Source organism: Schistocerca americana, chromosome 8 (genome assembly GCF_021461395.2).
Source record: "Schistocerca americana isolate TAMUIC-IGC-003095 chromosome 8, iqSchAmer2.1, whole genome shotgun sequence".
NCBI lineage: Eukaryota > Metazoa > Arthropoda > Insecta > Orthoptera > Acrididae > Schistocerca > Schistocerca americana.
The window spans coordinates 77541651-78666140 of NC_060126.1; the positions used below are offsets into that span (position 1 = coordinate 77541651).

Sequence of the window (1124490 nt, forward strand, 5' to 3'; positions counted from 1 at the left end):
AGCGCCCCCTGGCGGGTGGCCGGAGGCGGCGCGGCGTGTTGGACGTGTGGCTGGTGGCAGTGCACAATTTGCGAGTGGCTGGCGGTGTGGTGTGGCGGTTGGCGCGTCGGGCGGCGGAGAGAGAGAGAGGAGAGGTATGTGTTGCGGGCGCCCTTTGCTGCGCTGCGTCGTTGCGTGTGCCGTACAGGGCGGGCGCTTGTCGACTGTGTGGGCGGTGTGGTGAATTGGCGGCGTTGTGCCGCGTGTGCCCGGCCGAAGGCGTCGGGAAAAACAGAAGGAAAGGAGAGAGTGTGAGTGGGTCCGGTGTGCGTAGGCCCGTGATGTCGCGTCACGCCGTGTCATGTTTGTGAAACGGCTGCCGGGAGGTGTGGTAGCGAGCCGGTCGGTGTCAGTGCGAAGGGGAATGTGCGTGCGTTTGGCGGTTTCGGTGTGCTTTTTGCGGCGTGAGAGTGGGAATTAGTGGGGCCGGCTGTTGTGTTGGTTCCTTGTGTCTTGTGTCGTGTAGCTTGATGGCAACGTGGAAGGACGCCGGTTTCGTTTCGAGCCTTGCGTGTGGTTGTCGACGTTGACTGGTTGGCGTGTGCCGATGCACGTGCATGTGTGGGTCGCGAGTGCGTTTTTGGCTGGCTGTGTGTGTGTTGGGGGGGAAGGGGGAGGCGGTGGTGAAAGTGCAGTCGTTGCCACGGGCGTCGTCGGGTGGGGCTGGGGCTGTGCGTCGTGGTGGCGGAAAGGTGGTAGGTTGCGGGAAGCGAGCCCGTCGTTGACGGTGTCGCGTGAGTTGTGAATCGAGTGGGGCGCGGGGCGCGGGACAGGAGCAGCGTGCCGCTGCGTCGTGGTCGCCAGCAGAGGCTGTGCCTGTGCGTGTGCTTGTTCGTTTTGTGGGCGGCGGTTCGTGCGAGGCGTTTTTTGTTTTGATTTGTGTTGCCCTAGTTGTTAGTTTATTTTGTTTGTTTTTTGGTTTTTGTTTGTTATTTTGAGACGACGACTGGTTGGTGGCGTGCGCCTCCCGTGTCGTTTGTGTGTGTGTGTGTTTTTTTTTTTTTGTGTGTTTTTTTTGCACTGGGCCCTGGGGGTGGGTGGGTGCGTGTCGATTGCCGGCTGGCGAAAGGTGCGCCATCGGCGGGGTGGGTCGCCGGCACAAGTAGAGGCGGCGGCGGCGGCGGCGGCGGCGTTGTTGTTGTTGTTGTTGTTGTGTGGTGTTTGTTTTGTTCGGCTGTGTCGGCGAGCTGTGTTGCGGTGCGTGTGAATGGTGGTGCAAAAGTGCTGGCGTTGGGGGTGCGACTGCGACGGCGGCGAGCCGCGGGCGCGCATGATAGTGATGTTGTGAACAGCGGCTGTGTACGGTAGTGGTGTAGTTGTAGCACGACGTGCATCCGGGCCGGCGCGGAAAGCGCAGTTGCGGGCGGTTGCCCTTCGGTGCCAGCCATGTCGCGTGAGCGGCGGGTTGCTCTGGTGTCGACACGTGGTGCTCTGGGTTGTTGTGTGGTGCCCTTTGGCCGGTGGGGGTGGTTCGCGTGTGTCTCGTTCGCGCTCGGTATCTGGTCGTGGTCGTGCTGCTCCCCGTCTGTCGGCGGTTTTTCGACGTCGTCTGTACGTTTTGTTTGTTTGTTTGTTTGCGGCGTGCCTGCCGACGTCGTCCCGTCGCGACCTTTCAACCGAAAGTGTGGCGCCCGAAGGTGAACGAACGTAGCCTGACCTCGGCGCTTTACGCTGAGCTGAGGTGAGCTGAGCGAACCGAACCGAACCTAACCTGTGGTGAGGTGAGCTCAGCCTGAGCCCCTAACGTCTATGTAAGGTAAGCTGTCCGGCTCACGCCTCACGTTTTTGAACGCTTTTTAACCTACGTTTGACGCTTCTTAACCTAGCACTGACCCCTTAACCTAACCTAACGTGTAACCTAACCTAACCTAACCTAACCTAACCTAACCTAACCTAAGCTCTGACGCCTGACGTGTTTGAATGCTTAACCTAAGTTTGACGCTTAACCTAACCCAAGTCCCCTTAACGTAACCCACGTCCACCTAGCCTAACCTAACCTAACCTAGACGTGTAAACGTAATGTGTAACGCGTAACGTGTAAGGTCGGCTGTCGTGTGTGCTGACGGCAGATTGGGTTGGTCTGTAGATTCGGATTGCGGTTTGCCTCGGTCGAGGGGTTGGGTCGGAAGCGGCGAGGGGCGGCGGCGCCTGTTGCGCAGGCGGCGTCCGTTTGCGGCGGGCAATTGTTGAGAAACGGCTGTGAATGTTGGCGGGCGAGAGGAGGAGGACGGCGCGCGATGTGGCCCGACGGCTGCGGGCCGATCGGGAAACGGCGGGAGGGCGACGGAAGGCGATGGGGCGGCGGAGGCGCGTTTGCACGGCCGTCATCGCCGCACGCCTCGGCTTGTGTGGCTGTGGCGCCGGCCGCGCTGGCCGGGCTGCCGCGGCGACGGTGTGGGAGTTTTGCCGAAGGTTTGGCCATTGTGGCGGGTCGTCGGCTGGGGCTGTGGGGGCGGCATTTGGGCGGGGGCGGCGATTCTCGGCGGGCCGACCCAGGCTGTAGCGCGCGGTAGCTGCAGTTTGGCCGTGGTTTGCGGCGCTGCCGTGGCGACTGGTTGGCGACTGTGGTGTGGCTGTGTGTAGCCCCATCCTCGGTTTGAAAGGCGCGGGCGGTTGTGGCGCAGGTTTGGGGCTGCTCCGCACAGGCTGTCGGACGTTGGGCGGTAGCAAGCGCTCCGTCCACTTTTCTTATGGCTAAGTTTTACAGCTATTTTATTGCAGGATTTACTTGTTAGCATTGCCTGCTTCTTCTGGGGAACATGTGTGAAAATTTGGTCATCTTTATTGAGCAGTGTCTTGTGTGTTTGTGGGACGGGAGTGTGACTTTCTTGTTTTTGCGGAGTTTTTTATTTTTACTTTTTGGAGCTTTTTTACTGCGGAGCCCGTTTTTTCAGGCTGAGAGAGGTCATGTTTTAGGCTTCTTGCTTCATCAGCGGTCAAGTAATGCTATCGGTCTTCTGTATTTGTCCCTCGCCGGTTGTGGTTCCGTCAATTGTCTAATGAGTGGGTTATCTGCGTCGTGTGCACGGTCGTAGAATCTTCGTGCTTGGTCCTTATGTCTCTGTAGTACTTCTTTTTCGTCCGCGGCGTCTTGTAGTAATCGATGTGGAAACTGCGAATGAACATGAAAAACTCGTCGTAGGATTTTGTTTTGTAGTGACTGTAGTCTCTGAATGTGGGTCTTTGCCGCACATCCCCATACTTCACTGGCATAATCCATTACCGGTCTGATGTACATCCTGAAAATCAGGAGGCCGTTTTCAATGGATAAGTCGGAAGTCTCATTGATGAGTGGATACAATGCGCCGAGTCGTTGGTTGATTTTTGCTCTGACGTCGTCAATTTGTAGTTTCCATGTTAGTCGTTTGTCGAGAATGACGCCGAGATACCGCGCTGATGTGTCCCACGGCAGCTGCGTGTTGTAAAGTCGGAGGTGACGAGCTGGCATTGTCTTCTTCCTAGTGAAAATCACCGCCTGTGTCTTCGTCGGGTTGAATGTTATCCGCCATTTTGCTGCCCATTGTTCAAGTGAATTCAGTGCGCTCTGCAACCGCGGCACCAAAACTTCTCTCCAGCGGCTGCGTGTGTAGATTACAGTGTCATCGGCGTAGATTGCTTTTTCTACTCGTGGTTGCGTCGGTATGTCGGTCGTGAATAGTGAGTAGAGGATCGGCCCAAGGACCGATCCTTGGGGTACCCCGGCGTTGATTTGTCGTGGCGTCGATAGTGCGTCATCCATCCTGACAGCGAAAGTACGTCCTTGCAGGTATGAGGCGAGTAGGCGAATGAATGGTTTCGGAAAGTGCAGGTGATGAAGTTTCCAGATGAGTCCTTTATGCCATACTGTGTCGAACGCTTTGGTCACATCAAGGAGGACTGCACCACAAAATTCTTTTCGATTGAATGCTTCAATGATGTAATGTACTACTCGGAGAATTTGTTGTGTTGTGCTGTGGCCACTGCGAAATCCAAATTGTTCTTGCGGTAAAGCTTCTGTTCTGGTGATGACGTTCTGTAGTCGTGCAAGAAATATGCGTTCGAACAGTTTACTGATGTGTGGTAACAGGCTGATTGGTCGATAGTTCTGCGGATGACGTCTGTCTTTTCCAGGTTTAGGTACGGCGACTACTATTGAATGTTTCCACTGTGATGGATATGTAGATGAGGTGAAAATCCAGTTGAAGATGGCTGCAAGTCGTACGATCGCTGTCCACGGGAGTTGTTTGAGTACACGACCTTATATGTCGTCAACGCCGGGGGCCTTGTTCGGCGGTAGCATCCGTATGGCAGCCTGAACTTCTCTTGCGGTGGTAGGTGTTATTTCGTTTTCCTCTTCGTCTTCGTCGTCATCATACGTGCGGAGTAGTTCGTCAGCCTCTCTTTCAATTCGTTCGACTCTCTGTTGGTCAACTCTGTCATTTTGCGGTTGAAAGTTCTGTTCAAAAGTGTCAGCGAGCATGTTGGCCTTGTCTTCCGGTCTGTATGCGGTCCTGTCTTGTGTCTGGAGCGGCGGTATTGTGGTCCTGCGATTTGTGAAGAATTTTATCATGTGCCAATGCATAGGATCGGGTGTGAAGGCGCGTAGTTTAGCTGCTCACTGCTGGTTTCTGTAGTCGATGAGTGCTGCCTTAATTTCGCGTCGTAACTGGTTAATTTGTCTCTTGAGCTGCGGATTTCGTGTTAGTCGCCATTCTCTGCATAGTCTGTTGCGCCGTCGTATTGAATCGAGAATGTGTTGCGGCAGTCCTGGTGTCGGTAAATGCGGCGGCTTAGGTGGCGGTGTCGAAAGATTCAATGCTTCTGTGATGGTGTCGGTGAATGCAGTGATCGATTGTTCAGTGATGTCGTCTTCGTCTTGAATTACATCTATTGAAAATGTGACATGTTCACGGAATGAGTCCCAGTTCGTGCGTCGTAGATTTAGGCGGCCTGGGTGCTGTACAGGTGTGACGTGAAGGGTGAAAATGACGGGTAGATGATTTGAGTTTAGTGCATGCACTACTTCTGCGGACATGAAATGTGGAATGCCTTTAGTGATGGAGATGTCAATTATGTCAGGTCGGCCGCGTGATGGAAAACACGTCGGCTCGTCGGGGCCACAAACGTACGCATTGGCTTCTTCCGTTGCCTGCAATAGGAGGCGGCCACTCATATTTGTTACGAGAGAATTCCAGGCGGCATGTTTTGAATTCAGATCGCCGGCGATAAAAAGTCGGCCTGGCGTCCGTAACAATTCTCTTGCGTCATCAATGTCAAGAATGTGACGTGGACTGCGATAGACGGAGATGAATGTGATTGGCCCGTTTTGAGTCTCTACAATGATAGCTGTCGTTTCGATGTGGCGCGTGATTGGTGGAGGCGCTTCATGATGACTAATTGAACGGCGAATGAAAATAGCGGTGCCGCCGCCGTGCGTCAATCTGTCCGTCCTATAACACTTATAATTTGGAATGTTAGATCGAATCCCTGGCTTCAGAAAAGTCTCGTTCACTAGACAAATGTCTATGTTGTAGTCCGTAATAAACTGTCGCAGCTCAAGCACGTCATTAGTCAGATTGTCCGCATTGTACGTCATTATACGTAGATTATCGAGTCGTGGCAGCCTAGGCATGCTGCATGGTCACGTCTTTAGTTACTATTTGCGTTCTGCTGAGCGTCGCCTCAATGGTGACGGCGATGGTTTGTGGCAGCTGCACAAGCGCTCTACTCACCTCTGCAAGGGTAGATGCGATTTGCGCAAGTAGTACCTGCAGATCAGGCTGTTCCGTCCTCGGTGGTGGTGACGGCTGTCTGCGTGCGTTTGCCGGCTGTGGTCCATAACTTGGCGGCACAGTTTGGCGCTGTGACGCCGGGATTGAAGTTGACGCGCGCGGCTGGAGGCCCTGTTTTAGAACTTCCGCTGCCGTGAGCTCTGTGCGCAGCCTGTTGGCGCGGTGCTGCATCGGCGTGGGCCAGCTGCTCTGGTCCACGGTCGGCGGTGGCGGCGGCGGTCGCTGCCGGCGCGTAGATGGCTTCAGCGGTGGTAGTCCTCTAAATCGTCGACTTGCCTCCTTGTGCTTGGGGCACGTTCGATAATTAGCGGGATGAGCCCCGCCACAGAGCCCACACGTCGGCGCCTCTTCTCGTGACCGCGTACATTCACGGCTGTCATGTCCCGCGCCGCATTTTACGCACACTGGTGGCATGGTGCAATAGCGGGCAACATGATTGAATCCTTGGCATCTGTAACATTGTATATGTCCGCGTGGTCTTCTCAGTCGTTCAACTTTCACTGAAAGATCGTAGATACGAGTGAGTTGAAAGATGCCGCGATGTTCGGTCGTATCCGGTAGTATCACAACACGGTGCCCAGTGAGTTGATTAGTTCCCGGCATCTTGTGATTCTCGATCACTGTAGCAACATATCCCAACTCTTCTAACTCTTCTTTAAGTTCTGCGTGTGTCACAGTCATCGGTATTCCCTTTATCAGCGTCTTTATCGTTGGTGGCCGGACCGCTGGCGTCGTGTACATGGGAATCCCTTCTTCCCCAAGTTTTCCCACGACGTTAACATAGTCTTCAGTTGTGTTTAATAGCAGTTTCAACGTCTCTCCGCCCGTCTGTCGCACTGTAAATGTCGCCTTACAGTTCGTCTTGAGCCACGTGTGCAGCTTCTTGTAAGATTCCTTGTACCGCAGAGTTATCGGCGGAATCCTCTTGGGTCCTACAGGTGGTACTGGTGGAGCATCTGCTTCCATGTCATGGTCATTTTCGGGATCTGCAGGCGTGTTTTGCCGCCGCTGTTGTTCATCTCTCTGTCGCTGTTTCTCCACTAAATCATCATTTGCGGCGTCTAGTGACACTCCCGTCCCTCTTAGGGGCTCATACCGGTTAGTTACATCAAGTTCTCTGGCCACTATGAGCTGTTGATGCCGCGCCTGCTTCTTCCGTGGCGGAATCTGGAAGTCCGCTGCGGCTGTGCTGCCGTGGTCTTCGCGGCCGTCTGTAGAATGGCTACGGTCCCCTCGTCGGTGGTTTTTCGCTTCTCTCGAGGCTGTAGGAGTCTCGGCAGGTTCGTCGTCCTCAGGTAGGTCCGGAGTAAAATCCATATCATGGTCCATATTCATCTCCGACGCGAGGGTACTAATACTTCCCCTCGCGCCGGGTCGGGTCATCGTAGACGTGCCGGCTGATGGCGGGGCGGTCGACGGAGCAAGCCCCGTCAAACCGCGGCCGGCCGGCACAGGTGTTCCTGGTGCATGAGCACCAGACTCACGAGCACGCAATCGCACATCCTCCCCTTCCGACATCACGATTTCGAGTGGTGGTAGCAAGCGCGGGAGGCGCGGCGCGGCGGCGCGCAGAGTGGCGGCCGCTCTCTCGGCCGTCCGCGCCCGCCCGCGACACTGGCTGGGCCCTTGTGATTCTCTGCTCTGCTGTGCTGTGCTTGCGTGCCTGCCGTCCCGCTCGCTCTCGCTCTCGCTCTCGCTGTGTGTTACGCGCGTCGTCGAAATGGCAGATCAGGCGGCTACGAACGAGACTGCTGCGGCACCCGCCGCCACCGGCACTACGAAGAAGGCCAAGTCTGCGTCGTCTGCGAAGAAGCCGCGCGCCAAGCCTGCGCACCCGCGCACCTCTGAGATGGTGACGGCGGCCATCAAGAGTCTGAAGGAGCGCGGCGGGTCGTCGCTGCAGGCGATCAAGAAGTACATTGCCGCGCACTACAAGCTGGACGCGGAGAAGCTGGCGCCGTTTATCAAGAAGTACCTCAAGTCGGCCGTCGTGGCGGGCGAGCTGGTGCAGACGAAGGGGAAGGGCGCGTCCGGCTCGTTCAAGCTTGCCGGCGCCGGCGGCGGGGGGGCGGCCGAGGGCGGCAAGGCTCGTGCTGGCGGTGCCAAGAAGAAGCGCGCCGCTCCGGCCAGCAAGGAGAAGAAGGGCGCCCGTGCGGCCGGCGCAAAGAAGGCTGGTGGCGTGAAGGCGGCGACCGGTCGGAAGGCGGGCGCCGCCAAGAAGGCGTCTGCGGCGTCGGCCGCTCCCGCGGGTGCGAAGAAGGCGGCTGCGGCCAAGCCGGCCAAGGCCAAGTCGCCGTCGAAGGCGAAGAAGGCCGCCAAGGTTCCGACGAAGAAGCCGAAGGCGCCGCGCCCGAAGAAGGCGACGACGCCGTCTAAGGCGAAGGCTTCGCCCAAGAAGAAGAAGTAGAGTAGAGGAGAAAGAGATGGGAAAGGAAGGGTTTGGCGCTTGGCTCCGTCGTCCCCACCCCCCGTCGTCGTCTAGTGGCGCGCAAGAGACGCGCGGCCCAAAACGGCCCTTCTCAGGGCCATCAAAGCACGTCGGGGAAGGTTTTGATTGTCGTGTTGCGTTTGGTGTGGGTGTCTGTCTGTATGCCCGTGGGGATGCTGTTTGCGTGCCGTGGTGGTTGGATTGCGGGGGTCGGTGGCGGGTGTGGGCGGCGGTAGCGGTAGCGGTAGCGGTGGTGTTGTTGTCGTGGTTGAGTGTCGCCGTGCTTTTTGGCGGCGGCCGACGGTTGGTTTTCTGTCACGTTGTTTTTGAATACGTTGGTTGGCTTGCCTGCGTTCAGTTCTTCTCGGATGTCTTGTCTCGTCGTGTCCGGTCTTTGTTTGTTTCTTTGTGTGTGTTATGTTTTGCAACGGGGGGCACGTTGAGATGTGGAAGGAGTCGGCGGGGATTTCGGTGGCGTGTAGAGCGCGCGTGCCTGGCCGTTGGCCGTCGGTGCGGGTTTTGTTTTCGAAACGAAAGCGGCGGCCGGCCAGCCACCCGTGCGGTGTGACGTCGGCCGTTGGGTATTGTGCGCCTTGAGCGGCCGGGGAGGGATGATGTGCGATTGTTGCGCGCTGCTAGCAGGCAGGCAGAGTGAGCGGGTGTGGCGGACGGACGGGAAGTGGTGGTTTGTTTTTTGTTTGTTTGTGTGGTTGTGGGGCGAGAGGCAGGCGACCGACAAAGTTTGCTCGCGACGGAGAGATGTTAGTGGCCCTGAAAAGGGCCGTTTTTGTTTGTGCGGTGCGGTGCCGCGGCGCGGTTTAGGCGCGCTCGCCGCGGATGCGGCGCGCGAGCTGGATGTCCTTGGGCATGATGGTGACGCGCTTGGCGTGGATTGCGCACAGGTTGGTGTCTTCGAAGAGGCCGACGAGGTAGGCCTCGCTGGCCTCCTGCAGGGCCATGACTGCGGAGCTCTGGAAGCGCAGGTCGGTCTTGAAGTCCTGGGCGATCTCGCGCACTAGGCGCTGGAATGGCAGCTTGCGGATGAGCAGCTCTGTGCTCTTCTGGTAGCGCCTGATTTCTCGCAGGGCGACGGTGCCCGGCCTGTAGCGGTGGGGCTTCTTGACGCCTCCGGTGGCGGGCGCGCTCTTCCTCGCCGCCTTGGTGGCGAGCTGTTTGCGCGGCGCCTTTCCGCCGGTGGACTTGCGGGCCGTTTGCTTTGTGCGGGCCATGGCGGTAGCGGTAGCGGAGCGGCGTGCGTGGAGGTTAGGTGCGGCGCGGCGTCCGGTGCTGCCGAACCGAACCTGCACAATGGACTGAGGAAGATATCCTCGACTGAGGGCGAAGTACTAGCGCAACAAGGCGCTTCACCTTCTGGCATGACGGTTTGGCTATCGAAATTTCATGGCGTTGTTGTTCTGCTTGATTCTTTGTGCAATATCTTTTTTTTTTTTTTTTTTTTTTTTTTTTTTTTTTTTTTTTTTTTAATTAAAAGAAAGAGGAAAGGATAGTAAGAGAGACAGTGAGAGAAAAGGAAAACGAACGGCCCAATTGACTGGCCGGGAATTACGATTAGTTACAGAAGAAAGGACAGAAGGAGGAATAGTGAGAGTGAGTGAAAGCGAACGGCCATTATCCTGGCCTCTTCTGCTTCGTAGCGGCGACGTGATGGCGGCGGCAGGCATTCTTGGCATGGCGAATTGGGGGGAGGGGGAAAGAGAAAGAAGTCAGAGGGTGACAGTTGAAGAAGTGGAAAAAAGAAGGGCCTATCATGATTAGGCCAACATTGGGGGATTGGGGGTAGTGTGGGGGGAAGGGGGAGGCGTGTTGGGGGAGCGAATGACATGGCATGTGGGGGGGAATAATCTATGACGTGAGGGAGGTAGTCGGCATGAGATGAGGGGCCTGGTGCAGGCGAGGTCACGGGGGGCGAAATAAAAGGTCGGGCCATCGAGTGGTGGCTAGTCGGTGAACACGGGTGCCCAGGGAAAGGATTAAGGGATTAGGAGAGTGACGAGTTTTGTGGTAAAAGGAGTGGGCGGCGGAGAGGATGCGGGTACGAAGGAGCGGCACTTCAGCCAGGAGGTGGAGCTCGTGGGTTGGGAAGTCGAAGGGGAGGCGGAGGGCACGCCGGAGAGCCCGGTTCTGGACGGTTTGGAGTCGGCGGAGGTGGGTGGGGGCAGCATTGCCCCACACCACCACCGCGTATTCAAGGATGGGGCGAACAAGGGAGGTGTACAGTCTAACAGCAAGGTGCGTGGGGAGGGAAGAGGTTGGGTTGATGAGAGGGTAGAGCAGGCATAGCCGCCCCATTGCCTTACGACGCACCTCGTCGATGTGGGGGCGCCAGGTTAGGCGTTGGTCCAGGGTAACACCCAAGTACTTTGCAGTACGAGTCCAGGGGACTGGGGTACCAAGGACCGCCACCTGAGGGAGCCGAACGGGAATACGGCGTCGGCAGATGATAAGGGCTTGGGTCTTGGAGGGATTAAATGCCAGACGCCAGGTCCTAGCCCAGTCGGTTAGGGAATCTGTAGCCCCCTGGAGCCGCTGTTGAAGAACTGCCGCACTCCGAGAACGAGAGAAGAGTGCAGTGTCATCTGCGTAGAGAGCTAAATGTACCCTCGGCGCAGAGGGCAGATCAGCTGTGAAGAGGGAGTAGAGTAGCGGCCCAAGTACGCTGCCCTGTGGTACTCCTGCCCTGATGCGTCGTCGCGTGGATTTCCCGTCAGGGATCCTAACATGGAAGGTGCGACCTTCCAGGTATGTGGCTATTAGCCATACATGGGACACTGGGAAGCCAAGGGAGAATAATTTGTAGAGCAGCCCTTCGTGCCAGACCGAGTCAAACGCCCTGGACACGTCGAGGAGTATGGCCCCGAAGTACTCCCTACGTTCAATGGCGTCCAGTGCCTCTTCTACTAGGCGCAGGAGTTGGTGAGTGGTGGCGTGGCCCTGCCTGAAGCCAAACTGCTCATCAGGGAGGACTCGTTCTCGGGCAATGTGGATGAGCAGTCGTTTAAGGTACAGCCTCTCGAACACCTTGGAGATGGCGGGCAAGAGGCTGATGGGGCGGTAGCTGGCAGGGGAACGAAGATCCTTCCCAGCCTTGGGTATGGCGACCACTTCAGCGTGTTTCCAGGCAGAGGGATATTGCCTGGTTGTGAGGATGTTGTTGAATGTGGCCGTCAGGATGGGAATAGAAGCAGGGGGTAATTGCTTGAGGAGGGCATTCGTCAGCTTATCGGGGCCGCCAGCTTTCTTGGATTTGAGGTACCGCAATTGCAGTGCAACCTCCTCTTCGTTAATGGGGGTGATTTCATCCTCAGGGTCCTGGACGGCAAGGAATTGAGGGAGGCGTGCCGTGACCAGGCGAATATGGTCGGGGTCAATGGGGTCATTGACCGGGGTGAAGTTGCGCGCGAAGACATCAGCCAAGGCGTTAGCCTTGGCGTCTGGTTCGGACACAAAGTCATTGCCGACCTGTAGGGGGGGGATCCGTTGCCCTCGTCTCAAAAGGCTTTTTGTGAGCCGCCAAGCAGACGGGTCACGCAGGTCAATGGCAGAGATTTTGTTCTCCCAAGCCTGATTGCGGTGGTCTTGCACCGCAGCCTTGATTTGGCGCTGTAATCTATTGATGAGGCGCTTGGTTGCCGGATTCCGAGTGAGCTGCCATTCACGGGTGGTCCGGTTTTTCTCTGTGATGAGAGCAAGGATGTGGGGGGGGAGCGGACGCAGATGATCCGGGGGCCGGTGCGGACGGGGAGGGGTCGCTGCTGTTGCAGCATCTAGCACAACGGTGGTGAGGTGGATGAGGGTACGATCTGCGTCCGTGTGATCGGCAGCAGGTAGTGTGGGTAGGGCTGCTTCGACCCGTCTCTGGTAGGACTGCCAGTCAATACCGCGGATGTCTAGGCCTTCCCTCGGCACGGTCGATGTTCCAGCGAGATCGATGGAACAGATGACCGGTCGGTGATCGGAGGCTAGAGCGATGCGGGTGGCTGCAGTGATGGGGTGGGGTAGACCTTTCACCACTGCGATGTCGAGGACATCTGGGGCACGTCCACCAGAAGGGTAAATGGTGGGGTCGTGCGGGCCGATGGTGCGGGCATGATGCCGCTCTGCGACCCGGAGGAGTCGACGGCCGGATGTGTTCGTTAACCTACTGTTCCAGGCAGCATGTTTGGCATTGAAGTCACCGCCAACGAAGACGTCGTTGCCGAGCGACAGCAATGCTTCATAGTCCGGTGTTTCGAGAAGGCCTCGTGGTGGCCTGTAGAGAGCCACGAACGTAATGGGACCCCTCACCGTGTGGACGACAATGCCAGTGGCTTCCACAGTGTGAAGTGGGGGGAGGGGAATAGGGTGGTGGCGGAGGGAGTTACGCACGTACACCGCCGTGCCACCATAGGCGGTGGGCCTGTCTGTCCGGTAGCAGGAGTAGTTTGCTACACGGACAAAACACCGGGTTGCTGCCTCCGTGCTGCGCTTATATGCCCTCGGTTGCGCGTGGTGGGGGGAGGGCGGGCCAGAGTCTATATAGGGGGGCGGCGGGCGCGCTGGGCGCAGACCGTAGCCGACTCGCCAGCCGCTGCAGCTGCTGTTTGTGCACGTTTTGCTTTGCCCGAGGAAGGAAGGATGACAGGCCGCGGCAAGGGAGGAAAGGGGCTCGGCAAGGGTGGCGCCAAGCGGCACCGCAAGGTGTTGCGCGACAACATCCAGGGCATCACGAAGCCCGCCATCCGCCGCCTGGCTCGCAGGGGCGGCGTGAAGCGCATCTCTGGTCTGATCTACGAGGAGACCCGCGGGGTGCTGAAGGTGTTCCTGGAGAACGTGATCCGCGACGCGGTGACGTACACTGAGCACGCCAAGCGCAAGACTGTGACGGCCATGGACGTGGTGTACGCCCTGAAGAGGCAGGGGCGCACCCTGTACGGTTTCGGCGGTTAGGCTGCGTCGCAGCGGGCGCTGGCCTTCCCGCGGCCGTGCTTGTGGGTGGGAGAGACTAGAAAACGGCCCTTTTCAGGGCCACCACACTGTTCGGAAGTTGAAAAGTGCGAAAGAGTCTGTGTTGTTGCTGCGTGTGTGCGCGCTGTGTTGTTTGTTTGTTTCTTTCTTTCCGTTTGAGCGACGTGATGTGACTGGGAGGGGAGAAGGAAAGGAAACGTGTCATGTGGCTGGCTGTGTGTGGAGCTGCTTCGTTTGTGTTTGTTATTGTGTGTCTTTGTATCGATCGCGATGGAGATGGCGGGCTGTGTGTTGTTGTGCGAGAGGCGGTGATTATTTGCTTGCGTGGTTTGGCTCTGTGTGTTTGCGGCGGCGTTGGGGTTTCCGAGGCAAGGCGTGTGGGCATAGGCGGCCGGATCAGCTGTTTGTTTCGTTCGTGTCGACGGCCGTTGCGCGCGGGAGTGGAGGGCGGTGTGTCGACACGCCTCCCTTTAACAATGGTCATTATTGCTGCCGTTGTCGTTTGGAAGGCGACTGCGACCGTGCAAAATGTGTGTGTGTGTGTGTGTGTGTGTGTGTGTGTGTGTGTGTGTGTGTGTGTTGGGCCACACGGGCTGTGTGGACGACAAGATGGCGGACGTGCGCCGGCGGCGGCTGTGCTGTGAAAGTGCAAAGTTAAAAAACAAAGCAAGGTGCGGCGAGGACGACTGAAATTTTGCTTTGGACGTAGGTTTGTGTGGTGGCCCTGAAAAGGGCCGATTGTTGTGGGCCGAGCCGGCAAAGCGCGTTGCGTGCAGGGGAGCACGCGGCGCTGCGACTGCCTGGCCTCCTTTAGGCCTTCTTCTCGGTCTTCTTTGGCAGCAGGACGGCCTGGATGTTGGGCAGGACACCACCCTGTGCGATGGTGACGCCCGACAGGAGCTTGTTGAGCTCCTCGTCGTTGCGGATGGCAAGCTGCAGGTGGCGCGGGATGATGCGCGTCTTCTTGTTGTCGCGGGCCGCGTTTCCGGCCAGCTCGAGCACCTCAGCCGCGAGGTACTCCATGACGGCGGCGAGGTAGACGGGCGCCCCGGCGCCGACGCGCTCTGCGTAGTTTCCCTTGCGCAGGAGGCGGTGGATTCTGCCGACCGGGAACTGGAGCCCAGCCCTGCTTGAGCGGGACTTTGACCTGCCCTTGACTTTGCCTCCCTTTCCGCGTCCGGACATGGCGATGGGCTAGCGACGGTGCACACGAAACGGAAACGAAAACGACCGGTGCGAGCGGCAGCGAGTCGAGCAGCGGAGTGCGTGCCGGCGCAGCCGGGGTGGGGGTGCTTTATGGGCTCGGGTGCGGCGGCCGGTTGCGCGCGCGCCCCATTGGTCGGCGGCCGCAACAGGGCGAGCTGGTAAAGGTGCGGCGGCGGCTGGCGGCGGGTGCCACTGTGTGGGGAGACGCTGACTAGAGCGGAGCGCTTGCTACTGGTGTTGCTGCTGCCGTACGTTGGTTCGAGATGCCGCCCAAGACTAGCGGGAAGGCCGCCAAGAAGGCTGGCAAGGCGCAGAAGAACATTTCGAAGGGCGACAAGAAGAAGAAGCGCAAGAGGAAGGAGAGCTATGCCATCTACATCTACAAGGTGCTGAAGCAGGTGCACCCTGACACGGGCATCTCGTCGAAGGCGATGAGCATCATGAACAGCTTCGTGAACGACATTTTCGAGCGCATTGCGGCCGAGGCTTCTCGCCTGGCGCACTACAACAAGCGCTCGACCATCACGTCCCGCGAGATCCAGACCGCTGTGCGGCTGTTGCTGCCTGGCGAGCTGGCCAAGCACGCCGTGAGCGAGGGCACGAAGGCGGTGACCAAGTACACGAGCTCCAAGTAAGGAGGTGGCTCTGGAATGGAAGGAAGGATGGAGAAGGCTCCTCCGTTGCGAGAGCGGCAAAACGGCCCTTTTCAGGGCCACCAACTTGCCTTTTGCGGGAAGGGCGGAATTGTTGTTGTTGTTTTGTGGACGGCTGTGATGTGTGCGTTTTGATTGTGGGTGAGTGGGGGTCCGCGTCAAAGCGTTGTTGCGGGGTACGGCCACGAGGTTGGTCGCCGTGGCGTGGAATGGTGGCACGCCTCGTTGGCGTTGTGTGTCACCGTAACGACGGCCGTCTGCGGGTTTGGTTTGCACATCACACATGGCGAGGGTGAAATGTGCAATGTTTTGCCGCCCACTATTCCCTTTGCAGTACGCCGAGTTGACAATGGTGCGACGTAACTGCAGCGTGGAGGTGTGTGGAGTGACGTTGAAATGAACGTGCCATTAAGAGACGCATTGTTGTTTTGTATTGTACTGTACGTGTACGGCGACACGCACGATGATGTACCATTCGACTCTGATTTTTGATAGCCGTGTCTGACTGATTGCGTAGGACGCACGCACACCGATGTCGTCATTCGAGATGCACGCGTGTCCAGTGCAGTACAGTAAGCGCGACGCTAGACGACGACGACGGCGGCGGCGGCGGCGGCGGCGGTCGTTTTTGGCGAATGTCTGTACACGTGTTTGTCTGTGTCCATCCGGTATGTATTTGTTTGTTTGACATAGTTTTGTGTAACTGTCGATCGGCGCGATAGACCGGCGTCACGCAACTGAACCGAAGTCTTTGGGCACACCCGTCATACTGTTGTACACCGTCGCGCTGAGAACGGTAACGAAAGGTTGACTTTGATCGGTCGAATGTCTGGGCAGAACGTGAGGAATGAGGCAAGAGTGCAGGAGGAAAGGACAGAGGGGGGGGGGGGGGGGCAAAAGAGAGAGGAAGGGAGAAACGCATTCGTAGAGCAACGGAACGTTCCCGTGTCGGAGGCGTATTGGAGCCGCACTGAAATGCGTTTAACGGCGGCGCGGCTGCAAGTGTCTGCCGTGGTGAACGTTACCTTACCTTTGACGGCTGCATTGGGCTTTGCCTTTGCTTGTGCTTTTTGCTTTCGCTTTCCCGGATGTACGTAACGTTTGTTGATATGGTTCTGAGGAAGAGTGTATGACAGTGCCGTGCCGTCCATGTTCGTGTGCCCTCCCATTGTTGTGTATGCTATTGTCTGTGTACTTGAATGATGTATGTAGGTGTTTAGTGGACATGTTTTACCAGTGGGGGGAAATGGATCGTCGATAGTTGGCGTCACTCTGTCACGGTCGAGATGACGCACCCTCCCTACAGAAAGGTGTCGAGAAAGTGTGTGTGTGTGTTTAGCGAATTGCGTCCGTGAATTGGCAGTGTTTGGAGGTGGGCGTGCCCTGCATGTGGCCCGGAAGGCTGTTCGTTTGGCGGTAGTGTTGTGTGGACAGGGGAGGGGCATGCGTAACGCTGCTGGCATGGCATTCGGGAGATGGGAGGGGGCAAACGAGGAGCGGCGGCCAGAGACGGGACGGGGAGGGGCGCGGTGTGGGTGGCTTGCGCCTGTGCTCGGCGTTGTGGTTTGTGCAAAAGAGGAGGAGAAAAACAATGAGGTGCCAGGGAGGGGAGCGTTGTTGTGTTGTGGTTGTCGTGGTGTAGCCGCAGACGCGGCTGTCAGTGAACGTGGCGAGACGGACGGATGCGCGGAGGGGCGGGGGCGGCGCATTTCGCCGGTGCCGTGCCATGCCTGAAAGCCGCGTGGTCGCTGTGTTGTTGGTGGCGTGGGGGCGAGGAGAGTACCGTACGGGTGTGCTTGTGCGCCGGAAATGGCACACTGCGCCTGCCCGTCTTGGAGGCTGATGGCTGTGGTGTGGAAATGGGGCGCGGTGATGGTGAAGCAGTTGAAGAACAGAAAAAGAAACCAAAAACGTAAGGGGGAGGCCATGGCGTGATGCGGCGGTGGTGGTGAGAGCGGGAAAAACAAAACAAAAAAAAAACAACAAAAAAAAGAAGGGAAAACAACAAGAAACAAAAAAGAAAACAAAAAGTCTATCAAGATTAAAATGTAAATGGAAATGGACCCAGGTATAACCTCCCCGCACAAATAGCAGAGAGTCCGATGATAATAAAAATGTGCCAGAATGTTAACGTCCCTACAAAACAAACCCAACGATAAGTAACAGTGCAACAGACATAATGAAACCTGATACATTGTATGAGGGCAGCAGCGTTGACCTTTGGCCCTGTATTCAGAATAAAAAGAGCCAAAGATCGTTACCCCAATGAAAAAGAGACACACACACACACACACACACAAAAAAAACAAAAAAAAAAGTGCATTTATATCTGCTCCTCAATTGTAGATACCCCTTACACAGCTGTGTGCAATGAATGAGTGCTGGCTGGTAATTAATTTGCACTCCTTGGAGGGAAATGCCATAGGAAGTAGTCTTTAAAAAGTGAATGTTTTTCTTTAAAAAAAAAAAAGTTACTTTAGAAAAAAAGTAATATTGGGGCATTTGTTGTTGAACAAAATAAGTACAATTAACATACGTTATCAGATTTGCGCAATGCAGCTTCACACTACCTTGTTATTGTAACACAATATACTGTACATCGTCCCGAACCGTGACCAGAGTCGCGAGACGAGCAGAGCACGCCGCCGACGCCCGCTCAGTACAACCGTCCACCCGCTACGACTGTCGACTGTCGACTGACGACTACTACCTCTCCCGACTCGCGCTACAATATATATAACAACTGTTCCTGGCGACTCGCTGCGTGCCACTACTGTCGTCTGGCGCGGTCCAAGCGCCGACTAGCAACGATAAATAACTCTCTGGTCAGACAGAGATGCTGTCATGCCTCGCCATCGCTCTGGTAATGAGTACATACGTGTTGCAGCGTGCGTACCACCGGAACACGCAGTGGCGGAGCCAAAGACTGTGTTGTCGAGGTCGAGTGCGTGCGGGAAGAGAGGCAGCGTCGGCACGGAGATGCAAGCGAGCGAGACGCACGGGGGCTGCGGCGTGGCGCGTTTGCGGTTGGCGCCTTTGGTGGCAACGGCCGGGACAAGCAGCGGTGTATGGTGTGGTGCGGGGCGGACAGGGGCGGCGGTGGACGGGGAGGAGGAGGCGGCGCGACGACGGCATGGGGGCGAAAACGGGACGGGGGACGGCGGATGTTGAGAGGCGTCACGCGCGGACAGGACACAGACACAGAGACACACAGATTGGAAAGGGAGGGTGCGCGGTAGTAGTTGGGAATGTGCGTGCGTACCGTGTGGGATGGGAGTGGGCGAGGAACACGGTCGTGGCCCCTGTTTTGGGTGCGTGTGATGACGTCGGTGTGTTGTGGGAAGGGAAGGTGCTGTGGCGGCGGCGCGTAATGGGCGTAGGCCGAAAAGAGAAAGGAACGTGGGCAGTGTGTTGTTGGCAAGCGTCGGTTCGACCGCGACGTTGATGGGCAGGGCAGGGCAGGGCAAGGTTAATGGTGGTAGGAGTAGGCGTGTGGGCGCAAAAAATCTGCCGCTGCAGGCGGTGCCGTAACCGCCATGGCGGGAAGGAGAGAGGGCCAAAGAAAGAAAGAAAGAAAGAAAGAAAGAAAGAAAGAAAGAAAGAAAGAAAGAAAGAAAGAAGAAAAAAAAAAAGAAGGAGGAGGGGGGGGGGGGGCGGGCGAAAGTGGAGAGGCGGTGGTGTGAGAAGGGCGGGGGCGGAAGGAAGGCAGGAAGGACAAGAGGCGAGGCGACGGCTGGCTTTGTGTATCGGTCGGTCTCTGGCTATGCTTCGTTTTCTGCAGCAGGGTCGGTGCGCGGCGTGGCTCGCGGCAGTGGGAACGCCTGGCGGCTGGACGGCCAGCAATGCGGTTGGATGGGCGGCCACAGCACCGCACCTGTGCCCGAGGAGGAGACGCTGGCGGCGGGCCCTGAGGTGAGGCCGGCTCGGCTGGGGCTGGGGCTGTGGATGTGTAGGTGTGCGCCGCTGCTGCAACAACGAGTAAAACGCGAGAAGAAGGGATGGCGGTAGAGGGAGAAAAAAAAAAAAAGGGTCGTGTTGTGTTGATGCGCAGGCAGACGCGTACAGAGAGACGAGCCCGGTCTGCAGCAGGGTGTGGCCGTGCCGAGTGCAGAGCAGCGGCGGCGGCGGCGGCTCGGTTCGGTTCGGCCCGGCCCGGCGGGCCGCGCTGTTGTCGCGGACGTGAGCGCCCCCTGGCGGGTGGCCGGAGGCGGCGCGGCGTGTTGGACGTGTGGCTGGTGGCAGTGCACAATTTGCGAGTGGCTGGCGGTGTGGTGTGGCGGTTGGCGCGTCGGGCGGCGGAGAGAGAGAGAGGAGAGGTATGTGTTGCGGGCGCCCTTTGCTGCGCTGCGTCGTTGCGTGTGCCGTACAGGGCGGGCGCTTGTCGACTGTGTGGGCGGTGTGGTGAATTGGCGGCGTTGTGCCGCGTGTGCCCGGCCGAAGGCGTCGGGAAAAACAGAAGGAAAGGAGAGAGTGTGAGTGGGTCCGGTGTGCGTAGGCCCGTGATGTCGCGTCACGCCGTGTCATGTTTGTGAAACGGCTGCCGGGAGGTGTGGTAGCGAGCCGGTCGGTGTCAGTGCGAAGGGGAATGTGCGTGCGTTTGGCGGTTTCGGTGTGCTTTTTGCGGCGTGAGAGTGGGAATTAGTGGGGCCGGCTGTTGTGTTGGTTCCTTGTGTCTTGTGTCGTGTAGCTTGATGGCAACGTGGAAGGACGCCGGTTTCGTTTCGAGCCTTGCGTGTGGTTGTCGACGTTGACTGGTTGGCGTGTGCCGATGCACGTGCATGTGTGGGTCGCGAGTGCGTTTTTGGCTGGCTGTGTGTGTGTTGGGGGGGAAGGGGGAGGCGGTGGTGAAAGTGCAGTCGTTGCCACGGGCGTCGTCGGGTGGGGCTGGGGCTGTGCGTCGTGGTGGCGGAAAGGTGGTAGGTTGCGGGAAGCGAGCCCGTCGTTGACGGTGTCGCGTGAGTTGTGAATCGAGTGGGGCGCGGGGCGCGGGACAGGAGCAGCGTGCCGCTGCGTCGTGGTCGCCAGCAGAGGCTGTGCCTGTGCGTGTGCTTGTTCGTTTTGTGGGCGGCGGTTCGTGCGAGGCGTTTTTTGTTTTGATTTGTGTTGCCCTAGTTGTTAGTTTATTTTGTTTGTTTTTTGGTTTTTGTTTGTTATTTTGAGACGACGACTGGTTGGTGGCGTGCGCCTCCCGTGTCGTTTGTGTGTGTGTGTTTTTTTTTTTTTTTTGTGTGTTTTTTTTGCACTGGGCCCTGGGGGTGGGTGGGTGCGTGTCGATTGCCGGCTGGCGAAAGGTGCGCCATCGGCGGGGTGGGTCGCCGGCACAAGTAGAGGCGGCGGCGGCGGCGGCGGCGGCGTTGTTGTTGTTGTTGTTGTTGTTGTGTGGTGTTTGTTTTGTTCGGCTGTGTCGGCGAGCTGTGTTGCGGTGCGTGTGAATGGTGGTGCAAAAGTGCTGGCGTTGGGGGTGCGACTGCGACGGCGGCGAGCCGCGGGCGCGCATGATAGTGATGTTGTGAACAGCGGCTGTGTACGGTAGTGGTGTTGTTGTAGCACGACGTGCATCCGGGCCGGCGCGGAAAGCGCAGTTGCGGGCGGTTGCCCTTCGGTGCCAGCCATGTCGCGTGAGCGGCGGGTTGCTCTGGTGTCGACACGTGGTGCTCTGGGTTGTTGTGTGGTGCCCTTTGGCCGGTGGGGGTGGTTCGCGTGTGTCTCGTTCGCGCTCGGTATCTGGTCGTGGTCGTGCTGCTCCCCGTCTGTCGGCGGTTTTTCGACGTCGTCTGTACGTTTTGTTTGTTTGTTTGTTTGTTTGCGGCGTGCCTGCCGACGTCGTCCCGTCGCGACCTTTCAACCGAAAGTGTGGCGCCCGAAGGTGAACGAACGTAGCCTGACCTCGGCGCTTTACGCTGAGCTGAGGTGAGCTGAGCGAACCGAACCGAACCTAACCTGTGGTGAGGTGAGCTCAGCCTGAGCCCCTAACGTCTACGTAAGGTAAGCTGTCCGGCTCACGCCTCACGTTTTTGAACGCTTTTTAACCTACGTTTGACGCTTCTTAACCTAGCACTGACCCCTTAACCTAACCTAACGTGTAACCTAACCTAACCTAACCTAACCTAACCTAAGCTCTGACGCCTGACGTGTTTGAATGCTTAACCTAAGTTTGACGCTTAACCTAACCCAAGTCCCCTTAACGTAACCCACGTCCACCTAACCTAACCTAACCTAACCTAGACGTGTAAACGTAATGTGTAACGCGTAACGTGTAAGGTCGGCTGTCGTGTGTGCTGACGGCAGATTGGGTTGGTCTGTAGATTCGGATTGCGGTTTGCCTCGGTCGAGGGGTTGGGTCGGAAGCGGCGAGGGGCGGCGGCGCCTGTTGCGCAGGCGGCGTCCGTTTGCGGCGGGCAATTGTTGAGAAACGGCTGTGAATGTTGGCGGGCGAGAGGAGGAGGACGGCGCGCGATGTGGCCCGACGGCTGCGGGCCGATCGGGAAACGGCGGGAGGGCGACGGAAGGCGATGGGGCGGCGGAGGCGCGTTTGCACGGCCGTCATCGCCGCACGCCTCGGCTTGTGTGGCTGTGGCGCCGGCCGCGCTGGCCGGGCTGCCGCGGCGACGGTGTGGGAGTTTTGCCGAAGGTTTGGCCATTGTGGCGGGTCGTCGGCTGGGGCTGTGGGGGCGGCATTTGGGCGGGGGCGGCGATTCTCGGCGGGCCGACCCAGGCTGTAGCGCGCGGTAGCTGCAGTTTGGCCGTGGTTTGCGGCGCTGCCGTGGCGACTGGTTGGCGACTGTGGTGTGGCTGTGTGTAGCCCCATCCTCGGTGGTTTGAAAGGCGCGGGCGGTTGTGGCGCAGGTTTGGGGCTGCTCCGCACAGGCTGTCGGACGTTGGGCGGTAGCAAGCGCGGGAGGCGCGGCGCGGCGGCGCGCAGAGTGGCGGCCGCTCTCTCGGCCGTCCGCGCCCGCCCGCGACACTGGCTGGGCCCTTGTGATTCTCTGCTCTGCTGTGCTGTGCTTGCGTGCCTGCCGTCCCGCTCGCTCTCGCTCTCGCTCTCGCTGTGTGTTACGCGCGTCGTCGAAATGGCAGATCAGGCGGCTACGAACGAGACTGCTGCGGCACCCGCCGCCACCGGCACTACGAAGAAGGCCAAGTCTGCGTCGTCTGCGAAGAAGCCGCGCGCCAAGCCTGCGCACCCGCGCACCTCTGAGATGGTGACGGCGGCCATCAAGAGTCTGAAGGAGCGCGGCGGGTCGTCGCTGCAGGCGATCAAGAAGTACATTGCCGCGCACTACAAGCTGGACGCGGAGAAGCTGGCGCCGTTTATCAAGAAGTACCTCAAGTCGGCCGTCGTGGCGGGCGAGCTGGTGCAGACGAAGGGGAAGGGCGCGTCCGGCTCGTTCAAGCTTGCCGGCGCCGGCGGCGGGGGGGCGGCCGAGGGCGGCAAGGCTCGTGCTGGCGGTGCCAAGAAGAAGCGCGCCGCTCCGGCCAGCAAGGAGAAGAAGGGCGCCCGTGCGGCCGGCGCAAAGAAGGCTGGTGGCGTGAAGGCGGCGACCGGTCGGAAGGCGGGCGCCGCCAAGAAGGCGTCTGCGGCGTCGGCCGCTCCCGCGGGTGCGAAGAAGGCGGCTGCGGCCAAGCCGGCCAAGGCCAAGTCGCCGTCGAAGGCGAAGAAGGCCGCCAAGGTTCCGACGAAGAAGCCGAAGGCGCCGCGCCCGAAGAAGGCGACGACGCCGTCTAAGGCGAAGGCTTCGCCCAAGAAGAAGAAGTAGAGTAGAGGAGAAAGAGATGGGAAAGGAAGGGTTTGGCGCTTGGCTCCGTCGTCCCCACCCCCCGTCGTCGTCTAGTGGCGCGCAAGAGACGCGCGGCCCAAAACGGCCCTTCTCAGGGCCATCAAAGCACGTCGGGGAAGGTTTTGATTGTCGTGTTGCGTTTGGTGTGGGTGTCTGTCTGTATGCCCGTGGGGATGCTGTTTGCGTGCCGTGGTGGTTGGATTGCGGGGGTCGGTGGCGGGTGTGGGCGGCGGTAGCGGTAGCGGTAGCGGTGGTGTTGTTGTCGTGGTTGAGTGTCGCCGTGCTTTTTGGCGGCGGCCGACGGTTGGTTTTCTGTCACGTTGTTTTTGAATACGTTGGTTGGCTTGCCTGCGTTCAGTTCTTCTCGGATGTCTTGTCTCGTCGTGTCCGGTCTTTGTTTGTTTCTTTGTGTGTGTTATGTTTTGCAACGGGGGGCACGTTGAGATGTGGAAGGAGTCGGCGGGGATTTCGGTGGCGTGTAGAGCGCGCGTGCCTGGCCGTTGACCGTCGGTGCGGGCTTTGTTTTCGAAACGAAAGCGGCGGCCGGCCAGCCACCCGTGCGGTGTGACGTCGGCCGTTGGGTATTGTGCGCCTTGAGCGGCCGGGGAGGGATGATGTGCGATTGTTGCGCGCTGCTAGCAGGCAGGCAGAGTGAGTGGGTGTGGCGGACGGACGGGAAGTGGTGGTTTGTTTTTTGTTTGTTTGTGTGGTTGTGGGGCGAGAGGCAGGCGACCGACAAAGTTTGCTCGCGACGGAGAGATGTTAGTGGCCCTGAAAAGGGCCGTTTTTGTTTGTGCGGTGCGGTGCCGCGGCGCGGTTTAGGCGCGCTCGCCGCGGATGCGGCGCGCGAGCTGGATGTCCTTGGGCATGATGGTGACGCGCTTGGCGTGGATTGCGCACAGGTTGGTGTCTTCGAAGAGGCCGACGAGGTAGGCCTCGCTGGCCTCCTGCAGGGCCATGACTGCGGAGCTCTGGAAGCGCAGGTCGGTCTTGAAGTCCTGGGCGATCTCGCGCACTAGGCGCTGGAATGGCAGCTTGCGGATGAGCAGCTCTGTGCTCTTCTGGTAGCGCCTGATTTCTCGCAGGGCGACGGTGCCCGGCCTGTAGCGGTGGGGCTTCTTGACGCCTCCGGTGGCGGGCGCGCTCTTCCTCGCCGCCTTGGTGGCGAGCTGTTTGCGCGGCGCCTTTCCGCCGGTGGACTTGCGGGCCGTTTGCTTTGTGCGGGCCATGGCGGTAGCGGTAGCGGAGCGGCGTGCGTGGAGGTTAGGTGCGGCGCGGCGTCCGGTGCTGCCTCCGTGCTGCGCTTATATGCCCTCGGTTGCGCGTGGTGGGGGGAGGGCGGGCCAGAGTCTATATAGGGGGGCGGCGGGCGCGCTGGGCGCAGACCGTAGCCGACTCGCCAGCCGCTGCAGCTGCTGTTTGTGCACGTTTTGCTTTGCCCGAGGAAGGAAGGATGACAGGCCGCGGCAAGGGAGGAAAGGGGCTCGGCAAGGGTGGCGCCAAGCGGCACCGCAAGGTGTTGCGCGACAACATCCAGGGCATCACGAAGCCCGCCATCCGCCGCCTGGCTCGCAGGGGCGGCGTGAAGCGCATCTCTGGTCTGATCTACGAGGAGACCCGCGGGGTGCTGAAGGTGTTCCTGGAGAACGTGATCCGCGACGCGGTGACGTACACTGAGCACGCCAAGCGCAAGACTGTGACGGCCATGGACGTGGTGTACGCCCTGAAGAGGCAGGGGCGCACCCTGTACGGTTTCGGCGGTTAGGCTGCGTCGCAGCGGGCGCTGGCCTTCCCGCGGCCGTGCTTGTGGGTGGGAGAGACTAGAAAACGGCCCTTTTCAGGGCCACCACACTGTTCGGAAGTTGAAAAGTGCGAAAGAGTCTGTGTTGTTGCTGCGTGTGTGCGCGCTGTGTTGTTTGTTTGTTTCTTTCTTTCCGTTTGAGCGACGTGATGTGACTGGGAGGGGAGAAGGAAAGGAAACGTGTCATGTGGCTGGCTGTGTGTGGAGCTGCTTCGTTTGTGTTTGTTATTGTGTGTCTTTGTATCGATCGCGATGGAGATGGCGGGCTGTGTGTTGTTGTGCGAGAGGCGGTGATTATTTGCTTGCGTGGTTTGGCTCTGTGTGTTTGCGGCGGCGTTGGGGTTTCCGAGGCAAGGCGTGTGGGCATAGGCGGCCGGATCAGCTGTTTGTTTCGTTCGTGTCGACGGCCGTTGCGCGCGGGAGTGGAGGGCGGTGTGTCGACACGCCTCCCTTTAACAATGGTCATTATTGCTGCCGTTGTCGTTTGGAAGGCGACTGCGACCGTGCAAAATGTGTGTGTGTGTGTGTGTGTGTGTGTGTGTGTGTGTTGGGCCACACGGGCTGTGTGGACGACAAGATGGCGGACGTGCGCCGGCGGCGGCTGTGCTGTGAAAGTGCAAAGTTAAAAAACAAAGCAAGGTGCGGCGAGGACGACTGAAATTTTGCTTTGGACGTAGGTTTGTGTGGTGGCCCTGAAAAGGGCCGATTGTTGTGGGCCGAGCCGGCAAAGCGCGTTGCGTGCAGGGGAGCACGCGGCGCTGCGACTGCCTGGCCTCCTTTAGGCCTTCTTCTCGGTCTTCTTTGGCAGCAGGACGGCCTGGATGTTGGGCAGGACACCACCCTGTGCGATGGTGACGCCCGACAGGAGCTTGTTGAGCTCCTCGTCGTTGCGGATGGCAAGCTGCAGGTGGCGCGGGATGATGCGCGTCTTCTTGTTGTCGCGGGCCGCGTTTCCGGCCAGCTCGAGCACCTCAGCCGCGAGGTACTCCATGACGGCGGCGAGGTAGACGGGCGCCCCGGCGCCGACGCGCTCTGCGTAGTTTCCCTTGCGCAGGAGGCGGTGGATTCTGCCGACCGGGAACTGGAGCCCAGCCCTGCTTGAGCGGGACTTTGACTTGCCCTTGACTTTGCCTCCCTTTCCGCGTCCGGACATGGCGATGGGCTAGCGACGGTGCACACGAAACGGAAACGAAAACGACCGGTGCGAGCGGCAGCGAGTCGAGCAGCGGAGTGCGTGCCGGCGCAGCTCTCTCTCGCATATATGACGTACTCGGACGTTGAGTAGTCTTGTGGTGGAGGTTCTTTGTCCTTTGACATTTCCTCCAAGCCTGTGCGTTAAATTTTGCATGTAGAATGCACCTTACTTTTAGTTTTGTCCTTGCTTTTTATGCTAGTTTTTCTGAACCACTATTTTGTGTTTATGGTAATTATTTTGTGTTTAATTTAGGATGCATTTTGGCCTCCTGTATTTGAGGTTGTAGGTGTTGTAATTGCCTAAGTGTTTAATTAGCTGGTTTTCAGATTGGCTCGCGGTTTGGTAGAATGCTACCGCGAGTTCTCTGATCCTGTCTTTCAGCATCTTTACTTCCGTTGCCTCGTGGGTGTCGGCAGTGGGGAAGCGTGTCCTGACATGAATTGCCCGTCTGAGTGCCCGATTTTGGACTCTCTGCAGCCTTTGCAGGTGCGTTTTGGCTGCATAGCCCCAGACTGGACAGGCATATTCGATGATGGGGCGGACAAGCGTACAGTACAGCCTCACTCCTGTAGTTGCCGCCAGGCTGCTTTCAGTATTTAGTATGGGGTAAATGTCGTTAAGTCTGGCGCTGGCCTTCCTTCTGATATCGTCGATATGTGCGCGCCATGTCAGTCTTTTGTCAAGGGTGACACCCAGGTATTTGGCCGTGGCCCTCCATGGGATGTCTCGTCTGTGTAGTCTTAGTTGTCTGTTTTGTCGTCGGCGGTGGGCAGGGTTGCGTTTGCCTCTCCTTTGGGTGAGCATTATTGCTTGTGTTTTCTCCCCATTTATTGTAATCCGCCATTTCCTGGCCCAGGCTTCCGTCTGGTGTAGTAGGTCTTGGAGTCTTGTCGTCACTATCCCCCTATTTGTACTAACGGCGAAGAATGCCGTGTCGTCGGCGTATTGGGCTGTCTGGGTCTGTGGGGCAGACGGTGTGTCGGCCGTGTACAGGTTGTACAGTATTGGGCCTAACACCGATCCCTGTGGTACTCCAGCTTTGATGGTGCGCTTTGAGGACCTCGCAGTGTCCACTTTGACGCAAAATGTGCGGTTGGCTAGGTAGCTCTTCAGGAGCTTAACGACATGGCCAGGGAATCCTAACGTGTACAATTTGTACAGTAGTCCAGTGTGCCACACACTGTCGAAGGCCTTGGCTACGTCTAGCAGCACTAGTCCACAGTAGCCTTTCCGGTTAAAGGCTTCTGTTGCGGCTTCGACCACTCGCATGAGTTGTTGGGGTGCTGAGTGTTGGTTGCGAAATCCGAACTGGAATTTGGGGAGCATGTTCTCTCTTCTTATGTGCCTGTCTATGTGCACTAAGATGAGGCGCTCGTACAGCTTACTCAGTGTTGGGAGTAGGCTTATGGGGCGATGGTGCTGGGGAAAGATGGGGTCTTTTCCAGGCTTAGCGATCGCGACCACTTCCGCGTGTTTCCACTGTTTCGGGAATTTTTGTGATCGCGTGATTTCGTTGAACGTTTCTGTCAATTTTTCTATCGCTAGCTGGGGCAGGTGCTTAAGCAGTTCATTGGTGAGGAGATCGTGTCCTGGGGCTTTCTTGTTGGGCAGCGTTTTGATGGCTTTCGCTACCTCCTCCGTGGAGAAGGCAGGTGCATCGTCATCGACGTCGTCATCCGCTGCCAGAAATGCGGTTAGTTGTCTGCGGACCATTCTTTCATGTTCGTGATCCTGCGCCTCTGCTGGTGTGAACTGTTTCTCAAAGACGTCGGCGAGTGCGTTGGCTTTATCTTGGGCGCTGAACACTAGTCCTCTCTCGCCGTGCAGAGGCGGCATTCTTGCGCGTCTTTTAGTGAACTGCTTGGTGGCTTGCCAGAGGCTGTTATCCTGCACATTGAGAGCTGTAAGGCGGTTTGACCATTGCTGGTTTCTGTGCTCAGTGAGCGCCACCTTAAGTTCTCTCTGTAGCCTATTAAGCAGCTTCCTGGTGTCCGGATTTCGCGTAAGTTTCCATTCCTTCGCGGTCCTGTTTTTGTGCCTAATCTGGGCAAGCAGCTGGGGTGGCAGTCGCTGTGTGTGGGGAGGGGACGGAGGTAGTTCAGGTGTTGCGCCCTGTGCTGCTTGCAGGACCGCGTCTGTGAAGGTACTCAGCGTTTGTTCTGTGTCCTCTGTCGGGAGCGGGGTGTTGGTGAGTTCTTCCATGACTTGTGTTTGGAATCTTTCCCAGTCGATGCGTTTGTACGAGGTTGAATGCTGGTTGCGCGGTAACCAGCCGCCCATGTCAATCTCGAATGTGACAGGGTTGTGATCGGACGACATTCTATTCAGCGAATGCGCCGTCACAAACCCTGTGAGACCTTTGGTGATTGCTACATCGATTACGTCCGGGTTGTTTCCGTTTCTGGGAAAGTGTGTGGGCTCCTCGGGGGCCCACACGTGCATGTGGTGGATGCGCGCAATGCTTTTTAATTGTCGGCCGGCTTGGTTTGTCCTCCTGGAATTCCAGTCGGAGTGCTTGGAGTTAAGGTCTCCTCCAAGTATCAGCTTGCCTCCAATTTGTCCTAATTTGACGATGTCGTCTTCAACTAACCTGTGGTTTTTGGGTTGTCGATATGCTGACACCACAGTTACCGGTCCTGTGGATGTCTGTACCTCTAATGCTACTGTTTCCAACTGCGTCATTTCTGGTGTGTGAATCTGGTGGTGTGGAATCCCCCTTTTTATGTAGATTGCTACCCCGCCCCCTGCAGTTGGTCGGTCTCGTCTGTAGCAGAGGTAGTTTGGTGCGGAAACTCTGATTCCCGGTTTCAGGTTGGTCTCCTGCACCATGCATATGTCTATTTCTTCTTCCGCCAGGAATTGTCTAAATTCTAGACCCTGGGGGAAGAGGCTCATGGCGTTAAACGTGCATAGTTTGAAACCCTGAATTGCTGGCCTAGCCATGTTGCGGTGTTGCAGCGCTTGTTGTCGCAGTGGACTGCGAGGGCCTAACTGCCGATGAGATGTCGGCGGAGAGCTGGTCAAATTTCTTTGTCATGGTCTGCATCAGCTTGTCCATGAGCTTGATGACTTCCGTCAGGGCTTGGGAGAAGTGGTGTATGGGTGTGTTGCATGTTTGTGTTGTTGTTGCTGCTGCTGGGTTCGTGTTTTCTGTTGTGGGGGTCTGTGCTGGTGATACTGCTCTTGCGTAAGAGCGTGTGTCGTCCTGTATTCGTGTACTTGGGCTGGAAGTTTGTGTGTTTGTGTTGTCTTCTTTTTCTTTGTTTCGTGGTTTTGTTTTAGTGTCTTCTGTATGCGTTTTTTGAGTGGTGCTGGTTGGTTTGTTTGTACTGTTTCGTGTTAGTGCTTGGTTAGTGTTTTTGTTGTTTGTGATCTGCCCTGTTTGTCGGGCCTTGGCCCTCTTGTGAGCTGGACAGCCTTGGTAACTGGCTGTGTGTGCGCCGCTGCAGTTTGCGCATTTAGGCTTGTCTTGGGGCGTCATTCGGCACTCCCTTGACGCGTGGTTGCCAGCGCACTTCACGCAGCGTGGTGGCATATCGCAGTGATAGTTAACATGCCCGATGATTTGGCAATTGAAGCACTGAGGTGCCCTTGCTCTCTGCTTCAGTGGCTCCGTAGTTATTCCAAGGCCCATTAGTCGGGTCTCCTGGAACAGCTTCCGGTGCTGTGGAGTGTCGGTTAGTGTGGCACAGTAGAGCGGGTCTCGGTTGTTTGAGCCCTGTTTGCGTACCGATCTTACGTCGTATCCTTTCGCCGTTATGGCTTCCTTGATATCGACGGGATCGGTGCGTGTGGGAAAGCCTCTCAGAACGACTTTCAGGGTCTTCTGTGCGCCTGTTGGATAGGTGTAGTGTGCTATTTTGTGAGTTTTTAGTGTGTTCTTGACGGTGGTGTAGTCTTCTAGTGTTTTTAGTGTAATTTTTATCTTATCTCCGCCGGCGGATTTTGCGTGGAAGCGCTCGTCGCCTATGGCGGCGGTGATAAGATCGTACATCTTTTTGTATGTGTCAGGGAATGTGGCTACTATGGGTGGCAGTTTCTCGTGTTTTGGGGTGTGTGCGTTTTGTTTTGTCTGTGGTGGTGGTGCTTGTGCTTGCGCGTCTTCATCGAGCGCGGCGAATTTATTTTGTGTGGCGCATGCAGTGCCGGCCGCGGTTGGTGGTGGCGTGGCCTTGGCCGTGCGCCGCGCCAGTTCAAAGGTCCCGTTATCTTCCGGTTCCTCGGCTGTGGCGGGCGAATTCTCTGCTGCTGCGCTGGTGCCTGTGTGTGCCGGCTCTGGGCTCTGGGGTGAGTCCGTGGCCGGTGTGTCGTGTATGGTGTTGTGTGTGTTGTGTATTTGGGCCGGTGTGTCATGTGTGTTGTGTGTTAGGGAGGACGTGTCTGCTTTTGGTTCGTCATTTGCAGTCTCGTCTGTCACTAGTGCGTCAGCGGGAGGCGCGTCTGTCGCAGTCGTGCCTGCTTTTGGTTCGTCATTTGCAGTCCCGTCTGTCGCTAGTGCGTCTGCGGAGGGCTCGTCAGTCGCAGTCGGTTCCCTCACGTGTGTGTTGCTTGGGCCTGGATTGGCCTGCCCTGCAACTGTGTCCGCCCTATCTATGTCTGTCTGTGTTTGGAAAGCTAGGGAAGGAAGCACAGGCGCATCTGCTTTGCGCTTTGGTGACTTAGCGCGTTTCCTTTTCTCCCTGACGAGCAGTTTTGCTGTCGCCTTTGGGAGAATTTTCCTTTCTGCTTTCCTCTCTATTTCCCTACTGATTTTTGTGTCTTGTCTTGTCTGTTCCCTCCGTTGTTCCTCTCTCCTCCGTTCCCTACGTTTTTCCGTCCTAATAACTCTCTCCATCAGCCTCTTCTCCTCTTCGGGGTCGAGGTGTGGAAGAACGTTCTGAATTAGCGGGCAATTGAGTATCGAGCCTAGTCCCCTGCGGTCCCTCCTTTCTATCGTGAAACTCGTCCCTTCTCTCGCCACATGGATCTCCACCGAGTCTTCCATCTCCATGCGCAGGGTGGGGGCGGCAAAGTCAAGGGCTGCCAAGGGATTGCTGAGTGAGGCCTTTGTTGACACCGTTATACGTTTCCGGCCAACACTCAGCCCTAACGTCTGACGTGCGCGGGTATACTGGCCGGCGAGCAGTTCCTGGCGGTTCTGGTCGTCTTCCAGGCCCTGACACGTAAATGCCCTACTTCTCGGGGGAGCAGGGAGATACCCCGCGGCAGCTGGGGCGCCCGAGCCGGGCGGCAAAACAGCCCACGGCAACAAGAAGACGCGCCTTGCGTCGCGGCAGTAATAACTGCAGCGACTCCCAAGGCGCCGCTCCAACTCACCAAACACAACGACAATTTGCCCAACGGCTCCCGCTGACGCTAAAAAGCTCAGGGTGCCGCCTTGCACGATTCTAAACGAAACCGCTGGCCCTACAAGGCCCGTTTGTGCCCTAACAAGAACACAACCGGGACACTTCTCACTCGGGGCTGCACTGGAATTCACCAAATGCCCCCGCAGTGTTCCTCGCAAGCGAGGTTCCTAAGGCTTCACAGTCAGCGCGGTCGGTGGAACTAGCGTAGCCTAACACGCGTGCGTTCGCACCGGCTGCTGCTCAGCGTATGCCGGCGCAGCCGGGGTGGGGGTGCTTTATGGGCTCGGGTGCGGCGGCCGGTTGCGCGCGCGCCCCATTGGTCGGCGGCCGCAACAGGGCGAGCTGGTAAAGGTGCGGCGGCGGCTGGCGGCGGGTGCCACTGTGTGGGGAGACGCTGACTAGAGCGGAGCGCTTGCTACTGGTGTTGCTGCTGCCGTACGTTGGTTCGAGATGCCGCCCAAGACTAGCGGGAAGGCCGCCAAGAAGGCTGGCAAGGCGCAGAAGAACATTTCGAAGGGCGACAAGAAGAAGAAGCGCAAGAGGAAGGAGAGCTATGCCATCTACATCTACAAGGTGCTGAAGCAGGTGCACCCTGACACGGGCATCTCGTCGAAGGCGATGAGCATCATGAACAGCTTCGTGAACGACATTTTCGAGCGCATTGCGGCCGAGGCTTCTCGCCTGGCGCACTACAACAAGCGCTCGACCATCACGTCCCGCGAGATCCAGACCGCTGTGCGGCTGTTGCTGCCTGGCGAGCTGGCCAAGCACGCCGTGAGCGAGGGCACGAAGGCGGTGACCAAGTACACGAGCTCCAAGTAAGGAGGTGGCTCTGGAATGGAAGGAAGGATGGAGAAGGCTCCTCCGTTGCGAGAGCGGCAAAACGGCCCTTTTCAGGGCCACCAACTTGCCTTTTGCGGGAAGGGCGGAATTGTTGTTGTTGTTTTGTGGACGGCTGTGATGTGTGCGTTTTGATTGTGGGTGGGTGGGGGTCCGCGTCAAAGCGTTGTTGCGGGGTACGGCCACGAGGTTGGTCGCCGTGGCGTGGAATGGTGGCACGCCTCGTTGGCGTTGTGTGTCACCGTAACGACGGCCGTCTGCGGGTTTGGTTTGCACATCACACATGGCGAGGGTGAAATGTGCAATGTTTTGCCGCCCACTATTCCCTTTGCAGTACGCCGAGTTGACAATGGTGCGACGTAACTGCAGCGTGGAGGTGTGTGGAGTGACGTTGAAATGAACGTGCCATTAAGAGACGCATTGTTGTTTTGTATTGTACTGTACGTGTACGGCGACACGCACGATGATGTACCATTCGACTCTGATTTTTGATAGCCGTGTCTGACTGATTGCGTAGGACGCACGCACACCGATGTCGTCATTCGAGATGCACGCGTGTCCAGTGCAGTACAGTAAGCGCGACGCTAGACGACGACGACGGCGGCGGCGGCGGCGGCGGCGGCGGCGGCGGTCGTTTTTGGCGAATGTCTGTACACGTGTTTGTCTGTGTCCATCCGGTATGTATTTGTTTGTTTGACATAGTTTTGTGTAACTGTCGATCGGCGCGATAGACCGGCGTCACGCAACTGAACCGAAGTCTTTGGGCACACCCGTCATACTGTTGTACACCGTCGCGCTGAGAACGGTAACGAAAGGTTGACTTTGATCGGTCGAATGTCTGGGCAGAACGTGAGGAATGAGGCAAGAGTGCAGGAGGAAAGGACAGAGGGGGGGGGGGGGGGGCAAAAGAGAGAGGAAGGGAGAAACGCATTCGTAGAGCAACGGAACGTTCCCGTGTCGGAGGCGTATTGGAGCCGCACTGAAATGCGTTTAACGGCGGCGCGGCTGCAAGTGTCTGCCGTGGTGAACGTTACCTTACCTTTGACGGCTGCATTGGGCTTTGCCTTTGCTTGTGCTTTTTGCTTTCGCTTTCCCGGATGTACGTAACGTTTGTTGATATGGTTCTGAGGAAGAGTGTATGACAGTGCCGTGCCGTCCATGTTCGTGTGCCCTCCCATTGTTGTGTATGCTATTGTCTGTGTACTTGAATGATGTATGTAGGTGTTTAGTGGACATGTTTTACCAGTGGGGGGAAATGGATCGTCGATAGTTGGCGTCACTCTGTCACGGTCGAGATGACGCACCCTCCCTACAGAAAGGTGTCGAGAAAGTGTGTGTGTGTGTTTAGCGAATTGCGTCCGTGAATTGGCAGTGTTTGGAGGTGGGCGTGCCCTGCATGTGGCCCGGAAGGCTGTTCGTTTGGCGGTAGTGTTGTGTGGACAGGGGAGGGGCATGCGTAACGCTGCTGGCATGGCATTCGGGAGATGGGAGGGGGCAAACGAGGAGCGGCGGCCAGAGACGGGACGGGGAGGGGCGCGGTGTGGGTGGCTTGCGCCTGTGCTCGGCGTTGTGGTTTGTGCAAAAGAGGAGGAGAAAAACAATGAGGTGCCAGGGAGGGGAGCGTTGTTGTGTTGTGGTTGTCGTGGTGTAGCCGCAGACGCGGCTGTCAGTGAACGTGGCGAGACGGACGGATGCGCGGAGGGGCGGGGGCGGCGCATTTCGCCGGTGCCGTGCCATGCCTGAAAGCCGCGTGGTCGCTGTGTTGTTGGTGGCGTGGGGGCGAGGAGAGTACCGTACGGGTGTGCTTGTGCGCCGGAAATGGCACACTGCGCCTGCCCGTCTTGGAGGCTGATGGCTGTGGTGTGGAAATGGGGCGCGGTGATGGTGAAGCAGTTGAAGAACAGAAAAAGAAACCAAAAACGTAAGGGGGAGGCCATGGCGTGATGCGGCGGTGGTGGTGAGAGCGGGAAAAACAAAACAAAAAAAAACAACAAAAAAAAGAAGGGAAAACAACAAGAAACAAAAAAGAAAACAAAAAGTCTATCAAGATTAAAATGTAAATGGAAATGGACCCAGGTATAACCTCCCCGCACAAATAGCAGAGAGTCCGATGATAATAAAAATGTGCCAGAATGTTAACGTCCCTACAAAACAAACCCAACGATAAGTAACAGTGCAACAGACATAATGAAACCTGATACATTGTATGAGGGCAGCAGCGTTGACCTTTGGCCCTGTATTCAGAATAAAAAGAGCCAAAGATCGTTACCCCAATGAAAAAGAGACACACACACACACACACACAAAAAAAACAAAAAAAAAAAAGTGCATTTATATCTGCTCCTCAATTGTAGATACCCCTTACACAGCTGTGTGCAATGAATGAGTGCTGGCTGGTAATTAATTTGCACTCCTTGGAGGGAAATGCCATAGGAAGTAGTCTTTAAAAAGTGAATGTTTTTCTTTAAAAAAAAAAAAAGTTACTTTAGAAAAAAAGTAATATTGGGGCATTTGTTGTTGAACAAAATAAGTACAATTAACATACGTTATCAGATTTGCGCAATGCAGCTTCACACTACCTTGTTATTGTAACACAATATACTGTACATCGTCCCGAACCGTGACCAGAGTCGCGAGACGAGCAGAGCACGCCGCCGACGCCCGCTCAGTACAACCGTCCACCCGCTACGACTGTCGACTGTCGACTGACGACTACTACCTCTCCCGACTCGCGCTACAATATATATAACAACTGTTCCTGGCGACTCGCTGCGTGCCACTACTGTCGTCTGGCGCGGTCCAAGCGCCGACTAGCAACGATAAATAACTCTCTGGTCAGACAGAGATGCTGTCATGCCTCGCCATCGCTCTGGTAATGAGTACATACGTGTTGCAGCGTGCGTACCACCGGAACACGCAGTGGCGGAGCCAAAGACTGTGTTGTCGAGGTCGAGTGCGTGCGGGAAGAGAGGCAGCGTCGGCACGGAGATGCAAGCGAGCGAGACGCACGGGGGCTGCGGCGTGGCGCGTTTGCGGTTGGCGCCTTTGGTGGCAACGGCCGGGACAAGCAGCGGTGTATGGTGTGGTGCGGGGCGGACAGGGGCGGCGGTGGACGGGGAGGAGGAGGCGGCGCGACGACGGCATGGGGGCGAAAACGGGACGGGGGACGGCGGATGTTGAGAGGCGTCACGCGCGGACAGGACACAGACACAGAGACACACAGATTGGAAAGGGAGGGTGCGCGGTAGTAGTTGGGAATGTGCGTGCGTACCGTGCGGGATGGGAGTGGGCGAGGAACACGGTCGTGGCCCCTGTTTTGGGTGCGTGTGATGACGTCGGTGTGTTGTGGGAAGGGAAGGTGCTGTGGCGGCGGCGCGTAATGGGCGTAGGCCGAAAAGAGAAAGGAACGTGGGCAGTGTGTTGTTGGCAAGCGTCGGTTCGACCGCGACGTTGATGGGCAGGGCAGGGCAGGGCAAGGTTAATGGTGGTAGGAGTAGGCGTGTGGGCGCAAAAAATCTGCCGCTGCAGGCGGTGCCGTAACCGCCATGGCGGGAAGGAGAGAGGGCCAAAGAAAGAAAGAAAGAAAGGAAGAAAGAAAGAAAGAAAGAAGAAAAAAAAAAAGGAGGAGGGGGGGGGGCGGGCGAAAGTGGAGAGGCGGTGGTGTGAGAAGGGCGGGGGCGGAAGGAAGGCAGGAAGGACAAGAGGCGAGGCGACGGCTGGCTTTGTGTATCGGTCGGTCTCTGGCTATGCTTCGTTTTCTGCAGCAGGGTCGGTGCGCGGCGTGGCTCGCGGCAGTGGGAACGCCTGGCGGCTGGACGGCCAGCAATGCGGTTGGATGGGCGGCCACAGCACCGCACCTGTGCCCGAGGAGGAGACGCTGGCGGCGGGCCCTGAGGTGAGGCCGGCTCGGCTGGGGCTGGGGCTGTGGATGTGTAGGTGTGCGCCGCTGCTGCAACAACGAGTAAAACGCGAGAAGAAGGGATGGCGGTAGAGAGAGAAAAAAAAAAAAAAGGGTCGTGTTGTGTTGATGCGCAGGCAGACGCGTACAGAGAGACGAGCCCGGTCTGCAGCAGGGTGTGGCCGTGCCGAGTGCAGAGCAGCGGCGGCGGCGGCGGCTCGGTTCGGTTCGGCCCGGCCCGGCGGGCCGCGCTGTTGTCGCGGACGTGAGCGCCCCCTGGCGGGTGGCCGGAGGCGGCGCGGCGTGTTGGACGTGTGGCTGGTGGCAGTGCACAATTTGCGAGTGGCTGGCGGTGTGGTGTGGCGGTTGGCGCGTCGGGCGGCGGAGAGAGAGAGAGGAGAGGTATGTGTTGCGGGCGCCCTTTGCTGCGCTGCGTCGTTGCGTGTGCCGTACAGGGCGGGCGCTTGTCGACTGTGTGGGCGGTGTGGTGAATTGGCGGCGTTGTGCCGCGTGTGCCCGGCCGAAGGCGTCGGGAAAAACAGAAGGAAAGGAGAGAGTGTGAGTGGGTCCGGTGTGCGTAGGCCCGTGATGTCGCGTCACGCCGTGTCATGTTTGTGAAACGGCTGCCGGGAGGTGTGGTAGCGAGCCGGTCGGTGTCAGTGCGAAGGGGAATGTGCGTGCGTTTGGCGGTTTCGGTGTGCTTTTTGCGGCGTGAGAGTGGGAATTAGTGGGGCCGGCTGTTGTGTTGGTTCCTTGTGTCTTGTGTCGTGTAGCTTGATGGCAACGTGGAAGGACGCCGGTTTCGTTTCGAGCCTTGCGTGTGGTTGTCGACGTTGACTGGTTGGCGTGTGCCGATGCACGTGCATGTGTGGGTCGCGAGTGCGTTTTTGGCTGGCTGTGTGTGTGTTGGGGGGGAAGGGGGAGGCGGTGGTGAAAGTGCAGTCGTTGCCACGGGCGTCGTCGGGTGGGGCTGGGGCTGTGCGTCGTGGTGGCGGAAAGGTGGTAGGTTGCGGGAAGCGAGCCCGTCGTTGACGGTGTCGCGTGAGTTGTGAATCGAGTGGGGCGCGGGGCGCGGGACAGGAGCAGCGTGCCGCTGCGTCGTGGTCGCCAGCAGAGGCTGTGCCTGTGCGTGTGCTTGTTCGTTTTGTGGGCGGCGGTTCGTGCGAGGCGTTTTTTGTTTTGATTTGTGTTGCCCTAGTTGTTAGTTTATTTTGTTTGTTTTTTGGTTTTTGTTTGTTATTTTGAGACGACGACTGGTTGGTGGCGTGCGCCTCCCGTGTCGTTTGTGTGTGTGTGTGTTTTTTTTTTTTGTGTGTTTTTTTTGCACTGGGCCCTGGGGGTGGGTGGGTGCGTGTCGATTGCCGGCTGGCGAAAGGTGCGCCATCGGCGGGGTGGGTCGCCGGCACAAGTAGAGGCGGCGGCGGCGGCGGCGGCGGCGTTGTTGTTGTTGTTGTTGTTGTGTGGTGTTTGTTTTGTTCGGCTGTGTCGGCGAGCTGTGTTGCGGTGCGTGTGAATGGTGGTGCAAAAGTGCTGGCGTTGGGGGTGCGACTGCGACGGCGGCGAGCCGCGGGCGCGCATGATAGTGATGTTGTGAACAGCGGCTGTGTACGGTAGTGGTGTAGTTGTAGCACGACGTGCATCCGGGCCGGCGCGGAAAGCGCAGTTGCGGGCGGTTGCCCTTCGGTGCCAGCCATGTCGCGTGAGCGGCGGGTTGCTCTGGTGTCGACACGTGGTGCTCTGGGTTGTTGTGTGGTGCCCTTTGGCCGGTGGGGGTGGTTCGCGTGTGTCTCGTTCGCGCTCGGTATCTGGTCGTGGTCGTGCTGCTCCCCGTCTGTCGGCGGTTTTTCGACGTCGTCTGTACGTTTTGTTTGTTTGTTTGTTTGCGGCGTGCCTGCCGACGTCGTCCCGTCGCGACCTTTCAACCGAAAGTGTGGCGCCCGAAGGTGAACGAACGTAGCCTGACCTCGGCGCTTTACGCTGAGCTGAGGTGAGCTGAGCGAACCGAACCGAACCTAACCTGTGGTGAGGTGAGCTCAGCCTGAGCCCCTAACGTCTACGTAAGGTAAGCTGTCCGGCTCACGCCTCACGTTTTTGAACGCTTTTTAACCTACGTTTGACGCTTCTTAACCTAGCACTGACCCCTTAACCTAACCTAACGTGTAACCTAACCTAACCTAACCTAACCTAACCTAACCTAACCTAAGCTCTGACGCCTGACGTGTTTGAATGCTTAACCTAAGTTTGACGCTTAACCTAACCCAAGTCCCCTTAACGTAACCCACGTCCACCTAGCCTAACCTAACCTAACCTAGACGTGTAAACGTAATGTGTAACGCGTAACGTGTAAGGTCGGCTGTCGTGTGTGCTGACGGCAGATTGGGTTGGTCTGTAGATTCGGATTGCGGTTTGCCTCGGTCGAGGGGTTGGGTCGGAAGCGGCGAGGGGCGGCGGCGCCTGTTGCGCAGGCGGCGTCCGTTTGCGGCGGGCAATTGTTGAGAAACGGCTGTGAATGTTGGCGGGCGAGAGGAGGAGGACGGCGCGCGATGTGGCCCGACGGCTGCGGGCCGATCGGGAAACGGCGGGAGGGCGACGGAAGGCGATGGGGCGGCGGAGGCGCGTTTGCACGGCCGTCATCGCCGCACGCCTCGGCTTGTGTGGCTGTGGCGCCGGCCGCGCTGGCCGGGCTGCCGCGGCGACGGTGTGGGAGTTTTGCCGAAGGTTTGGCCATTGTGGCGGGTCGTCGGCTGGGGCTGTGGGGGCGGCATTTGGGCGGGGGCGGCGATTCTCGGCGGGCCGACCCAGGCTGTAGCGCGCGGTAGCTGCAGTTTGGCCGTGGTTTGCGGCGCTGCCGTGGCGACTGGTTGGCGACTGTGGTGTGGCTGTGTGTAGCCCCATCCTCGGTGGTTTGAAAGGCGCGGGCGGTTGTGGCGCAGGTTTGGGGCTGCTCCGCACAGGCTGTCGGACGTTGGGCGGTAGCAAGCGCACCGGTCCGCATCGTCTAAACTACCGGCAGTGGTTGAGGGAAGGTAGTATTTACCCGAAGGCATTGACTACTAATTCTGGGGAGGAGATATGGAACTTCAGGTGGAGGAAATTGTCATCTTTATTTGCGGATTATAGAATCAAATTCATTCGGACTTCAGTGGGTTGGACACTGCCAGGTGCATTACCTGTTGAGCAGTGCGACAGGTCTTTGGTATGTGTCCCGGACATCTGACGGGACTCCTATGTTCCTGATGAGTGGGTTTTCCGAGACCACGGCTTTGTGATACAGGCGTCTGGCTTTGTGTTGAAATCGGAGAAGGACCTCGGGTTCTTGCAGAGCTTCATGTACATAACGAGACGGGAACTGCGGGTGTACGTGGAGTACTCTTCGTAAGGCCTTATTCTCCAGCGCTTGAAGACGTTGAATGTGGCGGGTGGCAGCATTGCCCCAGGCGACGCAGGCGTAGTCCATGATCGGCCGGACGAATAGCCTGTAGATGAGGAGGCCATTTGCAACTGACAGTGAGGAGCCTTCATTAAGCAGCGGGTATAGTGCTCCCAGGCGCTGGTCCACTTTCCTGCGGGTGGCCGTGACATGCTGTTGCCAAATGAGCTGACGATCCAGCACAACCCCGAGATAAGTCGCTGAGGGCAGCCACGCGATGTCTTCGCCGAAGAACCGAATCGCCGGAACTGGCGGCGGCAGTCTTCTGGTAAAGATGACGGCTTGGCTCTTCTGAGCGTTGAAGCGAATCCTCCATTTGCGGGACCATCGTTCAAGGTCGGAACAGGCGTCCTGAAGTCGGCGGTGCATGGCCTGTGGCCAGCGGCTGCGCGTGTAGATGGCGGTGTCGTCAGCATACATAGCTTTTTCCACCCTGGGGGAGGTGGGGATGTCCGATGTAAAGATGCAGTAAAGGATCGGCCCAAGGACGGAGCCCTGAGGTACGCCAGCGGCGATGCGCCGGAGAGTCGAACAGGAGTTGGCAACGCGAACAGAGAAGGTTCGCCCTCGGAGGTATGAGGCGAGCAGCTGTACGAGGGAGCGAGGAAATGCGTGCTGCATCAATTTCCACAGGAGCCCCTGATGCCAGACGCTGTCGAACGCCTTGGAAATGTCGAGGAATACCGCCCCACAGTATTCCCGGTTGTTAAAGGCGAGGGTGATGTCTTCGACGACGCGGATCACCTGTTGTTCGGTGGAGTGGCCTCGTCTGAACCCAAATTGCTCCGGCGGTAGTATCCTCCGTCGGTCCAGTATGGTGCGGATTCGTCGTAGCAGCAGCCGTTCGAACACCTTACTGATATGAGGGAGGAGGCTGATAGGCCGATAGTTGGCCGGTTCCTTCCTGTTCTTCCCCGGTTTTGGAACGGGGATAACTGTAGCCCGTTTCCATGCCTCTGGATATGTCAGCGTCCGAAAGATGTTGTTAAAAACTGCAGCCAGCCAGAGATAGGCTGCTGGAGGAAGTTCCTTCAGGGCTCTGTTGGGTATGTCATCTGCCCCCGGTGCCTTGGCGGTGTTCAGACCAGCGATGCATGTCCGAACTTCGTCCAACGTGACGGGCGGAATTTGGTCCTCATCAGCAGCAGCAGGTTGGTCCAGGTAGTGCTGGACTTCCGCTTCCACGCGCTGAACGTGATTGACGTCAATCGGGTCGTTCACAGGGACGAAATTAGCTTCAAATACATCGGCGATGGCGTTTGCCTTGTCCTCAGGGGTGTAGACGAGTCCAGCCGGGGCTTCCAACGGAGGAATAGTCGTCCGACGTTTAGTGAAAAAGCGAACCGTGTCCCAGTGATTGGCATCCGGTGTAAAGGCCTCGAGTTTCGTGGCCCACTGCTGGTTCCTGTGGGCGACGAGGGCGGCCTTAACGTCGCGCCGAAGTTGGTTGACACGTCGCTTAAGGCCGGGATCCCTGGTGAGACGCCAGTCTTTGCAGAGGCGATTGCGGAGACGTATAAGGTCCAGGATGTCGTGGGGTAACCCTGGACGAAGTGGCTGTCGCCGGCCGGCCTGCGGCGTGGACTGCCGGAGAGCTGTAGTAACAGCAGCGGTGAACCCCGCCGTGGCATCATCGACGGGTGCATCCGGTGGAGTGAATGCCAGCAGATGGGGGAGCCGATCCCGGTAGCCGTCCCAGTGGGTACGTCGCAGATTCCACCGCGGCGTCTGCGGAGGAAGATGGACGTTCAGCTGGAAAATGACAGGCAGATGGTTAGAATTGAGAGCATGTCTCACTTCTGCCGACATGAACTGGGTCAGTCCCTTGGTTATTGCGATGTCCAGGACATCCGGATTGCCTCTGGAGGGGTAGCATGTCGGTTCCTCGGGTCCACAAGCGTGCGCATCAGCTTGCTCGAGGACGTGGAGGAGCCGCCGTCCGTCATAAGTGGTGGTGAGTGAGTTCCACGCCGCATGCTTTGCGTTAAAGTCACCGGCGAGGAACAGCTTCCCAGGAAGGCGCAGCAATGCCTTCGCATCGTCGACGTCAATATGCGGCTTAGGTGGGCGGTAGACGGCCACAAATGTGACTGTGCCGACCGAAGTCTCGACGGCCACAGCTGTCGCTTCCATCTTCCGCAGAGGAGGCGTCGGTACAACATAGTGTGAGATTGTCCGCTTGATGTAGATGGCTGTACCGCCACCTCGAGTGGGGCGATCATTCCGATAGCAGAGATAATTGGCGATATTGGCCCTCAGGTCCGGCTTCAGATGCGTCTCACTGACCAGGCAGATGTCGACATGCTCATCTTCCAGGAATTGGCGAACCTCCAGTAGGTCGTGGTAAATGCCATCCGCATTATAGGTGGCTATACAAAGGTCTTCATAGCGTCGGGGCCTAGGCATGTTGAGGAGGCGGAACGTCGCTGGTGGCTTGAAGCGAACCACGAATGGCCGCTTCAACTGTCGTGGCAAGAACTGCTGGGAGTGCTTGAATGGCTCGGCTCATCTCGGTGACGGCTTGCATCATGGTCTGCATGAGCACCAGAAGTTGGTTGACGTCAGCTGCCGCAGCGGGCGGTTGGGGACGGCCAAAGTCGTCAGCGCGCCGGCCTCGAAGAGGTGGAAAGGACGCCGAGGCAATCTCAAATGCTGCTGTTGGGGGTGCCGCTGGAGAGGCGGTGCCCTTCAAGACATCCGCCGCTGTCGGAGACTGGAGGACGGAAGCCGCGCGCCGTTGCATCAGTGGAGCTCGCTCCTGTAGCGGTGCATCGATGTATCTGCTGCTGGCAGGTGTGCTTCTGAAGACACGGGTCCCAGCACGTCGAGTCTTGGCGTTGAGGGGCGGTAAACCCCTCTGTCGGCGACTAGCATCTTTGTGTTTCTGGCAGGAACGATAGCTGGCTGGGTGCCTGCCGCCACACAGTCCGCATTTGGCAGGTTCGTCCTTGGGGACGGGACACTGGCGGCTGTCATGAGGGCCACCACACTTCACACATATAAATGGCATTGTGCAGAGCCGCGCCACGTGGTTAAAGCCCTGACAGCGGAAGCACTGAGTCACTCCTCTTGATTTACGTAGCTTCTCGACAGAAACGGAGAGGGCACAAATTCTGTTGATTTTAAACACGTCGCGATTTTCTGGCGTGTCCGGGAGAACCACCACACGGAGACCTGATTTCTGCTGCGTGCCGGGCATCCGATGGTAGTCCACGACCGTCGCCTCAAATCCCAATGCAGACAATTCTTCCTTGAGTCTGTCGTTCGGAAGAGAATCGACGATGCCTCGAAAGATCAGCTTCAGAGTGGGCGGGCGAACAGTGGGAAACGTGTAGCACGGTATTCCCTCAGTTCCCACCATGTCCATAACTTTGACGTAGTCTTCAGTGGCCGTGACAGTGAGTTTCAACTTATCGCCTCCAGCCTGCTTCGCTGAGAAAGGCTGCTTCAGATTTTGCGTCAGCCAATCGTACAATTTCAAATAGGTGTCCGGATATTGGAGCACGATCGGTGGAATTTTATGCTGCTGCTGTTGTGGTTGCTGCTGCTGCTGCGGTTGTAGGTGCTGTTGAGGCTGCTGTGGTGCCTCATGGTCCTGTGGCGCCTGCATCCCATCGTCCATGACGTCAAACCTGTTGCTGACAGGCACGACAGGCGCGTCTGCCGGTGCCTGGTTCTTGGCCTGCTTCTTTTTCGGCGGACGAATGAAGCCGTCGTCGGTGGGCGCCACACGGGGCAGTCCAGGTCCGGGATCGCTGCGTTTCCGTCGAAACTGGGACGTCGACGGGCGAGGAGCGTCGTCGGTGAACGACGCGTCAGAAGAATAATCCATTGCCATGTCCAGGGCCCTCGCTGTGGTCGTCAACAGATAATTGCCTGTACGCCTTTGCCGGGTCGTCATGGTGGGGGGGCCGGATGGGGCCGCCGACGAAGCGAGCTCCGCCGGACGGCGATCCGCCACACCCTTCGCTGAGCTAGATACCGAACTCATGGCAGCGCACGCGTAGCACGTCTGCTCACTACGGAAGACTAACTCGAACTGGTGGTAGCAAGCGCTCCATCCGCTTACTTAAGGCTAACTGAAGTTAGCTACTCGGTGCAGAGTTTACCGGGTTGGTAGCAAGCGCGGGAGGCGCGGCGCGGCGGCGCGCAGAGTGGCGGCCGCTCTCTCGGCCGTCCGCGCCCGCCCGCGACACTGGCTGGGCCCTTGTGATTCTCTGCTCTGCTGTGCTGTGCTTGCGTGCCTGCCGTCCCGCTCGCTCTCGCTCTCGCTCTCGCTGTGTGTTACGCGCGTCGTCGAAATGGCAGATCGGGCGGCTACGAACGAGACTGCTGCGGCACCCGCCGCCACCGGCACTACGAAGAAGGCCAAGTCTGCGTCGTCTGCGAAGAAGTCGCGCGCCAAGCCTGCGCACCCGCGCACCTCTGAGATGGTGACGGCGGCCATCAAGAGTCTGAAGGAGCGCGGCGGGTCGTCGCTGCAGGCGATCAAGAAGTACATTGCCGCGCACTACAAGCTGGACGCGGAGAAGCTGGCGCCGTTTATCAAGAAGTACCTCAAGTCGGCCGTCGTGGCGGGCGAGCTGGTGCAGACGAAGGGGAAGGGCGCGTCCGGCTCGTTCAAGCTTGCCGGCGCCGGCGGCGGGGGGGCGGCCGAGGGCGGCAAGGCTCGTGCTGGCGGTGCCAAGAAGAAGCGCGCCGCTCCGGCCAGCAAGGAGAAGAAGGGCGCCCGTGCGGCCGGCGCAAAGAAGGCTGGTGGCGTGAAGGCGGCGACCGGTCGGAAGGCGGGCGCCGCCAAGAAGGCGTCTGCGGCGTCGGCCGCTCCCGCGGGTGCGAAGAAGGCGGCTGCGGCCAAGCCGGCCAAGGCCAAGTCGCCGTCGAAGGCGAAGAAGGCCGCCAAGGTTCCGACGAAGAAGCCGAAGGCGCCGCGCCCGAAGAAGGCGACGACGCCGTCTAAGGCGAAGGCTTCGCCCAAGAAGAAGAAGTAGAGTAGAGGAGAAAGAGATGGGAAAGGAAGGGTTTGGCGCTTGGCTCCGTCGTCCCCACCCCCCGTCGTCGTCTAGTGGCGCGCAAGAGACGCGCGGCCCAAAACGGCCCTTCTCAGGGCCATCAAAGCACGTCGGGGAAGGTTTTGATTGTCGTGTTGCGTTTGGTGTGGGTGTCTGTCTGTATGCCCGTGGGGATGCTGTTTGCGTGCCGTGGTGGTTGGATTGCGGGGGTCGGTGGCGGGTGTGGGCGGCGGTAGCGGTAGCGGTAGCGGTGGTGTTGTTGTCGTGGTTGAGTGTCGCCGTGCTTTTTGGCGGCGGCCGACGGTTGGTTTTCTGTCACGTTGTTTTTGAATACGTTGGTTGGCTTGCCTGCGTTCAGTTCTTCTCGGATGTCTTGTCTCGTCGTGTCCGGTCTTTGTTTGTTTCTTTGTGTGTGTTATGTTTTGCAACGGGGGGCACGTTGAGATGTGGAAGGAGTCGGCGGGGATTTCGGTGGCGTGTAGAGCGCGCGTGCCTGGCCGTTGGCCGTCGGTGCGGGTTTTGTTTTCGAAACGAAAGCGGCGGCCGGCCAGCCACCCGTGCGGTGTGACGTCGGCCGTTGGGTATTGTGCGCCTTGAGCGGCCGGGGAGGGATGATGTGCGATTGTTGCGCGCTGCTAGCAGGCAGGCAGAGTGAGCGGGTGTGGCGGACGGACGGGAAGTGGTGGTTTGTTTTTTGTTTGTTTGTGTGGTTGTGGGGCGAGAGGCAGGCGACCGACAAAGTTTGCTCGCGACGGAGAGATGTTAGTGGCCCTGAAAAGGGCCGTTTTTGTTTGTGCGGTGCGGTGCCGCGGCGCGGTTTAGGCGCGCTCGCCGCGGATGCGGCGCGCGAGCTGGATGTCCTTGGGCATGATGGTGACGCGCTTGGCGTGGATTGCGCACAGGTTGGTGTCTTCGAAGAGGCCGACGAGGTAGGCCTCGCTGGCCTCCTGCAGGGCCATGACTGCGGAGCTCTGGAAGCGCAGGTCGGTCTTGAAGTCCTGGGCGATCTCGCGCACTAGGCGCTGGAATGGCAGCTTGCGGATGAGCAGCTCTGTGCTCTTCTGGTAGCGCCTGATTTCTCGCAGGGCGACGGTGCCCGGCCTGTAGCGGTGGGGCTTCTTGACGCCTCCGGTGGCGGGCGCGCTCTTCCTCGCCGCCTTGGTGGCGAGCTGTTTGCGCGGCGCCTTTCCGCCGGTGGACTTGCGGGCCGTTTGCTTTGTGCGGGCCATGGCGGTAGCGGTAGCGGAGCGGCGTGCGTGGAGGTTAGGTGCGGCGCGGCGTCCGGTGCTGCCTCCGTGCTGCGCTTATATGCCCTCGGTTGCGCGTGGTGGGGGGAGGGCGGGCCAGAGTCTATATAGGGGGGCGGCGGGCGCGCTGGGCGCAGACCGTAGCCGACTCGCCAGCCGCTGCAGCTGCTGTTTGTGCACGTTTTGCTTTGCCCGAGGAAGGAAGGATGACAGGCCGCGGCAAGGGAGGAAAGGGGCTCGGCAAGGGTGGCGCCAAGCGGCACCGCAAGGTGTTGCGCGACAACATCCAGGGCATCACGAAGCCCGCCATCCGCCGCCTGGCTCGCAGGGGCGGCGTGAAGCGCATCTCTGGTCTGATCTACGAGGAGACCCGCGGGGTGCTGAAGGTGTTCCTGGAGAACGTGATCCGCGACGCGGTGACGTACACTGAGCACGCCAAGCGCAAGACTGTGACGGCCATGGACGTGGTGTACGCCCTGAAGAGGCAGGGGCGCACCCTGTACGGTTTCGGCGGTTAGGCTGCGTCGCAGCGGGCGCTGGCCTTCCCGCGGCCGTGCTTGTGGGTGGGAGAGACTAGAAAACGGCCCATTTCAGGGCCACCACACTGTTCGGAAGTTGAAAAGTGCGAAAGAGTCTGTGTTGTTGCTGCGTGTGTGCGCGCTGTGTTGTTTGTTTGTTTCTTTCTTTCCGTTTGAGCGACGTGATGTGACTGGGAGGGGAGAAGGAAAGGAAACGTGTCATGTGGCTGGCTGTGTGTGGAGCTGCTTCGTTTGTGTTTGTTATTGTGTGTCTTTGTATCGATCGCGATGGAGATGGCGGGCTGTGTGTTGTTGTGCGAGAGGCGGTGATTATTTGCTTGCGTGGTTTGGCTCTGTGTGTTTGCGGCGGCGTTGGGGTTTCCGAGGCAAGGCGTGTGGGCATAGGCGGCCGGATCAGCTGTTTGTTTCGTTCGTGTCGACGGCCGTTGCGCGCGGGAGTGGAGGGCGGTGTGTCGACACGCCTCCCTTTAACAATGGTCATTATTGCTGCCGTTGTCGTTTGGAAGGCGACTGCGACCGTGCAAAATGTGTGTGTGTGTGTGTGTGTGTGTGTGTGTGTGTGTGTGTGTGTGTTGGGCCACACGGGCTGTGTGGACGACAAGATGGCGGACGTGCGCCGGCGGCGGCTGTGCTGTGAAAGTGCAAAGTTAAAAAACAAAGCAAGGTGCGGCGAGGACGACTGAAATTTTGCTTTGGACGTAGGTTTGTGTGGTGGCCCTGAAAAGGGCCGATTGTTGTGGGCCGAGCCGGCAAAGCGCGTTGCGTGCAGGGGAGCACGCGGCGCTGCGACTGCCTGGCCTCCTTTAGGCCTTCTTCTCGGTCTTCTTTGGCAGCAGGACGGCCTGGATGTTGGGCAGGACACCACCCTGTGCGATGGTGACGCCCGACAGGAGCTTGTTGAGCTCCTCGTCGTTGCGGATGGCAAGCTGCAGGTGGCGCGGGATGATGCGCGTCTTCTTGTTGTCGCGGGCCGCGTTTCCGGCCAGCTCGAGCACCTCAGCCGCGAGGTACTCCATGACGGCGGCGAGGTAGACGGGCGCCCCGGCGCCGACGCGCTCTGCGTAGTTTCCCTTGCGCAGGAGGCGGTGGATTCTGCCGACCGGGAACTGGAGCCCAGCCCTGCTTGAGCGGGACTTTGACTTGCCCTTGACTTTGCCTCCCTTTCCGCGTCCGGACATGGCGATGGGCTAGCGACGGTGCACACGAAACGGAAACGAAAACGACCAGTGCGAGCGGCAGCGAGTCGAGCAGCGGAGTGCGTGCCGGCGCAGCCGGGGTGGGGGTGCTTTATGGGCTCGGGTGCGGCGGCCGGTTGCGCGCGCGCCCCATTGGTCGGCGGCCGCAACAGGGCGAGCTGGTAAAGGTGCGGCGGCGGCTGGCGGCGGGTGCCACTGTGTGGGGAGACGCTGACTAGAGCGGAGCGCTTGCTACTGGTGTTGCTGCTGCCGTACGTTGGTTCGAGATGCCGCCCAAGACTAGCGGGAAGGCCGCCAAGAAGGCTGGCAAGGCGCAGAAGAACATTTCGAAGGGCGACAAGAAGAAGAAGCGCAAGAGGAAGGAGAGCTATGCCATCTACATCTACAAGGTGCTGAAGCAGGTGCACCCTGACACGGGCATCTCGTCGAAGGCGATGAGCATCATGAACAGCTTCGTGAACGACATTTTCGAGCGCATTGCGGCCGAGGCTTCTCGCCTGGCGCACTACAACAAGCGCTCGACCATCACGTCCCGCGAGATCCAGACCGCTGTGCGGCTGTTGCTGCCTGGCGAGCTGGCCAAGCACGCCGTGAGCGAGGGCACGAAGGCGGTGACCAAGTACACGAGCTCCAAGTAAGGAGGTGGCTCTGGAATGGAAGGAAGGATGGAGAAGGCTCCTCCGTTGCGAGAGCGGCAAAACGGCCCTTTTCAGGGCCACCAACTTGCCTTTTGCGGGAAGGGCGGAATTGTTGTTGTTGTTTTGTGGACGGCTGTGATGTGTGCGTTTTGATTGTGGGTGGGTGGGGGTCCGCGTCAATGCGTTGTTGCGGGGTACGGCCACGAGGTTGGTCGCCGTGGCGTGGAATGGTGGCACGCCTCGTTGGCGTTGTGTGTCACCGTAACGACGGCCGTCTGCGGGTTTGGTTTGCACATCACACATGGCGAGGGTGAAATGTGCAATGTTTTGCCGCCCACTATTCCCTTTGCAGTACGCCGAGTTGACAATGGTGCGACGTAACTGCAGCGTGGAGGTGTGTGGAGTGACGTTGAAATGAACGTGCCATTAAGAGACGCATTGTTGTTTTGTATTGTACTGTACGTGTACGGCGACACGCACGATGATGTACCATTCGACTCTGATTTTTGATAGCCGTGTCTGACTGATTGCGTAGGACGCACGCACACCGATGTCGTCATTCGAGATGCACGCGTGTCCAGTGCAGTACAGTAAGCGCGACGCTAGACGACGACGACGGCGGCGGCGGCGGCGGCGGCGGCGGCGGCGGTCGTTTTTGGCGAATGTCTGTACACGTGTTTGTCTGTGTCCATCCGGTATGTATTTGTTTGTTTGACATAGTTTTGTGTAACTGTCGATCGGCGCGATAGACCGGCGTCACGCAACTGAACCGAAGTCTTTGGGCACACCCGTCATACTGTTGTACACCGTCGCGCTGAGAACGGTAACGAAAGGTTGACTTTGATCGGTCGAATGTCTGGGCAGAACGTGAGGAATGAGGCAAGAGTGCAGGAGGAAAGGACAGAGGGGGGGGGGGGGCAAAAGAGAGAGGAAGGGAGAAACGCATTCGTAGAGCAACGGAACGTTCCCGTGTCGGAGGCGTATTGGAGCCGCACTGAAATGCGTTTAACGGCGGCGCGGCTGCAAGTGTCTGCCGTGGTGAACGTTACCTTACCTTTGACGGCTGCATTGGGCTTTGCCTTTGCTTGTGCTTTTTGCTTTCGCTTTCCCGGATGTACGTAACGTTTGTTGATATGGTTCTGAGGAAGAGTGTATGACAGTGCCGTGCCGTCCATGTTCGTGTGCCCTCCCATTGTTGTGTATGCTATTGTCTGTGTACTTGAATGATGTATGTAGGTGTTTAGTGGACATGTTTTACCAGTGGGGGGAAATGGATCGTCGATAGTTGGCGTCACTCTGTCACGGTCGAGATGACGCACCCTCCCTACAGAAAGGTGTCGAGAAAGTGTGTGTGTGTGTTTAGCGAATTGCGTCCGTGAATTGGCAGTGTTTGGAGGTGGGCGTGCCCTGCATGTGGCCCGGAAGGCTGTTCGTTTGGCGGTAGTGTTGTGTGGACAGGGGAGGGGCATGCGTAACGCTGCTGGCATGGCATTCGGGAGATGGGAGGGGGCAAACGAGGAGCGGCGGCCAGAGACGGGACGGGGAGGGGCGCGGTGTGGGTGGCTTGCGCCTGTGCTCGGCGTTGTGGTTTGTGCAAAAGAGGAGGAGAAAAACAATGAGGTGCCAGGGAGGGGAGCGTTGTTGTGTTGTGGTTGTCGTGGTGTAGCCGCAGACGCGGCTGTCAGTGAACGTGGCGAGACGGACGGATGCGCGGAGGGGCGGGGGCGGCGCATTTCGCCGGTGCCGTGCCATGCCTGAAAGCCGCGTGGTCGCTGTGTTGTTGGTGGCGTGGGGGCGAGGAGAGTACCGTACGGGTGTGCTTGTGCGCCGGAAATGGCACACTGCGCCTGCCCGTCTTGGAGGCTGATGGCTGTGGTGTGGAAATGGGGCGCGGTGATGGTGAAGCAGTTGAAGAACAGAAAAAGAAACCAAAAACGTAAGGGGGAGGCCATGGCGTGATGCGGCGGTGGTGGTGAGAGCGGGAAAAACAAAACAAAAAAAAACAACAAAAAAAAGAAGGGAAAACAACAAGAAACAAAAAAGAAAACAAAAAGTCTATCAAGATTAAAATGTAAATGGAAATGGACCCAGGTATAACCTCCCCGCACAAATAGCAGAGAGTCCGATGATAATAAAAATGTGCCAGAATGTTAACGTCCCTACAAAACAAACCCAACGATAAGTAACAGTGCAACAGACATAATGAAACCTGATACATTGTATGAGGGCAGCAGCGTTGACCTTTGGCCCTGTATTCAGAATAAAAAGAGCCAAAGATCGTTACCCCAATGAAAAAGAGACACACACACACACACACACAAAAAAAACAAAAAAAAAAAGTGCATTTATATCTGCTCCTCAATTGTAGATACCCCTTACACAGCTGTGTGCAATGAATGAGTGCTGGCTGGTAATTAATTTGCACTCCTTGGAGGGAAATGCCATAGGAAGTAGTCTTTAAAAAGTGAATGTTTTTCTTTAAAAAAAAAAAAGTTACTTTAGAAAAAAAGTAATATTGGGGCATTTGTTGTTGAACAAAATAAGTACAATTAACATACGTTATCAGATTTGCGCAATGCAGCTTCACACTACCTTGTTATTGTAACACAATATACTGTACATCGTCCCGAACCGTGACCAGAGTCGCGAGACGAGCAGAGCACGCCGCCGACGCCCGCTCAGTACAACCGTCCACCCGCTACGACTGTCGACTGTCGACTGACGACTACTACCTCTCCCGACTCGCGCTACAATATATATAACAACTGTTCCTGGCGACTCGCTGCGTGCCACTACTGTCGTCTGGCGCGGTCCAAGCGCCGACTAGCAACGATAAATAACTCTCTGGTCAGACAGAGATGCTGTCATGCCTCGCCATCGCTCTGGTAATGAGTACATACGTGTTGCAGCGTGCGTACCACCGGAACACGCAGTGGCGGAGCCAAAGACTGTGTTGTCGAGGTCGAGTGCGTGCGGGAAGAGAGGCAGCGTCGGCACGGAGATGCAAGCGAGCGAGACGCACGGGGGCTGCGGCGTGGCGCGTTTGCGGTTGGCGCCTTTGGTGGCAACGGCCGGGACAAGCAGCGGTGTATGGTGTGGTGCGGGGCGGACAGGGGCGGCGGTGGACGGGGAGGAGGAGGCGGCGCGACGACGGCATGGGGGCGAAAACGGGACGGGGGACGGCGGATGTTGAGAGGCGTCACGCGCGGACAGGACACAGACACAGAGACACACAGATTGGAAAGGGAGGGTGCGCGGTAGTAGTTGGGAATGTGCGTGCGTACCGTGCGGGATGGGAGTGGGCGAGGAACACGGTCGTGGCCCCTGTTTTGGGTGCGTGTGATGACGTCGGTGTGTTGTGGGAAGGGAAGGTGCTGTGGCGGCGGCGCGTAATGGGCGTAGGCCGAAAAGAGAAAGGAACGTGGGCAGTGTGTTGTTGGCAAGCGTCGGTTCGACCGCGACGTTGATGGGCAGGGCAGGGCAGGGCAAGGTTAATGGTGGTAGGAGTAGGCGTGTGGGCGCAAAAAATCTGCCGCTGCAGGCGGTGCCGTAACCGCCATGGCGGGAAGGAGAGAGGGCCAAAGAAAGAAAGAAAGAAAGAAAGAAAGAAAGAAAGAAAGAAAGAAAGAAAGAAGAAGAAAAAAAAAAAAAGGAGGAGGGGGGGGGGCGGGCGAAAGTGGAGAGGCGGTGGTGTGAGAAGGGCGGGGGCGGAAGGAAGGCAGGAAGGACAAGAGGCGAGGCGACGGCTGGCTTTGTGTATCGGTCGGTCTCTGGCTATGCTTCGTTTTCTGCAGCAGGGTCGGTGCGCGGCGTGGCTCGCGGCAGTGGGAACGCCTGGCGGCTGGACGGCCAGCAATGCGGTTGGATGGGCGGCCACAGCACCGCACCTGTGCCCGAGGAGGAGACGCTGGCGGCGGGCCCTGAGGTGAGGCCGGCTCGGCTGGGGCTGGGGCTGTGGATGTGTAGGTGTGCGCCGCTGCTGCAACAACGAGTAAAACGCGAGAAGAAGGGATGGCGGTAGAGAGAGAAAAAAAAAAAAGGGTCGTGTTGTGTTGATGCGCAGGCAGACGCGTACAGAGAGACGAGCCCGGTCTGCAGCAGGGTGTGGCCGTGCCGAGTGCAGAGCAGCGGCGGCGGCGGCGGCTCGGTTCGGTTCGGCCCGGCCCGGCGGGCCGCGCTGTTGTCGCGGACGTGAGCGCCCCCTGGCGGGTGGCCGGAGGCGGCGCGGCGTGTTGGACGTGTGGCTGGTGGCAGTGCACAATTTGCGAGTGGCTGGCGGTGTGGTGTGGCGGTTGGCGCGTCGGGCGGCGGAGAGAGAGAGAGGAGAGGTATGTGTTGCGGGCGCCCTTTGCTGCGCTGCGTCGTTGCGTGTGCCGTACAGGGCGGGCGCTTGTCGACTGTGTGGGCGGTGTGGTGAATTGGCGGCGTTGTGCCGCGTGTGCCCGGCCGAAGGCGTCGGGAAAAACAGAAGGAAAGGAGAGAGTGTGAGTGGGTCCGGTGTGCGTAGGCCCGTGATGTCGCGTCACGCCGTGTCATGTTTGTGAAACGGCTGCCGGGAGGTGTGGTAGCGAGCCGGTCGGTGTCAGTGCGAAGGGGAATGTGCGTGCGTTTGGCGGTTTCGGTGTGCTTTTTGCGGCGTGAGAGTGGGAATTAGTGGGGCCGGCTGTTGTGTTGGTTCCTTGTGTCTTGTGTCGTGTAGCTTGATGGCAACGTGGAAGGACGCCGGTTTCGTTTCGAGCCTTGCGTGTGGTTGTCGACGTTGACTGGTTGGCGTGTGCCGATGCACGTGCATGTGTGGGTCGCGAGTGCGTTTTTGGCTGGCTGTGTGTGTGTTGGGGGGGAAGGGGGAGGCGGTGGTGAAAGTGCAGTCGTTGCCACGGGCGTCGTCGGGTGGGGCTGGGGCTGTGCGTCGTGGTGGCGGAAAGGTGGTAGGTTGCGGGAAGCGAGCCCGTCGTTGACGGTGTCGCGTGAGTTGTGAATCGAGTGGGGCGCGGGGCGCGGGACAGGAGCAGCGTGCCGCTGCGTCGTGGTCGCCAGCAGAGGCTGTGCCTGTGCGTGTGCTTGTTCGTTTTGTGGGCGGCGGTTCGTGCGAGGCGTTTTTTGTTTTGATTTGTGTTGCCCTAGTTGTTAGTTTATTTTGTTTGTTTTTTGGTTTTTGTTTGTTATTTTGAGACGACGACTGGTTGGTGGCGTGCGCCTCCCGTGTCGTTTGTGTGTGTGTGTTTTTTTTTTTTTTTGTGTGTTTTTTTTGCACTGGGCCCTGGGGGTGGGTGGGTGCGTGTCGATTGCCGGCTGGCGAAAGGTGCGCCATCGGCGGGGTGGGTCGCCGGCACAAGTAGAGGCGGCGGCGGCGGCGGCGGCGGCGTTGTCGTTGTTGTTGTTGTTGTGTGGTGTTTGTTTTGTTCGGCTGTGTCGGCGAGCTGTGTTGCGGTGCGTGTGAATGGTGGTGCAAAAGTGCTGGCGTTGGGGGTGCGACTGCGACGGCGGCGAGCCGCGGGCGCGCATGATAGTGATGTTGTGAACAGCGGCTGTGTACGGTAGTGGTGTAGTTGTAGCACGACGTGCATCCGGGCCGGCGCGGAAAGCGCAGTTGCGGGCGGTTGCCCTTCGGTGCCAGCCATGTCGCGTGAGCGGCGGGTTGCTCTGGTGTCGACACGTGGTGCTCTGGGTTGTTGTGTGGTGCCCTTTGGCCGGTGGGGGTGGTTCGCGTGTGTCTCGTTCGCGCTCGGTATCTGGTCGTGGTCGTGCTGCTCCCCGTCTGTCGGCGGTTTTTCGACGTCGTCTGTACGTTTTGTTTGTTTGTTTGTTTGTTTGCGGCGTGCCTGCCGACGTCGTCCCGTCGCGACCTTTCAACCGAAAGTGTGGCGCCCGAAGGTGAACGAACGTAGCCTGACCTCGGCGCTTTACGCTGAGCTGAGGTGAGCTGAGCGAACCGAACCGAACCTAACCTGTGGTGAGGTGAGCTCAGCCTGAGCCCCTAACGTCTACGTAAGGTAAGCTGTCCGGCTCACGCCTCACGTTTTTGAACGCTTTTTAACCTACGTTTGACGCTTCTTAACCTAGCACTGACCCCTTAACCTAACCTAACGTGTAACCTAACCTAACCTAACCTAACCTAACCTAACCTAACCTAAGCTCTGACGCCTGACGTGTTTGAATGCTTAAACTAAGTTTGACGCTTAACCTAACCCAAGTCCCCTTAACGTAACCCACGTCCACCTAACCTAACCTAACCTAACCTAGACGTGTAAACGTAATGTGTAACGCGTAACGTGTAAGGTCGGCTGTCGTGTGTGCTGACGGCAGATTGGGTTGGTCTGTAGATTCGGATTGCGGTTTGCCTCGGTTGAGGGGTTGGGTCGGAAGCGGCGAGGGGCGGCGGCGCCTGTTGCGCAGGCGGCGTCCGTTTGCGGCGGGCAATTGTTGAGAAACGGCTGTGAATGTTGGCGGGCGAGAGGAGGAGGACGGCACGCGATGTGGCCCGACGGCTGCGGGCCGATCGGGAAACGGCGGGAGGGCGACGGAAGGCGATGGGGCGGCGGAGGCGCGTTTGCACGGCCGTCATCGCCGCACGCCTCGGCTTGTGTGGCTGTGGCGCCGGCCGCGCTGGCCGGGCTGCCGCGGCGACGGTGTGGGAGTTTTGCCGAAGGTTTGGCCATTGTGGCGGGTCGTCGGCTGGGGCTGTGGGGGCGGCATTTGGGCGGGGGCGGCGATTCTCGGCGGGCCGACCCAGGCTGTAGCGCGCGGTAGCTGCAGTTTGGCCGTGGTTTGCGGCGCTGCCGTGGCGACTGGTTGGCGACTGTGGTGTGGCTGTGTGTAGCCCCATCCTCGGTGGTTTGAAAGGCGCGGGCGGTTGTGGCGCAGGTTTGGGGCTGCTCCGCACAGGCTGTCGGACGTTGGGCGGTAGCAAGCGCGGGAGGCGCGGCGCGGCGGCGCGCAGAGTGGCGGCCGCTCTCTCGGCCTTCCGCGCCCGCCCGCGACACTGGCTGGGCCCTTGTGATTCTCTGCTCTGCTGTGCTGTGCTTGCGTGCCTGCCGTCCCGCTCGCTCTCGCTCTCGCTCTCGCTGTGTGTTACGCGCGTCGTCGAAATGGCAGATCAGGCGGCTACGAACGAGACTGCTGCGGCACCCGCCGCCACCGGCACTACGAAGAAGGCCAAGTCTGCGTCGTCTGCGAAGAAGCCGCGCGCCAAGCCTGCGCACCCGCGCACCTCTGAGATGGTGACGGCGGCCATCAAGAGTCTGAAGGAGCGCGGCGGGTCGTCGCTGCAGGCGATCAAGAAGTACATTGCCGCGCACTACAAGCTGGACGCGGAGAAGCTGGCGCCGTTTATCAAGAAGTACCTCAAGTCGGCCGTCGTGGCGGGCGAGCTGGTGCAGACGAAGGGGAAGGGCGCGTCCGGCTCGTTCAAGCTTGCCGGCGCCGGCGGCGGGGGGGCGGCCGAGGGCGGCAAGGCTCGTGCTGGCGGTGCCAAGAAGAAGCGCGCCGCTCCGGCCAGCAAGGAGAAGAAGGGCGCCCGTGCGGCCGGCGCAAAGAAGGCTGGTGGCGTGAAGGCGGCGACCGGTCGGAAGGCGGGCGCCGCCAAGAAGGCGTCTGCGGCGTCGGCCGCTCCCGCGGGTGCGAAGAAGGCGGCTGCGGCCAAGCCGGCCAAGGCCAAGTCGCCGTCGAAGGCGAAGAAGGCCGCCAAGGTTCCGACGAAGAAGCCGAAGGCGCCGCGCCCGAAGAAGGCGACGACGCCGTCTAAGGCGAAGGCTTCGCCCAAGAAGAAGAAGTAGAGTAGAGGAGAAAGAGATGGGAAAGGAAGGGTTTGGCGCTTGGCTCCGTCGTCCCCACCCCCCGTCGTCGTCTAGTGGCGCGCAAGAGACGCGCGGCCCAAAACGGCCCTTCTCAGGGCCATCAAAGCACGTCGGGGAAGGTTTTGATTGTCGTGTTGCGTTTGGTGTGGGTGTCTGTCTGTATGCCCGTGGGGATGCTGTTTGCGTGCCGTGGTGGTTGGATTGCGGGGGTCGGTGGCGGGTGTGGGCGGCGGTAGCGGTAGCGGTAGCGGTGGTGTTGTTGTCGTGGTTGAGTGTCGCCGTGCTTTTTGGCGGCGGCCGACGGTTGGTTTTCTGTCACGTTGTTTTTGAATACGTTGGTTGGCTTGCCTGCGTTCAGTTCTTCTCGGATGTCTTGTCTCGTCGTGTCCGGTCTTTGTTTGTTTCTTTGTGTGTGTTATGTTTTGCAACGGGGGGCACGTTGAGATGTGGAAGGAGTCGGCGGGGATTTCGGTGGCGTGTAGAGCGCGCGTGCCTGGCCGTTGGCCGTCGGTGCGGGTTTTGTTTTCGAAACGAAAGCGGCGGCCGGCCAGCCACCCGTGCGGTGTGACGTCGGCCGTTGGGTATTGTGCGCCTTGAGCGGCCGGGGAGGGATGATGTGCGATTGTTGCGCGCTGCTAGCAGGCAGGCAGAGTGAGCGGGTGTGGCGGACGGACGGGAAGTGGTGGTTTGTTTTTTGTTTGTTTGTGTGGTTGTGGGGCGAGAGGCAGGCGACCGACAAAGTTTGCTCGCGACGGAGAGATGTTAGTGGCCCTGAAAAGGGCCGTTTTTGTTTGTGCGGTGCGGTGCCGCGGCGCGGTTTAGGCGCGCTCGCCGCGGATGCGGCGCGCGAGCTGGATGTCCTTGGGCATGATGGTGACGCGCTTGGCGTGGATTGCGCACAGGTTGGTGTCTTCGAAGAGGCCGACGAGGTAGGCCTCGCTGGCCTCCTGCAGGGCCATGACTGCGGAGCTCTGGAAGCGCAGGTCGGTCTTGAAGTCCTGGGCGATCTCGCGCACTAGGCGCTGGAATGGCAGCTTGCGGATGAGCAGCTCTGTGCTCTTCTGGTAGCGCCTGATTTCTCGCAGGGCGACGGTGCCCGGCCTGTAGCGGTGGGGCTTCTTGACGCCTCCGGTGGCGGGCGCGCTCTTCCTCGCCGCCTTGGTGGCGAGCTGTTTGCGCGGCGCCTTTCCGCCGGTGGACTTGCGGGCCGTTTGCCGGTTGCGCGTGGTGGGGGGAGGGCGGGCCAGAGTCTATATAGGGGGGCGGCGGGCGCGCTGGGCGCACCTCACACACCTAACGAATGCCATCCTGACACACCAACACTTCCCTGACTTTTGGTAGGCGGCCAAGGTCCTGATGTTCAGGAAGCCAGGGAAAGACCACTCCCTCCCACAAAATTACCGTCCCATCAGTCTGCTGTGCTCGCTCAGCAAGATTGTTGAGAAGGTAATACTAAAACGTATCACTAGGCATTGCATCGCCAACGACACCCTAAGACCGGAGCAATTCGGCTTTAGGAATCACCACTCGACAACACAACAACTCCTCCGCGTAGTCGAACATATAACACACGGCTACAACATGAACAAAGCCACAGGGGCCGTGTTCCTAGACATCGAAAAGGCTTTCGATCGTCTCTGGCACAACGGACTCATACGCAAACTAAGCGAAGCTGGTTTCCCAGACGGACTCGTACGTCTCATACACTCATATCTCACGAACAGATGTTTCAACACTAACGTGCAGGATAAACAATCAACACAACACGGTATCCAAGCTGGAGTACCCCAAGGAAGCATTCTGGGGCCCATCTTGTTTAACCTGTACATTAATGACTACCCAGCGACACGAAACACGACGTTAGCCGTCTACGCGGATGACACAGCCATCCTCGCGCAAGACTGGAAACCGTCGAACATCAACTCACGAATACAGACAGCACTCAGAACAGCTGAGCCTTGGCTGGAGCGATGGCGTATTAAAGTAAACGTCGACAAGTGCGAAGCAGTTCTGTTCACACGCAGACCGAAACTACTGCGCCAACACCAACACTGTAGACCGATAACACTACATACACGCCCAATACGTTTCCGAGAGAAAGTCAGATACCTTGGTGTCTGGCTGGACCGGAAACTTACATGGGGGGACCACATCGAATACGTTGCCAACCGAGCGCACGCGAGGCTCAAACAGCTCTACCCAATGCTCAACAGGGAAAGCACATTGAATAGGAGGGTGTCGAGGTCCTTATACACTACACTGATTAGACCTCTGATGACGTACGCAGCTCCCGTCTGGGGATATGCAGCTCCCACACGACTGCGCCGCCTGCAGATCATACAGAACAAAGTGCTACGAATCATTAGCAATGCTCCACGCTACACACGCACCGTGGATCTTCACCATGAATACCGCCTTGATACCCTCAAGGAAGTATTCAAGAAACACGCTACACGACTATACAGGAACTCGAGACACTCGAACAATCCTTTCATCCTCACTCTGGGAAACTACGATCACAACCACAGGTGGAAACACAAGCGACCAAAGACACTGCTAGCTAGGGCATAACCACCTATGGTAAACTAACATACGCAAACAGCGACAAACGTCGGTAAGCCCCTGCATAACAGCAATACTGACTGGCAACTACCAGCTGCTATTAGAGCCGACCAACAGGCCACAGCAGGGACACCGACGAGCTCGCCCACAGACGCACGAACAATCTCCCAACACTCCCCCACACTGTGCCTCCGGTATATGACCTATCGGACACAAGACCGATAACAAACATAACTGTTGCAGGTCGCAGGACGCTGAACGAGGACTCTGTACCAGCACCCAGCGCCAGCCGCCGAGCAGCACAAACGCACAACGTCAAGGTATCGACATGCATGATACCCACTACTAACAAAGCCTATCCTTGCACAACCTATCGCAGGCAGCAAGACAACCGCTACTGCTCTTGCCGCCCGACCTAACTTTCGCAGAGGTTTTTTTCCCTTGGCTCTTGCCTGGGCACTTTTTTTCCTCTGCCCTTCAAACCGCTACCCTTCGTCAGATTTCGACCAATCTATCTCCAGATGAGCGCGTATTAATGGTTAATCCTAACCAGACGTACGCAAACATCGCAGTACCCACATCCTGCGACACCTCACTTTAGTGAATACTAACCCTTATGCAGAGATGGCAGTAGACCTTTTGTGTTGGCCATCATGCCGGTGTGGGCGTGGAGGGGCTCCACCTCTTGTGAAAAAAAAAAAAAAAAAAAAACGCTGGGCGCAGACCGTAGCCGACTCGCCAGCCGCTGCAGCTGCTGTTTGTGCACGTTTTGCTTTGCCCGAGGAAGGAAGGATGACAGGCCGCGGCAAGGGAGGAAAGGGGCTCGGCAAGGGTGGCGCCAAGCGGCACCGCAAGGTGTTGCGCGACAACATCCAGGGCATCACGAAGCCCGCCATCCGCCGCCTGGCTCGCAGGGGCGGCGTGAAGCGCATCTCTGGTCTGATCTACGAGGAGACCCGCGGGGTGCTGAAGGTGTTCCTGGAGAACGTGATCCGCGACGCGGTGACGTACACTGAGCACGCCAAGCGCAAGACTGTGACGGCCATGGACGTGGTGTACGCCCTGAAGAGGCAGGGGCGCACCCTGTACGGTTTCGGCGGTTAGGCTGCGTCGCAGCGGGCGCTGGCCTTCCCGCGGCCGTGCTTGTGGGTGGGAGAGACTAGAAAACGGCCCTTTTCAGGGCCACCACACTGTTCGGAAGTTGAAAAGTGCGAAAGAGTCTGTGTTGTTGCTGCGTGTGTGCGCGCTGTGTTGTTTGTTTGTTTCTTTCTTTCCGTTTGAGCGACGTGATGTGACTGGGAGGGGAGAAGGAAAGGAAACGTGTCATGTGGCTGGCTGTGTGTGGAGCTGCTTCGTTTGTGTTTGTTATTGTGTGTCTTTGTATCGATCGCGATGGAGATGGCGGGCTGTGTGTTGTTGTGCGAGAGGCGGTGATTATTTGCTTGCGTGGTTTGGCTCTGTGTGTTTGCGGCGGCGTTGGGGTTTCCGAGGCAAGGCGTGTGGGCATAGGCGGCCGGATCAGCTGTTTGTTTCGTTCGTGTCGACGGCCGTTGCGCGCGGGAGTGGAGGGCGGTGTGTCGACACGCCTCCCTTTAACAATGGTCATTATTGCTGCCGTTGTCGTTTGGAAGGCGACTGCGACCGTGCAAAATGTGTGTGTGTGTGTGTGTGTGTGTGTGTGTGTGTGTGTGTTGGGCCACACGGGCTGTGTGGACGACAAGATGGCGGACGTGCGCCGGCGGCGGCTGTGCTGTGAAAGTGCAAAGTTAAAAAAACAAAGCAAGGTGCGGCGAGGACGACTGAAATTTTGCTTTGGACGTAGGTTTGTGTGGTGGCCCTGAAAAGGGCCGATTGTTGTGGGCCGAGCCGGCAAAGCGCGTTGCGTGCAGGGGAGCACGCGGCGCTGCGACTGCCTGGCCTCCTTTAGGCCTTCTTCTCGGTCTTCTTTGGCAGCAGGACGGCCTGGATGTTGGGCAGGACACCACCCTGTGCGATGGTGACGCCCGACAGGAGCTTGTTGAGCTCCTCGTCGTTGCGGATGGCAAGCTGCAGGTGGCGCGGGATGATGCGCGTCTTCTTGTTGTCGCGGGCCGCGTTTCCGGCCAGCTCGAGCACCTCAGCCGCGAGGTACTCCATGACGGCGGCGAGGTAGACGGGCGCCCCGGCGCCGACGCGCTCTGCGTAGTTTCCCTTGCGCAGGAGGCGGTGGATTCTGCCGACCGGGAACTGGAGCCCAGCCCTGCTTGAGCGGGACTTTGACTTGCCCTTGACTTTGCCTCCCTTTCCGCGTCCGGACATGGCGATGGGCTAGCGACGGTGCACACGAAACGGAAACGAAAACGACCGGTGCGAGCGGCAGCGAGTCGAGCAGCGGAGTGCGTGCCGGCGCAGCACTGCGTGGCTCCTTCACGAAGAAACTTCAGTCTTCGAGTAAAGCGGAGTTCACAACATATACATGTTTTGCCTCCCATTAATTCTGGTGGTGCGTCTTCTAGAGGGGATTGGCTTCTGGTTGGTTCCACTCTTTATTCTTCTTCAGTGACAGCCTATGCCGTAAGGAGCTGGGGCCAGCGTGTATTGGCATTGCGCCGTATCTTCTGCCCCAGAGAGCGTATGTACCGGTTCTCGGATTGCCGCGCCTTTTCGTAGAAGCGGCGGGCAACCGTACGGATGTGGTCCTTGACTTTGCGGACCTCAGCGAGGTCGTGCAGTGGTCCAGATGGGAAGTCCCGCGGCAGGTGCAGCGCGAGGCGGAGAGCCCTGTTCTGCAGAGATTGTAGTTTCTTCAGATGGTCGTCTGCCGCATTCCCCCAGACGACAGCCGCGTAATCGAAGACAGGGCGGATTAGCGCCCTGTACAACGTGACGCCCAGTCGCGGAGGAAGAGTCGACGTCGGGTTGAGCAGGGGGTAGAGCTGGAGAAGTCGACCCCTTGCTTTGTTTACGACGCCCTTCACGTGTGGGCCCCAGGTGAGGCGGCGATCTATGGTGACCCCAAGATACTGCGCTGTCGGTCGCCAGTTGACAGGACTGCCTCCAACGACGAGTGGGGGCAGAGCGGCTGGGATGACACGACGGGTTGCAATGAAAAATTGCGTCTTGGCGCCGTTGAACTGGAGTTTCCACTTGACGGCCCAATCGGCTAGGGTGTCGACAGCGTGCTGCAACCTCTGGCGAAGTGTGTCCGCGCGCATACTTCGTGAGTAGAGCGCAGTGTCGTCGGCGTACAGTGCTAGGTGCACACGAGGGACCGTCGGCGTATCAGCCGTGTAGAGCGTGTACAGAATCGGCCCCAAGACCGACCCCTGTGGCACGCCTGCTCTGATGGGACGGACTGTTGACAGGCCAGTTTCTGCACGGACATGAAAAGTCCGTCCATCAAGGAAGGACCGTAGCAGACGGATGTGGGATCCAGGGACCCCCATTTCGAGAAGTTTGAAGAGCAGCCCATCGTGCCAGACGCTGTCAAAAGCGCGCGAGACATCAAGGAAGACTGCTCCGAAGTATTCGCGCCTCTCCAGGGAATCGAAGGCTTCCTCCACGAGTCGGAGAAGTTGGTGCTCCGTAGAGTGGCCCGTACGGAAGCCGAACTGGGCATCTGGGAGTAGAGCTTCGGCGGTGACGTGTTGCTGTAGCCTCTTCAGGTAGATGCGCTCGAAAACTTTCGAGATGGCAGGCAGCAGACTAATTGGGCGATAGCTCTTCGGCTGGCGGAGATCTTTTCCCATCTTAGGAATAGCCACAATCTCAGCATGCTTCCACTGCAGGGGAAAGTGGCCGGTGCGAAAGATCTTGTTGAAGATTGCAGCCAGGCGAGTAGAGGCGTCCTCAGGCAGTTGTTTCAGCATGGCAGTGGAGACGTCGTCAGGGCCTGCAGCTCTCTTTGGATTGAGGGCCTTCAGAGCCGCCGAGACTTCTTCAGGAGTTGTGGCCTCTATGTCATCATCGCCCTCCGTTTCCAGATAGCGAGGGAGCCGGGCAGCGACCATCTCTTCATGTTCTGCGTCCAGTGGATCCTCTACAGGCTTGAAGTTCTCTTCGAAAACATCGGCGAGGGCATCAGCCTTCGCGTTCGGTTCGCAGACAGTTCCGGTTGCAGTTCGGAGAGGCGGCATACGCTGCGTTCGCCGTAGGAAGTGTTTCGTGGTCCTCCAGGCAGACCCGTCGTCAAGCTGAAGAGTCGCCACACGGCTAGCCCACTCCCGGTTGCGGTGATTGTCCACAGCCACCGTGATTTCGCGCCGCATACGGTTGAGTTGCCGTTTGGTGGCGGGGTTCCGTGTACGCTGCCATTCGCGGTACACTCTGTTCTTCTCGGCAATTTGTGCAAGGAGATCGGGGGGCAGCTGTCGAGAGTGGTCCTGGCGCTCGCGTCTGGGCGGAGCCGCTTCATTGACTGCGGCGAGGGCGGCGTCCGTGAAGTGGAGGAGGGAATCTTCAGCTTCTGCGTCGTCGGCAGGAGGCATCCCAGCTAGGGACTCGGTCAGGGTGTGGCGAAAGAGATCCCAGTTGACTCCAGAGAGTGACACCCCACGCCTGGGTAACTGCAGTGGGTCGAGGTCGACGTCAAAAACAACTGGCACATGGTCAGAGGAGAGAACATTCCGTGTCGAGGCGAGGATGCGGTGCGGAATGCCTTTCACGACCGCAAAGTCGACGATGTCCGGTTGTCCATTAGCGGGGAAGATGGTGGGATCATAGGGACCCACTACCACGGCGTCATTGCGATCCACGATTCGGAGGACGCGGCGTCCGTCTCTGTTGGTGAGTCGTGAACGCCAAGCGACGTGCTTGGAGTTATAGTCTCCAGCGATGAACAACTTGCCTCCGATGGAGAGAAGAGATTCTAAGTCCGCATCTACCCATGGATGCGACGGTGGTTTGTAGATAGCAATGAAGGTTATGGCTCCCGCTGACGTGTGCGCGACAACTCCAGTCGCCTCCAGAGTCACGAGCGGCGGCAGTTGAATCTGGTGGTGACGGATCCCATTCCGTATGTAGATGGCCATACCTCCGCCGGCAGTTGGCCTGTCAGCACGGTAACAGGAGTAGTTCGGCGCTTTGACTGCAATGCCTGGTTTAAGGCGGGTTTCGCTGAGCAGACAGATGTCCACGGCTTCATCGCGAAGAAATTGACGAAATTCGCCAGCTTGTGTGCGTAGACAGAGGGTGTTCCACGCGACGACCGTGAGTCCTCTAACACTTCCCATAATGAGTAATGGAGGAGCGTCTGGTGGCTGCCGGAGCGGCAATCTTCTGTGCAGCGGTCAGGTGCTGCGTGAGGACATCAAGCAGTTTTGTCGTGCTCGCCACAAGCGCGGTGAGTTGAGTAATCAGACTGGCGATGTCCGTGGCGGAGGCGGCAGGAGCCGTATCGTCTCTGGCGCCGACGGAAGTGGCCACCTCTTCGCCATTGTATGTGGCTTCTTCTGGAGCGTTGGTTGTGCGACCCCCCGTCTTGCGCCGGCCGCCGCGGCGTTGGGGGCGTGCATCAGACGTCACGGGGAGGGCAGCAGAGGAGGGGCCCGGTTCCGGGTCCGACGAATTCTGCGCAGGTGGAGTGGCGCAGTTTAGTAGTGGATGGCATGCCCCTGCGTCTTCAAAAACATCTCGGGTGTGTGAGTCGCCATTGCGGCGACGTGCCTGAGGGCCTGCATGGGCGGCGTCATCGCTGTTGGGTCGGCGGGGCGCCAGTCCTCTGGCGACAACCGTGGCGTGGGAGATTGTAGGTTCAGCCTTGGCAGACTTCTTCTGTTTCGCGGCGACTGGCTGGCCGCGCTGACGAGCACTGGCGCGTCTCCAAGCTTCACAGCCGCGGTAGCTGGCAACGTGAGCGCCCCCACAGAGAGCGCACGTTGGCTGCTGCTTCCGAGGGATGGGGCAGTCCTTCGCTGGGTGTGCACCGGCGCATTTCACACATTTTTCAGGCATGGAGCAATGCCGGGCGACATGGTTGATGCCCTGGCACCGGTAGCACTGAACAGGGCCTCTCTTGGCGCGCAAGTCTTCTGTGGTCACCGAGACGTTGGCGAGTCGGGTGAGCTGGTAGAGCTTCCTGTTCTCGATTGTATCGGTTGCGATGACGAGAAACAGGGGCATGTAGTCACGTGATTTGGGCTGCTTCATCTTGACCACAGTTCTGACACTGAAGTCGAGCTCTTCGAGTTCTTCTTTAATGTGATCCGGCTCCATGTTGAAGGGCAGATGCCGGATGACAATCTTCAGGACGCGGTCCGGTGTGGTGGGGTGAGTGAAGAAAGGGATTGCCCTTTCAGACGCCTCCTGCGTTACGCGTCGGTAGTCGTCTGCTGAGCGCAGCGTAATCTTGTACATGTCTCGTCCGGCGACCTTCACATTGTAGACTGCCGTCGTCCAGCTATTGAGAAGCTGCTGCAGCTGCCGGAAGGTCCCTTCGTATTTCAGAACGATCGGCGGAAGTGGCGCATCCCTCCTTGGCGCCGTGGAAGGGCGCGGCGGGTCCTCAGGGGCATCCTCAAGGGCCGCAAAAGTGTTGGCAGTGGATGCCGGCTCGTGGGTGGACAGCACCCGCCGTCGCGCTGTATGCCGTCGCTTCGGGCGAGTGAATCCGTCAGCATCGTCAGCAGGCGTTTGTTTCGATCGCTTCTCAACCGGGGAGCTGCGCCCGCCGGTAGGGGCTGTATCTTCTTCTCTTCTGCTTTTGCCGGATTGCCGACGAGGCGGTGGTACGCCCGACGGCTCGTCTTCTTCCGACTCCGGAAGCGGAACTGTAAGCGCATCCATAGCGATATCCATCATGTCCTCATTCGTTGCGTGGTCCGTCATAAGTGGGGGGCCAGATGGGGCCGCCGACGTAGCAAGCTCCGCCGGACGGCGATCTGCCACACCCTTCGCAGTACGTAGCTCCGTTCGCTTCGACATCTCTCGCGCGAATGGGTTGTGCGTGCGTCCTGTGCCGGCGCAGCCGGGGTGGGGGTGCTTTATGGGCTCGGGTGCGGCGGCCGGTTGCGCGCGCGCCCCATTGGTCGGCGGCCGCAACAGGGCGAGCTGGTAAAGGTGCGGCGGCGGCTGGCGGCGGGTGCCAGGCCAGATTCCGAGGTGGGACTGCGAAGCGGACGGACGTGCGTCTACCTGTGCTCCGCGCCGCTATTGTGCTCCCAGCCCTGGAAATTCCCACCGCGCGCTCTCGCCGCCTTTGTCCAGAGCACGCCTCGTTGCTTGCTTCTCGTGTGCTTGGTCGTCGCCTTGCGTGCTCGCGCCATAGCGGCGTGTTTCGCCGGCGCTGTTTTTCTGGGTTTCCGGACGTGGTCGGGCGTGTGCTATCTGAAAAAAGCAAATTGTCGTGTCGAGAAAAGCAAAAGTCGTGTTGCACACGTACGACACGGGACGGAGCTCTAGACTACTTGGGCGCTCGTTCGGACGAATGGCATAGCTCGAGGAGAAGAAGAAGAAAAGAAGAACATCCCGCCTGGAGAAGGTGGCTGTAAATCACCATCTTTCGAGAATTTCGGTGCCATAGGCGTTAGGGAAGTTGCAGTCCAGGGACCCGCCGAGCCACACAGTCAAACAGCCTGACTGTGAGGCCCGTGGTGGCATCCCGCGCCTGCCAGGTGTAGGGAAAATACATTGGCACGGAAATTGTCGAAATATAGGGAAGTACTAGTAAACCAATTCATATCGTGGCTACCCCTCCATGGAGCGCCCGCACGACTTTGAACATCAGGAGGCCAAAATGGACCCACCTGCAAACCTGTCAATATCATCTTCTGCCCCACATCCCCCACTAATCTCACCAATTCATACACCCTCACTGAGCAGCAGCTCTGACTCAGATAAGCTCATAGTAGACACCGACTCTTCTGGCTCTGACAGCAACTCTAATTCCACAATACCTGGAATTGAACCAAATTCTCCCCTCCATCTCCGAAACGGAAAGAGAGTGACACTTATGAGGCAAGAGCAACAACTGCCTACAACCAAAAACATCGCGGAGCCAGCCCAAAAAGTGGCGCAAGGCAACCACAAAACCATCCCGCAAGAAACGAGCAGGCGCGATGCAGCGAATCAGGAACCAACTACATCACAACAAGGAGAGTTGGACACTGCCCAGCCTGCACCGCAAGACAAAGACACACAAGTCACCCAAATACCAAAGGCATCACAAGCCAGGGGAAGAAAAATACCCCCCATTACAGTTTTCGAGACAAAGGGGTATACAACTTTTATCGGCCAGATACAAGGCAAGCTAAAAGGGGCCCTCAGCACAACATACAAGGGAGACAGTATTGTCTACCAGGCGACAAACTCAGAAGACTTCTATTTCCTAAAGCAGGAATTCCGTAAAAGACAAATAGAATTCTATACATATAATGATGACCCAAAACACACACTAAAAGTGGTCATAAAGAGATTAACCCCACATTGGACCCCTGACGAAGTGAAGCAGGCCCTACTAGAAAGCGGCTTTCAGGTGCAGGGCGTGTACCAGGTGGCGCAGCCACAAACAGAAATAGACGCAGAAGGTAGAGTCATCTCTGCCCCACGCAGGAAGACCAGGAACTTCCAAGTAAATTTACTAAATACAGCAGAATCCAGAAAGATTTTCAAGCTGCAAAGACTGCTGCACATGACGATCGCAGTAGAGCTTTATAAAAAACCAGCAGGTCCAACCCAATGCTACATCTGCCAACGCTTCAGGCACGGAGCTCAGCAATGCAACATGGCCCCAAGGTGTGTGAAGTGTGCTGGACCACACCTGTCGAGCACCTGCACAAAATCGAGGGACACGCCAGCCACTTGCGCAAACTGTGGAGGGGCTCACCCTGCATCCTATGGGGGATGCCCAGTACGTATCAAGCTTGTCGAGGCCTGGGAAGCGAGACACACGACCACAGCCAGAAATGCCCCACCCCCACCCCCCCCACCATCAATCTTGGAGGAAGCGCACTTCCCCACGCCACCAACACCCGCAAACGCGGGAAGAAACCCTAATAACCAAACCACTTCACCACCTCCTCCGCAAGATTGCACAACAGGACCACCTAAAGAACACAGAAACGATAACCGCACCTTAGCCCAGGTGGTAAAAACAAACCCCCAACCGGCAAAGGTGACAAAACCAGAAGCCCAACCACGACCCCAACGTCTACCAGCAGCGCAAAGACGCCCAGCCACCCCACCAAACCAACCAGTTACCACCCAGGTCTCACGGCCCTCCCCCAAAAGGACAAAAACCCCCCCTCTGCCCACAAACCCTGCCAACAATCCAGACTCACCAACTCTCCCCACACCCATGCTATCACCAGCAGCAACATCCACAGAAGTACCTCCCCTGCCACTACTGGCACCAACCACCACAACAACTCCACCACCACAAACAGCATCCCAGCAGCTCCTGCAAGCCCCCATCTCTTCCACAACACCCCACACAGAATCAGATATCAGAACTGTCGAGATCACAGCATCTCCAATACAGCACCAATCACCACATATCCAACAAAACCGAAATACCCAGGAGCATAGTCCAAACCAAAACCAGCCCTGGGACTTCGTCAAGAAGGTTATAAACCTTATCCAGAAATTATTAACCACCGACTTCTTCACGAAAGTGAAAAAAGCAATAAGCCAAATCCTAGCAGCTCCAGACACCTTCACGAAGGTATCAATGTTTCTCACCACCATTCTCCCACTGTTTTCCGATGGCGAATAGAAAACGACACATCACCATCGCCATCTGGAATGCAGACGGAGTATTCCACGACCGACACGAACTGGAAATGTTTCTAGAAGATTACGGCATCGACGTAGCACTAGTAAATGAAACCCATCTAACCCCTGATGAACAATTTCGAGTCAAAAATTACAATCTAATCCGGACTGACCGTCCTAACAGACCAGGTGGCGGAACTGGAGTCCTCATAAAACACCGGATATGCCACCGACAAGTCACCATCCCACCTCTAATCAACACAGAGGCAACTGCAATAGAACTCATGTTAAACCAGCACCCAACTGTCCTGGTGGCAACCTACCACCCTCCAAACGAACGCTTCCATCACAGTGACCTCGACAGCTTGCTAAATGTGAACAACAGGACCATAGTAGGGGGGGACCTGAATGCCAAGCACAGGGCATGGGGTTGCCGCACTGGAAATACAAGTGGGAACCAGCTACTGAGATACCTGGATACCCACCCAGCAGTTCAAGTGGTAGCCCCAGATGAACCCACCCACTTCCCGTACAACTCACGCCATCTGCCAGACAAGCTGGATATATTCTTACTAAAAAATATTGACCTGGGCACAAGCACAGAAGTCATAAACACGCTGAACTCTGACCATAACCCAGTCATCTTAAGATTCGAAAATGACCACATCATACCAACAGAAAGCATCCACACTACGTACCACACAAACTGGGTACGATATAAAGAACTAGTGGCACATCACATACCAGACCCAGCACCGGAATATGCATCGCCAGAAGACATAGACAAAGCCGCAGCAGACTTTACTAACATCATCAAAAGCTGTGCCCAAATCACAACTATCAAACTCACACAAAATAGGGGCAGGACCAACTTACCACCAGACCTAGCCCAATTGATAACAGACAAAAACCGGACCAGGAAGCGATGGCAAACATACCGTTACCCTCAAGATAGGAGGATAATGGACCAAATGGCCCGCGAAATCAAAACCAGACTGCATATGCTCCGGTGCAGCAGGTACCAACAGAGCTTGCAGGCAGCCGAATCAAACCCTGAACAATTCTGGCGAATCATAAAGGCTAGGCGGCAACCCCAGACAGCCACAAGACCACTGCATGGGCAACAGGGGCTGGTTTACACCCCTGCAGATAAGGCGGCCGCCATGTCAGACACCTACAAACTCCAGTTCCAAGAAAACATAGTAGAGAACGACGAGGGAGAAGCAGAGAGGCTAGAGAGGAGAATCGAGAGGCACCTCGCACGAAAACTCAATGAGAGGATTAACACCACCTTCGCAGACACAAATGAACGCGAAATAACTGCTTACATCAGGCGGATCGGCAATGCAAAGGCCCCTGGTCCTGACCTTATAAAACCCCCACTTCTTAAACACCTTCCACAACCTGCCATTTCCCATCTATCAAATATCCTCAACCACTGTCTCAAACTACAATATTTCCCTTCAGCCTGGAAGGTTGCCAAGATCATCTCAATCCCCAAACCCAATAAAGACCATCTATTCCCACAAAACTATCGTCCTATCTCGCTATTAAATCACTTATCAAAACTTCTCGAAATCCTCATCCTAAACGCCCTACTTAAATTCCTAAACGATAACACTATCCTTACCCCGGAACAATTCGGTTTTCGTGCTGGCCATAGCACCACCCAGCAAGCCATCCGCCTGGTGGAGCACATCTGTGCCGAGAAACAACATGGAGACAGCACAGCAGCCATATTCCTCGACATAGAGAAGGCGTTTGACCGTGTCTGGCATGACGGCCTACTCTACAAGCTGTCGAAGCTAAATTGCCCCAATCACCTGTTAAAAATGATTCACTCATTCCTGACAGACAGGAGGTTTTTCGCTTCAGTTGATGGAGCGAAAAGTCCAATAACTAATATAGAAGCAGGTGTCCCACAGGGATCTGTGCTTGGCCCCCTCCTCTATCTTGTGTTCACAAATGATATCCCAAAAGAGCCGGGTGGGAACATAGCGCTCTACGCTGATGACACAGCGCTATACCACAGCGGGCGTAACATAAATCGTATAACGTGTAGTCTCCAGCGGCACCTCAACAAGGTCGACCACTGGTGTAACTTGTGGAAAGTAAAAGTAAATCCGGACAAGTGCCAAGCCATAATTTTCACACACAAAATAACGAGACCCATCAGAAATCTCAACCATAATGGACAACAACTCCCATGGAGAAAAGTTATAAAATACCTGGGACTGAACATAGACAAAAATCTCACGTTCAAACAGCATATAACAGAGGCCAAAAACAAAGGTTCCGCCCGGCTCTACCAACTGTATCCCCTTCTTAAGGGCAGGGGCTTATCAACAGAGGCGAAGCTCCGAATATGGAAAACAATAATTTTGCCAGTTATTCTTTATGGATCGGAGGTGTGGAGCATGGCGGCAAACACACACCTGGCCTCACTAGAAGTGATACAAAATAAGACGTTTAGAATAATCACAGATGCCCCCTGGTTCTCCAGTAACGAGGAAATTAGAGGTATGCTAGGCCAACCAGCATTTAACCATCTCATAAAAATCAAGTCAACGAAATTCTATGAAACATCTCATTCTTCACCTTTCCCCCTCATTAGATCCCTGGGACCAGATATTCTCCCTACACACAGAACTCCCATCACTACCATTCACCGTCAGTTCAGATGACGAGCTACACTGACTTTCATCCACTCATATCATAACCATCATTAATCAAACACAGTTCATATACCCGGGGAAGACCCCCAATCAAATACAGACAAAAAGCCAATCTTAACCTAAAGGTACCATCTCGAAAGTCAGGGCATCAATAGGATGCCGGTACTTCAATTAACAAAGGGGGGAAAATACCCCAAACATATCAGGTCGGCGGGTGCCACTGTGTGGGGAGACGCTGACTAGAGCGGAGCGCTTGCTACTGGTGTTGCTGCTGCCGTACGTTGGTTCGAGATCCCGCCCAAGACTAGCGGGAAGGCCGCCAAGAAGGCTGGCAAGGCGCAGAAGAACATTTCGAAGGGCGACAAGAAGAAGAAGCGCAAGAGGAAGGAGAGCTATGCCATCTACATCTACAAGGTGCTGAAGCAGGTGCACCCTGACACGGGCATCTCGTCGAAGGCGATGAGCATCATGAACAGCTTCGTGAACGACATTTTCGAGCGCATTGCGGCCGAGGCTTCTCGCCTGGCGCACTACAACAAGCGCTCGACCATCACGTCCCGCGAGATCCAGACCGCTGTGCGGCTGTTGCTGCCTGGCGAGCTGGCCAAGCACGCCGTGAGCGAGGGCACGAAGGCGGTGACCAAGTACACGAGCTCCAAGTAAGGAGGTGGCTCTGGAATGGAAGGAAGGATGGAGAAGGCTCCTCCGTTGCGAGAGCGGCAAAACGGCCCTTTTCAGGGCCACCAACTTGCCTTTTGGGGGGAGGGCGGAATTGTTGTTGTTGTTTTGTGGACGGCTGTGATGTGTGCGTTTTGATTGTGGGTGGGTGGGGGTCCGCGTCAAAGCGTTGTTGCGGGGTACGGCCACGAGGTTGGTCGCCGTGGCGTGGAATGGTGGCACGCCTCGTTGGCGTTGTGTGTCACCGTAACGACGGCCGTCTGCGGGTTTGGTTTGCACATCACACATGGCGAGGGTGAAATGTGCAATGTTTTGCCGCCCACTATTCCCTTTGCAGTACGCCGAGTTGACAATGGTGCGACGTAACTGCAGCGTGGAGGTGTGTGGAGTGACGTTGAAATGAACGTGCCATTAAGAGACGCATTGTTGTTTTGTATTGTACTGTACGTGTACGGCGACACGCACGATGATGTACCATTCGACTCTGATTTTTGATAGCCGTGTCTGACTGATTGCGTAGGACGCACGCACACCGATGTCGTCATTCGAGATGCACGCGTGTCCAGTGCAGTACAGTAAGCGCGGCGCTAGACGACGACGACGGCGGCGGCGGCGGCGGCGGCGGCGGCGGCGGTCGTTTTTGGCGAATGTCTGTACACGTGTTTGTCTGTGTCCATCCGGTATGTATTTGTTTGTTTGACATAGTTTTGTGTAACTGTCGATCGGCGCGATAGACCGGCGTCACGCAACTGAACCGAAGTCTTTGGGCACACCCGTCATACTGTTGTACACCGTCGCGCTGAGAACGGTAACGAAAGGTTGACTTTGATCGGTCGAATGTCTGGGCAGAACGTGAGGAATGAGGCAAGAGTGCAGGAGGAAAGGACAGGGGGGGGGGGGGGGGGCAAAAGAGAGAGGAAGGGAGAAACGCATTCGTAGAGCAACGGAACGTTCCCGTGTCGGAGGCGTATTGGAGCCGCACTGAAATGCGTTTAACGGCGGCGCGGCTGCAAGTGTCTGCCGTGGTGAACGTTACCTTACCTTTGACGGCTGCATTGGGCTTTGCCTTTGCTTGTGCTTTTTGCTTTCGCTTTCCCGGATGTACGTAACGTTTGTTGATATGGTTCTGAGGAAGAGTGTATGACAGTGCCGTGCCGTCCATGTTCGTGTGCCCTCCCATTGTTGTGTATGCTATTGTCTGTGTACTTGAATGATGTATGTAGGTGTTTAGTGGACATGTTTTACCAGTGGGGGGAAATGGATCGTCGATAGTTGGCGTCACTCTGTCACGGTCGAGATGACACACCCTCCCTACAGAAAGGTGTCGAGAAAGTGTGTGTGTGTGTTTAGCGAATTGCGTCCGTGAATTGGCAGTGTTTGGAGGTGGGCGTGCCCTGCATGTGGCCCGGAAGGCTGTTCGTTTGGCGGTAGTGTTGTGTGGACAGGGGAGGGGCATGCGTAACGCTGCTGGCATGGCATTCGGGAGATGGGAGGGGGCAAACGAGGAGCGGCGGCCAGAGACGGGACGGGGAGGGGCGCGGTGTGGGTGGCTTGCGCCTGTGCTCGGCGTTGTGGTTTGTGCAAAAGAGGAGGAGAAAAACAATGAGGTGCCAGGGAGGGGAGCGTTGTTGTGTTGTGGTTGTCGTGGTGTAGCCGCAGACGCGGCTGTCAGTGAACGTGGCGAGACGGACGGATGCGCGGAGGGGCGGGGGCGGCGCATTTCGCCGGTGCCGTGCCATGCCTGAAAGCCGCGTGGTCGCTGTGTTGTTGGTGGCGTGGGGGCGAGGAGAGTACCGTACGGGTGTGCTTGTGCGCCGGAAATGGCACACTGCGCCTGCCCGTCTTGGAGGCTGATGGCTGTGGTGTGGAAATGGGGCGCGGTGATGGTGAAGCAGTTGAAGAACAGAAAAAGAAACCAAAAACGTAAGGGGGAGGCCATGGCGTGATGCGGCGGTGGTGGTGAGAGCGGGAAAAACAAAACAAAAAAAAACAACAAAAAAAAGAAGGGAAAACAACAAGAAACAAAAAAGAAAACAAAAAGTCTATCAAGATTAAAATGTAAATGGAAATGGACCCAGGTATAACCTCCCCGCACAAATAGCAGAGAGTCCGATGATAATAAAAATGTGCCAGAATGTTAACGTCCCTACAAAACAAACCCAACGATAAGTAACAGTGCAACAGACATAATGAAACCTGATACATTGTATGAGGGCAGCAGCGTTGACCTTTGGCCCTGTATTCAGAATAAAAAGAGCCAAAGATCGTTACCCCAATGAAAAAGAGACACACACACACACACACACACACAAAAAAAACAAAAAAAAAAAGTGCATTTATATCTGCTCTTCAATTGTAGATACCCCTTACACAGCTGTGTGCAATGAATGAGTGCTGGCTGGTAATTAATTTGCACTCCTTGGAGGGAAATGCCATAGGAAGTAGTCTTTAAAAAGTGAATGTTTTTCTTTAAAAAAAAAAAGTTACTTTAGAAAAAAAGTAATATTGGGGCATTTGTTGTTGAACAAAATAAGTACAATTAACATACGTTATCAGATTTGCGCAATGCAGCTTCACACTACCTTGTTATTGTAACACAATATACTGTACATCGTCCCGAACCGTGACCAGAGTCGCGAGACGAGCAGAGCACGCCGCCGACGCCCGCTCAGTACAACCGTCCACCCGCTACGACTGTCGACTGTCGACTGACGACTACTACCTCTCCCGACTCGCGCTACAATATATATAACAACTGTTCCTGGCGACTCGCTGCGTGCCACTACTGTCGTCTGGCGCGGTCCAAGCGCCGACTAGCAACGATAAATAACTCTCTGGTCAGACAGAGATGCTGTCATGCCTCGCCATCGCTCTGGTAATGAGTACATACGTGTTGCAGCGTGCGTACCACCGGAACACGCAGTGGCGGAGCCAAAGACTGTGTTGTCGAGGTCGAGTGCGTGCGGGAAGAGAGGCAGCGTCGGCACGGAGATGCAAGCGAGCGAGACGCACGGGGGCTGCGGCGTGGCGCGTTTGCGGTTGGCGCCTTTGGTGGCAACGGCCGGGACAAGCAGCGGTGTATGGTGTGGTGCGGGGCGGACAGGGGCGGCGGTGGACGGGGAGGAGGAGGCGGCGCGACGACGGCATGGGGGCGAAAACGGGACGGGGGACGGCGGATGTTGAGAGGCGTCACGCGCGGACAGGACACAGACACAGAGACACACAGATTGGAAAGGGAGGGTGCGCGGTAGTAGTTGGGAATGTGCGTGCGTACCGTGCGGGATGGGAGTGGGCGAGGAACACGGTCGTGGCCCCTGTTTTGGGTGCGTGTGATGACGTCGGTGTGTTGTGGGAAGGGAAGGTGCTGTGGCGGCGGCGCGTAATGGGCGTAGGCCGAAAAGAGAAAGGAACGTGGGCAGTGTGTTGTTGGCAAGCGTCGGTTCGACCGCGACGTTGATGGGCAGGGCAGGGCAGGGCAAGGTTAATGGTGGTAGGAGTAGGCGTGTGGGCGCAAAAAATCTGCCGCTGCAGGCGGTGCCGTAACCGCCATGGCGGGAAGGAGAGAGGGCCAAAGAAAGAAAGAAAGAAAGAAAGAAAGAAAGAAAGAAAGAAAGAAAGAAAGAAAGAAAGAAAGAAGAAAAAAAAAAGGAGGAGGGGGGGGGGGCGGGCGAAAGTGGAGAGGCGGTGGTGTGAGAAGGGCGGGGGCGGAAGGAAGGCAGGAAGGACAAGAGGCGAGGCGACGGCTGGCTTTGTGTATCGGTCGGTCTCTGGCTATGCTTCGTTTTCTGCAGCAGGGTCGGTGCGCGGCGTGGCTCGCGGCAGTGGGAACGCCTGGCGGCTGGACGGCCAGCAATGCGGTTGGATGGGCGGCCACAGCACCGCACCTGTGCCCGAGGAGGAGACGCTGGCGGCGGGCCCTGAGGTGAGGCCGGCTCGGCTGGGGCTGGGGCTGTGGATGTGTAGGTGTGCGCCGCTGCTGCAACAACGAGTAAAACGCGAGAAGAAGGGATGGCGGTAGAGAGAGAAAAAAAAAAAAAAGGGTCGTGTTGTGTTGATGCGCAGGCAGACGCGTACAGAGAGACGAGCCCGGTCTGCAGCAGGGTGTGGCCGTGCCGAGTGCAGAGCAGCGGCGGCGGCGGCGGCTCGGTTCGGTTCGGCCCGGCCCGGCGGGCCGCGCTGTTGTCGCGGACGTGAGCGCCCCCTGGCGGGTGGCCGGAGGCGGCGCGGCGTGTTGGACGTGTGGCTGGTGGCAGTGCACAATTTGCGAGTGGCTGGCGGTGTGGTGTGGCGGTTGGCGCGTCGGGCGGCGGAGAGAGAGAGAGGAGAGGTATGTGTTGCGGGCGCCCTTTGCTGCGCTGCGTCGTTGCGTGTGCCGTACAGGGCGGGCGCTTGTCGACTGTGTGGGCGGTGTGGTGAATTGGCGGCGTTGTGCCGCGTGTGCCCGGCCGAAGGCGTCGGGAAAAACAGAAGGAAAGGAGAGAGTGTGAGTGGGTCCGGTGTGCGTAGGCCCGTGATGTCGCGTCACGCCGTGTCATGTTTGTGAAACGGCTGCCGGGAGGTGTGGTAGCGAGCCGGTCGGTGTCAGTGCGAAGGGGAATGTGCGTGCGTTTGGCGGTTTCGGTGTGCTTTTTGCGGCGTGAGAGTGGGAATTAGTGGGGCCGGCTGTTGTGTTGGTTCCTTGTGTCTTGTGTCGTGTAGCTTGATGGCAACGTGGAAGGACGCCGGTTTCGTTTCGAGCCTTGCGTGTGGTTGTCGACGTTGACTGGTTGGCGTGTGCCGATGCACGTGCATGTGTGGGTCGCGAGTGCGTTTTTGGCTGGCTGTGTGTGTGTTGGGGGGGAAGGGGGAGGCGGTGGTGAAAGTGCAGTCGTTGCCACGGGCGTCGTCGGGTGGGGCTGGGGCTGTGCGTCGTGGTGGCGGAAAGGTGGTAGGTTGCGGGAAGCGAGCCCGTCGTTGACGGTGTCGCGTGAGTTGTGAATCGAGTGGGGCGCGGGGCGCGGGACAGGAGCAGCGTGCCGCTGCGTCGTGGTCGCCAGCAGAGGCTGTGCCTGTGCATGTGCTTGTTCGTTTTGTGGGCGGCGGTTCGTGCGAGGCGTTTTTTGTTTTGATTTGTGTTGCCCTAGTTGTTAGTTTATTTTGTTTGTTTTTTGGTTTTTGTTTGTTATTTTGAGACGACGACTGGTTGGTGGCGTGCGCCTCCCGTGTCGTTTGTGTGTGTGTGTTTTTTTTTTTTTTTTGTGTGTTTTTTTTGCACTGGGCCCTGGGGGTGGGTGGGTGCGTGTCGATTGCCGGCTGGCGAAAGGTGCGCCATCGGCGGGGTGGGTCGCCGGCACAAGTAGAGGCGGCGGCGGCGGCGGCGGCGGCGTTGTTGTTGTTGTTGTTGTTGTGTGGTGTTTGTTTTGTTCGGCTGTGTCGGCGAGCTGTGTTGCGGTGCGTGTGAATGGTGGTGCAAAAGTGCTGGCGTTGGGGGTGCGACTGCGACGGCGGCGAGCCGCGGGCGCGCATGATAGTGATGTTGTGAACAGCGGCTGTGTACGGTAGTGGTGTAGTTGTAGCACGACGTGCATCCGGGCCGGCGCGGAAAGCGCAGTTGCGGGCGGTTGCCCTTCGGTGCCAGCCATGTCGCGTGAGCGGCGGGTTGCTCTGGTGTCGACACGTGGTGCTCTGGGTTGTTGTGTGGTGCCCTTTGGCCGGTGGGGGTGGTTCGCGTGTGTCTCGTTCGCGCTCGGTATCTGGTCGTGGTCGTGCTGCTCCCCGTCTGTCGGCGGTTTTTCGACGTCGTCTGTACGTTTTGTTTGTTTGTTTGTTTGTTTGCGGCGTGCCTGCCGACGTCGTCCCGTCGCGACCTTTCAACCGAAAGTGTGGCGCCCGAAGGTGAACGAACGTAGCCTGACCTCGGCGCTTTACGCTGAGCTGAGGTGAGCTGAGCGAACCGAACCGAACCTAACCTGTGGTGAGGTGAGCTCAGCCTGAGCCCCTAACGTCTACGTAAGGTAAGCTGTCCGGCTCACGCCTCACGTTTTTGAACGCTTTTTAACCTACGTTTGACGCTTCTTAACCTAGCACTGACCCCTTAACCTAACCTAACGTGTAACCTAACCTAACCTAACCTAACCTAACCTAACCTAACCTAAGCTCTGACGCCTGACGTGTTTGAATGCTTAACCTAAGTTTGACGCTTAACCTAACCCAAGTCCCCTTAACGTAACCCACGTCCACCTAACCTAACCTAACCTAACCTAGACGTGTAAACGTAATGTGTAACGCGTAACGTGTAAGGTCGGCTGTCGTGTGTGCTGACGGCAGATTGGGTTGGTCTGTAGATTCGGATTGCGGTTTGCCTCGGTCGAGGGGTTGGGTCGGAAGCGGCGAGGGGCGGCGGCGCCTGTTGCGCAGGCGGCGTCCGTTTGCGGCGGGCAATTGTTGAGAAACGGCTGTGAATGTTGGCGGGCGAGAGGAGGAGGACGGCGCGCGATGTGGCCCGACGGCTGCGGGCCGATCGGGAAACGGCGGGAGGGCGACGGAAGGCGATGGGGCGGCGGAGGCGCGTTTGCACGGCCGTCATCGCCGCACGCCTCGGCTTGTGTGGCTGTGGCGCCGGCCGCGCTGGCCGGGCTGCCGCGGCGACGGTGTGGGAGTTTTGCCGAAGGTTTGGCCATTGTGGCGGGTCGTCGGCTGGGGCTGTGGGGGCGGCATTTGGGCGGGGGCGGCGATTCTCGGCGGGCCGACCCAGGCTGTAGCGCGCGGTAGCTGCAGTTTGGCCGTGGTTTGCGGCGCTGCCGTGGCGACTGGTTGGCGACTGTGGTGTGGCTGTGTGTAGCCCCATCCTCGGTGGTTTGAAAGGCGCGGGCGGTTGTGGCGCAGGTTTGGGGCTGCTCCGCACAGGCTGTCGGACGTTGGGCGGTAGCAAGCGCGGGAGGCGCGGCGCGGCGGCGCGCAGAGTGGCGGCCGCTCTCTCGGCCGTCCGCGCCCGCCCGCGACACTGGCTGGGCCCTTGTGATTCTCTGCTCTGCTGTGCTGTGCTTGCGTGCCTGCCGTCCCGCTCGCTCTCGCTCTCGCTCTCGCTGTGTGTTACGCGCGTCGTCGAAATGGCAGATCAGGCGGCTACGAACGAGACTGCTGCGGCACCCGCCGCCACCGGCACTACGAAGAAGGCCAAGTCTGCGTCGTCTGCGAAGAAGCCGCGCGCCAAGCCTGCGCACCCGCGCACCTCTGAGATGGTGACGGCGGCCATCAAGAGTCTGAAGGAGCGCGGCGGGTCGTCGCTGCAGGCGATCAAGAAGTACATTGCCGCGCACTACAAGCTGGACGCGGAGAAGCTGGCGCCGTTTATCAAGAAGTACCTCAAGTCGGCCGTCGTGGCGGGCGAGCTGGTGCAGACGAAGGGGAAGGGCGCGTCCGGCTCGTTCAAGCTTGCCGGCGCCGGCGGCGGGGGGGCGGCCGAGGGCGGCAAGGCTCGTGCTGGCGGTGCCAAGAAGAAGCGCGCCGCTCCGGCCAGCAAGGAGAAGAAGGGCGCCCGTGCGGCCGGCGCAAAGAAGGCTGGTGGCGTGAAGGCGGCGACCGGTCGGAAGGCGGGCGCCGCCAAGAAGGCGTCTGCGGCGTCGGCCGCTCCCGCGGGTGCGAAGAAGGCGGCTGCGGCCAAGCCGGCCAAGGCCAAGTCGCCGTCGAAGGCGAAGAAGGCCGCCAAGGTTCCGACGAAGAAGCCGAAGGCGCCGCGCCCGAAGAAGGCGACGACGCCGTCTAAGGCGAAGGCTTCGCCCAAGAAGAAGAAGTAGAGTAGAGGAGAAAGAGATGGGAAAGGAAGGGTTTGGCGCTTGGCTCCGTCGTCCCCACCCCCCGTCGTCGTCTAGTGGCGCGCAAGAGACGCGCGGCCCAAAACGGCCCTTCTCAGGGCCATCAAAGCACGTCGGGGAAGGTTTTGATTGTCGTGTTGCGTTTGGTGTGGGTGTCTGTCTGTATGCCCATGGGGATGCTGTTTGCGTGCCGTGGTGGTTGGATTGCGGGGGTCGGTGGCGGGTGTGGGCGGCGGTAGCGGTAGCGGTAGCGGTGGTGTTGTTGTCGTGGTTGAGTGTCGCCGTGCTTTTTGGCGGCGGCCGACGGTTGGTTTTCTGTCACGTTGTTTTTGAATACGTTGGTTGGCTTGCCTGCGTTCAGTTCTTCTCGGATGTCTTGTCTCGTCGTGTCCGGTCTTTGTTTGTTTCTTTGTGTGTGTTATGTTTTGCAACGGGGGGCACGTTGAGATGTGGAAGGAGTCGGCGGGGATTTCGGTGGCGTGTAGAGCGCGCGTGCCTGGCCGTTGGCCGTCGGTGCGGGTTTTGTTTTCGAAACGAAAGCGGCGGCCGGCCAGCCACCCGTGCGGTGTGACGTCGGCCGTTGGGTATTGTGCGCCTTGAGCGGCCGGGGAGGGATGATGTGCGATTGTTGCGCGCTGCTAGCAGGCAGGCAGAGTGAGCGGGTGTGGCGGACGGACGGGAAGTGGTGGTTTGTTTTTTGTTTGTTTGTGTGGTTGTGGGGCGAGAGGCAGGCGACCGACAAAGTTTGCTCGCGACGGAGAGATGTTAGTGGCCCTGAAAAGGGCCGTTTTTGTTTGTGCGGTGCGGTGCCGCGGCGCGGTTTAGGCGCGCTCGCCGCGGATGCGGCGCGCGAGCTGGATGTCCTTGGGCATGATGGTGACGCGCTTGGCGTGGATTGCGCACAGGTTGGTGTCTTCGAAGAGGCCGACGAGGTAGGCCTCGCTGGCCTCCTGCAGGGCCATGACTGCGGAGCTCTGGAAGCGCAGGTCGGTCTTGAAGTCCTGGGCGATCTCGCGCACTAGGCGCTGGAATGGCAGCTTGCGGATGAGCAGCTCTGTGCTCTTCTGGTAGCGCCTGATTTCTCGCAGGGCGACGGTGCCCGGCCTGTAGCGGTGGGGCTTCTTGACGCCTCCGGTGGCGGGCGCACTCTTCCTCGCCGCCTTGGTGGCGAGCTGTTTGCGCGGCGCCTTTCCGCCGGTGGACTTGCGGGCCGTTTGCTTTGTGCGGGCCATGGCGGTAGCGGTAGCGGAGCGGCGTGCGTGGAGGTTAGGTGCGGCGCGGCGTCCGGTGCTGCCTCCGTGCTGCGCTTATATGCCCTCGGTTGCGCGTGGTGGGGGGAGGGCGGGCCAGAGTCTATATAGGGGGGCGGCGGGCGCGCTGGGCGCAGACCGTAGCCGACTCGCCAGCCGCTGCAGCTGCTGTTTGTGCACGTTTTGCTTTGCCCGAGGAAGGAAGGATGACAGGCCGCGGCAAGGGAGGAAAGGGGCTCGGCAAGGGTGGCGCCAAGCGGCACCGCAAGGTGTTGCGCGACAACATCCAGGGCATCACGAAGCCCGCCATCCGCCGCCTGGCTCGCAGGGGCGGCGTGAAGCGCATCTCTGGTCTGATCTACGAGGAGACCCGCGGGGTGCTGAAGGTGTTCCTGGAGAACGTGATCCGCGACGCGGTGACGTACACTGAGCACGCCAAGCGCAAGACTGTGACGGCCATGGACGTGGTGTACGCCCTGAAGAGGCAGGGGCGCACCCTGTACGGTTTCGGCGGTTAGGCTGCGTCGCAGCGGGCGCTGGCCTTCCCGCGGCCGTGCTTGTGGGTGGGAGAGACTAGAAAACGGCCCTTTTCAGGGCCACCACACTGTTCGGAAGTTGAAAAGTGCGAAAGAGTCTGTGTTGTTGCTGCGTGTGTGCGCGCTGTGTTGTTTGTTTGTTTCTTTCTTTCCGTTTGAGCGACGTGATGTGACTGGGAGGGGAGAAGGAAAGGAAACGTGTCATGTGGCTGGCTGTGTGTGGAGCTGCTTCGTTTGTGTTTGTTATTGTGTGTCTTTGTATCGATCGCGATGGAGATGGCGGGCTGTGTGTTGTTGTGCGAGAGGCGGTGATTATTTGCTTGCGTGGTTTGGCTCTGTGTGTTTGCGGCGGCGTTGGGGTTTCCGAGGCAAGGCGTGTGGGCATAGGCGGCCGGATCAGCTGTTTGTTTCGTTCGTGTCGACGGCCGTTGCGCGCGGGAGTGGAGGGCGGTGTGTCGACACGCCTCCCTTTAACAATGGTCATTATTGCTGCCGTTGTCGTTTGGAAGGCGACTGCGACCGTGCAAAATGTGTGTGTGTGTGTGTGTGTGTGTGTGTGTGTGTGTGTTGGGCCACACGGGCTGTGTGGACGACAAGATGGCGGACGTGCGCCGGCGGCGGCTGTGCTGTGAAAGTGCAAAGTTAAAAAACAAAGCAAGGTGCGGCGAGGACGACTGAAATTTTGCTTTGGACGTAGGTTTGTGTGGTGGCCCTGAAAAGGGCCGATTGTTGTGGGCCGAGCCGGCAAAGCGCGTTGCGTGCAGGGGAGCACGCGGCGCTGCGACTGCCTGGCCTCCTTTAGGCCTTCTTCTCGGTCTTCTTTGGCAGCAGGACGGCCTGGATGTTGGGCAGGACACCACCCTGTGCGATGGTGACGCCCGACAGGAGCTTGTTGAGCTCCTCGTCGTTGCGGATGGCAAGCTGCAGGTGGCGCGGGATGATGCGCGTCTTCTTGTTGTCGCGGGCCGCGTTTCCGGCCAGCTCGAGCACCTCAGCCGCGAGGTACTCCATGACGGCGGCGAGGTAGACGGGCGCCCCGGCGCCGACGCGCTCTGCGTAGTTTCCCTTGCGCAGGAGGCGGTGGATTCTGCCGACCGGGAACTGGAGCCCAGCCCTGCTTGAGCGGGACTTTGACTTGCCCTTGACTTTGCCTCCCTTTCCGCGTCCGGACATGGCGATGGGCTAGCGACGGTGCACACGAAACGGAAACGAAAACGACCGGTGCGAGCGGCAGCGAGTCGAGCAGCGGAGTTTTTTTTTTTTTTTTTTTTTTTTTTTTTTTTTTTTTTTTTTTTTTTCCACGTCTCTGGGATTGAGAACGTGTGGCTGTTGTTGCGCGATATAATCCGCTTTTCAGCCATGGAGGTTGGAGGATTGTAATGCTGTTTTGTCACAGTTTATTTCATTAAATGGGGATTGTTTTTTTTCCTTTTGTTTGGGTTCACTCCATTTCAGCTTGGGTGTATTCTTTCTTTTCTGAATATTCAATACATATTTATATTTTCTTTTTTGGTGGGTATACTCGCCCTGGCATTCGCCTTACAGCTTGAGGAAAACCACCAAAACCTCAGCTAGGGCGGAACGAAAATTCAGCTATGTGATAAGTTATATTCTATTCTAGCAAGTTATTTTCTTAGCCTGGTTTACTAGCCTAGTTTACTACCGCAATTCTAACTATTTTGAGTTTTTTCTATACCTTACGGACCAAGTCTCTTATTCTATCCTATTTTACTTGACTTGTTCTACATAATTTCGTCTATAATCTGATTTTGTCTATTATCTGATTTACTAGCCTAGTGTACTATTGCAGTTCTAACTATTTTGAGTTCTCTCTTTATCTTGTGGACCAGAGTCTCTCATCCTATCCTAGTTTGTTTGTCTTATACTACGTAAATATTGTCTGTTTGGTGCTCCTTAGGAGTATTTTGTCTTTTTTCTTTTACTTGTCTCTGATATCTAGCCTTCTATATCTTGTATGAGGTGTATGACTGGTGTGATGTGCTCTGGTATGTTTTCTTGAATACATTTGGCTATTGTGTATGCTGGGAGCGGGTATTGGAAGTGGGGGTACCTGAATTTCCAGTGTTTACTTGTTAGTATTTCTCTTATCGGTCCATCTGTTATAAGTCTTTGCGATCCATAGTTTGCTGTTTGGAAGCGGCATCTTTCTGGTATTGGGATGGTGTTTGTAATGGTATGAATGTCAGTGGAGGCGGTGTTTGGATTTAAACGCCCGGCAATGCGGAGATTGCGTCTGTCATGTGCCTGTACCCTGTTGGTTTGCGCTGTTGAGCTGAGCCAAGTAATTGCCGCGTATTCGAGTACGGGCCTAACGAAGCAGCTGTATGTATGGATTAAGACCCAGGGGGGGGCGCCGTAGAATTTCCCTTTTATTAGTTTAATTAAATTCATGCGGGCGCGCGCTTTGTCAATTATGAGGGAGGTGTGCGGTTGCCAACTTAGGGTGTAGTCCAGTGTGACACCTAGATATTGGGCTGTTCTTTTCGGTGGAATTTCTTTGTGCCACAGGGTTATCTTTAGGGAGTCTGGGGTCTGGTTACGTTTTTGGCAGAGATGCCTATGACGGAAGAGGATTAGTTGGCTTTTGACGGGGTTCGGTTTTATGCGCCACTTGCACATCCAACTTTCAAGTTTGTTGATGTAGTCCTTAGCGAGGGTTTGTACGTCGGCAGTTGAGGTACCGGAGCACCAGTAGGCGGTATCGTCTGCGTAGAGGGCCAGGTCTTCGCACCAAGTCTCTGGTTTCGGAATATCGGCGGTGTATAGTTTGTATAGGGTAGGGGATAGTACTGCTCCTTGTGCCACTCCCGCTTCGGGGGTGAAGGGGTCAGATAGAGTTCCTCCTACTATTACCTGCCCCTTCCGGTTGGATAGGATATTGCTGATTAGTTTGCAGATCATGGGTGGGAATCCCTGAGTCCAGAGCTTATATATGAGCCCTCTGTGCCATACCTTGTCAAATGCCCTCTCAATGTCTAGGAACAGTGCCAGAGTGCACTCACTCCTGTTTAAGGCTTCGGTAATGTGGTCAGTTATTCTGACTATGCAGTCGGTTGTAGAATGATTCCGACGGAAGCCTGCCTGTTCCTTGGGAATTACGTTGTGTCTGTCTGTGAATTTTGTTATTCTTGCGTTGATGATGAGTTCGAAGAGTTTGCCAAGAACAGGGAGAACTGATATTGGCCGATATGAGTCCGGTCGGTTGAGTGGCTTGCCCGATTTATGTATCATTGTAATTTTTGCGTGCTTCCACTGTTGTGGCACTGTTCCTAGGTATAGCGCAGCATTGAAAAGGATGGACAGAGAGGAGAGGAGAGGAAGCACAGGTGCGTTTTTGACTTGCCTCAGCGTGATGCCGTCTATTCCTGGTGCTCCGTTTTTTCCTATTTTAATGGCTGCCGTTATCTCTGTGTCGCTGATCGGCTGGGTAAGTTCGGCCTGGTCTTTGGTGGGTGCAATGGGGGATAGGGATAGGTTATCTGTGATGTTGTTTATGTTTACAGCGTGGTGGTGGTCGAATAGAGGATCTTCGGGGTATGCGTGGATTAGCGCCAGGGAGTCGCGGAATACTTGCGCTTTCCCTGGATTGTCAGCTATAATATTGTCTTCTACCACAAGCGCAGGGCTAGAGGGAGCGTGACTTGTACCTGTTATGTCTCTGAAGGATCGCCAGAATTTTCGGGGTTCTTTTGGGTTCAGAGAGCTACACTTTTCTGCCCATATCTCAGCTCGCCAGCGCTGAAGAGCGGATCTGGGATGTCTACTTAAACGGTTCCATTCCCGCTTTAGGGCGGGGTCGAGAGTCTGTTTGAATTGTCTGTAGGTGCGTCTCTTTTCCCTGATGATGCTGAGGATATGGGGGGGGATTTTAATGGATCCTTCTCTGATGTTAATGAGGGGGACGCTGTCGCAGTAAGCTTTGTTGAATGCTTCTATAATTTTAGTGTTGTGGGCGTTCAGTTCAGGTTCGTCCGAAATCGGCGATTGAGGGAGTTCGTGTTCAAGGATTTCTGCAAATTTAGTCCAGTTCCCCTTGCTTTCAGCTCTAATAGTTTTTGTCATTGTGGGAGGTTTGGAGGTGCTGAAGGCGGTTGTGTTAAATAGTAACGGGAGGTGGTCGCTGCCCACACTGTCGCCTGTGGTGCAGTCAGAGCAGCGGTTGGCTATTCTTTCGGAGCAGAGGATGTGGTCGGGGATTGAGTATCCGTGGGAGTTTATGAAGGTTGGGGCTGAATTGTTGAGGCGGATGATAGGGAGGCTATCCAAAAGGTTTAGGAGTGAGACGCCCCTGGCGTTGGTGGCTGAGTCCCCAAAGGCTGTGTGGCGCGCATTGAAGTCCCCCATTAAAATGAATTCCCCTTTGGACGTCAGGTAGGTAATCAGTTCTGTAGGGAAGGGGTCTTGGGGGGAGATGTATACTGTCGCGATTTGCAGGTGACCCAAGTGGGGGCTGTTTGCCTTCAGTATTATCAGCTCGAGGTTGGCTAAGTGTGGCGGAGGGTCGACTCTGACAGCGGGGAAGTCGGTGCTGTGAAAGACCGCCACTCCTCCTCTGCTGGCTCGCGTTTGTAGTGTTCTATGTTGAGTCATTCTGGCGAGTTGTAGGGGGTTAGGGCCGGCGCGAACCTCGGCGAGGCCTAGGAGGCATATGCCGTTTGTGCTCACCAGTCGCTCCACTAGTGGCTGTTTTCTGTTGAAGCCATTGACATTGAGGAAAGCGAAGGTAGTTTTAATTTCATTTGGTCGCACTTCCATCTTGCGGGTGTTGTGTGGTCGGTTGTAGGGGGACTTGGGGGGTTAGGGATGGGGGGTCGTTGTCAGGGTTGATGGACGGGAAAAGGATTGTGGGCTGGATCGGGGGAGGGCTAGACTCTGCTTCAATTGCAAACCGCCTGTGTGGGCCGTGAGCGAGGATTGTTAGTTTGCGGTTAAAAAAGGATTTAGCGACCTCCGCCATAGCTTTACCTATTTGGTCGCGTCTGTCGGGAATTACATTCATCAAAACCATTGCGGTTGCCCTGATGTAGTCCTCAACGAGCACGAATTGTTGAGTGGGGGCAACAGTGTCGCAGAGCTGGGCTGGGGGGTCAGTGCAGCGTACCTCTTGAATTTTTTCAGGTGCAAGAGGGGCTTTGGGGAAATGGGGGCATATTTTGGCCAGGGAAGGGTGATCCCCTCCGCAGTTCGCGCACCTAGGTTCTTTGTTAGGACAGTCTTTTATTGGGTGGTGGCCGGCGCACTTCGAGCACTTCAGCACGTCATTACAGTCTTCGACCGTGTGCTCGTAGCTGAAGCGACTTCAGACAGGTTTTTGGGAGTGCGGTTAGGGTGCGCGAGGGTTCGACTCGGTGAAACTTGCTGAACAGGCGGAAGCCATTTTTCAGGAGCCTGTCTTGCGAGTCCTTGTCGGTGGAGAATACCCTGACCAGGTCGGTTAGCTTGCCTGTTTTTTGTGACCTCACTCTGATCACGTTGTGGAACACATGGTTTTGTTCGGACAGGCCTTCTTTCACGTCCTCAATTGTGGTATCCATCTCTACTTTGGTGATTACCACCGAGTAGGACGGGAGGCGTGGGGGACGAGATGGTATCGGGTCCCTTTTGCTCAGTATGAGCTTGCAGGATGACTAGAGCGGAGCGCTTGCTACTGGTGTTGCTGCTGCCGTACGTTCGTTCGAGATGCCGCCCAAGACTAGCGGGAAGGCCGCCAAGAAGGCTGGCAAGGCGCAGAAGAACATTTCGAAGGGCGACAAGAAGAAGAAGCGCAAGAGGAAGGAGAGCTATGCCATCTACATCTACAAGGTGCTGAAGCAGGTGCACCCTGACACGGGCATCTCGTCGAAGGCGATGAGCATCATGAACAGCTTCGTGAACGACATTTTCGAGCGCATTGCGGCCGAGGCTTCTCGCCTGGCGCACTACAACAAGCGCTCGACCATCACGTCCCGCGAGATCCAGACCGCTGTGCGGCTGTTGCTGCCTGGCGAGCTGGCCAAGCACGCCGTGAGCGAGGGCACGAAGGCGGTGACCAAGTACACGAGCTCCAAGTAAGGAGGTGGCTCTGGAATGGAAGGAAGGAAGGATGGAGAAGGCTCCTCCGTTGCGAGAGCGGCAAAACGGCCCTTTTCAGGGCCACCAACTTGCCTTTTGCGGGAAGGGCGGAATTGTTGTTGTTGTTGTTGTTGTTGTTTGTGTGGACGGCTGTGATGTATGTGTGCATTTTGATTGTGGGTGGGGGGGGCGCGTCAAAGCGTGTTGCGGGGTACGGCCACGAGGTTGGTCGCCGTGGCGTGGAATGGTGGCACGCCTCGTTGGAGTGGTTTTGACCCATTGGTGTTGGTGTTGGTGTGTGTTACCTGTCTGCGAGGGGGGACAGTGCGATCGGCGACTTTTGTGTCACCGTAACGACGGCCGTTTGCGGGTTTGTTTTTTTTTTTTTTGCACATCATACATGGCGAGGGTGAAATGTGAAATGTTTTTGTTTGGTTTGTTTTTTTTTTCTTTGCCGCCCACTATTCCCTTTGCTGTACGCCGAGTTTGACAATGGTGCGACGTAACTGCAGCGTGGAGGTGTGTGAGTGACGTTGAAATGAACGTGCCATTAAGACGCATTGTTGTTGTATTGTACTGTACGTGTACGGCGACACGCACGATGATGTACCATTCGACTCTGATTTTTGATAGCCGTGTCTGACTGATTGCGTACGACGCACGCACACCGATGTCGTCATTCAAGATGCACGCGTGTCCAGTGCAGTACAGTAAGCGCGACGCTAGACGACGACGACGACGACGACGACGACGACGACGACGACGGCGGCGGCGGTCGTCGTCGTTTGTTTGGCGAATGTCTGTACACGTGTTTGTCTGTGTCCATCCGGTATGTATTTGTTTGTTTGAAAGTGTTTTGTGCGTCGGTGACGTGGTCCGATCCGTCGCCCCCTGAGTAACTGTCGATCGGCGCGATAGACCGGCGTCACGCAACTGAACCGAAGTCTTGGGCACACCCGTCATACTGTTGTACACCGTCGCGCTGAGAACGGTAACGAAAGGTTGACTTTGATCGGTCGAATGTGTGGGCAGAACGTGAGGAATGAGGCAAGAGTGCAAGGAGGGGGGGCAAAAGAGAGAGGAAGGGAAAAAGGGGAGAAACGCATTCGTAGAGCAACGGAACGTTCCCGTGTCGGAGGCGTATTGGAGCCGCACTGAAATGCGTTTAACGGCGGCGCGGCTGCAAGTGTCTGCCGTGGTGAACGTTACCTTTGACGGCTGCATTGGGCTTTGCTTTCGCTTTCGCTTTCCCGGATGTACGTAACGTTTGTTGATATGGTTCTGAGGAAGAGTGTATGACAGTGCCGTGCCGTCCATGTTCGTGTGCCCTCCCATTGTGTGTATGCTATTGTCTGTGTACTTGAATGATGTATGTAGGTGTTAGTGGACATGTTTTACCAGTGGGGGGAAATGGATCGTCGATAGTTGCCGTCACTCTGTCACGGTCGAGATGACGCACCCTCCGTACAGAAAGGTGTCGAGAAAGTGAGTGTGTGTGTGTGTGTGTGTGTGTGTGTGTGTGTGTGTGTGTGCGCGTCCGTGAATTGGCAGTGTTTGGAGGTGGGCGTGCCCTGCATGTGGCCCGGAAGGCTGTTCGTTTGGCGGTAGTGTTGTGTGGACAGGGGAGGGGCATGCGTAACGCTGCTGGCATGGCATTTCGGGAGATGGGAGGGGGCAAACGAGGAAACGAGGAGCGGCGGCCAAAGACGGGACGGGGAGGGGCGCGGTGTGGGTGGCTTGCGCCTGTGCTCGGCGTTGTGGTTTGTGCAAAAGAGGAGGAGAAAAACAATGAGTTGCCAGGGAGGGGAGCGGTGTTGTGTTGTGGTTGTCGTGGTGTAGCCGCAGACGCGGCTGTCAGTGAACGTGGCGAGACGGACGGATGCGCGGAGGGGCGGGGGCGGCGCATTTCGCCGGTGCCGTGCCGTGCCATGCCTGAAAGCCGCGTGGTCGCTGTGTTGTTGGTGGCGTGGGGGCGAGGAGAGTACCGTACGGGTGTGCTTGTGCGCCGGAAATGGCACACTGCGCCTGCCCGTCTTGGAGGCTGATGGCTGTGGTGTGGAAATGGGGCGCGGTGATGTTGAAGCAGAAAAGAAACCAAGAAAACGGAAGGCGTGATGCGGCGGTGGTGGTGAGAGCGGGAAAAACAAAACAAAAAAAAAAAAAAAGAAGGAAAAACAACAAGAAACAAAAAAGAAAACAAAAAGTCTATCAATATTAAAATGTAAATGGAAATGGAAATGGACCCAGGTATAACCTCCCTGCACAAATAGCAGAGAGTCCGATGGTAATAAAAATGTGCCAGAATGTTAACGTCCCTACAAAAGAAACCCAACGATAATATTAATGAAAGAATGAACCGTATGTAACATTGCAACAGACACAATGAAACCTGATAAATTGTATAAGGGCAGCAGCGTTGACCTTTGGCCCTGTATTCAGAATAAAAAGAGCCAAAGATTGTTACCCCAATGAAAAAGACACTGAAACACGTATGTAACATAGCAGCGATGGCGAGACATTGTAGCATCTGTGACCAGAGAGTTTGCGCTGGACTGCGCGAGTGTTGCGAGCGGTTCTCAGTCAGTCAGTCAGTCAGTCGTTGCGAGTCTGTAGCTCTGTGTAGTTGAGGGCTGTACTCTGTCAGTAGTCGTCGCGTGCAGTACGCTAATAGTCGTCATGCAGAGCGGTCGGTCAGTAGTAGGAGCCGAGTGCGGTTGTGTGATGTAGGCGGTCGGCAACACTGGTCAAGATGGTGAATAAGGTATACTGTTAATTAATATAATCATTAGATAATGAAAAATTTTATTTATTGTAATTATTCTCCAACAAGTTCCCCAATAATAATGTTTATTTCAAAAGCATTTTTCAAACATTTAATTTTTTATTGAACTAAAGAGTTCGTTGCGCTTCACATTTCATTCCACTTCTTTGAAGAAAAATTTCACTAAAATCACAAAAAAAGAGAATATTATTATTTGCAATGCAGTTCCTCCAAGCGCTGCGCAACAACAAGAGCAGAAATGTGACATCCATTTATTCGGAGGTAAGACTTTAATTCTGATTGTTTTGCACAGGGCCAAAGACCGATATTTCGGTTTAATTGAAGTTTCTTGTCACTGAACGGACTTTAAATGTTGTGAAGAATTTATATTTGAGTCAGATTGCGAATTTCACATTTTTGTTGCCATTTTCAATACCTCTCATTGTGGGCGAGGTTACAATTAGCGCAATGTCCATTAGCATCCGTAAATAACATTGTCCATTATTTTAAAATTTGCGGGGAGGTTACAACACACACAAAAAAAAAAAAAAAAAAAAAAATTTGCATTTATATCCGCTCCTCAATTGTAGATACCCCTTACACAGCTGTGTGCAATGAATGAGTGCTGGCTGGTAATTAATTGCACTCCTTGGAGGGAAATGCCATAGGAAGTAGTCTTTAAAAAGTGAATGTTTTTCGTTAAAAGACAAAAGGTACTTTAGAAAAAAGTAATAGTGGGGCTTTTGTTGTTGAACAAAATAAGTACAATGAACATACGTTATCAGATTTGCGCAATGCAGCTTCACACTACCTTTTGATTATAACACAATATACTATACATCGTCCCGAACCGTGACCAGAGTCGCGAGACGAGCAGAGCACGCCGCCGACGCCCGCTCAGTACAACCGTCCACCCGCTACTACTGTCGACCGACTACTACCTCTCCCGACTCGCGCTACAATATATATAACAACTGTTCCTGGCGACCCGGTGCGTGCCACTACTGTCGTCTGGCGCGGTCCAAGCGCCGACTAGCAACGATAAATAACTCTCTGGTCAGACAGAGATGCTGTCATGCCTCGCCATCGCTCTGGTAATGAATACATACGTGTTGCAGCGTGCGTACCACCGGAACACGCAGTGGCGGAGCCAAAGACTGTGTTGTCGAGGTCGAGTGCGAGCGGGAAGAGAGGCAGCGTCGGCACGGAGATGCAAGCGAGCGCGAGACGCACGGGGGCTGCGGCGTGGCGCGTTTGCGGTCGGCGCCTTTGGTGGCAACGGCCGGGACAAGCAGCGGTGTATGGTGTGGTGCGGGGCGGACAGGGGCGGCGGTGGACGGGGAGGAGGCGGCGCGACGACGGCATGGGGGCGAAAACGGGACGGGGGACGGCGGATGCTGAGAGGCGTCACGCGCGGACAGGACACAGACACAGAGACACACAGATTGGAAAGGGAGGGTGCGCGGTAGTAGTTGGGAATGTGCGTACCGTGCGGGATGGGAGTGGGCGAGGAACACGGTCGTGGCCCCCTGTTTTTTGGGTGCGTGTGATGACGTCGGTGTGTTGTGGGAAGGGAAGGTGCTGTGGCGGCGGCGCGTAATGGGCGTAGGCCGAAAAGAGAAAGGAACGTGGGCAGTGTGTTGGCAAGCGTCGGTTCGACTGCGACGTTGATGGGCAGGGCAAGGTTAATGGTGGTAGGAGTAGGCGTGTGGGCGCAAAAAATCTGCCGCTGCAGGCGGTGCCGTAACCGCCATGGCGGGAAGGAGAGAGAGAGGGCCAAAGAAAGAAAGAAAGAAAGAAAGAAAGAAGAAAACAAAAAAAAAAACAAAAAAAAAAAAAGGAGGCGGGGGCGAAAGTGGAGAGGCGGTGGTGTGAGAAGGGCGGGGGCGGAAGGAAGGCAGGAAGGACAAGAGGCGAGGCGACGGCTTGCTTTGTATATCGGTCGGTCTCTGGCTATGCTTCGTTTTCTGCAGCAGGGTCGGTGCGCGGCGTGGCTCGCGGCAGTGGGAACGCCTGGTGGCTGGACGGCCAGCAATGCGGTTGGATGGGCGGCCACAGCACCGCACCTGTGCCCGAGGAGGAGACGCTGGCGGCGGGCCCTGAGGTGAGGCCGGCTCGGCTGGGGCTGTGGATGTGTAGGTGTGCGCCGCTGCTGCAACAACGAGTAAAACGCGAGAAGAAGGGATGGCGGTAGAGAGAGAGAAAAAAAAAAAGGTCGTGTTGTGTTGATGCGCAGGCAGACGCGTACAGAGAGACGAGCCCGGTCTGCAGCAGGGTGTGGCCGTGCCGAGTGCAGAGCAGCGGCGGCTCGGTTCGGTTCGGTTCGGCCCGGCCCGGCGGGCCGCGCTGTTGTCGCGGACGTGAGCGCCCCCTGGCGGGTGGCCGGAGGCGGCGCGGCGTGTTGGACGTGTGGCTGGTGGCAGTACACAATTTGCGAGTGGCTGGCGGTGTGGTGTGGCGGTTGGCGCGTCGGGCGGCGGAGAGAGAGAGAGAGAGAGAGAGAGGGAGGAGAGGTATGTGTTGCGGGCGCCCTTTGCTGCGCTGCGTCGTTGCGTGTGCCGTACAGGGCGGGCGCTTGTCGACTGTGTGGGCGGTGTGGCGAATTGGCGTGAAACGGCTGCCGAGAGGTGTGTGGTAGCGAGCCGGTCGTTGTCAGTGCGAAGGGGAATGTGCGTGCGTTTGGCGGTTTCGGTGTGCTTTTTGCGGCGTGAGAGTGGGAATTAGTGGGGCCGGCTGTTGTGTTGGTTCCTTGTGTCTTGTGTCGCGTAGCTTGATGGCAACGTGGAAGGACGCCGGTTTCGTTTCGAGCCTTGCGTGTGGTTGTCGACGTTGACTGGTTGGCGTGTGCCGATGCACGTGCATGTGTGGGTCGCGAGTGCGTTTTTGGCTGTGTGTGTGTGTGTGTGTGTGTTTTGGGGGGGAAGGGGGAGGCGGTGGTGAAAGTGCAGTCGTTGCCACGGGCGTCGTCGGGTGGGGCTGGGGCTGTGCGTCGTGGCGGAAAGGTGGTAGGTTGCGGGAAGCGAGCCCGTCGTTGACGGTGTCGCGTGAGTTGTGAATCGAGTGGGGCGCGGGGCGCGGGACAGGAGCAGCGTGCCGCTGCGTCGTGGTCGTCAGCAGAGGCTGTGCGTGTGCTTGTCCTTTTTGTGGGCGGTTCGTGCGAGGCGTTTTTGTTTTGTGTTGCCCTAGTTGTTAGTTTATTTTGTTTGTGTTTGTTATTTTGAGACGACGACTGGTTGGTGGCGTGCGCGCGAAGTGGCGGTGTGCGCTTCCCGTGTCGTTTGTGTTGTTTTGTTTTTGTTTTGTTTTTTTTTGCACTGGGCCCCGGGGGGTGGGTGGGTGGGTGGGTGGGTGGGTGGGTGCGTGCGTGCGTGTGTGTCGATTGCCGGCTGGCGAAAGGTGCGCCATCGGCGGGGTGGGTCGCCGGCACAAGTAGAGGCGGCGGCGTTGTTGCTGTTGTTGTGTGGTGTTTGTTTTGTTCGGCTGTGTCGGCGAGCTGTGTTGCGGTGCGTGTGAATGGTGGTGCAAAAGTGCTGGCGTTGGGGCTGCGACTGCGACGGCGGCGAGCCGCGGGCGCGCATGATAGTGATGTTGTGAACAGCGGCTGTGTACGGTAGTGGTGTTGTTGTAGCACGACGTGCATCCGGGCCGGCGCGGAAAGCGCAGTTGCGGGCGGTTGCCCTTCGGTGCCAGCCATGTCGCGTGAGCGGCGGGTTGCTCTGGTGTCGACACGTGGTGCTCTGGGTTGTTGTGTGGTGCCCTTTGGCCGGTGGGGGTGGTTCGCGTGTGTCTCGTTCGCGCTCGGTATCTGGTCGTGGTCGTGCTGCTCCCCCGTCTGTCGGCGGTTTTCGACGTCGTCTGTACGTTTTTGTTCGTTTGCGGCGTGCCTGCCGACGTCGCCCCGTCGCGACCTTTCAACCGAAAGTGTGGCGCCCGAAGGTGAACGAACGTAACCCTGACCTCGGCGCTTTACGCTGAGCCGAGCGAACCGAACCTAACCTGTGGTGTGGCGAGGTGAGCTCAGCCTGTGAGCCCCTAACGTCTACGTACGGTAAGCTGTCCGGCTCACGCCTCACGTTTGAACGCTTTTTTAACCTACGTTTGACGCTTCTTAACCTAGCACTGACCCCTTAACCTAACGTGTAACCTAACCTAACCTAACCTAACCTAACCTAACCTAGCCTAGCCTCTGACGCCTGACGTGTTTGAATGCTTAACCTAAGTTTGACGCTTAACCTAACCCAAGTCCCCTTAACCTAACCCATGTCCACCTAACCTAACCTAACCTAACCTAGACGTGTAAACGTAATGTGTAACGCGTAACGTGTAAGGTCGGCTGGCGTGTGTGCTGACGGCAGATTGGGTTGGTCTGTAGATTCGGATTGCGGTTTGCCTCGGTCGAGGGGTTGGGTCGGAAGCGGCGAGGGGCGGCGGCGCCTGTTGCGCAGGCGGCGTCCGTTTGCGGCGGGCAATTGTTGAGAAACGGCTGTGAATGTTGGCGGGCGAGAGGAGGAGGACGGCGCGCGATGTGGCCCGACGGCTGCGGGCCGATCGGGAAACGGCGGGAGGGCGACGGAAGGCGATGGGGCGGCGGAGGCGCGTTTGCACGGCCGTCATCGCCGCACGCCTCGGCTTGTGTGGCTGTGGCGCCGGCCGCGCTGGCCGGGCTGCCGCGGCGACGGTGTGGGAGTTTTGCCGAAGGTTTGGCCATTGTGGCGGGTCGTCGGCTGGGGCTGTGGGGGCGGCATTTGGGCGGGGGCGGCGATTCTCGGCGGGCCGACCCAGGCCGTAGCGCGCGGTAGCTGCAGTTTGGCCGTGGTTTGCGGCGCTGCCGTGGCGACTGGTTGGCGACTGTGGTGTGGCTGTGTGTAGCCCCATCCTCGGTGGTTTGAAAGGCGCGGGCGGTTGTGGCGCAGGTTTGGGGCTGCTCCGCACAGGCTGTCGGACGTTGGGCGGTAGCAAGCGCGGGAGGCGCGGCGCGGCGGCGCGCAGAGTGGCGGCCGCTCTCTCGGCCGTCCGCGCCCGCCCGCGACACTGGCTGGGCCCTTGTGATTCTCTGCTCCGCTGCTGTGCTGTGCTTGCGTGCCTGCCGTCCCGCTCGCTCTCGCTCTCGCTGTGTGTTACGCGCGTCGTCGAAATGGCAGATCAGGCGGCTACGAACGAGACTGCTGCGGCACCCGCCGCCACCGGCACTACGAAGAAGGCCAAGTCTGCGTCGTCTGCGAAGAAGCCGCGCGCCAAGCCTGCGCACCCGCGCACCTCTGAGATGGTGACGGCCGCCATCAAGAGTCTGAAGGAGCGCGGCGGGTCGTCGCTGCAGGCGATCAAGAAGTACATAGCCGCGCACTACAAGCTGGACGCGGAGAAGCTGGCGCCGTTTATCAAGAAGTACCTCAAGTCGGCCGTCGTGGCGGGCGAGCTGGTGCAGACGAAGGGGAAGGGCGCGTCCGGCTCGTTCAAGCTTGCCGGCGCCGGCGGCGGGGGGGCGGCCGAGGGCGGCAAGGCTCGTGCTGGCGGTGCCAAGAAGAAGCGCGCCGCTCCGGCCAGCAAGGAGAAGAAGGGCGCCCGTGCGGCCGGCGCAAAGAAGGCTGGTGGCGTGAAGGCGGCGACCGGTCGGAAGGCGGGCGCCGCCAAGAAGGCGTCTGCGGCGTCGGCCGCTCCCGCGGGTGCGAAGAAGGCGGCTGCGGCCAAGCCGGCCAAGGCCAAGTCGCCGTCGAAGGCGAAGAAGGCCGCCAAGGTTCCGACGAAGAAGCCGAAGGCGCCGCGCCCGAAGAAGGCGACGACGCCGTCTAAGGCGAAGGCTTCGCCCAAGAAGAAGAAGTAGAGTAGAGGAGAAAGAGATGGGAAAGGAAGGGTTTGGCGCTTGACTCCGTCGTCCCCACCCCCCGTCGTCGTCTAGTGGCGCGCAAGAGACGCGCGGCCCAAAACGGCCCTTCTCAGGGCCATCAAAGCACGTCGGGGAAGGTTTTGATTGTCGTGTTGCGTTTGGTGTGGGTGTCTGTCTGGCGTTTCTGTATGCCCGTGGGGATGCTGTTTGCGTGCCGCGGTGGTTGGATTGCGGGGGTCGGTGGCGGGTGTGGGCGGCGGTAGCGGTAAGCGGTGTTGTTGTTGTTGTTGTTGTTGTTGTCGTGGTTGATTGTCGCCGTGTTTGTGGCGGCGGCCGACGGTTGGTTTTCTGTCACGTTGTTTTGTTTGAATACGTTGGTTGGCTTGCCTGCGTTCGTTCTTCTCGGATGTCTGTCTTGTCGAGTCGTGTCTGGTCTTTGTTTTGTTCCTTTGTGTGTGTTATGTTTTGCAACGGGGGGCACGTTGAGATGTGGAAGGAGTCGGCGGGGATTTCGGTGGCGTGTAGAGCGAGCGAGCGCGCCTGCCTGGCCGTTGGCCGTCGGAGTGGAGTGCGGGGTTTTTTGTTTTCGAAACGAAAGCGGCGGCCGGCCAGCCACCCGTGCGGTGTGACGTCGGCCGTTGGGTATTGTGCGCTTGGAGCGCCGGGGAGGGATGATGTGTGATTGTTGCGCGCTGCTAGCAGGCAGGCAGGCAGGCAGGCAGGCAGGCAGAGTGAGCGGGTGTGGCGGACGGACGGGAAGTGGCGGTTTTTGTTTTTGGGTTGCGGGGCGAGAGGCAGGCGACCGACAAAGTTTGCTCGCGACGGAGAGATGTTAGTGGCCCTGAAAAGGGCCGTTTTTGTTTGTGCGGTGCGGTGCCGCGGCGCGGTTTAGGCGCGCTCGCCGCGGATGCGGCGCGCGAGCTGGATGTCCTTGGGCATGATGGTGACGCGCTTGGCGTGGATTGCGCACAGGTTGGTGTCTTCGAAGAGGCCGACGAGGTAGGCCTCGCTGGCCTCCTGCAGGGCCATGACTGCGGAGCTCTGGAAGCGCAGGTCGGTCTTGAAGTCCTGGGCGATCTCGCGCACTAGGCGCTGGAATGGCAGCTTGCGGATGAGCAGCTCTGTGCTCTTCTGGTAGCGCCTGATTTCTCGCAGGGCGACGGTGCCCGGCCTGTAGCGGTGGAGCTTCTTGACGCCTCCGGTGGCGGGCGCGCTCTTCCTCGCCGCCTTGGTGGCGAGCTGTTTGCGCGGCGCCTTTCCGCCGGTGGACTTGCGGGCCGTTTGCTTTGTGCGGGCCATAGCGGTAGCGGAGCGGCGTGCGTGGAGGTTAGGTGCGGCGCGGCGTCCGGTGCTGCCTTGACAACGGGCCCGCGCGCCTCCGTGCTGCGCTTATATGCCCTCGGTTGCGCGTGGTGGGGGGAGGGCGGGCCAGAGTCTATATAGGGGGGCGGCGGGCGCGCCGGGCGCAGACCGTAGCCGACTCGCCAGCCGCTGCAGCTGCTGTTTGTGCACGTTTTGCTTTGCCCGAGGAAGGAAGGATGACAGGCCGCGGCAAGGGAGGAAAGGGGCTCGGCAAGGGTGGCGCCAAGCGGCACCGCAAGGTGTTGCGCGACAACATCCAGGGCATCACGAAGCCCGCCATCCGCCGCCTGGCTCGCAGGGGCGGCGTGAAGCGCATCTCTGGTCTGATCTACGAGGAGACCCGCGGGGTGCTGAAGGTGTTCCTGGAGAACGTGATCCGCGACGCGGTGACGTACACTGAGCACGCCAAGCGCAAGACTGTGACGGCCATGGACGTGGTGTACGCCCTGAAGAGGCAGGGGCGCACCCTGTACGGTTTCGGCGGTTAGGCTGCGTCGCAGCGGGCGCTGGCCTTCCCGCGGCCGTGCTTGTGGGTGGGAGAGACTAGAAAACGGCCCTTTTCAGGGCCACCACACTGTTCGGAAGTTGAAAAGTGCGAAAGAGTCTGTGTTGTTGCTGCTGCGTGTGTGAGCTGTGTTGTTTGTTTGTTTCTTTCTCTCTTTCTTTCTTTGTTTCTTTCTTTCCGTTTGAGCGACGTGATGTGACTGGGAGGGGAGAAGGAAAGGAAACGTGTCATGTGGCTGGCTGTGTGTGGAGCTGCTTCGTTTGTGTGTCTTTGTATCGATCGCGACGGAGATGGCGGGCTGTGTGTTGTTGTGCGAGAGGCGGTGATTATTTGCTTGCGTGGTTTGGCTCTGTGTGTTTGCGGCGGCGTTGGGGTTTCCGAGGCAAGGCGTGTGGGCATAGGCGGCCGGATCAGCTGTTTCGTTCGTGTCGACGGCCGTTGCGCGCGGGAGTGGAGGGCGGTGTGTCGACACGCCTCCCTTTAACAATGGTCATTATTGCTGCCGTTGTCGTTTGGAAGGCGACTGCGACCGTGCAAAATGTGTGTGTGTGTGTGTGTGTGTGTGTGTGTGTGTGTGTGTGTGTGTGTGTTGGGCCACACGGGCTGTGTGGACGACAAGATGGCGGACGTGCGCCGGCGGCGGCTGTGCTGTGAAAGTGCAAAGTTAAAACAAAACAAGGTGCGGCGAGGACGACTGAAATTTTGCTTTGGACGTAGGTTTGTGTGGTGGCCCTGAAAAGGGCCGATTGTTGTGGGCCGAGCCGGCAAAGCGCGTTGCGTGCAGGGGAGCACGCGGCGCTGCGATTGCCTGGCCTCCTTTAGGCCTTCTTCTCGGTCTTCTTTGGCAGCAGGACGGCCTGGATGTTGGGCAGGACACCACCCTGTGCGATGGTGACGCCCGACAGGAGCTTGTTGAGCTCCTCGTCGTTGCGGATGGCAAGCTGCAGGTGGCGCGGGATGATGCGCGTCTTCTTGTTGTCGCGGGCCGCGTTTCCGGCCAGCTCGAGCACCTCAGCCGCGAGGTACTCCATGACGGCGGCGAGGTAGACGGGCGCCCCGGCGCCGACGCGCTCTGCGTAGTTTCCCTTGCGCAGGAGGCGGTGGATTCTGCCGACCGGGAACTGGAGCCCAGCCCTGCTTGAGCGGGACTTTGACTTGCCCTTGACTTTGCCTCCCTTTCCGCGTCCGGACATGGCGATGGGCTAGCGACGGTGCACACGAAACGGAAACGAAAACGACCGGTGCGAGCGGCAGCGAGTCGAGCAGCGGAGTGCGTGCCGGCGCAGCCTGCCTGCACTCATCTTTTGCTTTCCCCTCTTTGGGGAAGTGTGAGGGGGAGTCTGTAGCCTTTCGGCTTTTACTCCCCTGTGAACGTGTGTGTGTGATTTTTCTATAGTTTTTGGTGTCTGTGATTTGTGATGATTGTTGTGAGTGTGTCTGGTACTTGCCTGAGGTAGGCGAGAAGTTTGGTGTTATATGGGAAGGAACAGGATGATGGATTGGGTGTTGGGATTTTCTCTTCGACTTAGTCGTCGAAGATCGTCATAGGGCGCTTGTGCCTATCGCGGGACATGTCATACCGACCTAGGGAGTGGATGAGTGCGTTTTCGGATCTGGAAGAACCCTCGTAGAAGGCCCTTGCCAGATCCTGGAAACGCTCTCTCAGGAGTGGGATTTCGGCTGCGGCGTGCAGGTCGTCTATGGGGAATCCGAGTGGTAGATGCAGTGCCCTTCTGAGGGCGCGGTTCTGCAGCCTCTGGAGTTTGTCCAGGTGCTGCTTCGCCGCATATCCCCAGACAGGGCACGCATACTCCATTACTGGCCGGATCAGGGCCTGATAAACATTTACTGCTACTGGGCAGGGAAGGGAGCTGGTTGTGTTGAGGATAGGATATAGGATGGACATTCTGGCGCAGGCCTTCCTGTGGACCTCGTCTATGTGGGGTTTCCACGTAAGACGAGAGTCCAAGGTTACGCCAAGGTACTTGGCGGTTCTGCGCCAGGGGAGTTGGGTTCCATTTAGGTGGAGGTGGAGGGGGGGACGTTGAGGAGGTTCGCGCCTTCCGAGCCTGCGGGTAATCAGCATTGCCTGCGTCTTCTCCGAATTGATGGTGATGCGCCAGCGACGGGCCCAGGTTTCTGTGTCGTCTAAAACCCTTTGTAGCCTACGAATGACCAGGTCCTTGTTCGCATTTCTCGTGTAGAAGGCTGTGTCGTCTGCGTACTGCGCGGTGTGCACCAGGGGGGCCGTCGGAGTGTCCGCAGTGTACAAGCTGTACAATACGGGCCCCAGGACCGATCCCTGTGGCACCCCAGCACGAATACGCCTTCTGGTGGAGGTGGCAGTTTCTACTTTGACGGAGAAAGTCCTATTCGCGAGGTAGCTCTTGATTAGCTGAACAATGCTCCCTGGAAACCCTTGTGAGTACAACTTGTAGAGTAGCCCTCTATGCCATACTGAATCAAAGGCTTTGGCTACGTCTAGTAGCACTATCCCGCAGTAGCCTCTGTGGTTGAAGCCCTCTGTGGCTGCTTCAACCATTCTCATGACCTGTTGTGGGGCAGAGTGGTTCTGCCGGAATCCAAATTGGAAATCCGGCAGAATTTGCTCTCTGGTAATATGTTCTTGTATGGGTTTTAGCAGGAGGCGCTCATAGATCTTGCTGAGTGTTGGCAAGAGGCTAATCGGCCTGTAGTGCTGCGGGAATAGAGGGTCTTTTCCTGGTTTGTGTATCGCGACCACTTCCGCATGTTTCCAGCAAGCTGGGAACTCACGGGAACGAGTAATCTCGTTGAGGACGTTCGCGAGGTGTGTGATCGCTGTGGGTGGGAGTTTTTTGACTAACTGGTTTGTGACACTGTCGTGCCCTGGCGCCTTTTTTGTAGGGAGGGACCTGATTACTCTTGCCACGTCCTCGGGGGCAAAAAGTATGGGTTCGTCCTCTGGGTCCTCCTCAGCATTGAGGAAGACGGCCAGTTGACGACTGACTACCTCTTCATGCTCTTCATCCTCGGGTTCTGCCGTTTGAAACTGCTTCTCGAAGGAGTCGGCGAGGGCGTTGGCCTTCTCAGCATTGCTGTAGACCAGTCCCCGCTCGCCGTGCAGTGGCGGCATCCTAGCGCGTCTTTTTGTGAATTGTTTGGTTGCTTGCCAAAGTGTATGATCGTCTACTTTGAGAGCTGTGAGGCGGTTTTGCCATTGCTGGTTTCTGTGCTCATTGAGCGCTACCTTCAGTTCTCTCTGTAGACGATTGAGCAGCCTCCTGGTGGCCTGATTTCTGGTGATCTTCCACTCTTTTGCCACTCTGTTCTTGTGTCGAATTTGAGCTAACAAGTGTTCCGGGAGCTGTATTTGTGGCGGTGGGCCATCCCTTTGTGGAGGGGTGGCTTCTTCCGCTGCCTGCAAGATGGTGCCTGTTAGGTCTTGTAGCGCTTGTTCTACTGTTTCGGCAGTAGGTGGCGGAGCGCGAGCGATATCAGAGGCGACAGTTTCTTGGTATCGCTCCCAGTTTGTACGTTTGTACGACGTCTGGTACCGTGGGAGTGCTACCCATTCTCCCACATCGACTTCTAGGATCACTGGGTTGTGGTCGGAGGACATTCTGTTGATTGTCCTTGCGGTCACAAATCCTGCGATCCTCCTAGTGAGAGCTATGTCTAACACATCGGGCCTGCTTCCGTTTTTCGGAAAATGTGTGGGCTCGACTGGACCCCATGTTTCGAAATGGTGGGTGCGCGCTAGTTGTTGCAGTTTGGCGCCTGCTCTGGAGGTTACTCTAGAATTCCAGTCAGGGTGTTTGGCATTGAAGTCTCCCCCTATTACGAGTTTGCCTTCAATTTGCCCTAGAGCAGCTATGTCTCCCTCATCTATCTGGTCATGTGGGGGTCGGTAGACTGCAACAATTGTTAGGGGTCCAGTGGCAGTGGTTACTTCCACCGCCACTGCTTCGATTTTGTTGGTAGCTGGTAAGAATACCTGGTGGTGGGGGATCCCTCTTTTTACATATATGGCCACTCCTCCGCCTTGGGTTGGCCTGTCTTTACGGTAGCTAACGTAATTGGGAACTGTCGCTTTTACTCCCGGTTTTAGGTGGGTTTCCCCCATCATGCATATGTCGATGGAGAACTCCTTCATGAGTTCTCGGAACTCGACCTCTTGATTAACAATGCCGTCTGCGTTAAAGACGCACATTGTCAGGCCTTGGATGTTTGGTCGTCTATCCATGATGGGGTTTTGATATTACTGAGGAAGTCGCAGAGGGGAGCGACTGCTGGACTGTTGCCTGAAGGGCAGCGAGGACCTGTGTGTTCTGCTTTTGGGCCTCCCTGAATTCCTTCATCATTGCCGGCGCAGCCGCGCGCTCGCACCTTTTGTACCCTGGCCTTCAGGGTGACTAGTGGTGAAGTTTTTGTCCTTGGACATTTACTTCGAATTGGGAATGTGTGATTGTTGTGTTGTGTCTTTACTTTTGCGGTATGTCTTGTGTGTTTATGTGCGTATTTGCTACTTAACTTGTACTGCCTGATCTATGGCGGTTTTTGGGTGATGATGTTGGCGAGTTGATGGGGGCTGAGAGAGGGTGATGTGATGGTGGGCGAGTGTGTGTTCAGTCAAAGAAAATTGACCTGGGAGTTTTGTGACGCTTGATGGTGGGGTCATATTGACCCAGTGAATTGATGAGGGGGTTTGTTGACCTGCTGGCTGTTTCGTAGAACGCTTTAGCCAGGTCAGCAAAGCGCTGTTGTAGTCGAATTACGTCCGCAGACGCGTGTAGGTCGTCTGTGGGGAATCGGGAGGGGAGGTGTAAGGCTCGTTTGAGGGCCCTATTTTGAACCCTTTGGAGTTTGAGTACGTGCGTCTTGGCCGCATAGCCCCATACTGGGCACGCGTATTCCATTATGGGGCGTATGAGGGTGCAGTAGACGCGTACTCCTAGGTCTGCTGTTAGCGCACTACTGGTATTAAGGACTGGGTATAGTACGCTCAAGCGAGCGCTGGCTCGGCGGCGCAGGTCATCGATGTGCGCCTGCCATGTCAGCCTCTTATCTAAGGTCACCCCTAGATACTTTGCGGTGTTTCGCCAAGGGAGTTCTTGGCCGTTTAATCTTAGATTTAAGGGTGGTCGCCTGCGTGGTCCTCGCGGTCCTAATCGGCGCGTAATCACAATTGCCTGCGTTTTCCCGCTGTTTATTGTGATGCGCCACCTTTTGGACCATTCCTCTGTGGCGTTGAGAACTCTTTGGAGGCGTCTTGTGACCAGATCCCTGTTTGGGTTGCGGGTGAAAAATGCTGTATCATCTGCATATTGTGCAGTGTGCACCAGGGGTGAGGTGGGTGTGTCTGCCGTGTACAGGCTGTACAGGACAGGCCCTAGCACCGATCCCTGGGGCACCCCTGCACGTATGCGTCTTTTTGTTGACAGGGAGTTGTCAACCCTGACGGAAAATGTCCTATTCGAGAGATAGCTTTTCAGCAGCTTTACTATCGTCCCGGGGAAGCCTTGTGTGTATAGTTTGTACAATAACCCATTGTGCCATACGGAATCGAAGGCCTTGGCTACATCAAGTAGCACTATCCCACAGTAGCTTCTGCGGTTGAAGGCCTCGGTGGCTGCTTCAACAACTCTCATGATCTGTTGGGGGGCGGAGTGTTTCTGCCTGAATCCAAACTGGAAATCAGGCAGAACTTGCTCTCTGGAGATGTGTTGCTCAATAGGTGTGATTAGGAGGCGCTCGTAGATTTTACTGAGAGTGGGCAGAAGACTAATCGGTCTGTAGTGCTGTGGGAATAATGGGTCCTTACCGGGTTTAGCTATCGCGACCACCTCCGCGTGTTTCCAGCACGCTGGAAACTCGCGGGATCGAGTAATCTCGTTGAAGACGTTCGCGATGTGTGTGATTGCCAGTGGCGGGAGGTTCTTAACTAACTGGTTTGTGAGCCGGTCGTGGCCTGGGGCCTTTTTTTTGGGCAGGGACCTAATGACTTTTGCCACGTCTTCTGGGGCGAAAAGTGGAGTGTGTTCATTCTCGTCGTCTTCAGCTGCAAGGAATACTGCAAGCTGCTGACGGACTATGATTTCGTGGTCCTCGTCCTGCGCCTCTGCTGGTTGAAACTGTTGTTCGAACGAGTCGGCGAGCGCGTTGGCCTTGTCGACAGGGCTGAAGACAAGGCTTCCACGCTCGCCGTGCAGAGGTGGCATACGCGCGCGTGTACGTGTGAATTGCTTGGTAGCTTGCCATAGGCTGTTGTCGTCTACTTTGAGGGCTGATAGGCGGGCAGACCATTGCTGGTTGCGGTGCTCATTGAGTGCTACTTTCAACTCTCTCTGTAGACGGTTGAGCAGCCTCCTAGTTGCCGGATTTCTTGTTATTTTCCATTCTTTTGCGACCCTGTTTTTGTGCCTAATTTGCGCAAGCAGGTGCTCCGGGAGTTGTATTTGAGGAGGAGGGCCTTCCCGCTGCCGGGGTGTGGCCTCCTCAGCAGCCTGCAGGATCGTGTTGGTAAGGTCTTTAAGCGCCTGTTCTGCAGTATCTGCAGTTGGAGGCGGGGCGCGAGCTATTTCAGAAGCGACATTTACCTGAAAGTGCTCCCAGTTCGTGTGCTTATACGACACCTGGTGTTGTGGGAGAGCTACCCTTTCTCCCACGTCGACCTCGATTATAACTGGGTTGTGATCGGAGGACATTCTATTTATTGTTCTCGCAGTCACGAAGCCTGTTATTCTCCTTGTGAGAGCTATGTCAAGGACGTCTGGCCGGCCTCCGTTTTTAGGGAAGTGTGTCGGCTCTTCTGGGCCCCAGACGTCGAACTGGTGGTCTCGCGCGAGTCGCTGTAGTTGACGACCGGCTCTGGTCGTGAGTCTAGAATGCCAGTCTGCGTGTTTTGCATTGAGGTCTCCTCCTATTAGGAGCTTGCCTCTGATTTGTGCTAGTGCGGGAATGTCGTCCTCATCTAAGGTTGGGGTCGGTTGGCGGTAAGCTGCAACGACTGTGAGGGGGCCTGTAACTGTGGCTATTTCCACAGCTACCGTTTCTAACGAGCGGGTAGCTGGGGGGAATATCTGGTGATGGGGGATCCCTCTCTTTACGTATATGGCCACCCCGCCTCCTGCGGTTGGCCTGTCTCGTCTGTAACTGTTATAGTTTGGGACTGCCGCTTTTACTCCCGGTTTTAGGTGTGTTTCTGACATCATGCAAACGTCGATATTAAGCTCCTTCATGAGCTCTCGGAACTCCATGACTTGGTTGAAGATGCCGTCTGCGTTAAAGACGCACATTTTCAGACCTTGGATATGGGGGCGTCTATCCATGTTTGGCTGTTGTTGTTGCTTGGGAAGTCGCTGAGGGATGCGACTGCTTAACTGCTGCTTGTAGGGCGGCGAGGATCTGTGCATTTTGCTGCTGAATCTCCCGCATCATCTGCGCGAGAAGATTCAGAGTTTGGGACATGACTCCCAGCACAGGATCGTCTGTGGAGGGCGAGGGCGCAGCTTCGCTCAGACTTTGAGTGACAGGATGTCTGCCAGCGGTCTGACGGTCCGCGCCCTCTGCCCGCCGCAGACTGGTCTTTGGGGCAGGGGTTAGGACTTCCCTAGGGCATTCTCCGTCGTCAGGGATCTGGTCAAGGAGAGGAGTGTCCTGGGTTGTTTCCGGGGAGCGTCGGCCGCAAGATTCCGGTCCCATCTCGGCCGGCAGAGGGGCGCTACTGCGCGCCTCAGTGTCGGCCGCGATGTTTGCGAACGTCGCGGCGGCCGTCACCTCACGCGATTTGCCTCTGTAGGGCGGCCTATCTCGTCTTGTGATTTCAGGTCGGTTTGGGGGTTTAGCTTGGGGTTTGTTTGGGGGTGCATTCGAGCCTCGCCAGCGTTGGGCGTAGCTCTTATGAACCCTGCATCCCAGGTAGCTGGCGGTGTGCCCTTCGCCGCATAGCGCACACTTTATTCTTGGGTCTTCTATTTTAATTTGACAGGTCCTGGAGTCGTGTCCCTCCGCACACTTCCTGCATCGTACAGGCATGTCGCAGTGTGAGGCCACGTGTCCCAGTCCCTGGCACCTAAAGCATTGTTGAGACCGATTTTTCTTTTTTAGCAACTCGGTGGTTATGGGTATCTGCAGGACACTCCTCATAGGCTTTTTGTTTATCGGTATGTCTGGCATTACGGCGAGGTAGAGGGGCCACTTGTTATTTGAACCGGGTGGTTTCATTTGTGTGACTGTCTTAACATCGAAATTTTGGCGGATCAGGTCTTCCTTTATCGCTGAGGGCGATAGTTTGCGCGGTAGGTCGCGGATAACTATATTTAGGTTCCTGATCCTTTCGGTCGGGAAAGTGTAGTGCGGTATTTTCTTATCTCTCAGGAGTTGTTTTACCGCCATGTATTCATCCATGGAGTGGAGGGTGAGCTTTATTTTATCGCCCCCTGCCGGTTTGGCTTTGAATCTATCACCTACAGAGCTCTTCACTAGATCATAGAGCTCCTTGTAATCCTTGTCAAATTCAGCGACGATTGGGGGGAGGTATGCTCGTTTCTGCGAGCCCACTGGTTGTTGGGGTGGCGCTTCATTGGTCGTGGGTTCGTCGTCTATGGCGGAAAAACGGTTAGATGTTGGTGCAGCCTCCGTGGCCGGCGGGGGTGTGGGTTGGCGGATGGTTTTTCTGGCTAGTTGGAAGCCGTCACCTTCGCCGCTAGTAGCGGTTTCCCCTATCTCGTTTTCCTGCTCCTGCCTGGACTCATCGATAACCAGAGGGCTATCTGATTCGGAATCGTGTTCCTTTTGTTTGTTCTCAGCTTCCGGAGATTGGCTGGAAGCTTTGAGTCGCTTTACGAGGTTTTTACGCCTGCCTCGGTTCTTTTTCTGGGTCCTGGAAAGTTTAACTTTAGGGGACGGTGGGAGGGTGGATTTGAGGTTGGGAGTGGTTTTGCGGGTAGGTTTGGGTTGGGCTTTGGAGGAGGGTTTCGGGAGAATTTTTACTGGGAGACGATTCCCTTTTTCACGCCTGCGGGACGCAAGATAAGGGAGGAGGTTATTCTGTGCGTTTTCTAGTAGTAGTCTGTCAACGTCTGGATTTGGGGAATTAGTGGCGCTGCTCATACTGACAATGAAAGACGTAGTGCTGGTTTGTTGTTTGACGGCGTTAGGCGCCCTATTCGCAGCCGGGGTGGGGGTGCTTTATGGGCTCGGGTGCGGCGGCCGGTTGCGCGCGCGCCCCATTGGTCGGCGGCCGCAACAGGGCGAGCTGGTAAAGGTGCGGCGGCGGCTGGCGGCGGGTGCCACTGTGTGGGGAGACGCTGACTAGAGCGGAGCGCTTGCTACTGGTGTTGCTGCTGCCGTACGTTCGTTCGAGATGCCGCCCAAGACTAGCGGGAAGGCCGCCAAGAAGGCTGGCAAGGCGCAGAAGAACATTTCGAAGGGCGACAAGAAGAAGAAGCGCAAGAGGAAGGAGAGCTATGCCATCTACATCTACAAGGTGCTGAAGCAGGTGCACCCTGACACGGGCATCTCGTCGAAGGCGATGAGCATCATGAACAGCTTCGTGAACGACATTTTCGAGCGCATTGCGGCCGAGGCTTCTCGCCTGGCGCACTACAACAAGCGCTCGACCATCACGTCCCGCGAGATCCAGACCGCTGTGCGGCTGTTGCTGCCTGGCGAGCTGGCCAAGCACGCCGTGAGCGAGGGCACGAAGGCGGTGACCAAGTACACGAGCTCCAAGTAAGGAGGTGGCTCTGGAATGGAAGGAAGGAAGGATGGAGAAGGCTCCTCCGTTGCGAGAGCGGCAAAACGGCCCTTTTCAGGGCCACCAACTTGCCTTTTGCGGGAAGGGCGGAATTGTTGTTGTTGTTGTTGTTGTTGTTTGTGTGGACGGCTGTGATGTATGTGTGCATTTTGATTGTGGGTGGGGGGGGCGCGTCAAAGCGTGTTGCGGGGTACGGCCACGAGGTTGGTCGCCGTGGCGTGGAATGGTGGCACGCCTCGTTGGAGTGGTTTTGACCCATTGGTGTTGGTGTTGGTGTGTGTTACCTGTCTGCGAGGGGGGACAGTGCGATCGGCGACTTTTGTGTCACCGTAACGACGGCCGTTTGCGGGTTTGTTTTTTTTTTTTTTGCACATCATACATGGCGAGGGTGAAATGTGAAATGTTTTTGTTTGGTTTGTTTTTTTTTTCTTTGCCGCCCACTATTCCCTTTGCTGTACGCCGAGTTTGACAATGGTGCGACGTAACTGCAGCGTGGAGGTGTGTGAGTGACGTTGAAATGAACGTGCCATTAAGACGCATTGTTGTTGTATTGTACTGTACGTGTACGGCGACACGCACGATGATGTACCATTCGACTCTGATTTTTGATAGCCGTGTCTGACTGATTGCGTACGACGCACGCACACCGATGTCGTCATTCAAGATGCACGCGTGTCCAGTGCAGTACAGTAAGCGCGACGCTAGACGACGACGACGACGACGACGACGACGACGACGACGACGGCGGCGGCGGTCGTCGTCGTTTGTTTGGCGAATGTCTGTACACGTGTTTGTCTGTGTCCATCCGGTATGTATTTGTTTGTTTGAAAGTGTTTTGTGTGTCGGTGACGTGGTCCGATCCGTCGCCCCCTGAGTAACTGTCGATCGGCGCGATAGACCGGCGTCACGCAACTGAACCGAAGTCTTGGGCACACCCGTCATACTGTTGTACACCGTCGCGCTGAGAACGGTAACGAAAGGTTGACTTTGATCGGTCGAATGTGTGGGCAGAACGTGAGGAATGAGGCAAGAGTGCAAGGAGGGGGGGCAAAAGAGAGAGGAAGGGAAAAAGGGGAGAAACGCATTCGTAGAGCAACGGAACGTTCCCGTGTCGGAGGCGTATTGGAGCCGCACTGAAATGCGTTTAACGGCGGCGCGGCTGCAAGTGTCTGCCGTGGTGAACGTTACCTTTGACGGCTGCATTGGGCTTTGCTTTCGCTTTCGCTTTCCCGGATGTACGTAACGTTTGTTGATATGGTTCTGAGGAAGAGTGTATGACAGTGCCGTGCCGTCCATGTTCGTGTGCCCTCCCATTGTGTGTATGCTATTGTCTGTGTACTTGAATGATGTATGTAGGTGTTAGTGGACATGTTTTACCAGTGGGGGGAAATGGATCGTCGATAGTTGCCGTCACTCTGTCACGGTCGAGATGACGCACCCTCCGTACAGAAAGGTGTCGAGAAAGTGAGTGTGTGTGTGTGTGTGTGTGTGTGTGTGTGTGTGTGTGTGTGCGCGTCCGTGAATTGGCAGTGTTTGGAGGTGGGCGTGCCCTGCATGTGGCCCGGAAGGCTGTTCGTTTGGCGGTAGTGTTGTGTGGACAGGGGAGGGGCATGCGTAACGCTGCTGGCATGGCATTTCGGGAGATGGGAGGGGGCAAACGAGGAAACGAGGAGCGGCGGCCAAAGACGGGACGGGGAGGGGCGCGGTGTGGGTGGCTTGCGCCTGTGCTCGGCGTTGTGGTTTGTGCAAAAGAGGAGGAGAAAAACAATGAGTTGCCAGGGAGGGGAGCGGTGTTGTGTTGTGGTTGTCGTGGTGTAGCCGCAGACGCGGCTGTCAGTGAACGTGGCGAGACGGACGGATGCGCGGAGGGGCGGGGGCGGCGCATTTCGCCGGTGCCGTGCCGTGCCATGCCTGAAAGCCGCGTGGTCGCTGTGTTGTTGGTGGCGTGGGGGCGAGGAGAGTACCGTACGGGTGTGCTTGTGCGCCGGAAATGGCACACTGCGCCTGCCCGTCTTGGAGGCTGATGGCTGTGGTGTGGAAATGGGGCGCGGTGATGTTGAAGCAGAAATGAAACCAAGAAAACGGAAGGCGTGATGCGGCGGTGGTGGTGAGAGCGGGAAAAACAAAACAAAAAAAAAAAAAAGAAGGAAAAACAACAAGAAACAAAAAAGAAAACAAAAAGTCTATCAATATTAAAATGTAAATGGAAATGGAAATGGACCCAGGTATAACCTCCCTGCACAAATAGCAGAGAGTCCGATGGTAATAAAAATGTGCCAGAATGTTAACGTCCCTACAAAAGAAACCCAACGATAATATTAATGAAAGAATGAACCGTATGTAACATTGCAACAGACACAATGAAACCTGATAAATTGTATAAGGGCAGCAGCGTTGACCTTTGGCCCTGTATTCAGAATAAAAAGAGCCAAAGATTGTTACCCCAATGAAAAAGACACTGAAACACGTATGTAACATAGCAGCGATGGCGAGACATTGTAGCATCTGTGACCAGAGAGTTTGCGCTGGACTGCGCGAGTGTTGCGAGCGGTTCTCAGTCAGTCAGTCAGTCAGTCGTTGCGAGTCTGTAGCTCTGTGTAGTTGAGGGCTGTACTCTGTCAGTAGTCGTCGCGTGCAGTACGCTAATAGTCGTCATGCAGAGCGGTCGGTCAGTAGTAGGAGCCGAGTGCGGTTGTGTGATGTAGGCGGTCGGCAACACTGGTCAAGATGGTGAATAAGGTATACTGTTAATTAATATAATCATTAGATAATGAAAAATTTTATTTATTGTAATTATTCTCCAACAAGTTCCCCAATAATAATGTTTATTTCAAAAGCATTTTTCAAACATTTAATTTTTTATTGAACTAAAGAGTTCGTTGCACTTCACATTTCATTCCACTTCTTTGAAGAAAAATTTCACTAAAATCACAAAAAAAGAGAATATTATTATTTGCAATGCAGTTCCTCCAAGCGCTGCGCAACAACAAGAGCAGAAATGTGACATCCATTTATTCGGAGGTAAGACTTTAATTCTGATTGTTTTGCACAGGGCCAAAGACCGATATTTCGGTTTAATTGAAGTTTCTTGTCACTGAACGGACTTTAAATGTTGTGAAGAATTTATATTTGAGTCAGATTGCGAATTTCACATTTTTGTTGCCATTTTCAATACCTCTCATTGTGGGCGAGGTTACAATTAGCGCAATGTCCATTAGCATCCGTAAATAACATTGTCCATTATTTTAAAATTTGCGGGGAGGTTACAACACACACAAAAAAAAAAAAAAAAAAAAAATTTGCATTTATATCCGCTCCTCAATTGTAGATACCCCTTACACAGCTGTGTGCAATGAATGAGTGCTGGCTGGTAATTAATTGCACTCCTTGGAGGGAAATGCCATAGGAAGTAGTCTTTAAAAAGTGAATGTTTTTCGTTAAAAGACAAAAGGTACTTTAGAAAAAAGTAATAGTGGGGCTTTTGTTGTTGAACAAAATAAGTACAATGAACATACGTTATCAGATTTGCGCAATGCAGCTTCACACTACCTTTTGATTATAACACAATATACTATACATCGTCCCGAACCGTGACCAGAGTCGCGAGACGAGCAGAGCACGCCGCCGACGCCCGCTCAGTACAACCGTCCACCCGCTACTACTGTCGACCGACTACTACCTCTCCCGACTCGCGCTACAATATATATAACAACTGTTCCTGGCGACCCGGTGCGTGCCACTACTGTCGTCTGGCGCGGTCCAAGCGCCGACTAGCAACGATAAATAACTCTCTGGTCAGACAGAGATGCTGTCATGCCTCGCCATCGCTCTGGTAATGAATACATACGTGTTGCAGCGTGCGTACCACCGGAACACGCAGTGGCGGAGCCAAAGACTGTGTTGTCGAGGTCGAGTGCGAGCGGGAAGAGAGGCAGCGTCGGCACGGAGATGCAAGCGAGCGCGAGACGCACGGGGGCTGCGGCGTGGCGCGTTTGCGGTCGGCGCCTTTGGTGGCAACGGCCGGGACAAGCAGCGGTGTATGGTGTGGTGCGGGGCGGACAGGGGCGGCGGTGGACGGGGAGGAGGCGGCGCGACGACGGCATGGGGGCGAAAACGGGACGGGGGACGGCGGATGCTGAGAGGCGTCACGCGCGGACAGGACACAGACACAGAGACACACAGATTGGAAAGGGAGGGTGCGCGGTAGTAGTTGGGAATGTGCGTACCGTGCGGGATGGGAGTGGGCGAGGAACACGGTCGTGGCCCCCTGTTTTTTGGGTGCGTGTGATGACGTCGGTGTGTTGTGGGAAGGGAAGGTGCTGTGGCGGCGGCGCGTAATGGGCGTAGGCCGAAAAGAGAAAGGAACGTGGGCAGTGTGTTGGCAAGCGTCGGTTCGACTGCGACGTTGATGGGCAGGGCAAGGTTAATGGTGGTAGGAGTAGGCGTGTGGGCGCAAAAAATCTGCCGCTGCAGGCGGTGCCGTAACCGCCATGGCGGGAAGGAGAGAGAGAGGGCCAAAGAAAGAAAGAAAGAAAGAAAGAAAGAAGAAAACAAAAAAAAAAACAAAAAAAAAAAAAAGGAGGCGGGGGCGAAAGTGGAGAGGCGGTGGTGTGAGAAGGGCGGGGGCGGAAGGAAGGCAGGAAGGACAAGAGGCGAGGCGACGGCTTGCTTTGTGTATCGGTCGGTCTCTGGCTATGCTTCGTTTTCTGCAGCAGGGTCGGTGCGCGGCGTGGCTCGCGGCAGTGGGAACGCCTGGTGGCTGGACGGCCAGCAATGCGGTTGGATGGGCGGCCACAGCACCGCACCTGTGCCCGAGGAGGAGACGCTGGCGGCGGGCCCTGAGGTGAGGCCGGCTCGGCTGGGGCTGTGGATGTGTAGGTGTGCGCCGCTGCTGCAACAACGAGTAAAACGCGAGAAGAAGGGATGGCGGTAGAGAGAGAGAAAAAAAAAAAGGTCGTGTTGTGTTGATGCGCAGGCAGACGCGTACAGAGAGACGAGCCCGGTCTGCAGCAGGGTGTGGCCGTGCCGAGTGCAGAGCAGCGGCGGCTCGGTTCGGTTCGGTTCGGCCCGGCCCGGCGGGCCGCGCTGTTGTCGCGGACGTGAGCGCCCCCTGGCGGGTGGCCGGAGGCGGCGCGGCGTGTTGGACGTGTGGCTGGTGGCAGTGCACAATTTGCGAGTGGCTGGCGGTGTGGTGTGGCGGTTGGCGCGTCGGGCGGCGGAGAGAGAGAGAGAGAGAGAGAGAGGGAGGAGAGGTATGTGTTGCGGGCGCCCTTTGCTGCGCTGCGTCGTTGCGTGTGCCGTACAGGGCGGGCGCTTGTCGACTGTGTGGGCGGTGTGGCGAATTGGCGTGAAACGGCTGCCGAGAGGTGTGTGGTAGCGAGCCGGTCGTTGTCAGTGCGAAGGGGAATGTGCGTGCGTTTGGCGGTTTCGGTGTGCTTTTTGCGGCGTGAGAGTGGGAATTAGTGGGGCCGGCTGTTGTGTTGGTTCCTTGTGTCTTGTGTCGCGTAGCTTGATGGCAACGTGGAAGGACGCCGGTTTCGTTTCGAGCCTTGCGTGTGGTTGTCGACGTTGACTGGTTGGCGTGTGCCGATGCACGTGCATGTGTGGGTCGCGAGTGCGTTTTTGGCTGTGTGTGTGTGTGTGTGTGTGTTTTGGGGGGGAAGGGGGAGGCGGTGGTGAAAGTGCAGTCGTTGCCACGGGCGTCGTCGGGTGGGGCTGGGGCTGTGCGTCGTGGCGGAAAGGTGGTAGGTTGCGGGAAGCGAGCCCGTCGTTGACGGTGTCGCGTGAGTTGTGAATCGAGTGGGGCGCGGGGCGCGGGACAGGAGCAGCGTGCCGCTGCGTCGTGGTCGTCAGCAGAGGCTGTGCGTGTGCTTGTCCTTTTTGTGGGCGGTTCGTGCGAGGCGTTTTTGTTTTGTGTTGCCCTAGTTGTTAGTTTATTTTGTTTGTGTTTGTTATTTTGAGACGACGACTGGTTGGTGGCGTGCGCGCGAAGTGGCGGTGTGCGCTTCCCGTGTCGTTTGTGTTGTTTTGTTTTTGTTTTGTTTTTTTTTGCACTGGGCCCCGGGGGGTGGGTGGGTGGGTGGGTGGGTGCGTGCGTGCGTGTGTGTCGATTGCCGGCTGGCGAAAGGTGCGCCATCGGCGGGGTGGGTCGCCGGCACAAGTAGAGGCGGCGGCGTTGTTGCTGTTGTTGTGTGGTGTTTGTTTTGTTCGGCTGTGTCGGCGAGCTGTGTTGCGGTGCGTGTGAATGGTGGTGCAAAAGTGCTGGCGTTGGGGCTGCGACTGCGACGGCGGCGAGCCGCGGGCGCGCATGATAGTGATGTTGTGAACAGCGGCTGTGTACGGTAGTGGTGTTGTTGTAGCACGACGTGCATCCGGGCCGGCGCGGAAAGCGCAGTTGCGGGCGGTTGCCCTTCGGTGCCAGCCATGTCGCGTGAGCGGCGGGTTGCTCTGGTGTCGACACGTGGTGCTCTGGGTTGTTGTGTGGTGCCCTTTGGCCGGTGGGGGTGGTTCGCGTGTGTCTCGTTCGCGCTCGGTATCTGGTCGTGGTCGTGCTGCTCCCCCGTCTGTCGGCGGTTTTCGACGTCGTCTGTACGTTTTTGTTCGTTTGCGGCGTGCCTGCCGACGTCGCCCCGTCGCGACCTTTCAACCGAAAGTGTGGCGCCCGAAGGTGAACGAACGTAACCCTGACCTCGGCGCTTTACGCTGAGCCGAGCGAACCGAACCTAACCTGTGGTGTGGCGAGGTGAGCTCAGCCTGTGAGCCCCTAACGTCTACGTACGGTAAGCTGTCCGGCTCACGCCTCACGTTTGAACGCTTTTTTAACCTACGTTTGACGCTTCTTAACCTAGCACTGACCCCTTAACCTAACGTGTAACCTAACCTAACCTAACCTAACCTAACCTAACCTAGCCTAGCCTCTGACGCCTGACGTGTTTGAATGCTTAACCTAAGTTTGACGCTTAACCTAACCCAAGTCCCCTTAACCTAACCCATGTCCACCTAACCTAACCTAACCTAACCTAGACGTGTAAACGTAATGTGTAACGCGTAACGTGTAAGGTCGGCTGGCGTGTGTGCTGACGGCAGATTGGGTTGGTCTGTAGATTCGGATTGCGGTTTGCCTCGGTCGAGGGGTTGGGTCGGAAGCGGCGAGGGGCGGCGGCGCCTGTTGCGCAGGCGGCGTCCGTTTGCGGCGGGCAATTGTTGAGAAACGGCTGTGAATGTTGGCGGGCGAGAGGAGGAGGACGGCGCGCGATGTGGCCCGACGGCTGCGGGCCGATCGGGAAACGGCGGGAGGGCGACGGAAGGCGATGGGGCGGCGGAGGCGCGTTTGCACGGCCGTCATCGCCGCACGCCTCGGCTTGTGTGGCTGTGGCGCCGGCCGCGCTGGCCGGGCTGCCGCGGCGACGGTGTGGGAGTTTTGCCGAAGGTTTGGCCATTGTGGCGGGTCGTCGGCTGGGGCTGTGGGGGCGGCATTTGGGCGGGGGCGGCGATTCTCGGCGGGCCGACCCAGGCTGTAGCGCGCGGTAGCTGCAGTTTGGCCGTGGTTTGCGGCGCTGCCGTGGCGACTGGTTGGCGACTGTGGTGTGGCTGTGTGTAGCCCCATCCTCGGTGGTTTGAAAGGCGCGGGCGGTTGTGGCGCAGGTTTGGGGCTGCTCCGCACAGGCTGTCGGACGTTGGGCGGTAGCAAGCGCGGGAGGCGCGGCGCGGCGGCGCGCAGAGTGGCGGCCGCTCTCTCGGCCGTCCGCGCCCGCCCGCGACACTGGCTGGGCCCTTGTGATTCTCTGCTCCGCTGCTGTGCTGTGCTTGCGTGCCTGCCGTCCCGCTCGCTCTCGCTCTCGCTGTGTGTTACGCGCGTCGTCGAAATGGCAGATCAGGCGGCTACGAACGAGACTGCTGCGGCACCCGCCGCCACCGGCACTACGAAGAAGGCCAAGTCTGCGTCGTCTGCGAAGAAGCCGCGCGCCAAGCCTGCGCACCCGCGCACCTCTGAGATGGTGACGGCCGCCATCAAGAGTCTGAAGGAGCGCGGCGGGTCGTCGCTGCAGGCGATCAAGAAGTACATAGCCGCGCACTACAAGCTGGACGCGGAGAAGCTGGCGCCGTTTATCAAGAAGTACCTCAAGTCGGCCGTCGTGGCGGGCGAGCTGGTGCAGACGAAGGGGAAGGGCGCGTCCGGCTCGTTCAAGCTTGCCGGCGCCGGCGGCGGGGGGGCGGCCGAGGGCGGCAAGGCTCGTGCTGGCGGTGCCAAGAAGAAGCGCGCCGCTCCGGCCAGCAAGGAGAAGAAGGGCGCCCGTGCGGCCGGCGCAAAGAAGGCTGGTGGCGTGAAGGCGGCGACCGGTCGGAAGGCGGGCGCCGCCAAGAAGGCGTCTGCGGCGTCGGCCGCTCCCGCGGGTGCGAAGAAGGCGGCTGCGGCCAAGCCGGCCAAGGCCAAGTCGCCGTCGAAGGCGAAGAAGGCCGCCAAGGTTCCGACGAAGAAGCCGAAGGCGCCGCGCCCGAAGAAGGCGACGACGCCGTCTAAGGCGAAGGCTTCGCCCAAGAAGAAGAAGTAGAGTAGAGGAGAAAGAGATGGGAAAGGAAGGGTTTGGCGCTTGACTCCGTCGTCCCCACCCCCCGTCGTCGTCTAGTGGCGCGCAAGAGACGCGCGGCCCAAAACGGCCCTTCTCAGGGCCATCAAAGCACGTCGGGGAAGGTTTTGATTGTCGTGTTGCGTTTGGTGTGGGTGTCTGTCTGGCGTTTCTGTATGCCCGTGGGGATGCTGTTTGCGTGCCGCGGTGGTTGGATTGCGGGGGTCGGTGGCGGGTGTGGGCGGCGGTAGCGGTAAGCGGTGTTGTTGTTGTTGTTGTTGTTGTTGTTGTCGTGGTTGATTGTCGCCGTGTTTGTGGCGGCGGCCGACGGTTGGTTTTCTGTCACGTTGTTTTGTTTGAATACGTTGGTTGGCTTGCCTGCGTTCGTTCTTCTCGGATGTCTGTCTTGTCGAGTCGTGTCTGGTCTTTGTTTTGTTCCTTTGTGTGTGTTATGTTTTGCAACGGGGGGCACGTTGAGATGTGGAAGGAGTCGGCGGGGATTTCGGTGGCGTGTAGAGCGAGCGAGCGCGCCTGCCTGGCCGTTGGCCGTCGGAGTGGAGTGCGGGGTTTTTTGTTTTCGAAACGAAAGCGGCGGCCGGCCAGCCACCCGTGCGGTGTGACGTCGGCCGTTGGGTATTGTGCGCTTGGAGCGCCGGGGAGGGATGATGTGTGATTGTTGCGCGCTGCTAGCAGGCAGGCAGGCAGGCAGGCAGGCAGAGTGAGCGGGTGTGGCGGACGGACGGGAAGTGGCGGTTTTTGTTTTTGGGTTGCGGGGCGAGAGGCAGGCGACCGACAAAGTTTGCTCGCGACGGAGAGATGTTAGTGGCCCTGAAAAGGGCCGTTTTTGTTTGTGCGGTGCGGTGCCGCGGCGCGGTTTAGGCGCGCTCGCCGCGGATGCGGCGCGCGAGCTGGATGTCCTTGGGCATGATGGTGACGCGCTTGGCGTGGATTGCGCACAGGTTGGTGTCTTCGAAGAGGCCGACGAGGTAGGCCTCGCTGGCCTCCTGCAGGGCCATGACTGCGGAGCTCTGGAAGCGCAGGTCGGTCTTGAAGTCCTGGGCGATCTCGCGCACTAGGCGCTGGAATGGCAGCTTGCGGATGAGCAGCTCTGTGCTCTTCTGGTAGCGCCTGATTTCTCGCAGGGCGACGGTGCCCGGCCTGTAGCGGTGGGGCTTCTTGACGCCTCCGGTGGCGGGCGCGCTCTTCCTCGCCGCCTTGGTGGCGAGCTGTTTGCGCGGCGCCTTTCCGCCGGTGGACTTGCGGGCCGTTTGCTTTGTGCGGGCCATAGCGGTAGCGGAGCGGCGTGCGTGGAGGTTAGGTGCGGCGCGGCGTCCGGTGCTGCCTTGACAACGGGCCCGCGCGCCTCCGTGCTGCGCTTATATGCCCTCGGTTGCGCGTGGTGGGGGGAGGGCGGGCCAGAGTCTATATAGGGGGGCGGCGGGCGCGCCGGGCGCAGACCACTCGAGTTAGCGATGCCGAGCGAGACGGACGCACGCGCCGAGCGCTCCGCTCCCGAGGCAGCTAATGCGCTTCCGACAGCTCCAGCGGACAGGGCCGCGTCCCTGTACGCTAACGGGGTCGAGTTGAGTACATCAGTTTCACTACCGAGTGTTTCTGATAGTACTCCTCCCCCAACGAGCGTCGACCGTGCTCACGCCTATCGCGTCACTCGCGAAAGTGAAACCGTGATTTCGATCTCTCGCGAGTGTTGTGCGTCGCTGCAGCAGCCGCTGGAGACGCCCGTGGACGCCCCCACAGCGCAGCAAGACAGCGACGAAGCACTCCAGCTTCTGGTGAGTCTCATGCCGCACGCAGCCGCTGCACCCCTCGGAGTCGATTCCGACAACGACGAAGAGGAAATGCAGACAGAGCAGACGCCGGCAGGCTCACAAGCGTCTACGTCACGTGCCTCGAGGAAGAGGCAGAAGTCCGACGACGACTCCTCAGCCCCGGACACGCGCAAGTTCCGCAAGGAATACGCGCAAAACGGCACCAAAGCCGGGACAAAAACTCTCCGCCGCACGCCGAAGTCCAAAGTGGACAATGACGGCTTCGTAACTGCAACGAAGACCGCAAAAGCCACACGACAACCCACAGCAGCACCAGTAGGCACGAGCAACAGCTTCCTAGCACTTAGTGACTCGGAAGACGAGGAGCTGACACTGCCACCGCCGCAGCAGCGTCGCGCACTGCCGCCGCTTATAGTAAAGTTCGATGGCCACTTTCGTGAGCTGCAGAACGCTCTGAACTTACTGATTGGCAAAGACAGCTACACCATCAGCGCGACAGGCGATGACCTTCACAAAGTGAAGGTGAAAACCACCGAACACTTCGTAAAGGTCAGCGAGGAATGCACCAGACGGGGCTGGAACTTCTACACCTTCAGCTCCAACAGGAAGAAGCCCCTGAAGGTTGTATTCCGCAAAATACCGCGCACCATGAAACCAGAAGAGTTGAAGGAAGATCTGGAACAAATGGGCTACTGCGTTGAAGAAGTTATAAGAATGAAACTTCATCGCACCAAGGGACGCAACCCGCTCTTCCTGGTAATTGCAAACAACACGGCGGAAAACCGGAAGCTTTTCCAACTCAAGCGGATAGGCAACTTGGAAGTGTGCGCAGAAGTGCTTCGCAACAAAGCTGCATACGCTCAGTGCTATCGCTGCCTGGAACTCGGCCACTCGACTAAGTACTGTGGAATGCCCGAGTATTGTGTTAAGTGCGGTGAGCAACACGCCACCGAAGCGTGTGCTAAAAATGGTGTACCACACCAAGACTTTACGCCTAAGTGCAAACTCTGTGGTGAAGAGCACTGCGCAAATTACAGAGGTTGCACAAAACACAAAACGTTTGCGGCTCGCGCCCGCGGAAACGAAGCGCAGCAGCGAAGAGTTTCAGCGGGAACATCGCACCCACGTGGAGCCCCAACGCACAGCCACAGCCAGACAAAGAGGAAACGCGGCCGTCGAGGCCGCGCATCCGGCCGAGCACATTCCGAGGCGGTCGTCAACCTCGCCCAGCAGCGCGGGAACTCCGACGCCCGGAACAAAGAGCGGCAGCCACCCCGCAGGCGGCCGCAGAACACGCCACCAGCAACGGAGCGCGATGGCGGACAGGCTCCGCCCGCCGCCTCACAGCAGGTACAAGCACGCCATCACGCAGCACCGGCCGCAGCCAACCAGGCCGCAGGCCCGCCTCCCCCGCCACAGCGCGCCGCGCCAGTGGCGGCCCAGCCGCAGGCAGTTCCCCCGCCTGCGCCCCTACCTCGGCAAGCAGCTCCTACCACCGCGCCTCGCCGTAACGGAGCGGACCAATCAGCGCCGCCCGTCCCGGACCGGTCCAGCATGGCCGACTTCCCCGAACCGCGATGGCGCCGGCAGCGGCCAATCACCGGCCAGCAGCCTGCTGCAGCAGCCCACACCAACGGCGGCCAGCAGCCCAGCGGAAACCAGGCCACGCGCGACGGCCATTCTGTCGGGCCCCGACAAAATGGCGTACACACCGTCCGCCATGATGTCGGCCCCCGACAAGATGGCGACCGCATCGACCGTCTCCTTGACACGATGCAACTAATGATGGCTCGCGTGACCGAGCTGATGGCCGCAGTACAGCAAGTACTCGCCGTAACCTCGTCCACCGCCCGTCATGCCTGAAAACCCAAGAAGCCTCAAGGTATGCGTATTCAACGCCAATGGCTTGAGAACGCAGGACGGAGAATTCCGGCAGTTTCTGCGCGACGAGGACATAGACATCTGCCTCGTCGCGGAAACTCACCTAAAGCCAGGCGTACGAGTCGGCGTCGCTAATTACGTCTGCCACCGCTACGACAGGCCGACGGCAGGAGGTGGGACGGCCGTTTACGTCCGGCGTTCCATCAGACACCATCGGGTTCCCGTGCCAGAACTGACGTCGACTGAAGCAGCCGCAGTCGCAGTCGACACTGTGCACGGCAGAATAACCTTCTGCGCTGTCTACAGGCCGCCGCGCGGACAACTGGACGTCGCGGACGCCAACAAACTCCTGTCCCTCCAAGGAAACCTCATACTTGGGGGAGACTGGAACGCGAAGCACGCGGCTTGGAATAGCCGCCTTACGAACGCCAGCGGCAGACGGCTACAGCGCGTAATAGAGCGCCACGACGCGATCGCAGTAGGACCGCACGACGCCACCATCTATCCAACACGCGGACGGGAGGACGTGTTGGACTTCATCATAATGAAAGGCATACGGCAGCACGTGGCGGCCAGTACCCGAACGGCACTCGCGTCCGACCACTTGCCAGTCATCTTCGTGCTCGACGCCGACGTCACTCCGTTGCAACGCAGAGGACTCGACCTAAGAGGCATAAATTGGGAAGAGTACCGAGCAAATGTCACGGAAGCCCTGACGACACTCCCCGACGTCGACGCCGATGGCGCCGACGCCGCACTTCAGCACCTGTCGCAAGCCATCACAGATGCAGCCACAGCCGCAACTCCCGCCAGGCGTCCAGCGGAGGAAGTTCACCTCCCTCACCAGCTCCCGCAACGCATCCGTGACGCCATAGCTGCCAAAAACAGGCTGCAGCGGGAATGGCAGCTCACGCGTAACCCGCGTACCAAGCGGGAACTAAATCGTATGCGCCGCCACATCAGGGCGGACGTGGATGCGCATCGAAACGCTGAGTGGGCTGCGAAAATAGGGCAACTTGACATCGAGGACGGGTCGGCGTGGAAGTCCATGAAAAGCTTCCTACGCCGCACGCAGCCCATACCGCCTCTGCTAGTGGGTAACAGGTTTGTTAGCGAACCAGACGCCAAGGCTAATGCACTGGCTGATGCCTTCGCTGCAAACTTTACCCCCATGGAGGACCCCATCGACGAAGAACACGTCCGCCTCGTAGCAGACCGTCTTCCAGTCTTCTTACGTGAACGCGCAGAGGACGACGAGATTCAGCCTGTCTCGTCGGACGAAGTGCAACTCCAGCTTCGCCACCTTCAGCGCAAGAAAGCAGGCGGAGCAGACAACATCTCAAACCTGATGCTGAAGCAGCTTCCCGACGCCGCAGCACAACATCTTGCGGCCATTTTTAACGGGATTCTGCGCTCCAGCGAGTATCCAGCCTGTTGGAAGCATGCTGAGGTAGTCGCCTTGCCGAAGCCGGGGAAGGACGCGCGCATTGCGAAGAACTACCGGCCCATCAGTCTTCTACCAGCAACTTCCAAGGTCTTCGAAAGGTTGTACCTGGTCCGCCTGCTGGCGCATGTAAACGCCGAAGGACTTCTCCCCGACGAGCAGTTCGGGTTCCGTCGGGAACACGCGACGACGCACCAGCTGCTCCGCCTGACGGAGGAAGCGTTTGGAGCCGTTGACCGACGTAAGTATTTCGGCGCTCTCTTGCTGGACGTGTCTCGTGCCTTTGACTCCGTGTGGCATGACGGCCTCCTGTACAAGCTTCTTGTGCAGGGGGTACCTGTGTCGCACGTGAGGCTCCTGCAGAGCTATCTGCAGGAAAGGACGTTTCACGTCCGTGCTTCCAGTGGAATTTCCACGGAGCGCCGTATACTTGCGGGTGTACCTCAAGGCTCGGTCATCGGTCCGACGCTGTACTCCCTCTATACCGCCGACCTGCCACGCACGAACCGCGTCCAGACGGCGCTTTATGCTGACGACACGGCGATCTACAGCAGCAGCTGGAGCGTCGACGTCTTGCAGCGGCGTCTACAGGCAGCCACCGACGAGCTCTCGGAGTGGGCAAGAAAGTGGCGCCTCGCCTACAACGGAGACAAGAGCCAGGCGATAATCATCACAAATCGCCCCCTCCGTCAAGACGCGCCGACAGTCTCGGTGTGTGGTGTGCCAGTACCTTGGAGCCACACCGCCAAGTACTTAGGCGTTACTTTAGACCGGCGTCTCACATGGCAGCAACATATAGAAGCAACCAGAGGAAAGGCACTGGGTAGATTGAGGCTGCTCTACCCAGTGCTCAACCCCACGACAACGCTGCCAGAAGACGTCGGTCTTACGCTGTACAAGGCCGCCATTCGACCGCTGCTGGAGTACGCCGCAGTCGTGTGGGGCAACACGGCTGAAACCAACCTCAAACGCCTTCAGACAATACAAAACAGGGCGTTGCGTCTTGCACTGCATCTACCCAAGGACTTCCCAACAGAGGAGCTCCACCACGTCGCTGGAATCAAGCCGCTGCGGCAACGATTCAGAGATACAGCGACGACCTTCTATGAAAAGGCCGAGAGGTCAGCCAACCAACTGGTTAGAGGACTCGGCCACCGGCCACACTGGCGAGCGTCCCTTCGCTGGCCAGACTTGCTGCGGCAGTAATCACGCAGCATACCCTAACACAAAGTCCGCAGTGCAGGACAGCATAGAAAAACATAAGCCTACCCCATAAAGAAGACACTGCTTATTGTAGGAAAAATAGCGATAGGCTATTATAACCTACAACTAAATCACGTGGAACAAACACGCATGTTCCACACATTTGCACACACGGCCGGGCGCAGACCGTAGCCGACTCGCCAGCCGCTGCAGCTGCTGTTTGTGCACGTTTTGCTTTGCCCGAGGAAGGAAGGATGACAGGCCGCGGCAAGGGAGGAAAGGGGCTCGGCAAGGGTGGCGCCAAGCGGCACCGCAAGGTGTTGCGCGACAACATCCAGGGCATCACGAAGCCCGCCATCCGCCGCCTGGCTCGCAGGGGCGGCGTGAAGCGCATCTCTGGTCTGATCTACGAGGAGACCCGCGGGGTGCTGAAGGTGTTCCTGGAGAACGTGATCCGCGACGCGGTGACGTACACTGAGCACGCCAAGCGCAAGACTGTGACGGCCATGGACGTGGTGTACGCCCTGAAGAGGCAGGGGCGCACCCTGTACGGTTTCGGCGGTTAGGCTGCGTCGCAGCGGGCGCTGGCCTTCCCGCGGCCGTGCTTGTGGGTGGGAGAGACTAGAAAACGGCCCTTTTCAGGGCCACCACACTGTTCGGAAGTTGAAAAGTGCGAAAGAGTCTGTGTTGTTGCTGCTGCGTGTGTGAGCTGTGTTGTTTGTTTGTTTCTTTCTCTCTTTCTTTCTTTGTTTCTTTCTTTCCGTTGGAGCGACGTGATGTGACTGGGAGGGGAGAAGGAAAGGAAACGTGTCATGTGGCTGGCTGTGTGTGGAGCTGCTTCGTTTGTGTGTCTTTGTATCGATCGCGACGGAGATGGCGGGCTGTGTGTTGTTGTGCGAGAGGCGGTGATTATTTGCTTGCGTGGTTTGGCTCTGTGTGTTTGCGGCGGCGTTGGGGTTTCCGAGGCAAGGCGTGTGGGCATAGGCGGCCGGATCAGCTGTTTCGTTCGTGTCGACGGCCGTTGCGCGCGGGAGTGGAGGGCGGTGTGTCGACACGCCTCCCTTTAACAATGGTCATTATTGCTGCCGTTGTCGTTTGGAAGGCGACTGCGACCATGCAAAATGTGTGTGTGTGTGTGTGTGTGTGTGTGTGTGTGTGTGTGTGTGTGTGTGTTGGGCCACACGGGCTGTGTGGACGACAAGATGGCGGACGTGCGCCGGCGGCGGCTGTGCTGTGAAAGTGCAAAGTTAAAACAAAACAAGGTGCGGCGAGGACGACTGAAATTTTGCTTTGGACGTAGGTTTGTGTGGTGGCCCTGAAAAGGGCCGATTGTTGTGGGCCGAGCCGGCAAAGCGCGTTGCGTGCAGGGGAGCACGCGGCGCTGCGATTGCCTGGCCTCCTTTAGGCCTTCTTCTCGGTCTTCTTTGGCAGCAGGACGGCCTGGATGTTGGGCAGGACACCACCCTGTGCGATGGTGACGCCCGACAGGAGCTTGTTGAGCTCCTCGTCGTTGCGGATGGCAAGCTGCAGGTGGCGCGGGATGATGCGCGTCTTCTTGTTGTCGCGGGCCGCGTTTCCGGCCAGCTCGAGCACCTCAGCCGCGAGGTACTCCATGACGGCGGCGAGGTAGACGGGCGCCCCGGCGCCGACGCGCTCTGCGTAGTTTCCCTTGCGCAGGAGGCGGTGGATTCTGCCGACCGGGAACTGGAGCCCAGCCCTGCTTGAGCGGGACTTTGACTTGCCCTTGACTTTGCCTCCCTTTCCGCGTCCGGACATGGCGATGGGCTAGCGACGGTGCACACGAAACGGAAACGAAAACGACCGGTGCGAGCGGCAGCGAGTCGAGCAGCGGAGTGCGTGCCGGCGCAGCCGGGGTGGGGGTGCTTTATGGGCTCGGGTGCGGCGGCCGGTTGCGCGCGCGCCCCATTGGTCGGCGGCCGCAACAGGGCGAGCTGGTAAAGGTGCGGCGGCGGCTGGCGGCGGGTGCCACTGTGTGGGGAGACGCTGACTAGAGCGGAGCGCTTGCTACTGGTGTTGCTGCTGCCGTACGTTCGTTCGAGATGCCGCCCAAGACTAGCGGGAAGGCCGCCAAGAAGGCTGGCAAGGCGCAGAAGAACATTTCGAAGGGCGACAAGAAGAAGAAGCGCAAGAGGAAGGAGAGCTATGCCATCTACATCTACAAGGTGCTGAAGCAGGTGCACCCTGACACGGGCATCTCGTCGAAGGCGATGAGCATCATGAACAGCTTCGTGAACGACATTTTCGAGCGCATTGCGGCCGAGGCTTCTCGCCTGGCGCACTACAACAAGCGCTCGACCATCACGTCCCGCGAGATCCAGACCGCTGTGCGGCTGTTGCTGCCTGGCGAGCTGGCCAAGCACGCCGTGAGCGAGGGCACGAAGGCGGTGACCAAGTACACGAGCTCCAAGTAAGGAGGTGGCTCTGGAATGGAAGGAAGGAAGGATGGAGAAGGCTCCTCCGTTGCGAGAGCGGCAAAACGGCCCTTTTCAGGGCCACCAACTTGCCTTTTGCGGGAAGGGCGGAATTGTTGTTGTTGTTGTTGTTGTTGTTTGTGTGGACGGCTGTGATGTATGTGTGCATTTTGATTGTGGGTGGGGGGGGCGCGTCAAAGCGTGTTGCGGGGTACGGCCACGAGGTTGGTCGCCGTGGCGTGGAATGGTGGCACGCCTCGTTGGAGTGGTTTTGACCCATTGGTGTTGGTGTTGGTGTGTGTTACCTGTCTGCGAGGGGGGACAGTGCGATCGGCGACTTTTGTGTCACCGTAACGACGGCCGTTTGCGGGTTTGTTTTTTTTTTTTTTGCACATCATACATGGCGAGGGTGAAATGTGAAATGTTTTTGTTTGGTTTGTTTTTTTTTTCTTTGCCGCCCACTATTCCCTTTGCTGTACGCCGAGTTTGACAATGGTGCGACGTAACTGCAGCGTGGAGGTGTGTGAGTGACGTTGAAATGAACGTGCCATTAAGACGCATTGTTGTTGTATTGTACTGTACGTGTACGGCGACACGCACGATGATGTACCATTCGACTCTGATTTTTGATAGCCGTGTCTGACTGATTGCGTACGACGCACGCACACCGATGTCGTCATTCAAGATGCACGCGTGTCCAGTGCAGTACAGTAAGCGCGACGCTAGACGACGACGACGACGACGACGACGACGGCGGCGGCGGTCGTCGTCGTTTGTTTGGCGAATGTCTGTACACGTGTTTGTCTGTGTCCATCCGGTATGTATTTGTTTGTTTGAAAGTGTTTTGTGTGTCGGTGACGTGGTCCGATCCGTCGCCCCCTGAGTAACTGTCGATCGGCGCGATAGACCGGCGTCACGCAACTGAACCGAAGTCTTGGGCACACCCGTCATACTGTTGTACACCGTCGCGCTGAGAACGGTAACGAAAGGTTGACTTTGATCGGTCGAATGTGTGGGCAGAACGTGAGGAATGAGGCAAGAGTGCAAGGAGGGGGGGCAAAAGAGAGAGGAAGGGAAAAAGGGGAGAAACGCATTCGTAGAGCAACGGAACGTTCCCGTGTCGGAGGCGTATTGGAGCCGCACTGAAATGCGTTTAACGGCGGCGCGGCTGCAAGTGTCTGCCGTGGTGAACGTTACCTTTGACGGCTGCATTGGGCTTTGCTTTCGCTTTCGCTTTCCCGGATGTACGTAACGTTTGTTGATATGGTTCTGAGGAAGAGTGTATGACAGTGCCGTGCCGTCCATGTTCGTGTGCCCTCCCATTGTGTGTATGCTATTGTCTGTGTACTTGAATGATGTATGTAGGTGTTAGTGGACATGTTTTACCAGTGGGGGGAAATGGATCGTCGATAGTTGCCGTCACTCTGTCACGGTCGAGATGACGCACCCTCCGTACAGAAAGGTGTCGAGAAAGTGAGTGTGTGTGTGTGTGTGTGTGTGTGTGTGTGTGTGTGCGTGTGTGCGCGTCCGTGAATTGGCAGTGTTTGGAGGTGGGCGTGCCCTGCATGTGGCCCGGAAGGCTGTTCGTTTGGCGGTAGTGTTGTGTGGACAGGGGAGGGGCATGCGTAACGCTGCTGGCATGGCATTTCGGGAGATGGGAGGGGGCAAACGAGGAAACGAGGAGCGGCGGCCAAAGACGGGACGGGGAGGGGCGCGGTGTGGGTGGCTTGCGCCTGTGCTCGGCGTTGTGGTTTGTGCAAAAGAGGAGGAGAAAAACAATGAGTTGCCAGGGAGGGGAGCGGTGTTGTGTTGTGGTTGTCGTGGTGTAGCCGCAGACGCGGCTGTCAGTGAACGTGGCGAGACGGACGGATGCGCGGAGGGGCGGGGGCGGCGCATTTCGCCGGTGCCGTGCCGTGCCATGCCTGAAAGCCGCGTGGTCGCTGTGTTGTTGGTGGCGTGGGGGCGAGGAGAGTACCGTACGGGTGTGCTTGTGCGCCGGAAATGGCACACTGCGCCTGCCCGTCTTGGAGGCTGATGGCTGTGGTGTGGAAATGGGGCGCGGTGATGTTGAAGCAGAAAAGAAACCAAGAAAACGGAAGGCGTGATGCGGCGGTGGTGGTGAGAGCGGGAAAAACAAAACAAAAAAAAAAAAAAAGAAGGAAAAACAACAAGAAACAAAAAAGAAAACAAAAAGTCTATCAATATTAAAATGTAAATGGAAATGGAAATGGACCCAGGTATAACCTCCCTGCACAAATAGCAGAGAGTCCGATGGTAATAAAAATGTGCCAGAATGTTAACGTCCCTACAAAAGAAACCCAACGATAATATTAATGAAAGAATGAACCGTATGTAACATTGCAACAGACACAATGAAACCTGATAAATTGTATAAGGGCAGCAGCGTTGACCTTTGGCCCTGTATTCAGAATAAAAAGAGCCAAAGATTGTTACCCCAATGAAAAAGACACTGAAACACGTATGTAACATAGCAGCGATGGCGAGACATTGTAGCATCTGTGACCAGAGAGTTTGCGCTGGACTGCGCGAGTGTTGCGAGCGGTTCTCAGTCAGTCAGTCAGTCAGTCGTTGCGAGTCTGTAGCTCTGTGTAGTTGAGGGCTGTACTCTGTCAGTAGTCGTCGCGTGCAGTACGCTAATAGTCGTCATGCAGAGCGGTCGGTCAGTAGTAGGAGCCGAGTGCGGTTGTGTGATGTAGGCGGTCGGCAACACTGGTCAAGATGGTGAATAAGGTATACTGTTAATTAATATAATCATTAGATAATGAAAAATTTTATTTATTGTAATTATTCTCCAACAAGTTCCCCAATAATAATGTTTATTTCAAAAGCATTTTTCAAACATTTAATTTTTTATTGAACTAAAGAGTTCGTTGCACTTCACATTTCATTCCACTTCTTTGAAGAAAAATTTCACTAAAATCACAAAAAAAGAGAATATTATTATTTGCAATGCAGTTCCTCCAAGCGCTGCGCAACAACAAGAGCAGAAATGTGACATCCATTTATTCGGAGGTAAGACTTTAATTCTGATTGTTTTGCACAGGGCCAAAGACCGATATTTCGGTTTAATTGAAGTTTCTTGTCACTGAACGGACTTTAAATGTTGTGAAGAATTTATATTTGAGTCAGATTGCGAATTTCACATTTTTGTTGCCATTTTCAATACCTCTCATTGTGGGCGAGGTTACAATTAGCGCAATGTCCATTAGCATCCGTAAATAACATTGTCCATTATTTTAAAATTTGCGGGGAGGTTACAACACACACAAAAAAAAAAAAAAAAAAAAAAATTTGCATTTATATCCGCTCCTCAATTGTAGATACCCCTTACACAGCTGTGTGCAATGAATGAGTGCTGGCTGGTAATTAATTGCACTCCTTGGAGGGAAATGCCATAGGAAGTAGTCTTTAAAAAGTGAATGTTTTTCGTTAAAAGACAAAAGGTACTTTAGAAAAAAGTAATAGTGGGGCTTTTGTTGTTGAACAAAATAAGTACAATGAACATACGTTATCAGATTTGCGCAATGCAGCTTCACACTACCTTTTGATTATAACACAATATACTATACATCGTCCCGAACCGTGACCAGAGTCGCGAGACGAGCAGAGCACGCCGCCGACGCCCGCTCAGTACAACCGTCCACCCGCTACTACTGTCGACCGACTACTACCTCTCCCGACTCGCGCTACAATATATATAACAACTGTTCCTGGCGACCCGGTGCGTGCCACTACTGTCGTCTGGCGCGGTCCAAGCGCCGACTAGCAACGATAAATAACTCTCTGGTCAGACAGAGATGCTGTCATGCCTCGCCATCGCTCTGGTAATGAATACATACGTGTTGCAGCGTGCGTACCACCGGAACACGCAGTGGCGGAGCCAAAGACTGTGTTGTCGAGGTCGAGTGCGAGCGGGAAGAGAGGCAGCGTCGGCACGGAGATGCAAGCGAGCGCGAGACGCACGGGGGCTGCGGCGTGGCGCGTTTGCGGTCGGCGCCTTTGGTGGCAACGGCCGGGACAAGCAGCGGTGTATGGTGTGGTGCGGGGCGGACAGGGGCGGCGGTGGACGGGGAGGAGGCGGCGCGACGACGGCATGGGGGCGAAAACGGGACGGGGGACGGCGGATGCTGAGAGGCGTCACGCGCGGACAGGACACAGACACAGAGACACACAGATTGGAAAGGGAGGGTGCGCGGTAGTAGTTGGGAATGTGCGTACCGTGCGGGATGGGAGTGGGCGAGGAACACGGTCGTGGCCCCCTGTTTTTTGGGTGCGTGTGATGACGTCGGTGTGTTGTGGGAAGGGAAGGTGCTGTGGCGGCGGCGCGTAATGGGCGTAGGCCGAAAAGAGAAAGGAACGTGGGCAGTGTGTTGGCAAGCGTCGGTTCGACTGCGACGTTGATGGGCAGGGCAAGGTTAATGGTGGTAGGAGTAGGCGTGTGGGCGCAAAAAATCTGCCGCTGCAGGCGGTGCCGTAACCGCCATGGCGGGAAGGAGAGAGAGAGGGCCAAAGAAAGAAAGAAAGAAAGAAAGAAAGAAGAAAACAAAAAAAAAAAACAAAAAAAAAAAGGAGGCGGGGGCGAAAGTGGAGAGGCGGTGGTGTGAGAAGGGCGGGGGCGGAAGGAAGGCAGGAAGGACAAGAGGCGAGGCGACGGCTTGCTTTGTGTATCGGTCGGTCTCTGGCTATGCTTCGTTTTCTGCAGCAGGGTCGGTGCGCGGCGTGGCTCGCGGCAGTGGGAACGCCTGGTGGCTGGACGGCCAGCAATGCGGTTGGATGGGCGGCCACAGCACCGCACCTGTGCCCGAGGAGGAGACGCTGGCGGCGGGCCCTGAGGTGAGGCCGGCTCGGCTGGGGCTGTGGATGTGTAGGTGTGCGCCGCTGCTGCAACAACGAGTAAAACGCGAGAAGAAGGGATGGCGGTAGAGAGAGAGAAAAAAAAAAAGGTCGTGTTGTGTTGATGCGCAGGCAGACGCGTACAGAGAGACGAGCCCGGTCTGCAGCAGGGTGTGGCCGTGCCGAGTGCAGAGCAGCGGCGGCTCGGTTCGGTTCGGTTCGGCCCGGCCCGGCGGGCCGCGCTGTTGTCGCGGACGTGAGCGCCCCCTGGCGGGTGGCCGGAGGCGGCGCGGCGTGTTGGACGTGTGGCTGGTGGCAGTGCACAATTTGCGAGTGGCTGGCGGTGTGGTGTGGCGGTTGGCGCGTCGGGCGGCGGAGAGAGAGAGAGAGAGAGAGAGAGGGAGGAGAGGTATGTGTTGCGGGCGCCCTTTGCTGCGCTGCGTCGTTGCGTGTGCCGTACAGGGCGGGCGCTTGTCGACTGTGTGGGCGGTGTGGCGAATTGGCGTGAAACGGCTGCCGAGAGGTGTGTGGTAGCGAGCCGGTCGTTGTCAGTGCGAAGGGGAATGTGCGTGCGTTTGGCGGTTTCGGTGTGCTTTTTGCGGCGTGAGAGTGGGAATTAGTGGGGCCGGCTGTTGTGTTGGTTCCTTGTGTCTTGTGTCGCGTAGCTTGATGGCAACGTGGAAGGACGCCGGTTTCGTTTCGAGCCTTGCGTGTGGTTGTCGACGTTGACTGGTTGGCGTGTGCCGATGCACGTGCATGTGTGGGTCGCGAGTGCGTTTTTGGCTGTGTGTGTGTGTGTGTGTGTGTTTTGGGGGGGAAGGGGGAGGCGGTGGTGAAAGTGCAGTCGTTGCCACGGGCGTCGTCGGGTGGGGCTGGGGCTGTGCGTCGTGGCGGAAAGGTGGTAGGTTGCGGGAAGCGAGCCCGTCGTTGACGGTGTCGCGTGAGTTGTGAATCGAGTGGGGCGCGGGGCGCGGGACAGGAGCAGCGTGCCGCTGCGTCGTGGTCGTCAGCAGAGGCTGTGCGTGTGCTTGTCCTTTTTGTGGGCGGTTCGTGCGAGGCGTTTTTGTTTTGTGTTGCCCTAGTTGTTAGTTTATTTTGTTTGTGTTTGTTATTTTGAGACGACGACTGGTTGGTGGCGTGCGCGCGAAGTGGCGGTGTGCGCTTCCCGTGTCGTTTGTGTTGTTTTGTTTTTGTTTTGTTTTTTTTTTGCACTGGGCCCCGGGGGGTGGGTGGGTGGGTGGGTGGGTGGGTGGGTGCGTGCGTGCGTGTGTGTCGATTGCCGGCTGGCGAAAGGTGCGCCATCGGCGGGGTGGGTCGCCGGCACAAGTAGAGGCGGCGGCGTTGTTGCTGTTGTTGTGTGGTGTTTGTTTTGTTCGGCTGTGTCGGCGAGCTGTGTTGCGGTGCGTGTGAATGGTGGTGCAAAAGTGCTGGCGTTGGGGCTGCGACTGCGACGGCGGCGAGCCGCGGGCGCGCATGATAGTGATGTTGTGAACAGCGGCTGTGTACGGTAGTGGTGTTGTTGTAGCACGACGTGCATCCGGGCCGGCGCGGAAAGCGCAGTTGCGGGCGGTTGCCCTTCGGTGCCAGCCATGTCGCGTGAGCGGCGGGTTGCTCTGGTGTCGACACGTGGTGCTCTGGGTTGTTGTGTGGTGCCCTTTGGCCGGTGGGGGTGGTTCGCGTGTGTCTCGTTCGCGCTCGGTATCTGGTCGTGGTCGTGCTGCTCCCCCGTCTGTCGGCGGTTTTCGACGTCGTCTGTACGTTTTTGTTCGTTTGCGGCGTGCCTGCCGACGTCGCCCCGTCGCGACCTTTCAACCGAAAGTGTGGCGCCCGAAGGTGAACGAACGTAACCCTGACCTCGGCGCTTTACGCTGAGCCGAGCGAACCGAACCTAACCTGTGGTGTGGCGAGGTGAGCTCAGCCTGTGAGCCCCTAACGTCTACGTACGGTAAGCTGTCCGGCTCACGCCTCACGTTTGAACGCTTTTTTAACCTACGTTTGACGCTTCTTAACCTAGCACTGACCCCTTAACCTAACGTGTAACCTAACCTAACCTAACCTAACCTAACCTAACCTAGCCTAGCCTCTGACGCCTGACGTGTTTGAATGCTTAACCTAAGTTTGACGCTTAACCTAACCCAAGTCCCCTTAACCTAACCCATGTCCACCTAACCTAACCTAACCTAACCTAGACGTGTAAACGTAATGTGTAACGCGTAACGTGTAAGGTCGGCTGGCGTGTGTGCTGACGGCAGATTGGGTTGGTCTGTAGATTCGGATTGCGGTTTGCCTCGGTCGAGGGGTTGGGTCGGAAGCGGCGAGGGGCGGCGGCGCCTGTTGCGCAGGCGGCGTCCGTTTGCGGCGGGCAATTGTTGAGAAACGGCTGTGAATGTTGGCGGGCGAGAGGAGGAGGACGGCGCGCGATGTGGCCCGACGGCTGCGGGCCGATCGGGAAACGGCGGGAGGGCGACGGAAGGCGATGGGGCGGCGGAGGCGCGTTTGCACGGCCGTCATCGCCGCACGCCTCGGCTTGTGTGGCTGTGGCGCCGGCCGCGCTGGCCGGGCTGCCGCGGCGACGGTGTGGGAGTTTTGCCGAAGGTTTGGCCATTGTGGCGGGTCGTCGGCTGGGGCTGTGGGGGCGGCATTTGGGCGGGGGCGGCGATTCTCGGCGGGCCGACCCAGGCTGTAGCGCGCGGTAGCTGCAGTTTGGCCGTGGTTTGCGGCGCTGCCGTGGCGACTGGTTGGCGACTGTGGTGTGGCTGTGTGTAGCCCCATCCTCGGTGGTTTGAAAGGCGCGGGCGGTTGTGGCGCAGGTTTGGGGCTGCTCCGCACAGGCTGTCGGACGTTGGGCGGTAGCAAGCGCGGGAGGCGCGGCGCGGCGGCGCGCAGAGTGGCGGCCGCTCTCTCGGCCGTCCGCGCCCGCCCGCGACACTGGCTGGGCCCTTGTGATTCTCTGCTCCGCTGCTGTGCTGTGCTTGCGTGCCTGCCGTCCCGCTCGCTCTCGCTCTCGCTGTGTGTTACGCGCGTCGTCGAAATGGCAGATCAGGCGGCTACGAACGAGACTGCTGCGGCACCCGCCGCCACCGGCACTACGAAGAAGGCCAAGTCTGCGTCGTCTGCGAAGAAGCCGCGCGCCAAGCCTGCGCACCCGCGCACCTCTGAGATGGTGACGGCCGCCATCAAGAGTCTGAAGGAGCGCGGCGGGTCGTCGCTGCAGGCGATCAAGAAGTACATAGCCGCGCACTACAAGCTGGACGCGGAGAAGCTGGCGCCGTTTATCAAGAAGTACCTCAAGTCGGCCGTCGTGGCGGGCGAGCTGGTGCAGACGAAGGGGAAGGGCGCGTCCGGCTCGTTCAAGCTTGCCGGCGCCGGCGGCGGGGGGGCGGCCGAGGGCGGCAAGGCTCGTGCTGGCGGTGCCAAGAAGAAGCGCGCCGCTCCGGCCAGCAAGGAGAAGAAGGGCGCCCGTGCGGCCGGCGCAAAGAAGGCTGGTGGCGTGAAGGCGGCGACCGGTCGGAAGGCGGGCGCCGCCAAGAAGGCGTCTGCGGCGTCGGCCGCTCCCGCGGGTGCGAAGAAGGCGGCTGCGGCCAAGCCGGCCAAGGCCAAGTCGCCGTCGAAGGCGAAGAAGGCCGCCAAGGTTCCGACGAAGAAGCCGAAGGCGCCGCGCCCGAAGAAGGCGACGACGCCGTCTAAGGCGAAGGCTTCGCCCAAGAAGAAGAAGTAGAGTAGAGGAGAAAGAGATGGGAAAGGAAGGGTTTGGCGCTTGACTCCGTCGTCCCCACCCCCCGTCGTCGTCTAGTGGCGCGCAAGAGACGCGCGGCCCAAAACGGCCCTTCTCAGGGCCATCAAAGCACGTCGGGGAAGGTTTTGATTGTCGTGTTGCGTTTGGTGTGGGTGTCTGTCTGGCGTTTCTGTATGCCCGTGGGGATGCTGTTTGCGTGCCGCGGTGGTTGGATTGCGGGGGTCGGTGGCGGGTGTGGGCGGCGGTAGCGGTAAGCGGTGTTGTTGTTGTTGTTGTTGTTGTTGTCGTGGTTGATTGTCGCCGTGTTTGTGGCGGCGGCCGACGGTTGGTTTTCTGTCACGTTGTTTTGTTTGAATACGTTGGTTGGCTTGCCTGCGTTCGTTCTTCTCGGATGTCTGTCTTGTCGTGTCGTGTCTGGTCTTTGTTTTGTTCCTTTGTGTGTGTTATGTTTTGCAACGGGGGGCACGTTGAGATGTGGAAGGAGTCGGCGGGGATTTCGGTGGCGTGTAGAGCGAGCGAGCGCGCCTGCCTGGCCGTTGGCCGTCGGAGTGGAGTGCGGGGTTTTTTGTTTTCGAAACGAAAGCGGCGGCCGGCCAGCCACCCGTGCGGTGTGACGTCGGCCGTTGGGTATTGTGCGCTTGGAGCGCCGGGGAGGGATGATGTGTGATTGTTGCGCGCTGCTAGCAGGCAGGCAGGCAGGCAGGCAGGCAGAGTGAGCGGGTGTGGCGGACGGACGGGAAGTGGCGGTTTTTGTTTTTGGGTTGCGGGGCGAGAGGCAGGCGACCGACAAAGTTTGCTCGCGACGGAGAGATGTTAGTGGCCCTGAAAAGGGCCGTTTTTGTTTGTGCGGTGCGGTGCCGCGGCGCGGTTTAGGCGCGCTCGCCGCGGATGCGGCGCGCGAGCTGGATGTCCTTGGGCATGATGGTGACGCGCTTGGCGTGGATTGCGCACAGGTTGGTGTCTTCGAAGAGGCCGACGAGGTAGGCCTCGCTGGCCTCCTGCAGGGCCATGACTGCGGAGCTCTGGAAGCGCAGGTCGGTCTTGAAGTCCTGGGCGATCTCGCGCACTAGGCGCTGGAATGGCAGCTTGCGGATGAGCAGCTCTGTGCTCTTCTGGTAGCGCCTGATTTCTCGCAGGGCGACGGTGCCCGGCCTGTAGCGGTGGGGCTTCTTGACGCCTCCGGTGGCGGGCGCGCTCTTCCTCGCCGCCTTGGTGGCGAGCTGTTTGCGCTGCGCCTTTCCGCCGGTGGACTTGCGGGCCGTTTGCTTTGTGCGGGCCATAGCGGTAGCGGAGCGGCGTGCGTGGAGGTTAGGTGCGGCGCGGCGTCCGGTGCTGCCTTGACAACGGGCCCGCGCGCCTCCGTGCTGCGCTTATATGCCCTCGGTTGCGCGTGGTGGGGGGAGGGCGGGCCAGAGTCTATATAGGGGGGCGGCGGGCGCGCCGGGCGCAGACCGTAGCCGACTCGCCAGCCGCTGCAGCTGCTGTTTGTGCACGTTTTGCTTTGCCCGAGGAAGGAAGGATGACAGGCCGCGGCAAGGGAGGAAAGGGGCTCGGCAAGGGTGGCGCCAAGCGGCACCGCAAGGTGTTGCGCGACAACATCCAGGGCATCACGAAGCCCGCCATCCGCCGCCTGGCTCGCAGGGGCGGCGTGAAGCGCATCTCTGGTCTGATCTACGAGGAGACCCGCGGGGTGCTGAAGGTGTTCCTGGAGAACGTGATCCGCGACGCGGTGACGTACACTGAGCACGCCAAGCGCAAGACTGTGACGGCCATGGACGTGGTGTACGCCCTGAAGAGGCAGGGGCGCACCCTGTACGGTTTCGGCGGTTAGGCTGCGTCGCAGCGGGCGCTGGCCTTCCCGCGGCCGTGCTTGTGGGTGGGAGAGACTAGAAAACGGCCCTTTTCAGGGCCACCACACTGTTCGGAAGTTGAAAAGTGCGAAAGAGTCTGTGTTGTTGCTGCTGCGTGTGTGCGCTGTGTTGTTTGTTTGTTTCTTTCTCTCTTTCTTTCTTTGTTTCTTTCTTTCCGTTTGAGCGACGTGATGTGACTGGGAGGGGAGAAGGAAAGGAAACGTGTCATGTGGCTGGCTGTGTGTGGAGCTGCTTCGTTTGTGTGTCTTTGTATCGATCGCGACGGAGATGGCGGGCTGTGTGTTGTTGTGCGAGAGGCGGTGATTATTTGCTTGCGTGGTTTGGCTCTGTGTGTTTGCGGCGGCGTTGGGGTTTCCGAGGCAAGGCGTGTGGGCATAGGCGGCCGGATCAGCTGTTTCGTTCGTGTCGACGGCCGTTGCGCGCGGGAGTGGAGGGCGCTGTGTCGACACGCCTCCCTTTAACAATGGTCATTATTGCTGCCGTTGTCGTTTGGAAGGCGACTGCGACCGTGCAAAATGTGTGTGTGTGTGTGTGTGTGTGTGTGTGTGTGTGTTGGGCCACACGGGCTGTGTGGACGACAAGATGGCGGACGTGCGCCGGCGGCGGCTGTGCTGTGAAAGTGCAAAGTTAAAACAAAACAAGGTGCGGCGAGGACGACTGAAATTTTGCTTTGGACGTAGGTTTGTGTGGTGGCCCTGAAAAGGGCCGATTGTTGTGGGCCGAGCCGGCAAAGCGCGTTGCGTGCAGGGGAGCACGCGGCGCTGCGATTGCCTGGCCTCCTTTAGGCCTTCTTCTCGGTCTTCTTTGGCAGCAGGACGGCCTGGATGTTGGGCAGGACACCACCCTGTGCGATGGTGACGCCCGACAGGAGCTTGTTGAGCTCCTCGTCGTTGCGGATGGCAAGCTGCAGGTGGCGCGGGATGATGCGCGTCTTCTTGTTGTCGCGGGCCGCGTTTCCGGCCAGCTCGAGCACCTCAGCCGCGAGGTACTCCATGACGGCGGCGAGGTAGACGGGCGCCCCGGCGCCGACGCGCTCTGCGTAGTTTCCCTTGCGCAGGAGGCGGTGGATTCTGCCGACCGGGAACTGGAGCCCAGCCCTGCTTGAGCGGGACTTTGACTTGCCCTTGACTTTGCCTCCCTTTCCGCGTCCGGACATGGCGATGGGCTAGCGACGGTGCACACGAAACGGAAACGAAAACGACCGGTGCGAGCGGCAGCGAGTCGAGCAGCGGAGTGCGTGCCGGCGCAGCGCGCGCTCCTCTCTAATTTCTTCCTCTTATTGGAAGGTGTTGCTGGGAAGGTTATTGTCCCTTGGGGACATTTCCTTCACTGTGGCTGTGTGTTTTGGATGTACTGTTCTTTTGTTTTTATCTGTTGTGGTGAGAGGTGTGTGGTTCTGTTGTTTTACTCGTAAGAGGTGTGTGGTTCTGTTGTTTTACTCAGAAGAGTATTGATTTGGGTCGCTTGTATTTATCATTTGTTTGGTCGTATTGGCCAAGTGTGTTGATGAGTTCATTATGTGCGGTACCGGCTGTGGCATAGAACTGTTCTGCCAGGTTTCGGAACCGTGTTTGTAATGTATCGATATCCGCCGCAGCATGTAGATCTGCTGTGGGGAATCGTGGAGGTAAGTGTAAGGCTCTCCGGAGAGCTCTGTTTTGAATTTTTTGTAGGCGGCCTATTGTCGATCTGGCTGCATAGCCCCATACGGGGCATGCGTATTCCAGTATCGGCCTAATAAGGCTTCTATAGACCGCTACTCCGGTGCTGGGGTCTAGTGAACTGCGTTCATTCAATATAGGGTAGAGGACTTGCATCCTTCCAAGGGCTTTCTTGCGGAGTTCCTCGATGTGGCACTTCCAAGTTAGTCGCTTGTCCAGTGTCACACCGAGGTATCTCGCCGTGTTTCTCCAGGGGAGATTTTGCCCTTGTAGCTGCAGCAGTTGGATGGGTCTTCTTAGGGGGCGGCGTTTCCCGATGCGTCTTGTTATCATAAGTGCCTGGGTCTTTTCAGTATTCAATGAGATGCGCCATTTCTTGGCCCATGAGTCAGTCCTGTTTAGTGCCGTTTGTAGTCTTCTCGTTACCAGGTTCCTGTTCGTGGAGCAGGAGAAGAAGGCGGTGTCGTCTGCATATTGTGCTGTTTGGACGTGCTGCGTTACAGGGATGTCGGCTGTGTAAAGGTTGTACAGGGTAGGACCCAGTACGGACCCTTGGGGCACTCCAGCGCGTATTCTTCTCCTGCTCGACTGTGATCGATCGATCTTAACGGAGAATGTCCTACTGGTTAGATAGCTCTGTATAAGTTTTACTATCGTCCCTGGGAAGCCTTGGGTGTACATTTTGTGCAAGATTCCGGTGTGCCAGACTGAATCAAAAGCCTTGGCGACGTCTAATAAGACGATCCCGCAGTAGCCCTTTCGGTTGAAGCTTTCTGTAGCTGCTTCAACTACCCTCATTATTTGTTGGGGGGCGGAGTGTTGTTGCTGGAAACCGAATTGAAATTTTGGCATAATTTGCTCTCTTCTGATGTGATCTTGAATCGGAGTTAAGAGGAGGCGCTCGTACAGTTTGCTGAGGGTGGGCAGGAGACTAATTGGTCTGTAGTGCTGCGGGAACACCGGGTCTTTCCCTGGTTTTGCGATCGCGACTACTTCTGCATGTTTCCACTGGGTCGGGAATTTTTGTGATCGCGTAATTTCATTGAAGATATCAGCTAAGTGGGTTATTGCCAGTGGCGGGATATGTTTTAGGAGTTCGTTGGTGAGCTGGTCGTGGCCTGGTGCCTTTTTTTATTGGCAGTGACTTGATGGCTCCTGCCACGTCTTCAGGGCTGAAGAGTGGCGTGTATTCATCTTCGTCTTCTGCTGCTAAAAAGGTGGCCAGTTGTCTGCGAACTGTTTCGACGTGTTCCCTGTCCTGTGCCTCTGCTGGCGTGAATTGCTTCTCGAACACGTCGGCTAGCGCGTTTGCTTTGTCTACGGCGCTGAACTGCAGTCCACGTTCGCCGTGCAGAGGCGGCATTCTAGCGCGTCTTTTCGTGAACTGTTTTGTGGCTTGCCATAGACTATGGTCTTCTAAGTTGAGAGTTGATAGTCTTTCGGACCATTGCTGGTTGCGGTGCTCAGTGAGCGCAACTTTCAACTCTCTTTGTAGTCTGTTGAGCAGCCTCCTTGTGTTTCTGTTGCCTGTGAGTTTCCACTCTTTGGCGATCCTGTTTTTGTGTCTTATTTGTGCAAGCAGGTGCTGGGGAAGTTGCCTGGGGCGGGGGGGACCCGCTGGCACAGGCGTGGCTTCCTCAGCTGCTTGCAGGATCGCTTTCGTGAGGTCTTCCAGCGTTTGCTCGACAGTGTCTGCTGTTGGAGGCGGGGCTTGGGTCAGTTCTGTAGCTATATTGGCGCGGAACTGTTCCCAATTTGTGTGTTTGTGTGAGGTTCTTAGCTGTGGGATAGAGAGCCATTCTCCCATATCGACCTCGAGAATGACAGGGTTGTGGTCCGACGACATTCTATTCATTGAACTTGCGGACACAAAACCCATGATGTGTTTAGTGAGCGCAATGTCGAGGACGTCTGCCCTGTTCCCGTTTTTCGGGAAGTGGGTGGGTTCCTCTGGGCCCCACACTTGGAACTGATGCGTGCGCGCGAGTCGTTGCAGTTGTCGACCAGCTCTATTACTTACTCTTGAGTGCCAGTCTGCGTGTTTGGCATTGAGGTCTCCTCCTATTAGGAGCTTGCCTCTTATTTGGCTTAATGCAGCTATGTCGTCCTCTTCAAGCGTTGGGGAAGGGGGGCGGTAGGCTGCAACGACTGTGAGGGGTCCTGTTACGGTGGCTATTTGTATTGCGACCGTTTCTACCTGTTGGGTTGCTGGTGGGTACACCTGGTGGTGTTCTATGCCTCGTTTGACGTATACTGCGACCCCGCCTCCTGCAGTGGGCCGATCGCGTCTGTAACAATTGTAATTTGGTACAGATGCCCTTACCCCTGGTTTAAGGTGTGTTTCGGCTACTAGGCATACGTCAATGTTTTCCTCTTTTATGAATTCTCTAAATTCGAGGGCTTGATTGAATAGACCGTCTGCGTTGAAGACGCAGATTTTGAGACCTTGTATATTTGGTCGTCTATCCATGGTGGGGTGTGGGGTTTCCTGTGGTAGTCGCTGTAGGTTGCGACTGCTTAGCTGCCGTAGCGAGTTCGGCTGGAAGGCGCGTGATGCTGGCAAGAACGTTGACCAAGTGGGTCATCTGTTCTTGCAGCATTTTGATCGACGAGGCGAGTCCCTGTACAGTGGCGTCCTCGGTTGATTGATGCAGACTGGGCTTGGGGGGGCGCTGAGGGGCTTCCCTAGGCAGTTCTCCGTTTCCAGGAACCTGGTTTGGGTCGGGTGGTTTGTTGGGATCGCCTACGGTTGCTGCGTATGTACGCGATGCGTACACTCTCGTTGTTGTCTGCCTAAATTGTCGGTAAGGGGGCGGTTGTTGGGGTGCCGTTTTATTTGCCGGTCTTTGAGAGCGGTCACCGTAGGTTTGTTTTCCCCTGTGGCGATCCCTGGCGTGCCGATATGCAGGGCACCCTAGGTAGCTGGCAGGGTGTGCTCCTCTGCAGTTGCAGCACGATTCCTTGCCTTCCCCCCTAGGCACCTTGCATTCGTCATATGTGTGGGCATCTCCGCATCTGACGCATCTCATTGGCATGCCACAGTCCCTTGCTAGGTGTCCTATTTCCTGGCAGTTGAAGCATCTACCCGGCCCTGATTTCTTCTTCAGTTTTTCGGGAGTTACTTCCACTGCCAGGATTCTCTCCACCTCCCAAATCTTTCTGTTCTGTGATGAATCTGGGAGGGTGACAGTGTGTAGGGGCCATGGCCTCTTTGGGTGGGTTTTTACCACCGTGCTTACCTCGAAGCCTTGTTCCTCGAGGAATGTTTTGATGTCAGCTGTGTTAGTTTTATGCGGCATGCCGCGGAACACTACCTTAATGGGTTTCTTAGCCGCTATTGGAAACGTATAGTAGTGGACTTTGTGGTTTTGTAGCAATTGTTTGACGTTTTTGTATTCGTCAACTGTTTGTAGCGTTACTTTTATTTTATCTTCCCCTGTAGTTTTTACCGTAAATTTGCTGTCTCCTACGGTTTGTTTAATCAGGTCGTAGATGATTTTATACGACTGATCGTAATGAACTACAAGTGGGGGAATTCTATATTTTGTCACCTCTTCCTCTGTTGTTTTTGTGTTGTTGGTTGGTGTTGCGTCTGGTGCCGCTGTTTCTGCGTTATGTTCGTCTATTATCTCGTATCTATTGTGTGTTGTGACTGGTGTGTGTGCGACGGAGGTGGAGGGTCGACTGACTTTTTTTCTGGCGAGTATGAAGCCATCCTCGTCTGCGTCTGTTGTTGTGTTCACGTCGGCGTGGTCGAGTTCTTCGACGCCCGTCGTGACGGCTCGTTGCGGCCCGCCGGCCGCGGCCACTTCATCGTGCCGCGGCCCACTGGTCGCCCGCGCCGCCACGGTCGGCGCGTCGCCACGCGGCTCGCGTTCTGTGCAGCTCCGCTCCTGCACGTGGTCGGGTGACTCAGCCGGCTCGGGCTGCCGGCCGCATACCTGAGGGCTTTGTTCGCGCGGGCGGTCGCCCTCCCCGCCGCCGGGGTGGGCGGCCGCCTTTGTTTGGTGTAGTCCAGCGCTCGCTTGTGCTACCTGCTGCTCCGCGCTCGGGTCTGCTGGCAGGTGTGAGATTTTACGTTTGCGAGTCCGTGTATCTGTCTGCTTCTGTTTTCTGCTTTTTGGCGAGCCGCGCGGTTTTTTCGTGGAGGTCTTTATTTGCCGCGGTCCACTGTTCGATTTCGGAGGTCGTGTGGGTGTTGGTGTTTGTTCTTTAGCTGTTTTTGGTTTCAGCGCTCTTTCGAGGCGCCGTTCGTATTTCTTCCTATCTTTTCCCGTAAGTCCCGCGATAGCGTTAGCAAGCAAAAGCTTGGACTTCGGGCTGATCTCGACCTGGCAGTCCGTGTGGTCAGTCCTTTGGACCGCGTAGCTGCCAGGCGTCTCTGTGTTTCTTGTGACCGTTAAGACCACTGGGGACTGTGTCATTTGCTCCATGTCCGGACGTAAACGGGAGGCTGCCAAGGGAATGTCAGTCACCGCCTTGGTTGGCACCGTTAGGTTTCCAGCAGGTTGTTCTGACCCTAACAAGCCTATCACGCGCGGGTAACTGGCCATCGACCAGGCCCTGGCGTGCAGTTTGCCCTAACTTAGGAGGAGCAGAGCTATTCTCTGCGGCAGCAGGAGTACCTGTGCGGCTGAGGCGCTCGACGTGGCCGCCGGGGTGGGGGTGCTTTATGGGCTCGGGTGCGGCGGCCGGTTGCGCGCGCGCCCCATTGGTCGGCGGCCGCAACAGGGCGAGCTGGTAAAGGTGCGGCGGCGGCTGGCGGCGGGTGCCACTGTGTGGGGAGACGCTGACTAGAGCGGAGCGCTTGCTACTGGTGTTGCTGCTGCCGTACGTTCGTTCGAGATGCCGCCCAAGACTAGCGGGAAGGCCGCCAAGAAGGCTGGCAAGGCGCAGAAGAACATTTCGAAGGGCGACAAGAAGAAGAAGCGCAAGAGGAAGGAGAGCTATGCCATCTACATCTACAAGGTGCTGAAGCAGGTGCACCCTGACACGGGCATCTCGTCGAAGGCGATGAGCATCATGAACAGCTTCGTGAACGACATTTTCGAGCGCATTGCGGCCGAGGCTTCTCGCCTGGCGCACTACAACAAGCGCTCGACCATCACGTCCCGCGAGATCCAGACCGCTGTGCGGCTGTTGCTGCCTGGCGAGCTGGCCAAGCACGCCGTGAGCGAGGGCACGAAGGCGGTGACCAAGTACACGAGCTCCAAGTAAGGAGGTGGCTCTGGAATGGAAGGAAGGAAGGATGGAGAAGGCTCCTCTGTTGCGAGAGCGGCAAAACGGCCCTTTTCAGGGCCACCAACTTGCCTTTTGCGGGAAGGGCGGAATTGTTGTTGTTGTTGTTGTTGTTGTTTGTGTGGACGGCTGTGATGTATGTGTGCATTTTGATTGTGGGTGGGGGGGGCGCGTCAAAGCGTGTTGCGGGGTACGGCCACGAGGTTGGTCGCCGTGGCGTGGAATGGTGGCACGCCTCGTTGGAGTGGTTTTGACCCATTGGTGTTGGTGTTGGTGTGTGTTACCTGTCTGCGAGGGGGGACAGTGCGATCGGCGACTTTTGTGTCACCGTAACGACGGCCGTTTGCGGGTTTGTTTTTTTTTTTTTTGCACATCATACATGGCGAGGGTGAAATGTGAAATGTTTTTGTTTGGTTTGTTTTTTTTTTCTTTGCCGCCCACTATTCCCTTTGCTGTACGCCGAGTTTGACAATGGTGCGACGTAACTGCAGCGTGGAGGTGTGTGAGTGACGTTGAAATGAACGTGCCATTAAGACGCATTGTTGTTGTATTGTACTGTACGTGTACGGCGACACGCACGATGATGTACCATTCGACTCTGATTTTTGATAGCCGTGTCTGACTGATTGCGTACGACGCACGCACACCGATGTCGTCATTCAAGATGCACGCGTGTCCAGTGCAGTACAGTAAGCGCGACGCTAGACGACGACGACGACGACGACGACGACGACGACGACGGCGGCGGCGGCGGTCGTCGTCGTTTGTTTGGCGAATGTCTGTACACGTGTTTGTCTGTGTCCATCCGGTATGTATTTGTTTGTTTGAAAGTGTTTTGTGTGTCGGTGACGTGGTCCGATCCGTCGCCCCCTGAGTAACTGTCGATCGGCGCGATAGACCGGCGTCACGCAACTGAACCGAAGTCTTGGGCACACCCGTCATACTGTTGTACACCGTCGCGCTGAGAACGGTAACGAAAGGTTGACTTTGATCGGTCGAATGTGTGGGCAGAACGTGAGGAATGAGGCAAGAGTGCAAGGAGGGGGGGCAAAAGAGAGAGGAAGGGAAAAAGGGGAGAAACGCATTCGTAGAGCAACGGAACGTTCCCGTGTCGGAGGCGTATTGGAGCCGCACTGAAATGCGTTTAACGGCGGCGCGGCTGCAAGTGTCTGCCGTGGTGAACGTTACCTTTGACGGCTGCATTGGGCTTTGCTTTCGCTTTCGCTTTCCCGGATGTACGTAACGTTTGTTGATATGGTTCTGAGGAAGAGTGTATGACAGTGCCGTGCCGTCCATGTTCGTGTGCCCTCCCATTGTGTGTATGCTATTGTCTGTGTACTTGAATGATGTATGTAGGTGTTAGTGGACATGTTTTACCAGTGGGGGGAAATGGATCGTCGATAGTTGCCGTCACTCTGTCACGGTCGAGATGACGCACCCTCCGTACAGAAAGGTGTCGAGAAAGTGAGTGTGTGTGTGTGTGTGTGTGTGTGTGTGTGTGTGTGCGCGTCCGTGAATTGGCAGTGTTTGGAGGTGGGCGTGCCCTGCATGTGGCCCGGAAGGCTGTTCGTTTGGCGGTAGTGTTGTGTGGACAGGGGAGGGGCATGCGTAACGCTGCTGGCATGGCATTTCGGGAGATGGGAGGGGGCAAACGAGGAAACGAGGAGCGGCGGCCAAAGACGGGACGGGGAGGGGCGCGGTGTGGGTGGCTTGCGCCTGTGCTCGGCGTTGTGGTTTGTGCAAAAGAGGAGGAGAAAAACAATGAGTTGCCAGGGAGGGGAGCGGTGTTGTGTTGTGGTTGTCGTGGTGTAGCCGCAGACGCGGCTGTCAGTGAACGTGGCGAGACGGACGGATGCGCGGAGGGGCGGGGGCGGCGCATTTCGCCGGTGCCGTGCCGTGCCATGCCTGAAAGCCGCGTGGTCGCTGTGTTGTTGGTGGCGTGGGGGCGAGGAGAGTACCGTACGGGTGTGCTTGTGCGCCGGAAATGGCACACTGCGCCTGCCCGTCTTGGAGGCTGATGGCTGTGGTGTGGAAATGGGGCGCGGTGATGTTGAAGCAGAAAAGAAACCAAGAAAACGGAAGGCGTGATGCGGCGGTGGTGGTGAGAGCGGGAAAAACAAAACAAAAAAAAAAAAAAAGAAGGAAAAACAACAAGAAACAAAAAAGAAAACAAAAAGTCTATCAATATTAAAATGTAAATGGAAATGGAAATGGACCCAGGTATAACCTCCCTGCACAAATAGCAGAGAGTCCGATGGTAATAAAAATGTGCCAGAATGTTAACGTCCCTACAAAAGAAACCCAACGATAATATTAATGAAAGAATGAACCGTATGTAACATTGCAACAGACACAATGAAACCTGATAAATTGTATAAGGGCAGCAGCGTTGACCTTTGGCCCTGTATTCAGAATAAAAAGAGCCAAAGATTGTTACCCCAATGAAAAAGACACTGAAACACGTATGTAACATAGCAGCGATGGCGAGACATTGTAGCATCTGTGACCAGAGAGTTTGCGCTGGACTGCGCGAGTGTTGCGAGCGGTTCTCAGTCAGTCAGTCAGTCAGTCGTTGCGAGTCTGTAGCTCTGTGTAGTTGAGGGCTGTACTCTGTCAGTAGTCGTCGCGTGCAGTACGCTAATAGTCGTCATGCAGAGCGGTCGGTCAGTAGTAGGAGCCGAGTGCGGTTGTGTGATGTAGGCGGTCGGCAACACTGGTCAAGATGGTGAATAAGGTATACTGTTAATTAATATAATCATTAGATAATGAAAAATTTTATTTATTGTAATTATTCTCCAACAAGTTCCCCAATAATAATGTTTATTTCAAAAGCATTTTTCAAACATTTAATTTTTTATTGAACTAAAGAGTTCGTTGCACTTCACATTTCATTCCACTTCTTTGAAGAAAAATTTCACTAAAATCACAAAAAAAGAGAATATTATTATTTGCAATGCAGTTCCTCCAAGCGCTGCGCAACAACAAGAGCAGAAATGTGACATCCATTTATTCGGAGGTAAGACTTTAATTCTGATTGTTTTGCACAGGGCCAAAGACCGATATTTCGGTTTAATTGAAGTTTCTTGTCACTGAACGGACTTTAAATGTTGTGAAGAATTTATATTTGAGTCAGATTGCGAATTTCACATTTTTGTTGCCATTTTCAATACCTCTCATTGTGGGCGAGGTTACAATTAGCGCAATGTCCATTAGCATCCGTAAATAACATTGTCCATTATTTTAAAATTTGCGGGGAGGTTACAACACACACAAAAAAAAAAAAAAAAAAAAAAAATTTGCATTTATATCCGCTCCTCAATTGTAGATACCCCTTACACAGCTGTGTGCAATGAATGAGTGCTGGCTGGTAATTAATTGCACTCCTTCGAGGGAAATGCCATAGGAAGTAGTCTTTAAAAAGTGAATGTTTTTCGTTAAAAGACAAAAGGTACTTTAGAAAAAAGTAATAGTGGGGCTTTTGTTGTTGAACAAAATAAGTACAATGAACATACGTTATCAGATTTGCGCAATGCAGCTTCACACTACCTTTTGATTATAACACAATATACTATACATCGTCCCGAACCGTGACCAGAGTCGCGAGACGAGCAGAGCACGCCGCCGACGCCCGCTCAGTACAACCGTCCACCCGCTACTACTGTCGACCGACTACTACCTCTCCCGACTCGCGCTACAATATATATAACAACTGTTCCTGGCGACCCGGTGCGTGCCACTACTGTCGTCTGGCGCGGTCCAAGCGCCGACTAGCAACGATAAATAACTCTCTGGTCAGACAGAGATGCTGTCATGCCTCGCCATCGCTCTGGTAATGAATACATACGTGTTGCAGCGTGCGTACCACCGGAACACGCAGTGGCGGAGCCAAAGACTGTGTTGTCGAGGTCGAGTGCGAGCGGGAAGAGAGGCAGCGTCGGCACGGAGATGCAAGCGAGCGCGAGACGCACGGGGGCTGCGGCGTGGCGCGTTTGCGGTCGGCGCCTTTGGTGGCAACGGCCGGGACAAGCAGCGGTGTATGGTGTGGTGCGGGGCGGACAGGGGCGGCGGTGGACGGGGAGGAGGCGGCGCGACGACGGCATGGGGGCGAAAACGGGACGGGGGACGGCGGATGCTGAGAGGCGTCACGCGCGGACAGGACACAGACACAGAGACACACAGATTGGAAAGGGAGGGTGCGCGGTAGTAGTTGGGAATGTGCGTACCGTGCGGGATGGGAGTGGGCGAGGAACACGGTCGTGGCCCCCTGTTTTTTGGGTGCGTGTGATGACGTCGGTGTGTTGTGGGAAGGGAAGGTGCTGTGGCGGCGGCGCGTAATGGGCGTAGGCCGAAAAGAGAAAGGAACGTGGGCAGTGTGTTGGCAAGCGTCGGTTCGACTGCGACGTTGATGGGCAGGGCAAGGTTAATGGTGGTAGGAGTAGGCGTGTGGGCGCAAAAAATCTGCCGCTGCAGGCGGTGCCGTAACCGCCATGGCGGGAAGGAGAGAGAGAGGGCCAAAGAAAGAAAGAAAGAAAGAAAGAAAGAAGAAAACAAAAAAAAAACAAAAAAAAAAAAAAGGAGGCGGGGGCGAAAGTGGAGAGGCGGTGGTGTGAGAAGGGCGGGGGCGGAAGGAAGGCAGGAAGGACAAGAGGCGAGGCGACGGCTTGCTTTGTGTATCGGTCGGTCTCTGGCTATGCTTCGTTTTCTGCAGCAGGGTCGGTGCGCGGCGTGGCTCGCGGCAGTGGGAACGCCTGGTGGCTGGACGGCCAGCAATGCGGTTGGATGGGCGGCCACAGCACCGCACCTGTGCCCGAGGAGGAGACGCTGGCGGCGGGCCCTGAGGTGAGGCCGGCTCGGCTGGGGCTGTGGATGTGTAGGTGTGCGCCGCTGCTGCAACAACGAGTAAAACGCGAGAAGAAGGGATGGCGGTAGAGAGAGAGAAAAAAAAAAAGGTCGTGTTGTGTTGATGCGCAGGCAGACGCGTACAGAGAGACGAGCCCGGTCTGCAGCAGGGTGTGGCCGTGCCGAGTGCAGAGCAGCGGCGGCTCGGTTCGGTTCGGTTCGGCCCGGCCCGGCGGGCCGCGCTGTTGTCGCGGACGTGAGCGCCCCCTGGCGGGTGGCCGGAGGCGGCGCGGCGTGTTGGACGTGTGGCTGGTGGCAGTGCACAATTTGCGAGTGGCTGGCGGTGTGGTGTGGCGGTTGGCGCGTCGGGCGGCGGAGAGAGAGAGAGAGAGAGAGAGAGGGAGGAGAGGTATGTGTTGCGGGCGCCCTTTGCTGCGCTGCGTCGTTGCGTGTGCCGTACAGGGCGGGCGCTTGTCGACTGTGTGGGCGGTGTGGCGAATTGGCGTGAAACGGCTGCCGAGAGGTGTGTGGTAGCGAGCCGGTCGTTGTCAGTGCGAAGGGGAATGTGCGTGCGTTTGGCGGTTTCGGTGTGCTTTTTGCGGCGTGAGAGTGGGAATTAGTGGGGCCGGCTGTTGTGTTGGTTCCTTGTGTCTTGTGTCGCGTAGCTTGATGGCAACGTGGAAGGACGCCGGTTTCGTTTCGAGCCTTGCGTGTGGTTGTCGACGTTGACTGGTTGGCGTGTGCCGATGCACGTGCATGTGTGGGTCGCGAGTGCGTTTTTGGCTGTGTGTGTGTGTGTGTGTGTGTGTGTTTTGGGGGGGAAGGGGGAGGCGGTGGTGAAAGTGCAGTCGTTGCCACGGGCGTCGTCGGGTGGGGCTGGGGCTGTGCGTCGTGGCGGAAAGGTGGTAGGTTGCGGGAAGCGAGCCCGTCGTTGACGGTGTCGCGTGAGTTGTGAATCGAGTGGGGCGCGGGGCGCGGGACAGGAGCAGCGTGCCGCTGCGTCGTGGTCGTCAGCAGAGGCTGTGCGTGTGCTTGTCCTTTTTGTGGGCGGTTCGTGCGAGGCGTTTTTGTTTTGTGTTGCCCTAGTTGTTAGTTTATTTTGTTTGTGTTTGTTATTTTGAGACGACGACTGGTTGGTGGCGTGCGCGCGAAGTGGCGGTGTGCGCTTCCCGTGTCGTTTGTGTTGTTTTGTTTTTGTTTTGTTTTTTTTTGCACTGGGCCCCGGGGGGTGGGTGGGTGGGTGGGTGGGTGGGTGGGTGCGTGCGTGCGTGTGTGTCGATTGCCGGCTGGCGAAAGGTGCGCCATCGGCGGGGTGGGTCGCCGGCACAAGTAGAGGCGGCGGCGTTGTTGCTGTTGTTGTGTGGTGTTTGTTTTGTTCGGCTGTGTCGGCGAGCTGTGTTGCGGTGCGTGTGAATGGTGGTGCAAAAGTGCTGGCGTTGGGGCTGCGACTGCGACGGCGGCGAGCCGCGGGCGCGCATGATAGTGATGTTGTGAACAGCGGCTGTGTACGGTAGTGGTGTTGTTGTAGCACGACGTGCATCCGGGCCGGCGCGGAAAGCGCAGTTGCGGGCGGTTGCCCTTCGGTGCCAGCCATGTCGCGTGAGCGGCGGGTTGCTCTGGTGTCGACACGTGGTGCTCTGGGTTGTTGTGTGGTGCCCTTTGGCCGGTGGGGGTGGTTCGCGTGTGTCTCGTTCGCGCTCGGTATCTGGTCGTGGTCGTGCTGCTCCCCCGTCTGTCGGCGGTTTTCGACGTCGTCTGTACGTTTTTGTTCGTTTGCGGCGTGCCTGCCGACGTCGCCCCGTCGCGACCTTTCAACCGAAAGTGTGGCGCCCGAAGGTGAACGAACGTAACCCTGACCTCGGCGCTTTACGCTGAGCCGAGCGAACCGAACCTAACCTGTGGTGTGGCGAGGTGAGCTCAGCCTGTGAGCCCCTAACGTCTACGTACGGTAAGCTGTCCGGCTCACGCCTCACGTTTGAACGCTTTTTTAACCTACGTTTGACGCTTCTTAACCTAGCACTGACCCCTTAACCTAACGTGTAACCTAACCTAACCTAACCTAACCTAACCTAACCTAACCTAGCCTAGCCTCTGACGCCTGACGTGTTTGAATGCTTAACCTAAGTTTGACGCTTAACCTAACCCAAGTCCCCTTAACCTAACCCATGTCCACCTAACCTAACCTAACCTAACCTAGACGTGTAAACGTAATGTGTAACGCGTAACGTGTAAGGTCGGCTGGCGTGTGTGCTGACGGCAGATTGGGTTGGTCTGTAGATTCGGATTGCGGTTTGCCTCGGTCGAGGGGTTGGGTCGGAAGCGGCGAGGGGCGGCGGCGCCTGTTGCGCAGGCGGCGTCCGTTTGCGGCGGGCAATTGTTGAGAAACGGCTGTGAATGTTGGCGGGCGAGAGGAGGAGGACGGCGCGCGATGTGGCCCGACGGCTGCGGGCCGATCGGGAAACGGCGGGAGGGCGACGGAAGGCGATGGGGCGGCGGAGGCGCGTTTGCACGGCCGTCATCGCCGCACGCCTCGGCTTGTGTGGCTGTGGCGCCGGCCGCGCTGGCCGGGCTGCCGCGGCGACGGTGTGGGAGTTTTGCCGAAGGTTTGGCCATTGTGGCGGGTCGTCGGCTGGGGCTGTGGGGGCGGCATTTGGGCGGGGGCGGCGATTCTCGGCGGGCCGACCCAGGCTGTAGCGCGCGGTAGCTGCAGTTTGGCCGTGGTTTGCGGCGCTGCCGTGGCGACTGGTTGGCGACTGTGGTGTGGCTGTGTGTAGCCCCATCCTCGGTGGTTTGAAAGGCGCGGGCGGTTGTGGCGCAGGTTTGGGGCTGCTCCGCACAGGCTGTCGGACGTTGGGCGGTAGCAAGCGCGGGAGGCGCGGCGCGGCGGCGCGCAGAGTGGCGGCCGCTCTCTCGGCCGTCCGCGCCCGCCCGCGACACTGGCTGGGCCCTTGTGATTCTCTGCTCCGCTGCTGTGCTGTGCTTGCGTGCCTGCCGTCCCGCTCGCTCTCGCTCTCGCTGTGTGTTACGCGCGTCGTCGAAATGGCAGATCAGGCGGCTACGAACGAGACTGCTGCGGCACCCGCCGCCACCGGCACTACGAAGAAGGCCAAGTCTGCGTCGTCTGCGAAGAAGCCGCGCGCCAAGCCTGCGCACCCGCGCACCTCTGAGATGGTGACGGCCGCCATCAAGAGTCTGAAGGAGCGCGGCGGGTCGTCGCTGCAGGCGATCAAGAAGTACATAGCCGCGCACTACAAGCTGGACGCGGAGAAGCTGGCGCCGTTTATCAAGAAGTACCTCAAGTCGGCCGTCGTGGCGGGCGAGCTGGTGCAGACGAAGGGGAAGGGCGCGTCCGGCTCGTTCAAGCTTGCCGGCGCCGGCGGCGGGGGGGCGGCCGAGGGCGGCAAGGCTCGTGCTGGCGGTGCCAAGAAGAAGCGCGCCGCTCCGGCCAGCAAGGAGAAGAAGGGCGCCCGTGCGGCCGGCGCAAAGAAGGCTGGTGGCGTGAAGGCGGCGACCGGTCGGAAGGCGGGCGCCGCCAAGAAGGCGTCTGCGGCGTCGGCCGCTCCCGCGGGTGCGAAGAAGGCGGCTGCGGCCAAGCCGGCCAAGGCCAAGTCGCCGTCGAAGGCGAAGAAGGCCGCCAAGGTTCCGACGAAGAAGCCGAAGGCGCCGCGCCCGAAGAAGGCGACGACGCCGTCTAAGGCGAAGGCTTCGCCCAAGAAGAAGAAGTAGAGTAGAGGAGAAAGAGATGGGAAAGGAAGGGTTTGGCGCTTGACTCCGTCGTCCCCACCCCCCGTCGTCGTCTAGTGGCGCGCAAGAGACGCGCGGCCCAAAACGGCCCTTCTCAGGGCCATCAAAGCACGTCGGGGAAGGTTTTGATTGTCGTGTTGCGTTTGGTGTGGGTGTCTGTCTGGCGTTTCTGTATGCCCGTGGGGATGCTGTTTGCGTGCCGCGGTGGTTGGATTGCGGGGGTCGGTGGCGGGTGTGGGCGGCGGTAGCGGTAAGCGGTGTTGTTGTTGTTGTTGTTGTTGTTGTCGTGGTTGATTGTCGCCGTGTTTGTGGCGGCGGCCGACGGTTGGTTTTCTGTCACGTTGTTTTGTTTGAATACGTTGGTTGGCTTGCCTGCGTTCGTTCTTCTCGGATGTCTGTCTTGTCGAGTCGTGTCTGGTCTTTGTTTTGTTCCTTTGTGTGTGTTATGTTTTGCAACGGGGGGCACGTTGAGATGTGGAAGGAGTCGGCGGGGATTTCGGTGGCGTGTAGAGCGAGCGAGCGCGCCTGCCTGGCCGTTGGCCGTCGGAGTGGAGTGCGGGGTTTTTTGTTTTCGAAACGAAAGCGGCGGCCGGCCAGCCACCCGTGCGGTGTGACGTCGGCCGTTGGGTATTGTGCGCTTGGAGCGCCGGGGAGGGATGATGTGTGATTGTTGCGCGCTGCTAGCAGGCAGGCAGGCAGGCAGGCAGGCAGGCAGAGTGAGCGGGTGTGGCGGACGGACGGGAAGTGGCGGTTTTTGTTTTTGGGTTGCGGGGCGAGAGGCAGGCGACCGACAAAGTTTGCTCGCGACGGAGAGATGTTAGTGGCCCTGAAAAGGGCCGTTTTTGTTTGTGCGGTGCGGTGCCGCGGCGCGGTTTAGGCGCGCTCGCCGCGGATGCGGCGCGCGAGCTGGATGTCCTTGGGCATGATGGTGACGCGCTTGGCGTGGATTGCGCACAGGTTGGTGTCTTCGAAGAGGCCGACGAGGTAGGCCTCGCTGGCCTCCTGCAGGGCCATGACTGCGGAGCTCTGGAAGCGCAGGTCGGTCTTGAAGTCCTGGGCGATCTCGCGCACTAGGCGCTGGAATGGCAGCTTGCGGATGAGCAGCTCTGTGCTCTTCTGGTAGCGCCTGATTTCTCGCAGGGCGACGGTGCCCGGCCTGTAGCGGTGGGGCTTCTTGACGCCTCCGGTGGCGGGCGCGCTCTTCCTCGCCACCTTGGTGGCGAGCTGTTTGCGCGGCGCCTTTCCGCCGGTGGACTTGCGGGCCGTTTGCTTTGTGCGGGCCATAGCGGTAGCGGAGCGGCGTGCGTGGAGGTTAGGTGCGGCGCGGCGTCCGGTGCTGCCTTGACAACGGGCCCGCGCGCTCGCACCTTTCTTCATGTGAGGAAGGTTCTTCTCTCTTCCCCGGCTTCTTGCAGTGTGAGCTGTTGAGCTATTCCTGCGGACAAATCTGAGATACAGGTATATGGGGTACATACATAATTTGGGTGGCTTCTTTGATTTACACTTTTTTGGTGCTATGCTATTTTCTTCTATGCTAGGTAGCGATTTTTTTTTTTTTTTTTTTTTTTTTTTTTTTTTTTTTTTTTTTTTCGTTCACACACACATTCATACTCACCACTTAAGGTGATCTCTGGTCACATTCATCCTATCATTCATACTTTAACTACTCGCCCCCTGTTGGTGGCGATACTATTCTAGTTAGGGAGAATATTTACAATATTTGCGTTCTTTTGGGGTGGGTGATTTACAATAATCGGGATGGGGTTAACAGGATGGGTGTTGTCGTCTCTTGGTCTATCCCAGCAGCAGGTCCGGCCATCTGGTGTGGATGTTGCGATGCTCTCGGTGTCCAAGGGCAGAGATGAGGGGGTTCTCTGCTGCTGCCGTCCTCTCGTAGAAGGTGTGTGCTGCTTGTCGGAACCTCTCGCGTAGGCGGGGGACCCCGGTCAGTTCGTGGAGCTCCTCTGTTGGGAAGTCCCATGGTAGGTGCAGGGCTCTCTTCAGCGCCCTGTTCTGTACGCGTTGCAGACTTCCGATGTGTTGTTCTGCTGCGTTACCCCACACTACTGCGGCGTACTCTAGGAGTGGCCGCACTAGTGCGAGGTATAGTTTGATGCCCAGCTCCTGCGGTAGTGCGGAGGTGGGATTGAGTATCGGGTACAGCATCCTTAGTCGTCCCATTGCTTTGTCTTTGATATTCTTGACGTGGTCCTTCCATGTAAGACGTCTGTCCAGCGTGACTCCTAGATACAGAGCTGTTCTGCTCCAGGGGACGGCTGTTCCTCGGACTTCTATCGGTGGTAGATTCATTGGAAACTTCCTTCTGCAGATGGGTATTGCTTGGGTCTTCGTCCCATTGAACGCCAGGCGCCACTTCTTCGCCCAGTCGCAGAGGTTGTCTGTGGCTCGTTGAAGTCTGTGCCTGAGAACCCTGGCGCTTCTGTTGCGTGCATAGAGCGCGGTGTCGTCCGCATAGAGAGCTGTGTGGACGTTGGGTGCTTGTGGGATGTCGCTGGTGTAGAGAGTGTATAGCACTGGGCCTAGTACACTTCCTTGCGGTACTCCAGCTAGGATGTTTCTTCTGGACGATTCTCCATTCGGGACTCTTACATGGAACGTTCTTCCTTCTAGGTAGGATTTTAGTAGCGTCACGTGGGACACTGGGACTCCTCTGTCTAGCAATTTGAACAGCAGGCCTTCATGCCATACCGAGTCAAATGCTCTGGAGACATCTAGGAATACTGCACCGAAGAATTCTCTCCGCTCCATCGCTTCCATGGCCTCTTCTGTCACTCTGAGGAGCTGCTGCGTAGTCGAGTGTCCTGCTCGGAAGCCGAACTGCGTGTTGGGTAGTATCTGGTCCTCATTTACGTGCCGTAGTAGCCTGGCCAGATATAGGCGCTCGAATACTTTCGAGATCGCCGGTAGTAGGCTTATGGGCCTGTAGCTTGCTGGTTGGGTGGCGTCTTTTCCCGGTTTGGGTATTGGTACTACTATTGCATGTTTCCATGTTCTGGGGAACTTCTTTGTCCGCAGTATGGTGTTGAAGGATCTTGCTAACACTGCGGCTGCTTCTTCTGGCATCTCTTTTAGCATCTTGTTTGTGAACAGGTCTATACCTCCCGCTTTTCTTGGGTTTAGGTATCTGAGCTGTATTTTTACTTCCTCTGTGGTGATTTCCTGTATTTGGTCATCTTCGTCCTGGGCTTCCAGGAATCTGGGGAGACGGCTGGTCACCAGTTCGATGTGTTCCGGGTCACTGGGGTCTTCTATCGGGGTGAAATTTTGTGCGAATACATCTGCGAGTGCGTCCGCTTTGCTGTTGGGTTCACACACCTTGTCGTTCGCCACTGTGAGTGGTGGTATTCTCTGGTAGTGGCTCAGGAGGTTCTTTGTGGTTTTCCAGGCCGTCCCATCTTCGATTCGGAGTGCTGATATTCTGGCTGCCCATGTTTGTATCCTGTGGGCCTCCACTGCAGCTTTTATTTCCCTCTGCAACCTGTTAACTTGCCTCTTGGTTGCAGGGTTCCTTGTTCTGGTCCACTCCCGGAAGAGCCTGTTCTTGTCGGCTATTGATGCTCTTATTTGCGGTGGGAGGTGGTGTGGTGTGGAGTCTTGTTCTTCTTCTCTTCTTACTGGTGTGGCGGCTACTGCTGCGTCTATGGCTTTTTCCGTCACGTATCTTATGGTTTCTTCTGCTCCGGCTTCTTCTGGGTCGGGTGGGGTGGCTAGATCTTCAGCTAGCAGTTCTCTGTAGTTCTGCCATCGGGTGCCTTTCAGGTCGAGCCCTTCCTTTTGTGGGGCGAGTCCTTCCAGGGCGATGTCGTAGACTACTGGTATGTGGTCTGAGGCCAGTACATCTCGGGTGCTGGCGTGGATGGCCAGGGGGAGCCCTTTTACTAGGGCTACATCCAGTATGTCTGGGTTGTGTTGCCTCGGGTAGTACGTCGGACTGTTGGGTCCGATTATGGTTGCTTGTCTTCTTTCAGCGGCGTTCAGTAGTCTTCTTCCGCTGTTGTTGTTGACTCTCGAGTTCCATGCGTGGTTCTTTGCATTGTAGTCTCCTCCCGCGAAGACGTTCCCTGGGATGGAGAGTAGTGCTTCAATGTCCGCTGGGTCGAGAGCTCCGTTTCTTCGGGGCTGCCTGTAGACGGCGATGAAGTTGATTTTCCCGAATGTCGTGTCCACTGCTACTCCGTTTGCTTCCAGTGTGCTGAGGCGCGGGAGTTCTATAGGGTGGTGCCGGAGCGATCTTCTTACGTAGATGGCCGTCCCTCCCTTGTGCGTCGGTCTGTCCTTCCTATGGCAGTCATAGTTGGGTACTCCTACCCTGACTCCCGGTTTCAGGAAAGTTTCACATATGAGACATATGTCCACGGCTTCGTCGTATAAGAACTGACGAAATTCGCCTGCCTGGTGTGTTATTCCATTGGCATTCCACACGGCGACTCTCAATCCCTGCGCGGGTCTATTTGCCATTTTGGTTTCTTGGGGCTGGGATTGTGTTTGCCATGTATGTGGCTATCTTCTCTGTCACGCTCTTGAGCGTGACGATGGCTTCCATCATGACTGTCATGAGGGAGGCGATGTCTGCGGCTGTGGGTGCGTTTGGGGCCGCGTCTTCTCTGGCGTTGACTTTTTGTTGTTCTTCTGCGCCTGCTGTGGTACCCTGCTGCTCGTGGTGGTCGGGGCCTTGCTGCTCTTCTTCCGTCCTCGGCCTCTTCTGTAGGTGGCGGCGGGGTAGCGGTCGCGGTGCTTGTGTGGGCTCCGCCTGGTTTCTTGGTGCTTCTGTTTCCGGGTTCCTGCTGCGCTGGTGGGCTGCTGGGCCAGTGCTGGGAGTGTCCCTCGGCTGGCGGCGGCACGGGCCCGCGCGCCTCCGTGCTGCGCTTATATGCCCTCGGTTGCGCGTGGTGGGGGGAGGGCGGGCCAGAGTCTATATAGGGGGGCGGCGGGCGCGCCGGGCGCAGACCGTAGCCGACTCGCCAGCCGCTGCAGCTGCTGTTTGTGCACGTTTTGCTTTGCCCGAGGAAGGAAGGATGACAGGCCGCGGCAAGGGAGGAAAGGGGCTCGGCAAGGGTGGCGCCAAGCGGCACCGCAAGGTGTTGCGCGACAACATCCAGGGCATCACGAAGCCCGCCATCCGCCGCCTGGCTCGCAGGGGCGGCGTGAAGCGCATCTCTGGTCTGATCTACGAGGAGACCCGCGGGGTGCTGAAGGTGTTCCTGGAGAACGTGATCCGCGACGCGGTGACGTACACTGAGCACGCCAAGCGCAAGACTGTGACGGCCATGGACGTGGTGTACGCCCTGAAGAGGCAGGGGCGCACCCTGTACGGTTTCGGCGGTTAGGCTGCGTCGCAGCGGGCGCTGGCCTTCCCGCGGCCGTGCTTGTGGGTGGGAGAGACTAGAAAACGGCCCTTTTCAGGGCCACCACACTGTTCGGAAGTTGAAAAGTGCGAAAGAGTCTGTGTTGTTGCTGCTGCGTGTGTGAGCTGTGTTGTTTGTTTGTTTCTTTCTCTCTTTCTTTCTTTGTTTCTTTCTTTCCGTTGGAGCGACGTGATGTGACTGGGAGGGGAGAAGGAAAGGAAACGTGTCATGTGGCTGGCTGTGTGTGGAGCTGCTTCGTTTGTGTGTCTTTGTATCGATCGCGACGGAGATGGCGGGCTGTGTGTTGTTGTGCGAGAGGCGGTGATTATTTGCTTGCGTGGTTTGGCTCTGTGTGTTTGCGGCGGCGTTGGGGTTTCCGAGGCAAGGCGTGTGGGCATAGGCGGCCGGATCAGCTGTTTCGTTCGTGTCGACGGCCGTTGCGCGCGGGAGTGGAGGGCGGTGTGTCGACACGCCTCCCTTTAACAATGGTCATTATTGCTGCCGTTGTCGTTTGGAAGGCGACTGCGACCGTGCAAAATGTGTGTGTGTGTGTGTGTGTGTGTGTGTGTGTGTGTGTGTGTGTGTGTGTGTTGGGCCACACGGGCTGTGTGGACGACAAGATGGCGGACGTGCGCCGGCGGCGGCTGTGCTGTGAAAGTGCAAAGTTAAAACAAAACAAGGTGCGGCGAGGACGACTGAAATTTTGCTTTGGACGTAGGTTTGTGTGGTGGCCCTGAAAAGGGCCGATTGTTGTGGGCCGAGCCGGCAAAGCGCGTTGCGTGCAGGGGAGCACGCGGCGCTGCGATTGCCTGGCCTCCTTTAGGCCTTCTTCTCGGTCTTCTTTGGCAGCAGGACGGCCTGGATGTTGGGCAGGACACCACCCTGTGCGATGGTGACGCCCGACAGGAGCTTGTTGAGCTCCTCGTCGTTGCGGATGGCAAGCTGCAGGTGGCGCGGGATGATGCGCGTCTTCTTGTTGTCGCGGGCCGCGTTTCCGGCCAGCTCGAGCACCTCAGCCGCGAGGTACTCCATGACGGCGGCGAGGTAGACGGGCGCCCCGGCGCCGACGCGCTCTGCGTAGTTTCCCTTGCGCAGGAGGCGGTGGATTCTGCCGACCGGGAACTGGAGCCCAGCCCTGCTTGAGCGGGACTTTGACTTGCCCTTGACTTTGCCTCCCTTTCCGCGTCCGGACATGGCGATGGGCTAGCGACGGTGCACACGAAACGGAAACGAAAACGACCGGTGCGAGCGGCAGCGAGTCGAGCAGCGGAGTGCGTGCCGGCGCAGCCTCTCTCTCTGCTATATGATAGACGGCCACTAAGGTCATCTGGAGAAGGTGGAGTGTATTGTCCTTTGACATTTACTCCAAACTAACAGGAAGACTTCCTAACGGGTGATTTATGGTCCTAGCGGTATAGCAAGTGCTTTATAAACAAATTGCTGGGCGTGCCAGCAGGGGGATGGTGAAATGGCTGATGTGATGAAAGGGGGTGTCCGGACGGGTGTGGGAGTCCTCGACCTGGTGGCGCGTTACACGCCTGTGGACTCCTGGTTGCTGGTGTTCTTCTGCTCCAGTGGCGGGGAAGACCTCTGTTGGTCCCACCCCTCTCCCGGAGTATAAGTCCATCTGGCGCTCGCGTCGAAGGCGGGCTGGCTGCGCGCCAGGAGAAGAATGACCTCCTCCATGGCGGTTATCCTCTTCAGAAGGATTCCTGCAAGCCCCTCTTCGGATATTGGGCTGCAGGACATCCGTTCTTCTGTGGTTGGCGGCGGCGGTTGCGCAGCCGGCGTCGAGGTGGCGGCGGGCGCTAGCGTGGCCGCAGTGTGCGACCTGCCGCGGCCGTCGCCGGCGGCCGACTGCTCTCGCTGCTGCGTGGGCCGCTGGGTGCGGCGGTGTGGCCCGCTACCCCCTCCACTGCCGGCGGCGGAGTGGTGGGGGGTCGGGGCGGCCGCCTGCGCGTCCACGCGGTCCCTTTCTCGGCTGACTGCCGGCTCTGAGCCGGCTATCGTCGTCTTCTTTCGGCGAGCCTTCCCGCCTCGCCGGGATTTCTTCCGTCTTTGCTGTGGCGGCTTGTGCAGCTGCTCCTGGAGCCACTCTATGAAGACTTTGCAGCCCCTGAAGCTCGCTACGTGCTGGCCGCCACAGTTTCTGCATAGCGGCGGGTCTTCTTTGCCCTGCCGGCAATCGCGCGAGTCGTGCGCGCCTGCGCACTTTACACACGCGGGATCATTGCCGCAGTGTTTCGCGATGTGCCCGTATTGTTGGCACTGGAAACACTGCGGCCTCTGTTCCATGTCCCGTTGTGTCGGTGTTATCCTCACACCGAAACTCAGTATTGTCTCCAGAGAGAATATCTCGTTGTTTCTGGAGTGCCAGGCTGGCCCGACAAAGAGGAAGACCGGGGGCCTTCCTCTGTTTGAGCGCTGGCGGAGTTCGACAGCGCCTAGGAAGCCCAGCTGTTGGACTTCGTCGGCGACCTCGTGTGTGGAGACGATCCAAGGCAGGCCTCTTATGGTGGCCTGGATGGTTCGCCCCCACTTTGCTGCTTTCGGGACGGGCTTCTCTGCGTGGTGGCCTTCGAGGAAGACCTTCGCCGTGTCGTAGTCGTCCCAGGTGGCGAACGTCAGTGAGAAGGTGTTACCCTCACTGGTGCAGCTCGCCGTGAACTCGTCCTTCAGTAGGCTGGCGAGTTCCTTGCGCAGCTCAGTCCACGTTTTCCCGCCTTTGTACTGGACGTGGAGTGGTGGAGCTCGCGTAGATGTCTTGGCCCGCTGCTGTGTGGCATCGGCTTCTTCTTCCCCAGTCTGTGTTGCGGCAGTCGAGCTCTTCTTGGTGCTCTGCTGCACTGCTGTCGCGCAGACTGGGATGGGCTGCAGTCCATCTGCAGACGGCTGGACGTCCGTGTGATCTTCTAGGAGGCTGTGGTGTTTGCCACCTGCTGCCCCCTCGTCAGTGCAGCGCTCGCTGCTGGTACGAGCGCTTGCTTCTTCAGGAAGGCGTGCTGTAGCTGCTCCCGATGTGTCTGTACGCCACACCGTCATAGGCGTGGTCGCGGTGTACGAGACGTTGGCATTGCTGGGATGAATGCCGGAGTCTCGTAGCGGCGTGGCAGGAAAGAACTGCTCGAAGTAGCTTCCATCATACTTGCGGGCTGCCTGCTTCCCGAACTGCGGCCTTGTTGGCATGGCCGACGACAATTTGCTTTCTGTGAGAGTGGCGCACCTTGCGCAACACACGTCCGTCTCGTACGGATCACAGCAGCCGTCTCCGCCGGCGCAGCCGGGGTGGGGGTGCTTTATGGGCTCGGGTGCGGCGGCCGGTTGCGCGCGCGCCCCATTGGTCGGCGGCCGCAACAGGGCGAGCTGGTAAAGGTGCGGCGGCGGCTGGCGGCGGGTGCCACTGTGTGGGGAGACGCTGACTAGAGCGGAGCGCTTGCTACTGGTGTTGCTGCTGCCGTACGTTCGTTCGAGATGCCGCCCAAGACTAGCGGGAAGGCCGCCAAGAAGGCTGGCAAGGCGCAGAAGAACATTTCGAAGGGCGACAAGAAGAAGAAGCGCAAGAGGAAGGAGAGCTATGCCATCTACATCTACAAGGTGCTGAAGCAGGTGCACCCTGACACGGGCATCTCGTCGAAGGCGATGAGCATCATGAACAGCTTCGTGAACGACATTTTCGAGCGCATTGCGGCCGAGGCTTCTCGCCTGGCGCACTACAACAAGCGCTCGACCATCACGTCCCGCGAGATCCAGACCGCTGTGCGGCTGTTGCTGCCTGGCGAGCTGGCCAAGCACGCCGTGAGCGAGGGCACGAAGGCGGTGACCAAGTACACGAGCTCCAAGTAAGGAGGTGGCTCTGGAATGGAAGGAAGGAAGGATGGAGAAGGCTCCTCCGTTGCGAGAGCGGCAAAACGGCCCTTTTCAGGGCCACCAACTTGCCTTTTGCGGGAAGGGCGGAATTGTTGTTGTTGTTGTTGTTGTTGTTTGTGTGGACGGCTGTGATGTATGTGTGCATTTTGATTGTGGGTGGGGGGGGCGCGTCAAAGCGTGTTGCGGGGTACGGCCACGAGGTTGGTCGCCGTGGCGTGGAATGGTGGCACGCCTCGTTGGAGTGGTTTTGACCCATTGGTGTTGGTGTTGGTGTGTGTTACCTGTCTGCGAGGGGGGACAGTGCGATCGGCGACTTTTGTGTCACCGTAACGACGGCCGTTTGCGGGTTTGTTTTTTTTTTTTTTGCACATCATACATGGCGAGGGTGAAATGTGAAATGTTTTTGTTTGGTTTGTTTTTTTTTTCTTTGCCGCCCACTATTCCCTTTGCTGTACGCCGAGTTTGACAATGGTGCGACGTAACTGCAGCGTGGAGGTGTGTGAGTGACGTTGAAATGAACGTGCCATTAAGACGCATTGTTGTTGTATTGTACTGTACGTGTACGGCGACACGCACGATGATGTACCATTCGACTCTGATTTTTGATAGCCGTGTCTGACTGATTGCGTACGACGCACGCACACCGATGTCGTCATTCAAGATGCACGCGTGTCCAGTGCAGTACAGTAAGCGCGACGCTAGACGACGACGACGACGACGACGACGACGACGACGACGACGGCGGCGGCGGTCGTCGTCGTTTGTTTGGCGAATGTCTGTACACGTGTTTGTCTGTGTCCATCCGGTATGTATTTGTTTGTTTGAAAGTGTTTTGTGTGTCGGTGACGTGGTCCGATCCGTCGCCCCCTGAGTAACTGTCGATCGGCGCGATAGACCGGCGTCACGCAACTGAACCGAAGTCTTGGGCACACCCGTCATACTGTTGTACACCGTCGCGCTGAGAACGGTAACGAAAGGTTGACTTTGATCGGTCGAATGTGTGGGCAGAACGTGAGGAATGAGGCAAGAGTGCAAGGAGGGGGGGCAAAAGAGAGAGGAAGGGAAAAAGGGGAGAAACGCATTCGTAGAGCAACGGAACGTTCCCGTGTCGGAGGCGTATTGGAGCCGCACTGAAATGCGTTTAACGGCGGCGCGGCTGCAAGTGTCTGCCGTGGTGAACGTTACCTTTGACGGCTGCATTGGGCTTTGCTTTCGCTTTCGCTTTCCCGGATGTACGTAACGTTTGTTGATATGGTTCTGAGGAAGAGTGTATGACAGTGCCGTGCCGTCCATGTTCGTGTGCCCTCCCATTGTGTGTATGCTATTGTCTGTGTACTTGAATGATGTATGTAGGTGTTAGTGGACATGTTTTACCAGTGGGGGGAAATGGATCGTCGATAGTTGCCGTCACTCTGTCACGGTCGAGATGACGCACCCTCCGTACAGAAAGGTGTCGAGAAAGTGAGTGTGTGTGTGTGTGTGTGTGTGTGTGTGTGTGCGCGTCCGTGAATTGGCAGTGTTTGGAGGTGGGCGTGCCCTGCATGTGGCCCGGAAGGCTGTTCGTTTGGCGGTAGTGTTGTGTGGACAGGGGAGGGGCATGCGTAACGCTGCTGGCATGGCATTTCGGGAGATGGGAGGGGGCAAACGAGGAAACGAGGAGCGGCGGCCAAAGACGGGACGGGGAGGGGCGCGGTGTGGGTGGCTTGCGCCTGTGCTCGGCGTTGTGGTTTGTGCAAAAGAGGAGGAGAAAAACAATGAGTTGCCAGGGAGGGGAGCGGTGTTGTGTTGTGGTTGTCGTGGTGTAGCCGCAGACGCGGCTGTCAGTGAACGTGGCGAGACGGACGGATGCGCGGAGGGGCGGGGGCGGCGCATTTCGCCGGTGCCGTGCCGTGCCATGCCTGAAAGCCGCGTGGTCGCTGTGTTGTTGGTGGCGTGGGGGCGAGGAGAGTACCGTACGGGTGTGCTTGTGCGCCGGAAATGGCACACTGCGCCTGCCCGTCTTGGAGGCTGATGGCTGTGGTGTGGAAATGGGGCGCGGTGATGTTGAAGCAGAAAAGAAACCAAGAAAACGGAAGGCGTGATGCGGCGGTGGTGGTGAGAGCGGGAAAAACAAAACAAAAAAAAAAAAAAGAAGGAAAAACAACAAGAAACAAAAAAGAAAACAAAAAGTCTATCAATATTAAAATGTAAATGGAAATGGAAATGGACCCAGGTATAACCTCCCTGCACAAATAGCAGAGAGTCCGATGGTAATAAAAATGTGCCAGAATGTTAACGTCCCTACAAAAGAAACCCAACGATAATATTAATGAAAGAATGAACCGTATGTAACATTGCAACAGACACAATGAAACCTGATAAATTGTATAAGGGCAGCAGCGTTGACCTTTGGCCCTGTATTCAGAATAAAAAGAGCCAAAGATTGTTACCCCAATGAAAAAGACACTGAAACACGTATGTAACATAGCAGCGATGGCGAGACATTGTAGCATCTGTGACCAGAGAGTTTGCGCTGGACTGCGCGAGTGTTGCGAGCGGTTCTCAGTCAGTCAGTCAGTCAGTCGTTGCGAGTCTGTAGCTCTGTGTAGTTGAGGGCTGTACTCTGTCAGTAGTCGTCGCGTGCAGTACGCTAATAGTCGTCATGCAGAGCGGTCGGTCAGTAGTAGGAGCCGAGTGCGGTTGTGTGATGTAGGCGGTCGGCAACACTGGTCAAGATGGTGAATAAGGTATACTGTTAATTAATATAATCATTAGATAATGAAAAATTTTATTTATTGTAATTATTCTCCAACAAGTTCCCCAATAATAATGTTTATTTCAAAAGCATTTTTCAAACATTTAATTTTTTATTGAACTAAAGAGTTCGTTGCACTTCACATTTCATTCCACTTCTTTGAAGAAAAATTTCACTAAAATCACAAAAAAAGAGAATATTATTATTTGCAATGCAGTTCCTCCAAGCGCTGCGCAACAACAAGAGCAGAAATGTGACATCCATTTATTCGGAGGTAAGACTTTAATTCTGATTGTTTTGCACAGGGCCAAAGACCGATATTTCGGTTTAATTGAAGTTTCTTGTCACTGAACGGACTTTAAATGTTGTGAAGAATTTATATTTGAGTCAGATTGCGAATTTCACATTTTTGTTGCCATTTTCAATACCTCTCATTGTGGGCGAGGTTACAATTAGCGCAATGTCCATTAGCATCCGTAAATAACATTGTCCATTATTTTAAAATTTGCGGGGAGGTTACAACACACACAAAAAAAAAAAAAAAAAAAAAAATTTGCATTTATATCCGCTCCTCAATTGTAGATACCCCTTACACAGCTGTGTGCAATGAATGAGTGCTGGCTGGTAATTAATTGCACTCCTTCGAGGGAAATGCCATAGGAAGTAGTCTTTAAAAAGTGAATGTTTTTCGTTAAAAGACAAAAGGTACTTTAGAAAAAAGTAATAGTGGGGCTTTTGTTGTTGAACAAAATAAGTACAATGAACATACGTTATCAGATTTGCGCAATGCAGCTTCACACTACCTTTTGATTATAACACAATATACTATACATCGTCCCGAACCATGACCAGAGTCGCGAGACGAGCAGAGCACGCCGCCGACTCCCGCTCAGTACAACCGTCCACCCGCTACTACTGTCGACCGACAACTACCTCTCCCGACTCGCGCTACAATATATATAACAACTGTTCCTGGCGACCCGGTGCGTGCCACTACTGTCGTCTGGCGCGGTCCAAGCGCCGACTAGCAACGATAAATAACTCTCTGGTCAGACAGAGATGCTGTCATGCCTCGCCATCGCTCTGGTAATGAATACATACGTGTTGCAGCGTGCGTACCACCGGAACACGCAGTGGCGGAGCCAAAGACTGTGTTGTCGAGGTCGAGTGCGAGCGGGAAGAGAGGCAGCGTCGGCACGGAGATGCAAGCGAGCGCGAGACGCACGGGGGCTGCGGCGTGGCGCGTTTGCGGTCGGCGCCTTTGGTGGCAACGGCCGGGACAAGCAGCGGTGTATGGTGTGGTGCGGGGCGGACAGGGGCGGCGGTGGACGGGGAGGAGGCGGCGCGACGACGGCATGGGGGCGAAAACGGGACGGGGGACGGCGGATGCTGAGAGGCGTCACGCGCGGACAGGACACAGACACAGAGACACACAGATTGGAAAGGGAGGGTGCGCGGTAGTAGTTGGGAATGTGCGTACCGTGCGGGATGGGAGTGGGCGAGGAACACGGTCGTGGCCCCCTGTTTTTTGGGTGCGTGTGATGACGTCGGTGTGTTGTGGGAAGGGAAGGTGCTGTGGCGGCGGCGCGTAATGGGCGTAGGCCGAAAAGAGAAAGGAACGTGGGCAGTGTGTTGGCAAGCGTCGGTTCGACTGCGACGTTGATGGGCAGGGCAAGGTTAATGGTGGTAGGAGTAGGCGTGTGGGCGCAAAAAATCTGCCGCTGCAGGCGGTGCCGTAACCGCCATGGCGGGAAGGAGAGAGAGAGGGCCAAAGAAAGAAAGAAAGAAAGAAAGAAAGAAGAAAACAAAAAAAAAAACAAAAAAAAAAAAAGGAGGCGGGGGCGAAAGTGGAGAGGCGGTGGTGTGAGAAGGGCGGGGGCGGAAGGAAGGCAGGAAGGACAAGAGGCGAGGCGACGGCTTGCTTTGTGTATCGGTCGGTCTCTGGCTATGCTTCGTTTTCTGCAGCAGGGTCGGTGCGCGGCGTGGCTCGCGGCAGTGGGAACGCCTGGTGGCTGGACGGCCAGCAATGCGGTTGGATGGGCGGCCACAGCACCGCACCTGTGCCCGAGGAGGAGACGCTGGCGGCGGGCCCTGAGGTGAGGCCGGCTCGGCTGGGGCTGTGGATGTGTAGGTGTGCGCCGCTGCTGCAACAACGAGTAAAACGCGAGAAGAAGGGATGGCGGTAGAGAGAGAGAAAAAAAAAAGGTCGTGTTGTGTTGATGCGCAGGCAGACGCGTACAGAGAGACGAGCCCGGTCTGCAGCAGGGTGTGGCCGTGCCGAGTGCAGAGCAGCGGCGGCTCGGTTCGGTTCGGTTCGGCCCGGCCCGGCGGGCCGCGCTGTTGTCGCGGACGTGAGCGCCCCCTGGCGGGTGGCCGGAGGCGGCGCGGCGTGTTGGACGTGTGGCTGGTGGCAGTGCACAATTTGCGAGTGGCTGGCGGTGTGGTGTGGCGGTTGGCGCGTCGGGCGGCGGAGAGAGAGAGAGAGAGAGAGAGAGGGAGGAGAGGTATGTGTTGCGGGCGCCCTTTGCTGCGCTGCGTCGTTGCGTGTGCCGTACAGGGCGGGCGCTTGTCGACTGTGTGGGCGGTGTGGCGAATTGGCGTGAAACGGCTGCCGAGAGGTGTGTGGTAGCGAGCCGGTCGTTGTCAGTGCGAAGGGGAATGTGCGTGCGTTTGGCGGTTTCGGTGTGCTTTTTGCGGCGTGAGAGTGGGAATTAGTGGGGCCGGCTGTTGTGTTGGTTCCTTGTGTCTTGTGTCGCGTAGCTTGATGGCAACGTGGAAGGACGCCGGTTTCGTTTCGAGCCTTGCGTGTGGTTGTCGACGTTGACTGGTTGGCGTGTGCCGATGCACGTGCATGTGTGGGTCGCGAGTGCGTTTTTGGCTGTGTGTGTGTGTGTGTGTGTGTTTTGGGGGGGAAGGGGGAGGCGGTGGTGAAAGTGCAGTCGTTGCCACGGGCGTCGTCGGGTGGGGCTGGGGCTGTGCGTCGTGGCGGAAAGGTGGTAGGTTGCGGGAAGCGAGCCCGTCGTTGACGGTGTCGCGTGAGTTGTGAATCGAGTGGGGCGCGGGGCGCGGGACAGGAGCAGCGTGCCGCTGCGTCGTGGTCGTCAGCAGAGGCTGTGCGTGTGCTTGTCCTTTTTGTGGGCGGTTCGTGCGAGGCGTTTTTGTTTTGTGTTGCCCTAGTTGTTAGTTTATTTTGTTTGTGTTTGTTATTTTGAGACGACGACTGGTTGGTGGCGTGCGCGCGAAGTGGCGGTGTGCGCTTCCCGTGTCGTTTGTGTTGTTTTGTTTTTGTTTTGTTTTTTTTTGCACTGGGCCCCGGGGGGTGGGTGGGTGGGTGGGTGGGTGGGTGGGTGCGTGCGTGCGTGTGTGTCGATTGCCGGCTGGCGAAAGGTGCGCCATCGGCGGGGTGGGTCGCCGGCACAAGTAGAGGCGGCGGCGTTGTTGCTGTTGTTGTGTGGTGTTTGTTTTGTTCGGCTGTGTCGGCGAGCTGTGTTGCGGTGCGTGTGAATGGTGGTGCAAAAGTGCTGGCGTTGGGGCTGCGACTGCGACGGCGGCGAGCCGCGGGCGCGCATGATAGTGATGTTGTGAACAGCGGCTGTGTACGGTAGTGGTGTTGTTGTAGCACGACGTGCATCCGGGCCGGCGCGGAAAGCGCAGTTGCGGGCGGTTGCCCTTCGGTGCCAGCCATGTCGCGTGAGCGGCGGGTTGCTCTGGTGTCGACACGTGGTGCTCTGGGTTGTTGTGTGGTGCCCTTTGGCCGGTGGGGGTGGTTCGCGTGTGTCTCGTTCGCGCTCGGTATCTGGTCGTGGTCGTGCTGCTCCCCCGTCTGTCGGCGGTTTTCGACGTCGTCTGTACGTTTTTGTTCGTTTGCGGCGTGCCTGCCGACGTCGCCCCGTCGCGACCTTTCAACCGAAAGTGTGGCGCCCGAAGGTGAACGAACGTAACCCTGACCTCGGCGCTTTACGCTGAGCCGAGCGAACCGAACCTAACCTGTGGTGTGGCGAGGTGAGCTCAGCCTGTGAGCCCCTAACGTCTACGTACGGTAAGCTGTCCGGCTCACGCCTCACGTTTGAACGCTTTTTTAACCTACGTTTGACGCTTCTTAACCTAGCACTGACCCCTTAACCTAACGTGTAACCTAACCTAACCTAACCTAACCTAACCTAACCTAGCCTAGCCTCTGACGCCTGACGTGTTTGAATGCTTAACCTAAGTTTGACGCTTAACCTAACCCAAGTCCCCTTAACCTAACCCATGTCCACCTAACCTAACCTAACCTAACCTAGACGTGTAAACGTAATGTGTAACGCGTAACGTGTAAGGTCGGCTGGCGTGTGTGCTGACGGCAGATTGGGTTGGTCTGTAGATTCGGATTGCGGTTTGCCTCGGTCGAGGGGTTGGGTCGGAAGCGGCGAGGGGCGGCGGCGCCTGTTGCGCAGGCGGCGTCCGTTTGCGGCGGGCAATTGTTGAGAAACGGCTGTGAATGTTGGCGGGCGAGAGGAGGAGGACGGCGCGCGATGTGGCCCGACGGCTGCGGGCCGATCGGGAAACGGCGGGAGGGCGACGGAAGGCGATGGGGCGGCGGAGGCGCGTTTGCACGGCCGTCATCGCCGCACGCCTCGGCTTGTGTGGCTGTGGCGCCGGCCGCGCTGGCCGGGCTGCCGCGGCGACGGTGTGGGAGTTTTGCCGAAGGTTTGGCCATTGTGGCGGGTCGTCGGCTGGGGCTGTGGGGGCGGCATTTGGGCGGGGGCGGCGATTCTCGGCGGGCCGACCCAGGCTGTAGCGCGCGGTAGCTGCAGTTTGGCCGTGGTTTGCGGCGCTGCCGTGGCGACTGGTTGGCGACTGTGGTGTGGCTGTGTGTAGCCCCATCCTCGGTGGTTTGAAAGGCGCGGGCGGTTGTGGCGCAGGTTTGGGGCTGCTCCGCACAGGCTGTCGGACGTTGGGCGGTAGCAAGCGCGGGAGGCGCGGCGCGGCGGCGCGCAGAGTGGCGGCCGCTCTCTCGGCCGTCCGCGCCCGCCCGCGACACTGGCTGGGCCCTTGTGATTCTCTGCTCCGCTGCTGTGCTGTGCTTGCGTGCCTGCCGTCCCGCTCGCTCTCGCTCTCGCTGTGTGTTACGCGCGTCGTCGAAATGGCAGATCAGGCGGCTACGAACGAGACTGCTGCGGCACCCGCCGCCACCGGCACTACGAAGAAGGCCAAGTCTGCGTCGTCTGCGAAGAAGCCGCGCGCCAAGCCTGCGCACCCGCGCACCTCTGAGATGGTGACGGCCGCCATCAAGAGTCTGAAGGAGCGCGGCGGGTCGTCGCTGCAGGCGATCAAGAAGTACATAGCCGCGCACTACAAGCTGGACGCGGAGAAGCTGGCGCCGTTTATCAAGAAGTACCTCAAGTCGGCCGTCGTGGCGGGCGAGCTGGTGCAGACGAAGGGGAAGGGCGCGTCCGGCTCGTTCAAGCTTGCCGGCGCCGGCGGCGGGGGGGCGGCCGAGGGCGGCAAGGCTCGTGCTGGCGGTGCCAAGAAGAAGCGCGCCGCTCCGGCCAGCAAGGAGAAGAAGGGCGCCCGTGCGGCCGGCGCAAAGAAGGCTGGTGGCGTGAAGGCGGCGACCGGTCGGAAGGCGGGCGCCGCCAAGAAGGCGTCTGCGGCGTCGGCCGCTCCCGCGGGTGCGAAGAAGGCGGCTGCGGCCAAGCCGGCCAAGGCCAAGTCGCCGTCGAAGGCGAAGAAGGCCGCCAAGGTTCCGACGAAGAAGCCGAAGGCGCCGCGCCCGAAGAAGGCGACGACGCCGTCTAAGGCGAAGGCTTCGCCCAAGAAGAAGAAGTAGAGTAGAGGAGAAAGAGATGGGAAAGGAAGGGTTTGGCGCTTGACTCCGTCGTCCCCACCCCCCGTCGTCGTCTAGTGGCGCGCAAGAGACGCGCGGCCCAAAACGGCCCTTCTCAGGGCCATCAAAGCACGTCGGGGAAGGTTTTGATTGTCGTGTTGCGTTTGGTGTGGGTGTCTGTCTGGCGTTTCTGTATGCCCGTGGGGATGCTGTTTGCGTGCCGCGGTGGTTGGATTGCGGGGGTCGGTGGCGGGTGTGGGCGGCGGTAGCGGTAAGCGGTGTTGTTGTTGTTGTTGTTGTTGTTGTTGTCGTGGTTGATTGTCGCCGTGTTTGTGGCGGCGGCCGACGGTTGGTTTTCTGTCACGTTGTTTTGTTTGAATACGTTGGTTGGCTTGCCTGCGTTCGTTCTTCTCGGATGTCTGTCTTGTCGAGTCGTGTCTGGTCTTTGTTTTGTTCCTTTGTGTGTGTTATGTTTTGCAACGGGGGGCACGTTGAGATGTGGAAGGAGTCGGCGGGGATTTCGGTGGCGTGTAGAGCGAGCGAGCGCGCCTGCCTGGCCGTTGGCCGTCGTAGTGGAGTGCGGGGTTTTTTGTTTTCGAAACGAAAGCGGCGGCCGGCCAGCCACCCGTGCGGTGTGACGTCGGCCGTTGGGTATTGTGCGCTTGGAGCGCCGGGGAGGGATGATGTGTGATTGTTGCGCGCTGCTAGCAGGCAGGCAGGCAGGCAGGCAGGCAGAGTGAGCGGGTGTGGCGGACGGACGGGAAGTGGCGGTTTTTGTTTTTGGGTTGCGGGGCGAGAGGCAGGCGACCGACAAAGTTTGCTCGCGACGGAGAGATGTTAGTGGCCCTGAAAAGGGCCGTTTTTGTTTGTGCGGTGCGGTGCCGCGGCGCGGTTTAGGCGCGCTCGCCGCGGATGCGGCGCGCGAGCTGGATGTCCTTGGGCATGATGGTGACGCGCTTGGCGTGGATTGCGCACAGGTTGGTGTCTTCGAAGAGGCCGACGAGGTAGGCCTCGCTGGCCTCCTGCAGGGCCATGACTGCGGAGCTCTGGAAGCGCAGGTCGGTCTTGAAGTCCTGGGCGATCTCGCGCACTAGGCGCTGGAATGGCAGCTTGCGGATGAGCAGCTCTGTGCTCTTCTGGTAGCGCCTGATTTCTCGCAGGGCGACGGTGCCCGGCCTGTAGCGGTGGGGCTTCTTGACGCCTCCGGTGGCGGGCGCGCTCTTCCTCGCCGCCTTGGTGGCGAGCTGTTTGCGCTGCGCCTTTCCGCCGGTGGACTTGCGGGCCGTTTGCTTTGTGCGGGCCATAGCGGTAGCGGAGCGGCGTGCGTGGAGGTTAGGTGCGGCGCGGCGTCCGGTGCTGCCTTGACAACGGGCCCGCGCGCCTCCGTGCTGCGCTTATATGCCCTCGGTTGCGCGTGGTGGGGGGAGGGCGGGCCAGAGTCTATATAGGGGGGCGGCGGGCGCGCCGGGCGCAGACCGTAGCCGACTCGCCAGCCGCTGCAGCTGCTGTTTGTGCACGTTTTGCTTTGCCCGAGGAAGGAAGGAAGGATGACAGGCCGCGGCAAGGGAGGAAAGGGGCTCGGCAAGGGTGGCGCCAAGCGGCACCGCAAGGTGTTGCGCGACAACATCCAGGGCATCACGAAGCCCGCCATCCGCCGCCTGGCTCGCAGGGGCGGCGTGAAGCGCATCTCTGGTCTGATCTACGAGGAGACCCGCGGGGTGCTGAAGGTGTTCCTGGAGAACGTGATCCGCGACGCGGTGACGTACACTGAGCACGCCAAGCGCAAGACTGTGACGGCCATGGACGTGGTGTACGCCCTGAAGAGGCAGGGGCGCACCCTGTACGGTTTCGGCGGTTAGGCTGCGTCGCAGCGGGCGCTGGCCTTCCCGCGGCCGTGCTTGTGGGTGGGAGAGACTAGAAAACGGCCCTTTTCAGGGCCACCACACTGTTCGGAAGTTGAAAAGTGCGAAAGAGTCTGTGTTGTTGCTGCTGCGTGTGTGCGCTGTGTTGTTTGTTTGTTTCTTTCTCTCTTTCTTTCTTTGTTTCTTTCTTTCCGTTTGAGCGACGTGATGTGACTGGGAGGGGAGAAGGAAAGGAAACGTGTCATGTGGCTGGCTGTGTGTGGAGCTGCTTCGTTTGTGTGTCTTTGTATCGATCGCGACGGAGATGGCGGGCTGTGTGTTGTTGTGCGAGAGGCGGTGATTATTTGCTTGCGTGGTTTGGCTCTGTGTGTTTGCGGCGGCGTTGGGGTTTCCGAGGCAAGGCGTGTGGGCATAGGCGGCCGGATCAGCTGTTTCGTTCGTGTCGACGGCCGTTGCGCGCGGGAGTGGAGGGCGGTGTGTCGACACGCCTCCCTTTAACAATGGTCATTATTGCTGCCGTTGTCGTTTGGAAGGCGACTGCGACCGTGCAAAATGTGTGTGTGTGTGTGTGTGTGTGTGTGTGTGTGTGTGTGTGTGTGTGTGTTGGGCCACACGGGCTGTGTGGACGACAAGATGGCGGACGTGCGCCGGCGGCGGCTGTGCTGTGAAAGTGCAAAGTTAAAACAAAACAAGGTGCGGCGAGGACGACTGAAATTTTGCTTTGGACGTAGGTTTGTGTGGTGGCCCTGAAAAGGGCCGATTGTTGTGGGCCGAGCCGGCAAAGCGCGTTGCGTGCAGGGGAGCACGCGGCGCTGCGATTGCCTGGCCTCCTTTAGGCCTTCTTCTCGGTCTTCTTTGGCAGCAGGACGGCCTGGATGTTGGGCAGGACACCACCCTGTGCGATGGTGACGCCCGACAGGAGCTTGTTGAGCTCCTCGTCGTTGCGGATGGCAAGCTGCAGGTGGCGCGGGATGATGCGCGTCTTCTTGTTGTCGCGGGCCGCGTTTCCGGCCAGCTCGAGCACCTCAGCCGCGAGGTACTCCATGACGGCGGCGAGGTAGACGGGCGCCCCGGCGCCGACGCGCTCTGCGTAGTTTCCCTTGCGCAGGAGGCGGTGGATTCTGCCGACCGGGAACTGGAGCCCAGCCCTGCTTGAGCGGGACTTTGACTTGCCCTTGACTTTGCCTCCCTTTCCGCGTCCGGACATGGCGATGGGCTAGCGACGGTGCACACGAAACGGAAACGAAAACGACCGGTGCGAGCGGCAGCGAGTCGAGCAGCGGAGTGCGTGCCGGCGCAGCCCCTGCCTGCTCTCCTTTTGTGACTTCCTCACTGTGAGGATGTTCTGTTGGAAGTTTGTGGCCGTTTGGCCTTTACTCCCCTGGGAATCTGGGTGGATCTTCTGTCTGTACTGGTAGGTTTCTCTGTACTGGCAAGGAGTGCCGATGACCTACTTCCTGTACTTGTCGGTGTGACGACTTTTCTTCTTTTTCTTTGCTGTTGTTGAGGGTCCTTCCTCGGTTGGGATGTTGTGCAAAATGCATCCCGCTTTGTCGTACTCTCCGTTGACGAGAGCGATGATGATGCAGCGCATCTGCCACTCTGTGAAAATAGGGTAGGAGTCAATCAGATTGAACTCCTCCCTAGAAAGACCGGGTAGGCCTTCAGGATACCCGAGTGGGCGATGTGGGAGTTGTGGTTTAGGATGGTTAGGAGGAACGAAAGGATAAGGGTTGTCGTGGTGGGGGTAAGTACCGTCGCGAAGCGATGCAGCGATCTTCTGCGTCACAGCGCTTGCGCTGTACATGTCCGGAAGCGGGAGGGATGGGACTTCTTCCCACTCGTCTTCGTGCGCTGCTGCCTCGGTGTCCGTCTTGGGCTCCCCTTCGGCAGGCACGTCGGTCTGCGTGGCCACCGTCGCAGACTTCTTCTCTCGTGGAGGAGTCGTCTGGCTGGCGGTGTCGACCGCTGTGGCGGAAGCTGCCTTGGCTGAGCGAAGCTCCTGCGTCAGCTCAGCAATCTGACGCCGAGCCTCGCCCAGTTCCGCCAGCATGGCCGCCCTCTCTTCCGCCATGGCGGATTTGAAGGCGGACATGGCTTCCTCTACGGCGTCGTTGAGGCGCCTGGTGATGACGTCTTCTGTGCGAGTGACCACCTCTTCGCGTGTGGTGGTCACTTGCTTCTGCGTCTTCTCTGGTCCGCGCCAATTTCTCCTGTACGCGCAGGAACGGGCGTTAGCCGCGTGTGCGCCACCACAGTTGGCGCAGGTGCAGGGGGCGTCCTTCTGCTTCTTGCAGTCGCGTGTGTCGTGCGCTTGCGCACACTTCAAACACGCGACTGCTCCGCTGCAGTGCTTGGCGACGTGGCCAAGCTTTTGGCAGCGAAAGCACTGCGGTGTAGACTTCTTCTTCTTCTTCCCGGCTGGTCCTGCTAACGTGAGCAGCAACTCAGCCAAGGCAGCAGCTTTGCGTCCACTTCCGCGTCCCGACATCACGAGTAGTAACAGCGACAACGAGCTAACGTGTACTCTCCGCGGCGTGAGCGGGAATGCTCTCTCTCTCCTTGCATATGTGATTTCTCACCGATGTGAGAATGTGTGTGTTGAAGGGTGTTGTCTGGTGACATTTCCTTCTAGTTGAATGTGCTATTTTTGTGGCATGTGTTATATGCCCCTAACTTTGTGTTGTGGCCTAACTTTTTTATGCGGTGGTGCTTTGACGTAGTGTTGTGTTCAGTCCAGGATTGTTTTGGGTCTCCTGAATTTTGTAGAGGTGTTGGGGTAGTTCCCTAGTCTGTTTATAAGCTGGTTTTCGGAACTGCGCGCATTTCGATAGAATGCGGCCGCGAGTTCTCGAAATCTTTGAATCAGTGTTTTCATTCCCGCGGCTTCGTGCGTATCTGCCGTGGGGAATCGGGAGGGGACGTGTAGTGCCCGTCGCAGTGCCCTATTTTGGGTTCTCTGCAGCCTCGCTATGTGCGACTTGGCTGCATATCCCCACACTGGGCAGGCATACTCAAATATAGGTCTTACTAAACTGCAGTAGAGCCTGACTCCGGTTGTTGCTGCGAGGCTGCTACTGCAGTTCAGCAGTGGATATAATTCGTTCAGCCTGGCGCTTGCCTTATTCCTGAGATCGTTTATGTGCGATCTCCAGGTAAGGCGCTGGTCTATAGTGACCCCCAGGTATTTTGCGGTTTTTTTCCACGGGATTTCACGCCTGTGGAGCCTAAGTGTTGTGTTTTGTCTATGTCGGTGTGCGATTGATCGTTTGCCCTTCCGTTGCGTGAGCATGATTGCTTGCGTTTTGTCGCCGTTTATTGTAATTCTCCATTTCTTGGCCCATGTTTCTGTGTTGTTGAGTAGGTTTTGTAGTCTCCGCGTGACGAGTGTTCTGTTGGTGCTGGTGGCAAAGAATGCCGTGTCATCAGCGTACTGGGCTGTGTGAGTCTGTGGGGCGGTCGGTGTGTCGGCTGTGTACAGGTTGTACAGCACGGGGCCTAACACCGAGCCCTGAGGGACTCCAGCTCGTATGCCTCGTGTGCTTGATTTAGCAGTGTCTACTTTAACACAGAATTTCCGATTAGCTAGGTAGCTGCGCAGTAGCTTAACGACTTGGCCGGGGAAACCTAACGTGTAGAGTTTGTAGAGTAGTCCAGTGTGCCACACACTGTCAAATGCTTTGGCTACATCGAGTAGCACTAGGCCACAGTAGCCTTTCCGGTTGAAGGCGTCTGTGGCGGCTTCGACTACTCTCATAAGTTGTTGGGGTGCTGAGTGTTTATTGCGAAACCCGAATTGGAATTGGGGGAGCATTTCTTCTCTGCGTATGTATCTTTCTATGTGAACCAATAGGAGGCGCTCGTAGAGTTTACTGAGAGTGGGGAGTAAACTTATGGGGCGGTGGTGCTGAGGAAAAAGTGGATCTTTTCCAGGCTTAGCGATCGCGACCACTTCCGCGTGTTTCCACTGCTTCGGGAATGTTTGTGTTCGCGTGATCTCGTTGAACATTTCTGTAAGTTTTTCTATCGCTAGCTGGGGCAGGTGTTTAAGCAGTTCATTGGTGAGGTTGTCATGTCCTGGGGCTTTCTTTGTGGGTAGAGATCTGATGGCTTTTGCTACCTCCTCGATTGAGAAGGCAGGTATATCGTCAGCGACGTCATCTTCTGCTGCGAGAAATGCAGTTAACTGTTCTCTTACTGTTCTCTCACGTTCCTGGTCTTGCGCTTCTGCTGGAGTGAATTGTTTTTCGAAGGAGCGGGAATGCCGGGGTGGGGGTGCTTTATGGGCTCGGGTGCGGCGGCCGGTTGCGCGCGCGCCCCATTGGTCGGCGGCCGCAACAGGGCGAGCTGGTAAAGGTGCGGCGGCGGCTGGCGGCGGGTGCCACTGTGTGGGGAGACGCTGACTAGAGCGGAGCGCTTGCTACTGGTGTTGCTGCTGCCGTACGTTCGTTCGAGATGCCGCCCAAGACTAGCGGGAAGGCCGCCAAGAAGGCTGGCAAGGCGCAGAAGAACATTTCGAAGGGCGACAAGAAGAAGAAGCGCAAGAGGAAGGAGAGCTATGCCATCTACATCTACAAGGTGCTGAAGCAGGTGCACCCTGACACGGGCATCTCGTCGAAGGCGATGAGCATCATGAACAGCTTCGTGAACGACATTTTCGAGCGCATTGCGGCCGAGGCTTCTCGCCTGGCGCACTACAACAAGCGCTCGACCATCACGTCCCGCGAGATCCAGACCGCTGTGCGGCTGTTGCTGCCTGGCGAGCTGGCCAAGCACGCCGTGAGCGAGGGCACGAAGGCGGTGACCAAGTACACGAGCTCCAAGTAAGGAGGTGGCTCTGGAATGGAAGGAAGGAAGGATGGAGAAGGCTCCTCCGTTGCGAGAGCGGCAAAACGGCCCTTTTCAGGGCCACCAACTTGCCTTTTGCGGGAAGGGCGGAATTGTTGTTGTTGTTGTTGTTGTTGTTTGTGTGGACGGCTGTGATGTATGTGTGCATTTTGATTGTGGGTGGGGGGGGCGCGTCAAAGCGTGTTGCGGGGTACGGCCACGAGGTTGGTCGCCGTGGCGTGGAATGGTGGCACGCCTCGTTGGAGTGGTTTTGACCCATTGGTGTTGGTGTTGGTGTGTGTTACCTGTCTGCGAGGGGGGACAGTGCGATCGGCGACTTTTGTGTCACCGTAACGACGGCCGTTTGCGGGTTTGTTTTTTTTTTTTTTTGCACATCATACATGGCGAGGGTGAAATGTGAAATGTTTTTGTTTGGTTTGTTTTTTTTTTCTTTGCCGCCCACTATTCCCTTTGCTGTACGCCGAGTTTGACAATGGTGCGACGTAACTGCAGCGTGGAGGTGTGTGAGTGACGTTGAAATGAACGTGCCATTAAGACGCATTGTTGTTGTATTGTACTGTACGTGTACGGCGACACGCACGATGATGTACCATTCGACTCTGATTTTTGATAGCCGTGTCTGACTGATTGCGTACGACGCACGCACACCGATGTCGTCATTCAAGATGCACGCGTGTCCAGTGCAGTACAGTAAGCGCGACGCTAGACGACGACGACGACGACGACGACGACGACGGCGGCGGCGGTCGTCGTCGTTTGTTTGGCGAATGTCTGTACACGTGTTTGTCTGTGTCCATCCGGTATGTATTTGTTTGTTTGAAAGTGTTTTGTGTGTCGGTGACGTGGTCCGATCCGTCGCCCCCTGAGTAACTGTCGATCGGCGCGATAGACCGGCGTCACGCAACTGAACCGAAGTCTTGGGCACACCCGTCATACTGTTGTACACCGTCGCGCTGAGAACGGTAACGAAAGGTTGACTTTGATCGGTCGAATGTGTGGGCAGAACGTGAGGAATGAGGCAAGAGTGCAAGGAGGGGGGGCAAAAGAGAGAGGAAGGGAAAAAGGGGAGAAACGCATTCGTAGAGCAACGGAACGTTCCCGTGTCGGAGGCGTATTGGAGCCGCACTGAAATGCGTTTAACGGCGGCGCGGCTGCAAGTGTCTGCCGTGGTGAACGTTACCTTTGACGGCTGCATTGGGCTTTGCTTTCGCTTTCGCTTTCCCGGATGTACGTAACGTTTGTTGATATGGTTCTGAGGAAGAGTGTATGACAGTGCCGTGCCGTCCATGTTCGTGTGCCCTCCCATTGTGTGTATGCTATTGTCTGTGTACTTGAATGATGTATGTAGGTGTTAGTGGACATGTTTTACCAGTGGGGGGAAATGGATCGTCGATAGTTGCCGTCACTCTGTCACGGTCGAGATGACGCACCCTCCGTACAGAAAGGTGTCGAGAAAGTGAGTGTGTGTGTGTGTGTGTGTGTGTGTGTGTGTGTGTGTGTGTGCGCGTCCGTGAATTGGCAGTGTTTGGAGGTGGGCGTGCCCTGCATGTGGCCCGGAAGGCTGTTCGTTTGGCGGTAGTGTTGTGTGGACAGGGGAGGGGCATGCGTAACGCTGCTGGCATGGCATTTCGGGAGATGGGAGGGGGCAAACGAGGAAACGAGGAGCGGCGGCCAAAGACGGGACGGGGAGGGGCGCGGTGTGGGTGGCTTGCGCCTGTGCTCGGCGTTGTGGTTTGTGCAAAAGAGGAGGAGAAAAACAATGAGTTGCCAGGGAGGGGAGCGGTGTTGTGTTGTGGTTGTCGTGGTGTAGCCGCAGACGCGGCTGTCAGTGAACGTGGCGAGACGGACGGATGCGCGGAGGGGCGGGGGCGGCGCATTTCGCCGGTGCCGTGCCGTGCCATGCCTGAAAGCCGCGTGGTCGCTGTGTTGTTGGTGGCGTGGGGGCGAGGAGAGTACCGTACGGGTGTGCTTGTGCGCCGGAAATGGCACACTGCGCCTGCCCGTCTTGGAGGCTGATGGCTGTGGTGTGGAAATGGGGCGCGGTGATGTTGAAGCAGAAAAGAAACCAAGAAAACGGAAGGCGTGATGCGGCGGTGGTGGTGAGAGCGGGAAAAACAAAACAAAAAAAAAAAAAAAGAAGGAAAAACAACAAGAAACAAAAAAGAAAACAAAAAGTCTATCAATATTAAAATGTAAATGGAAATGGAAATGGACCCAGGTATAACCTCCCTGCACAAATAGCAGAGAGTCCGATGGTAATAAAAATGTGCCAGAATGTTAACGTCCCTACAAAAGAAACCCAACGATAATATTAATGAAAGAATGAACCGTATGTAACATTGCAACAGACACAATGAAACCTGATAAATTGTATAAGGGCAGCAGCGTTGACCTTTGGCCCTGTATTCAGAATAAAAAGAGCCAAAGATTGTTACCCCAATGAAAAAGACACTGAAACACGTATGTAACATAGCAGCGATGGCGAGACATTGTAGCATCTGTGACCAGAGAGTTTGCGCTGGACTGCGCGAGTGTTGCGAGCGGTTCTCAGTCAGTCAGTCAGTCAGTCGTTGCGAGTCTGTAGCTCTGTGTAGTTGAGGGCTGTACTCTGTCAGTAGTCGTCGCGTGCAGTACGCTAATAGTCGTCATGCAGAGCGGTCGGTCAGTAGTAGGAGCCGAGTGCGGTTGTGTGATGTAGGCGGTCGGCAACACTGGTCAAGATGGTGAATAAGGTATACTGTTAATTAATATAATCATTAGATAATGAAAAATTTTATTTATTGTAATTATTCTCCAACAAGTTCCCCAATAATAATGTTTATTTCAAAAGCATTTTTCAAACATTTAATTTTTTATTGAACTAAAGAGTTCGTTGCACTTCACATTTCATTCCACTTCTTTGAAGAAAAATTTCACTAAAATCACAAAAAAAGAGAATATTATTATTTGCAATGCAGTTCCTCCAAGCGCTGCGCAACAACAAGAGCAGAAATGTGACATCCATTTATTCGGAGGTAAGACTTTAATTCTGATTGTTTTGCACAGGGCCAAAGACCGATATTTCGGTTTAATTGAAGTTTCTTGTCACTGAACGGACTTTAAATGTTGTGAAGAATTTATATTTGAGTCAGATTGCGAATTTCACATTTTTGTTGCCATTTTCAATACCTCTCATTGTGGGCGAGGTTACAATTAGCGCAATGTCCATTAGCATCCGTAAATAACATTGTCCATTATTTTAAAATCTGCGGGGAGGTTACAACACACACAAAAAAAAAAAAAAAAAAAAATTTGCATTTATATCCGCTCCTCAATTGTAGATACCCCTTACACAGCTGTGTGCAATGAATGAGTGCTGGCTGGTAATTAATTGCACTCCTTGGAGGGAAATGCCATAGGAAGTAGTCTTTAAAAAGTGAATGTTTTTCGTTAAAAGACAAAAGGTACTTTAGAAAAAAGTAATAGTGGGGCTTTTGTTGTTGAACAAAATAAGTACAATGAACATACGTTATCAGATTTGCGCAATGCAGCTTCACACTACCTTTTGATTATAACACAATATACTATACATCGTCCCGAACCGTGACCAGAGTCGCGAGACGAGCAGAGCACGCCGCCGACGCCCGCTCAGTACAACCGTCCACCCGCTACTACTGTCGACCGACTACTACCTCTCCCGACTCGCGCTACAATATATATAACAACTGTTCCTGGCGACCCGGTGCGTGCCACTACTGTCGTCTGGCGCGGTCCAAGCGCCGACTAGCAACGATAAATAACTCTCTGGTCAGACAGAGATGCTGTCATGCCTCGCCATCGCTCTGGTAATGAATACATACGTGTTGCAGCGTGCGTACCACCGGAACACGCAGTGGCGGAGCCAAAGACTGTGTTGTCGAGGTCGAGTGCGAGCGGGAAGAGAGGCAGCGTCGGCACGGAGATGCAAGCGAGCGCGAGACGCACGGGGGCTGCGGCGTGGCGCGTTTGCGGTCGGCGCCTTTGGTGGCAACGGCCGGGACAAGCAGCGGTGTATGGTGTGGTGCGGGGCGGACAGGGGCGGCGGTGGACGGGGAGGAGGCGGCGCGACGACGGCATGGGGGCGAAAACGGGACGGGGGACGGCGGATGCTGAGAGGCGTCACGCGCGGACAGGACACAGACACAGAGACACACAGATTGGAAAGGGAGGGTGCGCGGTAGTAGTTGGGAATGTGCGTACCGTGCGGGATGGGAGTGGGCGAGGAACACGGTCGTGGCCCCCTGTTTTTTGGGTGCGTGTGATGACGTCGGTGTGTTGTGGGAAGGGAAGGTGCTGTGGCGGCGGCGCGTAATGGGCGTAGGCCGAAAAGAGAAAGGAACGTGGGCAGTGTGTTGGCAAGCGTCGGTTCGACTGCGACGTTGATGGGCAGGGCAAGGTTAATGGTGGTAGGAGTAGGCGTGTGGGCGCAAAAAATCTGCCGCTGCAGGCGGTGCCGTAACCGCCATGGCGGGAAGGAGAGAGAGAGGGCCAAAGAAAGAAAGAAAGAAAGAAAGAAAGAAGAAAACAAAAAAAAAACAAAAAAAAAAAAGGAGGCGGGGGCGAAAGTGGAGAGGCGGTGGTGTGAGAAGGGCGGGGGCGGAAGGAAGGCAGGAAGGACAAGAGGCGAGGCGACGGCTTGCTTTGTGTATCGGTCGGTCTCTGGCTATGCTTCGTTTTCTGCAGCAGGGTCGGTGCGCGGCGTGGCTCGCGGCAGTGGGAACGCCTGGTGGCTGGACGGCCAGCAATGCGGTTGGATGGGCGGCCACAGCACCGCACCTGTGCCCGAGGAGGAGACGCTGGCGGCGGGCCCTGAGGTGAGGCCGGCTCGGCTGGGGCTGTGGATGTGTAGGTGTGCGCCGCTGCTGCAACAACGAGTAAAACGCGAGAAGAAGGGATGGCGGTAGAGAGAGAGAAAAAAAAAAAGGTCGTGTTGTGTTGATGCGCAGGCAGACGCGTACAGAGAGACGAGCCCGGTCTGCAGCAGGGTGTGGCCGTGCCGAGTGCAGAGCAGCGGCGGCTCGGTTCGGTTCGGTTCGGCCCGGCCCGGCGGGCCGCGCTGTTGTCGCGGACGTGAGCGCCCCCTGGCGGGTGGCCGGAGGCGGCGCGGCGTGTTGGACGTGTGGCTGGTGGCAGTGCACAATTTGCGAGTGGCTGGCGGTGTGGTGTGGCGGTTGGCGCGTCGGGCGGCGGAGAGAGAGAGAGAGAGAGAGAGAGGGAGGAGAGGTATGTGTTGCGGGCGCCCTTTGCTGCGCTGCGTCGTTGCGTGTGCCGTACAGGGCGGGCGCTTGTCGACTGTGTGGGCGGTGTGGCGAATTGGCGTGAAACGGCTGCCGAGAGGTGTGTGGTAGCGAGCCGGTCGTTGTCAGTGCGAAGGGGAATGTGCGTGCGTTTGGCGGTTTCGGTGTGCTTTTTGCGGCGTGAGAGTGGGAATTAGTGGGGCCGGCTGTTGTGTTGGTTCCTTGTGTCTTGTGTCGCGTAGCTTGATGGCAACGTGGAAGGACGCCGGTTTCGTTTCGAGCCTTGCGTGTGGTTGTCGACGTTGACTGGTTGGCGTGTGCCGATGCACGTGCATGTGTGGGTCGCGAGTGCGTTTTTGGCTGTGTGTGTGTGTGTGTGTGTGTGTTTTAGGGGGGAAGGGGGAGGCGGTGGTGAAAGTGCAGTCGTTGCCACGGGCGTCGTCGGGTGGGGCTGGGGCTGTGCGTCGTGGCGGAAAGGTGGTAGGTTGCGGGAAGCGAGCCCGTCGTTGACGGTGTCGCGTGAGTTGTGAATCGAGTGGGGCGCGGGGCGCGGGACAGGAGCAGCGTGCCGCTGCGTCGTGGTCGTCAGCAGAGGCTGTGCGTGTGCTTGTCCTTTTTGTGGGCGGTTCGTGCGAGGCGTTTTTGTTTTGTGTTGCCCTAGTTGTTAGTTTATTTTGTTTGTGTTTGTTATTTTGAGACGACGACTGGTTGGTGGCGTGCGCGCGAAGTGGCGGTGTGCGCTTCCCGTGTCGTTTGTGTTGTTTTGTTTTTGTTTTGTTTTTTTTTGCACTGGGCCCCGGGGGGTGGGTGGGTGGGTGGGTGGGTGGGTGGGTGCGTGCGTGCGTGTGTGTCGATTGCCGGCTGGCGAAAGGTGCGCCATCGGCGGGGTGGGTCGCCGGCACAAGTAGAGGCGGCGGCGTTGTTGCTGTTGTTGTGTGGTGTTTGTTTTGTTCGGCTGTGTCGGCGAGCTGTGTTGCGGTGCGTGTGAATGGTGGTGCAAAAGTGCTGGCGTTGGGGCTGCGACTGCGACGGCGGCGAGCCGCGGGCGCGCATGATAGTGATGTTGTGAACAGCGGCTGTGTACGGTAGTGGTGTTGTTGTAGCACGACGTGCATCCGGGCCGGCGCGGAAAGCGCAGTTGCGGGCGGTTGCCCTTCGGTGCCAGCCATGTCGCGTGAGCGGCGGGTTGCTCTGGTGTCGACACGTGGTGCTCTGGGTTGTTGTGTGGTGCCCTTTGGCCGGTGGGGGTGGTTCGCGTGTGTCTCGTTCGCGCTCGGTATCTGGTCGTGGTCGTGCTGCTCCCCCGTCTGTCGGCGGTTTTCGACGTCGTCTGTACGTTTTTGTTCGTTTGCGGCGTGCCTGCCGACGTCGCCCCGTCGCGACCTTTCAACCGAAAGTGTGGCGCCCGAAGGTGAACGAACGTAACCCTGACCTCGGCGCTTTACGCTGAGCCGAGCGAACCGAACCTAACCTGTGGTGTGGCGAGGTGAGCTCAGCCTGTGAGCCCCTAACGTCTACGTACGGTAAGCTGTCCGGCTCACGCCTCACGTTTGAACGCTTTTTTAACCTACGTTTGACGCTTCTTAACCTAGCACTGACCCCTTAACCTAACGTGTAACCTAACCTAACCTAACCTAACCTAACCTAACCTAGCCTAGCCTCTGACGCCTGACGTGTTTGAATGCTTAACCTAAGTTTGACGCTTAACCTAACCCAAGTCCCCTTAACCTAACCCATGTCCACCTAACCTAACCTAACCTAACCTAGACGTGTAAACGTAATGTGTAACGCGTAACGTGTAAGGTCGGCTGGCGTGTGTGCTGACGGCAGATTGGGTTGGTCTGTAGATTCGGATTGCGGTTTGCCTCGGTCGAGGGGTTGGGTCGGAAGCGGCGAGGGGCGGCGGCGCCTGTTGCGCAGGCGGCGTCCGTTTGCGGCGGGCAATTGTTGAGAAACGGCTGTGAATGTTGGCGGGCGAGAGGAGGAGGACGGCGCGCGATGTGGCCCGACGGCTGCGGGCCGATCGGGAAACGGCGGGAGGGCGACGGAAGGCGATGGGGCGGCGGAGGCGCGTTTGCACGGCCGTCATCGCCGCACGCCTCGGCTTGTGTGGCTGTGGCGCCGGCCGCGCTGGCCGGGCTGCCGCGGCGACGGTGTGGGAGTTTTGCCGAAGGTTTGGCCATTGTGGCGGGTCGTCGGCTGGGGCTGTGGGGGCGGCATTTGGGCGGGGGCGGCGATTCTCGGCGGGCCGACCCAGGCTGTAGCGCGCGGTAGCTGCAGTTTGGCCGTGGTTTGCGGCGCTGCCGTGGCGACTGGTTGGCGACTGTGGTGTGGCTGTGTGTAGCCCCATCCTCGGTGGTTTGAAAGGCGCGGGCGGTTGTGGCGCAGGTTTGGGGCTGCTCCGCACAGGCTGTCGGACGTTGGGCGGTAGCAAGCGCGGGAGGCGCGGCGCGGCGGCGCGCAGAGTGGCGGCCGCTCTCTCGGCCGTCCGCGCCCGCCCGCGACACTGGCTGGGCCCTTGTGATTCTCTGCTCCGCTGCTGTGCTGTGCTTGCGTGCCTGCCGTCCCGCTCGCTCTCGCTCTCGCTGTGTGTTACGCGCGTCGTCGAAATGGCAGATCAGGCGGCTACGAACGAGACTGCTGCGGCACCCGCCGCCACCGGCACTACGAAGATGGCCAAGTCTGCGTCGTCTGCGAAGAAGCCGCGCGCCAAGCCTGCGCACCCGCGCACCTCTGAGATGGTGACGGCCGCCATCAAGAGTCTGAAGGAGCGCGGCGGGTCGTCGCTGCAGGCGATCAAGAAGTACATAGCCGCGCACTACAAGCTGGACGCGGAGAAGCTGGCGCCGTTTATCAAGAAGTACCTCAAGTCGGCCGTCGTGGCGGGCGAGCTGGTGCAGACGAAGGGGAAGGGCGCGTCCGGCTCGTTCAAGCTTGCCGGCGCCGGCGGCGGGGGGGCGGCCGAGGGCGGCAAGGCTCGTGCTGGCGGTGCCAAGAAGAAGCGCGCCGCTCCGGCCAGCAAGGAGAAGAAGGGCGCCCGTGCGGCCGGCGCAAAGAAGGCTGGTGGCGTGAAGGCGGCGACCGGTCGGAAGGCGGGCGCCGCCAAGAAGGCGTCTGCGGCGTCGGCCGCTCCCGCGGGTGCGAAGAAGGCGGCTGCGGCCAAGCCGGCCAAGGCCAAGTCGCCGTCGAAGGCGAAGAAGGCCGCCAAGGTTCCGACGAAGAAGCCGAAGGCGCCGCGCCCGAAGAAGGCGACGACGCCGTCTAAGGCGAAGGCTTCGCCCAAGAAGAAGAAGTAGAGTAGAGGAGAAAGAGATGGGAAAGGAAGGGTTTGGCGCTTGACTCCGTCGTCCTCACCCCCCGTCGTCGTCTAGTGGCGCGCAAGAGACGCGCGGCCCAAAACGGCCCTTCTCAGGGCCATCAAAGCACGTCGGGGAAGGTTTTGATTGTCGTGTTGCGTTTGGTGTGGGTGTCTGTCTGGCGTTTCTGTATGCCCGTGGGGATGCTGTTTGCGTGCCGCGGTGGTTGGATTGCGGGGGTCGGTGGCGGGTGTGGGCGGCGGTAGCGGTAAGCGGTGTTGTTGTTGTTGTTGTTGTTGTTGTCGTGGTTGATTGTCGCCGTGTTTGTGGCGGCGGCCGACGGTTGGTTTTCTGTCACGTTGTTTTGTTTGAATACGTTGGTTGGCTTGCCTGCGTTCGTTCTTCTCGGATGTCTGTCTTGTCGAGTCGTGTCTGGTCTTTGTTTTGTTCCTTTGTGTGTGTTATGTTTTGCAACGGGGGGCACGTTGAGATGTGGAAGGAGTCGGCGGGGATTTCGGTGGCGTGTAGAGCGAGCGAGCGCGCCTGCCTGGCCGTTGGCCGTCGGAGTGGAGTGCGGGGTTTTTTGTTTTCGAAACGAAAGCGGCGGCCGGCCAGCCACCCGTGCGGTGTGACGTCGGCCGTTGGGTATTGTGCGCTTGGAGCGCCGGGGAGGGATGATGTGTGATTGTTGCGCGCTGCTAGCAGGCAGGCAGGCAGGCAGGCAGGCAGAGTGAGCGGGTGTGGCGGACGGACGGGAAGTGGCGGTTTTTGTTTTTGGGTTGCGGGGCGAGAGGCAGGCGACCGACAAAGTTTGCTCGCGACGGAGAGATGTTAGTGGCCCTGAAAAGGGCCGTTTTTGTTTGTGCGGTGCGGTGCCGCGGCGCGGTTTAGGCGCGCTCGCCGCGGATGCGGCGCGCGAGCTGGATGTCCTTGGGCATGATGGTGACGCGCTTGGCGTGGATTGCGCACAGGTTGGTGTCTTCGAAGAGGCCGACGAGGTAGGCCTCGCTGGCCTCCTGCAGGGCCATGACTGCGGAGCTCTGGAAGCGCAGGTCGGTCTTGAAGTCCTGGGCGATCTCGCGCACTAGGCGCTGGAATGGCAGCTTGCGGATGAGCAGCTCTGTGCTCTTCTGGTAGCGCCTGATTTCTCGCAGGGCGACGGTGCCCGGCCTGTAGCGGTGGGGCTTCTTGACGCCTCCGGTGGCGGGCGCGCTCTTCCTCGCCGCCTTGGTGGCGAGCTGTTTGCGCGGCGCCTTTCCGCCGGTGGACTTGCGGGCCGTTTGCTTTGTGCGGGCCATAGCGGTAGCGGAGCGGCGTGCGTGGAGGTTAGGTGCGGCGCGGCGTCCGGTGCTGCCTTGACAACGGGCCCGCGCGCCTCCGTGCTGCGCTTATATGCCCTCGGTTGCGCGTGGTGGGGGGAGGGCGGGCCAGAGTCTATATAGGGGGGCGGCGGGCGCGCCGGGCGCAGACCGTAGCCGACTCGCCAGCCGCTGCAGCTGCTGTTTGTGCACGTTTTGCTTTGCCCGAGGAAGGAAGGATGACAGGCCGCGGCAAGGGAGGAAAGGGGCTCGGCAAGGGTGGCGCCAAGCGGCACCGCAAGGTGTTGCGCGACAACATCCAGGGCATCACGAAGCCCGCCATCCGCCGCCTGGCTCGCAGGGGCGGCGTGAAGCGCATCTCTGGTCTGATCTACGAGGAGACCCGCGGGGTGCTGAAGGTGTTCCTGGAGAACGTGATCCGCGACGCGGTGACGTACACTGAGCACGCCAAGCGCAAGACTGTGACGGCCATGGACGTGGTGTACGCCCTGAAGAGGCAGGGGCGCACCCTGTACGGTTTCGGCGGTTAGGCTGCGTCGCAGCGGGCGCTGGCCTTCCCGCGGCCGTGCTTGTGGGTGGGAGAGACTAGAAAACGGCCCTTTTCAGGGCCACCACACTGTTCGGAAGTTGAAAAGTGCGAAAGAGTCTGTGTTGTTGCTGCTGCGTGTGTGCGCTGTGTTGTTTGTTTGTTTCTTTCTCTCTTTCTTTCTTTGTTTCTTTCTTTCCGTTTGAGCGACGTGATGTGACTGGGAGGGGAGAAGGAAAGGAAACGTGTCATGTGGCTGGCTGTGTGTGGAGCTGCTTCGTTTGTGTGTCTTTGTATCGATCGCGACGGAGATGGCGGGCTGTGTGTTGTTGTGCGAGAGGCGGTGATTATTTGCTTGCGTGGTTTGGCTCTGTGTGTTTGCGGCGGCGTTGGGGTTTCCGAGGCAAGGCGTGTGGGCATAGGCGGCCGGATCAGCTGTTTCGTTCGTGTCGACGGCCGTTGCGCGCGGGAGTGGAGGGCGGTGTGTCGACACGCCTCCCTTTAACAATGGTCATTATTGCTGCCGTTGTCGTTTGGAAGGCGACTGCGACCGTGCAAAATGTGTGTGTGTGTGTGTGTGTGTGTGTGTGTGTGTGTGTGTGTGTGTGTGTGTGTGTGTGTTGGGCCACACGGGCTGTGTGGACGACAAGATGGCGGACGTGCGCCGGCGGCGGCTGTGCTGTGAAAGTGCAAAGTTAAAACAAAACAAGGTGCGGCGAGGACGACTGAAATTTTGCTTTGGACGTAGGTTTGTGTGGTGGCCCTGAAAAGGGCCGATTGTTGTGGGCCGAGCCGGCAAAGCGCGTTGCGTGCAGGGGAGCACGCGGCGCTGCGATTGCCTGGCCTCCTTTAGGCCTTCTTCTCGGTCTTCTTTGGCAGCAGGACGGCCTGGATGTTGGGCAGGACACCACCCTGTGCGATGGTGACGCCCGACAGGAGCTTGTTGAGCTCCTCGTCGTTGCGGATGGCAAGCTGCAGGTGGCGCGGGATGATGCGCGTCTTCTTGTTGTCGCGGGCCGCGTTTCCGGCCAGCTCGAGCACCTCAGCCGCGAGGTACTCCATGACGGCGGCGAGGTAGACGGGCGCCCCGGCGCCGACGCGCTCTGCGTAGTTTCCCTTGCGCAGGAGGCGGTGGATTCTGCCGACCGGGAACTGGAGCCCAGCCCTGCTTGAGCGGGACTTTGACTTGCCCTTGACTTTGCCTCCCTTTCCGCGTCCGGACATGGCGATGGGCTAGCGACGGTGCACACGAAACGGAAACGAAAACGACCGGTGCGAGCGGCAGCGAGTCGAGCAGCGGAGTTTTTTTTTTTTTAACTTTCATTCCTCCACCGGAAGGGTGGGGCGGGCTCATGGAGGGCTTACTGCCGCTTTGGAGCCTTAGCATATTCTTACGTTTTTCTGTGGTGGTACCATTTATTTTGCTTCATAGGGTATAGGATCTTTCTTTGTTTTTGGTTTGGTTTCTGAATTTTTTGTTCTTTTCTTTTTGATATTATTGTCATTTTGCACTTTTTGTGCAGGGGGATATACGCAACTCCGGTATTTACCTTACGGCTGAGGGAAACCCCCTAAAACCTCAGCTGGAGTTGGGTTGGGTTCCTTGTTCTTGTGTCTTTTTTTTTTTTTTTTTTTTTTTTTTTTTTTTGTATTTTATTGTGTTTGTAGGTGATGTGGTAATTCCTTGTCTTCTGTGATGGTCTTGATGTCTGGGTGTTTCCCTGGATGGATTTTTTCTGTCGCTATTGCTATTATGAGTGGCGGATACGGGTATTTAAATCTAGGTATGTTTAGGTGATACGGAGTTCTCTGTATGAGCTGTTTTATATTTTCATTTGTTTGTAGCCTATTGTTTCCGTATGTGGCAATTTGTTTTAGGAGTCGGTTTTCCATTGGGTCAATCCCAAGAGTGGTGTGTAGCGTGGCTGTCCGTTCATATGGGATTTTGCCGATTGTCCTCAGCATTCTTCTATCTGCGGACATTATCTTGTTGCACTGGGTTGTTGTTCCGCACCAGGCTATCGCACCATATTCTATGATTGGTCGTACGTACATTTTGTATATGTGTAGTGCCACAGGTGTAGAGGCTCCTCCATTTCGGTGTTGAAGTAGTCGGATCCTAGTAAGTTTTGCGTTTGCCATTCCTATTTTTTGCGTGGTGTTCCTCTCCCAGTTAAGCAGATTGTCAATTTCAAGTCCAAGGTATTTCGCTGTCTTTGTTGGTTCAAGTTTCTGTCCCCATAGTGCTATTTGGGCGTTCTTTGGGTCTTGTTTATTATCTTGTGTTAGATTTCTATGCCTTATTATCAGTAGTTGTGATTTAGTAGGGTTGGGGCGGATTCTCCAGACCGACATCCATTCTTCTAGCGCCTGGATGTATCTATTTGTTTTTGAGGCTATTAGTTCTGTAGTAGCCGCCTGACACCAGAAAGCTGTATCATCGGCGTAGAGGGCTATTTCCTCGTTTAGTCCTACTGGAATTGGGATGTCAGCTGTGTATAAGTTATAGAGCAGTGGCGATATTATGGCTCCTTGGGGTACGCCTGCCTTTGGTTGGAATCTCTCGGACAGTTCGCTCCCTACTTTAATTCGGATGTACCGCTCCGTTATTATGTTTTGTATGAGCTTTATTGTCTCGATTGGGATTCTGTATCTGATGAGCTTGTTAATCAGACCCATATGCCATACTTTATCAAAGGCCCTTTCAATGTCCAGTAGGAGCGTTGCTGCCGCGTTTCCGCTGTTTATTGCCTCAACGCTACTACTGATCATTCTTAAGATCGGGTCTATTGTGCTTCTGTTTTTTCGGAAGCCTGCTTGTTCGTCAGGTAGTATATTTTTGTTGTCCGCGAATTTTTGTAGTCTTTCTGTTAGAATAGTTTCGAATGTTTTGGCGATAACCGGTAGTAGGGCAATGGGTCTGTATGACCTGGCGTCGTGTTTTGGTTTGTTGGGTTTCGGTAGCATCCTAATCTCAGCATTTTTCCACTGCTGTGGTGTTTTATGTAGATTTAGTGCTGCGTTGTAGAGTTTCTGTAGTGCTGGTGTTATTATGTCTGCTGGTATTAGTCTCAGGTGCCTGCGAGTGATGCCGTCCGCGCCTGGTGCCGTGACTTTTCCGCTGGCTATTGCCTGTCTGATTTCTGTTGTCGTGATATCTGTTAGAAGTGCCATTTGGTCTTCGTCGTATATGTTGTGATACGTTTCTTCCAGGTGTTTGGTGGTTTCCATCTCTATTGTTCTTTGTTGTTTGTCGTCGAACCTGGCGTCTAGCGGGTGTGTGTAAACTTCTTTTAGTGTTTCCATGAATGCTTGGGCTTTGTCTCTTTCAGATGTCGTTATTTCACCGTTAACGATTAGTGGTGTTTCTTCGCCTTGTTTTTGTTCTGTAATTCTTTTGAATTTACGCCAAAAGTCTGCTGGATCTTTTGGATCAAGTTTTTGTATTTTTTCATTCAGAGTTTTGGCTCTGTACTCCCTGAGTAGGTGCCTGACTTGTCCATTTAACCTGTTCCACTGATTTTTTACAGTTGGGTCCCCAGTCCTCTTGTATTGGGCATAGGCCTGCCTTTTTTGTTTAATTAGTGTCAGGATGGTTGCCGGAATCTTAGGTCTCCCCTCTATTATGGTCCTTGTTGGTGCACTAATTTCTATGGCTTCATTGATTGTGCTTGTTATGTGTTCGTTAAGTGTTTCCATGTCGTTCTCCGTCGTTATGTCCGCGTCGGTTATTGTAAGGTTTTGCGTTATGTGTTGGACGTATTTTTCTGCATCTATATTTTTTCTGTCTTTAAATGTCTTTTTCTCTGGTTTCGTTGTTTCGGGGTAAAGTAGCGTTGTTTTCATGAGTAGTGGTAGATGGTCGCTGCCGATGCTTTCTCCTATTGTTATATCCCCTATGTGCCGCGCTATGTTGGTTGTGATGAGTACATGGTCTGGTATTGAGGTTCCCGTGTGGTTTATGAATGTTGGCTCTTCATTGGGTAACTTTATGATGTGTTCGTTCTCCTGTAGTAGTTCCTCCAGTATTGTTCCATTTCTGTTAGTCCTATGGTCTCCAAAGTTGACGGATCTGGCGTTGAAGTCTCCGAATATGATGCTTGGCCCCAATGTGGTTATGTGTTGTATTAAGTTTTTCGATAGTTCCTCGGTTGGCGGCACATAAAGTATGGCTACGTGTACTGTTTTTATATGTCTGGTCGCTACTTTAATTACAATGATTTGTTGGTCGTCGTAGCATTGTGGGAGCTGTATCTGTACTGCTGGTATTTTTTTGTGATGTAACAGTGCTACTCCCCCGTGGGCCCATCCCCTGTGTCTGGCTTCTGTTATGGTATCCTTGCGGTAGCATGTGTGGTTTGATATGCTGATGGGTGCTTGTCCTGCCCTGGTTTCTGTGATACCTAGTATTTGCACATTTTCGCCCCTTATGAGCCGCTCAATGAGCGGTTTCTTCGTGTTAAAGCCATTGGCATTAACGAAGCCGAGTTTCGCACTGTTCTTGATCATGTCTGCGAAGGTGATTGATTATTTGTGTGGTTGTTTCTCTCCCCCTGCGCTTTTTTGTTGTCGCTGACTGGTGAGATGCTGAAGTGGACCTTGTTCCATGCCTGTGTGACGTTTATTTCGCGTTTAAAGAAGGTTTTGGAGACCTCCCTCATAGCGCTCAGGACCAGGTTTTTTCTGTCTGGAAGTATGTTCATTAGGGCGAGTGTTGTTGCCCTGAGGAAGTCTTCGCATGCTACCGCTTGTGGTTCATCGCATTTGTTGCCAGTTGTTTTTATGTGCACAGGTTCGTCGGTGCATATAATTTTAGCCGTCGCTTCGATTGATGTCGGCGCCTTTGGGCGCTTGGGGCATTTGACGTCTGTTGATAGGTGTTCACCTGAGCAGTTTACGCAAATTGGTTTGCCAGGTTCTTGTTGGCATGCCGCGATTACGTGTGGGCCTCCGCACCTATTGCATCGGATTTTGCTTTTGCAATTTTCTGTGGTGTGTTCAAATGTGTGACATTTGGCGCACTGTGCAGGCTGTGGTGGTGGTATGTGCGATTCTTCAACTGGGTGGAACTTGCAGAATAGTTTGAAATGGTTCTTTAACAGGCTGTCGATTGTGTCTTTACTTCTGGTGATTACCCGCATTTTTTGTATGGGTTTTCCATATTCCCTGGACATGATCCTTTTCACTTTTGTGTATTGCAGTCCTAAGTTCGTTAGCTCTTCCTCAATGTCTTTTTCTGTTATTTCGTACTCGACTTTTGTGATGACTACACTGAGCAGTGGTTCGTTAAAGTGTTTTTGTTGTGTTTGACGGAAGGGTTTGCTAATTCTGCTGACTTTTGCCTCTGGTCGGTATTGGGTACAGATGGTTTTGTGGATTATGGTTTCTATGTCAGGGTGTTGGCTTGTTATGAGCGCTGTCTGATTTCTGTGTACTTCCATGGTTGTAATATGTTGGAGTACATTGTATCTCTTTAGTTGTTCGTAGAGTGTTTTTTGCGTTTCGTCTGAGTTGAGATTTTCAACTTTTAGTTTGATTTCTTCTCTGATTTGAATTACTGGTTGTTCTTGAGTGTCCGTTTTGTCTGCCGTGTTACGTCGTGTACGCTTGCTGGTTATTGTCTCCCATTCCCCGTCGTCATCATCTTGTTCCCCAGTTTTTTTGTGTGTTTCTGTCGTTTCTTGTGTGTTCTGATGGAGTGGTGGGTTGTCCTGTAGCTGGGGTTTGTCGATCGGTGCCTCCTTATTTGTTGTTTGTGGCGCTTTTGTCTGCTTCGGTTTTGAGTCCCCAGGTTTTTTGGGTCTTGACTTTGGGTTAGTGCTCGTCTTCCTAGTCCGTTTGCGGTCTCCAGTTTGTTGACTTTCGTCATCCGTTGCGTCAGACAGTATTTTGTCCGATGCGTGGGCGGGTGCTGGGTCGTGATTCGGTGGTGGCATCAACTCTTGGTCCGGTGTCAGTGGCAGGGTCGGATTTGGGTTCGCGGTCGTCATCGTCGGTGCAGTGTTGTCACCCGCAATGATTATGCGCGAGCTTTCGCACGCGCTGGTAGTCGCGTGGGACGACATGTCGTCCTTCCGCGTGTTGCTGTGTTATGGCAGTAGTTTTTCTGTGTGGTGTAATGTGTGTAATGTGAAACTCACCCTATTATTCTGGCCTTTGCGCTGCAAGCGCGGGCTGGTCTGTCCGCGGACAGGGCCCTGACTTGCGACAATCCCTGACTATCGGTTTCCCTACGTTCCAGCTTTCCAGAACATCTCGCCTAGCTGTGATGGGAGACACGACAATTTGCTTTTATATCTTGGAGTGAACTCAGGACGGGAGTGCGCTTACACATCAGTGGAAGGCATTTCCCGCTTCCTTTGTTCGCTCTTTGTGTTCTCGAGGCTCGAGGCTAGCAGCACAGAGTCCGCGTCGCAGCGAGTCAAGCACAGGAGTGCGTGCGTGGGAGTGCGTGCCGGCGCGGCGCGCGGCCTCCTTTCATCTGGACTGGGTGTGGAACATCCCAGGCTATCGTGAATGTAGGGTTTACCGAGAGGCATTTCCTACCAAGGCTGCAGGGTGTGGTTGGCGGTGGTCAGCGCGTATGATAACTTGAAATCGCTGAGAGGAAGAAGTGGTGGTGAGTCTTCTGGGCTGACCTGATTATTCGATCAGGGCAACGGGCCGCCTGTAGTGGTCGTGATGGTCATTATGTCGTCCTAACCTCCGGACGAGGGGATTGTCTGAAGTGCGGGTGGCATTATAAAACCGGCGCGCTGCGTCTTGAAATCTCTCCCGGACGAGGGGTTCCTCAGCCGCCTGATGGAGGGGGCGATGAGGGAAATCACGCGGAACATGGTAAACTCGGCGCAAGAGCTTATTTTGTAGTTGCTGGAGCCTCTGAATGTGGGAGGGGGCAGCATTGCCCCAGACTTCACAGGCATAGTCCATGACCGGACGAATGCACGTACGATAGATATGCAGTCCGTTGGCGACAGGGAGCGAGGAAGTTTCGTTGAGCATGGGGTACAATGCCCCAGCCCTCTGAGATGTCTTCCGGTGTACAGCGGTGACGTGAGCCTTCCATGTCAGGGTGCGATCGAGAATGACCCCGAGGTAGGTGGCAGTCGTGGTCCAGGTGATGGCCTGATTACAAAGCACCAGTGGTGGCACTTCAGGTGGGAGACGGCGAGTGAGGAGCATCGCCTGAGATTTGGCGGCGTTGAAGCCGATCCGCCAGTCGGCGGCCCAGCGCTCGAGGTCCTGCAGAGCAGCTTGCAGACGTCGGAGGACGGCGTCGATGTTGCGATGGCGCGAGAAGAGGGCCGTGTCATCAGCATAGATGGCACGACCAACCCTCGGGGAAATCGGCAGGTCAGAGGTGTAGACAGCATACAATATCGGGCCCAGAACGCTCCCTTGGGGCACTCCAGCAAGGACTGGGCGAACAGAGGAAGACGTGCTGCCAACTCGGACGACAAAAGTACGGCCCTCAAGGTAGTTGCCGAGTAGGCGGACGAAGCACGAAGGGATGCCGAGATGGAACAACTTGAAGAGCAGGCCGTGGTGCCAGACGGTGTCAAAGGCCTTGGACACATCGAGCAGGACAAGGCCGCAAAACTCCCGATTGTTGAACGCCAGTGTCGCCTCCTCGACGACGCGGAGCAACTGTTGAGTGGTGGAGTGGTGCTGGCGGAAGCCAAACTGTTCCCGAGGAATGATATTGTCCTGGTGGAGCAGCCGGCCGAACCTAGAGAGGAGGATTCTCTCGAAAACTTTACTCAACGTCGGGAGGAGACTGATGGGGCGATAATGCTCTGGTACTGTCCTGTTTTTGCCCGGCTTCGGGACCGCCACGACGACAGCCTTCTTCCAAGCGTCTGGGTACTGCAGCTGGTGAAAGATGGCGTTGAAGAGAGCGACCACATACAGGATGGCAATCCTGGGCAGCATGCGGAGGACTCTCCCGTCAACGTTGTCGTGCCCCGGGGCCTTCGTCTGGGGAAGTCGGCGAAGATGGTCAGTGACCTCCCTTTCCGATGTTGGGACAATGGTGGCGTCACCGTGATCGCCGTGGAGGAAGGCAGCAAGTCTGGTCTCCACTGTGCGGACGTTCTCGTTGTCGACCGGCGCCGCAAGGGGCCGGAAGTTGGCCTCAAAAGTCGACGCCAGGGCCTCGGCTTTAGCGGCGGGCGTGTAAGCAGGTCCATCGGTAGTTGTGAGCGGCGGCATGTGTGGGCGGTGCCGTGTGAGGGAACGGACCAACTCCCACGTGTCGGCCCCAGGATCAACTGAGGCAAGCTTCTCCTCCCACCGGCGGATACGGTGAGCAGCAAGGGCAGCCTTGATGACGCGGCGGAGATGATTGATGCGCCGCTTCAGCACGGGCTGGCGTGTTTCATGCCAAACTCTGTTCAGACGGTTTCGTTCTCGGATAAGGTCCCGTAAGTCTGCAGGGAGTGCTGGAGCTGCCACTGAAGAAACCCGTGGAGGCGTAGTGGAGTCAGCAACAGCCGTGGTGAGAGCCGCAGTCAGCGTGTGAAGAGCAGCATTGACATCCGTGTCCAGTGGAGGTGGCTCATCCGGGAGGCGTTGCAGAACAAGCTGCCGGAAGCGCGGCCAGTCGGTCTTCCGGGTGTCGAGCTTCGCCGCTGGTGGAAGCGGAGTGACATGTAGTCGAAAGAGCACCGGCAAGTGGTCGGAGCTCAAGGCGTGGAGAACGTCCGGGGTGACAAACCAGTCGACACCCTTGACGAGACAAATGTCCAAAACGTCGGGAGCAGAGCCGTTCGAAGGGTAGTGCGTCGGCTCAGCAGGTCCATACACAGAAGCTCGTGCCCTCTCTGCAGCATGATAGAGCCGCCTCCCACTGACGTTCAGCGTCCGAGAATTCCAGAGCTGGTGCTTGGCATTCAGGTCTCCAGCGAGGAAGAGCTTGACCCCAGCACGAAGGAGAGTGTCAGCATCATGGACGGTGAGGTGGCCTCGTGGCGGCCGGTACACGGAGAGAAAGATGACCGTTCCAAGGGACGTCTCCACTGCGACGGCCGTAGCTTCACAGGAGTCCAACCTCGGCAGAGGGACACGATAGTGCCGGAGTGTCCGCTTGACATAGATGGCTGTCCCACCGCCAGCCGTCAGCCTGTCGTCGCGATAGCAGACGTAATTCGGGGCGTTCGCTCGAAGTCCAGGTTTGAGGTGCGTCTCGGTAAGGAGACACACATCCACGCTGTAATCCTGGAGGAACTGCCGGAATTCGAGAAGCGCAGGGAAGAGGCCATTCGCGTTCCACGTTACAGCCGTGAAGGTCTGGTGGCGCCTAAGGTTGTGAGCCATGGCCAGCGGATGCGATCGCCGTGGCAGCGGGGAAACTTCGGAGGGCTGCATGGACTGCAGCAGTGATGGCGGTCGGCAGCTGGGCCAGAGCGGCAGAGACAGCCACGAGGGTGGCCTGGACTTCTTGCAAGACCGCGATGAAATCAGCAGCTGCAGCAGGTGGAGCAGGCCCATCTTCAGAGCGTCGCAGAGGCTGGACAGCAGGGGCAGAAGGAGGCGTCGTCCGGCCCTGGAGGACGTCGGCGTAACCAAGGTCCGCCCGAGCAGCAAGCAGGCGCCGCTGGGCGGGTTGTCGCGGAGGAGTAGCAGGTGGAGCAGGTGGTGGCGCAGCTCGGCGCCGCTGCTGTTGGCCATCGGAGTGGGACGTCTGCCGCAAGGGAGGTAGTCCACGCTGGCGGCGGCTGGCTGCCTTGTGGACAGCGCAACCGCGGTAGCTCGCAGGATGAGCCCGCTTGCACAGGGCACAGGTGGCTGGTTCGTCCCGGGACCGGGTACACTGCTGGCTGAGGTGACCCTCGCCACACTTGACACATCGGGGCCTCATGCGACAGAGGCGGGAAGTGTGGCCCGGCTCCTGACAATTGTAGCATTGGACGAGGCCCTTCCGTGCGCGTAACTTCTCGACTGTCACCGAGAGGTCATAAAACCTGGTGACTTGGTAGATTTGCCTGTTATCAGGCGTATCAGGCAACACGATCTCCATCAAAGGGATGGGGCGCTGGGTACCAGGCATCTTCATCCGGGTGGCTGCAGTGGGCGCGAAACCCATAGTGATGAGGCCGTCCTTAAAGGCGTCCGCCTTCATCTTCAGCGGTATGCCTCGCATGGCAACCTTGAGAACTTTGGGTCGTACAGTGGGGAAGGTGTAGTTTGGGATCCCACGTGCACCAACCATGTCCATGACAGCCACGTAATCTTCAGTAGTGGCGACTGTCAGCTTCAGACGGTCTTCGCCGCAGTGTTTGGCGGTAAAAGCGTTCTTGAGGTTGGCCTGGAGCCAGTCCCGAAGCGTCAGATAATCGTCAGGGTAGTCGATAACAATCGGCGGCAGCTTAGGGCCGGAGCGAGGTGTAGCATCGTCGGCGGCCGCCGGTGGAGGCTCGTCAGGATCTTCAGAGTCGGCGCCATCCTGTAGGGCGTCGTACTGATTGGCAGTAGGCACAGGGACAACGGCCGGGCGCCGTCGTGGAGCCGCCCTCTTCTTAGGTGGCGGTTTCTTGAATCCAGCGTCACTCGTACCAGAAGTGTGTGGGTCGTCACTGGCGGACGTGACAGCCGATCGCTTGCGCTGAAGTACCCTCTGCGGGGCGCCGGCAGCGCAGTTATCACGGGGAGGGTCGGTAGAGTAGTCCATCTCATCGTCCTGGTCGCGCGTAGTCGTCATATACTCTTGGTCCTCCTGGGGTTGCCGGGTCGTCATAAGTGGAGCGTCCGATGGGGCCGCCGACGGCGCAGGCGCCGCCGGACGGCGATCAGACAGCTCCGGCGCGGCGGCGGCAGCTGCCGCGACCGCGCGCGCGTCACAAACGTCTTGCTCGCTCGCCATCTCGAACACGAGTCCGCGTGCGTTGCGTGCGTGCGTTGCGTGCCGGCGCAGCCGGGGTGGGGGTGCTTTATGGGCTCGGGTGCGGCGGCCGGTTGCGCGCGCGCCCCATTGGTCGGCGGCCGCAACAGGGCGAGCTGGTAAAGGTGCGGCGGCGGCTGGCGGCGGGTGCCACTGTGTGGGGAGACGCTGACTAGAGCGGAGCGCTTGCTACTGGTGTTGCTGCTGCCGTACGTTCGTTCGAGATGCCGCCCAAGACTAGCGGGAAGGCCGCCAAGAAGGCTGGCAAGGCGCAGAAGAACATTTCGAAGGGCGACAAGAAGAAGAAGCGCAAGAGGAAGGAGAGCTATGCCATCTACATCTACAAGGTGCTGAAGCAGGTGCACCCTGACACGGGCATCTCGTCGAAGGCGATGAGCATCATGAACAGCTTCGTGAACGACATTTTCGAGCGCATTGCGGCCGAGGCTTCTCGCCTGGCGCACTACAACAAGCGCTCGACCATCACGTCCCGCGAGATCCAGACCGCTGTGCGGCTGTTGCTGCCTGGCGAGCTGGCCAAGCACGCCGTGAGCGAGGGCACGAAGGCGGTGACCAAGTACACGAGCTCCAAGTAAGGAGGTGGCTCTGGAATGGAAGGAAGGAAGGATGGAGAAGGCTCCTCCGTTGCGAGAGCGGCAAAACGGCCCTTTTCAGGGCCACCAACTTGCCTTTTGCGGGAAGGGCGGAATTGTTGTTGTTGTTGTTGTTGTTGTTTGTGTGGACGGCTGTGATGTATGTGTGCATTTTGATTGTGGGTGGGGGGGGCGCGTCAAAGCGTGTTGCGGGGTACGGCCACGAGGTTGGTCGCCGTGGCGTGGAATGGTGGCACGCCTCGTTGGAGTGGTTTTGACCCATTGGTGTTGGTGTTGGTGTGTGTTACCTGTCTGCGAGGGGGGACAGTGCGATCGGCGACTTTTGTGTCACCGTAACGACGGCCGTTTGCGGGTTTGTTTTTTTTTTTTTTGCACATCATACATGGCGAGGGTGAAATGTGAAATGTTTTTGTTTGGTTTGTTTTTTTTTTCTTTGCCGCCCACTATTCCCTTTGCTGTACGCCGAGTTTGACAATGGTGCGACGTAACTGCAGCGTGGAGGTGTGTGAGTGACGTTGAAATGAACGTGCCATTAAGACGCATTGTTGTTGTATTGTACTGTACGTGTACGGCGACACGCACGATGATGTACCATTCGACTCTGATTTTTGATAGCCGTGTCTGACTGATTGCGTACGACGCACGCACACCGATGTCGTCATTCAAGATGCACGCGTGTCCAGTGCAGTACAGTAAGCGCGACGCTAGACGACGACGACGACGACGACGACGACGACGACGACGACGACGGCGGCGGCGGTCGTCGTCGTTTGTTTGGCGAATGTCTGTACACATGTTTGTCTGTGTCCATCCGGTATGTATTTGTTTGTTTGAAAGTGTTTTGTGTGTCGGTGACGTGGTCCGATCCGTCGCCCCCTGAGTAACTGTCGATCGGCGCGATAGACCGGCGTCACGCAACTGAACCGAAGTCTTGGGCACACCCGTCATACTGTTGTACACCGTCGCGCTGAGAACGGTAACGAAAGGTTGACTTTGATCGGTCGAATGTGTGGGCAGAACGTGAGGAATGAGGCAAGAGTGCAAGGAGGGGGGGCAAAAGAGAGAGGAAGGGAAAAAGGGGAGAAACGCATTCGTAGAGCAACGGAACGTTCCCGTGTCGGAGGCGTATTGGAGCCGCACTGAAATGCGTTTAACGGCGGCGCGGCTGCAAGTGTCTGCCGTGGTGAACGTTACCTTTGACGGCTGCATTGGGCTTTGCTTTCGCTTTCGCTTTCCCGGATGTACGTAACGTTTGTTGATATGGTTCTGAGGAAGAGTGTATGACAGTGCCGTGCCGTCCATGTTCGTGTGCCCTCCCATTGTGTGTATGCTATTGTCTGTGTACTTGAATGATGTATGTAGGTGTTAGTGGACATGTTTTACCAGTGGGGGGAAATGGATCGTCGATAGTTGCCGTCACTCTGTCACGGTCGAGATGACGCACCCTCCGTACAGAAAGGTGTCGAGAAAGTGAGTGTGTGTGTGTGTGTGTGTGTGTGTGTGTGTGTGTGTGTGTGTGCGCGTCCGTGAATTGGCAGTGTTTGGAGGTGGGCGTGCCCTGCATGTGGCCCGGAAGGCTGTTCGTTTGGCGGTAGTGTTGTGTGGACAGGGGAGGGGCATGCGTAACGCTGCTGGCATGGCATTTCGGGAGATGGGAGGGGGCAAACGAGGAAACGAGGAGCGGCGGCCAAAGACGGGACGGGGAGGGGCGCGGTGTGGGTGGCTTGCGCCTGTGCTCGGCGTTGTGGTTTGTGCAAAAGAGGAGGAGAAAAACAATGAGTTGCCAGGGAGGGGAGCGGTGTTGTGTTGTGGTTGTCGTGGTGTAGCCGCAGACGCGGCTGTCAGTGAACGTGGCGAGACGGACGGATGCGCGGAGGGGCGGGGGCGGCGCATTTCGCCGGTGCCGTGCCGTGCCATGCCTGAAAGCCGCGTGGTCGCTGTGTTGTTGGTGGCGTGGGGGCGAGGAGAGTACCGTACGGGTGTGCTTGTGCGCCGGAAATGGCACACTGCGCCTGCCCGTCTTGGAGGCTGATGGCTGTGGTGTGGAAATGGGGCGCGGTGATGTTGAAGCAGAAAAGAAACCAAGAAAACGGAAGGCGTGATGCGGCGGTGGTGGTGAGAGCGGGAAAAACAAAACAAAAAAAAAAAAAAAAAGAAGGAAAAACAACAAGAAACAAAAAAGAAAACAAAAAGTCTATCAATATTAAAATGTAAATGGAAATGGAAATGGACCCAGGTATAACCTCCCTGCACAAATAGCAGAGAGTCCGATGGTAATAAAAATGTGCCAGAATGTTAACGTCCCTACAAAAGAAACCCAACGATAATATTAATGAAAGAATGAACCGTATGTAACATTGCAACAGACACAATGAAACCTGATAAATTGTATAAGGGCAGCAGCGTTGACCTTTGGCCCTGTATTCAGAATAAAAAGAGCCAAAGATTGTTACCCCAATGAAAAAGACACTGAAACACGTATGTAACATAGCAGCGATGGCGAGACATTGTAGCATCTGTGACCAGAGAGTTTGCGCTGGACTGCGCGAGTGTTGCGAGCGGTTCTCAGTCAGTCAGTCAGTCAGTCGTTGCGAGTCTGTAGCTCTGTGTAGTTGAGGGCTGTACTCTGTCAGTAGTCGTCGCGTGCAGTACGCTAATAGTCGTCATGCAGAGCGGTCGGTCAGTAGTAGGAGCCGAGTGCGGTTGTGTGATGTAGGCGGTCGGCAACACTGGTCAAGATGGTGAATAAGGTATACTGTTAATTAATATAATCATTAGATAATGAAAAATTTTATTTATTGTAATTATTCTCCAACAAGTTCCCCAATAATAATGTTTATTTCAAAAGCATTTTTCAAACATTTAATTTTTTATTGAACTAAAGAGTTCGTTGCACTTCACATTTCATTCCACTTCTTTGAAGAAAAATTTCACTAAAATCACAAAAAAAGAGAATATTATTATTTGCAATGCAGTTCCTCCAAGCGCTGCGCAACAACAAGAGCAGAAATGTGACATCCATTTATTCGGAGGTAAGACTTTAATTCTGATTGTTTTGCACAGGGCCAAAGACCGATATTTCGGTTTAATTGAAGTTTCTTGTCACTGAACGGACTTTAAATGTTGTGAAGAATTTATATTTGAGTCAGATTGCGAATTTCACATTTTTGTTGCCATTTTCAATACCTCTCATTGTGGGCGAGGTTACAATTAGCGCAATGTCCATTAGCATCCGTAAATAACATTGTCCATTATTTTAAAATTTGCGGGGAGGTTACAACACACACAAAAAAAAAAAAAAAAAAAAATTTGCATTTATATCCGCTCCTCAATTGTAGATACCCCTTACACAGCTGTGTGCAATGAATGAGTGCTGGCTGGTAATTAATTGCACTCCTTGGAGGGAAATGCCATAGGAAGTAGTCTTTAAAAAGTGAATGTTTTTCGTTAAAAGACAAAAGGTACTTTAGAAAAAAGTAATAGTGGGGCTTTTGTTGTTGAACAAAATAAGTACAATGAACATACGTTATCAGATTTGCGCAATGCAGCTTCACACTACCTTTTGATTATAACACAATATACTATACATCGTCCCGAACCGTGACCAGAGTCGCGAGACGAGCAGAGCACGCCGCCGACGCCCGCTCAGTACAACCGTCCACCCGCTACTACTGTCGACCGACTACTACCTCTCCCGACTCGCGCTACAATATATATAACAACTGTTCCTGGCGACCCGGTGCGTGCCACTACTGTCGTCTGGCGCGGTCCAAGCGCCGACTAGCAACGATAAATAACTCTCTGGTCAGACAGAGATGCTGTCATGCCTCGCCATCGCTCTGGTAATGAATACATACGTGTTGCAGCGTGCGTACCACCGGAACACGCAGTGGCGGAGCCAAAGACTGTGTTGTCGAGGTCGAGTGCGAGCGGGAAGAGAGGCAGCGTCGGCACGGAGATGCAAGCGAGCGCGAGACGCACGGGGGCTGCGGCGTGGCGCGTTTGCGGTCGGCGCCTTTGGTGGCAACGGCCGGGACAAGCAGCGGTGTATGGTGTGGTGCGGGGCGGACAGGGGCGGCGGTGGACGGGGAGGAGGCGGCGCGACGACGGCATGGGGGCGAAAACGGGACGGGGGACGGCGGATGCTGAGAGGCGTCACGCGCGGATAGGACACAGACACAGAGACACACAGATTGGAAAGGGAGGGTGCGCGGTAGTAGTTGGGAATGTGCGTACCGTGCGGGATGGGAGTGGGCGAGGAACACGGTCGTGGCCCCCTGTTTTTTGGGTGCGTGTGATGACGTCGGTGTGTTGTGGGAAGGGAAGGTGCTGTGGCGGCGGCGCGTAATGGGCGTAGGCCGAAAAGAGAAAGGAACGTGGGCAGTGTGTTGGCAAGCGTCGGTTCGACTGCGACGTTGATGGGCAGGGCAAGGTTAATGGTGGTAGGAGTAGGCGTGTGGGCGCAAAAAATCTGCCGCTGCAGGCGGTGCCGTAACCGCCATGGCGGGAAGGAGAGAGAGAGGGCCAAAGAAAGAAAGAAAGAAAGAAAGAAAGAAGAAAACAAAAAAAAAAACAAAAAAAAAAAAAGGAGGCGGGGGCGAAAGTGGAGAGGCGGTGGTGTGAGAAGGGCGGGGGCGGAAGGAAGGCAGGAAGGACAAGAGGCGAGGCGACGGCTTGCTTTGTGTATCGGTCGGTCTCTGGCTATGCTTCGTTTTCTGCAGCAGGGTCGGTGCGCGGCGTGGCTCGCGGCAGTGGGAACGCCTGGTGGCTGGACGGCCAGCAATGCGGTTGGATGGGCGGCCACAGCACCGCACCTGTGCCCGAGGAGGAGACGCTGGCGGCGGGCCCTGAGGTGAGGCCGGCTCGGCTGGGGCTGTGGATGTGTAGGTGTGCGCCGCTGCTGCAACAACGAGTAAAACGCGAGAAGAAGGGATGGCGGTAGAGAGAGAGAAAAAAAAAAAGGTCGTGTTGTGTTGATGCGCAGGCAGACGCGTACAGAGAGACGAGCCCGGTCTGCAGCAGGGTGTGGCCGTGCCGAGTGCAGAGCAGCGGCGGCTCGGTTCGGTTCGGTTCGGCCCGGCCCGGCGGGCCGCGCTGTTGTCGCGGACGTGAGCGCCCCCTGGCGGGTGGCCGGAGGCGGCGCGGCGTGTTGGACGTGTGGCTGGTGGCAGTGCACAATTTGCGAGTGGCTGGCGGTGTGGTGTGGCGGTTGGCGCGTCGGGCGGCGGAGAGAGAGAGAGAGAGAGAGAGAGAGGGAGGAGAGGTATGTGTTGCGGGCGCCCTTTGCTGCGCTGCGTCGTTGCGTGTGCCGTACAGGGCGGGCGCTTGTCGACTGTGTGGGCGGTGTGGCGAATTGGCGTGAAACGGCTGCCGAGAGGTGTGTGGTAGCGAGCCGGTCGTTGTCAGTGCGAAGGGGAATGTGCGTGCGTTTGGCGGTTTCGGTGTGCTTTTTGCGGCGTGAGAGTGGGAATTAGTGGGGCCGGCTGTTGTGTTGGTTCCTTGTGTCTTGTGTCGCGTAGCTTGATGGCAACGTGGAAGGACGCCGGTTTCGTTTCGAGCCTTGCGTGTGGTTGTCGACGTTGACTGGTTGGCGTGTGCCGATGCACGTGCATGTGTGGGTCGCGAGTGCGTTTTTGGCTGTGTGTGTGTGTGTGTGTGTGTGTTTTGGGGGGGAAGGGGGAGGCGGTGGTGAAAATGCAGTCGTTGCCACGGGCGTCGTCGGGTGGGGCTGGGGCTGTGCGTCGTGGCGGAAAGGTGGTAGGTTGCGGGAAGCGAGCCCGTCGTTGACGGTGTCGCGTGAGTTGTGAATCGAGTGGGGCGCGGGGCGCGGGACAGGAGCAGCGTGCCGCTGCGTCGTGGTCGTCAGCAGAGGCTGTGCGTGTGCTTGTCCTTTTTGTGGGCGGTTCGTGCGAGGCGTTTTTGTTTTGTGTTGCCCTAGTTGTTAGTTTATTTTGTTTGTGTTTGTTATTTTGAGACGACGACTGGTTGGTGGCGTGCGCGCGAAGTGGCGGTGTGCGCTTCCCGTGTCGTTTGTGTTGTTTTGTTTTTGTTTTGTTTTTTTTTGCACTGGGCCCCGGGGGGTGGGTGGGTGGGTGGGTGGGTGGGTGGGTGCGTGCGTGCGTGTGTGTCGATTGCCGGCTGGCGAAAGGTGCGCCATCGGCGGGGTGGGTCGCCGGCACAAGTAGAGGCGGCGGCGTTGTTGCTGTTGTTGTGTGGTGTTTGTTTTGTTCGGCTGTGTCGGCGAGCTGTGTTGCGGTGCGTGTGAATGGTGGTGCAAAAGTGCTGGCGTTGGGGCTGCGACTGCGACGGCGGCGAGCCGCGGGCGCGCATGATAGTGATGTTGTGAACAGCGGCTGTGTACGGTAGTGGTGTTGTTGTAGCACGACGTGCATCCGGGCCGGCGCGGAAAGCGCAGTTGCGGGCGGTTGCCCTTCGGTGCCAGCCATGTCGCGTGAGCGGCGGGTTGCTCTGGTGTCGACACGTGGTGCTCTGGGTTGTTGTGTGGTGCCCTTTGGCCGGTGGGGGTGGTTCGCGTGTGTCTCGTTCGCGCTCGGTATCTGGTCGTGGTCGTGCTGCTCCCCCGTCTGTCGGCGGTTTTCGACGTCGTCTGTACGTTTTTGTTCGTTTGCGGCGTGCCTGCCGACGTCGCCCCGTCGCGACCTTTCAACCGAAAGTGTGGCGCCCGAAGGTGAACGAACGTAACCCTGACCTCGGCGCTTTACGCTGAGCCGAGCGAACCGAACCTAACCTGTGGTGTGGCGAGGTGAGCTCAGCCTGTGAGCCCCTAACGTCTACGTACGGTAAGCTGTCCGGCTCACGCCTCACGTTTGAACGCTTTTTTAACCTACGTTTGACGCTTCTTAACCTAGCACTGACCCCTTAACCTAACGTGTAACCTAACCTAACCTAACCTAACCTAACCTAACCTAGCCTAGCCTCTGACGCCTGACGTGTTTGAATGCTTAACCTAAGTTTGACGCTTAACCTAACCCAAGTCCCCTTAACCTAACCCATGTCCACCTAACCTAACCTAACCTAACCTAGACGTGTAAACGTAATGTGTAACGCGTAACGTGTAAGGTCGGCTGGCGTGTGTGCTGACGGCAGATTGGGTTGGTCTGTAGATTCGGATTGCGGTTTGCCTCGGTCGAGGGGTTGGGTCGGAAGCGGCGAGGGGCGGCGGCGCCTGTTGCGCAGGCGGCGTCCGTTTGCGGCGGGCAATTGTTGAGAAACGGCTGTGAATGTTGGCGGGCGAGAGGAGGAGGACGGCGCGCGATGTGGCCCGACGGCTGCGGGCCGATCGGGAAACGGCGGGAGGGCGACGGAAGGCGATGGGGCGGCGGAGGCGCGTTTGCACGGCCGTCATCGCCGCACGCCTCGGCTTGTGTGGCTGTGGCGCCGGCCGCGCTGGCCGGGCTGCCGCGGCGACGGTGTGGGAGTTTTGCCGAAGGTTTGGCCATTGTGGCGGGTCGTCGGCTGGGGCTGTGGGGGCGGCATTTGGGCGGGGGCGGCGATTCTCGGCGGGCCGACCCAGGCTGTAGCGCGCGGTAGCTGCAGTTTGGCCGTGGTTTGCGGCGCTGCCGTGGCGACTGGTTGGCGACTGTGGTGTGGCTGTGTGTAGCCCCATCCTCGGTGGTTTGAAAGGCGCGGGCGGTTGTGGCGCAGGTTTGGGGCTGCTCCGCACAGGCTGTCGGACGTTGGGCGGTAGCAAGCGCACCGGTCCGCATCGTCTAAACTACCGGCAGTGGTTGAGGGAAGGTAGTATTTACCCGAAGGCATTGACTACTAATTCTGGGGAGGAGATATGGAACTTCAGGTGTAGGAAATTGTCATCTTTATTTGCGGATTATAGAATCAAATTCATTTGGACTTCAGTGGGTTGGACACTGCCAGGTGCATTACCTGTTGAGCAGTGCGACAGGTCTTTGGTATGTGTCCCGGACATCTGACGGGACTCCAATGTTCCTTATGAGTGGGTTTTCTGAGACCACGGCTTTGTGATACAGGCGTCTGGCTTTGTGTTGAAATCGGAGAAGGACCTCGGGTTCTTGCAGAGCTTCATGTACATAACGAGATGGGAACTGCGGGTGCACGTGGAGTACTCTTCGTAAGGCCTTATTCTCCAGCGCTTGAAGACGTTGAATATGGCGGGTGGCAGCATTGCCCCAGGCGACGCAGGCGTAGTCCATGATCGGCCGGACGAATAGCCTGTAGATGAGGAGGCCATTTGCAACTGACAGTGAGGAGCCTTCATTAAGCAGCGGGTATAGTGCTCCCAGGCGCTGGTCCACTTTCCTGCGGGTGGCCGTGACATGCTGTTGCCAAATGAGCTGACGATCCAGCACAACCCCGAGAAAAGTCGCTGAGGGCAGCCACGCGATGTCTTCGCCGAAGAACCGAATCGCCGGAACTGGCGGCGGTAGTCTTCTGGTAAAGATGACGGCTTGGCTCTTCTGAGCGTTGAAGCGAATCCTCCATTTGCGGGACCATCGTTCAAGGTCGGAACAGGCGTCCTGAAGTCGGCGGTGCATGGCCTGTGGCCAGCGGCTGCGCGTGTAGATGGCGGTGTCGTCAGCATACATAGCTTTTTCCACCCTGGGGGAGGTGGGGATGTCCGATGTAAAGATGCAGTAAAGGATCGGCCCAAGGACGGAGCCCTGAGGTACGCCAGCGGCGATGCGCCGGAGAGTCGAACAGGAGTTGGCAACGCGAACAGAGAAGGTTCGCCCTCGGAGGTATGAGGCGAGCAGCTGTACGAGGGAGCGAGGAAATCCGTGCTGCATCAATTTCCACAGGAGCCCCTGATGCCAGACGCTGTCGAACGCCTTGGAAATGTCGAGGAATACCGCCCCACAGTATTCCCGGTTGTTAAAGGCGAGGGTGATGTCTTCGACGACGCGGATCACCTGTTGTTCGGTGGAGTGGCCTCTTCTGAACCCAAATTGCTCCGGCGGTAGTACCCTCCGTCGGTCCAGTATGGTGCGGATTCTTCGTAGCAGCAGCCGTTCGAACACCTTACTGATATGAGGGAGGAGGCTGATAGGCCGATAGTTGGCCGGTTCCTTCCTGTTCTTCCCCGGTTTTGGAACGGGGATAACTGTAGCCCGTTTCCATGCCTCTGGATATGTCAGCGTCCGAAAGATGTTGTTAAAAACTGCAGCCAGCCAGAGATAGGCTGCTGGAGGAAGTTCCTTCAGGGCTCTGTTGGGTATGTCATCTGCCCCCGGTGCCTTGGCGGTGTTCAGACCAGCGATGCATGTCCGAACTTCGTCCAACGTGACGGGCGGAATTTGGTCCTCATCAGCAGCAGCAGGTTGGTCCAAGTAGTGCTGGACTTCCGCTTCCACGCGCTGAACGTGATTGACGTCAATCGGGTCGTTCACAGGGACGAAATTAGCTTCAAATACATCGGCGATGGCGTGTGCCTTGTCCTCAGGGGTGTAGACGAGTCCAGCCGGGGCTTCCAACGGAGGAATAGTCGTCCGACGTTTAGTGAAAAATCAAACCGTGTCCCAGTGATTGGCATCCGGTGTAAAGGCCTCGAGTTTCGTGGCCCACTGCTGGTTCCTGTGGGCGACGAGGGCGGCCTTAACGTCGCGCCGGAGTTGGTTGACACGTCGCTTAAGGCCGGGATCCCTGGTGAGACGCCAGTCTTTGCAGAGGCGATTGCGGAGACGTATAAGGTCCAGGATGTCGTGGGGTAACCCTGGACGAAGTGGCTGTCGCCGGCCGGCCTGCGGCGTGGACTGCCGGAGAGCTGTAGTAACAGCAGCGGTGAACCCCGCCGTGGCATCATCGACGGGTGCATCCGGTGGAGTGAATGCCAGCAGATGGGGGAGCCGATCCCGGTAGCCATCCCAGTGGGTACGTCGCAGATTCCACCGTGGCGTCTGCGGAGGAAGATGGACGTTCAGCTGGAAAATGACAGGCAGATGGTTAGAATTGAGAGCATGTCTCACTTCTGCCGACATGAACTGAGTCAGTCCCTTGGTTATTGCGATGTCCAGGACATCCGGATTGCCTCTGGAGGGGTAGCATGTCGGTTCCTCGGGTCCACAAGCGTGCGCATCAGCTTGCTCGAGGACGTGGAGGAGCCGCCGGCCGTCATAAGTGGTGGTGAGTGAGTTCCACGCCGCATGCTTTGCGTTAAAGTCACCGGCGAGGAACAGCTTCCCAGGAAGGCGCAGCAATGCCTTCGCATCGTCGACGTCAATGTGCGGCTTAGGTGGGCGGTAGACGGCCACAAATGTGACTGTGCCGACCGAAGTCTCGACGGCCACAGCTGTCGCTTCCATCTTCCGCAGAGGAGGCGTCGGTACAACATAGTGTGAGATTGTCCGCTTGATGTAGATGGCTGTACCGCCACCTCGAGTGGGGCGATCATTCCGATAGCAGAGATAATTGGCGATATTGGCCCTCAGGTCCGGCTTCAGATGCGTCTCACTGACCAGGCAGATGTCGACATGCTCATCTTCCAGGAATTGACGAACCTCCAGTAGGTCGTGGTAAATGCCATCCGCATTATAGGTGGCGATACAAAGGTCTTCATAGCGTCGGGGCCTAGGCATGTTGAGGAGGCGGAACGTCGCTGGTGGCTTGAAGCGAACCACGAATGGCCGCTTCAACTGTCGTGGCAAGAACTGCTGGGAGTGCTTGAATGGCTCGGCTCATCTCGGTGACGGCTTGCATCAGGGTCTGCATGAGCACCAGAAGTTGGTTGATGTCAGCTGCCGCAGCGGGCGGTTGGGGACGGCCAAAGTCGTCAGCGCGCCGGCCTCGAAGAGGTGGAAAGGACGCCGAGGCAATCTCAAATGCTGCTGTTGGGGGTGCCGCTGTAGAGGCGGTGCCCTTCAAGACATCCGCCGCTGTCGGAGACTGGAGGACGGAAGGCGCGCGCCGTTGCATCAGTGGAGCTCGCTCCTGTAGCGGTGCAACGATGTATCTGCTGCTGGCAGGTGTGCTTCTGAAGACACGGGTCCCAGCACGTCGAGTCTTGGCGTGGAGGGGCGGTAAACCCCTCTGTCGGCGACTAGCATCTTTGTGTTTCTGGCAGGAACGATAGCTGGCTGGGTGCCTGCCGCCACACAGTCCGCATTTGGCAGGTTCGTCCTTGGGGACGGGACACTGGCGGCTGTCATGAGGGCCACCACACTTCACACATATAAATGGCATTGTGCAGAGCCGCGCCACGTGGTTAAAGCCCTGACAACGGAAGCACTGAGTCACTCCTCTGGATTTACGTAGCTTCTCGACAGAAACGGAGAGGGCACAAATTCTGTTGATTTTAAACACGTCGCGATTTTCTTGCGTGTCCGGGAGAACCACCACACGGAGGCCTGATTTCTGCTGCGTGCCGGGCATCCGATGGTAGTCCACGACCGTCGCCTCAAATCCCAATGCAGACAATTCTTCCTTGAGTCTGTCGTTCGGAAGAGAATCGACGATGCCTCGAAAGATCAGCTTCAGAGTGGGCGGGCGAACAGTGGGAAACGTGTAGCACGGTATTCCCTCAGTTCCCACCATGTCCATAACTTTGACGTAGTCTTCAGTGGCCGTGACAGTGAGTTTCAACTTATCGCCTCCAGCCTGCTTCGCTGAGAAAGGCTGCTTCAGATTTTGCGTCAGCCAATCGTACAATTTCAAATAGGTGTCCGGATATTGGAGCACGATCGGTGGAATTTTTTGCTGCTGCTGTTGTGGTTGCTGCTGCTGCTGCGGTTGTAGGTGCTGTTGAGGCTGCTGTGGTGCCTCCTGGTCCTGTGGCGCCCGCATCCCATCTTCGATGACGTCAAACCTGTTGCTGACAGGCACGACAGGCGCGTCTGCCGGTGCCTGGTTCTTGGCCTGCTTCTTTTTCGGTGGACGAATGAAGCCGTCGTCGGTGGGCGCCACACGGGGCAGTCCAGGTCCGGGATCGCTGCGTTTCCGTCGAAACTGGGACGTCGACGGGCGAGTAGCGTCGTCGGCGAACGACGCGTCAGAAGAAGAATCCATTGCCATGTCCAGGGCCCTCGCTGTGGTCGTCAACAGATAATTGCCTGTACGCCTTTGCCGGGTCGTCATGGTGGGGGGGCCGGATGGGGCCGCCGACGAAGCGAGCTCCGCCGGACGGCGATCCGCCACACCCTTCGCTGAGCTAGACACCGAACTCATGGCAGCGCACGCGTAGCACGTCTGCTTACTACGGAAGACTAACTCGAGCTGGGGGTAGCAAGCGCGGGAGGCGCGGCGCGGCGGCGCGCAGAGTGGCGGCCGCTCTCTCGGCCGTCCGCGCCCGCCCGCGACACTGGCTGGGCCCTTGTGATTCTCTGCTCCGCTGCTGTGCTGTGCTTGCGTGCCTGCCGTCCCGCTCGCTCTCGCTCTCGCTGTGTGTTACGCGCGTCGTCGAAATGGCAGATCAGGCGGCTACGAACGAGACTGCTGCGGCACCCGCCGCCACCGGCACTACGAAGAAGGCCAAGTCTGCGTCGTCTGCGAAGAAGCCGCGCGCCAAGCCTGCGCACCCGCGCACCTCTGAGATGGTGACGGCCGCCATCAAGAGTCTGAAGGAGCGCGGCGGGTCGTCGCTGCAGGCGATCAAGAAGTACATAGCCGCGCACTACAAGCTGGACGCGGAGAAGCTGGCGCCGTTTATCAAGAAGTACCTCAAGTCGGCCGTCGTGGCGGGCGAGCTGGTGCAGACGAAGGGGAAGGGCGCGTCCGGCTCGTTCAAGCTTGCCGGCGCCGGCGGCGGGGGGGCGGCCGAGGGCGGCAAGGCTCGTGCTGGCGGTGCCAAGAAGAAGCGCGCCGCTCCGGCCAGCAAGGAGAAGAAGGGCGCCCGTGCGGCCGGCGCAAAGAAGGCTGGTGGCGTGAAGGCGGCGACCGGTCGGAAGGCGGGCGCCGCCAAGAAGGCGTCTGCGGCGTCGGCCGCTCCCGCGGGTGCGAAGAAGGCGGCTGCGGCCAAGCCGGCCAAGGCCAAGTCGCCGTCGAAGGCGAAGAAGGCCGCCAAGGTTCCGACGAAGAAGCCGAAGGCGCCGCGCCCGAAGAAGGCGACGACGCCGTCTAAGGCGAAGGCTTCGCCCAAGAAGAAGAAGTAGAGTAGAGGAGAAAGAGATGGGAAAGGAAGGGTTTGGCGCTTGACTCCGTCGTCCCCACCCCCCGTCGTCGTCTAGTGGCGCGCAAGAGACGCGCGGCCCAAAACGGCCCTTCTCAGGGCCATCAAAGCACGTCGGGGAAGGTTTTGATTGTCGTGTTGCGTTTGGTGTGGGTGTCTGTCTGGCGTTTCTGTATGCCCGTGGGGATGCTGTTTGCGTGCCGCGGTGGTTGGATTGCGGGGGTCGGTGGCGGGTGTGGGCGGCGGTAGCGGTAAGCGGTGTTGTTGTTGTTGTTGTTGTTGTTGTCGTGGTTGATTGTCGCCGTGTTTGTGGCGGCGGCCGACGGTTGGTTTTCTGTCACGTTGTTTTGTTTGAATACGTTGGTTGGCTTGCCTGCGTTCGTTCTTCTCGGATGTCTGTCTTGTCGTGTCGTGTCTGGTCTTTGTTTTGTTCCTTTGTGTGTGTTATGTTTTGCAACGGGGGGCACGTTGAGATGTGGAAGGAGTCGGCGGGGATTTCGGTGGCGTGTAGAGCGAGCGAGCGCGCCTGCCTGGCCGTTGGCCGTCGGAGTGGAGTGCGGGGTTTTTTGTTTTCGAAACGAAAGCGGCGGCCGGCCAGCCACCCGTGCGGTGTGACGTCGGCCGTTGGGTATTGTGCGCTTGGAGCGCCGGGGAGGGATGATGTGTGATTGTTGCGCGCTGCTAGCAGGCAGGCAGGCAGGCAGGCAGGCAGAGTGAGCGGGTGTGGCGGACGGACGGGAAGTGGCGGTTTTTGTTTTTGGGTTGCGGGGCGAGAGGCAGGCGACCGACAAAGTTTGCTCGCGACGGAGAGATGTTAGTGGCCCTGAAAAGGGCCGTTTTTGTTTGTGCGGTGCGGTGCCGCGGCGCGGTTTAGGCGCGCTCGCCGCGGATGCGGCGCGCGAGCTGGATGTCCTTGGGCATGATGGTGACGCGCTTGGCGTGGATTGCGCACAGGTTGGTGTCTTCGAAGAGGCCGACGAGGTAGGCCTCGCTGGCCTCCTGCAGGGCCATGACTGCGGAGCTCTGGAAGCGCAGGTCGGTCTTGAAGTCCTGGGCGATCTCGCGCACTAGGCGCTGGAATGGCAGCTTGCGGATGAGCAGCTCTGTGCTCTTCTGGTAGCGCCTGATTTCTCGCAGGGCGACGGTGCCCGGCCTGTAGCGGTGGGGCTTCTTGACGCCTCCGGTGGCGGGCGCGCTCTTCCTCGCCGCCTTGGTGGCGAGCTGTTTGCGCGGCGCCTTTCCGCCGGTGGACTTGCGGGCCGTTTGCTTTGTGCGGGCCATAGCGGTAGCGGAGCGGCGTGCGTGGAGGTTAGGTGCGGCGCGGCGTCCGGTGCTGCCTTGACAACGGGCCCGCGCGCCTCCGTGCTGCGCTTATATGCCCTCGGTTGCGCGTGGTGGGGGGAGGGCGGGCCAGAGTCTATATAGGGGGGCGGCGGGCGCGCCGGGCGCAGACCGTAGCCGACTCGCCAGCCGCTGCAGCTGCTGTTTGTGCACGTTTTGCTTTGCCCGAGGAAGGAAGGATGACAGGCCGCGGCAAGGGAGGAAAGGGGCTCGGCAAGGGTGGCGCCAAGCGGCACCGCAAGGTGTTGCGCGACAACATCCAGGGCATCACGAAGCCCGCCATCCGCCGCCTGGCTCGCAGGGGCGGCGTGAAGCGCATCTCTGGTCTGATCTACGAGGAGACCCGCGGGGTGCTGAAGGTGTTCCTGGAGAACGTGATCCGCGACGCGGTGACGTACACTGAGCACGCCAAGCGCAAGACTGTGACGGCCATGGACGTGGTGTACGCCCTGAAGAGGCAGGGGCGCACCCTGTACGGTTTCGGCGGTTAGGCTGCGTCGCAGCGGGCGCTGGCCTTCCCGCGGCCGTGCTTGTGGGTGGGAGAGACTAGAAAACGGCCCTTTTCAGGGCCACCACACTGTTCGGAAGTTGAAAAGTGCGAAAGAGTCTGTGTTGTTGCTGCTGCGTGTGTGCGCTGTGTTGTTTGTTTGTTTCTTTCTCTCTTTCTTTCTTTGTTTCTTTCTTTCCGTTTGAGCGACGTGATGTGACTGGGAGGGGAGAAGGAAAGGAAACGTGTCATGTGGCTGGCTGTGTGTGGAGCTGCTTCGTTTGTGTGTCTTTGTATCGATCGCGACGGAGATGGCGGGCTGTGTGTTGTTGTGCGAGAGGCGGTGATTATTTGCTTGCGTGGTTTGGCTCTGTGTGTTTGCGGCGGCGTTGGGGTTTCCGAGGCAAGGCGTGTGGGCATAGGCGGCCGGATCAGCTGTTTCGTTCGTGTCGACGGCCGTTGCGCGCGGGAGTGGAGGGCGGTGTGTCGACACGCCTCCCTTTAACAATGGTCATTATTGCTGCCGTTGTCGTTTGGAAGGCGACTGCGACCGTGCAAAATGTGTGTGTGTGTGTGTGTGTGTGTGTGTGTGTGTGTGTGTTGGGCCACACGGGCTGTGTGGACGACAAGATGGCGGACGTGCGCCGGCGGCGGCTGTGCTGTGAAAGTGCAAAGTTAAAACAAAACAAGGTGCGGCGAGGACGACTGAAATTTTGCTTTGGACGTAGGTTTGTGTGGTGGCCCTGAAAAGGGCCGATTGTTGTGGGCCGAGCCGGCAAAGCGCGTTGCGTGCAGGGGAGCACGCGGCGCTGCGATTGCCTGGCCTCCTTTAGGCCTTCTTCTCGGTCTTCTTTGGCAGCAGGACGGCCTGGATGTTGGGCAGGACACCACCCTGTGCGATGGTGACGCCCGACAGGAGCTTGTTGAGCTCCTCGTCGTTGCGGATGGCAAGCTGCAGGTGGCGCGGGATGATGCGCGTCTTCTTGTTGTCGCGGGCCGCGTTTCCGGCCAGCTCGAGCACCTCAGCCGCGAGGTACTCCATGACGGCGGCGAGGTAGACGGGCGCCCCGGCGCCGACGCGCTCTGCGTAGTTTCCCTTGCGCAGGAGGCGGTGGATTCTGCCGACCGGGAACTGGAGCCCAGCCCTGCTTGAGCGGGACTTTGACTTGCCCTTGACTTTGCCTCCCTTTCCGCGTCCGGACATGGCGATGGGCTAGCGACGGTGCACACGAAACGGAAACGAAAACGACCGGTGCGAGCGGCAGCGAGTCGAGCAGCGGAGTGCGTGCCGGCGCAGCCGGGGTGGGGGTGCTTTATGGGCTCGGGTGCGGCGGCCGGTTGCGCGCGCGCCCCATTGGTCGGCGGCCGCAACAGGGCGAGCTGGTAAAGGTGCGGCGGCGGCTGGCGGCGGGTGCCACTGTGTGGGGAGACGCTGACTAGAGCGGAGCGCTTGCTACTGGTGTTGCTGCTGCCGTACGTTCGTTCGAGATGCCGCCCAAGACTAGCGGGAAGGCCGCCAAGAAGGCTGGCAAGGCGCAGAAGAACATTTCGAAGGGCGACAAGAAGAAGAAGCGCAAGAGGAAGGAGAGCTATGCCATCTACATCTACAAGGTGCTGAAGCAGGTGCACCCTGACACGGGCATCTCGTCGAAGGCGATGAGCATCATGAACAGCTTCGTGAACGACATTTTCGAGCGCATTGCGGCCGAGGCTTCTCGCCTGGCGCACTACAACAAGCGCTCGACCATCACGTCCCGCGAGATCCAGACCGCTGTGCGGCTGTTGCTGCCTGGCGAGCTGGCCAAGCACGCCGTGAGCGAGGGCACGAAGGCGGTGACCAAGTACACGAGCTCCAAGTAAGGAGGTGGCTCTGGAATGGAAGGAAGGAAGGATGGAGAAGGCTCCTCCGTTGCGAGAGCGGCAAAACGGCCCTTTTCAGGGCCACCAACTTGCCTTTTGCGGGAAGGGCGGAATTGTTGTTGTTGTTGTTGTTGTTGTTTGTGTGGACGGCTGTGATGTATGTGTGCATTTTGATTGTGGGTGGGGGGGGCGCGTCAAAGCGTGTTGCGGGGTACGGCCACGAGGTTGGTCGCCGTGGCGTGGAATGGTGGCACGCCTCGTTGGAGTGGTTTTGACCCATTGGTGTTGGTGTTGGTGTGTGTTACCTGTCTGCGAGGGGGGACAGTGCGATCGGCGACTTTTGTGTCACCGTAACGACGGCCGTTTGCGGGTTTGTTTTTTTTTTTTTTGCACATCATACATGGCGAGGGTGAAATGTGAAATGTTTTTGTTTGGTTTGTTTTTTTTTTCTTTGCCGCCCACTATTCCCTTTGCTGTACGCCGAGTTTGACAATGGTGCGACGTAACTGCAGCGTGGAGGTGTGTGAGTGACGTTGAAATGAACGTGCCATTAAGACGCATTGTTGTTGTATTGTACTGTACGTGTACGGCGACACGCACGATGATGTACCATTCGACTCTGATTTTTGATAGCCGTGTCTGACTGATTGCGTACGACGCACGCACACCGATGTCGTCATTCAAGATGCACGCGTGTCCAGTGCAGTACAGTAAGCGCGACGCTAGACGACGACGACGACGACGACGACGACGACGACGGCGGCGGCGGTCGTCGTCGTTTGTTTGGCGAATGTCTGTACACGTGTTTGTCTGTGTCCATCCGGTATGTATTTGTTTGTTTGAAAGTGTTTTGTGTGTCGGTGACGTGGTCCGATCCGTCGCCCCCTGAGTAACTGTCGATCGGCGCGATAGACCGGCGTCACGCAACTGAACCGAAGTCTTGGGCACACCCGTCATACTGTTGTACACCGTCGCGCTGAGAACGGTAACGAAAGGTTGACTTTGATCGGTCGAATGTGTGGGCAGAACGTGAGGAATGAGGCAAGAGTGCAAGGAGGGGGGGCAAAAGAGAGAGGAAGGGAAAAAGGGGAGAAACGCATTCGTAGAGCAACGGAACGTTCCCGTGTCGGAGGCGTATTGGAGCCGCACTGAAATGCGTTTAACGGCGGCGCGGCTGCAAGTGTCTGCCGTGGTGAACGTTACCTTTGACGGCTGCATTGGGCTTTGCTTTCGCTTTCGCTTTCCCGGATGTACGTAACGTTTGTTGATATGGTTCTGAGGAAGAGTGTATGACAGTGCCGTGCCGTCCATGTTCGTGTGCCCTCCCATTGTGTGTATGCTATTGTCTGTGTACTTGAATGATGTATGTAGGTGTTAGTGGACATGTTTTACCAGTGGGGGGAAATGGATCGTCGATAGTTGCCGTCACTCTGTCACGGTCGAGATGACGCACCCTCCGTACAGAAAGGTGTCGAGAAAGTGAGTGTGTGTGTGTGTGTGTGTGTGTGTGTGTGTGTGTGTGTGTGCACGCGTCCGTGAATTGGCAGTGTTTGGAGGTGGGCGTGCCCTGCATGTGGCCCGGAAGGCTGTTCGTTTGGCGGTAGTGTTGTGTGGACAGGGGAGGGGCATGCGTAACGCTGCTGGCATGGCATTTCGGGAGATGGGAGGGGGCAAACGAGGAAACGAGGAGCGGCGGCCAAAGACGGGACGGGGAGGGGCGCGGTGTGGGTGGCTTGCGCCTGTGCTCGGCGTTGTGGTTTGTGCAAAAGAGGAGGAGAAAAACAATGAGTTGCCAGGGAGGGGAGCGGTGTTGTGTTGTGGTTGTCGTGGTGTAGCCGCAGACGCGGCTGTCAGTGAACGTGGCGAGACGGACGGATGCGCGGAGGGGCGGGGGCGGCGCATTTCGCCGGTGCCGTGCCGTGCCATGCCTGAAAGCCGCGTGGTCGCTGTGTTGTTGGTGGCGTGGGGGCGAGGAGAGTACCGTACGGGTGTGCTTGTGCGCCGGAAATGGCACACTGCGCCTGCCCGTCTTGGAGGCTGATGGCTGTGGTGTGGAAATGGGGCGCGGTGATGTTGAAGCAGAAAAGAAACCAAGAAAACGGAAGGCGTGATGCGGCGGTGGTGGTGAGAGCGGGAAAAACAAAACAAAAAAAAAAAAAAGAAGGAAAAACAACAAGAAACAAAAAAGAAAACAAAAAGTCTATCAATATTAAAATGTAAATGGAAATGGAAATGGACCCAGGTATAACCTCCCTGCACAAATAGCAGAGAGTCCGATGGTAATAAAAATGTGCCAGAATGTTAACGTCCCTACAAAAGAAACCCAACGATAATATTAATGAAAGAATGAACCGTATGTAACATTGCAACAGACACAATGAAACCTGATAAATTGTATAAGGGCAGCAGCGTTGACCTTTGGCCCTGTATTCAGAATAAAAAGAGCCAAAGATTGTTACCCCAATGAAAAAGACACTGAAACACGTATGTAACATAGCAGCGATGGCGAGACATTGTAGCATCTGTGACCAGAGAGTTTGCGCTGGACTGCGCGAGTGTTGCGAGCGGTTCTCAGTCAGTCAGTCAGTCAGTCGTTGCGAGTCTGTAGCTCTGTGTAGTTGAGGGCTGTACTCTGTCAGTAGTCGTCGCGTGCAGTACGCTAATAGTCGTCATGCAGAGCGGTCGGTCAGTAGTAGGAGCCGAGTGCGGTTGTGTGATGTAGGCGGTCGGCAACACTGGTCAAGATGGTGAATAAGGTATACTGTTAATTAATATAATCATTAGATAATGAAAAATTTTATTTATTGTAATTATTCTCCAACAAGTTCCCCAATAATAATGTTTATTTCAAAAGCATTTTTCAAACATTTAATTTTTTATTGAACTAAAGAGTTCGTTGCACTTCACATTTCATTCCACTTCTTTGAAGAAAAATTTCACTAAAATCACAAAAAAAGAGAATATTATTATTTGCAATGCAGTTCCTCCAAGCGCTGCGCAACAACAAGAGCAGAAATGTGACATCCATTTATTCGGAGGTAAGACTTTAATTCTGATTGTTTTGCACAGGGCCAAAGACCGATATTTCGGTTTAATTGAAGTTTCTTGTCACTGAACGGACTTTAAATGTTGTGAAGAATTTATATTTGAGTCAGATTGCGAATTTCACATTTTTGTTGCCATTTTCAATACCTCTCATTGTGGGCGAGGTTACAATTAGCGCAATGTCCATTAGCATCCGTAAATAACATTGTCCATTATTTTAAAATTTGCGGGGAGGTTACAACACACACAAAAAAAAAAAAAAAAAAAAAAATTTGCATTTATATCCGCTCCTCAATTGTAGATACCCCTTACACAGCTGTGTGCAATGAATGAGTGCTGGCTGGTAATTAATTGCACTCCTTGGAGGGAAATGCCATAGGAAGTAGTCTTTAAAAAGTGAATGTTTTTCGTTAAAAGACAAAAGGTACTTTAGAAAAAAGTAATAGTGGGGCTTTTGTTGTTGAACAAAATAAGTACAATGAACATACGTTATCAGATTTGCGCAATGCAGCTTCACACTACCTTTTGATTATAACACAATATACTATACATCGTCCCGAACCGTGACCAGAGTCGCGAGACGAGCAGAGCACGCCGCCGACGCCCGCTCAGTACAACCGTCCACCCGCTACTACTGTCGACCGACTACTACCTCTCCCGACTCGCGCTACAATATATATAACAACTGTTCCTGGCGACCCGGTGCGTGCCACTACTGTCGTCTGGCGCGGTCCAAGCGCCGACTAGCAACGATAAATAACTCTCTGGTCAGACAGAGATGCTGTCATGCCTCGCCATCGCTCTGGTAATGAATACATACGTGTTGCAGCGTGCGTACCACCGGAACACGCAGTGGCGGAGCCAAAGACTGTGTTGTCGAGGTCGAGTGCGAGCGGGAAGAGAGGCAGCGTCGGCACGGAGATGCAAGCGAGCGCGAGACGCACGGGGGCTGCGGCGTGGCGCGTTTGCGGTCGGCGCCTTTGGTGGCAACGGCCGGGACAAGCAGCGGTGTATGGTGTGGTGCGGGGCGGACAGGGGCGGCGGTGGACGGGGAGGAGGCGGCGCGACGACGGCATGGGGGCGAAAACGGGACGGGGGACGGCGGATGCTGAGAGGCGTCACGCGCGGACAGGACACAGACACAGAGACACACAGATTGGAAAGGGAGGGTGCGCGGTAGTAGTTGGGAATGTGCGTACCGTGCGGGATGGGAGTGGGCGAGGAACACGGTCGTGGCCCCCTGTTTTTTGGGTGCGTGTGATGACGTCGGTGTGTTGTGGGAAGGGAAGGTGCTGTGGCGGCGGCGCGTAATGGGCGTAGGCCGAAAAGAGAAAGGAACGTGGGCAGTGTGTTGGCAAGCGTCGGTTCGACTGCGACGTTGATGGGCAGGGCAAGGTTAATGGTGGTAGGAGTAGGCGTGTGGGCGCAAAAAATCTGCCGCTGCAGGCGGTGCCGTAACCGCCATGGCGGGAAGGAGAGAGAGAGGGCCAAAGAAAGAAAGAAAGAAAGAAAGAAAGAAGAAAACAAAAAAAAACAAAAAAAAAAAGGAGGCGGGGGCGAAAGTGGAGAGGCGGTGGTGTGAGAAGGGCGGGGGCGGAAGGAAGGCAGGAAGGACAAGAGGCGAGGCGACGGCTTGCTTTGTGTATCGGTCGGTCTCTGGCTATGCTTCGTTTTCTGCAGCAGGGTCGGTGCGCGGCGTGGCTCGCGGCAGTGGGAACGCCTGGTGGCTGGACGGCCAGCAATGCGGTTGGATGGGCGGCCACAGCACCGCACCTGTGCCCGAGGAGGAGACGCTGGCGGCGGGCCCTGAGGTGAGGCCGGCTCGGCTGGGGCTGTGGATGTGTAGGTGTGCGCCGCTGCTGCAACAACGAGTAAAACGCGAGAAGAAGGGATGGCGGTAGAGAGAGAGAAAAAAAAAAAGGTCGTGTTGTGTTGATGCGCAGGCAGACGCGTACAGAGAGACGAGCCCGGTCTGCAGCAGGGTGTGGCCGTGCCGAGTGCAGAGCAGCGGCGGCTCGGTTCGGTTCGGTTCGGCCCGGCCCGGCGGGCCGCGCTGTTGTCGCGGACGTGAGCGCCCCCTGGCGGGTGGCCGGAGGCGGCGCGGCGTGTTGGACGTGTGGCTGGTGGCAGTGCACAATTTGCGAGTGGCTGGCGGTGTGGTGTGGCGGTTGGCGCGTCGGGCGGCGGAGAGAGAGAGAGAGAGAGAGAGAGGGAGGAGAGGTATGTGTTGCGGGCGCCCTTTGCTGCGCTGCGTCGTTGCGTGTGCCGTACAGGGCGGGCGCTAGTCGACTGTGTGGGCGGTGTGGCGAATTGGCGTGAAACGGCTGCCGAGAGGTGTGTGGTAGCGAGCCGGTCGTTGTCAGTGCGAAGGGGAATGTGCGTGCGTTTGGCGGTTTCGGTGTGCTTTTTGCGGCGTGAGAGTGGGAATTAGTGGGGCCGGCTGTTGTGTTGGTTCCTTGTGTCTTGTGTCGCGTAGCTTGATGGCAACGTGGAAGGACGCCGGTTTCGTTTCGAGCCTTGCGTGTGGTTGTCGACGTTGACTGGTTGGCGTGTGCCGATGCACGTGCATGTGTGGGTCGCGAGTGCGTTTTTGGCTGTGTGTGTGTGTGTGTGTGTGTGTTTTGGGGGGGAAGGGGGAGGCGGTGGTGAAAGTGCAGTCGTTGCCACGGGCGTCGTCGGGTGGGGCTGGGGCTGTGCGTCGTGGCGGAAAGGTGGTAGGTTGCGGGAAGCGAGCCCGTCGTTGACGGTGTCGCGTGAGTTGTGAATCGAGTGGGGCGCGGGGCGCGGGACAGGAGCAGCGTGCCGCTGCGTCGTGGTCGTCAGCAGAGGCTGTGCGTGTGCTTGTCCTTTTTGTGGGCGGTTCGTGCGAGGCGTTTTTGTTTTGTGTTGCCCTAGTTGTTAGTTTATTTTGTTTGTGTTTGTTATTTTGAGACGACGACTGGTTGGTGGCGTGCGCGCGAAGTGGCGGTGTGCGCTTCCCGTGTCGTTTGTGTTGTTTTGTTTTTGTTTTGTTTTTTTTTGCACTGGGCCCCGGGGGGTGGGTGGGTGGGTGGGTGGGTGGGTGGGTGCGTGCGTGCGTGTGTGTCGATTGCCGGCTGGCGAAAGGTGCGCCATCGGCGGGGTGGGTCGCCGGCACAAGTAGAGGCGGCGGCGTTGTTGCTGTAGTTGTGTGGTGTTTGTTTTGTTCGGCTGTGTCGGCGAGCTGTGTTGCGGTGCGTGTGAATGGTGGTGCAAAAGTGCTGGCGTTGGGGCTGCGACTGCGACGGCGGCGAGCCGCGGGCGCGCATGATAGTGATGTTGTGAACAGCGGCTGTGTACGGTAGTGGTGTTGTTGTAGCACGACGTGCATCCGGGCCGGCGCGGAAAGCGCAGTTGCGGGCGGTTGCCCTTCGGTGCCAGCCATGTCGCGTGAGCGGCGGGTTGCTCTGGTGTCGACACGTGGTGCTCTGGGTTGTTGTGTGGTGCCCTTTGGCCGGTGGGGGTGGTTCGCGTGTGTCTCGTTCGCGCTCGGTGTCTGGTCGTGGTCGTGCTGCTCCCCCGTCTGTCGGCGGTTTCCGACGTCGTCTGTACGTTTTTGTTCGTTTGCGGCGTGCCTGCCGACGTCGCCCCGTCGCGACCTTTCAACCGAAAGTGTGGCGCCCGAAGGTGAACGAACGTAACCCTGACCTCGGCGCTTTACGCTGAGCCGAGCGAACCGAACCTAACCTGTGGTGTGGCGAGGTGAGCTCAGCCTGTGAGCCCCTAACGTCTACGTACGGTAAGCTGTCCGGCTCACGCCTCACGTTTGAACGCTTTTTTAACCTACGTTTGACGCTTCTTAACCTAGCACTGACCCCTTAACCTAACGTGTAACCTAACCTAACCTAACCTAACCTAACCTAACCTAGCCTAGCCTCTGACGCCTGACGTGTTTGAATGCTTAACCTAAGTTTGACGCTTAACCTAACCCAAGTCCCCTTAACCTAACCCATGTCCACCTAACCTAACCTAACCTAACCTAGACGTGTAAACGTAATGTGTAACGCGTAACGTGTAAGGTCGGCTGGCGTGTGTGCTGACGGCAGATTGGGTTGGTCTGTAGATTCGGATTGCGGTTTGCCTCGGTCGAGGGGTTGGGTCGGAAGCGGCGAGGGGCGGCGGCGCCTGTTGCGCAGGCGGCGTCCGTTTGCGGCGGGCAATTGTTGAGAAACGGCTGTGAATGTTGGCGGGCGAGAGGAGGAGGACGGCGCGCGATGTGGCCCGACGGCTGCGGGCCGATCGGGAAACGGCGGGAGGGCGACGGAAGGCGATGGGGCGGCGGAGGCGCGTTTGCACGGCCGTCATCGCCGCACGCCTCGGCTTGTGTGGCTGTGGCGCCGGCCGCGCTGGCCGGGCTGCCGCGGCGACGGTGTGGGAGTTTTGCCGAAGGTTTGGCCATTGTGGCGGGTCGTCGGCTGGGGCTGTGGGGGCGGCATTTGGGCGGGGGCGGCGATTCTCGGCGGGCCGACCCAGGCTGTAGCGCGCGGTAGCTGCAGTTTGGCCGTGGTTTGCGGCGCTGCCGTGGCGACTGGTTGGCGACTGTGGTGTGGCTGTGTGTAGCCCCATCCTCGGTGGTTTGAAAGGCGCGGGCGGTTGTGGCGCAGGTTTGGGGCTGCTCCGCACAGGCTGTCGGACGTTGGGCGGTAGCAAGCGCGGGAGGCGCGGCGCGGCGGCGCGCAGAGTGGCGGCCGCTCTCTCGGCCGTCCGCGCCCGCCCGCGACACTGGCTGGGCCCTTGTGATTCTCTGCTCCGCTGCTGTGCTGTGCTTGCGTGCCTGCCGTCCCGCTCGCTCTCGCTCTCGCTGTGTGTTACGCGCGTCGTCGAAATGGCAGATCAGGCGGCTACGAACGAGACTGCTGCGGCACCCGCCGCCACCGGCACTACGAAGAAGGCCAAGTCTGCGTCGTCTGCGAAGAAGCCGCGCGCCAAGCCTGCGCACCCGCGCACCTCTGAGATGGTGACGGCCGCCATCAAGAGTCTGAAGGAGCGCGGCGGGTCGTCGCTGCAGGCGATCAAGAAGTACATAGCCGCGCACTACAAGCTGGACGCGGAGAAGCTGGCGCCGTTTATCAAGAAGTACCTCAAGTCGGCCGTCGTGGCGGGCGAGCTGGTGCAGACGAAGGGGAAGGGCGCGTCCGGCTCGTTCAAGCTTGCCGGCGCCGGCGGCGGGGGGGCGGCCGAGGGCGGCAAGGCTCGTGCTGGCGGTGCCAAGAAGAAGCGCGCCGCTCCGGCCAGCAAGGAGAAGAAGGGCGCCCGTGCGGCCGGCGCAAAGAAGGCTGGTGGCGTGAAGGCGGCGACCGGTCGGAAGGCGGGCGCCGCCAAGAAGGCGTCTGCGGCGTCGGCCGCTCCCGCGGGTGCGAAGAAGGCGGCTGCGGCCAAGCCGGCCAAGGCCAAGTCGCCATCGAAGGCGAAGAAGGCCGCCAAGGTTCCGACGAAGAAGCCGAAGGCGCCGCGCCCGAAGAAGGCGACGACGCCGTCTAAGGCGAAGGCTTCGCCCAAGAAGAAGAAGTAGAGTAGAGGAGAAAGAGATGGGAAAGGAAGGGTTTGGCGCTTGACTCCGTCGTCCCCACCCCCCGTCGTCGTCTAGTGGCGCGCAAGAGACGCGCGGCCCAAAACGGCCCTTCTCAGGGCCATCAAAGCACGTCGGGGAAGGTTTTGATTGTCGTGTTGCGTTTGGTGTGGGTGTCTGTCTGGCGTTTCTGTATGCCCGTGGGGATGCTGTTTGCGTGCCGCGGTGGTTGGATTGCGGGGGTCGGTGGCGGGTGTGGGCGGCGGTAGCGGTAAGCGGTGTTGTTGTTGTTGTTGTTGTTGTTGTCGTGGTTGATTGTCGCCGTGTTTGTGGCGGCGGCCGACGGTTGGTTTTCTGTCACGTTGTTTTGTTTGAATACGTTGGTTGGCTTGCCTGCGTTCGTTCTTCTCGGATGTCTGTCTTGTCGAGTCGTGTCTGGTCTTTGTTTTGTTCCTTTGTGTGTGTTATGTTTTGCAACGGGGGGCACGTTGAGATGTGGAAGGAGTCGGCGGGGATTTCGGTGGCGTGTAGAGCGGGCGAGCGCGCCTGCCTGGCCGTTGGCCGTCGGAGTGGAGTGCGGGGTTTTTTGTTTTCGAAACGAAAGCGGCGGCCGGCCAGCCACCCGTGCGGTGTGACGTCGGCCGTTGGGTATTGTGCGCTTGGAGCGCCGGGGAGGGATGATGTGTGATTGTTGCGCGCTGCTAGCAGGCAGGCAGGCAGGCAGGCAGGCAGAGTGAGCGGGTGTTACGGACGGACGGGAAGTGGCGGTTTTTGTTTTTGGGTTGCGGGGCGAGAGGCAGGCGACCGACAAAGTTTGCTCGCGACGGAGAGATGTTAGTGGCCCTGAAAAGGGCCGTTTTTGTTTGTGCGGTGCGGTGCCGCGGCGCGGTTTAGGCGCGCTCGCCGCGGATGCGGCGCGCGAGCTGGATGTCCTTGGGCATGATGGTGACGCGCTTGGCGTGGATTGCGCACAGGTTGGTGTCTTCGAAGAGGCCGACGAGGTAGGCCTCGCTGGCCTCCTGCAGGGCCATGACTGCGGAGCTCTGGAAGCGCAGGTCGGTCTTGAAGTCCTGGGCGATCTCGCGCACTAGGCGCTGGAATGGCAGCTTGCGGATGAGCAGCTCTGTGCTCTTCTGGTAGCGCCTGATTTCTCGCAGGGCGACGGTGCCCGGCCTGTAGCGGTGGGGCTTCTTGACGCCTCCGGTGGCGGGCGCGCTCTTCCTCGCCGCCTTGGTGGCGAGCTGTTTGCGCGGCGCCTTTCCGCCGGTGGACTTGCGGGCCGTTTGCTTTGTGCGGGCCATAGCGGTAGCGGAGCGGCGTGCGTGGAGGTTAGGTGCGGCGCGGCGTCCGGTGCTGCCTTGACAACGGGCCCGCGCGCCTCCGTGCTGCGCTTATATGCCCTCGGTTGCGCGTGGTGGGGGGAGGGCGGGCCAGAGTCTATATAGGGGGGCGGCGGGCGCGCCGGGCGCAGACCGTAGCCGACTCGCCAGCCGCTGCAGCTGCTGTTTGTGCACGTTTTGCTTTGCCCGAGGAAGGAAGGATGACAGGCCGCGGCAAGGGAGGAAAGGGGCTCGGCAAGGGTGGCGCCAAGCGGCACCGCAAGGTGTTGCGCGACAACATCCAGGGCATCACGAAGCCCGCCATCCGCCGCCTGGCTCGCAGGGGCGGCGTGAAGCGCATCTCTGGTCTGATCTACGAGGAGACCCGCGGGGTGCTGAAGGTGTTCCTGGAGAACGTGATCCGCGACGCGGTGACGTACACTGAGCACGCCAAGCGCAAGACTGTGACGGCCATGGACGTGGTGTACGCCCTGAAGAGGCAGGGGCGCACCCTGTACGGTTTCGGCGGTTAGGCTGCGTCGCAGCGGGCGCTGGCCTTCCCGCGGCCGTGCTTGTGGGTGGGAGAGACTAGAAAACGGCCCTTTTCAGGGCCACCACACTGTTCGGAAGTTGAAAAGTGCGAAAGAGTCTGTGTTGTTGCTGCTGCGTGTGTGCGCTGTGTTGTTTGTTTGTTTCTTTCTCTCTTTCTTTCTTTGTTTCTTTCTTTCCGTTTGAGCGACGTGATGTGACTGGGAGGGGAGAAGGAAAGGAAACGTGTCATGTGGCTGGCTGTGTGTGGAGCTGCTTCGTTTGTGTGTCTTTGTATCGATCGCGACGGAGATGGCGGGCTGTGTGTTGTTGTGCGAGAGGCGGTGATTATTTGCTTGCGTGGTTTGGCTCTGTGTGTTTGCGGCGGCGTTGGGGTTTCCGAGGCAAGGCGTGTGGGCATAGGCGGCCGGATCAGCTGTTTCGTTCGTGTCGACGGCCGTTGCGCGCGGGAGTGGAGGGCGGTGTGTCGACACGCCTCCCTTTAACAATGGTCATTATTGCTGCCGTTGTCGTTTGGAAGGCGACTGCGACCGTGCAAAATGTGTGTGTGTGTGTGTGTGTGTGTGTGTGTGTGTGTGTGTTGGGCCACACGGGCTGTGTGGACGACAAGATGGCGGACGTGCGCCGGCGGCGGCTGTGCTGTGAAAGTGCAAAGTTAAAACAAAACAAGGTGCGGCGAGGACGACTGAAATTTTGCTTTGGACGTAGGTTTGTGTGGTGGCCCTGAAAAGGGCCGATTGTTGTGGGCCGAGCCGGCAAAGCGCGTTGCGTGCAGGGGAGCACGCGGCGCTGCGATTGCCTGGCCTCCTTTAGGCCTTCTTCTCGGTCTTCTTTGGCAGCAGGACGGCCTGGATGTTGGGCAGGACACCACCCTGTGCGATGGTGACGCCCGACAGGAGCTTGTTGAGCTCCTCGTCGTTGCGGATGGCAAGCTGCAGGTGGCGCGGGATGATGCGCGTCTTCTTGTTGTCGCGGGCCGCGTTTCCGGCCAGCTCGAGCACCTCAGCCGCGAGGTACTCCATGACGGCGGCGAGGTAGACGGGCGCCCCGGCGCCGACGCGCTCTGCGTAGTTTCCCTTGCGCAGGAGGCGGTGGATTCTGCCGACCGGGAACTGGAGCCCAGCCCTGCTTGAGCGGGACTTTGACTTGCCCTTGACTTTGCCTCCCTTTCCGCGTCCGGACATGGCGATGGGCTAGCGACGGTGCACACGAAACGGAAACGAAAACGACCGGTGCGAGCGGCAGCGAGTCGAGCAGCGGAGTGCGTGCCGGCGCAGCCGGGGTGGGGGTGCTTTATGGGCTCGGGTGCGGCGGCCGGTTGCGCGCGCGCCCCATTGGTCGGCGGCCGCAACAGGGCGAGCTGGTAAAGGTGCGGCGGCGGCTGGCGGCGGGTGCCACTGTGTGGGGAGACGCTGACTAGAGCGGAGCGCTTGCTACTGGTGTTGCTGCTGCCGTACGTTCGTTCGAGATGCCGCCCAAGACTAGCGGGAAGGCCGCCAAGAAGGCTGGCAAGGCGCAGAAGAACATTTCGAAGGGCGACAAGAAGAAGAAGCGCAAGAGGAAGGAGAGCTATGCCATCTACATCTACAAGGTGCTGAAGCAGGTGCACCCTGACACGGGCATCTCGTCGAAGGCGATGAGCATCATGAACAGCTTCGTGAACGACATTTTCGAGCGCATTGCGGCCGAGGCTTCTCGCCTGGCGCACTACAACAAGCGCTCGACCATCACGTCCCGCGAGATCCAGACCGCTGTGCGGCTGTTGCTGCCTGGCGAGCTGGCCAAGCACGCCGTGAGCGAGGGCACGAAGGCGGTGACCAAGTACACGAGCTCCAAGTAAGGAGGTGGCTCTGGAATGGAAGGAAGGAAGGATGGAGAAGGCTCCTCCGTTGCGAGAGCGGCAAAACGGCCCTTTTCAGGGCCACCAACTTGCCTTTTGCGGGAAGGGCGGAATTGTTGTTGTTGTTGTTGTTGTTGTTTGTGTGGACGGCTGTGATGTATGTGTGCATTTTGATTGTGGGTGGGGGGGGCGCGTCAAAGCGTGTTGCGGGGTACGGCCACGAGGTTGGTCGCCGTGGCGTGGAATGGTGGCACGCCTCGTTGGAGTGGTTTTGACCCATTGGTGTTGGTGTTGGTGTGTGTTACCTGTCTGCGAGGGGGGACAGTGCGATCGGCGACTTTTGTGTCACCGTAACGACGGCCGTTTGCGGGTTTGTTTTTTTTTTTTTTTGCACATCATACATGGCGAGGGTGAAATGTGAAATGTTTTTGTTTGGTTTGTTTTTTTTTTCTTTGCCGCCCACTATTCCCTTTGCTGTACGCCGAGTTTGACAATGGTGCGACGTAACTGCAGCGTGGAGGTGTGTGAGTGACGTTGAAATGAACGTGCCATTAAGACGCATTGTTGTTGTATTGTACTGTACGTGTACGGCGACACGCACGATGATGTACCATTCGACTCTGATTTTTGATAGCCGTGTCTGACTGATTGCGTACGACGCACGCACACCGATGTCGTCATTCAAGATGCACGCGTGTCCAGTGCAGTACAGTAAGCGCGACGCTAGACGACGACGACGACGACGACGACGACGACGACGACGACGGCGGCGGCGGTCGTCGTCGTTTGTTTGGCGAATGTCTGTACACGTGTTTGTCTGTGTCCATCCGGTATGTATTTGTTTGTTTGAAAGTGTTTTGTGTGTCGGTGACGTGGTCCGATCCGTCGCCCCCTGAGTAACTGTCGATCGGCGCGATAGACCGGCGTCACGCAACTGAACCGAAGTCTTGGGCACACCCGTCATACTGTTGTACACCGTCGCGCTGAGAACGGTAACGAAAGGTTGACTTTGATCGGTCGAATGTGTGGGCAGAACGTGAGGAATGAGGCAAGAGTGCAAGGAGGGGGGGCAAAAGAGAGAGGAAGGGAAAAAGGGGAGAAACGCATTCGTAGAGCAACGGAACGTTCCCGTGTCGGAGGCGTATTGGAGCCGCACTGAAATGCGTTTAACGGCGGCGCGGCTGCAAGTGTCTGCCGTGGTGAACGTTACCTTTGACGGCTGCATTGGGCTTTGCTTTCGCTTTCGCTTTCCCGGATGTACGTAACGTTTGTTGATATGGTTCTGAGGAAGAGTGTATGACAGTGCCGTGCCGTCCATGTTCGTGTGCCCTCCCATTGTGTGTATGCTATTGTCTGTGTACTTGAATGATGTATGTAGGTGTTAGTGGACATGTTTTACCAGTGGGGGGAAATGGATCGTCGATAGTTGCCGTCACTCTGTCACGGTCGAGATGACGCACCCTCCGTACAGAAAGGTGTCGAGAAAGTGAGTGTGTGTGTGTGTGTGTGTGTGTGTGTGTGTGTGTGTGTGTGCGCGTCCGTGAATTGGCAGTGTTTGGAGGTGGGCGTGCCCTGCATGTGGCCCGGAAGGCTGTTCGTTTGGCGGTAGTGTTGTGTGGACAGGGGAGGGGCATGCGTAACGCTGCTGGCATGGCATTTCGGGAGATGGGAGGGGGCAAACGAGGAAACGAGGAGCGGCGGCCAAAGACGGGACGGGGAGGGGCGCGGTGTGGGTGGCTTGCGCCTGTGCTCGGCGTTGTGGTTTGTGCAAAAGAGGAGGAGAAAAGCAATGAGTTGCCAGGGAGGGGAGCGGTGTTGTGTTGTGGTTGTCGTGGTGTAGCCGCAGACGCGGCTGTCAGTGAACGTGGCGAGACGGACGGATGCGCGGAGGGGCGGGGGCGGCGCATTTCGCCGGTGCCGTGCCGTGCCATGCCTGAAAGCCGCGTGGTCGCTGTGTTGTTGGTGGCGTGGGGGCGAGGAGAGTACCGTACGGGTGTGCTTGTGCGCCGGAAATGGCACACTGCGCCTGCCCGTCTTGGAGGCTGATGGCTGTGGTGTGGAAATGGGGCGCGGTGATGTTGAAGCAGAAAAGAAACCAAGAAAACGGAAGGCGTGATGCGGCGGTGGTGGTGAGAGCGGGAAAAACAAAACAAAAAAAAAAAAAAAAGAAGGAAAAACAACAAGAAACAAAAAAGAAAACAAAAAGTCTATCAATATTAAAATGTAAATGGAAATGGAAATGGACCCAGGTATAACCTCCCTGCACAAATAGCAGAGAGTCCGATGGTAATAAAAATGTGCCAGAATGTTAACGTCCCTACAAAAGAAACCCAACGATAATATTAATGAAAGAATGAACCGTATGTAACATTGCAACAGACACAATGAAACCTGATAAATTGTATAAGGGCAGCAGCGTTGACCTTTGGCCCTGTATTCAGAATAAAAAGAGCCAAAGATTGTTACCCCAATGAAAAAGACACTGAAACACGTATGTAACATAGCAGCGATGGCGAGACATTGTAGCATCTGTGACCAGAGAGTTTGCGCTGGACTGCGCGAGTGTTGCGAGCGGTTCTCAGTCAGTCAGTCAGTCAGTCGTTGCGAGTCTGTAGCTCTGTGTAGTTGAGGGCTGTACTCTGTCAGTAGTCGTCGCGTGCAGTACGCTAATAGTCGTCATGCAGAGCGGTCGGTCAGTAGTAGGAGCCGAGTGCGGTTGTGTGATGTAGGCGGTCGGCAACACTGGTCAAGATGGTGAATAAGGTATACTGTTAATTAATATAATCATTAGATAATGAAAAATTTTATTTATTGTAATTATTCTCCAACAAGTTCCCCAATAATAATGTTTATTTCAAAAGCATTTTTCAAACATTTAATTTTTTATTGAACTAAAGAGTTCGTTGCACTTCACATTTCATTCCACTTCTTTGAAGAAAAATTTCACTAAAATCACAAAAAAAGAGAATATTATTATTTGCAATGCAGTTCCTCCAAGCGCTGCGCAACAACAAGAGCAGAAATGTGACATCCATTTATTCGGAGGTAAGACTTTAATTCTGATTGTTTTGCACAGGGCCAAAGACCGATATTTCGGTTTAATTGAAGTTTCTTGTCACTGAACGGACTTTAAATGTTGTGAAGAATTTATATTTGAGTCAGATTGCGAATTTCACATTTTTGTTGCCATTTTCAATACCTCTCATTGTGGGCGAGGTTACAATTAGCGCAATGTCCATTAGCATCCGTAAATAACATTGTCCATTATTTTAAAATTTGCGGGGAGGTTACAACACACACAAAAAAAAAAAAAAAAAAAAAAAATTTGCATTTATATCCGCTCCTCAATTGTAGATACCCCTTACACAGCTGTGTGCAATGAATGAGTGCTGGCTGGTAATTAATTGCACTCCTTGGAGGGAAATGCCATAGGAAGTAGTCTTTAAAAAGTGAATGTTTTTCGTTAAAAGACAAAAGGTACTTTAGAAAAAAGTAATAGTGGGGCTTTTGTTGTTGAACAAAATAAGTACAATGAACATACGTTATCAGATTTGCGCAATGCAGCTTCACACTACCTTTTGATTATAACACAATATACTATACATCGTCCCGAACCGTGACCAGAGTCGCGAGACGAGCAGAGCACGCCGCCGACGCCCGCTCAGTACAACCGTCCACCCGCTACTACTGTCGACCGACTACTACCTCTCCCGACTCGCGCTACAATATATATAACAACTGTTCCTGGCGACCCGGTGCGTGCCACTACTGTCGTCTGGCGCGGTCCAAGCGCCGACTAGCAACGATAAATAACTCTCTGGTCAGACAGAGATGCTGTCATGCCTCGCCATCGCTCTGGTAATGAATACATACGTGTTGCAGCGTGCGTACCACCGGAACACGCAGTGGCGGAGCCAAAGACTGTGTTGTCGAGGTCGAGTGCGAGCGGGAAGAGAGGCAGCGTCGGCACGGAGATGCAAGCGAGCGCGAGACGCACGGGGGCTGCGGCGTGGCGCGTTTGCGGTCGGCGCCTTTGGTGGCAACGGCCGGGACAAGCAGCGGTGTATGGTGTGGTGCGGGGCGGACAGGGGCGGCGGTGGACGGGGAGGAGGCGGCGCGACGACGGCATGGGGGCGAAAACGGGACGGGGGACGGCGGATGCTGAGAGGCGTCACGCGCGGACAGGACACAGACACAGAGACACACAGATTGGAAAGGGAGGGTGCGCGGTAGTAGTTGGGAATGTGCGTACCGTGCGGGATGGGAGTGGGCGAGGAACACGGTCGTGGCCCCCTGTTTTTTGGGTGCGTGTGATGACGTCGGTGTGTTGTGGGAAGGGAAGGTGCTGTGGCGGCGGCGCGTAATGGGCGTAGGCCGAAAAGAGAAAGGAACGTGGGCAGTGTGTTGGCAAGCGTCGGTTCGACTGCGACGTTGATGGGCAGGGCAAGGTTAATGGTGGTAGGAGTAGGCGTGTGGGCGCAAAAAATCTGCCGCTGCAGGCGGTGCCGTAACCGCCATGGCGGGAAGGAGAGAGAGAGGGCCAAAGAAAGAAAGAAAGAAAGAAAGAAAGAAGAAAACAAAAAAAAAACAAAAAAAAAAAAAGGAGGCGGGGGCGAAAGTGGAGAGGCGGTGGTGTGAGAAGGGCGGGGGCGGAAGGAAGGCAGGAAGGACAAGAGGCGAGGCGACGGCTTGCTTTGTGTATCGGTCGGTCTCTGGCTATGCTTCGTTTTCTGCAGCAGGGTCGGTGCGCGGCGTGGCTCGCGGCAGTGGGAACGCCTGGTGGCTGGACGGCCAGCAATGCGGTTGGATGGGCGGCCACAGCACCGCACCTGTGCCCGAGGAGGAGACGCTGGCGGCGGGCCCTGAGGTGAGGCCGGCTCGGCTGGGGCTGTGGATGTGTAGGTGTGCGCCGCTGCTGCAACAACGAGTAAAACGCGAGAAGAAGGGATGGCGGTAGAGAGAGAGAAAAAAAAAAAGGTCGTGTTGTGTTGATGCGCAGGCAGACGCGTACAGAGAGACGAGCCCGGTCTGCAGCAGGGTGTGGCCGTGCCGAGTGCAGAGCAGCGGCGGCTCGGTTCGGTTCGGTTCGGCCCGGCCCGGCGGGCCGCGCTGTTGTCGCGGACGTGAGCGCCCCCTGGCGGGTGGCCGGAGGCGGCGCGGCGTGTTGGACGTGTGGCTGGTGGCAGTGCACAATTTGCGAGTGGCTGGCGGTGTGGTGTGGCGGTTGGCGCGTCGGGCGGCGGAGAGAGAGAGAGAGAGAGAGAGAGAGGGAGGAGAGGTATGTGTTGCGGGCGCCCTTTGCTGCGCTGCGTCGTTGCGTGTGCCGTACAGGGCGGGCGCTTGTCGACTGTGTGGGCGGTGTGGCGAATTGGCGTGAAACGGCTGCCGAGAGGTGTGTGGTAGCGAGCCGGTCGTTGTCAGTGCGAAGGGGAATGTGCGTGCGTTTGGCGGTTTCGGTGTGCTTTTTGCGGCGTGAGAGTGGGAATTAGTGGGGCCGGCTGTTGTGTTGGTTCCTTGTGTCTTGTGTCGCGTAGCTTGATGGCAACGTGGAAGGACGCCGGTTTCGTTTCGAGCCTTGCGTGTGGTTGTCGACGTTGACTGGTTGGCGTGTGCCGATGCACGTGCATGTGTGGGTCGCGAGTGCGTTTTTGGCTGTGTGTGTGTGTGTGTGTGTGTTTTGGGGGGGAAGGGGGAGGCGGTGGTGAAAGTGCAGTCGTTGCCACGGGCGTCGTCGGGTGGGGCTGGGGCTGTGCGTCGTGGCGGAAAGGTGGTAGGTTGCGGGAAGCGAGCCCGTCGTTGACGGTGTCGCGTGAGTTGTGAATCGAGTGGGGCGCGGGGCGCGGGACAGGAGCAGCGTGCCGCTGCGTCGTGGTCGTCAGCAGAGGCTGTGCGTGTGCTTGTCCTTTTTGTGGGCGGTTCGTGCGAGGCGTTTTTGTTTTGTGTTGCCCTAGTTGTTAGTTTATTTTGTTTGTGTTTGTTATTTTGAGACGACGACTGGTTGGTGGCGTGCGCGCGAAGTGGCGGTGTGCGCTTCCCGTGTCGTTTGTGTTGTTTTGTTTTTGTTTTGTTTTTTTTTGCACTGGGCCCCGGGGGGTGGGTGGGTGGGTGGGTGGGTGGGTGGGTGCGTGCGTGCGTGTGTGTCGATTGCCGGCTGGCGAAAGGTGCGCCATCGGCGGGGTGGGTCGCCGGCACAAGTAGAGGCGGCGGCGTTGTTGCTGTTGTTGTGTGGTGTTTGTTTTGTTCGGCTGTGTCGGCGAGCTGTGTTGCGGTGCGTGTGAATGGTGGTGCAAAAGTGCTGGCGTTGGGGCTGCGACTGCGACGGCGGCGAGCCGCGGGCGCGCATGATAGTGATGTTGTGAACAGCGGCTGTGTACGGTAGTGGTGTTGTTGTAGCACGACGTGCATCCGGGCCGGCGCGGAAAGCGCAGTTGCGGGCGGTTGCCCTTCGGTGCCAGCCATGTCGCGTGAGCGGCGGGTTGCTCTGGTGTCGACACGTGGTGCTCTGGGTTGTTGTGTGGTGCCCTTTGGCCGGTGGGGGTGGTTCGCGTGTGTCTCGTTCGCGCTCGGTATCTGGTCGTGGTCGTGCTGCTCCCCCGTCTGTCGGCGGTTTTCGACGTCGTCTGTACGTTTTTGTTCGTTTGCGGCGTGCCTGCCGACGTCGCCCCGTCGCGACCTTTCAACCGAAAGTGTGGCGCCCGAAGGTGAACGAACGTAACCCTGACCTCGGCGCTTTACGCTGAGCCGAGCGAACCGAACCTAACCTGTGGTGTGGCGAGGTGAGCTCAGCCTGTGAGCCCCTAACGTCTACGTACGGTAAGCTGTCCGGCTCACGCCTCACGTTTGAACGCTTTTTTAACCTACGTTTGACGCTTCTTAACCTAGCACTGACCCCTTAACCTAACGTGTAACCTAACCTAACCTAACCTAACCTAACCTAACCTAGCCTAGCCTCTGACGCCTGACGTGTTTGAATGCTTAACCTAAGTTTGACGCTTAACCTAACCCAAGTCCCCTTAACCTAACCCATGTCCACCTAACCTAACCTAACCTAACCTAGACGTGTAAACGTAATGTGTAACGCGTAACGTGTAAGGTCGGCTGGCGTGTGTGCTGACGGCAGATTGGGTTGGTCTGTAGATTCGGATTGCGGTTTGCCTCGGTCGAGGGGTTGGGTCGGAAGCGGCGAGGGGCGGCGGCGCCTGTTGCGCAGGCGGCGTCCGTTTGCGGCGGGCAATTGTTGAGAAACGGCTGTGAATGTTGGCGGGCGAGAGGAGGAGGACGGCGCGCGATGTGGCCCGACGGCTGCGGGCCGATCGGGAAACGGCGGGAGGGCGACGGAAGGCGATGGGGCGGCGGAGGCGCGTTTGCACGGCCGTCATCGCCGCACGCCTCGGCTTGTGTGGCTGTGGCGCCGGCCGCGCTGGCCGGGCTGCCGCGGCGACGGTGTGGGAGTTTTGCCGAAGGTTTGGCCATTGTGGCGGGTCGTCGGCTGGGGCTGTGGGGGCGGCATTTGGGCGGGGGCGGCGATTCTCGGCGGGCCGACCCAGGCTGTAGCGCGCGGTAGCTGCAGTTTGGCCGTGGTTTGCGGCGCTGCCGTGGCGACTGGTTGGCGACTGTGGTGTGGCTGTGTGTAGCCCCATCCTCGGTGGTTTGAAAGGCGCGGGCGGTTGTGGCGCAGGTTTGGGGCTGCTCCGCACAGGCTGTCGGACGTTGGGCGGTAGCAAGCGCGGGAGGCGCGGCGCGGCGGCGCGCAGAGTGGCGGCCGCTCTCTCGGCCGTCCGCGCCCGCCCGCGACACTGGCTGGGCCCTTGTGATTCTCTGCTCCGCTGCTGTGCTGTGCTTGCGTGCCTGCCGTCCCGCTCGCTCTCGCTCTCGCTGTGTGTTACGCGCGTCGTCGAAATGGCAGATCAGGCGGCTACGAACGAGACTGCTGCGGCACCCGCCGCCACCGGCACTACGAAGAAGGCCAAGTCTGCGTCGTCTGCGAAGAAGCCGCGCGCCAAGCCTGCGCACCCGCGCACCTCTGAGATGGTGACGGCCGCCATCAAGAGTCTGAAGGAGCGCGGCGGGTCGTCGCTGCAGGCGATCAAGAAGTACATAGCCGCGCACTACAAGCTGGACGCGGAGAAGCTGGCGCCGTTTATCAAGAAGTACCTCAAGTCGGCCGTCGTGGCGGGCGAGCTGGTGCAGACGAAGGGGAAGGGCGCGTCCGGCTCGTTCAAGCTTGCCGGCGCCGGCGGCGGGGGGGCGGCCGAGGGCGGCAAGGCTCGTGCTGGCGGTGCCAAGAAGAAGCGCGCCGCTCCGGCCAGCAAGGAGAAGAAGGGCGCCCGTGCGGCCGGCGCAAAGAAGGCTGGTGGCGTGAAGGCGGCGACCGGTCGGAAGGCGGGCGCCGCCAAGAAGGCGTCTGCGGCGTCGGCCGCTCCCGCGGGTGCGAAGAAGGCGGCTGCGGCCAAGCCGGCCAAGGCCAAGTCGCCGTCGAAGGCGAAGAAGGCCGCCAAGGTTCCGACGAAGAAGCCGAAGGCGCCGCGCCCGAAGAAGGCGACGACGCCGTCTAAGGCGAAGGCTTCGCCCAAGAAGAAGAAGTAGAGTAGAGGAGAAAGAGATGGGAAAGGAAGGGTTTGGCGCTTGACTCCGTCGTCCCCACCCCCCGTCGTCGTCTAGTGGCGCGCAAGAGACGCGCGGCCCAAAACGGCCCTTCTCAGGGCCATCAAAGCACGTCGGGGAAGGTTTTGATTGTCGTGTTGCGTTTGGTGTGGGTGTCTGTCTGGCGTTTCTGTATGCCCGTGGGGATGCTGTTTGCGTGCCGCGGTGGTTGGATTGCGGGGGTCGGTGGCGGGTGTGGGCGGCGGTAGCGGTAAGCGGTGTTGTTGTTGTTGTTGTTGTTGTTGTCGTGGTTGATTGTCGCCGTGTTTGTGGCGGCGGCCGACGGTTGGTTTTCTGTCACGTTGTTTTGTTTGAATACGTTGGTTGGCTTGCCTGCGTTCGTTCTTCTCGGATGTCTGTCTTGTCGAGTCGTGTCTGGTCTTTGTTTTGTTCCTTTGTGTGTGTTATGTTTTGCAACGGGGGGCACGTTGAGATGTGGAAGGAGTCGGCGGGGATTTCGGTGGCGTGTAGAGCGAGCGAGCGCGCCTGCCTGGCCGTTGGCCGTCGGAGTGGAGTGCGGGGTTTTCTGTTTTCGAAACGAAAGCGGCGGCCGGCCAGCCACCCGTGCGGTGTGACGTCGGCCGTTGGGTATTGTGCGCTTGGAGCGCCGGGGAGGGATGATGTGTGATTGTTGCGCGCTGCTAGCAGGCAGGCAGGCAGGCAGGCAGGCAGAGTGAGCGGGTGTGGCGGACGGACGGGAAGTGGCGGTTTTTGTTTTTGGGTTGCGGGGCGAGAGGCAGGCGACCGACAAAGTTTGCTCGCGACGGAGAGATGTTAGTGGCCCTGAAAAGGGCCGTTTTTGTTTGTGCGGTGCGGTGCCGCGGCGCGGTTTAGGCGCGCTCGCCGCGGATGCGGCGCGCGAGCTGGATGTCCTTGGGCATGATGGTGACGCGCTTGGCGTGGATTGCGCACAGGTTGGTGTCTTCGAAGAGGCCGACGAGGTAGGCCTCGCTGGCCTCCTGCAGGGCCATGACTGCGGAGCTCTGGAAGCGCAGGTCGGTCTTGAAGTCCTGGGCGATCTCGCGCACTAGGCGCTGGAATGGCAGCTTGCGGATGAGCAGCTCTGTGCTCTTCTGGTAGCGCCTGATTTCTCGCAGGGCGACGGTGCCCGGCCTGTAGCGGTGGGGCTTCTTGACGCCTCCGGTGGCGGGCGCGCTCTTCCTCGCCGCCTTGGTGGCGAGCTGTTTGCGCGGCGCCTTTCCGCCGGTGGACTTGCGGGCCGTTTGCTTTGTGCGGGCCATAGCGGTAGCGGTAGCGGAGCGGCGTGCGTGGAGGTTAGGTGCGGCGCGGCGTCCGGTGCTGCCTTGACAACGGGCCCGCGCGCCTCCGTGCTGCGCTTATATGCCCTCGGTTGCGCGTGGTGGGGGGAGGGCGGGCCAGAGTCTATATAGGGGGGCGGCGGTCGCGCTGGGCGCAGACACTCGAGTTAGCGATGCCGCGTGAGACGGACGCACGCGCCGAGCGCTCCGCGCCACCGCTCGCTAATATGTCGACAGCGGACAGGGCCGCGCCCCTGCACGCATCGGGAGTCGAGTCGAGTACGTCGGGAGAGCACTCGCGGCCTTCCGATAGTACTCCTCCTCCATCGCGTAGCGTTGCCTCCGTAGGCAACGCATCAGCAGACAAGGCCGCGTCCTTGAACGCAACCAGAGTCGGTAGCAACACATCCGCTGAACCGACTGTTGAAACAGCGTGTGCTTCCTCTCAGTCCCTCGATGCAATGGATCTCCAGCGCATTAGAAAGGAGATGAGGGAGGCATGTATGGACAATGAAGGGAGCTACTACGTCCTCGATGACGAGAACGAGACTCCCGAAACCACAGCCAACACCGCACCTGCAACGACAACGCCTGCAAACCAGGAAGCAGAAAGTGCGGAGGCAGCGCTGAACTCCTTGTTGGCACTCCTGCCGACGTCCAACACATCACTGGCGGCGCACGACAACAGCGCCCCAAACCAGGACAACGCCGGCGACGTCACTGAAATGGAGCACCACACCATTCAGAATAAGAGAAGACATTCTGATGGTGACGCTCCCGTGCCATCTAATGCACGGAAGTTCCGGAAGGCAGCAGGCCCTCCCGCACGGCCGAAGGCGACGGCCAAAGGTCGCAGGCGCAGCAATGGAGAGGTAGTGCAACAGCAGGCAGACGCAGACGGCTTCGAACAAGTGAAGAAACCGGCAAAGCGCGCCAATATCCCGTCCTCCACCCCGATTGCTGTGGATAACCAATATAGCGCTCTGAGCGACGACGACAGCGAAGACGATGTGCAGATGACGCCCGCACCGCCACGCCGCTCTAAACCGCCACCGTTAGTTCTGGATTACCCTGGCACGTTCCGCGAGCTGCAACAACTGCTGCAGAAGGTGCTAGGGAAGAACAACTTCATAATACGAGTGTCTGGGGAGCTATTCAAAGTCCAGACGAATAGCACCACAGACTACATGATGCTCAATAAAACAGTAACAGAAAAGGGCATCAAATTCTACACGTACTCCGCAACGAGAGAGAAACCACTGCGTGTAGTATACCGAGGGTTCTCGTACAAAACGGAACCCAGCCACATCAAAGAGGAGCTGGAGGACTTGGGATATGCTGTGAGCGGCGTCTCCAAAATGAAAAATCCTGGAACGAGAAAAGACTCGCCGCTCTTCTGCGTGTACGCTCCCAACACAGAGCGCAACAGGCAGCTGTTCCAGCTCCGTCTAATAGCCAACTGCAGTGTGACACCCGAAAACCTGCGCAATAAACAACCTTATGCACAGTGCTTCAGGTGTCAGCAACTCGGCCACGTCCAGAAACACTGCAACATGGACGAGAGATGCGTGAGATGCGCAGGGGAACACGCATCTCGCGATTGTACAATCAAAGGTATACCACACAAGGACTTCACACCGAAGTGCGCCCTGTGTGGTGAAAACCACATGGCCGCGTATAGAGGCTGTGAACGGCACATAGCGTTCCTCGAGCGCGCCCAAGGCCAGCAGCTGCGCGGAGGGAAGGCGGCCAGAAACGGGAAAACCGCATTCCGCGACTCGCAGAACTGGCCGGCAACCGGTCACCCACAAAGACGACGACGCCGCCGGACACGTGGAGGTCGACGCGCCGGATACAACCCAGCGCCGCCAGGGGCCAGCACCTCCCGGCCGAGTACGCAGAGGCAGCCGCCAACAGTCGGTAAGGCAGCTCGCGACGCGACCGGCAGTGCAGTCCCAGCCACCTCCCCTACGCGCGAGTCTCAAAACTCGCCGCGAGAGGGCAGCACCTCCCGGACGCAACCGGGAAAGCCAGCCGCCGAGTACAGCTCGACGCCACCAGAGGGCAGCAGCATGCAGACGTTGCAGCCAGCAGCCGGTAAGGCAGCCGCCACGGCTACCTACAACACAATCCCGGAGGCCGCTACCACGACGGAGTCCCGCAACCCGCCGCGTGGTGGCAGCACCTCACGGACACAGCCAGCGGCAAGTGGCGCCCAGAGAGGCGCGCCGCTCACAGGTGGCAGCACCGCGCGGCCGCAGCCGGCACCCCGTGCTAACGCATGGGCCCGGCAGCGATCAGCTGATCTGACGGCAGCCGCTACTGCTACCGGGCGCGCGCAACGAGCACGCACAAATAACGAAGACGCAGCCCCCGGGCGGCGCCCTCCGAGATTAGACAGCCCAGTTGACTTCCCGGAAATGCGCCAGCGTGGAAGCCGCTACCAACAGCGGCACATCGACGCGCCCCATCCTCCAAAACAACCACAGGAGGAAGACAAGGCCACCCAAATGCTGCAACTGTTGGCAGGCCTCATAGACAGGGTCCTCCATGTGATCGAGGACCTTCCAAACAAATACGCGGCGTCTGTGGAGAAGATCACACAGACGATTACCCTGGCCATCTCCACAAAACATCATGGATAGACACGCCCGTGGTGTAAAAATCGGCGTCTTTAACGCCAACGGCTTGCGTCGCCAGGACGCGGAATTCAGAAGCTTCATCTGCGACGAGAACCTGGACATCTGTCTCGTCGCAGAAACACACCTGAAGCCCGGCGTGAAAGTGGGAGTGCCCAACTACCACTGTTACCGGGACGACCGGCCAACCGCGGGTGGCGGCACGGCGGTATACGTAAGGAGGACGATGCGCCACCACCGGATTCACCTGCCACAACTCGCCACAATAGAGGCCACGGGAGTAGCCGTGCAAACGGACCAAGGACCGATAAACTTCGTGGCAATATACCGACGCCCAAGGGGTCTACTGCAGCCAGATGAGTTCGCGGCGCTGATTTCCCTCCCTGGAAACACATTCCTCGGAGGCGACGTTAACGCCAAGAACATCATCTGGAACTCCAGGACCACAAACACAAGCGGCCGCCGTCTACATCGGGTGGCCGAGCAGCTCGGAGCGGCGGTGATAGGTCCCCACCAGCCGACCATCTTCCCGACACGAAGAGGCGCGCAACCGGACGTCATAGACGTGGCCATCGTCCGCGGGGTGAGACACTTCATCTCCGCCACAACGAGGGCCACGATGGCGTCCGACCACGCCCCCGTGGTCTTTGAACTGAATGCGGACATCGTCCAAACGACCAAACGTGGCCACGACATCAGGGGCATCACATGGGACACGTACCAAACAGAAATGGCGGCCAAAATCGGAGACGCGCCGAACCCGACTGAACACGGTGCGGAAGCGGCGCTGCGGCACCTCACCCGAGGAGTCGCAGAAGCTGTGGCGGCAGCCACTCCAAACGGAAGAACAGAGAAGCCACACGCCCGTGAATTCCCGCAACATCTCAAAGCTGCCATCACGGAGAAGAACAGACTTCGCCGCGAATGGCAGCTAACACGGAATCCCGCAACAAAGCGGCAACTGAACAGGATGCAGCGGGAGATTAAAGCAGCCGCCGACGCCCACAGAATCGAAGAGTGGTCGCAGAAAGTCGCCTCCCTGAAGACAGAGGACGGAACAGCCTGGCACGCGGTGAAGGGATTCATCCGCCGCACCGCCAAAATACCGCCACTGCAAGTCGGCAACGTCTTCGTCAGCGAACCGGACGCAAAGGCCAACGCCCTCGCGGACGCGTTCGCTGAAAACTTCACTCCGGTGGAAGACCCCGTCGACCTGGCACACGTGGCACTGGTTGAGGAGCGACTTCCAGTCTTCCTAGCGGCCGAGGACAACGACACCGTCATAGAGCCGATCGAAGAAGCGGAGGTCGAGGTCCAGCTACGCTGTCTCAACGGCAGGAAGGCAGGAGGCCCCGATCTCGTCACGAACCAGCTCCTCAAACAACTACCGCCCATCGCAATCGGGCACCTCACGGGGATCTTCAACACCATCATCCAAACTGGCGTATTTCCAGAGTGCTGGAAGCACGCCGAGATCGTGGCCCTACCCAAGCCAGGGAAGGATCACAGGCGGGCTAACAACTACCGCCCGATCAGTCTGCTGCCAGCACTCTCGAAAATCTTCGAGAGGATATACCTGAAGCGGCTCGGAAATCACATCGACGCGGAAGGCCTCCTGCCCGACGACCAGTTTGGATTCCGGAAGGGACACTCCACGACCCAGCAACTACTGCGACTGACAGAGGAAGCCTTCTGTGCCCTGGACCGACGCGAGTATTTCGGCGCGTTTCTGCTCGACGTGTCTCGTGCATTTGATTCAGTGTGGCACAAAGGTCTCCTTTATAAACTATTTACATTGGGGATTCCTGGGCCACACGTGAAGCTCCTGCAGAGTTACCTCGCGGGTCGCACGTTTCACGTACGGGCAGACTGTGGAATCTCCACAGAACGCCGAATACTCGCCGGAGTCCCGCAAGGTTCGGTCCTGGGTCCAGTGCTATACTCGCTGTACACTGCCGACCTCCCGCGCACAGATCGGGTGCAACTCGCCCTGTACGCGGACGATACGGCAGTGTACTGCCGCAGCATGCAGCCGCAACTCCTTCAAAGGCGACTGCAATCAGCAGCCAACAATTTGGAAGACTGGGCGGCAAAGTGGCGGCTGGCGTACAACGCCGCCAAATCACAGGCAATCGTCATTGCCCACCGAAACGTGCCGGCTGACCTCCAGGAGATAACATTGCGAGGAAGACCGGTCCCCTGGAGCGCAACGGCAAAATATCTGGGCGTCACACTAGACAAACGTCTAACGTGGCGCCCACACATTGAAGAGACGAGGAAAAAGGCAATGGGGCGCATGAACATGCTGTACCCCATCCTAAACCCACGCTCTTCATTACCAGACCACCTAGGGGTGATCCTCTACAAATCCCTCATACGACCAGTGCTGGAATACGCCGCGGTCGTATGGGGAAACACGGCACCAACCAACTTACAACGGATCCAGGCAGTGCAGAACAGAGCACTGAAATGGGCACTCCATCTGCCGGCGGACTTCCCAACTGAGGAACTCCACCAGATAGCGGACGTCCAGAGACTCCGCAAAAGAATCGAAGAACAGGCTGTAAAATTTTACAACGCCGCCGAAACTTCGCAAAACGCGAAAATAAGAGGACTCGGCAACCGAGAAGAGTGGAGAGCGCACCTGCGCTGGCCACACCATCTTCGTCAGGCACGCTGACGAAGAAGCAACCATTCTCGAAATTCTAAAGCACCAAAACACGGACAACCGAAAACTAGGAAACTAAAGATCTCGCAAAAATGAAGAAAAATTGGAAGGAAGAGCACACTACGTGCTGAAACTTCGTGAAATCCAGAAACCCACAGAGGAGTTTCAACAAGAGGTGCACAGGCCGGGCGCAGACCGTAGCCGACTCGCCAGCCGCTGCAGCTGCTGTTTGTGCACGTTTTGCTTTGCCCGAGGAAGGAAGGATGACAGGCCGCGGCAAGGGAGGAAAGGGGCTCGGCAAGGGTGGCGCCAAGCGGCACCGCAAGGTGTTGCGCGACAACATCCAGGGCATCACGAAGCCCGCCATCCGCCGCCTGGCTCGCAGGGGCGGCGTGAAGCGCATCTCTGGTCTGATCTACGAGGAGACCCGCGGGGTGCTGAAGGTGTTCCTGGAGAACGTGATCCGCGACGCGGTGACGTACACTGAGCACGCCAAGCGCAAGACTGTGACGGCCATGGACGTGGTGTACGCCCTGAAGAGGCAGGGGCGCACCCTGTACGGTTTCGGCGGTTAGGCTGCGTCGCAGCGGGCGCTGGCCTTCCCGCGGCCGTGCTTGTGGGTGGGAGAGACTAGAAAACGGCCCTTTTCAGGGCCACCACACTGTTCGGAAGTTGAAAAGTGCGAAAGAGTCTGTGTTGTTGCTGCTGCGTGTGTGCGCTGTGTTGTTTGTTTGTTTCTTTCTCTCTTTCTTTCTTTGTTTCTTTCTTTCCGTTTGAGCGACGTGATGTGACTGGGAGGGGAGAAGGAAAGGAAACGTGTCATGTGGCTGGCTGTGTGTGGAGCTGCTTCGTTTGTGTGTCTTTGTATCGATCGCGACGGAGATGGCGGGCTGTGTGTTGTTGTGCGAGAGGCGGTGATTATTTGCTTGCGTGGTTTGGCTCTGTGTGTTTGCGGCGGCGTTGGGGTTTCCGAGGCAAGGCGTGTGGGCATAGGCGGCCGGATCAGCTGTTTCGTTCGTGTCGACGGCCGTTGCGCGCGGGAGTGGAGGGCGGTGTGTCGACACGCCTCCCTTTAACAATGGTCATTATTGCTGCCGTTGTCGTTTGGAAGGCGACTGCGACCGTGCAAAATGTGTGTGTGTGTGTGTGTGTGTGTGTGTGTGTGTGTTGGGCCACACGGGCTGTGTGGACGACAAGATGGCGGACGTGCGCCGGCGGCGGCTGTGCTGTGAAAGTGCAAAGTTAAAACAAAACAAGGTGCGGCGAGGACGACTGAAATTTTGCTTTGGACGTAGGTTTGTGTGGTGGCCCTGAAAAGGGCCGATTGTTGTGGGCCGAGCCGGCAAAGCGCGTTGCGTGCAGGGGAGCACGCGGCGCTGCGATTGCCTGGCCTCCTTTAGGCCTTCTTCTCGGTCTTCTTTGGCAGCAGGACGGCCTGGATGTTGGGCAGGACACCACCCTGTGCGATGGTGACGCCCGACAGGAGCTTGTTGAGCTCCTCGTCGTTGCGGATGGCAAGCTGCAGGTGGCGCGGGATGATGCGCGTCTTCTTGTTGTCGCGGGCCGCGTTTCCGGCCAGCTCGAGCACCTCAGCCGCGAGGTACTCCATGACGGCGGCGAGGTAGACGGGCGCCCCGGCGCCGACGCGCTCTGCGTAGTTTCCCTTGCGCAGGAGGCGGTGGATTCTGCCGACCGGGAACTGGAGCCCAGCCCTGCTTGAGCGGGACTTTGACTTGCCCTTGACTTTGCCTCCCTTTCCGCGTCCGGACATGGCGATGGGCTAGCGACGGTGCACACGAAACGGAAACGAAAACGACCGGTGCGAGCGGCAGCGAGTCGAGCAGCGGAGTGCGTGCCGGCGCAGCCGGGGTGGGGGTGCTTTATGGGCTCGGGTGCGGCGGCCGGTTGCGCGCGCGCCCCATTGGTCGGCGGCCGCAACAGGGCGAGCTGGTAAAGGTGCGGCGGCGGCTGGCGGCGGGTGCCACTGTGTGGGGAGACGCTGACTAGAGCGGAGCGCTTGCTACTGGTGTTGCTGCTGCCGTACGTTCGTTCGAGATGCCGCCCAAGACTAGCGGGAAGGCCGCCAAGAAGGCTGGCAAGGCGCAGAAGAACATTTCGAAGGGCGACAAGAAGAAGAAGCGCAAGAGGAAGGAGAGCTATGCCATCTACATCTACAAGGTGCTGAAGCAGGTGCACCCTGACACGGGCATCTCGTCGAAGGCGATGAGCATCATGAACAGCTTCGTGAACGACATTTTCGAGCGCATTGCGGCCGAGGCTTCTCGCCTGGCGCACTACAACAAGCGCTCGACCATCACGTCCCGCGAGATCCAGACCGCTGTGCGGCTGTTGCTGCCTGGCGAGCTGGCCAAGCACGCCGTGAGCGAGGGCACGAAGGCGGTGACCAAGTACACGAGCTCCAAGTAAGGAGGTGGCTCTGGAATGGAAGGAAGGAAGGATGGAGAAGGCTCCTCCGTTGCGAGAGCGGCAAAACGGCCCTTTTCAGGGCCACCAACTTGCCTTTTGCGGGAAGGGCGGAATTGTTGTTGTTGTTGTTGTTGTTGTTTGTGTGGACGGCTGTGATGTATGTGTGCATTTTGATTGTGGGTGGGGGGGGCGCGTCAAAGCGTGTTGCGGGGTACGGCCACGAGGTTGGTCGCCGTGGCGTGGAATGGTGGCACGCCTCGTTGGAGTGGTTTTGACCCATTGGTGTTGGTGTTGGTGTGTGTTACCTGTCTGCGAGGGGGGACAGTGCGATCGGCGACTTTTGTGTCACCGTAACGACGGCCGTTTGCGGGTTTGTTTTTTTTTTTTTTGCACATCATACATGGCGAGGGTGAAATGTGAAATGTTTTTGTTTGGTTTGTTTTTTTTTTCTTTGCCGCCCACTATTCCCTTTGCTGTACGCCGAGTTTGACAATGGTGCGACGTAACTGCAGCGTGGAGGTGTGTGAGTGACGTTGAAATGAACGTGCCATTAAGACGCATTGTTGTTGTATTGTACTGTACGTGTACGGCGACACGCACGATGATGTACCATTCGACTCTGATTTTTGATAGCCGTGTCTGACTGATTGCGTACGACGCACGCACACCGATGTCGTCATTCAAGATGCACGCGTGTCCAGTGCAGTACAGTAAGCGCGACGCTAGACGACGACGACGACGACGACGACGACGACGACGACGACGACGGCGGCGGCGGTCGTCGTCGTTTGTTTGGCGAATGTCTGTACACGTGTTTGTCTGTGTCCATCCGGTATGTATTTGTTTGTTTGAAAGTGTTTTGTGTGTCGGTGACGTGGTCCGATCCGTCGCCCCCTGAGTAACTGTCGATCGGCGCGATAGACCGGCGTCACGCAACTGAACCGAAGTCTTGGGCACACCCGTCATACTGTTGTACACCGTCGCGCTGAGAACGGTAACGAAAGGTTGACTTTGATCGGTCGAATGTGTGGGCAGAACGTGAGGAATGAGGCAAGAGTGCAAGGAGGGGGGGCAAAAGAGAGAGGAAGGGAAAAAGGGGAGAAACGCATTCGTAGAGCAACGGAACGTTCCCGTGTCGGAGGCGTATTGGAGCCGCACTGAAATGCGTTTAACGGCGGCGCGGCTGCAAGTGTCTGCCGTGGTGAACGTTACCTTTGACGGCTGCATTGGGCTTTGCTTTCGCTTTCGCTTTCCCGGATGTACGTAACGTTTGTTGATATGGTTCTGAGGAAGAGTGTATGACAGTGCCGTGCCGTCCATGTTCGTGTGCCCTCCCATTGTGTGTATGCTATTGTCTGTGTACTTGAATGATGTATGTAGGTGTTAGTGGACATGTTTTACCAGTGGGGGGAAATGGATCGTCGATAGTTGCCGTCACTCTGTCACGGTCGAGATGACGCACCCTCCGTACAGAAAGGTGTCGAGAAAGTGAGTGTGTGTGTGTGTGTGTGTGTGTGTGTGTGTGTGTGTGTGTGTGTGTGCGCGTCCGTGAATTGGCAGTGTTTGGAGGTGGGCGTGCCCTGCATGTGGCCCGGAAGGCTGTTCGTTTGGCGGTAGTGTTGTGTGGACAGGGGAGGGGCATGCGTAACGCTGCTGGCATGGCATTTCGGGAGATGGGAGGGGGCAAACGAGGAAACGAGGAGTGGCGGCCAAAGACGGGACGGGGAGGGGCGCGGTGTGGGTGGCTTGCGCCTGTGCTCGGCGTTGTGGTTTGTGCAAAAGAGGAGGAGAAAAACAATGAGTTGCCAGGGAGGGGAGCGGTGTTGTGTTGTGGTTGTCGTGGTGTAGCCGCAGACGCGGCTGTCAGTGAACGTGGCGAGACGGACGGATGCGCGGAGGGGCGGGGGCGGCGCATTTCGCCGGTGCCGTGCCGTGCCATGCCTGAAAGCCGCGTGGTCGCTGTGTTGTTGGTGGCGTGGGGGCGAGGAGAGTACCGTACGGGTGTGCTTGTGCGCCGGAAATGGCACACTGCGCCTGCCCGTCTTGGAGGCTGATGGCTGTGGTGTGGAAATGGGGCGCGGTGATGTTGAAGCAGAAAAGAAACCAAGAAAACGGAAGGCGTGATGCGGCGGTGGTGGTGAGAGCGGGAAAAACAAAACAAAAAAAAAAAAAAAGAAGGAAAAACAACAAGAAACAAAAAAGAAAACAAAAAGTCTATCAATATTAAAATGTAAATGGAAATGGAAATGGACCCAGGTATAACCTCCCTGCACAAATAGCAGAGAGTCCGATGGTAATAAAAATGTGCCAGAATGTTAACGTCCCTACAAAAGAAACCCAACGATAATATTAATGAAAGAATGAACCGTATGTAACATTGCAACAGACACAATGAAACCTGATAAATTGTATAAGGGCAGCAGCGTTGACCTTTGGCCCTGTATTCAGAATAAAAAGAGCCAAAGATTGTTACCCCAATGAAAAAGACACTGAAACACGTATGTAACATAGCAGCGATGGCGAGACATTGTAGCATCTGTGACCAGAGAGTTTGCGCTGGACTGCGCGAGTGTTGCGAGCGGTTCTCAGTCAGTCAGTCAGTCAGTCGTTGCGAGTCTGTAGCTCTGTGTAGTTGAGGGCTGTACTCTGTCAGTAGTCGTCGCGTGCAGTACGCTAATAGTCGTCATGCAGAGCGGTCGGTCAGTAGTAGGAGCCGAGTGCGGTTGTGTGATGTAGGCGGTCGGCAACACTGGTCAAGATGGTGAATAAGGTATACTGTTAATTAATATAATCATTAGATAATGAAAAATTTTATTTATTGTAATTATTCTCCAACAAGTTCCCCAATAATAATGTTTATTTCAAAAGCATTTTTCAAACATTTAATTTTTTATTGAACTAAAGAGTTCGTTGCACTTCACATTTCATTCCACTTCTTTGAAGAAAAATTTCACTAAAATCACAAAAAAAGAGAATATTATTATTTGCAATGCAGTTCCTCCAAGCGCTGCGCAACAACAAGAGCAGAAATGTGACATCCATTTATTCGGAGGTAAGACTTTAATTCTGATTGTTTTGCACAGGGCCAAAGACCGATATTTCGGTTTAATTGAAGTTTCTTGTCACTGAACGGACTTTAAATGTTGTGAAGAATTTATATTTGAGTCAGATTGCGAATTTCACATTTTTGTTGCCATTTTCAATACCTCTCATTGTGGGCGAGGTTACAATTAGCGCAATGTCCATTAGCATCCGTAAATAACATTGTCCATTATTTTAAAATTTGCGGGGAGGTTACAACACACACAAAAAAAAAAAAAAAAAAAAAAAATTTGCATTTATATCCGCTCCTCAATTGTAGATACCCCTTACACAGCTGTGTGCAATGAATGAGTGCTGGCTGGTAATTAATTGCACTCCTTGGAGGGAAATGCCATAGGAAGTAGTCTTTAAAAAGTGAATGTTTTTCGTTAAAAGACAAAAGGTACTTTAGAAAAAAGTAATAGTGGGGCTTTTGTTGTTGAACAAAATAAGTACAATGAACATACGTTATCAGATTTGCGCAATGCAGCTTCACACTACCTTTTGATTATAACACAATATACTATACATCGTCCCGAACCGTGACCAGAGTCGCGAGACGAGCAGAGCACGCCGCCGACGCCCGCTCAGTACAACCGTCCACCCGCTACTACTGTCGACCGACTACTACCTCTCCCGACTCGCGCTACAATATATATAACAACTGTTCCTGGCGACCCGGTGCGTGCCACTACTGTCGTCTGGCGCGGTCCAAGCGCCGACTAGCAACGATAAATAACTCTCTGGTCAGACAGAGATGCTGTCATGCCTCGCCATCGCTCTGGTAATGAATACATACGTGTTGCAGCGTGCGTACCACCGGAACACGCAGTGGCGGAGCCAAAGACTGTGTTGTCGAGGTCGAGTGCGAGCGGGAAGAGAGGCAGCGTCGGCACGGAGATGCAAGCGAGCGCGAGACGCACGGGGGCTGCGGCGTGGCGCGTTTGCGGTCGGCGCCTTTGGTGGCAACGGCCGGGACAAGCAGCGGTGTATGGTGTGGTGCGGGGCGGACAGGGGCGGCGGTGGACGGGGAGGAGGCGGCGCGACGACGGCATGGGGGCGAAAACGGGACGGGGGACGGCGGATGCTGAGAGGCGTCACGCGCGGACAGGACACAGACACAGAGACACACAGATTGGAAAGGGAGGGTGCGCGGTAGTAGTTGGGAATGTGCGTACCGTGCGGGATGGGAGTGGGCGAGGAACACGGTCGTGGCCCCCTGTTTTTTGGGTGCGTGTGATGACGTCGGTGTGTTGTGGGAAGGGAAGGTGCTGTGGCGGCGGCGCGTAATGGGCGTAGGCCGAAAAGAGAAAGGAACGTGGGCAGTGTGTTGGCAAGCGTCGGTTCGACTGCGACGTTGATGGGCAGGGCAAGGTTAATGGTGGTAGGAGTAGGCGTGTGGGCGCAAAAAATCTGCCGCTGCAGGCGGTGCCGTAACCGCCATGGCGGGAAGGAGAGAGAGAGGGCCAAAGAAAGAAAGAAAGAAAGAAAGAAAGAAGAAAACAAAAAAAAAAACAAAAAAAAAAAAGGAGGCGGGGGCGAAAGTGGAGAGGCGGTGGTGTGAGAAGGGCGGGGGCGGAAGGAAGGCAGGAAGGACAAGAGGCGAGGCGACGGCTTGCTTTGTGTATCGGTCGGTCTCTGGCTATGCTTCGTTTTCTGCAGCAGGGTCGGTGCGCGGCGTGGCTCGCGGCAGTGGGAACGCCTGGTGGCTGGACGGCCAGCAATGCGGTTGGATGGGCGGCCACAGCACCGCACCTGTGCCCGAGGAGGAGACGCTGGCGGCGGGCCCTGAGGTGAGGCCGGCTCGGCTGGGGCTGTGGATGTGTAGGTGTGCGCCGCTGCTGCAACAACGAGTAAAACGCGAGAAGAAGGGATGGCGGTAGAGAGAGAGAAAAAAAAAAAGGTCGTGTTGTGTTGATGCGCAGGCAGACGCGTACAGAGAGACGAGCCCGGTCTGCAGCAGGGTGTGGCCGTGCCGAGTGCAGAGCAGCGGCGGCTCGGTTCGGTTCGGTTCGGCCCGGCCCGGCGGGCCGCGCTGTTGTCGCGGACGTGAGCGCCCCCTGGCGGGTGGCCGGAGGCGGCGCGGCGTGTTGGACGTGTGGCTGGTGGCAGTGCACAATTTGCGAGTGGCTGGCGGTGTGGTGTGGCGGTTGGCGCGTCGGGCGGCGGAGAGAGAGAGAGAGAGAGAGAGAGAGGGAGGAGAGGTATGTGTTGCGGGCGCCCTTTGCTGCGCTGCGTCGTTGCGTGTGCCGTACAGGGCGGGCGCTTGTCGACTGTGTGGGCGGTGTGGCGAATTGGCGTGAAACGGCTGCCGAGAGGTGTGTGGTAGCGAGCCGGTCGTTGTCAGTGCGAAGGGGAATGTGCGTGCGTTTGGCGGTTTCGGTGTGCTTTTTGCGGCGTGAGAGTGGGAATTAGTGGGGCCGGCTGTTGTGTTGGTTCCTTGTGTCTTGTGTCGCGTAGCTTGATGGCAACGTGGAAGGACGCCGGTTTCGTTTCGAGCCTTGCGTGTGGTTGTCGACGTTGACTGGTTGGCGTGTGCCGATGCACGTGCATGTGTGGGTCGCGAGTGCGTTTTTGGCTGTGTGTGTGTGTGTGTGTGTGTTTTGGGGGGGAAGGGGGAGGCGGTGGTGAAAGTGCAGTCGTTGCCACGGGCGTCGTCGGGTGGGGCTGGGGCTGTGCGTCGTGGCGGAAAGGTGGTAGGTTGCGGGAAGCGAGCCCGTCGTTGACGGTGTCGCGTGAGTTGTGAATCGAGTGGGGCGCGGGGCGCGGGACAGGAGCAGCGTGCCGCTGCGTCGTGGTCGTCAGCAGAGGCTGTGCGTGTGCTTGTCCTTTTTGTGGGCGGTTCGTGCGAGGCGTTTTTGTTTTGTGTTGCCCTAGTTGTTAGTTTATTTTGTTTGTGTTTGTTATTTTGAGACGACGACTGGTTGGTGGCGTGCGCGCGAAGTGGCGGTGTGCGCTTCCCGTGTCGTTTGTGTTGTTTTGTTTTTGTTTTGTTTTTTTTTGCACTGGGCCCCGGGGGGTGGGTGGGTGGGTGGGTGGGTGGGTGGGTGCGTGCGTGCGTGTGTGTCGATTGCCGGCTGGCGAAAGGTGCGCCATCGGCGGGGTGGGTCGCCGGCACAAGTAGAGGCGGCGGCGTTGTTGCTGTTGTTGTGTGGTGTTTGTTTTGTTCGGCTGTGTCGGCGAGCTGTGTTGCGGTGCGTGTGAATGGTGGTGCAAAAGTGCTGGCGTTGGGGCTGCGACTGCGACGGCGGCGAGCCGCGGGCGCGCATGATAGTGATGTTGTGAACAGCGGCTGTGTACGGTAGTGGTGTTGTTGTAGCACGACGTGCATCCGGGCCGGCGCGGAAAGCGCAGTTGCGGGCGGTTGCCCTTCGGTGCCAGCCATGTCGCGTGAGCGGCGGGTTGCTCTGGTGTCGACACGTGGTGCTCTGGGTTGTTGTGTGGTGCCCTTTGGCCGGTGGGGGTGGTTCGCGTGTGTCTCGTTCGCGCTCGGTATCTGGTCGTGGTCGTGCTGCTCCCCCGTCTGTCGGCGGTTTTCGACGTCGTCTGTACGTTTTTGTTCGTTTGCGGCGTGCCTGCCGACGTCGCCCCGTCGCGACCTTTCAACCGAAAGTGTGGCGCCCGAAGGTGAACGAACGTAACCCTGACCTCGGCGCTTTACGCTGAGCCGAGCGAACCGAACCTAACCTGTGGTGTGGCGAGGTGAGCTCAGCCTGTGAGCCCCTAACGTCTACGTACGGTAAGCTGTCCGGCTCACGCCTCACGTTTGAACGCTTTTTTAACCTACGTTTGACGCTTCTTAACCTAGCACTGACCCCTTAACCTAACGTGTAACCTAACCTAACCTAACCTAACCTAACCTAACCTAGCCTAGCCTCTGACGCCTGACGTGTTTGAATGCTTAACCTAAGTTTGACGCTTAACCTAACCCAAGTCCCCTTAACCTAACCCATGTCCACCTAACCTAACCTAACCTAACCTAGACGTGTAAACGTAATGTGTAACGCGTAACGTGTAAGGTCGGCTGGCGTGTGTGCTGACGGCAGATTGGGTTGGTCTGTAGATTCGGATTGCGGTTTGCCTCGGTCGAGGGGTTGGGTCGGAAGCGGCGAGGGGCGGCGGCGCCTGTTGCGCAGGCGGCGTCCGTTTGCGGCGGGCAATTGTTGAGAAACGGCTGTGAATGTTGGCGGGCGAGAGGAGGAGGACGGCGCGCGATGTGGCCCGACGGCTGCGGGCCGATCGGGAAACGGCGGGAGGGCGACGGAAGGCGATGGGGCGGCGGAGGCGCGTTTGCACGGCCGTCATCGCCGCACGCCTCGGCTTGTGTGGCTGTGGCGCCGGCCGCGCTGGCCGGGCTGCCGCGGCGACGGTGTGGGAGTTTTGCCGAAGGTTTGGCCATTGTGGCGGGTCGTCGGCTGGGGCTGTGGGGGCGGCATTTGGGCGGGGGCGGCGATTCTCGGCGGGCCGACCCAGGCTGTAGCGCGCGGTAGCTGCAGTTTGGCCGTGGTTTGCGGCGCTGCCGTGGCGACTGGTTGGCGACTGTGGTGTGGCTGTGTGTAGCCCCATCCTCGGTGGTTTGAAAGGCGCGGGCGGTTGTGGCGCAGGTTTGGGGCTGCTCCGCACAGGCTGTCGGACGTTGGGCGGTAGCAAGCGCGGGAGGCGCGGCGCGGCGGCGCGCAGAGTGGCGGCCGCTCTCTCGGCCGTCCGCGCCCGCCCGCGACACTGGCTGGGCCCTTGTGATTCTCTGCTCCGCTGCTGTGCTGTGCTTGCGTGCCTGCCGTCCCGCTCGCTCTCGCTCTCGCTGTGTGTTACGCGCGTCGTCGAAATGGCAGATCAGGCGGCTACGAACGAGACTGCTGCGGCACCCGCCGCCACCGGCACTACGAAGAAGGCCAAGTCTGCGTCGTCTGCGAAGAAGCCGCGCGCCAAGCCTGCGCACCCGCGCACCTCTGAGATGGTGACGGCCGCCATCAAGAGTCTGAAGGAGCGCGGCGGGTCGTCGCTGCAGGCGATCAAGAAGTACATAGCCGCGCACTACAAGCTGGACGCGGAGAAGCTGGCGCCGTTTATCAAGAAGTACCTCAAGTCGGCCGTCGTGGCGGGCGAGCTGGTGCAGACGAAGGGGAAGGGCGCGTCCGGCTCGTTCAAGCTTGCCGGCGCCGGCGGCGGGGGGGCGGCCGAGGGCGGCAAGGCTCGTGCTGGCGGTGCCAAGAAGAAGCGCGCCGCTCCGGCCAGCAAGGAGAAGAAGGGCGCCCGTGCGGCCGGCGCAAAGAAGGCTGGTGGCGTGAAGGCGGCGACCGGTCGGAAGGCGGGCGCCGCCAAGAAGGCGTCTGCGGCGTCGGCCGCTCCCGCGGGTGCGAAGAAGGCGGCTGCGGCCAAGCCGGCCAAGGCCAAGTCGCCGTCGAAGGCGAAGAAGGCCGCCAAGGTTCCGACGAAGAAGCCGAAGGCGCCGCGCCCGAAGAAGGCGACGACGCCGTCTAAGGCGAAGGCTTCGCCCAAGAAGAAGAAGTAGAGTAGAGGAGAAAGAGATGGGAAAGGAAGGGTTTGGCGCTTGACTCCGTCGTCCCCACCCCCCGTCGTCGTCTAGTGGCGCGCAAGAGACGCGCGGCCCAAAACGGCCCTTCTCAGGGCCATCAAAGCACGTCGGGGAAGGTTTTGATTGTCGTGTTGCGTTTGGTGTGGGTGTCTGTCTGGCGTTTCTGTATGCCCGTGGGGATGCTGTTTGCGTGCCGCGGTGGTTGGATTGCGGGGGTCGGTGGCGGGTGTGTGCGGCGGTAGCGGTAAGCGGTGTTGTTGTTGTTGTTGTTGTTGTTGTCGTGGTTGATTGTCGCCGTGTTTGTGGCGGCGGCCGACGGTTGGTTTTCTGTCACGTTGTTTTGTTTGAATACGTTGGTTGGCTTGCCTGCGTTCGTTCTTCTCGGATGTCTGTCTTGTCGAGTCGTGTCTGGTCTTTGTTTTGTTCCTTTGTGTGTGTTATGTTTTGCAACGGGGGGCACGTTGAGATGTGGAAGGAGTCGGCGGGGATTTCGGTGGCGTGTAGAGCGAGCGAGCGCGCCTGCCTGGCCGTTGGCCGTCGGAGTGGAGTGCGGGGTTTTTTGTTTTCGAAACGAAAGCGGCGGCCGGCCAGCCACCCGTGCGGTGTGACGTCGGCCGTTGGGTATTGTGCGCTTGGAGCGCCGGGGAGGGATGATGTGTGATTGTTGCGCGCTGCTAGCAGGCAGGCAGGCAGGCAGAGTGAGCGGGTGTGGCGGACGGACGGGAAGTGGCGGTTTTTGTTTTTGGGTTGCGGGGCGAGAGGCAGGCGACCGACAAAGTTTGCTCGCGACGGAGAGATGTTAGTGGCCCTGAAAAGGGCCGTTTTTGTTTGTGCGGTGCGGTGCCGCGGCGCGGTTTAGGCGCGCTCGCCGCGGATGCGGCGCGCGAGCTGGATGTCCTTGGGCATGATGGTGACGCGCTTGGCGTGGATTGCGCACAGGTTGGTGTCTTCGAAGAGGCCGACGAGGTAGGCCTCGCTGGCCTCCTGCAGGGCCATGACTGCGGAGCTCTGGAAGCGCAGGTCGGTCTTGAAGTCCTGGGCGATCTCGCGCACTAGGCGCTGGAATGGCAGCTTGCGGATGAGCAGCTCTGTGCTCTTCTGGTAGCGCCTGATTTCTCGCAGGGCGACGGTGCCCGGCCTGTAGCGGTGGGGCTTCTTGACACCTCCGGTGGCGGGCGCGCTCTTCCTCGCCGCCTTGGTGGCGAGCTGTTTGCGCGGCGCCTTTCCGCCGGTGGACTTGCGGGCCGTTTGCTTTGTGCGGGCCATAGCGGTAGCGGAGCGGCGTGCGTGGAGGTTAGGTGCGGCGCGGCGTCCGGTGCTGCCTTGACAACGGGCCCGCGCGCCTCCGTGCTGCGCTTATATGCCCTCGGTTGCGCGTGGTGGGGGGAGGGCGGGCCAGAGTCTATATAGGGGGGCGGCGGGCGCGCCGGGCGCAGACCGTAGCCGACTCGCCAGCCGCTGCAGCTGCTGTTTGTGCACGTTTTGCTTTGCCCGAGGAAGGAAGGATGACAGGCCGCGGCAAGGGAGGAAAGGGGCTCGGCAAGGGTGGCGCCAAGCGGCACCGCAAGGTGTTGCGCGACAACATCCAGGGCATCACGAAGCCCGCCATCCGCCGCCTGGCTCGCAGGGGCGGCGTGAAGCGCATCTCTGGTCTGATCTACGAGGAGACCCGCGGGGTGCTGAAGGTGTTCCTGGAGAACGTGATCCGCGACGCGGTGACGTACACTGAGCACGCCAAGCGCAAGACTGTGACGGCCATGGACGTGGTGTACGCCCTGAAGAGGCAGGGGCGCACCCTGTACGGTTTCGGCGGTTAGGCTGCGTCGCAGCGGGCGCTGGCCTTCCCGCGGCCGTGCTTGTGGGTGGGAGAGACTAGAAAACGGCCCTTTTCAGGGCCACCACACTGTTCGGAAGTTGAAAAGTGCGAAAGAGTCTGTGTTGTTGCTGCTGCGTGTGTGCGCTGTGTTGTTTGTTTGTTTCTTTCTCTCTTTCTTTCTTTGTTTCTTTCTTTCCGTTTGAGCGACGTGATGTGACTGGGAGGGGAGAAGGAAAGGAAACGTGTCATGTGGCTGGCTGTGTGTGGAGCTGCTTCGTTTGTGTGTCTTTGTATCGATCGCGACGGAGATGGCGGGCTGTGTGTTGTTGTGCGAGAGGCGGTGATTATTTGCTTGCGTGGTTTGGCTCTGTGTGTTTGCGGCGGCGTTGGGGTTTCCGAGGCAAGGCGTGTGGGCATAGGCGGCCGGATCAGCTGTTTCGTTCGTGTCGACGGCCGTTGCGCGCGGGAGTGGAGGGCGGTGTGTCGACACGCCTCCCTTTAACAATGGTCATTATTGCTGCCGTTGTCGTTTGGAAGGCGACTGCGACCGTGCAAAATGTGTGCGTGTGTGTGTGTGTGTGTTGGGCCACACGGGCTGTGTGGACGACAAGATGGCGGACGTGCGCCGGCGGCGGCTGTGAAAGTGCAAAGTTAAAACAAAACAAGGTGCGGCGAGGACGACTGAAATTTTGCTTTGGACGTAGGTTTGTGTGGTGGCCCTGAAAAGGGCCGATTGTTGTGGGCCGAGCCGGCAAAGCGCGTTGCGTGCAGGGGAGCACGCGGCGCTGCGATTGCCTGGCCTCCTTTAGGCCTTCTTCTCGGTCTTCTTTGGCAGCAGGACGGCCTGGATGTTGGGCAGGACACCACCCTGTGCGATGGTGACGCCCGACAGGAGCTTGTTGAGCTCCTCGTCGTTGCGGATGGCAAGCTGCAGGTGGCGCGGGATGATGCGCGTCTTCTTGTTGTCGCGGGCCGCGTTTCCGGCCAGCTCGAGCACCTCAGCCGCGAGGTACTCCATGACGGCGGCGAGGTAGACGGGCGCCCCGGCGCCGACGCGCTCTGCGTAGTTTCCCTTGCGCAGGAGGCGGTGGATTCTGCCGACCGGGAACTGGAGCCCAGCCCTGCTTGAGCGGGACTTTGACTTGCCCTTGACTTTGCCTCCCTTTCCGCGTCCGGACATGGCGATGGGCTAGCGACGGTGCACACGAAACGGAAACGAAAACGACCGGTGCGAGCGGCAGCGAGTCGAGCAGCGGAGTGCGTGCCGGCGCAGCACAGCAGCACACTCTAATTTCTTCCTCTGTCTTTAGAGAGAGGATGTTTACTGCGAAGGTTTTTGTCCTATTCGGACATTTCCTTCAATTTTTGGTTAGTTTTTGGATGTGCCTATCTTTTGTTAATTCTGTTCTTTAGAGTATTATGTGTTTCTCTTCTGTCACTCTAGTGGTGACGGCTTTTTTTGTTTTCTATTTATTTATTTATATATTTTTTTTTTTTATTTTAAGCTACGAGTAATGCCTTTGGTCTTTTGTATCGGTCTGGTACGTTATTGTACCGACCAAGTGAGTTTATTAAATCGTTTGGCGACCTTTCCGCGTTGGCGTAGAACTGCTCCGCCAGGGTACGGAATCGCGTGTTTAATTTTACAATGTCGGCCGCTATGTGGAGGTCTTCCGTCGGGAAGCGCGGCGGTGTGTGTAGGGCTCTTCTGAGCGCTCTGTTTTGAATTTTTTGTAGCCGTTCTACCGTCGATCTAGCAGCGTAACCCCATACTGGGCACGCATACTCCAGTATCGGTCTAATTAGACTTCGATATACGGCTACTCCTGTGCTCGGGTCAAGGGAACTTGTACTGTTGAGTATTGGGTAAAGGATCTGCATCCTGCCTAGGGCCTTTTTGCGAACCTCCTCGATGTGGCACTTCCAAGTCAGACGCTTGTCTAGTGTCACACCGAGGTACCTCGCAGAGTTTCTCCAGGGGAGGTTTTGGCCCTGCAGGTGCAGCATTTGGTAGGGTCTTCTGGGGGGGCGGCGTTTACCGAGACGTCTAGTCATCAGCATGGCTTGTGTTTTCTCGGAGTTAAGTGAGATTCGCCATTGTTTGGCCCATTCGTCTGTCTTGTTCAGGGCGGTTTGAAGACGTCTCGTGACCAGGTTCCTGTTTGTTGAGCAGGAGAAGAATGCAGTGTCATCAGCATACTGTGCTGTTTGTACGTGTAGTGTGGTTGGTATGTCTGCAGTGTAGAGACTGTACAGGGTTGGTCCAAGAACCGAACCCTGTGGTACCCCTGCATGTATTCTTCTCCTGCTTGACAGTGATGTTTCTACTTTTACGGAGAATGTCCTACCGGAGAGATAGCTTTTTATAAGTTTCACAATCTTTCCGGGGAAGCCCTGGGTGTACATTTTGTGGAGTAGCCCGGTGTGCCAAACAGAATCAAAGGCTTTTGCCACGTCTAGTAAGACTATCCCGCAGTAGCCTTTGCGGTTGAAGCTTTCTGTGGCTGCTTCAACCACCCTCATTATTTGTTGGGGGGCCGAATGATGTGGGCGAAACCCAAACTGGAATTTGGGCAGGATTTGCTCTCTACTGATGTGATCCTGTATCGGTACTAAGAGGAGGCGCTCATATAGTTTACTGAGGGTAGGCAGTAGACTAATTGGTCTGTAGTGTTGCGGGAACACCGGGTCTTTTCCAGGTTTTGCGATCGAGACTACTTCAGCGTGTTTCCACTGTGTCGGGAATTTTAGCGATCGCGTAATTTCGTTAAGTATATCTGTTAAGTGTGTTATTGCCATGGGCGGGATATGTTTTAATAGTTCGTTGGTGAGCTGGTCGTGGCCTGGTGCCTTTTTTGTTGGCAGCGATTTGATGACACTCGCCACGTCTTCGGAACTGAAGATCGGCGTGTATTCCTCATCGTCGTCTGCCTCTAAAAAGGTGGCCAGTTGTCTGCGGACGATTGCGACGTGTTCTCTGTCTTGTACCTCTGCTGGCGTAAATTGTTTTTCGAACACGTCTGCTAGCGCATTTGCTTTGTCTTCAGTGCTGAATTGCAGTCCACGTTCACCATGCAGAGGGGGCATTTTTGCGCGTCTTCTCGTGAACTGCTTTGTGGCTTGCCACAAGCTGTGGTCATCTAGTTTGAGAGTTGATAGTCGTTCTGACCATTGCTGGTTGCGATACTCAGTGAGTGTAACTTTCAACTCTCTTTGTAGTCTGTTGAGCAGCCTCCTTGTGGTTTTGTTCCTAGTAAGTTTCCATTCTTTGGCGATCCTATTTTTGTGTCTTATTTGGGCAAGCAGGTGCTGTGGGAGCTGCCTGGAGCGGGGGGCTCCCGCTGGCGCAGGCGTTGCTTCCTCAGCTGCTTGCAGGATCGCTTTAGTGAAGTCGTCCAGCGCTTGTTCAGCAGTCTCTGCTGTTGGAGGCGGGGCTTGGGCAAGTTCAGCAGCTATTCCGTTGCTGAACTGTTCCCAGTTTGTTCGTTTGTAATTTGTGGTGCGCTGTGGGAGCGAGAGCCATTCTCCCATGTCGACCTCTAGGATAACTGGATTGTGGTCCGACGACATCCTGTTTATCGAACTGGCAGACACGAAACCCGTGACGTGTTTCGTGAGTGCGATGTCGAGGACGTCCGCCCTGTTTCCGTTGTTTGGGAAGTGGGTGGGCTCCTCGGGGCCCCATACCTGAAACTGGTGGGTGCGCGCGAGTCGTTGCAGTTGTCGACCAGCTCTGTTGCTTACTCGTGAGTGCCAGTCTGCGTGCTTGGCATTGAGGTCTCCTCCTATTAGGAGTTTGCCTCTTATTCTCCCTAGTGCAGCTATGTCCTCTTCTTCTAACGTTTGGGAAGGGGGGCGGTAGGCTGCAACGACTGTGAGGGGCCCTGTTACAGTGGCAATTTCTATTGCGACTGTTTCAATTTGGCGAGTTGCTGGTGGGTACACTTGATGGTGTCTAATACCTCGTTTGACATATACTGCAACCCCGCCTCCAGCGGTAGGCCGATCGCGTCTGTAGCAGTTGTAGTTAGCTACAGATGCTCTTACACCTGGCTTCAGGTGTGTTTCGGCCACTAAGCATATGTCAATGTCTTCCTCTTTTATGAATTCCCTGAATTCGAGGGCTTGCTGGAATAGACCGTTTGCGTTGAAGACGCACATTTTTAGACCTTGTATGTTAGGTCGTCTATCCATGTCGGGGGGTGGGGTTTCCTGAAGTCATCGCCGATGACGGCGCCTGCTTTGCTGCCGATAAGTGCTCGGCGGGGTGTTGGGTCATGGTGGCCAAGATGTTTGCCAGTTGGTTCACCTGAGCCTGAAGGGCCTTTATGGTCGCTGCTAGGTGTTCTACCGAGACGTTCTGTGTCGTGTCACGCAGACTGGGCTCTAGTGAGTAGGGGGGGGCTTCCCTAGGCGATTCTCCGTTGACAGGAACCTGGTTGTGTGGTGGAGGGCGAGTTGGGGCACTGACAGCTGACGAGTATGTTCTGGATTGAAATACCCTTGTCGCTGTGGATCTTGGATATCGGCTTGGTGGCGGTGGTGGAGGTGCGGTGCGATGCTTTGCCCCTGCTGTCTGTGGTTGCTTTCCCCTTAGGCGGTCCCTAGCTTTGCGGAATTCCGGGCACCCCAGGTAGCTGGCAGGATGCGCGCCTGCACAATTGCAGCACTTCTCCTTGCCCTCCCCCTGCGGTACCGGGCATTCCTCATACTTGTGCTTTTCACCGCACCTGACACACCTCATAGGCATGTCGCAGTCCCTAGCCATGTGCCCTACTTTTTGGCAATTGAAACATCGCCCTGGGCCCGATCTTTTCTTCAGTTTCTCCGGCGTGACTGTTACTCGCATGATCATTGTCACTTCCCATATCTTTCGATTCTGGGCGGAGTCTGGTAGGGTGACTGTGTGTAGCGGCCACGGTCGTCTAGGGTTTGTCTTGACGACCGAGCTCACTTCGAAACCTTCCCTTTCCAAGTAATGTTTTATTTCCTCTGTGTCCGTCTTGTGCGGCATGCCCCTGAACACTATTTTTATTGGCTTTTTGGCCGCTATGGGGAAGGTATAGAAGTGAGTTTGCTTTTCTTTTAGCATGGCCTTCACCGCTTTGTAATCGTCGACTGTCTTTAGTGTGATCTTGAGTTGGTCCTCCCCGGTTGTTTTTGCAGTGAATTTGTTTTCGCCGAGAGTTTCATTGATGTCGTTATACAACTCCGAGTACGATTTATTGTAATGGATTATAAGAGGAGGGATCCTATATCGTCTCTCCTCCGTGTCTCCGTCTGTGTCGGTTGGCTGGATGGTGTTGTCCTGTGTGTGAGGGGGGTCTTCTATGGGGGAGAACCTGTTACTTGTTGCTACCGGGGAGGTTGTGTGCAGCACAGGGGAGCGGCCGGCGGTTCTTTTGGGCCTCTGGAAACCGTCATCGTCGTGTGGTGTGGTAGCTTCGGCGTCAGCCACGTCCGCGCACTGCTGCCCGCCCGCCGTTGCATTCTCATGCCGCGGCGTGCCCGCAGCAGCGCGCTGCACGGCGGCCGCCGGTGCTGGCGAGGTACCTGCGTCGCGGCTTTGTTCCCGCGACGGGCCGGGTGACGCGGCCGGGCCATTGTGCTCGCCTCGCGCCTCGGCGCATTGTACCTGCGCGGGGCCGCCCGCTCCGTTACCTGGGCGCGTGGTGGCCTTTGTCTGCTCGGGCGCGTCCTGCGCTGACTCGGTCGGCTGTGCCTCGTTCGGGCTAGCCGGTCTTTCCGCGCGCTGAGTTTTCCTCGTCTTTGACGAAGTTTTCCTCAGCGGCGACTTTCGCTTTTTCATGGGGGTCTTTTTCTTGTTTGACTTGGGGCTCGCTTTTAGTGGGCGTGGACGAGTTGGTGTAGTTTCGCTCTCTGGGCGTGGTTTGAGTGCCCTCTCGAGACGTCGCTCGTACTTTTTTCTATCCTTCCCCGTTAATCCCACTATCGCGTTCGCTAGTAAGAGGCGAGATTTGGGGCTTATTTCACCTTGGCTGTCCGTCTGGTCAGTCCTGTGGACCTCGTAACTGCCAGGGGAATTTTCTTGCCTCGTTATTGTTAGTAAGACCGGTGGTAGTGCCATGTCCGAAACGGTGAGAGTGGCTGCCAAGGGAGTGTCGGTCGCTGCCTTGGTTGGCACCGTTAGGTCTCAAGCAGGCGAGTCCGACCCTAGTCGGCCTATCACGCGCGGGTAACTGGCCAGCGACCAGGCCCTGGCGTGCAGATTTCCCTAAGCTAGGGGGGGCAGAGCTAGCCTCTGCGGCAGCAGGAGTTCTTGTGACGACTGAGGTGCTCGACGTAGCCAGAAAAGCGGCCAGCGGCAGCAAGAGGACGCGCACCAACGCGCGCCAACCCACAGCCCGCAACCCGCAACGACAATTATGCTCACAAGCAGCTGTCAAATCAGCCGCCCGCGCCGTAATCTTCACGCTACTCCGCTCCAAATTTGAAAAAATCAGGAGCTCGGAAGCCTTAGTGCCGAACCGTCCAGCAAAAGCGCTAGGACAATCAGCGACTAAACCCGCAAGCAGGTTCCTATGGCTGAGTAGCAACGAAGAGGGAAAGTGCTAGCGCAGCCCTGCACACGCGTCCGCACTCTGGGTGGGGGTGCTTTATGGGCTCGGGTGCGGCGGCCGGTTGCGCGCGCGCCCCATTGGTCGGCGGCCGCAACAGGGCGAGCTGGTAAAGGTGCGGCGGCGGCTGGCGGCGGGTGCCACTGTGTGGGGAGACGCTGACTAGAGCGGAGCGCTTGCTACTGGTGTTGCTGCTGCCGTACGTTCGTTCGAGATGCCGCCCAAGACTAGCGGGAAGGCCGCCAAGAAGGCTGGCAAGGCGCAGAAGAACATTTCGAAGGGCGACAAGAAGAAGAAGCGCAAGAGGAAGGAGAGCTATGCCATCTACATCTACAAGGTGCTGAAGCAGGTGCACCCTGACACGGGCATCTCGTCGAAGGCGATGAGCATCATGAACAGCTTCGTGAACGACATTTTCGAGCGCATTGCGGCCGAGGCTTCTCGCCTGGCGCACTACAACAAGCGCTCGACCATCACGTCCCGCGAGATCCAGACCGCTGTGCGGCTGTTGCTGCCTGGCGAGCTGGCCAAGCACGCCGTGAGCGAGGGCACGAAGGCGGTGACCAAGTACACGAGCTCCAAGTAAGGAGGTGGCTCTGGAATGGAAGGAAGGAAGGATGGAGAAGGCTCCTCCGTTGCGAGAGCGGCAAAACGGCCCTTTTCAGGGCCACCAACTTGCCTTTTGCGGGAAGGGCGGAATTGTTGTTGTTGTTGTTGTTGTTGTTTGTGTGGACGGCTGTGATGTATGTGTGCATTTTGATTGTGGGTGGGGGGGGGCGCGTCAAAGCGTGTTGCGGGGTACGGCCACGAGGTTGGTCGCCGTGGCGTGGAATGGTGGCACGCCTCGTTGGAGTGGTTTTGACCCATTGGTGTTGGTGTTGGTGTGTGTTACCTGTCTGCGAGGGGGGACAGTGCGATCGGCGACTTTTGTGTCACCGTAACGACGGCCGTTTGCGGGTTTGTTTTTTTTTTTTTTGCACATCATACATGGCGAGGGTGAAATGTGAAATGTTTTTGTTTGGTTTGTTTTTTTTTTCTTTGCCGCCCACTATTCCCTTTGCTGTACGCCGAGTTTGACAATGGTGCGACGTAACTGCAGCGTGGAGGTGTGTGAGTGACGTTGAAATGAACGTGCCATTAAGACGCATTGTTGTTGTATTGTACTGTACGTGTACGGCGACACGCACGATGATGTACCATTCGACTCTGATTTTTGATAGCCGTGTCTGACTGATTGCGTACGACGCACGCACACCGATGTCGTCATTCAAGATGCACGCGTGTCCAGTGCAGTACAGTAAGCGCGACGCTAGACGACGACGACGACGACGGCGGCGGCGGCGGTCGTTTGTTTGGCGAATGTCTGTACACGTGTTTGTCTGTGTCCATCCGGTATGTATTTGTTTGTTTGAAAGTGTTTTGTGTGTCGGTGACGTGGTCCGATCCGTCGCCCCCTGAGTAACTGTCGATCGGCGCGATAGACCGGCGTCACGCAACTGAACCGAAGTCTTGGGCACACCCGTCATACTGTTGTACACCGTCGCGCTGAGAACGGTAACGAAAGGTTGACTTTGATCGGTCGAATGTGTGGGCAGAACGTGAGGAATGAGGCAAGAGTGCAAGGAGGGGGGGCAAAAGAGAGAGGAAGGGAAAAAGGGGAGAAACGCATTCGTAGAGCAACGGAACGTTCCCGTGTCGGAGGCGTATTGGAGCCGCACTGAAATGCGTTTAACGGCGGCGCGGCTGCAAGTGTCTGCCGTGGTGAACGTTACCTTTGACGGCTGCATTGGGCTTTGCTTTCGCTTTCGCTTTCCCGGATGTACGTAACGTTTGTTGATATGGTTCTGAGGAAGAGTGTATGACAGTGCCGTGCCGTCCATGTTCGTGTGCCCTCCCATTGTGTGTATGCTATTGTCTGTGTACTTGAATGATGTATGTAGGTGTTAGTGGACATGTTTTACCAGTGGGGGGAAATGGATCGTCGATAGTTGCCGTCACTCTGTCACGGTCGAGATGACGCACCCTCCGTACAGAAAGGTGTCGAGAAAGTGAGTGTGTGTGTGTGTGTGTGTGTGTGTGTGTGTGTGTGTGTGTGCGCGTCCGTGAATTGGCAGTGTTTGGAGGTGGGCGTGCCCTGCATGTGGCCCGGAAGGCTGTTCGTTTGGCGGTAGTGTTGTGTGGACAGGGGAGGGGCATGCGTAACGCTGCTGGCATGGCATTTCGGGAGATGGGAGGGGGCAAACGAGGAAACGAGGAGCGGCGGCCAAAGACGGGACGGGGAGGGGCGCGGTGTGGGTGGCTTGCGCCTGTGCTCGGCGTTGTGGTTTGTGCAAAAGAGGAGGAGAAAAACAATGAGTTGCCAGGGAGGGGAGCGGTGTTGTGTTGTGGTTGTCGTGGTGTAGCCGCAGACGCGGCTGTCAGTGAACGTGGCGAGACGGACGGATGCGCGGAGGGGCGGGGGCGGCGCATTTCGCCGGTGCCGTGCCGTGCCATGCCTGAAAGCCGCGTGGTCGCTGTGTTGTTGGTGGCGTGGGGGCGAGGAGAGTACCGTACGGGTGTGCTTGTGCGCCGGAAATGGCACACTGCGCCTGCCCGTCTTGGAGGCTGATGGCTGTGGTGTGGAAATGGGGCGCGGTGATGTTGAAGCAGAAAAGAAACCAAGAAAACGGAAGGCGTGATGCGGCGGTGGTGGTGAGAGCGGGAAAAACAAAACAAAAAAAAAAAAAGAAGGAAAAACAACAAGAAACAAAAAAGAAAACAAAAAGTCTATCAATATTAAAATGTAAATGGAAATGGAAATGGACCCAGGTATAACCTCCCTGCACAAATAGCAGAGAGTCCGATGGTAATAAAAATGTGCCAGAATGTTAACGTCCCTACAAAAGAAACCCAACGATAATATTAATGAAAGAATGAACCGTATGTAACATTGCAACAGACACAATGAAACCTGATAAATTGTATAAGGGCAGCAGCGTTGACCTTTGGCCCTGTATTCAGAATAAAAAGAGCCAAAGATTGTTACCCCAATGAAAAAGACACTGAAACACGTATGTAACATAGCAGCGATGGCGAGACATTGTAGCATCTGTGACCAGAGAGTTTGCGCTGGACTGCGCGAGTGTTGCGAGCGGTTCTCAGTCAGTCAGTCAGTCAGTCGTTGCGAGTCTGTAGCTCTGTGTAGTTGAGGGCTGTACTCTGTCAGTAGTCGTCGCGTGCAGTACGCTAATAGTCGTCATGCAGAGCGGTCGGTCAGTAGTAGGAGCCGAGTGCGGTTGTGTGATGTAGGCGGTCGGCAACACTGGTCAAGATGGTGAATAAGGTATACTGTTAATTAATATAATCATTAGATAATGAAAAATTTTATTTATTGTAATTATTCTCCAACAAGTTCCCCAATAATAATGTTTATTTCAAAAGCATTTTTCAAACATTTAATTTTTTATTGAACTAAAGAGTTCGTTGCACTTCACATTTCATTCCACTTCTTTGAAGAAAAATTTCACTAAAATCACAAAAAAAGAGAATATTATTATTTGCAATGCAGTTCCTCCAAGCGCTGCGCAACAACAAGAGCAGAAATGTGACATCCATTTATTCGGAGGTAAGACTTTAATTCTGATTGTTTTGCACAGGGCCAAAGACCGATATTTCGGTTTAATTGAAGTTTCTTGTCACTGAACGGACTTTAAATGTTGTGAAGAATTTATATTTGAGTCAGATTGCGAATTTCACATTTTTGTTGCCATTTTCAATACCTCTCATTGTGGGCGAGGTTACAATTAGCGCAATGTCCATTAGCATCCGTAAATAACATTGTCCATTATTTTAAAATTTGCGGGGAGGTTACAACACACACAAAAAAAAAAAAAAAAAAAAAATTGCATTTATATCCGCTCCTCAATTGTAGATACCCCTTACACAGCTGTGTGCAATGAATGAGTGCTGGCTGGTAATTAATTGCACTCCTTGGAGGGAAATGCCATAGGAAGTAGTCTTTAAAAAGTGAATGTTTTTCGTTAAAAGACAAAAGGTACTTTAGAAAAAAGTAATAGTGGGGCTTTTGTTGTTGAACAAAATAAGTACAATGAACATACGTTATCAGATTTGCGCAATGCAGCTTCACACTACCTTTTGATTATAACACAATATACTATACATCGTCCCGAACCGTGACCAGAGTCGCGAGACGAGCAGAGCACGCCGCCGACGCCCGCTCAGTACAACCGTCCACCCGCTACTACTGTCGACCGACTACTACCTCTCCCGACTCGCGCTACAATATATATAACAACTGTTCCTGGCGACCCGGTGCGTGCCACTACTGTCGTCTGGCGCGGTCCAAGCGCCGACTAGCAACGATAAATAACTCTCTGGTCAGACAGAGATGCTGTCATGCCTCGCCATCGCTCTGGTAATGAATACATACGTGTTGCAGCGTGCGTACCACCGGAACACGCAGTGGCGGAGCCAAAGACTGTGTTGTCGAGGTCGAGTGCGAGCGGGAAGAGAGGCAGCGTCGGCACGGAGATGCAAGCGAGCGCGAGACGCACGGGGGCTGCGGCGTGGCGCGTTTGCGGTCGGCGCCTTTGGTGGCAACGGCCGGGACAAGCAGCGGTGTATGGTGTGGTGCGGGGCGGACAGGGGCGGCGGTGGACGGGGAGGAGGCGGCGCGACGACGGCATGGGGGCGAAAACGGGACGGGGGACGGCGGATGCTGAGAGGCGTCACGCGCGGACAGGACACAGACACAGAGACACACAGATTGGAAAGGGAGGGTGCGCGGTAGTAGTTGGGAATGTGCGTACCGTGCGGGATGGGAGTGGGCGAGGAACACGGTCGTGGCCCCCTGTTTTTTGGGTGCGTGTGATGACGTCGGTGTGTTGTGGGAAGGGAAGGTGCTGTGGCGGCGGCGCGTAATGGGCGTAGGCCGAAAAGAGAAAGGAACGTGGGCAGTGTGTTGGCAAGCGTCGGTTCGACTGCGACGTTGATGGGCAGGGCAAGGTTAATGGTGGTAGGAGTAGGCGTGTGGGCGCAAAAAATCTGCCGCTGCAGGCGGTGCCGTAACCGCCATGGCGGGAAGGAGAGAGAGAGGGCCAAAGAAAGAAAGAAAGAAAGAAAGAAAGAAGAAAACAAAAAAAAAAACAAAAAAAAAAAAGGAGGCGGGGGCGAAAGTGGAGAGGCGGTGGTGTGAGAAGGGCGGGGGCGGAAGGAAGGCAGGAAGGACAAGAGGCGAGGCGACGGCTTGCTTTGTGTATCGGTCGGTCTCTGGCTATGCTTCGTTTTCTGCAGCAGGGTCGGTGCGCGGCGTGGCTCGCGGCAGTGGGAACGCCTGGTGGCTGGACGGCCAGCAATGCGGTTGGATGGGCGGCCACAGCACCGCACCTGTGCCCGAGGAGGAGACGCTGGCGGCGGGCCCTGAGGTGAGGCCGGCTCGGCTGGGGCTGTGGATGTGTAGGTGTGCGCCGCTGCTGCAACAACGAGTAAAACGCGAGAAGAAGGGATGGCGGTAGAGAGAGAGAAAAAAAAAAAGGTCGTGTTGTGTTGATGCGCAGGCAGACGCGTACAGAGAGACGAGCCCGGTCTGCAGCAGGGTGTGGCCGTGCCGAGTGCAGAGCAGCGGCGGCTCGGTTCGGTTCGGTTCGGCCCGGCCCGGCGGGCCGCGCTGTTGTCGCGGACGTGAGCGCCCCCTGGCGGGTGGCCGGAGGCGGCGCGGCGTGTTGGACGTGTGGCTGGTGGCAGTGCACAATTTGCGAGTGGCTGGCGGTGTGGTGTGGCGGTTGGCGCGTCGGGCGGCGGAGAGAGAGAGAGAGAGAGAGAGAGGGAGGAGAGGTATGTGTTGCGGGCGCCCTTTGCTGCGCTGCGTCGTTGCGTGTGCCGTACAGGGCGGGCGCTTGTCGACTGTGTGGGCGGTGTGGCGAATTGGCGTGAAACGGCTGCCGAGAGGTGTGTGGTAGCGAGCCGGTCGTTGTCAGTGCGAAGGGGAATGTGCGTGCGTTTGGCGGTTTCGGTGTGCTTTTTGCGGCGTGAGAGTGGGAATTAGTGGGGCCGGCTGTTGTGTTGGTTCCTTGTGTCTTGTGTCGCGTAGCTTGATGGCAACGTGGAAGGACGCCGGTTTCGTTTCGAGCCTTGCGTGTGGTTGTCGACGTTGACTGGTTGGCGTGTGCCGATGCACGTGCATGTGTGGGTCGCGAGTGCGTTTTTGGCTGTGTGTGTGTGTGTGTGTGTGTTTTGGGGGGGAAGGGGGAGGCGGTGGTGAAAGTGCAGTCGTTGCCACGGGCGTCGTCGGGTGGGGCTGGGGCTGTGCGTCGTGGCGGAAAGGTGGTAGGTTGCGGGAAGCGAGCCCGTCGTTGACGGTGTCGCGTGAGTTGTGAATCGAGTGGGGCGCGGGGCGCGGGACAGGAGCAGCGTGCCGCTGCGTCGTGGTCGTCAGCAGAGGCTGTGCGTGTGCTTGTCCTTTTTGTGGGCGGTTCGTGCGAGGCGTTTTTGTTTTGTGTTGCCCTAGTTGTTAGTTTATTTTGTTTGTGTTTGTTATTTTGAGACGACGACTGGTTGGTGGCGTGCGCGCGAAGTGGCGGTGTGCGCTTCCCGTGTCGTTTGTGTTGTTTTGTTTTTGTTTTGTTTTTTTTTGCACTGGGCCCCGGGGGGTGGGTGGGTGGGTGGGTGGGTGGGTGGGTGCGTGCGTGCGTGTGTGTCGATTGCCGGCTGGCGAAAGGTGCGCCATCGGCGGGGTGGGTCGCCGGCACAAGTAGAGGCGGCGGCGTTGTTGCTGTTGTTGTGTGGTGTTTGTTTTGTTCGGCTGTGTCGGCGAGCTGTGTTGCGGTGCGTGTGAATGGTGGTGCAAAAGTGCTGGCGTTGGGGCTGCGACTGCGACGGCGGCGAGCCGCGGGCGCGCATGATAGTGATGTTGTGAACAGCGGCTGTGTACGGTAGTGGTGTTGTTGTAGCACGACGTGCATCCGGGCCGGCGCGGAAAGCGCAGTTGCGGGCGGTTGCCCTTCGGTGCCAGCCATGTCGCGTGAGCGGCGGGTTGCTCTGGTGTCGACACGTGGTGCTCTGGGTTGTTGTGTGGTGCCCTTTGGCCGGTGGGGGTGGTTCGCGTGTGTCTCGTTCGCGCTCGGTATCTGGTCGTGGTCGTGCTGCTCCCCCGTCTGTCGGCGGTTTTCGACGTCGTCTGTACGTTTTTGTTCGTTTGCGGCGTGCCTGCCGACGTCGCCCCGTCGCGACCTTTCAACCGAAAGTGTGGCGCCCGAAGGTGAACGAACGTAACCCTGACCTCGGCGCTTTACGCTGAGCCGAGCGAACCGAACCTAACCTGTGGTGTGGCGAGGTGAGCTCAGCCTGTGAGCCCCTAACGTCTACGTACGGTAAGCTGTCCGGCTCACGCCTCACGTTTGAACGCTTTTTTAACCTACGTTTGACGCTTCTTAACCTAGCACTGACCCCTTAACCTAACGTGTAACCTAACCTAACCTAACCTAACCTAACCTAACCTAGCCTAGCCTCTGACGCCTGACGTGTTTGAATGCTTAACCTAAGTTTGACGCTTAACCTAACCCAAGTGCCCTTAACCTAACCCATGTCCACCTAACCTAACCTAACCTAACCTAGACGTGTAAACGTAATGTGTAACGCGTAACGTGTAAGGTCGGCTGGCGTGTGTGCTGACGGCAGATTGGGTTGGTCTGTAGATTCGGATTGCGGTTTGCCTCGGTCGAGGGGTTGGGTCGGAAGCGGCGAGGGGCGGCGGCGCCTGTTGCGCAGGCGGCGTCCGTTTGCGGCGGGCAATTGTTGAGAAACGGCTGTGAATGTTGGCGGGCGAGAGGAGGAGGACGGCGCGCGATGTGGCCCGACGGCTGCGGGCCGATCGGGAAACGGCGGGAGGGCGACGGAAGGCGATGGGGCGGCGGAGGCGCGTTTGCACGGCCGTCATCGCCGCACGCCTCGGCTTGTGTGGCTGTGGCGCCGGCCGCGCTGGCCGGGCTGCCGCGGCGACGGTGTGGGAGTTTTGCCGAAGGTTTGGCCATTGTGGCGGGTCGTCGGCTGGGGCTGTGGGGGCGGCATTTGGGCGGGGGCGGCGATTCTCGGCGGGCCGACCCAGGCTGTAGCGCGCGGTAGCTGCAGTTTGGCCGTGGTTTGCGGCGCTGCCGTGGCGACTGGTTGGCGACTGTGGTGTGGCTGTGTGTAGCCCCATCCTCGGTGGTTTGAAAGGCGCGGGCGGTTGTGGCGCAGGTTTGGGGCTGCTCCGCACAGGCTGTCGGACGTTGGGCGGTAGCAAGCGCGGGAGGCGCGGCGCGGCGGCGCGCAGAGTGGCGGCCGCTCTCTCGGCCGTCCGCGCCCGCCCGCGACACTGGCTGGGCCCTTGTGATTCTCTGCTCCGCTGCTGTGCTGTGCTTGCGTGCCTGCCGTCCCGCTCGCTCTCGCTCTCGCTGTGTGTTACGCGCGTCGTCGAAATGGCAGATCAGGCGGCTACGAACGAGACTGCTGCGGCACCCGCCGCCACCGGCACTACGAAGAAGGCCAAGTCTGCGTCGTCTGCGAAGAAGCCGCGCGCCAAGCCTGCGCACCCGCGCACCTCTGAGATGGTGACGGCCGCCATCAAGAGTCTGAAGGAGCGCGGCGGGTCGTCGCTGCAGGCGATCAAGAAGTACATAGCCGCGCACTACAAGCTGGACGCGGAGAAGCTGGCGCCGTTTATCAAGAAGTACCTCAAGTCGGCCGTCGTGGCGGGCGAGCTGGTGCAGACGAAGGGGAAGGGCGCGTCCGGCTCGTTCAAGCTTGCCGGCGCCGGCGGCGGGGGGGCGGCCGAGGGCGGCAAGGCTCGTGCTGGCGGTGCCAAGAAGAAGCGCGCCGCTCCGGCCAGCAAGGAGAAGAAGGGCGCCCGTGCGGCCGGCGCAAAGAAGGCTGGTGGCGTGAAGGCGGCGACCGGTCGGAAGGCGGGCGCCGCCAAGAAGGCGTCTGCGGCGTCGGCCGCTCCCGCGGGTGCGAAGAAGGCGGCTGCGGCCAAGCCGGCCAAGGCCAAGTCGCCGTCGAAGGCGAAGAAGGCCGCCAAGGTTCCGACGAAGAAGCCGAAGGCGCCGCGCCCGAAGAAGGCGACGACGCCGTCTAAGGCGAAGGCTTCGCCCAAGAAGAAGAAGTAGAGTAGAGGAGAAAGAGATGGGAAAGGAAGGGTTTGGCGCTTGACTCCGTCGTCCCCACCCCCCCTCGTCGTCTAGTGGCGCGCAAGAGACGCGCGGCCCAAAACGGCCCTTCTCAGGGCCATCAAAGCACGTCGGGGAAGGTTTTGATTGTCGTGTTGCGTTTGGTGTGGGTGTCTGTCTGTCTGGCGTTTCTGTATGCCCGTGGGGATGCTGTTTGCGTGCCGTGGTGGTTGGATTGCGGGGGTCGGTGGCGGGTGTGGGCGGCGGTAGCGGTAAGCGGTGTTGCTGTTGTTGTTGTTGTTGTTGTTGTCGTGGTTGATTGTCGCCGTGTTTGTGGCGGCGGCCGACGGTTGGTTTTCTGTCACGTTGTTTTGTTTGAATACGTTGGTTGGCTTGCCTGCGTTCGTTCTTCTCGGATGTCTGTCTTGTCGAGTCGTGTCTGGTCTTTGTTTTGTTTCTTTGTGTGTGTTATGTTTTGCAACGGGGGGCACGTTGAGATGTGGAAGGAGTCGGCGGGGATTTCGGTGGCGTGTAGAGCGAGCGCGCGCGCGCGCCTGCCTGGCCGTTGGCCGTCGGAGTGGAGTGCGGGTTTTGTTTTTTTGTTTTCGAAACGAAAGCGGCGGCCGGCCAGCCACCCGTGCGGTGTGACGTCGGCCGTTGGGTAGTGTGCGCTTTGAGCGCCGGGGAGGGATGATGTGTGATTGTTGCGCGCTGCTAGCAGGCAGGCAGGCAGGCAGGCAGGCAGCGTGAGCGGGTGTGGCGGACGGACGGGAAGTGGTGGTTTTTGTTTGTGGGTTGCGGGGCGAGAGGCAGGCGACCGACAAAGTTTGCTCGCGACGGAGAGATGTTAGTGGCCCTGAAAAGGGCCGTTTTTGTTTGTGCGGTGCGGTGCGGTGCCGCGGCGCGGTTTAGGCGCGCTCGCCGCGGATGCGGCGCGCGAGCTGGATGTCCTTGGGCATGATGGTGACGCGCTTGGCGTGGATTGCGCACAGGTTGGTGTCTTCGAAGAGGCCGACGAGGTAGGCCTCGCTGGCCTCCTGCAGGGCCATGACTGCGGAGCTCTGGAAGCGCAGGTCGGTCTTGAACTCCTGGGCGATCTCGCGCACTAGGCGCTGGAATGGCAGCTTGCGGATGAGCAGCTCTGTGCTCTTCTGGTAGCGCGTGATTTCTCGCAGGGCGACGGTGCCCGGCCTGTAGCGGTGGGGCTTCTTGACGCCTCCGGTGGCGGGCGCGCTCTTCCTCGCCGCCTTGGTGGCGAGCTGTTTGCGCGGCGCCTTTCCGCCGGTGGACTTGCGGGCCGTTTGCTTTGTGCGGGCCATAGCGGTAGCGGAGCGGCGTGCGTGGAGGTTAGGTGCGGCGCGGCGTCCGGTGCTGCCTTGACAACGGGCCCGCGCGCCTCCGTGCTGCGCTTATATGCCCTCGGTTGCGCGTGGTGGTGGGGGAGGGCGGGCCCAGAGTCTATATAGGGGGGCGGCGGGCGCGCTGGGCGCAGACCGTAGCCGACTCGCCAGCCGCTGCAGCTGCTGTTTGTGCACGTTTTGCTTTGCCCGAGGAAGGATGACAGGCCGCGGCAAGGGAGGAAAGGGGCTCGGCAAGGGTGGCGCCAAGCGGCACCGCAAGGTGTTGCGCGACAACATCCAGGGCATCACGAAGCCCGCCATCCGCCGCCTGGCTCGCAGGGGCGGCGTGAAGCGCATCTCTGGTCTGATCTACGAGGAGACGCGCGGGGTGCTGAAGGTGTTCCTGGAGAACGTGATCCGCGACGCGGTGACGTACACTGAGCACGCCAAGCGCAAGACTGTGACGGCCATGGACGTGGTGTACGCCCTGAAGAGGCAGGGGCGCACCCTGTACGGTTTCGGCGGTTAGGCTGCGTCGCAGCGGGCGCTGGCCTTCCCGCGGCCGTGCTTGTGGGTGGGAGAGACTAGAAAACGGCCCTTTTCAGGGCCACCACACTGTTCGGAAGTTGAAAAGTGCGAAAGAGTCTGTGTTGTTGTTGCTGCGTGTGTGCGCTGTGTTGTTTGTTTCTTTCCGTTTGAGCGACGTGATGTGGCTGGGAGGGGAGAAGGAAAGGAAACGTGTCATGTGGCTGGCTGTGTGTGTGTGTGTGTGTGTGTGTGTGTGTGTGAGAGTGGAGCTGCTTCGTTTGTGTTTGTTATTGTGTGTCCTTTGTATCGATCGCGATGGAGATGGCGGGCTGTGTGTTGTTGTGCGAGAGGCGGTGATTATGTGCTTGCGTGGTTTGGCTCTGTGTGTTTGCGGCGGCGTTGGGGTTTCCGAGGCAAGGCGTGTGGGCATAGGCGGCCGGATCAGCTGTTTCGTTCGTGTCGACGGCCGTTGCGGCGCGCGGGAGTGGAGGGCGGTGTGTCGACACGCCTCCCTTTAACAATGGTCATTATTGCTGCCGTTGTCGTTTGGAAGGCGACTGCGACCGTGCAAAATGTGTGCGTGTGTGTGTGTGTGTGTTGGGCCACACGGGCTGTGTGGACGACAAGATGGCGGACGTGCGCCGGCGGCGGCTGTGCTGTGTGAAAGTGCAAAGTTAAAACAAAACAAGGTGCGGCGAGGACGACTGAAATTTTGCTTTGGACGTAGGTTTGTGTGGTGGCCCTGAAAAGGGCCGATTGTTGTGGGCCGAGCCGGCAAAGCGCGTTGCGTGCAGGGGAGCACGCGGCGCTGCGATTGCCTGGCCTCCTTTAGGCCTTCTTCTCGGTCTTCTTTGGCAGCAGGACGGCCTGGATGTTGGGCAGGACACCACCCTGTGCGATGGTGACGCCCGACAGGAGCTTGTTGAGCTCCTCGTCGTTGCGGATGGCAAGCTGCAGGTGGCGCGGGATGATGCGCGTCTTCTTGTTGTCGCGGGCCGCGTTTCCGGCCAGCTCGAGCACCTCAGCCGCGAGGTACTCCATGACGGCGGCGAGGTAGACGGGCGCCCCGGCGCCGACGCGCTCTGCGTAGTTTCCCTTGCGCAGGAGGCGGTGGATTCTGCCGACCGGGAACTGGAGCCCAGCCCTGCTTGAGCGGGACTTTGACTTGCCCTTGACTTTGCCTCCCTTTCCGCGTCCGGACATGGCGATGGGCTAGCGACGGTGCACACGAAACGGAAACGAAAACGACCGGTGCGAGCGGCAGCGAGTCGAGCAGCGGAGTGCGTGCCGGCGCAGCAGGGGTGGGGGTGCTTTATGGGCTCGGGTGCGGCGGCCGGTTGCGCGCGCGCCCCATTGGTCGGCGGCCGCAACAGGGCGAGCTGGTAAAGGTGCGGCGGCGGCTGGCGGCGGGTGCCACAGGCCAGATTCCGAGGTGGGACTGCGAAGCGGACGGACGTGCGTCTACCTGTGCTCCGCGCCGCTATTGTGCTCCCAGCCCTGGAAATTCCCACCGCGCGCTCTCGCCGCCTTTGTCCAGAGCACGCCTCGTTGCTTGCTTCTCGTGTGCTTGGTCGTCGCCTTGCGTGCTCGCGCCATAGCGGCGTGTTTCGCCGGCGCTGTTTTTCTGGGTTTCCGGACGTGGTCGGGCGTGTGCTATCTGAAAAAGCAAATTGTCGTGTCGAGAAAAGCAAAAGTCGTGTTGCACACGTACGACACGGGACGGAGCTCTAGACTACTTGGGCGCTCGTTCGGACGAATGGCATAGCTCGAGGAGAAGAAGAAAAGAAGAACATCCCGCCTGAGAAGGTGGCTGTAAATCACCATCTTTCGAGAATTTCGGTGCCATAGGCGTTAGGGAAGTTGCAGTCCAGGGACCCGCCGAGCCACACAGTCAAACAGACTGACTGTGAGGCCCGTGGTGGCATCCCGCGCCTGCCAGGTGTAGGGAAAATACATTGGCACGGAAATTGTCGAAATATAGGAAAGTACTAGTAAACCATTTCATATCGTGGCTACCCCTCCATGGAGCGCCCGCACGACTTTGAACATCAGGAGGCCAAAATGGACCCACCTGCAAACCTGTCAATATCATCTTCTGCCCCACATCCCCCACTAATCTCACCAATTCATACACCCTCACTGAGCAGCAGCTCTGACTCAGATAAGCTCATAGTAGACACCGACTCTTCTGGCTCTGACAGCAACTCTAATTCCTCAATACCTGGAATTGAACCAAATTCTCCCCTCCATCTCCGAAACGGAAAGAGAGTGACACTTATGAGGCAAGAGCAACAACTGCCTACAACCAAAAACATCGCGGAGCCAGCCCAAAAAGTGGCGCAAGGCAACCACAAAACCATCCCACAAGAAACGAGCAGGCGCGATGCAGCGAATCAGGAACCAACTACATCACAACAAGGAGAGTTGGTCACTGCCCAGCCTGCACCGCAAGACAAAGACACACAAGTTACCCAAATACCAAAGGCATCACAAGCCAGGGGAAGAAAAATACCCCCCATTACAGTTTTCGAGACAAAGGGGTATACAACTTTTATCGGCCAGATACAAGGCAAGCTAAAAGGGGCCCTCAGCACAACATACAAGGGAGACAGTATTGTCTACCAGGCGACAAACTCAGAGGACTTCTATTTCCTAAAGCAGGAATTCCGTAAAAGACAAATAGAATTCTATACATATAATGATGACCCAAAACACACACTAAAAGTGGTCATAAAGAGATTAACCCCACATTGGACCCCTGACGAAGTGAAGCAGGCACTATTAGAAAGCGGCTTTCAGGTGCAGGGCGTGTACCAGGTGGCGCAGCCACAAACAGAAATAGACGCAGAAGGTAGAGTCATCTCTGCCCCACGCAGGAAGACCAGGAACTTCCAAGTAAACTTACTGAATACAGCAGAATCCAGAAAGATTTTCAAGCTGCAAAGACTGCTGCACATGACGATCGCAGTAGAGCTTTATAAAAAACCAGCAGGTCCAACCCAATGCTACATTTGCCAACGCTTCAGGCACGGAGCTCAGCAATGCAACATGGCCCCAAGGTGTGTGAAGTGTGCTGGACCACACCTGTCGAGCACCTGCACAAAATCGAGAGACACGCCAGCCACTTGCGCAAACTGTGGAGGGGCTCACCCTGCATCCTATGGGGGATGCCCAGTACGTATCAAGCTTGTCGAGGCCTGGGAAGCGAGACACACGACCACAGCCAGAAATGCCCCACCCCCACCCCCCCCCCCCCACCATCAATCTTGGAGGAAGCGCACTTCCCCACGCCACCAACACCCGCAAACGCGGGAAGAAACCCTAATAACCAAACCAATTCACCACCTCCTCCGCAAGATTGCACAACAGGACCACCTAAAGAACACAGAAACGATAACCGCACCTTAGCCCAGGTGGTAAAAACAAACCCCCAACCGGCAAAGGCGACAAAACCAGAAGCCCAACCACGACACCAACGTCTACCAGCAGCGCAAAGACGCCCAGCCACCCCACCAAACCAACCAGTTGCCACCCAGGTCTCACGGCCCTCCCCCAAAAGGACAAAAACCCCCCCTCTGCCCACAAACCCTGCCAACAATCCAGACTCACCAACTCTCCCCACACCCATGCTATCACCAGCAGCAACATCCACAGAAGTACCTCCCCTGCCACTACTGGCACCAACCACCACAACAACTCCACCACCACAAACAGCATCCCAGCAGCTCCTGCAAGCCCCCATCTCTTCCACAACACCCCACACAGAATCAGATATCAGAACTGTCGAGATCACAGCATCTCCAACACAGCACCAATCACCACATATCCAACAAAACCGAAATACCCAGGAGCATAGTTCAAACCAAAACCAGCCCTGGGACTTCGTCAAGAAGGTTATAAACCTTATCCAGAAATTATTAACCACCGACTTCTTCACGAAAGTGAAAAAAGCAATAAGCCAAATCCTAGCAGCTCCAGACACCTTCACGAAGGTATCAATGTTTTTCACCACCATTCTCCCACTGTTTTCCGATGGCGAATAGAAAACGACACATCACCATCGCCATCTGGAATGCAGACGGAGTATTCCACGACCGACACGAACTGGAAATGTTTCTAGAAGATTACGGCATCAACGTAGCACTAGTAAATGAAACCCATCTAACCCCTGATGAACAATTTCGAGTCAAAAATTACATTCTAATCCGGACTGACCGTCCTAACAGACCTGGTGGCGGAACTGGAGTCCTCATAAAACACCGGATATGCCACCGACAAGTCACCATCCCACCTCTAATCAACACAGAGGCAACTGCAATAGAAATCATGTTAAACCAACACCCAACTGTCCTGGTGGCAACCTACCACCCTCCAAACGAACGCTTCCATCACAGTGACCTCGACAGCTTGCTAAATGTGAACAACAGGACCATAGTAGGGGGGGACCTGAATGCCAAGCACAGGGCATGGGGTTGCCGCACTGGAAATACAAGTGGGAACCAGCTGCTGAGATACCTGGATACCCACCCAGCAGTTCAAGTGGTAGCCCCAGATGAACCCACCCACTTCCCGTACAACTCACGCCATCTGCCAGACAAGCTGGACATATTCTTACTAAAAAATATTGACCTGGGCACAAGCACAGAAGTCATAAACACGCTGAACTCTGACCATAACCCAGTCATCTTAAGATTCGAAAATGACCACATCATACCAACAGAAAGCATCCACACTACGTACCACACAAACTGGGTACGATATAAAGAACTAGTGGCACATCACATACCAGACCCAGCACCGGAATATGCATCGACAGAAGACATAGACAAAGCCGCAGCAGACTTTACTAACATCATCAAAAGCTGTGCCCAAGTCACAACTATCAAACTCACACAAAATAGGGGCAGGACCAACTTACCACCAGACCTAGCCCAATTGATAACAGACAAAAACCGGACCAGGAAGCGATGGCAAACATACCGTTACCCTCAAGATAGGAGGATAATGGACCAAATGGCCCGTGAAATCAAAACCAGACTGCATATGCTCCGGTGCAGCAGGTACCAACATAGCTTGCAGGCAGCCGAATCAAACCCTGAACAATTCTGGCGAATCATAAAGGCTAGGCGGCAACCCCAGACAGCCACAAGACCACTGCATGGGCAACAGGGGCTGGTTTACACCCCTGCAGATAAGGCGGCCGCCATGTCAGACACCTACGAACTCCAGTTCCAAGAAAACATAGTAGAGAACGACGAGGGAGAAGCAGAGAGGCTAGAGAGGAGAATCGAGAGGCACCTCGCACGAAAACTCAATGAGAGGATTAACACCACCTTCGCAGACACAACTGAACGCGAAATAACAGCTTACATCAGGCGGATCGGCAATGCAAAGGCCCCTGGTCCTGACCTTATAAAACCCCCACTTCTTAAACACCTTCCACCACCTGCCATTTCCCATCTATCAAATATCCTCAACCACTGTCTCAAACTACAATATTTCCCTTCAGCCTGGAAGGTTGCCAAGATCATCTCAATCCCCAAACCCAATAAAGACCATCTATTCCCACAAAACTATCGTCCTATCTCGCTATTAAATCACTTATCAAAACTTCTCGAAATCCTCATCCTAAACGCCCTACTTAAATTCCTAAACGATAACACTATCCTTACCCCGGAACAATTCGGTTTTCGTGCTGGCCATAGCACCACCCAGCAAGCCATCCGCCTGGTGGAGCACATCTGTGCCGAGAAACAACATGGAGACAGCACAGCAGCCATATTCCTCGACATAGAGAAGGCGTTTGACCGTGTCTGGCATGACGGCCTACTCTACAAGCTGTCGAAGCTAAATTGCCCCAATCACCTGTTAAAAATGATTCACTCATTTTTGACAGACAGGAGGTTTTTTGCTTCAGTTGATGGAGCGAAAAGTCCAATAACTAATATAGAAGCAGGTGTCCCACAGGGATCTGTGCTTGGCCCCCTCCTCTATCTTGTGTTCACAAATGATATCCCAAAAGAGCCGGGTGGGAACATAGCGCTCTACGCTGATGACACAGCGCTGTACCACAGCGGGCGTAACATAAATCGTATAACGTGTAGCCTCCAGCGGCACCTCAACAAAGTCGACCACTGGTGTAACTTGTGGAAAGTAAAAGTAAATCCGGACAAGTGCCAAGCCATAATTTTCACACACAAAATAACAAGACCCATCAGAAATCTCAACCACAATGGACAACAACTCCCATGGAGAAAAGTTATAAAATACCTGGGACTGAACATAGACAAAAATCTCACGTTCAAACAGCATATAACAGAGGCCAAAAACAAAGGTTCCGCCCGGCTCTACCAACTGTATCCCCTTCTTAAGGGCAGGGGCTTATCAACAGAGGCGAAGCTCCGAATATGGAAAACAATAATTTTGCCAGTTATTCTTTATGGATCGGAGGTGTGGAGCATGGCGGCAAACACACACCTGGCCTCACTAAAAGTGATACAAAATAAGACGTTTAGAATAATCACAGATGCCCCCTGGTTCTCCAGTAACGAGGAAATTAGAGGTATGCTAGGACAACCAACATTTAACCATCTCATAAAAATCAAGTCAACGAAATTCTATGAAACATCTCATTCTTCACCTTTCCCCCTCATTAGATCCCTGGGACCAGATATTCTCCCTACACACAGAACTCCCATCACTACCATTCACCGTCAGTTCAGATGACGAGCTACACTGACTTTCATCCACTCATATCATAACCATCATTAATCAAACACAGTTCATATACCCGGGGAACACCCCCAAACAAATACAGACAAAAAGCCAATCTTAACCTAAAGGTACCATCTCGAAAGTCAGGGCATCATTAGGATGCCGGTACTTCAATTAACAAAGGGGGAGAATACCCCAAACATATCAGGTCGGCGGGTGCCACTGTGTGGGGAGACGCTGACTAGAGCGGAGCGCTTGCTACTGGTGTTGCTGCTGCCGTACGTTGGTTCGAGATGCCGCCCAAGACTAGCGGGAAGGCCGCCAAGAAGGCTGGCAAGGCGCAGAAGAACATTTCGAAGGGCGACAAGAAGAAGAAGCGCAAGAGGAAGGAGAGCTATGCCATCTACATCTACAAGGTGCTGAAGCAGGTGCACCCTGACACGGGCATCTCGTCGAAGGCGATGAGCATCATGAACAGCTTCGTGAACGACATTTTCGAGCGCATTGCGGCCGAGGCTTCTCGCCTGGCGCACTACAACAAGCGCTCGACCATCACGTCCCGCGAGATCCAGACCGCTGTGCGGCTGTTGCTGCCTGGCGAGCTGGCCAAGCACGCCGTGAGCGAGGGCACGAAGGCGGTGACCAAGTACACGAGCTCCAAGTAAGGAGGTGGCTCTGGAATGGAAGGAAGGAAGGATGGAGAAGGCTCCTCCGTTGCGAGAGCGGCAAAACGGCCCTTTTCAGGGCCACCAACTTGCCTTTTGCGGGAAGGGCGGAATTGTTGTTGTTGTTTGTGTGGACGGCTGTGATGTATGTGTGCATTTTGATTGTGGGTGGGGGGCGCGTCAAAGCGTGTTGCGGGGTACGGCCACGAGGTTGGTCGCCGTGGCGTGGAATGGTGGCACGCCTCGTTGGAGTGGTTTTGACCCATTGGTGTTGGTGTGTGTGTGTGTGTGTGTGTGTGTGTGTGTGTGTGTGTGTTACCTGTCTGCGAGGGGGGACAGTGCGATCGGCGACTTTTGTGTCACCGTAACGACGGCCGTTTGCGGGTTTGTTTTTTGCACATCATACATGGCGAGGGTGAAATGTGAAATGTTTTTGTTTGGTTTTTTTTTTTTTTTTTGCCGCCCACTATTCCCTTTGCTGTACGCCGAGTTTGACAATGGTGCGACGTAACTGCAGCGTGGAGGTGTGTGAGTGACGTTGAAATGAACGTGCCATTAAGACGCATTGTTGTTGTATTGTACTGTACGTGTACGGCGACACGCACGATGATGTACCATTCGACTCTGATTTTTGATAGCCGTGTCTGACTGATTGCGTACGACGCACGCACACCGATGTCGTCATTCAAGATGCACGCGTGTCCAGTGCAGTACAGTAAGCGCGACGCTAGACGACGACGACGACGACGGCGGCGGCGGCGGTCGTTTGTTTGGCGAATGTCTGTACACGTGTTTGTCTGTGTCCATCCGGTATGTATTTGTTTGTTTGAAAGTGTTTTGTGTGTCGGTGACGTGGTCCGATCCGTCGCCCCCTGAGTAACTGTCGATCGGCGCGATAGACCGGCGTCACGCAACTGAACCGAAGTCGTGGGCACACCCGTCATACTGTTGTACACCGTCGCGCTGAGAACGGTAACGAAAGGTTGACTTTGATCGGTCGAATGTCTGGGCAGAACGTGAGGAATGAGGCAAGAGTGCAAGGAGGAAAGGACAGAGGGGGGGCAAAAGAGAGAGGAAGGGAAAAAGGGGAGAAACGCATTCGTAGAGCAACGGAACGTTCCCGTGTCGGAGGCGTATTGGAGCCGCACTGAAATGCGTTTAACGGCGGCGCGGCTGCAAGTGTCTGCCGTGGTGAACGTTACCTTTGACGGCTGCATTGGGCTTTGCCTTTGCTTTCGCTTTCCCGGATGTACATAACGTTTGTTGATATGGTTCTGAGGAAGAGTGTATGACAGTGCCGTGCCGTCCATGTTCGTGTGCCCTCCCATTGTGTGTATGCTATTGTCTGTGTACTTGAATGATGTATGTAGGTGTTGGTGGACATGTTTTACCAGTGGGGGGAAATGGATCGTCGATAGTTGCCGTCACTCTGTCACGGTCGAGATGACGCACCCTCCGTACAGAGAAAGGTGTCGAGAAAGTGTGTGTGTGTGTGTGCGTGCGTCCGTGAATTGGCAGTGTTTGGAGGTGGGCGTGCCCTGCATGTGGCCCGGAAGGCTGTTCGTTTGGCGGTAGTGTTGTGTGGACAGGGGAGGGGCATGCGTAACGCTGCTGGCATGGCATTTCGGGAGATGGGAGGGGGCAAACGAGGAAACGAGGAGCGGCGGCCAAAGACGGGACGGGGAGGGGCGCGGTGTGGGTGGCTTGCGCCTGTGCTCGGCGTTGTGGTTTGTGCAAAAGAGGAGGAGAAAAACAATGAGTTGCCAGGGAGGGGAGCGGTGTTGTGTTGTGGTTGTCGTGGTGTAGCCGCAGACGCGGCTGTCGGTGAACGTGGCGAGACGGACGGATGCGCGGAGGGGCGGGGGCGGCGCATTTCGCCGGTGCCGTGCCGTGCCGTGCCGTGCCTGAAAGCCGCGTGGTCGCTGTGTTGTTGGTGGCGTGGGGGCGAGGAGAGTACCGTACGGGTGTGCTTGTGCGCCGGAAATGGCACACTGCGCCTGCCCGTCTTGGAGGCTGATGGCTGTGGTGTGGAAATGGGGCGCGGTGATGTTGAAGCAGTTGAAGAACAGAAAAGAAACCAAGAAAACGGAAGGCGTGATGCGGCGGTGGTGGTGGTGAGAGCGGGAAAAACAACAAAAAAAAAAGAAGGAAAAACGACAAGAAACAAAAAAGAAAACGAGAAGTCTATCAATATTAAAATGTAAATGGAAATGGAAATGGACCCAGGTATAACCTCCCTGCACAAACAGCAGAGAGTCCGATGATAATAAAAATGTGCCAGAAGAATGTTAACGTCCCTACAAAACAAACCCAACGATAATATTAATGAAAGAATGAACCGTATGTAACATTGCAACAGACATAATGAAACCTGATAAATTGTATAAGGGCAGCAGCGTTGACCTTTGGCCCTGTATTCAGAATAAAAAGAGCCAAAGATCGTTACCCCAATGAAAAAGACACTGAAACACGTATGTAACATAGCAGCGATGGCGAGACATTGTAGCATCTGTGACCAGAGAGTTTGCGCTGGACCGCGCGAGTGTTGCGAGCGGTTCTCAGTCAGTCAGTCAGTCAGTCGTTGCGAGTCTGTAGCTCTGTCTAGTTGAGGGCTGTACTCTGTCAGTAGTCGTCGCGTGCAGTACGCTAATAGTCGTCATGCAGAGCCGTCGGTCAGTAGTAGCAGCCGAGTGCGGTTGTGTGATGTAGGCGGTCGGCAACACTGGTCAAGATGGTGAATAAGGTATACTGTTAATTAATATAATCATTAGATAATGAAAAATTTTATTTATTGTAATTATTCTCCAACAAGTTCCCCAATAATAATTTTTATTTCAAAAGCATTTTTCAAACATTTAATTTTTTATTGAACTAAAGAGTTCGTTGCACTTCACATTTCATTCCACTTCTTTGACGAAAAATTGCACTAAAATCACAAAAAAAGAGAATATTATTATTTGCAATGCAGTTCCTCCAAGCGCTGCGCAACAACAAGAGCAGAAATGTGACATCCATTTATTCTGAGGTAAGACTTTAATTCTGATTGTTTTGCACAGGGCCAAAGACCGATATTTCGGTTTAATTGAAGTTTCTTGTCGCTGAACGGACTTTAAATGTTGTGAAGAATTTATATTTGAGTCAGATTGCGAATTTCGCATTTTTGTTGCCATTTTCAATACCTCTCATTGTGGGCGAGGTTACAATTAGCGCAATGTCCATTAGCATCCGTAAATAACATTGTCCATTATTTTAAATTTTGCGGGGAGGTTACAACACACAAAAAAAACAAAAAATTGCATTTATATCCGCTCCTCAATTGTAGATACCCCTTACACAGCTGTGTGCAATGAATGAGTGCTGGCTGGTAATTAATTGCACTCCTTGGAGGGAAATGCCATAGGAAGTAGTCTTTAAAAAGTGAATGTTTTTCGTTAAAAGACAAGAGTTACTTTAGAAAAAAGTAATAGTGGGGCTTTTGTTGTTGAACAAAATAAGTACAATGAACATACGTTATCAGATTTGCGCAATGCAGCTTCACACTACCTTTTGATTATAACACAATATACTATACATCGTCCCGAACCGTGACCAGAGTCGCGAGACGAGCAGAGCACGCCGCCGACGCCCGCTCAGTACAACCGTCCACCCGCTACTACTGTCGACCGACTACTACCTCTCCCGACTCGCGCTACAATATATATAACAACTGTTCCTGGCGACCCGGTGCGTGCCACTACTGTCGTCTGGCGCGGTCCAAGCGCCGACTAGCAACGATATATTTATCGTTGGTCAGACAGAGATGCTGTCATGCCTCGCCATCGCTCTGGTAATGAATACATACGTGTTGCAGCGTGCGTACCACCGGAACACGCAGTGACGGAGCCAAAGACTGTGTTGTCGAGGTCGAGTGCGAGCGGGAAGAGAGGCAGCGTCGGCACGGAGATGCAAGCGAGCGCGAGACGCACGGGGGCTGCGGCGTGGCGCGTTTGCGGTCGGCGCCTTTGGTGGCAACGGCCGGGACAAGCAGCGGTGTATGGTGTGGTGCGGGGCGGACAGGGGCGGCGGTGGACGGGGAGGAGGCGGCGCGACGACGGCATGGGGGCGAAAACGGGGGACGGGGGACGGGGGACGGCGGATGTTGAGAGGCGTCACGCGCGGACAGGACAGGACACAGGCACAGAGACACACACAGATTGGAAAGGGAGGGTGCGCGGTAGTAGTTGGGAATGTGCGTACCGTGCGGGATGGGAATGGGCGAGGAACACGGTCGTGGCCCCTGTTTTGGGTGCGTGTGGTGACGTCGGTGTGTTGTGGGAAGGGAAGGTGCTGTGGCGGCGGCGCGTAATGGGCGTAGGCCGAAAAGAGAAAGGAACGTGGGCAGTGTGTTGGCAAGCGTCGGTTCGACTGCGACGTTGATGGGCAGGGCAGGGCAAGGTTAATGGTGGTAGGAGTAGGCGTGTGGGCGCAAACAATCTGCCGCTGCAGGCGGTGCCGTAACCGCCATGGCGGGAAGGAGAGAGGGCCAAAGAAAGAAAGAAAGAAGAAAACAAAAGAAAGAGAAAAAAAAAAAAGGAGGGAGGGGGGGCGAAAGTGGAGAGGCGGTGGTGTGTGAGAAGGGCGGGGGCGGAAGAAGGAAGGCAGGAAGGACAAGAGGCGAGGCGACGGCTTGCTTTGTGTATCGGTCGGTCTCTGGCTATGCTTCGTTTTCTGCAGCAGGGTCGGTGCGCGGCGTGGCTCGCGGCAGTGGGAACGCCTGGCGGCTGGACGGCCAGCAATGCGGTTGGATGGGCGGCCACAGCACCGCACCTGTGCCCGAGGAGGAGACGCTGGCGGCGGGCCCTGAGGTGAGGCCGGCTCGGCTGGGGCTGTGGATGTGTAGGTGTGCGCCGCTGCTGCAACAACGAGTAAAAACGCGAGAAGAAGGGATGGCGGTAGAGAGAGAGAAAAAAAAAAAGGTCGTGTTGTGTTGATGCGCAGGCAGACGCGTACAGAGAGACGAGCCCGGTCTGCAGCAGGGTGTGGCCGTGCCGAGTGCAGAGCAGCGGCGGCCCGGCCCGGCCCGGCCCGGTTCGGTTCGGCCCGGCCCGGCCCGGCGGGCCGCGCTGTTGTCGCGGACGTGAGCGCCCCCTGGCGGGTGGCCGGAGGCGGCGCGGCGCGGCGTGTTGGACGTGTGGCTGGTGGCAGTGCACAATTTGCGAGTGGCTGGCGGTGTGGTGTGGCGGTTGGCGCGTCGGGCGGCGGAGAGAGAGAGGGAGGAGAGGTATGTGTTGCGGGCGCCCTTTGCTGCGCTGCGTCGTTGCGTGTGCCGTACAGGGCGGGCGCTTGTCGACTGTGTGGGCGGTGTGGCGAATTGGCGTGAAACGGCTGCCGAGAGGTGTGTGGTAGCGAGCCGGTCGGTGTCAGTGCGAAGGGGAATGTGCGTGCGTTTGGCGGTTTCGGTGTGCTTTTTGCGGCGTGAGAGTGGGAATTAGTGGGGCCGGCTGTTGTGTTGGTTCCTTGTGTCTTGTGTCGCGTAGCTTGATGGCAACGTGGAAGGACGCCGGTTTCGTTTCGAGCCTTGCGTGTGGTTGTCGACGTTGACTGGTTGGCGTGTGCCGATGCACGTGCATGTGTGGGTCGCGAGTGCGTTTTTGGTTGGCTGTGTGTGTGTGTGTGTGTGTGTTTTGGGGGGGAAGGGGGAGGCGGTGGTGAAAGTGCAGTCGTTGGCACGGGCGTCGTCGGGTGGGGCTGGGGCTGTGCGTCGTGGCGGAAAGGTGGTAGGTTGCGGGAAGCGAGCCCGTCGTTGACGGTGTCGCGTGAGTTGTGAATCGAGTGGGGCGCGGGGCGCGGGACAGGAGCAGCGTGCCGCTGTGTCGCGTAGCTTGATGGCAACGTGGAAGGACGCCGGTTTCGTTTCGAGCCTTGCGTGTGGTTGTCGACGTTGACTGGTTGGCGTGTGCCGATGCACGTGCATGTGTGGGTCGCGAGTGCGTTTTTGGTTGGCTGTGTGTGTGTGTGTGTGTGTGTTTTGGGGGGGAAGGGGGAGGCGGTGGTGAAAGTGCAGTCGTTGGCACGGGCGTCGTCGGGTGGGGCTGGGGCTGTGCGTCGTGGCGGAAAGGTGGTAGGTTGCGGGAAGCGAGCCCGTCGTTGACGGTGTCGCGTGAGTTGTGAATCGAGTGGGGCGCGGGGCGCGGGACAGGAGCAGCGTGCCGCTGCGTCGTGGTCGTCAGCAGAGGCTGTGCGTGTGCTTGTCCTTTTTGTGGGCGGTTCGTGCGAGGCGTTTTTGTTTTGTGTTGCCCTAGTTGTTAGTTTATTTTGTTTGTGTTTGTTATTTTGAGACGACGACCGGTTGGTGGCGTGCGCGCGAAGTGGCGGTGTGCGCTTCCCGTGTCGTTTGTTGTTGTTTTGTTTTTGTTTTTGTGTGTTTTTTTTTTTGCACTGGGCCCCGGGGGGTGGGTGGGTGCGTGTGTGTCGATTGCCGGCTGGCGAAAGGTGCGCCATCGGCGGGGTGGGTCGCCGGCACAAGTAGAGGCGGCGGCGTTGTTGCTGTTGTTGTGTGGTGTTTGTTTTGTTCGGCTGTGTCGGCGAGCTGTGTTGCGGTGCGTGTGAATGGTGGTGCAAAAGTGCTGGCGTTGGGGCTGCGACTGCGACGGCGGCGAGCCGCGGGCGCGCATGATAGTGATGTTGTGAACAGCAGCGGCTGTGTACGGTAGTGGTGTTGTTGTAGCACGACGTGCATCCGGGCCGGCGCGGAAAGCGCAGTTGCGGGCGGTTGCCCTTCGGTGCCAGCCATGTCGCGTGAGCGGCGGGTTGCTCTGGTGTCGACACGTGGTGCTCTGGGTTGTTGTGTGGTGCCCTTTGGCCGGTGGGGGTGGTTCGCGTGTGTCTCGTTCGCGCTCGGTATCTGGTCGTGGTCGTGCTGCTCCCCCGTGTGTCGGCGGTTTTCGACGTCGTCTGTACGTTTTTGTTCGTTTGCGGCGTGCCTGCCGACGTCGTCCCGTCGCGACCTTTCAACCGAAAGTGTGGCGCCCGAAGGTGAACGAACGTAACCCTGACCTCGGCGCTTTACGCTGAGCCGAGCGAACCGAACCTAACCCGTGGTGTGGCGAGGTGAGCTCAGCCTGTGAGCCCCTAACGTCTACGTAAGGTAAGCTGTCCGGCTCACGCCTCACGTTTGAACGCTTTTTTTTTTTTTAACCCACGTTTGACGCTTCTTAACCTAGCACTGACCCCTTAACCTAACGTGTAACCTAACCTAACCTAACCTAACCTCTGACGCGTGACGTGTTTGAATGCTTAACCTAAGTTTGACGCTTAACCTAACCCAAGTCCCCTTAACCTAACCCACGTCCACCTAACCTAACCTAACCTAACCTAACCTAACCTAGACGTGTAAACGTAAACGTAATGTGTAACGCGTAACGTGTAAGGTCGGCTGTCGTGTGTGCTGACGGCAGATTGGGTTGGTCTGTAGATTCGGATTGCGGTTTGCCTCGGTCGAGGGGTTGGGTCGGAAGCGGCGAGGGGCGGCGGCGCCTGTTGCGCAGGCGGCGTCCGTTTGCGGCGGGCAATTGTTGAGAAACGGCTGTGAATGTTGGCGGGCGAGAGGAGGAGGACGGCGCGCGATGTGGCCCGACGGCTGCGGGCCGATCGGGAAACGGCGGGAGGGCGACGGAAGGCGATGGGGCGGCGGAGGCGCGTTTGCACGGCCGTCATCGCCGCACGCCTCGGCTTGTGTGGCTGTGGCGCCGGCCGCGCTGGCCGGGCTGCCGCGGCGACGGTGTGGGAGTTTTGCCGAAGGTTTGGCCATTGTGGCGGGTCGTCGGCTGGGGCTGTGGGGGCGGCATTTGGGCGGGGGCGGCGATTCTCGGCGGGCCGACCCAGGCTGTAGCGCGCGGTAGCTGCAGTTTGGCCGTGGTTTGCGGCGCTGCCGTGGCGACTGGTTGGCGACTGTGGTGTGGCTGTGTGTAGCCCCATCCTCGGTGGTTTGAAAGGCGCGGGCGGTTGTGGCGCAGGTTTGGGGCGGCTCCGCACAGGCTGTCGGACGTTGGGCGGTAGCAAGCGCCCATCCGCCAGTCGTTATGTCCCAAGAAGAGGAGAGCAACACAGGATTTACCTGACGGCATTGCCTGCAGTCGTCAGAGGAGAGAGGGTGTGTTGAACTTCTTTATTTGTTGTATGGCATCAGGGTATGCGGGATCATAAAAAGAAAATCATAGGGACGGAGCTGCAAGCAGCGTCCGCTTGGTGCACTCCCGAGTCTCAGCGGTCGAGGAGTGCAACAGGCCGCTGATAGCGGTCACGAACATCTTGAGGTGCGCCAACGTCTCGAATGAGTGGATTGGCAGAGGCGCGCGACCGTCGGTAAAAACGGCTGGCATTCTGCTGTATGCGGGGCATCACTTCCAGTTCATCAGCTGCATGGTGGAGGTACTGATGCGGAAACTGCGGGTGTACATGGAAGACCCGCCGGAGGATCTTATTCTGTTGCGCCTGAAGACGCTGAATATGCGTGGGAGCCGCATTGCCCCAGGCCTCACACGCATAATCCACAATTGGTCGTATAAATAAGCGGAAGATGAGGAGGCCATTCCGGATGGAGAGGTCAGACCCTTCATTAAGGAATGGGTACAGCGCACCCATCCGCTGGTGGACTTTGGTACGGACGGCGTCGATGTGTGGCTTCCACAGTAGGCGATCGTCCATGATAACGCCCAGGTACCGGACGGTCTTCTGCCAGGGGAGGGCGGTCCCATAGAGTCGAAGTGGCGGGGCCGGCATCGTCGTCTTCCTCGTAAAGACGATGGCCTGCGTCTTCAGGGGGTTGAACCGGATGCGCCAGCGAGCTGCCCAGATCTCGAGGTCGTCGCATGCCTGCTGCAACCGGGAATGCATGGCGGCATGCCACCGGCTCCTGGTGTAGAGCATCGTATCGTCGGCGTAGACGGCTTTCTCCACTCGGGGCGACGTCGGAGGGTCCGAGGTAAATATAGTATAAAGGACGGGGCCCAGGACGGAGCCCTGCGGCACCCCGGCGACGATAGGTCTGGCAGTGGAGAGAGCCGCGTCAACGCGGACAGCGAAAGTACGGTGCTGCAGGTACGACGCAATGAGGCGCACGTACGCTCGGGGAAACCCAAGGTGGTCCATCTTCCAGAGAAGTCCAGCATGCCAAACACTGTCAAAGGCCTTCGTGACATCTAGAAGAACCGCTCCACAGTATTCCCGGTTGTTGAAGGCGCGAGTGATGTACTCCACAACACGTACAATCTGCTGGGTCGTGGAGTGGCCGCTGCGGAATCCAAACTGTTCCGGGGGGAGGATTTCCCGAATATCCAGGATGGTCCGGAGTCGCTGAAGAAGAAGCCGCTCAAACAGCTTGCTGATGTGCGGAAGCAAACTGATAGGCCGGTAGGATTTTGGGTCCTTCCGATCCTTGCCCGGCTTAGGAACAGCAATAACGATGGAGTGCTTCCACGCTGCAGGGTAGGTGCGAGTCCGCAGAACCCAATTGAAGATGGCAGTGAGATGAACCACAGCCAGGAGCGGCAGGTTCTTCAGGACCCGGCTGGTAATGTCGTCAACACCTGGAGCCTTGGACGCCGGGAGAGCCTTGATGCTTGCACGGACTTCGGCCACTGAAATAGGTGGTATGTCGTCACGGTCCTCCTCCCCATCCCCGTGGAGGATGGTCTGCACTGCTGCGTCAACCTGGTCGACGTGTAGCTGGTCCACATCTTCTTGAAGGGGGGTAAAATTCTCCTGAAAGATGTCCGCAAGGAGATTCGCCTTATCCTCATGTAGATAGGCCGTCCCAGTCGGTGTTGCAAGAGGGGGCATCCGTGTCCTGCGCTTCGTAAAAAAGCGGACCGCATTCCAGTGCATGGGGTCAGGGGTGAACGCCTGCAGTTTCTCAGCCCAGCGTCGATTCTTATGCTGGACAATTGCGGCCTTGATGTCACGGCGCAGGCTGTTGATGTGGCGCTTCAGCTGTGGGTCCCTGGTCACACGCCATTCCTTGCAGAGGCGATTACGTGTGCGTATGTCCTGGAGGATTTCCGCTGGGAGAGCGGAAGATGCGACTGTGCTGGTGCGCGGGCGGGGCGACGCTCCCACCAGAGCTGCTGTGAGTGTATCAGCAAACTGGGCTGCAGAGGCCTCGTGAACGCCGACGCCATCCACCTGTCGCTGCAGGGCTGCAGTAACTCGACGCTGAAAGCACGGCCAGTCCGTGCGGTTGAGATTGAGCCGGCCCGTACTCTGCACCGGGGCGACGTCCAGTTGAAAGAGAACTGGCAGGTGGTCGGAGTTCAGTTCGTGAAGGACTTCAGCAGCCAGGAACTGATTAAGTCCCCGAGTAATGGCGATGTCAAGAATGTCGGGCCTCCCTCTGCTAGGATAACACGTCGGCTCCTCGGGACCGCAGACATACGCATTCACCTATTCAGTGGCCTGGAGAAGAAGCCGCCCATTAAGATTGGTGACCAAAGAATTCCAGGCGGCGTGTTTGCAATTGAGGTCACCAGCAATAAAATATTTGCCAGGAGTCCGGAGAAGGCGACGGGCATCATCTAGGAGGAGCTGGCGACGAGGGCTCCGGTAAACAGCCATAAACGTGACTGGTCCAGTGGCCGTTTCAACCTGGACAGCAGTGACTTCTATAGTCCCGATGGCAGGTGGTTGAATTTCACAATGCGGAATGGAGGAGCGGATGAAGATCGCCGTGCCACCCCCCTGCGTCGGCCGGTCGGTCCGAAAGCATCGGTAATTGGCGATGTTGGAGCGGATGCCTGGTTTGAGGAAGGTCTCATTGACCAGGCAAATGTCCACGTCATGTTCAAACAAGAACTGCCGAAGCTCCTCAAGGTCGTAGGTGAGGTTGGCGGCATTATAAGCCACTATGCGGAAATCATCCAAGGGGCGGCGTCTAGGCATGCTGGGCTACTGAAGTGTCGGCAGTGGGAGCCCGAAGGCTGCGTGAGATCGTCGCCTCCACTGTGGCGGCGATGGTTGCAGGCAGGTTGACGATGGCGGTGGTCAACTCGGTCACCATCGTGGTCAGATGCTGCAGCAGCTGGAAAACGTCTTGGAGTCCAACAGTAGGCACTGCTGTAGGCGAAGGAGAAGCTGGCTGGCGGTCCTGGCGTGCAGGAGGCGGTGGGACGCTGGGCACCTCGGCAGCCGCGGTCGCCCGTGGTTGGGAGACGCCCTTTAGTGCATCTGCCACTGTGACACCGGGCTGGATCCTCGCGGACCGGCGTTCAAGTAGGGAGGGCCACGTACGCTTGTCACTGGCCGGCTGTGTGGGCGGCGGTTGTCGCCTCCGTCGGGTATCAGCACGTCGGGAAGTCGGGACGGGCGGAAGACCCCGCTGCCGACGGCTAGCCTCCTTATGCTTCGCGCAGGAACGAAAATTGGCAGGATGACTGCCTCCACACAGGCCACAGACGGGCGGCTCATCCTTGCTTCGTGGACAAAGGCGGCTGTCGTGGCCAGCACCACACTTGACGCACATAGGCGGCATAGTGCAGTGACGGGCCACGTGGTTGAACCCTTGGCACCGGAAGCATTGGACCGGGCCACGGGACTTCCGCAGACGTTCCACGGTGACGGAGAGGTCGTAAATCCTGGTTAGCTGGAATATTTCCCGATGCCGAGGAGTGTCCTGCAGGACGACGACGCGGTGGCCAGTAAGCTGATTGGTCCCGGGCATACGATGGTAATCCACCACCGTCGCGACGAAGCCGAGGTCCTCCAGTTCTTCCTTCAGTTCGTCATGGGTGAGAGACGCCGGAATGTGCTTCAACAGCGCCTTCAGAGTCGGCGGACGGACCGCTGGATAGGTATACATGGGGATACCCTCTCGCCCAACCATATCCATTACAGTCACATAATCCTCAGTACAGGAGAGGTTGAGTTTGAGGGTATCACCCCCCGTCTGCTTGGCAGTAAACGACTGCTTACAGTGTTCCTTTAACCACGTGTGCAGTTGCTTGTAGGAATTCTTAAACTGCAACACAATGGGCGGCACCTTCCGCTGCAGCTGAGGCTGGGACGGTGGCTGCTGCGCCCCCTGCTGTTGCTGTTGCTGCTGGGGCGGTGGAACGTCGTCCGCGCCGTCTTGGATGACGTCGTAGCGGTTAGACGTTGGCACCGCGTCCGTGTCAGGCCGCCGCTGCGGCTGCTTCGAGACCTTCTTCTTTGGTGGCTTCCGGAAACCGTCATCTGCCCCGGTGGCGGCGTCGCCGGTGCGCTTACGACTATGCTGCTGGTGGCCGTCGTCATCTTCACCCGAAGAGTCATGAGTGCAATCCATACCGAGATCCAAAGTCCTTGCACAGGTCGTCAACAGATCGTTTTCACGGAGGCGTTGCCTGGTCATCATAGGTGGGGGGCCGGATGAGGCCGCCGACGAAGTATTCTCCGCCGGACGGCGATCCGCCACACCCTCAGCCGGAGGTAGCAAGCGCGGGAGGCGCGGCGCGGCGGCGCGCAGAGTGGCGGCCGCTCTCTCGGCCGTCCGCGCCCGCCCGCGACACTGGCTGGGCCTTGTGATTCTCTGCTCTGCTGCTGTGCTGTGCTTGCGTGCCTGCCTGCCGTCCCGCTCGCTCTCGCTGTGTGTTACGCGCGTCGTCGAAATGGCAGATCAGGCGGCTACGAACGAGACTGCTGCGGCACCCGCCGCCACCGGCACTACGAAGAAGGCCAAGTCTGCGTCGTCTGCGAAGAAGCCGCGCGCCAAGCCTGCGCACCCGCGCACCTCTGAGATGGTGACGGCCGCCATCAAGAGTCTGAAGGAGCGCGGCGGGTCGTCGCTGCAGGCGATCAAGAAGTACATAGCCGCGCACTACAAGCTGGACGCGGAGAAGCTGGCGCCGTTTATCAAGAAGTACCTCAAGTCGGCCGTCGTGGCGGGCGAGCTGGTGCAGACGAAGGGGAAGGGCGCGTCCGGCTCGTTCAAGCTTGCCGGCGCCGGCGGCGGGGGGGCGGCCGAGGGCGGCAAGGCTCGTGCTGGCGGTGCCAAGAAGAAGCGCGCCGCTCCGGCCAGCAAGGAGAAGAAGGGCGCCCGTGCGGCCGGCGCAAAGAAGGCTGGTGGCGTGAAGGCGGCGACCGGTCGGAAGGCGGGCGCCGCCAAGAAGGCGTCTGCGGCGTCGGCCGCTCCCGCGGGTGCGAAGAAGGCGGCTGCGGCCAAGCCGGCCAAGGCCAAGTCGCCGTCGAAGGCGAAGAAGGCCGCCAAGGTTCCGACGAAGAAGCCGAAGGCGCCGCGCCCGAAGAAGGCGACGACGCCGTCTAAGGCGAAGGCTTCGCCCAAGAAGAAGAAGTAGAGTAGAGGAGAAAGAGATGGGAAAGGAAGGGTTTGGCGCTTGACTCCGTCGTCCCCACCCCCCGTCGTCGTCTAGTGGCGCGCAAGAGACGCGCGGCCCAAAACGGCCCTTCTCAGGGCCATCAAAGCACGTCGGGGAAGGTTTTGATTGTCGTGTTGCGTTTGGTGTGGGTGTCTGTCTGTCTGGCGTTTCTGTATGCCCGTGGGGATGCTGTTTGCGTGCCGTGGTGGTTGGATTGCGGGGGTCGGTGGCGGGTGTGGGCGGCGGTAGCGGTAAGCGGTGTTGCTGTTGTTGTTGTTGTTGTTGTTGTCGTGGTTGATTGTCGCCGTGTTTGTGGCGGCGGCCGACGGTTGGTTTTCTGTCACGTTGTTTTGTTTGAATACGTTGGTTGGCTTGCCTGCGTTCGTTCTTCTCGGATGTCTGTCTTGTCGAGTCGTGTCTGGTCTTTGTTTTGTTTCTTTGTGTGTGTTATGTTTTGCAACGGGGGGCACGTTGAGATGTGGAAGGAGTCGGCGGGGATTTCGGTGGCGTGTAGAGCGAGCGCGCGCGCGCGCCTGCCTGGCCGTTGGCCGTCGGAGTGGAGTGCGGGTTTTGTTTTTTTGTTTTCGAAACGAAAGCGGCGGCCGGCCAGCCACCCGTGCGGTGTGACGTCGGCCGTTGGGTATTGTGCGCTTTGAGCGCCGGGGAGGGATGATGTGTGATTGTTGCGCGCTGCTAGCAGGCAGGCAGGCAGGCAGCGTGAGCGGGTGTGGCGGACGGACGGGAAGTGGTGGTTTTTGTTTGTGGGTTGCGGGGCGAGAGGCAGGCGACCGACAAAGTTTGCTCGCGACGGAGAGATGTTAGTGGCCCTGAAAAGGGCCGTTTTTGTTTGTGCGGTGCGGTGCGGTGCCGCGGCGCGGTTTAGGCGCGCTCGCCGCGGATGCGGCGCGCGAGCTGGATGTCCTTGGGCATGATGGTGACGCGCTTGGCGTGGATTGCGCACAGGTTGGTGTCTTCGAAGAGGCCGACGAGGTAGGCCTCGCTGGCCTCCTGCAGGGCCATGACTGCGGAGCTCTGGAAGCGCAGGTCGGTCTTGAAGTCCTGGGCGATCTCGCGCACTAGGCGCTGGAATGGCAGCTTGCGGATGAGCAGCTCTGTGCTCTTCTGGTAGCGCCTGATTTCTCGCAGGGCGACGGTGCCCGGCCTGTAGCGGTGGGGCTTCTTGACGCCTCCGGTGGCGGGCGCGCTCTTCCTCGCCGCCTTGGTGGCGAGCTGTTTGCGCGGCGCCTTTCCGCCGGTGGACTTGCGGGCCGTTTGCTTTGTGCGGGCCATAGCGGTAGCGGAGCGGCGTGCGTGGAGGTTAGGTGCGGCGCGGCGTCCGGTGCTGCCTTGACAACGGGCCCGCGCGCCTCCGTGCTGCGCTTATATGCCCTCGGTTGCGCGTGGTGGGGGGGGATTTTTACATTACATTTTACAAGAGGTGGAGCCCCTCCACGCCCACACCGGCATGATGGCCAACACAAAAGGTCTACTGCCATCTCTGCATAAGGGTTAGTATTCACTAAAGTGAGGTGTCGCAGGATGTGGGTACTGCGATGTTTGCGTACGTCTGGTTAGGATTAACCATTAATACGCGCTCATCTGGAGATAGATTGGTCGAAATCTGACGAAGGGTAGCGGTTTGAAGGGCAGAGGAAAAAAAGTGCCAAGGCAAGAGCCAAGGGAAAAAAACCTCTGCGAAAGTTAGGTCGGGCGGCAAGAGCAGTAGCGGTTGTCTTGCTGCCTGCGATAGGTTGTGCAAGGATAGGCTTTGTTAGTAGTGGGTATCATGCATGTCGATACCTTGACGTTGTGCGTTTGTGCTGCTCGGCGGCTGGCGCTGGGTGCTGGTACAGAGTCCTCGTTCAGCGTCCTGCGACCTGCAACAGTTATGTTTGTTATCGGTCTTGTGTCCGATAGGTCATACACCGGAGGCACAGTGTGGGGGAGTGTTGGGAGATTGTTCGTGCGTCTGTGGGCGAGCTCGTCGGTGTCCCTGCTGTGGCCTGTTGGTCGGCTCTAATAGCAGCTGGTAGTTGCCAGTCAGTATTGCTGTTATGCAGGGGCTTACCGACGTTTGTCGCTGTTTGCGTATGTTAGTTTACCATAGGTGGTTATGCCCTAGCTAGCAGTGTCTTTGGTCGCTTGTGTTTCCACCTGTGGTTGTGATCGTAGTTTCCCAGAGTGAGGATGAAAGGATTGTTCGAGTGTCTCGAGTTCCTGTATAGTCGTGTAGCGTGTTTCTTGAATACTTCCTTGAGGGTATCAAGGCGGTATTCGTGGTGAAGATCCACGGTGCGTGTGTAGCGTGGAGCATTGCTAATGATTCGTAGCACTTTGTTCTGTATGATCTGCAGGCGGCGCAGTCGTGTGGGAGCTGCATATCCCCAGACGGGAGCTGCGTACGTCATCAGAGGTCTAATCAGTGTAGTGTATAAGGACCTCGACACCCTCCTATTCAGTGTGCTTTCCCTGTTGAGCATTGGGTAGAGCTGTTTGAGCCTCGCGTGCGCTCGGTTGGCAACGTATTCGATGTGGTCCCCCCATGTAAGTTTCCGGTCCAGCCAGACACCAAGGTATCTGACTTTCTCTCGGAAACGTATTGGGCGTGTATGTAGTGTTATCGGTCTACAGTGTTGGTGTTTGCGCAGTAGTTTCGGTCTGCGTGTGAACAGAACTGCTTCGCACTTGTCGACGTTTACTTTAATACGCCATCGCTCCAGCCAAGGCTCAGCTGTTCTGAGTGCTGTCTGTATTCGTGAGTTGATGTTCGACGGTTTCCAGTCTTGCGCGAGGATGGCTGTGTCATCCGCGTAGACGGCTAACGTCGTGTTTCGTGTCGCTGGGTAGTCATTAATGTACAGGTTAAACAAGATGGGCCCCAGAATGCTTCCTTGGGGTACTCCAGCTTGGATACCGTGTTGTGTTGATTGTTTATCCTGCACGTTAGTGTTGAAACATCTGTTCGTGAGATATGAGTGTATGAGACGTACGAGTCCGTCTGGGAAACCAGCTTCGCTTAGTTTGCGTATGAGTCCGTTGTGCCAGAGACGATCGAAAGCCTTTTCGATGTCTAGGAACACGGCCCCTGTGGCTTTGTTCATGTTGTAGCCGTGTGTTATATGTTCGACTACGCGGAGGAGTTGTTGTGTTGTCGAGTGGTGATTCCTAAAGCCGAATTGCTCCGGTCTTAGGGTGTCGTTGGCGATGCAATGCCTAGTGATACGTTTTAGTATTACCTTCTCAACAATCTTGCTGAGCGAGCACAGCAGACTGATGGGACGGTAATTTTGTGGGAGGGAGTGGTCTTTCCCTGGCTTCCTGAACATCAGGACCTTGGCCGCCTTCCAAAAGTCAGGGAAGTGTTGGTGTGTCAGGATGGCATTCGTTAGGTGTGTGAGGTATTCTACGGCTTTATCCGTGAACTCCTGGAGGACACGGTTTTGAATGCCATCAGGCCCAGGGGCTTTTCTAGCGTTGGTGTGCTTGATAGCCCATGTGACTTCATTTGTGCTAGCACGTCTGATTACGTCGCGCGAGGGCTGGGCTACAAGTCGTGTAACCTCCTGGTCCGTTTCAAGTGTGAATGCTGGGTCTGAAGGAACCAGATTCGGCATGAAGGACGCTGCAAGTGTTGTGGCCATAAGCTCCGCCTTCTCCGTCGCGGAGTAGGCTGGGCCGTCTGGTCCTTGTAACGTGGGAATGTAATGTTTCTCCCTGGTGAAGTGTCTGGCCAGCTGCCACACGCCAGGACGTGTGGTATCCAGCCGAGCGAGTCTCTGTCCCCATTGTTCGTTTCTGAATGTTTGGATTTTATTCCGTATTATGCCCTGGAGTCTGTTGACGTGCAGTTTATAGAACGGACGCCTGGTACGCTGCCAGTATCTCCTGAGGCGGTTCCTCATTGAGATAAGGCCCAGGATTTCCTGGGGCAGGGCCGTCGAGTGTTGTCTTGGTGTTGTAAATGGAATGGCGTCAGTCATTGCGTCTTGGACGGCAGTTGTGAGAACCTCCACAGCCTCATCGATTTGCTGTGTGTTGTTAATTTCGTGAGTGTCAGGAATGCGACTATCAAGCGTTTCCTTGAACAGTGTCCAGTTCGCACGTTTGTAGTTAAGCATCCTGCGTGGTTCAATGTCCTGCAGTGTCTCTTCCATGTGCAGTATTACAGGCATGTGGTCTGAGTCCAGATCGTTTTCAACCGTTAGGTTGAGTGTGCATGTGATGCCCTTTATGAGGGCTATGTCTAACACGTCTGGCCTATGTCGGGCCTGTGTAGGCACGAACGTCGGAACGTCCGGCCCAAGTATAATGTAGTTTCGGCCTAGTGCGTGTTCGTACAGTTTCTTGCCGTTGGAGGTTCGTATTCGTGAGTTCCAATCGGGGTGTTTTGCGTTGAGGTCTCCAGCGGCTATTACCCGCGGTGCCATGTTGAGTACTGTGCTGATATCGCGTGTTACTATGTTTTTAGGAGGATTGTATAGCGATACCAGTGTGGTGTTGGCTCCGTTGAACTTGACCCTAACGGCCGTAGCCTCCAGTCTTTCAAGTGCTGGGAGCTCGATGTTCGTGTGGTCTATGTCTCTGTGTATAATGATTGCCGTGCCGCCTCCCCTCCTGCCATCCGCTCGGTCGGTACGATAGACGCAATAACCTGGGAGGTTTAGTTGTTTGCGAGGCGTAAGCAGTGTTTCGTTCACAAGAGCGATTCGGATACCCTTTCGCTCCATGAACGCGGCCATCTCGGCTTTTTTGTTTGCGATCCCGTTGGCATTCCAAAACAGGATCTGTGTGACTGTGTTTAAGTCTGCGTTTCGGGGCTGGTGTGGTGTATTATCCATGTAGTAGTGTAAAGAGCGGTGTGATAGTGGCTTGGAAGCTAGTCCAGTTGAGCGTACCCGACATGAACTGCATAAAGAGTTGTGAGACACACCCCATAATCTTCGTGACTATTTCGGTGGTCGTGCGTCCGGGGAATAATGTTTCCATTATTCTCTGGAATGTTGTTGTGATGTTGGTCATGTCGGCCTGGGAGTTGTTGGTCGTGTTAGCGGCCGCTTGTTCCAGTGTTGGCGTTTGGTGAGGGCTGGCCTGCGAGTCGGTTGTTCGTGTGGCAGTTGTGGGCGGCTGTGTATTTTCTGAGGTGAGTGGGTGTGTTATGTGGGTTGTTGAGTTGGTGTCCGGGATGTGTTCGTGGGTGTTGGTGTTCTGTTGCCTGTGTAATTGTTGTGGTGCGGTCGTGTTCCTCGTGCTGCGGCTGTTTCTCCTTCTCCTCCTCCTCTGGCGCTGTGGTTGTCCCTGTGTGTGTGCGTTTTCTGTAGCCTGTGGTGGGCTGCAGTTCGCGATCTCAGGGGGTAGGGTGGTGTTGTTGCTCGTCTCGTGCGGTGTGCCCGGTGCGGGTGTGGTGTCATTTGTTGTGCATGTCTGTTGTGTGCCTGTTGCTGGGGGTGTTTGCTGAGCGTGTTCTGAGCTCTGGGGCTCCTCTGACCGTCCCGCGCTGCTGGGGCTGCCAGCGACCGCTCCAGCGAAGGATAAACCACTTCTTACTGGGCGCGGGGGCGGTTTTGGAACTGTGATGGCGGTTGGTTTCGCATGTTTGGCGATTTTGCGCCTCAGAGCTGCTTTGTATGCAATGCACCCTCTGTAGTTTGCCGGATGGGCAGCACCACAGTTGGCGCACTTGCGAGGTGCTGTATTGGGGAGTTTGCAGCGTTGGGTTGTGTGACCGCCGGCGCAAATGCGGCAGCGGGGTGCGAGACCGCATCTGATACCCGCGTGCGCATAGCGCTGGCAGTTGTGGCATTGTTGGGGGGTGCGCGGCGTGTTGTACACCTCTACATTAACGACCATGTGAAGAAATAATTTTAACTTCAGCAGGTCGCGGGATTTGGCCGTGTCGGCCAGCTCCGCCATGTAGTTATGTGACGGTCTCGCTGTGCCGAACTCTGACATCCGGTTTACCCGAATGCACTCCCACCCGAGAGCAGAGAGTTCGTTGTGTACCGTGTCGGTCGGGGTTCGTGAGTCTATCCCCTTAATCACGTACTGTTGTGTTTTTTCCAAGACTGTCCTGTACGTGAAGTGTTCTACCTTCCTTTCTTTGAGAAAGTCCAGTAGATTCGTGTAGTCTGTCTTGTTCGCCACGTACAGTGCGGCGTGTTCCCCGGTGAGCTTGGAGTAGTATGTTGTGGGGCTGTGCTTATTGTTAAATTCTCTGTTTAGGAGACTTAGGTCTCCATAGTTGTGAATGATGACCGGTGGGAAGCCGGTCGCGGTGTTGTTAGTGTTCTGCGTAGCTGCGTGTATGTTTGTGGTTGCTGCAGTCGCAGGGTTGTTTGTGTTGGTCCCTGTGTTGTTATTGTTTGTTCGCGGCGTGGATGGTGTTGGCAGCAGCGCTTGGCCGTTGCCTCGTGAGTTTGTGGGCTCACTTGTTTGTGTAGTTGGCTGCTGTTTGCGCCTTGGGCCGACCTGCTGCCACGGCCCGTCTTCATCAGTGTTTGTTGTGTCCTCTGTCGGCTCTGGAACCGGTTCCGTCGGTGCCTGGGCCGCCAGAGGTGATATAGGGGGCATGTCCTTCTGTTGTTCAGCAGGTGTCTGTGTGTGTGGTGTGGGTGTTTCTGTTCGTGTGTTTTCGCTGCCCATCAGCTCTGCGATCAGCTCCAGCTGTTCCGCGATCTGCTGGTCCTTCAGGGCAACCTGCTCCTGGAAGGTGGACAGCGGGACGGAAATGATGGCGGGAGTAGCCGGCATTACCGCCTCTTGTGCTGCAGCTTTGCTGCGGGTGAGTGGTGGGGAAGCACAGGAAAGATCGGACATCTTCGCTGTTTCAGGAGTAATTATTTATTTGGATAGGGAAGCATGGAACACGACAATTTTGCTCTTTTTAAGGAGCGACAATAATGCTTTTTAGCGATAGCGCTGTGTATCCTGTTCCTACAGAAGAGGGGGGTCCCTACGACCTATCTGCGCGGAGTGCAATGCGCGGCGCAAGAGAGCGCGGGTTGAAGAGAGCGGCCTACAGTGCGCGGGGTTATCCGACGTGAACGGGCCCCTGACACTGAGATTACCCTACCAAAGAACGGGAGAGTCCCGCTGGGGAGGTTTGCAACCGAAGTTGCAGGAAGTGGAGCCGAAGCTCTTGCCACTTAGCGCCCGAAAGCGTTAAGCAGCTTGCGCGGGTTCGTGCCGCTCAGAAGAGCGTCACTGGCAGCTACGCCAGTTGTAGCTTATTGGGGACCACTCCAAGGAGCTATCCGCGGGCAGCTACGCCAGGTGCAGAGAGCAGCGTTCCGCTCGGGTCGGCTGCTCGACTGCGTGGTGGTGGGGGGGGAGGGCGGGCCCAGAGTCTATATAGGGGGGCGGCGGGCGCGCTGGGCGCAGACCGTAGCCGACTCGCCAGCCGCTGCAGCTGCTGTTTGTGCACGTTTTGCTTTGCCCGAGGAAGGATGACAGGCCGCGGCAAGGGAGGAAAGGGGCTCGGCAAGGGTGGCGCCAAGCGGCACCGCAAGGTGTTGCGCGACAACATCCAGGGCATCACGAAGCCCGCCATCCGCCGCCTGGCTCGCAGGGGCGGCGTGAAGCGCATCTCTGGTCTGATCTACGAGGAGACGCGCGGGGTGCTGAAGGTGTTCCTGGAGAACGTGATCCGCGACGCGGTGACGTACACTGAGCACGCCAAGCGCAAGACTGTGACGGCCATGGACGTGGTGTACGCCCTGAAGAGGCAGGGGCGCACCCTGTACGGTTTCGGCGGTTAGGCTGCGTCGCAGCGGGCGCTGGCCTTCCCGCGGCCGTGCTTGTGGGTGGGAGAGACTAGAAAACGGCCCTTTTCAGGGCCACCACACTGTTCGGAAGTTGAAAAGTGCGAAAGAGTCTGTGTTGTTGTTGCTGCGTGTGTGCGCTGTGTTGTTTGTTTCTTTCCGTTTGAGCGACGTGATGTGGCTGGGAGGGGAGAAGGAAAGGAAACGTGTCATGTGGCTGGCTGTGTGTGTGTGTGTGAGAGTGGAGCTGCTTCGTTTGTGTTTGTTATTGTGTGTCCTTTGTATCGATCGCGATGGAGATGGCGGGCTGTGTGTTGTTGTGCGAGAGGCGGTGATTATGTGCTTGCGTGGTTTGGCTCTGTGTGTTTGCGGCGGCGTTGGGGTTTCCGAGGCAAGGCGTGTGGGCATAGGCGGCCGGATCAGCTGTTTCGTTCGTGTCGACGGCCGTTGCGGCGCGCGGGAGTGGAGGGCGGTGTGTCGACACGCCTCCCTTTAACAATGGTCATTATTGCTGCCGTTGTCGTTTGGAAGGCGACTGCGACCGTGCAAAATGTGTGCGTGTGTGTGTGTGTGTGTTGGGCCACACGGGCTGTGTGGACGACAAGATGGCGGACGTGCGCCGGCGGCGGCTGTGAAAGTGCAAAGTTAAAACAAAACAAGGTGCGGCGAGGACGACTGAAATTTTGCTTTGGACGTAGGTTTGTGTGGTGGCCCTGAAAAGGGCCGATTGTTGTGGGCCGAGCCGGCAAAGCGCGTTGCGTGCAGGGGAGCACGCGGCGCTGCGATTGCCTGGCCTCCTTTAGGCCTTCTTCTCGGTCTTCTTTGGCAGCAGGACGGCCTGGATGTTGGGCAGGACACCACCCTGTGCGATGGTGACGCCCGACAGGAGCTTGTTGAGCTCCTCGTCGTTGCGGATGGCAAGCTGCAGGTGGCGCGGGATGATGCGCGTCTTCTTGTTGTCGCGGGCCGCGTTTCCGGCCAGCTCGAGCACCTCAGCCGCGAGGTACTCCATGACGGCGGCGAGGTAGACGGGCGCCCCGGCGCCGACGCGCTCTGCGTAGTTTCCCTTGCGCAGGAGGCGGTGGATTCTGCCGACCGGGAACTGGAGCCCAGCCCTGCTTGAGCGGGACTTTGACTTGCCCTTGACTTTGCCTCCCTTTCCGCGTCCGGACATGGCGATGGGCTAGCGACGGTGCACACGAAACGGAAACGAAAACGACCGGTGCGAGCGGCAGCGAGTCGAGCAGCGGAGTGCGTGCCGGCGCGCGGCCTCCTTTCGTCTGGACTGGGTGTGGAACATCCCAGGCTATCGTGAACGTAGGGTTTACCTAGAGGCATTTCCTACCAAGGCTGCAGGGTGTGGTTGGCGGTGGTCAGCGCGTATGATATCTTGAAGTCGCTGAGAGGAAGAAGTGGTGGTGAGTCTTCTGGGCTGACCTGATTATTCGATCAGGGCAACGGGCCGCCTGTAGCGGTCGTGATGGTCATTATGTCGTCCTAACCTCCGGACGAGGGGATTGTCTGAAGTGCGGGTGGCAGTATAAAACCGGCGCGCTGCGTCTTTAAATCTCTCCCGGACGAGGGGTTCCTCAGCCGCCTGATGGAGGGGGCGATGAGGGAAATCACGCGGCACATGGTAAACTCGGCGCAAGAGCTTGTTTTGTAGTTGCTGGAGCCTCTGAATATGGGAGGGGGCAGCATTGCCCCAGACTTCACAGGCATAGTCCATAACCGGACGAATGCACGTGCGATAGATATGCAGTCCGTTGGCGACAGGGAGCGAGGAAGTTTCGTTGAGCATGGGGTACAATGCCCCAGCCCTCTGAGATGTCTTCCGGTGTACAGCGGTGACGTGAGGCTTCCATGTCAGGGTGCGATCGAGAATGACCCCGAGGTAGGTAGCAGTCGTGGTCCAGGTGATGGCCTGATTACAAAGCACCAGGGGCGGCACGTCAGGTGGGAGACGGCGAGTGAGGAGCATCGCCTGAGAATTGGTGGCGTTGAAGCCGATCCGCCAGTCGGCGGCCCAGCGCTCGAGGTCCTGCAGAGCAGCTTGCAGACGTCGGAGGACGGCGTCGATGTTGCGATGGCGCGAGAAAAGGGCCGTGTCATCAGCATAGATGGCACGACCAACCCTCGGGGAAATCGGCAGGTCAGAGGTGTAGACAGCATACAATATCGGGCCCAGAACACTCCCTTGTGGCACTCCAGCAAGGACCGGGCGAACAGAGGAAGTCGTGCTGCCAACTCGGACGACAAATGTACGGCCCTCAAGGTAGGTGCCAAGTAGGCGGACGAAGCACGATGGGATGCCGAGATGGTACAACTTGAAGAGCAGGCCGTGGTGCCAGACGGTGTCAAAGGCCTTGGACACATCAAGCAAGACAAGGCCGCAAAACTCCCGATTGTTGAACGCCAGGGTCGCCTCCTCGACGACGCGGAGCAACTGTTGGGTGGTGGAGTGGTGCTGGCGGAAGCCAAACTGTTCCCGAGGAATAATGTTGTCCTGGTGAAGCAGCCGGCCGAACCTAGAGAGGAGGATCCTCTCGAAAACTTTGCTCAGCGTCGGGAGGAGACTAATGGGGCGATAATGCTCCGGTACTGTCCTGTTTGTGCCCGGCTTCGGGACCGCCACAACGACAGCCTTCTTCCAAGCTTCTGGGTACTGCAGTTGGTGAAAGACGGCGTTGAAGAGAGCGACCACGTACAGGATGGCAATCCTGGGCAGCATGCGGAGGACTCTCCCGTCAACGTTGTCGTGCCCCGGGGCCTTCGTCTGGGGAAGCCGGCGAAGATGGTCAGTGACCTCCCTTTCCGACGTTGGCACAATGGTGGCGTCACCGTGGTCGCTGTGGAGGAAGGCAGCAAGTCTGGTCTCAACTGTGCGGACGTTCTCGTTGTCGACCGGCGCCGCAAGGGGCCGGAAGTTGGCCGCAAAAGTCGTCGCCAGGGCCTCGGCTTTAGCGGCGGGCGTGTAAGCAGGTCCATCGGTAGTTGTGAGCGGCGGCATGTGTGGGCGATGCCGTGTGAGGGAACGGACCAACTCCCACGTGTCGGCCCCAGGATCAACTGAGGCAAGCTTCTCCTCCCACCGGCGGATACGGTGAGCAGCAAGGGCAGCCTTGATGACGCGGCGGAGATGATTGATGCGCCGCTTCAGCACGGGCTGGCGTGTTTCATGCCAAACTCTGTTGAGACGGTTTCGTTCTCGGATAAGGTCCCTTAAGTCGGCAGGGAGTGCTGGAGCGGCCACTGAAGAAACCCGTGGAGGCGGGGTGGAGTCAGCAACAGCCGTGGTGAGAGCCGCAGTCAGGGTGTGAAGAGCAGCATTAACATCCGTGTCCAGTGGAGGTGACTCATCTGGGAGGCGTTGCAGAACAAGCTGCCGGAAGCGCGGCCAGTCGGTCTTCCGGGTGTCGAGCTTCGCCGCTGGTGGAAGCGGAGTGACATGTAGTCGAAAGAGCACCGGCAAGTGGTCGGAGCTCAAGGCGTGGAGAACGTCGGGGGTGACAAACCAGTCGACACCCTTGACGAGACAAATGTCCAAAACGTCGGGAGCAGAGCCGTTCGAAGGGTAGTGCGTCGGCTCAGCAGGTCCATACACAGAAGCTCGTGCCCTCTCAGCGGCGTGATAGAGCCGCCTCCCACTGACGTTCAGCGTCCGAGAATTCCAGAGCTGGTGCTTGGCATTCAGGTCTCCGGCGAGGAAGAGCTTGACCCCAGCACGAAGGAGAGTGTCAGCATCATGGACGGTGAGGTGGCCTCGTGGCGGCCGGTACACGGAGAGAAAGGTGACCGTTCCAAGGGACGTCTCCACTGCAACGGCCGTGGCTTCACAGGAGTCCAACCTCGGCAGAGGGACACGATAGTGTCGGAGTGTCCGCTTGACATAGATGGCTGTCCCACCGCCAGCCGTCAGCCTGTCGTCGCGATAGCAGACGTAATTCGGTGCGTTCGCTCGAAGTCCAGGCTTGAGATGAGTCTCGGTGAGGAGACACACATCCACGCTGTAATCCTGGAGGAACTGCCGGAATTCGAGAAGCGCAGGAAAGAGGCCATTCGCGTTCCACGTTACAGCCGTGAAGGTCTGGTGGCGCCTAAGGTTGTGAGCCATGGCCAGCGGATGCGATCGCCGTGGCAGTGGGGAAACTTCGGAGGGCTGCATGGACTGCAGCAGTGATGGCGGTCGGCAGCTGGGCCAGAGCGGCAGAAACAGCCACGAGGGTGGCCTGGACTTCTTGCAAGACCGCGATGAAATCAGCAGCTGCAGCAGGTGGAGCAGGCCCGTCTTCAGAGCGTCGCAGAGGCTGGACAGCAGGGGCAGGAGGAGGCGTCGTCCGGCCCTGGAGGACGTCGGCGTAACCAAGGTCCGCCCGAGCAGCAAGCAGGCGCCGCTGGGCGGGTTGCCGCGGAGGAGTAGCAGGTGGAGCAGGCGGTGGCGCAGCTCGGCGCCGCTGCTGTTGGCCATCGGAGCGGGACGTCGGCCGCAAGGGAGGTAGTCCACGCTGGCGGCGGCTGGCTGCCTTGTGGACAGCGCAACCGCGGTAACTCGCAGGATGAGCCCGCTTGCACAGGGCACAGGTGGCTGGTTCGTCCCGGGACCGGGTACACTGCTGGCTGAGGTGACCCTCGCCACACTTGACACATCGGGGCCTCATGCGACAGAGGCGGGAAGTGTGGCCCGGCTCCTGGCAATTGTAGCATTGGACGAGGCCCTTCCGTGCGCGTAACTTCTCGACAGTCACCGAGAGGTCATAAAACCGGGTGACTTGGTAGATTTGCCTGTTATCAGGCGTATCAGGCAACACGATCTCCATCAAAGGGATGGGGCGCTGGGTACCAGGCATCTTCATCCGGGTGACTGCAGTAGGCGCGAAACCCATGGTGATGAGGCCGTCCTTAAAGGCGTCCGCCTTCATCTTCAGTGGTATGCCTCGCATGGCAACCTTGAGAACTTTGGGTCGTACGGTGGGGAAGGTGTAGTTTGGGATCCCACGTGCACCAACCATATCCATAACAGCCACGTAATCTTCAGTAGTGGCGACTGTCAGCTTCAGACGGTCTTCGCCGCAGTGTTTGGCGGTAAAAGCGTTCTTGAGGTTGGCTTGGAGCCAGTCCCGAAGCGTCAGATAATCGTCAGGGTAGTCGATAACAATCGGCGGCAGCTTAGGGCCGGAGCGATGCGTAGCATCGTCGGCGGTCGCCGGTGGAGGCTCGTCGGGATCTTCAGAGTCGGCGCCATCCTGTAGGGCGTCGTACTGATTGGCAGTAGGCACAGGACAATGGGCGTGCGCTGTCGTGGAGCCGCCCTCTTCTTAGGTGGTGGTTTCTTGAATCCAGCGTCACTCGTACCAGAAGTGTGTTGGTCGTCACTGGCGGACGTGACAGCCGACCTCTTGCGCTGAAGCACCCTCTGCGGGACGCCGGAAGCGCAGTCGTCACGGGGAGGGTAGGTAGAGTAGTCCATCTCATCGTCCTGGTCGCGCGTAGTCGCCATATACTCGTGGTCCTCCTGGAGTTGCCGGGTCGTCATAGGTGGAGCGTCCAATGGGGCCGCCGACGGCGCAGGCGCCGCCGGACGGCGATCAGACAGCTCCGGCGCGGCGGCGGCAGCTGCCGCGACCGCGCGCGCGTCACAAACGTCTTGCTCGCTCGCCATCTCGAACACGAGTCGCGTGCGTGCGTCGCGTGCGTGCGTGCCGGCGCAGCAGGGGTGGGGGTGCTTTATGGGCTCGGGTGCGGCGGCCGGTTGCGCGCGCGCCCCATTGGTCGGCGGCCGCAACAGGGCGAGCTGGTAAAGGTGCGGCGGCGGCTGGCGGCGGGTGCCACTGTGTGGGGAGACGCTGACTAGAGCGGAGCGCTTGCTACTGGTGTTGCTGCTGCCGTACGTTGGTTCGAGATGCCGCCCAAGACTAGCGGGAAGGCCGCCAAGAAGGCTGGCAAGGCGCAGAAGAACATTTCGAAGGGCGACAAGAAGAAGAAGCGCAAGAGGAAGGAGAGCTATGCCATCTACATCTACAAGGTGCTGAAGCAGGTGCACCCTGACACGGGCATCTCGTCGAAGGCGATGAGCATCATGAACAGCTTCGTGAACGACATTTTCGAGCGCATTGCGGCCGAGGCTTCTCGCCTGGCGCACTACAACAAGCGCTCGACCATCACGTCCCGCGAGATCCAGACCGCTGTGCGGCTGTTGCTGCCTGGCGAGCTGGCCAAGCACGCCGTGAGCGAGGGCACGAAGGCGGTGACCAAGTACACGAGCTCCAAGTAAGGAGGTGGCTCTGGAATGGAAGGAAGGAAGGATGGAGAAGGCTCCTCCGTTGCGAGAGCGGCAAAACGGCCCTTTTCAGGGCCACCAACTTGCCTTTTGCGGGAAGGGCGGAATTGTTGTTGTTGTTTGTGTGGACGGCTGTGATGTATGTGTGCATTTTGATTGTGGGTGGGGGGCGCGTCAAAGCGTGTTGCGGGGTACGGCCACGAGGTTGGTCGCCGTGGCGTGGAATGGTGGCACGCCTCGTTGGAGTGGTTTTGACCCATTGGTGTTGGTGTGTGTGTGTGTGTGTGTGTGTGTGTGTTACCTGTCTGCGAGGGGGGACAGTGCGATCGGCGACTTTTGTGTCACCGTAACGACGGCCGTTTGCGGGTTTGTTTTTTGCACATCATACATGGCGAGGGTGAAATGTGAAATGTTTTTGTTTGGTTTTTTTTTTTTTTTTGCCGCCCACTATTCCCTTTGCTGTACGCCGAGTTTGACAATGGTGCGACGTAACTGCAGCGTGGAGGTGTGTGAGTGACGTTGAAATGAACGTGCCATTAAGACGCATTGTCGTTGTATTGTACTGTACGTGTACGGCGACACGCACGATGATGCACCATTCGACTCTGATTTTTGATAGCCGTGTCTGACTGATTGCGTACGACGCACGCACACCGATGTCGTCATTCAAGATGCACGCGTGTCCAGTGCAGTACAGTAAGCGCGACGCTAGACGACGACGACGGCGGCGGCGGCGGTCGTTTGTTTGGCGAATGTCTGTACACGTGTTTGTCTGTGTCCATCCGGTATGTATTTGTTTGTTTGAAAGTGTTTTGTGTGTCGGTGACGTGGTCCGATCCGTCGCCCCCTGAGTAACTGTCGATCGGCGCGATAGACCGGCGTCACGCAACTGAACCGAAGTCGTGGGCACACCCGTCGTACTGTTGTACACCGTCGCGCTGAGAACGGTAACGAAAGGTTGACTTTGATCGGTCGAATGTCTGGGCAGAACGTGAGGAATGAGGCAAGAGTGCAAGGAGGAAAGGACAGAGGGGGGGCAAAAGAGAGAGGAAGGGAAAAAGGGGAGAAACGCATTCGTAGAGCAACGGAACGTTCCCGTGTCGGAGGCGTATTGGAGCCGCACTGAAATGCGTTTAACGGCGGCGCGGCTGCAAGTGTCTGCCGTGGTGAACGTTACCTTTGACGGCTGCATTGGGCTTTGCCTTTGCTTTCGCTTTCCCGGATGTACGTAACGTTTGTTGATATGGTTCTGAGGAAGAGTGTATGACAGTGCCGTGCCGTCCATGTTCGTGTGCCCTCCCATTGTGTGTATGCTATTGTCTGTGTACTTGAATGATGTATGTAGGTGTTGGTGGACATGTTTTACCAGTGGGGGGAAATGGATCGTCGATAGTTGCCGTCACTCTGTCACGGTCGAGATGACGCACCCTCCGTACAGAGAAAGGTGTCGAGAAAGTGTGTGTGTGTGTGTGCGTGCGTCCGTGAATTGGCAGTGTTTGGAGGTGGGCGTGCCCTGCATGTGGCCCGGAAGGCTGTTCGTTTGGCGGTAGTGTTGTGTGGACAGGGGAGGGGCATGCGTAACGCTGCTGGCATGGCATTTCGGGAGATGGGAGGGGGCAAACGAGGAAACGAGGAGCGGCGGCCAAAGACGGGACGGGGAGGGGCGCGGTGTGGGTGGCTTGCGCCTGTGCTCGGCGTTGTGGTTTGTGCAAAAGAGGAGGAGAAAAACAATGAGTTGCCAGGGAGGGGAGCGGTGTTGTGTTGTGGTTGTCGTGGTGTAGCCGCAGACGCGGCTGTCGGTGAACGTGGCGAGACGGACGGATGCGCGGAGGGGCGGGGGCGGCGCATTTCGCCGGTGCCGTGCCGTGCCGTGCCGTGCCTGAAAGCCGCGTGGTCGCTGTGTTGTTGGTGGCGTGGGGGCGAGGAGAGTACCGTACGGGTGTGCTTGTGCGCCGGAAATGGCACACTGCGCCTGCCCGTCTTGGAGGCTGATGGCTGTGGTGTGGAAATGGGGCGCGGTGATGTTGAAGCAGTTGAAGAACAGAAAAGAAACCAAGAAAACGGAAGGCGTGATGCGGCGGTGGTGGTGGTGAGAGCGGGAAAAACAACAAAAAAAAAAGAAGGAAAAACGACAAGAAACAAAAAAGAAAACGAAAAGTCTATCAATATTAAAATGTAAATGGAAATGGAAATGGACCCAGGTATAACCTCCCTGCACAAACAGCAGAGAGTCCTATGATAATAAAAATGTGCCAGAAGAATGTTAACGTCCCTACAAAACAAACCCAACGATAATATTAATGAAAGAATGAACCGTATGTAACATTGCAACAGACATAATGAAACCTGATAAATTGTATAAGGGCAGCAGCGTTGACCTTTGGCCCTGTATTCAGAATAAAAAGAGCCAAAGATCGTTACCCCAATGAAAAAGACACTGAAACACGTATGTAACATAGCAGCGATGGCGAGACATTGTAGCATCTGTGACCAGAGAGTTTGCGCTGGACCGCGCGAGTGTTGCGAGCGGTTCTCAGTCAGTCAGTCAGTCAGTCGTTGCGAGTCTGTAGCTCTGTCTAGTTGAGGGCTGTACTCTGTCAGTAGTCGTCGCGTGCAGTACGCTAATAGTCGTCATGCAGAGCGGTCGGTCAGTAGTAGCAGCCGAGTGCGGTTGTGTGATGTAGGCGGTCGGCAACACTGGTCAAGATGGTGAATAAGGTATACTGTTAATTAATATAATCATTAGATAATGAAAAATTTTATTTATTGTAATTATTCTCCAACATGTTCCCCAATAATAATTTTTATTTCAAAAGCATTTTTCAAACATTTAATTTTTTATTGAACTAAAGAGTTCGTTGCACTTCACATTTCATTCCACTTCTTTGACGAAAAATTGCACTAAAATCACAAAAAAAGAGAATATTATTATTTGCAATGCAGTTCCTCCAAGCGCTGCGCAACAACAAGAGCAGAAATGTGACATCCATTTATTCTGAGGTAAGACTTTAATTCTGATTGTTTTGCACAGGGCCAAAGACCGATATTTCGGTTTAATTGAAGTTTCTTGTCGCTGAACGGACTTTAAATGTTGTGAAGAATTTATATTTGAGTCAGATTGCGAATTTCACATTTTTGTTGCCATTTTCAATACCTCTCATTGTGGGCGAGGTTACAATTAGCGCAATGTCCATTAGCATCCGTAAATAACATTGTCCATTATTTTAAATTTTGCGGGGAGGTTACAACACACAAAAAAAACAAAAAATTGCATTTATATCCGCTCCTCAATTGTAGATACCCCTTACACAGCTGTGTGCAATGAATGAGTGCTGGCTGGTAATTAATTGCACTCCTTAGAGGGAAATGCCATAGGAAGTAGTCTTTAAAAAGTGAATGTTTTTCGTTAAAAGACAAGAGTTACTTTAGAAAAAAGTAATAGTGGGGCTTTTGTTGTTGAACAAAATAAGTACAATGAACATACGTTATCAGATTTGCGCAATGCAGCTTCACACTACCTTTTGATTATAACACAATATACTATACATCGTCCCGAACCGTGACCAGAGTCGCGAGACGAGCAGAGCACGCCGCCGACGCCCGCTCAGTACAACCGTCCACCCGCTACTACTGTCGACCGACTACTACCTCTCCCGACTCGCGCTACAATATATATAACAACTGTTCCTGGCGACCCGGTGCGTGCCACTACTGTCGTCTGGCGCGGTCCAAGCGCCGACTAGCAACGATATATTTATCGTTGGTCAGACAGAGATGCTGTCATGCCTCGCCATCGCTCTGGTAATGAATACATACGTGTTGCAGCGTGCGTACCACCGGAACACGCAGTGACGGAGCCAAAGACTGTGTTGTCGAGGTCGAGTGCGAGCGGGAAGAGAGGCAGCGTCGGCACGGAGATGCAAGCGAGCGCGAGACGCACGGGGGCTGCGGCGCGGCGCGTTTGCGGTCGGCGCCTTTGGTGGCAACGGCCGGGACAAGCAGCGGTGTATGGTGTGGTGCGGGGCGGACAGGGGCGGCGGTGGACGGGGAGGAGGCGGCGCGACGACGGCATGGGGGCGAAAACGGGGGACGGGGGACGGGGGACGGCGGATGTTGAGAGGCGTCACGCGCGGACAGGACAGGACACAGGCACAGAGACACACACAGATTGGAAAGGGAGGGTGCGCGGTAGTAGTTGGGAATGTGCGTACCGTGCGGGATGGGAGTGGGCGAGGAACACGGTCGTGGCCCCTGTTTTGGGTGCGTGTGGTGACGTCGGTGTGTTGTGGGAAGGGAAGGTGCTGTGGCGGCGGCGCGTAATGGGCGTAGGCCGAAAAGAGAAAGGAACGTGGGCAGTGTGTTGGCAAGCGTCGGTTCGACTGCGACGTTGATGGGCAGGGCAGGGCAAGGTTAATGGTGGTAGGAGTAGGCGTGTGGGCGCAAACAATCTGCCGCTGCAGGCGGTGCCGTAACCGCCATGGCGGGAAGGAGAGAGGGCCAAAGAAAGAAAGAAAGAAGAAAACAAAAGAAAGAGAAAAAAAAAAAGGAGGGAGGGGGGGCGAAAGTGGAGAGGCGGTGGTGTGTGAGAAGGGCGGGGGCGGAAGAAGGAAGGCAGGAAGGACAAGAGGCGAGGCGACGGCTTGCTTTGTGTATCGGTCGGTCTCTGGCTATGCTTCGTTTTCTGCAGCAGGGTCGGTGCGCGGCGTGGCTCGCGGCAGTGGGAACGCCTGGCGGCTGGACGGCCAGCAATGCGGTTGGATGGGCGGCCACAGCACCGCACCTGTGCCCGAGGAGGAGACGCTGGCGGCGGGCCCTGAGGTGAGGCCGGCTCGGCTGGGGCTGTGGATGTGTAGGTGTGCGCCGCTGCTGCAACAACGAGTAAAAACGCGAGAAGAAGGGATGGCGGTAGAGAGAGAGAAAAAAAAAAAGGTCGTGTTGTGTTGATGCGCAGGCAGACGCGTACAGAGAGACGAGCCCGGTCTGCAGCAGGGTGTGGCCGTGCCGAGTGCAGAGCAGCGGCGGCCCGGCCCGGCCCGGCCCGGTTCGGTTCGGCCCGGCCCGGCCCGGCGGGCCGCGCTGTTGTCGCGGACGTGAGCGCCCCCTGGCGGGTGGCCGGAGGCGGCGCGGCGCGGCGTGTTGGACGTGTGGCTGGTGGCAGTGCACAATTTGCGAGTGGCTGGCGGTGTGGTGTGGCGGTTGGCGCGTCGGGCGGCGGAGAGAGAGAGGGAGGAGAGGTATGTGTTGCGGGCGCCCTTTGCTGCGCTGCGTCGTTGCGTGTGCCGTACAGGGCGGGCGCTTGTCGACTGTGTGGGCGGTGTGGCGAATTGGCGTGAAACGGCTGCCGAGAGGTGTGTGGTAGCGAGCCGGTCGGTGTCAGTGCGAAGGGGAATGTGCGTGCGTTTGGCGGTTTCGGTGTGCTTTTTGCGGCGTGAGAGTGGGAATTAGTGGGGCCGGCTGTTGTGTTGGTTCCTTGTGTCTTGTGTCGCGTAGCTTGATGGCAACGTGGAAGGACGCCGGTTTCGTTTCGAGCCTTGCGTGTGGTTGTCGACGTTGACTGGTTGGCGTGTGCCGATGCACGTGCATGTGTGGGTCGCGAGTGCGTTTTTGGCTGGCTGTGTGTGTGTGTGTGTGTGTTTTGGGGGGGAAGGGGGAGGCGGTGGTGAAAGTGCAGTCGTTGGCACGGGCGTCGTCGGGTGGGGCTGGGGCTGTGCGTCGTGGCGGAAAGGTGGTAGGTTGCGGGAAGCGAGCCCGTCGTTGACGGTGTCGCGTGAGTTGTGAATCGAGTGGGGCGCGGGGCGCGGGACAGGAGCAGCGTGCCGCTGCGTCGTGGTCGTCAGCAGAGGCTGTGCGTGTGCTTGTCCTTTTTGTGGGCGGTTCGTGCGAGGCGTTTTTGTTTTGTGTTGCCCTAGTTGTTAGTTTATTTTGTTTGTGTTTGTTATTTTGAGACGACGACCGGTTGGTGGCGTGCGCGCGAAGTGGCGGTGTGCGCTTCCCGTGTCGTTTGTTGTTGTTTTGTTTTTGTTTTTGTGTGTTTTTTTTTTTTGCACTGGGCCCCGGGGGGTGGGTGGGTGCGTGTGTGTCGATTGCCGGCTGGCGAAAGGTGCGCCATCGGCGGGGTGGGTCGCCGGCACAAGTAGAGGCGGCGGCGTTGTTGCTGTTGTTGTGTGGTGTTTGTTTTGTTCGGCTGTGTCGGCGAGCTGTGTTGCGGTGCGTGTGAATGGTGGTGCAAAAGTGCTGGCGTTGGGGCTGCGACTGCGACGGCGGCGAGCCGCGGGCGCGCATGATAGTGATGTTGTGAACAGCAGCGGCTGTGTACGGTAGTGGTGTTGTTGTAGCACGACGTGCATCCGGGCCGGCGCGGAAAGCGCAGTTGCGGGCGGTTGCCCTTCGGTGCCAGCCATGTCGCGTGAGCGGCGGGTTGCTCTGGTGTCGACACGTGGTGCTCTGGGTTGTTGTGTGGTGCCCTTTGGCCGGTGGGGGTGGTTCGCGTGTGTCTCGTTCGCGCTCGGTATCTGGTCGTGGTCGTGCTGCTCCCCCGTGTGTCGGCGGTTTTCGACGTCGTCTGTACGTTTTTGTTCGTTTGCGGCGTGCCTGCCGACGTCGTCCCGTCGCGACCTTTCAACCGAAAGTGTGGCGCCCGAAGGTGAACGAACGTAACCCTGACCTCGGCGCTTTACGCTGAGCCGAGCGAACCGAACCTAACCCGTGGTGTGGCGAGGTGAGCTCAGCCTGTGAGCCCCTAACGTCTACGTAAGGTAAGCTGTCCGGCTCACGCCTCACGTTTGAACGCTTTTTTTTTTTTGACCTACGTTTGACGCTTCTTAACCTAGCACTGACCCCTTAACCTAACGTGTAACCTAACCTAACCTAACCTAACCTCTGACGCGTGACGTGTTTGAATGCTTAACCTAAGTTTGACGCTTAACCTAACCCAAGTCCCCTTAACCTAACCCACGTCCACCTAACCTAACCTAACCTAACCTAACCTAACCTAGACGTGTAAACGTAAACGTAATGTGTAACGCGTAACGTGTAAGGTCGGCTGTCGTGTGTGCTGACGGCAGATTGGGTTGGTCTGTAGATTCGGATTGCGGTTTGCCTCGGTCGAGGGGTTGGGTCGGAAGCGGCGAGGGGCGGCGGCGCCTGTTGCGCAGGCGGCGTCCGTTTGCGGCGGGCAATTGTTGAGAAACGGCTGTGAATGTTGGCGGGCGAGAGGAGGAGGACGGCGCGCGATGTGGCCCGACGGCTGCGGGCCGATCGGGAAACGGCGGGAGGGCGACGGAAGGCGATGGGGCGGCGGAGGCGCGTTTGCACGGCCGTCATCGCCGCACGCCTCGGCTTGTGTGGCTGTGGCGCCGGCCGCGCTGGCCGGGCTGCCGCGGCGACGGTGTGGGAGTTTTGCCGAAGGTTTGGCCATTGTGGCGGGTCGTCGGCTGGGGCTGTGGGGGCGGCATTTGGGCGGGGGCGGCGATTCTCGGCGGGCCGACCCAGGCTGTAGCGCGCGGTAGCTGCAGTTTGGCCGTGGTTTGCGGCGCTGCCGTGGCGACTGGTTGGCGACTGTGGTGTGGCTGTGTGTAGCCCCATCCTCGGTGGTTTGAAAGGCGCGGGCGGTTGTGGCGCAGGTTTGGGGCGGCTCCGCACAGGCTGTCGGACGTTGGGCGGTAGCAAGCGCGGGAGGCGCGGCGCGGCGGCGCGCAGAGTGGCGGCCGCTCTCTCGGCCGTCCGCGCCCGCCCGCGACACTGGCTGGGCCTTGTGATTCTCTGCTCTGCTGCTGTGCTGTGCTTGCGTGCCTGCCTGCCGTCCCGCTCGCTCTCGCTGTGTGTTACGCGCGTCGTCGAAATGGCAGATCAGGCGGCTACGAACGAGACTGCTGCGGCACCCGCCGCCACCGGCACTACGAAGAAGGCCAAGTCTGCGTCGTCTGCGAAGGAGCCGCGCGCCAAGCCTGCGCACCCGCGCACCTCTGAGATGGTGACGGCCGCCATCAAGAGTCTGAAGGAGCGCGGCGGGTCGTCGCTGCAGGCGATCAAGAAGTACATAGCCGCGCACTACAAGCTGGACGCGGAGAAGCTGGCGCCGTTTATCAAGAAGTACCTCAAGTCGGCCGTCGTGGCGGGCGAGCTGGTGCAGACGAAGGGGAAGGGCGCGTCCGGCTCGTTCAAGCTTGCCGGCGCCGGCGGCGGGGGGGCGGCCGAGGGCGGCAAGGCTCGTGCTGGCGGTGCCAAGAAGAAGCGCGCCGCTCCGGCCAGCAAGGAGAAGAAGGGCGCCCGTGCGGCCGGCGCAAAGAAGGCTGGTGGCGTGAAGGCGGCGACCGGTCGGAAGGCGGGCGCCGCCAAGAAGGCGTCTGCGGCGTCGGCCGCTCCCGCGGGTGCGAAGAAGGCGGCTGCGGCCAAGCCGGCCAAGGCCAAGTCGCCGTCGAAGGCGAAGAAGGCCGCCAAGGTTCCGACGAAGAAGCCGAAGGCGCCGCGCCCGAAGAAGGCGACGACGCCGTCTAAGGCGAAGGCTTCGCCCAAGAAGAAGAAGTAGAGTAGAGGAGAAAGAGATGGGAAAGGAAGGGTTTGGCGCTTGACTCCGTCGTCCCCACCCCCCGTCGTCGTCTAGTGGCGCGCAAGAGACGCGCGGCCCAAAACGGCCCTTCTCAGGGCCATCAAAGCACGTCGGGGAAGGTTTTGATTGTCGTGTTGCGTTTGGTGTGGGTGTCTGTCTGTCTGGCGTTTCTGTATGCCCGTGGGGATGCTGTTTGCGTGCCGTGGTGGTTGGATTGCGGGGGTCGGTGGCGGGTGTGGGCGGCGGTAGCGGTAAGCGGTGTTGCTGTTGTTGTTGTTGTTGTTGTTGTCGTGGTTGATTGTCGCCGTGTTTGTGGCGGCGGCCGACGGTTGGTTTTCTGTCACGTTGTTTTGTTTGAATACGTTGGTTGGCTTGCCTGCGTTCGTTCTTCTCGGATGTCTGTCTTGTCGAGTCGTGTCTGGTCTTTGTTTTGTTTCTTTGTGTGTGTTATGTTTTGCAACGGGGGGCACGTTGAGATGTGGAAGGAGTCGGCGGGGATTTCGGTGGCGTGTAGAGCGAGCGCGCGCGCGCGCCTGCCTGGCCGTTGGCCGTCGGAGTGGAGTGCGGGTTTTGTTTTTTTGTTTTCGAAACGAAAGCGGCGGCCGGCCAGCCACCCGTGCGGTGTGACGTCGGCCGTTGGGTATTGTGCGCTTTGAGCGCCGGGGAGGGATGATGTGTGATTGTTGCGCGCTGCTAGCAGGCAGGCAGGCAGGCAGGCAGGCAGCGTGAGCGGGTGTGGCGGACGGACGGGAAGTGGTGGTTTTTGTTTGTGGGTTGCGGGGCGAGAGGCAGGCGACCGACAAAGTTTGCTCGCGACGGAGAGATGTTAGTGGCCCTGAAAAGGGCCGTTTTTGTTTGTGCGGTGCGGTGCGGTGCCGCGGCGCGGTTTAGGCGCGCTCGCCGCGGATGCGGCGCGCGAGCTGGATGTCCTTGGGCATGATGGTGACGCGCTTGGCGTGGATTGCGCACAGGTTGGTGTCTTCGAAGAGGCCGACGAGGTAGGCCTCGCTGGCCTCCTGCAGGGCCATGACTGCGGAGCTCTGGAAGCGCAGGTCGGTCTTGAAGTCCTGGGCGATCTCGCGCACTAGGCGCTGGAATGGCAGCTTGCGGATGAGCAGCTCTGTGCTCTTCTGGTAGCGCGTGATTTCTCGCAGGGCGACGGTGCCCGGCCTGTAGCGGTGGGGCTTCTTGACGCCTCCGGTGGCGGGCGCGCTCTTCCTCGCCGCCTTGGTGGCGAGCTGTTTGCGCGGCGCCTTTCCGCCGGTGGACTTGCGGGCCGTTTGCTTTGTGCGGGCCATAGCGGTAGCGGAGCGGCGTGCGTGGAGGTTAGGTGCGGCGCGGCGTCCGGTGCTGCCTTGACAACGGGCCCGCGCGCCTCCGTGCTGCGCTTATATGCCCTCGGTTGCGCGTGGTGGGGGGGGAGGGCGGGCCCAGAGTCTATATAGGGGGGCGGCGGGCGCGCTGGGCGCAGACCGTAGCCGACTCGCCAGCCGCTGCAGCTGCTGTTTGTGCACGTTTTGCTTTGCCCGAGGAAGGATGACAGGCCGCGGCAAGGGAGGAAAGGGGCTCGGCAAGGGTGGCGCCAAGCGGCACCGCAAGGTGTTGCGCGACAACATCCAGGGCATCACGAAGCCCGCCATCCGCCGCCTGGCTCGCAGGGGCGGCGTGAAGCGCATCTCTGGTCTGATCTACGAGGAGACGCGCGGGGTGCTGAAGGTGTTCCTGGAGAACGTGATCCGCGACGCGGTGACGTACACTGAGCACGCCAAGCGCAAGACTGTGACGGCCATGGACGTGGTGTACGCCCTGAAGAGGCAGGGGCGCACCCTGTACGGTTTCGGCGGTTAGGCTGCGTCGCAGCGGGCGCTGGCCTTCCCGCAGCCGTGCTTGTGGGTGGGAGAGACTAGAAAACGGCCCTTTTCAGGGCCACCACACTGTTCGGAAGTTGAAAAGTGCGAAAGAGTCTGTGTTGTTGTTGCTGCGTGTGTGCGCTGTGTTGTTTGTTTCTTTCCGTTTGAGCGACGTGATGTGGCTGGGAGGGGAGAAGGAAAGGAAACGTGTCATGTGGCTGGCTGTGTGTGTGTGTGTGTGTGTGTGTGTGTGAGAGTGGAGCTGCTTCGTTTGTGTTTGTTATTGTGTGTCCTTTGTATCGATCGCGATGGAGATGGCGGGCTGTGTGTTGTTGTGCGAGAGGCGGTGATTATGTGCTTGCGTGGTTTGGCTCTGTGTGTTTGCGGCGGCGTTGGGGTTTCCGAGGCAAGGCGTGTGGGCATAGGCGGCCGGATCAGCTGTTTCGTTCGTGTCGACGGCCGTTGCGGCGCGCGGGAGTGGAGGGCGGTGTGTCGACACGCCTCCCTTTAACAATGGTCATTATTGCTGCCGTTGTCGTTTGGAAGGCGACTGCGACCGTGCAAAATGTGTGCGTGTGTGTGTGTGTGTGTGTTGGGCCACACGGGCTGTGTGGACGACAAGATGGCGGACGTGCGCCGGCGGCGGCTGTGAAAGTGCAAAGTTAAAACAAAACAAGGTGCGGCGAGGACGACTGAAATTTTGCTTTGGACGTAGGTTTGTGTGGTGGCCCTGAAAAGGGCCGATTGTTGTGGGCCGAGCCGGCAAAGCGCGTTGCGTGCAGGGGAGCACGCGGCGCTGCGATTGCCTGGCCTCCTTTAGGCCTTCTTCTCGGTCTTCTTTGGCAGCAGGACGGCCTGGATGTTGGGCAGGACACCACCCTGTGCGATGGTGACGCCCGACAGGAGCTTGTTGAGCTCCTCGTCGTTGCGGATGGCAAGCTGCAGGTGGCGCGGGATGATGCGCGTCTTCTTGTTGTCGCGGGCCGCGTTTCCGGCCAGCTCGAGCACCTCAGCCGCGAGGTACTCCATGACGGCGGCGAGGTAGACGGGCGCCCCGGCGCCGACGCGCTCTGCGTAGTTTCCCTTGCGCAGGAGGCGGTGGATTCTGCCGACCGGGAACTGGAGCCCAGCCCTGCTTGAGCGGGACTTTGACTTGCCCTTGACTTTGCCTCCCTTTCCGCGTCCGGACATGGCGATGGGCTAGCGACGGTGCACACGAAACGGAAACGAAAACGACCGGTGCGAGCGGCAGCGAGTCGAGCAGCGGAGTGCGTGCCGGCGCCCATCCGCCAGTCGTTATGTCCCAAGAAGAGGAGAGCAACACAGGATTTACCTGACGGCATTGCCTGCATGCGTCAGAGGAGAAAGGGTGTGTTGAACTTCTTTATTTGTTGTATGGCATCAGGGTATGCGGGATCATAAAAAGAAAATCATAGGGACAGAGCTGCAAGCAGCGTCCGCTTGGTGCACTCCCGAGTTTCAGCGGTCGAGGAGTGCAACAGGCCGCTGATAGCGGTCACGAACATCTTGAGGTGCGCCAACGTCTCGAATGAGGGGATTGGCAGAGGCGCGCGACCGTCGGTAAAAACGGCTGGCATTCTGCTGGATGCGGGGCATCACTTCCAGTTCATCAGCTGCATGGTGGAGGTATTGATGCGGAAACTGCGGGTGGACATGGAAGACCCGCCGGAGTATCTTATTCTGTTGCGCCTGAAGACGCTGAATATGCGTGGGGGCCGCATTGCCCCAGGCCTCACACGCATAGTCCACAATTGGTCGTATAAATAAGCGGAAGATGAGGAGGCCATTCCGGATGGAGAGGTCAGACCCTTCGTTAAGGAACGGGTACAGCGCACCCATCCGCTGGTGGATTTTGGCACGGACGGCGTCGATGTGGGGCTTCCACAGTAGGCGATCGTCCATGATAACGCCCAGGTACCGGACGGTCTTCTGCCAGGGGAGGGCGGTCCCATAGAGTCGAAGTGGCGGGGCCGGCATCGTCGTCTTCCTCGTAAAGACGATGGCCTGCGTCTTCAGGGGGTTGAACCGGATGCGCCAGCGAGCTGCCCAGATCTCGAGGTCGTCGCATGCCTGCTGCAACCGGGAATGCATGGCGGCATGCCACCGGCTCCTGGTGTAGAGCATCGTATCGTCGGCGTAGACGGCTTTCTCCACTCGGGGCGACGTCGGAAGGTCCGAGGTAAAGATAGTATAAAGGACGGGGCCCAGGACGGAGCCCTGCGGCACCCCGGCGACGATAGGTCTGGCAGTGGAGAGAGCCGCATCAACGCGGACAGCGAAAGTACGGTGCTGCAGGTACGACGCAATGAGGCGCACGTACGCTCGGGGAAACCCAAGGTGGTCCATCTTCCAGAGAAGTCCAGCATGCCAAACACTGTCAAAGGCCTTCGTGACATCTAGAAGAACCGCTCCACAGTATTCCCGGTTGTTGAAGGCGCGTGTGATGTACTCCACAACACGTACAATCTGCTGGGTCGTGGAGTGGCCGCTGCGGAATCCAAACTGTTCTGGGGGGAGGATTTCCCGAATATCCAGGATGGTCCGGAGTCGCTGAAGAAGAAGCCGCTCAAACAGCTTGCTGATGTGCGGAAGCAAACTGATAGGCCGGTAGGATTTTGGGTCCTTCCGATCCTTGCCCGGCTTAGGAACAGCAATAACGATGGAGTGCTTCCACGCTGCAGGGTAGGTGCGAGTCCGCAGAACCCAATTGAAGATGGCAGTGAGATGAACCACAGCCAGGAGCGGCAGGTTCTTCAGGACCCGGCCGGTAATGTCGTCAACACCTGGAGCCTTGGACGCCGGGAGAGCCTTGATGCTTGCACGGACTTCGGCCACTGAAATAGGTGGTATGTCATCACGGTCCTCCTCCCCGTCCCCGTGGAGGATGGTCTGCACTGCTGCGTCAACCTGGTCGACGTGTAGCTGGTCCACATCTTCTTGAAGGGGGGTAAAATTCTCCTGAAAGATGTCCGCAAGGAGATTCGCCTTATCCTCATGTAGATAGGCCGTCCCAGTCGGTGTTGCAAGAGGGGGCATCCGTGTCCTGCGCTTCGTAAAAAAGCGGACCGCATTCCAGTGCATGGGGTCAGGGGTGAACGCCTGCAGTTTCTCAGCCCAGCGTTGATTCTTATGCTGGACAATTGCGGCCTTGATGTCACGGCGCAGGCTGTTGATGTGGCGCTTCAGCTGTGGGTCCCTGGTCACACGCCATTCCTTGCAGAGGCGATTACGTGTGCGTATGTCCTGGAGGATTTCCGCTGGGAGAGCGGAAGATGCGACTGTGCTGGTGCGCGGGCGGGGCGTCGCTCCCACCAGAGCTGCTGTGAGTGTATCAGCAAACTGGGCTGCAGAGGCCTCGTGAACGCCGACGCCATCCACCTGTCGCTGCAGGGCTGCAGTAACTCGACGCTGAAAGCACGGCCAGTCCGTGCGGTTGAGATTGAGCCGGCCCGTACTCTGCACCGGGGCGACGTCCAGTTGAAAGAGAACTGGCAGGTGGTCGGAGTTCAGTTCGTGAAGGACTTCAGCAGTCAGGAACTGATTAAGTCCCCGAGTAATGGCGATGTCAAGAATGTCGGGCCTCCCTCTGCTAGGATAACACGTCGGCTCCACGGGACCGCAGACATACGCGTTCACCTCTTCAGTGGCCTGGAGTAGAAGGCGCCCATTACGATTGGTGACCAATGAATTCCAGGCCGCGTGTTTGCAATTAAGGTCACCTGCGATGAAATATTTGCCTGGAGTCCGTAGAAGGAGACGGGCATCATCGATGAGGAGCTGGCGGCGAGGGCTCCGGTAGACAGCCATAAACGTGACCGGTCCAGTGGCTGTTTCAACCTGGACAGCAGTGACTTCTATAGACCCGATGGCAGGCGGTTGAATTTCACAATGCGGGATGGAGGAGCGGATGAAGATCGCCGTGCCACCCCCTTGCGTCGGTCTGTCGGTCCGAAAGCATCGGTAATTTGCGATGTTGGAGCGGATGCCTGGTTTGAGAAACGTCTCATTCACCAGGCATATGTCCACGTCATGTTCAAACAAGAACTGCCGGAGCTCCTCAAGGTCGTAGGTGAGGTTGGCGGCGTTATAAGCCACGATGCGGAAATCATCCAAGTGGCGGCGTCTAGGCATGCTGGGCTACTGAAGTGTCTGCAGTAGGAGCCTGAAGGCTGCGTGAGATCGTCGCCTCCACCGTGGCGGCGATGGTTGCAGGCAGGTTGACGATGGCGTTGGACAACTCGGTCACCATCGTGGTCAGATGCTGCAGCAGCTGGAAAACGTCGTGGAGCCCAACAGTAGGCACCGTAGTGGGTGAAGGAGTAGCTGGCTGACGGTCCTGGCGCGGAAGAGGCGGCGGGACGCTTGGCACCTCGACAGCTGCAGTAGCCCGTGGGTGGGAGATGCCCTTCAGTGCATCGGCCACTGTGACACCGGGCTGGATCCTCGCGGACCGGCGTTCCATGAGGGAGGGCCACGTGCGGTTGTCATTGGCCGGCCGTGTGGGCGGCGGTTGGCGCCGCCGGCGGGTATCAGCACGTCGGGAAGGCGGGACGGGAGGAAGACCCCGCTGCCGACGGCTAGCCTCCTTATGCTTCGCGCAGGAACGAAAATTGGCAGGATGACTGCCTCCACACAGGCCACAGACGGGCGGCTCATCCTTGCTTCGTGGACAAAGGCGGCTGTCGTGGCCAGCACCACACTTGACGCACATAGGCGGCATAGTGCAGTGACGGGCCACATGGTTGAACCCTTGGCACCGGAAGCATTGGACCGGGCCACGGGACTTACGCAGACGTTCCACGGTGACGGAGAGGTCGTAAATCCTGGTTAGCTGGAATATTTCCCGATGCCGAGGAGTGTCCTGCAGGACGACGACGCGGTGGCCAGTAAGCTGATTGGTCCCGGGCATACGATGGTAATCCACCACCGTCGCGACGAAGCCGAGGTCCTCCAGTTCTTCCTTCAGTTCGTCATGGGTGAGAGACGCCGGAATGTGCTTCAACAGCGCCTTCAGAGTCGGCGGACGGACCGCTGGATAGGTATACATGGGGATACCCTCTCGCCCAACCATATCCATTACAGTTACATAATCCTCAGTACAGGAGAGGTTGAGTTTGAGGGTATCACCCCCTGTCTGCTTGGCAGTAAACGACTGCTTACAATGTTCCTTTAACCACGTGTGCAGTTGCTTGTAGGAGTTCTTAAACTGCAACACAATGGGCGGCACCTTCCGCTGCAGCTGAGGCTGGGACGGTTGCTGCTGCGCCCCCTGCTGTTGCTGTTGCTGCTGGGGCGGTGGAACGTCGTCCGCGCCGTCTTGGATGACGTCGTAGCGGTTACACGTTGGCACCGCGTCCGTGTCAGGCCGCCGCTGCGGCTGCTTCGAGACCTTCTTCTTTGGTGGCTTCCGGAAACCGTCATCTGCCCCGGTGGCGGCGTCGCCGGTACGCTTACGACTATGCTGCTGGTGGCCGTCGTCATCTTCACCCGAAGAGTCATGAGTGCAATCCATACCGAGATCCAAAGTCCTTGCACAGGTCGTCAACAGATCGTTTTCACGGAGGCGTTGCCTGGTCATCATAGGTGGGGGGCCGGATGAGGCCGCCGACGAAGTATTCTCCGCCGGACGGCGATCCGCCACACCCTCAGCCGGAGTAGCGTCCGTAGACATAACGAGCTCTCGCGCGACACGTCCGCTCTCGTCGGAAGACTAACTCCGAATGCTATTCTCTGCGGCAGCGGTGGGGGTGCTTTATGGGCTCGGGTGCGGCGGCCGGTTGCGCGCGCGCCCCATTGGTCGGCGGCCGCAACAGGGCGAGCTGGTAAAGGTGCGGCGGCGGCTGGCGGCGGGTGCCACTGTGTGGGGAGACGCTGACTAGAGCGGAGCGCTTGCTACTGGTGTTGCTGCTGCCGTACGTTGGTTCGAGATGCCGCCCAAGACTAGCGGGAAGGCCGCCAAGAAGGCTGGCAAGGCGCAGAAGAACATTTCGAAGGGCGACAAGAAGAAGAAGCGCAAGAGGAAGGAGAGCTATGCCATCTACATCTACAAGGTGCTGAAGCAGGTGCACCCTGACACGGGCATCTCGTCGAAGGCGATGAGCATCATGAACAGCTTCGTGAACGACATTTTCGAGCGCATTGCGGCCGAGGCTTCTCGCCTGGCGCACTACAACAAGCGCTCGACCATCACGTCCCGCGAGATCCAGACCGCTGTGCGGCTGTTGCTGCCTGGCGAGCTGGCCAAGCACGCCGTGAGCGAGGGCACGAAGGCGGTGACCAAGTACACGAGCTCCAAGTAAGGAGGTGGCTCTGGAATGGAAGGAAGGAAGGATGGAGAAGGCTCCTCCGTTGCGAGAGCGGCAAAACGGCCCTTTTCAGGGCCACCAACTTGCCTTTTGCGGGAAGGGCGGAATTGTTGTTGTTGTTTGTGTGGACGGCTGTGATGTATGTGTGCATTTTGATTGTGGGTGGGGGGCGCGTCAAAGCGTGTTGCGGGGTACGGCCACGAGGTTGGTCGCCGTGGCGTGGAATGGTGGCACGCCTCGTTGGAGTGGTTTTGACCCATTGGTGTTGGTGTGTGTGTGTGTGTGTGTGTGTGTTACCTGTCTGCGAGGGGGGACAGTGCGATCGGCGACTTTTGTGTCACCGTAACGACGGCCGTTTGCGGGTTTGTTTTTTGCACATCATACATGGCGAGGGTGAAATGTGAAATGTTTTTGTTTGGTTTTTTTTTTTTTTTTGCCGCCCACTATTCCCTTTGCTGTACGCCGAGTTTGACAATGGTGCGACGTAACTGCAGCGTGGAGGTGTGTGAGTGACGTTGAAATGAACGTGCCATTAAGACGCATTGTTGTTGTATTGTACTGTACGTGTACGGCGACACGCACGATGATGTACCATTCGACTCTGATTTTTGATAGCCGTGTCTGACTGATTGCGTACGACGCACGCACACCGATGTCGTCATTCAAGATGCACGCGTGTCCAGTGCAGTACAGTAAGCGCGACGCTAGACGACGACGACGACGACGGCGGCGGCGGCGGTCGTTTGTTTGGCGAATGTCTGTACACGTGTTTGTCTGTGTCCATCCGGTATGTATTTGTTTGTTTGAAAGTGTTTTGTGTGTCGGTGACGTGGTCCGATCCGTCGCCCCCTGAGTAACTGTCGATCGGCGCGATAGACCGGCGTCACGCAACTGAACCGAAGTCGTGGGCACACCCGTCATACTGTTGTACACCGTCGCGCTGAGAACGGTAACGAAAGGTTGACTTTGATCGGTCGAATGTCTGGGCAGAACGTGAGGAATGAGGCAAGAGTGCAAGGAGGAAAGGACAGAGGGGGGGCAAAAGAGAGAGGAAGGGAAAAAGGGGAGAAACGCATTCGTAGAGCAACGGAACGTTCCCGTGTCGGAGGCGTATTGGAGCCGCACTGAAATGCGTTTAACGGCGGCGCGGCTGCAAGTGTCTGCCGTGGTGAACGTTACCTTTGACGGCTGCATTGGGCTTTGCCTTTGCTTTCGCTTTCCCGGATGTACGTAACGTTTGTTGATATGGTTCTGAGGAAGAGTGTATGACAGTGCCGTGCCGTCCATGTTCGTGTGCCCTCCCATTGTGTGTATGCTATTGTCTGTGTACTTGAATGATGTATGTAGGTGTTGGTGGACATGTTTTACCAGTGGGGGGAAATGGATCGTCGATAGTTGCCGTCACTCTGTCACGGTCGAGATGACGCACCCTCCGTACAGAGAAAGGTGTCGAGAAAGTGTGTGTGTGTGTGTGCGTGCGTCCGTGAATTGGCAGTGTTTGGAGGTGGGCGTGCCCTGCATGTGGCCCGGAAGGCTGTTCGTTTGGCGGTAGTGTTGTGTGGACAGGGGAGGGGCATGCGTAACGCTGCTGGCATGGCATTTCGGGAGATGGGAGGGGGCAAACGAGGAAACGAGGAGCGGCGGCCAAAGACGGGACGGGGAGGGGCGCGGTGTGGGTGGCTTGCGCCTGTGCTCGGCGTTGTGGTTTGTGCAAAAGAGGAGGAGAAAAACAATGAGTTGCCAGGGAGGGGAGCGGTGTTGTGTTGTGGTTGTCGTGGTGTAGCCGCAGACGCGGCTGTCGGTGAACGTGGCGAGACGGACGGATGCGCGGAGGGGCGGGGGCGGCGCATTTCGCCGGTGCCGTGCCGTGCCGTGCCGTGCCTGAAAGCCGCGTGGTCGCTGTGTTGTTGGTGGCGTGGGGGCGAGGAGAGTACCGTACGGGTGTGCTTGTGCGCCGGAAATGGCACACTGCGCCTGCCCGTCTTGGAGGCTGATGGCTGTGGTGTGGAAATGGGGCGCGGTGATGTTGAAGCAGTTGAAGAACAGAAAAGAAACCAAGAAAACGGAAGGCGTGATGCGGCGGTGGTGGTGGTGAGAGCGGGAAAAACAACAAAAAAAAAAGAAGGAAAAACGACAAGAAACAAAAAAGAAAACGAAAAGTCTATCAATATTAAAATGTAAATGGAAATGGAAATGGACCCAGGTATAACCTCCCTGCACAAACAGCAGTGAGTCCGATGATAATAAAAATGTGCCAGAAGAATGTTAACGTCCCTACAAAACAAACCCAACGATAATATTAATGAAAGAATGAACCGTATGTAACATTGCAACAGACATAATGAAACCTGATAAATTGTATAAGGGCAGCAGCGTTGACCTTTGGCCCTGTATTCAGAATAAAAAGAGCCAAAGATCGTTACCCCAATGAAAAAGACACTGAAACACGTATGTAACATAGCAGCGATGGCGAGACATTGTAGCATCTGTGACCAGAGAGTTTGCGCTGGACCGCGCGAGTGTTGCGAGCGGTTCTCAGTCAGTCAGTCAGTCAGTCGTTGCGAGTCTGTAGCTCTGTCTAGTTGAGGGCTGTACTCTGTCAGTAGTCGTCGCGTGCAGTACGCTAATAGTCGTCATGCAGAGCGGTCGGTCAGTAGTAGCAGCCGAGTGCGGTTGTGTGATGTAGGCGGTCGGCAACACTGGTCAAGATGGTGAATAAGGTATACTGTTAATTAATATAATCATTAGATAATGAAAAATTTTATTTATTGTAATTATTCTCCAACAAGTTCCCCAATAATAATTTTTATTTCAAAAGCATTTTTCAAACATTTAATTTTTTATTGAACTAAAGAGTTCGTTGCACTTCACATTTCATTCCACTTCTTTGACGAAAAATTGCACTAAAATCACAAAAAAAGAGAATATTATTATTTGCAATGCAGTTCCTCCAAGCGCTGCGCAACAACAAGAGCAGAAATGTGACATCCATTTATTCGGAGGTAAGACTTTAATTCTGATTGTTTTGCACAGGGCCAAAGACCGATATTTCGGTTTAATTGAAGTTTCTTGTCGCTGAACGGACTTTAAATGTTGTGAAGAATTTATATTTGAGTCAGATTGCGAATTTCACATTTTTGTTGCCATTTTCAATACCTCTCATTGTGGGCGAGGTTACAATTAGCGCAATGTCCATTAGCATCCGTAAATAACATTGTCCATTATTTTAAATTTTGCGGGGAGGTTACAACACACAAAAAAAACAAAAAATTGCATTTATATCCGCTCCTCAATTGTAGATACCCCTTACACAGCTGTGTGCAATGAATGAGTGCTGGCTGGTAATTAATTGCACTCCTTGGAGGGAAATGCCATAGGAAGTAGTCTTTAAAAAGTGAATGTTTTTCGTTAAAAGACAAGAGTTACTTTAGAAAAAAGTAATAGTGGGGCTTTTGTTGTTGAACAAAATAAGTACAATGAACATACGTTATCAGATTTGCGCAATGCAGCTTCACACTACCTTTTGATTATAACACAATATACTATACATCGTCCCGAACCGTGACCAGAGTCGCGAGACGAGCAGAGCACGCCGCCGACGCCCGCTCAGTACAACCGTCCACCCGCTACTACTGTCGACCGACTACTACCTCTCCCGACTCGCGCTACAATATATATAACAACTGTTCCTGGCGACCCGGTGCGTGCCACTACTGTCGTCTGGCGCGGTCCAAGCGCCGACTAGCAACGATATATTTATCGTTGGTCAGACAGAGATGCTGTCATGCCTCGCCATCGCTCTGGTAATGAATACATACGTGTTGCAGCGTGCGTACCACCGGAACACGCTGTGGCGGAGCCAAAGACTGTGTTGTCGAGGTCGAGTGCGAGCGGGAAGAGAGGCAGCGTCGGCACGGAGATGCAAGCGAGCGCGAGACGCACGGGGGCTGCGGCGTGGCGCGTTTGCGGTCGGCGCCTTTGGTGGCAACGGCCGGGACAAGCAGCGGTGTATGGTGTGGTGCGGGGCGGACAGGGGCGGCGGTGGACGGGGAGGAGGCGGCGCGACGACGGCATGGGGGCGAAAACGGGGGACGGGGGACGGGGGACGGCGGATGTTGAGAGGCGTCACGCGCGGACAGGACAGGACACAGGCACAGAGACACACACAGATTGGAAAGGGAGGGTGCGCGGTAGTAGTTGGGAATGTGCGTACCGTGCGGGATGGGAGTGGGCGAGGAACACGGTCGTGGCCCCTGTTTTGGGTGCGTGTGGTGACGTCGGTGTGTTGTGGGAAGGGAAGGTGCTGTGGCGGCGGCGCGTAATGGGCGTAGGCCGAAAAGAGAAAGGAACGTGGGCAGTGTGTTGGCAAGCGTCGGTTCGACTGCGACGTTGATGGGCAGGGCAGGGCAAGGTTAATGGTGGTAGGAGTAGGCGTGTGGGCGCAAACAATCTGCCGCTGCAGGCGGTGCCGTAACCGCCATGGCGGGAAGGAGAGAGGGCCAAAGAAAGAAAGAAAGAAGAAAACAAAAGAAAGAGAAAAAAAAAAAAAGGAGGGAGGGGGGGCGAAAGTGGAGAGGCGGTGGTGTGTGAGAAGGGCGGGGGCGGAAGAAGGAAGGCAGGAAGGACAAGAGGCGAGGCGACGGCTTGCTTTGTGTATCGGTCGGTCTCTGGCTATGCTTCGTTTTCTGCAGCAGGGTCGGTGCGCGGCGTGGCTCGCGGCAGTGGGAACGCCTGGCGGCTGGACGGCCAGCAATGCGGTTGGATGGGCGGCCACAGCACCGCACCTGTGCCCGAGGAGGAGACGCTGGCGGCGGGCCCTGAGGTGAGGCCGGCTCGGCTGGGGCTGTGGATGTGTAGGTGTGCGCCGCTGCTGCAACAACGAGTAAAAACGCGAGAAGAAGGGATGGCGGTAGAGAGAGAGAAAAAAAAAGAGGTCGTGTTGTGTTGATGCGCAGGCAGACGCGTACAGAGAGACGAGCCCGGTCTGCAGCAGGGTGTGGCCGTGCCGAGTGCAGAGCAGCGGCGGCCCGGCCCGGCCCGGCCCGGTTCGGTTCGGCCCGGCCCGGCCCGGCGGGCCGCGCTGTTGTCGCGGACGTGAGCGCCCCCTGGCGGGTGGCCGGAGGCGGCGCGGCGCGGCGTGTTGGACGTGTGGCTGGTGGCAGTGCACAATTTGCGAGTGGCTGGCGGTGTGGTGTGGCGGTTGGCGCGTCGGGCGGCGGAGAGAGAGAGGGAGGAGAGGTATGTGTTGCGGGCGCCCTGTGCTGCGCTGCGTCGTTGCGTGTGCCGTACGGGGCGGGCGCTTGTCGACTGTGTGGGCGGTGTGGCGAATTGGCGTGAAACGGCTGCCGAGAGGTGTGTGGTAGCGAGCCGGTCGGTGTCAGTGCGAAGGGGAATGTGCGTGCGTTTGGCGGTTTCGGTGTGCTTTTTGCGGCGTGAGAGTGGGAATTAGTGGGGCCGGCTGTTGTGTTGGTTCCTTGTGTCTTGTGTCGCGCAGCTTGATGGCAACGTGGAAGGACGCCGGTTTCGTTTCGAGCCTTGCGTGTGGTTGTCGACGTTGACTGGTTGGCGTGTGCCGATGCACGTGCATGTGTGGGTCGCGAGTGCGTTTTTGGCTGGCTGTGTGTGTGTGTGTGTGTGTGTTTTGGGGGGGAAGGGGGAGGCGGTGGTGAAAGTGCAGTCGTTGGCACGGGCGTCGTCGGGTGGGGCTGGGGCTGTGCGTCGTGGCGGAAAGGTGGTAGGTTGTGGGAAGCGAGCCCGTCGTTGACGGTGTCGCGTGAGTTGTGAATCGAGTGGGGCGCGGGGCGCGGGACAGGAGCAGCGTGCCGCTGCGTCGTGGTCGTCAGCAGAGGCTGTGCGTGTGCTTGTCCTTTTTGTGGGCGGTTCGTGCGAGGCGTTTTTGTTTTGTGTTGCCCTAGTTGTTAGTTTATTTTGTTTGTGTTTGTTATTTTGAGACGACGACCGGTTGGTGGCGTGCGCGCGAAGTGGCGGTGTGCGCTTCCCGTGTCGTTTGTTGTTGTTTTGTTTTTGTTTTTGTGTGTTTTTTTTTTTGCACTGGGCCCCGGGGGGTGGGTGGGTGCGTGTGTGTCGATTGCCGGCTGGCGAAAGGTGCGCCATCGGCGGGGTGGGTCGCCGGCACAAGTAGAGGCGGCGGCGTTGTTGCTGTTGTTGTGTGGTGTTTGTTTTGTTCGGCTGTGTCGGCGAGCTGTGTTGCGGTGCGTGTGAATGGTGGTGCAAAAGTGCTGGCGTTGGGGCTGCGACTGCGACGGCGGCGAGCCGCGGGCGCGCATGATAGTGATGTTGTGAACAGCAGCGGCTGTGTACGGTAGTGGTGTTGTTGTAGCACGACGTGCATCCGGGCCGGCGCGGAAAGCGCAGTTGCGGGCGGTTGCCCTTCGGTGCCAGCCATGTCGCGTGAGCGGCGGGTTGCTCTGGTGTCGACACGTGGTGCTCTGGGTTGTTGTGTGGTGCCCTTTGGCCGGTGGGGGTGGTTCGCGTGTGTCTCGTTCGCGCTCGGTATCTGGTCGTGGTCGTGCTGCTCCCCCGTGTGTCGGCGGTTTTCGACGTCGTCTGTACGTTTTTGTTCGTTTGCGGCGTGCCTGCCGACGTCGTCCCGTCGCGACCTTTCAACCGAAAGTGTGGCGCCCGAAGGTGAACGAACGTAACCCTGACCTCGGCGCTTTACGCTGAGCCGAGCGAACCGAACCTAACCCGTGGTGTGGCGAGGTGAGCTCAGCCTGTGAGCCCCTAACGTCTACGTAAGGTAAGCTGTCCGGCTCACGCCTCACGTTTGAACGCTTTTTTTTTTTTAACCTACGTTTGACGCTTCTTAACCTAGCACTGACCCCTTAACCTAACGTGTAACCTAACCTAACCTAACCTAACCTCTGACGCGTGACGTGTTTGAATGCTTAACCTAAGTTTGACGCTTAACCTAACCCAAGTCCCCTTAACCTAACCCACGTCCACCTAACCTAACCTAACCTAACCTAACCTAACCTAGACGTGTAAACGTAAACGTAATGTGTAACGCGTAACGTGTAAGGTCGGCTGTCGTGTGTGCTGACGGCAGATTGGGTTGGTCTGTAGATTCGGATTGCGGTTTGCCTCGGTCGAGGGGTTGGGTCGGAAGCGGCGAGGGGCGGCGGCGCCTGTTGCGCAGGCGGCGTCCGTTTGCGGCGGGCAATTGTTGAGAAACGGCTGTGAATGTTGGCGGGCGAGAGGAGGAGGACGGCGTGCGATGTGGCCCGACGGCTGCGGGCCGATCGGGAAACGGCGGGAGGGCGACGGAAGGCGATGGGGCGGCGGAGGCGCGTTTGCACGGCCGTCATCGCCGCACGCCTCGGCTTGTGTGGCTGTGGCGCCGGCCGCGCTGGCCGGGCTGCCGCGGCGACGGTGTGGGAGTTTTGCCGAAGGTTTGGCCATTGTGGCGGGTCGTCGGCTGGGGCTGTGGGGGCGGCATTTGGGCGGGGGCGGCGATTCTCGGCGGGCCGACCCAGGCTGTAGCGCGCGGTAGCTGCAGTTTGGCCGTGGTTTGCGGCGCTGCCGTGGCGACTGGTTGGCGACTGTGGTGTGGCTGTGTGTAGCCCCATCCTCGGTGGTTTGAAAGGCGCGGGCGGTTGTGGCGCAGGTTTGGGGCGGCTCCGCATTAGGAGTTAGTCTTCCGACGAGAGCGGACGTGTCGCGCGAGAGCTCGTTATGTCTACGGACGCTACTCCGGCTGAGGGTGTGGCGGATCGCCGTCCGGCGGAGAATACTTCGTCGCCGGCCTCATCCGGCCCCCCACCTATGATGACCAGGCAACGCCTCCGTGAAAACGATTTGTTGACGACCTGTGCAAGGACTTTGGATCTCGGTATGGATTGCACTCATGACTCTTCGGGTGAAGATGACGACGGCCACCAGCAGCATAGTCGTAAGCGTACCGGCGACGCCGCCACCGGGGCAGATGACGGTTTCCGGAAGCCACCAAAGAAGAAGGTCTCGAAGCAGCCGCAGCGGCGGCCTGACACGGACGCGGTGCCAACGTCTAACCGCTACGACGTCATCCAAGACGGCGCGGACGACGTTCCACCGCCCCAGCAGCAACAGCAACAGCAGGGGGCGCAGCAGCCACCGTCCCCGCCTCAGCTGCAGCGGAAGGTGCCGCCCATTGTGTTGCAGTTTAAGAACTCCTACAAGCAACTGCACACGTGGTTAAAGGAACATTGTAAGCAGTCGTTTACTGCCAAGCAGACAGGGGGTGATACCCTCAAACTCAACCTCTCCTGTACTGAGGATTATGTGACTGTAATGGATATGGTTGGGCGAGAGGGTATCCCCATGTATACCTATCCAGCGGTCCGTCCGCCGACTCTGAAGGCGCTGTTGAAGCACATTCCGGCGTCTCTCACCCATGACGAACTGAAGGAAGAACTGGAGGACCTCGGCTTCGTCGCGACGGTGGTGGATTACCATCGTATGCCCGGGACCAATCAGCTTACTGGCCACCGCGTCGTCGTCCTGCAGGACACTCCTCGGCATCGGGAAATATTCCAGCTAACCAGGATTTACGACCTCTCCGTCACCGTGGAACGTCTGCGGAAGTCCCGTGGCCCGGTCCAATGCTTCCGGTGCCAAGGGTTCAACCACGTGGCCCGTCACTGCACTATGCCGCCTATGTGCGTCAAGTGTGGTGCTGGCCACGACAGCCGCCTTTGTCCACGAAGCAAGGATGAGCCGCCCGTCTGTGGCCTGTGTGGAGGCAGTCATCCTGCCAATTTTCGTTCCTGCGCGAAGCATAAGGAGGCTAGCCGTCGGCAGCGGGGTCTTCCTCCCGTCCCGCCTTCCCGACGTGCTGATACCCGCCGGCGGCGCCAACCGCCGCCCACACGGTCGGCCAATGACAACCGTACGTGGCCCTCCCTCATGGAACGCCGGTCCGCGAGAATCCAGCCCGGTGTCACAGTGGCCGATGCACTGAAGGGCGTCTCCCACCCACGGGCTCCTGCAGCTGCCGAGGTGCCAAGCGTCCCGCCGCCTCTTCCGCGCCAGGACCGCCAGCCAGCTTCTCCTTCACCCACTGCGGTGCCTACTGTTGGGCTCCACGACGTTTTCCAGCTGCTGCAGCATCTGACCACGATGGTGACCGAGTTGACCAATGCCATCGTCCACCTGCCTGCAACCATCGCCGCCACGGTGGAGGCGACGATCTCACGCAGCCTTCAGGCTCCTACTGCAGACACTTCAGTAGCCCAGCATGCCTAGACGCCGCCGCTTGGATGATTTCCGCATCGTGGCTTATAACGCCGCCAACCTCACCTACGACCTTGAGGAGCTCCGGCAGTTCTTGTTTGAACATGACGTGGACATATGCCTGGTGAATGAGACATTTCTCAAACCAGGCATCCGCTCCAACATCGCAAATTACCGATGCTTTCGGACTGACAGACCGACGCAGGGGGGTGGCACGGCGATCTTCATCCGCTCCTCCATCCCGCATTGTGAAATTCAACCGCCTGCCATCGGGTCTATAGAAGTCACTGCTGTCCAGGTTGAAACAGCCGCTGGACCAGTCACGTTTATGGCTGTCTACCGGAGCCCTCGCCGCCAGCTCCTCATCGATGATGCCCGTCTCCTTCTACGGACTCCAGGCAAATATTTCATCGCAGGTGACCTTAATTGCAAACATGCGGCCTGGAATTCATTGGTCACCAATCGTAATGGGCGCCTTCTACTCCAGGCCACTGAAGAGGTGAACGCGTATGTCTGTGGGCCCGTGGAGCCGACGTGTTATCCTAGCAGAGGGAGGCCCGACATTCTTGACATCGCCATTACTCGGGGACTTAATCAGTTCCTGACTGCTGAAGTCCTTCACGAACTGAACTCCGACCATCTGCCCGTTCTCTTTCAACTGGACGTCCCCCCGGCGCAGAGTCCGGGCCACCTCAATTTCAACCACACGGATTGGCCCTGCTTCCAGCGACGAGTTACTGCAGCCCTGCAGCACCAAGTGGATGGCGTCGGCGTTCACGAGGCCTCTGTCGACCAGTTCGCTGATACTCTCACCGCCGCTCTGGAGGGAGCGACACCCCGCCAGCGCCCCAGCACATTCGCATCTTCCGCTCTCCCGGCGGAAATCCTCCAGGACATCCGCACTCGTAACCGCCTCTGCAAGGATTGGCGTGTGACCCGGGACCCACAGCTGAAGCGCCAAATCAACAGCCTGCGCCGTGACATCAAGGCGGCGATTGTCCAGCATAAGAATCGCCGCTGGGCTGCGAAATTGCAGGCGTTCACCCCCGACCCCATGCACTGGAATGCGGTCCGCTTTTTTACGAGACGCCGGACACGGATACCCCCTCTTGCAACACCGACTGGGACGGCCTATCTACATGTGGATAAGGCGAATCTCCTTGCGGACATCTTTCAGGAGAATTTTACCCCCCTTCAAGATGGTGTGGACCAGTTGCACGTCGCCCAGGTTGACACCGAGGTGCAGACCATCCTCCATGGGGACGAGGAGGAGGACCACGACGACATCCCGCCTATTTCCGTGGCTGAAGTCCGTGCGGGCATCAGGGCTCTCCCGGCGTCCAAGGCTCCAGGTGTTGATAACATTACTGGCCGGGTCCTTAAGAACCTGCCGCTCCTGGCAGTTTTCCGTCTCACTGCCATCTTCAATTGGGTTCTGCGGACTCGCACCTACCCTGCAGCGTGGAAGCACTCCATCGTTATTGCTGTTCCCAAGCCGGGCAAGGATCGGAAAGACCCAAAATCCTACCGGCCTATCAGTTTGCTTCCACACATCAGCAAGTTGTTTGAGCGGCTACTTCTTCAGCGACTCCGGGCCATCCTGGCTCTTCGGGAAATCCTCCCCCCGGAACAGTTCGGCTTCCGCCGCGGCCACTCCACGACCCAGCAGATTGTACGTGTTGTGGAGTACATCACTCGCGCCTTCAATAACCGGGAATACTGTGGAGCGGTTCTTCTAGATGTCACGAAGGCCTTTGACAGTGTTTGGCATGCTGGACTTCTCTGGAAGATGGACCACCTTGGCATTCCCCGAGCGTACGTGCGCCTCATTGCGTCGTACCTGCAGCACCGTACTTTCGCTGTCCGCGTTGACGCGGCTCTCTCCACTGCCAGACCTATCGTCGCCGGGGTGCCGCAGGGCTCCGTCCTGGGCCCCGTCCTTTATACTATATTTACCTCGGACCTTCCGACGTCGCCCCGAGTGGAGAAAGCCGTCTACGCCGACGATACGATGCTCTACACCAGGATCCGGTGGCATGCAGCCATGCATTCCCGGTTGCAGCGGGCGTGCGACGATCTGGAGATCTGGGCAGCTCGCTGGCGCATCCGGTTCAACCCCCTGAAGACACAGGCCATCGTCTTTACGAGGAAGACAACGATGCCGGCCCCGCCACTTCACCTTTATGGGACCGCTCTCCCCTGGCAGAAGACTGTCCGGTACCTGGGCGTCATCATGGACGATCGCCTACTCTGGAAGCCGCATATCGACGCCGTCCGTGCAAAAGTCCACCAGCGGATGGGCGCACTGTACCCATTCCTTAATGAGGGGTCTGACCTCTCCATCCGGAATGGCCTCCTCCTCTTCCGATTATTTATTCGGCCGATTGTTGACTATGCATGTGAGGCTTGGGGCAATGCAGCCCCCACGCATATCCAGCGTCTACAGGCGCAACAGAATAAGATTCTTCGGCGGGTCTTCCATGTCCACCCGCAGTTCCCGCATGGCTACCTACACCAAGCAGCTGATGAATTGGACGTGATGCTCCGCATCCAGCAGACTGCCGACCGTTTTTACCGACGGTCGCATGCCTCTGCCAATCCCCTCATTCGAGACATTGGTGCTCCTCAAGATGTTCGCGACCGCTATCAGCGGCCTGTAGCACTCCTCGACAGATGAGAAACCGGGAGTGCACTAAGCGGACGCTGCTTGCAGCTCCGTCCCTATGATTCACTTTTTATAATCCCGCATACCCTGCTGCCATACCACAAATAAAGAAGTCCAACCCAATCTCTCTCCTCTGACGAATGCAGGCAATGCCGTCAGGTAAATCCTGTGTTATTCTCCTCTTCTTGGGACATACGACTGGCGGATGGGGGGCGGCTCCGCACAGGCTGTCGGACGTTGGGCGGTAGCAAGCGCAAGCAAGCAAGCAAGCGCCCATCCGCCAGTCGTTATGTCCCAAGAAGAGGAGAGCAACACAGGATTTACCTGACGGCATTGCCTGCATTCGTCAGAGGAGAGAGGGTGTGTTGAACTTCTCTATTTGTTGTATGGCATCGGGGTATGCGGGATCATAAAAAGAAAATCATAGGGACGGAGCTGCAAGCAGCGTCCGCTTGGTGCACTCCCGAGTCTCAGCGGTCGAGGAGTGCAACAGGCCGCTGATAGCGGTCACGAACATCTTGAGGTGCGCCAACGTCTCGAATGAGTTGATTGGCAGAGGCGCGCGACCGTCGGTAAAAACGGCTGGCATTCTGCTGTATGCGGGGCATCACTTCCAGTTCATCAGCTGCATGGTGGAGGTATTGATGCGGAAACTGCGGGTGTACATGGAAGACCCGACGGAGGATCTTATTCTGTTGCGCCTGAAGACGCTGAATATGCGTGGGAGCCGCATTGCCCCAGGCCTCACACGCATAGTCCACAATTGGTCGTATAAATAAGCGGAAGATGAGGAGGCCATTCCGGATGGAGAGGTCAGACCCTTCATTAAGGAATGGGTACAGCGCACCCATCCGCTGGTGGACTTTGGTACGGACGGCGTCTATGTGTGGCTTCCACAGTAGGCGATCGTCCATGATAACGCCCAGGTACCGGACGGTCTTCTGCCAGGGGAGGGCGGTCCCATAGAGTCGAAGTGGCGGGGCCGGCATCGTCGTCTTCCTCGTAAAGACGATGGCCTGCGTCTTCAGGGGGTTGAACTGGATGCGCCAGCGAGCTGCCCAGATCGCGAGGTCGTCGCATGCCTGCTGCAACCGGGAATGCATGGCGGCATGCCACCGGCTCCTGGTGTAGAGCATCGTATCGTCAGCGTAGACGGCTTTCTCCACTCGGGGCGACGTCGGAAGGTCCGAGGTAAATATAGTATAAAGGACGGGGCCCAGGACGGAGCCCTGCGGCACCCCGGCGACGATAGGTCTGGCAGTGGAGAGAGCCGCGTCAACGCGGACAGCGAAAGTACGGTGCTGCAGGTACGACGCAATGAGGCGCACGTACGCTCGGGGAAACCCAAGGTGGTCCATCTTCCAGAGAAGTCCAGCATGCCAAACACTGTCAAAGGCCTTCGTGACATCTAGAAGAACCGCTCCACAGTATTCCCGGTTGTTGAAGGCGCGAGTGATGTACTCCACAACACGTACAATCTGCTGGGTCGTGGAGTGGCCGCTGCGGAATCCAAACTGTTCCGGGGGGAGGATTTCCCGAATATCCAGGATGGTCCGGAGTCGCTGAAGAAGAAGCCGCTCAAACAGCTTGCTGATGTGCGGAAGCAAACTGATAGGCCGGTAGGATTTTGGGTCCTTCCGATCCTTGCCCGGCTTAGGAACAGCAATAACGATGGAGTGCTTCCACGCTGCAGGGTAGGTGCGAGTCCGCAGAACCCAATTGAAGATGGCAGTGAGATGAACCACAGCCAGGAGCGGCAGGTTCTTCAGGACCCGGCCGGTAATGTCGTCAACACCTGGAGCCTTGGACGCCGGGAGAGCCTTGATGCTTGCACGGACTTCGGCCACTGAAATAGGTGGTATGTCGTCACGGTCCTCCTCCCCGTCCCCGTGGAGGATGGTCTGCACTGCTGCGTCAACCTGGTCGACGTGTAGCTGGTCCACATCTTCTTGAAGGGGGTAAAATTCTCCTGAAAGATGTCCGCAAGGAGATTCGCCTTATCCTCATGTAGATAGGCCGTCCCAGTCGGTGTTGCAAGAGGGGGCATCCGTGTCCTGCGCTTCGTAAAAAAGCGGACCGCATTCCAGTGCATGGGGTCAGGGGTGAACGCCTGCAGTTTCTCAGCCCAGCGTCGATTCTTATGCTGGACAATTGCGGCCTTGATGTCACGGCGCAGGCTGTTGATGTGGCGCTTCAGCTGTGGGTCCCTGGTCACACGCCATTCCTTGCAGAGGCGATTACGTGTGCGTATGTCCTGGAGGATTTCCGCTGGGAGAGCGGAAGATGCGACTGTGCTGGTGCGCGGGCGGGGCGTCGCTCCCACCAGAGCTGCTGTGAGTGTATCAGCAAACTGGGCTGCAGAGGCCTCGTGAATGCCGACGCCGTCCACCTGTCGCTGCAGGGCTGCAGTAACTCGACGCTGAAAGCACGGCCAGTCCGTGCGGTTGAGATTGAGCCGGCCCGTACTCTGCACCGGGGCGACGTCCAGTTGAAAGAGAACTGGCAGGTGGTCGGAGTTCAGTTCGTGAAGGACTTCAGCAGTCAGGAACTGATTAAGTCCCCGAGTAATGGCGATGTCAAGAATGTCGGGCCTCCCTCTGCTAGGATAACACGTCGGCTCCTCGGGACCGCAGACATACGCATTCACCTCTTCAGTGGCCTGGAGAAGAAGCCGCCCATTAAGATTGGTGACCAAAGAATTCCATGCGGCGTGTTTGCAATTGAGGTCACCAGCAATAAAATATTTGCCAGGAGTCCGGAGAAGGCGACGGGCATCATCTAGGAGGAGCTGGCGACGAGGGCTCCGGTAAACAGCCATAAACGTGACTGGTCCAGTGGCCGTTTCAACCTGGACAGCAGTGACTTCTATAGTCCCGATGGCAGGTGGTTGTATTTCACAATGCGGAATGGAGGAGCGGATGAAGATCGCCGTGCCACCCCCCTGCGTCGGCCGGTCGGTCCGAAAGCATCGGTAATTGGCGATGTTGGAGCGGATGCCTGGTTTGAGGAAGGTCTCATTGACCAGGCAAATGTCCACGTCATGTTCAAACAAGAACTGCCGAAGCTCCTCAAGGTCGTAGGTGAGGTTGGCGGCATTATAAGCCACTATGCGGAAATCATCCAAGCGGCGGCGTCTAGGCATGCTGGGCTACTGAAGTGTCGGCAGTGGGAGCCCGAAGGCTGCGTGAGATCGTCGCCTCCACTATGGCGGCGATGGTTGCAGGCAGGTTGACGATGGCGGTGGTCAACTCGGTCACCATCGTGGTCAGATGCTGCAGCAGCTGGAAAACGTCTTGGAGTCCAACAGTAGGCACTGCTGTAGGCGAAGGAGAAGCTGGCTGGCGGTCCTGGCGTGCAGGAGGCGGTGGGACGCTGGGCACCTCGGCAGCCGCGGTCGCCCGTGGTTGGGAGACGCCCTTTAGTGCATCTGCCACTGTGACACCGGGCTGGATCCTCGCGGACCGGCGTTCAAGTAGGGAGGGCCACGTACGCTTGTCATTGGCCGGCTGTGTGGGCGGCGGTTGTCGCCTCCGTCGGGTATCAGCACGTCGGGAGGGCGGGACAGGCGGAAGACCCCGCTGCCGACGGCTAGCCTCCTTATGCTTCGCGCAGGAACGAAAATTGGCAGGATGACTGCCTCCACACAGGCCACAGACGGGCGGCTCATCCTTGCTTCGTGGACAAAGGCGGCTGTCGTGGCCAGCACCACACTTGACGCACATGGGCGGCATAGTGCAGTGACGGGCCACGTGGTTGAACCCTTGGCACCGGAAGCATTGGACCGGGCCACGGGACTTCCGCAGACGTTCCACGGTGATGGAGAGATCGTAAATCCTGGTTAGCTGGAATATTTCCCGATGCCGAGGAGTGTCCTGCAGGACGACGACGCGGTGGCCAGTAAGCTGATTGGTCCCGGGCATACGATGGTAATCCACCACCGTTGCGACGAAGCCGAGGTCCTCCAGTTCTTCCTTCAGGTCGTCATGGGTGAGAGACGCCGGAATGTGCTTCAACAGCGCCTTCAGAGTCGGCGGACGGACCGCTGGATAGGTATACATGGGGATACCCTCTCGCCCAACCATATCCATTACAGTTACATAATCCTCAGTACAGGAGAGGCTAAGTTTGAGGGTATCACCCCCCGTCTGCTTGGCAGTAAATGACTGCTTACAGTGTTCCTTTAACCACGTGTGTAGTTGCTTGTAGGAATTCTTAAACTGCAACACAATGGGCGGCACCTTCCGCTGCAGCTGAGGCTGGGACGGTGGCTGCTGCGCCCCCTGCTGTTGCTGTTGCTGCTGGGGCGGTGGAACGTCGTCCGCGCCGTCTTGGATGACGTCGTAGCGGTTAGACGTTGGCACCGCGTCCGTGTCAGGCCGCCGCTGCGGCTGCTTCGAGACCTTCTTCTTTGGTGGCTTCCGGAAACCGTCATCTGCTCCGGTGGCGGCGTCGCCGGTGCGCTTACGACTATGCTGCTGGTGGCCGTCGTCATCTTCACCCGAAGAATCAGGAGTGCAATCCATACCGATATCCAAAGTCCTTGCACAGGTCGTCAACAGATCGTTCTCACGGAGGCGTTGCCTGGTCATCATAGGTGGGGGGCCGGATGAGGCCGCCGACGAAGTATTCTCCGCCGGACGGCGATCCGCCACACCCTCAGCCGGAGTAGCGTCCGTAGACATAACGAGCTCTCGCGCGACACGTCCGCTCTCGTCGGAAGACTAACTCCGAATGGTAGCAAGCGCGGGAGGCGCGGCGCGGCGGCGCGCAGAGTGGCGGCCGCTCTCTCGGCCGTCCGCGCCCGCCCGCGACACTGGCTGGGCCTTGTGATTCTCTGCTCTGCTGCTGTGCTGTGCTTGCGTGCCTGCCTGCCGTCCCGCTCGCTCTCGCTGTGTGTTACGCGCGTCGTCGAAATGGCAGATCAGGCGGCTACGAACGAGACTGCTGCGGCACCCGCCGCCACCGGCACTACGAAGAAGGCCAAGTCTGCGTCGTCTGCGAAGAAGCCGCGCGCCAAGCCTGCGCACCCGCGCACCTCTGAGATGGTGACGGCCGCCATCAAGAGTCTGAAGGAGCGCGGCGGGTCGTCGCTGCAGGCGATCAAGAAGTACATAGCCGCGCACTACAAGCTGGACGCGGAGAAGCTGGCGCCGTTTATCAAGAAGTACCTCAAGTCGGCCGTCGTGGCGGGCGAGCTGGTGCAGACGAAGGGGAAGGGCGCGTCCGGCTCGTTCAAGCTTGCCGGCGCCGGCGGCGGGGGGGCGGCCGAGGGCGGCAAGGCTCGTGCTGGCGGTGCCAAGAAGAAGCGCGCCGCTCCGGCCAGCAAGGAGAAGAAGGGCGCCCGTGCGGCCGGCGCAAAGAAGGCTGGTGGCGTGAAGGCGGCGACCGGTCGGAAGGCGGGCGCCGCCAAGAAGGCGTCTGCGGCGTCGGCCGCTCCCGCGGGTGCGAAGAAGGCGGCTGCGGCCAAGCCGGCCAAGGCCAAGTCGCCGTCGAAGGCGAAGAAGGCCGCCAAGGTTCCGACGAAGAAGCCGAAGGCGCCGCGCCCGAAGAAGGCGACGACGCCGTCTAAGGCGAAGGCTTCGCCCAAGAAGAAGAAGTAGAGTAGAGGAGAAAGAGATGGGAAAGGAAGGGTTTGGCGCTTGACTCCGTCGTCCCCACCCCCCGTCGTCGTCTAGACGCGCGGCCCAAAACGGCCTTTCTCAGGGCCATCAAAGCACGTCGGGGAAGGTTTTGATTGTCGTGTTGCGTTTGGTGTGGGTGTCTGTCTGTCTGGCGTTTCTGTATGCCCGTGGGGATGCTGTTTGCGTGCCGTGGTGGTTGGATTGCGGGGGTCGGTGGCGGGTGTGGGCGGCGGTAGCGGTAAGCGGTGTTGCTGTTGTTGTTGTTGTTGTTGTTGTCGTGGTTGATTGTCGCCGTGTTTGTGGCGGCGGCCGACGGTTGGTTTTCTGTCACGTTGTTTTGTTTGAATACGTTGGTTGGCTTGCCTGCGTTCGTTCTTCTCGGATGTCTGTCTTGTCGAGTCGTGTCTGGTCTTTGTTTTGTTTCTTTGTGTGTGTTATGTTTTGCAACGGGGGGCACGTTGAGATGTGGAAGGAGTCGGCGGGGATTTCGGTGGCGTGTAGAGCGAGCGCGCGCGCGCGCCTGCCTGGCCGTTGGCCGTCGGAGTGGAGTGCGGGTTTTGTTTTTTTGTTTTCGAAACGAAAGCGGCGGCCGGCCAGCCACCCGTGCGGTGTGACGTCGGCCGTTGGGTATTGTGCGCTTTGAGCGCCGGGGAGGGATGATGTGTGATTGTTGCGCGCTGCTAGCAGGCAGGCAGGCAGGCAGGCAGGCAGCGTGAGCGGGTGTGGCGGACGGACGGGAAGTGGTGGTTTTTGTTTGTGGGTTGCGGGGCGAGAGGCAGGCGACCGACAAAGTTTGCTCGCGACGGAGAGATGTTAGTGGCCCTGAAAAGGGCCGTTTTTGTTTGTGCGGTGCGGTGCGGTGCCGCGGCGCGGTTTAGGCGCGCTCGCCGCGGATGCGGCGCGCGAGCTGGATGTCCTTGGGCATGATGGTGACGCGCTTGGCGTGGATTGCGCACAGGTTGGTGTCTTCGAAGAGGCCGACGAGGTAGGCCTCGCTGGCCTCCTGCAGGGCCATGACTGCGGAGCTCTGGAAGCGCAGGTCGGTCTTGAAGTCCTGGGCGATCTCGCGCACTAGGCGCTGGAATGGCAGCTTGCGGATGAGCAGCTCTGTGCTCTTCTGGTAGCGCCTGATTTCTCGCAGGGCGACGGTGCCCGGCCTGTAGCGGTGGGGCTTCTTGACGCCTCCGGTGGCGGGCGCGCTCTTCCTCGCCGCCTTGGTGGCGAGCTGTTTGCGCGGCGCCTTTCCGCCGGTGGACTTGCGGGCCGTTTGCTTTGTGCGGGCCATAGCGGTAGCGGAGCGGCGTGCGTGGAGGTTAGGTGCGGCGCGGCGTCCGGTGCTGCCTTGACAACGGGCCCGCGCGCCTCCGTGCTGCGCTTATATGCCCTCGGTTGCGCGTGGTGGGGGGGGAGGGCGGGCCCAGAGTCTATATAGGGGGGCGGCGGGCGCGCTGGGCGCAGACCGTAGCCGACTCGCCAGCCGCTGCAGCTGCTGTTTGTGCACGTTTTGCTTTGCCCGAGGAAGGATGACAGGCCGCGGCAAGGGAGGAAAGGGGCTCGGCAAGGGTGGCGCCAAGCGGCACCGCAAGGTGTTGCGCGACAACATCCAGGGCATCACGAAGCCCGCCATCCGCCGCCTGGCTCGCAGGGGCGGCGTGAAGCGCATCTCTGGTCTGATCTACGAGGAGACGCGCGGGGTGCTGAAGGTGTTCCTGGAGAACGTGATCCGCGACGCGGTGACGTACACTGAGCACGCCAAGCGCAAGACTGTGACGGCCATGGACGTGGTGTACGCCCTGAAGAGGCAGGGGCGCACCCTGTACGGTTTCGGCGGTTAGGCTGCGTCGCAGCGGGCGCTGGCCTTCCCGCGGCCGTGCTTGTGGGTGGGAGAGACTAGAAAACGGCCCTTTTCAGGGCCACCACACTGTTCGGAAGTTGAAAAGTGCGAAAGAGTCTGTGTTGTTGTTGCTGCGTGTGTGCGCTGTGTTGTTTGTTTCTTTCCGTTTGAGCGACGTGATGTGGCTGGGAGGGGAGAAGGAAAGGAAACGTGTCATGTGGCTGGCTGTGTGTGTGTGTGTGAGAGTGGAGCTGCTTCGTTTGTGTTTGTTATTGTGTGTCCTTTGTATCGATCGCGATGGAGATGGCGGGCTGTGTGTTGTTGTGCGAGAGGCGGTGATTATGTGCTTGCGTGGTTTGGCTCTGTGTGTTTGCGGCGGCGTTGGGGTTTCCGAGGCAAGGCGTGTGGGCATAGGCGGCCGGATCAGCTGTTTCGTTCGTGTCGACGGCCGTTGCGGCGCGCGGGAGTGGAGGGCGGTGTGTCGACACGCCTCCCTTTAACAATGGTCATTATTGCTGCCGTTGTCGTTTGGAAGGCGACTGCGACCGTGCAAAATGTGTGCGTGTGTGTGTGTGTGTGTTGGGCCACACGGGCTGTGTGGACGACAAGATGGCGGACGTGCGCCGGCGGCGGCTGTGAAAGTGCAAAGTTAAAACAAAACAAGGTGCGGCGAGGACGACTGAAATTTTGCTTTGGACGTAGGTTTGTGTGGTGGCCCTGAAAAGGGCCGATTGTTGTGGGCCGAGCCGGCAAAGCGCGTTGCGTGCAGGGGAGCACGCGGCGCTGCGATTGCCTGGCCTCCTTTAGGCCTTCTTCTCGGTCTTCTTTGGCAGCAGGACGGCCTGGATGTTGGGCAGGACACCACCCTGTGCGATGGTGACGCCCGACAGGAGCTTGTTGAGCTCCTCGTCGTTGCGGATGGCAAGCTGCAGGTGGCGCAGGATGATGCGCGTCTTCTTGTTGTCGCGGGCCGCGTTTCCGGCCAGCTCGAGCACCTCAGCCGCGAGGTACTCCATGACGGCGGCGAGGTAGACGGGCGCCCCGGCGCCGACGCGCTCTGCGTAGTTTCCCTTGCGCAGGAGGCGGTGGATTCTGCCGACCGGGAACTGGAGCCCAGCCCTGCTTGAGCGGGACTTTGACTTGCCCTTGACTTTGCCTCCCTTTCCGCGTCCGGACATGGCGATGGGCTAGCGACGGTGCACACGAAACGGAAACGAAAACGACCGGTGCGAGCGGCAGCGAGTCGAGCAGCGGAGTGCGTGCCGGCGCGCGCGCGGCCTCCTTTCATCTGGACTGGGTGTGGAACATCCCAGGCTATCGTGAATGTAGGGTTTACCGAGAGGCATTTCCTACCAAGGCTGCAGGGTGTGGTTGGCGGTGGTCAGCGCGTATGATAACTGGAAATCGCTGAGAGGAAGAAGTGGTGGTGAGTCTTCTGGGCTGACCTGATTATTCGATCAGGGCAACGGGCCGCCTGTAGTGGTCGTGATGGTCATTGTGTCGTCCTAACCTCCGGACGAGGGGATTGTCTGAAGTGCGGGTGGCAGTATAAAACCGGCGCGCTGCGTCTTGAAATCTCTCCCGGACGAGGGGTTCCTCAGCCGCCTGATGGAGGGGGCGATGAGGGAAATCACGCGGAACATGGTAAACTCGGCGCAAGAGCTTGTTTTGTAGTTGCTGAAGCCTCTGAATGTGGGAGGGGGCAGCATTGCCCCAGACTTCACAGGCATAGTCCATGACCGGACGAATGCACGTACGATAGATATGCAGTCCGTTGGCGACAGGGAGCGAAGAAGTTTCGTTGAGCATGGGGTACAATGCCCCAGCCCTCTGAGATGTCTTCCGGTGTACAGCGGTGACGTGAGCCTTCCATGTCAGGGTGCGATCGAGAATGACCCCGAGGTAGGTGGCAGTCGTGGTCCAGGTGATGGCCTGATTACAAAGCACCAGTGGTGGCACTTCAGGTGGGAGACGGCGAGGGAGGAGCATCGCCTGAGATTTGGTGGCGTTGAAGCCGATCCGCCAGTCGGCAGCCCAGCGCTCGAGGTCCTGCAGAGCAGCTTGCAGACGTCGGAGGACGGCGTCGATGTTGCGATGGCGCGAGAAGAGGGCCATGTCATCAGCATAGATGGCACGACCAACCCTCGGGGAAATCGGCAGGTCAGAGGTGTAGACAGCATACAATATCGGGCCCAGAACGCTCCCTTGGGGCACTCCAGCAAGGACTGGGCGAACAGAGGAAGACGTGCTGCCAACTCGGACGACAAAAGTACGGCCCTCAAGGTAGTTGCCGAGTAGGCGGACGAAGCACGAAGGGATGCCGAGATGGAACAACTTGAAGAGCAGGCCGTGGTGCCAGACGGTGTCAAAGGCCTTGGACACATCGAGCAGGACAAGGCCGCAAAACTCCCGATTGTTGAACGCCAGTGTCGCCTCCTCGACGACGCGGAGCAACTGTTGAGTGGTGGAGTGGTGCTGGCGGAAGCCAAACTGTTCCCGAGGAATGATATTGTCCTGGTGGAGCAGCCGGCCAAACCTAGAGAGGAGGATTCTCTCGAAAACTTTACTCAACGTCGGGAGGAGACTGATGGGGCGATAATGCTCTGGTACTGTCCTGTTTTTGCCCGGCTTCGGGACCGCCACAACGACAGCCTTCTTCCAAGCGTCTGGGTACTGCAGCTGGTGAAAGATGGCGTTGAAGAGAGCGACCACATACAGGATGGCAATCCTGGGCAGCATGCGGAGGACTCTCCCGTCAACGTTGTCGTGCCCCGGGGCCTTCGTCTGGGGAAGTCGGCGAAGATGGTCAGTGACCTCCCTTTCCGATGTTGGGACAATGGTGGCGTCACCGTGATCGCCGTGGAGGAAGGCAGCAAGTCTGGTCTCCACTGTGCGGACGTTCTCGTTGTCGACCGGAGCCGCAAGGGGCCGGAAGTTGGCCTCAAAAGTCGACGCCAGGGCCTCGGCTTTAGCGGCGGGCGTGTAAGCAGGTCCATCGGTAGTTGTGAGCGGCGGCATGTGTGGGCGGTGCCGTGTGAGGGAACGGACCAACTCCCACGTGTCGGCCCCAGGATCAACTGAGGCAAGCTTCTCCTCCCACCGGCGGATACGGTGAGCAGCAAGGGCAGCCTTGATGACGCGGCGGAGATGATTGATGCGCCGCTTCAGCACGGGCTGGCGTGTTTCATGCCAAACTCTGTTCAGACGGTTTCGTTCTCGGATAAGGTCCCTTAAGTCGGCAGGGAGTGCGGGAGCGGCCACTGAAGAAACCCTTGGAGGCGGGGTGGAGTCAGCAACAGCCGTGGTGAGAGCCGCAGTCAGGGTGTGAAGAGCAGCATTAACATCCGTGTCCAGTGGAGGTGACTCATCTGGGAGGCGTTGCAGAACAAGCTGCCGGAAGCGCGGCCAGTCGGTCTTCCGGGTGTCGAGCTTCGCCGCTGGTGGAAGCGGAGTGACATGTAGTCGAAAGAGCACCGGCAAGTGGTCGGAGCTCAAGGCGTGGAGAACGTCCGGGGTGACAAACCAGTCGACACCCTTGACGAGACAAATGTCCAAAACGTCGGGAGCAGAGCCGTTCGAAGGGTAGTGCGTCGGCTCAGCAGGTCCATACACAGAAGCTCGTGCCCTCTCAGCGGCGTGATAGAGCCGCCTCCCACTGACGTTCAGCGTCCGAGAATTCCAGAGCTGGTGCTTGGCATTCAGGTCTCCGGCGAGGAAGAGCTTGACCCCAGCACGAAGGAGAGTGTCAGCATCATGGACGGTGAGGTGGCCTCGTGGCGGCCGGTACACGGAGAGAAAGATGACCGTTCCAAGGGACGTCTCCACTGCAACGGCCGTGGCTTCACAGGAGTCCAACCTCGGCAGAGGGACACGATAGTGTCGGAGTGTCCGCTTGACATAGATGGCTGTCCCGCCGCCAGCCGTCAGCCTGTCGTCGCGATAGCAGACGTAATTCGGTGCGTTCGCTCGAAGTCCAGGCTTGAGATGGGTCTCGGTGAGGAGACACACATCCACGCTGTAATCCTGTAGGAACTGCCGGAATTCGAGAAGCGCAGGAAAGAGGCCATTCGCGTTCCATGTTACAGCCGTGAAGGTCTGGTGGTGCCTAAGGTTGTGAGCCATGGCCAGCGGATGCGATCGCCGTGGCAGTGGGGAAACTTCGGAGGGCTGCATGGACTGCAGCAGTGATGGCGGTCGGCAGCTGGGCCAGAGCGGCAGAAACAGCCACGAGGGTGGCCTGGACTTCTTGCAAGACCGCGATAAAATCAGCAGCTGCAGCAGGTGGAGCAGGCCCGTCTTCAGAGCGTCGCAGAGGCTGGACAGCAGGGGCAGGAGGAGGCGTCGTCCGGCCCTGGAGGACGTCGGCGTAACCTAGGTCCGCCCGAGCAGCAAGCAGGCGCCGCTGGGCGGGTTGCCGCGGAGGAGTAGCAGGTGGAGCAGGCGGTGGCGCAGCTCGGCGCCGCTGCTGTTGGCCATCGGAGCGGGACGTCGGCCGCAAGGGAGGTAGTCCACGCTGGCGGCGGCTGGCTGCCTTGTGGACAGCGCAACCGCGGTAACTCGCAGGATGAGCCCGCTTGCACAGGGCACAGGTGGCTGGTTCGTCCCGGGACCGGGTACACTGCTGGCTGAGGTGACCCTCGCCACACTTGACACATCGGGGCCTCATGCGACAGAGGCGGGAAGTGTGGCCCGGCTCCTGGCAATTGTAGCATTGGACGAGGCCCTTCCGTGCGCGTAACTTCTCGACAGTCACCGAGAGGTCATAAAACCGGGTGACTTGGTAGATTTGCCTGTTATCAGGCGTATCAGGCAACACGATCTCCATCAAAGGGATGGGGCGCTGGGTACCAGGCATCTTCATCCGGGTGACTGCAGTAGGCGCGAAACCCATGGTGATGAGGCCGTCCTTAAAGGCGTCCGCCTTCATCTTCAGCGGTATGCCTCGCATGGCAACCTTGAGAACTTTGGGTCGTACGGTGGGGAAGGTGTAGTTTGGGATCCCACGTGCTCCAACCATATCCATAACAGCCACGTAATCTTCAGTAGTGGCGACTGTCAGCTTCAGACGGTCTTCGCCGCAGTGTTTGGCGGTAAAAGCGTTCTTGAGGTTGGCTTGGAGCCAGTCCCGAAGCGTCAGATAATTGTCAGGGTAGTCGATAACAATCGGCGGCAGCTTAGGGCCGGAGCGAGGTGTAGCATCGTCGGCGGCCGCCGGTGGAGGCTCGTCAGGATCTTCAGAGTCGGCGCCATCCTGTAGGGCGTCGTACTGATTGGCAGTAGGCACAGGGACAACGGCCGGGCGCCGTCGTGGAGCCGCCCTCTTCTTAGGTGGCGGTTTCTTGAATCCAGCGTCACTCGTACCAGAAGTGTGTGGGTCGTCACTGGCGGACGTGACAGCCGATCGCTTGCGCTGAAGCACCCTCTGCGGGGCGCCGGCAGCGCAGTCCTCACGGGGAGGGTCGGTAGAGTAGTCCATCTCATCGTCCTGGTCGCGCGTAGTCGTCATATACTCTTGGTCCTCCTGGGGTTGCCGGGTCGTCATAAGTGGAGCGTCCGATGGGGCCGCCGACGGCGCAGGCGCCGCCGGACGGCGATCAGACAGCTCCGGCGCGGCGGCGGCAGCTGCCGCGACCGCGCGCGCGTCACAAACGTCTTGCTCGCTCGCCATCTCGAACACGAGTCGCGTGCGTGCGTGCGTGCGTGCCGGCGCAGCAGGGGTGGGGGTGCTTTATGGGCTCGGGTGCGGCGGCCGGTTGCGCGCGCGCCCCATTGGTCGGCGGCCGCAACAGGGCGAGCTGGTAAAGCTGCGGCGGCGGCTGGCGGCGGGTGCCACTGTGTGGGGAGACGCTGACTAGAGCGGAGCGCTTGCTACTGGTGTTGCTGCTGCCGTACGTTGGTTCGAGATGCCGCCCAAGACTAGCGGGAAGGCCGCCAAGAAGGCTGGCAAGGCGCAGAAGAACATTTCGAAGGGCGACAAGAAGAAGAAGCGCAAGAGGAAGGAGAGCTATGCCATCTACATCTACAAGGTGCTGAAGCAGGTGCACCCTGACACGGGCATCTCGTCGAAGGCGATGAGCATCATGAACAGCTTCGTGAACGACATTTTCGAGCGCATTGCGGCCGAGGCTTCTCGCCTGGCGCACTACAACAAGCGCTCGACCATCACGTCCCGCGAGATCCAGACCGCTGTGCGGCTGTTGCTGCCTGGCGAGCTGGCCAAGCACGCCGTGAGCGAGGGCACGAAGGCGGTGACCAAGTACACGAGCTCCAAGTAAGGAGGTGGCTCTGGAATGGAAGGAAGGAAGGATGGAGAAGGCTCCTCCGTTGCGAGAGCGGCAAAACGGCCCTTTTCAGGGCCACCAACTTGCCTTTTGCGGGAAGGGCGGAATTGTTGTTGTTGTTTGTGTGGACGGCTGTGATGTATGTGTGCATTTTGATTGTGGGTGGGGGGCGCGTCAAAGCGTGTTGCGGGGTACGGCCACGAGGTTGGTCGCCGTGGCGTGGAATGGTGGCACGCCTCGTTGGAGTGGTTTTGACCCATTGGTGTTGGTGTGTGTGTGTGTGTGTGTGTGTGTTACCTGTCTGCGAGGGGGGACAGTGCGATCGGCGACTTTTGTGTCACCGTAACGACGGCCGTTTGCGGGTTTGTTTTTTGCACATCATACATGGCGAGGGTGAAATGTGAAATGTTTTTGTTTGGTTTTTTTTTTTTTTTTTTTGCCGCCCACTATTCCCTTTGCTGTACGCCGAGTTTGACAATGGTGCGACGTAACTGCAGCGTGGAGGTGTGTGAGTGACGTTGAAATGAACGTGCCATTAAGACGCATTGTTGTTGTATTGTACTGTACGTGTACGGCGACACGCACGATGATGTACCATTCGACTCTGATTTTTGATAGCCGTGTCTGACTGATTGCGTACGACGCACGCACACCGATGTCGTCATTCAAGATGCACGCGTGTCCAGTGCAGTACAGTAAGCGCGACGCTAGACGACGACGACGACGACGGCGGCGGCGGCGGTCGTTTGTTTGGCGAATGTCTGTACACGTGTTTGTCTGTGTCCATCCGGTATGTATTTGTTTGTTTGAAAGTGTTTTGTGTGTCGGTGACGTGGTCCGATCCGTCGCCCCCTGAGTAACTGTCGATCGGCGCGATAGACCGGCGTCACGCAACTGAACCGAAGTCGTGGGCACACCCGTCATACTGTTGTACACCGTCGCGCTGAGAACGGTAACGAAAGGTTGACTTTGATCGGTCGAATGTCTGGGCAGAACGTGAGGAATGAGGCAAGAGTGCAAGGAGGAAAGGACAGAGGGGGGGCAAAAGAGAGAGGAAGGGAAAAAGGGGAGAAACGCATTCGTAGAGCAACGGAACGTTCCCGTGTCGGAGGCGTATTGGAGCCGCACTGAAATGCGTTTAACGGCGGCGCGGCTGCAAGTGTCTGCCGTGGTGAACGTTACCTTTGACGGCTGCATTGGGCTTTGCCTTTGCTTTCGCTTTCCCGGATGTACGTAACGTTTGTTGATATGGTTCTGAGGAAGAGTGTATGACAGTGCCGTGCCGTCCATGTTCGTGTGCCCTCCCATTGTGTGTATGCTATTGTCTGTGTACTTGAATGATGTATGTAGGTGTTGGTGGACATGTTTTACCAGTGGGGGGAAATGGATCGTCGATAGTTGCCGTCACTCTGTCACGGTCGAGATGACGCACCCTCCGTACAGAGAAAGGTGTCGAGAAAGTGTGTGTGTGTGTGTGCGTGCGTCCGTGAATTGGCAGTGTTTGGAGGTGGGCGTGCCCTGCATGTGGCCCGGAAGGCTGTTCGTTTGGCGGTAGTGTTGTGTGGACAGGGGAGGGGCATGCGTAACGCTGCTGGCATGGCATTTCGGGAGATGGGAGGGGGCAAACGAGGAAACGAGGAGCGGCGGCCAAAGACGGGACGGGGAGGGGCGCGGTGTGGGTGGCTTGCGCCTGTGCTCGGCGTTGTGGTTTGTGCAAAAGAGGAGGAGAAAAACAATGAGTTGCCAGGGAGGGGAGCGGTGTTGTGTTGTGGTTGTCGTGGTGTAGCCGCAGACGCGGCTGTCGGTGAACGTGGCGAGACGGACGGATGCGCGGAGGGGCGGGGGCGGCGCATTTCGCCGGTGCCGTGCCGTGCCGTGCCGTGCCTGAAAGCCGCGTGGTCGCTGTGTTGTTGGTGGCGTGGGGGCGAGGAGAGTACCGTACGGGTGTGCTTGTGCGCCGGAAATGGCACACTGCGCCTGCCCGTCTTGGAGGCTGATGGCTGTGGTGTGGAAATGGGGCGCGGTGATGTTGAAGCAGTTGAAGAACAGAAAAGAAACCAAGAAAACGGAAGGCGTGATGCGGCGGTGGTGGTGGTGAGAGCGGGAAAAACAACAAAAAAAAAAGAAGGAAAAACGACAAGAAACAAAAAAGAAAACGAAAAGTCTATCAATATTAAAATGTAAATGGAAATGGAAATGGACCCAGGTATAACCTCCCTGCACAAACAGCAGAGAGTCCGATGATAATAAAAATGTGCCAGAAGAATGTTAACGTCCCTACAAAACAAACCCAACGATAATATTAATGAAAGAATGAACCGTATGTAACATTGCAACAGACATAATGAAACCTGATAAATTGTATAAGGGCAGCAGCGTTGACCTTTGGCCCTGTATTCAGAATAAAAAGAGCCAAAGATCGTTACCCCAATGAAAAAGACACTGAAACACGTATGTAACATAGCAGCGATGGCGAGACATTGTAGCATCTGTGACCAGAGAGTTTGCGCTGGACCGCGCGAGTGTTGCGAGCGGTTCTCAGTCAGTCAGTCAGTCAGTCGTTGCGAGTCTGTAGCTCTGTCTAGTTGAGGGCTGTACTCTGTCAGTAGTCGTCGCGTGCAGTACGCTAATAGTCGTCATGCAGAGCGGTCGGTCAGTAGTAGCAGCCGAGTGCGGTTGTGTGATGTAGGCGGTCGGCAACACTGGTCAAGATGGTGAATAAGGTATACTGTTAATTAATATAATCATTAGATAATGAAAAATTTTATTTATTGTAATTATTCTCCAACAAGTTCCCCAATAATAATTTTTATTTCAAAAGCATTTTTCAAACATTTAATTTTTTATTGAACTAAAGAGTTCGTTGCACTTCACATTTCATTCCACTTCTTTGACGAAAAATTGCACTAAAATCACAAAAAAAGAGAATATTATTATTTGCAATGCAGTTCCTCCAAGCGCTGCGCAACAACAAGAGCAGAAATGTGACATCCATTTATTCTGAGGTAAGACTTTAATTCTGATTGTTTTGCACAGGGCCAAAGACCGATATTTCGGTTTAATTGAAGTTTCTTGTCGCTGAACGGACTTTAAATGTTGTGAAGAATTTATATTTGAGTCAGATTGCGAATTTCACATTTTTGTTGCCATTTTCAATACCTCTCATTGTGGGCGAGGTTACAATTAGCGCAATGTCCATTAGCATCCGTAAATAACATTGTCCATTATTTTAAATTTTGCGGGGAGGTTACAACACACAAAAAAAGCAAAAAATTGCATTTATATCCGCTCCTCAATTGTAGATACCCCTTACACAGCTGTGTGCAATGAATGAGTGCTGGCTGGTAATTAATTGCACTCCTTGGAGGGAAATGCCATAGGAAGTAGTCTTTAAAAAGTGAATGTTTTTCGTTAAAAGACAAGAGTTACTTTAGAAAAAAGTAATAGTGGGGCTTTTGTTGTTGAACAAAATAAGTACAATGAACATACGTTATCAGATTTGCGCAATGCAGCTTCACACTACCTTTTGATTATAACACAATATACTATACATCGTCCCGAACCGTGACCAGAGTCGCGAGACGAGCAGAGCACGCCGCCGACGCCCGCTCAGTACAACCGTCCACCCGCTACTACTGTCGACCGACTACTACCTCTCCCGACTCGCGCTACAATATATATAACAACTGTTCCTGGCGACCCGGTGCGTGCCACTACTGTCGTCTGGCGCGGTCCAAGCGCCGACTAGCAACGATATATTTATCGTTGGTCAGACAGAGATGCTGTCATGCCTCGCCATCGCTCTGGTAATGAATACATACGTGTTGCAGCGTGCGTACCACCGGAACACGCAGTGACGGAGCCAAAGACTGTGTTGTCGAGGTCGAGTGCGAGCGGGAAGAGAGGCAGCGTCGGCACGGAGATGCAAGCGAGCGCGAGACGCACGGGGGCTGCGGCGTGGCGCGTTTGCGGTCGGCGCCTTTGGTGGCAACGGCCGGGACAAGCAGCGGTGTATGGTGTGGTGCGGGGCGGACAGGGGCGGCGGTGGACGGGGAGGAGGCGGCGCGACGACGGCATGGGGGCGAAAACGGGGGACGGGGGACGGGGGACGGCGGATGTTGAGAGGCGTCACGCGCGGACAGGACAGGACACAGGCACAGAGACACACACAGATTGGAAAGGGAGGGTGCGCGGTAGTAGTTGGGAATGTGCGTACCGTGCGGGATGGGAGTGGGCGAGGAACACGGTCGTGGCCCCTGTTTTGGGTGCGTGTGGTGACGTCGGTGTGTTGTGGGAAGGGAAGGTGCTGTGGCGGCGGCGCGTAATGGGCGTAGGCCGAAAAGAGAAAGGAACGTGGGCAGTGTGTTGGCAAGCGTCGGTTCGACTGCGACGTTGATGGGCAGGGCAGGGCAAGGTTAATGGTGGTAGGAGTAGGCGTGTGGGCGCAAACAATCTGCCGCTGCAGGCGGTGCCGTAACCGCCATGGCGGGAAGGAGAGAGGGCCAAAGAAAGAAAGAAAGAAGAAAACAAAAGAAAGAGAAAAAAAAAAGGAGGGAGGGGGGGCGAAAGTGGAGAGGCGGTGGTGTGTGAGAAGGGCGGGGGCGGAAGAAGGAAGGCAGGAAGGACAAGAGGCGAGGCGACGGCTTGCTTTGTGTATCGGTCGGTCTCTGGCTATGCTTCGTTTTCTGCAGCAGGGTCGGTGCGCGGCGTGGCTCGCGGCAGTGGGAACGCCTGGCGGCTGGACGGCCAGCAATGCGGTTGGATGGGCGGCCACAGCACCGCACCTGTGCCCGAGGAGGAGACGCTGGCGGCGGGCCCTGAGGTGAGGCCGGCTCGGCTGGGGCTGTGGATGTGTAGGTGTGCGCCGCTGCTGCAACAACGAGTAAAAACGCGAGAAGAAGGGATGGCGGTAGAGAGAGAGAAAAAAAAAAAGGTCGTGTTGTGTTGATGCGCAGGCAGACGCGTACAGAGAGACGAGCCCGGTCTGCAGCAGGGTGTGGCCGTGCCGAGTGCAGAGCAGCGGCGGCCCGGCCCGGCCCGGCCCGGTTCGGTTCGGCCCGGCCCGGCCCGGCGGGCCGCGCTGTTGTCGCGGACGTGAGCGCCCCCTGGCGGGTGGCCGGAGGCGGCGCGGCGCGGCGTGTTGGACGTGTGGCTGGTGGCAGTGCACAATTTGCGAGTGGCTGGCGGTGTGGTGTGGCGGTTGGCGCGTCGGGCGGCGGAGAGAGAGAGGGAGGAGAGGTATGTGTTGCGGGCGCCCTTTGCTGCGCTGCGTCGTTGCGTGTGCCGTACAGGGCGGGCGCTTGTCGACTGTGTGGGCGGTGTGGCGAATTGGCGTGAAACGGCTGCCGAGAGGTGTGTGGTAGCGAGCCGGTCGGTGTCAGTGCGAAGGGGAATGTGCGTGCGTTTGGCGGTTTCGGTGTGCTTTTTGCGGCGTGAGAGTGGGAATTAGTGGGGCCGGCTGTTGTGTTGGTTCCTTGTGTCTTGTGTCGCGTAGCTTGATGGCAACGTGGAAGGACGCCGGTTTCGTTTCGAGCCTTGCGTGTGGTTGTCGACGTTGACTGGTTGGCGTGTGCCGATGCACGTGCATGTGTGGGTCGCGAGTGCGTTTTTGGCTGGCTGTGTGTGTGTGTGTGTGTGTTTTGGGGGGGAAGGGGGAGGCGGTGGTGAAAGTGCAGTCGTTGGCACGGGCGTCGTCGGGTGGGGCTGGGGCTGTGCGTCGTGGCGGAAAGGTGGTAGGTTGCGGGAAGCGAGCCCGTCGTTGACGGTGTCGCGTGAGTTGTGAATCGAGTGGGGCGCGGGGCGCGGGACAGGAGCAGCGTGCCGCTGCGTCGTGGTCGTCAGCAGAGGCTGTGCGTGTGCTTGTCCTTTTTGTGGGCGGTTCGTGCGAGGCGTTTTTGTTTTGTGTTGCCCTAGTTGTTAGTTTATTTTGTTTGTGTTTGTTATTTTGAGACGACGACCGGTTGGTGGCGTGCGCGCGAAGTGGCGGTGTGCGCTTCCCGTGTCGTTTGTTGTTGTTTTGTTTTTGTTTTTGTGTGTTTTTTTTTTTTTGCACTGGGCCCCGGGGGGTGGGTGGGTGCGTGTATGTCGATTGCCGGCTGGCGAAAGGTGCGCCATCGGCGGGGTGGGTCGCCGGCACAAGTAGAGGCGGCGGCGTTGTTGCTGTTGTTGTGTGGTGTTTGTTTTGTTCGGCTGTGTCGGCGAGCTGTGTTGCGGTGCGTGTGAATGGTGGTGCAAAAGTGCTGGCGTTGGGGCTGCGACTGCGACGGCGGCGAGCCGCGGGCGCGCATGATAGTGATGTTGTGAACATCAGCGGCTGTGTACGGTAGTGGTGTTGTTGTAGCACGACGTGCATCCGGGCCGGCGCGGAAAGCGCAGTTGCGGGCGGTTGCCCTTCGGTGCCAGCCATGTCGCGTGAGCGGCGGGTTGCTCTGGTGTCGACACGTGGTGCTCTGGGTTGTTGTGTGTTGCCCTTTGGCCGGTGGGGGTGGTTCGCGTGTGTCTCGTTCGCGCTCGGTATCTGGTCGTGGTCGTGCTGCTCCCCCGTGTGTCGGCGGTTTTCGACGTCGTCTGTACGTTTTTGTTCGTTTGCGGCGTGCCTGCCGACGTCGTCCCGTCGCGACCTTTCAACCGAAAGTGTGGCGCCCGAAGGTGAACGAACGTAACCCTGACCTCGGCGCTTTACGCTGAGCCGAGCGAACCGAACCTAACCCGTGGTGTGGCGAGGTGAGCTCAGCCTGTGAGCCCCTAACGTCTACGTAAGGTAAGCTGTCCGGCTCACGCCTCACGTTTGAACACTTTTTTTTTTTAACCTACGTTTGACGCTTCTTAACCTAGCACTGACCCCTTAACCTAACGTGTAACCTAACCTAACCTAACCTAACCTCTGACGCGTGACGTGTTTGAATGCTTAACCTAAGTTTGACGCTTAACCTAACCCAAGTCCCCTTAACCTAACCCACGTCCACCTAACCTAACCTAACCTAACCTAACCTAACCTAGACGTGTAAACGTAAACGTAATGTGTAACGCGTAACGTGTAAGGTCGGCTGTCGTGTGTGCTGACGGCAGATTGGGTTGGTCTGTAGATTCGGATTGCGGTTTGCCTCGGTCGAGGGGTTGGGTCGGAAGCGGCGAGGGGCGGCGGCGCCTGTTGCGCAGGCGGCGTCCGTTTGCGGCGGGCAATTGTTGAGAAACGGCTGTGAATGTTGGCGGGCGAGAGGAGGAGGACGGCGCGCGATGTGGCCCGACGGCTGCGGGCCGATCGGGAAACGGCGGGAGGGCGACGGAAGGCGATGGGGCGGCGGAGGCGCGTTTGCACGGCCGTCATCGCCGCACGCCTCGGCTTGTGTGGCTGTGGCGCCGGCCGCGCTGGCCGGGCTGCCGCGGCGACGGTGTGGGAGTTTTGCCGAAGGTTTGGCCATTGTGGCGGGTCGTCGGCTGGGGCTGTGGGGGCGGCATTTGGGCGGGGGCGGCGATTCTCGGCGGGCCGACCCAGGCTGTAGCGCGCGGTAGCTGCAGTTTGGCCGTGGTTTGCGGCGCTGCCGTGGCGACTGGTTGGCGACTGTGGTGTGGCTGTGTGTAGCCCCATCCTCGGTGGTTTGAAAGGCGCGGGCGGTTGTGGCGCAGGTTTGGGGCGGCTCCGCACAGGCTGTCGGACGTTGGGCGGTAGCAAGCGCGGGAGGCGCGGCGCGGCGGCGCGCAGAGTGGCGGCCGCTCTCTCGGCCGTCCGCGCCCGCCCGCGACACTGGCTGGGCCCTTGTGATTCTCTGCTCCGCTGCTGTGCTGTGCTTGCGTGCCTGCCTGCCGTCCCGCTCGCTCTCGCTGTGTGTTACGCGCGTCGTCGAAATGGCAGATCAGGCGGCTACGAACGAGACTGCTGCGGCACCCGCCGCCACCGGCACTACGAAGAAGGCCAAGTCTGCGTCGTCTGCGAAGAAGCCGCGCGCCAAGCCTGCGCACCCGCGCACCTCTGAGATGGTGACGGCCGCCATCAAGAGTCTGAAGGAGCGCGGCGGGTCGTCGCTGCAGGCGATCAAGAAGTACATAGCCGCGCACTACAAGCTGGACGCGGAGAAGCTGGCGCCGTTTATCAAGAAGTACCTCAAGTCGGCCGTCGTGGCGGGCGAGCTGGTGCAGACGAAGGGGAAGGGCGCGTCCGGCTCGTTCAAGCTTGCCGGCGCCGGCGGCGGGGGGGCGGCCGAGGGCGGCAAGGCTCGTGCTGGCGGTGCCAAGAAGAAGCGCGCCGCTCCGGCCAGCAAGGAGAAGAAGGGCGCCCGTGCGGCCGGCGCAAAGAAGGCTGGTGGCGTGAAGGCGGCGACCGGTCGGAAGGCGGGCGCCGCCAAGAAGGCGTCTGCGGCGTCGGCCGCTCCCGCGGGTGCGAAGAAGGCGGCTGCGGCCAAGCCGGCCAAGGCCAAGTCGCCGTCGAAGGCGAAGAAGGCCGCCAAGGTTCCGACGAAGAAGCCGAAGGCGCCGCGCCCGAAGAAGGCGACGACGCCGTCTAAGGCGAAGGCTTCGCCCAAGAAGAAGAAGTAGAGTAGAGGAGAAAGAGATGGGAAAGGAAGGGTTTGGCGCTTGACTCCGTCGTCCCCACCCCCCGTCGTCGTCTAGTGGCGCGCAAGAGACGCGCGGCCCAAAACGGCCCTTCTCAGGGCCATCAAAGCACGTCGGGGAAGGTTTTGATTGTCGTGTTGCGTTTGGTGTGGGTGTCTGTCTGTCTGGCGTTTCTGTATGCCCGTGGGGATGCTGTTTGCGTGCCGTGGTGGTTGGATTGCGGGGGTCGGTGGCGGGTGTGGGCGGCGGTAGCGGTAAGCGGTGTTGCTGTTGTTGTTGTTGTTGTTGTTGTCGTGGTTGATTGTCGCCGTGTTTGTGGCGGCGGCCGACGGTTGGTTTTCTGTCACGTTGTTTTGTTTGAATACGTTGGTTGGCTTGCCTGCGTTCGTTCTTCTCGGATGTCTGTCTTGTCGAGTCGTGTCTGGTCTTTGTTTTGTTTCTTTGTGTGTGTTATGTTTTGCAACGGGGGGCACGTTGAGATGTGGAAGGAGTCGGCGGGGATTTCGGTGGCGTGTAGAGCGAGCGCGCGCGCGCGCCTGCCTGGCCGTTGGCCGTCGGAGTGGAGTGCGGGTTTTGTTTTTTTGTTTTCGAAACGAAAGCGGCGGCCGGCCAGCCACCCGTGCGGTGTGACGTCGGCCGTTGGGTATTGTGCGCTTTGAGCGCCGGGGAGGGATGATGTGTGATTGTTGCGCGCTGCTAGCAGGCAGGCAGGCAGGCAGGCAGGCAGCGTGAGCGGGTGTGGCGGACGGACGGGAAGTGGTGGTTTTTGTTTGTGGGTTGCGGGGCGAGAGGCAGGCGACCGACAAAGTTTGCTCGCGACGGAGAGATGTTAGTGGCCCTGAAAAGGGCCGTTTTTGTTTGTGCGGTGCGGTGCGGTGCCGCGGCGCGGTTTAGGCGCGCTCGCCGCGGATGCGGCGCGCGAGCTGGATGTCCTTGGGCATGATGGTGACGCGCTTGGCGTGGATTGCGCACAGGTTGGTGTCTTCGAAGAGGCCGACGAGGTAGGCCTCGCTGGCCTCCTGCAGGGCCATGACTGCGGAGCTCTGGAAGCGCAGGTCGGTCTTGAAGTCCTGGGCGATCTCGCGCACTAGGCGCTGGAATGGCAGCTTGCGGATGAGCAGCTCTGTGCTCTTCTGGTAGCGCCTGATTTCTCGCAGGGCGACGGTGCCCGGCCTGTAGCGGTGGGGCTTCTTGACGCCTCCGGTGGCGGGCGCGCTCTTCCTCGCCGCCTTGGTGGCGAGCTGTTTGCGCGGCGCCTTTCCGCCGGTGGACTTGCGGGCCGTTTGCTTTGTGCGGGCCATAGCGGTAGCGGAGCGGCGTGCGTGGAGGTTAGGTGCGGCGCGGCGTCCGGTGCTGCCTTGACAACGGGCCCGCGCGCCTCCGTGCTGCGCTTATATGCCCTCGGTTGCGCGTGGTGGGGGGGGAGGGCGGGCCCAGAGTCTATATAGGGGGGCGGCGGGCGCGCTGGGCGCAGATTCACAACAAAGCTGCATACGCTCAGTGCTATCGCTGCCTGGAACTCGGCCACTCGACTAAGTACTGTGGAATGCCCGAGTATTGTGTTAAGTGCGGTGAGCAACACGCCACCGAGGCGTGTGCTAAAAATGGTGTACCACACCAAGACTTTACGCCTAAGTGCAAACTCTGTGGCGAGGAGCACTGCGCAAATTACAGAGGTTGCACAAAACACAAAACGTTTGCGGCTCGCGCCCGCGGAAACGAAGCACAGCAGCGAAAAGTTTCGGCGGGAACATCGCACCCACGTGGAGCCCCAACGCACAGCCACAGCCAGACAAAGAGGAAACGCGGCCGCCGAGGCCGCGCATCCGGCCGAGCACATACCGAGGCGGTCGTCAACCTCGCCCAGCAGCGCGGGAACTCCGACGCCCGGAACAAAGAGCGGCAGCCACCCCGCAGGCGGCCGCAGAACACGCCACCAGCAACGGAGCGCGATGGCGGACAGGCTCCGCCTGCCGCCTCACAGCAGGTACAAGCGCGCCATCACGCAGCACCGGCCGCAGCCAACCAGGCCGCAGCCCCCCCTTCCCCGCCGCAGCGCGCCACGGCAGTGGCGGCCCAGCCGCAGGCAGTTCCCCCGCCTGCGCCCCTACCGCGGCAAGCAGCTCCTACCACCGCGCCTCGCCGTAACGGAGCGGACCAATCAGCGCCGCCCGTCCCGGACCGGTCCAGCATGGCCGACTTCCCCGAACCGCGATGGCGCCGGCAGCGGCCAATCACCGGCCAGCAGCCTGCTGCAGCAGCCCACACCAACGGCGGCCAGCAGCCCAGCGGAAACCAGGCCACGCGCGACGGCCATTCTGTCGGGCCCCGACAAAATGGCGTACACACCGTCCGCCATGATGTCGGCCCCCGACAAGATGGCGACCGCATCGACCGTCTCCTTGACACGATGCAACTAATGATGGCTCGCGTGACCGAGCTGATGGCCGCAGTACAGCAAGTACTCGCCGTAACCTCGTCCACCGCCCGTCATGCCTGAAAACCCAAGAAGCCTCAAGGTATGCGTATTCAACGCCAATGGCTTGAGAACGCAGGACGGAGAATTCCGGCAGTTTCTGCGCGACGAGGACATAGACATCTGCCTCGTCGCGGAAACTCACCTAAAGCCAGGCGTACGAGTCGGCGTCGCTAATTACGTCTGCCACCGCTACGACAGGCCGACGGCAGGAGGTGGGACGGCCGTTTACGTCCGGCGTTCCATCAGACACCATCGGGTTCCCGTGCCAGAACTGACGTCGACTGAAGCAGCCGCAGTCGCAGTCGACACTGTGCACGGCAGAATAACCTTCTGCGCTGTCTACAGGCCGCCGCGCGGACAACTGGACGTCGCGGACGCCAACAAACTCCTGTCCCTCCAAGGAAACCTCATACTTGGGGGAGACTGGAACGCGAAGCACGCGGCATGGAATAGCCGCCTTACGAACACCAGCGGCAGACGGCTACAACGCGTAATAGAGCGCCACGACGCGATCTCAGTAGGACCGCACGACGCCACCATCTATCCAACACGCGGACGGGAGGACGTGTTGGACTTCATCATAATGAAAGGCATACGGCAGCACGTGGCGGCCAGTACCCGAACGGCACTCGCGTCCGATCACTTGCCAGTCATCTTCGTGCTCGACGCCGACGTCACTCCGTTGCAACGCAGAGGACTCGACCTAAGAGGCATAAATTGGGAAGAGTACCGAGCAAATGTCACGGAAGCCCTGACGACACTCCCCGACGTCGACGCCGATGGCGCCGACGCCGCACTTCAGCACCTGTCGCAAGCCATCACAGATGCAGCCACAGCCGCAACTCCCGCGAGGCGTCCAGCGGAGGAAGTTCACCTCCCTCACCAGCTCCCGCAACGCATCCGTGACGCCATAGCTGCCAAAAACAGGCTGCAGCGGGAATGGCAGCTCACGCGTAACCCGCGTACCAAGCGGGAACTAAATCGTATGCGCCGCCACATCAGGGCGGACGTGGATGCGCATCGAAACGCTGAGTGGGCTGCGAAAATAGGGCAACTTGACATCGAGGACGGGTCGGCGTGGAAGTCCATGAAAAGCTTCCTACGCCGCACGCAGCCCATACCGCCTCTGCTAGTGGGTAACAGGTTTGTTAGCGAACCAGACGCCAAGGCTAATGCACTGGCTGATGCCTTCGCTGCAAACTTTACCCCCATGGAGGACCCTATCGACGAAGAACACGTCCGCCTCGTAGCAGACCGTCTTCCAGTCTTCTTACGTGAGCGCGCAGAGGACGACGAGATTCAGCCTGTCTCGTCGGACGAAGTGCAACTACAGCTTCGCCACCTTCAGCGCAAGAAAGCAGGCGGAGCAGACAACATCACCAACCTGATGCTGAAGCAGCTTCCCGACGCCGCAGCACAACATCTTGCGGCCATTTTTAACGGGATTCTGCGCTCCAGCGAGTATCCAGCCTGTTGGAAGCATGCTGAGGTAGTCGCCTTGCCGAAGCCGGGGAAGGACGCGCGCATTGCGAAGAACTACCGGCCCATCAGTCTACTACCAGCAACTTCCAAGGTCTTCGAAAGGTTGTACCTGGTCCGCCTGCTGGCGCATGTAAACGCCGAAGGACTTCTCCCCGACGAGCAGTTCGGGTTCCGTCGGGAACACGCGACGACGCACCAGCTGCTCCGCCTGACGGAGGAAGCGTTTGGAGCCGTTGACCGACGTAAGTATTTCGGCGCTCTCTTGCTGGACGTGTCTCGTGCCTTTGACTCCGTGTGGCATGACGGCCTCCTGTACAAGCTTCTTGTGCAGGGGGTACCTGTGTCGCACGTGAGGCTCCTGCAGAGCTATCTGCAGGATAGGACGTTTCACGTCCGTGCTTCCAGTGGAATTTCCACGGAGCGCCGTATACTTGCGGGTGTACCTCAAGGCTCGGTCATCGGTCCGACGCTGTACTCCCTCTATACCGCCGACCTGCCACGCACGAACCGCGTCCAGACGGCACTCTATGCTGACGACACGGCGATCTACAGCAGCAGCTGGAGCGTCGACGTCTTGCAGCGGCGTCTACAGGCAGCCACCGACGAGCTCTCGGAGTGGGCAAGAAAGTGGCGCCTCGCCTACAACGGAGACAAGAGCCAGGCGGTAATCATCACAAATCGCCCCCTCCGTCAAGACGCGCCGACAGTCTCGGTGTGTGGTGTGCCAGTACCTTGGAGCCACACCGCCAAGTACTTAGGCGTTACTTTAGACCGGCGTCTCACATGGCAGCAACATATAGAAGCAACCAGAGGAAAGGCACTGGGTAGATTGAGGCTGCTCTACCCAGTGCTCAACCCCACGACAACGCTGCCAGAAGACGTCGGTCTTACGCTGTACAAGGCCGCCATTCGACCGCTGCTGGAGTACGCCGCAGTCGTGTGGGGCAACACGGCTGAAACGAACCTCAAACGCCTTCAAACAATACAAAACAGGGCGTTGCGTCTTGCACTGCATCTACCCAAGGACTTCCCAACAGAGGAGCTCCACCACGTCGCTGGAATCAAGCCGCTGCGGCAACGATTCAGAGATACAGCGACGACCTTCTATGAAAAGGCCGAGAGGTCAGCCAACCAACTGGTTAGAGGACTCGGCCACCGGCCACACTGGCGAGCGTCCCTTCGCTGGCCAGACTTGCTGCGGCAGTAATCACGCAGCATACCCTAACACAAAGTCCGCAGTGCAGGACAGCATAGAAAAACATAAGCCTACCCCATAAAGAAGACACTGCTTATTGTAGGAAAAATAGCGATAGGCTATTATAACCTACAACTACATCACGTGGAACAAACACGCATGTTCCACACATTTGCACACACGGCTGGGCGCAGACCGTAGCCGACTCGCCAGCCGCTGCAGCTGCTGTTTGTGCACGTTTTGCTTTGCCCGAGGAAGGATGACAGGCCGCGGCAAGGGAGGAAAGGGGCTCGGCAAGGGTGGCGCCAAGCGGCACCGCAAGGTGTTGCGCGACAACATCCAGGGCATCACGAAGCCCGCCATCCGCCGCCTGGCTCGCAGGGGCGGCGTGAAGCGCATCTCTGGTCTGATCTACGAGGAGACGCGCGGGGTGCTGAAGGTGTTCCTGGAGAACGTGATCCGCGACGCGGTGACGTACACTGAGCACGCCAAGCGCAAGACTGTGACGGCCATGGACGTGGTGTACGCCCTGAAGAGGCAGGGGCGCACCCTGTACGGTTTCGGCGGTTAGGCTGCGTCGCAGCGGGCGCTGGCCTTCCCGCGGCCGTGCTTGTGGGTGGGAGAGACTAGAAAACGGCCCTTTTCAGGGCCACCACACTGTTCGGAAGTTGAAAAGTGCGAAAGAGTCTGTGTTGTTGTTGCTGCGTGTGTGCGCTGTGTTGTTTGTTTCTTTCCGTTTGAGCGACGTGATGTGGCTGGGAGGGGAGAAGGAAAGGAAACGTGTCATGTGGCTGGCTGTGTGTGTGTGTGTGTGTGTGTGTGTGAGAGTGGAGCTGCTTCGTTTGTGTTTGTTATTGTGTGTCCTTTGTATCGATCGCGATGGAGATGGCGGGCTGTGTGTTGTTGTGCGAGAGGCGGTGATTATGTGCTTGCGTGGTTTGGCTCTGTGTGTTTGCGGCGGCGTTGGGGTTTCCGAGGCAAGGCGTGTGGGCATAGGCGGCCGGATCAGCTGTTTCGTTCGTGTCGACGGCCGTTGCGGCGCGCGGGAGTGGAGGGCGGTGTGTCGACACGCCTCCCTTTAACAATGGTCATTATTGCTGCCGTTGTCGTTTGGAAGGCGACTGCGACCGTGCAAAATGTGTGCGTGTGTGTGTGTGTGTGTTGGGCCACACGGGCTGTGTGGACGACAAGATGGCGGACGTGCGCCGGCGGCGGCTGTGAAAGTGCAAAGTTAAAACAAAACAAGGTGCGGCGAGGACGACTGAAATTTTGCTTTGGACGTAGGTTTGTGTGGTGGCCCTGAAAAGGGCCGATTGTTGTGGGCCGAGCCGGCAAAGCGCGTTGCGTGCAGGGGAGCACGCGGCGCTGCGATTGCCTGGCCTCCTTTAGGCCTTCTTCTCGGTCTTCTTTGGCAGCAGGACGGCCTGGATGTTGGGCAGGACACCACCCTGTGCGATGGTGACGCCCGACAGGAGCTTGTTGAGCTCCTCGTCGTTGCGGATGGCAAGCTGCAGGTGGCGCGGGATGATGCGCGTCTTCTTGTTGTCGCGGGCCGCGTTTCCGGCCAGCTCGAGCACCTCAGCCGCGAGGTACTCCATGACGGCGGCGAGGTAGACGGGCGCCCCGGCGCCGACGCGCTCTGCGTAGTTTCCCTTGCGCAGGAGGCGGTGGATTCTGCCGACCGGGAACTGGAGCCCAGCCCTGCTTGAGCGGGACTTTGACTTGCCCTTGACTTTGCCTCCCTTTCCGCGTCCGGACATGGCGATGGGCTAGCGACGGTGCACACGAAACGGAAACGAAAACGACCGGTGCGAGCGGCAGCGAGTCGAGCAGCGGAGTGCGTGCCGGCGCAGCAGGGGTGGGGGTGCTTTATGGGCTCGGGTGCGGCGGCCGGTTGCGCGCGCGCCCCATTGGTCGGCGGCCGCAACAGGGCGAGCTGGTAAAGCTGCGGCGGCGGCTGGCGGCGGGTGCCACTGTGTGGGGAGACGCTGACTAGAGCGGAGCGCTTGCTACTGGTGTTGCTGCTGCCGTACGTTCGTTCGAGATGCCGCCCAAGACTAGCGGGAAGGCCGCCAAGAAGGCTGGCAAGGCGCAGAAGAACATTTCGAAGGGCGACAAGAAGAAGAAGCGCAAGAGGAAGGAGAGCTATGCCATCTACATCTACAAGGTGCTGAAGCAGGTGCACCCTGACACGGGCATCTCGTCGAAGGCGATGAGCATCATGAACAGCTTCGTGAACGACATTTTCGAGCGCATTGCGGCCGAGGCTTCTCGCCTGGCGCACTACAACAAGCGCTCGACCATCACGTCCCGCGAGATCCAGACCGCTGTGCGGCTGTTGCTGCCTGGCGAGCTATCCAAGCACGCCGTGAGCGAGGGCACGAAGGCGGTGACCAAGTACACGAGCTCCAAGTAAGGAGGTGGCTCTGGAATGGAAGGAAGGAAGGATGGAGAAGGCTCCTCCGTTGCGAGAGCGGCAAAACGGCCCTTTTCAGGGCCACCAACTTGCCTTTTGCGGGAAGGGCGGAATTGTTGTTGTTGTTTGTGTGGACGGCTGTGATGTATGTGTGCATTTTGATTGTGGGTGGGGGGCGCGTCAAAGCGTGTTGCGGGGTACGGCCACGAGGTTGGTCGCCGTGGCGTGGAATGGTGGCACGCCTCGTTGGAGTGGTTTTGACCCATTGGTGTTGGTGTGTGTGTGTGTGTGTGTGTGTTACCTGTCTGCGAGGAGGGACAGTGCGATCGGCGACTTTTGTGTCACCGTAACGACGGCCGTTTGCGGGTTTGTTTTTTGCACATCATACATGGCGAGGGTGAAATGTGAAATGTTTTTGTTTGGATTTTTTTTTTTTTTTTGCCGCCCACTATTCCCTTTGCTGTACGCCGAGTTTGACAATGGTGCGACGTAACTGCAGCGTGGAGGTGTGTGAGTGACGTTGAAATGAACGTGCCATTAAGACGCATTGTTGTTGTATTGTACTGTACGTGTACGGCGACACGCACGATGATGTACCATTCGACTCTGATTTTTGATAGCCGTGTCTGACTGATTGCGTACGACGCACGCACACCGATGTCGTCATTCAAGATGCACGCGTGTCCAGTGCAGTACAGTAAGCGCGACGCTAGACGACGACGACGACGACGGCGGCGGCGGCGGTCGTTTGTTTGGCGAATGTCTGTACACGTGTTTGTCTGTGTCCATCCGGTATGTATTTGTTTGTTTGAAAGTGTTTTGTGTGTCGGTGACGTGGTCCGATCCGTCGCCCCCTGAGTAACTGTCGATCGGCGCGATAGACCGGCGTCACGCAACTGAACCGAAGTCGTGGGCACACCCGTCATACTGTTGTACACCGTCGCGCTGAGAACGGTAACGAAAGGTTGACTTTGATCGGTCGAATGTCTGGGCAGAACGTGAGGAATGAGGCAAGAGTGCAAGGAGGAAAGGACAGAGGGGGGGCAAAAGAGAGAGGAAGGGAAAAAGGGGAGAAACGCATTCGTAGAGCAACGGAACGTTCCCGTGTCGGAGGCGTATTGGAGCCGCACTGAAATGCGTTTAACGGCGGCGCGGCTGCAAGTGTCTGCCGTGGTGAACGTTACCTTTGACGGCTGCATTGGGCTTTGCCTTTGCTTTCGCTTTCCCGGATGTACGTAACGTTTGTTGATATGGTTCTGAGGAAGAGTGTATGACAGTGCCGTGCCGTCCATGTTCGTGTGCCCTCCCATTGTGTGTATGCTATTGTCTGTGTACTTGAATGATGTATGTAGGTGTTGGTGGACATGTTTTACCAGTGGGGGGAAATGGATCGTCGATAGTTGCCGTCACTCTGTCACGGTCGAGATGACGCACCCTCCGTACAGAGAAAGGTGTCGAGAAAGTGTGTGTGTGTGTGTGCGTGCGTCCGTGAATTGGCAGTGTTTGGAGGTGGGCGTGCCCTGCATGTGGCCCGGAAGGCTGTTCGTTTGGCGGTAGTGTTGTGTGGACAGGGGAGGGGCATGCGTAACGCTGCTGGCATGGCATTTCGGGAGATGGGAGGGGGCAAACGAGGAAACGAGGAGCGGCGGCCAAAGACGGGACGGGGAGGGGCGCGGTGTGGGTGGCTTGCGCCTGTGCTCGGCGTTGTGGTTTGTGCAAAAGAGGAGGAGAAAAACAATGAGTTGCCAGGGAGGGGAGCGGTGTTGTGTTGTGGTTGTCGTGGTGTAGCCGCAGACGCGGCTGTCGGTGAACGTGGCGAGACGGACGGATGCGCGGAGGGGCGGGGGCGGCGCATTTCGCCGGTGCCGTGCCGTGCCGTGCCGTGCCTGAAAGCCGCGTGGTCGCTGTGTTGTTGGTGGCGTGGGGGCGAGGAGAGTACCGTACGGGTGTGCTTGTGCGCCGGAAATGGCACACTGCGCCTGCCCGTCTTGGAGGCTGATGGCTGTGGTGTGGAAATGGGGCGCGGTGATGTTGAAGCAGTTGAAGAACAGAAAAGAAACCAAGAAAACGGAAGGCGTGATGCGGCGGTGGTGGTGGTGAGAGCGGGAAAAACAACAAAAAAAAAAGAAGGAAAAACGACAAGAAACAAAAAAGAAAACGAAAAGTCTATCAATATTAAAATGTAAATGGAAATGGAAATGGACCCAGGTATAACCTCCCTGCACAAACAGCAGAGAGTCCGATGATAATAAAAATGTGCCAGAAGAATGTTAACGTCCCTACAAAACAAACCCAACGATAATATTAATGAAAGAATGAACCGTATGTAACATTGCAACAGACATAATGAAACCTGATAAATTGTATAAGGGCAGCAGCGTTGACCTTTGGCCCTGTATTCAGAATAAAAAGAGCCAAAGATCGTTACCCCAATGAAAAAGACACTGAAACACGTATGTAACATAGCAGCGATGGCGAGACATTGTAGCATCTGTGACCAGAGAGTTTGCGCTGGACCGCGCGAGTGTTGCGAGCGGTTCTCAGTCAGTCAGTCAGTCAGTCGTTGCGAGTCTGTAGCTCTGTCTAGTTGAGGGCTGTACTCTGTCAGTAGTCGTCGCGTGCAGTACGCTAATAGTCGTCATGCAGAGCGGTCGGTCAGTAGTAGCAGCCGAGTGCGGTTGTGTGATGTAGGCGGTCGGCAACACTGGTCAAGATGGTGAATAAGGTATACTGTTAATTAATATAATCATTAGATAATGAAAAATTTTATTTATTGTAATTATTCTCCAACAAGTTCCCCAATAATAATTTTTATTTAAAAAGCATTTTTCAAACATTTAACTTTTTATTGAACTAAAGAGTTCGTTGCACTTCACATTTCATTCCACTTCTTTGACGAAAAATTGCACTAAAATCACAAAAAAAGAGAATATTATTATTTGCAATGCAGTTCCTCCAAGCGCTGCGCAACAACAAGAGCAGAAATGTGACATCCATTTATTCTGAGGTAAGACTTTAATTCTGATTGTTTTGCACAGGGCCAAAGACCGATATTTCGGTTTAATTGAAGTTTCTTGTCGCTGAACGGACTTTAAATGTTGTGAAGAATTTATATTTGAGTCAGATTGCGAATTTCACATTTTTGTTGCCATTTTCAATACCTCTCATTGTGGGCGAGGTTACAATTAGCGCAATGTCCATTAGCATCCGTAAATAACATTGTCCATTATTTTAAATTTTGCGGGGAGGTTACAACACACAAAAAAAGCAAAAAATTGCATTTATATCCGCTCCTCAATTGTAGATACCCCTTACACAGCTGTGTGCAATGAATGAGTGCTGGCTGGTAATTAATTGCACTCCTTGGAGGGAAATGCCATAGGAAGTAGTCTTTAAAAAGTGAATGTTTTTCGTTAAAAGACAAGAGTTACTTTAGAAAAAAGTAATAGTGGGGCTTTTGTTGTTGAACAAAATAAGTACAATGAACATACGTTATCAGATTTGCGCAATGCAGCTTCACACTACCTTTTGATTATAACACAATATACTATACATCGTCCCGAACCGTGACCAGAGTCGCGAGACGAGCAGAGCACGCCGCCGACGCCCGCTCAGTACAACCGTCCACCCGCTACTACTGTCGACCGACTACTACCTCTCCCGACTCGCGCTACAATATATATAACAACTGTTCCTGGCGACCCGGTGCGTGCCACTACTGTCGTCTGGCGCGGTCCAAGCGCCGACTAGCAACGATATATTTATCGTTGGTCAGACAGAGATGCTGTCATGCCTCGCCATCGCTCTGGTAATGAATACATACGTGTTGCAGCGTGCGTACCACCGGAACACGCAGTGACGGAGCCAAAGACTGTGTTGTCGAGGTCGAGTGCGAGCGGGAAGAGAGGCAGCGTCGGCACGGAGATGCAAGCGAGCGCGAGACGCACGGGGGCTGCGGCGTGGCGCGTTTGCGGTCGGCGCCTTTGGTGGCAACGGCCGGGACAAGCAGCGGTGTATGGTGTGGTGCGGGGCGGACAGGGGCGGCGGTGGACGGGGAGGAGGCGGCGCGACGACGGCATGGGGGCGAAAACGGGGGACGGGGGACGGGGGACGGCGGATGTTGAGAGGCGTCACGCGCGGACAGGACAGGACACAGGCACAGAGACACACACAGATTGAAAAGGGAGGGTGCGCGGTAGTAGTTGGGAATGTGCGTACCGTGCGGGATGGGAGTGGGCGAGGAACACGGTCGTGGCCCCTGTTTTGGGTGCGTGTGGTGACGTCGGTGTGTTGTGGGAAGGGAAGGTGCTGTGGCGGCGGCGCGTAATGGGCGTAGGCCGAAAAGAGAAAGGAACGTGGGCAGTGTGTTGGCAAGCGTCGGTTCGACTGCGACGTTGATGGGCAGGGCAGGGCAAGGTTAATGGTGGTAGGAGTAGGCGTGTGGGCGCAAACAATCTGCCGCTGCAGGCGGTGCCGTAACCGCCATGGCGGGAAGGAGAGAGGGCCAAAGAAAGAAAGAAAGAAGAAAACAAAAGAAAGAGAAAAAAAAAAGGAGGGAGGGGGGGCGAAAGTGGAGAGGCGGTGGTGTGTGAGAAGGGCGGGGGCGGAAGAAGGAAGGCAGGAAGGACAAGAGGCGAGGCGACGGCTTGCTTTGTGTATCGGTCGGTCTCTGGCTATGCTTCGTTTTCTGCAGCAGGGTCGGTGCGCGGCGTGGCTCGCGGCAGTGGGAACGCCTGGCGGCTGGACGGCCAGCAATGCGGTTGGATGGGCGGCCACAGCACCGCACCTGTGCCCGAGGAGGAGACGCTGGCGGCGGGCCCTGAGGTGAGGCCGGCTCGGCTGGGGCTGTGGATGTGTAGGTGTGCGCCGCTGCTGCAACAACGAGTAAAAACGCGAGAAGAAGGGATGGCGGTAGAGAGAGAGAAAAAAAAAAGGTCGTGTTGTGTTGATGCGCAGGCAGACGCGTACAGAGAGACGAGCCCGGTCTGCAGCAGGGTGTGGCCGTGCCGAGTGCAGAGCAGCGGCGGCCCGGCCCGGCCCGGCCCGGTTCGGTTCGGCCCCGTGAGCGCCCCCTGGCGGGTGGCCGGAGGCGGCGCGGCGTGTTGGACGTGTGGCTGGTGGCAGTGCACAATTTGCGAGTGGCTGGCGGTGTGGTGTGGCGGTTGGCGCGTCGGGCGGCGGAGAGAGAGAGGGAGGAGAGGTATGTGTTGCGGGCGCCCTTTGCTGCGCTGCGTCGTTGCGTGTGCCGTACAGGGCGGGCGCTTGTCGACTGTGTGGGCGGTGTGGCGAATTGGCGTGAAACGGCTGCCGAGAGGTGTGTGGTAGCGAGCCGGTCGGTGTCAGTGCGAAGGGGAATGTGCGTGCGTTTGGCGGTTTCGGTGTGCTTTTTGCGGCGTGAGAGTGGGAATTAGTGGGGCCGGCTGTTGTGTTGGTTCCTTGTGTCTTGTGTCGCGTAGCTTGATGGCAACGTGGAAGGACGCCGGTTTCGTTTCGAGCCTTGCGTGTGGTTGTCGACGTTGACTGGTTGGCGTGTGCCGATGCACGTGCATGTGTGGGTCGCGAGTGCGTTTTTGGCTGGCTGTGTGTGTGTGTGTGTGTGTTTTGGGGGGGAAGGGGGAGGCGGTGGTGAAAGTGCAGTCGTTGGCACGGGCGTCGTCGGGTGGGGCTGGGGCTGTGCGTCGTGGCGGAAAGGTGGTAGGTTGCGGGAAGCGAGCCCGTCGTTGACGGTGTCGCGTGAGTTGTGAATCGAGTGGGGCGCGGGGCGCGGGACAGGAGCAGCGTGCCGCTGCGTCGTGGTCGTCAGCAGAGGCTGTGCGTGTGCTTGTCCTTTTTGTGGGCGGTTCGTGCGAGGCGTTTTTGTTTTGTGATGCCCTAGTTGTTAGTTTATTTTGTTTGTGTTTGTTATTTTGAGACGACGACCGGTTGGTGGCGTGCGCGCGAAGTGGCGGTGTGCGCTTCCCGTGTCGTTTGTTGTTGTTTTGTTTTTGTTTTTGTGTGTTTTTTTTTTTTTGCACTGGGCCCCGGGGGGTGGGTGGGTGCGTGTGTGTCGATTGCCGGCTGGCGAAAGGTGCGCCATCGGCGGGGTGGGTCGCCGGCACAAGTAGAGGCGGCGGCGTTGTTGCTGTTGTTGTGTGGTGTTTGTTTTGTTCGGCTGTGTCGGCGAGCTGTGTTGCGGTGCGTGTGAATGGTGGTGCAAAAGTGCTGGCGTTGGGGCTGCGACTGCGACGGCGGCGAGCCGCGGGCGCGCATGATAGTGATGTTGTGAACAGCAGCGGCTGTGTACGGTAGTGGTGTTGTTGTAGCACGACGTGCATCCGGGCCGGCGCGGAAAGCGCAGTTGCGGGCGGTTGCCCTTCGGTGCCAGCCATGTCGCGTGAGCGGCGGGTTGCTCTGGTGTCGACACGTGGTGCTCTGGGTTGTTGTGTGGTGCCCTTTGGCCGGTGGGGGTGGTTCGCGTGTGTCTCGTTCGCGCTCGGTATCTGGTCGTGGTCGTGCTGCTCCCCCGTGTGTCGGCGGTTTTCGACGTCGTCTGTACGTTTTTGTTCGTTTGCGGCGTGCCTGCCGACGTCGTCCCGTCGCGACCTTTCAACCGAAAGTGTGGCGCCCGAAGGTGAACGAACGTAACCCTGACCTCGGCGTTTTACGCTGAGCCGAGCGAACCGAACCTAACCCGTGGTGTGGCGAGGTGAGCTCAGCCTGTGAGCCCCTAACGTCTACGTAAGGTAAGCTGTCCGGCTCACGCCTCACGTTTGAACGCTTTTTTTTTTTAACCTACGTTTGACGCTTCTTAACCTAGCACTGACCCCTTAACCTAACGTGTAACCTAACCTAACCTAACCTAACCTCTGACGCGTGACGTGTTTGAATGCTTAACCTAAGTTTGACGCTTAACCTAACCCAAGTCCCCTTAACCTAACCCACGTCCACCTAACCTAACCTAACCTAACCTAACCTAACCTAGACGTGTAAACGTAAACGTAATGTGTAACGCGTAACGTGTAAGGTCGGCTGTCGTGTGTGCTGACGGCAGATTGGGTTGGTCTGTAGATTCGGATTGCGGTTTGCCTCGGTCGAGGGGTTGGGTCGGAAGCGGCGAGGGGCGGCGGCGCCTGTTGCGCAGGCGGCGTCCGTTTGCGGCGGGCAATTGTTGAGAAACGGCTGTGAATGTTGGCGGGCGAGAGGAGGAGGACGGCGCGCGATGTGGCCCGACGGCTGCGGGCCGATCGGGAAACGGCGGGAGGGCGACGGAAGGCGATGGGGCGGCGGAGGCGCGTTTGCACGGCCGTCATCGCCGCACGCCTCGGCTTGTGTGGCTGTGGCGCCGGCCGCGCTGGCCGGGCTGCCGCGGCGACGGTGTGGGAGTTTTGCCGAAGGTTTGGCCATTGTGGCGGGTCGTCGGCTGGGGCTGTGGGGGCGGCATTTGGGCGGGGGCGGCGATTCTCGGCGGGCCGACCCAGGCTGTAGCGCGCGGTAGCTGCAGTTTGGCCGTGGTTTGCGGCGCTGCCGTGGCGACTGGTTGGCGACTGTGGTGTGGCTGTGTGTAGCCCCATCCTCGGTGGTTTGAAAGGCGCGGGCGGTTGTGGCGCAGGTTTGGGGCGGCTCCGCACAGGCTGTCGGACGTTGGGCGGTAGCAAGCGCACCGGTCCGCATCGTCTAAACTACCGGCAGTGGTTGAGGGAAGGTAGTATTTACCCGAAGGCATTGACTACTAATTCTGGGGAGGAGATATGGAACTTCAGGTGGAGGAAATTGTCATCTTTATTTGCGGATTATAGAATCAAATTCATTTGGACTTCAGTGGGTTGGACACTGCCAGGTGCATTACCTGTTGAGCAGTGCGACAGGTCTTTGGTATGTGTCCCGGACATCTGACGGGACTCCAATGTTCCTTATGAGTGGGTTTTCCGAGACCACGGCTTTGTGATACAGGCGTCTGGCTTTGTGTTGAAATCGGAGAAGGACCTCGGGTTCTTGCAGAGCTTCATGTACATAACGAGACGGGAACTGCGGGTGCACGTGGAGTACTCTTCGTAAGGCCTTATTCTCCAGCGCTTGAAGACGTTAAATGTGGCGGGTGGCAGCATTGCCCCAGGCGACGCAGGCGTAGTCCATGATCGGCCGGACGAATAGCCTGTAGATGAGGAGGCCATTTGCAACTGACAGTGAGGAGCCTTCATTCAGCAGCGGGTATAGTGCTCCCAGGCGCTGGTCCACTTTCCTGCGGGTGGCCGTGACATGCTGTTGCCAAATGAGCTGACGATCCAGCACAACCCCGAGATAAGTCGCTGAGGGCAGCCACGCGATGTCTTCGCCGAAGAACCGAATCGCCGGAACAGGCGGCGGTAGTCTTCTGGTAAAGATGACGGCTTGGCTCTTCTGAGCGTTGAAGCGAATCCTCCATTTGCGGGACCATCGTTCAAGAGTAGCAAGCGCGGGAGGCGCGGCGCGGCGGCGCGCAGAGTGGCGGCCGCTCTCTCGGCCGTCCGCGCCCGCCCGCGACACTGGCTGGGCCTTGTGATTCTCTGCTCTGCTGCTGTGCTGTGCTTGCGTGCCTGCCTGCCGTCCCGCTCGCTCTCGCTGTGTGTTACGCGCGTCGTCGAAATGGCAGATCAGGCGGCTACGAACGAGACTGCTGCGGCACCCGCCGCCACCGGCACTACGAAGAAGGCCAAGTCTGCGTCGTCTGCGAAGAAGCCGCGCGCCAAGCCTGCGCACCCGCGCACCTCTGAGATGGTGACGGCCGCCATCAAGAGTCTGAAGGAGCGCGGCGGGTCGTCGCTGCAGGCGATCAAGAAGTACATAGCCGCGCACTACAAGCTGGACGCGGAGATGCTGGCGCCGTTTATCAAGAAGTACCTCAAGTCGGCCGTCGTGGCGGGCGAGCTGGTGCAGACGAAGGGGAAGGGCGCGTCCGGCTCGTTCAAGCTTGCCGGCGCCGGCGGCGGGGGGGCGGCCGAGGGCGGCAAGGCTCGTGCTGGCGGTGCCAAGAAGAAGCGCGCCGCTCCGGCCAGCAAGGAGAAGAAGGGCGCCCGTGCGGCCGGCGCAAAGAAGGCTGGTGGCGTGAAGGCGGCGACCGGTCGGAAGGCGGGCGCCGCCAAGAAGGCGTCTGCGGCGTCGGCCGCTCCCGCGGGTGCGAAGAAGGCGGCTGCGGCCAAGCCGGCCAAGGCCAAGTCGCCGTCGAAGGCGAAGAAGGCCGCCAAGGTTCCGACGAAGAAGCCGAAGGCGCCGCGCCCGAAGAAGGCGACGACGCCGTCTAAGGCGAAGGCTTCGCCCAAGAAGAAGAAGTAGAGTAGAGGAGAAAGAGATGGGAAAGGAAGGGTTTGGCGCTTGACTCCGTCGTCCCCACCCCCCGTCGTCGTCTAGTGGCGCGCAAGAGACGCGCGGCCCAAAACGGCCCTTCTCAGGGCCATCAAAGCACGTCGGGGAAGGTTTTGATTGTCGTGTTGCGTTTGGTGTGGGTGTCTGTCTGTCTGGCGTTTCTGTATGCCCGTGGGGATGCTGTTTGCGTGCCGTGGTGGTTGGATTGCGGGGGTCGGTGGCGGGTGTGGGCGGCGGTAGCGGTAAGCGGTGTTGCTGTTGTTGTTGTTGTTGTTGTTGTCGTGGTTGATTGTCGCCGTGTTTGTGGCGGCGGCCGACGGTTGGTTTTCTGTCACGTTGTTTTGTTTGAATACGTTGGTTGGCTTGCCTGCGTTCGTTCTTCTCGGATGTCTGTCTTGTCGAGTCGTGTCTGGTCTTTGTTTTGTTTCTTTGTGTGTGTTATGTTTTGCAACGGGGGGCACGTTGAGATGTGGAAGGAGTCGGCGGGGATTTCGGTGGCGTGTAGAGCGAGCGCGCGCGCGCGCCTGCCTGGCCGTTGGCCGTCGGAGTGGAGTGCGGGTTTTGTTTTTTTGTTTTCGAAACGAAAGCGGCGGCCGGCCAGCCACCCGTGCGGTGTGACGTCGGCCGTTGGGTATTGTGCGCTTTGAGCGCCGGGGAGGGATGATGTGTGATTGTTGCGCGCTGCTAGCAGGCAGGCAGGCAGGCAGGCAGGCAGCGTGAGCGGGTGTGGCGGACGGACGGGAAGTGGTGGTTTTTGTTTGTGGGTTGCGGGGCGAGAGGCAGGCGACCGACAAAGTTTGCTCGCGACGGAGAGATGTTAGTGGCCCTGAAAAGGGCCGTTTTTGTTTGTGCGGTGCGGTGCGGTGCCGCGGCGCGGTTTAGGCGCGCTCGCCGCGGATGCGGCGCGCGAGCTGGATGTCCTTGGGCATGATGGTGACGCGCTTGGCGTGGATTGCGCACAGGTTGGTGTCTTCGAAGAGGCCGACGAGGTAGGCCTCGCTGGCCTCCTGCAGGGCCATGACTGCGGAGCTCTGGAAGCGCAGGTCGGTCTTGAAGTCCTGGGCGATCTCGCGCACTAGGCGCTGGAATGGCAGCTTGCGGATGAGCAGCTCTGTGCTCTTCTGGTAGCGCCTGATTTCTCGCAGGGCGACGGTGCCCGGCCTGTAGCGGTGGGGCTTCTTGACGCCTCCGGTGGCGGGCGCGCTCTTCCTCGCCGCCTTGGTGGCGAGCTGTTTGCGCGGCGCCTTTCCGCCGGTGGACTTGCGGGCCGTTTGCTTTGTGCGGGCCATAGCGGTAGCGGAGCGGCGTGCGTGGAGGTTAGGTGCGGCGCGGCGTCCGGTGCTGCCTTGACAACGGGCCCGCGCGCCTCCGTGCTGCGCTTATATGCCCTCGGTTGCGCGTGGTGGGGGGGGAGGGCGGGCCCAGAGTCTATATAGGGGGGCGGCGGGCGCGCTGGGCGCAGACCGTAGCCGACTCGCCAGCCGCTGCAGCTGCTGTTTGTGCACGTTTTGCTTTGCCCGAGGAAGGATGACAGGCCGCGGCAAGGGAGGAAAGGGGCTCGGCAAGGGTGGCGCCAAGCGGCACCGCAAGGTGTTGCGCGACAACATCCAGGGCATCACGAAGCCCGCCATCCGCCGCCTGGCTCGCAGGGGCGGCGTGAAGCGCATCTCTGGTCTGATCTACGAGGAGACGCGCGGGGTGCTGAAGGTGTTCCTGGAGAACGTGATCCGCGACGCGGTGACGTACACTGAGCACGCCAAGCGCAAGACTGTGACGGCCATGGACGTGGTGTACGCCCTGAAGAGGCAGGGGCGCACCCTGTACGGTTTCGGCGGTTAGGCTGCGTCGCAGCGGGCGCTGGCCTTCCCGCGGCCGTGCTTGTGGGTGGGAGAGACTAGAAAACGGCCCTTTTCAGGGCCACCACACTGTTCGGAAGTTGAAAAGTGCGAAAGAGTCTGTGTTGTTGTTGCTGCGTGTGTGCGCTGTGTTGTTTGTTTCTTTCCGTTTGAGCGACGTGATGTGGCTGGGAGGGGAGAAGGAAAGGAAACGTGTCATGTGGCTGGCTGTGTGTGTGTGTGTGTGTGTGTGTGTGAGAGTGGAGCTGCTTCGTTTGTGTTTGTTATTGTGTGTCCTTTGTATCGATCGCGATGGAGATGGCGGGCTGTGTGTTGTTGTGCGAGAGGCGGTGATTATGTGCTTGCGTGGTTTGGCTCTGTGTGTTTGCGGCGGCGTTGGGGTTTCCGAGGCAAGGCGTGTGGGCATAGGCGGCCGGATCAGCTGTTTCGTTCGTGTCGACGGCCGTTGCGGCGCGCGGGAGTGGAGGGCGGTGTGTCGACACGCCTCCCTTTAACAATGGTCATTATTGCTGCCGTTGTCGTTTGGAAGGCGACTGCGACCGTGCAAAATGTGTGCGTGTGTGTGTGTGTGTGTTGGGCCACACGGGCTGTGTGGACGACAAGATGGCGGACGTGCGCCGGCGGCGGCTGTGAAAGTGCAAAGTTAAAACAAAACAAGGTGCGGCGAGGACGACTGAAATTTTGCTTTGGACGTAGGTTTGTGTGGTGGCCCTGAAAAGGGCCGATTGTTGTGGGCCGAGCCGGCAAAGCGCGTTGCGTGCAGGGGAGCACGCGGCGCTGCGATTGCCTGGCCTCCTTTAGGCCTTCTTCTCGGTCTTCTTTGGCAGCAGGACGGCCTGGATGTTGGGCAGGACACCACCCTGTGCGATGGTGACGCCCGACAGGAGCTTGTTGAGCTCCTCGTCGTTGCGGATGGCAAGCTGCAGGTGGCGCGGGATGATGCGCGTCTTCTTGTTGTCGCGGGCCGCGTTTCCGGCCAGCTCGAGCACCTCAGCCGCGAGGTACTCCATGACGGCGGCGAGGTAGACGGGCGCCCCGGCGCCGACGCGCTCTGCGTAGTTTCCCTTGCGCAGGAGGCGGTGGATTCTGCCGACCGGGAACTGGAGCCCAGCCCTGCTTGAGCGGGACTTTGACTTGCCCTTGACTTTGCCTCCCTTTCCGCGTCCGGACATGGCGATGGGCTAGCGACGGTGCACACGAAACGGAAACGAAAACGACCGGTGCGAGCGGCAGCGAGTCGAGCAGCGGAGTGCGTGCCGGCGCAGCAGGGGTGGGGGTGCTTTATGGGCTCGGGTGCGGCGGCCGGTTGCGCGCGCGCCCCATTGGTCGGCGGCCGCAACAGGGCGAGCTGGTAAAGGTGCGGCGGCGGCTGGCGGCGGGTGCCACTGTGTGGGGAGACGCTGACTAGAGCGGAGCGCTTGCTACTGGTGTTGCTGCTGCCGTACGTTGGTTCGAGATGCCGCCCAAGACTAGCGGGAAGGCCGCCAAGAAGGCTGGCAAGGCGCAGAAGAACATTTCGAAGGGCGACAAGAAGAAGAAGCGCAAGAGGAAGGAGAGCTATGCCATCTACATCTACAAGGTGCTGAAGCAGGTGCACCCTGACACGGGCATCTCGTCGAAGGCGATGAGCATCATGAACAGCTTCGTGAACGACATTTTCGAGCGCATTGCGGCCGAGGCTTCTCGCCTGGCGCACTACAACAAGCGCTCGACCATCACGTCCCGCGAGATCCAGACCGCTGTGCGGCTGTTGCTGCCTGGCGAGCTGGCCAAGCACGCCGTGAGCGAGGGCACGAAGGCGGTGACCAAGTACACGAGCTCCAAGTAAGGAGGTGGCTCTGGAATGGAAGGAAGGAAGGATGGAGAAGGCTCCTCCGTTGCGAGAGCGGCAAAACGGCCCTTTTCAGGGCCACCAACTTGCCTTTTGCGGGAAGGGCGGAATTGTTGTTGTTGTTTGTGTGGACGGCTGTGATGTATGTGTGCATTTTGATTGTGGGTGGGGGGCGCGTCAAAGCGTGTTGCGGGGTACGGCCACGAGGTTGGTCGCCGTGGCGTGGAATGGTGGCACGCCTCGTTGGAGTGGTTTTGACCCATTGGTGTTGGTGTGTGTGTGTGTGTGTGTGTGTGTGTGTGTGTGTGTGTTACCTGTCTGCGAGGGGGGACAGTGCGATCGGCGACTTTTGTGTCACCGTAACGACGGCCGTTTGCGGGTTTGTTTTTTGCACATCATACATGGCGAGGGTGAAATGTGAAATGTTTTTGTTTGGTTTTTTTTTTTTTTTTTTGCCGCCCACTATTCCCTTTGCTGTACGCCGAGTTTGACAATGGTGCGACGTAACTGCAGCGTGGAGGTGTGTGAGTGACGTTGAAATGAACGTGCCATTAAGACGCATTGTTGTTGTATTGTACTGTACGTGTACGGCGACACGCACGATGATGTACCATTCGACTCTGATTTTTGATAGCCGTGTCTGACTGATTGCGTACGACGCACGCACACCGATGTCGTCATTCAAGATGCACGCGTGTCCAGTGCAGTACAGTAAGCGCGACGCTAGACGACGACGACGACGACGGCGGCGGCGGCGGTCGTTTGTTTGGCGAATGTCTGTACACGTGTTTGTCTGTGTCCATCCGGTATGTATTTGTTTGTTTGAAAGTGTTTTGTGTGTCGGTGACGTGGTCCGATCCGTCGCCCCCTGAGTAACTGTCGATCGGCGCGATAGACCGGCGTCACGCAACTGAACCGAAGTCGTGGGCACACCCGTCATACTGTTGTACACCGTCGCGCTGAGAACGGTAACGAAAGGTTGACTTTGATCGGTCGAATGTCTGGGCAGAACGTGAGGAATGAGGCAAGAGTGCAAGGAGGAAAGGACAGAGGGGGGGCAAAAGAGAGAGGAAGGGAAAAAGGGGAGAAACGCATTCGTAGAGCAACGGAACGTTCCCGTGTCGGAGGCGTATTGGAGCCGCACTGAAATGCGTTTAACGGCGGCGCGGCTGCAAGTGTCTGCCGTGGTGAACGTTACCTTTGACGGCTGCATTGGGCTTTGCCTTTGCTTTCGCTTTCCCGGATGTACGTAACGTTTGTTGATATGGTTCTGAGGAAGAGTGTATGACAGTGCCGTGCCGTCCATGTTCGTGTGCCCTCCCATTGTGTGTATGCTATTGTCTGTGTACTTGAATGATGTATGTAGGTGTTGGTGGACATGTTTTACCAGTGGGGGGAAATGGATCGTCGATAGTTGCCGTCACTCTGTCACGGTCGAGATGACGCACCCTCCGTACAGAGAAAGGTGTCGAGAAAGTGTGTGTGTGTGTGTGCGTGCGTCCGTGAATTGGCAGTGTTTGGAGGTGGGCGTGCCCTGCATGTGGCCCGGAAGGCTGTTCGTTTGGCGGTAGTGTTGTGTGGACAGGGGAGGGGCATGCGTAACGCTGCTGGCATGGCATTTCGGGAGATGGGAGGGGGCAAACGAGGAAACGAGGAGCGGCGGCCAAAGACGGGACGGGGAGGGGCGCGGTGTGGGTGGCTTGCGCCTGTGCTCGGCGTTGTGGTTTGTGCAAAAGAGGAGGAGAAAAACAATGAGTTGCCAGGGAGGGGAGCGGTGTTGTGTTGTGGTTGTCGTGGTGTAGCCGCAGACGCGGCTGTCGGTGAACGTGGCGAGACGGACGGATGCGCGGAGGGGCGGGGGCGGCGCATTTCGCCGGTGCCGTGCCGTGCTGTGCCGTGCCTGAAAGCCGCGTGGTCGCTGTGTTGTTGGTGGCGTGGGGGCGAGGAGAGTACCGTACGGGTGTGCTTGTGCGCCGGAAATGGCACACTGCGCCTGCCCGTCTTGGAGGCTGATGGCTGTGGTGTGGAAATGGGGCGCGGTGATGTTGAAGCAGTTGAAGAACAGAAAAGAAACCAAGAAAACGGAAGGCGTGATGCGGCGGTGGTGGTGGTGAGAGCGGGAAAAACAACAAAAAAAAAGGAAGGAAAAACGACAAGAAACAAAAAAGAAAACGAAAAGTCTATCAATATTAAAATGTAAATGGAAATGGAAATGGACCCAGGTATAACCTCCCTGCACAAACAGCAGAGAGTCCGATGATAATAAAAATGTGCCAGAAGAATGTTAACGTCCCTACAAAACAAACCCAACGATAATATTAATGAAAGAATGAACCGTATGTAACATTGCAACAGACATAATGAAACCTGATAAATTGTATAAGGGCAGCAGCGTTGACCTTTGGCCCTGTATTCAGAATAAAAAGAGCCAAAGATCGTTACCCCAATGAAAAAGACACTGAAACACGTATGTAACATAGCAGCGATGGCGAGACATTGTAGCATCTGTGACCAGAGAGTTTGCGCTGGACCGCGCGAGTGTTGCGAGCGGTTCTCAGTCAGTCAGTCAGTCAGTCGTTGCGAGTCTGTAGCTCTGTCTAGTTGAGGGCTGTACTCTGTCAGTAGTCGTCGCGTGCAGTACGCTAATAGTCGTCATGCAGAGCGGTCGGTCAGTAGTAGCAGCCGAGTGCGGTTGTGTGATGTAGGCGGTCGGCAACACTGGTCAAGATGGTGAATAAGGTATACTGTTAATTAATATAATCATTAGATAATGAAAAATTTTATTTATTGTAATTATTCTCCAACAAGTTCCCCAATAATAATTTTTATTTCAAAAGCATTTTTCAAACATTTAATTTTTTATTGAACTAAAGAGTTCGTTGCACTTCACATTTCATTCCACTTCTTTGACGAAAAATTGCACTAAAATCACAAAAAAAGAGAATATTATTATTTGCAATGCAGTTCCTCCAAGCGCTGCGCAACAACAAGAGCAGAAATGTGACATCCATTTATTCTGAGGTAAGACTTTAATTCTGATTGTTTTGCACAGGGCCAAAGACCGATATTTCGGTTTAATTGAAGTTTCTTGTCGCTGAACGGACTTTAAATGTTGTGAAGAATTTATATTTGAGTCAGATTGCGAATTTCACATTTTTGTTGCCATTTTCAATACCTCTCATTGTGGGCGAGGTTACAATTAGCGCAATGTCCATTAGCATCCGTAAATAACATTGTCCATTATTTTAAATTTTGCGGGGAGGTTACAACACACAAAAAAAACAAAAAATTGCATTTATATCCGCTCCTCAATTGTAGATACCCCTTACACAGCTGTGTGCAATGAATGAGTGCTGGCTGGTAATTAATTGCACTCCTTGGAGGGAAATGCCATAGGAAGTAGTCTTTAAAAAGTGAATGTTTTTCGTTAAAAGACAAGAGTTACTTTAGAAAAAAGTAATAGTGGGGCTTTTGTTGTTGAACAAAATAAGTACAATGAACATACGTTATCAGATTTGCGCAATGCAGCTTCACACTACCTTTTGATTATAACACAATATACTATACATCGTCCCGAACCGTGACCAGAGTCGCGAGACGAGCAGAGCACGCCGCCGACGCCCGCTCAGTACAACCGTCCACCCGCTACTACTGTCGACCGACTACTACCTCTCCCGACTCGCGCTACAATATATATAACAACTGTTCCTGGCGACCCGGTGCGTGCCACTACTGTCGTCTGGCGCGGTCCAAGCGCCGACTAGCAACGATATATTTATCGTTGGTCAGACAGAGATGCTGTCATGCCTCGCCATCGCTCTGGTAATGAATACATACGTGTTGCAGCGTGCGTACCACCGGAACACGCAGTGACGGAGCCAAAGACTGTGTTGTCGAGGTCGAGTGCGAGCGGGAAGAGAGGCAGCGTCGGCACGGAGATGCAAGCGAGCGCGAGAAGCACGGGGGCTGCGGCGTGGCGCGTTTGCGGTCGGCGCCTTTGGTGGCAACGGCCGGGACAAGCAGCGGTGTATGGTGTGGTGCGGGGCGGACAGGGGCGGCGGTGGACGGGGAGGAGGCGGCGCGACGACGGCATGGGGGCGAAAACGGGGGACGGGGGACGGGGGACGGCGGATGTTGAGAGGCGTCACGCGCGGACAGGACAGGACACAGGCACAGAGACACACACAGATTGGAAAGGGAGGGTGCGCGGTAGTAGTTGGGAATGTGCGTACCGTGCGGGATGGGAGTGGGCGAGGAACACGGTCGTGGCCCCTGTTTTGGGTGCGTGTGGTGACGTCGGTGTGTTGTGGGAAGGGAAGGTGCTGTGGCGGCGGCGCGTAATGGGCGTAGGCCGAAAAGAGAAAGGAACGTGGGCAGTGTGTTGGCAAACGTCGGTTCGACTGCGACGTTGATGGGCAGGGCAGGGCAAGGTTAATGGTGGTAGGAGTAGGCGTGTGGGCGCAAACAATCTGCCGCTGCAGGCGGTGCCGTAACCGCCATGGCGGGAAGGAGAGAGGGCCAAAGAAAGAAAGAAAGAAGAAAACAAAAGAAAGAGAAAAAAAAAAAGGAGGGAGGGGGGGCGAAAGTGGAGAGGCGGTGGTGTGTGAGAAGGGCGGGGGCGGAAGAAGGAAGGCAGGAAGGACAAGAGGCGAGGCGACGGCTTGCTTTGTGTATCGGTCGGTCTCTGGCTATGCTTCGTTTTCTGCAGCAGGGTCGGTGCGCGGCGTGGCTCGCGGCAGTGGGAACGCCTGGCGGCTGGACGGCCAGCAATGCGGTTGGATGGGCGGCCACAGCACCGCACCTGTGCCCGAGGAGGAGACGCTGGCGGCGGGCCCTGAGGTGAGGCCGGCTCGGCTGGGGCTGTGGATGTGTAGGTGTGCGCCGCTGCTGCAACAACGAGTAAAAACGCGAGAAGAAGGGATGGCGGTAGAGAGAGAGAAAAAAAAAAAGGTCGTGTTGTGTTGATGCGCAGGCAGACGCGTACAGAGAGACGAGCCCGGTCTGCAGCAGGGTGTGGCCGTGCCGAGTGCAGAGCAGCGGCGGCCCGGCCCGGCCCGGCCCGGTTCGGTTCGGCCCGGCCCGGCCCGGCGGGCCGCGCTGTTGTCGCGGACGTGAGCGCCCCCTGGCGGGTGGCCGGAGGCGGCGCGGCGCGGCGTGTTGGACGTGTGGCTGGTGGCAGTGCACAATTTGCGAGTGGCTGGCGGTGTGGTGTGGCGGTTGGCGCGTCGGGCGGCGGAGAGAGAGAGGGAGGAGAGGTATGTGTTGCGGGCGCCCTTTGCTGCGCTGCGTCGTTGCGTGTGCCGTACAGGGCGGGCGCTTGTCGACTGTGTGGGCGGTGTGGCGAATTGGCGTGAAACGGCTGCCGAGAGGTGTGTGGTAGCGAGCCGGTCGGTGTCAGTGCGAAGGGGAATGTGCGTGCGTTTGGCGGTTTCGGTGTGCTTTTTGCGGCGTGAGAGTGGGAATTAGTGGGGCCGGCTGTTGTGTTGGTTCCTTGTGTCTTGTGTCGCGTAGCTTGATGGCAACGTGGAAGGACGCCGGTTTCGTTTCGAGCCTTGCGTGTGGTTGTCGACGTTGACTGGTTGGCGTGTGCCGATGCACGTGCATGTGTGGGTCGCGAGTGCGTTTTTGGCTGGCTGTGTGTGTGTGTGTGTGTGTGTGTGTGTGTTTTGGGGGGGAAGGGGGAGGCGGTGGTGAAAGTGCAGTCGTTGGCACGGGCGTCGTCTGGTGGGGCTGGGGCTGTGCGTCGTGGCGGAAAGGTGGTAGGTTGCGGGAAGCGAGCCCGTCGTTGACGGTGTCGCGTGAGTTGTGAATCGAGTGGGGCGCGGGGCGCGGGACAGGAGCAGCGTGCCGCTGCGTCGTGGTCGTCAGCAGAGGCTGTGCGTGTGCTTGTCCTTTTTGTGGGCGGTTCGTGCGAGGCGTTTTTGTTTTGTGTTGCCCTAGTTGTTAGTTTATTTTGTTTGTGTTTGTTATTTTGAGACGACGACCGGTTGGTGGCGTGCGCGCGAAGTGGCGGTGTGCGCTTCCCGTGTCGTTTGTTGTTGTTTTGTTTTTGTTTTTGTGTGTTTTTTTTTTTTTTGCACTGGGCCCCGGGGGGTGGGTGGGTGCGTGTGTGTCGATTGCCGGCTGGCGAAAGGTGCGCCATCGGCGGGGTGGGTCGCCGGCACAAGTAGAGGCGGCGGCGTTGTTGCTGTTGTTGTGTGGTGTTTGTTTTGTTCGGCTGTGTCGGCGAGCTGTGTTGCGGTGCGTGTGAATGGTGGTGCAAAAGTGCTGGCGTTGGGGCTGCGACTGCGACGGCGGCGAGCCGCGGGCGCGCATGATAGTGATGTTGTGAACAGCAGCGGCTGTGTACGGTAGTGGTGTTGTTGTAGCACGACGTGCATCCGGGCCGGCGCGGAAAGCGCAGTTGCGGGCGGTTGCCCTTCGGTGCCAGCCATGTCGCGTGAGCGGCGGGTTGCTCTGGTGTCGACACGTGGTGCTCTGGGTTGTTGTGTGGTGCCCTTTGGCCGGTGGGGGTGGTTCGCGTGTGTCTCGTTCGCGCTCGGTATCTGGTCGTGGTCGTGCTGCTCCCCCGTGTGTCGGCGGTTTTCGACGTCGTCTGTACGTTTTTGTTCGTTTGCGGCGTGCCTGCCGACGTCGTCCCGTCGCGACCTTTCAACCGAAAGTGTGGCGCCCGAAGGTGAACGAACGTAACCCTGACCTCGGCGCTTTACGCTGAGCCGAGCGAACCGAACCTAACCCGTGGTGTGGCGAGGTGAGCTCAGCCTGTGAGCCCCTAACGTCTACGTAAGGTAAGCTGTCCGGCTCACGCCTCACGTTTGAACGCTTTTTTTTTTTTTAACCTACGTTTGACGCTTCTTAACCTAGCACTGACCCCTTAACCTAACGTGTAACCTAACCTAACCTAACCTAACCTCTGACGCGTGACGTGTTTGAATGCTTAACCTAAGTTTGACGCTTAACCTAACCCAAGTCCCCTTAACCTAACCCACGTCCACCTAACCTAACCTAACCTAACCTAACCTAACCTAGACGTGTAAACGTAAACGTAATGTGTAACGCGTAACGTGTAAGGTCGGCTGTCGTGTGTGCTGACGGCAGATTGGGTTGGTCTGTAGATTCGGATTGCGGTTTGCCTCGGTCGAGGGGTTGGGTCGGAAGCGGCGAGGGGCGGCGGCGCCTGTTGCGCAGGCGGCGTCCGTTTGCGGCGGGCAATTGTTGAGAAACGGCTGTGAATGTTGGCGGGCGAGAGGAGGAGGACGGCGCGCGATGTGGCCCGACGGCTGCGGGCCGATCGGGAAACGGCGGGAGGGCGACGGAAGGCGATGGGGCGGCGGAGGCGCGTTTGCACGGCCGTCATCGCCGCACGCCTCGGCTTGTGTGGCTGTGGCGCCGGCCGCGCTGGCCGGGCTGCCGCGGCGACGGTGTGGGAGTTTTGCCGAAGGTTTGGCCATTGTGGCGGGTCGTCGGCTGGGGCTGTGGGGGCGGCATTTGGGCGGGGGCGGCGATTCTCGGCGGGCCGACCCAGGCTGTAGCGCGCGGTAGCTGCAGTTTGGCCGTGGTTTGCGGCGCTGCCGTGGCGACTGGTTGGCGACTGTGGTGTGGCTGTGTGTAGCCCCATCCTCGGTGGTTTGAAAGGCGCGGGCGGTTGTGGCGCAGGTTTGGGGCGGCTCCGCACAGGCTGTCGGACGTTGGGCGGTAGCAAGCGCGGGAGGCGCGGCGCGGCGGCGCGCAGAGTGGCGGCCGCTCTCTCGGCCGTCCGCGCCCGCCCGCGACACTGGCTGGGCCTTGTGATTCTCTGCTCTGCTGCTGTGCTGTGCTTGCGTGCCTGCCTGCCGTCCCGCTCGCTCTCGCTGTGTGTTACGCGCGTCGTCGAAATGGCAGATCAGGCGGCTACGAACGAGACTGCTGCGGCACCCGCCGCCACCGGCACTACGAAGAAGGCCAAGTCTGCGTCGTCTGCGAAGAAGCCGCGCGCCAAGCCTGCGCACCCGCGCACCTCTGAGATGGTGACGGCCGCCATCAAGAGTCTGAAGGAGCGCGGCGGGTCGTCCCTGCAGGCGATCAAGAAGTACATAGCCGCGCACTACAAGCTGGACGCGGAGAAGCTGGCGCCGTTTATCAAGAAGTACCTCAAGTCGGCCGTCGTGGCGGGCGAGCTGGTGCAGACGAAGGGGAAGGGCGCGTCCGGCTCGTTCAAGCTTGCCGGCGCCGGCGGCGGGGGGGCGGCCGAGGGCGGCAAGGCTCGTGCTGGCGGTGCCAAGAAGAAGCGCGCCGCTCCGGCCAGCAAGGAGAAGAAGGGCGCCCGTGCGGCCGGCGCAAAGAAGGCTGGTGGCGTGAAGGCGGCGACCGGTCGGAAGGCGGGCGCCGCCAAGAAGGCGTCTGCGGCGTCGGCCGCTCCCGCGGGTGCGAAGAAGGCGGCTGCGGCCAAGCCGGCCAAGGCCAAGTCGCCGTCGAAGGCGAAGAAGGCCGCCAAGGTTCCGACGAAGAAGCCGAAGGCGCCGCGCCCGAAGAAGGCGACGACGCCGTCTAAGGCGAAGGCTTCGCCCAAGAAGAAGAAGTAGAGTAGAGGAGAAAGAGATGGGAAAGGAAGGGTTTGGCGCTTGACTCCGTCGTCCCCACCCCCCGTCGTCGTCTAGTGGCGCGCAAGAGACGCGCGGCCCAAAACGGCCCTTCTCAGGGCCATCAAAGCACGTCGGGGAAGGTTTTGATTGTCGTGTTGCGTTTGGTGTGGGTGTCTGTCTGTCTGGCGTTTCTGTATGCCCGTGGGGATGCTGTTTGCGTGCCGTGGTGGTTGGATTGCGGGGGTCGGTGGCGGGTGTGGGCGGCGGTAGCGGTAAGCGGTGTTGCTGTTGTTGTTGTTGTTGTTGTTGTCGTGGTTGATTGTCGCCGTGTTTGTGGCGGCGGCCGACGGTTGGTTTTCTGTCACGTTGTTTTGTTTGAATACGTTGGTTGGCTTGCCTGCGTTCGTTCTTCTCGGATGTCTGTCTTGTCGAGTCGTGTCTGGTCTTTGTTTTGTTTCTTTGTGTGTGTTATGTTTTGCAACGGGGGGCACGTTGAGATGTGGAAGGAGTCGGCGGGGATTTCGGTGGCGTGTAGAGCGAGCGCGCGCGCGCGCCTGCCTGGCCGTTGGCCGTCGGAGTGGAGTGCGGGTTTTGTTTTTTTGTTTTCGAAACGAAAGCGGCGGCCGGCCAGCCACCCGTGCGGTGTGACGTCGGCCGTTGGGTATTGTGCGCTTTGAGCGCCGGGGAGGGATGATGTGTGATTGTTGCGCGCTGCTAGCAGGCAGGCAGGCAGGCAGCGTGAGCGGGTGTGGCGGACGGACGGGAAGTGGTGGTTTTTGTTTGTGGGTTGCGGGGCGAGAGGCAGGCGACCGACAAAGTTTGCTCGCGACGGAGAGATGTTAGTGGCCCTGAAAAGGGCCGTTTTTGTTTGTGCGGTGCGGTGCGGTGCCGCGGCGCGGTTTAGGCGCGCTCGCCGCGGATGCGGCGCGCGAGCTGGATGTCCTTGGGCATGATGGTGACGCGCTTGGCGTGGATTGCGCACAGGTTGGTGTCTTCGAAGAGGCCGACGAGGTAGGCCTCGCTGGCCTCCTGCAGGGCCATGACTGCGGAGCTCTGGAAGCGCAGGTCGGTCTTGAAGTCCTGGGCGATCTCGCGCACTAGGCGCTGGAATGGCAGCTTGCGGATGAGCAGCTCTGTGCTCTTCTGGTAGCGCCTGATTTCTCGCAGGGCGACGGTGCCCGGCCTGTAGCGGTGGGGCTTCTTGACGCCTCCGGTGGCGGGCGCGCTCTTCCTCGCCGCCTTGGTGGCGAGCTGTTTGCGCGGCGCCTTTCCGCCGGTGGACTTGCGGGCCGTTTGCTTTGTGCGGGCCATAGCGGTAGCGGAGCGGCGTGCGTGGAGGTTAGGTGCGGCGCGGCGTCCGGTGCTGCCTTGACAACGGGCCCGCGCGCCTCCGTGCTGCGCTTATATGCCCTCGGTTGCGCGTGGTGGGGGGGGAGGGCGGGCCCAGAGTCTATATAGGGGGGCGGCGGGCGCGCTAGGCGCAGACCGTAGCCGACTCGCCAGCCGCTGCAGCTGCTGTTTGTGCACGTTTTGCTTTGCCCGAGGAAGGATGACAGGCCGCGGCAAGGGAGGAAAGGGGCTCGGCAAGGGTGGCGCCAAGCGGCACCGCAAGGTGTTGCGCGACAACATCCAGGGCATCACGAAGCCCGCCATCCGCCGCCTGGCTCGCAGGGGCGGCGTGAAGCGCATCTCTGGTCTGATCTACGAGGAGACGCGCGGGGTGCTGAAGGTGTTCCTGGAGAACGTGATCCGCGACGCGGTGACGTACACTGAGCACGCCAAGCGCAAGACTGTGACGGCCATGGACGTGGTGTACGCCCTGAAGAGGCAGGGGCGCACCCTGTACGGTTTCGGCGGTTAGGCTGCGTCGCAGCGGGCGCTGGCCTTCCCGCGGCCGTGCTTGTGGGTGGGAGAGACTAGAAAACGGCCCTTTTCAGGGCCACCACACTGTTCGGAAGTTGAAAAGTGCGAAAGAGTCTGTGTTGTTGTTGCTGCGTGTGTGCGCTGTGTTGTTTGTTTCTTTCCGTTTGAGCGACGTGATGTGGCTGGGAGGGGAGAAGGAAAGGAAACGTGTCATGTGGCTGGCTGTGTGTGTGTGTGTGTGTGTGTGAGAGTGGAGCTGCTTCGTTTGTGTTTGTTATTGTGTGTCCTTTGTATCGATCGCGATGGAGATGGCGGGCTGTGTGTTGTTGTGCGAGAGGCGGTGATTATGTGCTTGCGTGGTTTGGCTCTGTGTGTTTGCGGCGGCGTTGGGGTTTCCGAGGCAAGGCGTGTGGGCATAGGCGGCCGGATCAGCTGTTTCGTTCGTGTCGACGGCCGTTGCGGCGCGCGGGAGTGGAGGGCGGTGTGTCGACACGCCTCCCTTTAACAATGGTCATTATTGCTGCCGTTGTCGTTTGGAAGGCGACTGCGACCGTGCAAAATGTGTGCGTGTGTGTGTGTGTTGGGCCACACGGGCTGTGTGGACGACAAGATGGCGGACGTGCGCCGGCGGCGGCTGTGAAAGTGCAAAGTTAAAACAAAACAAGGTGCGGCGAGGACGACTGAAATTTTGCTTTGGACGTAGGTTTGTGTGGTGGCCCTGAAAAGGGCCGATTGTTGTGGGCCGAGCCGGCAAAGCGCGTTGCGTGCAGGGGAGCACGCGGCGCTGCGATTGCCTGGCCTCCTTTAGGCCTTCTTCTCGGTCTTCTTTGGCAGCAGGACGGCCTGGATGTTGGGCAGGACACCACCCTGTGCGATGGTGACGCCCGACAGGAGCTTGTTGAGCTCCTCGTCGTTGCGGATGGCAAGCTGCAGGTGGCGCGGGATGATGCGCGTCTTCTTGTTGTCGCGGGCCGCGTTTCCGGCCAGCTCGAGCACCTCAGCCGCGAGGTACTCCATGACGGCGGCGAGGTAGACGGGCGCCCCGGCGCCGACGCGCTCTGCGTAGTTTCCCTTGCGCAGGAGGCGGTGGATTCTGCCGACCGGGAACTGGAGCCCAGCCCTGCTTGAGCGGGACTTTGACTTGCCCTTGTCTTTGCCTCCCTTTCCGCGTCCGGACATGGCGATGGGCTAGCGACGGTGCACACGAAACGGAAACGAAAACGACCGGTGCGAGCGGCAGCGAGTCGAGCAGCGGAGTGCGTGCCGGCGCAGCAGCCTGCTGCTCCTTTTCTGACTTCCTCACTGTGAGGAGGTTCAGGTGGAAGTTTGTGGCCTGTTGGCCTTTACTCCCCTGGGATGATTGATGAGTCTTCTTTCTTGACTTGTAGGTTGTTCTGTACTGGCAAGGAGTGCCGATAACCTATTTTCTGTATTTGTCGGTGTGACGACTTTTCTTTTTCTTCTTGGCTGTTGTTGAGGGCCCTTCCTCGGTTGGGATGTTGTGCAAAATGCATCCCGCTTTATCATACTCCCCGTTGACGAGAGCGATGATGATACAGCGCATCTGCGCATCTGTGAAGATAGGGTAGGAGTCAATCAGATTGAACTCCTCCCTAGAAAGACCCAGAAGGCCTTCAGGATACCCGAGTGGGCGATGCGGGAGTTGTGGTTTAGGATGGTTAGGAGGAACGAAGGGATAAGGGTTGTCGTGGTGGGGGTAAGTACCGTCGCGAAGCGATGCAGCGATCTTCTGCGTCACAGCGCTTGCGCTGTACATGTCCGGAAGCGGGAGGAATGGGACTTCTTCCCACTCGTCTTCGTGCGCTGCTGCCTCGGTGTCCGTCTTGGGCTCCCCTTCGGCAGGCACGTCGGTCTGCGTGGCCACCGTCGCAAACTTCTTCTCTCGTGGAGGAGTCGTCTGGCTGGCGGTGTCGACCGCTGTGGCGGAAGCTGCCTTGGCTGAGCGAAGCTCCTGCGTCAGCTCAGCAATCTGACGCCGAGCCTCGCCCAGTTCCGCCAGCATGGCCGCCCTCTCTTCCGCCATGGCGGATTTGAAGGCGGACATGGCTTCTTCTACGGCGTCGTTGAGGCGCCTGGTGATGACGTCTTCTGATCGAGTGACCACCTCTTCGCGTGTGGTGGTCACTTGCTTCTGCGTCTTCTCTGGTCCGCGCCAATTTCTCCTGTACGCGCAGGAACGGGCGTTAGCCGCGTGTGCGCCACCGCAGTTGGCGCATGTGCAGGGGGCGTCCTTCGGCTTCTTGCAGTCGCGTGTGTCGTGTGCTTGCGCACACTTCAAACACGCGACTGCTCCGCTGCAGTGCTTGGCGACGTGGCCAAGCTTTTGGCAGCGAAAGCACTGCGGTGTAGACTTCTTCTTCTTCTTCCCGGCTGGTCCTGCTAACGTGAGCAGCAACTCAGCCAAGGCAGCAGCTTTGCGTCCACTTCCGCGTCCCGACATCACGAGTAGTAACAGCGACAACGAGCTAACGTGTACTCTCCGCGGCGTGAGCGGGAATGCCGGCGCAGCAGACTACTGCATTTGTGCTATCCTCTCTTTCGAGGAGAGCATGTGTGGTGGAGGGTGTTGTCCTCTGGGACATTTCCTCCTCTATGCTTTATGTGAGGTTTGTCTTTGCTGTCATGTATGTCATGTTATGGTGCAGTGTGTTTGGTTTTGCTGTGCTGCCTTTTAGGCTGTGTTAGTTAGCATGCTTTTTGGTCGTCTGTGTCTGTCCAGTGTTGTGTCGTACTGTCCCAAGTATTTGATTAGTCTGTTGTCAGATCTGGCCGTGTTTTCGTAAAAACTTTCGGCCAGTTCTATGAAGCGCTCGTGGAGCGTTTGTATTCCAGCCGCTTCATGTAGGTCAGCAGTGGGGAAGCGGAAGGGAAGGTGTAGTGCCCTTTTGAGCGCGCGGTTTTGTACTGACTGGAGTTTGCGGAGATGCCAGTGCGCCGCGTATCCCCAGACAGGGCAAGCGTACTCCATTAGTGGTCGTATCAGTGAGCAGTAGGTTCTGACTCCTATGTCAGCCGCTAGGGTGCTTTGGGTGTTTAGGATAGGATACAACATTTGCATCCTACCACTAGCTTTGCGGCGCAAGTCCTCGATGTGAGCCCTCCAGGTGAGCCTGGTGTCGAGGGTGACTCCAAGGTACCTGGCGGTTCGTCGCCATGGGAGTTCTTGGCCGTTCAGATTAAGCAGTAGCGGCTGACGGGCGGGAGCCCGCTTGCCCAGTTTCCGGGTGATCATAATGGCTTGGGTTTTTGTTTCATTGAGGGTGATGCGCCACTTTTTAGCCCAGCGGCCGGTCTCGTCCAGCGCTGTTTGCAATCTTCGCGTAACCCTGTCTCTGTTCGGGTTACGCGTGAAGAACGCTGTGTCGTCGGCGTACTGGGCAGTGTGCACCAGCGGTACGGTCGGGAGGTCGGCAGTGTACAGGTTGTACAGTACCGGGCCCAGTACCGACCCCTGGGGCACGCCTGCCCTGATGCGCCGTTTTGTTGAAAGCGACGACTCGATCCTAACGGAGAAAGTCCTTTGGGAGAGATAGCTCGCGAGTAGCTTCACTATCGGACCTGGGAAGCCTTGGGAGAATAGCTTGTAGAGAAGCCCAGTGTGCCAGACAGAGTCAAAGGCAGCGGCTACGTCAAGTAGCACTACCCCGCAGTAACTTTTGCGATTGAAGCTTTCAGTAGCTGCTTCAACGACCCTCATTAGTTGCTGGGGCGCGGAGTGTTCCTGCCGGAAACCGAACTGAAAGTCAGGCAGGATTTGTTGTATTCTGACGTGGTCGAGAATGGGAATAAGTAGCAGGCGTTCGTAGATTTTGCTAAGGGTTGGCAAAAGGCTGATAGGTCGGTGGTTCTGCGGGATAACCGGGTCTTTACCGGGTTTCGCGATCGCGACGACTTCTGCGTGTTTCCAGCACCTTGGAAACTTGCGGGAACGCGTGATCTCATTAAAGATATTTGCGATGTGGGCTACGGCAGGGGGTGGGAGGTGTTTCACTACTACGTTGTTGAGCTGGTCGTGGCCAGGGGCTCTTTTGTTGGGTAGGGACCTGATTACTCTGTTCACGTCGTCGGGTGTGAAGAGCGGTGTGTTTTCTTCGTCGTCATCGGCGTCGTCCGCCGCGAGGAATGTGGCGAGCTGACGTCGAACAACGGCTTCATGGTCCCTGTCCTGCGCCTCTGCGGGGCGGAACTGTTTTTCAAAGGCATCTGCCAGGGCATTTGCCTTATCTGCGGTGCTAAAGACAAGTCCGCGCTCGCCGTGCAGAGGTGGCAGTCTGGCGCGTCTTTTGGTGATCTGTTTGGTCGCCTGCCAGAGGCTGTTGTCGTCCACGCGGAGAGCTGAGAGCCGCGCCGACCATTGCTGGTTGCGGTGCTCAGTGAGTGCGACCTTGAGCTCTCTTTGTAGGCGGTTCAGTAGCCTCCTAGTTACGGGGTTCTTTGTGAGCTTCCACTCTTTGGCGATCCTATTTTTGTTTCTAATTTGGGCAAGCAGGTGCGGCGGGAGTTGCTTAACTGGGGGAGGGCCGTCCGGTGGCCGTGGTGTGGCCTCCTTTGCTGCTTGCAGGATCGTGCTGGTGAGATCTTTAAGCGCCTGTTCTGCAGAATCTGCAGTTGGAGGCGGGGCCTGGGCAATTGCTGAAGTTACGTCAACTTTGAATTGCTCCCAGTTAGTGCGCTTGTATGAGATGTGTTGTTGCTGGAGAGGTACCCAGTCTCCTATGTCGACCTCGAGAATCACGGGATTGTGATCGGAAGACATTCGGTTAACCGATTGCGCGGTCACAAATCCCGCTATTCTTTTGGTGAGCGCTATGTCGAGGACGTCCGCCCTTCCCCCGTTTCTGGGGAAGTGGGTGGGCTCCTCTGGACCCCATATGTGAAAGTGGTGGGTGCGCGCGAGTCGTTGCAGTTGACGACCAGCTCTGTTTGAGTTTCGCGAGTGCCAGTCTGCGTGCTTGGCGTTCAGGTCGCCGCCAATGAAGAGTTTTCCTCTGATTTGTCCTAGGGCTGCTATGTCGTCCTCTTCCAGAGTGTAGGAGGGAGGGCGATATGCTGCAACGACAGTGAGGGGCCCTGTGACGGTGGCAATTTCTATTGCCGCTGTTTCTATTTGCCTAGTTGCTGGTGGGTGAACCTGATGATGGGGGATTCCGCGTTTGACGTATGTTGCTACCCCGCCTCCAGCGGTGGGCCGGTCGGTCCTATAGCAGTTGTAGTTGGGTACCGACACCCTTACACCCGGTTTTAGGTGTGTCTCGGCCACCATACATACGTCTATGTTTTCATCGCGTAGGAACTCGCGGAACTCGTTGTTTTGTCCGACGATACCGTTTGCGTTGAAGACGCACATTCTGAGTCCTTGGATGTGGGGTCGTCTATCCATCACTTAGGGGAGGATTTCTCTGCTGTAGTAGCATTGTTATGCGACCCTTGGAGCACCAAATTGATGGCGGTTAGAATTTGGGCGTTCTGTTGCCTGATTTCGTGGAGCAGTTGCGTTAGGAGGCCTAACGTTTGCTCCACAACTCCTGACGGCCGTAGGGCATTTGCACTCTCTTCAGGAGTGCTGGGCTGAGGGCCTTGTGACGAGCACTCAGCTGCCGCTACTGGCTGCAGACTGGACTTAAGAGTTTGAGGGGAGGAGGCTTCCCTGGACGTTTCTCCGTTAGCGGGGATCGGCTGCTGGGCTAGGTGTATTGTAGGGGTCGTTTGTTGACTCCTGTCAGTGCCTGCCACGGTCGCGTAGCTTGCGCTACCTCGCGGTCTCGAACGGGTAGTTGTTGGTCGCGGGTGTGGATTGGCCGGCGCTCTCGAGTACGTAGGTGGATTGGCCGGCGCTCTCGAGTTCGTAGGACCACCGCCACGGTTGGTTTTCTGTGTGGCGGGGGGCTTGGTGCCTTGTGCGCGTAGGCGGTACTCTTTTTGTACACGGCAGCCTTGGTAGAAGGCGCCGTGTCCAGATTCGCCGCATAGGGCGCACTTGCTTTTGGGGTCGCCTCTCTCTAAGGAGCACTCGGATGTGGGGTGCCCTTCTGCGCATTTCATGCAGCGAGTTGGCATGTCGCAGTGCTTGGCAACGTGCCCTAATCCTTGGCAGTTATAGCACTGCACGTTGCCACTTTTCCTGCGTAGTGGTTCGACCGTGACAGGCACTGACAGGACGTGTGTGATGTGTTTCTGCCTGTTTTGAGGGGTGTCAGGTAAATTGGCTTGATACAGTGGCCATTTGTTACCACTGTATACTTCCCTCATGTGGGTGACGCTATTTACTTCGAAGCCCTGCCTCTGCAGGTCCTTCTTAATAGCGTCAGTGCCAACTTTGCGGGGTAAGTCCCTTATTACCAGCTTCATCAGTCTCTGCTTGGCTGTGGGGAAGGTGTAGTGGGGGACTTTATGTTCAGAGAGCAGGGCCTTCACAGCAGTGTAATCGTCCAGCTCTCTGAACATAAGTTTGATTTTGTCCCCTCCGGCGGACTTAGCAGTAAACTGCTTCTCGCCTAAGCAGTTACTGACGAGGGAGTGAAGCTCCTCGTAGTTGTTGCTGAATTCGGCGATTATGGGGGGGAGTCTGTGTTTTTGTGTGTGTGTGGGTTGTGGCGCATCACCACTCGCGGGTCCGCTCGCGGGTACCGCTTCGTCCTCGTCAGACAGCGGCAGGAACTTATTGCTTGTGGAAGCAATACCTCTCGCCTGCTGAGTGACGGGTAAGCGGGCGGTTTTTCGCGCTTTCTGGAAGCCATCGCCATCGGTGCCTGCGGAGGTGGTCTCGCGGGATTCGTCGATGACGAGGGGGCAGTCTGACTCGTCACCGCTCCCGGAGGGGGAGGGTGTACGTGCCTTGGTGGTGGGCGGTGGGATAGATGACGCTTTCTTGGTTTGCTTGCGCCTGACAGTGGTTTTGTGCTTTCTGGCACTTTTAACCACGTCTTTGATGCGCTTGGGTGGGGCAGATGGGTGTTGGGACGTGGTTTGTTCGGGAGGAGAGGGTTTAGGAGCGGGAGCGGTCTTTTTGGGTAGGGCTATGGGGTTTGGTTTAGGGAGGATACTGACTGGTAGATGTTTCCTTTGCGCAGGGGTGAGGTGCTGCGCCAGCGCTTGTGCCTGCCCTGTGCTGATCATCAGGGTGGCCATAGACATCCTACCGCTGGTGGGTGGAAGAGAAGAACTTCTTTTTGTTGTATATTCCCCGTTTGCATGTCGCACGCAAGTAAGGGAAGCAAAGTCGATGGCTGCCGTGGGACTACCAGTCGCCGCCTTTGTTGCCGTCACCGTTAGGTTTCCGGCGGCAGAACTTGGTCCTATCTCACTAACAGGCGCGGGACACTGGCCGGAGGCCAGGCCCTGACCTGTGAATGCCCTAACGCTCGGGGGAGCAGAGCTATTCTCTGCGCCCATCCGCCAGTCGTTATGTCCCAAGAAGAGGAGAGCAACACAGGATTTACCTGACGGCATTGCCTGCATTCGTCAGAGGAGAGAGGGTGTGTTGAACTTCTTTATTTGTTGTATGGCATCGGGGTATGCGGGATCATAAAAAGAAAATCATAGGGACGGAGCTGCAAGCAGCGTCCGCTTGGTGCACTCCCGAGTCTCAGCGGTCGAGGAGTGCAACAGGCCGCTGATAGCGGTCACGAACATCTTGAGGTGCGCCAACGTCTCGAATGAGGGGATTGGCAGAGGCGCGCGACCGTCGGTAAAAACGGCTGGCATTCTGCTGTATGCGGGGCATCACTTCCAGTTCATCAGCTGCATGGTGGAGGTACCGATGCGGAAACTGCGGGTGTACATGGAAGACCCGCCGGAGGATCTTATTCTGTTGCGCCTGAAGACGCTGAATATGCGTGGGAGCCGCATTGCCCCAGGCCTCACACGCATAGTCCACAATTGGTCGTATAAATAAGCGGAAGATGAGGAGGCCATTCCGGATGGAGAGGTCAGACCCTTCATTAAGGAATGGGTACAGCGCACCCATCCGCTGGTGGACTTTGGCACGCACGGCGTCGATGTGTGGCTTCCACAGTAGGCGATCGTCCATGATAACGCCCAGGTACCGGACGGTCTTCTGCCAGGGGAGGGCGGTCCCATAGAGTCGAAGTGGCGGGGCCGGCATCGTCGTCTTCCTCGTAAAGACGATGGCCTGCGTCTTCAGGGGGTTGAACCGGATGCGCCAGCGAGCTGCCCAGATCTCGAGGTCGTCGCATGCCTGCTGCAACCGGGAATGCATGGCGGCATGCCACCGGCTCCTGGTGTAGAGCATCGTATCGTCGGCGTAGACGGCTTTCTCCACTCGGGGCGACGTCGGAAGGTCCGAGGTAAATATAGTATAAAGGACGGGGCCCAGGACGGAGCCCTGCGGCACCCCGGCGACGATAGGTCTGGCAGTGGAGAGAGCCGCGTCAACGCGGACAGCGAAAGTACGGTGCTGCAGGTACGACGCAATGAGGCGCACGTACGCTCGGGGAAACCCAAGGTGGTCCATCTTCCAGAGAAGTCCAGCATGCCAAACACTGTCAAAGGCCTTCGTGACATCTAGAAGAACCGCTCCACAGTATTCCCGGTTGTTGAAGGCGCGAGTGATGTACTCCACAACACGTACAATCTGCTGGGTCGTGGAGTGGCCGCTGCGGAATCCAAACTGTTCCGGGGGGAGGATTTCCCGAATATCCAGGATGGTCCGGAGTCGCTGAAGAAGAAGCCGCTCAAACAGCTTGCTGATGTGTGGAAGCAAACTGATAGGCCGGTAGGATTTTGGGTCCTTCCGATCCTTGCCCGGCTTAGGAACAGCAATAACTATGGAGTGCTTCCATGCTGCAGGGTAGGTGCGAGTCCGCAGAACCCAATTGAAGATGGCAGTGAGATGAACCACAGCCAGGAGCGGCAGGTTCTTCAGGACCCGGCCGGTAATGTCGTCAACACCTGGAGCCTTGGACGCCGGGAGAGCCTTGATGCTTGCACGGACTTCGGCCACTGAAATAGGTGGTATGTCGTCACGGTCCTCCTCCCCATCCCCGTGGAGGATGGTCTGCACTGCTGCGTCAACCTGGTCGACGTGTAGCTGGTCCACATCTTCTGGAAGGGGGGTAAAATTCTCCTGAAAGATGTCCGCAAGGAGATTCGCCTTATCCTCATGTAGATAGGCCGTCCCAGTCGGTGTTGCAAGAGGGGGCATCCGTGTCCTGCGCTTCGTAAAAAAGCGGACCGCATTCCAGTGCATGGGGTCAGAGGTGAACGCCTGCAGTTTCTCAGCCCAGCGTCGATTCTTATGCTGGACAATTGCGGCCTTGATGTCACGGCGCAGGCTGTTGATGTGGCGCTTCAGCTGTGGGTCCCTGGTCACACGCCATTCCTTGCAGAGGCGATTACGTGTGCGTGTGTCCTGGAGGATTTCCGCTGGGAGAGCGGAAGATGCGACTGTGCTGGTGCGCGGGCGGGGCGACGCTCCCACCAGAGCAGCTGTGAGTGTATCAGCAAACTGGGCTGCAGAGGCCTCGTGAACGCCGACGCCATCCACCTGTCGCTGCAGGGCTGCAGTAACTCGACGCTGAAAGCACGGCCAGTCCGTGCGGTTGAGATTGAGCCGGCCCGTACTCTGCACCGGGGCGACGTCCAGTTGAAAGAGAACTGGCAGGTGGTCGGAGTTCAGTTCGTGAAGGACTTCAGCAGTCAGGAACTGATTAAGTCCCCGAGTAATGGCGATGTCAAGAATGTCGGGCCTCCCTCTGCTAGGATAACACGTCGGCTCCTCGGGACCGCAGACATACGCATTCACCTCTTCAGTGGCCTGGAGAAGAAGCCGCCCATTAAGATTGGTGACCAAAGAATTCCAGGCGGCGTGTTTGCAATTGAGGTCACCAGCAATAAAATATTTGCCAGGAGTCCGGAGAAGGCGACGGGCATCATCTAGGAGGAGCTGGCGACGAGGGCTCCGGTAAACAGCCATAAACGTGACTGGTCCAGTGGCCGTTTCAACCTGGACAGCAGTGACTTCTATAGTCCCGATGGCAGGTGGTTGAATTTCACAATGCGGAATGGAGGAGCGGATGAAGATCGCCGTGCCACCCCCCTGCGTCGGCCGGTCGGTCCGAAAGCATCGGTAATTGGCGATGTTGGAGCGGATGCCTGGTTTGAGGAAGGTCTCATTGACCAGGCAAATGTCCACGTCATGTTCAAACAAGAACTGCCGAAGCTCCTCAAGGTCGTAGGTGAGGTTGGCGGCATTATAAGCCACTATGCGGAAATCATCCAAGCGGCGGCGTCTAGGCATGCTGGGCTACTGAAGTGTCGGCAGTGGGAGCCCGAAGGCTGCGTGAGATCGTCGCCTCCACTGTGGCGGCGATGGTTGCAGGCAGGTTGACGATGGCGGTGGTCAACTCGGTCACCATCGTGGTCAGATGCTGCAGCAGCTGGAAAACGTCTTGGAGTCCAACAGTAGGCACAGCCGTAGGCGAAGGAGAAGCTGGCTGGCGGTCCTGGCGTGCAGGAGGCGGTGGGACGCTGGGCACCTCGGCAGCCGCGGTCGCCCGTGGTTGGGAGACGCCCTTTAGTGCATCTGCCACTGTGACACCGGGCTGGATCCTCGCGGACCGGCGTTCAAGTAGGGAGGGCCACGTACGCGTGTCACTGGCCGGCTGTGTGGGCGGCGGTTGTCGCCTCCGTCGGGTATCAGCACGTCGGGAAGGCGGAACGGGCGGAAGACCCCGCTGCCGACGGCTAGCCTCCTTATGCTTCGCGCAGGAACGAAAATTGGCAGGATGACTGCCTCCACACAGGCCACAGACGGGCGGCTCATCCTTGCTTCGTGGACAAAGGCGGCTGTCGTGGCCAGCACCACACTTGACGCACATAGGCGGCATAGTGCAGTGACGGGCCACGTGGTTGAACCCTTGGCACCGGAAGCATTGGACCGGGCCACGGGACTTCCGCAGACGTTCCACGGTGACGGAGAGGTCGTAAATCCTGGTTAGCTGGAATATTTCCCGATGCCGAGGAGTGTCCTGCAGGACGACGACGCGGTGGCCAGTAAGCTGATTGGTCCCGGGCATACGATGGTAATCCACCACCGTCGCGACGAAGCCGAGGTCCTCCAGTTCTTCCTTCAGTTCGTCATGGGTGAGAGACGCCGGAATGTGCTTCAACAGCGCCTTCAGAGTCGGCGGACGGACCGCTGGATAGGTATACATGGGGATACCCTCTCGCCCAACCATATCCATTACAGTCACATAATCCTCAGTACAGGAGAGGTTGAGTTTGAGGGTATCACCCCCCGTCTGCTTGGCAGTAAACGACTGCTTACAGTGTTCCTTTAACCACGTGTGCAGTTGCTTGTAGGAATTCTTAAACTGCAACACAATGGGCGGCACCTTCCGCTGCAGCTGAGGCTGGGACGGTGGCTGCTGCGCCCCCTGCTGTTGCTGTTGCTGCTGGGGCGGTGGAACGTCGTCCGCGCCGTCTTGGATGACGTCGTAGCGGTTAGACGTTGGCACCGCGTCCGTGTCAGGCCGCCGCTGCGGCTGCTTCGAGACCTTCTTCTTTGGTGGCTTCCGGAAACCGTCATCTGCCCCGGTGGCGGCGTCGCCGGTGCGCTTACGACTATGCTGCTGGTGGCCGTCGTCATCTTCACCCGAAGAGTCATGAGTGCAATCCATACCGAGATCCAAAGTCCTTGCACAGGTCGTCAACAGATCGTTTTCACGGAGGCGTTGCCTGGTCATCATAGGTGGGGGGCCGGATGAGGCCGCCGACGAAGTATTCTCCGCCGGACGGCGATCCGCCACACCCTCAGCCGGAGTAGCGTCCGTAGACATAACGAGCTCTCGCGCGACACGTCCGCTCTCGTCGGAAGACTAACTCCGAATGCTATTCTCTGCGGCAGCGGTGGGGGTGCTTTATGGGCTCGGGTGCGGCGGCCGGTTGCGCGCGCGCCCCATTGGTCGGCGGCCGCAACAGGGCGAGCTGGTAAAGGTGCGGCGGCGGCTGGCGGCGGGTGCCACTGTGTGGGGAGACGCTGACTAGAGCGGAGCGCTTGCTACTGGTGTTGCTGCTGCCGTACGTTGGTTCGAGATGCCGCCCAAGACTAGCGGGAAGGCCGCCAAGAAGGCTGGCAAGGCGCAGAAGAACATTTCGAAGGGCGACAAGAAGAAGAAGCGCAAGAGGAAGGAGAGCTATGCCATCTACATCTACAAGGTGCTGAAGCAGGTGCACCCTGACACGGGCATCTCGTCGAAGGCGATGAGCATCATGAACAGCTTCGTGAACGACATTTTCGAGCGCATTGCGGCCGAGGCTTCTCGCCTGGCGCACTACAACAAGCGCTCGACCATCACGTCCCGCGAGATCCAGACCGCTGTGCGGCTGTTGCTGCCTGGCGAGCTGGCCAAGCACGCCGTGAGCGAGGGCACGAAGGCGGTGACCAAGTACACGAGCTCCAAGTAAGGAGGTGGCTCTGGAATGGAAGGAAGGAAGGATGGAGAAGGCTCCTCCGTTGCGAGAGCGGCAAAACGGCCCTTTTCAGGGCCACCAACTTGCCTTTTGCGGGAAGGGCGGAATTGTTGTTGTTGTTTGTGTGGACGGCTGTGATGTATGTGTGCATTTTGATTGTGGGTGGGGGGCGCGTCAAAGCGTGTTGCGGGGTACGGCCACGAGGTTGGTCGCCGTGGCGTGGAATGGTGGCACGCCTCGTTGGAGTGGTTTTGACCCATTGGTGTTGGTGTGTGTGTGTGTGTGTGTGTGTGTTACCTGTCTGCGAGGGGGGACAGTGCGATCGGCGACTTTTGTGTCACCGTAACGACGGCCGTTTGCGGGTTTGTTTTTTGCACATCATACATGGCGAGGGTGAAATGTGAAATGTTTTAGTTTGGTTTTTTTTTTTTTTTTTGCCGCCCACTATTCCCTTTGCTGTACGCCGAGTTTGACAATGGTGCGACGTAACTGCAGCGTGGAGGTGTGTGAGTGACGTTGAAATGAACGTGCCATTAAGACGCATTGTTGTTGTATTGTACTGTACGTGTACGGCGACACGCACGATGATGTACCATTCGACTCTGATTTTTGATAGCCGTGTCTGACTGATTGCGTACGACGCACGCACACCGATGTCGTCATTCAAGATGCACGCGTGTCCAGTGCAGTACAGTAAGCGCGACGCTAGACGACGACGACGACGACGGCGGCGGCGGCGGTCGTTTGTTTGGCGAATGTCTGTACACGTGTTTGTCTGTGTCCATCCGGTATGTATTTGTTTGTTTGAAAGTGTTTTGTGTGTCGGTGACGTGGTCCGATCCGTCGCCCCCTGAGTAACTGTCGATCGGCGCGATAGACCGGCGTCACGCAACTGAACCGAAGTCGTGGGCACACCCGTCATACTGTTGTACACCGTCGCGCTGAGAACGGTAACGAAAGGTTGACTTTGATCGGTCGAATGTCTGGGCAGAACGTGAGGAATGAGGCAAGAGTGCAAGGAGGAAAGGACAGAGGGGGGGCAAAAGAGAGAGGAAGGGAAAAAGGGGAGAAACGCATTCGTAGAGCAACGGAACGTTCCCGTGTCGGAGGCGTATTGGAGCCGCACTGAAATGCGTTTAACGGCGGCGCGGCTGCAAGTGTCTGCCGTGGTGAACGTTACCTTTGACGGCTGCATTGGGCTTTGCCTTTGCTTTCGCTTTCCCGGATGTACGTAACGTTTGTTGATATGGTTCTGAGGAAGAGTGTATGACAGTGCCGTGCCGTCCATGTTCGTGTGCCCTCCCATTGTGTGTATGCTATTGTCTGTGTACTTGAATGATGTATGTAGGTGTTGGTGGACATGTTTTACCAGTGGGGGGAAATGGATCGTCGATAGTTGCCGTCACTCTGTCACGGTCGAGATGACGCACCCTCCGTACAGAGAAAGGTGTCGAGAAAGTGTGTGTGTGTGTGTGCGTGCGTCCGTGAATTGGCAGTGTTTGGAGGTGGGCGTGCCCTGCATGTGGCCCGGAAGGCTGTTCGTTTGGCGGTAGTGTTGTGTGGACAGGGGAGGGGCATGCGTAACGCTGCTGGCATGGCATTTCGGGAGATGGGAGGGGGCAAACGAGGAAACGAGGAGCGGCGGCCAAAGACGGGACGGGGAGGGGCGCGGTGTGGGTGGCTTGCGCCTGTGCTCGGCGTTGTGGTTTGTGCAAAAGAGGAGGAGAAAAACAATGAGTTGCCAGGGAGGGGAGCGGTGTTGTGTTGTGGTTGTCGTGGTGTAGCCGCAGACGCGGCTGTCGGTGAACGTGGCGAGACGGACGGATGCGCGGAGGGGCGGGGGCGGCGCATTTCGCCGGTGCCGTGCCGTGCCGTGCCGTGCCTGAAAGCCGCGTGGTCGCTGTGTTGTTGGTGGCGTGGGGGCGAGGAGAGTACCGTACGGGTGTGCTTGTGCGCCGGAAATGGCACACTGCGCCTGCCCGTCTTGGAGGCTGATGGCTGTGGTGTGGAAATGGGGCGCGGTGATGTTGAAGCAGTTGAAGAACAGAAAAGAAACCAAGAAAACGGAAGGCGTGATGCGGCGGTGGTGGTGGTGAGAGCGGGAAAAACAACAAAAAAAAAAGAAGGAAAAACGACAAGAAACAAAAAAGAAAACGAAAAGTCTATCAATATTAAAATGTAAATGGAAATGGAAATGGACCCAGGTATAACCTCCCTGCACAAACAGCAGAGAGTCCGATGATAATAAAAATGTGCCAGAAGAATGTTAACGTCCCTACAAAACAAACCCAACGATAATATTAATGAAAGAATGAACCGTATGTAACATTGCAACAGACATAATGAAACCTGATAAATTGTATAAGGGCAGCAGCGTTGACCTTTGGCCCTGTATTCAGAATAAAAAGAGCCAAAGATCGTTACCCCAATGAAAAAGACACTGAAACACGTATGTAACATAGCAGCGATGGCGAGACATTGTAGCATCTGTGACCAGAGAGTTTGCGCTGGACCGCGCGAGTGTTGCGAGCGGTTCTCAGTCAGTCAGTCAGTCAGTCGTTGCGAGTCTGTAGCTCTGTCTAGTTGAGGGCTGTACTCTGTCAGTAGTCGTCGCGTGCAGTACGCTAATAGTCGTCATGCAGAGCGGTCGGTCAGTAGTAGCAGCCGAGTGCGGTTGTGTGATGTAGGCGGTCGGCAACACTGGTCAAGATGGTGAATAAGGTATACTGTTAATTAATATAATCATTAGATAATGAAAAATTTTATTTATTGTAATTATTCTCCAACAAGTTCCCCAATAATAATTTTTATTTCAAAAGCATTTTTCAAACATTTAATTTTTTATTGAACTAAAGAGTTCGTTGCACTTCACATTTCATTCCACTTCTTTGACGAAAAATTGCACTAAAATCACAAAAAAAGAGAATATTATTATTTGCAATGCAGTTCCTCCAAGCGCTGCGCAACAACAAGAGCAGAAATGTGACATCCATTTATTCTGAGGTAAGACTTTAATTCTGATTGTTTTGCACAGGGCCAAAGACCGATATTTCGGTTTAATTGAAGTTTCTTGTCGCTGAACGGACTTTAAATGTTGTGAAGAATTTATATTTGAGTCAGATTGCGAATTTCACATTTTTGTTGCCATTTTCAATACCTCTCATTGTGGGCGAGGTTACAATTAGCGCAATGTCCATTAGCATCCGTAAATAACATTGTCCATTATTTTAAATTTTGCGGGGAGGTTACAACACACAAAAAAAACAAAAAATTGCATTTATATCCGCTCCTCAATTGTAGATACCCCTTACACAGCTGTGTGCAATGAATGAGTGCTGGCTGGTAATTAATTGCACTCCTTGGAGGGAAATGCCATAGGAAGTAGTCTTTAAAAAGTGAATGTTTTTCGTTAAAAGACAAGAGTTACTTTAGAAAAAAGTAATAGTGGGGCTTTTGTTGTTGAACAAAATAAGTACAATGAACATACGTTATCAGATTTGCGCAATGCAGCTTCACACTACCTTTTGATTATAACACAATATACTATACATCGTCCCGAACCGTGACCAGAGTCGCGAGACGAGCAGAGCACGCCGCCGACGCCCGCTCAGTACAACCGTCCACCCGCTACTACTGTCGACCGACTACTACCTCTCCCGACTCGCGCTACAATATATATAACAACTGTTCCTGGCGACCCGGTGCGTGCCACTACTGTCGTCTGGCGCGGTCCAAGCGCCGACTAGCAACGATAAATAACTCTCTGGTCAGACAGAGATGCTGTCATGCCTCGCCATCGCTCTGGTAATGAATACATACGTGTTGCAGCGTGCGTACCACCGGAACACGCAGTGGCGGAGCCAAAGACTGTGTTGTCGAGGTCGGGTGCGAGCGGGAAGAGAGGCAGCGTCGGCACGGAGCTGCAAGCGAGCGCGAGACGCACGGGGGCTGCGGCGTGGCGCGTTTGCGGTCGGCGCCTTTGGTGGCAACGGCCGGGACAAGCAGCGGTGTATGGTGTGGTGCGGGGCGGACAGGGGCGGCGGTGGACGGGGAGGAGGCGGCGCGACGACGGCATGGGGGCGAAAACGGGACGGGGGACGGCGGATGTTGAGAGGCGTCACGCGCGGACAGGACACAGACACAGAGACACACAGATTGGAAAGGGAGGGTGCGCGGTAGTAGTTGGGAATGTGCGTACCGTGCGGGATGGGAGTGGGCGAGGAACACGGTCGTGGCCCCTGTTTTGGGTGCGTGTGATGACGTCGGTGTGTTGTGGGAAGGGAAGGTGCTGTGGCGGCGGCGCGTAATGGGCGTAGGCCGAAAAGAGAAAGGAACGTGGGCAGTGTGTTGGCAAGCGTCGGTTCGACTGCGACGTTGATGGGCAGGGCAGGGCAAGGTTAATGGTGGTAGGAGTAGGCGTGTGGGCGCAAACAATCTGCCGCTGCAGGCGGTGCCGTAACCGCCATGGCGGGAAGGAGAGAGGGCCAAAGAAAGAAAGAAAGAAGAAAACAAAAGAAAGAGAAAAAAAAAAAAGGAGGGAGGGGGGGCGAAAGTGGAGAGGCGGTGGTGTGTGAGAAGGGCGGGGGCGGAAGAAGGAAGGCAGGAAGGACAAGAGGCGAGGCGACGGCTTGCTTTGTGTATCGGTCGGTCTCTGGCTATGCTTCGTTTTCTGCAGCAGGGTCGGTGCGCGGCGTGGCTCGCGGCAGTGGGAACGCCTGGCGGCTGGACGGCCAGCAATGCGGTTGGATGGGCGGCCACAGCACCGCACCTGTGCCCGAGGAGGAGACGCTGGCGGCGGGCCCTGAGGTGAGGCCGGCTCGGCTGGGGCTGTGGATGTGTAGGTGTGCGCCGCTGCTGCAACAACGAGTAAAAACGCGAGAAGAAGGGATGGCGGTAGAGAGAGAGAAAAAAAAAAAGGTCGTGTTGTGTTGATGCGCAGGCAGACGCGTACAGAGAGACGAGCCCGGTCTGCAGCAGGGTGTGGCCGTGCCGAGTGCAGAGCAGCGGCGGCCCGGCCCGGCCCGGCCCGGTTCGGTTCGGCCCGGCCCGGCCCGGCGGGCCGCGCTGTTGTCGCGGACGTGAGCGCCCCCTGGCGGGTGGCCGGAGGCGGCGCGGCGCGGCGTGTTGGACGTGTGGCTGGTGGCAGTGCACAATTTGCGAGTGGCTGGCGGTGTGGTGTGGCGGTTGGCGCGTCGGGCGGCGGAGAGAGAGAGGGAGGAGAGGTATGTGTTGCGGGCGCCCTTTGCTGCGCTGCGTCGTTGCGTGTGCCGTACAGGGCGGGCGCTTGTCGACTGTGTGGGCGGTGTGGCGAATTGGCGTGAAACGGCTGCCGAGAGGTGTGTGGTAGCGAGCCGGTCGGTGTCAGTGCGAAGGGGAATGTGCGTGCGTTTGGCGGTTTCGGTGTGCTTTTTGCGGCGTGAGAGTGGGAATTAGTGGGGCCGGCTGTTGTGTTGGTTCCTTGTGTCTTGTGTCGCGTAGCTTGATGGCAACGTGGAAGGACGCCGGTTTCGTTTCGAGCCTTGCGTGTGGTTGTCGACGTTGACTGGTTGGCGTGTGCCGATGCACGTGCATGTGTGGGTCGCGAGTACGTTTTTGGCTGGCTGTGTGTGTGTGTGTGTGTGTTTTGGGGGGGAAGGGGGAGGCGGTGGTGAAAGTGCAGTCGTTGGCACGGGCGTCGTCGGGTGGGGCTGGGGCTGTGCGTCGTGGCGGAAAGGTGGTAGGTTGCGGGAAGCGAGCCCGTCGTTGACGGTGTCGCGTGAGTTGTGAATCGAGTGGGGCGCGGGGCGCGGGACAGGAGCAGCGTGCCGCTGCGTCGTGGTCGTCAGCAGAGGCTGTGCGTGTGCTTGTCCTTTTTGTGGGCGGTTCGTGCGAGGCGTTTTTGTTTTGTGTTGCCCTAGTTGTTAGTTTATTTTGTTTGTGTTTGTTATTTTGAGACGACGACCGGTTGGTGGCGTGCGCGCGAAGTGGCGGTGTGCGCTTCCCGTGTCGTTTGTTGTTGTTTTGTTTTTGTTTTTGTGTGTTTTTTTTTTTTTGCACTGGGCCCCGGGGGGTGGGTGGGTGCGTGTGTGTCGATTGCCGGCTGGCGAAAGGTGCGCCATCGGCGGGGTGGGTCGCCGGCACAAGTAGAGGCGGCGGCGTTGTTGCTGTTGTTGTGTGGTGTTTGTTTTGTTCGGCTGTGTTGGCGAGCTGTGTTGCGGTGCGTGTGAATGGTGGTGCAAAAGTGCTGGCGTTGGGGCTGCGACTGCGACGGCGGCGAGCCGCGGGCGCGCATGATAGTGATGTTGTGAACAGCAGCGGCTGTGTACGGTAGTGGTGTTGTTGTAGCACGACGTGCATCCGGGCCGGCGCGGAAAGCGCAGTTGCGGGCGGTTGCCCTTCGGTGCCAGCCATGTCGCGTGAGCGGCGGGTTGCTCTGGTGTCGACACGTGGTGCTCTGGGTTGTTGTGTGGTGCCCTTTGGCCGGTGGGGGTGGTTCGCGTGTGTCTCGTTCGCGCTCGGTATCTGGTCGTGGTCGTGCTGCTCCCCCGTGTGTCGGCGGTTTTCGACGTCGTCTGTACGTTTTTGTTCGTTTGCGGCGTGCCTGCCGACGTCGTCCCGTCGCGACCTTTCAACCGAAAGTGTGGCGCCCGAAGGTGAACGAACGTAACCCTGACCTCGGCGCTTTACGCTGAGCCGAGCGAACCGAACCTAACCCGTGGTGTGGCGAGGTGAGCTCAGCCTGTGAGCCCCTAACGTCTACGTAAGGTAAGCTGTCCGGCTCACGCCTCACGTTTGAACGCTTTTTTTTTTTTAACCTACGTTTGACGCTTCTTAACCTAGCACTGACCCCTTAACCTAACGTGTAACCTAACCTAACCTAACCTAACCTCTGACGCGTGACGTGTTTGAATGCTTAACCTAAGTTTGACGCTTAACCTAACCCAAGTCCCCTTAACCTAACCCACGTCCACCTAACCTAACCTAACCTAACCTAACCTAACCTAGACGTGTAAACGTAAACGTAATGTGTAACGCGTAACGTGTAAGGTCGGCTGTCGTGTGTGCTGACGGCAGATTGGGTTGGTCTGTAGATTCGGATTGCGGTTTGCCTCGGTCGAGGGGTTGGGTCGGAAGCGGCGAGGGGCGGCGGCGCCTGTTGCGCAGGCGGCGTCCGTTTGCGGCGGGCAATTGTTGAGAAACGGCTGTGAATGTTGGCGGGCGAGAGGAGGAGGACGGCGCGCGATGTGGCCCGACGGCTGCGGGCCGATCGGGAAACGGCGGGAGGGCGACGGAAGGCGATGGGGCGGCGGAGGCGCGTTTGCACGGCCGTCATCGCCGCACGCCTCGGCTTGTGTGGCTGTGGCGCCGGCCGCGCTGGCCGGGCTGCCGCGGCGACGGTGTGGGAGTTTTGCCGAAGGTTTGGCCATTGTGGCGGGTCGTCGGCTGGGGCTGTGGGGGCGGCATTTGGGCGGGGGCGGCGATTCTCGGCGGGCCGACCCAGGCTGTAGCGCGCGGTAGCTGCAGTTTGGCCGTGGTTTGCGGCGCTGCCGTGGCGACTGGTTGGCGACTGTGGTGTGGCTGTGTGTAGCCCCATCCTCGGTGGTTTGAAAGGCGCGGGCGGTTGTGGCGCAGGTTTGGGGCGGCTCCGCACAGGCTGTCGGACGTTGGGCGGTAGCAAGCGCGGGAGGCGCGGCGCGGCGGCGCGCAGAGTGGCGGCCGCTCTCTCGGCCGTCCGCGCCCGCCCGCGACACTGGCTGGGCCTTGTGATTCTCTGCTCTGCTGCTGTGCTGTGCTTGCGTGCCTGCCTGCCGTCCCGCTCGCTCTCGCTGTGTGTTACGCGCGTCGTCGAAATGGCAGATCAGGCGGCTACGAACGAGACTGCTGCGGCACCCGCCGCCACCGGCACTACGAAGAAGGCCAAGTCTGCGTCGTCTGCGAAGAAGCCGCGCGCCAAGCCTGCGCACCCGCGCACCTCTGAGATGGTGACGGCCGCCATCAAGAGTCTGAAGGAGCGCGGCGGGTCGTCGCTGCAGGCGATCAAGAAGTACATAGCCGCGCACTACAAGCTGGACGCGGAGAAGCTGGCGCCGTTTATCAAGAAGTACCTCAAGTCGGCCGTCGTGGCGGGCGAGCTGGTGCAGACGAAGGGGAAGGGCGCGTCCGGCTCGTTCAAGCTTGCCGGCGCCGGCGGCGGGGGGGCGGCCGAGGGCGGCAAGGCTCGTGCTGGCGGTGCCAAGAAGAAGCGCGCCGCTCCGGCCAGCAAGGAGAAGAAGGGCGCCCGTGCGGCAGGCGCAAAGAAGGCTGGTGGCGTGAAGGCGGCGACCGGTCGGAAGGCGGGCGCCGCCAAGAAGGCGTCTGCGGCGTCGGCCGCTCCCGCGGGTGCGAAGAAGGCGGCTGCGGCCAAGCCGGCCAAGGCCAAGTCGCCGTCGAAGGCGAAGAAGGCCGCCAAGGTTCCGACGAAGAAGCCGAAGGCGCCGCGCCCGAAGAAGGCGACGACGCCGTCTAAGGCGAAGGCTTCGCCCAAGAAGAAGAAGTAGAGTAGAGGAGAAAGAGATGGGAAAGGAAGGGTTTGGCGCTTGACTCCGTCGTCCCCACCCCCCGTCGTCGTCTAGTGGCGCGCAAGAGACGCGCGGCCCAAAACGGCCCTTCTCAGGGCCATCAAAGCACGTCGGGGAAGGTTTTGATTGTCGTGTTGCGTTTGGTGTGGGTGTCTGTCTGTCTGGCGTTTCTGTATGCCCGTGGGGATGCTGTTTGCGTGCCGTGGTGGTTGGATTGCGGGGGTCGGTGGCGGGTGTGGGCGGCGGTAGCGGTAAGCGGTGTTGCTGTTGTTGTTGTTGTTGTTGTTGTCGTGGTTGATTGTCGCCGTGTTTGTGGCGGCGGCCGACGGTTGGTTTTCTGTCACGTTGTTTTGTTTGAATACGTTGGTTGGCTTGCCTGCGTTCGTTCTTCTCGGATGTCTGTCTTGTCGAGTCGTGTCTGGTCTTTGTTTTGTTTCTTTGTGTGTGTTATGTTTTGCAACGGGGGGCACGTTGAGATGTGGAAGGAGTCGGCGGGGATTTCGGTGGCGTGTAGAGCGAGCGCGCGCGCGCGCCTGCCTGGCCGTTGGCCGTCGGAGTGGAGTGCGGGTTTTGTTTTTTTGTTTTCGAAACGAAAGCGGCGGCCGGCCAGCCACCCGTGCGGTGTGACGTCGGCCGTTGGGTATTGTGCGCTTTGAGCGCCGGGGAGGGATGATGTGTGATTGTTGCGCGCTGCTAGCAGGCAGGCAGGCAGGCAGGCAGGCAGCGTGAGCGGGTGTGGCGGACGGACGGGAAGTGGTGGTTTTTGTTTGTGGGTTGCGGGGCGAGAGGCAGGCGACCGACAAAGTTTGCTCGCGACGGAGAGATGTTAGTGGCCCTGAAAAGGGCCGTTTTTGTTTGTGCGGTGCGGTGCGGTGCCGCGGCGCGGTTTAGGCGCGCTCGCCGCGGATGCGGCGCGCGAGCTGGATGTCCTTGGGCATGATGGTGACGCGCTTGGCGTGGATTGCGCACAGGTTGGTGTCTTCGAAGAGGCCGACGAGGTAGGCCTCGCTGGCCTCCTGCAGGGCCATGACTGCGGAGCTCTGGAAGCGCAGGTCGGTCTTGAAGTCCTGGGCGATCTCGCGCACTAGGCGCTGGAATGGCAGCTTGCGGATGAGCAGCTCTGTGCTCTTCTGGTAGCGCCTGATTTCTCGCAGGGCGACGGTGCCCGGCCTGTAGCGGTGGGGCTTCTTGACGCCTCCGGTGGCGGGCGCGCTCTTCCTCGCCGCCTTGGTGGCGAGCTGTTTGCGCGGCGCCTTTCCGCCGGTGGACTTGCGGGCCGTTTGCTTTGTGCGGGCCATAGCGGTAGCGGCGCGGCGTCCGGTGCTGCCTTGACAACGGGCCCGCGCGCCTCCGTGCTGCGCTTATATGCCCTCGGTTGCGCGTGGTGGGGGGGGAGGGCGTTCCCAGAGTCTATATAGGGGGGCGGCGGGCGCGCTGGGCGCAGACCGTAGCCGACTCGCCAGCCGCTGCAGCTGCTGTTTGTGCACGTTTTGCTTTGCCCGAGGAAGGATGACAGGCCGCGGCAAGGGAGGAAAGGGGCTCGGCAAGGGTGGCGCCAAGCGGCACCGCAAGGTGTTGCGCGACAACATCCAGGGCATCACGAAGCCCGCCATCCGCCGCCTGGCTCGCAGGGGCGGCGTGAAGCGCATCTCTGGTCTGATCTACGAGGAGACGCGCGGGGTGCTGAAGGTGTTCCTGGAGAACGTGATCCCCGACGCGGTGACGTACACTGAGCACGCCAAGCGCAAGACTGTGACGGGCATGGACGTGGTGTACGCCCTGAAGAGGCAGGGGCGCACCCTGTACGGTTTCGGCGGTTAGGCTGCGTCGCAGCGGGCGCTGGCCTTCCCGCGGCCGTGCTTGTGGGTGGGAGAGACTAGAAAACGGCCCTTTTCAGGGCCACCACACTGTTCGGAAGTTGAAAAGTGCGAAAGAGTCTGTGTTGTTGTTGCTGCGTGTGTGCGCTGTGTTGTTTGTTTCTTTCCGTTTGAGCGACGTGATGTGGCTGGGAGGGGAGAAGGAAAGGAAACGTGTCATGTGGCTGGCTGTGTGTGTGTGTGTGTGAGTGAGAGAGTGGAGCTGCTTCGTTTGTGTTTGTTATTGTGTGTCCTTTGTATCGATCGCGATGGAGATGGCGGGCTGTGTGTTGTTGTGCGAGAGGCGGTGATTATGTGCTTGCGTGGTTTGGCTCTGTGTGTTTGCGGCGGCGTTGGGGTTTCCGAGGCAAGGCGTGTGGGCATAGGCGGCCGGATCAGCTGTTTCGTTCGTGTCGACGGCCGTTGCGGCGCGCGGGAGTGGAGGGCGGTGTGTCGACACGCCTCCCTTTAACAATGGTCATTATTGCTGCCGTTGTCGTTTGGAAGGCGACTGCGACCGTGCAAAATGTGTGCGTGTGTGTGTGTGTGTGTTGGGCCACACGGGCTGTGTGGACGACAAGATGGCGGACGTGCGCCGGCGGCGGCTGTGAAAGTGCAAAGTTAAAACAAAACAAGGTGCGGCGAGGACGACTGAAATTTTGCTTTGGACGTAGGTTTGTGTGGTGGCCCTGAAAAGGGCCGATTGTTGTGGGCCGAGCCGGCAAAGCGCGTTGCGTGCAGGGGAGCACGCGGCGCTGCGATTGCCTGGCCTCCTTTAGGCCTTCTTCTCGGTCTTCTTTGGCAGCAGGACGGCCTGGATGTTGGGCAGGACACCACCCTGTGCGATGGTGACGCCCGACAGGAGCTTGTTGAGCTCCTCGTCGTTGCGGATGGCAAGCTGCAGGTGGCGCGGGATGATGCGCGTCTTCTTGTTGTCGCGGGCCGCGTTTCCGGCCAGCTCGAGCACCTCAGCCGCGAGGTACTCCATGACGGCGGCGAGGTAGACGGGCGCCCCGGCGCCGACGCGCTCTGCGTAGTTTCCCTTGCGCAGGAGGCGGTGGATTCTGCCGACCGGGAACTGGAGCCCAGCCCTGCTTGAGCGGGACTTTGACTTGCCCTTGACTTTGCCTCCCTTTCCGCGTCCGGACATGGCGATGGGCTAGCGACGGTGCACACGAAACGGAAACGAAAACGACCGGTGCGAGCGGCAGCGAGTCGAGCAGCGGAGTGCGTGCCGGCGCGCGCGGCCTCCTTTCGTCTGGACTGGGTGTGGAACATCCCAGGCTATCGTGAACGTAGGGTTTACCGAGAGGCATTTCCTACCAAGGCTGTATGGTGTGGTCGGCGGTTGTCAGCGCGTATGATAACTGGAAATCGCTGAGAGGAAGAAGTGGTGGTGAGTCTTCTGGGCTGACCTGATTATTCGATCAGGGCAACGGGCCGCCTGTAGTGGTCGTGATGGTCATTGTGTCGTCCTAACCTCCGGACGAGGGGATTGTCTGAAGTGCGGGTGGCAGTATAAAACCGGCGCGCTGCGTCTTGAAATCTCTCCCGGACGAGGGGTTCCTCAGCCGCCTGATGGAGGGGGCGATGAGGGAAATCACGCGGCACATGGTAAACTCGGCGCAAGAGCTTGTTTTGTAGTTGCTGGAGCCTCTGAATGTGGGAGGGGGCAGCATTGCCCCAGACTTCACAGGCATAGTCCATGACAGGACGAATGCACGTGCGATAGATATGCAGTCCGTTGGCGACAGGGAGCGAGGAAGTTTCGTTGAGCATGGGGTACAATGCCCCAGCCCTCTGAGATGTCTTCCGGTGTACAGCGGTGACGTGAGCCTTCCATGTCAGGGTGCGATCGAGAATGACCCCAAGTTAGGTAGCAGTCGTGGTCCAGGTGATGGCCTGATTACAAAGCACCAGTGGCGGCACGTCAGGTGGGAGACGGCGAGTGAGGAGCATCGCCTGAGATTTGGTGGCGTTGAAGCCGATCCGCCAGTCGGCGGCCCAGCGCTCGAGGTCCTGCAGAGCAGCTTGCAGACGTCGGAGGACGGCGTCGATGTTGCGATGGCGCGAGAAGAGGGCCGTGTCATCAGCATAGATGGCACGACCAACCCTCGGGGAAATCGGCAGGTCAGAGGTGTAGACAGCATACAATATCGGGCCCAGAACGCTCCCTTGTGGCACTCCAGCAAGGACCGGGCGAACAGAGGAAGTCGTGCTGCCAACTCGGACGACAAATGTACGGCCCTCAAGGTAGTTGCCAAGTAGGCGGACGAAGCACGAAGGGATGCCGAGATGGAACAACTTGAAGAGCAGGCCGTGGTGCCAGATGGTGTCAAAGGCCTTGGACACATCAAGCAAGACAAGGCCGCAAAACTCCCGATTGTTGAACGCCAGTGTCGCCTCCTCGACGACGCGGAGCAACTGTTGAGTGGTGGAGTGGTGCTGGCGGAAGCCAAACTGTTCCCGAGGAATGATGTTGTCCTGGTGAAGCAGCCGGCCGAACCTAGAGAGGAGGATCCTCTCGAAAACTTTACTCAGCGTCGGGAGGAGACTGATGGGGCGATAATGCTCCGGTACTGTCCTGTTTTTGCCCGGCTTCGGGACCGCCACAACGACAGCCTTCTTCCAAGCTTCTGGGTACTGCAGTTGGTGAAAGATGGCGTTAAAGAGAGCGACCACATACAGGATGGCAATCCTGGGCAGCATGCGGAGGACTCTCCCGTCAACGTTGTCGTGCCCCGGGGCCTTCGTCTGGGGAAGTCGGCGAAGATGGTCAGTGACCTCCCTTTCCGATGTTGGGACAATGGTGGCGTCACCGTGATCGCCGTGGAGGAAGGCAGCAAGTCTGGTTTCAACTGTGCGGACGTTCTCGTTGGCGACTGGCGCCGCAAGGGGCCGGAAGTTGGCCTCAAAAGTCGTCGCCAGGGCCTCGGCTTTAGCGGCGGGCGTGTAAGCAGGTCCATCGGTAGTTGTGAGCGGCGGCATGTGTGGGCGGTGCCGTGTGAGGGAACGGACCAACTCCCACGTGTCGGCCCCAGGATCAACTGAGGCAAGCTTCTCCTCCCACCGGCGGATACGGTGAGCAGCAAGGGCAGCCTTGATGACGCGGCGGAGATGATTGATACGCCGCTTCAGCACGGGCTGGCGTGTTTCATGCCAAACTCTGTTGAGACGGTTTCGTTCTCGGATAAGGTCCCGTAAGTCTGCAGGGAGTGCTGGAGCTGCCACTGAAGAAACCCGTGGAGGCGTAGTGGAGTCAGCAACAGCCGTGGTGAGAGCCGCAGTCAGCGTGTTAAGAGCAGCATTGACATCCGTGTCCAGTGGAGGTGGCTCATCCGGGAGGCGTTGCAGAACAAGCTGTCTGAAGTGCGGCCAGTCGGTCTTCCGGGTGTCGAGCTTCGCCGCCGGTGGAAGCGGAGTGACATGTAATCGAAAGAGCACCGGCAAGTGGTCGGAGCTCAAGGCGTGGAGAACGTCGGGGGTGACGAACCAGTCGACACCCTTGACGAGACAAATGTCCAAAACGTCGGGAGCAGAGCCGTTCGAAGGGTAGTGCGTCGGCTCAGCAGGTCCATACACAGAAGCTCGTGCCCTCTCAGCAGCATGATAGAGCCGCCTCCCACTGACGTTCAGCGTCCGAGAATTCCAGAGCTGGTGCTTGGCATTCAGGTCTCCAGCGAGGAAGAGCTTGACCCCAGCACGAAGGAGAGCGTCGGCATCATGGACGGTGAGGTGGCCTCGTGGCGGCCGGTACACGGAGAGAAAGATGACCGTTCCAAGGGACGTCTCCACTGCAACGGCCGTGGCTTCACAGGAGTCCAACCTCGGCAGAGGGACACGATAGTGCCGGAGTGTCCGCTTGACATAGATGGCTGTCCCACCGCCAGCCGTCAGCCTGTCGTCGCGATAGCAGACGTAATTCGGGGCGTTCGCTCGAAGTCCAGGTTTGAGGTGTGTCTCGGTGAGGAGACACACATCCACGCTGTAATCCTGGAGGAACTGCCGGAATTCGAGAAGCGCAGGGAAGAGGCCATTCGCGTTCCACGTTACAGCCGTGAAGGTCTGGTGGCGCCTAAGGTTGTGAGCCATGGCCAGCGGATGCGATCGCCGTGGCAGTGGGGAAACTTCGGAGGGCTGCATGGACTGCAGCAGTGATGGCGGTCGGCAGCTGGGCCAGAGCGGCAGAGACAGCCACGAGGGTGGCCTGGACTTCTTGCAAGACCGCGATGAAATCAGCAGCTGCAGCAGGTGGAGCAGGCCCGTCTTCAGAGCGTCGCAGAGGCTGGACAGCAGGGGCAGGAGGAGGCGTCGTCCGGCCCTGGAGGACGTCGGCGTAGCCAAGGTCCGCCCGAGCAGCAAGCAGGCGCCGCTGGGCGGGTTGTCGCGGAGGAGTAGCAGGTGGAGCAGGTGGTGGCGCAGCTCGGCGCCGCTGCTGTTGACCATCGGAGCGGGACGTCTGCCGCAAGGGAGGTAGTCCACGCTGGCGGCGGCTGGCTGCCTTGTGGACAGCGCAACCGTGGTAGCTCGCAGGATGAGCCCGCTTGCACAGGGCACAGGTGGCTGGTTCGTCCCGGGACCGGGTACACTGCTGGCTGAGGTGACCCTCGCCACACTTGACACATCGTGGCCTCATGCGACAGAGGCGGGAAGTGTGGCCCGGCTCCTGACAATTGTAGCATTGGACGAGGCCCTTCCGTGCGCGTAACTTCTCGACGGTCACCGAGAGGTCATAAAACCTGGTGACTTGGTAGATTTGCCTGTTATCAGGCGTATCAGGCAACACGATCTCCATCAAAGGGATGGGGCGCTGGGTACCAGGCATCTTCATCCGGGTGACTGCAGTGGGCGCGAAACCCATAGTGATGAGGCCGTCCTTAAAGGCGTCCGCCTTCATCTTCAGCGGTATGCCTCGCATGGCAACCTTGAGAACTTTGGGTCGGACAGTGGGGAAGGTGTAGTTTGGGATCCCACGTGCACCAACCATGTCCATGACAGCCACGTAATCTTCAGTAGTGGCGACTGTCAGCTTCAGACGGTCTTCGCCGCAGTGTTTGGCGGTAAAAGCGTTCTTGAGGTTGGCCTGGAGCCAGTCCCGAAGCGTCAGATAATCGTCAGGGTAGTCGATAACAATCGGCGGCAGCTTAGGGCCGGAGCGATGTGTAGCATCGTCGGCGGCCGCCGGTGGAGGCTCGTCAGGATCTTCAGAGTCGGCGCCATCCTGTAGGGCGTCGTACTGATTGGCAGTAGGCACAGGGTCAACGGCCGGGCGCCGTCGTGGAGCCGCCCTCTTCTTAGGTGGCGGTTTCTTGAATCCAGCGTCACTCGTACCAGAAGTGTGTGGATCGTCACTGGCGGACGTGACAGCCGATCGCTTGCGCTGAAGCACCCTCTGCGGGGCGCCGGCAGCGCAGTCCTCACGGGGAGGGTCGGTAGAGTAGTCCATCTCATCGTCCTGGTCGCGCGTAGTCGTCATATACTCTTGGTCCTCCTGGGGTTGCCGGGTCGTCATAAGTGGAGCGTCCGATGGGGCCGCCGACGGCGCAGGCGCCGCCGGACGGCGATCAGACAGCTCCGGCGCGGCGGCGGCAGCTACCGCGACCGCGCGCGCGTCACAAACGTCTTGCTCGCTCGCCATCTCGAACACGAGTGCGTGCGTGCGTGCCGGCGCAGCAGGGGTGGGGGTACTTTATGGGCTCGGGTGCGGCGGCCGGTTGCGCGCGCGCCCCATTGGTCGGCGGCCGCAACAGGGCGAGCTGGTAAAGGTGCGGCGGCGGCTGGCGGCGGGTGCCACTGTGTGGGGAGACGCTGACTAGAGCGGAGCGCTTGCTACTGGTGTTGCTGCTGCCGTACGTTGGTTCGAGATGCCGCCCAAGACTAGCGGGAAGGCCGCCAAGAAGGCTGGCAAGGCGCAGAAGAACATTTCGAAGGGCGACAAGAAGAAGAAGCGCAAGAGGAAGGAGAGCTATGCCATCTACATCTACAAGGTGCTGAAGCAGGTGCACCCTGACACGGGCATCTCGTCGAAGGCGATGAGCATCATGAACAGCTTCGTGAACGACATTTTCGAGCGCATTGCGGCAGAGGCTTCTCGCCTGGCGCACTACAACAAGCGCTCGACCATCACGTCCCGCGAGATCCAGACCGCTGTGCGGCTGTTGCTGCCTGGCGAGCTGGCCAAGCACGCCGTGAGCGAGGGCACGAAGGCGGTGACCAAGTACACGAGCTCCAAGTAAGGAGGTGGCTCTGGAATGGAAGGAAGGAAGGATGGAGAAGGCTCCTCCGTTGCGAGAGCGGCAAAACGGCCCTTTTCAGGGCCACCAACTTGCCTTTTGCGGGAAGGGCGGAATTGTTGTTGTTGTTTGTGTGGACGGCTGTGATGTATGTGTGCATTTTGATTGTGGGTGGGGGGCGCGTCAAAGCGTGTTGCGGGGTACGGCCACGAGGTTGGTCGCCGTGGCGTGGAATGGTGGCACGCCTCGTTGGAGTGGTTTTGACCCATTGGTGTTGGTGTGTGTGTGTGTGTGTGTGTGTGTTACCTGTCTGCGAGGGGGGACAGTGCGATCGGCGACTTTTGTGTCACCGTAACGACGGCCGTTTGCGGGTTTGTTTTTTGCACATCATACATGGCGAGGGTGAAATGTGAAATGTTTTAGTTTGGTTTTTTTTTTTTTTTTGCCGCCCACTATTCCCTTTGCTGTACGCCGAGTTTGACAATGGTGCGACGTAACTGCAGCGTGGAGGTGTGTGAGTGACGTTGAAATGAACGTGCCATTAAGATGCATTGTTGTTGTATTGTACTGTACGTGTACGGCGACACGCACGATGATGTACCATTCGACTCTGATTTTTGATAGCCGTGTCTGACTGATTGCGTACGACGCACGCACACCGATGTCGTCATTCAAGATGCACGCGTGTCCAGTGCAGTACAGTAAGCGCGACGCTAGACGACGACGACGACGACGGCGGCGGCGGCGGTCGTTTGTTTGGCGAATGTCTGTACACGTGTTTGTCTGTGTCCATCCGGTATGTATTTGTTTGTTTGAAAGTGTTTTGTGTGTCGGTGACGTGGTCCGATCCGTCGCCCCCTGAGTAACTGTCGATCGGCGCGATAGACCGGCGTCACGCAACTGAACCGAAGTCGTGGGCACACCCGTCATACTGTTGTACACCGTCGCGCTGAGAACGGTAACGAAAGGTTGACTTTGATCGGTCGAATGTCTGGGCAGAACGTGAGGAATGAGGCAAGAGTGCAAGGAGGAAAGGACAGAGGGGGGGCAAAAGAGAGAGGAAGGGAAAAAGGGGAGAAACGCATTCGTAGAGCAATGGAACGTTCCCGTGTCGGAGGCGTATTGGAGCCGCACTGAAATGCGTTTAACGGCGGCGCGGCTGCAAGTGTCTGCCGTGGTGAACGTTACCTTTGACGGCTGCATTGGGCTTTGCCTTTGCTTTCGCTTTCCCGGATGTACGTAACGTTTGTTGATATGGTTCTGAGGAAGAGTGTATGACAGTGCCGTGCCGTCCATGTTCGTGTGCCCTCCCATTGTGTGTATGCTATTGTCTGTGTACTTGAATGATGTATGTAGGTGTTGGTGGACATGTTTTACCAGTGGGGGGAAATGGATCGTCGATAGTTGCCGTCACTCTGTCACGGTCGAGATGACGCACCCTCCGTACAGAGAAAGGTGTCGAGAAAGTGTGTGTGTGTGTGTGCGTGCGTCCGTGAATTGGCAGTGTTTGGAGGTGGGCGTGCCCTGCATGTGGCCCGGAAGGCTGTTCGTTTGGCGGTAGTGTTGTGTGGACAGGGGAGGGGCATGCGTAACGCTGCTGGCATGGCATTTCGGGAGATGGGAGGGGGCAAACGAGGAAACGAGGAGCGGCGGCCAAAGACGGGACGGGGAGGGGCGCGGTGTGGGTGGCTTGCGCCTGTGCTCGGCGTTGTGGTTTGTGCAAAAGAGGAGGAGAAAAACAATGAGTTGCCAGGGAGGGGAGCGGTGTTGTGTTGTGGTTGTCGTGGTGTAGCCGCAGACGCGGCTGTCGGTGAACGTGGCGAGACGGACGGATGCGCGGAGGGGCGGGGGCGGCGCATTTCGCCGGTGCCGTGCCGTGCCGTGCCGTGCCTGAAAGCCGCGTGGTCGCTGTGTTGTTGGTGGCGTGGGGGCGAGGAGAGTACCGTACGGGTGTGCTTGTGCGCCGGAAATGGCACACTGCGCCTGCCCGTCTTGGAGGCTGATGGCTGTGGTGTGGAAATGGGGCGCGGTGATGTTGAAGCAGTTGAAGAACAGAAAAGAAACCAAGAAAACGGAAGGCGTGATGCGGCGGTGGTGGTGGTGAGAGCGGGAAAAACAACAAAAAAAAAGAAGGAAAAACGACAAGAAACAAAAAAGAAAACGAAAAGTCTATCAATATTAAAATGTAAATGGAAATGGAAATGGACCCAGGTATAACCTCCCTGCACAAACAGCAGAGAGTCCGATGATAATAAAAATGTGCCAGAAGAATGTTAACGTCCCTACAAAACAAACCCAACGATAATATTAATGAAAGAATGAACCGTATGTAACATTGCAACAGACATAATGAAACCTGATAAATTGTATAAGGGCAGCAGCGTTGACCTTTGGCCCTGTATTCAGAATAAAAAGAGCCAAAGATCGTTACCCCAATGAAAAAGACACTGAAACACGTATGTAACATAGCAGCGATGGCGAGACATTGTAGCATCTGTGACCAGAGAGTTTGCGCTGGACCGCGCGAGTGTTGCGAGCGGTTCTCAGTCAGTCAGTCAGTCAGTCGTTGCGAGTCTGTAGCTCTGTCTAGTTGAGGGCTGTACTCTGTCAGTAGTCGTCGCGTGCAGTACGCTAATAGTCGTCATGCAGAGCGGTCGGTCAGTAGTAGCAGCCGAGTGCGGTTGTGTGATGTAGGCGGTCGGCAACACTGGTCAAGATGGTGAATAAGGTATACTGTTAATTAATATAATCATTAGATAATGAAAAATTTTATTTATTGTAATTATTCTCCAACAAGTTCCCCAATAATAATTTTTATTTCAAAAGCATTTTTCAAACATTTAATTTTTTATTGAACTAAAGAGTTCGTTGCACTTCACATTTCATTCCACTTCTTTGACGAAAAATTGCACTAAAATCACAAAAAAAGAGAATATTATTATTTGCAATGCAGTTCCTCCAAGCGCTGCGCAACAACAAGAGCAGAAATGTGACATCCATTTATTCTGAGGTAAGACTTTAATTCTGATTGTTTTGCACAGGGCCAAAGACCGATATTTCGGTTTAATTGAAGTTTCTTGTCGCTGAACGGACTTTAAATGTTGTGAAGAATTTATATTTGAGTCAGATTGCGAATTTCACATTTTTGTTGCCATTTTCAATACCTCTCATTGTGGGCGAGGTTACAATTAGCGCAATGTCCATTAGCATCCGTAAATAACATTGTCCATTATTTTAAATTTTGCGGGGAGGTTACAACACACAAAAAAAACAAAAAATTGCATTTATATCCGCTCCTCAATTGTAGATACCCCTTACACAGCTGTGTGCAATGAATGAGTGCTGGCTGGTAATTAATTGCACTCCTTGGAGGGAAATGCCATAGGAAGTAGTCTTTAAAAAGTGAATGTTTTTCGTTAAAAGACAAGAGTTACTTTAGAAAAAAGTAATAGTGGGGCTTTTGTTGTTGAACAAAATAAGTACAATGAACATACGTTATCAGATTTGCGCAATGCAGCTTCACACTACCTTTTGATTATAACACAATATACTATACATCGTCCCGAACCGTGACCAGAGTCGCGAGACGAGCAGAGCACGCCGCCGACGCCCGCTCAGTACAACCGTCCACCCGCTACTACTGTCGACCGACTACTACCTCTCCCGACTCGCGCTACAATATATATAACAACTGTTCCTGGCGACCCGGTGCGTGCCACTACTGTCGTCTGGCGCGGTCCAAGCGCCGACTAGCAACGATATATTTATCGTTGGTCAGACAGAGATGCTGTCATGCCTCGCCATCGCTCTGGTAATGAATACATACGTGTTGCAGCGTGCGTACCACAGGAACACGCAGTGACGGAGCCAAAGACTGTGTTGTCGAGGTCGAGTGCGAGCGGGAAGAGAGGCAGCGTCGGCACGGAGATGCAAGCGAGCGCGAGACGCACGGGGGCTGCGGCGTGGCGCGTTTGCGGTCGGCGCCTTTGGTGGCAACGGCCGGGACAAGCAGCGGTGTATGGTGTGGTGCGGGGCGGACAGGGGCGGCGGTGGACGGGGAGGAGGCGGCGCGACGACGGCATGGGGGCGAAAACGGGGGACGGGGGACGGGGGACGGCGGATGTTGAGAGGCGTCACGCGCGGACAGGACAGGACACAGGCACAGAGACACACACAGATTGGAAAGGGAGGGTGCGCGGTAGTAGTTGGGAATGTGCGTACCGTGCGGGATGGGAGTGGGCGAGGAACACGGTCGTGGCCCCTGTTTTGGGTGCGTGTGGTGACGTCGGTGTGTTGTGGGAAGGGAAGGTGCTGTGGCGGCGGCGCGTAATGGGCGTAGGCCGAAAAGAGAAAGGAACGTGGGCAGTGTGTTGGCAAGCGTCGGTTCGACTGCGACGTTGATGGGCAGGGCAGGGCAAGGTTAATGGTGGTAGGAGTAGGCGTGTGGGCGCAAACAATCTGCCGCTGCAGGCGGTGCCGTAACCGCCATGGCGGGAAGGAGAGAGGGCCAAAGAAAGAAAGAAAGAAGAAAACAAAAGAAAGAGAAAAAAAAAAAGGAGGGAGGGGGGGCGAAAGTGGAGAGGCGGTGGTGTGTGAGAAGGGCGGGGGCGGAAGAAGGAAGGCAGGAAGGACAAGAGGCGAGGCGACGGCTTGCTTTGCGTATCGGTCGGTCTCTGGCTATGCTTCGTTTTCTGCAGCAGGGTCGGTGCGCGGCGTGGCTCGCGGCAGTGGGAACGCCTGGCGGCTGGACGGCCAGCAATGCGGTTGGATGGGCGGCCACAGCACCGCACCTGTGCCCGAGGAGGAGACGCTGGCGGCGGGCCCTGAGGTGAGGCCGGCTCGGCTGGGGCTGTGGATGTGTAGGTGTGCGCCGCTGCTGCAACAACGAGTAAAAACGCGAGAAGAAGGGATGGCGGTAGAGAGAGAGAAAAAAAAAAAGGTCGTGTTGTGTTGATGCGCAGGCAGACGCGTACAGAGAGACGAGCCCGGTCTGCAGCAGGGTGTGGCCGTGCCGAGTGCAGAGCAGCGGCGGCCCGGCCCGGCCCGGCCCGGTTCGGTTCGGCCCGGCCCGGCCCGGCGGGCCGCGCTGTTGTCGCGGACGTGAGCGCCCCCTGGCGGGTGGCCGGAGGCGGCGCGGCGCGGCGTGTTGGACGTGTGGCTGGTGGCAGTGCACAATTTGCGAGTGGCTGGCGGTGTGGTGTGGCGGTTGGCGCGTCGGGCGGCGGAGAGAGAGAGGGAGGAGAGGTATGTGTTGCGGGCGCCCTTTGCTGCGCTGCGTCGTTGCGTGTGCCGTACAGGGCGGGCGCTTGTCGACTGTGTGGGCGGTGTGGCGAATTGGCGTGAAACGGCTGCCGAGAGGTGTGTGGTAGCGAGCCGGTCGGTGTCAGTGCGAAGGGGAATGTGCGTGCGTTTGGCGGTTTCGGTGTGCTTTTTGCGGCGTGAGAGTGGGAATTAGTGGGGCCGGCTGTTGTGTTGGTTCCTTGTGTCTTGTGTCGCGTAGCTTGATGGCAACGTGGAAGGACGCCGGTTTCGTTTCGAGCCTTGCGTGTGGTTGTCGACGTTGACTGGTTGGCGTGTGCCGATGCACGTGCATGTGTGGGTCGCGAGTGCGTTTTTGGCTGGCTGTGTGTGTGTGTGTGTGTGTGTTTTGGGGGGGAAGGGGGAGGCGGTGGTGAAAGTGCAGTCGTTGGCACGGGCGTCGTCGGGTGGGGCTGGGGCTGTGCGTCGTGGCGGAAAGGTGGTAGGTTGCGGGAAGCGAGCCCGTCGTTGACGGTGTCGCGTGAGTTGTGAATCGAGTGGGGCGCGGGGCGCGGGACAGGAGCAGCGTGCCGCTGCGTCGTGGTCGTCAGCAGAGGCTGTGCGTGTGCTTGTCCTTTTTGTGGGCGGTTCGTGCGAGGCGTTTTTGTTTTGTGTTGCCCTAGTTGTTAGTTTATTTTGTTTGTGTTTGTTATTTTGAGACGACGACCGGTTGGTGGCGTGCGCGCGAAGTGGCGGTGTGCGCTTCCCGTGTCGTTTGTTGTTGTTTTGTTTTTGTTTTTGTGTGTTTTTTTTTTTTTGCACTGGGCCCCGGGGGGTGGGTGGGTGCGTGTGTGTCGATTGCCGGCTGGCGAAAGGTGCGCCATCGGCGGGGTGGGTCGCCGGCACAAGTAGAGGCGGCGGCGTTGTTGCTGTTGTTGTGTGGTGTTTGTTTTGTTCGGCTGTGTCGGCGAGCTGTGTTGCGGTGCGTGTGAATGGTGGTGCAAAAGTGCTGGCGTTGGGGCTGCGACTGCGACGGCGGCGAGCCGCGGGCGCGCATGATAGTGATGTTGTGAACAGCAGCGGCTGTGTACGGTAGTGGTGTTGTTGTAGCACGACGTGCATCCGGGCCGGCGCGGAAAGCGCAGTTGCGGGCGGTTGCCCTTCGGTGCCAGCCATGTCGCGTGAGCGGCGGGTTGCTCTGGTGTCGACACGTGGTGCTCTGGGTTGTTGTGTGGTGCCCTTTGGCCGGTGGGGGTGGTTCGCGTGTGTCTCGTTCGCGCTCGGTATCTGGTCGTGGTCGTGCTGCTCCCCCGTGTGTCGGCGGTTTTCGACGTCGTCTGTACGTTTTTGTTCGTTTGCGGCGTGCCTGCCGACGTCGTCCCGTCGCGACCTTTCAACCGAAAGTGTGGCGCCCGAAGGTGAACGAACGTAACCCTGACCTCGGCGCTTTACGCTGAGCCGAGCGAACCGAACCTAACCCGTGGTGTGGCGAGGTGAGCTCAGCCTGTGAGCCCCTAACGTCTACGTAAGGTAAGCTGTCCGGCTCACGCCTCACGTTTGAACGCTTTTTTTTTTTTAACCTACGTTTGACGCTTCTTAACCTAGCACTGACCCCTTAACCTAACGTGTAACCTAACCTAACCTAACCTAACCTCTGACGCGTGACGTGTTTGAATGCTTAACCTAAGTTTGACGCTTAACCTAACCCAAGTCCCCTTAACCTAACCCACGTCCACCTAACCTAACCTAACCTAACCTAACCTAACCTAGACGTGTAAACGTAAACGTAATGTGTAACGCGTAACGTGTAAGGTCGGCTGTCGTGTGTGCTGACGGCAGATTGGGTTGGTCTGTAGATTCGGATTGCGGTTTGCCTCGGTCGAGGGGTTGGGTCGGAAGCGGCGAGGGGCGGCGGCGCCTGTTGCGCAGGCGGCGTCCGTTTGCGGCGGGCAATTGTTGAGAAACGGCTGTGAATGTTGGCGGGCGAGAGGAGGAGGACGGCGCGCGATGTGGCCCGACGGCTGCGGGCCGATCGGGAAACGGCGGGAGGGCGACGGAAGGCGATGGGGCGGCGGAGGCGCGTTTGCACGGCCGTCATCGCCGCACGCCTCGGCTTGTGTGGCTGTGGCGCCGGCCGCGCTGGCCGGGCTGCCGCGGCGACGGTGTGGGAGTTTTGCCGAAGGTTTGGCCATTGTGGCGGGTCGTCGGCTGGGGCTGTGGGGGCGGCATTTGGGCGGGGGCGGCGATTCTCGGCGGGCCGACCCAGGCTGTAGCGCGCGGTAGCTGCAGTTTGGCCGTGGTTTGCGGCGCTGCCGTGGCGACTGGTTGGCGACTGTGGTGTGGCTGTGTGTAGCCCCATCCTCGGTGGTTTGAAAGGCGCGGGCGGTTGTGGCGCAGGTTTGGGGCGGCTCCGCACAGGCTGTCGGACGTTGGGCGGTAGCAAGCGCGGGAGGCGCGGCGCGGCGGCGCGCAGAGTGGCGGCCGCTCTCTCGGCCGTCCGCGCCCGCCCGCGACACTGGCTGGGCCTTGTGATTCTCTGCTCTGCTGCTGTGCTGTGCTTGCGTGCCTGCCTGCCGTCCCGCTCGCTCTCGCTGTGTGTTACGCGCGTCGTCGAAATGGCAGATCAGGCGGCTACGAACGAGACTGCTGCGGCACCCGCCGCCACCGGCACTACGAAGAAGGCCAAGTCTGCGTCGTCTGCGAAGAAGCCGCGCGCCAAGCCTGCGCACCCGCGCACCTCTGAGATGGTGACGGCCGCCATCAAGAGTCTGAAGGAGCGCGGCGGGTCGTCGCTGCAGGCGATCAAGAAGTACATAGCCGCGCACTACAAGCTGGACGCGGAGAAGCTGGCGCCGTTTATCAAGAAGTACCTCAAGTCGGCCGTCGTGGCGGGCGAGCTGGTGCAGACGAAGGGGAAGGGCGCGTCCGGCTCGTTCAAGCTTGCCGGCGCCGGCGGCGGGGGGGCGGCCGAGGGCGGCAAGGCTCGTGCTGGCGGTGCCAAGAAGAAGCGCGCCGCTCCGGCCAGCAAGGAGAAGAAGGGCGCCCGTGCGGCCGGCGCAAAGAAGGCTGGTGGCGTGAAGGCGGCGACCGGTCGGAAGGCGGGCGGCGCCAAGAAGGCGTCTGCGGCGTCGGCCGCTCCCGCGGGTGCGAAGAAGGCGGCTGCGGCCAAGCCGGCCAAGGCCAAGTCGCCGTCGAAGGCGAAGAAGGCCGCCAAGGTTCCGACGAAGAAGCCGAAGGCGCCGCGCCCGAAGAAGGCGACGACGCCGTCTAAGGCGAAGGCTTCGCCCAAGAAGAAGAAGTAGAGTAGAGGAGAAAGAGATGGGAAAGGAAGGGTTTGGCGCTTGACTCCGTCGTCCCCACCCCCCGTCGTCGTCTAGTGGCGCGCAAGAGACGCGCGGCCCAAAACGGCCCTTCTCAGGGCCATCAAAGCACGTCGGGGAAGGTTTTGATTGTCGTGTTGCGTTTGGTGTGGGTGTCTGTCTGTCTGGCGTTTCTGTATGCCCGTGGGGATGCTGTTTGCGTGCCGTGGTGGTTGGATTGCGGGGGTCGGTGGCGGGTGTGGGCGGCGGTAGCGGTAAGCGGTGTTGCTGTTGTTGTTGTTGTTGTTGTTGTCGTGGTTGATTGTCGCCGTGTTTGTGGCGGCGGCCGACGGTTGGTTTTCTGTCACGTTGTTTTGTTTGAATACGTTGGTTGGCTTGCCTGCGTTCGTTCTTCTCGGATGTCTGTCTTGTCGAGTCGTGTCTGGTCTTTGTTTTGTTTCTTTGTGTGTGTTATGTTTTGCAACGGGGGGCACGTTGAGATGTGGAAGGAGTCGGCGGGGATTTCGGTGGCGTGTAGAGCGAGCGCGCGCGCGCGCCTGCCTGGCCGTTGGCCGTCGGAGTGGAGTGCGGGTTTTGTTTTTTTGTTTTCGAAACGAAAGCGGCGGCCGGCCAGCCACCCGTGCGGTGTGACGTCGGCCGTTGGGTATTGTGCGCTTTGAGCGCCGGGGAGGGATGATGTGTGATTGTTGCGCGCTGCTAGCAGGCAGGCAGGCAGGCAGGCAGGCAGCGTGAGCGGGTGTGGCGGACGGACGGGAAGTGGTGGTTTTTGTTTGTGGGTTGCGGGGCGAGAGGCAGGCGACCGACAAAGTTTGCTCGCGACGGAGAGATGTTAGTGGCCCTGAAAAGGGCCGTTTTTGTTTGTGCGGTGCGGTGCGGTGCCGCGGCGCGGTTTAGGCGCGCTCGCCGCGGATGCGGCGCGCGAGCTGGATGTCCTTGGGCATGATGGTGACGCGCTTGGCGTGGATTGCGCACAGGTTGGTGTCTTCGAAGAGGCCGACGAGGTAGGCCTCGCTGGCCTCCTGCAGGGCCATGACTGCGGAGCTCTGGAAGCGCAGGTCGGTCTTGAAGTCCTGGGCGATCTCGCGCACTAGGCGCAGGAATGGCAGCTTGCGGATGAGCAGCTCTGTGCTCTTCTGGTAGCGCCTGATTTCTCGCAGGGCGACGGTGCCCGGCCTGTAGCGGTGGGGCTTCTTGACGCCTCCGGTGGCGGGCGCGCTCTTCCTCGCCGCCTTGGTGGCGAGCTGTTTGCGCGGCGCCTTTCCGCCGGTGGACTTGCGGGCCGTTTGCTTTGTGCGGGCCATAGCGGTAGCGGAGCGGCGTGCGTGGAGGTTAGGTGCGGCGCGGCGTCCGGTGCTGCCTTGACAACGGGCCCGCGCGCCTCCGTGCTGCGCTTATATGCCCTCGGTTGCGCGTGGTGGGGGGGGAGGGCGGGCCCAGAGTCTATATAGGGGGGCGGCGGGCGCGCTGGGCGCAGACCGTAGCCGACTCGCCAGCCGCTGCAGCTGCTGTTTGTGCACGTTTTGCTTTGCCCGAGGAAGGATGACAGGCCGCGGCAAGGGAGGAAAGGGGCTCGGCAAGGGTGGCGCCAAGCGGCACCGCAAGGTGTTGCGCGACAACATCCAGGGCATCACGAAGCCCGCCATCCGCCGCCTGGCTCGCAGGGGCGGCGTGAAGCGCATCTCTGGTCTGATCTACGAGGAGACGCGCGGGGTGCTGAAGGTGTTCCTGGAGAACGTGATCCGCGACGCGGTGACGTACACTGAGCACGCCAAGCGCAAGACTGTGACGGCCATGGACGTGGTGTACGCCCTGAAGAGGCAGGGGCGCACCCTGTACGGTTTCGGCGGTTAGGCTGCGTCGCAGCGGGCGCTATCCTTCCCGCGGCCGTGCTTGTGGGTGGGAGAGACTAGAAAACGGCCCTTTTCAGGGCCACCACACTGTTCGGAAGTTGAAAAGTGCGAAAGAGTCTGTGTTGTTGTTGCTGCGTGTGTGCGCTGTGTTGTTTGTTTCTTTCCGTTTGAGCGACGTGATGTGGCTGGGAGGGGAGAAGGAAAGGAAACGTGTCATGTGGCTGGCTGTGTGTGTGTGTGTGTGTGAGAGTGGAGCTGCTTCGTTTGTGTTTGTTATTGTGTGTCTTTGTATCGATCGCGATGGAGATGGCGGGCTGTGTGTTGTTGTGCGAGAGGCGGTGATTATGTGCTTGCGTGGTTTGGCTCTGTGTGTTTGCGGCGGCGTTGGGGTTTCCGAGGCAAGGCGTGTGGGCATAGGCGGCCGGATCAGCTGTTTCGTTCGTGTCGACGGCCGTTGCGGCGCGCGGGAGTGGAGGGCGGTGTGTCGACACGCCTCCCTTTAACAATGGTCATTATTGCTGCCGTTGTCGTTTGGAAGGCGACTGCGACCGTGCAAAATGTGTGCGTGTGTGTGTGTGTTGGGCCACACGGGCTGTGTGGACGACAAGATGGCGGACGTGCGCCGGCGGCGGCTGTGAAAGTGCAAAGTTAAAACAAAACAAGGTGCGGCGAGGACGACTGAAATTTTGCTTTGGACGTAGGTTTGTGTGGTGGCCCTGAAAAGGGCCGATTGTTGTGGGCCGAGCCGGCAAAGCGCGTTGCGTGCAGGGGAGCACGCGGCGCTGCGATTGCCTGGCCTCCTTTAGGCCTTCTTCTCGGTCTTCTTTGGCAGCAGGACGGCCTGGATGTTGGGCAGGACACCACCCTGTGCGATGGTGACGCCCGACAGGAGCTTGTTGAGCTCCTCGTCGTTGCGGATGGCAAGCTGCAGGTGGCGCGGGATGATGCGCGTCTTCTTGTTGTCGCGGGCCGCGTTTCCGGCCAGCTCGAGCACCTCAGCCGCGAGGTACTCCATGACGGCGGCGAGGTAGACGGGCGCCCCGGCGCCGACGCGCTCTGCGTAGTTTCCCTTGCGCAGGAGGCGGTGGATTCTGCCGACCGGGAACTGGAGCCCAGCCCTGCTTGAGCGGGACTTTGACTTGCCCTTGACTTTGCCTCCCTTTCCGCGTCCGGACATGGCGATGGGCTAGCGACGGTGCACACGAAACGGAAACGAAAACGACCGGTGCGAGCGGCAGCGAGTCGAGCAGCGGAGTGCGTGCCGGCGCGCGCGCGCGGCCTCCTTTCGTCTGGACTGGGTGTGGAACATCCCAGGCTATCGTGAACGTAGGGTTTACCTAGAGGCATTTCCTACCAAGGCTGCAGGGTGTGGTTGGCGGTGGTCAGCGCGTATGATATCTGGAAATCGCTGAGAGGAAGAAGTGGTGGTGAGTCTTCTGGGCTGACCTGATTATTCGATCAGGGCAACGGGCCGCCTGTAGTGGTCGTGATGGTCATTATGTCGTCCTAACCTCCGGACGAGGGGATTGTCTGAAGTGCGGGTGGCAGTATAAAACCGGCGCGCTGCGTCTTTAAATCTCTCCCGGACGAGGGGTTCCTCAGCCGCCTGATGGAGGGGGCGATGAGGGAAATCACGCGGCACATGGTAAACTCGGCGCAAGAGCTTGTTTTGTAGTTGCTGGAGCCTCTGAATATGGGAGGGGGCAGCATTGCCCCAGACTTCACAGGCATAGTCCATAACCGGACGAATGCACGTGCGATAGATATGCAGTCCGTTGGCGACAGGGAGCGAGGAAGTTTCGTTGAGCATGGGGTACAATGCCCCAGCCCTCTGAGATGTCTTCCGGTGTACAGCGGTGACGTGAGGCTTCCATGTCAGGGTGCGATCAAGAATGACCCCGAGGTAGGTAGCAGTCGTGGTCCAGGTGATGGCCTGATTACAAAGCACCAGGGGCGGCACGTCAGGTGGGAGACGGCGAGTGAGGAGCATCGCCTGAGATTTGGTGGCGTTGAAGCCGATCCGCCAGTCGGCGGCCCAGCGCTCGAGGTCCTGCAGAGCAGCTTGCAGACGTCGGAGGACGGCGTCGATGTTGCGATGGCGCGAGAAGAGGGCCGTGTCATCAGCATAGATGGCACGACCAACCCTCGGGGAAATCGGCAGGTCAGAGGTGTAGACAGCATACAATATCGGGCCCAGAATGCTCCCTTGTGGCACTCCAGCAAGGACCGGGCGAACAGAGGAAGTCGTGCTGCCAACTCGGACGACAAATGTACGGCCCTCAAGGTAGTTGCCAAGTAGGCGGACGAAGCACGAAGGGATGCCGAGATGGAACAACTTGAAGAGCAGGCCGTGGTGCCAGACGGTGTCAAAGGCCTTGGACACATCAAGCAAGACAAGGCCGCAAAACTCCCGATTGTTGAACGCCAGTGTCGCCTCCTCGACGACGCGGAGCAACTGTTGAGTGGTGGAGTGGTGCTGGCGGAAGCCAAACTGTTCCCGAGGAATGATGTTGTCCTGGTGAAGCAGCCGGCCGAACCTAGAGAGGAGGATCCTCTCGAAAACTTTACTCAGCGTCGGGAGGAGACTGATGGGGCGATAATGCTCCGGTACTGTCCTGTTTTTGCCCGGCTTCGGGACCGCCACGACGACAGCCTTCTTCCAAGCTTCTGGGTACTGCAGTTGGTGAAAGATGGCGTTAAAGAGAGCGACCACATACAGGATGGCAATCCTGGGCAGCATGCGGAGGACTCTCCCGTCAACGTTGTCGTGCAACGGGGCCTTCGTCTGGGGAAGTCGGCGAAGATGGTCAGTGACCTCCCTTTCCGATGTTGGGACAATGGTGGCGTCACCGTGATCGCCGTGGAGAAAGGCAGCAAGTCTGGTTTCAACTGTGCGGACGTTCTCGTTGTCGACCGGCGCCGCAAGGGGCCGGAAGTTGGCCTCAAATGTCGTCGCCAGGGCCTCGGCTTTAGCGGCGGGCGTGTAAGCAGGTCCATCGGTAGTTGTGAGCGGCGGCATGTGTGGGCGGTGCCGTGTGAGGGAACGGACCAACTCCCACGTGTCGGCCCCAGGATCAACTGAGGCAAGCTTCTCCTCCCACCGGCGGATACGGTGAGCAGCAAGGGCAGCCTTGATGACGCGGCGGAGATGATTGATACGCCGCTTCAGCACGGGCTGGCGTGTTTCATGCCAAACTCTGTTGAGACGGTTTCGTTCTCGGATAAGGTCCCGTAAGTCTGCAGGGAGTGCTGGAGCTGCCACTGAAGAAACCCGTGGAGGCGTAGTGGAGTCAGCAACAGCCGTGGTGAGAGCCGCAGTCAGCGTGTTAAGAGCAGCATTGACATCCGTGTCCAGTGGAGGTGGCTCATCCGGGAGGCGTTGCAGAACAAGCTGCCTGAAGCGCGGCCAGTCGGTCTTCCGGGTGTCGAGCTTCGCCGCCGGTGGAAGCGGAGTGACATGTAGTCGAAAGAGCACCGGCAAGTGGTCGGAGCTCAAGGCATGGAGAACGTCGGGGGTGACGAACCAGTCGACACCCTTGACGAGACAAATGTCCAAAACGTCGGGAGCAGAGCCGTTCGAAGGGTAGTGCGTCGGCTCAGCAGGTCCATACACAGAAGCTCGTGCCCTCTCAGCAGCATGGTAGAGCCGCCTCCCACTGACGTTCAGCGTCCGAGAATTCCAGAGCTGGTGCTTGGCATTCAGGTCTCCAGCGAGGAAGAGCTTGACCCCAGCACGAAGGAGAGCGTCGGCATCATGGACGGTGAGGTGGCCTCGTGGCAGCCGGTACACGGAGAGAAAGATGACCGTTCCAAGGGACGTCTCCACTGCAACGGCCGTGGCTTCACAAGAGTCCAACCTCGGCAGAGGGACACGATAGTGCCGGAGTGTCCGCTTGACATAGATGGCTGTCCCACCGCCAGCCGTCAGCCTGTCGTCGCGATAGCAGACGTAATTCGGGGCGTTCGCTCGAAGTCCAGGTTTGAGGTGTGTCTCGGTGAGGAGACACACATCCACGCTGTAATCCTGGAGGAACTGCCGGAATTCGAGAAGCGCAGGGAAGAGGCCATTCGCGTTCCACGTTACAGCCGTGAAGGTCTGGTGGCGCCTAAGGTTGTGAGCCATGGCCAGCGGATGCGATCGCCGTGGCAGTGGGGAAACTGCGGAGGGCTGCATGGACTGCAGCAGTGATGGCGGTCGGCAGCTGGGCCAGAGCGGCAGAGACAGCCACGAGGGTGGCCTGGACTTCTTGCAAGACCGCGATGAAATCAGCAGCTGCAGCAGGTGGAGCAGGCCCGTCTTCAGAGCGTCGCAGAGGCTGGACAGCAGGGGCAGGAGGAGGCGTCGTCCGGCCCTGGAGGACGTCGGCGTAGCCAAGGTCCGCCCGAGCAGCAAGCAGGCGCCGCTGGGCGGGTTGTCGCGGAGGAGTAGCAGGTGGAGCAGGTGGTGGCGCAGCTCGGCGCCGCTGCTGTTGACCATCGGAGCGGGACGTCTGCCGCAAGGGAGGTAGTCCACGCTGGCGGCGGCTGGCTGCCTTGTGGACAGCGCAACCGCGGTAGCTCGCAGGATGAGCCCGCTTGCACAGGGCACAGGTGGCTGGTTCGTCCCGGGACCGGGTACACTGCTGGCTGAGGTGACCCTCGCCACACTTGACACATCGGGGCCTCATGCGACAGAGGCGGGAAGTGTGGCCCGGCTCCTGACAATTGTAGCATTGGACGAGGCCCTTCCGTGCGCGTAACTTCTCGACGGTCACCGAGAGGTCATAAAACCTGGTGACTTGGTAGATTTGCCTGTTATCAGGCGTATCAGGCAACACGATCTCCATCAAAGGGATGGGGCGCTGGGTACCAGGCATCTTCATCCGGGTGACTGCAGTGGGCGCGAAACCCATAGTGATGAGGCCGTCCTTAAAGGCGTCCGCCTTCATCTTCAGCGGTATGCCTCGCATGGCAACCTTGAGAACTTTGGGTCGGACAGTGGGGAAGGTGTAGTTTGGGATCCCACGTGCACCAACCATGTCCATGACAGCCACGTAATCTTCAGTAGTGGCGACTGTCAGCTTCAGACGGTCTTCGCCGCAGTGTTTGGCGGTAAAAGCGTTCTTGAGGTTGGCCTGGAGCCAGTCCCGAAGCGTCAGATAATCGTCAGGGTAGTCGATAACAATCGGCGGCAGCTTAGGGCCGGAGCGATGTGTAGCATCGTCGGCGGCCGCCGGTGGAGGCTCGTCAGGATCGTCAGAGTCGGCGCCATCCTGTAGGGCGTCGTACTGATTGGCAGTAGGCACAGGGTCAACGGCCGGGCCCGTCGTGGAGCCGCCCTCTTCTTAGGTGGCGGTTTCTTGAATCCAGCGTCACTCGTACCAGAAGTGTGTGGATCGTCACTGGCGGACGTGACAGCCGATCGCTTGCGCTGAAGCACCCTCTGTGGGGCGCCGGCAGCGCAGTCCTCACGGGGAGGGTCGGTAGAGTAGTCCATCTCATCGTCCTGGTCGCGCGTAGTCGTCATATACTCTTGGTCCTCCTGGGGTTGCCGGGTCGTCATAAGTGGAGCGTCCGATGGGGCCGCCGACGGCGCAGGCGCCGCCGGACGGCGATCAGACAGCTCCGGCGCGGCGGCGGCAGCTGCCGCAACCGCGCGCGCGTCACAAACGTCTTGCTCACTCGCCATCTCGAACACGAGTGCGTGCCGCGTGCGTGCCGGCGCAGCAGGGGTGGGGGTGCTTTATGGGCTCGGGTGCGGCGGCCGGTTGCGCGCGCGCCCCATTGGTCGGCGGCCGCAACAGGGCGAGCTGGTAAAGGTGCGGCGGCGGCTGGCGGCGGGTGCCACTGTGTGGGGAGACGCTGACTAGAGCGGAGCGCTTGCTACTGGTGTTGCTGCTGCCGTACGTTGGTTCGAGATGCCGCCCAAGACTAGCGGGAAGGCCGCCAAGAAGGCTGGCAAGGCGCAGAAGAACATTTCGAAGGGCGACAAGAAGAAGAAGCGCAAGAGGAAGGAGAGCTATGCCATCTACATCTACAAGGTGCTGAAGCAGGTGCACCCTGACACGGGCATCTCGTCGAAGGCGATGAGCATCATGAACAGCTTCGTGAACGACATTTTCGAGCGCATTGCGGCCGAGGCTTCTCGCCTGGCGCACTACAACAAGCGCTCGACCATCACGTCCCGCGAGATCCAGACCGCTGTGCGGCTGTTGCTGCCTGGCGAGCTGGCCAAGCACGCCGTGAGCGAGGGCACGAAGGCGGTGACCAAGTACACGAGCTCCAAGTAAGGAGGTGGCTCTGGAATGGAAGGAAGGAAGGATGGAGAAGGCTCCTCCGTTGCGAGAGCGGCAAAACGGCCCTTTTCAGGGCCACCAACTTGCCTTTTGCGGGAAGGGCGGAATTGTTGTTGTTGTTTGTGTGGACGGCTGTGATGTATGTGTGCATTTTGATTGTGGGTGGGGGGCGCGTCAAAGCGTGTTGCGGGGTACGGCCACGAGGTTGGTCGCCGTGGCGTGGAATGGTGGCACGCCTCGTTGGAGTGGTTTTGACCCATTGGTGTTGGTGTGTGTGTGTGTGTGTGTGTGTGTTACCTGTCTGCGAGGGGGGACAGTGCGATCGGCGACTTTTGTGTCACCGTAACGACGGCCGTTTGCGGGTTTGTTTTTTGCACATCATACATGGCGAGGGTGAAATGTGAAATGTTTTTGTTTGGTTTTTTTTTTTTTTTTGCCGCCCACTATTCCCTTTGCTGTACGCCGAGTTTGACAATGGTGCGACGTAACTGCAGCGTGGAGGTGTGTGAGTGACGTTGAAATGAACGTGCCATTAAGACGCATTGTTGTTGTATTGTACTGTACGTGTACGGCGACACGCACGATGATGTACCATTCGACTCTGATTTTTGATAGCCGTGTCTGACTGATTGCGTACGACGCACGCACACCGATGTCGTCATTCAAGATGCACGCGTGTCCAGTGCAGTACAGTAAGCGCGACGCTAGACGACGACGACGGCGGCGGCGGCGGTCGTTTGTTTGGCGAATGTCTGTACACGTGTTTGTCTGTGTCCATCCGGTATGTATTTGTTTGTTTGAAAGTGTTTTGTGTGTCGGTGACGTGGTCCGATCCGTCGCCCCCTGAGTAACTGTCGATCGGCGCGATAGACCGGCGTCACGCAACTGAACCGAAGTCGTGGGCACACCCGTCATACTGTTGTACACCGTCGCGCTGAGAACGGTAACGAAAGGTTGACTTTGATCGGTCGAATGTCTGGGCAGAACGTGAGGAATGAGGCAAGAGTGCAAGGAGGAAAGGACAGAGGGGGGGCAAAAGAGAGAGGAAGGGAAAAAGGGGAGAAACGCATTCGTAGAGCAACGGAACGTTCCCGTGTCGGAGGCGTATTGGAGCCGCACTGAAATGCGTTTAACGGCGGCGCGGCTGCAAGTGTCTGCCGTGGTGAACGTTACCTTTGACGGCTGCATTGGGCTTTGCCTTTGCTTTCGCTTTCCCGGATGTACGTAACGTTTGTTGATATGGTTCTGAGGAAGAGTGTATGACAGTGCCGTGCCGTCCATGTTCGTGTGCCCTCCCATTGTGTGTATGCTATTGTCTGTGTACTTGAATGATGTATGTAGGTGTTGGTGGACATGTTTTACCAGTGGGGGGAAATGGATCGTCGATAGTTGCCGTCACTCTGTCACGGTCGAGATGACGCACCCTCCGTACAGAGAAAGGTGTCGAGAAAGTGTGTGTGTGTGTGTGCGTGCGTCCGTGAATTGGCAGTGTTTGGAGGTGGGCGTGCCCTGCATGTGGCCCGGAAGGCTGTTCGTTTGGCGGTAGTGTTGTGTGGACAGGGGAGGGGCATGCGTAACGCTGCTGGCATGGCATTTCGGGAGATGGGAGGGGGCAAACGAGGAAACGAGGAGCGGCGGCCAAAGACGGGACGGGGAGGGGCGCGGTGTGGGTGGCTTGCGCCTGTGCTCGGCGTTGTGGTTTGTGCAAAAGAGGAGGAGAAAAACAATGAGTTGCCAGGGAGGGGAGCGGTGTTGTGTTGTGGTTGTCGTGGTGTAGCCGCAGACGCGGCTGTCGGTGAACGTGGCGAGACGGACGGATGCGCGGAGGGGCGGGGGCGGCGCATTTCGCCGGTGCCGTGCCGTGCCGTGCCGTGCCTGAAAGCCGCGTGGTCGCTGTGTTGTTGGTGGCGTGGGGGCGAGGAGAGTACCGTACGGGTGTGCTTGTGGGCCGGAAATGGCACACTGCGCCTGCCCGTCTTGGAGGCTGATGGCTGTGGTGTGGAAATGGGGCGCGGTGATGTTGAAGCAGTTGAAGAACAGAAAAGAAACCAAGAAAACGGAAGGCGTGATGCGGCGGTGGTGGTGGTGAGAGCGGGAAAAACAACAAAAAAAAAAGAAGGAAAAACGACAAGAAACAAAAAAGAAAACGAAAAGTCTATCAATATTAAAATGTAAATGGAAATGGAAATGGACCCAGGTATAACCTCCCTGCACAAACAGCAGAGAGTCCGATGATAATAAAAATGTGCCAGAAGAATGTTAACGTCCCTACAAAACAAACCCAACGATAATATTAATGAAAGAATGAACCGTATGTAACATTGCAACAGACATAATGAAACCTGATAAATTGTATAAGGGCAGCAGCGTTGACCTTTGGCCCTGTATTCAGAATAAAAAGAGCCAAAGATCGTTACCCCAATGAAAAAGACACTGAAACACGTATGTAACATAGCAGCGATGGCGAGACATTGTAGCATCTGTGACCAGAGAGTTTGCGCTGGACCGCGCGAGTGTTGCGAGCGGTTCTCAGTCAGTCAGTCAGTCAGTCGTTGCGAGTCTGTAGCTCTGTCTAGTTGAGGGCTGTACTCTGTCAGTAGTCGTCGCGTGCAGTACGCTAATAGTCGTCATGCAGAGCGGTCGGTCAGTAGTAGCAGCCGAGTGCGGTTGTGTGATGTAGGCGGTCGGCAACACTGGTCAAGATGGTGAATAAGGTATACTGTTAATTAATATAATCATTAGATAATGAAAAATTTTATTTATTGTAATTATTCTCCAACAAGTTCCCCAATAATAATTTTTATTTCAAAAGCATTTTTCAAACATTTAATTTTTTATTGAACTAAAGAGTTCGTTGCACTTCACATTTCATTCCACTTCTTTGACGAAAAATTGCACTAAAATCACAAAAAAAGAGAATATTATTATTTGCAATGCAGTTCCTCCAAGCGCTGCGCAACAACAAGAGCAGAAATGTGACATCCATTTATTCTGAGGTAAGACTTTAATTCTGATTGTTTTGCACAGGGCCAAAGACCGATATTTCGGTTTAATTGAAGTTTCTTGTCGCTGAACGGACTTTAAATGTTGTGAAGAATTTATATTTGAGTCAGATTGCGAATTTCACATTTTTGTTGCCATTTTCAATACCTCTCATTGTGGGCGAGGTTACAATTAGCGCAATGTCCATTAGCATCCGTAAATAACATTGTCCATTATTTTAAATTTTGCGGGGAGGTTACAACACACAAAAAAAACAAAAAATTGCATTTATATCCGCTCCTCAATTGTAGATACCCCTTACACAGCTGTGTGCAATGAATGAGTGCTGGCTGGTAATTAATTGCACTCCTTGGAGGGAAATGCCATAGGAAGTAGTCTTTAAAAAGTGAATGTTTTTCGTTAAAAGACAAGAGTTACTTTAGAAAAAAGTAATAGTGGGGCTTTTGTTGTTGAACAAAATAAGTACAATGAACATACGTTATCAGATTTGCGCAATGCAGCTTCACACTACCTTTTGATTATAACACAATATACTATACATCGTCCCGAACCGTGACCAGAGTCGCGAGACGAGCAGAGCACGCCGCCGACGCCCGCTCAGTACAACCGTCCACCCGCTACTACTGTCGACCGACTACTACCTCTCCCGACTCGCGCTACAATATATATATCAACTGTTCCTGGCGACCCGGTGCGTGCCACTACTGTCGTCTGGCGCGGTCCAAGCGCCGACTAGCAACGATATATTTATCGTTGGTCAGACAGAGATGCTGTCATGCCTCGCCATCGCTCTGGTAATGAATACATACGTGTTGCAGCGTGCGTACCACCGGAACACGCAGTGACGGAGCCAAAGACTGTGTTGTCGAGGTCGAGTGCGAGCGGGAAGAGAGGCAGCGTCGGCACGGAGATGCAAGCGAGCGCGAGACGCACGGGGGCTGCGGCGTGGCGCGTTTGCGGTCGGCGCCTTTGGTGGCAACGGCCGGGACAAGCAGCGGTGTATGGTGTGGTGCGGGGCGGACAGGGGCGGCGGTGGACGGGGAGGAGGCGGCGCGACGACGGCATGGGGGCGAAAACGGGGGACGGGGGACGGGGGACGGCGGATGTTGAGAGGCGTCACGCGCGGACAGGACAGGACACAGGCACAGAGACACACACAGATTGGAAAGGGAGGGTGCGCGGTAGTAGTTGGGAATGTGCGTACCGTGCGGGATGGGAGTGGGCGAGGAACACGGTCGTGGCCCCTGTTTTGGGTGCGTGTGGTGACGTCGGTGTGTTGTGGGAAGGGAAGGTGCTGTGGCGGCGGCGCGTAATGGGCGTAGGCCGAAAAGAGAAAGGAACGTGGGCAGTGTGTTGGCAAGCGTCGGTTCGACTGCGACGTTGATGGGCAGGGCAGGGCAAGGTTAATGGTGGTAGGAGTAGGCGTGTGGGCGCAAACAATCTGCCGCTGCAGGCGGTGCCGTAACCGCCATGGCGGGAAGGAGAGAGGGCCAAAGAAAGAAAGAAAGAAGAAAACAAAAGAAAGAGAAAAAAAAAAAAGGAGGGAGGGGGGGCGAAAGTGGAGAGGCGGTGGTGTGTGAGAAGGGCGGGGGCGGAAGAAGGAAGGCAGAAGGACAAGAGGCGAGGCGACGGCTTGCTTTGTGTATCGGTCGGTCTCTGGCTATGCTTCGTTTTCTGCAGCAGGGTCGGTGAGCGGCGTGGCTCGCGGCAGTGGGAACGCCTGGCGGCTGGACGGCCAGCAATGCGGTTGGATGGGCGGCCACAGCACCGCACCTGTGCCCGAGGAGGAGACGCTGGCGGCGGGCCCTGAGGTGAGGCCGGCTCGGCTGGGGCTGTGGATGTGTAGGTGTGCGCCGCTGCTGCAACAACGAGTAAAAACGCGAGAAGAAGGGATGGCGGTAGAGAGAGAGAAAAAAAAAAAGGTCGTGTTGTGTTGATGCGCAGGCAGACGCGTACAGAGAGACGAGCCCGGTCTGCAGCAGGGTGTGGCCGTGCCGAGTGCAGAGCAGCGGCGGCCCGGCCCGGCCCGGCCCGGTTCGGTTCGGCCCGGCCCGGCCCGGCGGGCCGCGCTGTTGTCGCGGACGTGAGCGCCCCCTGGCGGGTGGCCGGAGGCGGCGCGGCGCGGCGTGTTGGACGTGTGGCTGGTGGCAGTGCACAATTTGCGAGTGGCTGGCGGTGTGGTGTGGCGGTTGGCGCGTCGGGCGGCGGAGAGAGAGAGGGAGGAGAGGTATGTGTTGCGGGCGCCCTTTGCTGCGCTGCGTCGTTGCGTGTGCCGTACAGGGCGGGCGCTTGTCGACTGTGTGGGCGGTGTGGCGAATTGGCGTGAAACGGCTGCCGAGAGGTGTGTGGTAGCGAGCCGGTCGGTGTCAGTGCGAAGGGGAATGTGCGTGCGTTTGGCGGTTTCGGTGTGCTTTTTGCGGCGTGAGAGTGGGAATTAGTGGGGCCGGCTGTTGTGTTGGTTCCTTGTGTCTTGTGTCGCGTAGCTTGATGGCAACGTGGAAGGACGCCGGTTTCGTTTCGAGCCTTGCGTGTGGTTGTCGACGTTGACTGGTTGGCGTGTGCCGATGCACGTGCATGTGTGGGTCGCGAGTGCGTTTTTGGCTGGCTGTGTGTGTGTGTGTGTGTGTGTTTTGGGGGGGAAGGGGGAGGCGGTGGTGAAAGTGCAGTCGTTGGCACGGGCGTCGTCGGGTGGGGCTGGGGCTGTGCGTCGTGGCGGAAAGGTGGTAGGTTGCGGGAAGCGAGCCCGTCGTTGACGGTGTCGCGTGAGTTGTGAATCGAGTGGGGCGCGGGGCGCGGGACAGGAGCAGCGTGCCGCTGCGTCGTGGTCGTCAGCAGAGGCTGTGCGTGTGCTTGTCCTTTTTGTGGGCGGTTCGTGCGAGGCGTTTTTGTTTTGTGTTGCCCTAGTTGTTAGTTTATTTTGTTTGTGTTTGTTATTTTGAGACGACGACCGGTTGGTGGCGTGCGCGCGAAGTGGCGGTGTGCGCTTCCCATGTCGTTTGTTGTTGTTTTGTTTTTGTTTTTGTGTGTTTTTTTTTTTTTGCACTGGGCCCCGGGGGGTGGGTGGGTGCGTGTGTGTCGATTGCCGGCTGGCGAAAGGTGCGCCATCGGCGGGGTGGGTCGCCGGCACAAGTAGAGGCGGCGGCGTTGTTGCTGTTGTTGTGTGGTGTTTGTTTTGTTCGGCTGTGTCGGCGAGCTGTGTTGCGGTGCGTGTGAATGGTGGTGCAAAAGTGCTGGCGTTGGGGCTGCGACTGCGACGGCGGCGGGCCGCGGGCGCGCATGATAGTGATGTTGTGAACAGCAGCGGCTGTGTACGGTAGTGGTGTTGTTGTAGCACGACGTGCATCCGGGCCGGCGCGGAAAGCGCAGTTGCGGGCGGTTGCCCTTCGGTGCCAGCCATGTCGCGTGAGCGGCGGGTTGCTCTGGTGTCGACACGTGGTGCTCTGGGTTGTTGTGTGGTGCCCTTTGGCCGGTGGGGGTGGTTCGCGTGTGTCTCGTTCGCGCTCGGTATCTGGTCGTGGTCGTGCTGCTCCCCCGTGTGTCGGCGGTTTTCGACGTCGTCTGTACGTTTTTGTTCGTTTGCGGCGTGCCTGCCGACGTCGTCCCGTCGCGACCTTTCAACCGAAAGTGTGGCGCCCGAAGGTGAACGAACGTAACCCTGACCTCGGCGCTTTACGCTGAGCCGAGCGAACCGAACCTAACCCGTGGTGTGGCGAGGTGAGCTCAGCCTGTGAGCCCCTAACGTCTACATAAGGTAAGCTGTCCGGCTCACGCCTCACGTTTGAACGCTTTTTTTTTTTTAACCTACGTTTGACGCTTCTTAACCTAGCACTGACCCCTTAACCTAACGTGTAACCTAACCTAACCTAACCTAACCTCTGACGCGTGACGTGTTTGAATGCTTAACCTAAGTTTGACGCTTAACCTAACCCAAGTCCCCTTAACCTAACCCACGTCCACCTAACCTAACCTAACCTAACCTAACCTAACCTAGACGTGTAAACGTAAACGTAATGTGTAACGCGTAACGTGTAAGGTCGGCTGTCGTGTGTGCTGACGGCAGATTGGGTTGGTCTGTAGATTCGGATTGCGGTTTGCCTCGGTCGAGGGGTTGGGTCGGAAGCGGCGAGGGGCGGCGGCGCCTGTTGCGCAGGCGGCGTCCGTTTGCGGCGGGCAATTGTTGAGAAACGGCTGTGAATGTTGGCGGGCGAGAGGAGGAGGACGGCGCGCGATGTGGCCCGACGGCTGCGGGCCGATCGGGAAACGGCGGGAGGGCGACGGAAGGCGATGGGGCGGCGGAGGCGCGTTTGCACGGCCGTCATCGCCGCACGCCTCGGCTTGTGTGGCTGTGGCGCCGGCCGCGCTGGCCGGGCTGCCGCGGCGACGGTGTGGGAGTTTTGCCGAAGGTTTGGCCATTGTGGCGGGTCGTCGGCTGGGGCTGTGGGGGCGGCATTTGGGCGGGGGCGGCGATTCTCGGCGGGCCGACCCAGGCTGTAGCGCGCGGTAGCTGCAGTTTGGCCGTGGTTTGCGGCGCTGCCGTGGCGACTGGTTGGCGACTGTGGTGTGGCTGTGTGTAGCCCCATCCTCGGTGGTTTGAAAGGCGCGGGCGGTTGTGGCGCAGGTTTGGGGCGGCTCCGCACAGGCTGTCGGACGTTGGGCGGTAGCAAGCGCGGGAGGCGCGGCGCGGCGGCGCGCAGAGTGGCGGCCGCTCTCTCGGCCGTCCGCGCCCGCCCGCGACACTGGCTGGGCCTTGTGATTCTCTGCTCTGGCTGGCCCGCAGGCATTCGAGGGGGACGACCGGTCGAGTGCGGACGCGTTGCTGCCGCACGCTGCCGGACGATACTTCGAGCGCGCTACGCTTGCCGTAGCGGGGCAAAATTGTTGTGTGCGTTGCGCATGCGTAACGCAAGCAAAATTGTCGTGTGTGTGGGTGCGCACGCTTAGCGATTGCGCCGCATTATTGTCGTGTGGTGACACGGGCCTGGTCCCTTTGTCGTGCAGCTGCCGCCGGTCTACTGGCGGCGCGGTGGCGGCGAGGGCCGTGGTTTTCTTGTTCAATCGTCGTCTGATCTGCCTCCGTAGTGATTCGTTCAGACACTGCCGCAGGGCATCCTCCCTGCTCCCCCGAGAGTAGGGAAATTCCTACGTCAGGGCCCGTGGTGCTACCCGGTAACCCGCGCGTAGTCAATGTTAGGGCTGGCACTGCTCAGGGAAACCTAACGGTGCCAACGAGCGAGCAACCAGTGCCCCTTGGCAGTGCATGTCAGGCTTCTAGGACCGCTAGATCAGACATATTGGGTAAGCCCAAAGTCCCAGTCCGCTGCGGCACCCAGGCCCTGGGTACCCGCGGCCAATCCTCCACAAGCATAACCAAGGCAAAAACACGTTTACAAGATACGGACGTAATGCCAGCACCTAAGCGCCCGGCCCCAAGCCGGCTCGCTGAGGAAAACGAGACCCCAAACAGCGATGACATGGAAGTAGGGGGGGAAACCGTTGTAGCCAACATCCCCACATCAAACAGCTTCGCGCCGATCGCTTCCGACGGCGTGGAAGAGGTCGAAGCGACGCCAGCCCGTCCCTCGACCTCTGGCGCGCAAGCGCAACAAAAACAGAGACGGGAGAAAGTGCCTCCCATTATTGCCACTATCCAAAATGGGACCATGAAACTCATAAAAGAGGTCGCCCCACAATTAAAAGGGGGACTCAATACGTCATGCAAAGGGTCGTCGGTGAAATTTCAACCGTCGACACCTCCTGACTTCAGATTTCTTGTGGAGTATTTCACACAAAAGAAAATCCCCTTCCACACATTTCCGGTAACGGAAAAAAACGCATATAAGGCGGTGATTAAGGGTCTCCCGCGAGACACCGATCCCGCCGAAATAAAAGAACTACTCATTGAGCGCAAGTACAAAGTCATTGAGGTAAAACAGGAAACGCGCGCCTCTGACCCCAACAACCCCGGTGAGGGACGTAGAAAGCGTGCGCAATTCAAGGTGATCCTTCACCCAGACGAGAAGAATAGAGAGCTCTTAAGGACCGAGCTCTTCATGAACTGTAAAGTCACCATTGAAAAATACCAACAGCCTGAAGGCCCTGTACAGTGCCACCAATGCCAACAGCTGTTCCACACTGCGGAACAATGCCACCACCCCCCAAAATGCGTCAAGTGCGCCGGGCCGCACTTGACAAACGCGTGCAAAAAGAGCCGAAAGACCCCAGCAAAATGCGCGCTGTGCGAGGGCGATCACCCGGCGAACTACAGCCGCTGCCCCGCACGCATACAGCTAATGGCTACCCGTCCACCCCGGTCGGCAAACGGCGTGGCGCTGACGCGGGGCGCTTCTGCGGGGTCGGCGCAGCCTGCCTCTGCGGCCAAGGCGCCGACAGCTAGCTCTGCCGCCACCAGCAGTCGCGGAGCGACTGCGCCGGGGCGAGAGGCCTTTCCCTCGCTACCCCCACCACGCGCCCCGACGGCTGCCGCCGCCTGGCCACCCCCTCCACGCCACCAGCGCACTCAGGCGCCCGCAGCTGCCGCGCCGCCTCAGTGGGCTGCTGGCCAGCAACCAGGGACGCCGCTCGGCGTCTTTGACGAGCTGCGCCAACTGTTTGCGGGCTTCAGCCTAGCAAACGTAATGTACACAATTAGGGACACCATGGCGCGCGTGCGGGCGGCGCCTGATGGCCTCAGCAAATTCATGGCCCTCGCTGAGGGTGCTATGACATTATTTGAAACTTTTAATGGATCCCCCTAGATCCAGAAAAGTCTCAATATTAAACTTTAACGCCAATGGCGTAAAACCTCAAAAACAGTTGCTAGAAGAATTTCTCGACCGGCATGACATCGATGTTGTGTGCCTGACAGAGACCCACCTTAAGCCCGAGGACCGCTTCTCCGTCCGTAACTATGTCATACATAGAGCCGACCGCGTAGGCCGCGCAGGTGGCGGAGTGGCGATCCTTGTGAAAGGCAGGCGGTGCTTTCGCACCGTGGACTTACCTCAGACACCCAGCATCGAGGCGGCCGGTATAGAAATAAAAATCAGAAACTCAACATACATTGTAATTTCCGCGTACCACTCCCCAGCCACCACTATACTGCAACAGGACCTTCAGGCACTGCTCGGTACTGGCGCTCGTGTAATTGTGGGGGGGGACCTCAACTCGAAGCATAGGGCCTTTGGCTGCCGCGCCGAGAACTGTAGTGGCGTGAGGTTGCATAGACTCGTCGAGAGGCGTGCCGCCCTCAGCGTCATCGCACCCGACGAGCCTACGCATATCCCTGCGGACCCGACAAAAAACCCGGATATCCTGGATATTTTTGTCGTTAAAAACTTTGCTCTCGACGCGACGGTCACAGTGCACCACGAGCTGAACTCCGATCATAATCCGGTCGTTCTGGACATAGCCAGTGTCGAAGACGATGCCGGGAGGATGGCAAGAACAGAAGTTATAACAAACTGGGACCGATATAAATACCTGGTGGGTGAGCACGTGGAGGAAATCCCGCAGATGGAGACAACAGGAGAAATTGACGACGCAATAGCGAACTTCACAGACGTCCTCCACGCCTGTGCTCGTGCTACTAGCGTCAGACTCACTACAGAGCCGGGCGCCAGGGACCTGCCCCCTGACATCTGGGACCTCATAGTCGCCAAACGCAGGCTGCGTAAGCAGTGGCAGCGTCACCGCGACCCCACTGACCGCCGCCTGCTGCGGAGGCTTGAGGACCAGGTGAAACTCCGACTGCAGGAGCACAGGAGCCGCTGCTGGGAGGAGATGTTACAAACCGCCGAAACAGAGAACAGTAAACGCAAGATCTGGCAAATAGCCCGGCAGCGGAAAGCCCCCACCAGAGAGAACAGGCCACTCCACGGCGAGAACGGTCTAGCTTACGAAGACCAAGAAAAGGCGGAAATAATGGCAAAATCACTAGAGTCACAATTCCGAACTCACGTCATCGATGATGACGAGAGTGAGAGGCAGGAAAGAATAGTCATCGGACGAGTGACTCAGATAAGAAATTCGCGCCCAAACACAGAATTCGTGCCCGTTAACGAACCGACAATAAGTGCACTCATCAAGCGACAGGGAAACCACAAGGCTCCTGGCCCTGACCGCATCCGCACCCCACTCCTAAAGCACCTTCCGCCTCCCGCCATAACATTTCTGGTAAGCGTCTTCAACGCTTGCCTAAAACTCACCTACTTCCCCTCAGCGTGGAAAACTGCTAAGGTAATCACCCTCCCCAAACCTAACAAAAACCTTCTCCTACCTGAAAGTTACAGACCAATTTCCTTACTCACTGGCATAAGTAAAATCCTTGAGCTGCTTATACTCACAACCCTCCAGAAATTCCTTACTGACAACAACATCCTGTTGCCTGAGCAGTTTGGATTCCGCGCTGAGCACTCCACAGTCCAACAATGCCTGCGCTTGGTTGAACACGCTTGTCTGGCCAGGGCAAAGAGAGAATCCACAGGAGCAGTATTCCTGGACATAGAGAAAGCATTCGACCGCGTCTGGCACGATGGCCTAATATTTAAACTAGATCACATAGGGTGCCCAGAACATATAATAAAGATCATTGACTCATTTCTTGCGGAGCGTCACTTCTTCGTAAGAAATGGGACGGGATTGAGCCAGATGCGACCGATTGCGGCCGGAGTTCCCCAGGGTTCGGTTTTAGGTCCAGTCCTATACTCCATTTACACGAACGACATACCGAAGCAGGTCGGCGGGGAGATCGCTCTCTACGCCGACGACACAGCCATCTACAGGAGTAGCCGCAACCTTGAATTCATACGACGAAAGCTGCAAGCCCACCTCGACTCCATAACGCAGTGGTGCAATTTATGGAAAATTAAAATCAATCCAAACAAAACCCAGGCCATATACTTCACAACCAGGCTAAAACTCCCTGGCCAGCAACTAACAATTGGGGGTCGGGACGTAGCCTGGCGAAATTGCATCACATATCTCGGGATGGAGATCGACAGCCGCCTCACATGAAGGCAACACATAAAGAAATCGGCAAACAAAGGGTGCGCGCTCCTGTCCCAACTATACCCTCTTCTGAAGGGTGAAGGACTCACCTTGAAATGCAAAATGCTTCTCTGGCGCCAACTCATGCTTCCGGTCATCTTGTATGGTTCGGAAGTGTGGTCAATGGCGTCAGACACCTCACTCTTAACGCTACAACGGCTACAAAATAAAACCTTCCGGGTAATCTCAGGTGCTGACAGATACGTCCGGAACACACATATCAGAGAATTCCTAGAACAGCCCACCATCTATTCCCTCATAAAGGAAAAATCTGCCAAACTTTATGAGAGAACACAAGCATCGCCCCATCACCTCATTCAAAATTTAGGCTGCGAACACCCAAACCTTCAACATAAGAGACCTAAATTAACCCTCACACGCCACTTTAGGGACATTTAAAACACACAAACACACACCCAGAACAAACATTTACTCAAAAACACGCACACAAACCAAACCACCAACTTCATGAACCCTCTAGCGCATTCCTAGAAGTCAGACGGGCACAGCCCAGTGGTACTTCATTACAAAAGTGCAAACAGAAGGCATTCATTCTCTGCTCTGCTGCTGTGCTGTGCTTGCGTGCCTGCCTGCCGTCCCGCTCGCTCTCGCTGTGTGTTACGCGCGTCGTCGAAATGGCAGATCAGGCGGCTACGAACGAGACTGCTGCGGCACCCGCCGCCACCGGCACTACGAAGAAGGCCAAGTCTGCGTCGTCTGCGAAGAAGCCGCGCGCCAAGCCTGCGCACCCGCGCACCTCTGAGATGGTGACGGCCGCCATCAAGAGTCTGAAGGAGCGCGGCGGGTCGTCGCTGCAGGCGATCAAGAAGTACATAGCCGCGCACTACAAGCTGGACGCGGAGAAGCTGGCGCCGTTTATCAAGAAGTACCTCAAGTCGGCCGTCGTGGCGGGCGAGCTGGTGCAGACGAAGGGGAAGGGCGCGTCCGGCTCGTTCAAGCTTGCCGGCGCCGGCGGCGGGGGGGCGGCCGAGGGCGGCAAGGCTCGTGCTGGCGGTGCCAAGAAGAAGCGCGCCGCTCCGGCCAGCAAGGAGAAGAAGGGCGCCCGTGCGGCCAGCGCAAAGAAGGCTGGTGGCGTGAAGGCGGCGACCGGTCGGAAGGCGGGCGCCGCCAAGAAGGCGTCTGCGGCGTCGGCCGCTCCCGCGGGTGCGAAGAAGGCGGCTGCGGCCAAGCCGGCCAAGGCCAAGTCGCCGTCGAAGGCGAAGAAGGCCGCCAAGGTTCCGACGAAGAAGCCGAAGGCGCCGCGCCCGAAGAAGGCGACGACGCCGTCTAAGGCGAAGGCTTCGCCCAAGAAGAAGAAGTAGAGTAGAGGAGAAAGAGATGGGAAAGGAAGGGTTTGGCGCTTGACTCCGTCGTCCCCACCCCCTGTCGTCGTCTAGTGGCGCGCAAGAGACGCGCGGCCCAAAACGGCCCTTCTCAGGGCCATCAAAGCACGTCGGGGAAGGTTTTGATTGTCGTGTTGCGTTTGGTGTGGGTGTCTGTCTGTCTGGCGTTTCTGTATGCCCGTGGGGATGCTGTTTGCGTGCCGTGGTGGTTGGATTGCGGGGGTCGGTGGCGGGTGTGGGCGGCGGTAGCGGTAAGCGGTGTTGCTGTTGTTGTTGTTGTTGTTGTTGTCGTGGTTGATTGTCGCCGTGTTTGTGGCGGCGGCCGACGGTTGGTTTTCTGTCACGTTGTTTTGTTTGAATACGTTGGTTGGCTTGCCTGCGTTCGTTCTTCTCGGATGTCTGTCTTGTCGAGTCGTGTCTGGTCTTTGTTTTGTTTCTTTGTGTGTGTTATGTTTTGCAACGGGGGGCACGTTGAGATGTGGAAGGAGTCGGCGGGGATTTCGGTGGCGTGTAGAGCGAGCGCGCGCGCGCGCCTGCCTGGCCGTTGGCCGTCGGAGTGGAGTGCGGGTTTTGTTTTTTTGTTTTCGAAACGAAAGCGGCGGCCGGCCAGCCACCCGTGCGGTGTGACGTCGGCCGTTGGGTATTGTGCGCTTTGAGCGCCGGGGAGGGATGATGTGTGATTGTTGCGCGCTGCTAGCAGGCAGGCAGGCAGGCAGGCAGGCAGCGTGAGCGGGTGTGGCGGACGGACGGTAAGTGGTGGTTTTTGTTTGTGGGTTGCGGGGCGAGAGGCAGGCGACCGACAAAGTTTGCTCGCGACGGAGAGATGTTAGTGGCCCTGAAAAGGGCCGTTTTTGTTTGTGCGGTGCGGTGCGGTGCCGCGGCGCGGTTTAGGCGCGCTCGCCGCGGATGCGGCGCGCGAGCTGGATGTCCTTGGGCATGATGGTGACGCGCTTGGCGTGGATTGCGCACAGGTTGGTGTCTTCGAAGAGGCCGACGAGGTAGGCCTCGCTGGCCTCCTGCAGGGCCATGACTGCGGAGCTCTGGAAGCGCAGGTCGGTCTTGAAGTCCTGGGCGATCTCGCGCACTAGGCGCTGGAATGGCAGCTTGCGGATGAGCAGCTCTGTGCTCTTCTGGTAGCGCCTGATTTCTCGCAGGGCGACGGTGCCCGGCCTGTAGCGGTGGGGCTTCTTGACGCCTCCGGTGGCGGGCGCGCTCTTCCTCGCCGCCTTGGTGGCGAGCTGTTTGCGCGGCGCCTTTCCGCCGGTGGACTTGCGGGCCGTTTGCTTTGTGCGGGCCATAGCGGTAGCGGAGCGGCGTGCGTGGAGGTTAGGTGCGGCGCGGCGTCCGGTGCTGCCTTGACAACGGGCCCGCGCGCCTCCGTGCTGCGCTTATATGCCCTCGGTTGCGCGTGGTGGGGGGAGGGCGGGCCCAGAGTCTATATAGGGGGGCGGCGGGCGCGCTGGGCGCAGACCACGCACCGGCAGACCACGCACGCCATAACCGGCACGCACGCACGCACGGACGCGGCACGAGCACGCGATACGTCATGGCTGGACGCAGGAAGGGCAGCAAGATTGTGGCCGCGCTTGAACTCCTTGTCGATGCCATCGGCAACGACAGCGGACGCAGACGGCGCCACAAGAGGAAACAGCGCACCGAGCAGCAATGCTTTAAGTGCCAAAAAATGGGGCACATCGCTAAAGTGTGCAGGGGCACATTAGCGTGTCTGAAGTGTGCTGAGGCGCATGATACACGCAACTGCACCAAGCCCCGCGACGCGGCTGCCAAGTGCGTGAATTGCGGCGGTGCCCACGCCGCAAACTCGCGCAGCTGCGCCTACGTGCGGGGCTACAGATGCAAGATGGCCGCCCCACGCCCTGCAACGGCACGTGGCGTCGAGACGGACGCCCCACCCCCCCGCTCCCGCGAGGGTGGTGGATCGTGCCGCCGCGAAGCCGCCACGGACGACGCACTAGCCGCCTTCCACACCGCGCTCGCGGCCGAGAGGGCCGCCATGAGAGAGGAACTCGCGGCTGTTCACCGCCAGCTGCAACAGCTGCGTGAGGAGCTGCGGGTCCTTAGGAAGACGGCTACTCCCACCGCCAGCTCCACTGCGAGTCGGTCAGCGGGGGTTGACGCCTCCACTCAGACGGATCCACCAGCGCCGCCAGTCAACGTGATGGGCGGACCGGAAGCACCCATGGACATTGAAGTGGAGCAGCCTGCTCTCCCTCCCGACGGGGAGGTCGAGCCGCGGGCACACGACGAAGAGACGCACACTGTGACAGCACCACTTGCTGAGACGGTGACTGAATGCCTGCCGCTCCCCACGGAGCACAGCGTTCGGCCTGTGCTGCAGAAGATCGCCGCGTCTCTTCGGGACGGCACATACCCGCACCTTGACAACCCCTACCCATTTACTCCGCCCGACAGGACGAAACCGGCCCTTCCTCACCAGCCTTACGGACCAGTGAGGAACAACAAGGGTCTTAGGGGACTGGTATCGAGGAAGGACCTGGCCATCATCAATCAACACCCTGTCTTCACGCCCGCGGACTGGGAACACATCTTTGTGGTCTCAGCCTGGGGCGCGGCGGCTGGGGATGTTCGCCCAGAAATACAACAGCATCCAGCATACCAGCAATTCCAAGAGCTCGAGAAGAACTTCACTATGGAAGGAATGAACCGATTCATTGAACAGAATCCAGACTTCATGCATGTATTATGCCAGAAACCGTCTACTTCGCCAGTCAAACCAGCGAAGTAGCAAGAGGCCCACCCCATCGAGAGGCCATCCTGACAACACCTGAGCAGTCTAAGGAGGAATAGCAGCATCGCTGCTTAGCCTCCGTCACCACCGGACCGAGGAAGTCCGTGATCTCGAAGACTCGAAGACTCGAAGACTCGCTGGGCGCAGACCGTAGCCGACTCGCCAGCCGCTGCAGCTGCTGTTTGTGCACGTTTTGCTTTGCCCGAGGAAGGATGACAGGCCGCGGCAAGGGAGGAAAGGGGCTCGGCAAGGGTGGCGCCAAGCGGCACCGCAAGGTGTTGCGCGACAACATCCAGGGCATCACGAAGCCCGCCATCCGCCGCCTGGCTCGCAGGGGCGGCGTGAAGCGCATCTCTGGTCTGATCTACGAGGAGACGCGCGGGGTGCTGAAGGTGTTCCTGGAGAACGTGATCCGCGACGCGGTGACGTACACTGAGCACGCCAAGCGCAAGACTGTGACGGCCATGGACGTGGTGTACGCCCTGAAGAGGCAGGGGCGCACCCTGTACGGTTTCGGCGGTTAGGCTGCGTCGCAGCGGGCGCTGGCCTTCCCGCGGCCGTGCTTGTGGGTGGGAGAGACTAGAAAACGGCCCTTTTCAGGGCCACCACACTGTTCGGAAGTTGAAAAGTGCGAAAGAGTCTGTGTTGTTGTTGCTGCGTGTGTGCGCTGTGTTGTTTGTTTCTTTCCGTTTGAGCGACGTGATGTGGCTGGGAGGGGAGAAGGAAAGGAAACGTGTCATGTGGCTGGCTGTGTGTGTGTGTGTGTGTGTGAGAGTGGAGCTGCTTCGTTTGTGTTTGTTATTGTGTGTCTTTGTATCGATCGCGATGGAGATGGCGGGCTATGTGTTGTTGTGCGAGAGGCGGTGATTATGTGCTTGCGTGGTTTGGCTCTGTGTGTTTGCGGCGGCGTTGGGGTTTCCGAGGCAAGGCGTGTGGGCATAGGCGGCCGGATCAGCTGTTTCGTTCGTGTCGACGGCCGTTGCGGCGCGCGGGAGTGGAGGGCGGTGTGTCGACACGCCTCCCTTTAACAATGGTCATTATTGCTGCCGTTGTCGTTTGGAAGGCGACTGCGACCGTGCAAAATGTGTGCGTGTGTGTGTGTGTTGGGCCACACGGGCTGTGTGGACGACAAGATGGCGGACGTGCGCCGGCGGCGGCTGTGAAAGTGCAAAGTTAAAACAAAACAAGGTGCGGCGAGGACGACTGAAATTTTGCTTTGGACGTAGGTTTGTGTGGTGGCCCTGAAAAGGGCCGATTGTTGTGGGCCGAGCCGGCAAAGCGCGTTGCGTGCAGGGGAGCACGCGGCGCTGCGATTGCCTGGCTTCCTTTAGGCCTTCTTCTCGGTCTTCTTTGGCAGCAGGACGGCCTGGATGTTGGGCAGGACACCACCCTGTGCGATGGTGACGCCCGACAGGAGCTTGTTGAGCTCCTCGTCGTTGCGGATGGCAAGCTGCAGGTGGCGCGGGATGATGCGCGTCTTCTTGTTGTCGCGGGCCGCGTTTCCGGCCAGCTCGAGCACCTCAGCCGCGAGGTACTCCATGACGGCGGCGAGGTAGACGGGCGCCCCGGCGCCGACGCGCTCTGCGTAGTTTCCCTTGCGCAGGAGGCGGTGGATTCTGCCGACCGGGAACTGGAGCCCAGCCCTGCTTGAGCGGGACTTTGACTTGCCCTTGACTTTGCCTCCCTTTCCGCGTCCGGACATGGCGATGGGCTAGCGACGGTGCACACGAAACGGAAACGAAAACGACCGGTGCGAGCGGCAGCGAGTCGAGCAGCGGAGTGCGTGCCGGCGCAGCGCTGCTGCTCCTTTTCTGACTTCCTCACTGTGAGGAGGTTCAGGTGGAAGTTTGTGGCCTGTTGGCCTTTACTCCCCTGGGATGATTGATGAGTCTTCTTTCTTGACTTGTAGGTTCTTCTGTACTGGCAAGGAGTGCCGATAACCTATTTTCTGTATTTGTCGGTGTGACGACTTTTCTTTTTCTTCTTGGCTGTTGTTGAGGGCCCTTCCTCGGTTGGGATGTTGTGCAAAATGCATCCCGCTTTATCATACTCCCCGTTGACGAGAGCGATGATGATACAGCGCATCTGCGCATCTGTGAAGATAGGGTAGGAGTCAATCAGATTGAACTCCTCCCTAGAAAGACCCAGAAGGCCTTCAGGATACCCGAGTGGGCGATGCGGGAGTTGTGGTTTAGGATGGTTAGGAGGAACGAAGGGATCAGGGTTGTCGTGGTGGGGGTAAGTACCGTCGCGAAGCGATGCAGCGATCTTCTGCGTCACAGCGCTTGCGCTGTACATGTCCGGAAGCGGGAGGAATGGGACTTCTTCCCACTCGTCTTCGTGCGCTGCTGCCTCGGTGTCCGTCTTGGGCTCCCCTTCGGCAGGCACGTCGGTCTGCGTGGCCACCGTCGCAAACTTCTTCTCTCGAGGAGGAGTCGTCTGGCTGGCGGTGTCGACCGCTGTGGCGGAAGCTGCCTTGGCTGAGCGAAGCTCCCGCGTCAGCTCAGCAATCTGACGCCGAGCCTCGCCCAGTTCCGCCAGCATGGCCGCCCTCTCTTCCGCCATGGCGGATTTGAAGGCGGACATGGCTTCTTCTACGGCGTCGTTGAGGCGCCTGGTGATGGCGTCTTCTGAGCGAGTGACCACCTCTTCGCGTGTGGTGGTCACTTGCTTCTGCGTCTTCTCTGGTCCGCGCCAATTTCTCCTGTACTCGCAGGAACGGGCGTTAGCCGCGTGTGCGCCACCGCAGTTGGCGCATGTGCAGGGGGCGTCCTTCGGCTTCTTGCAGTCGCGTGTGTCGTGTGCTTGCGCACACTTCAAGCACGCGACTGCTCCGCTGCATTGCTTGGCGACGTGGCCAAGCTTTTGGCAGCGAAAGCACTGCGGTGTAGACTTCTTCTTCTTCTTCCCGGCAGGTCCTGCTAACGTGAGCAGCAACTCAGCCAAGGCAGCAGCTTTGCGTCCACTTCCGCGTCCCGACATCACGATAACCAACAGCGACAACGAACTAACGTGTACTCTCCGCGGCGTGAGCGGGAATGCAAGAAGCGCAAGAGGAAGGAGAGCTATGCCATCTACATCTACAAGGTGCTGAAGCAGGTGCACCCTGACACGGGCATCTCGTCGAAGGCGATGAGCATCATGAACAGCTTCGTGAACGACATTTTCGAGCGCATTGCGGCCGAGGCTTCTCGCCTGGCGCACTACAACAAGCGCTCGACCATCACGTCCCGCGAGATCCAGACCGCTGTGCGGCTGTTGCTGCCTGGCGAGCTGGCCAAGCACGCCGTGAGCGAGGGCACGAAGGCGGTGACCAAGTACACGAGCTCCAAGTAAGGAGGTGGCTCTGGAATGGAAGGAAGGAAGGATGGAGAAGGCTCCTCCGTTGCGAGAGCGGCAAAACGGCCCTTTTCAGGGCCACCAACTTGCCTTTTGCGGGAAGGGCGGAATTGTTGTTGTTGTTTGTGTGGACGGCTGTGATGTATGTGTGCATTTTGATTGTGGGTGGGGGGCGCGTCAAAGCGTGTTGCGGGGTACGGCCACGAGGTTGGTCGCCGTGGCGTGGAATGGTGGCACGCCTCGTTGGAGTGGTTTTGACCCATTGGTGTTGGTGTGTGTGTGTGTGTGTGTGTGTGTTACCTGTCTGCGAGGGGGGACAGTGCGATCGGCGACTTTTGTGTCACCGTAACGACGGCCGTTTGCGGGTTTGTTTTTTGCACATCATACATGGCGAGGGTGAAATGTGAAATGTTTTAGTTTGGTTTTTTTTTTTTTTTTGCCGCCCACTATTCCCTTTGCTGTACGCCGAGTTTGACAATGGTGCGACGTAACTGCAGCGTGGAGGTGTGTGAGTGACGTTGAAATGAACGTGCCATTAAGACGCATTGTTGTTGTATTGTACTGTACGTGTACGGCGACACGCACGATGATGTACCATTCGACTCTGATTTTTGATAGCCGTGTCTGACTGATTGCGTACGACGCACGCACACCGATGTCGTCATTCAAGATGCACGCGTGTCCAGTGCAGTACAGTAAGCGCGACGCTAGACGACGACGACGGCGGCGGCGGCGGTCGTTTGTTTGGCGAATGTCTGTACACGTGTTTGTCTGTGTCCATCCGGTATGTATTTGTTTGTTTGAAAGTGTTTTGTGTGTCGGTGACGTGGTCCGATCCGTCGCCCCCTGAGTAACTGTCGATCGGCGCGATAGACCGGCGTCACGCAACTGAACCGAAGTCGTGGGCACACCCGTCATACTGTTGTACACCGTCGCGCTGAGAACGGTAACGAAAGGTTGACTTTGATCGGTCGAATGTCTGGGCAGAACGTGAGGAATGAGGCAAGAGTGCAAGGAGGAAAGGACAGAGGGGGGGCAAAAGAGAGAGGAAGGGAAAAAGGGGAGAAACGCATTCGTAGAGCAACGGAACGTTCCCGTGTCGGAGGCGTATTGGAGCCGCACTGAAATGCGTTTAACGGCGGCGCGGCTGCAAGTGTCTGCCGTGGTGAACGTTACCTTTGACGGCTGCATTGGGCTTTGCCTTTGCTTTCGCTTTCCCGGATGTACGTAACGTTTGTTGATATGGTTCTGAGGAAGAGTGTATGACAGTGCCGTGCCGTCCATGTTCGTGTGCCCTCCCATTGTGTGTATGCTATTGTCTGTGTACTTGAATGATGTATGTAGGTGTTGGTGGACATGTTTTACCAGTGGGGGGAAATGGATCGTCGATAGTTGCCGTCACTCTGTCACGGTCGAGATGACGCACCCTCCGTACAGAGAAAGGTGTCGAGAAAGTGTGTGTGTGTGTGTGCGTGCGTCCGTGAATTGGCAGTGTTTGGAGGTGGGCGTGCCCTGCATGTGGCCCGGAAGGCTGTTCGTTTGGCGGTAGTGTTGTGTGGACAGGGGAGGGGCATGCGTAACGCTGCTGGCATGGCATTTCGGGAGATGGGAGGGGGCAAACGAGGCAACGAGGAGCGGCGGCCAAAGACGGGACGGGGAGGGGCGCGGTGTGGGTGGCTTGCGCCTGTGCTCGGCGTTGTGGTTTGTGCAAAAGAGGAGGAGAAAAACAATGAGTTGCCAGGGAGGGGAGCGGTGTTGTGTTGTGGTTGTCGTGGTGTAGCCGCAGACGCGGCTGTCGGTGAACGTGGCGAGATGGACGGATGCGCGGAGGGGCGGGGGCGGCGCATTTCGCCGGTGCCGTGCCGTGCCGTGCCGTGCCTGAAAGCCGCGTGGTCGCTGTGTTGTTGGTGGCGTGGGGGCGAGGAGAGTACCGTACGGGTGTGCTTGTGCGCCGGAAATGGCACACTGCGCCTGCCCGTCTTGGAGGCTGATGGCTGTGGTGTGGAAATGGGGCGCGGTGATGTTGAAGCAGTTGAAGAACAGAAAAGAAACCAAGAAAACGGAAGGCGTGATGCGGCGGTGGTGGTGGTGAGAGCGGGAAAAACAACAAAAAAAAAAGAAGGAAAAACGACAAGAAACAAAAAAGAAAACGAAAAGTCTATCAATATTAAAATGTAAATGGAAATGGAAATGGACCCAGGTATAACCTCCCTGCACAAACAGCAGAGAGTCCGATGATAATAAAAATGTGCCAGAAGAATGTTAACGTCCCTACAAAACAAACCCAACGATAATATTAATGAAAGAATGAACCGTATGTAACATTGCAACAGACATAATGAAACCTGATAAATTGTATAAGGGCAGCAGCGTTGACCTTTGGCCCTGTATTCAGAATAAAAAGAGCCAAAGATCGTTACCCCAATGAAAAAGACACTGAAACACGTATGTAACATAGCAGCGATGGCGAGACATTGTAGCATCTGTGACCAGAGAGTTTGCGCTGGACCGCGCGAGTGTTGCGAGCGGTTCTCAGTCAGTCAGTCAGTCAGTCGTTGCGAGTCTGTAGCTCTGTCTAGTTGAGGGCTGTACTCTGTCAGTAGTCGTCGCGTGCAGTACGCTAATAGTCGTCATGCAGAGCGGTCGGTCAGTAGTAGCAGCCGAGTGCGGTTGTGTGATGTAGGCGGTCGGCAACACTGGTCAAGATGGTGAATAAGGTATACTGTTAATTAATATAATCATTAGATAATGAAAAATTTTATTTATTGTAATTATTCTCCAACAAGTTCCCCAATAATAATTTTTATTTCAAAAGCATTTTTCAAACATTTAATTTTTTATTGAACTAAAGAGTTCGTTGCACTTCACATTTCATTCCACTTCTTTGACGAAAAATTGCACTAAAATCACAAAAAAAGAGAATATTATTATTTGCAATGCAGTTCCTCCAAGCGCTGCGCAACAACAAGAGCAGAAATGTGACATCCATTTATTCTGAGGTAAGACTTTAATTCTGATTGTTTTGCACAGGGCCAAAGACCGATATTTCGGTTTAATTGAAGTTTCTTGTCGCTGAACGGACTTTAAATGTTGTGAAGAATTTATATTTGAGTCAGATTGCGAATTTCACATTTTTGTTGCCATTTTCAATACCTCTCATTGTGGGCGAGGTTACAATTAGCGCAATGTCCATTAGCATCCGTAAATAACGTTGTCCATTATTTTAAATTTTGCGGGGAGGTTACAACACACAAAAAAAACAAAAAATTGCATTTATATCCGCTCCTCAATTGTAGATACCCCTTACACAGCTGTGTGCAATGAATGAGTGCTGGCTGGTAATTAATTGCACTCCTTGGAGGGAAATGCCATAGGAAGTAGTCTTTAAAAAGTGAATGTTTTTCGTTAAAAGACAAGAGTTACTTTAGAAAAAAGTAATAGTGGGGCTTTTGTTGTTGAACAAAATAAGTACAATGAACATACGTTATCAGATTTGCGCAATGCAGCTTCACACTACCTTTTGATTATAACACAATATACTATACATCGTCCCGAACCGTGACCAGAGTCGCGAGACGAGCAGAGCACGCCGCCGACGCCCGCTCAGTACAACCGTCCACCCGCTGCTACTGTCGACCGACTACTACCTCTCCCGACTCGCGCTACAATATATATAACAACTGTTCCTGGCGACCCGGTGCGTGCCACTACTGTCGTCTGGCGCGGTCCAAGCGCCGACTAGCAACGATATATTTATCGTTGGTCAGACAGAGATGCTGTCATGCCTCGCCATCGCTCTGGTAATGAATACATACGTGTTGCAGCGTGCGTACCACCGGAACACGCAGTGACGGAGCCAAAGACTGTGTTGTCGAGGTCGAGTGCGAGCGGGAAGAGAGGCAGCGTCGGCACGGAGATTCAAGCGAGCGCGAGACGCACGGGGGCTGCGGCGTGGCGCGTTTGCGGTCGGCGCCTTTGGTGGCAACGGCCGGGACAAGCAGCGGTGTATGGTGTGGTGCGGGGCGGACAGGGGCGGCGGTGGACGGGGAGGAGGCGGCGCGACGACGGCATGGGGGCGAAAACGGGGGACGGGGGACGGGGGACGGCGGATGTTGAGAGGCGTCACGCGCGGACAGGACAGGACACAGGCACAGAGACACACACAGATTGGAAAGGGAGGGTGCGCGGTAGTAGTTGGGAATGTGCGTACCGTGCGGGATGGGAGTGGGCGAGGAACACGGTCGTGGCCCCTGTTTTGGGTGCGTGTGGTGACGTCGGTGTGTTGTGGGAAGGGAAGGTGCTGTGGCGGCGGCGCGTAATGGGCGTAGGCCGAAAAGAGAAAGGAACGTGGGCAGTGTGTTGGCAAGCGTCGGTTCGACTGCGACGTTGATGGGCAGGGCAGGGCAAGGTTAATGGTGGTAGGAGTAGGCGTGTGGGCGCAAACAATCTGCCGCTGCAGGCGGTGCCGTAACCGCCATGGCGGGAAGGAGAGAGGGCCAAAGAAAGAAAGAAAGAAGAAAACAAAAGAAAGAGAAAAAAAAAAAAAGGAGGGAGGGGGGGCGAAAGTGGAGAGGCGGTGGTGTGTGAGAAGGGCGGGGGTGGAAGAAGGAAGGCAGGAAGGACAAGAGGCGAGGCGACGGCTTGCTTTGTGTATCGGTCGGTCTCTGGCTATGCTTCGTTTTCTGCAGCAGGGTCGGTGCGCGGCGTGGCTCGCGGCAGTGGGAACGCCTGGCGGCTGGACGGCCAGCAATGCGGTTGGATGGGCGGCCACAGCACCGCACCTGTGCCCGAGGAGGAGACGCTGGCGGCGGGCCCTGAGGTGAGGCCGGCTCGGCTGGGGCTGTGGATGTGTAGGTGTGCGCCGCTGCTGCAACAACGAGTAAAAACGCGAGAAGAAGGGATGGCGGTAGAGAGAGAGAAAAAAAAAAAGGTCGTGTTGTGTTGATGCGCAGGCAGACGCGTACAGAGAGACGAGCCCGGTCTGCAGCAGGGTGTGGCCGTGCCGAGTGCAGAGCAGCGGCGGCCCGGCCCGGCCCGGCCCGGTTCGGTTCGGCCCGGCCCGGCCCGGCGGGCCGCGCTGTTGTCGCGGACGTGAGCGCCCCCTGGCGGGTGGCCGGAGGCGGCGCGGCGCGGCGTGTTGGACGTGTGGCTGGTGGCAGTGCACAATTTGCGAGTGGCTGGCGGTGTGGTGTGGCGGTTGGCGCGTCGGGCGGCGGAGAGAGAGAGGGAGGAGAGGTATGTGTTGCGGGCGCCCTTTGCTGCGCTGCGTCGTTGCGTGTGCCGTACAGGGCGGGCGCTTGTCGACTGTGTGGGCGGTGTGGCGAATTGGCGTGAAACGGCTGCCGAGAGGTGTGTGGTAGCGAGCCGGTCGGTGTCAGTGCGAAGGGGAATGTGCGTGCGTTTGGCGGTTTCGGTGTGCTTTTTGCGGCGTGAGAGTGGGAATTAGTGGGGCCGGCTGTTGTGTTGGTTCCTTGTGTCTTGTGTCGCGTAGCTTGATGGCAACGTGGAAGGACGCCGGTTTCGTTTCGAGCCTTGCGTGTGGTTGTCGACGTTGACTGGTTGGCGTGTGCCGATGCACGTGCATGTGTGGGTCGCGAGTGCGTTTTTGGCTGGCTGTGTGTGTGTGTGTGTGTGTTTTGGGGGGGAAGGGGGAGGCGGTGGTGAAAGTGCAGTCGTTGGCACGGGCGTCGTCGGGTGGGGCTGGGGCTGTGCGTCGTGGCGGAAAGGTGGTAGGTTGCGGGAAGCGAGCCCGTCGTTGACGGTGTCGCGTGAGTTGTGAATCGAGTGGGGCGCGGGGCGCGGGACAGGAGCAGCGTGCCGCTGCGTCGTGGTCGTCAGCAGAGGCTGTGCGTGTGCTTGTCCTTTTTGTGGGCGGTTCGTGCGAGGCGTTTTTGTTTTGTGTTGCCCTAGTTGTTAGTTTATTTTGTTTGTGTTTGTTATTTTGAGACGACGACCGGTTGGTGGCGTGCGCGCGAAGTGGCGGTGTGCGCTTCCCGTGTCGTTTGTTGTTGTTTTGTTTTTGTTTTTGTGTGTTTTTTTTTTTTTGCACTGGGCCCCGGGGGGTGGGTGGGTGCGTGTGTGTCGATTGCCGGCTGGCGAAAGGTGCGCCATCGGCGGGGTGGGTCGCCGGCACAAGTAGAGGCGGCGGCGTTGTTGCTGTTGTTGTGTGGTGTTTGTTTTGTTCGGCTGTGTCGGCGAGCTGTGTTGCGGTGCGTGTGAATGGTGGTGCAAAAGTGCTGGCGTTGGGGCTGCGACTGCGACGGCGGCGAGCCGCGGGCGCGCATGATAGTGGTGTTGTGAACAGCAGCGGCTGTGTACGGTAGTGGTGTTGTTGTAGCACGACGTGCATCCGGGCCGGCGCGGAAAGCGCAGTTGCGGGCGGTTGCCCTTCGGTGCCAGCCATGTCGCGTGAGCGGCGGGTTGCTCTGGTGTCGACACGTGGTGCTCTGGGTTGTTGTGTGGTGCCCTTTGGCCGGTGGGGGTGGTTCGCGTGTGTCTCGTTCGCGCTCGGTATCTGGTCGTGGTCGTGCTGCTCCCCCGTGTGTCGGCGGTTTTCGACGTCGTCTGTACGTTTTTGTTCGTTTGCGGCGTGCCTGCCGACGTCGTCCCGTCGCGACCTTTCAACCGAAAGTGTGGCGCCCGAAGGTGAACGAACGTAACCCTGACCTCGGCGCTTTACGCTGAGCCGAGCGAACCGAACCTAACCCGTGGTGTGGCGAGGTGAGCTCAGCCTGTGAGCCCCTAACGTCTACGTAAGGTAAGCTGTCCGGCTCACGCCTCACGTTTGAACGCTTTTTTTTTTAACCTACGTTTGACGCTTCTTAACCTAGCACTGACCCCTTAACCTAACGTGTAACCTAACCTAACCTAACCTAACCTCTGACGCGTGACGTGTTTGAATGCTTAACCTAAGTTTGACGCTTAACCTAACCCAAGTCCCCTTAACCTAACCCACGTCCACCTAACCTAACCTAACCTAACCTAACCTAACCTAGACGTGTAAACGTAAACGTAATGTGTAACGCGTAACGTGTAAGGTCGGCTGTCGTGTGTGCTGACGGCAGATTGGGTTGGTCTGTAGATTCGGATTGCGGTTTGCCTCGGTCGAGGGGTTGGGTCGGAAGCGGCGAGGGGCGGCGGCGCCTGTTGCGCAGGCGGCGTCCGTTTGCGGCGGGCAATTGTTGAGAAACGGCTGTGAATGTTGGCGGGCGAGAGGAGGAGGACGGCGCGCGATGTGGCCCGACGGCTGCGGGCGGATCGGGAAACGGCGGGAGGGCGACGGAAGGCGATGGGGCGGCGGAGGCGCGTTTGCACGGCCGTCATCGCCGCACGCCTCGGCTTGTGTGGCTGAGGCGCCGGCCGCGCTGGCCGGGCTGCCGCGGCGACGGTGTGGGAGTTTTGCCGAAGGTTTGGCCATTGTGGCGGGTCGTCGGCTGGGGCTGTGGGGGCGGCATTTGGGCGGGGGCGGCGATTCTCGGCGGGCCGACCCAGGCTGTAGCGCGCGGTAGCTGCAGTTTGGCCGTGGTTTGCGGCGCTGCCGTGGCGACTGGTTGGCGACTGTGGTGTGGCTGTGTGTAGTCCCATCCTCGGTGGTTTGAAAGGCGCGGGCGGTTGTGGCGCAGGTTTGGGGCGGCTCCGCACAGGCTGTCGGACGTTGGGCGGTAGCAAGCGCTCCGTCCACTTTCTTATGGCTAAGTTTTACAGCTATTTTATTGCAGGATTTACTTGTTAGCATTGCCTGCTTCTTCTGGGGAACATGTGTGAAAATTTGGTCATCTTTATTGAGCAGTGTCTTGTGTGTTTGTGGGACGGGAGTGTGACTTTCTTGTTTTTGCGAAGTTTTTTATTTTTACTTTTTGGAGCTTTTTACTGCGGAGCCCGTTTTTCCAGGCTGAGAGAGGTCATGTTTTAGGCTTCTTGCTTCATCAGCGGTCGAGTAATGCTATCGGTCGTCTGTATTTGTCCCTCGCCGGTTGTGGTTCCGTCAATTGTCTAATGAGTGGGTTATCTGCGTCATGTGCACGGTCGTAAAATCTTCGTGCTTGGTCCTTATGTCTCTGTAGTACTTCTTTTTCGTCCGCGGCGTCTTGTAGAAATCGATGTGGAAATTGCGAATGAACATGAAAAACTCGTCGTAGAATTTTGTTTTGTAGTGACTGTAGTCTCTGAATGTGGGTCTTTGCCGCACATCCCCATACTTCACTGGCATAATCCATTACCGGTCTGATGTACATCCTAAAAATCAGGAGGCCGTTTTCAATGGATAAGTCAGAAGTCTCATTGATGAGTGGATACAATGCGCCGAGTCGTTGGTTGATTTTTGCTCTGACGTCGTCAATTTGTAGTTTCCATGTTAGTCGTTTGTCGAGAATGACGCCGAGATACCGCGCTGATGTGTCCCACGGCAGCTGCGTGTTGTAAAGTCGGAGGTGACGAGCTGGCATTGTCTTCTTCCTAGTGAAAATCACCGCCTGTGTCTTCGTCGGGTTGAATGTTATCCGCCATTTTGCTGCCCATTGTTCAAGTGAATTCAGCGCGCTCTGCAACCGCGGCACCAAAACTTCTCTCCAGCGGCTGCGTGTGTAGATTACAGTGTCATCGGCGTAGATTGCTTTTTCTACTCGTGGTTGCGTCGGTATGTCGGTCGTGAATAGTGAGTAGAGGATCGGCCCAAGGACCGATCCTTGGGGTACCCCGGCGTTGATTTGTCGTGGCGTCGATAGTGCGTCATCCATCCTGACAGCGAAAGTACGTCCTTGCAGGTATGAGGCGAGTAGGCGAATGAATGGTTTCGGAAAGTGCAGGTGATGAAGTTTCCAGATGAGTCCTTTATGCCATACTGTGTCGAACGCTTTGGTCACATCAAGGAGGACTGCACCACAAAATTCTTTTCGATTGAATGCTTCAATGATGTAATGTACTACTCGGAGAATTTGTTGTGTTGTGCTGTGGCCACTGCGAAATCCAAATTGCTCTTGCGGTAAAGCTTCTGTTCTGGTGATGACGTTCTGTAGTCGTGCAAGAAATATGCGTTCGAACAGTTTACTGATGTGTGGTAACAGGCTGATTGGTCGATAGTTCTGCGGATGACGTCTGTCTTTTCCAGGTTTAGGTACGGCGACTACTATTGAATGTTTCCACTGTGATGGATATGTAGATGAGGTGAAAATCCAGTTGAAGATGGCTGCAAGTCGTACGATCGCTGTCCACGGCAGTTGTTTGAGTACACGACCTTGTATGTCGTCAACGCCGGGGGCCTTGTTCGGCGGTAGCATCCGTATGGCAGCCTGAACTTCTCTTGCGGTGGTAGGTGTTATTTCATTTTCCTCTTCGTCTTCGTCGTCATCATACGTGCGGAGTAGTTCGTCAGCCTCTCTTTCAATTCGTTCGACTCTCTGTTGGTCAACTCTGTCATTTTGCGGTTGAAAGTTCTGTTCAAAAGTGTCAGCGAGCATGTTGGCCTTGTCTTCCGGTCTGTATGCGGTCCTGTCTTGTGTCTTGAGCGGCGGTATTGTGGTCCTGCGATTTGTGAAGAATTTTATCATGTGCCAATGCATAGGATCGGGTGTGAAGGCGCGTAGTTTAGCTGCCCACTGCTGGTTTCTGTAGTCGATGAGTGCTGCCTTAATTTCGCGTCGTAACTGGTTAATTTGTCTCTTGAGCTGCGGATTTCGTGTTAGTCGCCATTCTCTGCATAGTCTGTTGCGCCGTCGTATTGAATCGAGAATGTGTTGCGGCAGTCCTGGTGTCGGTAAATGCGGCGGCTTAGGTGGCGGTGTCGAAAGATTCAATGCTTCTGTGATGGTGTCGGTGAATGCAGTGATCGATTGTTCAGTGATGTCGTCTTCGTCTTGAATTACATCTATTGAAAATGTGACATGCTCACGGAATGAGTCCCAGTTCGTGCGTCGTAGATTTAGGCGGCCTGGGTGCTGTACAGGTGTGACGTGAAGGGTGAAAATGACGGGTAGATGATTTGAGTTTAATGCATGCACTACTTCTGCGGACATGAAATGTGGAATGCCTTTAGTGATGGAGATGTCAATTATGTCAGGTCGGCCGCGTGATGGAAAACACGTCGGCTCGTCGGGGCCACAAACGTACGCATTGGCTTCTTCCGTTGCCTGCAATAGGAGGCGGCCACTCATATTTGTTACGAGAGAATTCCAGGCGGCATGTTTTGAATTCAGATCGCCGGCGATAAAAAGTCGGCCTGGCGTCCGTAACAATTCTCTTGCGTCATCAATGTCAAGAATGTGACGTGGACTGCGATAGACGGAGATGAATGTGATTGGCCCGTTTTGAGTCTCTACAATGATAGCTGTCGTTTCGATGTGGCGCGTGATTGGTGGAGGCGCTTCATGATGACTAATTGAACGGCGAATGAAAATAGCGGTGCCGCCGCCGTGCGTCAATCTGTCCGTCCTATAACACTTATAATTTGGAATGTTAGATCGAATCCCTGGCTTCAGAAAAGTCTCGTTCACTAGACAAATGTCTATGTTGTAGTCCGTAATAAACTGTCGCAGCTCAAGCACGTCATTAGTCAGATTGTCCGCATTGTACGTCATTATACGTAGATTATCGAGTCGTGGCAGCCTAGGCATGCTGCATGGTCACGTCTTTAGTTACTATTTGCGTTCTGCTGAGCGTCGCCTCGATGGTGGCGGCGATGGTTTGTGGCAGCTGCACAAGCGCTCTACTCACCTCTGCAAGGGTAGATGCAATTTGCGCAAGTAGTACCTGTAGATCAGGCTGATCCGTCCTCGGTGGTGGTGACGGCTGTCTGCGTGCGTTTGCCGGCTGTGGTCCATAACTTGGCGGCACAGTTTGGCGCTGTGACGCCGGGATTGACGTTGACGCGCGCGGCTGGAGGCCCTGTTTTAGAACTTCCGCTGCCGTGAGCTCTGTGCGCAGCCTGTTGGCGCGGTGCTGCATCGGCGTGGGCCAGCTGCTCTGGTCCACGGTCGGCGGTGGCGGCGGCGGTCGCTGCCGGCGCGTAGGTGGCTTCAGCGGTGGTAGTCCTCTAAATCGTCGACTTGCCTCCTTGTGCTTGGGGCACGTTCGATAATTAGCGGGATGAGCCCCGCCACAGAGCCCGCACGTCGGCGCCTCTTCTCGTGACCGCGTACATTCACGGCTGTCATGTCCCGCGCCGCATTTTACGCACACTGGTGGCATGGTGCAATAGCGGGCAACATGATTGAATCCTTGGCATCTGTAACATTGTATATGTCCGCGTGATCTTCTCAGTCGTTCAACTTTCACTGAAAGATCGTAGATACGAGTGAGTTGAAAGATGCCGCGATGTTCGGTCGTATCCGGTAGTATCACAACACGGTGCCCAGTGAGTTGATTAGTTCCCGGCATCTTGTGATTCTCGATCACTGTAGCAACATATCCCAACTCTTCTAACTCTTCTTTAAGTTCTGCGTGTGTCACAGTCATCGGTATTCCCTTTATCAGCGTCTTTATCGTTGGTGGCCGGACCGCTGGCGTCGTGTACATGGGAATCCCTTCTTCCCCAAGCTTTCCCACGACGTTAACATAGTCTTCAGTTGTGTTTAATAGCAGCTTCAATGTCTCTCCGCCCGTCTGTCGCACTGTAAATGTCGCCTTACAGTTCGTCTTGAGCCACGTGTGCAGCTGCTTGTAAGACTCCTTGTACCGCAAGGTTATCGGCGGAATCCTCTTGGGTCCTGCAGGTGGTACTGGTGGAGCATCTGCTTCCATGTCATGGTCGTTTTCGGGATCTGCAGGCGTGTTTTGCCGCCGCTGTTGTTCGTCTCTCTGTCGCTGTTTCTCCACTAAATCATCATTTGCGGCGTCTAGTGACACTCCCGTCCCTCTTAGGGGCTCATACCGGTTAGTTACATCAAGTTCTCTGGCCACTATGAGCTGTTGATGCCGCGCCTGCTTCTTCCGTGGCGGAATCTGGAAGTCCGCTGCGGCTGTGCTGCCGTGGTCTTCGCGGCCGTCTGTAGAATGGCTACGGTCCCCTCGTCGGTGGTTTTTCGCTTCTCTCGAGGCTGTAGGAGTCTCGGCGGGTTCGTCGTCCTCAGGTAGGTCCGGAGTAAAATCCATATCATGGTCCATATTCATCTCCGACGCGAGGGTACTAATACTTCCCCTCGCGCCGGGTCGGGTCATCGTAGACGTGCCGACTGATGGCGGGGCGGTCGACGGAGCAAGCCCCGTCAAACCGCGGCCGGCCGGCACAGGTGTTCCTGGTGCATGAGCACCAGACTCACGAGCACGCAATCGCACATCCTCCCCTTCCGACATCACGATTTCGAGTGGTAGCAAGCGCGGGAGGCGCGGCGCGGCGGCGCGCAGAGTGGCGGCCGCTCTCTCGGCCGTCCGCGCCCGCCCGCGACACTGGCTGGGCCTTGTGATTCTCTGCTCTGCTGCTGTGCTGTGCTTGCGTGCCTGCCTGCCGTCCCGCTCGCTCTCGCTGTGTGTTACGCGCGTCGTCGAAATGGCAGATCAGGCGGCTACGAACGAGACTGCTGCGGCACCCGCCGCCACCGGCACTACGAAGAAGGCCAAGTCTGCGTCGTCTGCGAAGAAGCCGCGCGCCAAGCCTGCGCACCCGCGCACCTCTGAGATGGTGACGGCCGCCATCAAGAGTCTGAAGGAGCGCGGCGGGTCGTCGCTGCAGGCGATCAAGAAGTACATAGCCGCGCACTACAAGCTGGACGCGGAGAAGCTGGCGCCGTTTATCAAGAAGTACCTCAAGTCGGCCGTCGTGGCGGGCGAGCTGGTGCAGACGAAGGGGAAGGGCGCGTCCGGCTCGTTCAAGCTTGCCGGCGCCGGCGGCGGGGGGGCGGCCGAGGGCGGCAAGGCTCGTGCTGGCGGTGCCAAGAAGAAGCGCGCCGCTCCGGCCAGCAAGGAGAAGAAGGGCGCCCGTGCGGCCGGCGCAAAGAAGGCTGGTGGCGTGAAGGCGGCGACCGGTCGGAAGGCGGGCGCCGCCAAGAAGGCGTCTGCGGCGTCGGCCGCTCCCGCGGGTGCGAAGAAGGCGGCTGCGGCCAAACCGGCCAAGGCCAAGTCGCCGTCGAAGGCGAAGAAGGCCGCCAAGGTTCCGACGAAGAAGCCGAAGGCGCCGCGCCCGAAGAAGGCGACGACGCCGTCTAAGGCGAAGGCTTCGCCCAAGAAGAAGAAGTAGAGTAGAGGAGAAAGAGATGGGAAAGGAAGGGTTTGGCGCTTGACTCCGTCGTCCCCACCCCCCGTCGTCGTCTAGTGGCGCGCAAGAGACGCGCGGCCCAAAACGGCCCTTCTCAGGGCCATCAAAGCACGTCGGGGAAGGTTTTGATTGTCGTGTTGCGTTTGGTGTGGGTGTCTGTCTGTCTGGCGTTTCTGTATGCCCGTGGGGATGCTGTTTGCGTGCCGTGGTGGTTGGATTGCGGGGGTCGGTGGCGGGTGTGGGCGGCGGTAGCGGTAAGCGGTGTTGCTGTTGTTGTTGTTGTTGTTGTTGTCGTGGTTGATTGTCGCCGTGTTTGTGGCGGCGGCCGACGGTTGGTTTTCTGTCACGTTGTTTTGTTTGAATACGTTGGTTGGCTTGCCTGCGTTCGTTCTTCTCGGATGTCTGTCTTGTCGAGTCGTGTCTGGTCTTTGTTTTGTTTCTTTGTGTGTGTTATGTTTTGCAACGGGGGGCACGTTGAGATGTGGAAGGAGTCGGCGGGGATTTCGGTGGCGTGTAGAGCGAGCGCGCGCGCGCGCCTGCCTGGCCGTTGGCCGTCGGAGTGGAGTGCGGGTTTTGTTTTTTTGTTTTCGAAACGAAAGCGGCGGCCGGCCAGCCACCCGTGCGGTGTGACGTCGGCCGTTGGGTATTGTGCGCTTTGAGCGCCGGGGAGGGATGATGTGTGATTGTTGCGCGCTGCTAGCAGGCAGGCAGGCAGGCAGGCAGGCAGCGTGAGCGGGTGTGGCGGACGGACGGGAAGTGGTGGTTTTTGTTTGTGGGTTGCGGGGCGAGAGGCAGGCGACCGACAAAGTTTGCTCGCGACGGAGAGATGTTAGTGGCCCTGAAAAGGGCCGTTTTTGTTTGTGCGGTGCGGTGCGGTGCCGCGGCGCGGTTTAGGCGCGCTCGCCGCGGATGCGGCGCGCGAGCTGGATGTCCTTGGGCATGATGGTGACGCGCTTGGCGTGGATTGCGCACAGGTTGGTGTCTTCGAAGAGGCCGACGAGGTAGGCCTCGCTGGCCTCCTGCAGGGCCATGACTGCGGAGCTCTGGAAGCGCAGGTCGGTCTTGAAGTCCTGGGCGATCTCGCGCACTAGGCGCTGGAATGGCAGCTTGCGGATGAGCAGCTCTGTGCTCTTCTGGTAGCGCCTGATTTCTCGCAGGGCGACGGTGCCCGGCCTGTAGCGGTGGGGCTTCTTGACGCCTCCGGTGGCGGGCGCGCTCTTCCTCGCCGCCTTGGTGGCGAGCTGTTTGCGCGGCGCCTTTCCGCCGGTGGACTTGCGGGCCGTTTGCTTTGTGCGGGCCATAGCGGTAGCGGAGCGGCGTGCGTGGAGGTTAGGTGCGGCGCGGCGTCCGGTGCTGCCTTGACAACGGGCCCGAGCGAACGAACGAACCTGCACAATGGACTGAGGAAGATATCCTCGACTGAGGGCGAAGTACTAGCGCAACAAGGCGCTTCACCTTCTGGCATGACGGTTTGGCTATCGAAATTTCAAGGCGTTATTGTTCTGCTTGATTCTTTGTGCAATATTTTTTTTTGTTTTATTTTTTTTTTATTTTTTTTTATTTTTTTTTTTTTTTTTTTGTTTTTTTGAAAAGAAAGAGGAAAGGATAGTAAGAGAGACAGTGAGAGAAAAGGAAAACGAACGGCCCAATTGACTGGCCGGGAATTTCGATTAGTTACAGAAGAAAGGACAGAAGGAGGAATAGTGAGAGTGAGTGAAAGCGAACGGCCATTATCCTGGCCTCTTCTGCTTCGTAGCGGCGACGTGATGGCGGCGGCAGGCATTCTTGACATGGCGAATTGGGGGGAGGGGGAAAGAGAAAGAAGTCAGAGGGTGACAGTAGAAGAAGTGGAAAAAAGAAGGGCCTATCATGATTAGGCCAACATTGGGGGTAGTGTGGGGGGAAGGGGGAGGTGTGTTGGGGGAGCGAATGACATGGCATGTGGGGGGGAATAATCTATGACGTGAGGGAGGTAGTCGGCATGAGATGAGGGGCCTGGTGCAGGCGAGGTCACGGGGGGCGAAATAAAAGGTCGGGCCATCGAGTGGTGGCTAGTCGGTGAACACGGGTGCCCAGGGAAAGGATTAAGGGATTAGGAGAGTGACGAGTTTTGTGGTAAAAGGAGTGGGCGGCGGAGAGGATGCGGGTACGAAGGAGCGGCACTTCAGCCAGGAGGTGGAGCTCGCGGGTTGGGAAGTCGAAGGGGAGGCGGAGGGCACGCCGGAGAGCCCGGTTCTGGACGGTTTGGAGTCGGCGGAGGTGGGTGGGGGCAGCATTGCCCCACACCACCACCGCGTATTCAAGGATGGGGCGAACAAGGGAGGTGTACAGTCTAACAGCAAGGTGCGTGGGGAGGGAAGAGGTTGGGTTGATGAGAGGGTAGAGCAGGCATAGCCGCCCCATTGCCTTACGACGCACCTCGTCGATGTGGGGGCGCCAGGTTAGGCGTTGGTCCAGGGTAACACCCAAGTACTTTGCAGTACGAGTCCAGGGGACTGGGGTACCAAGGACCGCCACCTGAGGGAGCCGAACGGGAATACGGCGTCGGCAGATGATAAGGGCTTGGGTCTTGGAGGGATTAAATGCCAGACGCCAGGTCCTAGCCCAGTCGGTTAGGGAATCTGTAGCCCCCTGGAGCCGCTGTTGAAGAACTGCCGCACTCCGAGAACGAGAGAAGAGTGCAGTGTCATCTGCGTAGAGAGCTAAATGTACCCTCGGCGCAGAGGGCAGATCAGCTGTGAAGAGGGAGTAGAGTAGCGGCCCAAGTACGCTGCCCTGTGGTACTCCTGCCCTGATGCGTCGTCGCGTGGATTTCCCGTCAGGGATCCTAACATGGAAGGTGCGACCTTCCAGGTATGTGGCTATTAGCCGTACATGGGACACTGGGAAGCGAAGGGAGAATAATTTGTAGAGCAGCCCTTCGTGCCAGACAGAGTCAAACGCCCTGGACACGTCGAGGAGTATGGCCCCGAAGTACTCCCTACGTTCAATGGCGTCCAGTGCCTCTTCTACTAGGCGCAGGAGTTGGTGAGTGGTGGCGTGGCCCTGCCTGAAGCCAAACTGCTCATCAGGGAGGACTCGTTCTCGGGCAATGTGGATGAGCAGTCGTTTAAGGTACAGCCTCTCGAACACCTTGGAGATGGCGGGCAAGAGGCTGATGGGGCGGTAGCTGGCAGGGGAACGAAGATCCTTCCCAGCCTTGGGTATGGCGACCACCTCAGCGTGTTTCCAGGCAGAAGGATATTGCCTGGTTGTGAGGATGTTGTTGAATGTGGCCGTCAGGATGGGAATAGAAGCTGGGGGTAATTGCTTGAGGAGGGCATTCGTCAGCTTATCGGGGCCGCCAGCTTTCTTGGATTTGAGGTACCGCAATTGCAGTGCAACCTCCTCTTCGTTAATGGGGGTGATTTCATCCTCAGGGTCCTGGACGGCAAGGAATTGAGGGAGGCGTGCCGTGACCAGGCGAATATGGTCGGGGTCAATGGGGTCATTGACCGGGGTGAAGTTGCGCGCGAAGACATCAGCCAAGGCGTTAGCCTTGGCGTCTGGTTCGGACACAAAGTCATTGCCGACCTGTAGGGGGGGGATCCGTTGCCCTCGTCTCAAAAGGCTTTTTGTGAGCCGCCAAGCAGACGGGTCACGCAGGTCAATGGCAGAGATTTTGTTCTCCCAAGCCTGATTGCGGTGGTCTTGCACCGCAGCCTTGATTTGGCGCTGTAATCTATTGATGAGGCGCTTGGTTGCCGGATTCCGAGTGAGCTGCCATTCACGGGTGGTCCGGTTTTTCTCTGTGATGAGAGCAAGGATGTGGGCGGGGAGCGGACGCAGATGATCCGGGGGCCGGTGCGGACGGGGAGGGGTCGCTGCTGTTGCAGCATCTAGCACAACGGTGGTGAGGTGGATGAGGGTACGATCTGCGTCCGTGTGATCGGCAGCAGGTAGTGTGTGTAGGGCTGCTTCGACCCGTCTCTGGTAGGACTGCCAGTCAATACCGCGGATGTCTAGGCCTCCCCTCGGCACGGTCGATGTTCCAGCGAGATCGATGGAACAGATGACCGGTCGGTGATCGGAGGCTAGAGCGATGCGGGTGGCTGCAGTGATGGGGTGGGGTAGACCTTTCACCACTGCGATGTCTAGGACATCTGGGGCACGTCCACCAGAAGGGTAAATGGTGGGGTCGTGCGGGCCGATGGTGCGGGCATGATGCCGCTCTGCGACCCGGAGGAGTCGACGACCGGATGTGTTGGTTAACCTACTGTTCCAGGCAGCATGTTTGGCATTGAAGTCACCGCCAACGAAGACGTCGTTGCCGAGCGACAGCAATGCTTCATAGTCCGGTGTTTCGAGAAGGCCTCGTGGTGGCCTGTAGAGAGCCACGAACGTAATGGGACCCCTCACCGTGTGGACGACAATGCCAGTGGCTTCCACAGTGTGAAGTGGGGGGAGGGGAATAGGGTGGTGGCGGAGGGAGTTACGCACGTACACCGCCGTGCCACCATAGGCGGTGGGCCTGTCTGTCCGGTAGCAGGAGTAGTTTGCTACACGGACAAAAACACCGGGTTTGAGGTGCGTCTCAGCAACAAGGCAAACATCAACCCTCTCATCCAGGAGGAACTGTCGGAACTCTCCCTGTTGTTTGTGGAGACCGTTGGCATTCCAGATCATGGTTGTCAATCCGTGATGTCTAACACATGACTGGTTGGAATGGGAGCGGGAGGGGCGATGGGGGACATGGATTGGGAGAGGGCGGTGGCAAGTTGGTGTGGGAGGGATTGGAGGAGGGAGGTGAAGGTGGCGGAAATGGCTGAGGTCAGTGCCTCAACAACAGTGGCGATGAGGTCACCAAGGGGGGTGGGAACAGAGGAAGGGGTGGGGACAGGGTGCTGTTGAGAGTGTACCGGGGTGGGAGAGGGGGAGGCAGTGCTTAACGCCTGCCGGGGGGATGGGGAAGGAACAGCGGAGCATGACACCCGCTGGGAGGAGGGGGAAGCAGTGCTTGACGCCTGCTGGGTGGGGAGGGGAGGGAAGGCTGTTGGAGGGGGTACGATGGGGAGGGAGAGGAGCGGGGGTGGGTAGGAGCCCAGAGGGGCGGGATGGGAACGAGACGCAAGGTGGGGGTGGGCCCGCGACGCCGAGCCGACCAGCGCACCAGAGTAACTGGTGCCCGGGCGGGCCGCCGCCGATGTCCCTGCAAACCGTTTCTGGCTTGCCTTGAAAGACTTAATTCTGGGGCAGCCCATATAACTGCCAGTGTGATTCCCGCCACAGCGGGCGCAGGTGGGGGGGACGTCTCGGGGTTTAGAGCACTCCGAGGAGGCGTGACCTCCAGCACACTTTACGCAACGCACCTCGCGGGTGCAGTCACCCGCGAAGTGCGCCAATCCCTGGCAGCGGTAGCAGACCAGGGTCATCCTCCTGGAGCGCGGCTTCTCCATCGTCACGCTAACGTGATCGAGGAGCGAGAGGGTGAGGAGGGGGTGGTTCTCCGGCGTGTCAGGAGCGGAGACGAAAAAGAGAGGGGTGGGGCGTCGGGTTCGAGGGAAGATGATCCGGGATATAACTGTAGGGGTAATGTTCAAAGACGCAAGCGCCGTCCGCAGGTCATCATCAGAATACTCCATAGGGAGCCCCCTGACAACAACCCTGATGCGGCGGGCCCGTTTAGGAGGGGTGGAGAAACCGACGTTGAACTTGCTTAGGATAATAAGGGACTTAGCAAGGTCAGCGGGGGACTGTACAAACAGGCGATACTCATCATTACCCATCCATTTTATACGGAAGGGGAAGTCAGTGTGAGTAGTGAGGAGATCTAAAAGCACCTTGAAGGGCCCCTTGTGTTGGATGGATATGGGTGGGGGGGCAGGAGGGGTGGCCGAAAGTGGTGGGGGCGGGGGAGGGGGTGGGGCGTCCGCGGCACCATCAATAGCCGCGAACGCGTTGCTGACGGGCACGTCCGACAAGGACGTGGTGATCTGGCGACGAGGTGCCGTTTTGCGCGGCACCTGGAAGCCCTCCGCGTCAATAACGGCCTTCTTCTTCTTGCTGTGCCCGCGGTCAGCGGGCGGAGCGGCCTCGGAGTCCGATGAGGAGGCTAACTGCCGCTTCCGGCGCTCAGCGACCGGGCGCCGATGGTCGTCGTCGAACTCCATCCCGCCCCCGGTATCGCTGTCGGCGGCCGCGGCAGTCATGTTGGGGTAGAGGGCGGTCTGACGCCGGACAGGGTCGACCTGTTGGCCCTCTTCCTCTGCAGCGTCACGGAGAGCGGTGAGGTGTTCCTCCAGGCCCTCCGCGATGTCACTGTCATCCATGAAGCAGCCAAGGGAATCGCAGTCCGACTCCTCAGGGACATTGACCGCATCAGAAATGTCCGGCATGTCGAGGGCGGACGAGGGACGAAGGAAATCCTGACTTTGCCTCGGCGCGCGCGGGCTGGTCCCACGTGAAGGGGGCCCTGACGCGCCATGTGCCCTATCTAACCGCCTAAGGGCGGCGGTATCGATTTCTGAATCGATACCACATCGCCCTGAAGAATCTGCAGAAAAGGACGGCGTCGGCGGTAAGCCGCCCGCGGAGGAGACAGTACGTCCAGGCGGAGAATCCAAAGAATGAGCCATCTCAGGGTCCGGGTCAAGTTGCCGGGTTGTCGTAGGTGGGGGGCCGGATGGGGCCGCCGACGAAGCTAGCTCCGCCAGGCGGCGATCCGCCACACCCTCAGCTCCAGAACACACAACATTCGCAAGAGACATCGCAGCTCGGAATGGGCCCGAGCGCCTCCGTGCTGCGCTTATATGCCCTCGGTTGCGCGTGGTGGGGGGAGGGCGGGCCCAGAGTCTATATAGGGGGGCGGCGGGCGCGCTGGGCGCAGACACCGGCAGACCACTCGAGTTAGCGATGCCGCGTGAGACGGACGCACGCGCCGAGCGCTCCGCGCCACCGCTCGCTAATATGTCGACAGCGGACAGGGCCGCGTCCCTGCACGCATCGGGAGTCGAGTCGAGTACGTCGGGAGAGCACTCGCGGCCCTCCGATAGTACTCCTCCTCCATCGCGTAGCGTTGCCCCCGTAGGCAACGCATCAGCAGACAAGGCCGCGTCCTTGAACGCAACCAGTGTCGGTAGCAACACATCCGCTGAACCGACTGTTGAAACAGAGTGTGCTTCCACTCACTCCCTCGATGCAATGGATCTCCAACACATCAGAAAGGAGTTGAGGGAGGCATGCATGGACACTGAAGGGAGCTTCTACGTCCTCGACGACGAGAACGAGACTCCTGAAACCACAGCTAGCACCGCACCTGCAACAACAACGCCTGCAAACCTTGAAGCAGGAGTTGCGGAGGCAGCGCTGAACTCCTTGTTGGACCTCCTGCCGAAGTCCAACACATTATCGGAGGCGCACGCCAACTGCGCCCCAAACCAGGAAAACGCTGTCGATGTCGCTGAAATGGAGCACCAAACCATTCAGAATAAGAGACGGCATTCTGACGGTGACGCTCCCGTGCCAGCTAACGTACGGAAATTCCGGAAGGCTACAGGCCCCGCCGCACGGCCCAAGGCGACGGCCAAAGGTCGTAAACGCAGCAATGGAGAGGGAGCGCAACAGCAGGCAGACGCAGACGGCTTCCAACAAGTGAAGAAACCGGCAAAGCGCGCCAGCATCCCGTCCTCCACCCCGATAGCTGTGGAAAACCAATACAACGCTCTGAGCGACGAAGACAGCGAAGACGACGTGCAGATGACGCCCGCACCGCCACGCCGCTCTAAACCGCCACCGCTCGTCCTGGACTACCCTGGCACTTTCCGCGAGCTGCAACAACTGCTGCAGAAGGTGCTAGGGAAGAACAACTTCATAATACGAGTGTCTGGAGAGCTGTTCAAAGTCCAGACGAACAGCACCACGGACTACATGACGCTGAACAAAGAAGTAACAGACAAGGGCATCAAATTCTACACGTACTCTGCAACGAGGGAGAAACCGCTGCGAGTAGTGTACCGAGGGTTCTCGTATAAAACGGAACCAAGCCACATCAAAGAGGAGCTGGAGGACATGGGATATGCTGTGAGCGGCGTGTCCAAAATGAAAAATCCACAAACGAGAAAAGACTCGCCGCTCTTCTGTGTGTATGCTCCCAACACAGAGCGCAACAGGCAGCTGTTCCAGCTCCGATTAATCGCCAACTGCAGTGTGACACCTGAAAACTTGCGCACTAAACAACCATACGCACAGTGCTTCAGGTGCCAACAACTCGGTCACGTCCAAAAACACTGCGGCATGGACGAGAGATGTGTGAGATGCGCAGGCGAACACGCATCTCGCGAGTGCCCTATCAAAGGAATACCACACAAGGACTTCACACCGAAGTGCGCCTTGTGTGGTGGAAACCATCTGGCCGCGTATAGAGGCTGTGAACGGCACATAGCCTTCCTCGAGCGCGCCCAAGGACAACAGCTGCGCGGAGGGAAGACGGCCAGAAACGGGAAAACCGCATTCCGCGACTCGCAGAACTGGCCGCCAACCGGTCAGCCACAAAGACGACGACGCCGCCGGACACGTGGAGGTCGACGCGCCGGATACAACCCAGCGCCGCCAGGGGCCAGCACCTCCCGGCCGAGTACGCAGAGGCAGCTGCCAACAGTCGGTAAGGCAGCTCGCGACGCGACCGGCAGTGCAGTCCCAGCCACCTCCCCTACGCGCGAGTCTCAAAACTCGCCGCGAGAGGGCAGCACCTCCCGGACGCAACCGGGAAAGCCAGCCGCCGAGTACAGCTCGACGCCACCAGAGGGCAGCAGCATGCAGACGTTGCAGCCAGCAGCCGGTAAGGCAGCCGCCACGGCTACCTACAACACAATCCCGGAGGCCGCTACCACGACGGAGTCCCGCAACCCGCCGCGTGGTGGCAGCACCTCACGGACACAGCCAGCGGCAAGTGGCGCCCAGAGAGGCGCGCCGCTCACAGGTGGCAGCACCGCACGGCCGCAGCCGGCACCCCGTGCTAACGCATGGGCACGGCAGCGATCAGCTGATCTGACGGCAGCCACTACTGCTACCGGGCGCGCGCAACGAGCGCGCACAAATAACGAAGACGCAGCCCCCGGGCGGCGCCCTCCGAGAATAGACAGCCCCGTTGACTTCCCGGAAATGCGCCAGCGCGGAAGCCGCTACCAACAGCGGCACATCGACGCGCCCCATCCTCCAAAACAACCACAGGAGGAAGACAAGGCCACACAAATGCTGCAACTGTTGGCAGGCCTCATAGACAGGGTCCTCCATGTGATCGAGGACCTTCCAAACAAATACGCGGCGTCTGTGGAGAAGATCACACAGACGATCACCTTGGCCATCTCCACAAAACATCATGGATAGACACGCCCGTGGTGTAAAAATCGGCGTCATTAACGCCAACGGCTTGCGTCGCCAGGACGCGGAATTCAGAAGCTTCATCTGCGACGAGAACCTGGACATCTGTCTCGTCGCAGAAACACACCTGAAGCCCGGCGTGAAAGTGGGAGTGCCCAACTACCACTGTTACCGGGACGACCGGCCAACCGCGGGTGGCGGCACGGCGGTATACGTAAGGAGGACGATGCGCCACCACCGGATTCACCTGCCACAACTCGCCACAATAGAGGCCACGGGAGTAGCCGTGCAAACGGACCAAGGACCGATAAACTTCGTGGCATTATACCGACGCCCAAGGGGTCTACTGCAGCCAGATGAGTTCGCGGCGCTGATTTCCCTCCCTGGAAACACATTCCTCGGAGGCGACGTCAACGCCAAGAACATCATCTGGAACTCCAGGACCACAAACACAAGCGGCCGCCGTCTACAACGGGTGGCCGAGCAGCTCGGAGCGGCGGTGATAGGACCGCACCAGCCGACCATCTTCCCGACACGAAGAGGCGCGCAACTGGACGTCATAGACGTGGCCATCGTCCGCGGGGTGAGACACTTCATCTCCGCCACAACGAGGGCCACGATGGCGTCCGACCACGCCCCAGTGGTCTTTGAACTGAATGCGGACTTAGTCCAAACGACCAAAAGTGGCCTCGACCTCAGGGGCATCACCTGGAACACGTTCCAAACAGAAATGGCGGCCAAGATCGGAGACGCGCCAAACCCGACGGAACACGGGGCGGAAGCGGCGCTGCGGCACCTCACCCGAGGAGTCGCAGAAGCTGTGGCGGCAGCCACCCCAAACAGAAGAAGAGACAACGAGAAGCCACGCGCCCGAGATTTCCCACAACAACTCAAAGCTGCCATCACGGAGAAGAATAGACTTCGCCGCGAATGGCAGCTAACACGGAATCCCGCAACAAAGCGGCAACTGAACAGGATGCAGCGGGAGATTAAAGCAGCCGCCGACGCCCACAGAATCGAAGAGTGGTCGCTGAAAGTCGCCTCCCTGAAAACAGAGGACGGAACAGCCTGGCACGCGGTGAAGGGATTCATCCGCCGCACCGCCAAAATACCGCCACTGCAAGTCGGCAACGTCTTTGTCAGCGAGCCGGACGCAAAGGCCAACGCCCTCGCGGACGCGTTCGCTGAAAACTTCACTCCGGTGGAAGACCCCGTCGACCTGGCACACGTGGCACTGGTTGAGGAGCGACTTCCAGTCTTCCTAGCGGCCGAGGACAACGACACCGTCATCGAGCCGATCGAAGAAGCGGAGGTCGAGGTCCAGCTACGCTGTCTCAACGGCAGGAAGGCAGGAGGCCCCGATCTCGTCACGAACCAGCTCCTCAAACAACTACCGCCCGTCGCAATTGGGCACCTCACGGGGATCTTCAACACCATCATCCAAACTGGCGTATTTCCAGAGTGCTGGAAGCACGCCGAGATCGTGGCCCTACCCAAGCCAGGGAAGGATCACAGGCGGGCTAACAACTACCGCCCGATCAGTCTGCTGCCAGCACTCTCGAAGGTCTTCGAGAGGTTGTACCTGAGGCGGCTGGGAATACACATCGACGCGGAAGGCATCCTGCCCGACGACCAGTTTGGATTCCGGAAGGGACACTCCACGACCCAGCAACTACTGCGACTGACAGAGGAAGCCTTCTGTGCCCTGGACCGACGCGAGTATTTCGGCGCGTTTCTGCTCGACGTGTCTCGTGCATTTGATTCAGTGTGGCACAAAGGTCTCCTTTATAAACTATTTACATTGGGGATTCCTGGGCCACACGTGAAGCTCCTGCAGAGTTACCTCGCGGGTCGCACGTTTCACGTACGGGCAGACTGTGGAATCTCCACAGAACGCCGAATACTCGCCGGAGTCCCGCAAGGTTCGGTCCTGGGTCCAGTGCTATACTCGCTGTACACTGCCGACCTTCCGCGCACAGATCGGGTGCAACTCGCCCTGTACGCGGACGATACGGCAGTGTACTGCCGCAGCATGCAGCCGCAACTCCTTCAAAGGCGACTGCAATCCGCAGCCAACAATTTGGAAGACTGGGCGGCAAAGTGGCGGCTGGCGTACAACGCCGCCAAATCACAGGCAATCGTCATTGCCCACCGAAACGTGCCGGCTGACCTCCAGGAGATAACACTACGAGGAAGACCGGTCCCCTGGAGCGCAACGGCAAAATATCTGGGCGTCACACTAGACAGACGACTAACGTGGCGCCCACATATTGAAGAAACGCGGAAAAAGGCAATGGGGCGCATGAACATGCTCTACCCCATTCTAAATCCGCGCTCTTCATTACCAGACCACCTAGGGGTGGTCCTCTACAAATCCCTCATACGACCAGTGCTGGAATACGCTGCGGTCGTATGGGGAAACACGGCGCCGACCAACCTGCAACGGATCCAGGCAGTGCAGAACAGAGCACTGAAATGGGCACTCCATCTGCCGAGGGACTTCCCAAGTGAGGAACTACACCAAATTGCGGACGTCCAGAGACTCCACAAAAGAATCGAAGAACAGGCTGTAAAATTTTACAACACCGCCGAAACTTCGCAAAACGCGAAAATAAGAGGACTCGGCAACCGAGAAGAGTGGAGAGCGCACCTGCGCTGGCCACACCATCTTCGTCAAGCACGCTGACGAAGACGCAATCAATCTCGAAATTATGAAGCACCAAAACATGGACAACCGAAAACTAGGAAACTAAAGATCTCGCAAAAGGAAGAAATGGAAGGAAGAGCACACTACGTGCTGAAACTTCGTGAAACCCAGAAACCCACAGAGGAGTTTCAACAAGAGGTGCACAGGCAGGCTGGGCGCAGACCGTAGCCGACTCGCCAGCCGCTGCAGCTGCTGTTTGTGCACGTTTTGCTTTGCCCGAGGAAGGATGACAGGCCGCGGCAAGGGAGGAAAGGGGCTCGGCAAGGGTGGCGCCAAGCGGCACCGCAAGGTGTTGCGCGACAACATCCAGGGCATCACGAAGCCCGCCATCCGCCGCCTGGCTCGCAGGGGCGGCGTGAAGCGCATCTCTGGTCTGATCTACGAGGAGACGCGCGGGGTGCTGAAGGTGTTCCTGGAGAACGTGATCCGCGACGCGGTGACGTACACTGAGCACGCCAAGCGCAAGACTGTGACGGCCATGGGCGTGGTGTACGCCCTGAAGAGGCAGGGGCGCACCCTGTACGGTTTCGGCGGTTAGGCTGCGTCGCAGCGGGCGCTGGCCTTCCCGCGGCCGTGCTTGTGGGTGGGAGAGACTAGAAAACGGCCCTTTTCAGGGCCACCACACTGTTCGGAAGTTGAAAAGTGCGAAAGAGTCTGTGTTGTTGTTGCTGCGTGTGTGCGCTGTGTTGTTTGTTTCTTTCCGTTTGAGCGACGTGATGTGGCTGGGAGGGGAGAAGGAAAGGAAACGTGTCATGTGGCTGGCTGTGTGTGTGTGTGTGTGTGTGAGAGTGGAGCTGCTTCGTTTGTGTTTGTTATTGTGTGTCTTTGTATCTATCGCGATAGAGATGGCGGGCTGTGTGTTGTTGTGCGAGAGGCGGTGATTATGTGCTTGCGTGGTTTGGCTCTGTGTGTTTGCGGCGGCGTTGGGGTTTCCGAGGCAAGGCGTGTGGGCATAGGCGGCCGGATCAACTGTTTCGTTCGTGTCGACGGCCGTTGCGGCGCGCGGGAGTGGAGGGCGGTGTGTCGACACGCCTCCCTTTAACAATGGTCATTATTGCTGCCGTTGTCGTTTGGAAGGCGACTGCGACCGTGCAAAATGTGTGCGTGTGTGTGTGTGTTGGGCCACACGGGCTGTGTGGACGACAAGATGGCGGACGTGCGCCGGCGGCGGCTGTGAAAGTGCAAAGTTAAAACAAAACAAGGTGCGGCGAGGACGACTGAAATTTTGCTTTGGACGTAGGTTTGTGTGGTGGCCCTGAAAAGGGCCGATTGTTGTGGGCCGAGCCGGCAAAGCGCGTTGCGTGCAGGGGAGCACGCGGCGCTGCGATTGCCTGGCCTCCTTTAGGCCTTCTTCTCGGTCTTCTTTGGCAGCAGGACGGCCTGGATGTTGGGCAGGACACCACCCTGTGCGACGGTGACGCCCGACAGGAGCTTGTTGAGCTCCTCGTCGTTGCGGATGGCAAGCTGCAGGTGGTGCGGGATGATGCGCGTCTTCTTGTTGTCGCGGGCCGCGTTTCCGGCCAGCTCGAGCACCTCAGCCGCGACGTACTCCATGACGGCGGCGAGGTAGACGGGCGCCCCGGCGCCGACGCGCTCTGCGTAGTTTCCCTTGCGCAGGAGGCGGTGGATTCTGCCGACCGGGAACTGGAGCCCAGCCCTGCTTGAGCGGGACTTTGACTTGCCCTTGACTTTGCCTCCCTTTCCGCGTCCGGACATGGCGATGGGCTAGCGACGGTGCACACGAAACGGAAACGAAAACGACCGGTGCGAGCGGCAGCGAGTCGAGCAGCGGAGTGCGTGCCGGCGCAGCAGGGGTGGGGGTGCTTTATGGGCTCGGGTGCGGCGGCCGGTTGCGCGCGCGCCCCATTGGTCGGCGGCCGCAACAGGGCGAGCTGGTAAAGGTGCGGCGGCGGCTGGCGGCGGGTGCCACTGTGTGGGGAGACGCTGACTAGAGCGGAGCGCTTGCTACTGGTGTTGCTGCTGCCGTACGTTGGTTCGAGATGCCGCCCAAGACTAGCGGGAAGGCCGCCAAGAAGGCTGGCAAGGCGCAGAAGAACATTTCGAAGGGCGACAAGAAGAAGAAGCGCAAGAGGAAGGAGAGCTATGCCATCTACATCTACAAGGTGCTGAAGCAGGTGCACCCTGACACGGGCATCTCGTCGAAGGCGATGAGCATCATGAACAGCTTCGTGAACGACATTTTCGAGCGCATTGCGGCCGAGGCTTCTCGCCTGGCGCACTACAACAAGCGCTCGACCATCACGTCCCGCGAGATCCAGACCGCTGTGCGGCTGTTGCTGCCTGGCGAGCTGGCCAAGCACGCCGTGAGCGAGGGCACGAAGGCGGTGACCAAGTACACGAGCTCCAAGTAAGGAGGTGGCTCTGGAATGGAAGGAAGGAAGGATGGAGAAGGCTCCTCCGTTGCGAGAGCGGCAAAACGGCCCTTTTCAGGGCCACCAACTTGCCTTTTGCGGGAAGGGCGGAATTGTTGTTGTTGTTTGTGTGGACGGCTGTGATGTATGTGTGCATTTTGATTGTGGGTGGGGGGCGCGTCAAAGCGTGTTGCGGGGTACGGCCACGAGGTTGGTCGCCGTGGCGTGGAATGGTGGCACGCCTCGTTGGAGTGGTTTTGACCCATTGGTGTTGGTGTGTGTGTGTGTGTGTGTGTGTGTGTGTTACCTGTCTGCGAGGGGGGACAGTGCGATCGGCGACTTTTGTGTCACCGTAACGACGGCCGTTTGCGGGTTTGTTTTTTGCACATCATACATGGCGAGGGTGAAATGTGAAATGTTTTTGTTTGGTTTCTTTTTTTTTTTGCCGCCCACTATTCCCTTTGCTGTACGCCGAGTTTGACAATGGTGCGACGTAACTGCAGCGTGGAGGTGTGTGAGTGACGTTGAAATGAACGTGCCATTAAGACGCATTGTTGTTGTATTGTACTGTACGTGTACGGCGACACGCACGATGATGTACCATTCGACTCTGATTTTTGATAGCCGTGTCTGACTGATTGCGTACGACGCACGCACACCGATGTCGTCATTCAAGATGCACGCGTGTCCAGTGCAGTACAGTAAGCGCGACGCTAGACGACGACGACGGCGGCGGCGGCGGTCGTTTGTTTGGCGAATGTCTGTACACGTGTTTGTCTGTGTCCATCCGGTATGTATTTGTTTGTTTGAAAGTGTTTTGTGTGTCGGTGACGTGGTCCGATCCGTCGCCCCCTGAGTAACTGTCGATCGGCGCGATAGACCGGCGTCACGCAACTGAACCGAAGTCGTGGGCACACCCGTCATACTGTTGTACACCGTCGCGCTGAGAACGGTAACGAAAGGTTGACTTTGATCGGCAGTGTTTGGAGGTGGGCGTGCCCTGCATGTGGCCCGGAAGGCTGTTCGTTTGGCGGTAGTGTTGTGTGGACAGGGGAGGGGCATGCGTAACGCTGCTGGCATGGCATTTCGGGAGATGGGAGGGGGCAAACGAGGAAACGAGGAGCGGCGGCCAAAGACGGGACGGGGAGGGGCGCGGTGTGGGTGGCTTGCGCCTGTGCTCGGCGTTGTGGTTTGTGCAAAAGAGGAGGAGAAAAACAATGAGTTGCCAGGGAGGGGAGCGGTGTTGTGTTGTGGTTGTCGTGGTGTAGCCGCAGACGCGGCTGTCGGTGAACGTGGCGAGACGGACGGATGCGCGGAGGGGCGGGGGCGGCGCATTTCGCCGGTGCCGTGCCGTGCCGTGCCGTGCCTGAAAGCCGCGTGGTCGCTGTGTTGTTGGTGGCGTGGGGGCGAGGAGAGTACCGTACGGGTGTGCTTGTGCGCCGGAAATGGCACACTGCGCCTGCCCGTCTTGGAGGCTGATGGCTGTGGTGTGGAAATGGGGCGCGGTGATGTTGAAGCAGTTGAAGAACAGAAAAGAAACCAAGAAAACGGAAGGCGTGATGCGGCGGTGGTGGTGGTGAGAGCGGGAAAAACAACAAAAAAAAAAGAAGGAAAAACGACAAGAAACAAAAAAGAAAACGAAAAGTCTATCAATATTAAAATGTAAATGGAAATGGAAATGGACCCAGGTATAACCTCCCTGCACAAACAGCAGAGAGTCCGATGATAATAAAAATGTGCCAGAAGAATGTTAACGTCCCTACAAAACAAACCCAACGATAATATTAATGAAAGAATGAACCGTATGTAACATTGCAACAGACATAATGAAACCTGATAAATTGTATAAGGGCAGCAGCGTTGACCTTTGGCCCTGTATTCAGAATAAAAAGAGCCAAAGATCGTTACCCCAATGAAAAAGACACTGAAACACGTATGTAACATAGCAGCGATGGCGAGACATTGTAGCATCTGTGACCAGAGAGTTTGCGCTGGACCGCGCGAGTGTTGCGAGCGGTTCTCAGTCAGTCAGTCAGTCAGTCGTTGCGAGTCTGTAGCTCTGTCTAGTTGAGGGCTGTACTCTGTCAGTAGTCGTCGCGTGCAGTACGCTAATAGTCGTCATGCAGAGCGGTCGGTCAGTAGTAGCAGCCGAGTGCGGTTGTGTGATGTAGGCGGTCGGCAACACTGGTCAAGATGGTGAATAAGGTATACTGTTAATTAATATAATCATTAGATAATGAAAAATTTTATTTATTGTAATTATTCTCCAACAAGTTCCCCAATAATAATTTTTATTTAAAAAGCATTTTTCAAACATTTAATTTTTTATTGAACTAAAGAGTTCGTTGCACTTCACATTTCATTCCACTTCTTTGACGAAAAATTGCACTAAAATCACAAAAAAAGAGAATATTATTATTTGCAATGCAGTTCCTCCAAGCGCTGCGCAACAACAAGAGCAGAAATGTGACATCCATTTATTCTGAGGTAAGACTTTAATTCTGATTGTTTTGCACAGGGCCAAAGACCGATATTTCGGTTTAATTGAAGTTTCTTGTCGCTGAACGGACTTTAAATGTTGTGAAGAATTTATATTTGAGTCAGATTGCGAATTTCACATTTTTGTTGCCATTTTCAATACCTCTCATTGTGGGCGAGGTTACAATTAGCGCAATGTCCATTAGCATCCGTAAATAACATTGTCCATTATTTTAAATTTTGCGGGGAGGTTACAACACACAAAAAAAACAAAAAATTGCATTTATATCCGCTCCTCAATTGTAGATACCCCTTACACAGCTGTGTGCAATGAATGAGTGCTGGCTGGTAATTAATTGCACTCCTTGGAGGGAAATGCCATAGGAAGTAGTCTTTAAAAAGTGAATGTTTTTCGTTAAAAGACAAGAGTTACTTTAGAAAAAAGTAATAGTGGGGCTTTTGTTGTTGAACAAAATAAGTACAATGAACATACGTTATCAGATTTGCGCAATGCAGCTTCACACTACCTTTTGATTATAACACAATATACTATACATCGTCCCGAACCGTGACCAGAGTCGCGAGACGAGCAGAGCACGCCGCCGACGCCCGCTCAGTACAACCGTCCACCCGCTACTACTGTCGACCGACTACTACCTCTCCCGACTCGCGCTACAATATATATAACAACTGTTCCTGGCGACCCGGTGCGTGCCACTACTGTCGTCTGGCGCGGTCCAAGCGCCGACTAGCAACGATATATTTATCGTTGGTCAGACAGAGATGCTGTCATGCCTCGCCATCGCTCTGGTAATGAATACATACGTGTTGCAGCGTGCGTACCACCGGAACACGCAGTGACGGAGCCAAAGACTGTGTTGTCGAGGTCGAGTGCGAGCGGGAAGAGAGGCAGCGTCGGCACGGAGATGCAAGCGAGCGCGAGACGCACGGGGGCTGCGGCGTGGCGCGTTTGCGGTCGGCGCCTTTGGTGGCAACGGCCGGGACAAGCAGCGGTGTATGGTGTGGTGCGGGGCGGACAGGGGCGGCGGTGGACGGGGAGGAGGCGGCGCGACGACGGCATGGGGGCGAAAACGGGGGACGGGGGACGGGGGACGGCGGATGTTGAGAGGCGTCACGCGCGGACAGGACAGGACACAGGCACAGAGACACACACAGATTGGAAAGGGAGGGTGCGCGGTAGTAGTTGGGAATGTGCGTACCGTGCGGGATGGGAGTGGGCGAGGAACACGGTCGTGGCCCCTGTTTTGGGTGCATGTGGTGACGTCGGTGTGTTGTGGGAAGGGAAGGTGCTGTGGCGGCGGCGCGTAATGGGCGTAGGCCGAAAAGAGAAAGGAACGTGGGCAGTGTGTTGGCAAGCGTCGGTTCGACTGCGACGTTGATGGGCAGGGCAGGGCAAGGTTAATGGTGGTAGGAGTAGGCGTGTGGGCGCAAACAATCTGCCGCTGCAGGCGGTGCCGTAACCGCCATGGCGGGAAGGAGAGAGGGCCAAAGAAAGAAAGAAAGAAGAAAACAAAAGAAAGAGAAAAAAAAAAAGGAGGGAGGGGGGGCGAAAGTGGAGAGGCGGTGGTGTGTGAGAAGGGCGGGGGCGGAAGAAGGAAGGCAGGAAGGACAAGAGGCGAGGCGACGGCTTGCTTTGTGTATCGGTCGGTCTCTGGCTATGCTTCGTTTTCTGCAGCAGGGTCGGTGCGCGGCGTGGCTCGCGGCAGTGGGAACGCCTGGCGGCTGGACGGCCAGCAATGCGGTTGGATGGGCGGCCACAGCACCGCACCTGTGCCCGAGGAGGAGACGCTGGCGGCGGGCCCTGAGGTGAGGCCGGCTCGGCTGGGGCTGTGGATGTGTAGGTGTGCGCCGCTGCTGCAACAACGAGTAAAAACGCGAGAAGAAGGGATGGCGGTAGAGAGAGAGAAAAAAAAAAAGGTCGTGTTGTGTTGATGCGCAGGCAGACGCGTACAGAGAGACGAGCCCGGTCTGCAGCAGGGTGTGGCCGTGCCGAGTGCAGAGCAGCGGCGGCCCGGCCCGGCCCGGCCCGGTTCGGTTCGGCCCGGCCCGGCCCGGCGGGCCGCGCTGTTGTCGCGGACGTGAGCGCCCCCTGGCGGGTGGCCGGAGGCGGCGCGGCGCGGCGTGTTGGACGTGTGGCTAGTGGCAGTGCACAATTTGCGAGTGGCTGGCGGTGTGGTGTGGCGGTTGGCGCGTCGGGCGGCGGAGAGAGAGAGGGAGGAGAGGTATGTGTTGCGGGCGCCCTTTGCTGCGCTGCGTCGTTGCGTGTGCCGTACAGGGCGGGCGCTTGTCGACTGTGTGGGCGGTGTGGCGAATTGGCGTGAAACGGCTGCCGAGAGGTGTGTGGTAGCGAGCCGGTCGGTGTCAGTGCGAAGGGGAATGTGCGTGCGTTTGGCGGTTTCGGTGTGCTTTTTGCGGCGTGAGAGTGGGAATTAGTGGGGCCGGCTGTTGTGTTGGTTCCTTGTGTCTTGTGTCGCGTAGCTTGATGGCAACGTGGAAGGACGCCGGTTTCGTTTCGAGCCTTGCGTGTGGTTGTCGACGTTGACTGGTTGGCGTGTGCCGATGCACGTGCATGTGTGGGTCGCGAGTGCGTTTTTGGCTGGCTGTGTGTGTGTGTGTGTGTGTTTTGGGGGGGAAGGGGGAGGCGGTGGTGAAAGTGCAGTCGTTGGCACGGGCGTCGTCGGGTGGGGCTGGGGCTGTGCGTCGTGGCGGAAAGGTGGTAGGTTGCGGGAAGCGAGCCCGTCGTTGACGGTGTCGCGTGAGTTGTGAATCGAGTGGGGCGCGGGGCGCGGGACAGGAGCAGCGTGCCGCTGCGTCGTGGTCGTCAGCAGAGGCTGTGCGTGTGCTTGTCCTTTTTGTGGGCGGTTCGTGCGAGGCGTTTTTGTTTTGTGTTGCCCTAGTTGTTAGTTTATTTTGTTTGTGTTTGTTATTTTGAGACGACGACCGGTTGGTGGCGTGCGCGCGAAGTGGCGGTGTGCGCTTCCCGTGTCGTTTGTTGTTGTTTTGTTTTTGTTTTTGTGTGTTTTTTTTTTTTTTTGCACTGGGCCCCGGGGGGTGGGTGGGTGCGTGTGTGTCGATTGCCGGCTGGCGAAAGGTGCGCCATCGGCCGGGTGGGTCGCCGGCACAAGTAGAGGCGGCGGCGTTGTTGCTGTTGTTGTGTGGTGTTTGTTTTGTTCGGCTGTGTCGGCGAGCTGTGTTGCGGTGCGTGTGAATGGTGGTGCAAAAGTGCTGGCGTTGGGGCTGCGACTGCGACGGCGGCGAGCCGCGGGCGCGCATGATAGTGATGTTGTGAACAGCAGCGGCTGTGTACGGTAGTGGTGTTGTTGTAGCACGACGTGCATCCGGGCCGGCGCGGAAAGCGCAGTTGCGGGCGGTTGCCCTTCGGTGCCAGCCATGTCGCGTGAGCGGCGGGTTGCTCTGGTGTCGACACGTGGTGCTCTGGGTTGTTGTGTGGTGCCCTTTGGCCGGTGGGGGTGGTTCGCGTGTGTCTCGTTCGCGCTCGGTATCTGGTCGTGGTCGTGCTGCTCCCCCGTGTGTCGGCGGTTTTCGACGTCGTCTGTACGTTTTTGTTCGTTTGCGGCGTGCCTGCCGACGTCGTCCCGTCGCGACCTTTCAACCGAAAGTGTGGCGCCCGAAGGTGAACGAACGTAACCCTGACCTCGGCGCTTTACGCTGAGCCGAGCGAACCGAACCTAACCCGTGGTGTGGCGAGGTGAGCTCAGCCTGTGAGCCCCTAACGTCTACGTAAGGTAAGCTGTCCGGCTCACGCCTCACGTTTGAACGCTTTTTTTTTTTTAACCTACGTTTGACGCTTCTTAACCTAGCACTGACCCCTTAACCTAACGTGTAACCTAACCTAACCTAACCTAACCTCTGACGCGTGACGTGTTTGAATGCTTAACCTAAGTTTGACGCTTAACCTAACCCAAGTCCCCTTAACCTAACCCACGTCCACCTAACCTAACCTAACCTAACCTAACCTAACCTAGACGTGTAAACGTAAACGTAATGTGTAACGCGTAACGTGTAAGGTCGGCTGTCGTGTGTGCTGACGGCAGATTGGGTTGGTCTGTAGATTCGGATTGCGGTTTGCCTCGGTCGAGGGGTTGGGTCGGAAGCGGCGAGGGGCGGCGGCGCCTGTTGCGCAGGCGGCGTCCGTTTGCGGCGGGCAATTGTTGAGAAACGGCTGTGAATGTTGGCGGGCGAGAGGAGGAGGACGGCGCGCGATGTGGCCCGACGGCTGCGGGCCGATCGGGAAACGGCGGGAGGGCGACGGAAGGCGATGGGGCGGCGGAGGCGCGTTTGCACGGCCGTCATCGCCGCACGCCTCGGCTTGTGTGGCTGTGGCGCCGGCCGCGCTGGCCGGGCTGCCGCGGCGACGGTGTGGGAGTTTTGCCGAAGGTTTGGCCATTGTGGCGGGTCGTCGGCTGGGGCTGTGGGGGCGGCATTTGGGCGGGGGCGGCGATTCTCGGCGGGCCGACCCAGGCTGTAGCGCGCGGTAGCTGCAGTTTGGCCGTGGTTTGCGGCGCTGCCGTGGCGACTGGTTGGCGACTGTGGTGTGGCTGTGTGTAGCCCCATCCTCGGTGGTTTGAAAGGCGCGGGCGGTTGTGGCGCAGGTTTGGGGCGGCTCCGCACAGGCTGTCGGACGTTGGGCGGTAGCAAGCGCGGGAGGCGCGGCGCGGCGGCGCGCAGAGTGGCGGCCGCTCTCTCGGCCGTCCGCGCCCGCCCGCGACACTGGCTGGGCCTTGTGATTCTCTGCTCTGCTGCTGTGCTGTGCTTGCGTGCCTGCCTGCCGTCCCGCTCGCTCTCGCTGTGTGTTACGCGCGTCGTCGAAATGGCAGATCAGGCGGCTACGAACGAGACTGCTGCGGCACCCGCCGCCACCGGCACTACGAAGAAGGCCAAGTCTGCGTCGTCTGCGAAGAAGCCGCGCGCCAAGCCTGCGCACCCGCGCACCTCTGAGATGGTGACGGCCGCCATCAAGAGTCTGAAGGAGCGCGGCGGGTCGTCGCTGCAGGCGATCAAGAAGTACATAGCCGCGCACTACAAGCTGGACGCGGAGAAGCTGGCGCCGTTTATCAAGAAGTACCTCAAGTCGGCCGTCGTGGCGGGCGAGCTGGTGCAGACGAAGGGGAAGGGCGCGTCCGGCTCGTTCAAGCTTGCCGGCGCCGGCGGCGGGGGGGCGGCCGAGGGCGGCAAGGCTCGTGCTGGCGGTGCCAAGAAGAAGCGCGCCGCTCCGGCCAGCAAGGAGAAGAAGGGCGCCCGTGCGGCCGGCGCAAAGAAGGCTGGTGGCGTGAAGGCGGCGACCGGTCGGAAGGCGGGCGCCGCCAAGAAGGCGTCTGCGGCGTCGGCCGCTCCCGCGGGTGCGAAGAAGGCGGCTGCGGCCAAGCCGGCCAAGGCCAAGTCGCCGTCGAAGGCGAAGAAGGCCGCCAAGGTTCCGACGAAGAAGCCGAAGGCGCCGCGCCCGAAGAAGGCGACGACGCCGTCTAAGGCGAAGGCTTCGCCCAAGAAGAAGAAGTAGAGTAGAGGAGAAAGAGATGGGAAAGGAAGGGTTTGGCGCTTGACTCCGTCGTCCCCACCCCCCGTCGTCGTCTAGTGGCGCGCAAGAGACGCGCGGCCCAAAACGGCCCTTCTCAGGGCCATCAAAGCACGTCGGGGAAGGTTTTGATTGTCGTGTTGCGTTTGGTGTGGGTGTCTGTCTGTCTGGCGTTTCTGTATGCCCGTGGGGATGCTGTTTGCGTGCCGTGGTGGTTGGATTGCGGGGGTCGGTGGCGGGTGTGGGCGGCGGTAGCGGTAAGCGGTGTTGCTGTTGTTGTTGTTGTTGTTGTTGTCGTGGTTGATTGTCGCCGTGTTTGTGGCGGCGGCCGACGGTTGGTTTTCTGTCACGTTGTTTTGTTTGAATACGTTGGTTGGCTTGCCTGCGTTCGTTCTTCTCGGATGTCTGTCTTGTCGAGTCGTGTCTGGTCTTTGTTTTGTTTCTTTGTGTGTGTTATGTTTTGCAACGGGGGGCACGTTGAGATGTGGAAGGAGTCGGCGGGGATTTCGGTGGCGTGTAGAGCGAGCGCGCGCGCGCGCCTGCCTGGCCGTTGGCCGTCGGAGTGGAGTGCGGGTTTTGTTTTTTTGTTTTCGAAACGAAAGCGGCGGCCGGCCAGCCACCCGTGCGGTGTGACGTCGGCCGTTGGGTATTGTGCGCTTTGAGCGCCGGGGAGGGATGATGTGTGATTGTTGCGCGCTGCTAGCAGGCAGGCAGGCAGGCAGGCAGGCAGCGTGAGCGGGTGTGGCGGACGGACGGGAAGTGGTGGTTTTTGTTTGTGGGTTGCGGGGCGAGAGGCAGGCGACCGACAAAGTTTGCTCGCGACGGAGAGATGTTAGTGGCCCTGAAAAGGGCCGTTTTTGTTTGTGCGGTGCGGTGCGGTGCCGCGGCGCGGTTTAGGCGCGCTCGCCGCGGATGCGGCGCGCGAGCTGGATGTCCTTGGGCATGATGGTGACGCGCTTGGCGTGGATTGCGCACAGGTTGGTGTCTTCGAAGAGGCCGACGAGGTAGGCCTCGCTGGCCTCCTGCAGGGCCATGACTGCGGAGCTCTGGAAGCGCAGGTCGGTCTTGAAGTCCTGGGCGATCTCGCGCACTAGGCGCTGGAATGGCAGCTTGCGGATGAGCAGCTCTGTGCTCTTCTGGTAGCGCCTGATTTCTCGCAGGGCGACGGTGCCCGGCCTGTAGCGGTGGGGCTTCTTGACGCCTCCGGTGGCGGGCGCGCTCTTCCTCGCCGCCTTGGTGGCGAGCTGTTTGCGCGGCGCCTTTCCGCCGGTGGACTTGCGGGCCGTTTGCTTTGTGCGGGCCATAGCGGTAGCGGAGCGGCGTGCGTGGAGGTTAGGTGCGGCGCGGCGTCCGGTGCTGCCTTGACAACGGGCCCGCGCGCCTCCGTGCTGCGCTTATATGCCCTCGGTTGCGCGTGGTGGTGGGAGGGCGGGCCCAGAGTCTATATAGGGGGGCGGCGGGCGCGCTGGGCGCAGACCGTAGCCGACTCGCCAGCCGCTGCAGCTGCTGTTTGTGCACGTTTTGCTTTGCCCGAGGAAGGATGACAGGCCGCGGCAAGGGAGGAAAGGGGCTCGGCAAGGGTGGCGCCAAGCGGCACCGCAAGGTGTTGCGCGACAACATCCAGGGCATCACGAAGCCCGCCATCCGCCGCCTGGCTCGCAGGGGCGGCGTGAAGCGCATCTCTGGTCTGATCTACGAGGAGACGCGCGGGGTGCTGAAGGTGTTCCTGGAGAACGTGATCCGCGACGCGGTGACGTACACTGAGCACGCCAAGCGCAAGACTGTGACGGCCATGGGCGTGGTGTACGCCCTGAAGAGGCAGGGGCGCACCCTGTACGGTTTCGGCGGTTAGGCTGCGTCGCAGCGGGCGCTGGCCTTCCCGCGGCCGTGCTTGTGGGTGGGAGAGACTAGAAAACGGCCCTTTTCAGGGCCACCACACTGTTCGGAAGTTGAAAAGTGCGAAAGAGTCTGTGTTGTTGTTGCTGCGTGTGTGCGCTGTGTTGTTTGTTTCTTTCCGTTTGAGCGACGTGATGTGGCTGGGAGGGGAGAAGGAAAGGAAACGTGTCATGTGGCTGGCTGTGTGTGTGTGTGTGTGTGTGTGAGAGTGGAGCTGCTTCGTTTGTGTTTGTTATTGTGTGTCTTTGTATCGATCGCGATGGAGATGGCGGGCTGTGTGTTGTTGTGCGAGAGGCGGTGATTATGTGCTTGCGTGGTTTGGCTCTGTGTGTTTGCGGCGGCGTTGGGGTTTCCGAGGCAAGGCGTGTGGGCATAGGCGGCCGGATCAGCTGTTTCGTTCGTGTCGACGGCCGTTGCGGCGCGCGGGAGTGGAGGGCGGTGTGTCGACACGCCTCCCTTTAACAATGGTCATTATTGCTGCCGTTGTCGTTTGGAAGGCGACTGCGACCGTGCAAAATGTGTGCGTGTGTGTGTGTGTTGGGCCACACGGGCTGTGTGGACGACAAGATGGCGGACGTGCGCCGGCGGCGGCTGTGAAAGTGCAAAGTTAAAACAAAACAAGGTGCGGCGAGGACGACTGAAATTTTGCTTTGGACGTAGGTTTGTGTGGTGGCCCTGAAAAGGGCCGATTGTTGTGGGCCGAGCCGGCAAAGCGCGTTGCGTGCAGGGGAGCACGCGGCGCTGCGATTGCCTGGCCTCCTTTAGGCCTTCTTCTCGGTCTTCTTTGGCAGCAGGACGGCCTGGATGTTGGGCAGGACACCACCCTGTGCGATGGTGACGCCCGACAGGAGCTTGTTGAGCTCCTCGTCGTTGCGGATGGCAAGCTGCAGGTGGCGCGGGATGATGCGCGTCTTCTTGTTGTCGCGGGCCGCGTTTCCGGCCAGCTCGAGCACCTCAGCCGCGAGGTACTCCATGACGGCGGCGAGGTAGACGGGCGCCCCGGCGCCGACGCGCTCTGCGTAGTTTCCCTTGCGCAGGAGGCGGTGGATTCTGCCGACCGGGAACTGGAGCCCAGCCCTGCTTGAGCGGGACTTTGACTTGCCCTTGACTTTGCCTCCCTTTCCGCGTCCGGACATGGCGATGGGCTAGCGACGGTGCACACGAAACGGAAACGAAAACGACCGGTGCGAGCGGCAGCGAGTCGAGCAGCGGAGTGCGTGCCGGCGCAGCAGGGGTGGGGGTGCTTTATGGGCTCGGGTGCGGCGGCCGGTTGCGCGCGCGCCCCATTGGTCGGCGGCCGCAACAGGGCGAGCTGGTAAAGGTGCGGCGGCGGCTGGCGGCGGGTGCCACTGTGTGGGGAGACGCTGACTAGAGCGGAGCGCTTGCTACTGGTGTTGCTGCTGCCGTACGTTGGTTCGAGATGCCGCCCAAGACTAGCGGGAAGGCCGCCAAGAAGGCTGGCAAGGCGCAGAAGAACGTTTCGAAGGGCGACAAGAAGAAGAAGCGCAAGAGGAAGGAGAGCTATGCCATCTACATCTACAAGGTGCTGAAGCAGGTGCACCCTGACACGGGCATCTCGTCGAAGGCGATGAGCATCATGAACAGCTTCGTGAACGACATTTTCGAGCGCATTGCGGCCGAGGCTTCTCGCCTGGCGCACTACAACAAGCGCTCGACCATCACGTCCCGCGAGATCCAGACCGCTGTGCGGCTGTTGCTGCCTGGCGAGCTGGCCAAGCACGCCGTGAGCGAGGGCACGAAGGCGGTGACCAAGTACACGAGCTCCAAGTAAGGAGGTGGCTCTGGAATGGAAGGAAGGAAGGATGGAGAAGGCTCCTCCGTTGCGAGAGCGGCAAAACGGCCCTTTTCAGGGCCACCAACTTGCCTTTTGCGGGAAGGGCGGAATTGTTGTTGTTGTTTGTGTGGACGGCTGTGATGTATGTGTGCATTTTGATTGTGGGTGGGGGGCGCGTCAAAGCGTGTTGCGGGGTACGGCCACGAGGTTGGTCGCCGTGGCGTGGAATGGTGGCACGCCTCGTTGGAGTGGTTTTGACCCATTGGTGTTGGTGTGTGTGTGTGTGTGTGTGTGTGTGTGTGTTACCTGTCTGCGAGGGGGGACAGTGCGATCGGCGACTTTTGTGTCACCGTAACGACGGCCGTTTGCGGGTTGGTTTTTTGCACATCATACATGGCGAGGGTGAAATGTGAAATGTTTTTGTTTGTTTTTTTTTTTTTTTTGCCGCCCACTATTCCCTTTGCTGTACGCCGAGTTTGACAATGGTGCGACGTAACTGCAGCGTGGAGGTGTGTGAGTGACGTTGAAATGAACGTGCCATTAAGACGCATTGTTGTTGTATTGTACTGTACGTGTACGGCGACACGCACGATGATGCACCATTCGACTCTGATTTTTGATAGCCGTGTCTGACTGATTGCGTACGACGCACGCACACCGATGTCGTCATTCAAGATGCACGCGTGTCCAGTGCAGTACAGTAAGCGCGACGCTAGACGACGACGACGGCGGCGGCGGCGGTCGTTTGTTTGGCGAATGTCTGTACACGTGTTTGTCTGTGTCCATCCGGTATGTATTTGTTTGTTTGAAAGTGTTTTGTGTGTCGGTGACGTGGTCCGATCCGTCGCCCCCTGAGTAACTGTCGATCGGCGCGATAGACCGGCGTCACGCAACTGAACCGAAGTCGTGGGCACACCCGTCATACTGTTGTACACTGTCGCGCTGAGAACGGTAACGAAAGGTTGACTTTGATCGGTCGAATGTCTGGGCAGAACGTGAGGAATGAGGCAAGAGTGCAAGGAGGAAAGGACAGAGGGGGGGCAAAAGAGAGAGGAAGGGAAAAAGGGGAGAAACGCATTCGTAGAGCAACGGAACGTTCCCGTGTCGGAGGCGTATTGGAGCCGCACTGAAATGCGTTTAACGGCGGCGCGGCTGCAAGTGTCTGCCGTGGTGAACGTTACCTTTGACGGCTGCATTGGGCTTTGCCTTTGCTTTCGCTTTCCCGGATGTACGTAACGTTTGTTGATATGGTTCTGAGGAAGAGTGTATGACAGTGCCGTGCCGTCCATGTTCGTGTGCCCTCCCATTGTGTGTATGCTATTGTCTGTGTACTTGAATGATGTATGTAGGTGTTGGTGGACATGTTTTACCAGTGGGGGGAAATGGATCGTCGATAGTTGCCGTCACTCTGTCACGGTCGAGATGACGCACCCTCCGTACAGAGAAAGGTGTCGAGAAAGTGTGTGTGTGTGTGTGCGTGCGTCCGTGAATTGGCAGTGTTTGGAGGTGGGCGTGCCCTGCATGTGGCCCGGAAGGCTGTTCGTTTGGCGGTAGTGTTGTGTGGACAGGGGAGGGGCATGCGTAACGCTGCTGGCATGGCATTTCGGGAGATGGGAGGGGGCAAACGAGGAAACGAGGAGCGGCGGCCAAAGACGGGACGGGGAGGGGCGCGGTGTGGGTGGCTTGCGCCTGTGCTCGGCGTTGTGGTTTGTGCAAAAGAGGAGGAGAAAAACAATGAGTTGCCAGGGAGGGGAGCGGTGTTGTGTTGTGGTTGTCGTGGTGTAGCCGCAGACGCGGCTGTCGGTGAACGTGGCGAGACGGACGGATGCGCGGAGGGGCGGGGGCGGCGCATTTCGCCGGTGCCGTGCCGTGCCGTGCCGTGCCTGAAAGCCGCGTGGTCGCTGTGTTGTTGGTGGCGTGGGGGCGAGGAGAGTACCGTACGGGTGTGCTTGTGCGCCGGAAATGGCACACTGCGCCTGCCCGTCTTGGAGGCTGATGGCTGTGGTGTGGAAATGGGGCGCGGTGATGTTGAAGCAGTTGAAGAACAGAAAAGAAACCAAGAAAACGGAAGGCGTGATGCGGCGGTGGTGGTGGTGAGAGCGGGAAAAACAACAAAAAAAAAGAAGGAAAAACGACAAGAAACAAAAAAGAAAACGAAAAGTCTATCAATATTAAAATGTAAATGGAAATGGAAATGGACCCAGGTATAACCTCCCTGCACAAACAGCAGAGAGTCCGATGATAATAAAAATGTGCCAGAAGAATGTTAACGTCCCTACAAAACAAACCCAACGATAATATTAATGAAAGAATGAACCGTATGTAACATTGCAACAGACATAATGAAACCTGATAAATTGTATAAGGGCAGCAGCGTTGACCTTTGGCCCTGTATTCAGAATAAAAAGAGCCAAAGATCGTTACCCCAATGAAAAAGACACTGAAACACGTATGTAACATAGCAGCGATGGCGAGACATTGTAGCATCTGTGACCAGAGAGTTTGCGCTGGACCGCGCGAGTGTTGCGAGCGGTTCTCAGTCAGTCAGTCAGTCAGTCGTTGCGAGTCTGTAGCTCTGTCTAGTTGAGGGCTGTACTCTGTCAGTAGTCGTCGCGTGCAGTACGCTAATAGTCGTCATGCAGAGCGGTCGGTCAGTAGTAGCAGCCGAGTGCGGTTGTGTGATGTAGGCGGTCGGCAACACTGGTCAAGATGGTGAATAAGGTATACTGTTAATTAATATAATCATTAGATAATGAAAAATTTTATTTATTGTAATTATTCTCCAACAAGTTCCCCAATAATAATTTTTATTTCAAAAGCATTTTTCAAACATTTAATTTTTTATTGAACTAAAGAGTTCGTTGCACTTCACATTTCATTCCACTTCTTTGACGAAAAATTGCACTAAAATCACAAAAAAAGAGAATATTATTATTTGCAATGCAGTTCCTCCAAGCGCTGCGCAACAACAAGAGCAGAAATGTGACATCCATTTATTCTGAGGTAAGACTTTAATTCTGATTGTTTTGCACAGGGCCAAAGACCGATATTTCGGTTTAATTGAAGTTTCTTGTCGCTGAACGGACTTTAAATGTTGTGAAGAATTTATATTTGAGTCAGATTGCGAATTTCACATTTTTGTTGCCATTTTCAATACCTCTCATTGTGGGCGAGGTTACAATTAGCGCAATGTCCATTAGCATCCGTAAATAACATTGTCCATTATTTTAAATTTTGCGGGGAGGTTACAACACACAAAAAAAACAAAAAATTGCATTTATATCCGCTCCTCAATTGTAGATACCCCTTACACAGCTGTGTGCAATGAATGAGTGCTGGCTGGTAATTAATTGCACTCCTTGGAGGGAAATGCCATAGGAAGTAGTCTTTAAAAAGTGAATGTTTTTCGTTAAAAGACAAGAGTTACTTTAGAAAAAAGTAATAGTGGGGCTTTTGTTGTTGAACAAAATAAGTACAATGAACATACGTTATCAGATTTGCGCAATGCAGCTTCACACTACCTTTTGATTATAACACAATATACTATACATCGTCCCGAACCGTGACCAGAGTCGCGAGACGAGCAGAGCACGCCGCCGACGCCCGCTCAGTACAACCGTCCACCCGCTACTACTGTCGACCGACTACTACCTCTCCCGACTCGCGCTACAATATATATAACAACTGTTCCTGGCGACCCGGTGCGTGCCACTACTGTCGTCTGGCGCGGTCCAAGCGCCGACTAGCAACGATATATTTATCGTTGGTCAGACAGAGATGCTGTCATGCCTCGCCATCGCTCTGGTAATGAATACATACGTGTTGCAGCGTGCGTACCACCGGAACACGCAGTGACGGAGCCAAAGACTGTGTTGTCGAGGTCGAGTGCGAGCGGGAAGAGAGGCAGCGTCGGCACGGAGATGCAAGCGAGCGCGAGACGCACGGGGGCTGCGGCGTGGCGCGTTTGCGGTCGGCGCCTTTGGTGGCAACGGCCGGGACAAGCAGCGGTGTATGGTGTGGTGCGGGGCGGACAGGGGCGGCGGTGGACGGGGAGGAGGCGGCGCGACGACGGCATGGGGGCGAAAACGGGGGACGGGGGACGGGGGACGGCGGATGTTGAGAGGCGTCACGCGCGGACAGGACAGGACACAGGCACAGAGACACACACAGATTGGAAAGGGAGGGTGCGCGGTAGTAGTTGGGAATGTGCGTACCGTGCGGGATGGGAGTGGGCGAGGAACACGGTCGTGGCCCCTGTTTTGGGTGCGTGTGGTGACGTCGGTGTGTTGTGGGAAGGGAAGGTGCTGTGGCGGCGGCGCGTAATGGGCGTAGGCCGAAAAGAGAAAGGAACGTGGGCAGTGTGTTGGCAAGCGTCGGTTTGACTGCGACGTTGATGGGCAGGGCAGGGCAAGGTTAATGGTGGTAGGAGTAGGCGTGTGGGCGCAAACAATCTGCCGCTGCAGGCGGTGCCGTAACCGCCATGGCGGGAAGGAGAGAGGGCCAAAGAAAGAAAGAAAGAAGAAAACAAAAGAAAGAGAAAAAAAAAAAAGGAGGGAGGGGGGGCGAAAGTGGAGAGGCGGTGGTGTGTGAGAAGGGCGGGGGCGGAAGAAGGAAGGCAGGAAGGACAAGAGGCGAGGCGACGGCTTGCTTTGTGTATCGGTCGGTCTCTGGCTATGCTTCGTTTTCTGCAGCAGGGTCGGTGCGCGGCGTGGCTCGCGGCAGTGGGAACGCCTGGCGGCTGGACGGCCAGCAATGCGGTTGGATGGGCGGCCACAGCACCGCACCTGTGCCCGAGGAGGAGACGCTGGCGGCGGGCCCTGAGGTGAGGCCGGCTCGGCTGGGGCTGTGGATGTGTAGGTGTGCGCCGCTGCTGCAACAACGAGTAAAAACGCGAGAAGAAGGGATGGCGGTAGAGAGAGAGAAAAAAAAAAGGTCGTGTTGTGTTGATGCGCAGGCAGACGCGTACAGAGAGACGAGCCCGGTCTGCAGCAGGGTGTGGCCGTGCCGAGTGCAGAGCAGCGGCGGCCCGGCCCGGCCCGGCCCGGTTCGGTTCGGCCCGGCCCGGCCCGGCGGGCCGCGCTGTTGTCGCGGACGTGAGCGCCCCCTGGCGGGTGGCCGGAGGCGGCGCGGCGCGGCGTGTTGGACGTGTGGCTGGTGGCAGTGCACAATTTGCGAGTGGCTGGCGGTGTGGTGTGGCGGTTGGCGCGTCGGGCGGCGGAGAGAGAGAGGGAGGAGAGGTATGTGTTGCGGGCGCCCTTTGCTGCGCTGCGTCGTTGCGTGTGCCGTACAGGGCGGGCGCTTGTCGACTGTGTGGGCGGTGTGGCGAATTGGCGTGAAACGGCTGCCGAGAGGTGTGTGGTAGCGAGCCGGTCGGTGTCAGTGCGAAGGGGAATGTGCGTGCGTTTGGCGGTTTCGGTGTGCTTTTTGCGGCGTGAGAGTGGGAATTAGTGGGGCCGGCTGTTGTGTTGGTTCCTTGTGTCTTGTGTCGCGTAGCTTGATGGCAACGTGGAAGGACGCCGGTTTCGTTTCGAGCCTTGCGTGTGGTTGTCGACGTTGACTGGTTGGCGTGTGCCGATGCACGTGCATGTGTGGGTCGCGAGTGCGTTTTTGGCTGGCTGTGTGTGTGTGTGTGTGTGTGTTTTGGGGGGGAAGGGGGAGGCGGTGGTGAAAGTGCAGTCGTTGGCACGGGCGTCGTCGGGTGGGGCTGGGGCTGTGCGTCGTGGCGGAAAGGTGGTAGGTTGCGGGAAGCGAGCCCGTCGTTGACGGTGTCGCGTGAATTGTGAATCGAGTGGGGCGCGGGGCGCGGGACAGGAGCAGCGTGCCGCTGCGTCGTGGTCGTCAGCAGAGGCTGTGCGTGTGCTTGTCCTTTTTGTGGGCGGTTCGTGCGAGGCGTTTTTGTTTTGTGTTGCCCTAGTTGTTAGTTTATTTTGTTTGTGTTTGTTATTTTGAGACGACGACCGGTTGGTGGCGTGCGCGCGAAGTGGCGGTGTGCGCTTCCCGTGTCGTTTGTTGTTGTTTTGTTTTTGTTTTTGTGTGTTTTTTTTTTTTTTGCACTGGGCCCCGGGGGGTGGGTGGGTGCGTGTGTGTCGATTGCCGGCTGGCGAAAGGTGCGCCATCGGCGGGGTGGGTCGCCGGCACAAGTAGAGGCGGCGGCGTTGTTGCTATTGTTGTGTGGTGTTTGTTTTGTTCGGCTGTGTCGGCGAGCTGTGTTGCGGTGCGTGTGAATGGTGGTGCAAAAGTGCTGGCGTTGGGGCTGCGACTGCGACGGCGGCGAGCCGCGGGCGCGCATGATAGTGATGTTGTGAACAGCAGCGGCTGTGTACGGTAGTGGTGTTGTTGTAGCACGACGTGCATCCGGGCCGGCGCGGAAAGCGCAGTTGCGGGCGGTTGCCCTTCGGTGCCAGCCATGTCGCGTGAGCGGCGGGTTGCTCTGGTGTCGACACGTGGTGCTCTGGGTTGTTGTGTGGTGCCCTTTGGCCGGTGGGGGTGGTTCGCGTGTGTCTCGTTCGCGCTCGGTATCTGGTCGTGGTCGTGCTGCTCCCCCGTGTGTCGGCGGTTTTCGACGTCGTCTGTACGTTTTTGTTCGTTTGCGGCGTGCCTGCCGACGTCGTCCCGTCGCGACCTTTCAACCGAAAGTGTGGCGCCCGAAGGTGAACGAACGTAACCCTGACCTCGGCGCTTTACGCTGAGCCGAGCGAACCGAACCTAACCCGTGGTGTGGCGAGGTGAGCTCAGCCTGTGAGCCCCTAACGTCTACGTAAGGTAAGCTGTCCGGCTCACGCCTCACGTTTGAACGCTTTTTTTTTTAACCTACGTTTGACGCTTCTTAACCTAGCACTGACCCCTTAACCTAACGTGTAACCTAACCTAATCTAACCTAACCTCTGACGCGTGACGTGTTTGAATGCTTAACCTAAGTTTGACGCTTAACCTAACCCAAGTCCCCTTAACCTAACCCACGTCCACCTAACCTAACCTAACCTAACCTAACCTAACCTAGACGTGTAAACGTAAACGTAATGTGTAACGCGTAACGTGTAAGGTCGGCTGTCGTGTGTGCTGACGGCAGATTGGGTTGGTCTGTAGATTCGGATTGCGGTTTGCCTCGGTCGAGGGGTTGGGTCGGAAGCGGCGAGGGGCGGCGGCGCCTGTTGCGCAGGCGGCGTCCGTTTGCGGCGGGCAATTGTTGAGAAACGGCTGTGAATGTTGGCGGGCGAGAGGAGGAGGACGGCGCGCGATGTGGCCCGACGGCTGCGGGCCGATCGGGAAACGGCGGGAGGGCGACGGAAGGCGATGGGGCGGCGGAGGCGCGTTTGCACGGCCGTCATCGCCGCACGCCTCGGCTTGTGTGGCTGTGGCGCCGGCCGCGCTGGCCGGGCTGCCGCGGCGACGGTGTGGGAGTTTTGCCGAAGGTTTGGCCATTGTGGCGGGTCGTCGGCTGGGGCTGTGGGGGCGGCATTTGGGCGGGGGCGGCGATTCTCGGCGGGCCGACCCAGGCTGTAGCGCGCGGTAGCTGCAGTTTGGCCGTGGTTTGCGGCGCTGCCGTGGCGACTGGTTGGCGACTGTGGTGTGGCTGTGTGTAGCCCCATCCTCGGTGGTTTGAAAGGCGCGGGCGGTTGTGGCGCAGGTTTGGGGCGGCTCCGCACAGGCTGTCGGACGTTGGGCGGTAGCAAGCGCGGGAGGCGCGGCGCGGCGGCGCGCAGAGTGGCGGCCGCTCTCTCGGCCGTCCGCGCCCGCCCGCGACACTGGCTGGGCCTTGTGATTCTCTGCCATCGGTCTCCGAGCAGCCGAGCTGTGTGCACGCGCGGGAGGGTGCGCTGCGAACTTTTAAGTTTGAAGTGCTCCCACTGCGTGTTAAACAAGCAATAGTGTCCTGATAGGGCCGTCTTACTAGTGATAGGCGAGATCCACCGGGATAGCCGGATGGGCTAGGGATGTTTAGCATAGGGAATGAAGAGGCACCAGGGCCTCCTCCCCAGGCGGAAGTCCAACCAATGGACATCCCCCTGGGCGGGGTACGTCCGCGCGCCTCCAGGAAAGATTCGAACCGCAGGGCATACTCAGTTTCCGCGGACAGGGCTAGGGCTAGGTCTGAGTCTGTAAAACCCCACTCTTCCCGTCGAAATCCAGATTCGACGAGACAAGACCATCCACATACGTCACTGGAAGGCCACGACAACATGACACTTCCGGCCAGCGAGACACAGCTCGCCAAGTCCACCAGAAGCAGAGACGACAAGATGGCCGCCAAGCACCGGCAGGAGCTAGCGCGCCACAACATTACGGAAAACAATGTTCCATACAATTCAGACAGCGACGACGCTGCAACGAACACAGGCAATCCCAAGTTCTCAAGTGACGAGGAAATGGAATTCGACGATGGCCAGGGAGAATTCCAACGTGCCAGAAAAACTCTAAAAAGAAAAAACTCGTCAGAAACAGATGCGCCGAACAAGTTCACCGTCCCAACAGCGAACAGATACGACGCGCTGAACGACACCACCACCAACCTGGAGGCCGCTAATAACACAACAGCGGGCCCCCCACCTCAACAGCAGACCACAACCGCACCGGCGCAACGAGCGGTCCCAAAAAGACCACGCGTCCCGCCGATTACAATTGAATATCCAGGGCATTATCTAACCCTGAACAAAACCCTAAAGCAATACATGGAAGGCCCCATCAAAGCCATCCATAAAGGAAAATCTATCAAATACCATTTTGATTCGATAAAAGACCAACGCACAGCGCTGGAATTTTTCAACCACCACCGAATCGGAAACTTCACCCATCAACCGCAAGCCGACAGACAACTGAAAGTGGTCATAAAGGGCCTACCAAACACCGTCAAAGAGCAAGAAATAGAAGAAGAACTACAACTACACAACTTCGAAACGTCCAACATACACCAATACAAAAAGAGGGATGAAAACACGAAAGAGTTACGTCCAATGGATGTCTTCTGTGTAACACTAGAGAAAAAACCTGAAAACGAGGCAATATATAATACGAGATACCTACTTGACACCAAAATTACGGTAGAATCATACAAAAGCAAAGAAGGCCCCCCACAATGTAAAAAGTGCCAGGGGTTCTTCCACACAGCGAATTATTGCAACATGCCGACGCGCTGCGTCCGATGTGGTGGAGACCACAGAGCATTCCAGTGCCCATTACCGAAAGAGGGAACTCTTCACTGTGTAAACTGCAACAAAGATGGTCACCCAGCTTCATTCAGAGGCTGTGAAGAATACCAAAAGGCCATTGAAGCATACAATAAACAGCGACCGCAAAGACAAGCGCCTGAACCCAGACCAACAATTCGACCAACGGCAATGCCCACACCAGCAGAAGCCAGCCGATCAGGAAGAAGAAACTGGGCAACTCTGCCCCCACAAACAAACAACGCCACAGCCACTGCCAACAACAACGGCCTAGAAGCAATCCTCAGCTTTGTCAACAAGCTAAAAGCACTATGGGACAAAGTCCAATCCTCAAACATATTACAACAACTAACAACGCTCATGAACGACTTTACTCAGGCACCGGACATAATGTCCAAGATCACAACCGTCATTGGAGGAATGATGACTATCTTCGGCACTTTCAATGGATTTTAGGCCACCAAAGAAGAAACACCTCCGATTCTGCAATTTCAATGCAAATGGAATTGCCAACAAAAGAGAACTACTCAACGAATTCATCGAAGAGCAGAAGATAGACGTCCTCTTCGTCACTGAAACCCACCTACAGCAAAACGCAAACCTAAACCTCCGAAACATGATATGTCACAGGACAGATAGAGTCAACAGGAGGGGAGGAGGCACTGCCATATACATCCGCCCGCACATCACCCATCACCCTGAGACCACGCCACCGATGCACTCACTTGAGGCCACAGTTGTGCAAATAGAAACGGCGCAAGGCAAAATAGCCCTGGTAGCTGCGTACCTCAGCCCCAGAGCAGAGCTCAATGAACAAGACCTCACGTGGATATTTGACAACCATGAACGGGTCCTCCTATGTGGAGACCTTAATGCCAAAAGTGAAGCCTGGAACTGCAGAAGGAGCAATGCAAGAGGTGACAGACTCCATGATCTACAAGGTCGCCTTAACGCAGCAACAACAGCCCCGAAGGACATCACATACATTCCTTTCAATAGCCTCCACCGGCCAGATGTACTCGACATCTGCATGACTAAAAACCTAGATCCGGAACTGAACCTACAAGTACGAAATACACTAACATCAGACCACCTTCCAGTAATAGGCCACATCGGTGACGCAATGGAAGCCCCACGACCACGACAAACCATCAACATCGACTGGGCACAATATGAACGGTGGCTAAACAACAATGTCACGCCCACAGCAGCGCTAAACACAGAACAACAAATAGAAGAAGCCATCACCACCATCACAGACAAGATAACTACAGCCTACAAACGAGCGTCCAGCAAAACAACATTCCTAGAGGTCAAACACAACACACTTCCGCCACTAATTCAGGACCTAAAATACCTGAAAAACCAGGAACGCCGCAGATGGATCCGCACCAGAGACCCTCAAGCAAGGAGGGAAGTCAACAGGCTCACACGGGAAATCCACAAACGTGCAAAAGAGTGGAAGGCAGAGGTCTGGGAGGACAGGATGTCGACACTTCAACTGCGCCTGCGGGACGACTGGAAGCTCATAAAGAACCTACGAACACCAAAACAACGAAAACCGGCCCTCAAGGACGAAAACAACATAATTTTTGATGATCTCAGGCAGGCTGAACTATTTGCATCAACATACGAATCACAAAACAGAGTAGAGCAGAGAGCAGCACAACTACCTGATGAAGAAGAATTCAACAGAAGAATCCAAACAACAATTCAGCAAATAAGGGAAAATCCAATTAACGACACAGCAGAATTAGCAACCACAGGTGAAGTCCGCACGATTATACGGCGACTAAACAACAACTCTGCGCCTGGACCAGACAAGGTGTCCAACGAACAACTGAAACACCTACCGCGCAAACCGCTCGTACTACTCACCCGCATAATCAATGCATGCCTTCAAAAAAGTCACTTCCCCGACGTGTGGAAAGTGTGCAAAATCGTCCCCATCCCGAAGAAAGGCAAAGACCTCACAAAACCAGAAAACCACCGCCCCATAAGTCTGCTACCAACAATGTCGAAAGTGCTGGAACGGGTAATACTCCCGCGAATCAGGCAACCTCTCCTAGAAAACCACGTCATACGCAGGGAACAGTTTGCCTATCAGGAAACCCTGTCTGCGGAACTGCAACTCCTCAGGATCACAGAATACATTACGAAAAACATGAACCTCTCCAGATTCACGGCGGCAATCCTTCTGGACGTGGAGAAAGCCTACGACAAAGTATGGAAAGACAACCTCCTAGTGAAATTATACGAGGACACGGATCTCCCCCGCTGCTACCTCAAACTCATTGACGACTACCTGACAAATAGAAGATGCTTTGTGGCCATAAATGGAAAAAGGTCAGAAATAAAAACCCTCCACGAGGGCATCCCACAAGGGTCAGTCATCTCCCCCACACTGTTCACAGTGTACGTAAACGACATGCCAACAACCCAGGACACAGTACTGGCCCAGTTCGCCGACGACACGGCCCTACTGGCCAGCAACAGAAGGTTGGACACCACGATCCGGAAGCTGCAAGAACAAGTCGACCTAACTGAAACATGGGCGAGACTCAACCGGATAAAAATAAATGCATCAAAAACCGAGGCCATCCTATTTACCAGACGACGCCCGGAACTCCATGACCGATTAGAAATTAACGGAGAGCGAGTTCCGTGGAAACAAACAGTCCGCTATCTAGGTGTCACCCTAGACAGCAAAATGACCTTCAAGTGGCACCTGGAAGACAAGAGAATGAAAACCACAAAAGCCATCCATGCCCTCTATCCCATCTTGGCTAGCAAGGACATGCTACCAACAACGAAACTAAAAATATACAAGGCGATAGTACTACCGGCCATGCTATATGGATGTTCCTCCTGGGGCATCACATGCAGAACCAATCTCGCAAAGCTCCAGACGCTGCAAAACAGGTGCCTGAAATTGATATTGAAGGCCCCACCATGGACAAGTACCGACAGAATCCACAGGGAACTGGAGATGCCACGCATGGCCGAACTCGTAAAGGAGGCAACAACGAGACTAGTGGACAAGGTAAACAGACTCAGACCTGACCTTAACCAGTTAGAGGAGATCGCCACGTACGAACCGGCACCCTGGCACAAAATCAGGGTGCCACTGACCATCATTCGCAACTAAGAGACTAGGATAACTATTGTAGAATATAATGGAAACATCAAGAGAGCCAGACCGAGGTCCAGGTGGAAACATCAAGCAAGCGTAGGTAGTACATAGGTTAGAAACATCAAGTAAGGATAGTTAGTACATAGGTTAGAAACATCAAGAAAGTGTAGGTAGTAAATAGGCTAGAAACAGCAAGAAAATGTATTAGCACATAGGATAGAAACATCAACACGTTCTAGGTATGAAAACGCAAAAATTAGTCACTAAATTAGCATAGAAACATCAAGAATGTTAGGATAGACTATGAAACCACAAAAAAAAAAAAAAAAAAAAAAAAAAAAAGGTATAAAAGAAATAGGCCATGACCAGAGGAAGACCACTAACGAGGCCCTAAAGGACCAAATCAGTGCCCAAAGGGACCTCCAAAGATTCAAAAATGGTGCCCCTATTTATAAATAAATAGCGACCCCAACTAAGTAACCCTACCAGCACACAAGAGGGACCAATCGCCTCAGGCGATAGCACCCTTGCCTTCAACACACACACAAAAAAAAAAAAAAAAAAAAAAAAAAAAAAAAAAAAAAAAAAAAAGTGATTCTCTGCTCTGCTGCTGTGCTGTGCTTGCGTGCCTGCCTGCCGTCCCGCTCGCTCTCGCTGTGTGTTACGCGCGTCGTCGAAATGGCAGATCAGGCGGCTACGAACGAGACTGCTGCGGCACCCGCCGCCACCGGCACTACGAAGAAGGCCAAGTCTGCGTCGTCTGCGAAGAAGCCGCGCGCCAAGCCTGCGCACCCGCGCACCTCTGAGATGGTGACGGCCGCCGTCAAGAGTCTGAAGGAGCGCGGCGGGTCGTCGCTGCAGGCGATCAAGAAGTACATAGCCGCGCACTACAAGCTGGACGCGGAGAAGCTGGCGCCGTTTATCAAGAAGTACCTCAAGTCGGCCGTCGTGGCGGGCGAGCTGGTGCAGACGAAGGGGAAGGGCGCGTCCGGCTCGTTCAAGCTTGCCGGCGCCGGCGGCGGGGGGGCGGCCGAGGGCGGCAAGGCTCGTGCTGGCGGTGCCAAGAAGAAGCGCGCCGCTCCGGCCAGCAAGGAGAAGAAGGGCGCCCGTGCGGCCGGCGCAAAGAAGGCTGGTGGCGTGAAGGCGGCGACCGGTCGGAAGGCGGGCGCCGCCAAGAAGGCGTCTGCGGCGTCGGCCGCTCCCGCGGGTGCGAAGAAGGCGGCTGCGGCCAAGCCGGCCAAGGCCAAGTCGCCGTCGAAGGCGAAGAAGGCCGCCAAGGTTCCGACGAAGAAGCCGAAGGCGCCGCGCCCGAAGAAGGCGACGACGCCGTCTAAGGCGAAGGCTTCGCCCAAGAAGAAGAAGTAGAGTAGAGGAGAAAGAGATGGGAAAGGAAGGGTTTGGCGCTTGACTCCGTCGTCCCCACCCCCCGTCGTCGTCTAGTGGCGCGCAAGAGACGCGCGGCCCAAAACGGCCCTTCTCAGGGCCATCAAAGCACGTCGGGGAAGGTTTTGATTGTCGTGTTGCGTTTGGTGTGGGTGTCTGTCTGTCTGGCGTTTCTGTATGCCCGTGGGGATGCTGTTTGCGTGCCGTGGTGGTTGGATTGCGGGGGTCGGTGGCGGGTGTGGGCGGCGGTAGCGGTAAGCGGTGTTGCTGTTGTTGTTGTTGTTGTTGTTGTTGTCGTGGTTGATTGTCGCCGTGTTTGTGGCGGCGGCCGACGGTTGGTTTTCTGTCACGTTGTTTTGTTTGAATACGTTGGTTGGCTTGCCTGCGTTCGTTCTTCTCGGATGTCTGTCTTGTCGAGTCGTGTCTGGTCTTTGTTTTGTTTCTTTGTGTGTGTTATGTTTTGCAACGGGGGGCACGTTGAGATGTGGAAGGAGTCGGCGGGGATTTCGGTGGCGTGTAGAGCGAGCGCGCGCGCGCGCCTGCCTGGCCGTTGGCCGTCGGAGTGGAGTGCGGGTTTTGTTTTTTTGTTTTCGAAACGAAAGCGGCGGCCGGCCAGCCACCCGTGCGGTGTGACGTCGGCCGTTGGGTATTGTGCGCTTTGAGCGCCGGGGAGGGATGATGTGTGATTGTTGCGCGCTGCTAGCAGGCAGGCAGGCAGGCAGGCAGGCAGGCAGGCAGCGTGAGCGGGTGTGGCGGACGGACGGGAAGTGGTGGTTTTTGTTTGTGGGTTGCGGGGCGAGAGGCAGGCGACCGACAAAGTTTGCTCGCGACGGAGAGATGTTAGTGGCCCTGAAAAGGGCCGTTTTTGTTTGTGCGGTGCGGTGCGGTGCCGCGGCGCGGTTTAGGCGCGCTCGCCGCGGATGCGGCGCGCGAGCTGGATGTCCTTGGGCATGATGGTGACGCGCTTGGCGTGGATTGCGCACAGGTTGGTGTCTTCGAAGAGGCCGACGAGGTAGGCCTCGCTGGCCTCCTGCAGGGCCATGACTGCGGAGCTCTGGAAGCGCAGGTCGGTCTTGAAGTCCTGGGCGATCTCGCGCACTAGGCGCTGGAATGGCAGCTTGCGGATGAGCAGCTCTGTGCTCTTCTGGTAGCGCCTGATTTCTCGCAGGGCGATGGTGCCCGGCCTGTAGCGGTGGGGCTTCTTGACGCCTCCGGTGGCGGGCGCGCTCTTCCTCGCCGCCTTGGTGGCGAGCTGTTTGCGCGGCGCCTTTCCGCCGGTGGACTTGCGGGCCGTTTGCTTTGTGCGGGCCATAGCGGTAGCGGAGCGGCGTGCGTGGAGGTTAGGTGCGGCGCGGCGTCCGGTGCTGCCTTGACAACGGGCCCGCGCGCCTCCGTGCTGCGCTTATATGCCCTCGGTTGCGCGTGGTGGGGGGAGGGCGGGCCCAGAGTCTATATAGGGGGGCGGCGGGCGCGCTGGGCGCAGACCGTAGCCGACTCGCCAGCCGCTGCAGCTGCTGTTTGTGCACGTTTTGCTTTGCCCGAGGAAGGATGACAGGCCGCGGCAAGGGAGGAAAGGGGCTCGGCAAGGGTGGCGCCAAGCGGCACCGCAAGGTGTTGCGCGACAACATCCAGGGCATCACGAAGCCCGCCATCCGCCGCCTGGCTCGCAGGGGCGGCGTGAAGCGCATCTCTGGTCTGATCTACGAGGAGACGCGCGGGGTGCTGAAGGTGTTCCTGGAGAACGTGATCCGCGACGCGGTGACGTACACTGAGCACGCCAAGCGCAAGACTGTGACGGCCATGGACGTGGTGTACGCCCTGAAGAGGCAGGGGCGCACCCTGTACGGTTTCGGCGGTTAGGCTGCGTCGCAGCGGGCGCTGGCCTTCCCGCGGCCGTGCTTGTGGGTGGGAGAGACTAGAAAACGGCCCTTTTCAGGGCCACCACACTGTTCGGAAGTTGAAAAGTGCGAAAGAGTCTGTGTTGTTGTTGCTGCGTGTGTGCGCTGTGTTGTTTGTTTCTTTCCGTTTGAGCGACGTGATGTGGCTGGGAGGGGAGAAGGAAAGGAAACGTGTCATGTGGCTGGCTGTGTGTGTGTGTGTGTGTGTGAGAGTGGAGCTGCTTCGTTTGTGTTTGTTATTGTGTGTCTTTGTATCGATCGCGATGGAGATGGCGGGCTGTGTGTTGTTGTGCGAGAGGCGGTGATTATGTGCTTGCGTGGTTTGGCTCTGTGTGTTTGCGGCGGCGTTGGGGTTTCCGAGGCAAGGCGTGTGGGCATAGGCGGCCGGATCAGCTGTTTCGTTCGTGTCGACGGCCGTTGCGGCGCGCGGGAGTGGAGGGCGGTGTGTCGACACGCCTCCCTTTAACAATGGTCATTATTGCTGCCGTTGTCGTTTGGAAGGCGACTGCGACCGTGCAAAATGTGTGCGTGTGTGTGTGTGTTGGGCCACACGGGCTGTGTGGACGACAAGATGGCGGACGTGCGCCGGCGGCGGCTGTGAAAGTGCAAAGTTAAAACAAAACAAGGTGCGGCGAGGACGACTGAAATTTTGCTTTGGACGTAGGTTTGTGTGGTGGCCCTGAAAAGGGCCGATTGTTGTGGGCCGAGCCGGCAAAGCGCGTTGCGTGCAGGGGAGCACGCGGCGCTGCGATTGCCTGGCCTCCTTTAGGCCTTCTTCTCGGTCTTCTTTGGCAGCAGGACGGCCTGGATGTTGGGCAGGACACCACCCTGTGCGATGGTGACGCCCGACAGGAGCTTGTTGAGCTCCTCGTCGTTGCGGATGGCAAGCTGCAGGTGGCGCGGGATGATGCGCGTCTTCTTGTTGTCGCGGGCCGCGTTTCCGGCCAGCTCGAGCACCTCAGCCGCGAGGTACTCCATGACGGCGGCGAGGTAGACGGGCGCCCCGGCGCCGACGCGCTCTGCGTAGTTTCCCTTGCGCAGGAGGCGGTGGATTCTGCCGACCGGGAACTGGAGCCCAGCCCTGCTTGAGCGGGACTTTGACTTGCCCTTGACTTTGCCTCCCTTTCCGCGTCCGGACATGGCGATGGGCTAGCGACGGTGCACACGAAACGGAAACGAAAACGACCGGTGCGAGCGGCAGCGAGTCGAGCAGCGGAGTGCGTGCCGGCGCAGCTGCTGCTTACATCTAATACTTTCCCCTCTTTGGGGAAGTGTGAGGGGGAGTCTGTAGCCTTTCGGCTTTTACTCCCCTGTGTACTTGTGTGTGTGATTATTTCTGTACTTTTTTGATGTCTGTGATTTGTGATGTTTGTTCTGTGTGGGTCTGGTACTTGCCTGAGGTTTGGCGAGATAATTGTAGCATTTTGGGTAGGAGTAGGATTTGGGAATGGGTATTGGGATTTTTCTCTTCGACTTAGTCGTCGAAGATCGTCATGGGGCGATTGTGTTTATCGCGGGACATGTCATACCGACCTAGGGAGTGGATGAGAGCATTTCCCGACCTGGAAGTACCTTCATAGAAGGCCCTTGCCAGGTCTTGAAAACGCTCTCTCAGTAGTGGGATTTCCGCAGCGGCATGCAAATCGTCGATAGGGAATCCAAGGGGTAAACGCAGTGCCCTCCTGAGGGCGCGGTTCTGCAGCCTCTGGAGTTTGTCCAGGTGCTGCTTCGCCGCGTATCCCCAGACAGGACACGCGTATTCCATGACTGGCCGGATCAGGGCCTGGTACACGTTCACTCCTACTGAGCAGGAAAGGGAGCTGGATGAGTTGAGGATTGGGTACAGGATGGACATTCTGGCACAGACCTTCCTATGGACCTCGTCTATGTGGGGTTTCCACGTAAGACGAGAGTCCAAGGTTACGCCAAGGTACTTGGCGGTTCTGCGCGAGGGGAGTTGGGTTCCGTTTAGGTGAAGGTGGAGGGGGGGCCGTTGAGGAGGTTCGCGCCTTCCGAGCCTACGGGTGATCAGCATCGCCTGCGTCTTTTCAGAATTGATGGTGATTCGCCAGCGACGGGCCCAAGTTTCTGTGTCATCTAAAACCCTTTGTAGCCTATGGATGACCAGGTCCTTGTTCGCGTTTCTTGTGTAGAAGGCTGTATCGTCAGCGTACTGTGCAGTGTGCACCAGGGGGGCCGTTGGAGTGTCCGCAGTGTACAGACTGTACAAAACGGGCCCCAGGACCGATCCCTGTGGCACCCCAGCACGAATACGCCTTCTGGTGGAGGTGGACGTTTCTACTTTGACAGAGAAAGTTCTGTTCGAGAGATAGCTTTTAATCTGTTTAACTATACTCCCGGGGAACCCTTGGGTGTACAACTTGTAGAGTAGCCCTCTATGCCATACTGAGTCAAAGGCCTTGGCTACGTCAAGTAGCACTATCCCGCAGTAGCCTCTGTGGTTGAAGCCCTCTGTGGCTGCTTCAACCACTCTCATGATCTGTTGTGGGGCAGAGTGGTTCTGCCGGAATCCGAATTGGAAATCCGGCAGAATTTGCTCTCTGGTGATGTGTTCTTGTATGGGTCTTAGCAGGAGGCGCTCGTAGATCTTGCTGAGAGTTGGCAAGAGGCTAATCGGCCTGTAGTGCTGCGGGAACAGAGGGTCTTTCCCTGGTTTGTGTATTGCGACCACTTCCGCGTGTTTCCAGCAAGCTGGGAACTCGCGGGTACGAGTAATCTCGTTGAAGACGTTCGCGAGGTGTTCGATCGCCGTGGGTGGGAGGTTTTTGACCAACTGGTTGGTGACATTGTCATGTCCTGGCGCCTTTTTGGAGGGGAGGTACCTAATTACTTTTGCCACGTCTTCGGGGGCAAAAACTGTGGGTTCGTCTTCTGGGTCCTCCTCAGCATTGAGGAAGACAGCCAGTTGACGACGGACCACTCTTTCATGCTCATCATCCTGGGGTTCAGCCGCTTGGAACTGCTTCTCGAAAGTGTCGGCGAGGGCGTTGGCCTTTTCAGCATGGCTGTAGGCCATACCCCGCTCGCCATGCAGTGGCGGCATCCTAGCGCGTCTTCTTGTGAATTGTTTGGTTGCTTGCCAAAGTGTGTGATCGTCTACTTTGAGGGCTGAGAGGCGGTTTTGCCATTGCTGGTTTCTGTGCTCATTGAGCGCTACCTTCAATTCTCTCTGTAGACGATTGAGCAGCCTCCTTGTGGCCTGGTTTCTGGTTATCTTCCACTCTTTTGCCACTCTGTTCTTATGTCGAATTTGAGCTAGCAAGTGTTCCGGGAGCTGTATTTGCGGCGGCGGGCCATCCCTTTGTGGAGGGGTGGCTTCTTCCGCTGCCTGCAAGATGGTGCCTGTTAGGTCTTGTAGCGCTTGTTCTACTGTTTCGGCAGTAGGTGGCGGGGCGCGAGCGATATCAGAGGCGACAGTTTCTCGGTATCGCTCCCAGTTTGTACGTTTGTAAGACGTCTGGTACCGTGGGAGTGCTACCCATTCTCCCACGTCGACCTCTAGGATCACTGGGTTGTGGTCGGAGGACATTCTGTTGATCGTCCTCGCGGTCACAAACCCCGTAATCCTCCTAGTGAGAGCTATGTCCAACACGTCGGGCCTGCTTCCATTTTTTGGAAAATGTGTGGGCTCGACTGGACCCCAGGTTTCGAAGTGGTGGTTGCGCGCTAGTTGTTGCAATCTGGCGCCTGCTCTGGCGCAGCAGGGGTGGGGGTGCTTTATGGGCTCGGGTGCGGCGGCCGGTTGCGCGCGCGCCCCATTGGTCGGCGGCCGCAACAGGGCGAGCTGGTAAAGGTGCGGCGGCGGCTGGCGGCGGGTGCGGCCAGTGCCACTGTGTGGGGAGACGCTGACTAGAGCGGAGCGCTTGCTACTGGTGTTGCTGCCGTCGCTGTTGTGGCTCAGATGCCGCCCAGAAGAGATGGGAGGCCGAGCCGCCGCATTGTTGCCGCCGTAATGGAGCGTGTCTTTAGTGAGGCGCTCGGTTTCGGTGGCGGCAAACCACGTCGAGATGTGCAGTGCTTCCGCTGCCAGCAGTTTGGCCACGTGGCTAAATACTGCCGGCGGAACCAAGTTGCGTGCATGAAGTGCGCGGAGCCGCACGACACCCGCGACTGCACAAAGCCGCGCGACGTAGCGCCAAAGTGCGCTAACTGCGGAGGAAAGCACGTCGCGAGCTTCCGTGGCTGCAGATACATTGCTAACTGGGGTCGCGGAGGCAACAAGAAGAGAAGGAGAAAGCGACGAAAAACCCGTTCCGACCGCGGGCCAGCGCCTGCGGCAGGGACGGACCAGGAGCAGCAGGGGGCCCCTCCGCCCCCCGAAAGACGCCACCATGACGACGCTGTGCCGCACAACAAGCTTCGTGCGGCCACTGAAGCCGCAGTAGCGGACCTCAAAGCCGCATTCGCGGCAGAGAGGACCGCCCTACGAGACGAGTTGGCCGCAGCTCATCGGGAAATCCAGCGGCTGCGGGCTGAAGTGGCTTCTGCCGCCAAAGCCCTGCGGCTCACCCCACCTGCTCCAACCCCAACGGGGGGGGAGCCCACAAAAGAAATGGACGCTATGGAAACGGACCCAGATCCAGCACCGCCACCTCCCAAGAAGAAGGTGACGATGCGGATCTCCAAGGACCTGGAAGGGTTGCTTGCATTGGCCGCCTCCGAAAAGGTTGAGGCAGCCACCAAGGAAAACGCAGCCCCGATCTCCGTCTCCGTCGAAGAACAGAAGAAAGCTGTTTCACGACAGCCAATAGCCGTCCAGACCAAACCACGAGACGCCGGGAACAATCTCGCCTTCCTCCTCGAGGGGGGGAGTTCGTTCACCGAGCCACAACGCAGTCGACACGTTGTGGCCAGAGAAGCCAAGAAGAAGTCGATATCCGAACCTATCCCGATCTCAGATCAATCCACACCCTAAGTCATACCAGAATTGTAATACCAATACAATCCTACCAACATCCAAAGAAACACTATTCACGATTCTCCTAAACCCATCATTTCGAAACCCTTATTATCCGACAGAAGGTATGGGCTCGAGCAGTCCGGCCCTTCGAATCACAAACGAGGGATACAGATATCCCATCCGACACTCCACTCGCGGCGGGTGCCACTGTGTGGGGAGACGCTGACTAGAGCGGAGCGCTTGCTACTGGTGTTGCTGCCGTCGCGATAGTTTAGTGTGTTTTCCGCGCGATTCTGTGTATTCGGCGTTAGTCGAACGTTCTTTTTCTACGTTTTTCCGCGTCGTCTTTCAGTCGGAGCGGTTATTTTCTGCGTTGGTGTTGGTCGTCGCGCGCGTTGATTTCGTCGTTCGCGGCGGAGTCAAAGGCCACGATGGCCAGTTCTTCAGCCGGTTCTCGAGGTTTGTTTCCCTCGTCTGGCAAGAATATCATGTCATGCGCTGAATTGCTGTCGTATTCATCAGAGTCTTGTCTGCCTATCTCTCGATCAGTCCACCGTCGGCTGTCGGATCCTACAATTCAGTTTACGTCAGAACAAGTCAATCAGGCGACCGATCAGATGCAGCAGGACAGCGTTGAGCTGGGTTCATCCGGCCCAGGGCCGAGTAGCGTGGGGCCAGGCTCCGGCGGGATACCTAACGGTGACAACGATGCCGTCCTGGCCGCCCCTACACCCGGCTCCGCTGACGCTGCACCGCCTGTAATGCGTCGAAAATCGACGAAATCCACGAAGGCGCGGGATGCTCCATACTCGCATGCTTCACGTAAGCATGCGCATCCCCCTTCGCGTACCGACTCTGAATCAGCTGAATCCAGGGCGCCTGACAGGAAGAAGCAATCAACCGACCGTCAGGACCCTGTTTCGCCTCAGGACGCCTCCGCTTCCCATGCGGCGACCGACTCCAGTCTGGTCGACATGGCGACTGACTACGAGGTCACAGTTCCAACGTCGAACAGATTTGAAAGTTTAGATGATGTCACACCAGCTGACCAAGACATTCCAGACAATATGCCGGCTCCTACTCCTGTCAAGGCCCCCAAGGTGCCACCTATTATAGTTCACGACACGGTCAACTACCTCGATCGCGTCAGGGAACTGAAGGGGCACCTGAAGGGTTCCTTTTCCTGCCAATATAAAAGAGGTAATATCCGTTACGAGTTTGAACACCCATCAGATTATCGATACATGATCGATTATCTCAAGACTCGTGCCATTCAGTACCACACATATGATCTCGACCCTTTCAAAATTTTGAAGGTCGTCGTCAGGCACCTTGAGCCCACCACTCCTCCCGCTGACGTTAAGGAAGCGCTGGAGGAGCTGGGCTTCACTGTGCAATCTGTCGCTGTTATGCACCAGCAAGTGCCAGACGCACAGGGAAAACTGACCGACGTCAAGTGGCCTCTATTCGTCGCTGTACTGCATTGTACACCGAATGTCTACGACGTCTACAAAATTAAATTCCTCCTGCACATGAAAGTGGATGTAGAATCCTACCGAAATGAATCTGGCTTGACACAATGCTTTAACTGCCAGCGTTTTGGTCACGGCTCCCGCAACTGCGGCCGTCTGCCGCGTTGCGTCAAGTGTGCCGGAGACCATCTCACCCGACTCTGCCAAAAGAAGCCTAATGAACCGCCCAAATGCTGTAATTGCGGTCAGGCTCACCCAGCTAATTATCGTAAATGCTCTGCATATCAAAAAGCACTAGCGAACTCTCGCAGTTCTTCCACTCCGGCAGCCTCGGCGCCTTCGACGCCAGCTGCTCCACCAGCTGACACTACTAACTTTCCAAACCTGCGAGCACGTCGTGCCCCTCCCTCACCTTCTTCCTCTGCTGCCGGCCCGGGGCCCTTGCCTCCGCGTCGTCCAGCTTCACGCCCAGAGACAGCTTCCCACTCTGCTTGGGGAAAAACAAACCCATCCCCAGAGCCTTCTACACCCCCGCCCCCTACCTTCTCCTTCCCATTCTCAAACCATCTTGCAGATCTTGCTGCCTTACTGCAGCAGTTCAACATCCGCAAAATCATTTCTACTTTCCGTTCAACTATCCAACAACTCAATTCAGCTTCTGATCCGTTCAGTAAATTAATGATAATTCTGTCTGCCTTCATCTCTTACTTCTCCGATGGACCGTAATCTACACCGCCCATTTCGTATATTCAGTTGGAACGCCGATGGTGTTCTCCGCAACGTCATTGTCTTGAGGGCTTTCTCGATGACAGGGGGATCGACATTGCCCTTATTTGCGAAACGCACTTAAAACCACATCAACAGTTTTCCGTTCCTAATTATTACGCATACCGATCCGACCGCGCGGATCGGCCACATGGAGGTACTCTTGTCCTAGTCAAACAGTGCCATACGCACAGACTTCGACAGATACCGCAACTACAACACCTGGAGGCCACAGCTATAGATATACAGCTATATGGACAGTCGTTGACTCTTGCCGCAGCTTACAACTCCCCCGCTCGCGCTATACTCCCGGCCGACTTGGATATCCTCTTCCACCTGGGCCCCAAGGTCCTCGTGGGAGGGGACTTCAATTCCAAGCACGGGACGTGGGGATGCCGTTCCACAAATGCAAATGGACGTCGGCTATTCCAGTACCTAGAACTGAATGCCGCTATCTGTGTTATTGCACCAGACTCTCCCACACACTATCACAAATCCGGTCTTTACCGTCCTGACATCCTCGACATTTTCCTGGCGCGGGACATTCCGTGGGTCCACCGGATCTCTGTGATTTCGGAACTTGATTCCGATCACAATCCGGTGACCCTCGAATACCTAGACGCTCGCCCACAAGACCAGCTCCGTCCGGCTTACGTTATCAACACAGACTGGGAGCGCTACCAACAACTTGTTGACCTTCATGTCCTTGAGCTTCCGCCCATTACCCGCCGCAGCCACATCGATCCGTCGGCGGACCGTTTTGCAAAAATCCTCACCGAATGCTACCGCACCTCTTCCCGACGAGTCCTCCAGCCTCCTCGTCGCCTGGACCTTCCGCCAGACGTCCAGGAACTAATTCGTACCAAACGTCGATTTCGTCGCCGGTGGCAACGCCTCCGCGACCCAATCGACAAACGAATTTGGAAGTCACTGGCTCAAGAGCTTCGGGTACGCTTACAAGAAGTCCATGATCAGGCATGGAACCAACGCCTTCGAGAGGCCGCAGACCGTCCTGACCGACTGTGGCGCATAGTCAAGGAGACTACAACCACTCCCCCTCCTTCTCAGCCCCTCCATGGTCCCCAAGGCCTGGTTTACTCGCCTCAGGACAAGGCGGAGGCCCTCGCACACAGCCTTGAGCGGCAATTTCGCCTCAACGAAGTCGACGACGACGAGGCTGACGCCCACGAGACCCGCGTTCATCGTCGGGTCCGTCAGCTTCTTCGCCGTCGTACAGACACCATCTTTCCACCGGTCACTCTCCCGGTGGTGGCGACTTACATTAGTAGTATTCCAGCCCGAAAGGCCCCTGGTCCTGACGGTATCCGGCCGACCCTTCTTCATCACCTCTCTCCAGTTGCACTTTCGTACCTGGTTAATCTTTACAATAGCTGCCTTTCCTACAACTACTTCCCTCCCGTATGGAAACTGGCCCGTGTCATTGCCCTCCCGAAACCTCGCAAAGATCCACTCTTCCCACAGAACTACCGTCCCATCTCCCTCCTCAACTTCCTCGGCAAGATTCTAGAACGCATCATCCTCTCCCACCTTCAATCCTTCCTCGATTCTCATTCTACCCTCATTCCCCAACAGTTTGGGTTTTGGGCGGGCCATGGCACGGTCCACCAACTCATCCGCCTCCACGACACCATCCGCAGAGCGCAACTGGAGCGACAAAGCACAGGCATGGTCTTACTAGACATTGAAAAAGCATTTGACCGAGTGTGGCACGAGGGCTTACTATATAAGCTTGACGAATATGGTTGCCCTCTCCACATCATTCACATTCTCAGACGCTTCTTAACTGGGCGTACATTTTATGTCATGCAAGGCCGAAGCCGAAGCTCAATCCGGGCCGTGGAAGCTGGTGTGCCCCAGGGGTCTCTCCTCTCCCCGATTTTGTACGCTATTTACACTAATGATATCCCCTCCCGTGTCCCCAACCATCTGGCCCTCTATGCTGATGATACTGCCGTCTTCACTTCACACCGAAACCTCCAGTTTATCGCTCTGAACCTTACACGCCACCTAGAACAAATCACTCAATGGAGCAACATATGGAAAATAAAAATTAACGCAGACAAGACACAGGCCATCCTCTTTACAAACAAACGAACTCCGCCAGCTCGCCTGGTGGAACTCGAAGGCCGACACATTCCCTGGTCACAGACAGTAACCTACCTAGGTCTCACCTTCGACAGCCGCCTCACGTGGAAACCCCACGTTGATGGCGCCTGCCACAAGGCTTACGGAATGATACACAAACTCTACCCTCTGTTGAAGAGCCCCGGCCTTTCGATACAATCCAAGTTGCTTATCTGGACGTCCTGTGTCCTGTCACTCCTGCTATATGGATGTGAACTATGGGGACTAGCTGCTGACACTCACGTACTCCAGGTCCAAATAGTGCAAAGCAAATCACTCAGGATCATATTAAACGCTCCGCGTTATGTCTCCAACTACGACATCCGCCGTCTTCTCCACATTCCACCCCTTGTCCATCAAATCCGCCTTCGCGCCTCAAATACCCTTACCTTCCTACAAAACTCACCTCATGATCACCTCACAGTTCTTAGTCGTGCTGTTGGAGACACACCTTACGCTCATCCGACGCTGATACTCCAGCGCCGGTACCGTCCCAACTGACGGTTTCACTGCAGTTGCGTATCTACTGATCTTTTTAATCTGTCAAACTTTATCATTTCTATCGACCTAGACATATAACAAAGCCATTTCGAACCTAATACTCAATCTGAAGGCAGGCCTAAGGCGATCCTTCGGCACATCAGTGGACGAAAGTCCCGTCAAGTTTGCGGTGGTGGTGGTGGTGGCGGCGGGTGCCACTGTGTGGGGAGACGCTGACTAGAGCGGAGCGCTTGCTACTGGTGTTGCTGCTGCCGTACGTTGGTTCGAGATGCCGCCCAAGACTAGCGGGAAGGCCGCCAAGAAGGCTGGCAAGGCGCAGAAGAACATTTCGAAGGGCGACAAGAAGAAGAAGCGCAAGAGGAAGGAGAGCTATGCCATCTACATCTACAAGGTGCTGAAGCAGGTGCACCCTGACACGGGCATCTCGTCGAAGGCGATGAGCATCATGAACAGCTTCGTGAACGACATTTTCGAGCGCATTGCGGCCGAGGCTTCTCGCCTGGCGCACTACAACAAGCGCTCGACCATCACGTCCCGCGAGATCCAGACCGCTGTGCGGCTGTTGCTGCCTGGCGAGCTGGCCAAGCACGCCGTGAGCGAGGGCACGAAGGCGGTGACCAAGTACACGAGCTCCAAGTAAGGAGGTGGCTCTGGAATGGAAGGAAGGAAGGATGGAGAAGGCTCCTCCGTTGCGAGAGCGGCAAAACGGCCCTTTTCAGGGCCACCAACTTGCCTTTTGCGGGAAGGGCGGAATTGTTGTTGTTGTTTGTGTGGACGGCTGTGATGTATGTGTGCATTTTGATTGTGGGTGGGGGGCGCGTCAAAGCGTGTTGCGGGGTACGGCCACGAGGTTGGTCGCCGTGGCGTGGAATGGTGGCACGCCTCGTTGGAGTGGTTTTGACCCATTGGTGTTGGTGTGTGTGTGTGTGTGTGTGTGTGTGTTACCTGTCTGCGAGGGGGGACAGTGCGATCGGCGACTTTTGTGTCACCGTAACGACGGCCGTTTGCGGGTTTGTTTTTTGCACATCATACATGGCGAGGGTGAAATGTGAAATGTTTTTGTTTGGTTTTTTTTTTTTTTTGCCGCCCACTATTCCCTTTGCTGTACGCCGAGTTTGACAATGGTGCGACGTAACTGCAGCGTGGAGGTGTGTGAGTGACGTTGAAATGAACGTGCCATTAAGACGCATTGTTGTTGTATTGTACTGTACGTGTACGGCGACACGCACGATGATGTACCATTCGACTCTGATTTTTGATAGCCGTGTCTGACTGATTGCGTACGACGCACGCACACCGATGTCGTCATTCAAGATGCACGCGTGTCCAGTGCAGTACAGTAAGCGCGACGCTAGACGACGACGACGGCGGCGGCGGCGGTCGTTTGTTTGGCGAATGTCTGTACACGTGTTTGTCTGTGTCCATCCGGTATGTATTTGTTTGTTTGAAAGTGTTTTGTGTGTCGGTGACGTGGTCCGATCCGTCGCCCCCTGAGTAACTGTCGATCGGCGCGATAGACCGGCGTCACGCAACTGAACCGAAGTCGTGGGCACACCCGTCATACTGTTGTACACCGTCGCGCTGAGAACGGTAACGAAAGGTTGACTTTGATCGGTCGAATGTCTGGGCAGAACGTGAGGAATGAGGCAAGAGTGCAAGGAGGAAAGGACAGAGGGGGGGCAAAAGAGAGAGGAAGGGAAAAAGGGGAGAAACGCATTCGTAGAGCAACGGAACGTTCCCGTGTCGGAGGCGTATTGGAGCCGCACTGAAATGCGTTTAACGGCGGCGCGGCTGCAAGTGTCTGCCGTGGTGAACGTTACCTTTGACGGCTGCATTGGGCTTTGCCTTTGCTTTCGCTTTCCCGGATGTACGTAACGTTTGTTGATATGGTTCTGAGGAAGAGTGTATGACAGTGCCGTGCCGTCCATGTTCGTGTGCCCTCCCATTGTGTGTATGCTATTGTCTGTGTACTTGAATGATGTATGTAGGTGTTGGTGGACATGTTTTACCAGTGGGGGGAAATGGATCGTCGATAGTTGCCGTCACTCTGTCACGGTCGAGATGACGCACCCTCCGTACAGAGAAAGGTGTCGAGAAAGTGTGTGTGTGTGTGTGCGTGCGTCCGTGAATTGGCAGTGTTTGGAGGTGGGCGTGCCCTGCATGTGGCCCGGAAGGCTGTTCGTTTGGCGGTAGTGTTGTGTGGACAGGGGAGGGGCATGCGTAACGCTGCTGGCATGGCATTTCGGGAGATGGGAGGGGGCAAACGAGGAAACGAGGAGCGGCGGCCAAAGACGGGACGGGGAGGGGCGCGGTGTGGGTGGCTTGCGCCTGTGCTCGGCGTTGTGGTTTGTGCAAAAGAGGAGGCGAAAAACAATGAGTTGCCAGGGAGGGGAGCGGTGTTGTGTTGTGGTTGTCGTGGTGTAGCCGCAGACGCGGCTGTCGGTGAACGTGGCGAGACGGACGGATGCGCGGAGGGGCGGGGGCGGCGCATTTCGCCGGTGCCGTGCCGTGCCGTGCCGTGCCTGAAAGCCGCGTGGTCGCTGTGTTGTTGGTGGCGTGGGGGCGAGGAGAGTACCGTACGGGTGTGCTTGTGCGCCGGAAATGGCACACTGCGCCTGCCCGTCTTGGAGGCTGATGGCTGTGGTGTGGAAATGGGGCGCGGTGATGTTGAAGCAGTTGAAGAACAGAAAAGAAACCAAGAAAACGGAAGGCGTGATGCGGCGGTGGTGGTGGTGAGAGCGGGAAAAACAACAAAAAAAAAAGAAGGAAAAACGACAAGAAACAAAAAAGAAAACGAAAAGTCTATCAATATTGAAATGTAAATGGAAATGGAAATGGACCCAGGTATAACCTCCCTGCACAAACAGCAGAGAGTCCGATGATAATAAAAATGTGCCAGAAGAATGTTAACGTCCCTACAAAACAAACCCAACGATAATATTAATGAAAGAATGAACCGTATGTAACATTGCAACAGACATAATGAAACCTGATAAATTGTATAAGGGCAGCAGCGTTGACCTTTGGCCCTGTATTCAGAATAAAAAGAGCCAAAGATCGTTACCCCAATGAAAAAGACACTGAAACACGTATGTAACATAGCAGCGATGGCGAGACATTGTAGCATCTGTGACCAGAGAGTTTGCGCTGGACCGCGCGAGTGTTGCGAGCGGTTCTCAGTCAGTCAGTCAGTCAGTCGTTGCGAGTCTGTAGCTCTGTGTAGTTGAGGGCTGTACTCTGTCAGTAGTCGTCGCGTGCAGTACGCTAATAGTCGTCATGCAGAGCGGTCGGTCAGTAGTAGCAGCCGAGTGCGGTTGTGTGATGTAGGCGGTCGGCAACACTGGTCAAGATGGTGAATAAGGTATACTGTTAATTAATATAATCATTAGATAATGAAAAATTTTATTTATTGTAATTATTCTCCAACAAGTTCCCCAATAATAATTTTTATTTCAAAAGCATTTTTCAAACATTTAATTTTTTATTGAACTAAAGAGTTCGTTGCACTTCACATTTCATTCCACTTCTTTGACGAAAAATTGCACTAAAATCACAAAAAAAAGAGAATATTATTATTTGCAATGCAGTTCCTCCAAGCGCTGCGCAACAACAAGAGCAGAAATGTGACATCCATTTATTCTGAGGTAAGACTTTAATTCTGATTGTTTTGCACAGGGCCAAAGACCGATATTTCGGTTTAATTGAAGTTTCTTGTCGCTGAACGGACTTTAAATGTTGTGAAGAATTTATATTTGAGTCAGATTGCGAATTTCACATTTTTGTTGCCATTTTCAATACCTCTCATTGTGGGCGAGGTTACAATTAGCGCAATGTCCATTAGCATCCGTAAATAACATTGTCCATTATTTTAAATTTTGCGGGGAGGTTACAACACACAAAAAAAACAAAAAATTGCATTTATATCCGCTCCTCAATTGTAGATACCCCTTACACAGCTGTGTGCAATGAATGAGTGCTGGCTGGTAATTAATTGCACTCCTTGGAGGGAAATGCCATAGGAAGTAGTCTTTAAAAAGTGAATGTTTTTCGTTAAAAGACAAGAGTTACTTTAGAAAAAAGTAATAGTGGGGCTTTTGTTGTTGAACAAAATAAGTACAATGAACATACGTTATCAGATTTGCGCAATGCAGCTTCACACTACCTTTTGATTATAACACAATATACTATACATCGTCCCGAACCGTGACCAGAGTCGCGAGACGAGCAGAGCACGCCGCCGACGCCCGCTCAGTACAACCGTCCACCCGCTACTACTGTCGACCGACTACTACCTCTCCCGACTCGCGCTACAATATATATAACAACTGTTCCTGGCGACCCGGTGCGTGCCACTACTGTCGTCTGGCGCGGTCCAAGCGCCGACTAGCAACGATATATTTATCGTTGGTCAGACAGAGATGCTGTCATGCCTCGCCATCGCTCTGGTAATGAATACATACGTGTTGCAGCGTGCGTACCACCGGAACACGCAGTGACGGAGCCAAAGACTGTGTTGTCGAGGTCGAGTGCGAGCGGGAAGAGAGGCAGCGTCGGCACGGAGATGCAAGCGAGCGCGAGACGCACGGGGGCTGCGGCGTGGCGCGTTTGCGGTCGGCGCCTTTGGTGGCAACGGCCGGGACAAGCAGCGGTGTATGGTGTGGTGCGGGGCGGACAGGGGCGGCGGTGGACGGGGAGGAGGCGGCGCGACGACGGCATGGGGGCGAAAACGGGGGACGGGGGACGGGGGACGGCGGATGTTGAGAGGCGTCACGCGCGGACAGGACAGGACACAGGCACAGAGACACACACAGATTGGAAAGGGAGGGTGCGCGGTAGTAGTTGGGAATGTGCGTACCGTGCGGGATGGGAGTGGGCGAGGAACACGGTCGTGGCCCCTGTTTTGGGTGCGTGTGGTGACGTCGGTGTGTTGTGGGAAGGGAAGGTGCTGTGGCGGCGGCGCGTAATGGGCGTAGGCCGAAAAGAGAAAGGAACGTGGGCAGTGTGTTGGCAAACGTCGGTTCGACTGCGACGTTGATGGGCAGGGCAGGGCAAGGTTAATGGTGGTAGGAGTAGGCGTGTGGGCGCAAACAATCTGCCGCTGCAGGCGGTGCCGTAACCGCCATGGCGGGAAGGAGAGAGGGCCAAAGAAAGAAAGAAAGAAGAAAACAAAAGAAAGAGAAAAAAAAAAAGGAGGGAGGGGGGGCGAAAGTGGAGAGGCGGTGGTGTGTGAGAAGGGCGGGGGCGGAAGAAGGAAGGCAGGAAGGACAAGAGGCGAGGCGACGGCTTGCTTTGTGTATCGGTCGGTCTCTGGCTATGCTTCGTTTTCTGCAGCAGGGTCGGTGCGCGGCGTGGCTCGCGGCAGTGGGAACGCCTGGCGGCTGGACGGCCAGCAATGCGGTTGGATGGGCGGCCACAGCACCGCACCTGTGCCCGAGGATGAGACGCTGGCGGCGGGCCCTGAGGTGAGGCCGGCTCGGCTGGGGCTGTGGATGTGTAGGTGTGCGCCGCTGCTGCAACAACGAGTAAAAACGCGAGAAGAAGGGATGGCGGTAGAGAGAGAGAAAAAAAAAAAGGTCGTGTTGTGTTGATGCGCAGGCAGACGCGTACAGAGAGACGAGCCCGGTCTGCAGCAGGGTGTGGCCGTGCCGAGTGCAGAGCAGCGGCGGCCCGGCCCGGCCCGGCCCGGTTCGGTTCGGCCCGGCCCGGCCCGGCGGGCCGCGCTGTTGTCGCGGACGTGAGCGCCCCCTGGCGGGTGGCCGGAGGCGGCGCGGCGCGGCGTGTTGGACGTGTGGCTGGTGGCAGTGCACAATTTGCGAGTGGCTGGCGGTGTGGTGTGGCGGTTGGCGCGTCGGGCGGCGGAGAGAGAGAGGGAGGAGAGGTATGTGTTGCGGGCGCCCTTTGCTGCGCTGCGTCGTTGCGTGTGCCGTACAGGGCGGGCGCTTGTCGACTGTGTGGGCGGTGTGGCGAATTGGCGTGAAACGGCTGCCGAGAGGTGTGTGGTAGCGAGCCGGTCGGTGTCAGTGCGAAGGGGAATGTGCGTGCGTTTGGCGGTTTCGGTGTGCTTTTTGCGGCGTGAGAGTGGGAATTAGTGGGGCCGGCTGTTGTGTTGGTTCCTTGTGTCTTGTGTCGCGTAGCTTGATGGCAATGTGGAAGGACGCCGGTTTCGTTTCGAGCCTTGCGTGTGGTTGTCGACGTTGACTGGTTGGCGTGTGCCGATGCACGTGCATGTGTGGGTCGCGAGTGCGTTTTTGGCTGGCTGTGTGTGTGTGTGTGTGTGTTTTGGGGGGGAAGGGGGAGGCGGTGGTGAAAGTGCAGTCGTTGGCACGGGCGTCGTCGGGTGGGGCTGGGGCTGTGCGTCGTGGCGGAAAGGTGGTAGGTTGCGGGAAGCGAGCCCGTCGTTGACGGTGTCGCGTGAGTTGTGAATCGAGTGGGGCGCGGGGCGCGGGACAGGAGCAGCGTGCCGCTGCGTCGTGGTCGTCAGCAGAGGCTGTGCGTGTGCTTGTCCTTTTTGTGGGCGGTTCGTGCGAGGCGTTTTTGTTTTGTGTTGCCCTAGTTGTTAGTTTATTTTGTTTGTGTTTGTTATTTTGAGACGACGACCGGTTGGTGGCGTGCGCGCGAAGTGGCGGTGTGCGCTTCCCATGTCGTTTGTTGTTGTTTTGTTTTTGTTTTTGTGTGTTTTTTTTTTTTTTGCACTGGGCCCCGGGGGGTGGGTGGGTGCGTGTGTGTCGATTGCCGGCTGGCGAAAGGTGCGCCATCGGCGGGGTGGGTCGCCGGCACAAGTAGAGGCGGCGGCGTTGTTGCTGTTGTTGTGTGGTGTTTGTTTTGTTCGGCTGTGTCGGCGAGCTGTGTTGCGGTGCGTGTGAATGGTGGTGCAAAAGTGCTGGCGTTGGGGCTGCGACTGCGACGGCGGCGAGCCGCGGGCGCGCATGATAGTGATGTTGTGAACAGCAGCGGCTGTGTACGGTAGTGGTGTTGTTGTAGCACGACGTGCATCCGGGCCGGCGCGGAAAGCGCAGTTGCGGGCGGTTGCCCTTCGGTGCCAGCCATGTCGCGTGAGCGGCGGGTTGCTCTGGTGTCGACACGTGGTGCTCTGGGTTGTTGTGTGGTGCCCTTTGGCCGGTGGGGGTGGTTCGCGTGTGTCTCGTTCGCGCTCGGTATCTGGTCGTGGTCGTGCTGCTCCCCCGTGTGTCGGCGGTTTTCGACGTCGTCTGTACGTTTTTGTTCGTTTGCGGCGTGTCTGCCGACGTCGTCCCGTCGCGACCTTTCAACCGAAAGTGTGGCGCCCGAAGGTGAACGAACGTAACCCTGACCTCGGCGCTTTACGCTGAGCCGAGCGAACCGAACCTAACCCGTGGTGTGGCGAGGTGAGCTCAGCCTGTGAGCCCCTAACGTCTACGTAAGGTAAGCTGTCCGGCTCACGCCTCACGTTTGAACGCTTTTTTTTTTAACCTACGTTTGACGCTTCTTAACCTAGCACTGACCCCTTAACCTAACGTGTAACCTAACCTAACCTAACCTAACCTCTGACGCGTGACGTGTTTGAATGCTTAACCTAAGTTTGACGCTTAACCTAACCCAAGTCCCCTTAACCTAACCCACGTCCACCTAACCTAACCTAACCTAACCTAACCTAACCTAGACGTGTAAACGTAAACGTAATGTGTAACGCGTAACGTGTAAGGTCGGCTGTCGTGTGTGCTGACGGCAGATTGGGTTGGTCTGTAGATTCGGATTGCGGTTTGCCTCGGTCGAGGGGTTGGGTCGGAAGCGGCGAGGGGCGGCGGCGCCTGTTGCGCAGGCGGCGTCCGTTTGCGGCGGGCAATTGTTGAGAAACGGCTGTGAATGTTGGCGGGCGAGAGGAGGAGGACGGCGCGCGATGTGGCCCGACGGCTGCGGGCCGATCGGGAAACGGCGGGAGGGCGACGGAAGGCGATGGGGCGGCGGAGGCGCGTTTGCACGGCCGTCATCGCCGCACGCCTCGGCTTGTGTGGCTGTGGCGCCGGCCGCGCTGGCCGGGCTGCCGCGGCGACGGTGTGGGAGTTTTGCCGAAGGTTTGGCCATTGTGGCGGGTCGTCGGCTGGGGCTGTGGGGGCGGCATTTGGGCGGGGGCGGCGATTCTCGGCGGGCCGACCCAGGCTGTAGCGCGCGGTAGCTGCAGTTTGGCCGTGGTTTGCGGCGCTGCCGTGGCGACTGGTTGGCGACTGTGGTGTGGCTGTGTGTAGCCCCATCCTCGGTGGTTTGAAAGGCGCGGGCGGTTGTGGCGCAGGTTTGGGGCGGCTCCGCACAGGCTGTCGGACGTTGGGCGGTAGCAAGCGCGGGAGGCGCGGCGCGGCGGCGCGCAGAGTGGCGGCCGCTCTCTCGGCCGTCCGCGCCCGCCCGCGACACTGGCTGGGCCTTGTGATTCTCTGCTCAAGAAAGGGTTGGAGTCCCTTAGCGATCGTAGTGCGTGTGGAAGCCTTGTGCGACTCGCCGCTATCGAGAGCTACAAAACTCTGCGATTCACTTGCTTCTTAGCGAGTACTAAGCAATTTGTCGTGTTATAGGACCGACATAGAGTGTAGGCAAGATAGTGCGGACTAGCCGCACTTGTAGGATGAATAGAGTAGGGGACGACGAGGAGCCAGGGCCCCACCCGCGGGTGGCAAGCCCGCGTTCCTCTAGGCCAGAACAGACACACAGGGCTGAGGTAGAACTCGCGAGCAGGACCACTCAGGGCGCTCGACCGCGACACCCCGCCCCACCGGCCCCCACGCCTGAAGACTTATGCACTGCGATGATTCAAGAGAAACTGGAACAACTCCGCCGCGACCGCGACGCACGAGCAAAGGAACTCGCAAGACGGCGGGAGCAGGACGGCCCAACCACCAGTGCCAACTCATCTTCTGACGACTGCCGAACGAAGAGTCACAATCCGACGGAACAACACAATGCCATGGACTATCAGGACGAATCCAGCGACTCTGATGCACCATTCCAGGAAGTCAGACGCCGCCGGAAAGGCACCAAACGCAGGAAAGCCGAAGAAAATACCCCCATGCAGACGGAACAATGAGCTGTACCCACCACCAACTACTACGCACCACTACAGCAACAGGACCCAGCAATGGAAGACCAACACCAGCCTCAGCCTAACGACACAAATACTCAGGACGCCACAGCTCCGCCGCCGCCGAAACCGAGAATACCACCTGTGACAATCAACTACACTGGAAAATACCTGGAACTAAACGCTCAATTAAAGCAGAAGATCAGCGGACCACTCAAGGCGATCTACAAAAATAATCAGATCAAATACCACTTTGAAACGCTGGCAGACCAACGAGCAGCACTGGACTACCTCCATTCCATCAACATGCCCTATTTCACCCACCAAGCAGCAGAAGACAGAGAACTCCAAGTGGTCCTCAAGAATATCCCAGAGGAAATTACCGAAGACGAACTCGCCGCCGAACTTCGCCACATGCAATTCACAGTCACGAACGTACACCAGTTCAAGAAACGAGACCTGACCTCCAAGAAACTGATTCCACAGTCGGCTTACTGTGTATCTCTGCCACATGGACAGAAAAGCCGCACCATCTACGACATACAATACCTCTTCCATACCAGAATTAAGGTGGAAGACTACAAGCCACTTGATGGGCCTGCCCAGTGCAAGAAATGCCTCAAATTCAACCACACTGGCCGGTACTGTCAGATGCCGGTCAGGTGTGTACGCTGTGGCGGCCACCACCACGCAAAGGATTGTACCAAGCCATGAACAGAACCACCCATCTGCGCAAACTGTCGCCAAGAAGGCCACCCTGGGACTTGGCGTGGTTGCCCTGAATTTCAGAAGGCGATACACGCCTACCAACTGCGACCTCCACCATCCAAGGAGCCCCAACAACCACCACAGCCGTCGTTTGCGGCGACTCCGAAGGACTTCCCATCTCTCCGAACACCCTGGACGGCTGCATCGTCGTTATTTCAAACACCAACCCAGCAACAACCAACTCGACCGAAAAACACGGCGCGCCAACGACTGCACGATCTTCGCCAGCAACAACAGCAGCAACGATCCACGGACAACGCCCTCGGACTGTCCGATATCATCGCCGCGCTATCTAACGTGGGCTCCATCATCAACTTACTTAAAACGAAGAACGTCTTTGCCATCTTAGCAGATACAGCTCGCAAATTCAACGACGCACCGGATCTGTTATCCAAACTACTCACTCTACTGGAAGGAATCATGGCCTTTTTCACCGACTAACATGGATCAAGAGCGGCATCAACACAGAAACCTTACATTCTGCTTTTTTAACGCCAACGGCGTCGCTCCCAAGAAAGTAGAACTCACCGACTTCGTCGAACACCACAAAATTGATGTGCTACTATTGTCCGAAACGCATCTGCGACCCACCCAAACCTTCAACATTCGCAACATGGTGGGATACCGCACTGACCGCCACAATCGGCGCGGTGGAGGTACAGCAATCTACCTGCGATCTTCCCTCACTCACTCTCTCGAAACCTTGCCTGACATGACGAGTCTGGAAGCCACAGCAGTCACGATCGCCACCATACACGGGAAGCTCACGTTCGTCGCAGCCTACTTGAGCCCTGGCGCAGCCTTCACAGATGAAGACTTTATCTCCATCTTTGATCGATACGACAGAGTCCTCCTTTGTGGGGATCTTAATGCGAAGCATGTAGCATGGAACTCGCGGCAGACGAACGCCAAAGGCACCCGTCTCTACGAACTTGAAATTCGGCTCCAAGCATTCACACAAGGTCCTGAAGAACCGACTTACCTGCCTACTGTTCCACGCCATCAGCCAGATGTCCTAGATGTGGCCATAATCAAAAACATGAATCCCGATCTGTCACTCCAGACGATCAATGACTTGACTTCTGACCACCAACCTGTTCTCGGAACACTGTCTGGAGCTCTTCCAATATTGCCACCGAAAACGAAAGTCTCCACAGACTGGATATCCTACGCCAGGTGGCTAAACAACAATGTGCGCCCCACGGAGCCATTAGCAACACCGGAGCAACTCGACGACGCCATCACTCGTCTGACTTCGAAAATCAAGAAGGCCGCTCACCAGGCCTCCACGAAGTTACTCTTCTCGACACCATATCGCGACCCACTGCCGCCGGCACTGCAAGACTTGAAATATTTGAAGAATCGAGCCCGTAAAAAATGGCAACAAACTCGCAACCCAGCATATAGACGAGAAATGCACCAGCTCTCCAGAGAACTCACGTGGCGTTGCAAGGAATGGCGCGCCGAACTATGGGAGGACCGGATGGCACAAATCCAACACCTATCGCGCGATGAATGGGCACTCATCCGTAATATCAAGAAACCCAAGCCACCAAAAACGGCGCTCACGGATGGCACCAACCTAATCTTTGACAACCTCCAAAAGGCCGAACTTTTCGCGGAAACTTACGAAACGCAATCACGCCTGAATTTTGCAGACTTTGAGAACGATGAGGAAGAGGACGCGCGCACTCGGGCAGAGGCACACCACATAAGACAACACCCCAGCGGAGACCGGCCAGAACTGACGTCGCCAAGGGAAATTCGTCGCATTCTCAGGCACTTACACTCCACATCAGCTCCTGGGCCTGACGGAATATCGAACGACCACCTAAAACACCTCCCACGGAAACCGCTAGTGCTACTTACGAGAATATTCAACGAATGCCTGCTGAAGGAGCATTTCCCACCACAATGGAAACTGGCCAAGATTATACCCATCCCGAAACCGGGTAAGGACCTACTCCAGCCTGAGCACCACCGACCAATCAGTCTCCTCTCCACGATGGGCAAAACGTTTGAACGTGTCATCTTGGCCCGCATCAAGCCGCCCCTCTTGGAAAACGACGTCATTCGACCTGACCAATTTGCCTTTCAACCCAAACTTTCCGCTGAAATCCAGCTGCTCCGGATCTCGGAACACCTTACAAACCAAATCAACCTCAACCACTATACAGCAGCCATTTTCCTGGATGTCCAACAAGCTTTTGACAAGGTGTGGCGAGAGAAGCTCTTAAGTAAACTCCGGAACACCACCGACATCCCAAACTGCTACATCAAGATCATCGACAGCTTCCTGACCAACCGCCGTTTTTACGTCCAACAGGCCGAACAACACTCTGACACCAAACCTCTCTCAGACGGCATACCGCAAGGATCGGTACTCTCGCCCATCCTGTTCACCATTTACGTGAATGACATGCCCAAACTGCCGAACATCATGCTCGCACAATTCGCTGATGATACGGCTCTTCTTACCAGTAGCCGTTCATTAGATACAGCCATCACCCGCTTGCAGCACCAGATCGATATCCTCCTCTTGTGGGCAACTGACAACAAAATCACGATCAACGCACTCAAGACGAAGGCCATACTCTTCACTCGCCGGAGACCGATTCTTCACCGCCGCCTCCAGATCAATAACCACGCCATCGATTGGTCCACCACAATGAAGTATTTAGGGGTCACCCTGGACCATAAACTTACATTTTCAGCCCACGTTACCGACAAACGCCTCAAACTCATTCGCGCCATCCATGGACTCTACCCCTTCCTAGCAAGCACTGAGATGAACGTAGCAACGAAGCTCCGCATCTACCGCGCGACAATACTCCCGATGATGTTATATGGTTGCGCTACGTGGGGAATCACATCCACCACCAACATCCGCAAACTACAACGCTTACAAAACCGGTGTCTACGGATCATACTCAAAGCGCCCAGGTGGTCCCGAATTATTTCCTTACATGATGAACTGCAGGTCTCACCGATAGATCAAGTAATCCAACTACATGTCCAGCGACTCATCAACAAAATAGACGACTTAAGGTTATCGACAAGGCAACTCGAAGGAGTCGCAACCATCCAACCTGAACCCTGGCATAAAGTCAAGGTTCCTAGGGCCCTCACAACACAATAAAAAAGTGAAGCTAAGGCATGTAGGGCACAAAGGACCCCTGTGAGCCCAAAGTCCTACAAAAGATGACAATAAAGATATCCAAAACCTACCTTTCAAACCCGGAAGTCCAGCCGCCAAAGGCGGTAGCACTTCGGCAACGACACCACACAGGTATAAAAAAAAAAAAAAAAAAAAAAAAAAAATGATTCTCTGCTCTGCTGCTGTGCTGTGCTTGCGTGCCTGCCTGCCGTCCCGCTCGCTCTCGCTGTGTGTTACGCGCGTCGTCGAAATGGCAGATCAGGCGGCTACGAACGAGACTGCTGCGGCACCCGCCGCCACCGGCACTACGAAGAAGGCCAAGTCTGCGTCGTCTGCGAAGAAGCCGCGCGCCAAGCCTGCGCACCCGCGCACCTCTGAGATGGTGACGGCCGCCATCAAGAGTCTGAAGGAGCGCGGCGGGTCGTCGCTGCAGGCGATCAAGAAGTACATAGCCGCGCACTACAAGCTGGACGCGGAGAAGCTGGCGCCGTTTATCAAGAAGTACCTCAAGTCGGCCGTCGTGGCGGGCGAGCTGGTGCAGACGAAGGGGAAGGGCGCGTCCGGCTCGTTCAAGCTTGCCGGCGCCGTCGGCGGGGGGGCGGCCGAGGGCGGCAAGGCTCGTGCTGGCGGTGCCAAGAAGAAGCGCGCCGCTCCGGCCAGCAAGGAGAAGAAGGGCGCCCGTGCGGCCGGCGCAAAGAAGGCTGGTGGCGTGAAGGCGGCGACCGGTCGGAAGGCGGGCGCCGCCAAGAAGGCGTCTGCGGCGTCGGCCGCTCCCGCGGGTGCGAAGAAGGCGGCTGCGGCCAAGCCGGCCAAGGCCAAGTCGCCGTCGAAGGCGAAGAAGGCCGCCAAGGTTCCGACGAAGAAGCCGAAGGCGCCGCGCCCGAAGAAGGCGACGACGCCGTCTAAGGCGAAGGCTTCGCCCAAGAAGAAGAAGTAGAGTAGAGGAGAAAGAGATGGGAAAGGAAGGGTTTGGCGCTTGACTCCGTCGTCCCCACCCCCCGTCGTCGTCTAGTGGCGCGCAAGAGACGCGCGGCCCAAAACGGCCCTTCTCAGGGCCATCAAAGCACGTCGGGGAAGGTTTTGATTGTCGTGTTGCGTTTGGTGTGGGTGTCTGTCTGTCTGGCGTTTCTGTATGCCCGTGGGGATGCTGTTTGCGTGCCGTGGTGGTTGGATTGCGGGGGTCGGTGGCGGGTGTGGGCGGCGGTAGCGGCAAGCGGTGTTGTTGTTGTTGTTGTTGTCGTGGTTGATTGTCGCCGTGTTTGTGGCGGCGGCCGACGGTTGGTTTTCTGTCACGTTGTTTTGTTTGAATACGTTGGTTGGCTTGCCTGCGTTCGTTCTTCTCGGATGTCTGTCTTGTCGAGTCGTGTCTGGTCTTTGTTTTGTTTCTTTGTGTGTGTTATGTTTTGCAACGGGGGGCACGTTGAGATGTGGAAGGAGTCGGCGGGGATTTCGGTGGCGTGTAGAGCGAGCGCGCGCGCGCGCCTGCCTGGCCGTTGGCCGTCGGAGTGGAGTGCGGGTTTTGTTTTTTTGTTTTCGAAACGAAAGCGGCGGCCGGCCAGCCACCCGTGCGGTGTGACGTCGGCCGTTGGGTATTGTGCGCTTTGAGCGCCGGGGAGGGATGATGTGTGATTGTTGCGCGCTGCTAGCAGGCAGGCAGAGTGAGCGGGTGTGGCGGGCGGACGGGAAGTGGTGGTTTTTTTTGTTTTTGGGTTGCGGGGCGAGAGGCAGGCGACCGACAAAGTTTGCTCGCGACGGAGAGATGTTAGTGGCCCTGAAAAGGGCCGTTTTTGTTTGTGCGGTGCGGTGCGGTGCCGCGGCGCGGTTTAGGCGCGCTCGCCGCGGATGCGGCGCGCGAGCTGGATGTCCTTGGGCATGATGGTGACGCGCTTGGCGTGGATTGCGCACAGGTTGGTGTCTTCGAAGAGGCCGACGAGGTAGGCCTCGCTGGCCTCCTGCAGGGCCATGACTGCGGAGCTCTGGAAGCGCAGGTCGGTCTTGAAGTCCTGGGCGATCTCGCGCACTAGGCGCTGGAATGGCAGCTTGCGGATGAGCAGCTCTGTGCTCTTCTGGTAGCGCCTGATTTCTCGCAGGGCGACGGTGCCCGGCCTGTAGCGGTGGGGCTTCTTGACGCCTCCGGTGGCGGGCGCGCTCTTCCTCGCCGCCTTGGTGGCGAGCTGTTTGCGCGGCGCCTTTCCGCCGGTGGACTTGCGGGCCGTTTGCTTTGTGCGGGCCATAGCGGTAGCGGAGCGGCGTGCGTGGAGGTTAGGTGCGGCGCGGCGTCCGGTGCTGCCTTGACAACGGGCCCGCGCGCCTCCGTGCTGCGCTTATATGCCCTCGGTTGCGCGTGGTGGGGGGAGGGCGGGCCCAGAGTCTATATAGGGGGGCGGCGGGCGCGCTGGGCGCAGACCGTAGCCGACTCGCCAGCCGCTGCAGCTGCTGTTTGTGCACGTTTTGCTTTGCCCGAGGAAGGATGACAGGCCGCGGCAAGGGAGGAAAGGGGCTCGGCAAGGGTGGCGCCAAGCGGCACCGCAAGGTGTTGCGCGACAACATCCAGGGCATCACGAAGCCCGCCATCCGCCGCCTGGCTCGCAGGGGCGGCGTGAAGCGCATCTCTGGTCTGATCTACGAGGAGACGCGCGGGGTGCTGAAGGTGTTCCTGGAGAACGTGATCCGCGACGCGGTGACGTACACTGAGCACGCCAAGCGCAAGACTGTGACGGCCATGGACGTGGTGTACGCCCTGAAGAGGCAGGGGCGCACCCTGTACGGTTTCGGCGGTTAGGCTGCGTCGCAGCGGGCGCTGGCCTTCCCGCGGCCGTGCTTGTGGGTGGGAGAGACTAGAAAACGGCCCTTTTCAGGGCCACCACACTGTTCGGAAGTTGAAAAGTGCGAAAGAGTCTGTGTTGTTGTTGCTGCGTGTGTGCGCTGTGTTGTTTGTTTCTTTCCGTTTGAGCGACGTGATGTGGCTGGGAGGGGAGAAGGAAAGGAAACGTGTCATGTGGCTGGCTGTGTGTGTGTGTGTGTGTGAGAGTGGAGCTGCTTCGTTTGTGTTTGTTATTGTGTGTCTTTGTATCGATCGCGATGGAGATGGCGGGCTGTGTGTTGTTGTGCGAGAGGCGGTGATTATGTGCTTGCGTGGTTTGGCTCTGTGTGTTTGCGGCGGCGTTGGGGTTTCCGAGGCAAGGCGTGTGGGCATAGGCGGCCGGATCAGCTGTTTCGTTCGTGTCGACGGCCGTTGCGGCGCGCGGGAGTGGAGGGCGGTGTGTCGACACGCCTCCCTTTAACAATGGTCATTATTGCTGCCGTTGTCGTTTGGAAGGCGACTGCGACCGTGCAAAATGTGTGCGTGTGTGTTGGGCCACACGGGCTGTGTGGACGACAAGATGGCGGACGTGCGCCGGCGGCGGCTGTGAAAGTGCAAAGTTAAAACAAAACAAGGTGCGGCGAGGACGACTGAAATTTTGCTTTGGACGTAGGTTTGTGTGGTGGCCCTGAAAAGGGCCGATTGTTGTGGGCCGAGCCGGCAAAGCGCGTTGCGTGCAGGGGAGCACGCGGCGCTGCGATTGCCTGGCCTCCTTTAGGCCTTCTTCTCGGTCTTCTTTGGCAGCAGGACGGCCTGGATGTTGGGCAGGACACCACCCTGTGCGATGGTGACGCCCGACAGGAGCTTGTTGAGCTCCTCGTCGTTGCGGATGGCAAGCTGCAGGTGGCGCGGGATGATGCGCGTCTTCTTGTTGTCGCGGGCCGCGTTTCCGGCCAGCTCGAGCACCTCAGCCGCGAGGTACTCCATGACGGCGGCGAGGTAGACGGGCGCCCCGGCGCCGACGCGCTCTGCGTAGTTTCCCTTGCGCAGGAGGCGGTGGATTCTGCCGACCGGGAACTGGAGCCCAGCCCTGCTTGAGCGGGACTTTGACTTGCCCTTGACTTTGCCTCCCTTTCCGCGTCCGGACATGGCGATGGGCTAGCGACGGTGCACACGAAACGGAAACGAAAACGACCGGTGCGAGCGGCAGCGAGTCGAGCAGCGGAGTGCGTGCCGGCGCAGCTCTCTCTCGCATATATGACGTACTCGGACGTTGAGTAGTCTTGTGGTGGAGGTTTTTGTCCTTTGACATTTCCTCCAAGTCTATACGTTAAATTTTGCATTTTACATGCACCTTACTTTTAGTTTTTACCCTTGCTTTTTATGCTTTTTTGTTTTGTGAACCGCTACTTTGTTTATGGTAGTTTTTTTTGTTTTGTTTTTAATTTAGGATGCATTTTGGCCTCCTGTATTTTAGGTTGTCTGTGTCGTAATTCCCTAAGTTGCTTATCAGTTGGTTATCGGAGTGGCTCGCAGTTTGGTAGAATGCTACCGCGAGTTCTCTGAATCTATCTTTCAGCATCTTTACTTCCGTTGCCTCGTGGGTGTCGGCAGTGGGGAAGCGCGTCCTGACGTGAATTGCCCGTCTGAGTGCCCGATTTTGGGCTCTCTGCAGCCTTTGCAGGTGCGTTTTGGCTGCATAGCCCCAGACTGGGCAGGCATATTCGATGATAGGGCGGACAAGCGTACAGTACAGCCTCACTCCTGTAGTTGCCGCCAAGCTGCTTTCTGTATTTAGTATGGGGTAAATGTCGTTGAGTCTGGCACTGGCCTTCCTTCTGATGTCGTCGATATGTGTGCGCCATGTCAGTCTTTTGTCAAGCGTGACACCCAGGTATTTGGCCGTGGCCCTCCATGGGATGTCTCGTCTGTGTAGTCTTAGTTGTCTGTTTTGTCGTCGGCGGTGGGCAGGGTTGCGTTTGCCTCTCCTTTGGGTGAGCATTATTGCTTGTGTTTTCTCCCCATTTATTGTAATCCGCCATTTCCTGGCCCAGGCTTCCGTCTGGTGTAGAAGATTTTGGAGTCTTGTCGTCACTATCCCCCTATTTGTACTAACGGCGAAGAATGCCGTGTCGTCGGCGTATTGGGCTGTCTGGGTCTGTGGGGCAGATGGTGTGTCGGCCGTGTACAGGTTGTACAGTATTGGGCCTAACACCGAGCCCTGTGGTACTCCAGCTTCGATGGTGCGCTTTGAGGACCTCGCAGTGTCCACTTTGACGCAAAATGTGCGGTTGGCTAGGTAGCTCTTCAGGAGCTTAACGACATGGCCAGGGAATCCTAATGTGTACAATTTGTACAGTAGTCCAGTGTGCCACACACTGTCGAAGGCCTTGGCTACGTCTAGCAGCACTAGTCCACAGTAACCTTTCCGGTTAAAGGCTTCTGTTGCGGCTTCGACCACTCGCATGAGTTGTTGGGGTGCTGAGTGTTGGTTGCGAAATCCGAACTGGAATTTGGGGAGCATGTTCTCTCTTCTTATGTGCCTGTCTATGTGCACTAGAAGGAGGCGCTCGTACAGCTTACTCAGTGTTGGGAGTAGGCTTATGGGGCGATGGTGCTGGGGAAAGATGGGATCTTTTCCAGGCTTAGCGATCGCGACCACTTCCGCATGTTTCCACTGTTTAGGGAATTTTTGTGATCGCGTGATTTCGTTGAACGTCTCTGTCAATTTTTCTATCGCTAGCTGGGGCAGGTGCTTAAGCAGTTCATTGGTGAGGAGATCGTGTCCTGGGGCTTTCTTGTTGGGCAGCGATTTGATGGCTTTCGCTACCTCCTCCGTGGAGAAGGCAGGTGGATCGTCATCGACGTCGTCATCCGCTGCCAGAAATGCGGTTAGTTGTCTGCGGACCATTCTTTCATGTTCGTGATCCTGCGCCTCTGCTGGTGTGAACTGTTTCTCGAAGACGTCGGCGAGTGCGTTGGCTTTATCTTGGGCGCTGAACACTAGTCCTCTCTCGCCGTGCAGAGGCGGCATTCTTGCGCGTCTTTTAGTGAACTGCTTGGTGGCTTGCCAGAGGCTGTTGTCCTGCACTTTGAGAGCTGTAAGGCGGTTTGACCATTGCTGGTTTCTGTGCTCAGTGAGCGCCACCTTAAGTTCTCTCTGTAGCCTATTAAGCAGCTTCCTGGTGTCCGGATTTCGCGTAAGTTTCCATTCCTTCGCGGTCCTGTTTTTGTGCCTAATCTGGGCAAGCAGCTGGGGTGGCAGTCGCTGTGTGTGGGGAGGGGGCGGAGGTTGTTCAGGTGTTGCGCCCTGTGCTGCTTGCAGGACCGCGTCTGTGAGAGTACTCAGCGTTTGTTCTGTGTCCTCTGTCGGGAGCGGGGTGTTGGTAAGTTCTTCCATGACTTGTGTTTTGAATCTTTCCCAGTCGATGTGTTTGTACGAGGTTGAATGCTGGTTGCGCGGTAGCCAGCCGCCCATGTCAATCTCGAATGTGACGGGATTGTGATCGGACGACATTCTATTCAGTGAATGCGCCGTCACAAACCCTGCGAGACCTTTCGTGATTGCTACGTCGATTACATCCGGGTTGTTTCCGTTTCTGGGAAAGTGTGTGGGCTCCTCGGGGGCCCACACGTGCATGTGGTGGATGCGCGCAATGCTTTTCAACTGTCGGCCGGCTTGGTTCGTCCTTCTGGAGTTCCAGTCGGAGTGCTTGGAGTTAAGGTCTCCTCCAAGTATCAGCTTGCCTCCAATTTGTCCTAATTTGACGATGTCGTCTTCAACTAACCTGTGGTTTTTGGGTTGTCGATATGCTGACACCACAGTTACCGGTCCTGTGGATGTCTGTACCTCTAGTGCTACTGTTTCCAACTGCGTCATTTCTGGTGTGTGAATCTGGTGGTGCGGAATCCCCCTTTTTATATAGATTGCTACCCCGCCCCCTGCAGTTGGTCGGTCTCGTCTGTAGCAGAGGTAGTTTGGTGCAGAAACTCTGATTCCCGGTTTCAGGTTGGTCTCCTGCACCATGCATATGTCTATTTCTTCTTCCGCCAGGAATTGTCTAAATTCTAGACCCTGGGGGAAGAGGCTCATGGCGTTAAACGTGCATAGTTTGAAACCCTGAATTGCTGGCCTAGCCATGCTGCGGTGTTGTAGCGCTTGTTGTCGCAGTGGTCTGCGAGGGCCTAACTGCCGATGAGATGTCGGCGGAGAGCTGGTCAAATTTCTTTGTCATGGTCTGCATGAGCTTGTCCATGAGCTTGATGACTTCCGTCAGGGCTTGGGAGAAGTGGTGTATGGGTGTGTTGCTTGTTTGTGTTGTTGTTGCTGCTGGGTTCGTGTTTTCGGTTGTGGAGGTCTTTGCGGGTGATACTGCTCTTGCGTAAGAGCGTGTGTCGTCCTGTGTTCGTGTACTTGGGCCGGTAGTTTGCGTGTTTGTGTTGTCTTCTTTTTCTTTGTTTCGTGGTTTTGTTTTAGTGTCTTCAGTTTGCGTTTTTTGAGTGGTGCTGGTTCGTTTGTTAGTGTTGTTTCGTGTTAGTGCTTGGTTAGTGTTTCTGTAGTTTGTGATTTGCCCTGTTTGTCGGGTCTTGGCCCTCTTGTGTGCTGGACAGCCTTGGTAACTGGCTGTGTGGGCGCCACTGCAGTTGGCGCATTTTGGTTTGTCTTGGGGTGTCATTCGGCACTCCCTGGACGCGTGGTTGCCAGCGCACTTCACGCAGCGTGGTGGCATATCGCAGTGATAGTTAACATGCCCGATGATTTGGCAATTGAAGCACTGAGGTGCCCTTGCTCTCTGCTTCAGTGGTTCCGTAGTTATTCCAAGGCCCATTAGTCGGGTTTCCTGGAACAGCTTCCGGTGCTGTGGGGTGTCGGTTAGTGTGGCACAGTAGAGCGGGTCTCGGTTGTTTGAGCCCTGTTTGCGCACCGATCTTACGTCGTATCCTTTCGCCGTTATGGCTTCTTTGATATCGACGGGATCGGTGCGTGTGGGGAAGCCTCTCAGAACGACTTTCAGGGTCTTCTGTGCGCCTGTTGGGTACGTGTAGTGTGCTATCTTGTGTGTTTTTAGTGTGTTCTTGATGGTGGTGTAGTCTTCTAGTGTTTTTAAGGTGATTTTGATCTTATCCCCGCCGGCGGATTTTGCGTGGAAGCGCTCGTCGCCTACGGCGGCGGTGATAAGATCGTACATCTTTTTGTATGTGTCGGGAAATGTGGCTACTATGGGTGGCAGTTTTTCGTGCTTTGGGGTGTGTGTGTTTTGCTGTATCGGTGGTGGTGGTGCTTGTGCTTGCGCGTCTTCATCGAGCGCGGCGAATTTATTTTGTGTGGCGCATGCAGTGCCGGCCGCGGTTGGTGGTGGCGTGGCCTTGGCCGTGCGCCGCGCCAGTTCAAAGGTCCCGTTATCTTCCGGTTCCTCGGCTGTGGCGGGCGAATTCTCTGCTGCTGCGCTGGTGCCTGTGTGTGCCGGCTCTGGGCTCTGGGGCGAGTCCGTGGCCGGTGTGTCGTGTATGGTGTTGTGTGTGTTGTGTATTTGGGCCGGTGTGTCATGTGTGTTGTGTGTTAGGGAGGACGTGTCTGCTTTTGGTTCGTCATTTGCAGTCTCGTCTGTCACTAGTGCGTCAGCGGGAGGCGCGTCTGTCGCAGTCGTGCCTGCTTTTGGTTCGTCATTTGCAGTCCCGTCTGTCGCTAGTGCGTCTGCGGAGGGCTCGTCAGTCGCAGTCGGTTCCCTCACGTGTGTGTTGCTTGGGCCTGGATTGGCCTGCCCTGCAACTGTGTCCGCCCTATCTATGTCTGACTGTGTTTGGAAAGCTAGAGAAGGAAGCACAGGCGCATCTGCTTTGCGCTTTGGTGACTTAGCGCGTTTCCTTTTCTCCCTGACGAGCAGTTTTGCTGTCGCCTTTGGGAGAATTTTCCTTTCTGCTTTCCTCTCTATTTCCCTACTGATTTTTGTGTCTTGTCTTGTCTGTTCCCTCCGTTGTTCCTCTCTCCTCCGTTCCCTACGTTTTTCCGTCCTAATAACTCTCTCCATCAGCCTCTTCTCCTCTTCGGGGTCGAGGTGTGGAAGAACGTTCTGAATTAGCGGGCAATTGAGTATCGAGCCTAGTCCCCTGCGGTCCCTCCTTTCTATCGTGAAACTCGTCCCTTCTCTCGCCACATGGATCTCCACCGAGTCTTCCATCTCCATGCGCAGGGTGGGGGCGGCAAAGTCAAGGGCTGCCAAGGGATTGCTGAGTGAGGCCTTTGTTGACACCGTTATGCGTTTCCGGCCAACACTCAGCCCTAACGTCTGACGTGCGCGGGTATACTGGCCGGCGAGCAGTTCCTGGCGGTTCTGGTCGTCTTCCAGGCCCTGACACGTAAATGCCCTACTTCTCGGGGGAGCAGGGAGATACCCCGCGGCAGCTGGGGCGCCCGAGCCGGGCGGCAAAACAGCCCACGGCAACAAGAAGACGCGCCTTGCGTCGCGGCAGTAATAACTGCAGCGACTCCCAAGGCGCCGCTCCAACTCACCAAACACAACGACAATTTGCCCAACGGCTCCCGCTGACGCTAAAAAGCTCAGGGTGCCGCCTTGCACGATTCTAAACGAAACCGCTGGCCCTACAAGGCCCGTTTGTGCCCTAACAAGAACACAACCGGGACACTTCTCACTCGGGGCTGCACTGGAATTCACCAAATGCCCCCGCAGTGTTCCTCGCAAGCGAGGTTCCTAAGGCTTCACAGTCAGCGCGATCGGTGGAACTAGCGTAGCCTAACACGCGTGCGTTCGCACCGGCTGCTGCTCAGCGTATGCCGGCGCAGCAGGGGTGGGGGTGCTTTATGGGCTCGGGTGCGGCGGCCGGTTGCGCGCGCGCCCCATTGGTCGGCGGCCGCAACAGGGCGAGCTGGTAAAGGTGCGGCGGCGGCTGGCGTAGCGGTTGCCACTGTGTGGGGAGACGCTGACTAGAGCGGAGCGCTTGCTACTGGTGTTGCTGCTGCCGTACGTTGGTTCGAGATGCCGCCCAAGACTAGCGGGAAGGCCGCCAAGAAGGCTGGCAAGGCGCAGAAGAACATTTCGAAGGGCGACAAGAAGAAGAAGCGCAAGAGGAAGGAGAGCTATGCCATCTACATCTACAAGGTGCTGAAGCAGGTGCACCCTGACACGGGCATCTCGTCGAAGGCGATGAGCATCATGAACAGCTTCGTGAACGACATTTTCGAGCGCATTGCGGCCGAGGCTTCTCGCCTGGCGCACTACAACAAGCGCTCGACCATCACGTCCCGCGAGATCCAGACCGCTGTGCGGCTGTTGCTGCCTGGCGAGCTGGCCAAGCACGCCGTGAGCGAGGGCACGAAGGCGGTGACCAAGTACACGAGCTCCAAGTAAGGAGGTGGCTCTGGAATGGAAGGAAGGAAGGATGGAGAAGGCTCCTCCGTTGCGAGAGCGGCAAAACGGCCCTTTTCAGGGCCACCAACTTGCCTTTTGCGGGAAGGGCGGAATTGTTGTTGTTGTTTGTGTGGACGGCTGTGATGTATGTGTGCATTTTGATTGTGGGTGGGGGGCGCGTCAAAGCGTGTTGCGGGGTACGGCCACGAGGTTGGTCGCCGTGGCGTGGAATGGTGGCACGCCTCGTTGGAGTGGTTTTGACCCATTGGTGTTGGTGTGTGTGTGTGTGTGTGTGTGTGTGTGTTACCTGTCTGCGAGGGGGGACAGTGCGATCGGCGACTTTTGTGTCACCGTAACGACGGCCGTTTGCGGGTTTGTTTTTTGCACATCATACATGGCGAGGGTGAAATGTGAAATGTTTTTGTTTGGTTTTTTTTTTTTTTTTTTTGCCGCCCACTATTCCCTTTGCTGTACGCCGAGTTTGACAATGGTGCGACGTAACTGCAGCGTGGAGGTGTGTGAGTGACGTTGAAATGAACGTGCCATTAAGACGCATTGTTGTTGTATTGTACTGTACGTGTACGGCGACACGCACGATGATGTACCATTCGACTCTGATTTTTGATAGCCGTGTCTGACTGATTGCGTACGACGCACGCACACCGATGTCGTCATTCAAGATGCACGCGTGTCCAGTGCAGTACAGTAAGCGCGACGCTAGACGACGACGACGGCGGCGACGGCGGTCGTTTGTTTGGCGAATGTCTGTACACGTGTTTGTCTGTGTCCATCCGGTATGTATTTGTTTGTTTGAAAGTGTTTTGTGTGTCGGTGACGTGGTCCGATCCGTCGCCCCCTGAGTAACTGTCGATCGGCGCGATAGACCGGCGTCACGCAACTGAACCGAAGTCGTGGGCACACCCGTCATACTGTTGTACACCGTCGCGCTGAGAACGGTAACGAAAGGTTGACTTTGATCGGTCGAATGTCTGGGCAGAACGTGAGGAATGAGGCAAGAGTGCAAGGAGGAAAGGACAGAGGGGGGGCAAAAGAGAGAGGAAGGGAAAAAGGGGAGAAACGCATTCGTAGAGCAACGGAACGTTCCCGTGTCGGAGGCGTATTGGAGCCGCACTGAAATGCGTTTAACGGCGGCGCGGCTGCAAGTGTCTGCCGTGGTGAACGTTACCTTTGACGGCTGCATTGGGCTTTGCCTTTGCTTTCGCTTTCCCGGATGTACGTAACGTTTGTTGATATGGTTCTGAGGAAGAGTGTATGACAGTGCCGTGCCGTCCATGTTCGTGTGCCCTCCCATTGTGTGTATGCTATTGTCTGTGTACTTGAATGATGTATGTAGGTGTTGGTGGACATGTTTTACCAGTGGGGGGAAATGGATCGTCGATAGTTGCCGTCACTCTGTCACGGTCGAGATGACGCACCCTCCGTACAGAGAAAGGTGTCGAGAAAGTGTGTGTGTGTGTGTGCGTGCGTCCGTGAATTGGCAGTGTTTGGAGGTGGGCGTGCCCTGCATGTGGCCCGGAAGGCTGTTCGTTTGGCGGTAGTGTTGTGTGGACAGGGGAGGGGCATGCGTAACGCTGCTGGCATGGCATTTCGGGAGATGGGAGGGGGCAAACGAGGAAACGAGGAGCGGCGGCCAAAGACGGGACGGGGAGGGGCGCGGTGTGGGTGGCTTGCGCCTGTGCTCGGCGTTGTGGTTTGTGCAAAAGAGGAGGCGAAAAACAATGAGTTGCCAGGGAGGGGAGCGGTGTTGTGTTGTGGTTGTCGTGGTGTAGCCGCAGACGCGGCTGTCGGTGAACGTGGCGAGACGGACGGATGCGCGGAGGGGCGGGGGCGGCGCATTTCGCCGGTGCCGTGCCGTGCCGTGCCGTGCCTGAAAGCCGCGTGGTCGCTGTGTTGTTGGTGGCGTGGGGGCGAGGAGAGTACCGTACGGGTGTGCTTGTGCGCCGGAAATGGCACACTGCGCCTGCCCGTCTTGGAGGCTGATGGCTGTGGTGTGGAAATGGGGCGCGGTGATGTTGAAGCAGTTGAAGAACAGAAAAGAAACCAAGAAAACGGAAGGCGTGATGCGGCGGTGGTGGTGGTGAGAGCGGGAAAAACAACAAAAAAAAAAGAAGGAAAAACGACAAGAAACAAAAAAGAAAACGAAAAGTCTATCAATATTAAAATGTAAATGGAAATGGAAATGGACCCAGGTATAACCTCCCTGCACAAACAGCAGAGAGTCCGATGATAATAAAAATGTGCCAGAAGAATGTTAACGTCCCTACAAAACAAACCCAACGATAATATTAATGAAAGAATGAACCGTATGTAACATTGCAACAGACATAATGAAACCTGATAAATTGTATAAGGGCAGCAGCGTTGACCTTTGGCCCTGTATTCAGAATAAAAAGAGCCAAAGATCGTTACCCCAATGAAAAAGACACTGAAACACGTATGTAACATAGCAGCGATGGCGAGACATTGTAGCATCTGTGACCAGAGAGTTTGCGCTGGACCGCGCGAGTGTTGCGAGCGGTTCTCAGTCAGTCAGTCAGTCAGTCGTTGCGAGTCTGTAGCTCTGTCTAGTTGAGGGCTGTACTCTGTCAGTAGTCGTCGCGTGCAGTACGCTAATAGTCGTCATGCAGAGCGGTCGGTCAGTAGTAGCAGCCGAGTGCGGTTGTGTGATGTAGGCGGTCGGCAACACTGGTCAAGATGGTGAATAAGGTATACTGTTAATTAATATAATCATTAGATAATGAAAAATTTTATTTATTGTAATTATTCTCCAACAAGTTCCCCAATAATAATTTTTATTTAAAAAGCATTTTTCAAACATTTAATTTTTTATTGAACTAAAGAGTTCGTTGCACTTCACATTTCATTCCACTTCTTTGACGAAAAATTGCACTAAAATCACAAAAAAAGAGAATATTATTATTTGCAATGCAGTTCCTCCAAGCGCTGCGCAACAACAAGAGCAGAAATGTGACATCCATTTATTCTGAGGTAAGACTTTAATTCTGATTGTTTTGCACAGGGCCAAAGACCGATATTTCGGTTTAATTGAAGTTTCTTGTCGCTGAACGGACTTTAAATGTTGTGAAGAATTTATATTTGAGTCAGATTGCGAATTTCACATTTTTGTTGCCATTTTCAATACCTCTCATTGTGGGCGAGGTTACAATTAGCGCAATGTCCATTAGCATCCGTAAATAACATTGTCCATTATTTTAAATTTTGCGGGGAGGTTACAACACACAAAAAAAACAAAAAATTGCATTTATATCCGCTCCTCAATTGTAGATACCCCTTACACAGCTGTGTGCAATGAATGAGTGCTGGCTGGTAATTAATTGCACTCCTTGGAGGGAAATGCCATAGGAAGTAGTCTTTAAAAAGTGAATGTTTTTCGTTAAAAGACAAGAGTTACTTTAGAAAAAAGTAATAGTGGGGCTTTTGTTGTTGAACAAAATAAGTACAATGAACATACGTTATCAGATTTGCGCAATGCAGCTTCACACTACCTTTTGATTATAACACAATATACTATACATCGTCCCGAACCGTGACCAGAGTCGCGAGACGAGCAGAGCACGCCGCCGACGCCCGCTCAGTACAACCGTCCACCCGCTACTACTGTCGACCGACTACTACCTCTCCCGACTCGCGCTACAATATATATAACAACTGTTCCTGGCGACCCGGTGCGTGCCACTACTGTCGTCTGGCGCGGTCCAAGCGCCGACTAGCAACGATATATTTATCGTTGGTCAGACAGAGATGCTGTCATGCCTCGCCATCGCTCTGGTAATGAATACATACGTGTTGCAGCGTGCGTACCACCGGAACACGCAGTGACGGAGCCAAAGACTGTGTTGTCGAGGTCGAGTGCGAGCGGGAAGAGAGGCAGCGTCGGCACGGAGATGCAAGCGAGCGCGAGACGCACGGGGGCTGCGGCGTGGCGCGTTTGCGGTCGGCGCCTTTGGTGGCAACGGCCGGGACAAGCAGCGGTGTATGGTGTGGTGCGGGGCGGACAGGGGCGGCGGTGGACGGGGAGGAGGCGGCGCGACGACGGCATGGGGGCGAAAACGGGGGACGGGGGACGGCGGATGTTGAGAGGCGTCACGCGCGGACAGGACAGGACACAGGCACAGAGACACACACAGATTGGAAAGGGAGGGTGCGCGGTAGTAGTTGGGAATGTGCGTACCGTGCGGGATGGGAGTGGGCGAGGAACACGGTCGTGGCCCCTGTTTTGGGTGCGTGTGGTGACGTCGGTGTGTTGTGGGAAGGGAAGGTGCTGTGGCGGCGGCGCGTAATGGGCGTAGGCCGAAAAGAGAAAGGAACGTGGGCAGTGTGTTGGCAAGCGTCGGTTCGACTGCGACGTTGATGGGCAGGGCAGGGCAAGGTTAATGGTGGTAGGAGTAGGCGTGTGGGCGCAAACAATCTGCCGCTGCAGGCGGTGCCGTAACCGCCATGGCGGGAAGGAGAGAGGGCCAAAGAAAGAAAGAAAGAAGAAAACAAAAGAAAGAGAAAAAAAAAAAAAGGAGGGAGGGGGGGCGAAAGTGGAGAGGCGGTGGTGTGTGAGAAGGGCGGGGGCGGAAGAAGGAAGGCAGGAAGGACAAGAGGCGAGGCGACGGCTTGCTTTGTGTATCGGTCGGTCTCTGGCTATGCTTCGTTTTCTGCAGCAGGGTCGGTGCGCGGCGTGGCTCGCGGCAGTGGGAACGCCTGGCGGCTGGACGGCCAGCAATGCGGTTGGATGGGCGGCCACAGCACCGCACCTGTGCCCGAGGAGGAGACGCTGGCGGCGGGCCCTGAGGTGAGGCCGGCTCGGCTGGGGCTGTGGATGTGTAGGTGTGCGCCGCTGCTGCAACAACGAGTAAAAACGCGAGAAGAAGGGATGGCGGTAGAGAGAGAGAAAAAAAAAAAGGTCGTGTTGTGTTGATGCGCAGGCAGACGCGTACAGAGAGACGAGCCCGGTCTGCAGCAGGGTGTGGCCGTGCCGAGTGCAGAGCAGCGGCGGCCCGGCCCGGCCCGGCCCGGTTCGGTTCGGCCCGGCCCGGCCCGGCGGGCCGCGCTGTTGTCGCGGACGTGAGCGCCCCCTGGCGGGTGGCCGGAGGCGGCGCGGCGCGGCGTGTTGGACGTGTGGCTGGTGGCAGTGCACAATTTGCGAGTGGCTGGCGGTGTGGTGTGGCGGTTGGCGCGTCGGGCGGCGGAGAGAGAGAGGGAGGAGAGGTATGTGTTGCGGGCGCCCTTTGCTGCGCTGCGTCGTTGCGTGTGCCGTACAGGGCGGGCGCTTGTCGACTGTGTGGGCGGTGTGGCGAATTGGCGTGAAACGGCTGCCGAGAGGTGTGTGGTAGCGAGCCGGTCGGTGTCAGTGCGAAGGGGAATGTGCGTGCGTTTGGCGGTTTCGGTGTGCTTTTTGCGGCGTGAGAGTGGGAATTAGTGGGGCCGGCTGTTGTGTTGGTTCCTTGTGTCTTGTGTCGCGTAGCTTGATGGCAACGTGGAAGGACGCCGGTTTCGTTTCGAGCCTTGCGTGTGGTTGTCGACGTTGACTGGTTGGCGTGTGCCGATGCACGTGCATGTGTGGGTCGCGAGTGCGTTTTTGGCTGGCTGTGTGTGTGTGTGTGTGTGTTTTGGGGGGGAAGGGGGAGGCGGTGGTGAAAGTGCAGTCGTTGGCACGGGCGTCGTCGGGTGGGGCTGGGGCTGTGCGTCGTGGCGGAAAGGTGGTAGGTTGCGGGAAGCGAGCCCGTCGTTGACGGTGTCGCGTGAGTTGTGAATCGAGTGGGGCGCGGGGCGCGGGACAGGAGCAGCGTGCCGCTGCGTCGTGGTCGTCAGCAGAGGCTGTGCGTGTGCTTGTCCTTTTTGTGGGCGGTTCGTGCGAGGCGTTTTTGTTTTGTGTTGCCCTAGTTGTTAGTTTATTTTGTTTGTGTTTGTTATTTTGAGACGACGACCGGTTGGTGGCGTGCGCGCGAAGTGGCGGTGTGCGCTTCCCGTGTCGTTTGTTGTTGTTTTGTTTTTGTTTTTGTGTGTTTTTTTTTTTTTGCACTGGGCCCCGGGGGGTGGGTGGGTGCGTGTGTGTCGATTGCCGGCTGGCGAAAGGTGCGCCATCGGCGGGGTGGGTCGCCGGCACAAGTAGAGGCGGCGGCGTTGTTGCTGTTGTTGTGTGGTGTTTGTTTTGTTCGGCTGTGTCGGCGAGCTGTGTTGCGGTGCGTGTGAATGGTGGTGCAAAAGTGCTGGCGTTGGGGCTGCGACTGCGACGGCGGCGAGCCGCGGGCGCGCATGATAGTGATGTTGTGAACAGCAGCGGCTGTGTACGGTAGTGGTGTTGTTGTAGCACGACGTGCATCCGGGCCGGCGCGGAAAGCGCAGTTGCGGGCGGTTGCCCTTCGGTGCCAGCCATGTCGCGTGAGCGGCGGGTTGCTCTGGTGTCGACACGTGGTGCTCTGGGTTGTTGTGTGGTGCCCTTTGGCCGGTGGGGGTGGTTCGCGTGTGTCTCGTTCGCGCTCGGTATCTGGTCGTGGTCGTGCTGCTCCCCCGTGTGTCGGCGGTTTTCGACGTCGTCTGTACGTTTTTGTTCGTTTGCGGCGTGCCTGCCGACGTCGTCCCGTCGCGACCTTTCAACCGAAAGTGTGGCGCCCGAAGGTGAACGAACGTAACCCTGACCTCGGCGCTTTACGCTGAGCCGAGCGAACCGAACCTAACCCGTGGTGTGGCGAGGTGAGCTCAGCCTGTGAGCCCCTAACGTCTACGTAAGGTAAGCTGTCCGGCTCACGCCTCACGTTTGAACGCTTTTTTTTTAACCTACGTTTGACGCTTCTTAACCTAGCACTGACCCCTTAACCTAACGTGTAACCTAACCTAACCTAACCTAACCTCTGACGCGTGACGTGTTTGAATGCTTAACCTAAGTTTGACGCTTAACCTAACCCAAGTCCCCTTAACCTAACCCACGTCCACCTAACCTAACCTAACCTAACCTAACCTAACATAGACATGTAAACGTAAACGTAATGTGTAACGCGTAACGTGTAAGGTCGGCTGTCGTGTGTGCTGACGGCAGATTGCGTTGGTCTGTAGATTCGGATTGCGGTTTGCCTCGGTCGAGGGGTTGGGTCGGAAGCGGCGAGGGGCGGCGGCGCCTGTTGCGCAGGCGGCGTCCGTTTGCGGCGGGCAATTGTTGAGAAACGGCTGTGAATGTTGGCGGGCGAGAGGAGGAGGACGGCGCGCGATGTGGCCCGACGGCTGCGGGCCGATCGGGAAACGGCGGGAGGGCGACGGAAGGCGATGGGGCGGCGGAGGCGCGTTTGCACGGCCGTCATCGCCGCACGCCTCGGCTTGTGTGGCTGTGGCGCCGGCCGCGCTGGCCGGGCTGCCGCGGCGACGGTGTGGGAGTTTTGCCGAAGGTTTGGCCATTGTGGCGGGTCGTCGGCTGGGGCTGTGGGGGCGGCATTTGGGCGGGGGCGGCGATTCTCGGCGGGCCGACCCAGGCTGTAGCGCGCGGTAGCTGCAGTTTGGCCGTGGTTTGCGGCGCTGCCGTGGCGACTGGTTGGCGACTGTGGTGTGGCTGTGTGTAGCCCCATCCTCGGTGGTTTGAAAGGCGCGGGCGGTTGTGGCGCAGGTTTGGGGCGGCTCCGCACAGGCTGTCGGACGTTGGGCGGTAGCAAGCGCCCATCCGCCAGTCGTTATGTCCCAAGAAGAGGAGAGCAACACAGGATTTACCTGACGGCATTGCCTGCATTCGTCAGAGGAGAAAGGGTGTGTTGAACTTCTTTATTTGGTGTATGGCATCGGGGTATGCGGGATCATAAAAGAAAATCATAGGGACGGAGCTGCAAGCAGCGTCCGTTTGGTGCACTCCCGAGTCTCAGCGGTCGAGGAGTGCAACAGGCCGCTGATAGCGGTCACGAACATCTTGAGGTGCGCCAACGTCTCGAATGAGGGGATTGGCAGAGGCGCGCGACCGTCGGTAAAAACGGCTGGCATTCTGCTGGATGTGGGGCATCACTTCCAGTTCATCAGCTGCATGGTGGAGGTATTGATGCGGAAACTGCGGGTGTACATGGAAGACCCGCCGGAGGATCTTATTCTATTGCGCCTGAAGACGCTGAATATGCGTGGGAGCCGCATTGCCCCAGGCCTCACACGCATAGTCCACAATTGGTCGTATAAATAAGCGGAAGATGAGGAGGCCATTCCGGATGGAGAGGTCAGACCCTTCATTAAGGAATGGGTACAGCGCACCCATCCGCTGGTGGACTTTGGCACGCACGGCGTCGATGTGTGGCTTCCACAGTAGGCGATCGTCCATGATAACGCCCAGGTACCGGACGGTCTTCTGCCAGGGGAGGGCGGTCCCATAGAGTCGAAGTGGCGGGGCCGGCATCGTCGTCTTCCTCGTAAAGACGATGGCCTGCGTCTTCAGGGGGTTGAACCGGATGCGCCAGCGAGCTGCCCAGATCTCGAGGTCGTCGCATGCCTGCTGCAACCGGGAATGCATGGCGGCATGCCACCGGCTCCTGGTGTAGAGCATCGTATCGTCGGCGTAGACGGCTTTCTCCACTCGGGGCGACGTCGGAAGGTCCGAGGTAAATATAGTATAAAGGACGGGGCCCAGGACGGAGCCCTGCGGCACCCCGGCGACGATAGGTCTGGCAGTGGAGAGAGCCGCATCAACGCGGACAGCGAAAGTACGGTGCTGCAGGTACGACGCAATGAGGCGCACGTACGCTCGGGGAAACCCAAGGTGGTCCATCTTCCAGAGAAGTCCAGCATGCCAAACACTGTCAATGGCCTTCGTGACATCTAGAAGAACCGCTCCACAGTATTCCCGGTTGTTGAAGGCGCGAGTGATGTACTCCACAACACGTACAATCTGCTGGGTCGTGGAGTGGCCGCTGCGGAATCCAAACTGTTCCGGGGGGAGGATTTCCCGAATATCCAGGATGGTCCGGAGTCGCTGAAGAAGAAGCCGCTCAAACAGCTTGCTGATGTGCGGAAGCAAACTGATAGGCCGGTAGGATTTTGGGTCCTTCCGATCCTTGCCCGGCTTGGGAACAGCAATAACGATGGAGTGCTTCCACGCTGCAGGGTAGGTGCGAGTCCGCAGAACCCAATTGAAGATGGCAGTGAGATGAACCACAGCCAGGAGCGGCAGGTTCTTCAGGACCCGGCCGGTAATGTCGTCAACACCTGGAGCCTTGGACGCCGGGAGAGCCTTGATGCTTGCACGGACTTCGGCCACTGAAATAGGTGGTATGTCGTCACGGTCCTCCTCCCCGTCCCCGTGGAGGATGGTCTGCACTGCTGCATCAACCTGGTCGACGTGTAGCTGGTCCACATCTTCTTGAAGGGGGGTAAAATTCTCCTGAAAGATGTCCGCAAGGAGATTCGCCTTATCCTCATGTAGATAGGCCGTCCCAGTCGGTGTTGCAAGAGGGGGCATCCGTGTCCTGCGCTTCGTAAAAAAAGCGGACCGCATTCCAGTGCATGGGGTCAGGGGTGAACGCCTGCAGTTTCTCAGCCCAGCGTCGATTCTTATGCTGGACAATTGCGGCCTTGATGTCACGGCGCAGGCTGTTGATGTGGCGCTTCAGCTGTGGGTCCCTGGTCACTCGCCATTCCTTGCAGAGGCGATTACGTGTGCGGATGTCCTGGAGGATTTCCGCCGGGAGAGCGGAAGATGCGACTGTGCTGGTGCGCGGGCGGGGCGTCGCTCCCACCAAAGCTGCGGTGAGTGTATCAGCAAACTGGGCTGCAGAGGCCTCGTGAACGCCGACGCCATCCACCTGTCGCTGCAGGGCTGCAGTAACTCGTCGCTGGAAGCAGGGCCAATCCGTGTGGTTGAAATTGAGGTGGCCCGGACTCTGCGCCGGGGCGACGTCCAGTTGAAAGAGAACGGGCAGATGGTCGGAGTTCAGTTCGTGAAGGACTTCAGCAGTCAGGAACTGATTAAGTCCCCGAGTAATGGCGATGTCAAGAATGTCGGGCCTCCCTCTGCTAGGATAACACGTCGGCTCCACGGGCCCACAGACATACGCGTTCACCTCTTCAGTGGCCTGGAGTAGAAGGCGCCCATTACGATTGGTGACCAATGAATTCCAGGCCGCATGTTTGCAATTAAGGTCACCTGCGATGAAATATTTGCCTGGAGTCCGTAGAAGGAGACGGGCATCATCGATGAGGAGCTGGCGGCGAGGGCTCCGGTAGACAGCCATGAACGTGACTGGTCCAGTGGCTGTTTCAACCTGGACAGCAGTAACTTCAATAGACCCGATGGCAGGCAGTTGAATTTCACAATGCGGGATGGAGGAGCGGATGAAGATCGCCGTGCCACCCCCCTGCGTCGGTCTGTCGGTCCGAAAGCATCGGTAATTTGCGATGTTGGAGCGGATGCCTGGCTTGAGAAATGTCTCATTCACCAGGCATATGTCCACGTCATGTTCAAACAAGAACTGCCGGAGCTCCTCAAGGTCGTAGGTGAGGTTGGCGGCGTTATAAGCCACGATGCGGAAATCATCCAAGCGGCGGCGTCTAGGCATGCTGGGCTACTGAAGTGTCTGCAGTAGGAGCCTGAAGGCTGCGTGAGATCGTCGCCTCCACCGTGGCGGCGATGGTTGCAGGCAGGTGGACGATGGCATTGGTCAACTCGGTCACCATCGTGGTCAGATGCTGCAGCAGCTGGAAAACGTCGTGGAGCCCAACAGTAGGCACCGCAGTGGGTGAAGGAGAAGCTGGCTGGCGGTCCTGGCGCGGAAGAGGCGGCGGGACGCTTGGCACCTCGGCAGCTGCAGTAGCCCGTGGGTGGGAGACGCCCTTCAGTGCATCGGCCACTGTGACACCGGGCTGGATCCTCGCGGACCGGCGTTCCATGAGGGAGGGCCACGTACGGTTGTCATTGGCCGGCCGTGTGGGCGGCGGTTGGCGCCGCCGGCGGGTATCAGCACGTCGGGAAGGCGGGACGGGAGGAAGACCCCGCTGCCGACGGCTAGCCTCCTTATGCTTCGCGCAGGAACGAAAATTGGCAGGATGACTGCCTCCACACAGGCCACAGACGGGCGGCTCATCCTTGCTTCGTGGACAAAGGCGGCTGTCGTGGCCAGCACCACACTTGACGCACATAGGCGGCATAGTGCAGTGACGGGCCACGTGGTTGAACCCTTGGCACCGGAAGCATTGGACCGGGCCACGGGACTTCCGCAGACGTTCCACGGTGACGGAGAGGTCGTAAATCCTGGTTAGCTGGAATATTTCCCGATGCCGAGGAGTGTCCTGCAGGACGACGACGCGGTGGCCAGTAAGCTGATTGGTCCCGGGCATACGATGGTAATCCACCACCGTCGCGACGAAGCCGAGGTCCTCCAGTTCTTCCTTCAGTTCGTCATGGGTGAGAGACGCCGGAATGTGCTTCAACAGCGCCTTCAGAGTCGGCGGACGGACCGCTGGATAGGTATACATGGGGATACCCTCTCGCCCAACCATATCCATTACGGTCACATAATCCTCAGTACAGGAGAGGTTGAGTTTGAGGGTATCACCCCCTGTCTGCTGGCAGTAAACGACTGCTTACAATGTTCCTTTAACCACGTGTGCAGTTGCTTGTAGGAGTTCTTAAACTGCAACACAATGGGCGGCACCTTCCGCTGCAGCTGAGGCGGGGACGGTTGCTGCTGCGCCCCCTGCTGTGGCTGTTGCTGCTGGGGCGGTGGAACGTCGTCCGCGCCGTCTTGGATGACGTCGTAGCGGTTAGACGTTGGCACCGCGTCCGTGTCAGGCCGCCGCTGCGGCTGCTTCGAGACCTTCTTCTTTGGTGGCTTCCGGAAACCGTCATCTGCCCCGGTGGCGGCGTCGCCGGTACGCTTACGACTATGCTGCTGGTGGCCGTCGTCATCTTCACCCGAAGAGTCATGAGTGCAATCCATACCGAGATCCAAAGTCCTTGCACAGGTCGTCAACAGATCGTTTTCACGGAGGCGTTGCCTGGTCATCATAGGTGGGGGGCCGGATGAGGCCGCCGACGAAGTATTCTCCGCCGGACGGCGATCCGCCACACCCTCAGCCGGAGTAGCGTCCGTAGACATAACGAGCTCTCGCGCGACACGTCCGCTCTCGTCGGAAGACTAACTCCGAATGCGCGGGAGGCGCGGCGCGGCGGCGCGCAGAGTGGCGGCCGCTCTCTCGGCCGTCCGCGCCCGCCCGCGACACTGGCTGGGCCTTGTGATTCTCTGCTCTGCTGCTGTGCTGTGCTTGCGTGCCTGCCTGCCGTCCCGCTCGCTCTCGCTGTGTGTTACGCGCGTCGTCGAAATGGCAGATCAGGCGGCTACGAACGAGACTGCTGCGGCACCCGCCGCCACCGGCACTACGAAGAAGGCCAAGTCTGCGTCGTCTGCGAAGAAGCCGCGCGCCAAGCCTGCGCACCCGCGCACCTCTGAGATGGTGACGGCCGCCATCAAGAGTCTGAAGGAGCGCGGCGGGTCGTCGCTGCAGGCGATCAAGAAGTACATAGCCGCGCACTACAAGCTGGACGCGGAGAAGCTGGCGCCGTTTATCAAGAAGTACCTCAAGTCGGCCGTCGTGGCGGGCGAGCTGGTGCAGACGAAGGGGAAGGGCGCGTCCGGCTCGTTCAAGCTTGCCGGCGCCGGCGGCGGGGGGGCGGCCGAGGGCGGCAAGGCTCGTGCTGGCGGTGCCAAGAAGAAGCGCGCCGCTCCGGCCAGCAAGGAGAAGAAGGGCGCCCGTGCGGCCGGCGCAAAGAAGGCTAGTGGCGTGAAGGCGGCGACCGGTCGGAAGGCGGGCGCCGCCAAGAAGGCGTCTGCGGCGTCGGCCGCTCCCGCGGGTGCGAAGAAGGCGGCTGCGGCCAAGCCGGCCAAGGCCAAGTCGCCGTCGAAGGCGAAGAAGGCCGCCAAGGTTCCGACGAAGAAGCCGAAGGCGCCGCGCCCGAAGAAGGCGACGACGCCGTCTAAGGCGAAGGCTTCGCCCAAGAAGAAGAAGTAGAGTAGAGGAGAAAGAGATGGGAAAGGAAGGGTTTGGCGCTTGACTCCGTCGTCCCCACCCCCCGTCGTCGTCTAGTGGCGCGCAAGAGACGCGCGGCCCAAAACGGCCCTTCTCAGGGCCATCAAAGCACGTCGGGGAAGGTTTTGATTGTCGTGTTGCGTTTGGTGTGGGTGTCTGTCTGTCTGGCGTTTCTGTATGCCCGTGGGGATGCTGTTTGCGTGCCGTGGTGGTTGGATTGCGGGGGTCGGTGGCGGGTGTGGGCGGCGGTAGCGGTAAGCGGTGTTGCTGTTGTTGTTGTTGTTGTTGTTGTCGTGGTTGATTGTCGCCGTGTTTGTGGCGGCGGCCGACGGTTGGTTTTCTGTCACGTTGTTTTGTTTGAATACGTTGGTTGGCTTGCCTGCGTTCGTTCTTCTCGGATGTCTGTCTTGTCGAGTCGTGTCTGGTCTTTGTTTTGTTTCTTTGTGTGTGTTATGTTTTGCAACGGGGGGCACGTTGAGATGTGGAAGGAGTCGGCGGGGATTTCGGTGGCGTGTAGAGCGAGCGCGCGCGCGCGCCTGCCTGGCCGTTGGCCGTCGGAGTGGAGTGCGGGTTTTGTTTTTTTGTTTTCGAAACGAAAGCGGCGGCCGGCCAGCCACCCGTGCGGTGTGACGTCGGCCGTTGGGTATTGTGCGCTTTGAGCGCCGGGGAGGGATGATGTGTGATTGTTGCGCGCTGCTAGCAGGCAGGCAGGCAGGCAGGCAGGCAGCGTGAGCGGGTGTGGCGGACGGACGGGAAGTGGTGGTTTTTGTTTGTGGGTTGCGGGGCGAGAGGCAGGCGACCGACAAAGTTTGCTCGCGACGGAGAGATGTTAATGGCCCTGAAAAGGGCCGTTTTTGTTTGTGCGGTGCGGTGCCGCGGCGCGGTTTAGGCGCGCTCGCCGCGGATGCGGCGCGCGAGCTGGATGTCCTTGGGCATGATGGTGACGCGCTTGGCGTGGATTGCGCACAGGTTGGTGTCTTCGAAGAGGCCGACGAGGTAGGCCTCGCTGGCCTCCTGCAGGGCCATGACTGCGGAGCTCTGGAAGCGCAGGTCGGTCTTGAAGTCCTGGGCGATCTCGCGCACTAGGCGCTGGAATGGCAGCTTGCGGATGAGCAGCTCTGTGCTCTTCTGGTAGCGCCTGATTTCTCGCAGGGCGACGGTGCCCGGCCTGTAGCGGTGGGGCTTCTTGACGCCTCCGGTGGCGGGCGCGCTCTTCCTCGCCGCCTTGGTGGCGAGCTGTTTGCGCGGCGCCTTTCCGCCGGTGGACTTGCGGGCCGTTTGCTTTGTGCGGGCCATAGCGGTAGCGGAGCGGCGTGCGTGGAGGTTAGGTGCGGCGCGGCGTCCGGTGCTGCCTTGACAACGGGCCCGCGCGCCTCCGTGCTGCGCTTATATGCCCTCGGTTGCGCGTGGTGGGGGGAGGGCGGGCCCAGAGTCTATATAGGGAGGCGGCGGGCGCGCTGGGCGCAGACCGTAGCCGACTCGCCAGCCGCTGCAGCTGCTGTTTGTGCACGTTTTGCTTTGCCCGAGGAAGGATGACAGGCCGCGGCAAGGGAGGAAAGGGGCTCGGCAAGGGTGGCGCCAAGCGGCACCGCAAGGTGTTGCGCGACAACATCCAGGGCATCACGAAGCCCGCCATCCGCCGCCTGGCTCGCAGGGGCGGCGTGAAGCGCATCTCTGGTCTGATCTACGAGGAGACGCGCGGGGTGCTGAAGGTGTTCCTGGAGAACGTGATCCGCGACGCGGTGACGTACACTGAGCACGCCAAGCGCAAGACTGTGACGGCCATGGACGTGGTGTACGCCCTGAAGAGGCAGGGGCGCACCCTGTACGGTTTCGGCGGTTAGGCTGCGTCGCAGCGGGCGCTGGCCTTCCCGCGGCCGTGCTTGTGGGTGGGAGAGACTAGAAAACGGCCCTTTTCAGGGCCACCACACTGTTCGGAAGTTGAAAAGTGCGAAAGAGTCTGTGTTGTTGTTGCTGCGTGTGTGCGCTGTGTTGTTTGTTTCTTTCCGTTTGAGCGACGTGATGTGGCTGGGAGGGGAGAAGGAAAGGAAACGTGTCATGTGGCTGGCTGTGTGTGTGTGTGTGTGTGAGAGTGGAGCTGCTTCGTTTGTGTTTGTTATTGTGTGTCTTTGTATCGATCGCGATGGAGATGGCGGGCTGTGTGTTGTTGTGCGAGAGGCGGTGATTATGTGCTTGCGTGGTTTGGCTCTGTGTGTTTGCGGCGGCGTTGGGGTTTCCGAGGCAAGGCGTGTGGGCATAGGCGGCCGGATCAGCTGTTTCGTTCGTGTCGACGGCCGTTGCGGCGCGCGGGAGTGGAGGGCGGTGTGTCGACACGCCTCCGTTTAACAATGGTCATTATTGCTGCCGTTGTCGTTTGGAAGGCGACTGCGACCGTGCAAAATGTGTGCGTGTGTGTGTGTGTTGGGCCACACGGGCTGTGTGGACGACAAGATGGCGGACGTGCGTCGGCGGCGGCTGTGAAAGTGCAAAGTTAAAACAAAACAAGGTGCGGCGAGGACGACTGAAATTTTGCTTTGGACGTAGGTTTGTGTGGTGGCCCTGAAAAGGGCCGATTGTTGTGGGCCGAGCCGGCAAAGCGCGTTGCGTGCAGGGGAGCACGCGGCGCTGCGATTGCCTGGCCTCCTTTAGGCCTTCTTCTCGGTCTTCTTTGGCAGCAGGACGGCCTGGATGTTGGGCAGGACACCACCCTGTGCGATGGTGACGCCCGACAGGAGCTTGTTGAGCTCCTCGTCGTTGCGGATGGCAAGCTGCAGGTGGCGCGGGATGATGCGCGTCTTCTTGTTGTCGCGGGCCGCGTTTCCGGCCAGCTCGAGCACCTCAGCCGCGAGGTACTCCATGACGGCGGCGAGGTAGACGGGCGCCCCGGCGCCGACGCGCTCTGCGTAGTTTCCCTTGCGCAGGAGGCGGTGGATTCTGCCGACCGGGAACTGGAGCCCAGCCCTGCTTGAGCGGGACTTTGACTTGCCCTTGACTTTGCCTCCCTTTCCGCGTCCGGACATGGCGATGGGCTAGCGACGGTGCACACGAAACGGAAACGAAAACGACCGGTGCGAGCGGCAGCGAGTCGAGCAGCGGAGTGCGTGCCGGCGCAGCAGGGGTGGGGGTGCTTTATGGGCTCGGGTGCGGCGGCCGGTTGCGCGCGCGCCCCATTGGTCGGCGGCCGCAACAGGGCGAGCTGGTAAAGGTGCGGCGGCGGCTGGCGGCGGGTGCCACTGTGTGGGGAGACGCTGACTAGAGCGGAGCGCTTGCTACTGGTGTTGCTGCTGCCGTACGTTCGTTCGAGATGCCGCCCAAGACTAGCGGGAAGGCCGCCAAGAAGGCTGGCAAGGCGCAGAAGAACATTTCGAAGGGCGACAAGAAGAAGAAGCGCAAGAGGAAGGAGAGCTATGCCATCTACATCTACAAGGTGCTGAAGCAGGTGCACCCTGACACGGGCATCTCGTCGAAGGCGATGAGCATCATGAACAGCTTCGTGAACGACATTTTCGAGCGCATTGCGGCCGAGGCTTCTCGCCTGGCGCACTACAACAAGCGCTCGACCATCACGTCCCGCGAGATCCAGACCGCTGTGCGGCTGTTGCTGCCTGGCGAGCTGGCCAAGCACGCCGTGAGCGAGGGCACGAAGGCGGTGACCAAGTACACGAGCTCCAAGTAAGGAGGTGGCTCTGGAATGGAAGGAAGGAAGGATGGAGAAGGCTCCTCCGTTGCGAGAGCGGCAAAGCGGCCCTTTTCAGGGCCACCAACTTGCCTTTTGCGGGAAGGGCGGAATTGTTGTTGTTGTTTGTGTGGACGGCTGTGATGTATGTGTGCATTTTGATTGTGGGTGGGGGGCGCGTCAAAGCGTGTTGCGGGGTACGGCCACGAGGTTGGTCGCCGTGGCGTGGAATGGTGGCACGCCTCGTTGGAGTGGTTTTGACCCATTGGTGTTGGTGTGTGTGTGTGTGTGTGTGTGTGTTACCTGTCTGCGAGGGGGGACAGTGCGATCGGCGACTTTTGTGTCACCGTAACGACGGCCGTTTGCGGGTTTGTTTTTTGCACATCATACATGGCGAGGGTGAAATGTGAAATGTTTTTGTTTGGTTTTTTTTTTTTTTTTTGCCGCCCACTATTCCCTTTGCTGTACGCCGAGTTTGACAATGGTGCGACGTAACTGCAGCGTGGAGGTGTGTGAGTGACGTTGAAATGAACGTGCCATTAAGACGCATTGTTGTTGTATTGTACTGTACGTGTACGGCGACACGCACGATGATGTACCATTCGACTCTGATTTTTGATAGCCGTGTCTGACTGATTGCGTACGACGCACGCACACCGATGTCGTCATTCAAGATGCACGCGTGTCCAGTGCAGTACAGTAAGCGCGACGCTAGACGACGACGACGGCGGCGGCGGCGGTCGTTTGTTTGGCGAATGTCTGTACACGTGTTTGTCTGTGTCCATCCGGTATGTATTTGTTTGTTTGAAAGTGTTTTGTGTGTCGGTGACGTGGTCCGATCCGTCGCCCCCTGAGTAACTGTCGATCGGCGCGATAGACCGGCGTCACGCAACTGAACCGAAGTCGTGGGCACACCCGTCATACTGTTGTACACCGTCGCGCTGAGAACGGTAACGAAAGGTTGACTTTGATCGGTCGAATGTCTGGGCAGAACGTGAGGAATGAGGCAAGAGTGCAAGGAGGAAAGGACAGAGGGGGGGCAAAAGAGAGAGGAAGGGAAAAAGGGGAGAAACGCATTCGTAGAGCAACGGAACGTTCCCGTGTCGGAGGCGTATTGGAGCCGCACTGAAATGCGTTTAACGGCGGCGCGGCTGCAAGTGTCTGCCGTGGTGAACGTTACCTTTGACGGCTGCATTGGGCTTTGCCTTTGCTTTCGCTTTCCCGGATGTACGTAACGTTTGTTGATATGGTTCTGAGGAAGAGTGTATGACAGTGCCGTGCCGTCCATGTTCGTGTGCCCTCCCATTGTGTGTATGCTATTGTCTGTGTACTTGAATGATGTATGTAGGTGTTGGTGGACATGTTTTACCAGTGGGGGGAAATGGATCGTCGATAGTTGCCGTCACTCTGTCACGGTCGAGATGACGCACCCTCCGTACAGAGAAAGGTGTCGAGAAAGTGTGTGTGTGTGTGTGCGTGCGTCCGTGAATTGGCAGTGTTTGGAGGTGGGCGTGCCCTGCATGTGGCCCGGAAGGCTGTTCGTTTGGCGGTAGTGTTGTGTGGACAGGGGAGGGGCATGCGTAACGCTGCTGGCATGGCATTTCGGGAGATGGGAGGGGGCAAACGAGGAAACGAGGAGCGGCGGCCAAAGACGGGACGGGGAGGGGCGCGGTGTGGGTGGCTTGCGCCTGTGCTCGGCGTTGTGGTTTGTGCAAAAGAGGAGGAGAAAAACAATGAGTTGCCAGGGAGGGGAGCGGTGTTGTGTTGTGGTTGTCGTGGTGTAGCCGCAGACGCGGCTGTCGGTGAACGTGGCGAGACGGACGGATGCGCGGAGGGGCGGGGGCGGCGCATTTCGCCGGTGCCGTGCCGTGCCGTGCCGTGCCTGAAAGCCGCGTGGTCGCTGTGTTGTTGGTGGCGTGGGGGCGAGGAGAGTACCGTACGGGTGTGCTTGTGCGCCGGAAATGGCACACTGCGCCTGCCCGTCTTGGAGGCTGATGGCTGTGGTGTGGAAATGGGGCGCGGTGATGTTGAAGCAGTTGAAGAACAGAAAAGAAACCAAGAAAACGGAAGGCGTGATGCGGCGGTGGTGGTGGTGAGAGCGGGAAAAACAACAAAAAAAAAAGAAGGAAAAACGACAAGAAACAAAAAAGAAAACGAAAAGTCTATCAATATTAAAATGTAAATGGAAATGGAAATGGACCCAGGTATAACCTCCCTGCACAAACAGCAGAGAGTCCGATGATAATAAAAATGTGCCAGAAGAATGTTAACGTCCCTACAAAACAAACCCAACGATAATATTAATGAAAGAATGAACCGTATGTAACATTGCAACAGACATAATGAAACCTGATAAATTGTATAAGGGCAGCAGCGTTGACCTTTGGCCCTGTATTCAGAATAAAAAGAGCCAAAGATCGTTACCCCAATGAAAAAGACACTGAAACACGTATGTAACATAGCAGCGATGGCGAGACATTGTAGCATCTGTGACCAGAGAGTTTGCGCTGGACCGCGCGAGTGTTGCGAGCGGTTCTCAGTCAGTCAGTCAGTCAGTCGTTGCGAGTCTGTAGCTCTGTCTAGTTGAGGGCTGTACTCTGTCAGTAGTCGTCGCGTGCAGTACGCTAATAGTCGTCATGCAGAGCGGTCGGTCAGTAGTAGCAGCCGAGTGCGGTTGTGTGATGTAGGCGGTCGGCAACACTGGTCAAGATGGTGAATAAGGTATACTGTTAATTAATATAATCATTAGATAATGAAAAATTTTATTTATTGTAATTATTCTCCAACAAGTTCCCCAATAATAATTTTTATTTAAAAAGCATTTTTCAAACATTTAATTTTTTATTGAACTAAAGAGTTCGTTGCACTTCACATTTCATTCCACTTCTTTGACGAAAAATTGCACTAAAATCACAAAAAAAGAGAATATTATTATTTGCAATGCAGTTCCTCCAAGCGCTGCGCAACAACAAGAGCAGAAATGTGACATCCATTTATTCTGAGGTAAGACTTTAATTCTGATTGTTTTGCACAGGGCCAAAGACCGATATTTCGGTTTAATTGAAGTTTCTTGTCGCTGAACGGACTTTAAATGTTGTGAAGAATTTATATTTGAGTCAGATTGCGAATTTCACATTTTTGTTGCCATTTTCAATACCTCTCATTGTGGGCGAGGTTACAATTAGCGCAATGTCCATTAGCATCCGTAAATAACATTGTCCATTATTTTAAATTTTGCGGGGAGGTTACAACACACAAAAAAAACAAAAAATTGCATTTATATCCGCTCCTCAATTGTAGATACCCCTTACACAGCTGTGTGCAATGAATGAGTGCTGGCTGGTAATTAATTGCACTCCTTGGAGGGAAATGCCATAGGAAGTAGTCTTTAAAAAGTGAATGTTTTTCGTTAAAAGACAAGAGTTACTTTAGAAAAAAGTAATAGTGGGGCTTTTGTTGTTGAACAAAATAAGTACAATGAACATACGTTATCAGATTTGCGCAATGCAGCTTCACACTACCTTTTGATTATAACACAATATACTATACATCGTCCCGAACCGTGACCAGAGTCGCGAGACGAGCAGAGCACGCCGCCGACGCCCGCTCAGTACAACCGTCCACCCGCTACTACTGTCGACCGACTACTACCTCTCCCGACTCGCGCTACAATATATATAACAACTGTTCCTGGCGACCCGGTGCGTGCCACTACTGTCGTCTGGCGCGGTCCAAGCGCCGACTAGCAACGATATATTTATCGTTGGTCAGACAGAGATGCTGTCATGCCTCGCCATCGCTCTGGTAATGAATACATACGTGTTGCAGCGTGCGTACCACCGGAACACGCAGTGACGGAGCCAAAGACTGTGTTGTCGAGGTCGAGTGCGAGCGGGAAGAGAGGCAGCGTCGGCACGGAGATGCAAGCGAGCGCGAGACGCACGGGGGCTGCGGCGTGGCGCGTTTGCGGTCGGCGCCTTTGGTGGCAACGGCCGGGACAAGCAGCGGTGTATGGTGTGGTGCGGGGCGGACAGGGGCGGCGGTGGACGGGGAGGAGGCGGCGCGACGACGGCATGGGGGCGAAAACGGGGGACGGGGGACGGGGGACGGCGGATGTTGAGAGGCGTCACGCGCGGACAGGACAGGACACAGGCACAGAGACACACACAGATTGGAAAGGGAGGGTGCGCGGTAGTAGTTGGGAATGTGCGTACCGTGCGGGATGGGAGTGGGCGAGGAACACGGTCGTGGCCCCTGTTTTGGGTGCGTGTGGTGACGTCGGTGTGTTGTGGGAAGGGAAGGTGCTGTGGCGGCGGCGCGTAATGGGCGTAGGCCGAAAAGAGAAAGGAACGTGGGCAGTGTGTTGGCAAGCGTCGGTTCGACTGCGACGTTGATGGGCAGGGCAGGGCAAGGTTAATGGTGGTAGGAGTAGGCGTGTGGGCGCAAACAATCTGCCGCTGCAGGCGGTGCCGTAACCGCCATGGCGGGAAGGAGAGAGGGCCAAAGAAAGAAAGAAAGAAGAAAACAAAAGAAAGAGAAAAAAAAAAAAAAAAGGAGGGAGGGGGGGCGAAAGTGGAGAGGCGGTGGTGTGTGAGAAGGGCGGGGGCGGAAGAAGGAAGGCAGGAAGGACAAGAGGCGAGGCGACGGCTTGCTTTGTGTATCGGTCGGTCTCTGGCTATGCTTCGTTTTCTGCAGCAGGGTCGGTGCGCGGCGTGGCTCGCGGCAGTGGGAACGCCTGGCGGCTGGACGGCCAGCAATGCGGTTGGATGGGCGGCCACAGCACCGCACCTGTGCCCGAGGAGGAGACGCTGGCGGCGGGCCCTGAGGTGAGGCCGGCTCGGCTGGGGCTGTGGATGTGTAGGTGTGCGCCGCTGCTGCAACAACGAGTAAAAACGCGAGAAGAAGGGATGGCGGTAGAGAGAGAGAAAAAAAAAAAGGTCGTGTTGTGTTGATGCGCAGGCAGACGCGTACAGAGAGACGAGCCCGGTCTGCAGCAGGGTGTGGCCGTGCCGAGTGCAGAGCAGCGGCGGCCCGGCCCGGCCCGGCCCGGTTCGGTTCGGCCCGGCCCGGCCCGGCGGGCCGCGCTGTTGTCGCGGACGTGAGCGCCCCCTGGCGGGTGGCCGGAGGCGGCGCGGCGCGGCGTGTTGGACGTGTGGCTGGTGGCAGTGCACAATTTGCGAGTGGCTGGCGGTGTGGTGTGGCGGTTGGCGCGTCGGGCGGCGGAGAGAGAGAGGGAGGAGAGGTATGTGTTGCGGGCGCCCTTTGCTGCGCTGCGTCGTTGCGTGTGCCGTACAGGGCGGGCGCTTGTCGACTGTGTGGGCGGTGTGGCGAATTGGCGTGAAACGGCTGCCGAGAGGTGTGTGGTAGCGAGCCGGTCGGTGTCAGTGCGAAGGGGAATGTGCGTGCGTTTGGCGGTTTCGGTGTGCTTTTTGCGGCGTGAGAGTGGGAATTAGTGGGGCCGGCTGTTGTGTTGGTTCCTTGTGTCTTGTGTCGCGTAGCTTGATGGCAACGTGGAAGGACGCCGGTTTCGTTTCGAGCCTTGCGTGTGGTTGTCGACGTTGACTGGTTGGCGTGTGCCGATGCACGTGCATGTGTGGGTCGCGAGTGCGTTTTTGGCTGGCTGTGTGTGTGTGTGTGTGTGTTTTGGGGGGGAAGGGGGAGGCGGTGGTGAAAGTGCAGTCGTTGGCACGGGCGTCGTCGGGTGGGGCTGGGGCTGTGCGTCGTGGCGGAAAGGTGGTAGGTTGCGGGAAGCGAGCCCGTCGTTGACGGTGTCGCGTGAGTTGTGAATCGAGTGGGGCGCGGGGCGCGGGACAGGAGCAGCGTGCCGCTGCGTCGTGGTCGTCAGCAGAGGCTGTGCGTGTGCTTGTCCTTTTTGTGGGCGGTTCGTGCGAGGCGTTTTTGTTTTGTGTTGCCCTAGTTGTTAGTTTATTTTGTTTGTGTTTGTTATTTTGAGACGACGACCGGTTGGTGGCGTGCGCGCGAAGTGGCGGTGTGCGCTTCCCATGTCGTTTGTTGTTGTTTTGTTTTTGTTTTTGTGTGTTTTTTTTTTTTTTGCACTGGGCCCCGGGGGGTGGGTGGGTGCGTGTGTGTCGATTGCCGGCTGGCGAAAGGTGCGCCATCGGCGGGGTGGGTCGCCGGCACAAGTAGAGGCGGCGGCGTTGTTGCTGTTGTTGTGTGGTGTTTGTTTTGTTCGGCTGTGTCGGCGAGCTGTGTTGCGGTGCGTGTGAATGGTGGTGCAAAAGTGCTGGCGTTGGGGCTGCGACTGCGACGGCGGCGAGCCGCGGGCGCGCATGATAGTGATGTTGTGAACAGCAGCGGCTGTGTACGGTAGTGGTGTTGTTGTAGCACGACGTGCATCCGGGCCGGCGCGGAAAGCGCAGTTGCGGGCGGTTGCCCTTCGGTGCCAGCCATGTCGCGTGAGCGGCGGGTTGCTCTGGTGTCGACACGTGGTGCTCTGGGTTGTTGTGTGGTGCCCTTTGGCCGGTGGGGGTGGTTCGCGTGTGTCTCGTTCGCGCTCGGTATCTGGTCGTGGTCGTGCTGCTCCCCCGTGTGTCGGCGGTTTTCGACGTCGTCTGTACGTTTTTGTTCGTTTGCGGCGTGCCTGCCGACGTCGTCCCGTCGCGACCTTTCAACCGAAAGTGTGGCGCCCGAAGGTGAACGAACGTAACCCTGACCTCGGCGCTTTACGCTGAGCCGAGCGAACCGAACCTAACCCGTGGTGTGGCGAGGTGAGCTCAGCCTGTGAGCCCCTAACGTCTACGTAAGGTAAGCTGTCCGGCTCACGCCTCACGTTTGAACGCTTTTTTTTTTAACCTACGTTTGACGCTTCTTAACCTAGCACTGACCCCTTAACCTAACGTGTAACCTAACCTAACCTAACCTAACCTCTGACGCGTGACGTGTTTGAATGCTTGACCTAAGTTTGACGCTTAACCTAACCCAAGTCCCCTTAACCTAACCCACGTCCACCTAACCTAACCTAACCTAACCTAACCTAACCTAGACGTGTAAACGTAAACGTAATGTGTAACGCGTAACGTGTAAGGTCGGCTGTCGTGTGTGCTGACGGCAGATTGGGTTGGTCTGTAGATTCGGATTGCGGTTTGCCTCGGTCGAGGGGTTGGGTCGGAAGCGGCGAGGGGCGGCGGCGCCTGTTGCGCAGGCGGCGTCCGTTTGCGGCGGGCAATTGTTGAGAAACGGCTGTGAATGTTGGCGGGCGAGAGGAGGAGGACGGCGCGCGATGTGGCCCGACGGCTGCGGGCCGATCGGGAAACGGCGGGAGGGCGACGGAAGGCGATGGGGCGGCGGAGGCGCGTTTGCACGGCCGTCATCGCCGCACGCCTCGGCTTGTGTGGCTGTGGCGCCGGCCGCGCTGGCCGGGCTGCCGCGGCGACGGTGTGGCAGTTTTGCCGAAGGTTTGGCCATTGTGGCGGGTCGTCGGCTGGGGCTGTGGGGGCGGCATTTGGGCGGGGGCGGCGATTCTCGGCGGGCCGACCCAGGCTGTAGCGCGCGGTAGCTGCAGTTTGGCCGTGGTTTGCGACGCTGCCGTGGCGACTGGTTGGCGACTGTGGTGTGGCTGTGTGTAGCCCCATCCTCGGTGGTTTGAAAGGCGCGGGCGGTTGTGGCGCAGGTTTGGGGCGGCTCCGCACAGGCTGTCGGACGTTGGGCGGTAGCAAGCGCGGGAGGCGCGGCGCGGCGGCGCGCAGAGTGGCGGCCGCTCTCTCGGCCGTCCGCGCCCGCCCGCGACACTGGCTGGGCCTTGTGATTCTCTGCTCTGCTGCTGTGCTGTGCTTGCGTGCCTGCCTGCCGTCCCGCTCGCTCTCGCTGTGTGTTACGCGCGTCGTCGAAATGGCAGATCAGGCGGCTACGAACGAGACTGCTGCGGCACCCGCCGCCACCGGCACTACGAAGAAGGCCAAGTCTGCGTCGTCTGCGAAGAAGCCGCGCGCCAAGCCTGCGCACCCGCGCACCTCTGAGATGGTGACGGCCGCCATCAAGAGTCTGAAGGAGCGCGGCGGGTCGTCGCTGCAGGCGATCAAGAAGTACATAGCCGCGCACTACAAGCTGGACGCGGAGAAGCTGGCGCCGTTTATCAAGAAGTACCTCAAGTCGGCCGTCGTGGCGGGCGAGCTGGTGCAGACGAAGGGGAAGGGCGCGTCCGGCTCGTTCAAGCTTGCCGGCGCCGGCGGCGGGGGGGCGGCCGAGGGCGGCAAGGCTCGTGCTGGCGGTGCCAAGAAGAAGCGCGCCGCTCCGGCCAGCAAGGAGAAGAAGGGCGCCCGTGCGGCCGGCGCAAAGAAGGCTGGTGGCGTGAAGGCGGCGACCGGTCGGAAGGCGGGCGCCGCCAAGAAGGCGTCTGCGGCGTCGGCCGCTCCCGCGGGTGCGAAGAAGGCGGCTGCGGCCAAGCCGGCCAAGGCCAAGTCGCCGTCGAAGGCGAAGAAGGCCGCCAAGGTTCCGACGAAGAAGCCGAAGGCGCCGCGCCCGAAGAAGGCGACGACGCCGTCTAAGGCGAAGGCTTCGCCCAAGAAGAAGAAGTAGAGTAGAGGAGAAAGAGATGGGAAAGGAAGGGTTTGGCGCTTGACTCCGTCGTCCCCACCCCCCGTCGTCGTCTAGTGGCGCGCAAGAGACGCGCGGCCCAAAACGGCCCTTCTCAGGGCCATCAAAGCACGTCGGGGAAGGTTTTGATTGTCGTGTTGCGTTTGGTGTGGGTGTCTGTCTGTCTGGCGTTTCTGTATGCCCGTGGGGATGCTGTTTGCGTGCCGTGGTGGTTGGATTGCGGGGGTCGGTGGCGGGTGTGGGCGGCGGTAGCGGTAAGCGGTGTTGCTGTTGTTGTTGTTGTTGTTGTTGTCGTGGTTGATTGTCGCCGTGTTTGTGGCGGCGGCCGACGGTTGGTTTTCTGTCACGTTGTTTTGTTTGAATACGTTGGTTGGCTTGCCTGCGTTCGTTCTTCTCGGATGTCTGTCTTGTCGAGTCGTGTCTGGTCTTTGTTTTGTTTCTTTGTGTGTGTTATGTTTTGCAACGGGGGGCACGTTGAGATGTGGAAGGAGTCGGCGGGGATTTCGGTGGCGTGTAGAGCGAGCGCGCGCGCGCGCCTGCCTGGCCGTTGGCCGTCGGAGTGGAGTGCGGCTTTTGTTTTTTTGTTTTCGAAACGAAAGCGGCGGCCGGCCAGCCACCCGTGCGGTGTGACGTCGGCCGTTGGGTATTGTGCGCTTTGAGCGCCGGGGAGGGATGATGTGTGATTGTTGCGCGCTGCTAGCAGGCAGGCAGGCAGGCAGGCAGGCAGCGTGAGCGGGTGTGGCGGAGGGACGGGAAGTGGTGGTTTTTGTTTGTGGGTTGCGGGGCGAGAGGCAGGCGACCGACAAAGTTTGCTCGCGACGGAGAGATGTTAGTGGCCCTGAAAAGGGCCGTTTTTGTTTGTGCGGTGCGGTGCCGCGGCGCGGTTTAGGCGCGCTCGCCGCGGATGCGGCGCGCGAGCTGGATGTCCTTGGGCATGATGGTGACGCGCTTGGCGTGGATTGCGCACAGGTTGGTGTCTTCGAAGAGGCCGACGAGGTAGGCCTCGCTGGCCTCCTGCAGGGCCATGACTGCGGAGCTCTGGAAGCGCAGGTCGGTCTTGAAGTCCTGGGCGATCTCGCGCACTAGGCGCTGGAATGGCAGCTTGCGGATGAGCAGCTCTGTGCTCTTCTGGTAGCGCCTGATTTCTCGCAGGGCGACGGTGCCCGGCCTGTAGCGGTGGGGCTTCTTGACGCCTCCGGTGGCGGGCGCGCTCTTCCTCGCCGCCTTGGTGGCGAGCTGTTTGCGCGGCGCCTTTCCGCCGGTGGACTTGCGGGCCGTTTGCTTTGTGCGGGCCATAGCGGTAGCGGAGCGGCGTGCGTGGAGGTTAGGTGCGGCGCGGCGTCCGGTGCTGCCTTGACAACGGGCCCGCGCGCCTCCGTGCTGCGCTTATATGCCCTCGGTTGCGCGTGGTGGGGGGAGGGCGGGCCCAGAGTCTATATAGGGGGGCGGCGGGCGCGCTGGGCGCAGACCGTAGCCGACTCGCCAGCCGCTGCAGCTGCTGTTTGTGCACGTTTTGCTTTGCCCGAGGAAGGATGACAGGCCGCGGCAAGGGAGGAAAGGGGCTCGGCAAGGGTGGCGCCAAGCGGCACCGCAAGGTGTTGCGCGACAACATCCAGGGCATCACGAAGCCCGCCATCCGCCGCCTGGCTCGCAGGGGCGGCGTGAAGCGCATCTCTGGTCTGATCTACGAGGAGACGCGCGGGGTGCTGAAGGTGTTCCTGGAGAACGTGATCCGCGACGCGGTGACGTACACTGAGCACGCCAAGCGCAAGACTGTGACGGCCATGGACGTGGTGTACGCCCTGAAGAGGCAGGGGCGCACCCTGTACGGTTTCGGCGGTTAGGCTGCGTCGCAGCGGGCGCTGGCCTTCCCGCGGCCGTGCTTGTGGGTGGGAGAGACTAGAAAACGGCCCTTTTCAGGGCCACCACACTGTTCGGAAGTTGAAAAGTGCGAAAGAGTCTGTGTTGTTGTTGCTGCGTGTGTGCGCTGTGTTGTTTGTTTCTTTCCGTTTGAGCGACGTGATGTGGCTGGGAGGGGAGAAGGAAAGGAAACGTGTCATGTGGCTGGCTGTGTGTGTGTGTGTGTGTGAGAGTGGAGCTGCTTCGTTTGTGTTTGTTATTGTGTGTCTTTGTATCGATCGCGATGGAGATGGCGGGCTGTGTGTTGTTGTGCGAGAGGCGGTGATTATGTGCTTGCGTGGTTTGGCTCTGTGTGTTTGCGGCGGCGTTGGGGTTTCCGAGGCAAGGCGTGTGGGCATAGGCGGCCGGATCAGCTGTTTCGTTCGTGTCGACGGCCGTTGCGGCGCGCGGGAGTGGAGGGCGGTGTGTCGACACGCCTCCCTTTAACAATGGTCATTATTGCTGCCGTTGTCGTTTGGAAGGCGACTGCGACCGTGCAAAATGTGTGCGTGTGTGTGTGTGTTGGGCCACACGGGCTGTGTGGACGACAAGATGGCGGACGTGCACCGGCGGCGGCTGTGAAAGTGCAAAGTTAAAACAAAACAAGGTGCGGCGAGGACGACTGAAATTTTGCTTTGGACGTAGGTTTGTGTGGTGGCCCTGAAAAGGGCCGATTGTTGTGGGCCGAGCCGGCAAAGCGCGTTGCGTGCAGGGGAGCACGCGGCGCTGCGATTGCCTGGCCTCCTTTAGGCCTTCTTCTCGGTCTTCTTTGGCAGCAGGACGGCCTGGATGTTGGGCAGGACACCACCCTGTGCGATGGTGACGCCCGACAGGAGCTTGTTGAGCTCCTCGTCGTTGCGGATGGCAAGCTGCAGGTGGCGCGGGATGATGCGCGTCTTCTTGTTGTCGCGGGCCGCGTTTCCGGCCAGCTCGAGCACCTCAGCCGCGAGGTACTCCATGACGGCGGCGAGGTAGACGGGCGCCCCGGCGCCGACGCGCTCTGCGTAGTTTCCCTTGCGCAGGAGGCGGTGGATTCTGCCGACCGGGAACTGGAGCCCAGCCCTGCTTGAGCGGGACTTTGACTTGCCCTTGACTTTGCCTCCCTTTCCGCGTCCGGACATGGCGATGGGCTAGCGACGGTGCACACGAAACGGAAACGAAAACGACCGGTGCGAGCGGCAGCGAGTCGAGCAGCGGAGTGCGTGCCGGCGCAGCTCTCTCTCTGCTCTCTTTTTATTCCTCTACCGTTAGAGGGGGGAGTTGGTGGAGGTTTTTGTCGCCTTTGGACATTTCCTCCTCTTTTCTGATTGTTGTTTTTGTTACTGTGCTGTTGTGAGATGCTGTTTGTTGAGAGTCGTTGTGTGTTCTGTTTTTGTTACTGCTGGAGTAGCGACTTGGGTCTTGCATATCTGCCCCTGTGGTTTTCGTATTGCCCAAGGGTGTTTGTCAAGTCGTTTTCTGAATTCCGCGCCTTGGCATAGAACGCTTCTGCCAGGGCACGGAATCTTGTTTTGAGTGGCTCTATATCTGCGGCTTCATGCAGGTCTGCCGTGGGGAAGCGCGAGGGGACGTGTAAGGCCCGTCGTAGCGCTCTGTTTTGGACCTTCTGCAAGCGATCTATCGTCGATCTGGCTGCATAGCCCCATACAGGGCACGCATATTCCAGTATCGGTCGAATTAGACTTCGATAGATCGCTACTCCTGTTGCGGGGTCGAGGGAACTGGTGCTGTTCAAGACAGGGTACAGAATCTGCATCCTGCCGTGAGCCTTTCTGCGAAGTTCCTCTATGTGACACTTCCATGTCAGGCGTCTGTCAAGTGTGACGCCGAGGTACTTCGCAGAATTTCTCCATGGCAAGTTCTGCCCCTGCAATCGCAGCAGTTGGTATGGTCTTCTTGGGGGACGGCGTTTCCCATGACGTCTGGTGAGCAGCATGGCTTGTGTTTTCTCTGAATTTATTGAGATGCGCCACTGCTTGGCCCAGTTTTCCGTCCTGTTTAGGGCGGTTTGCAGACGCCTAGTAACCAGGTTCCTGTTTGTCGAGCAGGAGAAGAATGCAGTGTCGTCTGCGTATTGTGCAGTGTGTACATGCTGAGTCGTAGGGATGTCAGCAGTGTAGACACTGTAGAGGACGGGTCCCAGGACCGAGCCCTGGGGCACGCCTGCACTGATTCTTCTCCTGGTCGACAGGGATCCATCGATCTTGACTGAGAAAGTCCTACCGGAGAGATAGTTTTTAACGATTTTGACGATCTTTCCGGGGAAGCCTAGGGTGTACATCTTGTGTAATATCCCGGTGTGCCAGACTGAGTCGAAGGCTTTTGCTACGTCTAACAAGACAAGCCCGCAGTAGCCCTTTCGGTTGAAGCTGTCTGTGGCTGCTTCAACCACCCTCATGATTTGCTGGGGGGCGGAGTGTCTTTGCCTAAATCCGAATTGGAATTTCGGCAGAATCTGCTCTCTTGTGATATAGTCCTGTATGGGGGTTAGTAGGAGGCGCTCGTAAAGTTTACTGAGGGTAGGCAGTAGACTAATTGGTCTATAGTGTTGCGGGAACACCGGGTCTTTTCCTGGTTTCGCGATCGCAATAACTTCTGCGTGCTTCCACTGCGCCGGGAATTTTTGTGATCGCGTCAGTTCATTAACTATATCGGTCAGGTGGGTGATTGCCAGAGGCGGGAGGAGTTTCAGCAATTCATTTGTGACCTGGTCGTGACCCGGGGTTTTCCTGGTGGGCAGGGACTTGATGCAGCGCGCCACATCTTCAGTATTGAAGAGTGGCGTGTAGTCATCTTCGTCGTCTGCTTCCAGGAACACGGCCAGTTCTCTGCGGACTGTTGCGACGTGTTCTCTGTCCTGTACTTCTGCTGGTCTGAACTGTTTTTCGAACACGTCGGCTAGTGCGTTAGCTTTGTCGATGGGGCTGAACTGCAGTCCGCGTTCGCCATGCAGTGGTGGCATTTTTGCGCGTCTTCTCGTGTACTGTTTGGTGGCTTGCCATAGACTATTGTCTTCTAGTTTGAGAGCTGAGAGCCTTGCCGACCATTGTTGGTTGCGGTACTCATTGAGATCTGCTTTCAGCTCTCTCTGTAGCCTATTGAGTAGCCTCCGTGTATTCTTGTTTCTGGTGAGCTTCCACTCTTTGGCGATCCTGTTTTTGTGCCGTATTTGCGCAAGCAAGTGCGGGGGGAGTTGCCTGAAGCGGGGGGGGGCCCGCAGGAGGCGGTGTGGCTCCCTCAGCAGCTTGTAGGATCGCTCTTGTGAGGTCGTCTAGTGCCTGTTCTGCTGTCTCTGCAGTTGGAGGCGGGGTCTGGGCAAGTTCAGCTGCTACTGCGTTGCTGAATTGCTCCTTATTGATGCGCTTGTATGTCGCATGCAGTTGTGGGATAGAGAGCCATTCTCCCATATCGACCTCAAAAATCACGGGATTGTGGTCCGACGACATTCTGTTTACCGATGTCTCGGATACAAAGCCCACCAGATTCTTTGTGATGGCTATGTCGAGGACGTCCGGTCTTCCTCCGTTCTTTGGGAAGTGTGTCGGTTCCTCTGGGCCCCATATTTGTAACTGGTGTGTGCGCGCAAGTCGTTGCAGTTGTTGACCAGCTTGATTTCGGTGTCTCGAGTTCCAGTCCGCGTGTTTGGCATTTAGGTCCCCTGCTATTAGTAGTTTGCCTCTAATACGGCTTAGTGCAGCTATGTCGTCCTCTTCTAGTCTTTGGGAAGGGGGGCGATACACTGCAACGACTGTTAGGGGGCCAGTTACTGTGGCCACTTCGATTGCCGCCGTTTCTATTTCGGCTGTGTTGGGGGGGTATATTTGGTGGTGTCTGATTCCTTTTTTGACATATACCGCGACCCCGCCTCCGTGAGTGGGTCGGTCGTTTCTGTAACAAATGTAGTTTGGTACAGAAACTCTTAGTCCTGGTTTGAGGAATGTTTCTCCCACTAGGCAAATGTCAACGTTTTCTTCCTGTACGAATTCTCTGAACTCCATGGGTTGTCGAGTAAGGTTGTCTGCGTTAAACGCGCATATTTTGAGACCTTGTATATTAGGTCTCCTATCCATGGTGGGGGACGGTTTTTCCTGAGGTGGTCGCTGCTACAGGCGACTGCTGTGCTGCCGATCTGAGATCGGCGGGGAGCTGCGTCAGTGTAGCCAGAATGCCTACTAGCTGAGTCATTTGTGCCTGTAGCAGTCGGATGGACGACGCGAGTTGCTGGATTGCAACAGACTCGACTGCTTCTCGCGGACTGGTTTGTGGTTCGCATGGGGGACAGACTTCCCTAGGACTTTCGTCAGCTTGAGAAACCTGTTTACTGCTGTGTTGTGGTGGTGGTACATGGTTCGGCGGGTCAGGTGGGTCACCGGCAAGTGCACGGGAATACGTGGTAGATGCGAAGACCTGCGTTCTTACTGTTCTCTGGGGGGGTGGGGGGGGGGGGGTGGCCTGGGTGCTGGAATGCTTTTGTTGTGACTCGGGGTTGTACTGGTGTTTTTGCCCCTCTGTCTGTTTCTTGCAGCTCTGTACTCAGGGCATCCTAAGTAGCTGGCCGGGTGAGCCCCTTTGCAGTTGGCGCACTTTTCTTTTCCCTCCCCCCTCGGTAGTTTGCACTGGTCGTAGGTGTGCTCTTCAGTGCATCTAACGCACACGACTGGCATCGTGCAGTCTCGCGCGATGTGCCCTAGGGCCTGGCAGTTATAGCAGCGCCCTGGGCCCGATTTCTTTTTTAACTTCTCGGGCGTGACCGTTAGCGCCAGTATTCTTTTGACCTCCCAGATCTTTCGATTTTGGGCAGAGTCTGGGAGGGTGACCGTATGTAGAGGCCAGGGGTCACCCTCCCAGACTCTGCCCAAAATCGAAAGATCTGGGAGGTCAGCAGGGGTGGGGGTGCTTTATGGGCTCGGGTGCGGCGGCCGGTTGCGCGCGCGCCCCATTGGTCGGCGGCCGCAACAGGGCGAGCTGGTAAAGGTGCGGCGGCGGCTGGCGGCGGGTGCCACTGTGTGGGGAGACGCTGACTAGAGCGGAGCGCTTGCTACTGGTGTTGCTGCTGCCGTACGTTGGTTCGAGATGCCGCCCAAGACTAGCGGGAAGGCCGCCAAGAAGGCTGGCAAGGCGCAGAAGAACATTTCGAAGGGCGACAAGAAGAAGAAGCGCAAGAGGAAGGAGAGCTATGCCATCTACATCTACAAGGTGCTGAAGCAGGTGCACCCTGACACGGGCATCTCGTCGAAGGCGATGAGCATCATGAACAGCTTCGTGAACGACATTTTCGAGCGCATTGCGGCCGAGGCTTCTCGCCTGGCGCACTACAACAAGCGCTCGACCATCACGTCCCGCGAGATCCAGACCGCTGTGCGGCTGTTGCTGCCTGGCGAGCTGGCCAAGCACGCCGTGAGCGAGGGCACGAAGGCGGTGACCAAGTACACGAGCTCCAAGTAAGGAGGTGGCTCTGGAATGGAAGGAAGGAAGGATGGAGAAGGCTCCTCCGTTGCGAGAGCGGCAAAACGGCCCTTTTCAGGGCCACCAACTTGCCTTTTGCGGGAAGGGCGGAATTGTTGTTGTTGTTTGTGTGGACGGCTGTGATGTATGTGTGCATTTTGATTGTGGGTGGGGGGCGCGTCAAAGCGTGTTGCGGGGTACGGCCACGAGGTTGGTCGCCGTAGCGTGGAATGGTGGCACGCCTCGTTGGAGTGGTTTTGACCCATTGGTGTTGGTGTGTGTGTGTGTGTGTGTGTGTGTGTGTTACCTGTCTGCGAGGGGGGACAGTGCGATCGGCGACTTTTGTGTCACCGTAACGACGGCCGTTTGCGGGTTTGTTTTTTGCACATCATACATGGCGAGGGTGAAATGTGAAATGTTTTTGTTTGGTTTTTTTTTTTTTTTGCCGCCCACTATTCCCTTTGCTGTACGCCGAGTTTGACAATGGTGCGACGTAACTGCAGCGTGGAGGTGTGTGAGTGACGTTGAAATGAACGTGCCATTAAGACGCATTGTTGTTGTATTGTACTGTACGTGTACGGCGACACGCACGATGATGTACCATTCGACTCTGATTTTTGATAGCCGTGTCTGACTGATTGCGTACGACGCACGCACACCGATGTCGTCATTCAAGATGCACGCGTGTCCAGTGCAGTACAGTAAGCGCGACGCTAGACGACGACGACGGCGGCGGCGGCGGTCGTTTGTTTGGCGAATGTCTGTACACGTGTTTGTCTGTGTCCATCCGGTATGTATTTGTTTGTTTGAAAGTGTTTTGTGTGTCGGTGACGTGGTCCGATCCGTCGCCCCCTGAGTAACTGTCGATCGGCGCGATAGACCGGCGTCACGCAACTGAACCGAAGTCGTGGGCACACCCGTCATACTGTTGTACACCGTCGCGCTGAGAACGGTAACGAAAGGTTGACTTTGATCGGTCGAATGTCTGGGCAGAACGTGAGGAATGAGGCAAGAGTGCAAGGAGGAAAGGACAGAGGGGGGGCAAAAGAGAGAGGAAGGGAAAAAGGGGAGAAACGCATTCGTAGAGCAACGGAACGTTCCCGTGTCGGAGGCGTATTGGAGCCGCACTGAAATGCGTTTAACGGCGGCGCGGCTGCAAGTGTCTGCCGTGGTGAACGTTACCTTTGACGGCTGCATTGGGCTTTGCCTTTGCTTTCGCTTTCCCGGATGTACGTAACGTTTGTTGATATGGTTCTGAGGAAGAGTGTATGACAGTGCCGTGCCGTCCATGTTCGTGTGCCCTCGCATTGTGTGTATGCTATTGTCTGTGTACTTGAATGATGTATGTAGGTGTTGGTGGACATGTTTTACCAGTGGGGGGAAATGGATCGTCGATAGTTGCCGTCACTCTGTCACGGTCGAGATGACGCACCCTCCGTACAGAGAAAGGTGTCGAGAAAGTGTGTGTGTGTGTGTGCGTGCGTCCGTGAATTGGCAGTGTTTGGAGGTGGGCGTGCCCTGCATGTGGCCCGGAAGGCTGTTCGTTTGGCGGTAGTGTTGTGTGGACAGGGGAGGGGCATGCATAACGCTGCTGGCATGGCATTTCGGGAGATGGGAGGGGGCAAACGAGGAAACGAGGAGCGGCGGCCAAAGACGGGACGGGGAGGGGCGCGGTGTGGGTGGCTTGCGCCTGTGCTCGGCGTTGTGGTTTGTGCAAAAGAGGAGGAGAAAAACAATGAGTTGCCAGGGAGGGGAGCGGTGTTGTGTTGTGGTTGTCGTGGTGTAGCCGCAGACGCGGCTGTCGGTGAACGTGGCGAGACGGACGGATGCGCGGAGGGGCGGGGGCGGCGCATTTCGCCGGTGCCGTGCCGTGCCGTGCCGTGCCTGAAAGCCGCGTGGTCGCTGTGTTGTTGGTGGCGTGGGGGCGAGGAGAGTACCGTACGGGTGTGCTTGTGCGCCGGAAATGGCACACTGCGCCTGCCCGTCTTGGAGGCTGATGGCTGTGGTGTGGAAATGGGGCGCGGTGATGTTGAAGCAGTTGAAGAACAGAAAAGAAACCAAGAAAACGGAAGGCGTGATGCGGCGGTGGTGGTGGTGAGAGCGGGAAAAACAACAAAAAAAAAAGAAGGAAAAACGACAAGAAACAAAAAAGAAAACGAAAAGTCTATCAATATTAAAATGTAAATGGAAATGGAAATGGACCCAGGTATAACCTCCCTGCACAAACAGCAGAGAGTCCGATGATAATAAAAATGTGCCAGAAGAATGTTAACGTCCCTACAAAACAAACCCAACGATAATATTAATGAAAGAATGAACCGTATGTAACATTGCAACAGACATAATGAAACCTGATAAATTGTATAAGGGCAGCAGCGTTGACCTTTGGCCCTGTATTCAGAATAAAAAGAGCCAAAGATCGTTACCCCAATGAAAAAGACACTGAAACACGTATGTAACATAGCAGCGATGGCGAGACATTGTAGCATCTGTGACCAGAGAGTTTGCGCTGGACCGCGCGAGTGTTGCGAGCGGTTCTCAGTCAGTCAGTCAGTCAGTCGTTGCGAGTCTGTAGCTCTGTCTAGTTGAGGGCTGTACTCTGTCAGTAGTCGTCGCGTGCAGTACGCTAATAGTCGTCATGCAGAGCGGTCGGTCAGTAGTAGCAGCCGAGTGCGGTTGTGTGATGTAGGCGGTCGGCAACACTGGTCAAGATGGTGAATAAGGTATACTGTTAATTAATATAATCATTAGATAATGAAAAATTTTATTTATTGTAATTATTCTCCAACAAGTTCCCCAATAATAATTTTTATTTCAAAAGCATTTTTCAAACATTTAATTTTTTATTGAACTAAAGAGTTCGTTGCACTTCACATTTCATTCCACTTCTTTGACGAAAAATTGCACTAAAATCACAAAAAAAGAGAATATTATTATTTGCAATGCAGTTCCTCCAAGCGCTGCGCAACAACAAGAGCAGAAATGTGACATCCATTTATTCTGAGGTAAGACTTTAATTCTGATTGTTTTGCACAGGGCCAAAGACCGATATTTCGGTTTAATTGAAGTTTCTTGTCGCTGAACGGACTTTAAATGTTGTGAAGAATTTATATTTGAGTCAGATTGCGAATTTCACATTTTTGTTGCCATTTTCAATACCTCTCATTGTGGGCGAGGTTACAATTAGCGCAATGTCCATTAGCATCCGTAAATAACATTGTCCATTATTTTAAATTTTGCGGGGAGGTTACAACACACAAAAAAAACAAAAAATTGCATTTATATCCGCTCCTCAATTGTAGATACCCCTTACACAGCTGTGTGCAATGAATGAGTGCTGGCTGGTAATTAATTGCACTCCTTGGAGGGAAATGCCATAGGAAGTAGTCTTTAAAAAGTGAATGTTTTTCGTTAAAAGACAAGAGTTACTTTAGAAAAAAGTAATAGTGGGGCTTTTGTTGTTGAACAAAATAAGTACAATGAACATACGTTATCAGATTTGCGCAATGCAGCTTCACACTACCTTTTGATTATAACACAATATACTATACATCGTCCCGAACCGTGACCAGAGTCGCGAGACGAGCAGAGCACGCCGCCGACGCCCGCTCAGTACAACCGTCCACCCGCTACTACTGTCGACCGACTACTACCTCTCCCGACTCGCGCTACAATATATATAACAACTGTTCCTGGCGACCCGGTGCGTGCCACTACTGTCGTCTGGCGCGGTCCAAGCGCCGACTAGCAACGATATATTTATCGTTGGTCAGACAGAGATGCTGTCATGCCTCGCCATCGCTCTGGTAATGAATACATACGTGTTGCAGCGTGCGTACCACCGGAACACGCAGTGACGGAGCCAAAGACTGTGTTGTCGAGGTCGAGTGCGAGCGGGAAGAGAGGCAGCGTCGGCACGGAGATGCAAGCGAGCGCGAGACGCACGGGGGCTGCGGCGTGGCGCGTTTGCGGTCGGCGCCTTTGGTGGCAACGGCCGGGACAAGCAGCGGTGTATGGTGTGGTGCGGGGCGGACAGGGGCGGCGGTGGACGGGGAGGAGGCGGCGCGACGACGGCATGGGGGCGAAAACGGGGGACGGGGGACGGGGGACGGCGGATGTTGAGAGGCGTCACGCGCGGACAGGACAGGACACAGGCACAGAGACACACACAGATTGGAAAGGGAGGGTGCGCGGTAGTAGTTGGGAATGTGCGTACCGTGCGGGATGGGAGTGGGCGAGGAACACGGTCGTGGCCCCTGTTTTGGGTGCGTGTGGTGACGTCGGTGTGTTGTGGGAAGGGAAGGTGCTGTGGCGGCGGCGCGTAATGGGCGTAGGCCGAAAAGAGAAAGGAACGTGGGCAGTGTGTTGGCAAGCGTCGGTTCGACTGCGACGTTGATGGGCAGGGCAGGGCAAGGTTAATGGTGGTAGGAGTAGGCGTGTGGGCGCAAACAATCTGCCGCTGCAGGCGGTGCCGTAACCGCCATGGCGGGAAGGAGAGAGGGCCAAAGAAAGAAAGAAAGAAGAAAACAAAAGAAAGAGAAAAAAAAAGGAGGGAGGGGGGGCGAAAGTGGAGAGGCGGTGGTGTGTGAGAAGGGCGGGGGCGGAAGAAGGAAGGCAGGAAGGACAAGAGGCGAGGCGACGGCTTGCTTTGTGTATCGGTCGGTCTCTGGCTATGCTTCGTTTTCTGCAGCAGGGTCGGTGCGCGGCGTGGCTCGCGGCAGTGGGAACGCCTGGCGGCTGGACGGCCAGCAATGCGGTTGGATGGGCGGCCACAGCACCGCACCTGTGCCCGAGGAGGAGACGCTGGCGGCGGGCCCTGAGGTGAGGCCGGCTCGGCTGGGGCTGTGGATGTGTAGGTGTGCGCCGCTGCTGCAACAACGAGTAAAAACGCGAGAAGAAGGGATGGCGGTAGAGAGAGAGAAAAAAAAAAAGGTCGTGTTGTGTTGATGCGCAGGCAGACGCGTACAGAGAGACGAGCCCGGTCTGCAGCAGGGTGTGGCCGTGCCGAGTGCAGAGCAGCGGCGGCCCGGCCCGGCCCGGCCCGGTTCGGTTCGGCCCGGCCCGGCCCGGCGGGCCGCGCTGTTGTCGCGGACGTGAGCGCCCCCTGGCGGGTGGCCGGAGGCGGCGCGGCGCGGCGTGTTGGACGTGTGGCTGGTGGCAGTGCACAATTTGCGAGTGGCTGGCGGTGTGGTGTGGCGGTTGGCGCGTCGGGCGGCGGAGAGAGAGAGGGAGGAGAGGTATGTGTTGCGGGCGCCCTTTGCTGCGCTGCGTCGTTGCGTGTGCCGTACAGGGCGGGCGCTTGTCGACTGTGTGGGCGGTGTGGCGAATTGGCGTGAAACGGCTGCCGAGAGGTGTGTGGTAGCGAGCCGGTCGGTGTCAGTGCGAAGGGGAATGTGCGTGCGTTTGGCGGTTTCGGTGTGCTTTTTGCGGCGTGAGAGTGGGAATTAGTGGGGCCGGCTGTTGTGTTGGTTCCTTGTGTCTTGTGTCGCGTAGCTTGATGGCAACGTGGAAGGACGCCGGTTTCGTTTCGAGCCTTGCGTGTGGTTGTCGACGTTGACTGGTTGGCGTGTGCCGATGCACGTGCATGTGTGGGTCGCGAGTGCGTTTTTGGCTGGCTGTGTGTGTGTGTGTGTGTGTTTTGGGGGGGAAGGGGGAGGCGGTGGTGAAAGTGCAGTCGTTGGCACGGGCGTCGTCGGGTGGGGCTGGGGCTGTGCGTCGTGGCGGAAAGGTGGTAGGTTGCGGGAAGCGAGCCCGTCGTTGACGGTGTCGCGTGAGTTGTCAATCGAGTGGGGCGCGGGGCGCGGGACAGGAGCAGCGTGCCGCTGCGTCGTGGTCGTCAGCAGAGGCTGTGCGTGTGCTTGTCCTTTTTGTGGGCGGTTCGTGCGAGGCGTTTTTGTTTTGTGTTGCCCTAGTTGTTAGTTTATTTTGTTTGTGTTTGTTATTTTGAGACGACGACCGGTTGGTGGCGTGCGCGCGAAGTGGCGGTGTGCGCTTCCCGTGTCGTTTGTTGTTGTTTTGTTTTTGTTTTTGTGTGTTTTTTTTTTTTGCACTGGGCCCCGGGGGGTGGGTGGGTGCGTGTGTGTCGATTGCCGGCTGGCGAAAGGTGCGCCATCGGCGGGGTGGGTCGCCGGCACAAGTAGAGGCGGCGGCGTTGTTGCTGTTGTTGTGTGGTGTTTGTTTTGTTCGGCTGTGTCGGCGAGCTGTGTTGCGGTGCGTGTGAATGGTGGTGCAAAAGTGCTGGCGTTGGGGCTGCGACTGCGACGGCGGCGAGCCGCGGGCGCGCATGATAGTGATGTTGTGAACAGCAGCGGCTGTGTACGGTAGTGGTGTTGTTGTAGCACGACGTGCATCCGGGCCGGCGCGGAAAGCGCAGTTGCGGGCGGTTGCCCTTCGGTGCCAGCCATGTCGCGTGAGCGGCGGGTTGCTCTGGTGTCGACACGTGGTGCTCTGGGTTGTTGTGTGGTGCCCTTTGGCCGGTGGGGGTGGTTCGCGTGTGTCTCGTTCGCGCTCGGTATCTGGTCGTGGTCGTGCTGCTCCCCCGTGTGTCGGCGGTTTTCGACGTCGTCTGTACGTTTTTGTTCGTTTGCGGCGTGCCTGCCGACGTCGTCCCGTCGCGACCTTTCAACCGAAAGTGTGGCGCCCGAAGGTGAACGAACGTAACCCTGACCTCGGCGCTTTACGCTGAGCCGAGCGAACCGAACCTAACCCGTGGTGTGGCGAGGTGAGCTCAGCCTGTGAGCCCCTAACGTCTACGTAAGGTAAGCTGTCCGGCTCACGCCTCATGTTTGAACGCTTTTTTTTTTTAACCTACGTTTGACGCTTCTTAACCTAGCACTGACCCCTTAACCTAACGTGTAACCTAACCTAACCTAACCTAACCTCTGACGCGTGACGTGTTTGAATGCTTAACCTAAGTTTGACGCTTAACCTAACCCAAGTCCCCTTAACCTAACCCACGTCCACTTAACCTAACCTAACCTAACCTAACCTAACCTAGACGTGTAAACGTAAACGTAATGTGTAACGCGTAACGTGTAAGGTCGGCTGTCGTGTGTGCTGACGGCAGATTGGGTTGATCTGTAGATTCGGATTGCGGTTTGCCTCGGTCGAGGGGTTGGGTCGGAAGCGGCGAGGGGCGGCGGCGCCTGTTGCGCAGGCGGCGTCCGTTTGCGGCGGGCAATTGTTGAGAAACGGCTGTGAATGTTGGCGGGCGAGAGGAGGAGGACGGCGCGCGATGTGGCCCGACGGCTGCGGGCCGATCGGGAAACGGCGGGAGGGCGACGGAAGGCGATGGGGCGGCGGAGGCGCGTTTGCACGGCCGTCATCGCCGCACGCCTCGGCTTGTGTGGCTGTGGCGCCGGCCGCGCTGGCCGGGCTGCCGCGGCGACGGTGTGGGAGTTTTGCCGAAGGTTTGGCCATTGTGGCGGGTCGTCGGCTGGGGCTGTGGGGGCGGCATTTGGGCGGGGGCGGCGATTCTCGGCGGGCCGACCCAGGCTGTAGCGCGCGGTAGCTGCAGTTTGGCCGTGGTTTGCGGCGCTGCCGTGGCGACTGGTTGGCGACTGTGGTGTGGCTGTGTGTAGCCCCATCCTCGGTGGTTTGAAAGGCGCGGGCGGTTGTGGCGCAGGTTTGGGGCGGCTCCGCACAGGCTGTCGGACGTTGGGCGGTAGCAAGCGCGGGAGGCGTGGCGCGGCGGCGCGCAGAGTGGCGGCCGCTCTCTCGGCCGTCCGCGCCCGCCCGCGACACTGGCTGGGCCTTGTGATTCTCTGCTCACAAGAAAGGGTTGGAGTCCCTTAGCGATCGTAGTGCGTGTGGAAGCCTTGTGCGACTCGCCGCTATCGAGAGCTACAAAACTCTGCGATTCACTTGCTTCTTAGCGAGTACTAAGCAATTTGTCGTGTTATAGGACCGACATAGAGTGTAGGCAAGATAGTGCGGACTAGCCGCACTTGTAGGATGAATAGAGTAGGGGACGACGAGGAGCCAGGGCCCCACCCGCGGGTGGCAAGCCCGCGTTCCTCTAGGCCAGAACAGACACACAGGGCTGAGGTAGAACTCGCGAGCAGGACCACTCAGGGCGCTCGACCGCGACACCCCGCCCCACCGGCCCCCACGCCTGAAGACTTATGCACTGCGATGATTCAAGAGAAACTGGAACAACTCCGCCGCGACCGCGACGCACGAGCAAAGGAACTCGCAAGACGGCGGGAGCAGGACGGCCCAACCACCAGTGCCAACTCATCTTCTGACGACTGCCGAACGAAGAGTCACAATCCGACGGAACAACACAATGCCATGGACTATCAGGACGAATCCAGCGACTCTGATGCACCATTCCAGGAGGTCAGACGCCGCCGGAAAGGCACCAAACGCAGGAAAGCCGAAGAAAATACCCCCATGCAGACGGAACAACGAGCTGTACCCACCACCAACTACTACGCACCACTACAGCAACAGGACCCAGCAATGGAAGACCAACACCAGCCTCAGCCTAACGACACAAATACTCAGGACGCCACAGCTCCGCCGCCGCCGAGACCGAGAATACCACCTGTGACAATCAACTACACTGGAAAATACCTGGAACTAAACGCTCAATTAAAGCAGAAGATCAGCGGACCACTCAAGGCGATCTACAAAAATAATCAGATCAAATACCACTTTGAAACGCTGGCAGACCAACGAGCAGCACTGGACCACCTCCATTCCATCAACATGCCCTATTTCACACACCAAGCAGCAGAAGACAGAGAACTCCAAGTGGTCCTCAAGAATATCCCAGAGGAAATTACCGAAGACGAACTCGCCGCCGAACTTCGCCACATGCAATTCACAGTCACGAACGTACACCAGTTCAAGAAACGAGACCTGACCTCCAAGAAACTGATTCCACAGTCGGCTTACTGTGTATCTCTGCCACATGGACAGAAAAGCCGCACCATCTACGACGTACAATACCTCTTCCATACCAGAATTAAGGTGGAAGACTACAAGCCACTTGATGGGCCTGCCCAGTGCAAGAAATGCCTCAAATTCAACCACACTGGCCGGTACTGTCAGATGCCGGTCAGGTGTGTACGCTGTGGCGGCCACCACCACGCAAAGGATTGTACCAAGCCACGAACAGAACCACCCATCTGCGCAAACTGTCGCCAAGAAGGCCACCCTGGGACTTGGCGAGGTTGCCCTGAATTTCAGAAGGCGATACACGCCTACCAACTGCGACCTCCACCATCCAAGGAGCCCCAACAACCACAACAGCCGTCGTTTGCGGCGACTCCGAAGGACTTCCCATCTCTCCGAACACCCTGGACGGCTGCATCGTCGTTATTTCAAACACCAACCCAGCAACAACCAACTCGACCGAAAAACACGGCGCGCCAACGACTGCACGATCTTCGCCAGCAACAACAGCAGCAACGATCCACGGACAACGCCCTCGGACTGTCCGATATCATCGCCGCGCTATCTAACATGGGCTCCATCATCAACTTACTAAAAACGAAGAACGTCTTTGCCATCTTAGCAGATACAGCTCGCAAATTCAACGACGCACCGGATCTGTTATCCAAACTACTCACTCTACTGGAAGGAATCATGGCCTTTTTCACCGACTAACATGGATCAAGAGCGGCATCAACACAGAAACCTTACATTCTGCTTTTTTAACGCCAACGGCGTCGCTCCCAAGAAAGTAGAACTCACCGACTTCGTCGAACACCACAAAATTGATGTGCTACTATTGTCCGAAACGCATCTGCGACCCACCCAAACCTTCAACATTCGCAACATGGTGGGATACCGCACTGACCGCCACAATCGGCGCGGTGGAGGTACAGCAATCTACCTGCGATCTTCCCTCACTCACTCTCTCGAAACCTTGCCTGACATGACGAGTCTGGAAGCCACAGCAGTCACGATCGCCACCATACACGGGAAGCTCACGTTCGTCGCAGCCTACTTGAGCCCTGGCGCAGCCTTCACAGATGAAGACTTTATCTCCATCTTTGATCGATACGACAGAGTCCTCCTTTGTGGGGATCTTAATGCGAAGCATGTAGCATGGAACTCGCGGCAGACGAACGCCAAAGGCACCCGTCTCTACGAACTTGAAATTCGGCTCCAAGCATTCACACAAGGTCCTGAAGAACCGACTTACCTGCCTACTGTTCCACGCCATCAGCCGGATGTCCTAGATGTGGCCATAATCAAAAACATGAATCCCGATCTGTCACTCCAGACGATCAATGACTTGACTTCTGACCACCAACCTGTTCTCGGAACACTGTCTGGAGCTCTTCCAATATTGCCACCGAAAACGAAAGTCTCCACAGACTGGATATCCTACGCCAGGTGGCTAAACAACAATGTGCGCCCCACGGAGCCATTAGCAACACCGGAGCAACTCGACGACGCCATCACTCGTCTGACTTCGAAAATCAAGAAGGCCGCTCACCAGGCCTCCACGAAGTTACTCTTCTCGACACCATATCGCGACCCACTGCCGCCGGCACTGCAAGACTTGAAATATTTGAAGAATCGAGCCCGTAAAAAATGGCAACAAACTCGCAACCCAGCATATAGACGAGAAATGCACCAGCTCTCCAGAGAACTCACGTGGCGTTGCAAGGAATGGCGCGCCGAACTATGGGAGGACCGGATGGCACAAATCCAACACCTATCGCGCGATGAATGGGCACTCATCCGTAATATCAAGAAACCCAAGCCACCAAAAACGGCGCTCACGGATGGCACCAACCTAATCTTTGACAACCTCCAAAAGGCCGAACTTTTCGCGGAAACTTACGAAACGCAATCACGCCTGAATTTTGCAGACTTTGAGAACGATGAGGAAGAGGACGCGCGCACTCGGGCAGAGGCACACCACATAAGACAACACCCCAGCGGAGACCGGCCAGAACTGACATCTCCAGGAGAAATTCGCCGCATACTCAGGAAATTACACTCCACATCTGCCCCCGGACCTGACGGAATTTCGAACGACCATCTGAAGCATCTCCCACGGAAACCACTAGTGCTATTAACGAGAATACTCAACGAATGCCTGCTGAAGGAACATTTCCCACCACAATGGAAACTGGCCAAGATCATACCCATCCCGAAACTGGGTAAGGACCCACTTCAGCCTGCGCACCACCGACCAATCAGTCTCCTTTCCACGATGGGCAAAACGTTTGAACGTGTCATCTTGGCCCGCATCAAGCCGCCCCTCTTGGAAAATGACGTCATTCGACCAGACCAATTTGCCTTTCAACCCAAACTTTCCGCCGAAATCCAGCTGCTCCGGATCTCGGAACACCTCACAAACCAAATCAATCTAAACCACTACACAGCAGCCATTTTCCTGGATGTTCAACAAGCATTTGACAAGGTGTGGCGAGAGAAGCTCATAAGTAAACTCCGGAACACCACCGACATCCCCAACTGTTACATCAAGATTATCGACAGCTTCCTGACCGACCGCCGTTTTTACGTCCAACAGGCCGACCAACACTCAGACACCAAACATCTCTCCGACGGTATACCGCAAGGATCGGTACTCTCTCCCATCCTGTTCACCATCTACGTAAATGACATGCCCAAACTGCCGAACATCATGCTAGCACAGTTCGCTGATGATACGGCTCTCCTTACCAGCAGCCGTTCATTAGATACAGCCATCACCCGCTTGCAACACCAGATCGATATCCTCCTTTTGTGGGCAACTGATAACAAAATCACTATCAACGCACTCAAGACAAAGGCCATACTTTTCACTCGACGGAGACCGATTCTTCACCGCCGCCTCCAGATCAATGACCACGCCATCGAATGGTCCACCACGACGAAATATTTAGGGGTCACCCTGGACCATAAACTCACATTCTCAGCCCACATCAACGACAAAAGCCTCAAAATCATTCGCGCCATCCATGGACTATACCCCTTCTTAGCAAGCACTGACCTAAACGTAGCTACGAAGCTACGCATCTACCGCGCGACAATACTCCCGATGATGCTATATGGCTGCGCTACGTGGGGAATCACATCCACCACCAACATCCGCAAACTACAACGACTACAAAACCGGTGTCTAAGAATCATTCTCAAAGCGCCCAGGTGGTCCCGAATTATATCTTTACATGATGAACTGCAAGTCTCAACAATAGATCAAGTAATCCAACTACACGTCCAGCGTCTCATCAACAAAATAGACGACTTAAGGGTATCAACGAGACAACTCGAAGGAATCGCAACCACCCAACCTGAACCATGGCATAAAGTCAAGGTCCCCAGGGCCCTCACAACACAATGAAAAGTGAAGCAAAGGTATGTAGGGCAAAAAGGACCCCTGTGAGCCCAAAGTCCTACAAAAGATAACAATAAAGATGTACAAACCTACCACTCACCCTTGGAAGTCCAGCCGCCAAAGGCGGTAGCACTTCGGCAACGACACCACACAGGTAAAAAAAAAAAAAAAAAAAAAAAAAAAAAAAAAAAAAAAAAAAAAAATGATTCTCTGCTCTGCTGCTGTGCTGTGCTTGCGTGCCTGCCTGCCGTCCCGCTCGCTCTCGCTGTGTGTTACGCGCGTCGTCGAAATGGCAGATCAGGCGGCTACGAACGAGACTGCTGCGGCACCCGCCGCCACCGGCACTACGAAGAAGGCCAAGTCTGCGTCGTCTGCGAAGAAGCCGCGCGCCAAGCCTGCGCACCCGCGCACCTCTGAGATGGTGACGGCCGCCATCAAGAGTCTGAAGGAGCGCGGCGGGTCGTCGCTGCAGGCGATCAAGAAGTACATAGCCGCGCACTACAAGCTGGACGCGGAGAAGCTGGCGCCGTTTATCAAGAAGTACCTCAAGTCGGCCGTCGTGGCGGGCGAGCTGGTGCAGACGAAGGGGAAGGGCGCGTCCGGCTCGTTCAAGCTTGCCGGCGCCGGCGGCGGGGGGGGCGGCCGAGGGCGGCAAGGCTCGTGCTGGCGGTGCCAAGAAGAAGCGCGCCGCTCCGGCCAGCAAGGAGAAGAAGGGCGCCCGTGCGGCCGGCGCAAAGAAGGCTGGTGGCGTGAAGGCGGCGACCGGTCGGAAGGCGGGCGCCGCCAAGAAGGCGTCTGCGGCGTCGGCCGCTCCCGCGGGTGCGAAGAAGGCGGCTGCGGCCAAGCCGGCCAAGGCCAAGTCGCCGTCGAAGGCGAAGAAGGCCGCCAAGGTTCCGACGAAGAAGCCGAAGGCGCCGCGCCCGAAGAAGGCGACGACGCCGTCTAAGGCGAAGGCTTCGCCCAAGAAGAAGAAGTAGAGTAGAGGAGAAAGAGATGGGAAAGGAAGGGTTTGGCGCTTGACTCCGTCGTCCCCACCCCCCGTCGTCGTCTAGTGGCGCGCAAGAGACGCGCGGCCCAAAACGGCCCTTCTCAGGGCCATCAAAGCACGTCGGGGAAGGTTTTGATTGTCGTGTTGCGTTTGGTGTGGGTGTCTGTCTGTCTGGCGTTTCTGTATGCCCGTGGGGATGCTGTTTGCGTGCCGTGGTGGTTGGATTGCGGGGGTCGGTGGCGGGTGTGGGCGGCGGTAGCGGTAAGCGGTGTTGCTGTTGTTGTTGTTGTTGTTGTTGTCGTGGTTGATTGTCGCCGTGTTTGTGGCGGCGGCCGACGGTTGGTTTTCTGTCACGTTGTTTTGTTTGAATACGTTGGTTGGCTTGCCTGCGTTCGTTCTTCTCGGATGTCTGTCTTGTCGAGTCGTGTCTGGTCTTTGTTTTGTTTCTTTGTGTGTGTTATGTTTTGCAACGGGGGGCACGTTGAGATGTGGAAGGAGTCGGCGGGGATTTCGGTGGCGTGTAGAGCGAGCGCGCGCGCGCGCCTGCCTGGCCGTTGGCCGTCGGAGTGGAGTGCGGGTTTTGTTTTTTTGTTTTCGAAACGAAAGCGGCGGCCGGCCAGCCACCCGTGCGGTGTGACGTCGGCCGCTGGGTATTGTGCGCTTTGAGCGCCGGGGAGGGATGATGTGTGATTGTTGCGCGCTGCTAGCAGGCAGGCAGGCAGGCAGGCAGGCAGCGTGAGCGGGTGTGGCGGACGGACGGGAAGTGGTGGTTTTTGTTTGTGGGTTGCGGGGCGAGAGGCAGGCGACCGACAAAGTTTGCTCGCGACGGAGAGATGTTAGTGGCCCTGAAAAGGGCCGTTTTTGTTTGTGCGGTGCGGTGCCGCGGCGCGGTTTAGGCGCGCTCGCCGCGGATGCGGCGCGCGAGCTGGATGTCCTTGGGCATGATGGTGACGCGCTTGGCGTGGATTGCGCACAGGTTGGTGTCTTCGAAGAGGCCGACGAGGTAGGCCTCGCTGGCCTCCTGCAGGGCCATGACTGCGGAGCTCTGGAAGCGCAGGTCGGTCTTGAAGTCCTGGGCGATCTCGCGCACTAGGCGCTGGAATGGCAGCTTGCGGATGAGCAGCTCTGTGCTCTTCTGGTAGCGCCTGATTTCTCGCAGGGCGACGGTGCCCGGCCTGTAGCGGTGGGGCTTCTTGACGCCTCCGGTGGCGGGCGCGCTCTTCCTCGCCGCCTTGGTGGCGAGCTGTTTGCGCGGCGCCTTTCCGCCGGTGGACTTGCGGGCCGTTTGCTTTGTGCGGGCCATAGCGGTAGCGGAGCGGCGTGCGTGGAGGTTAGGTGCGGCGCGGCGTCCGGTGCTGCCTTGACAACGGGCCCGCGCGCCTCCGTGCTGCGCTTATATGCCCTCGGTTGCGCGTGGTGGGGGGAGGGCGGGCCCAGAGTCTATATAGGGGGGCGGCGGTCTGCGCTGGACCCTCAACACACAGGACGGCAGTGCTTGGCGAGTCGTCAGGTCATTCCTGCGCCGGCGGCAGCGAGTCCCACCGCTGCAGGCTGGGCAGATGGTCGTCTGTAGTCCAGATGGGAAAGCAGGATTACTGGCCGACCACTTCGAGTCGTCATTCACCCCAGTGGATGACAATCTCGATGTGGCCCACATTAGCAGAGTGGAGGAAGAGCTCCCCATCTTCCTAGCAGCGAGAGATGAAGGGGACAGGATCGACCCAATCTCAGAGGAGGAAGTGGCAGAACAGATACGGACGCTCAACACCAAAAGGGTGGGAGGCGCCGACGGCGTCAACAACCACCTGCTGAAGAACTTGCCGGAAGGGGCCCACCAGCTCCTTACAGGCATCTTCAATCAGGTCCTCCGCTCTGGGATCTACCCCTCTGAGTGGAAACACGCGGAGGTGGTAGCCATACCCAAAGCGAATAAGGACGCAAGGCAGGCTGAAAACTACAGGCCAATCAGCCTCCTCCCGTCCCTCTCCAAGGTGTTCGAGCGTCTGTACGCCAAGAGACTGCTCCGACATGTGACAGTCGAGGGCATCATCCCGGACGAACAGTTCGGATTCAGGAGCGGTCATTCCACCACCCACCAGCTCCTGCGGCTGGTGGAAGAAGCCATGCGCGCCCTGGAGACCAGGGAATACCTTGGGGCCGTATTCCTTGATGTCTCCAGAGCCTTCGACTCCGTGTGGCACGACGGCCTCGTGTACAAACTCTTTGTGCACGGGGTACCGACATCACATGGAGTCCTCATCAGCTCCTACCTGGCCGACCGGACCTTCCACGTCCGACTAGATGATGGCACCTCGACCCACAGGCCGATACGAGCAGGAGTGCCACAGGGGTCCGTACGTGGCCCCCTGCTGTACTCCATTTTCACTGCAGATGCCCCACGAGTGGCGCCGGTGAAATTAGCACTCTACGCTGACGACACCGCGCTATTCGTGCGGAGCATGAACGTGAGGGAAATGCGACGCCTCCTCCAGATTGGCTGCGACACCCTGGGCGCGTGGTCAACTAAGTGGCGGCTCAAACAGAACGCCGCAAAGAGCCAGGCAGTAGTATTCACTAGAAGGCTACTGCCTCCCGATTTGCCGCCGGTTACTATCACGGGAAGCCCCGTGCCGTGGAGTAAAACCGGCAAATACCTCGGGGTCACACTCGACCAGAGGCTTACCTGGAGACCACACGTCCAGGACGTTAGGAGCAGGGCTATAGGGCGACTTCACACCCTGTACCCCCTGCTTAACCCATCGTCAACGCTGGCCCCAGCACGGCATCACCCTGTACCTAGCGCTGGTCAGACCAGTGCTAGAGTACGCAGCCGTGGTGTGGGGTATGGCAGCCGACACCCATATAGGCACACTACAGAGGGTGCAGAACAGAGCCCTAAAGCTCGCCCTGCGCCTTCCACGAAGATATTCCTCCACTCTGCTACACGAACAGACCGGCATCCTGCATCTGCGGGACCGATTCAGACAGTCGGCACGACTGTTCTACAGTAAGGCTGAGAACTCAGAAAACCGGCTCATACAGGGCCTGGGCCACAACATACACCACAGGCCAACCACACGTTGGCCTGACCTACTGAGGGACTAACAACCCTCAGCAGGCAGGATGCAACTGTATCCCCATAGGCCGAATCAATAAATCAGGCACCATAATCAAAACAACAGGCATAGCAGGAACAACAAAGCATTGTTTACCCTGCTCCTACGCGAGCAAAGGACAGCTCGTAAGGAAGAAGCGAAGCGAAACGCTGGGCGCAGACCGTAGCCGACTCGCCAGCCGCTGCAGCTGCTGTTTGTGCACGTTTTGCTTTGCCCGAGGAAGGATGACAGGCCGCGGCAAGGGAGGAAAGGGGCTCGGCAAGGGTGGCGCCAAGCGGCACCGCAAGGTGTTGCGCGACAACATCCAGGGCATCACGAAGCCCGCCATCCGCCGCCTGGCTCGCAGGGGCGGCGTGAAGCGCATCTCTGGTCTGATCTACGAGGAGACGCGCGGGGTGCTGAAGGTGTTCCTGGAGAACGTGATCCGCGACGCGGTGACGTACACTGAGCACGCCAAGCGCAAGACTGTGACGGCCATGGACGTGGTGTACGCCCTGAAGAGGCAGGGGCGCACCCTGTACGGTTTCGGCGGTTAGGCTGCGTCGCAGCGGGCGCTGGCCTTCCCGCGGCCGTGCTTGTGGGTGGGAGAGACTAGAAAACGGCCCTTTTCAGGGCCACCACACTGTTCGGAAGTTGAAAAGTGCGAAAGAGTCTGTGTTGTTGTTGCTGCGTGTGTGCGCTGTGTTGTTTGTTTCTTTCCGTTTGAGCGACGTGATGTGGCTGGGAGGGGAGAAGGAAAGGAAACGTGTCATGTGGCTGGCTGTGTGTGTGTGTGTGTGTGAGAGTGGAGCTGCTTCGTTTGTGTTTGTTATTGTGTGTCTTTGTATCGATCGCGATGGAGATGGCGGGCTGTGTGTTGTTGTGCGAGAGGCGGTGATTATGTGCTTGCGTGGTTTGGCTCTGTGTGTTTGCGGCGGCGTTGGGGTTTCCGAGGCAAGGCGTGTGGGCATAGGCGGCCGGATCAGCTGTTTCGTTCGTGTCGACGGCCGTTGCGGCGCGCGGGAGTGGAGGGCGGTGTGTCGACACGCCTCCCTTTAACAATGGTCATTATTGCTGCCGTTGTCGTTTGGAAGGCGACTGCGACCGTGCAAAATGTGTGCGTGTGTGTGTGTGTTGGGCCACACGGGCTGTGTGGACGACAAGATGGCGGACGTGCGCCGGCGGCGGCTGTGAAAGTGCAAAGTTAAAACAAATCAAGGTGCGGCGAGGACGACTGAAATTTTGCTTTGGACGTAGGTTTGTGTGGTGGCCCTGAAAAGGGCCGATTGTTGTGGGCCGAGCCGGCAAAGCGCGTTGCGTGCAGGGGAGCACGCGGCGCTGCGATTGCCTGGCCTCCTTTAGGCCTTCTTCTCGGTCTTCTTTGGCAGCAGGACGGCCTGGATGTTGGGCAGGACACCACCCTGTGCGATGGTGACGCCCGACAGGAGCTTGTTGAGCTCCTCGTCGTTGCGGATGGCAAGCTGCAGGTGGCGCGGGATGATGCGCGTCTTCTTGTTGTCGCGGGCCGCGTTTCCGGCCAGCTCGAGCACCTCAGCCGCGAGGTACTCCATGACGGCGGCGAGGTAGACGGGCGCCCCGGCGCCGACGCGCTCTGCGTAGTTTCCCTTGCGCAGGAGGCGGTGGATTCTGCCGACCGGGAACTGGAGCCCAGCCCTGCTTGAGCGGGACTTTGACTTGCCCTTGACTTTGCCTCCCTTTCCGCGTCCGGACATGGCGATGGGCTAGCGACGGTGCACACGAAACGGAAACGAAAACGACCGGTGCGAGCGGCAGCGAGTCGAGCAGCGGAGTGCGTGCCGGCGCAGCAGGGGTGGGGGTGCTTTATGGGCTCGGGTGCGGCGGCCGGTTGCGCGCGCGCCCCATTGGTCGGCGGCCGCAACAGGGCGAGCTGGTAAAGGTGCGGCGGCGGCTGGCGGCGGGTGCCACTGTGTGGGGAGACGCTGACTAGAGCGGAGCGCTTGCTACTGGTGTTGCTGCTGCCGTACGTTGGTTCGAGATGCCGCCCAAGACTAGCGGGAAGGCCGCCAAGAAGGCTGGCAAGGCGCAGAAGAACATTTCGAAGGGCGACAAGAAGAAGAAGCGCAAGAGGAAGGAGAGCTATGCCATCTACATCTACAAGGTGCTGAAGCAGGTGCACCCTGACACGGGCATCTCGTCGAAGGCGATGAGCATCATGAACAGCTTCGTGAACGACATTTTCGAGCGCATTGCGGCCGAGGCTTCTCGCCTGGCGCACTACAACAAGCGCTCGACCATCACGTCCCGCGAGATCCAGACCGCTGTGCGGCTGTTGCTGCCTGGCGAGCTGGCCAAGCACGCCGTGAGCGAGGGCACGAAGGCGGTGACCAAGTACACGAGCTCCAAGTAAGGAGGTGGCTCTGGAATGGAAGGAAGGAAGGATGGAGAAGGCTCCTCCGTTGCGAGAGCGGCAAAACGGCCCTTTTCAGGGCCACCAACTTGCCTTTTGCGGGAAGGGCGGAATTGTTGTTGTTGTTTGTGTGGACGGCTGTGATGTATGTGTGCATTTTGATTGTGGGTGGGGGGCGCGTCAAAGCGTGTTGCGGGGTACGGCCACGAGGTTGGTCGCCGTGGCGTGGAATGGTGGCACGCCTCGTTGGAGTGGTTTTGACCCATTGGTGTTGGTGTGTGTGTGTGTGTGTGTGTGTGATACCTGTCTGCGAGGGGGGACAGTGCGATCGGCGACTTTTGTGTCACCGTAACGACGGCCGTTTGCGGGTTTGTTTTTTGCACATCATACATGGCGAGGGTGAAATGTGAAATGTTTTTGTTTGGTTTTTTTTTTTTTTTTGCCGCCCACTATTCCCTTTGCTGTACGCCGAGTTTGACAATGGTGCGACGTAACTGCAGCGTGGAGGTGTGTGAGTGACGTTGAAATGAACGTGCCATTAAGACGCATTGTTGTTGTATTGTACTGTACGTGTACGGCGACACGCACGATGATGTACCATTCGACTCTGATTTTTGATAGCCGTGTCTGACTGATTGCGTACGACGCACGCACACCGATGTCGTCATTCAAGATGCACGCGTGTCCAGTGCAGTACAGTAAGCGCGACGCTAGACGACGACGACGGCGGCGGCGGCGGTCGTTTGTTTGGCGAATGTCTGTACACGTGTTTGTCTGTGTCCATCCGGTATGTATTTGTTTGTTTGAAAGTGTTTTGTGTGTCGGTGACGTGGTCCGATCCGTCGCCCCCTGAGTAACTGTCGATCGGCGCGATAGACCGGCGTCACGCAACTGAACCGAAGTCGTGGGCACACCCGTCATACTGTTGTACACCGTCGCGCTGAGAACGGTAACGAAAGGTTGACTTTGATCGGTCGAATGTCTGGGCAGAACGTGAGGAATGAGGCAAGAGTGCAAGGAGGAAAGGACAGAGGGGGGGCAAAAGAGAGAGGAAGGGAAAAAGGGGAGAAACGCATTCGTAGAGCAACGGAACGTTCCCGTGTCGGAGGCGTATTGGAGCCGCACTGAAATGCGTTTAACGGCGGCGCGGCTGCAAGTGTCTGCCGTGGTGAACGTTACCTTTGACGGCTGCATTGGGCTTTGCCTTTGCTTTCGCTTTCCCGGATGTACGTAACGTTTGTTGATATGGTTCTGAGGAAGAGTGTATGACAGTGCCGTGCCGTCCATGTTCGTGTGCCCTCCCATTGTGTGTATGCTATTGTCTGTGTACTTGAATGATGTATGTAGGTGTTGGTGGACATGTTTTACCAGTGGGGGGAAATGGATCGTCGATAGTTGCCGTCACTCTGTCACGGTCGAGATGACGCACCCTCCGTACAGAGAAAGGTGTCGAGAAAGTGTGTGTGTGTGTGTGCGTGCGTCCGTGAATTGGCAGTGTTTGGAGGTGGGCGTGCCCTGCATGTGGCCCGGAAGGCTGTTCGTTTGGCGGTAGTGTTGTGTGGACAGGGGAGGGGCATGCATAACGCTGCTGGCATGGCATTTCGGGAGATGGGAGGGGGCAAACGAGGAAACGAGGAGCGGCGGCCAAAGACGGGACGGGGAGGGGCGCGGTGTGGGTGGCTTGCGCCTGTGCTCGGCGTTGTGGTTTGTGCAAAAGAGGAGGAGAAAAACAATGAGTTGCCAGGGAGGGGAGCGGTGTTGTGTTGTGGTTGTCGTGGTGTAGCCGCAGACGCGGCTGTCGGTGAACGTGGCGAGACGGACGGATGCGCGGAGGGGCGGGGGCGGCGCATTTCGCCGGTGCCGTGCCGTGCCGTGCCGTGCCTGAAAGCCGCGTGGTCGCTGTGTTGTTGGTGGCGTGGGGGCGAGGAGAGTACCGTGCGGGTGTGCTTGTGCGCCGGAAATGGCACACTGCGCCTGCCCGTCTTGGAGGCTGATGGCTGTGGTGTGGAAATGGGGCGCGGTGATGTTGAAGCAGTTGAAGAACAGAAAAGAAACCAAGAAAACGGAAGGCGTGATGCGGCGGTGGTGGTGGTGAGAGCGGGAAAAACAACAAAAAAAAAAAGAAGGAAAAACGACAAGAAACAAAAAAGAAAACGAAAAGTCTATCAATATTAAAATGTAAATGGAAATGGAAATGGACCCAGGTATAACCTCCCTGCACAAACAGCAGAGAGTCCGATGATAATAAAAATGTGCCAGAAGAATGTTAACGTCCCTACAAAACAAACCCAACGATAATATTAATGAAAGAATGAACCGTATGTAACATTGCAACAGACATAATGAAACCTGATAAATTGTATAAGGGCAGCAGCGTTGACCTTTGGCCCTGTATTCAGAATAAAAAGAGCCAAAGATCGTTACCCCAATGAAAAAGACACTGAAACACGTATGTAACATAGCAGCGATGGCGAGACATTGTAGCATCTGTGACCAGAGAGTTTGCGCTGGACCGCGCGAGTGTTGCGAGCGGTTCTCAGTCAGTCAGTCAGTCAGTCGTTGCGAGTCTGTAGCTCTGTCTAGTTGAGGGCTGTACTCTGTCAGTAGTCGTCGCGTGCAGTACGCTAATAGTCGTCATGCAGAGCGGTCGGTCAGTAGTAGCAGCCGAGTGCGGTTGTGTGATGTAGGCGGTCGGCAACACTGGTCAAGATGGTGAATAAGGTATACTGTTAATTAATATAATCATTAGATAATGAAAAATTTTATTTATTGTAATTATTCTCCAACAAGTTCCCCAATAATAATTTTTATTTCAAAAGCATTTTTCAAACATTTAATTTTTTATTGAACTAAAGAGTTCGTTGCACTTCACATTTCATTCCACTTCTTTGACGAAAAATTGCACTAAAATCACAAAAAAAGAGAATATTATTATTTGCAATGCAGTTCCTCCAAGCGCTGCGCAACAACAAGAGCAGAAATGTGACATCCATTTATTCTGAGGTAAGACTTTAATTCTGATTGTTTTGCACAGGGCCAAAGACCGATATTTCGGTTTAATTGAAGTTTCTTGTCGCTGAACGGACTTTAAATGTTGTGAAGAATTTATATTTGAGTCAGATTGCGAATTTCACATTTTTGTTGCCATTTTCAATACCTCTCATTGTGGGCGAGGTTACAATTAGCGCAATGTCCATTAGCATCCGTAAATAACATTGTCCATTATTTTAAATTTTGCGGGGAGGTTACAACACACAAAAAAAACAAAAAATTGCATTTATATCCGCTCCTCAATTGTAGATACCCCTTACACAGCTGTGTGCAATGAATGAGTGCTGGCTGGTAATTAATTGCACTCCTTGGAGGGAAATGCCATAGGAAGTAGTCTTTAAAAAGTGAATGTTTTTCGTTAAAAGACAAGAGTTACTTTAGAAAAAAGTAATAGTGGGGCTTTTGTTGTTGAACAAAATAAGTACAATGAACATACGTTATCAGATTTGCGCAATGCAGCTTCACACTACCTTTTGATTATAACACAATATACTATACATCGTCCCGAACCGTGACCAGAGTCGCGAGACGAGCAGAGCACGCCGCCGACGCCCGCTCAGTACAACCGTCCACCCGCTACTACTGTCGACCGACTACTACCTCTCCCGACTCGCGCTACAATATATATAACAACTGTTCCTGGCGACCCGGTGCGTGCCACTACTGTCGTCTGGCGCGGTCCAAGCGCCGACTAGCAACGATAGATTTATCGTTGGTCAGACAGAGATGCTGTCATGCCTCGCCATCGCTCTGGTAATGAATACATACGTGTTGCAGCGTGCGTACCACCGGAACACGCAGTGACGGAGCCAAAGACTGTGTTGTCGAGGTCGAGTGCGAGCGGGAAGAGAGGCAGCGTCGGCACGGAGATGCAAGCGAGCGCGAGACGCACGGGGGCTGCGGCGTGGCGCGTTTGCGGTCGGCGCCTTTGGTGGCAACGGCCGGGACAAGCAGCGGTGTATGGTGTGGTGCGGGGCGGACAGGGGCGGCGGTGGACGGGGAGGAGGCGGCGCGACGACGGCATGGGGGCGAAAACGGGGGACGGGGGACGGCGGATGTTGAGAGGCGTCACGCGCGGACAGGACAGGACACAGGCACAGAGACACACACAGATTGGAAAGGGAGGGTGCGCGGTAGTAGTTGGGAATGTGCGTACCGTGCGGGATGGGAGTGGGCGAGGAACACGGTCGTGGCCCCTGTTTTGGGTGCGTGTGGTGACGTCGGTGTGTTGTGGGAAGGGAAGGTGCTGTGGCGGCGGCGCGTAATGGGCGTAGGCCGAAAAGAGAAAGGAACGTGGGCAGTGTGTTGGCAAGCGTCGGTTCGACTGCGACGTTGATGGGCAGGGCAGGGCAAGGTTAATGGTGGTAGGAGTAGGCGTGTGGGCGCAAACAATCTGCCGCTGCAGGCGGTGCCGTAACCGCCATGGCGGGAAGGAGAGAGGGCCAAAGAAAGAAAGAAAGAAGAAAACAAAAGAAAGAGAGAAAAAAAAAAGGAGGGAGGGGTGGCGAAAGTGGAGAGGCGGTGGTGTGTGAGAAGGGCGGGGGCGGAAGAAGGAAGGCAGGAAGGACAAGAGGCGAGGCGACGGCTTGCTTTGTGTATCGGTCGGTCTCTGGCTATGCTTCGTTTTCTGCAGCAGGGTCGGTGCGCGGCGTGGCTCGCGGCAGTGGGAACGCCTGGCGGCTGGACGGCCAGCAATGCGGTTGGATGGGCGGCCACAGCACCGCACCTGTGCCCGAGGAGGAGACGCTGGCGGCGGGCCCTGAGGTGAGGCCGGCTCGGCTGGGGCTGTGGATGTGTAGGTGTGCGCCGCTGCTGCAACAACGAGTAAAAACGCGAGAAGAAGGGATGGCGGTAGAGAGAGAGAAAAAAAAAAAGGTCGTGTTGTGTTGATGCGCAGGCAGACGCGTACAGAGAGACGAGCCCGGTCTGCAGCAGGGTGTGGCCGTGCCGAGTGCAGAGCAGCGGCGGCCCGGCCCGGCCCGGCCCGGTTCGGTTCGGCCCGGCCCGGCCCGGCGGGCCGCGCTGTTGTCGCGGACGTGAGCGCCCCCTGGCGGGTGGCCGGAGGCGGCGCGGCGCGGCGTGTTGGACGTGTGGCTGGTGGCAGTGCACAATTTGCGAGTGGCTGGCGGTGTGGTGTGGCGGTTGGCGCGTCGGGCGGCGGAGAGAGAGAGGGAGGAGAGGTATGTGTTGCGGGCGCCCTTTGCTGCGCTGCGTCGTTGCGTGTGCCGTACAGGGCGGGCGCTTGTCGACTGTGTGGGCGGTGTGGCGAATTGGCGTGAAACGGCTGCCGAGAGGTGTGTGGTAGCGAGCCGGTCGGTGTCAGTGCGAAGGGGAATGTGCGTGCGTTTGGCGGTTTCGGTGTGCTTTTTGCGGCGTGAGAGTGGGAATTAGTGGGGCCGGCTGTTGTGTTGGTTCCTTGTGTCTTGTGTCGCGTAGCTTGATGGCAACGTGGAAGGACGCCGGTTTCGTTTCGAGCCTTGCGTGTGGTTGTCGACGTTGACTGGTTGGCGTGTGCCGATGCACGTGCATGTGTGGGTCGCGAGTGCGTTTTTGGCTGGCTGTGTGTGTGTGTGTGTGTGTTTTGGGGGGGAAGGGGGAGGCGGTGGTGAAAGTGCAGTCGTTGGCACGGGCGTCGTCGGGTGGGGCTGGGGCTGTGCGTCGTGGCGGAAAGGTGGTAGGTTGCGGGAAGCGAGCCCGTCGTTGACGGTGTCGCGTGAGTTGTGAATCGAGTGGGGCGCGGGGCGCGGGACAGGAGCAGCGTGCCGCTGCGTCGTGGTCGTCAGCAGAGGCTGTGCGTGTGCTTGTCCTTTTTGTGGGCGGTTCGTGCGAGGCGTTTTTGTTTTGTGTTGCCCTAGTTGTTAGTTTATTTTGTTTGTGTTTGTTATTTTGAGACGACGACCGGTTGGTGGCGTGCGCGCGAAGTGGCGGTGTGCGCTTCCCGTGTCGTTTGTTGTTGTTTTGTTTTTGTTTTTGTGTGTTTTTTTTTTTTGCACTGGGCCCCGGGGGGTGGGTGGGTGCGTGTGTGTCGATTGCCGGCTGGCGAAAGGTGCGCCATCGGCGGGGTGGGTCGCCGGCACAAGTAGAGGCGGCGGCGTTGTTGCTGTTGTTGTGTGGTGTTTGTTTTGTTCGGCTGTGTCGGCGAGCTGTGTTGCGGTGCGTGTGAATGGTGGTGCAAAAGTGCTGGCGTTGGGGCTGCGACTGCGACGGCGGCGAGCCGCGGGCGCGCATGATAGTGATGTTGTGAACAGCAGCGGCTGTGTACGGTAGTGGTGTTGTTGTAGCACGACGTGCATCCGGGCCGGCGCGGAAAGCGCAGTTGCGGGCGGTTGCCCTTCGGTGCCAGCCATGTCGCGTGAGCGGCGGGTTGCTCTGGTGTCGACACGTGGTGCTCTGGGTTGTTGTGTGGTGCCCTTTGGCCGGTGGGGGTGGTTCGCGTGTGTCTCGTTCGCGCTCGGTATCTGGTCGTGGTCGTGCTGCTCCCCCGTGTGTCGGCGGTTTTCGACGTCGTCTGTACGTTTTTGTTCGTTTGCGGCGTGCCTGCCGACGTCGTCCCGTCGCGACCTTTCAACCGAAAGTGTGGCGCCCGAAGGTGAACGAACGTAACCCTGACCTCGGCGCTTTACGCTGAGCCGAGCGAACCGAACCTAACCCGTGGTGTGGCGAGGTGAGCTCAGCCTGTGAGCCCCTAACGTCTACGTAAGGTAAGCTGTCCGGCTCACGCCTCACGTTTGAACGCTTTTTTTTTTAACCTACGTTTGACGCTTCTTAACCTAGCACTGACCCCTTAACCTAACGTGTAACCTAACCTAACCTAACCTAACCTCTGACGCGTGACGTGTTTGAATGCTTAACCTAAGTTTGACGCTTAACCTAACCCAAGTCCCCTTAACCTAACCCACGTCCACCTAACCTAACCTAACCTAGACGTGTAAACGTAAACGTAATGTGTAACGCGTAACGTGTAAGGTCGGCTGTCGTGTGTGCTGACGGCAGATTGGGTTGGTCTGTAGATTCGGATTGCGGTTTGACTCGGTCGAGGGGTTGGGTCGGAAGCGGCGAGGGGCGGCGGCGCCTGTTGCGCAGGCGGCGTCCGTTTGCGGCGGGCAATTGTTGAGAAACGGCTGTGAATGTTGGCGGTGGAGAGGAGGAGGACGGCGCGCGATGTGGCCCGACGGCTGCGGGCCGATCGGGAAACGGCGGGAGGGCGACGGAAGGCGATGGGGCGGCGGAGGCGCGTTTGCACGGCCGTCATCGCCCCACGCCTCGGCTTGTGTGGCTGTGGCGCCGGCCGCGCTGGCCGGGCTGCCGCGGCGACGGTGTGGGAGTTTTGCCGAAGGTTTGGCCATTGTGGCGGGTCGTCGGCTGGGGCTGTGGGGGCGGCATTTGGGCGGGGGCGGCGATTCTCGGCGGGCCGACCCAGGCTGTAGCGCGCGGTAGCTGCAGTTTGGCCGTGGTTTGCGGCGCTGCCGTGGCGACTGGTTGGCGACTGTGGTGTGGCTGTGTGTAGCCCCATCCTCGGTGGTTTGAAAGGCGCGGGCGGTTGTGGCGCAGGTTTGGGGCGGCTCCGCACAGGCTGTCGGACGTTGGGCGGTAGCAAGCGCGGGAGGCGCGGCGCGGCGGCGCGCAGAGTGGCGGCCGCTCTCTCGGCCGTCCGCGCCCGCCCGCGACACTGACTGGGCCTTGTGATTCTCTGCTCTGCTGCTGTGCTGTGCTTGCGTGCCTGCCTGCCGTCCCGCTCGCTCTCGCTGTGTGTTACGCGCGTCGTCGAAATGGCAGATCAGGCGGCTACGAACGAGACTGCTGCGGCACCCGCCGCCACCGGCACTACGAAGAAGGCCAAGTCTGCGTCGTCTGCGAAGAAGCCGCGCGCCAAGCCTGCGCACCCGCGCACCTCTGAGATGGTGACGGCCGCCATCAAGAGTCTGAAGGAGCGCGGCGGGTCGTCGCTGCAGGCGATCAAGAAGTACATAGCCGCGCACTACAAGCTGGACGCGGAGAAGCTGGCGCCGTTTATCAAGAAGTACCTCAAGTCGGCCGTCGTGGCGGGCGAGCTGGTGCAGACGAAGGGGAAGGGCGCGTCCGGCTCGTTCAAGCTTGCCGGCGCCGTCGGCGGGGGGGCGGCCGAGGGCGGCAAGGCTCGTGCTGGCGGTGCCAAGAAGAAGCGCGCCGCTCCGGCCAGCAAGGAGAAGAAGGGCGCCCGTGCGGCCGGCGCAAAGAAGGCTGGTGGCGTGAAGGCGGCGACCGGTCGGAAGGCGGGCGCCGCCAAGAAGGCGTCTGCGGCGTCGGCCGCTCCCGCGGGTGCGAAGAAGGCGGCTGCGGCCAAGCCGGCCAAGGCCAAGTCGCCGTCGAAGGCGAAGAAGGCCGCCAAGGTTCCGACGAAGAAGCCGAAGGCGCCGCGCCCGAAGAAGGCGACGACGCCGTCTAAGGCGAAGGCTTCGCCCAAGAAGAAGAAGTAGAGTAGAGGAGAAAGAGATGGGAAAGGAAGGGTTTGGCGCTTGACTCCGTCGTCCCCACCCCCCGTCGTCGTCTAGTGGCGCGCAAGAGACGCGCGGCCCAAAACGGCCCTTCTCAGGGCCATCAAAGCACGTCGGGGAAGGTTTTGATTGTCGTGTTGCGTTTGGTGTGGGTGTCTGTCTGGCGTTTCTGTATGCCCGTGGGGATGCTGTTTGCGTGCCGTGGTGGTTGGATTGCGGGGGTCGGTGGCGGGTGTGGGCGGCGGTAGCGGTAAGCATTGTTGCTGTTGTTGTTGTTGTTGTTGTTGTCGTGGTTGATTGTCGCCGTGTTTGTGGCGGCGGCCGACGGTTGGTTTTCTGTCACGTTGTTTTGTTTGAATACGTTGGTTGGCTTGCCTGCGTTCGTTCTTCTCGGATGTCTGTCTTGTCGAGTCGTGTCTGGTCTTTGTTTTGTTTCTTTGTGTGTGTTATGTTTTGCAACGGGGGGCACGTTGAGATGTGGAAGGAGTCGGCGGGGATTTCGGTGGCGTGTAGAGCGAGCGCGCGCGCGCGCCTGCCTGGCCGTTGGCCGTCGGAGTGGAGTGCGGGTTTTGTTTTTTTGTTTTCGAAACGAAAGCGGCGGCCGGCCAGCCACCCGTGCGGTGTGACGTCGGCCGCTGGGTATTGTGCGCTTTGAGCGCCGGGGAGGGATGATGTGTGATTGTTGCGCGCTGCTAGCAGGCAGGCAGGCAGGCAGGCAGGCAGCGTGAGCGGGTGTGGCGGACGGACGGGAAGTGGTGGTTTTTGTTTGTGGGTTGCGGGGCGAGAGGCAGGCGACCGACAAAGTTTGCTCGCGACGGAGAGATGTTAGTGGCCCTGAAAAGGGCCGTTTTTGTTTGTGCGGTGCGGTGCCGCGGCGCGGTTTAGGCGCGCTCGCCGCGGATGCGGCGCGCGAGCTGGATGTCCTTGGGCATGATGGTGACGCGCTTGGCGTGGATTGCGCACAGGTTGGTGTCTTCGAAGAGGCCGACGAGGTAGGCCTCGCTGGCCTCCTGCAGGGCCATGACTGCGGAGCTCTGGAAGCGCAGGTCGGTCTTGAAGTCCTGGGCGATCTCGCGCACTAGGCGCTGGAATGGCAGCTTGCGGATGAGCAGCTCTGTGCTCTTCTGGTAGCGCCTGATTTCTCGCAGGGCGACGGTGCCCGGCCTGTAGCGGTGGGGCTTCTTGACGCCTCCGGTGGCGGGCGCGCTCTTCCTCGCCGCCTTGGTGGCGAGCTGTTTGCGCGGCGCCTTTCCGCCGGTGGACTTGCGGGCCGTTTGCTTTGTGCGGGCCATAGCGGTAGCGGAGCGGCGTGCGTAGAGGTTAGGTGCGGCGCGGCGTCCGGTGCTGCCTTGACAACGGGCCCGCGCGCCTCCGTGCTGCGCTTATATGCCCTCGGTTGCGCGTGGTGGGGGGAGGGCGGGCCCAGAGTCTATATAGGGGGGCGGCGGGCGCGCTGGGCGCAGACCGTAGCCGACTCGCCAGCCGCTGCAGCTGCTGTTTGTGCACGTTTTGCTTTGCCCGAGGAAGGATGACAGGCCGCGGCATGGGAGGAAAGGGGCTCGGCAAGGGTGGCGCCAAGCGGCACCGCAAGGTGTTGCGCGACAACATCCAGGGCATCACGAAGCCCGCCATCCGCCGCCTGGCTCGCAGGGGCGGCGTGAAGCGCATCTCTGGTCTGATCTACGAGGAGACGCGCGGGGTGCTGAAGGTGTTCCTGGAGAACGTGATCCGCGACGCGGTGACGTACACTGAGCACGCCAAGCGCAAGACTGTGACGGCCATGGACGTGGTGTACGCCCTGAAGAGGCAGGGGCGCACCCTGTACGGTTTCGGCGGTTAGGCTGCGTCGCAGCGGGCGCTGGCCTTCCCGCGGCCGTGCTTGTGGGTGGGAGAGACTAGAAAACGGCCCTTTTCAGGGCCACCACACTGTTCGGAAGTTGAAAAGTGCGAAAGAGTCTGTGTTGTTGTTGCTGCGTGTGTGCGCTGTGTTGTTTGTTTCTTTCCGTTTGAGCGACGTGATGTGGCTGGGAGGGGAGAAGGAAAGGAAACGTGTCATGTGGCTGGCTGTGTGTGTGTGTGTGTGTGAGAGTGGAGCTGCTTCGTTTGTGTTTGTTATTGTGTGTCTTTGTATCGATCGCGATGGAGATGGCGGGCTGTGTGTTGTTGTGCGAGAGGCGGTGATTATGTGCTTGCGTGGTTTGGCTCTGTGTGTTTGCGGCGGCGTTGGGGTTTCCGAGGCAAGGCGTGTGGGCATAGGCGGCCGGATCAGCTGTTTCGTTCGTGTCGACGGCCGTTGCGGCGCGCGGGAGTGGAGGGCGGTGTGTCGACACGCCTCCCTTTAACAATGGTCATTATTGCTGCCGTTGTCGTTTGGAAGGCGACTGCGACCGTGCAAAATGTGTGCGTGTGTGTGTGTGTTGGGCCACACGGGCTGTGTGGACGACAAGATGGCGGACGTGCGCCGGCGGCGGCTGTGAAAGTGCAAAGTTAAAACAAATCAAGGTGCGGCGAGGACGACTGAAATTTTGCTTTGGACGTAGGTTTGTGTGGTGGCCCTGAAAAGGGCCGATTGTTGTGGGCCGAGCCGGCAAAGCGCGTTGCGTGCAGGGGAGCACGCGGCGCTGCGATTGCCTGGCCTCCTTTAGGCCTTCTTCTCGGTCTTCTTTGGCAGCAGGACGGCCTGGATGTTGGGCAGGACACCACCCTGTGCGATGGTGACGCCCGACAGGAGCTTGTTGAGCTCCTCGTCGTTGCGGATGGCAAGCTGCAGGTGGCGCGGGATGATGCGCGTCTTCTTGTTGTCGCGGGCCGCGTTTCCGGCCAGCTCGAGCACCTCAGCCGCGAGGTACTCCATGACGGCGGCGAGGTAGACGGGCGCCCCGGCGCCGACGCGCTCTGCGTAGTTTCCCTTGCGCAGGAGGCGGTGGATTCTGCCGACCGGGAACTGGAGCCCAGCCCTGCTTGAGCGGGACTTTGACTTGCCCTTGACTTTGCCTCCCTTTCCGCGTCCGGACATGGCGATGGGCTAGCGACGGTGCACACGAAACGGAAACGAAAACGACCGGTGCGAGCGGCAGCGAGTCGAGCAGCGGAGTGCGTGCCGGCGCAGCAGGGGTGGGGGTGCTTTATGGGCTCGGGTGCGGCGGCCGGTTGCGCGCGCGCCCCATTGGTCGGCGGCCGCAACAGGGCGAGCTGGTAAAGGTGCGGCGGCGGCTGGCGGCGGGTGCCACTGTGTGGGGAGACGCTGACTAGAGCGGAGCGCTTGCTACTGGTGTTGCTGCTGCCGTACGTTGGTTCGAGATGCCGCCCAAGACTAGCGGGAAGGCCGCCAAGAAGGCTGGCAAGGCGCAGAAGAACATTTCGAAGGGCGACAAGAAGAAGAAGCGCAAGAGGAAGGAGAGCTATGCCATCTACATCTACAAGGTGCTGAAGCAGGTGCACCCTGACACGGGCATCTCGTCGAAGGCGATGAGCATCATGAACAGCTTCGTGAACGACATTTTCGAGCGCATTGCGGCCGAGGCTTCTCGCCTGGCGCACTACAACAAGCGCTCGACCATCACGTCCCGCGAGATCCAGACCGCTGTGCGGCTGTTGCTGCCTGGCGAGCTGGCCAAGCACGCCGTGAGCGAGGGCACGAAGGCGGTGACCAAGTACACGAGCTCCAAGTAAGGAGGTGGCTCTGGAATGGAAGGAAGGAAGGATGGAGAAGGCTCCTCCGTTGCGAGAGCGGCAAAACGGCCCTTTTCAGGGCCACCAACTTGCCTTTTGCGGGAAGGGCGGAATTGTTGTTGTTGTTTGTGTGGACGGCTGTGATGTATGTGTGCATTTTGATTGTGGGTGGGGGGCGCGTCAAAGCGTGTTGCGGGGTACGGCCACGAGGTTGGTCGCCGTGGCGTGGAATGGTGGCACGCCTCGTTGGAGTGGTTTTGACCCATTGGTGTTGGTGTGTGTGTGTGTGTGTGTGTGTGTGTTACCTGTCTGCGAGGGGGGACAGTGCGATCGGCGACTTTTGTGTCACCGTAACGACGGCCGTTTGCGGGTTTGTTTTTTGCACATCATACATGGCGAGGGTGAAATGTGAAATGTTTTTGTTTGGTTTTTTTTTTTTTTTTGCCGCCCACTATTCCCTTTGCTGTACGCCGAGTTTGACAATGGTGCGACGTAACTGCAGCGTGGAGGTGTGTGAGTGACGTTGAAATGAACGTGCCATTAAGACGCATTGTTGTTGTATTGTACTGTACGTGTACGGCGACACGCACGATGATGTACCATTCGACTCTGATTTTTGATAGCCGTGTCTGACTGATTGCGTACGACGCACGCACACCGATGTCGTCATTCAAGATGCACGCGTGTCCAGTGCAGTACAGTAAGCGCGACGCTAGACGACGACGACGGCGGCGGCGGCGGTCGTTTGTTTGGCGAATGTCTGTACACGTGTTTGTCTGTGTCCATCCGGTATGTATTTGTTTGTTTGAAAGTGTTTTGTGTGTCGGTGACGTGGTCCGATCCGTCGCCCCCTGAGTAACTGTCGATCGGCGCGATAGACCGGCGTCACGCAACTGAACCGAAGTCGTGGGCACACCCGTCATACTGTTGTACACCGTCGCGCTGAGAACGGTAACGAAAGGTTGACTTTGATCGGTCGAATGTCTGGGCAGAACGTGAGGAATGAGGCAAGAGTGCAAGGAGGAAAGGACAGAGGGGGGGCAAAAGAGAGAGGAAGGGAAAAAGGGGAGAAACGCATTCGTAGAGCAACGGAACGTTCCCGTGTCGGAGGCGTATTGGAGCCGCACTGAAATGCGTTTAACGGCGGCGCGGCTGCAAGTGTCTGCCGTGGTGAACGTTACCTTTGACGGCTGCATTGGGCTTTGCCTTTGCTTTCGCTTTCCCGGATGTACGTAACGTTTGTTGATATGGTTCTGAGGAAGAGTGTATGACAGTGCCGTGCCGTCCATGTTCGTGTGCCCTCCCATTGTGTGTATGCTATTGTCTGTGTACTTGAATGATGTATGTAGGTGTTGGTGGACATGTTTTACCAGTGGGGGGAAATGGATCGTCGATAGTTGCCGTCACTCTGTCACGGTCGAGATGACGCACCCTCCGTACAGAGAAAGGTGTCGAGAAAGTGTGTGTGTGTGTGTGCGTGCGTCCGTGAATTGGCAGTGTTTGGAGGTGGGCGTGCCCTGCATGTGGCCCGGAAGGCTGTTCGTTTGGCGGTAGTGTTGTGTGGACAGGGGAGGGGCATGCGTAACGCTGCTGGCATGGCATTTCGGGAGATGGGAGGGGGCAAACGAGGAAACGAGGAGCGGCGGCCAAAGACGGGACGGGGAGGGGCGCGGTGTGGGTGGCTTGCGCCTGTGCTCGGCGTTGTGGTTTGTGCAAAAGAGGAGGAGAAAAACAATGAGTTGCCAGGGAGGGGAGCGGTGTTGTGTTGTGGTTGTCGTGGTGTAGCCGCAGACGCGGCTGTCGGTGAACGTGGCGAGACGGACGGATGCGCGGAGGGGCGGGGGCGGCGCATTTCGCCGGTGCCGTGCCGTGCCGTGCCGTGCCTGAAAGCCGCGTGGTCGCTGTGTTGTTGGTGGCGTGGGGGCGAGGAGAGTACCGTACGGGTGTGCTTGTGCGCCGGAAATGGCACACTGCGCCTGCCCGTCTTGGAGGCTAATGGCTGTGGTGTGGAAATGGGGCGCGGTGATGTTGAAGCAGTTGAAGAACAGAAAAGAAACCAAGAAAACGGAAGGCGTGATGCGGCGGTGGTGGTGGTGAGAGCGGGAAAAACAACAAAAAAAAAAGAAGGAAAAACGACAAGAAACAAAAAAGAAAACGAAAAGTCTATCAATATTAAAATGTAAATGGAAATGGAAATGGACCCAGGTATAACCTCCCTGCACAAACAGCAGAGAGTCCGATGATAATAAAAATGTGCCAGAAGAATGTTAACGTCCCTACAAAACAAACCCAACGATAATATTAATGAAAGAATGAACCGTATGTAACATTGCAACAGACATAATGAAACCTGATAAATTGTATAAGGGCAGCAGCGTTGACCTTTGGCCCTGTATTCAGAATAAAAAGAGCCAAAGATCGTTACCCCAATGAAAAAGACACTGAAACACGTATGTAACATAGCAGCGATGGCGAGACATTGTAGCATCTGTGACCAGAGAGTTTGCGCTGGACCGCGCGAGTGTTGCGAGCGGTTCTCAGTCAGTCAGTCAGTCAGTCGTTGCGAGTCTGTAGCTCTGTCTAGTTGAGGGCTGTACTCTGTCAGTAGTCGTCGCGTGCAGTACGCTAATAGTCGTCATGCAGAGCGGTCGGTCAGTAGTAGCAGCCGAGTGCGGTTGTGTGATGTAGGCGGTCGGCAACACTGGTCAAGATGGTGAATAAGGTATACTGTTAATTAATATAATCATTAGATAATGAAAAATTTTATTTATTGTAATTATTCTCCAACAAGTTCCCCAATAATAATTTTTATTTCAAAAGCATTTTTCAAACATTTAATTTTTTATTGAACTAAAGAGTTCGTTGCACTTCACATTTCATTCCACTTCTTTGACGAAAAATTGCACTAAAATCACAAAAAAAGAGAATATTATTATTTGCAATGCAGTTCCTCCAAGCGCTGCGCAACAACAAGAGCAGAAATGTGACATCCATTTATTCTGAGGTAAGACTTTAATTCTGATTGTTTTGCACAGGGCCAAAGACCGATATTTCGGTTTAATTGAAGTTTCTTGTCGCTGAACGGACTTTAAATGTTGTGAAGAATTTATATTTGAGTCAGATTGCGAATTTCACATTTTTGTTGCCATTTTCAATACCTCTCATTGTGGGCGAGGTTACAATTAGCGCAATGTCCATTAGCATCCGTAAATAACATTGTCCATTATTTTAAATTTTGCGGGGAGGTTACAACACACAAAAAAAACAAAAAATTGCATTTATATCCGCTCCTCAATTGTAGATACCCCTTACACAGCTGTGTGCAATGAATGAGTGCTGGCTGGTAATTAATTGCACTCCTTGGAGGGAAATGCCATAGGAAGTAGTCTTTAAAAAGTGAATGTTTTTCGTTAAAAGACAAGAGTTACTTTAGAAAAAAGTAATAGTGGGGCTTTTGTTGTTGAACAAAATAAGTACAATGAACATACGTTATCAGATTTGCGCAATGCAGCTTCACACTACCTTTTGATTATAACACAATATACTATACATCGTCCCGAACCGTGACCAGAGTCGCGAGACGAGCAGAGCACGCCGCCGACGCCCGCTCAGTACAACCGTCCACCCGCTACTACTGTCGACCGACTACTACCTCTCCCGACTCGCGCTACAATATATATAACAACTGTTCCTGGCGACCCGGTGCGTGCCACTACTGTCGTCTGGCGCGGTCCAAGCGCCGACTAGCAACGATATATTTATCGTTGGTCAGACAGAGATGCTGTCATGCCTCGCCATCGCTCTGGTAATGAATACATACGTGTTGCAGCGTGCGTACCACCGGAACACGCAGTGACGGAGCCAAAGACTGTGTTGTCGAGGTCGAGTGCGAGCGGGAAGAGAGGCAGCGTCGGCACGGAGATGCAAGCGAGCGCGAGACGCACGGGGGCTGCGGCGTGGCGCGTTTGCGGTCGGCGCCTTTGGTGGCAACGGCCGGGACAAGCAGCGGTGTATGGTGTGGTGCGGGGCGGACAGGGGCGGCGGTGGACGGGGAGGAGGCGGCGCGACGACGGCATGGGGGCGAAAACGGGGGACGGGGGACGGCGGATGTTGAGAGGCGTCACGCGCGGACAGGACAGGACACAGGCACAGAGACACACACAGATTGGAAAGGGAGGGTGCGCGGTAGTAGTTGGGAATGTGCGTACCGTGCGGGATGGGAGTGGGCGAGGAACACGGTCGTGGCCCCTGTTTTGGGTGCGTGTGGTGACGTCGGTGTGTTGTGGGAAGGGAAGGTGCTGTGGCGGCGGCGCGTAATGGGCGTAGGCCGAAAAGAGAAAGGAACGTGGGCAGTGTGTTGGCAAGCGTCGGTTCGACTGCGACGTTGATGGGCAGGGCAGGGCAAGGTTAATGGTGGTAGGAGTAGGCGTGTGGGCGCAAACAATCTGCCGCTGCAGGCGGTGCCGTAACCGCCATGGCGGGAAGAAGAGAGGGCCAAAGAAAGAAAGAAAGAAGAAAACAAAAGAAAGAGAGAAAAAAAAAAGGAGGGAGGGGTGGCGAAAGTGGAGAGGCGGTGGTGTGTGAGAAGGGCGGGGGCGGAAGAAGGAAGGCAGGAAGGACAAGAGGCGAGGCGACGGCTTGCTTTGTGTATCGGTCGGTCTCTGGCTATGCTTCGTTTTCTGCAGCAGGGTCGGTGCGCGGCGTGGCTCGCGGCAGTGGGAACGCCTGGCGGCTGGACGGCCAGCAATGCGGTTGGATGGGCGGCCACAGCACCGCACCTGTGCCCGAGGAGGAGACGCTGGCGGCGGGCCCTGAGGTGAGGCCGGCTCGGCTGGGGCTGTGGATGTGTAGGTGTGCGCCGCTGCTGCAACAACGAGTAAAAACGCGAGAAGAAGGGATGGCGGTAGAGAGAGAGAAAAAAAAAAAGGTCGTGTTGTGTTGATGCGCAGGCAGACGCGTACAGAGAGACGAGCCCGGTCTGCAGCAGGGTGTGGCCGTGCCGAGTGCAGAGCAGCGGCGGCCCGGCCCGGCCCGGCCCGGTTCGGTTCGGCCCGGCCCGGCCCGGCGGGCCGCGCTGTTGTCGCGGACGTGAGCGCCCCCTGGCGGGTGGCCGGAGGCGGCGCGGCGCGGCGTGTTGGACGTGTGGCTGGTGGCAGTGCACAATTTGCGAGTGGCTGGCGGTGTGGTGTGGCGGTTGGCGCGTCGGGCGGCGGAGAGAGAGAGGGAGGAGAGGTATGTGTTGCGGGCGCCCTTTGCTGCGCTGCGTCGTTGCGTGTGCCGTACAGGGCGGGCGCTTGTCGACTGTGTGGGCGGTGTGGCGAATTGGCGTGAAACGGCTGCCGAGAGGTGTGTGGTAGCGAGCCGGTCGGTGTCAGTGCGAAGGGGAATGTGCGTGCGTTTGGCGGTTTCGGTGTGCTTTTTGCGGCGTGAGAGTGGGAATTAGTGGGGCCGGCTGTTGTGTTGGTTCCTTGTGTCTTGTGTCGCGTAGCTTGATGGCAACATGGAAGGACGCCGGTTTCGTTTCGAGCCTTGCGTGTGGTTGTCGACGTTGACTGGTTGGCGTGTGCCGATGCACGTGCATGTGTGGGTCGCGAGTGCGTTTTTGGCTGGCTGTGTGTGTGTGTGTGTGTGTTTTGGGGGGGAAGGGGGAGGCGGTGGTGAAAGTGCAGTCGTTGGCACGGGCGTCGTCGGGTGGGGCTGGGGCTGTGCGTCGTGGCGGAAAGGTGGTAGGTTGCGGGAAGCGAGCCCGTCGTTGACGGTGTCGCGTGAGTTGTGAATCGAGTGGGGCGCGGGGCGCGGGACAGGAGCAGCGTGCCGCTGCGTCGTGGTCGTCAGCAGAGGCTGTGCGTGTGCTTGTCCTTTTTGTGGGCGGTTCGTGCGAGGCGTTTTTGTTTTGTGTTGCCCTAGTTGTTAGTTTATTTTGTTTGTGTTTGTTATTTTGAGACGACGACCGGTTGGTGGCGTGCGCGCGAAGTGGCGGTGTGCGCTTCCCGTGTCGTTTGTTGTTGTTTTGTTTTTGTTTTTGTGTGTTTTTTTTTTTTTGCACTGGGCCCCGGGGGGTGGGTGGGTGCGTGTGTGTCGATTGCCGGCTGGCGAAAGGTGCGCCATCGGCGGGGTGGGTCGCCGGCACAAGTAGAGGCGGCGGCGTTGTTGCTGTTGTTGTGTGGTGTTTGTTTTGTTCGGCTGTGTCGGCGAGCTGTGTTGCGGTGCGTGTGAATGGTGGTGCAAAAGTGCTGGCGTTGGGGCTGCGACTGCGACGGCGGCGAGCCGCGGGCGCGCATGATAGTGATGTTGTGAACAGCAGCGGCTGTGTACGGTAGTGGTGTTGTTGTAGCACGACGTGCATCCGGGCCGGCGCGGAAAGCGCAGTTGCGGGCGGTTGCCCTTCGGTGCCAGCCATGTCGCGTGAGCGGCGGGTTGCTCTGGTGTCGACACGTGGTGCTCTGGGTTGTTGTGTGGTGCCCTTTGGCCGGTGGGGGTGGTTCGCGTGTGTCTCGTTCGCGCTCGGTATCTGGTCGTGGTCGTGCTGCTCCCCCGTGTGTCGGCGGTTTTCGACGTCGTCTGTACGTTTTTGTTCGTTTGCGGCGTGCCTGCCGACGTCGTCCCGTCGCGACCTTTCAACCGAAAGTGTGGCGCCCGAAGGTGAACGAACGTAACCCTGACCTCGGCGCTTTACGCTGAGCCGAGCGAACCGAACCTAACCCGTGGTGTGGCGAGGTGAGCTCAGCCTGTGAGCCCCTAACGTCTACGTAAGGTAAGCTGTCCGGCTCACGCCTCACGTTTGAACGCTTTTTTTTTTAACCTACGTTTGACGCTTCTTAACCTAGCACTGACCCCTTAACCTAACGTGTAACCTAACCTAACCTAACCTAACCTCTGACGCGTGACGTGTTTGAATGCTTAACCTAAGTTTGACGCTTAACCTAACCCAAGTCCCCTTAACCTAACCCACGTCCACCTAACCTAACCTAACCTAACCTAACCTAACCTAGACGTGTAAACGTAAACGTAATGTGTAACGCGTAACGTGTAAGGTCGGCTGTCGTGTGTGCTGACGGCAGATTGGGTTGGTCTGTAGATTCGGATTGCGGTTTGCCTCGGTCGAGGGGTTGGGTCGGAAGCGGCGAGGGGCGGCGGCGCCTGTTGCGCAGGCGGCGTCCGTTTGCGGCGGGCAATTGTTGAGAAACGGCTGTGAATGTTGGCGGGCAAGAGGAGGAGGACGGCGCGCGATGTGGCCCGACGGCTGCGGGCCGATCGGGAAACGGCGGGAGGGCGACGGAAGGCGATGGGGCGGCGGAGGCGCGTTTGCACGGCCGTCATCGCCGCACGCCTCGGCTTGTGTGGCTGTGGCGCCGGCCGCGCTGGCCGGGCTGCCGCGGCGACGGTGTGGGAGTTTTGCCGAAGGTTTGGCCATTGTGGCGGGTCGTCGGCTGGGGCTGTGGGGGCGGCATTTGGGCGGGGGCGGCGATTCTCGGCGGGCCGACCCAGGCTGTAGCGCGCGGTAGCTGCAGTTTGGCCGTGGTTTGCGGCGCTGCCGTGGCGACTGGTTGGCGACTGTGGTGTGGCTGTGTGTAGCCCCATCCTCGGTGGTTTGAAAGGCGCGGGCGGTTGTGGCGCAGGTTTGGGGCGGCTCCGCACAGGCTGTCGGACGTTGGGCGGTAGCAAGCGCCCTCCAGCCCACATTCTGCTGGCTCTTCGAGGCAGCTATGTAATGAAGGGTTTACTACTTAGCATTTCCTTCTTCATAGGGTCAACTAGGACGGTAGGTTCTGGGCTTCTGGATGTTGGTGTTGATCAGATGTGTTTGTGGGACAGTAGATGGTAACTTCTAGGTGCCAAAGATGAATGGAAGGGGGCGAGGCCCCGGTGACCTAAAGGTCAAGCAGTGCAAGGGGACGCCTATGCGGCCCGCGCTGTTGGTGTGGTTCCCCCAGTCGCCTGATGAGGGGGTTTAAGGAAGACTCCAGTTTATCAGAAAATCGACGGGCGATGACGCGATGGCGCTGCACGACCTCCAGCTCATCGGCGGCGGCATGGAGGTAACGATGCGGGAAACGCGCCGGAACATGATAAATTCTACGCAGGGTCTTGTTCTGTAGCGTCTGCAGCCGATGAAGATAGGAGGGGGCCGCACCACCCCAGACTTCACAGGCGTAATCGAAGATCGGGCGAAGGTAAAGCCGGAAAATAAGGAGACCATTCGCGACAGATAAAGCAGAATGCTCGTTCAACACAGGGTAGAGAGCACCCAGGCGGCAGTTGATTTTAGCGCGGACGTCTTCGATATGGAGCCTCCAAGTCAGCTTCTGGTCCAGGAGGACGCCAAGGTATTTCACCGTCGTTCGCCAAGGGAGGTCTGTAGCGTAAAGTCGTAGCTGGCGGCGGGGCATCGACCTCTTCCAGGTGAAAACGATGGCGTGCGTCTTGGCAGGGTTGAATCCAATACGCCATTTGGCAGCCCAGTCTTCCAGCGCGGCGCAGGCACTCTGTAGTCGGGGGACTAAGACCTCGGCCCATCGGCTGCGAGAGTAGATAACCGTGTCGTCCGCATAAACGGCCTTCTCCACACGAGGCACCGTTGGAATGTCAGACGTGAAGATGGTATACAACACGGGCCCAAGGACAGAGCCCCGGGGAACCCCCGCAGCAATGGGGCGTACCGTGGAGAGCGCGTCACCCACCTTAACAGAAAAGGTGCGGTCCCGGAGATAGGAGGCGAGAAGCTTCACCAGGTGGACCGGGAAGCCGAAGTGGCGAAGTTTCCAGAGCAGGCCCTCATGCCAAACGCTGTCGAATGCCTTCTGTACATCAAGGAAGACAGCCCCACAGAACTCCCGCCGGTTGAAGGCTGTGGTAATGTAATCGACGACACGAAGGACCTGCTGAGCGGTAGAGTGCCCAGGCCGAAAGCCAAACTGCTCAGGCGGCAAGATGGCGTGACGTTGGATGATGTGCCGGAGCCGTCGGAGGAGGAGGCGCTCGAACAATTTGCTGACATGCGGCAGCAGACTGATAGGGCGATAACTGGAGGGCGACGTCCTGTTTTTCCCCGGTTTAGGCACCGCGACCACAATGGAGTGCTTCCAGGCCCGGGGATAGACGGCAGATGTAAGCACCCAGTTGAAGAAGGCCGCCAGGTAGACGACCGCCGACCAGGGGAGGTGCTTCAGGACCCGGCCCGTGACGTCATCCTGGCCAGGAGCTTTCGATGCCGGGAGTTGCCGGACGCCTTCTAGGACTTCCTCCGGTGTGATGCGGGGGACTTGGTCGTCATCGTCGACATCGGCGGAGCGAAGGAGGGCAGCGACATCGCCTTGGATGGTGTCGACACGCTGCTGGTCCACCCGATCGTCCAGGGGACGAAAATTCCGCTCGAACCCGTCCGCTATCAGGTTTGCTTTGTCGGCGGGGCTGTACGCCGTCCGGCCATCGACCGATAGGGGCGGCAGGCGGGAACGCCGGTTCGTCAGCTGCCGGAGGGACTGCCAGCCGAAAGGATCTGGCGTAAATGACCGAAGTTTGCTCGCCCAGAGCATGTTACGATGATCAGTAATCCCCGCCTTGATATCCCGACGGAGCTGATTGATCCTCCTCTTCAAGGCAACATCCCGAGTGATCCGCCATTCCCGGTTCAACCTGTTGCGAGTGCGGATCATAGCAAGGAGGTGGGGCGGCAGATCAGGCGTCCGAAGAGTGGGAGGCCTCGGCGGTGGGGTGGAGGCATGCAGCGCATCATGGATGGCATCCGTAAGGTGGTCAATGGAGTCTTCAGCGACGTTCCCGTCGGCGACCATGGCGGTGACGGCGTAGTCCACGTGGTCACGGAAGCGAGTCCAATTAGTCCGGCGCAAGTTCAGGCGGCCCGGGGTATGTTCCGGGGCGACGCTCAGACGAAAGAGGACGGGCAGATGATTGGAGTTGAGCTCGTGGATCACCTCAGCGTCGAGGAAGTGCGGGAGGCCCTTGGTAATGGCGATGTCAAGCACATCCGGCCTGCCAGACGACGGGTAGCAGGTAGGCTCCTCAGGGCCGCAGGCATAGGCGTTAGCTTCCTCGAGAGCCTGTAGGAGTCGGCGGCCGCTGTTGTTAGAGTGCAGTGAATTCCAGGCGGCATGCTTGGAATTGAGATCGCCGGCAATGAACAGCTTCCCAGGATGGCGGAGGAGAGCTTGAGCATCTGCCAGGTCCAAGATTCGGCGCGGACTCCGGTACACGGCGATAAACGTGATCGGACCGGCGTGGGTTTCTACAAGGACCGCCGTCTCTTCGATGAACTGTGTGGCAGGCGGTCTGACAGCGTGGTGCCGGATGCAGCTTTTGACAAAGAGAGCAGTGCCGCCACCCCAAGTCGGCCTGTCCGTGCGATAACAGCAATAATTCGGAATATTGCTGCGGATGTCGGGTTTGAAGAACGTTTCACTGACCATGCAAATGTCGACGTTATGGGCAGTAAGGAAGTGCTGGAGCTCCCTCAGATCATGGGTCAGATTGTCCGCATTATAAGTGACGATGCGGAGTTCATCCAGGCGAGGCACCCTAGCCATGACGCGGCGCAGCAGAAGAATCCTGAGTAGCCTGGACGGCCTTGCAGATCGCCGAGTCGATGGTGGAGGCGATGAGCGCTGGCAGCTGCGCGAGCTGGTTGGTGACCTCCGTCAGCATAGACGTAACTTGGGTGAGAAGCCCAAGCAGCGTCTGGAGTTCCGATGGCCCCAGAGGTTGTGCAGCCACAGCCGGCGGCGGGGGGGAAGAAGATGGCGCAGGTCCATGGGCGGCCGCAGGCAGGGATGCAGCTGAAGCAGGAAGGCGGTGCACGGCATCCGCCATGCTGATTCCCTCCCGAAGGTGAGCTGTGTGTCGTTCCATCAGAGATGGCCAAGTCCTCTTGTCCACCCGTGGCGGGGGCTGACGGCGGCGACGCCGCTCTGCAGCCGGAGTAGGCTTCAGGGTGGGGGGAAGACCACGCTGGCGTCGACTTTCCTGTTTATGCTTCGCGCAGGAGCGGTAATTCGCCGGGTGGGCCCCGCCGCACAGGCCACAGATCGGCGGGTCTTCGAGCTTGCGGGGGCACTCCTTGCTGGCGTGGCCGCCGCCACACCGCACGCACATGGGAGGCATGGTGCACAGCCGGGAAACGTGGCCAAATCCCTGGCAGCGGAAGCACTGGACAGGGCCACGTGATTTCCGCAGCTTCTCAACCGTCACACACAGGTTGTAAAACCGAGTGACCTGAAAAATCTCGCGGTGGGTGGGCGTGTCAGGCAGGATGACCACCCTATGGCCGGTAAGTTGGTTGGTACCCGGCATCCGGTGGAAGTCCACGCGCGTGGCGACGAATCCCATGGACTCGAGCTCTTCTTTGATGTCGTCATTGGGCAGAGACTTCGGTATCTTCTTCATCAGGGCCTTGAGAGTCGGAGGCCGGACAGCCGGGAACGTGTAATTGGGGACGCCGTCACGTCCCAGCTTCTCCATGACGACGACGTAGTCAGCGGTCGCCGAGAGGTGGAGTTTCAGCAGGTCCTCGCCGATTTGCTTGACATGGAAGGGCTGGGTGCAATGCTGCCGCAGCCAGTCACGAAATCTCTTGTAGTCGTCTGTGAAACGCATCACAATGGGCGGCACCTTCGTCGGAGCCGGTGGCGGCTGTTGTGCGGCATCGTCCATGTCAGCGTCAGGGTCGGCACGCTGCTGTGGCGCCTCTGCAGACTCGCGGCGGCGGTCATCACGTTGCCGTTGTTGGTCGGCGAGGGAAGCAGCAGCGTCGGCCAGAGTTGCCCCAGTGCCTTGCAGTGGCTCAAATGCATTCGAGACAGGTAGCTCCCGAGCGACGATAAGTCGTTGCCGCCGCGCCTGGCGCTTCTTCGGCGGCTGCCGAAATCCGTCATCCTGTGCGTCCCCCCTGGAGGAACGGCTAGCTGGGGACCGATCGCGGATGGCACCCCTCGCCCCCTCTTCCCGCTGGTGGTGGCGCTCACGCGCATCCACGAGACTACTTGCTTCAGAGTCAGAAGAGAAGTCCACATCGGCGTCCTTGTGCGTCTCTGCACCTGGGGTACTAATACTTCCCCTCGGTGCAGGTCGGTCCGTCATAGGCGCACCGGCTGATGGCGGGGCGGCCAACGGGGCAAGCCCCATCGGACCGCGGCCGGCCGGTGCGGGCGCAGCCGCCGCCGAAGCGGCGGCCGCGCGAGCGCTGAGTAGCACGTCCTCACTGCTCGACATCGCTAACTCGACTGGTAGCAAGCGCTCCATCCGCTTACTTAAGGCTAACTGAAGTTAGCTACTCGGTGCAGAGTTTACCGGGTGGCATTTTCTGCGTCCGCTGAGGTGTCATGTGGGTATGGGGTCATCGCGATGTAGTGTGTAAGATCAGTGGGTGCGGGACGTCGTGTGGACATCAGGGGTAGGGCTTCCTTTGGGCGTCAGGTTACGATGAGGGATGGCAGTGCTTTCCTGCGTCGAGTCGTCAACGATCGAGCATGGCCACAGGTCGTCGGTAGCGGTCCCTGGGATTAGCGGGGGCTCCCAGCGCGCTGATGAGGGGGTTTGTAGAACTCCTCGTACGGGTATAGAACCGTCTGGCACACTTCTTGTGCCTTTCCAGCACGGCGTCTTCATCGGCTGCCTCGTGGAGGTATCCATGGGGGAACTGAGAGTGCACATGGAAGACCCGCCGCAAGATCTTATTTTGCAGACACTGGAGGCGTTGAAGATGTGTCCTCGCTGCGCAACCCCAGACCTCGCACGCATAATCAAACAGCGGGCGGAGATAGAGGCGGAAGACGAGCAGGCCATTTGCCGGCGACAGCTCCGAGCGTTCATTGAGGAAGGGGTAGAGAGCGCCCATCCGTTGAATGACCTTGAGCCGCACGTCGTCAATGCGAGGCTTCCAGGTCAACCGCTTGTCCAGGAGGACCCCCAGGTAACGGACGGTATCACTCCACGGAATGTCGACGTCGTAGAGGCGGAGTCGCCGTTCCGGGGCAGTCCTCTTCCTCGTGAAGACAATGGCCTGCGTCTTCGCCGGGTTAAAGGCAATGCGCCATTGCGCAGCCCAAGCATGCAAGGCGTGGCAAGCTGCCTGAAGGCGAGGGATCAGCACCTCGCGCCAGCGACTTCGAGAGAACAACATCGTGTCGTCCGCGTACACAGCTTTTTCGACCCGTGGAGGCGTTGGCAGGTCCGACGTAAACAGGCAGTAGAGGACCGGTCCGAGTACGGAGCCTTGAGGGACGCCAGCTCTGATAGGGCGGGCGCCGGAGAGGCGATCGTCGACTCGTACAGCGAAGGTGCGGTGTTCCAAGTAGGACGCAATCAGACGGATGTAGGCCTTCGGGAAGTGCAGACGGTGCAGCTTCCATAAGAGACCCTGGTGCCACACGCTATCGAACGCCTTCTTGACATCGAAGAGGACAGCCCCACAATAGTCGCGCTGGTTGAACGTCTGGGCGATGTATTCAACAGCCCGAAGGATCTGCATCGTGGTGGAGTGGCCACTGCGAAAGCCGAACTGTTCGGGCGGCATGAGTTCCTCAGCATCGATGTGGGCTTGTAACCGGCGAAGCAAGAGCCTCTCGAACAGCTTGCTGAGATGGGGTAGCAAGCTGATCGGCCTATAGCTAGATGGGTGGCGGCGGTCTTTCCCAGGCTTAGGTACTGCCACCACGATGGAATGCTTCCAGGCGCGTGGATAATTCGCAGTTCTCAGGATCCACGAAAAGATGGCTGCCAGAAACACAATCGCCGTCCAGGGCAGCTGCTTCAGGACCAAGCCCGGGATGGCATCGACACCAGGGGCCTTGTTCGCAGGCAGCATCCGCAAGCCCTCTTGAACTTCCTGAGGCGTGACTGGCGGGATAGGGTCAGCCCCCTCCTCCACGTCTTGGAGCAGCGCCTCCACGTCGCGTTCAATGCGGGCAACCCGTTGGGGGTCGACACCCTCGTCGAGCGGGCGAAAGTTGGCTTCGAATGCATCGGCCAACGCATTTGCCTTATCGTCGGGCCGGAAGACATCACCAGCAGCTGTTACAAGCGGCGGAATCCGGGTGCGACGGTGCGTAAAGAAGCGGATTGACTGAAAATTCATCGGGTCAGGCGTGAATGATCGAAGTTTCTCAGCCCATCGCTGATTCTTATGGGCGATGAGCCGGGCCTTAATGTCCCGCCGGAGGAGGTTGATGCGCCGCTTGAGGTCGCGATTCCTGGTAATCCTCCACTCACGACACAGCCGATTGCGCAGCCGGATCGAGGCTAAGATGTCTGGAGGCAGCCCCGGAGCGGGGACGGCAGTAGGTTTCGGCGGAGGCGTAGCATGGACGAGCGCATCCGTGACGTCAGCAACGAAGTGGTCGATGGAATCACAGTTGATGTCTTCAGCAGCACGCACGGTGTCAATGGAGTGGGTAAGCCGATCCCTGAAGCTGGTCCAGTTCGTTCTGCGGAAGTTGAGGCAGCCAGCGGAAAGGTCCGGGGCAACTTGGAGGGCGAAGAGCACCGGGAGGTGGTTCGAATTCAGTGCATGGACCACCTCAGCTGTCAGATGCTGCGGAAGACCCTTGGTGATGGCCACGTCAAGCACGTCGGGGCGGCCGGTGGACGGGTAACAAGTGGGCTCTTCCGGGCCACAAACATAGGATTGTGCTTCCTCGGTTGCACGGAGAAGAACGCGACCACTCCAGTTGGTGGCCTGAGAATTCCAAGCAGCATGCTTGGAATTCAGGTCACCAGCGATGAAAAGACGGCCAGGCATGCGGAGCAGTGCTCGAGCATCGTCGAGGGCCAGCACTCGTCTCGGGCTGCGATAGACCGCAACAAAGGTGACGGGTCCCGTGGTCGTTTCCACAACGACTGCCGTAGTCTCGATGAGTCCCGTTGCCGGCGGTTGGATCTCATGATGCCGGATAGATCTGCGTATGAAGATGGCCGTCCCGCCTCCTCTCGTCAGCCGGTCCGTCCGGTAGCAACAGTAGTTAGGGATGTTGCTACGAATCCCAGGCTTCAAGAACGTTTCACAGACCATACATATGTCGACGTTGTAGTCCAACAAGAATTGTTGCAATTCAAGCACATCATGGGTGAGACCATCGGCATTATATGCCACAATCCGCAAGTCAGCAAGCCGTCTAATCCTGGCCATGAGTGACGGCGGGAGGTGCTGCTGTTGCTGCCGGGAAGGCCCTGGTGAGTGTCGCCTCAACTGTGGCGGCAATGGTGGCTGGCAGTTGAGCCAGCGTGGAGGTGATGCTGGCGAGCGAGGTGGCAATCTGAGTCAGCAAGGCCAGGAGATCGTCTGTACCTGGCTGGTGCTGAGGGTGGATTGCCGGAGACGGCTGGTGACGTTGTCCTGGTGGGGCCACAGGCGGTGCCGGAGCAGCTGTTGATTCTGATGGCTGCAGCGAGCGCCGAAGGGCGTCCGCCACAGTGAGGTCATCGCGGATCTTCGCCGCACGGCGGTCCATCAATGTGGGCCAGGCGCGGGCGTCAGAAGTCTGCGGCGGAGGCAGCTGCCTGGGTCTGCGGCGACCAGCGGGCGCCGTCTGCTTGAGGGTAGGCGGGAGACCGCGCATTCGTCGACTGGCCTCTTTATGTTTACTGCACGAACGGAAGTTCGCCGGATGAGCGCCCCCGCAAAGGCCACAGGTCGCTGGCTGATCTCTGCTTCTTGTGCACGTCCTGCTGTCATGATTGGCGCCGCACTTGACGCAAATCCAGGGCATGGTGCACCACCTGGCAACATGGCCGAACCCTTGGCAACGATAACACTGCGTCGGGCCACGGGTCTTTCGGAGCTTTTCCACCTTGACTTCCAAGCCGTAGAAGCATTCCAGTTGGAAAATATCACGATGCTCTGCTGTATCCGGGAGGATAACCACCCGATGACCAGTTTGCTGGTTGGTTCCCGGCATCCGATGGTGCTCAATCAGAGAGGCCACGAAACCAAGCTCCTCCAGTTCCTCTTTGACATCAGCATGCGCCAACGTGATAGGGATGCCCTTGATGAGCGCCTTGATCGTCGGCGGCCGAACTCCCGGAAAAGTGAACATCGGGATGCCTTTCTGCCCAAGCATGCCGTGGACCAAGATGTAGTCTTCAGTAGACGCGAGCATAAGCTTCAGGTTGCCATCCCCGGACAGTTTGGCCGTAAATCCGTGGCGGCAGTGTGTTTTAAGCCAGTCATGTAAATCCTTGTACGAGTCCTTGTATTGGATAAAGATCGGCGGGATCTTCCGTCGTGGCGCGGTCGGCGCGGGGGCAGACTGTGCATCCATGGGCATCCCGCCCTCATGCTGCGGCTGCTGCGCCGCGCCATCAGCACGCTGCTGCATCGCACGACGTTGCTGCTGTTCAGCCAGGGAAGAGGCGGCATCTTCTACCGTGGCCCCTTCGCCCTGCAGCGGCTGGAAGGAGTTTGAGACCTCCAATTCTCTCGCGACGACGAGTTGCCGTGGCCGAGCCTGCTTCTTCAACGGTGGCTGTCGGAAACCGTCATCCCGTGGTTCGTTCCGCGTAAGCCGTCCCGACGTAGAGCGGCCATCCGCGCTGCTTCTGCGCCGCAACTCCGATCGTCGTCGGCTGATGACCTCCTGCACGGTGATATCAGCATCGGCATCCGAATAGCTGTCCATATCGGCATCCAAAGACTGCTCTGCCGCAAGGGTACTATTATTTCCCCCCGCGACAGGTCCGGTCGTCGTAGGTGCGCCGGCGGATGGCGAGGCGGCCGGTGGGACAAGCCCCACCGGACCGCGGCCGGCCGACGCGGGCGCAGCCGGAGCACGTGCTCCGGCCGCGCGAGCGCAGAGTGACACGTCCGTCCCGTCTGACATCGCTCACTCAACTTGGTAGCAAGCGCGGGAGGCGCGGCGCGGCGGCGCGCAGAGTGGCGGCCGCTCTCTCGGCCGTCCGCGCCCGCCCGCGACACTGGCTGGGCCTTGTGATTCTCTGCTCTGCTGCTGTGCTGTGCTTGCGTGCCTGCCTGCCGTCCCGCTCGCTCTCGCTGTGTGTTACGCGCGTCGTCGAAATGGCAGATCAGGCGGCTACGAACGAGACTGCTGCGGCACCCGCCGCCACCGGCACTACGAAGAAGGCCAAGTCTGCGTCGTCTGCGAAGAAGCCGCGCGCCAAGCCTGCGCACCCGCGCACCTCTGAGATGGTGACGGCCGCCATCAAGAGTCTGAAGGAGCGCGGCGGGTCGTCGCTGCAGGCGATCAAGAAGTACATAGCCGCGCACTACAAGCTGGACGCGGAGAAGCTGGCGCCGTTTATCAAGAAGTACCTCAAGTCGGCCGTCGTGGCGGGCGAGCTGGTGCAGACGAAGGGGAAGGGCGCGTCCGGCTCGTTCAAGCTTGCCGGCGCCGGCGGCGGGGGGGCGGCCGAGGGCGGCAAGGCTCGTGCTGGCGGTGCCAAGAAGAAGCGCGCCGCTCCGGCCAGCAAGGAGAAGAAGGGCGCCCGTGCGGCCGGCGCAAAGAAGGCTGGTGGCGTGAAGGCGGCGACCGGTCGGAAGGCGGGCGCCGCCAAGAAGGCGTCTGCGGCGTCGGCCGCTCCCGCGGGTGCGAAGAAGGCGGCTGCGGCCAAGCCGGCCAAGGCCAAGTCGCCGTCGAAGGCGAAGAAGGCCGCCAAGGTTCCGACGAAGAAGCCGAAGGCGCCGCGCCCGAAGAAGGCGACGACGCCGTCTAAGGCGAAGGCTTCGCCCAAGAAGAAGAAGTAGAGTAGAGGAGAAAGAGATGGGAAAGGAAGGGTTTGGCGCTTGACTCCGTCGTCCCCACCCCCCGTCGTCGTCTAGTGGCGCGCAAGAGACGCGCGGCCCAAAACGGCCCTTCTCAGGGCCATCAAAGCACGTCGGGGAAGGTTTTGATTGTCGTGTTGCGTTTGGTGTGGGTGTCTGTCTGTCTGGCGTTTCTGTATGCCCGTGGGGATGCTGTTTGCGTGCCGTGGTGGTTGGATTGCGGGGGTCGGTGGCGGGTGTGGGCGGCGGTAGCGGTAAGCGGTGTTGCTGTTGTTGTTGTTGTTGTTGTTGTCGTGGTTGATTGTCGCCGTGTTTGTGGCGGCGGCCGACGGTTGGTTTTCTGTCACGTTGTTTTGTTTGAATACGTTGGTTGGCTTGCCTGCGTTCGTTCTTCTCGGATGTCTGTCTTGTCGAGTCGTGTCTGGTCTTTGTTTTGTTTCTTTGTGTGTGTTATGTTTTGCAACGGGGGGCACGTTGAGATGTGGAAGGAGTCGGCGGGGATTTCGGTGGCGTGTAGAGCGAGCGCGCGCGCGCGCCTGCCTGGCCGTTGGCCGTCGGAGTGGAGTGCGGGTTTTGTTTTTTCGTTTTCGAAACGAAAGCGGCGGCCGGCCAGCCACCCGTGCGGTGTGACGTCGGCCGTTGGGTATTGTGCGCTTTGAGCGCCGGGGAGGGATGATGTGTGATTGTTGCGCGCTGCTAGCAGGCAGGCAGGCAGGCAGGCAGGCAGCGTGAGCGGGTGTGGCGGACGGACGGGAAGTGGTGGTTTTTGTTTGTGGGTTGCGGGGCGAGAGGCAGGCGACCGACAAAGTTTGCTCGCGACGGAGAGATGTTAGTGGCCCTGAAAAGGGCCGTTTTTGTTTGTGCGGTGCGGTGCCGCGGCGCGGTTTAGGCGCGCTCGCCGCGGATGCGGCGCGCGAGCTGGATGTCCTTGGGCATGATGGTGACGCGCTTGGCGTGGATTGCGCACAGGTTGGTGTCTTCGAAGAGGCCGACGAGGTAGGCCTCGCTGGCCTCCTGCAGGGCCATGACTGCGGAGCTCTGGAAGCGCAGGTCGGTCTTGAAGTCCTGGGCGATCTCGCGCACTAGGCGCTGGAATGGCAGCTTGCGGATGAGCAGCTCTGTGCTCTTCTGGTAGCGCCTGATTTCTCGCAGGGCGACGGTGCCCGGCCTGTAGCGGTGGGGCTTCTTGACGCCTCCGGTGGCGGGCGCGCTCTTCCTCGCCGCCTTGGTGGCGAGCTGTTTGCGCGGCGCCTTTCCGCCGGTGGACTTGCGGGCCGTTTGCTTTGTGCGGGCCATAGCGGTAGCGGAGCGGCGTGCGTGGAGGTTAGGTGCGGCGCGGCGTCCGGTGCTGCCTTGACAACGGGCCCGCGCGCCTCCGTGCTGCGCTTATATGCCCTCGGTTGCGCGTGGTGGGGGGAGGGCGGGCCCAGAGTCTATATAGGGGGGCGGCGGGCGCGCTGGGCGCAGACCGTAGCCGACTCGCCAGCCGCTGCAGCTGCTGTTTGTGCACGTTTTGCTTTGCCCGAGGAAGGATGACAGGCCGCGGCAAGGGAGGAAAGGGGCTCGGCAAGGGTGGCGCCAAGCGGCACCGCAAGGTGTTGCGCGACAACATCCAGGGCATCACGAAGCCCGCCATCCGCCGCCTGGCTCGCAGGGGCGGCGTGAAGCGCATCTCTGGTCTGATCTACGAGGAGACGCGCGGGGTGCTGAAGGTGTTCCTGGAGAACGTGATCCGCGACGCGGTGACGTACACTGAGCACGCCAAGCGCAAGACTGTGACGGCCATGGACGTGGTGTACGCCCTGAAGAGGCAGGGGCGCACCCTGTACGGTTTCGGCGGTTAGGCTGCGTCGCAGCGGGCGCTGGCCTTCCCGCGGCCGTGCTTGTGGGTGGGAGAGACTAGAAAACGGCCCTTTTCAGGGCCACCACACTGTTCGGAAGTTGAAAAGTGCGAAAGAGTCTGTGTTGTTGTTGCTGCGTGTGTGCGCTGTGTTGTTTGTTTCTTTCCGTTTGAGCGACGTGATGTGGCTGGGAGGGGAGAAGGAAAGGAAACGTGTCATGTGGCTGGCTGTGTGTGTGTGTGTGTGTGTGAGAGTGGAGCTGCTTCGTTTGTGTTTGTTATTGTGTGTCTTTGTATCGATCGCGATGGAGATGGCGGGCTGTGTGTTGTTGTGCGAGAGGCGGTGATTATGTGCTTGCGTGGTTTGGCTCTGTGTGTTTGCGGCGGCGTTGGGGTTTCCGAGGCAAGGCGTGTGGGCATAGGCGGCCGGATCAGCTGTTTCGTTCGTGTCGACGGCCGTTGCGGCGCGCGGGAGTGGAGGGCGGTGTGTCGACACGCCTCCCTTTAACAATGGTCATTATTGCTGCCGTTGTCGTTTGGAAGGCGACTGCGACCGTGCAAAATGTGTGCGTGTGTGTGTGTGTTGGGCCACACGGGCTGTGTGGACGACAAGATGGCGGACGTGCGCCGGCGGCGGCTGTGAAAGTGCAAAGTTAAAACAAAACAAGGTGCGGCGAGGACGACTGAAATTTTGCTTTGGACGTAGGTTTGTGTGGTGGCCCTGAAAAGGGCCGATTGTTGTGGGCCGAGCCGGCAAAGCGCGTTGCGTGCAGGGGAGCACGCGGCGCTGCGATTGCCTGGCCTCCTTTAGGCCTTCTTCTCGGTCTTCTTTGGCAGCAGGACGGCCTGGATGTTGGGCAGGACACCACCCTGTGCGATGGTGACGCCCGACAGGAGCTTGTTGAGCTCCTCGTCGTTGCGGATGGCAAGCTGCAGGTGGCGCGGGATGATGCGCGTCTTCTTGTTGTCGCGGGCCGCGTTTCCGGCCAGCTCGAGCACCTCAGCCGCGAGGTACTCCATGACGGCGGCGAGGTAGACGGGCGCCCCGGCGGCGACGCGCTCTGCGTAGTTTCCCTTGCGCAGGAGGCGGTGGATTCTGCCGACCGGGAACTGGAGCCCAGCCCTGCTTGAGCGGGACTTTGACTTGCCCTTGACTTTGCCTCCCTTTCCGCGTCCGGACATGGCGATGGGCTAGCGACGGTGCACACGAAACGGAAACGAAAACGACCGGTGCGAGCGGCAGCGAGTCGAGCAGCGGAGTGCGTGCCGGCGCAGCAGGGGTGGGGGTGCTTTATGGGCTCGGGTGCGGCGGCCGGTTGCGCGCGCGCCCCATTGGTCGGCGGCCGCAACAGGGCGAGCTGGTAAAGGTGCGGCGGCGGCTGGCGGCGGGTGCCACTGTGTGGGGAGACGCTGACTAGAGCGGAGCGCTTGCTACTGGTGTTGCTGCTGCCGTACGTTGGTTCGAGATGCCGCCCAAGACTAGCGGGAAGGCCGCCAAGAAGGCTGGCAAGGCGCAGAAGAACATTTCGAAGGGCGACAAGAAGAAGAAGCGCAAGAGGAAGGAGAGCTATGCCATCTACATCTACAAGGTGCTGAAGCAGGTGCACCCTGACACGGGCATCTCGTCGAAGGCGATGAGCATCATGAACAGCTTCGTGAACGACATTTTCGAGCGCATTGCGGCCGAGGCTTCTCGCCTGGCGCACTACAACAAGCGCTCGACCATCACGTCCCGCGAGATCCAGACCGCTGTGCGGCTGTTGCTGCCTGGCGAGCTGGCCAAGCACGCCGTGAGCGAGGGCACGAAGGCGGTGACCAAGTACACGAGCTCCAAGTAAGGAGGTGGCTCTGGAATGGAAGGAAGGAAGGATGGAGAAGGCTCCTCCGTTGCGAGAGCGGCAAAACGGCCCTTTTCAGGGCCACCAACTTGCCTTTTGCGGGAAGGGCGGAATTGTTGTTGTTGTTTGTGTGGACGGCTGTGATGTATGTGTGCATTTTGATTGTGGGTGGGGGGCGCGTCAAAGCGTGTTGCGGGGTACGGCCACGAGGTTGGTCGCCGTGGCGTGGAATGGTGGCACGCCTCGTTGGAGTGGTTTTGACCCATTGGTGTTGGTGTGTGTGTGTGTGTGTGTGTGTGTTACCTGTCTGCGAGGGGGGACAGTGCGATCGGCGACTTTTGTGTCACCGTAACGACGGCCGTTTGCGGGTTTGTTTTTTGCACATCATACATGGCGAGGGTGAAATGTGAAATGTTTTTGTTTGGTTTTTTTTTTTTTGCCGCCCACTATTCCCTTTGCTGTACGCCGAGTTTGACAATGGTGCGACGTAACTGCAGCGTGGAGGTGTGTGAGTGACGTTGAAATGAACGTGCCATTAAGACGCATTGTTGTTGTATTGTACTGTACGTGTACGGCGACACGCACGATGATGTACCATTCGACTCTGATTTTTGATAGCCGTGTCTGACTGATTGCGTACGACGCACGCACACCGATGTCGTCATTCAAGATGCACGCGTGTCCAGTGCAGTACAGTAAGCGCGACGCTAGACGACGACGACGGCGGCGGCGGCGGTCGTTTGTTTGGCGAATGTCTGTACACGTGTTTGTCTGTGTCCATCCGGTATGTATTTGTTTGTTTGAAAGTGTTTTGTGTGTCGGTGACGTGGTCCGATCCGTCGCCCCCTGAGTAACTGTCGATCGGCGCGATAGACCGGCGTCACGCAACTGAACCGAAGTCGTGGGCACACCCGTCATACTGTTGTACACCGTCGCGCTGAGAACGGTAACGAAAGGTTGACTTTGATCGGTCGAATGTCTGGGCAGAACGTGAGGAATGAGGCAAGAGTGCAAGGAGGAAAGGACAGAGGGGGGGGCAAAAGAGAGAGGAAGGGAAAAAGGGGAGAAACGCATTCGTAGAGCAACGGAACGTTCCCGTGTCGGAGGCGTATTGGAGCCGCACTGAAATGCGTTTAACGGCGGCGCGGCTGCAAGTGTCTGCCGTGGTGAACGTTACCTTTGACGGCTGCATTGGGCTTTGCCTTTGCTTTCGCTTTCCCGGATGTACGTAACGTTTGTTGATATGGTTCTGAGGAAGAGTGTATGACAGTGCCGTGCCGTCCATGTTCGTGTGCCCTCCCATTGTGTGTATGCTATTGTCTGTGTACTTGAATGATGTATGTAGGTGTTGGTGGACATGTTTTACCAGTGGGGGGAAATGGATCGTCGATAGTTGCCGTCACTCTGTCACGGTCGAGACGACGCACCCTCCGTACAGAGAAAGGTGTCGAGAAAGTGTGTGTGTGTGTGTGCGTGCGTCCGTGAATTGGCAGTGTTTGGAGGTGGGCGTGCCCTGCATGTGGCCCGGAAGGCTGTTCGTTTGGCGGTAGTGTTGTGTGGACAGGGGAGGGGCATGCGTAACGCTGCTGGCATGGCATTTCGGGAGATGGGAGGGGGCAAACGAGGAAACGAGGAGCGGCGGCCAAAGACGGGACGGGGAGGGGCGCGGTGTGGGTGGCTTGCGCCTGTGCTCGGCGTTGTGGTTTGTGCAAAAGAGGAGGAGAAAAACAATGAGTTGCCAGGGAGGGGAGCGGTGTTGTGTTGTGGTTGTCGTGGTGTAGCCGCAGACGCGGCTGTCGGTGAACGTGGCGAGACGGACGGATGCGCGGAGGGGCGGGGGCGGCGCATTTCGCCGGTGCCGTGCCGTGCCGTGCCGTGCCTGAAAGCCGCGTGGTCGCTGTGTTGTTGGTGGCGTGGGGGCGAGGAGAGTACCGTACGGGTGTGCTTGTGCGCCGGAAATGGCACACTGCGCCTGCCCGTCTTGGAGGCTGATGGCTGTGGTGTGGAAATGGGGCGCGGTGATGTTGAAGCAGTTGAAGAACAGAAAAGAAACCAAGAAAACGGAAGGCGTGATGCGGCGGTGGTGGTGGTGAGAGCGGGAAAAACAACAAAAAAAAAAAGAAGGAAAAACGACAAGAAACAAAAAAGAAAACGAAAAGTCTATCAATATTAAAATGTAAATGGAAATGGAAATGGACCCAGGTATAACCTCCCTGCACAAACAGCAGAGAGTCCGATGATAATAAAAATGTGCCAGAAGAATGTTAACGTCCCTACAAAACAAACCCAACGATAATATTAATGAAAGAATGAACCGTATGTAACATTGCAACAGACATAATGAAACCTGATAAATTGTATAAGGGCAGCAGCGTTGACCTTTGGCCCTGTATTCAGAATAAAAAGAGCCAAAGATCGTTACCCCAATGAAAAAGACACTGAAACACGTATGTAACATAGCAGCGATGGCGAGACATTGTAGCATCTGTGACCAGAGAGTTTGCGCTGGACCGCGCGAGTGTTGCGAGCGGTTCTCAGTCAGTCAGTCAGTCAGTCGTTGCGAGTCTGTAGCTCTGTCTAGTTGAGGGCTGTACTCTGTCAGTAGTCGTCGCGTGCAGTACGCTAATAGTCGTCATGCAGAGCGGTCGGTCAGTAGTAGCAGCCGAGTGCGGTTGTGTGATGTAGGCGGTCGGCAACACTGGTCAAGATGGTGAATAAGGTATACTGTTAATTAATATAATCATTAGATAATGAAAAATTTTATTTATTGTAATTATTCTCCAACAAGTTCCCCAATAATAATTTTTATTTCAAAAGCATTTTTCAAACATTTAATTTTTTATTGAACTAAAGAGTTCGTTGCACTTCACATTTCATTCCACTTCTTTGACGAAAAATTGCACTAAAATCACAAAAAAAGAGAATATTATTATTTGCAATGCAGTTCCTCCAAGCGCTGCGCAACAACAAGAGCAGAAATGTGACATCCATTTATTCTGAGGTAAGACTTTAATTCTGATTGTTTTGCACAGGGCCAAAGACCGATATTTCGGTTTAATTGAAGTTTCTTGTCGCTGAACGGACTTTAAATGTTGTGAAGAATTTATATTTGAGTCAGATTGCGAATTTCACATTTTTGTTGCCATTTTCAATACCTCTCATTGTGGGCGAGGTTGCAATTAGCGCAATGTCCATTAGCATCCGTAAATAACATTGTCCATTATTTTAAATTTTGCGGGGAGGTTACAACACACAAAAAAAACAAAAAATTGCATTTATATCCGCTCCTCAATTGTAGATACCCCTTACACAGCTGTGTGCAATGAATGAGTGCTGGCTGGTAATTAATTGCACTCCTTGGAGGGAAATGCCATAGGAAGTAGTCTTTAAAAAGTGAATGTTTTTCGTTAAAAGACAAGAGTTACTTTAGAAAAAAGTAATAGTGGGGCTTTTGTTTGTTGTTGAACAAAATAAGTACAATGAACATACGTTATCAGATTTGCGCAATGCAGCTTCACACTACCTTTTGATTATAACACAATATACTATACATCGTCCCGAACCGTGACCAGAGTCGCGAGACGAGCAGAGCACGCCGCCGACGCCCGCTCAGTACAACCGTCCACCCGCTACTACTGTCGACCGACTACTACCTCTCCCGACTCGCGCTACAATATATATAACAACTGTTCCTGGCGACCCGGTGCGTGCCACTACTGTCGTCTGGCGCGGTCCAAGCGCCGACTAGCAACGATAGATTTATCGTTGGTCAGACAGAGATGCTGTCATGCCTCGCCATCGCTCTGGTAATGAATACATACGTGTTGCAGCGTGCGTACCACCGGAACACGCAGTGACGGAGCCAAAGACTGTGTTGTCGAGGTCGAGTGCGAGCGGGAAGAGAGGCAGCGTCGGCACGGAGATGCAAGCGAGCGCGAGACGCACGGGGGCTGCGGCGTGGCGCGTTTGCGGTCGGCGCCTTTGGTGGCAACGGCCGGGACAAGCAGCGGTGTATGGTGTGGTGCGGGGCGGACAGGGGCGGCGGTGGACGGGGAGGAGGCGGCGCGACGACGGCATGGGGGCGAAAACGGGGGACGGGGGACGGGGGACGGCGGATGTTGAGAGGCGTCACGCGCGGACAGGACAGGACACAGGCACAGAGACACACACAGATTGGAAAGGGAGGGTGCGCAGTAGTAGTTGGGAATGTGCGTACCGTGCGGGATGGGAGTGGGCGAGGAACACGGTCGTGGCCCCTGTTTTGGGTGCGTGTGGTGACGTCGGTGTGTTGTGGGAAGGGAAGGTGCTGTGGCGGCGGCGCGTAATGGGCGTAGGCCGAAAAGAGAAAGGAACGTGGGCAGTGTGTTGGCAAGCGTCGGTTCGACTGCGACGTTGATGGGCAGGGCAGGGCAAGGTTAATGGTGGTAGGAGTAGGCGTGTGGGCGCAAACAATCTGCCGCTGCAGGCGGTGCCGTAACCGCCATGGCGGGAAGGAGAGAGGGCCAAAGAAAGAAAGAAAGAAGAAAACAAAAGAAAGAGAAAAAAAAAAAAAGGAGGGAGGGGGGGCGAAAGTGGAGAGGCGGTGGTGTGTGAGAAGGGCGGGGGCGGAAGAAGGAAGGCAGGAAGGACAAGAGGCGAGGCGACGGCTTGCTTTGTGTATCGGTCGGTCTCTGGCTATGCTTCGTTTTCTGCAGCAGGGTCGGTGCGCGGCGTGGCTCGCGGCAGTGGGAACGCCTGGCGGCTGGACGGCCAGCAATGCGGTTGGATGGGCGGCCACAGCACCGCACCTGTGCCCGAGGAGGAGACGCTGGCGGCGGGCCCTGAGGTGAGGCCGGCTCGGCTGGGGCTGTGGATGTGTAGGTGTGCGCCGCTGCTGCAACAACGAGTAAAAACGCGAGAAGAAGGGATGGCGGTAGAGAGAGAGAAAAAAAAAAAGGTCGTGTTGTGTTGATGCGCAGGCAGACGCGTACAGAGAGACGAGCCCGGTCTGCAGCAGGGTGTGGCCGTGCCGAGTGCAGAGCAGCGGCGGCCCGGCCCGGCCCGGCCCGGTTCGGTTCGGCCCGGCCCGGCCCGGCGGGCCGCGCTGTTGTCGCGGACGTGAGCGCCCCCTGGCGGGTGGCCGGAGGCGGCGCGGCGCGCCGTGTTGGACGTGTGGCTGGTGGCAGTGCACAATTTGCGAGTGGCTGGCGGTGTGGTGTGGCGGTTGGCGCGTCGGGCGGCGGAGAGAGAGAGGGAGGAGAGGTATGTGTTGCGGGCGCCCTTTGCTGCGCTGCGTCGTTGCGTGTGCCGTACAGGGCGGGCGCTTGTCGACTGTGTGGGCGGTGTGGCGAATTGGCGTGAAACGGCTGCCGAGAGGTGTGTGGTAGCGAGCCGGTCGGTGTCAGTGCGAAGGGGAATGTGCGTGCGTTTGGCGGTTTCGGTGTGCTTTTTGCGGCGTGAGAGTGGGAATTAGTGGGGCCGGCTGTTGTGTTGGTTCCTTGTGTCTTGTGTCGCGTAGCTTGATGGCAACGTGGAAGGACGCCGGTTTCGTTTCGAGCCTTGCGTGTGGTTGTCGACGTTGACTGGTTGGCGTGTGCCGATGCACGTGCATGTGTGGGTCGCGAGTGCGTTTTTGGCTGGCTGTGTGTGTGTGTGTGTGTGTGTGTGTTTTGGGGGGGAAGGGGGAGGCGGTGGTGAAAGTGCAGTCGTTGGCACGGGCGTCGTCGGGTGGGGCTGGGGCTGTGCGTCGTGGCGGAAAGGTGGTAGGTTGCGGGAAGCGAGCCCGTCGTTGACGGTGTCGCGTGAGTTGTGAATCGAGTGGGGCGCGGGGCGCGGGACAGGAGCAGCGTGCCGCTGCGTCGTGGTCGTCAGCAGAGGCTGTGCGTGTGCTTGTCCTTTTTGTGGGCGGTTCGTGCGAGGCGTTTTTGTTTTGTGTTGCCCTAGTTGTTAGTTTATTTTGTTTGTGTTTGTTATTTTGAGACGACGACCGGTTGGTGGCGTGCGCGCGTAGTGGCGGTGTGCGCTTCCCGTGTCGTTTGTTGTTGTTTTGTTTTTGTTTTTGTGTGTTTTTTTTTTTTTGCACTGGGCCCCGGGGGGTGGGTGGGTGCGTGTGTGTCGATTGCCGGCTGGCGAAAGGTGCGCCATCGGCGGGGTGGGTCGCCGGCACAAGTAGAGGCGGCGGCGTTGTTGCTGTTGTTGTGTGGTGTTTGTTTTGTTCGGCTGTGTCGGCGAGCTGTGTTGCGGTGCGTGTGAATGGTGGTGCAAAAGTGCTGGCGTTGGGGCTGCGACTGCGACGGCGGCGAGCCGCGGGCGCGCATGATAGTGATGTTGTGAACAGCAGCGGCTGTGTACGGTAGTGGTGTTGTTGTAGCACGACGTGCATCCGGGCCGGCGCGGAAAGCGCAGTTGCGGGCGGTTGCCCTTCGGTGCCAGCCATGTCGCGTGAGCGGCGGGTTGCTCTGGTGTCGACACGTGGTGCTCTGGGTTGTTGTGTGGTGCCCTTTGGCCGGTGGGGGTGGTTCGCGTGTGTCTCGTTCGCGCTCGGTATCTGGTCGTGGTCGTGCTGCTCCCCCGTGTGTCGGCGGTTTTCGACGTCGTCTGTACGTTTTTGTTCGTTTGCGGCGTGCCTGCCGACGTCGTCCCGTCGCGACCTTTCAACCGAAAGTGTGGCGCCCGAAGGTGAACGAACGTAACCCTGACCTCGGCGCTTTACGCTGAGCCGAGCGAACCGAACCTAACCCGTGGTGTGGCGAGGTGAGCTCAGCCTGTGAGCCCCTAACGTCTACGTAAGGTAAGCTGTCCGGCTCACGCCTCACGTTTGAACGCTTTTTTTTTTAACCTACGTTTGACGCTTCTTAACCTAGCACTGACCCCTTAACCTAACGTGTAACCTAACCTAACCTAACCTAACCTCTGACGCGTGACGTGTTTGAATGCTTAACCTAAGTTTGACGCTTAACCTAACCCAAGTCCCCTTAACCTAACCCACGTCCACCTAACCTAACCTAACCTAACCTAACCTAACCTAGACGTGTAAACGTAAACGTAATGTGTAACGCGTAACGTGTAAGGTCGGCTGTCGTGTGTGCTGACGGCAGATTGGGTTGGTCTGTAGATTCGGATTGCGGTTTGCCTCGGTCGAGGGGTTGGGTCGGAAGCGGCGAGGGGCGGCGGCGCCTGTTGCGCAGGCGGCGTCCGTTTGCGGCGGGCAATTGTTGAGAAACGGCTGTGAATGTTGGCGGGCGAGAGGAGGAGGACGGCGCGCGATGTGGCCCGACGGCTGCGGGCCGATCGGGAAACGGCGGGAGGGCGACGGAAGGCGATGGGGCGGCGGAGGCGCGTTTGCACGGCCGTCATCGCCGCACGCCTCGGCTTGTGTGGCTGTGGCGCCGGCCGCGCTGGCCGGGCTGCCGCGGCGACGGTGTGGGAGTTTTGCCGAAGGTTTGGCCATTGTGGCGGGTCGTCGGCTGGGGCTGTGGGGGCGGCATTTGGGCGGGGGCGGCGATTCTCGGCGGGCCGACCCAGGCTGTAGCGCGCGGTAGCTGCAGTTTGGCCGTGGTTTGCGGCGCTGCCGTGGCGACTGGTTGGCGACTGTGGTGTGGCTGTGTGTAGCCCCATCCTCGGTGGTTTGAAAGGCGCGGGCGGTTGTGGCGCAGGTTTGGGGCGGCTCCGCACAGGCTGTCGGACGTTGGGCGGTAGCAAGCGCGGGAGGCGCGGCGCGGCGGCGCGCAGAGTGGCGGCCGCTCTCTCGGCCGTCCGCGCCCGCCCGCGACACTGGCTGGGCCTTGTGATTCTCTGCTCTGCTGCTGTGCTGTGCTTGCGTGCCTGCCTGCCGTCCCGCTCGCTCTCGCTGTGTGTTACGCGCGTCGTCGAAATGGCAGATCAGGCGGCTACGAACGAGACTGCTGCGGCACCCGCCGCCACCGGCACGACGAAGAAGGCCAAGTCTGCGTCGTCTGCGAAGAAGCCGCGCGCCAAGCCTGCGCACCCGCGCACCTCTGAGATGGTGACGGCCGCCATCAAGAGTCTGAAGGAGCGCGGCGGGTCGTCGCTGCAGGCGATCAAGAAGTACATAGCCGCGCACTACAAGCTGGACGCGGAGAAGCTGGCGCCGTTTATCAAGAAGTACCTCAAGTCGGCCGTCGTGGCGGGCGAGCTGGTGCAGACGAAGGGGAAGGGCGCGTCCGGCTCGTTCAAGCTTGCCGGCGCCGGCAGCGGGGGGGCGGCCGAGGGCGGCAAGGCTCGTGCTGGCGGTGCCAAGAAGAAGCGCGCCGCTCCGGCCAGCAAGGAGAAGAAGGGCGCCCGTGCGGCCATCGCAAAGAAGGCTGGTGGCGTGAAGGCGGCGACCGGTCGGAAGGCGGGCGCCGCCAAGAAGGCGTCTGCGGCGTCGGCCGCTCCCGCGGGTGCGAAGAAGGCGGCTGCGGCCAAGCCGGCCAAGGCCAAGTCGCCGTCGAAGGCGAAGAAGGCCGCCAAGGTTCCGACGAAGAAGCCGAAGGCGCCGCGCCCGAAGAAGGCGACGACGCCGTCTAAGGCGAAGGCTTCGCCCAAGAAGAAGAAGTAGAGTAGAGGAGAAAGAGATGGGAAAGGAAGGGTTTGGCGCTTGACTCCGTCGTCCCCACCCCCCGTCGTCGTCTAGTGGCGCGCAAGAGACGCGCGGCCCAAAACGGCCCTTCTCAGGGCCATCAAAGCACGTCGGGGAAGGTTTTGATTGTCGTGTTGCGTTTGGTGTGGGTGTCTGTCTGGCGTGTCTGTATGCCCGTGGGGATGCTGTTTGCGTGCCGTGGTGGTTGGATTGCGGGGGTCGGTGGCGGGTGTGGGCGGCGGTAGCGGTAAGCGGTGTTGTTGTTGTTGTTGTTGTCGTGGTTGATTGTCGCCGTGTTTGTGGCGGCGGCCGACGGTTGGTTTTCTGTCACGTTGTTTAGTTTGAATACGTTGGTTGGCTTGCCTGCGTTCGTTCTTCTCGGATGTCTGTCTTGTCGAGTCGTGTCTGGTCTTTGTTTTGTTCCTTTGTGTGTGTGTGTGTTATGTTTTGCAACGGGGGGCACGTTGAGATGTGGAAGGAGTCGGCGGGGATTTCGGTGGCGTGTAGAGCGAGCGAGCGAGCGAGCGCGCCTGCCTGGCCGTTGGCCGTCGGAGTGGAGTGCAGGTTTTTTTTTTTTTGTTTTCGAAACGAAAGCGGCGGCCGGCCAGCCACCCGTGCGGTGTGACGTCGGCCGTTGGGTATTGTGCGCTGGGGAGGGATGATGTGTGATTGTTGCGCGCTGCTAGCAGGCAGGCAGAGTGAGCGGGTGTGGCGGACGGACGGGAAGTGGTGGTTTTTTTTGTTTTTTGGGTTGCGGGGCGAGAGGCAGGCGACCGACAAAGTTTGCTCGCGACGGAGAGATGTTAGTGGCCCTGAAAAGGGCCGTTTTTGTTTGTGCGGTGCGGTGCCGCGGCGCGGTTTAGGCGCGCTCGCCGCGGATGCGGCGCGCGAGCTGGATGTCCTTGGGCATGATGGTGACGCTCTTGGCGTGGATTGCGCACAGGTTGGTGTCTTCGAAGAGGCAGACGAGGTAGGCCTCGCTGGCCTCCTGCAGGGCCATGACTGCGGAGCTCTGGAAGCGCAGGTCGGTCTTGAAGTCCTGGGCGATCTCGCGCACTAGGCGCTGGAATGGCAGCTTGCGGATGAGCAGCTCTGTGCTCTTCTGGTAGCGCCTGATTTCTCGCAGGGCGACGGTGCCCGGCCTGTAGCGGTGGGGCTTCTTGACGCCTCCGGTGGCGGGCGCGCTCTTCCTCGCCGCCTTGGTGGCGAGCTGTTTGCGCGGCGCCTTTCCGCCGGTGGACTTGCGGGCCGTTTGCTTTGTGCGGGCCATAGCGGTAGCGGTAGCGGAGCGGCGTGCGTGGAGGTTAGGTGCGGCGCGGCGTCCGGTGCTGCCTTGACAACGGGCCCGCGCGCCTCCGTGCTGCGCTTATATGCCCTCGGTTGCGCGTGGTGGGGGGAGGGCGGGCCAGAGTCTATATAGGGGGGCGGCGGGCGCGCTGGGCGCAGACCGTAGCCGACTCTCCAGCCGCTGCAGCTGGTGTTTGTGCACGTTTTGCTTTGCCCGAGGAAGGATGACAGACCGCGGCAAGGGAGGAAAGGGGCTCGGCAAGGGTGGCGCCAAGCGGCACCGCAAGGTGTTGCGCGACAACATCCAGGGCATCACGAAGCCCGCCATCCGCCGCCTGGCTCGCAGGGGCGGCGTGAAGCGCATCTCTGGTCTGATCTACGAGGAGACCCGCGGGGTGCTGAAGGTGTTCCTGGAGAACGTGATCCGCGACGCGGTGACGTACACTGAGCACGCCAAGCGCAAGACTGTGACGGCCATGGACGTGGTGTACGCCCCGAAGAGGCAGGGGCGCACCCTGTACGGTTTCGGCGGTTAGGCTGCGTCGCAGCGGGCACTGGCCTTCCCGCGGCCGTGCTTGTGGGTGGGAGAGACTAGAAAACGGCCCTTTTCAGGGCCACCACACTGTTCGGAAGTTGAAAAGTGCGAAAGAGTCTGTGTTGTTGCTGCGTGTGTGCGCTGTGTTTGTTTGTTTGTTTGTTTGTTTCTTTCTTTCTTTCCGTTTGAGCGACGTGATGTGACTGGGAGGGGAGAAGGAAAGGAAACGTGTCATGTGGCTGGCTGTGTGTGGAGCTGCTTCGTTTGTGTTTGTTATTGTGTGTCTTTGTATCGATCGCGACGGAGATGGCGGGCTGTGTGTCGTTGTGCGAGAGGCGGTGATTATTTGCTTGCGTGGTTTGGCTCTGTGTGTTTGCGGCGGCGTTGGGGTTTCCGAGGCAAGGCGTGTGGGCATAGGCGGCCGGATCAGCTGTTTCGTTCGTGTCGACGGCCGTTGCGCGCGGGAGTGGAGGGCGGTGTGTCGACACGCCTCCCTTTAACAATGGTCATTATTGCTGCCGTTGTCGTTTGGAAGGCGACTGCGACCGTGCAAAATGTGTGTGTGTGTGTTGGGCCACACGGGCTGTGTGGACGACAAGATGGCGGACGTGCGCCGGCGGCGGCTGTGCTGTGTGAAAGTGCAAAGTTAAAACAAAACAAGGTGCGGCGAGGACGACTGAAATTTTGCTTTGGACGTAGGTTTGTGTGGTGGCCCTGAAAAGGGCCGATTGTTGTGGGCCGAGCCGGCAAAGCGCGTTGCGTGCAGGGGAGCACGCGGCGCTGCGATTGCCTGGCCTCCTTTAGGCCTTCTTCTCGGTCTTCTTTGGCAGCAGGACGGCCTGGATGTTGGGCAGGACACCACCCTGTGCGATGGTGACGCCCGACAGGAGCTTGTTGAGCTCCTCGTCGTTGCGGATGGCAAGCTGCAGGTGGCGCGGGATGATGCGCGTCTTCTTGTTGTCGCGGGCCGCGTTTCCGGCCAGCTCGAGCACCTCAGCCGCGAGGTACTCCATGACGGCGGCGAGGTAGACGGGCGCCCCGGCGCCGACGCGCTCTGCGTAGTTTCCCTTGCGCAGGAGGCGGTGGATTCTGCCGACCGGGAACTGGAGCCCGGCCCTGCTTGAGCGGGACTTTGACTTGCCCTTGACTTTGCCTCCCTTTCCGCGTCCGGACATGGCGATGGGCTAGCGACGGTGCACACGAAACGGAAACGAAGACGACCGGTGCGAGCGGCAGCGAGTCGAGCAGCGGAGTGCGTGCCGGCGCAGCCTGCTGCTGCTTACATCTAATACTTTCCCCTCTTTGGGGAAGTGTGAGGGGGAGTTTGTAGCCTTTCGGCTTTTACTCCCCGTGTACTTGTGTGTGTGATTATTTCTGTACTTTTTTTGATGTCTGTGAGATGTGATGTTTGTTCTGTGTGAGTCTGGTACTTGCCTGAGGTTTGGCGAGATAGTTGTAGCATTTTGGGTAGGAGTAGGATTTGGGAATGGGTATTGGGATTTTTCTCTTCGACTTAGTCGTCGAAGATCGTCATGGGGCGATTGTGTTTATCGCGGGACATGTCATACCGACCTAGGGAGTGGATGAGAGCGTTTCCCGACCTGGAAGTACCTTCATAGAAGGCCCTTGCCAAGTCTTGAAAACGCTCTCTCAGTAGTGGGATTTCCGCAGCGGCATGCAAATCGTCGATAGGCAATCCAAGGGGTAAACGCAGTGCCCTCCTGAGGGCGCGGTTCTGCAGCCTCTGGAGTTTGTCCAGGTGCTGCTTCGCCGCGTATCCCCAGACAGGACACGCGTATTCCATGACTGGCCGGATCAGGGCCTGGTACACGTTCACTCCTACTGAGCAGGAAAGGGAGCTGGATGAGTTGAGGATTGGGTACAGGATGGACATTCTGGCGCAGACCTTCCTATGGACCTCGTCTATGTGGGGTTTCCACGTAAGACGAGAGTCCAAGGTTACGCCAAGGTACTTGGCGGTTCTGCGCCAGGGGAGTTGGGTTCCGTTTAGGTGAAGGTGGAGGGGGGGCCGTTGAGGAGGTTCGCGCCTTCCGAGCCTACGGGTGATCAGCATCGCCTGCGTCTTTTCAGAATTGATGGTGATTCGCCAGCGACGGGCCCAAGTCTCTGTGTCATCTAAAACCCTTTGTAGCCTACGGATGACCAGATCCTTGTTCGCGTTTCTTGTGTAGAAGGCTGTATCGTCAGCGTACTGTGCAGTGTGCACCAGGGGGGCCGTTGGTGTGTCCGCAGTGTACAGACTGTACAAAACGGGCACCAGGACCGATCCCTGTGGCACCCCAGCACGAATACGCCTTCTGGTGGAGGTGGACGTTTCTACTTTGACAGAGAAAGTTCTGTTCGAGAGATAGCTTTTAATCTGTTTAACTATACTCCCGGGGAACCCTTGGGTGTACAACTTGTAGAGTAGCCCTCTATGCCATACTGAGTCAAGGCCTTGGCTACGTCAAGTAGCACTATCCCGCAGTAGCCTCTGTGGTTGAAGCCCTCAGTGGCTGCTTCAACCACTCTCATGATCTGTTGTGGGGCAGAGTGGTTCTGCCGGAATCCGAATTGGAAATCCGGCAGAATTTGCTCTCTGGTGATGTGTTCTTGTATAGGTCTTAGCAGGAGGCGCTCGTAGATCTTGCTGAGAGTTGGCAAGAGGCTAATCGGCCTGTAGTGCTGCGGGAACAGAGGGTCTTTCCCTGGTTTGTGTATTGCGACCACTTCCGCGTGTTTCCAGCAAGCTGGGAACTCGCGGGTACGAGTAATCTCGTTGAAGACGTTCGCGAGGTGTTCGATCGCCGTGGGTGGGAGGTTTTTGACCAACTGGTTGGTGACATTGTCATGTCCTGGCGCCTTTTTGGAGGGGAGGTACCTAATTACTTTTGCCACGTCTTCGGGGGCAAAAACTGTGGGTTCGTCTTCTGGGTCCTCCTCAGCATTGAGGAAGACAGCCAGTTGACGACGGACCACTCTTTCATGATCATCATCCTGGGGTTCAGCCGCTTGGAACTGCTTCTCGAAAGTGTCGGCGAGGGCGTTGGCCTTTTCAGCATGGCTGTAGGCCATACCCCGCTCGCCATGCAGTGGCGGCATCCTAGCGCGTCTTCTTGTGAATTGTTTGGTTGCTTGCCAAAGTGTGTGATCGTCTACTTTGAGGGCTGAGAGGCGGTTTTGCCATTGCTGGTTTCTGTGCTCATTGAGCGCTACCTTCAGTTCTCTCTGTAGACGATTGAGCAGCCTCCTTGTGGCCTGGTTTCTGGTTATCTTCCACTCTTTTGCCACTCTGTTCTTATGTCGAATTTGAGCTAGCAAGTGTTCCGGGAGCTGTATTTGCGGCGGCGGGCCATCCCTTTGTGGAGGGGTGGCTTCTTCCGCTGCCTGCAAGATGGTGCCTGTTAGGTCTTGTAGCGCTTGTTCTACTGTTTCGGCAGTAGGTGGCGGGGCGCGAGCGATATCAGAGGCGACAGTTTCTCGATATCGCTCCCAGTTTGTACGTTTGTAAGACGTCTGGTACCGTGGGAGTGCTACCCATTCTCCCACGTCGACCTCTAGGATCACTGGGTTGTGGTCGGAGGACATTCTGTTGATCGTCCTCGCGGTCACAAACCCCGTAATCCTCCTAGTGAGAGCTATGTCCAACACGTCGGGCCTGCTTCCATTTTTTGGAAAATGTGTGGGCTCGACTGGACCCCAGGTTTCGAAGTGGTGGTTGCGCGCTAGTTGTTGCAATCTGACGCCTGCTCTGGAGGTTACTCTAGAATTCCAATCAGGATGTTTGGCATTGAAGTCGCCCCCTATTATGAGTTTGCCTTCAATTTGCCCTAGAGTAGCTATGTCTCCCTCATCTATCTGGTCTTGTGGGGGTCGGTAGATTGCAACGATAGTTAGGGGTCCAGTGGCAGTGGCTACTTCCACCGCCACTGCTTCGATTTTATTGGTAGCTGGTAAGAATACCTGGTGGTGGGGGATCCCTCTTTTTATGTATATGGCCACTCCTCCGCCTTGGGTTGGCCTGTCTGCAGGCGGGGTGGGGGTGCTTTATGGGCTCGGGTGCGGCGGCCGGTTGCGCGCGCGCCCCATTGGTCGGCGGCCGCAACAGGGCGAGCTGGTAAAGGTGCGGCGGCGGCTGGCGGCGGGTGCCACTGTGTGGGGAGACGCTGACTAGAGCGGAGCGCTTGCTACTGGTGTTGCTGCTGCCGTACGTTCGTTCGAGATGCCGCCCAAGACTAGCGGGAAGGCCGCCAAGAAGGCTGGCAAGGCGCAGAAGAACATTTCGAAGGGCGACAAGAAGAAGAAGCGCAAGAGGAAGGAGAGCTATGCCATCTACATCTACAAGGTGCTGAAGCAGGTGCACCCTGACACGGGCATCTCGTCGAAGGCGATGAGCATCATGAACAGCTTCGTGAACGACATTTTCGAGCGCATTGCGGCCGAGGCTTCTCGCCTGGCGCACTACAACAAGCGCTCGACCATCACGTCCCGCGAGATCCAGACCGCTGTGCGGCTGTTGCTGCCTGGCGAGCTGGCCAAGCACGCCGTGAGCGAGGGCACGAAGGCGGTGACCAAGTACACGAGCTCCAAGTAAGGAGGTGGCTCTGGAATGGAAGGAAGGATGGAGAAGGCTCCTCCGTTGCGAGAGCGGCAAAACGGCCCTTTTCAGGGCCACCAACTTGCCTTTTGCGGGAAGGGCGGAATTGTTGTTGTTGTTGTTGTTTGTGTGGACGGCTGTGATGTATGTGTGCATTTTGATTGTGGGTGGGGGGGTCGCGTCAAAGCGTGTTGCGGGGTACGGCCACGAGGTTGGTCGCCGTGGCGTGGAATGGTGGCACGCCTCGTTGGAGTGGTTTTGACCCGTTGGTGTTGGTGTGTGTGTGTGTTACCTGTCTGCGAGGGGGGACAGTGCGATCGGCGACTTTTGTGTCACCGTAACGACGGCCGTTTGCGGGTTTGTTTTTTGCACAACATACATGGCGAGGGTGAAATGTGAAATGTTTTTGTTTGGTTTTTTTTGCCGCCCACTATTCCCTTTGCTGTACGCCGAGTTTGACAATGGTGCGACGTAACTGCAGCGTGGAGGTGTGTGAGTGACGTTGAAATGAACGTGCCATTAAGACGCATTGTTGTTGTATTGTACTGTACGTGTACGGCGACACGCACGATGATGTACCATTCGACTCTGATTTTTGATAGCCGTGTCTGACTGAGTGCGTACGACGCACGCACACCGATGTCGTCATTCAAGATGCACGCGTGTCCAGTGCAGTACAGTAAGCGCGACGCTAGACGGCGGCGGCGGCGGCGGCGGCGGCGGCGGCGGCGGCGGTCGTTTGTTTGGCGAATGTCTGTACACGTGTTTGTCTGTGTCCATCCGGTATGTATTTGTTTGTTTGAAAGTGTTTTGTGTGTCGGTGACGTGGTCCGATCCGTCGCCCGCTGAGTAACTGTCGATCGGCGCGATAGACCGGCGTCACGCAACTGAACCGAAGTCTTGGGCACACCCGTCATACTGTTGTACACCGTCGCGCTGAGAACGGTAACGAAAGGTTGACTTTGATCGGTCGAATGTCTGGGCAGAACGTGAGGAATGAGGCAAGAGTGCAAGGAAGAAAGGACAGAGGGGGGGCAAAAGAGAGAGAGGAAGGGAAAAAGGGGAGAAACGCATTCGTAGAGCAACGGAACGTTCCCGTGTCGGAGGCGTATTGGAGCCGCACTGAAATGCGTTTAACGGCGGCGCGGCTGCCGTGGTGAACGTTACCTTTGACGGCTGCATTGGGCTTTGCCTTTGCTTTTGCTTTCGCTTTCGCTTTCCCGGATGTACGTAACGTTTGTTGATATGGTTCTGAGGAAGAGTGTATGACAGTGCCGTGCCGTCCATGTTCGTGTGCCCTCCCATTGTGTGTATGCTATTGTCTGTGTACTTGAATGATGTATGTAGGTGTTAGTGGACATGTTTTACCAGTGGGGGGAAATGGATCGTCGATAGTTGCCGTCACTCTGTCACGGTCGAGATGACGCACCCTCCGTACAGAAAGGTGTCGAGAAAGTGAGTGAGTGTGTGCGTCCGTGAATTGGCAGTGTTTGGAGGTGGGCGTGCCCTGCATGTGGCCCGGAAGGCTGTTCGTTTGGCGGTAGTGTTGTGTGGACAGGGGAGGGGCATGCGTAACGCTGCTGGCATGGCATTTCGGGAGATGGGAGGGGGCAAACGAGGAGCGGCGGCCAAAGACGGGACGGGGAGGGGCGCGGTGTGGGTGGCTTGCGCCTGTGCTCGGCGTTGTGGTTTGTGCAAAAGAGGAGGAGAAAAACAATGAGTTGCCAGGGAGGGGAGCGGTGTTGTGTTGTGGTTGTCGTGGTGTAGCCGCAGATGCGGCTGTCAGTGAACGTGGCGAGACGGACGGATGCGCGGAGGGGCGGGGGCGGCGCATTTCGCCGGTGCCGTGCCGTGCCGTGCCGTGCCGTGCCTGAAAGCCGCGTGGTCGCTGTGTTGTTGGTGGCGTGGAGGCGAGGAGAGTACCGTACGGGTGTGCTTGTGCGCCGGAAATGGCACACTGCGCCTGCCCGTCTTGGAGGCTGATGGCTGTGGTGTGGAAATGGGGCGCGGTGATGTTGAAGCAGTTGAAGAACAGAAAAGAAACCAAGAAAACGGAAGGCGTAAAGCGGCGGTGGTGGTGAGAGCGGGAAAAACAAAACAAAAAGAAAAAAAACAACAAAAAAAAGAAGGAAAAACAACAAGAAACAAAAAAGAAAACAAAAAGTCTATCAATATTAAAATGTAAATGGAAATGGAAATGGACCCAGGTATAACCTCCCTGCACAAATAGCAGAGAGTCCGATGATAATAAAAATGTGCCAGAATGTTAACGTCCCTACAAAACAAACCCAACGATAATATTAATGAAAGAATGAACCGTATGTAACATTGCAACAGACATAATGAAACCTGATAAATTGTATAAGGGCAGCAGCGTTGACCTTTGGCCCTGTATTCAGAATAAAAAGAGCCAAAGATCGTTACCCCAATGAAAAAGACACTGAAACACGTATGTAACATAGCAGCGGTGGCGAGGCATTGTAGCATCTGTGACCAGAGAGTTTGCGCTGGACTGCGCGAGTGTTGCGAGCGGTTCTCAGCCAGTCAGCCAGTCAGTCAGTCAGTCAGTCAGTCAGTCAGTCGGTCGGTCGTTGCGAGTCTGTCAGTAGTCGTTGCGAGTCTGTAGCTCTGTGTAGTTGAGGGCTGTACTCTGTCAGTAGTCGTCGCGTGCAGTACGCTAATAGTCGTCATGCAGAGCGGTCGGTCAGTAGTAGCAGCCGAGTGCGGTTGTGTGATGTAGGCGGTCGGCAACACTGGTCAAGATGGTGAATAAGGTATACTGTTAATTAATATAATCATTAGATAATGAAAAATTTTATTTATTGTAATTATTCTCCAACAAGTTCCCCAATAATAATTTTTATTTGAAAAGCATTTTTCAAACATTTAATTTTTTATTGAACTAAAGAGTTCGTTGCACTTCACATTTCATTCCACTTCTTTGAAGAAAAATGTCACTAAAATCACAAAAAACGAGAATATTATTATTTGCAATGCAGTTCCTCCAAGCGCTGCGCAACAACAAGAGCAGAAATGTGACATCCATTTATTCGGAGGTAAGACTTTAATTCTGATTCTTTTGCACAGGGCCAAAGACCGATATTTCGGTTTAATTGAAGTTTCTTGTCACTGAACGGACTTTAAATGTTGTGAAGAATTTATATTTGAGTCAGATTGCGAAATTCACATTTTTGTTGCCATTTTCAATACCTCTCATTGTGGGCGAGGTTACAATTAGCGCAATGTCCATTAGCATCCGTAAATAACATTGTCCATTATTTTAAATTTTGCGGGGAGGTTACAACACACAAAAAAAAAAAAAAAAAAAAAAAACAAAAAGTGCATTTATATCCGCTCCTCAATTGTAGATACCCCTTACACAGCTGTGTGCAATGAATGAGTGCTGGCTGGTAATTAATTGCACTCCTTGGAGGGAAATGCCATAGGAAGTAGTCTTTAAAAAGTGAATGTTTTTCGTTAAAAGACAAGAGTTACTTTAGAAAAAAGTAATAGTGGGGCTTTTGTTGTTGAACAAAATAAGTACAATGAACATACGTTATCAGATTTGCGCAATGCAGCTTCACACTACCTTTTGATTATAACACAATATACTATACATCGTCCCGAACCGTGACCAGAGTCGCGAGACGAGCAGAGCACGCCGCCGACGCCCGCTCAGTACAACCGTCCACCCGCTACTACTGTCGACCGACTACTACCTCTCCCGACTCGCGCTACAATATATATAACAACTGCTCCTGGCGACCCGGTGCGTGCCACTACTGTCGTCTGGCGCGGTCCAAGCGCCGACTAGCAACGATAAATAACTCTCTGGTCAGACAGAGATGCTGTCATGCCTCGCCATCGCTCTGGTAATGAATACATACGTGTTGCAGCGTGCGTACCACCGGAACACGCAGTGGCGGAGCCAAAGACTGTGTTGTCGAGGTCGAGTGCGAGCGGGAAGAGAGGCAGCGTCGGCACGGTGATGCAAGCGAGCGCGAGACGCACGGGGGCTGCGGCGTGGCGCGTTTGCGGTCGGCGCCTTTGGTGGCAACGGCCGGGACAAGCAGCGGTGTATGGTGTGGTGCGGGGCGGACAGGGGCGGCGGTGGACGGGGAGGAGGCGGCGCGACGACGGCATGGGGGCGAAAACGGGACGGGGGACGGCGGATGTTGAGAGGCGTCACGCGCGGACAGGACACAGACACAGAGACACACAGATTGGAAAGGGAGGGTGCGCGGTAGTAGTTGGGAATGTGCGTACCGTGCGGGATGGGAGTGGGCGAGGAACACGGTCGTGGCCCCTGTTTTGGGTGCGTGTGATGACGTCGGTGTGTTGTGGGAAGGGAAGGTGCTGTGGCGGCGGCGCGTAATGGGCGTAGGCCGAAAAGAGAAAGGAACGTGGGCAGTGTGTTGGCAAGCGTCGGTTCGACTGCGACGTTGATGGGCAGGGCAGGGCAGGGCAAGGTTAATGGTGGTAGGAGTAGGCGTGTGGGCGCAAAAAATCTGCCGCTGCAGGCGGTGCCGTAACCGCCATGGCGGGAAGGAGAGAGGGCCAAAGAAAGAAAGAAAGAAAGAAAGAAAGAAAGAAAGAAGGAAAGAAAGAAAGAAAGAAAGAAGAAAACAAAAAAAAAAAAAAAAAGAAAAGGAGGGGGGGGGGCGAAAGTGGAGAGGCGGTGGTGTGAGAAGGGCGGGGGCGGAAGGAAGGCAGGAAGGACAAGAGGCGAGGCGACGGCTTGCTTTGTGTATCGGTCGGTCTCTGGCTATGCTTCGTTTTCTGCAGCAGGGTCGGTGCGCGGCGTGGCTCGCGGCAGTGGGAACGCCTGGTGGCTGGACGGCCAGCAATGCGGTTGGATGGGCGGCCACAGCACCGCACCTGTGCCCGAGGAGGAGACGCTGGCGGCGGGCCCTGAGGTGAGGCCGGCTCGGCTGGGGCTGTGGATGTGTAGGGGTGCGCCGCTGCTGCAACAACGAGTAAAACGCGAGAAGAAGGGATGGCGGTAGAGAGAGAAAAAAAAAAAGGCCGTGTTGTGTTGATGCGCAGGCAGACGCGTACAGAGAGACGAGCCCGGTCTGCAGCAGGGTGTGGCCGTGCCGAGTGCAGAGCAGCGGCGGCTCGGTTCGGTTCGGTTCGGCCCGGCCCGGCGGGCCGCGCTGTTGTCGCGGACGTGAGCGCCCCCTGGCGGGTGGCCGGAGGCGGCGCGGCGTGTTGGACGTGTGGCTGGTGGCAGTGCACAATTTGCGAGTGGCTGGCGGTGTGGTGTGGCGGTTGGCGCGTCGGGCGGCGGAGAGAGAGGGAGGGAGGAGAGGTATGTGTTGCGGGCGCCCTTTGCTGCGCTGCGTCGTTGCGTGTGCCGTACAGGGCGGGCGCTTGTCGACTGTGTGGGCGGTGTGGCGAATTGGCGTGAAACGGCTGCCGAGAGGTGTGTGGTAGCGAGCCGGTCGGTGTCAGTGCGAAGGGGAATGTGCGTGCGTTTGGCGGTTTCGGTGTGCTTTTTGCGGCGTGAGAGTGGGAATTAGTGGGGCCGGCTGTTGTGTTGGTTCCTTGTGTCTTGTGTCGCGTAGCTTGATGGCAACGTGGAAGGACGCCGGTTTCGTTTCGAGCCTTGCGTGTGGTTGTCGACGTTGACTGGTTGGCGTGTGCCGATGCACGTGCATGTGTGGGTCGCGAGTGCGTTTTTGGCTGGCTGTGTGTGTGTGTGTGTGTTTTGGGGGGGGAAGGGGGAGGCGGTGGTGAAAGTGCAGTCGTTGCCACGGGCGTCGTCGGGTGGGGCTGGGGCTGTGCGTCGTGGCGGAAAGGTGGTAGGTTGCGGGAAGCGAGCCCGTCGTTGACGGTGTCGCGTGAGTTGTCAATCGAGTGGGGCGCGGGACAGGAGCAGCGTGCCGCTGCGTCGTGGTCGTCAGCAGAGGCTGTGCGTGTGCTTGTCCTTTTTGTGGGCGGTTCGTGCGAGGCGTTTTTGTTTTGTGTTGCCCTAGTTGTTAGTTTATTTTGTTTGTGTTTGTTATTTTGAGACGACGACTGGTTGGTGGCGTGCGCGCGAAGTGGCGGTGTGCGCTTCCCCCGTGTCGTTTGTGTTGTTTTGTTTTTGTTTTGTTTTTTTTTTTTTTTGCACTGGGCCCCGGGGGGTCGGTGGATGCGTGTGTGTCGATTGCCGGCTGGCGAAAGGTGCGCCATCGGCGGGGTGGGTCGCCGGCACAAGTAGAGGCGGCGGCGTTGTTGCTGTTGTTGTGTGGTGTTTGTTTTGTTCGGCTGTGTCGGCGAGCTGTGTTGCGGTGCGTGTGAATGGTGGTGCAAAAGTGCTGGCGTTGGGGCTGCGACTGCGACGGCGGCGAGCCGCGGGCGCGCATGATAGTGATGTTGTGAACAGCGGCTGTGTACGGTAGTGGTGTTGTTGTAGCACGACGTGCATCCGGGCCGGCGCGGAAAGCGCAGTTGCGGGCGGTTGCCCTTCGGTGCCAGCCATGTCGCGTGAGCGGCGGGTTGCTCTGGTGTCGACACGTGGTGCTCTGGGTTGTTGTGTGGTGCCCTTTGGCCGGTGGGGGTGGTTCGCGTGTGTCTCGTTCGCGCTCGGTATCTGGTCGTGGTCGTGCTGCTCCCCCGTCTGTCGGCGGTTTTCGACGTCGTCTGTACGTTTTTGTTCGTTTGCGGCGTGCCTGCCGACGTCGTCCCGTCGCGACCTTTCAACCGAAAGTGTGGCGCCCGAAGGTGAACGAACGTAACCCTGACCTCGGCGCTTTACGCTGAGCCGAGCGAACCGAACCTAACCTAACCTGTGGTGTGGCGAGGTGAGCTCAGCCTGTGAGCCCCTAACGTCTACGTAAGGTAAGCTGTCCGGCTCACGCCTCACGTTTGAACGCTTTTTTAACATACGTTTGACGCTTCTTAACCTAGCACTGACCCCTTAACCTAACGTGTAACCTAACCTAAGCTAAGCTAAGCTAAGCTAAGCTAACCTAACCTCTGACGCCTGACGTGTTTGAATGCTTAACCTAAGTTTGACGCTTAACCTAACCCAAGTCCCCTTAACCTAACCCACGTCCACCTAACCTAACCTAACCTAACCTAACCTAACCTAGACGTGTAAACGTAATGTGTAACGCGTAACGTGTAAGGTCGGCTGTCGTGTGTGCTGACGGCAGATTGGGTTGGTCTGTAGATTCGGATTGCGGTTTGCCTCGGTCGAGGGGTTGGGTCGGAAGCGGCGAGGGGCGGCGGCGCCTGTTGCGCAGGCGGCGTCCGTTTGCGGCGGGCAATTGTTGAGAAACGGCTGTGAATGTTGGCGGGCGAGAGGAGGAGGACGGCGCGCGATGTGGCCCGACGGCTGCGGGCCGATCGGGAAACGGCGGGAGGGCGACGGAAGGCGATGGGGCGGCGGAGGCGCGTTTGCACGGCCGTCATCGCCGCACGCCTCGGCTTGTGTGGCTGTGGCGCCGGCCGCGCTGGCCGGGCTGCCGCGGCGACGGTGTGGGAGTTTTGCCGAAGGTTTGGCCATTGTGGCGGGTCGTCGGCTGGGGCTGTGGGGGCGGCATTTGGGCGGGGGCGGCGATTCTCGGCGGGCCGACCCAGGCTGTAGCGCGCGGTAGCTGCAGTTTGGCCGTGGTTTGCGGCGCTGCCGTGGCGACTGGTTGGCGACTGTGGTGTGGCTGTGTGTAGCCCCATCCTCGGTGGTTTGAAAGGCGCGGGCGGTTGTGGCGCAGGTTTGGGGCTGCTCCGCACAGGCTGTCGGACGTTGGGCGGTAGCAAGCGCACCGGTCCGCATCGTCTAAACTACCGGCAGTGGTTGAGGGAAGGTAGTATTTACCCGAAGGCATTGACTACTAATTCTGGGGAGGAGATATGGAACTTCAGGTGTAGGAAATTGTCATCTTTATTTGCGGATTATAGAATCAAATTCATTTGGGCTTCAGTGGGTTGGACACTGCCAGGTGCATTACCTGTTGAGCAGTGCGACAGGTCTTTGGTATGTGTCCCGGACATCTGACGGGACTCCAATGTTCCTTATGAGTGGGTTTTCCGAGACCACGGCTTTGTGATACAGGCGTCTGGCTTTGTGTTGAAATCGGAGAAGGACCTCGGGTTCTTGCAGAGCTTCATGTACATAACGAGACGGGAACTGCGGGTGCACGTGGAGTACTCTTCGTAAGGCCTTATTCTCCAGCGCTTGAAGACGTTGAATGTGGCGGGTGGCAGCATTGCCCCAGGCGACGCAGGCGTAGTCCATGATCGGCCGGACGAATAGCCTGTAGATAAGGAGGCCATTTGCAACTGACAGTGAGGAGCCTTCATTAAGCAGCGGGTATAGTGCTCCCAGGCGCTGGTCCACTTTCCTGCGGGTGGCCGTGACATGCTGTTGCCAAATGAGCTGACGATCCAGCACAACCCCGAGATAAGTCGCTGAGGGCAGCCACGCGATGTCTTCGCCGAAGAACCGAATCGCCGGAACTGGCGGCGGTAGTCTTCTGGTAAAGATGACGGCTTGGCTCTTCTGAGCATTGAAGCGAATCCTCCATTTGCGGGACCAACGTTCAAGGTCGGAACAGGCGTCCTGAAGTCGGCGGTGCATGGCCTGTGGCCAGCGGCTGCGCGTGTAGATGGCGGTGTCGTCAGCATACATAGCTTTTTCCACCCTGGGGGAGGTGGGGATGTCCGATGTAAAGATGCAGTAAAGGATCGGCCCAAGGACAGAGCTCTGAGGTACGCCGGCGGCGATGCGCCGGAGAGTCGAACAGGAGTTGGCAACTCGAACAGAGAAGGTTCGCCCTCGGAGGTATGAGGCGAGCAGCTGTACGAGGGAGCGAGGAAATCCGTGCTGCATCAATTTCCACAGGAGCCCCTGATGCCAGACGCTGTCGAACGCCTTGGAAATGTCGAGGAATACCGCTCCACAGTATTCCCGGTTGTTAAAGGCGAGGGTGATGTCTTCGACGACGCGGATCACCTGTTGTTCGGTGGAGTGACCTCTTCTGAACCCAAATTGCTCCGGCGGTAGTATCCCCCGTCGGTCCAGTATGGTGCGGATTCTTCGTAGCAGCAGCCGTTCGAACACCTTACTGATATGAGGGAGGAGGCTGATAGGCCGATAGTTGGCCGGTTCCTTCCTGTTCTTCCCCGGTTTTGGAACGGGGATAACTGTAGCCCGTTTCCATGCCTCTGGATATGTCAGCGTCCGAAAGATGTTGTTAAAAACTGCAGCCAGCCAGAGATAGGCTGCTGGAGGAAGTTCCTTCAGGGCTCTGTTGGGTATGTCATCTGCCCCCGGTGCCTTGGCGGTGTTCAGACCAGCGATGCATGTCCGAACTTCGTCCACCGTGACGGGCGGAATTTGGTCCTCATCAGCAGCAGCAGGTTGGTCCAGGTAGTGCTGGACTTCCGCGTCCACGCGCTGAACGTGATTGACGTCAATCGGGTCGTTCACAGGGACGAAATTAGCTTCAAATACATCGGCGATGGCGTTGGCCTTGTCCTCAGGGGTGTAGACGAGTCCAGCCGGGGCTTCCAACGGAGGAATAGTCGTCCGACGTTTAGTGAAAAATCGAACCGTGTCCCAGTGATTGGCATCCGGTGTAAAGGCCGCGAGTTTCGCGGCCCACTGCTGGTTCCTGTGGGCGACGAGGGCGGCCTTAACGTCGCGCCGAAGTTGGTTGACACGTCGCTTAAGGCCGGGATCCCTGGTGAGACGCCAGTCTTTGCAGAGGCGATTGCGGAGACGTATAAGGTCCAGGATGTCGTGGGGTAACCCTGGACGGAGTGGCTGTCGCCGGCCGGCCTGCGGCGTGGACTGCCGGAGAGCTGTAGTAACAGCAGCGGTGAACCCCGCCGTGGCATCATCGACGGGTGCATCCGGTGGAGTGAATGCCAGCAGATGGGGGAGCCGATCCCGGTAGCCATCCCAGTGGGTTCGTCGCAGATTCCACCGTGGCGTCTGCGGAGGAAGATGGACGTTCAGCTGGAAAATGACAGGCAGATGGTTAGAATTGAGAGCATGTCTCACTTCTGCCGACATGAACTGAGTCAGTCCCTTGGTTATTGCGATGTCCAGGACATCCGGATTGCCTCTGGAGGGGTAGCATGTCGGTTCCTCGGGTCCACAAGCGTGCGCATCAGCTTGCTCGAGGACGTGGAGGAGCCGCCGTCCGTCATAAGTGGTGGTGAGTGAGTTCCACGCCGCATGCTTTGCGTTAAAGTCACCGGCGAGGAACAGCTTCCCAGGAAGGCGCAGCAATGCCTTCGCATCGTCGACGTCAATGTGCGGCTTAGGTGGGCGGTAGACGGCCACAAATGTGACTGTGCCGACCGAAGTCTCGACGGCCACAGCTGTCGCTGCCATCTTCCGCAGCGGAGGCGTCGGTACAACATAGTGTGAGATTGTCCGCTTGATGTAGATGGCTGTACCGCCACCTCGAGTGGGGCGATCATTCCGATAGCAGAGATAATTGGCGATATTGGCCCTCAGGTCCGGCTTCAGATGCGTCTCACTGACCAGGCAGATGTCGACATGCTCATCTTCCAGGAATTGGCGAACCTCCAGGAGGTCGTGGTAAATGCCATCCGCATTATAGGTGGCTATACAAAGGTCTTCATAGCGTCGGGGCCTAGGCATGTTGAGGAGGCGGAACGTCGCTGGTGGCTTGAAGCGAACCACGAATGGCCGCTTCAACTGTCGTGGCAAGAACTGCCGGGAGTGCTTGAATGGCTCGGCTCATCTCGGTGACAGCTTGCATCAGGGTCTGCATGAGCACCAGAAGTTGGTTGACGTCAGCTGCCGCAGCGGGCGGTTGGGGACGGCCAAAGTCGTCAGCGCGCCGGCCTCGAAGAGGTGGAAAGGACGCCGAGGCAATCTCAAATGCTGCTGTTGGGGGTGCCGCTGTAGAGGCGGTGCCCTTCAAGACATCCGCCGCTGTCGGAGACTGGAGGACGGAAGGCGCGCGCCGTTGCATCAGTGGAGCTCGCTCCTGTAGCGGTGCATCGATGTATCTGCTGCTGGCAGGTGTGCTTCTGAAGACACGGGTCCCAGCACGTCGAGTCTTGGCGTTGAGGGGCGGTAAACCCCTCTGTCGGCGACTAGCATCTTTGTGTTTCTGGCAGGAACGATAGCTGGCTGGGTGCCTGCCGCCACACAGTCCGCATTTGGCAGGTTCGTCCTTGGGGACGGGACACTGGCGGCTGTCATGAGGGCCACCACACTTCACACATATAAATGGCATTGTGCAGAGCCGCGCCACGTGGTTAAAGCCCTGACAGCGGAAGCACTGAGTCACTCCTCTTGATTTACGTAGCTTCTCGACAGAAACGGAGAGGGCACAAATCCTGTTGATTTTAAACACGTCGCGATTTTCTTGCGTGTCCGGGAGAACCACCACACGGAGGCCTGATTTCTGCTGCGTGCCGGGCATCCGATGGTAGTCCACGACCGTCGCCTCAAATCCCAATGCAGACAATTCTTCCTTGAGTCTGTCGTTCGGAAGAGAATCGACGATGCCTCGAAAGATCAGCTTCAGAGTGGGCGGGCGAACAGTGGGAAACGTGTAGCACGGTATTCCCTCAGTTCCCACCATGTCCATAACTTTGACGTAGTCTTCAGTGGCCGTGACAGTGAGTTTCAACTTATCGCCTCCAGCCTGCTTCGCTGAGAAAGGCTGCTTCAGATTTTGCGTCAGCCAATCGTACAATTTCAAATAGGTGTCCGGATATTGGAGCACGATCGGTGGAATTTTATGCTGCTGCTGTTGTGGTTGCTGCTGCTGCTGCGGTTGGAGGTGCTGTTGAGGCTGCTGTGGTGCCTCATGGTCCTGTGGCGCCTGCATCCCATCGTCGATGACGTCAAACCTGTTGCTGACAGGCACGACAGGCGCGTCTGCCGGTGCCTGGTTCTTGGCCTGCTTCTTTTTCGGTGGACGAATGAAGCCGTCGTCGGTGGGCGCCACACGGGGCAGTCCAGGTCCGGGATCGCTGCGTTTCCGTCGAAACTGGGACGTCGACGGGCGAGTAGCGTCGTCTGCGAACGACGCGTCAGAAGAATAATCCATTGCCATGTCCAGGGCCCTCGCTGTGGTCGTCAACAGATAATTGCCTGTACGCCTTTGCCGGGTCGTCATGGTGGGGGGGCCGGATGGGGCCGCCGACGAAGCGAGCTCCGCCGGACGGCGATCCGCCACACCCTTCGCTGAGCTAGATACCGAACTCATGGCAGCGCACGCGTAGCACGTCTGCTCACTACGGAAGACTAACTCGAACTGGTAGCAAGCGCGGGAGGCGCGGCGCGGCGGCGCGCAGAGTGGCGGCCGCTCTCTCGGCCGTCCGCGCCCGCCCGCGACACTGGCTGGGCCTTGTGATTCTCTGCTCTGCTGCTGTGCTGTGCTTGCGTGCCTGCCGTCCCGCTCGCTCTCGCTGTGTGTTACGCGCGTCGTCGAAATGGCAGATCAGGCGGCTACGAACGAGACTGCTGCGGCACCCGCCGCCACCGGCACGACGAAGAAGGCCAAGTCTGCGTCGTCTGCGAAGAAGCCGCGCGCCAAGCCTGCGCACCCGCGCACCTCTGAGATGGTGACGGCCGCCATCAAGAGTCTGAAGGAGCGCGGCGGGTCGTCGCTGCAGGCGATCAAGAAGTACATAGCCGCGCACTACAAGCTGGACGCGGAGAAGCTGGCGCCGTTTATCAAGAAGTACCTCAAGTCGGCCGTCGTGGCGGGCGAGCTGGTGCAGACGAAGGGGAAGGGCGCGTCCGGCTCGTTCAAGCTTGCCGGCGCCGGAAGCGGGGGGGCGGCCGAGGGCGGCAAGGCTCGTGCTGGCGGTGCCAAGAAGAAGCGCGCCGCTCCGGCCAGCAAGGAGAAGAAGGGCGCCCGTGCGGGCGGCGCAAAGAAGGCTGGTGGCGTGAAGGCGGCGACCGGTCGGAAGGCGGGCGCCGCCAAGAAGGCGTCTGCGGCGTCGGCCGCTCCCGCGGGTGCGAAGAAGGCGGCTGCGGCCAAGCCGGCCAAGGCCAAGTCGCCGTCGAAGGCGAAGAAGGCCGCCAAGGTTCCGACGAAGAAGCCGAAGGCGCCGCGCCCGAAGAAGGCGACGACGCCGTCTAAGGCGAAGGCTTCGCCCAAGAAGAAGAAGTAGAGTAGAGGAGAAAGAGATGGGAAAGGAAGGGTTTGGCGCTTGACTCCGTCGTCCCCACCCCCCGTCGTCGTCTAGTGGCGCGCAAGAGACGCGCGGCCCAAAACGGCCCTTCTCAGGGCCATCAAAGCACGTCGGGGAAGGTTTTGATTGTCGTGTTGCGTTTGGTGTGGGTGTCTGTCTGGCGTGTCTGTATGCCCGTGGGGATGCTGTTTGCGTGCCGTGGTGGTTGGATTGCGGGGGTCGGTGGCGGGTGTGGGCGGCGGTAGCGGTAAGCGGTGTTGTTGTTGTTGTTGTTGTCGTGGTTGATTGTCGCCGTGTTTGTGGCGGCGGCCGACGGTTGGTTTTCTGTCACGTTGTTTAGTTTGAATACGTTGGTTGGCTTGCCTGCGTTCGTTCTTCTCGGATGTCTGTCTTGTCGAGTCGTGTCTGGTCTTTGTTTTGTTCCTTTGTGTGTGTGTGTGTGTTATGTTTTGCAACGGGGGGCACGTTGAGATGTGGAAGGAGTCGGCGGGGATTTCGGTGGCGTGTAGAGCGAGCGAGCGAGCGAGCGCGCCTGCCTGGCCGTTGGCCGTCGGAGTGGAGTGCGGGTTTTTTTTTTTTTTTTTTCGAAACGAAAGCGGCGGCCGGCCAGCCACCCGTGCGGTGTGACGTCGGCCGTTGGGTATTGTGCGCTGGGGAGGGATGATGTGTGATTGTTGCGCGCTGCTAGCAGGCAGGCAGAGTGAGCGGGTGTGGCGGACGGACGGGAAGTGGTGGTTTTTTTTGTTTTTTGGGTTGCGGGGCGAGAGGCAGGCGACCGACAAAGTTTGCTCGCGACGGAGAGATGTTAGTGGCCCTGAAAAGGGCCGTTTTTGTTTGTGCGGTGCGGTGCCGCGGCGCGGTTTAGGCGCGCTCGCCGCGGATGCGGCGCGCGAGCTGGATGTCCTTGGGCATGATGGTGACGCGCTTGGCGTGGATTGCGCACAGGTTGGTGTCTTCGAAGAGGCCGACGAGGTAGGCCTCGCTGGCCTCCTGCAGGGCCATGACTGCGGAGCTCTGGAAGCGCAGGTCGGTCTTGAAGTCCTGGGCGATCTCGCGCACTAGGCGCTGGAATGGCAGCTTGCGGATGAGCAGCTCTGTGCTCTTCTGGTAGCGCCTGATTTCTCGCAGGGCGACGGTGCCCGGCCTGTAGCGGTGGGGCTTCTTGACGCCTCCGGTGGCGGGCGCGCTCTTCCTCGCCGCCTTGGTGGCGAGCTGTTTGCGCGGCGCCTTTCCGCCGGTGGACTTGCGGGCCGTTTGCTTTGTGCGGGCCATAGCGGTAGCGGTAGCGGAGCGGCGTGCGTGGAGGTTAGGTGCGGCGCGGCGTCCGGTGCTGCCTTGACAACGGGCCCGCGCGCCTCCGTGCTGCGCTTATATGCCCTCGGTTGCGCGTGGTGGGGGGAGGGCGGGCCAGAGTCTATATAGGGGGGCGGCGGGCGCGCTGGGCGCAGACCGTAGCCGACTCTCCAGCCGCTGCAGCTGCTGTTTGTGCACGTTTTGCTTTGCCCGAGGAAGGATGACAGGCCGCGGCAAGGGAGGAAAGGGGCTCGGCAAGGGTGGCGCCAAGCGGCACCGCAAGGTGTTGCGCGACAACATCCAGGGCATCACGAAGCCCGCCATCCGCCGCCTGGCTCGCAGGGGCGGCGTGAAGCGCATCTCTGGTCTGATCTACGAGGAGACCCGCGGGGTGCTGAAGGTGTTCCTGGAGAACGTGATCCGCGACGCGGTGACGTACACTGAGCACGCCAAGCGCAAGACTGTGACGGCCATGGACGTGGTGTACGCCCTGAAGAGGCAGGGGCGCACCCTGTACGGTTTCGGCGGTTAGGCTGCGTCGCAGCGGGCGCTGGCCTTCCCGCGGCCGTGCTTGTGGGTGGGAGAGACTAGAAAACGGCCCTTTTCAGGGCCACCACACTGTTCGGAAGTTGAAAAGTGCGAAAGAGTCTGTGTTGTTGCTGCGTGTGTGCGCTGTGTTTGTTTGTTTGTTTGTTTGTTTCTTTCTTTCTTTCCGTTTGAGCGACGTGATGTGACTGGGAGGGGAGAAGGAAAGGAAACGTGTCATGTGGCTGGCTGTGTGTGGAGCTGCTTCGTTTGTGTTTGTTATTGTGTGTCTTTGTATCGATCGCGACGGAGATGGCGGGCTGTGTGTCGTTGTGCGAGAGGCGGTGATTATTTGCTTGCGTGGTTTGGCTCTGTGTGTTTGCGGCGGCGTTGTGGTTTCCGAGGCAAGGCGTGTGGGCATAGGCGGCCGGATCAGCTGTTTCGTTCGTGTCGACGGCCGTTGCGCGCGGGAGTGGAGGGCGGTGTGTCGACACGCCTCCCTTTAACAATGGTCATTATTGCTGCCGTTGTCGTTTGGAAGGCGACTGCGACCGTGCAAAATGTGTGTGTGTGTGTTGGGCCACACGGGCTGTGTGGACGACAAGATGGCGGACGTGCGCCGGCGGCGGCTGTGCTGTGTGAAAGTGCAAAGTTAAAACAAAACAAGGTGCGGCGAGGACGACTGAAATTTTGCTTTGGACGTAGGTTTGTGTGGTGGCCCTGAAAAGGGCCGATTGTTGTGGGCCGAGCCGAGCCGGCAAAGCGCGTTGCGTGCAGGGGAGCACGCGGCGCTGCGATTGCCTGGCCTCCTTTAGGCCTTCTTCTCGGTCTTCTTTGGCAGCAGGACGGCCTGGATGTTGGGCAGGACACCACCCTGTGCGATGGTGACGCCCGACAGGAGCTTGTTGAGCTCCTCGTCGTTGCGGATGGCAAGCTGCAGGTGGCGCGGGATGATGCGCGTCTTCTTGTTGTCGCGGGCCGCGTTTCCGGCCAGCTCGAGCACCTCAGCCGCGAGGTACTCCATGACGGCGGCGAGGTAGACGGGCGCCCCGGCGCCGACGCGCTCTGCGTAGTTTCCCTTGCGCAGGAGGCGGTGGATTCTGCCGACCGGGAACTGGAGCCCGGCCCTGCTTGAGCGGGACTTTGACTTGCCCTTGACTTTGCCTCCCTTTCCGCGTCCGGACATGGCGATGGGCTAGCGACGGTGCACACGAAACGGAAACGAAAACGACCGGTGCGAGCGGCAGCGAGTCGAGCAGCGGAGTGCGTGCCGGCGCAGCCGCCGACTACTGCATTTGTGCTATCCTCTCTTTCGAGGAGAGCATGTGTGGTGGAGGGTGTTGTCCTCTGGGACATTTCCTCCTCTATGCTTTGTGTGTGGTTTGTCTTTGCTGTCATGTATGTCATGTTATGGTGCAGTGTGTTTGGTGTTGCTGTGCTGCCTTTTAGGCTGTGTTAGTTAGCATGCTTTTTGGTCGTCTGTGTCTGTCCAGTGTTGTGTCGTACTGTCCCAAGTATTTTATTAGTCTGTTGTCAGATCTGGCCGTGTTTTCGTAAAAACTTTCGGCCAGTTCTATGAAGCGCTCGTGGAGCGTTTGTATTCCAGCCGCTTCATGTAGGTCAGCAGTGGGGAAGCGGAAGGGAAGGTGTAGTGCCCTTTTGAGCGCGCGGTTTTGTACTGACTGAAGTTTGCGGAGGTGCCAGTGCGCCGCGTATCCCCAGACAGGGCAAGCGTACTCCATTAGTGGTCGTATCAGTGAGCAGTAGGTTCTGACTCCTATGTCAGCCGCTAGGGTGCTTTGGGTGTTTAGGATAGGATACAACATTTGCATCCTACCACTAGCTTTGCGGCGCAAGTCCTCGATGTGAGCCCTCCAGGTGAGCCTGGTGTCGAGGGTGACTCCAAGGTACCTGGCGGTTCGTCGCCATGGGAGTTCTTGGCCGTTCAGCTTAAGCAGTAGCGGCTGACGGGCGGGAGCCCGCTTGCCCAGTTTCCGGGTGATCATAATGGCTTGGGTTTTTGTTTCATTGAGAGTGATGCGCCACTTTTTAGCCCAGCGGCCGGTCTCGTCCAGCGCTGTTTGCAATCTTCGCGTAACCCTGTCTCTGTTCGGGTTACGCGTGAAGAACGCTGTGTCGTCGGCGTACTGGGCAGTGTGCACCAGCGGTACGGTCGGGAGGTCGGCAGTGTACAGGTTGTACAGTACCGGGCCCAGTACCGACCCCTGGGGCACGCCTGCCCTGATGCGCCGTTTTGTTGAAAGCGACGACTCGATCCTAACGGAGAAAGTCCTTTGGGAGAGATAGCTCGCGAGTAGCTTCACTATCGGACCTGGGAAGCCTTGGGAGAATAGCTTGTAGAGAAGCCCGGTGTGCCAGACAGAGTCAAAGGCAGCGGCTACGTCAAGTAGCACTACCCCGCAGTAACTTTTGCGATTGAAGCTTTCAGTAGCTGCTTCAACAACCCTCATTAGTTGCTGGGGCGCAGAGTGTTCCTGCCTGAAACCGAACTGAAAGTCAGGCAGGATTTGTTGTATTCTGACGTGGTCGAGAATGGGAATAAGTAGCAGGCGTTCGTAGATTTTGCTAAGGGTTGGCAAAAGGCTGATAGGTCGGTGGTTCTGCGGGATAACCGGGTCTTTACCGGGTTTCGCGATCGCGACGACTTCTGCGTGTTTCCAGCACCTTGGAAACTTGCGGGAACGCGTGATCTCATTAAAGATATTTGCGATGTGGGCTACGGCAGGGGGTGGGAGGTGTTTCACTACTACGTTGTTGAGCTGGTCGTGGCCAGGGGCTCTTTTGTTGGGTAGGGACCTGATTACTCTGTTCACGTCGTCGGGTGTGAAGAGCGGTGTGTTTTCTTCGTCGTCATCGGCGTCGTCCGCCGCGAGGAATGTGGCGAGCTGACGTCGAACAACGGCTTCATGGTCCCTGTCCTGCGCCTCTGCGGGGCGGAACTGTTTTTCAAAGGCATCTGCCAGGGCATTTGCCTTATCTGCGGTGCTAAAGACAAGTCCGCGCTCGCCGTGCAGAGGTGGCAGTCTGGCGCGTCTTTTGGTGATCTGTTTGGTCGCCTGCCAGAGGCTGTTGTCGTCCACGCGGAGAGCTGAGAGCCGCGCCGACCATTGCTGGTTGCGGTGCTCAGTGAGTGCGACCTTGAGCTCTCTTTGTAGGCGGTTCAGTAGCCTCCTAGTTACGGGGTTCTTTGTGAGCTTCCACTCTTTGGCGATCCTATTTTTGTTTCTAATTTGGGCAAGCAGGTGCGGCGGGAGTTGCTTAACTGGGGGAGGGCCGTCCGGTGGCCGTGGTGTGGCCTCCTTTGCTGCTTGCAGGATCGTGCTGGTGAGATCTTTAAGCGCCTGTTCTGCAGAATCTGCAGTTGGAGGCGGGGCCTGGGCAATTGCTGAAGTTACGTCAACTTTGAATTGCTCCCAGTTAGTGCGCTTGTATGAGATGTGTTGTTGCTGGAGAGGTACCCAGTCTCCTATGTCGACCTCGAGAATCACGGGATTGTGATCGGAAGACATTCGGTTAACCGATTGCGCGGTCACAAATCCCGCTATTCTTTTGGTGAGCGCTATGTCGAGGACGTCCGCCCTTCCCCCGTTTCTGGGGAAGTGGGTGGGCTCCTCTGGACCCCATATGTGAAAGTGGTGGGTGCGCGCGAGTCGTTGCAGTTGACGACCAGCTCTGTTTGAGTTTCGCGAGTGCCAGTCTGCGTGCTTGGCGTTCAGGTCGCCGCCAATGAAGAGTTTTCCTCTGATTTGTCCTAGGGCTGCTATGTCGTCCTCTTCCAGAGTGTAGGAGGGAGGGCGATATGCTGCAACGACAGTGAGGGGCCCTGTGACAGTGGCAATCTCTATTGCCGCTGTTTCTATTTGCCTAGTTGCTGGTGGGTGGACCTGATGATGGGGGATTCCTCGTTTGACGTATGTTGCTACCCCGCCTCCAGCGGTGGGCCGGTCGGTCCTATAGCAGTTGTAGTTGGGTACCGACACCCTTACACCCGGTTTTAGGTGTGTCTCGGCCACCATACATACGTCTATGTTTTCATCGCGTAGGAACTCGCGGAACTCGTTGTTTTGTCCGACGATACCGTTTGCGTTGAAGACGCACATTCTGAGTCCTTGGATGTGGGGGCGTCTATCCATCACTTGGGGGAGGATTTCTCTGCTGTAGTCGCATTGTTATGCGACCCTTGGAGCACCAAATTGATGGCGGTTAGAATTTGGGCGTTCTGTTGCCTGATTTCGTGGAGCAGTTGCGTTAGGAGGCCTAACGTTTGCTCCACAACTCCTGACGGCCGTAGGGCATTTGCACTCTCTTCAGAAGTGCTGGGCTGAGGGCCTTGTGACGAGCACTCAGCTGCCGCTACTGGCTGCAGACTGGACTTACGAGTTTGAGGGGAGGAGGCTTCCCTGGACGTTTCTCCGTTAGCGGGGATCGGCTGCTGGGCTAAGTGTATTGTGGGAGTCGTTTGTTGACTCCTGTCAGTACCTGCCACTGTCGCGTAGCTTGCGCTACCTCGCGGTCTCGAACGGGTAGTTGTTGGTCGCGTATGTGGATTGGCCAGCGCTCTCGAGTGCGTAGGTGGATTGGCCGGCTCTCTCGAGTTCGTAGGACCGCCGCCACGGTTGGTTTTCTGTGAGGCGGGGGGCTTGGTGCCTTGTGCGCGTAGGCGGTACTCTTTTTGTACACGGCAGCCTTGGTAGAAGGCGCCGTGTCCAGATTCGCCGCATAGGGCGCACTTGCTTTTCGGATCGCCTCTCTCTAAGGAGCACTCGGATGTGGGGTGCCCTTCTGCGCATTTCATGCACCGAGTTGGCATGTCGCAGTGCTTGGCAACGTGCCCTAATCCTTGGCAGTTGTAGCACTGCACGTTGCCACTTTTCCTGCGTAGTGGTTCGACTGTGACAGGCACTGACAGGACGTGTGTAATGTGTTTCTGCCTGTTTTGAGGGGTGTCAGGTAAATTGGTTTGATACAGTGGCCATTTGTTACCACTGTATACTTCCCTCATGTGGGTGACGCTATTAACTTCGAAGCCCTGCCTCTGCAGGTCCTTCTTAATAGCGTCAGTGCCAACTTTGCGGGGTAAGTTACTTATTACCAGCTTCATTAGTCGCTGCTTGGCTGTGGGGAAGGTGTAGTGGGGGACTTTATGTTCAGAGAGCAGGGCCTTCACAGCAGTGTAATCGTCCAGCTCTCTGAACATGAGTTTGATTTTGTCCCCTCCGGCGGACTTAGCAGTAAACTGCTTCTCGCCTAAGCAGTTACTGACGAGGGAGTGAAGCTCCTCGTAGTTGTTGCTGAATTCGGCGATTATGGGGGGGAGTCTGTGTCTTTGTGTGTGTGTGGGTTGTGGCGCATCACCACTCGCGGTCGCGGGTACCGCTTCGTCCTCGTCAGACAGCGGCAGGAACTTATTGCTTGTGGAAGCAATGCCTCTCGCCTGCTGAGTGACGGGTAAGCGGGCGGTTTTCCGCGCTTTCTGAAAACCATCGCCATCGGTGCCTGATGTGGGTGGGGGTGCTTTATGGGCTCGGGTGCGGCGGCCGGTTGCGCGCGCGCCCCATTGGTCGTCGGCCGCAACAGGGCGAGCTGGTAAAGGTGCGGCGGCGGCTGGCGGCGGGTGCCACTGTGTGGGGAGACGCTGACTAGAGCGGAGCGCTTGCTACTGGTGTTGCTGCTGCCGTACGTTCGTTCGAGATGCCGCCCAAGACTAGCGGGAAGGCCGCCAAGAAGGCTGGCAAGGCGCAGAAGAACATTTCGAAGGGCGACAAGAAGAAGAAGCGCAAGAGGAAGGAGAGCTATGCCATCTACATCTACAAGGTGCTGAAGCAGGTGCACCCTGACACGGGCATCTCGTCGAAGGCGATGAGCATCATGAACAGCTTCGTGAACGACATTTTCGAGCGCATTGCGGCCGAGGCTTCTCGCCTGGCGCACTACAACAAGCGCTCGACCATCACGTCCCGCGAGATCCAGACCGCTGTGCGGCTGTTGCTGCCTGGCGAGCTGGCCAAGCACGCCGTGAGCGAGGGCACGAAGGCGGTGACCAAGTACACGAGCTCCAAGTAAGGAGGTGGCTCTGGAATGGAAGGAAGGATGGAGAAGGCTCCTCCGTTGCGAGAGCGGCAAAACGGCCCTTTTCAGGGCCACCAACTTGCCTTTTGCGGGAAGGGCGGAATTGTTGTTGTTGTTGTTGTTTGTGTGGACGGCTGTGATGTATGTGTGCATTTTGATTGTGGGTGGGGGGGGCGCGTCAAAGCGTGTTGCGGGGTACGGCCACGAGGTTGGTCGCCGTGGCGTGGAATGGTGGCACGCCTCGTTGGAGTGGTTTTGACCCGTTGGTGTTGGTGTGTGTGTGTGTTACCTGTCTGCGAGGGGGGACAGTGCGATCGGCGACTTTTGTGTCACCGTAACGACGGCCGTTTGCGGGTTTGTTTTTTGCACAACATACATGGCGAGGGTGAAATGTGAAATGTTTTTGTTTGGTTTTTTTTGCCGCCCACTATTCCCTTTGCTGTACGCCGAGTTTGACAATGGTGCGACGTAACTGCAGCGTGGAGGTGTGTGAGTGACGTTGAAATGAACGTGCCATTAAGACGCATTGTTGTTGTATTGTACTGTACGTGTACGGCGACACGCACGATGATGTACCATTCGACTCTGATTTTTGATAGCCGTGTCTGACTGAGTGCGTACGACGCACGCACACCGATGTCGTCATTCAAGATGCACGCGTGTCCAGTGCAGTACAGTAAGCGCGACGCTAGACGGCGGCGGCGGCGGCGGCGGCGGCGGCGGTCGTTTGTTTGGCGAATGTCTGTACACGTGTTTGTCTGTGTCCATCCGGTATGTATTTGTTTGTTTGAAAGTGTTTTGCGTGTCGGTGACGTGGTCCGATCCGTCGCCCGCTGAGTAACTGTCGATCGGCGCGATAGACCGGCGTCACGCAACTGAACCGAAGTCTTGGGCACACCCGTCATACTGTTGTACACCGTCGCGCTGAGAACGGTAACGAAAGGTTGACTTTGATCGGTCGAATGTCTGGGCAGAACGTGAGGAATGAGGCAAGAGTGCAAGGAGGAAAGGACAGAGGGGGGGGCAAAAGAGAGAGAGGAAGGGAAAAAGGGGAGAAACGCATTCGTAGAGCAACGGAACGTTCCCGTGTCGGAGGCGTATTGGAGCCGCACTGAAATGCGTTTAACGGCGGCGCGGCTGCCGTGGTGAACGTTACCTTTGACGGCTGCATTGGGCTTTGCCTTTGCTTTTGCTTTCGCTTTCGCTTTCGCTTTCGCTTTCCCGGATGTACGTAACGTTTGTTGATATGGTTCTGAGGAAGAGTGTATGACAGTGCCGTGCCGTCCATGTTCGTGTGCCCTCCCATTGTGTGTATGCTATTGTCTGTGTACTTGAATGATGTATGTAGGTGTTAGTGGACATGTTTTACCAGTGGGGGGAAATGGATCGTCGATAGTTGCCGTCACTCTGTCACGGTCGAGATGACGCACCCTCCGTACAGAAAGGTGTCGAGAAAGTGAGTGAGTGTGTGCGTCCGTGAATTGGCAGTGTTTGGAGGTGGGCGTGCCCTGCATGTGGCCCGGAAGGCTGTTCGTTTGGCGGTAGTGTTGTGTGGACAGGGGAGGGGCATGCGTAACGCTGCTGGCATGGCATTTCGGGAGATGGGAGGGGGCAAACGAGGAGTGGCGGCCAAAGACGGGACGGGGAGGGGCGCGGTGTGGGTGGCTTGCGCCTGTGCTCGGCGTTGTGGTTTGTGCAAAAGAGGAGGAGAAAAACAATGAGTTGCCAGGGAGGGGAGCGGTGTTGTGTTGTGGTTGTCGTGGTGTAGCCGCAGACGCGGCTGTCAGTGAACGTGGCGAGACGGACGGATGCGCGGAGGGGCGGGGGCGGCGCATTTCGCCGGTGCCGTGCCGTGCCGTGCCGTGCCGTGCCTGAAAGCCGCGTGGTCGCTGTGTTGTTGGTGGCGTGGGGGCGAGGAGAGTACCGTACGGGTGTGCTTGTGCGCCGGAAATGGCACACTGCGCCTGCCCGTCTTGGAGGCTGATGGCTGTGGTGTGGAAATGGGGCGCGGTGATGTTGAAGCAGTTGAAGAACAGAAAAGAAACCAAGAAAACGGAAGGCGTGATGCGGCGGTGGTGGTGAGAGCGGGAAAAACAAAACAAAAAGAAAAAAAAACAACAAAAAAAAGAAGGAAAAACAACAAGAAACAAAAAAGAAAACAAAAAGTCTATCAATATTAAAATGTAAATGGAAATGGAAATGGACCCAGGTATAACCTCCCTGCACAAATAGCAGAGAGTCCGATGATAATAAAAATGTGCCAGAATGTTAACGTCCCTACAAAACAAACCCAACGATAATATTAATGAAAGAATGAACCGTATGTAACATTGCAACAGACATAATGAAACCTGATAAATTGTATAAGGGCAGCAGCGTTGACCTTTGGCCCTGTATTCAGAATAAAAAGAGCCAAAGATCGTTACCCCAATGAAAAAGACACTGAAACACGTATGTAACATAGCAGCGGTGGCGAGGCATTGTAGCATCTGTGACCAGAGAGTTTGCGCTGGACTGCGCGAGTGTTGCGAGCGGTTCTCAGCCAGTCAGCCAGTCAGTCAGTCAGTCAGTGTCAGTCAGTCAGTCAGTCAGTCGGTCGGTCGTTGCGAGTCTGTCAGTAGTCGTTGCGAGTCTGTAGCTCTGTGTAGTTGAGGGCTGTACTCTGTCAGTAGTCGTCGCGTGCAGTACGCTAATAGTCGTCATGCAGAGCGGTCGGTCTGTAGTAGCAGCCGAGTGCGGTTGTGTGATGTAGGCGGTCGGCAACACTGGTCAAGATGGTGAATAAGGTATACTGTTAATTAATATAATCATTAGATAATGAAAAATTTTATTTATTGTAATTATTCTCCAACAAGTTCCCCAATAATAATTTTTATTTGAAAAGCATTTTTCAAACATTTAATTTTTTATTGAACTAAAGAGTTCGTTGCACTTCACATTTCATTCCACTTCTTTGAAGAAAAATGTCACTAAAATCACAAAAAACGAGAATATTATTATTTGCAATGCAGTTCCTCCAAGCGCTGCGCAACAACAAGAGCAGAAATGTGACATCCATTTATTCGGAGGTAAGACTTTAATTCTGATTCTTTTGCACAGGGCCAAAGACCGATATTTCGGTTTAATTGAAGTTTCTTGTCACTGAACGGACTTTAAATGTTGTGAAGAATTTATATTTGAGTCAGATTGCGAAATTCACATTTTTGTTGCCATTTTCAATACCTCTCATTGTGGGCGAGGTTACAATTAGCGCAATGTCCATTAGCATCCGTAAATAACATTGTCCATTATTTTAAATTTTGCGGGGAGGTTACAACACACAAAAAAAACAAAAAATTGCATTTATATCCGCTCCTCAATTGTAGATACCCCTTACACAGCTGTGTGCAATGAATGAGTGCTGGCTGGTAATTAATTGCACTCCTTGGAGGGAAATGCCATAGGAAGTAGTCTTTAAAAAGTGAATGTTTTTCGTTAAAAGACAAAAGTTACTTTAGAAAAAAGTAATAGTGGGGCTTTTGTTTGTTGTTGAACAAAATAAGTACAATGAACATACGTTATCAGATTTGCGCAATGCAGCTTCACACTACCTTTTGATTATAACACAATATACTATACATCGTCCCGAACCGTGACCAGAGTCGCGAGACGAGCAGAGCACGCCGCCGACGCCCGCTCAGTACAACCGTCCACCCGCTACTACTGTCGACCGACTACTACCTCTCCCGACTCGCGCTACAATATATATAACAACTGTTCCTGGCGACCCGGTGCGTGCCACTACTGTCGTCTGGCGCGGTCCAAGCGCCGACTAGCAACGATAAATAACTCTCTGGTCAGACAGAGATGCTGTCATGCCTCGCCATCGCTCTGGTAATGAATACATACGTGTTGCAGCGTGCGTACCACCGGAACACGCAGTGGCGGAGCCAAAGACTGTGTTGTCGAGGTCGAGTGCGAGCGGGAAGAGAGGCAGCGTCGGCACGGAGATGCAAGCGAGCGCGAGACGCACGGGGGCTGCGGCGTGGCGCGTTTGCGGTCGGCGCCTTTGGTGGCAACGGCCGGGACAAGCAGCGGTGTATGGTGTGGTGCGGGGCGGACAGGGGCGGCGGTGGACGGGGAGGAGGCGGCGCGACGACGGCATGGGGGCGAAAACGGGACGGGGGACGGCGGATGTTGAGAGGCGTCACGCGCGGACAGGACACAGACACAGAGACACACAGATTGGAAAGGGAGGGTGCGCGGTAGTAGTTGGGAATGTGCGTACCGTGCGGGATGGGAGTGGGCGAGGAACACGGTCGTGGCCCCTGTTTTGGGTGCGTGTGATGACGTCGGTGTGTTGTGGGAAGGGAAGGTGCTGTGGCGGCGGCGCGTAATGGGCGTAGGCCGAAAAGAGAAAGGAACGTGGGCAGTGTGTTGGCAAGCGTCGGTTCGACTGCGACGTTGATGGGCAGGGCAGGGCAGGGCAAGGTTAATGGTGGTAGGAGTAGGCGTGTGGGCGCAAAAAATCTGCCGCTGCAGGCGGTGCCGTAACCGCCATGGCGGGAAGGAGAGAGGGCCAAAGAAAGAAAGAAAGAAAGAAAGAAAGAAAGAAAGAAAGAAGAAAACAAAAAAAAAAAAAGAAAAGGAGGGGGGGGGCGAAAGTGGAGAGGCGGTGGTGTGAGAAGGGCGGGGGCGGAAGGAAGGCAGGAAGGACAAGAGGCGAGGCGACGGCTTGCTTTGTGTATCGGTCGGTCTCTGGCTATGCTTCGTTTTCTGCAGCAGGGTCGGTGCGCGGCGTGGCTCGCGGCAGTGGGAACGCCTGGTGGCTGGACGGCCAGCAATGCGGTTGGATGGGCGGCCACAGCACCGCACCTGTGCCCGAGGAGGAGACGCTGGCGGCGGGCCCTGAGGTGAGGCCGGCTCGGCTGGGGCTGTGGATGTGTAGGGGTGCGCCGCTGCTGCAACAACGAGTAAAACGCGAGAAGAAGGGATGGCGGTAGAGAGAGAAAAAAAAAAAGGTCGTGTTGTGTTGATGCGCAGGCAGACGCGTACAGAGAGACGAGCCCGGTCTGCAGCAGGGTGTGGCCGTGCCGAGTGCAGAGCAGCGGCGGCTCGGTTCGGTTCGGTTCGGCCCGGCCCGGCGGGCCGCGCTGTTGTCGCGGACGTGAGCGCCCCCTGGCGGGTGGCCGGAGGCGGCGCGGCGTGTTGGACGTGTGGCTGGTGGCAGTGCACAATTTGCGAGTGGCTGGCGGTGTGGTGTGGCGGTTGGCGCGTCGGGCGGCGGAGAGAGAGAGAGGGAGGAGAGGTATGTGTTGCGGGCGCCCTTTGCTGCGCTGCGTCGTTGCGTGTGCCGTACAGGGCGGGCGCTTGTCGACTGTGTGGGCGGTGTGGCGAATTGGCGTGAAACGGCTGCCGAGAGGTGTGTGGTAGCGAGCCGGTCGGTGTCAGTGCGAAGGGGAATGTGCGTGCGTTTGGCGGTTTCGGTGTGCTTTTTGCGGCGTGAGAGTGGGAATTAGTGGGGCCGGCTGTTGTGTTGGTTCCTTGTGTCTTGTGTCGCGTAGCTTGATGGCAACGTGGAAGGACGCCGGTTTCGTTTCGAGCCTTGCGTGTGGTTGTCGACGTTGACTGGTTGGCGTGTGCCGATGCACGTGCATGTGTGGGTCGCGAGTGCGTTTTTGGCTGGCTGTGTGTGTGTGTGTGTGTGTTTTGGGGGGGGGAAGGGGGAGGCGGTGGTGAACGTGCAGTCGTTGCCACGGGCGTCGTCGGGTGGGGCTGGGGCTGTGCGTCGTGGCGGAAAGGTGGTAGGTTGCGGGAAGCGAGCCCGTCGTTGACGGTGTCGCGTGAGTTGTGAATCGAGTGGGGCGCGGGGCGCGGGACAGGAGCAGCGTGCCGCTGCGTCGTGGTCGTCAGCAGAGGCTGTGCGTGTGCTTGTCCTTTTTGTGGGCGGTTCGTGCGAGGCGTTTTTGTTTTGTGTTGCCCTAGTTGTTAGTTTATTTTGTTTGTGTTTGTTATTTTGAGACGACGACTGGTTGGTGGCGTGCGCGCGAAGTGGCGGTGTGCGCTTCCCCCGTGTCGTTTGTGTTGTTTTGTTTTTGTTTTGTTTTTTTTTTTTTTTTGCACTGGGCCCCGGGGGGTGGGTGGGTGCGTGTGTGTCGATTGCCGGCTGGCGAAAGGTGCGCCATCGGCGGGGTGGGTCGCCGGCACAAGTAGAGGCGGCGGCGTTGTTGCTGTTGTTGTGTGGTGTTTGTTTTGTTCGGCTGTGTCGGCGAGCTGTGTTGCGGTGCGTGTGAATGGTGGTGCAAAAGTGCTGGCGTTGGGGCTGCGACTGCGACGGCGGCGAGCCGCGGGCGCGCATGATAGTGATGTTGTGAACAGCGGCTGTGTACGGTAGTGGTGTTGTTGTAGCACGACGTGCATCCGGGCCGGCGCGGAAAGCGCAGTTGCGGGCGGTTGCCCTTCGGTGCCAGCCATGTCGCGTGAGCGGCGGGTTGCTCTGGTGTCGACACGTGGTGCTCTGGGTTGTTGTGTGGTGCCCTTTGGCCGGTGGGGGTGGTTCGCGTGTGTCTCGTTCGCGCTCGGTATCTGGTCGTGGTCGTGCTGCTCCCCCGTCTGTCGGCGGTTTTCGACGTCGTCTGTACGTTTTTGTTCGTTTGCGGCGTGCCTGCCGACGTCGTCCCGTCGCGACCTTTCAACCGAAAGTGTGGCGCCCGAAGGTGAACGAACGTAACCCTGACCTCGGCGCTTTACGCTGAGCCGAGCGAACCGAACCTAACCTAACCTGTGGTGTGGCGAGGTGAGCTCAGCCTGTGAGCCCCTAACGTCTACGTAAGGTAAGCTGTCCGGCTCACGCCTCACGTTTGAACGCTTTTTTAACATACGTTTGACGCTTCTTAACCTAGCACTGACCCCTTAACCTAACGTGTAACCTAACCTAAGCTAAGCTAAGCTAAGCTAAGCTAACCTAACCTCTGACGCCTGACGTGTTTGAATGCTTAACCTAAGTTTGACGCTTAACCTAACCCAAGTCCCCTTAACCTAACCCACGTCCACCTAACCTAACCTAACCTAACCTAACCTAACCTAACCTAACCTAGACGTGTAAACGTAATGTGTAACGCGTAACGTGTAAGGTCGGCTGTCGTGTGTGCTGACGGCAGATTGGGTTGGTCTGTAGATTCGGATTGCGGTTTGCCTCGGTCGAGGGGTTGGGTCGGAAGCGGCGAGGGGCGGCGGCGCCTGTTGCGCAGGCGGCGTCCGTTTGCGGCGGGCAATTGTTGAGAAACGGCTGTGAATGTTGGCGGGCGAGAGGAGGAGGACGGCGCGCGATGTGGCCCGACGGCTGCGGGCCGATCGGGAAACGGCGGGAGGGCGACGGAAGGCGATGGGGCGGCGGAGGCGCGTTTGCACGGCCGTCATCGCCGCACGCCTCGGCTTGTGTGGCTGTGGCGCCGGCCGCGCTGGCCGGGCTGCCGCGGCGACGGTGTGGGAGTTTTGCCGAAGGTTTGGCCATTGTGGCGGGTCGTCGGCTGGGGCTGTGGGGGCGGCATTTGGGCGGGGGCGGCGATTCTCGGCGGGCCGACCCAGGCTGTAGCGCGCGGTAGCTGCAGTTTGGCCGTGGTTTGCGGCGCTGCCGTGGCGACTGGTTGGCGACTGTGGTGTGGCTGTGTGTAGCCCCATCCTCGGTGGTTTGAAAGGCGCGGGCGGTTGTGGCGCAGGTTTGGGGCTGCTCCGCACAGGCTGTCGGACGTTGGGCGGTAGCAAGCGCGGGAGGCGCGGCGCGGCGGCGCGCAGAGTGGCGGCCGCTCTCTCGGCCGTCCGCGCCCGCCCGCGACACTGGCTGGGCCTTGTGATTCTCTGCGATTCGAGGGGGTGGATCGGCCGTGAGCGGACGCTATACTGCCGCGCGCTGCTGGGAGATCTCTTGGGAGCGCTACGCTAGCCGTAGCACAGCAAAATTTGTCGTGTGCGTTGTGCGTGCACAACGCAAGCAAAAATTGTCGTGTGTGGGTGCGCACGCTTAGCGATTGCGCCGCAAATTTGTCGTGGTAGGACGCTTACGTGGTCCCTTTGTCGTGCAGCGGCTGCCGGTCTACTGGCAGCGCGGTGGCGGCGAGGGCCGTGGCTTTCTAGTTCACCGGTCGTCTGATCTGCCTCAGACGTGAATCATCCAGATACTGCCGCAGGGCATCCTCCCTGCTCCTCCAAGAGTAGGGAAATTCCTGCGCCAGGGTCCGTGGTACTACCCGGTAACCCGCGTGCAGTCAATGGTAGGGCTGGCGCTGTTCGGGGATACCTAACGGTGCCAACGAACGAACAACCAGTGCCCCTGGGCAGTAAATGTCAGACTTCAAGTTCCGCTGACACAGTCATCTTGGGTAAGCCCAAAGCCCCAGTCCGCTGCGGCACCCAGTCACTGGGTACCCGCGGCCAACAAACTTCAGCCATTAGCAAAGCAAAAACACGCGTACAAGACTCGGACGTAATGCCAGCGCCTAAGCGTCCGGCCCCAAGCCGGCTCGCTGAGGAAACAGAGCAACCTGTGAGTGATGACATGGAAGTAGGGGGTGAAGCAGTTATCGCAAACATACCAACATCAAATAGTTTCGCTCCGATTGACACCGACGGAGCGCAAACGACCGAAACAATTCCTACCCGTCCCTCGACCTCGGGCGCGCAAGCGCAATCGAGGCCGAAGCGGGAAAAGGTCCCCCCAATTCTTGCCACAATCGTAAACGGTACGATGAAAATCATAAAGGAGGTCGCCCCTCAACTAAAAGGAGGACTCAATACCTCATGCAGGGGGTCCTCCGTAAAATTTCAACCGTCTACCCTGCCCGACTACAGATTTCTTACAGCCTATTTCACACAGAAGAAAATACCCTACCACACTTACCCGGTCACCGAGAAAAACGCGTACAAAGCGGTGATCAAAGGTCTCCCCAGTGACACTGATCCCGCGGAGATAAAGGAGCTTCTCCTTGCGCGTCACTTCAGGGTTATCGAGGTCAAACAGGAGACCAAGGCATCTGACCCGAGCAACCCGGGAGAGGGGCGCAGGAAGAGAGCTTCTTTCAAAGTTATATTACACCCCGACGAGCGAAATAGAGAGCTCTTAAAAATCGAGCTGTTCATGAACTGCAAGGTTACGGTAGAGAGGTATCGCCAACCTGAAGGTCCTGTCCAGTGCCACCAATGCCAGCAGTTGTTTCACTCTGCAGAGCAGTGTCACCATCCTCCAAAGTGCGTCAAGTGTGCCGGCCCACACTTGACAAACACATGTAAGAAGAGCCGTGCAACCCCGGCAAAATGCGCCCTATGTGGGGGCGATCACCCGGCGAACTACAGCCGATGCCCCACACGAATACAGTTGATGTCCACCCGCCCCCCTCGGTCGGCAAACGGTGCTGCCCTGTCTCGAGGCGCTTCCGCCTCTACGACGCCGCCGCTCACATCTGCGGCCAACGTGCAGGCAGCTAGCTCTGCCTCCGCCAGCAGCCGGAGAGCGACTGTGCCGGGGCGAGATGCCTTTCCCTCGCTTCCCCCACCACGCGCCCCGACGGCAGCTGCCGCCTGGCCTCCCCCTCCACGCCACCAGCGCACTGAGGCGCCCGCAGCTGCCGCGCCGCCTCAGTCGGCTGCTGGCCAGCAGCCAGGGACGCCGCTCGGCGTCTTTGACGAGCTGCGCCAACTGTTTGCGGGCTTCAGCCTGACAAACATCATGTTCACAATTAGGGACACCATGGCGCGCGTGCGCGCGGCGCCTGATGGCCTAAGTAAATTCATGGCCCTCGCAGAGGGAGCAATTTCATTATTCGACGCTTTTAATGGATCCCCCTAGATCCAGGAAGTTCACCATTTTAAATTTTAACGCCAATGGCGTAAAAACACAGAAACATATCCTAGAGGAGTTTCTAGACCGGTATGCGATCGACGTTGTGTGCCTGACGGAAACCCACCTTAAGCCCAAGGACCGCTTTTCTGTGAGAAATTACTCCATCCATAGAGTAGACCGCGTAGGCCGCGAGCGCGGCGGAGTAGCGGTCCTTGTAAAAGGCAGAAGGTGTTTCCGCACAGTGGACCTACCGCAGACACCCAGCATCGAGGCAGCCGGTATAGAAATCAAAATTCAAAACACACCATACACCATCATCTCCGCCTATCACCCCCCGAGCACCACCATACTGACACAGGACCTTCAGGCTCTGCTGGGTACTGGCGCTCGTGTGATTATGGGAGGGGACCTAAACTCGAAACATATGGCCTTTGGCTGCCGCGCCGAGAACAGAAGTGGTGTGAGATTGCATGGACTCGTCGAGAGGCGTGCCGCCCTCAGCGTCATCGCACCCGACGAGCCTACGCATATCCCTGCGGACCCGACAAAAAACCCGGATATCCTGGATATTTTTGTCGTTAAAAACTTTGCTCTCGACGCGACAGTCACTGTGCACTACGAGCTGAACTCTGACCACAACCCGGTCGTTCTGGACATAGCCAGTGTCGAAGACGAAGCCGGGAGGATGGCAAAAACAGAAGTAATAACAAATTGGGACCGATACAAATACCTGGTGGGTGAGCACGTGGAGGAAATCCCACAGATGGAAACAAAAGAAGAGATAGACGAAGCAATCACCAACTTCACAGACGCCCTCCACGCCTGTGCTCGCGCTACAAGCGTCAGGCTCACCACAGAGCCTGGCGCCAGGGACCTGCCCCCTGACATCTGGGACCTCATAGTCGCCAAACGCAGGTTGCGTAAGCTGTGGCAGCGTCACCGCGACCCAGCTGACCGTCGCCGGCTGCGGCGACTGGAGGATCAGGTGAAACTCCAACTGCAGGAGCACAGGAGCCGCTGCTGGGAGGAGATATTACAAACCGCCGAAACAGAGAGCAGCAAACGCAGGATCTGGCGAATAGCCCGGCAGCGGAAAACCCCCACCAGAGAGAACAGGCCACTCCACGGCGTGAACGGTCTAGTGTACGAAGATCATGATAAGGCGGAAATAATGGCACAATCACTAGAGTCACAATTCCGAACTCACGTCATCGACGATGACGAGAGTGAAAGGCAGGAAAGATTAGTCGTCGGACGAGTGACTCAGATTAGAAATACGCGCCCAAATACAGAATTCGTGCCCGTAAACGAGCCGACAATATGCGCACTTATCAAGCGTCAGGGAAACCACAAAGCTCCTGGCCCTGACCGCATCCGCAGCCCACTCCTAAAGCACCTTCCACCTCCTGCCATAACATTTCTGGCAAGCGTCTTCAACGCTTGCCTAAAGCTCACCTACTTCCCCTCAGTGTGGAAAACTGCGAAAGTAATCACCCTCCCCAAACCTAATAAAAACCTGCTCCTTCCAGAAAGCTATAGACCTATCTCCCTACTAAATGGCATGAGTAAAATACTCAAGCTGCTCATCCTCTCACCCCTTCAACACTTCCTTACTGCACACAACATCCTGATGCCCGAGCAGTTTGGATTCCGCTCTGAACACTCCACAACCCAACAATGCCTGCGCTTGGTAGAGCACATTTGTCTGGCCAGGGCAAAGAGAGAATCTACAGGAGCAGTGTTCCTGGATATAGAGAAGGCATTTGACCGCGTCTGGCACGATGGCCTAATATATAAACTAGACCAAATAGGGTGCCCAGGACATCTAATACAGATCATTGATTCATTTCTTGCGGAGCGTCAATTCTTCGTAAGAAGTGGATCGAGATCGAGCCAGACACGACCGATTGCGGCCGGAGTACCGCAAGGTTCGGTCTTGGGTCCCGTTCTATACTCAGTCTACACTAACGACATACCCAAGCAGGTCGGCGGAGGGATTGCTCTCTACGCCGACGATACAGCAATCTTCAGGAGCTGTCGTAACCTTGCATTCATACGACGCAAGCTACAAGAACACCTCGACGTCATCACTCAGTGGTGCAACATTTGGAAAATCAAAGTTAACCCCGAGAAATCCCAAGCAATATACTTTACGACCAGGCTGAAACTCCCAGACCAACAACTCACCATTGGTGGTCGGGATCTAGCCTGGCGTAACCGTATAACATACTTAGGGCTCGAAATAGACAGGCGTCTTACGTGGCAACAACACGTCAACAAAACTGCCAACAAAGGCTGCGCCCTCCTGTCGCAGCTATACCCCCTCCTAAAGGGCGACGGCCTCACCCTAAGCTGCAAAATGCTTCTCTGGCGCCAGCTCATGCTACCGGCCATCTTGTATGGATCGGAAGTATGGTCGATGGCGTCAGACACCACGCTGGCACGATTACAGCGACTCCAGAACAAAACCTTCCGAGTCATCACAGGCGCTGACAGATACGTCCGAAACACACAAATTAGAGAATTTTTAGGCCACCCAACCATATACTCCCTCATAAAGGAGAAGTCCAACAAACTATATGAGAAAACACAAACATCGCCCCACAACCTCATACAAAATTTAGGTCGCGAACACCCCGATTTTCAACATAAGCGCCCAAAACTAACACTCACCCGTCAATTTAGAGACATTTAGAGAACACTTACCCACACACAGAACAAACATTTACATAAAAACACGCACATAGCACAATACCTCACTTTCATAAAACCCCAAGCGCAAAACTTGAAGTCAGACGGGCACAGCCCAGTGGCACTTCGGTACACTATAACAACCTGAGCGCATCTATTCTCTGCTCTGCTGCTGTGCTGTGCTTGCGTGCCTGCCGTCCCGCTCGCTCTCGCTGTGTGTTACGCGCGTCGTCGAAATGGCAGATCAGGCGGCTACGAACGAGACTGCTGCGGCACCCGCCGCCACCGGCACGACGAAGAAGGCCAAGTCTGCGTCGTCTGCGAAGAAGCCGCGCGCCAAGCCTGCGCACCCGCGCACCTCTGAGATGGTGACGGCCGCCATCAAGAGTCTGAAGGAGCGCGGCGGGTCGTCGCTGCAGGCGATCAAGAAGTACATAGCCGCGCACTACAAGCTGGACGCGGAGAAGCTGGCGCCGTTTATCAAGAAGTACCTCAAGTCGGCCGTCGTGGCGGGCGAGCTGGTGCAGACGAAGGGGAAGGGCGCGTCCGGCTCGTTCAAGCTTCCCGGCGCCGGCGGCGGGGGGGCGGCCGAGGGCGGCAAGGCTCGTGCTGGCGGTGCCAAGAAGAAGCGCGCCGCTCCGGCCAGCAAGGAGAAGAAGGGCGCCCGTGCGGCCGGCGCAAAGAAGGCTGGTGGCGTGAAGGCGGCGACCGGTCGGAAGGCGGGCGCCGCCAAGAAGGCGTCTGCGGCGTCGGCCGCTCCCGCGGGTGCGAAGAAGGCGGCTGCGGCCAAGCCGGCCAAGGCCAAGTCGCCGTCGAAGGCGAAGAAGGCCGCCAAGGTTCCGACGAAGAAGCCGAAGGCGCCGCGCCCGAAGAAGGCGACGACGCCGTCTAAGGCGAAGGCTTCGCCCAAGAAGAAGAAGTAGAGTAGAGGAGAAAGAGATGGGAAAGGAAGGGTTTGGCGCTTGACTCCGTCGTCCCCACCCCCCGTCGTCGTCTAGTGGCGCGCAAGAGACGCGCGGCCCAAAACGGCCCTTCTCAGGGCCATCAAGGCACGTCGGGGAAGGTTTTGATTGTCGTGTTGCGTTTGGTGTGGGTGTCTGTCTGGCGTGTCTGTATGCCCGTGGGGATGCTGTTTGCGTGCCGTGGTGGTTGGATTGCGGGGGTCGGTGGCGGGTGTGGGCGGCGGTAGCGGTAAGCGGTGTTGTTGTTGTTGTTGTTGTCGTGGTTGATTGTCGCCGTGTTTGTGGCGGCGGCCGACGGTTGGTTTTCTGTCACGTTGTTTTGTTTGAATACGTTGGTTGGCTTGCCTGCGTTCGTTCTTCTCGGATGTCTGTCTTGTCGAGTCGTGTCTGGTCTTTGTTTTGTTCCTTTGTGTGTGTTATGTTTTGCAACGGGGGGCACGTTGAGATGTGGAAGGAGTCGGCGGGGATTTCGGTGGCGTGTAGAGCGAGCGAGCGCGCCTGCCTGGCCGTTGGCCGTCGGAGTGGAGTGCGGGTTTTTTTTTTTTTGTTTTCGAAACGAAAGCGGCGGCCGGCCAGCCACCCGTGCAGTGTGACGTCGGCCGTTGGGTATTGTGCGCTGGGGAGGGATGATGTGTGATTGTTGCGCGCTGCTAGCAGGCAGGCAGAGTGAGCGGGTGTGGCGGACGGACGGGAAGTGGTGGTTTTTTTTGTTTTTTGGGTTGCGGGGCGAGAGGCAGGCGACCGACAAAGTTTGCTCGCGACGGAGAGATGTTAGTGGCCCTGAAAAGGGCCGTTTTTGTTTGTGCGGTGCGGTGCGGTGCCGCGGCGCGGTTTAGGCGCGCTCGCCGCGGATGCGGCGCGCGAGCTGGATGTCCTTGGGCATGATGGTGACGCGCTTGGCGTGGATTGCGCACAGGTTGGTGTCTTCGAAGAGGCCGACGAGGTAGGCCTCGCTGGCCTCCTGCAGGGCCATGACTGCGGAGCTCTGGAAGCGCAGGTCGGTCTTGAAGTCCTGGGCGATCTCGCGCACTAGGCGCTGGAATGGCAGCTTGCGGATGAGCAGCTCTGTGCTCTTCTGGTAGCGCCTGATTTCTCGCAGGGCGACGGTGCCCGGCCTGTAGCGGTGGGGCTTCTTGACGCCTCCGGTGGCGGGCGCGCTCTTCCTCGCCGCCTTGGTGGCGAGCTGTTTGCGCGGCGCCTTTCCGCCGGTGGACTTGCGGGCCGTTTGCTTTGTGCGGGCCATAGCGGTAGCGGTAGCGGAGCGGCGTGCGTGGAGGTTAGGTGCGGCGCGGCGTCCGGTGCTGCCTTGACAACGGGCCCGCGCGCCTCCGTGCTGCGCTTATATGCCCTCGGTTGCGCGTGGTGGGGGGAGGGCGGGCCAGAGTCTATATAGGGGGGCGGCGGGCGCGCTGGGCGCAGACCGTAGCCGACTCTCCAGCCGCTGCAGCTGCTGTTTGTGCACGTTTTGCTTTGCCCGAGGAAGGATGACAGGCCGCGGCAAGGGAGGAAAGGGGCTCGGCAAGGGTGGCGCCAAGCGGCACCGCAAGGTGTTGCGCGACAACATCCAGGGCATCACGAAGCCCGCCATCCGCCGCCTGGCTCGCAGGGGCGGCGTGAAGCGCATCTCTGGTCTGATCTACGAGGAGACCCGCGGGGTGCTGAAGGTGTTCCTGGAGAACGTGATCCGCGACGCGGTGACGTACACTGAGCACGCCAAGCGCAAGACTGTGACGGCCATGGACGTGGTGTACGCCCTGAAGAGGCAGGGGCGCACCCTGTACGGTTCCGGCGGTTAGGCTGCGTCGCAGCGGGCGCTGGCCTTCCCGCGGCCGTGCTTGTGGGTGGGAGAGACTAGAAAACGGCCCTTTTCAGGGCCACCACACTGTTCGGAAGTTGAAAAGTGCGAAAGAGTCTGTAATGTTGCTGCGTGTGTGCGCTGTGTTTGTTTGTTTGTTTGTTTCTTTCTTTCTTTCTTTCCGTTTGAGCGACGTGATGTGACTGGGAGGGGAGAAGGAAAGGAAACGTGTCATGTGGCTGGCTGTGTGTGGAGCTGCTTCGTTTGTGTTTGTTATTGTGTGTCTTTGTATCGATCGCGACGGAGATGGCGGGCTGTGTGTCGTTGTGCGAGAGGCGGTGATTATTTGCTTGCGTGGTTTGGCTCTGTGTGTTTGCGGCGGCGTTGGGGTTTCCGAGGCAAGGCGTGTGGGCATAGGCGGCCGGATCAGCTGTTTCGTTCGTGTCGACGGCCGTTGCGCGCGGGAGTGGAGGGCGGTGTGTCGACACGCCTCCCTTTAACAATGGTCATTATTACTGCCGTTGTCGTTTGGAAGGCGACTGCGACCGTGCAAAATGTGTGTGTGTGTGTTGGGCCACACGGGCTGTGTGGACGACAAGATGGCGGACGTGCGCCGGCGGCGGCTGTGCTGTGTGAAAGTGCAAAATTAAAACAAAACAAGGTGCGGCGAGGACGACTGAAATTTTGCTTTGGACGTAGGTTTGTGTGGTGGCCCTGAAAAGGGCCGATTGTTGTGGGCCGAGCCGGCAAAGCGCGTTGCGTGCAGGGGAGCACGCGGCGCTGCGATTGCCTGGCCTCCTTTAGGCCTTCTTCTCGGTCTTCTTTGGCAGCAGGACGGCCTGGATGTTGGGCAGGACACCACCCTGTGCGATGGTGACGCCCGACAGGAGCTTGTTGAGCTCCTCGTCGTTGCGGATGGCAAGCTGCAGGTGGCGCGGGATGATGCGCGTCTTCTTGTTGTCGCGGGCCGCGTTTCCGGCCAGCTCGAGCACCTCAGCCGCGAGGTACTCCATGACGGCGGCGAGGTAGACGGGCGCCCCGGCGCCGACGCGCTCTGCGTAGTTTCCCTTGCGCAGGAGGCGGTGGATTCTGCCGACCGGGAACTGGAGCCCGGCCCTGCTTGAGCGGGACTTTGACTTGCCCTTGACTTTGCCTCCCTTTCCGCGTCCGGACATGGCGATGGGCTAGCGACGGTGCACACGAAACGGAAACGAAAACGACCGGTGCGAGCGGCAGCGAGTCGAGCAGCGGAGTGCGTGCCGGCGCAGCCGGGGTGGGGGTGCTTTATGGGCTCGGGTGCGGCGGCCGGTTGCGCGCGCGCCCCATTGGTCGGCGGCCGCAACAGGGCGAGCTGGTAAAGGTGCGGCGGCGGCTGGCGGCGGGTGCCACTGTGTGGGGAGACGCTGACTAGAGCGGAGCGCTTGCTACTGGTGTTGCTGCTGCCGTACGTTCGTTCGAGATGCCGCCCAAGACTAGCGGGAAGGCCGCCAAGAAGGCTGGCAAGGCGCAGAAGAACATTTCGAAGGGCGACAAGAAGAAGAAGCGCAAGAGGAAGGAGAGCTATGCCATCTACATCTACAAGGTGCTGAAGCAGGTGCACCCTGACACGGGCATCTCGTCGAAGGCGATGAGCATCATGAACAGCTTCGTGAACGACATTTTCGAGCGCATTGCGGCCGAGGCTTCTCGCCTGGCGCACTACAACAAGCGCTCGACCATCACGTCCCGCGAGATCCAGACCGCTGTGCGGCTGTTGCTGCCTGGCGAGCTGGCCAAGCACGCCGTGAGCGAGGGCACGAAGGCGGTGACCAAGTACACGAGCTCCAAGTAAGGAGGTGGCTCTGGAATGGAAGGAAGGATGGAGAAGGCTCCTCCGTTGCGAGAGCGGCAAAACGGCCCTTTTCAGGGCCACCAACTTGCCTTTTGCGGGAAGGGCGGAATTGTTGTTGTTGTTGTTGTTTGTGTGGACGGCTGTGATGTATGTGTGCATTTTGATTGTGGGTGGGGGGGGCGCGTCAAAGCGTGTTGCGGGGTACGGCCACGAGGTTGGTCGCCGTGGCGTGGAATGGTGGCACGCCTCGTTGGAGTGGTTTTGACCCGTTGGTGTTGGTGTGTGTGTGTGTTACCTGTCTGCGAGGGGGGACAGTGCGATCGGCGACTTTTGTGTCACCGTAACGACGGCCGTTTGCGGGTTTGTTTTTTGCACAACATACATGGCGAGGGTGAAATGTGAAATGTTTTTGTTTGGTTTTTTTTGCCGCCCACTATTCCCTTTGCTGTACGCCGAGTTTGACAATGGTGCGACGTAACTGCAGCGTGGAGGTGTGTGAGTGACGTTGAAATGAACGTGCCATTAAGACGCATTGTTGTTGTATTGTACTGTACGTGTACGGCGACACGCACGATGATGTACCATTCGACTCTGATTTTTGATAGCCGTGTCTGACTGAGTGCGTACGACGCACGCACACCGATGTCGTCATTCAAGATGCACGCGTGTCCAGTGCAGTACAGTAAGCGCGACGCTAGACGGCGGCGGCGGCGGCGGCGGCGGCGGCGGTCGTTTGTTTGGCGAATGTCTGTACACGTGTTTGTCTGTGTCCATCCGGTATGTATTTGTTTGTTTGAAAGTGTTTTGTGTGTCGGTGACGTGGTCCGATCCGTCGCCCGCTGAGTAACTGTCGATCGGCGCGATAGACCGGCGTCACGCAACTGAACCGAAGTCTTGGGCACACCCGTCATACTGTTGTACACCGTCGCGCTGAGAACGGTAACGAAAGGTTGACTTTGATCGGTCGAATGTCTGGGCAGAACGTGAGGAATGAGGCAAGAGTGCAAGGAGGAAAGGACAGAGGGGGGGCAAAAGAGAGAGAGGAAGGGAAAAAGGGGAGAAACGCATTCGTAGAGCAACGGAACGTTCCCGTGTCGGAGGCGTATTGGAGCCGCACTGAAATGCGTTTAACGGCGGCGCGGCTGCCGTGGTGAACGTTACCTTTGACGGCTGCATTGGGCTTTGCCTTTGCTTTTGCTTTCGCTTTCGCTTTCGCTTTCGCTTTCCCGGATGTACGTAACGTTTGTTGATATGGTTCTGAGGAAGAGTGTATGACAGTGCCGTGCCGTCCATGTTCGTGTGCCCTCCCATTGTGTGTATGCTATTGTCTGTGTACTTGAATGATGTATGTAGGTGTTAGTGGACATGTTTTACCAGTGGGGGGAAATGGATCGTCGATAGTTGCCGTTACTCTGTCACGGTCGAGATGACGCACCCTCCGTACAGAAAGGTGTCGAGAAAGTGAGTGAGTGTGTGCGTCCGTGAATTGGCAGTGTTTGGAGGTGGGCGTGCCCTGCATGTGGCCCGGAAGGCTGTTCGTTTGGCGGTAGTGTTGTGTGGACAGGGGAGGGGCATGCGTAACGCTGCTGGCATGGCATTTCGGGAGATGGGAGGGGGCAAACGAGGAGCGGCGGCCAAAGACGGGACGGGGAGGGGCGCGGTGTGGGTGGCTTGCGCCTGTGCTCGGCGTTGTGGTTTGTGCAAAAGAGGAGGAGAAAAACAATGAGTTGCCAGGGAGGGGAGCGGTGTTGTGTTGTGGTTGTCGTGGTGTAGCCGCAGACGCGGCTGTCAGTGAACGTGGCGAGACGGACGGATGCGCGGAGGGGCGGGGGCGGCGCATTTCGCCGGTGCCGTGCCGTGCCGTGCCGTGCCGTGCCTGAAAGCCGCGTGGTCGCTGTGTTGTTGGTGGCGTGGGGGCGAGGAGAGTACCGTACGGGTGTGCTTGTGCGCCGGAAATGGCACACTGCGCCTGCCCGTCTTGGAGGCTGATGGCTGTGGTGTGGAAATGGGGCGCGGTGATGTTGAAGCAGTTGAAGAACAGAAAAGAAACCAAGAAAACGGAAGGCGTGATGCGGCGGTGGTGGTGAGAGCGGGAAAAACAAAACAAAAAGAAAAAAAACAACAAAAAAAAGAAGGAAAAACAACAAGAAACAAAAAAGAAAACAAAAAGTCTATCAATATTAAAATGTAAATGGAAATGGAAATGGACCCAGGTATAACCTCCCTGCACAAATAGCAGAGAGTCCGATGATAATAAAAATGTGCCAGAATGTTAACGTCCCTACAAAACAAACCCAACGATAATATTAATGAAAGAATGAACCGTATGTAACATTGCAACAGACATAATGAAACCTGATAAATTGTATAAGGGCAGCAGCGTTGACCTTTGGCCCTGTATTCAGAATAAAAAGAGCCAAAGATCGTTACCCCAATGAAAAAGACACTGAAACACGTATGTAACATAGCAGCGGTGGCGAGGCATTGTAGCATCTGTGACCAGAGAGTTTGCGCTGGACTGCGCGAGTGTTGCGAGCGGTTCTCAGCCAGTCAGCCAGTCAGTCAGTCAGTCAGTCAGTCAGTCGGTCGGTCGTTGCGAGTCTGTCAGTAGTCGTTGCGAGTCTGTAGCTCTGTGTAGTTGAGGGCTGTACTCTGTCAGTAGTCGTCGCGTGCAGTACGCTAATAGTCGTCATGCAGAGCGGTCGGTCTGTAGTAGCAGCCGAGTGCGGTTGTGTGATGTAGGCGGTCGGCAACACTGGTCAAGATGGTGAATAAGGTATACTGTTAATTAATATAATCATTAGATAATGAAAAATTTTATTTATTGTAATTATTCTCCAACAAGTTCCCCAATAATAATTTTTATTTGAAAAGCATTTTTCAAACATTTAATTTTTTATTGAACTAAAGAGTTCGTTGCACTTCACATTTCATTCCACTTCTTTGAAGAAAAATGTCACTAAAATCACAAAAAACGAGAATATTATTATTTGCAATGCAGTTCCTCCAAGCGCTGCGCAACAACAAGAGCAGAAATGTGACATCCATTTATTCGGAGGTAAGACTTTAATTCTGATTGTTTTGCACAGGGCCAAAGACCGATATTTCGGTTTAATTGAAGTTTCTTGTCACTGAACGGACTTTAAATGTTGTGAAGAATTTATATTTGAGTCAGATTGCGAAATTCACATTTTTGTTGCCATTTTCAATACCTCTCATTGTGGGCGAGGTTACAATTAGCGCAATGTCCATTAGCATCCGTAAATAACATTGTCCATTATTTTAAATTTTGCGGGGAGGTTACAACACACAAAAAAAAAAAAAAAAAAAAAAAAAACAAAAATTGCATTTATATCCGCTCCTCAATTGTAGATACCCCTTACACAGCTGTGTGCAATGAATGAGTGCTGGCTGGTAATTAATTGCACTCCTTGGAGGGAAATGCCATAGGAAGTAGTCTTTAAAAAGTGAATGTTTTTCGTTAAAAGACAAAAGTTACTTTAGAAAAAAGTAATAGTGGGGCTTTTGTTTGTTGTTGAACAAAATAAGTACAATGAACATACGTTATCAGATTTGCGCAATGCAGCTTCACACTACCTTTTGATTATAACACAATATACTATACATCGTCCCGAACCGTGACCAGAGTCGCGAGACGAGCAGAGCACGCCGCCGACGCCCGCTCAGTACAACCGTCCACCCGCTACTACTGTCGACCGACTACTACCTCTCCCGACTCGCGCTACAATATATATAACAACTGTTCCTGGCGACCCGGTGCGTGCCACTACTGTCGTCTGGCGCGGTCCAAGCGCCGACTAGCAACGATAAATAACTCTCTGGTCAGACAGAGATGCTGTCATGCCTCGCCATCGCTCTGGTAATGAATACATACGTGTTGCAGCGTGCGTACCACCGGAACACGCAGTGGCGGAGCCAAAGACTGTGTTGTCGAGGTCGAGTGCGAGCGGGAAGAGAGGCAGCGTCGGCACGGAGATGCAAGCGAGCGCGAGACGCACGGGGGCTGCGGCGTGGCGCGTTTGCGGTCGGCGCCTTTGGTGGCAACGGCCGGGACAAGCAGCGGTGTATGGTGTGGTGCGGGGCGGACAGGGGCGGCGGTGGACGGGGAGGAGGCGGCGCGACGACGGCATGGGGGCGAAAACGGGACGGGGGACGGCGGATGTTGAGAGGCGTCACGCGCGGACAGGACACAGACACAGAGACACACAGATTGGAAAGGGAGGGTGCGCGGTAGTAGTTGGGAATGTGCGTACCGTGCGGGATGGGAGTGGGCGAGGAACACGGTCGTGGCCCCTGTTTTGGGTGCGTGTGATGACGTCGGTGTGTTGTGGGAAGGGAAGGTGCTGTGGCGGCGGCGCGTAATGGGCGTAGGCCGAAAAGAGAAAGGAACGTGGGCAGTGTGTTGGCAAGCGTCGGTTCGACTGCGACGTTGATGGGCAGGGCAGGGCAGGGCAAGGTTAATGGTGGTAGGAGTAGGCGTGTGGGCGCAAAAAATCTGCCGCTGCAGGCGGTGCCGTAACCGCCATGGCGGGAAGGAGAGAGGGCCAAAGAAAGAAAGAAAGAAAGAAAGAAAGAAAGAAAGAAAGAAAGAAAGAAAGAAGAAAACAAAAAAAAAAAAGAAAAGGAGGGGGGGGGCGAAAGTGGAGAGGCGGTGGTGTGAGGAGGGCGGGGGCGGAAGGAAGGCAGGAAGGACAAGAGGCGAGGCGACGGCTTGCTTTGTGTATCGGTCGGTCTCTGGCTATGCTTCGTTTTCTGCAGCAGGGTCGGTGCGCGGCGTGGCTCGCGGCAGTGGGAACGCCTGGTGGCTGGACGGCCAGCAATGCGGTTGGATGGGCGGCCACAGCACCGCACCTGTGCCCGAGGAGGAGACGCTGGCGGCGGGCCCTGAGGTGAGGCCGGCTCGGCTGGGGCTGTGGATGTGTAGGGGTGCGCCGCTGCTGCAACAACGAGTAAAACGCGAGAAGAAGGGATGGCGGTAGAGAGAGAAAAAAAAAAAGGTCGTGTTGTGTTGATGCGCAGGCAGACGCGTACAGAGAGACGAGCCCGGTCTGCAGCAGGGTGTGGCCGTGCCGAGTGCAGAGCAGCGGCGGCTCGGTTCGGTTCGGTTCGGCCCGGCCCGGCGGGCCGCGCTGTTGTCGCGGACGTGAGCGCCCCCTGGCGGGTGGCCGGAGGCGGCGCGGCGTGTTGGACGTGTGGCTGGTGGCAGTGCACAATTTGCGAGTGGCTGGCGGTGTGGTGTGGCGGTTGGCGCGTCGGGCGGCGGAGAGAGAGAGAGGGAGGAGAGGTATGTGTTGCGGGCGCCCTTTGCTGCGCTGCGTCGTTGCGTGTGCCGTACAGGGCGGGCGCTTGTCGACTGTGTGGGCGGTGTGGCGAATTGGCGTGAAACGGCTGCCGAGAGGTGTGTGGTAGCGAGCCGGTCGGTGTCAGTGCGAAGGGGAATGTGCGTGCGTTTGGCGGTTTCGGTGTGCTTTTTGCGGCGTGAGAGTGGGAATTAGTGGGGCCGGCTGTTGTGTTGGTTCCTTGTGTCTTGTGTCGCGTAGCTTGATGGCAACGTGGAAGGACGCCGGTTTCGTTTCGAGCCTTGCGTGTGGTTGTCGACGTTGACTGGTTGGCGTGTGCCGATGCACGTGCATGTGTGGGTCGCGAGTGCGTTTTTGGCTGGCTGTGTGTGTGTGTGTGTGTTTTTTGGGGGGGGAAGGGGGAGGCGGTGGTGAAAGTGCAGTCGTTGCCACGGGCGTCGTCGGGTGGGGCTGGGGCTGTGCGTCGTGGCGGAAAGGTGGTAGGTTGCGGGAAGCGAGCCCGTCGTTGACGGTGTCGCGTGAGTTGTGAATCGAGTGGGGCGCGGGGCGCGGGACAGGAGCAGCGTGCCGCTGCGTCGTGGTCGTCAGCAGAGGCTGTGCGTGTGCTTGTCCTTTTTGTGGGCGGTTCGTGCGAGGCGTTTTTGTTTTGTGTTGCCCTAGTTGTTAGTTTATTTTGTTTGTGTTTGTTATTTTGAGACGACGACTGGTTGGTGGCGTGCGCGCGAAGTGGCGGTGTGCGCTTCCCCCGTGTCGTTTGTGTTGTTTTGTTTTTGTTTTGTTTTTTTTTTTTTTTGCACTGGGCCCCGGGGGGTGGGTGGGTGCGTGTGTGTCGATTGCCGGCTGGCGAAAGGTGCGCCATCGGCGGGGTGGGTCGCCGGCACAAGTAGAGGCGGCGGCGTTGTTGCTGTTGTTGTGTGGTGTTTGTTTTGTTCGGCTGTGTCGGCGAGCTGTGTTGCGGTGCGTGTGAATGGTGGTGCAAAAGTGCTGGCGTTGGGGCTGCGACTGCGACGGCGGCGAGCCGCGGGCGCGCATGATAGTGATGTTGTGAACAGCGGCTGTGTACGGTAGTGGTGTTGTTGTAGCACGACGTGCATCCGGGCCGGCGCGGAAAGCGCAGTTGCGGGCGGTTGCCCTTCGGTGCCAGCCATGTCGCGTGAGCGGCGGGTTGCTCTGGTGTCGACACGTGGTGCTCTGGGTTGTTGTGTGGTGCCCTTTGGCCGGTGGGGGTGGTTCGCGTGTGTCTCGTTCGCGCTCGGTATCTGGTCGTGGTCGTGCTGCTCCCCCGTCTGTCGGCGGTTTTCGACGTCGTCTGTACGTTTTTGTTCGTTTGCGGCGTGCCTGCCGACGTCGTCCCGTCGCGACCTTTCAACCGAAAGTGTGGCGCCCGAATGTGAACGAACGTAACCCTGACCTCGGCGCTTTACGCTGAGCCGAGCGAACCGAACCTAACCTAACCTGTGGTGTGGCGAGGTGAGCTCAGCCTGTGAGCCCCTAACGTCTACGTAAGGTAAGCTGTCCGGCTCACGCCTCACGTTTGAACGCTTTTTTAACATACGTTTGACGCTTCTTAACCTAGCACTGACCCCTTAACCTAACGTGTAACCTAACCTAACCTAACCTAAGCTAAGCTAAGCTAAGCTAAGCTAACCTAACCTCTGACGCCTGACGTGTTTGAATGCTTAACCTAAGTTTGACGCTTAACCTAACCCAAGTCCCCTTAACCTAACCCACGTCCACCTAACCTAACCTAACCTAACCTAACCTAACCTAGACGTGTAAACGTAATGTGTAACGCGTAACGTGTAAGGTCGGCTGTCGTGTGTGCTGACGGCAGATTGGGTTGGTCTGTAGATTCGGATTGCGGTTTGCCTCGGTCGAGGGGTTGGGTCGGAAGCGGCGAGGGGCGGCGGCGCCTGTTGCGCAGGCGGCGTCCGTTTGCGGCGGGCAATTGTTGAGAAACGGCTGTGAATGTTGGCGGGCGAGAGGAGGAGGACGGCGCGCGATGTGGCCCGACGGCTGCGGGCCGAACGGGAAACGGCGGGAGGGCGACGGAAGGCGATGGGGCGGCGGAGGCGCGTTTGCACGGCCGTCATCGCCGCACGCCTCGGCTTGTGTGGCTGCGGCGCCGGCCGCGCTGGCCGGGCTGCCGCGGCGACGGTGTGGGAGTTTTGCCGAAGGTTTGGCCATTGTGGCGGGTCGTCGGCTGGGGCTGTGAGGGCGGCATTTGGGCGGGGGCGGCGATTCTCGGCGGGCCGACCCAGGCTGTAGCGCGCGGTAGCTGCAGTTTGGCCGTGGTTTGCGGCGCTGCCGTGGCGACTGGTTGGCGACTGTGGTGTGGCTGTGTGTAGCCCCATCCTCGGTGGTTTGAAAGGCGCGGGCGGTTGTGGCGCAGGTTTGGGGCTGCTCCGCACAGGCTGTCGGACGTTGGGCGGTAGCAAGCGCCCATCCGCCAGTCGTATGTCCCAAGAAGAGGAGAATAACACAGGATTTACCTGACAGCATTGCCTGCATTCGTCAGAGGAGAGAGATTGGGTTGAACTTCTTTATTTGTGGTATGGCAGCAGGGTATGCGGGATTATAAAAAGTGAATCATAGGGACGGAGCTGCAAGCAGCGTCCGCTTAGGGCACTCCCGGTTTCTCATCTGTCGAGGAGTGCTACAGGCCGCTGATAGCGGTCGCGAACATCTTGAGGAGCACCAATGTCTCGAATGAGGGGATTGGCAGAGGCATGCGACCGTCGGTAAAAACGGTCGGCAGTCTGCTGGATGCGGAGCATCACGTCCAATTCATCAGCTGCTTGGTGTAGGTAGCCATGCGGGAACTGCGGGTGGACATGGAAGACCCGCCGAAGAATCTTATTCTGTTGCGCCTGTAGACGCTGGATATGCGTGGGGGCTGCATTGCCCCAAGCCTCACATGCATAGTCAACAATCGGCCGAATAAATAATCGGAAGAGGAGGAGGCCATTCTGGATGGAGAGGTCAGACCCCTCATTAAGGAATGGGTACAGTGCGCCCATCCGCTGGTGGACTTTTGCACGGACGGCGTCGATATGCGGCTTCCAGAGTAGGCGATCGTCCATGATGACGCCCAGGTACCGGACAGTCTTCTGCCAGGGGAGAGCGGTCCCGTAAAGGTGAAGTGGCGGGGCCGGCATCGTTGTCTTCCTCGTAAAGACGATGGCCTGTGTCTTCAGGGGGTTGAACCGGATGCGCCAGCGAGCTGCCCAGATCTCCAGATCGTCGCACGCCCGCTGCAACCGGGAATGCATGGCTGCATGCCACCGGCTCCTGGTGTAGAGCATCGTATCGTCGGCGTAGACGGCTTTCTCCACTCGGGGCGACGTCGGAAGGTCCGAGGTAAATATAGTATAAAGGACGGGGCCCAGGACGGAGCCCTGCGGCACCCCGGCGACGATAGGTCTGGCAGTGGAGAGAGCCGCGTCAACGCGGACAGCGAAAGTACGGTGCTGCAGGTACGACGCAATGAGGCGCACGTACGCTCGGGGAATGCCAAGGTGGTCCATCTTCCAGAGAAGTCCAGCATGCCAAACACTGTCAAAGGCCTTCGTGACATCTAGAAGAACCGCTCCACAGTATTCCCGGTTATTGAAGGCGCGAGTGATGTACTCCACAACACGTACAATCTGCTGGGTCGTGGAGTGGCCGCGGCGGAAGCCGAACTGTTCCGGTGGGAGGATTTCCCGAAGATCCAGGATGGCCCGGAGTCGCTGAAGAAGTAGCCGCTCAAACAACTTGCTGATGTGTGGAAGCAAACTGATAGGCCGGTAGGATTTTGGGTCTTTCCGATCCTTGCCCGGCTTGGGAACAGCAATAACGATGGAGTGCTTCCACGCTGCAGGGTAGGTGCGAGTCCGCAGAACCCAATTGAAGATGGCAGTGAGACGAACAACTGCCAGGAGCGGCAGGTTCTTAAGGACCCGGCCAGTAATGTTATCAACACCTGGAGCCTTGGACGCCGGGAGAGCCCTGATGCCCGCACGGACTTCAGCCACGGAAATAGGCGGGATGTCGTCGTGGTCCTCCTCCTCGTCCCCATGGAGGATGGTCTGCACCTCGGTGTCAACCTGGGCGACGTGCAACTGGTCCACACCATCTTGAAGGGGGGTAAAATTCTCCTGAAAGATGTCCGCAAGGAGATTCGCCTTATCCTCATGTAGATAGGCCGTCCCAGTCGGTGTTGCAAGAGGGGGTATCCGTGTCCTGCGTGTCGTAAAAAAGCGGACCGCATTCCAGTGCATGGGGTCGGGGGTGAACGCCTGCAATTTCGCAGCCCAGCGTCGATTCTTATGCTGGACAATCGCCGCCTTGATGTCACGGCGCAGGCTGTTGATTTGGCGCTTCAGCTGTGGGTCCCGGGTCACACGCCAATCCTTGCAGAGGCGGTTACGAGTGCGGATGTCCTGGAGGATTTCCGCCGGGAGAGCGGAAGATGCGAATGTGCTGGGGCGCTGGCGGGGTGTCGCTCCCTCCAGAGCGGCGGTGAGAGTATCAGCGAACTGGTCGACAGAGGCCTCGTGAACGCCGACGCCATCCACTTGGTGCTGCAGGGCTGCAGTAACTCGTCGCTGGAAGCAGGGCCAATCCGTGTGGTTGAAATTGAGGTGGCCCGGACTCTGCGCCGGGGCGACGTCCAGTTGAAAGAGAACGGGCAGATGGTCGGAGTTCAGTTCGTGAAGGACTTCAGCAGTCAGGAACTGATTAAGTCCCCGAGTAATGGCGATGTCAAGAATGTCGGGCCTCCCTCTGCTAGGATAACACGTCGGCTCCACGGGCCCACAGACATACGCGTTCACCTCTTCAGTGGCCTGGAGTAGAAGGCGCCCATTACGATTGGTGACCAATGAATTCCAGGCCGCATGTTTGCAATTAAGGTCACCTGCGATGAAATATTTGCCTGGAGTCCGTAGAAGGAGACGGGCATCATCGATGAGGAGCTGGCGGTGAGGGCTCCGGTAGACAGCCATGAACGTGACTGGTCCAGTGGCTGTTTCAACCTGGACAGCAGTGACTTCTATAGACCCGATGGCAGGCGGTTGAATTTCACAATGCGGGATGGAGGAGCGGATGAAGATCGCCGTGCCACCCCCCTGCGTCGGTCTGTCGGTCCGAAAGCTTCGGTAATTTGCGATGTTGGAGCGGATGCCTGGTTTGAGAAATGTCTCATTCACCAGGCATATGTCCACGTCATGTTCAAACAAGAACTGCCGGAGCTCCTCAAGGTCGTAGGTGAGGTTGGCGGCGTTATAAGCCACGATGCGGAAATCATCCAAGCGGCGGCGTCTAGGCATGCTGGGCTACTGAAGTGTCTGCAGTAGGAGCCTGAAGGCTGCGTGAGATCGTCGCCTCCACCGTGGCGGCGATGGTTGCAGGCAGGTGGACGATGGCATTGGTCAACTCGGTCACCATCGTGGTCAGATGCTGCAGCAGCTGGAAAACGTCGTGGAGCCCAACAGTAGGCACCGCAGTGGGTGAAGGAGAAGCTGGCTGGCGGTCCTGGCGCGGAAGAGGCGGCGGGACGCTTGGCACCTCGGCAGCTGCAGGAGCCCGTGGGTGGGAGACGCCCTTCAGTGCATCGGCCACTGTGACACCGGGCTGGATTCTCGCGGACCGGCGTTCCATGAGGGAGGGCCACGTACGGTTGTCATTGGCCGGCCGTGTGGGCGGCGGTTGGCGCCGCCGGCGGGTATCAGCACGTCGGGAAGGCGGGACGGGAGGAAGACCCCGCTGCCGACGGCTAGCCTCCTTATGCTTCGCGCAGGAACGAAAATTGGCAGGATGACTGCCTCCACACAGGCCACAGACGGGCGGCTCATCCTTGCTTCGTGGACAAAGGCGGCTGTCGTGGCCAGCACCACACTTGACGCACATAGGCGGCATAGTGCAGTGACGGGCCACGTGGTTGAACCCTTGGCACCGGAAGCATTGGACCGGGCCACGGGACTTCCGCAGACGTTCCACGGTGACGGAGAGGTCGTAAATCCTGGTTAGCTGGAATATTTCCCGATGCCGAGGAGTGTCCTGCAGGACGACGACGCGGTGGCCAGTAAGCTGATTGGTCCCGGGCATACGATGGTAATCCACTACCGTCGCGACGAAGCCGAGGTCCTCCAGTTCTTCCTTCAGTTCGTCATGGGTGAGAGACGCCGGAATGTGCTTCAACAGCGCCTTCAGAGTCGGCGGACGGACCGCTGGATAGGTATACATGGGGATACCCTCTCGCCCAACCATATCCATTACAGTCACATAATCCTCAGTACAGGAGAGGTTCAGTTTGAGGGTATCACCCCCAGTCTGCTTGGCAGTAAACGACTGCTTACAATGTTCCTTTAACCACGTGTGCAGTTGCTTGTAGGAGTTCTTAAACTGCAACACAATGGGCGGCACCTTCCGCTGCAGCTGAGGCTGGGACGGTTGCTGCTGCGCCCCCTGCTGTTGCTGTTGCTGCTGGGGCGGTGGAACGTCGTCCGCGCCGTCTTGGATGACGTCGTAGCGGTTAGACGTTGGCACCGCGTCCGTGTCAGGCCGCCGCTGCGGCTGCTTCGAGACCTTCTTCTTTGGTGGCTTCCGGAAACCGTCATCTGCCCCGGTGGCGGCGTCGCCGGTACGCTTACGACTATGCTGCTGGTGGCCGTCGTCATCTTCACCCGAAGAGTCATGAGTGCAATCCATACCGAGATCCAAAGTCCTTGCACAGGTCGTCAACAGATCGTTTTCACGGAGGCGTTGCCTGGTCATCATAGGTGGGGGGCCGGATGAGGCCGCCGACGAAGTATTCTCCGCCGGACGGCGATCCGCCACACCCTCAGCCGGAGTAGCGTCCGTAGACATAACGAGCTCTCGCGCGACACGTCCGCTCTCGTCGGAAGACTAACTCCGAATGGGTAGCAAGCGCGGGAGGCGCGGCGCGGCGGCGCGCAGAGTGGCGGCCGCTCTCTCGGCCGTCCGCGCCCGCCCGCGACACTGGCTGGGCCTTGTGATTCTCTGCTCTGCTGCTGTGCTGTGCTTGCGTGCCTGCCGTCCCGCTCGCTCTCGCTGTGTGTTACGCGCGTCGTCGAAATGGCAGATCAGGCGGCTACGAACGAGACTGCTGCGGCACCCGCCGCCACCGGCACGACGAAGAAGGCCAAGTCTGCGTCGTCTGCGAAGAAGCCGCGCGCCAAGCCTGCGCACCCGCGCACCTCTGAGATGGTGACGGCCGCCATCAAGAGTCTGAAGGAGCGCGGCGGGTCGTCGCTGCAGGCGATCAAGAAGTACATAGCCGCGCACTACAAGCTGGACGCGGAGAAGCTGGCGCCGTTTATCAAGAAGTACCTCAAGTCGGCCGTCGTGGCGGGCGAGCTGGTGCAGACGAAGGGGAAGGGCGCGTCCGGCTCGTTCAAGCTTGCCGGCGCCGGCGGCGGGGGGGCGGCCGAGGGCGGCAAGGCTCGTGCTGGCGGTGCCAAGAAGAAGCGCGCCGCTCCGGCCAGCAAGGAGAAGAAGGGCGCCCGTGCGGCCGGCGCAAAGAAGGCTGGTGGCGTGAAGGCGGCGACCGGTCGGAAGGCGGGCGCCGCCAAGAAGGCGTCTGCGGCGTCGGCCGCTCCCGCGGGTGCGAAGAAGGCGGCTGCGGCCAAGCCGGCCAAGGCCAAGTCGCCGTCGAAGGCGAAGAAGGCCGCCAAGGTTCCGACGAAGAAGCCGAAGGCGCCGCGCCCGAAGAAGGCGACGACGCCGTCTAAGGCGAAGGCTTCGCCCAAGAAGAAGAAGTAGAGTAGAGGAGAAAGAGATGGGAAAGGAAGGGTTTGGCGCTTGACTCCGTCGTCCCCACCCCCCGTCGTCGTCTAGTGGCGCGCAAGAGACGCGCGGCCCTAAACGGCCCTTCTCAGGGCCATCAAAGCACGTCGGGGAAGGTTTTGATTGTCGTGTTGCGTTTGGTGTGGGTGTCTGTCTGGCGTGTCTGTATGCCCGTGGGGATGCTGTTTGCGTGCCGTGGTGGTTGGATTGCGGGGGTCGGTGGCGGGTGTGGGCGGCGGTAGCGGTAAGCGGTGTTGTTGTTGTTGTTGTTGTTGTTGTTGTCGTGGTTGATTGTCGCCGTGTTTGTGGCGGCGGCCGACGGTTGGTTTTCTGTCACGTTGTTTAGTTTGAATACGTTGGTTGGCTTGCCTGCGTTCGTTCTTCTCGGATGTCTGTCTTGTCGAGTCGTGTCTGGTCTTTGTTTTGTTCCTTTGTGTGTGTGTGTGTTATGTTTTGCAACGGGGGGCACGTTGAGATGTGGAAGGAGTCGGCGGGGATTTCGGTGGCGTGTAGAGCGAGCGAGCGAGCGCGCCTGCCTGGCCGTTGGCCGTCGGAGTGGAGTGCGGGTTTTTTTTTTTTGTTTTCGAAACGAAAGCGGCGGCCGGCCAGCCACCCGTGCGGTGTGACGTCGGCCGTTGGGTATTGTGCGCTGGGGAGGGATGATGTGTGATTGTTGCGCGCTGCTAGCAGGCAGGCAGAGTGAGCGGGTGTGGCGGACGGACGGGAAGTGGTGGTTTTTTTTGTTTTTTGGGTTGCGGGGCGAGAGGCAGGCGACCGACAAAGTTTGCTCGCGACGGAGAGATGTTAGTGGCCCTGAAAAGGGCCGTTTTTGTTTGTGCGGTGCGGTGCCGCGGCGCGGTTTAGGCGCGCTCGCCGCGGATGCGGCGCGCGAGCTGGATGTCCTTGGGCATGATGGTGACGCGCTTGGCGTGGATTGCGCACAGGTTGGTGTCTTCGAAGAGGCCGACGAGGTAGGCCTCGCTGGCCTCCTGCAGGGCCATGACTGCGGAGCTCTGGAAGCGCAGGTCGGTCTTGAAGTCCTGGGCGATCTCGCGCACTAGGCGCTGGAATGGCAGCTTGCGGATGAGCAGCTCTGTGCTCTTCTGGTAGCGCCTGATTTCTCGCAGGGCGACGGTGCCCGGCCTGTAGCGGTGGGGCTTCTTGACGCCTCCGGTGGCGGGCGCGCTCTTCCTCGCCGCCTTGGTGGCGAGCTGTTTGCGCGGCGCCTTTCCGCCGGTGGACTTGCGGGCCGTTTGCTTTGTGCGGGCCATAGCGGTAGCGGTAGCGGAGCGGCGTGCGTGGAGGTTAGGTGCGGCGCGGCGTCCGGTGCTGCCTTGACAACGGGCCCGCGCGCTTTTTTTTTTTTTTTTTTTTTTTAGCACATTTCATTCCCTCCCCTTAGGGGGGAGGGCGGGCTATTCTAGTGCTTGCATTGCACTTTTTAGCCTTAGGTGGTTTACAATTTTATTTTCTTTTTTTGATATAAATTAAAGTGCTTGCAGAAAGGTGCTTTACAAATTTTTTGCACTTTGATGTGGTCAATAACAATCAATTAACATTTAGCATTATAATATATGATTAACAATTTTATATGGTTAACAAGGTTATAGTAAGTTTAACAATTATATATAATTAACAAGGTTGTAGTAAGTGTAACAAGGTTGTATTTTGGTTTAACAAAGGATATAGTATTAGGGTTTAACAACAAGATATGGTTTACATGGATATATTTTAATTTTTCAGTGTATATAGTACTAGAATTAACAATTTTTGTAAGAATAGAATATGGCATTTGGTGAGAGGGGAGGATAGCATATGAGAAGAGGTTTTTGAAGTTAGTCTGTGAGTGGCATATAGTAATGATTGTGTTGTTACTTGCTTTGTTGTACAATTATAGCTGTTTTCTATTTTCATATTTTTCAGTGGCAGAACAGGATTGAGTAGTTGAAGAGTGTGCCGGCTTGTTTAAGTGTGCGAGTGTTGTCGTTTTGTTGTTTGTGTGTGTGTATGTGTGTGCGTGTGTGTGTGTGTGTGTGTGTGTGTGTGTGTGTGTGTGAGAGAGAGAGTGAGAGAGAGAGAGAGAGAGGGAGAGAGAGAGAGGGAGAGAGGGGGGGAGAAAGAGGGAGAAAGGGTATATGATTGTCTGTGTTTTATTGTCTGACGTCTAGGTGGGGAGGGGTAGTGGTATGGGTTGTCAGCGGTTCCATAGTTGGGGCTAAGTCTGGGAAGTGGTGTGATGTGTTTTGTGCTACCGTACGCGCTGGGCAGATATACTTGTATTTAGGGAGTCGTTGAGTACGAGGTCTTGTTGTAATTAGGTTTTCCATGTCAGGTCTTTGCGTTAGTATTCGTTGTCCGTAGTTCGCGCGCAGTTTTGTCAGTCGTGTCTGTAGTGGTTCCACGTTAACTATTTCGTATACGTCGTTGCTGGGCGTCCTTGCTGGGAGTCTCGCAAGGTTGCGGAGCAGTCGTCGTTCTGTACTGTAAAGTCTGTCTGCTACCGTGTGCGGAATTCCTCCCAGCGGGGCGCTGGCGTATTCAAGTACAGGTCTGATAAAAGTTTTGTAAGTATGTATGGCAGTTTCCATACTGCAGCCACGGAGGCGTCCTTGTACTTGTCGTATCAGTCTTTGGCGTTTTCTAGTCTTGTCGAGAAGGTAATTCAGGTGAGTCATCCAGTTCATGTGTTTGTCTAGGAACACGCCAAGGTACCTGGCCGTGTTGGCAAGTCTGAGTGGCGTGTTCCAGAGTGTTAATTGTATGTCGTTGTCGTTTTGCTGTCTCTTTTTGGTCAGGTTTCTGTGTCGAAAGAGTACTGTTTGCGTTTTTGCTGGGTTTGGTCTGATTCTCCACTTTTCCATCCAGTCTTCGAGTCGTTTTAGGTATGCGTCCGTCTTTCTCTGTATAGTTGTTGTCCTGAGTGATGTACACCAGTAAGCTGTGTCGTCTGCGTATAGGGCTATTGTTTCGTCTTGGGACTGTGTGGTCGGTATATCTGCTGTGTACAGCGCGTACAGCAGCGGAGACAGGATGCCGCCCTGCGGCACTCCTGCTTGTGGGGTGAAAGGTTGGGAACAGGTGTTGTGTACGTGTATTCTGCATACTCGGTCGGTGAGGTATGCTTTTATGAGCTGGACCATTTTGACAGGGATCCCTATCTCGCACAGCTTGTAGAGGAGTCCGTCATGCCATAGCTTGTCGAACGCCCTTTCAATATCTAGGAAAACTGCGAGGGTGCAGTGTCCATTGTTGAAGCCCTGCGTGACTCCGTTCACGAGTTTGAACAGTGGATCATTCGTTGAGTGTTTACTGCGAAAGCCAGCTTGGATCAGGGGGAGGAGTTCTTTCTGTTCTACGTATGTCTTGAGTCTGTCTGTGATGATTCTTTCATAGGTTTTTCCTAGTACGTCTAAAAGAGAGATGGGTCTGTAGGATCGTGGGTCTGTTCTTAGTTTGTCTGGTTTAGGGATCATGATCGTCTTGCTAGTTTTCCAGGCAGTTGGAATGGTCTCTGTACTGATGCAATAATTGAATATGAGGGATAGGATAGGGATGAGTGTAAGGAGAGGGGCCTTTTGTAGGTGAATTCGTCGTATGTCATTTAGGCCTGGCGCTGAGTTCCGTCCCGTTAGTATCGCGTCCATTATTTCTTTGTCAGTTATCGGTTTAGTTAGGGAGTTTTCGTTTTCCGTCTCTACTGTGTGTGTGTTAAGTAGTCGTGGGAGTCGGAGTTCTACCGTTCGTCTGAAAACCTCGTCGAAGTTGTTGTCATGTGGGAAGGAGTATACGTCTTCTAACACGTCTTTGTAGATGTCGGCTTGTTGTTGTGGGTCTGTCGTTGGCTCGTTGTTTGTAATTAGTGTGGTGGTAGTTGTCGCTCTTTGTCCCGTCAGTGTTTTAAATCGTTTCCAAAATTGTCCTCCGTTTCTGTAGTTTAGTCTCTCGCATGTTTCTTCCCACTGTCTTTGTCGATGTGTCGAGATTATTTGTTTGGCGCGATTGTTTAGTCGGTTCCAGGTTTGTCGTAAGTTCGGGTTGTTGGTTCGTCTCATCTCTCTTTGTAGTCGTTTTTTTCGTTGTATTAGGTCGAGAGCTTCTCGGGGGATAGTAGGTTTCCAGTTGTCTATGGTGATTTGTGGTATGGCTTCCTCTATTGCGTGTCTAAAAGCTGATTCTATTTTAGTCGTGGCAAGTTCGAGGTCGTGGGGGTCTGTCACGGTCATGGGGATAGATAATTCTTGTTCGAGTACGTCTTTGTATTTATCCCAGTCGGCGTTTGAGTACTGTCGTATAGTTCGTCTGATTGGTGGAGGATTCGGTGGGGCTATTGCATTTGTGGAAAAGAGGATTGGGAGGTGGTCACTTGTTATTGAGTTGCCGACTTCCGCATTGGCTATTGAGTCACTGATGGTAGGGCTGTATAGGACATGATCGGGCGCTGACGTTCCTTGGTGGCCTATAAAAGTGGGTTGGTAGATGGGGAGGCGGTCTATAGGTTCGGTCGTTAGAAGGTCAAAGAGGATTTGTCCGTTGTGGTTTGTGCTGTGGTCACCAAGTCTCTCGTGTCGCGCATTCAGGTCAGTTAGTAAGATGAATCTGTCTTTCGTCATAAGGTGTCGTATCGCGTGGATCGGGAGAGGGTTATTAGGAGGGTTATACAAACATGCTATTGTTACGGTCCTTGCGTTGTGGCCCTTTAGTTTGACCATGACGATCTCTGTGTCTCCAAGCTGTGCGGGGGGAGGGACTTCCGTAGCCGCTATCGTATTGCGCACGTATAGCGCGACGCCGCCTCTACCGTCTCTGTCCTTGCGGAAACAGTTAAACTTCGGTATATTGCACTGCTTCCCATCAGACAGCCACGTTTCAGCGATGCCGGCCACGTGTATGTTGTTGCGCAATAGTGTGTGCGTGAGTAGTGTTCTCCTGTCTTTGACTCCTCTCGCGTTGGCGAAGAGGAGATTTAACTGCTGTTGGTGGTCGGCCATGTTCGTACCGCGACTGGGGATTTAGTAGGTTTTGTTTCTGGAAGTGTGTGGGTGTGGTGTGTTTTGTGTACGTGCGGGTGCGTGTTGTGGTTGGGGCGTTTGTGTGGTGGGTGTCTGGTGATGTGTGGGTGTTTGTGGGGGTTGGGATGTTTGTGTGGTAGGTGTCTGTGGTTGTGTTGGTGATTGTGGGTTGTGTGTTACGTCCAGTTGTGTTGCCGGACTGACCCTGTCTGCCACCGTTACATGGAGGCAGACTCCTGACTGTGTCGCCTTAATACTCTTATGTAAGATTTGCTGCGACACCTGGTTCACTGTTTTTACAATTTCTTCTCGTCGGTCCTGGAACAGACTGACGAGTGCTCCAGTGAGGGTTCGGAGGAAGTCATTCTTCAGGACCATTTCCTGCTGGAGTTCTTCTGTAGGTGGGACGGGTGTAGGTTCGTCCATGATTTTTATCGGTGCACGTAGCTCTTCTTTTTCGGCGATTTTAGGACGTTTGGGGCACTTATAAGATAAGGCCGAGTGGTCGCCTTCGCAGTTTGCACACTTTTCCGGGTTTTTAGCGTCACACCGGGTAAGTTTATGGTTGCCTCCGCACTGCGGACACTTTGCCTGGGCCTTGCAGTTCACTGTGGAGTGATCAAAGCCCAGACACTGCCCGCATTGCGCTGGCTGCGGTGGAGGAAGTCTGGAGGGTTCCGCCTCTTTTTTTGCGTAATCAATGATAACGCCATTTGTGAGTATGGCATCAATTGTATCTTGATTACGTGATATTATTCTAAAATTTCTTGTGGGAGCTTGCCTCTCTCTTGAGGTAATACGCCAAGCCCTCTCTACATCAAGGCCCTGTTCGCGCAGCTGTTGGATTACATCACTAGCCTCTACATCTAGTGGCACTTTCTTGATGACCGCGCTGAGGGGTGGCTTTCGAGACCTTTCCATGGGCTGTCTCGGTTCGCGTACTTTGTCTGGGCGCACTGTTACTGAGGAAACTATGTGGTTCCGGAAGGTCCTTTGGAGGTAGTCCTCCCGCCCTCTGGTTGTGGAGTTAATGTAGGCCCTCCCATTTCTTATAACATTCAGAGATCTGATCTCTGCCCTGACCGCGTATTCTACGAATGAGTTTATCTTTGCTGCCATGGCCTTTTGTGTGATATCGTGGGGAAGATTCTCCACGATATAAGTCACCGTGCGGGAGTCGGTCATTGGTGTAGCTGTTTCTGCTCCGGTGTCAGTGTTGCGGGGGGGCGATCGGGAGTGGGTGGTCCCACCTCGATCTTCCGTGTCCATGATGTGGTCGTGTGTGTGGTCGCACCAGTGATTGTCCCAGCTCAGTCCCACTTGTTGACACTGTAGGGTAGCTGTGGGCTGATTTGGCCTGATCTACACGTACGCGGGTATCGGGGCTGCGCCACCGGCCCTGGTACGGAGATTACCCTACTCTGGTGGGAGGAGGCAGCAAGAGCTGCCGTGCGACGCTGGTGTGTCGACAATTTTGCTTATCTACCCGCTTGCGCTAGGTAGATGTACACGACAGTTTTGCTTGTCTGCCTGATTGCTCAGACAGACAGACACGACAAAATTGCGGGAAACACGACAAAATTGCTCTTTTCGAAGCACCTCGGTGTAGGAGGTGCGATGGCGCTGTTCTGCCTTCTCGTTGTTGAGGAAGAAGACGGCTGGTCACCGCTCGCTCTGGCGCTTTGTTCAGCGGCGGCTGCGGTGTCCCCCTCGGTGCAGTGGTGGGGGTGGGGTGGGTGCGCGGGCACTGCGCTCGCTCGACGACTGCTGCTGCGCGGCTCTCGGTCCGCTCCGGTCGGCACCCACGGCCCGCGCGCCTCCGTGCTGCGCTTATATGCCCTCGGTTGCGCGTGGTGGGGGGAGGGCGGGCCAGAGTCTATATAGGGGGGCGGCGAGCGCGCTGGGCGCAGACCGTAGCCGACTCTCCAGCCGCTGCAGCTGCTGTTTGTGCACGTTTTGCTTTGCCCGAGGAAGGATGACAGGCCGCGGCAAGGGAGGAAAGGGGCTCGGCAAGGGTGGCGCCAAGCGGCACCGCAAGGTGTTGCGCGACAACATCCAGGGCATCACGAAGCCCGCCATCCGCCGCCTGGCTCGCAGGGGCGGCGTGAAGCGCATCTCTCGTCTGATCTACGAGGAGACCCGCGGGGTGCTGAAGGTGTTCCTGGAGAACGTGATCCGCGACGCGGTGACGTACACTGAGCACGCCAAGCGCAAGACTGTGACGGCCATGGACGTGGTGTACGCCCTGAAGAGGCAGGGGCGCACCCTGTACGGTTTCGGCGGTTAGGCTGCGTCGCAGCGGGCGCTGGCCTTCCCGCGGCCGTGCTTGTGGGTGGGAGAGACTAGAAAACGGCCCTTTTCAGGGCCACCACACTGTTCGGAAGTTGAAAAGTGCGAAAGAGTCTGTGTTGTTGCTGCGTGTGTGCGCTGTGTTTGTTTGTTTGTTTGTTTCTTTCTTTCTTTCTTTCCGTTTGAGCGACGTGATGTGACTGGGAGGGGAGAAGGAAAGGAAACGTGTCATGTGGCTGGCTGTGTGTGGAGCTGCTTCGTTTGTGTTTGTTATTGTGTGTCTTTGTATCGATCGCGACGGAGATGGCGGGCTGTGTGTCGTTGTGCGAGAGGCGGTGATTATTTGCTTGCGTGGTTTGGCTCTGTGTGTTTGCGGCGGCGTTGGGGTTTCCGAGGCAAGGCGTGTGGGCATAGGCGGCCGGATCAGCTGTTTCGTTCGTGTCGACGGCCGTTGCGCGCGGGAGTGGAGGGCGGTGTGTCGACACGCCTCCCTTTAACAATGGTCATTAATGCTGCCGTTGTCGTTTGGAAGGCGACTGCGACCGTGCAAAATGTGTGTGTGTGTGTTGGGCCACACGGGCTGTGTGGACGACAAGATGGCGGACGTGCGCCGGCGGCGGCTGTGCTGTGTGAAAGTGCAAAGTTAAAACAAAACAAGGTGCGGCGAGGACGACTGAAATTTTGCTTTGGACGTAGGTTTGTGTGGTGGCCCTGAAAAGGGCCGATTGTTGTGGGCCGAGCCGGCAAAGCGCGTTGCGTGCAGGGGAGCACGCGGCGCTGCGATTGCCTGGCCTCCTTTAGGCCTTCTTCTCGGTCTTCTTTGGCAGCAGGACGGCCTGGATGTTGGGCAGGACACCACCCTGTGCGATGGTGACGCCCGACAGGAGCTTGTTGAGCTCCTCGTCGTTGCGGATGGCAAGCTGCAGGTGGCGCGGGATGATGCGCGTCTTCTTGTTGTCGCGGGCCGCGTTTCCGGCCAGCTCGAGCACCTCAGCCGCGAGGTACTCCATGACGGCGGCGAGGTAGACGGGCGCCCCGGCGCCGACGCGCTCTGCGTAGTTTCCCTTGCGCAGGAGGCGGTGGATTCTGCCGACCGGGAACTGGAGCCCGGCCCTGCTTGAGCGGGACTTTGACTTGCCCTTGACTTTGCCTCCCTTTCCGCGTCCGGACATGGCGATGGGCTAGCGACGGTGCACACGAAACGGAAACGAAAACGACCGGTGCGAGCGGCAGCGAGTCGAGCAGCGGAGTGCGTGCCGGCGCAGTTTTTTTTTTTTTTTTTTTACTGTTTTCATTCCCACACCTGAGTGGTGGTGGGCGGGCCACTGGAGAGCTCTTGGCTCTATTTGGCCTTAGCTTAAGGTAATTCTGTTTGGACACTATTTATTTTATTGGTTTGGGGTATGATGGGGGGCTTGTTTCTCCCATTTGGGAATTTATTTGCAGGAACTTTTGGGAACAGCTCCGGTATTCACCTTACAGCCTAAGGAAAACCTGCAAAACCCGGCTGGAGCTGCTGGTTGTATTGCAACCTTGTGCCTTGATTTGTTTCTATCTCGGCCTCCATTGTTTGATGTACTCGAACTCCCTCGAGCACGTAGGTCGTCTTTGTGGCACGGCCGGAGTTGTCCTGGGGCCACGGTCTTGGGCGTCACCTAGAATTCGTCTTATTCCGAGATCTTCTACCTCTGGAGAGGGAGATCTCGGAATGAGAGGTTTGCTGCTCGTTGTCTCGATCCTGTGCAGCTTCCATGGAGACCTAGTGGGCTCCATGGCTGCCACTTCGGTCTGTGTGCCGATGGACTCCGCATCCGCCGTCTCGGTTTGGGCGCCTCGATGGCGCTTGTACCGTTTGGACGACGTCTGGGTGCCCTCATCGACACGCACGGTGGCTTCTGTGTGGAAGGATGAGGCGCCGTCGGTGGTCTGGCTGGCGCGGTTGATCACCATCCTCTTCTTCTTTGTGGTTTCTTCAGTCTGCGTGGCTGCGGACGCGCTGGTGTGTGCCGTCGGCCCGTCACGTTGAAGGCGGAGAGCCAATGCTTCCCTCAGCAGGTGGCAGGCAGCCTCCATCTCCGCGTGGAGGGCCATCCGGAAGCGTGACTCCGCTTCCTCCATCAGCGCGTCGATGTTGCCCACACCGCTGCTGCTTGCTGAGTGGCGTCCCTCCTGCTCGCGCGAGGGGCCCCCCCCACCACCTCTGCCACTGGCGGGTGGAGGGGCCGGCCGCGCGTTGTGGCGAGGCGCCGCTGCTTTGTCTGCCTGCTCTGAGGCTTGGGTGCTGGCGCGTTTGCGCCTCCTCCTCCTCCTCCTCTTCTTCTTCGATGTCGTCGGCTTCTCGCGGCGGCCATCTTCTGTGTGGGCAGAAAGTGCCCGGCAGCCTCTCCAGCTGGCAACATGGTCGCCGCCACGACGAACACATGTTGGCTTGTCTTCTCGAAGCAAAGTGCACTCGCGGGTGTCGTGTCCAACACCGCATTTGGCGCACTTCGCTTCGAAACGACAGTGCTTCGCCACGTGGCCCTCCCTCTGACACTTAAAACACTGAGGTTTTGTGTCGAGGTCAGGCGGAAGTGGCTCGATCGTCACGTCGAAACCTGCTAGGGTGGTTAACCCGCAGATTCCAACGTCTTGGCTTCCTTCCTGGCTGGAGTCTACTTGGGGCGACTCGACAGCCAGGATGAACAGTGGCGGCCTTTTCTTGTTCGTCCTGTTGTGCAGCTTAACTATGGCATCATAGTTGTGCTGCAACAGGACTTTGCGCACCGCGTCCGTCGTCATGACCCACGGTAGCCCCCTCAGTAGGACCTTAAGAAGCGGCTTCCTCTTCTTTGGCCCACTGTAGGTGGTCGGTGGGTCAATTAGGTACGCTTTCAGACGGTCGCAGAGGATCTTCCGATCCTCCTGTGAACGTGGCTGGATGGACAGCGCGGCTTCGTTGTCCAGCATCTGCACTTGCGGACAAGTACACTCCATATAACATTACATTCACCTGCATCTGGTGACTCATGCACCACTGTCCCACTGCGGCAGCCGACTCCAACGGCGGAACCGGCAGCCGCAGATGCGGACACAGAACAACACTACACTGGGCCCTGGCAGGTGGAGGGCCCACGACGCAAACAAAGAAACACCACGCAAACAAGCGAGCAAACACACTCGCAAGGTAGCCGAAAGGCGCTGCTACCTACACCAAAACCCGCGCTTCATGTTAGGAACACCAATGCTACAACAACAAACACGACCCGACCTGCGGTCAGCAACACCACACAAGCACCAACCGCAGCTACGCCCACACAACAGAAGACTGGTTTTCCCCCAGTCGTAATCCAGAACTACGGGGACCTCAGCGTCCTCAACACAACATTCGCGGAAAGGCACTCACCTTGCACGCTACACACGAAGTACTCTGGGGATAGGGCCTCACTGTACGTATCAACTAACAGTGAATACAAAGATCTCCTTATCTTCCTCAAAGAAAAGGAAATCGAGCACTATACGTACAGGACCGCCGAAGAACGGACACAGCAGTACGTGGTAAAGGGGGTGGACCCCAACACCCCAAACAACACAGTACAAGCGGCGCTTAACTTCCTTGGATTCGACTGCAAAAGTGCTTCCAGGATGACAGGCTTCCGCTCCCACCACCGTCTACCACACTACCTGGTTGAGATGGCCGATACGGCCGCCTCCCGCGGCCTTCTCCAGATAAAAAGCCTTCTGCGGATGGACGTAAGGGTAGAAATCTACGAACCGCCACAAGTCCCCCAACAATGTAACAACTGCCAGCGGTTCGGTCATTCGGGCCTCCGCTGCGGCCTGGCACCCCGTTGCCGCGGATGCGCTGGCAATCACGCTTCCAACGCATGTACACTAATACATGAAAACATACGCCGTTGCGCCAACTGTGGCCAAGCCCATGCGGCCAACTACAGGGGCTGCAACGTATACAGAGAGGCGCAGAGGCGCAAAAACCAACAGTCGAAGCCACCCAACGTCATAACACGACCAAGGCCCGCACCAAACCCTGTCAGGAACGGAGTGTCGTTCGCCATGGCTACACGCCCTGGAGGAGCAGTGCAGGCCGCGGAACCTCTGCGCCCAGCACACACACCTATTACAACCGCTGCGACAGCAACACAATTGTCTCAGCCAACACACGACACTGCACCCACACCGGTACCAACACCAGCCCCCAGAAACAACACGACCCCACCCCCTGTAGCCACTGCCTGCGAACCTACACATGTCACACATGAAAACACACTAACACAGGGAGCCCCAGAACCGAAAACCCAGAGAAGGCGTAGGCGAACACGTGGAAACAGGAGCGGGAACACGCGCGCACCACAACAGAATACCCAGCGACAACAAAACAATGACACACAGACACACAGTCAGCAAGCCAGCAACACCAGCACACACACTACTCCTCCCCCCAACACATCTAATACACAGGCACCACAAAATGTTCCACGCAACAACACCACAAGCGCCAGCCCATCCATAACGCCAACACCCGCACCAGCGGCCGCTAACACCACAACTGAGCCACAGGCCAACACACACAACGCCAACACAACATCCGGGGGTTTATTGGAAACACTATTCCCCCTGTCACACGACCACCCAGATCCTTCACAAGATCTGGGCGGCCGTCGCCACACTCCTTACACAGCTCACGACTGCCCAACCCGGGCAGTACTGGGCTGCCATACAAACAGCATTCACCACACTGTTTACACACATACATGGATAACACACCACACCCCGCCCCCATCGCAAACAACCAGACACTGACACAGATCCTGTTCTGGAATGCAGACGGGATCAATAACAAAAGGGCGGAATTCGCCGCGTTCATGGAGCGTAAGGGTATCCTTATCGCACTGCTGAGCGAAACTAAGCTCAAACCACGCAACCAACTAAACTTCACCGGCTACTGCGTCTATCGTACCGACCGACCGGACGGCTCCGGTCACGGCGGAACAGCCATCATCATACACAAAGACATAGAACACACAAACATAGTGCTCCCCGAACTCGAAAAACTAGAGGCAACCGCCGTCAGGGTCGTGTTCAACGGAGCCTACACTACACTGGTGTCAGTATACAACAGCCCTAAAAACATCAAAACACGCGACATCAGCACAATACTCAACACATCACCGCGCGTAATAGCCGCTGGAGATCTTAACGCAAAACACCCGGACTGGAACTCACGAATACGAAACTCCAACGGCAAGAAACTATACGAACATGCACTAGGACGAAACTACATCACACTAGCGCCGACCGAACCGACGCACATTCCCTACCGGAGGGGACACAGGCCAGACGTGCTAGACATGGCCCTCATCAAGGGCATAACAACGACACTCAACGTTGTCGTTGAAAACGATCTGCCCTCAAATCACCAACCCGTTATACTATACATTGAAGAAACACTGCAGAACATGGAACAACGCAGGATGTTAGACTACAGGCGCGCGAATTGGACCCAGTTCAAGGAAGCGCTTGACAGTCGCATCCCACCAACCCACGCGATTAACGAGACAGCCCAAATTGACGAGGCAGTCGAAACCCTCACCGGCGCCGTCCAGGACGCAATAGCCAACACCATACCAATCCGCACGCCACAACAACACAGTGCTGCCCTGCCCCAGGAAATCCTGGGCCTAATCTCAATGAGGAACCGCCTCAGGAGACACTGGCAGCGTACCAGGCGCCAGCACTTCGAACGGCACATTAACAGGCTCCAGGGTATAATCCGGGAAAAAATACAAACATTCAAGACACAACAGTGGGACCAGAAACTCGAAGGGCTAGACACCACGCGGCCTGGCGTGTGGCAGCTAGCCCGACACTTCACCAGGGAGAAACTGTACACCCCCACGTTACAAGGGCCAGACGGACCAGCATATTCGGCGGAAGAAAAAGCGGAACTGATGGCCCTCACACTCGCAGCGTCATTCACACCGAACCTGGATCCCTCAGACCCAGCATTCACACTTGATACGGACCAAGAGGTCACACGCATCTTGGCCCAACCAGCGCGCAACAACATCCGACAAGCTAGTACAGCAGAAATCAAATGGGCCATCATGCACACCACAGCTAGGAAGGCCCCTGGTCACGATGGCATTCAAAACCGTGTCCTCCAGGAGTTCACGGACAAAGCTGTAGACTACCTAGCACACATTACGAATGCCATACTCAAACACCAACACTTCCCCGCCTTTTGGAAGACGGCCAAGGTCCTGATGTTCAGGAAGCCGGGGAAAGACCACTCCCTCCCACAAAATTACCGACCCATCAGTCTGCTGAGCGCGCTCAGCAAGATCGTTGAGAAGGTAGTACTAAAACGACTCACCAGGCACTGCATCACAAACGACACCCTGAGACCGGAGCAATTCGGTTTCAGGAATCACCACTCAACAACACAACAACTCCTCCGCGTCGTTGAATACATAACACACGGATACAACACAAGCAAGGCAACTGGGGCGGTGTTCCTGGACATCGAAAAGGCTTTCGATCGTCTATGGCACAACGGCCTAATACGCAAACTCAGTGACGCAGGGTTCCCCGACGGGCTCGTACGTCTCATACACTCATATCTCACGGACAGGAGTTTCAACACTGACGTGCAGGGCAAACAATCGACACGACATGGTATACAGGCAGGAGTACCCCAAGGAAGTATCCTAGGGCCCTTACTGTTTAACCTCTACATCAACGACCTCCCAGCTACACATAACACGACGGTAGCAATCTACGCGGATGACACTGCCATCCTTGCGCAAGATTGGAAGCCGTCTAACATTAACTCACGACTACAGACCGCACTCAGAACGGCGGAGCCTTGGCTGGTGAAATGGCGTGTTAGAGTAAACGTCGACAAGTGCGAGGCCGTTCTGTTCACTAGAAGACCGAAGCAACTGCGCAAACATCAGCACTGCAACCCAATAACACTACACACACGCCCAATACGTTTCCGCGAGAAGGTCAAATACCTCGGTGTCTGGCTGGACAGGAAACTACTCTGGGGGGACCACATTCAACACGTGACCAACAAAGCTAACGCGAGGCTCAAACAACTCTACCCTATGCTTAACAGGCGTAGCACACTAAACAGGAGGGTGTCTAGGTCCATGTACATGACACTTATTAGACCCCTGATGACGTACGCAGCCCCTGTCTGGGGATACGCTGCGCCAACTCGCCTGCGCCGTCTGCAGCTCATACAGAACAAAGTACTCAAAATCATAAGCAACGCTCCGCGCTACACACGCATCGCGGATCTTCACCGGGAATACCGGCTAGATACTATCTTGCAGGTATTCCAAAAACTCTCCACACGACTGTACAATAACACGAGACACTCGCGCAACCCGTTTATCCTTTCTCTGGGTAACTACGACCACAACCATAGATGGAAGCATAACAGACCAAAGACATTACTGGCTAGGAACTGAACATCTATGGTCTATAGAACGCTAACACGACAGTACTGGCGAGCCCCTGCAACACAGTTATTACTGGAAACCCAGATGTGCGACTAGCCGAAAAACAGGCAACCGCAGGGAAACCGTACTGTACACAGCACGCAAACCAGCCACACACACCCCCCTACACAGTCCGTGAGCCGATCTATGACCGATCGCCCACTAATCCACAACGACCTTGAACTGTTGCAGGGACGCAGCAACTGCAGCAAGCGCCGCAACAAGCTCCAACAACGACAAAGGTAACGATGCACGATACCTCGAACTAACACAACCACACCTTGCATGCACTGTCGCAGATAGCAAGCCGCTACTGCCCTTACTACCCGTCCTACTGTCGCAGAGGTTTTTTTTCCCTTGGCGCTGGCCTTGGCACTTTTTTTCCTCTGCTCTTACAACCGCTACCCTTCGATCGCTTTCGACCACTTCTATCTCCCGATGGACCATGTTAATGAGTAGTCTTACCCAGACGCATGGATAACATCACAGCCTGCATCCTGTGACGCCTTGATTCAAAACTAACATGCATACGGAGGTGACAGTAGAACTTTTGTGTTGGTCACCACGTTGGTGCGGGCGTGGAGGGGCCCCATCCTTGTTGCTGGGCGCAGACCGTAGCCGACTCTCCAGCCGCTGCAGCTGCTGTTTGTGCACGTTTTGCTTTGCCCGAGGAAGGATGACAGGCCGCGGCAAGGGAGGAAAGGGGCTCGGCAAGGGTGGCGCCAAGCGGCACCGCAAGGTGTTGCGCGACAACATCCAGGGCATCACGAAGCCCGCCATCCGCCGCCTGGCTCGCAGGGGCGGCGTGAAGCGCATCTCTCGTCTGATCTACGAGGAGACCCGCGGGGTGCTGAAGGTGTTCCTGGAGAACGTGATCCGCGACGCGGTGACGTACACTGAGCACGCCAAGCGCAAGACTGTGACGGCCATGGACGTAGCGCAGCCGGGGTGGGGGTGCTTTATGGGCTCGGGTGCGGCGGCCGGTTGCGCGCGCGCCCCATTGGTCGGCGGCCGCAACAGGGCGAGCTGGTAAAGGTGCGGCGGCGGCTGGCGGCGGGTGCCACTGTGTGGGGAGACGCTGACTAGAGCGGAGCGCTTGCTACTGGTGTTGCTGCTGCCGTACGTTCGTTCGAGATGCCGCCCAAGACTAGCGGGAAGGCCGCCAAGAAGGCTGGCAAGGCGCAGAAGAACATTTCGAAGGGCGACAAGAAGAAGAAGCGCAAGAGGAAGGAGAGCTATGCCATCTACATCTACAAGGTGCTGAAGCAGGTGCACCCTGACACGGGCATCTCGTCGAAGGCGATGAGCATCATGAACAGCTTCGTGAACGACATTTTCGAGCGCATTGCGGCCGAGGCTTCTCGCCTGGCGCACTACAACAAGCGCTCGACCATCACGTCCCGCGAGATCCAGACCGCTGTGCGGCTGTTGCTGCCTGGCGAGCTGGCCAAGCACGCCGTGAGCGAGGGCACGAAGGCGGTGACCAAGTACACGAGCTCCAAGTAAGGAGGTGGCTCTGGAATGGAAGGAAGGATGGAGAAGGCTCCTCCGTTGCGAGAGCGGCAAAACGGCCCTTTTCAGGGCCACCAACTTGCCTTTTGCGGGAAGGGCGGAATTGTTGTTGTTGTTGTTGTTTGTGTGGACGGCTGTGATGTATGTGTGCATTTTGATTGTGGGTGGGGGGGGCGCGTCAAAGCGTGTTGCGGGGTACGGCCACGAGGTTGGTCGCCGTGGCGTGGAATGGTGGCACGCCTCGTTGGAGTGGTTTTGACCCGTTGGTGTTGGTGTGTGTGTGTGTTACCTGTCTGCGAGGGGGGACAGTGCAATCGGCGACTTTTGTGTCACCGTAACGACGGCCGTTTGCGGGTTTGTTTTTTGCACAACATACATGGCGAGGGTGAAATGTGAAATGTTTTTGTTTGGTTTTTTTTGCCGCCCACTATTCCCTTTGCTGTACGCCGAGTTTGACAATGGTGCGACGTAACTGCAGCGTGGAGGTGTGTGAGTGACGTTGAAATGAACGTGCCATTAAGACGCATTGTTGTTGTATTGTACTGTACGTGTACGGCGACACGCACGATGATGTACCATTCGACTCTGATTTTTGATAGCCGTGTCTGACTGAGTGCGTACGACGCACGCACACCGATGTCGTCATTCAAGATGCACGCGTGTCCAGTGCAGTACAGTAAGCGCGACGCTAGACGGCGGCGGCGGCGGCGGCGGCGGCGGCGGTCGTTTGTTTGGCGAATGTCTGTACACGTGTTTGTCTGTGTCCATCCGGTATGTATTTGTTTGTTTGAAAGTGTTTTGTGTGTCGGTGACGTGGTCCGATCCGTCGCCCGCTGAGTAACTGTCGATCGGCGCGATAGACCGGCGTCACGCAACTGAACCGAAGTCTTGGGCACACCCGTCATACTGTTGTACACCGTCGCGCTGAGAACGGTAACGAAAGGTTGACTTTGACCGGTCGAATGTCTGGGCAGAACGTGAGGAATGAGGCAAGAGTGCAAGGAGGAAAGGACAGAGGGGGGGCAAAAGAGAGAGAGGAAGGGAAAAAGGGGAGAAACGCATTCGTAGAGCAACGGAACGTTCCCGTGTCGGAGGCGTATTGGAGCCGCACTGAAATGCGTTTAACGGCGGCGCGGCTGCCGTGGTGAACGTTACCTTTGACGGCTGCATTGGGCTTTGCCTTTGCTTTTGCTTTCGCTTTCGCTTTCGCTTTCGCTTTCCCGGATGTACGTAACGTTTGTTGATATGGTTCTGAGGAAGAGTGTATGACAGTGCCGTGCCGTCCATGTTCGTGTGCCCTCCCATTGTGTGTATGCTATTGTCTGTGTACTTGAATGATGTATGTAGGTGTTAGTGGACATGTTTTACCAGTGGGGGGAAATGGATCGTCGATAGTTGCCGTCACTCTGTCACGGTCGAGATGACGCACCCTCCGTACAGAAAGGTGTCGAGAAAGTGAGTGAGTGTGTGCGTCCGTGAATTGGCAGTGTTTGGAGGTGGGCGTGCCCTGCATGTGGCCCGGAAGGCTGTTCGTTTGGCGGTAGTGTTGTGTGGACAGGGGAGGGGCATGCGTAACGCTGCTGGCATGGCATTTCGGGAGATGGGAGGGGGCAAACGAGGAGCGGCGGCCAAAGACGGGACGGGGAGGGGCGCGGTGTGGGTGGCTTGCGCCTGTGCTCGGCGTTGTGGTTTGTGCAAAAGAGGAGGAGAAAAACAATGAGTTGCCAGGGAGGGGAGCGGTGTTGTGTTGTGGTTGTCGTGGTGTAGCCGCAGACGCGGCTGTCAGTGAACGTGGCGAGACGGACGGATGCGCGGAGGGGCGGGGGCGGCGCATTTCGCCGGTGCCGTGCCGTGCCGTGCCGTGCCGTGCCGTGCCGTGCCGTGCCTGAAAGCCGCGTGGTCGCTGTGTTGTTGGTGGCGTGGGGGCGAGGAGAGTACCGTACGGGTGTGCTTGTGCGCCGGAAATGGCACACTGCGCCTGCCCGTCTTGGAGGCTGATGGCTGTGGTGTGGAAATGGGGCGCGGTGATGTTGAAGCAGTTGAAGAACAGAAAAGAAACCAAGAAAACGGAAGGCGTGATGCGGCGGTGGTGGTGAGAGCGGGAAAAACAAAACAAAAAGAAAAAAAACAACAAAAAAAAGAAGGAAAAACAACAAGAAACAAAAAAGAAAACAAAAAGTCTATCAATATTAAAATGTAAATGGAAATGGAAATGGACCCAGGTATAACCTCCCTGCACAAATAGCAGAGAGTCCGATGATAATAAAAATGTGCCAGAATGTTAACGTCCCTACAAAACAAACCCAACGATAATATTAATGAAAGAATGAACCGTATGTAACATTGCAACAGACATAATGAAACCTGATAAATTGTATAAGGGCAGCAGCGTTGACCTTTGGCCCTGTATTCAGAATAAAAAGAGCCAAAGATCGTTACCCCAATGAAAAAGACACTGAAACACGTATGTAACATAGCAGCGGTGGCGAGGCATTGTAGCATCTGTGACCAGAGAGTTTGCGCTGGACTGCGCGAGTGTTGCGAGCGGTTCTCAGCCAGTCAGCCAGTCAGTCAGTCAGTCAGTCAGTCAGTCGGTCGGTCGTTGCGAGTCTGTCAGTAGTCGTTGCGAGTCTGTAGCTCTGTGTAGTTGAGGGCTGTACTCTGTCAGTAGTCGTCGCGTGCAGTACGCTAATAGTCGTCATGCAGAGCGGTCGGTCAGTAGTAGCAGCCGAGTGCGGTTGTGTGATGTAGGCGGTCGGCAACACTGGTCAAGATGGTGAATAAGGTATACTGTTAATTAATATAATCATTAGATAATGAAAAATTTTATTTATTGTAATTATTCTCCAACAAGTTCCCCAATAATAATTTTTATTTGAAAAGCATTTTTCAAACATTTAATTTTTTATTGAACTAAAGAGTTCGTTGCACTTCACATTTCATTCCACTTCTTTGAAGAAAAATGTCACTAAAATCACAAAAAACGAGAATATTATTATTTGCAATGCAGTTCCTCCAAGCGCTGCGCAACAACAAGAGCAGAAATGTGACATCCATTTATTCGGAGGTAAGACTTTAATTCTGATTGTTTTGCACAGGGCCAAAGACCGATATTTCGGTTTAATTGAAGTTTCTTGTCACTGAACGGACTTTAAATGTTGTGAAGAATTTATATTTGAGTCAGATTGCGAAATTCACATTTTTGTTGCCATTTTCAATACCTCTCATTGTGGGCGAGGTTACAATTAGCGCAATGTCCATTAGCATCCGTAAATAACATTGTCCATTATTTTAAATTTTGCGGGGAGGTTACAACACACAAAAAAAAAAAAAAAAAAAAAAAAAACAAAAATTGCATTTATATCCGCTCCTCAATTGTAGATACCCCTTACACAGCTGTGTGCAATGAATGAGTGCTGGCTGGTAATTAATTGCACTCCTTGGAGGGAAATGCCATAGGAAGTAGTCTTTAAAAAGTGAATGTTTTTCGTTAAAAGACAAAAGTTACTTTAGAAAAAAGTAATAGTGGGGCTTTTGTTTGTTGTTGAACAAAATAAGTACAATGAACATACGTTATCAGATTTGCGCAATGCAGCTTCACACTACCTTTTGATTATAACACAATATACTATACATCGTCCCGAACCGTGACCAGAGTCGCGAGACGAGCAGAGCACGCCGCCGACGCCCGCTCAGTACAACCGTCCACCCGCTACTACTGTCGACCGACTACTACCTCTCCCGACTCGCGCTACAATATATATAACAACTGTTCCTGGCGACCCGGTGCGTGCCACTACTGTCGTCTGGCGCGGTCCAAGCGCCGACTAGCAACGATAAATAACTCTCTGGTCAGACAGAGATGCTGTCATGCCTCGCCATCGCTCTGGTAATGAATACATACGTGTTGCAGCGTGCGTACCACCGGAACACGCAGTGGCGGAGCCAAAGACTGTGTTGTCGAGGTCGAGTGCGAGCGGGAAGAGAGGCAGCGTCGGCACGGAGATGCAAGCGAGCGCGAGACGCACGAGGGCTGCGGCGTGGCGCGTTTGCGGTCGGCGCCTTTGGTGGCAACGGCCGGGACAAGCAGCGGTGTATGGTGTGGTGCGGGGCGGACAGGGGCGGCGGTGGACGGGGAGGAGGCGGCGCGACGACGGCATGGGGGCGAAAACGGGACGGGGGACGGCGGATGTTGAGAGGCGTCACGCGCGGACAGGACACAGACACAGAGACACACAGATTGGAAAGGGAGGGTGCGCGGTAGTAGTTGGGAATGTGCGTACCGTGCGGGATGGGAGTGGGCGAGGAACACGGTCGTGGCCCCTGTTTTGGGTGCGTGTGATGACGTCGGTGTGTTGTGGGAAGGGAAGGTGCTGTGGCGGCGGCGCGTAATGGGCGTAGGCCGAAAAGAGAAAGGAACGTGGGCAGTGTGTTGGCAAGCGTCGGTTCGACTGCGACGTTGATGGGCAGGGCAGGGCAGGGCAAGGTTAATGGTGGTAGGAGTAGGCGTGTGGGCGCAAAAAATCTGCCGCTGCAGGCGGTGCCGTAACCGCCATGGCGGGAAGGAGAGAGGGCCAAAGAAAGAAAGAAAGAAAGAAAGAAAGAAAGAAAGAAAGAAAGAAAGAAGAAAACAAAAAAAAAAAAAAGAAAAGGAGGGGGGGGGCGAAAGTGGAGAGGCGGTGGTGTGAGAAGGGCGGGGGCGGAAGGAAGACAGGAAGGACCAGAGGCGAGGCGACGGCTTGCTTTGTGTATCGGTCGGTCTCTGGCTATGCTTCGTTTTCTGCAGCAGGGTCGGTGCGCGGCGTGGCTCGCGGCAGTGGGAACGCCTGGTGGCTGGACGGCCAGCAATGCGGTTGGATGGGCGGCCACAGCACCGCACCTGTGCCCGAGGAGGAGACGCTGGCGGCGGGCCCTGAGGTGAGGCCGGCTCGGCTGGGGCTGTGGATGTGTAGGGGTGCGCCGCTGCTGCAACAACGAGTAAAACGCGAGAAGAAGGGATGGAAGTAGAGAGAGAAAAAAAAAAAGGTCGTGTTGTGTTGATGCGCAGGCAGACGCGTACAGAGAGACGAGCCCGGTCTGCAGCAGGGTGTGGCCGTGCCGAGTGCAGAGCAGCGGCGGCTCGGTTCGGTTCGGTTCGGCCCGGCCCGGCGGGCCGCGCTGTTGTCGCGGACGTGAGCGCCCCCTGGCGGGTGGCCGGAGGCGGCGCGGCGTGTTGGACGTGTGGCTGGTGGCAGTGCACAATTTGCGAGTGGCTGGCGGTGTGGTGTGGCGGTTGGCGCGTCGGGCGGCGGAGAGAGAGAGAGGGAGGAGAGGTATGTGTTGCGGGCGCCCTTTGCTGCGCTGCGTCGTTGCGTGTGCCGTACAGGGCGGGCGCTTGTCGACTGTGTGGGCGGTGTGGCGAATTGGCGTGAAACGGCTGCCGAGAGGTGTGTGGTAGCGAGCCGGTCGGTGTCAGTGCGAAGGGGAATGTGCGTGCGTTTGGCGGTTTCGGTGTGCTTTTTGCGGCGTGAGAGTGGGAATTAGTGGGGCCGGCTGTTGTGTTGGTTCCTTGTGTCTTGTGTCGCGTAGCTTGATGGCAACGTGGAAGGACGCCGGTTTCGTTTCGAGCCTTGCGTGTGGTTGTCGACGTTGACTGGTTGGCGTGTGCCGATGCACGTGCATGTGTGGGTCGCGAGTGCGTTTTTGGCTGGCTGTGTGTGTGTGTGTGTGTTTTGGGGGGGGAAGGGGGAGGCGGTGGTGAAAGTGCAGTCGTTGCCACGGGCGTCGTCGGGTGGGGCTGGGGCTGTGCGTCGTGGCGGAAAGGTGGTAGGTTGCGGGAAGCGAGCCCGTCGTTGACGGTGTCGCGTGAGTTGTGAATCGAGTGGGGCGCGGGGCGCGGGACAGGAGCAGCGTGCCGCTGCGTCGTGGTCGTCAGCAGAGGCTGTGCGTGTGCTTGTCCTTTTTGTGGGCGGTTCGTGCGAGGCGTTTTTGTTTTGTGTTGCCCTAGTTGTTAGTTTATTTTGTTTGTGTTTGTTATTTTGAGACGACGACTGATTGGTGGCGTGCGCGCGAAGTGGCGGTGTGCGCTTCCCCCGTGTCGTTTGTGTTGTTTTGTTTTTGTTTTGTTTTTTTTTTTTTGCACTGGGCCCCGGGGGGTGGGTGGGTGCGTGTGTGTCCATTGCCGGCTGGCGAAAGGTGCGCCATCGGCGGGGTGGGTCGCCGGCACAAGTAGAGGCGGCGGCGTTGTTGCTGTTGTTGTGTGGTGTTTGTTTTGTTCGGCTGTGTCGGCGAGCTGTGTTGCGGTGCGTGTGAATGGTGGTGCAAAAGTGCTGGCGTTGGGGCTGCGACTGCGACGGCGGCGAGCCGCGGGCGCGCATGATAGTGATGTTGTGAACAGCGGCTGTGTACGGTAGTGGTGTTGTTGTAGCACGACGTGCATCCGGGCCGGCGCGGAAAGCGCAGTTGCGGGCGGTTGCCCTTCGGTGCCAGCCATGTCGCGTGAGCGGCGGGTTGCTCTGGTGTCGACACGTGGTGCTCTGGGTTGTTGTGTGGTGCCCTTTGGCCGGTGGGGGTGGTTCGCGTGTGTCTCGTTCGCGCTCGGTATCTGGTCGTGGTCGTGCTGCTCCCCCGTCTGTCGGCGGTTTTCGACGTCGTCTGTACGTTTTTGTTCGTTTGCGGCGTGCCTGCCGACGTCGTCCCGTCGCGACCTTTCAACCGAAAGTGTGGCGCCCGAAGGTGAACGAACGTAACCCTGACCTCGGCGCTTTACGCTGAGCCGAGCGAACCGAACCTAACCTAACCTGTGGTGTGGCGAGGTGAGCTCAGCCTGTGAGCCCCTAACGTCTACGTAAGGTAAGCTGTCCGGCTCACGCCTCACGTTTGAACGCTTTTTTAACATACGTTTGACGCTTCTTAACCTAGCACTGACCCCTTAACCTAACGTGTAACCTAACCTAACCTAACCTAAGCTAAGCTAAGCTAAGCTAAGCTAACCTAACCTCTGACGCCTGACGTGTTTGAATGCTTAACCTAAGTTTGACGCTTAACCTAACCCAAGTCCCCTTAACCTAACCCACGTCCACCTAACCTAACCTAACCTAACCTAACCTAGACGTGTAAACGTAATGTGTAACGCGTAACGTGTAAGGTCGGCTGTCGTGTGTGCTGACGGCAGATTGGGTTGGTCTGTAGATTCGGATTGCGGTTTGCCTCGGTCGAGGGGTTGGGTCGGAAGCGGCGAGGGGCGGCGGCGCCTGTTGCGCAGGCGGCGTCCGTTTGCGGCGGGCAATTGTTGAGAAACGGCTGTGAATGTTGGCGGGCGAGAGGAGGAGGACGGCGCGCGATGTGGCCCGACGGCTGCGGGCCGATCGGGAAACGGCGGGAGGGCGACGGAAGGCGATGGGGCGGCGGAGGCGCGTTTGCACGGCCGTCATCGCCGCACGCCTCGGCTTGTGTGGCTGTGGCGCCGGCCGCGCTGGCCGGGCTGCCGCGGCGACGGTGTGGGAGTTTTGCCGAAGGTTTGGCCATTGTTGCGGGTCGTCGGCTGGGGCTGTGGGGGCGGCATTTGGGCGGGGGCGGCGATTCTCGGCGGGCCGACCCAGGCTGTAGCGCGCGGTAGCTGCAGTTTGGCCGTGGTTTGCGGCGCTGCCGTGGCGACTGGTTGGCGACTGTGGTGTGGCTGTGTGTAGCCCCATCCTCGGTGGTTTGAAAGGCGCGGGCGGTTGTGGCGCAGGTTTGGGGCTGCTCCGCACAGGCTGTCGGACGTTGGGCGGTAGCAAGCGCGGGAGGCGCGGCGCGGCGGCGCGCAGAGTGGCGGCCGCTCTCTCGGCCGTCCGCGCCCGCCCGCGACACTGGCTGGGCCTTGTGATTCTCTGCTCTGCTGCTGTGCTGTGCTTGCGTGCCTGCCGTCCCGCTCGCTCTCGCTGTGTGTTACGCGCGTCGTCGAAATGGCAGATCAGGCGGCTACGAACGAGACTGCTGCGGCACCCGCCGCCACCGGCACGACGAAGAAGGCCAAGTCTGCGTCGTCTGCGAAGAAGCCGCGCGCCAAGCCTGCGCACCCGCGCACCTCTGAGATGGTGACGGCCGCCATCAAGAGTCTGAAGGAGCGCGGCGGGTCGTCGCTGCAGGCGATCAAGAAGTACATAGCCGCGCACTACAAGCTGGACGCGGAGAAGCTGGCGCCGTTTATCAAGAAGTACCTCAAGTCGGCCGTCGTGGCGGGCGAGCTGGTGCAGACGAAGGGGAAGGGCGCGTCCGGCTCGTTCAAGCTTGCCGGCGCCGGCGGCGGGGGGGCGGCCGAGGGCGGCAAGGCTCGTGCTGGCGGTGCCAAGAAGAAGCGCGCCGCTCCGGCCAGCAAGGAGAAGAAGGGCGCCCGTGCGGCCGGCGCAAAGAAGGCTGGTGGCGTGAAGGCGGCGACCGGTCGGAAGGCGGGCGCCGCCAAGAAGGCGTCTGCGGCGTCGGCCGCTCCCGCGGGTGCGAAGAAGGCGGCTGCGGCCAAGCCGGCCAAGGCCAAGTCGCCGTCGAAGGCGAAGAAGGCCGCCAAGGTTCCGACGAAGAAGCCGAAGGCGCCGCGCCCGAAGAAGGCGACGACGCCGTCTAAGGCGAAGGCTTCGCCCAAGAAGAAGAAGTAGAGTAGAGGAGAAAGAGATGGGAAAGGAAGGGTTTGGCGCTTGACTCCGTCGTCCCCACCCCCCGTCGTCGTCTAGTGGCGCGCAAGAGACGCGCGGCCCAAAACGGCCCTTCTCAGGGCCATCAAAGCACGTCGGGGAAGGTTTTGATTGTCGTGTTGCGTTTGGTGTGGGTGTCTGTCTGGCGTGTCTGTATGCCCGTGGGGATGCTGTTTGCGTGCCGTGGTGGTTGGATTGCGGGGGTCGGTGGCGGGTGTGGGCGGCGGTAGCGGTAAGCGGTGTTGTTGTTGTTGTTGTTGTCGTGGTTGATTGTCGCCGTGTTTGTGGCGGCGGCCGACGGTTGGTTTTCTGTCACGTTGTTTAGTTTGAATACGTTGGTTGGCTTGCCTGCGTTCGTTCTTCTCGGATGTCTGTCTTGTCGAGTCGTGTCTGGTCTTTGTTTTGTTCCTTTGTGTGTGTGTGTGTGTTATGTTTTGCAACGGGGGGCACGTTGAGATGTGGAAGGAGTCGGCGGGGATTTCGGTGGCGTGTAGAGCGAGCGAGCGAGCGCGCCTGCCTGGCCGTTGGCCGTCGGAGTGGAGTGCGGGTTTTTTTTTTTTTGTTTTCGAAACGAAAGCGGCGGCCGGCCAGCCACCCGTGCGGTGTGACGTCGGCCGTTGGGTATTGTGCGCTGGGGAGGGATGATGTGTGATTGTTGCGCGCTGCTAGCAGGCAGGCAGAGTGAGCGGGTGTGGCGGACGGACGGGAAGTGGTGGTTTTTTTTGTTTTTTGGGTTGCGGGGCGAGAGGCAGGCGACCGACAAAGTTTGCTCGCGACGGAGAGATGTTAGTGGCCCTGAAAAGGGCCGTTTTTGTTTGTGCGGTGCGGTGCCGCGGCGCGGTTTAGGCGCGCTCGCCGCGGATGCGGCGCGCGAGCTGGATGTCCTTGGGCATGATGGTGACGCGCTTGGCGTGGATTGCGCACAGGTTGGTGTCTTCGAAGAGGCCGACGAGGTAGGCCTCGCTGGCCTCCTGCAGGGCCATGACTGCGGAGCTCTGGAAGCGCAGGTCGGTCTTGAAGTCCTGGGCGATCTCGCGCACTAGGCGCTGGAATGGCAGCTTGCGGATGAGCAGCTCTGTGCTCTTCTGGTAGCGCCTGATTTCTCGCAGGGCGACGGTGCCCGGCCTGTAGCGGTGGGGCTTCTTGACGCCTCCGGTGGCGGGCGCGCTCTTCCTCGCCGCCTTGGTGGCGAGCTGTTTGCGCGGCGCCTTTCCACCGGTGGACTTGCGGGCCGTTTGCTTTGTGCGGGCCATAGCGGTAGCGGTAGCGGAGCGGCGTGCGTGGAGGTTAGGTGCGGCGCGGCGTCCGGTGCTGCCTTGACAACGGGCCCGCGCGCTCGCACCTTTCTTCATGTGAGGAAGGTTCTTCTCTCTTCCCCGGCGTCTTGCAGTGTGAGCTGTTGAGCTATTCCTGCGGACAGATCTGAGATACAGGTATATGGGGTACATACATAATTTGGGTGGCTTCTTTGATTTACACTTTTTTGGTGCTATGCTATTTTCTTCTATGCTAGGTAGCGATTTTTTTTTTTTTTTTTTTTTTTTCGTTCACACACACATTCATACTCACCACTTAAGGTGATCTCTGGTCACATTCATCCTATCATTCATACTTTAACTACTCGCCCCCTGTTGGTGGCGATACTATTCTAGTTAGGGAGAATATTTACAATATTTGCGTTCTTTTGGGGTGGGTGATTTACAATAATCGGGATGGGGTTAACAGGATGGGTGTTGTCGTCTCTTGGTCTATCCCAGCAGCAGGTCCGGCCATCTGGTGTGGATGTTGCGATGCTCTCGGTGTCCAAGGGCAGAGATGAGGGGGTTCTCTGCTGCTGCCGTCCTCTCGTAGAAGGTGTGTGCTGCTTGTCGGAACCTCTCGCGTAGGCGGGGGACCCCGGTCAGTTCGTGGAGCTCCTCGGTTGGGAAGTCCCATGGTAGGTGCAGGGCTCTCTTCAGCGCCCTGTTCTGTACGCGTTGCAGACTTCCGATGTGTTGTTCTGCTGCGTTACCCCACACTACTGCGGCGTACTCTAGGAGTGGCCGCACTAGTGCGAGGTATAGTTTGATGCCCAGCTCCTGCGGTAGTGCGGAGGTGGGATTGAGTATCGGGTACAGCATCCGTAGTCGTCCCATTGCTTTGTCTTTGATATTCTTGACGTGGTCCTTCCATGTAAGACGTCTGTCCAGCGTGACTCCCAGATACAGAGCTGTTCTGCTCCAGGGGACGGCTGTTCCTCGGACTTCTATCGGTGGTAGATTCATTGGAAACTTCCTTCTGCAGATGGGTATTGCTTGGGTCTTCGTCCCATTGAACGCCAGGCGCCACTTCTTCGCCCAGTCGCAGAGGTTGTCTGTGGCTCGTTGAAGTCTGTGCCTGAGAACCCTGGCGCTTCTGTTGCGTGCATAGAGCGCGGTGTCGTCCGCATAGAGAGCTGTGTGGACGTTGGGTGCTTGTGGGATGTCGCTGGTGTAGAGAGTGTATAGCACTGGGCCTAGTACACTTCCTTGCGGTACTCCAGCTAGGATGTTTCTTCTGGACGATTCTCCATTCGGGACTCTTACATGGAACGTTCTTCCTTCTAGGTAGGACTTTAGTAGCGTCACGTGGGACACTGGGACTCCTCTGTCTAGCAATTTCAACAGCAGGCCTTCATGCCATACCGAGTCAAATGCTCTGGAGACATCTAGGAATACTGCACCGAAGAATTCCCTCCGCTCCATCGCTTCCATGGCCTCTTCTGTCACTCTGAGGAGCTGCTGCGTAGTCGAGTGTCCTGCTCGGAAGCCGAACTGCGTGTTGGGTAGTATCTGGTCCTCATTTACGTGCCGTAGTAGCCTAGCCAGATATAGGCGCTCGAATACTTTCGAGATCGCCGGTAGTAGGCTTATGGGCCTGTAGCTTGCTGGTTGGGTGGCGTCTTTTCCCGGTTTGGGTATTGGTACTACTATTGCATGTTTCCATGTTCTGGGGAACTTCTTCGTCCGCAGTATGGTGTTGAAGGATCTTGCTAACACTGCGGCTGCTTCTTCTGGCATCTCTTTTAGCATCTTGTTTGTGAACAGGTCTATACCTCCCGCTTTTCTTGGGTTTAGGTATCTGAGCTGTATTTTTACTTCCTCTGTGGTGATTTCCTGTATTTGGTCATCTTCGTCCTGGGCTTCCAGGAATCTGGGGAGACGGCTGGTCACCAGTTCGATGTGTTCCGGGTCACTGGGGTCTTCTATCGGGGTGAAATTTTGTGCGAATACATCTGCGAGTGCGTCCGCTTTGCTGTTGGGTTCACACACCTTGTCGTTCGCCACTGTGAGTGGTGGTATTCTCTGGTAGTGGCTCAGGAGGTTCTTTGTGGTTTTCCAGGCCGTCCCATCTTCGATTCGGAGTGCTGATATTCTGGCTGCCCATGTTTGTATCCTGTGGGCCTCCACTGCAGCTTTTATTTCCCTCTGCAACCTGTTAACTTGCCTCTTGGTTGCAGGGTTCCTTGTTCTGGTCCACTCCCGGAAGAGCCTGTTCTTGTCGGCTATTGATGCTCTTATTTGCGGTGGGAGGTGGTGTGGTTTGGAGTCTTGTTCTTCTTCTCTTCTTACTGGTGTGGCGGCTACTGCTGCGTCTATGGCTTTTTCCGTCACGTATCTTATGGTTTCTTCTGCTCCGGCTTCTTCAGGGTCGGGTGGGGTGGCTAGGTCTTCAGCTAGCAGTTCTCTGTAGTTCTGCCATCGGGTGCCTTTCAGGTCGAGCCCTTCCTTTTGTGGGGCGAGTCCTTCCAGGGCGATGTCGTAGACTACTAGTATGTGGTCTGAGGCCAGTACATCTCGGGTGCTGGCGTGGATGGCCAGGGGGAGCCCTTTTACTAGGGCTACATCCAGTATGTCTGGGTTGTGTTGCCTCGGGTAGTACGTCGGACTGTTGGGTCCTATTATGGTTGCTTGTCTTCTTTCAGCGGCGTTCAGTAGTCTTCTTCCGCTGTTGTTGTTGACTCTCGAGTTCCATGCGTGGTTCTTTGCATTGTAGTCTCCTCCCGCGAAGACGTTCCCTGGGATGGAGAGTAGTGCTTCAATGTCCGCTGGGTCGAGAGCTCCGTTTCTTCGGGGCTGCCTGTAGACGGCGATGAAGTTGATTTTCCCGAATGTCGTGTCCACTGCTACTCCGTTTGCTTCCAGTGTGCTGAGGCGCGGGAGTTCTATAGGGTGGTGCCGGAGCGATCTTCTTACGTAGATGGCCGTCCCTCCCTTGTGCGTCGGTCTGTCCTTCCTATGGCAGTCATAGTTGGGTACTCCTACCCTGACTCCCGGTTTCAGGAAAGTTTCACATATGAGACATATGTCCACGGCTTCGTCGTATAAGAACTGACGAAATTCGCCTGCCTGGTGTGTTATTCCATTGGCATTCCACACGGCGACTCTCAATCCCTGCGCGGGTCTATTTGCCATTTTGGTTTCTTGGGGCTGGGATTGTGTTTTTTTTTTTTTTTTTTTTTTTTTTTTTTAAAAAAAAATTCTTTATTCAATACATTACATTATACATCATAACCCACTACCTAACTCATTAGTGGGTCCTAGTATGATACAATTTAAATGCAGCAATGTTATTTACACTTCAGGTAGTATTATTATTGTTATTTCTATTATTTACTCTAATTATTACCGCTATAGGGCTCTAAGCTTAATCTACGGGGAAACTACATGCTACCTGCAGCGTTACAAGTTGTGCCAGAGCTACTATAAACCTACTAGTTGTTAGCCAGGCCCACTGAGCTAATCCCAGTGGGCGTGCCCCTGGCACTGGGCTGGCTCTTGACTTGGTGTCGCTGCAGAGTATTCTGAGGTATTATCCTATCTTCTACTTCTAACTTAATTTAACTAAGTGTCAAAATCGGTGTGCGTCATAGTCCGGTATTTATGTACACCCCTCCCTTCTAGTCCAGGGCAAGGCGGATTCCAGCCGTGAGGCGGCTGGCCAGTCCTTGTCCGGCGGTACAGTAAGGGTGCACTAGTCAACATAGGTGAGAGTTTTGTCTTTAATGGTGGTGATTGTCCCTTAAAAAGTTCTTAAGTATCTTTTTTGATATTTCATCTGTAAGTTTGTTTAAGATGTCAAAGGTGATTTCACGCCTTAACAAGTGGTACGTGTCGTTATTTGGTAGCTGTTGTCTTAGCTCTTGGGCTACATCATCGAAGAGGTGGCACTCATACACCACATGTTCTGGGGTGCCCTGCACTGCGCCACAGTCACACGCTGGTGTAGCCTGCTTCCCAAACCTACATAGGTATGTTGGATATGGTCCATGTCCAGTAAGAAAGTGCAGCATTCCTCTCGTTGGTGTAAAAAATGTGAGTTTTATTCTTTCTTCTATGTCCGGTAGCAGCTCATAGGTTCTACGACCTGTATCTTCATTATTCCACTGATCTTGCCATAGTTCTAGCCCCCTCTTTTTAATGGTGTACTTGTCCCCTGCAAAAACCCCAAGTATTTCCCTGATTTTGTCCCTGTTCTCTTTTTGTACCCAGTACCAGGCAGCCTGTTCACGTATTTTTATATCTAATGGGCAGATTCCCATTAACACTAACAGTGCTCCCCCCGGCGTTGTCCTATAGGCCCCTGCTGAACGTAGAAGCATATTCCGCTGCACTCTTCTTACGGCCATGGCAGGCATGACCCTCGTGAGTCTGTGTGCCCAGACTCCAGATCCGTATCCTATTATTGAGGTCAGGATGCTGTTGTGATATAGCTTAATTAAATTTGGAGGGAGGTGAAACCGCTTGTGACCAATTCCGATAAGATTGTTTAATAGAACCAATGATTTTTGTGATACGGTGTCAATATGTGATGCAAAGCTCCACCTCTCATCGATGATTACACCCAGGTATCGGGCCTCGCGGCGCCGAAGAACTGGTATACCATTAATTCTAACCGTCGGGTTCCTGACCAGTTGGCCTTTGAGAAGTAGGTATGTGGACTTATTGGGTGCGATCGTCATTTTGCTTCTGTGGCACCATGATGTAAGAACAGTTAGGGCTCTTTCCACTTTCGGCTCTAATTCCTCGCGGCTTCGGCCGCCGACCAGCAGGAGGAGGTCGTCAGCGTATGCTATGACCTCTAGCACATCGTCACAGTTCTTGAGATCTTCAAGTAAAGGCTCCATGTTAATGTCCCAAAAGAGAGGTCCCAGGACAGAGCCCTGAGGACATCCTTTGGTGACAATCTTCCTGACTATGCCGCTAGGGGCCGATAGCCAGACCTCCCTGTCTGCACAATAGCTCCTCAGACACCCATATAGCGGCCCTGGACAGTTCTTCTCCCGCAAGCAGGAAAAGAGTGAGGGCCACCACAGGTTGTCGAAGGCGCCACTGATGTCGACCATGATGCCGACGACATACTTGTGCGGGGTAGAGCCACAGACCTCGGCAGCCAGGGCGATTGCGTCAGACGCAGAACACCCAGACCGAAAGCCGAATTGTCTGTCACTCATCCCGCACAGCATGCGGTGTGCTGTCAGTCTGTTCGCTAGTAGCCTCTCAAAAAGTTTGCCCAGTACGTCCAACAAGCAGATGGGTCTATAAGATTTAATTTCTGTGGGATCTTTGTCCGGACTCTTTTTAATGATAATTACATTGGCTTTTTTCCATATTTCTGGGAATTTCCCGAGTTCCAAGCACTCGTTATACAACTTAGTGAGAGGAGCTACGAGCTGGGGGGCAAGGAATTGCACCACTTCCGCAGTAATGCCGTCCGGGCCAGGAGCTTTCCCTCTTTTGAGGGCCTTGATCTGGGCAGCGACCTCCTCCTCAGAGAAGGGGTAGACTCTGATGTTATTGTTATAGTCCCTTTGGTTTTCTCTCCTTATCCTTTTTTGTTCTTCAGTCTCATCTTCCTCCACGTCGTCAGGCAACAGAACCCGGAGGAGGGCCTCAGCAGTTTCCTGCCAAGTGCCCGTCATCCGGTCCCCGTCCCTGACGGTGGATAGCACCATTGGTGATCTTATCTTTTCTCGTACTAATTTATAAGGGACTCCCCATGGGTCTGTAGCCAATTTGCTTTTTACATAACTTTCCCAGCTTCTGAGTCTGACTGCCCTTAACTCCTGTTGGAATTGTTCTTTGCTTTCACGATAGATCTGAAGCCATCTTCGTTTTTCCCTCCAGACGACACTCCGCTGGTAGTACCTCCTTGCCCTCCTCACAGCCTGGCGCATCTGTCCCAGTTCGACCGACCATGGTGTGGGGGTGGCCGCTACGGCTCTCCTCCTGGTTGGTACGGCTGCCCGCACCGCTGTGGTGATCGCCTGCACCAGTCCTTCGGCGCATTCTTCCACGTTTCCGTCACCTTCCAGCAATGTCGGAATGTTGCACTCCTCCGCGAGACGGTCCCAGTTAGCCTTGTTGTAATTAAGCTGCAGCTCCCACCCCATGTCCCAGTGGCACTCCCTTTCCCCAATGGAAAATGTTATTAAATTATGATCACTGGTGGTTACTTTGTCCCACACTTTCCATTTGTTGACCTTTGTGGCCAGGTTTGGTGTTATTAGTGTGATGTCAATATTTGTACCTTCTCCCCCTCCGCCAGTATATGTGGGGGGGTTCCCTTGTTGGTTGGCAACCACCAGTTGTAATGCCATGATTGTTTCCTCGGCTTTTAGCCCCCGATCATCGTGCGTGCCACTGAACCATAGGGGGGACTTTGCATTTATGTCCGCTGTCACAATCAATCTTCGTCCCTGCAATGCCGTGGCGACTTGTGTAAGTATTTCTAGAAATTCCTCTATTCCTCTTCCGTATTGGAAGTATATATTACAGATGTAAATCACCCCCGCGGGTGTTTGAAGTTCCACGACATTGCAGTGTTCGCCTGAGAACTGTGCAAGGACTGTAGCTCTAAATGATTTGTTGATAATTATAATTGCAGCCTTTGGCTCTACGTTGGAATGTATAATTTGCCAGTTGGCAGCCATGAATGGGATCCGCCCCGCTTGGGAGTACAGTTCCTGTAAGCAGAGTACATCTAGACTCCTCTCTTCCACCACCCTTCGAAGTTCCTGCAGGACCAGTTTGCTATTATGGGTGTTTATCTGGCCTACATTTAGTTGGCTCACGTGGGAAGTATGTATGGATGTGTGATTCTGGCCACAATTTTGTCCAGTCGTGGGCTACTCTGCCATTGGTTATCACTGATTGGTAGTATAGATCATCCATGTCGAATTTTTCGTTTCTTCTGTCAAAGACCTTTTTAACTAGATCTCGCAGGGCTCCGAAGTCGGTGGGGAGATTCATTGTCTTGAGCTGAATTCTGTCCACAGCCTCCATTACTGGAAATGTGACATCTCTTCCATACTCGTGGCCGACACGTACCACATGTCTCAATGCTATTGTGAGGATTGCCGGCTCCTCTAGTCTTGATAACTGTAGTGCGTGCTCCAGGTTGGGGTAAATTCGCTGGGGATCAATTCCCATTGCACCCCGAGATGGTGTGTCAGAAGATGGAATTGAGCTGCTTATTTCATTGTACTGAACATGTTTGGTGGATATTACTTCTTTACTGTGTGATTGTGATTGTGAACTCCCAAGTACAGGATGCCAGTGTGGTCGGGTATGCTCTTGTTTCGACCCAGGTCCCCAGCAAGGAGGAGAGGGAACGTCTTCTTCACACGGGTCCGTCTGTATGCAAACGTCTTTCATTATTGTCACCAAAGATCGTGGTTGTGTGATTTTTTGTATAAATTCTTTGAATTTGTTTGCCCTCAGAGCGTCCCTCAGCCTCTTGCTGGGGGATTTCCTTTTTGGCTTCCTGAGTTCAATTACGGCCTCAGCCATAATCAATTCGAGAGATTAGTCTCTGTTCTAGCATCCTGTACGTTGGGCAGTTTCTCCCAGTAGTGTTGCACGGTTTCCTTCCTCGCTTGGTACATGGAATGCAGGTTGCGCTTTTACTGCAGTTTTTTCTGGTGTGGTCCTCAGCCCCGCACCTGGAGCAGGCCGGCTTCCTATCACAATGCTTGTGGACGTGGTCCAGATCGCCACAGTTGTGACATCTAGGGACTACTAGGTAGTCTCTAACATTGATGGCGTGAAATCCTATATAAATTTTCCCCATAGCGGTAAGTTTTCGCCACATCTTGCCAGAGACCTCGGCGACGTGATGGACAACATCCCGTTCCCGAGGTCCCGTTTTAAAGCGGAGCTTGAATTCATTTTTAAATGTTTCCCATTCTGTGTCATCAAAATTTTGATTATACATGGTTTCGTAGATGTCGCTTTCAGTTAGGGCCACAGGTACGTCGTACAGTATCACCAGAGGATTTCTTTTTCTGGGAGGTTCGCATTTAATGGCCTTGTTCAGTTTGGAATTCTTTAATATTTTGTCCCTATCCTCCTCAGTGGCAAGATCCACCACGACTACATTTTTTGTGGCCTTTACTTTATTGATTTTTATTTTATCTCTAGCCGGGTCAATAGTTGTTGTAAATATTTCTTGTACCTTTTTGATTGTCTGACCAGGCAGGGGTCTTAAAAAGACTGCCGTGTCTGGTTTTTTAGAAATTTTTGCTATAGTTTCCTTTGTTGTTTGGGCTTTTGTAGCGGCTTGCGCCACCACTCCGGCCCATGTCTTGACTGGTTGCTGTCTCAATCTAGCGTTTTCTTTTTCTAGTTCTTCGAGACGCCCCTCGAGCTTCGCATTTGCAATAGCCCAGGAAGCGAGCTCGTTCTTTATTGCCAGGACCGCAGCCTGGCTTATTTTGCCGTTTTTGACACTAGAGTCTAATATTTGATTAATTCGGCAATGTCTATCATAAACACTCTCATCTTCGTGTCCCCCTTCCTCCTGCGAGGTAGGGACAGTAGACACACTCGCCCTCGAAATCGCACAAAGATCACTCGCCTCCTGGTCAGCCATGATTAGTTAGACGAGTGAAAAGTTGGGAGCCCGTCTCTTGCCCCGGACCGGCTCCTCTGGCATGGGGGGGGACTTCTGCAGCTCGCCCACCAACCTCGCCCCTAGGTCAAGGGCACATCAGAGCTGCCAGGTTCAGCGCGCCGTTGCCAGCGCACTGGTCCTCGTCGAAGGCCCCGTCGTCGACGATTTCACACGACGCTCCTCGGCAAGTGCACCCCGCACTCCGGAGAGGCGGATGCACCCCTCGCCCTTCGCCGCCTACTAGCCCGAGCTTCCACCTGAAGGCCAAGGACCCACTCCTACTCAGGTGGTGGGTCGGTCCCCCAGTCGTTCAGCGGTCTGGGCCCATCTAACCTGGCCCAGGCGATGTCACCACCACCTGGGTTTGGCAGAACACGCCCCGGTTACCCAGGGGCGCGGCGAAGCACCCTTGCCGACTCGCGCCGTGATCCCACGCCGACAAACGAGGTCGCCGGCATGCAGAGCACCTGCTGGTCTGTGCCCTGCGAACAGAAAGGGACTGGTGTTCGGTCCCTCGACACAGCTCCCCCTGTGCCACGCACCCTTCGCTTTCGCATCGGGTTGGGTCGCAGCTCTCCCTTTTGACGCAAGGCAGAATGCCGAGCTTGACGTCTGGCACCACGGGAAGGCGGAAAGAGCTACTTGGGAAGGAGAGGCTGTAAGAGACGCTTCACTTCCCCGAGTGAGGACTGCCGCGGCACGCCCGACTGGAAAGCGATACGCCCCAGTGCGAGCCTCCGTGCCTTACGGCGCGCCGGCAACGGGCGGGCCCGCGCCGAAACGCGCCGTCAAGCGACTGACCTCACGCCAGACTGTGACCTCACGCCAGACCTGGGATTGTGTTTGCCATGTATGTGGCTATCTTCTCTGTCACGCTCTTGAGCGTGACGATGGCTTCCATCATGACTGTCATGAGGGAGGCGATGTCTGCGGCTGTGGGTGCGTTTGGGGCCGCGTCTTCTCTGGTGTTGACTTTTTGTTGTTCTTCTGCGCCTGCTGTGGTACCCTGCTGCTCGTGGTGGTCGGGGCCTTGCTGCTCTTCTTCCATCCTCGGCCTCTTCTGTAGGTGGCGGCGGGGTAGCGGTCGCGGTGCTTGTGTGGGCTCCGCCTGGTTTCTTGGTGCTTCTGTTTCCGGGTTCCTGCTGCGCTGGTGGACTGCTGGGCCAGTGCTGGGAGTGTCCCTCGGCTGGCGGCGGCGGCGGCTCTTCACTGTGTCGGCGTAGCTCGTTCCCGGCTTTCTGTGTGATGCCTCTTGTCTGGCCCGTGCATCAAGCAGGGTCTTGCACCCGCCATAGCTCGCTGGGTGCGCTTCCCCGCAGTTGAAGCATTTGGCCGGTTCTTCACGTCGTTGCGGATGGCAAGCTGCAGGTGGCGCGGGATGATGCGCGTCTTCTTGTTGTCGCGGGCCGCGTTTCTGGCCAGCTCGAGCACCTCAGCCGCGAGGTACTCCATGACGGCGGCGAGGTAGACGGGCGCCCCGGCGCCGACGCGCTCTGCGTAGTTTCCCTTGCGCAGGAGGCGGTGGATTCTGCCGACCGGGAACTGGAGCCCGGCCCTGCTTGAGCAGGACTTTGACTTGCCCTTGACTTTGCCTCCCTTTCCGCGTCCGGACATGGCGATGGGCTAGCGACGGTGCACACGAAACGGAAACGAAAACGACCGGTGCGAGCGGCAGCGAGTCGAGCAGCGGAGTGCGTGCCGGCGCAGCCGGGGTGGGGGTGCTTTATGGGCTCGGGTGCGGCGGCCGGTTGCGCGCGCGCCCCATTGGTCGGCGGCCGCAACAGGGCGAGCTGGTAAAGGTGCGGCGGCGGCTGGCGGCGGGTGCCACTGTGTGGGGAGACGCTGACTAGAGCGGAGCGCTTGCTACTGGTGTTGCTGCTGCCGTACGTTCGTTCGAGATGCCGCCCAAGACTAGCGGGAAGGCCGCCAAGAAGGCTGGCAAGGCGCAGAAGAACATTTCGAAGGGCGACAAGAAGAAGAAGCGCAAGAGGAAGGAGAGCTATGCCATCTACATCTACAAGGTGCTGAAGCAGGTGCACCCTGACACGGGCATCTCGTCGAAGGCGATGAGCATCATGAACAGCTTCGTGAACGACATTTTCGAGCGCATTGCGGCCGAGGCTTCTCGCCTGGCGCACTACAACAAGCGCTCGACCATCACGTCCCGCGAGATCCAGACCGCTGTGCGGCTGTTGCTGCCTGGCGAGCTGGCCAAGCACGCCGTGAGCGAGGGCACGAAGGCGGTGACCAAGTACACGAGCTCCAAGTAAGGAGGTGGCTCTGGAATGGAAGGAAGGATGGAGAAGGCTCCTCCGTTGCGAGAGCGGCAAAACGGCCCTTTTCAGGGCCACCAACTTGCCTTTTGCGGGAAGGGCGGAATTGTTGTTGTTGTTGTTGTTTGTGTGGACGGCTGTGATGTATGTGTGCATTTTGATTGTGGGTGGGGGGGGCGCGTCAAAGCGTGTTGCGGGGTACGGCCACGAGGTTGGTCGCCGTGGCGTGGAATGGTGGCACGCCTCGTTGGAGTGGTTTTGACCCGTTGGTGTTGGTGTGTGTGTGTGCTACCTGTCTGCGAGGGGGGACAGTGCGATCGGCGACTTTTGTGTCACCGTAACGACGGCCGTTTGCGGGTTTGTTTTTTGCACAACATACATGGCGAGGGTGAAATGTGAAATGTTTTTGTTTGGTTTTTTTTTTTTTTGCCGCCCACTATTCCCTTTGCTGTACGCCGAGTTTGACAATGGTGCGACGTAACTGCAGCGTGGAGGTGTGTGAGTGACGTTGAAATGAACGTGCCATTAAGACGCATTGTTGTTGTATTGTACTGTACGTGTACGGCGACACGCACGATGATGTACCATTCGACTCTGATTTTTGATAGCCGTGTCCGACTGAGTGCGTACGACGCACGCACACCGATGTCGTCATTCAAGATGCACGCGTGTCCAGTGCAGTACAGTAAGCGCGACGCTAGACGGCGGCGGCGGCGGCGGCGGTCGTTTGTTTGGCGAATGTCTGTACACGTGTTTGTCTGTGTCCATCTGGTATGTGTTTGTTTGTTTGAAAGTGTTTTGTGTGTCGGTGACGTGGTCCGATCCGTCGCCCGCTGAGTAACTGTCGATCGGCGCGATAGACCGGCGTCACGCAACTGAACCGAAGTCTTGGGCACACCCGTCATACTGTTGTACACCGTCGCGCTGAGAACGGTAACGAAAGGTTGACTTTGATCGGTCGAATGTCTGGGCAGAACGTGAGGAATGAGGCAAGAGTGCAAGGAGGAAAGGACAGAGGGGGGGCAAAAGAGAGAGAGGAAGGGAAAAAGGGGAGAAACGCATTCGTAGAGCAACGGAACGTTCCCGTGTCGGAGGCGTATTGGAGCCGCACTGAAATGCGTTTAACGGCGGCGCGGCTGCCGTGGTGAACGTTACCTTTGACGGCTGCATTGGGCTTTGCCTTTGCTTTTGCTTTCGCTTTCGCTTTCGCTTTCGCTTTCCCAGATGTACGTAACGTTTGTTGATATGGTTCTGAGGAAGAGTGTATGACAGTGCCGTGCCGTCCATGTTCGTGTGCCCTCCCATTGTGTGTATGCTATTGTCTGTGTACTTGAATGATGTATGTAGGTGTTAGTGGACATGTTTTACCAGTGGGGGGAAATGGATCGTCGATAGTTGCCGTCACTCTGTCACGGTCGAGATGACGCACCCTCCGTACAGAAAGGTGTCGAGAAAGTGAGTGAGTGTGTGCGTCCGTGAATTGGCAGTGTTTGGAGGTGGGCGTGCCCTGCATGTGGCCCGGAAGGCTGTTCGTTTGGCGGTAGTGTTGTGTGGACAGGGGAGGGGCATGCGTAACGCTGCTGGCATGGCATTTCGGGAGATGGGAGGGGGCAAACGAGGAGCGGCGGCCAAAGACGGGACGGGGAGGGGCGCGGTGTGGGTGGCTTGCGCCTGTGCTCGGCGTTGTGGTTTGTGCAAAAGAGGAGGAGAAAAACAATGAGTTGCCAGGGAGGGGAGCGGTGTTGTGTTGTGGTTGTCGTGGTGTAGCCGCAGACGCGGCTGTCAGTGAACGTGGCGAGACGGACGGATGCGCGGAGGGGCGGGGGCGGCGCATTTCGCCGGTGCCGTGCCGTGCCGTGCCGTGCCGTGCCGTGCCGTGCCTGAAAGCCGCGTGGTCGCTGTGTTGTTGGTGGCGTGGGGGCGAGGAGAGTACCGTACGGGTGTGCTTGTGCGCCGGAAATGGCACACTGCGCCTGCCCGTCTTGGAGGCTGATGGCTGTGGTGTGGAAATGGGGCGCGGTGATGTTGAAGCAGTTGAAGAACAGAAAAGAAACCAAGAAAACGGAAGGCGTGATGCGGCGGTGGTGGTGAGAGCGGGAAAAACAAAACAAAAAGAAAAAAAACAACAAAAAAAAGAAGGAAAAACAACAAGAAACAAAAAAGAAAACAAAAAGTCTATCAATATTAAAATGTAAATGGAAATGGAAATGGACCCAGGTATAACCTCCCTGCACAAATAGCAGAGAGTCCGATGATAATAAAAATGTGCCAGAATGTTAACGTCCCTACAAAACAAACCCAACGATAATATTAATGAAAGAATGAACCGTATGTAACATTGCAACAGACATAATGAAACCTGATAAATTGTATAAGGGCAGCAGCGTTGACCTTTGGCCCTGTATTCAGAATAAAAAGAGCCAAAGATCGTTACCCCAATGAAAAAGACACTGAAACACGTATGTAACATAGCAGCGGTGGCGAGGCATTGTAGCATCTGTGACCAGAGAGTTTGCGCTGGACTGCGCGAGTGTTGCGAGCGGTTCTCAGCCAGTCAGCCAGTCAGTCAGTCAGTCAGTGTCAGTCAGTCAGTCAGTCAGTCGGTCGGTCGTTGCGAGTCTGTCAGTAGTCGTTGCGAGTCTGTAGCTCTGTGTAGTTGAGGGCTGTACTCTGTCAGTAGTCGTCGCGTGCAGTACGCTAATAGTCGTCATGCAGAGCGGTCGGTCAGTAGTAGCAGCCGAGTGCGGTTGTGTGATGTAGGCGGTCGGCAACACTGGTCAAGATGGTGAATAAGGTATACTGTTAATTAATATAATCATTAGATAATGAAAAATTTTATTTATTGTAATTATTCTCCAACAAGTTCCCCAATAATAATTTTTATTTGAAAAGCATTTTTCAAACATTTAATTTTTTATTGAACTAAAGAGTTCGTTGCACTTCACATTTCATTCCACTTCTTTGAAGAAAAATGTCACTAAAATCACAAAAAACGAGAATATTATTATTTGCAATGCAGTTCCTCCAAGCGCTGCGCAACAACAAGAGCAGAAATGTGACATCCATTTATTCGGAGGTAAGACTTTAATTCTGATTGTTTTGCACAGGGCCAAAGACCGATATTTCGGTTTAATTGAAGTTTCTTGTCACTGAACGGACTTTAAATGTTGTGAAGAATTTATATTTGAGTCAGATTGCGAAATTCACATTTTTGTTGCCATTTTCAATACCTCTCATTGTGGGCGAGGTTACAATTAGCGCAATGTCCATTAGCATCCGTAAATAACATTGTCCATTATTTTAAATTTTGCGGGGAGGTTACAACACACAAAAAAAAAAAAAAAAAAAAAAAAACAAAAATTGCATTTATATCCGCTCCTCAATTGTAGATACCCCTTACACAGCTGTGTGCAATGAATGAGTGCTGGCTGGTAATTAATTGCACTCCTTGGAGGGAAATGCCATAGGAAGTAGTCTTTAAAAAGTGAATGTTTTTCGTTAAAAGACAAAAGTTACTTTAGAAAAAAGTAATAGTGGGGCTTTTGTTTGTTGTTGAACAAAATAAGTACAATGAACATACGTTATCAGATTTGCGCAATGCAGCTTCACACTACCTTTTGATTATAACACAATATACTATACATCGTCCCGAACCGTGACCAGAGTCGCGAGACGAGCAGAGCACGCCGCCGACGCCCGCTCAGTACAACCGTCCACCCGCTACTACTGTCGACCGACTACTACCTCTCCCGACTCGCGCTACAATATATATAACAACTGTTCCTGGCGACCCGGTGCGTGCCACTACTGTCGTCTGGCGCGGTCCAAGCGCCGACTAGCAACGATAAATAACTCTCTGGTCAGACAGAGATGCTGTCATGCCTCGCCATCGCTCTGGTAATGAATACATACGTGTTGCAGCGTGCGTACCACCGGAACACGCAGTGGCGGAGCCAAAGACTGTGTTGTCGAGGTCGAGTGCGAGCGGGAAGAGAGGCAGCGTCGGCACGGAGATGCAAGCGAGCGCGAGACGCACGGGGGCTGCGGCGTGGCGCGTTTGCGGTCGGCGCCTTTGGTGGCAACGGCCGGGACAAGCAGCGGTGTATGGTGTGGTGCGGGGCGGACAGGGGCGGCGGTGGACGGGGAGGAGGCGGCGCGACGACGGCATGGGGGCGAAAACGGGACGGGGGACGGCGGATGTTGAGAGGCGTCACGCGCGGACAGGACACAGACACAGAGACACACAGATTGGAAAGGGAGGGTGCGCGGTAGTAGTTGGGAATGTGCGTACCGTGCGGGATGGGAGTGGGCGAGGAACACGGTCGTGGCCCCTGTTTTGGGTGCGTGTGATGACGTCGGTGTGTTGTGGGAAGGGAAGGTGCTGTGGCGGCGGCGCGTAATGGGCGTAGGCCGAAAAGAGAAAGGAACGTGGGCAGTGTGTTGGCAAGCGTCGGTTCGACTGCGACGTTGATGGGCAGGGCAGGGCAGGGCAAGGTTAATGGTGGTAGGAGTAGGCGTGTGGGCGCAAAAAATCTGCCGCTGCAGGCGGTGCCGTAACCGCCATGGCGGGAAGGAGAGAGGGCCAAAGAAAGAAAGAAAGAAAGAAAGAAAGAAAGAAAGAAAGAAAGAAAGAAAGAAAGAAAGAAGAAAACAAAAAAAAAAAAAAAGAAAAGGAGGGGGGGGGGCGAAAGTGGAGAGGCGGTGGTGTGAGAAGGGCGGGGGCGGAAGGAAGGCAGGAAGGACAAGAGGCGAGGCGACGGCTTGCTTTGTGTATCGGTCGGTCTCTGGCTATGCTTCGTTTTCTGCAGCAGGGTCGGTGCGCGGCGTGGCTCGCGGCAGTGGGAACGCCTGGTGGCTGGACGGCCAGCAATGCGGTTGGATGGGCGGCCACAGCACCGCACCTGTGCCCGAGGAGGAGACGCTAGCGGCGGGCCCTGAGGTGAGGCCGGCTCGGCTGGGGCTGTGGATGTGTAGGGGTGCGCCGCTGCTGCAACAACGAGTAAAACGCGAGAAGAAGGGATGGCGGTAGAGAGAGAAAAAAAAAAAGGTCGTGTTGTGTTGATGCGCAGGCAGACGCGTACAGAGAGACGAGCCCGGTCTGCAGCAGGGTGTGGCCGTGCCGAGTGCAGAGCAGCGGCGGCTCGGTTCGGTTCGGTTCGGCCCGGCCCGGCGGGCCGCGCTGTTGTCGCGGACGTGAGCGCCCCCTGGCGGGTGGCCGGAGGCGGCGCGGCGTGTTGGACGTGTGGCTGGTGGCAGTGCACAATTTGCGAGTGGCTGGCGGTGTGGTGTGGCGGTTGGCGCGTCGGGCGGCGGAGAGAGAGAGAGGGAGGAGAGGTATGTGTTGCGGGCGCCCTTTGCTGCGCTGCGTCGTTGCGTGTGCCGTACAGGGCGGGCGCTTGTCGACTGTGTGGGCGGTGTGGCGAATTGGCGTGAAACGGCTGCCGAGAGGTGTGTGGTAGCGAGCCGGTCGGTGTCAGTGCGAAGGGGAATGTGCGTGCGTTTGGCGGTTTCGGTGTGCTTTTTGCGGCGTGAGAGTGGGAATTAGTGGGGCCGGCTGTTGTGTTGGTTCCTTGTGTCTTGTGTCGCGTAGCTTGATGGCAACGTGGAAGGACGCCGGTTTCGTTTCGAGCCTTGCGTGTGGTTGTCGACGTTGACTGGTTGGCGTGTGCCGATGCACGTGCATGTGTGGGTCGCGAGTGCGTTTTTGGCTGGCTGTGTGTGTGTGTGTGTGTTTTGGGGGGGGAAGGGGGAGGCGGTGGTGAAAGTGCAGTCGTTGCCACGGGCGTCGTCGGGTGGGGCTGGGGCTGTGCGTCGTGGCGGAAAGGTGGTAGGTTGCGGGAAGCGAGCCCGTCGTTGACGGTGTCGCGTGAGTTGTGAATCGAGTGGGGCGCGGGGCGCGGGACAGGAGCAGCGTGCCGCTGCGTCGTGGTCGTCAGCAGAGGCTGTGCGTGTGCTTGTCCTTTTTGTGGGCGGTTCGTGCGAGGCGTTTTTGTTTTGTGTTGCCCTAGTTGTTAGTTTATTTTGTTTGTGTTTGTTATTTTGAGACGACGACTGGTTGGTGGCGTGCGCGCGAAGTGGCGGTGTGCGCTTCCCCCGTGTCGTTTGTGTTGTTTTGTTTTTGTTTTGTTTTTTTTTTTTTTTGCACTGGGCCCCGGGGGGTGGGTGGGTGCGTGTGTGTCGATTGCCGGCTGGCGAAAGGTGCGCCATCGGCGGGGTGGGTCGCCGGCACAAGTAGAGGCGGCGGCGTTGTTGCTGTTGTTGTGTGGTGTTTGTTTTGTTCGGCTGTGTCGGCGAGCTGTGTTGCGGTGCGTGTGAATGGTGGTGCAAAAGTGCTGGCGTTGGGGCTGCGACTGAGACGGCGGCGAGCCGCGGGCGCGCATGATAGTGATGTTGTGAACAGCGGCTGTGTACGGTAGTGGTGTTGTTGTAGCACGACGTGCATCCGGGCCGGCGCGGAAAGCGCAGTTGCGGGCGGTTGCCCTTCGGTGCCAGCCATGTCGCGTGAGCGGCGGGTTGCTCTGGTGTCGACACGTGGTGCTCTGGGTTGTTGTGTGGTGCCCTTTGGCCGGTGGGGGTGGTTCGCGTGTGTCTCGTTCGCGCTCGGTATCTGGTCGTGGTCGTGCTGCTCCCCCGTCTGTCGGCGGTTTTCGACGTCGTCTGTACGTTTTTGTTCGTTTGCGGCGTGCCTGCCGACGTCGTCCCGTCGCGACCTTTCAACCGAAAGTGTGGCGCCCGAAGGTGAACGAACGTAACCCTGACCTCGGCGCTTTACGCTGAGCCGAGCGAACCGAACCTAACCTAACCTGTGGTGTGGCGAGGTGAGCTCAGCCTGTGAGCCCCTAACGTCTACGTAAGGTAAGCTGTCCGGCTCACGCCTCACGTTTGAACGCTTTTTTAACATACGTTTGACGCTTCTTAACCTAGCACTGACCCCTTAACCTAACGTGTAACCTAACCTAACCTAACCTAAGCTAAGCTAAGCTAAGCTAAGCTAACCTAACCTCTGACGCCTGACGTGTTTGAATGCTTAACCTAAGTTTGACGCTTAACCTAACCCAAGTCCCCTTAACCTAACCCACGTCCACCTAACCTAACCTAACCTAACCTAACCTAACCTAGACGTGTAAACGTAATGTGTAACGCGTAACGTGTAAGGTCGGCTGTCGTGTGTGCTGACGGCAGATTGGGTTGGTCTGTAGATTCGGATTGCGGTTTGCCTCGGTCGAGGGGTTGGGTCGGAAGCGGCGAGGGGCGGCGGCGCCTGTTGCGCAGGCGGCGTCCGTTTGCGGCGGGCAATTGTTGAGAAACGGCTGTGAATGTTGGCGGGCGAGAGGAGGAGGACGGCGCGCGATGTGGCCCAACGGCTGCGGGCCGATCGGGAAACGGCGGGAGGGCGACGGAAGGCGATGGGGCGGCGGAGGCGCGTTTGCACGGCCGTCATCGCCGCACGCCTCGGCTTGTGTGGCTGTGGCGCCGGCCGCGCTGGCCGGGCTGCCGCGGCGACGGTGTGGGAGTTTTGCCGAAGGTTTGGCCATTGTGGCGGGTCGTCGGCTGGGGCTGTGGGGGCGGCATTTGGGCGGGGGCGGCGATTCTCGGCGGGCCGACCCAGGCTGTAGCGCGCGGTAGCTGCAGTTTGGCCGTGGTTTGCGGCGCTGCCGTGGCGACTGGTTGGCGACTGTGGTGTGGCTGTGTGTAGCCCCATCCTCGGTGGTTTGAAAGGCGCGGGCGGTTGTGGCGCAGCTTTGGGGCTGCTCCGCACAGGCTGTCGGACGTTGGGCGGTAGCAAGCGCGGGAGGCGCGGCGCGGCGGCGCGCAGGGCCTTCTTCAGACGCCACCAAATCGGAAATTACACCCACCAGCTTCAAGAAGACAGACAGCTGAAAGTAGTCATCAAGGGTCTGCCTGACACAGTCACAGAAGACGAACTCAACGCTGACTTAAGATACAACAACTTCCACCCGAATAATGTACACCAGTACAAGAAAAGGATTCCTGAAACAAGGGAGCTTAAACCCATGGACGTGTTCTGCATATCACTAGACAAAAAACCTGAATACCAGAACATCTACAACTTGAGATACCTACTTGACACAAAAGTAACAATTGAGACTTACAAAAACAGAGATGGACCGCCACAGTGTAAGAAGTGCCAAGGATTTTTTCACACAGTGGGATACTGTGGCATGCCCACCAGATGCGCAAGATGTGGAGGTGATCACAGAGCAAAAGATTGCCAGCTACCAACAAATGCCATCCCACACTGCATCAACTGTGGAGAAGACGGGCATGCAGCGTCCCACAGAGGCTGCAGGGCTTATCAGGAAGCAGCAGAAGCGTACGGAAGAGAAAACCAACAACACCTGCAAAGACAAACAAGACAACAACAACAACAGATAAGACCGACAGCAATGCCAACACCAGCAGAGGCACAACAAAGAGGGAGAAGAAGAGCATGGGGCAACATTAACACACAAGGAGCAGAACAAACAACAGGAAACCAAGGGATGATGGAAGGAGTCAAGGGCTTCATTGACGAAGTAAAATCCATCTGGGCATCCTTCAACTGGAGACAAGCACTGAACACAGCACGATCAACACTACAAGAAGTAAACTCAGCACCTGACGCCATGTCAAAATTGATGGCTATCGCTGGAGGAGCGATGAAAATTTTCGAAATCTTTAATGGAAATTAACAGGAGAGGACAAAAACTACTGCGCATCTGCAACTTCAACGCATGTGGTATCAAAAACAAAAAGGACCTCCTCAACGAATTCATTGAGCAAAACAAAATAGATGTGCTAATAGTCACAGAGACCCACTTACGTCCATCACAAAGCTGCAAACTGAGGAACATGATATGTCACCGCACAGATAGAGTAAACAGGATGGGTGGAGGAACTGCCATATACCTCAGACAAAACATAATACATCACCCAGAGCCAACCCCTCCAATGACAGCTCTGGAGGCAACACTGGTGAACGTAGAGACGTCCAATGGCAAACTGCTACTAGTAGCAGCATACCTCAGCCCAAGAGCGAACCTGGAAGAAAATGATCTAACACAGATCTTCGATAACCACGACCGCGTACTACTGGCAGGCGACCTAAATGCGAAGCACGAAGCGTGGAATGCACACAGGAGCAACGCTAGAGGAGAAGCACTACACAACCTGGAAGAAAGGCTCCAAGCCGTCGTCACAGCCCCCCTAGAAGCGACCTATGTACCCTTCAACAGCAGACACCAACCAGACGTCCTGGATATATTCATGGTCAAGAACATGGATCCAGATATGGAAATGCAGGTTAGAAACAGCCTAACATCAGACCATCTTCCAGTAATCACTCAATTAGGCGAGACAATAGAACCCCCACCACAAAGTCAAAAAATAACAACAGACTGGAACCAATTCAGCCGCTGGCTGAATAACAACGTTAACCCCACTGCCCCACTCAACAATGAACAGCAAATTGACGAGGTGATTGGTACCCTCGCGGACCAGATCAAAAACGCGCAAAGAAAGGCCACAACCAAAATGACATTCGTGGAAGGAAAGAACAGCGAGCTCCCACCGTTGATCCAAGACCTCAAGTACCTCAAAAACAGAGCGAGGAAGCGATGGATTCGAGACAGAAACCCAGAAGACAGAAGAGAGGTGAATAGACTCACGCGTGAAATACACAAAAGAGTGCTAGAATGGAAGGCGGAAAAGTGGGAGGACCGCATGAGTGAGCTAACACTCAGAGGAAGAGAGGACTGGAAGCTGATCAAAAGCCTAAAGAACCCTAAACCAAGAAAGTCAGCACTAATGGACGGAAACACCGTAGTATTTGACGCACTACGACAAGCAGAGCTCTTCGCCCAGACCTATGAGGAGCAGAACAAGATAAAAGAGGAGGGTAACCCAACACTAGAAGAGATAGAATTCGCCAGACACATCAACCAGGAGGCTGACGCAATCAAAAACATACCAGCAGATGATAGGCCAGAACTGACGACACCAACAGAGGTCCGGAGAATAATAGCAAGACTAGGAACACGCTCAGCACCTGGACCAGACAACATCACAAACGAACAGCTGAAACAAATCCCACGAAAACCGCTGGTGCTACTAACACGCATCATAAATGCGTGCATGATGCTAAACTACTTTCCAGATGCGTGGAAAATCAGCAAGATAGTACCGATCCCCAAGGCAGAGAAAGATCTAAAGAAGCCCGAGAACCACCGCCCGATTAGCCTACTCTGCACCATGTCGAAGCTTCTAGAACGTGTGCTGCTCCCGCGAATAAGACAACCCCTCCTGGATGGGAACGTCATCAGGAGAGAACAGTTCGCTTACCAACAAACGTTATCAGCGGAGCTCCAGCTGCTAAGAATCACAGAGGAGATCACAAAAGCAATGAACCTGGCAAAGTACACAGCAGCACTAATGCTGGACGTCGAAAAAGCATACGACAAGGTGTGGAGGAACAATCTGCTGGTGAAGCTAAAAGAAGATACCGACATACCCAGGTGCTACTTACGCATGATCAACAGCTTCATGACAAACAGACGATTTTTTGTAAAAATAAACGGGCAAAGATCGGAAACCAAGACCTTGGAGGAAGGGATTCCTCAGGGATCGGTACTGTCTCCCACCCTCTTCACAGTGTACGTGAATGACATTCCAAAAACAGAGGATACAGTACTGGCCCAATTCGCCGATGACACGGCAATACTGACAAGCCACAGAAGACTAGACACCACAATGAGACGACTACAAGAACAAACTAACCTAACTGAAAAGTGGGCAAAGCTAAATAAAATAAAAATTAACGCAGAAAAGACCAAAGCCATCCTGTTCACAAGACGCAGACCGGACATACAAGACAGAATACAACTCAACGGACATAGAATCAACTGGACAAACAAAGTAAAATATCTAGGAGTCACACTTGACAAGAAAATGTTATTCACAGACCACATCAAGGAGAAGAAGATGAAAATTACAAGGGCAATCCACGCTATCTACCCACTTCTGACAAGCAAAGAAATGACAACCCGGACTAAGTTGCGGATTTACAAGGCAATAATACAGCCGGCCATCCTGTACGGGTGCTCCGCATGGGGCATCACGTGCAAGACGAACATCAAGAAACTGCAGACACTCCAGAACAGGTGCCTAAAACTCACCCTACACGCACCTCCATGGACCAGCACAGAGGCAATCCACAGGGAGCTCGAGATGCCACGAATAGCTGAACAAATCGAAGAAGCCACCAGGAAACTGGTGACAAAGATAGAGAGACTCAGACCCACGAACAACAGGCTTGAAGACATCGCCACGGTGGAACCAACCGCCTGGCACAAAGTCAAGGTACCTCTATCAATCATTAGGAACCAACAATAGTAAGCACCTACAGAGGAACCGATGAGAGTGAAGAAAGAACACAAACAAGTAGAACACAAGAAACAATACTCAAGCCCATGAACCACCATTAAATGAGGACCACAAAAGGGCGAAAGTGTCCACAGTGAGTCCCAAAGCGCTGAAAAAGGAGACCCCATTATTTGTTCTTGCTAATAAATAAATGGAGCCCCCAATTAAGAAAAACCTATCCTGCACACACGGGGGACCAAGCTCCTAAGGAGCTAGAACCCCAGCCATCGCACGAACAAAAAAAAAAAAAAAAAAAAAAAAAAAAAAAAAAAAAAAAAAAAAAAAAAAAAAAAAAAAAGTGATTCTCTGCTCTGCTGCTGTGCTGTGCTTGCGTGCCTGCCGTCCCGCTCGCTCTCGCTGTGTGTTACGTGCGTCGTCGAAATGGCAGATCAGGCGGCTACGAACGAGACTGCTGCGGCACCCGCCGCCACCGGCACGACGAAGAAGGCCAAGTCTGCGTCGTCTGCGAAGAAGCCGCGCGCCAAGCCTGCGCACCCGCGCACCTCTGAGATGGTGACGGCCGCCATCAAGAGTCTGAAGGAGCGCGGCGGGTCGTCGCTGCAGGCGATCAAGAAGTACATAGCCGCGCACTACAAGCTGGACGCGGAGAAGCTGGCGCCGTTTATCAAGAAGTACCTCAAGTCGGCCGTCGTGGCGGGCGAGCTGGTGCAGACGAAGGGGAAGGGCGCGTCCGGCTCGTTCAAGCTTGCCGGCGCCGGCGGCGGGGGGGCGGCCGAGGGCGGCAAGGCTCGTGCTGGCGGTGCCAAGAAGAAGCGCGCCGCTCCGGCCAGCAAGGAGAAGAAGGGCGCCCGTGCGGGCGGCGCAAAGAAGGCTGGTGGCGTGAAGGCGGCGACCGGTCGGAAGGCGGGCGCCGCCAAGAAGGCGTCTGCGGCGTCGGCCGCTCCCGCGGGTGCGAAGAAGGCGGCTGCGGCCAAGCCGGCCAAGGCCAAGTCGCCGTCGAAGGCGAAGAAGGCCGCCAAGGTTCCGACGAAGAAGCCGAAGGCGCCGCGCCCGAAGAAGGCGACGACGCCGTCTAAGGCGAAGGCTTCGCCCAAGAAGAAGAAGTAGAGTAGAGGAGAAAGAGATGGGAAAGGAAGGGTTTGGCGCTTGACTCCGTCGTCCCCACCCCCCGTCGTCGTCTAGTGGCGCGCAAGAGACGCGCGGCCCAAAACGGCCCTTCTCAGGGCCATCAAAGCACGTCGGGGAAGGTTTTGATTGTCGTGTTGCGTTTGGTGTGGGTGTCTGTCTGGCGTGTCTGTATGCCCGTGGGGATGCTGTTTGCGTGCCGTGGTGGTTGGATTGCGGGGGTCGGTGGCGGGTGTGGGCGGCGGTAGCGGTAAGCGGTGTTGTTGTTGTCGTGGTTGATTGTCGCCGTGTTTGTGGCGGCGGCCGACGGTTGGTTTTCTGTCACGTTGTTTAGTTTGAATACGTTGGTTGGCTTGCCTGCGTTCGTTCTTCTCGGATGTCTGTCTTGTCGAGTCGTGTCTGGTCTTTGTTTTGTTCCTTTGTGTGTGTGTGTGTTATGTTTTGCAACGGGGGGCACGTTGAGATGTGGAAGGAGTCGGCGGGGATTTCGGTGGCGTGTAGAGCGAGCGAGCGAGCGAGCGCGCCTGCCTGGCCGTTGGCCGTCGGAGTGGAGTGCGGGTTTTTTTTTTTTTGTTTTCGAAACGAAAGCGGCGGCCGGCCAGCCACCCGTGCGGTGTGACGTCGGCCGTTGGGTATTGTGCGCTGGGGAGGGATGATGTGTGATTGTTGCGCGCTGCTAGCAGGCAGGCAGAGTGAGCGGGTGTGGCGGACGGACGGGAAGTGGTGGTTTTTTTTGTTTTTTGGGTTGCGGGGCGAGAGGCAGGCGACCGACAAAGTTTGCTCGCGACGGAGAGATGTTAGTGGCCCTGAAAAGGGCCGTTTTTGTTTGTGCGGTGCGGTGCCGCGGCGCGGTTTAGGCGCGCTCGCCGCGGATGCGGCGCGCGAGCTGGATGTCCTTGGGCATGATGGTGACGCGCTTGGCGTGGATTGCGCACAGGTTGGTGTCTTCGAAGAGGCCGACGAGGTAGGCCTCGCTGGCCTCCTGCAGGGCCATGACTGCGGAGCTCTGGAAGCGCAGGTCGGTCTTGAAGTCCTGGGCGATCTCGCGCACTAGGCGCTGGAATGGCAGCTTGCGGATGAGCAGCTCTGTGCTCTTCTGGTAGCGCCTGATTTCTCGCAGGGCGACGGTGCCCGGCCTGTAGCGGTGGGGCTTCTTGACGCCTCCGGTGGCGGGCGCGCTCTTCCTCGCCGCCTTGGTGGCGAGCTGTTTGCGCGGCGCCTTTCCGCCGGTGGACTTGCGGGCCGTTTGCTTTGTGCGGGCCATAGCGGTAGCGGTAGCGGAGCGGCGTGCGTGGAGGTTAGGTGCGGCGCGGCGTCTGGTGCTGCCTTGACAACGGGCCCGCGCGCCTCCGTGCTGCGCTTATATGCCCTCGGTTGCGCGTGGTGGGGGGAGGGCGGGCCAGAGTCTATATAGGGGGGCGGCGGGCGCGCTGGGCGCAGACCGTAGCCGACTCTCCAGCCGCTGCAGCTGCTGTTTGTGCACGTTTTGCTTTGCCCGAGGAAGGATGACAGGCCGCGGCAAGGGAGGAAAGGGGCTCGCAAGGGTGGCGCCAAGCGGCACCGCAAGGTGTTACGCGACAACATCCAGGGCATCACGAAGCCCGCCATCCGCCGCCTGGCTCGCAGGGGCGGCGTGAAGCGCATCTCTGGTCTGATCTACGAGGAGACCCGCGGGGTGCTGAAGGTGTTCCTGGAGAACGTGATCCGCGACGCGGTGACGTACACTGAGCACGCCAAGCGCAAGACTGTGACGGCCATGGACGTGGTGTACGCCCTGAAGAGGCAGGGGCGCACCCTGTACGGTTTCGGCGGTTAGGCTGCGTCGCAGCGGGCGCTGGCCTTCCCGCGGCCGTGCTTGTGGGTGGGAGAGACTAGAAAACGGCCCTTTTCAGGGCCACCACACTGTTCGGAAGTTGAAAAGTGCGAAAGAGTCTGTGTTGTTGCTGCGTGTGTGCGCTGTGTTTGTTTGTTTGTTTGTTTGTTTCTTTCTTTCTTTCCGTTTGAGCGACGTGATGTGACTGGGAGGGGAGAAGGAAAGGAAACGTGTCATGTGGCTGGCTGTGTGTGGAGCTGCTTCGTTTGTGTTTGTTATTGTGTGTCTTTGTATCGATCGCGACGGAGATGGCGGGCTGTGTGTCGTTGTGCGAGAGGCGGTGATTATTTGCTTGCGTGGTTTGGCTCTGTGTGTTTGCGGCGGCGTTGGGGTTTCCGAGGCAAGGCGTGTGGGCATAGGCGGCCGGATCAGCTGTTTCGTTCGTGTCGACGGCCGTTGCGCGCGGGAGTGGAGGGCGGTGTGTCGACACGCCTCCCTTTAACAATGGTCATTATTGCTGCCGTTGTCGTTTGGAAGGCGACTGCGACCGTGCAAAATGTGTGTGTGTGTGTTGGGCCACACGGGCTGTGTGGACGACAAGATGGCGGACGTGCGCCGGCGGCGGCTGTGCTGTGTGAAAGTGCAAAGTTAAAACAAAACAAGGTGCGGCGAGGACGACTGAAATTTTGCTTTGGACGTAGGTTTGTGTGGTGGCCCTGAAAAGGGCCGATTGTTGTGGGCCGAGCCGGCAAAGCGCGTTGCGTGCAGGGGAGCACGCGGCGCTGCGATTGCCTGGCCTCCTTTAGGCCTTCTTCTCGGTCTTCTTTGGCAGCAGGACGGCCTGGATGTTGGGCAGGACACCACCCTGTGCGATGGTGACGCCCGACAGGAGCTTGTTGAGCTCCTCGTCGTTGCGGATGGCAAGCTGCAGGTGGCGCGGGATGATGCGCGTCTTCTTGTTGTCGCGGGCCGCGTTTCCGGCCAGCTCGAGCACCTCAGCCGCGAGGTACTCCATGACGGCGGCGAGGTAGACGGGCGCCCCGGCGCCGACGCGCTCTGCGTAGTTTCCCTTGCGCAGGAGGCGGTGGATTCTGCCGACCGGGAACTGGAGCCCGGCCCTGCTTGAGCGGGACTTTGACTTGCCCTTGACTTTGCCTCCCTTTCCGCGTCCGGACATGGCGATGGGCTAGCGACGGTGCACACGAAACGGAAACGAAAACGACCGGTGCGAGCGGCAGCGAGTCGAGCAGCGGAGTGCGTGCCGGCGCAGCCGGGGTGGGGGTGCTTTATGGGCTCGGGTGCGGCGGCCGGTTGCGCGCGCGCCCCATTGGTCGGCGGCCGCAACAGGGCGAGCTGGTAAAGGTGCGGCGGCGGCTGGCGGCGGGTGCCAGCCGCCAGCCAAATTCCGAGCTCGCACTCCGCGCCGACCGGAGCTTCCTGCTACCTGGCGCGCGTGTGCTTGCCGCCGCCTTTGTCCGCTCGCTGCCTTTGTTCGGACTGCGGTCTCGAACAAAGACGGACGGACTCTGCGAGTTTAACTAGGTGTTCTGCTGCGCGCTCGTATACGTGCGTGAAGCAGAAAGCAAAATTGTCAGTGTACTCGAGGCTGTTCATGATGCTGGCCCCTGGCTAGCTCGCAAAGTTGTCGTGTTACTCCTGCCACCAGTATAACACGCAGCAGAGCTCCCACTCTGCATCCACCGAGCATAGGGACTACTCCAAGTCAGGGCCCGTGGCGTTGCCCGGTGTCCCGCGCTTGTGTATGCTAGGGTCAGCACTGCACTGGCAACCTTGCGGTGTTAACCAAGGTGTAACTGACATTCCCCGCGTGGAGGCTGGTGGACTTTCCCAAGGCCAAACGTCTGAGCAAACCGCCCCTGGGCAGGACACAAACACACTCCGCTGTGGCAGCCCACTGGGCTACCGCAGCCAGGACATGTCGACTACACAGATAAACCCGCGTAAGCAGGCGCGACCACTAAATGAGCCAGGTGATGGTCCTGACAGCCAGGCTAAACGTCAGGCCACAGAGGACCTAACAGCAGCTGCTGAAACACCCTTACCTCAAGACTGTGAGGATATAAACATGGAGGTCGCTGTTCCTACCGCTAATCGATACGAAGCACTTACCCGCGATGCGGAAGATGCTCCCCGCCCAAGCACCTCAAAACCAGTGGAAAGGAAATACAAAGTACCCCCACTCATCTGCTACATGACGAGGGGGTACTTAGACCTTGTAACAGAGCTCAAACCTGGACTCAAAAGCAAAATCCTGTGTGCTTACAGGAAAGATAGTATAAAAATTCAACTAGACAATATTGATGACTACCAGTACGTAGTAAAAAGCCTAAAGATTAGAAACATCCAATATCACACGTACGACCTGGACCCTAAACAGTTCGTGAAAGTTATCGTAAGAGACCTCCCGATAGAAGCTGAAGAAGTCCAGGTCAAGGACGCGATACAGGAGCTAGACTATGAAGTCCACAACATTGTGGCATACAAAAAAGTTGAGGAAGTCGATGGAACGCGGCAGATCGGTAAAATGCCGATCTTCTGCGTCACCATCTCAAGGAGCCCAAACTGGGACTCCATTTATAAGATCAAACGCCTCCTCGACTTTAAGTGCAGGATTGAATCGTTCAAAAAATCAGATGGCCCTACCCAGTGCTTCAGGTGCCAGAGATTCAACCATGGGTCACGGAATTGTCATGCAAACCCCCGCTGTGTCAAGTGCGGCGGTGACCACTTCAGCAATCTGTGCACTAAACCGCGAACGACACCGGCAAAGTGCGTCCACTGCCAGGGGGCGCACCCAGCGAACTACAGAAAGTGCACAGCTTGGCTTTCCATGATCCAGCAAATGAGTGCTAACACCACTCGAAAAGCAAACACAGTAGCACCTAAACCAACCCCAGATCTCACACTAAACCAATTCCCAATACTACGGCAGAACCGTCGTCAGCAACCCCAGGCTGCACAACAGACAGCTGCTGCCCCTACCACCACTTCTACCGCCACTCCCAAGACTGTCGGGCGCGCTGCACCTGCACCACCACGCAGGTCAGCTTGGAACATCCCTACACCTCCACAAACCAATCAAACGGACATGCTCGCACAAATCATGAGTCTACTAGGAAACTGTGACGTGTCCAGACTATTCCAAACGGTAAAATCTACCCTAGAGCAACTGGCAAATGCCCCCAACAATTTCAGTAAAATCATGATAATAGCTCAGGGTGTCATGTCTTACTTCAATGGACCGTAGTCCCCAAAGAAGTTTAACTATTTCAATCTGGAATGCCGATGGTATTCTGAACCAAAAACAAACTCTAGAACTATTCCTAGATGACTGTGGCATAGATGTTGCCCTCATTAACGAGACACATCTATCCCCACGGGACAACCTTAACATTAGGAACTATGTAGTACATAGAAACGATAGGATAAATCGCCAAGGGGGCGGAACACTAGTTTTAGTCAAAAATAGGATAGTACATAGGCAATTAGTAATCCCTCCACTAGAAAGAGTAGAAGCAACAGCCATAGAGCTGAAAGTAGGACAACACCCACTAGTTCTAGTCGCTACCTATAATCCTCCTGGCAGGAACACCCCAGAAGGGGACTTAGACATAATACTAGGTTTAGGTGAAAGGCTCGTCATTGGTGGAGACTTAAACTCAAAAGACAGATCATGGGGTTGCAGAACTATAAATGCCAGTGGGAGATTCCTGAGGAATTACCTTCTGAGAAGAGATGATGTCACAGTGGTAGCACCAGAGGAGCCAACCCACTTTCCAAGGGTAGCACAACATAGGCCAGACATCTTGGACATCTTCCTAGTCAAGAATTTCCCCTGGCTGTACAACCCCACAGTTATAAACCAGCTCGACTCCGACCACAATCCAGTAACAGCTGAACTAGCTGGGGCTGGGCATGAAGGAGACAGTGGATCCTACTACACCTATGAAACCGACTGGGAGAGGTATTCAGAACTTGTTGGTCTGCACACAGAAGTAGTTCCGCAGCTACACACAAAACGCCAAGTTGATGAGGCGGTAACTCACTTTTCAAACATAATAAACGAATGTTGTAAGCAGACCACAACAAGAACTCGTCACGAGAGGAGGCGACAGGACCTGCCAGAGGAGCTCCGTGTACTTATAAGTACAAAAAGGAGATACAGGAAGCGCTGGCAGGACTATCGCGATCCGATCGATCGACGAATAATGCACAGCCTAGCTGAAGAGCTAAGAGTGAAACTAGCGGAGTACAGAAGTACCCGCTGGGAAAGCACCCTAAGAGACACGAAAGGCAACCCCCAGAAATTCTGGCGGATTGTCAAGTCAAGAAGAGAGAAACCGAGGAGTTTGCAACCACTCCACGGAGAAAATGGCCTCGTATACGACACGCAAGACAAGACAGAGGCCATGGCCAACTCACTGGAACTCCAATTCCAGGAACACATCGTCGACGACGAAGAGGCTGACAACCAGGAAGATATAGTCGAGAGGGAGGTCCCAAGGATACTGCGGAGAGTGCCGACTACGTCTTTCGCACCTGTCACTTGCCAAACAGTCTGCTCAGTCATAAAAGGGCTCGGCAATGCTAAATCACCCGGTCCCGACGGCGTAAAGCCCCTGCAGCTCAAAAACTTACCTCCCCCAGCTCTCCTCTACCTCACAACGATATTCAACTCCTGCCTGAAACTGATGTACTTCCCTTCCTGCTGGAAAACAGCTAAAGTAATCACCATCCCTAAACCAAACAAAAATCCCCTCTTTCCTCAAAACTATCGTCCTATCTCACTCCTAAGTTTCCAAGCTAAAATTCTTGAACGCCTAATCCTAAAATCACTCCAATCCTTCCTCACCGACAAAAACATCACCATTCCAGAGCAATTCGGTTTCCGTGCTGGGCATGGCACAATATCCCAAGCCACCCGAGTAATTGAGCAGGTCTGTAAGGCAAGGGCAGATGGAAACAGCATGGGAGCAGTGTTCCTGGATATTGAAAAAGCCTTTGACCGAGTCTGGCATAATGGGCTCATCTATAAGCTCCACCAATACGAATGCCCACTTCACATTACCAAAATCATAGCTTCTTTCCTAGTTAATAGAAAATTCTACGTAAGTTTAGCAAAATGTAAAAGTAGGCTTAAGACTATAGAAGCAGGTGTCCCCCAAGGCTCAGTGTTAGGACCAATCCTCTATAGTATATATACAAATGACATCCCTAAACGTCCCAACACTCAAATAGCTCTATTTGCAGACGACACTGCCGTCTACTCTACTCACCCGAACCTCAATTACATAACAATAAATCTAAATAGGCACCTTGAGGTGATAACTCAATGGTGCAACATTTGGAAAATTAAAGTAAATGCGGACAAATGTAATGCAATTATGTTTACAACCAGAAGGAGACCACCAAACCGCCAAGTCTCCATAGATGGGAGAAACCTTCCCTGGTGTAACAATGTAAAGTACCTCGGCCTAAAATTTGATTCCAAACTACTGTGGAATGCACACATCGCAGATGTGTGTAATCGAGGTTCGGGTAGTATTTATAAACTATACCCATTACTAAAGGGTAATGGATTAACCACCAAAACTAAACTACTTATATGGAAGATGGTGGTTCTTCCATCACTACTGTATGGCTGTGAGGTCTGGGGTATGGCTGCAGACACCCACTTAAAAAAGATTCAAATCCTGCAGAACAAGGCTCTCAGGATTATCACCGCCGCTCCATGGTTCGCCTCCAACAGAGTCATCCACCACAACACAAACATGCCCACCATAACACAATCCATACAACAAAAAACACATGCTTTCTACGCTTCTTCTGAAACCTCGCCCCATCTACTCATCTCTACCCTGGGCTCTGACCCGCTACATGAAAATTACAAACATCCCAAGAACACACTAACTCGCCATTTTCGAGTATAAAAACATGCACACAAATAACAGACACACAGCACACACGCAACATAACACAAGGACTAACAACAACATTTCAAAACACCCTAGCTCAGACCGAAGGCATAATGGGTAAGTCCACTGACCCTTCAAAAATTACATGGGCAACTGCCCACCATGTTAACGGCGGCGGCGGCGGCGGGTGCCACTGTGTGGGGAGACGCTGACTAGAGCGGAGCGCTTGCTACTGGTGTTGCTGCTGCCGTACGTTCGTTCGAGATGCCGCCCAAGACTAGCGGGAAGGCCGCCAAGAAGGCTGGCAAGGCGCAGAAGAACATTTCGAAGGGCGACAAGAAGAAGAAGCGCAAGAGGAAGGAGAGCTATGCCATCTACATCTACAAGGTGCTGAAGCAGGTGCACCCTGACACGGGCATCTCGTCGAAGGCGATGAGCATCATGAACAGCTTCGTGAACGACATTTTCGAGCGCATTGCGGCCGAGGCTTCTCGCCTGGCGCACTACAACAAGCGCTCGACCATCACGTCCCGCGAGATCCAGACCGCTGTGCGGCTGTTGCTGCCTGGCGAGCTGGCCAAGCACGCCGTGAGCGAGGGCACGAAGGCGGTGACCAAGTACACGAGCTCCAAGTAAGGAGGTGGCTCTGGAATGGAAGGAAGGATGGAGAAGGCTCCTCCGTTGCGAGAGCGGCAAAACGGCCCTTTTCAGGGCCACCAACTTGCCTTTTGCGGGAAGGGCGGAATTGTTGTTGTTGTTGTTGTTTGTGTGGACAGCTGTGATGTATGTGTGCATTTTGATTGTGGGTGGGGGGGGCGCGTCAAAGCGTGTTGCGGGGTACGGCCACGAGGTTGGTCGCCGTGGCGTGGAATGGTGGCACGCCTCGTTGGAGTGGTTTTGACCCGTTGGTGTTGGTGTGTGTGTGTGTTACCTGTCTGCGAGGGGGGACAGTGCGATCGGCGACTTTTGTGTCACCGTAACGACGGCCGTTTGCGGGTTTGTTTTTTGCACAACATACATGGCGAGGGTGAAATGTGAAATGTTTTTGTTTGGTTTTTTTTGCCGCCCACTATTCCCTTTGCTGTACGCCGAGTTTGACAATGGTGCGACGTAACTGCAGCGTGGAGGTGTGTGAGTGACGTTGAAATGAACGTGCCATTAAGACGCATTGTTGTTGTATTGTACTGTACGTGTACGGCGACACGCACGATGATGTACCATTCGACTCTGATTTTTGATAGCCGTGTCTGACTGAGTGCGTACGACGCACGCACACCGATGTCGTCATTCAAGATGCACGCGTGTCCAGTGCAGTACAGTAAGCGCGACGCTAGACGGCGGCGGCGGCGGCGGCGGCGGCGGCGGTCGTTTGTTTGGCGAATGTCTGTACACGTGTTTGTCTGTGTCCATCCGGTATGTATTTGTTTGTTTGAAAGTGTTTTGTGTGTCGGTGACGTGGTCCGATCCGTCGCCCGCTGAGTAACTGTCGATCGGCGCGATAGACCGGCGTCACGCAACTGAACCGAAGTCTTGGGCACACCCGTCATACTGTTGTACACCGTCGCGCTGAGAACGGTAACGAAAGGTTGACTTTGATCGGTCGAATGTCTGGGCAGAACGTGAGGAATGAGGCAAGAGTGCAAGGAGGAAAGGACAGAGGGGGGGCAAAAGAGAGAGAGGAAGGGAAAAAGGGGAGAAACGCATTCGTAGAGCAACGGAACGTTCCCGTGTCGGAGGCGTATTGGAGCCGCACTGAAATGCGTTTAACGGCGGCGCGGCTGCCGTGGTGAACGTTACCTTTGACGGCTGCATTGGGCTTTGCCTTTGCTTTTGCTTTCGCTTTCGCTTTCGCTTTCGCTTTCCCGGATGTACGTAACGTTTGTTGATATGGTTCTGAGGAAGAGTGTATGACAGTGCCGTGCCGTCCATGTTCGTGTGCCCTCCCATTGTGTGTATGCTATTGTCTGTGTACTTGAATGATGTATGTAGGTGTTAGTGGACATGTTTTACCAGTGGGGGGAAATGGATCGTCGATAGTTGCCGTCACTCTGTCACGGTCGAGATGACGCACCCTCCGTACAGAAAGGTGTCGAGAAAGTGAGTGAGTGTGTGCGTCCGTGAATTGGCAGTGTTTGGAGGTAGGCGTGCCCTGCATGTGGCCCGGAAGGCTGTTCGTTTGGCGGTAGTGTTGTGTGGACAGGGGAGGGGCATGCGTAACGCTGCTGGCATGGCATTTCGGGAGATGGGAGGGGGCAAACGAGGAGCGGCGGCCAAAGACGGGACGGGGAGGGGCGCGGTGTGGGTGGCTTGCGCCTGTGCTCGGCGTTGTGGTTTGTGCAAAAGAGGAGGAGAAAAACAATGAGTTGCCAGGGAGGGGAGCGGTGTTGTGTTGTGGTTGTCGTGGTGTAGCCGCAGACGCGGCTGTCAGTGAACGTGGCGAGACGGACGGATGCGCGGAGGGGCGGGGGCGGCGCATTTCGCCGGTGCCGTGCCGTGCCGTGCCGTGCCGTGCCTGAAAGCCGCGTGGTCGCTGTGTTGTTGGTGGCGTGGGGGCGAGGAGAGTACCGTACGGGTGTGCTTGTGCGCCGGAAATGGCACACTGCGCCTGCCCGTCTTGGAGGCTGATGGCTGTGGTGTGGAAATGGGGCGCGGTGATGTTGAAGCAGTTGAAGAACAGAAAAGAAACCAAGAAAACGGAAGGCGTGATGCGGCGGTGGTGGTGAGAGCGGGAAAAACAAAGCAAAAAGAAAAAAAACAACAAAAAAAAGAAGGAAAAACAACAAGAAACAAAAAAGAAAACAAAAAGTCTATCAATATTAAAATGTAAATGGAAATGGAAATGGACCCAGGTATAACCTCCCTGCACAAATAGCAGAGAGTCCGATGATAATAAAAATGTGCCAGAATGTTAACGTCCCTACAAAACAAACCCAACGATAATATTAATGAAAGAATGAACCGTATGTAACATTGCAACAGACATAATGAAACCTGATAAATTGTATAAGGGCAGCAGCGTTGACCTTTGGCCCTGTATTCAGAATAAAAAGAGCCAAAGATCGTTACCCCAATGAAAAAGACACTGAAACACGTATGTAACATAGCAGCGGTGGCGAGGCATTGTAGCATCTGTGACCAGAGAGTTTGCGCTGGACTGCGCGAGTGTTGCGAGCGGTTCTCAGCCAGTCAGCCAGTCAGTCAGTCAGTCAGTCAGTCAGTCGGTCGGTCGTTGCGAGTCTGTCAGTAGTCGTTGCGAGTCTGTAGCTCTGTGTAGTTGAGGGCTGTACTCTGTCAGTAGTCGTCGCGTGCAGTACGCTAATAGTCGTCATGCAGAGCGGTCGGTCAGTAGTAGCAGCCGAGTGCGGTTGTGTGATGTAGGCGGTCGGCAACACTGGTCAAGATGGTGAATAAGGTATACTGTTAATTAATATAATCATTAGATAATGAAAAATTTTATTTATTGTAATTATTCTCCAACAAGTTCCCCAATAATAATTTTTATTTGAAAAGCATTTTTCAAACATTTAATTTTTTATTGAACTAAAGAGTTCGTTGCACTTCACATTTCATTCCACTTCTTTGAAGAAAAATGTCACTAAAATCACAAAAAAAGAGAATATTATCATTTGCAATGCAGTTCCTCCAAGCGCTGCGCAACAACAAGAGCAGAAATGTGACATCCATTTATTCGGAGGTAAGACTTTAATTCTGATTGTTTTGCACAGGGCCAAAGACCGATATTTCGGTTTAATTGAAGTTTCTTGTCACTGAACGGACTTTAAATGTTGTGAAGAATTTATATTTGAGTCAGATTGCAAAATTCACATTTTTGTTGCCATTTTCAATACCTCTCATTGTGGGCGAGGTTACAATTAGCGCAATGTCCATTAGCATCCGTAAATAACATTGTCCATTATTTTAAATTTTGCGGGGAGGTTACAACACACAAAAAAAAAAAAAAAAAGAAAAACAAAAATTGCATTTATATCCGCTCCTCAGTTGTAGATACCCCTTACACAGCTGTGTGCAATGAATGAGTGCTGGCTGGTAATTAATTGCACTCCTTGGAGGGAAATGCCATAGGAAGTAGTCTTTAAAAAGTGAATGTTTTTCGTTAAAAGACAAAAGTTACTTTAGAAAAAAGTAATAGTGGGGCTTTTGTTTGTTGTTGAACAAAATAAGTACAATGAACATACGTTATCAGATTTGCGCAATGCAGCTTCACACTACCTTTTGATTATAACACAATATACTATACATCGTCCCGAACCGTGACCAGAGTCGCGAGACGAGCAGAGCACGCCGCCGACGCCCGCTCAGTACAACCGTCCACCCGCTACTACTGTCGACCGACTACTACCTCTCCCGACTCGCGCTACAATATATATAACAACTGTTCCTGGCGACCCGGTGCGTGCCACTACTGTCGTCTGGCGCGGTCCAAGCGCCGACTAGCAACGATAAATAACTCTCTGGTCAGACAGAGATGCTGTCATGCCTCGCCATCGCTCTGGTAATGAATACATACGTGTTGCAGCGTGCGTACCACCGGAACACGCAGTGGCGGAGCCAAAGACTGTGTTGTCGAGGTCGAGTGCGAGTGGGAAGAGAGGCAGCGTCGGCACGGAGATGCAAGCGAGCGCGAGACGCACGGGGGCTGCGGCGTGGCGCGTTTGCGGTCGGCGCCTTTGGTGGCAACGGCCGGGACAAGCAGCGGTGTATGGTGTGGTGCGGGGCGGACAGGGGCGGCGGTGGACGGGGAGGAGGCGGCGCGACGACGGCATGGGGGCGAAAACGGGACGGGGGACGGCGGATGTTGAGAGGCGTCACGCGCGGACAGGACACAGACACAGAGACACACAGATTGGAAAGGGAGGGTGCGCGGTAGTAGTTGGGAATGTGCGTACCGTGCGGGATGGGAGTGGGCGAGGAACACGGTCGTGGCCCCTGTTTTGGGTGCGTGTGATGACGTCGGTGTGTTGTGGGAAGGGAAGGTGCTGTGGCGGCGGCGCGTAATGGGCGTAGGCCGAAAAGAGAAAGGAACGTGGGCAGTGTGTTGGCAAGCGTCGGTTCGACTGCGACGTTGATGGGCAGGGCAGGGCAGGGCAAGGTTAATGGTGGTAGGAGTAGGCGTGTGGGCGCAAAAAATCTGCCGCTGCAGGCGGTGCCGTAACCGCCATGGCGGGAAGGAGAGAGGGCCAAAGAAAGAAAGAAAGAAAGAAAGAAAGAAAGAAAGAAAGAAAGAAAGAAGAAAACAAAAAAAAAAAAAGAAAAGGAGGGGGGGGGCGAAAGTGGAGAGGCGGTGGTGTGAGAAGGGCGGGGGCGGAAGGAAGGCAGGAAGGACAAGAGGCGAGGCGACGGCTTGCTTTGTGTATCGGTCGGTCTCTGGCTATGCTTCGTTTTCTGCAGCAGGGTCGGTGCACGGCGTGGCTCGCGGCAGTGGGAACGCCTGGTGGCTGGACGGCCAGCAATGCGGTTGGATGGGCGGCCACAGCACCGCACCTGTGCCCGAGGAGGAGACGCTGGCGGCGGGCCCTGAGGTGAGGCCGGCTCGGCTGGGGCTGTGGATGTGTAGGGGTGCGCCGCTGCTGCAACAACGAGTAAAACGCGAGAAGAAGGGATGGCGGTAGAGAGAGAAAAAAAAGATCGTGTTGTGTTGATGCGCAGGCAGACGCGTACAGAGAGACGAGCCCGGTCTGCAGCAGGGTGTGGCCGTGCCGAGTGCAGAGCAGCGGCGGCTCGGTTCGGTTCGGTTCGGCCCGGCCCGGCGGGCCGCGCTGTTGTCGCGGACGTGAGCGCCCCCTGGCGGGTGGCCGGAGGCGGCGCGGCGTGTTGGACGTGTGGCTGGTGGCAGTGCACAATTTGCGAGTGGCTGGCGGTGTGGTGTGGCGGTTGGCGCGTCGGGCGGCGGAGAGAGAGAGAGGGAGGAGAGGTATGTGTTGCGGGCGCCCTTTGCTGCGCTGCGTCGTTGCGTGTGCCGTACAGGGCGGGCGCTTGTCGACTGTGTGGGCGGTGTGGCGAATTGGCGTGAAACGGCTGCCGAGAGGTGTGTGGTAGCGAGCCGGTCGGTGTCAGTGCGAAGGGGAATGTGCGTGCGTTTGGCGGTTTCGGTGTGCTTTTTGCGGCGTGAGAGTGGGAATTAGTGGGGCCGGCTGTTGTGTTGGTTCCTTGTGTCTTGTGTCGCGTAGCTTGATGGCAACGTGGAAGGACGCCGGTTTCGTTTCGAGCCTTGCGTGTGGTTGTCGACGTTGACTGGTTGGCGTGTGCCGATGCACGTGCATGTGTGGGTCGCGAGTGCGTTTTTGGCTGGCTGTGTGTGTGTGTGTGTGTTTTGGGGGGGGAAGGGGGAGGCGGTGGTGAAAGTGCAGTCGTTGCCACGGGCGTCGTCGGGTGGGGCTGGGGCTGTGCGTCGTGGCGGAAAGGTGGTAGGTTGCGGGAAGCGAGCCCGTCGTTGACGGTGTCGCGTGAGTTGTGAATCGAGTGGGGCGCGGGGCGCGGGACAGGAGCAGCGTGCCGCTGCGTCGTGGTCGTCAGCAGAGGCTGTGCGTGTGCTTGTCCTTTTTGTGGGCGGTTCGTGCGAGGCGTTTTTGTTTTGTGTTGCCCTAGTTGTTAGTTTATTTTGTTTGTGTTTGTTATTTTGAGACGACGACTGGTTGGTGGCGTGCGCGCGACGTGGCGGTGTGCGCTTCCCCCGTGTCGTTTGTGTTGTTTTGTTTTTGTTTTTTTTTTTTTTTTTTTTGCACTGGGCCCCGGGGGGTGGGTGGGTGCGTGTGTGTCGATTGCCGGCTGGCGAAAGGTGCGCCATCGGCGGGGTGGGTCGCCGGCACAAGTAGCGGCGGCGGCGTTGTTGCTGTTGTTGTGTGGTGTTTGTTTTGTTCGGCTGTGTCGGCGAGCTGTGTTGCGGTGCGTGTGAATGGTGGTGCAAAAGTGCTGGCGTTGGGGCTGCGACTGCGACGGCGGCGAGCCGCGGGCGCGCATGATAGTGATGTTGTGAACAGCGGCTGTGTACGGTAGTGGTGTTGTTGTAGCACGACGTGCATCCGGGCCGGCGCGGAAAGCGCAGTTGCGGGCGGTTGCCCTTCGGTGCCAGCCATGTCGCGTGAGCGGCGGGTTGCTCTGGTGTCGACACGTGGTGCTCTGGGTTGTTGTGTGGTGCCCTTTGGCCGGTGGGGGTGGTTCGCGTGTGTCTCGTTCGCGCTCGGTATCTGGTCGTGGTCGTGCTGCTCCCCCGTCTGTCGGCGGTTTTCGACGTCGTCTGTACGTTTTTGTTCGTTTGCGGCGTGCCTGCCGACGTCGTCCCGTCGCGACCTTTCAACCAAAAGTGTGGCGCCCGAAGGTGAACGAACGTAACCCTGACCTCGGCGCTTTACGCTGAGCCGAGCGAACCGAACCTAACCTAACCTGTGGTGTGGCGAGGTGAGCTCAGCCTGTGAGCCCCTAACGTCTACGTAAGGTAAGCTGTCCGGCTCACGCCTCACGTTTGAACGCTTTTTTAACCTACGTTTGACGCTTCTTAACCTAGCACTGACCCCTTAACCTAACGTGTAACCTAACCTAACCTAACCTAAGCTAAGCTAAGCTAAGCTAAGCTAACCTAACCTCTGACGCCTGACGTGTTTGAATGCTTAACCTAAGTTTGACGCTTAACCTAACCCAAGTCCCCTTAACCTAACCCACGTCCACCTAACCTAACCTAACCTAACCTAACCTAACCTAGACGTGTAAACGTAATGTGTAACGCGTAACGTGTAAGGTCGGCTGTCGTGTGTGCTGACGGCAGATTGGGTTGGTCTGTAGATTCGGATTGCGGTTTGCCTCGGTCGAGGGGTTGGGTCGGAAGCGGCGAGGGGCGGCGGCGCCTGTTGCGCAGGCGGCGTCCGTTTGCGGCGGGCAATTGTTGAGAAACGGCTGTGAATGTTGGCGGGCGAGAGGAGGAGGACGGCGCGCGATGTGGCCCGACGGCTGCGGGCCGATCGGGAAACGGCGGGAGGGCGACGGAAGGCGATGGGGCGGCGGAGGCGCGTTTGCACGGCCGTCATCGCCGCACGCCTCGGCTTGTGTGGCTGTGGCGCCGGCCGCGCTGGCCGGGCTGCCGCGGCGACGGTGTGGGAGTTTTGCCGAAGGTTTGGCCATTGTGGCGGGTCGTCGGCTGGGGCTGTGGGGGCGGCATTTGGGCGGGGGCGGCGATTCTCGGCGGGCCGACCCAGGCTGTAGCGCGCGGTAGCTGCAGTTTGGCCGTGGTTTGCGGCGCTGCCGTGGCGACTGGTTGGCGACTGTGGTGTGGCTGTGTGTAGCCCCATCCTCGGTGGTTTGAAAGGCGCGGGCGGTTGTGGCGCAGGTTTGGGGCTGCTCCGCACAGGCTGTCGGACGTTGGGCGGTAGCAAGCGCGGGAGGCGCGGCGCGGCGGCGCGCAGAGTGGCGGCCGCTCTCTCGGCCGTCCGCGCCCGCCCGCGACACTGGCTGGGCCTTGTGATTCTCTGCTCTGCTGCTGTGCTGTGCTTGCGTGCCTGCCGTCCCGCTCGCTCTCGCTGTGTGTTACGCGCGTCGTCGAAATGGCAGATCAGGCGGCTACGAACGAGACTGCTGCGGCACCCGCCGCCACCGGCACGACGAAGAAGGCCAAGTCTGCGTCGTCTGCGAAGAAGCCGCGCGCCAAGCCTGCGCACCCGCGCACCTCTGAGATGGTGACGGCCGCCATCAAGAGTCTGAAGGAGCGCGGCGGGTCGTCGCTGCAGGCGATCAAGAAGTACATAGCCGCGCACTACAAGCTGGACGCGGAGAAGCTGGCGCCGTTTATCAAGAAGTACCTCAAGTCGGCCGTCGTGGCGGGCGAGCTGGTGCAGACGAAGGGGAAGGGCGCGTCCGGCTCGTTCAAGCTTGCCGGCGCCGGAAGCGGGGGGGCGGCCGAGGGCGGCAAGGCTCGTGCTGGCGGTGCCAAGAAGAAGCGCGCCGCTCCGGCCAGCAAGGAGAAGAAGGGCGCCCGTGCGGGCGGCGCAAAGAAGGCTGGTGGCGTGAAGGCGGCGACCGGTCGGAAGGCGGGCGCCGCCAAGAAGGCGTCTGCGGCGTCGGCCGCTCCCGCGGGTGCGAAGAAGGCGGCTGCGGCCAAGCCGGCCAAGGCCAAGTCGCCGTCGAAGGCGAAGAAGGCCGCCAAGGTTCCGACGAAGAAGCCGAAGGCGCCGCGCCCGAAGAAGGCGACGACGCCGTCTAAGGCGAAGGCTTCGCCCAAGAAGAAGAAGTAGAGTAGAGGAGAAAGAGATGGGAAAGGAAGGGTTTGGCGCTTGACTCCGTCGTCCCCACCCCCCGTCGTCGTCTAGTGGCGCGCAAGAGACGCGCGGCCCAAAACGGCCCTTCTCAGGGCCATCAAAGCACGTCGGGGAAGGTTTTGATTGTCGTGTTGCGTTTGGTGTGGGTGTCTGTCTGGCGTGTCTGTATGCCCGTGGGGATGCTGTTTGCGTGCCGTGGTGGTTGGATTGCGGGGGTCGGTGGCGGGTGTGGGCGGCGGTAGCGGTAAGCGGTGTTGTTGTTGTTGTTGTTGTTGTTGTTGTCGTGGTTGATTGTCGCCGTGTTTGTGGCGGCGGCCGACGGTTGGTTTTCTGTCACGTTGTTTAGTTTGAATACGTTGGTTGGCTTGCCTGCGTTCGTTCTTCTCGGATGTCTGTCTTGTCGAGTCGTGTCTGGTCTTTGTTTTGTTCCTTTGTGTGTGTGTGTGTTATGTTTTGCAACGGGGGGCACGTTGAGATGTGGAAGGAGTCGGCGGGGATTTCGGTGGCGTGTAGAGCGAGCGAGCGAGCGCGCCTGCCTGGCCGTTGGCCGTCGGAGTGGAGTGCGGGTTTTTTTTTTTTTGTTTTCGAAACGAAAGCGGCGGCCGGCCAGCCACCCGTGCGGTGTGACGTCGGCCGTTGGGTATTGTGCGCTGGGGAGGGATGATGTGTGATTGTTGCGCGCTGCTAGCAGGCAGGCAGAGTGAGCGGGTGTGGCGGACGGACGGGAAGTGGTGGTTTTTTTTGTTTTTTGGGTTGCGGGGCGAGAGGCAGGCGACCGACAAAGTTTGCTCGCGACGGAGAGATGTTAGTGGCCCTGAAAAGGGCCGTTTTTGTTTGTGCGGTGCGGTGCCGCGGCGCGGTTTAGGCGCGCTCGCCGCGGATGCGGCGCGCGAGCTGGATGTCCTTGGGCATGATGGTGACGCGCTTGGCGTGGATTGCGCACAGGTTGGTGTCTTCGAAGAGGCCGACGAGGTAGGCCTCGCTGGCCTCCTGCAGGGCCATGACTGCGGAGCTCTGGAAGCGCAGGTCGGTCTTGAAGTCCTGGGCGATCTCGCGCACTAGGCGCTGGAATGGCAGCTTGCGGATGAGCAGCTCTGTGCTCTTCTGGTAGCGCCTGATTTCTCGCAGGGCGACGGTGCCCGGCCTGTAGCGGTGGGGCTTCTTGACGCCTCCGGTGGCGGGCGCGCTCTTCCTCGCCGCCTTGGTGGCGAGCTGTTTGCGCGGCGCCTTTCCGCCGGTGGACTTGCGGGCCGTTTGCTTTGTGCGGGCCATAGCGGTAGCGGTAGCGGAGCGGCGTGCGTGGAGGTTAGGTGCGGCGCGGCTCGCTCGCTCGCTCGCTCGCTTCTACCTTACGGGTCTGCCCTGACCCGTGCAGGGGCAGGCTAAGCAGTCTTCTGCTATTCCTGCGTGATCCTTACGTATGGAACTGCGGCCTCTCTTCGTGGATTGGCCTCTAGTTTTTTCCTGGATGCGGATATCCTGTCTCTGTTGTGGGAGTTTTCACTCCCGCAGCAGGTCAGGCCAACGGGTTGTTGGCCTGTGGTGTATAGGGTGGCCCAGATCCATGATGAGCCGGTTTTCGGACCGTTCGGTCCGCTCGTAGAACGTCCGCGCCGATTGCTTGAAGCGGTCGCGGAGGAGGGGGATTCCAGTCTGCTCGTGTAGCCGAGCGGTCGAATATAATCTCGGCAGGCGTAGAGCGAGCTTGAGCGCCCTGCTCTGCACCCTCTGCAGCTTGTTGATGTGTGTTTCGGCCGCGTTGCCCCACACCACAGCTGCGTATTCCAGCACTGGACGTACCAGCGCCAGGTACAGCGTGATGCCGTGGTGAGGTGGCAGCGCAGACGAGGGGTTGAGCAGAGGGTACAGGACGCGTAGGCGCCCTATCGCTCTGCCCCTGACGTCCTCGATGTGCGGCTTCCACGTCAGCTTATGGTCCAGTGTGACCCCCAGGTAGCGGCCAGTCTTGCTCCATGGGACGGGGCTGCCCATGATGGTGACTGGCGGAAGATCAGGCGGCAGTTGTCTTCTCGTGAAGACCACCGCCCGGCTCTTCGCCGCGTTTTGCTTGAGGCGCCACTTGGTTGACCAGGCGCCAAGGGCCTCGCAACCTCTTTGGAGAAGACGGCGCATCTCGACCGCGTTCATGCTCCGCACGAACAGCGCAGTGTCGTCGGCATATAGTGCCAACTTCACCGGCGTCACGCGCGGAGCGTCGGCGGTGTATAGGGAGTACAATAGGGGCCCAAGGACGGACCCCTGCGGCACTCCAGCACTGATGTGTCGATGGGTGGATGTCCCATCGTCCAGTCTGACGTGGAAGGACCGCTCGGCTAGGTATGAGCGGAGGAGGACCCCGTGCGACGTCGGGACCCCGTGTACAAAAAGTTTGTACACGAGGCCGTCGTGCCACACAGAGTCGAATGCCCTGGATACGTCCAGGAACACCGCCCCAAGGTATTCCCGAGTCTCCAGGGCGCGCATCGCTTCTTCTACCAGCCGCATCAGCTGGTGGACGGTGGAATGGCCCCTCCTAAAGCCGAACTGCTCATCGGGTATGATGCCTTCCGCTGTCACGTGGCGGAGCAGTCGTCTGGCGTACAGGCGCTCAAACACCTTCGAGAGCGCCGGCAGCAGGCTGATGGGCCTGTAGTTGGCGGCGTCCCGTGGGTCCTTGTTCGCCTTGGGGATTGCCACCACCTCTGCGTGTTTCCACACAGTGGGGTAGACCCCAGAGCGAAGGACCTCATTGAAGATGCCCGCCAGGAACGGGTATGCGCCCGCCGGCAGGCTCCTCAGCAGATGGTTGGTGACGCCGTCAGCACCGCCAGCCTTCTTGGTGTTGAGCGCTGTAATCTGCGCGGCCACCTCCTCGTCGGAGATGGGGTCGATCTCGTCTGCGTCGTCCCTGGCTTCCAGGAACACAGGGAGCTGCTCTTCCACCCGGTGGAGGTGTTCTTCGTCTACATTGTCATCCACCGGGGTGAATGACAGCTCGAAGTGGTCCGCCAGGACGCCTGCTTTGCCGTCCGGGCTGCAGACGACGTCTTGTCCGACGAGCAGAGGCGGCACGCGCTGCCTTCTGCGTAGAAAGGACTTCACAGTCCGCCACGCGCTGCCGTCCTCAGGGTTGAGGGAGGCGACAAGGTCCGCCCAGACGTTGTTCCTGTGCGCCTCAGCCGCCGCTTTGATTTCTCTCCGCATGCGGTTGAGGCGCCGTTTCGTCGCGGGTTGGCGGGTGAGCTGCCACTCCCGGAAGAGGCGGTTCTTCTCCCGTATTGCGTCCCGGATGGGAGGCGGTAGGTTACGGGAGAAGTCCCTGGTACCCTGTGGAGGGGGGGGGGGAGGCCGCGTCGGCTGCTTGCAGCATCTGGCGGGTGAGGAACTGGAGGGCGGCATCCGCACCCACTGCCGCGGGGTCAGGTGAGTTCTCCAATGATGCCAGGACATTGTCCTGGAATCGGTCGCAGTCCAGGCGCCGGTACGTCCGCCGACGTGGCGGGAGCGTGGCTCCAGCGATGTCGATTTGGTAGACCACCGGCAGGTGGTCGGACGACATCGCGCACCGCGTGGTGGCGGTCGTGTGATGCCCAATTCCTTTGATGACGGCCACGTCGAGCACGTCTGACCGCCCCCTGGCCGGGAAGATGGTGTGTTCCCGTGGGCCCAGGACCAGGGCGCCATTCCTCTGGGCAGCGCGAAGAAGTCGGCGGCCACTGACGTTCGTGAGGCGGGAGTTCCATTCCGGGTGCTTCGCGTTGAAGTCACCCGCAATGAATGTCCTTCCCCCAAACGTCAGCAGCTCGTCGATGTCCGCCTCCTGGAGGTGTCCACGCGGCGGCCTGTATGCGGCCACCAAGGTTATTTGCCCCGCAGCCGTGGTGACGTTCACCCCGGTGGCTTCCAGGGTGGCCATGGCTGGGAGCTGCACCTGGTGGTGCCGGAGTGAGGCGCGTACGTAGATGGCGGTACCCCCGCCTGCCGTCGGCCTGTCGTTCCGGTAGCAAACATAGTTTGCCACCTTCACGCGAACTCCCGGCTTGAGGTGAGTTTCGCAGATCAGACACAGGTCGATTGCCTCGTCCTGCATGAACTGACGAAACTCACCTTGTTGTGGGAACAGGCTGTTGGCGTTGAAGCCACAGATGGTCAGGCCATGGATAAGGGCATTATCCATGGTGTGGCTTCGCGGCGACGGCAGTGGCCTGGAGGGCCCCCGTTACGGCGGTGACGAGCACCGGCAGTTGCTGTAGCAAGGCAGAGAGGGAGCTCAGCATTGCTCCCAGGTCTGCTGCTTCCAGTCCTGGTGTTGCAGCTGCAGGTGCCGCAATTGCGGCTTGCGGCGTGGCTGTGGTGGGGGGACGGGTTTGGCGTCCGCCCTGGTGTTGGACCTCCCGGGTGCCGGCTGCCTGGTTAGGCGACGTGGTGGCCGGGACTTCCGCCTGCCGCCCCCTGGGGGCGTCCAAAGACTCCCCCTTGGTGGCAGAGGCGAAACTGGTGCCTGGTTGCACCTTTCGTGCGGGTGCCGCTCGTCCTTGCTGGCGTGGGCGGCGCTTGAAGGCGGCGCAGCCTCTGTAGCTCGCCACATGTGGCTCGCTGCAGTTACTGCACTTGGGCGCCTCCTCCCTCTTCTTCGTGCAGTCCCGACTCTGGTGGGAGTCGGCGCACTTGATGCAGCGGGCCGGCATCGTGCAGTAGCGCGCCACGTGGTCAAGGGCTTGACAGGAGAAGCACTGGGCGCGCCTCCCCTTGGCCTTGAGCGGCTCCACTTCCACACCAATCCTGGCCACGGTGCGGCGCGGCGTCCGGTGCTGCCTTGACAACGGGCCCGCGCGCCTCCGTGCTGCGCTTATATGCCCTCGGTTGCGCGTGGTGGGGGGAGGGCGGGCCAGAGTCTATATAGGGGGGCGGCGGGCGCGCTGGGCGCAGACCGTAGCCGACTCTCCAGCCGCTGCAGCTGCTGTTTGTGCACGTTTTGCTTTGCCCGAGGAAGGATGACAGGCCGCGGCAAGGGAGGAAAGGGGCTCGGCAAGGGTGGCGCCAAGCGGCACCGCAAGGTGTTGCGCGACAACATCCAGGGCATCACGAAGCCCGCCATCCGCCGCCTGGCTCGCAGGGGCGGCGTGAAGCGCATCTCTGGTCTGATCTACGAGGAGACCCGCGGGGTGCTGAAGGTGTTCCTGGAGAACGTGATCCGCGACGCGGTGACGTACACTGAGCACGCCAAGCGCAAGACTGTGACGGCCATGGACGTGGTGTACGCCCTGAAGAGGCAGGGGCGCACCCTGTACGGTTTCGGCGGTTAGGCTGCGTCGCAGCGGGCGCTGGCCTTCCCGCGGCCGTGCTTGTGGGTGGGAGAGACTAGAAAACGGCCCTTTTCAGGGCCACCACACTGTTCGGAAGTTGAAAAGTGCGAAAGAGTCTGTGTTGTTGCTGCGTGTGTGCGCTGTGTTTGTTTGTTTGTTTGTTTGTTTCTTTCTTTCTTTCCGTTTGAGCGACGTGATGTGACTGGGAGGGGAGAAGGAAAGGAAACGTGTCATGTGGCTGGCTGTGTGTGGAGCTGCTTCGTTTGTGTTTGTTATTGTGTGTCTTTGTATCGATCGCGACGGAGATGGCGGGCTGTGTGTCGTTGTGCGAGAGGCGGTGATTATTTGCTTGCGTGGTTTGGCTCTGTGTGTTTGCGGCGGCGTTGGGGTTTCCGAGGCAAGGCGTGTGGGCATAGGCGGCCGGATCAGCTGTTTCGTTCGTGTCGACGGCCGTTGCGCGCGGGAGTGGAGGGCGGTGTGTCGACACGCCTCCCTTTAACAATGGTCATTAATGCTGCCGTTGTCGTTTGGAAGGCGACTGCGACCGTGCAAAATGTGTGTGTGTGTGTTGGGCCACACGGGCTGTGTGGACGACAAGATGGCGGACGTGCGCCGGCGGCGGCTGTGCTGTGTGAAAGTGCAAAGTTAAAACAAAACAAGGTGCGGCGAGGACGACTGAAATTTTGCTTTGGACGTAGGTTTGTGTGGTGGCCCTGAAAAGGGCCGATTGTTGTGGGCCGAGCCGGCAAAGCGCGTTGCGTGCAGGGGAGCACGCGGCGCTGCGATTGCCTGGCCTCCTTTAGGCCTTCTTCTCGGTCTTCTTTGGCAGCAGGACGGCCTGGATGTTGGGCAGGACACCACCCTGTGCGATGGTGACGCCCGACAGGAGCTTGTTGAGCTCCTTGTCGTTGCGGATGGCAAGCTGCAGGTGGCGCGGGATGATGCGCGTCTTCTTGTTGTCGCGGGCCGCGTTTCCGGCCAGCTCGAGCACCTCAGCCGCGAGGTACTCCATGACGGCGGCGAGGTAGACGGGCGCCCCGGCGCCGACGCGCTCTGCGTAGTTTCCCTTGCGCAGGAGGCGGTGGATTCTGCCGACCGGGAACTGGAGCCCGGCCCTGCTTGAGCGGGACTTTGACTTGCCCTTGACTTTGCCTCCCTTTCCGCGTCCGGACATGGCGATGGGCTAGCGACGGTGCACACGAAACGGAAACGAAAACGACCGGTGCGAGCGGCAGCGAGTCGAGCAGCGGAGTGCGTGCCGGCGCAGCTTTTTTTTTTTTTTTTACTTTATTGTTATTTTAAAACCTGTACAATTCAGGTAGGCTGGCAGCGGCACACTACGCCGCTCTTCAGCCATAGCGTTTTACAAGAGTATGAAACATGGTGAATGACAATGAACAAAGTGACGGGCAAAAGAGAGAGGTCACAGAGACATAAAAAACACGGAGTCGTTCACAGGTGACGATAACAACACTGAAAACACGTTGGTATGGCGCACAAAACACTGGTGAGTCCGACGGCACAAGCGAACGTAGGAGTGGGACGGCGGACACCAAAAACACTATATGACGTCACACACACGAAGCACAAAAGGCGACGATCTCCGGCACGCGAATGTTCACTATACGTGTGCGAGTCCGGGGACCTGCCAAGAGAGGAGGAGGAGGGAGGCGAGTGGGAGAGCGAGAGGGGAGAGCAGAGATGCCACGGGCAGGGGAGATAGGGGGAGGGAGGAAGGGGGAGAGGAAGCCCGGGGGAAGAGGGGGAAGGGAGGGGACAGGGAGATGGGAAAAGAAGGGAAGAGAAGAGAAGGGAGGGAGGGTGCCGAAAGGAAAGGACACGGGAAGTGGGGGCTGGGGCAGGGTCAAAGTTGATAGGAGGGGTAGATGGAGGGGACGAGGACATCATCAGGGAGAGGGAGCCGGCGGAAGCCACCTTGGGAGAGGGCATGGAGGGTGGAGAGATGGAGACCGGGTGGGACGTGCGAATACAGGCGCGGCAACGGGCGGGGGTGGGAGAGGAGTGGGGAAACGAGCGGGTGAGGAGGATCAAGTTTACGTGAGGTGTACAGGATACGAATCCTTTCAAGGAAAAGGAGGAGGTGGGGGAAGGGGATGAGATCATACAGGATCCGCGTGGGGGAGGGGAGACGGATGCGATAGGCAAGGCGGAGAGCATGGCGTTCAAGGATTTGGAGGGATTTATAGAAGGTAGGGGGGGCGGAGATCCAGGCTGGATGGGCGTAACAAAGGATAGGGCGGATGAGGGATTTATAGGTGTGGAGGATTGTGGAGGGGTCCAGACCCCACGTGCGGCCGGAAAGGAGCTTGAGGAGACGGAGTCGGGAACGTGCCTTGGCTTGGATTGTCTGGAGATGGGGAGTCCAGGAGAGGCGACGGTCGAGGGTGACGCCAAGGTACTTAAGGGTGGGAGTGAGGGCGATAGGACGGCCATAGACGGTGAGATAGAAATCAAGGAGGCGGAAGGAAGGGGTGGTTTTGCCTACAATGATCGCCTGGGTTTTGGAGGGATTGACCTTGAGCAACCACTGGTTGCACCAAGCGGTGAACCGGTCAAGATGGGATTGGAGAAGGCGTTGGGAGCGTTGCAGGGTGGGGGCAAGGGCGAGGAAGGCGGTGTCATCGGCAAACTGGAGGAGGTGGACGGGGGGCGACGGCGGCGGCATGTCCGCCGTGTACAAAAGGTACAGAAGGGGGGAGAGGACGGAGCCTTGGGGCACACCGGCGGAGGGGAAAAAGGTGTAGGAATCGGTGTTATGGATGGTGACATAGGAAGGACGGCGGGAGAGAAAGGAACCGATCAGACGGACGTAGTTAATGGGAAGGGCAAAGGTTTGGAGCTTGAAGAGGAGACCGGAATGCCAGACGCGGTCATAAGCGCGTTCGAGGTCAAGTGAGAGGAAGATGGCGGAGCGACGGGAATTAAGCTGTTCGGAAAGGAGATGAGTGAGGTGAAGGAGAAGATCGTCGGAAGAGAAGGATGGCCGAAAGCCACACTGGGTGACGGGAAGGAGGCGGTGCTGGCGGAGATGCTGGTGGATGCGGCGGGTGAGAATAGATTCTAGGACCTTGCTGAAGACCGAGGTAAGGCTGATGGGACGGTAGGAGGAGACTGCGGACGGCGGTTTGCCAGGTTTTAGGAACATGAGGATACGGGAGGTTTTCCACAGGTCGGGGTAGTAACCGGTGGACAGGACTACATTGTAGAGCCTGGCCAGGGTGGAGAGGAAAGAGACAGGAGCTTCACGAAGGTGACGGTAGGTGGCACGATCGTGACCAGGAGCGGTGTTGCGTTTTGTGCGGAGTGTATCAATGAGATCCTGTGTAGTGATAGGGGCATTGAGTTCCGTGTGTGTAATGTTGTCCAAGTACTGGAAGCCAGGAGCGAGGGGAGGGGAAGAGGTGTCAGTTCGATCGCGGACATCTGGGAAGAGGGAGTAATCGAACTGGGGATCATCGGGGACGGAAAAGACATCGGAGAGGTAGGAGGCAAAGTGATTGGCCTTACTAAGGGAGTCAGGGAAAGGGTGATCATCATGGAGAAGAGGATAATAGGGGGAGGGTTTAGTTCCGGTAAGGCGACGGAAGGCCGACCAGAACTTGGACGAGTTGATTGGTAGGGTTGCATTTAAACGGGTGCATGTCTGTCGCCAGTCCCGGCGTTTCTTAGCCGCGAGCAAATTACGAACGTGTCGCTGGAGTTGCCGGTGGCGTCGTAGTGTGTCCGGGTCACGCGTGCGGAGCAAGGCACGGTAGAGACGACGGGATTCACGGAGGAGGAGAACGGCCTGTGGGGGTAAGGGAGGACGGTGGGGTTGGATGGCGACAGTAGGAACGTGGGCCTCCACGGCCTCAGACAAGGTCTGCTGGAGAAAGGAGGCGGCATGGGTGACATCGTCAGGGTGGTGGTAGGTGAGAGGGTGGCTATCGACCTGGGTGGAAAGGGTATCCCGGTAGGCATTCCAGTCGGCTCGGGAATAGTCGTGGACATACTTAGGGGGAGGGTCAGTACGAGGGTCGGGGCGAGGGCGACGACCGTCTGAAACGGTGAGGAGGACAGGGAGATGGTCGCTACCAATAGGCTCCAGGACATCCACCGTGATGCGGCCAAGGAGGTTGGGGGAGGAGAGGATAACATCAGGAGTGGAGTTGGATTCAGGACGGGTATGCCGGGGGATGGGGACGAGGTCACCTTGAAGGGTGGAGAGGAACCGATGCCATCGCCGTAACTGGGCAGCGGAACGACTATGGATGTTGAGGTCGGCGGCGATCACGTAGGAGGAAAAGGTACGATCGACGTGGGAGAGGAAGTCGAAGGGAATAGGAGCGTTGGGGCGGACATAGATGGTGGCGCAGGTAACGGTAAGGCCGGGGAAGAAGAGACTAAGGATCAGGTGTTCGGTGGGGTCGGGAAGGAGAGGTTGGAGCCGAACGGGGATCTGGCGGTGGTGTCCAATGGCAACTCCACCACGCGCAATCGGGAGGGGATTATCGGAGCGGTGGAGGAGGTAGGGCGAAGTGTGGACTGTGTGTTGGGGTTGCAGGAAGGTTTCATTGAGGAGGAAGGCATCCACGCGGTGGGTGGCAAGGGTGTGCAGGAACAGGTTTTTGTTGGCAGGAAGGGAGCGTATGTTGTTGAAAAGGATACGTTGCTGTCGCGCCATGACTGGGATTTAAACGAGGGTGTCAAGACGGGAGAAGGTGAAATGGGCCTGGTTGTTGGAGTAGGTGGCGTACATCTTGAGTTGGAAGATGGAACGGGCAGCAAGGGAGATCTGCTGGAGGGTGTGAGGGCGCTGAAAGGGATGAACATTCTGGAGGACGATGGTGAGGAACCTGATGATGTCCTCAGCGGTGGGTGGGGGACGAAGGGAATTGCCAGGGGGGGTGGGGGCGTCCAGAGGACGGACAGGTACGGTGAGTTCAGGAGTGGTTGGAGGGGGTCGGGCTTTACACTTTTGGGAGTAGGTGGGATGAGGGAGATTGCAGGTATTACAGGAGGGAGGGGATTGGAGGTTAGGGCACTGCCGGAGGAAGTGCGCCTGCCGACAATGCGGGCAGGTGGGGGCCTCGCGGCACTCAGCTGTGGGGTGCGCATTATAGCGCAGACACCTCTGGCAGCGCAGGGATTGAGGAGGGGAACGGGAAGGGTCGACCTTGTACCGCTGGTGGAAGAGGAGGGCACCCTCCTTCAGGAGACGGTCAATGGAGGGGGTGTCCTCAGAGAAAACCCGCATAAGGCGGGTGGGGCCGGCCGAGTTGAAAATGCGGCGGACCGCCCGCACCTCCAGCGTGGGATGGGCCTGGAGCTCCGCCAACACCTCCTCCTCCGTGATCGACGGACTGAGCCGCGTGATCACGGCGGTGAGGGTCGGCGGGCGACGCGGGGGTTGGGGTTGGCGGGTAGGAGATGGAGAAGGAGCAGGGGTAAGGGAGGCGTTGGGACCAAAACGGGTGATGGGGAGACGGGAGAGGATGTCAGTATGGAGGGTTGGGCTGGGGGAGGAGATGAGAACAGAATCTCGGCGAGGAGTGAGGAGGGAGATGGGGGCACCAGGACAATGCTGGCGAAGGAAGAGGGTGAGGTTCCGGGCTTCAAGGAGAGAGGGATCAGGATGGGAGAGGAGGTAGCGGTAGGAGGAAGGGAGAGAGGAGGAGGATGAGGGGGCAGGGACAGGCGGGGAGACTTCCATGGCATCAAGGGTGGGGGAAGGAGGACGAGGTGCAGCCTTTTTGGAAGCAGAGGAAGCAGGGGTGCCACCGGGGCGCTTGACGGCGGTGGAGGAGGTGTGGGGGATGGGAACAACGGGAATGTGGCGGGGAGGGGCAGGTCCCGGGGCCGGAGTCGGCGCCGGAGATGGTGACGGTGAAGGCGACGATGACGATGACGGCGGCAGAGGCGGCGGTGATGGCGAAGGTGACGGGGAGAGCTGGGCGTGGGCAGTGGCCCGACGGGCCACCACCCGAGCTGGAGCTGCAGTGACAGGCTGGGGGAGTGGGGGGAAGGGATCAGAACGAGAGGAGCGGGAGGAAGAAGCGGGAGAGGGGGCGACAAAGATAGAGGGTGAAGGGACAGTGAGGAGAGGTGGAATGGAAGGAGGGAGGTGGGACTGGGCACACCAAGTTATAGTGGTGGAGGCGGCGGAAGGGGAGGTATAGACAATGGCGGTGGTGGTAGTAGTGACAGTGGTGGTGGGGGCGGACATGACGGGAGAGAGAAACAAGAACGAACAGAACGAAGAGGAGAGGACAGAAACCGGGGACAGACAAAGACGAAGACGGATGAAGACGAAGACGGCAGACCAGGGTCAGGACGGCGGCGATGGTGGCGACTAGGCGGCACCGGGTGGCGGCGGCGGCGGCGGCGGCGGCAGGCGGCAGGCGGCGGGCACCGGCGGCGGCGGCGGCGGCGGCGGCGGCGAGCACCGGCAGGCGGCGGCGGTGAGCACCGGCAGGCGGCGACTAGGCGGGGGGGCGAGCCCCGGCAGGCGGCGACCAGGCGGGGGCGACGGGCGACGAGCCCCGGCAGGCGGCGGCGGCGGCGGCGGCGGCAAGGACCGGAAGGCGGCGACCAAGCGGCGGCGGCGGCAAACAGACGACACGGCAAGGATCTTCCACGTCGAAGGCGCACCCTGAGAGTAGCCCAGGCAGTGAAACTCTTCGATGAAGAAGAGAGGGAATCCAACCCTCGAATGCATGGCCGGCGCAGCCGGGGTGGGGGTGCTTTATGGGCTCGGGTGCGGCGGCCGGTTGCGCGCGCGCCCCATTGGTCGGCGGCCGCAACAGGGCGAGCTGGTAAAGGTGCGGCGGCGGCTGGCGGCGGGTGCCACTGTGTGGGGAGACGCTGACTAGAGCGGAGCGCTTGCTACTGGTGTTGCTGCTGCCGTACGTTCGTTCGAGATGCCGCCCAAGACTAGCGGTAAGGCCGCCAAGAAGGCTGGCAAGGCGCAGAAGAACATTTCGAAGGGCGACAAGAAGAAGAAGCGCAAGAGGAAGGAGAGCTATGCCATCTACATCTACAAGGTGCTGAAGCAGGTGCACCCTGACACGGGCATCTCGTCGAAGGCGATGAGCATCATGAACAGCTTCGTGAACGACATTTTCGAGCGCATTGCGGCCGAGGCTTCTCGCCTGGCGCACTACAACAAGCGCTCGACCATCACGTCCCGCGAGATCCAGACCGCTGTGCGGCTGTTGCTGCCTGGCGAGCTGGCCAAGCACGCCGTGAGCGAGGGCACGAAGGCGGTGACCAAGTACACGAGCTCCAAGTAAGGAGGTGGCTCTGGAATGGAAGGAAGGATGGAGAAGGCTCCTCCGTTGCGAGAGCGGCAAAACGGCCCTTTTCAGGGCCACCAACTTGCCTTTTGCGGGAAGGGCGGAATTGTTGTTGTTGTTGTTGTTTGTGTGGACGGCTGTGATGTATGTGTGCATTTTGATTGTGGGTGGGGGGGGGCGCGTCAAAGCGTGTTGCGGGGTACGGCCACGAGGTTGGTCGCCATGGCGTGGAATGGTGGCACGCCTCGTTGGAGTGGTTTTGACCCGTTGGTGTTGGTGTGTGTGTGTGTGTTACCTGTATGCGAGGGGGGACAGTGCGATCGGCGACTTTTGTGTCACCGTAACGACGGCCGTTTGCGGGTTTGTTTTTTGCACAACATACATGGCGAGGGTGAAATGTGAAATGTTTTTGTTTGGTTTTTTTTGCCGCCCACTATTCCCTTTGCTGTACGCCGAGTTTGACAATGGTGCGACGTAACTGCAGCGTGGAGGTGTGTGAGTGACGTTGAAATGAACGTGCCATTAAGACGCATTGTTGTTGTATTGTACTGTACGTGTACGGCGACACGCACGATGATGTACCATTCGACTCTGATTTTTGATAGTCGTGTCTGACTGAGTGCGTACGACGCACGCACACCGATGTCGTCATTCAAGATGCACGCGTGTCCAGTGCAGTACAGTAAGCGCGACGCTAGACGGCGGCGGCGGCGGCGGTCGTTTGTTTGGCGAATATCTGTACACGTGTTTGTCTGTGTCCATCCGGTATGTATTTGTTTGTTTGAAAGTGTTTTGTGTGTCGGTGACGTGGTCCGATCCGTCGCCCGCTGAGTAACTGTCGATCGGCGCGATAGACCGGCGTCACGCAACTGAACCGAAGTCTTGGGCACACCCGTCATACTGTTGTACACCGTCGCGCTGAGAACGGTAACGAAAGGTTGACTTTGATCGGTCGAATGTCTGGGCAGAACGTGAGGAATGAGGCAAGAGTGCAAGGAGGAAAGGACAGAGGGGGGGCAAAAGAGAGAGAGGAAGGGAAAAAGGGGAGAAACGCATTCGTAGAGCAACGGAACGTTCCCGTGTCGGAGGCGTATTGGAGCCGCACTGAAATGCGTTTAACGGCGGCGCGGCTGCCGTGGTGAACGTTACCTTTGACGGCTGCATTGGGCTTTGCCTTTGCTTTTGCTTTCGCTTTCGCTTTCGCTTTCGCTTTCCCGGATGTACGTAACGTTTGTTGATATGGTTCTGAGGAAGAGTGTATGACAGTGCCGTGCCGTCCATGTTCGTGTGCCCTCCCATTGTGTGTATGCTATTGTCTGTGTACTTGAATGATGTATGTAGGTGTTAGTGGACATGTTTTACCAGTGGGGGGAAATGGATCGTCGATAGTTGCCGTCACTCTGTCACGGTCGAGATGACGCACCCTCCGTACAGAAAGGTGTCGAGAAAGTGAGTGAGTGTGTGCGTCCGTGAATTGGCAGTGTTTGGAGGTGGGCGTGCCCTGCATGTGGCCCGGAAGGCTGTTCGTTTGGCGGTAGTGTTGTGTGGACAGGGGAGGGGCATGCGTAACGCTGCTGGCATGGCATTTCGGGAGATGGGAGGGGCTAAACGAGGAGCGGCGGCCAAAGACGGGACGGGGAGGGGCGCGGTGTGGGTGGCTTGCGCCTGTGCTCGGCGTTGTGGTTTGTGCAAAAGAGGAGGAGAAAAACAATGAGTTGCCAGGGAGGGGAGCGGTGTTGTGTTGTGGTTGTCGTGGTGTAGCCGCAGACGCGGCTGTCGGTGAACGTGGCGAGACGGACGGATGCGCGGAGGGGCGGGGGCGGCGCATTTCGCCGGTGCCGTGCCGTGCCGTGCCGTGCCTGAAAGCCGCGTGGTCGCTGTGTTGTTGGTGGCGTGGGGGCGAGGAGAGTACCGTACGGGTGTGCTTGTGCGCCGGAAATGGCACACTGCGCCTGCCCGTCTTGGAGGCTGATGGCTGTGGTGTGGAAATGGGGCGCGGTGATGTTGAAGCAGTTGAAGAACAGAAAAGAAACCAAGAAAACGGAAGGCGTGATGCGGCGGTGGTGGTGAGAGCGGGAAAAACAAAACAAAAAGAAAAAAAACAACAAAAAAAAGAAGGAAAAACAACAAGAAACAAAAAAGAAAACAAAAAGTCTATCAATATTAAAATGTAAATGGAAATGGAAATGGACCCAGGTATAACCTCCCTGCACAAATAGCAGAGAGTCCGATGATAATAAAAATGTGCCAGAATGTTAACGTCCCTACAAAACAAACCCAACGATAATATTAATGAAAGAATGAACCGTATGTAACATTGCAACAGACATAATGAAACCTGATAAATTGTATAAGGGCAGCAGCGTTGACCTTTGGCCCTGTATTCAGAATAAAAAGAGCCAAAGATCGTTACCCCAATGAAAAAGACACTGAAACACGTATGTAACATAGCAGCGGTGGCGAGGCATTGTAGCATCTGTGACCAGAGAGTTTGCGCTGGACTGCGCGAGTGTTGCGAGCGGTTCTCAGCCAGTCAGCCAGTCAGTCAGTCAGTCAGTCAGTCAGTCAGTCAGTCAGTCGGTCGGTCGTTGCGAGTCTGTCAGTAGTCGTTGCGAGTCTGTAGCTCTGTGTAGTTGAGGGCTGTACTCTGTCAGTAGTCGTCGCGTGCAGTACGCTAATAGTCGTCATGCAGAGCGGTCGGTCAGTAGTAGCAGCCGAGTGCGGTTGTGTGATGTAGGCGGTCGGCAACACTGGTCAAGATGGTGAATAAGGTATACTGTTAATTAATATAATCATTAGATAATGAAAAATTTTATTTATTGTAATTATTCTCCAACAAGTTCCCCAATAATAATTTTTATTTGAAAAGCATTTTTCAAACATTTAATTTTTTATTGAACTAAAGAGTTCGTTGCACTTCACATTTCATTCCACTTCTTTGAAGAAAAATGTCACTAAAATCACAAAAAAAGAGAATATTATTATTTGCAATGCAGTTCCTCCAAGCGCTGCGCAACAACAAGAGCAGAAATGTGACATCCATTTATTCGGAGGTAAGACTTTAATTCTGATTGTTTTGCACAGGGCCAAAGACCGATATTTCGGTTTAATTGAAGTTTCTTGTCACTGAACGGACTTTAAATGTTGTGAAGAATTTATATTTGAGTCAGATTGCGAAATTCACATTTTTGTTGCCATTTTCAATACCTCTCATTGTGGGCGAGGTTACAATTAGCGCAATGTCCATTAGCATCCGTAAATAACATTGTCCATTATTTTAAATTTTGCGGGGAGGTTACAACACACAAAAAAAAAAAAAAAAAAACAAAAATTGCATTTATATCCGCTCCTCAATTGTAGATACCCCTTACACAGCTGTGTGCAATGAATGAGTGCTGGCTGGTAATTAATTGCACTCCTTGGAGGGAAATGCCATAGGAAGTAGTCTTTAAAAAGTGAATGTTTTTCGTTAAAAGACAAAAGTTACTTTAGAAAAAAGTAATAGTGGGGCTTTTGTTTGTTGTTGAACAAAATAAGTACAATGAACATACGTTATCAGATTTGCGCAATGCAGCTTCACACTACCTTTTGATTATAACACAATATACTATACATCGTCCCGAACCGTGACCAGAGTCGCGAGACGAGCAGAGCACGCCGCCGACGCCCGCTCAGTACAACCGTCCACCCGCTACTACTGTCGACCGACTACTACCTCTCCCGACTCGCGCTACAATATATATAACAACTGTTCCTGGCGACCCGGTGCGTGCCACTACTGTCGTCTGGCGCGGTCCAAGCGCCGACTAGCAACGATAAATAACTCTCTGGTCAGACAGAGATGCTGTCATGCCTCGCCATCGCTCTGGTAATGAATACATACGTGTTGCAGCGTGCGTACCACCGGAACACGCAGTGGCGGAGCCAAAGACTGTGTTGTCGAGGTCGAGTGCGAGCGGGAAGAGAGGCAGCGTCGGCACGGAGATGCAAGCGAGCGCGAGACGCACGGGGGCTGCGGCGTGGCGCGTTTGCGGTCGGCGCCTTTGGTGGCAACGGCCGGGACAAGCAGCGGTGTATGGTGTGGTGCGGGGCGGACAGGGGCGGCGGTGGACGGGGAGGAGGCGGCGCGACGACGGCATGGGGGCGAAAACGGGACGGGGGACGGCGGATGTTGAGAGGCGTCACGCGCGGACAGGACACAGACACAGAGACACACAGATTGGAAAGGGAGGGTGCGCGGTAGTAGTTGGGAATGTGCGTACCGTGCGGGATGGGAGTGGGCGAGGAACACGGTCGTGGCCCCTGTTTTGGGTGCGTGTGATGACGTCGGTGTGTTGTGGGAAGGGAAGGTGCTGTGGCGGCGGCGCGTAATGGGCGTAGGCCGAAAAGAGAAAGGAACGTGGGCAGTGTGTTGGCAAGCGTCGGTTCGACTGCGACGTTGATGGGCAGGGCAGGGCAGGGCAAGGTTAATGGTGGTAGGAGTAGGCGTGTGGGCGCAAAAAATCTGCCGCTGCAGGCGGTGCCGTAACCGCCATGGCGGGAAGGAGAGAGGGCCAAAGAAAGAAAGAAAGAAAGAAAGAAAGAAAGAAAGAAAGAAAGAAAGAAAGAAGAAAACAAAAAAAAAAAAGAAAAGGAGGGGGGGGGGGCGAAAGTGGAGAGGCGGTGGTGTGAGAAGGGCGGGGGCGGAAGGAAGGCAGGAAGGACAAGAGGCGAGGCGACGGCTTGCTTTGTGTATCGGTCGGTCTCTGGCTATGCTTCGTTTTCTGCAGCAGGGTCGGTGCGCGGCGTGGCTCGCGGCAGTGGGAACGCCTGGTGGCTGGACGGCCAGCAATGCGGTTGGATGGGCGGCCACAGCACCGCACCTGTGCCCGAGGAGGAGACGCTGGCGGCGGGCCCTGAGGTGAGGCCGGCTCGGCTGGGGCTGTGGATGTGTAGGGGTGCGCCGCTGCTGCAACAACGAGTAAAACGCGAGAAGAAGGGATGGCGGTAGAGAGAGAAAAAAAAAAAGGTCGTGTTGTGTTGATGCGCAGGCAGACGCGTACAGAGAGACGAGCCCGGTCTGCAGCAGGGTGTGGCCGTGCGGAGTGCAGAGCAGCGGCGGCTCGGTTCGGTTCGGTTCGGCCCGGCCCGGCGGGCCGCGCTGTTGTCGCGGACGTGAGCGCCCCCTGGCGGGTGGCCGGAGGCGGCGCGGCGTGTTGGACGTGTGGCTGGTGGCAGTGCACAATTTGCGAGTGGCTGGCGGTGTGGTGTGGCGGTTGGCGCGTCGGGCGGCGGAGAGAGAGAGAGGGAGGAGAGGTATGTGTTGCGGGCGCCCTTTGCTGCGCTGCGTCGTTGCGTGTGCCGTACAGGGCGGGCGCTTGTCGACTGTGTGGGCGGTGTGGCGAATTGGCGTGAAACGGCTGCCGAGAGGTGTGTGGTAGCGAGCCGGTCGGTGTCAGTGCGAAGGGGAATGTGCGTGCGTTTGGCGGTTTCGGTGTGCTTTTTGCGGCGTGAGAGTGGGAATTAGTGGGGCCGGCTGTTGTGTTGGTTCCTTGTGTCTTGTGTCGCGTAGCTTGATGGCAACGTGGAAGGACGCCGGTTTCGTTTCGAGCCTTGCGTGTGGTTGTCGACGTTGACTGGTTGGCGTGTGCCGATGCACGTGCATGTGTGGGTCGCGAGTGCGTTTTTGGCTGGCTGTGTGTGTGTGTGTGTGTTTTGGGGGGGGGAAGGGGGAGGCGGTGGTGAAAGTGCAGTCGTTGCCACGGGCGTCGTCGGGTGGGGCTGGGGCTGTGCGTCGTGGCGGAAAGGTGGTAGGTTGCGGGAAGCGAGCCCGTCGTTGACGGTGTCGCGTGAGTTGTGAATCGAGTGGGGCGCGGGGCGCGGGACAGGAGCAGCGTGCCGCTGCGTCGTGGTCGTCAGCAGAGGCTGTGCGTGTGCTTGTCCTTTTTGTGGGCGGTTCGTGCGAGGCGTTTTTGTTTTGTGTTGCCCTAGTTGTTAGTTTATTTTGTTTGTGTTTGTTATTTTGAGACGACGACTGGTTGGTGGCGTGCGCGCGAAGTGGCGGTGTGCGCTTCCCCCGTGTCGTTTGTGTTGTTTTGTTTTTGTTTTTTTTTTTTTTTTTTGCACTGGGCCCCGGGGGGTGGGTGGGTGCGTGTGTGTCGATTGCCGGCTGGCGAAAGGTGCGCCATCGGCGGGGTGGGTCGCCGGCACAAGTAGAGGCGGCGGCGTTGTTGCTGTTGTTGTGTGGTGTTTGTTTTGTTCGGCTGTGTCGGCGAGCTGTGTTGCGGTGCGTGTGAATGGTGGTGCAAAAGTGCTGGCGTTGGGGCTGCGACTGCGACGGCGGCGAGCCGCGGGCGCGCATGATAGTGATGTTGTGAACAGCGGCTGTGTACGGTAGTGGTGTTGTTGTAGCACGACGTGCATCCGGGCCGGCGCGGAAAGCGCAGTTGCGGGCGGTTGCCCTTCGGTGCCAGCCATGTCGCGTGAGCGGCGGGTTGCTCTGGTGTCGACACGTGGTGCTCTGGGTTGTTGTGTGGTGCCCTTTGGCCGGTGGGGGTGGTTCGCGTGTGTCTCGTTCGCGCTCGGTATCTGGTCGTGGTCGTGCTGCTCCCCCGTCTGTCGGCGGTTTTCGACGTCGTCTGTACGTTTTTGTTCGTTTGCGGCGTGCCTGCCGACGTCGTCCCGTCGCGACCTTTCAACCGAAAGTGTGGCGCCCGAAGGTGAACGAACGTAACCCTGACCTCGGCGCTTTACGCTGAGCCGAGCGAACCGAACCTAACCTAACCTGTGGTGTGGCGAGGTGAGCTCAGCCTGTGACCCCCTAACGTCTACGTAAGGTAAGCTGTCCGGCTCACGCCTCACGTTTGAACGCTTTTTTAACATACGTTTGACGCTTCTTAACCTAGCACTGACCCCTTAACCTAACGTGTAACCTAACCTAACCTAACCTAAGCTAAGCTAAGCTAAGCTAAGCTAACCTAACCTCTGACGCCTGACGTGTTTGAATGCTTAACCTAAGTTTGACGCTTAACCTAACCCAAGTCCCCTTAACCTAACCCACGTCCACCTAACCTAACCTAACCTAACCTAACCTAACCTAGACGTGTAAACGTAAACGTAATGTGTAACGCGTAACGTGTAAGGTCGGCTGTCGTGTGTGCTGACGGCAGATTGGGTTGGTCTGTAGATTCGGATTGCGGTTTGCCTCGGTCGAGGGGTTGGGTCGGAAGCGGCGAGGGGCGGCGGCGCCTGTTGCGCAGGCGGCGTCCGTTTGCGGCGGGCAATTGTTGAGAAACGGCTGTGAATGTTGGCGGGCGAGAGGAGGAGGACGGCGCGCGATGTGGCCCGACGGCTGCGGGCCGATCGGGAAACGGCGGGAGGGCGACGGAAGGCGATGGGGCGGCGGAGGCGCGTTTGCACGGCCGTCATCGCCGCACGCCTCGGCTTGTGTGGCTGTGGCGCCGGCCGCGCTGGCCGGGCTGCCGCGGCGACGGTGTGGGAGTTTTGCCGAAGGTTTGGCCATTGTGGCGGGTCGTCGGCTGGGGCTGTGGGGGCGGCATTTGGGCGGGGGCGGCGATTCTCGGCGGGCCGACCCAGGCTGTAGCGCGCGGTAGCTGCAGTTTGGCCGTGGTTTGCGGCGCTGCCGTGGCGACTGGTTGGCGACTGTGGTGTGGCTGTGTGTAGCCCCATCCTCGGTGGTTTGAAAGGCGCGGGCGGTTGTGGCGCAGGTTTGGGGCTGCTCCGCACAGGCTGTCGGACGTTGGGCGGTAGCAAGCGCCCATCCGCCAGTCGTATGTCCCAATAAGAGGAGAATAACACAGGATTTACCTGACGGCATTGCCTGCATTCGTCAGAGGAGAGAGATTGGGTTGAACTTCTTTATTTGTGGTATGGCAGCAGGGTATGCGGGATTATAAAAAGTGAATCATAGGGACGGAGCTGCAAGCAGCGTCCGCTTAGGGCACTCCCGGTTTCTCATCTGTCGAGGAGTGCAACAGGCCGCTGATAGCGGTCGCGAACATCTTGAGGAGCACCAATGTCTCGAATGAGGGGATTGGCAGAGGCATGCGACCGTCGGTAAAAACGGTCTGCAGTCTGCTGGATGCGGAGCATCACGTCCAATTCATCAGCTGCTTGGTGTAGGTAGCCATGCGGGAACTGCGGGTGGACATGGAAGACCCGCCGAAGAATCTTATTCTGTTGCGCCTGTAGACGCTGGATATGCGTGGGGGCTGCATTGCCCCAAGCCTCACATGCATAGTCAACAATCGGCCGAATAAATAATCGGAAGATGAGGAGGCCATTCCGGATGGAGAGGTCAGACCCCACATTAAGGAATGGGTACAGTGCGCCCATCCGCTGGTGGACTTTGGCTCGGACGGCGTCGATATGCGGCTTCCAGAGTAGGCGATCGTCCATGATGACGCCCAGGTACCGGACAGTCTTCTGCCAGGGGAGAGCGGTCCCGTAAAGGTGAAGTGGCGGGGCCGGCATCGTTGTCTTCCTCGTAAAGACGATGGCCTGTGTCTTCAGGGGGTTGAACCGGATGCGCCAGCGAGCTGCCCAGATCTCCAGATCGTCGCACGCCCTCTGCAACCGGGAATGCATGGCTGCATGCCACCGGCTCCTGGTGTAGAGCATAGTATCATCGGCGTAGACGGCTTTCTCCACACGGGGCGACGTCGGAAGGTCCGATGTAAAGATAGTGTAAAGGACGGGGCCCAGGACAGAGCCCTGCGGCACCCCAGCGACGATGGGCCTGGCAGTGGAGAGGGCTGCTTCAACGCGGACAGCGAAAGTGCGGTGCCGCAGGTACGATGCAATGAGGCGCACGTATGCCCGGGGAAACCCAAGGTGGGCCATCTTCCAAAGAAGGCCAGTGTGCCAAACACTGTCGTGGAGTGGCCGCGGCGGAAGCCGAACTGTTCCGGGGGGAGGATTTCCCGAAGATCCAGGATGGCCCGGAGTCGCTGAAGAAGTAGCCGCTCAAACAACTTGCTGAGGTGTGGAAGCAAACTGATAGGCCGGTAGGATTTTGGGTCTTTCCGATCCTTGCCCGGCTTGGGAACAGCAATAACGATGGAGTGCTTCCACGCTGCAGGGTAGGTGCGAGTCCGCAGAACCCAATTGAAGATGGCAGTGAGACGAACAACTGCCAGGAGCGGCAGGTTCTTAAGGACCCGGCCAGTAATGTTATCAACACCTGGAGCCTTGGACGCCGGGAGAGCCCTGATGCCCGCATGGACTTCAGCCACGGAAATAGGCGGGATGTCGTCGTGGTCCTCCTCCTCGTCCCCATGGAGGATGGTCTGCACCTCGGTGTCAACCTGGGCGACGTGCAACTGGTCCACACCATCTTGAAGGGGTGTAAAATTCTCCTGAAAGATGTCCGCAAGGAGATTCGCCTTATCCGCATGTAGATAGGCCGTCCCAGTCGGTGTTGCAAGAGGGGGTATCCGTGTCCTGCGTTTCGTAAAAAAGCGGACCGCATTCCAGTGCATGGGGTCGGGGGTGAACGCCTGCAATTTCGCAGCCCAGCGTCGATTCTTATGCTGGACAATCGCCGCCTTGATGTCACGGCGCAGGCTGTTGATTTGGCGCTTCAGCTGTGGGTCCCGGGTCACACGCCAATCCTTGCAGAGGCGGTTACGAGTGCGGATGTCCTGGAGGATTTCCGCCGGGAGAGCGGAAGATGCGAATGTGCTGGGGCGCTGGCGGGGTGTCGCTCCCTCCAGAGCGGCGGTGAGAGTATCAGCGAACTGGTCGACAGAGGCCTCGTGAACGCCGACGCCATCCACTTGTCGCTGCAGGGCTGCAGTAACTCGTCGCTGGAAGCAGGGCCAATCCGTGTGGTTGAAATTGAGGTGGCCCTGACTCTGCGCCGGGGCGACGTCCAGTTGAAAGAGAACGGGCAGATGGTCGGAGTTCAGTTCGTGAAGGACTTCAGCAGTCAGGAACTGATTAAGTCCCCGAGTAATGGCGATGTCAAGAATGTCGGGCCTCCCTCTGCTAGGATAACACGTCGGCTCCACGGGCCCACAGACATACGCGTTCACCTCTTCAGTGGCCTGGAGTAGAAGGCGCCCATTACGATTGGTGACCAATGAATTCCAGGCCGCATGTTTGCAATTAAGGTCACCTGCAATGAAATATTTGCCTGGAGTCCGCAGAAGGAGACGGGCATCATCGATGAGGAGCTGGCGGCGAGGGCTCCGGTAGACAGCCATGAACGTGACCGGTCCAGTGGCTGTTTCAACCTGGACAGCAGTGACTTCTATAGTCGCGATGGCAGGCGGTTGAATTTCACAATGCGGGATGGAGGAGCGGATGAAGATCGCCGTGCCACCCCCTTGCGTCGGTCTGTCGGTCCGAAAGAAGCGGTAATTTGCGATGTTGGAGCGGATGCCTGGTTTGAGAAACGTCTCATTCACCAGGCATATGTCCACGTCATGTTCAAACAAGAACTGCCGGAGCTCCTCAAGGTCGTAGGTGAGGTTGGCGGCGTTATAAGCCACGATGCGGAAATCATCCAAGCGGCGGCGTCTAGGCATGCTGGGCTACTGAAGTGTCTGCAGTAGGAGCCGGAAGGCTGCGTGAGATCGTTGCCTCCACCGTGGCGGCGATGGTTGCAGGCAGGTTGACGATGGCATTGGTCAACTCGGTCACCATCGTGGTCAGATGCTGCAGCAGCTGGAAAACGTCGTGGAGCCCAACAGTAGGCACCGCAGTGGGTGAAGGAGAAGCTGGCTGGCGGTCCTGGCGCGGAAGAGGCGGCGGGACGCTTGGCACCTCGGCAGCTGCAGTAGCCCGTGGGTGGGAGACGCCCTTCAGTGCATCGGCCACTGTGACACCGGGCTGGATCCTCGCGGACCGGCGTTCCATGAGGGAGGGCCACGTACGGTTGTCATTGGCCGGCCGTGTGGGCGGCGGTTGGCGCCGCCGGCGGGTATCAGCACGTCGGGAAGGCGGGACGGGAGGAAGACCCCGCTGCCGACGGCTAGCCTCCTTATGCTTCGCGCAGGAACGAAAATTGGCAGGATGACTGCCTCCACACAGGCCACAGATGGGCGGCTCATCCTTGCTTCGTGGACAAAGGCGGCTGTCGTGGCCAGCACCACACTTGACGCACATAGGCGGCATAGTGCAGTGACGGGCCACGTGGTTGAACCCTTGGCACCGGAAGCATTGGACCGGGCCACGGGACTTCCGCAGACGTTCCACAGTGACGGAGAGGTCGTAAATCCTGGTTAGCTGGAATATTTCCCGATGCCGAGGAGTGTCCTGCAGGACGACGACGCGGTGGCCAGTAAGCTGATTGGTCCCGGGCATACGATGGTAATCCACCACCGTCGCGACGAAGCCGAGGTCCTCCAGTTCTTCCTTCAGTTCGTCATGGGTGAGAGACGCCGGAATGTGCTTCAACAGCGCCTTCAGAGTCGGCGGACGGACCGCTGGATAGGTATACATGGGGATACCCTCTCGCCCAACCATATCCATTACAGTCACATAATCCTCAGTACAGGAGAGGTTGAGTTTGAGGGTATCACCCCCTGTCTGCTTGGCAGTAAACGACTGCTTACAATGTTCCTTTAACCACGTGTGCAGTTGCTTGTAGGAGTTCTTAAACTGCAACACAATGGGCGGCACCTTCCGCTGCAGCTGAGGCTGGGACGGTTGCTGCTGCGCCCCCTGCTGTTGCTGTTGCTGCTGGGGCGGTGGAACGTCGTCCGCGCCGTCTTGGATGACGTCGTAGCGGTTAGACGTTGGCACCGCGTCCGTGTCAGGCCGCCGCTGCGGCTGCTTCGAGACCTTCTTCTTTGGTGGCTTCCGGAAACCGTCATCTGCCCCGGTGGCGGCGTCGCCGGTACGCTTACGACTATGCTGCTGGTGGCCGTCGTCATCTTCACCCGAAGAGTCATGAGTGCAATCCATACCGAGATCCAAAGTCCTTGCACAGGTCGTCAACAGATCGTTTTCACGGAGGCGTTGCCTGGTCATCATAGGTGGGGGGCCGGATGAGGCCGCCGACGAAGTATTCTCCGCCGGACGGCGATCCGCCACACCCTCAGCCGGAGTAGCGTCCGTAGACATAACGAGCTCTCGCGCGACACGTCCGCTCTCGTCGGAAGACTAACTCCGAATGGGTAGCAAGCGCGGGAGGCGCGGCGCGGCGGCGCGCAGAGTGGCGGCCGCTCTCTCGGCCGTCCGCGCCCGCCCGCGACACTGGCTGGGCCTTGTGATTCTCTGCTCTGCTGCTGTGCTGTGCTTGCGTGCCTGCCGTCCCGCTCGCTCTCGCTGTGTGTTACGCGCGTCGTCGAAATGGCAGATCAGGCGGCTACGAACGAGACTGCTGCGGCACCCGCCGCCACCGGCACGACGAAGAAGGCCAAGTCTGCGTCGTCTGCGAAGAAGCCGCGCGCCAAGCCTGCGCACCCGCGCACCTCTGAGATGGTGACGGCCGCCATCAAGAGTCTGAAGGAGCGCGGCGGGTCGTCGCTGCAGGCGATCAAGAAGTACATAGCCGCGCACTACAAGCTGGACGCGGAGAAGCTGGCGCCGTTTATCAAGAAGTACCTCAAGTCGGCCGTCGTGGCGGGCGAGCTGGTGCAGACGAAGGGGAAGGGCGCGTCCGGCTCGTTCAAGCTTGCCGGCGCCGGCGGCGGGGGGGCGGCCGAGGGCGGCAAGGCTCGTGCTGGCGGTGCCAAGAAGAAGCGCGCCGCTCCGGCCAGCAAGGAGAAGAAGGGCGCCCGTGCGGCCGGCGCAAAGAAGGCTGGTGGCGTGAAGGCGGCGACCGGTCGGAAGGCGGGCGCCGCCAAGAAGGCGTCTGCGGCGTCGGCCGCTCCCGCGGGTGCGAAGAAGGCGGCTGCGGCCAAGCCGGCCAAGGCCAAGTCGCCGTCGAAGGCGAAGAAGGCCGCCAAGGTTCCGACGAAGAAGCCGAAGGCGCCGCGCCCGAAGAAGGCGACGACGCCGTCTAAGGCGAAGGCTTCGCCCAAGAAGAAGAAGTAGAGTAGAGGAGAAAGAGATGGGAAAGGAAGGGTTTGGCGCTTGACTCCGTCGTCCCCACCCCCCGTCGTCGTCTAGTGGCGCGCAAGAGACGCGCGGCCCAAAACGGCCCTTCTCAGGGCCATCAAAGCACGTCGGGGAAGGTTTTGATTGTCGTGTTGCGTTTGGTGTGGGTGTCTGTCTGGCGTGTCTGTATGCCCGTGGGGATGCTGTTTGCGTGCCGTGGTGGTTGGATTGCGGGGGTCGGTGGCGGGTGTGGGCGGCGGTAGCGGTAAGCGGTGTTGTTGTTGTTGTTGTTGTCGTGGTTGATTGTCGCCGTGTTTGTGGCGGCGGCCGACGGTTGGTTTTCTGTCACGTTGTTTAGTTTGAATACGTTGGTTGGCTTGCCTGCGTTCGTTCTTCTCGGATGTCTGTCTTGTCGAGTCGTGTCTGGTCTTTGTTTTGTTCCTTTGTGTGTGTGTGTGTTATGTTTTGCAACGGGGGGCACGTTGAGATGTGGAAGGAGTCGGCGGGGATTTCGGTGGCGTGTAGAGCGAGCGAGCGAGCGAGCGCGCCTGCCTGGCCGTTGGCCGTCGGAGTGGAGTGCGGTTTTTTTTTTTTTGTTTTCGAAACGAAAGCGGCGGCCGGCCAGCCACCCGTGCGGTGTGACGTCGGCCGTTGGGTATTGTGCGCTGGGGAGGGATGATGTGTGATTGTTGCGCGCTGCTAGCAGGCAGGCAGAGTGAGCGGGTGTGGCGGACGGACGGGAAGTGGTGGTTTTTTTTGTTTTTTGGGTTGCGGGGCGAGAGGCAGGCGACCGACAAAGTTTGCTCGCGACGGAGAGATGTTAGTGGCCCTGAAAAGGGCCGTTTTTGTTTGTGCGGTGCGGTGCCGCGGCGCGGTTTAGGCGCGCTCGCCGCGGATGCGGCGCGCGAGCTGGATGTCCTTGGGCATGATGGTGACGCGCTTGGCGTGGATTGCGCACAGGTTGGTGTCTTCGAAGAGGCCGACGAGGTAGGCCTCGCTGGCCTCCTGCAGGGCCATGACTGCGGAGCTCTGGAAGCGCAGGTCGGTCTTGAAGTCCTGGGCGATCTCGCGCACTAGGCGCTGGAATGGCAGCTTGCGGATGAGCAGCTCTGTGCTCTTCTGGTAGCGCCTGATTTCTCGCAGGGCGACGGTGCCCGGCCTGTAGCGGTGGGGCTTCTTGACGCCTCCGGTGGCGGGCGCGCTCTTCCTCGCCGCCTTGGTGGCGAGCTGTTTGCGCGGCGCCTTTCCGCCGGTGGACTTGCGGGCCGTTTGCTTTGTGCGGGCCATAGCGGTAGCGGTAGCGGAGCGGCGTGCGTGGAGGTTAGGTGCGGCGCGGCGTCCGGTGCTGCCTTGACAACGGGCCCGCGCGCTTTTTTTTTTTTTTTTTTTTTTTTTTTTTTTTTTTTTGTTTTTTTTAGCACATTTCATTCCCTCCCCTTAGGGGGGAGGGCGGGCTATTCTAGTGCTTGCATTGCACTTTTTAGCCTTAGGTGGTTTACAATTTTATTTTCTTTTTTTGATATAAATTAAAGTGCTTGCAGAAAGGTGCTTTACAAATTTTTTGCACTTTGATGTGGTCAATAACAATCAATTAACATTTAGCATTATAATATATGATTAACAATTTTATATGGTTAACAAGGTTATAGTAAGTTTAACAATTATATATAATTAACAAGGTTGTAGTAAGTGTAACAAGGTTGTATTTTGGTTTAACAAAGGATATAGTATTAGGGTTTAACAACAAGATATGGTTTACATGGATATATTTTAATTTTTCAGTGTATATAGTACTAGAATTAACAATTTTTGTAAGAATAGAATATGGCATTTGGTGAGAGGGGAGGATAGCATATGAGAAGAGGTTTTTGAAGTTAGTCTGTGAGTGGCATATAGTAATGATTGTGTTGTTACTTGCTTTGTTGTACAATTATAGCTGTTTTCTATTTTCATATTTTTCAGTGGCAGAACAGGATTGAGTAGTTGAAGAGTGTGCCGGCTTGTTTAAGTGTGCGAGTGTTGTCGTTTTGTTGTTTGTGTGTGTGTATGTGTGTGCGTGTGTGTGTGTGTGTGTGTGTGTGTGTGTGTGTGAGAGAGAGTGAGAGAGAGAGAGAGAGAGAGAGAGAGAGGGAGAGAGAGAGAGGGAGAGAGGGGGGGAGAAAGAGGGAGAAAGGGTATATGATTGTCTGTGTTTTATTGTCTGACGTCTAGGTGGGGAGGGGTAGTGGTATGGGTTGTCAGCGGTTCCATAGTTGGGGCTAAGTCTGGGAAGTGGTGTGATGTGTTTTGTGCTACCGTACGCGCTGGGCAGATATACTTGTATTTAGGGAGTCGTTGAGTACGAGGTCTTGTTGTAATTAGGTTTTCCATGTCAGGTCTTTGCGTTAGTATTCGTTGTCCGTAGTTCGCGCGCAGTTTTGTCAGTCGTGTCTGTAGTGGTTCCACGTTAACTATTTCGTATACGTCGTTGCTGGGCGTCCTTGCTGGGAGTCTCGCAAGGTTGCGGAGCAGTCGTCGTTCTGTACTGTAAAGTCTGTCTGCTACCGTGTGCGGAATTCCTCCCAGCGGGGCGCTGGCGTATTCAAGTACAGGTCTGATAAAAGTTTTGTAAGTATGTATGGCAGTTTCCATACTGCAGCCACGGAGGCGTCCTTGTACTTGTCGTATCAGTCTTTGGCGTTTTCTAGTCTTGTCGAGAAGGTAATTCAGGTGAGTCATCCAGTTCATGTGTTTGTCTAGGAACACGCCAAGGTACCTGGCCGTGTTGGCAAGTCTGAGTGGCGTGTTCCAGAGTGTTAATTGTATGTCGTTGTCGTTTTGCTGTCTCTTTTTGGTCAGGTTTCTGTGTCGAAAGAGTACTGTTTGCGTTTTTGCTGGGTTTGGTCTGATTCTCCACTTTTCCATCCAGTCTTCGAGTCGTTTTAGGTATGCGTCCGTCTTTCTCTGTATAGTTGTTGTCCTGAGTGATGTACACCAGTAAGCTGTGTCGTCTGCGTATAGGGCTATTGTTTCGTCTTGGGACTGTGTGGTCGGTATATCTGCTGTGTACAGCGCGTACAGCAGCGGAGACAGGATGCCGCCCTGCGGCACTCCTGCTTGTGGGGTGAAAGGTTGGGAACAGGTGTTGTGTACGTGTATTCTGCATACTCGGTCGGTGAGGTATGCTTTTATGAGCCGGACCATTTTGACAGGGATCCCTATCTCGCACAGCTTGTAGAGGAGTCCGTCATGCCATAGCTTGTCGAACGCCCTTTCAATATCTAGGAAAACTGCGAGGGTGCAGTGTCCATTGTTGAAGCCCTGCGTGACTCCGTTCACGAGTTTGAACAGTGGATCATTCGTTGAGTGTTTACTGCGGAAGCCAGCTTGGATCAGGGGGAGGAGTTCTTTCTGTTCTACGTATGTCTTGAGTCTGTCTGTGATGATTCTTTCATAGGTTTTTCCTAGTACGTCTAAAAGAGAGATGGGTCTGTAGGATCGTGGGTCTGTTCTTAGTTTGTCTGGTTTAGGGATCATGATCGTCTTGCTAGTTTTCCAGGCAGTTGGGATGGTCTCTGTACTGATGCAATAATTGAATATGAGGGATAGGATAGGGATGAGTGTAAGGAGAGGGGCCTTTTGTAGGTGAATTCGTCGTATGTCATTTAGGCCTGGCGCTGAGTTCCGTCCCGTTAGTATCGCGTCCATTATTTCTTTGTCAGTTATCGGTTTAGTTAGGGAGTTTTCGTTTTCCGTCTCTACTGTGTGTGTGTTAAGTAGTCGTGGGAGTCGGAGTTCTACCGTTCGTCTGAAAACCTCGTCGAAGTTGTTGTCATGTGGGAAGGAGTATACGTCTACTAACACGTCTTTGTAGATGTCGGCTTGTTGTTGTGGGTCTGTCGTTGGCTCGTTGTTTGTAATTAGTGTGGTGGTAGTTGTCGCTCTTTGTCCCGTCAGTGTTTTAAATCGTTTCCAAAATTGTCCTCCGTTTCTGTAGTTTAGTCTCTCGCATGTTTCTTCCCACTGTCTTTGTCGATGTGTCGAGATTATTTGTTTGGCGCGATTGTTTAGTCGGTTCCAGGTTTGTCGTAAGTTCGGGTTGTTGGTTCGTCTCATCTCTCTTTGTAGTCGTTTTTTCGTTGTATTAGGTCGAGAGCTTCTCGGGGGATAGTAGGTTTCCAGTTGTCTATGGTGATTTGTGGTATGGCTTCCTCTATTGCGTGTCTAAAAGCTGATTCTATTTTAGTCGTGGCAAGTTCGAGGTCGTGGGGGTCTGTCACGGTCATGGGGATAGATAATTCTTGTTCGAGTACGTCTTTGTATTTATCCCAGTCGGCGTTTGAGTACTGTCGTATAGTTCGTCTGATTGGTGGAGGATTCGGTGGGGCTATTGCATTTGTGGAAAAGAGGATTGGGAGGTGGTCACTTGTTATTGAGTTGCCGACTTCCGCATTGGCTATTGAGTCACTGATGGTAGGGCTGTATAGGACATGATCGGGCGCTGACGTTCCTTGGTGGCCTATAAAAGTGGGTTGGTAGATGGGGAGGCGGTCTATAGGTTCGGTCGTTAGAAGGTCAAAGAGGATTTGTCCGTTGTGGTTTGTGCTGTGGTCACCAAGTCTCTCGTGTCGCGCATTCAGGTCAGTTAGTAAGATGAATCTGTCTTTCGTCATAAGGTGTCGTATCGCGTGGATCGGGAGAGGGTTATTAGGAGGGTTATACAAACATGCTATTGTTACGGTCCTTGCGTTGTGGCCCTTTAGTTTGACCATGACGATCTCTGTGTCTCCAAGCTGTGCGGGGGGAGGGACTTCCGTAGCCGCTATCGTATTGCGCACGTATAGCGCGACGCCGCCTCTACCGTCTCTGTCCTTGCGGAAACAGTTAAACTTCGGTATATTGCACTGCTTCCCATCAGACAGCCACGTTTCAGCGATGCCGGCCACGTGTATGTTGTTGCGCAATAGTGTGTGCGTGAGTAGTGTTCTCCTGTCTTTGACTCCTCTCGCGTTGGCGAAGAGGAGATTTAACTGCTGTTGGTGGTCGGCCATGTTCGTACCGCGACTGGGGATTTAGTAGGTTTTGTTTCTGGAAGTGTGTGGGTGTGGTGTGTTTTGTGTACGTGCGGGTGCGTGTTGTGGTTGGGGCGTTTGTGTGGTGGGTGTCTGGTGATGTGTGGGTGTTTGTGGGGGTTGGGATGTTTGTGTGGTAGGTGTCTGTGGTTGTGTTGGTGATTGTGGGTTGTGTGTTACGTCCAGTTGTGTTGCCGGACTGACCCTGTCTGCCACCGTTACATGGAGGCAGACTCCTGACTGTGTCGCCTTAATACTCTTATGTAAGATTTGCTGCGACACCTGGTTCACTGTTTTTACAATTTCTTCTCGTCGGTCCTGGAACAGACTGACGAGTGCTCCAGTGAGGGTTCGGAGGAAGTCATTCTTCAGGACCATTTCCTGCTGGAGTTCTTCTGTAGGTGGGACGGGTGTAGGTTCGTCCATGATTTTTATCGGTGCACGTAGCTCTTCTTTTTCGGCGATTTTAGGACGTTTGGGGCACTTATAAGATAAGGCCGAGTGGTCGCCTTCGCAGTTTGCACACTTTTCCGGGTTTTTAGCGTCACACCGGGTAAGTTTATGGTTGCCTCCGCACTGCGGACACTTTGCCTGGGCCTTGCAGTTCACTGTGGAGTGATCAAAGCCCAGACACTGCCCGCATTGCGCTGGCTGCGGTGGAGGAAGTCTGGAGGGTTCCGCCTCTTTTTTTGCGTAATCAATGATAACGCCATTTGTGAGTATGGCATCAATTGTATCTTGATTGCGTGATATTATTCTAAAGTTTCTTGTGGGAGCTTGCCTCTCTCTTGAGGTAATACGCCAAGCCCTCTCTACATCAAGGCCCTGTTCGCGCAGCTGTTGGATTACATCACTAGCCTCTACATCTAGTGGCACTTTCTTGATGACCGCGCTGAGGGGTGGCTTTCGAGACCTTTCCATGGGCTGTCTCGGTTCGCGTACTTTGTCTGGGCGCACTGTTACTGAGGAAACTATGTGGTTCCGGAAGGTCCTTTGGAGGTAGTCCTCCCGCCCTCTGGTTGTGGAGTTAATGTAGGCCCTCCCATTTCTTATAACATTCAGAGATCTGATCTCTGCCCTGACCGCGTATTCTACGAATGAGTTTATCTTTGCTGCCATGGCCTTTTGTGTGATATCGTGGGGAAGATTCTCCACGATATAAGTCACCGTGCGGGAGTCGGTCATTGGTGTAGCTGTTTCTGCTCCGGTGTCAGTGTTGCGGGGGGGCGATCGGGAGTGGGTGGTCCCACCTCGATCTTCCGTGTCCATGATGTGGTCGTGTGTGTGGTCGCACCAGTGATTGTCCCAGCTCAGTCCCACTTGTTGACACCGTAGGGTAGCTGTGGGCTGATTTGGCCTGATCTACACGTACGCGGGTATCGGGGCTGCGCCACCGGCCCTGGTACGGAGATTACCCTACTCTGGTGGGAGGAGGCAGCAAGAGCTGCCGTGCGACGCTGGTGTGTCGACAATTTTGCTTATCTACCCGCTTGCGCTAGGTAGATGTACACGACAGTTTTGCTTGTCTGCCTGATTGCTCAGACAGACAGACACGACAAAATTGCGGGAAACACGACAAAATTGCTCTTTTCGAAGCACCTCGGTGTAGGAGGTGCGATGGCGCTGTTCTGCCTTCTCGTTGTTGAGGAAGAAGATGGCTGGTCACCGCTCGCTCTGGCGCTTTGTTCAGCGGCGGCTGCGGTGTCCCCCTCGGTGCAGTGGTGGGGGTGGGGTGGGTGCGCGGGCACTGCGCTCGCTCGACGACTGCTGCTGCGCGGCTCTCGGTCCGCTCCGGTCGGCACCCACGGCCCGCGCGCCTCCGTGCTGCGCTTATATGCCCTCGGTTGCGCGTGGTGGGGGGAGGGCGGGCCAGAGTCTATATAGGGGGGCGGCGGGCGCGCTGGGCGCAGACCGTAGCCGACTCTCCAGCCGCTGCAGCTGCTGTTTGTGCACGTTTTGCTTTGCCCGAGGAAGGATGACAGGCCGCGGCAAGGGAGGAAAGGGGCTCGGCAAGGGTGGCGCCAAGCGGCACCGCAAGGTGTTGCGCGACAACATCCAGGGCATCACGAAGCCCGCCATCCGCCGCCTGGCTCGCAGGGGCGGCGTGAAGCGCATCTCTGGTCTGATCTACGAGGAGACCCGCGGGGTGCTGAAGGTGTTCCTGGAGAACGTGATCCGCGACGCGGTGACGTACACTGAGCACGCCAAGCGCAAGACTGTGACGGCCATGGACGTGGTGTACGCCCTGAAGAGGCAGGGGCGCACCCTGTACGGTTTCGGCGGTTAGGCTGCGTCGCAGCGGGCGCTGGCCTTCCCGCGGCCGTGCTTGTGGGTGGGAGAGACTAGAAAACGGCCCTTTTCAGGGCCACCACACTGTTCGGAAGTTGAAAAGTGCGAAAGAGTCTGTGTTGTTGCTGCGTGTGTGCGCTGTGTTTGTTTGTTTGTTTGTTTGTTTCTTTCTTTCTTTCCGTTTGAGCGACGTGATGTGACTGGGAGGGGAGAAGGAAAGGAAACGTGTCATGTGGCTGGCTGTGTGTGGAGCTGCTTCGTTTGTGTTTGTTATTGTGTGTCTTTGTATCGATCGCGACGGAGATGGCGGGCTGTGTGTCGTTGTGCGAGAGGCGGTGATTATTTGCTTGCGTGGTTTGGCTCTGTGTGTTTGCGGCGGCGTTGGGGTTTCCGAGGCAAGGCGTGTGGGCATAGGCGGCCGGATCAGCTGTTTCGTTCGTGTCGACGGCCGTTGCGCGCGGGAGTGGAGGGCGGTGTGTCGACACGCCTCCCTTTAACAATGGTCATTATTGCTGCCGTTGTCGTTTGGAAGGCGACTGCGACCGTGCAAAATGTGTGTGTGTGTGTTGGGCCACACGGGCTGTGTGGACGACAAGATGGCGGACGTGCGCCGGCGGCGGCTGTGCTGTGTGAAAGTGCAAAGTTAAAACAAAACAAGGTGCGGCGAGGACGACTGAAATTTTGCTTTGGACGTAGGTTTGTGTGGTGGCCCTGAAAAGGGCCGATTGTTGTGGGCCGAGCCGGCAAAGCGCGTTGCGTGCAGGGGAGCACGCGGCGCTGCGATTGCCTGGCCTCCTTTAGGCCTTCTTCTCGGTCTTCTTTGGCAGCAGGACGGCCTGGATGTTGGGCAGGACACCACCCTGTGCGATGGTGACGCCCGACAGGAGCTTGTTGAGCTCCTCGTCGTTGCGGATGGCAAGCTGCAGGTGGCGCGGGATGATGCGCGTCTTCTTGTTGTCGCGGGCCGCGTTTCCAGCCAGCTCGAGCACCTCAGCCGCGAGGTACTCCATGACGGCGGCGAGGTAGACGGGCGCCCCGGCGCCGACGCGCTCTGCGTAGTTTCCCTTGCGCAGGAGGCGGTGGATTCTGCCGACCGGGAACTGGAGCCCGGCCCTGCTTGAGCGGGACTTTGACTTGCCCTTGACTTTGCCTCCCTTTCCGCGTCCGGACATGGCGATGGGCTAGCGACGGTGCACACGAAACGGAAACGAAAACGACCGGTGCGAGCGGCAGCGAGTCGAGCAGCGGAGTGCGTGCCGGCGCAGCCGCTCCTACTGCACTTTGATGCTTCCTCTACTTGAGGGTGGCTGCGTGTGGAGTTTGTTGTCCTAGAGACATTTACTCCAACTGGGTTGGGTGATTTTATTTATTTTTTTTTTTTTTAATTTTTGCTTGTCTTTGTGGTAGGTCTTATTTCTGTAGTGCATTTATTTGTATTACTTAACTGCCCTAATTGGGGGCTGATTTGGATGATGGTGAAGTGATGTGGTTGTTTGATGATTTGGATGATGGTGATATGGTGATGTTAGATGATTTAATGGGTGGTTTGTCTTACTAGTCATAAAAGATCGATTTCGGTCTTTTATGCCTGTCTCTAGTTGGGTCGTATTGTCCCAGCCTGTTGATCAGGTTGTTTGTGGACCTAGATGCTGTGTCATAGAAGGTTTCCGCCAGTTCTTGAAACCTTTCTATTAGTGGCATGACTTCTGCCGCCTCGTGTAGATCGGCCGTTGGGAACCGTGAGGGGACATGTAGCGCTCGTCTCAGCGCCCTGTTTTGAACACGCTGGAGTTTTGCAATGTGAGTTTTGGCAGCATAACCCCAGATGGGGCATGCATACTCCATGATGGGGCGGATGAGTGAACAGTACACACTCACACCTATATTTGCTGCCAGCGAGCTTCCTGTATTGAGAACAGGATACAAGAGGCTCATTCTGGCGCTGGCTTTGAGTCTTAGGTCCTCAATGTGAGGTTTCCATGTGAGGCGTTTGTCAAGTGTCACTCCTAGGTATTTGGCCGTTTGCCTCCACGGAAGCTCCTGGCCATTTAGCCTAAGGTGGAGTGGTGGTCTTCTTTGTGGCCCACGCTTGCCTAATCGGCGGGTTATGAGCATCGCCTGTGTTTTCTCACTGTTGATGGTGATGCGCCATTTCTTTGCCCATTGTTCCGTGTCGTTTAGGACTGTCTGTAGTCGTCTGGTGACCAGATCCCTGTTGGCGTTGCGTGTGAAGAACGCTGTATCATCCGCATACTGCGCTGTGTGCACCAGGGGCGCGGTGGGCGTGTCTGCAGTGTATAGACTATACAGGACAGGCCCTAGCACCGAACCCTGGGGCACTCCAGCGCGCACGCGTCTTCTCGTCGAGAATGAAGAGTCAACCCTAACGGAGAAAGTTCTGTTCGAGAGATAGCTTTTCAGTAGTTTGACTATCGTCCCGGGGAAGCCCTGTGTGTATAGTTTGTATAGTAACCCAGTGTGCCATACGGTGTCGAAGGCTTTGGCTACGTCAAGTAGCACTATCCCACAGTAGCCTCTTCGATTGAAAGCTGCGGTTGCTGCTTCGACCACTCTCATGATTTGTTGTGGGGCTGAATGTTTCTGCCTGAAACCGAACTGGAAATTTGGTAGAATTTGCTCTCTTGATATATGTTGCTCGATGGGTATGAGCAGGAGGCGCTCGTAAATTTTACTGAGAGTGGGTAGGAGGCTTATCGGCCTGTGGTGCTGTGGGAATACTGGGTCTTTACCTGGTTTGGCTATCGTGACCACTTCCGCGTGTTTCCAGCACGCTGGAAACTCGCGGGCACGAGATATCTCGTTGAAGACGTCCGCGATGTGTGTGATTGCCAGTGGCGGGAGATATTTTATTAGTTGGTTCGTGAGCCGGTCGTGGCCTGGGGCCTTTTTGTTGGGGAGAGACTTGATTACTTTTGCCACGTCTTCTGGGGCGAAAAGTGGTGGGTCTTCGTTTTCGTCATCTTCAGCTGCAAGGAACACTGCAAGCTGTCGACGGACTGTGTTTTCATGGTCTCTATCCTGTGCTTCCGCCGGTTTGAACTGCTGTTCAAATGCGTCGGCGAGCGCGTTGGCCTTGTCAGCTGCGCTGTAGACCATGCCACGCTCGCCGTGCAGTGGCGGCATTCTAGCGCGTCTTTTCGTAAATTGTTTCGTCGCTTGCCATAGGCTGTTATCGTCTACTTTGAGGGCTGAGAGGCGTGCAGACCATTGCTGGTTGCGGTGCTCAGCGAGTGCGGCTTTCAGCTCTCTCTGTAGTCTGTTGAGCAGCCTCCTAGTGTTTGGGTTTCGTGTTATTTTCCACTCCTTTGCGGTCCTGTTTTTGTGCCGAATTTGCGCAAGCAGGTGCTCCGGGAGTCGTATTTGAGGAGGCGGGCCTTCCCGCTGTCGGGGTGTGGCCTCCTCAGCAGCCTGCAGGATCGTGTTAGTGAGGTCTTGAAGCGCCTGTTCTGCTGTATTTGCAGTTGGAGGCGGGGCGCGAGCAATTTCTGATGCGACGTTATCTTGGAATTGCTCCCAGTTTGTGCGTTTGTATGTCGCCTGGTGTTGTGGAAGAGCTACCCACTCTCCCACGTCGACCTCTAGTATAACAGGGTTGTGATCGGAGGACATTCGGTTGACTGTCCTCGCTGTCACGAACCCCGTTATCCTTCTTGTGAGAGCTATATCGAGGACGTCCGGCCTACCTCCGTTCTTTGGGAGGACTGCGCTGCCGGCGCCCCGCAGAGGGTGCTTCAGCGCAAGCGATCGGCTGTCACGTCCGCCAGTGACGACCCACACACTTCTGGTACGAGTGACGCTGGATTCAAGAAACCGCCACCTAAGAAGAGGGCGGCTCCACGACGGCGCCCGGCCGTTGTCCCTGTGCCTACTGCCAATCAGTACGACGCCCTACAGGATGGCGCCGACTCTGAAGATCCTGACGAGCCTCCACCGGCGGCCGCCGACGATGCTACACCTCGCTCCGGCCCTAAGCTGCCGCCGATTGTTATCGACTACCCTGACGATTATCTGACGCTTCGGGACTGGCTCCAGGCCAACCTCAAGAACGCTTTTACCGCCAAACACTGCGGCGAAGACCGTCTGAAGCTGACAGTCGCCACTACTGAAGATTACGTGGCTGTCATGGACATGGTTGGTGCACGTGGGATCCCAAACTACACCTTCCCCACTGTACGACCCAAAGTTCTCAAGGTTGCCATGCGAGGCATACCGCTGAAGATGAAGGCGGACGCCTTTAAGGACGGCCTCATCACTATGGGTTTCGCGCCCACTGCAGCCACCCGGATGAAGATGCCTGGTACCCAGCGCCCCATCCCTTTGATGGAGATCGTGTTGCCTGATACGCCTGATAACAGGCAAATCTACCAAGTCACCAGGTTTTATGACCTCTCGGTGACAGTCGAGAAGTTACGCGCACGGAAGAGCCTCGTCCAATGCTACAATTGTCAGGAGCCGGGCCACACTTCCCGCCTCTGTCGCATGAGGCCACGATGTGTCAAGTGTGGCGAGGGTCACCTCAGCCAGCAGTGTACCCGGTCCCGGGACGAACCAGCCACCTGTGCCCTGTGCAAGCGGGCTCATCCTGCGAGCTACCGCGGTTGCGCTGTCCACAAGGCAGCCAGCCGCCGCCAGCGTGGACTACCTCCCTTGCGGCAGACGTCCCGCTCCGATGGCCAACAGCAGCGGCGCCGAGCTGCGCCACCACCTGCTCCACCTGCTACTCCTCCGCGACAACCCGCCCAGCGGCACCTGCTTGCTGCTCGGGCGGACCTTGGTTACGCCGACGTCCTCCAGGGCCGGACGACGCCTCCTTCTGCCCCTGCTGTCCAGCCTCTGCGACGCTCTGAAGATGGGCCTGCTCCACCTGCTGCAGCTGCTGATTTCATCGCGGTCTTGCAAGAAGTCCAGGCCACCCTCGTGGCTGTCTCTGCCGCTCTGGCCCAGCTGCCGACCGCCATCACTGCTGCAGTCCATGCAGCCCTCCGAAGTTTCCCCGCTGCCACGGCGATCGCATCCGCTGGCCATGGCTCACAACCTTAGGCGCCACCAGACCTTCACGGCTGTAACGTGGAACGCGAATGACCTCTTCCCTGCGCTTCTCGAATTCCGGCAGTTCCTCCAGGATTACAGCGTGGATGTGTGTCTCCTTACCGAGACGCACCTCAAACCTGGACTTCGAGCGAACGCCCCGAATTACGTCTGCTATCGCGACGACAGGCTGACGGCTGGCGGTGGGACAGCCATCTATGTCAAGCGGACACTGCGGCACTATCGTGTCCCTCTGCCGAGGTTGGACTCCTGTGAAGCTACGGCCGTCGCAGTGGAGACGTCCCTTGGAACGGTCATCTTTCTCTCCGTGTACCGGCCGCCACGAGGCCACCTCACCGTCCATGATGCTGACACTCTCCTTCGTGCTGGGGTCAAGCTCTTCCTCGCTGGAGACCTGAATGCCAAGCACCAGTTCTGGAATTCTCGGACGCTGAACGTCAGTGGGAGGCGGCTCTATCATGCTGCAGAGAGGGCACGAGCTTCTGTGTATGGACCTGCTGAGCCGACGCACTACCCTTCGAACGGCTCTGCTCCCGACGTTTTGGACATTTGTCTCGTCAAGGGTGTCGACTGGTTTGTCACCCCGGACGTTCTCCACGCCTTGAGCTCCGACCACTTGCCGGTGCTCTTTCGACTACATGTCACTCCGCTTCCACCAGCGGCGAAGCTCGACACCCGGAAGACCGACTGGCCGCGCTTCCGGCAGCTTGTTCTGCAACGCCTCCCGGATGAGCCACCTCCACTGGACACGGATGTCAATGCTGCTCTTCACACGCTGACTGCGGCTCTCACCACGGCTGTTGCTGACTCCACTACGCCTCCACGGGTTTCTTCAGTGGCAGCTCCAGCACTCCCTGCAGACTTACGGGACCTTATCCGAGAACGAAACCGTCTGAACAGAGTTTGGCATGAAACACGCCAGCCCGTGCTGAAGCGGCGCATCAATCATCTCCGCCGCGTCATCAAGGCTGCCCTTGCTGCTCACCGTATCCGCCGGTGGGAGGAGAAGCTTGCCTCAGTTGATCCTGGGGCCGACACGTGGGAGTTGGTCCGTTCCCTCACACGGCACCGCCCACACATGCCGCCGCTCACAACTACCGATGGACCTGCTTACACGCCCGCCGCTAAAGCCGAGGCCCTGGCGTCGACTTTTGAGGCCAACTTCCGGCCCCTTGCGGCTCCGGTCGACAACGAGAACGTCCGCACAGTGGAGACCAGACTTGCTGCCTTCCTCCACGGCGATCACGGTGACGCCACCATTGTCCCAACATCGGAAAGGGAGGTCACTGACCATCTTCGCCGACTTCCCCAGACGAAGGCCCCGGGGCACGACAACGTTGACGGGAGAGTCCTCCGCATGCTGCCCAGGATTGCCATCCTGTATGTGGTCGCTCTCTTCAACGCCATCTTTCACCAGCTGCAGTACCCAGACGCTTGGAAGAAGGCTGTCGTTGTGGCGGTCCCGAAGCCGGGCAAAAACAGGACAGTACCAGAGCATTATCGCCCCATCAGTCTCCTCCCGACGTTGAGTAAAGTTTTCGAGAGAATCCTCCTCTCTAGGTTCGGCCGGCTGCTCCACCAGGACAATATCATTCCTCGGGAACAGTTTGGCTTCCGCCAGCACCACTCCACCACTCAACAGTTGCTCCGCGTCGTCGAGGAGGCGACACTGGCGTTCAACAATCGGGAGTTTTGCGGCCTTGTCCTGCTCGATGTGTCCAAGGCCTTTGACACCGTCTGGCACCACGGCCTGCTCTTCAAGTTGTTCCATCTCGGCATCCCTTCGTGCTTCGTCCGCCTACTCGGCAACTACCTTGCGGGCCGTACTTTTGTCGTCCGAGTTGGCAGCACGTCTTCCTCTGTTCGCCCAGTCCTTGCTGGAGTGCCCCAAGGGAGCGTTCTGGGCCCGATATTGTATGCTGTCTACACCTCTGACCTGCCGATTTCCCCGAGGGTTGGTCGTGCCATCTATGCTGATGACACGGCCCTCTTCTCGCGCCATCGCAACATCGACGCCGTCCTCCGACGTCTGCAAGCTGCTCTGCAGGACCTCGAGCGCTGGGCCGCCGACTGGCGGATCGGCTTCAACGCCACCAAATCTCAGGCGATGCTCCTCACTCGCCGTCTCCCACCTGAAGTGCCACCACTGGTGCTTTGTAATCAGGCCATCACCTGGACCACGACTGCCACCTATCTCGGGGTCATTCTCGATCGCACCCTGACATGGAAGGCTCACGTCACCGCTGTACACCGGAAGACATCTCAGAGGGCTGGGGCATTGTACCCCATGCTCAACGAAACTTCCTCGCTCCCTGTCGCCAACGGACTGCATATCTATCGTACGTGCATTCGTCCGGTCATGGACTATGCCTGTGAAGTCTGGGGCAATGCTGCCCCCTCCCACATTCAGAGGCTCCAGCAACTACAAAACAAGCTCTTGCGCCGAGTTTACCATGTTCCGCGTGATTTCCCTCATCGCCCCCTCCATCAGGCGGCTGAGGAACCCCTCGTCCGGGAGAGATTTCAAGACGCAGCGCGCCGGTTTTATAATGCCACCCGCACTTCAGACAATCCCCTCGTCCGGAGGTTAGGACGACATAATGACCATCACGACCACTACAGGCGGCCCGTTGCCCTGATCGAATAATCAGGTCAGCCCAGAAGACTCAGCACCACTTCTTCCTCTCAGCGATTTCCAGTTATCATACGCGCTGACCACCGCCAACCACACCCTGCAGCCTTGGTAGGAAATGCCTCTCGGTAAACCCTACATTCACGATAGCCTGGGATGTTCCACACCCAGTCCAGATGAAAGGAGGCCGCGCGACCCGGTGCGTGCCACTACTGTCGTCTGGCGCGGTCCAAGCGCCGACTAGCAACGATAAATAACTCTCTGGTCAGACAGAGATGCTGTCATGCCTCGCCATCGCTCTGGTAATGAATACATACGTGTTGCAGCGTGCGTACCACCGGAACACGCAGTGGCGGAGCCAAAGACTGTGTTGGCGAGGTCGAGTGCGAGCGGGAAGAGAGGCAGCGTCGGCACGGAGATGCAAGCGAGCGCGAGACGCACGGGGGCTGCGGCGTGGCGCGTTTGCGGTCGGCGCCTTTGGTGGCAACGGCCGGGACAAGCAGCGGTGTATGGTGTGGTGCGGGGCGGACAGGGGCGGCGGTGGACGGGGAGGAGGCGGCGCGACGACGGCATGGGGGCGAAAACGGGACGGGGGACGGCGGATGTTGAGAGGCGTCACGCGCGGACAGGACACAGACACAGAGACACACAGATTGGAAAGGGAGGGTGCGCGGTAGTAGTTGGGAATGTGCGTACCGTGCGGGATGGGAGTGGGCGAGGAACACGGTCGTGGCCCCTGTTTTGGGTGCGTGTGATGACGTCGGTGTGTTGTGGGAAGGGAAGGTGCTGTGGCGGCGGCGCGTAATGGGCGTAGGCCGAAAAGAGAAAGGAACGTGGGCAGTGTGTTGGCAAGCGTCGGTTCGACTGCGACGTTGATGGGCAGGGCAGGGCAGGGCAAGGTTAATGGTGGTAGGAGTAGGCGTGTGGGCGCAAAAAATCTGCCGCTGCAGGCGGTGCCGTAACCGCCATGGCGGGAAGGAGAGAGGGCCAAAGAAAGAAAGAAAGAAAGAAAGAAAGAAAGAAAGAAAGAAAGAAGAAAACAAAAAAAAAAAAAAAAAAAAGGAGGGGGGGGGGCGAAAGTGGAGAGGCGGTGGTGTGAGAAGGGCGGGGGCGGAAGGAAGGCAGGAAGGACAAGAGGCGAGGCGACGGCTTGCTTTGTGTATCGGTCGGTCTCTGGCTATGCTTCGTTTTCTGCAGCAGGGTCGGTGTGCGGCGTGGCTCGCGGCAGTGGGAACGCCTGGTGGCTGGACGGCCAGCAATGCGGTAGGATGGGCGGCCACAGCACCGCACCTGTGCCCGAGGAGGAGACGCTGGCGGCGGGCCCTGAGGTGAGGCCGGCTCGGCTGGGGCTGTGGATGTGTAGGGGTGCGCCGCTGCTGCAACAACGAGTAAAACGCGAGAAGAAGGGATGGCGGTAGAGAGAGAAAAAAAAAAGGTCGTGTTGTGTTGATGCGCAGGCAGACGCGTACAGAGAGACGAGCCCGGTCTGCAGCAGGGTGTGGCCGTGCCGAGTGCAGAGCAGCGGCGGCTCGGTTCGGTTCGGTTCGGCCCGGCCCGGCGGGCCGCGCTGTTGTCGCGGACGTGAGCGCCCCCTGGCGGGTGGCCGGAGGCGGCGCGGCGTGTTGGACGTGTGGCTGGTGGCAGTGCACAATTTGCGAGTGGCTGGCGGTGTGGTGTGGCGGTTGGCGCGTCGGGCGGCGGAGAGAGAGAGAGAGAGAGAGAGAGGGAGGAGAGGTATGTGTTGCGGGCGCCCTTTGCTGCGCTGCGTCGTTGCGTGTGCCGTACAGGGCGGGCGCTTGTCGACTGTGTGGGCGGTGTGGCGAATTGGCGTGAAACGGCTGCCGAGAGGTGTGTGGTAGCGAGCCGGTCGGTGTCAGTGCGAAGGGGAACGTGCGTGCGTTTGGCGGTTTCGGTGTGCTTTTTGCGGCGTGAGAGTGGGAATTAGTGGGGCCGGCTGTTGTGTTGGTTCCTTGTGTCTTGTGTCGCGTAGCTTGATGGCAACGTGGAAGGACGCCGGTTTCGTTTCGAGCCTTGCGTGTGGTTGTCGACGTTGACTGGTTGGCGTGTGCCGATGCACGTGCATGTGTGGGTCGCGAGTGCGTTTTTGGCTGGCTGTGTGTGTGTGTGTGTGTTTTGGGGGGGGAAGGGGGAGGCGGTGGTGAAAGTGCAGTCGTTGCCACGGGCGTCGTCGGGTGGGGCTGGGGCTGTGCGTCGTGGCGGAAAGGTGGTAGGTTGCGGGAAGCGAGCCCGTCGTTGACGGTGTCGCGTGAGTTGTGAATCGAGTGGGGCGCGGGGCGCGGGACAGGAGCAGCGTGCCGCTGCGTCGTGGTCGTCAGCAGAGGCTGTGCGTGTGCTTGTCCTTTTTGTGGGCGGTTCGTGCGAGGCGTTTTTGTTTTGTGTTGCCCTAGTTGTTAGTTTATTTTGTTTGTGTTTGTTATTTTGAGACGACGACTGGTTGGTGGCGTGCGCGCGAAGTGGCGGTGTGCGCTTCCCCCGTGTCGTTTGTGTTGTTTTGTTTTTGTTTTGTTTTTTGTTTTTTTTGCACTGGGCCCCGGGGGTGGGTGGGTGCGTGTGTGTCGATTGCCGGCTGGCGAAAGGTGCGCCATCGGCGGGGTGGGTCGCCGGCACAAGTAGAGGCGGCGGCGTTGTTGCTGTTGTTGTGTGGTGTTTGTTTTGTTCGGCTGTGTCGGCGAGCTGTGTTGCGGTGCGTGTGAATGGTGGTGCAAAAGTGCTGGCGTTGGGGCTGCGACTGCGACGGCGGCGAGCCGCGGGCGCGCATGATAGTGATGTTGTGAACAGCGGCTGTGTACGGTAGTGGTGTTGTTGTAGCACGACGTGCATCCGGGCCGGCGCGGAAAGCGCAGTTGCGGGCGGTTGCCCTTCGGTGCCAGCCATGTCGCGTGAGCGGCGGGTTGCTCTGGTGTCGACACGTGGTGCTCTGGGTTGTTGTGTGGTGCCCTTTGGCCGGTGGGGGTGGTTCGCGTGTGTCTCGTTCGCGCTCGGTATCTGGTCGTGGTCGTGCTGCTCCCCCGTCTGTCGGCGGTTTTCGACGTCGTCTGTACGTTTTTGTTCGTTTGCGGCGTGCCTGCCGACGTCGTCCCGTCGCGACCTTTCAACCGAAAGTGTGGCGCCCGAAGGTGAACGAACGTAACCCTGACCTCGGCGCTTTACGCTGAGCCGAGCGAACCGAACCTAACCTAACCTGTGGTGTGGCGAGGTGAGCTCAGCCTGTGAGCCCCTAACGTCTACGTAAGGTAAGCTGTCCGGCTCACGCCTCACGTTTGAACGCTTTTTTAACATACGTTTGACGCTTCTTAACCTAGCACTGACCCCTTAACCTAACGTGTAACCTAACCTAACCTAACCTAAGCTAAGCTAAGCTAAGCTAAGCTAACCTAACCTCTGACGCCTGACGTGTTTGAATGCTTAACCTAAGTTTGACGCTTAACCTAACCCAAGTCCCCTTAACCTAACCCACGTCCACCTAACCTAACCTAACCTAACCTAACCTAACCTAGACGTGTAAACGTAATGTGTAACGCGTAACGTGTAAGGTCGGCTGTCGTGTGTGCTGACGGCAGATTGGGTTGGTCTGTAGATTCGGATTGCGGTTTGCCTCGGTCGAGGGGTTGGGTCGGAAGCGGCGAGGGGCGGCGGCGCCTGTTGCGCAGGCGGCGTCCGTTTGCGGCGGGCAATTGTTGAGAAACGGCTGTGAATGTTGGCGGGCGAGAGGAGGAGGACGGCGCGCGATGTGGCCCGACGGCTGCGGGCCGATCGGGAAACGGCGGGAGGGCGACGGAAGGCGATGGGGCGGCGGAGGCGCGTTTGCACGGCCGTCATCGCCGCACGCCTCGGCTTGTGTGGCTGTGGCGCCGGCCGCGCTGGCCGGGCTGCCGCGGCGACGGTGTGGGAGTTTTGCCGAAGGTTTGGCCATTGTGGCGGGTCGTCGGTGGGGCTGTGGGGGCGGCATTTGGGCGGGGGCGGCGATTCTCGGCGGGCCGACCCAGGCTGTAGCGCGCGGTAGCTGCAGTTTGGCCGTGGTTTGCGGCGCTGCCGTGGCGACTGGTTGGCGACTGTGGTGTGGCTGTGTGTAGCCCCATCCTCGGTGGTTTGAAAGGCGCGGGCGGTTGTGGCGCAGGTTTGGGGCTGCTCCGCACAGGCTGTCGGACGTTGGGCGGTAGCAAGCGCGGGAGGCGCGGCGCGGCGGCGCGCAGAGTGGCGGCCGCTCTCTCGGCCGTCCGCGCCCGCCCGCGACACTGGCTGGGCCTTGTGATTCTCTGCTCTGCTGCTGTGCTGTGCTTGCGTGCCTGCCGTCCCGCTCGCTCTCGCTGTGTGTTATGCGCGTCGTCGAAATGGCAGATCAGGCGGCTACGAACGAGACTGCTGCGGCACCCGCCGCCACCGGCACGACGAAGAAGGCCAAGTTTGCGTCGTCTGCGAAGAAGCCGCGCGCCAAGCCTGCGCACCCGCGCACCTCTGAGATGGTGACGGCCGCCATCAAGAGTCTGAAGGAGCGCGGCGGGTCGTCGCTGCAGGCGATCAAGAAGTACATAGCCGCGCACTACAAGCTGGACGCGGAGAAGCTGGCGCCGTTTATCAAGAAGTACCTCAAGTCGGCCGTCGTGGCGGGCGATCTGGTGCAGACGAAGGGGAAGGGCGCGTCCGGCTCGTTCAAGCTTGCCGGCGCCGGCGGCGGGGGGGCGGCCGAGGGCGGCAAGGCTCGTGCTGGCGGTGCCAAGAAGAAGCGCGCCGCTCCGGCCAGCAAGGAGAAGAAGGGCGCCCGTGCGGCCGGCGCAAAGAAGGCTGGTGGCGTGAAGGCGGCGACCGGTCGGAAGGCGGGCGCCGCCAAGAAGGCGTCTGCGGCGTCGGCCGCTCCCGCGGGTGCGAAGAAGGCGGCTGCGGCCAAGCCGGCCAAGGCCAAGTCGCCGTCGAAGGCGAAGAAGGCCGCCAAGGTTCCGACGAAGAAGCCGAAGGCGCCGCGCCCGAAGAAGGCGACGACGCCGTCTAAGGCGAAGGCTTCGCCCAAGAAGAAGAAGTAGAGTAGAGGAGAAAGAGATGGGAAAGGAAGGGTTTGGCGCTTGACTCCGTCGTCCCCACCCCCCGTCGTCGTCTAGTGGCGCGCAAGAGACGCGCGGCCCAAAACGGCCCTTCTCAGGGCCATCAAAGCACGTCGGGGAAGGTTTTGATTGTCGTGTTGCGTTTGGTGTGGGTGTCTGTCTGGCGTGTCTGTATGCCCGTGGGGATGCTGTTTGCGTGCCGTGGTGGTTGGATTGCGGGGGTCGGTGGCGGGTGTGGGCGGCGGTAGCGGTAAGCGGTGTTGTTGTTGTTGTTGTTGTCGTGGTTGATTGTCGCCGTGTTTGTGGCGGCGGCCGACGGTTGGTTTTCTGTCACGTTGTTTAGTTTGAATACGTTGGTTGGCTTGCCTGCGTTCGTTCTTCTCGGATGTCTGTCTTGTCGAGTCGTGTCTGGTCTTTGTTTTGTTCCTTTGTGTGTGTGTGTGTTATGTTTTGCAACGGGGGGCACGTTGAGATGTGGAAGGAGTCGGCGGGGATTTCGGTGGCGTGTAGAGCGAGCGAGCGAGCGAGCGCGCCTGCCTGGCCGTTGGCCGTCGGAGTGGAGTGCGGGTTTTTTTTTTTTGTTTTCGAAACGAAAGCGGCGGCCGGCCAGCCACCCGTGCGGTGTGACGTCGGCCGTTGGGTATTGTGCGCTGGGGAGGGATGATGTGTGATTGTTGCGCGCTGCTAGCAGGCAGGCAGAGTGAGCGGGTGTGGCGGACGGACGGGAAGTGGTGGTTTTTTTTGTTTTTTGGGTTGCGGGGCGAGAGGCAGGCGACCGACAAAGTTTGCTCGCGACGGAGAGATGTTAGTGGCCCTGAAAAGGGCCGTTTTTGTTTGTGCGGTGCGGTGCCGCGGCGCGGTTTAGGCGCGCTCGCCGCGGATGCGGCGCGCGAGCTGGATGTCCTTGGGCATGATGGTGACGCGCTTGGCGTGGATTGCGCACAGGTTGGTGTCTTCGAAGAGGCCGACGAGGTAGGCCTCGCTGGCCTCCTGCAGGGCCATGACTGCGGAGCTCTGGAAGCGCAGGTCGGTCTTGAAGTCCTGGGCGATCTCGCGCACTAGGCGCTGGAATGGCAGCTTGCGGATGAGCAGCTCTGTGCTCTTCTGGTAGCGCCTGATTTCTCGCAGGGCGACGGTGCCCGGCCTGTAGCGGTGGGGCTTCTTGACGCCTCCGGTGGCGGGCGCGCTCTTCCTCGCCGCCTTGGTGGCGAGCTGTTTGCGCGGCGCCTTTCCGCCGGTGGACTTGCGGGCCGTTTGCTTTGTGCGGGCCATAGCGGTAGCGGTAGCGGAGCGGCGTGCGTGGAGGTTAGGTGCGGCGCGGCGTCTGGTGCTGCCTTGACAACGGGCCCGCGCGCCTCCGTGCTGCGCTTATATGCCCTCGGTTGCGCGTGGTGGGGGGAGGGCGGGCCAGAGTCTATATAGGGGGGCGGCGGGCGCGCTGGGCGCAGACCGTAGCCGACTCTCCAGCCGCTGCAGCTGCTGTTTGTGCACGTTTTGCTTTGCCCGAGGAAGGATGACAGGCCGCGGCAAGGGAGGAAAGGGGCTCGGCAAGGGTGGCGCCAAGCGGCACCGCAAGGTGTTGCGCGACAACATCCAGGGCATCACGAAGCCCGCCATCCGCCACCTGGCTCGCAGGGGCGGCGTGAAGCGCATCTCTGGTCTGATCTACGAGGAGACCCGCGGGGTGCTGAAGGTGTTCCTGGAGAACGTGATCCGCGACGCGGTGACGTACACTGAGCACGCCAAGCGCAAGACTGTGACGGCCATGGACGTGGTGTACGCCCTGAAGAGGCAGGGGCGCACCCTGTACGGTTTCGGCGGTTAGGCTGCGTCGCAGCGGGCGCTGGCCTTCCCGCGGCCGTGCTTGTGGGTGGGAGAGACTAGAAAACGGCCCTTTTCAGGGCCACCACACTGTTCGGAAGTTGAAAAGTGCGAAAGAGTCTGTGTTGTTGCTGCGTGTGTGCGCTGTGTTTGTTTGTTTGTTTGTTTGTTTCTTTCTTTCTTTCCGTTTGAGCGACGTGATGTGACTGGGAGGGGAGAAGGAAAGGAAACGTGTCATGTGGCTGGCTGTGTGTGGAGCTGCTTCGTTTGTGTTTGTTATTGTGTGTCTTTGTATCGATCGCGACGGAGATGGCGGGCTGTGTGTCGTTGTGCGAGAGGCGGTGATTATTTGCTTGCGTGGTTTGGCTCTGTGTGTTTGCGGCGGCGTTGGGGTTTCCGAGGCAAGGCGTGTGGGCATAGGCGGCCGGATCAGCTGTTTCGTTCGTGTCGACGGCCGTTGCGCGCGGGAGTGGAGGGCGGTGTGTCGACACGCCTCCCTTTAACAATGGTCATTATTGCTGCCGTTGTCGTTTGGAAGGCGACTGCGACCGTGCAAAATGTGTGTGTGTGTGTTGGGCCACACGGGCTGTGTGGACGACAAGATGGCGGACGTGCGCCGGCGGCGGCTGTGCTGTGTGAAAGTGCAAAGTTAAAACAAAACAAGGTGCGGCGAGGACGACTGAAATTTTGCTTTGGACGTAGGTTTGTGTGGTGGCCCTGAAAAGGGCCGATTGTTGTGGGCCGAGCCGGCAAAGCGCGTTGCGTGCAGGGGAGCACGCGGCGCTGCGATTGCCTGGCCTCCTTTAGGCCTTCTTCTCGGTCTTCTTTGGCAGCAGGACGGCCTGGATGTTGGGCAGGACACCACCCTGTGCGATGGTGACGCCCGACAGGAGCTTGTTGAGCTCCTCGTCGTTGCGGATGGCAAGCTGCAGGTGGCGCGGGATGATGCGCGTCTTCTTGTTGTCGCGGGCCGCGTTTCCAGCCAGCTCGAGCACCTCAGCCGCGAGGTACTCCATGACGGCGGCGAGGTAGACGGGCGCCCCGGCGCCGACGCGCTCTGCGTAGTTTCCCTTGCGCAGGAGGCGGTGGATTCTGCCGACCGGGAACTGGAGCCCGGCCCTGCTTGAGCGGGACTTTGACTTGCCCTTGACTTTGCCTCCCTTTCCGCGTCCGGACATGGCGATGGGCTAGCGACGGTGCACACGAAACGGAAACGAAAACGACCGGTGCGAGCGGCAGCGAGTCGAGCAGCGGAGTGCGTGCCGGCGCAGCTGGGTTTTTTTTTTTTTTTTTTTTTGTTTTCGAAACGAAAGCGGCGGCCGGCCAGCCACCCGTGCGGTGTGACGTCGGCCGTTGGGTATTGTGCGATTTGAGCGCCGGGGAGGGATGATGTGTGATTGTTGCGCGCTGCTAGCAGGCAGGCAGAGTGAGCGGGTGTGGCGGACGGACGGGAAGTGGTGGTTTTTTTTTGTTTTTGGGTTGCGGGGCGAGAGGCAGGCGACCGACAAAGTTTGCTCGCGACGGAGAGATCATGCGCAGCCGGGGTGGGGGTGCTTTATGGGCTCGGGTGCGGCGGCCGGTTGCGCGCGCGCCCCATTGGTCGGCGGCCGCAACAGGGCGAGCTGGTAAAGGTGCGGCGGCGGCTGGCGGCGGGTGCCACTGTGTGGGGAGACGCTGACTAGAGCGGAGCGCTTGCTACTGGTGTTGCTGCTGCCGTACGTTCGTTCGAGATGCCGCCCAAGACTAGCGGGAAGGCCGCCAAGAAGGCTGGCAAGGCGCAGAAGAACATTTCGAAGGGCGACAAGAAGAAGAAGCGCAAGAGGAAGGAGAGCTATGCCATCTACATCTACAAGGTGCTGAAGCAGGTGCACCCTGACACGGGCATCTCGTCGAAGGCGATGAGCATCATGAACAGCTTCGTGAACGACATTTTCGAGCGCATTGCGGCCGAGGCTTCTCGCCTGGCGCACTACAACAAGCGCTCGACCATCACGTCCCGCGAGATCCAGACCGCTGTGCGGCTGTTGCTGCCTGGCGAGCTGGCCAAGCACGCCGTGAGCGAGGGCACGAAGGCGGTGACCAAGTACACGAGCTCCAAGTAAGGAGGTGGCTCTGGAATGGAAGGAAGGATGGAGAAGGCTCCTCCGTTGCGAGAGCGGCAAAACGGCCCTTTTCAGGGCCACCAACTTGCCTTTTGCGGGAAGGGCGGAATTGTTGTTGTTGTTGTTGTTTGTGTGGACGGCTGTGATGTATGTGTGCATTTTGATTGTGGGTGGGGGGGGGCGCGTCAAAGCGTGTTGCGGGGTACGGCCACGAGGTTGGTCGCCGTGGCGTGGAATGGTGGCACGCCTCGTTGGAGTGGTTTTGACCCATTGGTGTTGGTGTGTGTGTGTGTTACCTGTCTGCGAGGGGGGACAGTGCGATCGGCGACTTTTGTGTCACCGTAACGACGGCCGTTTGCGGGTTTGTTTTTTGCACAACATACATGGCGAGGGTGAAATGTGAAATGTTTTTGTTTGGTTTTTTTTGCCGCCCACTATTCCCTTTGCTGTACGCCGAGTTTGACAATGGTGCGACGTAACTGCAGCGTGGAGGTGTGTGAGTGACGTTGAAATGAACGTGCCATTAAGACGCATTGTTGTTGTATTGTACTGTACGTGTACGGCGACACGCACGATGATGTACCATTCGACTCTGATTTTTGATAGCCGTGTCTGACTGAGTGCGTACGACGCACGCACACCGATGTCGTCATTCAAGATGCACGCGTGTCCAGTGCAGTACAGTAAGCGCGACGCTAGACGGCGGCGGCGGCGGCGGCGGCGGCGGCCGTCGTTTGTTTGGCGAATGTCTGTACACGTGTTTGTCTGTGTCCATCCGGTATGTATTTGTTTGTTTGAAAGTGTTTTGTGTGTCGGTGACGTGGTCCGATCCGTCGCCCGCTGAGTAACTGTCGATCGGCGCGATAGACCGGCGTCACGCAACTGAACCGAAGTCTTGGGCACACCCGTCATACTGTTGTACACCGTCGCGCTGAGAACGGTAACGAAAGGTTGACTTTGATCGGTCGAATGTCTGGGCAGAACGTGAGGAATGAGGCAAGAGTGCAAGGAGGAAAGGACAGAGGGGGGGCAAAAGAGAGAGAGGAAGGGAAAAAGGGGAGAAACGCATTCGTAGAGCAACGGAACGTTCCCGTGTCGGAGGCGTATTGGAGCCGCACTGAAATGCGTTTAACGGCGGCGCGGCTGCCGTGGTGAACGTTACCTTTGACGGCTGCATTGGGCTTTGCCTTTGCTTTTGCTTTCGCTTTCGCTTTCGCTTTCGCTTTCCCGGATGTACGTAACGTTTGTTGATATGGTTCTGAGGAAGAGTGTATGACAGTGCCGTGCCGTCCATGTTCGTGTGCCCTCCCATTGTGTGTATGCTATTGTCTGTGTACTTGAATGATGTATGTAGGTGTTAGTGGACATGTTTTACCAGTGGGGGGAAATGGATCGTCGATAGTTGCCGTCACTCTGTCACGGTCGAGATGACGCACCCTCCGTACAGAAAGGTGTCGAGAAAGTGAGTGAGTGTGTGCGTCCGTGAATTGGCAGTGTTTGGAGGTGGGCGTGCCCTGCATGTGGCCCGGAAGGCTGTTCGTTTGGCGGTAGTGTTGTGTGGACAGGGGAGGGGCATGCGTAACGCTGCTGGCATGGCATTTCGGGAGATGGGAGGGGGCAAACCAGGAGCGGCGGCCAAAGACGGGACGGGGAGGGGCGCGGTGTGGGTGGCTTGCGCCTGTGCTCGGCGTTGTGGTTTGTGCAAAAGAGGAGGAGAAAAACAATGAGTTGCCAGGGAGGGGAGCGGTGTTGTGTTGTGGTTGTCGTGGTGTAGCCGCAGACGCGGCTGTCAGTGAACGTGGCGAGACGGACGGATGCGCGGAGGGGCGGGGGCGGCGCATTTCGCCGGTGCCGTGCCGTGCCGTGCCGTGCCGTGCCGTGCCGTGCCGTGCCTGAAAGCCACGTGGTCGCTGTGTTGTTGGTGGCGTGGGGGCGAGGAGAGTACCGTACGGGTGTGCTTGTGCGCCGGAAATGGCACACTGCGCCTGCCCGTCTTGGAGGCTGATGGCTGTGGTGTGGAAATGGGGCGCGGTGATGTTGAAGCAGTTGAAGAACAGAAAAGAAACCCAGAAAACGGAAGGTGTGATGCGGCGGTGGTGGTGAGAGCGGGAAAAACAAAACAAAAAGAAAAAAAACAACAAAAAAAAGAAGGAAAAACAACAAGAAACAAAAAAGAAAACAAAAAGTCTATCAATATTAAAATGTAAATGGAAATGGAAATGGACCCAGGTATAACCTCCCTGCACAAATAGCAGAGAGTCCGATGATAATAAAAATGTGCCAGAATGTTAACGTCCCTACAAAACAAACCCAACGATAATATTAATGAAAGAATGAACCGTATGTAACATTGCAACAGACATAATGAAACCTGATAAATTGTATAAGGGCAGCAGCGTTGACCTTTGGCCCTGTATTCAGAATAAAAAGAGCCAAAGATCGTTACTCCAATGAAAAAGACACTGAAACACGTATGTAACATAGCAGTGGTGGCGAGGCATTGTAGCATCTGTGACCAGAGAGTTTGCGCTGGACTGCGCGAGTGTTGCGAGCGGTTCTCAGCCAGTCAGCCAGTCAGTCAGTCCGTCAGTCAGTCGGTCGGTCGTTGCGAGTCTGTCAGTAGTCGTTGCGAGTCTGTAGCTCTGTGTAGTTGAGGGCTGTACTCTGTCAGTAGTCGTCGCGTGCAGTACGCTAATAGTCGTCATGCAGAGCGGTCGGTCAGTAGTAGCAGCCGAGTGCGGTTGTGTGATGTAGGCGGTCGGCAACACTGGTTAAGATGGTGAATAAGGTATACTGTTAATTAATATAATCATTAGATAATGAAAAATTTTATTTATTGTAATTATTCTCCAACAAGTTCCCCAATAATAATTTTTATTTGAAAAGCATTTTTCAAACATTTAATTTTTTATTGAACTAAAGAGTTCGTTGCACTTCACATTTCATTCCACTTCTTTGAAGAAAAATGTCACTAAAATCACAAAAAAAGAGAATATTATCATTTGCAATGCAGTTCCTCCAAGCGCTGCGCAACAACAAGAGCAGAAATGTGACATCCATTTATTCGGAGGTAAGACTTTAATTCTGATTGTTTTGCACAGGGCCAAAGACCGATATTTCGGTTTAATTGAAGTTTCTTGTCACTGAACGGACTTTAAATGTTGTGAAGAATTTATATTTGAGTCAGATTGCGAAATTCACATTTTTGTTGCCATTTTCAATACCTCTCATTGTGGGCGAGGTTACAATTAGCGCAATGTCCATTAGCATCCGTAAATAACATTGTCCATTATTTTAAATTTTGCGGGGAGGTTACAACACACACAAAAAAAAAAAAAAAAAGCAAAAATTGCATTTATATCCGCTCCTCAATTGTAGATACCCCTTACGCAGCTGTGTGCAATGAATGAGTGCTGGCTGGTAATTAATTGCACTCCTTGGAGGGAAATGCCATAGGAAGTAGTCTTTAAAAAGTGAATGTTTTTCGTTAAAAGACAAAAGTTACTTTAGAAAAAAGTAATAGTGGGGCTTTTGTTTGTTGTTGAACAAAATAAGTACAATGAACATACGTTATCAGATTTGCGCAATGCAGCTTCACACTACCTTTTGATTATAACACAATATACTATATATCGTCCCGAACCGTGACCAGAGTCGCGAGACGAGCAGAGCACGCCGCCGACGCCCGCTCAGTACAACCGTCCACCCGCTACTACTGTCGACCGACTACTACCTCTCCCGACTCGCGCTACAATATATATAACAACTGTTCCTGGCGACCCGGTGCGTGCCACTACTGTCGTCTGGCGCGGTCCAAGCGCCGACTAGCAACGATAAATAACTCTCTGGTCAGACAGAGATGCTGTCATGCCTCGCCATCGCTCTGGTAATGAATACATACGTGTTGCAGCGTGCGTACCACCGGAACACGCAGTGGCGGAGCCAAAGACTGTGTTGGCGAGGTCGAGTGCGAGCGGGAAGAGAGGCAGCGTCGGCACGGAGATGCAAGCGAGCGCGAGACGCACGGGGGCTGCGGCGTGGCGCGTTTGCGGTCGGCGCCTTTGGTGGCAACGGCCGGGACAAGCAGCGGTGTATGGTGTGGTGCGGGGCGGACAGGGGCGGCGGTGGACGGGGAGGAGGCGGCGCGACGACGGCATGGGGGCGAAAACGGGACGGGGGACGGCGGATGTTGAGAGGCGTCACGCGCGGACAGGACACAGACACAGAGACACACAGATTGGAAAGGGAGGGTGCGCGGTAGTAGTTGGGAATGTGCGTACCGTGCGGGATGGGAGTGGGCGAGGAACACGGTCGTGGCCCCTGTTTTGGGTGCGTGTGATGACGTCGGTGTGTTGTGGGAAGGGAAGGTGCTGTGGCGGCGGCGCGTAATGGGCGTAGGCCGAAAAGAGAAAGGAACGTGGGCAGTGTGTTGGCAAGCGTCGGTTCGACTGCGACGTTGATGGGCAGGGCAGGGCAGGGCAAGGTTAATGGTGGTAGGAGTAGGCGTGTGGGCGCAAAAAATCTGCCGCTGCAGGCGGTGCCGTAACCGCCATGGCGGGAAGGAGAGAGGGCCAAAGAAAGAAAGATAGAAAGAAAGAAAGAAAGAAAGAAAGAAAGAAAGAAGAAAACAAAAAAAAAAAAAAAAAGGAAAAGGAGGGGGGGGGCGAAAGTGGAGAGGCGGTGGTGTGAGAAGGGCGGGGGCGGAAGGAAGGCAGGAAGGACAAGAGGCTTTGTGTATCGGTCGGTCTCTGGCTATGCTTCGTTTTCTGCAGCAGGGTCGGTGCGCGGCGTGGCTCGCGGCAGTGGGAACGCCTGGTGGCTGGACGGCCAGCAATGCGGTTGGATGGGCGGCCACAGCACCGCACCTGTGCCCGAGGAGGAGACGCTGGCGGCGGGCCCTGAGGTGAGGCCGGCTCGGCTGGGGCTGTGGATGTGTAGGGGTGCGCCGCTGCTGCAACAACGAGTAAAACGCGAGAAGAAGGGATGGCGGTAGAGAGAGAAAAAAAAAAAGGTCGTGTTGTGTTGATGCGCAGGCAGACGCGTACAGAGAGACGAGCCCGGTCTGCAGCAGGGTGTGGCCGTGCCGAGTGCAGAGCAGCGGCGGCTCGGTTCGGTTCGGTTCGGCCCGGCCCGGCGGGCCGCGCTGTTGTCGCGGACGTGAGCGCCCCCTGGCGGGTGGCCGGAGGCGGCGCGGCGTGTTGGACGTGTGGCTGGTGGCAGTGCACAATTTGCGAGTGGCTGGCGGTGTGGTGTGGCGGTTGGCGCGTCGGGCGGCGGAGAGAGAGAGAGGGAGGAGAGGTATGTGTTGCGGGCGCCCTTTGCTGCGCTGCGTCGTTGCGTGTGCCGTACAGGGCGGGCGCTTGTCGACTGTGTGGGCGGTGTGGCGAATTGGCGTGAAACGGCTGCCGAGAGGTGTGTGGTAGCGAGCCGGTCGGTGTCAGTGCGAAGGGGAATGTGCGTGCGTTTGGCGGTTTCGGTGTGCTTTTTGCGGCGTGAGAGTGGGAATTAGTGGGGCCGGCTGTTGTGTTGGTTCCTTGTGTCTTGTGTCGCGTAGCTTGATGGCAACGTGGAAGGACGCCGGTTTCGTTTCGAGCCTTGCGTGTGGTTGTCGACGTTGACTGGTTGGCGTGTGCCGATGCACGTGCATGTGTGGGTCGCGAGTGCGTTTTTGGCTGGCTGTGTGTGTGTGTGTGTGTTTTGGGGGGGGAAGGGGGAGGCGGTGGTGAAAGTGCAGTCGTTGCCACGGGCGTCGTCGGGTGGGGCTGGGGCTGTGCGTCGTGGCGGAAAGGTGGTAGGTTGCGGGAAGCGAGCCCGTCGTTGACGGTGTCGCGTGAGTTGTGAATCGAGTGGGGCGCGGGGCGCGGGACAGGAGCAGCGTGCCGCTGCGTCGTGGTCGTCAGCAGAGGCTGTGCGTGTGCTTGTCCTTTTTGTGGGCGGTTCGTGCGAGGCGTTTTTGTTTTGTGTTGCCCTAGTTGTTAGTTTATTTTGTTTGTGTTTGTTATTTTGAGACGACGACTGGTTGGTGGCGTGCGCGCGAAGTGGCGGTGTGCGCTTCCCCCGTGTCGTTTGTGTTGTTTTGTTTTTGTTTTTTTTTTTTTTTTTTGCACTGGGCCCCGGGGGGTGGGTGGGTGCGTGTGTGTCGATTGCCGGCTGGCGAAAGGTGCGCCATCGGCGGGGTGGGTCGCCGGCACAAGTAGAGGCGGCGGCGTTGTTGCTGTTGTTGTGTGGTGTTTGTTTTGTTCGGCTGTGTCGGCGAGCTGTGTTGCGGTGCGTGTGAATGGTGGTGCAAAAGTGCTGGCGTTGGGGCTGCGACTGCGACGGCGGCGAGCCGCGGGCGCGCATGATAGTGATGTTGTGAACAGCGGCTGTGTACGGTAGTGGTGTTGTTGTAGCACGACGTGCATCCGGGCCGGCGCGGAAAGCGCAGTTGCGGGCGGTTGCCCTTCGGTGCCAGCCATGTCGCGTGAGCGGCGGGTTGCTCTGGTGTCGACACGTGGTGCTCTGGGTTGTTGTGTGGTGCCCTTTGGCCGGTGGGGGTGGTTCGCGTGTGTCTCGTTCGCGCTCGGTATCTGGTCGTGGTCGTGCTGCTCCCCCGTCTGTCGGCGGTTTTCGACGTCGTCTGTACGTTTTTGTTCGTTTGCGGCGTGCCTGCCGACGTCGTCCCGTCGCGACCTTTCAACCGAAAGTGTGGCGCCCGAAGGTGAACGAACGTAACCCTGACCTCGGCGCTTTACGCTGAGCCGAGCGAACCGAACCTAACCTAACCTGTGGTGTGGCGAGGTGAGCTCAGCCTGTGAGCCCCTAACGTCTACGTAAGGTAAGCTGTCCGGCTCACGCCTCACGTTTGAACGCTTTTTTAACATACGTTTGACGCTTCTTAACCTAGCACTGACCCCTTAACCTAACGTGTAACCTAACCTAACCTAACCTAAGCTAAGCTAAGCTAAGCTAAGCTAACCTAACCTCTGACGCCTGACGTGTTTGAATGCTTAACCTAAGTTTGACGCTTAACCTAACCCAAGTCCCCTTAACCTAACCCACGTCCACCTAACCTAACCTAACCTAACCTAACCTAACCTAGACGTGTAAACGTAATGTGTAACGCGTAACGTGTAAGGTCGGCTGTCGTGTGTGCTGACGGCAGATTGGGTTGGTCTGTAGATTCGGATTGCGGTTTGCCTCGGTCGAGGGGTTGGGTCGGAAGCGGCGAGGGGCGGCGGCGCCTGTTGCGCAGGCGGCGTCCGTTTGCGGCGGGCAATTGTTGAGAAACGGCTGTGAATGTTGGCGGGCGAGAGGAGGAGGACGGCGCGCGATGTGGCCCGACGGCTGCGGGCCGATCGGGAAACGGCGGGAGGGCGACGGAAGGCGATGGGGCGGCGGAGGCGCGTTTGCACGGCCGTCATCGCCGCACGCCTCGGCTTGTGTGGCTGTGGCGCCGGCCGCGCTGGCCGGGCTGCCGCGGCGACGGTGTGGGAGTTTTGCCGAAGGTTTGGCCATTGTGGCGGGTCGTCGGCTGGGGCTGTGGGGGCGGCATTTGGGCGGGGGCGGCGATTCTCGGCGGGCCGACCCAGGCTGTAGCGCGCGGTAGCTGCAGTTTGGCCGTGGTTTGCGGCGCTGCCGTGGCGACTGGTTGGCGACTGTGGTGTGGCTGTGTGTAGCCCCATCCTCGGTGGTTTGAAAGGCGCGGGCGGTTGTGGCGCAGGTTTGGGGCTGCTCCGCACAGGCTGTCGGACGTTGGGCGGTAGCAAGCGCGGGAGGCGCGGCGCGGCGGCGCGCAGGGCCTTCTTCAGACGCCACCAAATCGGAAATTACACCCACCAGCTTCAAGAAGACAGACAGCTGAAAGTAGTCATCAAGGGTCTGCCTGACACAGTCACAGAAGACGAACTCAACGCTGACTTAAGATACAACAACTTCCACCCGAATAATGTACACCAGTACAAGAAAAGGATTCCTGAAACAAGGGAGCTTAAACCCATGGACGTGTTCTGCATATCACTAGACAAAAAACCTGAATACCAGAACATCTACAACTTGAGATACCTACTTGACACAAAAGTAACAATTGAGACTTACAAAAACAGAGATGGACCGCCACAGTGTAAGAAGTGCCAAGGATTTTTTCACACAGCGGGATACTGTGGCATGCCCACCAGATGCGCAAGATGTGGAGGTGATCACAGAGCAAAAGATTGCCAGCTACCAACAAATGCCATCCCACACTGCATCAACTGTGGAGAAGACGGGCATGCAGCGTCCCACAGAGGCTGCAGGGCTTATCAGGAAGCAGCAGAAGCGTACGGAAGAGAAAACCAACAACACCTGCAAAGACAAACAAGACAACAACAACAACAGATAAGACCGACAGCAATGCCAACACCAGCAGAGGCACAACAAAGAGGGAGAAGAAGAGCATGGGGCAACATTAACACACAAGGAGCAGAACAAACAACAGGAAACCAAGGGATGATGGAAGGAGTCAAGGGCTTCATTGACGAAGTAAAATCCATCTGGGCATCCTTCAACTGGAGACAAGCACTGAACACAGCACGATCAACACTACAAGAAGTAAACTCAGCACCTGACGCCATGTCAAAATTGATGGCTATCGCTGGAGGAGCGATGAAAATTTTCGAAATCTTTAATGGAAATTAACAGGAGAGGACAAAAACTACTGCGCATCTGCAACTTCAACGCATGTGGTATCAAAAACAAAAAGGACCTCCTCAACGAATTCATTGAGCAAAACAAAATAGATGTGCTAATAGTCACAGAGACCCACTTACGTCCATCCCAAAGCTGCAAACTGAGGAACATGATATGTCACCGCACAGATAGAGTAAACAGGATGGGTGGAGGAACTGCCATATACCTCAGACAAAACATAATACATCACCCAGAGCCAACCCCTCCAATGACAGCTCTGGAGGCAACACTGGTGAACATAGAGACGTCCAATGGCAAACTGCTACTAGTAGCAGCATACCTCAGCCCAAGAGCGAACCTGGAAGAAAATGATCTAACACAGATCTTCGATAACCACGACCGCATACTACTGGCAGGCGACCTAAATGCGAAGCACGAAGCGTGGAATGCACACAGGAGCAACGCTAGAGGAGAAGCACTACACAACCTGGAAGAAAGGCTCCAAGCCGTCGTCACAGCCCCCCTAGAAGCGACCTATGTACCCTTCAACAGCAGACACCAACCAGACGTCCTGGATATATTCATGGTCAAGAACATGGATCCAGATATGGAAATGCAGGTTAGAAACAGCCTAACATCAGACCATCTTCCAGTAATCACTCCATTAGGCGAGACAATAGAACCCCCACCACAAAGTCAAAAAATAACAACAGACTGGAACCAATTCAGCCGCTGGCTGAATAACAACGTTAACCCCACTGCCCCACTCAACAATGAACAGCAAATTGACGAGGTGATTGGTACCCTCGCGGACCAGATCAAAAACGCGCAAAGAAAGGCCACAACCAAAATGACATTCGTGGAAGGAAAGAACAGCGAGCTCCCACCGTTGATCCAAGACCTCAAGTACCTCAAAAACAGAGCGAGGAAGCGATGGATTCGAGACAGAAACCCAGAAGACAGAAGAGAGGTGAATAGACTCACGCGTGAAATACACAAAAGAGTGCTAGAATGGAAGGCGGAAAAGTGGGAGGACCGCATGAGTGAGCTAACACTCAGAGGAAGAGAGGACTGGAAGCTGATCAAAAGCCTAAAGAACCCTAAACCAAGAAAGTCAGCACTAATGGACGGAAACACCGTAGTATTTGACGCACTACGACAAGCAGAGCTCTTCGCCCAGACCTATGAGGAGCAGAACAAGATAAAAGAGGAGGGTAACCCAACACTAGAAGAGATAGAATTCGCCAGACACATCAACCAGGAGGCTGACGCAATCAAAAACATACCAGCAGATGATAGGCCAGAACTGACGACACCAACAGAGGTCCGGAGAATAATAGCAAGACTAGGAACACGCTCAGCACCTGGACCAGACAACATCACAAACGAACAGCTGAAACAAATCCCACGAAAACCGCTGGTGCTACTAACACGCATCATAAATGCGTGCATGATGCTAAACTACCTTCCAGATGCGTGGAAAATCAGCAAGATAGTACCGATCCCCAAGGCAGAGAAAGATCTAAAGAAGCCCGAGAACCACCGCCCGATTAGCCTACTCTGCACCATGTCGAAGCTTCTAGAACGTGTGCTGCTCCCGCGAATAAGACAACCCCTCCTGGATGGGAACGTCATCAGGAGAGAACAGTTCGCTTACCAACAAACGTTGTCAGCGGAGCTCCAGCTGCTAAGAATCACAGAGGAGATCACAAAAGCAATGAACCTGGCAAAGTACACAGCAGCACTAATGCTGGACGTCGAAAAAGCATACGACAAGGTGTGGAGGAACAATCTGCTGGTGAAGCTAAAAGAAGATACCGACATACCCAGGTGCTACTTACGCATGATCAACAGCTTCATGACAAACAGACGATTTTTTGTAAAAATAAACGGGCAAAGATCGGAAACCAAGACCTTGGAGGAAGGGATTCCTCAGGGATCGGTACTGTCTCCCACCCTCTTCACAGTGTACGTGAATGACATTCCAAAAACAGAGGATACAGTACTGGCCCAATTCGCCGATGACACGGCAATACTGACAAGCCACAGAAGACTAGACACCACAATGAGACGACTACAAGAACAAACTAACCTAACTGAAAAGTGGGCAAAGCTAAATAAAATAAAAATTAACGCAGAAAAGACCAAAGCCATCCTGTTCACAAGACGCAGACCGGACATACAAGACAGAATACAACTCAACGGACATAGAATCAACTGGACAAACAAAGTAAAATATCTAGGAGTCACACTTGACAAGAAAATGTTATTCACAGACCACATCAAGGAGAAGAAGATGAAAATTACAAGGGCAATCCACGCTATCTACCCACTTCTGACAAGCAAAGAAATGACAACCCGGACTAAGTTGCGGATTTACAAGGCAATAATACAGCCGGCCATCCTGTACGGGTGCTCCGCATGGGGCATCACGTGCAAGACGAACATCAAGAAACTGCAGACACTCCAGAACAGGTGCCTAAAACTCACCCTACACGCACCTCCATGGACCAGCACAGAGGCAATCCACAGGGAGCTCGAGATGCCACGAATAGCTGAACAAATCGAAGAAGCCACCAGGAAACTGGTGACAAAGATAGAGAGACTCAGACCCACGAACAACAGGCTTGAAGACATCGCCACGGTGGAACCAACCGCCTGGCACAAAGTCAAGGTACCTCTATCAATCATTAGGAACCAACAATAGTAAGCACCTACAGAGGAACCGATGAGAGTGAAGAAAGAACACAAACAAGTAGAACACAAGAAACAATACTCAAGCCCATGAACCACCATTAAATGAGGACCACAAAAGGGCGAAAGTGTCCACAGTGAGTCCCAAAGCGCTGAAAAAGGAGACCCCATTATTTGTTCTTGCTAATAAATAAATGGAGCCCCCAATTAAGAAAAACCTATCCTGCACACACGGGGGACCAAGCTCCTAAGGAGCTAGAACCCCAGCCATCGCAGGAACAAAAAAAAAAAAAAAAAAAAAAAAAAAAAAAAAAAAAAAAAAAAAAAAAGTGATTCTCTGCTCTGCTGCTGTGCTGTGCTTGCGTGCCTGCCGTCCCGCTCGCTCTCGCTGTGTGTTACGCGCGTCGTCGAAATGGCAGATCAGGCGGCTACGAACGAGACTGCTGCGGCACCCGCCGCCACCGGCACGACGAAGAAGGCCAAGTCTGCGTCGTCTGCGAAGAAGCCGCGCGCCAAGCCTGCGCACCCGCGCACCTCTGAGATGGTGACGGCCGCCATCAAGAGTCTGAAGGAGCGCGGCGGGTCGTCGCTGCAGGCGATCAAGAAGTACATAGCCGCGCACTACAAGCTGGACGCGGAGAAGCTGGCGCCGTTTATCAAGAAGTACCTCAAGTCGGCCGTCGTGGCGGGCGAGCTGGTGCAGACGAAGGGGAAGGGCGCGTCCGGCTCGTTCAAGCTTGCCGGCGCCGGCGGCGGGGGGGCGGCCGAGGGCGGCAAGGCTCGTGCTGGCGGTGCCAAGAAGAAGCGCGCCGCTCCGGCCAGCAAGGAGAAGAAGGGCGCCCGTGCGGCCGGCGCAAAGAAGGCTGGTGGCGTGAAGGCGGCGACCGGTCGGAAGGCGGGCGCCGCCAAGAAGGCGTCTGCGGCGTCGGCCGCTCCCGCGGGTGCGAAGAAGGCGGCTGCGGCCAAGCCGGCCAAGGCCAAGTCGCCGTCGAAGGCGAAGAAGGCCGCCAAGGTTCCGACGAAGAAGCCGAAGGCGCCGCGCCCGAAGAAGGCGACGACGCCGTCTAAGGCGAAGGCTTCGCCCAAGAAGAAGAAGTAGAGTAGAGGAGAAAGAGATGGGAAAGGAAGGGTTTGGCGCTTGACTCCGTCGTCCCCACCCCCCGTCGTCGTCTAGTGGCGCGCAAGAGACGCGCGGCCCAAAACGGCCCTTCTCAGGGCCATCAAAGCACGTCGGGGAAGGTTTTGATTGTCGTGTTGCGTTTGGTGTGGGTGTCTGTCTGGCGTGTCTGTATGCCCGTGGGGATGCTGTTTGCGTGCCGTGGTGGTTGGATTGCGGGGGTCGGTGGCGGGTGTGGGCGGCGGTAGCGGTAAGCGGTGTTGTTGTTGTTGTTGTTGTTGTCGTGGTTGATTGTCGCCGTGTTTGTGGCGGCGGCCGACGGTTGGTTTTCTGTCACGTTGTTTAGTTTGAATACGTTGGTTGGCTTGCCTGCGTTCGTTCTTCTCGGATGTCTGTCTTGTCGAGTCGTGTCTGGTCTTTGTTTTGTTCCTTTGTGTGTGTGTGTGTTATGTTTTGCAACGGGGGGCACGTTGAGATGTGGAAGGAGTCGGCGGGGATTTCGGTGGCGTGTAGAGCGAGCGAGCGAGCGAGCGCGCCTGCCTGGCCGTTGGCCGTCGGAGTGGAGTGCGGGTTTTTTTTTTTTGTTTTCGAAACGAAAGCGGCGGCCGGCCAGCCACCCGTGCGGTGTGACGTCGGCCGTTGGGTATTGTGCGCTGGGGAGGGATGATGTGTGATTGTTGCGCGCTGCTAGCAGGCAGGCAGAGTGAGCGGGTGTGGCGGACGGACGGGAAGTGGTGGTTTTTTTTGTTTTTTGGGTTGCGGGGCGAGAGGCAGGCGACCGACAAAGTTTGCTCGCGACGGAGAGATGTTAGTGGCCCTGAAAAGGGCCGTTTTTGTTTGTGCGGTGCGGTGCCGCGGCGCGGTTTAGGCGCGCTCGCCGCGGATGCGGCGCGCGAGCTGGATGTCCTTGGGCATGATGGTGACGCGCTTGGCGTGGATTGCGCACAGGTTGGTGTCTTCGAAGAGGCCGACGAGGTAGGCCTCGCTGGCCTCCTGCAGGGCCATGACTGCGGAGCTCTGGAAGCGCAGGTCGGTCTTGAAGTCCTGGGCGATCTCGCGCACTAGGCGCTGGAATGGCAGCTTGCGGATGAGCAGCTCTGTGCTCTTCTGGTAGCGCCTGATTTCTCGCAGGGCGACGGTGCCCGGCCTGTAGCGGTGGGGCTTCTTGACGCCTCCGGTGGCGGGCGCGCTCTTCCTCGCCGCCTTGGTGGCGAGCTGTTTGCGCGGCGCCTTTCCGCCGGTGGACTTGCGGGCCGTTTGCTTTGTGCGGGCCATAGCGGTAGCGGTAGCGGAGCGGCGTGCGTGGAGGTTAGGTGCGGCGCGGCGTCCGGTGCTGCCTTGACAACGGGCCCGCGCGACTCCGACTCCGTTACTCATGTGCCTACCTGAGGCACGTGTGTGAGCAGGGTAAGCACTTGTGTGCTGTTCCTGCAGGACCTGAAAGAGATGTTTTTGAAAAGACTTCCTAACTGTTGTTGGGGTCCTCTCGGTGTTTATCTCGTGGGTCCTGGTGTTGTTGGGGGAAGGGTTATTCCCGCAACAGGTCCGGCCAACGGGTAGTTGGTCGATGGTGTTGCTGCTGGCCCAAGCCCCGAATGAGCCGATTGCGGGATTGACCCGCTTTTTGGTAAAACTGACGTGCTAGGACTCGGAATCTGTCCCGCAACGTCAGGATACCCGTGTCTTCATGGAGGAAGGTGGTTGGGTAGAACCTGGGAAGGCCCAGCGCAAGCTTCAGCGCCTTGTTTTGGACGCATTGTAGCGATCGTATCGAGGAGTCGGCGGCATTGCCCCACACCACGGCCGCGTACTCTAACACTGGACGTACCAGTGTCAGATAGAGCGTGATGCCGTGACGGGAGGGCAATGTGGACTCCGGGTTTAACAAGGGATAGAGTGCACGAAGCCGCCCTATCGCCTTGTTTCGGATCCACTGGATGTGTGGGGCCCAGGTGAGCCGCTGGTCTAGTCTCACTCCGAGGTAGGTAGCTGTTTTTGACCACGGGATGGGGCCTCCCGCGATGTGTAGGGCTTCTAGGTTTGGCGGCACTCTGCGCTTCGTGAACGCCACCGCCTGGCTCTTGCCAGCGTTAAATTTAAGGCGCCACATGGTGGCCCAAGCACCGAGCGCTTCACATCCTTGCTGGAGGCGACGCCCCATGGTATGCGCGTTCATGCTCCGGGTGAACAGAGCAGTGTCGTCCGCATAGAGGGCCAACTCTACTCCGTTCACTCGCGGAGCGTCGGCGGTGAAGAGCGAGTAGAGTATGGGGCCTAGTACCGATCCCTGCGGTACGCCGGCACGTATGGGTCTGTTTGTGGACCTTCCCTGTTCTGCCCTGACGTGGAAAGTCCTGCCAGATAAGTAGGACCTGAGAAGCACTCCGTGCGACGTCGGTACCCCGAGTACAAACAACTTGTAGACGAGGCCGTCATGCCACACGGAGTCGAAGGCGCGTGAGACGTCCAGGAATACCGCCCCAAGGTATTCCCTCGTCTCCAGCGCCCTCATAGCTGGTTCCACGAGGCGGAGCAGCTGGTGGGTCGTGGAGTGACCTCCACGAAAACCAAACTGTTCGTCTGGCAGTATGTCTTCCTGGTGCACGTGTTGCAGAAGTCGCCGCACGTAAAGTCTCTCGAAAACCTTCGAGAGACTTGGGAGGAGGCTTATGGGTCTGTAGCTGGATGGCGACCGGGGGTCCTTGTCTTGCTTCGGGATGGCCACCACCTCGGCATGTTTCCACACCGAGGGGTAGACACCCGAGGCCAGGATTTCGTTAAAGACTGTGGCCAGGTATTGCTCGTACTCCTGAGGAAGATTCCTAAGGAGTGAGTTCGGGATGCCGTCGATGCCGCCTGCCCTCCGGGCGTTGAGCGATCGGAGTTGCAATGCGACTTCTTCGGCGGTGATGGGGTCTATGCTGTCACCCTCCTCTCGTGCGTCGAGGAAGACTGGGAGACGTTCTTCCACTAGACGGACGTGGGCCACGTCGATGTCTTCTACCACGGGTCGGAAGTTTGCCTCAAAGGTGTCCGCTAGGACACTTGCCTTGGCGTCCGGCTCGCAGTAGTGGTCCTGACCGAGTTGCAGGGGGGGAATGCGCTGCCTGCGGCGCAGAAAACCTCTCACGACTCGCCATGCACTGCCGTCATCTGGGTCGAGGGACTCGACAAGGTCGGCCCATGCTTGGTTGCGGTGTTCGCGGACGGCCGCAGTGATGGCACGACGCATGCGGTTTACGCGGCGTTTCGTTTCCGGCTGTCGCGTTATTTGCCACTCACGGAAGAGATGGTTTTTCGCAACTATGAGCTCCCGTATTGCTTGCGGGAGGCGTCGCGACCTGTCTTGCGGCCGATGAGTGCGACCAGGTGTGGCAGTCTCTGTCGCTCGCAGGAGCGCCTGATTTAGGGAGGTGATGGCGGCTTCCGCCCCCACCTCCTCCGGATCAGGGGCATCTGTGAGGTACTCCCGTACCTCGGTTTGGAAGTGCTCGACGTTGATATTTTTGAAGGATGGACGACCGGCCTGCACCGCCGCGCCGACGACGTCTATGTCGAAGATCACCGGCAAGTGATCTGATGACAAAGCCGTCCTCGTCTCGGCAGTCGTAAACCGATCGACCCCCCTCAGTATAGCAACGTCGAGAACGTCAGGTTGTCCGCGCACTGGGATGTGGGTTGGGTCGTAGGGCCCTAGAATGATGGCGCCGTGTCTGAGGGCGGCGCGTTCAAGTCGGCGCCCGCTGACATTTGTGAGGCGGGAGTTCCAGTGGGCGGACTTTGCGTTAAAGTCCCCCCCGATGAACAGCCTCCCCTCCATGTCCAGTAGGGTGTCGAAATCGGCCTCTTGCAGAACACCCCGCGGCGGCCGGTACGCCGCCACGAAGGTGATCTTGCCGACAGACGTGTTGACGGTCACGCCGGTGGCTTCAACGTGCTCGAGTTGTGGCAGTTGCACCGGGTAGTGCCGCAAGGACGACCTAACATACGCCGCCGTTCCGCCGCCGTGGGTCGGCCGGTCGGTGCGGTAGCAGCTGTAGTTTGCGACCCTGACGTGCACACCGGGTTTTAGGAATGTTTCACAGACGAGGCAGATGTCTACTGCCTCGCTGTATAGAAATTCCCTAAATTCACCCTGCTGCGGTATAAGACTGTTTGCGTTAAAAACGCAAATAGTCAGGCCATGGGTATGGTCGTTATCCATGACTGGGTGGCTGGGCGATGGCCTGGAGGGCCGTTGCAGCTGCGGAGACTAGACTGGGTAGTTGTGTCATGATTCTGTTTAATGTTTGCAGTAGCGTCTGCAGATCATCACTGATAGCGCTCGCGGCCGCGGGGGCGGGTGGCGCTGGGGTTGTACTAGGCTGGCACTGTTTTGCGACGGGTGTCTGCGCAGCAGGGGCAGCCTGTCCATTTTCGGCGCGGGTCGGGGGGGGCGGTGGGAGTAGCCCAGCAGCACTGGGTTCCGGCTGTGTGTTGGTAGGTGGTTGCAGGTTGCGGGCGGGTAGGCGGCGTTCACCGCGAGGCGGGGCCTGCTGTTCAGCAGCCCGTCTCCCGGCAACGGACGCAAAACTGACTCCTGGCTGCACTTTTTTGGCAGCCTTGCCACGCTTGCGGGATTTGAATGCGTTACAGCCCCTGTAGCTAGCAACATGCGGCTCACTGCAGTTGCAGCATTTGGGCTGTTCGTCGCGCTTTTTTGCGCAGTCACGGCTTTGGTGTGCACCTGCACACTTTACGCAACGCGCGGGCATGGTGCAGTTGTGTGCAACATGGTCTAGGCCTTGGCAGGAGTAACACTGGAGCCTCTTGCCTTTGGCCTTGAGTAGTTCGACTGAAACGTCGATGTCCGCAATTTTGTCGAGTTGGAAGATTTTCCTGTTGTCCTCGTTGTCCACTAGGACGACAAGGAACAACGGCATCTTTTTGTGCGTACGCGGCGATGTCATTAATTCTACCGTGCGCGCGGAAAAACCCGACTCCGCGAGTTCTTGTTTAAGGTGGGTAGGGTCCATCTTGATTGGCAGGTGACGTATAACCACCTTTAGTAGCTTCAGGGACTCGGTGTTGTGGGTATAGCAATGGAGTCCCTGATCCCTAACAACGGGCCCGCGCGCCTCCGTGCTGCGCTTATATGCCCTCGGTTGCGCGTGGTGGGGGGAGGGCGGGCCAGAGTCTATATAGGGGGGCGGCGGGCGCGCTGGGCGCAGACCGTAGCCGACTCTCCAGCCGCTGCAGCTGCTGTTTGTGCACGTTTTGCTTTGCCCGAGGAAGGATGACAGGCCGCGGCAAGGGAGGAAAGGGGCTCGGCAAGGGTGGCGCCAAGCGGCACCGCAAGGTGTTGCGCGACAACATCCAGGGCATCACGAAGCCCGCCATCCGCCGCCTGGCTCGCAGGGGCGGCGTGAAGCGCATCTCTGGTCTGATCTACGAGGAGACCCGCGGGGTGCTGAAGGTGTTCCTGGAGAACGTGATCCGCGACGCGGTGACGTACACTGAGCACGCCAAGCGCAAGACTGTGACGGCCATGGACGTGGTGTACGCCCTGAAGAGGCAGGGGCGCACCCTGTACGGTTTCGGCGGTTAGGCTGCGTCGCAGCGGGCGCTGGCCTTCCCGCGGCCGTGCTTGTGGGTGGGAGAGACTAGAAAACGGCCCTTTTCAGGGCCACCACACTGTTCGGAAGTTGAAAAGTGCGAAAGAGTCTGTGTTGTTGCTGCGTGTGTGCGCTGTGTTTGTTTGTTTGTTTCTTTCTTTCTTTCTTTCTTTCCGTTTGAGCGACGTGATGTGACTGGGAGGGGAGAAGGAAAGGAAACGTGTCATGTGGCTGGCTGTGTGTGGAGCTGCTTCGTTTGTGTTTGTTATTGTGTGTCTTTGTATCGATCGCGACGGAGATGGCGGGCTGTGTGTCGTTGTGCGAGAGGCGGTGATTATTTGCTTGCGTGGTTTGGCTCTGTGTGTTTGCGGCGGCGTTGGGGTTTCCGAGGCAAGGCGTGTGGGCATAGGCGGCCGGATCAGCTGTTTCGTTCGTGTCGACGGCCGTTGCGCGCGGGAGTGGAGGGCGGTGTGTCGACACGCCTCCCTTTAACAATGGTCATTATTGCTGCCGTTGTCGTTTGGAAGGCGACTGCGACCGTGCAAAATGTGTGTGTGTGTGTTGGGCCACACGGGCTGTGTGGACGACAAGATGGCGGACGTGCGCCGGCGGCGGCTGTGCTGTGTGAAAGTGCAAAGTTAAAACAAAACAAGGTGCGGCGAGGACGACTGAAATTTTGCTTTGGACGTAGGTTTGTGTGGTGGCCCTGAAAAGGGCCGATTGTTGTGGGCCAAGCCGGCAAAGCGCGTTGCGTGCAGGGGAGCATGCGGCGCTGCGATTGCCTGGCCTCCTTTAGGCCTTCTTCTCGGTCTTCTTTGGCAGCAGGACGGCCTGGATGTTGGGCAGGACACCACCCTGTGCGATGGTGACGCCCGACAGGAGCTTGTTGAGCTCCTCGTCGTTGCGGATGGCAAGCTGCAGGTGGCGCGGGATGATGCGCGTCTTCTTGTTGTCGCGGGCCGCGTTTCCGGCCAGCTCGAGCACCTCAGCCGCGAGGTACTCCATGACGGCGGCGAGGTAGACGGGCGCCCCGGCGCCGACGCGCTCTGCGTAGTTTCCCTTGCGCAGGAGGCGGTGGATTCTGCCGACCGGGAACTGGAGCCCGGCCCTGCTTGAGCGGGACTTTGACTTGCCCTTGACTTTGCCTCCCTTTCCGCGTCCGGACATGGCGATGGGCTAGCGACGGTGCACACGAAACGGAAACGAAAACGACCGGTGCGAGCGGCAGCGAGTCGAGCAGCGGAGTGCGTGCCAGCGCAGCCGGGGTGGGGGTGCTTTATGGGCTCGGGTGCGGCGGCCGGTTGCGCGCGCGCCCCATTGGTCGGCGGCCGCAACAGGGCGAGCTGGTAAAGGTGCGGCGGCGGCTGGCGGCGGGTGCCACTGTGTGGGGAGACGCTGACTAGAGCGGAGCGCTTGCTACTGGTGTTGCTGCTGCCGTACGTTCGTTCGAGATGCCGCCCAAGACTAGCGGGAAGGCCGCCAAGAAGGCTGGCAAGGCGCAGAAGAACATTTCGAAGGGCGACAAGAAGAAGAAGCGCAAGAGGAAGGAGAGCTATGCCATCTACATCTACAAGGTGCTGAAGCAGGTGCACCCTGACACGGGCATCTCGTCGAAGGCGATGAGCATCATGAACAGCTTCGTGAACGACATTTTTGAGCGCATTGCGGCCGAGGCTTCTCGCCTGGCGCACTACAACAAGCGCTCGACCATCACGTCCCGCGAGATCCAGACCGCTGTGCGGCTGTTGCTGCCTGGCGAGCTGGCCAAGCACGCCGTGAGCGAGGGCACGAAGGCGGTGACCAAGTACACGAGCTCCAAGTAAGGAGGTGGCTCTGGAATGGAAGGAAGGATGGAGAAGGCTCCTCCGTTGCGAGAGCGGCAAAACGGCCCTTTTCAGGGCCACCAACTTGCCTTTTGCGGGAAGGGCGGAATTGTTGTTGTTGTTGTTGTTTGTGTGGACGGCTGTGATGTATGTGTGCATTTTGATTGTGGGTGGGGGGGGCGCGTCAAAGCGTGTTGCGGGGTACGGCCACGAGGTTGGTCGCCGTGGCGTGGAATTGTGGCACGCCTCGTTGGAGTGGTTTTGACCCGTTGGTGTTGGTGTGTGTGTGTGTTACCTGTCTGCGAGGGGGGACAGTGCGATCGGCGACTTTTGTGTCACCGTAACGACGGCCGTTTGCGGGTTTGTTTTTTGCACAACATACATGGCGAGGGTGAAATGTGAAATGTTTTTGTTTGGTTTTTTTTGCCGCCCACTGTTCCCTTTGCTGTACGCCGAGTTTGACAATGGTGCGACGTAACTGCAGCGTGGAGGTGTGTGAGTGACGTTGAAATGAACGTGCCATTAAGACGCATTGTTGTTGTATTGTACTGTACGTGTACGGCGACACGCACGATGATGTACCATTCGACTCTGATTTTTGATAGCCGTGTCTGACTGAGTGCGTACGACGCACGCACACCGATGTCGTCATTCAAGATGCACGCGTGTCCAGTGCAGTACAGTAAGCGCGACGCTAGACGGCGGTGGCGGCGGCGGCGGCCGCGGCGGTCGTTTGTTTGGCGAATGTCTGTACACGTGTTTGTCTGTGTCCATCCGGTATGTATTTGTTTGTTTGAAAGTGTTTTGTGTGTCGGTGACGTGGTCCGATCCGTCGCCCGCTGAGTAACTGTCGATCGGCGCGATAGACCGGCGTCACGCAACTGAACCGTCATACTGTTGTACACCGTCGCGCTGAGAACGGTAACGAAAGGTTGACTTTGATCGGTCGAATGTCTGGGCAGAACGTGAGGAATGAGGCAAGAGTGCAAGGAGGAAAGGACAGAGGGGGGGCAAAAGAGAGAGAGGAAGGGAAAAAGGGGAGAAACGCATTCATAGAGCAACGGAACGTTCCCGTGTCGGAGGCGTATTGGAGCCGCACTGAAATGCGTTTAACGGCGGCGCGGCTGCCGTGGTGAACGTTACCTTTGACGGCTGCATTGGGCTTTGCCTTTGCTTTTGCTTTCGCTTTCGCTTTCGCTTTCGCTTTCCCGGATGTACGTAACGTTTGTTGATATGGTTCTGAGGAAGAGTGTATGACAGTGCCGTGCCGTCCATGTTCGTGTGCCCTCCCATTGTGTGTATGCTATTGTCTGTGTACTTGAATGATGTATGTAGGTGTTAGTGGACATGTTTTACCAGTGGGGGGAAATGGATCGTCGATAGTTGCCGTCACTCTGTCACGGTCGAGATGACGCACCCTCCGTACAGAAAGGTGTCGAGAAAGTGAGTGAGTGTGTGCGTCCGTGAATTGGCAGTGTTTGGAGGTGGGCGTGCCCTGCATGTGGCCCGGAAGGCTGTTCGTTTGGCGGTAGTGTTGTGTGGACAGGGGAGGGGCATGCGTAACGCTGCTGGCATGGCATTTCGGGAGATGGGAGGGGGCAAACGAGGAGCGGCGGCCAAAGACGGGACGGGGAGGGGCGCGGTGTGGGTGGCTTGCGCCTGTGCTCGGCGTTGTGGTTTGTGCAAAAGAGGAGGAGAAAAACAATGAGTTGCCAGGGAGGGGAGCGGTGTTGTGTTGTGGTTGTCGTGGTGTAGCCGCAGACGCGGCTGTCAGTGAACGTGGCGAGACGGACGGATGCGCGGAGGGGCGGGGGCGGCGCATTTCGCCGGTGCCGTGCCGTGCCGTGCCGTGCCGTGCCGTGCCGTGCCGTGCCTGAAAGCCGCGTGGTCGCTGTGTTGTTGGTGGCGTGGGGGCGAGGAGAGTACCGTACGGGTGTGCTCGTGTGCCGGAAATGGCACACTGCGCCTGCCCGTCTTCGAGGCTGATGGCTGTGGTGTGGAAATGGGGCGCGGTGATGTTGAAGCAGTTGAAGAACAGAAAAGAAACCCAGAAAACGGAAGGTGTGATGCGGCGGTGGTGGTGAGAGCGGGAAAAACAAAACAAAAAGAAAAAAAACAACAAAAAAAAGAAGGAAAAACAACAAGAAACAAAAAAGAAAACAAAAAGTCTATCAATATTAAAATGTAAATGGAAATGGAAATGGACCCAGGTATAACCTCCCTGCACAAATAGCAGAGAGTCCGATGATAATAAAAATGTGCCAGAATGTTAACGTCCCTACAAAACAAACCCAACGATAATATTAATGAAAGAATGAACCGTATGTAACATTGCAACAGACATAATGAAACCTGATAAATTGTATAAGGGCAGCAGCGTTGACCTTTGGCCCTGTATTCAGAATAAAAAGAGCCAAAGATCGTTACCCCAATGAAAAAGACACTGAAACACGTATGTAACATAGCAGCGGTGGCGAGGCATTGTAGCATCTGTGACCAGAGAGTTTGCGCTGGACTGCGCGAGTGTTGCGAGCGGTTCTCAGCCAGTCAGCCAGTCAGTCAGTCAGTCAGTCAGTCAGTCGGTCGGTCGTTGCGAGTCTGTCAGTAGTCGTTGCGAGTCTGTAGCTCTGTGTAGTTGAGGGCTGTACTCTGTCAGTAGTCGTCGCGTGCAGTACGCTAATAGTCGTCATGCAGAGCGGTCGGTCAGTAGTAGCAGCCGAGTGCGGTTGTGTGATGTAGGCGGTCGGCAACACTGGTCAAGATGGTGAATAAGGTATACTGTTAATTAATATAATCATTAGATAATGAAAAATTTTATTTATTGTAATTATTCTCCAACAAGTTCCCCAATAATAATTTTTATTTGAAAAGCATTTTTCAAACATTTAATTTTTTATTGAACTAAAGAGTTCGTTGCACTTCACATTTCATTCCACTTCTTTGAAGAAAAATGTCACTAAAATCACAAAAAACGAGAATATTATTATTTGCAATGCAGTTCCTCCAAGCGCTGCGCAACAACAAGAGCAGAAATGTGACATCCATTTATTCGGAGGTAAGACTTTAATTCTGATTGTTTTGCACAGGGCCAAAGACCGATATTTCGGTTTAATTGAAGTTTCTTGTCACTGAACGGACTTTAAATGTTGTGAAGAATTTATATTTGAGTCAGATTGCGAAATTCACATTTTTGTTGCCATTTTCAATACCTCTCATTGTGGGCGAGGTTACAATTAGCGCAATGTCCATTAGCATCCGTAAATAACATTGTCCATTATTTTAAATTTTGCGGGGAGGTTACAACACACAAAAAAAAAAAAAAAAAAAAAATTGCATTTATATCCGCTCCTCAATTGTAGATACCCCTTACACAGCTGTGTGCAATGAATGAGTGCTGGCTGGTAATTAATTGCACTCCTTGGAGGGAAATGCCATAGGAAGTAGTCTTTAAAAAGTGAATGTTTTTCGTTAAAAGACAAAAGTTACTTTAGAAAAAAGTAATAGTGGGGCTTTTGTTTGTTGTTGAACAAAATAAGTACAATGAACATACGTTATCAGATTTGCGCAATGCAGCTTCACACTACCTTTTGATTATAACACAATATACTATACATCGTCCCGAACCGTGACCAGAGTCGCGAGACGAGCAGAGCACGCCGCCGACGCCCGCTCAGTACAACCGTCCACCCGCTACTACTGTCGACCGACTACTACCTCTCCCGACTCGCGCTACAATATATATAACAACTGTTCCTGGCGACCCGGTGCGTGCCACTACTGTCGTCTGGCGCGGTCCAAGCGCCGACTAGCAACGATAAATAACTCTCTGGTCAGACAGAGATGCTGTCATGCCTCGCCATCGCTCTGGTAATGAATACATACGTGTTGCAGCGTGCGTACCACCGGAACACGCAGTGGCGGAGCCAAAGACTGTGTTGTCGAGGTCGAGTGCGAGCGGGAAGAGAGGCAGCGTCGGCACGGAGATGCAAGCGAGCGCGAGACGCACGGGGGCTGCGGCGTGGCGCGTTTGCGGTCGGCGCCTTTGGTGGCAACGGCCGGGACAAGCAGCGGTGTATGGTGTGGTGCGGGGCGGACAGGGGCGGCGGTGGACGGGGAGGAGGCGGCGCGACGACGGCATGGGGGCGAAAACGGGACGGGGGACGGCGGATGTTGAGAGGCGTCACGCGCGGACAGGACACAGACACAGAGACACACAGATTGGAAAGGGAGGGTGCGCGGTAGTAGTTGGGAATGTGCGTACCGTGCGGGATGGGAGTGGGCGAGGAACACGGTCGTGGCCCCTGTTTTGGGTGCGTGTGATGACGTCGGTGTGTTGTGGGAAGGGAAGGTGCTGTGGCGGCGGCGCGTAATGGGCGTAGGCCGAAAAGAGAAAGGAACGTGGGCAGTGTGTTGGCAAGCGTCGGTTCGACTGCGACGTTGATGGGCAGGGCAGGGCAGGGCAAGGTTAATGGTGGTAGGAGTAGGCGTGTGGGCGCAAAAAATCTGCCGCTGCAGGCGGTGCCGTAACCGCCATGGCGGGAAGGAGAGAGGGCCAAAGAAAGAAAGAAAGAAAGAAAGAAAGAAAGAAAGAAAGAAGAAAAGAAAAAAAAAAGAAAAGGAGGGGGGGGCGAAAGTGGAGAGGCGGTGGTGTGAGAAGGGCGGGGGCGGAAGGAAGGCAGGAAGGACAAGAGGCGAGGCGACGGCTTGCTTTGTGTATCGGTCGGTCTCTGGCTATGCTTCGTTTTCTGCAGCAGGGTCGGTGCGCGGCGTGGCTCGCGGCAGTGGGAACGCCTGGTGGCTGGACGGCCAGCAATGCGGTTGGATGGGCGGCCACAGCACCGCACCTGTGCCCGAGGAGGAGACGCTGGCGGCGGGCCCTGAGGTGAGGCCGGCTCGGCTGGGGCTGTGGATGTGTAGGGGTGCGCCGCTGCTGCAACAACGAGTAAAACGCGAGAAGAAGGGATGGCGGTAGAGAGAGAAAAAAAAAAGGTCGTGTTGTGTTGATGCGCAGGCAGACGCGTACAGAGAGACGAGCCCGGTCTGCAGCAGGGTGTGGCCGTGCCGAGTGCAGAGCAGCGGCGGCTCGGTTCGGTTCGGTACGGCCCGGCCCGGCGGGCCGCGCTGTTGTCGCGGACGTGAGCGCCCCCTGGCGGGTGGCCGGAGGCGGCGCGGCGTGTTGGACGTGTGGCTGGTGGCAGTGCACAATTTGCGAGTGGCTGGCGGTGTGGTGTGGCGGTTGGCGCGTCGGGCGGCGGAGAGAGAGAGAGGGAGGAGAGGTATGTGTTGCGGGCGCCCTTTGCTGCGCTGCGTCGTTGCGTGTGCCGTACAGGGCGGGCGCTTGTCGACTGTGTGGGCGGTGTGGCGAATTGGCGTGAAACGGCTGCCGAGAGGTGTGTGGTAGCGAGCCGGTCGGTGTCAGTGCGAAGGGGAATGTGCGTGCGTTTGGCGGTTTCGGTGTGCTTTTTGCGGCGTGAGAGTGGGAATTAGTGGGGCCGGCTGTTGTGTTGGTTCCTTGTGTCTTGTGTCGCGTAGCTTGATGGCAACGTGGAAGGACGCCGGTTTCGTTTCGAGCCTTGCGTGTGGTTGTCGACGTTGACTGGTTGGCGTGTGCCGATGCACGTGCATGTGTGGGTCGCGAGTGCGTTTTTGGCTGGCTGTGTGTGTGTGTGTGTGTTTTGGGGGGGGAAGTGGGAGGCGGTGGTGAAAGTGCAGTCGTTGCCACGGGCGTCGTCGGGTGGGGCTGGGGCTGTGCGTCGTGGCGGAAAGGTGGTAGGTTGCGGGAAGCGAGCCCGTCGTTGACGGTGTCGCGTGAGTTGTGAATCGAGTGGGGCGCGGGGCGCGGGACAGGAGCAGCGTGCCGCTGCGTCGTGGTCGTCAGCAGAGGCTGTGCGTGTGCTTGTCCTTTTTGTGGGCGGTTCGTGCGAGGCGTTTTTGTTTTGTGTTGCCCTAGTTGTTAGTTTATTTTGTTTGTGTTTGTTATTTTGAGACGACGACTGGTTGGTGGCGTGCGCGCGAAGTGGCGGTGTGCGCTTCCCCCGTGTCGTTTGTGTTGTTTTGTTTTTTTTTTTTTTTGCACTGGGCCCCGGGGGGTGGGTGGGTGCGTGTGTGTCGATTGCCGGCTGGCGAAAGGTGCGCCATCGGCGGGGTGGGTCGCCGGCACAAGTAGAGGCGGCGGCGTTGTTGCTGTTGTTGTGTGGTGTTTGTTTTGTTCGGCTGTGTCGGCGAGCTGTGTTGCGGTGCGTGTGAATGGTGGTGCAAAAGTGCTGGCGTTGGGGCTGCGACTGCGACGGCGGCGAGCCGCGGGCGCGCATGATAGTGATGTTGTGAACAGCGGCTGTGTACGGTAGTGGTGTTGTTGTAGCACGACGTGCATCCGGGCCGGCGCGGAAAGCGCAGTTGCGGGCGGTTGCCCTTCGGTGCCAGCCATGTCGCGTGAGCGGCGGGTTGCTCTGGTGTCGACACGTGGTGCTCTGGGTTGTTGTGTGGTGCCCTTTGGCCGGTGGGGGTGGTTCGCGTGTGTCTCGTTCGCGCTCGGTATCTGGTCGTGGTCGTGCTGCTCCCTAGTCTGTCGGCGGTTTTCGACGTCGTCTGTACGTTTTTGTTCGTTTGCGGCGTGCCTGCCGACGTCGTCCCGTCGCGACCTTTCAACCGAAAGTGTGGCGCCCGAAGGTGAACGAACGTAACCCTGACCTCGGCGCTTTACGCTGAGCCGAGCGAACCGAACCTAACCTAACCTGTGGTGTGGCGAGGTGAGCTCAGCCTGTGAGCCCCTAACGTCTACGTAAGGTAAGCTGTCCGGCTCACGCCTCACGTTTGAACGCTTTTTTAACATACGTTTGACGCTTCTTAACCTAGCACTGACCCCTTAACCTAACGTGTAACCTAACCTAACCTAACCTAAGCTAAGCTAAGCTAAGCTAAGCTAACCTAACCTCTGACGCCTGACGTGTTTGAATGCTTAACCTAAGTTTGACGCTTAACCTAACCCAAGTCCCCTTAACCTAACCCACGTCCACCTAACCTAACCTAACCTAACCTAACCTAACCTAGACGTGTAAACGTAATGTGTAACGCGTAACGTGTAAGGTCGGCTGTCGTGTGTGCTGACGGCAGATTGGGTTGGTCTGTAGATTCGGATTGCGGTTTGCCTCGGTCGAGGGGTTGGGTCGGAAGCGGCGAGGGGCGGCGGCGCCTGTTGCGCAGGCGGCGTCCGTTTGCGGCGGGCAATTGTTGAGAAAAGGCTGTGAATGTTGGCGGGCGAGAGGAGGAGGACGGCGCGCGATTTGGCCCGACGGCTGCGGGCCGATCGGGAAACGGCGGGAGGGCGACGGAAGGCGATGGGGCGGCGGAGGCGCGTTTGCACGGCCGTCATCGCCGCACGCCTCGGCTTGTGTGGCTGTGGCGCCGGCCGCGCTGGCCGGGCTGCCGCGGCGACGGTGTGGGAGTTTTGCCGAAGGTTTGGCCATTGTGGCGGGTCGTCGGCTGGGGCTATGGGGGCGGCATTTGGGCGGGGGCGGCGATTCTCGGCGGGCCGACCCAGGCTGTAGCGCGCGGTAGCTGCAGTTTGGCCGTGGTTTGCGGCGCTGCCGTGGCGACTGGTTGGCGACTGTGGTGTGGCTGTGTGTAGCCCCATCCTCGGTGGTTTGAAAGGCGCGGGCGGTTGTGGCGCAGGTTTGGGGCTGCTCCGCACAGGCTGTCGGACGTTGGGCGGTAGCAAGCGCGGGAGGCGCGGCGCGGCGGCGCGCAGAGTGGCGGCCGCTCTCTCGGCCGTCCGCGCCCGCCCGCGACCTTGGCTGGGCCTTGTGATTCTCTGCTCTGCTGCTGTGCTGTGCTTGCGTGCCTGCCGTCCCGCTCGCTCTCGCTGTGTGTTACGCGCGTCGTCGAAATGGCAGATCAGGCGGCTACGAACGAGACTGCTGCGGCACCCGCCGCCACCGGCACGACGAAGAAGGCCAAGTCTGCGTCGTCTGCGAAGAAGCCGCGCGCCAAGCCTGCGCACCCGCGCACCTCTGAGATGGTGACGGCCGCCATCAAGAGTCTGAAGGAGCGCGGCGGGTCGTCGCTGCAGGCGATCAAGAAGTACATAGCCGCGCACTACAAGCTGGACGCGGAGAAGCTGGCGCCGTTTATCAAGAAGTACCTCAAGTCGGCCGTCGTGGCGGGCGAGCTGGTGCAGACGAAGGGGAAGGGCGCGTCCGGCTCGTTCAAGCTTGCCGGCGCCGGCGGCGGGGGGGCGGCCGAGGGCGGCAAGGCTCGTGCTGGCGGTGCCAAGAAGAAGCGCGCCGCTCCGGCCAGCAAGGAGAAGAAGGGCGCCCGTGCGGCCGGCGCAAAGAAGGCTGGTGGCGTGAAGGCGGCGACCGGTCGGAAGGCGGGCGCCGCCAAGAAGGCGTCTGCGGCGTCGGCCGCTCCCGCGGGTGCGAAGAAGGCGGCTGCGGCCAAGCCGGCCAAGGCCAAGTCGCCGTCGAAGGCGAAGAAGGCCGCCAAGGTTCCGACGAAGAAGCCGAAGGCGCCGCGCCCGAAGAAGACGACGACGCCGTCTAAGGCGAAGGCTTCGCCCAAGAAGAAGAAGTAGAGTAGAGCAGAAAGAGATGGGAAAGGAAGGGTTTGGCGCTTGACTCCGTCGTCCCCACCCCCCGTCGTCGTCTAGTGGCGCGCAAGAGACGCGCGGCCCAAAACGGCCCTTCTCAGGGCCATCAAAGCACGTCGGGGAAGGTTTTGATTGTCGTGTTGCGTTTGGTGTGGGTGTCTGTCTGGCGTGTCTGTATGCCCGTGGGGATGCTGTTTGCGTGCCGTGGTGGTTGGATTGCGGGGGTCGGTGGCGGGTGTGGGCGGCGGTAGCGGTAAGCGGTGTTGTTGTTGTTGTTGTTGTCGTGGTTGATTGTCGCCGTGTTTGTGGCGGCGGCCGACGGTTGGTTTTCTGTCACGTTGTTTAGTTTGAATACGTTGGTTGGCTTGCCTGCGTTCGTTCTTCTCGGATGTCTGTCTTGTCGAGTCGTGTCTGGTCTTTGTTTTGTTCCTTTGTGTGTGTGTGTGTTATGTTTTGCAACGGGGGGCACGTTGAGATGTGGAAGGAGTCGGCGGGGATTTCGGTGGCGTGTAGAGCGAGCGAGCGAGCGAGCGCGCCTGCCTGGCCGTTGGCCGTCGGAGTGGAGTGCGGGTTTTTTTTTTTTGTTTTCGAAACGAAAGCGGCGGCCGGCCAGCCACCCGTGCGGTGTGACGTCGGCCGTTGGGTATTGTGCGCTGGGGAGGGATGATGTGTGATTGTTGCGCGCTGCTAGCAGGCAGGCAGAGTGAGCGGGTGTGGCGGACGGACGGGAAGTGGTGGTTTTTTTTGTTTTTTGGGTTGCGGGGCGAGAGGCAGGCGACCGACAAAGTTTGCTCGCGACGGAGAGATGTTAGTGGCCCTGAAAAGGGCCGTTTTTGTTTGTGCGGTGCGGTGCCGCGGCGCGGTTTAGGCGCGCTCGCCGCGGATGCGGCGCGCGAGCTGGATGTCCTTGGGCATGATGGTGACGCGCTTGGCGTGGATTGCGCACAGGTTGGTGTCTTCGAAGAGGCCGACGAGGTAGGCCTCGCTGGCCTCCTGCAGGGCCATGACTGCGGAGCTCTGGAAGCGCAGGTCGGTCTTGAAGTCCTGGGCGATCTCGCGCACTAGGCGCTGGAATGGCAGCTTGCGGATGAGCAGCTCTGTGCTCTTCTGGTAGCGCCTGATTTCTCGCAGGGCGACGGTGCCCGGCCTGTAGCGGTGGGGCTTCTTGACGCCTCCGGTGGCGGGCGCGCTCTTCCTCGCCGCCTTGGTGGCGAGCTGTTTGCGCGGCGCCTTTCCGCCGGTGGACTTGCGGGCCGTTTGCTTTGTGCGGGCCATAGCGGTAGCGGTAGCGGAGCGGCGTGCGTGGAGGTTAGGTGCGGCGCGGCGTCCGGTGCTGCCTTGACAACGGGCCCGCGCGCCTCCGTGCTGCGCTTATATGCCCTCGGTTGCGCGTGGTGGGGGGGGGGCGGGCCAGAGTCTATATAGGGGGGCGGCGGGCGCGCTGGGCGCAGAGCAGAGCAGACAGAGAAGAGCAGAGACCAGAGAGACTGCGCTGAGCCGCCGTAGCGAGAGGACGCTCTGGCTCACCGCAGCTGCTATTGTCTCGCTCGCGCTATTGTTCTCGCGCGTCTTTGTCTGCGCGCCTTTGTTAAGGTGCGTTGGTCAACGGCGTCCGCGTGGCAAAAGCAAAAGCTTGTCTCTCCTGCTGACTACTCGCGCGCGGGTTGGTTAGCGGCAAAATTGTCGTGTTATCTGCTACTGGCTGTGGCACAAATCGATTCAGGAATCGATTTGCGTCACGCCTAGGGAACGCTAGGGCACGCTGTGATCCAGGACCCCCTTCACGTGGGACCAGTCCGCGATCACTAGAGTTAGATATCTACATCTTTCTTTCTCAATTACAGGTGCCCCATGGACCCAAATAATAGCTGCCTAACCGCCATAGAGGATGTTGTCACGACAGACCGCACTCTGTCGGCGGCAACATCCGCCACACCACCCGCCCACAGCGATACCGCGTCCACAGTCGGCGCTTCTTGCGCCCCCTCAGGCTACCGCCCCATCTCTGCCGTTGAGCTGTATGTGATTATGAATCGCATAGCAAAGCCAGAAACACCCGCAGAAAAAGAGGCTGCGGAAAGGGCGTACGCACATTTCGTGCGCCACGACTTAGCCGCCGCCCGGGCACAACAGCCGCAAACAGAGTCTTCCTTTCCGCTGAGTGAACTGCCGCGCTCGGCCATAGAAGAGGTGATTGTTCCGCCGGGAGCCCTGCTGGGCGTAGCAACTCAAGATGTTGCTGCTCTGGCGGAGGCGGCCCCGAATGGTGTTGCGTCACCAGTCTTGGCTACTCAAGAAGCCAGTGCGCTGCTGATCGCCCCAACGGACAATTCCAGTGAAGAAGCCGCTAGTGCGCCAGTCCTCGCCGTGCAGGGACTGACTGACAGCGACCACCCAAACCCAACACGGCATCCAACAACGCCAGTTCTACTAGAAATTCCTGAAGCCAACCTGGGGACACTTCTATCGGCAGAAATGCCGATGGATGCGCAACAGGCATCACGGAAACGACCAGCCACCTCCGACTCCGAGGAACAAGCTGCAGCAACCGCGCCTGAAGGGCGCCAAACAAAAAAGAAGGCTGCTGCTGCAGACGCACCCACAGCGCCCCCTACAGCCGAGGAAGACGGTTTTACCGTACCAAACCGGCGGCACACTGCCAAGCCCAAAAGGCTTGAGAAGGTGCTCGCCCCACCGCCAGCCACATCAAATCGGTTCGCAGAGGCAACCGAAGTTGTCATGGAAGCGGAACCCGCCGCCCCAGCACGTAAACAGACACGCCCCCCTCCAGTAATCGTGACGTGGGACGACGAGTTCATGGACCTCCGCCGCATGATTAAAGAAGTGGTGGAAGTAAAGTCATTCAAAGTCCAATCGAATAACGTCTACAAGGTCCTCCCAACATCCATAGACGAGCACAAAAAGCTCACGGATCTCGTTAGGGATCAGGGACTCCATTGCTATACCCACAACACCGAGTCCCTGAAGCTACTAAAGGTGGTTATACGTCACCTGCCAATCAAGATGGACCCTACCCACCTTAAACAAGAACTCGCGGAGTCGGGTTTTTCCGCGCGCACGGTAGAATTAATGACATCGCCGCGTACGCACAAAAAGATGCCGTTGTTCCTTGTCGTCCTAGTGGACAACGAGGACAACAGGAAAATCTTCCAACTCGACAAAATTGCGGACATCGACGTTTCAGTCGAACTACTCAAGGCCAAAGGCAAGAGGCTCCAGTGTTACTCCTGCCAAGGCCTAGACCATGTTGCACACAACTGCACCATGCCCGCGCGTTGCGTAAAGTGTGCAGGTGCACACCAAAGCCGTGACTGCGCAAAAAAGCGCGACGAACAGCCCAAATGCTGCAACTGCAGTGAGCCGCATGTTGCTAGCTACAGGGGCTGTAACGCATTCAAATCCCGCAAGCGTGGCAAGGCTGCCAAAAAAGTGCAGCCAGGAGTCAGTTTTGCGTCCGTTGCCGGGAGACGGGCTGCTGAACAGCAGGCCCCGCCTCGCGGTGAACGCCGCCTACCCGCCCGCAACCTGCAACCACCTACCAACACACAGCCGGAACCCAGTGCTGCTGGGCTACTCCCACCGCCCCCCCCCCGACCCGCGCCGAAAATGGACAGGCTGCCCCTGCTGCGCAGACACCCGTCGCAAAACAGTGCCAGCCTAGTACAGCCCCAGCGCCACCCGCCCCCGCGGCCGCGAGCGCTATCAGTGATGATCTGCAGATGCTACTGCAAACATTAAACAGAATCATGACACAACTACCCAGTCTAGTCTCCGCAGCTGCGACGGCCCTCCAGGCCATCGCCCAGCCCCCCAGTCATGGATAACGACCATACCCATGGCCTGACTATTTGCGTTTTTAACGCAAACAGTCTTATACCGCAGCAGGGTGAATTTAGGGAATTTCTATACAGCGAGGCAGTAGACATCTGCCTCGTCTGTGAAACATTCCTAAAACCCGGTGTGCACGTCAGGGTCGCAAACTACAGCTGCTACCGCACCGACCGGCTGACCCACGGCGGCGGAACGGCGGCGTATGTTAGGTCGTCCTTGCGGCACTACCCGGTGCAACTGCCACAACTCGAGCACGTTGAAGCCACCGGCGTGACCGTCAACACGTCTGTCGGCAAGATCACCTTCGTGGCGGCATACCGGCCGCCGCGGGGTGTTCTGCAAGAGGCCGATTTCGACACCCTACTGGACATGGAGGGGAGGCTGTTCATCGGGGGGGACTTTAACGCAAAGTCCGCCCACTGGAACTCCCGCCTCACAAATGTCAGCCGGCGCCGACTTGAACGCGCCGCCCTCAGACACGGCGCCATCATTCTAGGGCCCTACGACCCAACCCACATCCCAGTGCGCGGACAACCTGACGTTCTCGACGTTGCTATACTGAGGGGGGTCGATCGGTTTACGACTGCCGAGACGAGGACGGCTTTGTCATCAGATCACTTGCCGGTGATCTTCGACATAGACGTCGTCGGCGCGGCGGTGCGGGCCGGTCGTCCATCCTTCAAAAATATCAACGTCGAGCACTTCCAAACCGAGGTACGGGAGTACCTCACAGATGCCCCTGATCCGGAGGAGGTGGGGGCGGAAGCCGCCATCACCTCCCTAAATCAGGCGCTCCTGCGAGCGGCAGAGACCGCCACACCTGGTCGCACTCATCGGCCGCAAGACAGGTCGCGACGCCTCCCGCAAGCAATACGGGAGCTCATAGTTGCGAAAAACCATCTCTTCCGTGAGTGGCAAATAACGCGACAGCCGGAAACGAAACGCCGCGTAAACCGCATGCGTCGTGCCATCACTGCGGCCGTCCGCGAACACCGCAACCAAGCATGGGCCGACCTTGTCGAGTCCCTCGACCCAGATGACGGCAGTGCATGGCGAGTCGTGAGAGGTTTTCTGCGCCGCAGGCAGCGCATTCCTCCCCTGCAACTCGGTCAGGACCACTACTGCGAGCCGGACGCCAAGGCAAGTGTCCTAGCGGACACCTTTGAGGCAAACTTCCGACCCGTGGTAGAAGACATCGACGTGGCCCACGTCCGTCTAGTGGAAGAACGTCTCCCAGTCTTCCTCGACGCACGAGAGGAGGGTGACAGCATAGACCCCATCACCGCCGAAGAAGTCGCATTGCAACTCCGATCGCTCAACGCCCGGAGGGCAGGCGGCATCGACGGCATCCCGAACTCACTCCTTAGGAATCTTCCTCAGGAGTACGAGCAATACCTGGCCACAGTCTTTAACGAAATCCTGGCCTCGGGTGTCTACCCCTCGGTGTGGAAACATGCCGAGGTGGTGGCCATCCCGAAGCAAGACAAGGACCCCCGGTCGCCATCCAGCTACAGACCCATCAGCCTCCTCCCAAGTCTCTCGAAGGTTTTCGAGAGACTTTACGTGCGGCGACTTCTGCAACACGTGGACCAGGAAGACATACTGCCAGACGAACAGTTTGGTTTTCGTGGAGGTCACTCCACGACCCACCAGCTGCTCCGCCTCGTGGAACCAGCTATGAGGGCGCTGGAGACGAGGGAATACCTTGGGGCGGTATTCCTGGACGTCTCACGCGCCTTCGACTCCGTGTGGCATGACGGCCTCGTCTACAAGTTGTTTGTACTCGGGGTACCGACGTCGCACGGAGTGCTTCTCAGGTCCTACATATCTGGCAGGACTTTCCACGTCAGGGCAGAACAGGGAAGGTCCACAAACAGACCCATACGTGCCGGCGTACCGCAGGGATCGGTACTAGGCCCCATACTCTACTCGCTCTTCACCGCCGACGCTCCGCGAGTGAACGGAGTAGAGTTGGCCCTCTATGCGGACGACACTGCTCTGTTCACCCGGAGCATGAACGCGCATACCATGGGGCGTCGCCTCCAGCAAGGATGTGAAGCGCTCGGTGCTTGGGCCACCATGTGGCGCCTTAAATTTAACGCTGGCAAGAGCCAGGCGGTGGCGTTCACGAAGCGCAGAGTGCCGCCAAACCTAGAAGCCCTACACATCGCGGGAGGCCCCATCCCGTGGTCAAAAACAGCTACCTACCTCGGAGTGAGACTAGACCAGCGGCTCACCTGGGCCCCACACATCCAGTGGATCCGAAACAAGGCGATAGGGCGGCTTCGTGCACTCTATCCCTTGTTAAACCCGGAGTCCACATTGCCCTCCCGTCACGGCATCACGCTCTATCTGACACTGGTACGTCCAGTGTTAGAGTACGCGGCCGTGGTGTGGGGCAATGCCGCCGACTCCTCGATACGATCGCTACAATGCGTCCAAAACAAGGCGCTGAAGCTTGCGCTGGGCCTTCCCAGGTTCTACCCAACCACCTTTCTCCATGAAGACACGGGTATCCTGACGTTGCGGGACCGATTCCGAGTCCTAGCACGTCAGTTTTACCAAAAAGCGGGTCAATCCCGCAATCGGCTCATTCGGGGCTTGGGCCAGCAGCAACACCATCGACCAACTACCCGTTGGCCGGACCTGTTGCGGGAATAACCCTTCCCCCAACAACACCAGGACCCACGAGATAAACACCGAGAGGACCCCAACAACAGTTAGGAAGTCTTTTCAAAAACATCTCTTTCAGGTCCTGCAGGAACAGCACACAAGTGCTTACCCTGCTCACACACGTGCCTCAGGTAGGCACATGAGTAACGGAGTCGGAGTCGCTGGGCGCAGACCGTAGCCGACTCTCCAGCCGCTGCAGCTGCTGTTTGTGCACGTTTTCCTTTGCCCGAGGAAGGATGACAGGCCGCGGCAAGGGAGGAAAGGGGCTCGGCAAGGGTGGCGCCAAGCGGCACCGCAAGGTGTTGCGCGACAACATCCAGGGCATCACGAAGCCCGCCATCCGCCGCCTGGCTCGCAGGGGCGGCGTGAAGCGCATCTCTGGTCTGATCTACGAGGAGACCCGCGGGGTGCTGAAGGTGTTCCTGGAGAACGTGATCCGCGACGCGGTGACGTACACTGAGCACGCCAAGCGCAAGACTGTGACGGCCATGGACGTGGTGTACGCCCTGAAGAGGCAGGGGCGCACCCTGTACGGTTTCGGCGGTTAGGCTGCGTCGCAGCGGGCGCTGGCCTTCCCGCGGCCGTGCTTGTGGGTGGGAGAGACTAGAAAACGGCCCTTTTCAGGGCCACCACACTGTTCGGAAGTTGAAAAGTGCGAAAGAGTCTGTGTTGTTGCTGCGTGTGTGCGCTGTGTTGTTTGTTTGTTTGTTTGTTTCTTTCTTTCCGTTTGAGCGACGTGATGTGACTGGGAGGGGAGAAGGAAAGGAAACGTGTCATGTGGCTGGCTGTGTGTGGAGCTGCTTCGTTTGTGTTTGTTATTGTGTGTCTTTGTATCGATCGCGACGGAGATGGCGGGCTGTGTGTCGTTGTGCGAGAGGCGGTGATTATTTGCTTGCGTGGTTTGGCTCTGTGTGTTTGCGGCGGCGTTGGGGTTTCCGAGGCAAGGCGTGTGGGCATAGGCGGCCGGATCAGCTGTTTCGTTCGTGTCGACGGCCGTTGCGCGCGGGAGTGGAGGGCGGTGTGTCGACACGCCTCCCTTTAACAATGGTCATTATTGCTGCCGTTGTCGTTTGGAAGGCGACTGCGACCGTGCAAAATGTGTGTGTGTGTGTTGGGCCACACGGGCTGTGTGGACGACAAGATGGCGGACGTGCGCCGGCGGCGGCTGTGCTGTGTGAAAGTGCAAAGTTAAAACAAAACAAGGTGCGGCGAGGACGACTGAAATTTTGCTTTGGACGTAGGTTTGTGTGGTGGCCCTGAAAAGGGCCGATTGTTGTGGGCCGAGCCGGCAAAGCGCGTTGCGTGCAGGGGAGCACGCGGCGCTGCGATTGCCTGGCCTCCTTTAGGCCTTCTTCTCGGTCTTCTTTGGCAGCAGGACGGCCTGGATGTTGGGCAGGACACCACCCTGTGCGATGGTGACGCCCGACAGGAGCTTGTTGAGCTCCTCGTCGTTGCGGATGGCAAGCTGCAGGTGGCGCGGGATGATGCGCGTCTTCTTGTTGTCGCGGGCCGCGTTTCCGGCCAGCTCGAGCACCTCAGCCGCGAGGTACTCCATGACGGCGGCGAGGTAGACGGGCGCCCCGGCGCCGACGCGCTCTGCGTAGTTTCCCTTGCGCAGGAGGCGGTGGATTCTGCCGACCGGGAACTGGAGCCCGGCCCTGCTTGAGCGGGACTTTGACTTGCCCTTGACTTTGCCTCCCTTTCCGCGTCCGGACATGGCGATGGGCTAGCGACGGTGCACACGAAATGGAAACGAAAACGACCGGTGCGAGCGGCAGCGAGTCGAGCAGCGGAGTGCGTGCCGGCGCGCGCGGCCTCCTTTCGTCTGGACTGGGTGTGGAACATCCCAGGCTATCGTGAACGTAGGGTTTACCTAGAGGCATTTCCTACCAAGGCTGCAGGGTGTGGTTGGCGGTGGTCAGCGCGTATGATATCTGGAAGTCGCTGAGAGGAAGAAGTGGTGGTGAGTCTTCTGGGCTGACCTGATTATTCGATCAGGGCAACGGGCCGCCTGTAGTGGTCGTGATGGTCATTATGTCGTCCTAACCTCCGGACGAGGGGATTGTCTGAAGTGCGGGTGGCAGTATAAAACCGGCGCGCTGCGTCTTTAAATCTCTCCCGGACGAGGGGTTCCTCAGCCGCCTGATGGAGGGGGCGATGAGGGAAATCACGCGGCACATGGTAAACTCGGCGCAAGAGCTTGTTTTGTAGTTGCTGGAGCCTCTGAATATGGGAGGGGGCAGCATTGCCCCAGACTTCACAGGCATAGTCCATAACCGGACGAATGCACGTGCGATAGATATGCAGTCCGTTGGCGACAGGGAGCGAGGAAGTTTCGTTGAGCATGGGGTACAATGCCCCAGCCCTCTGAGATGTCTTCCGGTGTACAGCGGTGACGTGAGGCTTCCATGTCAGGGTGCGATCGAGAATGACCCCGAGGTAGGTAGCAGTCGTGGTCCAGGTGATGGCCTGATTACAAAGCACCAGGGGCGGCACGTCAGGTGGGAGACGGCGAGTGAGGAGCATCGCCTGAGATTTGGTGGCGTTGAAGCCGATCCGCCAGTCGGCGGCCCAGCGCTCGAGGTCCTGCAGAGCAGCTTGCAGACGTCGGAGGACGGCGTCGATGTTGCGATGGCGCGAGAAAAGGGCCGTGTCATCAGCATAGATGGCACGACCAACCCTCGGGGAAATCGGCAGGTCAGAGGTGTAGACATCATACAATATCGGGCCCAGAACACTCCCTTGTGGCACTCCAGCAAGGACCGGGCGAACAGAGGAAGTCGTGCTGCCAACTCGGACGACAAATGTACGGCCCTCAAGGTAGGTGCCAAGTAGGCGGACGAAGCACGAAGGGATGCCGAGATGGAACAACTTGAAGAGCAGGCCGTGGTGCCAGACGGTGTCAAAGGCCTTGGACACATCAAGCAAGACAAGGCCGCAAAACTCCCGATTGTTGAACGCCAGTGTCGCCTCCTCGACGACGCGGAGCAACTGTTGGGTGGTGGAGTGGTGCTGGCGGAAGCCAAACTGTTCCCGAGGAATGATGTTGTCCTGGTGAAGCAGCCGGCCGAACCCAGAGAGGAGGATCCTCTCGAAAACTTTGCTCAGCGTCGGGAGGAGACTAATGGGGCGATAATGCTCCGGTACTGTCCTGTTTTTGCCCGGCTTCGGGACCGCCACAACGACAGCCTTCTTCCAAGCTTCTGGGTACTGCAGTTGGTGAAAGACGGCGTTGAAGAGAGCGACCACATACAGGATGGCAATCCTGGGCAGCATGCGGAGGACTCTCCCGTCAACGTTGTCGTGCCCCGGGGCCTTCGTCTGGGGAAGCCGGCGAAGATGGTCAGTGACCTCCCTTTCCGACGTTGGCACAATGGTGGCGTCACCGTGGTCGCCGTGGAGGAAGGCAGCAAGTCTGGTCTCAACTGTGCGGACGTTCTCGTTGTCGACCGGCGCCGCAAGGGGCCGGAAGTTGGCCGCAAAAGTCGTCGCCAGGGCCTCGGCTTTAGCGGCGGGCGTGTAAGCAGGTCCATCGGTAGTTGTGAGCGGCGGCATGTGTGGGCGATGCCGTGTGAGGGAACGGACCAACTCCCACGTGTCGGCCCCAGGATCAACTGAGGCAAGCTTCTCCTCCCACCGGCGGATACGGTGAGCAGCAAGGGCAGCCTTGATGACGCGGCGGAGATGATTGATGCGCCGCTTCAGCACGGGCTGGCGTGTTTCATGCCAAACTCTGTTGAGACGGTTTCGTTCTCGGATAAGGTCCCTTAAGTCGGCTGGGAGTGCTGGAGCTGCCACTGAAGAAACCCGTGGAGGCGGGGTGGAGTCAGCAACAGCCGTGGTGAGAGCCGCAGTCAGGGTGTGAAGAGCAGCATTAGCATCCGTGTCCAGTGGAGGTGACTCATCTGGGAGGCGTTGCAGAACAAGCTGCCGGAAGCGCGGCCAGTCGGTCTTCCGGGTGTCGAGCTTCGCCGCTGGTGGAAGCGGAGTGACATGTAGTCGAAAGAGCACCGGCAAGTGGTCGGAGCTCAAGGCGTGCAGAACGTCGGGGGTGACAAACCAGTCGACACCCTTGACGAGACAAATGTCCAAAACGTCGGGAGCAGAGCCGTTCGAAGGGTAGTGCGTCGGCTCAGCAGGTCCATACACAGAAGCTCGTGCCCTCTCAGCGGCGTGATAGAGCCGCCTCCCACTGACGTTCAGCGTCCGAGAATTCCAGAGCTGGTGCTTGGCATTCAGGTCTCCGGCGAGGAAGAGCTTGACCCCAGCACGAAGGAGAGTGTCAGCATCATGGACGGTGAGGTGGCCTCGTGGCGGCCGGTACACGGAGAGAAAGATGACCGTTCCAAGGGACGTCTCCACTGCAACGGCCGTGGCTTCACAGGAGTCCAACCTCGGCAGAGGGACACGATAGTGTCGGAGTGTCCGCTTGACATAGATGGCTGTCCCACCGCCAGCCGTCAGCCTGTCGTCGCGATAGCAGACGTAATTCGGTGCGTTCGCTCGAAGTCCAGGCTTGAGATGGGTCTCGGTGAGGAGACACACATCCACGCTGTAATCCTGGAGGAACTGCCGGAATTCGAGAAGCGCAGGAAAGAGGCCATTCGCGTTCCACGTTACAGCCGTGAATGTCTGGTGGCGCCTAAGGTTGTGAGCCATGGCCAGCGGATGCGATCGCCGTGGCAGTGGGGAAACTTCGGAGGGCTGCATGGACTGCAGCAGTGATGGCGGTCGGCAGCTGGGCCAGAGCGGCAGAAACAGCCACGAGGGTGGCCTGGACTTCTTGCAAGACCGCGATGAAATCAGCAGCTGCAGCAGGTGGAGCAGGCCCGTCTTCAGAGCGTCGCAGAGGCTGGACAGCAGGGGCAGGAGGAGGCGTCGTCCGGCCCTGGAGGACGTCGGCGTAACCAAGGTCCGCCCGAGCAGCAAGCAGGCGCCGCTGGGCGGGTTGCCGCGGAGGAGTAGCAGGTGGAGCAGGCGGTGGCGCAGCTCGGCGCCGCTGCTGTTGGCCATCGGAGCGGGACGTCGGCCGCAAGGGAGGTAGTCCACGCTGGCGGCGGCTGGCTGCCTTGTGGACAGCGCAACCGCGGTAACTCGCAGGATGAGCCCGCTTGCACAGGGCACAGGTGGCTGGTTCGTCCCGGGACCGGGTACACTGCTGGCTGAGGTGACCCTCGCCACACTTGACACATCGGGGCCTCATGCGACAGAGGCGGGAAGTGTGGCCCGGCTCCTGGCAATTATAGCATTGGACGAGGCCCTTCCGTGCGCGTAACTTCTCGACAGTCACCGAGAGGTCATAAAACCGGGTGACTTGGTAGATTTGCCTGTTATCAGGCGTATCAGGCAACACGATCTCCATCAAAGGGATGGGGCGCTGGGTACCAGGCATCTTCATCCGGGTGACTGCAGTAGGCGCGAAACCCATGGTGATGAGGCCGTCCTTAAAGGCGTCCGCCTTCATCTTCAGCGGTATGCCTCGCATGGCAACCTTGAGAACTTTGGGTCGTACGGTGGGGAAGGTGTAGTTTGGGATCCCACGTGCACCAACCATATCCATAACAGCCACGTAATCTTCAGTAGTGGCGACTGTCAGCTTCAGACGGTCTTCGCCGCAGTGTTTGGCGGTAAAAGCGTTCTTGAGGTTGGCTTGGAGCCAGTCCCGAAGCGTCAGATAATCGTCAGGGTAGTCGATAACAATCGGCGGCAGCTTAGGGCCGGAGCGATGCGTAGCATCGTCGGCGGTCGCCGGTGGAGGCTCGTCGGGATCTTCAGAGTCGGCGCCATCCTGTAGGGCGTCGTACTGATTGGCAGTAGGCACAGGGACAACGGGCGTGCGCTGTCGTGGAGCCGCCCTCTTCTTAGGTGGTGGTTTCTTGAATCCAGCGTCACTCGTACCAGAAGTGTGTTGGTCGTCACTGGCGGACGTGACAGCCGACCTCTTGCGCTGAAGCACCCTCTGCGGGGCGCCGGAAGCGCAGTCTTCACGGGGAGGGTCGGTAGAGTAGTCCATCTCATCGTCCAGGTCGCGCGTAGTCGTCATATACTCGTGGTCCTCCTGGGGTTGCCGGGTCGTCATAGGTGGAGCGTCCAATGGGGCCGCCGACGGCGCAGGCGCCGCCGGACGGCGATCAGACAGCTCCGGCGCGGCGGCGGCAGCTGCCGCGACCGCGCGCGCGTCACAAACGTCTTGCTCGCTCGCCATCTCGAACACTCGTGCGTGCGTGCGTGCGTCGCGTGCCGGCGCACTCGCACTCGCACTCGCATTAAAACTCTGGCTACATAAGCCGGGTGTAAAGGCAGTCTAAGCAGCGGAGCTGCTGTTCCTGCGGGGACCTCGTTAGTGGGTGCAGTGGACCTAACAGGGTGAGCTGTCCTCACTGGGCGTCGTTCATTGTGACGCCCTCTGTTTCGACATCGGGCGGCGAGAGATAATTACTCTCGCAGTAGATCTGGCCAACGAGTCGTTGGCCTGTGGTGGACCTGGCGGCCCAGACCACGAATCAAGCGGCTGCCAGACCGTTCTGCATTGCTGTAGAACTGCCGGGCGATTTGCCGGAAGCGATCCCGGAGGAAGGGGATCCCAGCTTCTTCATGGAGCAGCCTCGTCGGATAGCGAGGTGGCTTGTGGAGCGCTAGTCGCAGCGCCCTGTTTTGCAGTCGTTGGAGCGTCGCAATGTGCGTCGCGGCCGCGTTACCCCACACCACAGCCGCGTATTCCAGTACCGGCCGAACAAGGGACAGGTACATGGTGAGGCCATGGCGTGGAGGGAGAGTCGATGACGGGTTGAGCAGTGGGTAAAGCGCACGAAGGCGCCCCACTGCCCGCCCTCGGACGTCACGGATGTGTGGCAGCCACGTCAGGTGTCTGTCCAATGTCACCCCGAGGTAGGTGCCGGTCCGCGACCAGGGGATGGGGCCCCCCATGATCGTGACCGGCGGTAGGTCCGGTGGCAGCCTCTTTCTGCTGAAGATGACAGCCTGACTCTTCGCAGCGTTGAACTTCAAGCGCCATTTCGTGGACCAGGCGCCCAGGACGTCACATCCGAGCTGGAGGCGACGGCTCATCTCGGCCGCATTCATGCTGCGGGTGAACAACGCCGTGTCGTCGGCATAAAGTGCCAACTCCACGCGTGCCACCCGCGGGGCGTCGGCGGTGTACAGGGAGTACAGCAGGGGGCCGAGGACCGACCCCTGCGGCACCCCCGCTCGAATCTGCCGGTCGGTGGAAGTGCCTCCATCTGCTCGGACGTGGAAAGTGCGTCCCGAGAGATACGAGCGCAGCAGGACTACGTGCGACGTCGGTACCCCGTGCGCAAAAAGTTTGTACACGTGGCCGTCGTGCCACACGCAGTCGAAGGCCTTGGAGACGTCGAGAAGCACCGCCCCTAGGTACTCCCGCGTCTCCAGCGCTCGCATCGCCTGCTCCACGAGGCGCAGCAACTGCTGCGTGGTAGAGTGGCCGCACCGGAAACCAAACTGCTCCTCGGGAATGAGTTGCTGTTCCGTCACGTGGCGCAGCAGCCGCTCCGCGTACAACCTCTCAAACACTTTTGAGAGGGACGGGAGCAGACTGATCGGCCGGTAGTTCGCGGCCTGACGTGGATCCTTGCCGCTCTTGGGGATGGCAACCACTTCCGCGTGTTTCCACGCGGAAGGGAAGGTCCCAGAGCGGAGGATACTGTTAAAGATGTCCGCCAGAGATTGGTGTACCTCCGGCGGAAGCATCCGCAACAGGCAGTTGGTGACACCATCCGTGCCACCCGCCTTCTTCGGGTTGAGACGACGGAGCTGCAGGTCCACTTCCTCGGCTGTGATTTGCTCGATCACGTCGTCTTCCTGTCGCGCAGCGAGAAAAACCGGCAGGCGCTCTGCCACCAGACGGACGTGATCGGGATCGACCACGCCATCAGCAGGTTGAAAGTTTTCTGCGAACGTGTCCGCGAGGATGCCTGCTTTCGCATCTGGTTCGCAGACAACGTCCGCACCCACATGGAGAGGTGGGACTCGCTGACGACGACGAAGGAAACGCTTAGCGGTCCGCCAAGCGCTGCCGTCCGTCGTTGTTAGAGTGGCCACAAGACCCGCCCAGTCCCGATGACGATGGTCGTCGATGGCGGCCCGAATCTCGCGCCGCGCCCTGTTGAGGCGGCGCTTCGTGTCAGGCAGCCGTGTGAGCTGCCACTCCCGAAAGAGGCGATTCTTGTTTGTGATCGCCTCGAGGATGTGTGGCGGGAGTTGGCGCGACATCTCTCGCGGCCGTCCTGGCCGCCTGGGGCGTGCCGGCGCGCGCGGCCTCCTTTCATCTGGACTGGGTGTGGAACATCCCAGGCTATCGTGAATGTAGGGTTTACCGAGAGGCATTTCCTACCAAGGCTGCAGGGTGTGGTTGGCGGTGGTCAGCGCGTATGATAACTGGAAATCGCTGAGAGGAAGAAGTGGTGGTGAGTCTTCTGGGCTGACCTGATTATTCGATCAGGGCAACGGGCCGCCTGTAGTGGTCGTGATGGTCATTATGTTGTCCTAACCTCCGGACGAGGGGATTGTCTGAAGTGCGGGTGGCATTATAAAACCGGCGCGCTGCGTCTTGAAATCTCTCCCGGACGAGGGGTTCCTCAGCCGCCTGATGGAGGGGGCGATGAGGGAAATCACGCGGAACATGGTAAACTCGGCGCAAGAGCTTGTTTTGTAGTTGCTGGAGCCTCTGAATGTGGGAGGGGGCAGCATTGCCCCAGACTTCACAGGCATAGTCCATGACCGGACGAATGCACGTACGATAGATATGCAGTCCGTTGGCGACAGGGAGCGAGGAAGTTTCGTTGAGCATGGGGTACAACGCCCCAGCCCTCTGAGATGTCTTCCGGTGTACAGCGGTGACGTGAGCCTTCCATGTCAGGGTGCGATCGAGAATGACCCCGAGGTAGGTGGCAGTCGAGGTCCAGGTGATGGCCTGATTACAAAGCACCAGTGGTGGCACTTCAGGTGGGAGACGGCGAGTGAGGAGCATCGCCTGAGATTTGGTGGCGTTGAAGCCGATCCGCCAGTCGGCAGCCCAGCGCTCGAGGTCCTGCAGAGCAGCTTGCAGACGTCGGAGGACGGCGTCGATGTTGCGATGGCGCGAGAAGAGGGCCGTGTCATCAGCATAGATGGCACGACCAACCCTCGGGGAAATCGGCAGGTCAGAGGTGTAGACAGCATACAATATCGGGCCCAGAACGCTCCCTTGGGGCACTCCAGCAAGGACTGTGCGAACAGAGGAAGACGTGCTGCCAACTCGGACGACAAAAGTGCGGCCCTCAAGGTAGTTGCCGAGTAGGCGGACGAAGCACGAAGGGATGCCGAGATGGAACAACTTGAAGAGCAGGCCGTGGTGCCAGACGGTGTCAAAGGCCTTGGACACATCGAGCAGGACAAGGCCGCAAAACTCCCGATTGTTGAACGCCAGTGTCGCCTCCTCGACGACGCGGAGCAACTGTTGAGTGGTGGAGTGGTGCTGGCGGAAGCCAAACTGTTCCCGAGGAATGATATTGTCCTGGTGGAGCAGCCGGCCGAACCTAGAGAGGAGGATTCTCTCGTAAACTTTACTCAACGTCGGGAGGAGACTGATGGGGCGATAATGCTCTGGTACTGTCCTGTTTTTGCCCGGCTTCGGGACCGCCACAACGACAGCCTTCTTCCAAGCGTCGGGGTACTGCAGCTGGTGTAAGATGGCGTTGAAGAGAGTGACCACATACAGGATGGCAATCCTGGGCAGCATGCGGAGGACTCTCCCGTCAACGTTGTCGTGCCCCGGGGCCTTCGTCTGGGGAAGTCGGCGAAGATGGTCAGTGACCTCCCTTTCCGATGTTGGGACAATGGTGGCGTCACCGTGATCGCCGTGGAGGAAGGCAGCAAGTCTGGTCTCCACTGTGCGGACGTTCTCGTTGTCGACCGGTGCCGCAAGGGGCCGGAAGTTGGCCTCAAAAGTCGACGCCAGGGCCTCGGCTTTAGCGGCGGGCGTGTAAGCAGGTCCATCGGTAGTTGTGAGCGGCGGCATGTGTGGGCGGTGCCGTGTGAGGGAACGGACCAACTCCCACGTGTCGGCCCCAGGATCAACTGAGGCAAGCTTCTCCTCCCACCGGCGGATACGGTGAGCAGCAAGGGCAGCCTTGATGACGCGGCGGAGATGATTGATGCGCCGCTTCAGCACGGGCTGGCGTGTTTCATGCCAAACTCTGTTCAGACGGTTTCGTTCTCGGATAAGGTCCCGTAAGTCTGCAGGGAGTGCTGGAGCTGCCACTGAAGAAACCCGTGGAGGCATAGTGGAGTCAGCAACAGCCGTGGTGAGAGCCGCAGTCAGCGTGTGAAGAGCAGCATTGACATCCGTGTCCAGTGGAGGTGGCTCATCCGGGAGGCGTTGCAGAACAAGCTGCCGGAAGCGCGGCCAGTCGGTCTTCCGGGTGTCGAGCTTCGCCGCTGGTGGAAGCGGAGTGACATGTAGTCGAAAGAGCACCGGCAAGTGGTCGGAGCTCAAGGCGTGGAGAACGTCGGGGGTGACAAACCAGTCGACACCCTTGACGAGACAAATGTCCAAAACGTCGGGAGCAGAGCCGTTCGAAGGGTAGTGCGTCGGCTCAGCAGGTCCATACACAGAAGCTCGAGCCCTCTCTGCAGCATGATAGAGCCGCCTCCCACTGACGTTCAGCGTCCGAGAATTCCAGAGCTGGTGCTTGGCATTCAGGTCTCCAGCGAGGAAGAGCTTGACCCCAGCACGAAGGAGAGTGTCAGCATCATGGACGGTGAGGTGGCCTCGTGGCGGCCGGTACACGGAGAGAAAGATGACCGTTCCAAGGGACGTCTCCACTGCGACGGCCGTAGCTTCACAGGAGTCCAACCTCGGCAGAGGGACACGATAGTGCCGGAGTGTCCGCTTGACATAGATGGCTGTCCCACCGCCAGCCGTCAGCCTGTCGTCGCGATAGCAGACGTAATTCGGGGCGTTCGCTCGAAGTCCAGGTTTGAGGTGCGTCTCGGTAAGGAGACACACATCCACGCTGTAATCCTGGAGGAACTGCCGGAATTCGAGAAGCGCAGGGAAGAGGCCATTCGCGTTCCACGTTACAGCCGTGAAGGTCTGGTGGCGCCTAAGGTTGTGAACCATGGCCAGTGGATGCGATCGCCGTGGCAGCGGGGAAACTTCGGAGGGCTGCATGGACTGCAGCAGTGATGGCGGTCGGCAGCTGGGCCAGAGCGGCAGAGACAGCCACGAGGGTGGCCTGGACTTCTTGCAAGACCGCGATGAAATCAGCAGCTGCAGCAGGTGGAGCAGACCCATCTTCAGAGCGTCGCAGAGGCTGGACAGCAGGGGCAGAAGGAGGCGTCGTCCGGCCCTGGAGGACGTCGGCGTAACCAAGGTCCGCCCGAGCAGCAAGCAGGCGCCGCTGGGCGGGTTGTCGCGGAGGAGTAGCAGGTGGAGCAGGTGGTGGCGCAGCTCGGCGCCGCTGCTGTTGGCCATCGGAGCGGGACGTCTGCCGCAAGGGAGGTAGTCCACGCTGGCGGCGGCTGGCTGCCTTGTGGACAGCGCAACCGCGGTAGCTCGCAGGATGAGCCCGCTTGCACAGGGCACAGGTGGCTGGTTCGTCCCGGGACCGGGTACACTGCTGGCTGAGGTGACCCTCGCCACACTTGACACATCGTGGCCTCATGCGACAGAGGCGGGAAGTGTGGCCCGGCTCCTGACAATTGTAGCATTGGACGAGGCCCTTCCGTGCGCGTAACTTCTCGACTGTCACCGAGAGGTCATAAAACCTGGTGACTTGGTAGATTTGCCTGTTATCAGGCGTATCAGGCAACACGATCTCCATCAAAGGGATGGGGCGCTGGGTACCAGGCATCTTCATCCGGGTGACTGCAGTGGGCGCGAAACCCGTAGTGATGAGGCCGTCCTTAAAGGCGTCCGCCTTCATCTTCAGCGGTATGCCTCGCATGGCAACCTTGAGAACTTTGGGTCGTACAGTGGGGAAGGTGTAGTTTGGGATCCCACGTGCACCAACCATGTCCATGACAGCCACGTAATCTTCAGTAGTGGCGACTGTCAGCTTCAGGCGGTCTTCGCCGCAGTGTTTGGCGGTAAAAGCGTTCTTGAGGTTGGCCTGGAGCCAGTCCCGAAGCGTCAGATAATCGTCAGGGTAGTCGATAACAATCGGCGGCAGCTTAGGGCCGGAGCGAGGTGTAGCATCGTCGGCGGCCGCCGGTGGAGGCTCGTCAGGATCTTCAGAGTCGGCGCCATCCTGTAGGGCGTCGTACTGATTGGCAGTAGGCACAGGGACAACGGCCGGGCGCCGTCGTGGAGCCGCCCTCTTCTTAGGTGGCGGTTTCTTGAATCCAGCGTCACTCGTACCAGAAGTGTGTGGGCCGTCACTGGCGGACGTGACAGCCGATCGCTTGCGCTGAAGCACCCTCTGCGGGGCGCCGGCAGCGCAGTCCTCACGGGGAGGGTCGGTAGAGTAGTCCATCTCATCGTCCTGGTCGCGCGTAGTCGTCATATACTCTTGGTCCTCCTGGGGTTGCCGGGTCGTCATAAGTGGAGCGTCCGATGGGGCCGCCGACGGCGCAGGCGCCGCCGGACGGCGATCAGACAGCTCCGGCGCGGCGGCGGCAGCTGCCGCGACCGCGCGCGCGTCACAAACGTCTTGCTCGCTCGCCATCTCGAACACGAGTGCGTGCGTTGCGACGCGTGCGTGCCGGCGCAGCCGGGGTGGGGGTGCTTTATGGGCTCGGGTGCGGCGGCCGGTTGCGCGCGCGCCCCATTGGTCGGCGGCCGCAACAGGGCGAGCTGGTAAAGGTGCTGCGGCGGCTGGCGGCGGGTGCCACTGTGTGGGGAGACGCTGACTAGAGCGGAGCGCTTGCTACTGGTGTTGCTGCTGCCGTACGTTCGTTCGAGATGCCGCCCAAGACTAGCGGGAAGGCCGCCAAGAAGGCTGGCAAGGCGCAGAAGAACATTTCGAAGGGCGACAAGAAGAAGAAGCGCAAGAGGAAGGAGAGCTATGCCATCTACATCTACAAGGTGCTGAAGCAGGTGCACCCTGACACGGGCATCTCGTCGAAGGCGATGAGCATCATGAACAGCTTCGTGAACGACATTTTCGAGCGCATTGCGGCCGAGGCTTCTCGCCTGGCGCACTACAACAAGCGCTCGACCATCACGTCCCGCGAGATCCAGACCGCTGTGCGGCTGTTGCTGCCTGGCGAGCTGGCCAAGCACGCCGTGAGCGAGGGCACGAAGGCGGTGACCAAGTACACGAGCTCCAAGTAAGGAGGTGGCTCTGGAATGGAAGGAAGGATGGAGAAGGCTCCTCCGTTGCGAGAGCGGCAAAACGGCCCTTTTCAGGGCCACCAACTTGCCTTTTGCGGGAAGGGCGGAATTGTTGTTGTTGTTGTTGTTTGTGTGGACGGCTGTGATGTATGTGTGCATTTTGATTGTGGGTGGGGGGGGCGCGTCAAAGCGTGTTGCGGGGTACGGCCACGAGGTTGGTCGCCGTGGCGTGGAATGGTGGCACGCCTCGTTGGAGTGGTTTTGACCCGTTGGTGTTGGTGTGTGTGTGTGTTACCTGTCTGCGAGGGGGGACAGTGCGATCGGCGACTTTTGTGTCACCGTAACGACGGCCGTTTGCGGGTTTGTTTTTTGCACAACATACATGGCGAGGGTGAAATGTGAAATGTTTTTGTTTGGTTTTTTTTGCCGCCCACTATTCCCTTTGCTGTACGCCGAGTTTGACAATGGTGCGACGTAACTGCAGCGTGGAGGTGTGTGAGTGACGTTGAAATGAACGTGCCATTAAGACGCATTGTTGTTGTATTGTACTGTACGTGTACGGCGACACGCACGATGATGTACCATTCGACTCTGATTTTTGATAGCCGTGTCTGACTGATTGCGTACGACGCACGCACACCGATGTCGTCATTCAAGATGCACGCGTGTCCAGTGCAGTACAGTAAGCGCGACGCTAGACGGCGGCGGCGGCGGCGGCGGCGGCGGCGGTCGTTTGTTTGGCGAATGTCTGTACACGTGTTTGTCTGTGTCCATCCGGTATGTATTTGTTTGTTTGAAAGTGTTTTGTGTGTCGGTGACGTGGTCCGATCCGTCGCCCGCTGAGTAACTGTCGATCGGCGCGATAGACCGGCGTCACGCAACTGAACCGAAGTCTTGGGCACACCCGTCATACTGTTGTACACCGTCGCGCTGAGAACGGTAACGAAAGGTTGACTTTGATCGGTCGAATGTGTGGGCAGAACGTGAGGAATGAGGCAAGAGTGCAAGGAGGAAAGGACAGAGGGGGGGCAAAAGAGAGAGAGGAAGGGAAAAAGGGGAGAAACGCATTCATAGAGCAACGGAACGTTCCCGTGTCGGAGGCGTATTGGAGCCGCACTGAAATGCGTTTAACGGCGGCGCGGCTGCCGTGGTGAACGTTACCTTTGACGGCTGCATTGGGCTTTGCCTTTGCTTTTGCTTTCGCTTTCGCTTTCGCTTTCGCTTTCCCGGATGTACGTAACGTTTGTTGATATGGTTCTGAGGAAGAGTGTATGACAGTGCCGTGCCGTCCATGTTCGTGTGCCCTCCCATTGTGTGTATGCTATTGTCTGTGTACTTGAATGATGTATGTAGGTGTTAGTGGACATGTTTTACCAGTGGGGGGAAATGGATCGTCGATAGTTGCCGTCACTCTGTCACGGTCGAGATGACGCACCCTCCGTACAGAAAGGTGTCGAGAAAGTGAGTGAGTGTGTGCGTCCGTGAATTGGCAGTGTTTGGAGGTGGGCGTGCCCTGCATGTGGCCCGGAAGGCTGTTCGTTTGGCGGTAGTGTTGTGTGGACAGGGGAGGGGCATGCGTAACGCTGCTGGCATGGCATTTCGGGAGATGGGAGGGGGCAAACCAGGAGCGGCGGCCAAAGACGGGACGGGGAGGGGCGCGGTGTGGGTGGCTTGCGCCTGTGCTCGGCGTTGTGGTTTGTGCAAAAGAGGAGGAGAAAAACAATGAGTTGCCAGGGAGGGGAGCGGTGTTGTGTTGTGGTTGTCGTGGTGTAGCCGCAGACGCGGCTGTCAGTGAACGTGGCGAGACGGACGGATGCGCGGAGGGGCGGGGGCGGCGCATTTCGCCGGTGCCGTGCCGTGCCGTGCCGTGCCGTGCCGTGCCGTGCCGTGCCTGAAAGCCGCGTGGTCGCTGTGTTGTTGGTGGCGTGGGGGCGAGGAGAGTACCGTACGGGTGTGCTTGTGCGCCGGAAATGGCACACTGCGCCTGCCCGTCTTGGAGGCTGATGGCTGTGGTGTGGAAATGGGGCGCGGTGATGTTGAAGCAGTTGAAGAACAGAAAAGAAACCAAGAAAACGGAAGGCGTGATGCGGCGGTGGTGGTGAGAGCGGGAAAAACAAAACAAAAAGAAAAAAAACAACAAAAAAAAGAAGGAAAAACAACAAGAAACAAAAAAGAAAACAAAAAGTCTATCAATATTAAAATGTAAATGGAAATGGAAATGGACCCAGGTATAACCTCCCTGCACAAATAGCAGAGAGTCCGATGATAATAAAAATGTGCCAGAATGTTAACGTCCCTACAAAACAAACCCAACGATAATATTAATGAAAGAATGAACCGTATGTAACATTGCAACAGACATAATGAAACCTGATAAATTGTATAAGGGCAGCAGCGTTGACCTTTGGCCCTGTATTCAGAATAAAAAGAGCCAAAGATCGTTACCCCAATGAAAAAGACACTGAAACACGTATGTAACATAGCAGCGGTGGCGAGGCATTGTAGCATCTGTGACCAGAGAGTTTGCGCTGGACTGCGCGAGTGTTGCGAGCGGTTCTCAGCCAGTCAGCCAGTCAGTCAGTCAGTCAGTCAGTCAGTCGGTCGGTCGTTGCGAGTCTGTCAGTAGTCGTTGCGAGTCTGTAGCTCTGTGTAGTTGAGGGCTGTACTCTGTCAGTAGTCGTCGCGTGCAGTACGCTAATAGTCGTCATGCAGAGCGGTCGGTCAGTAGTAGCAGCCGAGTGCGGTTGTGTGATGTAGGCGGTCGGCAACACTGGTCAAGATGGTGAATAAGGTATACTGTTAATTAATATAATCATTAGATAATGAAAAATTTTATTTATTGTAATTATTCTCCAACAAGTTCCCCAATAATAATTTTTATTTGAAAAGCATTTTTCAAACATTTAATTTTTTATTGAACTAAAGAGTTCGTTGCACTTCACATTTCATTCCACTTCTTTGAAGAAAAATGTCACTAAAATCACAAAAAACGAGAATATTATTATTTGCAATGCAGTTCCTCCAAGCGCTGCGCAACAACAAGAGCAGAAATGTGACATCCATTTATTCGGAGGTAAGACTTTAATTCTGATTGTTTTGCACAGGGCCAAAGACCGATATTTCGGTTTAATTGAAGTTTCTTGTCACTGAACGGACTTTAAATGTTGTGAAGAATTTATATTTGAGTCAGATTGCGAAATTCACATTTTTGTTGCCATTTTCAATACCTCTCATTGTGGGCGAGGTTACAATTAGCGCAATGTCCATTAGCATCCGTAAATAACATTGTCCATTATTTTAAATTTTGCGGGGAGGTTACAACACAAAAAAAAAAAAAAAAAAAAAAAAAAAAAAAATTGCATTTATATCCGCTCCTCAATTGTAGATACCCCTTACACAGCTGTGTGCAATGAATGAGTGCTGGCTGGTAATTAATTGCACTCCTTGGAGGGAAATGCCATAGGAAGTAGTCTTTAAAAAGTGAATGTTTTTCGTTAAAAGACAAAAGTTACTTTAGAAAAAAGTAATAGTGGGGCTTTTGTTTGTTGTTGAACAAAATAAGTACAATGAACATACGTTATCAGATTTGCGCAATGCAGCTTCACACTACCTTTTGATTATAACACAATATACTATACATCGTCCCGAACCGTGACCAGAGTCGCGAGACGAGCAGAGCACGCCGCCGACGCCCGCTCAGTACAACCGTCCACCCGCTACTACTGTCGACCGACTACTACCTCTCCCGACTCGCGCTACAATATATATAACAACTGTTCCTGGCGACCCGGTGCGTGCCACTACTGTCGTCTGGCGCGGTCCAAGCGCCGACTAGCAACGATAAATAACTCTCTGGTCAGACAGAGATGCTGTCATGCCTCGCCATCGCTCTGGTAATGAATACATACGTGTTGCAGCGTGCGTACCACCGGAACACGCAGTGGCGGAGCCAAAGACTGTGTTGTCGAGGTCGAGTGCGAGCGGGAAGAGAGGCAGCGTCGGCACGGAGATGCAAGCGAGCGCGAGACGCACGGGGGCTGCGGCGTGGCGCGTTTGCGGTCGGCGCCTTTGGTGGCAACGGCCGGGACAAGCAGCGGTGTATGGTGTGGTGCGGGGCGGACAGGGGCGGCGGTGGACGGGGAGGAGGCGGCGCGACGACGGCATGGGGGCGAAAACGGGACGGGGGACGGCGGATGTTGAGAGGCGTCACGCGCGGACAGGACACAGACACAGAGACACACAGATTGGAAAGGGAGGGTGCGCGGTAGTAGTTGGGAATGTGCGTACCGTGCGGGATGGGAGTGGGCGAGGAACACGGTCGTGGCCCCTGTTTTGGGTGCGTGTGATGACGTCGGTGTGTTGTGGGAAGGGAAGGTGCTGTGGCGGCGGCGCGTAATGGGCGTAGGCCGAAAAGAGAAAGGAACGTGGGCAGTGTGTTGGCAAGCGTCGGTTCGACTGCGACGTTGATGGGCAGGGCAGGGCAGGGCAAGGTTAATGGTGGTAGGAGTAGGCGTGTGGGCGCAAAAAATCTGCCGCTGCAGGCGGTGCCGTAACCGCCATGGCGGGAAGGAGAGAGGGCCAAAGAAAGAAAGAAAGAAAGAAAGAAAGAAAGAAGAAAACAAAAAAAAAAAAAAAGAAAAGGAGGGGGGGGGCGAAAGTGGAGAGGCGGTGGTGTGAGAAGGGCGGGGGCGGAAGGAAGGCAGGAAGGACAAGAGGCGAGGCGACGGCTTGCTTTGTGTATCGGTCGGTCTCTGGCTATGCTTCGTTTTCTGCAGCAGGGTCGGTGCGCGGCGTGGCTCGCGGCAGTGGGAACGCCTGGCGGCTGGACGGCCAGCAATGCGGTTGGATGGGCGGCCACAGCACCGCACCTGTGCCCGAGGAGGAGACGCTGGCGGCGGGCCCTGAGGTGAGGCCGGCTCGGCTGGGGCTGTGGATGTGTAGGGGTGCGCCGCTGCTGCAACAACGAGTAAAACGCGAGAAGAAGGGATGGCGGTAGAGAGAGAAAAAAAAAAAGGTCGTGTTGTGTTGATGCGCAGGCAGACGCGTACAGAGAGACGAGCCCGGTCTGCAGCAGGGTGTGGCCGTGCCGAGTGCAGAGCAGCGGCGGCTCGGTTCGGTTCGGTTCGGCCCGGCCCGGCGGGCCGCGCTGTTGTCGCGGACGTGAGCGCCCCCTGGCGGGTGGCCGGAGGCGGCGCGGCGTGTTGGACGTGTGGCTGGTGGCAGTGCACAATTTGCGAGTGGCTGGCGGTGTGGTGTGGCGGTTGGCGCGTCGGGCGGCGGAGAGAGAGAGAGAGAGAGAGAGAGGGAGGAGAGGTATGTGTTGCGGGCGCCCTTTGCTGCGCTGCGTCGTTGCGTGTGCCGTACAGGGCGGGCGCTTGTCGACTGTGTGGGCGGTGTGGCGAATTGGCGTGAAACGGCTGCCGAGAGGTGTGTGGTAGCGAGCCGGTCGGTGTCAGTGCGAAGGGGAATGTGCGTGCGTTTGGCGGTTTCGGTGTGCTTTTTGCGGCGTGAGAGTGGGAATTAGTGGGGCCGGCTGTTGTGTTGGTTCCTTGTGTCTTGTGTCGCGTAGCTTGATGGCAACGTGGAAGGACGCCGGTTTCGTTTCGAGCCTTGCGTGTGGTTGTCGACGTTGACTGGTTGGCGTGTGCCGATGCACGTGCATGTGTGGGTCGCGAGTGCGTTTTTGGCTGGCTGTGTGTGTGTGTGTGTGTTTTGGGGGGGGAAGGGGGAGGCGGTGGTGAAAGTGCAGTCGTTGCCACGGGCGTCGTCGGGTGGGGCTGGGGCTGTGCGTCGTGGCGGAAAGGTGGTAGGTTGCGGGAAGCGAGCCCGTCGTTGACGGTGTCGCGTGAGTTGTGAATCGAGTGGGGCGCGGGGCGCGGGACAGGAGCAGCGTGCCGCTGCGTCGTGGTCGTCAGCAGAGGCTGTGCGTGTGCTTGTCCTTTTTGTGGGCGGTTCGTGCGAGGCGTTTTTGTTTTGTGTTGCCCTAGTTGTTAGTTTATTTTGTTTGTGTTTGTTATTTTGAGACGACGACTGGTTGGTGGCGTGCGCGCGAAGTGGCGGTGTGCGCTTCCCCCGTGTCGTTTGTGTTGTTTTGTTTTTGTTTTGTTTTTTTTTTTTTTGCACTGGGCCCCGGGGGGTGGGTGGGTGCGTGTGTGTCGATTGCCGGCTGGCGAAAGGTGCGCCATCGGCGGGGTGGGTCGCCGGCACAAGTAGAGGCGGCGGCGTTGTTGCTGTTGTTGTGTGGTGTTTGTTTTGTTCGGCTGTGTCGGCGAGCTGTGTTGCGGTGCGTGTGAATGGTGGTGCAAAAGTGCTGGCGTTGGGGCTGCGACTGCGACGGCGGCGAGCCGCGGGCGCGCATGATAGTGATGTTGTGAACAGCGGCTGTGTACGGTAGTGGTGTTGTTGTAGCACGACGTGCATCCGGGCCGGCGCGGAAAGCGCAGTTGCGGGCGGTTGCCCTTCGGTGCCAGCCATGTCGCGTGAGCGGCGGGTTGCTCTGGTGTCGACACGTGGTGCTCTGGGTTGTTGTGTGGTGCCCTTTGGCCGGTGGGGGTGGTTCGCGTGTGTCTCGTTCGCGCTCGGTATCTGGTCGTGGTCGTGCTGCTCCCCCGTCTGTCGGCGGTTTTCGACGTCGTCTGTACGTTTTTGTTCGTTTGCGGCGTGCCTGCCGACGTCGTCCCGTCGCGACCTTTCAACCGAAAGTGTGGCGCCCGAAGGTGAACGAACGTAACCCTGACCTCGGCGCTTTACGCTGAGCCGAGCGAACCGAACCTAACCTAACCTGTGGTGTGGCGAGGTGAGCTCAGCCTGTGAGCCCCTAACGTCTACGTAAGGTAAGCTGTCCGGCTCACGCCTCACGTTTGAACGCTTTTTTAACATACGTTTGACGCTTCTTAACCTAGCACTGACCCCTTAACCTAACGTGTAACCTAACCTAACCTAACCTAAGCTAAGCTAAGCTAAGCTAAGCTAACCTAACCTCTGACGCCTGACGTGTTTGAATGCTTAACCTAAGTTTGACGCTTAACCTAACCCAAGTCCCCTTAACCTAACCCACGTCCACCTAACCTAACCTAACCTAACCTAACCTAACCTAGACGTGTAAACGTAATGTGTAACGCGTAACGTGTAAGGTCGGCTGTCGTGTGTGCTGACGGCAGATTGGGTTGGTCTGTAGATTCGGATTGCGGTTTGCCTCGGTCGAGGGGTTGGGTCGGAAGCGGCGAGGGGCGGCGGCGCCTGTTGCGCAGGCGGCGTCCGTTTGCGGCGGGCAATTGTTGAGAAACGGCTGTGAATGTTGGCGGGCGAGAGGAGGAGGACGGCGCGCGATGTGGCCCGACGGCTGCGGGCCGATCGGGAAACGGCGGGAGGGCGACGGAAGGCGATGGGGCGGCGGAGGCGCGTTTGCACGGCCGTCATCGCCGCACGCCTCGGCTTGTGTGGCTGTGGCGCCGGCCGCGCTGGCCGGGCTGCCGCGGCGACGGTGTGGGAGTTTTGCCGAAGGTTTGGCCATTGTGGCGGGTCGTCGGCTGGGGCTGTGGGGGCGGCATTTGGGCGGGGGCGGCGATTCTCGGCGGGCCGACCCAGGCTGTAGCGCGCGGTAGCTGCAGTTTGGCCGTGGTTTGCGGCGCTGCCGTGGCGACTGGTTGGCGACTGTGGTGTGGCTGTGTGTAGCCCCATCCTCGGTGGTTTGAAAGGCGCGGGCGGTTGTGGCGCAGGTTTGGGGCTGCTCCGCACAGGCTGTCGGACGTTGGGCGGTAGCAAGCGCGGGAGGCGCGGCGCGGCGGCGCGCAGAGTGGCGGCCGCTCTCTCGGCCGTCCGCGCCCGCCCGCGACACTGGCTGGGCCTTGTGATTCTCTTCATCGGTCTCCGAGCAGCCGAGCTGTGTGCACACGCGGGGGGTGCGCTACGAACTTTTAAGTTTGAAGTGCTCCCACTGCGTGTTAAAAAAGCAATTGTGTCCTGATAGGGCCGTCTTACTAGTGATAGGCGAGATCCTCCGGGATAGCCGGATGGGCTAGGAATGTTTAGCATAGGGAATGAAGAGGCACCAGGGCCTCCTCACCAGGCAGTCGACCGACAGGTGGCCGACTCCCTGGGCGGGGTACGTCCGCGCGCCTTCAGGCACAGATCAAGAAGCAGGGCAAGGCCTAGTTCCGCGAGTAGGTCTGAGTCTCTCCATCGTACCGTCGAAAGACACTACCACACGAGCGCCGAGAGGGAACTGACAACAGGTACGACGCCCACCATGGAACAGGCAATGCTCCAAACCATCGAAAAACTACGAAGGGAAAGTTCGGAACGCCCGAAAACCCTGGAAACAGCCAAGACAACTGCCCCCAACGGGGGAAAAACCACTACGGCTACAACTGAAGCCGGAGCCGCTGCCATTGAAGCGGAAAAGCGCAAGATGGCCGCCGCAGCTGCTGCCGCCGCGGAAGAAACCAAGATGGCCGCCGGCGCTATAACACCAACCGAACGACACCAAATTGATATCAGAGACATATATAGCACCAACCAGCAAAGCCAGCATGAAACAAACCACCTAGTGGGAGCGGAAGGAAGAAAAACGGAACATTATGCGTCATCGAGCGAGGACGAAGAAATGGACCAAGACACGCCACAAATAGATCAAAACACGTACCAAATGCAACAAATGGAGCTATACGAAGATAACGAGGGCTTCAGAGTGCCAAGAAAAACAATCAAGAGGAAAAACTCCGCTGAAACCGACTCCCAAAACAAGCAGTTCACAATCGAAACGAGGAACAGATTTGACACCTTGCAGAATACCCAAAACCTGCAAACAGGGAACGGTACACCACAAGAGACGCCTCAACAGAGCCAAAACCCGACAACATCGCAGAGAATAACGCCGAAAAAGCCCAGGGTACCTCCCGTAACCATACAGTATGCAGGCCACTACCTGACATTAACCGCAGCACTGAAAAAAGAAATGGAAGGACCCATTAGGGTGATACACAAAGGAAAGTCAATAAAGTACCACTTTGAGTCGGTCAGAGACCAAAGAACAGCACTGGCCTTCTTCAGACGCCACCAAATCGGAAATTACACCCACCAGCTTCAAGAAGACAGACAGCTGAAAGTAGTCATCAAGGGTCTGCCTGACACAGTCACAGAAGACGAACTCAACGCTGACTTAAGATACAACAACTTCCATCCGAATAATGTACACCAGTACAAGAAAAGGATTCCTGAAACAAGGGAGCTTAAACCCATGGACGTGTTCTGCATATCACTAGACAAAAAACCTGAAAACCAGAACATCTACAACTTGAGATACCTACTTGACACAAAAGTAACAATTGAGACTTACAAAAACAGAGATGGACCGCCACAGTGTAAGAAGTGCCAAGGATTTTTTTCACACAGCGGGATACTGTGGCATGCCCACCAGATGCGCAAGATGTGGAGGTGATCACAGAGCAAAAGATTGCCAGCTACCAACAAATGCCATCCCACACTGCATCAACTGTGGAGAAGACGGGCATGCAGCGTCCCACAGAGGCTGCAGGGCTTATCAGGAAGCAGCAGAAGCGTACGGAAGAGAAAACCAACAACACCTGCAAAGACAAACAAGACAACAACAACAACAGATAAGACCGACAGCAATGCCAACACCAGCAGAGGCACAACAAAGAGGGAGAAGAAGAGCATGGGGCAACATTAACACACAAGGAGTAGAACAAACAACAGGAAACCAAGGGATGATGGAAGGAGTCAAGGGCCTCATTGACGAAGTAAAATCCATCTGGGCATCCTTCAACTGGAGACAAGTACTGAACACAGCACGATCAACACTACAAGAAGTAAACTCAGCACCTGACGCCATGTCAAAATTGATGGCTATCGCTGGAGGAGCGATGAAAATTTTCGAAATCTTTAATGGAAATTAACAGGAGAGGACAAAAACTACTGCGCATCTGCAACTTCAACGCATGTGGTATCAAAAACAAAAAGGACCTCCTCAACGAATTCATTGAGCAAAACAAAATAGATGTGCTAATAGTCACAGAGACCCACTTACGTCCATCCCAAAGCTGCAAACTGAGGAACATGATATGTCATTGCACAGATAGAGTAAACAGGATGGGTGGAGGAACTGCCATATACCTCAGACAAAACATAATACATCACCCAGAGCCAACCCCTCCAATGACAGCTCTGGAGGCAACACTGGTGAACATAGAGACGTCCAATGGCAAACTGCTACTAGTAGCAGCATACCTCAGCCCAAGAGCGAACCTGGAAGAAAATGATCTAACACAGATCTTCGATAACCACGACCGCATACTACTGGCAGGCGACCTAAATGCGAAGCACGAAGCGTGGAATGCACACAGGAGCAACGCTAGAGGAGAAGCACTACACAACCTGGAAGAAAGGCTCCAAGCCGTCGTCACAGCCCCCCTAGAAGCGACCTATGTACCCTTCAACAGCAGACACCAACCAGACGTCCTGGATATATTCATGGTCAAGAACATGGATCCAGATATGGAAATGCAGGTTAGAAACAGCCTAACATCAGACCATCTTCCAGTAATCACTCAATTAGGCGAGACAATAGAACCCCCACCACAAAGTCAAAAAATAACAACAGACTGGAACCAATTCAGCCGCTGGCTGAATAACAACGTTAACCCCACTGCCCCACTCAACAATGAACAGCAAATTGACGAGGTGATTGGTACCCTCGCGGACCAGATCAAAAACGCGCAAAGAAAGGCCACAACCAAAATGACATTCGTGGAAGGAAAGAACAGCGAGCTCCCACCGTTGATCCAAGACCTCAAGTACCTCAAAAACAGAGCGAGGAAGCGATGGATTCGAGACAGAAACCCAGAAGACAGAAGAGAGGTGAATAGACTCACGCGTGAAATACACAAAAGAGTGCTAGAATGGAAGGCGGAAAAGTGGGAGGACCGCATGAGTGAGCTAACACTCAGAGGAAGAGAGGACTGGAAGCTGATCAAAAGCCTAAAGAACCCTAAACCAAGAAAGTCAGCACTAATGGACGGAAACACCGTAGTATTTGACGCACTACGACAAGCAGAGCTCTTCGCCCAGACCTATGAGGAGCAGAACAAGATAAAAGAGGAGGGTAACCCAACACTAGAAGAGATAGAATTCGCCAGACACATCAACCAGGAGGCTGACGCAATCAAAAACATACCAGCAGATGATAGGCCAGAACTGACGACACCAACAGAGGTCCGGAGAATAATAGCAAGACTAGGAACACGCTCAGCACCTGGACCAGACAACATCACAAACGAACAGCTGAAACAAATCCCACGAAAACCGCTGGTGCTACTAACACGCATCATAAATGCGTGCATGATGCTAAACTACTTTCCAGATGCGTGGAAAATCAGCAAGATAGTACCGATCCCCAAGGCAGAGAAAGATCTAAAGAAGCCCGAGAACCACCGCCCGATTAGCCTACTCTGCACCATGTCGAAGCTTCTAGAACGTGTGCTGCTCCCGCGAATAAGACAACCCCTCCTGGATGGGAACGTCATCAGGAGAGAACAGTTCGCTTACCAACAAACGTTATCAGCGGAGCTCCAGCTGCTAAGAATCACAGAGGAGATCACAAAAGCAATGAACCTGGCAAAGTACACAGCAGCACTAATGCTGGACGTCGAAAAAGCATACGACAAGGTGTGGAGGAACAATCTGCTGGTGAAGCTAAAAGAAGATACCGACATACCCAGGTGCTACTTACGCATGATCAACAGCTTCATGACAAACAGACGATTTTTTGTAAAAATAAACGGGCAAAGATCGGAAACCAAGACCTTGGAGGAAGGGATTCCTCAGGGATCGGTACTGTCTCCCACCCTCTTCACAGTGTACGTGAATGACATTCCAAAAACAGAGGATACAGTACTGGCCCAATTCGCCGATGACACGGCAATACTGACAAGCCACAGAAGACTAGACACCACAATGAGACGACTACAAGAACAAACTAACCTAACTGAAAAGTGGGCAAAGCTAAATAAAATAAAAATTAACGCAGAAAAGACCAAAGCCATCCTGTTCACAAGACGCAGACCGGACATACAAGACAGAATACAACTCAACGGACATAGAATCAACTGGACAAACAAAGTAAAATATCTAGGAGTCACACTTGACAAGAAAATGTTATTCACAGACCACATCAAGGAGAAGAAGATGAAAATTACAAGGGCAATCCACGCTATCTACCCACTTCTGACAAGCAAAGAAATGACAACCCGGACTAAGTTGCGGATTTACAAGGCAATAATACAGCCGGCCATCCTGTACGGGTGCTCCGCATGGGGCATCACGTGCAAGACGAACATCAAGAAACTGCAGACACTCCAGAACAGGTGCCTAAAACTCACCCTACACGCACCTCCATGGACCAGCACAGAGGCAATCCACAGGGAGCTCGAGATGCCACGAATAGCTGAACAAATCGAAGAAGCCACCAGGAAACTGGTGACAAAGATAGAGAGACTCAGACCCACGAACAACAGGCTTGAAGACATCGCCACGGTGGAACCAACCGCCTGGCACAAAGTCAAGGTACCTCTATCAATCATTAGGAACCAACAATAGTAAGCACCTACAGAGGAACCGATGAGAGTGAAGAAAGAACACAAACAAGTAGAACACAAGAAACAATACTCAAGCCCATGAACCACCATTAAATGAGGACCACAAAAGGGCGAAAGTGTCCACAGTGAGTCCCAAAGCGCTGAAAAAGGAGACCCCATTATTTGTTCTTGCTAATAAATAAATGGAGCCCCCAATTAAGAAAAACCTATCCTGCACACACGGGGGACCAAGCTCCTAAGGAGCTAGAAACCCAGCCATCGCACGAACAAAAAAAAAAAAAAAAAAAAAAAAAAAAAAAAAAAGTGATTCTCTGCTCTGCTGCTGTGCTGTGCTTGCGTGCCTGCCGTCCCGCTCGCTCTCGCTGTGTGTTACGCGCGTCGTCGAAATGGCAGATCAGGCGGCTACGAACGAGACTGCTGCGGCACCCGCCGCCACCGGCACGACGAAGAAGGCCAAGTCTGCGTCGTCTGCGAAGAAGCCGCGCGCCAAGCCTGCGCACCCGCGCACCTCTGAGATGGTGACGGCCGCCATCAAGAGTCTGAAGGAGCGCGGCGGGTCGTCGCTGCAGGCGATCAAGAAGTACATAGCCGCGCACTACAAGCTGGACGCGGAGAAGCTGGCGCCGTTTATCAAGAAGTACCTCAAGTCGGCCGTCGTGGCGGGCGAGCTGGTGCAGACGAAGGGGAAGGGCGCGTCCGGCTCGTTCAAGCTTGCCGGCGCCGGCGGCGGGGGGGCGGCCGAGGGCGGCAAGGCTCGTGCTGGCGGTGCCAAGAAGAAGCGCGCCGCTCCGGCCAGCAAGGAGAAGAAGGGCGCCCGTGCGGCCGGCGCAAAGAAGGCTGGTGGCGTGAAGGCGGCGACCGGTCGGAAGGCGGGCGCCGCCAAGAAGGCGTCTGCGGCGTCGGCCGCTCCCGCGGGTGCGAAGAAGGCGGCTGCGGCCAAGCCGGCCAAGGCCAAGTCGCCGTCGAAGGCGAAGAAGGCCGCCAAGGTTCCGACGAAGAAGCCGAAGGCGCCGCGCCCGAAGAAGGCGACGACGCCGTCTAAGGCGAAGGCTTCGCCCAAGAAGAAGAAGTAGAGTAGAGGAGAAAGAGATGGGAAAGGAAGGGTTTGGCGCTTGACTCCGTCGTCCCCACCCCCCGTCGTCGTCTAGTGGCGCGCAAGAGACGCGCGGCCCAAAACGGCCCTTCTCAGGGCCATCAAGGCACGTCGGGGAAGGTTTTGATTGTCGTGTTGCGTTTGGTGTGGGTGTCTGTCTGGCGTGTCTGTATGCCCGTGGGGATGCTGTTTGCGTGCCGTGGTGGTTGGATTGCGGGGGTCGGTGGCGGGTGTGGGCGGCGGTAGCGGTAAGCGGTGTTGTTGTTGTTGTTGTTGTCGTGGTTGATTGTCGCCGTGTTTGTGGCGGCGGCCGACGGTTGGTTTTCTGTCACGTTGTTTTGTTTGAATACGTTGGTTGGCTTGCCTGCGTTCGTTCTTCTCGGATGTCTGTCTTGTCGAGTCGTGTCTGGTCTTTGTTTTGTTCCTTTGTGTGTGTTATGTTTTGCAACGGGGGGCACGTTGAGATGTGGAAGGAGTCGGCGGGGATTTCGGTGGCGTGTAGAGCGAGCGAGCGCGCCTGCCTGGCCGTTGGCCGTCGGAGTGGAGTGCGGGTTTTTTTTTTTTTGTTTTCGAAACGAAAGCGGCGGCCGGCCAGCCACCCGTGCGGTGTGACGTCGGCCGTTGGGTATTGTGCGCTGGGGAGGGATGATGTGTGATTGTTGCGCGCTGCTAGCAGGCAGGCAGAGTGAGCGGGTGTGGCGGACGGACGGGAAGTGGTGGTTTTTTTTGGTTTTTTGGGTTGCGGGGCGAGAGGCAGGCGACCGACAAAGTTTGCTCGCGACGGAGAGATGTTAGTGGCCCTGAAAAGGGCCGTTTTTGTTTGTGCGGTGCGGTGCCGCGGCGCGGTTTAGGCGCGCTCGCCGCGGATGCGGCGCGCGAGCTGGATGTCCTTGGGCATGATGGTGACGCGCTTGGCGTGGATTGCGCACAGGTTGGTGTCTTCGAAGAGGCCGACGAGGTAGGCCTCGCTGGCCTCCTGCAGGGCCATGACTGCGGAGCTCTGGAAGCGCAGGTCGGTCTTGAAGTCCTGGGCGATCTCGCGCACTAGGCGCTGGAATGGCAGCTTGCGGATGAGCAGCTCTGTGCTCTTCTGGTAGCGCCTGATTTCTCGCAGGGCGACGGTGCCCGGCCTGTAGCGGTGGGGCTTCTTGACGCCTCCGGTGGCGGGCGCGCTCTTCCTCGCCGCCTTGGTGGCGAGCTGTTTGCGCGGCGCCTTTCCGCCGGTGGACTTGCGGGCCGTTTGCTTTGTGCGGGCCATAGCGGTAGCGGTAGCGGAGCGGCGTGCGTGGAGGTTAGGTGCGGCGCGGAGGTACTGAACGCCTGGCGCATAAAATCACGCAGAACCGGCCGCGAAGGCCCAATGTACAGAGTCCTATCGCACAACCGGGAACACGTAGATTTCATGCTAGAAAACGGGGTAGATATCTTCCTTGCACATTATAGAGTGGAACCTTCCCACCCCCCCAGGCCTCAACCGGTCCAATGCCAGAGATGTCAAGAATTCACCCACCACACAGACAAGTGCACAAACGCACCGAAATGTAGCAGATGCGGACAGAGCCACCACATCTCTCAATGCGAACTGACACCAGAGACATCACCTACCTGTGCTAACTGTGGAGGGACACACTCGGCGAGATCGTTCAAGTGTCACTCGCGTCCACCTGTAGCAGAAAACGAACACCTACAGGCCCCATTACAGTTAGCTGACACCCCAACACAACAGGCAAACCAACAGACAGAACACCTGAACATCAATGATTTTCTAAAGACGATCACGTTCGCATTGACAACACTGATGCAAAGCCGCAAAAACGAGGTAGTTAACGCTATGAAACAAGTGGCCCGACGCTACTTCGACAGAGACATAATTTACAATCAGAACGGACAGCAAGTGACCACGACCGTGACAAAACGCTCCTTCTCTCAGATAGTCAGAAGTTAAATATTCATCCTCCCCCCCCCCCCCCACTCCCCCCCAACCGACAATGGCAGGACACAACAGACGAGTACTTACCAACCTCCTGTTTGTCAATGCAGGAGGCATGAGACCGAAAAAACCGATACTAAACGACTTAATAACGAAGGAAGACATAGACATTTTTGGAATCGCAGAGACGTGGACAAGACCAACACACAACATGAAAGTTAACAAAGACTACGACCACTTTGCCAAACACAGACCAGACGGACGAGGAGGGGTAGCGATCTATTTCAAGAAGTCGATCCCAGCACAAGAAACTCCCCTACCACTCCAGTTTCAAGACATAGAAGCTGTAATGATAACAGTACCAAGACCCAGACGACGACGACTGTTAATAGCTTGCCTATACGTCACCCCTGAAACCGAAATTCCCAGGGCGTTCCTAAGATACTTGACCACGTTTCCGGAGTATATACTAATGGGAGACCTAAATGCCAGGCACGACCTACTGGGAGACACTGCCATCAACAGAAATGGCGTGGACCTATTAGACTTCCTCACCACAGAGAACATGTCTAGACTACCCATGACTACCTACACATTCGTGGGGCACGCAGGAAACTCCCTACCCGACCACATATTACTCAGTCCCACCCTGTACGACACAATGACAGAAGCCACAATAGGCGACAGCATAACGAGCCAACACCTACCTATCATCTTCGCCACCTCGGCCATAAATCCCCCAACAACACCTCAAATCTCACGCACCATCCGACTCTACAACAAGGCAGACTGGGACAAATATCAAAAGACTATAGACAAGGAACTACGAGCACCCCTGACAATAACGGACGACAGAGACATGAACTCTATCAACGACAGAATAATAAACACGCTGAAAACTGCCATCGACTCAACCATACCTACCAAAACAGTGCAGAACTGGAAACCTCAACTACCACCGGACATACTCCTTCTAATCAGGGAAAAAAGACGACTTCACACAGAGATCGTTAGGACAAAGAACCGTGACCTTAACCCAATTTGGAATAGACTAAACCTACGAATAAAACGACTGATCTCTGAACACAGACAGAAACAGTGGGATGAAACCTGCAGCAAACTCGACTACCGACAAGGACGAAAATTCTGGTCTAAATTCCGGACACTTACCGGACAATCCACAGACAGAAACCACAGACTGACAATAAACAACGCGACCACCACCAACCCCAAGGAAATTGCAGAGGCTTTCAGGGAGGTACTAACTGAAGCACACAGCTTTCCCAACGACCAACTCTTCGACGAAGACTTCCGACAGACAGTTAACGACGAACTCCCCACTCTACTCAATATGCCCACCGCACCTACAGAACTCGACCACCAGCTAATGAAAGAAATCACTGAAATCGAAGTTGAACATGCCATCATGTCAGGTAAAAACACGGCACCCGGGGAAAACGGAATACGACGTATACACCTTCGAAAATGCCCTCTTCAGACCATCACCCCCCTTCTTACACTACTCTTTAACTACTGCCTGACGAACACCACCATCCCCACAGCGTGGAAAAAGACGAAGACAATTATGATACCGAAACCCGGTAAACCTAAAGCCGACCCAAAATCATACCGCCCAATATCTCTCATAGACGTACTAAGAAAGACTTTCGAAAGAATACTGACAGACAGACTAACCAAACACGCAGACGAACTACAACTAATCCCCCACATACAGTCCGGCTTCCGCAAAAATCATTCGACCAACGACCCACTACTTAAACTAACGACCGACATTACGAAGCACATTAACGTAGGACACTGCACACTCGCTGTCTTCTTAGACATCGAGCGGGCTTTCGACAAAATGTGGCACGACGGACTAATATACAAACTATTAAAGACAGGAATCCCCCCAAAGACGGTAAACATGATAGACGCCCTACTGAAAGACAGACTATGCCAAGTACACGTCAATGACGAAACCTCCGAACCATTCAGTCCCCAAGCGGGGGTGGCCCAAGGCGGAATCATCTCTCCATTACTATACGCCTTCTACACCACAGACATACCGACTACCACAAGGACCAACGAACAAGTACAACTTTATGCTGACGACACGGCATACTGGACTTCCGGACCGAACATGACTACCATAAACCAACAAACTTTGACCTACCTAACACGACTGCAGGACTGGATGTGCAAATGGCGTATCAAACCAAACCCTGTCAAGACGTAACTCATACTATTTAAACACAGACATATACACAGTAAGACGAACCAAAACCCTAACGACATCACACTCACGCTGTGGGGAACCAGACTGGACATAACCGAAAAAGCCAAATATCTGGGGGTGACCCTAGATAAATATCTGAACCTAAAAGAACACGTTAAGCAAACCCTCAACAAAGCTCGAAAAAGACAAAACCTCATTAGACTGGTACAAGGAAAATTCAACGGCTGCTCTGACAGAACAGCTATTAACACGTACCAAACGTTCGTTAGACCCCTCTTCGAATACGCAGCCGCGCCGCTAGCAGGAATGAATCGGACACAGACAGAACGACTATACCAGACTGAAAGACGCATACTACATAGTATACTAAGAGTCCCGCCCACCACCCCCCGAACTGAGGTCTACGAGGAAGCTAGGGTCACACCACTGCAAACCAGACTCGCACACCTTAGAGCGCGGTATGGGAGACGCACTCTAACCAGACGGCACGACATGACACACATATTCACAGCCATACCACGCCACAGGAATAAGCCTAAATACAAATACACCTACCCACCACGCACCATCACATACAACACATTACTCACACACCCACAAACCATTGAGAACCATGAACAAGCAGGCCAAATTAGTATACTAGCGAACAATGTACCCACCCCTCCCCACTTACTGGCATTGGACCCCGACCCAATATAAATATAAGTACCGTAGCAGACACAGGATACTCCCACCACTACTCTGATTAAAGCCACTCTTTCGCCCTCTCACATAATTTATAAATTAACAAATTTAATTTACTTAATGCTTAGACCCTTCCCTGCTTGAAATCTAGCTAAAACAACACAAAACTATCCATATAGAGGCTTGTTTTCATTTCACCATATTATATTGTGTTAATATCTATTTAATTTTCTATCCCCTTATGTATCATTTATGTTAAACAACTCCTAACTCACAATTTCATTTTCATCTATTAATTTATGTTATGTTTTATGTAAACCAGCATCAAACAATCCTATGATGTTATATGTAATGCTATTGCATGAAATTGTTCGACATTTAGCTCCCCTACTGAAACACAAAAAAAAAAAAAAAAAAAAAATGTCATAGACTTAAGTTTAGTTGTAAGAATAGTTGTAAGATGGTCTAATAAAGGTTCTAAAGAAAAATATTAAAACTGTGAAACTAAGGCCCCATAGAGCAGCCGCTCTCAGAAGGCCCGCCTGTTCCCCTCAGGAACAGGAGTGAAAATGATAAAAAAAAAAAAATTAAAAAAAAAATAAAAAAAAAAAAAAAAAAAACGCTGGGCGCAGACCGTAGCCGACTCTCCAGCCGCTGCAGCTGCTGTTTGTGCACGTTTTGCTTTGCCCGAGGAAGGATGACAGGCCGCGGCAAGGGAGGAAAGGGGCTCGGCAAGGGTGGCGCCAAGCGGCACCGCAAGGTGTTGCGCGACAACATCCAGGGCATCACGAAGCCCGCCATCCGCCGCCTGGCTCGCAGGGGCGGCGTGAAGCGCATCTCTGGTCTGATCTACGAGGAGACCCGCGGGGTGCTGAAGGTGTTCCTGGAGAACGTGATCCGCGACGCGGTGACGTACACTGAGCACGCCAAGCGCAAGACTGTGACGGCCATGGACGTGGTGTACGCCCTGAAGAGGCAGGGGCGCACCCTGTACGGTTTCGGCGGTTAGGCTGCGTCGCAGCGGGCGCTGGCCTTCCCGCGGCCGTGCTTGTGGGTGGGAGAGACTAGAAAACGGCCCTTTTCAGGGCCACCACACTGTTCGGAAGTTGAAAAGTGCGAAAGAGTCTGTGTTGTTGCTGCGTGTGTGCGCTGTGTTTGTTTGTTTGTTTCTTTCTTTCTTTCTTTCTTTCCGTTTGAGCGACGTGATGTGACTGGGAGGGGAGAAGGAAAGGAAACGTGTCATGTGGCTGGCTGTGTGTGGAGCTGCTTCGTTTGTGTTTGTTATTGTGTGTCTTTGTATCGATCGCGACGGAGATGGCGGGCTGTGTGTCGTTGTGCGAGAGGCGGTGATTATTTGCTTGCGTGGTTTGGCTCTGTGTGTTTGCGGCGGCGTTGGGGTTTCCGAGGCAAGGCGTGTGGGCATAGGCGGCCGGATCAGCTGTTTCGTTCGTGTCGACGGCCGTTGCGCGCGGGAGTGGAGGGCGGTGTGTCGACACGCCTCCCTTTAACAATGGTCATTATTGCTGCCGTTGTCGTTTGGAAGGCGACTGCGACCGTGCAAAATGTGTGTGTGTGTGTTGGGCCACACGGGCTGTGTGGACGACAAGATGGCGGACGTGCGCCGGCGGCGGCTGTGCTGTGTGAAAGTGCAAAGTTAAAACAAAACAAGGTGCGGCGAGGACGACTGAAATTTTGCTTTGGACGTAGGTTTGTGTGGTGGCCCTGAAAAGGGCCGATTGTTGTGGGCCGAGCCGGCAAAGCGCGTTGCGTGCAGGGGAGCACGCGGCGCTGCGATTGCCTGGCCTCCTTTAGGCCTTCTTCTCGGTCTTCTTTGGCAGCAGGACGGCCTGGATGTTGGGCAGGACACCACCCTGTGCGATGGTGACGCCCGACAGGAGCTTGTTGAGCTCCTCGTCGTTGCGGATGGCAAGCTGCAGGTGGCGCGGGATGATGCGCGTCTTCTTGTTGTCGCGGGCCGCGTTTCCGGCCAGCTCGAGCACCTCAGCCGCGAGGTACTCCATGACGGCGGCGAGGTAGACGGGCGCCCCGGCGCCGACGCGCTCTGCGTAGTTTCCCTTGCGCAGGAGGCGGTGGATTCTGCCGACCGGGAACTGGAGCCCGGCCCTGCTTGAGCGGGACTTTGACTTGCCCTTGACTTTGCCTCCCTTTCCGCGTCCGGACATGGCGATGGGCTAGCGACGGTGCACACGAAACGGAAACGAAAACGACCGGTGCGAGCGGCAGCGAGTCGAGCAGCGGAGTGCGTGCCGGCGCAGCCTGCTGCACTCATCTAATACTTTCCCCTCTTTGGGGAAGTGTGAGGGGGAGTTTATAGCCTTTTGGCTTTTACTCCCCTGTGTACATGTGTGTGTGATTTTTCTGTATATTTTTGATGTCTGTGATATGTGATGAATTGTTGTGTGTATCTGGGACTTGCCTGAGGTAGGCGAGATGATTGGTGATATATGGGAAGGAACTGGATTAGGGATTGGGTATTGGGATTTTTCTCTTCGACTTAATCGTCGAAGATCGTCATTGCGGCCGAGGCTTCTCGCCTGGCGCACTACAACAAGCGCTCGACCATCACGTCCCGCGAGATCCAGACCGCTGTGCGGCTGTTGCTGCCTGGCGAGCTGGCCAAGCACGCCGTGAGCGAGGGCACGAAGGCGGTGACCAAGTACACGAGCTCCAAGTAAGGAGGTGGCTCTGGAATGGAAGGAAGGATGGAGAAGGCTCCTCCGTTGCGAGAGCGGCAAAACGGCCCTTTTCAGGGCCACCAACTTGCCTTTTGCGGGAAGGGCGGAATTGTTGTTGTTGTTGTTGTTTGTGTGGACGGCTGTGATGTATGTGTGCATTTTGATTGTGGGTGGGGGGGGCGCGTCAAAGCGTGTTGCGGGGTACGGCCACGAGGTTGGTCGCCGTGGCGTGGAATGGTGGCACGCCTCGTTGGAGTGGTTTTGACCCGTTGGTGTTGGTGTGTGTGTGTGTTACCTGTCTGCGAGGGGGGACAGTGCGATCGGCGACTTTTGTGTCACCGTAACGACGGCCGTTTGCGGGTTTGTTTTTTGCACAACATACATGGCGAGGGTGAAATGTGAAATGTTTTTGTTTGGTTTTTTTTGCCGCCCACTATTCCCTTTGCTGTACGCCGAGTTTGACAATGGTGCGACGTAACTGCAGCGTGGAGGTGTGTGAGTGACGTTGAAATGAACGTGCCATTAAGACGCATTGTTGTTGTATTGTACTGTACGTGTACGGCGACACGCACGATGATGTACCATTCGATTCTGATTTTTGATAGCCGTGTCTGACTGAGTGCGTACGACGCACGCACACCGATGTCGTCATTCAAGATGCACGCGTGTCCAGTGCAGTACAGTAAGCGCGACGCTAGACGGCGGCGGCGGCGGCGGCGGCGGCGGCGGTCGTTTGTTTGGCGAATGTCTGTACACGTGTTTGTCTGTGTCCATCCGGTATGTATTTGTTTGTTTGAAAGTGTTTTGTGTGTCGGTGACGTGGTCCGATCCGTCGCCCGCTGAGTAACTGTCGATCGGCGCGATAGACCGGCGTCACGCAACTGAACCGAAGTCTTGGGCACACCCGTCATACTGTTGTACACCGTCGCGCTGAGAACGGTAACGAAAGGTTGACTTTGATCGGTCGAATGTCTGGGCAGAACGTGAGGAATGAGGCAAGAGTGCAAGGAGGAAAGGACAGAGGGGGGGCAAAAGAGAGAGAGGAAGGGAAAAAGGGGAGAAACGCATTCGTAGAGCAACGGAACGTTCCCGTGTCGGAGGCGTATTGGAGCCGCACTGAAATGCGTTTAACGGCGGCGCGGCTGCCGTGGTGAACGTTACCTTTGACGGCTGCATTGGGCTTTGCCTTTGCTTTTGCTTTCGCTTTCGCTTTCGCTTTCGCTTTCCCGGATGTACGTAACGTTTGTTGATATGGTTCTGAGGAAGAGTGTATGACAGTGCCGTGCCGTCCATGTTCGTGTGCCCTCCCATTGTGTGTATGCTATTGTCTGTGTACTTGAATGATGTATGTAGGTGTTAGTGGACATGTTTTACCAGTGGGGGGAAATGGATCGTCGATAGTTGCCGTCACTCTGTCACGGTCGAGATGACGCACCCTCCGTACAGAAAGGTGTCGAGAAAGTGAGTGAGTGTGTGCGTCCGTGAATTGGCAGTGTTTGGAGGTGGGCGTGCCCTGCATGTGGCCCGGAAGGCTGTTCGTTTGGCGGTAGTGTTGTGTGGACAGGGGAGGGGCATGCGTAACGCTGCTGGCATGGCATTTCGGGAGATGGGAGGGGGCAAACGAGGAGCGGCGGCCAAAGACGGGACGGGGAGGGGCGCGGTGTGGGTGGCTTGCGCCTGTGCTCGGCGTTGTGGTTTGTGCAAAAGAGGAGGAGAAAAACAATGAGTTGCCAGGGAGGGGAGCGGTGTTGTGTTGTGGTTGTCGTGGTGTAGCCGCAGACGTGGCTGTCAGTGAACGTGGCGAGACGGACGGATGCGCGGAGGGGCGGGGGCGGCGCATTTCGCCGGTGCCGTGCCGTGCCGTGCCGTGCCGTGCCGTGCCTGAAAGCCGCGTGGTCGCTGTGTTGTTGGTGGCGTGGGGGCGAGGAGAGTACCGTACGGGTGTGCTTGTGCGCCGGAAATGGCACACTGCGCCTGCCCGTCTTGGAGGCTGATGGCTGTGGTGTGGAAATGGGGCGCGGTGATGTTGAAGCAGTTGAAGAACAGAAAAGAAACCAAGAAAACGGAAGGCGTGATGCGGCGGTGGTGGTGAGAGCGGGAAAAACAAAACAAAAAGAAAAAAAACAACAAAAAAAGAAGGAAAAACAACAAGAAACAAAAAAGAAAACAAAAAGTCTATCAATATTAAAATGTAAATGGAAATGGAAATGGACCCAGGTATAACCTCCCTGCACAAATAGCAGAGAGTCCGATGATAATAAAAATGTGCCAGAATGTTAACGTCCCTACAAAACAAACCCAACGATAATATTAATGAAAGAATGAACCGTATGTAACATTGCAACAGACATAATGAAACCTGATAAATTGTATAAGGGCAGCAGCGTTGACCTTTGGCCCTGTATTCAGAATAAAAAGAGCCAAAGATCGTTACCCCAATGAAAAAGACACTGAAACACGTATGTAACATAGCAGCGGTGGCGAGGCATTGTAGCATCTGTGACCAGAGAGTTTGCGCTGGACTGCGCGAGTGTTGCGAGCGGTTCTCAGCCAGTCAGCCAGTCAGTCAGTCAGTCAGTCAGTCGGTCGGTCGTTGCGAGTCTGTCAGTAGTCGTTGCGAGTCTGTAGCTCTGTGTAGTTGAGGGCTGTACTCTGTCAGTAGTCGTCGCGTGCAGTACGCTAATAGTCGTCATGCAGAGCGGTCGGTCAGTAGTAGCAGCCGAGTGCGGTTGTGTGATGTAGGCGGTCGGCAACACTGGTCAAGATGGTGAATAAGGTATACTGTTAATTAATATAATCATTAGATAATGAAAAATTTTATTTATTGTAATTATTCTCCAACAAGTTCCCCAATAATAATTTTTATTTGAAAAGCATTTTTCAAACATTTAATTTTTTATTGAACTAAAGAGTTCGTTGCACTTCACATTTCATTCCACTTCTTTGAAGAAAAATGTCACTAAAATCACAAAAAACGAGATTATTATTATTTGCAATGCAGTTCCTCCAAGCGCTGCGCAACAACAAGAGCAGAAATGTGACATCCATTTATTCGGAGGTAAGACTTTAATTCTGATTGTTTTGCACAGGGCCAAAGACCGATATTTCGGTTTAATTGAAGTTTCTTGTCACTGAACGGACTTTAAATGTTGTGAAGAATTTATATTTGAGTCAGATTGCGAAATTCACATTTTTGTTGCCATTTTCAATACCTCTCATTGTGGGCGAGGTTACAATTAGCGCAATGTCCATTAGCATCCGTAAATAACATTGTCCATTATTTTAAATTTTGCGGGGAGGTTACAACACACAAAAAAAAAAAAAAAAAAAAAAAAAAAAAAAATTGCATTTATATCCGCTCCTCAATTGTAGATACCCCTTACACAGCTGTGTGCAATGAATGAGTGCTGGCTGGTAATTAATTGCACTCCTTGGAGGGAAATGCCATAGGAAGTAGTCTTTAAAAAGTGAATGTTTTTCGTTAAAAGACAAAAGTTACTTTAGAAAAAAGTAATAGTGGGGCTTTTGTTTGTTGTTGAACAAAATAAGTACAATGAACATACGTTATCAGATTTGCGCAATGCAGCTTCACACTACCTTTTGATTATAACACAATATACTATACATCGTCCCGAACCGTGACCAGAGTCGCGAGACGAGCAGAGCACGCCGCCGACGCCCGCTCAGTACAACCGTCCACCCGCTACTACTGTCGACCGACTACTACCTCTCCCGACTCGCGCTACAATATATATAACAACTGTTCCTGGCGACCCGGTGCGTGCCACTACTGTCGTCTGGCGCGGTCCAAGCGCCGACTAGCAACGATAAATAACTCTCTGGTCAGACAGAGATGCTGTCATGCCTCGCCATCGCTCTGGTAATGAATACATACGTGTTGCAGCGTGCGTACCACCGGAACACGCAGTGGCGGAGCCAAAGACTGTGTTGTCGAGGTCGAGTGCGAGCGGGAAGAGAGGCAGCGTCGGCACGGAGATGCAAGCGAGCGCGAGACGCACGGGGGCTGCGGCGTGGCGCGTTTGCGGTCGGCGCCTTTGGTGGCAACGGCCGGGACAAGCAGCGGTGTATGGTGTGGTGCGGGGCGGACAGGGGCGGCGGTGGACGGGGAGGAGGCGGCGCGACGACGGCATGGGGGCGAAAACGGGACGGGGGACGGCGGATGTTGAGAGGCGTCACGCGCGGACAGGACACAGACACAGAGACACACAGATTGGAAAGGGAGGGTGCGCGGTAGTAGTTGGGAATGTGCATACCGTGCGGGATGGGAGTGGGCGAGGAACACGGTCGTGGCCCCTGTTTTGGGTGCGTGTGATGACGTCGGTGTGTTGTGGGAAGGGAAGGTGCTGTGGCGGCGGCGCGTAATGGGCGTAGGCCGAAAAGAGAAAGGAACGTGGGCAGTGTGTTGGCAAGCGTCGGTTCGACTGCGACGTTGATGGGCAGGGCAGGGCAGGGCAAGGTTAATGGTGGTAGGAGTAGGCGTGTGGGCGCAAAAAATCTGCCGCTGCAGGCGGTGCCGTAACCGCCATGGCGGGAAGGAGAGAGGGCCAAAGAAAGAAAGAAAGAAAGAAAGAAAGAAAGAAAGAAAGAAAGAAAGAAAGAAAGAAAGAAAGAAGAAAACAAAAAAAAAAAAAAGAAAAGGAGGGGGGGGGCGAAAGTGGAGAGGCGGTGGTGTGAGAAGGGCGGGGGCGGAAGGAAGGCAGGAAGGACAAGAGGCGAGGCGACGGCTTGCTTTGTGTATCGGTCGGTCTCTGGCTATGCTTCGTTTTCTGCAGCAGGGTCGGTGCGCGGCGTGGCTCGCGGCAGTGGGAACGCCTGGTGGCTGGACGGCCAGCAATGCGGTTGGATGGGCGGCCACAGCACCGCACCTGTGCCCGAGGAGGAGACGCTGGCGGCGGGCCCTGAGGTGAGGCCGGCTCGGCTGGGGCTGTGGATGTGTAGGGGTGCGCCGCTGCTGCAACAACGAGTAAAACGCGAGAAGAAGGGATGGCGGTAGAGAGAGAAAAAAAAAAAGGTCGTGTTGTGTTGATGCGCAGGTAGACGCGTACAGAGAGACGAGCCCGGTCTGCAGCAGGGTGTGGCCGTGCCGAGTGCAGAGCAGCGGCGGCTCGGTTCGGTTCGGTTCGGCCCGGCCCGGCGGGCCGCGCTGTTGTCGCGGACGTGAGCGCCCCCTGGCGGGTGGCCGGAGGCGGCGCGGCGTGTTGGACGTGTGGCTGGTGGCAGTGCACAATTTGCGAGTGGCTGGCGGTGTGGTGTGGCGGTTGGCGCGTCGGGCGGCGGAGAGAGAGAGAGGGAGGAGAGGTATGTGTTGCGGGCGCCCTTTGCTGCGCTGCGTCGTTGCGTGTGCCGTACAGGGCGGGCGCTTGTCGACTGTGTGGGCGGTGTGGCGAATTGGCGTGAAACGGCTGCCGAGAGGTGTGTGGTAGCGAGCCGGTCGGTGTCAGTGCGAAGGGGAATGTGCGTGCGTTTGGCGGTTTCGGTGTGCTTTTTGCGGCGTGAGAGTGGGAATTAGTGGGGCCGGCTGTTGTGTTGGTTCCTTGTGTCTTGTGTCGCGTAGCTTGATGGCAACGTGGAAGGACGCCGGTTTCGTTTCGAGCTTTGCGTGTGGTTGTCGACGTTGACTGGTTGGCGTGTGCCGATGCACGTGCATGTGTGGGTCGCGAGTGCGTTTTTGGCTGGCTGTGTGTGTGTGTGTGTGTTTTGGGGGGGGAAGGGGGAGGCGGTGGTGAAAGTGCAGTCGTTGCCACGGGCGTCGTCGGGTGGGGCTGGGGCTGTGCGTCGTGGCGGAAAGGTGGTAGGTTGCGGGAAGCGAGCCCGTCGTTGACGGTGTCGCGTGAGTTGTGAATCGAGTGGGGCGCGGGGCGCGGGACAGGAGCAGCGTGCCGCTGCGTCGTGGTCGTCAGCAGAGGCTGTGCGTGTGCTTGTCCTTTTTGTGGGCGGTTCGTGCGAGGCGTTTTTGTTTTGTGTTGCCCTAGTTGTTAGTTTATTTTGTTTGTGTTTGTTATTTTGAGACGACGACTGGTTGGTGGCGTGCGCGCGAAGTGGCGGTGTGCGCTTCCCCCGTGTCGTTTGTGTTGTTTTGTTTTTGTTTTGTTTTTTTTTTTTTGCACTGGGCCCCGGGGGGTGGGTGGGTGCGTGTGTGTCGATTGCCGGCTGGCGAAAGGTGCGCCATCGGCGGGGTGGGTCGCCGGCACAAGTAGAGGCGGCGGCGTTGTTGCTGTTGTTGTGTGGTGTTTGTTTTGTTCGGCTGTGTCGGCGAGCTGTGTTGCGGTGCGTGTGAATGGTGGTGCAAAAGTGCTGGCGTTGGGGCTGCGACTGCGACGGCGGCGAGCCGCGGGCGCGCATGATAGTGATGTTGTGAACAGCGGCTGTGTACGGTAGTGGTGTTGTTGTAGCACGACGTGCATCCGGGCCGGCGCGGAAAGCGCAGTTGCGGGCGGTTGCCCTTCGGTGCCAGCCATGTCGCGTGAGCGGCGGGTTGCTCTGGTGTCGACACGTGGTGCTCTGGGTTGTTGTGTGGTGCCCTTTGGCCGGTGGGGGTGGTTCGCGTGTGTCTCGTTCGCGCTCGGTATCTGGTCGTGGTCGTGCTGCTCCCCCGTCTGTCGGCGGTTTTCGACGTCGTCTGTACGTTTTTGTTCGTTTGCGGCGTGCCTGCCGACGTCGTCCCGTCGCGACCTTTCAACCGAAAGTGTGGCGCCCGAAGGTGAACGAACGTAACCCTGACCTCGGCGCTTTACGCTGAGCCGAGCGAACCGAACCTAACCTAACCTGTGGTGTGGCGAGGTGAGCTCAGCCTGTGAGCCCCTAACGTCTACGTAAGGTAAGCTGTCCGGCTCACGCCTCACGTTTGAACGCTTTTTTAACATACGTTTGACGCTTCTTAACCTAGCACTGACCCCTTAACCTAACGTGTAACCTAACCTAACCTAACCTAAGCTAAGCTAAGCTAAGCTAAGCTAACCTAACCTCTGACGCCTGACGTGTTTGAATGCTTAACCTAAGTTTGACGCTTAACCTAACCCAAGTCCCCTTAACCTAACCCACGTCCACCTAACCTAACCTAACCTAACCTAACCTAACCTAGACGTGTAAACGTAATGTGTAACGCGTAACGTGTAAGGTCGGCTGTCGTGTGTGCTGACGGCAGATTGGGTTGGTCTGTAGATTCGGATTGCGGTTTGCCTCGGTCGAGGGGTTGGGTCGGAAGCGGCGAGGGGCGGCGGCGCCTGTTGCGCAGGCGGCGTCCGTTTGCGGCGGGCAATTGTTGAGAAACGGCTGTGAATGTTGGCGGGCGAGAGGAGGAGGACGGCGCGCGATGTGGCCCGACGGCTGCGGGCCGATCGGGAAACGGCGGGAGGGCGACGGAAGGCGATGGGGCGGCGGAGGCGCGTTTGCACGGCCGTCATCGCCGCACGCCTCGGCTTGTGTGGCTGTGGCGCCGGCCGCGCTGGCCGGGCTGCCGCGGCGACGGTGTGGGAGTTTTGCCGAAGGTTTGGCCATTGTGGCGGGTCGTCGGCTGGGGCTGTGGGGGCGGCATTTGGGCGGGGGCGGCGATTCTCGGCGGGCCGACCCAGGCTGTAGCGCGCGGTAGCTGCAGTTTGGCCGTGGTTTGCGGCGCTGCCGTGGCGACTGGTTGGCGACTGTGGTGTGGCTGTGTGTAGCCCCATCCTCGGTGGTTTGAAAGGCGCGGGCGGTTGTGGCGCAGGTTTGGGGCTGCTCCGCACAGGCTGTCGGACGTTGGGCGGTAGCAAGCGCGGGAGGCGCGGCGCGGCGGCGCGCAGAGTGGCGGCCGCTCTCTCGGCCGTCCGCGCCCGCCCGCGACACTGGCTGGGCCTTGTGATTCTCTGCTCTGCTGCTGTGCTGTGCTTGCGTGCCTGCCGTCCCGCTCGCTCTCGCTGTGTGTTACGCGCGTCGTCGAAATGGCAGATCAGGCGGCTACGAACGAGACTGCTGCGGCACCCGCCGCCACCGGCACGACGAAGAAGGCCAAGTCTGCGTCGTCTGCGAAGAAGCCGCGCGCCAAGCCTGCGCACCCGCGCACCTCTGAGATGGTGACGGCCGCCATCAAGAGTCTGAAGGAGCGCGGCGGGTCGTCGCTGCAGGCGATCAAGAAGTACATAGCCGCGCACTACAAGCTGGACGCGGAGAAGCTGGCGCCGTTTATCAAGAAGTACCTCAAGTCGGCCGTCGTGGCGGGCGAGCTGGTGCAGACGAAGGGGAAGGGCGCGTCCGGCTCGTTCAAGCTTGCCGGCGCCGGCGGCGGGGGGGCGGCCGAGGGCGGCAAGGCTCGTGCTGGCGGTGCCAAGAAGAAGCGCGCCGCTCCGGCCAGCAAGGAGAAGAAGGGCGCCCGTGCGGTCGGCGCAAAGAAGGCTGGTGGCGTGAAGGCGGCGACCGGTCGGAAGGCGGGCGCCGCCAAGAAGGCGTCTGCGGCGTCGGCCGCTCCCGCGGGTGCGAAGAAGGCGGCTGCGGCCAAGCCGGCCAAGGCCAAGTCGCCGTCGAAGGCGAAGAAGGCCGCCAAGGTTCCGACGAAGAAGCCGAAGGCGCCGCGCCCGAAGAAGGCGACGACGCCGTCTAAGGCGAAGGCTTCGCCCAAGAAGAAGAAGTAGAGTAGAGGAGAAAGAGATGGGAAAGGAAGGGTTTGGCGCTTGACTCCGTCGTCCCCACCCCCCGTCGTCGTCTAGTGGCGCGCAAGAGGCGCGCGGCCCAAAACGGCCCTTCTCAGGGCCATCAAAGCACGTCGGGGAAGGTTTTGATTGTCGTGTTGCGTTTGGTGTGGGTGTCTGTCTGGCGTGTCTGTATGCCCGTGGGGATGCTGTTTGCGTGCCGTGGTGGTTGGATTGCGGGGGTCGGTGGCGTGTGTGGGCGGCGGTAGCGGTAAGCGGTGTTGTTGTTGTTGTTGTTGTCGTGGTTGATTGTCGCCGTGTTTGTGGCGGCGGCCGACGGTTGGTTTTCTGTCACGTTGTTTAGTTTGAATACGTTGGTTGGCTTGCCTGCGTTCGTTCTTCTCGGATGTCTGTCTTGTCGAGTCGTGTCTGGTCTTTGTTTTGTTCCTTTGTGTGTGTGTGTGTTATGTTTTGCAACGGGGGGCACGTTGAGATGTGGAAGGAGTCGGCGGGGATTTCGGTGGCGTGTAGAGCGAGCGAGCGAGCGAGCGCGCCTGCCTGGCCGTTGGCCGTCGGAGTGGAGTGCGGGTTTTTTTTTTTTTTGTTTTCGAAACGAAAGCGGCGGCCGGCCAGCCACCCGTGCGGTGTGACGTCGGCCGTTGGGTATTGTGCGCTGGGGAGGGATGATGTGTGATTGTTGCGCGCTGCTAGCAGGCAGGCAGAGTGAGCGGGTGTGGCGGACGGACGGGAAGTGGTGGTTTTTTTTGTTTTTTGGGTTGCGGGGCGAGAGGCAGGCGACCGACAAAGTTTGCTCGCGATGGAGAGATGTTAGTGGCCCTGAAAAGGGCCGTTTTTGTTTGTGCGGTGCGGTGCCGCGGCGCGGTTTAGGCGCGCTCGCCGCGGATGCGGCGCGCGAGCTGGATGTCCTTGGGCATGATGGTGACGCGCTTGGCGTGGATTGCGCACAGGTTGGTGTCTTCGAAGAGGCCGACGAGGTAGGCCTCGCTGGCCTCCTGCAGGGCCATGACTGCGGAGCTCTGGAAGCGCAGGTCGGTCTTGAAGTCCTGGGCGATCTCGCGCACTAGGCGCTGGAATGGCAGCTTGCGGATGAGCAGCTCTGTGCTCTTCTGGTAGCGCCTGATTTCTCGCAGGGCGACGGTGCCCGGCCTGTAGCGGTGGGGCTTCTTGACGCCTCCGGTGGCGGGCGCGCTCTTCCTCGCCGCCTTGGTGGCGAGCTGTTTGCGCGGCGCCTTTCCGCCGGTGGACTTGCGGGCCGTTTGCTTTGTGCGGGCCATAGCGGTAGCGGTAGCGGAGCGGCGTGCGTGGAGGTTGGGTGCGGCGCGGCGTCCGGTGCTGCCTTGACAACGGGCCCGCGCGCCTCCGTGCTGCGCTTATATGCCCTCGGTTGCGCGTGGTGGGGGGAGGGCGGGCCAGAGTCTATATAGGGGGGCGGCGGGCGCGCTGGGCGCAGACCGTAGCCGACTCTCCAGCCGCTGCAGCTGCTGTTTGTGCACGTTTTGCTTTGCCCGAGGAAGGATGACAGGCCGCGGCAAGGGAGGAAAGGGGCTCGGCAAGGGTGGCGCCAAGCGGCACCGCAAGGTGTTGCGCGACAACATCCAGGGCATCACGAAGCCCGCCATCCGCCGCCTGGCTCGCAGGGGCGGCGTGAAGCGCATCTCTGGTCTGATCTACGAGGAGACCCGCGGGGTGCTGAAGGTGTTCCTGGAGAACGTGATCCGCGACGCGGTGACGTACACTGAGCACGCCAAGCGCAAGACTGTGACGGCCATGGACGTGGTGTACGCCCTGAAGAGGCAGGGGCGCACCCTGTACGGTTTCGGCGGTTAGGCTGCGTCGCAGCGGGCGCTGGCCTTCCCGCGGCCGTGCTTGTGGGTGGGAGAGACTAGAAAACGGCCCTTTTCAGGGCCACCACACTGTTCGGAAGTTGAAAAGTGCGAAAGAGTCTGTGTTGTTGCTGCGTGTGTGCGCTGTGTTTGTTTGTTTGTTTGTTTCTTTCTTTCCGTTTGAGCGACGTGATGTGACTGGGAGGGGAGAAGGAAAGGAAACGTGTCATGTGGCTGGCTGTGTGTGGAGCTGCTTCGTTTGTGTTTGTTATTGTGTGTCTTTGTATCGATCGCGACGGAGATGGCGGGCTGTGTGTCGTTGTGCGAGAGGCGGTGATTATTTGCTTGCGTGGTTTGGCTCTGTGTGTTTGCGGCGGCGTTGGGGTTTCCGAGGCAAGGCGTGTGGGCATAGGCGGCCGGATCAGCTGTTTCGTTCGTGTCGACGGCCGTTGCGCGCGGGAGTGGAGGGCGGTGTGTCGACACGCCTCCCTTTAACAATGGTCATTATTGCTGCCGTTGTCGTTTGGAAGGCGACTGCGACCGTGCAAAATGTGTGTGTGTGTGTTGGGCCACACGGGCTGTGTGGACGACAAGATGGCGGACGTGCGCCGGCGGCGGCTGTGCTGTGTGAAAGTGCAAAGTTAAAACAAAACAAGGTGCGGCGAGGACGACTGAAATTTTGCTTTGGACGTAGGTTTGTGTGGTGGCCCTGAAAAGGGCCGATTGTTGTGGGCCGAGCCGGCAAAGCGCGTTGCGTGCAGGGGAGCACGCGGCGCTGCGATTGCCTGGCCTCCTTTAGGCCTTCTTCTCGGTCTTCTTTGGCAGCAGGACGGCCTGGATGTTGGGCAGGACACCACCCTGTGCGATGGTGACGCCCGACAGGAGCTTGTTGAGCTCCTCGTCGTTGCGGATGGCAAGCTGCAGGTGGCGCGGGATGATGCGCGTCTTCTTGTTGTCGCGGGCCGCGTTTCCGGCCAGCTCGAGCACCTCAGCCGCGAGGTACTCCATGACGGCGGCGAGGTAGACGGGCGCCCCGGCGCCGACGCGCTCTGCGTAGTTTCCCTTGCGCAGGAGGCGGTGGATTCTGCCGACCGGGAACTGGAGCCCGGCCCTGCTTGAGCGGGACTTTGACTTGCCCTTGACTTTGCCTCCCTTTCCGCGTCCGGACATGGCGATGGGCTAGCGACGGTGCACACGAAACGGAAACGAAAACGACCGGTGCGAGCGGCAGCGAGTCGAGCAGCGGAGTGCGTGCCGGCGCAGCCGGGGTGGGGGTGCTTTATGGGCTCGGGTGCGGCGGCCGGTTGCGCGCGCGCCCCATTGGTCGGCGGCCGCAACAGGGCGAGCTGGTAAAGGTGCGGCGGCGGCTGGCGGCGGGTGCCACTGTGTGGGGAGACGCTGACTAGAGCGGAGCGCTTGCTACTGGTGTTGCTGCTGCCGTACGTTCGTTCGAGATGCCGCCCAAGACTAGCGGGAAGGCCGCCAAGAAGGCTGGCAAGGCGCAGAAGAACATTTCGAAGGGCGACAAGAAGAAGAAGCGCAAGAGGAAGGAGAGCTATGCCATCTACATCTACAAGGTGCTGAAGCAGGTGCACCCTGACACGGGCATCTCGTCGAAGGCGATGAGCATCATGAACAGCTTCGTGAACGACATTTTCGAGCGCATTGCGGCCGAGGCTTCTCGCCTGGCGCACTACAACAAGCGCTCGACCATCACGTCCCGCGAGATCCAGACCGCTGTGCGGCTGTTGCTGCCTGGCGAGCTGGCCAAGCACGCCGTGAGCGAGGGCACGAAGGCGGTGACCAAGTACACGAGCTCCAAGTAAGGAGGTGGCTCTGGAATGGAAGGAAGGATGGAGAAGGCTCCTCCGTTGCGAGAGCGGCAAAACGGCCCTTTTCAGGGCCACCAACTTGCCTTTTGCGGGAAGGGCGGAATTGTTGTTGTTGTTGTTGTTTGTGTGGACGGCTGTGATGTATGTGTGCATTTTGATTGTGGGTGGGGGGGGGCGCGTCAAAGCGTGTTGCGGGGTACGGCCACGAGGTTGGTCGCCGTGGCGTGGAATGGTGGCACGCCTCGTTGGAGTGGTTTTGACCCGTTGGTGTTGGTGTGTGTGTGTGTTACCTGTCTGCGAGGGGGGACAGTGCGATCGGCGACTTTTGTGTCACCGTAACGACGGCCGTTTACGGGTTTGTTTTTTGCACAACATACATGGCGAGGGTGAAATGTGAAATGTTTTTGTTTGGTTTTTTTTGCCGCCCACTATTCCCTTTGCTGTACGCCGAGTTTGACAATGGTGCGACGTAACTGCAGCGTGGAGGTGTGTGAGTGACGTTGAAATGAACGTGCCATTAAGACGCATTGTTGTTGTATTGTACTGTACGTGTACGGCGACACGCACGATGATGTACCATTCGACTCTGATTTTTGATAGCCGTGTCTGACTGAGTGCGTACGACGCACGCACACCGATGTCGTCATTCAAGATGCACGCGTGTCCAGTGCAGTACAGTAAGCGCGACGCTAGACGGCGGCGGCGGCGGCGGCGGCGGCGGCGGTCGTTTGTTTGGCGAATGTCTGTACACGTGTTTGTCTGTGTCGATCCGGTATGTATTTGTTTGTTTGAAAGTGTTTTGTGTGTCGGTGACGTGGTCCGATCCGTCGCCCGCTGAGTAACTGTCGATCGGCGCGATAGACCGGCGTCACGCAACTGAACCGAAGTCTTGGGCACACCCGTCATACTGTTGTACACCGTCGCGCTGAGAACGGTAACGAAAGGTTGACTTTGATCGGTCGAATGTCTGGGCAGAACGTGAGGAATGAGGCAAGAGTGCAAGGAGGAAAGGACAGAGGGGGGGCAAAAGAGAGAGAGGAAGGGAAAAAGGGGAGAAACGCATTCGTAGAGCAACGGAACGTTCCCGTGTCGGAGGCGTATTGGAGCCGCACTGAAATGCGTTTAACGGCGGCGCGGCTGCCGTGGTGAACGTTACCTTTGACGGCTGCATTGGGCTTTGCCTTTGCTTTTGCTTTCGCTTTCGCTTTCCCGGATGTACGTAACGTTTGTTGATATGGTTCTGAGGAAGAGTGTATGACAGTGCCGTGCCGTCCATGTTCGTGTGCCCTCCCATTGTGTGTATGCTATTGTCTGTGTACTTGAATGATGTATGTAGGTGTTAGTGGACATGTTTTACCAGTGGGGGGAAATGGATCGTCGATAGTTGCCGTCACTCTGTCACGGTCGAGATGACGCACCCTCCGTACAGAAAGGTGTCGAGAAAGTGAGTGAGTGTGTGCGTCCGTGAATTGGCAGTGTTTGGAGGTGGGCGTGCCCTGCATGTGGCCCGGAAGGCTGTTCGTTTGGCGGTAGTGTTGTGTGGACAGGGGAGGGGCATGCGTAACGCTGCTGGCATGGCATTTCGGGAGATGGGAGGGGGCAAACGAGGAGCGGCGGCCAAAGACGGGACGGGGAGGGGCGCGGTGTGGGTGGCTTGCGCCTGTGCTCGGCGTTGTGGTTTGTGCAAAAGAGGAGGAGAAAAACAATGAGTTGCCAGGGAGGGGAGCGGTGTTGTGTTGTGTTGTGGTTGTCGTGGTGTAGCCGCAGACGCGGCTGTCAGTGAACGTGGCGAGACGGACGGATGCGCGGAGGGGCGGGGGCGGCGCATTTCGCCGGTGCCGTGCCGTGCCGTGCCGTGCCGTGCCGTGCCGTGCCGTGCTGTGCCTGAAAGCCGCGTGGTCGCTGTGTTGTTGGTGGCGTGGGGGCGAGGAGAGTACCGTACGGGTGTGCTTGTGCGCCGGAAATGGCACACTGCGCCTGCCCGTCTTGGAGGCTGATGGCTGTGGTGTGGAAATGGGGCGCGGTGATGTTGAAGCAGTTGAAGAACAGAAAAGAAACCAAGAAAACGGAAGGCGTGATGCGGCGGTGGTGGTGAGAGCGGGAAAAACAAAACAAAAAGAAAAAAAACAACAAAAAAAAGAAGGAAAAACAACAAGAAACAAAAAAGAAAACAAAAAGTCTATCAATATTAAAATGTAAATGGAAATGGAAATGGACCCAGGTATAACCTCCCTGCACAAATAGCAGAGAGTCCGATGATAATAAAAATGTGCCAGAATGTTAACGTCCCTACAAAACAAACCCAACGATAATATTAATGAAAGAATGAACCGTATGTAACATTGCAACAGACATAATGAAACCTGATAAATTGTATAAGGGCAGCAGCGTTGACCTTTGGCCCTGTATTCAGAATAAAAAGAGCCAAAGATCGTTAACCCAAATGAAAAAGACACTGAAACACGTATGTAACATAGCAGCGGTGGCGAGGCATTGTAGCATCTGTGACCAGAGAGTTTGCGCTGGACTGCGCGAGTGTTGCGAGCGGTTCTCAGCCAGTCAGCCAGTCAGTCAGTCAGTCAGTCAGTCAGTCAGTCGGTCGGTCGTTGCGAGTCTGTCAGTAGTCGTTGCGAGTCTGTAGCTCTGTGTAGTTGAGGGCTGTACTCTGTCAGTAGTCGTCGCGTGCAGTACGCTAATAGTCGTCATGCAGAGCGGTCGGTCAGTAGTAGCAGCCGAGTGCGGTTGTGTGATGTAGGCGGTCGGCAACACTGGTCAAGATGGTGAATAAGGTATACTGTTAATTAATATAATCATTAGATAATGAAAAATTTTATTTATTGTAATTATTCTCCAACAAGTTCCCCAATAATAATTTTTATTTGAAAAGCATTCTTCAAACATTTAATTTTTTATTGAACTAAAGAGTTCGTTGCACTTCACATTTCATTCCACTTCTTTGAAGAAAAATGTCACTAAAATCACAAAAAACGAGAATATTATTATTTGCAATGCAGTTCCTCCAAGCGCTGCGCAACAACAAGAGCAGAAATGTGACATCCATTTATTCGGAGGTAAGACTTTAATTCTGATTGTTTTGCACAGGGCCAAAGACCGATATTTCGGTTTAATTGAAGTTTCTTGTCACTGAACGGTCTTTAAATGTTGTGAAGAATTTATATTTGAGTCAGATTGCGAAATTCACATTTTTGTTGCCATTTTCAATACCTCTCATTGTGGGCGAGGTTACAATTAGCGCAATGTCCATTAGCATCCGTAAATAACATTGTCCATTATATTAAATTTTGCGGGGAGGTTACAACACACAAAAAAAAAAAAAAAAAAAAACAAAAATTGCATTTATATCCGCTCCTCAATTGTAGATACCCCTTACACAGCTGTGTGCAATGAATGAGTGCTGGCTGGTAATTAATTGCACTCCTTGGAGGGAAATGCCATAGGAAGTAGTCTTTAAAAAGTGAATGTTTTTCGTTAAAAGACAAAAGTTACTTTAGAAAAAAGTAATAGTGGGGCTTTTGTTTGTTGTTGAACAAAATAAGTACAATGAACATACGTTATCAGATTTGCGCAATGCAGCTTCACACTACCTTTTGATTATAACACAATATACTATACATCGTCCCGAACCGTGACCAGAGTCGCGAGACGAGCAGAGCACGCCGCCGACGCCCGCTCAGTACAACCGTCCACCCGCTACTACTGTCGACCGACTACTACCTCTCCCGACTCGCGCTACAATATATATAACAACTGTTCCTGGCGACCCGGTGCGTGCCACTACTGTCGTCTGGCGCGGTCCAAGCGCCGACTAGCAACGATAAATAACTCTCTGGTCAGACAGAGATGCTGTCATGCCTCGCCATCGCTCTGGTAATGAATACATACGTGTTGCAGCGTGCGTACCACCGGAACACGCAGTGGCGGAGCCAAAGACTGTGTTGTCGAGGTCGAGTGCGAGCGGGAAGAGAGGCAGCGTCGGCACGGAGATGCAAGCGAGCGCGAGACGCACGGGGGCTGCGGCGTGGCGCGTTTGCGGTCGGCGCCTTTGGTGGCAACGGCCGGGACAAGCAGCGGTGTATGGTGTGGTGCGGGGCGGACAGGGGCGGCGGTGGACGGGGAGGAGGCGGCGCGACGACGGCATGGGGGCGAAAACGGGACGGGGGACGGCGGATGTTGAGAGGCGTCACGCGCGGACAGGACACAGACACAGAGACACACAGATTGGAAAGGGAGGGTGCGCGGTAGTAGTTGGGAATGTGCGTACCGTGCGGGATGGGAGTGGGCGAGGAACACGGTCGTGGCCCCTGTTTTGGGTGCGTGTGATGACGTCGGTGTGTTGTGGGAAGGGAAGGTGCTGTGGCGGCGGCGCGTAATGGGCGTAGGCCGAAAAGAGAAAGGAACGTGGGCAGTGTGTTGGCAAGCGTCGGTTCGACTGCGACGTTGATGGGCAGGGCAGGGCAGGGCAAGGTTAATGGTGGTAGGAGTAGGCGTGTGGGCGCAAAAAATCTGCCGCTGCAGGCGGTGCCGTAACCGCCATGGCGGGAAGGAGAGAGGGCCAAAGAAAGAAAGAAAGAAAGAAAGAAAGAAAGAAAGAAGAAAACAAAAAAAAAAAAGAAAAAGAAAAGGAGGGGGGGGGGCGAAAGTGGAGAGGCGGTGGTGTGAGAAGGGCGGGGGCGGAAGGAAGGCAGGAAGGACAAGAGGCGAGGCGACGGCTTGCTTTGTGTATCGGTCGGTCTCTGGCTATGCTTCGTTTTCTGCAGCAGGGTCGGTGCGCGGCGTGGCTCGCGGCAGTGGGAACGCCTGGTGGCTGGACGGCCAGCAATGCGGTTGGATGGGCGGCCACAGCACCGCACCTGTGCCCGAGGAGGAGACGCTGGCGGCGGGCCCTGAGGTGAGGCCGGCTCGGCTGGGGCTGTGGATGTGTAGGGGTGCGCCGCTGCTGCAACAACGAGTAAAACGCGAGAAGAAGGGATGGCGGTAGAGAGAGAAAAAAAAAAGGTCGTGTTGTGTTGATGCGCAGGCAGACGCGTACAGAGAGACGAGCCCGGTCTGCAGCAGGGTGTGGCCGTGCCGAGTGCAGAGCAGCGGCGGCTCGGTTCGGTTCGGTTCGGCCCGGCCCGGCGGGCCGCGCTGTTGTCGCGGACGTGAGCGCCCCCTGGCGGGTGGCCGGAGGCGGCGCGGCGTGTTGGACGTGTGGCTGGTGGCAGTGCACAATTTGCGAGTGGCTGGCGGTGTGGTGTGGCGGTTGGCGCGTCGGGCTGCGGAGAGAGAGAGAGGGAGGAGAGGTATGTGTTGCGGGCGCCCTTTGCTGCGCTGCGTCGTTGCGTGTGCCGTACAGGGCGGGCGCTTGTCGACTGTGTGGGCGGTGTGGCGAATTGGCGTGAAACGGCTGCCGAGAGGTGTGTGGTAGCGAGCCGGTCGGTGTCAGTGCGAAGGGGAATGTGCGTGCGTTTGGCGGTTTCGGTGTGCTTTTTGCGGCGTGAGAGTGGGAATTAGTGGGGCCGGCTGTTGTGTTGGTTCCTTGTGTCTTGTGTCGCGTAGCTTGATGGCAACGTGGAAGGACGCCGGTTTCGTTTCGAGCCTTGCGTGTGGTTGTCGACGTTGACTGGTTGGCGTGTGCCGATGCACGTGCATGTGTGGGTCGCGAGTGCGTTTTTGGCTGGCTGTGTGTGTGTGTGTGTGTTTTGGGGGGGGAAGGGGGAGGCGGTGGTGAAAGTGCAGTCGTTGCCACGGGCGTCGTCGGGTGGGGCTGGGGCTGTGCGTCGTGGCGGAAAGGTGGTAGGTTGCGGGAAGCGAGCCCGTCGTTGACGGTGTCGCGTGAGTTGTGAATCGAGTGGGGCGCGGGGCGCGGGACAGGAGCAGCGTGCCGCTGCGTCGTGGTCGTCAGCAGAGGCTGTGCGTGTGCTTGTCCTTTTTGTGGGCGGTTCGTGCGAGGCGTTTTTGTTTTGTGTTGCCCTAGTTGTTAGTTTATTTTGTTTGTGTTTGTCATTTTGAGACGACGACTGGTTGGTGGCGTGCGCGCGAAGTGGCGGTGTGCGCTTCCCCCGTGTCGTTTGTGTTGTTTTGTTTTTGTTTTGTTTTTTTTTTTTTGCACTGGGCCCCGGGGGGTGGGTGGGTGCGTGTGTGTCGATTGCCGGCTGGCGAAAGGTGCGCCATCGGCGGGGTGGGTCGCCGGCACAAGTAGAGGCGGCGGCGTTGTTGCTGTTGTTGTGTGGTGTTTGTTTTGTTCGGCTGTGTCGGCGAGCTGTGTTGCGGTGCGTGTGAATGGTGGTGCAAAAGTGCTGGCGTTGGGGCTGCGACTGCGACGGCGGCGAGCCGCGGGCGCGCATGATAGTGATGTTGTGAACAGCGGCTGTGTACGGTAGTGGTGTTGTTGTAGCACGACGTGCATCCGGGCCGGCGCGGAAAGCGCAGTTGCGGGCGGTTGCCCTTCGGTGCCAGCCATGTCGCGTGAGCGGCGGGTTGCTCTGGTGTCGACACGTGGTGCTCTGGGTTGTTGTGTGGTGCCCTTTGGCCGGTGGGGGTGGTTCGCGTGTGTCTCGTTCGCGCTCGGTATCTGGTCGTGGTCGTGCTGCTCCCCCGTCTGTCGGCGGTTTTCGACGTCGTCTGTACGTTTTTGTTCGTTTGCGGCGTGCCTGCCGACGTCGTCCCGTCGCGACCTTTCAACCGAAAGTGTGGCGCCCGAAGGTGAACGAACGTAACCCTGACCTCGGCGCTTTACGCTGAGCCGAGCGAACCGAACCTAACCTAACCTGTGGTGTGGCGAGGTGAGCTCAGCCTGTGAGCCCCTAACGTCTACGTAAGGTAAGCTGTCCGGCTCACGCCTCACGTTTGAACGCTTTTTTAACATACGTTTGACGCTTCTTAACCTAGCACTGACCCCTTAACCTAACGTGTAACCTAACCTAACCTAACCTAAGCTAAGCTAAGCTAAGCTAAGCTAACCTAACCTCTGACGCCTGACGTGTTTGAATGCTTAACCTAAGTTTGACGCTTAACCTAACCCAAGTCCCCTTAACCTAACCCACGTCCACCTAACCTAACCTAACCTAACCTAGACGTGTAAACGTAATGTGTAACGCGTAACGTGTAAGGTCGGCTGTCGTGTGTGCTGACGGCAGATTGGGTTGGTCTGTAGATTCGGATTGCGGTTTGCCTCGGTCGAGGGGTTGGGTCGGAAGCGGCGAGGGGCGGCGGCGCCTGTTGCGCAGGCGGCGTCCGTTTGCGGCGGGCAATTGTTGAGAAACGGCTGTGAATGTTGGCGGGCGAGAGGAGGAGGACGGCGCGCGATGTGGCCCGACGGCTGCGGGCCGATCGGGAAACGGCGGGAGGGCGACGGAAGGCGATGGGGCGGCGGAGGCGCGTTTGCACGGCCGTCATCGCCGCACGCCTCGGCTTGTGTGGCTGTGGCGCCGGCCGCGCTGGCCGGGCTGCCGCGGCGACGGTGTGGGAGTTTTGCCGAAGGTTTGGCCATTGTGGCGGGTCGTCGGCTGGGGCTGTGGGGGCGGCATTTGGGCGGGGGCGGCGATTCTCGGCGGGCCGACCCAGGCTGTAGCGCGCGGTAGCTGCAGTTTGGCCGTGGTTTGCGGCGCTGCCGTGGCGACTGGTTGGCGACTGTGGTGTGGCTGTGTGTAGCCCCATCCTCGGTGGTTTGAAAGGCGCGGGCGGTTGTGGCGCAGGTTTGGGGCTGCTCCGCACAGGCTGTCGGACGTTGGGCGGTAGCAAGCGCTCCAGTCCACTTTCATCTAACTTCATCAAGAGTGAGAAATGTAGCATTTACCCGAAGGCATTTACTACACCTTCTGAGGAACGGAAAATAGAAACATCAGGATTTTCTTTATTGTCATCTAAGGATGTGGTGTTGGGAACATACTATCTGGGGGGAACTGAAGGTTCTAAAAGTTGCAACTGCTGTCGTTAGCGACTTAGCAGCGCAACGGGCCTCTGATAGAGGTCACGGTCATCCAGAGGCGCCCCAAGGGCCCTGATGAGGGGATTATCCGAAGCAGCAGCTTTATCATACATCTTCTGGGCGATGGCTTGGAAGCGAGCGAGTACTGCATGTTCTTGCGCAGCTTCATGTAGATATCGGGCCGGAAACTGTGGATGGACGTGGAAAATCCGGCGAAGAGCCTTATTCTGCTGCGCCTGCAGGCGATGAAGGTGTCGGTGCGCCGCATTTCCCCATGCAGCACAGGCATAGTCCATAACAGGACGCACAAACATCCGGTAGATGAGGAGTCCATTATCGACAGAGAGCGCTGAGTGCTCGTTCAGCAGCGGATAAAGCGCCCCCAGCCGCTGCTCAACCTTCCGGCGAACTTCCAGCACCTGCTGCTGCCAGATGAGTTGGCGGTCCAGGACAACCCCGAGGTAGGTGGCTGTCGGCGTCCAGGGAATGACCTCGCCGAATAACTGGAGCGGCTGATCTTGTGGCGGGGTCCTCTTGCGCGTGAAGACCACGGCTTGGCTCTTCTGAGCGTTGAACCGGACGCGCCAAAGAGTCGCCCAAGCTTCGAGGGCGGCGCACGCATCCTGGAGACGGCGATACATGGCTTGAGGCCACCGGCTGTGGGTGAAGATCGCTGTGTCATCGGCGTACATCGCGCGCTCCACCCGTGGAGAGGTAGGAAGATCGGCCGTATACAAGGAGTACAGGGTCGGACCGAGGACCGAGCCCTGCGGCACGCCGGCGGCAATAGGTCGGAGCGTCGAAGTCGAGTCATCAATGCGGACCACAAAGGAACGGCCCCGCAGATAGCTGTCCATCAGGCGGATGAGGGACCGCGGAAAGCCATGCATATGGAGCTTCCACAGCAGCCCGGAGTGCCACACACTGTCGAAGGCTTTTGTGACGTCCAGGAAAATGGCGCCACAATACTCCTGGTTGTTGAAGGCCGTGGTAATCGCCTCAACAACGCGGACGAGCTGCTGCGTAGAGGAGTGACCTCCCCGGAATCCAAACTGCTCCGGAGGCAACAGACGACGACGGTCCATAATAATCTTCAGTCGGTGAAGGAGGAGCCGTTCGAAAATCTTGCTGAGCTGCGGAAGCAAGCTGATGGGCCGGTAGTTGTTGGGATTCGTCCGGTCCTTACCCGGCTTGGGTATGGCGACAACAACAGCGTGCTTCCAGGCAGCCGGATAGGTGTGCGTCACCAGGATGGCAGTGAATAGGCGGGCCAGATAAGTATAAGCTGCAGGAGGCAGTTCCTTGAGCGCCTTCCCAGGAACGTCGTCAGCACCAGGAGCCTTGTTAGAGGCCATCGCCCGGATGCAGGTGGTCACCTCGTCGGTGGTGAAAACCGGAAGCTGATCGTCGTCGCGGCGGTCGGCAGAGAGGTAGGCCTCGAGGCCACGGTCCACATCTTGAACGAACTGAGCGTCCACAGGGTCTTCAAGAGGAACGAAGTTCGCCTGAAAGACATCAGCAAGGGCATTCGCCTTATCCACTGGAGTGTAGGCGACACCAGTCGGCGAGTCCAGAGGGGGCAGAGCGTGCTTCCGCCTGGTAAAGAAACGCACCGCGTCCCAAGCGTCGGGCTCCGGAGTAAACGACGCCAGCTTCTGCGCCCATTGCTCGTTCTTGTGAGCGCTAATGGCGGCCTTAATATCCCGGCGGAGAAGGTTGACGCGCCGCTTCAGAAGGGGGTCGCGGGTAAGGCGCCATTCCTTGCTGAGACGATTCCTCACACGGATCAGATCCAAAATGTCAGCCGGGAGTCCTGGGCGCCGGGGAAGCGTGCGCCGGGACGGCGGTGTGGATCGCAGCAGGGCTGAGTGGACGTCATCAGCGAAGGCAGAGACTGCAGCATCGACGTCGCGGACGTCGGCTTCAAGACGGGGCCGCACACGGGCGAGGACATCTGCACGATAAGCAGTCCAATCAGTGCGCCGAAGATTAAGGCGCGGCGAGGTGAAGGCGGGATCAACAGCAAGATTGAAGAGGACCGGCAGATGGTTAGAGTTTAGCTCATGAATGACATCAGCTGTCATGAACTGATGCAGGCCTTTGGTGACGGCGAAGTCAAGGACATCCGGCGTGCCGTGGGAGGGGTAGCAGGTCGGCTCCTCAGGCCCGCAAGCGTAAGCACCAACCCTGTCGATGACTTGATGAAACTGGCGGCCGCTGTGGGTGGTGTGCAGGGAATTCCACGCCGCATGCTTGGCGTTGAAGTCGCCGGCCAAAAAGAGCTTCCCCGGGAGACGGAGCAGTGCATAGGCGTCGTCGATGTCCAGCAGGTAGCGAGGAGGACGATAGACGGAGACGAAGGTGACCACCCCCGCTGAGGTCACCACAGCCACGGCCGTCGCCTCCATCTGCCGCAACGGCGGCGTAGGTACGACATAGTGGCGGATGTTCCGCTTGACGTAGATCGCGGCGCCGCCTCCACGGGTGGGGCGGTCGTAGCGGTAGCACTTGTAGTTGGAGATGTTGGCCCGGAGACCTGCCTTCAGGTGCGTCTCCGTCACGAGAAAGATGTCGACGTTGTGAGCTTCAAGGAAGTGCTTAACTTCCAGGAGATCACGGAAGAGGCCGTCAGCATTGTACGTCGAAATACGAAGTTCCTCGAAGCGGCGCACCCTATCCATGATGTGGGGTAGCAGCACTGCTGGTGTTAAGAACGCTTCGTATCGTGGATTCCACGGTGGCTGCCAAGGTAGCGGGCAACGCCTGGATGGCGCGGCTCATTTCGGCGACCGCCGTCATCATGGTTTGGAGTAAGGTGAAGAGGTCGCGGGAGTCGACACTCGGCTGCTGGCCGTCCTGCGGAGTGTGGTCGACGGGACGTCGGCGCTGCAACGGCGGAAAGGCGGCGGGGCCTTCTGGAACGTCCGTCGGAACGGCAGAGGACGCAGGGGCGTCTCTGCGGATGACATACGGTGCAGCAAGTGGACGTTGCCAGGCGTTAGGAGGGCGAGACTGCGAGAGTGAGGCCCGTCCCTGCTGCGGGGCACCCGCGTGGCGGAAGCTGGCAGGAGTGCTGCTGACGACAGCGGTCCTTCGGCGGCGATCCCTGGCGGTGAGCGGGGGAAGCCCCCGTTGCCGTCGACTGGCCTCCTTATGTTTAGGACACGACCTGAAGTTGGCGGGGTGGCTGCCGCCACACAGGCCACACTTCGCCGGTTCTTCTCGAGGTACCTGGCATTGCCGGCTGTCATGGGCGCCGCCACACTTGACACAAACAAAAGGCATCGTACAACCACGGGCAACATGATTGAAGCCTTGGCACCGGAAGCATTGCGTCACCCCACGTGACTTGCGGAGTGTTTCGGCAGACATCACAAGCCCGCAAAGGCGGGTGACGTTGAAAATCTTCCGATGATCTGGCGTATCAGGCAGGATCACAATTCGGAGGCCCGACCGACGGTTGGTGCCCGGGATTTTGTGGTAGTCCACAATCGTGGCGGCGAAGCCGAGGTCTTCAAGTTCTTCTTTGACCCAGTCGTTAGGGAGGGACTCGAGAATCCCCCGAAGAACCACCTTCAAGGTCGGCGGCCGGACGACCGGAAACGTATAATTCGGAATGCCTTGTGCACCAAGGTAGTCCATAACGGTGGAGTAATCATCGAGGGTGGTGACCGAAAGCTTCAGCTTGTCGCCGCCAGTCTGGCGCGCGGTGAAGGGCTGCTTCAAGTGCTGCTTCAGCCACTCGTAAAATTCCTTGTAGGACGATGGTAGCTGCAGCACGATCGGCGGAATACGCTTCTGCTGCTGCGGCGGCGGCTGCTGCTGCTGCGCCTGATGCTGGAGACTGGGCTGAGCCGCATCGGCAGCGTCCTCAGGAATGTCATCGAACCGGTTGTGCACCGGAATATCCGCCGCCTGCGGCTGAAAGTGCGCAGCACGCGCTTGACGCTTCTTCGGTGGTTTTCGGAAGCCATCATCCGTCACTTCGGCAGCGCGCGAACCACCATCAGTGCCCCTCTTCTTCCGAGAAGCCGCCGTCGACGGTGTCTGCCTCTGGACGACGTCGTCGTCGATGGAAGTATCTGAGAAATCAGCCAAATCGAGGTCCATATTCGAAGCCGGGTCCGTCATAATCTGATTCCTCTCTTCCATAGCCCTGGTCGTCATAGGTGGGGGGCCGGATGGGGCCGCCGACGGGGCAAGCCCCGCCGGACGGCGATCCGCCACACCCTTCGCTCCGCGCACGTCTGTCTGCTGCGACATATCGCACTCGAATCGGTAGCAAGCGCGGGAGGCGCGGCGCGGCGGCGCGCAGAGTGGCGGCCGCTCTCTCGGCCGTCCGCGCCCGCCCGCGACACTGGCTGGGCCTTGTGATTCTCTGCTCTGCTGCTGTGCTGTGCTTGCGTGCCTGCCGTCCCGCTCGCTCTCGCTGTGTGTTACGCGCGTCGTCGAAATGGCAGATCAGGCGGCTACGAACGAGACTGCTGCGGCACCCGCCGCCACCGGCACGACGAAGAAGGCCAAGTCTGCGTCGTCTGCGAAGAAGCCGCGCGCCAAGCCTGCGCACCCGCGCACCTCTGAGATGGTGACGGCCGCCATCAAGAGTCTGAAGGAGCGCGGCGGGTCGTCGCTGCAGGCGATCAAGAAGTACATAGCCGCGCACTACAAGCTGGACGCGGAGAAGCTGGCGCCGTTTATCAAGAAGTACCTCAAGTCGGCCGTCGTGGCGGGCGAGCTGGTGCAGACGAAGGGGAAGGGCGCGTCCGGCTCGTTCAAGCTTGCCGGCGCCGGCGGCGGGGGGGCGGCCCAGGGCGGCAAGGCTCGTGCTGGCGGTGCCAAGAAGAAGCGCGCCGCTCCGGCCAGCAAGGAGAAGAAGGGCGCCCGTGCGGCCGGCGCAAAGAAGGCTGGTGGCGTGAAGGCGGCGACCGGTCGGAAGGCGGGCGCCGCCAAGAAGGCGTCTGCGGCGTCGGCCGCTCCCGCGGGTGCGAAGAAGGCGGCTGCGGCCAAGCCGGCCAAGGCCAAGTCGCCGTCGAAGGCGAAGAAGGCCGCCAAGGTTCCGACGAAGAAGCCGAAGGCGCCGCGCCCGAAGAAGGCGACGACGCCGTCTAAGGCGAAGGCTTCGCCCAAGAAGAAGAAGTAGAGTAGAGGAGAAAGAGATGGGAAAGGAAGGGTTTGGCGCTTGACTCCGTCGTCCCCACCCCCCGTCGTCGTCTAGTGGCGCGCAAGAGACGCGCGGCCCAAAACGGCCCTTCTCAGGGCCATCAAAGCACGTCGGGGAAGGTTTTGATTGTCGTGTTGCGTTTGGTGTGGGTGTCTGTCTGGCGTGTCTGTATGCCTGTGGGGATGCTGTTTGCGTGCCGTGGTGGTTGGATTGCGGGGGTCGGTGGCGGGTGTGGGCGGCGGTAGCGGTAAGCGGTGTTGTTGTTGTTGTTGTTGTCGTGGTTGATTGTCGCCGTGTTTGTGGCGGCGGCCGACGGTTGGTTTTCTGTCACGTTGTTTAGTTTGAATACGTTGGTTGGCTTGCCTGCGTTCGTTCTTCTCGGATGTCTGTCTTGTCGAGTCGTGTCTGGTCTTTGTTTTGTTCCTTTGTGTGTGTGTGTGTTATGTTTTGCAACGGGGGGCACGTTGAGATGTGGAAGGAGTCGGCGGGGATTTCGGTGGCGTGTAGAGCGAGCGAGCGAGCGCGCCTGCCTGGCCGTTGGCCGTCGGAGTGGAGTGCGGGTTTTTTTTTTTTTGTTTTCGAAACGAAAGCGGCGGCCGGCCAGCCACCCGTGCGGTGTGACGTCGGCCGTTGGGTATTGTGCGCTGGGGAGGGATGATGTGTGATTGTTGCGCGCTGCTAGCAGGCAGGCAGAGTGAGCGGGTGTGGCGGACGGACGGGAAGTGGTGGTTTTTTTTGTTTTTTGGGTTGCGGGGCGAGAGGCAGGCGACCGACAAAGTTTGCTCGCGACGGAGAGATGTTAGTGGCCCTGAAAAGGGCCGTTTTTGTTTGTGCGGTGCGGTGCCGCGGCGCGGTTTAGGCGCGCTCGCCGCGGATGCGGCGCGCGAGCTGGATGTCCTTGGGCATGATGGTGACGCGCTTGGCGTGGATTGCGCACAGGTTGGTGTCTTCGAAGAGGCCGACGAGGTAGGCCTCGCTGGCCTCCTGCAGGGCCATGACTGCGGAGCTCTGGAAGCGCAGGTCGGTCTTGAAGTCCTGGGCGATCTCGCGCACTAGGCGCTGGAATGGCAGCTTGCGGATGAGCAGCTCTGTGCTCTTCTGGTAGCGCCTGATTTCTCGCAGGGCGACGGTGCCCGGCCTGTAGCGGTGGGGCTTCTTGACGCCTCCGGTGGCGGGCGCGCTCTTCCTCGCCACCTTGGTGGCGAGCTGTTTGCGCGGCGCCTTTCCGCCGGTGGACTTGCGGGCCGTTTGCTTTGTGCGGGCCATAGCGGTAGCGGTAGCGGAGCGGCGTGCGTGGAGGTTGGGTGCGGCGCGGCGTCCGGTGCTGCCTTGACAACGGGCCCGCGCGCCTCCGTGCTGCGCTTATATGCCCTCGGTTGCGCGTGGTGGGGGGAGGGCGGGCCAGAGTCTATATAGGGGGGCGGCGGGCGCGCTGGGCGCAGACCGTAGCCGACTCTCCAGCCGCTGCAGCTGCTGTTTGTGCACGTTTTGCTTTGCCCGAGGAAGGATGACAGGCCGCGGCAAGGGAGGAAAGGGGCTCGGCAAGGGTGGCGCCAAGCGGCACCGCAAGGTGTTGCGCGACAACATCCAGGGCATCACGAAGCCCGCCATCCGCCGCCTGGCTCGCAGGGGCGGCGTGAAGCGCATCTCTGGTCTGATCTACGAGGAGACCCGCGGGGTGCTGAAGGTGTTCCTGGAGAACGTGATCCGCGACGCGGTGACGTACACTGAGCACGCCAAGCGCAAGACTGTGACGGCCATGGACGTGGTGTACGCCCTGAAGAGGCAGGGGCGCACCCTGTACTGTTTCGGCGGTTAGGCTGCGTCGCAGCGGGCGCTGGCCTTCCCGCGGCCGTGCTTGTGGGTGGGAGAGACTAGAAAACGGCCCTTTTCAGGGCCACCACACTGTTCGGAAGTTGAAAAGTGCGAAAGAGTCTGTGTTGTTGCTGCGTGTGTGCGCTGTGTTTGTTTGTTTGTTTGTTTCTTTCTTTCCGTTTGAGCGACGTGATGTGACTGGGAGGGGAGAAGGAAAGGAAACGTGTCATGTGGCTGGCTGTGTGTGGAGCTGCTTCGTTTGTGTTTGTTATTGTGTGTCTTTGTATCGATCGCGACGGAGATGGCGGGCTGTGTGTCGTTGTGCGAGAGGCGGTGATTATTTGCTTGCGTGGTTTGGCTCTGTGTGTTTGCGGCGGCGTTGGGGTTTCCGAGGCAAGGCGTGTGGGCATAGGCGGCCGGATCAGCTGTTTCGTTCGTGTCGACGGCCGTTGCGCGCGGGAGTGGAGGGCGGTGTGTCGACACGCCTCCCTTTAACAATGGTCATTATTGCTGCCGTTGTCGTTTGGAAGGCGACTGCGACCGTGCAAAATGTGTGTGTGTGTGTTGGGCCACACGGGCTGTGTGGACGACAAGATGGCGGACGTGCGCCGGCGGCGGCTGTGCTGTGTGAAAGTGCAAAGTTAAAACAAAACAAGGTGCGGCGAGGACGACTGAAATTTTGCTTTGGACGTAGGTTTGTGTGGTGGCCCTGAAAAGGGCCGATTGTTGTGGGCCGAGCCGGCAAAGCGCGTTGCGTGCAGGGGAGCACGCGGCGCTGCGATTGCCTGGCCTCCTTTAGGCCTTCTTCTCGGTCTTCTTTGGCAGCAGGACGGCCTGGATGTTGGGCAGGACACCACCCTGTGCGATGGTGACGCCCGACAGGAGCTTGTTGAGCTCCTCGTCGTTGCGGATGGCAAGCTGCAGGTGGCGCGGGATGATGCGCGTCTTCTTGTTGTCGCGGGCCGCGTTTCCGGCCAGCTCGAGCACCTCAGCCGCGAGGTACTCCATGACGGCGGCGAGGTAGACGGGCGCCCCGGCGCCGACGCGCTCTGCGTAGTTTCCCTTGCGCAGGAGGCGGTGGATTCTGCCGACCGGGAACTGGAGCCCGGCCCTGCTTGAGCGGGACTTTGACTTGCCCTTGACTTTGCCTCCCTTTCCGCGTCCGGACATGGCGATGGGCTAGCGACGGTGCACACGAAACGGAAACGAAAACGACCGGTGCGAGCGGCAGCGAGTCGAGCAGCGGAGTGCGTGCCGGCGCGCGGCGCGCGAGCGCGCGCGCGCGGCCTCCTTTCATCTGGACTGGGTGTGGAACATCCCAGGCTATCGTGAATGTAGGGTTTACCGAGAGGCATTTCCTACCAAGGCTGCAGGGTGTGGTTGGCGGTGGTCAGCGCGTATGATAACTGGAAATCGCTGAGAGGAAGAAGTGGTGGTGAGTCTTCTGGGCTGACCTGATTATTCGATCAGGGCAACGGGCCGCCTGTAGTGGTCGTGATGGTCATTATGTCGTCCTAACCTCCGGACGAGGGGATTGTCTGAAGTGCGGGTGGCATTATAAAACCGGCGCGCTGCGTCTTGAAATCTCTCCCGGACGAGGGGTTCCTCAGCCGCCTGATGGAGGGGGCGATGAGGGAAATCACGCGGAACATGGTAAACTCGGCGCAAGAGCTTGTTTTGTAGTTGCTGGAGCCTCTGAATGTGGGAGGGGGCAGCATTGCCCCAGACTTCACAGGCATAGTCCATGACCGGACGAATGCACGTACGATAGATATGCAGTCCGTTGGCGACAGGGAGCGAGGAAGTTTCGTTGAGCATGGGGTACAATGCCCCAGCCCTCCGAGATGTCTTCCGGTGTACAGCGGTGACGTGAGCCTTCCATGTCAGGGTGCGATCGAGAATGACCCCGAGGTAGGTGGCAGTCGTGGTCCAGGTGATGGCCTGATTACAAAGCACCAGTGGTGGCACTTCAGGTGGGAGACGGTGAGTGAGGAGCATCGCCTGAGATTTGGTGGCGTTGAAGCCGATCCGCCAGTCGTCGGCCCAGCGCTCGAGGTCCTGCAGAGCAGCTTGCAGACGTCGGAGGACGGCGTCGACGTTGCGATGGCGCGAGAAGAGGGCCGTGTCATCAGCATAGATGGCACGACCAACCCTCGGGGAAATCGGCAGGTCAGAGGTGTAGACAGCATACAATATCGGGCCCAGAACGCTCCCTTGGGGCACTCCAGCAAGGACTGGGCGAACAGAGGAAGACGTGCTGCCAACTCGGACGACAAAAGTACGGCCCTCAAGGTAGTTGCCGAGTAGGCGGACGAAGCACGAAGGGATGCCGAGATGGAACAACTTGAAGAGCAGGCCGTGGTGCCAGACGGTGTCAAAGGCCTTGGACACATCGAGCAGGACAAGGCCGCAAAACTCCCGATTGTTGAACGCCAGTGTCGCCTCCTCGACGACGCGGAGCAACTGTTGAGTGGTGGAGTGGTGCTGGCGGAAGCCAAACTGTTCCCGAGGAATGATATTGTCCTGGTGGAGCAGCCGGCCGAACCTAGAGAGGAGGATTCTCTCGAAAACTTTACTCAATGTCGAGAGGAGACTGATGGGGCGATAATGCTCTGGTACTGTCCTGTTTTTGCCCGGCTTCGGGACCGCCACAACGACAGCCTTCTTCCAAGCGTCTGGGTACTGCAGCTGGTGAAAGATGGCGTTGAAGAGAGCGACCACATACAGGATGGCAATCCTGGGCAGCATGCGGAGGACTCTCCCGTCAACGTTGTCGTGCCCCGGGGCCTTCGTCTGGGGAATTCGGCGAAGATGGTCAGTGACCTCCCTTTCCGATGTTGGGACAATGGTGGCGTCACCGTGATCGCCGTGGAGGAAGGCAGCAAGTCTGGTCTCCACTGTGCGGACGTTCTCGTTGTCGACCGGCGCCGCAAGGGGCCGGAAGTTGGCCTCAAAAGTCGACGCCAGGGCCTCGGCTTTAGCGGCGGGCGTGTAAGCAGGTCCATCGGTAGTTGTGAGCGGCGGCATGTGTGGGCGGTGCCGTGTGAGGGAACGGACCAACTCCCACGTGTCGGCCCCAGGATCAACTGAGGCAAGCTTCTCCTCCCACCGGCGGATACGGTGAGCAGCAAGGGCAGCCTTGATGATGCGGCGGAGATGATTGATGCGCCGCTTCAGCACGGGCTGGCGTGTTTCATGCCAAACTCTGTGCAGACGGTTTCGTTCTCGGATAAGGTCCCGTAAGTCTGCAGGGAGTGCTGGAGCTGCCACTGAAGAAACCCGTGGAGGCGTAGTGGAGTCAGCAACAGCCGTGGTGAGAGCCGCAGTCAGCGTGTGAAGAGCAGCATTGACATCCGTGTCCAGTGGAGGTGGCTCATCCGGGAGGCGTTGCAGAACAAGCTGCCGGAAGCGCGGCCAGTCGGTCTTCCGGGTGTCGAGCTTCGCCACTGGTGGAAGCGGAGTGACATGTAGTCGAAAGAGCACCGGCAAGTGGTCGGAGCTCAAGGCGTGGAGAACGTCGGGGGTGACAAACCAGTCGACACCCTTGACGAGACAAATGTCCAAAACGTCGGGAGCAGAGCCATTCGAAGGGTAGTGCGTCGGCTCAGCAGGTCCATACACAGAAGCTCGTGCCCTCTCTGCAGCATGATAGAGCCGCCTCCCACTGACGTTCAGCGTCCGAGAATTCCAGAGCTGGTGCTTGGTATTCAGGTCGCCAGCGAGGAAGAGCTTGACCCCAGCACGAAGGAGAGTGTCAGCATCATGGACGGTGAGGTGGCCTCGTGGCGGCCGGTACACCGAGAGAAAGATGACCGTTCCAAGGGACGTCTCCACTGCGACGGCCGTAGCTTCACAGGAGTCCAACCTCGGCAGAGGGACACGATAGTGCCGGAGTGTCCGCTTGACATAGATGGCTGTCCCACCGCCAGCCGTCAGCCTGTCGTCGCGATAGCAGACGTAATTCGGGGCGTTCGCTCGAAGTCCAGGTTTGAGGTGCGTCTCGGTAAGGAGACACACATCCACGCTGTAATCCTGGAGGAACTGCCGGAATTCGAGAAGCGCAGGGAAGAGGCCATTCGCGTTCCACGTTACAGCCGTGAAGGTCTGGTGGCGCCTAAGGTTGTGAGCCATGGCCAGCGGATACGATCGCCGTGGCAGCGGGGAAACTTTGGAGGGCTGCATGGACTGCAGCAGTGATGGCGGTCGGCAGCTGGGCCAGAGCGGCAGAGACAGCCACGAGGGTGGCCTGGACTTCTTGCAAGACCGCGATGAAATCAGCAGCTGCAGCAGGTGGAGCAGGCCCATCTTCAGAGCGTCGCAGAGGCTGGACAGCAGGGGCAGAAGGAGGCGTCGTCCGGCCCTGGAGGACGTCGGCGTAACCAAGGTCCGCCCGAGCAGCAAGCAGGCGCCGCTGGGCGGGTTGTCGCGGAGGAGTAGCAGGTGGAGCAGGTGGTGGCGCAGCTCGGCGCCGCTGCTGTTGGCCATCGGAGCGGGACGTCTGCCGCAAGGGAGGTAGTCCACGCTGGCGGCGGCTGGCTGCCTTGTGGACAGCGCAACCGCGGTAGCTCGCAGGATGAGCCGGCTTGCACAGGGCACAGGTGGCTGGTTCGTCCCGGGACCGGGTACACTGCTGGCTGAGGTGACCCTCGCCACACTTGACACATCGTGGCCTCATGCGACAGAGGCGGGAAGTGTGGCCCGGCTCCTGACAATTGTAGCATTGGACGAGGCCCTTCCGTGCGCGTAACTTCTCGACTGTCACCGAGAGGTCATAAAACCTGGTGACTTGGTAGATTTGCCTGTTATCAGGCGTATCAGGCAACACGATCTCCATCAAAGGGATGGGGCGCTGGGTACCAGGCATCTTCATCCGGGTGGCTGCAGTGGGCGCGAAACCCATAGTGATGAGGCCGTCCTTAAAGGCGTCCGCCTTCATCTTCAGCGGTATGCCTCGCATGGCAACCTTGAGAACTTTGGGTCGTACAGTGGGGAAGGTGTAGTTTGGGATCCCACGTGCACCAACCATGTCCATGACAGCCACGTAATCTTCAGTAGTGGCGACTGTCAGCTTCAGGCGGTCTTCGCCGCAGTGTTTGGCGGTAAAAGCGTTCTTGAGGTTGGCCTGGAGCCAGTCCCGAAGCGTCAGATAATCGTCAGGGTAGTCGATAACAATCGGCGGCAGCTTAGGGCCGGAGCGAGGTGTAGCATCGTCGGCGGCCGCCGGTGGAGGCTCGTCAGGATCTTCAGAGTCGGCGCCATCCTGTAGGGCGTCGTACTGATTGGCAGTAGGCACAGGGACAACGGTCGAGCGCCGTCGTGGAGCCGCCCTCTTCTTAGGTGGCGGTTTCTTGAATCCAGCGTCACTCGTACCAGAAGTGTGTGGGTCGTCACTGGCGGACGTGACAGCCAAGCGCTTGCGCTGAAGCACCCTCTGCGGGGCGCCGGCAGCGCAGTCCTCACGGAGAGGGTCGGTAGAGTAGTCCATCTCATCGTCCTGGTCGCGCGTAGTCGTCATATACTCGTGGTCCTCCTGGAGTTGCCGGGTCGTCATAGGTGGAGCGTCCAATGGGGCCGCCGACGGCGCAGGCGCCGCCGGACGGCGATCAGACAGCTCCGGCGCGGCGGCGGCAGCTGCCGCGACCGCGCGCGGGTCACAAACGTCTTGCTCGCTCGCCATCTCGAACACGAGTCGCGTGCGCGTGGGAGGCGTATTGGAGCCGCACTGAAATGCGTTTAACGGCGGCGCGGCTGCCGTGGTGAACGTTACCTTTGACGGCTGCATTGGGCTTTGCCTTTGCTTTTGCTTTCGCTTTCGCTTTCGCTTTCGCTTTCCCGGATGTACGTAACGTTTGTTGATATGGTTCTGAGGAAGAGTGTATGACAGTGCCGTGCCGTCCATGTTCGTGTGCCCTCCCATTGTGTGTATGCTATTGTCTGTGTACTTGAATGATGTATGTAGGTGTTAGTGGACATGTTTTACCAGTGGGGGGAAATGGATCGTCGATAGTTGCCGTCACTCTGTCACGGTCGAGATGACGCACCCTCCGTACAGAAAGGTGTCGAGAAAGTGAGTGAGTGTGTGCGTCCGTGAATTGGCAGTGTTTGGAGGTGGGCGTGCCCTGCATGTGGCCCGGAAGGCTGTTCGTTTGGCGGTAGTGTTGTGTGGACAGGGGAGGGGCATGCGTAACGCTGCTGGCATGGCATTTCGGGAGATGGGAGGGCGCAAACGAGGAGCGGCGGCCAAAGACGGGACGGGGAGGGGCGCGGTGTGGGTGGCTTGCGCCTGTGCTCGGCGTTGTGGTTTGTGCAAAAGAGGAGGAGAAATACAATGAGTTGCCAGGGAGGGGAGCGGTGTTGTGTTGTGGTTGTCGTGGTGTAGCCGCAGACGCGGCTGTCAGTGAACGTGGCGAGACGGACGGATGCGCGGAGGGGCGGGGGCGGCGCATTTCGCCGGTGCCGTGCCGTGCCGTGCCGTGCCGTGCCGTGCCTGAAAGCCGCGTGGTCGCTGTGTTGTTGGTGGCGTGGGGGCGAGGAGAGTACCGTACGGGTGTGCTTGTGCGCCGGAAATGGCACACTGCGCCTGCCCGTCTTGGAGGCTGATGGCTGTGTTGTGGAAATGGGGCGCGGTGATGTTGAAGCAGTTGAAGAACAGAAAAGAAACCAAGAAAACGGAAGGCGTGATGCGGCGGTGGTGGTGAGAGCGGGAAAAACAAAACAAAAAGAAAAAAAACAACAAAAAAAAGAAGGAAAAACAACAAGAAACAAAAAAGAAAACAAAAAGTCTATCAATATTAAAATGTAAATGGAAATGGAAATGGACCCAGGTATAACCTCCCTGCACAAATAGCAGAGAGTCCGATGATAATAAAAATGTGCCAGAATGTTAACGTCCCTACAAAACAAACCCAACGATAATATTAATGAAAGAATGAACCGTATGTAACATTGCAACAGACATAATGAAACCTGATAAATTGTATAAGGGCAGCAGCGTTGACCTTTGGCCCTGTATTCAGAATAAAAAGAGCCAAAGATCGTTACCCCAATGAAAAAGACACTGAAACACGTATGTAACATAGCAGCGGTGGCGAGGCATTGTAGCATCTGTGACCAGAGAGTTTGCGCTGGACTGCGCGAGTGTTGCGAGCGGTTCTCAGCCAGTCAGCCAGTCAGTCAGTCAGTCAGTCAGTCAGTCGGTCGGTCGTTGCGAGTCTGTCAGTAGTCGTTGCGAGTCTGTAGCTCTGTGTAGTTGAGGGCTGTACTCTGTCAGTAGTCGTCGCGTGCAGTACGCTAATAGTCGTCATGCAGAGCGGTCGGTCAGTAGTAGCAGCCGAGTGCGGTTGTGTGATGTAGGCGGTCGGCAACACTGGTCAAGATGGTGAATAAGGTATACTGTTAATTAATATAATCATTAGATAATGAAAAATTTTATTTATTGTAATTATTCTCCAACAAGTTCCCCAATAATAATTTTTATTTGAAAAGCATTTTTCAAACATTTAATTTTTTATTGAACTAAAGAGTTCGTTGCACTTCACATTTCATTCCACTTCTTTGAAGAAAAATGTCACTAAAATCACAAAAAAAGAGAATATTATTATTTGCAATGCAGTTCCTCCAAGCGCTGCGCAACAACAAGAGCAGAAATGTGACATCCATTTATTCGGAGGTAAGACTTTAATTCTGATTGTTTTGCACAGGGCCAAAGACCGATATATCGGTTTAATTGAAGTTTCTTGTCACTGAACGGACTTTAAATGTTGTGAAGAATTTATATTTGAGTCAGATTGCGAAATTCACATTTTTGTTGCCATTTTCAATACCTCTCATTGTGGGCGAGGTTACAATTAGCGCAATGTCCATTAGCATCCGTAAATAACATTGTCCATTATTTTAAATTTTGCGGGGAGGTTACAACACACAAAAAAAAAAAAAAAAAAAAAACAAAAATTGCATTTATATCCGCTCCTCAATTGTAGATACCCCTTACACAGCTGTGTGCAATGAATGAGTGCTGGCTGGTAATTAATTGCACTCCTTGGAGGGAAATGCCATAGGAAGTAGTCTTTCAAAAGTGAATGTTTTTCGTTAAAAGACAAAAGTTACTTTAGAAAAAAGTAATAGTGGGGCTTTTGTTTGTTGTTGAACAAAATAAGTACAATGAACATACGTTATCAGATTTGCGCAATGCAGCTTCACACTACCTTTTGATTATAACACAATATACTATACATCGTCCCGAACCGTGACCAGAGTCGCGAGACGAGCAGAGCACGCCGCCGACGCCCGCTCAGTACAACCGTCCACCCGCTACTACTGTCGACCGACTACTACCTCTCCCGACTCGCGCTACAATATATATAACAACTGTTCCTGGCGACCCGGTGCGTGCCACTACTGTCGTCTGGCGCGGTCCAAGCGCCGACTAGCAACGATAAATAACTCTCTGGTCAGACAGAGATGCTGTCATGCCTCGCCATCGCTCTGGTAATGAATACATACGTGTTGCAGCGTGCGTACCACCGGAACACGCAGTGGCGGAGCCAAAGACTGTGTTGTCGAGGTCGAGTGCGAGCGGGAAGAGAGGCAGCGTCGGCACGGAGATGCAAGCGAGCGCGAGACGCACGGGGGCTGCGGCGTGGCGCGTTTGCGGTCGGCGCCTTTGGTGGCAACGGCCGGGACAAGCAGCGGTGTATGGTGTGGTGCGGGGCGGACAGGGGCGGCGGTGGACGGGGAGGAGGCGGCGCGACGACGGCATGGGGGCGAAAACGGGACGGGGGACGGCGGATGTTGAGAGGCGTCACGCGCGGACAGGACACAGACACAGAGACACACAGATTGGAAAGGGAGGGTGCGCGGTAGTAGTTGGGAATGTGCGTACCGTGCGGGATGGGAGTGGGCGAGGAACACGGTCGTGGCCCCTGTTTTGGGTGCGTGTGATGACGTCGGTGTGTTGTGGGAAGGGAAGGTGCTGTGGCGGCGGCGCGTAATGGGCGTAGGCCGAAAAGAGAAAGGAACGTGGGCAGTGTGTTGGCAAGCGTCGGTTCGACTGCGACGTTGATGGGCAGGGCAGGGCAGGGCAAGGTTAATGGTGGTAGGAGTAGGCGTGTGGGCGCAAAAAATCTGCCGCTGCAGGCGGTGCCGTAACCGCCATGGCGGGAAGGAGAGAGGGCCAAAGAAAGAAAGAAAGAAAGAAAGAAAGAAAGAAAGAAGAAAACAAAAAAAAAAAAGAAAAAGAAAAGGAGGGGGGGGGGCGAAAGTGGAGAGGCGGTGGTGTGAGAAGGGCGGGGGCGGAAGGAAGGCAGGAAGGACAAGAGGCGAGGCGACGGCTTGCTTTGTGTATCGGTCGGTCTCTGGCTATGCTTCGTTTTCTGCAGCAGGGTCGGTGCGCGGCGTGGCTCGCGGCAGTGGGAACGCCTGGCGGCTGGACGGCCAGCAATGCGGTTGGATGGGCGGCCACAGCACCGCACCTGTGCCCGAGGAGGAGACGCTGGCGGCGGGCCCTGAGGTGAGGCCGGCTCGGCTGGGGCTGTGGATGTGTAGGGGTGCGCCGCTGCTGCAACAACGAGTAAAACGCGAGAAGAAGGGATGGCGGTAGAGAGAGAAAAAAAAAAAGGTCGTGTTGTGTTGATGCGCAGGCAGACGCGTACAGAGAGACGAGCCCGGTCTGCAGCAGGGTGTGGCCGTGCCGAGTGCAGAGCAGCGGCGGCTCGGTTCGATTCGGTTCGGCCCGGCCCGGCGGGCCGCGCTGTTGTCGCGGACGTGAGCGCCCCCTGGCGGGTGGCCGGAGGCGGCGCGGCGTGTTGGACGTGTGGCTGGTGGCAGTGCACAATTTGCGAGTGGCTGGCGGTGTGGTGTGGCGGTTGGCGCGTCGGGCGGCGGAGAGAGAGAGAGAGGGAGGAGAGGTATGTGTTGCGGGCGCCCTTTGCTGCGCTGCGTCGTTGCGTGTGCCGTACAGGGCGGGCGCTTGTCGACTGTGTGGGCGATGTGGCGAATTGGCGTGAAACGGCTGCCGAGAGGTGTGTGGTAGCGAGCCGGTCGGTGTCAGTGCGAAGGGGAATGTGCGTGCGTTTGGCGGTTTCGGTGTGCTTTTTGCGGCGTGAGAGTGGGAATTAGTGGGGCCGGCTGTTGTGTAGGTTCCTTGTGTCTTGTGTCGCGTAGCTTGATGGCAACGTGGAAGGACGCCGGTTTCGTTTCGAGCCTTGCGTGTGGTTGTCGACGTTGACTGGTTGGCGTGTGCCGATGCACGTGCATGTGTGGGTCGCGAGTGCGTTTTTGGCTGGCTGTGTGTGTGTGTGTGTGTTTTGGGGGGGGAAGGGGGAGGCGGTGGTGAAAGTGCAGTCGTTGCCACGGGCGTCGTCGGGTGGGGCTGGGGCTGTGCGTCGTGGCGGAAAGGTGGTAGGTTGCGGGAAGCGAGCCCGTCGTTGACGGTGTCGCGTGAGTTGTGAATCGAGTGGGGCGCGGGGCGCGGGACAGGAGCAGCGTGCCGCTGCGTCGTGGTCGTCAGCAGAGGCTGTGCGTGTGCTTGTCCTTTTTGTGGGCGGTTCGTGCGAGGCGTTTTTGTTTTGTGTTGCCCTAGTTGTTAGTTTATTTTGTTTGTGTTTGTTATTTTGAGACGACGACTGGTTGGTGGCGTGCGCGCGAAGTGGCGGTGTGCGCTTCCCCCGTGTCGTTTGTGTTGTTTTGTTTTTGTTTTGTTTTTTTTTTTTTTGCACTGGGCCCCGGGGGGTGGGTGGGTGCGTGTGTGTCGATTGCCGGCTGGGGAAAGGTGCGCCATCGGCGGGGTGGGTCGCCGGCACAAGTAGAGGCGGCGGCGTTGTTGCTGTTGTTGTGTGGTGTTTGTTTTGTTCGGCTGTGTCGGCGAGCTGTGTTGCGGTGCGTGTGAATGGTGGTGCAAAAGTGCTGGCGTTGGGGCTGCGACTGCGACGGCGGCGAGCCGCGGGCGCGCATGATAGTGATGTTGTGAACAGCGGCTGTGTACGGTAGTGGTGTTGTTGTAGCACGACGTGCATCCGGGCCGGCGCGGAAAGCGCAGTTGCGGGCGGTTGCCCTTCGGTGCCAGCCATGTCGCGTGAGCGGCGGGTTGCTCTGGTGTCGACACGTGGTGCTCTGGGTTGTTGTGTGGTGCCCTTTGGCCGGTGGGGGTGGTTCGCGTGTGTCTCGTTCGCGCTCGGTATCTGGTCGTGGTCGTGCTGCTCCCCCGTCTGTCGGCGGTTTTCGACGTCGTCTGTACGTTTTTGTTCGTTTGCGGCGTGCCTGCCGACGTCGTCCCGTCGCGACCTTTCAACCGAAAGTGTGGCGCCCGAAGGTGAACGAACGTAACCCTGACCTCGGCGCTTTACGCTGAGCCGAGCGAACCGAACCTAACCTAACCTGTGGTGTGGCGAGGTGAGCTCAGCCTGTGAGCCCCTAACGTCTACGTAAGGTAAGCTGTCCGGCTCACGCCTCACGTTTGAACGCTTTTTTAACATACGTTTGACGCTTCTTAACCTAGCACTGACCCCTTAACCTAACGTGTAACCTAACCTAACCTAACCTAAGCTAAGCTAAGCTAAGCTAAGCTAACCTAACCTCTGACGCCTGACGTGTTTGAATGCTTAACCTAAGTTTGACGCTTAACCTAACCCAAGTCCCCTTAACCTAACCCACGTCCACCTAACCTAACCTAACCTAACCTAACCTAACCTAGACGTGTAAACGTAATGTGTAACGCGTAACGTGTAAGGTCGGCTGTCGTGTGTGCTGACGGCAGATTGGGTTGGTCTGTAGATTCGGATTGCGGTTTGCCTCGGTCGAGGGGTTGGGTCGGAAGCGGCGAGGGGCGGCGGCGCCTGTTGCGCAGGCGGCGTCCGTTTGCGGCGGGCAATTGTTGAGAAACGGCTGTGAATGTTGGCGGGCGAGAGGAGGAGGACGGCGCGCGATGTGGCCCGACGGCTGCGGGCCGATCGGGAAACGGCGGGAGGGCGACGGAAGGCGATGGGGCGGCGGAGGCGCGTTTGCACGGCCGTCATCGCCGCACGCCTCGGCTTGTGTGGCTGTGGCGCCGGCCGCGCTGGCCGGGCTGCCGCGGCGACGGTGTGGGAGTTTTGCCGAAGGTTTGGCCATTGTGGCGGGTCGTCGGCTGGGGCTGTGGGGGCGGCATTTGGGCGGGGGCGGCGATTCTCGGCGGGCCGACCCAGGCTGTAGCGCGCGGTAGCTGCAGTTTGGCCGTGGTTTGCGGCGCTGCCGTGGCGACTGGTTGGCGACTGTGGTGTGGCTGTGTGTAGCCCCATCCTCGGTGGTTTGAAAGGCGTGGGCGGTTGTGGCGCAGGTTTGGGGCTGCTCCGCACAGGCTGTCGGACGTTGGGCGGTAGCAAGCGCTCCATCCGCTTCCTTAAGGCTAACTGAAGTTAGCTACTCGGTGCAGAGTTTACCGTGTGGCATTTTCTGCGTCTGCTGAGGTGTCATGTGGGTATGGTGTCATCGTGATGTAGTGTGTAAGATCAGTGGGTGCGGGACGTCGTGTGGACATCAGGGGTAGGGCTTCCTTTGGGCGTCAGGTTACGATGAGGGATGGCAGTGCTTTTCTGCTGCGAGTCGTCATCGGTCGAGCATGGCCACAGGTCGTCGGTAGCGGTCTCTGGGATTAGCGGGAGCTCCCAGCGCGCTGATGAGGGGGTTTGTAGAACCCCTCGTACGGGTATAGAACCGTCTGGCGCACTTCTTGTGCCTTTCCAGCACGGCGTCTTCATCGGCTGCCTCGTGGAGGTATCCATGGGGGAACTGGGAGTGCACATGGAAGACCCGCCGCAAGATCTTATTTTGCAGACACTGGAGGCGTTGAAGATGTGTCCTCGCTGCGCAACCCCAGACCTCGCACGCATAATCAAACAGCGGGCGGAGGTAGAGGCGGAAGACGAGTAGGCCATTCGCCGGCGACAGCTCCGAGCGTTCATTGAGGAAGGGGTAGAGAGCGCCCATCCGTTGAATGACCTTGAGCCGCACGTCGTCAATGTGAGGCTTCCAGGTCAACCTCTTGTCCAGGAGGACCCCCAGGTAGCGGACGGTATCACTCCACGGAATGTCGACGTCGTAGAGGCGGAGTCGCCGTTCCGGGGCAGTCCTCTTCCTCGTGAAGACAATGGCCTGCGTCTTCGCCGGGTTAAAGGCAATGCGCCATTGCGCAGCCCAATCTTGCAAGGCGTGGCAAGCGGCCTGAAGGCGAGGGATCAGCACCTCGCGCCAGCGACTGCGAGAGAACAACATCGTGTCGTCCGCGTACACAGCTTTTTCGACCCGTGGAGGTGTTGGCAGGTCCGACGTAAACAGGCAGTAGAGGACCGGACCGAGGACGGAGCCTTGAGGGACGCCAGCTCTGATAGGGAGGGCGCCGGAGAGGCGATCGTCGACTCGTACAGCGAAGGTGCGGTGTTCCAAGTAGGACGCAATCAGACGGATGTAGGCCTTCGGGAAGTGTAGTCGGTGCAGCTTCCATAAGAGTCCCTGATGCCACACGCTATCGAACGCCTTCTTGACATCGAAGAGGACGGCCCCACAATAGTCGCGCTGGTTGAACGTCTGGGCGATGTATTCAACAGCCCGAAGGATCTGCATCGTGGTGGAGTGGCCACTGCGAAAGCCGAACTGTTCTGGCGGCATGAGTTCCTCAGCATCGATGTGGGCTTGTAACCGGCGAAGCAAGAGCCTCTCGAACAGCTTGCTGAGATGGGGTAGCAAGCTGATCGGCCTATAGCTAGATGGATGGCGGCGGTCTTTCCCAGGCTTAGGTACTGCCACCACGATGGAATGCTTCCAGGCGCGTGGATAATTCGCAGTTCGCAGGATCCACGAAAAGATGGCTGCCAGAAACACAATCGCCGTCCAGGGCAGCTGCTTCAGGACCAAGCCCGGGATGGCATCGACACCAGGGGCCTTGTTCGCAGGCAGCATCCGCAAGCCCTCTTGAACTTCCTGAGGCGTGACCGGCGGGATAGGGTCGGCCCCCTCCTCCACGTCTTGGAGCAGCGCCTCCACGTCGCGTTCAATGTGGGCAACCCGTTGGGGGTCGACTCCCTCGTCGAGCGGGCGAAAGTTGGCTTCGAATGCATCTGCCAACGCATTCGCCTTATCGTCGGGCCGGAAGACATCACCAGCAGCCGTTACAAGCGGCGGAATCCGGGTGCGACGGTGCGTAAAGAAGCGGATTGACTGAAAATTCATCGGGTCAGGCGTGAATGATCGAAGTTTCTCAGCCCATCGCTGATTCTTATGGGCGATGAGCCTGGCCTTAATGTCCCGCCGGAGGAGGTTGATGCGCCGCTTGAGGTCGCGATTCCTGGTAATCCTCCACTCACGACACAGCCGATTGCGCAGCCGGATCGAGTCTAAGATGTCTGGAGGCAGTCCCGGAGCGGGGACGGCAGTAGGTTTCGGCGGAGGCGTAGCATGGACGAGCGCATCCGTGACGTCAGCAACGAAGTGGTCGATGGAATCACAGTTGAGGTCTTCAGCAGCACGCACGGTGTCAATGGAGTGGGTAAGCCGATCCTTGAAGCTGGGCCAGTTCGTTCTGCGGAAGTTGAGGCAGCCGGTGGAATGGTCCGGGGCAACTTGGAGGGCGAAGAGCACCGGGAGGTGTTTCGAATTCAGTGCATGGACCACCTCAGCTGTCAGATGCTGCGGAAGACCCTTTGTGACGGCCACGTCAAGCACGTCGGGGCGGCCGGTGGACGGGTAACAAGTGGGCTCTTCCGGGCCACAAACATAGGATTGTGCTTCCTCGGTTGCACGGAGAAGAACGCGACCACTCCAGTTGGTGGCCTGAGAATTCCAAGCAGCATGCTTGGAATTCAGGTCACCAGCGATTAAAAGGCGGCCAGGCATGCGGAGCAGTGCTCGAGCATCTTCGAGGGCCAGCACGCGTCGCGGGCTGCGATAGACCGCAACAAAGGTGACGGGTCCCGTGTTCGTTTCCACAACGACTGCCGTAGCCTCGATGAGTCCCGTTGCCGGCGGTTGGATCTCATGATGCCGGATAGATCTGCGTATGAAGATGGCCGTCCCGCCTCCTCTCGTCAGCCGGTCCGTTCGGTAGCAACAGTAGTTAGGGATGTTGCTACGAATCCCAGGCTTCAAGAACGTTTCACAGACCATACATATATCGACGTTGTAGTCCGACAAGAATTGTTGCAAGTCAAGCACATCATGGGTGAGACCATCGGCATTATATGCCACAATCCTCAAGTCGGCAAGCCGTCTAATCCTGGCCATGAGTGACGGCGGGAGGTGCCGCTGTTGCTGCCGGGAAGGCCCTGGTGAGTGTCGCCTCAACTGTGGCGGCAATGGTGGCAGGCAGTTGAGCCAGCGTGGAGGTGATGCTGGCGAGCGAGGTGGCAATCTGAGTCAGCAAGGCCAGGAGATCGTCAGTACCTGGCTGGTGCTGAGGGTGGATTGCCGGAGACGGCTGTTGGCGTTGGCCTGGTGGTGCCACAGGCGGTGCCTGAGCAGCTGTTGATCCTGGTGGCTGCAGCGAGCGCCGAAGGGCGTCCGCCACAGTGAGGTCATCGCGGATCTTCGCGGCACGGCGGTCCATCAATGTGGGCCAGGCGCGGGCGTCAGAAGTCTGCGGCGGGGGCAGCTGCCTGGGTCTGCGGCGACCAGCGGGCGCCGTCTGCTTGAGGGTAGGCGGGAGACCGCGCATACGTCGACTGGCCTCTTTATGTTTACTGCACGAACGGAAGTTCGCCGGATGAGCGCCCCCGCAAAGTCCACAGGTCGCTGGCTGATCTCTGCTTCTTGTGCACGTCCTGCTGTCATGATTGGCGCCGCACTTGACGCAAATCCAGGGCATGGTGCAGCACCTGGCAACATGGCCGAACCCTTGGCATCGATAACACTGCGTCGGGCCACGGGTCTTCCGGAGCTTTTCCACCTTGACTTCCAAGCCGTAGAAGCGTTCCAGTTGGAAAATATCTCGATGCTCAGCTGTATCTGGGAGGATAACCACCCGATGACCAGTTTGCTGGTTGGTTCCCGGCATCCGATGGTGCTCAATCAGAGAGGCCACGAAACCAAGCTCCTCCAGTTCCTCTTTGACATCAGCATGCGCCAACGTGATAGGGATGCCCTTGATGAGCGCCTTGATCGTCGGCGGCCGAACTGCCGGAAAAGTGAACATCGGGATGCCTTTCTGCCCAAGCATGCCGTGGACCAAGATGTAGTCGTCAGTAGACGCTAGCATAAGCTTCAGGTTGCCATCCCCCGACAGTTTGATCGTAAATCCTTGGCGGCAGTGTGTTTTAAGCCAGTCATGTAAATCCTTGTACGAGTCCTTGTATTGGATAAAGATCGGCGGTATCTTCCGTCGTGGCGCGGTCGGCGCGGGGGCAGACTGTGCATCCATGGGCATCCCGCCCTCATGCTGCGGCTGCTGCGCCGCGCCATCAGCACGCTGCTGCATCGCACGACGTTGCTGCTGTTCAGCCAGGGAAGAGGCGGCATCTTCTAGCGTGGCCCCTTCGCCCTGCAGCGGCTGGAAGGAGTTTGAGACCTCCAATTCTCTCGCGACGACGAGTTGCCGTGGCCGAGCCTGCTTCTTCAACGGTGGCTGTCGGAAACCGTCATCCCGCGGTTCGTTCCGCGTAAGCCGTCCCGACGTAGAGCGGCCATCCGCGCTGCTTCTGCGCCGCAGCTCCGATCGTCGTCGGCTGATGACCTCCTGCACGGTGATATCTGCATCGGCATCCGAATAGCTGTCCATATCGGCATCCAGAGACTGCTCTGCCGCAAGGGTACTATTAGTTCCCCCCGCGACAGGTCCGGTCGTCGTGGGTGCGCCGGCTGATGGCGAGGCGGCCGGCGGGACAAGCCCCACCGGACCGCGGCCGGCCGACGCGGGCGCAGCCGGAGCACGTGCTCCGGCCGCGCGAGCGCAGAGTGACACGTCCGTCCCGTCTGACATCGCTCACTCAACTGGTAGCAAGCGCGGGAGGCGCGGCGCGGCGGCGCGCAGAGTGGCGGCCGCTCTCTCGGCCGTCCGCGCCCGCCCGCGACACTGGCTGGGCCTTGTGATTCTCTGCTCTGCTGCTGTGCTGTGCTTGCGTGCCTGCCGTCCCGCTCGCTCTCGCTGTGTGTTACGCGCGTCGTCGAAATGGCAGATCAGGCGGCTACGAACGAGACTGCTGCGGCACCCGCCGCCACCGGCACTACGAAGAAGGCCAAGTCTGCGTCGTCTGCGAAGAAGCCGCGCGCCAAGCCTGCGCACCCGCGCACCTCTGAGATGGTGACGGCCGCCATCAAGAGTCTGAAGGAGCGCGGCGGGTCGTCGCTGCAGGCGATCAAGAAGTACATAGCCGCGCACTACAAGCTGGACGCGGAGAAGCTGGCGCCGTTTATCAAGAAGTACCTCAAGTCGGCCGTCGTGGCGGGCGAGCTGGTGCAGACGAAGGGGAAGGGCGCGTCCGGCTCGTTCAAGCTTGCCGGCGCCGGCGGCGGGGGGGCGGCCGAGGGCGGCAAGGCTCGTGATGGCGGTGCCAAGAAGAAGCGCGCCGCTCCGGCCAGCAAGGAGAAGAAGGGCGCCCGTGCGGCCGGCGCAAAGAAGGCTGGTGGCGTGAAGGCGGCGACCGGTCGGAAGGCGGGCGCCGCCAAGAAGGCGTCTGCGGCGTCGGCCGCTCCCGCGGGTGCGAAGAAGGCGGCTGCGGCCAAGCCGGCCAAGGCCAAGTCGCCGTCGAAGGCGAAGAAGGCCGCCAAGGTTCCGACGAAGAAGCCGAAGGCGCCGCGCCCGAAGAAGGCGACGACGCCGTCTAAGGCGAAGGCTTCGCCCAAGAAGAAGAAGTAGAGTAGAGGAGAAAGAGATGGGAAAGGAAGGGTTTGGCGCTTGACTCCGTCGTCCCCACCCCCCGTCGTCGTCTAGTGGCGCGCAAGAGACGCGCGGCCCAAAACGGCCCTTCTCAGGGCCATCAAAGCACGTCGGGGAAGGTTTTGATTGTCGTGTTGCGTTTGGTGTGGGTGTCTGTCTGGCGTGTCTGTATGCCTGTGGGGATGCTGTTTGCGTGCCGTGGTGGTTGGATTGCGGGGGTCGGTGGCGGGTGTGGGCGGCGGTAGCGGTAAGCGGTGTTGTTGTTGTTGTTGTTGTCGTGGTTGATTGTCGCCGTGTTTGTGGCGGCGGCCGACGGTTGGTTTTCTGTCACGTTGTTTAGTTTGAATACGTTGGTTGGCTTGCCTGCGTTCGTTCTTCTCGGATGTCTGTCTTGTCGAGTCGTGTCTGGTCTTTGTTTTGTTCCTTTGTGTGTGTGTGTGTTATGTTTTGCAACGGGGGGCACGTTGAGATGTGGAAGGAGTCGGCGGGGATTTCGGTGGCGTGTAGAGCGAGCGAGCGAGCGCGCCTGCCTGGCCGTTGGCCGTCGGAGTGGAGTGCGGGTTTTTTTTTTTTTGTTTTCGAAACGAAAGCGGCGGCCGGCCAGCCACCCGTGCGGTGTGACGTCGGCCGTTGGGTATTGTGCGCTGGGGAGGGATGATGTGTGATTGTTGCGCGCTGCTAGCAGGCAGGCAGAGTGAGCGGGTGTGGCGGACGGACGGGAAGTGGTGGTTTTTTTTGTTTTTTGGGTTGCGGGGCGAGAGGCAGGCGACCGACAAAGTTTGCTCGCGACGGAGAGATGTTAGTGGCCCTGAAAAGGGCCGTTTTTGTTTGTGCGGTGCGGTGCCGTGGCGCGGTTTAGGCGCGCTCGCCGCGGATGCGGCGCGCGAGCTGGATGTCCTTGGGCATGATGGTGACGCGCTTGGCGTGGATTGCGCACAGGTTGGTGTCTTCGAAGAGGCCGACGAGGTAGGCCTCGCTGGCCTCCTGCAGGGCCATGACTGCGGAGCTCTGGAAGCGCAGGTCGGTCTTGAAGTCCTGGGCGATCTCGCGCACTAGGCGCTGGAATGGCAGCTTGCGGATGAGCAGCTCTGTGCTCTTCTGGTAGCGCCTGATTTCTCGCAGGGCGACGGTGCCCGGCCTGTAGCGGTGGGGCTTCTTGACGCCTCCGGTGGCGGGCGCGCTCTTCCTCGCCGCCTTGGTGGCGAGCTGTTTGCGCGGCGCCTTTCCGCCGGTGGACTTGCGGGCCGTTTGCTTTGTGCGGGCCATAGCGGTAGCGGTAGCGGAGCGGCGTGCGTGGAGGTTAGGTGCGGCGCGGCGTCCGGTGCTGCCTTGACAACGGGCCCGCGCGCCTCCGTGCTGCGCTTATATGCCCTCGGTTGCGCGTGGTGGGGGGAGGGCGGGCCAGAGTCTATATAGGGGGGCGGCGGGCGCGCTGGGCGCAGACCGTAGCCGACTCTCCAGCCGCTGCAGCTGCTGTTTGTGCACGTTTTGCTTTGCCCGAGGAAGGATGACAGGCCGCGGCAAGGGAGGAAAGGGGCTCGGCAAGGGTGGCGCCAAGCGGCACCGCAAGGTGTTGCGCGACAACATCCAGGGCATCACGAAGCCCGCCATCCGCCGCCTGGCTCGCAGGGGCGGCGTGAAGCGCATCTCTGGTCTGATCTACGAGGAGACCCGCGGGGTGCTGAAGGTGTTCCTGGAGAACGTGATCCGCGACGCGGTGACGTACACTGAGCACGCCAAGCGCAAGACTGTGACGGCCATGGACGTGGTGTACGCCCTGAAGAGGCAGGGGCGCACCCTGTACGGTTTCGGCGGTTAGGCTGCGTCGCAGCGGGCGCTGGCCTTCCCGCGGCCGTGCTTGTGGGTGGGAGAGACTAGAAAACGGCCCTTTTCAGGGCCACCACACTGTTCGGAAGTTGAAAAGTGCGAAAGAGTCTGTGTTGTTGCTGCGTGTGTGCGCTGTGTTTGTTTGTTTGTTTGTTTCTTTCTTTCTTTCTTTCCGTTTGAGCGACGTGATGTGACTGGGAGGGGAGAAGGAAAGGAAACGTGTCATGTGGCTGGCTGTGTGTGGAGCTGCTTCGTTTGTGTTTGTTATTGTGTGTCTTTGTATCGATCGCGACGGAGATGGCGGGCTGTGTGTCGTTGTGCGAGAGGCGGTGATTATTTGCTTGCGTGGTTTGGCTCTGTGTGTTTGCGGCGGCGTTGGGGTTTCCGAGGCAAGGCGTGTGGGCATAGGCGGCCGGATCAGCTGTTTCGTTCGTGTCGACGGCCGTTGCGCGCGGGAGTGGAGGGCGGTGTGTCGACACGCCTCCCTTTAACAATGGTCATTATTGCTGCCGTTGTCGTTTGGAAGGCGACTGCGACCGTGCAAAATGTGTGTGTGTGTGTTGGGCCACACGGGCTGTGTGGACGACAAGATGGCGGACGTGCGCCGGCGGCGGCTGTGCTGTGTGAAAGTGCAAAGTTAAAACAAAACAAGGTGCGGCGAGGACGACTGAAATTTTGCTTTGGACGTAGGTTTGTGTGGTGGCCCTGAAAAGGGCCGATTGTTGTGGGCCGAGCCGGCAAAGCGCGTTGCGTGCAGGGGAGCACGCGGCGCTGCGATTGCCTGGCCTCCTTTAGGCCTTCTTCTCGGTCTTCTTTGGCAGCAGGACGGCCTGGATGTTGGGCAGGACACCACCCTGTGCGATGGTGACGCCCGACAGGAGCTTGTTGAGCTCCTCGTCGTTGCGGATGGCAAGCTGCAGGTGGCGCGGGATGATGCGCGTCTTCTTGTTGTCGCGGGCCGCGTTTCCGGCCAGCTCGAGCACCTCAGCCGCGAGGTACTCCATGACGGCGGCGAGGTAGACGGGCGCCCCGGCGCCGACGCGCTCTGCGTAGTTTCCCTTGCGCAGGAGGCGGTGGATTCTGCCGACCGGGAACTGGAGCCCGGCCCTGCTTGAGCGGGACTTTGACTTGCCCTTGACTTTGCCTCCCTTTCCGCGTCCGGACATGGCGATGGGCTAGCGACGGTGCACACGAAACGGAAACGAAAACGACCGGTGCGAGCGGCAGCGAGTCGAGCAGCGGAGTGCGTGCCGGCGCAGCCGCCGACTACTGCATTTGTGCTATCCTCTCTTTCGAGGAGAGCATGTGTGGTGGAGGGTGTTGTCCTCTGGGACATTTCCTCCTCTATGCTTTGTGTGTGGTTTGTCTTTGCTGTCATGTATGTCATGTTATGGTGCAGTGTTTTTGGTGTTGCTGTGCTGCCTTTTAGGCTGTGTTAGTTAGCATGCTTTTTGGTCGTCTGTGTCTGTCCAGTGTTGTGTCGTACTGTCCCAAGTATTTTATTAGTCTGTTGTCAGATCTGGCCGTGTTTTCGTAAAAACTTTCGGCCAGTTCTATGAAGCGCTCGTGGAGCGTTTGTATTCCAGCCGCTTCATGTAGGTCAGCAGTGGGGAAGCGGAAGGGAAGGTGTAGCGCCCTTTTGAGCGCGCGGTTTTGTACTGACTGAAGTTTGCGGAGGTGCCAGTGCGCCGCGTATCCCCAGACAGGGCAAGCGTACTCCATTAGTGGACGTATCAGTGAGCAGTAGGTTCTGACTCCTATGTCAGCCGCTAGGGTGCTTTGGGTGTTTAGGATAGGATACAACATTTGCATCCTACCACTAGCTTTGCGGCGCAAGTCCTCGATGTGAGCCCTCCAGGTGAGCCTGGTGTCGAGGGTGACTCCAAGGTACCTGGCGGTTCGTCGCCATGGGAGTTCTTGGCCGTTCAGCTTAAGCAGTAGCGGCTGACGGGCGGGAGCCCGCTTGCCCAGTTTCCGGGTGATCATAATGGCTTGGGTTTTTGTTTCATTGAGAATGATGCGCCACTTTTTAGCCCAGCGGCCGGTCTCGTCCAGCGCTGTTTGCAATCTTCGCGTAACCCTGTCTCTGTTCGGGTTACGCGTGAAGAACGCTGTGTCGTCGGCGTACTGGGCAGTGTGCACCAGCGGTACGGTCGGGAGGTCGGCAGTGTACAGGTTGTACAGTACCGGGCCCAGTACCGACCCCTGGGGCACGCCTGCCCTGATGCGCCGTTTTGTTGAAAGCGACGACTCGATCCTAACGGAGAAAGTCCTTTGGGAGAGATAGCTCGCGAGTAGCTTCACTATCGGACCTGGGAAGCCTTGGGAGAATAGCTTGTAGAGAAGCCCGGTGTGCCAGACAGAGTCAAAGGCAGCGGCTACGTCAAGTAGCACTACCCCGCAGTAACTTTTGCGATTGAAGCTTTCAGTAGCTGCTTCAACGACCCTCATTAGTTGCTGGGGCGCGGAGTGTTCCTGCCTGAAACCGAACTGAAAGTCAGGCAGTATTTGTTGTATTCTGACGTGGTCGAGAATGGGAATAAGTAGCAGGCGTTCGTAGATTTTGCTAAGGGTTGGCAAAAGGCTGATAGGTCGGTGGTTCTGCGGGATAACCGGGTCTTTACCGGGTTTCGCGATCGCGACGACTTCTGCGTGTTTCCAGCACCTTGGAAACTTGCGGGAACGCGTGATCTCATTAAAGATATTTGCGATGTGGGCTACGGCAGGGGGTGGGAGGTGTTTCACTACTACGTTGTTGAGCTGGTCGTGGCCAGGGGCTCTTTTGTTGGGTAGGGACCTGATTACTCTGTTCACGTCGTCGGGTGTGAAGAGCGGTGTGTTTTCTTCGTCGTCATCGGCGTCGTCCGCCGCGAGGAATGTGGCGAGCTGACGTCGAACAACGGCTTCATGGTCCCTGTCCTGCGCCTCTGCGGGGCGGAACTGTTTTTCAAAGGCATCTGCCAGGGCATTTGCCTTATCTGCGGTGCTAAAGACAAGTCCGCGCTCGCCGTGCAGAGGTGGCAGTCTGGCGCGTCTTTTGGTGATCTGTTTGGTCGCCTGCCAGAGGCTATTGTCGTCCACGCGGAGGGCCGAAAGTCGCGCCGACCATTGCTGGTTGCGGTGCTCAGTGAGTGCGACCTTGAGCTCTCTTTGTAGGCGGTTCAGTAGCCTCCTAGTTACGGGGTTCTTTGTGAGCTTCCACTCTTTGGCGATCCTATTTTTGTTTCTAATTTGGGCAAGCAGGTGCGGCGGGAGTTGCTTAACTGGGGGAGGGCCGTCCGGAGGCCGTGGTGTGGCCTCCTTTGCTGCTTGCAGGATCGTGCTGGTGAGATCTTTAAGCGCCTGTTCTGCAGAATCTGCAGTTGGAGGCGGGGCCTGGGCAATTACTGAAGTTACGTCAACTTTGAATTGCTCCCAGTTAGTGCGCTTGTATGAGGTGTGTTGTTGCTGGAGAGGTACCCAGTCTCCTATGTCGACCTCGAGAATCACGGGATTGTGATCGGAAGACATTCGGTTAACCGATTGCGCGGTCACAAATCCCGTTATTCTTTTGGTGAGCGCTATGTCGAGGACGTCCGCCCTTCCCCCGTTTCTGGGGAAGTGGGTGGGCTCCTCTGGACCCCATATGTGAAAGTGGTGGGTGCGCGCGAGTCGTTGCAGTTGACGACCAGCTCTGTTTGAGTTTCGCGAGTGCCAGTCTGCGTGCTTGGCGTTCAGGTCGCCGCCAATGAAGAGTTTTCCTCTGATTTGTCCTAGGGCTGCTATGTCGTCCTCTTCCAGAGTGTAGGAGGGAGGGCGATATGCTGCAACGACAGTGAGGGGCCCTGTGACAGTGGCAATCTCTATTGCCGCTGTTTCTATTTGCCTAGTTGCTGGTGGGTGGACCTGATGATGGGGGATTCCTCGTTTGACGTATGTTGCTACCCCGCCTCCAGCGGTGGGCCGGTCGGTCCTATAGCAGTTGTAGTTGGGTACCGACACCCTTACACCCGGTTTTAGGTGTGTCTCGGCCACCATACATACGTCTATGTTTTCATCGCGTAGGAACTCGCGGAACTCGTTGTTTTGTCCGACGATACCGTTTGCGTTGAAGACGCACATTCTGAGTCCTTGGATGTGGGGTCGTCTATCCATCACTTGGGGGAGGATTTCTCTGCTGTAGTCGCATTGTTATGCGACCTTTGGAGCACCAAATTGATGGCGGTTAGAATTTGGGCGTTCTGTTGCCTGATTTCGTGGAGCAGTTGCGTTAGGAGGCCTAACGTTTGCTCCACAACTCCTGACGGCCGTAGGGCATTTGCACTCTCTTCAGAAGTGCTGGGCTGAGGGCCTTGTGACGAGCACTCAGCTGCCGCTACTGGCTGCAGACTGGACTTACGAGTTTGAGGGGAGGAGACTTCCCTGGACGTTTCTCCGTTAGCGGGGATCGGCTGCTGGGCTAAGTGTATTGTGGGAGTCGTTTGTTGACTCCTGTCAGTACCTGCCACTGTCGCGTAGCTTGCGCTACCTCGCGGTCTCGAACGGGTAGTTGTTGGTCGCGTATGTGGATTGGCCGGCGCTCTCGAGTGCGTAGGTGGATTGGCCGGCGCTCTCGAGTTCGTAGGACCGCCGCCACGGTTGGTTTTCTGTGAGGCGGGGGGCTTGGTGCCTTGTGCGCGTAGGCGGTACTCTTTTTGTACACGGCAGCCTTGGTAGAAGGCGCCGTGTCCAGATTCGCCGCATAGGGCGCACTTGCTTTTCGGATCGCCTCTCTCTAAGGAGCACTCGGATGTGGGGTGCCCTTCTGCGCATTTCATGCACCGAGTTGGCATGTCGCAGTGCTTGGCAATGTGCCCTAATCCTTGGCAGTTGTAGCACTGCACGTTGCCACTTTTCCTGCGTAGTGGTTCGACTGTGACAGGCACTGACAGGACGTGTGTAATGTGTTTCTGTCTGTTTTGAGGGGTGTCAGGTAAATTGGTTTGATACAGTGGCCATTTGTTACCACTGTATACTTCCCTCATGTGGGTGACGCTATTAACTTCGAAGCCCTGCCTCTGCAGGTCCTTCTTAATAGCGTCAGTGCCAACTTTGCGGGGTAAGTCCCTTATTACCAGCTTCATCAGTGCGCAAGAGGAAGGAGAGCTATGCCATCTACATCTACAAGGTGCTGAAGCAGGTGCACCCTGACACGGGCATCTCGTCGAAGGCGATGAGCATCATGAACAGCTTCGTGAACGACATTTTCGAGCGCATTGCGGCCGAGGCTTCTCGCCTGGCGCACTACAACAAGCGCTCGACCATCACGTCCCGCGAGATCCAGACCGCTGTGCGGCTGTTGCTGCCTGGCGAGCTGGCCAAGCACGCCGTGAGCGAGGGCACGAAGGCGGTGACCAAGTACACGAGCTCCAAGTAAGGAGGTGGCTCTGGAATGGAAGGAAGGATGGAGAAGGCTCCTCCGTTGCGAGAGCGGCAAAACGGCCCTTTTCAGGGCCACCAACTTGCCTTTTGCGGGAAGGGCGGAATTGTTGTTGTTGTTTGTGTGGACGGCTGTGATGTATGTGTGCATTTTGATTGTGGGTGGGGGGGGCGCGTCAAAGCGTGTTGCGGGGTACGGCCACGAGGTTGGTCGCCGTGGCGTGGAATGGTGGCACGCCTCGTTGGAGTGGTTTTGACCCGTTGGTGTTGGTGTGTGTGTGTGTTACCTGTCTGCGAGGGGGGACAGTGCGATCGGCGACTTTTGTGTCACCGTAACGACGGCCGTTTGCGGGTTTGTTTTTTGCACAACATACATGGCGAGGGTGAAATGTGAAATGTTTTTGTTTGGTTTTTTTTGCCGCCCACTATTCCCTTTGCTGTACGCCGAGTTTGACAATGGTGCGACGTAACTGCAGCGTGGAGGTGTGTGAGTGACGTTGAAATGAACGTGCCATTAAGACGCATTGTTGTTGTATTGTACTGTACGTGTACGGCGACACGCACGATGATGTACCATTCGACTCTGATTTTTGATAGCCGTGTCTGACTGAGTGCGTACGACGCACGCACACCGATGTCGTCATTCAAGATGCACGCGTGTCCAGTGCAGTACAGTAAGCGCGACGCTAGACGGCGGCGGCGGCGGCGGCGGCGGCGGCGGTCGTTTGTTTGGCGAATGTCTGTACACGTGTTTGTCTGTGTCCATCCGGTATGTATTTGTTTGTTTGAAAGTGTTTTGTGTGTCGGTGACGTGGTCCGATCCGTCGCCCGCTGAGTAACTGTCGATCGGCGCGATAGACCGGCGTCACGCAACTGAACCGAAGTCTTGGGCACACCCGTCATACTGTTGTACACCGTCGCGCTGAGAACGGTAACGAAAGGTTGACTTTGATCGGTCGAATGTCTGGGCAGAACGTGAGGAATGAGGCAAGAGTGCAAGGAGGAAAGGACAGAGGGGGGGCAAAAGAGAGAGAGGAAGGGAAAAAGGGGAGAAACGCATTCGTAGAGCAACGGAACGTTCCCGTGTCGGAGGCGTATTGGAGCCGCACTGAAATGCGTTTAACGGCGGCGCGGCTGCCGTGGTGAACGTTACCTTTGACGGCTGCATTGGGCTTTGCCTTTGCTTTTGCTTTCGCTTTCGCTTTCCCGGATGTACGTAACGTTTGTTGATATGGTTCTGAGGAAGAGTGTATGACAGTGCCGTGCCGTCCATGTTCGTGTGCCCTCCCATTGTGTGTATGCTATTGTCTGTGTACTTGAATGATGTATGTAGGTGTTAGTGGACATGTTTTACCAGTGGGGGGAAATGGATCGTCGATAGTTGCCGTCACTCTGTCACGGTCGAGATGACGCACCCTCCGTACAGAAAGGTGTCGAGAAAGTGAGTGAGTGTGTGCGTCCGTGAATTGGCAGTGTTTGGAGGTGGGCGTGCCCTGCATGTGGCCCGGAAGGCTGTTCGTTTGGCGGTAGTGTTGTGTGGACAGGGGAGGGGCATGCGTAACGCTGCTGGCATGGCATTTCGGGAGATGGGAGGGGGCAAACGAGGAGCGGCGGCCAAAGACGGGACGGGGAGGGGCGCGGTGTGGGTGGCTTGCGCCTGTGCTCGGCGTTGTGGTTTGTGCAAAAGAGGAGGAGAAAAACAATGAGTTGCCAGGGAGGGGAGCGGTGTTGTGTTGTGGTTGTCGTGGTGTAGCCGCAGACGCGGCTGTCAGTGAACGTGGCGAGACGGACGGATGCGCGAAGGGGCGGGGGCGGCGCATTTCGCCGGTGCCGTGCCGTGCCGTGCCGTGCCGTGCCGTGCCGTGCCGTGCCTGAAAGCCGCGTGGTCGCTGTGTTGTTGGTGGCGTGGGGGCGAGGAGAGTACCGTACGGGTGTGCTTGTGCGCCGGAAATGGCACACTGCGCCTGCCCGTCTTGGAGGCTGATGGCTGTGGTGTGGAAATGGGGCGCAGTGATGTTGAAGCAGTTGAAGAACAGAAAAGAAACCAAGAAAACGGAAGGCGTGATGCGGCGGTGGTGGTGAGAGCGGGAAAAACAAAACAAAAAGAAAAAAAACAACAAAAAAAAAGAAGGAAAAACAACAAGAAACAAAAAAGAAAACAAAAAGTCTATCAATATTAAAATGTAAATGGAAATGGAAATGGACCCAGGTATAACCTCCCTGCACAAATAGCAGAGAGTCCGATGATAATAAAAATGTGCCAGAATGTTAACGTCCCTACAAAACAAACCCAACGATAATATTAATGAAAGAATGAACCGTATGTAACATTGCAACAGACATAATGAAACCTGATAAATTGTATAAGGGCAGCAGCGTTGACCTTTGACCCTGTATTCAGAATAAAAAGAGCCAAAGATCGTTACCCCAATGAAAAAGACACTGAAACACGTATGTAACATAGCAGCGGTGGCGAGGCATTGTAGCATCTGTGACCAGAGAGTTTGCGCTGGACTGCGCGAGTGTTGCGAGCGGTTCTCAGCCAGTCAGCCAGTCAGTCAGTCAGTCAGTCAGTCAGTCGGTCGGTCGTTGCGAGTCTGTCAGTAGTCGTTGCGAGTCTGTAGCTCTGTGTAGTTGAGGGCTGTACTCTGTCAGTAGTCGTCGCGTGCAGTACGCTAATAGTCGTCATGCAGAGCGGTCGGTCAGTAGTAGCAGCCGAGTGCGGTTGTGTGATGTAGGCGGTCGGCAACACTGGTCAAGATGGTGAATAAGGTATACTGTTAATTAATATAATCATTAGATAATGAAAAATTTTATTTATTGTAATTATTCTCCAACAAGTTCCCCAATAATAATTTTTATTTGAAAAGCATTTTTCAAACATTTAATTTTTTATTGAAATAAAGAGTTCGTTGCACTTCACATTTCATTCCACTTCTTTGAAGAAAAATGTCACTAAAATCACAAAAAAAGAGAATATTATTATTTGCAATGCAGTTCCTCCAAGCGCTGCGCAACAACAAGAGCAGAAATGTGACATCCATTTATTCGGAGGTAAGACTTTAATTCTGATTGTTTTGCACAGGGCCAAAGACCGATATTTCGGTTTAATTGAAGTTTCTTGTCACTGAACGGACTTTAAATGTTGTGAAGAATTTATATTTGAGTCAGATTGCGAAATTCACATTTTTGTTGCCATTTTCAATACCTCTCATTGTGGGCGAGGTTACAATTAGCGCAATGTCCATTATCATCCGCAAATAACATTGTCCATTATTTTAAATTTTGCGGGGAGGTTACAACACACAAAAAAAAAAAAAAAAAAAATTGCATTTATATCCGCTCCTCAATTGTAGATACCCCTTACACAGCTGTGTGCAATGAATGAGTGCTGGCTGGTAATTAATTGCACTCCTTGGAGGGAAATGCCATAGGAAGTAGTCTTTAAAAAGTGAATGTTTTTCGTTAAAAGACAAAAGTTACTTTAGAAAAAAGTAATAGTGGGGCTTTTGTTTGTTGTTGAACAAAATAAGTACAATGAACATACGTTATCAGATTTGCGCAATGCAGCTTCACACTACCTTTTGATTATAACACAATATACTATACATCGTCCCGAACCGTGACCAGAGTCGCGAGACGAGCAGAGCACGCCGCCGACGCCCGCTCAGTACAACCGTCCACCCGCTACTACTGTCGACCGACTACTACCTCTCCCGACTCGCGCTACAATATATATAACAACTGTTCCTGGCGACCCGGTGCGTGCCACTACTGTCGTCTGGCGCGGTCCAAGCGCCGACTAGCAACGATAAATAACTCTCTGGTCAGACAGAGATGCTGTCATGCCTCGCCATCGCTCTGGTAATGAATACATACGTGTTGCAGCGTGCGTACCACCGGAACACGCAGTGGCGGAGCCAAAGACTGTGTTGTCGAGGTCGAGTGCGAGCGGGAAGAGAGGCAGCGTCGGCACGGAGATGCAAGCGAGCGCGAGACGCACGGGGGCTGCGGCGTGGCGCGTTTGCGGTCGGCGCCTTTGGTGGCAACGGCCGGGACAAGCAGCGGTGTATGGTGTGGTGCGGGGCGGACAGGGGCGGCGGTGGACGGGGAGGAGGCGGCGCGACGACGGCATGGGGGCGAAAACGGGACGGGGGACGGCGGATGTTGAGAGGCGTCACGCGCGGACAGGACACAGACACAGAGACACACGGATTGGAAAGGGAGGGTGCGCGGTAGTAGTTGGGAATGTGCGTACCGTGCGGGATGGGAGTGGGCGAGGAACACGGTCGTGGCCCCTGTTTTGGGTGCGTGTGATGACGTCGGTGTGTTGTGGGAAGGGAAGGTGCTGTGGCGGCGGCGCGTAATGGGCGTAGGCCGAAAAGAGAAAGGAACGTGGGCAGTGTGTTGGCAAGCGTCGGTTCGACTGCGACGTTGATGGGCAGGGCAGGGCAGGGCAAGGTTAATGGTGGTAGGAGTAGGCGTGTGGGCGCAAAAAATCTGCCGCTGCAGGCGGTGCCGTAACCGCCATGGCGGGAAGGAGAGAGGGCCAAAGAAAGAAAGAAAGAAAGAAAGAAAGAAAGAAAGAAAGAAAGAAAGAAAGAAAGAAGAAAACAAAAAAAAAAAAAAAAAGAAAAGGAGGGGGGGGGGGGCGAAAGTGGAGAGGCGGTGGTGTGAGAAGGGCGGGGGCGGAAGGAAGGCAGGAAGGACAAGAGGCGAGGCGACGGCTTGCTTCGTGTATCGGTCGGTCTCTGGCTATGCTTCGTTTTCTGCAGCAGGGTCGGTGCGCGGCGTGGCTCGCGGCAGTGGGAACGCCTGGTGGCTGGACGGCCAGCAATGCGGTTGGATGGGCGGCCACAGCACCGCACCTGTGCCCGAGGAGGAGACGCTGGCGGCGGGCCCTGAGGTGAGGCCGGCTCGGCTGGGGCTGTGGATGTGTAGGGGTGCGCCGCTGCTGCAACAACGAGTAAAACGCGAGAAGAAGGGATGGCGGTAGAGAGAGAAAAAAAAAAAGGTCGTGTTGTGTTGATGCGCAGGCAGACGCGTACAGAGAGACGAGCCCGGTCTGCAGCAGGGTGTGGCCGTGCCGAGTGCAGAGCAGCGGCGGCTCGGTTCGGTTCGGTTCGGCCCTGTTCGGCGCTGTTCGGCGCTGTTGTCACGGACGTGAGCGCCCCCTGGCGGGTGGCCGGAGGCGGCGCGGCGTGTTGGACGTGTGGCTGGTGGCAGTGCACAATTTGCGAGTGGCTGGCGGTGTGGTGTGGCGGTTGGCGCGTCGGGCGGCGGAGAGAGAGAGAGGGAGGAGAGGTATGTGTTGCGGGCGCCCTTTGCTGCGCTGCGTCGTTGCGTGTGCCGTACAGGGCGGGCGCTTGTCGACTGTGTGGGCGGTGTGGCGAATTGGCGTGAAACGGCTGCCGAGAGGTGTGTGGTAGCGAGGCGGTCGGTGTCAGTGCGAAGGGGAATGTGCGTGCGTTTGGCGGTTTCGGTGTGCTTTTTGCGGCGTGAGAGTGGGAATTAGTGGGGCCGGCTGTTGTGTTGGTTCCTTGTGTCTTGTGTCGCGTAGCTTGATGGCAACGTGGAAGGACGCCGGTTTCGTTTCGAGTCTTGCGTGTGGTTGTCGACGTTGACTGGTTGGCGTGTGCCGATGCACGTGCATGTGTGGGTCGCGAGTGCGTTTTTGGCTGGCTGTGTGTGTGTGTGTGTGTTTTGGGGGGGGAAGGGGGAGGCGGTGGTGAAAGTGCAGTCGTTGCCACGGGCGTCGTCGGGTGGGGCTGGGGCTGTGCGTCGTGGCGGAAAGGTGGTAGGTTGCGGGAAGCGAGCCCGTCGTTGACGGTGTCGCGTGAGTTGTGAATCGAGTGGGGCGCGGGGCGCGGGACAGGAGCAGCGTGGCGCTGCGTCGTGGTCGTCAGCAGAGGCTGTGCGTGTGCTTGTCCTTTTTGTGGGCGCTTCGTGCGAGGCGTTTTTGTTTTGTGTTGCCCTAGTTGTTAGTTTATTTTGTTTGTGTTTGTTATTTTGAGACGACGACTGGTTGGTGGCGTGCGCGCGAAGTGGCGGTGTGCGCTTCCCCCGTGTCGTTTGTGTTGTTTTGTTTTTGTTTTGTTTTTTTTTTTTTTTTTGCACTGGGCCCCGGGGGGTGGGTGGGTGCGTGTGTGTCGATTGCCGGCTGGCGAAAGGTGCGCCATCGGCGGGGTGGGTCGCCGGCACAAGTAGAGGCGGCGGCGTTGTTGCTGTTGTTGTGTGGTGTTTGTTTTGTTCGGCTGTGTCGGCGAGCTGTGTTGCGGTGCGTGTGAATGGTGGTGCAAAAGTGCTGGCGTTGGGGCTGCGACTGCGACGGCGGCGAGCCGCGGGCGCGCATGATAGTGATGTTGTGAACAGCGGCTGTGTACGGTAGTGGTGTTGTTGTAGCACGACGTGCATCCGGGCCGGCGCGGAAAGCGCAGTTGCGGGCGGTTGCCCTTCGGTGCCAGCCATGTCGCGTGAGCGGCGGGTTGCTCTGGTGTCGACACGTGGTGCTCTGGGTTGTTGTGTGGTGCCCTTTGGCCGGTGGGGGTGGTTCGCGTGTGTCTCTTTCGCGATCGGTATCTGGTCGTGGTCGTGCTGCTCCCCCGTCTGTCGGCGGTTTTCGACGTCGTCTGTACGTTTTTGTTCGTTTGCGGCGTGCCTGCCGACGTCGTCCCGTCGCGACCTTTCAACCGAAAGTGTGGCGCCCGAAGGTGAACGAACGTAACCCTGACCTCGGCGCTTTACGCTGAGCCGAGCGAACAGAACCTAACCTAACCTGTGGTGTGGCGAGGTGAGCTCAGCCTGTGAGCCCCTAACGTCTACGTAAGGTAAGCTGTCCGGCTCACGCCTCACGTTTGAACGCTTTTTTAACATACGTTTGACGCTTCTTAACCTAGCACTGACCCCTTAACCTAACGTGTAACCTAACCTAACCTAACCTAAGCTAAGCTAAGCTAAGCTAAGCTAACCTAACCTCTGACGCCTGACGTGTTTGAATGCTTAACCTAAGTTTGACGCTTAACCTAACCCAAGTCCCCTTAACCTAACCCACGTCCACCTAACCTAACCTAACCTAACCTAACCTAACCTAGACGTGTAAACGTAATGTGTAACGCGTAACGTGTAAGGTCGGCTGTCGTGTGTGCTGACGGCAGATTGGGTTGGTCTGTAGATTCGGATTGCGGTTTGCCTCGGTCGAGGGGTTGGGTCGGAAGCGGCGAGGGGCGGCGGCGCCTGTTGCGCAGGCGGCGTCCGTTTGCGGCGGGCAATTGTTGAGAAACGGCTGTGAATGTTGGTGGGCGAGAGGAGGAGGACGGCGCGCGATGTGGCCCGACGGCTGCGGGCCGATCGGGAAACGGCGGGAGGGCGACGGAAGGCGATGGGGCGGCGGAGGCGCGTTTGCACGGCCGTCATCGCCGCACGCCTCGGCTTGTGTGGCTGTGGCGCCGGCCGCGCTGGCCGGGCTGCCGCGGCGACGGTGTGGGAGTTTTGCCGAAGGTTTGTCCATTGTGGCGGGTCGTCGGCTGGGGCTGTGGGGGCGGCATTTGGGCGGGGGCGGCGATTCTCGGCGGGCCGACCCAGGCTGTAGCGCGCGGTAGCTGCAGTTTGGCCGTGGTTTGCGGCGCTGCCGTGGCGACTGGTTGGCGACTGTGGTGTGGCTGTGTGTAGCCCCATCCTCGGTGGTTTGAAAGGCGCGGGCGGTTGTGGCGCAGGTTTGGGGCTGCTCCGCACAGGCTGTCGGACGTTGGGCGGTAGCAAGCGCGGGAGGCGCGGCGCGGCGGCGCGCAGAGTGGCGGCCGCTCTCTCGGCCGTCCGCGCCCGCCCGCGACACTGGCTGGGCCTTGTGATTCTCTGCTCTGCTGCTGTGCTGTGCTTGCGTGCCTGCCGTCCCGCTCGCTCTCGCTGTGTGTTACGCGCGTCGTCGAAATGGCAGATCAGGCGGCTACGAACGAGACTGCTGCGGCACCCGCCGCCACCGGCACGACGAAGAGGGCCAAGTCTGCGTCGTCTGCGAAGAAGCCGCGCGCCAAGCCTGCGCACCCGCGCACCTCTGAGATGGTGACGGCCGCCATCAAGAGTCTGAAGGAGCGCGGCGGGTCGTCGCTGCAGGCGATCAAGAAGTACATAGCCGCGCACTACAAGCTGGACGCGGAGAAGCTGGCGCCGTTTATCAAGAAGTACCTCAAGTCGGCCGTCGTGGCGGGCGAGCTGGTGCAGACGAAGGGGAAGGGCGCGTCCGGCTCGTTCAAGCTTGCCGGCGCCGGCGGCGGGGGGGCGGCCGAGGGCGGCAAGGCTCGTGCTGGCGGTGCCAAGAAGAAGCGCGCCGCTCCGGCCAGCAAGGAGAAGAAGGGCGCCCGTGCGGCCGGCGCAAAGAAGGCTGGTGGCGTGAAGGCGGCGACCGGTCGGAAGGCGGGCGCCGCCAAGAAGGCGTCTGCGGCGTCGGCCGCTCCCGCGGGTGCGAAGAAGGCGGCTGCGGCCAAGCCGGCCAAGGCCAAGTCGCCGTCGAAGGCGAAGAAGGCCGCCAAGGTTCCGACGAAGAAGCCGAAGGCGCCGCGCCCGAAGAAGGCGACGACGCCGTCTAAGGCGAAGGCTTCGCCCAAGAAGAAGAAGTAGAGTAGAGGAGAAAGAGATGGGAAAGGAAGGGTTTGGCGCTTGACTCCGTCGTCCCCACCCCCCGTCGTCGTCTAGTGGCGCGCAAGAGACGCGCGGCCCAAAACGGCCCTTCTCAGGGCCATCAAAGCACGTCGGGGAAGGTTTTGATTGTCGTGTTGCGTTTGGTGTGGGTGTCTGTCTGGCGTGTCTGTTTGCCCGTGGGGATGCTGTTTGCGTGCCGTGGTGGTTGGATTGCGGGGGTCGGTGGCGGGTGTGGGCGGCGGTAGCGGTAAGCGGTGTTGTTGTTGTTGTTGTTGTTGTCGTGGTTGATTGTCGCCGTGTTTGTGGCGGCGGCCGACGGTTGGTTTTCTGTCACGTTGTTTAGTTTGAATACGTTGGTTGGCTTGCCTGCGTTCGTTCTTCTCGGATGTCTGTCTTGTCGAGTCGTGTCTGGTCTTTGTTTTGTTCCTTTGTGTGTGTGTGTGTTATGTTTTGCAACGGGGGGCACGTTGAGATGTGGAAGGAGTCGGCGGGGATTTCGGTGGCGTGTAGAGCGAGCGAGCGAGCGCGCCTGCCTGGCCGTTGGCCGTCGGAGTGGAGTGCGGGTTTTTTTTTTTTTGTTTTCGAAACGAAAGCGGCGGCCGGCCAGCCACCCGTGCGGTGTGACGTCGGCCGTTGGGTATTGTGCGCTGGGGAGGGATGATGTGTGATTGTTGCGCGCTGCTAGCAGGCAGGCAGAGTGAGCGGGTGTGGCGGACGGACGGGAAGTGGTGGTTTTTTTTGTTTTTTGGGTTGCGGGGCGAGAGGCAGGCGACCGACAAAGTTTGCTCGCGACGGAGAGATGTTAGTGGCCCTGAAAAGGGCCGTTTTTGTTTGTGCGGTGCGGTGCCGCGGCGCGGTTTAGGCGCGCTCGCCGCGGATGCGGCGCGCGAGCTGGATGTCCTTGGGCATGATGGTGACGCGCTTGGCGTGGATTGCGCACAGGTTGGTGTCTTCGAAGAGGCCGACGAGGTAGGCCTCGCTGGCCTCCTTCAGGGCCATGACTGCGGAGCTCTGGAAGCGCAGGTCGGTCTTGAAGTCCTGGGCGATCTCGCGCACTAGGCGCTGGAATGGCAGCTTGCGGATGAGCAGCTCTGTGCTCTTCTGGTAGCGCCTGATTTCTCGCAGGGCGACGGTGCCCGGCCTGTAGCGGTGGGGCTTCTTGACGCCTCCGGTGGCGGGCGCGCTCTTCCTCGCCGCCTTGGTGGCGAGCTGTTTGCGCGGCGCCTTTCCGCCGGTGGACTTGCGGGCCGTTTGCTTTGTGCGGGCCATAGCGGTAGCGGTAGCGGAGCGGCGTGCGTGGAGGTTAGGTGCGGCGCGGCGTCCGGTGCTGCCTTGACAACGGGCCCGCGCGCCTCCGTGCTGCGCTTATATGCCCTCGGTTGCGCGTGGTGGGGGGAGGGCGGGCCAGAGTCTATATAGGGGGGCGGCGGGCGCGCTGGGCGCAGACCGTAGCCGACTCTCCAGCCGCTGCAGCTGCTGTTTGTGCACGTTTTGCTTTGCCCGAGGAAGGATGACAGGCCGCGGCAAGGGAGGAAAGGGGCTCGGCAAGGGTGGCGCCAAGGGGCACCGCAAGGTGTTGCGCGACAACATCCAGGGCATCACGAAGCCCGCCATCCGCCGCCTGGCTCGCAGGGGCGGCGTGAAGCGCATCTCTGGTCTGATCTACGAGGAGACCCGCGGGGTGCTGAAGGTGTTCCTGGAGAACGTGATCCGCGACGCGGTGACGTACACTGAGCACGCCAAGCGCAAGACTGTGACGGCCATGGACGTGGTGTACGCCCTGAAGAGGCAGGGGCGCACCCTGTACGGTTTCGGCGGTTAGGCTGCGTCGCAGCGGGCGCTGGCCTTCCCGCGGCCGTGCTTGTGGGTGGGAGAGACTAGAAAACGGCCCTTTTCAGGGCCACCACACTGTTCGGAAGTTGAAAAGTGCGAAAGAGTCTGTGTTGTTGCTGCGTGTGTGCGCTGTGTTTGTTTGTTTGTTTGTTTGTCTCTTTCTTTCTTTCTTTCCGTTTGAGCGACGTGATGTGACTGGGAGGGGAGAAGGAAAGGAAACGTGTCATGTGGCTGGCTGTGTGTGGAGCTGCTTCGTTTGTGTTTGTTATTGTGTGTCTTTGTATCGATCGCGACGGAGATGGCGGGCTGTGTGTCGTTGTGCGAGAGGCGGTGATTATTTGCTTGCGTGGTTTGGCTCTGTGTGTTTGCGGCGGCGTTGGGGTTTCCGAGGCAAGGCGTGTGGGCATAGGCGGCCGGATCAGCTGTTTCGTTCGTGTCGACGGCCGTTGCGCGCGGGAGTGGAGGGCGGTGTGTCGACACGCCTCCCTTTAACAATGGTCATTATTGCTGCCGTTGTCGTTTGGAAGGCGACTGCGACCGTGCAAAATGTGTATGTGTGTGTTGGGCCACACGGGCTGTGTGGACGACAAGATGGCGGACGTGCGCCGGCGGCGGCTGTGCTGTGTGAAAGTGCAAAGTTAAAACAAAACAAGGTGCGGCGAGGACGACTGAAATTTTGCTGTGGACGTAGGTTTGTGTGGTGGCCCTGAAAAGGGCCGATTGTTGTGGGCCGAGCCGGCAAAGCGCGTTGCGTGCAGGGGAGCACGCGGCGCTGCGATTGCCTGGCCTCCTTTAGGCCTTCTTCTCGGTCTTCTTTGGCAGCAGGACGGCCTGGATGTTGGGCAGGACACCACCCTGTGCGATGGTGACGCCCGACAGGAGCTTGTTGAGCTCCTCGTCGTTGCGGATGGCAAGCTGCAGGTGGCGCGGGATGATGCGCGTCTTCTTGTTGTCGCGGGCCGCGTTTCCGGCCAGCTCGAGCACCTCAGCCGCGAGGTACTCCATGACGGCGGCGAGGTAGACGGGCGCCCCGGCGCCGACGCGCTCTGCGTAGTTTCCCTTGCGCAGGAGGCGGTGGATTCTGCCGACCGGGAACTGGAGCCCGGCCCTGCTTGAGCGGGACTTTGACTTGCCCTTGACTTTGCCTCCCTTTCCGCGTCCGGACATGGCGATGGGCTAGCGACGGTGCACACGAAACGGAAACGAAAACGACCGGTGCGAGCGGCAGCGAGTCGAGCAGCGGAGTGCGTGCCGGCGCAGCCTGTTGCTGCACTCATCTAATACTTTCCCCTCTTTGGGGAAGTGTGAGGGGGAGTTTATAGCCTTTTGGCTTTTACTCCCCTGTGTACATGTGTGTGTGATTTTTCTGTATATTTTTGATGTCTGTGATATGTGATGAATTGTTGTGTGTATCTGGGACTTGCCTGAGGTAGGCGAGATGATTGGTGATATATGGGAAGGAACTGGATTAGGGATTGGGTATTGGGATTTTTCTCTTCGACTTAATCGTCGAAGATCGTCATAGGGCGCTTGTGTTTATCGCGGGACATGTCATACCGACCAAGGGAGTGGATGAGTGCATTTCCGGATCTGGAAGTACCTTCATAGAAGGCCCTTGCCAGATCCTGGAAACGCTCTCTCAGGAGTGGGATATCGGCTGCGGCGTGCAGGTCGTCTGTGGGGAATCCGAGAGGTAGATGCAGTGCCCTTCTGAGGGCGCGGTTTTGCAGCCTCTGGAGTTTGTCCAGGTGCTGCTTCGCCGCGTATCCCCAGACAGGGCACGCATACTCCATTACTGGCCGGATCAGGGCCTGATAAACGTTTACTGCTACTGGGCAGGGAAGGGAGCTGTTTGGGTTCAGGATAGGATATAGGATGGACATTCTGGCGCAGACCTTCCTGTGGACCTCGTCTATGTGGGGTTTCCACGTGAGACGAGAGTCCAAGGTTACGCCAAGGTACTTGGCGGTTCTGCGCCAGGGGAGTTGGGTTCCATTTAGGTGGAGGTGGAGGGGGGGACGTTGAGGAGGTTCGCGCCTTCCGAGCCTGCGGGTAATCAGCATTGCCTGCGTCTTCTCCGAGTTGATGGTGATGCGCCAGCGACGGGCCCAGGTTTCTGTGTCATCTAAAACCCTTTGTAGCCTACGAATGACCAGGTCCTTGTTCGCATTTCTCGTGTAAAAGGCTGTGTCATCGGCGTACTGCGCGGTGTGCACCAGGGGGGCCGTTGGAGTGTCCGCAGTGTACAAGCTGTACAATACGGGCCCCAGGACCGATCCCTGTGGCACCCCAGCACGAATGCGCCTTCTGGTGGAGGTGGCAGTTTCTACTTTGACGGAGAAAGTCCTATTCGTGAGGTAGCTCTTGATTAGCTGAACTATGCTCCCTGGAAACCCTTGTGAGTACAACTTGTAGAGTAGCCCTCTATGCCATACTGAATCAAAGGCTTTGGCTACGTCTAGTAGCACTATCCCGCAGTAGCCTCTGTGGTTGAAGCCCTCTGTGGCTGCTTCAACCATTCTCATGATCTGTTGTGGGGCAGAGTGGTTCTGCCGGAATCCAAATTGGAAATCCGGCAGAATTTGCTCTCTGGTAATATGTTCTTGCATGGGTTTTAGCAGGAGGCGCTCATAGATCTTGCTGAGAGTTGGCAAGAGGCTAATCGGCCTGTAGTGCTGCGGGAATAGAGGGTCTTTTCCTGGTTTGTGTATCGCGACCACTTCCGCATGTTTCCAGCAAGCTGGGAACTCACGGGAACGAGTAATCTCGTTGAGGACGTTCGCGAGGTGTGTGATCGCTGTGGGTGGGAGTTTTTTGACTAACTGGTTTGTGACACTGTCGTGCCCTGGCGCCTTTTTTGTAGGGAGGGACCTGATTACTCTTGCCACGTCCTCGGGGGCAAAAAGTATGGGTTCGTCCTCTGGGTCCTCCTCAGCATTGAGGAAGACAGTCAGTTGACGACTGACTACCTCTTCATGCTCTTCATCCTCGGGTTCTGCCGTTTGGAACTGCTTCTCGAAGGAGTCGGCGAGGGCGTTGGCCTTATCAGCATTGCTGTAGACCAATCCCCGCTCGCCGTGCAGTGGCGGCATCCTAGCGCGTCTTTTTGTGAATTGTTTGGTTGCTTGCCAAAGTGTATGATCGTCTACTTTGAGAGCTGTGAGGCGGTTTTGCCATTGCTGGTTTCTGTGCTCATTGAGCGCTACCTTCAGTTCTCTCTGTAGACGATTGAGCAGCCTCCTGGTGGCCTGATTTCTGGTTATCTTCCACTCTTTTGCCACTCTGTTCTTGTGACGGATTTGAGCTAGTTAGTGTTCCGGGAGCTGTATTTGCGGTGGAGGGCCATCCCTTTGTGGTGGGGTGGCCTCTTCCGCTGCCTGCAAGATGGTGCCTGTCAAGTCTAGTAGCGCTTGATCTACTGTTTCGGCAGTAGGTGGCGGAGCGCGAGCGATATCAGAGGCGACAGTTTCTTGGTATCGCTCCCAGTCTGTACGTTTGTACGACGTCTGGTACCGTGGGAGTGCTACCCATTCTCCCACATCGACTTCTAGAATCACTGGGTTGTGGTCGGAGGACATTCTGTTGATTGTCCTTGCGGTCACAAATCCTGCGATCCTCCTAGTGAGAGCTATGTCTAACACATCGGGCCTGCTTCCGTTTTTCGGAAAATGTGTGGGCTCGACTGGACCCCATGTTTCGAAGTGGTGGGCGCGCGCTAGTTGTTGCAGCTTGGCGCCTGCTCTGGAGGTTACTCTAGAATTCCAGTCGGGGTGTTTGGCATTGAAGTCTCCCCCTATTACGAGTTTGCCTTCAATTTGCCCTAGAGCAGCTATGTCTCCCTCATCTATCTGGTCATGTGGGGGTCGGTAGACTGCAACAATTGTTAGGGGTCCAGTGGCAGTGGTTACTTCCACCGCCACTGCTTCGATTTTGTTGGTAGCTGGTAAGAATACCTGGTGGTGGGGGATCCCTCTTTTTACATATATGGCCACTCCTCCGCCTTGGGTTGGCCTGTCTTTACGGTAGCTAATGTAGTTGGGAACTGTCGCTTTTACTCCCGGTTTCAGGTGGGTTTCCCCCATCATGCATATGTCGATGGAGAACTCCTTCATGAGTTCTCTGAACTCGACCTCTTGATTAACAATGCCGTCTGCGTTAAAGACGCACATTGTCAGGCCTTGAATATTCGGGCGTCTATTCATGATGGGGTGTTGATACTACTGGGGAAGTCGCAGAGGGGAGCGACTGCTGGACTGTTGCCTGAAGGGCGACGAGGATCTGTGTGTTTTGCTTTTGGGCTTCCCTGAATTCCTTCATCATCTCCATGACGAGGTTCATGGTCTGCACCATCACGCCTAACAACTGATCCATGGGGGGGGAGTGTGTGTGGGGTTCCCTAGAGCTTCCTCCGTTATGGAGGACCTGGTCGTTGTTGCTGTGTGTTTCCCGGTGTTGTTGTTGTGATAGTGTCTGGTGTTGCGATGATTGGGCCACGCTTTCATGGTTTTTCGGAGGAGAAACCACTTCCGCGTAAGTCGCCCTCGGTGTGTCCGGCCTTGGTTTTACCCAGGCCTTGTCTGTGTGTGTTGTCATGTTTTGGTGTCTTGTGTGTCTGGATGGGTTCGTGGTGTTTCCTTTTCGTGTGTGGTGGGCGGCCTTAGCGCCCTTTGCCTGCTGTGTGTGTCTCTTATGGACCTCGCAACCTTGGTAACCCGCTGTGTGGTTTTTGCCACACAGCGCGCACCTTATTTGCGGGTCCGTGTGTTTCATGTTGCACGTTCGTGTGTCATGGGCCTCGGCGCATTTTCTGCACCTCACTGCCATGGAGCAGTGTGCCGCAATGTGGTTGAGGCCCTGACATCTGAAGCACTGCACCGTCTTGTTTTTGCGGCGCAGTGGCTCAGTGGTCACAGGGACAGCCAGGATCGTCTTAATGTCCCTTTTGTTCTGTGGGACGTCCGGCAGTGTGACCTGATACAGGGGCCATTTGCTCCCTATGTTTCCCATTTGTTGGACCGCCTTGACGATGTACCCCTGGGCAGTCAGGTCTGTTTTGATCGCCTGGGGGGCCACTCGTCTTGGTAGGTCCCTGATGACTATGTTTTTATTACGTGTTTTTGTTGTGGGGAAAGTGTAATGGGGTATGTTTTTGCTGTTGAGAAGTGTTTTTATTGTGGTGTAGTGCTCGAGTGTCAGTAATGTTATTTTTATTTTGTCACCACCAGCAGGTTTCGCCTTGAAATTGCCTCCCCCGATTGCTGTTTTTAACATTTCGTAGAGTTCCTCGTAGTTCTGAGAGAACTCTGCGACGATCGGAGGGAGGTGGTGGGTGACATGATTTTGTGTTTGTGTTGTTGTTGTGTCTCGTGGTGCCTCTGGCTCATCGGCCACCGCTCGGAACCTGTTCGGGGTGGGTTCCACTCCCCGGGCCGGCGGGAGCCTCGGCTGGCGAAAGGTTTTCCTCGCCAGCACGAAACCATCCGAATCCTGCCCGTTTATGCGGTTCCCTTCCAGTTCCGGTGTTTCCTGGTCCCCTCCTAGGACGACGACAGGTGCTGTCGGGGGCGCGGGCTCCTCAGAGGGTGTGGAAGTGCTTGGGATGGGGGTGGTGGATTGTTTTTTCCCCTTGGAGTGCTTCTCCTGCTTGACCTTCCTTACACGCCTTTGCCGGGATGTGGTGGACTTGAGTGGGGGGGATTTGAGGAATTGGGATCGGGTAGGGGGTTGGGTGGCAGTCGCGGGTTTGGGGAGGATTTTAGTCGGTTGACTGGGCTTCTGCTTGCCATTTAGGCTGCGGATATGTTCAGCAAGGAGGCCACAGCCGTTGGCAAGCAGGAGAGGGCTGAGGAGAGGGGAGGGAGGGGCGGGATCGCAAGTCCTGACGATGTATTTGTTTGTCTGTGTTTTGTGTAGGTTTGCCATGTCCGTAGCGGGAAGGGGGCTTGCTGCCAGGTTGTTGTCAGTTGCCACCTTTGTTGTCACCGTTAGGTTTTCCGGTGGCATTGCTGACCCTACTATCACGATGGCAGACGCGGAATTCTGGACGGGGGCGGCGGAAAACCTCTCTGTGGTTCCGCGGCCCGCTTCCAGGTCCTGGCCTACATTTTCCCTGTTCTTGGGGGGGGCAGAGACTGACTCTGCGGCAGCCGAGGTGCTAGAGACGGCCGGCCGCGCGGCCCGCGGCAACAAGAAAACGCGCCTCGTGTCGTCGGCGGAAAGAGACCGCCGCGACCCCAAGGCGCCACCCAAACTCGGCATATCACGACGACGAGAGGACACGACAACTCTGCCAGGCGCAGCCGGGGTGGGGGTGCTTTATGGGCTCGGGTGCGGCGGCCGGTTGCGCGCGCGCCCCATTGGTCGGCGGCCGCAACAGGGCGAGCTGGTAAAGGTGCGGCGGCGGCTGGCGGCGGGTGCCACTGTGTGGGGAGACGCTGACTAGAGCGGAGCGCTTGCTACTGGTGTTGCTGCCGTCGCGATAGTTTAGTGTGTTTTCCGCGCGATTCTGAGTATTCGGCGTTAGTCGAACGTTCTTTTTCTACGTTTTTCCGCGTCGTCTTTCAGTCGGAGCGGTTATTTTCTGCGTTGGTGTTGGTCGTCGCGCGCGTTGATTTCGTCGTTCGCGGCGGAGTCAAAGGCCACGATGGCCAGTTCTTCAGCCGGTTCTCGAGGTTTGTTTCCCTCGTCTGGCAAGAATATCATGTCATGCGCTGAATTGCTGTCGTATTCATCAGAGTCTTGTCTGCCTATCTCTCGATCAGTCCACCGTCGGCTGTCGGATCCTACAATTCAGTTTACGTCAGAACAAGTCAATCAGGCGACCGATCAGATGCAGCAGGACAGCGTTGAGCTGGGTTCATCCGGCCCAGGGCCGAGTAGCGTGGGGCCAGGCTCCGGCGGGATACCTAACGGTGACAACGATGCCGTCCTGGCCGCCCCTACACCCGGCTCCGCTGACGCTGCACCGCCTGTAACGCGTCGAAAATCGACGAAATCCACGAAGGCGCGGGATGCTCCATACTCGCATGCTTCACGTAAGCATGCGCATCCCCCTTCGCATACCGACTCTGAATCAGCTGAATCCAGGGCGCCTGACAGGAAGAAGCAATCAACCGACCGTCAGGACCCTGTTTCGCTTCAGGACGCCTCCGCTTCCCATGCGGCGACCGACTCCAGTCTGGTCGACATGGCGACTGACTACGAGGTCACAGTTCCAACGTCGAACAGATTTGAAAGTTTAGATGACGTCACACCAGCTGACCAAGACATTCCAGACAATATGCCGGCTCCTACTCCTGTCAAGGCCCCCAAGGTGCCACCTATTATAGTTCACGACACGGTCAACTACCTCGATCGCGTCAGAGAACTGAAGGGGCACCTGAAGGGTTCCTTTTCCTGCCAATATAAAAGAGGTAATATCCGTTACGAGTTTGAACACCCATCAGATTATCGATACATGATCGATTATCTCAAGACTCGTGCCATTCAGTACCACACATATGATCTCGACCCTTTCAAAATTTTGAAGGTCGTCGTCAGGCACCTTGAGCCCACCACCCCTCCCGCTGACGTTAAGGAAGCGCTGGAGGAGCTGGGCTTCACTGTGCAATCTGTCGCTGTTATGCACCAGCAAGTGCCAGACGCACAGGGAAAACTGACCGACGTCAAGTGGCCTCTATTCGTCGCTGTACTGCATTGTACACCGAATGTCTACGACGTCTACAAAATTAAATTCCTCCTGCACATGAAAGTGGATGTAGAATCCTACCGAAATGAATCTGGCTTGACACAATGCTTTAACTGCCAGCGTTTTGGTCACGGCTCCCGCAACTGCGGCCGTCTGCCGCGTTGCGTCAAGTGTGCCGGAGACCATCTCACCCGACTCTGCCAAAAGAAGCCTAATGAACCGCCCAAATGCTGTAATTGCGGTCAGGCTCACCCAGCTAATTATCGTAAATGCTCTGCATATCAAAAAGCACTAGCGAACTCTCGCAGTTCTTCCACTCCGGCAGCCTCGGCGCCTTCGACGCCAGCTGCTCCACCAGCTGACACTACTAACTTTCCAAACCTGCGAGCACGTCGTGCCCCTCCCTCACCTTCTTCCTCTGCTGCCGGCCCGGGGCCCTTGCCTCCGCGTCGTCCAGCTTCACGCCCAGAGACAGCCTCCCACTCTGCTTGGGGAAAAACAAACCCATCCCCAGAGCCTTCTACACCCCCGCCCCCTACCTTCTCCTTCCCATTCTCAAACAATCTTGCAGATCTTGCTGCCTTACTGCAGCAGTTCAACATCCGCAAAATCATTTCTACATTCCGTTCAACTATCCAACAACTCAATTCAGCTTCTGATCCGTTCAGTAAATTAATGATAATTCTGTCTGCCTTCATCTCTTACTTCTCCGATGGACCGTAATCTACACCGCCCATTTCGTATATTCAGTTGGAACGCCGATGGTGTTCTCCGCCAACGTCATTGTCTTGAGGGCTTTCTCGATGACAGGGGGATCGACATTGCCCTTATTTGCGAAACGCACTTAAAACCACATCAACAGTTTTCCGTTCCTAATTATTACGCATACCGATCCGACCGCGCGGATCGGCCACATGGAGGTACTCTTGTCCTAGTCAAACAGTGCCATACGCACAGACTTCGACAGATACCGCAACTACAACACCTGGAGGCCACAGCTATAGATATACAGCTATATGGACAGTCGTTGACTCTTGCCACAGCTTACAACTCCCCCGCTCGCGCTATACTCCCGGCCGACTTGGATATCCTCTTCCACCTGGGCCCCAAGGTCCTCGTGGGAGGGGACTTCAATTCCAAGCACGGGACGTGGGGATGCCGTTCCACAAATGCAAATGGACGTCGGCTATTCCAGTACCTAGAACTGAATGCCGCTATCCGTGTTATTGCACCAGACTCTCCCACACACTATCACAAATCCGGTCTTTACCGTCCTGACATCCTCGACATTTTCCTGGCGCGGGACATTCCGTGGGTCCACCGGATCTCTGTGATTTCGGAACTTGATTCCGATCACAATCCGGTGACCCTCGAATTCCTAGACGCTCGCCCACAAGACCAGCTCTGTCCGGCTTACGTTATCAACACAGACTGGGAGCGCTACCAACAACTTGTTGACCTTCATGTCCTTGAGCTTCCGCCCATTACCCGCCGCAGCCACATCGATCCGTCGGCGGACCGTTTTGCAAAAATCCTCACCGAATGCTACCGCACCTCTTCCCGACGAGTCCTCCAGCCTCCTCGTCGCCTGGACCTTCCGCCAGACGTCCAGGAACTAATTCGTACCAAACGTCGATTTCGTCGCCGGTGGCAACGCCTCCGCGACCCAATCGACAAACGAATTTGGAAGTCACTGGCTCAAGAGCTTCGGGTACGCTTACAAGAAGTCCATGATCAGGCATGGAACCAACGCCTTCGAGAGGCCGCAGACCGTCCTGACCGACTGTGGCGCATAGTCAAGGAGACTACAACCACTCCCCCTCCTTCTCAGCCCCTCCATGGTCCCCAAGGCCTGGTTTACTCGCCTCAGGACAAGGCGGAGGCCCTCGCACACAGCCTTGAGCGGCAATTTCGCCTCAACGAAGTCGACGACGACGAGGCTGACGCCCACGAGACCCGCGTTCATCGTCGGGTCCGTCAGCTTCTTCGCCGTCGTACAGACACCACCTTTCCACCGGTCACTCTCCCGGTGGTGGCGACTTACATTAGTAGTATTCCAGCCCGAAAGGCCCCTGGTCCTGACGGTATCCGGCCGACCCTTCTTCATCACCTCTCTCCAGTTGCACTTTCGTACCTGGTTAATCTTTACAATAGCTGCCTTTCCTACAACTACTTCCCTCCCGTATGGAAACTGGCCCGTGTCATTGCCCTCCCGAAACCTCGCAAAGATCCACTCTTCCCACAGAACTACCGTCCCATCTCCCTCCTCAACTTCCTCGGCAAGATTCTAGAACGCATCATCCTCTCCCACCTTCAATCCTTCCTCGATTCTCACTCTACCCTCATTCCCCAACAGTTTGGGTTTCGGGCGGGCCATGGCACGGTCCACCAACTCATCCGCCTCCACGACACCATCCGCAGAGCGCAACTGGAGCGACAAAGCACAGGCATGGTCTTACTAGACATTGAAAAAGCATTTGACCGAGTGTGGCACGAGGGCTTACTATATAAGCTTGACGAATATGGTTGCCCTCTCCACATCATTCACATTCTTCGACGCTTCTTAACTGGGCGCACATTTTATGTCATGCAAGGCCGAAGCCGAAGCTCAATCCGGGCCGTGGAAGCTGGTGTGCCCCAGGGGTCTCTCCTCTCCCCGATTTTGTACGCTATTTACACTAATGATATCCCCTCCCGTGTCCCCAACCATCTGGCCCTCTATGCTGATGATACTGCCGTCTTCACTTCACACCGAAACCTCCAGTTTATCGCTCTGAACCTTACACGCCACCTAGAACAGATCACTCAATGGAGCAACATATGGAAAATAAAAATTAACGCAGACAAGACACAGGCCATCCTCTTTACAAACAAACGAACTCCGCCAGCTCGCCTGGTGGAACTCGAAGGCCGACACATTCCCTGGTCACAGACAGTAACCTACCTAGGTCTCACCTTCGACAGCCGCCTCACGTGGAAACCCCACGTTGATGGCGCCTGCCACAAGGCTTACGGAATGATACACAAACTCTACCCTCTGTTGAAGAGCCCCGGCCTTTCGATACAATCCAAGTTGCTTATCTGGACGTCCTGTGTCCTGTCACTCCTGCTATATGGATGTGAACTATGGGGACTAGCTGCTGACACTCACGTACTCCAGGTCCAAATAGTGCAAAGCAAATCACTCAGGATCATATTAAACGCTCCGCGTTATGTCTCCAACTACGACATCCGCCGTCTTCTCCACATTCCACCCCTTGTCCATCAAATGCGCCTTCGCGCCTCAAATACCCTTACCTTCCTACAAAACTCACCTCATGATCACCTCACAGTTCTTAGTCGTGCTGTTGGAGACACACCTTACGCTCATCCGACGCTGATACTCCAGCGCCGGTACCGTCCCAACTGACGGTTTCACTGCAGTTGCGTATCTACTGATCTTTTTTTAATCTGTCAAACTTTATCATTTCTATCGACCTAGACATATAACAAAGCCATTTCGAACCTAATACTCAATCTGAAGGCAGGCCTAAGGCGATCCTTCGGCACATAAGTGGACGAAAGTCCCGTCAAGTTTGCGGTGGTGGTGGTGGTGGTGGCGGCGGGTGCCACTGTGTGGGGAGACGCTGACTAGAGCGGAGCGCTTGCTACTGGTGTTGCTGCTGCCGTACGTTCGTTCGAGATGCCGCCCAAGACTAGCGGGAAGGCCGCCAAGAAGGCTGGCAAGGCGCAGAAGAACATTTCGAAGGGCGACAAGAAGAAGAAGCGCAAGAGGAAGGAGAGCTATGCCATCTACATCTACAAGGTGCTGAAGCAGGTGCACCCTGACACGGGCATCTCGTCGAAGGCGATGAGCATCATGAACAGCTTCGTGAACGACATTTTCGAGCGCATTGCGGCCGAGGCTTCTCGCCTGGCGCACTACAACAAGCGCTCGACCATCACGTCCCGCGAGATCCAGACCGCTGTGCGGCTGTTGCTGCCTGGCGAGCTGGCCAAGCACGCCGTGAGCGAGGGCACGAAGGCGGTGACCAAGTACACGAGCTCCAAGTAAGGAGGTGGCTCTGGAATGGAAGGAAGGATGGAGAAGGCTCCTCCGTTGCGAGAGCGGCAAAACGGCCCTTTTCAGGGCCACCAACTTGCCTTTTGCGGGAAGGGCGGAATTGTTGTTGTTGTTTGTGTGGACGGCTGTGATGTATGTGTGCATTTTGATTGTGGGTGGGGGGGGCGCGTCAAAGCGTGTTGCGGGGTACGGCCACGAGGTTGGTCGCCGTGGCGTGGAATGGTGGCACGCCTCGTTGGAGTGGTTTTGACCCGTTGGTGTTGGTGTGTGTGTGTGTTACCTGTCTGCGAGGGGGGACAGTGCGATCGGCGACTTTTGTGTCACCGTAACGACGGCCGTTTGCGGGTTTGTTTTTTGCACAACATACATGGCGAGGGTGAAATGTGAAATGTTTTTGTTTGGTTTTTTTTGCCGCCCACTATTCCCTTTGCTGTACGCCGAGTTTGACAATGGTGCGACGTAACTGCAGCGTGGAGGTGTGTGAGTGACGTTGAAATGAACGTGCCATTAAGACGCATTGTTGTTGTATTGTACTGTACGTGTACGGCGACACGCACGATGATGTACCATTCGACTCTGATTTTTGATAGCCGTGTCTGACTGAGTGCGTACGACGCACGCACACCGATGTCGTCATTCAAAATGCACGCGTGTCCAGTGCAGTACAGTAAGCGCGACGCTAGACGGCGGCGGCGGCGGCGGCGGCGGCGGCGGCGGCGGCGGTCGTTTGTTTGGCGAATGTCTGTACACGTGTTTGTCTGTGTCCATCCGGTATGTATTTGTTTGTTTGAAAGTGTTTTGTGTGTCGGTGACGTGGTCCGATCCGTCGCCCGCTGAGTAACTGTCGATCGGCGCGATAGACCGGCGTCACGCAACTGAACCGAAGTCTTGGGCACACCCGTCATACTGTTGTACACCGTCGCGCTGAGAACGGTAACGAAAGGTTGACTTTGATCGGTCGAATGTCTGGGCAGAACGTGAGGAATGAGGCAAGAGTGCAAGGAGGAAAGGACAGAGGGGGGGCAAAAGAGAGAGAGGAAGGGAAAAAGGGGAGAAACGCATTCGTAGAGCAACGGAACGTTCCCGTGTCGGAGGCGTATTGGAGCCGCACTGAAATGCGTTTAACGGCGGCGCGGCTGCCGTGGTGAACGTTACCTTTGACGGCTGCATTGGGCTTTGCCTTTGCTTTTGCTTTCGCTTTCGCTTTCCCGGATGTACGTAACGTTTGTTGATATGGTTCTGAGGAAGAGTGTATGACAGTGCCGTGCCGTCCATGTTCGTGTGCCCTCCCATTGTGTGTATGCTATTGTCTGTGTACTTGAATGATGTATGTAGGTGTTAGTGGACATGTTTTACCAGTGGGGGGAAATGGATCGTCGATAGTTGCCGTCACTCTGTCACGGTCGAGATGACGCACCCTCCGTACAGAAAGGTGTCGAGAAAGTGAGTGAGTGTGTGCGTCCGTGAATTGGCAGTGTTTGGAGGTGGGCGTGCCCTGCATGTGGCCCGGAAGGCTGTTCGTTTGGCGGTAGTGTTGTGTGGACAGGGGAGGGGCATGCGTAACGCTGCTGGCATGGCATTTCGGGAGATGGGAGGGGGCAAACGAGGAGCGGCGGCCAAAGACGGGACGGGGAGGGGCGCGGTGTGGGTGGCTTGCGCCTGTGCTCGGCGTTGTGGTTTGTGCAAAAGAGGAGGAGAAAAACAATGAGTTGCCAGGGAGGGGAGCGGTGTTGTGTTGTGGTTGTCGTGGTGTAGCCGCAGACGCGGCTGTCAGTGAACGTGGCGAGACGGACGGATGCGCGGAGGGGCGGGGGCGGCGCATTTCGCCGGTGCCGTGCCGTGCCGTGCCGTGCCGTGCCGTGCCGTGCCGTGCCTGAAAGCCGCGTGGTCGCTGTGTTGTTGGTGGCGTGGGGGCGAGGAGAGTACCGTACGGGTGTGCTTGTGCGCCGGAAATGGCACACTGCGCCTGCCCGTCTTGGAGGCTGATGGCTGTGGTGTGGAAATGGGGCGCGGTGATGTTGAAGCAGTTGAAGAACAGAAAAGAAACCAAGAAAACGGAAGGCGTGATGCGGCGGTGGTGGTGAGAGCGGGAAAAACAAAACAAAAAGAAAAAAAACAACAAAAAAAAGAAGGAAAAACAACAAGAAACAAAAAAGAAAACAAAAAGTCTATCAATATTAAAATGTAAATGGAAATGGAAATGGACCCAGGTATAACCTCCCTGCACAAATAGCAGAGAGTCCGATGATAATAAAAATGTGCCAGAATGTTAACGTCCCTACAAAACAAACCCAACGATAATATTAATGAAAGAATGAACCGTATGTAACATTGCAACAGACATAATGAAACCTGATAAATTGTATAAGGGCAGCAGCGTTGACCTTTGGCCCTGTATTCAGAATAAAAAGAGCCAAAGATCGTTACCCCAATGAAAAAGACACTGAAACACGTATGTAACATAGCAGCGGTGGCGAGGCATTGTAGCATCTGTGACCAGAGAGTTTGCGCTGGACTGCGCGAGTGTTGCGAGCGGTTCTCAGCCAGTCAGCCAGTCAGTCAGTCAGTCAGTCAGTCAGTCGGTCGGTCGTTGCGAGTCTGTCAGTAGTCGTTGCGAGTCTGTAGCTCTGTGTAGTTGAGGGCTGTACTCTGTCAGTAGTCGTCGCGTGCAGTACGCTAATAGTCGTCATGCAGAGCGGTCGGTCAGTAGTAGCAGCCGAGTGCGGTTGTGTGATGTAGGCGGTCGGCAACACTGGTCAAGATGGTGAATAAGGTATACTGTTAATTAATATAATCATTAGATAATGAAAAATTTTATTTATTGTAATTATTCTCCAACAAGTTCCCCAATAATAATTTTTATTTGAAAAGCATTTTTCAAACATTTAATTTTTTATTGAACTAAAGAGTTCGTTGCACTTCACATTTCATTCCACTTCTTTGAAGAAAAATGTCACTAAAATCACAAAAAACGAGAATATTATTATTTGCAATGCAGTTCCTCCAAGCGCTGCGCAACAACAAGAGCAGAAATGTGACATCCATTTATTCGGAGGTAAGACTTTAATTCTGATTGTTTTGCACAGGGCCAAAGACCGATATTTCGGTTTAATTGAAGTTTCTTGTCACTGAACGGACTTTAAATGTTGTGAAGAATTTATACTTGAGTCAGATTGCGAAATTCACATTTTTGTTGCCATTTTCAATACCTCTCATTGTGGGCGAGGTTACAATTAGCGCAATGTCCATTAGCATCCGCAAATAACATTGTCCATTATTTTAAATTTTGCGGGGAGGTTACAACACACAAAAAAAAAAAAAAAAAAAAACAAAAATTGCATTTATATCCGCTCCTCAATTGTAGATACCCCTTACACAGCTGTGTGCAATGAATGAGTGCTGGCTGGTAATTAATTGCACTCCTTGGAGGGAAATGCCATAGGAAGTAGTCTTTAAAAAGTGAATGTTTTTCGTTAAAAGACAAAAGTTACTTTAGAAAAAAGTAATAGTGGGGCTTTTGTTTGTTGTTGAACAAAATAAGTACAATGAACATACGTTATCAGATTTGCGCAATGCAGCTTCACACTACCTTTTGATTATAACACAATATACTATACATCGTCCCGAACCGTGACCAGAGTCGCGAGACGAGCAGAGCACGCCGCCGACGCCCGCTCAGTACAACCGTCCACCCGCTACTACTGTCGACCGACTACTACCTCTCCCGACTCGCGCTACAATATATATAACAACTGTTCCTGGCGACCCGGTGCGTGCCACTACTGTCGTCTGGCGCGGTCCAAGCGCCGACTAGCAACGATAAATAACTCTCTGGTCAGACAGAGATGCTGTCATGCCTCGCCATCGCTCTGGTAATGAATACATACGTGTTGCAGCGTGCGTACCACCGGAACACGCAGTGGCGGAGCCAAAGACTGTGTTGTCGAGGTCGAGTGCGAGCGGGAAGAGAGGCAGCGTCGGCACGGAGATGCAAGCGAGCGCGAGACGCACGGGGGCTGCGGCGTGGCGCGTTTGCGGTCGGCGCCTTTGGTGGCAACGGCCGGGACAAGCAGCGGTGTATGGTGTGGTGCGGGGCGGACAGGGGCGGCGGTGGACGGGGAGGAGGCGGCGCGACGACGGCATGGGGGCGAAAACGGGACGGGGGACGGCGGATGTTGAGAGGCGTCACGCGCGGACAGGACACAGACACAGAGACACACAGATTGGATAGGGAGGGTGCGCGGTAGTAGTTGGGAATGTGCGTACCGTGCGGGATGGGAGTGGGCGAGGAACACGGTCGTGGCCCCTGTTTTGGGTGCGTGTGATGACGTCGGTGTGTTGTGGGAAGGGAAGGTGCTGTGGCGGCGGCGCGTAATGGGCGTAGGCCGAAAAGAGAAAGGAACGTGGGCAGTGTGTTGGCAAGCGTCGGTTCGACTGCGACGTTGATGGGCAGGGCAGGGCAGGGCAAGGTTAATGGTGGTAGGAGTAGGCGTGTGGGCGCAAAAAATCTGCCGCTGCAGGCGGTGCCGTAACCGCCATGGCGGGAAGGAGAGAGGGCCAAAGAAAGAAAGAAAGAAAGAAAGAAAGAAAGAAAGAAAGAAAGAAGAAAACAAAAAAAAAAAAAAGAAAAGGAGGGGGGGGGCGAAAGTGGAGAGGCGGTGGTGTGAGAAGGGCGGGGGCGGAAGGAAGGCAGGAAGGACAAGAGGCGAGGCGACGGCTTGCTTTGTGTATCGGTCGGTCTCTGGCTATGCTTCGTTTTCTGCAGCAGGGTCGGTGCGCGGCGTGGCTCGCGGCAGTGGGAACGCCTGGTGGCTGGACGGCCAGCAATGCGGTTGGATGGGCGGCCACAGCACCGCACCTGTGCCCGAGGAGGAGACGCTGGCGGCGGGCCCTGAGGTGAGGCCGGCTCGGCTGGGGCTGTGGATGTGTAGGGGTGCGCCGCTGCTGCAACAACGAGTAAAACGCGAGAAGAAGGGATGGCGGTAGAGAGAGAGAAAAAAAAAAGGTCGTGTTGTGTTGATATACAGGCAGACGCGTACAGAGAGACGAGCCCGGTCTGCAGCAGGGTGTGGCCGTGCCGAGTGCAGAGCAGCGGCGGCTCGGTTCGGTTCGGTTCGGCCCGGCCCGGCGGGCCGCGCTGTTGTCGCGGACGTGAGCGCCCCCTGGCGGGTGGCCGGAGGCGGCGCGGCGTGTTGGACGTGTGGCTGGTGGCAGTGCACAATTTGCGAGTGGCTGGCGGTGTGGTGTGGCGGTTGGCGCGTCGGGCGGCGGAGAGAGAGAGAGGGAGGAGAGGTATGTGTTGCGGGCGCCCTTTGCTGCACTGCGTCGTTGCGTGTGCCGTACAGGGCGGGCGCTTGTCGACTGTGTGGGCGGTGTGGCGAATTGGCGTGAAACGGCTGCCGAGAGGTGTGTGGTAGCGAGCCGGTCGGTGTCAGTGCGAAGGGGAATGTGCGTGCGTTTGGCGGTTTCGGTGTGCTTTTTGCGGCGTGAGAGTGGGAATTAGTGGGGCCGGCTGTTGTGTTGGTTCCTTGTGTCTTGTGTCGCGTAGCTTGATGGCAACGTGGAAGGACGCCGGTTTCGTTTCGAGCCTTGCGTGTGGTTGTCGACGTTGACTGGTTGGCGTGTGCCGATGCACGTGCATGTGTGGGTCGCGAGTGCGTTTTTGGCTGGCTGTGTGTGTGTGTGTGTGTTTTGGGGGGGGAAGGGGGAGGCGGTGGTGAAAGTGCAGTCGTTGCCACGGGCGTCGTCGGGTGGGGCTGGGGCTGTGCGTCGTGGCGGAAAGGTGGTAGGTTGCGGGAAGCGAGCCCGTCGTTGACGGTGTCGCGTGAGTTGTGAATCGAGTGGGGCGCGGGGCGCGGGACAGGAGCAGCGTGCCGCTGCGTCGTGGTCGTCAGCAGAGGCTGTGCGTGTGCTTGTCCTTTTTGTGGGCGGTTCGTGCGAGGCGTTTTTGTTTTGTGTTGCCCTAGTTGTTAGTTTATTTTGTTTGTGTTTGTTATTTTGAGACGACGACTGGTTGGTGGCGTGCGCGCGAAGTGGCGGTGTGCGCTTCCCCCGTGTCGTTTGTGTTGTTTTGTTTTTGTTTTGTTTTTTTTTTTTTGCACTGGGCCCCGGGGGGTGGGTGGGTGCGTGTGTGTCGATTGCCGGCTGGCGAAAGGTGCGCCATCGGCGGGGTGGGTCGCCGGCACAAGTAGAGGCGGCGGCGTTGTTGCTGTTGTTGTGTGGTGTTTGTTTTGTTCGGCTGTGTCGGCGAGCTGTGTTGCGGTGCGTGTGAATGGTGGTGCAAAAGTGCTGGCGTTGGGGCTGCGACTGCGACGGCGGCGAGCCGCGGGGGCGCATGATAGTGATGTTGTGAACAGCGGCTGTGTACGGTAGTGGTGTTGTTGTAGCACGACGTGCATCCGGGCCGGCGCGGAAAGCGCAGTTGCGGGCGGTTGCCCTTCGGTGCCAGCCATGTCGCGTGAGCGGCGGGTTGCTCTGGTGTCGACACGTGGTGCTCTGGGTTGTTGTGTGGTGCCCTTTGGCCGGTGGGGGTGGTTCGCGTGTGTCTCGTTCGCGCTCGGTATCTGGTCGTGGTCGTGCTGCTCCCCCGTCTGTCGGCGGTTTTCGACGTCGTCTGTACGTTTTTGTTCGTTTGCGGCGTGCCTGCCGACGTCGTCCCGTCGCGACCTTTCAACCGAAAGTGTGGCGCCCGAAGGTGAACGAACGTAACCCTGACCTCGGCGCTTTACGCTGAGCCGAGCGAACCGAACCTAACCTAACCTGTGGTGTGGCGAGGTGAGCTCAGCCTGTGAGCCCCTAACGTCTACGTAAGGTAAGCTGTCCGGCTCACGCCTCACGTTTGAACGCTTTTTTAACATACGTTTGACGCTTCTTAACCTAGCACTGACCCCTTAACCTAACGTGTAACCTAACCTAACCTAACCTAAGCTAAGCTAAGCTAAGCTAAGCTAACCTAACCTCTGACGCCTGACGTGTTTGAATGCTTAACCTAAGTTTGACGCTTAACCTAACCCAAGTCCCCTTAACCTAACCCACGTCCACCTAACCTAACCTAACCTAACCTAGACGTGTAAACGTAATGTGTAACGCGTAACGTGTAAGGTCGGCTGTCGTGTGTGCTGACGGCAGATTGGGTTGGTCTGTAGATTCGGATTGCGGTTTGCCTCGGTCGAGGGGTTGGGTCGGAAGCGGCGAGGGGCGGCGGCGCCTGTTGCGCAGGCGGCGTCCGTTTGCGGCGGGCAATTGTTGAGAAACGGCTGTGAATGTTGGCGGGCGAGAGGAGGAGGACGGCGCGCGATGTGGCCCGACGGCTGCGGGCCGATCGGGAAACGGCGGGAGGGCGACGGAAGGCGATGGGGCGGCGGAGGCGCGTTTGCACGGCCGTCATCGCCGCACGCCTCGGCTTGTGTGGCTATGGCGCCGGCCGCGCTGGCCGGGCTGCCGCGGCGACGGTGTGGGAGTTTTGCCGAAGGTTTGGCCATTGTGGCGGGTCGTCGGCTGGGGCTGTGGGGGCGGCATTTGGGCGGGGGCGGCGATTCTCGGCGGGCCGACCCAGGCTGTAGCGCGCGGTAGCTGCAGTTTGGCCGTGGTTTGCGGCGCTGCCGTGGCGACTGGTTGGCGACTGTGGTGTGGCTGTGTGTAGCCCCATCCTCGGTGGTTTGAAAGGCGCGGGCGGTTGTGGCGCAGGTTTGGGGCTGCTCCGCACAGGCTGTCGGACGTTGGGCGGTAGCAAGCGCGCGAGGCGCGGCGCGGCGGCGCGCAGAGTGGCGGCCGCTCTCTCGGCCGTCCGCGCCCGCCCGCGACACTGGCTGGGCCTTGTGATTCTCTGCAAGAAAGGGTTGGAGTCCCTTAGCGATCGTAGTGCGTGTGGAAGCCTTGTGCGACTCGCCGCTATCGAGAGCTACAAAACTCTGCGATTCACTTGCTTCTTAGCGAGTACTAAGCAATTTGTCGTGTTATAGGACCGACATAGAGTGTAGGCAAGATAGTGCGGACTAGCCGCACTTGTAGGATGAATAGAGTAGGGGACGACGAGGAGCCAGGGCCCCACCCGCGGGTGGCAAGCCCGCGTTCCTCTAGGCCAGAACAGACACACAGGGCTGAGGTAGAACTCGCGAGCAGGACCACTCAGGGCGCTCGACCGCGACACCCCGCCCCACCGGCCCCCACGCCTGAAGACTTATGCACTGCGATGATTCAAGAGAAACTGGAACAACTCCGCCGCGACCGCGACGCACGAGCAAAGGAACTCGCAAGACGGCGGGAGCAGGACGGCCCAACCACCAGTGCCAACTCATCTTCTGACGACTGCCGAACGAAGAGTCACAATCCGACGGAACAACACAATGCCATGGACTATCAGGACGAATCCAGCGACTCTGATGCACCATTCCAGGAAGTCAGACGCCGCCGGAAAGGCACCAAACGCAGGAAAGCCGAAGAAAATACCCCCATGCAGACGGAACAACGAGCTGTACCCACCACCAACTACTACGCACCACTACAGCAACAGGACCCAGCAATGGAAGACCAACACCAGCCTCAGCCTAACGACACAAATACTCAGGACGCCACAGCTCCGCCGCCGCCGAAACCGAGAATACCACCTGTGACAATCAACTACACTGGAAAATACCTGGAACTAAACGCTCAATTAAAGCAGAAGATCAGCGGACCACTCAAGGCGATCTACAAAAATAATCAGATCAAATACCACTTTGAAACGCTGGCAGACCAACGAGCAGCACTGGACTACCTCCATTCCATCAACATGCCCTATTTCACCCACCAAGCAGCAGAAGACAGAGAACTCCAAGTGGTCCTCAAGAATATCCCAGAGGAAATTACCGAAGACGAACTCGCCGCCGAACTTCGCCACATGCAATTCACAGTCACGAACGTACACCAGTTCAAGAAACGAGACCTGACCTCCAAGAAACTGATTCCACAGTCGGCTTACTGTGTATCTCTGCCACATGGACAGAAAAGCCGCACCATCTACGACGTACAATACCTCTTCCATACCAGAATTAAGGTGGAAGACTACAAGCCACTTGATGGGCCTGCCCAGTGCAAGAAATGCCTCAAATTCAACCACACTGGCCGGTACTGTCAGATGCCGGTCAGGTGTGTACGCTGTGGCGGCCACCACCACGCAAAGGATTGTACCAAGCCACGAACAGAACCACCCATCTGCGCAAACTGTCGCCAAGAAGGCCACCCTGGGACTTGGCGTGGTTGCCCTGAATTTCAGAAGGCGATACACGCCTACCAACTGCGCCCTCCACCATCCAAGGAGCCCCAACAACCACCACAGCCGTCGTTTGCGGCGACTCCGAAGGACTTCCCATCTCTCCGAACACCCTGGACGGCTGCATCGTCGTTATTTCAAACACCAACCCAGCAACAACCAACTCGACCGAAAAACACGGCGCGCCAACGACTGCACGATCTTCGCCAGCAACAACAGCAGCAACGATCCACGGACAACGCCCTCGGACTGTCCGATATCATCGCCGCGCTATCTAACATGGGCTCCATCATCAACTTACTAAAAACGAAGAACGTCTTTGCCATCTTAGCAGATACAGCTCGCAAATTCAACGACGCACCGGATCTGCTATCCAAACTACTCACTCTACTGGAAGGAATCATGGCCTTTTTCACCGACTAACATGGATCAAGAGCGGCATCAACACAGAAACCTTACATTCTGCTTTTTTAACGCCAACGGCGTCGCTCCCAAGAAAGTAGAACTCACCGACTTCGTCGAACACCACAAAATTGATGTGCTACTATTGTCCGAAACGCATCTGCGACCCACCCAAACCTTCAACATTCGCAACATGGTGGGATACCGCACTGACCGCCACAATCGGCGCGGTGGAGGTACAGCAATCTACCTGCGATCTTCCCTCACTCACTCTCTCGAAACCTTGCCTGACATGACGAGTCTGGAAGCCACAGCAGTCACGATCGCCACCATACACGGGAAGCTCACGTTCGTCGCAGCCTACTTGAGCCCTGGCGCAGCCTTCACAGATGAAGACTTTATCTCCATCTTTGATCGATACGACAGAGTCCTCCTTTGTGGGGATCTTAATGCGAAGCATGTAGCATGGAACTCGCGGCAGACGAACGCCAAAGGCACCCGTCTCTACGAACTTGAAATTCGGCTCCAAGCATTCACACAAGGTCCTGAAGAACCGACTTACCTGCCTACTGTTCCACGCCATCAGCCGGATGTCCTAGATGTGGCCATAATCAAAAACATGAATCCCGATCTGTCACTCCAGACGATCAATGACTTGACTTCTGACCACCAACCTGTTCTCGGAACACTGTCTGGAGCTCTTCCAATATTGCCACCGAAAACGAAAGTCTCCACAGACTGGATATCCTACGCCAGGTGGCTAAACAACAATGTGCGCCCCACGGAGCCATTAGCAACACCGGAGCAACTCGACGACGCCATCACTCGTCTGACTTCGAAAATCAAGAAGGCCGCTCACCAGGCCTCCACGAAGTTACTCTTCTCGACACCATATCGCGACCCACTGCCGCCGGCACTGCAAGACTTGAAATATTTGAAGAATCGAGCCCGTAAAAAATGGCAACAAACTCGCAACCCAGCATATAGACGAGAAATGCACCAGCTCTCCAGAGAACTCACGTGGCGTTGCAAGGAATGGTGCGCCGAACTATGGGAGGACCGGATGGCACAAATCCAACACCTATCGCGCGATGAATGGGCACTCATCCGTAATATCAAGAAACCCAAGCCACCAAAAACGGCGCTCACGGATGGCACCAACCTAATCTTTGACAACCTCCAAAAGGCCGAACTTTTCGCGGAAACTTACGAACCGCAATCACGCCTGAATTTTGCAGACTTTGAGAACGATGAGGAAGAGGACGCGCGCACTCGGGCAGAGGCACACCACATAAGACAACACCCCAGCGGAGACCGGCCAGAACTGACGTCGCCAAGGGAAATTCGTCGCATTCTCAGGCACTTACACTCCACATCAGCTCCTGGGCCTGACGGAATATCGAACGACCACCTAAAACACCTCCCACGGAAACCGCTAGTGCTACTTACGAGAATATTCAACGAATGCCTGCTGAAGGAGCATTTCCCACCACAATGGAAACTGGCCAAGATTATACCCATCCCGAAACCGGGTAAGGACCTACTCCAGCCTGAGCACCACCGACCAATCAGTCTCCTCTCCACGATGGGCAAAACGTTTGAACGTGTCATCTTGGCCCGCATCAAGCCGCCCCTCTTGGAAAACGACGTCATTCGACCTGACCAATTTGCCTTTCAACCCAAACTTTCCGCTGAAATCCAGCTGCTCCGGATCTCGGAACACCTTACAAACCAAATCAACCTCAACCACTATACAGCAGCCATTTTCCTGGATGTCCAACAAGCTTTTGACAAGGTGTGGCGAGAGAAGCTCTTAAGTAAACTCCGGAACACCACCGACATCCCAAACTGCTACATCAAGATCATCGACAGCTTCCTGACCGACCGCCGTTTTTACGTCCAACAGGCCGAACAACACTCAGACACCAAACCTCTCTCAGACGGCATACCGCAAGGATCGGTACTCTCGCCCATCCTGTTCACCATTTACGTGAATGACATGCCCAAACTGCCGAACATCATGCTCGCACAATTCGCTGATGATACGGCTCTTCTTACCAGTAGCCGTTCATTAGATACAGCCATCACCCGCTTGCAGCACCAGATCGATATCCTCCTCTTGTGGGCAACTGACAACAAAATCACGATCAACGCACTCAAGACGAAGGCCATACTCTTCACTCGCCGGAGACCGATTCTTCACCGCCGCCTCCAGATCAATAACCACGCCATCGATTGGTCCACCACAATGAAGTATTTAGGGGTCACCCTGGACCATAAACTTACATTTTCAGCCCACGTTACCGACAAACGCCTCAAACTCATTCGCGCCATCCATGGACTCTACCCCTTCCTAGCAAGCACTGAGATGAACGTAGCAACGAAGCTCCGCATCTACCGCGCGACAATACTCCCGATGATGTTATATGGTTGCGCTACGTGGGGAATCACATCCACCACCAACATCCGCAAACTACAACGCTTACAAAACCGGTGTCTACGGATCATACTCAAAGCGCCCAGGTGGTCCCGAATTATTTCCTTACATGATGAACTGCAGGTCTCACCGATAGATCAAGTAATCCAACTACATGTCCAGCGACTCATCAACAAAATAGACGACTTAAGGTTATCGACAAGGCAACTCGAAGGAGTCGCAACCATCCAACCTGAACCCTGGCATAAAGTCAAGGTTCCTAGGGCCCTCACAACACAATAAAAAAGTGAAGCTAAGGCATGTAGGGCACAAAGGACCCCTGTGAGCCCAAAGTCCTACAAAAGATGACAATAAAGATATCCAAAACCTACCTTTCAAACCCGGAAGTCCAGCCGCCAAAGGCGGTAGCACTTCGGCAACGACACCACACAGGTAAAAAAAAAAAAAAAAAAAAAAAAAAAAAAAAAAAAAAAAAAAAAAAAAAAAAATGATTCTCTGCTCTGCTGCTGTGCTGTGCTTGCGTGCCTGCCGTCCCGCTCGCTCTCGCTGTGTGTTACGCGCGTCGTCGAAATGGCAGATCAGGCGGCTACGAACGAGACTGCTGCGGCACCCGCCGCCACCGGCACGACGAAGAAGGCCAAGTCTGCGTCGTCTGCGAAGAAGCCGCGCGCCAAGCCTGCGCACCCGCGCACCTCTGAGATGGTGACGGCCGCCATCAAGAGTCTGAAGGAGCGCGGCGGGTCGTCGCTGCAGGCGATCAAGAAGTACATAGCCGCGCACTACAAGCTGGACGCGGAGAAGCTGGCGCCGTTTATCAAGAAGTACCTCAAGTCGGCCGTCGTGGCGGGCGAGCTGGTGCAGACGAAGGGGAAGGGCGCGTCCGGCTCGTTCAAGCTTGCCGGCGCCGGCGGCGGGGGGGCGGCCGAGGGCGGCAAGGCTCGTGCTGGCGGTGCCAAGAAGAAGCGCGCCGCTCCGGCCAGCAAGGAGAAGAAGGGCGCCCGTGCGGCCGGCGCAAAGAAGGCTGGTGGCGTGAAGGCGGCGACCGGTCGGAAGGCGGGCGCCGCCAAGAAGGCGTCTGCGGCGTCGGCCGCTCCCGCGGGTGCGAAGAAGGCGGCTGCGGCCAAGCCGGCCAAGGCCAAGTCGCCGTCGAAGGCGAAGAAGGCCGCCAAGGTTCCGACGAAGAAGCCGAAGGCGCCGCGCCCGAAGAAGGCGACGACGCCGTCTAAGGCGAAGGCTTCGCCCAAGAAGAAGAAGTAGAGTAGAGGAGAAAGAGATGGGAAAGGAAGGGTTTGGCGCTTGACTCCGTCGTCCCCACCCCCCGTCGTCGTCTAGTGGCGCGCAAGAGACGCGCGGCCCAAAACGGCCCTTCTCAGGGCCATCAAAGCACGTCGGGGAAGGTTTTGATTGTCGTGTTGCGTTTGGTGTGGGTGTCTGTCTGGCGTGTCTGTATGCCCGTGGGGATGCTGTTTGCGTGCCGTGGTGGTTGGATTGCGGGGGTCGGTGGCGGGTGTGGGCGGCGGTAGCGGTAAGCGGTGTTGTTGTTGTTGTTGTTGTCGTTGTCGTGGTTGATTGTCGCCGTGTTTGTGGCGGCGGCCGACGGTTGGTTTTCTGTCACGTTGTTTAGTTTGAATACGTTGGTTGACTTGCCTGCGTTCGTTCTTCTCGGATGTCTGTCTTGTCGAGTCGTGTCTGGTCTTTGTTTTGTTCCTTTGTGTGTGTGTGTGTTATGTTTTGCAACGGGGGGCACGTTGAGATGTGGAAGGAGTCGGCGGGGATTTCGGTGGCGTGTAGAGCGAGCGAGCGAGCGCGCCTGCCTGGCCGTTGGCCGTCGGAGTGGAGTGCGGGTTTTTTTTTTTTTTTGTTTTCGAAACGAAAGCGGCGGCCAGCCAGCCACCCGTGCGGTGTGACGTCGGCCGTTGGGTATTGTGCGCTGGGGAGGGATGATGTGTGATTGTTGCGCGCTGCTAGCAGGCAGGCAGAGTGAGCGGGTGTGGCGGACGGACGGGAAGTGGTGGTTTTTTTTGTTTTTTGGGTTGCGGGGCGAGAGGCAGGCGACCGACAAAGTTTGCTCGCGACGGAGAGATGTTAGTGGCCCTGAAAAGGGCCGTTTTTGTTTGTGCGGTGCGGTGCCGCGGCGCGGTTTAGGCGCGCTCGCCGCGGATGCGGCGCGCGAGCTGGATGTCCTTGGGCATGATGGTGACGCGCTTGGCGTGGATTGCGCACAGGTTGGTGTCTTCGAAGAGGCCGACGAGGTAGGCCTCGCTGGCCTCCTGCAGGGCCATGACTGCGGAGCTCTGGAAGCGCAGGTCGGTCTTGAAGTCCTGGGCGATCTCGCGCACTAGGCGCTGGAATGGCAGCTTGCGGATGAGCAGCTCTGTGCTCTTCTGGTAGCGCCTGATTTCTCGCAGGGCGACGGTGCCCGGCCTGTAGCGGTGGGGCTTCTTGACGCCTCCGGTGGCGGGCGCGCTCTTCCTCGCCGCCTTGGTGGCGAGCTGTTTGCGCGGCGCCTTTCCGCCGGTGGACTTGCGGGCCGTTTGCTTTGTGCGGGCCATAGCGGTAGCGGTAGCGGAGCGGCGTGCGTGGAGGTTAGGTGCGGCGCGGCGTCCGGTGCTGCCTTGACAACGGGCCCGCGCGCCTCCGTGCTGCGCTTATATGCCCTCGGTTGCGCGTGGTGGGGGGAGGGCGGGCCAGAGTCTATATAGGGGGGCGGCGGGCGCGCTGGGCGCAGACCGTAGCCGACTCTCCAGCCGCTGCAGCTGGTGTTTGTGCACGTTTTGCTTTGCCCGAGGAAGGATGACAGGCCGCGGCAAGGGAGGAAAGGGGCTCGGCAAGGGTGGCGCCAAGCGGCACCGCAAGGTGTTGCGCGACAACATCCAGGGCATCACGAAGCCCGCCATCCGCCGCCTGGCTCGCAGGGGCGGCGTGAAGCGCATCTCTGGTCTGATCTACGAGGAGACCCGCGGGGTGCTGAAGGTGTTCCTGGAGAACGTGATCCGCGACGCGGTGACGTACACTGAGCACGCCAAGCGCAAGACTGTGACGGCCATGGACGTGGTGTACGCCCTGAAGAGGCAGGGGCGCACCCTGTACGGTTTCGGCGGTTAGGCTGCGTCGCAGCGGGCGCTGGCCTTCCCGCGGCCGTGCTTGTGGGTGGGAGAGACTAGAAAACGGCCCTTTTCAGGGCCACCACACTGTTCGGAAGTTGAAAAGTGCGAAAGAGTCTGTGTTGTTGCTGCGTGTGTGCGCTGTGTTTGTTTGTTTGTTTGTTTCTTTCTTTCTTTCTTTCCGTTTGAGCGACGTGATGTGACTGGGAGGGGAGAAGGAAAGGAAACGTGTCATGTGGCTGGCTGTGTGTGGAGCTGCTTCGTTTGTGTTTGTTATTGTGTGTCTTTGTATCGATCGCGATGGAGATGGCGGGCTGTGTGTCGTTGTGCGAGAGGCGGTGATTATTTGCTTGCGTGGTTTGGCTCTGTGTGTTTGCGGCGGCGTTGGGGTTTCCGAGGCAAGGCGTGTGGGCATAGGCGGCCGGATCAGCTGTTTCGTTCGTGTCGACGGCCGTTGCGCGCGGGAGTGGAGGGCGGTGTGTCGACACGCCTCCCTTTAACAATGGTCATTATTGCTGCCGTTGTCGTTTGGAAGGCGACTGCGACCGTGCAAAATGTGTGTGTGTGTGTTGGGCCACACGGGCTGTGTGGACGACAAGATGGCGGACGTGCGCCGGCGGCGGCTGTGCTGTGTGAAAGTGCAAAGTTAAAACAAAACAAGGTGCGGCGAGGACGACTGAAATTTTGCTTTGGACGTAGGTTTGTGTGGTGGCCCTGAAAAGGGCCGATTGTTGTGGGCCGAGCCGGCAAAGCGCGTTGCGTGCAGGGGAGCACGCGGCGCTGCGATTGCCTGGCCTCCTTTAGGCCTTCTTCTCGGTCTTCTTTGGCAGCAGGACGGCCTGGATGTTGGGCAGGACACCACCCTGTGCGATGGTGACGCCCGACAGGAGCTTGTTGAGCTCCTCGTCGTTGCGGATGGCAAGCTGCAGGTGGCGCGGGATGATGCGCGTCTTCTTGTTGTCGCGGGCCGCGTTTCCGGCCAGCTCGAGCACCTCAGCCGCGAGGTACTCCATGACGGCGGCGAGGTAGACGGGCGCCCCGGCGCCGACGCGCTCTGCGTAGTTTCCCTTGCGCAGGAGGCGGTGGATTCTGCCGACCGGGAACTGGAGCCCGGCCCTGCTTGAGCGGGACTTTGACTTGCCCTTGACTTTGCCTCCCTTTCCGCGTCCGGACATGGCGATGGGCTAGCGACGGTGCACACGAAACGGAAACGAAAACGACCGGTGCGAGCGGCAGCGAGTCGAGCAGCGGAGTGCGTGCCGGCGCAGCCTGCTGCACTCATCTAATACTTTCCCCTCTTTGGGGAAGTGTGAGGGGGAGTTTATAGCCTTTTGGCTTTTACTCCCCTGTGTACATGTGTGTGTGATATTTCTATATATTTTTGGTGTCTGTGATATGTGATGAATTGTTGTGTGTGTATCTGGGACTTGCCTGAGGTAGGCGAGATGATTGGTGATATATGGGAAGGAACTGGATTAGGGATTGGGGTGGGATTTTTCTCTTCGACTTAATCGTCGAAGATCGTCATAGGGCGCTTGTGTTTGTCACGGGACATGTCATACCGACCAAGGGAGTGGATGAGTGCATTTCCGGATCTGGAAGTACCTTCATAGAAGGCCCTTGCCAGATCCTGGAAACGCTCTCTCAGGAGTGGGATATCGGCTGCGGCGTGCAGGTCGTCTGTGGGGAATCCGAGAGGTAGATGCAGTGCCCTTCTGAGGGCGCGGTTTTGCAGCCTCTGGAGTTTGTCCAGGTGCTGCTTCGCCGCGTATCCCCAGACAGGGCACGCATACTCCATTACTGGCCGGATCAGGGCCTGATAAACGTTCAGTGCTAGTGGGCAGGGAAGGGAGCTGTTTGTGTTCAGGATAGGGTATAGGATGGACATTCTGGCGCAGACCTTCCTGTGGACCTCGTCTATGTGGGGTTTCCACGTGAGACGAGAGTCCAAGGTTACGCCAAGGTACTTGGCGGTTCTGCGCCAGGGGAGTTGGGTTCCGTTTAGGTGGAGGTGGAGGGGGGGACGTTGAGGAGGTTCGCGCCTTCCGAGCCTGCGGGTAATCAGCATTGCCTGCGTCTTCTCCGAGTTGATGGTGATGCGCCAGCGACGGGCCCAGGTTTCTGTGTCATCTAAAACCCTTTGTAGCCTACGAATGACCAGGTCCTTGTTCGCATTTCTCGTGTAAAAGGCTGTGTCATCGGCGTACTGCGCGGTGTGCACCAGGGGGGCCGTTGGAGTGTCCGCAGTGTACAAGCTGTACAATACGGGCCCCAGGACCGATCCCTGTGGCACTCCAGCACGAATGCGCCTTCTGGTGGAGGTGGCAGTTTCTACTTTGACGGAGAAAGTCCTATTCGTGAGGTAGCTCTTGATTAGCTGACCTATGCTCCCTGGAAACCCTTGTGAATACAACTTGTAGAGTAGCCCTCTATGCCATACTGAATCAAAGGCTTTGGCTACGTCTAGTAGCACTATCCCGCAGTAGCCTCTGTGGTTGAAGCCCTCTGTGGCTGCTTCAACCATTCTCATGACCTGTTGTGGGGCAGAGTGGTTCTGCCGGAATCCAAATTGGAAATCCGGCAGAATTTGCTCTCTGGTAATATGTTCTTGCATGGGTTTTAGCAGGAGGCGCTCATAGATCTTGCTGAGTGTTGGCAAGAGGCTAATCGGCCTGTAGTGCTGCGGGAATAGAGGGTCTTTTCCTGGTTTGTGTATCGCGACCACTTCCGCATGTTTCCAGCAAGCTGGGAACTCACGGGAACGAGTAATCTCGTTGAGGACGTTCGCGAGGTGTGTGATCGCTGTGGGTGGGAGTTTTTTGACTAACTGGTTTGTGACACTGTCGTGCCCTGGCGCCTTTTTTGTAGGGAGGGACCTGATTACTCTTGCCACGTCCTCGGGGGCAAAAAGTATAGGTTCGTCCTCTGGGTCCTCCTCAGCATTGAGGAAGACAGCCAGTTGACGACTGACTACCTCTTCATGCTCTTCATCCTCGGGTTCTGCCGTTTGGAACTGCTTCTCGAAGGAGTCGGCGAGGGCGTTGGCCTTCTCAGCATTGCTGTAGACCAATCCCCGCTCGCCGTGCAGTGGCGGCATCCTAGCGCGTCTTTTTGTGAATTGTTTGGTTGCTTGCCAAAGTGTATGATCGTCTACTTTGAGAGCTGTGAGGCGGTTTTGCCATTGCTGGTTTCTGTGCTCATTGAGCGCTACCTTCAGTTCTCTCTGTAGACGATTGAGCAGCCTCCTGGTGGCCTGATTTCTGGTGATCTTCCACTCTTTTGCCACTCTGTTCTTGTGACGGATTTGAGCTAGTAAGTGTTCCGGGAGCTGTATTTGCGGTGGAGGGCCATCCCTTTGTGGTGGGGTGGCCTCTTCCGCTGCCGGCAAGATGGTGCCTGTCAAGTCTAGTAGCGCTTGATCTACTGTTTCGGCAGTAGGTGGCGGAGCGCGAGCGATATCAGAGGCGACAGTTTCTTGGTATCGCTCCCAGTCTGTTCGTTTGTAAGACGTCTGGTACCGTGGGAGTGCTACCCATTCTCCCACATCGACTTCTAGAATCACTGGGTTGTGGTCGGAGGACATTCTGTTGATTGTCCTTGCGGTCACAAATCCTGCGATCCTCCTAGTGAGAGCTATGTCTAACACATCGGGCCTGCTTCCGTTTTTCGGAAAATGTGTGGGCTCGACTGGACCCCATGTTTCGAAGTGGTGGGCGCGCGCTAGTTGTTGCAGCTTGGCGCCTGCTCTGGAGGTTACTCTAGAATTCCAGTCAGGGTGTTTGGCATTGAAGTCTCCCCCTATTACGAGTTTGCCTTCAATTTGCCCTAGAGCAGCTATGTCTCCCTCATCTATCTGGTCATGTGGGGGTCGGTAGACTGCAACAATTGTTAGGGGTCCAGTGGCAGTGGTTACTTCCACTGCCACTGCTTCGATTTTGTTGGTAGCTGGTAAGAATACCTGGTGGTGGGGGATCCCTCTTTTTACATATATGGCCACTCCTCCGCCTTGGGTTGGCCTGTCTTTACGGTAGCTAATGTAGTTGGGAACTGTCGCTTTGACTCCCGGTTTCAGGTGGGTTTCCCCCATCATGCATATGTCGATGGAGAACTCCTTCATGAGTTCTCTGAACTCGACCTCTTGATTAACAATGCCGTCTGCGTTAAAGACGCACATTGTCAGACCTTGAATATTCGGGCGTCTATTCATGATGGGGTGTTGATACTACTGGGGAAGTCGCAGAGGGGAGCAACTGCTGGACTGTTGCCTGAAGGGCGACGAGGATCTGTGTGTTTTGCTTTTGGGCTTCCCTGAATTCCTTCATCATTTCCATGACGAGGTTCATGGTCTGCACCATCACGCCTAACAACTGATCCATGGGGGGGGAGTGTGTGTGGGGTTCCCTAGAGCTTCCTCCGTCATGGAGGACCTGGTCGTTGTTGCTGTGTGTTTCCCGGTGTTGTTGTTGTGATAGTGTCTGGTGTTGCGATGATTGGGCCACGCTTTCATGGTTTTTCGGAGGAGAAACCACTTCCGCGTAAGTCGCCCTCGGTGTGTCCGGCCTTGGTTTTACCCAGGCCTTGTCTGTGTGTGTTGTCATGTATTGGTGTCTTGTGTGTCTGGATGGGTTCGTGGTGTTTCCTTTTCGTGTGTGGGGGGCGGCCTTTGCGCCCTTTGCCTGTTGTGTGTGTTTTTTATGGACCTCGCAACCTTGGTAGCCCGCTGTGTGGTTTTTGCCACACAGCGCGCACCTTATTTGCGGGTCCGTGTGTTTTACGTTACAAGTTCTTGTGTCATGGGCCTCGGCGCATTTTCTGCACCTCACTGCCATGGAGCAGTGTGCCGCAATGTGGTTGAGGCCCTGACATCTGAAGCACTGCACCGTCTTGTTTTTGCGGCGCAGTGGTTCAGTGGTCACAGGGACCGCCAGGATCATCTTAATGTCCCTTTTGTTTTGTGGGACGTCCGGCAGTGTCACCTGATACAGGGGCCATTTGCTCCCAATGTTTCCCATCTGTTGGACCGCCTTGACGATGTACCCCTGGGCAGTCAGGTCTGTTTTGATCGCCTGGGGGGCCACTCGTCTTGGTAGGTCCCTGATGACTATGTTTTTATTACGTGTTTTTGTTGTGGGGAAAGTGTAGTGGGGTATGTTTTTGCTGTTCAGAAGTGTTTTTATTGTGGTGTAGTGCTCGAGTGTGATTAATGTAATTTTTATTTTGTCACCACCAGCAGGTTTCGCCTTGAAATTGCCTCCCCCGATTGCTGTTTTTAACATTTCGTAGAGTTCCTCGTAGTTCTCAGTGAACTCTGCGACGATCGGAGGGAGGTGGTGGGTGACATGATTTTGTGTTTGTGTTGTAGTGTCTTGTGGTGCCTCTGGCTCATCGGCCACCGCCTGGAACCTGTTCGGGGTGGGTTCCACTCCCCGGGCCGGCGGGAGCCTCGGCTGGCGAAAGGTTTTCCTCGCCAGCACGAAACCATCCGAATCCTGCCCGTTTATGCGGTTCCCTTCCAGTTCCGGTGTTTCCTGGTCCCCTCCTAGGACGACGACAGGTGCTGTCGGGGGCGCGGGCTCCTCAGAGGGTGTGGAAGTGGTTGGGATGGGGGTGGTGGATTGCTTTTTCCCCTTGGAGTGCTTCTCCTGCTTGTTCTTCCTTACACGCCTTTGTCGGGATGTGGTGGACTTGAGTGGGGGGGATTTGAGGAATTGGGATCTGGTAGGGGGTTGGGTGGCATTCGCGGGTTTGGGGAGGATTTTAGTCGGTTGACTGGGCTTCTGCTTGCCATTTAGGCTGCGGATATGTTCAGCAAGGAGGCCACAGCCGTTGGCAAGCAGGAGAGGGCTGAGGAGAGTGGAGGGAGGGGCGGGATCGCAAGTCCTGACGATGTATTTGTCTGTCTGTGTTTTGTGTAGGTTTGCCATGTCCGTAGCGGGAAGGGGGCTTGCTGCCAGGTTATTGTCAGTTGCCACCTTTGTTGTCACCGTTAGGTTTTCCGGTGGCATTGCTGACCCTACTATCACGATGGCAGACGCGGAATTCTGAACGGGGGCGGCGGAAAACATTTCTGTGGTTCCGCGGCCCGCTTCCAGGTCCTGGCCTACATTTTCCCTGTTCTTGGGGGGGGCAGAGACTGACTCTGCGGCAGCCGAGGTGCTAGAGACGGCCGACCGCGCGGCCCGCGGCAACAAGAAAACGCGCCTCGTGTCGTCGGCGGAAAGAGACCGCCGCGACCCCAAGGCGCCACCCAAGCTCGACATTCCACAACGGCGAGAAGACACGACAACTCTGCCAGGCGACGCCATGCAAAATTTTTTCCAAGTGCCGTCCGTGCTAAGACCTAGGCGCAAGTGCCCGTCAATGTTTTGATAAAAACAGAGCCGGAGAACACTTCTGTTGGTACTCCCGTACTAGCGGGGGCCTATGGCTGACAGTACGCGAGTGAGAGGAGCGATGCTCAACCCTCGACTGCTACTCAGCGAGTGCCGGCGCAGCCGGGGTGGGGGTGCTTTATGGGCTCGGGTGCGGCGGCCGGTTGCGCGCGCGCCCCATTGGTCGGCGGCCGCAACAGGGCGAGCTGGTAAAGGTGCGGCGGCGGCTGGCGGCGGGTGCCACTGTGTGGGGAGACGCTGACTAGAGCGGAGCGCTTGCTACTGGTGTTGCTGCTGCCGTACGTTCGTTCGAGATGCCGCCCAAGACTAGCGGGAAGGCCGCCAAGAAGGCTGGCAAGGCGCAGAAGAACATTTCGAAGGGCGACAAGAAGAAGAAGCGCAAGAGGAAGGAGAGCTATGCCATCTACATCTACAAGGTGCTGAAGCAGGTGCACCCTGACACGGGCATCTCGTCGAAGGCGATGAGCATCATGAACAGCTTCGTGAACGACATTTTCGAGTGCATTGCGGCCGAGGCTTCTCGCCTGGCGCACTACAACAAGCGCTCGACCATCACGTCCCGCGAGATCCAGACCGCTGTGCGGCTGTTGCTGCCTGGCGAGCTGGCCAAGCACGCCGTGAGCGAGGGCACGAAGGCGGTGACCAAGTACACGAGCTCCAAGTAAGGAGGTGGCTCTGGAATGGAAGGAAGGATGGAGAAGGCTCCTCCGTTGCGAGAGCGGCAAAACGGCCCTTTTCAGGGCCACCAACTTGCCTTTTGTGGGAAGGGCGGAATTGTTGTTGTTGTTGTTGTTTGTGTGGACGGCTGTGATGTATGTGTGCATTTTGATTGTGGGTGGGGGGGGCGCGTCAAAGCGTGTTGCGGGGTACGGCCACGAGGTTGGTCGCCGTGGCGTGGAATGGTGGCACGCCTCGTTGGAGTGGTTTTGACCCGTTGGTGTTGGTGTGTGTGTGTGTTACCTGTCTGCGAGGGGGGACAGTGCGATCGGCGACTTTTGTGTCACCGTAACGACAGCCGTTTGCGGGTTTGTTTTTTGCACAACATACATGGCGAGGGTGAAATGTGAAATGTTTTTGTTTGGTTTTTTTTGCCGCCCACTATTCCCTTTGCTGTACGCCGAGTTTGACAATGGTGCGACGTAACTGCAGCGTGGAGGTGTGTGAGTGACGTTGAAATGAACGTGCCATTAAGACGCATTGTTGTTGTATTGTACTGTACGTGTACGGCGACACGCACGATGATGTACCATTCGACTCTGATTTTTGATAGCCGTGTCTGACTGAGTGCGTACGACGCACGCACACCGATGTCGTCATTCAAGATGCACGCGTGTCCAGTGCAGTACAGTAAGCGCGACGCTAGACGGCGGCGGCGGCGGCGGCGGCGGTCGTTTGTTTGGCGAATGTCTGTACACGTGTTTGTCTGTGTCCATCCGGTATGTATTTGTTTGTTTGAAAGTGTTTTGTGTGTCGGTGACGTGGTCCGATCCGTCGCCCGCTGAGTAACTGTCGATCGGCGCGATAGACCGGCGTCACGCAACTGAACCGAAGTCTTGGGCACACCCGTCATACTGTTGTACACCGTCGCGCTGAGAACGGTAACGAAAGGTTGACTTTGATCGGTCGAATGTCTGGGCAGAACGTGAGGAATGAGGCAAGAGTGCAAGGAGGAAAGGACAGAGGGGGGGCAAAAGAGAGAGAGGAAGGGAAAAAGGGGAGAAACGCATTCGTAGAGCAACGGAACGTTCCCGTGTCGGAGGCGTATTGGAGCCGCACTGAAATGCGTTTAACGGCGGCGCGGCTGCCGTGGTGAACGTTACCTTTGACGGCTGCATTGGGCTTTGCCTTTGCTTTTGCTTTCGCTTTCGCTTTCATTCGGAGTTAGTCTTCCGACGAGAGCGGACGTGTCGCGCGAGAGCTCGTTATGTCTACGGACGCTACTCCGGCTGAGGGTGTGGCGGATCGCCGTCCGGCGGAGAATACTTCGTCGGCGGCCTCATCCGGCCCCCCACCTATGATGACCAGGCAACGCCTCCGTGAAAACGATCTGTTGACGACCTGTGCAAGGACTTTGGATCTCGGTATGGATTGCACTCATGACTCTACGGGTGAAGATGACGACGGCCACCAGCAGCATAGTCGTAAGCGTACCGGCGACGCCGCCACTGGGGCAGATGACGGTTTCCGGAAGCCACCAAAGAAGAAGGTCTCGAAGCAGCCGCAGCGGCGGCCTGACACGGACGCGGTGCCAACGTCTAACCGCTACGACGTCATCCAAGACGGCGCGGACGACGTTCCACCGCCCCAGCAGCAACAGCAACAGCAGGGGGCGCAGCAGCAACCGTCCCAGCCTCAGCTGCAGCGGAAGGTGCCGCCCATTGTGTTGCAGTTTAAGAACTCCTACAAGCAACTGCACACGTGGTTAAAGGAACATTGTAAGCAGTCGTTTACTGCCAAGCAGACAGGGGGTGATACCCTCAAACTCAACCTCTCCTGTACTGAGGATTATGTGACTGTAATGGATATGGTTGGGCGAGAGGGTATCCCCATGTATACCTATCCAGCGGTCCGTCCGCCGACTCTGAAGGCGCTGTTGAAGCACATTCCGGCGTCTCTCACCCATGACGAACTGAAGGAAGAACTGGAGGACCTCGGCTTCGTCGCGACGGTGGTGGATTACCATCGTATGCCCGGGACCAATCAGCTTACTGGCCACCGCGTCGTCGTCCTGCAGGACACTCCTCGGCATCGGGAAATATTCCAGCTAACCAGGATTTACGACCTCTCCGTCACTGTGGAACGTCTGCGGAAGTCCCGTGGCCCGGTCCAATGCTTCTGGTGCCAAGGGTTCAACCACGTGGCCCGTCACTGCACTATGCCGCCTATGTGCGTCAAGTGTGGTGCTGGCCACGACAGCCGCCTTTGTCCACGAAGCAAGGATGAGCCGCCCATCTGTGGCTTGTGTGGAGGCAGTCATCCTGCCAATTTTCGTTCCTGCGCGAAGCATAAGGAGGCTAGCCGTCGGCAGCGGGGTCTTCCTCCCGTCCCGCCTTCCCGACGTGCTGATACCCGCCGGCGGCGCCAACCGCCGCCCACACGGCCGGCCAATGACAACCGTACGTGGCCCTCCCTCATGGAACGCCGGTCTGCGAGGATCCAGCCCGGTGTCACAGTGGCCGATGCACTGAAGGGCGTCTCCCACCCACGGGCTACTGCAGCTGCCGAGGTGCCAAGCGTCCCGCCGCCTCTTCCGCGCCAGGACCGCCAGCCAGCTTCTCCTTCACCCACTGCGGTGCCTACTGTTGGGCTCCACGACGTTTTCCAGCTGCTGCAGCATCTGACCACGATGGTGACCGAGTTGACCAATGCCATCGTCAACCTGCCTGCAACCATCGCCGCCACGGTGGAGGCGACGATCTCACGCAGCCTTCCGGCTCCTACTGCAGACACTTCAGTAGCCCAGCATGCCTAGACGCCGCCGCTTGGATGATTTCCGCATCGTGGCTTATAACGCCGCCAACCTCACCTACGACCTTGAGGAGCTCCGGCAGTTCTTGTTTGAACATGACGTGGACATATGCCTGGTGAATGAGACGTTTCTCAAACCAGGCATCCGCTCCAACATCGCAAATTACCGCTGCTTTCGGACCGACAGACCGACGCAAGGGGGTGGCACGGCGATCTTCATCCGCTCCTCCATCCCGCATTGTGAAATTCAACCGCCTGCCATCGGGACTATAGAAGTCACTGCTGTCCAGGTTGAAACAGCCACTGGACCGGTCACGTTCATGGCTGTCTACCGGAGCCCTCGCCGCCAGCTCCTCATCGATGATGCCCGTCTCCTTCTGCGGACTCCAGGCAAATATTTCATCGCAGGTGACCTTAATTGCAAACATGCGGCCTGGAATTCATTGGTCACCAATCGTAATGGGCGCCTTCTACTCCAGGCCACTGAAGAGGTGAACGCGTATGTCTGTGGGCCCGTGGAGCCGACGTGTTATCCTAGCAGAGGGAGGCCCGACATTCTTGACATCGCCATTACTCGGGGACTTAATCAGTTCCTGACTGCTGAAGTCCTTCACGAACTGAACTCCGACCATCTGCCCGTTCTCTTTCAACTGGACGTCGCCCCGGCGCAGAGTCAGGGCCACCTCAATTTCAACCACACGGATTGGCCCTGCTTCCAGCGACGAGTTACTGCAGCCCTGCAGCGACAAGTGGATGGCGTCGGCGTTCACGAGGCCTCTGTCGACCAGTTCGCTGATACTCTCACCGCCGCTCTGGAGGGAGCGACACCCCGCCAGCGCCCCAGCACATTCGCATTTTCCGCTCTCCCGGCGGAAATCCTCCAGGACATCCGCACTCGTAACCGCCTCTGCAAGGATTGGCGTGTGACCCGGGACCCACAGCTGAAGCGCCAAATCAACAGCCTGCGCCATGACATCAAGGCGGCGATTGTCCAGCATAAGAATCGACGCTGGGCTGCGAAATTGCAGGCGTTCACCCCCGACCCCATGCACTGGAATGCGGTCCGCTTTTTTACGAAACGCAGGACACGGATACCCCCTCTTGCAACACCGACTGGGACGGCCTATCTACATGCGGATAAGGCGAATCTCCTTGCGGACATCTTTCAGGAGAATTTTACACCCCTTCAAGATGGTGTGGACCAGTTGCACGTCGCCCAGGTTGACACCGAGGTGCAGACCATCCTCCATGGGGACGAGGAGGAGGACCACGACGACATACCGCCTATTTCCGTGGCTGAAGTCCGTGCGGGCATCAGGGCTCTCCCGGCGTCCAAGGCTCCAGGTGTTGATAACATTACTGGCCGGGTCCTTAAGAACCTGCCGCTCCTGGCAGTTGTTCGTCTCACTGCCATCTTCAATTGGGTTCTGCGGACTCGCACCTACCCTGCAGCGTGGAAGCACTCCATCGTTATTGCTGTTCCCAAGCCGGGCAAGGATCGGAAAGACCCAAAATCCTACCGGCCTATCAGTTTGCTTCCACACCTCAGCAAGTTGTTTGAGCGGCTACTTCTTCAGCGACTCCGGGCCATCCTGGATCTTCGGGAAATCCTCCCCCCGGAACAGTTCGGCTTCCGCCGCGGCCACTCCACGACCCAGCAGATTGTACGTGTTGTGGAGTACATCACTCGCGCCTTCAATAACCGGGAATACTGTGGAGCGGTTCTTCTTGATGTCACCAAGGCATTTGACAGTGTTTGGCACACTGGCCTTCTTTGGAAGATGGCCCACCTTGGGTTTCCCCGGGCATACGTGCGCCTCATTGCATCGTACCTGCGGCACCGCACTTTTGCTGTCCGCGTTGAAGCAGCCCTCTCCACTGCCAGGCCCATCGTCGCTGGGGTGCCGCAGGGCTCTGTCCTGGGCCCCGTCCTTTACACTATCTTTACATCGGACCTTCCGACGTCGCCCCGTGTGGAGAAAGCCGTCTACGCCGATGATACTATGCTCTACACCAGGAGCCGGTGGCATGCAGCCATGCATTCCCGGTTGCAGAGGGCGTGCGACGATCTGGAGATCTGGACAGCTCGCTGGCGCATCCGGTTCAACCCCCTGAAGACACAGGCCATCGTCTTTACGAGGAAGACAACGATGCCGGCCCCGCCACTTCACCTTTACGGGACCGCTCTCCCCTGGCAGAAGACTGTCCGGTACCTGGGCGTCATCATGGACGATCGCCTACTCTGGAAGCCGCATATCGACGCCGTCCGAGCCAAAGTCCACCAGCGGATGGGCGCACTGTACCCATTCCTTAATGAGGGGTCTGACCTCTCCATCCGGAATGGCCTCCTCATCTTCCGATTATTTATTCGGCCGATTGTTGACTATGCATGTGAGGCTTGGGGCAATGCAGCCCCCACGCATATCCAGCGTCTACAGGCGCAACAGAATAAGATTCTTCGGCGGGTCTTCCATGTCCACCCGCAGTTCCCGCATGGCTACCTACACCAAGCAGCTGATGAATTGGACGTGATGCTCCGCATCCAGCAGACTGCCGACCGTTTTTACCGACGGTCGCATGCCTCTGCCAATCCCCTCATTCGAGACATTGGTGCTCCTCAAGATGTTCGCGACCGCTATCAGCGGCCTGTTGCACTCCTCGACAGATGAGAAACCGGGAGTGCCCTAAGCGGACGCTGCTTGCAGCTCCGTCCCTATGATTCACTTTTTATAATCCCGCATACCCTGCTGCCATACCACAAATAAAGAAGTTCAACCCAATCTCTCTCCTCTGACGAATGCAGGCAATGCCGTCAGGTAAATCCTGTGTTATTCTCCTCTTATTGGGACATACGACTGGCGGATGGGCTTTCGCTTTCGCTTTCGCTTTCCCGGATGTACGTAACGTTTGTTGATATGGTTCTGAGGAAGAGTGTATGACAGTGCCGTGCCGTCCATGTTCGTGTGCCCTCCCATTGTGTGTATGCTATTGTCTGTGTACTTGAATGATGTATGTAGGTGTTAGTGGACATGTTTTACCAGTGGGGGGAAATGGATCGTCGATAGTTGCCGTCACTCTGTCACGGTCGAGATGACGCACCCTCCGTACAGAAAGGTGTCGAGAAAGTGAGTGAGTGTGTGCGTCCGTGAATTGGCAGTGTTTGGAGGTGGGCGTGCCCTGCATGTGGCCCGGAAGGCTGTTCGTTTGGCGGTAGTGTTGTGTGGACAGGGGAGGGGCATGCGTAACGCTGCTGGCATGGCATTTCGGGAGATGGGAGGGGGCAAACGAGGAGCGGCGGCCAAAGACGGGACGGGGAGGGGCGCGGTGTGGGTGGCTTGCGCCTGTGCTCGGCGTTGTGGTTTGCGCAAAAGAGGAGGAGAAAAACAATGAGTTGCCAGGGAGGGGAGCGGTGTTGTGTTGTGGTTGTCGTGGTGTAGCCGCAGACGCGGCTGTCAGTGAACGTGGCGAGACGGACGGATGCGCGGAGGGGCGGGGGCGGCGCATTTCGCCGGTGCCGTGCCGTGCCGTGCCGTGCCGTGCCGTGCCTGAAAGCCGCGTGGTCGCTGTGTTGTTGGTGGCGTGGGGGCGAGGAGAGTACCGTACGGGTGTGCTTGTGCGCCGGAAATGGCACACTGCGCCTGCCCGTCTTGGAGGCTGATGGCTGTGGTGTGGAAATGGGGCGCGGTGATGTTGAAGCAGTTGAAGAACAGAAAAGAAACCAAGAAAACGGAAGGCGTGATGCGGCGGTGGTGGTGAGAGCGGGAAAAACAAAACAAAAAGAAAAAAAACAACAAAAAAAGAAGGAAAAACAACAAGAAACAAAAAAGAAAACAAAAAGTCTATCAATATTAAAATGTAAATGGAAATGGAAATGGACCCAGGTATAACCTCCCTGCACAAATAGCAGAGAGTCCGATGATAATAAAAATGTGCCAGAATGTTAACGTCCCTACAAAACAAACCCAACGATAATATTAATGAAAGAATGAACCGTATGTAACATTGCAACAGACATAATGAAACCTGATAAATTGTATAAGGGCAGCAGCGTTGACCTTTGGCCCTGTATTCAGAATAAAAAGAGCCAAAGATCGTTACCCCAATGAAAAAGACACTGAAACACGTATGTAACATAGCAGCGGTGGCGAGGCATTGTAGCATCTGTGACCAGAGAGTTTGCGCTGGACTGCGCGAGTGTTGCGAGCGGTTCTCAGCCAGTCAGCCAGTCAGTCAGTCAGTCAGTCAGTCAGTCAGTCAGTCAGTCGGTCGGTCGTTGCGAGTCTGTCAGTAGTCGTTGCGAGTCTGTAGCTCTGTGTAGTTGAGGGCTGTACTCTGTCAGTAGTCGTCGCGTGCAGTACGCTAATAGTCGTCATGCAGAGCGGTCGGTCAGTAGTAGCAGCCGAGTGCGGTTGTGTGATGTAGGCGGTCGGCAACACTGGTCAAGATGGTGAATAAGGTATACTGTTAATTAATATAATCATTAGATAATGAAAAATTTTATTTATTGTAATTATTCTCCAACAATTTCCCCAATAATAATTTTTATTTGAAAAGCATTTTTCAAACATTTGATTTTTTATTGAACTAAAGAGTTCGTTGCACTTCACATTTCATTCCACTTCTTTGAAGAAAAATGTCACTAAAATCACAAAAAAAGAGAATATTATTATTTGCAATGCAGTTCCTCCAAGCGCTGCGCAACAACAAGAGCAGAAATGTGACATCCATTTATTCGGAGGTAAGACTTTAATTCTGATTGTTTTGCACAGGGCCAAAGACCGATATTTCGGTTTAATTGAAGTTTCTTGTCACTGAACGGACTTTAAATGTTGTGAAGAATTTATATTTGAGTCAGATTGCGAAATTCACATTTTTGTTGCCATTTTCAATACCTCTCATTGTGGGTGAGGTTACAATTAGCGCAATGTCCATTAGCATCCGTAAATAACATTGTCCATTATTTTAAATTTTGCGGGGAGGTTACAACACACAAAAAAAAAAAAAAAAACAAAAATTGCATTTATATCCGCTCCTCAATTGTAGATACCCCTTACACAGCTGTGTGCAATGAATGAGTGCTGGCTGGTAATTAATTGCACTCCTTGGAGGGAAATGCCATAGGAAGTAGTCTTTAAAAAGTGAATGTTTTTCGTTAAAAGACAAAAGTTACTTTAGAAAAAAGTAATAGTGGGGCTTTTGTTTGTTGTTGAACAAAATAAGTACAATGAACATACGTTATCAGATTTGCACAATGCAGCTTCACACTACCTTTTGATTATAACACAATATACTATACATCGTCCCGAACCGTGACCAGAGTCGCGAGACGAGCAGAGCACGCCGCCGACGCCCGCTCAGTACAACCGTCCACCCGCTACTACTGTCGACCGACTACTACCTCTCCCGACTCGCGCTACAATATATATAACAACTGTTCCTGGCGACCCGGTGCGTGCCACTACTGTCGTCTGGCGCGGTCCAAGCGCCGACTAGCAACGATAAATAACTCTCTGGTCAGACAGAGATGCTGTCATGCCTCGCCATCGCTCTGGTAATGAATACATACGTGTTGCAGCGTGCGTACCACCGGAACACGCAGTGGCGGAGCCAAAGACTGTGTTGTCGAGGTCGAGTGCGAGCGGGAAGAGAGGCAGCGTCGGCACGGAGATGCAAGCGAGCGCGAGACGCACGGGGGCTGCGGCGTGGCGCGTTTGCGGTCGGCGCCTTTGGTGGCAACGGCCGGGACAAGCAGCGGTGTATGGTGTGGCGCGGGGCGGACAGGGGCGGCGGTGGACGGGGAGGAGGCGGCGCGACGACGGCATGGGGGCGAAAACGGGACGGGGGACGGCGGATGTTGAGAGGCGTCACGCGCGGACAGGACACAGACACAGAGACACACAGATTGGAAAGGGAGGGTGCGCGGTAGTAGTTGGGAATGTGCGTACCGTGCGGGATGGGAGTGGGCGAGGAACACGGTCGTGGCCCCTGTTTTGGGTGCGTGTGATGACGTCGGTGTGTTGTGGGAAGGGAAGGTGCTGTGGCGGCGGCGCGTAATGGGCGTAGGCCGAAAAGAGAAAGGAACGTGGGCAGTGTGTTGGCAAGCGTCGGTTCGACTGCGACGTTGATGGGCAGGGCAGGGCAGGGCAAGGTTAATGGTGGTAGGAGTAGGCGTGTGGGCGCAAAAAATCTGCCGCTGCAGGCGGTGCCGTAACCGCCATGGCGGGAAGGAGAGAGGGCCAAAGAAAGAAAGAAAGAAAGAAAGAAAGAAAGAAAGAAGAAAACAAAAAAAAAAAAAAAGAAAAGGAGGGGGGGGGGCGAAAGTGGAGAGGCGGTGGTGTGAGAAGGGCGGGGGCGGAAGGAAGGCAGGAAGGACAAGAGGCGAGGCGACGGCTTGCTTTGTGTATCGGTCGGTCTCTGGCTATGCTTCGTTTTCTGCAGCAGGGTCGGTGCGCGGCGTGGCTCGCGGCAGTGGGAACGCCTGGTGGCTGGACGGCCAGCAATGCGGTTGGATGGGCGGCCACAGCACCGCACCTGTGCCCGTGGAGGAGACGCTGGCGGCGGGCCCTGAGGTGAGGCCTGCTCGGCTGGGGCTGTGGATGTGTAGGGGTGCGCCGCTGCTGCAACAACGAGTAAAACGCGAGAAGAAGGGATGGCGGTAGAGAGAGAAAAAAAAAAGGTCGTGTTGTGTTGATGCGCAAGCAGACGCGTACAGAGAGACGAGCCCGGTCTGCAGCAGGGTGTGGCCGTGCCGAGTGCAGAGCAGCGGCGGCTCGGTTCGGTTCGGTTCGGCCCGGCCCGGCGGGCCGCGCTGTTGTCGCGGACGTGAGCGCCCCCTGGCGGGTGGCCGGAGGCGGCGCGGCGTGTTGGACGTGTGGCTGGTGGCAGTGCACAATTTGCGAGTGGCTGGCGGTGTGGTGTGGCGGTTGGCGCGTCGGGCGGCGGAGAGAGAGAGAGGGAGGAGAGGTATGTGTTGCGGGCGCCCTTTGCTGCGCTGCGTCGTTGCGTGTGCCGTACAGGGCGGGCGCTTGTCGACTGTGTGGGCGGTGTGGCGAATTGGCGTGAAACGGCTGCCGAGAGGTGTGTGGTAGCGAGCCGGTCGGTGTCAGTGCGAAGGGGAATGTGCGTGCGTTTGGCGGTTTCGGTGTGCTTTTTGCGGCGTGAGAGTGGGAATTAGTGGGGCCGGCTGTTGTGTTGGTTCCTTGTGTCTTGTGTCGCGTAGCTTGATGGCAACGTGGAAGGACGCCGGTTTCGTTTCGAGCCTTGCGTGTGGTTGTCGACGTTGACTGGTTGGCGTGTGCCGATGCACGTGCATGTGTGGGTCGCGAGTGCGTTTTTGGCTGGCTCTGTGTGTGTGTGTGTGTGTGTGTGTGTTTTGGGGGGGAAGAGGGAGGCGGTGGTGAAAGTGCAGTCGTTGCCACGGGCGTCGTCGGGTGGGGCTGGGGCTGTGCGTCGTGGCGGAAAGGTGGTAGGTTGCGGGAAGCGAGCCCGTCGTTGACGGTGTCGCGTGAGTTGTGAATCGAGTGGGGCGCGGGGCGCGGGACAGGAGCAGCGTGCCGCTGCGTCGTGGTCGTCAGCAGAGGCTGTGCGTGTGCTTGTCCTTTTTGTGGGCGGTTCGTGCGAGGCGTTTTTGTTTTGTGTTGCCCTAGTTGTTAGTTTATTTTGTTTGTGTTTGTTATTTTGAGACGACGACTGGTTGGTGGCGTGCGCGCGAAGTAGCGGTGTGCGCTTCCCCCGTGTCGTTTGTGTTGTTTTGTTTTTGTTTTGTTTTTTTTTTTTGCACTGGGCCCCGGGGGGTGGGTGGGTGCGTGTGTGTCGATTGCCGGCTGGCGAAAGGTGCGCCATCGGCGGGGTGGGTCGCCGGCACAAGTAGAGGCGGCGGCGTTGTTGCTGTTGTTGTGTGGTGTTTGTTTTGTTCGGCTGTGTCGGCGAGCTGTGTTGCGGTGCGTGTGAATGGTGGTGCAAAAGTGCTGGCGTTGGGGCTGCGACTGCGACGGCGGCGAGCCGCGGGCGCGCATGATAGTGATGTTGTGAACAGCGGCTGTGTACGGTAGTGGTGTTGTTGTAGCACGACGTGCATCCGGGCCGGCGCGGAAAGCGCAGTTGCGGGCGGTTGCCCTTCGGTGCCAGCCATGTCGCGTGAGCGGCGGGTTGCTCTGGTGTCGACACGTGGTGCTCTGGGTTGTTGTGTGGTGCCCTTTGGCCGGTGGGGGTGGTTCGCGTGTGTCTCGTTCGCGCTCGGTATCTGGTCGTGGTCGTGCTGCTCCCCCGTCTGTCGGCGGTTTTCGACGTCGTCTGTACGTTTTTGTTCGTTTGCGGCGTGCCTGCCGACGTCGTCCCGTCGCGACCTTTCAACCGAAAGTGTGGCGCCCGAAGGTGAACGAACGTAACCCTGACCTCGGCGCTTTACGCTGAGCCGAGCGAACCGAACCTAACCTAACCTGTGGTGTGGCGAGGTGAGCTCAGCCTGTGAGCCCCTAACGTCTACGTAAGGTAAGCTGTCCGGCTCACGCCTCACGTTTGAACGCTTTTTTAACATACGTTTGACGCTTCTTAACCTAGCACTGACCCCTTAACCTAACGTGTAACCTAACCTAACCTAACCTAAGCTAAGCTAAGCTAAGCTAAGCTAACCTAACCTCTGACGCCTGACGTGTTTGAATGCTTAACCTAAGTTTGACGCTTAACCTAACCCAAGTCCCCTTAACCTAACCCACGTCCACCTAACCTAACCTAACCTAACCTAACCTAACCTAGACGTGTAAACGTAATGTGTAACGCGTAACGTGTAAGGTCGGCTGTCGTGTGTGCTGACGGCAGATTGGGTTGGTCTGTAGATTCGGATTGCGGTTTGCCTCGGTCGAGGGGTTGGGTCGGAAGCGGCGAGGGGCGGCGGCGCCTGTTGCGCAGGCGGCGTCCGTTTGCGGCGGGCAATTGTTGAGAAACGGCTGTGAATGTTGGCGGGCGAGAGGAGGAGGACGGCGCGCGATGTGGCCCGACGGCTGCGGGCCGATCGGGAAACGGCGGGAGGGCGACGGAAGGCGATGGGGCGGCGGAGGCGCGTTTGCACGGCCGTCATCGCCGCACGCCTCGGCTTGTGTGGCTGTGGCGCCGGCCGCGCTGGCCGGGCTGCCGCGGCGACGGTGTGGGAGTTTTGCCGAAGGTTTGGCCATTGTGGCGGGTCGTCGGCTGGGGCTGTGGGGGCGGCATTTGGGCGGGGGCGGCGATTCTCGGCGGGCCGACCCAGGCTGTAGCGCGCGGTAGCTGCAGTTTGGCCGTGGTTTGCGGCGCTGCCGTGGCGACTGGTTGGCGACTGTGGTGTGGCTGTGTGTAGCCCCATCCTCGGTGGTTTGAAAGGCGCGGGCGGTTGTGGCGCAGGTTTGGGGCTGCTCCGCACAGGCTGTCGGACGTTGGGCGGTAGCAAGCGCGGGAGGCGCGGCGCGGCGGCGCGCAGAGTGGCGGCCGCTCTCTCGGCCGTCCGCGCCCGCCCGCGACACTGGCTGGGCCTTGTGATTCTCTGCTCTGCTGCTGTGCTGTGCTTGCGTGCCTGCCGTCCCGCTCGCTCTCGCTGTGTGTTACGCGCGTCGTCGAAATGGCAGATCAGGCGGCTACGAACGAGACTGCTGCGGCACCCGCCGCCACCGGCACGACGAAGAAGGCCAAGTCTGCGTCGTCTGCGAAGAAGCCGCGCGCCAAGCCTGCGCACCCGCGCACCTCTGAGATGGTGACGGCCGCCATCAAGAGTCTGAAGGAGCGCGGCGGGTCGTCGCTGCAGGCGATCAAGAAGTACATAGCCGCGCACTACAAGCTGGCGCGGAGAAGCTGGCGCCGTTTATCAAGAAGTACCTCAAGTCGGCCGTCGTGGCGGGCGAGCTGGTGCAGCCGAAGGGGAAGGGCGCGTCCGGCTCGTTCAAGCTTGCCGGCGCCGGCGGCGGGGGGGCGGCCGAGGGCGGCAAGGATCGTGCTGGCGGTGCCAAGAAGAAGCGCGCCGCTCCGGCCAGCAAGGAGAAGAAGGGCGCCCGTGCGGCCGGCGCAAAGAAGGCTGGTGGCGTGAAGGCGGCGACCGGTCGGAAGGCGGGCGCCGCCAAGAAGGCGTCTGCGGCGTCGGCCGCTCCCGCGGGTGCGAAGAAGCCGGCTGCGGCCAAGCCGGCCAAGGCCAAGTCGCCGTCGAAGGCGAAGAAGGCCGCCAAGGTTCTGACGAAGAAGCCGAAGGCGCCGCGCCCGAAGAAGGCGACGACGCCGTCTAAGGCGAAGGCTTCGCCCAAGAAGAAGAAGTAGAGTAGAGGAGAAAGAGATGGGAAAGGAAGGGTTTGGCGCTTGACTCCGTCGTCCCCACCCCCCGTCGTCGTCTAGTGGCGCGCAAGAGACGCGCGGCCCAAAACGGCCCTTCTCAGGGCCATCAAAGCACGTCGGGGAAGGTTTTGATTGTCGTGTTGCGTTTGGTGTGGGTGTCTGTCTGGCGTGTCTGTATGCCCGTGGGGATGCTGTTTGCGTGCCGTGGTGGTTGGATTGCGGGGGTCGGTGGCGGGTGTGGGCGGCGGTAGCGGTAAGCGGTGTTGTTGTTGTTGTTGTTGTCGTGGTTGATTGTCGCCGTGTTTGTGGCGGCGGCCGACGGTTGGTTTTCTGTCACGTTGTTTAGTTTGAATACGTTGGTTGGCTTGCCTGCGTTCGTTCTTCTCGGATGTCTGTCTTGTCGAGTCGTGTCTGGTCTTTGTTTTGTTCCTTTGTGTGTGTGTGTGTTATGTTTTGCAACGGGGGGCACGTTGAGATGTGGAAGGAGTCGGCGGGGATTTCGGTGGCGTGTAGAGCGAGCGAGCGAGCGCGCCTGCCTGGCCGTTGGCCGTCGGAGTGGAGTGCGGGTTTCTTTTTTTTTTGTTTTCGAAACGAAAGCGGCGGCCGGCCAGCCACCCGTGCGGTGTGACGTCGGCCGTTGGGTATTGTGCGCTGGGGAGGGATGATGTGTGATTGTTGCGCGCTGCTAGCAGGCAGGCAGAGTGAGCGGGTGTGGCGGACGGACGGGAAGTGGTGGTTTTTTTTGTTTTTTGGGTTGCGGGGCGAGAGGCAGGCGACCGACAAAGTTTGCTCGCGACGGAGAGATGTTAGTGGCCCTGAAAAGGGCCGTTTTTGTTTGTGCGGTGCGGTGCCGCGGCGCGGTTTAGGCGCGCTCGCCGCGGATGCGGCGCGCGAGCTGGATGTCCTTGGGCATGATGGTGACGCGCTTGGCGTGGATTGCGCACAGGTTGGTGTCTTCGAAGAGGCCGACGAGGTAGGCCTCGCTGGCCTCCTGCAGGGCCATGACTGCGGAGCTCTGGAAGCGCAGGTCGGTCTTGAAGTCCTGGGCGATCTCGCGCACTAGGCGCTGGAATGGCAGCTTGCGGATGAGCAGCTCTGTGCTCTTCTGGTAGCGCCTGATTTCTCGCAGGGCGACGGTGCCCGGCCTGTAGCGGTGGGGCTTCTTGACGCCTCCGGTGGCGGGCGCGCTCTTCCTCGCCGCCTTGGTGGCGAGCTGTTTGCGCCGCGCCTTTCCGCCGGTGGACTTGCGGGCCGTTTGCTTTGTGCGGGCCATAGCGGTAGCGGTAGCGGAGCGGCGTGCGTGGAGGTTAGGTGCGGCGCGGCGTCCGGTGCTGCCTTGACAACGGGCCCGCGCGCCTCCGTGCTGCGCTTATATGCCCTCGGTTGCGCGTGGTGGGGGGAGGGCGGGCCAGAGTCTATATAGGGGGGCGGCGGGCGCGCTGGGCGCAGACCGTAGCCGACTCTCCAGCCGCTGCAGCTGCTGTTTGTGCACGTTTTGCTTTGCCCGAGGAAGGATGACAGGCCGCGGCAAGGGAGGAAAGGGGCTCGGCAAGGGTGGCGCCAAGCGGCACCGCAAGGTGTTGCGCGACAACATCCAGGGCATCACGAAGCCCGCCATCCGCCGCCTGGCTCGCAGGGGCGGCGTGAAGCGCATCTCTGGTCTGATCTACGAGGAGACCCGCGGGGTGCTGAAGGTGTTCCTGGAGAACGTGATCCGCGACGCGGTGACGTACACTGAGCACGCCAAGCGCAAGACTGTGACGGCCATGGACGTGGTGTACGCCCTGAAGAGGCAGGGGCGCACCCTGTACGGTTTCGGCGGTTAGGCTGCGTCGCAGCGGGCGCTGGCCTTCCCGCGGCCGTGCTTGTGGGTGGGAGAGACTAGAAAACGGCCCTTTTCAGGGCCACCACACTGTTCGGAAGTTGAAAAGTGCGAAAGAGTCTGTGTTGTTGCTGCGTGTGTGCGCTGTGTTTGTTTGTTTGTTTGTTTCTTTCTTTCTTTCTTTCCGTTTGAGCGACGTGATGTGACTGGGAGGGGAGAAGGAAAGGAAACGTGTCATGTGGCTGGCTGTGTGTGGAGCTGCTTCGTTTGTGTTTGTTATTGTGTGTCTTTGTATCGATCGCGACGGAGATGGCGGGCTGTGTGTCGTTGTGCGAGAGGCGGTGATTATTTGCTTGCGTGGTTTGGCTCTGTGTGTTTGCGGCGGCGTTGGGGTTTCCGAGGCAAGGCGTGTGGGCATAGGCGGCCGGATCAGCTGTTTCGTTCGTGTCGACGGCCGTTGCGCGCGGGAGTGGAGGGCGGTGTGTCGACACGCCTCCCTTTAACAATGGTCATTATTGCTGCCGTTGTCGTTTGGAAGGCGACTGCGACCGTGCAAAATGTGTGTGTGTGTGTTGGGCCACACGGGCTGTGTGGACGACAAGATGGCGGACGTGCGCCGGCGGCGGCTGTGCTGTGTGAAAGTGCAAAGTTAAAACAAAACAAGGTGCGGCGAGGACGACTGAAATTTTGCTTTGGACGTAGGTTTGTGTGGTGGCCCTGAAAAGGGCCGATTGTTGTGGGCCGAGCCGGCAAAGCGCGTTGCGTGCAGGGGAGCATGCGGCGCTGCGATTGCCTGGCCTCCTTTAGGCCTTCTTCTCGGTCTTCTTTGGCAGCAGGACGGCCTGGATGTTGGGCAGGACACCACCCTGTGCGATGGTGACGCCCGACAGGAGCTTGTTGAGCTCCTCATCGTTGCGGATGGCAAGCTGCAGGTGGCGCGGGATGATGCGCGTCTTCTTGTTGTCGCGGGCCGCGTTTCCGGCCAGCTCGAGCACCTCAGCCGCGAGGTACTCCATGACGGCGGCGAGGTAGACGGGCGCCCCGGCGCCGACGCGCTCTGCGTAGTTTCCCTTGCGCAGGAGGCGGTGGATTCTGCCGACCGGGAACTGGAGCCCGGCCCTGCTTGAGCGGGACTTTGACTTGCCCTTGACTTTGCCTCCCTTTCCGCGTCCGGACATGGCGATGGGCTAGCGACGGTGCACACGAAACGGAAACGAAAACGACCGGTGCGAGCGGCAGCGAGTCGAGCAGCGGAGTGCGTGCCGGCGCACAGTCTCACACAGTCTTGGAGATCACGGACTTCCTCGGTCCGGTGGTGACGGAGGCTAAGCAGCGATGCTGCTGTTCCTCCTTAGACTGCTCAGGTGTTGTCAGGATGGCCTCTCGATGGGGTGGGCCTCTTGCTACTTCGCAGGTGTGACTGGCGAAGTAGACGGTTTCTGGCATAATACGTGCATGAAGTCTGGATTCTGTTCAATGAATCGGTTCATTCCTTCCATAGTGAAGTTCTTCTCGAGCTCTTGGAATTGCTGGTATGCTGGATGCTGTTGTATTTCTGGGCGAACATCCCCAGCCGCCGCGCCCCAGGCTGAGACCACAAAGATGTGTTCCCAGTCTGCGGGCGTGAAGACAGGGTGTTGATTGATGATGGCCAGGTCCTTCCTCGATACCAGTCCTCTAAGACCCTTGTTGTTCCTCACTGGTCCGTAAGGCTGGTGAGGAAGGGCCGGTTTCGTCCTGTCAGGTGGAGTAAATGGGTAGGGGTTGTCAAGGTGTGGGTATGTCCCGTCACGAAGAGACGCGGCGATCTTCTGCAGCACAGGCCGAACGCTGTGCTCCGTAGGGAGCGGCAGGCATTCAGTTACCGTCGCGGCAAGTGGTGCTGTCACAGTGTGCGTCTCCTCGTCGTGTGCCCGCGGCTCGACCTCCCCGTCGGGAGGGAGAGCAGGCTGCTCCACTTCAATGTCCATGGGTGCTTCCGGTCCGCCCGTCACGTTGACTGGCGGCGCTGGTGGCTCCGTTTGAGTGGAGGCGTCAACCCCCGCTGACCGACTCGCAGTGGAGCTGGTGGTGGGAGTAGCCGTCTTCCTAAGGACCCGCAGCTCCTCACGCAGCTGTTGCAGCTGGCGGTGAACAGCCGCGAGTTCCTCCCTCATGGCGGCCCTCTCGGCCGCGAGCGCGGTGTGGAAGGCGGCTAGTGCGTCGTCCGTGGCGGCTTCGCGGCGGCACGATCCACCACCCTCGCGGGAGCGGGGGGGTGGGGCGTCCGTCTCGACGCCACGTGCCGTTGCAGGGCGTGGGGCGGCCATCTTGCGTCTGTAGCCCCGCACGTAGGCGCAGCTGCGCGAGTTTGCGGCGTGGGCACCGCCGCAATTCACGCACTTGGCAGCCGCGTCGCGGGGCTTGGTGCAGTTACGTGTATCATGCGCCTCAGCACACTTCAGACACGCTAATGTGCCCCTGCACACTTTAGCGATGTGCCCCATTCTTTGGCACTTAAAGCATTGCTGCTCGGTGCGCTGTTTCCTCTTGGGGCGCCGTCTGCGTCCGCTGTCGTTGCCGATGGCATCGGCCAAAAGTTCCAGCGCGGCCACAATCTTGCTGCCCTTCCTGCGTCCAGCCATGACGTATCGCGTCGCGTCTCCGTGGTCGCGTGCGTCGCGTGCGTCCGCGTGCGTCGCATCCGCGTCCGTCGCGTGCGTGCGTCGCGTGCGTGCCGGCGCAGCTTTTTTTTTTTTTTTTTACTTTATTGTTGTTTTAAAACCTGTACAATTCAGGTAGGCTGGCAGCGGCACACTACGCCGCTCTTCAGCCATAGCGTTTTACAAGAGTAAAAACATGGTGAATGACAATGAACAAAGTGACGGGCAAAAGAGAGAGGTCACAGAGACATAAAAAACACGGAGTCGTTCACAGGTGACGATAACAACACTGAAAACACGTTGGCACGGCGCACAAAACACTGGTGAGTCCGACGGCACAAGTGAACGTAGGAGTGGGACGGCGGACACCAAAAACACTATATGACGTCACACACACGAAGCACAAAAGGCGACGATCTCCGGCGCGCGAATGTTCACTATACGTGTGCGAGTCCGGGGACCTGCCAAGAGAGGAGGAGGAGGGAGGGGAGTGGGAGAGCGAGAGGGGAGAGCAGAGATGCCACGGGCAGGGGAGATAGGGGGAGGGAGGAAGGGGGAGAGGAAGCCCGGGGGAAGAGGGGGAAGGGAGGGGACAGGGAGATGGGAAAAGAAGGGAAGAGAAGAGAAGGGAGGGAGGGTGCCGAAAGGAAAGGACACGGGAAGTGGGGGGTGGGGCAGGGTCAAAGTTGATAGGAGGGGTAGATGGAGGGGACGAGGACATCATCAGGGAGAGGGAGCCGGCGGAAGCCACCTTGGGAGAGGGCATGGAGGGTGGAGAGATGGAGACCGGGTGGGACGTGCGAATACAGGCGCGGCAGCAGGCGGGGGTGGGAGAGGAGTGGGGAAACGAGCGGGTGAGGAGGATCAAGTTTACGTGAGGTGTACAGGATACGAATCCTTTCAAGGAAAAGGAGGAGGTGGGGGAAGGGGATGAGATCATACAGGATCCGCGTGGGGGAGGGGAGACGGATGCGATAGGCAAGGCGGAGAGCATGGCGTTCAAGGATTTGGAGGGATTTGTAGAAGGTAGGGGGGGCGGAGATCCAGGCTGGATGGGCGTAACAAAGGATAGGGCGGATGAGGGATTTATGGGTGTGGAGGATTGTGGAGGGGTCCAGACCCCACGTGCGGCCGGAAAGGAGCTTGAGGAGACGGAGTCGGGAACGTGCCTTGGCTTGGATTGTCTGGAGATGGGGAGTCCAGGAGAGGCGACGGTCGAGGGTGACGCCAAGGTACTTAAGGGTGGGAGTGAGGGCGATAGGACGGCCATAGACGGTGAGATAGAAATCAAGGAGGCGGAAGGAAGGAGTGGTTTTGCCTACAATGATCGCCTGGGTTTTGGAGGGATTGACCTTGAGCAACCCGGCGCAGCCGGGGTGGGGGTGCTTTATGGGCTCGGGTGCGGCGGCCGGTTGCGCGCGCGCCCCATTGGTCGGCGGCCGCAACAGGGCGAGCTGGTAAAGGTGCGGCGGCGGCTGGCGGCGGGTGCCACTGTGTGGGGAGACGCTGACTAGAGCGGAGCGCTTGCTACTGGTGTTGCTGCTGCCGTACGTTCGTTCGAGATGCCGCCCAAGACTAGCGGGAAGGCCGCCAAGAAGGCTGGCAAGGCGCAGAAGAACATTTCGAAGGGCGACAAGAAGAAGAAGCGCAAGAGGAAGGAGAGCTATGCCATCTACATCTACAAGGTGCTGAAGCAGGTGCACCCTGACACGGGCATCTCGTCGAAGGCGATGAGCATCATGAACAGCTTCGTGAACGACATTTTCGAGCGCATTGCGGCCGAGGCTTCTCGCCTGGCGCACTACAACAAGCGCTCGACCATCACGTCCCGCGAGATCCAGACCGCTGTGCGGCTGTTGCTGCCTGGCGAGCTGGCCAAGCACGCCGTGAGCGAGGGCACGAAGGCGGTGACCAAGTACACGAGCTCCAAGTAAGGAGGTGGCTCTGGAATGGAAGGAAGGATGGAGAAGGCTCCTCCGTTGCGAGAGCGGCAAAACGGCCCTTTTCAGGGCCACCAACTTGCCTTTTGCGGGAAGGGCGGAATTTTTGTTGTTGTTGTTGTTTGTGTGGACGGCTGTGATGTATGTGTGCATTTTGATTGTGGGTGGGGGGGGGCGCGTCAAAGCGTGTTGCGGGGTACGGCCACGAGGTTGGTCGCCGTGGCGTGGAATGGTGGCACGCCTCGTTGGAGTGGTTTTGACCCGTTGGTGTTGGTGTGTGTGTGTGTTACCTGTCTGCGAGGGGGGACAGTGCGATCGGCGACTTTTGTGTCACCGTAACGACGGCCGTTTGCGGGTTTGTTTTTTGCACAACATACATGGCGAGGGTGAAATGTGAAATGTTTTTGTTTGGTTTTTTTTGCCGCCCACTATTCCCTTTGCTGTACGCCGAGTTTGACAATGGTGCGACGTAACTGCAGCGTGGAGGTGTGTGAGTGACGTTGAAATGAACGTGCCATTAAGACGCATTGTTGTTGTATTGTACTGTACGTGTACGGCGACACGCACGATGATGTACCATTCGACTCTGATTTTTGATAGCCGTGTCTGACTGAGTGCGTACGACGCACGCACACCGATGTCGTCATTCAAGATGCACGCGTGTCCAGTGCAGTACAGTAAGCGCGACGCTAGACGGCGGCGGCGGCGGCGGTCGTTTGTTTGGCGAATGTCTGTACACGTGTTTGTCTGTGTCCATCCGGTATGTATTTGTTTGTTTGAAAGTGTTTTGTGTGTCGGTGACGTGGTCCGATCCGTCGCCCGCTGAGTAACTGTCGATCGGCGCGATAGACCGGCGTCACGCAACTGAACCGAAGTCTTGGGCACACCCGTCATACTGTTGTACACCGTCGCGCTGAGAACGGTAACGAAAGGTTGACTTTGATCGGTCGAATGTCTGGGCAGAACGTGAGGAATGAGGCAAGAGTGCAAGGAGGAAAGGACAGAGGGGGGGCAAAGGAGAGAGAGGAAGGGAAAAAGGGGAGAAACGCATTCGTAGAGCAACGGAACGTTCCCGTGTCGGAGGCGTATTGGAGCCGCACTGAAATGCGTTTAACGGCGGCGCGGCTGCCGTGGTGAACGTTACCTTTGACGGCTGCATTGGGCTTTGCCTTTGCTTTTGCTTTCGCTTTCGCTTTCGCTTTCGCTTTCCCGGATGTACGTAACGTTTGTTGATATGGTTCTGAGGAAGAGTGTATGACAGTGCCGTGCCGTCCATGTTCGTGTGCCCTCCCATTGTGTGTATGCTATTGTCTGTGTACTTGAATGATGTATGTAGGTGTTAGTGGACATGTTTTACCAGTGGGGGGAAATGGATCGTCGATAGTTGCCGTCACTCTGTCACGGTCGAGATGACGCACCCTCCGTACAGAAAGGTGTCGAGAAAGTGAGTGAGTGTGTGCGTCCGTGAATTGGCAGTGTTTGGAGGTGGGCGTGCCCTGCATGTGGCCCGGAAGGCTGTTCGTTTGGCGGTAGTGTTGTGTGGACAGGGGAGGGGCATGCGTAACGCTGCTGGCATGGCATTTCGGGAGATGGGAGGGGGCAAACGAGGAGCGGCGGCCAAAGACGGGACGGGGAGGGGCGCGGTGTGGGTGGCTTGCGCCTGTGCTCGGCGTTGTGGTTTGTGCAAAAGAGGAGGAGAAAAACAATGAGTTGCCAGGGAGGGGAGCGGTGTTGTGTTGTGGTTGTCGTGGTGTAGCCGCAGACGCGGCTGTCAGTGAACGTGGCGAGACGGACGGATGCGCGGAGGGGCGGGGGCGGCGCATTTCGCCGGTGCCGTGCCGTGCCGTGCCGTGCCGTGCCGTGCCGTGCCGTGCCTGAAAGCCGCGTGGTCGCTGTGTTGTTGGTGGCGTGGGGGCGAGGAGAGTACCGTACGGGTGTGCTTGTGCGCCGGAAATGGCACACTGCGCCAGCCCGTCTTGGAGGCTGATGGCTGTGGTGTGGAAATGGGGCGCGGTGATGTTGAAGCAGTTGAAGAACAGAAAAGAAACCAAGAAAACGGAAGGCGTGATGCGGCGGTGGTGGTGAGAGCGGGAAAAACAAAACAAAAAGAAAAAAAACAACAAAAAAAAGAAGGAAAAACAACATGAAACAAAAAAGAAAACAAAAAGTCTATCAATATTAAAATGTAAATGGAAATGGAAATGGACCCAGGTATAACCTCCCTGCACAAATAGCAGAGAGTCCGATGATAATAAAAATGTGCCAGAATGTTAACGTCCCTACAAAACAAACCCAACGATAATATTAATGAAAGAATGAACCGTATGTAACATTGCAACAGACATAATGAAACCTGATAAATTGTATAAGGGCAGCAGCGTTGACCTTTGGCCCTGTATTCAGAATAAAAAGAGCCAAAGATCGTTACCCCAATGAAAAAGACACTGAAACACGTATGTAACATAGCAGCGGTGGCGAGGCATTGTAGCATCTGTGACCAGAGAGTTTGCGCTGGACTGCGCGAGTGTTGCGAGCGGTTCTCAGCCAGTCAGCCAGTCAGTCAGTCAGTCAGTCAGTCAGTCAGTCAGTCAGTCGGTCGGTCGTTGCGAGTCTGTCAGTAGTCGTTGCGAGTCTGTAGCTCTGTGTAGTTGAGGGCTGTACTCTGTCAGTAGTCGTCGCGTGCAGTACGCTAATAGTCGTCATGCAGAGCGGTCGGTCAGTAGTAGCAGCCGAGTGCGGTTGTGTGATGTAGGCGGTCGGCAACACTGGTCAAGATGGTGAATAAGGTATACTGTTAATTAATATAATCATTAGATAATGAAAAATTTTATTTATTGTAATTATTCTCCAACAAGTTCCCCAATAATAATTTTTATTTGAAAAGCATTTTTCAAACATTTAATTTTTTATTGAACTAAAGAGTTCGTTGCACTTCACATTTCATTCCACTTCTTTGAAGAAAAATGTCACTAAAATCACAAAAAACGAGAATATTATTATTTGCAATGCAGTTCCTCCAATCGCTGCGCAACAACAAGAGCAGAAATGTGACATCCATTTATTCGGAGGTAAGACTTTAATTCTGATTGTTTTGCACAGGGCCAAAGACCGATATTTCGGTTTAATTGAAGTTTCTTGTCACTGAACGGACTTTAAATGTTGTGAAGAATTTATATTTGAGTCAGATTGCGAAATTCACATTTTTGTTGCCATTTTCAATACCTCTCATTGTGGGCGAGGTTACAATTAGCGCAATGTCCATTAGCATCCGTAAATAACATTGTCCATTATTTTAAATTTTGCGGGGAGGTTACAACACACAAAAAAAAAAAAAAAAAAACAAAAATTGCATTTATATCCGCTCCTCAATTGTAGATACCCCTTACACAGCTGTGTGCAATGAATGAGTGCTGGCTGGTAATTAATTGCACTCCTTGGAGGGAAATGCCATAGGAAGTAGTCTTTAAAAAGTGAATGTTTTTCGTTAAAAGACAAAAGTTACTTTAGAAAAAAGTAATAGTGGGGCTTTTGTTTGTTGTTGAACAAAATAAGTACAATGAACATACGTTATCAGATTTGCGCAATGCAGCTTCACACTACCTTTTGATTATAACACAATATACTATACATCGTCCCGAACCGTGACCAGAGTCGCGAGACGAGCAGAGCACGCCGCCGACGCCCGCTCAGTACAACCGTCCACCCGCTACTACTGTCGACCGACTACTACCTCTCCCGACTCGCGCTACAATATATATAACAACTGTTCCTGGCGACCCGGTGCGTGCCACTACTGTCGTCTGGCGCGGTCCAAGCGCCGACTAGCAACGATAAATAACTCTCTGGTCAGACAGAGATGCTGTCATGCCTCGCCATCGCTCTGGTAATGAATACATACGTGTTGCAGCGTGCGTACCACCGGAACACGCAGTGGCGGAGCCAAAGACTGTGTTGTCGAGGTCGAGTGCGAGCGGGAAGAGAGGCAGCGTCGGCACGGAGATGCAAGCGAGCGCGAGACGCACGGGGGCTGCGGCGTGGCGCGTTTGCGGTCGGCGCCTTTGGTGGCAACGGCCGGGACAAGCAGCGGTGTATGGTGTGGTGCGGGGCGGACAGGGGCGGCGGTGGACGGGGAGGAGGCGGCGCGACGACGGCATGGGGGCGAAAACGGGACGGGGGACGGCGGATGTTGAGAGGCGTCACGCGCGGACAGGACACAGACACAGAGACACACAGATTGGAAAGGGAGGGTGCGCGGTAGTAGTTGGGAATGTGCGTACCGTGCGGGATGGGAGTGGGCGAGGAACACGGTCGTGGCCCCTGTTTTGGGTGCGTGTGATGACGTCGGTGTGTTGTGGGAAGGGAAGGTGCTGTGGCGGCGGCGCGTAATGGGCGTAGGCCGAAAAGAGAAAGGAACGTGGGCAGTGTGTTGGCAAGCGTCGGTTCGACTGCGACGTTGATGGGCAGGGCAGGGCAGGGCAAGGTTAATGGTGGTAGGAGTAGGCGTGTGGGCGCAAAAAATCTGCCGCTGCAGGCGGTGCCGTAACCGCCATGGCGGGAAGGAGAGAGGGCCAAAGAAAGAAAGAAAGAAAGAAAGAAAGAAAGAAAGAAAGAAAGAAAGAAAGAAAGAAAGAAAGAAAGAAAGAAGAAAACAAAAAAAAAAAAAAGAAAAGGAGGGGGGGGGCGAAAGTGGAGAGGCGGTGGTGTGAGAAGGGCGGGGGCGGAAGGAAGGCAGGAAGGACAAGAGGCGAGGCGACGGCTTGCTTTGTGTATCGGTCGGTCTCTGGCTATGCTTCGTTTTCTGCAGCAGGGTCGGTGCGCGGCGTGGCTCGCGGCAGTGGGAACGCCTGGTGGCTGGACGGCCAGCAATGCGGTTGGATGGGCGGCCACAGCACCGCACCTGTGCCCGAGGAGGAGACGCTGGCGGCGGGCCCTGAGGTGAGGCCGGCTCGGCTGGGGCTGTGGATGTGTAGGGGTGCGCCGCTGCTGCAACAACGAGTAAAACGCGAGAAGAAGGGATGGCGGTAGAGAGAGAAAAAAAAAAAGGTCGTGTTGTGTTGATGCGCAGGCAGACGCGTACAGAGAGACGAGCCCGGTCTGCAGCAGGGTGTGGCCGTGCCGAGTGCAGAGCAGCGGCGGCTCGGTTCGGTTCGGTTCGGCCCGGCCCGGCGGGCCGCGCTGTTGTCGCGGACGTGAGCGCCCCCTGGCGGGTGGCCGGAGGCGGCGCGGCGTGTTGGACGTGTGGCTGGTGGCAGTGCACAATTTGCGAGTGGCTGGCGGTGTGGTGTGGCGGTTGGCGCGTCGGGCGGCGGAGAGAGAGAGAGGGAGGAGAGGTATGTGTTGCGGGCGCCCTTTGCTGCGCTGCGTCGTTGCGTGTGCCGTACAGGGCGGGCGCTTGTCGACTGTGTGGGCGGTGTGGCGAATTGGCGTGAAACGGCTGCCGAGAGGTGTGTGGTAGCGAGCCGGTCGGTGTCAGTGCGAAGGGGAATGTGCGTGCGTTTGGCGGTTTCGGTGTGCTTTTTGCGGCGTGAGAGTGGGAATTAGTGGGGCCGGCTGTTGTGTTGGTTCCTTGTGTCTTGTGTCGCGTAGCTTGATGGCAACGTGGAAGGACGCCGGTTTCGTTTCGAGCCTTGCGTGTGGTTGTCGACGTTGACTGGTTGGCGTGTGCCGATGCACGTGCATGTGTGGGTCGCGAGTGCGTTTTTGGCTGGCTGTGTGTGTGTGTGTGTGTGTTTTGGGGGGGGAAGGGGGAGGCGGTGGTGAAAGTGCAGTCGTTGCCACGGGCGTCGTCGGGTGGGGCTGGGGCTGTGCGTCGTGGCGGAAAGGTGGTAGGTTGCGGGAAGCGAGCCCGTCGTTGACGGTGTCGCGTGAGTTGTGAATCGAGTGGGGCGCGGGGCGCGGGACAGGAGCAGCGTGCCGCTGCGTCGTGGTCGTCAGCAGAGGCTGTGCGTGTGCTTGTCCTTTTTGTGGGCGGTTCGTGCGAGGCGTTTTTGTTTTGTGTTGCCCTAGTTGTTAGTTTATTTTGTTTGTGTTTGTTATTTTGAGACGACGACTGGTTGGTGGCGTGCGCGCGAAGTGGCGGTGTGCGCTTCCCCCGTGTCGTTTGTGTTGTTTTGTTTTTGTTTTGTTTTTTTTTTTTTTGCACTGGGCCCCGGGGGGTGGGTGGGTGCGTGTGTGTCGATTGCCGGCTGGCGAAAGGTGCGCCATCGGCGGGGTGGGTCGCCGGCACAAGTAGAGGCGGCGGCGTTGTTGCTGTTGTTGTGTGGTGTTTGTTTTGTTCGGCTGTGTCGGCGAGCTGTGTTGCGGTGCGTGTGAATGGTGGTGCAAAAGTGCTGGCGTTGGGGCTGCGACTGCGACGGCGGCGAGCCGCGGGCGCGCATGATAGTGATGTTGTGAACAGCGGCTGTGTACGGTAGTGGTGTTGTTGTAGCACGACGTGCATCCGGGCCGGCGCGGAAAGCACAGTTGCGGGCGGTTGCCCTTCGGTGCCAGCCATGTCGCGTGAGCGGCGGGTTGCTCTGGTGTCGACACGTGGTGCTCTGGGTTGTTGTGTGGTGCCCTTTGGCCGGTGGGGGTGGTTCGCGTGTGTCTCGTTCGCGCTCGGTATCTGGTCGTGGTCGTGCTGCTCCCCCGTCTGTCGGCGGTTTTCGACGTCGTCTGTACGTTTTTGTTCGTTTGCGGCGTGCCTGCCGACGTCGTCCCGTCGCGACCTTTCAACCGAAAGTGTGGCGCCCGAAGGTGAACGAACGTAACCCTGACCTCGGCGCTTTACGCTGAGCCGAGCGAACCGAACCTAACCTAACCTGTGGTGTGGCGAGGTGAGCTCAGCCTGTGAGCCCCTAACGTCTACGTAAGGTAAGCTGTCCGGCTCACGCCTCACGTTTGAACGCTTTTTTAACATACGTTTGACGCTTCTTAACCTAGCACTGACCCCTTAACCTAACGTGTAACCTAACCTAACCTAACCTAAGCTAAGCTAAGCTAAGCTAAGCTAACCTAACCTCTGACGCCTGACGTGTTTGAATGCTTAACCTAAGTTTGACGCTTAACCTAACCCAAGTCCCCTTAACCTAACCCACGTCCACCTAACCTAACCTAACCTAACCTAACCTAACCTAGACGTGTAAACGTAATGTGTAACGCGTAACGTGTAAGGTCGGCTGTCGTGTGTGCTGACGGCAGATTGGGTTGGTCTGTAGATTCGGATTGCGGTTTGCCTCGGTCGAGGGGTTGGGTCGGAAGCGGCGAGGGGCGGCGGCGCCTGTTGCGCAGGCGGCGTCCGTTTGCGGCGGGCAATTGTTGAGAAACGGCTGTGAATGTTGGCGGGCGAGAGGAGGAGGACGGCGCGCGATGTGGCCCGACGGCTGCGGGCCGATCGGGAAACGGCGGGAGGGCGACGGAAGGCGATGGGGCGGCGGAGGCGCGTTTGCACGGCCGTCATCGCCGCACGCCTCGGCTTGTGTGGCTGTGGCGCCGGCCGCGCTGGCCGGGCTGCCGCGGCGACGGTGTGGGAGTTTTGCCGAAGGTTTGGCCATTGTGGCGGGTCGTCGGCTGGGGCTGTGGGGGCGGCATTTGGGCGGGGGCGGCGATTCTCGGCGGGCCGACCCAGGCTGTAGCGCGCGGTAGCTGCAGTTTGGCCGTGGTTTGCGGCGCTGCCGTGGCGACTGGTTGGCGACTGTGGTGTGGCTGTGTGTAGCCCCATCCTCGGTGGTTTGAAAGGCGCGGGCGGTTGTGGCGCAGGTTTGGGGCTGCTCCGCACAGGCTGTCGGACGTTGGGCGGTAGCAAGCGCAAGCGCCCATCCGCCAGTCGTTATGTCCCAAGAAGGGGAGAGCAACACAGGATTTACCTGACGGCATTGCCTGCATTCGTCAGAGGAGAGAGGGTGTGTTGAACTTCTTTATTTGTTGTATGGCATCGGGGTATGCGGGATCATAAAAAGAAAATCATAGGGACGGAGCTGCAAGCAGCGTCCGCTTGGTGCACTCCCGAGTCTCAGCGGTCGAGGAGTGCAACAGGCCGCTGATAGCGGTCACGAACATCTTGAGGTGCGCCAACGTCTCGAATGAGTGGATTGGCAGAGGCGCGCGACCGTCGGTAAAAACGGCTCGCATTCTGCTGTATGCGGGGCATCACTTCCAGTTCATCAGCTGCATGGTGGAGGTACTGATGCGGAAACTGCGGGTGTACATGGAAGACCCGCCGGAGGATCTTATTCTGTTGCGCCTGAAGACGCTGAATATGCGTGGGAGCCGCATTGCCCCAGGCCTCACACGCATAGTCCACAATTGGTCGTATAAATAATCGGAAGATGAGGAGGCCATTCCGGATGGAGAGGTCAGACCCTTCATTAAGGAATGGGTACAGCGCACCCATCCGCTGGTGGACTTTGGTACGGACGGCGTCGATGTTTGGCTTCCACAGTAGGCGATCGTCCATGATAACGCCCAGGTACCGGACGGTCTTCTGCCAGGGGAGGGCGGTCCCATAGAGTCGAAGTGGCGGGGCCGGCATCGTCGTCTTCCTCGTAAAGACGATGGCCTGCGTCTTCAGGGGGTTGAACCGGATGCGCCAGCGAGCTGCCCAGATCTCGAGGTCGTCGCATGCCTGCTGCAACCGGGAATGCATGGCGGCATGCCACCGGCTCCTGGTGTAGAGCATCGTATCGTCGGCGTAGACGGCTTTCTCCACTCGGGGCGACGTCGGAAGGTCCGAGGTAAATATAGTATAAAGGACGGGGCCCAGGACGGAGCCCTGCGGCACCCCGGCGACGATAGGTCTGGCAGTGGAGAGAGCCGCGTCAACGCGGACAGCGAAAGTACGGTGCTGCAGGTACGACGCAATGAGGCGCACGTACGCTCGGGGAAACCCAAGGTGGTCCATCTTCCAGAGAAGTCCAGCATGCCAAACACTGTCAAAGGCCTTCGTGACATCTAGAAGAACCGCTCCACAGTATTCCCGGTTGTTGAAGGCGCGAGTGATGTACTCCACAACACGTACAATCTGCTGGGTCGTGGAGTGGCCGCTGCGGAATCCAAACTGTTCCGGGGGGAGGATTTCCCGAATATCCAGGATGGTCCGGAGTCGCTGAAGAAGAAGCCGCTCAAACAGCTTGCTGATGTGCGGAAGCAAACTGATAGGCCGGTAGGATTTTGGGTCCTTCCGATCCTTGCCCGGCTTAGGAACAGCAATAACGATGGAGTGCTTCCACGCTGCAGGGTAGGTGCGAGTCCGCAGAACCCAATTGAAGATGGCAGTGAGATGAACCACAGCCAGGAGCGGCAGGTTCTTCAGGACCCGGCCGGTAATGTCGTCAACACCTGGAGCCTTGGACGCCGGGAGAGCCTTGATGCTTGCACGGACTTCGGCCACTGAAATAGGTGGTATGTCGTCACGGTCCTCCTCCCCATCCCCGTGGAGGATGGTCTGCACTGCTGCGTCAACCTGGTCGACGTGTAGCTGGTCCACATCTTCTTGAAGGGGGGTTAAATTCTCCTGAAAGATGTCCGCAAGGAGATTCGCCTTATCCTCATGTAGATAGGCCGTCCCAGTCGGTGTTGCAAGAGGGGGCATCCGTGTCCTGCGCTTCGTAAAAAAGCGGACCGCATTCCAGTGCATGGGGTCAGGGGTGAACGCCTGCAGTTTCTCAGCCCAGCGTCGATTCTTATGCTGGACAATTGCGGCCTTGATGTCACGGCGCAGGCTGTTGATGTGGCGCTTCAGCTGTGGGTCCCTGGTCACACGCCATTCCTTGCAGAGGCGATTACGTGTGCGTATGTCCTGGAGGATTTCCGCTGGGAGAGCGGAAGATGCGACTGTGCTGGTGCGCGGGCGGGGCGACGCTCCCACCAGAGCTGCTGTGAGTGTATCAGCAAACTGGGCTGCAGAGGCCTCGTGAACGCCGACGCCATCCACCTGTCGCTGCAGGGCTGCAGTAACTCGACGCTGAAAGCACGGCCAGTCCGTGCGGTTGAGATTGAGCCGGCCCGTACTCTGCACCGGGGCGACGGCCAGTTGAAAGAGAACTGGCAGGTGGTCGGAGTTCAGTTCGTGAAGGACTTCAGCAGTCAGGAACTGATTAAGTCCCCGAGTAATGGCGATGTCAAGAATGTCGGGCCTCCCTCTGCTAGGATAACACGTCGGCTCCTCGGGACCGCAGACATACGCATTCACCTCTTCAGTGGCCTGGAGAAGAAGCCGCCCATTAAGATTGGTGACCAAAGAATTCCAGGCGGCGTGTTTGCAATTGAGGTCACCAGCAATAAAATATTTGCCAGGAGTCCGGAGAAGGCGACGGGCATCATCTAGGAGGAGCTGGCGACGAGGGCTCCGGTAAACAGCCATAAACGTGACTGGTCCAGTGGCCATTTCAACCTGGACAGCAGTGACTTCTATAGTCCCGATGGCAGGTGGTTGAATTTCACAATGCGGAATGGAGGAGCGGATGAAGATCGCCGTGCCACCCCCCTGCGTCGGCCGGTCGGTCCGAAAGCATCGGTAATTGGCGATGTTGGAGCGGATGCCTGGTTTGAGAAACGTCTCATTCACCAGGCATATGTCCACGTCATGTTCAAACAAGAACTGCCGGAGCTCCTCAAGGTCGTAGGTGAGGTTGGCGGCGTTATAAGCCACGATGCGGAAATCATCCAAGCGGCGGCGTCTAGGCATGCTGGGCTACGGAAGTGTCTGCAGTAGGAGCCTGAAGGCTGCGTGACATCGTCGCCTCCACCGTGGCGGCGATGGTTGCAGGCAGGTTGACGATGGCATGGGTCAACTCGGTCACCATCGTGGTCAGATGCTGCAGCAGCTGGAAAACGTCATGGAGCCCAACAGTAGGCACCGCAGTGGGTGAAGGAGAAGCTGGCTGGCGGTCCTGGCGCGGAAGAGGCGGCGGGACGCTTGGCACCTCGGCAGCTGCAGTAGCCCGTGGGTGGGAGACGCCCTTCAGGGCATCAGCCACTGTGATACCGGGCTGGATCCTCGCGGACCGGCGTTCCATGAGGGAGGGCCACGTACGGTTGTCATTGGCCGGCCGTGTGGGCGGCGGTTGGCGCCGCCGGCGGGTATCAGCACGTCGGGAAGGCGGGACGGGAGGAAGACCCCGCTGCCGACGGCTAGCCTCCTTATGCTTCGCGCAGGAACGAAAATTGGCAGGATGACTGCCTCCACACAGGCCACAGACGGGCGGCTCTTCCTTGCTTCGTGGACAAAGGCGGCTGTCGTGGCCAGCACCACACTTGACGCACATAGGCGGCATAGTGCAGTGACGGGCCACGTGGTTGAACCCTTGGCACCGGAAGCATTGGACCGGGCCACGGGACTTCCGCAGACGTTCCACGGTGATGGAGAGGTCGTAAATCCTGGTTAGCTGGAATATTTCCCGATGCCGAGGAGTGTCCTGCAGGACGACGACGCGGTGGCCAGTAAGCTGATTGGTCCCGGGCATACGATGGTAATCCACCACCGTCGCGACGAAGCCGAGGTCCTCCAGTTCTTCCTTCAGTTCGTCATGGGTGAGAGACGCCGGAATGTGCTTCAACAGCGCTTTCAGAGTCGGCGGACGTACCGCTGGATAGGTATACATGGGGATACCCTCTCGCCCAACCATATCCATTACAGTCACATAATCCTCAGTACAGGAGAGGCTGAGTTTGAGGGTATCACCCCCCGTCTGCTTGGCAGTAAATGACTGCTTACAATGTTCCTTTAACCACGTGTGTAGTTGCTTGTAGGAATTCTTAAACTGCAACACAATGGGCGGCACCTTCCGCTGCAGCTGAGGTTGGGACGGTTGCTGCTGCGCCCCCTGCTGTTGCTGTTGCTGCTGGGGCGGTGGAACGCCGTCCGTGCCGTCTTGGATGACGTCGTAGCGGTTAGACGTTGGCACCGCGTCCGTGTCAGGCCGCCGCTGCGGCTGCTTCGAGACCTTCTTCTTTGGTGGCTTCCGGAAACCGTCATCTGCTGCGGTGGCGGCGTCGCCGGTGCGCTTACGACTATGCTGCTGGTGGCCGTCGTCATCTTCGCCTGAAGAATCAGGAGTGCAATCCATACCGATATCCAAAGTCCTTGCACAGGTCGTCAACAGATCGTTCTCACGGAGGCGTTGCCTGGTCATCATAGGTGGGGGGCCGGATGAGGCCGCCGACGAAGTATTCTCCGCCGGACGGCGATCCGCCACACCCTCAGCCGGAGTAGCGTCCGTAGACATAACGAGCTCTCGCGCGACACGTCCGCTCTCGTCGGAAGACTAACTCCGAATGGGTAGCAAGCGCGGGAGGCGCGGCGCGGCGGCGCGCAGAGTGGCGGCCGCTCTCTCGGCCGTCCGCGCCCGCCCGCGACACTGGCTGGGCCTTGTGATTCTCTGCTCTGCTGCTGTGCTGTGCTTGCGTGCCTGCCGTCCCGCTCGCTCTCGCTGTGTGTTACGCGCGTCGTCGAAATGGCAGATCAGGCGGCTACGAACGAGACTGCTGCGGCACCCGCCGCCACCGGCACGACGAAGAAGGCCAAGTCTGCGTCGTCTGCGAAGAAGCCGCGCGCCAAGCCTGCGCACCCGCGCACCTCTGAGATGGTGACGGCCGCCATCAAGAGTCTGAAGGAGCGCGGCGGGTCGTCGCTGCAGGCGATCAAGAAGTACATAGCCGCGCACTACAAGCTGGACGCGGAGAAGCTGGCGCCGTTTATCAAGAAGTACCTCAAGTCGGCCGTCGTGGCGGGCGAGCTGGTGCAGACGAAGGGGAAGGGCGCGTCCGGCTCGTTCAAGCTTGCCGGCGCCGGCGGCGGGGGGGCGGCCGAGGGCGGCAAGGCTCGTGCTGGCGGTGCCAAGAAGAAGCGCGCCGCTCCGGCCAGCAAGGAGAAGAAGGGCGCACGTGCGGCCGGCGCAAAGAAGGCTGGTGGCGTGAAGGCGGCGACCGGTCGGAAGGCGGGCGCCGCCAAGAAGGCGTCTGCGGCGTCGGCCGCTCCCGCGGGTGCGAAGAAGGCGGCTGCGGCCAAGCCGGCCAAGGCCAAGTCGCCGTCGAAGGCGAAGAAGGCCGCCAAGGTTCCGACGAAGAAGCCGAAGGCGCCGCGCCCGAAGAAGGCGACGACGCCGTCTAAGGCGAAGGCTTCGCCCAAGAAGAAGAAGTAGAGTAGAGGAGAAAGAGATGGGAAAGGAAGGGTTTGGCGCTTGACTCCGTCGTCCCCACCCCCCGTCGTCGTCTAGTGGCGCGCAAGAGACGCGCGGCCCAAAACGGCCCTTCTCAGGGCCATCAAAGCACGTCGGGGAAGGTTTTGATTGTCGTGTTGCGTTTGGTGTGGGTGTCTGTCTGGCGTGTCTGTATGCCCGTGGGGATGCTGTTTGCGTGCCGTGGTGGTTGGATTGCGGGGGTCGGTGGCGGGTGTGGGCGGCGGTAGCGGTAAGCGGTGTTGTTGTTGTTGTTGTTGTCGTGGTTGATTGTCGCCGTGTTTGTGGCGGCGGCCGACGGTTGGTTTTCTGTCACGTTGTTTAGTTTGAATACGTTGGTTGGCTTGCCTGCGTTCGTTCTTCTCGGATGTCTGTCTTGTCGAGTCGTGTCTGGTCTTTGTTTTGTTCCTTTGTGTGTGTGTGTGTGTTATGTTTTGCAACGGGGGGCACGTTGAGATGTGGAAGGAGTCGGCGGGGATTTCGGTGGCGTGTAGAGCGAGCGAGCGAGCGCGCCTGCCTGGCCGTTGGCCGTCGGAGTGGAGTGCGGGTTTTTTTTTTTTTGTTTTCGAAACGAAAGCGGCGGCCGGCCAGCCACCCGTGCGGTGTGACGTCGGCCGTTGGGTATTGTGCGCTGGGGAGGGATGATGTGTGATTGTTGCGCGCTGCTAGCAGGCAGGCAGAGTGAGCGGGTGTGGCGGACGGACGGGAAGTGGTGGTTTTTTTTGTTTTTTGGGTTGCGGGGCGAGAGGCAGGCGACCGACAAAGTTTGCTCGCGACGGAGAGATGTTAGTGGCCCTGAAAAGGGCCGTTTTTGTTTGTGCGGTGCGGTACCGCGGCGCGGTTTAGGCGCGCTCGCCGCGGATGCGGCGCGCGAGCTGGATGTCCTTGGGCATGATGGTGACGCGCTTGGCGTGGATTGCGCACAGGTTGGTGTCTTCGAAGAGGCCGACGAGGTAGGCCTCGCTGGCCTCCTGCAGGGCCATGACTGCGGAGCTCTGGAAGCGCAGGTCGGTCTTGAAGTCCTGGGCGATCTCGCGCACTAGGCGCTGGAATGGCAGCTTGCGGATGAGCAGCTCTGTGCTCTTCTGGTAGCGCCTGATTTCTCGCAGGGCGACGGTGCCCGGCCTGTAGCGGTGGGGCTTCTTGACGCCTCCGGTGGCGGGCGCGCTCTTCCTCGCCGCCTTGGTGGCGAGCTGTTTGCGCGGCGCCTTTCCGCCGGTGGACTTGCGGGCCGTTTGCTTTGTGCGGGCCATAGCGGTAGCGGTAGCGGAGCGGCGTGCGTGGAGGTTAGGTGCGGCGCGGCGTCCGGTGCTGCCTTGACAACGGGCCCGCGCGCCTCCGTGCTGCGCTTATATGCCCTCGGTTGCGCGTGGTGGGGGGAGGGCGGGCCAGAGTCTATATAGGGGGGCGGCGGGCGCGCTGGGCGCAGACCGTAGCCGACTCTCCAGCCGCTGCAGCTGGTGTTTGTGCACGTTTTGCTTTGCCCGAGGAAGGATGACAGGCCGCGGCAAGGGAGGAAAGGGGCTCGGCAAGGGTGGCGCCAAGCGGCACCGCAAGGTGTTGCGCGACAACATCCAGGGCATCACGAAGCCCGCCATCCGCCGCCTGGCTCGCAGGGGCGGCGTGAAGCGCATCTCTGGTCTGATCTACGAGGAGACCCGCGGGGTGCTGAAGGTGTTCCTGGAGAACGTGATCCGCGACGCGGTGACGTACACTGAGCACGCCAAGCGCAAGACTGTGACGGCCATGGACGTGGTGTACGCCCTGAAGAGGCAGGGGCGCACCCTGTACGGTTTCGGCGGTTAGGCTGCGTCGCAGCGGGCGCTGGCCTTCCCGCGGCCGTGCTTGTGGGTGGGAGAGACTAGAAAACGGCCCTTTTCAGGGCCACCACACTGTTCGGAAGTTGAAAAGTGCGAAAGAGTCTGTGTTGTTGCTGCGTGTGTGCGCTGTGTTTGTTTGTTTGTTTGTTTCTTTCTTTCTTTCTTTCCGTTTGAGCGACGTGATGTGACTGGGAGGGGAGAAGGAAAGGAAACGTGTCATGTGGCTGGCTGTGTGTGGAGCTGCTTCGTTTGTGTTTGTTATTGTGTGTCTTTGTATCGATCGCGACGGAGATGGCGGGCTGTGTGTCGTTGTGCGAGAGGCGGTGATTATTTGCTTGCGTGGTTTGGCTCTGTGTGTTTGCGGCGGCGTTGGGGTTTCCGAGGCAAGGCGTGTGGGCATAGGCGGCCGGATCAGCTGTTTCGTTCGTGTCGACGGCCGTTGCGCGCGGGAGTGGAGGGCGGTGTGTCGACACGCCTCCCTTTAACAATGGTCATTATTGCTGCCGTTGTCGTTTGGAAGGCGACTGCGACCGTGCAAAATGTGTGTGTGTGTGTTGGGCCACACGGGCTGTGTGGACGACAAGATGGCGGACGTGCGCCGGCGGCGGCTGTGCTGTGTGAAAGTGCAAAGTTAAAACAAAACAAGGTGCGGCGAGGACGACTGAAATTTTGCTTTGGACGTAGGTTTGTGTGGTGGCCCTGAAAAGGGCCGATTGTTGTGGGCCGAGCCGGCAAAGCGCGTTGCGTGCAGGGGAGCACGCGGCGCTGCGATTGCCTGGCCTCCTTTAGGCCTTCTTCTCGGTCTTCTTTGGCAGCAGGACGGCCTGGATGTTGGGCAGGACACCACCCTGTGCGATGGTGACGCCCGACAGGAGCTTGTTGAGCTCCTCGTCGTTGCGGATGGCAAGCTGCAGGTGGCGCGGGATGATGCGCGTCTTCTTGTTGTCGCGGGCCGCGTTTCCGGCCAGCTCGAGCACCTCAGCCGCGAGGTACTCCATGACGGCGGCGAGGTAGACGGGCGCCCCGGCGCCGACGCGCTCTGCGTAGTTTCCCTTGCGCAGGAGGCGGTGGATTCTGCCGACCGGGAACTGGAGCCCGGCCCTGCTTGAGCGGGACTTTGACTTGCCCTTGACTTTGCCTCCCTTTCCGCGTCCGGACATGGCGATGGGCTAGCGACGGTGCACACGAAACGGAAACGAAAACGACCGGTGCGAGCGGCAGCGAGTCGAGCAGCGGAGTGCGTGCCGGCGCAGCCTGCTGCACTCATCTAATACTTTCCCCTCTTTGGGGAAGTGTGAGGGGGAGTTTATAGCCTTTTGGCTTTTACTCCCCTGTGTACATGTGTGTGTGATATTTCTATATATTTTTGGTGTCTGTGATATGTGATGAATTGTTGTGTGTGTATCTGGGACTTGCCTGAGGTAGGCGAGATGATTGGTGATATATGGGAAGGAACTGGATTAGGGATTGGGGTGGGATTTTTCTCTTCGACTTAATCGTCGAAGATCGTCATAGGGCGCTTGTGTTTGTCACGGGACATGTCATACCGACCAAGGGAGTGGATGAGTGCATTTCCGGATCTGGAAGTACCTTCATAGAAGGCCCTTGCCAGATCCTGGAAACGCTCTCTCAGGAGTGGGATATCGGCTGCGGCGTGCAGGTCGTCTGTGGGGAATCCGAGAGGTAGATGCAGTGCCCTTCTGAGGGCGCGGTTTTGCAGCCTCTGGAGTTTGTCCAGGTGCTGCTTCGCCGCGTATCCCCAGACAGGGCACGCATACTCCATTACTGGCCGGATCAGGGCCTGATAAACGTTCAGTGCTAGTGGGCAGGGAAGGGAGCTGTTTGTGTTCAGGATAGGGTATAGGATGGACATTCTGGCGCAGACCTTCCTGTGGACCTCGTCTATGTGGGGTTTCCACGTGAGACGAGAGTCCAAGGTTACGCCAAGGTACTTGGCGGTTCTGCGCCAGGGGAGTTGGGTTCCGTTTAGGTGGAGGTGGAGGGGGGGACGTTGAGGAGGTTCGCGCCTTCCGAGCCTGCGGGTAATCAGCATTGCCTGCGTCTTCTCCGAGTTGATGGTGATGCGCCAGCGACGGGCCCAGGTTTCTGTGTCATCTAAAACCCTTTGTAGCCTACGAATGACCAGGTCCTTGTTCGCATTTCTCGTGTAAAAGGCTGTGTCATCGGCGTACTGCGCGGTGTGCACCAGGGGGGCCGTTGGAGTGTCCGCAGTGTACAAGCTGTACAATACGGGCCCCAGGACCGATCCCTGTGGCACTCCAGCACGAATGCGCCTTCTGGTGGAGGTGGCAGTTTCTACTTTGACGGAGAAAGTCCTATTCGTGAGGTAGCTCTTGATTAGCTGAACTATGCTCCCTGGAAACCCTTGTGAATACAACTTGTAGAGTAGCCCTCTATGCCATACTGAATCAAAGGCTTTGGCTACGTCTAGTAGCACTATCCCGCAGTAGCCTCTGTGGTTGAAGCCCTCTGTGGCTGCTTCAACCATTCTCATGACCTGTTGTGGGGCAGAGTGGTTCTGCCGGAATCCAAATTGGAAATCCGGCAGAATTTGCTCTCTGGTAATATGTTCTTGCATGGGTTTTAGCAGGAGGCGCTCATAGATCTTGCTGAGTGTTGGCAAGAGGCTAATCGGCCTGTAGTGCTGCGGGAATAGAGGGTCTTTTCCTGGTTTGTGTATCGCGACCACTTCCGCATGTTTCCAGCAAGCTGGGAACTCACGGGAACGAGTAATCTCGTTGAGGACGTTCGCGAGGTGTGTGATCGCTGTGGGTGGGAGTTTTTTGACTAACTGGTTTGTGACACTGTCGTGCCCTGGCGCCTTTTTTGTAGGGAGGGACCTGATTACTCTTGCCACGTCCTCGGGGGCAAAAAGTATAGGTTCGTCCTCTGGGTCCTCCTCAGCATTGAGGAAGACAGCCAGTTGACGACTGACTACCTCTTCATGCTCTTCATCCTCGGGTTCTGCCGTTTGGAACTGCTTCTCGAAGGAGTCGGCGAGGGCGTTGGCCTTCTCAGCATTGCTGTAGACCAATCCCCGCTCGCCGTGCAGTGGCGGCATCCTAGCGCGTCTTTTTGTGAATTGTTTGGTTGCTTGCCAAAGTGTATGATCGTCTACTTTGAGAGCTGTGAGGCGGTTTTGCCATTGCTGGTTTCTGTGCTCATTGAGCGCTACCTTCAGTTCTCTCTGTAGACGATTGAGCAGCCTCCTGGTGGCCTGATTTCTGGTGATCTTCCACTCTTTTGCCACTCAGTTCTTGTGACGGATTTGAGCTAGTAAGTGTTCCGGGAGCTGTATTTGCGGTGGAGGGCCATCCCTTTGTGGTGGGGTGGCCTCTTCCGCTGCCGGCAAGATGGTGCCTGTCAAGTCTAGTAGCGCTTGATCTACTGTTTCGGCAGTAGGTGGCGGAGCGCGAGCGATATCAGAGGCGACAGTTTCTTGGTATCGCTCCCAGTCTGTTCGTTTGTAAGACGTCTGGTACCGTGGGAGTGCTACCCATTCTCCCACATCGACTTCTAGAATCACTGGGTTGTGGTCGGAGGACATTCTGTTGATTGTCCTTGCGGTCACAAATCCTGCGATCCTCCTAGTGAGAGCTATGTCTAACACATCGGGCCTGCTTCCGTTTTTCGGAAAATGTGTGGGCTCGACTGGACCCCATGTTTCGAAGTGGTGGGCGCGCGCTAGTTGTTGCAGCTTGGCGCCTGCTCTGGAGGTTACTCTAGAATTCCAGTCAGGGTGTTTGGCATTGAAGTCTCCCCCTATTACGAGTTTGCCTTCAATTTGCCCTAGAGCAGCTATGTCTCCCTCATCTATCTGGTCATGTGGGGGTCGGTAGACTGCAACAATTGTTAGGGGTCCAGTGGCAGTGGTTACTTCCACTGCCACTGCTTCGATTTTGTTGGTAGCTGGTAAGAATACCTGGTGGTGGGGGATCCCTCTTTTTACATATATGGCCACTCCTCCGCCTTGGGTTGGCCTGTCTTTACGGTAGCTAATGTAGTTGGGAACTGTCGCTTTTACTCCCGGTTTCAGGTGGGTTTCCCCCATCATGCATATGTCGATGGAGAACTCCTTCATGAGTTCTCTGAACTCGACCTCTTGATTAACAATGCCGTCTGCGTTAAAGACGCACATTGTCAGGCCTTGAATATTCGGGCGTCTATTCATGATGGGGTGTTGATACTACTGGGGAAGTCGCAGAGGGGAGCGACTGCTGGACTGTTGCCTGAAGGGCGACGAGGATCTGTGTGTTTTGCTTTTGGGCTTCCCTGAATTCCTTCATCATTTCCATGACGAGGTTCATGGTCTGCACCATCACGCCTAACAACTGATCCATGGGGGGGGAGTGTGTGTGGGGTTCCCTAGAGCTTCCTCCGTCATGGAGGACCTGGTCGTTGTTGCTGTGTGTTTCCCGGTGTTGTTGTTGTGATAGTGTCTGGTGTTGCGATGATTGGGCCACGCTTTCATGGTTTTTCGGAGGAGAAACCACTTCCGCGTAAGTCGCCCTCGGTGTGTCCGGCCTTGGTTTTACCCAGGCCTTGTCTGTGTGTGTTGTCATGTATTGGTGTCTTGTGTGTCTGGATGGGTTCGTGGTGTTTCCTTTTCGTGTGTGGGGGGCGGCCTTTGCGCCCTTTGCCTGTTGTGTGTGTTTTTTATGGACCTCGCAACCTTGGTAGCCCGCTGTGTGGTTTTTGCCACACAGTGCGCACCTTATTTGCGGGTCCGTGTGTTTTACGTTACAAGTTCTTGTGTCATGGGCCTCGGCGCATTTTCTGCACCTCACTGCCATGGAGCAGTGTGCCGTAATGTGGTTGAGGCCCTGACATCTGAAGCACTGCACCGTCTTGTTTTTGCGGCGCAGTGGTTCAGTGGTCACAGGGACCGCCAGGATCATCTTAATGTCCCTTTTGTTTTGTGGGACGTCCGGCAGTGTCACCTGATACAGGGGCCATTTGCTCCCAATGTTTCCCATCTGTTGGACCGCCTTGACGATGTACCCCTGGGCAGTCAGGTCTGTTTTGATCGCCTGGGGGGCCACTCGTCTTGGTAGGTCCCTGATGACTATGTTTTTATTACGTGTTTTTGTTGTGGGGAAAGTGTAGTGGGGTATGTTTTTGCTGTTCAGAAGTGTTTTTATTGTGGTGTAGTGCTCGAGTGTGATTAATGTAATTTTTATTTTGTCACCACCAGCAGGTTTCGCCTTGAAATTGCCTCCCCCGATTGCTGTTTTTAACATTTCGTAGAGTTCCTCGTAGTTCTCAGTGAACTCTGCGACGATCGGAGGGAGGTGGTGGGTGACATGATTTTGTGTTTGTGTTGTAGTGTCTTGTGGTGCCTCTGGCTCATCGGCCACCGCCTGGAACCTGTTCGGGGTGGGTTCCACTCCCCGGGCCGGCGGGAGCCTCGGCTGGCGAAAGGTTTTCCTCGCCAGCACGAAACCATCCGAATCCTGCCCGTTTATGCGGTTCCCTTCCAGTTCCGGTGTTTCCTGGTCCCCTCCTAGGACGACGACAGGTGCTGTCGGGGGCGCGGGCTCCTCAGAGGGTGTGGAAGTGGTTGGGATGGGGGTGGTGGATTGCTTTTTCCCCTTGGAGTGCTTCTCCTGCTTGTTCTTCCTTACACGCCTTTGTCGGGATGTGGTGGACTTGAGTGGGGGGGATTTGAGGAATTGGGATCTGGTAGGGGGTTGGGTGGCATTCGCGGGTTTGGGGAGGATTTTAGTCGGTTGACTGGGCTTCTGCTTGCCATTTAGGCTGCGGATATGTTCAGCAAGGAGGCCACAGCCGTTGGCAAGCAGGAGAGGGCTGAGGAGAGTGGAGGGAGGGGCGGGATCGCAAGTCCTGACGATGTATTTGTCTGTCTGTGTTTTGTGTAGGTTTGCCATGTCCGTAGCGGGAAGGGGGCTTGCTGCCAGGTTATTGTCAGTTGCCACCTTTGTTGTCACCGTTAGGTTTTCCGGTGGCATTGCTGACCCTACTATCACGATGGCAGACGCGGAATTCTGAACGGGGGCGGCGGAAAACATTTCTGTGGTTCCGCGGCCCGCTTCCAGGTCCTGGCCTACATTTTCCCTGTTCTTGGGGGGGGCAGAGACTGACTCTGCGGCAGCCGAGGTGCTAGAGACGGCCGACCGCGCGGCCCGCGGCAACAAGAAAACGCGCCTCGTGTCGTCGGCGGAAAGAGACCGCCGCGACCCCAAGGCGCCACCCAAGCTCGACATTCCACAACGGCGAGAAGACACGACAACTCTGCCAGGCGACGCCATGCAAAATTTTTTCCAAGTGCCGTCCGTGCTAAGACCTAGGCGCAAGTGCCCGTCAATGTTTTGATAAAAACAGAGCCGGAGAACACTTCTGTTGGTACTCCCGTACTAGCGGGGGCCTATGGCTGACAGTACGCGAGTGAGAGGAGCGATGCTCAACCCTCGACTGCTACTCAGCGAGTGCCGGCGCAGCCGGGGTGGGGGTGCTTTATGGGCTCGGGTGCGGCGGCCGGTTGCGCGCGCGCCCCATTGGTCGGCGGCCGCAACAGGGCGAGCTGGTAAAGGTGCGGCGGCGGCTGGCGGCGGGTGCCGGCGGCCGGCCGGCCACTGTGTGGGGAGACGCTGACTAGAGCGGAGCGCTTGCTACTGGTGTTGCTGCCGTCGCCGCCGGTGCCCAGATGCCGCCCAGAAGAGATGGGAAGCCGGGCCGCCGCATTGTGGCCGCCTTAATGGAGCGTCTCGTCACTGAGGCGCTCGGTTACGATGGCGGCAAACCACGCCGAGACGTGCAGTGCTTTCGCTGCCAGCAGATTGGCCACGTGGCTAAATACTGCCGGCGCAACCAAGTGGTCTGCATGAAGTGCGCGGAAGCGCACGACACCCGCGACTGCACAAAGCCGCGCGACGTGGCGCCGAAGTGCGCTAACTGTGGAGGAAAGCACGTCGCGAGCTTCCGTGGCTGCAGTTACATCGTTAACTGGGGACGCGGGAGCAATAAGAGGAAGAAGAAGCGACGAAGGAAACGTCCCGGCCGTGGGTCAGCGCCTGCGGAAGGGACAGAGCAGCAGCATCACCAGGGGGTCCCTCCGCCCCCCCCAAGACGAAACCACGACGCCGCAGTGCCGCACAACAAGCTTCGTGCGGCGACAGAAGAAGCTGTGGCGGACCTCAAAGCTGCATTTGCGGCAGAGAGGACCGCCCTACGAGACGAGCTCGCTGCGGCGCACCGAGAAATACAGCGGCTGCGGGCTGAAGTGGCTTCTGCCACGAAAGCCTTGCGGCCCCCCGCACCTGCTCCCCCCCCCTCGGGGCGGGAGCCCACAGAAGCAATGGACACGACTGTTTCGGAGGCAGATCACGCTCAGCCGCCACCCAAGAAGAAACAGGCGGTGCAGATCTCCAAAGACTTAGACGAGCTGCTCAAACTGGCCACCTCCCGCAAGGTCGAGGCAGCCACCAAGCCAAAGGCAGCTCGGGTCTCCGAAGAACCTCAGACGAAGAACGTCCAGGCGAAGGCTGCTCCACAGCAGCCAACAACCTCAAGACATACACCGCAAGACGCCGGGAACTCAGTTCGTGACCTTTTAATGGGGCCAGGGTCATTTACGTTCTCCGAGCCTTAACGTCATCGGCGCGTTGGGGCACAGGAAGTCAAGACGATGCCGAGTTCAGACATCCTATTCCCTAATCAACCAACACCCAGAATTCCTCAAACGAGTTAAATAACCCCCATCCATAAACCCAAACATCAGACACGAGGGAAGAGACACTTTGTCCCGGGCCTCGGAATATTTAGGGGTCTTTGACCCATCAGACACCCCAGTCAGTCGGCGGGTGCCACTGTGTGGGGAGACGCTGACTAGAGCGGAGCGCTTGCTACTGGTGTTGCTGCTGCCGTACGTTGGTTCGAGATGCCGCCCAAGACTAGCGGGAAGGCCGCCAAGAAGGCTGGCAAGGCGCAGAAGAACATTTCGAAGGGCGACAAGAAGAAGAAGCGCAAGAGGAAGGAGAGCTATGCCATCTACATCTACAAGGTGCTGAAGCAGGTGCACCCTGACACGGGCATCTCGTCGAAGGCGATGAGCATCATGAACAGCTTCGTGAACGACATTTTCGAGCGCATTGCGGCCGAGGCTTCTCGCCTGGCGCACTACAACAAGCGCTCGACCATCACGTCCCGCGAGATCCAGACCGCTGTGCGGCTGTTGCTGCCTGGCGAGCTGGCCAAGCACGCCGTGAGCGAGGGCACGAAGGCGGTGACCAAGTACACGAGCTCCAAGTAAGGAGGTGGCTCTGGAATGGAAGGAAGGATGGAGAAGGCTCCTCCGTTGCGAGAGCGGCAAAACGGCCCTTTTCAGGGCCACCAACTTGCCTTTTGCGGGAAGGGCGGAATTGTTGTTGTTGTTGTTGTTTGTGTGGACAGCTGTGATGTATGTGTGCATTTTGATTGTGGGTGGGGGGGGCGCGTCAAAGCGTGTTGCGGGGTACGGCCACGAGGTTGGTCGCCGTGGCGTGGAATGGTGGCACGCCTCGTTGGAGTGGTTTTGACCCGTTGGTGTTGGTGTGTGTGTGTGTTACCTGTCTGCGAGGGGGGACAGTGCGATCGGCGACTTTTGTGTCACCGTAACGACGGCCGTTTGCGGGTTTGTTTTTTGCACAACATACATGGCGAGGGTGAAATGTGAAATGTTTTTGTTTGGTTTTTTTTGCCGCCCACTATTCCCTTTGCTGTACGCCGAGTTTGACAATGGTGCGACGTAACTGCAGCGTGGAGGTGTGTGAGTGACGTTGAAATGAACGTGCCATTAAGACGCATTGTTGTTGTATTGTACTGTACGTGTACGGCGACACGCACGATGATGTACCATTCGACTCTGATTTTTGATAGCCGTGTCTGACTGAGTGCGTACGACGCACGCACACCGATGTCGTCATTCAAGATGCACGCGTGTCCAGTGCAGTACAGTAAGCGCGACGCTAGACGGCGGCGGCGGCGGCGGCGGTCGTTTGTTTGGCGAATGTCTGTACACGTGTTTGTCTGTGTCCATCCGGTATGTATTTGTTTGTTTGAAAGTGTTTTGTGTGTCGGTGACGTGGTCCGATCCGTCGCCCGCTGAGTAACTGTCGATCGGCGCGATAGACCGGCGTCACGCAACTGAACCGAAGTCTTGGGCACACCCGTCATACTGTTGTACACCGTCGCGCTGAGAACGGTAACGAAAGGTTGACTTTGATCGGTCGAATGTCTGGGCAGAACGTGAGGAATGAGGCAAGAGTGCAAGGAGGAAAGGACAGAGGGGGGGCAAAAGAGAGAGAGGAAGGGAAAAAGGGGAGAAACGCATTCGTAGAGCAACGGAACGTTCCCGTGTCGGAGGCGTATTGGAGCCGCACTGAAATGCGTTTAACGGCGGCGCGGCTGCCGTGGTGAACGTTACCTTTGACGGCTGCATTGGGCTTTGCCTTTGCTTTTGCTTTCGCTTTCGCTTTCGCTTTCCCGGATGTACGTAATGTTTGTTGATATGGTTCTGAGGAAGAGTGTATGACAGTGCCGTCCCGTCCATGTTCGTGTGCCCTCCCATTGTGTGTATGCTATTGTCTGTGTACTTGAATGATGTATGTAGGTGTTAGTGGACATGTTTTACCAGTGGGGGGAAATGGATCGTCGATAGTTGCCGTCACTCTGTCACGGTCGAGATGACGCACCCTCCGTACAGAAAGGTGTCGAGAAAGTGAGTGAGCGTGTGCGTCCGTGAATTGGCAGTGTTTGGAGGTGGGCGTGCCCTGCATGTGGCCCGGAAGGCTGTTCGTTTGGCGGTAGTGTTGTGTGGACAGGGGAGGGGCATGCGTAACGCTGCTGGCATGGCATTTCGGGAGATGGGAGGGGGCAAACGAGGAGCGGCGGCCAAAGACGGGACGGGGAGGGGCGCGGTGTGGGTGGCTTGCGCCTGTGCTCGGCGTTGTGGTTTGTGCAAAAGAGGAGGAGAAAAACAATGAGTTGCCAGGGAGGGGAGCGGTGTTGTGTTGTGTTGTGGTTGTCGTGGTGTAGCCGCAGACGCGGCTGTCAGTGAACGTGGCGAGACGGACGGATGCGCGGAGGGGCGGGGGCGGCGCATTTCGCCGGTGCCGTGCCGTGCCGTGCCGTGCCGTGCCGTGCCGTGCCGTGCTGTGCCTGAAAGCCGCGTGGTCGCTGTGTTGTTGGTGGCGTGGGGGCGAGGAGAGTACCGTACGGGTGTGCTTGTGCGCCGGAAATGGCACACTGCGCCTGCCCGTCTTGGAGGCTGATGGCTGTGGTGTGGAAATGGGGCGCGGTGATGTTGAAGCAGTTGAAGAACAGAAAAGAAACCAAGAAAACGGAAGGCGTGATGCGGCGGTGGTGGTGAGAGCGGGAAAAACAAAACAAAAAGAAAAAAAACAACAAAAAAAAGGAAGGAAAAACAACAAGAAACAAAAAAGAAAACAAAAAGTCTATCAATATTAAAATGTAAATGGAAATGGAAATGGACCCAGGTATAACCTCCCTGCACAAATAGCAGAGAGTCCGATGATAATAAAAATGTGCCAGAATGTTAACGTCCCTACAAAACAAACCCAACGATAATATTAATGAAAGAATGAACCGTATGTAACATTGCAACAGACATAATGAAACCTGATAAATTGTATAAGGGCAGCAGCGTTGACCTTTGGCCCTGTATTCAGAATAAAAAGAGCCAAAGATCGTTACCCCAATGAAAAAGACACTGAAACACGTATGTAACATAGCAGCGGTGGCGAGGCATTGTAGCATCTGTGACCAGAGAGTTTGCGCTGGACTGCGCGAGTGTTGCGAGCGGTTCTCAGCCAGTCAGCCAGTCAGTCAGTCAGTCAGTCAGTCAGTCGGTCGGTCGTTGCGAGTCTGTCAGTAGTCGTTGCGAGTCTGTAGCTCTGTGTAGTTGAGGGCTGTACTCTGTCAGTAGTCGTCGCGTGCAGTACGCTAATAGTCGTCATGCAGAGCGGTCGGTCAGTAGTAGCAGCCGAGTGCGGTTGTGTGATGTAGGCGGTCGGCAACACTGGTGAAGATGGAGAATAAGGTATACTGTTAATTAATATAATCATTAGATAATGAAAAATTTTATTTATTGTAATTATTCTCCAACAAGTTCCCCAATAATAATTTTTATTTGAAAAGCATTTTTCAAACATTTAATTTTTTATTGAACTAAAGAGTTCGTTGCACTTCACATTTCATTCCACTTCTTTGAAGAAAAATGTCACTAAAATCACAAAAAACGAGATTATTATTATTTGCAATGCAGTTCCTCCAAGCGCTGCGCAACAACAAGAGCAGAAATGTGACATCCATTTATTCGGAGGTAAGACTTTAATTCTGATTGTTTTGCACAGGGCCAAAGACCGATATTTCGGTTTAATTGAAGTTTCTTGTCACTGAACGGACTTTAAATGTTGTGAAGAATTTATATTTGAGTCAGATTGCGAAATTCACATTTTTGTTGCCATTTTCAATACCTCTCATTGTGGGCGAGGTTACAATTAGCGCAATGTCCATTAGCATCCGCAAATAACATTGTCCATTATTTTAAATTTTGCGGGGAGGTTACAACACACAAAAAAAAAAAAAAAAAAAAAAAAACAAAAATTGCATTTATATCCGCTCCTCAATTGTAGATACCCCTTACACAGCTGTGTGCAATGAATGAGTGCTGGCTGGTAATTAATTGCACTCCTTGGAGGGAAATGCCATAGGAAGTAGTCTTTAAAAAGTGAATGTTTTTCGTTAAAAGACAAAAGCTACTTTAGAAAAAAGTAATAGTGGGGCTTTTGTTTGTTGTTGAACAAAATAAGTACAATGAACATACGTTATCAGATTTGCGCAATGCAGCTTCACACTACCTTTTGATTATAACACAATATACTATACATCGTCCCGAACCGTGACCAGAGTCGCGAGACGAGCAGAGCACGCCGCCGACGCCCGCTCAGTACAACCGTCCACCCGCTACTACTGTCGACCGACTACTACCTCTCCCGACTCGCGCTACAATATATATAACAACTGTTCCTGGCGACCCGGTGCGTGCCACTACTGTCGTCTGGCGCGGTCCAAGCGCCGACTAGCAACGATAAATAACTCTCTGGTCAGACAGAGATGCTGTCATGCCTCGCCATCGCTCTGGTAATGAATACATACGTGTTGCAGCGTGCGTACCACCGGAACACGCAGTGGCGGAGCCAAAGACTGTGTTGTCGAGGTCGAGTGCGAGCGGGAAGAGAGGCAGCGTCGGCACGGAGATGCAAGCGAGCGCGAGACGCACGGGGGCTGCGGCGTGGCGCGTTTGCGGTCGGCGCCTTTGGTGGCAACGGCCGGGACAAGCAGCGGTGTATGGTGTGGTGCGGGGCGGACAGGGGCGGCGGTGGACGGGGAGGAGGCGGCGCGACGACGGCATGGGGGCGAAAACGGGACGGGGGACGGCGGATGTTGAGAGGCGTCACGCGCGGACAGGACACAGACACAGAGACACACAGATTGGAAAGGGAGGGTGCGCGGTAGTAGTTGGGAATGTGCGTACCGTGCGGGATGGGAGTGGGCGAGGAACACGGTCGTGGCCCCTGTTTTGGGTGCGTGTGATGACGTCGGTGTGTTGTGGGAAGGGAAGGTGCTGTGGCGGCGGCGCGTAATGGGCGTAGGCCGAAAAGAGAAAGGAACGTGGGCAGTGTGTTGGCAAGCGTCGGTTCGACTGCGACGTTGATGGGCAGGGCAGGGCAGGGCAAGGTTAATGGTGGTAGGAGTAGGCGTGTGGGCGCAAAAAATCTGCCGCTGCAGGCGGTGCCGTAACCGCCATGGCGGGAAGGAGAGAGGGCCAAAGAAAGAAAGAAAGAAAGAAAGAAAGAAAGAAAGAAAGAAAGAAAGAAAGAAAGAAAGAAAGAAAGAAAGAAGAAAACAAAAAAAAAAAAAAGAAAAGGAGGGGGGGGGGGGCGAAAGTGGAGAGGCGGTGGTGTGAGAAGGGCGGGGGCGGAAGGAAGGCAGGAAGGACAAGAGGCGAGGCGACGGCTTGCTTTGTGTATCGGTCGGTCTCTGGCTATGCTTCGTTTTCTGCAGCAGGGTCGGTGCGCGGCGTGGCTCGCGGCAGTGGGAACGCCTGGTGGCTGGACGGCCAGCAATGCGGTTGGATGGGCGGCCACAGCACCGCACCTGTGCCCGAGGAGGAGACGCTGGCGGCGGGCCCTGAGGTGAGGCCGGCTCGGCTGGGGCTGTGGATGTGTAGGGGTGCGCCGCTGCTGCAACAACGAGTAAAACGCGAGAAGAAGGGATGGCGGTAGAGAGAGAAAAAAAAAAAGGTCGTGTTGTGTTGATGCGCAGGCAGACGCGTACAGAGAGACGAGCCCGGTCTGCAGCAGGGTGTGGCCGTGCCGAGTGCAGAGCAGCGGCGGCTCGGTTCGGTTCGGTTCGGCCCGGCCCGGCGGGCCGCGCTGTTGTCGCGGACGTGAGCGCCCCCTGGCGGGTGGCCGGAGGCGGCGCGGCGTGTTGGACGTGTGGCTGGTGGCAGTGCACAATTTGCGAGTGGCTGGCGGTGTGGTGTGGCGGTTGGCGCGTCGGGCGGCGGAGAGAGAGAGAGGGAGGAGAGGTATGTGTTGCGGGCGCCCTTTGCTGCGCTGCGTCGTTGCGTGTGCCGTACAGGGCGGGCGCTTGTCGACTGTGTGGGCGGTGTGGCGAATTGGCGTGAAACGGCTGCCGAGAGGTGTGTGGTAGCGAGCCGGTCGGTGTCAGTGCGAAGGGGAATGTGCGTGCGTTTGGCGGTTTCGGTGTGCTTTTTGCGGCGTGAGAGTGGGAATTAGTGGGGCCGGCTGTTGTGTTGGTTCCTTGTGTCTTGTGTCGCGTAGCTTGATGGCAACGTGGAAGGACGCCGGTTTCGTTTCGAGCCTTGCGTGTGGTTGTCGACGTTGACTGGTTGGCGTGTGCCGATGCACGTGCATGTGTGGGTCGCGAGTGCGTTTTTGGCTGGCTGTGTGTGTGTGTGTGTGTTTTGGGGGGGGAAGGGGGAGGCGGTGGTGAAAGTGCAGTCGTTGCCACGGGCGTCGTCGGGTGGGGCTGGGGCTGTGCGTCGTGGCGGAAAGGTGGTAGGTTGCGGGAAGCGAGCCCGTCGTTGACGGTGTCGCGTGAGTTGTGAATCGAGTGGGGCGCGGGGCGCGGGACAGGAGCAGCGTGCCGCTGCGTCGTGGTCGTCAGCAGAGGCTGTGCGTGTGCTTGTCCTTTTTGTGGGCGGTTCGTGCGAGGCGTTTTTGTTTTGTGTTGCCCTAGTTGTTAGTTTATTTTGTTTGTGTTTGTTATTTTGAGACGACGACTGGTTGGTGGCGTGCGCGCGAAGTGGCGGTGTGCGCTTCCCCCGTGTCGTTTGTGTTGTTTTGTTTTTGTTTTGTTTTTTTTTTTTTTGCACTGGGCCCCGGGGGGTGGGTGGGTGCGTGTGTGTCGATTGCCGGCTGGCGAAAGGTGCGCCATCGGCGGGGTGGGTCGCCGGCACAAGTAGAGGCGGCGGCGTTGTTGCTGTTGTTGTGTGGTGTTTGTTTTGTTCGGCTGTGTCGGCGAGCTGTGTTGCGGTGCGTGTGAATGGTGGTGCAAAAGTGCTGGCGTTGGGGCTGCGACTGCGACGGCGGCGAGCCGCGGGCGCGCATGATAGTGATGTTGTGAACAGCGGCTGTGTACGGTAGTGGTGTTGTTGTAGCACGACGTGCATCCGGGCCGGCGCGGAAAGCGCAGTTGCGGGCGGTTGCCCTTCGGTGCCAGCCATGTCGCGTGAGCGGCGGGTTGCTCTGGTGTCGACACGTGGTGCTCTGGGTTGTTGTGTGGTGCCCTTTGGCCGGTGGGGGTGGTTCGCGTGTGTCTCGTTCGCGCTCGGTATCTGGTCGTGGTCGTGCTGCTCCCCCGTCTGTCGGCGGTTTTCGACGTCGTCTGTACGTTTTTGTTCGTTTGCGGCGTGCCTGCCGACGTCGTCCCGTCGCGACCTTTCAACCGAAAGTGTGGCGCCCGAAGGTGAACGAACGTAACCCTGACCTCGGCGCTTTACGCTGAGCCTGTGGTGTGGCGAGGTGAGCTCAGCCTGTGAGCCCCTAACGTCTACGTAAGGTAAGCTGTCCGGCTCACGCCTCACGTTTGAACGCTTTTTTAACATACGTTTGAAGCTTCTTAACCTAGCACTGACCCCTTAACCTAACGTGTAACCTAACCTAACCTAACCTAAGCTAAGCTAAGCTAAGCTAAGCTAACCTAACCTCTGACGCCTGACGTGTTTGAATGCTTAACCTAAGTTTGACGCTTAACCTAACCCAAGTCCCCTTAACCTAACCCACGTCCACCTAACCTAACCTAACCTAACCTAACCTAACCTAGACGTGTAAACGTAATGTGTAACGCGTAACGTGTAAGGTCGGCTGTCGTGTGTGCTGACGGCAGATTGGGTTGGTCTGTAGATTCGGATTGCGGTTTGCCTCGGTCGAGGGGTTGGGTCGGAAGCGGCGAGGGGCGGCGGCGCCTGTTGCGCAGGCGGCGTCCGTTTGCGGCGGGCAATTGTTGAGAAACGGCTGTGAATGTTGGCGGGCGAGAGGAGGAGGACGGCGCGCGATGTGGCCCGACGGCTGCGGGCCGATCGGGAAACGGCGGGAGGGCGACGGAAGGCGATGGGGCGGCGGAGGCGCGTTTGCACGGCCGTCATCGCCGCACGCCTCGGCTTGTGTGGCTGTGGCGCCGGCCGCGCTGGCCGGGCTGCCGCGGCGACGGTGTGGGAGTTTTGCCGAAGGTTTGGCCATTGTGGCGGGTCGTCGGCTGGGGCTGTGGGGGCGGCATTTGGGCGGGGGCGGCGATTCTCGGCGGGCCGACCCAGGCTGTAGCGCGCGGTAGCTGCAGTTTGGCCGTGGTTTGCGGCGCTGCCGTGGCGACTGGTTGGCGACTGTGGTGTGGCTGTGTGTAGCCCCATCCTCGGTGGTTTGAAAGGCGCGGGCGGTTGTGGCGCAGGTTTGGGGCTGCTCCGCACAGGCTGTCGGACGTTGGGCGGTAGCAAGCGCGGGAGGCGCGGCGCGGCGGCGCGCAGAGTGGCGGCCGCTCTCTCGGCCGTCCGCGCCCGCCCGCGACACTGGCTGGGCCTTGTGATTCTCTGCTCTGCTGCTGTGCTGTGCTTGCGTGCCTGCCGTCCCGCTCGCTCTCGCTGTGTGTTACGCGCGTCGTCGAAATGGCAGATCAGGCGGCTACGAACGAGACTGCTGCGGCACCCGCCGCCACCGGCACGACGAAGAAGGCCAAGTCTGCGTCGTCTGCGAAGAAGCCGCGCGCCAAGCCTGCGCACCCGCGCACCTCTGAGATGGTGACGGCCGCCATCAAGAGTCTGAAGGAGCGCGGCGGGTCGTCGCTGCAGGCGATCAAGAAGTACATAGCCGCGCACTACAAGCTGGACGCGGAGAAGCTGGCGCCGTTTATCAAGAAGTACCTCAAGTCGGCCGTCGTGGCGGGCGAGCTGGTGCAGACGAAGGGGAAGGGCGCGTCCGGCTCGTTCAAGCTTGCCGGCGCCGGCGGCGGGGGGGCGGCCGAGGGCGGCAAGGCTCGTGCTGGCGGTGCCAAGAAGAAGCGCGCCGCTCCGGCCAGCAAGGAGAAGAAGGGCGCCCGTGCGGCCGGCGCAAAGAAGGCTGGTGGCGTGAAGGCGGCGACCGGTCGGAAGGCGGGCGCCGCCAAGAAGGCGTCTGCGGCGTCGGCCGCTCCCGCGGGTGCGAAGAAGGCGGCTGCGGCCAAGCCGGCCAAGGCCAAGTCGCCGTCGAAGGCGAAGAAGGCCGCCAAGGTTCCGACGAAGAAGCCGAAGGCGCCGCGCCCGAAGAAGGCGACGACGCCGTCTAAGGCGAAGGCTTCGCCCAAGAAGAAGAAGTAGAGTAGAGGAGAAAGAGATGGGAAAGGAAGGGTTTGGCGCTTGACTCCGTCGTCCCCACCCCCCGTCGTCGTCTAGTGGCGCGCAAGAGACGCGCGGCCCAAAACGGCCCTTCTCAGGGCCATCAAAGCACGTCGGGGAAGGTTTTGATTGTCGTGTTGCGTTTGGTGTGGGTGTCTGTCTGGCGTGTCTGTATGCCCGTGGGGATGCTGTTTGCGTGCCGTGGTGGTTGGATTGCGGGGGTCGGTGGCGGGTGTGGGCGGCGGTAGCGGTAAGCGGTGTTGTTGTTGTTGTTGTTGTCGTGGTTGATTGTCGCCGTGTTTGTGGCGGCGGCCGACGGTTGGTTTTCTGTCACGTTGTTTAGTTTGAATACGTTGGTTGGCTTGCCTGCGTTCGTTCTTCTCGGATGTCTGTCTTGTCGAGTCGTGTCTGGTCTTTGTTTTGTTCCTTTGTGTGTGTGTGTGTTATGTTTTACAACGGGGGGCACGTTGAGATGTGGAAGGAGTCGGCGGGGATTTCGGTGGCGTGTAGAGCGAGCGAGCGAGCGCGCCTGCCTGGCCGTTGGCCGTCGGAGTGGAGTGCGGGTTTTTTTTTTTTTGTTTTCGAAACGAAAGCGGCGGCCGGCCAGCCACCCGTGCGGTGTGACGTCGGCCGTTGGGTATTGTGCGCTGGGGAGGGATGATGTGTGATTGTTGCGCGCTGCTAGCAGGCAGGCAGAGTGAGCGGGTGTGGCGGACGGACGGGAAGTGGTGGTTTTTTTTGTTTTTTGGGTTGCGGGGCGAGAGGCAGGCGACCGACAAAGTTTGCTCGCGACGGAGAGATGTTAGTGGCCCTGAAAAGGGCCGTTTTTGTTTGTGCGGTGCGGTGCCGCGGCGCGGTTTAGGCGCGCTCGCCGCGGATGCGGCGCGCGAGCTGGATGTCCTTGGGCATGATGGTGACGCGCTTGGCGTGGATTGCGCACAGGTTGGTGTCTTCGAAGAGGCCGACGAGGTAGGCCTCGCTGGCCTCCTGCAGGGCCATGACTGCGGAGCTCTGGAAGCGCAGGTCGGTCTTGAAGTCCTGGGCGATCTCGCGCACTAGGCGCTGGAATGGCAGCTTGCGGATGAGCAGCTCTGTGCTCTTCTGGTAGCGCCTGATTTCTCGCAGGGCGACGGTGCCCGGCCTGTAGCGGTGGGGCTTCTTGACGCCTCCGGTGGCGGGCGCGCTCTTCCTCGCCGCCTTGGTGGCGAGCTGTTTGCGCGGCGCCTTTCCGCCGGTGGACTTGCGGGCCGTTTGCTTTGTGCGGGCCATAGCGGTAGCGGTAGCGGAGCGGCGTGCGTGGAGGTTAGGTGCGGCGCGGCGTCCAGTGCTGCCTTGACAACGGGCCCGCGCGAACGAACCTGCACAATGGACTGAGGAAGATATCCTCGACTGAGGGCGAAGTACTAGCGCAACAAGGCGCTTCACCTTCTGGCATGACGGTTTGGCTATCGAAATTTCATGGCGTTATTGTTCTGCTTGATTCTTTGTGCAATTTTTTTTTTTTTTTTTTTTTTTTTTTTTTTTTTTTTTAATTAAAAGAATGAGGAAAGGATAGTAAGAGAGACAGTGAGAGAAAAGGAAAACGAACGGCCCAATTGACTGGCCGGGAATTACGATTAGTTACAGAAGAAAGGACAGAAGGAGGAATAGTGAGAGTGAGTGAAAGCGAACGGCCATTATCCTGGCCTCTTCTGCTTCGTAGCGGCGACGCGATGGCGGCGGCAGGCATTCTTGACATGGCGAATTGGGGGGAGGGGGAAAGAGAAAGAAGTCAGAGGGTGACAGTTGAAGAAGTGGAAAAAAGAAGGGCCTATCATGATTAGGCCAACATTGGGGGTAGTGTGGGGGGAAGGGGGAGGCGTGTTGGGGGAGCGAATGACATGGCATGTGGGGGGGAATAATCTATGACGTGAGGGAGGTAGTCGGCATGAGATGAGGGGCCTGGTGCAGGCGAGGTCACGGGGGGCGAAATAAAAGGTCGGGCCATCGAGTGGTGGCTAGTCGGTGAACACGGGTGCCCAGGGAAAGGATTAAGGGATTAGGAGAGTGACGAGTTTTGTGGTAAAAGGAGTGGGCGGCGGAGAGGATGCGGGTACGAAGGAGCGGCACTTCAGCCAGGAGGTGGAGCTCGCGGGTTGGGAAGTCGAAGGGGAGGCGGAGGGCACGCCGGAGAGCCCGGTTCTGGACGGTTTGGAGTCGGCGGAGGTGGGTGGGGGCAGCATTGCCCCACACCACCACCGCGTATTCAAGGATGGGGCGAACAAGGGAGGTGTACAGTCTAACAGCAAGGTGCGTGGGGAGGGAAGAGGTTGGGTTGATGAGAGGGTAGAGCAGGCATAGCCGCCCCATTGCCTTACGACGCACCTCGTCGATGTGGGGGCGCCAGGTTAGGCGTTGGTCCAGGGTAACACCCAAGTACTTTGCAGTACGAGTCCAGGGGACTGGGGTACCAAGGACCGCCACCTGAGGGAGCCGAACGGGAATACGGCGTCGGCAGATGATAAGGGCTTGGGTCTTGGAGGGATTAAATGCCAGACGCCAGGTCCTAGCCCAGTCGGTTAGGGAATCTGTAGCCCCCTGGAGCCGCTGTTGAAGAACTGCCGCACTCCGAGAACGAGAGAAGAGTGCAGTGTCATCTGCGTAGAGAGCTAAATGTACCCTCGGCGCAGAGGGCAGATCAGCTGTGAAGAGGGAGTAGAGTAGCGGCCCAAGTACGCTGCCCTGTGGTACTCCTGCCCTGATGCGTCGTCGCGTGGATTTCCCGTCAGGGATCCTAACATGGAAGGTGCGACCTTCCAGGTATGTGGCTATTAGCCGTACATGGGACACTGGGAAGCCAAGGGAGAATAATTTGTAGAGCAGCCCTTCGTGCCAGACCGAGTCAAACGCCCTGGACACGTCGAGGAGTATGGCCCCGAAGTACTCCCTACGTTCAATGGCGTCCAGTGCCTCTTCTACTAGGCGCAGGAGTGGGCCCGCGCGCCTCCGTGCTGCGCTTATATGCCCTCGGTTGCGCGTGGTGGGGGGAGGGCGGGCCAGAGTCTATATAGGGGGGCGGCGGGCGCGCTGGGCGCAGACCGTAGCCGACTCTCCAGCCGCTGCAGCTGCTGTTTGTGCACGTTTTGCTTTGCCCGAGGTAGGATGACAGGCCGCGGCAAGGGAGGAAAGGGGCTCGGCAAGGGTGGCGCCAAGCGGCACCGCAAGGTGTTGCGCGACAACATCCAGGGCATCACGAAGCCCGCCATCCGCCGCCTGGCTCGCAGGGGCGGCGTGAAGCGCATCTCTGGTCTGATCTACGAGGAGACCCGCGGGGTGCTGAAGGTGTTCCTGGAGAACGTGATCCGCGACGCGGTGACGTACACTGAGCACGCCAAGCGCAAGACTGTGACGGCCATGGACGTGGTGTACGCCCTGAAGAGGCAGGGGCGCACCCTGTACGGTTTCGGCGGTTAGGCTGCGTCGCAGCGGGCGCTGGCCTTCCCACGGCCGTGCTTGTGGGTGGGAGAGACTAGAAAACGGCCCTTTTCAGGGCCACCACACTGTTCGGAAGTTGAAAAGTGCGAAAGAGTCTGTGTTGTTGCTGCGTGTGTGCGCTGTGTTTGTTTGTTTGTTTGTTTCTTTCTTTCTTTCTTTCCGTTTGAGCGACGTGATGTGACTGGGAGGGGAGAAGGAAAGGAAACGTGTCATGTGGCTGGCTGTGTGTGGAGCTGCTTCGTTTGTGTTTGTTATTGTGTGTCTTTGTATCGATCGCGACGGAGATGGCGGGCTGTGTGTCGTTGTGCGAGAGGCGGTGATTATTTGCTTGCGTGGTTTGGCTCTGTGTGTTTGCGGCGGCGTTGGGGTTTCCGAGGCAAGGCGTGTGGGCATAGGCGGCCGGATCAGCTGTTTCGTTCGTGTCGACGGCCGTTGCGCGCGGGAGTGGAGGGCGGTGTGTCGACACGCCTCCCTTTAACAATGGTCATTATTGCTGCCGTTGTCGTTTGGAAGGCGACTGCGACCGTGCAAAATGTGTGTGTGTGTGTTGGGCCACACGGGCTGTGTGGACGACAAGATGGCGGACGTGCGCCGGCGGCGGCTGTGCTGTGTGAAAGTGCAAAGTTAAAACAAAACAAGGTGCGGCGAGGACGACTGAAATTTTGCTTTGGACGTAGGTTTGTGTGGTGGCCCTGAAAAGGGCCGATTGTTGTGGGCCGAGCCGGCAAAGCGCGTTGCGTGCAGGGGAGCACGCGGCGCTGCGATTGCCTGGCCTCCTTTAGGCCTTCTTCTCGGTCTTCTTTGGCAGCAGGACGGCCTGGATGTTGGGCAGGACACCACCCTGTGCGATGGTGACGCCAGACAGGAGCTTGTTGAGCTCCTCGTCGTTGCGGATGGCAAGCTGCAGGTGGCGCGGGATGATGCGCGTCTTCTTGTTGTCGCGGGCCGCGTTTCCGGCCAGCTCGAGCACCTCAGCCGCGAGGTACTCCATGACGGCGGCGAGGTAGACGGGCGCCCCGGCGCCGACGCGCTCTGCGTAGTTTCCCTTGCGCAGGAGGCGGTGGATTCTGCCGACCGGGAACTGGAGCCCGGCCCTGCTTGAGCGGGACTTTGACTTGCCCTTGACTTTGCCTCCCTTTCCGCGTCCGGACATGGCGATGGGCTAGCGACGGTGCACACGAAACGGAAACGAAAACGACCGGTGCGAGCGGCAGCGAGTCGAGCAGCGGAGTGCGTGCCGGCGCAGCCGGGGTGGGGGTGCTTTATGGGCTCCGGTGCGGCGGCCGGTTGCGCGCGCGCCCCATTGGTCGGCGGCCGCAACAGGGCGAGCTGGTAAAGGTGCGGCGGCGGCTGGCGGCGGGTGCCACTGTGTGGGGAGACGCTGACTAGAGCGGAGCGCTTGCTACTGGTGTTGCTGCTGCCGTACGTTCGTTCGAGATGCCGCCCAAGACTAGCGGGAAGGCCGCCAAGAAGGCTGGCAAGGCGCAGAAGAACATTTCGAAGGGCGACAAGAAGAAGAAGCGCAAGAGGAAGGAGAGCTATGCCATCTACATCTACAAGGTGCTGAAGCAGGTGCACCCTGACACGGGCATCTCGTCGAAGGCGATGAGCATCATGAACAGCTTCGTGAACGACATTTTCGAGCGCATTGCGGCCGAGGCTTCTCGCCTGGCGCACTACAACAAGCGCTCGACCATCACGTCCCGCGAGATCCAGACCGCTGTGCGGCTGTTGCTGCCTGGCGAGCTGGCCAAGCACGCCGTGAGCGAGGGCACGAAGGCGGTGACCAAGTACACGAGCTCCAAGTAAGGAGGTGGCTCTGGAATGGAAGGAAGGATGGAGAAGGCTCCTCCGTTGCGAGAGCGGCAAAACGGCCCTTTTCAGGGCCACCAACTTGCCTTTTGCGGGAAGGGCGGAATTGTTGTTGTTGTTGTTTTTTGTGTGGACGGCTGTGATGTATGTGTGCATTTTGATTGTGGGTGGGGGGGGCGCGTCAAAGCGTGTTGCGGGGTACGGCCACGAGGTTGGTCGCCGTGGCGTGGAATGGTGGCACGCCTCGTTGGAGTGGTTTTGACCCGTTGGTGTTGGTGTGTGTGTGTGTTACCTGTCTGCGAGGGGGGACAGTGCGATCGGCGACTTTTGTGTCACCGTAACGACGGCCGTTTGCGGGTTTGTTTTTTGCACAACATACATGGCGAGGGTGAAATGTGAAATGTTTTTGTTTGGTTTTTTTTGCCGCCCACTATTCCCTTTGCTGTACGCCGAGTTTGACAATGGTGCGACGTAACTGCAGCGTGGAGGTGTGTGAGTGACGTTGAAATGAACGTGCCATTAAGACGCATTGTTGTTGTATTGTACTGTACGTGTACGGCGACACGCACGATGATGTACCATTCGACTCTGATTTTTGGTAGCCGTGTCTGACTGAGTGCGTACGACGCACGCACACCGATGTCGTCATTCAAGATGCACGCGTGTCCAGTGCAGTACAGTAAGCGCGACGCTAGACGGCGGCGGCGGCGGCGGCGGCGGCGGCGGTCGTTTGTTTGGCGAATGTCTGTACACGTGTTTGTCTGTGTCCATCCGGTATGTATTTGTTTGTTTGAAAGTGTTTTGTGTGTCGGTGACGTGGTCCGATCCGTCGCCCGCTGAGTAACTGTCGATCGGCGCGATAGACCGGCGTCACGCAACTGAACCGAAGTCTTGGGCACACCCGTCATACTGTTGTACACCGTCGCGCTGAGAACGGTAACGAAAGGTTGACTTTGATCGGTCGAATGTCTGGGCAGAACGTGAGGAATGAGGGAAGAGTGCAAGGAGGAAAGGACAGAGGGGGGGCAAAAGAGAGAGAGGAAGGGAAAAAGGGGAGAAACGCATTCGTAGAGCAATGGAACGTTCCCGTGTCGGAGGCGTATTGGAGCCGCACTGAAATGCGTTTAACGGCGGCGCGGCTGCCGTGGTGAACGTTACCTTTGACGGCTGCATTGGGCTTTGCCTTTGCTTTTGCTTTCGCTTTCGCTTTCGCTTTCGCTTTCCCGGATGTACGTAACGTTTGTTGATATGGTTCTGAGGAAGAGTGTATGACAGTGCCGTGCCGTCCATGTTCGTGTGCCCTCCCATTGTGTGTATGCTATTGTCTGTGTACTTGAATGATGTATGTAGGTGTTAGTGGACATGTTTTACCAGTGGGGGGAAATGGATCGTCGATAGTTGCCGTCACTCTGTCACGGTCGAGATGACGCACCCTCCGTACAGAAAGGTGTCGAGAAAGTGAGTGAGTGTGTGCGTCCGTGAATTGGCAGTGTTTGGAGGTGGGCGTGCCCTGCATGTGGCCCGGAAGGCTGTTCGTTTGGCGGTAGTGTTGTGTGGACAGGGGAGGGGCATGCGTAACGCTGCTGGCATGGCATTTCGGGAGTTGGGAGGGGGCAAACGAGGAGCGGCGGCCAAAGACGGGACGGGGAGGGGCGCGGTGTGGGTGGCTTGCGCCTGTGCTCGGCGTTGTGGTTTGTGCAAAAGAGGAGGAGAAAAACAATGAGTTGCCAGGGAGGGGAGCGGTGTTGTGTTGTGGTTGTCGTGGTGTAGCCGCAGACGCGGCTGTCAGTGAACGTGGCGAGACGGACGGATGCGCGGAGGGGCGGGGGCGGCGCATTTCGCCGGTGCCGTGCCGTGCCGTGCCGTGCCTGAAAGCCGCGTGGTCGCTGTGTTGTTGGTGGCGTGGGGGCGAGGAGAGTACCGTACGGGTGTGCTTGTGCGCCGGAAATGGCACACTGCGCCTGCCCGTCTTGGAGGCTGATGGCTGTGGTGTGGAAATGGGGCGCGGTGATGTTGAAGCAGTTGAAGAACAGAAAAGAAACCAAGAAAACGGAAGGCGTGATGCGGCGGTGGTGGTGAGAGCGGGAAAAACAAAACAAAAAGAAAAAAAACAACAAAAAAAAGAAGGAAAAACAACAAGAAACAAAAAAGAAAACAAAAAATCTATCAATATTAAAATGTAAATGGAAATGGAAATGGACCCAGGTATAACCTCCCTGCACAAATAGCAGAGAGTCCGATGATAATAAAAATGTGCCAGAATGTTAACGTCCCTACAAAACAAACCCAACGATAATATTAATGAAAGAATGAACCGTATGTAACATTGCAACAGACATAATGAAACCTGATAAATTGTATAAGGGCAGCAGCGTTGACCTTTGGCCCTGTATTCAGAATAAAAAGAGCCAAAGATCGTTACCCCAATGAAAAAGACACTGAAACACGTATGTAACATAGCAGCGGTGGCGAGGCATTGTAGCATCTGTGACCAGAGAGTTTGCGCTGGACTGCGCGAGTGTTGCGAGCGGTTCTCAGCCAGTCAGCCAGTCAGTCAGTCAGTCAGTCAGTCAGTCGGTCGGTCGTTGCGAGTCTGTCAGTAGTCGTTGCGAGTCTGTAGCTCTGTGTAGTTGAGGGCTGTACTCTGTCAGTAGTCGTTGCGTGCAGTACGCTAATAGTCGTCATGCAGAGCGGTCGGTCAGTAGTAGCAGCCGAGTGCGGTTGTGTGATGTAGGCGGTCGGCAACACTGGTCAAGATGGTGAATAAGGTATACTGTTAATTAATATAATCATTAGATAATGAAAAATTTTATTTATTGTAATTATTCTCCAACAAGTTCCCCAATAATAATTTTTATTTGAAAAGCATTTTTCAAACATTTAATTTTTTATTGAACTAAAGAGTTCGTTGCACTTCACATTTCATTCCACTTCTTTGAAGAAAAATGTCACTAAAATCACAAAAAAAGAGAATATTATTATTTGCAATGCAGTTCCTCCAAGCGCTGCGCAACAACAAGAGCAGAAATGTGACATCCATTTATTCGGAGGTAAGACTTTAATTCTGATTGTTTTGCACAGGGCCAAAGACCGATATTTCGGTTTAATTGAAGTTTCTTGTCACTGAACGGACTTTAAATGTTGTGAAGAATTTATATTTGAGTCAGATTGCGAAATTCACATTTTTGTTGCCATTTTCAATACCTCTCATTGTGGGCGAGGTTACAATTAGCGCAATGTCCATTAGCATCCGTAAATAACATTGTCCATTATTTTAAATTTTGCGGGGAGGTTACAACACACAAAAAAAAAAAAAAACAAAAATTGCATTTATATCCGCTCCTCAATTGTAGATACCCCTTACACAGCTGTGTGCAATGAATGAGTGCTGGCTGGTAATTAATTGCACTCCTTGGAGGGAAATGCCATAGGAAGTAGTCTTTAAAAAGTGAATGTTTTTCGTTAAAAGACAAAAGTTACTTTAGAAAAAAGTAATAGTGGGGCTTTTGTTTGTTGTTGAACAAAATAAGTACAATGAACATACGTTATCAGATCTGCGCAATGCAGCTTCACACTACCTTTTGATTATAACACAATATACTATACATCGTCCCGAACCGTGACCAGAGTCGCGAGACGAGCAGAGCACGCCGCCGACGCCCGCTCAGTACAACCGTCCACCCGCTACTACTGTCGACCGACTACTACCTCTCCCGACTCGCGCTACAATATATATAACAACTGTTCCTGGCGACCCGGTGCGTGCCACTACTGTCGTCTGGCGCGGTCCAAGCGCCGACTAGCAACGATAAATAACTCTCTGGTCAGACAGAGATGCTGTCATGCCTCGCCATCGCTCTGGTAATGAATACATACGTGTTGCAGCGTGCGTACCACCGGAACACGCAGTGGCGGAGCCAAAGACTGTGTTGTCGAGGTCGAGTGCGAGCGGGAAGAGAGGCAGCGTCGGCACGGAGATGCAAGCGAGCGCGAGACGCACGGGGGCTGCGGCGTGGCGCGTTTGCGGTCGGCGCCTTTGGTGGCAACGGCCGGGACAAGCAGCGGTGTATGGTGTGGTGCGGGGCGGACAGGGGCGGCGGTGGACGGGGAGGAGGCGGCGTGACGACGGCATGGGGGCGAAAACGGGACGGGGGACGGCGGATGTTGAGAGGCGTCACGCGCGGACAGGACACAGACACAGAGACACACAGATTGGAAAGGGAGGGTGCGCGGTAGTAGTTGGGAATGTGCGTACCGTGCGGGATGGGAGTGGGCGAGGAACACGGTCGTGGCCCCTGTTTTGGGTGCGTGTGATGACGTCGGTGTGTTGTGGGAAGGGAAGGTGCTGTGGCGGCGGCGCGTAATGGGCGTAGGCCGAAAAGAGAAAGGAACGTGGGCAGTGTGTTGGCAAGCGTCGGTTCGACTGCGACGTTGATGGGCAGGGCAGGGCAGGGCAAGGTTAATGGTGGTAGGAGTAGGCGTGTGGGCGCAAAAAATCTGCCGCTGCAGGCGGTGCCGTAACCGCCATGGCGGGAAGGAGAGAGGGCCAAAGAAAGAAAGAAAGAAAGAAAGAAAGAAAGAAAGAAAGAAAGAAAGAAAGAAGAAAACAAAAAAAAAAAAAAAAGAAAAGGAGGGGGGGGGCGAAAGTGGAGAGGCGGTGGTGTGAGAAGGGCGGGTGCGGAAGGAAGGCAGGAAGGACAAGAGGCGAGGCGACGGCTTGCTTTGTGTATCGGTCGGTCTCTAGCTATGCTTCGTTTTCTGCAGCAGGGTCGGTGCGCGGCGTGGCTCGCGGCAGTGGGAACGCCTGGTGGCTGGACGGCCAGCAATGCGGTTGGATGGGCGGCCACAGCACCGCACCTGTGCCCGAGGAGGAGACGCTGGCGGCGGGCCCTGAGGTGAGGCCGGCTCGGCTGGGGCTGTGGATGTGTAGGGGTGCGCCGCTGCTGCAACAACGAGTAAAACGCGAGAAGAAGGGATGGCGGTAGAGAGAGAAAAAAAAAAAGGTCGTGTTGTGTTGATGCGCAGGCAGACGCGTACAGAGAGACGAGCCCGGTCTGCAGCAGGGTGTGGCCGTGCCGAGTGCAGAGCAGCGGCGGCTCGGTTCGGTTCGGTTCGGCCCGGCCCGGCGGGCCGCGCTGTTGTCGCGGACGTGAGCGCCCCCTGGCGGGTGGCCGGAGGCGGCGCGGCGTGTTGGACGTGTGGCTGGTGGCAGTGCACAATTTGCGAGTGGCTGGCGGTGTGGTGTGGCGGTTGGCGCGTCGGGCGGCGGAGAGAGAGAGAGGGAGGAGAGGTATGTGTTGCGGGCGCCCTTTGCTGCGCTGCGTCGTTGCGTGTGCCGTACAGGGCGGGCGCTTGTCGACTGTGTGGGCGGTGTGGCGAATTGGCGTGAAACGGCTGCCGAGAGGTGTGTGGTAGCGAGCCGGTCGGTGTCAGTGCGAAGGGGAATGTGCGTGCGTTTGGCGGTTTCGGTGTGCTTTTTGCGGCGTGAGAGTGGGAATTAGTGGGGCCGGCTGTTGTGTTGGTTCCTTGTGTCTTGTGTCGCGTAGCTTGATGGCAACGTGGAAGGACGCCGGTTTCGTTTCGAGCCTTGCGTGTGGTTGTCGACGTTGACTGGTTGGCGTGTGCCGATGCACGTGCATGTGTGGGTCGCGAGTGCGTTTTTGGCTGGCTGTGTGTGTGTGTGTGTGTTTTGGGGGGGGAAGGGGGAGGCGGTGGTGAAAGTGCAGTCGTTGCCACGGGCGTCGTCGGGTGGGGCTGGGGCTGTGCGTCGTGGCGGAAAGGTGGTAGGTTGCGGGAAGCGAGCCCGTCGTTGACGGTGTCGCGTGAGTTGTGAATCGAGTGGGGCGCGGGGCGCGGGACAGGAGCAGCGTGCCGCTGCGTCGTGGTCGTCAACAGAGGCTGTGCGTGTGCTTGTCCTTTTTGTGGGCGGTTCGTGCGAGGCGTTTTTGTTTTGTGTTGCCCTAGTTGTTAGTTTATTTTGTTTGTGTTTGTTATTTTGAGACGACGACTGGTTGGTGGCGTGCGCGCGAAGTGGCGGTGTGCGCTTCCCCCGTGTCGTTTGTGTTGTTTTGTTTTTGTTTTGTTTTTTTTTTTTTTGCACTGGGCCCCGGGGGGTGGGTGGGTGCGTGTGTGTCGATTGCCGGCTGGCGAAAGGTGCGCCATCGGCGGGGTGGGTCGCCGGCACAAGTAGAGGCGGCGGCGTTGTTGCTGTTGTTGTGTGGTGTTTGTTTTGTTCGGCTGTGTCGGCGAGCTGTGTTGCGGTGCGTGTGAATGGTGGTGCAAAAGTGCTGGCGTTGGGGCTGCGACTGCGACGGCGGCGAGCCGCGGGCGCGCATGATAGTGATGTTGTGAACAGCGGCTGTGTACGGTAGTGGTGTTGTTGTAGCACGACGTGCATCCGGGCCGGCGCGGAAAGCGCAGTTGCGGGCGGTTGCCCTTCGGTGCCAGCCATGTCGCGTGAGCGGCGGGTTGCTCTGGTGTCGACACGTGGTGCTCTGGGTTGTTGTGTGGTGCCCTTTGGCCGGTGGGGGTGGTTCGCGTGTGTCTCGTTCGCGCTCGGTATCTGGTCGTGGTCGTGCTGCTCCCCCGTCTGTCGGCGGTTTTCGACGTCGTCTGTACGTTTTTGTTCGTTTGCGGCGTGCCTGCCGACGTCGTCCCGTCGCGACCTTTCAACCGAAAGTGTGGCGCCCGAAGGTGAACGAACGTAACCCTGACCTCGGCGCTTTACGCTGAGCCGAGCGAACCGAACCTAACCTAACCTGTGGTGTGGCGAGGTGAGCTCAGCCTGTGAGCCCCTAACGTCTACGTAAGGTAAGCTGTCCGGCTCACGCCTCACGTTTGAACGCTTTTTTAACATACGTTTGACGCTTCTTAACCTAGCACTGACCCCTTAACCTAACGTGTAACCTAACCTAAGCTAAGCTAAGCTAAGCTAAGCTAACCTAACCTAACCTCTGACGCCTGACGTGTTTGAATGCTTAACCTAAGTTTGACGCTTAACCTAACCCAAGTCCCCTTAACCTAACCCACGTCCACCTAACCTAACCTAACCTAACCTAACCTAACCTAGACGTGTAAACGTAATGTGTAACGCGTAACGTGTAAGGTCGGCTGTCGTGTGTGCTGACGGCAGATTGGGTTGGTCTGTAGATTCGGATTGCGGTTTGCCTCGGTCGAGGGGTTGGGTCGGAAGCGGCGAGGGGCGGCGGCGCCTGTTGCGCAGGCGGCGTCCGTTTGCGGCGGGCAATTGTTGAGAAACGGCTGTGAATGTTGGCGGGCGAGAGGAGGAGGACGGCGCGCGATGTGGCCCGACGGCTGCGGGCCGATCGGGAAACGGCGGGAGGGCGACGGAAGGCGATGGGGCGGCGGAGGCGCGTTTGCACGGCCGTCATCGCCGCACGCCTCGGCTTGTGTGGCTGTGGCGCCGGCCGCGCTGGCCGGGCTGCCGCGGCGACGGTGTGGGAGTTTTGCCGAAGGTTTGGCCATTGTGGTGGGTCGTCGGCTGGGGCTGTGGGGGCGGCATTTGGGCGGGGGCGGCGATTCTCGGCGGGCCGACCCAGGCTGTAGCGCGCGGTAGCTGCAGTTTGGCCGTGGTTTGCGGCGCTGCCGTGGCGACTGGTTGGCGACTGTGGTGTGGCTGTGTGTAGCCCCATCCTCGGTGGTTTGAAAGGCGCGGGCGGTTGTGGCGCAGGTTTGGGGCTGCTCCGCACAGGCTGTCGGACGTTGGGCGGTAGCAAGCGCGGGAGGCGCGGCGCGGCGGCGCGCAGAGTGGCGGCCGCTCTCTCGGCCGTCCGCGCCCGCCCGCGACACTGGCTGGGCCTTGTGATTCTCTGCTCTGCTGCTGTGCTGTGCTTGCGTGCCTGCCGTCCCGCTCGCTCTCGCTGTGTGTTACGCGCGTCGTCGAAATGGCAGATCAGGCGGCTACGAACGAGACTGCTGCGGCACCCGCCGCCACCGGCACGACGAAGAAGGCCAAGTCTGCGTCGTCTGCGAAGAAGCCGCGCGCCAAGCCTGCGCACCCGCGCACCTCTGAGATGGTGACGGCCGCCATCAAGAGTCTGAAGGAGCGCGGCGGGTCGTCGCTGCAGGCGATCAAGAAGTACATAGCCGCGCACTACAAGCTGGACGCGGAGAAGCTGGCGCCGTTTATCAAGAAGTACCTCAAGTCGGCCGTCGTGGCGGGCGAGCTGGTGCAGACGAAGGGGAAGGGCGCGTCCGGCTCGTTCAAGCTTGCCGGCGCCGGCGGCGGGGGGGCGGCCGAGGGCGGCAAGGCTCGTGCTGGCGGTGCCAAGAAGAAGCGCGCCGCTCCGGCCAGCAAGGAGAAGAAGGGCGCCCGTGCGGCCGGCGCAAAGAAGGCTGGTGGCGTGAAGGCGGCGACCGGTCGGAAGGCGGGCGCCGCCAAGAAGGCGTCTGCGGCGTCGGCCGCTCCCGCGGGTGCGAAGAAGGCGGCTGCGGCCAAGCCGGCCAAGGCCAAGTCGCCGTCGAAGGCGAAGAAGGCCGCCAAGGTTCCGACGAAGAAGCCGAAGGCGCCGCGCCCGAAGAAGGCGACGACGCCGTCTAAGGCGAAGGCTTCGCCCAAGAAGAAGAAGTAGAGTAGAGGAGAAAGAGATGGGAAAGGAAGGGTTTGGCGCTTGACTCCGTCGTCCCCACCCCCCGTCGTCGTCTAGTGGCGCGCAAGAGACGCGCGGCCCAAAACGGCCCTTCTCAGGGCCATCAAAGCACGTCGGGGAAGGTTTTGATTGTCGTGTTGCGTTTGGTGTGGGTGTCTGTCTGGCGTGTCTGTATGCCCGTGGGGATGCTGTTTGCGTGCCGTGGTGGTTGGATTGCGGGGGTCGGTGGCGGGTGTGGGCGGCGGTAGCGGTAAGCGGTGTTGTTGTTGTTGTTGTTGTCGTGGTTGATTGTCGCCGTGTTTGTGGCGGCGGCCGACGGTTGGTTTTCTGTCATGTTGTTTAGTTTGAATACGTTGGTTGGCTTGCCTGCGTTCGTTCTTCTCGGATGTCTGTCTTGTCGAGTCGTGTCTGGTCTTTGTTTTGTTCCTTTGTGTGTGTGTGTGTGTTATGTTTTGCAACGGGGGGCACGTTGAGATGTGGAAGGAGTCGGCGGGGATTTCGGTGGCGTGTAGAGCGAGCGAGCGAGCGCGCCTGCCTGGCCGTTGGCCGTCGGAGTGGAGTGCGGGTTTTTTTTTTTTTGTTTTCGAAACGAAAGCGGCGGCCGGCCAGCCACCCGTGCGGTGTGACGTCGGCCGTTGGGTATTGTGCGCTGGGGAGGGATGATGTGTGATTGTTGCGCGCTGCTAGCAGGCAGGCAGAGTGAGCGGGTGTGGCGGACGGACGGGAAGTGGTGGTTTTTTTTGTTTTTTGGGTTGCGGGGCGAGAGGCAGGCGACCGACAAAGTTTGCTCGCGACGGAGAGATGTTAGTGGCCCTGAAAAGGGCCGTTTTTGTTTGTGCGGTGCGGTGCCGCGGCGCGGTTTAGGCGCGCTCGCCGCGGATGCGGCGCGCGAGCTGGATGTCCTTGGGCATGATGGTGACGCGCTTGGCGTGGATTGCGCACAGGTTGGTGTCTTCGAAGAGGCCGACGAGGTAGGCCTCGCTGGCCTCCTGCAGGGCCATGACTGCGGAGCTCTGGAAGCGCAGGTCGGTCTTGAAGTCCTGGGCGATCTCGCGCACTAGGCGCTGGAATGGCAGCTTGCGGATGAGCAGCTCTGTGCTCTTCTGGTAGCGCCTGATTTCTCGCAGGGCGACGGTGCCCGGCCTGTAGCGGTGGGGCTTCTTGACGCCTCCGGTGGCGGGCGCGCTCTTCCTCGCCGCCTTGGTGGCGAGCTGTTTGCGCGGCGCCTTTCCGCCGGTGGACTTGCGGGCCGTTTGCTTTGTGCGGGCCATAGCGGTAGCGGTAGCGGAGCGGCGTGCGTGGAGGTTAGGTGCGGCGCGGCGTCCGGTGCTGCCTTGACAACGGGCCCGCGCGCCTCCGTGCTGCGCTTATATGCCCTCGGTTGCGCGTGGTGGGGGGAGGGCGGGCCAGAGTCTATATAGGGGGGCGGCGGGCGCGCTGGGCGCAGACCGTAGCCGACTCTCCAGCCGCTGCAGCTGCTGTTTGTGCACGTTTTGCTTTGCCCGAGGAAGGATGACAGGCCGCGGCAAGGGAGGAAAGGGGCTCGGCAAGGGTGGCGCCAAGCGGCACCGCAAGGTGTTGCGCGACAACATCCAGGGCATCACGAAGCCCGCCATCCGCCGCCTGGCTCGCAGGGGCGGCGTGAAGCGCATCTCTGGTCTGATCTACGAGGAGACCCGCGGGGTGCTGAAGGTGTTCCTGGAGAACGTGATCCGCGACGCGGTGACGTACACTGAGCACGCCAAGCGCAAGACTGTGACGGCCATGGACGTGGTGTACGCCCTGAAGAGGCAGGGGCGCACCCTGTACGGTTTCGGCGGTTAGGCTGCGTCGCAGCGGGCACTGGCCTTCCCGCGGCCGTGCTTGTGGGTGGGAGAGACTAGAAAACGGCCCTTTTCAGGGCCACCACACTGTTCGGAAGTTGAAAAGTGCGAAAGAGTCTGTGTTGTTGCTGCGTGTGTGCGCTGTGTTTGTTTGTTTGTTTGTTTCTTTCTTTCTTTCTTTCCGTTTGAGCGACGTGATGTGACTGGGAGGGGAGAAGGAAAGGAAACGTGTCATGTGGCTGGCTGTGTGTGGAGCTGCTTCGTTTGTGTTTGTTATTGTGTGTCTTTGTATCGATCGCGACGGAGATGGCGGGCTGTGTGTCGTTGTGCGAGAGGCGGTGATTATTTGCTTGCGTGGTTTGGCTCTGTGTGTTTGCGGCGGCGTTGGGGTTTCCGAGGCAAGGCGTGTGGGCATAGGCGGCCGGATCAGCTGTTTCGTTCGTGTCGACGGCCGTTGCGCGCGGGAGTGGAGGGCGGTGTGTCGACACGCCTCCCTTTAACAATGGTCATTATTGCTGCCGTTGTCGTTTGGAAGGCGACTGCGACCGTGCAAAATGTGTGTGTGTGTGTTGGGCCACACGGGCTGTGTGGACGACAAGATGGCGGACGTGCGCCGGCGGCGGCTGTGCTGTGTGAAAGTGCAAAGTTAAAACAAAACAAGGTGCGGCGAGGACGACTGAAATTTTGCTTTGGACGTAGGTTTGTGTGGTGGCCCTGAAAAGGGCCGATTGTTGTGGGCCGAGCCGGCAAAGCGCGTTGCGTGCAGGGGAGCACGCGGCGCTGCGATTGCCTGGCCTCCTTTAGGCCTTCTTCTCGGTCTTCTTTGGCAGCAGGACGGCCTGGATATTGGGCAGGACACCACCCTGTGCGATGGTGACGCCCGACAGGAGCTTGTTGAGCTCCTCGTCGTTGCGGATGGCAAGCTGCAGGTGGCGCGGGATGATGCGCGTCTTCTTGTTGTCGCGGGCCGCGTTTCCGGCCAGCTCGAGCACCTCAGCCGCGAGGTACTCCATGACGGCGGCGAGGTAGACGGGCGCCCCGGCGCCGACGCGCTCTGCGTAGTTTCCCTTGCGCAGGAGGCGGTGGATTCTGCCGACCGGGAACTGGAGCCCGGCCCTGCTTGAGCGGGACTTTGACTTGCCCTTGACTTTGCCTCCCTTTCCGCGTCCGGACATGGCGATGGGCTAGCGACGGTGCACACGAAACGGAAACGAAAACGACCGGTGCGAGCGGCAGCGAGTCGAGCAGCGGAGTGCGTGCCGGCGCAGCTCTCTCTGCTCTCTTTTTATTCCTCTACCGTTAGAGGGGGGGAATTGGTGGAGGTTGTTGTCGCCTTTGGACATTTCCTCCTCTTATCTGTGTGTTGTTTTTGTTACTGTGCTGTTGTAAGTTGCTGTTTGTTGAGAGTCGTTGTGTGTTCTGTTTGTGTTATGTGTGTTCTGTTTGTGTTACTGCTGGAGTAGCGACTTGGGTCTAGCGTATCTGCCCCTGTGGTTTTCGTATTGCCCAAGGGTGTTTATCAAGTCGTTTTCTGAATTCCGCGCCTTGGCATAGAACGCTTCTGCCAGGGCACGGAATCTTGTTGTGAGTGGCTCTATGTCTGCGGCTTCATGCAGGTCTGCCGTGGGGAAGCGCGCGGGGACGTGTAAGGCCCGTCGTAGCGCTCTATTTTGGACCTTCTGTAAGCGATCTATCGTCGATCTGGCTGCATAGCCCCATACAGGGCACGCATATTCCAGTATCGGTCGAATTAGACTTCGATAGATCGCTACTCCTGTTGCGGGGTCGAGGGAACTGGTGCTGTTCAAGACAGGGTACAGAATCTGCATCCTGCCGTGAGCCTTTCTGCGAAGTTCCTCTATGTGACACTTCCATGTCAGGCGCCTGTCAAGTGTGACGCCGAGGTACTTCGCAGAATTTCTCCATGGCAAGTTCTGCCCCTGCAATCGCAGCAGTTGGTATGGTCTTCTTGGGGGACGGCGTTTCCCATGACGTCTGGTGAGCAGCATGGCTTGTGTCTTCTCTGAATTTATTGAGATGCGCCACTGCTTGGCCCAGTTTTCCGTCCTGTTTAGGGCGGTTTGCAGACGCCTAGTAACCAGGTTCCTGTTTGTCGAGCAGGAGAAGAATGCAGTGTCGTCTGCGTATTGTGCAGTGTGTACATGCTGAGTCGTTGGGATGTCAGCAGTGTAGACACTGTAGAGGACGGGTCCCAGGACCGAGCCCTGGGGCACGCCTGCACTGATTCTTCTCCTGGTCGATAGGGATCCATCGATCTTGACTGAGAAAGTCCTACCGGAGAGATAGTTTTTAACGATGTTGACGATCTTTCCGGGGAAGCCTAGGGTGTACATCTTGTGTAATATCCCGGTGTGCCAGACTGAGTCGAAGGCTTTTGCTACGTCTAACAAGACAAGCCCGCAGTAGCCCTTTCGGTTGAAGCTGTCTGTGGCTGCTTCAACCACCCTCATGATTTGCTGGGGTGCGGAGTGTCTTTGCCTAAATCCGAATTGGAATTTCGGCAGAATCTGCTCTCTTGTGATATAGTCCTGTATGGGGGTTAGTAGGAGGCGCTCGTATAGTTTACTGAGGGTAGGCAGTAGACTAATTGGTCTATAGTGTTGCGGGAACACCGGGTCTTTTCCTGGTTTCGCGATCGCAATAACTTCTGCGTGCTTCCACTGCGCCGGGAATTTTTGTGATCGCGTCAGTTCATTAACTATATCGGTCAGGTGGGTGATTGCCAGAGGCGGGAGGAGTTTCAGCAATTCATTTGTGACCTGGTCGTGACCCGGGGTTTTCCTGGTGGGCAGGGACTTGATGCAGCGCGCCACATCTTCAGTATTGAAGAGTGGCGTGTAGTCATCTTCGTCGTCTGCTTCCAGGAACACGGCCAGTTCTCTGCGGACTGTTGCGACGTGTTCTCTGTCCTGTACTTCTGCTGGTCTGAACTGTTTTTCGAACACGTCGGCTAGTGCGTCAGCTTTGTCGATGGGGCTGAACTGCAGTCCGCGTTCGCCATGCAGTGGTGGCATTTTCGCGCGTCTTCTCGTGTACTGTTTGGTGGCTTGCCATAAACTATTGTCTTCTAGTTTGAGAGCTGAAAGCCTTGCCGACCATTGTTGGTTGCGGTACTCATTGAGATCTGCTTTCAGCTCTCTCTGTAGCCTATTGAGTAGCCTCCGTGTATTCTTATTTCTGGTGAGCTTCCACTCTTTGGCGATCCTGTTTTTGTGCCGTATTTGCACAAGCAAGTGCGGGGGGAGTTGCCTGAAGCGGGGGGGCCCCGCAGGAGGCGGTGTGGCTCCCTCAGCAGCTTGTAGGATCGCTCTTGTGAGGTCGTCTAGTGCCTGTTCTGCTGTCTCTGCAGTTGGAGGCGGGGTCTGGGCAAGTTCAGCTGCTACTGCGTTGCTGAATTGCTCCTTATTGATGCGCTTGTATGTCGCATGCCGTTGTGGGATAGAGAGCCATTCTCCCATATCGACCTCAAAAATCACGGGATTGTGGTCCGACGACATTCTGTTTACCGATGTCGCGGATACAAAGCCCACCAGATTCTTTGTGATGGCTATGTCGAGGACGTCCGGTCTTCCTCCGTTCTTTGGGAAGTGTGTCGGTTCCTCTGGGCCCCATACTTGTAACTGGTGTGTGCGCGCAAGTCGTTGCAGTTGTTGACCAGCTTGATTTCGGTGTCTCGAGTTCCAGTCCGCGTGTTTGGCATTTAGGTCCCCTGCTATTAGTAGTTTGCCTCTAATACGGCTTAGTGCAGCTATGTCGTCCTCTTCTAGTCTTTGGGAAGGGGGGCGATACACTGCAACGACTGTTAGGGGGCCAGTTACTGTGGCCACTTCGATTGCCGCCGTTTCTATTTCGGCTGTATTGGGGGGGTATATTTGGTGGTGTCTGATTCCTTTTTTGACATATACCGCGACCCCACCTCCGTGAGTGGGTCGGTCGTTTCTGTAACAAATGTAGTTTGGTACAGAAACTCTTAGTCCTGGTTTGAGGAATGTTTCTCCCACTAGGCATATGTCAACGTTTTCTTCCTGTACGAATTCTCTGAACTCCATGGGTTGTCGAGTAAGGTTGTCTGCGTTAAACGCGCATATTTTGAGACCTTGTATATTAGGTCTCCTATCCATGGTGGGGGACAGTTTTTCCTGAGGTAGTCGCTGCTACAGGCGACTGCTGTGCTGCCGATCTGAGGTCGGCGGGGAGCTGCGTCAGTGTAGCCAGAATGCCTACTAGCTGACTCATTTGTGCCTGTAGCAGTCGGATGGACGACGCGAGTTGTTGGATTGCAACAGACTCGACTGCTTCTCGCGGACTGGTTTGTGGTTGGCATGGGGGACAGGCTTCCCTAGGACTTTCGTCAGCTTGAGGAACCTGTTTACTGCTGTGTTGTGGTGGTGGTACATGGTTCGGCGGGTCAGGTGGGTCACCGGCAAGTGCACGGGAACACGTGGTAGATGCGAAGACCTGCGTTCTTACTGTTCTCTGGGGGGGTGGGGGGAGTGGCCTGGGTGCTGGAATGCTTTTGTTGTGACTCGGGGTTTTACTGGTGTTTTTGCCCTTCTGTCTGTCCCTTGCAGCTCTGTACTCAGGGCATCCTAAGTAGCTGGCCGGGTGCGCCCCTTTGCAGTTGGCGCACTTTTCTTTTCCCTCCCCCCTCGGTAGTTTGCACTGGTCGTAGGTGTGCTCTTCAGTGCATCTAACGCACACCACTGGCATCGTGCAATCTCGCGCGATGTGCCCTAGGGCCTGGCAGTTATAGCAGCGCCCTGGGCCCGATTTCTTTTTCAACTTCTCGGGCGTGACCGTTAGCGCCAGTATTCTTTTGACCTCCCAGATCTTTCGATTTTGAGCAGAGTCTGGGAGGGTGACCGTATGAAGAGGCCAGGGTCGGTTCGGTCGCGTCAACACCACTGAGCTGACCTCAAACCCTTCCTCCAGCAGGAACTTTTTTATGTCCGCGGTGTCGGTGGTATGTGGTACACCGCGAAACACCAGTCGAATCGGCCTCTTCGCTGCTAGTGGGAAGGTGTAGAAATGAAATTTCCTCTCCTCTAGCACCTTCCTCACTGCCTTGTAGTCGTCGACATTTTTTGTCGTAATTTTGACTTTGTCACCGCCGGTTATTTTGGCGGTGAACCTACTTTCCCCTACCGTGTTTGATATTACGTCGTACAGTGCCTTGTAGCTGTTCTCAAACTGTACTACTATTGGTGGGATTCTGAGGGTCTGTCGTTGTTCGATTTCCTCAGAGTCCTCCGCCTGTTGCGGTTCTTCCGCAGGTTCTCCCATCGCATCGAACCTGTTGGCGGTGTGAATTGGGGTTGGTGTGACTAAGGCGGGGGATTGTCTGGCGGTTTTTCGGGCCAGCTGGAAACCTTCTTCATCTATTTCCTGCGTGGCGGTTCCTGCACTGCTTCCGCATCGCTCGCTCCCCTCAGCGCACGCTTCGTCCACGCTCCGGGGCTCCTCCGCTCTGGCATTCTGTCGCGGCGGCGAGCCCGCGCCGACGGCATCGGTTTCTTTCTGCCGCCCGCGCGCACCCTCCTCCGCGCCTTCGTGCTTTTGCGCATTCACCCCGGTGCGCAGCCGCGCGGGCGCCTCGGGGCGCGCGCTAGCCGTCGCAGCGCTGCTGGCGCTTTGTTCGGCCGCTACCTGGCCCTGCTGGCCGCCGCTACACGTGGCCCGGTCGGCCTTTGTGTTGGCAGGCGCGGTCGGCTCAGGCGCGGCTGACCCGGCCGCGTCCGCCACTTCCGGCCGCCGCGCAGCGACGGGTTTGCGCGAGGTGGTCTTTCGTTTCTTTGTCGGTGACCCAGTGACTTTCTTACTTCGTTTAGGTGACGTCTTTGCCTTCGCCTTAATTAGGCGGGCGTTTGGTGGTGTTTTGTCACCCTTGGGCAGTATGCGCGGCTGTTTCCAAGCTCTTTCGAGCTTCTTTTCGTATTTCCGTTTATCCCTACCGGTGAGGCCCGCGATTGCGTTAAGCAACAGCAACCGCGAGCTCGGACTCATCCCGCCCTGGCTGCCCGTTAGGTCCGTCCTGTTGACCTCGTAGCAGCCAGGGGCGTTTTCTTTCTCCGTTACCGTCAGTTTGACTGGGGTGTCCATGTCCAGACTTGGAAGGATGGCTGCCAGAGGGTGTCGGTGTCTGCTTTTGGTTGGCACCGTTAGGTATCAGGCAGATCGGTCCGACCCTAACAATTCTGACACGCGCGGGTATCTGGCCGTTGACCAGGCCCTGGCGTGCAATTTCCCTACTCTTGGGGGGGAGCAGAGCTAGTCTCTGCGGCAGCAGGAGTACCTGTCGCAGCCGAAGTGCTCGAGCCGGCCGAAAAAGCGAACCGCGGCAGCAAGAAGACGCGCACCAAGACGCGCCAACCCACAGCTCGCAACCCGCAACGACAATTTGCTCGCAAGCTGCCCACAATCCAGCCGCTCGCCCCGCAATCTTCTTGCAACTCTGCTCCCGATTTTAAAAAATCAGGAGCTCGGAAGCCTTAGTGCCGAACCGTCCAGCTAGAGCGCTAGGACAATCAGCGACTAAACCCGCAAGCGGGTTCCTATGGCTGAGTAGCAACGAAGAGGGAGAGTACTAGCGCAGCCCCGCACACGCGTCCGCACTCTCCAGAAGCTACTCAGCGAAACCCGGCGCAGCCGGGGTGGGGGTGCTTTATGGGCTCGGGTGCGGCGGCCGGTTGCGCGCGCGCCCCATTGGTCGGCGGCCGCAACAGGGCGAGCTGGTAAAGGTGCGGCGGCGGCTGGCGGCGGGTGCCACTGTGTGGGGAGACGCTGACTAGAGCGGAGCGCTTGCTACTGGTGTTGCTGCTGCCGTACGTTCGTTCGAGATGCCGCCCAAGACTAGCGGGAAGGCCGCCAAGAAGGCTGGCAAGGCGCAGAAGAACATTTCGAAGGGCGACAAGAAGAAGAAGCGCAAGAGGAAGGAGAGCTATGCCATCTACATCTACAAGGTGCTGAAGCAGGTGCACCCTGACACGGGCATCTCGTCGAAGGCGATGAGCATCATGAACAGCTTCGTGAACGACATTTTCGAGCGCATTGCGGCCGAGGCTTCTCGCCTGGCGCACTACAACAAGCGCTCGACCATCACGTCCCGCGAGATCCAGACCGCTGTGCGGCTGTTGCTGCCTGGCGAGCTGGCCAAGCACGCCGTGAGCGAGGGCACGAAGGCGGTGACCAAGTACACGAGCTCCAAGTAAGGAGGTGGCTCTGGAATGGAAGGAAGGATGGAGAAGGCTCCTCCGTTGCGAGAGCGGCAAAACGGCCCTTTTCAGGGCCACCAACTTGCCTTTTGCGGGAAGGGCGGAATTGTTGTTGTTGTTGTTGTTTGTGTGGACGGCTGTGATGTATGTGTGCATTTTGATTGTGGGTGGGGGGGGCGCGTCAAAGCGTGTTGCGGGGTACGGCCACGAGGTTGGTCGCCGTGGCGTGGAATGGTGGCACGCCTCGTTGGAGTGGTTTTGACCCGTTGGTGTTGGTGTGTGTGTGTGTTACCTGTCTGCGAGGGGGGACAGTGCGATCGGCGACTTTTGTGTCACCGTAACGACGGCCGTTTGCGGGTTTGTTTTTTGCACAACATACATGGCGAGGGTGAAATGTGAAATGTTTTTGTTTGGTTTTTTTTGCCGCCCACTATTCCCTTTGCTGTACGCCGAGTTTGACAATGGTGCGACGTAACTGCAGCGTGGAGGTGTGTGAGTGACGTTGAAATGAACGTGCCATTAAGACGCATTGTTGTTGTATTGTACTGTACGTGTACGGCGACACGCACGATGATGTACCATTCGACTCTGATTTTTGATAGCCGTGTCTGACTGAGTGCGTACGACGCACGCACACCGATGTCGTCATTCAAGATGCACGCGTGTCCAGTGCAGTACAGTAAGCGCGACGCTAGACGGCGGCGGCGGCGGCGGCGGCGGCGGCGGTCGTTTGTTTGGCGAATGTCTGTACACGTGTTTGTCTGTGTCCATCCGGTATGTATTTGTTTGTTTGAAAGTGTTTTGTGTGTCGGTGACGTGGTCCGATCCGTCGCCCGCTGAGTAACTGTCGATCGGCGCGATAGACCGGCGTCACGCAACTGAACCGAAGTCTTGGGCACACCCGTCATACTGTTGTACACCGTCGCGCTGAGAACGGTAACGAAAGGTTGACTTTGATCGGTCGAATGTCTGGGCAGAACGTGAGGAATGAGGCAAGAGTGCAAGGAGGAAAGGACAGAGGGGGGGCAAAAGAGAGAGAGGAAGGGAAAAAGGGGAGAAACGCATTCGTAGAGCAACGGAACGTTCCCGTGTCGGAGGCGTATTGGAGCCGCACTGAAATGCGTTTAACGGCGGCGCGGCTGCCGTGGTGAACGTTACCTTTGACGGCTGCATTGGGCTTTGCCTTTGCTTTTGCTTTCGCTTTCGCTTTCGCTTTCGCTTTCCCGGATGTACGTAACGTTTGTTGATATGGTTCTGAGGAAGAGTGTATGACAGTGCCGTGCCGTCCATGTTCGTGTGCCCTCCCATTGTGTGTATGCTATTGTCTGTGTACTTGAATGATGTATGTAGGTGTTAGTGGACATGTTTTACCAGTGGGGGGAAATGGATCGTCGATAGTTGCCGTCACTCTGTCACGGTCGAGATGACGCACCCTCCGTACAGAAAGGTGTCGAGAAAGTGAGTGAGTGTGTGCGTCCGTGAATTGGCAGTGTTTGGAGGTGGGCGTGCCCTGCATGTGGCCCGGAAGGCTGTTCGTTTGGCGGTAGTGTTGTGTGGACAGGGGAGGGGCATGCGTAACGCTGCTGGCATGGCATTTCGGGAGATGGGAGGGGGCAAACGAGGAGCGGCGGCCAAAGACGGGACGGGGAGGGGCGCGGTGTGGGTGGCTTGCGCCTGTGCTCGGCGTTGTGGTTTGTGCAAAAGAGGAGGAGAAAAACAATGAGTTGCCAGGGAGGGGAGCGGTGTTGTGTTGTGGTTGTCGTGGTGTAGCCGCAGACGCGGCTGTCAGTGAACGTGGCGAGACGGACGGATGCGCGGAGGGGCGGGGGCGGCGCATTTCGCCGGTGCCGTGCCGTGCCGTGCCGTGCCGTGCCGTGCCGTGCCGTGCCTGAAAGCCGCGTGGTCGCTGTGTTGTTGGTGGCGTGGGGGCGAGGAGAGTACCGTACGGGTGTGCTTGTGCGCCGGAAATGGCACACTGCGCCTGCCCGTCTTGGAGGCTGATGGCTGTGGTGTGGAAATGGGGCGCGGTGATGTTGAAGCAGTTGAAGAACAGAAAAGAAACCAAGAAAACGGAAGGCGTGATGCGGCGGTGGTGGTGAGAGCGGGAAAAACAAAACAAAAAGAAAAAAAACAACAAAAAAAAAGAAGGAAAAACAACAAGAAACAAAAAAGAAAACAAAAAGTCTATCAATATTAAAATGTAAATGGAAATGGAAATGGACCCAGGTATAACCTCCCTGCACAAATAGCAGAGAGTCCGATGATAATAAAAATGTGCCAGAATGTTAACGTCCCTACAAAACAAACCCAACGATAATATTAATGAAAGAATGAACCGTATGTAACATTGCAACAGACATAATGAAACCTGATAAATTGTATAAGGGCAGCAGCGTTGACCTTTGGCCCTGTATTCAGAATAAAAAGAGCCAAAGATCGTTACCCCAATGAAAAAGACACTGAAACACGTATGTAACATAGCAGCGGTGGCGAGGCATTGTAGCATCTGTGACCAGAGAGTTTGCGCTGGACTGCGCGAGTGTTGCGAGCGGTTCTCAGCCAGTCAGCCAGTCAGTCAGTCAGTCAGTCAGTCAGTCAGTCGGTCGGTCGTTGCGAGTCTGTCAGTAGTCGTTGCGAGTCTGTAGCTCTGTGTAGTTGAGGGCTGTACTCTGTCAGTAGTCGTCGCGTGCAGTACGCTAATAGTCGTCATGCAGAGCGGTCGGTCAGTAGTAGCAGCCGAGTGCGGTTGTGTGATGTAGGCGGTCGGCAACACTGGTCAAGATGGTGAATAAGGTATACTGTTAATTAATATAATCATTAGATAATGAAAAATTTTATTTATTGTAATTATTCTCCAACAAGTTCCCCAATAATAATTTTTATTTGAAAAGCATTTTTCAAACATTTAATTTTTTATTGAACTAAAGAGTTCGTTGCACTTCACATTTCATTCCACTTCTTTGAAGAAAAATGTCACTAAAATCACAAAAAAAGAGAATATTATTATTTGCAATGCAGTTCCTCCAAGCGCTGCGCAACAACAAGAGCAGAAATGTGACATCCATTTATTCGGAGGTAAGACTTTAATTCTGATTGTTTTGCACAGGGCCAAAGACCGATATTTCGGTTTAATTGAAGTTTCTTGTCACTGAACGGACTTTAAATGTTGTGAAGAATTTATATTTGAGTCAGATTGCGAAATTCACATTTTTGTTGCCATTTTCAATACCTCTCATTGTGGGCGAGGTTACAATTAGCGCAATGTCCATTAGCATCCGTAAATAACATTGTCCATTATTTTAAATTTTGCGGGGAGGTTACAACACACAAAAAAAAAAAAAAACAAAAATTGCATTTATATCCGCTCCTCAATTGTAGATACCCCTTACACAGCTGTGTGCAATGAATGAGTGCTGGCTGGTAATTAATTGCACTCCTTGGAGGGAAATGCCATAGGAAGTAGTCTTTAAAAAGTGAATGTTTTTCGTTAAAAGACAAAAGTTACTTTAGAAAAAAGTAATAGTGGGGCTTTTGTTTGTTGTTGAACAAAATAAGTACAATGAACATACGTTATCAGATTTGCGCAATGCAGCTTCACACTACCTTTTGATTATAACACAATATACTATACATCGTCCCGAACCGTGACCAGAGTCGCGAGACGAGCAGAGCATGCCGCCGACGCCCGCTCAGTACAACCGTCCACCCGCTACTACTGTCGACCGACTACTACCTCTCCCGACTCGCGCTACAATATATATAACAACTGTTCCTGGCGACCCGGTGCGTGCCACTACTGTCGTCTGGCGCGGTCCAAGCGCCGACTAGCAACGATAAATAACTCTCTGGTCAGACAGAGATGCTGTCATGCCTCGCCATCGCTCTGGTAATGAATACATACGTGTTGCAGCGTGCGTACCACCGGAACACGCAGTGGCGGAGCCAAAGACTGTGTTGTCGAGGTCGAGTGCGAGCGGGAAGAGAGGCAGCGTCGGCACGGAGATGCAAGCGAGCGCGAGACGCACGGGGGCTGCGGCGTGGCGCGTTTGCGGTCGGCGCCTTTGGTGGCAACGGCCGGGACAAGCAGCGGTGTATGGTGTGGTGCGGGGCGGACAGGGGCGGCGGTGGACGGGGAGGAGGCGGCGCGACGACGGCATGGGGGCGAAAACGGGACGGGGGACGGCGGATGTTGAGAGGCGTCACGCGCGGACAGGACACAGACACAGAGACACACAGATTGGAAAGGGAGGGTGCGCGGTAGTAGTTGGGAATGTGCGTACCGTGCGGGATGGGAGTGGGCGAGGAACACGGTCGTGGCCCCTGTTTTGGGTGCGTGTGATGACGTCGGTGTGTTGTGGGAAGGGAAGGTGCTGTGGCGGCGGCGCGTAATGGGCGTAGGCCGAAAAGAGAAAGGAACGTGGGCAGTGTGTTGGCAAGCGTCGGTTCGACTGCGACGTTGATGGGCAGGGCAGGGCAGGGCAAGGTTAATGGTGGTAGGAGTAGGCGTGTGGGCGCAAAAAATCTGCCGCTGCAGGCGGTGCCGTAACCGCCATGGCGGGAAGGAGAGAGGGCCAAAGAAAGAAAGAAAGAAAGAAAGAAAGAAAGAAAGAAAGAAAGAAAGAAAGAAAGAAAGAAGAAAACAAAAAAAAAAAAAAAGAAAAGGAGGGGGGGGCGAAAGTGGAGAGGCGGTGGTGTGAGAAGGGCGGGGGCGGAAGGAAGGCAGGAAGGACAAGAGGCGAGGCGACGGCTTGCTTTGTGTATCGGTCGGTCTCTGGCTATGCTTCGTTTTCTGCAGCAGGGTCGGTGCGCGGCGTGGCTCGCGGCAGTGGGAACGCCTGGTGGCTGGACGGCCAGCAATGCGGTTGGATGGGCGGCCACAGCACCGCACCTGTGCCCGAGGAGGAGACGCTGGCGGCGGGCCCTGAGGTGAGGCCGGCTCGGCTGGGGCTGTGGATGTGTAGGGGTGCGCCGCTGCTGCAACAACGAGTAAAACGCGAGAAGAAGGGATGGCGGTAGAGAGAGAAAAAAAAAAAGGTCGTGTTGTGTTGATGCGCAGGCAGACGCGTACAGAGAGACGAGCCCGGTCTGCAGCAGGGTGTGGCCGTGCCGAGTGCAGAGCAGCGGCGGCTCGGTTCGGTTCGGTTCGGCCCGGCCCGGCGGGCCGCGCTGTTGTCGCGGACGTGAGCGCCCCTTGGCGGGTGGCCGGAGGCGGCGCGGCGTGTTGGACGTGTGGCTGGTGGCAGTGCACAATTTGCGAGTGGCTGGCGGTGTGGTGTGGCGGTTGGCGCGTCGGGCGGCGGAGAGAGAGAGAGGGAGGAGAGGTATGTGTTGCGGGCGCCCTTTGCTGCGCTGCGTCGTTGCGTGTGCCGTACAGGGCGGGCGCTTGTCGACTGTGTGGGCGGTGTGGCGAATTGGCGTGAAACGGCTGCCAAGAGGTGTGTGGTAGCGAGCCGGTCGGTGTCAGTGCGAAGGGGAATGTGCGTGCGTTTGGCGGTTTCGGTGTGCTTTTTGCGGCGTGAGAGTGGGAATTAGTGGGGCCGGCTGTTGTGTTGGTTCCTTGTGTCTTGTGTCGCGTAGCTTGATGGCAACGTGGAAGGACGCCGGTTTCGTTTCGAGCCTTGCGTGTGGTTGTCGACGTTGACTGGTTGGCGTGTGCCGATGCACGTGCATGTGTGGGTCGCGAGTGCGTTTTTGGCTGGCTGTGTGTGTGTGTGTGTGTTTTGGGGGGGGGAAGGGGGAGGCGGTGGTGAAAGTGCAGTCGTTGCCACGGGCGTCGTCGGGTGGGGCTGGGGCTGTGCGTCGTGGCGGAAAGGTGGTAGGTTGCGGGAAGCGAGCCCGTCGTTGACGGTGTCGCGTGAGTTGTGAATCGAGTGGGGCGCGGGGCGCGGGACAGGAGCAGCGTGCCGCTGCGTCGTGGTCGTCAGCAGAGGCTGTGCGTGTGCTTGTCCTTTTTGTGGGCGGTTCGTGCGAGGCGTTTTTGTTTTGTGTTGCCCTAGTTGTTAGTTTATTTTGTTTGTGTTTGTTATTTTGAGACGACGACTGGTTGGTGGCGTGCGCGCGAAGTGGCGGTGTGCGCTTCCCCCGTGTCGTTTGTGTTGTTTTGTTTTTGTTTTGTTTTTTTTTTTTTGCACTGGGCCCCGGGGGGTGGGTGGGTGCGTGTGTGTCGATTGCCGGCTGGCGAAAGGTGCGCCATCGGCGGGGTGGGTCGCCGGCACAAGTAGAGGCGGCGGCGTTGTTGCTGTTGTTGTGTGGTGTTTGTTTTGTTCGGCTGTGTCGGCGAGCTGTGTTGCGGTGCGTGTGAATGGTGGTGCAAAAGTGCTGGCGTTGGGGCTGCGACTGCGACGGCGGCGAGCCGCGGGCGCGCATGATAGTGATGTTGTGAACAGCGGCTGTGTACGGTAGTGGTGTTGTTGTAGCACGACGTGCATCCGGGCCGGCGCGGAAAGCGCAGTTGCGGGCGGTTGCCCTTCGGTGCCAGCCATGTCGCGTGAGCGGCGGGTTGCTCTGGTGTCGACACGTGGTGCTCTGGGTTGTTGTGTGGTGCCCTTTGGCCGGTGGGGGTGGTTCGCGTGTGTCTCGTTCGCGCTCGGTATCTGGTCGTGGTCGTGCTGCTCCCCCGTCTGTCGGCGGTTTTCGACGTCGTCTGTACGTTTTTGTTCGTTTGCGGCGTGCCTGCCGACGTCGTCCCGTCGCGACCTTTCAACCGAAAGTGTGGCGCCCGAAGGTGAACGAACGTAACCCTGACCTCGGCGCTTTACGCTGAGCCGAGCGAACCGAACCTAACCTAACCTGTGGTGTGGCGAGGTGAGCTCAGCCTGTGAGCCCCTAACGTCTACGTAAGGTAAGCTGTCCGGCTCACGCCTCACGTTTGAACGCTTTTTTAACACACGTTTGACGCTTCTTAACCTAGCACTGACCCCTTAACCTAACGTGTAACCTAACCTAACCTAACCTAAGCTAAGCTAAGCTAAGCTAACCTAACCTCTGACGCCTGACGTGTTTGAATGCTTAACCTAAGTTTGACGCTTAACCTAACCCAAGTCCCCTTAACCTAACCCACGTCCACCTAACCTAACCTAACCTAACCTAACCTAACCTAGACGTGTAAACGTAATGTGTAACGCGTAACGTGTAAGGTCGGCTGTCGTGTGTGCTGACGGCAGATTGGGTTGGTCTGTAGATTCGGATTGCGGTTTGCCTCGGTCGAGGGGTTGGGTCGGAAGCGGCGAGGGGCGGCGGCGCCAGTTGCGCAGGCGGCGTCCGTTTGCGGCGGGCAATTGTTGAGAAACGGCTGTGAATGTTGGCGGGCGAGAGGAGGAGGACGGCGCGCGATGTGGCCCGACGGCTGCGGGCCGATCGGGAAACGGCGGGAGGGCGACGGAAGGCGATGGGGCGGCGGAGGCGCGTTTGCACGGCCGTCATCGCCGCACGCCTCGGCTTGTGTGGCTGTGGCGCCGGCCGCGCTGGCCGGGCTGCCGCGGCGACGGTGTGGGAGTTTTGCCGAAGGTTTGGCCATTGTGGCGGGTCGTCGGCTGGGGCTGTGGGGGCGGCATTTGGGCGGGGGCGGCGATTCTCGGCGGGCCGACCCAGGCTGTAGCGCGCGGTAGCTGCAGTTTGGCCGTGGTTTGCGGCGCTGCCGTGGCGACTGGTTGGCGACTGTGGTGTGGCTGTGTGTAGCCCCATCCTCGGTGGTTTGAAAGGCGCGGGCGGTTGTGGCGCAGGTTTGGGGCTGCTCCGCACAGGCTGTCGGACGTTGGGCGGTAGCAAGCGCGGGAGGCGCGGCGCGGCGGCGCGCAGAGTGGCGGCCGCTCTCTCGGCCGTCCGCGCCCGCCCGCGACACTGGCTGGGCCTTGTGATTCTCTGCTCTGCTCCGCTGCTCATTCCGAGTCGTGATGCCGTACCGAGCGGACCGCAGTGAGGAAGCGGAGGGTGTGGCGGATCGCCGTTCAGCAGAGCCTGCTCTGTCGGCGGCCCCATCCGGCCCCCCAACGGAAACAACCCAGCAGACGCCACCGGACGTCGAGATGGACTGCAGCATGGACCAGGGCGGTCGTTATGCGACCCCAGCTCCGGCTGAGGCAGCGAGTGGCGCGGCGGTCGGCAGCACGGCGGGGCTTGCCCCGACGGCTGTCACAAACCGCCGCCCACCTACGACCGATCGGTCCAGACGGACGGGCGTTGCCCAGAGAGGCAGGCGCGCACTTTCGGCGGATGGGGGCATGCCCCTGCACGCCTTTGACCGCGCGCTTGATGTTGGTGGCCCGACGGCCGTAACCTCGGCCTCACGCGTGCCACAGCCGACGGCCTTGGCACCCGAGGCCACCACTTCGGCGGAGACAGCGCCTCATGGGGACCCAGCCCACACGCCAGAGGCGGAAAGGCAGCTCGCCTTCCTGATGGGCCTCATCCCAGGCGCTAAACCATCTCCGGATACCATGAAAGAGACGCAGCACTCGCGTAAGCGGCCAGCTGACGCGAGCGCGGAAACACACAGCAAGAGGTCCGCCACTAGCACGCCTAGTAGCGCGCCCACGCTCCGCACCCAGCGGAAGGCGTCGCGGAAGGGATCCAGGACCCTTCACCCGACCGTGGACGACGAGGGTTTCATGCAGCCCTCCCGCAAGCACACAGCCAGGGCTGTGGTGCTTGCGCAACAGTCGGCGGTGCACACCGGCAACCGGTTCGCTGGCCTCTCCAATGATGCCAGTGAGCCCATGGACAGCCAGCAGCAGCAACAGCAGAAGTCGCCCCCTCCACCTCCCGTGGTCATCAAGTGGACCGGCGACTTCCGCGAATTTCGTGAAAAAGTAAAAGCTGTCGTTAAAGGGAACGTGACGTTCAGAGTCGCAGGGCGTGATCTGAACCGTGTCATCACCAAGACGGCAGAAGATTACCGCGGGGTCATGGACCTCGCAGAGAGAGAAGGGCTACACAGCTTCACCTACTCCTCGGAGCCGGTGAAGACGCTCAAAGTCGTGTTCCGCAAGCTCCCGTTCAGTATGGACCCGGGATACTTGCGGGAGCTGCTTGAGGACCTGGGCTTCCCGATACGCGCCACGGCGCGTATGAAGTCACCCAGGGACTTCTCCGACATACCGCTATTTATGGCGGTTCTGGACGACACCGTCGAGAACCGCAAAATATTCCAGGTGACCCACGTGGCTGATGTCGGCGTCACCGTGGAGAAGCTGCGCAGAAGACGCGGCCCACCGCAGTGCTTCAATTGCCAGGGCCTGGACCATGTGGCGAAGTACTGCAAGATGCCTCCCCGCTGCGTGAAATGCGCTGGGGAGCATCCCAGTCGGGAGTGCAAAATCCCGCGGACGGACGCGCCCACATGCTGCCATTGCGGCGAAAAGCATGTGGCGTGTTTCCGCGGCTGCACTGCCTTCCGGCGCGCTGCAAGAAGAGGACAGCCGGCGCGTTCCGCGCGGGTGCAAAACGGAAGGAGCTACGCATCCGCTGCCACCGCCAGATCAGCTGAGCAGCGTCCTGCCGCCCCCACTGACGTCCAGGGGCGTGGCAGTCAACCGGAGCCTGCGCAGGCGGCGGTAGCCGTGCGCGGGCGCGGACCGCCGAGAGAGCGCCAGCCTGAGCCTCCGCCAGCAGCGGTAGCCGTGCGCGGGCGCGGACCGCCGAGAGAGCACCAGCCAGAGCCTGCGCCAGCGGCGGTAGCCGTGCGCGGGCGCGGACCGCCGAGAGAGCACCCAGCGCCAGCCAGGGTCGGCCGCCGGCGCGGACGGCGGAGGGAGCGCCCTGGCCGTGAGCCAGCGGTCGTTCGAGCGCAGGAGCCAGCATCCTCTCCCAGCACTGACTTTACATCCGCAGCGAGCGTCGCGGACGAAGTCAGGGCCTTGAGAGAGGATTTCAAGCTGCTCCTGCAACAACTCCCGCAGATGATTGCATCTGCAGTGCAGTCGGCCGCCCAGGCCACCACCACACCAGCTGTTCCCACACCCAAACATGGATAGACACATCCAAGGTCTAACCGTTTGCGTGTGGAACGCAAACAGCATTCGCTCCCAAGCGGGAGAATTCCGCCAGTTTCTGCGAGACGAACATGTGGACGTCTGTCTCGTCACAGAAACTTGGCTGAAGCCGGGCGTGAACGTGCGGGCGGCAAACTTCCGCTGCTACCGCACCGACCGGGTCACCCACGGCGGCGGAACGGCGGTGTACGTGAAGACGTCGTTGCGCCACCACCAGGTGCAGCTCCCGGTGACGCCAACCCTGGAGACGACCGGCGTCGTGGTCAACACCTCCGTGGGCCACGTAACATTCGTGGCGGCCTACCGGAAGCCGTCAGGACACCTCAACTCCGGGGACATTGAGACGCTGCTGTCGATGCGCGGGAACCTGTTCATCGGCGGCGATCTCAATGCAAAACACCCGGAGTGGAACTCCAGGGTCACCACCATGAGCGGCAGACGGCTCCTCCGGGTCGTCAACGACCATGACGCCGTGGTGCTGGGTCCCTTCGACCCGACGCACTACCCGGCGCGCGGCCGTCCCGACGTGCTCGACATCGCGATTGTGAAAGGGGCAGCACACAACGCGATCGCGAGCACTCGCTGTGCCCTGTCCTCCGATCACCTGCCAGTGATCTTCGACCTGGACACAGACGGTACGGCGCCTCCTGAGAACCGCTGCGCCCGCCTCAACACCGACTGGGCGCACTTCCAGCAGCACCTGGCAGAGACGGTCGCAGCCACACCTGATCCTGACGAGGAGGGGGTGGATGCAGCACTAGCAGCATTCACCCACTACACACTTGCGGCGGCAGATGCAGCAGCGCCGCGAGGACCGCGGAAGCCGAGGGACAACTCCAAACAGCTTCCGCCGGACATCCTGGCGTTGATCAGTCAGAAGAACCGGGTTTTCCGTGAGTGGCAGATCACGAGAAACCCCGCCACCAAGCGGCTGCTAAACCGCTTGCGCCGGGAGATCTCGGCGGCCGTCGGCCACCACCGTAATCGGGACTGGGCTGGCAGAATAGCCACGCTCAGGATCGATGACGGAAGCGCCTGGGCCATGACCAGGAGCTTCCTGCGCAAGGGGCAGCGCATCCCGCCGCTTCAAGTTGGCCGTGACGTCGTCGCAGAGCCGGACATGAAGGCCAGCGTGCTCGCGGACACCTTCGCCGAGAACTTCTCCACCGTGGACGATGTTGTCGACGAAGACACCATCCAGGAGGTGCAAGAGCGGCTTCCGCTGTACCTGACCCATCAGGAGGCGGACGACGTCATCGAGCCAACCACTGCAGAGGAAGTTCAACACCACCTCGACTCCTTACAGCCCAGGAAGGCGGGGGGGTGCGACAAGATCGACAACGCACTGCTGAAGAAGCTGCCACCGGAAGCAGTGCGTACCGTCACATCGATCTTTAACGCCATCCTCCGCACAGGCGCCTACCCCGATGCGTGGAAACACGCTGAGGTGGTCGCCATTCCGAAGGCTGGCAAGGACCTCAGGCTGGCGCAGAACTATCGCCCAATAAGCCTGCTGCCCTCCCTCTCGAAGACCTTCGAGAGGATACTCGCCAAACGGCTACAGCGCCACGTCAGTGAAGAAGGCCTGCTTCCTGACGAGCAGTTTGGCTTTCGCAGTGGGCACTCGACGCAGCACCAACTACTGCGACTGGTGGAGCAGGCGATGGCGGCCCTGGAGAGACGCGAGTACCTTGGGGCGGTACTACTCGACGTCTCCAAGGCCTTTGATAGCGTGTGGCACGACGGCCTCCTGTATAAGCTGCTGGTACAGGGGGTACCCGTGTCGTACGTCCGCCTTCTCCAGTCATACCTGCGAGGGCGCACATTCCATGTGCGTGCTGACGGCGGCATGTCGACGGCGCGCCACATACGTGCCGGAGTGCCGCAGGGGTCCGTCCTTGGCCCCCTGCTGTACTCCCTCTTCACCGCTGACGTCCCGAAGACGACGCCGAGGGTTCATCTGGCGCTCTACGCCGATGACACCGCGCTGTACACGCGCAGCATGAGCGCGCAGTTGATGCGCCGCCGCCTGCAGCTCTCCTGCAATGAGATTGGAGCCTGGGCCACCAAATGGCGGCTCAAGTTCAACGCAGGGAAGAGCCAGGCGGTGGTGTTTACTCGCCGCTGCATTCCCGTCGCGCTGCCGCCAGTGCGGATCATGGGAGGCCCCATCCCGTGGTCGCGTACTGGAAAGTACCTCGGCGTCACTCTGGATCGACGCCTGACTTGGGGTCCACATATCAGGGAGCTGAGGGGCCGGGCGCTTGGACGGATGCGCTCGCTCTACCCCCTCCTCAACCCCACGACGACACTGCCCACCCACTGCGGCCTCACGCTCTACCTAGCACTAATCAGGCCAGTGCTGGAGTACGCGGCCGTGGTGTGGGGAAATGCCGCCGACACTCACGTCCAGACGCTGCAACGGGTGCAGAACAAAGCCCTTCGGCTGGCGCTCCACCTGCCAAGGGACTACGACACCCGTATGCTGCACGACATCGCGGGAGTTCCGATGCTGAAGCGCCGCTTCCGCGCGCTCGCACGGAACTTCTACGAGTCGGCGAGGAGGTCCAGGAACCCGCTGGTCAGTGGACTGGGAAACCAACTCCACTGGCGCCCAGCGACCAGATGGCCAGACCGGTTGCTGGAATAACCCCAGCACCCAGTGACGACGACCAAGAGATGTGAATTCGTGATGACATACCACTAAGAGAGGACCACATGCATCTAGTGAATTCAACACGCAGGAACTGCAGTTAACCTGCTTAACCTGCTTAAAACCGTGCAAGGAATTGCACGTGAGTTTCACACACGGCTGATTCTCTGCTCTGCTGCTGTGCTGTGCTTGCGTGCCTGCCGTCCCGCTCGCTCTCGCTGTGTGTTACGCGCGTCGTCGAAATGGCAGATCAGGCGGCTACGAACGAGACTGCTGCGGCACCCGCCGCCACCGGCACGACGAAGAAGGCCAAGTCTGCGTCGTCTGCGAAGAAGCCGCGCGCCAAGCCTGCGCACCCGCGCACCTCTGAGATGGTGACGGCCGCCATCAAGAGTCTGAAGGAGCGCGGCGGGTCGTCGCTGCAGGCGATCAAGAAGTACATAGCCGCGCACTACAAGCTGGACGCGGAGAAGCTGGCGCCGTTTATCAAGAAGTACCTCAAGTCGGCCGTCGTGGCGGGCGAGCTGGTGCAGACGAAGGGGAAGGGCGCGTCCGGCTCGTTCAAGCTTGCCGGCGCCGGCGGCGGGGGGGCGGCCGAGGGCGGCAAGGCTCGTGCTGGCGGTGCCAAGAAGAAGCGCGCCGCTCCGGCCAGCAAGGAGAAGAAGGGCGCCCGTGCGGCCGGCGCAAAGAAGGCTGGTGGCGTGAAGGCGGCGACCGGTCGGAAGGCGGGCGCCGCCAAGAAGGCGTCTGCGGCGTCGGCCGCTCCCGCGGGTGCGAAGAAGGCGGCTGCGGCCAAGCCGGCCAAGGCCAAGTCGCCGTCGAAGGCGAAGAAGGCCGCCAAGGTTCCGACGAAGAAGCCGAAGGCGCCGCGCCCGAAGAAGGCGACGACGCCGTCTAAGGCGAAGGCTTCGCCCAAGAAGAAGAAGTAGAGTAGAGGAGAAAGAGATGGGAAAGGAAGGGTTTGGCGCTTGACTCCGTCGTCCCCACCCCCCGTCGTCGTCTAGTGGCGCGCAAGAGACGCGCGGCCCAAAACGGCCCTTCTCAGGGCCATCAAAGCACGTCGGGGAAGGTTTTGATTGTCGTGTTGCGTTTGGTGTGGGTGTCTGTCTGGCGTGTCTGTATGCCCGTGGGGATGCTGTTTGCGTGCCGTGGTGGTTGGATTGCGGGGGTCGGTGGCGGGTGTGGGCGGCGGTAGCGGTAAGCGGTGTTGTTGTTGTTGTTGTTGTCGTGGTTGATTGTCGCCGTGTTTGTGGCGGCGGCCGACGGTTGGTTTTCTGTCACGTTGTTTAGTTTGAATACGTTGGTTGGCTTGCCTGCGTTCGTTCTTCTCGGATGTCTGTCTTGTCGAGTCGTGTCTGGTCTTTGTTTTGTTCCTTTGTGTGTGTGTGTGTTATGTTTTGCAACGGGGGGCACGTTGAGATGTGGAAGAGGTCGGCGGGGATTTCGGTGGCGTGTAGAGCGAGCGAGCGAGCGCGCCTGCCTGGCCGTTGGCCGTCGGAGTGGAGTGCGGGTTTTTTTTTTTTTGTTTTCGAAACGAAAGCGGCGGCCGGCCAGCCACCCGTGCGGTGTGACGTCGGCCGTTGGGTATTGTGCGCTGGGGAGGGATGATGTGTGATTGTTGCGCGCTGCTAGCAGGCAGGCAGAGTGAGCGGGTGTGGCGGACGGACGGGAAGTGGTGGTTTTTTTTGTTTTTTGGGTTGCGGGGCGAGAGGCAGGCGACCGACAAAGTTTGCTCGCGACGGAGAGATGTTAGTGGCCCTGAAAAGGGCCGTTTTTGTTTGTGCGGTGCGGTGCCGCGGCGCGGTTTAGGCGCGCTCGCCGCGGATGCGGCGCGCGAGCTGGATGTCCTTGGGCATGATGGTGACGCGCTTGGCGTGGATTGCGCACAGGTTGGTGTCTTCGAAGAGGCCGACGAGGTAGGCCTCGCTGGCCTCCTGCAGGGCCATGACTGCGGAGCTCTGGAAGCGCAGGTCGGTCTTGAAGTCCTGGGCGATCTCGCGCACTAGGCGCTGGAATGGCAGCTTGCGGATGAGCAGCTCTGTGCTCTTCTGGTAGCGCCTGATTTCTCGCAGGGCGACGGTGCCCGGCCTGTAGCGGTGGGGCTTCTTGACGCCTCCGGTGGCGGGCGCGCTCTTCCTCGCCGCCTTGGTGGCGAGCTGTTTGCGCGGCGCCTTTCCGCCGGTGGACTTGCGGGCCGTTTGCTTTGTGCGGGCCATAGCGGTAGCGGTAGCGGTAGCGGAGCGGCGTGCGTGGAGGTTCGGTGCGGCGCGGCGTCCGGTGCTGCCTTGACAACGGGCCCGCGCGCCTCCGTGCTGCGCACTCGAGTCAGCGATGCCGTGCGAGACGGACGTACGCGCCGAGCGCTCCGCCACGCCGCAAGCTGAAGCGACAGTGCCGACTCCCGCGGACAGGGCCGCGTCCCTGCACGCAAGGGTTGAGTCGAGTACGTCGGCGGCACAATCGTGTGCCACCGATAGTACTCCTCCCCTATGGAGTGACACTAGTTTATGCGAAATCTCCGGTGTGTCCGCGTCATTTAGTGATAGTGCCGTTACCGCAGTGCCGTGTGCTACCGCGACCGTGACGCCGACATCTGTGGATATGTCGCATCCAGGTGTTACATCCACACCAAGTGACTCTGACGCAGCCCTTCAGCTGCTTGTGGGGATGCTACCCCACGCTCTGGCTACTCCACTTCCTGATAGCGACGAGGAGGAGGAGGAGGCCATGGAGCACGACGCACCGCAGCAACAACAGCCTACCTCAAGGAAACGCGCCCTGACTGGCGACATACCGTCAGTCAACAAATACAGGAGGGAAAGCAACACTCCACCGCTCCCCTCCAAGCAGAACCGCAGGCGCGGCCGCACCAACACGACCGACAAGGACGGCTTCACCACCGCGAGAAAAACTGCAAAGGCTGTGCTCACAAAGGACACCACACCTGTAAACGTGAGTAACAGCTTTGGCGCCCTTAGTGATGCGGAGGAAGAGGACATTGAAATGCCCAAGGCGCAACAGCGTCGCAAGCCGCCACCAATTGTCATAAAATTTGGCGAGCATTTTAGAGAGCTGCAAAACGCCATCAGCCTTTGCATTGGTAAAGACAACTATACAGTGCGCGTGACTGGTGACGAGCTCTTCAAAATATGCACCAAAACTACTGAGGACTACCAAAAAGTGTCTCAGCTGGTGCAGGACAGGAAGTGGTTCCACTATACGTTCAGTACCTTAAGAACGAAGCCGCTCAAAGTAGTGTTTCGGCACTTGCCGCGCACAATCCTGCCTTCAGAAGTAAAGGAGGACCTGGAGAACATGGGATTCGTGGTCGAAGAGGTCGTAAGAATGCGCCCTTTTCGCACACGCAGGCGTGGCCCACTTATGCTGGTAATAGCCAGCAATACAACTCATAACAGGCAGCTCTTCAGCCTCACAAAAATAGGCAATGTGGAAGTGAAAGCTGAAGAACTGCGAAACAAGGCGGCCTACGCACAATGTTACCGCTGCCTTGAACCTGGCCACGTCAGTAAGTACTGTGCAATGCCAGATTACTGCGTGAAGTGCGGCGAGCAACACTCAACCGAGTCATGCGCGCTTAAAGGGGTGCCACACCAAGATTTCACCCCGACTTGCAAGCTCTGCAAAGGCAAACACGTGGCAAGTTACCGTGGCTGCCCAGTGCTCCTCGACTTCGCCGATCGCGCGCGCGGGAACGAAGACAAAGGAACACAAAGGCAGAGTTCCCGCCAACGCAGTACCCAGCCCCGGAAGAAGCGGAACAACAGGAGAGGCGGCCGCCGAGGCAGGGCAACGACCGCAAAAGCGCGCCAAGTCGCAGACAATGCGACGCCACAAAATGGAGTCCCCGCTCCGCGCGCATCGGCGAGAAATGGCGGACAGACTCCACCTACCGTAGCCCAGCCGGCAGCTGGCCCATCTGCAGGACAAAGCGCCGTTGCCCCGCCCACAGCGCTGCCGCGCAGGCAGGTAGTCCCGGCCGCTGCACCCCAGCAGCGCCAGGCTCCCCTCCCTGCAGCGACCCAGCGCGTCGCGGACCAATCAGCGCGAGCCTTCCCGGCCCCGCCGGCACGCGTAGCGGACCAACCACCGGCAGCCGCGCCTAACCTTGCGAGCCAGAAGGACTTCCCGGAGCCAAGATGGCGGCGTCCCACGGCGCCCCGCCATACTGTCGGCGCCCGACAAGATGGCGGACAAATGGAGACCAACGCGCGCCATGTTGTCGGCGGCAACGCTGCCAATGAAGCCCGCGTGGAACGGATGCTCAGCTGCATGGAAACAATGATGCAGCAGATGACTGAGCTCCTGGCCGTGGTGCAGAAAGTTGCATCCGCCATCCAACCATGCAGCCATCATGCCTGAAGCGCTAAGGAGTTTAACAGCCTGCGTCTTCAACGCCGAGGGACTCCTTAAGCAGGCAGGCGAATTCCGGCAGCTTATACGGGACGAGAACATCGACGTATGTCTCGTCACCGAAACGTGGCTTAAGCCTGGCGTCCGAGTCGGCGTAGCGAACTACGAATGCTACAGGGACGACAGGCCAACACACGGAGGCGGCACAGCGGTGTATGTACGGAGGACGCTACGACACCACCGCGTCCAAATACCGGAACTGGCAAAGACAGAAGCGACTGCCGTATCAGTGGAGACGGCACACGGCGCCATAACGTTCGTCGCTGTCTACAGACCGCCTAGAGGAGCGCTCCTACCGGGAGACTACAACAAGTTGCTGGCTCTCCCCGGAAAAATCATACTGGGGGGAGACTTCAACGCGAAGCATGCGGTCTGGAACAGCAGGACGACCAACACAAGCGGGCGGCGCTTACTCCATGTCGCGGAACGCCACGAAGCTGTCGTCATCGGTCCTCATGAACCGACAATATATCCACGGAACCGGGGCCACCCGGATATCCTGGATATCATTATCATCAAGGGCGCTCGCCTGCACGTCACGGCCGGTACGCGGCCAAAGATGTCCTCCGACCACGTACCGGTCATATTTGACCTCGACGCCGACGCTCTCCCGAGACAGCGGAGAGGGCTCGACATACGAGACATCAGCTGGGACGAGTTCCGCAACGCCGTCGCCGATTCCCTTGAGGCCACACCGGACGCGGCGGAACACGGAGCAGACGCAGCACTTCAACACATCAGGCAGTCGATAGTTGACGCCGCGGCAGCGGCCACGCCTGTCAGAGACGACGCCAACATCGACTGCCGGCCACACCCTCTGCCACGACACATCCGGGAGGCTATAGCGCAAAAGAACCGCCTACAGCGCGAGTGGCAGAGGACAAGAAATCGAGCCACAAAGCGCGAATTAAATAGATTGTGCCGGCATATCAAGGCCGATGTCGACACGCACCGCAATCAGGAGTGGGCGCGCAAGGTGGCGCAACTAAACGTCGATGACGGCTCGGCGTGGAAAGCCGTAAAAGGCTACCTGCGCCGTATGCAACGGATTCCGCCGCTGCAAGTGGGAGCCGAATTCGTGAGCGAGCCGAACGCGAAGGCAGAAGCCCTAGCGGACGCGTTCGCCGCGAATTTCACTCCGGTCGACGACCCGATAGACGCCGCCCACATCCAGATGGTAGAAGAACGCCTCCCCGTCTTCCTCGATGCGGAGTATGACGAGGTAGATGACGCCATTCCGCCGATCTCAGCCGACGAAGTCAAGCTGCAACTTCGCCACCTAAATGCTAAAAAAGCAGGTGGACCAGATGACGTAACGAACATAATGCTGAAGCAGCTACCAGACACGGCAGCCGACGTCCTCGCGTCAACCTTTAACCAGGTGCTGCTCAGCAAACAGTTCCCGTCGTGCTGGAAGCATGCTGAAATAGTAGCCCTCCCCAAGCCAGGGAAGGACATTCGAAGGGCGAAAAACTACAGGCCAATCAGCCTGCTTCCAGCACTTTCGAAAATATTCGAACGCCTGTATCTGGTCCGCCTGCGGGCGATCATAGAGGCAGAACAACTCCTACCAAACGAACAGTTTGGCTTCAGGAGTCAACACGCCACGACACACCAGTTGCTGCGCCTAACAGAGGAGGCGTTCGGTGCCATCGACCGACGCGAGTATTTCGGCGCTCTCCTGCTCGACGTGTCGCGTGCCTTCGACTCCGTGTGGCATCGGGGCCTCCTGTTCAAACTATTTGACCTGGGCGTCCCGGTGTCGCACGTGAAGCTCTTACAGAGCTACCTCGAGGGCAGAACGTTCCACGTCAGAGCAGACAGTGGAATCTCCACGGAGCGTCGTATACTCGCGGGTGTACCTCAAGGCTCGGTCGTTGGGCCGACGCTCTACTCTCTGTACACGGCCGACCCACCGCGCACAGCCCACGTCAACCTGGCGCTGTATGCGGACGACACGGCCGTGTACAGCCGCAGCAGATGCGTCGAGGCGTTGCAGCGGAAACTTCAGACGGCCACCGACGCCCTCACTGACTGGGCGAAAAAATGGCGCCTGGCCTACAATGGGGAGAAGTCCCAGGCCATCGTCATTGCGACGAGACACGTCAAGGACGGCGCGCCCACAGTCTCGGTCCGAGGCGTCCCGGTCCCGTGGAACGGTACTGCGAAGTACCTGGGCGTCACACTGGACCGGCACCTCACCTGGAGGCCACACGTGGAGAGCATCAGGGGCAAAGCACTGGGTAGACTAAGACTCCTCTACCCACTGCTAAACCCCACTACGACGCTGCCTACCTGCGTCGGCCTCACGCTATATAAGTCCGTAATTCGACCTCTCCTCGAATACGCGGCGGTAGTGTGGGGCAACACGGCGCAAACTAACCTGGAGCGGCTGCAAAAACTGCAGAACAGGGCTCTCAGGTTAGCTCTTCACCTCCCAAGGGACTTCCCGACGGAGGACACTCACGTGGTCGCAGACATCGTACCGCTACGCAGGCGGTTCGAAGAAGCGGCCACAAACTTCTACAACAAAGCGGGTACATCCACCAACCCGCTGATAAGGAATCTGGGACAACGTCCACACTGGCGACGCACACTCCGCTGGCCGGACCTGCTGAGACGGCCAGCAGACGTTGCCGCCCTACCAGATTAGAAGACATTGCTACGTAACAAGTAGCGCCTAGCCACATCTGCTGCGGGGAAAAAAAAAAAAAAAAAAAAAAAAAAAAAAAAAAAAAAAACCGCAGCAAGCATCAATTATCAAATTGCCCACGAAGCAGGGCAGCATAGACACCCAAAAGCTTCTCTCTAAGAAAAACCTGGAAGGACACTGATGTCCCACTTGTTGAAGGAAGGGTAGAGCGATTCTACCAGAACTTCACCCACACACCAGTAGTGTCAACCTGGAGGACACTACACCATGATGCGACAGTCCGTGCTGCGCTTATATGCCCTCGGTTGCGCGTGGTGGGGGGAGGGCGGGCCAGAGTCTATATAGGGGGGCGGCGGGCGCGCTGGGCGCAGACCGTAGCCGACTCTCCAGCCGCTGCAGCTGCTGTTTGTGCACGTTTTGCTTTGCCCGAGGAAGGATGACAGGCCGCGGCAAGGGAGGAAAGGGGCTCGGCAAGGGTGGCGCCAAGCGGCACCGCAAGGTGTTGCGCGACAACATCCAGGGCATCACGAAGCCCGCCATCCGCCGCCTGGCTCGCAGGGGCGGCGTGAAGCGCATCTCTGGTCTGATCTACGAGGAGACCCGCGGGGTGCTGAAGGTGTTCCTGGAGAACGTGATCCGCGACGCGGTGACGTACACTGAGCACGCCAAGCGCAAGACTGTGACGGCCATGGACGTGGTGTACGCCCTGAAGAGGCAGGGGCGCACCCTGTACGGTTTCGGCGGTTAGGCTGCGTCGCAGCGGGCGCTGGCCTTCCCGCGGCCGTGCTTGTGGGTGGGAGAGACTAGAAAACGGCCCTTTTCAGGGCCACCACACTGTTCGGAAGTTGAAAAGTGCGAAAGAGTCTGTGTTGTTGCTGCGTGTGTGCGCTGTGTTTGTTTGTTTGTTTGTTTCTTTCTTTCTTTCTTTCCGTTTGAGCGACGTGATGTGACTGGGAGGGGAGAAGGAAAGGAAACGTGTCATGTGGCTGGCTGTGTGTGGAGCTGCTTCGTTTGTGTTTGTTATTGTGTGTCTTTGTATCGATCGCGACGGAGATGGCGGGCTGTGTGTCGTTGTGCGAGAGGCGGTGATTATTTGCTTGCGTGGTTTGGCTCTGTGTGTTTGCGGCGGCGTTGGGGTTTCCGAGGCAAGGCGTGTGGGCATAGGCGGCCGGATCAGCTGTTTCGTTCGTGTCGACGGCCGTTGCGCGCGGGAGTGGAGGGCGGTGTGTCGACACGCCTCCCTTTAACAATGGTCATTATTGCTGCCGTTGTCGTTTGGAAGGCGACTGCGACCGTGCAAAATGTGTGTGTGTGTGTTGGGCCACACGGGCTGTGTGGACGACAAGATGGCGGACGTGCGCCGGCGGCGGCTGTGCTGTGTGAAAGTGCAAAGTTAAAACAAAACAAGGTGCGGCGAGGACGACTGAAATTTTGCTTTGGACGTAGGTTTGTGTGGTGGCCCTGAAAAGGGCCGATTGTTGTGGGCCGAGCCGGCAAAGCGCGTTGCGTGCAGGGGAGCACGCGGCGCTGCGATTGCCTGGCCTCCTTTAGGCCTTCTTCTCGGTCTTCTTTGGCAGCAGGACGGCCTGGATGTTGGGCAGGACACCACCCTGTGCGATGGTGACGCCCGACAGGAGCTTGTTGAGCTCCTCGTCGTTGCGGATGGCAAGCTGCAGGTGGCGCGGGATGATGCGCGTCTTCTTGTTGTCGCGGGCCGCGTTTCCGGCCAGCTCGAGCACCTCAGCCGCGAGGTACTCCATGACGGCGGCGAGGTAGACGGGCGCCCCGGCGCCGACGCGCTCTGCGTAGTTTCCCTTGCGCAGGAGGCGGTGGATTCTGCCGACCGGGAACTGGAGCCCGGCCCTGCTTGAGCGGGACTTTGACTTGCCCTTGACTTTGCCTCCCTTTCCGCGTCCGGACATGGCGATGGGCTAGCGACGGTGCACACGAAACGGAAACGAAAACGACCGGTGCGAGCGGCAGCGAGTCGAGCAGCGGAGTGCGTGCCGGCGCAGCCGGGGTGGGGGTGCTTTATGGGCTCGGGTGCGGCGGCCGGTTGCGCGCGCGCCCCATTGGTCGGCGGCCGCAACAGGGCGAGCTGGTAAAGGTGCGGCGGCGGCTGGCGGCGGGTGCCACTGTGTGGGGAGACGCTGACTAGAGCGGAGCGCTTGCTACTGGTGTTGCTGCTGCCGTACGTTCGTTCGAGATGCCGCCCAAGACTAGCGGGAAGGCCGCCAAGAAGGCTGGCAAGGCGCAGAAGAACATTTCGAAGGGCGACAAGAAGAAGAAGCGCAAGAGGAAGGAGAGCTATGCCATCTACATCTACAAGGTGCTGAAGCAGGTGCACCCTGACACGGGCATCTCGTCGAAGGCGATGAGCATCATGAACAGCTTCGTGAACGACATTTTCGAGCGCATTGCGGCCGAGGCTTCTCGCCTGGCGCACTACAACAAGCGCTCGACCATCACGTCCCGCGAGATCCAGACCGCTGTGCGGCTGTTGCTGCCTGGCGAGCTGGCCAAGCACGCCGTGAGCGAGGGCACGAAGGCGGTGACCAAGTACACGAGCTCCAAGTAAGGAGGTGGCTCTGGAATGGAAGGAAGGATGGAGAAGGCTCCTCCGTTGCGAGAGCGGCAAAACGGCCCTTTTCAGGGCCACCAACTTGCCTTTTGCGGGAAGGGCGGAATTGTTGTTGTTGTTGTTTGTGTGGACGGCTGTGATGTATGTGTGCATTTTGATTGTGGGTGGGGGGGGCGCGTCAAAGCGTGTTGCGGGGTACGGCCACGAGGTTGGTCGCCGTGGCGTGGAATGGTGGCACGCCTCGTTGGAGTGGTTTTGACACCCATTGGTGTTGGTGTGTGTGTGTTACCTGTCTGCGAGGGGGGACAGTGCGATCGGCGACTTTTGTGTCACCGTAACGACGGCCGTTTGCGGGTTTGTTTTTTGCACAACATACATGGCGAGGGTGAAATGTGAAATGTTTTTGTTTGGTTTGTTTTGCCGCCCACTATTCCCTTTGCTGTACGCCTAGTTTGACAATGGTGCGACGTAACTGCAGCGTGGAGGTGTGTGAGTGACGTTGAAATGAACGTGCCATTAAGACGCATTGTTGTTGTGTTGTACTGTACGTGTACGGCGACACGCACGATGATGTACCATTCGACTCTGATTTTTGATAGCCGTGTCTGACTGAGTGCGTACGACGCACGCACACCGATGTCGTCATTCAAGATGCACGCGTGTCCAGTGCAGTACAGTAAGCGCGACGCTAGACGGCGGCGGCGGCGGCGGTCGTTTGTTTGGCGAATGTCTGTACACGTGTTTGTCTGTGTCCATCCGGTATGTATTTGTTTGTTTGAAAGTGTTTTGTGTGTCGGTGACGTGGTCCGATCCGTCGCCCGCTGAGTAACTGTCGATCGGCGCGATAGACCGGCGTCACGCAACTGAACCGAAGTCTTGGGCACACCCGTCATACTGTTGTACACCGTCGCGCTGAGAACGGTAACGAAAGGTTGACTTTGATCGGTCGAATGTCTGGGCAGAACGTGAGGAATGAGGCAAGAGTGCAAGGAGGAAAGGACAGAGGGGGGGCAAAAGAGAGAGAGGAAGGGAAAAAGGGGAGAAACGCATTCGTAGAGCAACGGAACGTTCCAGTGTCGGAGGCGTATTGGAGCCGCACTGAAATGCGTTTAACGGCGGCGCGGCTGCCGTGGTGAACGTTACCTTTGACGGCTGCATTGGGCTTTGCTTTTGCTTTTGCTTTCGCTTTCGCTTTCGCTTTCGCTTTCCCGGATGTACGTAACGTTTGTTGATATGGTTCTGAGGAAGAGTGTATGACAGTGCCGTGCCGTCCATGTTCGTGTGCCCTCCCATTGTGTGTATGCTATTGTCTGTGTACTTGAATGATGTATGTAGGTGTTAGTGGACATGTTTTACCAGTGGGGGGAAATGGATCGTCGATAGTTGCCGTCACTCTGTCACGGTCGAGATGACGCACCCTCCGTACAGAAAGGTGTCGAGAAAGTGAGTGAGTGAGTGTGTGTGTGTGTGTGTGTGTGTGTGTGTGTGTGTGTGTGTGTGTGTGTGCGTGCGTCCGTGAATTGGCAGTGTTTGGAGGTGTTCGTGCCCTGCATGTGGCCCGGAAGGCTGTTCGTTTGGCGGTAGTGTTGTGTGGACAGGGGAGGGGCATGCGTAACGCTGCTGGCATGGCATTTCGGGAGATGGGAGGGGGCAAACGAGGAGCGGCGGCCAAAGACGGGACGGGGAGGGGCGCGGTGTGGGTGGCTTGCGCCTGTGCTCGGCGTTGTGGTTTGTGCAAAAGAGGAGGAGAAAAACAATGAGTTGCCAGGGAGGGGAGCGGTGTTGTGTTGTGTTGTGGTTGTCGTGGTGTAGCCGCAGACGCGGCTGTCAGTGAACGTGGCGAGACGGACGGATGCGCGGAGGGGCGGGGGCGGCGCATTTCGCCGGTGCCGTGCCGTGCCGTGCCGTGCCGTGCCATGCCTGAAAGCCGCGTGGTCGCTGTGTTGTTGGTGGCGTGGGGGCGAGGAGAGTACCGTACGGGTGTGCTTGTGCGCCGGAAATGGCACACTGCGCCTGCCCGTCTTGGAGGCTGATGGCTGTGGTGTGGAAATGGGGCGCGGTGATGTTGAAGCAGTTGAAGAACAGAAAAGAAACCAAGAAAACGGAAGGCGTGATGCGGCGGTGGTGGTGAGAGCGGGAAAAACAAAACAAAAAGAAAAAAAACAACAAAAAAAAGAAGGAAAAACAAAAAAGAAAACAAAAAGTCTATCAATATTAAAATGTAAATGGAAATGGAAATGGACCCAGGTATAACCTCCCTGCACAAATACCAGAGAGTCCGATGATAATAAAAATGTGCCAGAATGTTAACGTCCCTACAAAACAAACCCAACGATAATATTAATGAAAGAATGAACCGTATGTAACATTGCAACAGACATAATGAAACCTGATAAATTGTATAAGGGCAGCAGCGTTGACCTTTGGCCCTGTATTCAGAATAAAAAGAGCCAAAGATCGTTACCCCAATGAAAAAGACACTGAAACACGTATGTAACATAGCAGCGATGGCGAGGCATTGTAGCATCTGTGACCAGAGAGTTTGCGCTGGACTGCGCGAGTGTTGCGAGCGGTTCTCAGCCAGTCAGTCAGCCAGTCAGTCAGTCAGTCAGTCAGTCGGTCGGTCGGTCGGTCGTTGCGAGTCTGTAGCTCTGTGTAGTTGAGGGCTGTACTCTGTCAGTAGTCGTCGCGTGCAGTACGCTAATAGTCGTCATGCAGAGCGGTCGGTCAGTAGTAGCAGCCGAGTGCGGTTGTGTGATGTAGGCGGTCGGCAACACTGGTCAAGATGGTGAATAAGGTATACTGTTAATTAATATAATCATTAGATAATGAAAAATGTTATTTATTGTAATTATTCTCCAACAAGTTCCCCAATAATAATTTTTATTTGAAAAGCATTTTTCAAACATTTAATTTTTTATTGAACTAAAGAGTTCGTTGCACTTCACATTTCATTCCACTTCTTTGAAGAAAAATGTCACTAAAATCACAAAAAAAGAGAATATTATTATTTGCAATGCAGTTCCTCCAAGCGCTGCGCAACAACAAGAGCAGAAATGTGACATCCATTTATTCGGAGGTAAGACTTTAATTCTGATTGTTTTGCACAGGGCCAAAGACCGATATTTCGGTTTAATTGAAGTTTCTTGTCACTGAACGGACTTTAAATGTTGTGAAGAATTTACATTTGAGTCAGACTGCGAATTTCACATTTTTGTTGCCATTTTCAATACCTCTCATTGTGGGCGAGGTTACAATTAGCGCAATGTCCATTAGCATCCGTAAATAACATTGTCCATTATTTTAAATTTTGCGGGGAGGTTACAACACACCAAAAAAAAAAAAAACAAAACAAAAATTGCATTTATATCCGCTCCTCAATTGTAGAAACCCCTTACACAGCTGTGTGCAATGAATGAGTGCTGGCTGGTAATTAATTGCACTCCTTGGAGGGAAATGCCATAGGAAGTAGTCTTTAAAAAGTGAATGTTTTTCGTTAAAAGACAAAAGTTACTTTAGAAAAAAGTAATAGTGGGGCTTTTGTTTGTTGTTGAACAAAATAAGTACAATGAACATACGTTATCAGATTTGCGCAATGCAGCTTCACACTACCTTTTGATTATAACACAATATACTATACATCGTCCCGAACCGTGACCAGAGTCGCGAGACGAGCAGAGCACGCCGCCGACGCCCGCTCAGTACAACCGTCCACCCGCTACTACTGTCGACCGACTACTACCTCTCCCGACTCGCGCTACAATATATATAACAACTGTTCCTGGCGACCCGGTGCGTGCCACTACTGTCGTCTGGCGCGGTCCAAGCGCCGACTAGCAACGATAAATAACTCTCTGGTCAGACAGAGATGCTGTCATGCCTCGCCATCGCTCTGGTAATGAATACATACGTGTTGCAGCGTGCGTACCACCGGAACACGCAGTGGCGGAGCCAAAGACTGTGTTGTCGAGGTCGAGTGCGAGCGGGAAGAGAGGCAGCGTCGGCACGGAGATGCAAGCGAGCGCGAGACGCACGGGGGCTGCGGCGTGGCGCGTTTGCGGTCGGCGCCTTTGGTGGCAACGGCCGGGACAAGCAGCGGTGTATGGTGTGGTGCGGGGCGGACAGGGGCGGCGGTGGACGGGGAGTAGGCGGCGCGACGACGGCATGGGGGCGAAAACGGGACGGGGGACGGCGGATGTTGAGAGGCGTCACGCGCGGACAGGACACAGACACAGAGACACACAGATTGGAAAGGGAGGGTGCGCGGTAGTAGTTGGGAATGTGCGTACCGTGCGGGATGGGAGTGGGCGAGGAACACGGTCGTGGCCCCTGTTTTGGGTGCGTGTGATGACGTCGGTGTGTTGTGGGAAGGGAAGGTGCTGTGGCGGCGGCGCGTAATGGGCGTAGGCCGAAAAGAGAAGGGAACGTGGGCAGTGTGTTGGCAAGCGTCGGTTCGACTGCGACGTTGATGGGCAGGGCAGGGCAGGGCAAGGTTAATGGTGGTAGGAGTAGGCGTGTGGGCGCAAAAAATCTGCCGCTGCAGGCGGTGCCGTAACCGCCATGGCGGGAAGGAGAGAGGGCCAAAGAAAGAAAGAAAGAAAGAAAGAAAGAAGAAAACAAAAAAAAAAAAAAAAAAAGGAGGGGGGGGGGGCGAAAGTGGAGAGGCGGTGGTGTGAGAAGGGCGGGGGCGGAAGGAAGGCAGGAAGGACAAGAGGCGAGGCGACGGCTTGCTTTGTGTATCGGTCGGTCTCTGGCTATGCTTCGTTTTCTGCAGCAGGGTCGGTGCGCGGCGTGGCTCGCGGCAGTGGGAACGCCTGGTGGCTGGACGGCCAGCAATGCGGTTGGATGGGCGGCCACAGCACCGCACCTGTGCCCGAGGAGGAGACGCTGGCGGCGGGCCCTGAGGTGAGGCCGGCTCGGCTGGGGCTGTGGATGTGTAGGGGTGCGCCGCTGCTGCAACAACGAGTAAAACGCGAGAAGAAGGGATGGCGGTAGAGAGAGAAAAAAAAAAAAGGTCGTGTTGTGTTGATGCGCAGGCAGACGCGTACAGAGAGACGAGCCCGGTCTGCAGCAGGGTGTGGCCGTGCCGAGTGCAGAGCAGCGGCGGCTCGTTTCGGTTCGGCCCGGCCCGGCGGGCCGCGCTGTTGTCGCGGACGTGAGCGCCCCCTGGCGGGTGGCCGGAGGCGGCGCGGCGTGTTGGACGTGTGGCTGGTGGCAGTGCACAATTTGCGAGTGGCTGGCGGTGTGGTGTGGTGTGGCGGTTGGCGCGTCGGGCGGCGGAGAGAGAGAGGGAGGAGAGGTATGTGTTGCGGGCGCCCTTTGCTGCGCTGCGTCGTTGCGTGTGCCGTACAGGGCGGGCGCTTGTCGACTGTGTGGGCGGTGTGGCGAATTGGCGTGAAACGGCTGCCGAGAGGTGTGTGGTAGCGAGCCGGTCGGTGTCAGTGCGAAGGGGAATGTGCGTGCGTTTGGCGGTTTCGGTGTGCTTTTTGCGGCGTGAGAGTGGGAATTAGTGGGGCCGGCTGTTGTGTTGGTTCCTTGTGTCTTGTGTCGCGTAGCTTGATGGCAACGTGGAAGGACGCCGGTTTCGTTTCGAGCCTTGCGTGTGGTTGTCGACGTTGACTGGTTGGCGTGTGCCGATGCACGTGCATGTGTGGGTCGCGAGTGCGTTTTTGGCTGGCTCTGTGTGTGTGTGTGTGTTTTGGGGGGGGAAGGGGGAGGCGGTGGTGAAAGTGCAGTCGTTGCCACGGGCGTCGTCGGTTGGGGCTGGGGCTGTGCGTCGTGGCGGAAAGGTGGTAGGTTGCGGGAAGCGAGCCCGTCGTTGACGGTGTCGCGTGAGTTGTGAATCGAGTGGGGCGCGGGGCGCGGGACAGGAGCAGCGTGCCGCTGCGTCGTGGTCGTCAGCAGAGGCTGTGCGTGTGCTTGTCCTTTTTGTGGGCGGTTCGTGCGAGGCGTTTTTGTTTTGTGTTGCCCTAGTTGTTAGTTTATTTTGTTTGTGTTTGTTATTTTGAGACGACGACTGGTTGGTGGCGTGCGCGCGAAGTGGCGGTGTGCGCTTCCCCCGTGTCGTTTGTGTTGTTTTGTTTTTTTTTTTTTTTGCACTGGGCCCCGGGGGGTGTGTGTCGATTGCCGGCTGGCGAAAGGTGCGCCATCGGCGGGGTGGGTCGCCGGCACAAGTAGAGGCGGCGGCGTTGTTGCTGTTGTTGTGTGGTGTTTGTTTTGTTCGGCTGTGTCGGCGAGCTGTGTTGCGGTGCGTGTGAATGGTGGTGCAAAAGTGCTGGCGTTGGGGCTGCGACTGCGACGGCGGCGAGCCGCGGGCGCGCATGATAGTGATGTTGTGAACAGCGGCTGTGTACGGTAGTGGTGTTGTTGTAGCACGACGTGCATCCGGGCCGGCGCGGAAAGCGCAGTTGCGGGCGGTTGCCCTTCGGTGCCAGCCATGTCGCGTGAGCGGCGGGTTGCTCTGGTGTCGACACGTGGTGCTCTGGGTTGTTGTGTGGTGCCCTTTGGCCGGTGGGGGTGGTTCGCGTGTGTCTCGTTCGCGCTCGGTATCTGGTCGTGGTCGTGCTGCTCCCCCGTCTGTCGGCGGTTTTTCGACGTCGTCTGTACGTTTTTGTTCGTTTGCGGCGTGCCTGCCGACGTCGTCCCGTCGCGACCTTTCAACCGAAAGTGTGGCGCCCGAAGGTGAACGAACGTAACCCTGACCTCGGCGCTTTACGCTGAGCCGAGCGAACCGAACCTAGCCTGTGGTGTGGCGAGGTGAGCTCAGCCTGTGAGCCCCTAACGTCTACGTAAGGTAAGCTGTCCGGCTCACGCCTCACGTTTGAACGCTTTTTTAACATACGTTTGACGCTTCTTAACCTAGCACTGACCCCTTAACCTAACGTGTAACCTAACCTAACCTAACCTAACCTAACCTCTGACGCCTGACGTGTTTGAATGCTTAACCTAAGTTTGACGCTTAACCTAACCCAAGTCCCCTTAACCTAACCCACGTCCACCTAACCTAACCTAACCTAGACGTGTAAACGTAATGTGTAACGCGTAACGTGTAAGGTCGGCTGTCGTGTGTGCTGACGGCAGATTGGGTTGGTCTGTAGATTCGGATTGCGGTTTGCCTCGGTCGAGGGGTTGGGTCGGAAGCGGCGAGGGGCGGCGGCGCCTGTTGCGCAGGCGGCGTCCGTTTGCGGCGGGCAATTGTTGAGAAACGGCTGTGAATGTTGGCGGGCGAGAGGAGGAGGACGGCGCGCGATGTGGCCCGACGGCTGCGGGCCGATCGGGAAACGGCGGGAGGGCGACGGAAGGCGATGGGGCGGCGGAGGCGCGTTTGCACGGCCGTCATCGCCGCACGCCTCGGCTTGTGTGGCTGTGGCGCCGGCCGCGCTGGCCGGGCTGCCGCGGCGACGGTGTGGGAGTTTTGCCGAAGGTTTGGCCATTGTGGCGGGTCGTCGGCTGGGGCTGTGGGGGCGGCATTTGGGCGGGGGCGGCGATTCTCGGCGGGCCGACCCAGGCTGTAGCGCGCGGTAGCTGCAGTTTGGCCGTGGTTTGCGGCGCTGCCGTGGCGACTGGTTGGCGACTGTGGTGCGGCTGTGTGTAGTCCCATCCTCGGTGGTTTGAAAGGCGCGGGCGGTTGTGGCGCAGGTTTGGGGCTGCTCCGCACAGGCTGTCGGACGTTGGGCGGTAGCAAGCGCGGGAGGCGCGGCGCGGCGGCGCGCAGAGTGGCGGCCGCTCTCTCGGCCGTCCGCGCCCGCCCGCGACACTGGCTGGGCCTTGTGATTCTCTGCTCTGCTGCTGCGCTGTGCTTGCGTGCCTGCCGTCCCGCTCGCTCTCGCTGTGTGTTACGCGCGTCGTCGAAATGGCAGATCAGGCGGCTACGAACGAGACTGCTGCGGCACCCGCCGCCACCGGCACGACGAAGAAGGCCAAGTCTGCGTCGTCTGCGAAGAAGCCGCGCGCCAAGCCTGCGCACCCGCGCACCTCTGAGATGGTGACGGCCGCCATCAAGAGTCTGAAGGAGCGCGGCGGGTCGTCGCTGCAGGCGATCAAGAAGTACATAGCCGCGCACTACAAGCTGGACGCGGAGAAGCTGGCGCCGTTTATCAAGAAGTACCTCAAGTCGGCCATCGTGGCGGGCGAGCTGGTGCAGACGAAGGGGAAGGGCGCGTCCGGCTCGTTCAAGCTTGCCGGCGCCGGCGGCGGGGGGGCGGCGGAGGGCGGCAAGGCTCGTGCTGGCGGTGCCAAGAAGAAGCGCGCCGCTCCGGCCAGCAAGGAGAAGAAGGGCGCCCGTGCGGCCGGCGCAAAGAAGGCTGGTGGCGTGAAGGCGGCGACCGGTCGGAAGGCGGGCGCCGCCAAGAAGGCGTCTGCGGCGTCGGCCGCTCCCGCGGGTGCGAAGAAGGCGGCTGCGGCCAAGCCGGCCAAGGCCAAGTCGCCGTCGAAGGCGAAGAAGGCCGCCAAGGTTCCGACGAAGAAGCCGAAGGCGCCGCGCCCGAAGAATGCGACGACGCCGTCTAAGGCGAAGGCTTCGCCCAAGAAGAAGAAGTAGAGTAGAGGAGAAAGAGATGGGAAAGGAAGGGTTTGGCGCTTGACTCCGTCGTCCCCACCCCCCGTCGTCGTCTAGTGGCGCGCAAGAGACGCGCGGCCCAAAACGGCCCTTCTCAGGGCCATCAAAGCACGTCGGGGAAGGTTTTGATTGTCGTGTTGCGTTTGGTGTGGGTGTCTGTCTGGCGTTTCTGTATGCCCGTGGGGATGCTGTTTGCGTGCCGTGGTGGTTGGATTGCGGGGGTCGGTGGCGGGTGTGGGCGGCGGTAGCGGTAAGCGGTGTTGTTGTTGTTGTTGTTGTTGTTGTCGTGGTTGATTGTCGCCGTGTTTGTGGCGGCGGCCGACGGTTGGTTTTCTGTCACGTTGTTTAGTTTGAATACGTTGGTTGGCTTGCCTGCGTTCGTTCTTCTCGGATGTCTGTCTTGTCGAGTCGTGTCTGGTCTTTGTTTTGTTCCTTTGTGTGTGTGTGTGTTATGTTTTGCAACGGGGGGCACGTTGAGATGTGGAAGGAGTCGGCGGGGATTTCGGTGGCGTGTAGAGCGAGCGAGCGCGCCTGCCTGGCCGTTGGCCGTCGGAGTGGAGTGCGGGTTTTTTTTTTTTTTTTTTGTTTTCGAAACGAAAGCGGCGGCCGGCCAGCCACCCGTGCGGTGTGACGTCGGCCGTTGGGTATTGTGCGCTTTGAGCGCCGGGGAGGGATGATGTGTGATTGTTGCGCGCTGCTAGCAGGCAGGCAGAGTGAGCGGGTGTGGCGGACGGACGGGAAGTGGTGGTTTTTTTTTGTTTTTGGGTTGCGGGGCGAGAGGCAGGCGACCGACAAAGTTTGCTCGCGACGGAGAGATGTTAGTGGCCCTGAAAAGGGCCGTTTTTGTTTGTGCGGTGCGGTGCCGCGGCGCGGTTTAGGCGCGCTCGCCGCGGATGCGGCGCGCGAGCTGGATGTCCTTGGGCATGATGGTGACGCGCTTGGCGTGGATTGCGCACAGGTTGGTGTCTTCGAAGAGGCCGACGAGGTAGGCCTCGCTGGCCTCCTGCAGGGCCATGACTGCGGAGCTCTGGAAGCGCAGGTCGGTCTTGAAGTCCTGGGCGATCTCGCGCACTAGGCGCTGGAATGGCAGCTTGCGGATGAGCAGCTCTGTGCTCTTCTGGTAGCGCCTGATTTCTCGCAGGGCGACGGCATTCGGAGTTAGTCTTCCGACGAGAGCGGACGTGTCGCGCGAGAGCTCGTTATGTCTACGGACGCTACTCCGGCTGAGGGTGTGGCGGATCGCCGTCCGGCGGAGAATACTTCGTCGGCGGCCTCATCCGGCCCCCCACCTATGATGACCAGGCAACGCCTCCGTGAAAACGATCTGTTGACGACCTGTGCAAGGACTTTGGATCTCGGTATGGATTGCACTCATGACTCTTCGGGTGAAGATGACGACGGCCACCAGCAGCATAGTCGTAAGCGTACCGGCGACGCCGCCACCGGGGCAGATGACGGTTTCCGGAAGCCACCAAAGAAGAAGGTCTCGAAGCAGCCGCAGCGGCGGCCTGACACGGACGCGGTGCCAACGTCTAACCGCTACGACGTCATCCAAGACGGCGCGGACGACGTTCCACCGCCCCAGCAGCAACAGCAACAGCAGGGGGCGCAGCAGCAACCGTCCCAGCCTCAGCTGCAGCGGAAGGTGCCGCCCATTGTGTTGCAGTTTAAGAACTCCTACAAGCAACTGCACACGTGGTTAAAGGAACATTGTAAGCAGTCGTTTACTGCCAAGCAGACAGGGGGTGATACCCTCAAACTCAACCTCTCCTGTACTGAGGATTATGTGACTGTAATGGATATGGTTGGGCGAGAGGGTATCCCCATGTATACCTATCCAGCGGTCCGTCCGCCGACTCTGAAGGCGCTGTTGAAGCACATTCCGGCGTCTCTCACCCATGACGAACTGAAGGAAGAACTGGAGGACCTCGGCTTCGTCGCGACGGTGGTGGATTACCATCGTATGCCCGGGACCAATCAGCTTACTGGCCACCGCGTCGTCGTCCTGCAGGACACTCCTCGGCATCGGGAAATATTCCAGCTAACCAGGATTTACGACCTCTCCGTCACTGTGAAACGTCTGCGGAAGTCCCGTGGCCCGGTCCAATGCTTCCGGTGCCAAGGGTTCAACCACGTGGCCCGTCACTGCACTATGCCGCCTATGTGCGTCAAGTGTGGTGCTGGCCACGACAGCCGCCTTTGTCCACGAAGCAAGGATGAGCCGCCCATCTGTGGCCTGTGTGGAGGCAGTCATCCTGCCAATTTTCGTTCCTGCTCGAAGCATAAGGAGGCTAGCCGTCGGCAGCGGGGTCTTCCTCCCGTCCCGCCTTCCCGACGTGCTGATACCCGCCGGCGGCGCCAACCGCCGCCCACACGGCCGGCCAATGACAACCGTACGTGGCCCTCCCTCATGGAACGCCGGTCCGCGAGGATCCAGCCCGGTGTCACAGTGGCCGATGCACTGAAGGGCGTCTCCCACCCACGGGCTACTGCAGCTGCCGAGGTGCCAAGCGTCCCGCCGCCTCTTCCGCGCCAGGACCGCCAGCCAGCTTCTCCTTCACCCACTGCGGTGCCTACTGTTGGGCTCCACGACGTTTTCCAGCTGCTGCAGCATCTGACCACGATGGTGACCGAGTTGACCAATGCCATCGTCAACCTGCCTGCAACCATCGCCGCCACGGTGGAGGCGACGATCTCACGCAGCCTTCCGGCTCCTACTGCAGACACTTCAGTAGCCCAGCATGCCTAGACGCCGCCGCTTGGATGATTTCCGCATCGTGGCTTATAACGCCGCCAACCTCACCTACGACCTTGAGGAGCTCCGGCAGTTCTTGTTTGAACATGACGTGGACATATGCCTGGTGAATGAGACGTTTCTCAAACCAGGCATCCGCTCCAACATCGCAAATTACCGCTGCTTTCGGACCGACAGACCGACGCAAGGGGGTGGCACGGCGATCTTCATCCGCTCCTCCATCCCGCATTGTGAAATTCAACCGCCTGCCATCGGGACTATAGAAGTCACTGCTGTCCAGGTTGAAACAGCCACTGGACCGGTCACGTTCATGGCTGTCTACCGGAGCCCTCGCCGCCAGCTCCTCATCGATGATGCCCGTCTCCTTCTGCGGACTCCAGGCAAATATTTCATCGCAGGTGACCTTAATTGCAAACATGCGGCCTGGAATTCATTGGTCACCAATCGTAATGGGCGCCTTCTACTCCAGGCCACTGAAGAGGTGAACGCGTATGTCTGTGGGCCCGTGGAGCCGACGTGTTATCCTAGCAGAGGGAGGCCCGACATTCTTGACATCGCCATTACTCGGGGACTTAATCAGTTCCTGACTGCTGAAGTCCTTCACGAACTGAACTCCGACCATCTGCCCGTTCTCTTTCAACTGGACGTCGCCCCGGCGCAGAGTCAGGGCCACCTCAATTTCAACCACACGGATTGGCCCTGCTTCCAGCGACGAGTTACTGCAGCCCTGCAGCGACAAGTGGATGGCGTCGGCGTTCACGAGGCCTCTGTCGACCAGTTCGCTGATACTCTCACCGCCGCTCTGGAGGGAGCGACACCCCGCCAGCGCCCCAGCACATTCGCATCTTCCGCTCTCCCGGCGGAAATCCTCCAGGACATCCGCACTCGTAACCGCCTCTGCAAGGATTGGCGTGTGACCCGGGACCCACAGCTGAAGCGCCAAATCAACAGCCTGCGCCGTGACATCAAGGCGGCGATTGTCCAGCATAAGAATCGACGCTGGGCTGCGAAATTGCAGGCGTTCACCCCCGACCCCATGCACTGGAATGCGGTCCGCTTTTTTACGAAACGCAGGACACGGATACCCCCTCTTGCAACACCGACTGGGACGGCCTATCTACATGCGGATAAGGCGAATCTCCTTGCGGACATCTTTCAGGAGAATTTTACACCCTTTCAAGATGGTGTGGACCAGTTGCACGTCGCCCAGGTTGACACCGAGGTGCAGACCATCCTCCATGGGGACGAGGAGGAGGACCACGACGACATCCCGCCTATTTCCGTGGCTGAAGTCCGTGCGGGCATCAGGGCTCTCCCGGCGTCCAAGGCTCCAGGTGTTGATAACATTACTGGCCGGGTCCTTAAGAACCTGCCGCTCCTGGCAGTTGTTCGTCTCACTGCCATCTTCAATTGGGTTCTGCGGACTCGCACCTACCCTGCAGCGTGGAAGCACTCCATCGTTATTGCTGTTCCCAAGCCGGGCAAGGATCGGAAAGACCCAAAATCCTACCGGCCTATCAGTTTGCTTCCACACCTCAGCAAGTTGTTTGAGCGGCTACTTCTTCAGCGACTCCGGGCCATCCTGGATCTTCGGGAAATCCTCCCCCCGGAACAGTTCGGCTTCCGCCGCGGCCACTCCACGACCCAGCAGATTGTACGTGTTGTGGAGTACATCACTCGCGCCTTCAATAACCGGGAATACTGTGGAGCGGTTCTTCTTGATGTCACCAAGGCATTTGACAGTGTTTGGCACACTGGCCTTCTTTGGAAGATGGCCCACCTTGGGTTTCCCCGGGCATACGTGCGCCTCATTGCATCGTACCTGCGGCACCGCACTTTCGCTGTCCGCGTTGAAGCAGCCCTCTCCACTGCCAGGCCCATCGTCGCTGGGGTGCCGCAGGGCTCTGTCCTGGGCCCCGTCCTTTACACTATCTTTACATCGGACCTTCCGACGTCGCCCCGTGTGGAGAAAGCCGTCTACGCCGATGATACTATGCTCTACACCAGGAGCCGGTGGCATGCAGCCATGCATTCCCGGTTGCAGAGGGCGTGCGACGATCTGGAGATCTGGGCAGCTCGCTGGCGCATCCGGTTCAACCCCCTGAAGACACAGGCCATCGTCTTTACGAGGAAGACAACGATGCCGGCCCCGCCACTTCACCTTTACGGGACCGCTCTCCCCTGGCAGAAGACTGTCCGGTACCTGGGCGTCATCATGGACGATCGCCTACTCTGGAAGCCGCATATCGACGCCGTCCGAGCCAAAGTCCACCAGCGGATGGGCGCACTGTACCCATTCCTTAATGAGGGGTCTGACCTCTCCATCCGGAATGGCCTCCTCATCTTCCGATTATTTATTCGGCCGATTGTTGACTATGCATGTGAGGCTTGGGGCAATGCAGCCCCCACGCATATCCAGCGTCTACAGGCGCAACAGAATAAGATTCTTCGGCGGGTCTTCCATGTCCACCCGCAGTTCCCGCATGGCTACCTACTCCAAGCAGCTGATGAATTGGACGTGATGCTCCGCATCCAGCAGACTGCCGACCGTTTTTACCGACGGTCGCATGCCTCTGCCAATCCCCTCATTCGAGACATTGGTGCTCCTCAAGATGTTCGCGACCGCTATCAGCGGCCTGTTGCACTCCTCGACAGATGAGAAACCGGGAGTGCCCTAAGCGGACGCTGCTTGCAGCTCCGTCCCTATGATTCACTTTTTATAATCCCGCATACCCTGCTGCCATACCACAAATAAAGAAGTTCAACCCAATCTCTCTCCTCTGACGAATGCAGGCAATGCCGTCAGGTAAATCCTGTGTTATTCTCCTCTTATTGGGACATACGACTGGCGGATGGGCAGGGCGACGGTGCCCGGCCTGTAGCGGTGGGGCTTCTTGACGCCTCCGGTGGCGGGCGCGCTCTTCCTCGCCGCCTTGGTGGCGAGCTGTTTGCGCGGCGCCTTTCCGCCGGTGGACTTGCGGGCCGTTTGCTTTGTGCGGGCCATAGCGGTAGCGGTAGCGGAGCGGCGTGCGTGGAGGTTAGGTGCGGCGCGGCGTCCGGTGCTGCCTTGACAACGGGCCCGCGCGCCTCCGTGCTGCGCTTATATGCCCTCGGTTGCGCGTGGTGGGGGGAGGGCGGGCCAGAGTCTATATAGGGGGGCGGCGGGCGCGCTGGGCGCAGACCGTAGCCGACTCTCCAGCCGCTGCAGCTGCTGTTTGTGCACGTTTTGCTTTGCCCGAGGAAGGATGACAGGCCGCGGCAAGGGAGGAAAGGGGCTCGGCAAGGGTGGCGCCAAGCGGCACCGCAAGGTGTTGCGCGACAACATCCAGGGCATCACGAAGCCCGCCATCCGCCGCCTGGCTCGCAGGGGCGGCGTGAAGCGCATCTCTGGTCTGATCTACGAGGAGACCCGCGGGGTGCTGAAGGTGTTCCTGGAGAACGTGATCCGCGACGCGGTGACGTACACTGAGCACGCCAAGCGCAAGACTGTGACGGCCATGGACGTGGTGTACGCCCTGAAGAGGCAGGGGCGCACCCTGTACGGTTTCGGCGGTTAGGCTGCGTCGCAGCGGGCGCTGGCCTTCCCGCGGCCGTGCTTGTGGGTGGGAGAGACTAGAAAACGGCCCTTTTCAGGGCCACCACACTGTTCGGAAGTTGAAAAGTGCGAAAGAGTCTGTGTTGTTGCTGCGTGTGTGCGCTGTGTTGTTTGTTTGTTTGTTTGTTTCTTTCTTTCCGTTTGAGCGACGTGATGTGACTGGGAGGGGAGAAGGAAAGGAAACGTGTCATGTGGCTGGCTGTGTGTGGAGCTGCTTCGTTTGTGTTTGTTATTGTGTGTCTTTGTATCGATCGCGACGGAGATGGCGGGCTGTGTGTTGTTGTGCGAGAGGCGGTGATTATTTGCTTGCGTGGTTTGGCTCTTGTGTGTTTGCGGCGGCGTTGGGGTTTCCGAGGCAAGGCGTGTGGGCATAGGCGGCCGGATCAGCTGTTTCGTTCGTGTCGACGGCCGTTGCGCGCGGGAGTGGAGGGCGGTGTGTCGACACGCCTCCCTTTAACAATGGTCATTATTGCTGCCGTTGTCGTTTGGAAGGCGACTGCGACCGTGCAAAATGTGTGTGTGTGTGTGTTGGGCCACACGGGCTGTGTGGACGACAAGATGGCGGACGTGCGCCGGCGGCGGCCGTGCTGTGAAAGTGCAAAGTTAAAACAAAACAAGGTGCGGCGAGGACGACTGAAATTTTGCTTTGGACGTAGGTTTGTGTGGTGGCCCTGAAAAGGGCCGATTGTTGTGGGCCGAGCCGGCAAAGCGCGTTGCGTGCAGGGGAGCACGCGGCGCTGCGATTGCCTGGCCTCCTTTAGGCCTTCTTCTCGGTCTTCTTTGGCAGCAGGACGGCCTGGATGTTGGGCAGGACACCACCCTGTGCGATGGTGACGCCCGACAGGAGCTTGTTGAGCTCCTCGTCGTTGCGGATGGCAAGCTGCAGGTGGCGCGGGATGATGCGCGTCTTCTTGTTGTCGCGGGCCGCGTTTCCGGCCAGCTCGAGCACCTCAGCCGCGAGGTACTCCATGACGGCGGCGAGGTAGACGGGCGCCCCGGCGCCGACGCGCTCTGCGTAGTTTCCCTTGCGCAGGAGGCGGTGGATTCTGCCGACCGGGAACTGGAGCCCGGCCCTGCTCGAGCGGGACTTTGACTTGCCCTTGACTTTGCCTCCCTTTCCGCGTCCGGACATGGCGATGGGCTAGCGACGGTGCACACGAAACGGAAACGAAAACGACCGGTGCGAGCGGCAGCGAGTCGAGCAGCGGAGTGCGTGCCGGCGCGCGCGCGGCCTCCTTTCGTCTGGACTGGGTGTGGAACATCCCAGGCTATCGTGAACGTAGGGTTTACCTAGAGGCATTTCCTACCAAGGCTGCAGGGTGTGGTTGGCGGTGGTCAGCGCGGATGATATCTTGAAGTCGCTGAGAGGAAGAAGTGGTGGTGAGTCTTCTGGGCTGACCTGATTATTAGATCAGGTGATGGTCATTATGTCGTCCTAACCTCCGGACGAGGGGATTGTCTGAAGTGCGGGTGGCAGTATAAAACCGGCGCGCTGCCTCTTTAAATCTCTCCCGGACGAGGGGTTCCTCAGCCGCCTGATGGAGGGGGCGATGAGGGAAATCACGCGGCACATGGTAAACTCGGCGCAAGAGCTTGTTTTGTAGTTGCTGGAGCCTCTGAATATGGGAGGGGGCAGCATTGCCCCAGACTTCACAGGCATAGTCCATAACCGGACGAATGCACGTGCGATAGATATGCAGTCCGTTGGCGACAGGGAGCGAGGAAGTTTCGTTGAGCATGGGGTACAATGCCCCAGCCCTCTGAGATGTCTTCCGGTGTACAGCGGTGACGTGAGGCTTCCATGTCAGGGTGCGATCGAGAATGACCCCGAGGTAGGTAGCAGTCGTGGTCCAGGTGATGGCCTGATTACAAAGCACCAGGGGCGGCACGTCAGGTGGGAGACGGCGAGTGAGGAGCATCGCCTGAGATTTGGTGGCGTTGAAGCCGATCCGCCAGTCGGCGGCCCAGCGCTCGAGGTCCTGCAGAGCAGCTTGCAGACGTCGGAGGACGGCGTCGATGTTGCGATGGCGCGAGAAAAGGGCCGTGTCATCAGCATAGATGGCACGACCAACCCTCGGGGAAATCGGCAGGTCAGAGGTGTAGACAGCATACAATATCGGTCCCAGAACACTCCCTTGTGGCACTCCAGCAAGGACCGGGCGAACAGAGGAAGTCGTGCTGCCAACTCGGACGACAAATGTACGGCCCTCAAGGTAGGTGCCAAGTAGGCGGACGAAGCACGAAGGGATGCCGAGATGGAACAACTTGAAGAGCAGGCCGTGGTGCCAGACGGTGTCAAAGGCCTTGGACACATCAAGCAAGACAAGGCCGCAAAACTCCCGATTGTTGAACGCCAGTGTCGCCTCCTCGACGACGCGGAGCAACTGTTGGGTGGTGGAGTGGTGCTGGCGGAAGCCAAACTGTTCCCGAGGAATGATGTTGTCCTGGTGAAGCAGCCGGCCGAACCTAGAGAGGAGGATCCTCTCGAAAACTTTGCTCAGCGTCGGGAGGAGACTAATGGGGCGATAATGCTCCGGTACTGTCCTGTTTTTGCCCGGCTTCGGGACCGCCACAACGACAGCCTTCTTCCAAGCTTCTGGGTACTGCAGTTGGTGAAAGACGGCGTTGAAGAGAGCGACCACGTACAGGATGGCAATCCTGGGCAGCATGCGGAGGACTCTCCCGTCAACGTTGTCGTGCCCCGGGGCCTTCGTCTGGGGAAGCCGGCGAAGATGGTCAGTGACCTCCCTTTCCGACGTTGGCACAATGGTGGCGTCACCGTGGTCGCCGTGGAGGAAGGCAGCAAGTCTGGTCTCAACTGTGCGGACGTTCTCGTTGTCGACCGGCGCCGCAAGGGGCCGGAAGTTGGCCGCAAAAGTCGTCGCCAGGGCCTCGGCTTTAGCGGCGGGCGTGTAAGCAGGTCCATCGGTAGTTGTGAGCGGCGGCATGTGTGGGCGATGCCGTGTGAGGGAACGGACCAACTCCCACGTGTCGGCCCCAGGATCAACTGAGGCAAGCTTCTCCTCCCACCGGCGGATACGGTGAGCAGCAAGGGCAGCCTTGATGACGCGGCGGAGATGATTGATGCGCCGCTTCAGCACGGGCTGGCGTGTTTCATGCCAAACTCTGTTGAGACGGTTTCGTTCTCGGATAAGGTCCCTTAAGTCGGCAGGGAGTGCTGGAGCGGCCACTGAAGAAACCCGTGGAGGCGGGGTGGAGTCAGCAACAGCCGTGGTGAGAGCCGCAGTCAGGGTGTAAAGAGCAGCATTAACATCCGTGTCCAGTGGAGGTGACTCATCTGGGAGGCGTTGCAGAACAAGCTGCCGGAAGCGCGGCCAGTCGGTCTTCCGGGTGTCGAGCTTCGCCGCTGGTGGAAGCGGAGTGACATGTAGTCGAAAGAGCACCGGCAAGTGGTCGGAGCTCAAGGCGTGCAGAACGTCGGGGGTGACAAACCAGTCGACACCCTTGACGAGACAAATGTCCAAAACGTCGGGAGCAGAGCCGTTCGAAGGGTAGTGCGTCGGCTCAGCAGGTCCATACACAGAAGCTCGTGCCCTCTCAGCGGCGTGATAGAGCCGCCTCCCACTGACGTTCAGCGTCCGAGAATTCCAGAGCTGGTGCTTGGCATTCAGGTCTCCGGCGAGGAAGAGCTTGACCCCAGCACGAAGGAGAGTGTCAGCATCATGGACGGTGAGGTGGCCTCGTGGCGGACGGTACACGGAGAGAAAGATGACCGTTCCAAGGGACGTCTCCACTGCAACGGCCGTGGCTTCACAGGAGTCCAACCTCGGCAGAGGGACACGATAGTGTTGGAGTGTCCGCTTGACATAGATGGCTGTCCCACCGCCAGCCGTCAGCCTGTCGTCGCGATAGCAGACGTAATTCGGTGCGTTCGCTCGAAGTCCAGGCTTGAGATGGGTCTCGGTGAGGAGACACACATCCACGCTGTAATCCTGGAGGAACTGCCGGAATTCGAGAAGCGCAGGAAAGAGGCCATTCGCGTTCCACGTTACAGCCGTGAAGGTCTGGTGGCGCCTAAGGTTGTGAGCCATGGCCAGCGGATGCGATCGCCGTGGCAGTGGGGAAACTTCGGAGGGCTGCATGGACTGCAGCAGTGATGGCGGTCGGCAGCTGGGCCAGAGCGGCAGAAACAGCCACGAGGGTGGCCTGGACTTCTTGCAAGACCGCGATGAAATCAGCAGCTGCAGCAGGTGGAGCAGGCCCGTCTTCAGAGCGTCGCAGAGGCTGGACAGCAGGGGCAGGAGGAGGCTTCGTCCGGCCCTGGAGGACGTCGGCGTAACCAAGGTCCGCCCGAGCAGCAAGCAGGCGCCGCTGGGCGGGTTGCCGCGGAGGAGTAGCAGGTGGAGCAGGCGGTGGCGCAGCTCGGCGCCGCTGCTGTTGGCCATCGGAGCGGGACGTCGGCCGCAAGGGAGGTAGTCCACGCTGGCGGCGGCTGGCTGCCTTGTGGACAGCGCAACCGCGGTAACTCGCAGGATGAGCCCGCTTGCACAGGGCACAGGTTGCTGGTTCGTCCCGGGACCGGGTACACTGCTGGCTGAGGTGACCCTCGCCACACTTGACACATCGGGGCCTCATGCGACAGAGGCGGGAAGTGTGGCCCGGCTCCTGGCAATTGTAGCATTGGACGAGGCCCTTCCGTGCGCGTAACTTCTCGACAGTCACCGAGAGGTCATAAAACCGGGTGACTTGGTAGATTTGCCTGTTATCAGGCGTATCAGGCAACACGATCTCCATCAAAGGGATGAGGCGCTGGGTACCAGGCATCTTCATCCGGGTGACTGCAGTAGGCGCGAAACCCATGGTGATGAGGCCGTCCTTAAAGGCGTCCGCCTTCATCTCCAGCGGTATGCCTCGCATGGCAACCTTGAGAACTTTGGGTCGTACGGTGGGGAAGGTGTAGTTTGGGATCCCACGTGCACCAACCATATCCATAACAGCCACGTAATCTTCAGTAGTGGCGACTGTCAGCTTCAGACGGTCTTCGCCGCAGTGTTTGGCGGTAAAAGCGTTCTTGAGGTTGGCTTGGAGCCAGTCCCGAAGCGTCAGATAATCGTCAGGGTAGTCGATAACAATCGGCGGCAGCTTAGGGCCGGAGCGATGCGTAGCATCGTCGGCGGTCGCCGGTGGAGGCTCGTCGGGATCTTCAGAGTCGGCGCCATCCTGTAGGGCGTCGTACTGATTGGCAGTAGGCACAGGGACAACGGGCGTGCGCTGTCGTGGAGCCGCCCTCTTCTTAGGTGGTGGTTTCTTGAATCCAGCGTCACTCGTACCAGAAGTGTGTTGGTCGTCACTGGCGGACGTGACAGCCGACCTCTTGCGCTGAAGCACCCTCTGCGGGGCGCCGGAAGCGCAGTCTTCACGGGGAGGGTCGGTAGAGTAGTCCATCTCATCGTCCTGGTCGCGCGTAGTCGTCATATACTCGTGGTCCTCCTGGAGTTGCCGGGTCGTCATAGGTGGAGCGTCCAATGGGGCCGCCGACGGCGCAGGCGCCGCCGGACGGCGATCAGACAGCTCCGGCGCGGCGGCGGCAGCTGCCGCGACCGCGCGCGCGTCACAAACGTCTTGCTCGCTCGCCATCTCGAACACGAGTCGCGTGCGTGCGTGCGTACGTGCGTGCGTGCGTGCCGGCGCAGCCGGGGTGGGGGTGCTTTATGGGCTCGGGTGCGGCGGCCGGTTGCGCGCGCGCCCCATTGGTCGGCGGCCGCAACAGGGCGAGCTGGTAAAGGTGCGGCGGCGGCTGGCGGCGGGTGCCACTGTGTGGGGAGACGCTGACTAGAGCGGAGCGCTTGCTACTGGTGTTGCTGCTGCCGTACGTTCGTTCGAGATGCCGCCCAAGACTAGCGGGAAGGCCGCCAAGAAGGCTGGCAAGGCGCAGAAGAACATTTCGAAGGGCGACAAGAAGAAGAAGCGCAAGAGGAAGGAGAGCTATGCCATCTACATCTACAAGGTGCTGAAGCAGGTGCACCCTGACACGGGCATCTCGTCGAAGGCGATGAGCATCATGAACAGCTTCGTGAACGACATTTTCGAGCGCATTGCGGCCGAGGCTTCTCGCCTGGCGCACTACAACAAGCGCTCGACCATCACGTCCCGCGAGATCCAGACCGCTGTGCGGCTGTTGCTGCCTGGCGAGCTGGCCAAGCACGCCGTGAGCGAGGGCACGAAGGCGGTGACCAAGTACACGAGCTCCAAGTAAGGAGGTGGCTCTGGAATGGAAGGAAGGATGGAGAAGGCTCCTCCGTTGCGAGAGCGGCAAAACGGCCCTTTTCAGGGCCACCAACTTGCCTTTTGCGGGAAGGGCGGAATTGTTGTTGTTGTTGTTTGTGTGGACGGCTGTGATGTATGTGTGCATTTTGATTGTGGGTGGGGGGGGCGCGTCAAAGCGTGTTGCGGGGTACGGCCACGAGGTTGGTCGCCGTGGCGTGGAATGGTGGCACGCCTCGTTGGAGTGGTTTTGACACCCATTGGTGTTGGTGTGTGTGTGTTACCTGTCTGCGAGGGGGGACAGTGCGATCGGCGACTTTTGTGTCACCGTAACGACGGCCGTTTGCGGGTTTGTTTTTTGCACAACATACATGGCGAGGGTGAAATGTGAAATGTTTTTGTTTGGTTTGTTTTGCCGCCCACTATTCCCTTTGCTGTACGCCGAGTTTGACAATGGTGCGACGTAACTGCAGCGTGGAGGTGTGTGAGTGACGTTGAAATGAACGTGCCATTAAGACGCATTGTTGTTGTGTTGTACTGTACGTGTACGGCGACACGCACGATGATGTACCATTCGACTCTGATTTTTGATAGCCGTGTCTGACTGAGTGCGTACGACGCACGCACACCGATGTCGTCATTCAAGATGCACGCGTGTCCAGTGCAGTACAGTAAGCGCGACGCTAGACGGCGGCGGCGGCGGCGGTCGTTTGTTTGGCGAATGTCTGTACACGTGTTTGTCTGTGTCCATCCGGTATGTATTTGTTTGTTTGAAAGTGTTTTGTGTGTCGGTGACGTGGTCCGATCCGTCGCCCGCTGAGTAACTGTCGATCGGCGCGATAGACCGGCGTCACGCAACTGAACCGAAGTCTTGGGCACACCCGTCATACTGTTGTACACCGTCGCGCTGAGAACGGTAACGAAAGGTTGACTTTGATCGGTCGAATGTCTGGGCAGAACGTGAGGAATGAGGCAAGAGTGCAAGGAGGAAAGGACAGAGGGGGGGCAAAAGAGAGAGAGGAAGGGAAAAAGGGGAGAAACGCATTCGTAGAGCAACGGAACGTTCCCGTGTCGGAGGCGTATTGGAGCCGCACTGAAATGCGTTTAACGGCGGCGCGGCTGCCGTGGTGAACGTTACCTTTGACGGCTGCATTGGGCTTTGCTTTTGCTTTTGCTTTCGCTTTCGCTTTCGCTTTCGCTTTCCCGGATGTACGTAACGTTTGTTGATATGGTTCTGAGGAAGAGTGTATGACAGTGCCGTGCCGTCCATGTTCGTGTGCCCTCCCATTGTGTGTATGCTATTGTCTGTGTACTTGAATGATGTATGTAGGTGTTAGTGGACGTGTTTTACCAGTGGGGGGAAATGGATCGTCGATAGTTGCCGTCACTCTGTCACAGTCGAGATGACGCACCCTCCGTACAGAAAGGTGTCGAGAAAGTGAGTGAGTGAGTGTGTGTGTGTGTGTGTGTGTGTGTGTGTGTGTGTGTGTGTGTGTGTGTGTGCGTGCGTCCGTGAATTGGCAGTGTTTGGAGGTGGGCGTGCCCTGCATGTGGCCCGGAAGGCTGTTCGTTTGGCGGTAGTGTTGTGTGGACAGGGGAGGGGCATGCGTAACGCTGCTGGCATGGCATTTCGGGAGATGGGAGGGGGCAAACGAGGAGCGGCGGCCAAAGACGGGACGGGGAGGGGCGCGGTGTGGGTGGCTTGCGCCTGTGCTCGGCGTTGTGGTTTGTGCAAAAGAGGAGGAGAAAAACAATGAGTTGCCAGGGAGGGGAGCGGTGTTGTGTTGTGTTGTGGTTGTCGTGGTGTAGCCGCAGACGCGGCTGTCAGTGAACGTGGCGAGACGGACGGATGCGCGGAGGGGCGGGGGCGGCGCATTTCGCCGGTGCCGTGCCGTGCCGTGCCGTGCCGTGCCGTGCCATGCCTGAAAGCCGCGTGGTCGCTGTGTTGTTGGTGGCGTGGGGGCGAGGAGAGTACCGTACGGGTGTGCTTGTGCGCCGGAAATGGCACACTGCGCCTGCCCGTCTTGGAGGCTGATGGCTGTGGTGTGGAAATGGGGCGCGGTGATGTTGAAGCAGTTGAAGAACAGAAAAGAAACCAAGAAAACGGAAGGCGTGATGCGGCGGTGGTGGTGAGAGCGGGAAAAACAAAACAAAAAGAAAAAAAACAACAAAAAAAAGAAGGAAAAACAAAAAAGAAAACAAAAAGTCTATCAATATTAAAATGTAAATGGAAATGGAAATGGACCCAGGTATAACCTCCCTGCACAAATAGCAGAGAGTCCGATGATAATAAAAATGTGCCAGAATGTTAACGTCCCTACAAAACAAACCCAACGATAATATTAATGAAAGAATGAACCGTATGTAACATTGCAACAGACATAATGAAACCTGATAAATTGTATAAGGGCAGCAGCGTTGACCTTTGGCCCTGTATTCAGAATAAAAAGAGCCAAAGATCGTTACCCCAATGAAAAAGACACTGAAACACGTATGTAACATAGCAGCGATGGCGAGGCATTGTAGCATCTGTGACCAGAGAGTTTGCGCTGGACTGCGCGAGTGTTGCGAGCGGTTCTCAGCCAGTCAGTCAGCCAGTCAGTCAGTCAGTCAGTCAGTCGGTCGGTCGGTCGGTCGTTGCGAGTCTGTAGCTCTGTGTAGTTGAGGGCTGTACTCTGTCAGTAGTCGTCGCGTGCAGTACGCTAATAGTCGTCATGCAGAGCGGTCGGTCAGTAGTAGCAGCCGAGTGCGGTTGTGTGATGTAGGCGGTCGGCAACACTGGTCAAGATGGTGAATAAGGTATACTGTTAATTAATATAATCATTAGATAATGAAAAATGTTATTTATTGTAATTATTCTCCAACAAGTTCCCCAATAATAATTTTTATTTGAAAAGCATTTTTCAAACATTTAATTTTTTATTGAACTAAAGAGTTCGTTGCACTTCACATTTCATTCCACTTCTTTGAAGAAAAATGTCACTAAAATCACAAAAAAAGAGAATATTATTATTTGCAATGCAGTTCCTCCAAGCGCTGCGCAACAACAAGAGCAGAAATGTGACATCCATTTATTCGGAGGTAAGACTTTAATTCTGATTGTTTTGCACAGGGCCAAAGACCGATATTTCGGTTTAATTGAAGTTTCTTGTCACTGAACGGACTTTAAATGTTGTGAAGAATTTATATTTGAGTCAGACTGCGAATTTCACATTTTTGTTGCCATTTTCAATACCTCTCATTGTGGGCGAGGTTACAATTAGCGCAATGTCCATTAGCATCCGTAAATAACATTGTCCATTATTTTAAATTTTGCGGGGAGGTTACAACACACACAAAAAAAAAAAAAAAAAAAAAAAAATTGCATTTATATCCGCTCCTCAATTGTAGATACCCCTTACACAGCTGTGTGCAATGAATGAGTGCTGGCTGGTAATTAATTGCACTCCTTGGAGGGAAATGCCATAGGAAGTAGTCTTTAAAAAGTGAATGTTTTTCGTTAAAAGACAAAAGTTACTTTAGAAAAAAGTAATAGTGGGGCTTTTGTTTGTTGTTGAACAAAATAAGTACAATGAACATACGTTATCAGATTTGCGCAATGCAGCTTCACACTACCTTTTGATTATAACACAATATACTATACATCGTCCCGAACCGTGACCAGAGTCGCGAGACGAGCAGAGCACGCCGCCGACGCCCGCTCAGTACAACCGTCCACCCGCTACTACTGTCGACCGACTACTACCTCTCCCGACTCGCGCTACAATATATATAACAACTGTTCCTGGCGACCCGGTGCGTGCCACTACTGTCGTCTGGCGCGGTCCAAGCGCCGACTAGCAACGATAAATAACTCTCTGGTCAGACAGAGATGCTGTCATGCCTCGCCATCGCTCTGGTAATGAATACATACGTGTTGCAGCGTGCGTACCACCGGAACACGCAGTGGCGGAGCCAAAGACTGTGTTGTCGAGGTCGAGTGCGAGCGGGAAGAGAGGCAGCGTCGGCACGGAGATGCAAGCGAGCGCGAGACGCACGGGGGCTGCGGCGTGGCGCGTTTGCGGTCGGCGCCTTTGGTGGCAACGGCCGGGACAAGCAGCGGTGTATGGTGTGGTGCGGGGCGGACAGGGGCGGCGGTGGACGGGGAGGAGGCGGCGCGACGACGGCATGGGGGCGAAAACGGGACGGGGGACGGCGGATGTTGAGAGGCGTCACGCGCGGACAGGACACAGACACAGAGACACACAGATTGGAAAGGGAGGGTGCGCGGTAGTAGTTGGGAATGTGCGTACCGTGCGGGATGGGAGTGGGCGAGGAACACGGTCGTGGCCCCTGTTTTGGGTGCGTGTGATGACGTCGGTGTGTTGTGGGAAGGGAAGGTGCTGTGGCGGCGGCGCGTAATGGGCGTAGGCCGAAAAGAGAAAGGAACGTGGGCAGTGTGTTGGCAAGCGTCGGTTCGACTGCGACGTTGATGGGCAGGGCAGGGCAGGGCAAGGTTAATGGTGGTAGGAGTAGGCGTGTGGGCGCAAAAAATCTGCCGCTGCAGGCGGTGCCGTAACCGCCATGGCGGGAAGGAGAGAGGGCCAAAGAAAGAAAGAAAGAAAGAAAGAAAGAAGAAAACAAAAAAAAAAAAAAAAAAAGGAGGGGGGGGCGAAAGTGGAGAGGCGGTGGTGTGAGAAGGGCGGGGGCGGAAGGAAGGCAGGAAGGACAAGAGGCGAGGCGACGGCTTGCTTTGTGTATCGGTCGGTCTCTGGCTATGCTTCGTTTTCTGCAGCAGGGTCGGTGCGCGGCGTGGCTCGCGGCAGTGGGAACGCCTGGTGGCTGGACGGCCAGCAATGCGGTTGGATGGGCGGCCACAGCACCGCACCTGTGCCCGAGGAGGAGACGCTGGCGGCGGGCCCTGAGGTGAGGCCGGCTCGGCTGGGGCTGTGGATGTGTAGGGGTGCGCCGCTGCTGCAACAACGAGTAAAACGCGAGAAGAAGGGATGGCGGTAGAGAGAGAAAAAAAAAAAGGTCGTGTTGTGTTGATGCGCAGGCAGACGCGTACAGAGAGACGAGCCCGGTCTGCAGCAGGGTGTGGCCGTGCCGAGTGCAGAGCAGCGGCGGCTCGGTTCGGTTCGGCCCGGCCCGGCCCGGCCCGGCGGGCCGCGCTGTTGTCGCGGACGTGAGCGCCCCCTGGCGGGTGGCCGGAGGCGGCGCGGCGTGTTGGACGTGTGGCTGGTGGCAGTGCACAATTTGCGAGTGGCTGGCGGTGTGGTGTGGTGTGGCGGTTGGCGCGTCGGGCGGCGGAGAGAGAGAGGGAGGAGAGGTATGTGTTGCGGGCGCCCTTTGCTGCGCTGCGTCGTTGCGTGTGCCGTACAGGGCGGGCGCTTGTCGACTGTGTGGGCGGTGTGGCGAATTGGCGTGAAACGGCTGCCGAGAGGTGTGTGGTAGCGAGCCGGTCGGTGTCAGTGCGAAGGGGAATGTGCGTGCGTTTGGCGGTTTCGGTGTGCTTTTTGCGGCGTGAGAGTGGGAATTAGTGGGGCCGGCTGTTGTGTTGGTTCCTTGTGTCTTGTGTCGCGTAGCTTGATGGCAACGTGGAAGGACGCCGGTTTCGTTTCGAGCCTTGCGTGTGGTTGTCGACGTTGACTGGTTGGCGTGTGCCGATGCACGTGCATGTGTGGGTCGCGAGTGCGTTTTTGGCTGGCTCTGTGTGTGTGTGTGTGTGTTTTGGGGGGGGAAGGGGGAGGCGGTGGTGAAAGTGCAGTCGTTGCCACGGGCGTCGTCGGGTGGGGCTGGGGCTGTGCGTCGTGGCGGAAAGGTGGTAGGTTGCGGGAAGCGAGCCCGTCGTTGACGGTGTCGCGTGAGTTGTGAATCGAGTGGGGCGCGGGGCGCGGGACAGGAGCAGCGTGCCGCTGCGTCGTGGTCGTCAGCAGAGGCTGTGCGTGTGCTTGTCCTTTTTGTGGGCGGTTCGTGCGAGGCGTTTTTGTTTTGTGTTGCCCTAGTTGTTAGTTTATTTTGTTTGTGTTTGTTATTTTGAGACGACGACTGGTTGGTGGCGTGCGCGCGAAGTGGCGGTGTGCGCTTCCCCCGTGTCGTTTGTGTTGTTTTGTTTTTTTTTTTTTTTGCACTGGGCCCCGGGGGGTGTGTGTCGATTGCCGGCTGGCGAAAGGTGCGCCATCGGCGGGGTAGGTCGCCGGCACAAGTAGAGGCGGCGGCGTTGTTGCTGTTGTTGTGTGGTGTTTGTTTTGTTCGGCTGTGTCGGCGAGCTGTGTTGCGGTGCGTGTGAATGGTGGTGCAAAAGTGCTGGCGTTGGGGCTGCGACTGCGACGGCGGCGAGCCGCGGGCGCGCATGATAGTGATGTTGTGAACAGCGGCTGTGTACGGTAGTGGTGTTGTTGTAGCACGACGTGCATCCGGGCCGGCGCGGAAAGCGCAGTTGCGGGCGGTTGCCCTTCGGTGCCAGCCATGTCGCGTGAGCGGCGGGTTGCTCTGGTGTCGACACGTGGTGCTCTGGGTTGTTGTGTGGTGCCCTTTGGCCGGTGGGGGTGGTTCGCGTGTGTCTCGTTCGCGCTCGGTATCTGGTCGTGGTCGTGCTGCTCCCCCGTCTGTCGGCGGTTTTTCGACGTCGTCTGTACGTTTTTGTTCGTTTGCGGCGTGCCTGCCGACGTCGTCCCGTCGCGACCTTTCAACCGAAAGTGTGGCGCCCGAAGGTGAACGAACGTAACCCCGACCTCGGCGCTTTACGCTGAGCCGAGCGAACCGAACCTAACCTGTGGTGTGGCGAGGTGAGCTCAGCCTGTGAGCCCCTAACGTCTACGTAAGGTAAGCTGTCCGGCTCACGCCTCACGTTTGAACGCTTTTTTAACATACGTTTGACGCTTCTTAACCTAGCACTGACCCCTTAACCTAACGTGTAACCTAACCTAACCTAACCTAACCTCTGACGCCTGACGTGTTTGAATGCTTAACCTAAGTTTGACGCTTAACCTAACCCAAGTCCCCTTAACCTAACCCACGTCCACCTAACCTAACCTAACCTAGACGTGTAAACGTAATGTGTAACGCGTAACGTGTAAGGTCGGCTGTCGTGTGTGCTGACGGCAGATTGGGTTGGTCTGTAGATTCGGATTGCGGTTTGCCTCGGTCGAGGGGTTGGGTCGGAAGCGGCGAGGGGCGGCGGCGCCTGTTGCGCAGGCGGCGTCCGTTTGCGGCGGGCAATTGTTGAGAAACGGCTGTGAATGTTGGCGGGCGAGAGGAGGAGGACGGCGCGCGATGTGGCCCGACGGCTGCGGGCCGATCGGGAAACGGCGGGAGGGCGACGGAAGGCGATGGGGCGGCGGAGGCGCGTTTGCACGGCCGTCATCGCCGCACGCCTCGGCTTGTGTGGCTGTGGCGCCGGCCGCGCTGGCCGGGCTGCCGCGGCGACGGTGTGGGAGTTTTGCCGAAGGTTTGGCCATTGTGGCGGGTCGTCGGCTGGGGCTGTGGGGGCGGCATTTGGGCGGGGGCGGCGATTCTCGGCGGGCCGACCCAGGCTGTAGCGCGCGGTAGCTGCAGTTTGGCCGTGGTTTGCGGCGCTGCCGTGGCGACTGGTTGGCGACTGTGGTGCGGCTGTGTGTAGCCCCATCCTCGGTGGTTTGAAAGGCGCGGGCGGTTGTGGCGCAGGTTTGGGGCTGCTCCGCACAGGCTGTCGGACGTTGGGCGGTAGCAAGCGCGGGAGGCGCGGCGCGGCGGCGCGCAGAGTGGCGGCCGCTCTCTCGGCCGTCCGCGCCCGCCCGCGACACTGGCTGGGCCTTGTGATTCTCTGCTCTGCTGCTGTGCTGTGCTTGCGTGCCTGCCGTCCCGCTCGCTCTCGCTGTGTGTTACGCGCGTCGTCGAAATGGCAGATCAGGCGGCTACGAACGAGACTGCTGCGGCACCCGCCGCCACCGGCACGACGAAGAAGGCCAAGTCTGCGTCGTCTGCGAAGAAGCCGCGCGCCAAGCCTGCGCACCCGCGCACCTCTGAGATGGTGACGGCCGCCATCAAGAGTCTGAAGGAGCGCGGCGGGTCGTCGCTGCAGGCGATCAAGAAGTACATAGCCGCGCACTACAAGCTGGACGCGGAGAAGCTGGCGCCGTTTATCAAGAAGTACCTCAAGTCGGCCGTCGTGGCGGGCGAGCTGGTGCAGACGAAGGGGAAGGGCGCGTCCGGCTCGTTCAAGCTTGCCGGCGCCGGCGGCGGGGGGGCGGCCGAGGGCGGCAAGGCTCGTGCTGGCGGTGCCAAGAAGAAGCGCGCCGCTCCGGCCAGCAAGGAGAAGAAGGGCGCCCGTGCGGCCGGCGCAAAGAAGGCTGGTGGCGTGAAGGCGGCGACCGGTCGGAAGGCGGGCGCCGCCAAGAAGGCGTCTGCGGCGTCGGCCGCTCCCGCGGGTGCGAAGAAGGCGGCTGCGGCCAAGCCGGCCAAGGCCAAGTCGCCGTCGAAGGCGAAGAAGGCCGCCAAGGTTCCGACGAAGAAGCCGAAGGCGCCGCGCCCGAAGAAGGCGACGACGCCGTCTAAGGCGAAGGCTTCGCCCAAGAAGAAGAAGTAGAGTAGAGGAGAAAGAGATGGGAAAGGAAGGGTTTGGCGCTTGACTCCGTCGTCCCCACCCCCCGTCGTCGTCTAGTGGCGCGCAAGAGACGCGCGGCCCAAAACGGCCCTTCTCAGGGCCATCAAAGCACGTCGGGGAAGGTTTTGATTGTCGTGTTGCGTTTGGTGTGGGTGTCTGTCTGGCGTTTCTGTATGCCCGTGGGGATGCTGTTTGCGTGCCGTGGTGGTTGGATTGCGGGGGTCGGTGGCGGGTGTGGGAGGCGGTAGCGGTAAGCGGTGTTGTTGTTGTTGTTGTTGTTGTTGTTGTCGTGGTTGATTGTCGCCGTGTTTGTGGCGGCGGCCGACGGTTGGTTTTCTGTCACGTTGTTTAGTTTGAATACGTTGGTTGGCTTGCCTGCGTTCGTTCTTCTCGGATGTCTGTCTTGTCGAGTCGTGTCTGGTCTTTGTTTTGTTCCTTTGTGTGTGTGTGTGTGTTATGTTTTGCAACGGGGGGCACGTTGAGATGTGGAAGGAGTCGGCGGGGATTTCGGTGGCGTGTAGAGCGAGCGAGCGCGCCTGCCTGGCCGTTGGCCGTCGGAGTGGAGTGTGGGTTTTTTTTTTTTTTTTTTGTTTTCGAAACGAAAGCGGCGGCCGGCCAGCCACCCGTGCGGTGTGACGTCGGCCGTTGGGTATTGTGCGCTTTGAGCGCCGGGGAGGGATGATGTGTGATTGTTGCGCGCTGCTAGCAGGCAGGCAGAGTGAGCGGGTGTGGCGGACGGACGGGAAGTGGTGGTTTTTTTTTGTTTTTGGGTTGCGGGGCGAGAGGCAGGCGACCGACAAAGTTTGCTCGCGACGGAGAGATGTTAGTGGCCCTGAAAAGGGCCGTTTTTGTTTGTGCGGTGCGGTGCCGCGGCGCGGTTTAGGCGCGCTCGCCGCGGATGCGGCGCGCGAGCTGGATGTCCTTGGGCATGATGGTGACGTGCTTGGCGTGGATTGCGCACAGGTTGGTGTCTTCGAAGAGGCCGACGAGGTAGGCCTCGCTGGCCTCCTGCAGGGCCATGACTGCGGAGCTCTGGAAGCGCAGGTCGGTCTTGAAGTCCTGGGCGATCTCGCGCACTAGGCGCTGGAATGGCAGCTTGCGGATGAGCAGCTCTGTGCTCTTCTGGTAGCGCCTGATTTCTCGCAGGGCGACGGTGCCCGGCCTGTAGCGGTGGGGCTTCTTGACGCCTCCGGTGGCGGGCGCGCTCTTCCTCGCCGCCTTGGTGGCGAGCTGTTTGCGCGGCGCCTTTCCGCCGGTGGACTTGCGGGCCGTTTGCTTTGTGCGGGCCATAGCGGTAGCGGTAGCGGAGCGGCGTGCGTGGAGGTTAGGTGCGGCGCGGCGTCCGGTGCTGCCTTGACAACGGGCCCGCGCGCCTCCGTGCTGCGCTTATATGCCCTCGGTTGCGCGTGGTGGGGGGAGGGCGGGCCAGAGTCTATATAGGGGGGCGGCGGGCGCGCTGGGCGCAGACCGTAGCCGACTCTCCAGCCGCTGCAGCTGCTGTTTGTGCACGTTTTGCTTTGCCCGAGGAAGGATGACAGGCCGCGGCAAGGGAGGAAAGGGGCTCGGCAAGGGTGGCGCCAAGCGGCACCGCAAGGTGTTGCGCGACAACATCCAGGGCATCACGAAGCCCGCCATCCGCCGCCTGGCTCGCAGGGGCGGCGTGAAGCGCATCTCTGGTCTGATCTACGAGGAGACCCGCGGGGTGCTGAAGGTGTTCCTGGAGAACGTGATCCGCGACGCGGTGACGTACACTGAGCACGCCAAGCGCAAGACTGTGACGGCCATGGACGTGGTGTACGCCCTGAAGAGGCAGGGGCGCACCCTGTACGGTTTCGGCGGTTAGGCTGCGTCGCAGCGGGCGCTGGCCTTCCCGCGGCCGTGCTTGTGGGTGGGAGAGACTAGAAAACGGCCCTTTTCAGGGCCACCACACTGTTCGGAAGTTGAAAAGTGCGAAAGAGTCTGTGTTGTTGCTGCGTGTGTGCGCTGTGTTGTTTGTTTGTTTGTTTGTTTGTTTCTTTCTTTCCGTTTGAGCGACGTGATGTGACTGGGAGGGGAGAAGGAAAGGAAACGTGTCATGTGGCTGGCTGTGTGTGGAGCTGCTTCGTTTGTGTTTGTTATTGTGTGTCTTTGTATCGATCGCGACGGAGATGGCGGGCTGTGTGTTGTTGTGCGAGAGGCGGTGATTATTTGCTTGCGTGGTTTGGCTCTTGTGTGTTTGCGGCGGCGTTGGGGTTTCCGAGGCAAGGCGTGTGAGCATAGGCGGCCGGATCAGCTGTTTCGTTCGTGTCGACGGCCGTTGCGCGCGGGAGTGGAGGGCGGTGTGTCGACACGCCTCCCTTTAACAATGGTCATTATTGCTGCCGTTGTCGTTTGGAAGGCGACTGCGACCGTGCAAAATGTGTGTGTGTGTGTGTTGGGCCACACGGGCTGTGTGGACGACAAGATGGCGGACGTGCGCCGGCGGCGGCTGTGCTGTGAAAGTGCAAAGTTAAAACAAAACAAGGTGCGGCGAGGACGACTGAAATTTTGCTTTGGACGTAGGTTTGTGTGGTGGCCCTGAAAAGGGCCGATTGTTGTGGGCCGAGCCGGCAAAGCGCGTTGCGTGCAGGGGAGCACGCGGCGCTGCGATTGCCTGGCCTCCTTTAGGCCTTCTTCTCGGTCTTCTTTGGCAGCAGGACGGCCTGGATGTTGGGCAGGACACCACCCTGTGCGATGGTGACGCCCGACAGGAGCTTGTTGAGCTCCTCGTCGTTGCGGATGGCAAGCTGCAGGTGGCGCGGGATGATGCGCGTCTTCTTGTTGTCGCGGGCCGCGTTTCCGGCCAGCTCGAGCACCTCAGCCGCGAGGTACTCCATGACGGCGGCGAGGTAGACGGGCGCCCCGGCGCCGACGCGCTCTGCGTAGTTTCCCTTGCGCAGGAGGCGGTGGATTCTGCCGACCGGGAACTGGAGCCCGGCCCTGCTTGAGCGGGACTTTGACTTGCCCTTGACTTTGCCTCCCTTTCCGCGTCCGGACATGGCGATGGGCTAGCGACGGTGCACACGAAACGGAAACGAAAACGACCGGTGCGAGCGGCAGCGAGTCGAGCAGCGGAGTGCGTGCCGGCGCAGCCTCCTACTGCACTTTGATGCTTCCTCTACTTGAGGGTGGCTGCGTGTGGAGTTTGTTGTCCTAGAGACATTTACTCCAACTGGGTTGGGTGATTTTATTATTTTTTTTTTTAATTTTTGCTTGTCTTTGTGGTAGGTCTTATTTCTGTAGTGCATTTATTTGTATTACTTAACTGCCCTAATTGGGGGCTGATTTGGATGATGGTGAAGTGATGTGGTTGTTTGATGAATTGGATGATGGTGATATGGTGATGTTAGATGATTTAATGGGTGGTTTGTCTTACTAGTCATAAAAGATCGATTTCGGTCTTTTATGCCTGTCTCTAGTTGGGTCGTATTGTCCCAGCCTGTTGATCAGGTTGTTTGTGGACCTAGATGCTGTGTCATAGAAGGTTTCCGCCAGTTCTTGAAACCTTTCTATTAGTGGCATGACTTCTGCCGCCTCGTGTAGATCGGCCGTTGGGAACCGTGAGGGGACATGCAGCGCTCGCCTCAGCGCCCTGTTTTGAACACGCTGGAGTTTTGCAATGTGAGTTTTGGCAGCATAACCCCAGATGGGGCATGCATACTCCATGATGGGGCGGATGAGTGAACAGTACACTCTCACACCTATATTTGCTGCCAGCGAGCTTCCTGTATTGAGAACAGGATACAAGAGGCTCATTCTGGCGCTGGCTTTGAGTCTTAGGTCCTCAATGTGAGGTTTCCATGTGAGGCGTTTGTCAAGTGTCACTCCTAGGTATTTGGCCGTTTGCCTCCACGGAAGTTCCTGGCCATTTAGCCTAAGGTGGAGTGGTGGTCTTCTTTGTGGCCCGCGCTTGCCTAATCGGCGGGTTATGAGCATTGCCTGTGTTTTCTCACTATTGATGGTGATGCGCCATTTCTTTGCCCATTGTTCCGTGTCGTTTAGGACTGTCTGTAGTCGTCTGGTGACCAGATCCCTGTTGGCGTTGCGTGTGAAGAACGCTGTATCATCCGCATACTGCGCTGTGTGCACCAGGGGCGCGGTGGGCGTGTCTGCAGTGTATAGACTATACAGGACAGGCCCTAGCACCGAACCCTGGGGCACTCCAGCGCGCACGCGTCTTCTCGTCGAGAATGAAGAGTCAACCCTAACGGAGAAAGTTCTGTTCGAGAGATAGCTTTTCAGTAGTTTGACTATCGTCCCGGGGAAGCCCTGTGTGTATAGTTTGTATAGTAACCCAGTGTGCCATACGGTGTCGAAGGCTTTGGCTACGTCAAGTAGCACTATCCCACAGTAGCCTCTTCGATTGAAAGCTTCGGTTGCTGCTTCGACCACTCTCATGATTTGTTGTGGGGCTGAATGTTTCTGCCTGAAACCGAACTGGAAATTTGGTAGAATTTGCTCTCTTGATATATGTTGCTCGATGGGTATGAGCAGGAGGCGCTCGTAAATTTTACTGAGAGTGGGTAGGAGGCTTATCGGCCTGTGGTGCTGTGGGAATACTGGGTCTTTACCTGGTTTGGCTATCGCGACCACTTCCGCGTGTTTCCAGCACGCTGGAAACTCGCGGGCACGAGATATCTCGTTGAAGACGTCCGCGATGTGTGTGATTGCCAGTGGCGGGAGATGTTTTATTAGTTGGTTCGTGAGCCGGTCGTGGCCTGGGGCCTTTTTGTTGGGGAGAGACTTGATTACTTTTGCCACGTCTTCTGGGGCGAAAAGTGGTGGGTCTTCGTTTTCGTCATCTTCAGCTGCAAGGAAGACTGCAAGCTGTCGACGGACTGTGTTTTCATGGTCTCTATCCTGTGCTTCCGCCGGTTTGAACTGCTGTTCAAATGCGTCGGCGAGCGCGTTGGCCTTGTCAGCTGCGCTGTAGACCATGCCACGCTCGCCGTGCAGTGGCGGCATTCTAGCGCGTCTTTTCGTAAATTGTTTCGTCGCTTGCCATAGGCTGTTATCGTCTACTTTGAGGGCTGAGAGGCGTGCAGACCATTGCTGGTTGCGGTGCTCAGCGAGTGCGGCTTTCAGCTCTCTCTGTAGTCTGTTGAGCAGCCTCCTAGTGTTTGGGTTTCGTGTTATTTTCCACTCCTTTGCGGTCCTGTTTTTGTGCCGAATTTGCGCAAGCAGGTGCTCCGGGAGTCGTATTTGAGGAGGCGGGCCTTCCCGCTGTCGGGGTGTGGCCTCCTCAGCAGCCTGCAGGATCGTGTTAGTGAGGTCTTGAAGCGCCTGTTCTGCTGTATTTGCAGTTGGAGGCGGGGCGCGAGCAATTTCTGATGCGACGTTATCTTGGAATTGCTCCCAGTTTGTGCGTTTGTATGTCGCCTGGTGTTGTGGAAGAGCTACCCACTCTCCCACGTCGACCTCTAGTATAACAGGGTTGTGATCGGAGGACATTCGGTCGACTGTCCTCGCTGTCACGAACCCCGTTATCCTTCTTGTGAGAGCTATATCGAGGACGTCCGGCCTACCTCCGTTCTTTGGGAAGTGAGTCGGCTCCTCTGGGCCCCATATGTCGAATTGTAGATTGCGCGCGAGTCGTTGCAGTTGACGACCTGCTCTGTTAGTGTATCGCGAGTGCCAGTCTGCGTGCTTGGCGTTGAGGTCTCCTCCTACTAGGAGCTTGCCTCTAATCTGCCCTAATGCGGTTATATCTTCCTCTACTAGTAATGGGGTAGGGGGGCGATATACTGCAACGACTGTCAGGGGTCCTGTGGCTGTGGCTATTTCCACTGCCACAGTTTCTAACTGTTGGGTAGCTGGAATATAGACCTGGTGGTGGGGGATCCCTCTTTTGATGAATATGGCTACCCCGCCTCCGGCGGTTAGCCTGTCTTTTCTATAACAATTGTAATTGGGGACTGTCGCTTTTACTCCCGGTTTTAGATGGGTTTCGGCCACCATGCAGACGTCGATATTGACTTCTTTCATGAATTCGCGGAATTCCATGACTTGCCCGACGATTCCGTCGGCGTTGAATATGCTTATTGACAGGCCTTGAATATGTGGGCGTCTATCCATGTTTGGCCGTTGGTGCTACTGGGGAAATCGCTGAGGGCTGCGATTGCTTGGCTGCCACTTGGAGAGCGGCGAGGATTTGTGCGTTTTGTTGTTGTATCTCACGCATCATTTGCGTGAGGAGACTGAGAGTCTGTGTCATGAGCCCTAGCACTGGGTCTGCAGAGGAAGGCGTCGTGGTAGCTTCACTCTCTACTTGGGCGGTGTGCTGACCGTCATCTGTTTGACGGTCTGCTGCTGCCGCTTTTCGCAGACTGGGCTTTGGTGTGGGGTGCAGTGCTTCCCTAGAACTTTCCTCGTTAGGCGGGATCTGGCCGGGTTCTGTCGTGTCCTGAGTTGCGTCCGTTTGTGCCTGGTTGTCTTCCTCTGCGTCCGCCGCAGCCAGCAGGGGCCCACTGGGTAGCTGCCCCATGCCGACGGCGACGTTCGCGTAGGTCGCGCCATCAACGTCCCCGGGTTTGGCCCGATAGGCCGGCCTGTCCGGTCTTGTTCGGTTTTCAGGACGGCTAGCGGGCTTGGCTCGGGGTTTGTCCGGCGGTTTTTGTGCCTCCTTTATGCCTCTGGCACGTTGGACGTAGTTTTTGTGCACTTTGCAGCCCAGGTAGCTGGAGACATGGCCTTCGCCGCAAAGCGCACACTTGATGCTTGGGTCGTCCTGTTTCTTTATTGTACACGTTCTAGAGTCGTGTCCCCCTGCGCATTTCCTGCATCGGGGGGGCATGTCACAGTGTGTGGCGATGTGCCCGAGTCCCTGGCACTTAAAGCACTGAACAGATTTATTTTTCTTTCGCAGTAGTTCAGTGGTTACTGGGACAGATAGAACTTCTGTGATTTGTTTCCTGTTTTGGGGGATGTCCGGTATTACTGCTACGTATAGTGGCCATTTATAATCGGACCCAGGTTGCCTCATCTGGGTTACCGATTTGACCTCGTAACCTTGGCGCATCAGGTCGTTTTTGATGGCCTTGGGAGAGAGTTTACGAGGCAGGTCACGGATCACAATGTTGAGGTTGCGTGTTCTGTCTGTTGGGAAGGTGTAGTGGGGAATTCGCTTCTCCACTAGCACCTGTTTTACCTCCTTGTAGTCGTCGAGGTTGTGGAGGACCAACTTTATCTTGTCGCCTCCCGCAGGCTTCGCCTTGAATGGTCTGTCCCCTAGTGTCGATTTCATTAGGTCGTACAATTCCTTGTAGTCCCTATCGAACTCGGCAACTATTGGGGGCAGTTGGACGCGTTTCTGCTTGCGCGTTTCCCCCTGTTGGTTTTGGGGCGCATCACCATCTGCGGGCTCGTCTGAAATACTAGCGAAGCGGTTAGTCGTGGGGGCTATCTCCCTGGCTGGGGGGGGAGTGGGCTGGCGGACAGTGTTTCTTGCTAGTTCAAAGCCGTTTTCGTCGGGACCGCCCTCTTGTTCCGCGACGTCATTTCCGTCCTGGGGCCCTGTCTCATCGATCACGAGAGCGCCCTCTGAGTCAGAGTCGCAATTTGGCGACTCATCTTCAGCGGCCTTGGCTCTTTCGAGGATCTTGGCTCTGTGATTTCTGCGCTTGCACCTGTTTTTCTTTTGGGTCCTCGACAGCTTGACACGGGGGGAAGGGGAGCGAGTGAATTTCACTTTGCTGGAGAGTTTGCTGGTGGTCTTGGGTTGTGCTATTGATGGTGGTTTGGGAAGAATTTTTACTGGGATGTGATTGTTTTCACGTTTGCGCTTAAGGAATGGTATTAGCGCATCTTGAGCGTTTGCTAGAAGGAGCTGATCTATGAATGGGGAGGGGGTAGCTATAGTACTGCACTTACTAACGACGTAAGTCGCTGTGCTTGATGTCTGCGATATGGCGTTAGGCGCCGTATTATATACGCTGGATGGGGGGGCAAAGTCAAAGGCTGCCACGGGGGTGCCAGTCGCTGCCTTGGTTGCCGACACCGTTAGGTTTCCGGCAGACGACTCTGGCCCTAACAAACTAGCATGCGCGGGTGACTGGCCATCGACCAGGCCCTGACATGCAGATTCCCTATCGCTAGGAGGAGCAGAGCATGGCTCTGCGGCAGCTGAAGTACTCGAACCGCTCGGAAAAGCGGCCCGCGACACCGAGGAGACGACATCGACGCCGCCAACAGCAAGCTGCTGGGGCCCCGAATCGTCGCCGCAGCTTGAATCCGCACACGACAATTTGCTCATTGTGCACCTTGGCCGTGCTGCGCTTCGTTGTGTGCGCCCGTCAACGCTTTAATAAAAGCGAAGCCGAAGTCGCACCTGGTTTTTCACCCGTACAAGCGGGGGCCTATGGCTTCGCGTCACAGACTGACGGAGACTAGCTCAACGCCCGACTGCCGCTCGGCGAATGCCGGCGCAGCCGGGGTGGGGGTGCTTTATGGGCTCGGGTGCGGCGGCCGGTTGCGCGCGCGCCCCATTGGTCGGCGGCCGCAACAGGGCGAGCTGGTAAAGGTGCGGCGGCGGCTGGCGGCGAGTGCCACTGTGTGGGGAGACGCTGACTAGAGCGGAGCGCTTGCTACTGGTGTTGCTGCTGCCGTACGTTCGTTCGAGATGCCGCCCAAGACTAGCGGGAAGGCCGCCAAGAAGGCTGGCAAGGCGCAGAAGAACATTTCGAAGGGCGACAAGAAGAAGAAGCGCAAGAGGAAGGAGAGCTATGCCATCTACATCTACAAGGTGCTGAAGCAGGTGCACCCTGACACGGGCATCTCGTCGAAGGCGATGAGCATCATGAACAGCTTCGTGAACGACATTTTCGAGCGCATTGCGGCCGAGGCTTCTCGCCTGGCGCACTACAACAAGCGCTCGACCATCACGTCCCGCGAGATCCAGACCGCTGTGCGGCTGTTGCTGCCTGGCGAGCTGGCCAAGCACGCCGTGAGCGAGGGCACGAAGGCGGTGACCAAGTACACGAGCTCCAAGTAAGGAGGTGGCTCTGGAATGGAAGGAAGGATGGAGAAGGCTCCTCCGTTGCGAGAGCGGCAAAACGGCCCTTATCAGGGCCACCAACTTGCCTTTTGCGGGAAGGGCGGAATTGTTGTTGTTGTTGTTTGTGTGGACGGCTGTGATGTATGTGTGCATTTTGATTGTGGGTGGGGGGGGGCGCGTCAAAGCGTGTTGCGGGGTACGGCCACGAGGTTGGTCGCCGTGGCGTGGAATGGTGGCACGCCTCGTTGGAGTGGTTTTGACACCCATTGGTGTTGGTGTGTGTGTGTTACCTGTCTGCGAGGGGGGACAGTGCGATCGGCGACTTTTGTGTCACCGTAACGACGGCCGTTTGCGGGTTTGTTTTTTGCACAACATACATGGCGAGGGTGAAATGTGAAATGTTTTTGTTTGGTTTGTTTTGCCGCCCACTATTCCCTTTGCTGTACGCCGAGTTTGACAATGGTGCGACGTAACTGCAGCGTGGAGGTGTGTGAGTGACGTTGAAATGAACGTGCCATTAAGACGCATTGTTGTTGTGTTGTACTGTACGTGTACGGCGACACGCACGATGATGTACCATTCGACTCTGATTTTTGATAGCCGTGTCTGACTGAGTGCGTACGACGCACGCACACCGATGTCGTCATTCAAGATGCACGCGTGTCCAGTGCAGTACAGTAAGCGCGACGCTAGACGGCGGCGGCGGCGGCGGTCGTTTGTTTGGCGAATGTCTGTACACGTGTTTGTCTGTGTCCATCCGGTATGTATTTGTTTGTTTGAAAGTGTTTTGTGTGTCGGTGACGTGGTCCGATCCGTCGCCCGCTGAGTAACTGTCGATCGGCGCGATAGACCGGCGTCACGCAACTGAACCGAAGTCTTGGGCACACCCGTCATACTGTTGTACACCGTCGCGCTGAGAACGGTAACGAAAGGTTGACTTTGATCGGTCGAATGTCTGGGCAGAACGTGAGGAATGAGGCAAGAGTGCAAGGAGGAAAGGACAGAGGGGGGGCAAAAGAGAGAGAGGAAGGGAAAAAGGGGAGAAACGCATTCGTAGAGCAACGGAACGTTCCCGTGTCGGAGGCGTATTGGAGCCGCACTGAAATGCGTTTAACGGCGGCGCGGCTGCCGTGGTGAACGTTACCTTTGACGGCTGCATTGGGCTTTGCTTTTGCTTTTGCTTTCGCTTTCGCTTTCGCTTTCGCTTTCCCGGATGTACGTAACGTTTGTTGATATGGTTCTGAGGAAGAGTGTATGACAGTGCCGTGCCGTCCATGTTCGTGTGCCCTCCCATTGTGTGTATGCTATTGTCTGTGTACTTGAATGATGTATGTAGGTGTTAGTGGACATGTTTTACCAGTGGGGGGAAATGGATCGTCGATAGTTGCCGTCACTCTGTCACGGTCGAGATGACGCACCCTCCGTACAGAAAGGTGTCGAGAAAGTGAGTGAGTGAGTGTGTGTGTGTGTGTGTGTGTGTGTGTGTGTGTGTGTGTGTGCGTGCGTCCGTGAATTGGCAGTGTTTGGAGGTGGGCGTGCCCTGCATGTGGCCCGGAAGGCTGTTCGTTTGGCGGTAGTGTTGTGTGGACAGGGGAGGGGCATGCGTAACGCTGCTGGCATGGCATTTCGGGAGATGGGAGGGGGCAAACGAGGAGCGGCGGCCAAAGACGGGACGGGGAGGGGCGCGGTGTGGGTGGCTTGCGCCTGTGCTCGGCGTTGTGGTTTGTGCAAAAGAGGAGGAGAAAAACAATGAGTTGCCAGGGAGGGGAGCGGTGTTGTGTTGTGTTGTGGTTGTCGTGGTGTAGCCGCAGACGCGGCTGTCAGTGAACGTGGCGAGACGGACGGATGCGCGGAGGGGCGGGGGCGGCGCATTTCGCCGGTGCCGTGCCGTGCCGTGCCGTGCCGTGCCGTGCCATGCCTGAAAGCCGCGTGGTCGCTGTGTTGTTGGTGGCGTGGGGGCGAGGAGAGTACCGTACGGGTGTGCTTGTGCGCCGGAAATGGCACACTGCGCCTGCCCGTCTTGGAGGCTGATGGCTGTGGTGTGGAAATGGGGCGCGGTGATGTTGAAGCAGTTGAAGAACAGAAAAGAAACCAAGAAAACGGAAGGCGTGATGCGGCGGTGGTGGTGAGAGCGGGAAAAACAAAACAAAAAGAAAAAAAACAACAAAAAAAAGAAGGAAAAACAAAAAAGAAAACAAAAAGTCTATCAATATTAAAATGTAAATGGAAATGGAAATGGACCCAGGTATAACCTCCCTGCACAAATAGCAGAGAGTCCGATGATAATAAAAATGTGCCAGAATGTTAACGTCCCTACAAAACAAACCCAACGATAATATTAATGAAAGAATGAACCGTATGTAACATTGCAACAGACATAATGAAACCTGATAAATTGTATAAGGGCAGCAGCGTTGACCTTTGGCCCTGTATTCAGAATAAAAAGAGCCAAAGATCGTTACCCCAATGAAAAAGACACTGAAACACGTATGTAACATAGCAGCGATGGCGAGGCATTGTAGCATCTGTGACCAGAGAGTTTGCGCTGGACTGCGCGAGTGTTGCGAGCGGTTCTCAGCCAGTCAGTCAGCCAGTCAGTCAGTCAGTCAGTCAGTCGGTCGGTCGGTCGGTCGTTGCGAGTCTGTAGCTCTGTGTAGTTGAGGGCTGTACTCTGTCAGTAGTCGTCGCGTGCAGTACGCTAATAGTCGTCATGCAGAGCGGTCGGTCAGTAGTAGCAGCCGAGTGCGGTTGTGTGATGTAGGCGGTCGGCAACACTGGTCAAGATGGTGAATAAGGTATACTGTTAATTAATATAATCATTAGATAATGAAAAATGTTATTTATTGTAATTATTCTCCAACAAGTTCCCCAATAATAATTTTTATTTGAAAAGCATTTTTCAAACATTTAATTTTTTATTGAACTAAAGAGTTCGTTGCACTTCACATTTCATTCCACTTCTTTGAAGAAAAATGTCACTAAAATCACAAAAAAAGAGAATATTATTATTTGCAATGCAGTTCCTCCAAGCGCTGCGCAACAACAAGAGCAGAAATGTGACATCCATTTATTCGGAGGTAAGACTTTAATTCTGATTGTTTTGCACAGGGCCAAAGACCGATATTTCGGTTTAATTGAAGTTTCTTGTCACTGAACGGACTTTAAATGTTGTGAAGAATTTATATTTGAGTCAGACTGCGAATTTCACATTTTTGTTGCCATTTTCAATACCTCTCATTGTGGGCGAGGTTACAATTAGCGCAATGTCCATTAGCATCCGTAAATAACATTGTCCATTATTTTAAATTTTGCGGGGAGGTTACAACACACAAAAAAAAAAAAAAAAAAAAAAAAATTGCATTTATATCCGCTCCTCAATTGTAGATACCCCTTACACAGCTGTGTGCAATGAATGAGTGCTGGCTGGTAATTAATTGCACTCCTTGGAAGGAAATGCCATAGGAAGTAGTCTTTAAAAAGTGAATGTTTTTCGTTAAAAGACAAAAGTTACTTTAGAAAAAAGTAATAGTGGGGCTTTTGTTTGTTGTTGAACAAAATAAGTACAATGAACATACGTTATCAGATTTGCGCAATGCAGCTTCACACTACCTTTTGATTATAACACAATATACTATACATCGTCCCGAACCGTGACCAGAGTCGCGAGACGAGCAGAGCACGCCGCCGACGCCCGCTCAGTACAACCGTCCACCCGCTACTACTGTCGACCGACTACTACCTCTCCCGACTCGCGCTACAATATATATAACAACTGTTCCTGGCGACCCGGTGCGTGCCACTACTGTCGTCTGGCGCGGTCCAAGCGCCGACTAGCAACGATAAATAACTCTCTGGTCAGACAGAGATGCTGTCATGCCTCGCCATCGCTCTGGTAATGAATACATACGTGTTGCAGCGTGCGTACCACCGGAACACGCAGTGGCGGAGCCAAAGACTGTGTTGTCGAGGTCGAGTGCGAGCGGGAAGAGAGGCAGCGTCGGCACGGAGATGCAAGCGAGCGCGAGACGCACGGGGGCTGCGGCGTGGCGCGTTTGCGGTCGGCGCCTTTGGTGGCAACGGCCGGGACAAGCAGCGGTGTATGGTGTGGTGCGGGGCGGACAGGGGCGGCGGTGGACGGGGAGGAGGCGGCGCGACGACGGCATGGGGGCGAAAACGGGACGGGGGACGGCGGATGCTGAGAGGCGTCACGCGCGGACAGGACACAGACACAGAGACACACAGATTGGAAAGGGAGGGTGCGCGGTAGTAGTTGGGAATGTGCGTACCGTGCGGGATGGGAGTGGGCAAGGAACACGGTCGTGGCCCCTGTTTTGGGTGCGTGTGATGACGTCGGTGTGTTGTGGGAAGGGAAGGTGCTGTGGCGGCGGCGCGTAATGGGCGTAGGCCGAAAAGAGAAAGGAACGTGGGCAGTGTGTTGGCAAGCGTCGGTTCGACTGCGACGTTGATGGGCAGGGCAGGGCAGGGCAAGGTTAATGGTGGTAGGAGTAGGCGTGTGGGCGCAAAAAATCTGCCGCTGCAGGCGGTGCCGTAACCGCCATGGCGGGAAGGAGAGAGGGCCAAAGAAAGAAAGAAAGAAAGAAAGAAAGAAGAAAACAAAAAAAAAAAAAAATAAAAAGGAGGGGGGGGCGAAAGTGGAGAGGCGGTGGTGTGAGAAGGGCGGGGGCGGAAGGAAGGCAGGAAGGACAAGAGGCGAGGCGACGGCTTGCTTTGTGTATCGGTCGGTCTCTGGCTATGCTTCGTTTTCTGCAGCAGGGTCGGTGCGCGGCGTGGCTCGCGGCAGTGGGAACGCCTGGTGGCTGGACGGCCAGCAATGCGGTTGGATGGGCGGCCACAGCACCGCACCTGTGCCCGAGGAGGAGACGCTGGCGGCGGGCCCTGAGGTGAGGCCGGCTCGGCTGGGCCTGTGGATGTGTAGGGGTGCGCCGCTGCTGCAACAACGAGTAAAACGCGAGAAGAAGGGATGGCGGTAGAGAGAGAAAAAAAAAAAAGGTCGTGTTGTGTTGATGCGCAGGCAGACGCGTACAGAGAGACGAGCCCGGTCTGCAGCAGGGTGTGGCCGTGCCGAGTGCAGAGCAGCGGCGGCTCGGTTCGGTTCGGCCCGGCCCGGCGGGCCGCGCTGTTGTCGCGGACGTGAGCGCCCCCTGGCGGGTGGCCGGAGGCGGCGCGGCGTGTTGGACGTGTGGCTGGTGGCAGTGCACAATTTGCGAGTGGCTGGCGGTGTGGTGTGGCGGTTGGCGCGTCGGGCGGCGGAGAGAGAGAGAGAGAGAGAGGGAGGAGAGGTATGTGTTGCGGGCGCCCTTTGCTGCGCTGCGTCGTTGCGTGTGCCGTACAGGGCGGGCGCTTGTCGACTGTGTGGGCGGTGTGGCGAATTGGCGTGAAACGGCTGCCGAGAGGTGTGTGGTAGCGAGCCGGTCGGTGTCAGTGCGAAGGGGAACGTGCGTGCGTTTGGCGGTTTCGGTGTGCTTTTTGCGGCGTGAGAGTGGGAATTAGTGGGGCCGGCTGTTGTGTTGGTTCCTTGTGTCTTGTGTCGCGTAGCTTGATGGCAACGTGGAAGGACGCCGGTTTCGTTTCGAGCCTTGCGTGTGGTTGTCGACGTTGACTGGTTGGCGTGTGCCGATGCACGTGCATGTGTGGGTCGCGAGTGCGTTTTTGGCTGGCTCTGTGTGTGTGTGTGTGTTTTGGGGGGGGAAGGGGGAGGCGGTGGTGAAAGTGCAGTCGTTGCCACGGGCGTCGTCGGGTGGGGCTGGGGCTGTGCGTCGTGGCGGAAAGGTGGTAGGTTGCGGGAAGCGAGCCCGTCGTTGACGGTGTCGCGTGAGTTGTGAATCGAGTGGGGCGCGGGGCGCGGGACAGGAGCAGCGTGCCGCTGCGTCGTGGTCGTCAGCAGAGGCTGTGCGTGTGCTTGTCCTTTTTGTGGGCGGTTCGTGCGAGGCGTTTTTGTTTTGTGTTGCCCTAGTTGTTAGTTTATTTTGTTTGTGTTTGTTATTTTGAGACGACGACTGGTTGGTGGCGTGCGCGCGAAGTGGCGGTGTGCGCTTCCCCCGTGTCGTTTGTGTTGTTTTGTTTTTTTTTTTTTTTTGCACTGGGCCCCGGGGGGTGTGTGTCGATTGCCGGCTGGCGAAAGGTGCGCCATCGGCGGGGTGGGTCGCCGGCGCAAGTAGAGGCGGCGGCGTTGTTGCTGTTGTTGTGTGGTGTTTGTTTTGTTCGGCTGTGTCGGCGAGCTGTGTTGCGGTGCGTGTGAATGGTGGTGCAAAAGTGCTGGCGTTGGGGCTGCGACTGCGACGGCGGCGAGCCGCGGGCGCGCATGATAGTGATGTTGTGAACAGCGGCTGTGTACGGTAGTGGTGTTGTTGTAGCACGACGTGCATCCGGGCCGGCGCGGAAAGCGCAGTTGCGGGCGGTTGCCCTTCGGTGCCAGCCATGTCGCGTGAGCGGCGGGTTGCTCTGGTGTCGACACGTGGTGCTCTGGGTTGTTGTGTGGTGCCCTTTGGCCGGTGGGGGTGGTTCGCGTGTGTCTCGTTCGCGCTCGGTATCTGGTCGTGGTCGTGCTGCTCCCCCGTCTGTCGGCGGTTTTTCGACGTCGTCTGTACGTTTTTGTTCGTTTGCGGCGTGCCTGCCGACGTCGTCCCGTCGCGACCTTTCAACCGAAAGTGTGGCGCCCGAAGGTGAACGAACGTAACCCTGACCTCGGCGCTTTACGCTGAGCCGAGCGAACCGAACCTAACCTGTGGTGTGGCGAGGTGAGCTCAATCTGTGAGCCCCTAACGTCTACGTAAGGTAAGCTGTCCGGCTCACGCCTCACGTTTGAACGCTTTTTTAACATACGTTTGACGCTTCTTAACCTAGCACTGACCCCTTAACCTAACGTGTAACCTAACCTAACCTAACCTAACCTCTGACGCCTGACGTGTTTGAATGCTTAACCTAAGTTTGACGCTTAACCTAACCCAAGTCCCCTTAACCTAACCCACGTCCACCTAACCTAACCTAACCTAGACGTGTAAACGTAATGTGTAACGCGTAACGTGTAAGGTCAGCTGTCGTGTGTGCTGACGGCAGATTGGGTTGGTCTGTAGATTCGGATTGCGGTTTGCCTCGGTCGAGGGGTTGGGTCGGAAGCGGCGAGGGGCGGCGGCGCCTGTTGCGCAGGCGGCGTCCGTTTGCGGCGGGCAATTGTTGAGAAACGGCTGTGAATGTTGGCGGGCGAGAGGAGGAGGACGGCGCGCGATGTGGCCCGACGGCTGCGGGCCGATCGGGAAACGGCGGGAGGGCGACGGAAGGCGATGGGGCGGCGGAGGCGCGTTTGCACGGCCGTCATCGCCGCACGCCTCGGCTTGTGTGGCTGTGGCGCCGGCCGCGCTGGCCGGGCTGCCGCGGCGACGGTGTGGGAGTTTTGCCGAAGGTTTGGCCATTGTGGCGGGTCGTCGGCTGGGGCTGTGGGGGCGGCATTTGGGCGGGGGCGGCGATTCTCGGCGGGCCGACCCAGGCTGTAGCGCGCGGTAGCTGCAGTTTGGCCGTGGTTTGCGGCGCTGCCGTGGCGACTGGTTGGCGACTGTGGTGCGGCTGTGTGTAGCCCCATCCTCGGTGGTTTGAAAGGCGCGGGCGGTTGTGGCGCAGGTTTGGGGCTGCTCCGCACAGGCTGTAGGACGTTGGGCGGTAGCAAGCGCGGGAGGCGCGGCGCGGCGGCGCGCAGAGTGGCGGCCGCTCTCTCGGCCGTCCGCGCCCGCCCGCGACACTGGCTGGGCCTTGTGATTCTCTGCTCTGCTGCTGTGCTGTGCTTGCGTGCCTGCCGTCCCGCTCGCTCTCGCTGTGTGTTACGCGCGTCGTCGAAATGGCAGATCAGGCGGCTACGAACGAGACTGCTGCGGCACCCGCCGCCACCGGCACGACGAAGAAGGCCAAGTCTGCGTCGTCTGCGAAGAAGCCGCGCGCCAAGCCTGCGCACCCGCGCACCTCTGAGATGGTGACGGCCGCCATCAAGAGTCTGAAGGAGCGCGGCGGGTCGTCGCTGCAGGCGATCAAGAAGTACATAGCCGCGCACTACAAGCTGGACGCGGAGAAGCTGGCGCCGTTTATCAAGAAGTACCTCAAGTCGGCCGTCGTGGCGGGCGAGCTGGTGCAGACGAAGGGGAAGGGCGCGTCCGGCTCGTTCAAGCTTGCCGGCGCCGGCGGCGGGGGGGCGGCCGAGGGCGGCAAGGCTCGTGCTGGCGGTGCCAAGAAGAAGCGCGCCGCTCCGGCCAGCAAGGAGAAGAAGGGCGCCCGTGCGGCCGGCGCAAAGAAGGCTGGTGGCGTGAAGGCGGCGACCGGTCGGAAGGCGGGCGCCGCCAAGAAGGCGTCTGCGGCGTCGGCCGCTCCCGCGGGTGCGAAGAAGGCGGCTGCGGCCAAGCCGGCCAAGGCCAAGTCGCCGTCGAAGGCGAAGAAGGCCGCCAAGGTTCCGACGAAGAAGCCGAAGGCGCCGCGCCCGAAGAAGGCGACGACGCCGTCTAAGGCGAAGGCTTCGCCCAAGAAGAAGAAGTAGAGTAGAGGAGAAAGAGATGGGAAAGGAAGGGTTTGGCGCTTGACTCCGTCGTCCCCACCCCCCGTCGTCGTCTAGTGGCGCGCAAGAGACGCGCGGCCCAAAACGGCCCTTCTCAGGGCCATCAAAGCACGTCGGGGAAGGTTTTGATTGTCGTGTTGCGTTTGGTGTGGGTGTCTGTCTGGCGTTTCTGTATGCCCGTGGGGATGCTGTTTGCGTGCCGTGGTGGTTGGATTGCGGGGGTCGGTGGCGGGTGTGGGCGGCGGTAGCGGTAAGCGGTGTTGTTGTTGTTGTTGTTGTTGTTGTCGTGGTTGATTGTCGCCGTGTTTGTGGCGGCGGCCGACGGTTGGTTTTCTGTCACGTTGTTTAGTTTGAATACGTTGGTTGGCTTGCCTGCGTTCGTTCTTCTCGGATGTCTGTCTTGTCGAGTCGTGTCTGGTCTTTGTTTTGTTCCTTTGTGTGTGTGTGTGTTATGTTTTGCAACGGGGGGCACGTTGAGATGTGGAAGGAGTCGGCGGGGATTTCGGTGGCGTGTAGAGCGAGCGAGCGCGCCTGCCTGGCCGTTGGCCGTCGGAGTGGAGTGCGGGTTTTTTTTTTTTTTTTTGTTTTCGAAACGAAAGCGGCGGCCGGCCAGCCACCCGTGCGGTGTGACGTCGGCCGTTGGGTATTGTGCGCTTTGAGCGCCGGGGAGGGATGATGTGTGATTGTTGCGCGCTGCTAGCAGGCAGGCAGAGTGAGCGGGTGTGGCGGACGGACGGGAAGTGGTGGTTTTTTTTTGTTTTTGGGTTGCGGGGCGAGAGGCAGGCGACCGACAAAGTTTGCTCGCGACGGAGAGATGTTAGTGGCCCTGAAAAGGGCCGTTTTTGTTTGTGCGGTGCGGTGCCGCGGCGCGGTTTAGGCGCGCTCGCCGCGGATGCAGCGCGCGAGCTGGATGTCCTTGGGCATGATGGTGACGCGCTTGGCGTGGATTGCGCACAGGTTGGTGTCTTCGAAGAGGCCGACGAGGTAGGCCTCGCTGGCCTCCTGCAGGGCCATGACTGCGGAGCTCTGGAAGCGCAGGTCGGTCTTGAAGTCCTGGGCGATCTCGCGCACTAGGCGCTGGAATGGCAGCTTGCGGATGAGCAGCTCTGTGCTCTTCTGGTAGCGCCTGATTTCTCGCAGGGCGACGGTGCCCGGCCTGTAGCGGTGGGGCTTCTTGACGCCTCCGGTGGCGGGCGCGCTCTTCCTCGCCGCCTTGGTGGCGAGCTGTTTGCGCGGCGCCTTTCCGCCGGTGGACTTGCGGGCCGTTTGCTTTGTGCGGGCCATAGCGGTAGCGGTAGCGGAGCGGCGTGCGTGGAGGTTAGGTGGGGCGCGGCGTCCGGTGCTGCCTTGACAACGGGCCCGCGCGCCTCCGTGCTGCGCTTATATGCCCTCGGTTGCGCGTGGTGGGGGGAGGGCGGGCCAGAGTCTATATAGGGGGGCGGCGGGCGCGCTGGGCGCAGACCGTAGCCGACTCTCCAGCCGCTGCAGCTGCTGTTTGTGCACGTTTTGCTTTGCCCGAGGAAGGATGACAGGCCGCGGCAAGGGAGGAAAGGGGCTCGGCAAGGGTGGCGCCAAGCGGCACCGCAAGGTGTTGCGCGACAACATCCAGGGCATCACGAAGCCCGCCATCCGCCGCCTGGCTCGCAGGGGCGGCGTGAAGCGCATCTCTGGTCTGATCTACGAGGAGACCCGCGGGGTGCTGAAGGTGTTCCTGGAGAACGTGATCCGCGACGCGGTGACGTACACTGAGCACGCCAAGCGCAAGACTGTGACGGCCATGGACGTGGTGTACGCCCTGAAGAGGCAGGGGCGCACCCTGTACGGTTTCGGCGGTTAGGCTGCGTCGCAGCGGGCGCTGGCCTTCCCGCGGCCGTGCTTGTGGGTGGGAGAGACTAGAAAACGGCCCTTTTCAGGGCCACCACACTGTTCGGAAGTTGAAAAGTGCGAAAGAGTCTGTGTTGTTGCTGCGTGTGTGCGCTGTGTTGTTTGTTTGTTTGTTTGTTTCTTTCTTTCCGTTCGAGCGACGTGATGTGACTGGGAGGGGAGAAGGAAAGGAAACGTGTCATGTGGCTGGCTGTGTGTGGAGCTGCTTCGTTTGTGTTTGTTATTGTGTGTCTTTGTATCGATCGCGACGGAGATGGCGGGCTGTGTGTTGTTGTGCGAGAGGCGGTGATTATTTGCTTGCGTGGTTTGGCTCTTGTGTGTTTGCGGCGGCGTTGGGGTTTCCGAGGCAAGGCGTGTGGGCATAGGCGGCCGGATCAGCTGTTTCGTTCGTGTCGACGGCCGTTGCGCGCGGGAGTGGAGGGCGGTGTGTCGACACGCCTCCCTTTAACAATGGTCATTATTGCTGCCGTTGTCGTTTGGAAGGCGACTGCGACCGTGCAAAATGTGTGTGTGTGTGTGTTGGGCCACACGGGCTGTGTGGACGACAAGATGGCGGACGTGCGCCGGCGGCGGCTGTGCTGTGAAAGTGCAAAGTTAAAACAAAACAAGGTGCGGCGAGGACGACTGAAATTTTGCTTTGGACGTAGGTTTGTGTGGTGGCCCTGAAAAGGGCCGATTGTTGTGGGCCGAGCCGGCAAAGCGCGTTGCGTGCAGGGGAGCACGCGGCGCTGCGATTGCCTGGCCTCCTTTAGGCCTTCTTCTCGGTCTTCTTTGGCAGCAGGACGGCCTGGATGTTGGGCAGGACACCACCCTGTGCGATGGTGACGCCCGACAGGAGCTTGTTGAGCTCCTCGTCGTTGCGGATGGCAAGCTGCAGGTGGCGCGGGATGATGCGCGTCTTCTTGTTGTCGCGGGCCGCGTTTCCGGCCAGCTCGAGCACCTCAGCCGCGAGGTACTCCATGACGGCGGCGAGGTAGACGGGCGCCCCGGCGCCGACGCGCTCTGCGTAGTTTCCCTTGCGCAGGAGGCGGTGGATTCTGCCGACCGGGAACTGGAGCCCGGCCCTGCTTGAGCGGGACTTTGACTTGCCCTTGACTTTGCCTCCCTTTCCGCGTCCGGACATGGCGATGGGCTAGCGACGGTGCACACGAAACGGAAACGAAAACGACCGGTGCGAGCGGCAGCGAGTCGAGCAGCGGAGTGCGTGCCGGCGCACACACGCTCATTACCTGGTTGGGTAGTGCCTGACTACCTCTTGGTTAAGCAAGTTAAGTGCAAGCACTATTCCTGCGTTTCCTAGTATGTGTTGGAGTTGGCCTATCGTGTGTGTAGGTCCTATTTTGTGATGAGCATTTATGTTACTTTATAATCGTTACTGGAAAGGTTTTACTGCCGCAGCAGGTCGGGCCATCTTGTGGTGGCCCTTTTATGTGGTTGGTTCCCGAGGTTCGAGACCAGTCTGTTCTCTGACTGCTGTGTTTTCTCATAAAACAGTTGAGCGGTCTGTCTTATCCTATCCTTTATTGGCTGCACTCCAGTGATGGCATGCAACTCCCTGTTGGGAAAATCACGCGGGAGTTTCATGACCATCCTAAGCACTCTACCCTGGAGGCCCTGCAATCTCCGGATGTGGCAGTCTGCCGCATTGCCCCACACTACTGCCGCATACTCCATCACCGGCCTTATAAGGGCGAGAAACAGCGCAATGCCGCAGCGTGTGGGTAGGGTTGTCTTCGGGTTCAGGATTGGGTATAGCGCTCTCAATCTGCCATAGGCTTTACCCACAATGTCCCTTATGTGCGGTCCCCACGTGAGGCGCCTATCCAGGGTGACCCCTAGGTATTTTGCAGTGCGGGTCCATGTGATGGGGCCTCCCATGATCCGCACCGGCTGTAGGTCGTTGGGGATTCTTTTCCTTGTAATGATGATTGCCTGGCTTTTGCTGGCATTGTATTTCAGGCGCCACTTTGTGGCCCATGTCCCTAAAGCTTCACATGCCGTCTGCAGGCGGCGGCGCATGAGGTTTGCGTTCGCGGTTCTGGTATACAACGCGGTGTCATCGGCGTACAATGCGACCGAGACTCTGTTAGCCTTTGGCGTGTCCGAGGTGTATAGGGAGTACAAAAGGGGGCCAAGGACAGAACCCTGTGGCACTCCCGCCTGTATGGGCCTTGCCGTGGATATACCCGCTCCCGCACGGACATTGAACGTGCGTCCACTAAGGTAGGACTTGATGAGTCGAACGTGTGGCGTAGGTACCCCCATTGCAAACAGTTTGTAGAGGAGGCCCTCGTGCCACACACAATCGAAGGCCCTAGAGACATCAAGCAGCACTACCCCTGCGTACTGCCGACTCTCCAGGGCACCCATCGCATCCTCCACAAGACGTAACAGCTGTTGCTCTGTGCTATGTCCACGTCGGAAGCCGAATTGTTCCGGCGGGATTAGCTCCTCAGCGTTGACGTGAAGCATTAGCCTTTTGGAGTACAGGCGCTCAAATACCTTAGATATTGATGGTAAAAGGCTGATCGGCCTGTAGTTCTGTGGAAGCCTGGTGTCTTTGCCCTGTTTCGGTATGGCAACCACCTCTGCATGTTTCCATGCTGAGGGGAAGTTGCCAGTCTGCATGATCCGATTGAAGATCGCGGTGATGGGGCGAATGGCTGCGTGTGGTAACTGAAGCAGTATTGCATTTTCTATCTGGTCGCACCCCCCCGCTTTCCTCGGGTTTAACTGCTTCAATTGAGCCTGTACTTCCTCCTCTGTGAAGTCTTCGATGTCTGTTCCGCCATCACTTTCGAGGAAGACTGGGAGCCGTTGCTGTACTATACGAATGTGCTCCTCATCGATGGGATCCTCTACAGGAGTGAAGTTCTCCGCAAAGGCATCGGCCAAGGCACTGGCCTTGGCGTCAGGCTCGCAAATCGCCTCACCCCTGACTTGTAGGGGAGGGATGCTTTGTCCTTTCCTCAGAAAGTACTTAGTCGTTTTCCAGGCTGACCCATCGTTTATCTGCAGGCTGGCTATCTTCCCTTCCCATTCCCTATTACGATGGCCTTCCACCGCCACTTTCAGCTCTCTCCTGAGCCTGTTGAGGAGACGCTTAGTGACAGGACTTCTGGTTACTTGCCATTCCCGAAAGACTCTATTTTTGTGGGCTATAGCGTCTATTAGCTCTGGGGGGAGCTGGCGTGAAAAGTCTTTAATTTTTTGAGGGCCTCTGGGGGAAGCATTTGCTACAGCCTGTATTGTAGCTGCATTAAGTCTCCTGATTGCCTCAACAGTACCTATGTCAGCCAGGTCTGGGATTTCATTGAGGGTACCTTGCAGGCTCTCTCTAAACTGTTCCCAGTTGACTTTACCTAGTGGCCTTCGGTGGCTCTGGAGTAGCTCGCCTTGAACCTCCAGGTCGAATATTACTGGTAGGTGATCCGACGAGAGCGCGTTTCGGGTTGTTGCAGTTGTGCGGTTGCCCACTCCCTTCAGTAGTGCGATGTCGAGCACGTCGGGACGGCCGCCTTTTGCAGGGTAGCAAGTGGGATCATACGGTCCCAGGGCGACTGCGTTGTGCCGTCGAACCACATTTAACAGGCGACGTCCACTCGTATTGGTCACTCTG

The 1124490-nt window shown here is 57.5% G+C and overlaps 4 protein-coding genes across 4 annotated transcripts; 3 read left to right on the top strand and 1 right to left on the bottom strand.

The window, feature by feature from the left end:
- Positions 1–5642: 5642 nt before the first annotated feature.
- LOC124545557 lies at positions 5643–7328 on the bottom strand. Its single transcript, XM_047124504.1, has one exon. The coding sequence runs from the start codon at positions 7326–7328 to the stop codon at positions 5643–5645; it is 1686 nt and encodes a 561-aa protein (XP_046980460.1).
- A 109932-nt stretch (positions 7329–117260) lies between these two features.
- LOC124545558 lies at positions 117261–119361 on the top strand. The gene is made up of 2 exons (XM_047124505.1): positions 117261–118512; positions 118616–119361. Exons 1-2 carry the CDS (start codon positions 117261–117263, stop codon positions 119359–119361), a joined length of 1998 nt encoding a protein of 665 aa, XP_046980461.1.
- Positions 119362–582061: 462700 nt separating this feature from the next.
- Positions 582062–583543, top strand: LOC124545559 (activating signal cointegrator 1 complex subunit 2 homolog). Its single transcript, XM_047124507.1, has 2 exons — positions 582062–582478; positions 583124–583543. Exons 1-2 carry the CDS (start codon positions 582062–582064, stop codon positions 583541–583543), a joined length of 837 nt encoding a protein of 278 aa, XP_046980463.1.
- A 377468-nt stretch (positions 583544–961011) lies between these two features.
- Positions 961012–962493, top strand: LOC124545560 (activating signal cointegrator 1 complex subunit 2 homolog). The gene is made up of 2 exons (XM_047124508.1): positions 961012–961428; positions 962074–962493. The coding sequence occupies exons 1-2, from the start codon at positions 961012–961014 to the stop codon at positions 962491–962493; spliced, it is 837 nt and encodes a 278-aa protein (XP_046980464.1).
- Positions 962494–1124490: the final 161997 nt, after the last annotated feature.

Excerpts from the sequence above, each read along its gene's own strand:
- LOC124545557 (XM_047124504.1), bottom strand. The coding sequence starts at position 7,328 with ATGTCGGAAGGGGAGGATGTGCGATTGCGTGCTCGTGAGTCTGGTGCT.
- LOC124545558 (XM_047124505.1), top strand. The coding sequence starts at position 117,261 with ATGCCGAGCGAGACGGACGCACGCGCCGAGCGCTCCGCTCCCGAGGCA. Across the intron at positions 118,513-118,615 it reads CGAGTATTGTGTTAAGTGCG|AGGTTGCACAAAACACAAAA; the intron begins GTGAGCAACACG and ends CGCAAATTACAG.
- LOC124545559 (XM_047124507.1), top strand. The coding sequence starts at position 582,062 with ATGATTCAAGAGAAACTGGAACAACTCCGCCGCGACCGCGACGCACGA. Across the intron at positions 582,479-583,123 it reads CGAGACCGAGAATACCACCT|AAGGCGATACACGCCTACCA; the intron begins GTGACAATCAAC and ends CCTGAATTTCAG.
- LOC124545560 (XM_047124508.1), top strand. The coding sequence starts at position 961,012 with ATGATTCAAGAGAAACTGGAACAACTCCGCCGCGACCGCGACGCACGA. Across the intron at positions 961,429-962,073 it reads CGAAACCGAGAATACCACCT|AAGGCGATACACGCCTACCA; the intron begins GTGACAATCAAC and ends CCTGAATTTCAG.